Raw genomic sequence first — 1,153,433 nt, forward strand, 5'->3', positions numbered from 1 at the left:
ATATTATTATTACTCATTCTTGCTTATCATTTTAAATATAAGATTGTAGTTATGAATTATTGGTATATCCATATCCATAATATAATATATATGAAGTAGATGATAAATAACTATGTATTTGAGTTTGGTGTTAAGAGAAATTAGAGGATTTATTTTTTTCATGGGTTGTGGTCTTATTGTTCTTTATTTTATATCTAGAATCCACTTATGAGTGAGTACATACCATGAGTGTCTTTCTGGGTTTGGATTACCTCACTCAGGATGATTTTTTCTAGTTCCATCCATTTGCCTGCAAATTTCATGCTTTCTTTGTTTTTCTCTGCTGAGTAGTACTCCATTGTGTATATGTACCACATTTTTTTCATCCATTCTTCCGTTGACGGGCATCTAGGTTGTTTCCAGGTTCTGACTATTACAAATAGTGCTGCTATGAACATAGCTGAGCATGTATCTTTATGGTATGAATCAGCATTCCTTGGGTATATGCCCAAGAGTGGGATGGCTGGGTCTTGAGGTAGTTTGATTCCTAATTTTCTGAGAAACTGCCATACTGATTTCCACAGTGGTTGTACAAGTTTACATTCCCACCAACAGTGGACGAGTGTTCCCTTTGCTCCACATCCTCCCCGACATTGACTGTCATTGGTGTTTTTGATCGTAGCCATTCTGACAGGTGTAAGGTGGTATCTCAGAGTCGTTTTGATTTGCATTTCTCTGATGATTAAGGATGTTGAGCATTTCTTTAAATGTCTTTCAGCCATTTGTGATTCTTGTTTTGTGAATTCTGTTTAGCTCTTTAGCCCATTTTTTAATTGGACTGTTCAGTATTTTGATGTCTAGTTTCTTGAGTTCTTTATATAATGTGGAGATCAATCCTCTGTCAGGAGAAATTAGAGGATTTATAAACAGTTTTTCCACATGTCTGAAAAAATATGTCACTTCAGTGCTATATCTACTCATGTAAAAACAGTTATGGAACATGGATCTTAGTAGAAGTCACTGTATTTGACAGATAGACAGAGATAGAAGCAGGAAGTACAATGAACTGGACAACAGTCCTCAGATGACAATTTAGAGGGTGTAGTGAATTGCTCTTTTGCCTCAGGGGGAAGGAACTGCAGAAACAGTTATGGGCGATTGTGGATCTATATTGTCAATATAACATTTAAATCTCGGTCCAGACAGAAAAGTGTAATATTTAGTGTAGAGGTAAATGTGAAAACAGTATCTAAAGATTCCTATATTGTAAAGACAAAGGAAACCCACTGGCTCAAAATGTGTGCTGCTGTTAATAGTTGTGTTGTTCTACAATAAACTTCAGAGTTTATTGGAAAATCATACTCTTGCCACTGCACTAGGTGAGGCCAACATCCAGCCATCTCTCTGTCCCATCTATTGGGTTTTTAATGACATAACCATTGAAAGAATGTTTGAACAGGGTGCAATATATGTGATATCTGAAATAAGGAAGATCATTTTGTTGCCACTACCGAGGCTTTGTTTTCCAACTGAGAGATTTTGATGCTAAAAAGAGTATACTATGCAAAGAAGTGACTGAAACCTTTCTGAGAGAACTGTTAGTTATGTGAACTCAGTCCAACATTAGGGATGGCCTACAAAGTTCTCATTAATGCAGTGAAAATCATGCATTGTGTGTGGAAAACCACACCTGCATTTGCTGTATGACTTTTATTATTTTCATTTAAAATTACATTTATTTTAATTAATTTATTTATGGGGAGGAGGTTCCTCAAGTGCTATGGCATGCATGTGACCAGAGGACAACTTGTTGGAGTCAATTCTGTATTTCTACCCTTCAGAGCTTAGAGGACAAGTTCTTGTCCTCAGGCTTGATGGACTTGACCTGCTTAGCCAGCTCTGTTGTCCCCAAATTTCATTTTTGCAAAAGGAGAGGGGACTTCAGTGCAATGAATGATTTCCAAATGGTGTTTCAGCATGTTTTGCAAACATAGAAGACTCCTTCTGAGCATCAAGAACCTTGTGTTGACATCCATCCATGTGCCTCTCTTTCACATTCAGTCATTTAGGCAGATCCAGTCAACGTCTTAGCAGTGGTCCAGCACAAAGAATTCATCCCAGATTCTGTGATTGTGGATTTGACACATGAAAATAACACAGTACACTTTGTACTCTCAAAACCCACCCTACACCTTCCCACTTTCACCCAATTGTATTTCATTCAAAAGATGTGCACAGAACTGGGTAGACTGTAGCAATACTTCAGTTTTTTGCTAAAATTGCATCTTCATGATAGAATAATTTCCAATTGTCTTTAATACATCTCAAAAATTTCCCAGTTCTCTCTACAAGTTTGTAAGTACTAAAGAATGATACAGATCTTTTAGTTAGAAAGGATTAAGTCAGTGCTTTGTCATTTTTCCTCTAGAAATTTGAAGACAATATGGACTGGAATAAACTTGTGTCATTTAGATACTGAATAAAAATACTTGCCTAGAATTTAAGGATGCTAGGGTAATTGTCTAGAATTTAGGGAAGCTGGGGGTAATTGAATTAATTGAACATTCAATTAAAAATCTCATGCCAGTTAGAAAATGTCTTAGCAATTATTCAAATAAGAATCCAAACCAGTTAATATGACTTGACTGTGGTTGAACAGGACAAAGAAAAAGCAGGAGGAAGACAGTGCCTTCTGACATAATGGTTGGACATACACCAATGTGCTGAATTGATTTTCCATTTGACTTCTAAACACAAACGTGGCAATTAGAATAGCACAGCAAATAAGTCAGTCTATCATTTATGAACAGGAGGCTGAAGTAGAGAGTTCTAAAAATCAGTCAGGCTAGATGGCGCAATGGGTCAAGGAGCCTGCTGCCAACCCTGATTACCTGAGTTCAATCCCCAGGACCCTCATTATGGAAAGTGAGAACTGACTCTTGCAAGTTGTCCGTTGACCTCCATGCATGCCATGACACTTGTGTAGATGTGTGCACCATATATAATAAAAATAAATAAACAAATATGTATGTATGGTGCTTGATATTTTATGATACAGATGAAAGAACTCCTACCTTGAAGAATCTCCTCATTTGAACTGGATTTGTAGACGCCTAGCCTAGACTCAGAAGCCAGACTCTAGGGCCCACATTAAAAAAATCATACTTCCTTCACCTCCTTTTCTCCCTTCTAATCTTTCTCTTGATTTTCCCTGTCATTCCAACTCACATGGCAACTAAGGCAACCCTGGCTAAAGGAGTTTTACTTACCCTGTTCCATGGAGTTGTTGCCGCCCTAGATACAGCAAGGGACATCATTCTGTGTATTTCCCAGCCCTTGGAGAACCGCCTGGGCTCTGTCTATCATAATGGCAAAAGTCAGTTTTCAACCCTCCATTCTCCTGTTGATGGAAGAACAAAATCATTGAGTCATAAAACTCATCTGGATTTCTAATCCATCTTTGAGAAAAAGTAAACTGTTGTTCTTGGATGAGCCCCAGGGACTGCTGTTTAATTTCTCAGTTCATTTTTCCCTTTGGCTAATGCATGTGTATGGATCCCTCTATAGCTCCCTTTTGAAAATGTGCATTTTTAATACTACAAAAGCAGAGAAAAATCATTTTTTGGTAAATATTCTTTCAGTCGCTTTGCAATCAATGTAGTTGGAGCTAACAAGCAGATGGATGTATTTGAATGCCATTATCTTGTGTACAACGATATTATCTGTTTCATGAAAAATTCAGCAGTTTGGGCTGCTTTAGTGAAGGGAAGATGGAAGTAAAAAAAAAAATAGCAAGAAAAACATGATCAGACTCCGAATCCCTGAGGGGTCCCATTGCATCATTTAGCAGGAGAATGAGCAGTACGGGAGAGGCAGCCACGGTGGGGCTGCTGTCTGTGTTCCTTCTGCTGTTCTTGGCTCCAGGTCGCACACAAGCCCCACAGCTGTAGGTGGGAGCTCCTGGGCCTGCTAAAGCATCACACCGTGACATTTTTATCATCCGTCTAAGAGAAGAAAATAAATTTGCTAACAGAATAGAGCTGGCAGGCTCATACCACCTTGTCAAATTCCAGACATCTCTTGGTCTAGCCTGAGCCAGGGGAAACTGGAGTGTGGGCCAGAAGGCGTGTGATGGACATGGAGGAGACTTAAAGAGTCTCCAAGAAGAATGTGGGTTTTTTCAAAGAAGAACGTGGACTTTTTTAAAATTAGAAATTTGACAAATGAAGACACTTGGGCTTCGGGAAAGATATTTAGATTTTTTTTTCTCTGTGAGCCAAGCAGAATTTGACATAGACAAAATGAAGTTGAAAGTTGTGCTTATTTGGGGTGTGTGTGCTGAAAATGTGAGGAAAAAAGCCCAAATAAACTGTCTAAAAGTATTTTTTTTTAAGTTTGATATTATCTGACGATTGAAATAGAGCTTCAAAGAGACCCCATTCAAGATGACAGCTGGGGATTTTTCTAAATGGACTTTTTCCTCCCTCTCTGACTATATTCTATGTATCTTCAGATCGGGATGACTCATCATGTGTTTGTTTGTTCACATGGATCCGTGTTCACGTTTGTACATGTATGCTAGAGATCGACCTCTGGCATCATTCCTCATGTGTAGTCCACCTGGTTTGCTATTAAGGCTTGGTTGGCTGGCCAGCAACCCCCAGGCATCTACCTGTCTGTCTTTGGCACCCTCGCAACTGCCATCGTGAGTGGCTTTTTCCTGTGAATTCTGGGGACTGAGCTCAGACGCTTGCTTTGCCGCCTGCACCATTTCTGCAGCCCAGTGCTGTGTTTCTCTGAGAGCATATGCGAAGCTCCGTCATTCCAGTGAGGGTTTCCTGTGTGCATGCATCCTGGATGGCTGTTAGGTACGGTTAGTACCATGTGCAGCTCCGTGCACAGCGCCATCTGATATTGCTCCTGACATTTTGATTTTCCCACATCAGGCTTGGAATGACTAGAGGTTAATCTTCATGACTTCAGCACCTATAAGCTGATTTAAACACATTCTGACATGGTCAGAATGTAACTTATTGGCAATATTGATTAAGAATGTTATCATTCATCTGGGCAGTGGCGCACGCCTTTAATCCCAGTGCTCAGAGGCAGAGACAGGCCGATCTCTGTGAGTTCAAGGCCAGCCTGGTCTACAAAGCAAGTTCTAGGACAGGCTCCAAAGCTACACAGAGTAACCCTATCTTGAATTCCTCCCCCCAAAAACAACAACAACAACAACAATGAATGTTATCATTCATGTTTATATAATAGTGTGGACAATGATGTGGATAGTTGCAGGCAATACAAAATATTAATATCTCACATTTCTTCATAAACTATTCCACTGATCTTAGTAAGACCTCCTGGTTTTCAGATTATGTTTGTTTTTTTCTCTGGTTTATCTCAGTTATGTGAACTTAAGTTTTACTTGGGCAAAATAATGCATGATGAATAGTTGATAGACATGGTTTCGGGCAAGTCTTGAGAGGCAGCAGGAGTGTGGAGAGGTGTTCTGCACGTGTATAAGGTGGTCTACGGTGATACTTCAGTTCATTGTCTTCAGTGTAGTGATTCAAAGGACACTGTATGAACACAGGGTTGGTTTAGGGAGGAGCACTGGGGACAAGGAGTAACCGTCATGAGACTTCCTAACAGCAACACATTTGCTCAAGTGTGGATTCCATAGACATAATCTCCCCCTGACACCTTCTGTGTCCTCCACCTCTACATTTTATTTTCCTCCTGAATTTGGAGTGCTTCCCCACTTCCATCCCTTTCACTCCACGTGCGTCCTTTGCCTTTGGCCCTCTCTTGGCTGCTATTGGCCATAGGCTCCACTGCACAGGACCATTAATAGTTACATTAAACTAAAAAGCAACTTAGAAGTCCACTGATCCCACATTTTCCTTTTAATATGCTATATATGTCTTCATGTATTTCATTAGCAGTAAAATTAACACAACTGTCTTTCATTCTAATATTAACAATTTGAAAGAAGCATATTTTAATTTTTTTTACCTCCGGATGATACATTGGGAATTCTGCAACAAAAGATTTTCCCACATGGTATAATGTGCTGATGATTCTTCTGAAAATTTCTCTACTATAGTAAAAAACTGAGGTTGAAAGTCAGATATTTTATAGAAATCATTTTTAAATTTTCATAAGGTAGAAGTTCTTTACTTAAAACCATGCCAAATACGATTAACATATTAAAAAGAAAAATAGCTAATTAAAAAAATATTTTGTAGGATGCTCTGAGTACAATTTATGTAAAAGTCTAGTAAATAGAAAACTGCAAGGAATCAAAGGTTAACTAGTAACTTAAATCACAGTTTCTCGGTGCCTCGCTTAGGAGGAGGCACATTTGCTGTTTATTCAGTATAGACAAACGTAGCAAAACGCATCTGTACTCAATGTGAAAAACAGATATTTAAGATTCATTTTCTGGTTTATTGACTTACAAATATATTAGGGTTTACATCTTTACAGTTGGCCTGACATATTAGATAGGACATAGAATACAACCCTTTGCAGAATGTTAGCAACCAGAAACAAAAGACCTTGAGATTAAATGAGGTTTCTACGAAGACCCCTGGCCAGTTGTTGCAGTGACAACAGAAGGCACTGAGTACATGCGCTACAAAAGCACTTTATCACGATTCTTGATGCAGATTTTAAGGAACTGCACTTTTGTGGGTGATATGACTACTGTCAATGTTGTGACTCATTGATCTGCCTAGAAGGCAGGGTCTGCACACGCTGCTTTCTGTGTCTCCAGCTCCCAACACAGGAGAGGCCTTCACTAAATGTTTGCCCTTTTTGTGATATTAGCTTTAAAAATAAAGACAAACTGCAATGAAATGCTGACTGTACTCTAAAACAACACAGAATACCTTTAGGCCTTGGACCAAGAACTTCCTGTAAGTGTGGTATTTAACATTCTCTGTTACTGTAGCACATTGAGATGACCCGATTGGCAGCGATTTGCCATTCACTTAGCACTCAGAATGACAGCTTTCCCTCCAGAAACTCACAAGCATTGTTACTTTGCCTAGCCTTATCTCTATGAATGCATTAAAATCCAAGATCTAAATATTTCTTATCAGCCAAGGAAGCTGCCAGCTCTGTAAGACAAGCCTATCTCTCATGATCAGGCCAGATTTTATTCTTTGGGGCGAAACAAAAACAACAACAACAACAACTGTGGCTTTATATTTGTCATTTGATCTTACTGTGTTCCAGGGGCTCAAGGAAGGTTACAGAGGAAGGTATGGGATTAAAAAAAAAATATTTAATCTAAGTTGTAAAGGAGCTTGGAACCACACCGCAAGCATCATAATTAACTTTAATAATTATAAATGTAAATGCAGACAAGCCACAAGGTTTTAATGGTGTGCCACATGCTTCTGCTAATTATTTTAGAGTTTGGACACATTCAGCGCCAGCTAATTATAAACCCTGCTATGGAAATCATCTGTTTATATTAGACTTATTGATCTCTAGTGTTTAAGCAATATGAAAAGGGAAATCTACAATGCTGGACCATCTGCTTTGTATTCCTAATTGCTTTTAAGGAATCAAATATACAAATAGTCAGCTTTTTATATATTGGGCTTCAAATTCCTTCAAGAAACATATTGCACAAACCCAAGTGATTTAAAAAAAAGCCCACTTGAAATATGGCTTTTTCTGACTTCCTTCAGAGACCCTGCACCCCATGTCTCTCTCTGACCTTCATGAAGATCCCCAAAGCACCTTCTTTTCCAAGCCTCAGATCTCACAAACCAGTCTAAGAAATTGACCGTTTATTACCTATGAATCGCACCTTTCCTTTTACTGTTTAAGAAAACACCTTCTTCTCCAGCCAGCTTCTGATAGCGATGACTATTGATGGCTGTTTCTCACTGTGCACACAGAGGAGGATGAAGAAGGGACTGTCAAGGTATATGGTTTCCCTTCTGTGGGAAATGCTTAACTTTATGACACATCGAACCTAATGGAGTGTAAGGTGGATGCCTCTCGGGACTGGGCAGCATTGTTTCTGATGACTGGAATGTCTTAGGTGGGTCTCGTGAGCTTGAGAGAAGAGCTGATTTCATAGAATGATTTCTACTTTGCCAGTTTTTATCTAGACTCTATTTATGATTTTTAATTCAATGGATAAAAATATTCAGATATCTTTCAAATCCCCTTACTTACAACTTTAAGAGATTAATATTAAATAAAAAATTACTGTTTCAAAATAACCAGTTTTTACTATGTTCTGTCACTCATGATCTCGCCAGTCATAAATATTACAGTATATATCTAATATACACATGCTGTTACATGTATGAATTACAACTCTGTCATTGTGCAGTACTGGCTACCTTTTGTGAGCATCTTAATGTTAGGACTGGGCTATAATTTCAGAAAAAAATATATAATGAAATAAAAATATTAGCATATGTATCTTTTGTTTTTCATTCATGGTAAAATTATGATTTGGCTCTAAAGGATTTATTAATTATGTCATTTTGTTCTATCTCGCATACTTAAATGCCCACACAGAAGGCTTATGGCAGGATGCAGTGTAAGGACTGACTGTAAATGATTGGAGAGAGATATAGTGGAAAGTCTACCACTCTAGTTATAAGAGTCTAAATACAAATAAAAACAAAACAAATACTTGCTGACTTTTGGTGCATTTCATCATACTTTAAATTAATTCCTCAAATCTAAAGATTTAATTTAAAAGCTATGTGAGGCCCCAGTGATGTGCAGCCACATACCTCAAACAGCATTCATATGGTGCACACACACATTGAGACACACACATACACACACATACATACACATATATATATACAAACATGCACACACACATACACTTGCATACACATACACACATGCACACACATGCATGCACATATACACACATAAACACACAAATGCACATAAACACATGTACATGTACACATACACACACGCATCCATACACACATACATGAATATAGGTTTTTATTGTGAATGGCACCTTCTTGTGACTGCAGATTCTCTGCTGAGAATCTCTTCCGTCTAAGATAGTTAAGTCCCAAAAGCTATGAATTATACTTTTTCATGTAGCCCTCATGCGTGTTCTGTTCCTCATCAGGTAGGCCTCATTGACTGCCCATGTCTCTGAGTTTTAATCATGGCATCTGTGTGATTGTGGGGATTCTGTCTGTGTATCGTCCTTCATTCGAGTCAGAGTTACAGGTTCCTGTCAGTTCTACAGTGAAAACAGAATATTCAAAGTCACAAAGATACCAGGCTCTTTCTTAAAAGGTGCTTTAAACAGCTCACGTTCCCCAAGCCCTCAAAGCACGTTACAAATCAAGGGAACACAATTGGCAGCTACATTATCAAAGACCTTCTGATAATGCAACCATTTAAATTGAATAATATTGTTTAATGGGCTTTTTAAAAGCAGCCGTCCTTTGGATCTGACACTTGAGCATGATTAGCTTTCAGTCTCATTTAAGGCTACAACAATCCAGTGATAATTACAGTCTTCCTTCTTTTCTGTCTGGAGTTCAGGAGACTCAGGCAATGAATATGGAAAGCTGAATATCTTTGGTTTGTAAAGTGGACAATCATTTTAAATTTGTGAAACCTGCCATTTTGGGGGGCTTAATATAGTCATATAAAATGTCTTCTCCCCAGGTCTCTCTTACCAATAGCATGTTGCAGCAGCTTTCCACATGAAGTGGCTTCCTTAGATTGATTGCCTGTAGACACTAAAAAGATAACAGTAGAAACATTTTTCAATACCAAAATTTTATTTCTGTAAATGAAATAATACTGCTTAGTGAGAAGTGGGCAGTGGCATGGGAAAGGGGGGTACTACCGAGGGACAACCAAAACTACGTGCGTATAAAAACACCACATGCAAACCTACTGCTTTGTGTGCTAATTTGGAAAAAACTAAAAATACTGCTTGCTGTTTTCCTATTAATTATTATTTAGTAAAATTTCAAATATCATAACATTCTGTTTATTTCTGAATCTCTCAATTAGCCCCTAACACAAATTACTATTAGAAAGTAGTATTTGCCTTAAACATTTATGAGTAGAGATGTTGCTTGAAACAAAGATATTACTTGATACATAGAAGGACTTCAAACATCTGCAAATGGTGTTTTAATAAATATTTAGCAATAACTATTCAAACACTCTGAGTTTTCATTGTTAAGACATATGAAACTCTATTTTGGGGATTAAAGGATAAATAGCAATGATTTCATGTGTTCCGATCTTCTTTTCAGTGTCACGGACCAGCCACACACCTGGCTCTAATGTGGTCCCCTCTTCTGCTCTCCAATGGAAAGGTTTCTTTTGTGTTTCTTCTTAGTAAGTGAAGGATACTTTGTTTTTATTAAAGGGTAAATTTAAGGTGGTTTCAAGTCATTTTTTTTTAACAAACAATGAAGAAGCTGGCAGTCTTAGGATACGGCTAACTAAAGAAATGACTTCCATTGATTAATTTTATATTTTACCAACCATAAAATGAGAAATTTGACATGCTTATCCAAATTTTCCATTTGACAAACCATTATCTGACTTCAGTAACTAAAGCCTCCTTATTCCGTGCCATACATCAGAATTTGATATAGACTTCTTTTTTTTTCTAATAAGACTTTTCAGAGGGAAGTGTGGGGTTGTCCTCCATCAGGAAAGCCTGTCTGGTTTAAGCTGCAAGTCTAAATTCTATAGGTTTGTTTCCTGTTTGTACTAGGGAACTTTCACAGTACTATTTTATTCAGCAAAATGTCAACAAATTAGCCACCAGATCCGGAACCTTCTGAGTGGGATCTGCTCATGGTCTACATTTCTCGTGCCACAATCCTGAGTTTATAACTATTATGGATCTATAAGAATAATTTAAAATGTTTCCCAAATTGTGTGATGTTCTCTCTACCTGTACTTCGAGATGTGCTGTTCACAATGAGGAAAACTTGAATTGACTCACAATAGCCATGCAACTTACACTCTGAAGCCAGCATGGGCCCTTTAAATGCATCTTAAATTTACCCATTTCTACTAATCTACATTTTGCCACATGGCCATGGCATTACTGGTCTGCTGGCATTTTGCTTCTCCTTTGGCAGCTGCAGGCGTTTCTCTCCCTCCTCTTTCTTCTTTCTGTATATCTGATTAGATTTCCCACCTGCCTCCAAGCGGCCTTGCCATAGGCCAATGCAGCTTTATTTATCAACCAATCAGAGCAACACATTCACACCATACAGAAAGACTTCCCACAGCATATAGCTGAATAACTTAAACCTTCAACTCTTGTTTGCAGTAATGGTGTAAATGCCTTTAGGTCTGGGGGTGAAAATGTTGGGGGTGATGGAGGTTTTTGTCAGTAAGTTTCTTCAATGTGGATAGAATAGGCTTATTGTTTAAACTTATCCAGTCCTTGGTGAGGCTATGATGTCCTCCAGATAGATAAAACACAGAAAGAAGTCATTGAATTTATTCTGTGGAGATCTAAGAGCAGTGCAACCTGGGAATGCATGACATCCTCCAAAGATCAGGGCAAATGGACACTCACATTATACTTATAAACCCTACATTCCTAGAAACAGCACATTTGAGATCATGAAAACACATACACCCTCTCTCTTTTATTTTAATTTGCTTGTAGAGGGTATAGTAAGGAATGGGTGGCTATCCATTTTACGTTGGTTCTTCACAGTGCAGTGAAGAGCTCCCACACTACAGTTTGAGTTTCCAGCAAACATAAAATGGCCAAGCTCCTGCACTGTCTGACGCTGGTGAGTGGAAGCACTGACCTCCAAGTCTGGCTCTTCTGAGGAGCTGCCATTAGTGCTCATGAGAGGAAGTCAAGCAGCCCCTGCTGGTGTTTGGCTTGTTGCAGAAGTTTCAGTGCAGGGGAGGGAGCCAGATGAGGATATTTTAGAGTCATAAAGTAAATGTTAGAAGTGAAACTTTCATCGTCTCTGATTACATGTTCGAAAGGGTTAAAATTCTCTATGTAGATCACTGAAGTTTTATTATATAATATGACCTTAGGAACTGTCATCTCCTTTGAATTTATACAAAGAATTCAAAGCAAAGGTTTTCTAGGTTACACTTCCTTTTTCAACCCTTTGTCCTGTCAGCTCAGTCCTTGATATCTTCATCTGCCGACATGCCCAGATGTGCAGTGAATGTTGATTTGAGCTGGCCCCTCAACCCCTCCCTGCTGGTGTCATTAAAACCAGGGAGGCAGCGGCTCCCCTGGCATCTCTGGCACGGCTTGGCTTTACACTGCGGACTAAATTATTGATGAAGAGCACTTCTGTCGCAGTGTGTTTTACCCACCTTTAAATGAAACAGTGCGGATTGAGCTGTCACTGCCGCCTCACTCCCTGCAACTTCTACATGACATTTATGATGCGGTTCAGATTGCACCGAAGCAATTAATTTCCAGTAGAGTCTGCACTCAGAATGAAGATCCCTGACAATTACCGAGGGCTGGCTTCTCAATGAGCACACGCCACACTCATCAATACAGTACACAAAAGGAAAAACATCAGAATACGGGTGAAAGGGGTCTCTGGAATTTTGTGATCCTTTCCTTCTCTTACGATTGAGTTCTGGATTCCAAGACTTAGTATTTGCATTGTGTTTTTTTTCTGAGAAGATGGGTGCACCTAGCTTCTCAGCACACATTTTACAGATGCCTGCCAAAATTTTTATAAAATTTTATTGACCATAATATATATTTATTCTAGCTGAAATTTTTGTGTTTGTTTTTGCCAGAAAGATTCATTGATATTTATAGATGTTTTTCTTTTAAATAATTCTACAACTCTGATTTTTTTTTAACTCATCTAGTAGGTGAAATAATAGTATTTGTATGTAGTTTTGTCTACATACATGCAATTCATGTTTGGGCATGTATTTTCCCATGCATATTTTTCGAAGGATGCAATAAATATTTCCAAATGTATAAAATTTAATGTTTGACCAATCTTGATAAAATTTATTCTTATTTATTTAAAAAATCTGCAATCTCATAAATTTTGTAGATTGAAGAGTAACTTTTATTGTATTATAGCTTAAAATACATGTAGTTCAGTGTTTTTAATTCTTCTGAATTAAAACAGCAGTATGAAATATTCTCATAAGTAAACAATCCCCTGGCCTCCTATTTGCAATATTAGTTTCTATAGTAGCTTTTTCTTTAATGGATTGACTTTGGTTATGTCAAAAATACTTCATACTCAGCAAGAGTGGATTCCAAATTAATGAGTTTTTAATTTTTTTTAATTTTAATCTTGTTTACATACCATGGTTCAAACCCAGTGGTTGAAATGTAGCATGCAAGTTTTCTTTATTGCAAAGATCTCATGTAGCTAGACATTGAGGAGTGGAGACTTCTAGTGGAAAACTTTGAGCAGGATTCAGGAATAATGTAAGAAGTGATTGTATTTGAGAGACTGCAATGTACCAAACTTTAAACAGGATTCAAGAAATGGATAATGTAAGAGGTGATTATATTTGGACAGGGTCTATAATGTACCTATCAAATAACTGAGACATCTGAATGGTCCCAACTAACACCGCCACACTCTCATGAAAATCCAACATTAAAACAGAAAGCACTTTATATGCCATCCTGTGTAACATGACTCTTAAAAGGTCTTATTAATAATAATAAAAAAATGGAGCCAGATATTGGTGTGAAAGCTTAAAGATCAGAGAAACAGAATAAGCTAGCCATATTCTTACCTCTACAAAATCCTCAGCCTCAAGAACATGAGTTCCTGTTTCCTTACACCTTATATACTTTTCTGTGTCCTGCCATATTACTTCCTGGGAATAAAGGCACGAGGTCTCAAATGCTGGAATTAAAGGCATGTGCCACCACTCCTGGCTCTGTTCCCAGTGTGGCCTTGAACTTACAGAGATTCAGACAGATCTCTGCCTCCTGAGTGATAGGAGTAAGGGTGTGTGCCGCCACTGTCTGATCTCTATGTCTAATTTGGTGGTTGGCTCTGTCCTCTGATCCCCAGATACGTTTATTAGGATAAATAATATATCACCACAATCGTATATTCTTTTGTGACAGTCATCCTTAGTGCATATGTATTGTCAGCAATTGGTGGCCAATGATGGGCAAACACTTGCTGTTTTTGCTTTTCTTAAACCTAGAGTTTTCCAACCCTTTAAAAGCAATTGAGAAAGAAGCTGGAATTTCTCTCTTTAGTATTCAGATCTGTTTCTGTTTTGTCATTAAAGACATTTATTGTACAAAATGAGTCTTCCTGTATTTCAAGAGATGGTGTTTCAACAAGACAGACTTGAAAGAGACTTATCTACTACTGTACTTGCTCTCGTCTCACAATATACACAATTTAGAGAGAGATGAATTTAGTATATTTTTGTCTCATCAGATTTTTCAACAACAAGAATCTTCTCCTTTCCCACATATTCTCCAAACTAAAAATAAGTCCCATTGATTTTTGATGAAAAATCTTTGCAGTATACTTGGGCACCTACCTGTGCCCAACTATAGGCAGAGAAATTGATTATGTTTTGCTACTTGGTGTTGTCTTTCATTCAACCGTTTAAAGAGACATAGCACTAGACTTCAAGACCTTGAGAAATTCTATTTTGTATACAGAAAACAATTACGGTGGTTTGCTGATCTCTTCCTCCACTTCCTGCCATGGTTTCCTTGACTACTCAGAGTGAGTTTTTTACACCCTCCTTATTCTCAATTTGACAGGTGAGAACAGCAAGCCTCAGTAATTCATGGCTTGTCCAAGGCTACAGAGTTACTTGGTGGTAGGGGTGAGGCTCAATTCTTGCATCTAAATCCAAGTTTTACTAGGTCAATAGACTAGAACCTTTTATGTTTCTTTTATGATTTAGTGAAACAGCCTGTTATAGCTGGTATCTAAAATTTTTCACTTTTTTGAATTTATTGATTTTAAGTGAATATATAAAGCATTCCTGTATTAATTTTCAAAAATACTGATTTTACTTATGTAAGAAAGAAATGCCTATGGAGTTCACTCTCTGGTTATGTATTTGTCTTTGTAGTTTGAACCCCGGGAGAGCTCCTTGCTTTTCTTTTATACAGCCCATCATACAGTTGATTTGTGGTGTATTAGTGAACAGATTAAAACAAGAGCAATTGACTCTTAAAACTGCACAGTTCACACTTGAAATGGTATAGCTTATTTATGTGAAAAATTCAATTATAAAATATTGTAAGTTTAGACAGTGGTATACATAATTTATACTAAATCCCACTTTTAATGGATAATAACTATTCTCTGTGAGAAATACTTAGGTCTCTCATAAGGCATAAGATTAAGTCTTTCCTGTGTTCCTCTCATTTAATAATTCCTTCCACCCATGTGGGTATGTCCTTAGCTTCTTTTGGTCAGAAATGAATTTGACAAAGACTCAGGAAAACATGTTCACATTGCTTTGTTTCTTACTTTATTATGACTATGGGCTTATGGAAGGAATATTTTCTTCTAGGATTGAAGTTGTTAACAGAATTAATAAATGCATGCTATTTCTTGCAGTTTTGAAACCTGATTGTGCAGAATGAAAACTGGGATTTCAAAGGTGGGGAGAGATTTCAGATTGTCAAGGAATAAATTATAGTTTGAGATTCTGGGCAACTCTGGATTCTTCTAGAACTCAAAGAGGCTTAGTACTGCTAGTAAACTCACAAGTAACTTATTTCCTCAAGGTAATTTCGGAAACCTTAGTGGTGCCATCAAATAAATCCAGGTGTGTTGTGTTGGCATGAAACTAAAGCAGCTTTCATTAACAGAGTAAGTAATTATTCTTAAAGGAGTTAAAGACAGAGGAAATAATCTTCTTCTGGTTTTTATACTAATTGATTTATACATCTTTAGAAATATCTAGCTGAACTTAATTTAGGTGTCCCAGCTTTGTTGGTAGCATCCAGGGCATCATAGTCAGGAGCCAGCAGAACACACCCTTTCTTCTCTCCTCAGGCCAATGTCCCCAGGGTGTTGACATCGGCCACATTGGCCACAGAGTTTCTTTACAGCCTGTTTGATCTGGTGCACGCTGGTCTCAATGTCCACAAGGAATGCAAATATGTTGTCTTCTGTCTTCTTCATGGCTGACTCAGTGGTCAGGGGAACTTGATGATCCATCGTGACCAAGCTTGTTTCTCCTGGGCATGCTCTTTCCAGGATATATGAGCTGCCTCTGGGACTTGGGCCCCGTGAAGGCTGGTGACAGGTGGGTCTTCTCTGTGTGGCTTTTGTAGCTTCAGCACTGCCTCCTTGGCTCCTAAGGCCATTGCTTTGGCTTCAGCTGTGGAGTCGGGGCTGGGGTAGGGGAAGCTCCCTTCTTTGCTTTTTTGGTGCCATCTTGGCAAAAAGGATTTAAATATCTTTTGATAAATGAAGTTTCAAAATGAGCAATGCTCAAAACTTTGTTCCCTATCTCATTGTATAAACTTCAAAATTAAATATACTAGCTAATAAAATTACATATGGTAGAAGCATATGACATATGAAGAATCAGTCTCTGTATCTGATAATAATAGTTATTCACCACCCTCCTTTTTTGTTTGTCTGATATTTGAAGCTTCCTCAGGGTTCGTGACTTTTGTTGAAGTCCTGACAGGTTAATAACCCCTCTCATTAAATACACAGTAAAGCCCAGTGTTTCTCCATTCCCAGCTGGTAAGCGCAGGCAAATGCATGAAGTTCTATCACTGATATTCCTTTTTACATTTTGAATCTGAGAAAAGATGCAAAGATGCTAGGCCCATCAGGGAGCTGATCAGGAGTTGGAGGAAAAGCCAGATTGCCTCCATGGTGTGATTTGGTTGGGGCCGATGCTGCTGGCCCATCAGGGAGCTGATCAGGAGTTGGAGGAAAAGCCAGACTGCCTCCATGGTGTGATTTGGTTGGGGCTGATGCTGCTGACTTGCCCGTGGCCCCTATGTACGTTCCCAGTGGCCTTTCCAGTGGTCCTGTCAGTGGCTCCAGGCAGCATCCTAATAAACTCACTTTTTATTCTTCGTTAATGAAAGCTGCTCTGGCACTGAAAACCAAGGGCTTTGCTTAGCTTAAAGCACACCAAACAATCAAGACAAATAGTGCCAGAAATACAAGAAACTTGAGAATTGACAGTCACCTTTTGTGTAGAAGGTGGCTGTCAGTGAAATTATTCATTGAAATTAAATGTATTTCATTATAATTTGGAGATACCGTAGAAGTGATGGCTGCATTACTTTTTCATTTCTGATTATAATTTTTGTATATATGCATGGAACCTATAACTGAAAGTCATATTTTACTGAATCATTTGGCATATCGAATGTGTTGATTTATCACATTCAAGCAAACCTCAAAGATACATTCCAAGATATCAGTGAAAAAAAGAACCAAGGACCTACTCCACTTGATTCTATTGGTAATATGGCTAAAATGACTAGTATAATTGTCTGTTTCCCCACAAGAAAAAAATTAAATTCTAATTTTTAGATTTCTCTTAATAATAAGTTTTTCTAATTATAATAGAGGCAAATATTTCCTTTATCATCTCGCTGATTTTTCATTTTTACTGGCTTTCAATACGATGAGGGTTGGGAGGAGAAAGACAGAGATGGAGAGAAATAATTTCACATTAATAAAACTCAGTGATAAGATATTACACGTACATTTGGGGAGTGTTTTCCAAGTTTACAAAAGTCATGACTGCTCTTGGGAGACTGAGGTGGGGATTTCTGTCTTGAAGCATTTCAAGGCCATTTATTGCCACAATTCATATGCCATTGGATTGAAGTGAATGGCTCTAGAGTTTGTATAGTAGATTTGCTAATTTATTAGAAGGAAACAGTGAAAAAAATTAGAAAAATGTATGGCTTCATCTGAAATTACTTTTCATCCTTCAAAGAACAGATGACAGAAGAGAGTGTACATTTGGCTTTTTCTTTTCCAGGCTGATAAATAATATATATCTCTTACACTGATCATCTGTTTTTCTTATTATTAAGTTTCTTTATGATATTCTCGTGTCTTCCTTAATGAGAAATAAGCTAGAAATGTTTTGGCACACATCGGGAAGTTAATTGATCCTGAAGCATTAGCAGCTAGAAGCCTGTGGAATATTTCATAATGGAATGAATGTTGCAGAAATGTCCTCTTCAGTCCACATCTTTACGTATGTTAAGCATACTTAGTCACTGGTGCCAACACCCTTGTTCCTAGTTCCAGTGTCCCAGTGGCCACCATGCCTGTAGTATGTACTACGAGTCCAATGTTTCCTTCTTTTTTTTTTATGGTCTTTTGATAGAAATCACATTCTAGATATTTCTGTAAATTTTAACATTTGGAAAACTTTTGTAGCTTGTGTCTTCCCCCAAGCTATTATATACATTCCTTGTATTCAGGGAGAACATTTTCTCAAGTGAGCATTGATTTTCCAAATCACTCCACACTGGCCTTACAAGGGTTGTTTCTAGAAACTGTCCAAACTTTAAGAATGCTTAGTGGAGTAGAGAAACCCTTGAAGTATTTAGGACAATTTCTAGCTTTTCCTTCCCATCCTCCGATCCTCCGATCATCGGTTGGACTTTAGCCTCCAGCACCTCAGATCTCCAGGCTGCTTTCCGTTAGGACCTGCTGTCTAATAAGTTCTCAGGACTTGCCTTTTGTACTGTAAGATGCTCCGAAACCACCCGTGTGTATCTGATCTACTGATTTCCAAAGCTTATTTCTGTTTGGTTGAGCTTCATAAAGCATGATCTGAAAGTCCCAACTCATTGGTTAAAACACCATGTGTTCCAGTCCCAGATACTTCAAGTTTACCTTCCTCCATTCATACCTCTACCTTCAGCTTCATCGGCCTGTTTGTTTTTTCTGACATATCTCATAATTTCTCACCTCCATGACTTCCCATGCTGTCCTACAGTAGAGTGTCATTTCTCTTTGGTCCTCTGGTGTTGACAAGCTCTTGTGTCATTGTAAGCTGCCTGATGAAAATTTCCTAATGACCACACCATGGGTCACTACCACCTCATTCCTGAGTCCCCAGTGATTCTTCAGTAAATGGTCTATGCCCATTTCTCTTACAGAAATTCTGGCATTTGTAACAATTTTGGGGTGACTAAAGACCTTTGGTTAAGTGAAACAATCTAGACACAGAAAGATAAATGCTGTGTTTTTACCCACTTAAGGAAACCCGTTGGTAAACCTTGTGTAAGTAGAAAATAGTGTCATAAGAAACAGAAGGGACTGTTTCTTGTCTCCTTCCTTTGCCATAAATTCCTCTGGCTGGGAACTCACTGTTCTTGTCTTTTTTCTGCTACATATTAAAACTTTACACATTCCTTATTATGGTGGTTCAGATAGTTGTTAAATAGAATTCTTTATAATCTATGGAAAAATAATGTCCTTGAAAACAACAACAACAGCCTGATCTACTAGAAAGAGAAAAATCTGGCCATTTTGCTTGTTCTTGAGAAGGACATCCATGACATCCATCTCATGGAAGTGCATGGAAAGTGGCAGGCTTGTTAGGTAGATACTCTTCTGAATTCAGTTTAGCTTGCAAATGCCTATGTGTACCTTAGCTCACATTTTTGTGATGCGCTAACTAGAATACATCATAACAGATGTTGATAACAGAAATGTTATAATTTTGACACCAAAATTCTACTGTGGTAACATAAAAACATTTTTAACTCATTAATTGCTCTTTTTTCTTATATCTTGAAGAAATAAATTTTCGTGTCATTCCATGGTTAATGCCATCATCACTCCTTTCTGCCTCTTCTAGGATTTGACACTGTGTCCTTTTCTCACACATCCTTAAAGTCTCCCCCTTAGGTCTTCTTTCAGTCAGCAGCCTTGCACATCTTTGCTTAGTTCTCATGGTCCCTCTGCTCAGACTTGCTTGTGGGTGGGCTCTGTGCCATCTCTCCACTGATGCCACTTTTGGAAAGACCCCTTGCTCCCTCTATCTGTGCATCTCTTCTCAGGTCTGACTCAGAAACCTTGTTGATTTTGAAGAAATCCACACATCATTCTTAAAGCTCTTTTCTCTTCGAGTTACTTTCTTGAGATCCTCTTCCTGATGTTTTAAAAGCACTTAGCAGTAACTATTTCCATTGTGCTAGACAGAATATGAAGGTATATCTTATTCTTATGTTCGAAGGTAGGCTCAATGTAGACATGATGTATGTAGTGGAAAGTTCAAAATAATTTTTGAACTAATCTTTTGATCTAATATTTTGACTAGTACATTACTTCTTATATCATATTAATTTATTCAATATTCTATATCAAATTTATGTATCTTCAGCTAGAAATGGCAGCACACACCTTTAATGCCATACTTGGGAGGCAGAGGCAGATAGATCTCTGAGTTCTAGGCCAGCCTGGTCTGGTTTACAAACTGAGTTCCAGGACAACTAGGACTACATAGAGAAACCCTGCCTTGAAAAAACAAAAACAAACAAAAAACCAACAAAACCAAAAACTGAAAAACCAAAACAACAAAAATTCAACTATCTTCAAAAAACAAGAAAATGCTTTTTAAAGTGTCTTTCTGAACATGATATTCTCTTACAAATAGGTGTGACAGTTAGTATCTAGAGGCTTCAAAAACTCATACTCTTTAGCAAATAAGAACACTCCTTATTTAGGAGGCACATCTGGCCACAGCATTGCTGACCACAGTCTGTACCCAGGAAATACTTCCCCTCTCCTTCCGCTGCACCATTTTCTCCAAGAAGATGCCCTGACTTGGCTTGTGAGAAAACAAAATGCTTGTTGCTCTTGACAATTAAGTTACAGGATAACCTGCTTTAAACAGGAAACTCATGTTGAGCTTCAGAACTGTAATCCCAAGTACATAGGATTAATTTAAGCCCTGCTGAAGTTACAGAGTAAATTCAAGATTAGCTTGGGAAATTTAGTGAGATCCTGTGGTCAGAATATTTTAGAAGTTGAAAAAGGGATAGAGGATGAAGCTCAGGAGTGGCGTGCTTGCCAAGCATCACAAAGTTGATCCCCAACACCACAAACAGCAGAATCCTAGGGCAATTGCTTCAACTGTGTCCCACCCATTTTAACTCTATTATAAGCACACTAATTCTAACACTAGCTACTTCTTTTTTTATTATCACATCATTAACTTGCATTAATTGTATAAATCATGCATTCTCTATATTATTTTGATACATGCATGCTTTGCATATTGTTTATGTACTCATCTGTTTTCCTCTCCCATATCTCGCTTTCATCTTCCCCCTTCAGCAACCTTCCTGTTTCCAAGTCCCTTTCTAATTTGTTTCCCCATCAGAAACAGTCCCTTCTGTTTCTAATGACACTATTTTCTACTTACACAAGGTTTACCAATGGGTTTCCTTTAGTGGGTAAAAATGTGTTTTGTTTTTTTTTTTATCTTTCTGTGTCTAGATTGTTTCACTTAACCAAAGGTCTTTAGTCACCCCAAAATTGTTACAAATGCCAGAATTTCTTTTATTTTGATGCATAAATATAGCATATTTTCTTTATTCATCCATAAGCTGAGCGGCATTCTGGTTGGTTCCATATCTTTGCCTGTTGGGTATGGTGCTGCTGTAAAACATGGAGGCATGAGCAACTGTATATTCAGCTGTTCAACAGAATGATTTCCCCACTTTGTGTTAACATCAGGGAGGGGAGTCACTGGTCACATGGGGGTTCTGGTTTGGGTTTTTAGACTCTCCATAGAATTTCTTTAATGCTCTACTAATATACCTTTCTGTAAAGCTGATTACTTGTTACCTGCTTCCTAGCTGTGGAAATGTTTCCTTCTTCATCTCTACTTCTATGATAAGTAGTTGATGACTTTCATGTTGTGTACTCCGTTCTTCCTCATTCATGTTCCAAGGAAGATAATACTTTTAATGGTAACAAATGTCTCATGCCTTTTCACAGTTCTTATAAAACTTAGGAATTGATCATAGTTAGAGATTAATTTTTGATTGCTGAGTGAATAAAAAAAGCTGTGCTTGATTAATTAAACCTTTAAAAGAACACAGAGTAGCAGGGCCCTTTTGGATGAAGGAAGTTATACAGAGGCTGGAATACACAAGGAAGTCATGGAACCAATTAACAACTGGTTGATAGACAAGAGTTTATGTGGATGTACAGGTGAACCAAGGGATCAGGCCGAGTTCCTTGGGTGTTTCAGTTTAGGCTATGTAGGCTGGTCTTTCTACTGGATCCAGGAGACAGATACAAAAAGGAAAATGTAGCTAACCTTTATTTTATAGAGCAACAACCTTCTTGGTTGAATATTTGACTGACTGTGGAAAGCAAAGGCAAGGGGATGACATTCAGAGTCTTACCTGAAATTATGAACTTTGTAAGAAATCGGAAGTGCTGATGGCTTGAGCAAGAAGGTAGCAGTCCTCTTCGACTGTCCAGGTGGGCTGTGCACGTCACTGGCGCAGGACTTCACATAAGTAAAGGTCATTAAGAAGCAAATAACTGAATCAAGAAGTTGTAAGTTGAATAGTTCCTTACATTAAACTACCTATTTAAAAAATATTCCCTTCATTAAATATTAGACTCTCTTGAAATATGTTATTAAAATATAGACTATAAATTGTGGAATTCTTATAATTACAATGAATATCTTTGTAGTGTTTTTATACTAGTACTTTTATTCTTTTAAAAATTATTCATTAGTGTGTGTGTGTGTGTGTGTGTGTGTGTGTGTGTGTAAGAGAGAGAGAGAGAGAGAGAGAGAGAGAGAGAGAGAGAGAGAGAGAGCGAGCGAGCGAGCCAGGGCACATATATAGAGGTAGAGGACAACTCAGAAGAGTCCATTCTCTCTCTATGTATGTATGACCCAGGGATCTGAAAATCAGGCCATTCAGGTTGTTCATCAACCACACTCACCCACTGAGCCACTGCCCAGATCCTCTACCCGTACTTTTAGAAAGCAGATAAGTTGGTAGGTTACCATTTTAATGCTGCCTAATGGGACTTAGGATGTTAGGAACACAGTGAAATGATTGTGTGTATGTGGGACTAGTTAACACATGACACAATAATTATGTGCAATGATAAGCTTTTTGAAAATTTGCAATCTCATCAGGACCTTTTGAAAGCTCCTAGGTCATCAGGGTTCTCTCTAACTCAGGGAGACTCAAAAAAAAAACCACTATCTTGTTGTGACAAGTCAGAGCACAGGAGGGCAGCTATTCATAGTCACAGTCTATGGCTTCAAGGCGTTTGCCCTAGTGGGAATGAACTGTAGACAGCTGCCTGACCTGCTTCCTGGTCTAAATGACTGGGAGATAAAATTGAATTAAAAGCTATTTCAGTGTTAGTATTTCACTGATGTTTAAAAGTGAGGAATATAGAAAACTAGAAATCCATAGACATATAATGAAAGAATGGGGAGTAGAAGACAAGAGAGAAGAAAGGAAAACACAAAGTGGTGAGGACAGCGCTGGAGGGGAGGGGATGAAGGATCAGAGTGACAGGGGTCAATGTGAGCCAGGGCAAGAACATAGAGAGGCTGCCGAGAAGAAATGAACTAGATACGAGGAGGAGTAAATTGATCTGTGATAAAGGAGGGATGAAAGCAGGGGAAAGAAAATACTTCCTGTTTGAATAGCACGTTTCATTTTCAGAATGCTTTCTAAATATTAACTAATTAACCCTCATTGCAGTCCTGGGCATAAGCATTATTATCATAGTTATTATTATTAATAAGTAATGTAAAAGGGGTCAGGGGGGGTTAGACACACAAAGCTTTAAATCTTGCACAAGTATTTTATGTCTCTGACATGAAAGCGGTGGCTGGAAGGGAAGTTTTGTTTCAGATTCTTGAATCCATTATTGCTGGATGAGTCCTGCACCATCTCACATCTCTCACCTTCGTGGCTGTAGAGTGCAGAATCCGATGATGCCATCTGCATCCACCAATAATCCCTCACCTGCGGCTCAGCCTTGACAGTGGGACCAAAGAGCCTGGAATGCAGTTTTGACACTTGATTGATAGAACAACACGTAACTTCTCGTGAACGCTCCTTGTTGGTGAGTGACAGTAGACCCAGGCACACTGCTCATGGTACCTAACATGGTTTTGCAGACATTGTCTTTATTTCGATGCACCGAGGACGGAGGGAGCTTTCCCTTTGTTCAAGAAGCTTACGGTTGTGTTTTTAATCCCACTTTTGTTCTTTTCTGAGAGGATGTTAGGAAATAGACTGACTAAACCTTTGAATCTATAGAATGGAATTCACTTTTTATTCCAGCCAGAATAAGCAAATGATTACAGGCCTTTAATAACATAAAATTTGCTTCCATCTTGACATTCACAAGCTAATTATTGTCCAGGCAGGAGGCTGGGATTTCCTTGTCAACAGTAGCAGGAGAGGCTGCGTGGTCATGTGCTATTCCTTTCTAGAGCGGTTTTATATTCTCCAGGACGGTCCTTGTTTCAAAGTGAATTTTAGCAGGGATTCAGTTCGTGTTGGAGTTAAGGGAGACTCTTTGGTCCCTTGCATATACTTTGTATTTTGCTTTCCTTTATCTAAATATGGTTTATAAATATTGATTTTTTTTATTGAAGCATAAGTAAATAGTACCCAATTCCTTAAATGAAATTTTTCCAATCCTTAAATATAGTTTTCCAAAAATTTGCAATGAAAAAGAATTTTACATCTTTTTAACATCTTCACATTTATTATAGTTTTGATTTATTTCTTTATTTTGCATGTGTGGGGTGCATCTGTCACTCTGTGTGTGTGTAAGTCAAAACTCCTGTTTGCAGGAGGTGTTTTGTTTGTTTGTTTACATGATGTGGACTCCGGGGATTAAACTCAGATCTTCCAGCACGGTGACAAGCAAGCTCTCTACCCACCGAGCCGCCCAGACCTAAGAGTTATGACCTTAAGTTCACATATATAAAAAATTGTTTTACTCATGGTGCTTAATAGGCCATGGCTTCTCTTTTACATGAAACAATTACCTTGTGTCCTGTCCTCAATTTGAGAACCTGAACTATTAACACATTGGCTGTCTAATTTATATTAAAAAAATCTTTGTCATTTCCATATATCTTTAAGATTTTATAATTTATTTGAGACAAAGAGTTATTAGTTGCAAAATTAAGAAAATCTACCTGTCTCATGAATATTGTATCATTTTTTTAAAAAAATAATAGAACAGATAAAGTAAGGCTAAGAAGATAACACTATAAATAAATATTATATACTTCCTTAAATGAATGGAACCACCATAGAACTAGTCATTGTTTGATACAATGTATGGGATCTGGTAACTTTCACCAAAGAATCCTGTTCATTTTAAATGTTGCTTATGTGTCTTGATGTAAGTTTGTTAACTAGTTTTCAAGATGATCAACTATGTGATCCCATATAGCTTCTCTAGGGTAGCTGTTGTCCTTAACAAGGTTCACAAAATTCTGCTGAGAGGAGGAGGAATGCATGGAGAACCAGATTGCATGCAGGACACCAGGGAAGCAAGGCCGTCTAAACAGCACAGCCAGGGCCTGTGAGCTCACAGAGACTGGGGCAGCATGCTCAGGGCCTGCATGGATCTGCACCAGACGGGACCCTAGAGCTGTGAGGAGAAGTGGACACATGGCCCATCCCTGACTCGGAAGCTCTCTCTAATCTCTTGCAAATGAAAAGTTAGTTTTTTCCGAGGGAGTTTCCCTGAGGAAACAAGCCACTCTTAAGGGTAGGCCCCATGCATAGCAATAGATGGCCAACAGAAAATGAACTCAATGGCATCTTTGGAAAGTCTTTGTCTCATAATATTGTGTCATAGCTTTACTTTTTTTTAATCTTATAGGTCCTTTGCATACATATGATGTATATATTATATTATCATAGCTTCTAGTTTTGTCTTTTTAATAGTATTTCTCTCTGCGTGAATGTGTGAATCTCTATGTCTATATGTATTTATGTGCTTTTTCTTTGGCTCTTCTTCTGTTTGTTTTGTTCTATTCCAATTTGGTTTTTTTTGTTTTATCTTATTTTACTTTATTTTATTATGTTCCTTAGATGCCTGTTTGTTTTCTAATAAGAGACAGAAAGAGTATGGATCCTGAAGGAGGGAAAAGAGAGACACTGGGCGGAGTCTGGGGAGAGGAAGTTATAATCAGAATATATTTTAAGAAAAATCTATTTTCAATAAAAGGAAAATAATTTTAAAATGTTAACAAACTTTTAAGTTTTAAATTCATAAGAATTCTCCTTTCAGAATTTTATTAGAGAAGATAATGGCCTTTTATGTCCTTCTTATGTTTAGGAGAATATAATATGTTCTTGGGCTCATCTACATGTGTGTATTAAAAGTGAAGAAATAATTGTAGTCAGAAGACTCTGGTTTGTCAACAGCTTGTTATAATTTCTTCGTGTTACCAACAACATAAAGTCATTGTGATTTCAAAAATTATTTTGGGCAACAGAAGTCTCTAGAGCAAATTTGTTATAAAGAAATAGAAATTGGCTTTGGAGATTTTTTGTTATATCTGTCAATTTTAAAGCAATGCAGTTTATACAAAGCCAATGCCTGTGCCTCTGTGCCCACAAAAAAATATATAATCAGCCGGGCAGTGGTGGTGCACGCCTTTAATCCCAGCACTCGGGAGGCAGAAGCAAGAGGATCTCTGTGAGTTCGAGGCCAGCCTGGGCTACAGAGTGAGTTCCAGGAAAGGCACCAAAACTACATAGAGAAACCCTGTCTCGAATATATCTCGATATATATTACTGTAAAGCAGAAGCTAAAATGTATGAACTAATAAGAACACCAGTTGGAATGCAAACTATATGTTCTATTACAGAACTTGAGAGAAGAGAGGAATTACACTAGCCTGGAATGCGACCAAAGATAATACAGGAAGTGGCATCCAAGTTATAGTGGCAGGACACTGTAATTAATTGTGGAAATGATGCTTTGAAGCATCACACACACAGCCCCGACTATGTGTGTGTACATGACTATGAGCAGTACATGTTCTTGGCCCCATTCCTTCTGGAAGGGAGGGTCTTTTTCTGTAGAACTCTTTCTGCCGATGTGCTATCCTGTGAAGTGTTAAACTGTGAAAGTTTTTCAGACAAGTACTATAGAGCTATGGAACTGTTTCTTGTGACGTCCTCTGAGGTCACACAAAATACATTGGTATTTTCTCTCAAACTTGTATTTAATAATGCATGAGTAAAACATTCAATTTAAACCCTCGAATTTGAGAATCTTTGCAAAAATTAAAAGTTTAAGGTACAGGGTTATCTATCAAGTATTAGGAAATTTATTTTTTAAATATGTGCTAAAAGATTGGATGAAAAATAATGACTAACTTCAAGAATGGCTTTTTAATATGAGTTTGATGTACAGGTATGTCATTAATGATATTTACCAAATAATACGGGTAGAATAAAATTAGCAAAGATCAGTTGATCTCTATTTTATAAAGAGAAAATATGGCTCAGAAGTCTAGATTTGCACTTGTTTGCATGTCAAGACCCATTATGGAGGGCAAGGTGGTCCACCTTCTCTGTCACCACTCTCCAGAATTCCCGAATTGAGCATCGGAGACAGAGCAACAGTGCTTTATAGAGTGCTTTATAGACACAATTAAATAGTGATTTCGGCCGGAACGAAGAGGTCAGTTTACTGCTGTTTTTTCTTCTCAAGTTGCCAGCCCCCGAGAGAAGAAACTAACTGTGTGACATTTCCAGAAGTAGGTCTTCCAAACTAGCCTAAACTAGTATGGTCGATGGAAATGTCCTCAAAGCAAACACAGAGTGCTATTTCCCTTGGCAAAGATGTGACAACTTGAAATATACTATTTTTTCCCAGCAAGCAAGCTGGCCGCACACACATCTATCATTATTCAGCATCAAACTAAAAAGTCTTATTCTGAATGCCAATTCCTGCCGACTATGTGGCTCTTAATTATGGAATCTGCAACTGCTGGTTCCGTGATGATCAAGGAGCATGCTGTTTGAAAGACCACAATTTGGCTCTAAGTAATCAATACACTATTTGAAAGCCATCTAGATGCACAGTTTGATTTAGAAATGTTGAGAGCACCGCACGGAGCCTGCCTCACAAGTCTTGTTAAGTAGGGTTTTCCTGAGTTGGTGAGCTTCGGCCTATGTGTTCAGTTTTGGAGACCCCCATTTTCTTTCACTGAAGTTAATGGATCTTTTGGGGGGTTATACAGGAAGAAGGGCCATGGCTCATAGTTAAACACGCATCCCCTCCCCCCACTTCCTAGTTCCTTCCTCTAGCCCTTTCTTCTTTCCTAGTCCTGAAATGAGGAGAGATTAAAATGCAGAATTCAAACTTCCTGGGGGCCAGAAACATGCAAATTCTTTGGCTGAAAGTAATGTTTGTCAGTTTGAAGCTTTACAAAATTTTATAGCATTTAATCATTGTTTTGATCAAAAGAAGACCATCATGTTCGTGTCTAGGGTTGTTGAGGTATGAAGAAGTATGAGTCCCTTTGATAGCCCTGGAGTGTCTTCTTATTTTTAAATCTGAGAAATAGAAAACATTGGGAAGTGAAGTACTCCAGGTAAAATAGGTTAAAAACAAAACAAAGCAAAACAGAAGACAAACAACAACAAAGGCTGGATCAGGACTAGAACCCGAACCTTCGTGATTCTAAAGCAAATAGGAGGGCCATCACCCACTGCTGAGTCCCAGAAGGACTCCACCAACAGTCCACGGTCACCCTCACTCTGCCCCTGAAGCTGGCCAACTCTCCCAAGGGGAGTTGGCTGCAAATTTCAAATGTTTGCCAAATCCACAAAAGCGATTCGATTTTAATGGTTTAGTGGTTGACATGCGTGCAAAGGTGACTGGCTGCTTTGTTCTTATTTGGGATGCTCAGCTGATTTGAGAGGGATGTGCATCAAGATGCCTGAAGTGGGTTAGAGGACAGGATGGGAAGAGGACAAAGGCAGTGGCCAAGGAGAGAAGAAAAGTGAAAGGGAAGAAAATCGTCTTCGGTGGTGACCTCTAGAGAACCCACTGTGCTCCCAAGAAATATGAATGCAATGAAGACAGTCTGACAAAAAAAAAAAAAAAATTTGATCTGGGCTTTTTCCTTAATTAAATTAGAGCCATTTGAGTAGCTGACTGAATAATGGGGTCAGGGAGACAAGAGCAGCAACCTTAAGGAACCTTCCCTCTTTCATTTATTATGTTTATAGATTGTGTTGCGTTTTTCCAGCAGCACATGGGAAGGCATGGTCATTTATTGTTTGTTTGTACTATGTGGGTTGGCTTAGAGATTTCTGCACACTTGCTTTCTGTGCACTGGTAAGTAAGATAACTGCTTGGCCAGGCTGGTAGTAAAACACCAGCAGTGCCCGTAATGGGCAGGAGCTCTGCCATCTATCTGTCCTTCCTGCGTGACTTCACTGACACCAGGGTGGGTGGGGGAGACATAACCAGGCACCTGGGTCCAGTGCTATCTGGCTGTAGCTATATTCCTTAATGGATGTTGCACTGGCGTTATGAACTATGAGTAATATCTGCGAATCCTCCGTAGTCTCTACAACTTACAAAACTCCTGGAATACGAGGTGTGGGGGGAATGGGTCAGGTGTGAGGGAGGCTGCGAGTTGCCCCACAATTTCCCTTCATCATACCTCCATTTACTCTCTGTTACATGCTGATCATTTCCAGAGAATCGGAGTAGATTTCTAGTGGACAGTGTTTCAGGAACAGAGGGGATCTACTGGTCTGAAGGGTCCTACCTTTTAACAGCAAAACCAAAGTTGTCAACCAGCCTAGAGGCTGGAACAGCCTGTCTGTGATGGAGCCGGAGCGCCCTCTGCTGTCCAAGAGAAGAAGTGCATGTACAGAGGGCTCCTGTCAAAGCAGGTAAAGAGAAACATCTCAAGATGCTTCCTTCCAAAATCAGATGCCTGTGGGGGAGTCACAGCATCTGGCTTCACTCAACTGTGGGGCTTTGGACTGTAAAGAAATCGCATTCAGGCTAAGCATGCAATACCAGAGCCCATACAAAATACAGCTTTTTTTCTTTTGACTTGGGCAAGGAGTGTGGAATTAATCACTTTGGAATGATAGGTATGTGGGTTATTTTTCATGAACGGAAGTGCTATGATGAACTATTCTTCTATTTCCTCCCTTTTGAGTGGTCAGTCTTTCTATATCTGGGGAACCAGATTATTGGAACTCCATATTTGAAGTTTCTTGCATATTCTCTTTTGAAATGTGTGTTATATAAGCCATGGAGTTCACATGGCAGAAGATCAAAGGCCCAAATCAGGCACAGGGGTGAGGAGCATGGCAGTTCCTGTGCTAGGACGCAGGCCAGCAGCCATAGGGGGAGTTACTGTTCACTCTAGGATGCCGTTTTCCCAGCCTTGAACTTAACATTGGTTTTATCCATGGATGTTATTTTATCTGTCATTTTCCCTTTCTTCTTTTTTATTTTCTTTTTATTCATTTATTTTACATGCCGACTGCAGTTTCCTCTCCCTCTTTTCCTCCCATGGCCCCTGCCTGATTCTACTCTTCCTCTCTTCCTGTTTAGAAAGGGACAGGCCTCCCATGGTGTCAACAAAGCATGGCATATAAAGTTTAGGTAGGACTAGGCTCCTCCCCTCGTATTAAGGCTTGGTAAGACAACCCAGTATGAGGAAGAGGTTCCCAACAGTCAGCCAACGCATCAGGGACAGGTCCTGCTCCCCCTGCTAGGAGTCCCACAAGTAGACCAAGCTATGCAACCGGCACACGTATGTGGAGGGAGCTAAAGGTGTATAAAAAGTCCAGTAGTCATTATTGATTAAACAGCTAGCAAGTGAAAAGGCTGAGATTTGAATGTGATCCACTTGTGCCTGATGTTGGCAGAAACTTTACAAAGTGGAAAGAAGACAATATCCCTGACTTTAAGTAGTTTCATTAAAAAAAAAAAAACAACACTGTGGTAAAATGTAAACAATATAAAAATTATAAAATCATTATTTGAAAACTCATAATCTTAACAATATTTATAACATTGTACAGTTATCACTAAGATATTTCCAGAATCCTCTTTCCAAACTGGGACTCCACCCATTGCACAATAGGAAGCTGTCCTCTTTTTGGTCCTGTGTGTGTCTGTATACATGTGGACACATGTGTGTGAGTGTGCATGTGACACAGCACACAGTGGAGGTGGGAGGACAACCTCAGCTCGTCCTGACTATGGAGCGTGTTTGACAGGTCCGCTTCTTGCTGCTGTACAGCAGGCTGGATGGCATGAGCACTCCTGGGGATTCTCCTCTGCCACCTCCAGTCCTGCTGAAGCACCGCTGTGGCCATCCACACATGCTGCACTGCCTCGGACTTTACATAGGTTCTGGTGGGCCACGTCAGGTCCTCAGGCCTGGGTGGTGAGGACCTGCTGAACTCCAATAAAAACCATTCTTTGAGAGTTGATAGCCTTGTCCCACTTACAGTTCACACTTAGCTAAACGTGTGATCTCTCAGCTTCCTGCTCTTGCCACAGCCCCTTCCCCACCATTAAGAACATCTAGCCCCCTGGAGTTATCAGGCCAAAATAAACTCTCCCTGGTACTTCTTCCGGCAAGGCTGTCCTAAAAGTTCTACAACAAACAGCTCCACTTACTGGGTTGTTTATTTTTATTTTTTATTTATTTTATTATTATTATTATTATTATTATTATTAATTTTTTTTTGGTTTTTTGAGACAGGGTTTCTCTGTGTAGACAGGGTTTCTCTGTGTAGATAGGGTTTCTCTGTGTAGCTTTTGTGCCTTTCCTGGAACTCGCTTTGGAGACCAGGCTGGCCTCGAACTCACAGAGATCCGCCTGCCTCTGCCTCCCGAGTGCTGGGATTAAAGGCGTGCGCCACCCCTTCAGGGGACATATCTCATTCAAGCCATCGTGTCTTATTGGTACTAAGCCTTCTAAGCAGTGAACATGTTATTTCTGCAATTATTTAGGCCTCCTTTGGTTTTCATCTTATCAATGTTTAAGATAGTAAGAATCAAACATTTAAAATTATTAGATAATTGAATAATAAAAATTACCAACTATTTCTTATTAAAAAAAAAAAAATCCTTAAGCCAGGCAGGTACAGTGGCATACACCTATTGTCCCATTACTTACGAGCCTAAGACAGGAGGGTTATTTTAGCCCATGGGTTAGTTTAAGGTCAATCTGAACAACATAATGAGATTTCAGTTAAAAACCAACCAAGGCCTGGGAGATAGCTGAGCCAGTGAAGTGCTTGATATGCAAACAAGAGGGTCCATGTTCAACCTCCACACCCACAAAAGAGGCTGGACAATGGGGATCAGTGCTTCTCCAGGTCTTGCTAGACAGACAGCTTAGCCTCATTGGGGAGCCTTAGGTTCCCCATTTAAATTTAAAACACGTATAACCTCCATAATGGGTACCTGCAGCAGCTAACATTCCTACCAGAAATGCACAAGAACTCTTGTCCATGTTCTTCCCAACACTGAGCTGTATTTGCTTCGGTGACAGTTGTGACCTTCCTGTTCCTGAAGAGGTGACTTAACTTGGGCTCCATTTCCCTGTTAGTGAGGCTGAACATCTCTTAAGAGCACCTCTTTTGTCCACACAAAAAACTGTGCTGGGATTCCTATTTTAGTCTTTTATTTCTTAGTCGAGTTCATTGTTTTTCAGTTGCATAATATTCTGCCTATCAATTCATTATCAGATATGTGATTTGCAGATATATTCTTCCTCTCCATAAGTAGATTTTTTTTTCTGTTGTTGGTAGGCTTTATGCATCAAAGTTTTGTTTTGTTTTGTTTTTCTTGTTTTTTGAGACAGGGTTTCTCTGTCCCAGCTGTCCTGGAACTCACTCTGTAGACCAGATTGGCCTTGAACTCACAGAGATTCACCTGCCTCTGCCTCCTGAGTGCTGGGATTAAAGGCGTGCATTTTTTTAAAGATTTATTTTCATTATTTTTAAATTATGTGTATGTGGGAGTCTTTTTTGTATGTGGTTAGTTGTCAATTTTCCTATCACTCAGAGAGACTGTCCCTTCTCTGTTGAACAGCCCTGGTGCCCTTCTCAAAAGTCACCGGGTTCAGCATGCCAGAGCCTCCCTCCGAGCCCTGCCTTCTGAGCCCTGCCCTCCGAACCCTGCCCTCCGAGTTCTGCCCTCCGAGCCCTGCCTTCTGAGCCCTGCCCTCCGAACCCTGCCCTCCGAGTTCTGCCCTCCGAGCCCTGCCCTGCTCTGTAGTTCCTCATGGCTGGCTTTGTGCCACATTGTCTTTGCAGTCAAAAAAGGCGAGAACTCTGATTTCACTCCTTTTCATGATTGTTTTGGAGTCTTTTATAATTCCACAGCAATTTTAGGTTTAACTTTATATTTCTGAAAAAATATTCATCACGAGTTCATCAGTGGTGTGTTCAAGCTGTAGATTTCTTTGGATGGTATAATCTTGATAGTAATAATTATTTTATGAATGTGAGATGTCTCGGTATCTTCTTTGATTTTGTTCCGCAAAAAAATAAATGCAAAAATAAAAAAAATGGTGCTTTCAGTGTATAAATCTTGTCTATTTTTGGTTAGGTTCACTTTATTTTTTATAAACCCTATTGGGATGGTTTGTTTTTGTTTTTTAGTATAAAGAAATGTAACTGAGTTTTACAACTATTTTTTGCTTTTTATTTCAACCCAAATTATTTAACCTCGTGTTCTGTGGCTATATTTCCAGGCTGATCCTCATGAGAAGAATAAATATTAGTGTCTACCACACAAAAGCTGTATTCTTTGGGTTTTTTTTTTTGTTTGTTTGTTTCTTTCTTTGGGTTTTTTTTTTTTGTTGTTTTTGTTTTTTTTTTTTTTTTTTTGAGTGTGGGTTTCTCTGAGTAACAGCTCTGGTTGTTCTGGAATTCTGCAGACCAGGCTGGCCTTGAACTCACAGAGATCCACCTGCCTCTGCCTCCCGAATGCTGGGATTAAAGGAATGTGCCACCACACCCAGCCAAAAGCTGTATTCTTATAAAATACCAGTTTTTAACCTGTTTTAGAGCTTTTTGAATCTGATGTATTGTCAGAAATATAATCAATGAAAATGAAAATGTTCTTATATGTATTATTTTATAGATAACTGACTGGATGAATGACTTAAAATTTTATTTTGCAGATATATACATGTTTGAAGTAATGTTGCCACAGCAATGATTCACAAAACTGTTACTATTTGGATATAGAAGACTGAACTATGGATTTACACACTGCACTCAATCGGGCTCACCCTTAAACTCTAAGTTGACAGAAAAGTAAAATAGGTAATGTGGCACGTTCTGTTAGGTTATTTGTTCATCTAGGCAATAGACATGTTTTTAGTTTAAAAAGTAAGTTATTTAACACTTGAACTAAAATTTGGCCAGAATCACACACACACACAAAACCTTATGAGACAAGTTTAGTTATGATTACAAATATAAAACCATGAAGCATTTAATTAGAAAATTCTGACTATCTGAATGAGAAATGTGCCAAATAAAGTCTAAATACCCTGGAGCTCGAGTTATATATGGTTATAACCCTCCTGATGTGGGTGCTGGGAATGGAACCCAGGTTCTTTGCAAGAGTAGCAAGTGTTCTTAAACATCTGAGCCATCTACCATCTCTCTATCCTCCCAATTAAATTCAATCTCTAGCCACATTTAGGAATGTGATCTGACCATGACTCACCACATCTTATGATCATGAGAAACAGATGTATAGATGTAGAAAGGCATTTATAAACATAGCATTTATTAATGAATTGAAATTTAATTTTTATACAGGGGGCCTTTCTTTTATGCTTAGCAACAGTTAATGTCCGCTCAGTAGTTAAATCAGAAGAATGCCATTAGCCAACCACATCTAGACAAATGCTGGCTACCGTTAAAGGTAACACTATTATTAATCACTATGTCTAAATAACCATGGCATATGCAAGCACTAATTTGACTTTGGAAACCAAATGATAATCAATTAAAAAACTAAAGGAAAATAGTTAAGGAACACTGCCAACCACCAAGTTGCTATACAGATCACAAACATATGTACATAGACCCTGAACAAGAGTCAGAAACAGATAAACAGTTTAACCACAGTAATAGATTATATTTTCCATCTGCTTCTTTCATAAACATAAGTTGCTTCCTGGACTCACTCTATTTTATTGCGTGACTGTATGTTTGAGACAGAGTGGCAGTACTTCAGCTATCATAACTTTATCTTACATTTTATTTGGCAGAGAAGACTCGAACTCCCCCACCTGTGACTGGACTATACAAAGGTACCTTGCTCTTTGCCTGTGGCCAGGTCAGAGGAGCAGCAGGTGGCAATTGAAGTTCGAGGTGTCGGCCCACCAGGAGGAAAATCCCTGATGGGTGAGTCTTGGATAGGCAAGGCCCAGACACCACAGACTCCAGAATGTCTTTTCCCTCTCCTGTGCCTTCACATGTTTTCCACTGCCATCTTTCTGTGGCAAAAAAAAAAAAAAAAAAAAAAAAAGATATCTTTATGTGTCTGGCATGGTATGAATGAGTGTGGGGAAATCTCCACCTCCTGTAGTGTTTTTATCTCATGGAAATATCCTGTTCTACTGACCATTTTTACATGTGGATTATTGTGGATTATTATGAAGATGATTTCTTCCTAAGCTATACTGTCTAACTGATAATAATAATGTTAGTTTAAATAGAGTTTTGATGATAAAAAATAAAACAAGGAAGTGTCACACAGCTAGAACTCATGACTTTCTATTGAGGAGCAGTATAGACTGTGGCTTAGGTTAATGATTAAGAAAAACAAATGAGTCCCAGTAGCCCAGCTAGTTTAAATTCTTCTAATCTTAATGTTGGGAGGTGTGTTCACAGGTTTCAGAGTGCATCATAGCTGAAACAAAGCTTTGAAAATAACTTAAAGTTAGACTAAGTTGTTTTTGTTTTATATCTTTGAGGTGAAAAACCCAAGAAGGTAATCTAAAGTTTTAGAAAGACACATAGTTGAATGAGGAACTCTTTAAAGTCAGGGAACAAGAACAAAGCAGCCCAATTATTACTAGCTGACACACTTTTCTTACTAGGATTGATTGGTGATCAAAGATCATGATTAATTCCTTGTACCCATTTTTGCCCTCGATCTCCTGATATAAAAAACTATTGATGAGTGGGTATGCACCCTAAAGATTTAAAGTAGAGCTGACTGATTGTTTTTCATGTATAAAAGTTTAGGTTTGTGATTCCTTTAAGATTCCTTATAAGATTACCTTTCAAGAAAAATAATAAAGTGATTGGTCCTTTCTTTGTAACTGTAAAACACAGCCTGCCAGCAAAAGAACTGACTGAGAAGAATGCCCTGCATGCACATACTCTGTTAATCTGTAACAAGTTGCTTAGATGTAAATGTATGTGGGTTTTTGGTATGACTTTGTTTTAATCATGTAAGGGAGATGAAAACTTGTTTTTACCTGTATTCATTATAATCAGTCACTTGAAAAACAGATGTAACCATATCATAATTTTTATATTGCCTAAAAGATTTTTGGGGGTATATAAGCTGTAGAAGAAAAATAAAAAGACAGAATACAGAATCAGAATAAAAAAGGAAGAAAAAAGAGAAGGTCTGAAGGAAACCATAAAGAATGTGAGTATCTTTTCCCTTACCCCCTCAGATGAAACCCTTGTAGTATGCTGACTTCCGGGGATTCCCTTTGAGTCTTGTGCTACTGGAGGCTGGCCCCACAGGCAGCAAAAGCTCCTGTAGTGGAGAACATCAAAGTTGCTCTTCAGAGTTAGAGCCACATAGTTCAACCTTGAGAAAAAACCCTATTGTTCTGTCAGAGTGTTGGCCTGCCCTGTGAAGCCCTAGGCCCAACCCTCAGCTAGCTCATCACAAATCCCCCCCCCCTTTTTTAGACTTTTTGGCATAATTATACAATTACAATTATTTTCGAATTGGAAAATCTATAGGCCTGCTTCTAATTTCTTTCACGGTGGCCATAAAAAGCAATCTGACTCCAAACACAGGAACCTCAGAGACATTCCACAGCTTCTCCACTCTATTTCACCACTGTAGAAGAGCTGGAAGTTAAATGCATTTTGTTCTCTATCTCCAGCATAGAAATGGGGCAATAATCAAGAAGTTGGCTTCAGGAAAGAAGCCACAGCCTAATGCTCCGAGGGAAGTTTTCATAACTAATAAGATTAATTCACCTGGAACTTTCTGTTCCCTCTAAAAGGATACTGCAGTGATGAATGTGTGTGTGTGACCCAGGGATAGGGGGCTTGGCTTACAGGAATACTGCAGTATTTGCTTCCTCTGAGGTCCTTAAAGATTTAAAAGTACAAGCATGACCTTGGAAACATCCTTTTACACCTGTCACTTTTGATCCCATGAAGGGTATTAACAGCAAGACAGGAGTATTAGTAGCACAACAGGGAAGTAACAACAGCAGTGGTTACCAGAGTAACTACCTCAGTATCTTCATTTTACGTCATACTTTTCTTATAAAATTCATTTCTAACAATTGGCACATTTGTCCTGTTGCTCAGATCCCTTTTCTAAAATGGTCAGAGGTGAATGTTGCTTTCTGTTACAGATGGTAAAACACAAACTCCTGAAAAGTGGAAAGTCTTCAGAGGTCTCAGGAACCCTGGAAGGAGTCTCCACTGCTGACATTTGATAGGTAGTCTCATCATTTCAAAACTGAAGGTTGGTTTTATCCTTGTGTCCCATCTTCCATATAATCTGAAAAAAGCTTTCAAAAAAGAAACCAAATTGATATCTCATTGGTAACAGCAACAACAAGCTGGTGAAGGGAACAATGGAATGTCCGTGGAAGGACTGCCTTGCATCATCATTGAAATTCTGTCAGGGCGGTGGAGTAGCACACCCCCATGAATGTCCTCTGCATCATGGTGTGTGTGAGCACTGGAGTGAGACCATTAGAGGATCCACTCTAGAGAGTAAAGGTTGGACCCTGGTCACAGTTGGAATTAAAGTGTAATTTTACTGTATTGCCAGAGTTGAGGATGATTGCATCACTACCAATTAAGGTGATGTGACATTGACTTTGCTGTAGTTGCTAGGTACCTAGATTATGTAATAAATAGAATTTGTTTTACACCCTCTATTAGTTTCTTAATATAAGAGGTTCTAGTTATGGAACTGTTATTTAATTGCTTGATTTTCAGATATTCTGATTTTTAAATATAAAATACGGTGCTTTTCATGGACTGCTTTCCAAGTGTGTGATTTTGAAATTCCAACAGATTTTGTGAGCTACACTCAAAGCAAAGTCAATCAGAAACACAGGACATTTTTGTTTGCAGGGGAGCTCTACCTCAATCCCTGGCACCCTGGCATCTCTATACCCGAAGAGTCTGGAATGTTTGGAAGGAGTCTGGTGGGAAGATCCACCTCAACTCCTCTGCCCGCTCTTTCCCTAACCCCGCCCCTTCAAAGCCCAACAAACACAGCTCCTCCCCCAGAGAGGCTCATAACCACTCCCACAGGGGATACAAGCGGCATCTCTGAAAACAGATACATGGTTCTTCAAGTCTTGTTCTCCTCTCTGTGGGGCCACGGAATTACCCAGGATGCTTTACCCATTAAACCTGGGCTTTTCCTGATTTGGTCTGATTCAGTTTGTTGCAATGGCAGAGAGGCCTTCATGAGGCCTAAAACGTATCAGTTTTATCCAGAGTATTCCGTTTTAGACAGGAAACATTGTTTTTGACTGGGAATGAATGAACCTAGAAAAAAAAAATCTCTCAATAAAGCCAGTACGAGCTTTCCTGTGTTCATAGTAGAGTTATTACACAGCTGAAAGTTTACATTAAAAATCACACTGTAAAGCAGAACCCTGGAAAGGAGGTTAAAGTCTTCAGTTTTTCTCAAATCATGACATTCAGAAAGGGCTCTCCCTCCCAGCTGGATCAAGAACAGAGAGGGAGAACAAGGAATAGGAGACCATGGTAAATGAAGACCACATGAGAAAAGGAAGAAACAAAGTGCTAGAGAGGCCCACAGAAATCCACAAAGATACCCCCACAATAGACTGCTGGCAATGGTCAAGAGACAGCCGGAACTGACCTACTCTGGTGATGGGATTGCCAAACACCCTGACTGGCGTGCTAGAAACCCCATCCAAAGACTGAGGGATCTGGATGCAGAGATCCACGGCTAGGCCCTGAGTGGAGCTCCGGGAGTCTAATTATCAAGAAAGAGGAGGGTTTATATGAGCGAGAATTGTTGAAACCAAGATTGGATAAAGCACAGGGACAAATAGCCAAACGAATGGAAACACATGAACTATGAACCAATGGCTGAGGGGCCCCCAACTGGATCAGGCCCTCTGGATAGGTGAGACAGTCGATTGGCTTGATCTGTTTGGGAAGCATCCAGGCAGTGGGACCAGGTCCTGTGCTCAGTGCATGAGTTGGCTGTTTGAAACCTGGGGCTTATGTAGGGTCGCTTGGCTCAATCTGGGAGGAGGGGACCGGACCTGCCTGGACTGAGTCTACCAGGTTGATCTCAGTCCTCAGAGGAGGCTTTGCCTGGAGGAGGTGGGGATGGGGGGTAGGCTGGGGGGAAGGAGAGAGGGAAGAGGGGGGAGAACAAGGGAATCCGTGGCTGATATGTAGAACTGAATTGTATTGTAAAATAAAAAGAAAGGGATCTCCCATTTAACTTTCTCTAACCCATCATTATAAGCCCGGGAATTACAAGCCTATATGAGTACAAATAGAAGATTGGCATGCAGCCCAAGCCATGCAGAAGTATAGGTGTGTAAGTGGAGTCTCTCAAAGGTACCCTGGGTGTTTCAAGCCACTTGGGATGGAGTGGAGCTCTGCATTCTCTCTTTGCCGCTCGCTCTTTCACGGTGTTGTTCCATTTGGTTCTGTGGCTGCCTTGTTTTACAAGTCTTGTTTTTCTGTGGAGAGCACTGACTGTCTCTAACCTCAGTCCTGACTCTAACTTCCATTTGCTCCTTCCTTCTGAGCAGTACCTCTACCCTTAACAGGTTTTACAGTTATCTTTAGACAGATGTAGACAGGTCTGGCTATGTGACTAACCGACTCTCTGACTTCAAGATCCCATTTGATGTCCTAATGAATATGTACCAAGGAAGAAGACTTTTGTAGCAAAAGTGAGATCAGAGGACACTCAGGGAAGGCATGGGCAGTAAAACAGTTTCTCCAACAAACAAACAAACAATAAAACAAAGAAAAAAACAAAAAGTACCCAATAGAAGTAAAGTCAAATAAGGCTGTTGAATCACAGCAAACTGCCACACTGCAGACTGTTTGCCAAGAAGTTCCTATGGTGAGCACAAAGAACAAAAACCAGATTGCTCAGCAAAGCCCTCCTTCTGTTACTCTGTATTGTTCCATTTAATGCCTCTTAGGGGCCAAAGCCACATCTTGTGCTGTTCTTGCCTTTAGAAGAATGGTGCTTTAGAATGGAGGGAGAGGCTACTGGGAGAGACAACTGGAATCAGGGGCATTTCTGGGATGAGCTAGCAACCTCGTGTGATGGAAATTCCCAGGAATTTATGAGGGTGGCCCTAGCTAAGGCTCCTAGCAATGGGAGATTCGGAGCCTGAACTGGCCATCTCCTGTAACTAGGCAAGACTTCTGGTGTACAGATTGAGACACCAACCTAGCCACATAACCTTGGACCTATAATTTGCCCTACCTACAGATAGGCTGGGACAAAGGTAGTGCAGAAATCATGGGAGTGGCCAACCAATGAGTAGTCCATGTTGAGACCCATACTATGAATGGGAGACCACCTCTGACAACACCTGGAGGGCCAGGATCCAGAGGATGGACAGCTCCCTAGGACAGAGCTAAACAAGACTGGCAAAAAAGAAAAAAGTCACTGAAATGACTCCTAATGGTATTCTGCTATACTCATATGTCATTGTCTAGTCCAATTATCATCAGAGAGGCTTCACCTAGCAACTGATGGAAACGGATGCAAAGACCCACAGCCAAACATTAAGCTGAGCTCAGGAAATCCTGTGGAAGAGAGGAAGAAAGGTTTATGGGAGCCAGGAGGGCTGAGCACACCAAAAAACACAGAATCAACTGACCTGGGCTCTCATGGAGACTGAGCCGCCAACCAGAGGGCTTGCATGGGACTGACCTGGGCCCTCGACATGTGTTGCAGTTGTGTGGCTTGGGCTTCTGGTGGGAATCTTAACAGTGGGAACAGGGGCTGTCTCTGACTCTGTTACCTGCTTTTGGGACCCTTGTCTCCTACTGGGTTGCCTTGTCCAGCCTTAATAAGAGAGGAGGTATCTAGTCTTGCTGCAACTTGATATGTGATGGCTTACTGATTATACATGGGAGGCCTGCACTTTTCTAAAAGAAAGGGAGAGGGAAGGAGTGGATGGGGGGTGGTGTGAGAGACTGGGAGGAGAGGAGGGAGGGAAGGGAAACTGTGATTGGGCTGAGAAAAATTAATTGATTAATTAATAATAATAATTTTAGAAAAACCTTTCAGAACTAGAAGCATCTGGGAATTTCTTTCCCAATGGATCTGGGAAGTTTTTGTATGAGCTTCAGCTCACTGAACAACTTGTAAGTTTAGGATGTGTATACTGACTCAAAAGCAAGCCAGAAAAGCAAGTATTCTTCCAAATATGAAAAGGCTGTTCACACTTCAAATTAATGGAGTTTTAGTAGATTTGTATTTTGAAAGTGGGATTCTGTCCCAGAATATCCATCAATTTGTACAATACATAAAATGTATTATATTTTTATGATGAATCTATATGTATGTTTGGCAAGGTTAGGGTATAGAATTGAAGATTCTGGAGGAGAGTGAAGTCAACTGGCTCATTCACACATTGAGCTCATGTGTTTGCTTTTTTTTTTAATTCATCACATTCTTCATTGAGTACAGTTTACTGAAAGACAAACATCCATTTATCTATATATTTCATTGATATTGTTGCAAAGTTCATGTTTGCTTAGGTCTCTGTAATTAGTAAAGGACATTTAGGCACATTTTTTCACTTGATCCTGACCATCTTCTATTGAGTTAAATACTGACTCTTACGGCTAAGAATAAAAGAGGGCTGCAAATGTCATGAGTAGCCCAAGTTCATCTGCATTTAACTTAGATCACAATGGTGTGAAGTCCAAGTGTTTGATTCCAAATCTATTGCTCATCCCGGCACATTTAAGTTGCTAGTGCTTTGGAGAAGCTGGGGGGGGGGGTGGCACAAAACTTTCCGTGTGTGCCCTGAAGGAACTAACTCTGAAAGGTTAGTCTTTCACTGTCCTTACTAGCATCTAAGCATTGAAATGGAGGAGTGGCATGAGGGTCCAGAGGCACTGGAAGGAAAAAGAACTTAGCATCGGATGATCTGGACTTTAGTCTTGTTGGACTTTAGGCTTTTCCTCATTTTAGTAGTGGGTAGCTAGACTGCAACTTATCTAGTATCAGTGGTCAGCAACCACAGCTCCTCGGGCCCAAACCAGTCTATGTTTATCAACAAAGACTTAGTGAAGCATTGCTAAACCTAATTGCTTATGTATTTGCTACCATGACCCCTACATTATCACTGCAGGATGGAACCGTTGTGACAGAGGCCAAATGTCTTGCCAAGGGCTTCATCAAGACGGGGTATTTGTCTTCTGTCTTTGCTCTTTCCCATTTTAATTTATGTTGCTGATTTGCTTTTCCTTACCTTATTCTATTTTCTCTGCCACTGGTATTTTATCAAAGCAAATACTTTTAAACATGGCTCTAGCTAATCAGGGTATTTGTGTTAGCTGGCAGTGATTTGGCTGTCATTGCAGGAGGTCCCTGGAGAAGCCCCTTCCTCATCCCCAGAACTCAGAAAGGCTTTCTCAGTCTGTACCACATTTCTACCAGTACAGGTTCAATTAAAGTACTTTTGCTTTTAATTTTTGCCATTCCTTATTGTCACTCAGCCTTGGGTTGAACCTGCAAGGTTGGTAAGATGTACCCTTAGGGACTTGCTGCAGATGCTTCCATGCAATAGCAGTTCCTGACGTGTGCTCCACACAAAACATTACAAATAATGCTTCTATTGTGCCTTTCCTATGGCTGGTCTCAGGGGCAAGACTTTCATCACAAAATACAAAGCTGCTTTAGAAATGAACAGACAGGAGAGAGTAGTCCCAGAGCCTCTGAATCTCAACGGAAACTTTCTCCAAATTGATAGCTGGAAACTGTAGGATTTTCTTCATTATCACCAATGTGTGAAGAGTACGCATCTCAACTGACAGCTGAAGAAAAATTTCACCATTATCCACATGCAAATTAAGAGGTTATCGAAAAGCTCAGGGTTACAATCCTTAAGATATTAGCTGAGGAGCAGCAATATGTTTTTAGAACACCAGGTTATTAGCTAAGTGTGAGAGAGCCAGCTTGGGCAATATCTTCCACTGACTTGCTACATTTCTCCCTTGTCTGACAACAATCAAATACTCAGAGGAAGTAGATGAATGTGGACTTTGTGGACACCCTTCATTGTGTGAGTCTCAAACTGGTTGCCCTCTTTTAAACAAGAAACAATGGGTTATTCTTTCTTTAAGACATGTTTTGCTTAATCGTGCCCTATTCCTGTCCTTCTCCAATACTTTGTTACATTGAGTTTTTTAATATTTAGAGCAAAGAAGATTTTGTGTTACATTGTACAGATCATGAATGGTGTATCTGAAATTTGCAAGATGGCTTGTCATACAGAGAGAGGACACTCCTACAGAACTCACTGAAAACAACAAGGCAAAAGTCTCCTTATTCAAAATTCTGCTTGTAGGCTTCATCTTTTGGGGTCTACAGACACCATGTTTTAGGGCCTAAAGAAAAGCACAAATAAACCTCCCTTTTCCCAAGTGAGAGATACTGATCTCACAGAGAAACAGCTGTTGACGATGGAAGTGATGTCCTCTTGTCTATAGCATTGTGGAAGATTGGAAATACTTCCCTGCCTTTGGCACACAAGCTTTGGTGAGAATGATGTAGACTTGGCAAAGCTACTTAAAATATTAATTATTATGTTGATTTAAGATTGTCATTGGATGTCTGTCTCTGTACCAATTTCAGGGCAAGCAAAAGATGGGCCAAGCAGAAGAAACATTCCCACTTTCTATGCACCAAGTCCTACTGCTGAATGTTTAGAGCATGTGGAATCTGTCCCACTCCATCCCCTGAGCAGTCCTTCTCAGGAAAGCAGCACTGTCACCCAGCAGTGTCGTGCTTGCTGCTCTCTTAGCTGTGTTCCCTAGCTGACTAATAGCACAGCAGCCAGTCAAAATCCCACACTGGACTGGACTTCTCTGTCAGGCCTCAGAAAGAGGAAAACATGCTAGGCAGACATGTTGCACCCATCCCAAAGTCTGTGGGTCTCATAGGAGTAGCCAGATGTACCCATATTTCTGAATGCTTTATTATTCATTTGTTCTAGTCAACGACAGCAGTTGCTACCTCCATTATCCACTTAGCTCCCATGGTTGTTTAGCTCATGAAACGTGTATAACTTGTATGGGCTACAGAAACTGACAACAGGTCCTGTTGCTGTCCAAGATCTAACATTAGAGCAACAGTCTAAAGTCCCCAGGATAATTATCCTTAAATCTCACACATGTGTTCTTTACTTTGTTATTGAGTAGCAATATCAGAAATTAAACCTCATAAGTGTCCAAAAGCAATTATAAAGTGAGGAGATTATGGTGGTAATCTTGTAAATGAGGACTCACTTAAATGTCAGATCACTTACCGTAAAAGCAGCTAAACACAATATTGCTAAACATAATACAGAATTTTCAACTATTAATTCCTGTACTCTGTTCCTCTATTAGACATGATTAAGTTCAAAGAACCATCACCAAATTGATTGTAGAAACAATATCATCACCATCATGTGCTGACAAAATACAAATAGCTTTGTCATTCTGTCCCACGAGCACTTCCTAATGTAACAAGAATCAGATGTAAATCCCCTGAGGTGAAAAGAGGACATATGAAGGCTCAGGGCTCAGAGCTGCAAGCCAGCATGCTAATAAGCCTGTCTTTAAAAACATCAATCATAGCAGAGATAAAAATAGATAGAGGATTAATTTTTTAAGGCTGACTCTTACTCTATGTTGGTCACAAAGGGCTTTGGCTCTGGAACTACTGTTGTTTGATACTTATTTTCACCCTATATGTTAATGGAATTCAATGTAATTTTTTAAAAGACTTTTTATTTATTTATTTATTTGTTTATTTATTTGTTTATTTATTTATTTATTTATTTATTTATTTATTTATTATGTATACAGCATGTATGACTGCAGGCCAGAAGAGGGCACCAGATCTCATTACAGATGATTGTGAGCCACCATGTGGTTGCTGGGAATTGAACTCAGGACCTCTGGAAGAGCAGTCAGTGCTCTTAATATCTGAGCCATCTCTCCAGCCCTCAATGTAATTTTTGAGTGTAAGATAGATCTTTGCTTCTTCTTTCATGAATGAACATTAACGAAGTTCCTACAAAGAGGGAAGCTGAGAAGACTATAGTGTGGGCTTGGTCCTCATAATTTCTAGTATAGCTAAGAAGTAAGAGTATATGCCCAAAAGCCACGGCAATCTACATTCTACTGTTGGCTTTACTAAAGTCATCTTTTTTTTTTTTTTTTTTTTTGTTTGCATGGGAATAAATCTATAGGCAACAAAAATTTGGGCTGACCATATTTTTGACTTCTGACATAGTTCATAAAAGAAAGGGTACATGTGACTTTTTGGCAGGTCTTGGCCCAGCTGCCATTACTTAGGACTTTTGTAAATTACTCCCTTTATGGAAGAGACAGACTCCCCAGTTTTCAGATAACATGAAGACAACAGGCTTTTGTGTCTTTTCTAATCTCCATCATGTTATTCCAACCAATAAGCTCCGTCTTTGAAAATGCAGCTATATTGATTTCCAGACTTGTATCCATTAAGGACAGATCCAATTTGATGAGTATAAATATCAAATTATCCACTATCAAACTGTGTTTCCAGAACTGAGTTGAAAGTTCACCTTGGCATTTAAGGGTTGTCTAGGGGATTGGAATATCATAGCAGTGATGAGTAGGAAGCAGTGGAATGTGCAACTTCTGGGTGAAGCGACTTAAGGAACATCTCAGTGTCCCTTCCTACACTGAGTTACAAAATGCCAGGCCCTGCCAACCTGCAGTCAGGAGTGTTGCGGTAACGGGAGGACTGCTTGGGTTTCTCTTTATATGCCTGTTGGATTTCACGGGAAACTAAAATAGTCTTTGAAATATATGAATTTTAAGAAATTTAATCAGCACATAGAATAAAAACCTTGTTAGGAATTTCTTTATTAATCATTTTCTTGTGAAATTTGTTTTGGAAGCATTTTAAAAATCATTAAATAAATCCTTGCTGGAAAAAAACAGACAAAACCCTGCAACACATTAAAACCTCATGAATGGAATTTAATGGAGCTATAATTTTAACTTAATGTTTTCAAGGCAGTTTAAAAATTACATGGCTGTATCAGTCAAATGAGAAAAGTACATGACGCTCTGTTATTAATGCCTCTTAAAACTCTGGCTAAGACTGACTCAGTGGTACAATGATAATTTGCAGTGACCCATTGACTTCAATAAAAGGGCAAAGTAAATGGTTCAAGTTATGTTAGAGAGACTATGTGAGGCAGTATAAAAAGTATATTTTTCCACACAGAAAATAAAAGATATGCAGTAAAATATATGCAATCTGCCCACTTCTGTTCCCAAAGGAGGCACTAGCTTTTAGGATAGCAGTGTGCACTGCATTTGTAATGGAAAAATTTAAGCTCTTGTTCAGGCTTTGACCATGAGTAGGCTAAGATGTGGGTGGGAAGATGCTGGGCTGCCAGGGGGAACTACACAGAAAGCAAGTTCAAGCCCAGGAAGGTTTAGAGAAGAGACTCCCCACTTCAGAAGGGAATGACAGAGTTGTTTTATTCTGAATTTCTCCATCTTATGCATTTAGATGAATTTCTCTGCCTAAGGAAAACAAATCCCTGTGAATGAAAATTCCCAATTTAAGGATGATTCAGCTTAGTATCTGGGCATGGCTAATTTCAGTTCTCTAGATCTAGACTTCTAAAGTAACTTGGTGAGGGAGTGTCAGTGGGGGTTGTGTACATTTGCTTGTGGGCATGCCTTTGGGAAGTTCTTCATTAGGTTAATTACGGTAGAAAGACCTAAGTGTGGCCAGCACCATTTCATTGGCAGGGTACTGGGCTGAAGGAAAGAGGCAGATAGAACTGGGCATTCATTCATCTTACTCTGCTCTTCACCGAGTAAGCCCCTTTAGGTTTAAACTGCTTTGACTTTCTCAGCAGTATTTATTATAACCTTAACCACTTACTATAACCTTGAACTGTGAGCTGAAATACACCATTTCTCTCTGCAGTTACTTCTTGGCTGTATATTTATCATAAAACTAGACAAGAAACCAAGACATATTCCTAACTAGGAACAGTGTGACTTAGGTCTGTGACCCCAGCACTTAGGAAGCTGACACAGGACAGGATTATGGCTTTGGGGCCACGCTGAACTACATAGTGAGACCCAGTCTTAAAACAAAACAAAACATGCTTCACAACAGGAGCTAGTGTGCCTCTAAAACAGCACACCCTTTTGTTACCAGGGAAGCCTGGTAGAGTCTCTGACATCTTGGTGTGTTTTGGGGAGGAGTCAGACACTCAAAGGCTAGCAAGCACGCTCTGTCTCACTGTTTCTCACCTATTCCACACCACCACTCAGCAACATGGCCTCAATAGGTGCCAGGCTAGCACCAATGGCGTGCTCTTAAAGTTCCAGACCTGAGAGCCATTTACAAATCATCTTTTTGTAGATTTCTCAGTCTGCAGTATCCAGTTACTACCATAAAAGATGGTCTAAGACAAGCACCTGCTGGAGCTCTCACTGTTCCATCTGAGTTATTCACACTCACTGAGCTCCAGGACCTGCAGGCACATGGTCCTGCTTTATGTTTTGCCTCTGACAGGATGCCTATTTGGGGAAATTTCTTATTTTGCACTTTCTTTTCCTTTTTCTTTATCTTCTCCTCAGCACTGGAATGACTGCAGATCATGTCGTCCGACCACACTCTGTACAGCCACTCTTGACTGAATGCTACTGGCTTGTCTACAAAAGTCTCTCATGCACCAGTTGCCCTTTGCATACGCAGGATATTGACAAGACCTGTTATTCATACAGGGGTGGTAAGACAAAAGCTTGTATTGCTGTTGGCACACAGTGACCTGAACATACAGTTGAGGATGTATTTCAACAGAAAAGATAGGTTTTTAAAGTTCTCCACACTAATGTATGTTCTCTATTAGAAAACCATATCTTGGGGAAACTACATATAGCTGGTTATGTCCAGTTGGTCATAAGGCTCAGCAGGGTTTTAAGACAGAGTCTGAGTCAATTGGTTCAAATTATAGGCATCCAAAATATATTCTTATATGCCTTAGTCTACTCTAGAAAATACAAAAGTATACCACATATTTCATTTGTTTTCCAGCATATAGGTCCTGTGTGTGTTTGATAGGATTTTAGGTTAAAGAATCAAAGAAAATATTTGGTTCTCAGAGATTTAAATATACAAACATGCACACATATGTGCATATATATATATATATATTTAATATATAAAAGTAAAAAGTACATCGTGTGTGTGTGTGTGTGTGTGTGTGTGTGTGTGTGTGTGTTTCACACACATGTCTCAAGGGAAGTGTCATGTAGAAGTCAGAGGACAACTTGCTGGAATAGGTTTGGTTCTCTCCTACCACATGGGTTTGGGGGACTGAACACAGGTCATTAGGCTTACATAGCACTTTCACAGTTTTACTCAGGTCTTTTACTCAGCAAGCCGCCTAGCTTGTCCTCAGGGGTTTTTAGATACAAACAAACCATATCACAGGTAGATTAGATAAAGGTCCTTGACTCAAGTTGTTGCCTTGGGAGGAAAGACTGCTTACACCTTTTGCAGCAGCAGCTGAAACATCAGATAGAGCTTGTATACCAGCACTATGTTTCTTGGCCTTGTGGGTTTCAGTGAGATTTTCATGTTGGTTATCATATCTGTTCAATGATGACAATGCTTTTCACCCCACCCCCCACCCCCCGTGTCATTTTCAGACTTAAATGAGTTAATGGGCACTAAGTGCTTAAAGTCTTTCCTGGCATGACTAAAAGCTCAATAAGTTAATTTCTGTGGAGGCTTTTACATATTATCAAGATTTATGTGAGCCAAATTCCTAAATCCACAGCTCTAGTTGAATTGAACTCATCTGAGTCATCCCCTTCAATCACAGTGTGATTAGTGATATCCTAATCGAAGAATTTCTGAGCCTTTCCTACCTAAGCCCAAAGTGTTCTGAATGAGAGAAAACAACACACTGGAAGGTTACAATTGCATATGGGAAAGTCTTCATTTTTTTATGGATTAAAATGTGATTTATAGTTCTAGCTTTGAATGGTATGGTATTTATAATTATCACAAAGTAAACATATTATTGACACCCATTTTAGTGGAGACTACAGGGGCAATACAGTACCCAAAAGGAAAACACAAGTTTTAGTTTCATTTTTTTGTACTTTTTCAAACTTCCATCTTTAAAAATGTTACAATAAAGAACATTATAAAACTTTCTAAAGTCTGCGGGATATTCTACCAGGAGTATGTTAGATAAAACGGCTTCATAAGTCGCTCTTCCTTTTGAGATGTTAAGACTCTTGAATTGGTTAATGACTTGGATGACTGACAGGCTGACAGCTGTAACTTTCCATGTCAAGGTTATGTCTGCTGACATAAAGAAAGCCAACCTCTGTGGAAGAAGTCTCTTGCTTTGAGACTTCCATGCTAAGCAGCAGATGAAACTGGCCATGTGGACAGACCACCAGGGACTGGGAGAGGAAGGAGGTGAGCGAGACAGAGAGGGAGAGAAAGATAGCACTCAGCTTTTCTAACAACACAGCCCAGCTGTCCGATGGGAGAGTGAAGAAGCCATCTTGGGTATTCCATTGCCAGCTAACATGGAATAGGGAAACTAAGAAAAGTGCTCATGAGACAGAACCACAACCCCAACGTATGGCACAGGTGAGATGACCTGGCCTTCTTCACCCCTTTAAGCCACTGTGACTGAAACCCAGGGTACTGTGCCTTACTCAAATCTGCACCCCTCCTCCAGTTGTGAGCATTATAAAGTGGCTGTAACTCACTAGATTCAGAGTGGTTGCTATCCTGCCGTAAATATCTGGAACTGGGGCGAAAAGCACAGTGTGTAAAGATCAGAGCTGCTGTGGGATGTTCTGTATGTCCTGTGGGAGCCCGTTCTCGGGTTCCTCATGGTTTTACCCAGCAGGTCCGCATAGAGAATGATTAGGACCACAAGCCTGAGTGCAGGTGTCTGAGATGGTCTGTACTTGGCTGTGCTGGGGGGATGGTCTGTATGTCAAGTTGCTCTGATTGGTCAATAAATAAAACCTGATGGGCCATGGCTAGGCAGGAAGTATAGGCGGGACTAACAGAGAGGAGAAATAAAAGAACAGGAAGGCGGGCTGGAGAGATGGCTCAGAGGTTAAGAGCACTGACCGCTCCTTCAGAGGTCCTGAGTTCAATTCCCAGCAACCACATGGTGGCTCACAACCATCTGTAATGAGATCTAGTGCCCTCTTCTGGCAGCAGGCATACATGCAGGCAGAACACTGTATACATAATAAATAAATAAATCTCAAAAAAAAAAAAAGAACAGGAAGGCAGAAGGAGATAGCCTGCAGCAGCCGCCAGGACAAGGAAGATGTAAAGTACCGGTAAGCCACAAGCCACGTGGCAGGGTATAGATTTGTAGAAATGGATTAATTTAAGCAATAAGAAAGGTTAGTAAGAAGCCTGCCACGGCCATACAGTTTGTAAGCAATATAAGTCTCTGTGTTTACTTGGTTGGGTCTGAGCAGCTGTGGGACTGGCAGGAGACAAAGATTTGTCCTGACTGTGGGCAAGGCAGGAAAACTCGAGCTACACAGAGCCTCATTCTAATGTTGAAGACTGGGTCTTTTCTTTCTGTAGCTTCTCAATGAAAACAAAACAAACAAAACCCCACCCACTCTTGGTTTGCTGTCACTTAAAAATCTTTCCCTTTCTTTAATTATCTTTTGGAGACCCAGAGGTCACCAAACTCTGAAGGACTTTCTGTGTAGCACATGTAGATTTTCATTGAGATGAAAACAACCATGTTTGCATGTTAAGTAAACAACAACAGCTTTTGGTCTCACTGCTTTTGCCAGCCCAGTAAGCCTGAAAACAAAAAAGCTATTGTTGTGACCACCACACTCGTGGCTGCTCATTTTCAGTGATGAGGTTATAGCGCCAGCCCATGGCAGGGGAGGAAATAGGCAGGTGCATGACCACAGAGAGCAGGCTGCAGACATGCCAGCAGCACCGGAGCATGCATGCTGAGCAAGTGTCGGCTGGAACTTTTGCAATGGCATTTTCTGTTTCCAATTAAATGGTGGTTCATTTAGGAGACACTGTTCCCCAAGGAACAATCATTCTCGAGGCTCTAAAAATCTATGTATAGTATATTTCAACTCCATCAGCTTTCATGGACTTCTATAAAACATCATAAAGTCTCAAGGTCAGAATTTCTCTTATGAAGAAGGAACATTTCGTTTTGGTGTATTTTCCTACAAAACAACAAAATCAACACACATGGTCTCAAACAATATTGAACTGTTTAAATTACAGTTTCTTATGACTGTCAAGGTTGTATTCAAAGGTAGGTCCTATTTTAAATGTTTTGGAAGGGACCATGACTCTCGTCTCCCTACCTTCCTTTGCCTCCATCCTTTGACTGAATTGCACTTGATTTAGACTTTCTGACTAATTAATATTCACTTGTTTAACATTGCTAGGGATGGAAATAGCACCTTGTACAACCCGGCAAACGGTCTACCACTGAGCTGTGTTTCAATCTGTTCTTAAACTAGACACTGCCATACTTGGGGCATTTGGGATGATGTTCATTTATTAGCTGAGACATGTGTTAAATGCTTACTTTGACATTCATTTATATCCCTGGGCTTGAGAAAGCTGGTGGGTTGCCCAACTGGAACCCTTTTTTAAAATGTATTTTTACATTTCTTCACATGTAGTTGGAGAATTTCTCTCCAGCTCCCTCTAAGTCCCACCAGTCCCAGAGCCCACTTATAAAATAAACACACAGACTCATACATTATTTAAACTGCTTGGCCATTAGCTCAGGCTTATCATTGTCTAGCTCTTACTCTTATATTTAGCCCATTTCTATTAATCTTTACTTTGCCATGTGGCTCATAGCTTACCGGTACTGTACATCTTCCTTGTCCTGGCATTGGCTCCAGGCAGTCTCCCCTGCCTTCCTGTTCTCTCTTTTCTCCTCTCTGTTAGTCCCACCTATACTTCCTGTCTGGCTACTTGGCCAATCAGTGTTTATTTATACAGAGCGATATCCACAGCACTTCCCCCCTTTTTTTTTTCTTTTTCAAAAAGAAAGGTTTTAACTTTAACATAGTAAAATTACATATAACAAAACAATTATCGAGCAAGAATTACAGTTACAATATTAAAGAAGATACCTATCTATCTTATGTTTGTGAGTTTAAGGTTTTGTATCTAACTTATCTTTTATCATAACTAAGGAAAATTGTAACTATCTAGTTTCAACTACATCAAAGACCTCAGAAGGATATAATATTACCTGAGAAACAGGAGAAGGCTGCAAGCAACTTTTGGGAGTTTTGCAGGGTAGACAAAGACAGCTGACAGCCTGGACAGTCACCTCATGTTCCTTTGTAAAGTTGGGGCACCCATCCTCAGTCCACAGGGCTAGAGTCTCTCGGTCATTCCTTTTAGTGTCTTATCGAATGTCTGGCAGTCTCCTCTGTGAAGCAGGAACCTGAAGGACCATCTTGTCAAGCAAAGTTCAGTGGTCATCCTTCCATAGGTCCTGCATGTCCAGTTGATCAAGCAGTCCGGGCAAGAACAGTTTCTTGCCCAAATGGCTATCTTTGCCAAGGTGAAGATAAACTCAACATGGAGTGTTTTCGATGCCCATCTTCCTCTCCGAAGGAAATCTGGAGCAGACATATCTCACTGTCCAGAAAGTCTAAATTTTTAAAAAATATTTTAAATACCATATTCTGTAGCTCTTTGAAGTATTTGAAGATTACTTATCTATCTGAAATAAATCTATGTATACCTAGAAGACTTAACTAACATGGCCATAAGTATGATTATCATAGATTACTAATTATTAATCTATTTCTTAATTATCCATTACAATTTTAAATGAGTTACATAAACATAATACCTTAAACAAGAATAGAAAAATATATACAGTATAACAAAATTAAGTTTAAACTTGTATCAATAAACTAAAATCTATCTCAATATAAAACATTTTAAACAAGTTGTTACTCTTTAAAAGTAGGTTCATTAATCTACCCTTTCATCCTATCATATGTAAACTATCCCCTTTTTTTTATTTAGAAAGAGATTGTATTTATAATCAACCTGTTTTAAATAAAAATATTGGGTTTTTTTTTCTGTCCCATACCAGAGGGCTCTTCTGATTTGGGACACAAGAATCTCTTAACCATTTTTTTTAAGCAACATGTCTGGGTTTAGAGGGGGAGTGAGCCAATTTCATCTCTAAAGCCAGCTTGGTATATTTGGGAATTTGGGCATAGCATTTCTTACTACTTCCTGCTGGAGGGGTCACTGTATCTTATGGGGACACAAAGGAAATTTTAGGCTTATGGGGTAGTCCGTGAGGCTATATGGTCTGAGCCAGTTGTCTTGAAACTGTTCTGGATGTTAGATCATCTGGGCCATGGTGCCATCAGAGACCTTCAGGGGGTCTTGGCTGATCAAACCTCATGTATCTTAATCTGGAACAAATCCATAGCCTCTGGCTTTCTGTGGAAACAAAAGCAGAACCTCTTTTCCAAAGCAACATATCCTTAGATCCAAATTTTGAAGTCAAGGTACCTTTAAAATATACATATTGGTTTAATTTAACATCTTTTCCAATCAAATGTTTTTGATGAGGGAGAGGAAAGAAACAAAAACGGTCTCTCACACTGTAAACTTTGATACGTGGGATTTACATGTATTTGCCATTGCTTATTATAAACCTATCTAAAGAAAAAAAACAGAATAAAACAAAACAGAAACCAACAAACCCCCATGCCATGCCTGTTCTCTATCCCCATTCTCCTCTTTCCCCCGACTCTGCCTCCTCCTCTCTTTCATATCCTTGCTTCCACACTTATATCTCTTATCAAATACCTAGCAATCACTATTCTGATAGCTATTGAAGCCACTAAGATGGACTAAAGTATGGTCGACATGCTTAAGAATCAAAGAAGAATTATTCATGGAGCTAAAAATAAGCATTGAGTCTTTAAACTAATTTACCAACTTTTCCTATAGGTATAATACCTCTTTGTTCACTTTTAGTAAGTTTTTCTTTCTCAGAAACTATCAAGTTTCCATAGTGATTTAAGTAGAATCTGTATCACTTTTGGATTTCTATATCATTATTTGGCAGAAAAAGGTAAGGCTTTTACCTGCCTTCTGAAATACCAGAACCATTATCAAAACTATAAACGCAAGGCAATGGAATGTTCAAATTCCAACTAAACGTGACCAGCTGTTAGGACCATTATGTTCTGCTTAAGATGAGTAAAAACCACAGCTCTACATATATTGGCATATGCTTTTTACATACATTTTCATGTTGCATTATGGAAAGATTTGCATGGCTTAATATAATTGAGATGAGGATATCAGTTTAACTATCGAGTGAACGCTTTAGCCTGTGGGGGTTTTCCTCCTACAAATGAAAAGCTAAAACTTCCACCCTTCTTCCAGAACAGAGCCAAGAGGACACAGGCAGCTAAAAGGCATACGAAGGTAAAATGGATACAAAGAAGTCTTTTCATTTTTTTTAAGACAGATTTTGCAGATTTTCTTTTTGTTGGTGAGAGGAAATCATAAGACTGTATAGTAGTGCTTCAGAAATGTGCATTCATATGAATGAGAACTCCATTTTCTAGCTCTTCTGGGTGGGATCACAAATTTCTGCAGGGAAGACTTCAGACTTTGGGCCTGGCATCGGGTTCTGAAGAATCTGGGAAGTATTGTTTCTATACTATGTTTGTGGAAGCCCTGAGGATTCTTAGACATCATCAGACATCCCTTCAATACGGTGTGCTGTATCTGTGGTGGGATATAGAACTTTCAGGTTTTGAAAGGTGCCTTGTTCTATTTATTGAGAGCAGACCAATCTTCCTCTTCGGTATCAAGGTCAAAGGTACTAGACAGCGTGATAGAACTCCTTGAGCTGCACTCTGTTTCCCTTCGTCTAGAATTTGACTGAATGCCAAGGAGACATGAAAACCCCACCCTTCCCTGTCTGTGATGAATACTGGCCCTGCTTTCTTATAGGGATTATGTGATTTCATGACCAAGTCTGTCAGGGCACCTGCACACCTGGGCATAAAAGAGAACTCCCAGCAGAAGGAAAGACTGACTCGGCTGTACTGTCTTTTATTTCTTCTTTTATATTTTAATCTTTGGCTTATATTTTTGTCTTTTGAATATTTAGTTGCTTTACTTTAAATTGTATCTCACCTAGGTAGACTATTATGACTGTCCTGTCTCTTTCTGAGTCTATTCTATGATAAATTGCCTATTGTTCCTCTAATCTATATACTCCTCCCCACCCCCCAACACCCTATTGGTTTGAGTTCTGTTGCTGTGGTAAACACCATAACTAAAAGCAACTTGGTTAGGAAAGGGTATATTTTGCTTAAACATCCTGACTGCAGTCCATTATTGAGGTATGTTAGGCAGGGAGCTCTAGCATTACAGGCTGGAACCATGGAGGAATGCAGTTTACTGGCTTGCTTTCCTATACAGCGAGGCCCAACTGCTCAGGGGTAGTGGCACCCACAGTGAACTGGGCCTCTCATATATGTCATTAATAAGACAAGACAATCCAATGGAGGCAGTTCCTCCATCGAGAGTCTCTCTTTCCACATATGTCTAGGTTTGGGTCAAGATGACAAAAACTGACAGCAACCCTCTTATTCACACTTTCCTATCTCCTGTTTCCCACCCCTAACCCCTTTTAATTATTAATAACCTTTAGTTCCAAAAATCTATAACTTACAGATTTTCCCCAATCTGTACCCCAGGGCCACTCTCTTTGAACTTTAATGGAGGGTTCTGAAACACAGTGTTTTCTGCTGTGGGCTAACATCAAGAAGGCTGGCAGATACTGTACCCATTACTATAGTTTCCTTACTCCATACGCACTGCTGAACAGCACAGACTTCAGTTGAAGACTCACATAAAAAATGGCAGTGGTGGCGCACGCCTTTATTCTCAGCATTCTGGAGGCAGAGCCAGGATGATCTCTGTGAGTTCAAGGCCAGCCTGGTCTGCAGAGCAAGATCCAGGACAGGCACCAAACACAGAGAAATTCTGTCTTGAAAACCAAATAATAATAATAATAATAATAATAATAATAATAATAATAATAACAATAATAATAATAATAAGAAGAAGAAGAAGAAGAAGAAGAACAAAAAGTGGGATAGAGGAATAAAATAAAAATTAAAACTGGAGAACCTACCCATTCTAACAGATGCAAAAAAAAAGCAAAACAAATGTTCATCCACAGAAAAAGACTATCCCCCCCAACACATCCACAGAAATTAAACCATTGTGATACCTCCACAACTTCAAAGTGCTGGAAACCAAAGATAATGAAGTAGTCAATATGCCAGGGGGAGAGAAGGGATTAGAGATTAGAGTCCTACTTTAAAAAGGATCAGTGACCTCATATCACAGAGGACATACACATATTCATTAAGGAAATCAATCCAGGACCTAGATAAGAAAGTTATCAAAGTAACTGAAACAGTAACTTGAAATAAAAAAAAAAAGTGGGAAAAATCAGCAAAGGAATTAGAATCAACAAATTAGGTAAAAACCAAAGGAAAGCATCACCAAGGCATAAAAGAAGGACAAATTCCGCCTGAGAAGGACACAACTAAGATATGTATGTGTGCAATCTTGTGTGTGTGTGTGTGTGTGTGTGTGTGTATGATCAAAATTCCAAGAACTCAATGAGATGTTCTGAACACCAAACCCAAATGGTGTTAGAACAAACTAAAGAAGTAAGAAAAAGCAAAAATAAAGTTTTGTTTTTTTTTTTTTTTAGTGAAATTATACCAGAGAAATTTCAAATTTGTGGCAGGGTTGGAGTCTCTGCAGAAAAGCCATGAAAGGCAATTGTGTGATATTAGGAAGGTGAAGCCTCAATTGAATAGGAGGAGAATCCAGGATACTGGAGATCCCAGGTGCTGTGTACAATCTTTCTGTACATTGTGAATATATACTGTTCCCATTGGTTAGTAAATGAAGATGCATTGGCCTATGGCAGGGCAGGATGGAACCAGGCAGGAAAATCCAAGAGAGATAATAAGAGGAGAAAGGAGGGGGGGGAGGGGAGGACAGGGGACGCCAAACTGCTGTCCAAGGAGCAGCATGTAATGGGACGTAGGTAAAGCCACAGAACACGTGGCAATACATAGATAAGTAGAAATGGGTTGATTTAAAATGAAAGAGCTAGCTAGCAAGAAGCCTGCCATAGGCCATACAGTTGGTAATTAATGTAAGCCTCTGAATGATTATTTTATAAGTGGCTATGGAATCACAGGGCTGGGTGGGACCAGAGAAACTTCCACTACACCCAGGACCATGGCATATTTGACAAGGGGAGATGCAGGTATGTAGTGGTGCCGGCTTCAGCCTGAGAGAGAAGCTGTGAGTACTGCAGGTGACAGACTGGAGGTGAGGGTTGTTTAAATTCTCTGGAGCTCAACTAAGGGCATTGCAAATCTTAGATGCTGGGCACAAAGCTGCTGGATTTGGTGTATTATCTTGCTAGATTTGGGCTTTGCCAGATTTCATACTCTAGTTCTTCCACTTTGAAACGTTAATACTTATTCCTGCCATTATGTATTGGAATCACATAACTTATTTATTTTTTATTTTATCAGAGCTCACAATTTACACTTTTCAAGTGCTAGATCTTAAGGACTATGGAAACTTTCAAATAGGAATGTTTCACATTAGAAAATAAAGATCATTAAGGCCAAGGGATAGAAGGTTATGTCTTAGAAGTGATGGCTTTTGTTGTCAAATTAACGAGGGGTAGAGTTATGATGATTATTTTTGATCACCAGCCTGGCACAATCTAGGATCACCTGGATAGGAGTCTCAATGAGGGGTTGTCTACATCAGATTTGGGCTCTGGGCACATTTGTAGGAAATTATCATGATTACATTAATTGATTTGAAAAACAAAAACCAAGCCTTGAAATAGGCACACCATTCTTTGGGTTTGGATCCGAGACAGCATAAGGAAGACCATGAGAAACTGAGCCAAGGAAAACATGCACACATTAACTTGTTCCTTTCAGCTCTACTGTGTGTGTGATGTGGTCTGCTGCTTCAAGTTTCTTCCACCTTGACCTCCCTGCAGTGATGGACTGTGTCTCCTTGGGAACTGTCAACCAAAGCAAACCCTTCCTCCTGTAAGTGGCCTTTGTCAAAGCATGTTATCACAGCAACAGAAAAGCAGCAAAGACATCTGATTTAACAGACACAGAAAAGGCATTTGATAAAGGTCAACATTCTTCTGATAAAATTCATGAAAAGCAAGAAATAGAAAGAACATATTCTGACCCAGTAAAGGTTACATACAATGAACCCATAGCCTACATTATATTAAATGGGAAAAACTAATAACATATCCCTCAAAAATCTGAAATAAGACAACTATGTCTTCTCTTTCTATTCTTATTCAATAGTAGTTGGAATGTTATCTAGAATAGTAAGACAAGTGAAATAACTAAAAATGAAGAAAGGAAGAAGTCAAATTATTCATATTTATAAATGACTTGATCCTATAGATACATAATTAACAGAAAAATCAGTAACTTTTCTGAATATCCACAATCAACTTGCTAAGAAAAAAATTTGAAAAATCCTCATTCACAATAGCTTGAAAAATAACAACCAGAAATAGCCTAATGAAGAACATGAAAAACCTCTGCAATGAAAACTTTAAAATGCTAAAAAAGAAATTAAAAAGCAGTAGAATACAGGAAAAACTTCCTACATTTAGAGTCTGACAGAAATAATATTGTATAAATGTCTGCAATGCTGAAGGCAGCCTATAGACTGCTTTAGTACCATGCTCATCATAATTCTAATTATATTCTTTCAGAACTAAAACAATATTAAAATTCATATGGAAACACAAAAGACAGGCACAGACAAAATATTCAAGTGCAGAAAGTAGAGTTCTAAAGGCATCACAATATGTGATCTCAAGTTATAGAGTCATGTATAGCAACAAACAGCATGATACTAATATGAAAACAGATAAATCGATCAGAAAAACACATATCTATAGGCATTTAACTTTTGACAAAGGTGTCAAAAATATACATTGGAAAAAAGATCTGCTTAACAAGTGGTGCTTTCAACACATAAAGGAAGAGAGTTAGATCCCCATCTCTTATCCTGCACAAAAAGCAATTCAAGACAGTTAGTGTAAGATCTGAAAATGTAAAGCTAAGGAAGGAAAACTGAGGGAAGAGCTCATGATGTTGACAGGCAAAGGTTTTCTTAAAAGGACAGTGACAGGACAGGACAGAATTGTGAGAACTGACAGATGAGATCATGTGAATGCAATGGCTCTGCACAGCAGAGGGAACAGCCATCAGCTTGAAGAGCATCTGTAGACTAGGCAAAAATGTCCTTTCCAGCTATCCATCAGATAGTTGGTTAATACCTAAACTATACAGAGAAATAAATTAAAAATAAAGGAGCTTCTGATCAGTAAATGAGCTTATGAACTGAAGAGATGATTTTCCAAAATATTTGAAGGTGCTTAACATCCTTACCCACCAGAGAAATGCAAATGAAAGCTGCTTTAACATTTCATCTCACCCTAGTCAGAAAACAAATGGCTGTAAGTGCTTATGGGGACCCAGAGAAGGCTGTTCTGTAACTGTAAATCGATGCAGCCACTGTATGGAAATTTCTCAAAACTGAATATAGGACTTTCGCATAATCCAGTTTATTATGATAGGTATATACCAAAGGACCCCTAGTCCTACCACAAAGATACTTGCAAATCTGTGTTTGTCTCTGCACTATTCATAGTTGCTAGGAAATGGAATTAGATTAAATGTTCTCTGGCCGATGAATAGATAAAGAAAATGTCCATCTATTCAATGGACTTTCACTACACTGTTAAACAAATGGAATGATGATGTTTGTAGGAAAATGAATGGAATTAGATATCATTATGTTAAGAGAAACAAGCTGGGCTCAGAAGACAGACATTGCATGTTCTTGCTCATATGCAGAATCCAATTTTAACTAAATTTAAATCTAAATTTAATGACTGAGTATATAAGTGCACATGCACACACTTGAGTAGCCCATGGAATTAGAAATGGGACCACAAAAGGGGAAGAAGTGATCTTAACAGACCAGATGGAGAGTGCAGAAAATAACAGAGATGCAATGGAATATGTCTCTGTTTTCATATTATATGAAAACAGGTGAGGGTTTTCTGGATATAGGAGGAAACTAACAGGAAGGAATGTAGTGAAATGGAGAAGAGGAGTAGGAAAGGGGGAAAAATAATAATGAAATCTGTATTAAAGGTCATAATGAAATTCATTATTTATTCTATTTCTAATTAACAAATAAGGTACTTGTTAATCATTTTTTAAGTATTTACAAGTAGTAACCATCTTATTCATGGTTTACATTAGTTTTCCTGATGATAGACAGTGATATGATTTTGTTACAGTAGCCTTGGAGAAACCATGGGCATGTAGGCACCTTCTGTGGCTCATCTGTATTCTGTGAATTTCCTTTGGACCTGGCATCTTTCTTTCTTTATCCTAGAACACTTCTTCAGTAAATTTTTTTTTTCAAAAAAGACGTGGAATTAATTTTCTAAGCCTTGAATATCTTATTTACTCCCATTAAGCTGGCTGACAATTTTTATCTAATGGTTTCATTGTCATCCACCAACTTGCTGTTCGAAGGCCACCTTCATATTCTGAACCCTGTATTCAGAGTTCTACCTGGATGACTTTTCTCAGAGGAATCTAGACTAAGCCATAACACAAGGAAACTAGGAAATAATTTATCCATCATCAATGAATTTCACTTCTAACATGTGCCCTTACTGCTCAGTTTGGTCCAGGGCACATCTTAACTTCTTATGACACAAATGCACTTGTGGTGGAACACTGCTTTGTTATAGTATTCATTTTTATTCATAGCGTGGTTCCACAGTGTTAGTTATCTGAAATAAACCTAAAGTGCTATTATTTTCAACTTCAGGAAACATCTAGCTGGTGAGCCTGAGTCATGACTCAGTGACATGCTTTGTGCATTTTGTGCACAGCTTTTATTTTCCAGTTTAATGATTGCAATAGTAATCTCTAAAGAGTCAATTCACTATACATGTTTGACCAGTAAACACACCTGGGAATTTATAGACTCTAACCTAGTTTTCTCTTGGATTAAATCAGTAGCTATTTTCTGTGATTGTTATTAGCATTGGAAACAGTCATTGCTATAGAGAAGCCTTTCCTGATTGTGGAGCTTAAAGCCTGGCTGTTTCTCACTATGGACAAGAGAATTTTGACTTATCACTAGGGGAATACTGGGAGTGATACAATTGCTATTGCTGATTATTGTAGCAATTATTCTTTGGTCCATGCTGTGACAATTGTTCTTTGGTCCATGGTGTGTGTGTGTGTGTGTGTGTGTGTGTGTGTGTGTGTGTGTGTGTGTGATATGTTTAATCTTAATTGTCAATTAGACAGGATCTATGATTACCTGGGAGGTAGGAATCTGGCATGTTTGTGTCTTGATTGTTACTTGACACTGGAAGAGCCATCTTAATTGCAGGTAGGACCCCTTGGATGTGTAAAATGGAGAAAGCAAGCTGAGCACTAGTACATGTGCATTCATTGCTTTTGTTTCTTGATGTAGATGCAATGTGACCACCTCCCAAGGGCCTGCAGCAGTGATTTCCTTTCTGTGATAGAGTAACCTGAACTGTGATGTAGAATAAATCTCTCCCCCCTCAGTTGCTTATGTCAGAATATTTTGCTACAGAAATAGGGAAAGAAACTAAGGCTCTCTCTCTCTCTCTCTCTCTCTCTCTCTCTCTCTCTCTCTCTCTCTCTCTCTCTCTCTCTCTCTCTCTGTGTGTGTGTGTGTGTGTGTGTGTGTGTACACATATGTTAGTCACTGCCCAAGTGTGGAAATCAGAGGTCAACCTTGCGTGTCCGTCTTCACTTTATACATTGTGGCAACATATCTTTCTTGTTTGCTACTGGGAATGCCGGGTAAACTGGATCCCAAGTTTCTTAGGACTCTCATATCTCTACCTCTTGTCTTGCCATAGAAGTATTCATATTTGTTTTTTTTTGGGGGGGGGATTCAAGATCCTCATACTTGGGCACCAAGTGTTTTATGCATTGTACTATCTCCATAGCCTGTTGTATCATATTTTAACATAAACATATTTTTATGTGGTCACTTTATGGAAATGAACTGATAATGTTAGATGAGATAAAATTTTTAGTTTACTTTATAAGGATCCAGACTCAACTTTTTCAAAGCAAAAATTACCTTCCCTTAACTTCTTTCATTTCACATCTGTTATGAAGGATTTTGGAAAAAGAAAAGATTGAAATGAACTTGTGAATCATTAGCTGCCTCAACTGGAGGCATAGACACAGACACACAGAAACACACACACATGCAGACACAAACACAGACACAGACACACATACACACTTGCATGCATGCACACACAGACACAGACACACACACACACTTGCATGCAAGCACACACAGACACATACACACTCATACATACACACACACCCATGGGTAAAACTTTTAAAATAAGCATGTGTCCTTTGCTACCTGCATGCAAACATTCAGTTGGCCTTTGCAGAAATCCAGTATTCACTAGCTCCATGAAACATCCGGATTCCTCTAGCAAAACTGTTTCATCCTGGCCAGCTGCCAGGCAGCTGCTCACACTCAGTGTCAGTCATAGGCTCACTGGCATCACAAGGGTACCTTTTCCAATTCATACCCATTACTTCTTTTGAGAACCAACTGTCAAATTCTCCTTTCCAGAACTCAAGACATGCCCACTTTAGTTTTACCTTCATTTCATAATCATATTATGATTCTTCTCTTCTTAATCATATTAATTGTATAGTATTTAATGTTGTGTATTTTATTGCTTCCATTAAAACCTAAGATGCACTATACTGTATTTTTCACCCACCTGAAATCACTCATTTATTCATATTGTAGTTACTTGATACACACGTTTTACTGTAAATTTCTTTTAAAGGATAATATTCACTTAGCTGAGATAGACTGGATATTAAATCAAGTTTCAAAACTAAATAATTGAAATTTCAAATCCTTGACTAGGAGTGTCTGTAAATAGATCAGGATTATTTCCAGCTGTTCCAGATTGGCTGTCTCATCTCCCCGTGTACTTTCTTAATCTTCTCTGCATTCAGCAGCATTGTGTATATGGTGATACTACCCCCAGTTCTATGGCCTTTTGACCAGAGCAATTAATAACGAGGTGTAGTTGGTCTTCCAGGGATTTCCGGAACTGCGACTTTTTCTATTGAAGCATTTATTGAATTTAGTATAGACTATTGAGCTAAAACCACATGAAAAGCAATGAAATAGCAGATCATATGGGGAGGTGTAAGGGCCCACTATGTTCATCCAAATCAAATTCCTTGATGCTGACTCTCGTAGGAAAACTAAGACTTATCTGAGAATGTTGTATGAAGGTACTGGCAAATGAAGTGCTAGAATTTTAAAGTTACATTCCTGGAAGCCAGTGTGTGCTCAGTTGTATCTATTGAATAAATAATTGGGAAAAAATGGAATGAATAAATAAATTTTGTGAGGTTTTGTTTTTCAGTGGATTGGGCATCTCAGAGAAGATGGGACAAAAAACTTGGTAACAAGGCAAGCTTGCACCTCTTCTAACAGTGGGAAGTGCATGTTCACTGAACAAAATTAAAAATAAATGTGCAAGTAGAATTTTTTCTTTCACAATGGAAACCTACACATAATACATAAATATGACCATCTGCCTTCCTCTAAAGGGGGAAAAAGCCCTATTAGCCAACAATTTTTTCACGTGGGAACCAGATTTCTTCTCCAGTGTTGTTCTTCCCCCATCCTTTGCATATTCCAAACCATTCACACGGAAAATCATCGGAACACAGCTCCTTGTGCTGGGGAGAAATCTGAAAACCTATGTTCACTGCAGCAGCATCACTCACAGGAGCCAGATATGTAGTCAATTTAAGTCTCTCCCAATTGTTGAATGGATAAGGAAAATACAGCGTTTATTCAGCCTTAATTAAAGGAGTGTTTTCATTTGTAATAATGTAGAAGGACTCAGAAGACATTATGTTAAGTGAAATAAGTGAGTAACAGATTGACAATGCCATCTTGGATGGAGACAAATAGAGAATAGAATCGGGATTACCAAAGGCTGGGTGAGTGTGTGTGAAATGGTTGGTCAAACATACAAAATTTCTACTAGTAAAGAGGAGTAAGTTCAAGAGATATTTTTGTTTTATAATAAACAATGAATGTAATTGATAATAGTTATTGAAAACCCTTAACAGTATATTCTAAAGGTATGGGAAGTATATATAAACACACAAATTATATATATGTATATGTATACACACATATATAAATTTGTTCATTTATTCAGTCTACAATGTATGCATATTTCAGCATCTTGTACATATATATGCAATCTACTGATGACAAATGTTTAATGTACACAGTGCAGCTTTGGTTAGCAGAGAGGGAAACCCTGATTGGTTCTGAATCAAGCAGATGTAGAAGCAGAAGCAAGTGTCTGGGATCATAAAATGAACCATGATTTACCATCTTATAATTTCTGTTTCCAGACTTTGACTGTTTCTTGAGTACTCGACAAAAGTCTGTCAGACACTATGGACTGATTTAGAAAAGAATGTGTGGAAGTAATTGCCCTCCAGTAAAATGTAAGTTAAACTGAAAGGCATGTAGATAAGGAAAAGAATACTTATGTTATCAAAGTTGTAAGAGGCTACCTGAATGGTGAGAGGGGGACTTTTGTGGACTGTCCTTCACAATAAACCTGTCTTCCTTACAGCAAGAGCTAAGTCAGTATCCTTAAGACTCTTTTGTTGTGTGAATGATGACATCAAAGCAGCTTCCGTGAATGTGTGAGTAGATGAGGCACACAGGGCAACTAAATGATGGCAAAATTGACTATTGCAGTGACTGCTCATAGACACCACATATGGCCAGGAGCACAATGTCTAAGTGATTCGTGCAAATGGCTCAGGTATATGATCATAAAACAACTTGATTCTGCTGACACCTGGCCCCAGGGCATTTGTCCTTGTACAGAAATTACAAAGTATCTTATAGTTGATAACATATAGCCCCTTTCACAAAAAGAAAGCATATTCAGTTCAGTAACTAGCATGTTCAACATGAATACATATATAAAACCCATATATAATTTGACATTTAGTCCTGTGTTCCCCTGACAAGTGTAAGATTTCCATGACTGCAGAAGAGTAGCTCATCTCTTGCTCTTTCTAAGCTCCTGTATTTCCTCCACCATGGCAGTTTCCAAACACTTGGGGCCGGTGAGATGAGATGAACAAGGCCAGGGTGGGCCCTTTTGTTGTGGGATATTTATACACTGTATGAAGATAGATAGCTGTGATTGGTGTAATAAATAGCTAATGGGCCAATAGCTAGGCAGGAAGTATAGCCAGGTCTTCAGGGGACAGAGAGGACTCTGGGAAGAAGAAGGGCAGACATACCAAGAGATGATGATCAAGCAGGATGTGCAAGAGAAGAGGTAACAGCCATGAGTCATGAGGCAGAATATAGATTAATATAAATGGGTTAATTTAAATTTTAAGAACCAGTTAGAAACAAGCCTCAGCTATACACTGAGCAGTCATTATTAATAAGGATTATTAATTACGTCTCTGTGTCATTAACTTAGGAGCTGGCTGGTGGGACAAAAAAAGACTTGTTATTTGAATCTTAAATGGTCTTTTAATAAAAAACCCAGAGCCAGATATCAGGGTGAAAGCTAAAAGGTCAGAGAAACAGAGCAGCCAGCCACTAGTTCTTACCTCTACAAAATCCTCAGCCTAAAGAAAGTAAGTTCCTGTTTCCTCATGCCTTGTATACGTTTCTCTGCCCAGATATCACTTCCTGGGATTAAAGGCTGTGTGCTTCTCAGTACTGGGATTAAAGGTGTGTGCCACCACTGCCTGGCTCTGTGTGGTCTGTAGCATGAATCTTAAATGGTCTTATTAATAAGAACAAACTCAGAGCCAGGTATTGGGTTAAAGCTGGAAGATCAGAGAGGCAGAACAAGCCACAGCCACCTCACCTTACCAATTCCTCAGCTGATCCTGTTTCCTCAGACTGGAAGCTTCCGAGTCCTTATCCAAATGGTTCTCAGCTGAATTGCTTCTTGAAAACCTGAAGCTTAACCAGCTCTAATTCCTGGTTTTCATGCCTTATATACCTTTCTGCTTTCTGCCATAACTTCCTGGGATTAAAGGCTCACTTCCTGGGATTAAAGGCATGAGTCACCATGCCTGGCTGTTTCCAGTGTGGCTTTAAACTTACAGAGATCCGAATGGATCTCTGCCTCCCAAGTGATAGGATTAAAGGTGTGTGCCACCACTGCCTGACCTCTATGTTTACTATTATGGCTGTTCTGTTTTCTGACCCCAGATAAGTTTATTAGGGTGCACAATATTTTGGGAAACACAATGTCACCACAGTGGCCTTGTACTCACAGAGATCCGAATGGATCTCTGCTGCCCAAGTGATAGGATTAAGGGTGTGTGCCATCACTACTTGACATCTATGTCTAATCTAGTGGCTGGCTCTGTCCTCTGATCCTCAGGCAAGTTTATTAGGGTACACAATATATTACCACAAAGATTTTTTTGCACCCTATTGGGCTGAAATTATCACAGGTTGCACCTTTCAGATTGAACCAATTCACTGTGTTCCCCACTCCAGGATCTTCCTTTTCAGTACTTTTCCCTCAGAGTTGAGTTGGAAATGTGAATTGAATCTCTATTTTGGCTTTGTGACTTCCTATTTTACTTTAGGAATCCACTCACTCACAACCCTATCTTCTCTAGTAGTTCTTTCCAGGTGATATTCAACTAGACTTAAGGGAAGCATTGTGAATCCTCTCATAAAAGTCCTGCATTATACAGAAGAATCAGCCATTCACTTAGCTATATGTGAGAGATTAAGATCCATGTTTTGAATACTTAGGTCTCAGTCCATTCAGATTGCTATATAAAATGACTTAGACCAAATAATGTGAATTACAAGAATCTATTCCTCATAGCTCTGGAGACTATGACACCCAAGACTTTGTGTTTTGTGAGGCCTCACCACTTTTTTCAGAGGAGGCCCCTTTTTGCTGCCTCCATGCTTTCAGAAGCTCCATGTTTTAAAATCTTTCAACCTTCTAATATCACTACAGTGGAGATTTGTTTTCGTGAATATTTTTCTTTTTCACATTAGAGGTGAAACCCAGGAACTTATACACACAAGGCAAGATTGTACCATTAAATTATGTCTCCAAGCCTCCATTTTTTGTGCTTATGAATGTGTATATGAATTGACTGATTTTTTTTAATGTAAGTTTCTTACATGTATTTATTTTTGTGGGGAGAGTTGCCAAAGTGCATGTATAGTGGTCAGAGGACAATTTATAGGAATTTGTTCTCTGCTTACAACATGTGAGTTAAAGATACTGAACTTAGCCTGTCAGACTTGGCAACAAGAGCCATTATCCAGTATACCAATTTGTTAGCACCAATTGATTGTATTTTTGAGACAAGTTCTCACCATGTAGCCCAGGCCAGTTTCAAATTCATGCCACCCTTCTGTGCCACCAGACCTGGCTGCTGGAAATGACAACATCTCACAAGATTTTGGGACATAATCACCAGATTCTTTTGAAAACTTTTTGCCTGATCTGATATTTCTGGTGGCCACTTTATCTTTGAACATCAGGTGAGACTTAGGAGCTCCACATCCTTTTTTTCTTTTTTAATCAGTGAAGCAAGTTAAAATGAGAAACAGTTGAGTTTGATGAAATTAATTGACTTCTAAGATTCACCCTTCCAGCCTTTTTTTGAAATTAATACTAATATTTATGTAAACACCTGTATGGCCTGTCAATACATAGAGTTTCTTACTTACAGAATTATCGTTGAGATTTAAGTACTGTTCCTCATGATAAGTGTTTGGGAAGGCTTGTTGAATGGAATGCTTTTTACAATTTTGCAAGTGCTCAGTGTTATAGTCTTTCAGTACACATTGTTCCTCTCTCTTTATTAAGTGTCCATTTCATCAGAAGGGACGAGAAAGGGCCTTATTAGCATGCTAGGATGCATATGTCCTTTCCTAACATTGCTTTTTATGGGAAAGATGTCTTTTGGAGACAGAAACAGAGTGGTGTGATCAGGGCAACAGTAAATCTGTCCCCAAGCCACTTTCTACAGTAAGTCATCACTGTGGGGCATTGACCTTCTGCTCATAGTGACAATTTCCCTGGCGAAGTGGCCAGAAGAATGGAGTGGTTTCCACAGCATTGGCCTCCTTGGCATGATTCATTTCTGCTCTTGTCTCACCAAAGGAAGGTTAGGTTCTGGTTCTGACAGTATAGGATGGCCACCAGCTGCAGTGAAATCTCCAGACATGGACACCTCACACAGTGCCAGGCTTTCCTGAATGTGAAATATCTGATTCTGAGTACCATAAATATCCAACTGCATCTCTAGCCTGAAGAGTTAAACCCAATGAGTCTGTGACATTCCTGATAAGATGTTTCTTCTTCTCCTTCTCCTTCTCCTCTTCCTCCTTCTTCTTCCTCCCCCTCCATCTTCCCTTTTTCCTTCTATTTTTGCTTCATTTATTTATTTATTTATTTATTTATTTATTTATTTATTTATTTATTTATTTATTTATTACATCATGACTGCAGTTCCCTCTCTTCTCTCCCCCCAGTCCCCACACTCACCTATTCTCCATTCTCCTCTCCTCCATTTCTCTTCAAAAAGGGCAGGACTCCCATGGACATCAACAAAACATGCCATATCAAATTGCAGTAAGACTCTACACACATATGCCCTCATATTAAAGTTGGACAAGGAAACACAGTATGAGAGACAAGGAAACCGAATATGAGAAAAGTGGTCCCAAAAGCCAGCAAGAGAGTCAGAGACATCTCCTGCTCCCACTGTTAGGAGTCCCACAAAAAGACCAAGCTACACAGCAGTATCATGTGTGAAGGCTCCCTGGTTGTTGGTTCAGTCTCTGTCAGCGACTATGAGTTCAAGTTAGTTGATTCTGTGGGTTTTCTTGTGGTTCCTTGACCCTTCTGGCTCCTACAATCCTTTTTCCCCTTCTTCCACAGGACTTTCCAAGCTCCACCTAATGTTTGACTGTGGGTCTCTGCATCTGTTTCCATCACTTGCTGAGTTAAGCCTTTTGATGATAATTGGGCTAGGCAACAACCTATGAGTATAGCAGGATACCATTAAGAATCATTTTTGCTAATCATGTTGGATTCTATCCTAGGTCTATGGGCTGTCCAGCCTCTTGGTCCTGGCCTTCCAAGCAGTGGTACATGGGTGGGCTCCCTCTCATGGTACAGATGTCAAACTGGACCAGTCATTGGTTGGCCACTCCCACAATTTCTTCATAACCTTTAACCCAGCACACCTTGTAGGCAGAACAAATTGTAGATCAAAGATTTTGTAACTGGGCTGGTGTCCCTGTGCCTCCACTGGAAGCCTTGACTTGTTAAAAGAAATGGCTAGTTTAGGTTCCAAATCTGCTAGAAGTCTTAGCTCGGGTCACCCTCATAGATTCCTGGGAGTTTCCATTGCACTAAGTTTCTAGCTCATCCCAGAGATGCTCCTGATTCCAGTTGTCTCTCCCTATACTCTACCTCCCTCCTCCCCTCACCTGATTCTTCCTGTTCCCATGCCCACCCCTCATCCTTCCCCCCTCCATCCACCTGTGATGTATTTTCTACTTCCCTTTTCACAGTGAGATTCATGTGTTCCAGCCTTGAGAATTCCTTGTTAACTTCCTTAGGTCAGTGAACTGTAGCGTAGTTATCCTTTACATTACAGCTAATATCTACTTATAAGTGAGTACATAGCATGATTGTATTTCTGTGTCTGAGTTACCCCACTCAGGATGATCTTTTCTAGTTCCATCCATTTTCCTTCAAATTTCACGATGCCATTGTTTTTTAACAGCTATATAATATTCCACTGTGTAAATGTACCACACTGTCTTTATCCATTCTTTGGTTGAAGGGCATCTAAGTTGTTTCCAGTTTCTGGCTATTATGAATAAAGCTGCTATGAACATAGTTGAGCAAGTGTCCTTGTGATACAATGGAGCATCCTTTGGGTATATGCACAGGAGTGATATATTCGGGTCTTGAAGTAAGTGGATTCCCAATTTTCTGAGAAACCACTACACTGATTTCCTAAGTGACTGTACAAGTTTGCACTCTCACCAGCAATGGGGGAGTGTTCTTCTTGTTCCACATCCTTTCCAACATGAGTTTTCACTTGTATTTTTGATCTTAGCTATTCTGCCAGTGTGAGATGGAATCTCAGAGTCATTTTAGTTTGCATTGCCCTGATGGCTAAGGATGATGAACATTTCTTTATGTGTTTCTCTGCTATATGAGATGCCTCTGTTGAGAAGTCTCTGTTTAGAGCTGTACTCCATATTTTAATTGGATTATTTGGGTGTTTTTGATGACCAGTATCTTGAGTTCTTTACATATTTTGGATATCAACCCACTATCAGTGTAGGGTTGGTTGTAGCTGGAGTTTTTTCCAGCACACATTCTACAGGACACAGAGAAAAGTGACTGAGAGACTCAAGGCCCGTGGGCTGAAGATGGATGCCCCAACTTTACAGAGGAACTTTAGATGACTGTCCAGGCAGCCAACTGTCTCTGTCATTCTAGATTTTTGAAAGTTGTGTATAATGCACTTCCTGTTTACTTAGGTAATATTATATTCTTCTGGGGTCTTTGATGTAGTTGAAGACTAGATAGTTATAATTTCCTTAGCTATAATAAAAGATAAGTTAGATATGAAACCTTAGACTCACAAATATAGGATAGATAGGATATCTTCTTTAATATTGCCAAATACAAATAGACTAAATATTATAACTATAATCCTTGCTTGATAATTGTTTTGTTATATGTAATTTTACTATGTTAAAGTTAAAACTTTCCTTTTTGAAGAAAAAAGGGAAGTGCTGAAGATGTCTTTCTGTATGCTGTGAATGTGTTGCTCCGACTGATTGATAAATAAAATGCTGATTGATCAGTAGCCAGGCGGGAAGTATAGTATAGTCAGGATAAGCAAAGAGGAGAATTCTGGAAAGAGGAAGGCTGAGTCAGGAGCCACCAGCCAGAAACAGAGGAAGCAAGATGTAAAAGTATTGGTAAGCTATGACCATGTAGCAAAATATAGATGAATAGAAATGGATTAATTTAAGATATAAGAACTAGATAGCAAGAAACCTGCCACAGCCATACAGTTTATAAGTAATATAAGTCTCTGTGTGTTTACTTGGGTCCAGGTGGCTGGCCACAGGGCCACAGAAGCTGAGCAAGACCACAAAAACTTCAGCTACAGTTGGTGAAGATCTTTTCCCATTCTGTAGGGTGCGGTTTTGTTCTTTTGACAGTGTCCTTTGCCTTACAGAAGCCTTTCAGTTTCATGAGGTCCAATTTATTATTTGTCAATCTTAGTGTATGTGCTACTGGTGTTATATTCAGGAAACTGTCTCCTATGCCAATTTGTTCAAGGCCATTTTCCACTTTCTCTTCTATCAGGCTCAGTGTTCTGGCTTTATGTAGAGGTTTTTTATCCAGATGAACTTGAGTATTGTGCAGAGTGATAAGCTAAGGATCTATTTGCATTCTTCTACATGCCAACATCCAGTTAGATCAGCACCATTTGTTGAAGATTTTCCTCCATTGTATAATTTTGGCTTCTTTGTCAAGAATCAAATGTCCATAGATAGGTGTGTGGATTTATGTCTGGGTCTTTGATTAGTTACAATTGATCAACCTGTCTGTTTTTATGCCAATACCATATAGTTTTTACTACTATTGCTCATTAGTGCAAGCTTGAAATCAGGGATGGTGATACTGTCAGAAGTTCTTTTATTATAAAGGATTGTTTTAGCTCTCCTGGGGTTTTGTTTTTCCATTTGAAGTAGAGTATTGTTCTTTCAGGGTCTGTAAAGAATTGTATTAGTATTTTAATGGAGATTGTGTTGAATCTATAATTACTTTTGGTTAGATGGCCATTTTTACTATGTTAATCCTACCAATCCACAAGTATGGGAGACCTTTCCATCTTCTGATATATTCTCTAATTTATTTCTTCAAGGACTTAAAGTTATTGTTATACAGATCGTTCACTTGCTTGGTTAGGGTTATACCAAGATATTTTATATTATTTGTGGTTATTGTGAAGGGTGTTGTTTCCCTGATTTCTTTCTTGTTCTACTTATCATTTGTACATAGGTAGGCTACTGATTTTGTTTTTGAGTTAATTTTGTATCCAGCCACTTTGCCCAAGGTGTTTATTGGCTGTAGGAGTTCCCAGGTAGAATTTTGGGGTTTCTTACTCTAGGATACATCTTTGGACTAAAAGCCTGATCTGGGCCTAGGATGACATTGGCCCTTGATGCTAGAGTTGAATGCATTTTCTCTTTGAATTCTGGGAAGTCTTTATTTAATAATGCCTTCCTTGAACCAGTTGTCATTTAATAGAGAGTTGTTCAATTTCCATGAATTTCTAGGAATTCTATTGTTTCTGTGGTTGTTGAAATCCAGCTTTAATCCTTGGTGCCAGTGGCCATGTCAGAGGAATAGCAAGTGGCAACTGTAGTTCAAGGTGTCAGCTTCCCAAGAGGAACTCTCTGATGGGTCAATCTAGCTTAGGAAAGGTCCCAAGACCCCAGACCCCAGAATGTCTTTTGCTTGTGCTGTGGCTATACTTGTTTGCTACTATCTTTCTCTGGCATGGTGTGAGGATGTTCCCCACTACCTGTAATGTAGTGTGTTTATCTCATGTAAACATCCCATCTTACTGGGCATTTTTATCTGTGCATTGTCATGAAGACAATTTCTCCCTAAGCTCTACTGTCTAGTTGATAATAATAATGTTAGCTTACACAGAGTTTCGATGAATGAAAATAAATACAAGGAAATGTTATATAGCTAGGGCCTATGAGTTTTATCTAAGGAGCTGCATAGATCACAGTTCAGGTTAATGGTTAAGGATAATAATTGAGTCCCCAGAAACCAGGCTGGCTCTAATTCTCTTAATGCTGAACAATGCAGTCACAGGATTCAGTGTGCATCATTAGCTGAAACAAAGCCTTAAAATAACTCCACATTAGAACAGATGTTTTGATAATAGCTTTGAGATGAGAAACCCAAGAAAACATCCAAAGTTCACAAGGGTGAATAGCTGAGTTATGGATTGATTAGGTTAGGGTAAAAAATACAATGCAGCCCAATTGTTGCTAACTGGTGTGCTTTCCTTGCTAGGTTTGGTTGGTGATGAAAGGTGATGATTAATTCCTTGTGCCAATTTTTGCCTTCAATCTTCTAGTATAAGAAACTATTGATGAGCAGTTATGCACCTCAAAGATTTATTTATTTATTTAGTTTTTCGAGACAGGGTTTCTCTGTGTAGTTTTGGTGCCTGTCCTGGATTTCCCTCTGTAGACCAGGCTGGCCTTGAACTCCCAGAGATCCATCTGTCTCTGTCTCCTGAGTGCTGGGATTAAAGGCGTGCACCATTGCTGCCTGGCTCCAAAGATTTAAAATAGAGCTGACTGATTCTTTTTCATATATAAAAGTTTAGGTTTGTGATTCCTTTAAGATTCCTTATAAAATTACCTTTCAAGATAAGCAATATAGTAATTGGCCCTTTCTTTGTAACTGTAAAACTGCAGCCTGCCAGTAAAAGACCTGGCTGAGAAAACTATCGTGCTTGCCTACATGGCTAATCTATAATAAGTTGCTTCTGTATGAATGCATGTGGGTTCTTGGGATAATCTGTTTTTCACCTGTAATACATAAAATATTTAATGATGATATGAAATACACACTGTTTTTTACTGTTTGTTTTGTATTTATTGTAATCATTCACTTGAAAAACAGAATGCAAACACATTGTAATTTTTTTATTGCCTGAAAGATTTTGCTGGAGTACATAAGCTGAAAAAAATGAATAGAGAGTTTAAAAATGGGCTAGAAGGAAAACATCAAGAAGGAGAAAGTTAAAATGAGTTAGAGAGATAAAATTAGTTAGAATAAAACATCAGGAAAGAGAGATAGAAGGAAAACATCAAGGATGAGAGAGTTAGAAGGAACTGTAAAGGAAACATCAAGAATAAAGATAAAGTTAGAAAGAAAACATAAAGAATAAGAGAAGGAAATCACCAGGAAAATAAAGAAGATAGAATGCAAAAGAAGAATAAAGAGACAGTCTGAAGGAAACCATCAAGAGAGTGAGTGTGCTGTGGGATGTTCTGTACGTTAAATGTGTTGCTCTGATTGATTAATAAATAAAACACTGATTGGCCAGTAGCCAGGCAGGAAGTATAAGCAGGACAAGGAGAGAAGAGAATTCTGGGAAGTGGAAGGCTGAGTCAAGAGAGACGCTGCCAGCTGCTGCCATGACAAGTGAGATGTAAGGTACCGGTAAGCCACAAGCCACGTGGCAACTTATAGACTAATAGAAATGGGTTAAATTAAGATATAAGAACTAGATAACAAGAAGCCTGCTGTGGCCGTGCACTTTGTAAGAAAGAGAGAGAGAGAGAGAGAGAGAGAGAGAGAGAGAGAGAGAGGAGGATGGGCATTGAAGACACTCCATATGGAGTTTATCTTCACCTTGGCAAAAATAGCCATTTGGGCAAGAAACTGTTCTTGCCTGGACTGCTTCATCAACTGGACATGCAGGACCCATAGAAAGGTGACCACTGAACTTTGCTTGACAAAATGGTCCTTCAGGTTCCTGCTTTACAGAGGAAACTGCCAGACATTCTACAGGACACAGAGATAAATGACGGAGAGACTCTAGGCCTGTGGGCTGAAGACAGATGCCCCAACTTTACAAAGGAACATGAGGTGACTGTCCAGGCTTCCAGCTGTCTTTGTCTAACCTGCAAGACTCCCAAAAGTTGCTTGCATTCTTTTCCTGTTTCTCAGGTAATAGTATATCCTTCTGAGGTGTTTGATATAGTTGAAGACTAGTTATAATTTTCCTTAGTTATGATAAAAGATAAGTTAGTTATGAAACCTTAGACTCACAAATATAAGATAGATATGGTATCTTCTTTAATTTTGCCAAATACAAATAGACTAGTTATTATAAATAGACTAGATATTGTAACTGTAATTCTTACTTGATAATTGTTTTGTTATCTGTAATTTTACTATGTGAAAGTTAAAACCTTCCTTTTTGAAAAAAAGAAAAGGGGAAGTGCTATGGGATGTTCTGTATGTTAAATGTGTTGCTCTGGTTGGTTAATAAATAAAACACTGATTGGCCAGTAGCCAGGCAGGAAGTATAGGCAGGATAAGGAGAAAAGAGAATTCTGGGAAGTGGAAGGCTGAGGCAGAGAGATGCTGTCAGCCGCCACCATGACAAGTGAGATGTAAGTTACCGGTAAGCCACAAACCATGTGGCAACTTATAGATTAATAGATATAGGTTAATTTAAGATATAAGAACTAAATAACAAGAAGCCTTCTGTGGCCATCCAGTTTGTAAGCAATATAAGTCTCTGTGTGTTTACTCGGTTGGATCTAAGCGGCTGTGGGACTGGCGGGTGAGAGAGATTTGTCCTGACTGTGGGCCAGGCAGGACTGGAGAAATCTCCAGCTACAACGAGTGTTCAGCAGAGAAAAACAATTACATCATAAAATTTGTAGGCAAATGGATGGAACTAGAAAATATCATCCTGAGTGAGGTAACTCAAATTCAGAAGGACACACATGGTATGTACTCACTCATAAGTGGATACTAGATGTAAAGCAAAGGATAACCAGACTGCAACCTACAGCTCCAAGGAGTCTAGCTAGCAGGGAGGACTCTAGGAAGAACCCACGTTCATATGGATTGCTCAGCAAAGAAGAAATAGATGAGATCTACATGAGCAAACTGAGAGTGAGGGGGGTAATGGAAGGCAAGCGATGGGGGATGAGAACATAGAGGAACGGGAGGTTTGAGCTGGAACAGGGACAGAGTGGGAAAGCAAGGAAAGAGATACTATGATAAATGAAGACATCATAGGAATAGGGAGAAACAGGGTGCTAGAGAAGTTCCCAGGAATCCACAAGGATGACCCCACCTTAGACTACTGGCAATAGTTGAGAGAGTGCCTGAACTGGCCTACTCCAGTGATCAGATGACTGAATACCCTAACTGTCATCATAGAGCCCTCATCCAATTACTGATGGAAACAAATGCAGAGATCCATGCCCGGGTACCAGGCTGCACTCCAGGAGTCCAATTGATGAGAGAGAGGAGGGATTCTATGAGCAAGGAACATCGAGATCATGATAGAAAAATGTACAGAGACAGCCAGCCAAACTAGTGGAAATGCATGAACTGTGGACCAGTAGCTGAGGAGCCCCCATAGTACTGGACTAGGACCTCTGGATAGATGAAACAATCATTTAGCTTGAACTGTTTAGGGATTCCCCCAGGCAGTGGGATTGGGACCCATGCCTGGTGCATGAACCAGCTTTTTGGAGCCTAGTGCCAATGGTGGGACACTTTGTGTAGCCTTGGTGCAAGGCAGAGGGGCTTAGACCTGCCTCATCTGAGTGTGTCAGGCTTTGTGGACTCCCTATGGGAAACCTAGCCTTGGAGGAGGGTGGGAATGAGTAGGGTTGGGTAGAAAGGCTGGGGGGTGGGAGGAGGAAGATGAGGGAAATCTGTGATTGGTATCTAAAATAAATAGAAAATCTCTTAATAATAATAAAAAAGAGAGTGAGTGTTGTGTGATATTTTGTTTGTGTTCTGAGAAATAAAGCTTGCCTAGAGATCAGAGGGCAGAGCTAGCCACTAGTCAACCACAGAGTCCATGTGGTAGTGGCTTGTGCCTTTAATCCCAGCATTTAGGAGGCTCATACCTTTAATCCTAGCACTCCAGAGGCAGAGAGAATCTAACCCTTTTCCATCAGATAATCCAGAGAGGTAAGAAGTCACTAGTGGCTGCTGCTCTACTTCTACGATCTTTCAATTTATTTCCCCCATATCTGACTCCTGGTTTTTATTGATAAGACCAATTAGGTTTACACTTCATCTCACATAAAACTTTGGGGTGCAAATTCAAGAAAATGTTGCTTGTCATGGCTCTGTAGTCACCTGCACAGGCTGGAGCTACACTCTGGGGCTACTGCCAGAGTCATAGTCAGGCTGGCTAGGTTTTCCTTTCTTTACCCAAGCCCTCTGAGTGCATCTGGGACTTTTCTGTTGCAGTGTCTCCATAGCAAATGCTACAGGTGCTTGGGCTCCAGTGTGGCCAGAGTTAGCCACTTTCACACGTTCCCCCATACAGCTGGCTGGCTCTTTGGCTTTCCCCCCCTGTGGATTGTGGGCTTTCTCTGCACCCCATCCTCAGGCTACTGACAGGTGATCAGTGGCTGCTGTCCTCAGCCAGGCTGTGCACCACCTGTATTCTCCACTCAGATGTGCTATACCTCACTGTCATTGTCAGCAGATCTGGTGAGACAGTTGGGAATTCTTAAAAGAAGGAATTAGATTTATAAATGGATGTCAGCCCAGACTAATATACCCAGCAAAACTTTCAATCATCATAGACGGAAGGAACAAGACATTTGAAGACAAAGCCAGATTTAAACAATACCTATCCACAAACCCAGCCCTACAGAAAGCACTAGAAGGAAAATTCCAACCGAAGGAAGTCAGATACACACTCGAAAACACAGGCAATAGATAAAGCCACAACAGTAAACCCCAAAGAAGAGAAGTACACACACACTACTACCAAAAATAACAGGGATGAACAATCACTGGTCGTTAATATCCCTTAATATCAACGGACTTAATTCACCTATAAAAAGACATATGCTTACAGAATGGATACGAAAGCAGGACCCATCTTTCTGCTGCATACAAGAAACACATCTCAAATTCAAAGACAGACACTACCTAAGAATAAAAGGCTGGGAAAAGACTTTCCAATCAAATGGTCTTAAGAAACAAGCGGGTGTAACCATCCTGATATCCAACAAAATAGACTTCAAACTAAAATCAATCAAAAGAGATCAAGAAGGGCATTATATACTCATCACAGGAAAGATCCATCAAGATGAAGTTTCAATTCTGAACATTTGTGCCCCAAACACAAGGGCACCCACATATGTAAAAGAAACATTAATAAAGCTTAAACCACATATAAAACCCCACACATTAATAGTGGGAGATCTCAACACCCCACTTTCACCACTGGACAGATCTCCCAAATCAAAACTTAACAGAGAAATAAAGGACTTAACTGATGTCATGACCCAATTGGACCTAATAGATAGCTACAGAACATTCCATCCTAACAAGAAAGAATATACCTTCTTCTCAGCACCCCATGGAACTTTCTCTAAAATCGACCACATACTTGGCCACAAAGCAAATCTCAACAGATACAAAACAATTGGAATAACCTCCTGTGTTCTATCAGACCACCATGGTTTAAAGTTAGATTTAAACAACAACAAAAACTACAAAAAAACCTACAATCTCATGGAAACTGAGTAATGCTCAACTGAATCACCAATGGGTTAAGGAAGAAATAAAGAAAAAAAATAAAGACTTCCTAGAGATCAACGAAAATGAAGACACCACATACCCAAACTTATGGGACACTATGAAAGCAGTGCTAAGAGGGAAATTCATAGCACTAAATGCCCACATAAAGAAGTTGGAGAAATCCCACACTAGTGACTTAACAGCACACCTGAAAGCTCTAGAACAAGAAGAAGCAAAGTCTCCCAGGAAGAATAGATGCCAGGAAATTATCAAAGTGAGAGGTGAAATTAATAAATTAGAAACTGAGAGAATAATACAAAAAATTAATTAAACAAAGAGTTGGTTCTTTGAGAAAATCAACAAGATAGACAAGCCCTTATCCAAACTAACCAAAAGACAGAGAGAGAGAATCCAAATCAACAAAATCAGAAATGAAAAGAGGGACATAACAACAGACATTGAGGAAATCCAGAGAATTATCAGGTCATATTTCAAAAACCTCTACTCCACAAAACTGGAAAACCTAAAAGAAATGGACATTTTTCTGGATTGGTACCACATACCTAAGTTAAATCAAGACCAGATAAACTATTTAAATAGTCCAATAACCCCTAAGGAAATAGAAACAGTCATTAAAAGTCTCCCAACCAAAAAAAGCCCAGGACCAGATGGTTTCAACACAGAATTCTACCAGATCTTCAAAGAAGAGCTAATACCAATACTCTCTAAATTGTTCCACATAATAGAAACAGAAGGAACATTACCAAACTCCTTCTATGAGGCTACAATTACCCTGATTCCTAAACCAAACAAGGATGCAACAAAGAAAGAGAATTACAGACCGATCTCCCTCATGAACATTGATGCAAAAATACTCAATAAAATACTGGCAAACAGACTCCAAGAACACATCAGAACAATTATCCACCATGATCAAGTAGGCTTCATCCCAGGGATGCAAGGGTGGTTCAACATACGAACGTCCATCAATGTAATACACCATATAAACAAACTCAAAGAAAAAAAACCACATGATCATCTCACTAGAAGCAGAAAAGGCATTTGACAAAATCCAACACCCCTTCATGATAAAAGTCTTGGAGCGATCAGGAATACAGGGAACATACCTAAACATAATAAAGGCAATTTACAGCAAGCCAACAGCCAACATCAAATTAAATGGAGAGAAACTCAAAGCAATTCCACTAAAATCAGGAACGAGGCAAGGCTGTCCACTCTCCCCATACTTATTCAATACAGTACTTGAAGTTCTAGCCAGAGCAATAAGACAACATAAGGAGATTAAGGGGATACAAATTGGAAAGGAAGAAGTCAAGCTTTCCCTATTTGCAGATGACATGATAGTATACTTGAGTGACCCCAAAGATTCCACCCAGGAACTGATAAAGCTTATAAACACCTTCATCAACATAGCAGGATACAAGATCAACTAAAAAAAAATCAGTAGCCCTCCTATATACAATGGACAAAGAAGCTGAGAAGGCAATTAAAGATACATCACCCTTTACAATAGCCACAAATGACATAAAATACCTTGGGGTAGCACTAACCAAGCAAGTAAAGGACCTATATGACAAGAACTTTAAGTCCCTGAAAAAAGAAATTGAAGAAGATGTCATAAATGGAAAGATCTCCCATGCTCATGGATAGGCAGGGTTAAAATAGTAAAAATGACAATCTTACCAAAAGCAATCTACAGATTCAATGCAATCCAACACAATTCTTCACAGACCTGGAAAGAATAATACTCAACTTCATATGGAAAAACAAAAAACCCAGGATAGTCAAAAGAATCCTGTACAATAAAACAACCTCTGGAGGCATCACAATCCCTGACTTCAAGCTCTACTATAGAGCTACAGTAATAAAAACAGCTTGGTATTGGCATAAAAACCGACATGTGGACCAGTGGAATCGAATTGAAGACCCTGACATTAATCCACACACCTATGAACATATAATTTTTGACAAAGAAGCCAAAAGTGTACAATAGAAAAAAGAAAGCATCTTCAACAAATGGTGCTGGCATAATTGGATATCAACATGTAGAAGGCTGCAAATAGATCCATATCTGTCACCATGCACAAAACTTAAGTCCAAGTGGATCAAGGACCTCAACATAAATCCAGCTACTCTGAACCTGCTAGAAGAGAAAGTAGGAAGTAGTCTTGAACGCATTGGCATAGGAGATCACTTCCTAAATATAACACCAGTAGCACAGACACTGAGACAAACAATCAATCAATGAGACCTCTTGAAACTGAGAAGCTTTTGTAGAGCAAAGGATACGGTCAACAAGGCAAAGCGACAGCCTACAGAATGGGAAAAGATCTTCACCAACCCCACATGTGACAGAGGACTGATATCCAGAATATATAAGGAACTCAAGAAATTAGACATCAAAATGACCAACAGTCCAATTGAGAAATGGGCTTTAGAACTAAACAGAGAATTCTCAACAGAGGAAACTCAAATGGCTGAAAGACATTTAAGGAATTGCTCAACATCCCTAATCATCAGGGAAATGCAAATCAAAACAACTCTGAGATACCACCTTACACCTGTCAGAATGGCTAAGATAAAAAACACTGAAGATACTTTATGCTGGAGAGGATGTGGAACTAGGGGAACTTTCCTCCACTGCTGGTGGGAATGCAAGCTTGTACAACCACTTTGGAAATCAATATGGCGCTTTCTTAGAAAATTGGGAATCAATCTCCCTCAAGATCCAGCTATACCACTCCTGGGCATATACCCAAGAAATGCTCAATCATACCACAAGAGCACTTGCTCAGCTATGTTCATATCAGCATTGTTTGTAATAGCCAAAACCTGGAAACAACCTAGATGCCCTTCAACTGAAGAATGGATAAATAAATTGTGGCACATATACACAATGGAATACTACTCAGCAGAGAAAAACAATGACATCATGAGGTTTGCAGACAAATGGATGGATCTAGAAAAAATCATCCTGAGTGAGCTAACCCAGACTCAGAAAGACAAATATGGTATGTACTCACTCATAGGAAGATGCTAGATGTGGAACAAGGATGACTGGACTGCTACTCACATCACCAGTGAGGCTACCTGGAAAATGGGACCCCAAGAAAGACACAGAGAAATGGATGAGATCCACATGAACAGCTTGGACATGAGTGGGAGCAATGAAGGGCGAGGGTCGAGGGAAAGAGAGCAGGAGATCCTAGCTGGATCAAGAAAAGAGAGGGAGAACAAAGAATAGGAGACCATGTTAAATGAAGACCACATGAGAAAAGGAAGAAACAAAGAGCTAAAGAGGCCCACAGAAATCCACAAAGATACCCCCACAAAAGACTGCTGGCAATGGTCGAGAGACAGCTGGAACTGACCTACTCTGGTGATGGGATGCCCAAACACCCTAATAGTTGTGCCATAAACCCCATCCAAGGACTGAGGAATCTGGATGCAGACATCCACGGCTAGGCCCCTGGGGGAGCGCTGGGAGTCTAATTAGTGAGAAAGAGGAAGGTTTATATGAGCGAGAATTGTTGAAGCCAAGGTTGGATAAAGCACAGGGACAAATAACCGAATGAATGGAAACGCATGAACTATGAACCATAGGCTGAGGGGCCCCCAACTGGATCAGGCCCTCTGAATAGGTGAGACAGTCGATTGGCTTGATCTGTCTGGGAGGCATCTAGGCAGTGGTACCAGGTCCTGGGCTCGTTGCTTGAGTTAGCTGTTTGAAACCTGGGACTTATGCAGGGACGCTTGGCTCAATCTGGGAGGGGACTGGACCTGCCTGGACTGAGTCTATCAGGTCAATCCCAGTCCTTGGGGGAGACCTTGATCTGGAGGAAGTGGGAATGGGGGGTGGCGGGGGTGGGGGGGTGAGGGGGAAGGGGAAGAGAACAAGGGAATCTGTGGCTATTATGTAGAACTGAATAGTATTGTAAAATAAATTTAAAAAATAGCAAAAAAAGATCAAAAAAGAAAAAAGAAAAAAAAAACAAGGTAACTAACATAGCTATATCATTAAACTCTGTCTCTAGTTATCTCCACATTTCCCTCAGCATATGAAAGTATATTGTATAAATTTTTTACTCAATTATGTTATTTTTCTTTTTCCACCTAAGCAACTAACTTAAACAGTATTTCTAGACCTGACAATTTTTGCAAATATAATACAGAGACCCTTATTGGAAGTTAATGATTAGAATCTGAAATAAATATTATTCTTGTGAAAATTAAAAAAAAAAATAAAATAAATAAAAAAGAGAGGGATTTTTTTCCCACACTAAAAAGTGGGAAACAATATTACAATGGAGGAGTTCGGTCTCAGCATGATTATGCACTGGATGGTTTAAAAATGGAACAATTAAATGAGAGGATAATTAGCTTATGTGGGATTTACATAATGTCAATTATAAACATTATTGGTTAGACCCCAAAGTTTAGCATCTCCAGTGGGCAAAAACCCAGACTCCAGTCCAGTTGATATAACAGCACAAGGTTTTTATTGAAGTGACTGTACAGACAGGCTACTCTTGTTCTGGGAGCAAGAGTTGCTGTGGGATGTTCTGTACGTCCTGTGGGAGCCCATTCTTGGGTTCCTCATGGCTTTACCCATCAGGTCTGCATAGAGGATGATTAGGACCACATGCCTGAGTGCAGGTGTCTAAGATGATCTGTTATTGGCTGTGCTGGGGGATGGTCTGTATGTCAAGTTGCTCTGATTGGTCAATTAATAAAACCTGATTGGTCGTGGGTAGGCAGGAAGTGTAGGCAGGACTAACAGAGAGGAGAAATAAAAGAACAGGAAGGCAGAAGGAGTCACTGCCAGCCACCCGCCAGGACAAGCAGTATGTGAAAATGCCAGTAAGCCACGAGCCGCATGGCAGGGTATAGATTTGTAGAAATGGATTAATTTAAGCTGTAAGAACAGTTAGCAAGAAGCCTGCCACGGCCATACAGTTTGTAACCAATAGAAGTCTCTGTGTTTACTTGGTTGGGTCTGAGCGGTTGTGGGACTGGTGGGTGAGAGAGATTTGTCCTGACTGTGGGCCAGGCAGGAAAATTCATGCTACAAAGAGTCATGCCTTACTGTAGCCACATGGGGGCTTTTAAAGGAAAAAACCCACAAAAGCCATAAGATTACAATTCCCATACAATTTTGTTTTACAAGATCATGGTCTAATCACAGAGTGGGTACAGTCACGTCTGCATGTACATTCTTCCTGAAACCTCAAGGGAGGTATCAGGGCAGGAGTGGAGTTTACACAGAGGTCACAGTGGTCCTTCCTGGAACACTTGCAACTATCCCAGTCACAGTTGAGCACATCTCTTAACAGAAATCTTTTTACATTGTTACATTGTGGCAAGGGTGGTTGAATAATGGCTGAGTCAGGTGGCCCTTGGAACTAGTTTTCTTTTTAGTTCCTTATTCTCCTGGGGCTTGAGGGGTATAAGCCTGAAGGGTTAGGGTCTTTCAGTTTTATAATTCTTGTTTTATTTCTAAAATAGTTGGTTGATATCAGTGCCAAGATACAGGCCTTCAAAAATGCTACTACTGATAATATGCAAGCCTTACAAATAATTACTAAGGAATAGTAAGTTTTAGAAATATTTACTGATAAAAGGAGCAAAAAGGTGACCAATAATATGCAAACCTTAGAAAAAGTTACTATTCAAAAGATAAAAGTCTTAGAAAATGTTACTAGTAATAATATGCTAGCCTTACAAATAATTGCTAAGGAGATTAATACAATTTTAATCAGTAAGGTAAAAGATCTAGAAATATTTACTGCTGAAGAGAGCAAAAAGGTGACTGGTAATACAAAAACCTTAGAAAAACTTACTATACAAAAGTTACAAGTCTTAGAAAAACTTATTAAAACAGATGATAGAGATATTCAGACACAGACAGGGGAATTTAAAGGAGAACCAACCTCACCATTACAGCCCAAGGTTATCAAACAGCCAATCTTAATTTATCCAGTCACCATACAGGAACAACTGCCAAATGAGAGGTATCCCCAACGCTATGGAAGCAATCACTGGACTCCTATGAAAATGTTAAATTTGAGGAGATTTAAGGAAGCTATAGCCTCATATAGTATGCATTCATCTTTCGTGAAGCAGATGTTAAATTCATGGTCAACTAGTAGCAGAATTATCCCATAAGACTGGAAAAAATTGGTTACAACAGTATTGGAACCTGCTCCTCAATTATAGTGAGTACCTGGTGGAAAGGTGAGGATAGTATTGTTGAACAATGAAGTAAGGCTAGAGGTAATGAAACCTCCCAAGACCAGCTACTTGGAGAGAGTGACTATTCAGGTGTACAAAGACAGTTTCTATATAATGACCACACCCTGACTTTATGCCATGCAGCAGCTTTGAATGCTTGGGACAGATCTATAGAAGTCAAAAAGAAAACTGAATCACTTTCTAAAGTTATACAGGGCTCAAAAGAAATTCACTGGTTTCTTACAAAGTTTGACTTCAACTGTAAATTGAATGATATCAAATTCAGAAGCTAGACAAATAATAATCAAATCTCTGTCTTTTGAAAATGCTAATTCACAATACAAAAGGATAGTTAGACCTTTAAAGCCAAAATCAACACCCTTGGAGGAATGGATCCAAGATACAGTCAATATTGAATCTCATAACCATGTTGATGTTTGGATAGGAGAGGTAATTTCCCAAGGTTTGAAGAAAAATCCAAATGTCAAATGTCTCAATTGTGGTAAACAAGGTCACATAAAAGGGACTGTAAACAAGGCATTCTTAGAAACAATGTTTTTTTTTTTCTAGGAATAATCCAAACACAAGGCCCCTGCCTTCTGTAGTATGCAGAAGGTGGGGCAAAGACTGACATTGAACCAACAAATGCAGGTCAACAAGGGTCAGTCAACATAACCCTTTGCCTTCAGGAAACACTTTAAGGGGTTTCTTGTAGACTCTTATGTCAAAGTTGTTTCACAAAGTGTGAAAATCCTCCCCAGAGCAATTAAAGGACATAACACCTATTGTAACAACAACAACAAAACTATACTGCTATGGATGAAACAACAGCTTTAGAAGATAAAACAAATTTGAGGAGAAACCATGAAGTAGATATTTTGACAGACTTCTATTAATGACCAAAGGCCAAAGCTAAAGGTATGAATAAATAACATAATTGAAGGTTTTGTAGATATAGGGGCAGATGTAACAATAATTGTACCCAAATCTTGGCATCAAAATTGGCCTCTTCAGGAGGTAAATGTTCAGCTTTTAGGGACTGGAATTTTATCTCAGGTGAAACAAAGTGTAAGGTCAGTATAATGTATAGGGCCAGAAGGACAGAGAGGAAAACTAAGCCATATGTGGCTAATATAACAATGAATTTATGGGGACATGATTTGTTACAGTAATGCAATACTCAGATTAATATTCCTCCAATATCAGAAACAAACCATTTTTCTGCAAAAAATATTATAAACTATTATAAAGAACAGTCACAAACCATTCAGGTTGTAGAAAAACAGGGCACAACAGCTGCTTATCTTTCAAAGGTACCAACAGCCCTACCTTTAAGATGATTAATTGACAAACCTGTCTGGGTAGAACAATGGCCTTTGACATCAGAAAAATTATAGGCCTTAGAACAGCTGGTACAGGAGCTGCTAAATGCTCAACATATTGAGGAATCAAACAGTCCTTGGAATTCTCCTGTATTTGTTATTAAAAAGAAATCTGGAAAAATGGAGAATGGTAACAGACCTAAGAGCTATTAGTAAGGTGATTCAGCCAATTGGCTCTTTACAGCCTGGAACTCCCCTGCCTTCTTTATTACTGGTCCATTACAGTTATTGATTGAAAAGACTGCTTCTTCAGTATGTGTTTACAAGAAAAGGATAAAGAAAAATTTGCCTTCACAGTGCCTACTTATAAGAATTTTCAGCCTGTTAAAAGATATCAGTGGAAGATTCCCCGACAAGGGATGTTAAACAGCCTCACCCTGTGCTAATACTTTGTATGGTAGCCAGTGGAAATGATTTATGTGCAGTTTTCTCAATCTATAATTTACCACTATATAGGTGATATCTTACTAGCTGATTCAAATGTAGATACTTTAGAGAAATATTTGAAGAAGGAAAGAAAATTTTACCTTGTTGGGGATTATAAATTGTCTCTGAAAAAATATGAAGAGGAGATTCTATTAATTACCTAAGATATATAATAGGCTTACAAAATATTTAACCCCAAAAGGTACAAATCGGGAGATATCAATTGCAGATTCTTAATGAATTTCAAAAATTACTGGGAGACATTAAATGGCTATGGCCCACAACTGGATTAACAACTCAAGAACTGAGTAACTTGTTTTAAACCTAACAATGTGACAAGGACTTAAACAGTCCAAGAAAACTATCAGCTGAAGCTGAAAGAGAATTGACTTTGGTAGAAAAGAAATTACAGGATGCAAACGTTGATCATTTGGATCCAGAGCTTGATTGCATTCTGGTTATTTTACCTTCTACGCATTCCCCTACGAGAATTTTAATTCAGAGAGAAGATAATATCTTAAAATGGATATTTTTACTGCACAAACAGAGTAAGAAATTAAAGACCTATGTAGAAAAGGTTTCCAAGTTGATTCTAAAAGGAAAATTGAGACTTTGTTAATTAACAGAATAGTCCCAGCAGAAATTGTTAGTACCTTTTACTAATGCTAAAATTTCCTCATGGGTCTACCAGGCCCTCTAGCACAAGGTAATGATGCAATTGATCAACTATTGGTAGGAAATGTACCAGAAGCCTCAGAATCTCATTTAAAAAAAAAATGTCACTATAAAAAGTTTGAAAAAAAAAAAAAAGATGTTTTCCAGTACCTGGCAACAAGCCAAGGAAATTATAAGAAAATGTACTACTTGTTCTTTGTATAACCAAACTCCATTACCTGTCAAAAGTAACCCAAAGTGTACTCAAAAAATGAAATTTGACAAATAGATGTGTTTTATTTTGCAGAGTTTGGAAAATTAAAATATGTACACCATACCATAGATATCAATAGGCAACTTCTTTGAGTTTTGAAAAGGCTGATTCTGTAATCACAAATTTTTAGAAGTTATGACCATCATGGGTGTATCTGTACAAATTAAGACTGACAATGCTCCAACATATGTCTCTTGTAAAACAAAACAGTTTTTTTCTTATTACAACATAAAACATATTACAGGTATACCACATAATCCTACAGGGCAAGCAGTTATTGAAAGGTCTATTTGAACTCTAAAAGATATGCTTAATAAACATAAAGAGCTAATAAAGACCTCCAGAGATAGATTGCACAATGCTTTATTAACTTTAAATTTTCTAAATGCTAATGAGAAGGGGATGAAAGCTACAAAGAGAAATTGGATACTAGAAAGAACTACTGAACTAAACCAGCTTGTATACTTTAAAGATGTGCTGACCTCTGAATGGAAACCAGGATATTTGTTACATTGAGGAAGAGGTTTTGCTTTTGTTTCCACAGGAGAAGAAAAGCTAAGGATACTATCAAAATTGATAAAGATTAGATATGAACAAGAGAGACCTCTTGATTAGAAGAGGTGATAGTTCATCAAACAGCATGACCATTCAATCCAAACTAATTGATAAGACTAGCAAATGCTTTTCATTTGATCAGATATAACTTGCCAAAAGGGAAACCCCCCAAAGTGAGGGTTGGGGCAGGGTTTTGTTTTTGTCTTTCCAGAAGAATGAAGGAATCTGAAGACCACTGTACAAATGAAACATGTGAAGAAACAGGACAAATCGTCCAGAAAAAAAAAATGTCCCAAGAAAAAAAGTAATTTGGCCTAATGGTATATCACATTTCCAACAGAATAAAATTTCATACATCTTCCCAAATGTTTGTTTCTTCTGTTCTCTACAGACACATAATGCAAATGGTCTTTTTATTATCCCATTCTAATTAAAAATTTAAGTTGCCTTTGGAGTTGGAGTATGACTCTCTCCTTCTCTAAACCCAAGCATGCTTGTTAAAGGAAAACCAAAATCTCTGTCTCATGTCAGAAGAGCCACCTGATATGGGACAGAAGAAAAATCAAAATTAAGGGACTATTCTATTATTACTAATCTCATAATCCATTGGTTTAATTTTGGCTCTTTAAAACATTTCTTGAGGTATAAATATTATGTCAAAATTTATAAGATATATAACATTTTGTCATGATATTAATGGTCATATAGAGTACTGACTAATTCTAGAAAAAGGCTTCATCTGGCTTCCTATACATGATTTTGGGCTTAAGTGTCTATCAGGTAACTAGGAATTACGTTTTTGTGCTATGGATGTATATAACAAATTATGCTCCTTTAACCTCTTTGAGATCTGCTGCATATGGCATTTAAAATGTTTAAGTTTTTGCAGTGAACTATGACCATGCCTAACAGTGACCTCTGAAGTCTGCAAAAGAGGATGGGGCCTCACAATGATGATTCCACCTGGATTGTGGTAATGCACTAGTCTGACAAACACCACCCAAAGATTGAGTTTGGACTACAAATTGCTCAGGACAATTTCAAGGTGGCTAGCTGAGATGGTCCAGCCTCATAGACTACTCTAGCCAGGACTTGAGACAACCCTGCACTTTCCCATTAAACAGAGACTGGATAATAAATGATTCAGCTAGCTCTACCAGGACTTGACAATTATTGCAATTTTTTTTTGTCAGCATCCCTCAGACAGCAGGAATTAAATTTAAGAACATAATGCTCATATTCCCAAGAGGTGGGGTGAGCAACTTTTGGTTATTTAGTTGGGTTATGGATATTTGTCATTGTTTAGGGAGATTGATTACAAAGTATTATTGGTAGAGTCAGGAAAAAAATCTGAAGAAAGGAGATTAGATTCAGAGCTCTTGTTGTAAAAAGAAATAGGGAGAATATAGAAATAGGATAAAAGGACACATTATTAAATCTACATTTAAACCAAAAAAGCAACTACTAGTTTTAAATATTTTACATTGGCTTGGATTTTTGTATATTGATATAAAGTTGGTTATTTTTTGTTAGAACATACTATTGCATATGTTTCTACTCTTGTTCAAGGTATTGTATCTATATAGCTCATTTAACAGTGTGATGTAAATTTCTAGTCATTGAAAGTTATTATTACAACATATTTAGGATAATTAAGAATTATTATTATAAGATGCAGGTAAGTAATTAGTCACCTATTATAATCCAACTTGTCATGTTAGGTATATTTTCAAGGTTAAACAAAGATATGTTTTAGATAGACAAGTGGTCTTCGAAAACTTCAGTGTTCTACAGAATATAGCATTTAAGATGTTTTAATAACATTAGGTTTTTTTTTTATGACAATGAGTCATGTCTGCTCATGGCAGTACCAATCTACTTCAGAGAAGATGATGGGCACTGAAAAAACTCCACATGGCGTTTACTTTCTTTGTGACAAAAATTAACCACTGGGCAAGAAACTGCCACTTCCTTAACTACTGACAGTATGTTGTCCAAATTGGACAAGCAGGACACAAAAGTAAGTTACTGCTGAACTTTGCCAAGACAAGGCAGGACAGTCCTTCAAAAATCCTGCATCACAGATAAGTCTGTCAGATATTATAAGCCTGCAGGCTGAAGATGGTACCTCAACATTGCAGAGGTACCTTGGGTGACTGTCCAGACACCTAGCTGTTTTTGTCATTTCTTAATTTTGGAAGTTGTTAGCTCTGCACTTCCTGTTTACTCAGGTAATATTATATTCTTCTCAGGTCTCTGATGGAGTTTAAGACTAGATAATTATAGTTATAGTTTTCCTTGTTACAAGACTCAAAAAAGAAACTCACCAAAGAAGTATAAAGTATATAAGGTTGAGAGACACAAAAAGATAGTTTTGGGTTGGTAATGCAAGTTAGGAGAGAAAGTGAATTAGGTTCAACACTTTGGACTCACCAAATATTGACTCTGAATTTGTCAAATGCTATGGACTAGACATTTTAAAAGTAACTGTTACCTGTATATATTTGTATATAGTTATTGTACTCATTGTATATAGTTTTTCTATGATAATTAAAACCTTCGCTTTTTATTTAGACAACAAGGGGGAAATGTGTGATATTTTGTTTGTGTTATGACAAATAAAACTGCCTGGTGATCAGAGGGTGGAGCTAGCCACTAGTTAACCATGCAGTCTGGGCAGTGGTGGCTCATGTTTTTAATCCCAGCACTTTGAAGTCTCATGCTTCAAGGTCTCATGTCAAGGAGACAGGATCTTGGCCTTTTTGGTTGGAGGAATCAGAGAGGTAAGAAGTCAGTGGTGGCTGTTCCTCTGCATCTCTGAACTTTTAGGTTATTACCCTGATATCTGACTCCTGGTTTTTATTGATAAGACTGATTAGGTTCATGCTTCAAAGTGTCTTTTTTCCTAACCCCTTCAGATAAAACAGTCTTAGTATACACCAATGCCATAGATTTCTTTTGATTCCTGGGCTGTCTGGAGGCTAGTCCCCCAGATGCCAATACTTTGGTAGTCTGATAATGTTCAGGGGGTGATTTCAATATGCTTACATTGGATGAGATTTGCTTTGTGACTGAGTACATGATCAATTTTGGGAAATGTTCCATGAGGTGCTGGGAAGAAGGTATATTCTTTTCTGTTTGGATGAAACATTCTGTAGATATATGTTATGTCCATTTGAGTTATAATGTCTGCTAGTTCCATTATTTCTCTGCTTACTTTCTGTCTGGATGCCCTGTCCATTGGTGAGAATGTTGATGTCTCCTAATATTCATGTGTAGGGTTTGATTTAAGATTTAGTAGTTTCCTTCACAAATTTAAGTGCCCTTGCATTTGGGGCATAGATATTCAGAATTGAACTTCTTGGTGGATTTTCCTTTGATGAGTAGGTATGAAGTGTACTTTCCCTTCCTTTTGAGTAATTTTGTTGGAAGTCTATTTTGTTAGATATAAGAATGGTTATACCAGCTTGCTTCTTGGCACCATTTGATTGGAAAATCTTTTCCAACCATTTACCCTGAGGTAGCATCTATCTTTGATGTTGAGGTGTGTTTTGTATGCACCTGAAGGGTGGGTCCTGTTTTGCATCCATTCTGTTAGCCTGTGTCCCTTTATTGGGGAATTGAGTCCATTGATACTGAGAGATGTATGACCAATGATTGTTAATTTCTGCTGTTTTGGTGGTGGTAGTGTGTGTGTGTGTGTATGTGTGTGTGTGTGTGTGTGTGTGTGTGTGTGTGTGTGTGTGTGTACTTCCCTTCTTTTTATTTTGCTGGTGTAAAAGTATTTATTTCCTGTGTTTTCTAGGGTGTAGTTAACCTCCTTGGGTTGGAATTTTCCTTCTATTACCTTCTGTAAGGCTGTATTTGTGGACAGATATTGTTTAAATTTGACTTTATCGCTGAATATCTTGTTTTCTCCTTCTGTTGTGATTGAAAGTTTGCCTGGATATAGTAGTCTGGGTGGTGTCTGTAGTCTCTTAGAGTCTGTAGCACATCTGTCTAGGCCATTCTGGTTTTTAAAGTACTGTTGGTAAGTCAGGCATAATTCTAGTAGGTCTGCCTTTGTATGTTACTTGGCCTTTTTCCTTTGCAGCTTTTAATATTTGTTGTTATGTATGATTAGTAATTTGATTATTATGTGGCAGGGGTGACTTTATTTTCTGGTCCAATTTATTTGGTGTTCTGTAAGCTCCTTGTATGTTTATAGGCATCTTTTTCTTTAGGTTTTAGAAATTTTCTTCTATGATTATGTTAAAAATACTTTCTGAGCATTTGAGCTGGGAATCTTCTCCTTCTATTCTTACTATTCTTAGGTTTGGTCTTTTCATAGAGTTCCAGATTTCCCAGATATTTTGTATTAGGAACTTTTTAGATTTAGCATTTTCTTTGACCAATGTATCAATTTCTTCCACTGTAATTTCTATGCCTGAGATTCTCTCTTCCATCTCTTGTATTTTGTTGGTAATGCTGTGTGTCTGTAGTTCTGTTTGTTTATCTAGATTCTCCATTTCCAGAATTCCCTCAGTTTGTGTTTTCTTTATTGCTTCTATTTCCATTTTCAGGTCTTGAACAGTTTTATTCATTTCCTTCACTGTTTGTGTTTTCCTGGCTTTCTTTAAGGGATTTATTCATTTCCTCTTTAAGGGCCTCAATCATCATCATTAGATTGGATTTAAGGTCATTTTCTTATGCTTCAGCTGTGTTGGAATATCCAGGGCTTGCTGTAGTAGAATGGCTGGGTTCTGGTGGTGCCATATTGCCCTGGCTGTTGTTGATTGTGTTCTTACACCAATGTCTAGGCATCTGCGTTTGGGATTATTACAGGTTTAGTTGTTGATTTCTGAGTTTATCTTTCTTAGATGGATTTTTTTTAATGTTCTTTTCCCTTGGTGTAGCTTGAATTTTTCTGCCTTGCCCACAGTCAGGACAAATCTTTGTCACCCGCCAGTCCCACAGCCACTCAGACCCAACCAAGTAAACACAGAGACTTATACTGCTTACAAACTGTATGGCCGTGGCAGGCTTCTTGCTAACTGTTCTTATAGCTTAAATTAATTCATTTCCATAAATCTATACCTTGCCACGTGGCTGGTGGCTTACCGGCGTCTTCACATGCTGCTGGTCATGGCGGCGGCTGCAGTGTCTCTCCGCCTCAGCTTTCTGCTTCCCAGAATTCTCCTCTCTCCTTGTCCCACCTACTTCCTGCCTGGCCACTGGCCAACCAGTGTTTTATTTATTGACCAATCAGAGCAATTTGACATATAGACCATCCCACAGTACCTTGGTTTCTGTTTCTTTTCTGGTCTTCTGGCCTGAGTGACCTGTGGTTCTGGTGACCAGTGAGTCTTCATATCTAGTGGGGTTTTTAGGCCTGTGTGTCCTCTGGGGTTTTGGATGGCAATGTTGTCTCTGGGATTCTGGATATCTGCTTGGTCTCTTTGATTCTTATTGTGGCATGGCCTCTGGTAAAGCAGAAGTCCTCTGCCTAAGTTATGGGCTGGGATATAGAGCCCAGGGGATGATATACAGTTGGGGGTCATTGGGTGGGCTTTAAGGAGTGTTAGCAGGCAGTGGACAGTGTCTTATTTGGAGTCCCTAGCACAAGTGTGGCCTCTGGTAAAGCAGAAGTCTTCTGCTGAAATTGTGAGCAGTAATATGAAGTCCAGGGAAGAGGTTCCTTCTTTTGTGAAAATGCACTAAGTTGTCTCAATTTTTATTATATATAATATAATTTAAATAAATATAGTACTTTATAATATATTTATATATTACATATATTTAAAGTTTACTACAAGCTGTCTTGACTCTGAGCATATAGGCTTGAGAGGCCCATACACTGTAACTAGTCATTCACATCTAGTTTCAAGTACAATCCTAAAACCCTGTATGTCAAAGATGTTTTCTTGAAAAGCAGATAACTGCTTTAGGAAATCTTCTCACAGTCTCCTTTGTCTCTAATGGTAGTTACTTTCTCTTTTAAAGAAAAAAACTATTTATCAGTTCTTTGCACATTTTATCCAAGGTGCTTTGGTCATATTCGCCCTGATGCCTCTTCCCAGGTCTGCTCACCACCCCTTTCCATAGACTTTGTGTCCTTTAATTTATAAACCCTTCAATACCAACTCTGTGCTGCTCAAATGTTCTTCACAGTGTGGTCTTCCACCAGAGAGTGGCACCTTACCAGGCACTATTCCCTTGGAGAAAACTGTCTCCCTTTTCCAATAGCTAATAACTGCTTGTAATTTCATGGCTATTGGTGCCAAAGTCCCTTAATCCCTAAATCCTCTCTCTATGATGGGATTTGGTCTGGTTTGGGTTTGCAAAGGTTTTGTTCACACCATCACAACCTTTGTGAGTTCTTATATACAGCTGCCCTGCTGTGTCCAAAAAATGCATCTTTGTAATCATCCATTACCTCTGGCATTTACACTTTTTTGCCCTCTCTCTGAAATGGCCCCTGAGCCTTGGGGCCAAAGGTGTAGTATATGTTCAGTTGTTAACCTTTACCCTAGTGGCTAGGTTTTCATCATTCATTCATTTTTTAAAAAAATATAACAAAATAAAATATAAGATAAAAAAACTAACATATCAAAGTTGGACAGGATAAACCAACAGAAGAAAAGAGCCTAAGAAAAGGCACAAAAATGAGAGACCCTGGGGCTGGAGAGATGGCTCAGTGGTTAAGAGCACTGACTGCTCTTCCAGAGGTCCTGAGTTCAATTCCCAGCAACCACATGGTGGCTCACAACCACCTGTAATGAGATCTGGTGCAAGAACACATGCAGACAGAACACTGTATACACAATAAATAAAAATAAATTAAAAAAAAGATAGCCCCACTTATTGGCACACTCAGGTATATCATGAAACACTAAACTGGAAACTACAAATATATATGCAGAGGACCTAATTGGCCATCCATTATCACCACACAAAGCTTCCAGTACTGGGATTGGGTTACATCTAATTGAATTATTGGCCAACGGGGCCCCATGGGAATCCCCAAATAACCCAGGCTTTTGCCAACACTATAGGTCGCTCTCCACAAACTGACAGCAAGGCCCCATTGCTGAAGACAACACCTACACAACTCATTGAACATGAGATATCAAGTTGGTGCCTACATAGTCTTCACCCCATGTTTAATTTCTTCGCTAGAGAAAACAAAGGTACCTACTCACAAACAAGCACTAAAAAAATCTCTTATTCACAAGTCTCACAAAAGACTTGCTTGAAATTAAAAAATATTAATCATTAGCACACTTGTTTTTTAAATTACCAAATCTACTATTTATTTAGAAAATTTGTATCATGATTTTTTAATGTCACCAGTACTTACAAAAGAAGGCTTCATTTTGTAGACTAAAAGTAAAATAATCAATATGAAAAAAAAGCTGACTTACTGTTTTTGCTTAAAGGAAACCCTTGTCATTAGAAAGTGTAAACTTACAGAGTGGAATGCTTAGAAGCAAGGGTTCCCACAGCAGAACAGTTGGCACTGACATTATGGTAATTAAGGGCTTGCATCACTGACGCCTGCTCTGCTTAGTAGGCTACAACACAGCTTCAAGGTCTCTTTCCTTTGTGGATTGGAAGTGTTATCCTTTAAATAGTGATGTTATAAATATTAATAAAAACACTATGAGCATTGTAAGAAGATTCTAGGATGACTAATGACTTCCAGCTAATTATCATCATTATCCTGACAGACTTTTTACTACGCAACAAAGATGGAACAACGTGCTAGACCTTTCAAAATGGTCTCAACAACCACTCAATTGAGACAAAAGTTACATCAACAAACAACTGTTTGACCTAAACAGACTATATCTGGGTTTATCAGCCTGTGGTTATCATTACAAAACACTATACTCAGCTGTATAAATTTTGACTGCTCTAAAATTGGTTGTCTTTCCAACTGGTATGAGTGAATATGCACACACATATGTAAATACAGCCACAAATCATTACAGACATCTCAAAGAGAACATTGAGCAATAAAAACTACCTGCATAAGAACATACAGAGTAAAGCATCAATTTACTTTCTATTTATCAAAACCATAGTCTATGTTTTTAAAGGATGCCAACTAATGTAACAAAAAATATGGAAATCAAATAGAAAGAATGTATACAAGCTGCCAAAGACTTATGCTCAAAATGTGATAGTAAGCAGAAAGAGATTGGTGAGAAGGAAAAAGCAAGATACTGTATTGGAAATATGACTGTATGCTGTAAAATATGTGATGAAGATTGAAGCTAGGATATTGGAATTTGATTTTGTATTGGAATTTATTTCTATAATGGAATATGAGCATATTTACAACTGAATTGGACCAATTAAACACTTTAAATGACACAAAGTATCATTCCGTGTCCATTGTGTAGTGAATCAGATGATAGATTTGAGGAAAGCACCAGAAATTAGTTCTTCTCCAAAAATCCTTTCACATGAATCGTCTCTTAACTAAGTTATTCTAAATAACCAAATATACCTGAATGTGTATGTCAGTAAAGTTTGTTTACTTACTTGATTAACATTACTGTTAAAAGTATTTGGTGGTCCTTCTTCTCTCTTCTCTTCTTCTCCATGCACATGTCTCTCCCACAGGCCTGTGCACTCTCTGTCTCTTTATCTCTAATAAACTCTTATAAGCGGATTCTGTCGTGTTTCGTGACACTTCCTTGCAGAGTAAGAACACAACGCAGCTAAATAACTAACATTTTGGTGCCGAAACCAAGCGGGCGCTCCCGGGCGCTTTGCGCCTGGCACCCCGCGAACCGGGGAATCTGCTCCGTACGCGACAGACCGCTCTCCATTTGCCTGAATCGCATCCAAATTGCATCCAACACCGCTTTCTTGGATTGGTGAGTTTCCCCATTTTTCGGCCAGCGTAAACGGTTTCCTGAATCTGTGAGAACGACCGTTGATCGTCCGGCGCCTCACATGTGTTCTTGAGACCGGGGGAACCCCCGACCACGGTCTTCATTGGCTACGGTTGGCCCCTATCGCAGGCCTAACTTTTCTAGCCGTCGCCCACGTCTGCAGCCTGAGATATTTCTCGAGTTAGGGCCACGACCGTTGGTGCGTCCTGGGAGTCACGTGAGGCCGGCACGTCCATCTCCTTGACGAAGGGGCAAATGCTGTCTGGATTCCCGGGGAATCCTTTCCTCACCGTGGAGGGGGCCCCTGCTTCTGTGGCTGACGAGTCAAGGAGCAGCCTGCGCCCGGTATCCGCCCTTGGCCTTGGGGATGCCTGGGGCCTTGGCTCCGGATCATGTTTATTTTTTATTTTTCTGCCTCCGCTGCAGACATGGGAAACAAGGCTTCCAACCCTGTTAGTCCTTCCTCTCCATTAGGCTGTCTTGTTGAAGCTTTAAAACCTCTCAGTTTAATGCCTTACGTAAGGATTTCTAAGCTAACTTGTTTATGTTCAAAAAAGTGGCCAAAGTATGCTTTAAAAAAATAACAAAGAGCCGCCAAGCGGCTCCTTAGATCCTGATATTTCATGGGAGCTATCCAATCACTGTCGGCGTTCAGGCAAATGGAAAGAGTTGCTTTCTTCTTTCTCAATGCTAAACTGTCTCTTCTCGTTTCCTTCTCTCCTGCTCATATGATGTTAGCTATGCCTGAACCGGAGGATTCTCTGACTCCGGAATCTCTAACTTTAGACCCTGCTAATGAACCTCTACCTATCCGACCTCTGGCTCCAACTCCTAGAACAACCGTTCCTTCCGCTCCAGACTCTTCCTCTTCTAAAGCTGTTTCTTCCTCTGCAGCGGCTGCTTCCAAAGGCCCTGCCCTGGCTCCAAACTTCACTCCCCCTACCACCCACTCTCGAGCTGCTAAATCGGCTGATTCCAGCCATCCAGAACCTTCTACTGTTCTCCCTTTGTGAGAGGTGGCGGGTGTGGATGGACTGGTTAAAGTTTATGTTCCATTCTCTCTAGCAGAACTCTCTCAGATAGAAAGTAAGCTGGGTTCTTATACGTCTAATTCTGCTTCCTTTATTAAACAATTTCAATATATAACTCAATTTTATAGTCTCACCTTTCATGATATATATATATATATATATATATATATATATATATATATATATATATATGATACTTTCTAATAATTTACTCCCGGAGGAGCGCAGGCGGGTATGGGAGCAGGCTAGGACTCATGCAGACGAAATTCATCAAACTAACCTTTCACACACCCCAGGAGCCAAGGCGGTTCCTGATCGGGAGCCACACTGGGACTCCAACACCCAGAGTGGCTGACTAGCCAGAGATAGGTTTATTACCTGTCTCCTGACAGGCCTCCGTAAGGCTGCCCTAAAACCAGTAAATAATTCAGGATAAGGATGAAAATCTGTCTCTTGTTCCCCAGACCTACCTGACTAAAACTTAAGCATCTGGAGAGCAAGGCTCCTGACCCCACAGGCAAAAGAGTCACCTGTGGCATTTAAGGTGTGCCAGGGAAGAGATAAAAGCCCGAAAACAAAATTGCCAAGTGCTGGCACTCGCTGACTTCCAAAAGCTGGGTCCCTGTTTTAAATGAGGAAAAGGCCACGGGCTACCGAATGCCCTGCCAGGCCATCAATAGCCTTGTTAAAAGTGCCGCCTAGACAGAGTCAGCTGACTGCCCCCAGGCACCAAGATGCATGGGTACATCAAGCTAAGACCTCCAACAGACCTAGGCTTGGCTACAGACATGACAGGGAACCCAGAACGCAGCAGGGAAGCGATCCATTTCTTTCCTTCTGGACACCAGAGCCATTGACTCAGTCCTGGGAGTTTTGGGATGCCACCTCTCCTTTATTGTCGGGTACAGGGGACAGCCTTATCTACCTCAGCAGACACCGCCATTTAATTGTATTTTCAGAGGTATCCCTCTCACACATACATTCTTAGTGGTGCCAAGTTGCCCTGTACCTTTAATGGGGAGGGATCTCCTAGCTAAGGTAGGAGCGTCCATTTCTTTTCGCTCCACACATTCGCCTCATCCCAGACATGCCAGCAGCTCTCCTACTTCTCCTAGCCACTAACTCTACAGACTCCAAATATCCTCCTGTCCCATGCTGCTATTTGGAGGGAGCGTGGACTTCTCACATCAAAAGGGGGATCCGTATCTAACTCAGGCCATATAATGGCCATGCTGGAGGCTTCCCACCTCCCCAGGGCTACAGCTCGATTTTACCCATATGCCCACCATCAGGAAAAGTTAAATATCTCCTCAGACCAGTTCTAACACCAGGTCTTTTTTCCAAGCCTCCAACTGTTCCAGATAGCCTGTTAACTCCTCTTTTATGTCACCTAAGGTCTATTCTATGGAGCTATGCGGACTGTTCACTGCCTCAGCCGTGTGACAATCCTTGCCCATCTCCAATACACACTGGAGATCAGGTTCTTCTCTCTCCTCCAGGTCATTTCCCTAAGTGGCAGGGACCCTTCAAAGTAATTCTTGTAACCCCTACAGCTGCTAAACTCGAGGGCTTTCCTCACTGGGTCCACCTGTCTCACCTAAAACCTTTTATCTCACCTCCATCCCAGAAAAATCTCTCTTCATATACACTGAAATAAACAGGGCCTCTCACTCTCAAGCTCCAGAGGACATCAGGATCCCCTGCTTTGCTGCCAATTCCAGAGGAATAAGGTATCACCCCTTCCTTTTCCAACCATGGCCACACAGAGCCGGAGGCAAAAGGACCATCAAAAATATCCAGGCGGTAAGGAATAATGTAATACAATAATTTATCATTGTTCAATACTCAGCAACTGATCACCTGTGTTTCCCAAGTGCTAACCTAATAAGGGAAACAGGTGCCTTAAATGAACTACCTCTAATGAGGCTTGTCTCAGATAGAAATTAAGCAGAGTACTAAGACCAGATCTATCTCAGGTAAATGTCACATGCCTCTATCTGGGCAGGCCAAATCTACCTCAGACAAATGCCAACTCCAAAATGAAATAATAATGATTCTTTCTCTCTAAGCTCTCTCTATGTCAACAGTATCTTGTTAGACGGGAGGTCCCCAGCCACGGCACAGGAGGTCCCCAGCAGCAGCATAGATGGACAGCCGCAGAACCAGGAGACGGCAGAATGTCATTCCAGGACCTCCACCATCATTCCCGGACTTCACACGATACCCCTCACCCCGCCCCCCAAGAGCCAACCAACGCCCACTATTCAGCTGGAAGCAGTCTTTGAGAGAAACGTCGCCCCCGTACCCAGTCAACCACAATTTTTTCTTTTTTTTAAAAAAATAAGAGTCGGGAATGAAGGGTTTACAACACGCCCCCCACGGTCCCATTTACCAGGCGGACACTTCCGCCTAGCCATTTCTGGGTCAAAGCGTCTCTCGTAGCCAGGATACCCAGCGGACCTGGACATCTCTGCCTAGCAAGTTCCGGCCAAGGCATCTCGCGTGACCAGAATCTGTGACGTTACATGGCTACGTAAGCGTGCTATGTGACCATGTGATCTACGCACATGCGTGGAGTAGTGACGTGACCTGGCCACGCCCCCAGCCGGTTTTTAAAGCGGAGCGCCGTATTCCCGGTTCTCTCTTCTTCTCTCTTCTCTTCTTCTCCACGCACATGTCTCTCCCACAGGCCTGTGCACTCTCTGTCTCTTTATCTCTAATAAACTCTTATAAGCGGATTCTGTCGTGTTTCGTGACACTTCCTTGCAGAGTAAGAACACAACGCAGCTAAATAACTAACAATATCATTTTAATTTTCAAGTGTTCTCAAGCCTTTTAAAAGCTATAGGTTTGCCTTGGGAGAGCAATTATATTGAGGGGGAAAGTTAGTGATTTCTCCTAATTTGAGGGAAAAGACGAAGAAAGGGGAAAATGACTGAATGTTGCATTAAAAAAGACAATGGGTAATAAACAAAAAAAAAAAGTATGTGGTGGTTCAGACAAGAATGATCTCACGTATTTGAATGCTTGGTCATCAAGGATCGGCACTACTTGAGAGGGATTAGGAGGTATGGCATTGTTGGAATGGATATGGCCTTGTTAGAGGAAGTGTGTCATTGGGGGTGGCCTTTGGGGTTTCAAATGCTCAAGCCAAGCCCAGTCTCTCTCTCTCTCTCTCTTCCCTCTCTGCCTGCTCATCCAGATATAGAAGTCTCAGCTATGTCTCCAGCACTGTTTGTGTCCCACCATTCTCCCCACCTTGGTAACAGTAGACTGAGCCTCTGAAACTGTGAGCCAACTCCAATTAAATGCTTTCCTTTATGAGAGCTGCCATGGTCATGGTGTCTATTCTCAGAAATAGAGCACTGACTAAAATAGGTACATTCTATCATTTAATGAGTTTTTCTAAAAATATAATTACAACATCAATTTGATCTATTATTAAAACAGGAGTTGATGGAACATGTTTTGTCTAGCTAAAAATAAACAACAGAGAAAATTATGTCCTGATATTTAAGAACATATAAGAGATAAACCACACAGAGAACTCTCAGTGTGGGAGTCAATAAAATATTGTTTTGATGTGAACTTCTGAAGGTGATTATAAGCATGTGTAATTAACCATGGCCTACTTCACTGCATGTGTAAGAAATCTCCAGAGTCTTATTTGACTGTTATTTTAGTTCCATCTGGATTCACATGTTGATCCCTATCATGTTTGAATGATGCATACTTACTTTAAGCTCATTATATACAGGATATGTATTACTCTAGTGTGTGTGTGTGTGTGTGTGTGTGTGTGTGTGTGTGTGTGTGTGTGTGTGTTTGGTGTTTAACACCAGCTGAAAGAACTATTTGTTTCCTCTTTAAGCTTTTTTTTTTTTTTAAATATGATACAGAACAGTAGAATTATCTGACACTTATTCATACAGATGTGTTCATTTCATACAGAGGTCTTCATTTGAAACAAAGCAAGAAAATCCTGTCTAGTTAACAAAATATACATTGCATATCTGTGCTTCTTATCAGGCACCTCAGATCTGTATGTGAGAATGGCCTAAAATCCCATTCTCAGTTTCAAGGAAGAAGAAATAGCACAATAAAATATTGTAAATAATTGCCCAGTTCTATAGCAAAGTTCAAGCTTCTCTCTTGAAATGGTACAACTCAAATAACAACATTGGGGATTGTCCTTGTTTGGGAAAATTAATGGCCTTGTACTTTCCTCACTGTTTATGATGTGCAGTCAAACGGGAAAGGAAAATGTTAAAAGCTCAAAGGCTAAAGCTGCAGAAAAACTGTATACCAGACTGAGACAGTACTAACTGTGATTCTGTGAGCTAATACTCTTCCAGAGAACAAAGAAAGCACATCTGCTAACTATGTAGGAGCAGTATTCATTGTTAGAGAAAAAGCTTTAAGCTGTGTCAAATCTAATGAGGTAGCTTCTACCTAATGTGCTCAAATGGCTGAATTTTATTTAAACTTTAAGGTGGAGAGATAATAAAATAATCGTTATGGCTCATGATCTAACAACAACAATGACAAGGGGATATAATTCATAGCTATGCTTAAAAATTCTAAAATGTTTTAGTATAAAGTATTAGAAAATATCATAAAATATAGTGAAGAGATTAATATTGTTAACTCAATGTTGATGATAACAATTGAAATGGTTTGCCCAAACTGTGCTCTTCTGAATGTAATTTCAGTAATATGGAACTTTATATTCTGAGAAATATGAGAAAATGTAGGAAATTGTTGCATAAACTGCTATGACTCAAGCAGACACTGCAATGAAGTATAATCTCACCAAGTAAACAGTCATTATGTTCAGAATGGAGATGCAATCACACAATTTAAGGGTTCTGCTTTGGTATCTTTACCCTTGTTTTTTACCCCTGGTCTCCCAGAATGGTGTCATCCTACTCAACACACAAAGAATATACAGAGGATCAGAGTCAGTGTGGAACTACTCCTTTCTGGAGGCAGGTGAATATATCTAGGCTTGATTTCCTTTACCTTGAGTGAAGGCATGCTCACTGAACATGAGTCCAGATAACGCAAGCAGCTGGTGATGACATAAATGACCTGTTAGCTTAGAGATCACTTTTGAAGCTTGCAAGGAAAGAACATTATTCCAGACTTTAATGGTTAAGTGTGTAAATGATGCCATTGCTGCTTGTAAAGCAGGTTGAACACTTTTTCTTCAAGCACTGATCTTATGTCCTCTGCTACAGACCATAGGTCTCTGCCACACTCTATTCGATGCAGAATGGGTCTTGAAATGTACCTACAATAAAGCAAGCATGACATGACTGTAAGGTAACACCTTATACAAAACAGTGTCATTCGAGAGCTTGTATTAACCACTCGCTGTTCTCTCACTTCAGCAGTTACTAATTACCTTTGAAATGCTTGGGGGTTCTATGTAGGACCTGAAACAGGTTCTTTAGATTATCTTCATGGGTAGCAAGCATTGATTCTTAAGAGTAAAATTCAATGCAGGGTTAAGTCTTATAGATGAGACATGCATTGAAGCTTTGTGATGTTCTCATTTATGAAATTTTTTTTTAAAAAAATGAGTGGTGATGAGTTTGATTTTTCAAGTTAGAAACTAATTCCAAAAAGATTTTCTTATTCTTCTTTTTTTTTTTTCTTTTTCACTTTGGTTTTTTCCAAACAGGGTTTCTCTGTATAGCCCTGACTGTCCTGGAACTTGCTAAGTAGACTAGGCCAGCCTTGAATTCAGAGATCCGCCAGCCTCTGCCTTCTGAGTTCTGTCATTATAGCTATGTGCCCGGCTCCAAAGAGATTTTCCAAACCACATTGAGTAAGATGAACTCATGGCCTTAATGTCTGCCTGGAACAAAATATGGCACCCTAGCACTCCCTGGGACCTTCATGTTACTCTGACAGAATATTTCCACTCTTAGCCGATACTGTTAATGTTAGGGGTCATGCTGGTTCACCACTCACCAGACTGACATTTGTAAATACCAGACATTGCTTTAGCTCTTCAGACAACGACTGAAGCAGGACACAACTGCTGTTACAGGAAAAGGGAAACATCAGCCAGCAATGTCTTTTTTAAAATGGTATGAAATTTTTCTAGTTAACTCATATGCCTTAAATTCAAAATATAATTCTGTCATTTATCCTCTATCGGACTTGTGTGTGATTTAGATGTTCTTGACTTTAATTTATTCATATCTAAAATATGAATAATAATTATTATGCTCTGTCCCAGGATTGTGGTAAAACAAAACAAGTTAGTGCACATGAAGTATTACATCTTGACTCTCAAATAGCTATGCCCTTGTTTTTGTGGTAAGATTTGGCAAATAATACAGTTAGAAGCATTATGTCTCCATCTTGGGTTTTTGGTTAAAAATTACATAAGATTTTATTAACTGAGTTTACCTGTCACTAACTATATTTTCAGAAACTAAAAACAAATAAATCAATTTCTTTTCAAATAAAGATTCTATAAAGGTGAAAGGAGAGTGTTTGGGCTGAGTCACCATTGCTAAAAGGTCTCTGACTTTATACACTTAAGCCTTAGTGAATGTTTCTGTCACTTGATGCTTCTGGCGCTGGCCATTTGAGAGATCTTGCATAATTGAAGCTCATTCATCCATCACTATCGAGCCAGCAGAGTTCTTCAAGCATAGTTTAGACATTTTTTTCCTTGTCAAAAATCAAGTGTAGGGTACGTGGGAAGGATCTGGGAAGAATTCTGGAAGAGAAGACCATGATCGGAATATATTGTATGGAAAAAAATCCATTTTATAAAGAGAAAAAAACAATATAAAAGAAATTATGTATAGCACGTGATGACTATAAAATGAACACTCTAGAGGCTCAGGCAGGAAGTTTCATTTGAAGTTAGTTTGGGATACAGATTGAGGCCTAAATTACATGTAACATGTACCAGGCCCTGCTTTTGATACTTCACACCATGTTCTAAAAAGTGGTGATAAAAAGTATATGTATCTTTAAAATGTTTTATTTAAATGCACTCTTCTGGTGACAGGACATTTTATTTATTGTGTTATGATTTTAATTGTTTTTTGTTTGTTTGTTTGTTTGGTTGGTTGGTCTTTTTGTTTTGTTTTGTTTTGTTTTTTCAAGACAGGGTTTCTCTGTGTAGCTTTGTGCCTTTCCTGGAACTCACTCTGTAGTCCAGGCTGGCCTCGAACTTACAGAGATCTACCTGGCTCTGCCTCCCAAGTGCTGGCATTAAAGGTGTGTGCCACCACCGCCCAGCTCGATTTTAATTGTTAAGTAAAAATATACTACATATGTTATTAGATATCAAATTACATGGTGTTTAACCATGGTGCAAACTAAATATTAATTTGAATTGTTGCATAAATGTCATGAATGATTGACCATTGACGAAGTGACAGGTTAGCCTGTGGATGCAAGTCTCTCTAAATGACTCTGACATAATAATTACTTCTCAACTTGATGTGTCCAAATTCTTCTTGATTTGTTTTGGCTTTCAAAGTTTTCATTTGTTTATAATGTTTGTGTGTGAGGGTGCATACATACATTCAGGGTGTGTGTGTCACTCTTGCCACAGCACATGTGTGGTGGTCAGAGGACAATTTTGTATAATCAATTGTCTTCTTCTATGGTGAGTTTCAGGATCGGAACTCAGGTGGGCAGGCTGGCACTGCCAGTGCCCTATCTTGTGTTTAAAATGTAAACACAACTCAAATACTTCCCAAAGGAATGTAAATAGATGGCATGGTGTGAAACTTTTTGTTTCTTACTGTGAAAGGAGTCTCTACTGTGTAGAGGGAAGTTTCTCTGTGTCCCACCCTACTCTGCTGTGGGGACAAATCTCTCCCACTCATGGTCCCACAGTCGCTCATAAACTCACTAAGTAATTACTCAGAGGCTTATATTATTTACAAACTGTATGGCCTATGGCTCAAGCTTCTTGCTAGCTAGCTCTTATAACAACTCAACCCATTTCTATTAATCTATGTTTTGCCACGTGGCTTCATGACATTACCTGTTCTCTCACATCTTGATTCTCCTGGAGGTGACTAGGGGCTTCTGCCTGACTCCACCCTTCTTCATCTCCATCTTCAGCTTGAATGTACCACCTAACCTTATCCTGCTCTACCATAGGCCAATGCAGCTTTGTTTATTATCCAATAATGAGAGCCACACATATTCACAGCATACAGAAAGGCATCCCACAGCAACACTGCTTCTAGATACCTGTACAAAGGGTAACAGGAGTAAGATGTCATGACTTGGTGACCTGGGGAGATGATAATCAACACAGGACACAGAAGCAGAGCTTTCTTAGTTGTGTTTCCCAGAGGGCAGAATCTGCTCTGTCAGTAGGTGTCCTGATGGGGAGCAAGTGAGAAGAGCCAGGCAGGGAAGCAGGCAAAGGGAGGGCTACTACAGTAATATGGGGTTCATTTCAGCACCTCTAAGACGCAGCTCACCGCTGGAGCTCCGAGCAGTTTCTTCAAAGAAGAAGTAGTGTCTCTGGACCATCCATCGGGGCAAAAGGCAATCATTTGTTTGTTTGCTTATTTGTTCATGACAACCTCTCCCTCTATAGCCCAGACTGGCCTGGAACTCACTGTATTACTAGGGGTGGTTTTAAAGTTAGAACAATGCTCCTGCCTTAGCCTTCTGAGTGAGATTACAGATGTAAACCATGACCAGCCTCATGCTAATGTCTTTTTGTTTTGTCTCATCTCATCTCATGATTGGAATTTATTTTATTTAAGTGTGATATCTTCTAACCAGAATTATGTTTCAGTTTTAATAATGAAAACTTAACTGTATCGCCTCTAACACCCAATTTAAGGAAAGCTAAGAGGAATAGACAGGTATCCTGTTCAAGCTACCCTGGGACTGGTTTCATCTGTTCCCCCTCTTCCTCCTTACTTATGGTACTCCAGGTTCTGCCTACCAGCAATGCTACTGCAACTGTGAAAGAAAGCAAAAGTCAATGTGCGACTCTGCATTCACTTTGTTAGATAGAGTTATAAGAGGCCTCAAAAATTCACATGAATGTATTATAGATGTAATTAGAATGTTAATAAAAAATAAGCAATTTTTATACCAGAAATATACCTTACTTAGGAGTTAGGGTCAAATATTAATGACTAAAGAGAAATTTCATACAATTAAACTCCCTTTTAAATTGATTAGACATTCTGAAATTAATGTGTTTGATTCAGTACAACTACAGAATAAAAGAAAAAAAATACAGTCACTTCCGTATGCTTAGAAAATGCATTTGTGGGCCCATTAGCATTCTTCTTAATCAAAGGAAATTAAAAACAGAGCAAAGATTCTCCAGACTCATTAGAGCTTATCAGGTTGTTAAAGGGTTATGGTTAGTGGCATATTTAATAGTAAGGTATGAACTCTTTCCCATGATGTTTGAATCCAGGATAAATATGTCTATTCTCATCACTCTCATTCATCACAGTGCAGTCTATCCTAGCCAGTACAATAAGACTAAAGAAAAATCAAAGTTACAAATAATGAAAGACATGAAATTGTTAATAATTTTAGGCAACATGCTTGCACATGTACAAAATCAAAAGATATATACAAATACAAAAATATTATAGATAATAAGCAATTTTGCTAGAATCCAGGGAAATATAAAAATCTATGGTAATAGAAAAACATTTGATTTTTTAATGCCATTAATATCAGCACCAAGAGTGTTAAAATCTTATGAACAAATCTAATAGAAGATGTGTGAAACCTTAACATAAAAAGACCTCAAAATACTGCTGAAAAAAATTAAAGATTTAATAAGTACAAAGACAGACTACATTACAGAATGTGAAGATTCAGTATTGCATGTAGTCTTTTGTTTGAGCCATACATTTGGTTCAAGCACAATCAAAATCACACTAGGGTTTTCATAGAAATTGACAGGCTTGTTCTGTATTCTGTGTAGAATTGCAAGGATTCTAATAGTCAAGGCAATAATGAAGAAGGAAGATAAAGCTAAGAATCTCACATTAAAAAATATTAAAACACCATGGAAGCATGCTAATTTGTACCATGTAATATTAAAAGAAGCCAGTAGAATAGAATAAAAATGCTATAAATAGATCCAGATGTAAACATATCTGTTTTACCACCTTGTTGCTACTGTAACTCAATGAGGAAACAATGACTTCCAAATAAATAATGTTAGGTTGTATTTCTATGCTTGGATGTTTGACTAGAAGTAATCAAAGCAAGTTAATAGGAAGAATGTGACTATATTTATAGCAACTTTAAAAACAAGCAGAACTTACCTGTAATTTAAAACAAAACAAAACAAAACAAAGAAGAATGATTTTATTTGGTGAGGACAGGTGTATCATTTTGCTTTAAGTGAAAAATGGCCCCAAAGGCTCTTGTGTTGAATGCTTGGCAATATTAGTCATGTTTAGTCCATGATTGTGGTGATATGTTGTGTACCCTCATGGGCTTGCCTGACGATCAGAGGATAAGTTCTCATGGCTGGTCTGTTCACTGATTGTCAGGCAGCCACACGAGGGCACACAACATATCACCACATATGATGATACAGCCTTCTGTGGGTTAATCACCTGATCAGTTCTTACAGATTGGGCTATAGGTAGTGGAGATTGTTGGAGAAAATGGTTTACTAATGGTGTGCCTTTTTGAAGAGTGCATGTCACCTCTCTCCCCTTCCTGTATCTCCCTGTCTGTCTCCTGGCTGCCATTAGGTAAGTCTGTGTGAAAACATAACCTTTATAGCAACTTCATACTGGGTACCAAATTGATTCTAGAAGGATCTTATGAGACAGAGAATAAAAATTCTAAATGGAAACACGGAAAACTATTTTCATAATATTGGAGCATGCAAATACTTTCACAACTGGCTGTACAAAGTTCTATTAAATATATTGATAAGTCAGATCTAATGAAAATGAAGAGCTTCTATTACTGAAAGGGACTCCTCAAAGGATGAGAAAACACCACACAGAGGAGCAAAGATCCTATCCATACATACATTTGACAAGGGATGATGAGTCCCGATGTGTGTGTGCATGCATGCTCATGTGGGAACTTGGAGGTCACAACCAGCTGTCTTCCTTTGCCACTCTCCACCTTATTTCTCCCCCCGCCCCCCTTTTTACATAATTCTGAATTGACTCTTTGGTGACTTCACATCATGTACCCCAATACTGCTCACCTCCCAGGATCTCCAGATCCACCCCACACCCTTGCAGCATGCTCTCCCAAAATTAATTAAAAACAAAACAAACAAAAGACCCATCTTGCTCCTCCATCTTTCCAATACTTCTTCATTCATCCTAGTTGTTAGTTATTTTGGCGGCACTCTTACCCATGGAGGAAATGTCACAAATCATGACAGAATCCACTAACGAGAGTTTTATAGGAGAAAAGGACAGACAAGTGCTCAGGCCTGTGGAAGAGACTCATGTGGAGAAGAAGGAAGCCGGGAATATGGTGCTGGCTTATAAAGACTGGGTGGCGCACTCGGGTACACTGGTCGACATAACTACTCCACATATACGCAGATCACATGGCTGCCTTGGGCACTCTTACACAACCATGCAAAGTCATGGGATCCTGGTCACGAGAGACTTGACCTTGACCCAGAAATGGCTATTTTGACCTGGAACTGGCTAGGCGGAAGTGTCCAGGTCCACTGGGCATGCGCAAACTCGCTCAACCATGGGGGCATGTTGTGAATCCATCACTAGTGGCATTGGGAGGTGGAGTGTGTCACAATCAGCTCCACCCACAAAATGGTTATTGGAATGAAATATTGGTCTGGTTCAAGGCCTCTGGCAATCATCACTGGGCCCTCGTTGAAGCCCCACTCAGTATAGTACCCTGAGTCATGGAGATCCCATGGGGTAGATGTTTGGTGGGCCAAACCAAGGCCCAGGATGTGGGACTGAATGGTAGCTGAACTGGTTGGTGTGGTCTTGAGGGCTGCAAGAATATATTATAGAGATTAAGCTGTGTATTAAAGCTAAACTTTGACCAGTCAAGGGTCTTTTAAAAGGCAAAACTATTTATTATGAATATTTGGTGTTATCCATCCTTTAATATTCCAGCTGTCTTCTGCTGTGAAATCCTTGTGTGCCCAGACCTATTGGTAAACAGTTCAGCTCCCCAGACCTGCTGAACCTACTAAGTTACTAATTGCCCTGCTGAGCTTAGGAGACAAGCTGGTGGGAGATGCATAGCTTTGTTTCTTGTGCTAATGAGGCTCAGACCATCCCCTGGCCTTGAGGAGGCCTAGTGGTTCTCCAGAGCAATTGACTGAGAACAAAAGAGGTTTTTACATATCTAGGTGGGAAGTAAAACAACAATCCTGAGGAGGAAGAGAACCATGTGCCCAGGGAAAGAAAAGGCAGGCATGTTTCTGTGGAAACGGACAGAATGGCATGGTGAGAGACAAGACAGAATGACAGAGGTTCTGTAGAGGGTAAGCAGATCTCAGGTAGAGTTTTCTGAGTGCCCGGAGTAAAGAGTAGCAGAGATGGAGATAGAGGATACAGAGGTGTGGCGAGCACATACCCCGGTTACAGGGGAGAAGTAATCACTCTTGATTCAGACTTGGTATAACACTCATTTATTCACACAGTAAGATACAAGCAATATTTATCCCATCTTCCAAATGGAAGCAGGAATACCTCTCCAGGTGTACAGGTCTGGACTCACCATGTCTGTTCCTCTGGATCTTGGGTCAGCCTTCCTCTGGTCAGCCATGTCTGCACTGGGGACAGGATCTCACGTCTCGGTCGGGTCTGAGGCTTCATCTTTTATATCCCTTTTTGGCTAGGTTTCTAGTCTTATCCCTACTTCCAAACATAGCTTATAGCTTATCACTACTCTATCTGTGGTTTACTTACTGTTGTGCCCAGATTGTGACCCCCAGAGAGACCACCAAGGACGAGCATACCAGAATGCAAAAGCAAGGTTTATCTTTGTTACAAGTTGTGCCACAGGGAACTCATCTCAAGCATTCACTGGCCTCACTCAGCACAGTGAGGCAGGGAGGAGTTACTCTTTCTTGGGGAAGTTAGTTTTTATAGGCAAAACCCATAACATTTCTTATAGGGGAGGGGGTTAGTACGGGTCCATTCTTGATTGGTCCAGTTTTTCCCGGGTCTGGACTTTGTCTTATTTTAGCTTATCTGTTTGCCCGGTCAGGAGTTTTACCACCCATCTCCGGGGTCTGGTCATGTTATCTCTGGAGAGGGGCATCTCGTGGTTAATCGGTCACCACCAGACATTCTGACTTTGTTCTTTTGAAAACACCTGACTTCACCCTCTCCAGGAAGGGGGAACTGACTCACTTTTAAGATATCTCTTCCCTCAGCTCTTTTGGGTTTCTGGGGGAACTGTGTCTGGGTCTTTCACTTATGTCATTCTATTGCTTATCACTCCTGACCAGGGTTGTTCACCCTAGGTCTTACATGTTCCTTACAAGAGCACAAAGGTGAGGCTGGAGGCAGAGGAGTTTAGTTGTTAGCAGGACTATGAGCTAGGGAGCTGGACGGAACTGAAGCTATGGAGACAGAATTTCAGTCCAGAGGAATAAAGTAGATGGATACAGAGTTTGGTGTGTCTAGAGTTGTTCCTGCTTTGAATGCTGGCGGAGCTACAGCTGAATTGATAGAATTTTATCTTAGAGGAATAAAGTTAACAGACATAAAAATATAGTGTGTGTAGATTTTTTTTCCCCTCAGATATCCCACACCTGACGTAGCTAAACCCCTGGATCCCTGGGAATTTTATAGTCTGGACCACTAGGACCACCTCCTCAGGTAAGGAGCAGAGCCAGCTCTCCTAGGCCTATGCTATCAGGGTGTCTCTCCTACGCCTGTGGTGAGGGATGGGACCATCTCTCCTGAGTTGGGGGGAGGGAGGTGTCAGCTTTCCCATGGGGGATGGGGCCAGCTCTCTAGCTGCAGTGTCTAGTGAGAGACAGCCTTTGGATTTCAACTCACATGGTTCCTATGGCCCCCTATGGTAACATGAGCCACAGTCATCAGCCCAGACCCTGCCTGCTGTTAGGCTATGGACCCAGACATGGCCCATGGCAATAACCCAAGCCCAGACAACACCACAGCCCTTTGTGGCTGCACAGGCCACCAAGATCAGCATTGCCTTAGTGGGGACATGGCCTTTGGGATCCAACATGGTCCCAGGTTGTAGCCTAGACCACAAGTATCCACATGGCCTTTGGTGGCACCATGGGCCACAGACATCAACGCAGAGCCTGGCAGTAGTAGGACCACAAACCCAGACATGGTCCTCATCAGCATCCTAGGCTTGGGTGTCACCTCGGCCCCAGGCGGCAACACAAACCACTCTGATTGGTATGACTCGTGTCCATGTGACCCTCACATACCAACATGGCCCCAGGTGTCAGCCCAGACCCCTGGCATAGGCATTGCTTTTGATGGAATCAGAAGACACAGACATCAACACAGACCTTGGCTGCAATGTGTCCATGGACCTGACATGGCCTTCAGCAGTAGCCCTGACCCAGAGGACACCATGGCTCCTACAGCACCTAGGCCCTCAGACACCAACATGGCCACAGGATTCGGCCTCGACTCTGTGCATCTATGTGGCCTTTGGTAGCACCACGGGCCACAGACACCACAGACCCTGACTGTGGTAGGTAGGACCACACACCTTTTGTTTTGAAGCAGGATCCTAGAGCTTACTGATTTGGCTGTACTGGCTGGCTGGCAGCCTTGGAACTTCTGCAATCACTTCTCTGTCTTTGGGATTGCAGGTGTGTACCACTGCACTCAACTATTTCATGGGTGCTGGGGATCACTCAGGTCCTGATGTTTGCAGGGCAAGTGCTTTGCTGACTGAGCCGTCTCCCCAGCTCCTAAGTCCAGGTTTCTAACCCCTGTCAATAATAATGGGAAAATGAAAGACAGTGCCAACGAGTGAAAGGGCATATTCCAAGCGGTCAGTGAATGAGTCAGTGAATGAATATGTAAAACCTTGGCATTTCTGTAAAACCTTGGCTGCTGCAGTAGTCTCACAGGGTCCCTCTGCCTCCAGTTTATAATCTTATCTTCTGCTGATGGAGCATATGTCTCAAGCAAAAATACTTACCATACAATGTGGTGATAATCTAATTTTGATTGTATGTTAATAAATAAAGTTGTCTGGGAGTCAGAGCTATTAGAGCCATAGCAAGAGTGTGGCGGTGGTGGCACACGCCTTTAATCCCATAAGATCTCTGTGTGTTCAGGGATACAGCCAGCATTGGAGACATATGCCTTTAAGACCTAGGGGGCTGTACATTCAGACAGTGACGAGGCAGTCATGTGTTTGGGTTTACAACCAATGAGAAGGCAGAACAACATACTTTAAAAAAACGAACCGACAGGAAGTAGGTCTCTTTTCGCGAAGCTGGGACAGCAGGAGGAAGGGTGAGATTTTAGCTCTGAGCTCTGACTTCTCGGCTTTCTCTTTTACATTGTTTCTGTGTTTCTTATTTAATAAGACGGTTGGTTACATCTACAATACAAGAATAGATAATGTGCATAAAATCCCAAGTGTAAGACTGAGTACTTGACACCAACATATATTATCTCCTTACACATACGTTAGAAATGCCTTTGTGGTGTTCATCAAGGAAGAACTCCTTCTTTAGATTGAATTTCCAAGAAGCACACCATGGGAAAATATTTCTGGTGCTTACTGAGAGAAATACACACTATCAGTGAAGGACATGAGTCAGGACCTAAGAGGGGAAAGATCCAAGGCAGAGTCTGATTTCCAGCCATCATCTGGATCTCTTGTAAGTCCTAGGACACAGGTTACAGCTAAGTTTATTTTTTGACAGAGGAAATTGGTATCTGACAGGTGATGGGCTATGAGCCACCCTCAGAGGGATTCATCTCCCAGGCACTTCTGGGTCTTGGGTTGGTCAACACACTAACCCAAAGAAAATTCTCAGTTAACAGTTGCAAGTTCAAGCTGATGGGAGTGGAGAGCACAAGGCTGATAATAGATCCACAGATCCACAGGAGAGCTTTGGAGAGGTGGGCAGAGCTCTGACCGTGTCCAGGTCCTCCTTCAGCTTCCCAGTTGCCATCTCTCTTCTTATGGGAGCTTGATTTTCACTGTTACTCTTTGCTTACTCAGCTCTTCAGCCAGCTACACATAACATTCATTCCCACAGCAATCAGCTTGAACCAGGTACTGTTCTAGATGGCACAAAAATAGTGATTAAGAAAAAAAAAATAACACCCCCTCTAGAGAGCACATTGTCTACTAAAGACCACTTATAAGTAGCAAAGAACACATATCATTCCATGATATCAGGTAAGGATGTGTATAAGGAATAAAAACATAGCTGAGCACAGACTGAAGGTGTCTGCTCTGTTGCTTATTGTTTATTTTTTCCTTTGTTTTAGATAGATAAGTCAAAGACCCAACTGAAAAGGAGAAATTTCAGCTGAGGTTAAAAAAAAAAGTAAGTAGGCATCAGGAAATTCTAGAGCGATGTGAGCTGTGCCCAAGCCCTGACGTGATTTGGTTTCTGGTTTGAGTAATACAGGCCATGATGACTATGGTTTGGCCAGTGCCAGAAAGGGGCAAAGGGCTAGGAAAAAGTGAGAGCCGGGAACCACCCAGTGTGGGGCTTGGGAACGACAGTGGTCATGTAGACTTCTGGTCTCCTTCCAGCTGTGACGAGAACTTGATGAGTGACAGATGACACTTGTTTTGTAAGCAAGCATTGTAGGATAATACATCAAATGTTCATGACTGTTCCAAAGGCAACCCAAGACTAGGAGCTTAAAATCCCCATTGATTTTCTTAGCTTCTTGTGTTTTTATTTGGGAAGGGCTCAGCTGGGCCATGCAGGTTATGCTTCAGTGTGGCCACCTTCGTTCACTCACATGTAAGTGCTCATTTGTCAGTCGTCTGGGGATGGGGGGACTGGCAGGCTTGAGAGCTGATGGAATGGACCATTTTCACTGGCTGATTGATGGTGATTCTCTTATAAAGGGTTCTGCTCAGAGTATGTGGAACAGATCTAGGCAAGAAGACCTGTCACAGGTATGGATGTGTTGGGCTGAAAATATTGATTATTATCCACAAGTATTATGCAAGCATTGCTTTCAAAAGAGAGATTAGGTTTAAAAGGGGGAAGGGAGGGAAAGAGAGAGAGACAGAACACATGTATTGTATTTAAACCAAAAGTGCTGAATAAAATCACATAAAATGACTACAGATAAGGAAGAGAATAGGTCCATGCCTAAGCAGTTCTTAAGTTGAGGTCTGGAACAAATTCAACATAGACTGTTGTGAAGATGTAATTCATCATATTTGATATCCTTTTAAACCACAATATAGCATTTAAGCCAGGTGTAAATGATGAGAGTCATGAAACAAAAGTTGTTTATCCAGTTCTGGGCCAATTTGCTCTTGAAAGCGAAGAAAGCAGAAAGGTATCTGACAAGCTTGGACCCTGGTCTGTGGTTTTTTTCTTTAATACTCTCCTAATCATTTTAACTTTTACTCCTAGAAAACCTCCTCTCAGCCAGATTCTGGAAAAAAAAATTGGTTGAAGGAAAAATAAAAGAAAAACTAGAGGGACCGCCAAATGGGCTTCTTTACTAATAAACTTCAAGTCGGAGGAAGTAGCTTGTTGAGGGGCTCATCGCCCAGCTGGAGGTGTGGCCTCCAGGGCACAGCAGGGCTTCTTCATCCTCCTTTGCTAGAAACTTCTCCAGTGACTGTGTTGATTCTCCAAATCCTACCACTTTGGTCTTTAGTTTTCCTGGACCAATAGAGTGTTCTAACCTTTATGAATGCCCAACAGGGAACATCCAATTTCCTTGCCAGTTATCTGAAAAAATGAGATTAAACACAAGGTTGTTAGATATCAGAATGTCAGTTTTACAATTAAAAAATGCTAATTTAGCTTGGTTTGAAAGCCAAATGAACTTGCTAAATATACTCTAGAAATAGGTAGGCTCATCAGCTGTTTTTGTAGTTTTCACTGTAACAGACTGCCAAAAATTAGATAATTTTTTTAGAAATTTATTTTTCGCAGTTTTGAAGCAGGAGATCAGGATTCCAGATTCCAGATAGGAACTTCTTGCTGTATTCTCAAATGGCAGTAGTTAGGAAAAATGAGCTAACCAGATGGTATGTTAAAATTTTAAACAAGGGTCTCATCCCAGTAACAAATGGGATTCCCCACCATCAACTCTAATAAAGGCTTCATCTTCTAGTATTATCACATTGGCAGCATCTGACTTTGGAGGGATCATTTCACACCAAGGCACCATCAAGCCATGGCCAGTAGCTCTGGGCTGACCAGGACCCCAGCTGTCATCACAAAGGGTTGCCCTAAGTGAACAGCAGACAATAGATGCTTCCCTGAGTAGTTCAGCCTCAAAAGGTAGGAAGGAGGGTCTGCCTGTAGAGTTTAAGATGTTCCTCCCCAAGTTACTTCCCCAACTAAGAAGGCTTGGGAAGGAAAACTAGATATGCCCATTGAAGAAAGTGGCAGAGTGGTCCACTTTTGGGGCGGGGGGGGGGGGGCAGTGGTCCAACCAGCATTTAGAACTTTTGCTTTAAAAGTTGTGTTACTAGAATGCTTTTATTTTTAGCGACTTTATTTTTAATACAAAACAAATAGTAGCATCTGGTAATCAGAGTTCTTAAAAGGAAATGTATAATGATTTTATACTTCATACACAAAGGGAATGAAACAAAATATTTGAATCTGTCTATGTTTAGGGGTGTTAGAGATGTGGGCCTAACTTGGGCCTGATTCAACTGATGTGTTTGTGGTGGTGGTGAGGGAATAAAAGAAAGCAGTGGAGGAAAGACATTGAATTACCAAACTACCTAAATAATCAAGACAGAAAAACTGGCCTAGAAAAATTGCATTGCTGTCCAGTGGGATGCTGGAGGACAGAGATAGGCACACCTTGTGCCTCAATGTTCACAAATGGAGCAGTGCTGGGGGACACAGAGGAAGCAATTTTCCTTAATGCCCTCTCTTTTTCACTATGATGTACACCAGTGATCCATCTGCAGCCATGCTTCATGAATGGGTCAAGGAGATGAATTCTAATGTTTCCCAGCAGAAAACTAGCCACCCTGCTCTTCATTCTTGTCACATGTGGAATCAACCTTCTCATCTTCTGGGCATGGAAGTCAGCCTTCCTCTAAAGGTGGGTCACTTGGGAGGAGAGTCCCCAGTACACAAACTGCGGACTCCTGGAGGTGAATATCAAACTCTGCTAATTTCACTTAGAAGGAAGCTGGAAGATAGGTGCAGAGCTATTCTCTGGAAACTTGAACTATTTTTTAATGATGTTATCTGATATTTCAACAATGTGACCAGAGCAGCAAAGCCTTGATTTTGTTGTTTAAATACATCTGATACTTTTCATAACAAATTAGCTTCTAAATGTTGCCAATTTGGCAGACAAAGCTGATTATTTCCTGCAATCACACTGCATATGTGCACAAGATTATAATTAATGATCAGGGTTGCCAGCCATACTTTAATAATAATCTATCAGTGTTTAGGAGGTGATTAGATCAACTGGCATTTGTGTCCTCTAATGGAACAGAGGCAAGAGAAGAAGGTTGTTGATCTGGAGAGATCTGCCAGTGTCAGAGAATCAATAGTTTGCTGGTTTCTGTTATAAATTTGAAAATTCTGGGGGAGGTATTGACAAAGCTGCCATGGTGGATATCAGCAGAGTGTTTATGTAGCCTTCACTGGAGGGGTGCACATCCCAATTAGATTAAAACCGGTCTTTTGCAACATTGCAATCTGTGCTGTCTGCATGCCCCAGTATGAGCACTCTGAGATCAGTGATATCGTTCAGAAGAATTATGTGAGTCAGAGATGTCAAGCTATCAAAAGTGGTTCATCATAATGACATGAGACTTATCAATTCTCACTGTTCTGAATTAATACTGTTTAAAATGCTATATCTATCCATATCTCAGCAAAAATGTGGCTAACAAAAGACTGTCGTAAGGAAAGGATAACATTAAAGACTTGGAGAAAAAAGATGGGGAGAACACAAATTTTTATAAATGGGGTAAAGGAGCTATTTTAAAACATAATATAAAACTGGAATTCCAACATAATTAAATTTGAAAGTGATTTGATGACTAATCAGAAGGTTGATCCAAGGATTATTTCAGATTATCCATTGTTCTTGTGATACTTGAACTGTGATACTTGTGATCTGCTTGCAGTAAGACCACATTCAGCAGGGATCAAAGTAGCTTCTGGCTGTGACGCCCCTCCCCCACCACACCTTCTTGAAGTACTATGCTGAACATCATCCCCAAGGCAAATTTCCTTCAGTTTTTACTAAGGACTTCAATGATCTACCTTCAACAGGGGGATATAGAGGTAGGAACCACAGGCAACAGATGAAGGAAACCTTTGTTTTGTGCTAGTGAAAAGTAGAACAACTGACTTCTAATGCCAAGGCTCTGTTTTTAGAGTACAACAGAAGAATCCTGCACCCTAAATTCTTAACTGTGACCTGGGTGGCAGCCTGGGATTGTTGACAGTCAGCTTTTTAACTTGGAGGAGATACTAGCGTTCAGTGTGTGTGTGTGTGTGTGTGTGTGTGTGTGTGTGTGTGTGTGTGTGTGTCTGTATGTTTGTAGGTGGTGTGTATGTGTGTGATGGGAAAGAAGTACTTTAATTTGTCTTTGATCTTTCAGTTTGACATGAAGTCAGAGAAAGAAATTAGGTACTGCTCTTTTCTTGATACTTACAGCTAGATTACATAACCATTTGTGGACAGACACTGAAAACCTTTACTGCAAAGACACCAACATTGTCTATCTATTCATTGAAGAATCCTGTGGCTCCAGAGACAAAAGGAGCAGGTCTTTCAACAGATTCATCAGCTGGTAGAACATGTCCAATACTAATTTTAAACTGAGTGAACATTCAGTGGATTAAACTCTTCTTTCAAGGCAGGGAGTTTTAGGAAGAGGCTTGGTCACAGAAAATGGTGGAAATGTAGATCTTTAAATATGTCATTCTGGTGAATTCCATGGAATTCTAAATAAATATGCAGTTCTGAAGATTTCACTTGAACTTAGTAATTCAATTAATTCTGAACCTTTTATTGGCTGTAGTGCACAAATGGTCTGAGATAATTTTAACTGTCACAAGATTTGGCAGGGGGGATGGTTCACAGCTTCAGCAGTCATTTTTTAAAATAGTATTTCTAAGAGTAGCACATTATCTGTTGACGGCCAGCAGTTAGTCTATTTCTTCATTAGAGAGAGGAGATGTGTTGATTTTTAAGTTAATCTTGGCAATGAAATGATTTATTCTTAATCAAATTGGGATGTAGTATGCTAGTGGTGGATATTATAGGGCTCGCTGTTCTCGTTTGCATTAAGTATTATCCACAGTCTCAGACATCTTAGTATATGTGAAGTAATGTTTACTGAAGAATTGCAGTGACCTTTTGATACATTGTCATTCCTCAAATAATGGAAATAAAGTTTAATTTAGTTTGATGTGAGTGTACCCTTGCTTATTGTTAGCTTAAGGCCAGGCACTTAGATTTCTCCAACTTGTATCTTGGTAGGAAAATAAGTAGTTAACCAACAAGTAGTATTTAATATGCTTTCTATCTGAGAAGTTAATAAATTACATTTTAAAAGGTGAGCTATTCCATGGTGGTGGAACATACACAGTAACTTAATGTGGTAAATGTATTATAATCTCTAGACACTTGCTCTCTTTCTTATTGGACTTGGGTATTGCCACTGGTTCCCACAAGACTCTCAGTTCCTCACTCTGTAACCTACATCACTGCCATAACTTGAGACTAAGCCATTTATTTTGCCTTTACCAGTGGACTGTGAATGACTATCATACATATTACATTCAGAAACCTTGTAAACATTATGTTTCCACTCTGGCTCTTTCCTCTTTAGCATTAGCTCAAGACAGAGGCTGTTTTTTAAAGCCTTTATTCTGGGGTGAAGACAACATAAGGAATAGAATATTCTGGGCCTTGACTATTCTGTAGCCACCATGTAACACGGGAGAAGTAAGAATTGTTGTAAACCTCTGTACTGCTGGAATTGTTTGTCCCTGGTCCCCTATTGAACAAAACCTGACTAATGCTCTGTGCTCTGCTTTGGGTCAGCCTCCTTCCGGGACTCCATCTTATTGAGATTTCAACAGAAACATAGAAAGTTAATATGACATAGTCAGAGTAGTGGCCGATTTCACTGTACCCATGATACCTTCATCCAGGAAAGAGAACATTTCAGAGACCGAAGAAAGCCACGTCTTCATTCGGAGACTAGAAAAAAGAGGCAGAAAAACTGGTGAACAGTGAAGACTCACCAGGATATCTGACAACCCACACTTTAAGATATATAGCCAATTAAGTAGATCAGCTCCTCTGCAAAGAAGAATTAATTCAGATTTGGCTTTAGATCATTCTCACAGGGAAAACAAGGTACATAAATAGAACTTTTGACTGGGTGGCAGTGGCATACGCCTTTGATCCCAGCACTCGGGAGGCAGATCTCTATGAGTTCGAGGTCAGCCTAGTCGACAGAGCAAGATCTAGGACAGGCACCAAAACTACACAGAGAAACCCTGTCTCAAAACACATAAATAAATAAATAAATAAATAAATAAATAAATAAATAAATAAATAAATAAATAAATAATAAATAGAACTTTTGACTTTACTCACAAAGGGCATAACAGCAATGAAGACTGGGAAGAAAAGTTTCACTTTTATTTGGGTTCATACTCATAATTTATTTTTAAGGGTCAAAGATCAAGTGGTCCCACTAATTTGTGATTCACTCTTGAGATGGGGAGGCACACTTTACAATTCCAGTGGTTATTGTGGTAGTGAGAATGAGTCAGGGTTCCTCTCACATCGTAAGGTAGAACACAGGCCTCATCTACAGCAGAGAGGTCATTTTCATCATTTCTCCCGGCTCCCGCTGTGCCCAGTCATGCCCATTTCACATCCTAATATGTTAGGACACGGGTCCTTTATTTTCTTTCGGCATCGTCTCTGTTGCCAGTAATACCCATCTCAAAAAATTTAAATCTGTTATAAATGCAAAATAGTGGAGTTGTTCTTAATCATCCTTCCTGTCTCCCAACCCCAAGTTCTTGTGACCAACTCCTCTCTGCCCTTTTGATATATTTCTGGATTTCACCAGCATTGGCTTTCCCCTAGTCTGCTCTGGTACTGATGTATAGACCTTTGCTTCTTAATGACTTCTCTGTCTTCTTATGGTTCCTCCAATAAAACCACAAGTAATCCTTCACACCCCATGACTTCCTTGCCCAAATTCCTTTAAGGTCTACAAGCCCTTACCACCTGACTCCTAGCAGCTCCTCTTTGCTTGACTAAATAAACTTCCTTGGTCTTCCTTAAATACATCACACATTTTTTTCCTTTGCAGTCACTGCCCTGAATTCTTTTCTTCCTGAGATCTAGAGGGTTTTCTTTCTCTCTTTATTCAAGATTCTGATCAAAAGCTTCTCTTTAAGAGTCCTTTTGGAACCTGAGGTAATATCCCATTCTCATTCTGCTCACTTTGATTATTCTTCCACTTTTGACTTCTTATTAGACATTATTTGTTTAGGCTTTTGTTTGTTTTAATAAATTGTCTTTCCTACTCAAATGTAAGCAATAAGAGGTTAGGCATTTTATCTTTATTTACTGCTCTCTACCTATTTCCTAAAGTAAGCCCCAGCACAGAGTAGAGACTAAATAAATACTCGCTGAATGAAATTTAGAATAATTATGCAAACACTCAATATTCTCTTTGGTAAAAGGATTTTGAGATTTGGCAGTGACTTGTGTTAGATGGAATAAATTAAGAAATCATTAGTTTCCTGCTTGTCTTTTAATTTCAAAGGCAATCAATTATAAATAAAAGACAAATTAATTTTACCTACAATGCATATTTGACTCATGCTTTACTAACACTTGGAAAATAGATATAAGCTGTTACAGTATTTAAATCAAGTCAGGTTTTAGGAGATTCCACTTTCATATACTTTTTTATCACATGGTCAAACCATTATTTATTAATACATACTTTGAAAAATTACTTATAAAATGACATTTAACAATTTTAAATGATGGATAAATAATGTGAGGGCAACAGACAAGAAAATTTAAGTTACTTAAGTCATGTTCTGATAATGCTACACTTGTTATCTAATAAAAATTTGATAACTGGTTGCTAAGGAAAGCTTGTGTTCCAGTCCATACTTTCATGGCTATTTAGTGCATCTTGTTGCTTTAGCAATATGATTACTGCCAAGAATTCACAAGAGTGTTCAGACATTGCACTGTCTGAGTACTCACTTAAATTTTTTTGTTTATTTTAATTTTTATAAAATTTTTACATATTTATGAATTGCAACATGAATTTTTGATTAATGTATTTATTGTCTAATGATCAACTCAGGGAAATTATTAGCATATGTCATCTTTACATTTTTATAATTTCTTCATAATTTGTACATTCAAAATCTCTTATATTTTAGGCATATCATATACTATTATAAACTATGTTCACCACTCTCTGCAAGAGAATTCCAGCAGCTATTTCTATTGTCTAATGTTGTAGCTATCCACGTAGTTTTTATTGATCCATGAAGGGTGTCTTTGGAATGTGTGATTAGACTGAAGTCCACCATTTCTTCTCACCCCATCATGTTCCCTGATTTTCATCGCATGACATGTTTCTTCTATTTTATTTTTATTTTTTCAGTTAGTTAAGTATTCTACAGTGTTAGGGATTAGAATTGGAGCTTTATGTTAGCATGTGCTCTATCATTGCAATACAGATCCAGCTCTTGTAACTATGAGGCAGGACCTACCCTATGTAGCATGAGCTGGCTTTGGCCACCTGTCTTTGTCTGTGAGTCCCATGATTATAATCATGTGCCCAGGTACCTTTTATATTTTTATTTGTATCATACTCGTAGTTTTACATATCAGGAGAGTACAGTGTGGTCTTTTAGTAATTTTATAGATTGCATGTTGACCAACTTGTGATCTAACATATACATTTAAGAAATGATTTCTAATGTTAAAAATGTAGAAGACTCTAAATACCTTAAAACCTTGTGTTAGACCTTAAAGAGTAATCTAAAGCTTTAAAATTCAAAACCAACCTTTACTACATCAGGAAGGAGCCTCTGGTATTACATCAGTATTTCTTGTAAATTTATCAAATTTAAATTTGACATGAATAAAATAGTCATAAAAACAATAACCACTTATCTATGACCTTTAACAAAGCTGCTATTAACTTTCAACTCATAGTTGTAGATTGATCTTGACCCAATAAAATATCCATTCCTTCCTAGCCCTCACTGTTAGAATTTTATATTTAGAACAGTTCATAAACACTACCCTAGCCAGCCCTATGCTTCCTATTTGCTGTTTGTTTCTGGAATGATCGAAGCCAATATTATTCCTAGTGTTTGAGTAAGTATATCTCTCTTAAAATACATCTGAAGTGTTCTGAAGATACAAAAAGATAAAGACATGGGAGCACATGTATAATTCCAGTTCCTGTTGGAGGCAGCCATGGTGGCACACATTTTAATGCCAGCACTTGAGAGGCAGAGGAAGGCCAGTCTCTATGAGCTCAATACAAGTCTGATCTGTGTAGTGAGTTCTAGGCCAGCCAGGGCTACATTGTGAATCCCCATCTCAAAAAACAAAGCAAAAGCAAGGAACAACAACCAAAAAAGAAAAACATGCTGCTTCTCTCCATAGCTTCCACTTTCCTTCTTTCTATATTTTGTCCCTGCCTGGAGAGCCCGACCTGACATCTAATCCAGAAGTGGCTTTCTACTGACTCTGACTTTTGGTTGGGTTTGGCTAGTGGAGATTTGGAGGGAGAGAAGGTGATTTAATTAAGTCTTGCTATTGTGACAATTTACCTCATTTTCTGCCTCTTTCCAGGATCCCTTGGGTTAAGATAATTAGGCTAAGATAATCATTTCTCTCTGTCTGTGCTCCATGCCTTCCTTTGGGTTCTGGTAATGATTCCTTCATTTGTCTTTTTAGCTAGAGGACTTATAATACTTCATAACTTTTAATCTTAGGTCACTACATTATCACATCCAGTTATTCTCAAAGTCATGAGTATAGTTGGTTTTACTTTAAATTTGTATCAATATACCAAAATCAATGCCAATGCAAAATATCAGAGATTAATAGTTGTCTTTTTATCCTATATTCCTATATTCCCCTAAATGATAACAAATATCCATAACCCACAGCAACCATCAATCCCATCTCTTGGGAATGTGGGCATCATCTTCTCTAGACTACTTTCTGTTGTCTGTGGGCTCAGGCATCTTTAGGGATCCCTGAGAAAATTGAGATAATGGCCAAGTCCTGGGAAGACCAGCTGCAACCTTTGCTGATCTTTATCACCTGTCAAGATTCAGGAGGTCTCCCATGATCAAACCTGACCCATATTAATACTTAAGGAATCCACAGCCTCTCTTTTTCTATAGGAACAAAAGCAAAGTCTTCCCCAAAGCATTTTTGACTTCCGTTTGACAAATACATTTTTTACTTCCATTTTACAGTTAAAGCATTCCTAAAGTATATAGTCTGGTTTATTTCAGCAGTCCCTCTTTTGATCCCTAAGCAGCTGTTGTTTGCTTATCAACAATCAAAAAATTCAAGGTCAATATAACAACATACAGGATCTAGACTCCCTGTGTATTTGCCATCTCTATGTGGCTCATTCTATTTTTTTTTTTTTTTTTTTTTTTTTTTTTTTTTTGCTTTTTCGAGACAGGGTTTCTCTGTGTAGCTTTGCGCCTTTCCTGGAGCTCACTTGGTAGCCCAGGCTGGCCTCGAACTCACAGAGATCCGCCTGCCTCTGCCTCCCGAGTGCTGGGATTAAAGGCGTGCGCCACCAACGCCCGGCTGGCTCATTCTATTTTTATATTACTTTACTTCTCTCTTTAAATACTTTATGTTATTAGTTTTAAACTACTTACTTTTTTTCTATGACTGTCTAAGTCCTCTTTCCTTTCTTAAGCCAACTCACATTGTTAAACACACTGTAACCTGTTCAGAGGTTTTTCTGTTTGAACCTCTATTACTGCATATCTCTAGTCCTTTTTGACTGTGTGTGCCTTTAAACTGTTAAGTGGTATAGCTAGATCTCTGCTACACTCTGGCGGCTGACTCCACCAGCTGTAAAAGCAACTGTAAAAGCCAAGCCTAAAGCTTTCAGGCCAAGTCAGAGGTAGGTAACCAAGAACTGCATTCAAACTCCTGACTGTTGGAAGCAGGTGCCTGTGATGCCACAAGCGTTTTTACTTAGCTTGCCTTTTCCATTTAGTGCTCCAGGCTGAACAGCAGCACCTCTTAAAGGAGCTGTGTCCTTTTCCTGTTTTCTTTTATTTTTCAGCATTTTCAGGGCCTACATTGCAATTTGAGTCTCATGTTGGTATGCCAAAATGTAGGTTTTTTTTTTCTTTTCTTTTCTTTTTTGCTCTTGTAGGGTCTGCCACCCAGCTCCCAAATAAATACACAGAGGTTTTTTCTTACTAATGAATGCCTGGCTTTAGCTTGACTTATTTTTAACCAGTTCTCTTAACTTAAATTATCCCATCTACCTTTTGCCTCTGTGCTTTTTACTTTTCTTTATTCTACATATCTTTCTTTCTTTCTAACTCCATGGCTGGATGTGTGGCTGGGTGGCTGGTCCCTGGCATCCTCCTCTCCTTCTCCTTTTCTTGCCTCCTTCTTCTCCTTCTTGAGCTTAGATTTCTCCTCTTATTTATTCTCACTGCCTGGCAGCCCTACTATTTCTCTCTCATGCCTAGCTACTGGGAGTTCAGCTCTTTATTAGACCAGTCAGGTGTTTTATACAAAGTAACACAACATTAAAGAGTTAAACAAATGCAACATTAAACAAGTATTCCACAGCACAAACAAATGTGACACATCTTAAACTAATATTCCACAAATAATGATTTTGTAAAGAACCCAACTCCATTTGGTGTAATGAAAGTATGCCATTCGTTTCCTTGTGGATTTTGATTGGAACAACCACGTTTGAAACCTAGTTTGTATTTTCTGAACAGCATGTTGATTCATACCTTCTGAAAGTCAGGAAACTCATCTTGCTTATCCTAGAGAATACTTAATTTGTCCCAGGTTTAGTAGAAATTAAGTGGCTTTATAGTACTTATTTTTATATAATTTATATATCCAATTTGTGTTTCTCATATCTCTGTGATACTTTCCTCAGCCTTATTGAAACACTCACGGTAGTAATATTGAGTCGTGCTGGGCTGCTAAGCCACTATTCACAGGTACAGACTATGAATGTACACACATTCACAGCATGTAGACAGTGAATAAGTAAAGCAGTTAGTCTACCCTGTGTCATGGTCCATGTTTCACAATTCATTTGTACTCAAAGGTAAACTTATCAAACTCTTGTAAGACACATCCAGTGTCAAAATGGGAACACCACTGCTAGTAGATATTAGCTGTTCTAGCTCAAGCCATGTGCAGGAGGCCCTAAAACAGAGAGTTTCTGGCTAGGCCACAGAGAGCAACATTGTGTCCAGTGTGTGTTGATCTATGTTCAGGTATCCTACCTGATTCTAGAAGTTTGCTATTTTTCTGGGTATAATAACAGGAATTGTCATCTCCCAGTTGATTCTAGATCTAATCAAATTGAAAACTATGGTTAGCCTGGCGGTGGTGGCACACGCCTTTAATCCCAGTACTCGGGAGGCAGAGGCAGGCAGATCTCTGTGAGTTCGAGGTCAGCCTGGGCTACCAAGTGAGTTCCAGGAAAGGCGCAAAGCTACACAGAGAAACCCTGTCTCGAAAAACCAAAAAAAGAAAAGAAAAAAAAAAAACAAAAAAAACAAAACTATGGTTAAATCATCAACAAGCTGATGTAGAATACCTAGTGATTTTACAACATAATTGATCCCACCTTGGACAAGCAAATAATGGTTTAATCATGGGCCCATGGAATCCTTGAAAACTGAATAATAAGCTCCTGGACCCCTTTAAGTGGACCCTGCACACCCCAGGTCCTTTCTGATTCCCTGTCGCTGTTTCCCTTGACCATCTCACACCAGGCTTCCTACCCTTTGCCTCCTTGCACTAGCTTTTGCTCTATGGTTGGTTCTTCTTCTTATGACTTTTTATTTTTAAGATATGGTCTTGAATTTCCAGTAATTTCTGTAGCCAAGGCTGACCTCAAACTCCTAACAATCTCCCTGTCTCAACTCCTACATGCTTGGATTACAAGTATATGTCACCATGTCTACTAATCTCCAAAATTTTAATGTTCAAATGTAAGATTTTTGGAGTCAAGGATTATATGCCTAAAGCTAAAAATGTATCTAAATTTTGGGCCGAAAATGTTTCTTCACACATGTTCAGCAAAGAGGGGCGGACACTCTGTCAAGAACTAAGCACCACATACATCACCAGGAGGTGAATTTTTCCAGTGAGTGTTTTGGTACTAATATGTACATTAAGATTCTAAGGAAAATGTCTTTGAAACATTCTCAACTCCCAAGCTTAATCTGTTAGAAAACTATTAAGAGTTATAAATGAAGAAAAGCTATTCTCACTAGTAATCAAAATGAAGAAGTAAATGTGATACATTTATTCTAAAATGTAAAAAGCTAAATTAATATGCTCTAAACCAGATTATGTAGGTATATTTATCTATCATCTATCTATCTATCTATCTATCTATCTATCTATCTATCTATCTATCTATCTATCTATCTATCTATCTGTCTACCATCTATCTATCATCTATCTTTCTATTTTCTACCTGTCACCATCTCTTTCTATATATCTTCTATTGTAGATCATATATCACCTATTTATCATCTAGTATCTGTCAGTCAGTTATCTATCTATCTATCTATCTATCTATCTATCTATCTATCTATCTATCTATCTATCTATCTATCTATCATCTATTCATCCATATATCAATCATCTATCTTCTATCATCTATTGTTTATCTTCTATTATTTATAGGTTAATCTCCAACTATCTACATATTTACATATCTGTCTGTCTGCCTATCCCTTCTCTGTCCTTTAGATTTATCTCTGCTTCTTGAACTTAACTACTTTCTGTGGAAGTCTCTGGGAATGGGGTTTAAGGAAAAGTAGACCTCTCCTGCTTAAGCATTGCTATTACTAAAAAGAGCCCATATGTAATGGCTCAGGCTTCTTGTTAACTATTCTGATATCTTAAATTAACCCATTTCTATTAATCTATAAATTGCCACATGGCTTGTGGCTTACCGGTATCTTTACATGTTGCTTGTCATGGTGGTGCCTGGCAGCGTCTATCTGACTCAGCCTTCCTGTTCCCAGAATTCTCTTCTCTGCTTGTCCCACCTATACTTCCTGACTGGCTACTGGCCAATCAGCATTTTATTTACACAGAGCTATATCCACAGCACCCATACCTGTATGTGACCTCAGTCTATAGAAAGGCCGAATTTTCTCTTTTCTGCCTTCTACTTCATTATTCTTCATTTTTCTTGTAGCCTAATCTATTGATACTGTTCTAAAAAAAAAAAAAACAAGATTTCTCTTCTTTGCTCTCTGTATTATAACCAAATGCACTAGAATTAGCTTACAAACAGGATAGAGTTAGAAAATTGGATTCCTCCCTCAGAAACATTGACTCTTATAACATTTTTGTCCCAATCTCATGAACCATTTTGTTGCAGCCACTAGGGGGTTATTGCCATAAAGATTTGGCTACTTTAAAACTGAACCAGCCCTGTAGAGAAACTTACATCTAGTCTAGTTCCATGTCATTGTGAACAAGCTGCTTAGGAGAAAGTTACATGAACAGAAGAGACTCTGTGAAACAAAAATAGTTTAACTTTCCTTGGGATCCCTGTTTTCAGCAACTCAATACTGATCTGGTTCGAACTAGTGTGATTAATCCTACTCATGGTTCTTTAGGGGTCCATGTGTGACATTATCTGATTCATTTTTCTCTCAGAAAAAAAAGGCTAGCTTTTCTATAGATACATATTATATATATATATATATATATATGTATATATATATAAAATATTTATTTGTATATATAATACTAATAATACTTAAATATACTATACATAATATTATATATTACATATTTATTTATATATTTGGTATATATCATATTATATTTTCTATCTCATTCTGACTTTAGAGTAACTTAATTTACATCTGTCTTTGGTATGTGCATCTGTGGTTGTGTGTAAGTATGGGCATGTAGAGGCTAAGTGATGGATTCACAACATGCCCCCCTGGTTGGGCATGTTTGTGCATGTCTGGTGGACCTAGACACTTCTGGCTAGCCAGTTTTGGGTCAAAATAGTCATTTCCAGGCCAAGGCGTCTCAAGTGACCAAGATCCCATGGCTTTGCATGGTTGCGTAAGAGTGTGCAATGCAAGCATGTGATCTGCGCATGTGTGGAGTAGCTACATTAACCTGTGTACGCGTGTGCCACCCAGCCTTTATAAGCCGGCACCATATTCCCTGCTTCCTCCTTCTCCTTCTTCCTCTTCTCCACACGTGTCTCTTCCGCAGGCCTGAGCACTCGTCTGTCTCTTTTATCTTAATAAAACTCTTGTTAGTGGATTCTGTCGTGTTTCGTGACATTTCCTCACAGGGTAAGAGCACTGCTAAATAACTAAAACTAAGGTCATAGTTTTGTGTTTTAGTTTGGTTTCTGTTACTGTGATAAAATATCCTGACAAAAACAACTGTAAGTGCTGCAAGCTGCAGGAAAATGTAACGGAATTCAGCTACTATCACAAAAGCCACTACTTGGAAAAGTCAAGGACTACTCCAAAGGTCAAGCCATGACTTAAGAAGTCTTGGTGATATTTTAGCTTTTGTATATATACATTAGCTGGTTTCTAAAATGATTGTCTTGTGTGCTTCTAAGAATTCCTAACAATGTATTTATCTAAAATACCTATCAATCATCAAAGGCCAAATGAAACAACACCTGTCTCCTAGGTTAGGAGGATAGCTTTATTTCTTGTGCAATTTAGGGTGAGACCCTCCTTCCTTACAGCCTTACTAATAGACCCCTAACTTCTTACCTAAGCACTTCTAGGAATGTAGACTGAGCACATAGATCCCCTTCTTGATATACTAACTGATCATTAGCTCTCTATTGACCTCCTCCTTTACCACTCCCCTTTTGGGTTGTAAAAGAAAGCCTGACTGCCACTGCCTGAGGAAAATTCTTACCTGCCTTTATGACCCTGTAAGAACTCAAGCCTGCTCCAGTCGGGGGCCCCTCAGCCTTTGGTTCATAGTTCATGTGTTTCCATTCCATTCATTTGGCTATTTTTTTTTTTCAATAATTGAGTAGAACCGAAATTTATTATAAGCCACAGTCGCAGGCCCTCTGAATAGGTGAGACAGTTGATTGGCTTGATCAGTTTGGGAGGCAACTAGGCAGTGGGACCAAGTACCGTGCTCATTGCATGAGTTGGCTGTTTGAAACCTGGAGCTTATGCAGGGACACTTGGCTCAGTCTGGGAGGAAGGGACTGGACCTGCCTGGACTGAGTCTAGGTTGATTGCAGTCCTCGGGGGAGGATTTGCCCTGGAGGAGGTGGGAATGGGGGGGGTAGGCTGGGAGTAAGGGGGTGTGTGGGAGGGGGGAGAATAGGGGAACCCGTGGCTGATATGTAGAACTGAATGATATTGTAAAATAAAATAAAAAAAGAGAAAAAAGAAAAAAAAAAGAAATAAACCTATGAATACATGAAAAAAAAAAAAAAAAAAAAGAACTCAAGCCTGGTGACCTTGCTCTGGCAGAGGATCACTACTGCTTGGGTTTTTTTACAGCATCTCAGAGTCTGGGGGGAACTGAGAGGTATAAGGAGAGAGGAGGATTTTTGAGGGGAGAACATGAAGATGAGACAGAGAACAGACAAAAGAACAGAAGAACTAGATGGGTAAGAACTGGAGAGGAATGAACTAGATGGGAAGAACTAGATTGAAGGGCTAAAAGAGAGTACCAGAGGAACAAGATGGAAGATGAGAAAGAGCCAGATGGGGAAGAAGAAGGTGAGAGAGAAGGAGATGGGAGAGGAGCTAAGATGGGAAGGAACTAGATGGATGAGGACCTAGATGGGGCAGAACTAAGATGAGAGAATTAAGATAGATCTTAGAGGGGACAGCAGATAAAAGTAGAGACAAATCAGGCAAGAAAGGAGGTAAAAATGAGAGCAGAATAGGAGCTGTGTAGAGAGAGAACTGACATAGAATAATAAAGTGTATGGACTAAGGACTTTCATACACCTAGATTTGTTTCTTATCTTCAAAGATTAAATTATCAGCTGGTTGGAGATTCTTCCCATACCCTGGGAGGGGAATACTGAGGGGCTGGACCCTGCTAGTCCCTGATATGTAAGGAGAAAGGTTTATTTGGGTTATGATTCCAGGTGATAGTTTGTCATTACAAGGATGCCAGGATAGGAACTTGAAGCATCTAGAAAATAATGCATGTATTCCTACTTGTGTCCTTCTCTACAGTTATATAGACCTCATGAAAAGCCAGGGAGTTGTGTCACCCACAATTAAGGTGGGTCTTCCACATCTTGTAACTCACGTAAGATGATACTCCACAGGTCTGCCCACAAGCTAACCTGATCTAGACAATCCCTCACTGAGAGTTTCTTCTAGATGATTCTAGAAGATGGCATGTTGACAACCTAACTTAGTCATCATATCAGGAGTCTTCTGTTGTTCTCTATGTTTTTTTGAAGTAGAGTCTTGCACTAAACCCATTCATGAGTGTCTCATGCATCAACTGTATTAGTGATTGCTTCTAGATATGAATGGTTATGGCACAGTCATTCAGAGCCCATCAGCTGGCAAGGCTTTGATGGCATTGCCCTATATCTTGCTTACCACTAAACCATCTTTACTCATTTTAGTTTCTTTCTGAAACACCTTTTCTCTTAGCAGGATTTTAAAGTATCATTTAGATAAAACAGGCCGGGCTGTGGTGGCGCACACATTGGATCCCAGCACTCAGGAGGCAGAGCCAGGCAGATCTCTGAGATCCAGGACAGGCACCAAAACTACACAGAGAACCCCTGTCTCAAAAACAAACAAACAAACAAACAAACAAGTATCATTTATATAAAACAAAAGTAATGGATTGTGTCAGTTAGGTTCTCCAGAGGAATGGAACTTATAGAATGAAACTCTCTCTACATATGTAGATCAGCTGTGGTTCAGCTAATCCAACAATGGCAGCCTATAAACAGAAGGCCTGAGAATCCAATAGTGGTTCAGTCCATGAAACTGGATGTGTTCCTTGGTGTTTAATACATGCCAGAATCCTGAAGAGGTAGGCTAATGCCAGTGGAGGAATGGACTTGCTAGTGAGAGGAAGAGAAAACAGAGAGAAAGATCTTCCTTGTTCCATGACCTTTACGTAGGCTGCCAGCAGAAGGTGTGGCCCAGATCAAAGGTGGAATCTTTCTCACCTCAAAGCTCTGGATTAGAAGTGTCTTCCCACTTAAAAATGATTTAATTATGAAGAAAATCCTGATGACTGGGTGGGCAGAGATGGACACACACACACACCTAAGCAGGGAGAAAAAAAACACAGGCCCATTAGGCACCTTGCACCATTATGGTGAACAACTATATGGTGGAGTGTGGGAGAGAGACAGAGGCAGAGTGGTTCATGTCCTGTGGAGAGAAGATTATTCAAAGAGGTGCAGGCAGTGAGGAAGGGGCTGATCAGAGAGGCCTGCTTGCCACGAGTGGGAGGGGGGGAAATGGGGTGGTGAGGTGGTGTGGGATGGAGTGGTAATGACATCTGATCCTGTAACGCCAAGGGCCATGTCTGAGTCCATGGCCCTGCTGCAGCCACGATCTGTGTTGATGTCCATGGCTCCTGTTACCACCAAAGGCTGTGAGGATATCCAAGTTCTGGGCCATTACCTGTAGCAATGCTGGGAACCGGGGGTGCAGGGTGGGTGCCACAGCCAGGGCCTGAGGCCATGCAGATTTGAGCACCTTGATTACCACCCATGGCCATGGTGTTGATTGGGCCTGAGCTGAAAATGGGACGTGAATTAATATAAATGAAAACACACTGAGAGAGCCCTGTCTTTTCCCTCAAGCATCAAGTTGCCCTTGACCTTAGCTTGTGTGGCCATGTGTTCATGGTCCCAAGGTGCTTGAGAAGCTGCTGTGCCTTGTTCTCAGTGACTTTTCATTGTTTGCCACTTTCCTGTTTATTCCTCTTTGTTCTGCAGTATCTCGACTCGAGCCTCAATGTGTCCAGTGGTTTTTATAAGAAACTTACTTGTAGCAAAGAGTTGTTCTCTGGTATTCAGCATTAAAATGCAGGTAGACTTAGGTTGTGAAGTCCACCTGAAGGAGATGTCATAGGAAGGGCTGTAGAGTAGAATGTGATTGCCCTCTTCCCCAGATCCATGCTCACATCTTCTTTTTTGTCCTTCATGCTTTGTTTAAAAGAAGAGAAAAGAAAAAAGAAAAAAAAAAGTAGAAGAAAATCTTTCTTTTCTTTAGTCCTACGTAGGATTAATTTGCTTATTCTCAGGCCTTTTGCCCCTAATTTACTCCATTAAAGATCTTCCTTTCAACAAATATATCAATTCCTAATCAAAGATCCGAACATTTTTTCTATTGAATTATTTACACTCAATCTATATTTCTTTGTATTTAACATTTAACATGTTTAACATTTCCTTGTATTTAACTCCCCGTGTCTGTGTTTTGCCTCTCTTTCAGCTCCTTGTGTTTCTAAGCACATGCGTGGCTGTTCTTCCCTGTGGGACAAAGCTCTCCTTCCTCTCTTCACTTGTATTTTTGTCTATGCAAGGATGATGACCACATCAAATAAGGCTGTTGCCTGATTAAGGGTAATAGAAGTTGCTATAAACCCACATTAGGGTTTGAAACAGATCTTAAAATTCTACTTGTCAGATTACAGCACTATATATGTGCATAAATAAAGGACTGCAAGGAAGCATACCAAGATGGTAACCATGGCTACTGGTGATTAATGTGATCATTAATAATTTGTGTTTTACTTATTATTTTTTGTACTCTCCATATAGTTTCAAAAGAAGAGAAAGAAGTTCTATCAAGGTATATACAATGAAGTGTGTTTTGTAATGGGGCTATATATATAATGTTCCATCATAAATTGACTAATAATCTGATGTTCACTTACAGTAATTGCATATGACCTTTAAAATTCAGAATTATTCTCACTTAGAAATACGTATGTGTTTATTCTTTTGCAATATTGAAATCTTCAATAAACACAAAGAATAATAAAGTCAAGCTCAAAAACACTTTTCATGCTCAAAATGCAATACAAATAGCAAAGTAAAAAGCAAATTCCAAGGTAATTTTCACATTCTCAAGTGAATGTATTATTTTCTTGATCTTTTTGTTATGAAATCTTCCTGTGCTGAATATCTTACGAATTATGCTAAGCTTCAGCTGCTCAGCTCCTGTGCCATAACGCTTCAAGCCCCTTCTACGCCAGCCACCTCGATTATGCTGTTTCACTGCACATTAGGTGCCATTAAATATCTATTTCATTTATCACAAATTTCAACATGTCTGCTCCAAATCGAAGACCTGGTTTAAAATTGCTCAATATGAGGCTGTCACTTAGTATTTAGACCGAAGAAAAGGCGATGTGCGCACACGGAAGGACCTCAACAAACAATTTTCCTCTGTGGCTAAGAAAACAGAAATTGGCTGTCATGTTGTGAATTTTAATGAAGAAAAAAAGAAATTATGTGGACTTTGCTTCAAAAAAGTATTTATGGAATAGAAATTCCATTCCTAAATTTTGCTACATGCTGTCATTTGTCAGCTTTCTGTATCAATTTTAAAAGAATTTTGTAAGGGCTAGAAGTGCTGAATAAATCTTGCCTGAAACTCTAGTTTAACTTCATGGATAGTACATCTGTGGAAGCTAGAGGCATCATGTTTAAATTTTATATTTGCAATGTGTTTTCATAACAATGGTCAGAAATGGTTAAAACTATTAATCCAGACTTTTCCACAGGTATTTCAGTTGTCAGATTGACAAGCTATGCACAAGTGAAATGTAATTGTTCATTTCATTTTGTTTATCCTCTACTAATTATTTCCAGTTCTCCAGTCACACTGTATAAAGGAACAAAGAGAAACATTTGTCCTCTGATTTTCTAATTTTGTATATTAAGCCAGACTGTCCTGCAGTCTCTTGAGTCACCACACCAACTTCATTTCATCAAATGCCATCTTTGAGAATTTCCAAGCCCATTGCATCTAGGATGCCTGCCCCTTCCTTATTTGACCCTCTGACGCTCCCCTTTCCTCCCTCTCCTCTCCTTCCCACCCAACTCTCTACCTTCCTACTTTGTAGCAGTGACAATTATGGATTCAGTATTTCTTACATTCTATTTAAAAAATGTGTCTTTATCCAAAGGTTAATTCCTTCAGGAGTACAAACCTCTAGATTTTTTTTCATTGCTATGTTAGTCAGTACAACTGGATTCGGTAGGCTCATAAATCCATCAAATTTCTCCTCTATAGCAGTATAATCTATGAAATCTCACGACTGTAGTTACCTTTCTAAACAGACTTGAGAGACTGGCTGAAATTGAATTATTGAGAGTAATTTATTTTAAAATGTTTTTAATTGAACTAGAACTACGCCAGTCCCCCTCCCCCTTTTCTTCCAAGATACCTTCCCTCCAAGCTCTCCTCTGTCTCCCTACTCTAAGTTGATGGGCTTTTTTACTTTGATTATTGGTGTGTGTGTGTGTGTGTGTGTGTGTGTGTGTGTGTGTGTGTATGTGTGGTGTGTGGTGTGTATGCATGTGTGTGTGTGGTGTGTGTGTGTGTGTGTGTGTGTGTGTGGTGTGGTGCGTGTATGTGTGTGTGTGTGGTGTTTGTGTGTGGTGTGTGTGTGTGTGTGTGTGTGTGTGTGTGTGTGTGTGTATGAATTTGTAAACACAACCTACTGTGTTCTTGTTGTCTGTGTATATGTGGTTTCAGTGCTGACCATTCCGCTCTGGATAACCAGTAAGGGGCTCTTTTCCAAGAAAGGCTGACTCTTCATCTTTCAGAAGTCATTACTTGCCTATAAGGTTTTGGGTTTGGAGTGTGTGTGTGTTTCTTTTTTGTCTTAGGTGGGACCCTGTGAAAAATTTCCCCTTCCATGTTAATATGCTTACTGATATCACCATTGTTCCAATTTTGTTTGTGTGCCCGTTTGTAGGAAAGACTTTTCCATGTTGGACTTCCTGGTATCTACTTCTTACAGTCTTTCTGCCCTCTAATCCATGATGTTTCCTGAATCCCCTGTGCAGGAACTGTGCCTGGCTTCTCACAATCTGTTCTCTGCATTGTTTCCAGTTACAGTTTTCTTTCATGGTCTCCATTTGCTGTAAAGAGAGGAATTTAAATATTAGTATTTCAATAAAAATTGTGAAAGGTCTGAGATAAAGTTAATTGTAAATAAATGCCCCTACAATGTAGGGCTAAGATTTTAAAAGTCTTTAGATTCCATTGTATGAACTTTGGATTTTCTTCTGGTTAAAGCTTAAAGTGAACAGAAATGATTATTTAGCTGTTATTTTTGTCTAATTTTTTATAATTAAAGTGAAAATGAGCAGTATAGTATAAATTCTAAATCACTGTCTCCTGTCTCATCTTGTCTCACATACATACACATATGACTTTTGAGTGGGTTCAGGCCTTAACTTTAGGTAGCCCATGGCAGAGCAGGTCTGGGATGTCTGCTACCTTTATGGTGAGCAGAGGTCAGCTCTCAGCAGTTTTTTTTTTTTTTTTTTTTTTTATCATGCCACTCTTTCTGTGTGACAAACTTGAGTTTGTAGTATATGTGAAACAAGCCACATAAAAGGAGAGTACTCTATAATTGCTTGGAAATGGCTCTTATGTAACCATTTTGTTATAAAAACACAATCTGGAAAGAGATCTGGACAAATGGAAATATTAAAAGGAATTCTCCACAAAGTAAATGTTTATTTTATACCTAAAAGGCTCTTGTAATGTTGGCAGGAAGACTGTTTTAACTGAGTGGTTTGGTGCCCTAATGAAAGCTAAATGCTCTGAAATCTGACAGAAGCCAGGCTGGAATACAAGCAGATCACAACACGCTGAGATGTATGTGAACGCATTCTTCTACTCCACATAAATATTTATTTACAGAAGACATGAATATGAGAACACATTCCAACAGCATCTCAAATATGTCATATCCAAGCCGTGGAAGAGAGGTGCATGGCTTCCGATTGAATCACTGAATGTAGGCTTGAGAATTCCAGGGCAAACTCACTGCTGCCATTTCTAACTTTGCTACCAAGTAATGAACTGAAGTTACTCAAACTTGGCAGAGCAAGTACCCTCCTGTTGACTTGCGGAAAGTAAAACACAATTTGCTCGTTCTGGTGCTTATACTATATTTGGCTATAAGAAAGCCTTTGCACTTAGAGGACCATATGTGTGAATATCACTTCCCAAACCTTTCACGTGCATGAATATTCAAGTGTTTACTGGTGCCCAGTCACTTACCTATTTATGTAGTTCTTAACCTTCTTCCACAAGGCAGTTGGACAGCATAGTTAGGGAATATGTTTGAATTCTGTCTTAGAATTTGGTAATCTGATCCTATCAAGCCTTTGGAAAGTTCTGCAAAGATTCAATATAGGAGAGAGGGATTCCACCCATGCAGATGTTCCATTAAAGTAGTGCCAAATGCCCACCGGGAAGCCAGACATCTGGAGGCTTGAATCACAATGCTGTCTTCTCAGCAGATTCCCCTGTACATGCATACCCTGTGTCAATGGTAAGATTTTGTCCATCTGTTTACTCTCCTGTTGCATATGAATGCACATAGGTCAGGGAAAATTGACATATATCTGATTTAAAATAGTATTCCCAAAATGAACTCCTTTAAAAGTATTTTGAAACTATTCCTCCATTAACAAAAACAAAGAAAATATATTCAACTGTATAGGCTGACATAAAAAGAATTCATTCCAAGACCTAATTTTCAGATTTCTTTTTTTCTAGAAAGGTTATTTTCTTTGAATTATTATTTTAATTCATGGATTAGTGACAAAAAGAATGTAGGCTATGAAAAGATGCTCTTATAATTTTCTGTTTCCCTACAGACTGAAACAGTGCATCACATTGTACACATAAAAACCTGAAAATGCTTGAGATATTATTATTTTATATTGAGAAACAGTTTAATTATTTAGAATGTAGTTTTATTTTTCATATGCAGCCAATCATATTCTATTATTAAAAACTGTTGCTATGGTTTCCAGCTTGGAAAATTATATTTATTGTATTATGGCAGCATATTGGAGGTTTTGCTTTCACATTAAAAAGAAAAAAAATATTGAATAAAATTAGTTTTCTAATAAATTAAATCATGTCACACAATACATTTATAATTAGATCTTATTAAAAATATTCTTTCCTGTTCCAGTTTACATTTTGGAAATTTTCAGGTTACAGCAAGAAGGAGCTCCTTTGTCTTCCTGTGTCTCTGATTTAGTTCTGTTTCATCCTTCAGCTAGAACAGTCTTTAGGATCATTTGGGAAATCATTGCTGGTGGGATTGCAACAAAGGACCAGAAAGGAAAAAGGGAGGTCTGCATTGCTTCTACTCAGAGTAAAGGGAAGAAATATAAAAGAGAGAAAAAATGGACTTGATATTTGCTAGCCTATAACACCTTTCTTTAGGATGTGTTATCTATGATCCATCAAGCTTCAGGGCTTTCCTGTGTGCCAGCTATTTGTCCCTATTTTACAGACATTAAGAAGGAGTATATCATTTTATCTTACTTTAACTAGTAGCTAGCTCATAGTTGAGCCAGAACATGGCTGATGAAATGGATTTTAGATACTTACTTAAGAACCTTGGAAAACACCTTTAAGAGTGATTGAAACATTTCCCATAAGTCAGGAGTGATGGGTGGAGCTAGATTGGAAGAGTGCTGGGGACCCTTTACCAGCATGAGGCACATTTTGCCTGGGGCATGTCACTCTGACATTCTTTAATCAGTGTGAATTTTAGTTCTATAGATAACTAGGTTAAGTTTGACCTATTTTGACCTATTTCTTTATCATGTTTTGAATTTTCCATTATTTTCCTCTTTTTAAAAGATATTTTCTAAACTAAGAAATATGAATGTTACAGGGAGTCCATCAGGGATGACCACTCAGACACACTTTACAGCCAATTGAAAGTCTTTATTCCAGCAATCTGGGACTACACTTTGGTGTTTGGGGACCCAAGTGTAGCACCAAAAGTTCACAGCATGGGGTTTTTGAAGGCAAAAAGACCATAACTTGGCATCTGTGGGGTGGGGTATGTGTTTTTTCCATAAGCAGGTAGTTTACAGAAGCCAAGATAAGTTAGCTGGGGCATCTTGACCTCAAGCTCCTAAAGTAGAGTTGGGTAATTTTCCATGGGGCTTGTCATTAAGATCAAACTCTAGTCACAACCTAAAATGGCCTCAGCAGCACACAAGAAGGAGGAACCTCTCCACTGTCTTGTCTTGTCCCATTCCCCACTGGTTGCATGGACGCGAATCAAATCATTGGCTTGTCTTATTCTAGGGAGGCACAGTTGGTCCTAAGGACCAGCAGCTTAACTGAATTTATTTTCTGTTTGATGTAGTTGGCCATGCAGTTGAGGATTCAGGATCCTATCATTACCCTGATCAGAATATGAATCAATGGTCCACCTAATGCTGACAGTAAGGTGGTCAGCCATGGGAACCAGGCCAATAGAGACAGACACCAACTATCTGATGCGTGTCTTCTTTCTTCCTTCTTTGAGGTTCTTCCTGATCACCACTGATTTGTTGTCATGTGTTGGGGAATTTGGGGATCCAGCTCCTCAATAGTCCCCTCCCAGGGTATGGGAAGAATCTCCAACCAGCTGATAATTTAATCTTTGAAGATAAGAAACAAATCTAGGTGTACGAAAGTCCTTAGTCCATACACTTTATTATTCTATGTCAGTTCTCTCTCTACACAGCTCCTATTCTGCTCTCATTTTTACCTCCTTTCTTGCCTGATTTGTCTCTACTTTTATCTGCTGTCCCCTCTAAGATCTATCTTAATTCTCTCATCTTAGTTCTGTCCCATCTAGGTCTCATCCACCTAGTTCCATCCCATCTTAGCTCCTCTCCCATCTCCTTCTCTCTCACCTTCTTCTTCCCCATCTGGCTCTTTCTCATCTTCCATCTTGTTCCTCTGGTACTCTCTTTTAGCCCTTCAATCTAGTTCTCCCCATCTAGTTCATTCCTCTCCAGTTCTTACCCATCTAGTTCTTCTGTTCTCTTGTCTCTTCTCTGTCTCATCTTCAAGTTCTCTCTTCAAAAATCCTCCTCTCCTTATATCTCTCAGTTCTCCCTAAGTCTCCCAGGAATCAACTTATAAACCCAAGCAATAGCAATCCTCTGCCAGAGCAAGGTCACCAGGCTTGAGTTCTTACAGGGTCATAAAGGCAGGTAAGAATTTTCCTCAGGCAGTGGCAGTCAGGCTTTCTTTTACAACCCAAAATGGGAGTGGTAAAGTAGGAGGTCAATAAAAAGCTAATGATCAGTTTGTATATCAAGAAGGGAATTTATGTGCTCAATCTACATTCCTAGAAGTGGTTAGATAAGACATTAGGAGTCTATTAGTAAGGCTGTAAGGAAGGAGGGTCTCACCCTAAATTGCACAAGAAATGGGAGACAGGTGTTGTTTCATTTGGCCTTGGCTGCTTAAGCCTGTTCTTAGAGAATACAGAGGTATCTCTGATAAGGTACTTTCATCCCTCTGGGAATGGTTCTGGCCAGATGCTGCCAATGAGGATAATTACAGGGAGACTTGAACTGGGGTTCTGGCTGTGCATAGCTGTCAGCGCAGAAGATTATCTGAATGTGTCTTTAGTAGGGGAGAAATGGTGCCCAACACATGATGTAGATGCTGCAATAGCACACAAGAAACTTATAGCAGGAAACAGCTCTAATCAAAAGCCAAATATCACCAAGGCTTCTTGAACCTCAGCTTGACCTCTGGAAGGCCCTTGGCTTCTTCTAGGTATTAGCTTTGTCATAATCAGCTGAAATCCTGCTTTATATATTTTTGCAGCTTGTAGCAGTCACGGAAACAGCAAGTTTATCCTAAGAAAAGTCCTCCCTGTTTCATAAAACAGAAGTCTAGTCTCCTTCAGTTTTATAGGACTATCTCTGTGAGGGAGTCAACTTGTCTCTCCAGTATCCAAATAGAATTCTTCAAGTGGCCTTGGTCTAACTCTATCTGAGAATTGAGTTGCCTCAAGTTTTTGTTCTCATCAATCAAGGCTGAGATGCCTATGGCAATTGCACCAGCTTTTCCTGCCCCCACTGAGATCAGGACGAGAACAGAGCCCATTTGACCTTAGTTAACATTGAGTCAAGGCCACTATGGGTTCTATCCTCTTCTCCATTATAGGCATATAACTGGAGGATAACAGAGACTATTACATATAGAGTGGGGATGTAACTTTCCAAAGAGTCAGAGGAAGCATATTTAGTCAAACCATTAGTACAAAAAACCAGGTGATTTGAAGATGTGTTACAGTTGGTACCTTGTCCTTGGAAGAACACACATAAAATTGTAATCCCTGAAAATCTTTTTCTAGCCAGTCTTCTCAACAACCTGATTTACCAATGACTATTACTCCTCTAGACCCATGTTATTTTACCCCTGGAAGGAACTTAAGAGAGTAGAAGTCCACCCAAATGATAGAATTTCCCCTCCCCTGTTTTCCTGAATTCCCATGTCCAGGTTTGAGACTAATGGGAATTGCATATATCCTGGATAAGTAAACTCTGGTCAGTCTTGTCTTTAAGGGGTCCAAGGTTCAAGTGACAGTCCATCTGTCATCATCCTCAATTATTTTTTTCCAACTTTGACAGCAGTTGGGGTGGTAAAGATAACTAAATCCAGATAAGTTCCAGAGTCCAGGATAACTGGATCTAGACATGTTCCAGAGTTGAGGATAAATGGATCCAGACAAGTTCCAGGGTCTGGGCAGAAATTCTCTTTATCAAAACCAAGTCTTCTGACTAGAATTGGAGGCAGATTCAGAGGTGGGAGATGTCAGGATTCCCTTCACAGTCCAGTCAATGGTCTGACAAGCTACCTGCAAAGCTTTCAAGGACTTGAGAAGGGAATGATTAGATATTTCTGACTGGGTAATATCTTGGAGTTTGGTGGGCATGGGAGATGATTTTCAAAACATAATTTCAAAAGGAGTAAGCCTCTTGCAGAAAAAAGTATATTGAGCCCCAAGAAGGGCAAAGGGGAGGAGGTTGGCTCAATTTTTATCCAGTCTGTAGCTCGAGTTTTTTTCTAGTCCCACTTGGGGCCCTCAGCCATTCGCACCCAAGTAAACACATAGAGACTTATATTACCTATAAACTGTGTGGCCGTAGCAGGCTTTTTGCTATCTAGTTCTTATATCTTAAATTAACCCATTTCTATTAATCTATAAGTTGCCACGTGGCTTGTGGCTTACTGGTATCTTTGTATCTTGCTTCTCATGGCATCAGTGGCTGGCAGGATCTCCTGACTCAGCCTTCCATTTCCCAGCATTCTCCTCTCTGCTTATCCCGCCTATACTATACTTCCTGCCTGGCTACTGGCCAATCAGCATTTTATTTTTTAATCAATCAGAGCAACACATTCACAGCACACAGAAAGACATCCCCAGCACCAGTCTTTAGGATGAATTAGGTCACCATCTCCTTAAGAGTTCTACTCATCCTGTCTTACCTGAGCTCTGTGGCCTGGATACATAGTATGACTTTCAATTGATATTTAATACTTTTGTTGGATTTTGAGACACTTGGCTATGAAGGCTAGAGCATTGTTGGACTCCAAAATTAGGAGCAACCCAAACCTAGGAATTATTTCCTGGAGATGTTTCTTAGTAACTATTCTAACAGTCTTTTTCATGGGTTAGGGCTTCACTCATCCTGAGAAGGAATCTACAATGACCAGCAAGTGTTTATAGCCAAAACCAATAAGCCTGATTTCAGGTAAGTCCAACTCCCAATATTCCCCAAACCCATTTCCTCTAGCCTGTGTCCTTTGTGGGCTCTTCTTTCCCTGTTTTAGGGTTTTACAGCTGAAATATTAAAAGCTGATAACACCAAATATTCATAATAAATGGCTTGCCTTTTAACAGACCCTTGGCTGGTCAAAGTATAGCTTTAACACACAGCTGAATCTTTATAATATATTCTCTTAGCCCGCAAGAATTGCCCTAACTCAATCCTGTCTTGGAAGAAACTATTCCCACCTGTGAACAATACCTCTTCTGGTGTTGGTCACCTCCAGACAGTCATGGAGGGGACCCACAGAGTTCTCTTCCAGCCATAGACTGGAGGGCTGAGGACTGACTGTGGCATTGATCCAGGAGCAGGACTTGGCATTGGATCACTCCCTCAAGAGGGCTTCAGTAGAGTGTGGGGCTGCCAGGAACAGTTGATGCCCCAAAGTTAGCTTGTCAGCTTCTTTTCCTAGCAGGCTGGTGTTGTGGCTTTGGGGTAGTACAGAGTTTCACCACCAGTCTGACTCAAGTTTGGGTTTTAGTAAATTAGGGGCTTTTTGTTAAAAAGAGACTGGCTATGACCAAACCAGAGAGAAAGTTCTCTAGGTAAGGCCCCAGCTATGGTTAGCTCAAAGATTATAAAGAAACCCCACAAAGTTATAATGTTGAGGAGCCAAATTAACTCATATCCTGTCTGGGTGCAGAAAAGGCTTGATTCTGTAACAGATGTCCAGCAGGTGTCTCAGCCATTCAAGAAAGCAAGTGTTTCATACAAAAGCAGAACTTAGCACTCAGCCTGTTTAATCTTGTGACCCCATTACCTTGTAGGAATAACTGAGGCAGTGAAATATTTTTCAATAACCAGAATAGTTCAACTGCATCAGGAGGTGGTCCATCTCAGGCTAGCTGACAGGGTTTGCATCAGGAAGTGGTCCATCTCAGGCTAGCTGACAGGGTATGTTGTACCCGTATCACAAAACCCTCAAAGAGACCACCAAGGAGTCGGTTTCCAATGCAAGCACATAAGAGTTCTTTTACTCAGGTTCAGCCTGGACTACCACATTGCAGATGGAGGGAAATGTGGCATCAGCCACAAGCCCAGGTGCAGAGAGTTTTTATAGGGAAAATTCATAAGCTGGGAATTGGCAACTTGGGATTGGGTAGAAGGGATATGGGGCAAGGTGATTTTTTGAAACTATTGGTCTAGACTTTGGGTGTGAAACCACATTTGAAACCATTGGGTTAGACTTTTGGCGGGGAACCACAACTTTCTGAACCAGATTATTTGGATTGCTCAGCAGAATTATCTAGATATCTTCAAGGGCCATAAACCACAGACAAGGTCTGCAGGAGCATACTGCCCTGTATCTGTTCTAGTTGTCATGGCACATTCCTGAGAACTGAGTACAGCAGGTGGTCTAAGATGGTGGCCCTATGCTAAGATGGGGTCTGTATTGCCTTCACAGGTACATTCAAGTTAGGAGCAACTTTCTCAAGGCTTATACAAGTTAAAAATAATTTTATTTTCTTCAAGACTAACACAGTAAATTTATCCTCTAAAAATAATGTTCCCATCATAGTGGCAGCCATAGCCCATATACATGCTGGCTATCTGGCTGTAACCAGCTCTTGGCCAGATATGCCAATGGTCTTTTTCAGGGTCTCAGGGTTTGTAGGAGGATCCTAAGCAATGCCTCTAGCCTCATCCACATACAAGTGAAGCACCTTAGTAATGGCCACAGTAGACACCAGGGCCCTTTTCAAGCCCTCGAAGGCCCCTTTCTCAGTCTCAGTCCGTTCCAAAGGCTGTGCACCCTGGTGGTGGCATAGAAGGGTCTGATCTCCACAGCAATCCCACCACCTTCTGGCAGTATCCAACACCCCCAGCAACTTCTGCACTTGTCTTTTTCATTTGAGGTTGGTCATTTGCAGGATGGCTGAAACTGTCATGGAAGGTGACTAATTTCCTTCCTTTAGGTTGTAGTCTAGGTATGTGACCTGAGGGATGCACAGCTGAGCCTTCTTGGCTGGACCGCTGTACCCCAGGGCTTTAGAGGGCCTCTATAGAGGTCTTCTATTGCCTGTTCACATTCCTCCTCAATGGTTGGAATCATAAGGAGGCCATCTACACACTGGAACAGGGTGCTTTGTGGATATTTTTAACTAAATTCCAACAGAAGTGCACTCAGGGCTCCATCAATTGCTGCTGGTAGTTCCTGCATCCCTTCTCTTGGCCTATTCCCTTCATTCTCTCTATTGTCTGTTTCCCAAGGGCAGCAGTCACTGCATGGGAGAATTTCTTTCTCTACCTTCAGCTGAATTTTGGCTGCTGTAAACTTTCTGAGCAATTTCTCAAAGTTGGTACCCATTCATTCCTTCAAATTCCTCTAATTTCAGGAGTTTTCTCCTTTTGTCTGGGGCTGATTGCATGACAAAGACAACATTAGGGACTTACTGGCTTGGGGGAGCACCTGCGTCTATGGGGATAAATATCCAGTGTATCTCATAGAGCTTTTTGAGGAACCCAGCAGGACTCTACTTACCTTAAAGTAGCTGGCATTTCTGGCTGCCACTTTTTAATTCTTCCAATAATTATTTGTGAAAAAAAAAAAGTGTCCAATGCCCTCTTACCTTAAAACAGTTTCCAACAGGCTGATAAAGGCCTGTGGCTTCTTCAAAATTGGAGGGATTTGGGTCTTCCAATTATACAAATTACTGGTAGAGAAGCAGATATAAACCACAAACAGGGAAGGTGTTGAACTTCCGTGCGCCTCCCCACTTCCACTGCTCCAAAGCACACACCCAGCCCACTGGAGTGATTTCTTCCCCCTGCCTGGGGTGCAACCAGCTGCTTAGACAGACAGGAGAGTGTGGTGATATTTTGTGCTCTAACAAATAAAACTTGTGTGGAGACAGGAGTGTGGAGCTAGTCACTAGAGTCCAGGGAGTGGTGGCACAGGCCTTTAATCCCAGCACTTGGGAGGCAGAAACAGGAAGGGTGGAGAAAGGAAATGATAAGGCTGGGTGGAGAAAAGAGCTCGACCCTTTTTCAGTTTGAGGATGCCTAGAGGTAAGAAGCCTTTCTAGTGGCTGTTTGCTCTGCTTCTCTGATCTTTCAGCATTTACCCCAATATCTGGCTCTGGGATTTTATTATTAAGACCAATTAGAATACCCACTATAAGCAGAGAGCCTGCAGCTTGAGGACCAATTTCTCTTCCCTTTGTGATTGCTGGGGCCCTCCCTACCTCTCCACACAGAGAACAGGACCAGGACCCCAAGACCACAAATAGGAATCGAGAGACTAAGCAAGCCTGAAGCTAGTGCTTGGAAGCGGGAAATGGGGGGTCAATTTCCTCTGGCAAGGCTGATAGAACAGAGGGAGATTTAGGGTTTCTCTTAGTGAACTAGTGGGGCCCAAAGGATTTGGGTCCTCAACAAAAGGGCACAAGTCTTTGTTATGCCCAGATCATAGGGACCCCCAAAAGACCACCATGGAGACCGAATCCTGTATGTAAAAGTAAAGAGCCTTTATTCTCTTCAAACTCCAAGCTTGGTCCCTCTGTCTGTCCAATGCAGTGGTGAGAGCAGAGAGCCCTGAGCTTAGGTGGGGTGGGGTTTTTATCACAGCAGAGGTTGGGGTGAGGGGATTTCCAGGGTTCAGGACCCTGGTTGACTGACAAGTGTCTAGGAGTATCGGTAAAACAAAAAATAGGTGTGTGCTAAACTCAAGGACATCTAGCCACCTTATTTAATGATTGGGATGTCTGGGATGTCAGGTACTTCCTCATCCTTGGGTGGATCCCTAGGTGATGTCAGCTTATGGCTTTTCCTGGATCTGGGTTTTGCCTGCCAGTAAGCCTGTTACAGAAGCTGTGTCTAGGCCCCTAAGCCTGTCATGGCAGCTGTGTGGTCAAGCTGTTTTGGGGCCCTTCCATAGCCTCTTGTGTGTGTGTGTGTGTGTGTGTGTGTGTGTGCATGCGCGCGCGCACATACACACACACACACACACACACACACATGCAAGCATGTGCATGCACTTGCCTCACAACAAAGAAAGCCATTGATTATTACAGGGAAACTGGCATCTATCTCCATGGTTCAAGACCTGCAGGTGTCACCATAGCAACAGAAGCAACTGGTCACCATGGCACAGCCACAGCTGCCACTGGAAGGGGGCACCACAGTAGAAGTGGGTGGTCAGTCATTGTTCCTGAACCTGTGGGAAGTCCTGTGCTTTGCTCTTGAGCAATGGTAGCTGCAATCTCAGGATGGCTCATTCTTTCTTCCATTTAAGATCTGTTTTTCACCTAATCGAATGGACAGAAACATGGAAAAAGACACAGAGGGAAACATAGTCATACAGAGACACACAGTAAAGACAACCAGGAGTGGCTACCACACATTCATAAACCTGAACAGACCAGAGGCATCCGATGGTGTCTCCCACAGATCCTGAACACAGGATTTACAGTTGTGTCCAACAGTCCCTCTTGTGTCCTAACTTGTCACCTCCTGCAGACAAAACTTACCTCTGGAGGTGTTCAGACCAGATGACTTTTGATTTGCTTTTTTTCTTTTTTCTTTCCTTTTGGATGGTGGCACTGAGATGTCTCTGCAGCACTCGGCAGCAGCAATCAGTTGGTCAGAAAAGATTTTCCTAGGGTCCTGGAACCCCCTAGGGTGAGCACCCCACAGGAGTCCTGTCCAGCGAGTGCATTCTTCCCATTCCCAGGAGTCCGAGGTCCTCTAAGTATTGGAATTCTGTCTCTGGGGATCACACTGGGTCTCCAAAATGTTACAGGGAGCCCCCGAGAGAGGAACATGCAGACACAGTTTATAGCCAATTGAATGTGTTTATTACAGCCAGCTGGAACTACACTCAGCTATTTGGGGACCTAAGTGTGGCATTGAGTGTCCAGATAGAGCACAGGGTTTCTAAAAGCAGAAACTATGTACCGGCATATCCCTCAGCAGTTGCTGGGGAGTTCTCCACTAGCAGGCCATTTACAGAACCTAAGATAAGTTAGCTAGGGCATCGTGACCTTGGATTCCTTGACTAGAGCTGGGCAATTTTCTGCAGGGCTTCTCATCAAGGAGAGCAAATTCTAGTCAGGCCTAAAACGTCCTCGGTAAGACACAAGATGGAGGAACCTCTCTATTGTCTTGACCTGCCCATGGAAGCTCTGAGTTGCTTCTGACTGATGGAAGGCTCTCCTGTCAGCAACCATTTCAATGAAGACAGTGGTGCAGAAGTTAAGAAACAAACCAACAGACTGTTAGTTCTTTAGTTTTTTCACTTTTCTGAAGATAATTCCCAACAACTGAAGAAAACTATAGGACCTGTTGGCTGTAAATGATGACTTGGGCAGTAGGGTGTTTTTTCATGTGCCCAAGGAGTTTCAGCAGCCAGGCCCTGCCCCTGAGGAGTTCCAGCAGCCAGGCCCTGTCCCTGAAGAGCTCCAATAGCTAGGCTCTCACCCTGACAAGCTCCAACATCCAGAAGGTGCCCTAAAGAAAAACAAAATCTCACCAATCTCTGAGCCTGACCCAAGATCAGGCTCCATGATCCCTAAAATCCCAGGGTAGCCTGGAAAGCTTCATCCCTCCAAGAAACCCTATATAAACCTGGTCTCCAGTTTAGTTCTCCCAAGCAGAGGCAGTCACCTTCCAGGGTTTTTCCCTCTCAATAAATCTCATGTGTGTGGTATTCCTGGTCTCCTGACTGCCAGGATACTTTTCATCTGAGCTGTAACACTTACAGTGTTGATGTTTGAAAACAGGAATGTGAGAAGCCCAGAAAGCATCTCTTTCTATATTTCCTTGAACTTTATTGATGCTTCAGAGGGAACACAGGTAACTTACTTTTTAACATGCCTAGACACGATGCTAAGGGCCAAATTGAATACATTCATGTATTCAGTCTACAAAGCAGTATATAAATTTGGCAATCTATTCTTTACAGTTAAAAAACAATTGAATTTGGCAATCTATTTTTTACAGTTAAAAAACAATTGAATTTGGCCAGTGAGCAGTGAGATGGCCCTGTGGATAAACAGGCTTGTTGCCAAACCTGTAACTGAGTTCAATCTCCAGAAAACACAACTTATCTCAACCTATACACATTGGAATATGAGCACACATACACAAGCATACACATACACATGCGAGCATCCCCCCTCCCCCCCCCCACTACACACCATAGATAAACATTAGAATGTTTTAAAGCCTCATGTTATGAAATCAGTAACGGACAAGAGTTTCTAAGCATTGATCATGACTATATATCACATTGACTTGGTATAGCTCATTGCTCTTCACCACAAACAAAAATGAATAATCAGTCATTTGTCTATTTTTAAGACTAAAAAAATAGTTAAGTGCTAAAATGGAAAAAAAAATTGAATATATCAAGTCTACCCTGCTATTTTTCACCAAAACCATATAATGGAGTGGTTATCCTCTAGGCAAACATGGCATTTCCCTCTTGAACTGTCAGCCGTGGTGACTGCCTCAAGTACAACTGCACAAGACTGGCTGTTAACCTTTCCTCCACTGGAGAAGGAAAAGGGTTCCTGAGACCCCCTCACCCTGATGTGAGGTGGACAGCCAACTGGGGACAAAGAAAGATTCTACCCCTCAGAGGCTCCACAGCTTGCCTCCACACCTGAAAATAATCCTGTTTAAACTCATCATTTCATCAAGCCAGACTTGAGTGGAATCATTCTCTCCCCTCTGCCCCCTCTCTCCCCTCTCCTTGCCTTCTCATCTGAGGTGACATGTTTTCCTCACATATCCTCAGAAAAACTTCACACAACACAAAGTCAAACCAACACAACAACAAAAACAAAACAAAGACAAAGCCGGGAAAGAGAACCGCTGAGAATGTGTGGAGAAGGGCGACAGCCTGGTGGGGATAACACCTGCTTCCAGCAGAGGTGGTGAGCCCTGGCCAATCTGAGTTTCTCCTTTGGAGACAAATTCCTAAACCGTCTTATTAATTAAGAAACACAGAGCCAAATACAGAGGTAATAGCCAAAGAGATGAGAGCAATAGCCATGACCAGCCTTAGCTTACCACCAGCAGTAGCTTCCACAGAGAGAGCTTCTTCCTGTGTAACCTGTGTTTTTATTGTCTTATGATTCTGCCTTCTCACTGGTTCTAAGCCTAGCCACACGACTTCCTTGTCACTGCCCGTTTATACAGACCTCCAGATCTCTATGGTTGGTACTGGGATTAAAGGCTGTGTCCTTGACCACACAGAGACTCTGCCTGTCATGTGATTGGATTAAGGGCGTGGGCTACCACTGCCTGACTTCTGTTTATGGCTATTTGACCTCCGGTCTCCAGGCAACTTTATCTATTAACATACAAATAAAACACCACATGTCAGCACAAATCAAGTATCACCACACTCTTTTCCCTTTCTGAACCAGCTTTTCGTGACACTAAGACCTACGCCGCAGAAGGGTGACGCAGTATCCGAAAGCCACTTCTCCACTGTCATAGGACACCTTGACTGAGGAGTAGAGACGCTGACTCAACTCAGGCAATGCAACTTAAAAATGTTTCTGTAGAGAATGTACAGAAAAAGGAGGTAGTAACACATTTTCAGTTACTTATAATTATGAGTTATCTTTGTGAAAATTAGTAACTCACAAATGATGAATATCAATACTTTCTCACCTCAGCAAAGCAAGGCAATAGAGAAAATCCTGATAAATTTTTCTATCAAAATGAATGTATACAAATAATATATACTGTATATAATTTTATATATAGTTTCCTAGCATATAGCAAGAAAATTCTAAGATTTTATAAGTAATATAAATATAATGCTTTAAATGCAAATTTATGAAAATTCCTGAACGAAAGAATGAACAAGATAATTACTTCCCAAGTTAGTATGTAATATTTTAATATGAGAGGCACACAATGAAAAGAACAAGTATAAGAAAAGTTCATTAATCCAGAAGTACTTAAAAACTCACCAAGTAAGACAAATAATACAAATAAACTGTTTAAAACATATTATTCTTTCTATAAAAAGTGTGTTCTGTCCTAAACCAGCCCTATTTGTCTTGTGAGGTAAAAGAACAAAAGACAGCTACAGACTAAACTCTTTGTAAGAGGGTTAAACAAGACGAAACATAATTACAGGTTTTTAATTAAGTATTTTAATGAGAGTAAAAAAGAAAAAACAAGGAAAGAAAAATCACAGGGTGTAACTGAACTTAACAATGAAAATCTCGACAGGATGTAACTGAACTTAACAATGAAGATTGTAAGTTCCTGTTTTATGTCTGCATCTTCAGTTTAACAAAAGTTAAAACTACTGTCCTTGTGGTGATTGTGTGTATTGGAAATGTTTGGGGTTGAGACTTTTTGATAATATTCCTCCACGCCTTGGCTTGTCTGAAGAGGAAATCCTTCATGGCTCAGCTGTGCTGAAGTTCTGTCTTCCAGTGAAGTGCCTTATCAAAACCTGGGAGTCAGATGACATCTTACAGAGTCACAAGTGGTTAGACCATCTCCGCAGTTGAAAATATTTTTGATACCAACAGTCTGAATGATAAAGAGATATGATTTGAAATGGATAAAATATGTCAGTCCAAAATTTATTCTCAAAGTTTTCAATCAACTTAAATTTCAGCAGATCTCAGATACATACTTTCTTTACCTAAATTCATGCCTGTGTGTCCACAGGCAAAAATGTCAAGGAGTTTGGTATCCAAAGAAAGCCCAGAGCAAAGAAATCATTGAATTCCTTTGAGTCACATGTGCTTTGAATTTAAGGGTAAAGTATTTCAAGTTTAGTGTTAAAAAATAGAACTCTTAGTGCCCTTTTTCCTTCAGGAGGAGGTCACTTAGGCATTAGTGTTGGAAGAAATTATTATTTTTAATTCAATGCACAGAGCATCTCAGGGCTGAAATAAAGATGGAAAAGTCACCTTTCCATTCACTGTTTGCTTGATATTTTCCATATGAAGTTTCATTTCTTCAGCAGTTATCTCTCCTTGATCCTTTTCTCAGCATGAAACCTGACTCAATTTCAAAGATAATACCTTTAAGGCGGGAATATTTCTGTCACTGATATCAAACAAATTCACAATGTGGAATGGACACCCCACAGTTTAAGAAAGGGGAAATTGTGCTAGTGTATCCAAGAGGAATTGGCAAAGACTTCACAAAACAGAGCAAAGTCAATGAATGAGATGCCTCCTTCGGTACATCTGCAAGCCAGCTGCTGTTTTCATTGAGGTGTGTTAAAGACTGGAATGGAAGGAATATATCTTTGCCAACTGTGACTCTTAGCTGTTATTTTTCAGCCAGCATGCTGTAGGGGAAGAGTAACCTCTAAACTTTCTGGAGAGATGAGAGACGCACACACTGTCCACTGAGGTAAACCAATAAAGAAAAGTCACAGAAATAGAAAGAACTTAGAACATTTAAATAATCACATTCTGGTGCTTACTTGTACATTCTGAGGACATGGCAGCGTGTAAATGTGGCATAAAATAAACAGACTGTCAGTTAGAAACATAACACTCACTAACCCTGGCGGCATGATGGAAGTTCAGCCCAAGCACAGGGTCTGGGAGTTTGGCCAAGAAAATGATCTTACGGGGTAAGCTTGATTTGTGTCTCCCATAATATGAACTGGCATTCATTGCCTTGTAATCGATCTGCAGATAAGAAGAAATTATTTATGGCCCAATTAAGTGGGCAGGAAGGTGTACACTATATGTACATATGGGAGAACCGAGGGTCTCTGGCAGGATCACAAGCCATCAAGAGTCTTTTGATGATGGTGAGACCTCAGAGTTGACCTGCTGTGTCGGGAGTTTATCCAGTGCTATGTGTCCATATTTGCAACTGACTCTTGGTGCACACTTCAATGCAAACTGCATGAAAGCATGTAAGTTTTTCTTCCAATACAGAAATGGCTAAAATTGTCTGGACTTTGAAGCATTTTCTGAAGTGGCTTTAGAAAGTAGATTCTCAGAGATGTGAGTCATTAGTTTTGAAAGAGAAATAAGACTATTCTGGCTTTTAATACCACTATAGAGTATGATTTTCCAGGAAAGACAAATTACATAGTACTTCCTAACATGTTTAGTATAAATCTTTCTTATTTGGGGCAAAGAGAAATGAAAGAGGGGAGTGAGAAGGGAGGCAGGAAGAAGGGGGAACGAGAGGAAGTGAGGGGAAAGGAAAGGAAAGGAAAGAAATGACTTATTTGAGGGCTTTGAGGAAGCTACTTTCTAGAACTTTCACTCACACACAGGCATGTCCCTACTTTTCAAATGAGCCAAGAGTTTCCATGCAAAGCTTACACCACATATTTTGCCAGGCTTACCAGTATTCTTGGACAGAGCTGGCGTCTTCAACCAAAGTCTTTTCAGGCATAGAGGTTTCTCCTATTCTCTGAGGCAGGCCATCGGATAGGCCTCTTTCTCAGTGAGCCAGTTGTCTCTGGCTCTGTCCTAGGTGTGCCATGGTTCTGAAGTTCCAGGGGCTGACCTTATCCACAGAATCAATAACTAGTAATCCAGAACTTAAACTTGGCTCCAGACCAATTTGTAGAAACAAGTATACTTCCAGCTTGGAAGGCCATTAAGAGCCCTTGGCAGCCTCTTGCTAATTTGGTCCTGTTTTGTGTGATTTATTCATGAAGCGTCTTCTCTGGAAAGCTCAGATGCCCACTGTTGAGGCCAAAATGATGAACTTGAAAATGTAAAGATTACAAAACTTTAAAGTATACAATAAACCAAAATATAGTTGTTTTCCTTGACTTTTGAAATAAAATAAATAATATAGCATAGCTAGATATGAAGTTTCTTTATCATCTTCTCAAGTCCTGCTCATCACCTCCATTCCTAAAGGCATGGGTTCTCATGATGCCCATGCCTCTCCTCAGATTAAGTATTTATTTATTTATTGTGTTTGTGGTGTGTGGACATGCATGTACCATGGTGTGTGTGTGGAGTTTGAGGACAGCCTGCTGAGTCATTTGGCCCTGACCATTTATAACAACAGCACTTACAGATATTACATATGGATATACCATAAAATAGAGAACATATGATATGCATACAAATCATACCATACTGGACACATATGAGCTCGTTTTTCTCACAGTTGCTTTTAATGTCCTATTCAGATCAACATAGTTCATTTAATATTTTAATGGTTCTCCTTTTGGGTAGATTAAAAAAAATGTGCATATGTGTACGTCTATGTCTGTGAGACCATAAAAGGATCCTGGCTACCCTGAAGCTGGAGCTTAATATGGGTGCAGAGAGCTGGATTCTTGTCCTTTCCAATAGCAGGATATACTCTTTGCTGAGCCTTCTCACCAATCCCAGTCCTTGACTCTTATCTCACTCTCTGTCAGTACTGGGGATCAAACCCAGGGCCTTCTGTGTGTCAGCCACGTGCCCTACCACTGACCTGTATCTCCAGGTCCAGTGGTCCTTATTCTCTGGTGTTTCATATCTGAGTGAAGCTGATGAACTCCTTCCTAGAGTAAATTATAAGTTTTCTCTAATATGCGACACAGGATTCCAAAAGGAACTAGCTATGTTTGATAATGAACGAATTATAATGCAATAATATTAAAAATAGAGTGAGTAACATCTCATGGTAAAGCTCCACTGCTCTCATTGGAGGGAGTAATGAGTGGACACTGGATTTGTAGATGTTGGTGACAATGGGTAGATTACATGAAAAATGTCCTTGAGCTTAAAATACTGGCAGGCCACTCCCTCTGTTTTGTTGCTAGACTTTATAAGAATGGAAATGTTAAATGTTCATTTGATGTTTAGTGATAATGATGATGGAATTTTATTTCCATTCAAGCTCAAGGCACTTCTGACATATTTGTGTCTTCTGTACACTACACTTCCAATAATTGCCTATGCTTGGTTCTCCCCACCGCAGTTTTCAAAGCAAGGCTCATGACTTTTTAATCTAGCAGAAGTTTAAGTTTGCAGTTTTGTTAAATTATTTTTATTGCTGTGAGAATGTTGCCTATTGTTTAAAGAAGGACATTTTTAAAGATTCCCATTCTTTAAAATGGCATTTCACTTTTAGGGTTGATTAAATGCACGTGAGCAAAGTAAGAAGGGACTTGGTTTTCTCTTCTTCGGTGGCTTATTTATTTCTCAAAGTAAAGACGGCATTCTGGCATTTTTATTGTCCTCTTCGGAGAGCATGAGAAGTTGACCCATGGTCACGACACCAGGACTGAGCACTCCCTCTTTGAGACAGCCTGGGCTTTCCAAATATCTGTCCCCCTTGTATTAACAAAACATTTTTCTCATTTAAATTTTCTTACTTCTTTTTGGTTGATTTGTTACTTCCAAAGATTGTGAGCAATTTGAAGACAGAGATCATACATGTTTTGCTTTTCTCTCCTTTTTCCAGTAATGCCCAGCAGAGGGTTGGTCACGTAAAAAGCAATTCGATGAGTTTTTGCAATAATTGAAAGTAGTGTGTTATAATGTGTTTTACTTTGAAACGTTTTCCAGCCTTAACAGAAAGTTTAAAATATAACTTATATCTTCACCTATGCCTTGTAATAGACCCCACCCTACTTTTCTAATTAGTGTTTTAGCATACTGAACGTTTTCACATTCTATATTCCAGTATATATTATACCTTCCAAATAGTGGCTGTGATTTCCATAAACTACACACAGAAACCAAATCCTTTTCAGCATGTAAGATAAAAATGACCTTTACAGGGAAAAGGAAGGAAGGAGACCTCTCTGCCCCCACAGTCCAGCTTGTTACCTGCCTATCTGTCTCCAGGGCTAGGTCCTCATGCAGTCAGAACATGCACAGACTACCTGGCTGTGAGGGCCCAAGGGAAGCAGGGCTGTCTTGTCGTGATCCCCTTCTCCTCAACTCAACTAAAGTCTCCCTTGCTTTAAAACTCTGAAAGTGAAAGTCAAGGATACCTCTTCCATTAATACCCAGGAACACTCTTCCTGTGTTCTTTCAGCATCTGACGATTCCATGCCATTAATCTAAATATGAGCCAGAGATGTCGTCACTATAAAATATAGTATGTTTCCAACTCTCTTAATCAGAAAACCATTTTTCCTCAAACATAGCCTTCTTACTTTTTATTTTAAGGTAACTTTAGACTCACAGAACTTCATACAAACAGAAAGGAGTTTCTGCATCCTCTTTACTCAGTTCTCCAGAATGTTATGTTGTATTAACTAGAACTAAGGAATGCATATTGTAACAGAATTCGCAGCTCGGTGGCTTTTCCGTCATGCTCCCTTTCTTTTCCAGGATTCTGCACTGCATTTGCAGTGAGGCATATCCTCACTTTGCTCGATTCTGTGATAGTTCATCTGTTTCTTTGTCTTTTATGATCTTGAAGTTTTGAGGTAAGACTGCTCATTTATTCTGTTGATACCAGGTATTTGTCTGGCATTTTCTTGTAATTAAACCAACTTGGAATATTTACCAACAATCCAGATCAAATGGCCTACTCAGTGGATTATATCAAGAGCAGGAACAACAGCTTTCACTGATGATGTTAACTTTGATCCCTGGTAAGAGGATACAGCCTGTTTTGTTTGTTTGTTTGTTTGTTTGTTTGGTGTGTGTGTGTGTCGATGCTTTCCCATTTTAAATATACTACAAACTGTATTTTGACTAATATTATACTGAAAGATAGTGTGACAGCCTGAAAATATTTGTTTTTCCAGCATAATCAGCATACAATAGTGAAAATTTCCCTGGATAATTATTATTATGTTATTCAGAGGGTGACTTTCTATTTCCCTCATTTCTTTTGCATGGTTACGTCCATATGGTTTCATTCACAGCTATCCGGTTTTGATCTTTGGGTTGTAATTCAATGTTATCATCGTGTATTTTATTCCTCCATGTGTTTCATCCTGGGCCTCTAGTTCTGTCAGGTAGGACCCCCGGTGTTTTGAAGTGTCCTGTCCTTGGGAACTTGCTTTGTCCTTGTTATAAGATGTTTCAGGCTCATCTAGTTTCTCTGCATAGACTGTGAATCAATGATTTCTTAAATTTCCATTTCCTTTGGTTGGTCAGCAACACTTAGAAATTAAAATGCAGACTAGAAACTAAAATGCAGACATTTAAAGATGACAATATGGCTCCCACTTTGCTCAAGACAAGCAGATGTTGCCGGGTGGTGGTGGCGCACGCCTTTAATCCCAGCACTCGGGAGGCAGAGCCAGGCGGATCGCTGTGAGTTCGAGGCCAGCCTGGGCTACCAAGTGAGCTCCAGGAAAGGCTCAAAACTACGCAGAGAAACCCTGTCTCGAAAAATAAACAAACAAAAAAAAGACAAGCAGATGTTTGTCACTAACCATGAAGCAGATAGGCTATGTGAGTCTTACAGTAGCTGCTTCCCCTTGTTGCTACACCTGAAATACAGAAATAGACAACAGGTATGGGTGTGTTAAATAAAGCTTTACTTACAGATATAGACATTGGGCTAGATTTGGTTCTTGAGACAATAGGTTGCCAACTGGGGTGCTAAAATGATAAGCCAGCTGCTCATTTTCACATTTTAGAACACATTTACTAAACAAAGAAACAAATTAATGTTTTCATTTTCTTTGGTGAGTAATGGACAGATTGTACAGATATAATTCCATATATAACCTCGATTTTTAACCTTAAAAATAACTTTTGTATTTTATTATGTTCAAAACATAAAAAAAATTACTACAACAGTTATTATATGCAGAATATCTGCATAAGATTGTGCTCTTCAACATCCTGGGGGTCAGGAGGGGTTCATTGGGTCCCACCCCTCCCTGAGGATTTATCCACACAGCAGTTCATTGAAGAGGGAGACATTTTCTTCTTAATTACTGGTAAGGTGCCCATGTTTTTGGAAATGAGCTCTTACCCACACTTTTGTAAACAACTGTAATAAAACTCATTGAATCACAACAACAACAACAAAAGAAAGAAGAGGAGGAAGAAGACAGTGGGAGTGGGGGGGATGCAAAAGAGGGTAATAACAGAACAACAGTGAATATAATCAAAATGTATTATGTTCATATGTGAAAATGACACAGTAACACCTATTTGTGTACAAAATTAATATATGATTCGTAAATGAATTTAAATGACAGTGTACTGCTGGGGTTCTCTTATCTGAGGGACTTAGCATGCTCTGGTTTAGTCTGTTCTGTCCTTCCTTTCATGTGCCTCAAGGCAGACTAAGAACAAATAAAAGTGTTCTCTGCTTCAAGCTCCCTAAGGGCCTGTGCTGCACTAGACAGACATCCTACTCTTGTGTGCCCAGGGATCAGTCCTGCTTTGGTAGGCTCTGTTATTACTATGAAAGAGTACAGAGACAGGCTTCTTCTTGTGGAGCTTGACAACAGTGGATATTTTCTATGTGAACTTGCATATGTCGAAAGAGATACTGATGTCCTTAGTTCACGAAGGCTTCAAGCATGCACCAGCAGGGGACTTTCTGAAGGACAATGGCTAGCACCTTCTCTTTCAGCCTAATGTTTCATTCAGTTGTGCCCAGTTTGAGCTGACCTTGCTGCTGATTTCATCACCTTCCTTCACACTGTGGTGGAGACTGATGCTCCATTAGAAGGCAGTTGCATCCTTCCAAACATAAGCACCAACAATATCCCTTCTCTTTCAGTCTGAATTCCACAGTGTAGGAATGTTACACAGTAATGTCCTCACAGCCAACAGACTACACAACAAGAGCTCTTTTCCTTGTTTTTTATATTTGGATGTTGTGTCCTACTTTCTTCCTGAGCTCATATTGTCTTGAGTTGACCTTCTTCTTTAAAAACAAACCAAAACAAAAAACTTCTAAAAATATAAATAAATAAAAATCAACCGCTAGGCATATACATTTCTTTAAGACTCAGACTCTAGATTCTCTTTGAGATTTTGTGGCCCCAGATTCATCACTGGTCTTGTTTCCTGTGAATTCCTACAGTTCTCACTAGATCCTTCACAAATGTTCTTTGTTATTCATTTCCCCTGTTTCTCTACTCTCATTCCCTCCAGCAATTAAGAAGCCCAACCAAGATAGGAAACATGTCGCGTCAATTCCAGCACCACGGTGTGTCCAGTCAAAGTAGGCCTTAGGGAAATGTCTAGGAGGAAGATTGAGTCTCTCAACCCTTCTTTCATCCAAGAAGAATGCTATGGAAGCAACTGTACTATACTGAATTACCCAAAATAATAAATAACTTATTTACAGGGAGGTGAATCTATTAAAAAGCAAATTCCATCTGAGTTCCATGTATTCATAAGAGAAGCCATGAAGAAATACGCTTAGCATGCAGCAAACCAGCACTCATGTTTTGCACAACAACAAAAATCTGTACTTGGGGAAATCAAGGCAAGGGGACATTTTCTTTCAAGTCTGGGATATATTTGAGAGAGTGAGCATTGACCTGGAGGGTTGAGAATTAATCTAGAGTGAGGTGGCATCAAGTAATTGAAAGCTGGTGATTTAAGCTTCCTGGAAAACTACAGACACTTAGTTTCTGTGCATTTTGAGAATTTAAGTGTCTGTGCATTTTGAGAATTTAAGGCACAGGCTTGTATCATCAAGTTTCAAAGGTTAGATGCTTTCTTCGTGACTCTTTTCTAGACATTTCCATTACTAGTACTATCCAGTGAGGAAGCCATAGGGACAGGACCATTTCTGGAAGATTATTAATCTAGGTCTGAATCTCTATGTGTACCAAGAAGCCTCCTTCATTTCCATTAGGAGCTCATACATACATATCTGCAATTTAGTTTGTAAACTCTTGGAAGCCTGGTATCTAATCTGTGACTTAAATATTTTAGATAAATTATATGAAGTTCCCATTACCTTTTTAAAGCTTATTTCTTCATGCATTAGAGTTTTCTAATACTAACGGTCCCAATTATGATTACTATTTCTGTAACAAAACACCCTGACCTGATTATTTGGCTTACACTTGCATATCACTGTTTATCATTGAGGAAATCAGGCCAGGAACTTCAACAGGGCAGGAACCTAGAGGTAGGAACTGATGCAAAGGCCATGGAGGGGTGCTGCTTACTGGCTTGCTCATCATGGCTTTCTCAACTTGACCACCATCCGAGGAATAGCACCACCAACAATGGGCTAGGCCCTTGCCCATCAATCACTAGTTAAGAAAATGCCCTATAGGCTTGTCTACAGACTGATCACATGGAGGCATTTTTCTTAATTGAGGTTCTCTCCTCTCTTATGACTACAGTTTGTGTCAAGCTGACATAAAACTATTCAGCACACTGGCCTATTAACAAATTCTTAACACATCCAGACAATCCAGAGAAACCAAAACTGTTGGTCCTTTTTGCTTAGAAACTTAGTTGTCTCTGATTGTTAGTAAACTCTGTAGATAACTGAGAAAAGAAAGAGCTGCCTCTTTTGAGTCTCCATTTATGTAGTCAGGATATGTCAATGTAAAAAACTTCCTGTAATTTAGGGAGTCTTTATCTGTCCCACTCACCAACTCCCAAATAACCACACAAAGACTTATTAATTATGAAAGCTCAGCTAACAGCTTAGGCTTGTTTCTAACTAGCCCTTATTAATCCATTTCTATTCATTTATGTGCTGCCATATACTTATGGCTTGTTATCTTATTTCCTACATGTCATGCTTCTTCCTCATCCAGCTGATGACTCTGCCTTCTTCTTCCTAGCATCCTCTCTGCCCTAAAAATCCTGCCTAGCTATTGACTGTTCAGCTTTTTCAAGTCACAGTGACACTCACAGTGTACAAAAAGATTATTCGAAAACACCATAAAGACAATCTCAAGTCCCCAAGAATCATTTACCTAATTTCTTTGAAAGGATAACTTTGCTTTGAGGATATCCTACTACATACAGCTCCTTTTACCTATCCCAGGCCTGTTAAATAAACTTGTCATTTTTACAATAAACTCAGTAAGGAAGCAAAAAGTTCCTTACTCTGTCCTTGGAGACCCAGACATAACCCATGCAATCTCTGGGGTTGCCCTGTCTCCTCGGGAAGCCTGGCTGCATGATTTGATAGTCAGAGCTGTCATTATCATCTAGTGTGGCGCATGCCTCTGGGGTGTCCCACTGAGCGAGGGGCTGAACTGTGCTACCTGCTCTCCCTCATGCCAATTATAACTCCACGAAGGTGTAGGAGATGGAGACAGATCTATCAACACCATTCCCAGCCCCATAACGAGCAATTTTCACTTATTATAACTGACTAAATACGTGCAGACTGACCCTTAGGGTCTCTCATCCCCTTCTTCCCATCCCTCTGGAAATCAAGGCCAAGATTCACTCTTCATTTCAGATTTCCTGATTCTCCACTTGTTTCATTTATTTCTCTGTGTTCCATCTTTGTCTGGGCTGTGATAAATGTCTTTTCTCTTCCTGTGCTCCACTGCCTTTCTTCCTCATATGTTGCACATTAGGGTCTGATTGCATTTCTCATCCCTGGACTCCATCAGTGTAAACACACTTCTCGGGGACCGAAGGGGATGGCACCTCAAGCCGCGCAAATGATCCAGGAACTCACTATGCTGTTTGTTTTGTTATTTTACAACCTTTCTGCATCTCATGCTCTCCGTGTGTTCAATGAATTTATATTATTTGTCTCCACTGCAAGCAGAAACAGTGATATCTGTTGTCCTGTTGTCTGCACGTTGTCAGGGCTTCATGCCTTGACACACCGATGAGACAGACAGAAAAATGGAAAAAAAATTGATCCTCTTTTTTCAGATAGGGTCTCATGCAGCCCATACTGATTTTGAACTGATTAGACTAGGATGTCCTTAAATGTCACTCTTCCTGCTTCCACCTGCCATGTGCTGGGATTATAGGTGTCTGATACCACGTCCTGTGTGTACTGTTCTGGAGCAGAACCTAGGGCTTCATGCTTGTACGCACCCTACAAACCAATCTACCTCTCCAACCCATGATTTCAAAATCAGTTTTGGGTTTTTCCTTTGCTTGTAGGTAGAAGTAATTCACATACTGCACAAATAATCTGCTTCTGTGATATTGATTTACAGTGAAAACAACATTGACATTTTAATACTGCCAAGAACTGTAAAGGATCTGAGACTTAAAAAACTAATGACTTACTCAAGTCATTTTCTTGATGCTGGTGAAAAACTTGTGCCACCATGGTTAGGAGAAAAGACTTAATCATGGTAGATCAGGAAACTTATACGTCCTCCCCTCAGATTCCAGGATATATGAAGAGGGTCCCAGTTGAAAGCTGCATACTCATGTGGATTCTGTCTCAGTTAAGTATAGTAAGTTAATGAAATCAATTTTTTTTAAAAGAAGAGTTTATTTTCTATGTTATTTGCCACATAAATATACTTGGAAACACAGTTCCAGAGAAAAAAGAAGAGTGTGTTCTTCATCTTTGTCCTCTACAATGAGTAGAAAACAAGAGACTTATGGGAGCCAAGGGCCTAGATTGACCAGCACATCTTTTTGTACACTGAACCTTGCTGGCTGAGCTTCTGAGTCCTGGATGGGCTTTTTAAAATTATCATGATTATTCCTGTTTTCTATACAGAAATAGACATGTTTTCCTTTGTTAGAGGCAGCTTTATTTCTGATATTCATACATTTACAATTTTTCTTTCCTTTTACTGTTGCATAGACTTGAACTCCCAAACTCTTTGGGGTAGGAGTTCTGAAAATTAACATTCTTGCTGCGTTTCTGCTCTTTGAAGGGATATATTCTTTTTTTGTTGTTGTTGTCAGTAACAACACTGTTTGGCTTCAGTTTTTTTAATCATGGTAAAATGTTCAGTTAACTATTTTAAAAATGCAGATACCAGTACAGTCAATGGAGCCTCAATATTTTAACCATTATACTTAACCAGCGACAGCCATTCTTTTGTCTTAATATACTCTATATATGTACTAAAAAAATGAGAAAGCAGAGAATGCAGGACATGTTAAATGTTATATAGCAATAATGTAAAGTAAAAGACTATCAAGTGTTTGGAAACAAAACATTAGGAGAAACAGTGACATCTAAGGTTTCATAAGGGTTCAAAGTCAGAAGAATTGTCTATGAAAAGAAACTGCTGAACTGCTGCTACTACAAGTGTCTGCCACAATGAAGGGCCTTGTTAAAAAGATGCAAAAATTTAACAGGGTGCTAGAAAATGTTTGCAAACTACACAGCCAACAAGGGCCACTCTTCTGGAATATAGAAATAGCTTTCAAAATCATCATTTCTTAATATCAAGTCTAATTTGACCCTACAAGATGGCTCAGTAGCTCAGTTCACTTTCTGCCAAGTCTAAAGGTTGGAGTTGAGTCCACAGAACATACATGGTTTACCGAGAGAACCACCTTCTACAAGTTATCCCCTGCCCTCCAAATATGCACTTGACACATGCACCTCTCTCAAATGACTAAATGCAAGAATACATTTTAAAAAGGGTATACTGAAGGAGGGGACCAGACACCAATACTACATATTGAATAACCCTGAGGGAAAAAATAAGTTAATTGGGAAATACCCAAATTCTAAATTCAGTGGATAAAAGAAAACACAAGTAAGATCATGTCACTCCCTTGATTAAAACAATTCTCATCTACCTCTTGGGACAATGTATCTCACAACACTCAGCTCCACTTCACCCTGTCTAACAAAGTCCTCTTGCTCTTCCACATGCAGCTAAGTCCTGAAGAAAGAAAGGCCACTGTGCTTGCTGCTCCCCCGTCTCTCAGCACTTCTGTCTCCTTTACATGGTCCTGCACCTTCCAGGTTTCCACTCAGGTGCCATTTCTGCTGAGGGATCGCTGATCACCTTAGCAACCACAGGTACTCCTATTTCCACATTTGTGAATATCTTCACTTGATTACTGAGGGGCTCTAGCAGGCCTGAGCACAGCAAGTCCACGCCTCAGCACGGCAAGCATGGCAGACAAGCTTTAGCCTTTCACCCTTCTCTCCCTTACTAAAAATGTTAGACAACATTCTGAAAGCGAACCCCCAAGATCCATTCCCTTATTTGGTCACTTCCTCCTCCTGAGGCTGAGCATCAAGGTCCAACAACCAAAGGCCCCCTTTTGGGTACAAATTAACATTTCCAATCAAAACAAAATAACGTATGCTAACAAGGGATTTCCCCCTTCCTCTTTAAAAACTGTCATTTGCAAAAGGGTGACATCTGCCTCCACTTTATGCAGAGACAGTCCTTTATCCCTCTGGGACACCTGTCCTTCCCCCTTGCTCTTGTCCTTTCCCCTCCCTGTTGTGTCCTATCCCTGCCTTTGTCCCTCTGAGACAAACGAGTCTCCTTTGTGCTGAGAACTTGGTCTTGGTGTGTCCTGTACCAACTCTGGTCCTTCCAATCACAATCCAAATTGGCAAGTTTGTTTACTAATTTAGTTGAAGTTCTAGGTCTCAAATAAAACACACAGCCTTGGTGAGGTCTAAAGACACAGGTAGTCTCATAAACAGAGAATAAAATTGCACACATAATTACAAGGCAACTTGGTGTTGTTTATCAGATGTACCACTGTACATAGAGCTGCTCTGGGATATCTACACACTGTGTGAAAATGTATAGCTATGATTGGTGACATAAAAACCCAGCAGCCAATAGCTAGTCAGGAGGTACAGGGGTGTGGTGATACACTGTGTACCTTATAAACTTGTCTGAGGATCGCAGGACAGAGCCTGCCACTAGATTAGACATAGAGGTCAGGCAGTGGGGGCACACACCCTTAATCCTATTACTCGGGAGGCAGAGATCCATCTGGATCTCTGTGATTTCATGGTCTCACTGGAAACAGAGTCAGGCAGTGGTGGCACACACCTTTAATCCCAGGAAGTGATGTCTGGGCAGAGAAAAGTATGTAAAGCACGAGGAAACAGGAACTCTCTCTCTTTAGGCTGAGGATTTCATAGAGGTAAGAACTAGTGGCTGGCTGTTCTGCTTCTCTGATTTTTCAGCTTCCAGCCTGATATCTGGCTCTGGGTTTTTTATTAGAAGACCATCTGAGATTCAAACAACAGGCAGGACTTCTGGGCAGAAAGAACTTTGGGAAGAAGAAGGCAGAGTTGTCAACCAGATTGGAGAAAGCAGCATGGGCAGTACAGAGAGATGAGGCGATGAGCCTCGTGACAGATTGTAGATTAAAATACGTTGGCTAAGTTAAGTAGTAAGAGCTAGTGGGACAAGCCTAAGCTAAGGCAAGCTTTCATAATTAATGATAAGTCTCCATTTCATTTGGGAGCTGGCTGGCAGGACAGAAAAGGATTCATTACATAGACCCTTTTAGTTTATTATCTTAGTGACAAATGTGCATCCTGAACGAACTATATGTGACATACAAAAAAGATGAATTTATAAGAATAATCATTGCAGTATTAATTTCAGAAATCATAGTCTTGGTTTCCAGAACAGGTTAACATTGATTACTGTTTATGTAATTTAATCAGTGTTTACTGTTGTTAGCATCTGGAATGGAGTACATGGACACCCATACTGCATATCTAAACACTGGAAAATTAAATACTTCATTTTTCATTGACAAAAATACATTGGTCACAACCTGAAATAACAGAAACAAAGAAGTAGAATGAAGTGCCCTGACACTCAAGTTCTACATGATGTGGCTCCTCGTGTCTCTTTAAAGCACCTCTCATCATGGACTGCTTAAAGCTACATACTGTCTTGTCCAGTCACAGGGCTCAGCTCCATTCCCAGAACACTGTTTTTTCCTTATGCAAGTTCTACCTTCAGTTTGAAACATTCTCCAAATTTCAGATTTCTTTCTAGTTCAGCTTCAGTGCCCTCTTCCCAACTACCAAGTCTGATCTCCCCCAATAATAAGTCATTTATTCTCAGCACTCACTTATCATTTTGTTTTCCTACTTAAAAACAGCATCTTTCATTGTAGGGAGGGCCATGGACTGTCTTTTCTTCCACTGGATAGTGAGGCACTTTAGAACCCAGAAGTCATCATTACCCATTTGTCACATCTGAGCCTGTGCCTTGTCCCCAGTTGGTATTCCACATTTCAGAACACGGAATTACGTTCAAGCCAGGGAAGCAGGTAGCCTTACTGTGAAGTTTCACCTCTCTCCGCTCTCCTCCTAATCCAAGACTGCAGTCTCACCTGAAACTCAGTAGCAGACCACCTGCTGCAGCCCCTCCTTCCTCTGCCTCCATATCCAGTGGGTCGTAGAGACCTTCTCCTCCAACCTTGTCCACTCATCTGCTATCCGAGCTCCTAACTCCAGGAGGCATTCCCTGGGAACTCACCAGTCATGTTTGCCTGAGAAACAAGTAAGCTAGTGAAGCACATAGGTGACCATCAGCTCTTCACTCTCTCTCCCTCCTTCGTATCCAATGCCCCAGGCTGACACTCCGCTCTGCAGCAGATTTCCTGTGTGGCCTCTTCCCACTCTGGCCCCACTCCCAGGTTACTAAGCAGATCCTGGTGGAACACCTGCTTCCTCCCCCGTGAGGACCTCTTCTGCCCCACCCTGATCCCATTTGTTCCTAAATGTCAGTTCCCAATACCTAGAAACATATTTTACCAGGAAACCCCAGAAGCCACACCTAGCAAGATCCCAAAAGAGCTATCTGTCAGGCAACATGTAACCACTACCCTCTCCTAAGAAGCAGAGAGGGCAACAGAAACCAAGGAACAAAACACCCACATAACAGAGACAGGTACAGAAGTTAACACCTACAATTATAATCTCCCAAACCCAGATGCCTGGAAACCAGAGTAAAAATACAATAAACAATAGCTAGGACAATATATAAAAGTCCTTAATGATGAAATGAATTAATTCCTTAAAGAAATGTATGAACGTACTGTAGCTAGTCTTTCTCTGTTCTAACAACCCAGCTCCCAAATCATGACCCAGAGACTTATTAATTATGAAACCTCGACTGATAGCTTGGGCTTATTTCTAACCAGTTCTTATAACTTAAATTAACCCACATCTTTTAATCTACATTCTTTCATGTGGCTAGGTTACCTTTACTTTGTAAAGACCTTGCTGCTTGGTCTGCCTCCCTGGCGTTGTCTTCTTGCGACTCTGACCTCCTTCCCAGCATTCTCTCTGCCCTGAAAATCCTGTCTAGCTATTGATCATTCAGCTTTTTATTAAATCAGTCAGAGTGACACATATTCACATGTACAAATAGATTATTCCTCAACAACTGACTCTCACATACTGGGAAAAAAAAAGACAGCATCTTTGAAAAATGGTGCTGGTCAAACTGGATGGCTGCATGTAGAAGAATACAAATAGATCCATACTTATCACTCTGCACAAAATTCAACTCCAAATGGATCAAAGACCTCAACATAAAGCCAGATACACTGACCCTGATAGAAGGGGAAGTGGAGAACAGCGCTGAACTCATTGTCACGGGAGACAATTGAGAACTCTCTGTTTAGACCTGTACCCAGAGGATTCTCAATGTAGGAATCTCAAATGGCTAAGAAACACTGAAAGAAATGTTCAACATCCTTAGCCATCAGGGACATGCAAATCAAAAGTACTTTGAGATTCTATCTTACACCTGTCAGAACAGCTAAGATCAGTAACACATGATCAATAACATTAGATCAATAACACAGCTCAGCTTGTGGAGAAGTGCAGTAGGGGGACTTACCTTCATTGCCAGAGGGGGTTCATACTTGTAAGCCACTATGAAAATAGTTGTGGTGGTTCCTCAGGCAGCCAGGAATCCATCTACTTCAGTATCCAACTATACCGCTCTTGAGCATATAACCAAAGGATGCTTCATCACATCACAGAGACAGTTGCTCAACCATTTCCAATGCTGTTTTATTCATAATAGCCAGAAATTAGGAACAACCTAGATAGCCCCTTAGCAGATGCATATATAAAGAAAATGTGGTACATTTACATAATGGAATATTACTTAGCCATTAAAATATTAAAGTCATGAAATTTTCAGGTAATGGATGGATCTAGAAAAAAATTATCCTGTGTGAGATATCCCAGACCCAGAAAGATAAATAGGTTATGTATTTGCTTACATGTGGGTATTAACTGTTAAGTCAATGATAACCAAGCTATAATTTATAGGACCACAGAGGTTATGGATATAGTAAGAGATTGGGGATGCTAGATCTCCCTAAGAAAGAGAAATGGAATAGATAGTTATGGATGGATGGGGGGTGCTGGAATGTCAGAATCAAGTGGCAGGGAGAGGAAGAGGGGTATATGGAAGTGAATACTGGTAGAGATAGATAAAATTAAGGGCCATTTGAGCGGTAGTATGGAAACCTAATACAGTAGAAGCTTTGCAAAATATATATACATATATGAAGACAATTTAAATGAAATTACCAAATAACATGGAGATAGAGCCCCAACTGAATATGTCTTGTGACTAAATGAAGCTTCCAGTTCTGGGACTGGGTTACATCTAATTGAGTTGTTTACCAAAAGGGTCCCATGAGAACCCCCAAACAATCCAGCCCCAGCCAAGACTATTGGTTGCTTTCCACAAATTGATGTCAAATCCCATTGTTAAAGAGAACACTTACACAATGCACTGAAGTCCAGCTAGTGCCTACATAAAGCCTTCACCTCTGTTTTTAGTGCCTTTGGTACATAGAGGTACTCTACATGCTAACAAAGATGAAGAGTAAACACCAACTAAGCCACAAACCCTTTCATCTGCGATGTTTTCCTCCCTGCAAGACACACTAGTTCAATGGTGGCACAATGGTAGTGGGAGTAACCAAGCAATATCTGATTTTACCTAGGGCCACTTTTGAACTGGAACCTATACCTGACTGCTTGGTTTACCAGGAATGTGAGACTTGATAGCTCAGGGGCCTAGGATAAAACCAAATACTACTTTTTTTTTAAGTACCATGAAAATGACTCCTAATGGCATTCTCTATACTCATAGATAATAGAGATACTCTATACTGACTCCTTCCTCAGCTATCCTCAGAGAAGCTTCCTCCCGAAGCATATGGAAACAAATTCAAAGACCCCAAAAACCAGACATTATGCAGAGTCCTTGGAACATACCACCCTAAATAGAATATCTCCATAAAATCCCTTAGGGTTTCAGGGAAACCTCTGGAAGAGGAAGCAGAAAGAGTGTAAGAGCCAGAGTGAGGGAGGACACCAAAGAAAAAAGACGGTCTAAATCAACAGGATTGACACAGAATGAACTCAGCCTGAAGCAATATGCATAGGGCCTGCATGGGTCTGCACCAGACAGGGCCCTAGGTCTGAAAGGAAAGTAGGACACACCCCATCCCTGACCCAGCAGCTGTCTCTAATTTATAACCACTTGAAAATTCACATTTAGCTTTCTCTAAGGGAGTCTCACTGGGGAACAAACTAATGTCAAGGGTAGGCTTCATGCCCTGCACCAGATGGCCGACAGAAAATGAACTCAGCAGCATGGGTGGCGGTTCCTTGTCTCATGTCATGTCAGGACTAGTATTTTTTATTTTATTTTATCTTTTACCTTTATCTTATATATGTTTCTCTCTGTGTTTTTACCTTACAGGTCCTTTTCATGTTTATTATGGCTTCCAGGTTAGTATGATTATGGGATTCTTGAGTGTTTGAATGCGTGGGTCTCGGTATCTATGTTTCCTGTGCCTTTTTGTTGCCTCTTTTCCTTGTTTGTTTTTCATATTCCAATGTATTAGTTTTTGTTTTATATTTTATTATTATGTCTTAGAATTCTGTTTTTCTAAAGGAGACAGAAAGTGGGTGGATCCACATGGGAGTGGGGTTGGGGAGGAGCTGGGAGGAAGAGGGAAGGAGAGCTCCAATCAGAAAGGCCATGTGAGGAAAATATCTTCAATAAATGGAAAAAAGAACTGAATTAAACACCAAGAGAAATAAATACTTAGTATGCAATTTCCAAATATTTTAAAATGGAGAGAATAATACAGCCAAATACTTTTTACAACTAAAACCTTAGCATGAATCTGAGGTGATAGATATGCCAATTGCCCTGAACTGACCCCTACAAGCTTTGCTAAAGCATTTTTTGTATAATAGATAAATATATAAAATATAAAATTGCCAATTAAAAGTAAAACTAATAAAAGAAAAATATATTGTCAGTCTTTTTTCAAATGTATTCTAATTTTTGTTTCAAAAATATTTTGAATAAAAGTACTTTAACTACAGACAACTCTCTATGTTTTATTATAAACTAGTAACCAAGAAACCTTTGTTACAACAAGCAATTTTATAGTCATCCCTTGATGTTGTCACATTCTAGCCAATTCAAAAATTTCCTTCACTGGAAACTTTTTGTTTAATTCAGAATCTAAATAATATGTACATACTAATATTAACATATTTATCTTTCCTTTAATTTAGCTTTTGGAAAAAAATAGCTTATTTATAAAGTTTGTTCTCACCTAGTCATTCATTTCTTCTCTCTCTTCCCCCAGCAGCTTTTTCCCACAGAGGAAAGGTAAATCTATTTTTGAAAAGGGATCTGAACTTTACACCCCAGGGGCCACCACTTGACATAAATAATTACTGAGGGTTATTTCCTGAGTTCAACATTTCATTTTTCATTAACAATCATATAATGGTGAATTTTCTCATAGTGACTTCATTTATGAGGCACAATATTGCTATAGAGAGACTCTGTCTCTTACAAATTCTTTTGCTATCAATAAGTACTGGTTATATGACAAAGATAAGATTGATAATTGACATATTCTCTTGTTATGTTCATCTGTGTGTGTGTGTGTGTGTGTGTGTGTGTGTGTGTGTGTGTGTGTGTGTGTTTACACATGCAGGTGCATTCGTGCCGGGTGCACATGTAGTGTTTAGAGGACGACGTCAGGTGTCACTTGCTGTGGGATGGTCTGTATGTCAAATTGCTCTGATTGGTCAATAAATAAAACACTGATTGGCCAGTGGCCAGGCAGGAAGTAGGTGGGACAAGGAGAGAGGAGAATTCTGGGAAGCGGAAGGCTGAGGCAGAGAGAGACACAGCCAGCTGCCGCCATGACCAGCAGCATGTGAAGACGCCAGTAAGCCACCAGCCACATGGCAAAGTATAGATTTATGGAAATGGATTAATTTAAGCTATAAGAACAGTTAACAAGAAGCCTGCCATGGCCATACAGTTTGTAAGCAATATAAGTCTCTGTGTTTACTTGGTTGGGTCTGAGCGGCTGTGGGACTGGTGGGTGACAAAGATTTGCCCTGACTGTGGGCAAGGCAGGAAAACTCTAGCTACAGTCACTCATTGCTTTCCACATCGTTTGGCATGGGATCTCTTTTGTTAGATTTTCTTTTGTCACTGAATATGATAGGCAGGCTGGCTCTCCCAGGAGCTCCTGGGGATGCTCCTGTCTGTGTTCACATCCCTCTGTCTGCAGGAGTGCTAAGATTACAGATGCATGTGCTATGTCCTCCTCCATGTGGTTTGTGGGATTTAAACTCAGCCCTTCTCATTTGGCAAACACACTGACCCATTTCTTCAGACCTAGCATGTTCTAAAAGGATGGATTTTGTTTCTGGGCTTGGGGAGATATTCAAATAACATAAATTTTCAGTTGAATAGAAAAAATACACTGAGAATATTTATGGTTCAGCATAGTGTAGTGATCCTAATTTAAAACAGTGAAGCCGGGCTGTGGTGGCGCACGCCTTTAATCCCAGCACTCGGGAGGCAGAGGCAGGCGGATCTCTGTGAGTTCGAGGCCAGCCTGGTCTACCAAGTGAGTTCCAGGAAAGGCGCAAAACTACACAAAGAAACCCTGTCTCGAAAAAAACCAAAAAAAAAAAAAAAAAAAAAAAAAAACAACCCAAAAACAGTGAGTTATACTCTTGAAAGTTAGACTGTATTCTCTTAACAGGAAAGTCATATAAATATGTAAAATAATGTATGTATAAATTAGCTGGATTAGGCATATAAAAAACTTACAATGATTAGTTTCTTTAGAATCTTTTTTTTTGGGGGGGAGGCAGTGTTCAAGACAAGATTTCTCTGTGTAATGTAGATGTAACCAACTGTATTATTAAATAAGAAACACAGAACCAATGTAAAGAAGAAAGCCAAAAGGTCAGAGCTCAGAGCTAAAACCTTACCCTTCCTCCTGTGGTGCTCCTACCTCTCCAAAAGAGACCTACTTCCTGTGTGTTTGTCTTTATATAGTCTTTCTGTTCTGCCTTCTCATTGGTTGTAAACCCAAAAACATGACTGTTTTGTCACTGTCTGTATGTGCAGCTCTCCAGGTCTTCTATGGTATTGAGATTAAAGGCGTGTGTCTCCAATGCTGGCTGTATCCTTGAACACACAGAGATCTACCTAGCTCTGTCTACTAAGTGCTGGGATTAAAGGTGTGTGCCACCACCACCAAGCTCTTGCTATGGCTCTAATAGCTCTGACCCCCCGAGCAACTTTTTTTATTAACATACAATTAAAATCACATTTCAGTACAAATAAAATACCACCATATTGTAACAGCCCTAGCTGTCCTTGAACTCACTCTGTAGACCAGGCTAACCTGGAACTCATAGAGATCCACCTGCCTCTGTCTCCTGAGTGCTGGGATTAAAAGCATGTGCCACCACTGCCCCGATCTTTAGAATCTTTTAAAGACAGTGTCTGTTTTCTTTTAAATTGGTAGCTCATAGTATGTATTCAAAAATATTGCAGGTAATGTTTTTAAAAGTTATTTTATCTTTGTCCAGTAGAAACATCTTCACATTGCCTTTTTGGTCCTTCTGATTTGCTACTAATAGTTTGGTTAGCTGACTCTCTCCTTAGACAATGTGTTTAGGTTCATCTTAAAAATTTTAGAGTTTACAGTCTGGGAGGAGGGGACTGGACCTGCCTGGACTGTGTCTACCAGGGCGATCTCAGTCCTCGGGGGAGGCTTTGCCCTGGAGGAGGTGGGAATGGGGGGTGGGCTGGGGGGAAGGGGAGGGGGCGGGAAGGGGGGAGAACAAGGGAATCCATGGCGGATATGTAGAACTGAATGGTATTGTAAAATAAAATAAAAGGAAAAAAAAATAAAATGAAAAGTAATATATATATATATATATATAATTTTAGAGTTTAGATTTTCAGCTTACAAAAGGCCTTTTTTCTTTTGGTGAAACATGTTTAGAGGCCATAAACACTAGGATTGCTCACAAGTTTGTTTTAACTTAAATTAAGACCTAGGCAACATTCACTTATTATGTAAAGATAAAACATATTATTAACATAAATTCATTCCATCAATTAATAATTCAAATTATGATTTACATAATTAATTCAAACTCAGAACTGTAGGGTTTTCACTGAACTTCTTGATCTTGCTTGTTCTGTGTTTCAACGCTTCTAAAGGAATTACTCATTTGCATTATTCCACAACATCCACAGAACAGTCAGTGTAATAATATCAGCATTACCACCAACACTGTAATTACTGAAATTAGTTTGGATTTTAATTTGCATTCATCGTGGTGTTTCAGAAAGATCCCAGTAACAGTACTCAGGTGAAGTTGCTAAGAGTCACCTGGAATTATCCTCTGCTCAGTTACACAGCCAACCTGGGTTAAAGCTCCTTACTTTACTAGCTTTTTTTCCTGTGGATATCTAGAAAATACTTTCTTCAAAATTTATATGAAGTTTCCATAAAAATGTTATAGATTTTTTTTTTTTTTTTTGTTGTTGTTGTTGTTTGAGACAGGGTTTCACTGTGTAGCTTTGTGCCTTTCCTGGAATTTACTCTGTAGCCCAGGATGGCCTCAAACTCACAGAGATCCACCTGGCTCTGCCTCCCAAGTACTGGGATAAAATGACGTGTGCCGCCACCACCACCACCTGGCAAAAATGTTATAGTGCAATGTAGGTTAAATCTATTGTATATTCAGAAGGGCAATTCTTCTCCTATTTCTTTACCTCCCCAATGGAAGTCCTTTCTCTCCTTAAATGCAAATGTATCATGCATATCATACATATACAAGCTCATATATAGTCTTTTTTGTCAATACATGCATAACAACACATGTTGTTATGCACAATCAATCAACTTTTAACAATACTTAATAAGAGCTGGTTGATTAGAATTTTACTGTCTTGGGAAATGAGATTTTGTTGTATTTGTCTGTTTTCTAAGTCCACTTGACCATAGACTTGACTAAGATGGAATTGACACCAAGTACATGTCATTATAACATTTTAAAATGAGGATGCTACCGATTAGCCATTTATGAATCTTTACTGAGCCTACATTTGAGACATTTGGTCCCTCTGAACAATGGTAGGAAAAGATACCAAAAATTAATCAATAGTTTTTGTGTACTTAGTGTTTCTCAGCCCAAAGGCAACCATTTTTAATAGGCACTTGTTTTATTAACATAAACTTAATGTTTCAGTCAACATACATGATCAGAATTTCCAAGTTTTGTCACAGTCTTCTTTTAGAAACACCTTTGTGTTAGTTTCTAATTATGTTTGGCTACATTTTACAGCAGCTGAATTATAATAGCTTAATTAAATGGAGGTTAATTTTTCTCATATTATAAAAATCAGGAACTAGTTAAAGTTAGTGTGAATACTTAGAAAAGGACCAATAGCCTCAATAGCCTTTTAGAAATATTTTTTACATTTTATCTATCTATCTATCTATCTATCTATCTATCTATCTATCTATCTATCTATCATCATCATCATCATCATCATCATCATCATTATCATCTATTTATCTGTCTGTCTGTGTTTCTATTTGCCTGTCTATCTATCTATGTAGTGCATGTGTGTGTGTATATTTGGGATCAAACTCAGGTCATCAGGTTTGGTAGCAAGTATCTTTACCCACTAAATCATCTCTTTACCCCCACTCCCACCCCACTCCTGAACACTGTAAATTGCTGGCGATTGTTATCTGATCATATGACATTCATTTATTCATGGTTTCAAAAAGTTTTTTCTATGTTCAGATAGAGTATTTTTATTCTAGACAGGAATAGGAAAAACTGAAGAAAACATACCTGCCAGAAGATCCTGTCTTCTTTATATAAGATCCTATAGCCATATTCTCAGAAGAGACAAAAATGTAGGGGTCACTTATGTAAGCATTCTTTCACAGTGATTTTTTTTTTGTGCAAAGATTTCAGAAAGGAATCAATGACAACTCTTAAAACAGGGAAAATAGAGTTGGAGTAAAGGCTGAGATTCTAATTTTGGACATATCAAACTTGAGATGCTTGCTGAGAATCTATATGAGGTGCTGGGTAGAGGATTATAAAGTTCTGAACAGGGACTATACATTAAAGAACAGCTGACATAGAGACACTGTCTAAAGACACACCACCGAGACGCCTTGGATGCATTGGAGACAGAGAAGGAAGGAGAAATAAAACACCCAAAAAGAACATTAAAAATGTTCACCATAGAACAAGGTAACAAGAAAAAAAAAGAGAAATCCCTCTCCTGTTCATGAAATAACTAGCATTATTAAATGGTATGGTGAGACGTGTTGGTTGTCAGTCATAGAAATGAGTGCTCCAACATTTCCTTGTTCATTGCAAGAAAGGAAAATCTCGGTTCATTAATTCCCTTCCATGAATTTGTCAAGTAAAAATATATGAATAAGTATAAAGATTCATAAATGCAGATATACATGTGAATGTTGACATGTACCTGAATCCATTGAAAATTATTTACATAGTATTGAGAAAAGATTAATAGCATTTAATATAGTATATACATTGCCCAATTTTCTATTTATATGTGGTCAATTAACTTAAGATATATTTATTTAACAACTGAAAATGAAAACTTTGAAATAAATAAAATAAAAAATAGATCTTCAAAATGTATGTTCATTAATAGAGTAATTTCAACAAGTTTATTTAGCCCCAGGAGGATTTAAGAGTGAGGAAGACAAAATGGTCCAGTGTGTAGAGCCCAGCATATGAGAGGATCCTAAACTAAGAAAGAGATACTTTAGGCTTCTTCTACCTACAGTGTCTTTAGACATCTTTGTAAAGAGATCGAGAAAATAGTTTGAAAGAGATATCAGAGTCTGCTAAAGTGGTTTTGATATTCAGGAAGTAATCTTTGGGAGAATTGTGGATAATAAATATCATTAAGTAGAAATCTACTTAGAGACAAGCAGTCTGAGGAGAGTGAATTGGTGAATGTCTGAATTTAAGTTGAGAGACGTGAGTTTTAGATGCAAAAAGCCTCAAAGGCATCATTTTATTTTACTGCTGAGATTGGGCAACCTTAGTTAATACACTTTCCAAGTCTGTCCATTTTCCTGAAAATTTCATGGTTTTGTTTTTCTTTACAGTTGAGCAATAACTTCTTTTCAGTATATACTATATTTTTATTAGCAATTCACCTGTTGATTGACAAATTATTTCTATTTCCTTGCTGTAATAAATAAGCATAGCAGCAATAAACATGGAGTGTAAATATCTCCACGGTAGGTGTGGGCTACTTGAGTATATGCCTTGGAGTGATAGCTGGGTCATATGGCAGTGCTATTTTTACTTTTGGAGCCCTGCAAACTGTTTTCCATAGCTGTACTCCCACTTAGAGTGATGAAACTTCCCCTCTGCATGCATCTTCTACAATATTTGTTGCCATATTTGTTGATGAATGGGGTGAGTGATATCACAAAGTATTTTTTTTATTTGCATTTCCCTGAAGACTAAGGATGTTGAACATTTTTTAAAACAGGATTGACTTCTGTTTTGTGGGCTGTTTGCTCAGTTGATGGTTTATTTTGCTTTGTAGAAACCTGTTCATTCCATGTAATCACATCTGTTGGTGTTGGGGAGGGTTCACGTGCTCTTAACGTCTCCATAAGGACTTCACTATGCAACAAGAGTCCTCAGGAGCTTATAAATGACATAGAAAATTTGTTTTCTCACCATTGTCCTCCTCTACCCCCTTTCTCTTGTTGCCCTCTCATGATATTACCCAGTTCATTTCTCTACCCAGTTTTCCTATCCCCTTATTTACAAACATGAAAACTTTGAAAGTTAGGACTTTGGACTCAGAGATGGAGCAACACTTAAGAGCGCTTGCTGCTTTGTCAGAAGAACCAGGTTTGGTTCTCAGCACCACTGTAACTCCACTTCCTGGAGATCTGATGACCCTTTCCGACCTCCAGTGCACATAAATATACTCAAACACATGCACATACACACATCAGGAATAATCCTAAAAGTGTCAGGATCTGCAAATGACAGAGAACATTTATTCCATGTTCTTCTGAGTCTGGACTGCTTCAGTTAACAGAATACTCTTCAGATCTATTCATTTTCCTGAAATTTTCATTTTTTTATTGCTGAACAAAATATATATACACTACATTTTCCTTACCCCTTTGACATGTGACATAATAGGAGAAGGAGATGACTAGAGGTAGGAGGTGACAAAGGGGGATGGGGAAAAAACAATGTTCGAAAAAACAATGTTTCAAAATGTTCGAAAACCTTAATACTTTGCATGTTCATACAAAAGTAAAATTGAAAACAATTAAATGTCTACAAACATTTGTACCCTTTAAAATTTTTTTACAGGTATTAAAAGAAGACATAAATGAAAATATTATAAAACTACATATGTTATTCAAATACAAGATAGGAAATGGCATTAAATATTTTCATTCAGGGGATGAAAATATGAAAGGCAGATTCAACAGAAAGCCTGGCATTTGTGCTCTGAAATTTATCTTTATTCTAGGGCTTTCTTTGCAATTACTGAGTGTGCCCAGGATCCAAAGATGGGCAGTTTCTGCAAGAGAATAGAAACCACAGGATGCTGAGTTCTTTTAGACTGTGCATCTGAAGGCGTCTCATTCCTCCTCCCTTGTCTTTTCACTATTGGGGGATAGAGTTACCGTGCCTGGATTTTTTGGCTTCTGTCCCATTTTCTGTCATAAAACACAGCTTTATAAAATCCTCGCTCACCGAACCACACCTTCGTGTATGCTTCTCCGAGAGCCGGGACTAACATGTGTGCACCACAGAATTATCCCGTGCCCCTTGAGCCTGTAACCTGCTTCAGCCATGTGTTGTGTATGACAGCAACTGACATCCCCAACCATCTCTCTTGAAGTCTAACAAGCAGTTCGTGGTTAAACTTTTCTTGCTTTTAAGAGAGTCAGTCTACTTTTGTTCATATCTCCCCACCTTTCCCCTCCTATTGTCCATTCTAGTCTTTTTTTCTTTGAGATTTTAAATATTCTCATCTAATTTTATTTTTTATTTATCCTTTGAAAATATCCTACATGTATTCAATGTATCTTGATCATTATCCTCCCTACAGTGCGCTCTTCAACACTGCCCCCCTAGGATATTGCCTCAGTCTCCCTCCCAACTTCATGTTGTCCTGTCATTTTCATTTATTTATTTATTTATTTATTTATTTATTTATTTATTTATTTATTTATTTATTTACTTATTTGTTAATTCACTGAATCCAGATGGTGCTCTTCATGTGTACAGAATGTGAGGTCATTCACTGGGCATGGGAAACCTACTAGTGACCATATTCTTGGAGAAAAGTCACTGTCCCCTCCCCCAGCAGCTATCAGTTGTCAATGGCTCCTCAGCTGGGGACTGGGCCTTGGGAGCCCCTCCGTCTCCATGCCGGAATGTTTAACTGACTTGATCTTCTACAGGTCTTCGGTAGGTACTCTAAACTACTGTGAGTTCATGTGAGCAACAGTCAGGTCATGTCCAGAAGACAGCATCTCTCAACACTTCTCATCCTCAGCTCTTAGCATTCTTTCTGCCTCCTCTTCTATGATATTCCATGATCCTTGTGGTGGTTTTATACAGACATACAGATGTTCCATCTGCACTTGAGCATCCAGTCTCTTGCTCTAGCACTCTGAACAGTCCGTGTCAGTCTCTGCATTAACCACTCACTACACTAAGAAGCATCTCTGACTGAGGATGGAAGCAGCACAAAGCTGGTTAGAAACATAAATACTTAAAAAGCAGCCTTACAACATGACCATTTAGAAAAATGACACCAGTAGACTGTCTTTTGTTCTATAACTTCCCCAGCTATGGATTCTGACTATGTTTACACCGCAAGTCATTAATTCCATCCCTTGTTTACCTCCATAAACAGCCTTGCCTGGCATGGTAGCTCATGCCTATAATTTAAACACTTGGGAGACAGACAGGAGTATGATCAGGAGTTAGAAGTTCAAGGGCATCCTTAGCTACACTGTGAGTTGGAGGCCAGCCTCAGCTACATGTAATTTTGTCTCAGAAAAGGCAAATAAGCAATTAAAAATAAAACAACAACAAAATATGTATATTGTTATTTGAGTGATAACTGAATATGACTGGAGTTTTATTCCATTTTGCTTTCTTAACTTTTTAAAATAAGGTTCTGCAGAAGCATGGCTCTGTTACCTTTATGGATTTCTGGATTCACAGGACAGAACAATACACAAGTGGAAACATCCAATGTCATCCGGTAGGGTCTCCGTGCGGTGACTGGAGCTCCTCCAGTGTGGAGTGAGAACCTCTTGAGAACTGGCTTTATACTAAGGGTCCTTAGTAAGTGGTGCTTGATCCTATTTAAGTGAATCTATGAGCAATGTGCAGAGTGCGCCTAATTATCTTGATCAGTGAGTGCTAACATAGATGCCATCACATTTCCACAGCTCTGTTAACATTCACAGAATCTGCAACCCTAGATCATTAACAACAGGGCATGAGCAACCCTGCAGTTCCTAGGAAACCTATGAGCTGAGGAGAAACATCTATTTCCTTAAAGTTGGTTACTTCCTTCATACAGAAGAAAAATGTAAAACAGGTCTTAATGAGTGGCTCGTATGTCCCAATTTCTTCTGAGGAACCAGAGTAACACTCTAGGAACTATTCCATTAAGAAGACATAGACTCTTTAAGTATTAAATAATTTAATTAAGCATGGAACAAGGGTTTTCCTTTAACCTGACTAACCAGAGCCAGCATTCTTTTCATTTTGGAGGAATGCTGCACTGTGTATGGGTAGAAAGTGGGAAGTGTGTCCTCACTATTAAGCTGAATCGACAAAGTCTTCTCTTTTGTCCTTTAATGGAGCACAAGAACTATGTCTGGCTTTGCCAGACTATGACTCTATTCAGTGTTTAGGCTCTAGAAAGAATGGAGGGAAAAGGAAGACACAAACTGTATTTTAAGGAACCCCGTAGCATCCTGTGAAATGTGCATCCACATGAGGATTGGCATGTGGTCTTGGCTTTAAGTGTTTGGTGACAGCTGTAATTCTCAGTATATATGGTTACAACCCACCGCGGCACACATCAGACCAGTACAGCAGCCTCACCTGTGCTATGGGTGGCATTGTCTGGGTTTTCTTCCCAAGCTTTTCTTCCCAGATACTTATTATGGGTCATCAAATAACTCATTTCTTTTGTGTTATAAAGAAGTTTGGCTGTTGCTTGTAGTTAAACCTTGGTTAATGAGTCATTGTCTTAAAAGCATATAATTTCTAGCGATTCTTTTAGATGGTATTTTATGCATCACTTTTCTAGAATTATAGCATTTGAGTACTGGAAGTAGCCCCAAGGGCATATTTTAAACAGTCTTTTCAATGGCATGTGATGCTTTCTGTGGCCCTCCTGAGGGGTGACTATCTGACTGCCACCCCAATGTCATAGCTTCTCAAGGGTGACTGCTATGTTGTAAGGTGACTGTAACTTTAAATGCTATTTCTCAGTTACCTTTCGTTAACAGTGAGATGGAGTAGATCTACCCTCCAGTCTCAGGATTTTAGACCAAATTGAGATCATGACAAAATATATATCTCTGCTTTGAATTTTACAGGCATTTCAGTTTCATGAAATGTTACAAAACTTAAAAGATTTAAAGACATTAACATGAAGCAACTGTATCCTCTAAAGACATCCCTTGGGGAAAGGTTGGTTCCAGGACTTAGATATTTCTACAGGTTTTGCTTTCTACAGTCAGGATGTCTTTTGACTATATTGTCTCTGTAACAGGCCTTCAGAATTACACCTTCTGCACACTCACTCACTGAGTCAGATAGGCTCATGGTAAGTGGAGGAATGTCATTATATGGACACAAATGTTGCATTGGCTTGAATTTCCTTTGACAAATAAGCAGAAAGAAAAGTGTTCATTAAGATGAATGTTATGAAGAATGCTTTCTTTGAAACAATCTCTCAAACTGGGTGAATAAAATACAGATAATTCAAAACTGAAGATCTGTTAGAGTGAACAACAGTCCCCACTTGGCCTGAGATATGTGCCTATTTGTTGTTTATTAGCAATATACGTTTCTCCTCTGTGATGGCTGAATAGTCGGCTGTGGAACACCTGAATTTCATGGGCCTGAGCCAGTGTTTCAATTCTGTTGCTGAAAGAGCAGAAAATATTCAGCAAAAAACATTTTTCCTCATATCAAAATTTCATATGTGAAAAATAAAGATACATTTATTATAGAAAACTTGAAATTTATAACAGGAATAGAGATTCACAGGAATATTTACTAGAAAAAAAGATTTGTAACTAAAGAGATCCCTCAAAACTCAAGAGGTTGCTTTATAAATTGAGAAATTTAGGAAAACAAAAATTTTATGAGACACTACATTATTTCATTATATAAATGATTAATTTAAAACATCTGTTTGTTTTGTATTTTCTTGAAAATTCAGCTTAAGCATCCTGTAGCTAATTAAAGAGCCCACAAAATTAATATGTATAGAACTTAATATGTCTAATATGTACAGTAGTTCTGAAAGTACCAAGTAGATGCCATAACAGGCTGTCAGTCTTCTCTCAGAGATCAGGCCTCAATTTCAGTTTCCTGAGACTTGAGCAAGCAATTTCTAGGAGGGCCATGAACAAAAGACATAGTCTTTGCACTAGCTCCCTTTCTGCACATGCTCTGACTGCTCAAAGTTCAGCCAGTTGTTTACTGTCTGGGACCCCCACCAACTTAGAGCTATGTGCATGAGTCGAGGACAGAGCCTGGACCACTGAGCCAGCCCCTACAGTCAGTACATGCTAGGCCAGCCAGCCCCCATGGAAGCTCAAGGACAGAGCCTTGGACTTGTCCCAGACAGCCCCCCAAAATGATAATTGTAACCCCCAACAAGTAAATTCAAAGGTTACATACCCTCACACAATTAAAAGAGAACAGAGACTTTCAAAAATAAAAATAAACCAATCCGAGTTGCACCCGTGCCAACCCCCCCCCCCCAAACTGCCCTGAAGGGCTTGTGGATTTGCCTTTAAAAAGCTAGCCTCACAAAGAAAAAGCAACTCCTCCCTGCCTCACTGTATTGGGTGTAGGAATGAGTTCCCTGTCTAGACTTGTATCTATAGAATAAACCTGGCTGTTGCATTCTGGACATCCTTGGTCTCTTTGGGGTCGCAATCAGGGCATAACAGTTCAGTCCTTCAGAAGGTTTCCACTTGGGCCTGCCGTATGCTAAGTGGGTGAAGTCACTTGCTGCCAAGCCTAATGACCTCAGTAAGTGGCTGGAGCCCATGTGGTGGATGGGAGACCCAGCTCCTTCTGTTTCTCCCCTGACTTCCAGAGGCAATTAGGCTCCAATACATAAATAAATGTAAAAAATAACCATTAAAGTTTTCAATGAAGGGTTGGGGATGTGGCTCAGTCAGTGAAATGCTTGCCCCCCAAAAAATATAAGGACCTGAGTTCTGATCCCCCCAAATCACATAAAATGCTAGGCACAATGGCACACACTTGTAATCATTGCTTAAATTTGTTTTTGTTTGCTTGTTTTGTTGCTGTTGTTTTTGTTTTGGTTGTGTGTCTAGCCTTACAATTTGGTGGGGTTTTGTTGTTGTTTTCTTTCTTTCTTTCTGGGTGGTGTTTTATTTCTTTTTCTTGGTTGTGGGAGGTTTTGTTGTTGTATTGGGTGTTTGTTCTTTTGAGGGGAAGAACTTAAAGTTGGCTGTGTAAAGAGTGGGGATGGATCTAGAAGGACTTAGGAAAATGGAAGAATATGTTCAAAATGTATGTAAATTTAATTATTTTAAATAATAAAAATATAATAAAAAGAAAAGGTTATTACCATACATGTCTTCCCCATATATTCCTTACTATTACTGTCAAGTTAGTAAACTACGTTCTTTTAACAACGTTTGTGTAATAGTCGATGAAGCGGTTGTCCTTCTGACCCCACGTTCAGCATCCTTGCCAGCATGATTTCCCCAGCACGTACGTGGACCGGATCGGTGTGGTGTTTAACAATGTCCTTTCGTTGCGGGAGGGTCGTGCCCCTGCTAGGTGCCTTAGCATGCCTTTAGGCCCCCTGTGCCTGGAATGCTCTTACTCCCGCCCCTGGTTCATATGTCTTTCCAGTTCCATGTTTCAGTCAGAGGCATCTGCTTTCCAACATCCCCCATAGAACCTGACTCTCTTTCCTGCAGTCCGTTGCCCCGTTTCTATTGTTTTCCCTGATCTCCCCAGCATGATTAAGGGATCTTTGTTCTTTGATATGAGATCATCGCAGCAATGCATTTATGATTCATTTGATCATTTAGAGAATTAAACTAAAAAGTCTTAACTCTACATACCCCTTTGCAGTCGCGCTCCCCCTTTCTCGCTTTAATTTAGGTTTCAGGTGTGGGGAGTTGATCATATGACTCGATTTCCTGGTAAGAACTTATTGAAAGATTCCATGAAGATGGTGTCACTTTCTTTCATTTTCTCTACATTCTAATTCACTCAGTTTTATTAGTAATCCACACCTTTCTCTCTGCCTGGGGGAAAGCCACACCATTTTATTCTTGCTTCTGTAGGATTAAATGTGGATTTCCCAAGAATTTTTCTCTTGAATTGATCATGGATCCTTCTTTTTTTTTTCTTCTGTATCTCCAGTAAGACAGAGTGTATTCTGAACGTGAAAAAAAAACAAAAAAAAAAAACAAAAAAAAAACCACAGCTACCTTTACCTCTCATAGTAAAGATCAACTACTCACAGCAATTTGTCTTCTCAGTTTTTTGTCCTTAGCTTAACAAGGTGACACTGAGCTTTGTATCACTGTCATTATAGTTCCAGACCAACCCACCTTCCTGGGGAGTTCTTCCACACCCATTCCCCACCGGCATCCCAGAGTGTTATTTTAAAAATGTAAAACAGACCATACCTACATGAGGCTCAAGGCACAGGTTGAGGATAAAAGCTAAGCACCTTCTCAAGTTTTAAGAAGCTTTGTCATCATCTTCTTGAAACTCAGGTTCTCTTCATCTACACACAGCCCTCTGCCCACACTGGCCTCCTTGCGGCCTTGGCTATGCCGAGCTGGCTCTAGTGTTGGGGATATTGCATGGGGTCCTCCGTGTCTGAACACGCTCTTCCCACCTGGCTGTAGTGTTTTTTCTGGCTGCTTCTGAACATCTTTTAGGTCTCATCTTCCTTAAGAATCTTGTAGAAGCTTTCCTCCTCCCCTCTACAGTGAGCATGATCACACCTTGTTTCCACGCCTCACAGAACTATCATCACTCATCAGTATAATTTGCCCCCTCCATTTTGCTATGAGGTCTGTGATTTTGAAGACCAGGAATGCTTCATTCACCTATGCAGAATCTGTCAGACATCTTCAGGTTCTCAAAAACCCGTGTTGAATTTGCAGTGAGTGTAATGCTTTAGGAACAGACTATAATACACTTACATTGTTGCTTGGTGCTGATAACTGTTAAACATTTACAGGGCCTTGTCACCTAACTGGAAAGCTTTCCATCCTCCATCCATATTCTTTTGGATTCCTGAACCCATTGTCACCTGCTTTCAGTTCCAGCAAACATCTGCTTCTCCTCGTGAAGGTTACAGTCCTGCCATTAGAGATGTCCTTGGGCCTGACTGGCTAGAGATTTATAAGCCCTGTGATCCATGTCTACATTTGAATGAAGACAGAGAAACACTCAATTTTCCTTGTCCTCTGTCTTTAATTCTACTATGTAGAACTGAGGCAGAGGCACACTGTGTGAAACTGTTTAATCCCAAATTCCTGCTTGCCTCTTTTATTCCTTGCTTTTCCCACCTCTTCCTTTATCTTTCTTTCTTTTTTCCTATTTCAAAATAAATCACCTGCACAGGGACAATCGGCTGGGCATCCATTTCTGTGAGATTCAACTTCAGACACCCAGTTTCATAGGAGAGGTTTATAAATGCTTTTCATGTCCTTAGAATACAGTGTTGACCAGGGTGTCAGTCAAATCCTGAATGCCTGCTTGTTTAAACAGACACCTATGTAGAACGTTCCGCTAAGGCCCAAGGGATTCTTGCTTCCAATGGCCTTGTTTTATTGATGAGGGACTGAGCAGCCGAAGGCCATGTACTCTGTTCAAGGTCACAGTCTTCCTGAGAAGCAGGTGGCAACCTGGACTAGAATCCTGATACCCCCTATACTCAGATTCATGCTTTACATCAGGAAGTTTTCATAAATTTAAATAGGGTGATTTAAAATGGATGAAGAAAAATCAAACACTATTAAAACAGAGCAAATTGGTCTGAAGATAAAAATAACTCGTAGACACATTAAAAATTATTAAAACACAACCTGAGAATAAACTGAGCTGGCAGAAACTTAGTGTCCTTCACTATATGCTATTCCTTAGTTCGGTTAAATGTCATTCCTTTAATGCCCCATTTAGAGAACTAGTTGGCACACATCTATAGCATCTACTCTGTAAGTGGTGTGTGTGTGCATGTGCGTGTGCGTGCGTGAGTGTGTGTGTGTGTGTGTGTGTGTGTGTGTGTGTGTGTGTGTGACAACACTGAGTTAGTGACTTTTTATAAGTAAAAATTTGAAGGGCTATGGGAGTAAGTAGCACAGTTGCTTTTCAAATATGAGGACCTAAGTTTGGCTCCCAGAACCATGTATAAAAGCTGCATGTGGTGGCATGTACTTGTCATCCCAGACTCTGGTAAGCCACCAGCCACGTGGCAAGGTATAGATTTATAAAAATGGGTTAATTTAAGATAAAAGAACAGTTAGCAAGAAGCCTGCCACGGCCATACAGTTTATAAGTGATATAAGCGTCTGAGTGATTATTTTATACGTGGGTTGTGGGACTGTGGGGCTTGGGGAACCTGGAGAGAAGCCCTCCAGCAACAAATGGCACCCAATGGCTCGAGTTTCCACCTTAAACCTGACAATATTTAATAACCAATTCTAAACAGAGCCAAAACCAGGTTCCTGCTTCTTGTCTCATACGGGCAGCTAGACAGCGCAAAACGCAGGTTTGAACACCGGCGGGTTCCTGGCGTGTGCATTTGACCGGCAGTATGGCGGGAATGAGGCGTCTGCCAGCGGCACATTAAGCTGTGTGGTAGATTTAGTCTTTACTAGTATTAAAAAAAAAAAAAAAAAGGTTTCTGGGCTACACGCTGCTTTGATAAAAGCATAGACCTACTATTTCTGAGAATTGATGGCTCCTCAAGCTGGCGGAAAACGTACCACCACCATGTTGGGAAGCTGAAGTGGGCAGAGCCAGCAGCCACAGCGCTGTTTCAGTCTTAGAATGGTGCAGTTTAAAGCAATAGGCTCGAGGTAATATAAAACATAAGCCACGTAAAGATGGCTACCACACAGAGAATCTGGATTATGTTCTCTTTGATATTCGTAACTGAAGAAAAACATTTGATTACAAAAGCTGTTGAGTTATGCCAAAATGTATATTTTAAAGGTACCTTGACTTCAAAATTTGGATTTAAGGATATGTTGCTTTGGAAAAGAGGTTCTGCTTTTGTTTCCACAGAAAGCCAGAGGCTGTGGATTTGTTCCAGATTAAGATACATCAGGTTTCACCAGCCAAGACCCCCTGAAAAGTCTCCGATGAAACCATGGCCCAGATGATCCAACATCCAGAGCGGTTTCAAGGCAACTGGTTCACACAATACAGCCTCACGGACTACCCCATAGGCCTAAAATTTTCTTTGCGTCCCCATAAGATACAGCGCCCCCCTCCAGCAGGAAGTAGTAAGAGATGCTACGCCCAAATTCCCAAATATACCAAGCTGGCTTTAGAGGTGGAATTGGCTCACTCCCCCTCTAAACCCAGACATATTGCTTTAAAAAAAAAAAATGGTTAAGAGATTCTTGTGTCCCAAATCAGAAGAGCCCTCTGGTGTGGGACAGGGAAAAACCAATATTTTTATTTAAAACAGATTGATTATAAATGTGATCTCTTTCTAAAAAAAAGGGGGGATATGATATAGATATATAGGAGGATATAGAGATGATAAAATAAAAGGGTAGATTAATGAACCTACTTTTAAAGAACAACTTGTTTAAAATGTTTTACATTGGTATAATAAATTTTAGTTTACTGATACAAACTTGAAGTTAATTTTGTTATACTATATATATATATATATATATATATATATTTCTATTCTTGTTTGAGGTATTATGTTTACGTAGCTCATTTAAAATTGTAATGGGTAATTAAAAAATAGATTAATAATTAGTCATCTATGATAATCATATCTGTAGCCATATTAGTTAAGTCTTCTAGGTATACATAGATATATTTCAGATAGACAGGTAATCTTCAAACACTTCATAGACCTAGAGAATATGTCATTTAAATAACTTATATTCTGTTGACGTGAGACACAATTGCTCCTGGCTGCACCAATTGATCCCGAGAGAATGTTGGGCTTCTAAGACATTTCCATTTGGAAGTTTGTCTTTTTGGCACAAAATGGCCTACTGGGCAAAGAACTGCCCTTGCCTTGATGGCTGACAGTACAAATGCAATGCTGTCCTTTCTGGACAAGCGGGACACAAGGAAAGCAACCAGTGTACTCTGCCAAGACAGGGTAAGATGGTCTTTCAGAAATCCTGCTTCTGAAAATGGTCTGTCAGATACTCTAGGCCTGTAGCCAATTTGAATGCACCAACAATGCTGAAAAACATTAGGTGACTGTCCAGGCTTGGTCTACTTTTGCAAGATTCCTGAAAGTTGCTTGCATCCATCTACCATTTCTCAGGTACCATTATGTTCCTTCTCAGGTCTTTGATGTGGTTGAAAACTAGATAGTTGTAATTTCCTCAGTTATGATAAAAGATAATTTAGATATAAAACCTTAAACTCACAAATATAAGATAGATAGGACATCTTCTTTAGTATTGTAACTGTAATTCTTGCTCGAATATTGTTTTGTTATATGTAATTTTACCATGTTAAAGTTAAAACCTTACTTTTTAAAAAAAAGAAGAAAAGGGGAAGTGCTGTGGATATCATTCTATATAAATAAAACACTGATGGCCAGTGACCAGGCAAGAAATAGGTTGCCAGGCAGGAAGTAGGTGGGACAAGGAGAGAGGAGAATTCTGGGAAGCGGAAGGCTGAGGGGAGAGACACTGCAGCCACTGCCAGGACAAGCAGCATGTAAAGACTCTGGTAAGCCACCAGCCACGTGGCAAGGTATAGATTTATAAAAATGGGTTAATTTAAGATAAAAGAACAGTTAGCAAGAAGCCTGCCACGGCCATACAGTTTATAAGTGATATAAGCGTCTGAGTGATTATTTTATACGTGGGTTGTGGGACTGTGGGGCTTGGGGAACCTGGAGAGAAGCCCTCCAGCAACAGCGGAGGAATACTTGGGGCTCGGAGCTCCAGGCCAAGGTGAGGACCTGTCTCAAAGAAGGTGGACAGTGTCCCAGAGGATGACACAGGAAGTTGTCCTTTGCCCTCACATGCACCTGCACACACACCTGCATCTCCAAACACATGAACACACACATATACCCACACATACATACATACATGTATGCATAGAATAATTAAGCTTCTCCAATAATAATCATACGTCTTATGTGAGAGGCCTTAGATATATTGTACCAACTGTGACTTAGGCATAATGTGAATTCCAAATACTCTGTAGTCACTGCTACTCAAGATGATGTACTCAATCCAGCGTGGGATTGGTAGATTAGATTTTTTTTTTTTAAATATTTATTTATTACATAATTACGCATATAGTATTCTGCCTGCATGTGTGCCTACATGCCAGAAGAGGACGCCAGATGTCATTATAGATGGTTGGGAGTCACCATGTGGTTGTTGGGAATTGAACTCAGGACTTTCGGAAGAGCAGCCAGTGCTCTTAACCTCTAAGCCATCTCTCCAACCCTAGATTTTTTATTCACATGATGAACCAAACATGTATCACCAGATTTTCTGATCAATGAAAAGTATCTAATGGAAGGACTTGCATATGGCCATGGTTTATAATCAAACTAATTTATGTGATGTTATAAATACAATTCAACAAAACCCACCTCCTTTTTTCTGTATGTGTATGAGCATGCAAGTGTCTGATGGGAGGCCTGGGTAAGCTTTCCACAGATAGGGCCCTTTTCTAGTGTATCAGTTTCATTACTAGGAAGTGTTAGAGTTTTAGCATGATTTTGCTGGAAGGAATTTGACAGTTTTCCTTGAAGTAGATTTTGAAGAGTATAACACAATTTTTATTTATTTTATGTTCTTTTGAGAGAGCATCTCTCTATAGCCTATGTTGTCCTTAAACTCACAGCAGTCCTTCTGGCTCAGTATCCCAGGCACAAGGATTACACCCATCTTAAATACCATTTCTCAAACATGATGTGTGAGTAATTCCAGTGACGGAGAGCTTACCATGTATAATTTTAGACCATAATGTTTAGCAGATTATAACTTGCATTCACGAGAAGAAACTTTGCACAAACCAGCTTTCCTGATGCACATGATTAGTCTTATCTGTATCGTACAGGAAACTTTCTTTCAGCTGCTGTATATGGCCTTGTTAGTGCCCTTGGTGGAAAATGATACTTTTCTTGATCCTGGAAGGTGTATGAGTTGTCATTGTTTAATTAGTGATGCTCTCTTTTCAAATGAGGTATTTAATTAAAAAAAAACCACAGAACTTATTGACTTATGACTTTTTTAAAAAATCATTTTATTTATAATAATTTTTATAATTTATATTATATTTTTGTGTATATATGTGTGCATGTGTGCTGTGTGTGAGTTCGGGTGCATGGAGGTCAGAGAACAACTTTTGGCAATCAATTCTGTCCTTCCTTGGGTTCTGAAGATTAAATTCAGTTCATCCGGCTTTTAGGACACTGGCTGTCACCCCTCAGATTCATCTCACTGAGACCTCCTGATATGTTTACTTGTAGCCAGAGACTTTTCTGTGTCTCACCTGCCCATTCCCTGTCCCTCAATGACTTATAAATAATCACTCAGAGGCTTGATATTATTTATAAATGCTTGAACGATGGCTCAGGCTCTTACAATTTAAATTAACCTATCTCTATTAATTTATGTATTGCCACGTGGCCGTGGTTTTATCAGTCTGCTGGCATGTTACTCCTGGGGTGGCTGGCTGCCATCTCCCAGAATCCACCCTTCTCCTGTATCTCTGTTTGGATTTCCCACCTGCCTCTAACCTGCCTTGCTATAGGCCAAAGCAGCTTTATTCATCAATCAGTGAGAGCAACACATATTCACAGTACACAGAAGGACATCCTACATCATTTCTTCAATGAATATTCATTCAGGCCTATTTTCTGCTAACATTATTACTGTTTTGATTGATGAATGTGAGGAAAGAAAGATCAATACTTGTCTTTACACAGCTCTGTGTGTTCAGCAGGGTCTTAAGTATGTAACCTACCACTATACCAAATACTTCTTTCTTTAATGCAGTATAAAACATTGTTAAATACTTCCTTTAGTAAGTAAGTGTTTGTTGATGTTTAACAAATTACTAACTAAAATAGTCAGGGGATTAACAAGTACAAGATTAATCTCCCATGCTCTCTTTATAGTTTCTTAAATGGGTACATACATTGTCTCTTAAAATTGACAGTATTTCATACTCCAACTGGAAATCATTTTATGATTTATTATTCTTGCTACTTTTAGGTCAGCAAAATGTTGTTGATGGTGTTTTCTGTGATTTTATTAAGTTGTGATTTAGATATTACTTATGAAAAAAGGAGTAAAGTATGGATTCTTGGTGTCACATAGCACGACTGCATTACTTTTATTTTCAACATGGTAGTATCACTTTAAGCAAATGTTATATTAAAAATAAATTCTGTTAGAAGTTCTATTCCCATAGATAACCATCATTAACAATTTCTGTTAACCTTTCTAGATTTTTAGTGCATTTATTTTGCATAAATGGTATGTTATTATATACTTCTGTTTCTGAACTAATGTACATATCATATGCCTTATTCCATTTTAAAATGTAAAAACTATTCTTTCTCTTTTGAATGTGTACATTTAATTCAACTCTAAGAATGTACTGTAATTCTCTTAATCTATACATTATTCATTGATATTTAAGCTTATCCAAAAATTTTGCATTTATAAGCAAGTGTTGGCATTATATATATATATATATATATATATATATACACACACACACTTACATATATATATTCACATACTTACATTCTTCTTACCTAAATATACATTTTCAGCAATAAAATAATTTCAGAAGTAGATCAAATTGTATTCAAATTTAAAGTTTGGAATTCCTTTCCAGGTTGCCCACTAAAATGCATGAACCAATTTACTCAACCTACTCCAAGATAAATGAATGTTTTAATTTCCTAAAACCCTTGTTAGTGAGAACTGCGAATCTTTCTAACCACCATCCATTTAGTATTTTTGTTTTGTTTGTATTCATATATTTAGAAATAATCATTTTATATACTAACTTGCTGCTTGCCTAATCTTTCATTTGGTCCATTGTGTTTTTCTTTTTTATTTGCTAGTAGATAATAAGGCTTTGTCAGATGTTGCGCAGATTTGTTAATTAGTGTCTTTTATAGAAATTGTATAGGAGTCATGTACCGTCAAGCATAAAAACAATTTACTGCTAATTTCATCTTTAGATAACTCTCTTTAGATTTGGTTTAACAGCAGGTGATCAGAATAGTATTCTAATATCAAAATGGAATGTGAAGAGAGTTGAGAGGCTGGAATGAAAGTAATTTTAGGAAACATTTTGCAATTTAGGAAAAATTTTGCAATCTTTCACAAAGTCTCTGAAAATCTCAATTTGCATATTTGTAAATAAACAAAAAGGCAGAGCGAGCTCAGAATGTCCAAAACATAGAGAGCCTTCAAAGCGATGAGGTGTGCTCATGAATATGCTAAAACATTTTGCCACTTGAGACAATTCAAGTATGTTCTTATCTTCTGGGTAAGCTTCTCTACTTACTGAGTGACATCTGTACATTGTGACATCTGCCTGTTGAATCCGGACTTCTCAGAGCCAGTAAATTCATTTCCCTTCTGAATGAGGTCCATGTTGTCTCACAAGATTGTTGCTATTTCCCAAGATCCTTAAAAGTAAATGGTAATGTTTAAGGAATCTCAATTGCAAGTGGCCCCAGTGCTTGGGATGAAGCATTTCTTACCAACTCCTGGTGTCTAGCTTGTCTACAGGAATAAACACATTCTAAAGAGACACTTAGGCTCCCCTCTGTGGCTATCAGACTGAAAGAACAGACCCCTAGAAATTAGAATTTTCCAAGCAGTCTCCTACTAAGAGGAAAAAATGGCTAAAGACTTAGGGCCAGTTGGAAGAGGGACTTGTCTCCTGGGGAAAGATTTTAGAAATTGTCAGTTGCTCTTGAAGAGTCTTTAGAGTTGTGGCAATGCTGAGCAGGGGACCACACCTGAGATGGCTTAGTTATGGAAGTGTTACAGGACTCCCTATTCATATTTAAGCCCCACCCTTAGGTCAGGATCCTGAAGATGGAGTTGAGGATTTGGGGGCTCACTGGATCACTTTGTCTCTTTTCCCAATGTGCCACATTGAATAAATCTCCCCTTTATGCTTTTTACTCTTTGAAATGATTCTTTAAGATTTACTTTCTGTGGATAAGTGTTTCGTCTCTGTGCACGCACCACAAGCATGTCTGGTGCCCAAGGAGTTTGAGGCACTAAGTCCTCTAGATCCCGACTGAGGGGTGGTTTTGAACCACTATGGCTGGTAGAAACTAGACCTGGCTCTGCTGCAAGAGTAGCAAGTGCTCTATGTCTGATCTATTACACCAGCCATTCTCTCCATTTTAAATTTGGCTCTTTCATTTTTGATTTGTGGTATGATTTGTGGTTGAACCTTGCTTCCTGGGTACAAACTCCAACCTCTAAATCTGGTATAATTTAACTTTCTTTCCAAGGTCTGTCTTTTGTACTTTGTAGTTTGGAAATTCTTTTCCTTGAAGAAAAAGACAGTGGACAATTGAAAGTTTCAGTCACCTGCTTATCCATGCAGCAATGTAATCATCTATTATTGCTGCTTCTTGTTCTAAACAATCTGAGACACCCTGTGGTTGAAAATTTACTTCAAGCTTTGCCTACTGTGGTCTTTAACTTTGTGGAAAAAAATCCTTATGTCTTTTCCTAAGATTTCCCGTCTGGCATAAGTTTTGTTTCTGTTCTACTTTCTAACTGTTTCAGCCAACTCTGGCTACTATAACAGAATAGCATAAATGGTATAGCTTATAAGTAATAAACTCATGGATATAGAGGCCAGGAAGGCCAAAGGAAAGCATCTGCAGGTGTGGTTCACTTTCTGTTATTCACTAACTTGTCATGTGTGAAGAGACAAGGTAGCTATCTAGATCGCCTTCAAAGGGAACTAATACTGTGTATGAAGGCTCAACCCTGTCAACTTGACTTCATCTAGAGTCGTCCAGATGTCATATTGCTAGGTGTGTTTGTGAGAGTGTTTCTGGAGAGGAATAACTGGAGAGGAAGACATTTCTTCAGTGTCTGTAGCACTTCCCAGCAGGAGACCCAGATATAAAGAAGTCTCAGAGGAAAGCAGATTGTGAATGGACTCAGTACCATGAACCCTCCAGAGGTTTTATTGTCTTCCCACCCAGGATAGGGAATGCTGAGATATCCAAAATCTTGGAATGACCTTCTGCGTGCTTCTTTCCTCTGCAGCTTGCAGATGGCTATTGTTGAACTAACTACCCATCTCCATTCTAATAAAGCCCACAGGTAATAAACCGTTTTAATAAATCCCACAGATAGATATAGATACATTAGATACATTCTATTGATTTTGTTCCTGCATAGCACTAGGCCTAAAGAAAAAAACATTGGTATCAGGAAGTGAGGCTATCTCTACAATAAATATGGCAATGTGGTTTGGTTTTCAATAGGACTGGTTGGCAAGAAGACTGTGGAAAAATTTTTTGCTAAAGATTAAGAAACCCTGGGATGCTGTACACTCAACAGATGATTCAGGGTGATTATCAAAGACTATCAAATAGTTACCTGTATCAAAGTACATACATGCTGATAGAAATGAATACAGCAAAAGCCAACCTTATATTTTAGAATAGTCAGTCTATCAGATTGCTCTAGAGGGCACCCATGTTACAGTCAGGCAAAGAATCTGACTGCATTAAGGCTATGTCCTGAGAATTTGAGTACAGCTAAATTCAAAAGTAATACACTAATTTGTTTGGCAAAAGAAAGGTCAAGAGAACATAGTATTCAGGCTATGGATGATTATAATAATTGCTCTTATCCAGGCTCATAGTGAAAGAAAACAGCAACTGCAACAGAAAGAGATGAAACAGGAAGTTTGCCAAGAAAGGGAGTCTGAGCAGGTTAAATGTTGTAGGCAGAGTTATGGTAGGTAAAGCATCAACCAGGTTTAAAAAGATCAGAGCCATTAGCGTGAAACTGTGGGCTTTACTCTCAACAATAGGAACGGCGTCCTGAAGGCAGCACCCCATTCAAAGAGAGAGACCTCGAGTACTGCAAGGCAAGCACAACTGAAATTTTTTCTTTTGAAAAGAAAGTACTGGCACAAGAGAGCCTCTAGGATGTTCTGCTTAAGCAGCGTCTCCTATTTTTTGTCTTGTGTTCTGCTTTGAAGGTACATACATAGAGACATGTGTAACTGTGGTCCAAAGCAGACAGGCTGCATACCAAGGTAGTAACAGAATTGATATTGCCCATGTGGTACTGCTTTGTGGACATTCAAAATAGAGGCAATATGGGACCACAGAGCAGTGTACAGTTTCAGATACCCACTCAGCCAGTCAGCTTGAAGCAGGTGTGTATTTCTTGCATGAAGCCCCTGAGAGGCCTGTGCACAAAATTATGAAGGTGAACCCTAAGTTGCAGTGAAGATCAAAGTACTGGCAATGTCAGAAACAGTGAATGCATGCCAAAGAAAGCTGCAAGTACCAAATGGAGCCAGCCCAACAGAGGCCACAATTGCTGCAGTCAATAGAAGTGAACAGGTAAGGCTATGCAAGACTCAGGGAGCCAAGAAAATGCAGCCATGAACATCAAACTGTGCTTGGGATTTCCCACGAGAGGAAAGGCACAGAAGAGTAAGGACAGAGCAGTGACATCCCCGTCTTCCTGATGTGACTCAGTGCCCTCACTGAGGAAGAGGTTTACTAGAGCCTGTACTCAAGACCAGATTGTTTATAGTTACGATCCAGCACCACCTGCTGGCAAATTCAGAGAAACTATACAACTCAAACTTTCCAAGGTTTAAAAAGTGAGAGAAATTGAGTTTTAAAATGTCACTCTATCACCAGGACATGGTTAAAAGACACGCTGGGTCAACATTTCAGAGTATAATGTAGGGCTGATAAGGTAGGAGGAATGCACAGGATCGCAGATTCTGAAACAGAAAAGTCAGATTACAGTATTGCTTTATATCACTGTTCTGTGGACCTACAGTTTTGAAGGAAAAATAATTACTTGTCTCAAAAAGACAGGCCTTGTTTCTTATTCCTTCGAGCAGAAAGCTTCTTCTAGAGCACTTGTCTAATGTTCTAAGTGAAAGAGGTCAGACCTATTCTCCAGGCTCTGGGAATCTTCATTGTGATAGAATCTGTGGTACTGAGCGATGCAGGCTTTTTCTTAGCATCCCAAACTCATGGTACAAGATTCTCAAACCTCTTTTTTCAGTCATATGCCTCCCATTTGGCCCAGAGCCAGTTTTCTTCCAAGAGAGAAAAGCATGAAACCTTCTACTCCTCAGAATATGGCTATCTTCTCTTACTCTGAGAAATTTTGATTTACTATGATTGCAAATGACAGTTGTTTCTGAGCTTGAGCTAATGATATTCCCTAGGACCCCAGCAGAGGGCGCTTCATTGTTTTGATATCAGACAGTCTTCAGCATCCTCAGAATCAGAGGAAGGAGGATTCAGTGTTTCATTAAATTAGCAAGCTCATCTGTGAATTCTATAGATCTGCTGTGGGAAACAATGAAGGAACTGGCATCCTGACCACCGTATTCTCCAAATAGCTATAGTATGTCAATAAGAGTATCACCACCCTGAAAAGCAATTTTTTTTTCCAAAGGGAGCATGAAAAATATGTTAAGTTACATACTACAATTGTAGTTTTTAATATTGGTACCAAACACTCTAATCTGAACAAATGTGTAATATCTTCTTATATTTCCTTCTGCATTTGTAAATCACTTGCTTCTTTCTTGAAGAATTAAATCATATAAAGCCTGGTGTAGTGGTACATGCTTGTAATCTCAGCATTCAGGAGGCTGAGCCAGGAGGATTGCCATGAGTTCAAAACCATATTAGTGTAGTGAGTACTAGGCCAGCCAAGGCTACATAGTGAGACTCTAATTCAAATATAAACAACGGGGGCTGGAGAGATAGCTAAGTGGTAAAGGCACTTGCTGCAGACACTGGTTACTTTTTTCTTTTTCTTTTCTTTTTTCTTTTTTTTTTTTTTAAAGTTTTTTGAGACAGGGTTTCTTTGTGTAACCCTAGCTGTCCTGGAGCTAGCTCTGTAGACCAGGCTGGCCTCCAGTTCACAAAAGACACTGATTACTTGAGTTTGATCCTTATACAATGGAAGGAAAGAACTTACACAGGTTTTCCTCTGACCTCTGATAAGTTTTAGGCGTCCTGAAGGCCTCTCTGCCCGACGCAGCAAACTGAAGCAGACTGAATTGGAAAGCCCAGGAAGAACCAGGAGTCTGTTTTCTGGGATGCCGCTTATATATCCCCGGTGGGAGTCCTCCTGAGCCTCTCTGGGGAGGAGCTGTGCTTGGCAGGCTCTGAAGGGGGGGGGTCCAGGGAAAGAGATGGGGAGGGGAGCCGAGGTGGATTTTCCACCAGACTCCTTTCAAACATTCCAGACTCTTTGTGTATAAAGTTGCCAGGGTGCCAGGATTGAGGTGGGCCTCCCACCCAAATATTCCAGACTCTTGGTGTATAAAGTTGCCAGGGTGCCAGGGGTTGAGGTGGGGCTCCCACCCAAATATTCCAGACTCTTTGGGTATAGGGATGCCGGTTCAAGTGTAACTACTTCCTGTGGGCATGGGGCAGTATGAGGAAGACGAGTCGGGAATTGGTGAGCTCACATTCAGCAGGAGGTGTGAGTGGAGGAACAACCAGTTAATTGTCATCCTGGAGACCTCAGGCACCTGTTTCTTGAGGAAGCAAAGATGGCAAGTTTCTAGGAAATAATAGATCATTAACATCTGCCCTAGTTGTACTGTAAAGATGAATGTACAGAGCAGAAGAGCAGATAGGCCCTTTAGTGGGACATCTTGGAAAACTGGAGGGTAGAGGGTCCCAGCTGCTGGACAGACCCTGTGTCCCGAATAGGTGCCCTCTTGAGCCTGGAGAGATGGTACCAGCATGGATGTCCCAGGAGCTTGGCAGCCAAGGGGGTGGTGAGGATCACAGTATAAGGTCCTGTCCATCCGGGCTCAAGAGACAGGAGCTAGCTGTTGGAGGAGTGCTCTGTCCCTTGGGGAGAGTGGGGCAGGCTCAGGGGCAGTTGGGTCTGTTGGTGTTGGGGCAGGGAGATGGCTGTCAGCATGTGAACAGAGAAGGGACCTCAGCAGAAAGAGGTAGGGGAGGTACCCAGCCAGTGGGGGAGTTTGGGCTGGGAGGTGATGATTGAGGAGGAAGGGCCTTCGGTAAAGGAGCTCAAAAGGGCTTAAACCTGTAGGAGAGTGTGGGGTAGCCTGGAGATGGAGGGAGAGAGAAGAATGGCCTAAAAGGCCTGAGAGGCTGTGGGTGGAGTGTGCCATGATTGGCTGGAACAGGGTGGTTTTGAGAGGCTGCCTCCTGAGTTCACCTGCTGCTGCTAGGGCTCTCAAGCAGGGCTGCTGTCCATAGATGCTGGGGTCCCGTTGTTTGGACAAGAATGCTGCAGCCTGGTTCAACGGCCCAGCTGGTTTGACTAGAACCCCAATGGCCATTCCCAACCTTTCTTCTATTTGAGGGTGATAAGGTTGAGAGGGGTCCGGAAGAGCAAGGGTGGGGCTGTGCAGGGCATCTGCAGTAAAGAGAAGTGGCGGCAGACGGTTGCTGGGTGGGAGAGCGGTCCCTTGGGAGTCTCTCTAACTGCCTGGTGTAGAGGCTTGGCTATAATGGCAAAGTTAGGGATTCAGTGACGGAAGAATCCCACCAGGCCCCAAAATGAGAGAATCTGGTCTGCAGTGGTCAGGGGCTGTGAATCCCAGAGGGCTTGGATCCTGTCAGAGGTGAGGGTCTTAGAACCCAAGCTGAGTTGAACACCCAAATGGACCACAGTGGAGAGCATAGCTGGGCTTTAGATGGGGAAACACGGTATCCCAGGGAGCAGAAGTGGTTCAGGAGCGAAGAGGTGGCCTGTTAGGACAGAGGCAGAGTGGAACTGCAGAGGAGGGGATCATCTATGTACTGGAGGAGTGTGCTAGGACCAGAGTCAAAGGTGGAGAGATCCTGAGCTAGGGCTTGGCCAAAGAAATGGGGACTGTCCCGAAAACCCTGGGGGAGGACAGTCCATGTAAGCTGTCTGGAGGACCGGGCGTTGGGGTCCTCCCAGGTGAAGGCAAAGAGGAAGTATGAGTCAGGGTGCAAAGGGACAGTAAAGAAGGCGTCTTTCAGGTCCAGAGCAGTCAAGTGGGAGGTGGCAGGAGGGATGTTAGACAGGAGGTTGTAGGGGTTGTTAACCCCCGGGTGGGTTGGAAGAACTGCCTCGTTGATGAGGTGGAGGTCTTGAACTAAACAGTAAGCACTTGGGGGTTTATGTACAGCAAGAATGGGTATTTTGCAGGGTGAGTCGATAGGTATTGAAAGTCCCTGAGATAAATGGCGGGTGATACTAGGCTTAAGGCCTCAGCAATGGGTTTCAGAAATAGGAAACTAGGGCCTGGAAGGGGAGGAAGAAGGGTCCTTAAGGTGAATTAGAACTGGCTAGTGGTGAGTAGCCACCACTGGAGTTGAGGTGTCCCATACTTGGGGATCCACTGGATAAGGGAGGGTAGGGACAGGACAGTCTGGGGTAAGCACCTTTCAGGCTATTAAGGGGAGAAGAAAATGGGACTCAGGAGAGGATGTGAGGGCCAAGGGGAGGGTGGCCCCAAAGCAGCTGAGAATTCACAACCAAGCAGAGGTGAGTGGCAAGCAGGTATAACCAGAAAAGAGTGTGAGAAAAATTTCCCTGCAAGAATGCAGGGAAGTATCAGGGTCTTAAGTGGGAAGGAAAGGATTCCATCTACCCCAATGACAGAAATTGGTGAGGGAACTGTAGGACCCGAGTGAGATGTCAAAACAGAATAGGTAGCTCCTGTGTCCAGAAGACAGTCAGTGGACTTACCTGCTACCTGCAGCATCACCCTAGGCTTGGCGAGGGCAATGGGAGTCACCAAGTCTTGGCTGAGTCAGTCCTCTGCCAGGTTTAGGAGTTTAAGGGCTGGAAGGGTCTCATTTGCCAATGTTGATGAGGCTGGACTACCATGGCACTGCATAGAGGACCACATGGGGTCATTTCGATTTCCAGTGCTCAGGTTGTTGGTAGACAGAGCATAGCCTCCTTGGCGGCTGGGGGTCAGGTCAATACCATGACCAGTGGCCCTGTTTGCCATATTTGAGGCAAGTTTCTGGAGAGCTTGACTTGGGCCGAGTTTTGGTGGGATGGAGCCTCATGCCCGACTTCCCTTGCCCCGCTTCTGGGGGCCCTGGGGACCTCAGGGCAGCTGCTAAGGCTTGGACTTAGAGCATGGTCTTCTGTTATTGCCTTGTCTGTCAGGCTGACTCGGCTGTCTCTTCTCAAGCATTAAAAACTTAAAAAGCCATGTTCACCAATTCCTGTAGGGGAGTTTGAGGGCCCTCTTCAACCTTTTTAAATTTTTTCCTAATATCTGGTGCTGACTGAAAAATGAAATGGGTGGCCAGGACCGTGGCTCCTGTGGGGGAGGCTGGGTCAAGACGAGTATATTGAACCATGGTCTCCTGTAACTGGCTCAGAAAAATAGCTGGGTTTTTGTCAGCTAGCTGTGTAATCTCTCAGAGCTTATCAAAATTAATACTTTTGTCCGAGACTATTTCCATACCTTGGAGGAGGCAATGAACCATGAGGTCCCTTCTCTGGTGGCCGTTTTGACCTGGTTGGTAATCCCAGTGGGGCTCTGTAGCTGGTACTACCACCTCACCCACAGGGACTGTATTGTCTACTATTGTTTTCACATCAATGTTTAAGAAGGAAATTGATCTGTAATTCTCTTTCTTTGTTGGACCTTTGTGTGGTTTGCATATCAGGGTGACTGTGGCCTCATAAAAAGAATTTGGCAATGTTACTTCTGTTTCTATTTTGTGGAATAATAATTTTGTGGGGAGTATTGGTGTTGGCTTTTCTTTGGAGGCCAGGTAGAATTCTGTGCTGAAACCATCTGGTTCTGGACTTTCTTTGCTTGAGAGACTTTTAATGACTGCTTCCATTTCCTTAGGGGTTATAGGTCTATTTAAATTCTTTATCTTATCTTGATTTAATTTTGGTAAGTCGAATCTATCCAGGAATTTGTCCATTTCTTTTAGATTTTCCAATTTTGTGGAGTACAGGTTTTGGAAGTATGGCCTAATGATTCTCTGAATTTCCTTATTATCTGTTGTTATGTACCATTTTTGTTTCTGGTTTTGTTAATTTGGGTATTCTTTTTCTGTCTTTTAATTAGTTTGGACAAGGGCTTGTCTATCTTATTGATATTCTAGAAGAACCAATTGATTCTTTGTATTTTTTCCTTTGTTTCTATTTTATTGATTTCAGTCCTCAGTTTGATTATTTTCTGCCCTCTACTCTTGTTAGCTGTGATTCCCTCTTTTTCTACCAGAGCTATCGGGTATGCTGTTTAGTTGCTAGTATGAGCTCTCTCCACATTTTTTATTAAGGCATTTAGTGCTGTGAACTTTCCTTTTAATACCATTTTCATTGTGTACCATTAGTTTGGGCATGTTGTTCATTTGCTTTTCTTTAATACTAGGAAGTCTTTTTTTTTAATTTCTTACTTGATGATATGGTAACTCTGTTGAGAGTTGTCCAATTTCCAGGAGTTTTAGTCTTTGTGTTTTTTCTGTTTATGAAATCCAGCTTTAATCCATGGTGGTCTAATATGATGCAGGTGATTATTTCAATTTTCTTATATCTATTGAGTCTTGTTTTGTGATTGAGTATGTGATCAATTTTGGACACTGTTCCATGAAGTGCTGAGAATGAAGTTTATTCTTTTGTGTTTGGGTGAAATGTTCTGTACATATCTGTCAGATCCATTCAAGTCATAATGTCTGTTAGCTCCACTATTTCTTTTTAATTTTTGTCTGCATGACCTGTCCATTGGTGAGAGTAGGGTATTGAAGTCTCTCCCTATCAATGTGTGAGGTTCAATGAATAATTTAAGCTTTAGTAGTCTTTCCTTCACAAATGTAGCTGCCCTTTTGTTTGGGGCATAGATATTGAAAATTCAGACATCATCTTGGTGGATTTTTCCTTTGATGTGTATGAAATATCCTTCCCTATCTCTTTTGATTAATTTTGGTTGGAAGTCTATTTTTTAGATACTACAATAGCTATACCAGCTTCCTTCTTGGAGCCATTGCTTAGAAAATCTTTTTTCACCCCTTTACATTGAGGTAATGTCTGTCTTTGATGTGGAAGTGTGTTTCTTGTAGGTGGCAGAAGAATGCATCTTGTTTTTGTATCCGTTATGTTAGTCTAGGTCTTTTTCTTGTGGAATCTAGTCTATTAATATTAAGAGATATCAATGACCAATGATTGTTAATTCCTGTTATTTTGTTGTTGATGGTGATAGTGTGTGCACGTGTGCACACATGTATGTGTGTATGATTTCCTTCTTTGTGTTTTGCTGCTGTAAGATAATTTATTGCTTGTGGTTTTGTACATGTAATTAACCTTTTTGGGCTGTAGTTTTCCTTCCAGTGCCTTTTGTAGGGCTGCATTTGTGGATAGATATTGTTTCAAAGATAATCATGGAATATCTTGCTTTCTCCATCTATGGTGATTACAAGTTTTGCTGGGTATAGTAGTCTGGGCTGGCATCTGTGGTCTCATAGAGTCTCTATCACATCTGCCCAGGCCTTTCTGACATTTAGAATCTCCATCAAGAAGTTGGATGTAATTCTACTATGTTATTTGACCTTTTTTCCTGTAGCTTTTAATATTCTTTCTTTGTTCTGTGTGTTTAATGTTTTGATTGTTATGTGGCAAGAGGGTCTTTCTCCTCTGATCCAATCTATTTGGTATTCTTTAAGTTCCTTGTTCTTTTATAGGCATATCCTTCTTCAGGTTAGTAAAATTTTCTTCTATGATTTTGTTAAAAATATTTTCTGGACCTTTGAGCTGGGATTCTTTTCCTTCTTCTGTACCTATTATTCTCAATTTTGGTCTTATCATAGTGTTCCAGATTTACTGGATTTGTTTTTTGGTCAGGAATTTTTTTTAGATTTAACATTTTCTTTGACCAATGCACCTGTTTCTTCTATCATGTCTTTAATGCTTGAGATTCTCTCTTGTTTTCTGTGGTGATGCTTACATCTGTAGTTTGTTTGCTTACCTAGATTTTGCGTTTCCAGAATTCTATCAGTTCATGTTTTCTTTATTGCTTCTATTTTCATTTTTAGGTTTTGAATAGTTTTATTTGTTTCTGCTATCTCTCTCTCTCTCTCTCTCTCTCTCTCTCTCTCTCTCTCTCTCTCTCTCTCTCTCTGGTTTTCTTGACATTTTTAAGAGATGTATTGATTTTCTCCAATTTTTTATTGTATTTTCTGCTGTTTATTTAAGTGAGTTATTCATTTTCTCTTTAAAGACCTCGATAATCATAAAATATAAAATTGGTTTTAAGGTCATTTTCTTGTGTTTCAGCTGTGTTGGAATATTCATTGCTTTCTGTAGTGGGATGACTAGGCTCTGTTGGTGACATATTGTCCTAGCTGTTGTTCTTTGTATTCTTATACTTATACTTACAGTTATGCATCTAGATTTGGATGATTCTAAGCATCAGTTTCTGGATTTGTCTTTGTTGGATGGGGGTTTTGTTCCTTGGTTTCTGTTTCCTCTCTGGTCTTCTGACTCTCATGGCCTATGCTTGAGTAAAGGGTCTCTGCCGATGTTGAGGTCTTGACTTCTAATGGCCTGGGTAGCCTCTGGTCAAGCAGTGGGTTGCTGCTCAAATTTGGGACTGGAGTTCTGGCTATGTGTGTGGCCTCTGATTTGGCTGAGGGTCCTCTGGGTTTCAGGATGCTGGCCTGGCTTCTGGTGGAAGAGGAGGCTTCTGCTAGTTGTGTGGGCTGGGATGTGGTCACAAGGAGAGGAGGGACATTTGGGGTTATGTTGGGCAGGCATGGATAGGGTTGGGGTGGTTTTACCTATGGTTTCAGGATTCTGGTCTGGCCTCCAGTGGTTTATGAGGTTCCTGCCAGGGGTGTGTGCTGGGATTAGGTGACAGCAAGAAGAGGGAATTGGGGCTATTCTGGGTGGGTGCAGATAGGGCAGGAGTGATGGGGTGGTGGCTTATTGGGTTTTCAGGCCTCTGATGGGGTGGAAGGCTCATACAGAGGTGTGGGCTGAGATATGGTGATGAAGGGACAAGGCAGAGTTAGAGTTATGCTGAGCAAGTCAAGGCAGGGTAGGGTATAGTCTTATTTGGGGTTCAGGATGCTGGCCTGGTCTATGGTGGAAGAGAAAGCTTCCTCCAAAAGTATGGACTGGGATGTGGTCTCATAAAATTCTTGTCTAGATTTCTTCAACAAGATATCCAAAAATTTCTAACCAGACCTTTATTCCATTGCTATTTAAGAATTATCAGCACCTAACTATGGGACCAGAGGCCTACCACCCCTAATTACACCCTGACTATGAAGATCAAATTTGCCCAATGGACCTTGACATCCCCATACAATAAGAAGTAGTTTAATGATAAAGTTGCCCTCATTCTTAACCCCTTATTGTTTATCAATAGTAAACAAAAAGGGGTACTGTTGGGTAAAAGCCCCAGTTCAATTCCTGGGGTTGAAATCCCACCACACCCCAAGCTTGCCCTAAACCCAGGACTGGAAATCCCCACCCTGAAAATCTCTATCATAGAAAACTCTGCTCCAAGAAAACCCTATACAAGTCTGCTGTAGCAGGAATCTTAGAAGGTCTTATTAATAAAATCAAACCTTAGGCTAGTTATTGGGGTGAATGCTGGAAGATCAGAGAAGCAGAACAAGCCACAGCCACCCCACCTTGCCAGTTCCTCAGGTGATCTTGTTTCCTCAGACTGGAAGCCTCTGAGTCCTCATCCAGAATGAATCTCAGCTGAACTGTGCTGCTCAAAGTCTAAAAGCTTAACCAGCCAAATTCTTCTAGTTTCTGGTCCTCATGTCTTATATATATTTCTGCTTTCTGCCATCATTCCCTGGGACTAAAGGCTCGCTTTCTGGGATTAAAGGTGTGTGTCACCATGCCTGACTGCTTCCAATGTGGCCTTGAACTCACAGAGATCCAGAGGGATTTCTGTCTCTGGAATGCTAGGATTAAAGGCATGAGCTACCACTGCCTATCCTCTATGTTTAATATTGTGGCTGTTCTCCTCTCTGACCCCAGATAAGTTTATTAGTGTGCACAATATTTTGGGGAACACAATACCACCACAGTCTGCCTCCCATTCAAGTCCTCTGTTCTTTCTCTCCTTAGCAGAGGCGACTGTCCTCTTGTTTCCCCCAATAAACCTCTTGTGTGAGGTTTGTTGTGTAGTGTGACTTTGTGGTAATGCTTGGATTCCAACACCCGGGATGTCTTTCCCCTCAGAGTTGTAGCACTTATAATAACCACTTAGCGAGGACCAGAGTCTGTTTTCATCAGTGTCTGCTGTTTGTTCTGAAGCTTTGTTCACTTCCACCACCGTGGGAAGACAGGGCAGGCTCTTCCTACCTCTAGCTTTTCTCTTCTCCTGCAAACCTGTCCTATTTGAGTAGAAAAAAAGGAAGCCCTTTTACTGTTCAGTGAAGACTCCAGTCACTATCTGACTGAAAGGAGAGGCTGCTTCCCTCCCTGGCTTGCTCCTAAGGACAGATTTGGGGAACCCCTTGCAGAAAATGCAACTGTTTCATGAGTCATGTTCTTGACTCTTTGCCTCCTCAAAACTTGGTTTTTATTGGTTGTTTGGGAGAAGGTGAGTTCTTGCCACTTTTCTAAATGACTTTTGTGCTTTTAATAATTAACATAATCTCTATCCCAGACAAGGTAATCCTCCTTTTGGATGCCTTCATAGGTTTTTGCTGGGGTGGCATTTGCTAGGGGTCAATCCAGGTTTTCTTTTTTCTTTTCTTTTTGGTTTTTTCAAGACAGAGTTTCTCTGTGTAGCTTTGCGCCTTTCCTGGAATTCACTTTGGAGACCAGGCTGGCCTCGAACTCACAGAGATCTGCCTGCCTCTGCCTCCCAAGTGCTGGAATTAAAGGCATGCGCCACCACCGCCCAGCCAATCCAGGTTTTCAGGAATGCTGAGCAAGCAGTGCAGGTCTGAGCCCTATCCCAAACCCTCACTTCATGGCTGTTAGTTCATCTGCTTTATCTAAATGTATGCCATCTCTTCACGCTCCTTAGCAGGCTCCTTCAGCAGTGCTCCATCTTTTCACTACATAGTCCTATAAATAAATTAAGGAAAAAAGGTATTATTAAATATCAGTTGCTTCATGATGTATCTTTTGTCTGGCTTGTATTCTCAGATATAAATTCAGAATCTGCTATGTTGATTGTACAAGAAGCTTTAGAATTGATTCTTCATGTAAAAGCATAGTATTACAGATTGGTCTTTATATTTGTAAAAGAAAAAAAAAAGAGAGAGAGAGAAAACTCACAGCTTTCAAACACAGTGACTCTTTGTTCAAGGCAACCAAACTTATTTTTAAGCATTCTTGGATACTGAAGCCTCATAGAAATTGAAATTCTTTGTACATATAAAGTCTTCATCATAAAGTAAATAAGGCGCCGGGCGGTGGTGGCGCACGCCTTTAATCCCAGCACTTGGGAGGCAGAGCCAGGCGGATCTCTGTGAGTTCGAGGCCAGCCTGGGCTACCAAGTTAGCTCCAGGAAAGGCGCAAAGCTACACAGAGAAACCCTGTCTCGAAAAACCAAAAAAAAAAAAAAAAAAAAAAAAAAAAAAGTAAATAAGGCATCCTACATAAAGAAAACAGTTTTGAATTATAATGAACTCTGAGATGTAAAATGGACCACCAAGAATCATTATAATAAAGAAGACCCTATATATTTGGCAAGATTTTGTTAGCCCCTGTATTAATCATTGTGACAATTGTTTTTCCCAGATAAATTCTTCTTGTTTCTATCCCTTTCATTGTACTTGGTGGAGAATCTAATAAGCAATAAAATACCCAAAACTTAGGAAGTAATTTACAACTCTTTTCCTAGAGGTAGCCCTTATGTAAATAAAAAGGTATTAGCCCCTAAATTAAATTTACTTTAAGATAAATCACTAGACAATTTCTAATAAAAATGATAAATAGCATCTGTATTATTACTGCTGTCAGAGCTTGGGAGATTTGCATAGCTTCAGAACAAGCAAAGAAAACCACACAGCTCAAGCTGCAGCTTGGTGAATTCTGGTCAGAATTATCTCTGGAGAGTTAATGTCAACCCCTGCTGTTATGCTCGGGCAGTACCAGCAATTCTGCGCAGAGGTAGACGCTCTCATTGGGGTTAAAATCTCCAGGGAAAGAGTAGACTTTTCCCACAGGTAGCAGTGCATACTGTAAGGTGGTATAGAATTCTTTCATTTAGTTGACCCTTCCATTTAGTATTTTCCTGTGCCATATATTTAAAGTTTTTAATATATGCTATACATCTAGATAGTGATAAAAATACAAAGCGTTATCTCAGTATGTAGCTCTGCCTGCAGCCCATAATACTTGTTCCAACTAATTCTTTTCTAGTCATTCAGGGGAACATTTTAAAGAAAGGCATTAAGAAAACATGTTAAGGGGCTGGAGACAGAACTCAGAAGCTAAGAGCATGTCCTGCTATTAGAAGATCTCAGCTTGGTTCTTAGCACCATGTGACATCTCTCACCCTTCTGTCACTCAAATGTCAGGCTTCTCAACACCTTCTTCTGACTTCCACGGGCACCAGTCTTGCACATGCTAATATGTGTGTGTGTGTGTGTGTGTGTGTGTGTGTGTGTGTGTAGGCAAAGCACTCACACACTTAAAATAGAATAAATATGTCTAAAAAGAAAAGAACACAGATTAAAACAACAACAAATCATTATCCAAATGGAACGACCTGAAGCCATCCTGCATAGAGAAACAAGGAATGAAAATCAGAAAGGAAAGATAAGTTTTTCTGTTGTACCTAACATTATTTTAAACATTCTTTTTAGATAATAACATTGTGAGACTATGATTGTTCTATAAAGACTATAATATGGCCAACATCCAAGCTCTTTGCCAAACCAAAAGGCCCCCAGTTTTTCACCCCATGCTTACTCTCTCATTTATTCTAGATAAACCTTAGGCAGTCACTGTCACCTAATGTCACTCACCCTTTTGGATGTATCTTTAATAAAGAACAATGGAGCCAAGTTAATAATAGTAATGATGAGCTTTCTCCAAAATACCCTTTCATTTTCTCCTTTTGTGAAAAATCTTATGTAATTTCAAAATATTTAGAACCACAATTGGTGGAACAGATTTAAATCTCCATCCAAAATAGTGGAACTGAAGAGGAATAGTATATAACCACATTGGCACGTGTTAACAAATTCAAAAGAGCAGAACAGGAATTGCACCAAGCATGCTTTTGAACATTAATGGGAACAATAAGGAAATCACATTGTGATCGACTGAGTCTTGTAATACTGGATGGTAAAACAACACATTTATAACATTTCATGCATATGTTAGAAAACAGAAAGAACTAAAATCATTAATCTAAACTTGACCTTGAGAAAATAAGAACATGAAGAGAAATTATGTTTGAGGTAAGCACAGGAAAAGATAATGCTGATTAAAGGAGAAATCAACAAAACTGTGAACAAGAAATTACAGGAAAACCAACAACTTGTTCTTTGAAAAAAAAATTAATAAAATCTCTAAATTTCTGTCCAGTCTAACAAAGAAAACAAGTGACTAGTCCAAAATTTATCTGCAATGAAGAACAAAACAGAACACCTTCCCTAAGCCCTTAAACAGCAACAACCAAACCACAGGAGGTTATCGCTGCCCATCCCACCAAAATGAAAAGGATGCTAATGAATATTCTGAGGAAATTGAGTACCACAATCAGATAATTAGTTCATTCCAAGTTGGTTTATGTAGATTCAGTTTGCTGTCAATATCAATTAAATTCTCACCAAGCAATGTTAAAGACATAGGTAGACTCTAAATTTTATGTAGGAAGCAAAAACCTAGAAAGCCAATACAATGATACCCAGCTTCCAGAATTGCTACAACAGTTACTAATCACAAAAATATAGTGTCACCAAGCAACAGGAAGATAGATCAACTGAACACAAAGGAGGGCCAACAAATGGTGTTAGAATAACTGTACCTACAGAGGATTATGAATAGATACTGCCTACACGTTTGATGAAAGTTAACTTAAAATGTATTACATATTTAAAGATAAAAACCAAAACTGAAACTTCTAGAAAATAATTGATGTTGAAGATCTTTTTTATTTTTACACAATGCAAAACCCATAACTCAATAAACAAAATAAAAGAAAGGGAAATTGGGCTTTCTTAAATTAAAATTGTCCATTAAGATACTAGTAAAAGAATAAAAAGATCCAATAACACAAAACCTTTACAAACATCCAAAACACCCTTTACACACACACACACACACACACACACACACACACACACACACACACACACACACACACAATTAAACAGGTGTTGAGTAAATAAGAAGAAAGGGAGAACCAGTGTGTACAGAGCAAGATGAAGCTGGCTTCTCCATCTCTGACTTACACGTAGCAAACAGACAGGACATTTAAAGAGGGAGAGAGTAGACAGACATAAGCAAGTCTTTGGACCAAAGAAAAAGAAAGAAAATAGAGAATTCTTTCTCAGTTCCCCAACTGTTTTGGTCTGAAGAATACTGAAGGCAAAGCTGTTGGTGAAAGAGAAAGCAGGTTTGTTACAGGTGGAAGAGAGCAGATCTGCGGCAGGGTGGAGCAGGCGGGGGAGGTGGCGTGAAGTGGGTACCGATGATGGGCCCTGTCAAGGTGTGCCATTAAACAAACACACCATATGCAACAGAGTTAGTGCAAGAGGTTCATCAGGAGGTGGAGAGCAAAAGAGGAAGAAAGTGAAAAAGTGAAGGCGTGGAAGACCACTTCAGAGTGGGGACTTGGGAGAGGCAGGCAGACGAGAGTGAAGGGCAGTGAGAGAGAAGAGGCATAATGTAGGTAAGGGGAATCTCTTTCCATTTCCTCGATCACTCACAGGACCCGAAAAATATTGGGATCTAGGGATCCATCAAGTGGCCATTTGGATTGATATCTAAGTGAGGGCTAATTTGATTACAAAAGGTGAATAAGTTTAGGCCATTGAGGTCGGGTGCCAGGTGTAGGAGCTGGAGGTTTTGTAAGAGGCATTCCAAGGGAGAATGAGAGGATGTGGAAGACACGGTCCCCATTGATGAGAGAGGGGAAAGGAGAGTCACTGCAGCCTGAGGGTGTGTGCCGCCCCTGGACTAAAGGGAGGACCGAATAAGGACAAGCCATTCAGAGACTTGACAACACACTCAACGGGAGTCAGGCTTAGCCTGGCTAAGCCAGAGGAGACTCAGGGCTTGGTACCAGGGCCTTGGTAGAGGCCAGAAGGCAAGGATGAAAACTGAGCTCTAAGAGGGACCTCATCCATAGGAAAGCGTCATGAATGGGGTCGCAGAAGCCCAGTTGGGCCTAATGAAACTGCAGGATTGCAGCTCCAAGGGTGGTGGGATAGGGTCGGGTGAAGAGAGCCAGCCATAGCCTTTAGAGTACCAGAGGGGTGATAGACACCAATGGTCACTTTCCCATCCCTCAGGTGGTGGGGCACAGGTGCGACCCTGCTCTGCTCTCAAGGTCGGGTGAAGAGCATACCACCATTCCCCAGAGTGTGGGAGGAGCCAGCCTCCTTGCTGCCTGATCCTTGGTGACCCAGGACCTGGGACTGAGGCATCACCTGGTCTGGTAGCCTGACCCAGTGCTCCAAACTGCAAGCCCCGTTCCAAATCAGGGAAATGTGTAGAACGACTGAGAGGAAACTTAGGCAATTGCCATTGGTGAGTGGGGTGCTGAGCGATCGGGTGAGCCAGAAGGTGCGCCTGTTGCAGGTAGACTGAGTCCAGGGTCCTGGCTGCCTCAGACTGCCCACCAGCAGGAGGAACTGGCAGGACAGTCTGCCAAGTTCATGGCACCAAATGTTGTATTTTAAAAATGGCGGAAAGGTGGCTTTGATGGGCTGGAGCCAAGAAAGCCATGCCGCATGACAAAACTCACATGGAGAATTTATTCAGGGAAGCAGGGAAGGGACACAGAGTGTGCCTCTGGAGATAAGGGCTGAGGAGAGGAGGAATAAGAGAGGATGAGAAAGGAAGACACAAGAGACTGGAAAGGGGCGGGGGGGGAGGGGGGCCCCCACCCTTTCATGAGGGGACAAAGCTCATGAACAGAGAGACAGCTTAGCAATAAGCACACAACGTTGTCAGCATCTTGAGCGGGCCTGTATATTGCCTGCGTATTGGTCAGGTCCTCAAGGCGGGGTCTGAATGCTGCTGACACTCTGGCTCCCCAGAACTTGGGAAGTTCCACTTTTGCGGCTCTGCCATCTGCAGCACATTGCTGAGTTCAGCTGCTGTCTTGTGGTACAGCCATGACTCCCCAAGATTGTAAATATACTTGTTTCAACTTTTAGAAACTTACTTTCAATAACATTTGTGATAAAATACAAAATGAAATTTACCGAGAAGTCTCACTTCCAGTATCATTCCCATATTCATTCCTTTCTTCCTTCTCTCTCCATATGTACTAATTTTAATTAGCTATTAGTTTATCTTGTAATATTTCTTTTCCTAAATGGAACAGATTTTCTTTAAATTTATGTTCTACCATCATATAGTGATTATAAATTTTATTTTTAATTCTCTGCTACTTTTAAATAATAATTGAAAAGAACATTAATAGTGATTACATTTCCTATTTTCTAAATTGACTTTTGTATATTTAAAAACACAATGTTGCAATGGGATATTTGTTCAAATAAACATTTGAATATTACCATGAGGTGAACTGGAGTGCACTCATGAATTTTTAACAGATAGCCTTTGGGATGGGGGTGGGAATAGAGAAACTGGATTTATAGTGCCTGCTGATTCCCATGTTCTAAGGACTTGGGCCCTGGCTGAATTCAAGTGTCCATATGAAGTTCCTGAGAGTAGATGCCACTCTGGTAAGAACTGCCTTCAGTACCACACTGTGCAGAGGCATGAGCTGCTAGTGAGGTAAGGGTGTCTCCATTAGTCCCTCTGGACTCCCTTTCCACCTCTCCCCACAGGGCCCTGAAGATAAGTCTGTGTGGATTACCTTAGACACTGCATTAGTCGGGGTTCTCCTGACAAACGATAGATTCCATAGAGAGCAGACTGATTATAGCAACTGCTTCATAGGATTTTGGAGGTTGAGGAACATACCCAGATCTTCTGGCTGCAAACTGGGGATCCAAGATAGTTGACTGTGTAATTTGGTCGAATTCTAAAGACTGGAGAACCTTAGGAGGCAGCCTGAGAACCAGGAACTCCTAAGTCCAGGGCAAGATAAGATGTTCATTACTACTTGGGAGAAGATGGTGATGATTGAGGGGGGAAAGAGACCCCCCTTTTTTTTGGCTTTTCCCCCACCAGGGAATAAGGTGATACCCCCCCCCCCCACTTTGGTCAGGAAGTTCTTCTTGGTTTAATCTATTGATTCAAATGCTAATCTTTTCTAGAAGAACCTCACAAACATGCGTTAATGTTTATCCAGCCCTCTAGACACCATTTAACTCAGTTGCGTTGTCACAACATTAAGCACAAAGATGCACTTCCCAGTCCTGGTCTCTGGTTCCTGCCTGTATCTAGCAACGGTGCCTAGAGCCTGGGGTCAGAGGGAAGGCACAGATTGCGACCCTCGTGTCTTCCCAGTGTCTTCCCAGTGCACCATCTCTGTCTGTGCTCTCCCTGTCCAGGCACCACTTCCTCTCCTCCTTCATGCTGCTGGACTGCGATGCCACTTTTCCTGTAGGAACTGGTCCTCTCAGCTCCCAGGCCCTGCCAAAACTTCGTAAGTTGTTTCTTTTTAAGTAATTCTCAGATTTCTGAATTTGTTCTATGATTTTCCTGCTAGAATCCTTGATGGTGTAGAAGTTCAGCCTGGAGAGAAATATTAGGTAAATTTGAAATGTCATCGAAGCAGGTGTATAAGCCCATTGCTTCCAATTATATTGTTAATTTGTATTTTGGTGACTGATTCAGCTTCTTTATGGTATATTATTCCTCAGTGCTATAGACATTGTAACTGCTCAATAAATTCAAATAAATTTATACCCTTCATTTGACCCAAGCAATCAATGTACATTTAAAGCCAGAAGTGTTTCTGGACGAAAGAAGTGTTTTTAGGACTAAAATATGGGGCCATGTGGCCTAATAAAGAGTAAGAAATCTGTATTAAGTGGATATAGTAATGATTTCAATAAGTCAGTCATTACTAGTGTTATTCTCCATATAATATTGCACTTATGAGTTTAACTTTCTATGAAAACAAAGGCATTTTCATGAAAAATATTAATATGTGTAATCAGAATTTATAATAGCAATATAAAAGCTTTGACCACAGGGTCAAACCTTGCATTCATTCACATGACACCTTAATAAAGAACTGTAACATGAGTTAAGTAATCACCTATTGTCAAAAGGTATCAGTCAACTGGAGGGGTAGAAAAATAGGTCATGGGGGTATGAACAGGAGCAAAGTGCATTACATACACTTACAAATGTCACCATGAAACCTATTATCATATAATATTAACACATGCTGAGGAAAACATCCAGAAAGGTCAACACCGTTACTTTAATCAGTCTCAAAATATATTCTAGATAATACATTGGTAAGAAGGGGAAAAAATACAGGACCCCAAACATTTCGGCGTCAAGTTCTTCAACATGGATGTGTATGTAGATTGCTGTAAGCCATTTGCTCCTCTGAGTGGTTCAGCCTGCTTAACCTTCCCCAAGGGCAAACTGCTGACAGTTTCTTTATTCTGCAATAAGTGGTGCTTTGAGCTTAAAAAGTCAATTTCTCTTCTGAATTTCACTGGCAGATGAATAGATGTCTGAGAGTGCCTAGTGAATTTCAATTGCTATAAATTCTCTTTATTTTCTCTGTCTATGTAATTAGACTTTCATTTTGCAATTACAGTGAATTCTGACATCCAGACCCATGTAGTAATACATTAGTACCATGTGCCCACTAGATGGCAGTGCTTCCAAAGTAATGCAATGAAATAGAGCTGTACTCCAAAGCGGTTTCTCCCTCTCCTTACCTCTTTCCACGGTCCCTCCTCTCTGAATTTTGCTGTAGAAATAAAATTACATTTCTGCAGCCATTTTTAAAACTCAATCTTGTCCTTCAACACTTAATATTAATGAATAACAACTTGAAAATTTTGTATATCTTAAGATAAAAATTATAAAACGAAGCAGAGTAAAACAAATTGGTTTCCCCATGAAAATATAATATATATTATATATAATACCCATAAATTATTTTAAATAAATTATATATATCCATAAATTATTTTCAGCAAGTGCTGGGAGGAAGGAAATCCATGGAAGCATGGCAGGCACATAACCCTGCCATTTCTTTTCTATTCTGTAATTTAGAGAAAGTACATCATCTGAATTTATATAAATAATAACAGTTCAAGATGAAAGCATCTCTGTGAGAGTTCCAATACAAACACCCAGCATTCTTCACACCGGAATTCATCAAGCCCTCCCTGAGGGAAGAGGAAAAATCTGTCTGTTGCAGTTCATTGGTGAAAAAAAAAGTCAGTAATATTTTTTGATGAAAGACATGAGAAGATATTACGTATATAAAATGGTAAATGTGTAGCAAAAGTTCAGTAGGTAAAAATTTAAGATTCTTTATGTTTTACAAAGAGCAAGTGCTACTTGCCAGTTTGAAAAATATATACACCACACAATTTACTATTTTAGAACATTAAAGTACAAATCCCTGCATATTTTCTCTAGCCATAGCTCTCAGCAGCCAAGAACTACTGAGCACCACAGAGCTGCGCCCAGTTCAGAGGAGCACAGTACACACTACTCTATCAGAAGAACCAACTAGTTATAATTTAGCTCACTTACTTTTTCCTCTGAAGTCTGCCTATTTCTGTTTTCAAGCCCAGGAACCATGCAGGAGACTGAACTAAATGCCATGTGACAGCAAACATACATGATTTATCTAAGAAATGCTATTTATTCAGAAGAAAAAACAGATATGAAGCAGTATTAAAGGGTGACACAAAAATCATCAGATGAGTATGTCCACGGGGCCAATAAACAAGGCCACTGTGTCTTAAACTTACATAGGAATCTATATTCTATAATAATTGGTATTCATATTTAACAGCATTCTTTCAGTGTATTAACCAAAGTCATATCTTTTACCAGTTATTTCATCAGTCAGTCTCATAAACAAATACTGATAGACTTCTTCTCTCCCTATGCAATCCTACACAAAGTCATAACAGTTAGATACTTCCCCAACAACTCACATATTAGTTCTTTAGGAAACCTCATGTTCTATAACTTCTGTAAAAAGCAACAAAACCAATAAAGGAAACAACAAATTTCAATGGCAATTGAGATAGTTCAATGGGCATAAAATGTTGGACATTCAAGCCTGACAACTTGAGTTTGATCCCCAGAACCATGGTGAAAGTTGAGAACCAACTGATGAAAGTTGTTTTATGATGTCTACACAAACAGCTCACATTCCTACACTGACACATTCAATACACAATAATACACACAATAATAAATATAAACTTAAGTTAAAAAACTAAGCAACACACTAAGATGGCATTAGGGCCTGTTTTTATACTTTTGTATTGTTAATGGTTTTCCCTCCAACAGAAATTATATTTCATTTTAAGACCTAGAATGATTTCAAAGGAAGAGACATATGTTATCAGACATATAAGTTACTTAGGAACTGTTTTCTGTATTTAATTATTTGATATCAAAAGGCATAAATTCATATTATCAATGTGTTTTCAAATTAGCCATGTGTTTTCTTCTCTTTTGAGGAGCCTAGCCAACTTTTTTTTTCAATTTTATTCATTGAAATTTAAGATTTCTTTTAATTGACACATCTAGTTTTTACTATGGTATTGGTAGTGAATTATCTGTACTTTTATTCTTATGATGTGTCTTCAGTGTATTTGTCTAAATTAAGATATAATTGCAGGAAATGTGGAACAATATGGCTTCATGGAGGAAAACAAATAATCTACCTTATAGGAGCTCTAGAACGCATACGTAGATTCAGCATTTACTTGACCACCAAGTCTTAGGTAGAGATGAACGTAGAACTCTCTAAGACCCCCGAATTCACAGTGGCACCCAGATCCACTGTAAAAGCCTTTCTCAGTAATTGCATAGGACATTAACAAACAGAAATTTAATCAAATTCCTTTTCTCCCTTAAAAAGGCTAAGGGAGTTTTGTGCCATTTATTACTTTTTCATTTGTTTTTAAATTTAGGTATTTGCTGCCGTCTGGATTGTTAAAGAATATTTAATAGATTAAAATCAGGCTTAAATAGATTAATTTCTTTTTTCTTTTTCCTCCACATCATCTTCTTTATATTCCTATAAACAATTGCTTTTTCTGCAAGGATGTGTTCTCTATCACTCTGAAGCTGCTTGTAATATAGACCAGTGTGTGTGTGTGTGTGTGTGTGTGTGTGTGTGTGCGCGCGCGCGCGCGCGCATGCATGCGTGTATTTTGTTTTTGGCCATTGGGCTCAAAATCCATCACATCATTCTCTCCTTCCTTGTTCTGGTCTTTTCACTGTTACCATATGAAGGCTAGATTTTCTGAGTTGATCCTAATGTATCCATCTCTGCACTCAACCTTCCCTCCCCCACCCTTCCGTTTCTCTCTCTCTCATCTTTTTCTTTCTCATTTTGGAATAGTTTCTGGATGTGAACTTCCACATTTCTAAGTCTGTTTTCAGCTATACTCACTTATTATTACAAGGACCACCTTACCGTGGTGTGTTGAGTGTTGGTTTCTATACACTCTGCTTTGTGCACTTTTTCCTGTTCCTTTCTCTGAGATTTGCAGGCATCCTTCTTGTTCAACACCCAGAGAATAGTAGCTAGAATCCTTTTACGTCTTTTCTCCTTCCATTATTAAGGCCAATACTTGATTTGTTTCTCATCTTGACCTTTTATTTTGTCTTCTTCTAATCTTGACATTGGTTATGCAAGCCAAGATGCGTCTCTGTGACAGTATATACAAATGATCCATTAAGTGATACTTTAAATTCATTGTTTTTGTCAAAATTATATTGTTCAGTGAGTATGTTAGCCTATAAAACAATACTTTTAATACGTAGAGCAGTATAGATGGAATAAATACACCCTTTTCCGCCTTCTCTCTTGTCATGTGGAAGCCATGCCAGGTCCTGTCTACTGTGCTATTCCTTTTCTTTTTAATTGAAAATAGACTTTTTTTTCTTTTTTATTTTTTCTTTTTTCTTTTTTTTCTTTCTTTCTTTCTTTTTTTTTTTTTTTTACAAAATACATTATGATTACAGTTTCCCTTCCTCCAGCTCCTCCCAGATCCTACCAGCTTCTCCCCACTTCCCCAGGCACCCAAATCAACACTATTTCTTTCTTTCTCTCACTAGGATACAAACAGCTTTTTTTTTAAGTAAAATTCATAAAATAAAATGAAAATAAACCAGAATAGGACCACACACACACACACACACACACACACACACACACACACACACACACATACACACACACACACCATAAAAACAAGTTGGAAACTATAACACATAAGCAAAAGATCTGTAAGGTTTAAAGAAAATGCTCAGACAAAGCATTGTTAGAAACTCTCCCGCCCCACCCCACATAGATACCTTTATGTCATTTTTTTTTTTTTTTTTGGCCTTCTACTGCTGGGCATGTAGCCAGCCCTCAAGCATGGTTTGTGCACCAAGTGAGAGTCACTTGGATAAAAAAGGATATATACTTTGCAATGGGTCTATCAATTAGAGATAGCTTTGAGTTAGGGATGGGATTTTGTGTCTCCTTTCCCTCTTAGCCCTGAGACTACATCTGGCTCAGGCCTGTGTTATTTATTTCTGGTCTTTCCATTTTCAAGCCCTGATGTCAATCATATTATTCTAGCTGCTCTCTCTTGAACCACCATGACAGCTTCTCTGTCAGGCTTTTTGTCTTTCATTTTCATTCCAATCCAGAATAATCATTCTGATACACAATGATCCCCGATCCCTTCCTCAAAACATGTCAGTGATTTTTATAGCATGTCAGAAGATGTTCAAGCTGTTACCCATGTTGAATCTCCAGACTGTCATGACCTGAAACTGCTATGCATCAAGACTAGTGTTATGTCACGATGCTTATTCACTTCCTTCAGCACAAATCTCCTGTGTCTACCTTAACAAATTGCCACATTCCTTGATGCTTAAAACTATGAATTTATTCTCTTGCTGCTGGCATTCTGAAGCTCACCATCAAGATGTCAACTGGGTTGATTCCCTCAGGATTCTTTGAGACAGGTTCCACATTCCATGCCTTACTGTTGTCTTTTGTTGGCTGCCAGGAATCATTGGCATACACAAGATTGAAGCTGCATACGGCCCATTTCTGCCTCCCTCTGCTTCACTATGTGTGGTGGTGTGAATGAGAGTGGCCTCCATAGGCTCATAGATTTGAATGCTTGGTCACCAGGGAGTGGCACTTTTTTTTTTTGAGAAAGATTAGGAGGTACCCCATTACTGGGGTGTATGTGGCCTTAGTGGAAGAAGTATGCCTACAGCTCCTGATGTAGAACTCTTGGCTCCTTCTCCTATATCGTGTCTGATTGCATGTCACCATGCTCCCAAACATTATGATAATGTACTAAACCTCTGAAACTGTAAGGAAGTTAAATGCTCCCAACCATTATGATAATGTACTAAACCTCTGAAACTGTAAGGAAGTTAAATGCTTTCTTTATGAGAGTTGCCATGGTCATGGTGTCTCTTCTCAGCAATAAAACACTGACTAAGACAGACATTCATATCAGAGCCTGGGGATTGCTATGACAAGCCTGATTATGCTGTTTATTGGAGGAATACTGTAGACTCCAAAGACTTTTGGACTAGAAAAGTGGTTGAATGCTTTAAGCAGGGTATTAATGTGGGGATTTATCAAGGCAACTCCACATAGTTAAAAATGTTTATTTGAGGGTAACTTACAGCCAGTAAAGGGGTTGGTTACAGGATCCTGGAGAGTCTAGAAGGGTTCTCTGGAGAATTCTGACTTGGTCTGTCTTCCAGCATCCAGGATCACCAGGAACCAATAGCACCTGCACGTCCAGATCTTGGGTCCTAAGGGCTCCTGTCTAGACCCCACCTCAGGGGCACATCATAGGTAGGCATGGCAGTTACTGGAAGCCTCACTAAGGGTAGTACTTCCAGGTCAAAGCTAGAAAAGCTACCCACTACAGGGTTTAATGAACCATTCTAGTAGGAACGTGGAAGACAGTGGTGCTGAGGGCAATTTGAACTGTGAAAACCCAACTCAAGAAGTTCCAGAAGAAAAGAATATTATTAAATGGTCTAGAAACTATCCTTGTGATATTTTGGTGAAGACTATGGCTACTTTTTTCCCTCATTGAGAAAATCTGCCTGTTATATGGTTATTAGTGGTCACTTTTATGCAGATGTATAATGAAAAGGAGTAAGCTGAACAGAGAAAAATAAAAATGTATACAGTTTGAGGAGGAGTGTAGCACCAGGAAATATAATGGGGTGAAGTCCAGTGCTTAAGGAGATGAAAATTTAAAGAAAAACCTAATGATAAGTGGAATAAAGGGAGTGGTGACCTCAGGGCAAGAGTCCACCCAACTGACAAGAGTCCAAGTTTTGAAAAGGAATTAAAGAAAAGCTTAAGCAGTAAAGGAAACCATCAACAACAGAAAGTTTGTAGAAATGTAATTAAAGAAAGGGACCATGTTCCAGCCTCAAAAAGCAGCAGAACTTGGAAACTTTCAGTCATGTGGTTCTGTCTCTAGAGTAAAGGGTACAAGAAAGGGATTGTGGAATCTCCCTACATGGCTAAGAAAAACCACCAAGGCCATTCATGTATCGGGGGTGTCCTTCATGGAGGCCCAGAGAGACCATTCTGTGAAGCTGTAAAAGTGAAGCCTGGATTACCTTGGAGGCCCCAAGATGTTAGCAACACCAGAGTTATGGGATTCCTGCCAAGGAGAGCTTTAGAGAAGGTATGGAACCAGCCCAAGAGAGAGAAGAGGGTTGTAGTAAACCCAGCTGAAAGGAGTTGGAGTTCTGAAGAATGCTCTGACATGGAGATGTAGAATTTATAGTTTGACTTGCTGATTTTAGATCTTGTTTTGGCTCAACATTTCTTTACTATACCCCCTTTCCTCTATGCTGAAATGGCAGTCTATATTCTGTGTCATTGATCGTTGGAAGTATGTGATGCACTTTTTGATTTTGAGTTTGTGGTGTATTGCAATTAAGAGATTCAGATGAGTCTCAGAGACTTTGAACTTTGGACTTTTAAAGAGTACTGGGACTGATAGACTGTGAGGACTTTTGAAGATGGACTAAATGCATTTTGCATTATGATATGGCCACAAGCCTATGGAATTAAATGGAATTAAAATTAATGAAATGAATAAAAATAGCCCCCATAGGCTCATAGATTTGGATGCTTAGTCACCAGAGAGTGAAGAATAGGAGGTGTAGTTTTGTTGGAGAATGTGTGTCATTGGGGGTGGGCTGGCCCAGATTCTCTCTCTCTCTCTCTCTCTCTCTCTCTCTCTCTCTCTCTCTCTCTCTCTCTCTCTGCCTGAAGACAAGGACATAGCTCCCAGCTACTGCTCTAGTGCTATGTGTGCCACCATGGTCCCTACCATGATGATAATGGACTAAGCCTCTGAAACTTTAAACAAGACCCCAATTAAATAGCTTCTTTTGTAAGAGTTGCCTTGGTAATTGTGTGTCTTCACATCAATTGGACACTAAGACAGAGGACTAAGACAACCTGTCTTCTCTCTACCACTGTGTGTTTCATCCTCTTGTCCTTTAGTGTAATGAGCACCAGTCATTGGATCCAGGCACCAATAAATCCAGAATGACCTTAGCTGAGCAATCTTAACTTCATCTGCAAGGACCTCATCTCCTAAGGTCATGTTCCCTGGTTCTCCAGGTTAGAATTTAAACATACCTCTCAAGGGCCTAGAGTTCAAATTATTTTCTCTTCTCTTCACCTCATAAGAGTATTACTTCTGGAGCATACTAAACAACAAATGTTTCCTCAGACCCATCTTTCCCTTTACACACATTGTATTTAAGGTTTCTTCTGTCTGGACTTTTATTTCCCTTGCATCTTGATTTATGTTTTCTTCTTCTTTTTATGTTTATGTTATTACTTCAGGACTTTTATAACTTTTACACGAACACTTAACAATTTCCCTCACACCTCTAAAGACCAGCTCAGTTGTACATCCCTAGGATGACAAATATTCATCCATTTTCCTCTATGGTGAAATGTCGCTGTTTTTGAGGCATGGGTCATTGTTAATTTCTTTTATTTTTTCTTATTTGCATCCTTAGGACAGCATATATTGGTCAATAAAATTCTTCATGTCTATGAAAATAGACAATAACATTAAACACTAATCCTGCTACATGGTATTATCTCAGGTACACAATTGCACCCTCCACACATACAAAAAGAAAAAAGAGAGCTGTGGTCTCAGAATTTTGTCAAAGAGACATAACAAACCTAAAGCTTAAAATGTTTAACTGTTTAGAACTAACAGTTAAATGACATTAAAAGAAATAAAAGAGGTGCTAGCACCCAGAACTCCAAGTTAGCCCCCTGCCCAGAGACTGTCAATACTATGGCTCACAACACCAGCAGAAGCCTTTTTTTTTTTTTTAATCAGAGGACATGCTCACATCCAGAACCCAGGTGGAAGCCCTCTGCCCCACTAGAGGTCATTTCCACAGCCAGAACACCACCTGAGGCACCCAACTAGACCAGAGGACAAGCAGCCCATGAGAACTGCAGGCGACTCCAGCAAGAAGACCAGAGAGGAAACAGAAACCAAGGGGAAAAACACCCATCCCACAAAGGAAAACTCAGAAATCGACACCTAGACCTATAATTACTCCACCTCAGATGCTTAGATATCAGTATAAGAATACCGTCAACAACAGCCAGGTCAATATATCATCACCAGAGCCCAGCTATTCTTCTACAGCAAGACCTGAATATGTCAACACAGCTGAAGCACAACATAAGGACCTTAAAAACAACTTTATAAAGATGATAGAGGTCCTTAAAGAGGAAATGAATAAATCATTTAAAGAAATTGAGGAAAAGACAAACAAAAATTGGAGAAAATGAATAAACCCCCTTAAAGAAAGCCAAGAAAAAAAGAAACAAAAAAGTAGAAGGAAATGAATAAAACTGTTCAAGACCAGAAAACAGAAATAGAAGCAATGAAGAAAACACACACTGAGGGAATCATGGAAATAGAAAAATCTAGGTAAATGAACATAAACTACAGATTCAAGCATCACCAACAGAATACAAAAGATGAAAAAGAATTTCAGGAGTAGAGGATATGCTAGAATAGATACATTGGTCAGAGAAAATGTTAAATCTAAAATATTTCTGGCACAAAACATCCATGAAATCAGGGACATTATAAAAAATGAAACCTAAGGATAATAGGGATAGAAGAAAGAGAAGAATCTAGCTCAAAGGCCCAGAAAATATTTTTAACAAAATCATAGAAGAAAATTTTACTAATCTAAAGAATACATACCTATATGTGAATACCTGTAAAAGAACATACCTATAAAACTACAAGAAGCTTACAGAACACCAAACAGATTGGACCAGAAAAGAAAGTACTCTCACCACATAATAATCAAAAAAGAAAGAATATAAAAAAACTGTAAGGGAAAAAGGTCAAGTAACATGTAAAGGCAGACCTATTAGAATTGCACCTGACTTCTCAATGGAGATTTTAAAAGCCAGAGTACCTGAAGAGATTACTGCCAATTCTAAGAGACCACAGATGCCAGCCAAGACTACCATACATAGTACAACTTTCAATCACTATAGATGGGGAAAACAAGATGTTCCTTGAAAAAGTCAAATTGAAACAATATCTATCCACAAGTCAGAAGGTACTAGAAGGAAAACTCCAACCCTAGGAGGTTAGGTGCACACATGAAAATACTAGTAAAAAAATCTCAGAACAGGAAATAAATAATCTCATACCAGAAAAGCCAAAAGACGTGAAACACACAACCACATACACACATACAAATGAACACCCCCAACACACACTACTAACAACACAATAACAGGAATTAGCAGTCATTAGTTATTAATATATATCAATAAACTCAATTCCTCGATAAAGACACACAGACTAACAGAATGGGTGTGAAAACAGGATCTATCCTTCTGCTGCATACAAGAAACATACCTCAACATCAAGGATAGATATTACCTCAGAGTAAAGAGTTGGAAAAAGATTTTGCAAGCAAATGGACTGAAGAAACAAGCTGATGTAACCATTCTAATATCTAACAAAATAGACTTCCAACCAAAATTAATCAAAAGAGACAAGGAAGAACCCTTAATATTCAATGAAGGAAAAACCAACCAAGATGATCTTTCAATCCTTAACATCTATGCCCCAAATGAAAGGGCACACGTTTGTAAAGAAAACATTACTAAAGTTTAAATCACACATGGACTCTCAAACATTGATAGTGGAAAACTTCAATATTTCTACATCACCAGTGGATACATCATCTAGATAAAAACTAAACAGAGAAATACTGGAGGTAACAGACATTATGAACCAAAATGGACCTAACAGATGTCTACAGAACCTTTCACTTAAATACAAAAGAATGCACTTTCTTCTCAGCACCTAACAGAACATTCAACAAAGTTGACCATATATTCATCCACAAAGCAAGTTTCAATAGATATAAGAAAATTGGAATAACACTATGTATCCTATCATATTATCATGGATTAAAGCTGGATTTCAACAACAGAAACTATAGAAAGGCTTCAAACTCATGAAAATCAAGCAACTCTCTACTGAATTACCACTGAGTCAAGGAAGAAATAAGGAAAGAAATTAAAGACTTCCTAGAATTCAATAAAAATGAATGCACAACACATCCAGACTTATAGGACACAATGAAAGCAGTGCTAAGAAGAAAGTTCATTGCACTAAGGGCCTACATAAATAACTTGGAGAAATCTCATACTAGAGACTTAACAGAATACCTGAACGCAAGAAGCAAACACACCCTAGAGGAGTAGATGGCAGGAAATAATCTAACTGTGACTGAAATCAGTAAAATAGAAACAAAGAGAACAATACAAAAAAATGAATGAAACAAAGGAGTGGTTCTTTGAGAAAATCAAAAAGATAGACAAACTCTCATGCAAACTAAAAGGCAGACAGAGAATATATAAATTAACAAAATCAGAAATGAAAAGGGAGACATGACAACAGACAATAAGGAAATTCAAAAAGTCATTAGTTCATACTTCCAAAAGCTGTATTCCACAAAATTGGAAAATCTAAAAGAAATGCATGATTAGATAGATACCACATACATAAAAGAAACCAAGGTCAGATAAATAATTTAAATAGACCTGTAACCCCTAAGGAAAAAAAAAAGCAGGCATTAAGTCTCCTAACCAAAGAAGCCCAGGGCCTGATGGTTTTAGTGCAGAATTCTACCAGACTCCCAAAGAAGAGCTAATACCAGTACTCCTAAAATTATTCCACAAAACAGAAACAGATGGAACATTGCCTAATCTTTTCATGAGGCCACAGTTATTCTGATACCCAAACCATATAAGAATTCAACAAAGAAAGAGAATTATAGCCGGGCAATGGTGGCGCATGCCTTTAATCTCAGCACTCAGGCAGCAGAGGCAGGCTCTGTAAGTTCAAGGCCAGCCTGGGCTACAGAGTGAGTTCCAGGAAAGGCGCAAAGCTACACAGAGAAAGCTTGTCTCAACAAAAGAAAAAGAAAAAGAAAAGAATTACAGACCAATTTCCATCATGAACCTTGATGCAACAAGTACTTAATACAATATTGGCAAACCAAATCCAAGAACACATAAAAAAATCATCCACCATGAGCAAATAGGCTTCATCCCAGAGATTCAGGGATGGTTAAACATAAGAAAATCTATCAATGAATAAACAAACTGAATGAAAAAAGACACATGATTATCTCATTAGATGATGAAAACACCTTTGACAAAATCCAACACCCTTTCATGACAAAAAAGTCTTGGAGAGCTCAAGAATACAAGGAACATACATAAATACAATAAAAGCAATATTCAGTAAGCCAAACGGGAACATCAAATTAATTGGAGAGAAACTCAAAGCAATTCTACTAAAATCAGGAACAAGACAAGACTGTCCACTCTCTCTGTATTTATTCAATATAGTACTTGAAGTTCTAGCTAGAAAAATAAGACCAAAAAAAAAAAAAAAAAAGGAAATCAAGGGGATACAAATTGGAATGGAAGAAGTCAACGCATCATTATTCACAGATGATATAATACTAAAAATAAGCAGCTCAAAAATCATACCAGAGAACTTCTACAACTGATAAATACCTTCAGCAAATTAGCTTAATACAGGATTAACTAAAAATATCAGTATTATATATATATATAATATATGTGTATATACATATACACACTATATATATACACTATATATACATATATATCTTCTTATATATAAACAATAAAGGGACTAATGAGAAAATCAGAGAAACATCATCCTTTACAAAAGCCAAAAATAGCATAAAATGTTTTGGGGTAACTCTAACCAAACAAGTGAAAGACCTGTATGACCAGACTTCAAGTCTTTGAAGAAAGAAATTGGAGAAGGTATCAGAAGATGGAAATATCTTCCATACTCATGGACTGGTGGGTTTAGCACAGTAAAAATGGCCATCTTACTAAAAATAATCTACAGATTCAATGCAATCCCTATCAGAATTCCAACACAATTGTTTACAGACTTTGAAAGAACAATACTCAACTTCACATAGAAAAACAAAACAAAACAAAACAAGATAGCTAAAAGCATTCCTGTACAATAAAAGACCTTCCAGAGGTATCATAAAAGAATATTTCATGGATGTGTTCCTGCAAAGGAAACCCCCAGAAATCTGTAAGGATGACCCCAGCTAAGACTCCTATCAATAGTGGATATGTAACCTGAACTGACCATCTACTGTGATCAGGTTGGTACTACCCCAATTGTCATCAGAGAGCCTCCATCCAGTAACTGATGGAAGCAGATGCACAGACTTTCAACTGTGGTGATATATTGTGTCCCCCCAAATATTGTGCACCCTAATAAAGCTTATATGAGAGATTAGAGGAATAGGTAAAGCCACAGCCAACCTCACCTTACTGATGCCTCAGTCTCCAAAGAGACCTACTTCCTGTATACCTACACTTATATGCCTTTATATTCTACAATCTCATTTCCTTTCTCCACCCAGCTATATCACTTCCTGTCTGTCTGTACAGACCTCCAGACCTCTATGGTTAGTGCTGCGATTAAAGGCATGTGTCACCATGCCTGGCTCTGTTCCCCGGTGTGGCCTTGATCTCACAGAGATCCAGATGGATCTCTGCCTCCCAAATGCTAGGATAAAAGGCATGTACTACCACTGCCTGACTTCTATTTTTAATATAGTAGCTGACTTTTTCCTCTGATCCTTAGATAAGCTTTATTAGGGCATACAATATTTTGGGGGACACAATTTATCACCACACACAACCAAATATTAGACTGAGGTCTGGGAATCCTTTTGAAGAGAGGGACAAAGGATTGTAATAAACCAGATGGGTCAAGGACATCACATGAAAACCCACAGAAACAACTAACCTGGGCTCACAGGAGCTCACAGAGTCTGAACTGACAACCAAGGAGTTTACATGGGACTGACTTAAGCTTTCTACATATATGTGACAGTTGTGTAGCTTGGTCTACTTGCATGACTCTTAACAGTGGGAGTTGGGCTGACTTTGGGAACCTATTCCTCATATTAGGTTGCCCTTCTCAGCCTTAATACAAGAGAAGGAGCTTAGTCTTACTACAACTTGATATGCCATACTTTGTTGAGGACTGCCCCAACAGAAGCAGAGGAAGAATGGATGGTGGGGAGATGCAGAGGGGTATGGGTAGAGGGATTGAGAGAGAGGAGGGAAGAGAAACTATGGTTAGGATGTAAAATAAATACATAAATTTATTAATTAAATAATAAATGAACTAAAAAGAAAAAAGCACATGGTCATCTCATTAGATGCTGAAAAAGCATGGGGTGGGATGGATGGAGGAAGAGAGTACTGGGAGAGACCGCTAGAATAGGGGGGCATTTGAGGAAGCGGTGTAGAAATATAGTGCAGTGGAAACTCCCTGGAATGTACAAAAGCGACCCTTCCCGAGCAAACTCTCCTAATAATGGGAGCTACAGAGTCCAAACTAGCCATCCTCTATAGCCAGGCAAGGCTGCTAGCAGTAGGACTGTGACATCAACCCACACATAAAACCTGCAACCTATGATTTGTCCTGCCTGCAAGACATGTGCTGGGATAATGGTGGTATAGAACGTGTGGAGTGATCAGCCAATGACTGGTCCAATTTGAGGCTCACTTCAGGAGAGGGAGCCCATCCCTGACACTGCCTGGATGGGCCCGAACTGGAGGCAGAACACCCCAGAGGCCTAGAACCAAACATGCATGACTGGTAAAAAAAAAAAAAAAAAAAAAAAAAAAAAAGTCAATGAAATGATTCTGATTCCTAATGATACTTTGCTACTCTCATAGATTGTTGCCTGCCCCGGTTTGTCATCAATGAAGCTTCATCCAGCAACTGATGGAAGCAGAGGCAGAGACCCACAGCCAAACATAGGTGGAGCTTGGGGAACCCAGTGTGGGGGGGCAGAGAGGAAGGAATGCAGGAGCCAGAGTGGTGGAGGACACCATGAGAACACAGCCCACAGAATCAACTAAGCAGGGTCTGTAGAGGCTCACAGAGACTGAAGCAACAAACGTGGAGCCTGCATGGGTCCGAGCTGGGTCCTCTGCATATGTGCTGTGGTTGTGCAGCTTGGTGTTCTTGTGGGACTCACAATCATGGGGGGGAGTCATGTCTCTGACTCCCCTCCCCCCCCCCCCCCCCCCCGCACTGTGTTCTATCCCCAGAACTTTAAAGATGACATCACATAACACATTAAACATAAACAATCAAAACAAAACAAAACCCTATAAAGGTGGAAATTCACAAGCATCTAGATGTAGTTTTGAGAACTCACAGACTTTTAAATGTCCCAATATCTTATTTATAATTGGATCCTTATTTTTTAAATATTTTTTATTTTAAACATAATTCTTTATTGATTCTTTGGAAATTTCACCTTATGCACCCCAATGCCACTCACCTCCCAGTCCTTCCATATCTACCCCTTACCCCTGCAGCAGTATGTGCCCCTCCATTAAAGACAAGACAAAAAAAAAAAAGGAAAAAGGAAAAAAAAAACACACACACACACACCTTGATCCTCCATCTTTCCAACACCTCTTCACTCAGTCTAGTGGCATTGGGAGCTTCAGTATGTCATGCACTATTCCCCTTTTGTCCAGTCAGTCCACTTCAAAATGTTCATGGCAATGAGTCATTGATCTGGTTCAAGGCCTCTGGTTTCTTGTACAGCATCATCACTGGGCCCCCATCAAAACTCCTCTTGGATATCTTCTTGTTACGCTGAGTCATGGAGATCCTGCAGTTATGATTCCACAGGACTAGTCCCTTTGCACACTCCAGCAGGTCATCGATGGGATAGATATTAGGGTGGGCCAACCCAAGGCCCAGGATGTGGGTCTGGGTGACAGCTGAGCTGGTTGGGACAACCTCCTTAGGTGAGGGGCAGAGCTAGCTCTCCCACACATGTGTTCAGGGGTGGGGACATATCTCCTGAGTGCTGGGGTCAGCTCTCCCATGGAGGAGGGTAACACCAGCTCTCCTGCCAAAGTATCTATCAAGGGTCAGGCCCAGCTATCCTGGGGCTAGTGAGAGGCAGGGCTGGCTCAGCTTGGTATTCAGATTTCAACAGGCATGGTTCATATGACCGCCTCTGATAACACAAGCCATGGACATCAGCCCTGGCTGTGGCTGGGTCATGGACGCTGACATGGCCCAGAGCAGCAGCTTGGGCCCAGTGCCATGTGGCTATGCAGGCCACTTGAATTGACATGGCCCCTGTAGCAGTGAGGCCCCCAGACACCAACTCGGCCACAGGTGGTGGTCCAGACCCCTGGCATTTGCATCACCCTTGATGGTATCAGGAGCCACAGACATTAACACAGACCTGGCTGTGGTAGGGCCATGGAACCAGACATGGCCCTCAGCAGCAGCCCTTTCCTAGACAACACCATGGCCCCCGTGGCAGCATGACTCTTGGACACCAACATGGCTACAGGATGAAGCCTAGACCCCAGGCATATATGTGGCCTTTGGTGGCACCATGGGCCACAGATACCACAGACCCTGACTGTGGTAGGACAACGGACCCATATATGGTCCCAGGCAGGAGCCCAGGCTTGGATGCCACCATGGCCCCTGGTGGATTGCAGTCCACCCAGATTTGCATGGCCCCCACAGCAGACTGGCCCTCAGATACTAACGTGGCCCCAAGTGGCAGCCAGACCCCTGGCATCAGCATGGCCTTCTATGGTATCAGGAGCCATGGACATCAACTCAGACCCTAGCTGTGGTAGGGCCATGGACCCAGACATGGCAGCAACCCTGGCCTAGATGACATCATGGCCCCAGATGGCAGCATAGGCCACTCAGATTGGTGTGGCCCTGGTGGCAGCATGGCCCTTGGGCATCAACCAGGCCAGGATGTCACCAAGGTACCTTGTGGTAGTACAGGCCACTCAACTCTTTATGACACATGCTGTAGCATGACCCTCAGATCCCCACCTGGCCTCAGGTGATGGCCCAGAGCCTGGGTATTTGCATGGTCTTCAGAGGTACCAGGAGTCACAGATATCAAACCAGATGCTGACTGTGGTAGGGCCATAGACCCACATAATATGGCTCCTCATCTCAGCCTGGGCTTGGATGTCACCATGGACCTAGGAAGCAGCATTGACCATCCTAGATTAGCATGGCCCTAGCAGAAGCGTGGCCCTCAGAGACCAACATGGGCTCAGGTGTTTGAGCAGACCTGGGTCATCCACATGGCCTTCAGTGGTTACTGAAGCCATGGAAATCAACACTAGCCCTGGCTGCTGCAGGTCCATGGAACCAGACATGGCCCCTCGCAGCAACCTGGGTCCAGGATGTCATCATGTCCCCTGGTGGCAGTGCAGGCCACTCAGATCAACATGGCCTGGGTGGTGGCTCAGGCCTTGGACATCAAATTGGCCACTGGTGGCAGCCCACACCTTGGGCATCCCTGTGGCCTTGATGGCAACGTGGGTCAACATAAACCCTGGCTGTCACAGACCCAGATATGATCATAGGCAGCCACCCAGGCTGATACATCACCCTGGTCCTGGGTGGCAAGCAGGCTGCCATTGTCGGTCCACTTCTTACCGCCCTTGCTTCAGAACCGCCTCTTACCACAGCACACAAACCAGTCTGCCTCTCTTTCACTCCCACGTTATCACCAAATACTTGCTCCTCATTGGTACCCGACTGCTCAGCACCAGGCAGGTATGTGGATGCTTCAGACAGCCCAGACCACGAGGACCCGGGCTGCCCTGTGGGTGTCTTTTGCTTGCCTGAGCCACGTGGCGTCTGTGTCTCTGACTTTGCCTGGACTTGTGACCCTTCTCCTCCTATACGGGGTTGCCTCATCCAGCCTTAATATCAGGGTTTGTGCCTAGTCTTACTGTATCTTTTAAGGCCATGTTTGGTGAGTATACTCAGGAGGCCTGCTCTTTTGTCTGTGTGAAGGGAAACAGAGGAGGAGGAGTGGATATGGGGGATAAAGGAGGTGGGGGGAGGGACTGGGGTGGAGAGAGGGGAAACTGTGGTCTGGATATAATGTATGAGAGAAGAATAAAACAAAACAACAAAAAAGAAAAAACAAATTAAAAAAAAGAAAAAAAACACTGTACTTTCAGTCTATGTCAAGAACATTAAATGATAGTTGTTTCCAAGAACATGCAGATTAAAGTAAACCTTATAAAAAGGAGAATTTGGAGAGCACACAAATGTGTTCTTTGAGTACCCTATCAGATATGCGGCGTCAGTGGATCTTCAATTTGTTTGCTTAGTTCAAAGCACATGAACACCATCTACAAGAATGTCTCATTGCAGAGTAATAGAACACGTAAGCCTGACAGACATGGCTTCCCATTGTCTGTGCTATTTCCTAACCATGTGACCTACGTAAATTGCATAGTACTCTTATCTTTGTTTTTATTACTGTGGCAATAAGAAATCTTGGCTACCCTATGATCACATGACACAGAAGGTAATACCATTGAGGGTATCTATTTACTGAGTTAGCAGAAGAAGATGGTGTTCCTGTGCTGTCTGTGTTTTTCCTTTTCCTTTTCTTTTCCTTCGAGTGTGCTTTCCACTTGTAACAGGCTATATCAAGAAGGTACTAATATGTATGTCTTTGAGGTGCTTTGAGTTAGAGAATAAGAATACATAAACTGTTGTTGCTTTAGTTAGAAAGAATGCAGCTGGTAGAAAGAGCCTCACTAGGTGCATGGTCTCATCAGATTTCGGGGGAAGGTCACGATAACCGAACTTTATAACTGCTTAGCCACCCACCCCTCAGCAGAGAGTAGTTAATGGGGAGGGTATAGTGTTTGCTCACACTTGAGAGCTTTTCATACGAAAGGTGTAGATGTGTCATAAACTGGTAACTGAAGTGAAAAACCAACTGCAGTGTACTGACTTTTCTTGACTTAAAGTTGGGCAGCTAGAAAAAATGAAGTCTTCAAATTGTGAGGTTCCAAAAGAGCAAAACAGAGTAGTTTACCTCTCACTGTGCTGATATGGTCACAGTTCTCAAACCCAAGTGTGTGAGGTTCCTAGAGGACTTACCAACACCAGGCTCCTGGGCACTCATCTCCTAGCCTGCCCCTTCAGGTGATCTGGCATTTGGAGTCCAGAGCATATGATCATCCAAGTTTCTGACATGTTCACCCATACAGCTGGGCTGGTTGCGAGGCAAGTGTTTGGGAAAAAACACTCACAGAGGGTTTTGTCTCTAAGGTGAAAATGTTCAGGTGATAGCATGTAACTGGCATGTCTTCTGTGCTATCACACGGGTTGATGATTACTTTATTCTTATAAAGAAGACACCATCATCCTCTCATTTTTGAAGAGTAAATTTCACTGCTAGTCCCTATTCTACAGTTCCTGTGAATGCAGATGTTTCTATGCTTCAAAAGCCCAGTATGGCTTATATAACAAAGGAATTCCATCAGGTTAGTACAAGTTGCTTGAAATGCAATGTTAAGAAGATTCTGATGTTAGGATTTCCACATAAAATACAAGGCACTCAATTGTGGTTAAGTTCTAAGGAAGCAGATACATTCTTGCAAATGCTGGTTTTGGACAATACTAGAATGTAACAGGCTTTTCTAGGGCACAGGGGTCTACTGCTCCCCAAAATGGAACTCACAACAGACTACTGTAACTATTAAGTGAGAGTAGAACTTGGAGATCTAATGAGTTGGGGTTACTAATAGAAGTGTGGATGAGTAGTTACTTGTAGGATCAGGGATGACTCAAAATAACAGCTGCATCACTGAAAAGCACAAGTCAAGATGGATGATACTCAGGAAAGATACAAACCTGAAAGTCTGCCCAGCCTGTAGTCCAAGAGTTTCTCTTTACTTTCAAAGCTGTTTACTCCTTTTCATACTGTGAGGAGGCGCCATGGAGAATCTTCCTTTTTTTCCCCCTGTTCTCCAAGGCATATGACCTTTCATTCATCTGGAGAATCTCATAAGCTGCTTTCTCCCTCCTAATTCAGAGGACATTGACTGAAGGCTGGTTTTTAATGTCAACTTGATGCAAGCTAGAGTATTTGAGGGGAGGGAATCTCAACTGAAAAAATGTCTCCATAACATTGGGTTGTAGGTAAGCCTCTAGGGCATTTTCTCAGTTGGTGATTGATATAGGAGGGCCCCACCCCTGTATTAGCTCCCACCTCCTGGTTCCTGCCCTGTTTGGGTTCCTGCTCTGATTTCCCTGGATGATGGACTGTGATATGGAACTATAAGCTACAATAAACCCGTTCTTCCCTAAGTTGCTTTTGGTCATAGCATTTTATCACAGCAATAGTAACTTTAGTGAGGATAGAGTAACACAACATAGAAATATCCTCATATTAATTTCCCCTTTCTTCTGTTGAAATTAAGTTAACTGGCTGTCTTACATTTTTATGGTCTCAAATGGCTATCCCACTGATGGGTGATCCCAGAATAAAAGGCAATATGAAGTGATTTTTGGCTTGCCATGTGGATTATTGAACTGTGAGTGAAGAGAAATGGTTGAGTATATATCAAGTTATATAATATTTATAACTAGAATTTCCTCTCAGTCAGTCATGGGTACTGAATTTGAAGATCTTAGCAGAGGAGCACAAAGATACATTTCTGTCACAGTATTTCAACCACTTCTGGCACCATCAATCAACTAGCCTTCGCCTGGAAGCCATGGGGTCTTGGATGTGAGAAGAGAGTGATGGTAGCGAGCAGCTTCTTGGGTAGTGATACAAGGTTTTGTGATAATGCACTTAACAGTACAAACCATCAATTGCTTTAGAGTTAGGGCTTCGATTCTGCCACCAGACAGGCATTTATCACTAAACCAGTCTCAGCCTCACAAACACAGCTGCTGGAGAGAACACCATGGGATGCATTTGTATTTTCCTCACGGGTTTGACCGAACAGTTTCAGTACATTACAAAGAGACTCTTCTAAAGCTATCAGTTTCTAGTCAGTGTTCAAACAGCTCCCTGGTAGTTCTCTCTATACTAAGCATTTTTAAGTGAAACTCTTTATTCTTTAATATCCTCAAATAAAAGTAAAAGTCCAGGTGATACTCTTTAATAAATCACTTCCTATCATTGAAATGCAGTTGGCAAGAACTTTAAATCCCAATCGGGGATACAGAATCAGACCAGTAACCAGGAGTATAATGAATCTGCTGTAAGAGCACATCTTCTGCTAAAAACATCTAGTCTAAAATTATTCTAAAAGAAAAAAATTGTTACTCATTAAAATTTAAGAAATCACCAGGCATGGTAGCACACAGCTGTGATATTAGCAGCCAGGAGTCCCAGGCAGGAAAATTCTGAATTCCAGGCCAGCTTAGGGTACTTAGGGGCCTTGTCAACAAACAACAGCTACAACAGAAGTACAATAATAAAACCTACTACTACCACCAAATTAAAATTTGGTGAACTACACACCGCCATTCCCAAGATATGGAATCTTTTATATATTCTCTCCCTTATTCCGTTTAACAGTACAATTTAAAGCCTCTTATGGTATATATGGAATCCTGAGCATGTTGCCTCACAGGATGTCTACCACTGCATGATTTGTCAATATTGTGGAAATAAATGCTATGAACTGATTGTTTGTGTCAACACTCTCCCATTTATATGGTGAATCCCCAGACTCCAGGGCAATATATTTGGAAATTAGGTCTATAGAAACCTCCTTAGTTTAGATTGGGTAAGGAGGGTGTTTTCATCCCATGGTGCCGTTCCAGTTGTCCCTTATAAAGAGATGAGTCATCCTAGGGAGACGGCTCAGGTAAAGTGCTTGCCGCATGACTACCTTGGGGCTCTATCTACAAAACCCGCTGGAGAGCTGAACATAGTGGCATGGGTGCTTACATTTTCAGCAATGGGAGCAGAGTCAGGAGGACCATGGGAGATCCTGCCTTCAAAACAAATGAACGACAACTAAAACCAATCATTACCCACCCCCACAGCACGCACACATACACACAAATCTCAAAAAGCATCAACAACAACAAAACAGAGCAAGATGAATGGATCAATGCTTTCTTCCATCTTTTCCTACCATGGGATGACACCTCGAGAAGGCAGACATTTGTGAAGCAAGAGCAGTGCTGTATCCTGAGGCCAGGAAGCTAACCCCAAATGTCCAGTTCTCATAACTGTGAGAAACAAGTCGGACTGACCAAGCAAAACACTCTGGTATTTTCTCACACAGCTGAAAATGACTATTAGCCCAGGAGAGACATGACCCTTATGGGTGGCTGATGGAACAATCTTTTACTCACTGTGTAGATGTAACAGTCTTATTATTAAATAAGAAACACAGAGCCAAATGCAGCTGTATCTGTCTTTTTATTGACTTTCTGTTCTGCCTTCTCATTGATTGTAAACCCAACCACATGACCTCCTCATCACTGCCTGTCTATGCAGACCTTCAGGTCTTCTATGGTTGGTATTGAGATTAAAGGCGTGTGTCTCCATGCTGGCTGTATCCTTGAACACACAGAGATCTGCCTGTCATGTGATCGGGATTAAAGGTGTGCACCACCACCGCCTGGCTTCTGCTATGGCTTGCTATTAGCTCTGACCCCCAGGCAACTTTATTTATTAACATACAAATAAAATCACATTTCAGTACAAATAAAATATCACCATATTTCCCCCTTTCTATTTTAATAAAAAGAAAAAAGGAAAAAAGTTATAACTAATATAAGAAAAGCTATATATAAAAGTACAATAACTATATACCATATATACAAGCAATAAATACCTAAACAATGTCTAGTCCATTTTCATTTGACAAATTCAGAGAAAATAATTTCATTATCTGTCCTATTTTGGTAAGTCCAAAATGTACCTGATTCACTTCCTAACCTAACTTATATTATTAACAGAACTATCTTATAATGTTTTTCAAATTTATACACTTACTCTTTAGTGAATTCCTTTTCTAAAATTCTTAACAAGGAAAACTATAACTATCTAAACTTTAACTATTACTATCTAATCTTCAACTCCCTCAGAGACCAAAGAAGGAAATATTACCTAACAAAAATAAAAACAGGAAGTGCACACAAGCAGTTTCCAAAAAAATATGAGTTGACAGAAACAGCCAGCTGCCTGGACAGTCACCTGAGGTTTCTCCACAGTGTTGGGACATCATCTTCAGCCTATAGTCTTAGCGTATCTGACAGACTCATTTGTGAACTAGGATGTACACAAGTTTAACAGTTTGACCTCACATTTGGTGAGAGCAGTCCATGTACCAGAAACACCTGAATTCCACTAGTGTCCTGTCATGATTCATGATTTTAAATTCTGGAAATTGTTAATGTTTTTTTTGAATTCAGCTGTCCATTCTTCTTGGCTGTGTGTGTGTGTGGGCTTCATCTCGGCATCCTGTTCTTCTCCACATCCCTCTACTAAATGCAAGTCTACTATTGAGAGGCATGAACTTAATTACTCTTCAAGAATAACTGTTTCAGCTGCTGTCCCATTGCACATCAGAAGCCATGGGCCCACTGCCTGTTCAGCTGCCTTCGAAGAAAAGAGCACTGTACTTTTTCCGGATTGCAAAGGCCACGTCAGGGATGGTGCCATATTGTTCTGGCCTCAGAAGATGCTTTTTGTTAAAGCCACAACCACACTTGTCTTGGCAAGAATCAGTAGTCCTTTGTTTCGTGTTCTCTCTGTCCATTTTGTCCTGTTGATTCGAGGATACTTTGTTGTACAGTGGCTAACTTTTGCCACAATGAAAGTTAACTCCATATGCAGTTTCTTCAATGCCCATATTTTCTCTGAAGTAGATTGGTACTGCCAGGAGCCGACATGTCTCACAGTCATAACAAAAAGAAAAATTTTCTATTTTCTAATTTATTAAAACATTTTAAATTTTAAATTCTGTAGATCTCTGAAGGGTTTGAAAATGACCTGTCTATCTAAAATGTATCTGCTCAATCTTGAAAACATACCTAATATGACTACAAGTTCTATTGTAATGTCTAACTGCTAACTTTCATTTCTTTTTATCCTAATAGTTGGTAATAATAACATTCAAGGATCAGCAAATTGCATTACATTGTTAAATGAATGATATAAGTACAATATCTTGAACAAGATTAGAAATATATGTATAGTATTTTCTAACATCACTGAGAATATATACAAGATTTGTGTAAACCATGGTGTCAATGACCTGTGGACAGCTGATCTTATTAAGCAGACACTGTAGGGTAAGGGTTTGAACATATCCCTTTAGTGCTTTATGTAAGAAACCCACTCTGATCCTGCCTAGGAGAGATGTAGTGATAAGGTTGGTCAGGTCTGTCAGTTACAGGATATACAAACTTAAAACAAAGGAGACTACTTCAAGTTAAAAACAAGAAGGGACTCTAGCAGGCCTGAGCATGGCAAACACAGCTCTAGCAGGCCTTGCCCTTCTCCCCTAATCCCTTTGCCTTGCTGAAACCCATTAGACTATATCCTAAAGCTAGCCCTCAAGGTCCATTCCGTTTTTTGGACACTTTCTCCTCCTGAAGTTGATGACCAAGGTCCAACTATCAAAGTATTGAAATCTAGCAATCAAAAGCTGCCTTTTGGCTGCCCTAATTAACATGCCCAATAAAAACAAACCAACTCCTTTTAACACAGGGATTCCTCTTTTACCTTTATAAACCTCCATTTGCCTGTGGGCCACATCTGTCTTCTCTGTATCCAGAAGCAATCCTTTGTCCCTCTGGGGCAAATATCCCTTCCCACTCTCCCTTTGTCTCTTCTTCCTGCCATGTGTCCCTCTGGGGCAAATAAATCTCCTTTCTGCTGAGTACTTGGTCTTGGGATGTCTTGTGACAATACCAATCCTTTCATTTTCAAAGGATTTTAATCAGCATGAGTGGTATAGGTTTTTCATTCATCATTTTTTAATTAAAAATTTTATTTAGTTTATTCTTTTAAAATTATACACACACAGATGCAGACACACACATACACATATACTCACATGTACACATATGCACACACACATACACACACACACCACACACAATGTGTTTGGATCAAAATTGTTTGTCATTTCACTGGCTTATCCCTTTTTGATCAAATGTCTTCTTCCTAAGTCTCCTTCTTGGGGCTGGAGAGATAACTCAGTAATTAAAAACATGAACTGCATGCACTGCTCTTGAAGAAGACCTGTCTGCTTAAGGTTGGGTTAAGGGTTATGTGCATGAGTCAGGCAGTGTACCAGTGGCTACACCATGGATTAATATGGTTTCTCCTCTCTATCTGCTGCCTTTAACTAACTCTAGCATCTAGTAGGAGTTGGGTCTCATAAGCCCCTCCTGAATCCTTGAATTGAATGTCAGTGGGTCCAAGGTCTTGAACAGGTAGCCACTGCTACTATGAGTTCATGTTAGTAAACAAGTCTGCACATGGTGATGTATGCCTTTAATCCCTGCACTTCAGAGCCAGAGGCAAGCATATCTCCGTGAATTTGAGACCAACTTGTTCTACATAATTGATTCCTGGCCAGTCAGTGCCTCAAAGTGAGACCTTGTCTCAATAACAACAACAGTAGCAGCAGCAGAAAAGAAGAAAGAGAGAGAAAAATATGGAGAGTGAGAGAGGATTGGGGAAGGTAGAGAGATGGTTAAGAGTTCTCATACTGAGGACCTGGTTCTGTTCCCAGCACCCACATGGATGCTCACCACTTCAGTTCCAAGAGATCCGACTCTCTATTCTGGCCTCAGTGGATACTCATACACATAGTATACTAATACAAACAAGCAAAGCACCCATACACATACAATAAAAATAAAATAAAGCTTAAAAAGAGAAATAATTCTTGTTCTATGACTTACTAGTTTGTGGTCAATAAATTTCAAAAGATTCTGCACAATATCTGATTTTTTTCCCCCAAATAAGACAAATAGGAGAAAGTTTCAGAAGACCAAGGCATGAAGCTATGGGTTTTAAAACTCAAGGAAGAACAGTGTTAGCTTTCTAGATATTCCTTTGCCTAACAAGTTGCAGGTGGTGCAGAGGGAGTTTGGAGATGCTTGGAAATGCCATGGCCACTGACAAGGACCAGGTGCCCACTCCAGAGCTCACAGTCTGTAACCAGATGACAAGAGGAAGGAGAGGTAGACAAAAATTCTTCATGCTGTCTCCATATTTACCCTGGACTGTGGCATTGGTTCCCATCCCTGGGGAAAACAGAGTTAGAGCTGTAGACCACTCCCTTCCCACTTTATCCTGTCATCTAACTCTTCCTTTGACAGATCTCCTGACATCTCTTCTAGATCCCCAGTGTCCTCCCTCTCTTTCTGTCTTCAGAATACAGTTTTTCTTTGTTATCCTGATTCTTCATACTCATAGAGCTATGCAGAGAAAGTTTTAATCCACCATGTGGAATCCACTTGTAAGTGGAGACAAGCACTTGTCTCATTCCTAAGAGTTAATTCAGTTGTCAGGTCACAGGGACCAATCCTAAAAAGGCGAGTTCACCATGAGATAACACACTTTTCTTTCCCAGGCTTCCATGCACTAGTACAGTCCTTATGAGCTGCCCTGAGGTTTAGATGGGGCAGTTCCCTATCATTTTTCCCTTTTTGTCCTTTCCTTTCAGATGTTCACAGAGCCTGTTCCCTAGTGCTTTGAGCTTCCTTGGCCTTTTAAAAAAGTGCCCCCTCCACCTCCTCCCTACCATTTGACTGACTGCCATGTCAGCTTATTTAAAATGGCATTTTTCACTTCTTTTCATTCTCCTCTTCTCCTCTGGGGAGCTGTGAGATTTAGAGATTTATTTCCTAAACTTTTTTTTCTTTCAATTCTAGTAAATTGTTCTTGAGATTTAGTTTGAGTGTATTTGTGGTTTTTTTTTTTTTGTGTGTGTGTGTGTGTGTGTGTGTGTGTGTGTGTGTGTGTTTCATTAATGAGAGAGGAACAGCAAGGGGGGACCCTGTTTCTACTGGGACTCCAAAGATTTCTGGTATCACATTTCCCTGCATCCTATTTCCTCAGTTGGTGGAGAAAATGAACCAGTTTCTCCACACCAGATGACAATGGAAGTGGACAAAACTGTCACCCTAACAGGAGAGTTTAACTCTAACCCTACGTCACATACACAAACTAGATTACTACCCTCACCATCAGCTCCCTTGCTAAAACAGTAATAGACAGGTCCAAACAGAGAGAGGGAGATGGGCCTTCAATGACATTACTTTAAATCAAATTATTTCTCCTAATTATTCATATCAGAAGCTCTGCAATACACAGTAATAAGTTTGGAAGCAAGACACTCACTCCCACCGAATCAGGAACATGGTGGCTTGGTACCTAGCTCCAGCAAGAAGAGATTAAAGATCTTAGAAGCCAAGGCTTTGTGTTAGCTGACCTTCATTCCAGTCTCTCCTGGTTTTTACACATACATCTCTGGGTGAATTATATAATTTCTGCTTATCGGTGGAGATCTAACATGGAAAAGAAAACTAAATAATACATTTAACTAAATAAGAAATAGGAAACAACATATTCAAGGAGATATGTTATACCACAGTGCATGTGCAAGGTGCTCTAGAAGCTAGAAAATAAAAAGTAAATAATCTGAAAGCAATCAGAAAGAAGAAAAAAGAAGACTCATAAATCAGTGGAATTAAAATGAAATAAAAATAGAGAAAAGTCTGTGAAATTAAAATTTGGTAGTTAATAAAGATAAATAAAATTAGCAAATCTCTAGCAAGATGGAAAAAGAAAAAGATGAAGATACATATTATCAGTATCATCAACCAATAGTGAATCACAAGAGTTCTTTAGATTTAAAGAACAATAAAGGGATACTACACAGAACTTTGCGCACACAATGTCAACAGCTTAGTACGATATTAACTGATTCTTGGACTGACACAGAAGCTACATTCACAAACTATGAAAGGAATTATATGAATAACCTTGGAACTTTAATTTCTCTTAAAGGGATTGAAATTACAATTTAGGAACCACCCACTCTCCAAATCTCTAGTCTCAGATTGTTTCATTTGATAATCTTGGAAAACATTTAAAGAAATTTAACAATAAAATATGCACAATTCCTGTCCATCGAGTAGAAGATGAAACACCACTTCCCAGCTTATTACATTAGTCTAATTTTTCACTGTATATGACTGTACATCTGTGTATAACTTTATATAACTGAACATCTGAATATAACTGTATATAACCACAGTCAACATTTCTCTTTCCTGTAGACACAAAATTCATTAAAGAGCAACACAATCCATTATGCTAACATACTAAACAAATCAGATCACACCAGTGGATTTAAAAAAAAAGGATTTTGTAAAATTCACAACAACAAGACAAAGAAAGGGCACTTCTGAAACTGGATGAAACAACTACATTTGACATCATGTTTAATGGTGAAAGGCTGAGCTTTTTCAGATTATATCTCTTCTCACTATTGCTACTCCATATAACATTGTTAAATCCAGCCAGTGTAACAGAAAGAAAAATAATTAAGAAAATCCCTGATCAGATATGAAGAAAGAACAGCATTTGAGGATGAGATCATATTAAATAGAAAAATCTCAGGAATTTGCAGTAAAAGCTCTAAATCTTATAGAAGAGTTTAGTAGGTTTATCATGTACAAACCAATCTATAAAAATGAATTGTATTTCTACATTGCTATGAACCTATGAACATAGAAATTAGTGTTTAAAAGTGAAATATGCCAGTATAAACCTGGCAAAAAGTGAAAAGTACTTATTGGGTGAAAACTACAAAATGGTGATACACATACTATGTTCATGGGTTATATGAGTAAATGTAATAATGTTGACAATTCATGTAAATCATAGGGAGACAGACAGACATGTTAAAGAACATCATAGATAATCCAGAAACAAATACATAAAAGTCTGACAAATTAATTTTTGAAATAATGCAAAATCAATTAAATATAGGATAGACAGCATTTTTTTCAGAAGCAATGGTCGAACAATTTTTTTTAATCATTAAGAAATTTTCTATTCACTTTACATACCACCACTGAACCCTCCCTTCCCTCTTCCCACCCTCCATCCTTCCCCCCACCCTACCCCCCACCCCCAACATTTTCCAAGTCAAGGTCTCCCATGGGGAGTCAGCAGAGCCTGGCACACTCAGCCGAGGCAGATCCAAGCTCCCACCCCTGTACCAAGGCTGTGCAAGGTGTCACACCCTAGGCACCGGGCTCCAGAAAGCCTGCCCATGCACTAGGGACAGATCCCTATCCCCCTGCCTGGAGGCCCCCCAAACAGTTCAAGCTAAACAACTGCCTCTTGTATCCAGAGGGCCTAGTCTAGTCCTATGGGGACTCCATAGCTATTGGTCCACAATCCGTGAGTTTCCAATAGTGTGGCTGGTCATTTCTGCATGGTTTCCCATCATGATCTTGAGGTCCCCTGCCCACAGAATCCCTCCTCTCTCTCATTGATTGGATTCCTGAAGCTTAGCCTGGCGCCTGGCCGTGGATCTCTGCATCTGCTTCCATTAGTCACTGGATGAAGGCTCTATAATGACAGTTAGGGTACTTACTAGACTGGTCACCAGAGTCGACCAGTCCAGGCATCCTTTCGACCATTGTCGGTAGTCCAAGGTGGGGTCATCCTTGTGGATTCCTGAGAACTTCCCCAGCACCCTCCCTGCCTCTTTCTATTCCCATGATGTCTTCATTTATCATGTTATCTTTTCTTGCTCTCCCACTCTGTCCCTGTTCCAGCTCAACCCTCCCACTTCCTTATGCTCTCATCCTCCATTCTTTGCCCTCCATTACCATCCCCCCACACTCCCATTTTGCTCATGTAGATCTCATCTATTTCTCCTTCACTGGGCCATCTCTGTGTCCCTTTTAGGGTCCTCCTTGTTAGCTAGCTTCTCTGGAGCTAGCTGTGGGTTGTAGTGTGGTTATCTTTTGCCTTAAATCTAGTATCCACTTATGAATAAGTACATACCATGTTTATCCTTTTGAGTCTGGGTTACCTCACTCAGGACGATATTTTCTAGTTCCATCCATTTGTCTGTAAATTTCATGATATCATTGTTTATTACTTCTGAGTAGTACTCCATTGTGTATATGTGCCACATTTTCTTAATCCATTCTTTGGTTGAGGGACATCTAGGTTGTTTCCAGGTTCTGGCTATTATGAATAATATTGCTATGAACATGTGTCCTTGTGGTAAGATTGAGCATTCCTTAGGTATATGCTCAAGAGTGGTATAGCTGGGTGATGAGGTACATTGGTCCCCAATTTTCTGAGAAACACCACACTGATTTCCAGAGTGACTGTACAAGTTTGCATTCCCACCAACAGTGTAAGAGTGTTCCCTTTGCTCCACATCCTCTCCAACATAAACTGTCTTCAGTGTTTTTGATCATAGCCATTCTGACAGGTGTAAAATGGTATCTAAAATAATTTTGATTTGCATTTCTCTGATGACTAAGGATGTTGAGCAGTTCCTTAAATGTCTTTCAGCCATTTGAGATTCTTCCATTGAGAAGTCTCTTGTTCTGTAGCCCAATTTTTAATTGGATTGTTCAGTATTTTGATGTCTAGCTTTTTGAGTTCTTTATATATTTTGGAGTTTAGCCCTCTGTCAGATGTGGGATTGGTAAAGGTCTTTTCCCATTCTAAAGGCTGTCATTTTGTCTTATTGATGATCTAACAATTTTATACTTGTAGTATGGAGTTAATCTCAACCTACATCTTATATCTCATACAGAAATTAAATTGGATCATGGACTTAAATAGGAGGCATAACATCATAAAGCACTTGAAAATTAAAGCATAGCATAATATCATTTACTCATAGTCTACCATGACTATTTGAAATCTAAATTAGGTCTCTCTTACACAATCATTAGTTCCTCTTTCTAAGAGAGCTTTTCATATCAATTTGAGTCTTTCAATTCCTCTTACCAAATAAGTATATTCAAGAAATTGTGAGGTGGCTACATTGCTATTGCTACCAAAGAGAGACCCAGGCAATGTATTGTGATGGAATCTTGACTAAAATTTTTATCTCAAATTCACATGAACACAATTTTGAGACTATATGGCTATTAATTTGAGAAACTAAATACTTGAAAGCTAATTACAAAATATCAAAAACAATTAATTAAAACAGTAATACATTGTTTGGATAACTGAACATTTAATTCCTATAAGTAAATTAAATATAAGTACAATAGCAATGTGCTGAAGTTCGTGATCAATAGCAAGAACAGCTTATGAATGAGCTAAGTCCAGAGTTAGTGAAGTTATGGAAGTATGGAGATATCACATAAACACTTGCTTTATAACTACTGTATTTCTACTTACTTACTTACTATATTTTCCTTTCTTTATGACACTAACGTTACAAAGGAATGGCTTCTTGTTACCTTCTAATATTCACAGTGTTAAGGACAGAATCATGAGAGCAAGACAGTAAGGCCTCTTTTTCAGAACTATGCCATCTATTTGAACTATCATGTACATTAAGAGTGGTAATTTACTTCTACAACCAAAGTGAATACCTAGTAATAATTTCCTTATGGAGACCTAAAAGTAAAGGTGGCTGACATGTTCAGATGGATTTAATCTCCGGTTAGGAGATTCTGCATTGAAGGCATTCTGCATGTTGACATTTAGTTTGAGCCTGTGATGACTACCACAAGTTGCATAGCTGTTTTTTTTGTGTGTGTGTGAATTAGACACTGTTAAATATTTGCAATGATTTATTTCTTAATTATATGTCTGTGTGTGATTTGTGCACATGTGTGCAGGTGTTCTCAGAGGCCAGAACAGAGTGGTGCATCACCTAGAGGTGGAATGAGTGTACAGAAGATTGTGTGCTGCTTGATGTAATTGCTGGGAAGTGAGTTCAAATCCTCTTCAGAACATCCAGCTATCTTAATTGCTGATCCATCTCTCCAGATACTCAAAAACATTTTAAATGTTTAAATTTATAGTAATCCTGTGGTACAGATCTTTGTTTACTTAAATAATATGATGTTTATATAAACTGATTCCCCAAAAACTACACAGGCAGCAAATGTCACAGTTCAAATTGGAACCAAACTTTCTGCTTCCTTTTATGGATTCATGACCATTTTCTTTGTATGTTTGTCCATTTTAGAGAGAAATCTCTCTCCTTTAGTATGTGTTTCACAACAATGGTCATTAATGGCATTAATCTTACAAAGGTATGTGAAACAGGATTTATTAAGAATTATGGAGGAAAAGTGAGACATTAAGAAAATTTAGAGAAACCCTGAGTGTGGCATCAGTGTATAAGAAAGAAAGTAATGAAACCTCTTGTCTAGGATTTTCAGAGGGCCATGACAGAAACTGGACATGGGATGAGGTTACTTCTTTGGAAAATATTAATTCTCTGGGATATCAATGGAAGGCCTACATGCTGTGTGCAAGCCCAGCTGGCTCATTCAGAGGGATGATCATATGCTATTCATGCACTTCCCATGCAGACAGGGGAGGTTGAAGCCCCTCCCTCTTCCTTCTATAGATTGTGCCTTGTTAGCTGCTTCTGTCTGCTGTTAGTCACTGCTGGTGCCAATACCTCTGCCCTTGAGGGCTTCTCAAGTGCTCTCAATCATATTTTAATCTCTCATTTATATGTCCAGCTTGTAACTCTGCTATGACACAGAGTTAATTTTATTGTTGAGCTAATTTTATCACAATCAGGAAGATGTAGCTGTAGTTGTTTCCTGCCCTCTATTTAGCTCCTTGACTGTGGGGTCATCTGAGGTGGTCTCCTAGGTGGAAGCTTCTTGTTAGAAGTCATCCTTACAGTTTTGTCTGGTCCAGTTAACTGCACTAGAATCAATGGCAGATGAAAACACAGCAGCACATCACAGCTGCTCAAGGTCTTCGGGGGGGCTGCATGGCTTGCCATCACTGGCCTAGAACCTTGTCTTTCTTGACTCCTTGACTACCTCTTGTCGAGAACAAGCCCCCTCTAATTTATCTTTGTCAGTACTCCAGACTCTGGCAGGTGGTAACTACCAAAAAAGTTAACAAAGTTTAATTGAGATAATCAATGAAAAACATCCAAAACTGCCTAGGGCATGATAGCTTCTGTATAAATGTAAACTCTGCTAATAATCACTGCCTATCTGAGTATATGTGCATACACAAAATCCAAAATAAGAATAGGAATGATAGTGTGCAAGTGCTTTGAAAATAAGTAAATTCTGTTGAGAATTCTTTACATTATGAATGTTAACTCAGCTTAATTCACCGTAGATACTAAATATTCCCCACTTCTCTGTGAAAACAAACTGTTATGCAATAGCTGTGGTGGTAAATAAATATTGTATAACACTGAACTCCTTTCTGGAGGCTAAATTCCAGAGAGTCTACTGCAGTCTGTGAACAACTAATTTCTTCAACGGACAGACAATGTTGAAGAAACTAGAAAGTTGATGTGTTCATGTTGGCAATGGGATGCTCTGTCATCATCTTGCTTATTCTGAATTTGTAATTTGTTTTAAAATGCAGCAAGATATCACATATGTATTCTCAACTGCTCTGTGCCTTAGTTTCCTTATGGCTACTGCAAAGGAATATTTTCAGGATGAAATGACTTCAATACATTTGAAATCCTTAAAAAGAAATAACTAGTCTCCAGAAACTTTTAAGAAGTATCAGCAATTATTTTCATATAAAGGCAGGGATAAAACTTGGACTTGGGAGAAGATAAAGGTATTGAGTGAAATAAATGGATTTTGTAAAAGATAAAGTCTAAACTCTTTCTATTTGACCTCATGAGGTGATTTGCTATTGGAGTGATACTACAGTTATGAAGCTACTAGATATCTGGCCAGTAAATTAAAAGTTAATGTGAGAGGTTAGATGTTTGAGATTTTAGATTTATATCGAGTATTTGGAGACTATTTTGAAACTTTTTTGTTCTTACTTTTAAAAAAGCAATAATTATCATATAAAATGAATTTTTCTCTTGCTTTTTCACAAATTTAGTAAATGTAGTAAGTACCTAGCACTGACTGAAGTACAGCGGCAAAGGCATTTAAAATTTATATTCCCAGTGACAGTGGCCAACAGTCCTTCCTATAGTCACCATGGCTACAAAAAACCTAATGTATTTTCATTCACGTCCTGGAAGTTACTTCAAAATGGCTGATCAGAAATTTCTGGAGAGATTGGGAAGAACACTTACAGCTCACTCAGGTGTTCTGTGTCAGAAAGCCTAGGGTGTCTCTTAGGAATCTGTATATTAAATACTGCCCTGTTAGTTCTGCAGCAGTCATCGCTTTTATGACTAATCAGGGGTATTTTCGTATAATAGACACTCACCAGGTAAAAATAGTTGGAACCTCTAGTTATTGTATAAGCAACAGAACTTGAGACACTGGCTTTTCTATTATATTTCTATATTTTTGGTGGTTTTTTTTTTTTTTTTGTTTTTTTGATTTTTCGAGACAGGGTTTCTCTGTGTAGCTTTGCACCTTTCCTGGAACTCACTCTGTAGCCCAGGCTGGCCTCGAACTCACAGAGATCCACCTGCCTCTGCCTCTCGAGTGCTGGTATGCGCCACCAATGCCTGGCTATTTCTATATTTTTTAAATGTATTATACATTTTGATCATATTCTTTTTCCTCCCCCAAGCCCTCTCAGATTCTCCCCTCCTCCCTACCCATCTCACTTAATATTATTTTTCTCTCAACAAACAAAACCAAAAATGGAAAACAAGAAAAACAAACCAAACAAAAATCTCCCACCAAAGACAAAAACAAAACAAACAAATAGAAGAATCTCACAGAGACATGACAAGAACAAAATGCACACAAGACAGCCCGGGGTCTGTTCTGTGTTGGCCAACAGCTCTTGAGCATGAGGCCTGCCTGGAGCATGCTTCATGTATCTACTCTCATGCCACTGGAGGAGACTGATTTTTTTCTTCCCTAAGCAGGCATGAATTATGGTTAGGAGTCTGTGGCCATTTCCCTTCTTATCTGTACTCAGATTTTGTCTGGCTTGAATTTGTGCAGGTCTTGTGCATTCTGTCACAGTCTGTTAGTTAATTCGTGCATCAACCCTGCTGTATCTGAAAGATGCTGTTTCTGTTGAGTCATTTACCACCCCTGGATCTACAATTTCTTCACCACCTCTTCTGAATAGATCCCGGAGAATGGTGGGGGAGGGGAGTTGATAAAGACATCCTTTAAGGTCTAAGTGTTCCAAAGTCTCTCACCGTCTGTACATTGTCCAATGTAGGTCTCAATTTTTACTTCAGCCTACTACTAGAAGCAGCTTCTCTGATGAGGGCTGAGTGAGGCACTGATCTATAGGTATCACAGTATGATGTGAGGAGTTGTATTATTGCCATGTTCCTTTAGCAGAACAATAGTAGTGTCTTTTCCTTAGGGTCCATGACCTATCTAGTCTCAGCTTCTTAGCCTCATTAACAGTGTTGAGTATGGGATCCACCTCATAGAGTGGGTCTGAAATCTAATCAAAAAGTGGTCAGTCACTCCCGTAATGTTTGTGCCACTGCTGCATCAGTATTTCTGGCAGGCAGGTCACTATTGTAGGTCACAGGGTTCACAGCTGGGTGAGAAAGGTGATTGCTTTTATCTTCTGTGAGGATACAGTCCTTTCCAGCACCATGATTTTTAAGGTGGTAGTCTTCCCTTTAACCTTGGCCTCTGCCCTCAATGTAACTTATGCATATGACTTCAGTTTTCACCATGGGTCCTTTTCCTTTCTGCTTACAGAAAGCTGGCTTCTATATCACTAGTATTTCAGGATAAGGCATCTGCAGGATATCTTACTTGAGTCCTTAACTGGAAATTATATCTTGAGTGAATGTAAAACAGAAAACTTCATTAGATAAACTATTGTCTTCAGTTTTACTTGACAGAATCAGTGTTTCCTGATATTACAAATTTCAGGGGAAGAAACAATTAGGAGTTGATGGTGAAGTACTTTCTTAACCTTGGAACCTTGACATTAGATATTTCTGTAAGTTAAGTTTCACATGGGACATTTCTCCCCCGTGACTCAAGGCACTGATCTAAATAAAAAGAAGAGCCATTTTGCATACTTAGTGAGACTCTGTTGGAGAAAACTAATTTTCCTTTGTGATTGGTTGGCAGTTGGAGAAGCTTATGGGTTAGGATGGGTGCTTGTGTACACCACACACTTCTCCTCACAGTTTTGAGACCCCAACTGTGTTAGATCTATGCAGGCACTGTGAATGTTGCCACAGTCTCTCTGAGTATCAGTCCTGTTGTGTCTGGAAGGCCTTGTTTCCTTGGTGTCTTCCATCCACTCTGGCTCTTACACTCTTTCCTCCTCCTCTTCCATAGAGTTTTGTAAGCCCAGAAGGGAAAGATTTGATGGAGACATCCTATTTAGGACTAAGTGTTCCAAGGTCTCTCACAATCACACATTGTCATGTTTTAGGTGTCTGTATCTGTTTCCGTCTACTGCAGGAGGAAGCTTCTCTGATTATGGCTGAGCAAGATACTGATCAATGAACATAGCAGAGTGTTGTTAGGATTGATTTTATTGCTACATTATTTTAGCAGAACAGTACTATTTGGATTTCCCCTAGGCCTCTGACCTAAGTCTCAAGTTCTTGGTGACCTGTAGAGTCAGGCATGGGTTCTATCTCATGGAGTGAGCCTTAATTCCAGCCAGATAGTGGTGGTTGGTCACTCCTACAGTTTTGTGACACTGTTCCACCAGTGCATTATGCAGTCAGGTCACCACTGTAGATTGCAGGGTTTATCTTATTAATGCTTCCTTTCTCCTCTGGTAGCATCCAGAGCACCTTCCAGTACCATGAGTATTAGTCAGTAGGGATGAAGGCTGTAGGGAGGCACTAGTTTGACTTTTCCATGTCCAGTTAGTTATGTAAGTGTTGTCTTCAACAATAGGGTTTTACCATCAGTTTGTGGAGAGAAACCAATAAATAGCCTTTGCAATAGTATGGGTTTTGAGAGGTTTCCATTCGGAGCCTTCAACCTAAAACTCAAATAGGAGTAACCCATTCCTAGCACTGGTTTTCTGCATGTGTGTGTCTCAGCCTCTGTATTTCTTGTGTTTTTTCTTTATGTCTTTTTTCTCTTATTTGTTTCTTTTGTCTTCGTATAGTTTGCTTTTATTTTGTCTTGTTTTATTTTATTATCATTATTTTTAAGATGTCTGATTGAATTCTAATGAGAGAGAAAGTGTGAGAGTGTAGAGGTGGGGAGGATCTAGGAGGAGTTGGGGTAAGGGAAACTGTAATCAGGATATATAGTATAAAAATCTATTTCCAACAAAAACTAAGAAAAAGGAGAACTGACATTCATCAGGTGCTCTTTGCCTTCTCACTGACATGCAATGTGACCAGCTTCTTCACATTCCTGGTACTGTGACTTTCACTCCATGATGGACACCTTCGAAGTGTGAGCCAAAATAAATCCTTACTTCAATAAGTTTCCCTATCAGGTATTGTTTCATAGCAGTAAGTAACTAATACAACATTCAAGGTAAATATTCTTCCACAGAGCTACATTCTTAACCCTTGTACAGATTTTTTTTTAACTGACTATTGCTAAATTGATTGTCTTGGCCTTGAACTTGTTCTATTGCCCAGGCAGTCCTTTGACTTGCCCAATCCTCCTCCTCTACCTCCATGTATTTGGCACCATAGACCTCCACCATGAGGCCCAGTTCAGCAGCTTGACTGTTAAAAGCATGGGTTTCACTACTGGGCTCTACTCCAGTTTAGAAGTTTATAGGATTTTAAACTATAATAATATTTGAATTTAATATAAAATGCCTTCTTAAGTACCCACTCAATGTCCAGCACTATGCTTTATGTTAGATTTTAAATGAATTAACAAATGAGGTTCAGGAGGCAGAGTCCCACAGGGCTGAGGGGATTTGTAGAGCACTTGATATGGGATAGCATGTAATACAAACACAGAGTTAACCAAGGCACATGAGGCTAGAGAGACAAATCTTTAGCTTAACTGACTTGTAGAATATCCTAGGGTGCTTTCATGGTAGAGACATTTTTGAAAGTGGATAGATCACATTACACCAGCCTGAAGGACACATTTGGGTGGGAAATCATCTCTGATTAATCCAGGAATGAGTCCAGTTGGAAAGAAAGCCTGGAAAGGCATATTGGGTTATGTTGATTAGAAAGGGCCCACAAGGATTGAGGGGTAGGTTTGGATTTGACTCCACAGACAGTGGAAATTATATGAATTGGGAGATTGCTGCTGTCAGGTATGAGAGATATAATTAAGGCAATAGTGATGGAGGCAGAAGCAAACAGCTGTGGCGCTGATGTGGCACACCTGCAAAAGAAGGAGAACAGAGATGATTCTACAGATAGAGCACGGAAAGTCCCGTCTAAAGAGTTCAGCGAAGTGAGTCTTTCTATCAAAAGCTTTGTCAAGAGAAGAAGGGGTAAGAGACGTGAGGAGTAGTTTGATTTTTATGTTAGAAAATTTGGGTGCACAAACACCCCCAGGTAAAAAATGCTCAGCTGGCCAAATGAAGCTAAAGAGAGAGAACTGAGCTGGGTGTGGGTGTGGGTTCTTAGCCCTGAGGCCTGGGAAGCGGTGTCCCAGCACACCTTTGCTTCCTGTAGGCTGCAGTTTCATCAAACTATTTTTTTTTGTCATTTTGAAAAAAAAATAGGACAAGCCCCTTGAAGGCAGCCAGGAATCATAAGCCTGGATTCTCCCTTTCTGAGCTGAAATTAGTCTTGAAAAAAGAAAGTCTTAAATGACAAATGTTTCCAATGTTTGTAGGGAAAACAAGACAGAGTCCAAGAGAAAAATCTCTAGCCTGAAGTCGGTGGTTTCTGCTTGTTGTAGCCTAGAAACAGCCAATGAACTAGCCAAGCAGCCCTTCGACTTCCTGCAGAGGGACATTAAGTGAAAGGTTAAAAAAAAAAAAATCCATTTAGATGTGGGGAAGGCAGCTGCCACCAGAGGGCAGTCGCACCTCGAGATGTGAAAAGGGAAAAAAAAAAAAAAAAGCAGTTCCTCCAGGGTTTTGTAATGGAGTGCTTGGTTACCAGGGAAATGTGCCATGGGGCACCAAATCACCAGGACAGCCAGGTCTAAAGGACAGACCCTGAGAAGCCTGCAGGTACCCAAGCAGGCAAGTGATTCAATCTGTTTACTTGGCAATTCAGAATAAACCTGTTCACAATTTCTCTACATAGAAAATTGGTTTGTAATTATTTTCTCTCAGTAAGAGGAAACGCCTTACTCGGTCTACAGCCAGGTTCACTGGACCTGTCAGATCTGAGTGGCAACATTCTTTGTACCTTAGGAAGCTGTTATGATTACAGTCACAGACAATGCCCAAATTTATGCAAATGCTAATCAGTGAAGAGAGACCCTCAAAGATGGACGAGAAGACTGCAGCACATAGTCTGTGTAGTACCAGCTGCACTTTCTGAAGCGTCAAAGATGACAGGGATTTCCCTTCAATTGCCCTACAACAGTGATGCAAGCCACACCAGAAAACTTTATTTCACAGAAGGATAAAGTGTGCCCAGGGGAATACATCCACTATATTCAAATTGTCACAAGTAGAAAATAGTAAGAGTGACTTAAACAGATGTGTTTTGTTCCTATGCCTTTGTTCTTTACTCTCTGTAAGTGCTCATCCTTGGATCCAGAACTGCTCCTCAGGAGAAGCATGGAGGGAGAGAGGGCAGGAGAAAGGTATGAGAATGCACACAGGCAAACATTTCGTTTGTCCTCATGTCCTCCAGTTTGATGCAGTGCAGTGCACACATTTCTCCAAAAAGCTAGTAGCAGCTATGTGGCTTCTGATAGGCGATGGGTTGTATGGATCTTCAACTGGGATCCTTCCACATCATAGTCTGTTTGGAAATTAAACCACACATTGCTCCAGCTGTATCTTTATAGGCACAGCAGTCTCCAGTGAGAGGAAGGAGATGGCTAGAAGTCAGAGTGAAAGAGGCCCAGCAAGGAGCAGGGAACGGGTTCAACACTTATAGATTTCCAGAGAATGAAAACTATGTAGAAGCTACTATCTGTCATCAGCTGGAACAACAAAATCCTTTTCCTTCCATTCTGCAAATTAGAGAATGAAATGGAGGAGGGATGTATTCCCTGACAATCTCAAAATGAATGGTCCTGCAGTCGGGACTTGAAGGTGGGGTTCCTACTCTTTAATTTTTGAAGCTAATCTTTAGCAACAATAATGATGCTGATGCTTATTCCAATAGTTTTTCCGGCACCATTTCCTGGTTAATCACAAAACATACGCTTTCTTCAGTACTAAACTAATGCTGAAAGTGTGATGCCTTCCATTGAAAACAGTAATTTTAAACAGCAGCAAAACCAGGATGATGACCCTGTTTTGAGTTCTTCTTCCCACCTCCCAGGGCATCCCTGCTTGGTGCTGTTTCAGTACATTGAACACAAGAGCATATGCAGTGCTTTGCTTGGTATAAATGTTTGCTGTTGCTAAGCTATGACTAATTTCAAATGAAAAAATATGCTTCTGGAAAATGTTCTTGCTACAACATTCATATCACTGTTAACTGTGTGGCTCCCAAATAGAATCTATTAGAAACAAAATGAACAGGTACCCCAAAGCACATGGTGTTGATTCTCTGTGCCTTGAGACAGTCACATATTCACACAAAAGACAGGACAAGGCCATCAGATCCATGAATCATTCCATGGTTTGAGTTGATGATCACATTGTACACTGATCATATCCTTCACAGAATTTACATATTTTGAAAAGTAAAAAAAATTATACATAATTTGTTAGTATATACACACACACACACACACACACACACACACACACACACACATATATATATATATATATATATATATATATACTAATGTACATGTACCACATACATATTACATTTCTATTATTTATTCTGTAATTTTAAAATTGGTTTACATATGTATATACTGTGTGCATGTTTTGTGAATTTGAGCACAGTGGCCAAAGATTCTGACTGTCTATGTTTGTGCTTAAGTCTCAAATCCTAAGAGTAGTGTCAGTTTATTAATTAGAACAGTTAGGACACATTTATGGTATTTATTTTGTCCTCTCCTTTTGACTCTATATTTGTTTCCTTTTGTGGTGATTCAGAACAGCACACACTTTTCATCATTAAGTCCTGCATGTCAGGGGCTGGAGTGAAGCTCAGCAGTCCAGAGCACTTGCTGTTTGCAGGGGACCTGGACTTTGTTCTAAGCACCCCATCAAGAGGCTCAAGTCTATCTGTATTTTCACTTCCAGGGATCCAACACCCTTTTCACAGTCCTTTGGGTCAGAAATGCTAAATAAGGTGTTAGGGGCTGTTTCCCTTTCTGTGTCTAGGAGGAGTCATACTTGCCTTTCTCAGCTTCTGGAATCTGTCTACATTCCTTCAGTCATTATCCCTCCTCCATCTTCAAAGCACGACACTTCCGCCCTTCTTCACTGCTGTTTTCACATCTGATTCTGATTTGCCTCCAGATGACCCAGACATGTTCACAATCCTCAATTACTCTGTAAATCCTTCTTGTCATGTATGGCAACATATATATGTTTTAAGTACCAGGACTTTACCTCCTTTGGAGTGAGATATTATGCTAGATGCTATAATCTTTGCACTCCATTCCTGGCTAAAATTTATCTGCTCACATTGCTTTATACTCCTGAAGTACCTTAAAATAATAAAATGTAGGTCATTCTGAAGTATTGTTAAAATGGTATGGCATTGTTCATACTCCCATGGTGTATGCACAGAATTCAGAAACAATATTCTGTACAACAGGGGAAAGTATCTGGGAAGTGAACTGATTTCCAGCCACTGTATGAAACTGCCCACCAGAACCCAGTTCTCCCAACACAGTGCCCACGTTCACAAGGTCCATCTCTCCTGTAAACAGTAAATGCTGTCAGAATTCTTTTGGATGCCACCTTGGGGAATATTTTTGTTATTATTTTTGAACACAATTAAAATAATAAATTTTCCATAAATACAGGTATGTTTAAAAGAGAAAATGAGTTGAATATTTTGGATCTCAATATTTCCCCAAGGGGGAGATTAATCATAAAGCATGAAAGCCCCAAGCGTGTGGTAGGCAGACTGGATTCTCATCCTCTGTGAGCTGAACCTCCAGAGGTCACGAACAGAGCTGAAGCCCTGACTCTGTTGTGCTCCTGCATCTGAACAAGGCTATGCAATGAAAAGAAGGTTTGTTTTCTCACGGCTGTGGAGGCTCTGAAGGCCAAGATCAAGGCTCTGTGAAGCCTGATTATCAGATGAAATGTGCATATGTTTCTTAATTTCAAAAGGTATTCCCAGCATCTTGGCTCATAATGACCCCAGAATGCCCCTAGATTTGGAAAAGCAATGCTTCTTTGTTCTAGTTCTGCTTAGGGTTTCAATAGTAATTCAAGGTACACACACACACACACACACACACACACACACACACACACACACACACGTACGCACGCACACACGCGAGTGCACACACACACATACATACACAAACATACACGCACACACTTCATCTAAAGATATTTTTACAAACCTTAGCCTCTCCTGTTTCCTACACAAAATAAATCAAGCTATATCTCACTGACAATGCACAGAGATATGATGCCTATGCCCTTTGTGTCTTTTGTAAGCAATGCATTTTTTTCTATAAACAGTTCTCTATTACCTCAATGGTTATAAAATGAAGCAATATTACAGGCCACCAGCCACCTAAAATACACTTTGAAATTTCCCCAAAGTTCTCAATGGACATATTATTTATGAATGCTATACCTGCATCTCACATTTATTTAATGTTTTTTACTTGCTATGGTGGGGATTGAGTACTCTGTAGGTGCTATGTCAGAAATTCAACCATCACAACGCATATATAAAGATGTATAGACAATGTTAAGAATATGTAGGCTGATGTGTGGAGCAGTCCTTGACTAGGGTACTCCACCAAGTATTTCCTACTGTCACTTGCTTGATGAAAAGTGCTTTGTCTCATGAGGGAACCTCTGCTGTAAATAACTCACATCTTGATCCTCCACTTATGTTCAGGAGCCATCTCCAGCATGGCTAGATTTATATTTAATGGACAGCTCATCTATACATTACAACACATTCACATAGTTACCTTGGGTAAGTAGTGGTCTGTTGTGATCATTTTAAGCCATGAATTCATGATATGTCTCATTGTGGTATACTAGTAATTTTCAAAATCATTGAAGATAAAAGATATTTTAACTTAGTCCATAATTTAAATAACTTCTATAGATATAATCATTTTATTTTAGATTATTATTGTTATGTTGACCTGTCCACTTTGATTAAACATTTACTAAAGGGGGGGAGGACTGAGAATATGGCTTTTTGAATTTTTATTAATTTTTAAAATTTATTTTCCATACCAACCACAGTTTCCCCTCCTTCCTCTCATCCCATTCCCTCCCCCACCTCCTTTCTACCCCCCATCTACTCCTCAGAAAAGGTAAGGCCTCCTATGGGAGGCAACAAAGCATGGCATACCAAGTTGAGGTAGGAACAAGCTCCTCCTCCCTGCATCAAGGGTGAGTTAGGCATCTCATTATAGGGAATAGGTTCCAAAAAGACAGCCCATGAGCCAGGGACAGATCTTGGTCCCACTGTTAGGAGCCACAAACAGATCAAGCTACTCAACTGTTATACACATACAGAGGGCTTAAGTTGGTTCTATGCAGGGTCCCTAGCTGTTGTAGAGACAGTGAGCTCCCATGTCCTCAGATCAGCTGTCTCTGTGGGTTTCCCTGTCATGATCTTGATTTCCCCACTCCCCCACCCCCTTGCTCATATAATCCCAACTCCCTCTTCTTCACAGTGCTTGGCTGTGGATCTCTGCATCTGCTTCCATCAGTTACTGGATGAAGGCTCTATGATGACAATTAGGGTAGTCATCAATCTGATTACAGGGGAAGGCCAGTTCAGGCACCCTCTCTACTATTGCTAGGAGTCTTAGCTGGGGTCCTCCTTGTGGATTTCTAAGTTTCCCTGGCATCAGATTTCTCCCTAACCCAATAATGGCTCCCTCTATCAAGATATCTCTTTCATTGTTCTCCCTCTCTATCCCTCCCTCAACTTGGCCATCCTGATCCCTCATGTTCCCATCCCCCATCCCTTCCTGTCTACCCATACCTTACACCCCCAGCTTACTCAGGAGATCTCATCTATTTTCCCTTCCCAGGGTGATCCATGCATCTCTCTTAGGGTCCTCCTTGTTATGTAGCTTCTCTGGGGCTGTGGATTGTAGGTTGGTTATTATTTGCTTTATATCTAATATCCACTTATGAGTGAGTACATAATGTGTTTGTCTGTCTGGATCTGGGTTACCTCACTCAGGATGACCTTTTCTAGTTCCATCCATTTGCCTGCAAATTTTATAATGTCATTTTTTTTTAAACCACTGAGTAATAATCCGTTGTGTAAATGTACCACATTTTCTTTACCCATTCTTTGGTTGAGGGGCACCTAGGCTGTTTCCAGTTCTGGTTATTATGAATAATACTGCTATGAACATAGTTGAGCAACTGTCTTTTGGTATTGAGCATCCTTTGGGTATATGCCCAAGAGTGGTATCACTGGGTCTTGATTCCCAATTTTCTGAGAAACTGCCGTACTGATTTCCAAAGTGGCTGTATAAGTTTGCACTCCCGCCAGCAGTGGAGGAGTGTTTCCCTTACTCCACATCCTCTCCAACATCAGCTGTCATCAATGTTTTTGTTCTTAGCCATTCTGATAGGTGTAAGATAGTATCTCAGTCATTTTGATTTGCATTTCTCTGGATGACTAAGGATGTTGAGTAATTCCATAAATGTCTTTTGGTCATTTGAGATTCTTCTGTTGAGAATTCTCTGTTTAGATGTGTAGCCCATTTTTTAATTGGATTATTTAGTTTGTTGATGTCTAGTTTCTTGAGTTCTTTATACATTTTGGAGATCAGCCCTCTGTCAGATGTGGGGTTGGTGAAGATCCTTTCCTATTCTATAGGCTGCCATTTTGTCTTATTGACAGTGTCCTTTGCCTTATAGAAGCTTCTCAGTTTTAGGAGGTCCCATTTATTAATTGTTGGTCTCAGTGTCTGTGATACTGGTGTTACATTCAAAAAGTTGTCTCCTATGCCAACGTGTTCCCACTTTCTTTTCTATCAGGTTCAATGTAACTGGATTTATGTTGAAGTCTTTGATCTACTTGGACATGAGATTGGGCATGGTGATATATACTGATCTGTTTGCATTCTTCTACATGTTGACATCCAGTTATGCCAGCACCATTTGGTGAAGATACTTTGTTTTCCATTCACAATTTTGGCTTCTTTGTCAAAAATCAGGTGTTCGTAGGTATGTTTATTTATGTCAGGGTCTTCAGTTTGATTCAATTGATCCACATGTTTGTTTTTATGCCAATATCAAGTTATTTTTATTGATATAGCTTATAGTAGAGCTTAAAGTCAGAGGTAGTGATACCTCTGGAAGTTCCTTTATAGAACAGGATTGTTTTTAGCTATCCTGGGTTTTTGTTTTTCTGTATGAAATTGAGTATTGTTCTTTTGAGTTCTGTGAAGAATTGTGTTGGGATTTTGATGGGGATTGCATTGAATCTGTAGATTGCTTTTGGTAAGATTGCCATTTTTACTATGTTAATCCTACTGATCCATGAGCATGGGAGGTCTTCCCATTTTCTGATGTCTTCTTTAGTTTCTTTCTTCAATGACTTAAAGTTCTGGTCATACATGTCTTTCACTTGTCTGGTTAGTTACTCCAAGATTTTTTTTTTATTATTATTGGTGGCTATTGTAAAAGTGTTGTTTCTCTGATTTCTTTCTTAGACTGTTTATTATTTGTATATAGGAGGATGACTGATATTTTTGAGTTAGTCTTGTATCCTGCCACATTACAGAAAGTGTTTATCAGCTGCAGAAGTTCCCTGGTAGAATTTTTGGGGTCACGCGTATATTATCATATCATCTACAAATAGTGAAAGTTTGACTTCTTCCTTTCCAGTTTGTATCCCTTTGACTCCTTTTGTTGTTTTATTGCTCTAGCTAGAACTTCAAGTACTATATTGAGTAGATATGGAGAGAGTGGACAGCCTTGTCTTGTTCCTGATTTTAGTGGAACTGCTTTGAGTTTCTCTCCATTCAATTTGATGTTGGCTGTCAGCTTGCTGTATACTGCTTTCATTATGTTTAGGTATGTTCCTTGTATCCCTGATCTCTTCAAGTTCTTTATCATGAAGGGATGTTGGATATTGCCAAAGGCTTTTTCAGCATCTAATGAGATGATCATGTGTTTTTGTTTCTTTCAGTTGTTTATATAAAATACATTGACAGATATTCATATGTTGAATGATCCCTGAAACTCTAGCATGAAACCTACTTGATTATGGTGGATGGTTTTTTTTTTTTTTTGGTGTGTTCTTGGATTTGGTTTGCCAGTATTTTATTGAGTATTTTTGCATCAATGTTCACAAGGTAGATTGGTCTGTAATTCTCTTTCTTTGTTGCATCTTTGTGCGGTTAGTGTATTAGGATTACTGTAGCCTCATAAAAATATTAGGCAATGTTCCTTCTGTTTCTGTTTTGTGGAACAATTTGAGGAGTATTGGTATTAGCTCTTTGAAATTCTGGTAGAATTCAGTGCTGAAACAATATGGGTTTTGTTTGGTTGGGAGACTTTTAATGACTGCTTCCATTTCCTTAGGGGTTATAGGTATATTTAAATTGTTTAGCTGCTCTTGTTTTGATTTTTGTATGTGGTATCTATCTAGAAAGTTATCCATTTCATTTAGATCTTTCATTTTTCATTTAGGCTTTTCAAGATAGAATTTCTCTGTGTAACAACCCTAGCTGTCCTAGAACCCACTTTGTGCACTAGACTGGCCTCCAACTCAGAGAGATTCACCTGCCTCTGCCTCCTGAGTACTGGGATTAAAAGCATGCACCACCAACATCAGGGAAAATATGGCTTATTTTTAAGGGAACTTAAATCACATAAAACAAAATACAGATAAATAGTGGCAGAGTCAATAGGTCTATGGGACCTATGTTCATAGAAGCCAAGAGATCTGATTAATAGTAGATCTGTGAGCTAATGAAATATTGAACTTGGATGATTTTTGCTATGACAAGAGAAGGAGAGGTCGTAGGAAGAGAGAGAAAGGGGGAGGGAGGGAGAGAGGGAAGAAGGAAGGGGGAGAAGGGAGGAAGAGAAAGAGAAAGAGAAAGAGAACACAAATAATAACACAGGAAATAAAAATGATCCTGTAAGAAGCAGAGCCAAAATGAAGAGTTGATAAAAGAATGTCTGAGGGAAAGACTTTCTGCTGTGTGACACCACTCAATAAGAGATAATAACATACGGGGCTTCTGCTACACAGGACTGACCAGACCTAAAGGACTGGGTTTTTCCATCTACATGTTATCCTGGAGAACCAGCAAAAGGTTGAGTATCAGCCTCATTTTGTGTCCCCAGTTGCCTTTTGCCTGAAATATTTCAATATTGTTATGCACTCCTTTGCTTCTTATTTTATGCTCCTCAAACTACCACCTCTACTTCTCTTAGTGCCATCTTTATATAAATTGATTTATGCAATTTTGTATCTCATTCTTTTCAATAAAGTCAAAGCCCCTTAGTTTGACATTCTCAGAACCCACACTTTTTGTCTTAATTGACACTATACATATTCTACTTTCCAGCTACTGTTAACTGATTTCTATTTTGTTTAAAAATGCTATTGTGCCTCTATGTGTAACTCATTCATATTCTTTCCATAGTTATACATATATATATATATATATATATATATATATATATATATATATATATATATATATAATATTAATAAATTGGCTTAAGGTCCTTTACAGGAGGGATGAGAACCTTTCTCCTTCAGATCAACCACTTTCATGTGTTGTTCAATCATATTGATTTCTAAGTTGCTCATATTTTAGCATGTTGACTTTGCATCCTTAATCATTAAATTTGTCTTTAAGTAAGGATTTACATTTTTTAAAAAATTTGTATGTGTACGTGTGCATGTGGAGGTTAGAGATAAGTCTTTGGTGTTTTTCCTCAGATATTATCTGTGTTGTTTCTTAACACAGCATGTCTTATGGACCTACAAAGTAGACTAGCACCCAGGAAACTCCAGGGATTTTTCAGTGTCTACCTTCCCAGTATTGAATTAACAAACACATGTGGCATGACTGACCTTTTAATGTGAGTACTGGACATTGAAGGTGGGGCAAACACTTTCCTGGCCAACCTATCTCACCAGTTCCCAGGACTTAGAACTTTATTTCTCTGATTACAATCTCCATCACACATAAGTGTCTTATACCACCACATCCTCTCAACCTTGACTTATAGAAATTTATATGTGATCATTATTAAGTATTTCCATATTATAATAATGTAAATGTTATTCATAGTTGAATCAATTAATAAATTGTAATAGTTTTTCCCTTGTATGAATTCCTTCTATTTTCCTGATCATGAATAATTTTCTTGTTTTTGTTTATTTTTTAATTTTTTAATTTTTATGAACTTACCATTAAGGAGATTTGGTCAATTTCTGGAAACTTCACTGAGAACATTTGCTAGTTTTGCATATTCTGGCCATCTCATCTTTTTATGCAGGTTCTTTCATCATGAGATCTGGTTGCTCATCATGCTTGGTATAAAGATGTCACCTGGGCCCTTGCTATCAAAATCTGGAACACCAAGCAGTTATTAAACAGTGATAAAAGTCTAGTTACACTGTTATCTGTAGTGGTATGACAATAGAAAATTATCATGAGTCTTTTTCTGTCTGATCAACTCCCAAAAAAAGACATGGAGACTTCTTATTAATTACGAAGACTTGACCTATAGCCTAGGCTTGTTCTTAAGTAGCTCTTATAACTTAAATTAACCTGCTGTGGGATGTTAATGTATGTCCTGTGGGAGCCCTTCTTGGGTTCCTTGTGGCGTTACCCAGCAGGTTTGCATAGAGGATGATTAGGACCATGGGCCTGAGTGCAGGTGTCTGAGATGGTCTCCACTTGGCTGTACTGGGGGATGGTCTGTATGTCAAGTTGCTCTGATTGGTCAATAAATAAAACCTGATTGGTCGTCGCTAGGCAGGAAGTATAGGCGGGACTAACAGAGGAGAAATAAAAGAACAGGAAGGCAGAAGGAGACGCTGCCAGCCACTGCCAGGACAAGCAGCATGTGAAGATGCTGGTAAGCCACGAGCCACGTGGCAAGGTATAGATTTGTAGAAATGCGTTACTTTAAGATATAAGAACAGTTAACAAGAAGCCTGCCACGGCCATACAGTTTGTAAGCAATATAAGTCTCTGTGTTTACTTGGTTGGGTCTGAGCGGATGTGGGACTGGCGGGTGACAGAGATTTGTCTTGACTGTGGGCAAGGCCGGAAAACTCTAGCTACATTAACCCATTTATATTAATCTATGTTCTATCATATGGTGTTACCTCTATTCCATTTCGTACTTCTCGTTTCCTCTCTATGTCTCCTGGCATCTCCTGAGCACCTAGATTCTTCCTCTTCTTCCTTTCTCTTCCTGGAAATTCTGCCTATCCTCTCCTTCCTACCTATTGACTGTTCAGCTTTTTTATTATACCAATCACAGCAAACGCATCTTCACACAGTATACAAACGTCCCACAGCATTTCATCTTTTTCATCTAAATAAGAAAGGTTTTAACTATAATGTAATAAAACTATATACAATAAGAATAATTATCAGGTATGAATTACATTTATAAAATTCAGTTCATTTGTATTTGGCAAATTTGGAGAAAGCACTGTATTATCTATCCTATTTTAGTGAGTGAGTCCAAAGTTTTATATTTAAAACATTTTCTATCATAACTTGTATAAAAATTATCATTTTAGACATTAAAATGTCTTCTTAGATAAGCAACTTAAGCTTTTATGTTTATCAACCTTATAAACTTTACATCTCTTATGTAAGTTTCTTTTCTGAATTTGGTAACAAGAAAAACTTCAACTATAACCATCTGGTATTCAACCCCATCAAAGACCCAAGAAGGATACAATATTGCCTGAGTAAACAGGAAGTGCTGTGCAAGCAACTTTTAAAACTGTAGAAATGACAGAAACAGCTGGCTACCTGGATAGTCACACATTTCCACTGTAATGTTGTATTCTCTGTCTTTGGCTGACAGACCTAGAATATCTAACAGACTTTTTTTTATAAAGCAGGACATTTTTTTTATTTTTTATTTTTGTTTTTTTTTAATTTAATTTCATTTTACAATATAATTTAGTTCTACATATCAGCCATGGATTCCCTTGTTTTCCCCCCTCCCGCCCCCCTCTCCTTCCCCCCAGCCTACCCCCCATTCCCACCTCCTCCAAGGCAAAGCCTCCCCCAAGGACTGAGATCAACCTGGTAGACTCAATCTAGGCAGGTTCAGTCCCTTCCTCCTAGGCTGAGCCAAAAGGTCCCTGCATAAGCCCCAGGTTTCAAACAGCCAACTTATGTGCTGAGCACAGGACCTGGTCCCACTGCCTGGATGCCTCCCAAACAGATCAAGCCAAATGAACTGTCTTGTGGGCGCCATGGGCCCTGACCCCCGCCTGTGAGTGGCTGCAGCCTTGCTTGCTGACCAGGTGTCCTCCCTATTCAGATTCCGTGCCGCATCGGAGAGCTTACCGGAGGTTCTTTGTTCCTACATCCTGCTTATGGTGTAAACAACTTAGGTGCATCCTGTATTTGGTGTAAACAACTTAGATGCAAGAATGCAGAACATTGGGTCTAGATTGTAGACCATTGGTAGCGAACTTCTGCCCTCAGGGGATCCTCCATTTGTGTTGTAAGCCTGTATTTAAGGTTTCTTCCCTCTTTCAATAAACGGCATTCGACATCCAGTCATACGAATGACCCGCTGTCTCTTGTCTCTATTTTTTAATCCGCAGCCCTTCGCTCAGACATGGTGAACGGGTATTGGTAATGTGGGCATTACTGCTACAGATGGAGGTTCCTACCGAGGTCTGGGAAAGAAGGACCAGCTGACGGACGCTCTTGGAAGGCCGGCCGGCATTTTACAGGTGAGAGTGGATTGAAATGGGTGCAGGTAGCTCACAGTCAGTTAATTGGACTGTTGAAGCAGGAAGGCACCAAAGTTAAGTAAGGGCAAGACAGCTAAAGATTTTAAATGAAAAAGGAAATCTTCCCAATAGAGAAGAGGGAAGGAATGGAAATTTCCCGTTAGAAAAGGGAGAAAAAAATTTTTAATCAAGAAAAAAGGATTTTCCTGGTAAAAAGGGGAAAAATTTTTGAAACTAGGCCTAAAGATTTGGGTCTTGTAAAGGAAGGATGAAGGAAAGAGAGAAGCCTCTTCCTAGTGGTAATGGAAAATGTAAAGACTTTTTTCAGTTGTAGAGTTTTCAGGATAGCTGAAAACTCTTGAGTTTTTTCTCCCTGCCAGTGCAGAGCGGCAGCATCTGAATTACAAAGAGTCAGCAGGTAGGCCTCTGCTGCTGGCTGAACAGCAAGCTAGCCCAGAGCTTAAAGTTTTGCTGTCTGTTTGCTTAATTTTGGTTCAAATGTTTTTTTATTTTTTCCCTCAGAGTGGGAATAATTCAATATTTAGGATCCCTTCGTGGGAAATGTTTTTCTGTTTTTTCCCTTATGGTGGGAATAACTCATTATTAGGTAGTCCCTTCATGGGAGTAGGAAGTTTAAATGTGAGTTTGTGTGTGCGGGGAGCGCCCAGCGGCTGTGGCGGACAAAGGCTTACAGGAGATAGCCCGAAGCAGCGGGCAGACAGGTACACGCCGGTGGGAGGCAGAGCCGTGATGGAGTACGGCCCAGGCAGGCGCTGACAATAGAGCCTGAGCACTGGGCAGAGCCAACGAGCTGAGGCCGGGAAGGGACTAACACTAAAAGTTTAAACGGGCCTAACTTCTGGTGAAAAATGGTTTCAGTCAGGACATTGAATGCTAAGTCAATGCTGTTTGAATAAAGGATGTTCTGTTCTTTTGATTGTCTTGATAAATGTTTGGATGAATGTTTGATCCTCATGGTTGAAAAACTAAAGGAACAAAATTCATAATTTTGAACTATATATTAGGTATGGTCTTGTCTGTTGATCATTACTGAAAATTTGGCTCTGCAATTTAAGTTGCTTTCTAGAAATTCTTGGTTTAATTCTATAAAAATATAACACCTGAAATGAATTGGGTTATTAGCTTATTAAATAATGCTGCTAAGATAAACCCATAAATAATAATCTCTTACTGATAAAGAGGTTACAAAATTATTTTTCCAGTAAATAAAATACAGGTAAATTGTGTGGTCCACATTGTTAATAATTGGCTATTTGTGTTAATGTATTACTTGAAATCTATAAAAAGGAATCCTCTTTTTAAGATTTTATAAAAATAGTCAAGAATATAGTCAAATCCATAGAGATTGTATTTAATGCTTTTATAATTGACATATGTAAAAAGGACCATGAAAACAGAAGCTGATGATAGAATTGCTCAATTATTATTGCTTTCATATTTTAAATTCAAAATGGTGCCGATATATAGAACTGGAGGCTTTAAAAGTACAGGGAAAAAGGTGTTTTGACAAACAGTTATCAATGATAAATAGCCTAAATTAAAAATAAAATTATATGGGATTGAGATTGAAAGATTATTGGATTCTGGTGCTGGATATATCTATAATTTCTCAAGAATCCTGAGATCCCAATTGGCCCCTTAAAAATTCTACCTCTAACCCACAAGGTATTGGCACAGCTCAGACGCCATTACAGAACAGGCTACTTTTAAACTGGAAGGATGAGAAAGGTCATGCAGGAACTTTTCAACCATTTGTGCTACCTCACATTCCAGTGAACTTGTGGGGACGGGATGTGTTAAATGGTATGAAAACAGTGTTACTACACAGCCTATACAATAGATGCTGAAGAGTTAGGGCAGAGGCTTAGGGAAAATGTTTCAAGGAGGCCCACTGCCTGTGGAAGACAAAAACTGTGTCACTAGGGGTCCTGGCGATACTAGAGGATTAGGGTCTTTTCCATAGAGGTCACTGCACAACAGCCTTCAATAATACAACCGATAAAAATCACTTGGAAGAGTGATGACCCTGTTTGGGTGGAGCAGTGGCCCCTTGCTAAGGAAAAATTGGAGGCTGTGTATGCATTGGTTAAGGAGCAGTTAGATGCTGGACATATCATTCCTTCCACTTCACCTTGGAACTCACCTATATTTGTTATTAAAAAGAAATCAGGAAAATGGAGGCTATTACAGGATCTTAGAGCTGTAAATAAAACCATGCTTCTCATGGGAGCAACACAGCCTGGTTTGCCTGCCCCTATGGCAATTCCTAAGCATTGGCACTTAATTGTGGTTGACTTGAAGGATTGTTTCTTCACCATCCCTTTGCATCCCAAGGACAGTCCTCGCTTTGCTTTCAGTGTTCCTTCAGAAAATCTTAAGGAACCTTATCAGAGATATCAGTGGGTGGTATTGCCTCAAGGAATGGCCAATAGCCCTACTATATGTCAAATTTATGTGTCTTTGGCCCTAGCTCCAGTTCAAAAAGCTTTTCCAGGTGTTTATATAATTCACTATATGGATGATATATTAATGGCTGCTAAAGATAAAAAACTTGTTTTTGATGCCTTTTCTTATTTACAAGAGGTTCTTAGCTTGGCTAATTTACAGATAGCCCCAAAAAAGGTACAGGTATCTTTTCCCTATCATTATTTAGGTCATGAATTGTTACACACGGGCATACGCCCACAAAAGATTACTCTGCGCATGGATCAGCTACGCACACTTAATGATTTCCAAACCTTTCTGGGAGATATTCAATGGCTTCGGCCCACTTTAAAAATTCCAACAGGTCAGCTTCGCCCCTTGTATGATGTCTTAAAGGGCGACCCTGACCCTTCATCTCCCCGTAAATTAACAGCTGAAGGACGTGTAGCCCTACAACGTGTGCAAGAGGCCCCTGGAACAGGCTCACGTACAGTATATAGATCTTAATTCTCCCTTATTGTATTTGATATTTTGTTTTACTCATTCACCTACTGGAGTGTTTTGGCAAACAGGTCCTATTTTATGGGTACATTCCCCAGCTTCTCCAGCAAAAATCATCACTCCTTATCCACAGGCTGTCGCTCAGATTATATTTAAGGGAATCAAGATCAGTGTTCAAACTTTTGGTAAGGAGCCAGATATTGTGGTGACCCCATACACCCAGTCTCAAGTAGCATGGTTGCAAGCTAATGATAATGATTGGGCCATATTGACATGCTCCATGAAGGGTCAGTTTGATACTCACTACCCCTCCAATGATGTGTGTCAATTTTTTAAATTGCATCCTGTTATATTTCCCAAGATAGTACAAATGACTCCTATTCCTCAGGCCCGTGTGATATTTACTGATGGCACTTCACGTGGTTTTGCTGTGATGGTTTCTGGTAACATAGTAAAGAGAATAAAAGTCCAGGGCACTTCTGCCCAGGTGACAGAGGTACAGGCGCTGTTGCTTGCTTTACAGATGTTTTCTGATGAGAGTGTAAATATTTATACCGATAGTCAATATGTGGCACATGCCATTATGCCTTTGAAAACAACAGCCTACATACCGTCCATTTCTTCCATTCATGAATACTTATTACAAGTACAAGGACTTATATGGTCTCGCTCACATAACCTTTATGTGGGCCATATTAGAGCTCATACTCAATTGCCTGGACCTCTAAGTGAAGGTAATCAGAGGGCTGACGCCATTACTCGTATGGCTGTCACATTAGTCTGTTCTGCCTTTGATAAGGCTACTCAGTTGCATCAGCGTTATCATCTTAATGTTGGATCTCTCCGTTATCATACAGGCATAACCCGGGAACAAGCCATCCAGATAGTTAAATCATGCCCTATTTGTGTGGAATTTTTACCTGTTCCTCATTTGGGAGTTAATCCTCGAGGACTTTTACCTAATCATGTGTGGCAGATGGACGTCACACACGTGCCTTCCTTTGGAAAATTACAATATGTCCATGTGTCTATTGATACATATTCTTCTCTAATTTTTGCTTCTGTCCATTCAGGGGAAAAGGTTAAGGATGTAAAGAATCATTGTCTTCATGCTTTTGCTTACATGGGAGTGCCAAAATGCATAAAGACTGATAAAGATCCTGCCTACAGTAGTACGGGATTTTCAAAATTCTGCCAAGATTTTTCTATTGTTAATAAGACTGGTATTCCTTATAATCCTCAAGGGCAGGCTATAGTAGAACACTGCCATCGTACCTTAAAAACTTATATTGCTAAAGTAAAAAAGGGGGAGTTAGGGGCTCATCTTTCCTCTCCACATTCTATTCTTTCCCTTGTTTTATATATTTTAAATTTTTTATCGGTGGATTCTGCTGGAGTATCTGATGCAGATAAGCACTGGAGGGCTCCTGTTGCAAATCATCCTCTGGTGCGATGGAAAGATCTTTCTACTGGCACTTGGAGGGGACCCGATCCGGTGTTGGTGTGGGCCCGGGGATCTGTTTGTGTCTTTCCGCAGGACAATGAAATTCCTCTGTGGGTTCCTGAACGCTGTGTGCGTCCTGTGGCTGCTGCTGAATCCCAACATGGCAGAGACCTATTGGGCCTTCGTAAAAAACTCTCCCCTTCTGATGCCAATGGGGATTGAGAGCCCAATATGGCCAGCCTTGGCAAACATTATTGTAAGCCTAGGAACTGTAGCCATGTGGTTGGATTCTTCAGAAGGTAATGTATGGTAACTTTTTTCAAAAAATGTTGAGAATGTATCACACCTTGGAGATTAAGGATAACTCTGAAGGTCAATAAACTTCATTTGCTAACAGTAGCATGCCAGCTAAGCCTTTTTCACATTTTGCAACCCCCCTCAAGCTGGTGTAGTACCTACTTTTCAGGAATGGCTCTGTGCAACATTTATTTGCCTCCTGAAATTCATCTAGCCTTTTTGAAGATACCTCAAAATTTGTGAGCCTGAATGTAGCCATTATTGAGGCCATTAGTTCTGCTCCTTGTTTGCTGTTTTTGTTTTCTGTTTTCTTTATGTTTCTCAGTTGTTCTCTTGCTGACCTGCCAGCCTAAGTAGTGCTGGGATCAAGAAAAATGGGCCTTGGTGGTTCGTATTCCTGGAGCCGTGTCCATGCCAGTGGACCGTGGCAGCTAGACACAGATGATGCTCACACGCTCCAGAAGAGACTCGGACATCGCTGTTGCCGTTGTTGCTGTTATAGCAGTGGTGGCCACTGCTGCTATTGTTTCTGGGATTGCTATTTCATAATTGGTTACTACAGCTAGCACAATGGAGACCCTGGCAGCAAAAGTAGCTACCACAGTTAGTTAATCTTTCTTCTTATTGGACAAGATAAATTTAATTCCACTTTTATACATTATAATTGGCTTTGTAAGTTGTAAATTATTTAAAACTCAAGTTCCCTTTGCTTGAGATACCACCTTACAGGACTCCTATTTGCGGTAAGGCTCGTTTAAATAGGGAATGGTTCAATTGCCTGTAGCCTTCTGGCTATGGGTGGGTTAGGACTTCTGTTGGTCTTTTCTGTGTCGCACAGATTGCAAGCCCAGTGCCACTTTGAGATCTTTGGCAGCAGTCACTCTACAGCTCACGTGGTTGAGTCTGTATGATAATGAGTATTCAGAGACGGGTAATGCTTGGGGGGCTGCCATCAACCTAAGACAGAGCACTGTGTGGCCTGGGCAGGTGTCTCTATGACGGGTAAGGTGGTCTGCTGGTCCCACACAACCTAAGACAGAAGCTCATTTAATAAAAAGGGGGGACCTGTGGGCGCCATGGGCCCTGACCCCTGCCTGTGAGTGGCTGCAGCCTTGCTTGCTGACCAGGTGTCCTCCCTATTCAGATTCTGTGCCGGTGTCCTTCTCACCTTAGGATCATCGGAGAGCTTACCGGAGGTTCTTTGTTCCTACATCCTGCTTATGGTGTAAACAACTTAGGTGCATCCTGTATTTGGTGTAAACAACTTAGATGCAAGAATGCAGAACATTGGGTCTAGATTGTAGACCATTGGTAGCGAACTTCTGCCCTCAGGGGATCCTCCATTTGTGTTGTAAGCCTGTATTTAAGGTTTCTTCCCTCTTTCAATAAACAGCATTCGACATCCAGTCGTACGAATGACCCGCTGTCTCTTGTCTCTATTTTTTAATCCGCAGCCCTTCGCTCAGATATGGTGAACGGGTATTGGTAATGCGGGCATTACTGCTACACTGTCTTACCTATTCAGAGGGCCTGATTCAGTTGGGGGCCCCTCAGCCATTGGTTCATAGTTCATGTGTTTCCATTCATTTGGCTATTTGTCCCTGTGCTTTATCCAACCTTGGTCTCAACAATTCTTGCTCATATAAACCCTCCTCTTTCTCACCAATTGGACTCCTGGAGCTCCACCCGGGGCCTAGCTGTGGATCTCTGCATCCAGTTCCCTCAGTCATTGGATGGGGTTTCTAGCATGACAATTAGGGTGTTTGGCCATCCCATCACCAGAGTAGGTCAGTTTGGACTGTCTCTTGACAATTGCCAGAAGTCTATTGTGGGGGTATCTTTGTGGATTTCTGTGGTCCTCTCTAGCACTTTGCTTCTTCCTATTCTCATGTGGTCTTCATTTACCATGGTCTCCTATTCCTTGTTCTCCCTCTCTATTCTTGATCCAGCTGGGATCTCCTGCTCCCCCAAGCTCTCTTTCCCTTGACCCTTGCCCTTCATTACCCCCACTCATGTCCAGGCTGTTCATGTAGATCTCATCCATTTCTCCGTCATTGGGCAATCCCCATGTCTATCTTGGGGTCCTGTTTTCCAGGTAGCCTCCCTGGTGATGTGAGTAGCAGTCCAGTCATCCTTGTTCCACATCTAGTGTCCTCTTATGAGTGAGTACATACCATGTTTGTTTTTCTGAGTCTGGGTTACCTCACTCAGGATGATTTTTTCTAGATCCATCCATTTGCCAAAGCAGGAAAATTTTGAAGGATTGTCCTATACCTTGTCTGGACAAAGTTCAGCAGGCACCTTCTTTTGGTCCTGCTTTTCCAGTTTTGACATTGTACTGTCAATGGTCAAGGCAAGGGCAGTTTCTTACACACTGGCTAACTTTGCTACAATAAAAACAGACTCCATATGGAGGTTCTTCAATGCCCATCATCTTTTTTGAAGTAAATTGGTGCTGCCTGGAGCAGACATGTATTATTGACATGAAAACCCTTAGGTTATTAAAACATATGCCATATACCATAGGTCGCTGAAGTGTTTGAAGACCATCTATTTATCTAAAATATATCTCTGTTTGACCTGGAAAACATATCTAACATGGCAGCAAATTTTACAGTTAGACAACTAACTACTAGCCTGCATTTCTTAATTATCCTAAATAGTTTGTAATAATAACTTTCAAGGACTGAAAATTTATATTAAATTGTTAAATGAGCTGCACAGCTATAATACCTCAAACAAAAGCAGAAATACACACACACACACACACATAAAATCTTAAATTTGTATTTCTTAAACAAGAATAGAAAGATATATAGTTATTTTCTAACATAAACTCTTAAATTTGTATCAATATACAAAAATTCATACCAATGTAAAATATTTGAGACTAGTAATTGTTTTTTTAGTTTGAAAGTAGATTCAATAATCTACCCTTTTTCCCTATCATTTATATAAACCCCCTTATTTTTCAGAATGAGATCTGTGAATCTAATTATCGTTGTTCACCTTTTTTTCCTGACCATGATCAATAACAGCTGTAACCAACCCCCCTAAATGATGACAAACAATCCATAACCCACCAAGTGACCAATAACCACTCACCTGACCTCCTGTGAAAGTGGGCATCATATTCTTAAAATTACTTCCTGTTTTCTTGGGGTGATGACATCTTTAGGGGACCCTGAGAAAATTGAGATAATGATCAAGTCCTGAAAGAGTTAGCTATATTATTTTTTGTTTAGTCTCTGGGGGATGGGAAAGTATAGAGCTTATCTGAAGTCTTGGCTGAACGGTCTATGAGGCTGGACCATCTCAGCTAGCAGCTTTGAAGTTGTTCTGGATGCAAAATTCTGAGGAAACTGTAACAGAGGCATTCTGAAAAGCCTGGATCACCTGGGCTACTTATCTTTATTGGTGTCTGGTCCTTTTTCTCTGAAAATACATAAACTTTTAAAGGTAACATATATATCTGTATTAACACAAGTATGGAATGTGTGGTATGTACAAGTTAGTTAAAAATGATTTTTTTGTCTTATGTTTGAGTGGGTAAAAGGCATCTGTTAACTTTATAAGTCTCTTAGGACTGTATAACCAAACTGTAACATAAATCTTTATCCATCCATTTGAAAGTATGGCATGTAATAATAAGTCATGAGAACTCAGTAGCCAGCAAGATTTATCATGTCTCATCCAGTCTCAGAGCTCTTCGCATATAGAGGAATCAGTATATATATATGTGTGTGTGTGTGTGTGTGTGTGTGTGTGTGTGTGTGTGTGTGTATGTATGTATGTCACCTGTCCTGTAGTCTTTATTGGTTTCTTTCTTTATGTCTGTGGGCAAGATTTTCAGGTGTCTCCCCAATCAAATATAATCTTCATTAATTTTGAAGAGAACCATAACCTTTTGTATCCTGTGGAAATAAAGGCATAACTTCTTCCCCAAGGCAATATATTTTCTGACTTCCATTTTGAAGTTAAGAAATTTTTAAATGTATAGGTTGGTTTAATTTAGCATTTTCTACAATCCAATGTCTCTCTTCAGTTATTGTTTTTTGTACATTAGCATTTAAACAATTCAAAGTCAACAAAAAATACAGGATTGAGACACCCTGTGTAATTCCCATTTTTACATGGCTTATTTTTTTGTATTACTTTACTCTCTCTTTAAAGACTTTTCTTTATTATTTTTAAACTATTTTTTTCTATGACTGTCTATTTCCATATTTTACTCTATCTGTTTAAAGGTTTTTTTTTTTTGGTCTGGACTGTTTTACTACACACCTGCAGTGTTCTCTGATCACAAGACAAATCTTAACAGGCTACACTAGCTACCACCTACCACGTGGCTCTGGTGGCTGGTTCTGCCCCCATCAGTTCCCTGAGCACCTGGCCTCATGCCATCATGTTTATTGCGGCTGGGTTTAAAATGTGGCAATCATTTTTACCTAGCACACCAGCAGTACCTCTTAGAAGATCCACGTCTGTACACCGAGGCTACCCAAGAGACTCCTTCTTCATGCTTTTTGTGGATATTCGAGCTTACACATTGGAGGATTTATGTAATGAGTCTTTTTCTATCCCACTAGCCAGCTCCCAAATAAAGACATGGAGATTTATTATTAATTATGAAAGTTTGCCTATAGCTTAGGCTTATTTCTAACTAGCTCTTATAACTTAAATTAACCAATTTTTTATTAATCTAGGTTCTATCATGGGGCATTACCTCTCTTCCATCTTGCACCATCTGTTTCCGCTCCATGTCTCCTGCCTTCTCCTGCATGCTTAGATTCCTCCTCCTTTTCCTTTCTCTCCCTAGAAGTCCCACTTAGACTGCTTAGCTATTGGCCATTCAGCTTTTTATTATACCAATCACAGAAAATACATCTTCACACAGTATAATAGTATCCCACAACAGAAAATGAACCTAATAGTATGGATATTGGACTAAATAGATTTCCAGCCAAAGATTTAGGGTTGATTTCTTCTGCTGCTTGTACTAAAAAGTGAGCGCTGAGAAATAATGGAGGGAAGAGTTTGTTGAACTAAAGTGAGTCAGGAATTACTGGTTTTATAAAGTACGAGTGTCTTCTGTTTACAGATAACCCATAAACTAAAAGAATGTATTTCAGGCAAATATTATTGTAAGGAATTCCCTAGAAAATATGACCCAAATTGCCACTTAAGGGTGTGGTTTTTAAAATCCTTTGTTAAGACCACAGATAGATAAATGTAATTCCTTTCAAGAAAGTTTAGTCAAACATAGGGATTTAAAGGACTCTCAAGGAATTTCAAGGCAAGTGAATGAGAGTTGTGCAGGTGGCTTTTGTCTAATACTGTGTGTGGGTCTCTATAATATTGATAGGAGGTCTACTACATTTTAAAGTAAATTATCTTGTTTAAAACATAAGCAGATTGTACTGAAGTCAGTATAAAACAGAATAACATCCACAACCAAACAATGTTTGAATACATACATTCTACTGTAAGAAACCAAGTTCTAAACCTTTCAGCTACAAATGCAGACTCACTTCATTGATAAGAAAGGAAGCATGGGGCTGGAGAGATGGCATAACAGCTAAGAGCATGTTCTGCACTTGTAGAAAAACTGGGCCACATTTCCAGCACTCACATCAGATGTATTACAACTGCCTGTAGCTCTAGTTACAGGGGATGCTGTTAGTTATTTAGCTGCGTTGTGTTCTTACCCTGCAAGGAAGTGTCACGAAACATGACAGAATCCGCTTATAAGAGTTTATTAGAGATAAAGGGACAGAGAGTGCACAGGCCTGTGGGAGAGACACGTACGTGGAGGAGAAGAGAGGAGAGAAGAGAGAGAACCAGGAATATGGCGCTCCGCTTTAAAAACCAGCTGGGGGCGTGGCCAGGTCACGTCACTACTCCACGCCTGTGCGTAGATCACATGGTCACGTTGCGCGCTTACGTAGCCATGTAACGTCACGGATTCTGGTCACGCGAGATGCCTTGGCTGGAACTTTCTAGGCGGAGGTGTCCGGCCTGACCGGAATTGGCTAGGCAGAAGTGTCCGCCTGGTAAATGCGACCTTGGGGGCGGGGGGCGTGTTGTGAACCCTTCAGATGCAAAACCTTCTTCTAGTCTTCATAGGCACAAAGAATGCACATGGTGCATATACAAATATGCAGGCACTCAGACATAAACAAAAATCCCAAAAGAAGAGAGTTGGTATTCATTAAATGAACTATCATTCTGTAGAGTAGAGGTAAGAACTTAAATTTAAAGACTTATGTTTTGCATCTCCTTCCATTTCTACAGGCTTCTTTACTGACAATGTCGTGCCCAGATCGTGACCCCCAGAGAGACCACCAAAGACGAGCATGCCGGAATGCAAAAGCAAGGTTTAATTCTGGATATCCAAAAGCAATACAAGCCTAGGCAGGGACTTCGTCCAACATCCAATGCAGTGGAGGCTGGTGGAAGCGCCCACCTGTCTGCAAGCTCAGTTTTTAAAGGGAAAAGTCACAAGGTTACATTATTTAGGGGTGCTAGTATGGATACAATTCTGATTGGCTCGCTTCTAGGGACTTCTAGAAATTACTTCTAAGGGAGTGGTTGCCTGCCACCATTTCTCATTGGCTGCCCTCAGGTGGGGGCATTTCTGTGGTCAGTTACCCTGGAAACCAGGGAGAGGACATTCCATAGTCTGGCAGGCATTACCTCATGACTATCTTGTGACTCTGTACTTTTACACTTCCTGGTTTCTGGAATCTGAACTGACTGGTTTCAGTAACTAATGGCCTATTCCCAAAAGGAGAAATCTTAGGCCTTAGTTTTTGGATGAAAGCATTTCTAAGATGACTCATTTTGGTCTCACAACAGGAAGAAGAGAAAGAGGAGGAGGAGGGAATCAATTTTTTGATCTTTATATGGGTCTGAACAAACCAGTTTCTAAAACAAGAAAGTGTTGGTTATATGGTATACTGCAAAATGGTTGGCGCTTTAATTCACAGGACACAACAACATATTCAGAGTTAGCTGGGATCTATTAAAACTATTGCTAGGATCAATACAAACTGAAATTATGCTGGACAGACAGTCACTGTGGCTTAGAGTGACTAGCTAGGAAAGTCATGACACTTCCATGAGAAAGGGAGGGCAGAGGAAGTGAGCCAGTCACTGATTACATAAAAGGATCAGGCAAGAAAACACTGTTATTTGGGAATTATATCTCATGAGTTCTGAACACCACAACTGTGAGCTGATTTTTTTTCCCTTTTACTGAAAATAGATTTTTTTTCCTCACATAATATATCTGTGAGACCAAAATGAGCCATCTTAGAAATAAGACCAAAATGCTTTCACCCTAAAATTAAGGCCTAAGATTTCTCCTTTTGGGAATAGGCCATTAGTTACTGAAACCAGTCAGTTCAGATTCCAGAAACCAGGAAGTGTAAAAGTACAGAGTCACAAGATAGTCACGAGGTAATGCCTGCCAGACTATGGAATGTCCTCTCCCTGGTTTCCAGGGTAACTGATCACAGAAATGCCCCCACCTGAGGGCAGCCAATGAGAAATGGTGGCGGGCAACCACTCCCTTAGAAGTAATTTCTAGAAGTCCCTAGAAGCGAGCCAATCAGAATTGTACCTGTACTAGCACCCCTAAATGATGTAACCTTGTGACTTTTCCCTTTAAAAGCTGAGCTTGCAGACAGGTGGGCGCTTCCTCCAGCCTCCACTGCATTGGATGTATTGGACGAAGTCCCTGCCTAGGCTTGTATTGCTTTTGGATATCCAGAATTAAACCTTGCTTTTGCATTCCGGCATGCTCGTCTTTGGTGGTCTCTCTGGGGGTCACGATCTGGGCACAACAATATCATTATTGTGGTTTCTCCTTTCTCTACTCTCCCAGTTTCTCCCCACCTCTCCTCTCATTCAGATCCACCCCTTTTCTATATTTCATTAGAAAACAGACAGGCTTCTAAGGAATAATAATAAAGAGAAACAAATCACAATAAGATAAATACATCGCCTGGTGGTGGTGGTGCACGCCTTTAATCCCAGCACTCGGAAGGCAGAGCCAAGCGGATCTTTGTGAGTTCGAGGCCAGCCTGGGTTACCAAGTGAGTTTCAGGAAAAGGCGCAAAGCTACACAGCGAAAACCTGTCTCAAAAAACCAAAAAAAAAAAAAAAAAAAAAAAAAAAAAAAAAAAAAAAAAAGATAAATACACCTAACACATTAGGATAGGACAACACAAACAACTTGAAGGAAAAGAGCCCAAGATATGCAAAAATCTCGTTTGTTCTCAGTCAATTGCTCTGGAGAGCCACTAGGCCTCAAGAGAAGAGGATGGTCTGAGCTTCATTTGCACAAGAAACAAAGCTATGCAACTACTGAAGTACTGGCCTGAGCAGGAAGTTCACACACATATTCTAGGATAATTGTGAGCACAAGAAATTCATGACAAGGCAGAACTGAATATTAAGCTGTGTAACACCAAATAGTCCATGCTAGATGGCTTCCCACTTGACTGACCCTTGTCCTGGTCAAGGTACAGCTTTAGTTCATAGCTGGACTCCTTAAAACATGCTCTTGTGGCTTGCCACACTACTCCAACAAGGCCACGGCTCCTTATAGTGCCACTCCTTTTTGTAGCCATTTTCTTTCAAACCACCACAACATCCTCACCATCAATTTGTTGGAAATAGCATGGGTTGTATGCAGGTTCACATGGGTCCATCCCCTTTGGCCAACAATTCAATTAGATGTATCCCAATCTTGGTACTGGAAGCTTCATTTGGTGACAAGAGATGGCCAGTTGGGACTCTGTCTCCCCCATTACTTATTAATTTCACTTAGGTTTCTTTCATATATGTATATATTTTAGGAAGTTTCTACTCTATTAGTTTTCCATACTACCCTTCAAACCCCTTAATTTTAGCTGTCTCTTTTCATGTTCCTTCTTTTTCCTCCTTTTCCCTTTTCCTTCCCCCTCCTGTTCCAGTCCCCCTATCCATTTATAACTATTTTTTTTCCTTTTTCTAGGATCTCTCTGTCCCCTATAGTTACCTATTCTATACCTAACCTCTGTGGCTCTACAGATTGCAGTTCAGTTATCATTGATTTAATAATTAATATCAATATATTAGCAGATACTGTCTTTCTGGATCTAGGTTGTCTCACTCAGAATAATTTTTTTCTAGTTCGATGGAACATTTAATAAGATGAGTTCTTAACATTATCCTGAACATAACCACCCGTGTAGTTTTCAATGGCTTCTTATGTTTTCAAAGTTGATGAAACTTACAGTTTTTGATGTAGCTAACTACTGTATGCCTGAACCCAAAGAAGAGATCCAGTTTGTTTTTAAAGGACACAGTTTTGATGTCATCATCATATGGCTTTTCTTTGCCTTTCTGTCATTCTAATCTTTGATTCTATCTTTTGGTTGCTTGATATCGTTTTCTTACATTTGACATTGAGTTTAAAAGCAATTCTTCCAGTTCTATTTCAAAAATGTATCTTTAATATCACTATTTCATCTGCATATTGAAATTGTAGTACCAATTATATATACATATATAGTCTATTACAACCAATACCTAAGTTTTCTGAACTGCCTATCTTGCCCCAAGAAAATATATATATATATATATATATATATATATATATATATATATATACACACACACACATATATATACACACACACACACACACACACACACACACACACACACACATATATATATATATATATATATTCATTTGTGTGTATGTATGTATGTACAGATGAATGAGGAAAAGTGAAGTCTCAATATTAGTCTCCCAAATCTCATTTGAATTTGGGTATTTATCTTAGAATCATGTAAAGACTCATGCTTCCTAGTCCGGTTTGTGTTTTCCTTTTGTGACTTCATTTGCCTCAAATCCCTCTTCCCTGCATTCCAGCATCAATGTTTGCTCTGCTAATTTTAGTACATGACAGCCACATCAGCACTATAAAGCTTCCCGGTGGCTTTTCCATTCTTTTATATTACTTCTCCCAGATACAGTGTGGCCAGCTTCTCATTAGTCATTCTCTCTAGAGAAGCTCCCTGACTACTTCATTTCAAGTCCCACACAGACTTCTAGAAATTCACTGTTCCGTTACTCTTTTATTGTCTTCATAGCATTTATTACTACTTGATTTTATTGCATTTTTGCATTTAATAGCCATATCCTTTCTGTAGAAAATAAACTTCAACAGAATGTAAACTTTATGTCTTCTTCAATATATTCTCCTTTTTGACTTTACCCATCTAGTCTATTTGATGTTTCTCAATAGAGAAAAATATATATTCACTTTCTTTGTTTAGATTTGGATCATTTTTCTAGCTTTGTCTCTCCACCCCCGCTTCTAATTACACTCCCTCTGTGTTGTTCTTTAGAAGAAGTATTTCCTTCCATATGACATTAAGATATTCTGGTAAATTAAAGAATGCTTTATTGTGAAGAAAATCTTTCTCAAGACTTCTTCCACAGAACAGTGATATAATTTGGATATATTTCTTTCTGGATTGCTGCACAGATATTAGCTCAGGACATCTTTTATGTCTTCTCTTGAGTTAATTGTTCCTTACTATCAAATACTTGTTTTCAGATCATTCTCTTCATTTTAAAACATGCTCTGATAAATTCTATACCATTTTGTTCCCTTGCTTACCTGATCAGAAAGGCTGGTTTTAATTAGCAGCCAGGTGAATAAGTTATCCACATAATGTGTGATCCCACTGATAGATTTGTGTGGCTTGTCAGAGAATTTTAATCTTATTGTACTGGAAGGGACTTTGTCATGACAACTTTAGCTGTCTGTTCAACACATTACCTGTTTCTACATTGGTTATTCACCAGTTGCAGTGACTATGTTCTCCGTAATTCGCAAGGGCAACTCTGGGAAAAGCATCAAGGCTCCAAAGAGTCTCATTACCATAGATTTTTATTTCTTTTTCTGGAAGACAGGCTGAGTTCTGATTTGGCAGTTATGAACTAACTTCTCCATCTCTGAAGCTACACTTCTGCCTGTTTCAATACACAGAAAGTTCCACTGTTCCCTCCTCTCTGTGCTTCGCTGTCCTCTCACTGTTGATACGCAGAAAGATCCACTGCGCTTGAGCTCAAGTGCTTCCCTGTAACTGTTGGCTTAGTGTCACTTCCAGCAGATTCCCTCAATCACTCACCTTACGAAAGCTATAAAAGTCTGTCTGCATTATTTATCTTCAACACCCAAAGAAGAGTGATATGAAATGCCAAACTACAGTAAATAAATAAACCACAGTAAGTAAACTTATTGAATATGCATTAAATGAGAGGAAAAGGAATGATTCGCTTGGTATCCTCTTCTTTATTTGTTATTTACTGTTTCATTACTTTAGTGTTTCAGAAGTGTAGACTCTTAACAAGACGTTTAAGGTTTAAATTGGACGGGGACTTAGCTCAGTGGTATAGTCCTTCTCTTGTATGTGCAAGACTCTAGGCTCAAACTCCAGCACTGTACTAAGAATTAAAGGATTTGAAGAAAAATGTCATCTGCATGTAGAGGACAAGGCAGAGGCAGGAACTTGGCACTTAGAGTGGCCTTACAACCACCGTGACGGAAGCTTCACGTGCTATGTTTTGATATCTGTGATGTTCTGTCTACAAACAACCAGTTCAGAAACTCAGAAAAAAGTAAAATTTATTGGTAAGTTATAGGGGATTTATTTTATTAACACCTGAACTCAAAGAAGACATATTACTCAGGGCACATTCTTCTGAGTCAGAGTTCACCTAGGGACCAGAGAAGGAGTCTGAAGCATTACTGCAGGCAGTGCTAATGGAGCCTCTTCCCACCTTTACTTCTCCGCCCTCCATAGGGAAGGAAGTTTAGAGGGGTGTGAGGCGGTCCCTGGTCCCCAATAAGTGAGTGCTTGTCAAAGCAGACAAGCTCACTTGCGAGAATCATCACACCCTTAGCTGCTCATCACAGGCCCCAAATAAGTTAGCTGACTCAAGGAACGGGAAAAATGAGCTTACCTTGCTAGCAAATGGGATCAGATCTGTCAAAAATGCCAAATTGCTTCCCATTCTGTGACACCTGCTACAGTGAAAGAAGGTATGATACAATTGCTCCTAGAAGGAAGCAGCCACCCGGGGACTTTGGCAAGAGCCCGGGCAGCTGTTGGTCATGGAACAGTTGTCTTCTATGTGGGCTAGTGTATTGAGCCCCACACAAAAGGCATTCCCTCATGCTTCCCTTCATGGGGGTGTAGTGCCCTCCTTTGGACAATTTTTCTCTATGCACCTATGAGAAAATGTACTGGGGAAAGTTCAATAGAAGAGTTATAGTGCTCTGTGTCTCTAAAAAGGGATTGATAAGTTGGCTTATCTGGTAAAAAAAAAAAACTCCAAGTATTGGACAGTTATTCAGATTCTGCTGTTCAGTTTAACTTCTCATGTGCTTATGTCTAATTTATAGCATTAGATAATACCCCATTTTGAGGTTGGAAGATAGCAGATGCCCATATATGTTACCTGTAGCATGTGGCCTTTCAAGCAGAGGATGCCTAACAGCTGTGTAATCATTATAACTTTTTTTAAAAACAGTTACTTTTGTGATGCTCTTCCAAGTGCTTACTGCAACTTAGTTTAAGGCATTCAATCTGAGTCTTGGGAAATCTGAGACCACATATTATGTCAAACTTCTCTTTAAAGCAGTGGTTCTCAACATTCTTAAAGCTGCTGCTCTTTAATACAGTTCCTCATGTTATGGTGACCCCAACCATAAAATTATTTTGTTGCTGTGTCATAATTATAATTTTGCTACAGTTATGAACAGTAATATAAATATCTGGTATGCAGGAAATCTGATATGCAATCTCATGAAAGGGTCATTTGACACCAAAGGAGTCGTGACCCACAGATTAAGAACCACTTTAAAATTTAAAGGGATATACTAAATAACTTCCATGGCTACAGTCCGTAGGCCTGAGGACCCAGTTGCAATGTATCAATAATTGAGCAATTTAATCATGCCAAGTTTGCATTATTTCATTTCCCACATAAGAATGAGAGGTTTTAGATTTTTAAAAAGACATTGAAAGTCAAGGCTGTTAGAAATCTCAGTGACTCCCTTCCACACTGGGGCCAGGCCCTTGATGGACTTCTTTGCTATGTTCTTGTGAGCTGTGGGTTGCCACTATTCAACTTGATTTGTTACTGAGTTACTTATTGCCATTAACAAGTGATCTTTCCTTTAGGCAGAAACTAAATCATGTACTTAGCAATATGATGGACACATTGGTATCTGAAATGTTTGGCTATATTAGAAGATTTACAAACAACATATTTACCCAAACTGTCTTATCAACAGAAAAAAAGTGTCAGTCTCTTGGAATGACAAGAACTTTGCTTACTCTCAACCAAGACATCAGAAGTATAAGCAGATTTTGGCAGACAGACAAATGCATTTGTTTTATCCTTCTTTTCTTGATTTTAATGAGTCTTTGTATTAGTAAAAGTTTTCTAGAGGAACAGAGCTAATGTAATATAATATGATATATGATATGATATGATATGATATGATATGATATAATACGATACAATACGATACGATACAATACAATACAATACAATACAATACAATACAATACAATACAATACAATACAATATAATATAATATAATATAATATAATATAATATAATATAATATATCCTTCCTAATAAACACAGATTTATTAGAATGGCTTACAGGCTGTGGTCCAGCTAGTCCAACAAAGTTTGTCTACCAATGGAAGGTCCAAGAATCCAGTAGTTGTTCAATCCATGAGGCTGGATGTCTTAGCTGGTCTTCAGTATACAACAGAATCCCAAATAAGTAGGAAGTAATGCTAGTTAAGGAACAGACTTGCCAATGAGAGTGAGAACAAGCCAGCAAAGAAAGCAAGCTTCCTTCTTACACCTTCTTCTTTATATGGGCTGCCAGGAGAAGGTGTGGGCCAAATTAGTGATGGATCTTCCCACATCACAAGATCTGGGTTAAAAGTGAGTCTTCATACTTCAAGTCACTTAATTAAGGAAAATACTCCTTTCAGTATACCTAGCAGCTTGGTGTTTAGTCGGTTTCAGATGTAGTCAGCTACACCAAGCATAGCCATCACAGTTGACAACCAAGAACAGCATCACAGTCACGATCAGCACTTGATCCCAAGAATTATCTTCTCACAAGCTCCCCACTCTTTCTTCTGTCTAGAATGCAGGGCACCCATGGTAGTTTCAGTATTCTAAGTAAGTGTTCAAGTTCTCAAGAAAATATGTCTCTTTGTTTCTCTCTTTCCTTAGTTAAATAATTTTGTTTTTTTAACCACTTATTGATGACAGTGTTACAGCATCATGGATATATACACTTGGTGCCAAATCTCCACCACATTTCACTTTCATCATGTACACAAATTCCTTTTTTAGGTATAAGTATCAAGACACATCTCTCCCTCTCTCTGTATACATGGACATATGCATATATGTGTATCTACATCATATATATACATGTATATGTATATATATATATGTATAAAATTCAGAATATTTTTTGTGAACTCTGAAAAGATTGGGAATTGTTCCTTGTATCTTTATTCAAGTATCTCTGGCATTTAAAAAGTGCTTTATAATAACTAGTAAACAAATTAGTTATGAAATAATGATAGCAGTAATATGAATATTTTAGAAAATTTATGATTTAAGTCACAATTTATTCTTTAAAAGGGTTGAATTGTAAAAATAGGAAATTTTTATGATTGTTACCTTATCTCAAAGAAGTATTAATATATGTAAACAAACTTTTTCCCTAGAAAGATTCCTTAAGAGTCCCTAGAAGTCATTTCCTAGCATGATTTGTATATATATTGTGATTTTATAGTTCTTTTGGGAAGATAAAGCCATTAAGATGTGTTTTTGTAGATTCAGTTTTACAAACTAGGTAAAATATTAAGACTAAGATATCAATGATTCTTTCCAGCTGTGAATCCTTAGATTACATCACCAATCTTACAAGCAAGATGTATGCTTGTGCAATGGTGCATGATTGTTATGGGGGTAACCAATCATTCTATCCATGCCTGATGCTGTACATCCAGTCAAAAACCAAGAGCAGGAGAAGCAGCAGTCCCCAGGCAGAACATAGAATTGTTGTGTAGTTAAATTGTAGTACCCCAGGGCCAGCTCTCTCACCTGCCACAGGTGGTAATGGGTGAGGGAGGCAGGACATCTTTCCCTCACCCATGGCCCTAGAGTCACAAGAGTAAGAGAGCTAGCCCTCACCCTTACTGCCTACATTCTTTACTTCCCATCTGGGCAGCATACTAGAGCTGATCCATTTGTCAGGGTTGTAGGTAAGCCAGCCCTGAAGGCATGAGAGCAGGAGAGCTGATCCTGCTCTCCTCATTTCCCCTCTACAGCAATCAGGAGAGAGAGAGAGAGAGAGAGAGAGAGAGAGAGAGAGAGAGAGAGAGAGAGAGAGAGAGAGAGAGACAGAGAGACAGAGAGACAGAGACAGAGACAGAGACAGACAGAGAGAGTGAGACACAGAGAGAGACAGAGAGAGAGAGAGACAGAGACAGCGGTGGGGCTGCACTCTATTTGGGCAAAACAGTAGGGCTGGCCCTTGGGATATTTGTAAGAGGGACCTGGATCTGAGGCCCTAGAAGAAGAGAACTGGTTCTGCTCCTTGCTGTAGCCTGCACTGGGTTACCTACCTGAGACATTTGGGTAGTGATGATGAGAGAAAGCTAGTGAGCTGATCAACCCAGCTACCACCCAGGCCCAGAACCAGGGCTGTGAATTGGCCACCCCAACATCCACAAAATCTGTGAACTGTTGGAGCATGTGAAGGGGGTGAACCTACATGAACTCCATGACACAGGACAACAACAAGATATTCAAGAGGAGCCACAGTGAGAACCCATTATCAGTGGTATAGCAGAAACCAGAGAAACCTTGAGCCAGATGTTGTGGGATAATCTTTTCATACACTGTGAAGATGTGTTTGCCAAGGCACCTTCTGATTGGTTTAATGAAGAGCTGAATGAAAAATAGCAAGACAAGAGTGAATAGATTAGACTTCTGGGAAGAGAGAGCAACTCAGGAAGAATCTGAGGTGGGCAGGACTTCGCCAGCCAGACACAGAAGGATTTGGATATACAGAATGGAGGAGAGGTAAAGAGCCATGTGGCAGAATGCAGATTTATAGAAACAGGTTAATTTAAGTACTAAGAGCTAGTTGTGAATGAAACTAAGCTAAAGGCTAAGCTTTCATAATTAATAAGAAGTCTCCATGTCATTATTTGGGGGCTGACTGTCCAAAGAAAGTCGAATGAGAAAGCTTGCTATAGCCAAACCAATGAACACTTGCAGGTAAACATGAACTAAAGGATAAACTATATGTCTCAAGGGGCCACATTATAGCTTCTACAACAAGATTCTTCTTCTTTTCTTTTGTTTTTGTTTTGTTTTTTCATTTTTTTTAGGTTTTTGGTTTTTCTTTTAAATTTGGTTTTGCTTTTGTGGGTAGGTTGCAAGGGCAGAGGGCAGATGTGAGGAGACAGGGAGATAAGTGGGATCAGAATGCATGATATGAAATCCACAAAACACCAATAAAACTAAAATAAATAAATAAAATTGAAGCATCAAACTTCTAAATATTCATGTTTGTATTCCAAGGCAAGTGTATCTCTCAGCCTTGGTCAGGGAAACCCCTCTTTCTGATGAACAGTGGTGAATGCAGTCATAGCTACACGAGGTTCTAGGAATAAATACCAGTGCATTCCTCAGTCCTAAAAATGGCAGTAATACCAGTCCCCCTAAGACTTATGGAAGAAAGTAAAGAAAAAAATAGCCAGAAGATACAGTTGTTAAAATGCATATCTAAATTTACTTCATATTTCATTTTCATTCTGCCATTCTAAAAGCATCAAATAAATTAATTACAAGCCCCAATATTCTACAATTGTCTACTGAACATCCATTGTGTACATAGATTTTGCTAAGGGTGTGTGTGTGTGTGTGTGTGTGTTCACACAGCCATGTCTGTGTGAGATGAAAGTGTGTATATGTAGGAATTAGTGAGTGAAGGACAGAGTGAGGGAAAGACTCACACACACACACACACACACACACACACACACACACACACAGGGACTTTATACACAAAAAGAACTTATACTTTACTATGAGATACAAAAACACTAACATGTTCTTCAACATATGGTGCAGTAAGACTCTAAAATACATAACAATAAAACATGGACAGTAAAACATGAGTAATTCTCTTTTGAAAAGAAGAGATAAAGTTCCCAAAGAATTATCTGCATCTCATATTGGTGTTATTCCTCAAAGAAGAAAGGGTAATAATGTTTTACACTTTTCAGGTTAGCATTTGAACCTAGTGCAGGAGAGAAGACTATTTGTCATGACAAACTATCTAATGACTTGAAAATTATTATATTATCTTACCTCACTCTAAAAGTAATTGTGATTGTCCATTAATTTCTTAATAAGAGAATAAGATGTTCAAAAATGTTGAAAACATGAAAAAGTAAAGGATTAAATATGTACACATTGAAAGAACATTCTCTAAGAACATTTCTAATTAAACAGATTAATTAAATTTGAAGAGAACAAGGAGTGCCCTAAGTAAGACAGTTGCTCCTCAGAAACAGCAGCAGATACTGATCTGTACCTATGACTAAGGAGTGGTTTCCTTCAAAGTTGATTTCAAGCCTGCGTTTAATTTTTCATGATAGACTTCAGGGAAGGCACAGCAACCGGGACTTGTTTTTAATATGCATTTCACAAGTGAAGTAAGATATTTAGCCTACAAACCAAATTATTTTCCTATTTAATCAGCATTTAAATATGTGAGTTTCATGTTGGCCAACTACTTCTGAGCATGGGGCCTGCCCTGGAGTGTGGTTGATATACCCAATGACATTCCATTAGAGAAAACTGATTTTCAATTGGAAATAACCTTCCTTGATTGGGGTGGGACTTTTGTCCACTTCTCCTTTTAGAGCTTGGAGCCCATCTGCTTGAATCTTTGCGATCCCTAAGTGTGCTACCACGGTTTCTGTGAGTTCATGTGTGTATCAGTGCTGTTGTGTCTGGAAGACACTGCAATCTTTTCACTTCCTCTGAGAACCCTGAGCCTTGAAGGGAAGGGTTTGATGAAGACATCTCATTTAGGAATAAGCATTTCAAAAATTTTCAATAAATTGTAAATTAGACAGTGATGCCATGATTACAATTGATAATGGAATAAATATGAATGTAAATAACTTCACTGTGGGAAAATTTACTTTAAATACATAAGGACAAGTAGATATTATTTTACGACAAAAGCGGGGGATAAAAAATTGACAACATTAAAAAGAAAGCCAGCTATTAGAATTAACATAAGGTCACATTAATAAAATGAATGAGGTATTGATGTAAATTCCATTGATTAATGGAAACCTACTGCTGCCATGAGGACCAGCTTTCAGCAGCTCAAGGATTAAGGGAGAAGTTACAGCCAGCAAACTAATCATTCAACTTGACTTTTCTCTCTGAGGGAGTAAAACTTAATTCTCTAGGGCTGGCAAGGAGGGCTAAACTTAACTCTCTGGGGCCCGCAAAAATGGGAAAGCACACACACACACACACACACACACACACACACACACACACACACACACACACCTCTAGGGTCTCTCCATCATTTTCTCTCTGTTCTTTATTTCTTTTCTTACCTCGATCCAGATGTTTTCCTTCTGTCTCTCTTGATGTCTTCCTTCTAACTAACTTCATTTTTTCTCTTACATCTTACATATCCCAGCAAAATCTTTCAAGCAATATATAAACACTACAATGTGATTGCAATCTATTTCTTCAAGTGAATAATTACAATGAATACAAGTAAAAACCAGCGTGTTTTCCATATCCCTTACATTATTAAACATTTTACACATTTCAGGTGAAAAGCAAGTTGTTCCAAGAAACCACATAGATTCGAATCCAAGCAACTTGTTGTAGATTAGTAGAGTCTAAGCAAGCAAGATATTTTCTCAGCCAGTTCTTTTGCTTATCAGGCTGCACACTGAGGTTACAAAGAAAGAAACAATCATTTTATTACTTATCTCAAAAGGTAATCATATAAGAAATCTTAGAAGAATCACAAATCTAAACATATATATGAAAAAGAATCAGTCATCTCTACTTTAAATACTCAGGGTGCATACCCATTCATCAACAGTTTTTTTAATTTTTAATTTTTATTTTTATTTTTATATCAGGAAGCTAACCCATCCTAGCAAAAAACGCACATCAGTCAGCAGTAGCCAGGCTATCATTGTTCCTGCTCCCTGACCTCAACAAGCCCCTCACTCAGCTATTAAAAGTATGCCTTTAAATTGTTTTCCAATTTTTTTTAACCTCAAAGCCATTAACAAATCATCTTAATCTAAACTTAAGTCATTATTTAAAGCGTTGTTTCAGCTATAATGCACACTAAAACCTGTGAATACATCTCTCAACATGAAGATTAAAAGAACTTGGACTAACTTAGCTTCTGAGACTTAATTGTTTTCCTTACTCATTAACCTAAGCTACAGTCTATACAACTCCTCAAAAGAAACTAGCTGTGTGACATTTCCTTGTCCTTATTTTCTACCCTCTGCAGCTCCTGTTTTATAAGAGGAGGGAGCAACCCTTTATCAGTACAGTTTAAGAAGAAATAAGCCACAGCTAAAAATGCCCAGTAGTAGGGGATATTTCCATGAGATAACCATACTACATTAAAGGTGGTGGAAACCTTCCCAGACCCATTCATACCATGCCAGATACTACAGAAGAATGGCAGAGGCAAAGATGTAAAAGCACAGCAGTAGCAAGAGATATACTGGAGCTGAAGCCCTGGGGGCCTTGCCTTTCTGAGATTTATCCATCAGAACTTTGCTTCCTGGTGGGTCAACTTCCTGAACTTCAATTGCCATCTTCTGCTCCTCTGTCATGGCCACTGGCATAAACCATTTCTATTAAGTGTGAATTCTTAGATAGCTATGGGAATTTAATACAAAACAATTTTGAGTTCTGTCTGTCAGTGAGAAACATATGGCTTGCTTAATAAATGTACTAACATAAGGAGCATTTCCTGGGGAAAACATGATGCTTAATAAATAATTCTAAAATAATTGATTAGCATTTTTTACTGAAAACATTTAGAAATCACAAGAAGGGAACTAACAATTCAGTAGAAAAACTGGTTAAATTTGTTGAGATAATTTGAAAAAGAACAAATGACCAAGAAGTAAAAGAGCCTTCCTTTATCAAGTGGTGCAAGGGAGATCACATGAGAAATGCCTGAAAATGTGAAATAATGAACAACTTCATAAAACTCTGCACATGTACACAGTTATAGTCTGTATGTTCATGACCTGAAACTGTGTATGTTGAAATGTTTATTTCCATGGTGAATGAATGGGGGTTGGGGGCTTTGGGGATGAGATTGGGTCAAGGATGATAAAAGAGGAGTTATACAAGAGGTCTGAGGGAGAATTCTCACCCCCTCTTGCTGTAAAACACCAGAAGAGGACTCTGGGCCAGAAAGGAAACACACATAAAACATCAACAAGATGTAAGATTCTAGTGTTTATAAGCCACTCAGTGGTGATACTTTGTTTAGTGGCCAAATAGACTCAGTGTTGTGCATGTCAACTATGTAGAGACATATTCCCTGGAAAGCATAGATACATGTATAAATGACATTTGGGGTAAAGAGTAGTTGATGCAGGCTGAGGGAATAATAAAAAATGCATAATCAATGAACTAATACAAAACATCCAAGGTATGTGATATTATTTTGATGTGTTTATAAAAAGCATACATGTATTTATACAACTTTTAAATTACTACACATTACATAAAAACAAATTGTATTGATCAGTAATCATATTATCTCTCTGAACAGTCTAACAAATTATGTTTGAAGATAATGAGGACTGCAGATTTTATAATTCCTGAGGATTCACAATTTTTTGTTTTTCGTGGACTTTTTGTCTTTATTCTTGAGTTTACTGCCCTTCTGTAAAAATTAATAATACATAAAATTAGAGAACTGTTCCTTAGGAGTACATTTTTTTTCTGATGAAGCTCAACTTATATTCTTCTTGAGTTCATTAAAATCTCCCAACCACAGTAAATAAGACTCCTTTACTAGGATTAAATCAGGTGACATTAAAATACCCTTGACAGATTAAGAGCTGAGAAACTAACCAATTGTTACTATAAAGGGGCCTCACAATATAGGGCTGTGGTACAATCTTAGAATAAAATGCACTTGCCTGTTTCTGATATAGTCTATCATTTCAAGGTAAACCTTGCATGCTGTCTTAGTTAGGGTTTTCTATTGCTGTGAAGAGGCACCATGACCACAGCAGCTCTTCTAAGGACATTTAATTGAGGGAGCTTGCTTACGGTTTCAGAGGTTCAGTCCATTATCATCATGGTGGGGAGCATGGCTGCATGCAGACAGATGTGGTGTTGAAGGAATATCTGAAAGCCCTACATTTTCCAAGTAACAGGAAGCCAACTAAGACACTGGGCATTATCCTGAGCATAGGAAATCTCAAAGCCTTCCTCCACAGTGACACACTTCCTCCAACAAGGCCATATCTACTCCAATAAAGTCACACCTCCTAATAGTGCCACTCCTTGTGAGATTATGGGGGCCAATTACATTCAAACTACCACAGATGCCATACACAAATGGGTGTTGGAGTCCCTTTGGTGCATAATAAATAGTGAGAGAAAATATGACTGTTTCTTTAAATAATCCTTGATAGAGATTCACTTATCATCATAATATCATTTAAGGTCTGTAACATAATCCTATGTAGGAGGCTTTGGTACTAACAGGATATTGTAGTAGTTCTTGACACAGCAGAGCACTTGGATCAGGCAATTGTCTATGTGTGAAAATGAATTTTTTTATTTTAACGTTTTTCCTATTTCTTTTTACCCAATTCTGGCACATATAAATTATGACTAGTTCATGGGAGAGATTGAGTGGGGGTGCACACAGCTTGTATCCTTCCTCAGACTTGGGGAAGGATGGCACCTGTGCTGTGGATCCTAAAGACTCTACCTCTGATCCAAATGCTTGTGTGTAAATAATAAGTTACCAACTAATCCATCTCCCCAGACCAAAGAATTGTTTTAAAATAATTTCTTCATCATATACATTCTAAGTAAATGTTTGATTTGCATAACTATTTTATATACATGGCCTTGGGTAGGAATTTCTTAGGTGGAAAGTAACCACAAGTAGCAAATAGTTCAAAAACCCTGGACTGTGAGACCAGTTAAGCAATGGATCCCAAAGACTTCAGATTTCTCCAGGATCCCATGGGGATGAAGGGATAAGCTAATGTTCTGGAGCCAGACATTCAGACAGTTCCTAGAGTTCTCATTTCAATTAACTCATTATGTTCATAGTCGAGGGTTTTCCCTTCACTTACCATCAAATTGAGACCCTGCTATAGGAATGCCAGAAACAGAGAAACCAGGAACACATATCACTGGTGTGGGCAAGTTGTAAATAAATCTGTATTAATTTTTAAACTTTATGAACTTATATTTTCTTCTTTTTCAAAAGTATTTTAGGAGTACAAAATAATGTGAGCAAAAATAATTATGGTCAAGAGAAGAGGAATTGGAAATATTTGATTATGGTATCTAAAATAATGAACCACCTGAAAGAGTCTTAATCTTTGGAACATGTGAGGGTTTCTTTACGTGACAGAGTCAGAAGATGGCAGTTTTTGCTGGCTTATCTTGAACTGCCCCACATAAACAAGGGAAGTCATGATCAGATGTGAAGACAACAGTGATGGAAATAGAGAAGCAAGGGCCTGGGAGACAGTGGAGGTGGTCTTCAATGAAGGAATGCAGACAGAGTGTGCAAGCTGGCAGAGGTAAGGTCTGCCTAGAACCCGTGAAAGCAGGATGTGTGCTTTGTAGTCATTGGAGGTAATGTTCTGTGAGGGCATGCAGTTGACATTTTGTGTTTCTTTGTTGGTTTTATCTCAGATGGTTGTCTATTGCTAACACTGCTGGGGTAAAGTTCCTCACTTTGTTGCCCTCGAGCCTGGTCTTGCCTTAGAGCTGTTATTTTCTCTTGCAATTGTGTGAACATGCAAGAATTGTTGAAGAAATCAACCTCGGCATTACATAGTGACCTCAGCTCACTGGCTGTTTTTACTTAAAATCATTTAAATGATGTAATTATAATTATGATCACATTCTTTTGGATTCCAGTTACATGGGATAATTTATTTCTTCACATTCAGTCCTAGGAGGTGAAGCAGGATCTTGTGAGCCATGTATTGCTGGGCCTAGGGTTTTTAATCCATCCCAACAATTTGAGTCTTTTAATTGCAGATTTAATCCATTTGTATTCACATTAAGTATTGATAGTCAAGGTCTTAGTACAGAAATTTTATGAATTATTTTCAAGGCTTTCTATTGTCCCTTTCTCTCTCCCTCTCTCACAGTTTTCCTGTGGTCAAGAGATTTATCTGGTAGCATGGGTTGATTTCTTTGCTTACAAAAGTATCTCTTGACTATAAGAAGGTATTTTCAAATGATGAAATAAATATGTTCTCCTTTACCAATTACTGTTCTTTAAATTTTTTCAAATTATGGGGAAATTAGGCAGTGCATTTGTGAACCCAAATGCTGGGTAATATTAGGCACATTCTATACTCTTATATGACAGATGACCTGTCCATCCTGTTGAGTGTCACATCATTCCATAGCTTCAGGTGCTACCTTAGTGGCCTTGCGCAAGGCAAAGGAAATACAGAAATCTGGGGGGGGGGGGGAGGTTTAAAATCCATGCTTTTCTAATGAAAGGGCCCAGAAATGGAAGTTGTAAGATTGAAGATACAATTCAGCTAAACTTGATTAGATTTTCTTACCCAGCCAAGGGAAAGCAAGCCTGTAGTGAGGAAATGACAGAACAGAGAATAAAAATATGTTTTAGAAAGTGTCTTTTATGTTAGCAAAGAGCACAGAAGGGCATGACCAGACTCGGAGGTGCTTGGCTGCCCAATAATCTCAAAAGAAATAGAACTTGAACTGGGATGAGGAAAATGGCATTATTTTTACTAAAATGCCATGTGCAATATGAGAATTTAAAATTTAAAAGAAAATTTACTTTAAAAGGAAGTATTACTTCTGATCTTACATATATACCAGGTTCTGTTTCTTTATTGTGCTTTATGTCTACAGAATACATTTCTTTAACTTCTCCATTTTAGCTACAAGTCCAGTTATGATTCCATGTAAATCCTCATGTGAGCAGGTGGTGTCTGCTGCATGCCGTTCTACAGTCTTTGCCAAATCAGAGCATTTTTAATAAAAAATATGACATATTTTATTTTTTGAGGATTTCATAGACATATATTCCTCCTCCTTCCCCTTCCACTGACCCCAGGAGTCCCCAATATGTCCCCTTCACCTTCATGTCCTCTCTTTTCTTTTGTTAACAACTCTCAGGGTCCAGTGATTGCTGCCCCTCGGCATAGTGACTGATCTTGTTGATTTGACTGTGTGCAGGCCACCCTGGGTACAGCGAGTTCGGGAGGGCAACAGCCACGCCGTGTCTAGAAGGCAGTGTCTCACAGCACCATCTGTCTCTTACATTCTTTGCATTCCTCTCCCTGGCTATTCCCTGAACCTGGGTTTTGGGTGATGGTGATAGTTAGATGATAACATACACTAGTTATGAATCTCTGCATTTACTGCTGACCACTGAAGAGAGACACTTCTTTGGCCAAGGTTGAAGGTAGCACTAATCTATGAGCTTAAGCATAACATTGAGAAAGCACTTTGAAATGTAATTTAGCAAAACAACAGTGATAGGTTCGCCCCTGAACTTGTGATTTCTTGAGTCATGAACTTACAAGCAGATTTACAGTACCAGGACAGAATTCATTCCTAGGACAAGGCTTCAGCTCCAATTCAAATGCAGTTGGTTATTCCCTGTGGCATTTTGAAAGAAAATGGTCCCCAAAGGGAGTGGCATTGTCAGGATGCATGGCCATGTTGGAGTAAGTGACACTGAGGGCAGTCTTTGGGGCCTCTTTTGCTCAAGCTTCCCTCAGTGTGACTTTCAGTTGCCTCTGAGCCAAGATGTAGAGCTCTCAGCTCCAGCACCACTGTTGTGCCCTGGGTGCGAGACCCCCGGAGAGACCACCGGAGACGTGGACTCACAGAAATGCAAAAGCAAGGTTTATTGGAGCAGTTCAAGCAGCGAGGGAGGGACCTTGTCGTGGAGCACACCAACACAGCGGAGGCTAGAGGAAGTGCCCACCCCTCTGCAAGCTCAGTTTTTAAAGGCAAAACCCACAAGGTTACATCAGCTAGAGGTGCTAATACAGGTACAATTCTGCCTGGCTCGAGTTTTAGGGGTTTTCCGACATTTCTGTGTTATCTTACTTTGCAGTTTTGACTGGTTGCTTGTCAAACTTTATAGACCATCTCAGGCACTGGGGCATTCTGTGGTTCATCAGTGGTTGCCAGATGCCCTTCAAACATCCTGACTTTGTACTTTTGAGTTCCTGAGACCTATGTCAGCAGCTCTGAGATTTTCAAAGCTCAGGCCTATTTCAAGCTGGGGTGAGGGGCTTGCTTGAAATGGGGGTGTTTTGGGTCTTCACCATGTCTGCCTGCACAGTGCCATGCTCCCTGCCATGATAATGGCAGAACCTTTGAAACTGTAAGTGAGCCACCCCAATCAAATGTTTTCTTTATAAGAGTTGCCTCGGTCAAGGTGTCTCTTCACAGCAATAGAAACCTCACTAGGACACCCCCATAACTATCATGACATTATTGCAGCAGATCTTGCCTAGCAGGTTGGTATTGTAGTATGTAGGTTTTCTGATAGGATCCACTGATACCCTTTCTCCATCAGTAACCTTCATAGCACCTTCAAGTAGTATGAATGCTGGTCGGCAGGGAGGAAGTTCTCAGGTCAGTTCCAGTTTGATTTCTCTATGTTCTGGAACAGAGTGTGTGTCTTCAGTGACAGCGTCTTACCATGTGGTTCTGCTGGGAATCCAAGAGCAATGGCAGTGGCCTGTGTTATTTTGGGGGATCTCTGGGAAGCCTCTGAGAGGTTTCTAGGCCTCATAATGAGGTTTCCCAAACTGAAATTTTCATTTAAGAACCCAGGTGTAATCGTTGTCCACTCCTGTGAGATATCTATGTTCAAATGCCTTCTGCTGTGGGATGTTCTGTATGGCAAATGTGTTGCTCTGATTGGTTAGTAAATAAAACACTGATTGGCCAGTAGTCAGGCAGGAAGAAGTATAGGCAGAACAAGGGGGAGAAGAATTCTGGGAAGTGGAAGGCTGAGTCAGAGTCACTGCCAGCTGCCACCAGGACAAGCAGCATGTTAAGATGCTGGTAAGCCATGAGCCACGTGGCAAGGTATAGATTTATGGAAATGGACTAATTTAAGCTATAAGAACAGTTAGCAAGAAGCCTGCCACAGCCATACAGTTTGTAAGCAATATAAGTCTCTGTGTTTACCTGGTTGGGTCTGAGCGGCTGTGGGACTGGCAGGTGACAAAGATTTGTCCTGACTGTGGGCAAGGCAGGAAAACTCTAATTACAGCTTTCTATGTTTTGAAATTATGTTTTCCAACTAGATTACAAATTAGTGTGTTTCCATATGATTTTTTCTAAGCATCCTTAGTTTTTCTTTTCTCCTACCCTCCTCTCCCCTTACCTCTCCTGCCATCTCTGCTTAGACCTATAGCTCACCGTACTCCACACTCTCTGTATGTCACCTGTCCTGCTGTCCTGCTGCATTATGTCTTCTATTTAAGACAAACGAACAACAAAGGGCAGGTTTGATTAGTTATATTATTTTTATTTCTTCACTGTATCCAAACCACAATTTTTCATGCCTCTCTAACTTTAACTTTTCATCATATGCATTAGAACTCTTCCCACAAGATGGATATAGTTTATTTTCCTCCCTTGGCTGTGAGTTCAGCATGGTGTCTTTCAGTCAGTACAAAAAGTATTGCATTTGGAAGTGAATATTTACCTCTTCAGAACAATGGCCCCAAAGAGTTCCTGTTGGCTTCTTTTTATGTGCTTCCATATCTGACCTTTTGGTGGGAAAGTCACATGAACTAGCCTGCTGTTTCCAGGAAAAGAAACAGAAAGAGAAAGACGGACATGGGGTACAGACGTGTTCCACTAACCCCAGCTTAGATTAACCGACCCCTAAGTGACCCTTCGTGAAAACAAATACACACCATTTTAATCCACTCAGCTTTCCAATAGTTTGTTATGCAACAAATCATAAAACTACATATTCATGTCTGTAAAATTATAGAGCAGATCTGTGGAACCTGACAGCACATGCTCAGCAGCTGAGCAGCGGCCATGTTTTCTTGCATGAGATCTCAAGGATCCTTCCAAATAAGTTGCTTGCCATGCATTGGCGAAGGGAGAGTGACTAGAAAATGAAATTTTCTATTTCCTGTAAGGGGAGGGACACACACACACACACACACACACACCATTCTTCATATGTACTGCAATTCTCCTTTTTGATTCATACCACACTTGCAATACACTGCTAATTTTATTTACATTTCTGTTCATTTGAGTGGAATAAATCATAGATAAATAGCACTATCTTTTTTATTTGTTCAGCAATACTATGAATAATTATTCTACTATATTCTATAATTATAAGACATACGAAGAAACTGAGGTCAGAAAAGTTATATAATTTCCTCAATATCACACAACTGAAACAGCATAACTGAAGTATGAGTCCAAACAGCTTAGTTCAGAGTGTGCTCTTTGAATCTATGAAATGTAATGCTTGCTCTTGGTCATCATTGTTCTATCACCACACCTCACCCAACAGCTGAGGTACTCACGAGAAACAGATGTTGAAAGGTTTGGTTGAACTAAGGCATCACATATACTATGAGAATGAGAGTTTTTCCTAAAACTGTGTATTTTGGGGTTAACTTTCAATTCTTGTTCAATATTTTAGATTAGTTTTATGCTTTTTCATAATTGAGTTGTAGAAGTTATTACACAATCTGACTATGATTATTCTGGCTGCAGTGTGGAGCATACACTGGGAAGTAGAAGGGTTAAATACCTTCTGAGTAGTCTGGGATTGTCTCAGTTTAATAGGAAATGTTTCATCAAAGATCTGACTGACAGGTGGGAGCATCTGGGTAAACAGAACCTAAAGGTCTCAAAGCAGCATGGAGCTGCTCTCGTACTTTCTCTGGGTCCAGTGCTGCTTGCATTTACCCTCCCATAGTCATACTGGTCAAGACTTGAAGGCTACCTCACAGAACTATTAAATGGACAACAGGGCTATGAAAAGAATGCGAAAAGATGTACAATGTTGTCAATTACTAGTAAACTAGATTAGAACCACAATGAAGAGCAACTGGGCACATTCAGGGTATTGAGATCTGGAGTATCATTTTCTTCAGTGGCTTATTCAGGGCAATAGGATCTAACATGTCATTTTCCTTAGTTCTGTAGCCATTAATAAGTTGCCCTTGTTCCAGTAAATAACCTTCCATCCATACTCAGACAAGAAATTATAATTAAATTTAATGAGACAAACACTACAAGAAGACATGAAAGAATAGGGGACATTTTTTGAGAGGAAGGGCTCCAGTGGTAGAGGAAGGGAATGACATGGGCATAGGACATGGAAAAAGCTAAAATAAATTCTTTATATACATGTATGGAACTGCCAAACAATAAAAACTATAACAAAGACTTATTTATTTTCATTAGAATGGAGAAAACTATCATTCATAATATAAATCTGGGGACAGACAGAGAACAACTACAACCTTCATAGAGTCTTCATGTAGGAAGCACAGTGATATTCAGGCACTTATGAAGTTAGACTGAACTGGTGTAGAAATTCTCATGGCTGTTTACACATGGCAAGTAACATAAAGTTATACCCAGATAACAGTTCTTATTTGTGACAGTCAAGAGATGAAACCCATTAACAGGACAATGGATGAGTATTGTGTTGCACAGTGGGTAGCAGAATACTAAGATGATAGCTAAAATTTCCACCCACTGATATAGATATATATGCCCTAAACAGTCACTTCCCTTGAGTGTGTGTGGGCAGGACCTGCAGGTATAATCAGTCTTGTAATAAGGTCACGTCATTTGTTCTAAGAAAGATATATTTTCAGATATAATTAATATTCCACATCTATTGATTTTAAGTCAATTAACTTGAGATCATTCATGGAGACCCTGAATTAATCAAGTAAAAGTTCTTAAAATTCACAGTTGGTTCTTTCTGAAGAAAGAGAACTCTCATTAGCTTTGAAGGAGTGAGCTCCAATTTGGTAACATGCTTCCTTCAAACACCGTTGACATGGAACCCAAAGTCCCCCAGAACTGATACAGTCCTACAGCTACAGGTCACTGATATCAGTCAGTAATCACAGGATCTAAGAAGGTCCCTAACTTCAGAGATGTCTGAGATCAAGTGGAAATTTGAAAATATTTTGTAAATACAAATAAAACGGAGTTTGTGTTCTTGCTAAGATGAGAAAAGTGCAGTCTATCATTTTTTTTCTTAAATGGTAGGAACTATCAGAAGCACTTTGGAAAAATGTGCTAACAAAGTCTATTGGTTGGGTTTCCAAAGTAAATATAAATTCTACCATTTGTCTTTATAACAAAACTACTTCTGTGGTCTAAGTTTTCATCATCTTGCTAATAGCACTGCAGTATCTTTCCTGGTTCTTCTGATTTTCTTTATCCACCTGTTCTCTTCATGCTCAGGTGGGACAGTCTCTTAAAAAGATCTTTAATTGCTTTTCTCAGAAACCTCCAGTGACTTCCCATTGTTTTGAACTAAAATGAAACCCAAAGGGAGTGAGCAATAGAACCTGACTCATCTATATTTTAATCTTACCTATTTCTTACTACTTCTTAGTTGACCCAGTTTTAACTTACTGCTGTGATACTGTTTCTGGGGAGATGTGAGCAAATCTCTATTCACTCAAGATAGGAAACTGAGGACAGACCACAGTAAGGATGCCAACGAAATTTAATTTGATGATCCAATGAGTTTTATTGGGGTTACTGACAAGAATATGGATGAGGGGTTAATTAATGAAGCAAACGACATTAATGACAGCTGCATTAACCAAAACCCACCCTGTAATAGGAGATTGCTCATGAAAGTTGGAAACCTGTTCTGCATTGCATGACTTACAGGCTGCTCAACAGGTTAGAGAGTATCCTTTTTGGACGTCAAGTAGTTTGGGCATCTTCAAGACTGTTCCAATGTTGTGAGAGAGTCTTCCAGCAGTCTTAACTGCACATGCATGCTTGCGTATGGAGTAGCCTATTAAATCTGGTGAATTTCAGGAACTTCCTAAAGCTATAGAATTGTTCACTTTCTGAATTTTAAGGAGCTTCCCTTTAGGAGGGAATGCTTCATTTCCCTCTACAACATGATATATCTTCATTAGCTTCATTTCACCACTTTTTCTGGGGGAAATTGCTGCACAAGATGATTGTTTTTCTTTTTTTCTTCCTCTAATACTTTGTTATGAAAATACCATATTTACAGAAAAGTTAAAAGAGTTATTACTGCAAAAATGAGTACATTTGCTGTTAGATTTGGTTATCATGATTTCTAAACATATCACACACTCATCATCCATGAATCCATTTTTTCATGTATGTATTTCCAAGCATTTTCACAAATGAGCAATTTATTACTAAGCATTTCAGCAGGATGTTATATTTTATTAGAATTAGGAATTATTTTGATGATTAGATTACCAGGTAAAGGCATTTGCTGCCAGGCCTGTGAGTTTTGCCCCTGGGACCCAGGTAGTAGAAAGGGAGAATTTGAAAACTCCATGTGGTCCCTGACCTACAAATAAATAAGTTGTAATATTTGGAATAAAATATTTTGATGAAAAAATTATTTACAAAATGAAAAAATTAAACTATGCCTTCCAATGAGTCTTAATGGTTGTACATGATTTGAAAAGTTAAAATTTGTGATACAAAGTATCACCAGCCCTATAAGGGCCCCTCACTCTTCTTCCAAACTCTCAATTCTATTTGTTCAACAGTTGTCATTTCTGTTTTTCTAACTCCTTGATTATTTTCTAGAAGCAGAGTAATTTTGGTGAGGTTTTTATTTCTTTTCTTTTATAATTTCTCTAGAAAATATGTTTGTGGTTTTGTCTACCCTGCTCAATGAACTATGACCTCCATAACAGCAAGAACCATCTGCTGTTGATTGACTTTTTCACTCATTATCTTTGCAAGCATTCTTAACACATAGGAAATACTCTGTTGTATTTGTTGAGTGAGCAACTATATAGTGGCTAGACATAGAGAAAGACTTCCACACTGATAAAAAGCAAAATGCTTTGTAAGAGTTGAAGTGTCCATAGATTAGCAAACGACAGCAAAGATCCTTCCTGGAGCTATATGATTTTGCTGCGAGGATGTTTGGCTGCAGGCATCATGACAGCAAGTCTGCTTACAGTAATGATAGTATGAGACTACCTTGCAATATATGGGAAAACTAGCTTCCAGTTTGCTTCCCAACCCAAAAATTCTGATGGACTTTGAAAATTAATAGCTGCTCTTATTGTAGGTTTTTTTTTTTTTTTTGTTATGGCTGTTGGGAGCAGAGGACGCCCTATGTGAGTGGAGTCCTAAGTGAATTTGTATTTTAAGATGGACACCACCATGTGAATGACTCCAAGGCTTTGGATCCATGAGACAATTGGCAAAGCTGTACCCACATGGGCCAGGCTCAAGGGGAATGACAAAGCAGTTGATGAACAACTGATGAGTATATGCAGACTATCAACTGCAGCTTCCATCTTTTGGATCTTTACAGCCGGAGACTGCTCCCTACAGAGACCTCTACTGAGATTAGCCAGCTCCTCCCCTTGTGCTGTTTATCATAAACACACTGAGTTCCAGATGCCATGGCAGTGGTGGCAGAATCCCAGCTGATCCCCAGTTTGCTCCCTGTGTCTGTCCTTTCTTCATTCCCTTACTGTCCATAGCTAAGGGTCCAGGATGCAAGCCACACAGGATGGTGCATGTGGCCTTGCCTACATAGGGTTGCCTTCTCTATTGGATGGTGGTGATGGTCATTCTGTATGCTGTAAATATGCGTTGCTCTGATTGGTTGATAAATAATGCTGTTTGGCCAATGGTGTATCAGAATAAGGTTAGGCAGGACATTCCTACTAGAGAGAGAGAGAGAGGAAGGAGAAAAGCAGAGCAGAGGAGACACTGCCAGCCATCACCAGAAAAAGCAAGATATAAAGTACTCGTAAGCCACAAGCCATGTGGCAAATACAGATTTGTAGAAATGGGTTAATTTAAGATGTACGAACTAGCTATCAAGAAGCCTGAGCCATTAGTGCATACAGATCATAATTAATATAAGACTCTCTGTATTCATTTGGGTCTGAGCAGCTGCGGGGCCACGGGAGCTGGGTGGGACCAGGAAAACTTCAGCTACATCGTGGCCTGCACAAGGACACTCTAAGATGGTAAAGCTATCTGCACCCGCCTTTTCAAATGTATTTACTTTGCTTCTGAATAAAACCATCTTTTATGTTAAACTCATTTGTGATTTTCTTGGTTCACATTTCACTTGTAGTCAAATGTCATTTAGGGACAATTTTTAAATACAGAAGTTATATGTGCTCACTCAATTTACCAGCCAAAATATGTCTGTCTCTTTGCTTGAACCTAGAAAAGAGACAATAGATGTGTCCCAACCACATGGCTGAAGATGTATGTTTCAAAGCCTAGCAAGGAATACTTTTTTCTCAGCACAAACAACTTAAAGTGTTAAGAGACGTGGATATATTTTTCTGAACTAATTTTAACATCACTTAGACTATCTGGCAGACATTCATAATAAACATTTTAAAAGTGTATGAAATGGCTGCAAACTTCCCCCCCCCATCCCCATTACACACTGTATGTCACTCTTATAAAGAAAACACATATGGCTGTTTAATTGTATACTGTTTTTGGAAATTGTTTTAAGATGTACTTATCTTTCCAGAATTCTCTTTGCTGTTAATGAGATTCTCATTTGAATATATTGAGAAAGTTTCAGAACCTATACAGCTATTTGGTGTCTATGCACTATTAAACTTTTGCTCTGCCTTTTGTTCTCTGAGGAAAATTGGGGTAAACTATCTATTAGAATCAAGGAACAGACTTGCAAGCACAAGTGAAAATAGGCAATGGTCAATGGTCGAGAGACAGCTGGAACTGACCTTCTGTGGTGATGGGATGGCCAAACCCCCTAATAGTCATGCTAGAAACCCCATCCAATGACTGAGGGATCTGGATGCAGAGATCCATGGTTAGGCCCCCAGGTAGAGCTCTGGAAGTCTAATTAGTGAGAAAGAGGAGGGTTTATATGAGCGAGAATTGTTGAAACCAAGGTTGGATAAAGCACAGGAACAAATAGCCAAACAAATGGAAACACATGAACTATGAACCAAAGGCTGAGGGGCCCCAACTGGATCAGGCCCTCTGATTAGGTGAGACAGTTGATTGGCTTGATCTGTTTGGGAGGCATCTAGGCAGTGGTACTGGGTCCTGTGCTCATTGCATGAGTTGGCTGTTTGAAACCTGGGGCTTATGCAGGGACGCTTGACTCAGTCTGGGAGGAGGGGACTGGACCTGCCTGGACTGAGTCTACCAGGTTGATCTCAGTCCTTGGGGGAGTCTTTGCCCTGGAGGAGGTGGGAATGGGGGATGAGCTGGGGGGGAAGGGGAGGGGGGCAGGAGGGGAGAGAACAAGGGAATCCGTGGCTGATATGTAGAACTGAATGATATTGTAAAATAAAATAAAAGGGGAAAAAAACAAAAAATAAAAACAAACAAAAAAGAAAATAGGGAGAGATAAGTGGGCTTTCTTCAAATTCTTTACATTTTTGATACTTTCAAAATGGCTAAGTCCTGAAAGATAGTTTGCAAACACTTTTTTTGCTAAATGAAAAAAATGTTTTAAGTTTTTTTTTTTTTTTTTAAAGCTTTAGACTAAACCAAAAGAAAGATCTGAAATTGGCCAGTGTGAATTCAGAACCAGAAAAGATTCAGGAAGCCTGTGCTTATATTGTGATCTGAAAAGCATTTATGAGAAGATAAGATAGTGATGGTCAGAAGTCAGGGCCAAAGAAAGACAGACTGTCTCCAGGTTGTCTTTGCATTATTGTACTGCGATTTGAAAAGTTATACTCCTCTGATTTATTGAAGTCTGACTGCTTGGGTTGGTTAAGTCTCACATACTCGTGCAGGTGCGGAGCCTTATGTCAGGTTTTACTTTAAGTACCAGAAAACCTAGGCTGCAGTTCATTGCAGTAGGAGTTAGCTATATGAGCAGGGAGGGCCTCATTGAAAACCCAGTCTTATTTACTATGGATTAAGTGTTGGAATTCACAAACACACTGGTGTCATTTCATATTCAATAATAAATGTATCTTTCTTTGACAATATGATAAGGGTGATCATTAATTTTCTCATTTGCTTTCACAGTTTGTGGACCTAGAACTCTGGTTCTTTTCTGCCCTAGACATCTGTTATTTTGGGAGCACATTATAATTAGTGAAAGAACATGATAGAGCCTATTAAGAAAGGCTTCTATAAAATTTTGTTATCAACATATTTATGAGGCATATGGTATCGTATTATGTCCTGTTGAAGTGTATCAATATATGAAATACAATGACATGTATACCATGTCATTTTCCTTTTGTAGAATTTCTCTTTTTTCCTCCTCCCTTTCATTTTTATGATGAAAAGATAAAACAACAAAGCTCTTCTTGGAAGTTGAGATTTATGTAGATAAAATATGCTTTTTGTCAATGGCATGGAGACTCTTCTCTTGTGGAATAAACCCATGACTTATAGAATTAAAAAGGAAAGCCAATTTCTGTCCTCAAGAACTGTGAGAAGATGAAAGATGCTGGGAGGTGGTGGTGCATGCCTTTAATCCCAGCACTTGGGAGGCAGAGCCGGGTGGATATCTGTGAGTTCGAGGCCAGCCTGGTCTACAGAGCGAGATCTAGGACAGGCATCAAAACTACACAGAGAAACCCTGTCTCAAAAAACAAAACAAAACAAAACAAAAAAAGTAAATCCACAGCGAAGATGAAAGAAAAGAGAAACAGATGGTATAATAACCCTTTGCTTGGTATATTCCATATGCATGTAATGTGTGTGTGTGTGTGTTGTGTGTGTGTGTTTGTATGTACGTTTCACGCACCATTTTAAGTCTAATTCTGTGCAAGAATGAAGTTTCATGTATGCAAGTATGATCAGATACTTCCCAAATAATTAATAAAATATTATGTTGAGGTGAAAAAAACAATTGGATAAGATTTCAAGTAACATTTATTATAAACAGTTATTCAAGGACAAATATCAAACATTTAAAAGTCTTCTCATAACTAAAGAAAATGCTCTGTGAGAGGTGGGCTGCTGCAGGTAAGTTTATTTCCTAAACACTTGATCACTGGAGGATGCTGACTTCGCATGTACTTGAGTAAATTTGACTTTCTGCAGGAGATACAGTCTACAAGCTTTGTGATTATAACAAGCCTGTGTGCTGTTAGAATTCCATGTTAGCAGATGAAATACCTCCGTGTTAAACTTTGCATGGTTTGAAGAGATTTTTGCCTTTTATTGTTTGTTGAAAGCATATAAAGGATTATAGGCAGAATAAGGACAAATGGAGCGTGGTTACCTTCAATTTTGGATATAGACTTTCCCAATGGAGCCCTCTGCTCCTTTGTTTCTGGAATCATTGGATGCTCATTACTGTAAACACTGTGAGTGAGTAGTTGAATGTGAAAAGACAGACAATTCTGTCATTATCCTAGCTTAATTTTTTGGACTGGGTGAATGAACTGGATATAGTTGACCAAGAATTTCAAAATACAAACAACAGTGTAAAATTTGAATTTCAGAACTAGATGTTGTTGCTCACGTCTATAATATCAACACAAGCTTGAGGCTAGTCTGGGCTATATAGTTGGTTCCAGGAGAAGCACAGAGCCAGTAAGGAGATAGACATGAGGAGGAAACTTGAGCTGAGCTCTTTCTGATTTGCTGAGGGCTCTAGAATTTTTTATTGGGTTTTGCAGCAATTAGAATTATAGTAATATATAAAACATTGTTTACCTTTGCCTGAGGAACCTTTTAAATCACTTCTTATTTATTAGGAAACAGCTACCATACCACTTCCTTCCTGGGAGAATTCTCATCAATCATTGAAGGCTTGGAGCCCAGAGGGATGTAAGGGTCAGCGCACTAGAGAAGGGCAATGATTCAGTCCGACTTTTGCTCCACACACACATTTGGGCTTTGAGCGCCTTCCACTTGTTTGCTCTGTGGAGTCATATGTCTCTGCTGTGTTATTGTTCATCTTGATGTTTTTATTATTTTTAACCATGAATCTTACAGATTCTGAGAAATTCATTCCTTTGTAACAAGACATGACTGGCCAGGGATTGGAGTAACGCCTGGGAGAACTGGGTCCCATGACTAAGAGAGATGTTTGCCTACAGGAGGTATTGCCAGAGGTTGTCTCGTCAAAATGCCTTCTGTACCAGTAAGCTGCAGTTTGAAACTATGTAGAAAATTGGGAAAAATGCAAATATAAGGAGAATTCATCACACATTTTTTTTTTATAATTTAATTTAATTTTATATATCAGCCATGGATTCCTCTGTCCTCCCCCTCCCCCCCAATACACATGTTTTTCATTTTTACTGAACTAAACTACAACCTATTGGTTTCCTTTAATATTCGTACTTAGACATTAACCAGGTAATTATTTAATTACATACATAAAATAAAATTGTAGACCTCTTTACCTACCAATGAACCAAAACCCAGAACCAAGGACTACCACTCTGTGACAGTACTTCACAGAGTGGGTTTATGACAGGTGTTAAGTAACATCCGCTCTGTTGGAAACCTTAATTTTGACTCTAGTTTTTCCTTTCAACCTGGAAAGACAGGAATTAATATTTTGATCTTTTATGAGAGGAGAGTGAAGACCAAGACACTGCATCTCTTTCTCAAAGTCACAGTAAGTGGTCAATTCAAACTACACTCTTTTTCCAATGTCAAGACCATGACATTTCTGTGACCCTTTGCTGGTTTTCTTTTATTTGAAGAAAATCTTTTTAATATTATTCTTCAGAACTGGGGACTCTCCCTTCCCATATACCATCATTTTAAAATAAAGGTTCAAAAGAACACTTCACAGACTCTGGGCAGCCTAGTGCCAAAGGTTTGACAAACAGATTTGAGAACTGGAGCACTGGGTGAATTTCAGTCCCCATCCTCTCAAGCTCGTGTCCCTGAGCCTGGAGTCAGACAGTGGTGTGCATATTGAGAGAATAAAAGTCTGTTGTACCAATTTGTAATCTAAATTGTCTACTTAATATATGGAAAAACAATTAGTAACTTGAGCTACGGTGAAATAAAAATGTCAGTTTTACCAGTAAGTTTGGTTATTCTGAATATTTAATTTTTTTTTGGCATAGTTTGGAGTAAAGCTTTTTGTTTTGTCTCATGAATGCTGTATGCCCTTGTTAGTCATGGGTTTAATATTAGCTCATAATGGAATTCAACTTCACTTTTACCCAGCATCTCTTTCTTAATTTTTTTTTTTTTTTTGGTTTTTTCGAGACAGGGTTTCTCTGTGTAGCTTTGCGCCTTTCCTGGAACTCACTTGGTAGACCAGGCTGGCCTCGAACTCACAGAGATCCGCCTGCCTCTGCCTCCCGAGTGCTGGGATTAAAGGCGTGCGCCACCACCGCCCGGCTCTTTCTTAATTTTTAAAGCGAAGTAAATGCCTATTTAACATCAGTTTATAATACCTCTTTTTTAATTTAAAAATGTTAACTGTAGAATTTCAGACACTGAAATAATAACTATTGTTTAGAGCCCACTAGGTGTAGACGCACAACTACTTGCCTTAGGCAGTAGTGAATACTGGACTCTAAACACCAGCCCCATCTAACTGTTTATCATGATTTCATACAATGCTTTACATTTATTTTCTTATTTTGTGTCCTGTGTGTCAGGGGACATACATGCTATAGCGTGCTTGGTGAGATAAGAGGACAACTTGCATGTAATACCTAGGGGTCAAATTTAGTTTGTTGGGCTTGGCAGCAGGTACCTTTACTCACTAAGTCAAATGGAGGGTGCTGACCTCCCTCCCTCCCTCCCTCCCTCCCTCCCTCCCTCCCTCCCTCCCTGCCTCTCTTTCCATCCTTTCCTCCCTCCCTTTCTCTTTTTCTCTCTCTGTGTTTTAATCCTTACTGTGATGGTGGGATGCAGAGACAATGGGAGACTATGGAGCTGGGAAATAACGTTGGAAAGGCACTCTAAAAAAGGTCCAGCGTGGCTTTTGAGGCTGCTACAATGTTGTATGGTTTCCCCTGCCTTTCTCTTTTGTTATAAATTATACTCTAGAATCTACCTACTATGTGTAGGTGTTTCACACGACAGATGCAAGCAACACTCTAGTTTTAGCAAGCATTTGCTTCTGGAATTTTTTCTGGGGTGCTCGTGTTCTGACTCCAGCCCTGATTATAAACCTTCATGAAATATAATGAGACCACTCATCCCAGATTGATGAATGATCAGGTTAAATAAGTATTTTTGTAAAGTTTGAATTTCTTAAGTATCAGTGGATGATCAAAGCTTTTGTATTTGAAAAACCACACACTACCGAAGAACAATGAAAGACAGTATCTACATAAGCCAAAGAATTTGAAATACAGATGCGACCAATGCAGGGCATGTGTCTAGAAAGAGTTTTAAAGAGAAAACAAAAAATTAGTTTGGTACTGAAGAAGTATGGATAAATTCATTTTGACATAGTATGTATCAATCGCTAAGATGAAGAATTATGGTACTAAATAGAATATTTAATGTATATTGTAGGGAAAGTATTTAAAATACATTATAAACAAAGGTGTTAGTAAACAATTTTGATATCAAATCGTTTATTTGTAATCATAATTTCATCTTGAATCACATAAACCAAGAATATGAAATGCTACAGATAAAAAAAAGCAAATCAAACCTGAACTTGGACCATACAGAAAGATTAAAGGCTAATTTTTGCAATGGAACAATGTATTTCATTGATGTATTTATAATTTATAAAGGAGAAAAATTACACAGGTAACTAAAATGGAATTAATTCTGACTCTTGAGAAGGCTCAGTGGCTAAGATCACTAGCTACTTTTTCAGAGGACTTGGTTCTGTGTCATGTTAGTGGTTTACTAATTTATATAACTTTAGTTCCATATATATGGAGGTCATAGTACAAGTTTCTGTATAATAAGAAATCCACAGAGCCTGCTTAATGGGAAAAAGAATTTATTAAGGGGAAAAACTCACTGTACAGAACAGAATTGACACAGGTTCTGGAATGCTGCTCTGGCTGCCTGAATCAGTCTCACATCCAAGTCCCATGAGGGAGCGAAAAGGGCTGCCTCCGTGCATCTTAACTCTTCAGGGTCCATGAGGACACACCCCAGGGGCACGTATTTCAAGCTCATAGGCAGGTGGAGTTCCCTGCTGCTGCATCTCTTGTGGTGGTGCTTCAAGGTCATAGACAGAGCAGCTACCCACTACATCTCCCCTTTTGTCTAAATCAGAAATTTATAACTTAATAACCTCAAAATTGTGACAATATGCAAAATATCTTAAAGGTAGAAATGTATAGTGCAATAAGCAATATGACAATAATATCCTTAATATGTATCAATATAAAAAATATTCTAAACAGAGTTAGAACATACATATAGTATGACAAATACAATTTTACTTTTGTATCAATATACAAAGTATTTCAAACAGGAGTATATGTGTGTATAATATAATAATTATAGTTTTGAATTTGTATCAATGTACAAATTGTCTTAAATATGCATATAAAATGACTTACATTTATATCAATACACAAGAATACATAACAGTACAAATTATCTAAGGCTGATATTTTACTAAATTTGTTTATTAGTATATGCAATAATCTACCTTAATATACTATACCTATCCATTCCCATTTTTCTTTACTTAAAGAGAATACTTAATGAGTCTAATTTATTTTTGTTCTACCTCAACCCCATAACCATTTATCCATAACCCTGAGAAAAAGGAGACCTTTGAGAGAGGGGACATCGATTGCTTACTGCTGTTTGGGGAGTGATAATATCTCTATGGGGTCCTATAAAAAAGCTTAGACAGTTAGATCTCAATAGGTCTAACTGTATAGTCTAAAGTGACTCTCAGAGTAATTAGTAAGGTTGTCTGAAATCCTGGCTAGAAGTGTAGTATGATGGACCATCTCATCTTGGAACAACCCTGAAGATTTTTCGGTGCAAAGTTGATCATTGAGTAATGTTCTTAAATACAATGACATCATTCTGAATTGGGTAGAGTAGTTGTTGTGGGGCCCTATCTTCCTTCTGGAGACTTCAGAGGTTTCTATTGGAAACAGTTATTTTCACTGTGGAAAACTTGAGCATTATTAATATAAAAATGGAAAGTTTGGATTTATGGTGAATCAATAAAGTATTCCCAGAAATCAAGGATGAGCATGGAAAGAAATAGAATCTTGACAACAATGGTCCCTTGTAGATGTAAGCAATCGTCTTATTAAAATAAGAAACACAAAGCCAATGTAAAAGAGAAAGCCGAGAGGTCAGAGCTCAGAGATAAAAATTTTACCTCCTGCAGTGCTCCTAGCTTCCCGGAGAGAGAGCTACTTCCTGTTTGTCTGTGTTTAAATAGTCTTTCTGTTCTGCCTTCTCATTGGTCATAAACCCAACCACATGACTGCCTCATCACTGCCTGTAAGTACCACCCTCCAGGTCTTAAAGGCATATGTTTCCAATACTGGCTGTATCCCTGAACACACAGAAATCTACCTAGCTCTTCTAACCACCACGCTCTTGCTATGGCTCTAATAGCTCTGACCCCAGGGCAACTTTATTTATTAACATAAAATTAAAATCACATTTCAGTACAAATAAAATATCACCATATTTCCCCTTTTCTATTTTAATAAAAAGAAAAAAGGCAAAAGGTTATAACTAACAAAAGAAAAACTATATACAAAAGTACAATAACTATATACAATATATACAAGTAACAAATACCTAAACGATGTCTAGTCCATTTGTATTTGACAAATCAGAGAAAATAATTCCCTTATCTATCCTATTTTAGTAAGTCCAAAATGTATCTAATTCACTTTCTATCCTAATTAATCTTCAACTATAACTAACTAATCTTCAACTCCCTCAGACACCCAAGAAGGAAATAATATTAGCTAACAAAAATAAAAACAGGAAGTGCACAAAAGCAACTTCCAAAAATTTTGTGAGTTGACAGAAACAGCCAGCTGCCTGGACAGTCACCTGAGGTTTCTTCGCAGTGTTGGGGCATCATCTTCAGCCTATAGGCTTATCGTATCTGACAGACTCATTTGTGAAGTAGGTTGTACACAAGGTCAACAGTTCAACCTCACATTGGGTGAGAGCAGTCCGTGTACCAGAAACACCTGAATTCCACTAGTGTCATGTCATGATTCAGGATTTTAAATTCTGGAAATTGTTGACGGTTTTTGAATTCAGCTGTCCATTCTTCTTGGCTGTGTATATATGGCTTCATCTCAGCATCCCCTTCTTCTCCACATCCCTCTATTAAATGCCAGTCTACTATTGAGAGGCGTGAGCTTTCAGTTGCTGTTCCATTGCACAACAGAAGCCATTGGCCCACTGCCTGTTCAGCTGCCTTCGAAGAAAAGGGCACCGTACCTTTTCCGGATGCGAAGGCCACTTCAGGGATGGGGCCATGTTGTCCTGGCCTCAGAAGATGCCTTCTGATAAAGCCATAACCACACTTGTTTTGGCAGGAATTGGTAGTCCTTTGTTTCGTGTTCTGTCTGTCCATTTTGTCCTGTTGATTTGAGGATACTTTGTTGTCCAGTGGCTAACTTTTGCCACAGTGAAAGTTAACTCCATATGCAGTTTCTTCAATGCCCATATTTTTTCTGAAGTAGATTGGTACTGCCAGGAGCTGACATGTCTCAAAAAAGAAAAATTTCTAAGTTATTAAAACATTTTAAATGCCATATTCGGTAGATCTCTGAAGGGTTTGAAGATGACCTGTCTAAAATATATCTGCTCAATTTTTAAAACATATCTAATATGACTACAATTTCTATTGTAATGTCTAACTACTTTCATTTCTTTATATCCTAATAGTTGGTAATAATGTAAAGTATTTAAAACTAGTAATTGTCTTTTTCTTTTCTTTCTTTCTTTCTTTTTTTTTTTTAAACAAGAACCTTAAATCTAATCTCCTTTGCTTAGCCCTTTTCCTAACCCTTGACAACAACTTGTAACCTACCCCCCTAAATAATGAAAATTATCCCAGACCCAAAACCCATTAAAAAGACCAAAAAAAAAAAAAAAACCACCCGCCCCACACCACCTCTTTGGGAATGTGGGCGTCGTACTCTTAAAATTGCTTCCTGCTGGGTATGGGCAAAGTTATCTTTATCCTGAAAGAAAAATTTTAGGTTAATTGTCAAATTCTAGGAAAGGTAACTATATCCTTCATTATTATCCAGTCTGTGTATAATGCCAAAGTTCAGGGTTTATCTCAAGTCCTTATTCAAGTAGTTTTTGAGACTGGATCATCTCAGCTAGTCATCTCAAAATTGCTCTGAGCACCTTGTAGTTCAAAGCTGATCTGTAGATGATGTTTGTCAGCTTAGTGATATTATTATTGTCCACGTGGAATTGTTGTTGTTGTGGTTGTGGGGCCCCATCTTCTTCCTGGAGACTTCAGTTGATGTTAGGCCTGGCCGTGATTTCCTGCAGAAAACTGATAAGAGACTCGAACACAAAGACATATATATGCAGCTAATTGAAGCCTTTTTTTTTTTTTTAGAATTAGTTAGTACTCTATATGACCATTCATATCTTAACAAAGTTTAAAATGTATATATATATTAATCTTGTAAATTTTGATATAAAATTTATACTTTAAGAAAAGTTTAAAGAATCAGAATAGAATCAAAGAGTTGAGATTAGTAATAGAATAGTCCCTTAATTAATTTGGCTTTTGTCCTATCCAAGAGCAGAAAATGGCTCTTTTTTTCTGGCATGATACAGGGGGGTTGCATTTTTCTTTTAACAACATGCTTGAGTTTAAAGAAGGAGAGAGCCATTCTCCAACTCCAAAGTCAGCTTTAAATTTTAATTGAACTGGGACTATTAGAAGACCAATAGTGTTAAATCTTTAGAGAAAAGCAGAAACAAACATTTAGGAAGACATAAAATGTTTTAGATTATGTATACCCATACGCCGTTTCACTCTGTTTCTTGGGATAGATGATTTGTCCCTTTTCTTCAGTTGTCTCATTTGTCTTGTGTTCTTCAGATTCCTTAACCTTCATTTTCCTAAAAGACAAAAATAAAAACCTTTCCCCAAGACTAATTTTGGGGATGTTCCCTTTTGGCAAGTTATTATCTGATTAAATGAAAAGGCATGTGTTACTGGTACAAGTTAGTTTAAATTGGATGTTCATGCTGGTTGATGAACTATCATCTCCTCTAATTAAGAGGTTTCTCTTGTTCAAATCGAACCTTTATCAATTTTGATGGTACCCACAGCTTATCTTCTCCTGTAGAAACAAAAGCAAAACCTCGTCCCCAACGTAATACATACCCTGGCTTCCATTCTGAGGTCAGCACATCCTTAAAGTATATAGGCTGATTTAATTCTGTAGTTTTTTCTATTATCCAATGTCTCTCTGCAGCTGTTGTTCCTTTCTCATTGGCATTCAGAAAATTCAAAGTTAATAGAGCATTATGCAGTCTATTTCTGGGAGTTTTTGTTACCCATTTCTGTTTATTTAGCATATCCTTTATAGTTCTGTTTGATCTTTCTATAACTGCTTGACCTGTAGGATTATGTGGTATACCTGTAATATGCTTTATTTTGTAATAAGCAAAAAACTGTTTCATTTTAACAGAGACGTATGATGGAGCATTGTCAGTTTTGATTTGTGCAGGTATACCCATGATGGCCATAACTTCTAGCAAATGAGTGATTACAGAATCAGCTTTTTCAGAACTCAAAGCAGTTGCCCATTGAAATCCTGAATAAGTATCAATGGTGTGGTGTACATATTTCAATTTTCCAAATTCTGCAAAGTGAAACACGTCCATCATCCTGCTGGTAATGGCGTTTGATTATAGAAGGAACAAGTAGGACATTTCTTTACTATTTCTTTGGCTTGTTGCCAGGTTATGGAAAAATCCTTTTTTAAACCTTTTCTATTGACATGATGTTTTTTATGAAATTCTGAGGCCTCCATCGCATTTCCTATCAATAATTTATCAATCTCATCATTGCCTTGTGCTAAAGGGCCTGGCAGACCAGTATGAGATCGGATGTGAGTTATATATAAAGGATGACTCCTTTTCCTGATTGTATCTTGTAATTGAATAAATAGTGAAGTTAATTCTGAAGCATCAGGGATAAATTCTGCAGTCTCAATATGTAATACCACTCTTTCAGCATACTGAGAGTCAGTTACTATGTTGAGAGGTTCTGAAAAATCCATTAATACCAACAGAATAGCATACAATTCTGATTTTTGCACTGAATTATAAGGACTTTGAACCACTTTACTTAAATTTTTTGATTTGTAACCTGCCTTTCCTTCTTTGTTGGCATCTGTATAAAATGTACGAACTCCACATATGAGTTTTTGCCGTACAATTCGAGGCAAGATCCAATCAGCTCTCTTTATAAAAACAATTCTGTTGCTTTTGGGATATTTGCTGTTAATTTCTCCCAAAAAATTACTGCAAGCTCTTTGCCAAGGTTCACTTTCTGTCCATAATTTTTCAATGTCCTCCTTAGTTAAAGGTACGACAATTTCTGCTGGGTCTATTCCTGCTAATTGACGAAGTCTCAATTTTCCTTTCCAAATCAAGTCAGAGATTTTTTTTCCCCATAAGTTTTTAATTTTTTATTTGGTTTATTTGGTAAGAATATCCATTCCAATATAATATCTTCCCTCTGCATTAATATTCCAGTAGGAGAATGCCTAAAAGGTAAAATAACCAAAATGCAATCCAGCTTTGGATCAATACGATCCACGTGCCCTTCATGTACTTTCTTTTCTACCAAGGCCAATTCTTTCTCAGCTTCAGGTGATAATTCTCTTGGACTATTTAAGTCCTTGTCACCTTCTAAGGTTTTGAACAAATTAGTCAGTTCATCATTTTTTACCCCAACATTAGTTCGTAGATGAGAAATATCTCCAAATAATCTTTGAAAGTCATTAAGAGTCTGTAGTCTATCTCTCCGAATTTGCACCTTTTGGGGTCTAATTTTTTGTAGCTCTATTTTATATCCTAAATAATTAATAGAATCTCCTCTTTGTATTTTTTCAGGAGCAATTTGTAATGCCCAGCAAGGCAAAATTTTCTTTACTTCTTCAAACATTATTTCTAAAGTATCTGCATTTGAGTCAGCTAATAAAATATCAATCATATAATGATAAATTATAGATTTAGGAAATTTTTTACATATCACTTCCAATGGCTGTTGTACAAAATATTGGCACAGAGTTGGGCTATTTAACATTCCCTGTGGGAGGACCCTCCATTGAAATCTTTTAACCGGTTGAGAATTATTATAAGTAGGCACTGTGAAAGCAAATCTTTCTTTGTCTTTTTCTTGTAAGGGTATTGAAAAGAAACAGTCTTTTAAATCAATAACTATGAGAGGCCATCCTTTTGGTAACAGAGTAGGCAAAGGCATTCCAGATTGTATAGAGCCCATTGACTGAATTACTTTGTTAATTGCTCTAAGGTCTGTTACCATTCTCCCTTTACCAGATTTCTTTTTAATAACAAACACAGGAGAATTCCAAGGGCTGGTTGACTGTTCAATATGCTGAGCATTTAACTGTTCTTCTACCAGCTCTTTTAAAGCCTGGAGTTTCTCTGTTGTTAAAGGCCATTGCTGAACCCATACAGGCTTGTCTGTTAACCATTTTAAAGGTAGAGCTGTTGGTGTCTTTGGAAGATCATCAGTTGTTGTGCCCTGTTCTTGTATAATATGGATGGCTGGTGACCACTCAAAATAATGCCTTCTAATATTTCTCTCAGAAACATGTGCTAGTTTATGATTTGTTTCTGAGATTGGAGGGATTTTAATCTGAGTATTCCATTGTTGCAACAAGTCTCGACCCCACAGGTTCATAGCTATGTTAGCCACATATGGTTTTAATTTTCCTCTCTGTCCTTCTGGACCTATACATTCCAGCCATCTTGCACTCTGTTTCACCTGAGATAATGTCCCAATTCCTAACAGTTGAACGTTTACCTCCTGAAGAGGCCAAGCTGGATGCCAAAATTCTGGTGCAATTATGGTAACGTCCGCACCTGTATCTACCAGACCAGACAACAAAACACCATTTATTTTTATCGTTAATTTTGGTCTTTGTTCATTAATAGAAGTTTGCCAAAAAATTTTCTTTATGTTTTCTCCTGAATTTTCTATTCTCTCTGTTTCATCAACCTGACCAGCATGATTTATTCCAATAGGCATTTGGTTATTTAATCGCTCAGAGCAGGGATTTCCATCAGTTCAGTTGGAGCCCAAATATTTTGTGTAGCCATTTGATCAGGCATCTGCTGTACGGTTACAGGATAAATTAAGGGTGACTGTGTGAAAACAGGCTTTCTTTCTGTAACCTTATGATCCAAACTTGAACCAACTTCACTTTTAATTTCTTCTGTCTGAATTTTTACAGGTTTAACAAGTTTTTCTAAAGCTGTCATCCTGGCACTTAAATCGACTATCTTTTTAAATAGTAAAATGAGAATAAGCATGGTGATAAACTGCATAATTCCCATAATACTAATCTTTTCATATAGTTGTTCCATTGTCAGACTGCCTAAAATTTCAAACAAAACCCAATTTTCTTCCAATGTACACAGGAAACCCATTTTTTTAAATGTGGAAAAAATTTGTCTTTTATATAGTTTCCTTTATGACTTACCAAATCTGCGTATAACAGTACAAATCCGAGCAAATTTCAAAACAGCCACCTAGTGTCCTAGGTGTGAATCCAGAGAGAGAGAGAGACAGAGAGAGACAGAGAGACAGAGAGAGACAGAGAGACAGAGAGAAAGCAAAAGCAAAAGTGAAAGCGAAAGTGAAAGTGAAAGCGTAGCTGGCTAAAGCTTAAATCCAGCCACTTGTTCCCTCTTGAGCCGAGTCAAGGCTTGGCTTTACAGGCAGGGGCCCTGTTTTGCAGGGCAGACCTGAGTTGTTTGTAGCACTGGCTTTAAGCAAGCAGCTCACAGTTAGTCCTGCCTGAGGCCAAGCCGACCTGGGCCGGAGCTAGGGAGCCTGCTGCTCTGGCTAGGAAGCCGGCTGCTTGGGCTAGAGAGCCGGCCCCAAGCAGTTTTTAATGGATTCTTGTCACGTTGGGCGCCAGATGTAGATGTAAGCAATCGTCTTATTAAAATAAGAAACACAAAGCCAATGTAAAAGAGAAAGCCGAGAGGTCAGAGCTCAGAGATAAAAATTTTACCTCCTTCAGTGCTCCTAGCTTCCCCGAGAGAGAGCTACTTCCTGTTTGTCTGTGTTTAAATAGTCTTTCTGTTCTGCCTTCTCATTGGTCATAAACCCAACCACATGACTGCCTCATCACTGCCTGTAAGTACCACCCTCCAGGTCTTAAAGGCATATGTTTCCAATACTGGCTGTATCCCTGAACACACAGAAATCTACCTAGCTCTTCTAACCACCACGCTCTTGCTATGGCTCTAATAGCTCTGACCCCAGGGCAACTTTATTTATTAACATAAAATTAAAATCACATTTCAGTACAAATAAAATATCACCATAGTCCCTAGATTATTGATTTTTCTCCTGTCTCACACCAGTTGGCTCTTCCAAAATGACACAGAATATCCTAATTTTTCTTTTAGCAATATGCTTGGGTTTAGAGAGAGCAACATTCCAACTCCCAAGCCAATTGATTTATAATTTAATTGGGACCACAACTTTCCTAGAATTAAAGAGATATCGATGCTGGGCAGTGAGATATTACCTTATAGAGTATGTTGGTACCAATGGGTCCTTCCTTTCTCTTGTAGATGTCTGGATATTCAAGGCCTTATGATTTCTTGAAGATGAGTACTTCTATTACCCTGTAAAGGCAAAAAACAGAACCCCAACCCAACCTCCATTTGCTGAATTTTTCTTACAACTTGTAGAGTAGTCACATTGGTGGATGAGCTATTACTTCACCTCATGAAGAGGTTTCTCCTGTTCAAATAAAATTTTTACTAATTTTGTTGGTATCCATAGCTTTTCTTTTCCTATAGAAACAAAAGCAAAAACACTTCCCCAACATAAGACATCCTGGTTTCTATTCTGAAGTCAACACATCTTTGAAATAAACAGGGTGGTTTAGCTCAGCAGTTTTTTCTTTTGTCCAATGTCTTTCCACAGCTGTTGACCTTTTTCATCAACATTGAGAAAATTCAAGGTTAATATAGCATTATGTAATCTGTTTCTAGGGATCATTGTTACCTTTTGCTGTTTACTTAGCATATTCTTCAAAGCTCAATTAGGACTTTCTGTGACTGCTTGGCCTGGGGATTATATGGTATGTGTGTAACATACTTTATATTGTAATAAGCAAAAACTCTCATTTTTTTTGAGGCATATGCTGGAGCACTGTCAGTCTTAATTTGTGCAGGTATTCCTATCATGGCCATAACTTCCTATAGGTATCTAATCACAGAATTGGCCTTTTCAGAAATCATAGGAGTTGTCCATTGAAATCCTGAATAGGTGACAATGGTATGATGTACATACTTTAATCTTGCAAATTCTGTGAAGTGAAACGCATCCATCTGCCAAGTTTTATTTATTTGTACAGCTTTAGGATTGCTTCCTGCAGGTAATGGAATTTGGTCATAGAGGGAACAAGTAGGACTTTTTTATATATATAATTTCTTTGGCTTGTTACCAAGTGATGGAATAGTCCTTCTTCAAACCTGTGCTATTTACATGATGTTTTTTATGAAATTCTGAGGCTTCGAGCACATTACCAATAAATAACTGATCAATCTCATCGTTGCCTTGTGCTAGAGGACCTGGCAGACCCATATAGGATCTGATATGTGTTCTATATATAGAATGTTCCCTATTTCTGATGATTTCCTGTAATTGTATAAATAGTGAAGTTAATTCTGTATTATCAGGAATAAATCTGGCAGTTTCAACATAACAACTCTCTATATATTGCGAATCAGTAACTATACTGAGAGGTCCTATGAAGTCCATTAGTATAATAAGAATGTCATACAGTTCTGCCTTTTGTACAGAATTGTAGAGGCTTTGAAACATTTTACTTAAATCTCATGATTTTTAACCTGCCTTTCCTGATTTTTTTTTGAATCAATAGAGAATGTGGTGACTTCAGGTATTGGTTTTTGCCATACAATGTGAGAAAGAACCCATTCAGTTCTTTTTTATGAATTCTATTCTCTTGCTTTTGGGATAACCATTGTTAATTTCTTCCAAAAAGTTACTGCAGGTTCTCTGCCAGTATTCATTATCTTTCCATAGTGAGGAAATTTTTTCATTATTTAAATGGACTGTAATTTCTGCTGGGTCCTTTCATATAAATTGACAAAGTCGTAATTTTCATTTTAGAATCAAATCAGAGATCTTTTCCACATTAGTCTTTAACTTAACTTTTTACTAGGTTTATGTTGTAGAAATATCCATTCCAATATAATATCTTCCCTCTGCATCAAAATGCCTGTAGGGGAGTGTCTGTAGGGAAATATGACCAGAATGCAATTAAGTTTTGGATTCATATGATCCACATGTGCCTCTCATATTTTCTTTTCTACTAGAGCCAATTCTTTCTCAGCTTTGGCTGACAATTCCCTTGGAGTACTTAAGTCCTTATCCCCTTTTAGAGTATTGGCCAAATGTACTACTCCATCTTTATGTATTTCAATGATACCCTGTAAGTTAGAAATGCTTCCTAATAATTTGTGAAAATCATTGAGTCTGCAATTGATCTCTACTCAGTTGTACATTTTGGGGTCTAATTTTTTTGGAGATCTATCTTATATCCTAAGTAATTAACAGAATCTCCTCCTTGAAACTTTTCAGAAGCAATTTTTAATTCCCAGTGAGGCAAAACTTTCTTTACTTCTTTGATATCTTCTAAGGTATCTAACTTTGAATAAACTAATAAGATATCATCTATATATAACAGTAAATTATATTGTGGAAATTTTGCATGAATTATTTCCAACAGTTTTTGTACAAAACATTGGCACAGGGTCAGTCTATTTAACATTTCCTGTAGGAGGACCTTCCATTGATATCTCTTGACTGGCTGGGAATTATTATAAGTAGGCACTATGAAGGCAAATTTTTCTCTATCCTTTTCTTGTAGAGGTATGGTGAAGAAAGAGTCTTTTAAGTCAATACCTATAATAGGCCATTCTTTAGGTAACAGAGAGAGAAAGGGCATCCCATTTGTACGGAGCCCATAGGCTGAATTTTCTGATTAATGGCTCTCAGGTCTGTCAGCATTCTCCATTTACCAGATTTCTTTTTATAACAAATACTGAAGAATTCCAAGGGCAGGTAAATTTTTCAATATGTTGAGAATTTAACTGCTCCTGAACCAGCTGTTCTAAAGTTTGTAGCTTCTCTTGTGTCACAGGCCATTGTCAAACCTAGATAGGTTTATCAGTTAGCCTTTTTAAAGGTAAGGCGGCTGGAGAGGTCAACACAGTTATGCTCTGTTTATGTATAGCCTGAATGGTTGGTGGCTGTTTTTTTTTTTTTTTATAGTGTCTTATAATATTTTTCCCAGAAACATGAATTGGTTTATATTCCACTTCTGAGATTGGAGAAATTTTAATCTCTGTATTCCATTGCTGTAACAGATCCCTGGAAAATTGTCCCAAGCATTTAAAGCTGTTGTATGGCATAGAGATAATGTATGCTCATCAAAGACAGATTGTACATTTATATCAGTGAAACAGCCCTCACCAAGAATTTGATCTTGTGAGATCTCAAAACCTCTAATCTTACCTTGCTAGTCAAGGGCATTAGCCTCTACTCTTAACCAGTTTTTCCATGGAAGCTGCTGGCTGTATTCTAATATAGCTGACGTTAACTGATTCCAGTCATCTGGTGTGATTCTTTTTCTACAGGACCACATATTTAACATCTGTTTCACATATGTTGAATATATGCCATAGGTAACTACAGCTTCCTTAATGTACTTTTAAAAACAATATCTTATATGAATAGGTTGCCAGATATATCCACATACAGTTCAAGATGTTTATCATCTTCTGGCTTTTCAAATGGTGACAGGATAAGAGCCATTTTATAAGAGCCACCTGGCAATGTTATGACTTCTATGGCTTTGACTTTCTGCCTATTATTTTCTTATTAGCCTTTCTGACAGACTCCTCCAAAGCTTGAAATTGATTAACTACCACCCTTTATAGTGTTTGAACCTCCTCTGTTGTAAAGAATTCTAGAAATTTCATGGAATCATACAATTTTTTATGGTCATCAGAAACATATGATTCCAAAGACTTTATTCTGTCAATTAGCAATGATCTTTCCTCCTTAGAAATTATCTGAATGACATTAAGATTGCTCTGAAGGTTTATTGTTTTATCCATTAAGTATTCATATTTATTATCAATAGAATTAAATCTGGTTGTCCAGTTATTATTAGTGGACTGAAGTTCTTGTGGTAAATTAGCAGACCCCAGAGAAAGAATCCATTTGCTTAAGTCCTTATTACAACTTCGCAAAGTTTGTATCAGTCCCATTAATGTCTCATTAATTCCTTGGTGTTGTTATTAGCCATTTTTTTTAATGCTATGTTATGAATCACTGTGCTAATTGCAATTATGGAGAACATTGTATACATTCCAGGAAGGTTGTATATGTCTTGTAAAATTTTATTTATAATACAAACAAAGAAGTTTTAAATTCCTGAGTTGTGATATTATCTGTCATGCTGTGAGAAATATTAAAATTTGTAAAGAAAAAAATTTTAATTTGTTTATTTATAAATCAGTTTAAGGTGTAAAATTATCGAGTAATCTTACCTCAGAGGAGATCCTTGAGAGTTTGTCCTAGGTCTTCTAAATAGATATTTGAGTTCTTGCGATAGTTTTTGTGTGTAGTAGCAATGTTTGGCCAGCAGCTGTGAGAGATGTTGCGCTAAGGCAGGTCTTTAAGTGTGTTCTGAAGACATTGACCTGTATGGGCTTAAACAGCTACATGGAACACATTTAAAAAGAAGGAGCTGCCTCTTGGCGCTCGTTCTCTGACCTCTGTGGGCCCAACCAAACTGTCTCACCCACTGCACACTTTCATGTATCTCTGACCACAAAAGGGCATGCAGTTAGTTGCTGATCTCTCGGACCATGGAACCGGCAGTTGAGGAGTGTAAGCCTGCCAGGGCTAACTACCAGAAGGGCAGCTGCCTCGTTTGAGGGGTGCAGTCATGTGATGTGGCCCGCAGCGATCCTGAGGGCACAAGTGGAGGTTAGTACAGCTCTAACAGGGACACCAAGAGGGTGTTTAAGGGAAGGATCTGCTGAACATGCCCCTGGCTGGTGAGCTTGTGTACAGAGGCCAGAACTCCGCAGTGCATAGGGCTGAACCAGCTTGGGAGGGAGGGGCCAGGGAGTGTAGTTCTGCCATGTGTGTGGAATACAGATGCGGCTTGGGAGAGAGGGATCTGGGCTGGCAGGGGTAAAAGGCTAGCTCTGATGGAAGTTTCTCTATTTTGATAAGGGGTGCCAGATACATTGAATAATCCACAGAGCCTGTTTAATAGGCAAAAGAATTTATTAAGGGGAAAAACTCACTGTACAGAACAGAATTAACGCAGGTTCCAGAACGCTGTTCTGGCTGCCTGAATCAGTCTCACATCCAAGTCCCACCGGAGAGCAAAGAGAACTGCTTTCGTGCATCTCAGGTGGTATGGGTCCATGAGGCATGCACCTCAAAATCATAGGCAGGTAGAGCATTTACTTGCTGCATCTCTAGCAGTGGAGCTTCAAGGTCATAGACAGACCAGCTACCTACCCACTACATTTGTGGAGCTGATTTTCTCCTTCCAAAATTACATGGATTTCAAGTGTGAAATTCTGGTCGTCAGGCTTGCATTGTTTAGGAAGCAAATAGCTTTATCCATTGAGCAACTCACTGGCCCATAGAATGTATATATATGTACATTTGCTTCCTTCCTTTCTCCCCAGTTCCTCCCTTCCTCCTATGTTCCCACTCTAATGCTATGTTTCTATTCAGGAAAGGTCAGGTCTCCTGTGGATATTAAAAAAAAAAAAAAAGGCATATCATGTTGCAGTAAGACTAAGCACCTCCCCATGTATTAAGGCTTGGGCAAGACCTTGAGGATCAGGGTCCCAAAAGCCAGCAAAAGAGTCAGAGACAGCCCCTGCTCTCACTATTAGGAATCCCACAAGCCCAGGCTACACAACTGTGTCATACACGCAGAGGGCCTAGGTCAACCCCATGTAGGCTGGCTGTTTGTCAGTCCAGTCTCCGAGAGCCCCTGTGAGGCCAGGTTTTTGATTCTGTGGATTTTCTTGTGGCATTCTTGACCCTTCTGGCTCCTACAATCCTTCCTCTACATCTTCCGCAGAATTCCTGAGAATCCTCAGGAGATCCCTGAGCTTCACCTAGTGTTTGGCTATGGGTCTGCATCTGTTTCCATCGGGTGCCAGATGAAACCTCTCTGATGACAGTTGGGTAAGTACCAACCTATGGATGTAGCAGGATATCATTAGGGATTATGACATTGACTTTTCTCTCCAGTCATGTTTGACTCTATCGAAGGTCTGTGTGCCATCCAGCCTGTGAGTCTTGGGCTCTAGGCAGTGTCAGAGTGAGTTTACTTTCCTGGCATGGGTTTTAGGCCAGACCAGTAAGTGGTTGGCCACTCCCTCAATCTCTAGGCCACCCTTACCCCAGCACATCTCATAGGCAGGGCAAACTGTAGGTCAAAGATTGTGTAGCTGGGTTGGTGTTCCAATCCCTCCAATTGAAGTCTTATCTGGATGACATTAGGAGATGGCCATGTTAGGCTATCCCCTATCTCTAGGAGTTTAGCTGGGATCATCCTTGTAGATTCCTAGGAGAGTCCCTGTGCTAGATTTCTACCTGACCCTGAAATGCTCTCCCTTCCAGTAATCATGTTCAGTACTCTCCCCGCCTTCCCCCCACAAACCTGATTGCTCATGTTCTCGTCCCCACCTGCCTGGAGTCTACTCATTAAATCTCTTCTTTTTCCCCTTCTCTGGGAGATCCTGACATTCCCTCTTGGGACCTCCTTGTTACCTAGCCTCTCTGAGTCTGTGGATTGCATTATAGTTATCTCTTATTTTACAGCTAATATCCATTATGAGTAAGCACATACCATGCTTGTTTTTCGGGGTCTGAGTTACCTCATTCAGGATGATTTTTTTCTAGTTCCATCCATTTACCTGCAAATTCTGTGACATCATGGTTTAAACAGAGTAATACTCCATTGTGTAAATGTACCACACTTTCCTTATCCATTCTTTGGTTGAGGAACATCAGTTCTGGGGTATTACAAATAAAGCTGCTATTAACATAGTTGACCAAGAATCCTTGTGGTATGATTGAGCATCCTTTGAGTATATACCCAAGAGTGGTTTAGTTTGGTCTTATGGTAGTGTGTGGTGATGTATACCTTTAATCTCAGCATTCAGAAAGCAGAGGCTGGTGGATTTCTCAGTTTGAGGCCAGCCTGGTCTATATAGCAAATTCCAGAACAGCCAAACTTAGGCAGTGACAGAAATTATACAAAGAAGAAAGCTGGTGAAGATGTAATTGAACAAGGGGGGCATGTTTCAGCCCCAATAAGCAGCAGAACTGGGCAGCTTCAGCCACAGGGTTCTGGCTTTAGAGTTAAGGATAGAAGAAAGGGATAGAATTTGCCTCAGCACCTAAGTAAAGCTGCTGATGCCAGGCATCTGTCAGGGGACTCCCTCAATTGAGGCTCAGAGAAACCATTTTTTGAAGCTGTGAAGTTGAAGCCTGGATTGTTTTGGAGACCTCAAGATGTTAGAGATGCCAGAGTTGTGGGATACTGATTAGGATAGCTGCTAAGAGGGAGTTGAACCAGCCCAAGAGAAAGAAGTATTTTGCAGTTAACAAAGCAGAATGGAGTTGGAGATCTGAAGAATGTTTTGATATCAGGCAAGGAGATAGAGTTTGGAGTTTGCCCAGCTGGCTTTTCATCTTGCTTTGGTCCAGTATTTCATCACTATGCTCCCTTCCCTACAGTTTGGAATGGTAATTTATATCCTAGGTCATTATATGTTGGAAGTATGTGATCTGCTTTTTTATTTTTATTTTACAGGGGATTACAGTTAAGAGATTGTCACAAGTCTCAGAAGAGACTTTGGACTTTTAAACAAGTTTGAGATTGTTACAGGCTGTGGGGACTTTTGAAGTTGGACTAAATGTATTTTGCATTATGATAGTGTTACAAGATTATGGGGGCTAGGGAGTGTATTGTTGTAGTTTGAATGTAATTGGCTCCCATAATTTCATAACAAGTGGCACTATTCAGAGGTGTTGCTTTGTTGAAGTAGGTGTGGCTTGTTATTGTTGGAAGGAAGTGTGTCACTGTGGGGGTAGGCTTTTAGGTCTCTTGCTTAAGTCTCTCTCAGTGTGACAGACAGTCCTTTTCCTGTTGTCTTCTAATCAAAATGTAGCCAGCCCCAGGTTTGCTGGCATACCACCATGTTCCACACCATGATGATAACGGATTGGACCTTTGAAAATATAAGCAAGCCACCTCAATCAAATGTTTTCCTTGTAAGAGTTGCTGTGGTCATGGTATCTCTTCACAACAATAGAAACGCTAACTAAGATAGCTGTTTTTTATGCTTCCTCTATTTTGGATCGTTCATGTCTTCCTGTCATTGAATAGCTGGGTTCTGGTTGTGCCATATTGCCCTTCTTGTTACTGATTGTGTTCTTACACTGTCATTTAGGTATCTTGATTTGGGATAATTATAGATCTAGGCATTGATTCCTGCATTTCTCTTTGTTGGATGGGTGTTTTGTTCCTTGGTTTCTGTTTTCTCTCTGTTTTTCTGGTATAAGTGGCCAATGGTTCTGGTGACTAGCAAGGTCCAGTAGGTTCTATGGGGCATGCAAAATTTCTGGGGTTTTGAGTGGCAATGATGCCTCCGTGGTTCCCAGTACCTGTATGGCTACTAGGGTTCTGGGTACCTGCTTGGTTCTGGGACTCCTAATATGGTGTGGCCTCCAGTGCAGTAGAAGTTTTCTGCTGGGGCTAGTGTGTTATGCCTGTATTGGGAGTCCCCTGACAAGACCACCAAGGAGCCAACTTCTGATGCAAAAACAAAAGGTTTCTTTATTAGAGCCCAGGCAAGGGCCCTGTCCAGCACTCAAATTCAGCGACTGAAGGAGGAAGTCCCAAGTACCTATTACAAGGGGTTTATATAGGAAAAAGTTTACAAGCAGTGGATTACATGTCTTGGCATTCCAAGATTGGATGGGTAACTAGGGGTGAGGTAGTTCTTTGAAGTTATTGGTTAAACTATAAGCATGAAATTACTAGTGGCTGACAGGATGTCTGCAGAAAGCCCCAGGATGGTGACAGGATGCAGGGTATCTGTAGAGACACCTGGTCTTTGTTAAATTTTTACTGCCTTTATCTTGTTTTGCTGAGTCCAGGATATATGCATTTAGATTTATTGCTCCAGCCTATTTCCACATGAGTTCAGCCTCCATTCATCTCTGAGTTCAGCCCCTGGTCAATGAATGCCTTGAGATAGGGGTCAATAATCAAGAGGGTTATTGGTTTTTCCCCTTCAAGAGTCCCTAGATCCAGCCTGGCCTTTGGTAAACCCAAAGTCTATCATGAAGTTTAATAATACATATTTGCATTCAGAAGTCTAAATTTTGCCCATTTTCAGTTCGATGAGAGCAAGCAAGTTTTTTTTCCCCCAGGAACTGGGGAAGGGGTGTCCCAAAACCAGAGAAAAGGGAAGAAACTCCATCCATTCAGGAATATGCAGATGGAGAAAGAGTTTGTTGACTGGAAGTACTTATCCGGAGTCCATTTTGACCTGTGAGAGATGGATCCAAGTCAATTTCTCGAAGCTTATGAGAGCCATTTTTAAGAGGTAAAAGTTCCAGATATGTCAGTATTATCACTGTATGTAGTTTGTATTGAAATCCACACTGTATAGAAAGCACTAGACTCATGCCTTTGAGTCACAGGAAGAGTTTGGAAACCTAAGCATGATTTTGGTTAAAAGCATTAACACTCTTTCCTCTGCCTAGAACAGTGAATGTATATAGATTAGACAGATGTTTTTTAGCACAATGAGAAGCACTTTTAACTCTGTATTTAGAAAACAACCAAAGGGAATTTAAAATCTTGAGCTTGTGACAATGGTAATAGTTGTCAGTGTTCATCAGAACTAGATAGATTAGTAACTTGTCAGAACTCCACTAATTAATGTTAAGATAGAACTTTTAAAGTCTCAATATAACAGGAGTATGGAGAGGGAAATAAATCTGAAACAGTTTTTTATTTCTTTTATATACCTTTAATCATTTTTGTCATAACTTAAGCTTTTATGTCTTTAGATCTTATATAAATTTGTGTTTATATAAAACACATTAGACCTTAAAACATTTTTTAGATCCTTACAGTTTAAGCTTTAAACTTATGCTCCCTTCTTCCCCCATTCAGTCATTCATCAGAAGACACAGGTAGTTGATTACTGAAGCAGTCATTATAAAGCAAGTTCCTTTAAATAAAGAGTTAAAAAGTTAATTTGAAACCTGTTTGGTGGGTTTATCTCTTTGAAGTCTGGTAGCAAGGCCAATTGTTTTAAGACTTGGTTATAGCCTTAGGAAAATGAGGCCTGTGGCCTGATTTTTGCATATAAAGAGAATTGAGAAGGTAGCTGAAGCCTTGGGAGAGGAGTTGGGTCCTTGCTGCTGTTAAAGCTACACTCAGTGTCCTTAAAGATCTAAGAAGGATGAATTATGACTGGAAATATAATCTAAATGGTCTACATATCAATTTAAAAGTCAGAGACCCATTACCCAGATGGATTACATTAAGCTCTGGTGGTTTCCCTCTCCTTGTTGGGGGGCAGTACTATTATGGGAAGCTTAAACATTGTAAATGCCTGGGGGTTAAATAATGAATTTATTACATTAGTAATTAGCATGACTACATTTATAGTTTTGAACATATTACAAACTTTAATAGTCACTTATAAAGTAGGACTAATCATTAACTTGCATTCTTAAATTATCCTTAACAGGATATGTTAGTAGCTTTCATAAGTCTAAGACTTTGTGTTAAGTTTAGCCTTAAAAACAATGATTTTGAATTGAAGTTATTTTAGTATTGGAATAAAACTTTTAAATCATAAATACAATCCACAGGGAGAATGGTAAATTTATTAATCCCTCTACCATGCACCATGAATGAAAATAGCCATTCTGTGGGTGAAAATGGAAAAAGTTTATTCCAAATTGTCAATACTGCCTCCTGGGAAAGAAAGGAGAAGAATTAGGGAGTAGATTTTCAGGGTTAAATGAAAATTTGAGAATGCAGGCAGCTCTCAGGGGGAGGTAGGGACATTTCAGGAGGGAGCTAAGGGGAGCTATGAGGAGGCAGTGGGGTAAGTGTCCTCCTAACAAGAATCTCAATCGGGGACATCTCCAAATGGACTGAAAGATTTGTTAGAGAATAATGTTCCATCCCAAATTACAGAGGAGAGGTGTGCCTCTCCATGTGATGGGGGCCCCTCTAGGGTGAGAGGAAGCTTCTTGGCACAATGGTGTGGCTTTTGTAGTAAAAGTAAGCAAAGCAGGGAGCCCCATAGTGATACTTACACAGAAGGAGAGGAAAGACAGGTGCTTAGAGCAGGAGGGGTAGAAAACAGCTGGATAAATGAATAAGTAGAATTGTCCCCAGTGATGCAGTGTCGGGGACCTGTCATAACAGGCGGCCATTGTCAGCAAGGCTTTATTAGTTTTATCCTAACAGCACCTCCAAGTCATTCCTCCACACTCATAAGCAGTTTGCAAATTAACTCTTTCTTTTCTTTCCCTAATTATTCACCCTGCTAGTGAGCCTGGCCTAAGGGAGCAGCAAATCTCATTGGCCACTTTTTTCTCAGAGGGTTGTGTGGAGAGATTTACTGTCAGGCCTTGTAAGTGTGGGGGCAATTAGGATTATGACATTTTGTTGCCTTTTTCTTAGGTCCTATTGAGATAATAACAAGAGCATTGCCTCATGAGGAGGGGGAGCACATGTGAGCTATTCATCACATGCCAATGACTATCTAAGTACATCCCAAATAGAAAATTCTGTAGGAGGTGTGTTCTTTTCTTCAGTCTGTGTATACCAGTTTTTAATATCTATCTCTTTTGTATCTCATATTTCTACACCTAAAATTCCCAGGTCTGGAAATTTTTTTAACCAGATTCATATTTTGTGCTATATTTACTTTTAATCAATAACAATTCTTAAGATTTATTCCACCATATTCTGCATGGATTTTTTTAAAAGATTTATTTATTTATTATGTATACAGTGCTCTGTTTGTATGTATGTCTGTCTGCACACCAGAGGAGGGCACCAGATCTCATTATAGATGGTTGTGAGCCACCATGTGGTTGCTGGGACTTGAACTCAGAACCTCTGGAAGAGCAGTCAGTGCTCGTAACCTCTGAGCCATTTCTCCAGCCCTCTGCATGGATTCTTAAGTGCTTATTGTTTCACATTTTTTTATATAGAGAAACAATGTTGAGAAGTTCTGTGACAAATATTTCATTGAAAATATAAGATTTCAAGCTGTATTCCATTTTCCATTTTGCTTTATTTTGTGGTCTAATTGAACTAAGCTAATCCAGGAGATGTATTGCATTTGCATCTTTTCTGTGAAGACGTACTACTGGTGTTTCTCTTCTGGGTTACAAGATAATATTCAATTTTCTAGTGACACAGGAATCTGGTACAAATGATGGAAACTCAAGCCCATTGTTTGGAAATTTAACAGCATTTTGGGGATGAGATCATCAATGCATTTATTAAATTAAATCTCCTTGTATTATAACACATTTTTCCTTTGATGTGTTCTTAAGCTACTGTGGTAATTTAATCCTTTAATGTCTTTTTGTTTGTGTTATTTAATTTAATTTATTATGTGTTCAACTACTAAGTAACAATAAATTTTAGAGGTAACATTTCACACCACAAGGCAATTGGTCAATTATTTGATACACAACTGAGTCCATATGGGTTAAAAGAAAAAAGAAAAGTCACACTTCTACTTTATGATATTATTTCATGTGTTTTTATATTGTATTAAAGGCTTATTTTTAAACAAAACAATTAGGTAACTAAAAGTAATACAGATGAATATTTAAATAGTCTTGAGAAGAATCTGGTTTCCTAACCATCAAAAATAAAATTTCTGAAATTTCACAGAAATGTGTACTTGATAGAACTGCGTTATAAGGCATTTGGCACAAGTGCTCAACAGAAAATCACATTGATGAGCAAATATTACAGATAGATTTGTAATGCATGTCATAAGAATCTGTTAGGTTTCCATGTGGGAACAAATGATGTGTTCAGATGAGATAACTGAAGAAATATAAGTAACTGTAAGAATGTGTGAGAAGGGTGGAAAAATAAACAAATCTAAGGAATAGTTAGTTCATTGGAGGCCATTGGCTCTACCTGATCTGCAAGGCTGGGAACAGGAGCTGTGGGGAAGAACCATTTCACAAACACCAAAACCTTGTCACAGGTCATAGTGTCAAGAGGACAAATAATGAAAATTCCCTTTGCCTGTTCCTCACACTCTGAATTCCATGAAAGCCAAAACCAATCAGAATGTGGTGAAAAATACATCTTCTGAAAGCCCATGTGATATCTGAAATATAAAAACTCCTATATGGATTATGCTCACATTCCTTAGAAGGAGAATTGTTGGCTCACCATAACAAAAATAATAATAGAAAAACTTGCTTTTTTTCCTCACAAGGGGATGCTTTGCTTCTGCTATTGGAAAGATAGGTGTGCAGCAGTGATGGCAGCAGACCAACTTTTTTTTTCTTTCATTTTTCTTTATTAAGAAATTTTCTACTCACTCCACATGCTATCCTCAGATCACCCCTCCTCGCTCCTCTCAACCCCAACCCTCTTTCCCAAGCCACCCCACACCCCCACATCCCCCAAATCGAGGTCTCCCATGAAGAGTCAGTAGAGCCCAGCACACTGAGCCTAGGCAGGTCCAGGCCCCTTCCCACTGCACCAAGGCTGTGCAAGGTGTCACACCACTGGCACCAGGTTCCAGAAGCCTGCCCATAGACCAGAGACAGATCCCGATCCCCCTGCCTGGGTGCCCCCTAAACAGTGAGAGCCAAACCACCACCTTCCATGTCCAGAGAGGCTAGTCCAGTCCCATGAGGGCTCCACAGCCACCAGTCCACAGTTCATGGGCTTCCACTAGTGTGGCCAGTCATCTTTGCACGTCCACCCATCATGATTCCTGGATTGAAAGATTTGTTAGAGAATAATGTTCCATCCCAAATTACAGAGGAGAGGTGTCCCTCTCCATGTGATGGGGCCCCTCTAGGGTGAGAGGAAGCAAGCTTCTTGGCCTTGGCCACGTAAGCAGACCAACTTTTGCAAAGGAAGTCATGGCATTGATTTTTCATGTCCATGGAAACAGGAAAACAGGAGCCAGGAGAAATGGATAGTAATTTCTGGGACTGGCTACAATTGTATAAGCCCACCCACAGCAATCATGAGGACACCATCACCAACGACCATTCTAAGAACCAAGCCCATGTGCATTTCTCATTTGCTAGCTGGCTCTAGGGGACAACCCAGATGGTTATAAATGTCAGTGTAGAAGAATTAACAACTGAAAGGAAGAAACCCAACAGCAAGAAAATAAGTACTTCTCATATAGCTTTGTAGAGGCTGCTCACAATGTATTCCATTGTTACTTCACAATGTAATGCTGCTAAAGACCTCCAATTCTAGAATTTGATGGGTTACGTAGTGATCAGGACATGGAACAGAGTGGGATATGTAACCACAGGCTGTGAAGTAGACAGTGCTGTCACAACTTGAGCTAAATGTTACAATCTATCCATGTGAGTCTACTAAATGGGTAACAGAGTTTATTAAGATATAAATTGAGGAAATCCACTCATGATCACAGAGCAGAATAGACAGTGGAAGTTGTCCTCTGATCTGACTGGGAGCGATCCACCTCACAGGCAGGAGCAGGGAGAAGGGTCATGTAACCCTTCTCCAACTCCTTATAAGAGGTTATGTACAAGGGCAGGAAGCACCACCTCCTTTGGGCTGTATAACACAAGGTCATGGGTAGAACAAATAACATTACATTTCCCCTTTTTGTTTAAATAAGAAGTTTCTAATCTTAATGAAAACTATATGCAATAAAAATGATTATCAAATATTGTCCAGGAAAAACAAAGGGTAATAACATAAGCAAAAATGGAACCACAACCAAAAAGAATGACATCAAACAAGAAAGACATGCTAAATGTCCAGAACATAGGTAAATGGTAAATTACTGGATTACTCCAATAGCTGTCCTGTCTTAAAGATTCTAACTCTAGTACTAATATGTTCTAGCTAAGATATGTAAAGATTGTAACTGTAACTATCTAGTCTTCAACTCCATCAAAGACCTAAGAAAGAACCTAATAATACCTGATAAAACAGGAGATGGATGAAAGCAACTTTTGGGGAGATTGCAAAAGTAGACAGAGACAGCTTGCAGCTTGGACAGTTACCTAAAATTTCTTAGCATCATTGGTGCATTAATTGGCTATGGGCCTAGAATACCTGACTGATTATTTTCAGAAGCAGGTATTTTGAAAGATTATCTTACCCTGTCTTGACAGAGTTCAGTAGTTGCTTTTCCTTGTGCTGTGCTCATTCAGAAGGGACAGTATTCATACTGTCAGCAGTCAAGGCAAGGACAGTTCTTTGCTCAGTAGGCTATTTTGTGCCAAGAAGAAGACAAACTTCCAAATGGAAATGGAAGCCCAATATTCTCTCGCGATCAGATTGGTGCTGTTAGGAGCAATCGTGTCTCACTTTAACAGAATTTTAAGTTATCAAAACATTTAAATGCCACATTCTCTATGTCTATGAAGTGTTTGAAGATTATCTATCCATCTGACATATGTTTGTGTAAGTCTGGAGAACCTAATTAACATAACTATAGAAATGATAAGCATGAGTGACCGTAGCTCAATAAGTCTTTTCTACTAAAATAAGTTAAGGATTAAGGATTCACATTAGCAAGATACACAGTCTATAAGCAGATGTACCATGTAAGGACAATGACCTCAAAATTGTGACAATTCACACAATAGCTTAAGCAGAGGTAGGAACGTGTAATACAATATGCTATATGACAATAATCCTTAATATGTATCAATATACAATATGTCCTAAGCAGAGGTAGAACATACATACAGTATGATAAGTACAATTTTACATTTGTATTAATATACAAAATATTTCAAGCAGGAGTAGAAATATGTGTACAATACAACAAATACAGTTTTTCTATTTGTATCAATATATAAATTATATAAGAATATAAGAATAGTTTACATTTGTATCAATATACAAGAATCCATATCAGTGCAAATTACCTAAGACTGATATTTTACTGAATTAGTTTACTAGTAAATACAATAATCTACCTTAATATAATATACCTATCCATTTCCCCTTTTCTTTTCTAAAAAAGAATACTGAGTCCAAATTATATTGTTCCACCCTCAACCTTATAGCCACCCATCCATAACTCTGAGAAAAATGAAACATTTGGGAGAGGGGCATCCTTTTCTTATCATTACTTCCTGCTGTTTAGGAGGTGATGGTATCTCTGTGGGGTCCTGTAAGAAAGCTTAGATTGTTAAGTCTTAATAAGGCTAGCCATAGAGTGTGCAGCCAGTCTCAGAAATGCATTAGATTATCTGAGATTCTGGCTAGAAGTGTAGTATGATGGAACATCTCATCTTAGAACTGTCCTAAAGAGTTTTCAGTCCAAAGCTGATCATTGAGTAATGTTCTTAGGTACCATGGCAACTTTCTGAACTGAGTAGAGTCATTGTTGTGGGGCCCCATCTTCTTTCTGAAGACTTCAGAGATTGCTATTGGGAAGACTTATTTTCACTGTGGACAACTTGAACATTATTAATATCAAAATGAAAGGTTTGGATATAAAGATGATATGACATGTAAGAAAGGATTCTGAGAAATCAAGAATAAACATGGAGAGATATAGAACTTTGACAACAATGGTCCCTTTTTATTGGTTTTCTTCTGTCCCACACCAGGCAGCTCTTCTGATATGAGACAGAATCTCTTAACTTTTTCTTTTAGCAGTGTGCTTGGGTTCAGAAAAGGAGGGAGCCAAATCCCAACTCCAAAGACAGCTTAATTTATAATTGAATCAAAATCACATTTTCTCTAGAGTTAAGGAGATATAGATGTTAGGCAGTGAGATTTTATCCTGTGTATATTGGTATGAGATTCTTTCCTTCTACTGTAGATGTCTGGATATCCAAGGCCTTACGATTTCTAGAAGATGGGTATTTCTTTTATCCTGTAAAGACAAAAACCCTTGTTTGTTAAATTTTTCTTACAACTTGTTGAGATGGCACATTGGTGGATGAGCTTTTATTTCTCTTCATTAAGGGGTTTCTCCTGTTCAAATAAAATTTTTATTAATTTTGTTGGTATTCATAGCTTTTCTTCTCCTGCAGAGACAAAAGCAAAACCCCTTCCCCAAAGTAGGACTTACCCTGGTTTCCATTCTGAGGTCAGCACATCTTTGGAACAAAACAGGTGGTTTAGCTCAGAACTTTTGTCTGTTTGTCGTCCAATGTCTGTCCATAGATGTTGCTCCTTTCTCATCAGCATTGAAAAAATTCAAAGTTAATAAAGCACTAGGCAATTTATTTCTAGGAATCATTGTTACCTGTTGCTGTTTATTTGGCATATCCTTCAAAGTTTGATTGGTCCTTTCTATGACTGCTAGGTCTGTGGGATTGTGTGATATATGTGTAAAATGTTTTATAGTGTAATAAGCAAAAAACTGTCTCATTTTATTTGAGACATATGCTAGGGCATTATCTGTCTTAATTTGTAAGGTATTCCCATGATGGCCATAACTTCTAGTAAGTGTGCAATCACAGAATCAGCCTTTTCAGAACTCATAGGAGTTGCCCACTGAAATCCTGAATAGGTGTCAGTGGTATGGTGTACATATTTTAATCTTCCAAATTCTGCAAAATGAAACACAAACATCTGCCAAATTTTATTTCTTTGTATACCTTATTCATTGCTCCCTGCAGGTAATAGAGTTCAGTTATAGGAGGAACAAGTAGGGCATTTTCTTACTATTTCCTTGCCTTGTTGCCAAGTGATGGAAAAGTCCTTCTTCAAACCTTTGCTATTTACATGGTGTTTCTTATAAAATTCTGAGGCTTCTAGAATGTTTCTTATTAGTAACTGATCACAGTATATACATGTAAAGTAATCTCATAATTACCTTGTGCTAGAGGTCCTGGCAGAACCATATGGGATCTGATGTGATATATATATGATGTTCCCTATTTCTGATGATTTCCTGCAGTTGTATGAACAATGAAGTTAATTCTGTATTATCAGCAATAAATTTATCAGGTTCAACATATAAAATAACTCTCTTTGCATATTGAGAGTCAGTGACTATATTGAGGGGTTCTATGAAGTCCATCAGTACCATAAGAATGACATAAAGTTCTGCTTTTTATACAGAGTTATATGGATTTTGAACCACTTTACTCAAGTGTCTTGATTTGAATTCTGCTTTCCCTGATTTATTTGCATCAGTGTATGATGTGAGGACTCCAGAAATTGGTTTTTGTCATACAATGTGAGGAAGGACTCATTCAGTCTTCTTTATGAATTCTATTCTCTTGTGTTTGGGATAAAAAGTTGTTAATCTCGAGCCGGGCGGTGGTGGCGCACGCCTTTAATCCCAGCACTCGGGAGGCAGAGCCAGGCGGATCTCTGTGAGTTCGAGGCCAGCCTGGGCTACCAAGTGAGTCCCAGGAAAGGCGCAAAGCTACACAGAGAAACCCTGTCTCAAAACACCAAAAAAAAAAAAAAAAGTTGTTAATCTCTCCCAAAAATTCACTGCAGGCTCTCTGCCAGTCTTCGTTATCTTTCCATAGTGAGGAAATTTCTTCATTGGTTAAAGGTACTATAATTTCTGCTGGGTCTATTCCTGTCAACTAGCAAAGTCTTAATTTCCCTTTTTGAATCAAATTAGAGATTGTTTTCTACAAAAAGTCTTTAAATTTTTACTTGGTTTGTATTGTAGAAATATCCACTCCAATATAATATCTTCCCTCTGCATCAAAATCCCTGTGGGGGAATGTCTGGAGGGGAGTATGATCAGAATGCAGTTAAGGTCTGGATTCACATGATCCACATGTTCTTCTCATTTTGCCTTTTCTACTAGAACCAATTCTTTTTCAGCTTTGGCTGACAATTCTCTTGGACTATTTAAGTCCTTGTCCCCTTTTAAAGTATTAGCCATTTTTTTAGTCCATCTCTAGGCATTCCAATGATACCCTGTAAGTTTAAAATGTTTCCTAACAACTTTTTAAAATCATTAAGAGTCTGCAAACAATCTCTCCTGAATTGTACCTTTTGGGGTCTAATTTTTTTGGAGATCTATCTTATATCCTAAGTAATGAATAGAATATCCTCTTTGCATTTTTTCAGGAGCAATTTGTAGTCCCTAGTGAGGCAAAAATTTCTTTGCTTCTTCAAACATACTTTCTAAGGTATCTAACTTTGGATTAGCTAATAAGATATCATCCATATAACAATAAATTATAAATTGTGGAAATTTCACATGAATTATCTCCAATGGTTTTTGCACAAAATATTGGCACAGGGTAGGACTGTTTAATATCCCTGGGAGGACCTTCCATTGATATCTCTATCATTTTCTTGTAAAGGTATGGTAAAGAAAAAGTCTTTTAAGTCAATAATTATTATAGGCCATTCTTTGTGTAGCAGAGAGAGCAAGGGCATCCCAGTCTGTAGGGAGCCCATAGGCTGAATAACTTCATTAATAGTTCTCAGATCTGTCAGCATGCTCCAGTTACTGGACTTTTTTTTCTAGTAACAAATACAGGAGAGTTCCAAGGGCTGGTATATTCTTCAATGTGTTGAGCATTTAACTGCTCTTGAACCAGCTGATCTAAAGCTTTAGCTTCTCTGTTTTCAAAGGCCATTGTCCAACCCAGACAGGTTTATCAGTTAGCCATTTTAAAAGTAGGGCTGTTGGTAGTTCTGAGAGTTCAATAGCAGTTTTTTTTCTGCTTATATACAGCCTGAATGGTTGGTGGCTGTTTTTTACAGTATGTTATAATATTGTTCCTAGAAACATGCATTGGTCTGTATTCCCTTTCTGAGATTGTCGGAATTTTAATCTGGGTATTCCACTGCTGTAACAGATCTTAGCCCCAAAGATTCACTGCTATATTTGCCACATATGGCTTCAGCCTTCCTCTTTGTCCTTCTGGTTCTATGCATTCAACCCATTTTGAATTCTGTTTTACCTGAGATAGGGTTCCAATTCCTAGAAATTGGACATCTACCTCTTGAAGAGGTCAATTTGGATGCCATGATTTTGGTTTAATTATAGTCACAGCCACATCTTTGTCTTCCAGGCCCTCTTAAACAATGCCATTAATTTGAAGTCTGAGCTTTGGTCTTTGTTCATTTATGGAAGTCTGCCAAAATATTCATTTTATTGTGTTCTTTAAAACTTTTAATTCATCTATCAGAGCTGTTCTATTATCAAGTGCTGTATCATTCTTTACATTAGACACTGGGTTATCTAATTGTCCTTGAGAGGAATTTCCTCCACAGTGGCTGGAAATGTTTGGATCATGTTTGATTTGGGGGTCTGGGGTGTTTCTTACTGGTAAAGGGTTGCCTTGTATATCTATTGTTGATTTGTACTAATTGGTCCAATATTGGATTTTGCCACATCTTTTATATAATCCAGAAGATTGGGGTCTCCTGTTTGGGTTATTTCTACAGGGAATATTGTTTCTAGGAGCACCCCATGTACAGTTTCTACTTCTATGACCTGGTGTACCATAGTTAAAACATTTCATACCCTGAGTCCTTCTTCTACCTCTGGAAATTGCCTCTCCTATCCATGCCTCATCATTATAGTTAAGAGACTCAACACTGTTAGTATACTGAATCCATTCTTCCAAAAGAGCTGATCTGACCTTTAATGGCATAAGTATTCTTTTGCATTCTGTATTAGCATTGTTAAACACCAAGGACTCAGTTAATACTTGACTTAATTTTTTATCTGACACAGTTTTTTTTTTTTTTTTTTATAGCTGTGGTCAGCCTTTGTGAAAATCAGTAAAAGGTTCTAGTGGTCCTTGGAATATCTTTGTGTATAACTCAGTTGGTTTTCCTGGTTCTGGAATTTTCCCCAAGCATTTAGAGATTTTATATGGCATAGGGATATTGTACGCTCATCATAAGTGACTTGTACATTTCTATCAGCGAAATGTCCCTCACCAAGAATCTGATCTTGGGAGATCTCAAAATCTCTGTTCTTACCCTCTCAACCAGCTTTTCCATTGTAACTGCTGACTATATTCTAGAACAGATGATATGAACTGATTCCAATCCTCTGGTATGATTCTATTTGTGGTAGACCACATATTTAACATCTGTTTTACATATTTTGAGTGTATACCATAGGTGACTACCACTTCCTTAATGTTTTTTATCTCTCATAGGAATAGGTTGCAACATATACTCTATATGACTCAGGATATCTATCACCTGCTGGCCTCTCACAGATGATGACAGGATAAGTCAATTGTATGACAGCCATCTGGAGATGTTATGACTTGTATGGCCTTGCCCTTCTGCCTATAAGGTCCCTTGTCATCTTTAATGAAAGTTTCTTCTAGGGCTTGCAGATGAGCACCTAGGGTCTGTTCCAGTGAATGAACCTCCTCTGCTGTGAAAGATTCCAGAGATTTTATGGACTCATGCAATGTTTGATGTAATTTTGAAACACATGAGTCCATAGACCTTATTTTATCAGTTAATGATAATCTTTTCTCCTTATAAACTGTCTGAGTAGCGACAAGTTCACCCTGGAGAGCTATTGTTCTATCCATTAAGTATTCATATTTATTAACAAGAAAATCAGATCTGTTTGTACATGTATTATTAATAGATTGAAGTTCTTGTAGTAAGTTAGCAGATTTCAAACTAAGGAGCCTGTTATGTAAGTCTTTATCACTATCTTGTAAATTCTGGGTAGCAGATTACAGAGAAAGAATCGTTTTTTATGTAAGTCTTCATTGCTACCTTATAAAGTCTGTAGCGGTCTCAATAATGACTTATTTTTGTTATTAACAAACTAGTTTTTCAATGCTATGTGAATTATATATTATGGTAAATGACAAAATGGTGTATATTATATACACCCCAGGAATGTCATATATACCCTGTAAAATTTCATTCATCATGCAAGCAAAAATTTTCAAATCCTTATGAAGTAATATTTTCCACTATGTTTTGAGAAATATTCAAAATTTGTAAAGCAAATTTTATTAATTTGTTTATTTATTAATCAATTTTAAGGTGTAAAATCATCAAGTACTCTTACCTGGAATGAAATTCTTGTTTGCTTGTATTATCATCCTTGTGATAGTATTTTGGGTGTAGTAGTGCTGTTTGGCCAGCAGGTGTCGCCAGTGTAGCACTAAAGCGGGTCTGGTGCAAGCTGACTGAGGTCCCTGAATGGTTCCTGTGAATTAAGCACTTACCCAGGCAACCCATGAGTACTTAGTAGGGTTTCTAGGACCACAACAAATTGTATACAACAATGAGGCAATACACCAATGAGCTGGAAACACTCAGGTGCAGTCACACACCTGGCAGAAGCCATCTGTTTGGTTGGTGCTCTAGGGCTGGTGATGGTAGATGGGTGCATGGTGCAGGGACCAGACTCAGCTGGAGTGGTGGAAGCCAGTGAGTGTGTGGGTGGCCAGACATGCTCTGAAGGGCAGAGCACAGTGTCCCAGGGTGTCCTGAAATTGGCAGCTGCTACACCGAACAAATTTAAAAGTAAAAGAACAGTCTGCTGGTAATCTCTAAACAATCAGGGAACTGTGACCCAATCCAGTTGCTGAAAGCATGGAACTAGACCGGTGCCTAGTTCTGCCTTGTGAGTTGCCTGGCCAGAGAGTGGTTGACTCACACACTGCATGAGCTGCCTGGTCTACAGGTGCCTTGCCAGGCTGCTATATGCAACTGGTCACCTGAGCAGGGGTCAGACCCTTCCTGGGAGAGTTGGGCTGCATGAACTCTGCAGGGCAGAGAAACTCATCAGCAGCTGCCCATGTACTTTAGGGTTTTGACATGCAGGTAGCCCCATTAGGGATTCGAGGGGCTCAGATCCAACTGGCTCTAGGGTACTAGCTTGGTTGACCTGCAGCGAGCACACAAGCCTCTGAGCCAACTTGTTGCCACCACTGCAGAGGCTTTAGGCAGAAGCTGCAGGGTGTGTGGGGTCTTTTTGTCACACGGGCTCCACTTATGATCAATCCACGTGAGTCTATTAAATGTATACCAGAATTTATTGATATAAATTGAGGAAATACATTGAGAATTACAGAGCAGATTAGACAGCAAAAATCGTCCTATGATCTGACTGAGAGTAAATCCATCTCGCAGGCAGGAGCAGGGAGAAGGGTTCTTTGACCCCTCAACTTCTTATAAGAAGTCACATACAAGGTCAGGAAGCACGACCTCCTTTGGGCTGTAGAGCCCAAGGTCATGGGCAGAGCAAATACCACTACAGCTAAGCAGTTTTAAAAGCAGCTTTTTGTTTTGTTTTTAAGCACAGGAGGCCATGGCCTAACTCTAAGAGTTGTGCTGATTTTCCTATTTTGGTTTTCCAAAGACTATAACAGCACCTCAGCCTGTTACAGGCATTTTGGAAACATTTGCTCAGCTAGTCAAATGGCCTGAAGAGTAAGATTAATTGGATCAGAGCTTGGACTGCTGAAGAGCAGTTCATGCTTTACATGTTATAAATAGGCAGCCTGTAAACTTAAATATTCTATTGTAATGTGGCAACTGCTTCCCTCAAATTCAAATGCCAACATGTTCTATCAGTCTTCTTAGTTGGAGGTCATGGAAAGTAAAATAATCCTTTGGCTTAGAGGCCACATTTTGGCATGTCCTGACAATCAAGCTTTTAGAAAATTTGCAGTATTGCAATCCCTTGGTGCAATGTCAACAATATAGTGAACTTGAATCATAATTTGTAGAACCTCATGATAATCATTGAGCTCCTGTATGTATATTGTGAAATATTCCTTTACTATGTGTGCATATATGTCACTGTGATTGGTTTAATAAAGAAGCTCAGTGTCCAATAGCTGGACAGGTAGAGGTCAGATGGGAAAGCAAAACATAGAATTACGGGAATAAGAAAGGCAGAATGAGGAGTCTCAAAGAGACACAGAAAGAAGCAAGATGGGAATGCCATACTGAGAAAAGGTACCAAGTCATGTGGCAAAGAATAGATAAGAAATATTGGTTAATTTAAATGTAAGAGTTAGCTAGTAACAAGCCTGAGCTATTAGCTGATAATTTATAATTAATATTAAGCATCTGTGTGGTTCCTTGGGAGTGTCTTATGGGACAGAAACTTCCACCAACAATATATTTTGAAAAACAGCTGGTAAAATATGTAACTCCTTTCTGACTGTCCTCAATGATTGAAAACTGTTTCAGAATATCTTTATTGATAAGAACTGTTATGAAAAAGTATTTTTAAGGTGTAATCAGTTAGCTTATCTTGTAGTGGATTAGCTAAATATTTTGGATTGTGAGTCTTGTAAAGTTTTCACATCTGCTTTTAGCAGTACATTCAACACCTATAAAACATTGTTCCTTACTGGAGCATGCTAACTCAGTTCACTGGGATCTGTTTGCTAACTCTTCTACTAGATTCTCACTGTACTTGGCATAACCAGTGAAGTTCAGTTACTTATAGTCATTGTCCTAGAGATGTATGTCCAACAGAAGTGTCTCCTGGTAATGCAGTGTGGGCTGTTCTTGTTACTTTCCATCGTTACTAATATGCTATTAATCTCAGAAAAATATAAGAAGTTTCTTTTAAACATTCAGATTCCTTTTTATTGGGAAGTATAATTTCAATTCACTTTTAAACAAATCATCTTTAATGATATTAGAAACCTGGATTTTTCTTCTATAGAGGTAATCATCATTCTCTTAATGTTTTATCATATTTAGTTTGGGCATAGAGGTCAAATATCTTTTATAATAATATATTAGGAAAGATTACTGCAGTAAAATTATTAAGTTAATTTAATGGCACTAAATTATTAGGAGCTCTTTTATGTGTCAAGGGGTCAGAATTACTCATCCAATGATTAATCTGATATTTTTCAGAAAAAAGACAGTTAAAGCAGCCCCCTTGCCTTATAACTAAAAAGAATATTTTTTCCATTTATCTTCAGCTGATGTGTTTATACAATGGAGTTTGTTATCTTTGGCAGTTTTTCAGTCCCTTAAAAGACATTTAAAGCTCCAAATAGCCTAGAATGCAAATTAGGTATGATTTTCCTTGATCTCACAAGAATTTTTTTTTTTTTTTTTTTTGCTACCATCCTGAAATGTCTCATGAGAATCTCTTACACTTTGTCAGGGTGCTTATATTACTAGTAAATACTAATGGTGGAAATAATTTATAAGCTAATGGAAGATACCATATATATTTTGTTACTCTTGTTATCTTTTGTTTAACACACAGAGATATCAGGCACTCTGTGAAGGTAGACTGCAAAATATTTAATTTTAATAACTGTTTAAAAGTGAAAATTATTAAAAAGTTAAGCTACATGCAGCAGAATCTTTTCTTTGGGAAATATATAGTAGAAAAATTTTAATTTCCTGAGTCTGGTGCACAGTTAGCAGATATGTAATGTCACTTTTTGTCTGAACATTTGCTCAACTGTTATTCTGACTTAACTGTGCATATGTTATCTTGCCAGTGTCTGTATCTTCTCTGATGATTGTTTTGTTTCTTTAAAAGTGAAAACATGCTGTTAGACCCCAAATTCCACAACACCTGCCCAAGTACCAGGTAACTTCCTGGGATTCTGGATGTTGGAGTCCTTGGAAACTAACAAAGAAGCCTCATGTGAAAGTACAGTGGCCTATGGGTTTTGCCCATATAAGCCCCACCAACACATGTCTGGAAGTTACTTACTTAGAAAATTTCCAGGTGATGGTCCTGACCAGATTCTATATTTGTCAGAATTTTAAATTTTAATAAAAGCTTGCTTAAATTAGGCCAAAATGGTGAAACTGAGTTTTCTGGAGAATTTCAGGATTAACAATATGTTAGCAAAATCATAAGTTTACATACTACCACCTGGGACTATGAACTTGGTTAATTTAAAGGAATTTTTTCTTTCTTTAAAAAAACAATTGCTGAGCAGTTTCTGTTTTACTTTAATAATCTTTAACATTTATCACACAGGTGGAAATGCTCATTTTGTATGCTGAGATATGGTAAGTTCTAAAAGTTCTAGAAACTTCTATCCAGAAACAAAAACAAAAACAAAAAAATCAATTTAAACTCTCTACCAAGGTATCAGAGCATCTTAAGCCTGTTCTTGTACCAACTTAATTTCTTTTTCATTTTTATTATTTTTAACTAGAATTTTTTATAGTTTCATACATGCATCTGCATACCCATGGCCATTTCTTTCCTCTCTCATCTCTTTTTAAAAAAATGTTATTGTTATATAAAATACATATTCATACATGTATGAGTCCATCTAGCTTTGCTCATAAGTACATGTGTCTAGGACAGACCACTTGTGATTGGACAACCTATGTGAAAGCTTGTTCCTGAAGGCAATTGACTGTCTCTTTTTCAACAGCTATTGACCTCCCACGGCTCTTTATTGTAGGTGTGAGCTCCTGTATCTCTTTTTTCCTGTCCCCATGTGCATATCTCTCACTGCTGTAATTTTCTGGTTTTATTCAGGGAACCATGTAGTTGAGGTTTCATGAGTGCATTTTCCTTGTCATGTCGAGGGATATGATTGCTCCATAGACATCCTTGACCTCTGGCTCTTATTGTCTTTCCACAACACCCCTTCCTCTGATTTTCCCTGAGCCTTGGATTTAAGGGTTTCATTACCGTTGGAGCAGTTGGCATTAGGTATCCCATGGACACTTGTTATCTGTATTTTGACCAATTGTGGATATATTTGTCTCCATCTGTTGGAAAAAGAGGCTTCTTTGAATGAGGGAGTGCCACACTTACATGTGAGTATAAGGATAGGTATTTCGAAAATTGTTATAAATTATATTTGTTTAGGAAAAAGAAAGAAGTGGGTTATCCTCTCAGGTGTGACCTCTACAATCACAGGTAGCTGGCTGCCTAGTTTTGAAGTACCAGGTACAATTTCCCTCCTGTCAAGCAGGCCTTAAGTCCAATTAGACAGCAGTTGGTAACTCTAAGATAAAAGGGTCATTATTCCAACAGTGTAGATATCTTGATCAGTCATTGTTGTGGCTCATAGGCTTTATAGCTAGCGAGAACTATTGATTGCTCCCTGGCAACTCACACAACACTTTCAGATACTATGAGTGCTAAACTTCAAGTTGGTGAGGCAGCGTCCAATCCTGGGAGTCAACCAAGGGCAATGACATTAGCCTACACTGTTTTAGCTGTTGCTTGGGATCCCTGATCAACAACCCCAAAGGAGGTATCTCATTTATGACACTGGGATTTTGTTAGGAAAGCTATGGCTCTCAGGTGGATTATTATCACCCTAAGTAGTATAACTTATTTAAACAATATATCTATGTTTGTGTACACACATATATATTTATATATTATATCTAACTTTAGGCAAATATAAGATAATATGATTCTCTATGTTTTATCTAATACCTGATAAATTAGACTTTAAACTAAAACAAATCATTAGAGATAAAGAACACTTCATTCTAATAAAAGAAACATTAGCTGAGAAGACACTGCAATCTTAAAAATAGGTGCATCAAATTCTGGCACTTCATAAAAGGCATTTTTCTCTTAATCAATTTTTGTTTTCATCATATTATTTATATTATCTTGTCTTAGCTATATAAATGTTATAAAATACATAGGTTTTTATTTTTTCACACAGTATGTAAACTTTATTTTGAAAGGCCGACAATCTAAAATAAATTTCCTAAAATAAAAGAAATGATATTACTGAAGCTAATTGGCTTTGGACCTTTAGTGATAGCATATCAGAGTTCCCTCAGAAAAAAACTAACTTGGATGTAATGAAATACCAATTATTATGACTTTTATGTATTGACACATTTTATTTTCACATTTACTGTCTAAAATGTTTAGATATTTATTAATATTTAGATCTTGCTTAATTTCTCTGAAACTATTTAAAAGGTAATACCTGTTAATATATATGATAATTTATAGTTTTCAGTATCAACTGCTACAAAATTTTACTCAAGCAATGGTAAATAGAAGTTTACACTCATATTATGTACAGAATTTTAACAGTTACATTTAGAATTTCAAGTGGCAGTGGGATCTAAAAGTCTACCTGTATTTAACCCAAGTATTCAGGCATTTATAATTTTCAAAAGCAGGTCTTCATTGTATTGCTGATACACTAATACTAACTAAATGTGATGTTAACCTATAAGAAAGTCCATTTACTGGTTAGATGAATGTACACCTGTAAACAGCAATGTTGAAGGAGGCCGGGAGCATTTAGCAAGTGAATGAAAAGAAAGCAGTGCTCCCCCGCGTTAGTTCTCTGCTTCAGTTCTTACCTCCAGGTTTCTGCCTTAAGTTTCTGTCCCGACTGTGCTCAGTGTTGGACTGTGACCTCAGGGTTGTAAGATAGAATAAAACACACCCCCTCAAAACATAAAGTTGACATCAAATGCTAGATTGAACAAAAAATGATGAATTCAAGACGAGCTATTTTTTAATCTTTATTTACCACCAACTTTTGCATGTCATGTATTTCTTATTGATACTTGTTTTCTGTGTCTTTCTATCATTGTCCATCCATGTTCTCTCCTCTCTCTGTAGGGATAATTATTTTTAAGAAATGTATATCATAACCACAGTGGAAAATTTTAATTATTAACAGAATAACTATGAAAATAGATTTATCTAATTCCTTTCTATATAAACTTTATTTTATTGAATTAAAATTGATTTATCTTTTGAAGAAACTTTCAAATATGGTTGGTGACAAACATAGACTTTCACAGTTTTAAGTTTCTATTTAATATTTTAGAACTTTTTTATTGTAATGTGTACCTTGTTTATCTTGCTTGTTTATGCATGTTATTCATGGTACCATTTGGCCAGCTTTAATTGGAAAATAATTTTGAGACATTTAATAGTGTAGTTTTTCTAAAAAGTTCATGGCAATGTGGGTGCAGCAAAGTAGTTTTAATGAATTTCACCTTAAAACAATTTTAATTGCACCCTAGATTATCTCTGTTCTTCCCCACATACATTGAACAATTCATCAATTCTTAATTTTTGTTTACATATTAAGGAAATATCTGTTTGAATCTATTTTACTTCCATAAATATTAATGAACTTATTTTTAAGCACTTTATTTAGAACTGTAATTTCTACTAAAATAAAAAGTATGTCCCTAATGTAACTAGCATTTTATAAAAATTAATAAGGCCAAGAGATGAAAAAAGATTAAGAAAACTCACTCACTAAATATCTTTTTTTCATTTAACCATTTTCTGCTGTTTTGGCACATAAGCCAACATCAATCAAAATGTTTTCTTTGTGAACCGACAGTGTTTACTGTCTTTTCGCATCTGATTTAATACTGACCTTGAGTTTTTCAGGAGCGCACTTCAATGTGGCTGAACTATAGTTTCATTAAATAGAATAAAAGATTGAAATCATCTACAAATGGTTACCTACTTTTGAATTGCAGTTTCCTTCATTTTTTTTCTTTGCTTTTCCTGAGAAAAATAACATGCGATCTATATCATCCATTTGTATGATACGTTTCAATGTGCATGTGTGTTGATATTCTAAAAGTGAAGATGCTTTAGGAGCAAACTTTCAAAATTTTCCTTTTATGTATGTAAATATAGTGTGGAAATCTATATGTTAGTAAGTCTAAAAGACTCCTCAAGTGTGATATAAAAACACTAAGTGCAATAAAAGCTTTGTAATCAGGTTAAATTGACAGGTTTTTTATTTATTGGTAATATTTTATCTGTGTACAAATATTTACATCTAATTATAATTTTCAAGATCTTATATTTAATAGAGTATATTAATAATGGTCGTGCTTTAGATGATATAGATGAGCATCACATAGTTAGCTTGCCAAAATGGACAAACTGGTAATTGGATGTGTTAGTTTTCCAAAACTACTGTAATAAATTACCACAGATTCAGTAGCTTGAAATAAAATACATTTCTGTGTTTCAGTTGAGTTGTTCTGAAGTAAAAAAAAAAAAAAAAAAAAGCCTTGCTAAGCTGAAACTGATCTCCACCGAGGGCTTTTCCTTGGTGGTAACTCTACTGGATAGTTCACCTCCATACCTTCCCCAACTCTAGAGGAACCTCCTTTCCCTGGCCCCTTCAGTAGAGTTTTGTATTTGGTTATTTGTTTTTGTTTTTATTTTTGTTTCATTTTCACATAGAATCATTTGTATACTAATCTTTGGACTTCTTCTTTAATCTACAAGAATCCTAATAACTCCACTGAGATGATCTTGGCTAATCTCTATCATAAAGTGAACTGCTTAACAACCTTCTTTCTATCTGCTACCTCATCCACCTCTAGAAACATATCACAGGTTCCAGGATCAGAACACATACACCACCGAGGGGCTATTATTTTGTTTGTTATAGTTGTTTGGGGGAGTTGAGAACTATATTGTGTATTTGCAAAGTTCATGTTCTTCTTCGTTTTGTTCTATTGATTATTAAATATCAGTATTAAATTGCTCTTTTAGTATAATATCATGGCTTAAAACTATAGTTTCTATTAAAAATCATATCACTAATCTGATCATTATTTTACACAAACTTGTAACACGTGGAGATTATTTAAAAAGAAATAACGAGTATATTTCACTGCCCTGAGAAAGCCAGTGATGTTCAGTAACTTTGAACAGTTAAGAGATGGAGAGGGACCTGGCATTACTTGCTCCTTGGTAATGGTCATGATTGGTACTAGAGTCGCAGGCCTTGGCTGTAGAACAACAGCTTTCTGTGAAGCATCGTGCCATATCTAAAAACCAACACACAAAGCAGAATGCATGCAAGAAGGAGGTTGTGTATGAGAAAGATTCTCTTTACTGAGAAGCCAAGAGCTGGTCTCCAGAACAACTGCTCAGCATAAAGGTTCCTGAGAACATCAGCATGTAATATTCCTGCTCCTTTTGTGACTGACTCCCATCTACCTGTTGCAGCATAGGGATGTTTTTAGTTTAAGGAACTTGATAAGAGAATGCATTTGAGTTCTAAAAACTGAGGAGTACAAGGCAGGTAGAACTGGAAACAGTAATCAAGACAGAAAAGCAAATGAAATGGGCACAACTGACAGAGCATTACTAGCAAGGGGCTTGAGTCTTGAGTTCAGGAAGTAATTAGATGATCAGGATTTAAATGTATGTTAGAGGAAGGTGATGTGTAAAGTGTCCAATGTGATGCTAAGCCAAACTGTAGATCAAGGACTGTTCAGTTACTTATGACTTGCAACTGAATTGGCCTGTAGTGTTGAAGTAGGTCTGAGCACAGAGAGAAGATAAAACTAGAAATTTAGCTGTGGGAAGCCAAGAGGATGTCAAGTCTAGAAAAATTTCTGTCTCTCTATCTCTAATGTATATGTCTCCTTAATTGTGTGTCTATAAGACTTGAGATCTCATTTTACTGTGGCTGTCCAAGGATTTTACCTCTGCACTCTGTTATTGGGCAAACCATGACTAAAATATTGCCCTAGAAAGAGAAAGCTACCATGAACTATATGCACTCTTTGTTCATGTATTCATGGCAACTCTTTTTTTTTTGTTTTTATGAATTAACTAATTAATTTTTATGTGCAAGTATGTTTGCTCTGCATCTAAGTCTGTGCAACACATGCACGTTTGGTGCCCAAAGAGACCAACAAGGTGTGTCAGAAGTTATAAGCATCTGTGAGTCACCATGTGGATGAAGAAATTGAACCCATGTATAGACAGAGTTTTTCTCTCCTGTAGCCACTTGCAGATAATCACTCATTGGCTTAACACTAATTACAAATGCTCAGACAATAGCTCAGTCTTGTTACTAGGTAACTCTTACATTTTAAACTAACCAATATTCCTTATTCATGCTTTGCCACATGGTGGTGCCTTTATTAGTATGTGTGGCATGTTCTTCTCCTGCTCCCATTGCATCTGGCTGGTGACTACAGACTCAGTCTTTCTTCCTCCCACCATTTTCCTAGTCTGGCTTTCCTGCCTAACCTTATTCTGCTCAGCTGTTGGCTAGTCAGCTTCTTTATTAAGCTAATCACAGTGACATATATTCATACAGTGTAAAGGAATATTCCACAGCATTTCCTCTTTTTTTGTGTAAATAAAAAAGAAGGTTTTTAACTTTAACATAGTAAAATTATATATAACAAGACAGTTATCACGTAAAAATTACAGTTACAATATCCATTTCATTTATATTTGGCAAAATTAGAGAAAATACTCTATCATCTTATCTTGGTGAGTCTAAAGTTTTACTTTTTTATTTACCTTTTTATTATAGATAAGGACAATTATAATTATAACTACCTAGTCTTCAATTCCATCAAAAGCCCCAGAAGGGTGAAATGTTACCTAATGTCAGGGACATCAGCCTATCTGGAGAGTCACACAAAGTTCTGAATTCTGAAGGACTATCCTACCTTGTTTTGATTAAATTAGACAGTCGCATTCTTTTTCATACTGCTGGTTTAGTTTGGACAGAATCGGTTAGCAATTGAGGCAAGGGAAGTTTCTTTGCCCACATGACTAGTTTTTGCCATAAAGAAAACAAACCCCTTATGGAGTTTTTTTTTTTTGTTTTATTTTTATTTTATTTTATTTTTTATGCCCATCATCTTTGTTGAAGTAGATTGGTTCTACCAGAGCAGATGTGTTTCACTGTCATGAAAGGTTATTAAACATATTAAATGCCATATTCTTCAGGTATTTGAAGTGTTTAAGACTATCTATCTATCTATCTATCTATCTATCTATCTATCTATCTATCTATCTAAATATATCTGTGTATGGCCTTGAAAACATACCAAACATGACACCAAGTTTTACTGTTATAGATGACTAATTTATCTGTATTTCTTAATTATGCATTATATTTTTAAATCAGTTATATAAGTAAAATATCCTAAATAAGAGTAGAAACATAATACAATATAGCAAAATTAAATTTAAATTTTTATCAATAAACAAAAATCCACACCAATGTAAAATATTTAAGACTAGTAGTTGCTTTTTTAGTTTAAAAATAGATTAAATAATTTACCCTTTTATTCTATCATTTCTATATCCCCTTTTTCTTTTCAGAAAGATATCCTTGAATATTATCTCCTTTGTTCAGCTTTTTTTCCTGACCATTACCTATAACAACTTGTAACCAACCCCCTTGAAATGATAATAAATATACAAAACCCATCTTTTAGGAACATGGACATCATTCTCTAGACTACTTCTCACTGTTTGTGGGCATTGTTATCTTTGGAGGACCATGAGAAAATTTAGGACTATGGTCAAGTCTGGACTGTAGTATTCTGTGAAGCTGGATCATCTCAGCCAGCAGCCTTGAAGCTGTTCTGGATCCAGAATCATGAGGAGACTGTAACAGAGGCATTTTGAAATGCTGGATTGCCTGGGCCATCTGTTTTCATTGGTGTTTGGTCCCCTTGTTCTGAAAATACATAAACTTTTAAAGGTAATATACATATTTGTTACATAAATATAGACTGTGTGTTGTACAAAAGTCAGCCAAAGATAATTTTTTGTTATGTGTTTGAACCGGTAAAATATACATCACATGTCTTTAGTTCTTTTAGGTTCATTTCTTTATGTCTGCATTCAGGATTTCAGGGGTGTCTTCCTTGATCAAACATGATTTTCTTTAACCCAGAATGAATCCAGAGTCTCTCATTTCCTGTGGAGTTAAAAGCATAACCTCTCCCCCAAAGTAACACATACTTTGACTTAAATTTTGAAGTCAAGATATTTTTAAAATATATAGATTGGTTGAGTCTAGCAGTTTTCATAATCCAGTGTCTTTTTGCAGCCAAAAAATTCAAAGAGAACACAGTAACATGCAGGATCCAGACTCTCTGTGTATTCCACATCTTTATGTGGCTTACTATTTTCTTTATTACTCTATTCCTCTTTTAAGGACTTTCTCTATCTTTTCCTTTTCTCTCCTAAGCCTATGTATATTTTAAACACATTGTAACCTGTTTAGTTCTTTTTCCATTTCAGTCCGTCTGTACTGCATGTTTGTAACCTTTTCTGTCTGCATGAACAAAACCCGTAAACCTACCAAACAGAGCATGGCTGGGAGATGCCTTCCTATACCGCGACCCATGTGAGAGACTGGAAACTGCCATGTGGCTTAGCTCATGGCATCTTGGCAGTTGCCAGGAAGATGTGTCTCTGTACTGCAACAGGTATGAGAGACACAAGACTAGGAAGTCATGTCTGGTTCTGTTTCTGTGTGTTTAGAATGTTTTTAAAAACTTTCTCAGGTTTTATTTGGAAGCATGTACATGGCCCTGGACATTGGGCACCATTTGTTGGCAGAGTTTTCTGTTCTGCAACCACTCTCAAATAATCAGTCAGACAGAGGCTTAATATTAATTACAAATAATCAGACAAAAGCTTAGGCTTGTTACTGGCTAACACACTTTAAGTTAACCCATATTCCTTAGTCATGTTCTGCTACATGACAGTGCCTTTATTAGCTTGATGTGTTCATCTCCTGCTCTGTCTGTGGCTGGCTCCTGACTCTAGCTTCCTCCTTCCAGCGTTCTCCTACTCTGGCTCTCCTGCCTAGCCTTATCCTGGTCAGCTATTAGCCAGTCAGCATCTCTATTAAACCAATCACAGTGACATATATTCACACAGTGTAAAGGAATATTCCACAGCACCCACGTCCTCTGAAAGAGCAGTCAGTGCTCTTCACTGAGCCATATCTCCAGCCCAGGAACCCTTGCAATTAGTTCTTCAAGAGAATCTGCCAACATCTCACTGCTTGCTTCTCAGCCATCCCATCTCCAACTTATCACAATAATGAATGATTCATTATGGTTTGTTTTGAGAAGAAATATAGTTGAAAAATCAGAACTCATTCCTATACATTAGAGATGCAAATTTGTCAGTCATAACTATATTTCTATTTCATTTATGGGAATATGTACATACATATCCCTTTATTGGATATGAGAACAATCCAGGAAGCATTAAACCTAACCCTAAAAAATACAGATAAGGTAAACTATCATTTTGAGAACAGTAATAAATCAGTATAAAAATACTTTTATGAAAAAGCTAGTCTTCCAAGTTGAGGTTTCTTTGAAAATGAGTGACACAGTTGTTTCTAATTAAAAGCAAGAGAAAACAATACAGATGATACATTATAAAAAATACTGAGACTGGCAATAATAATACATTCCTTTTTTTTTTTTTTTTGAGACAGGGCTTCACTGTGTAGACCTGGTTGTCCTGGAACTCACTATGTAAACCAGCTTGGCCTTGAACTCATAGAGATTTGCCTGCCTCTGCCTTCTGAATCCTGGGATTAAAGATGTGGGCCATCATTGCCTGCTGTGGGATGTTCTGTATGTCCTGTGGGAGCCCTTCTTGGGTTCTTTGTGGCGTTACCCAGCAGGTCCGTATAGAGGATGATTAGGACCATGGGCCTGAGTGCAGGTGTTTGAGATGGTCTGCACTTGGCTGTGCTGGGGGATGGTCTGTATGTCAAGTTGCTCTGATTGGTTAATAAATAAAGCCTGATCGGCCGTGGCTAGGCAGGAAAGATAGGCGGGACTAACAGAGAGGAGAAATAAAAGGACAGAAAGGCAGAAGGAGATGCTGCAGCCGCCGCCATGACCAGAGACACTGCAGCCGCCGCCATGACCAGCAGCATGTGAAGATGCCGGTAAGCCACCAGCCACGTGGCAAAGTACAGATTTATGGAAATGGACTAATTTAAGCTATAAGCACAGTTAGCAAGAAGCCTGCCACGGCCATACAGTTTGTAAGTGATATAAGCGTCTGAGTGATTATTTTATAAGTGGATTGTGGGACCTGGAGAGAAGCCCTCCAGCAACAAAGTCTCTGTGTTTACTTGGTTGGGTCTGAGCGGCTGTGGGACTGGCGGGTGACAAAGATTTGTCCTGATTGTGGGCAAGGCGGGAAAACTCTAGCAACAATTGCCCAGTCCATAATAAATTTCCTAACTTTATAACTCATCAGTAAAATATAAATCAGAGCAAAAACTAGACATTGTTGCATTCCCTAAGACTGAAAGAAGAAATTGAGGATGTTAGGAATTTGTGCAGATGATGAACAACAGACCCTTCATACATTTGTGGTAAATTGGTATGATAGCTTTGAAAAATATTTGACTAAATGTTCTGGGTGGAAGGTGAAATCACTTTAGAAAATATAGAATTAAGATGGCTATGGAAGGTAGGGTCTTGGTGGCAAGAGGCAGGCATTATATGTTTTAGTTGTAGAAGGTAAATTGTACATTAGTTGTATTTGCTAACTTAAAAAATAATAAGACAAGTAAAAATTCAGTCTTTGTGATGAAATAAACCTTGGAACGTCTATATTTCTGAATTCTGTGGTTAAGGCTTAAAGAGCCTCTAAAGAACGTTTAAGAGGAATGACATTGTAGAGGTCTGATGCTATGGGTTTCAAAAGAAGATAATATGGTTGGACTGGACTCCTCCATGAACATCCAACTTCCCACATCATTGTCTCTACCTGAAGGCCAGATGCTGCCATTCACTGCAGAAGAGATAATTATGTCTGCCTGATCTTTCCTTTAATTCTGAAAACAAGTCAGATCTTTTAAATATTTTATTTTCAAATTTAATTGCCTTGCATCTATCTGGGAAATGTAATCGAAGAATTTCCATGGCTGTATTTGAGGAAATTGTGATTCATTGTGGATAGGGTGGTCCTGGGCATCATCATTTCTAATAGGCTCTCCAAGGCCCCCTTGACTTATAGTGAAGGGTTTTCCCAGGTCATGCTGTATAATGGTATCAACCTATGGGTTTTTATATTCATAGAATTTAATATTATAGACCATATTGTTATACTGGATTAATGAAAATATATTATTAAAACTGGCAAGTAACAAAAACTGGGAATATGTAACTACATTCAAGAGAATACTTTTTCCATATATTCAAGTATTAATCAATATCATTATTTTTTTTGTCATGAGCATCATTATAATTAGTAGTTCTGAAAGACAAAATGTTGTTGATTATATTATTTTAGTAAAAACTGAATTTCACAATCCAGGTAACTGAATATATTTTCAATTGGTCTTCCTGATTGTATAAATTATATATTTAAGGTATTTATTTGGAACTGATCTGATTTGAGGAGAAATGATTATCCATAAATATATAACTGATATTCAGAAATGACTGAACAGGTTTTTTTTTTTTTTTACAATTAATTGTGCTCTAAGATTCTGTGGTAGTTTGAATGTATTTGGCTCCCATAAGCTCATAAGGTGTGACACTATTAGGAGGTGTGGCCTTGTTGTTAGAAGTGTGGTCTTGTTGGAGGAGGTTGGATGACACATACCTTTAATCCAGACCTTGAGGCTGGAGGGCATGCCTTTAATCTGGGCCACACCTTCTGGAGGAAGTGTGATACTGTGGGGTGGGCTTTGAGGTTTCATATACTTAGGTAACACCCAGTGAGTCAGTCAACTTCCTGTTGCCTTTGACTCAAGATGGGGCAGTCTCAGCTCCAGCACCATGCCTGTCTGCATGCTGCCATGCTCCCATTCATGATCATAATGTACTGAATATCTGAAACTATAAATGAGCCACCCTCAATAAATGTTTTCTTTATAATAGTTTTCATATTCATGGTGTCTCCTCACAGCAATAGAAGCCTTAACTTAGACAGATGCATAATTTTTGAGTTGATCTTGCAACTTCTTTGCAAAAAAATGTGCTCAGTTAGAGATTCCTTGCTAATTCTCAGAAAGAGCCAGGCAACTTAGCAAAAAAAAAACTTTCATATTTTAAGGTATCTGCCCTCATGTTTGTAGTCAGATGGTAAGTGAATGAATAAAAAAAGGGAGAGGGAAATACATGTGTCATAGGGTTATTTTCTCAACATACTAACCATTCTGACTTAAATTTATTAACAACAAAAAAATCCCAACTTGATGACAAATTTTAAATGCATCTTTAGAATACTCTGTTTATCAGATTGATTCTGTTAATTATCACCATAGTATTTTCACTGGCTCACAAATTTTCCATTCTCACTTTTTTCATAGATTACTTATTGTCTGTTAGGAACATGACTGGAAACTTAAAGAGAGGCATGGGAAATAAAAATAACTGTTTACAAATACTGCAAGGAGGTGGGAGCTTCTTCATGGTCTAATGGTATAATGAAAAGCACTTAGTGATCATGAATCTGACAATGATTGATATACAAAGTGTGAATATCACCTAAACTCAAGAGTAGTACACAACCAATAGATACTCAATATGAAAGAAGACTTGAATTAATATTAGTCAAGATAAGAGATGACCAAGTACAAAAGAGATACTCAGCTTTACTAAAAGTTGTAAGATTTATTCATCTCTCTCCTAGATATCTATATATAATGAAATTAGGACCTCAGAGAGGCATGTGCACTGTCAAGTTCACAGCATTATTCCCAGTAGTCAAAGATGTATATTTTAATAAAATGTGCTAATGAATACAATGCAATTTTGCAATTAATTCAATTTGTACCCTACCTGCTGAAGACAGATAAATCCTGTTTGATTCTTTTTACAGTAAATATATGGTAATCATCACGGTCAGAAGAAGAAAGGAGCATGCTGCTGCTCACATGATTGGCTGAGGAAGGAATTAATGGTGTTGCACTTCAGTGGATGTGTAGTTTTAGTCATGCAACAAGAAATCCTAGAGAGCTGCTGCTCTAAAATGCACATAGAATCAATGGTGCTGCACTGCACACCCCAAAATCTTCCAGGTAGCAAATGTCATGTAACCTATCACAGTAAAGGAGCAGTAAAGGATGTGGCAAACTAATGTGAAGCAGGAGAAGAATTAAATTCCAATAGCTTGAAGTCATCACAGTTTCCTGAGTTAGCACTACCAAAGCTGCCCATTTTCCGTCACATGAAAAGGAAGTGGAATGACATGGAAATCCAAAAATGGGAATAGTGAACAGTATGAATTCAGAAAGTTAAAAACTTTTTATGTAGTTATTTAATAATAGAATAGAGATAAGATAGAAAGGTCAAGGAAAGATTACAAATATAAAGCTGAAAACAGTTTGAATTTTATCTTGTGCAAAAGCAAGGAGATTTGAAATGACTTTTTAAATGTTTTGTTCTTTTTTTTAAACTATTACATTTAATATATATTCAGGCTTTCATTGTATTTTAAGATAATACTTAACTGGCTTTAGAGCAAGAGATTGCAAAATGTTTAAATATATTTTAAATATTTCTGTGCATATATATTTATATTAATACATTAATGTAAATATATATGTCTTAATATAGATATTCATAAAATATTTCTCTTACTTGAGAATAGGGTAAATATTTCAAGACCAGAATCATAGGCCAGTGGAAAAGCCTTTTTTTAGCATGTGTAAAGGCATTGGATTTATTCTCTAGCAGTAAAAAAAAGACATTTTTCCTAATAAAAATACTGTAACTAAATAAGATATGCACATATGTGCCTAATAAATGTGTGAACAGTATTTATCAAAAGTTTTGTGTTGATTCCCAATTTTCTAAGAAAGTGCCATATTTATTTCCAAAGTGGTTGTACAAGCTTGCATTCCCACCAGCAATGGAGGAGAGTTCCCCTAGCTCCACATCCTCTCCAGCATAAAGTGTCTTCAGTGTTTTTGATTTTAGCCATTCTGACAGGCGTAGGGTGGTATCTCAGAGTTGTTTTGATTTGCATTTCCCTGATGATTAGGGATTAGCAATTCCTTAAATGTCTTTCAGCCATTTGAGTTTTCTCTGTTGAGAATTCTCTATTTCGTTCTATAGCCCATTTCTCAATTGGAATGTTGGTCGTTTTGATGTCTAATTTCTTGAGTTCCTTATATATTCTGGATATCAGTCCTCTGTCAGATGTGGGGTTGGTGAAGATCTTTTCCCATTCTGTAGGCTGTCGCTTTGCCTTGTTGACTGTATCCTTTGCTCTACAAAAGCTTCTCCATTTCAAGAGGTCCCATTGATTGATTGTTTCTCTCAGTGTCTGTGCTACTGGTGTTAAATTTAGGAAGTGATCTCCTATGCCAATGCATTCAAGACTACTTCCTACTTTCTCTTTTAGCAGGTTCAGAGTAGCTGGATTTATGTTGAGGTCCTTGATCCACTTGGACTTAAGTTTTGTGCACGGTGACAGATGTGGATCTATTTGCAGCCTTCTACACACTGATATCCAGTTATGCCAGTACCATTTGTTGAAGATGCTTTCTATTTTCCATTGTACAGTTTTGGCTTCTTTTTTTTTTAAAGTTATTTTAATTTTCCTGTACATGCTGAAGCTTTCTCTCTTTTTTTCTTTTCTTTTCTATTCTTTTTTTTTTTTACTTTTTTTTTCTTTTATTTTATTTTACAATACCATTCAATTCTACATATCAGCCGCAGGTTCCCCTATTCTCCCCCCTCCCATCCCCTCCCCTTACTCCTAGCCCACCCCCCATTCCCACCTCCTCCAAGGCAAATCCTCCCCTGAGGACTGAGATCAACCTGGTAGACTCAGTCCAGGCAGGTCCAGTCCCTTCCTCCCAGACTGAGCCAAGTGTCCCTGCATAAGCTCCAGGTTTCAAACAGCCAACTCATGCAATGAGCACAGGACTTGGTCCCACTGCCTAGTTGCCTCCCAAACTGATCAAGCCAATCAACTGTCTCACCTATTCAGAGGGCGTGATCCAGTTGGGGGCCCCTCAGCCTTTGGTTCATAGTTCATATGTTTCCATTCATTTGGCTATTTTTTTTTCAATAATTGAGTAAAACCGAAATTAATTATAAGCCACAGTCATCCTAGGGACATCCATGCTATATATATAGCCTCCATGGTTCTATGGGTTGTGGTCTGATTGTTCTTTATTTTATATCTAGAATCCACTTATGAGTGAATACATACCATGACTGTTTTTCTGGGTTTGGGTTACCTCACTCAGGATGATTTTTTCTAGTTCCATCCATTTGCCTGCAAATTTCATGCTTTCATTGTTTTTCTCTGCTGATTAGTACTCCATTGTGTATATGTACCACATTTTTTCCATCCATTCTTCCGTTGATGGGCATGTAGGTTGTTTCCAGGTTCTGGCTATTACAAATAGTGCTGCTATGAACATAGCTGAGCATGTATCTTTATGGTATGAATCAGCATTCCTTGGGTATATGCCCAAGAGTGGGATGGCTGGGTCTTGAGTTAGTTCGATTCCAAATTTTCTGAGAAACCGCCATACTGATTTCCACAGTGGTTGTACAAGTTTACATTCCCACCAACAGTGGAGGAGTGTTCCCTTTGCTCCACATCCTCTCCAACATTGACTGTCATTGGTATTTTTGATCGTTGCCATTCTGACAGGTGTAAGGTAGTATCTCAGAGTCGTTTTGATTTGCATTTCTCTGATGATTAAGGATGTTGAGCATTTCTTTAAATGTCTTTCAGCCATTTGTAGTTCTTGTTTTGTGAATTCTCTGTTTAGCTCTTTAGCCCATTTTTTAATTGGACTGTTCAGTATTTTGATGTCTAGTTTCTTAAGTTTTTATATACTGTGGAGAACAATCCTCTGTCAGATGTGGGGTTGGTGAAGATCTTTTCCCATTCTGTTGGCTGTCTTTTTGTCTTATTGACTGTGTCTTTTGCCCTGCAAAAGCTTCTCAGTTTCGAGAGGTCCCATTTATTAATTGTTTTGCTCAGGGTCTGTGCTGTTGGTGTTTTATTTAGGAAATTGTCTTCAGTGCCAATGCGTTCAAGAGTGCTTCCTACTTTCTTTTCTATTAAGTTTAGTGTAACTGGATTTATGTTCAGGTCTTTGATCCACCTGGACTTGAGTTTTGTGCATGGTGACAGATATGGATCTATTTGTAATCTTTTACATATTGACATCCAGTTATGCCAGCACCATTTGTTGAAGATACTTTCTTTTTTCCATTGTATAGTTTTGGCTCCTTTGTCAAAAACCAGGTGTTCATATGTGCATGGATTAATGTCAGGGTCTTCAATTCTATTCCATTGGTCCATATGTCGGTTTTTATACCAGTACCAAGCTGTTTTTATTACTATAGCTCTATAGTAGAGTTTGAGGTCAGAGATGGTGATGCCTCCAAAGGTTGCTTTATCGTATAGGATTCTTTTAGCTATCCTGGGTCTTTTGTTTTTCCATATGAAGTTGAGTATTTTCCTTTCCAAGTCTGTGAAGAATTGTGTTGGGATTTTGATGGGGATTGAATTGAATCTGTAGATTGTTTTTGGTAAGATTGCCATTTTTACTATGTTAATCCTACCTATCCATGAGCATGGAAGATGCTTCCATTTTCTGATATCTTCTTCAATTTCTTTCTTTAGAGATTTAAAGTTCTTATCAAAAAGGTCCTTCACTTGTTTAGTTAGTGTTATCCCAAGGTATTTTATATTATTTGTGGCTATTGTAAAGGGTGATGTTTCTCTGACTTCTTTCTCAGCCCTTTTTATCATTTGTGTATAGGAGGGCTACTGATTTTTTTGAGTTGATCTTGTATCCTGCCACTTTACTGAAGGAGTTTATCAGCTGTAGGAGTTCCCTGGTAGAGTTTTTGGGGTCACTTATGTATACTATCATATCATCTGCAAATAGTGAAAGCTTGACTTCTTCCTTGCCCATTTGTATCCCTTTGATCTCCGTTTGTTGTCTTATTGCTCTGGCTAGAACTTCAAGTACTATATTGAATAAATATGGGGAGAGTGGACAGCCTTGTCTTGTTCCTGAATTTAGTGGTATCGCTTTGAGTTTCTCTCCATTTAATTTGATGTTTGCTGTTGGCTTGCCATAAATTGCTTTTATTATGTTTAGAAATGTTCCTTGTATTCCTGATCTTTCTAAGACCTTTATCATGAAGGGGTGTTGGATTTTGTCAAAGGCTTTTTCAGCATCTAAGGAGATGATCATGAGTTTTTTTTTCTTTCAGTTTGTTTATATGGTGTATTACATTGACTGATTTTCGTATGTTGAACCATCCTTGCATCCCTGGGATGAATCCTACTTGGTCGTGATGGATGATTGTTTTGATGTATTCTTGGATTCGGTTTGCCAATATTTTGTTGAGTATTTTTGCATCAGTGTTCGTGAGGGAGATTGGTCTGTAGTTCTCTTTCTTTGTTGCATCTTTGTGTGGTTTGGGTATCAGGGTAATTGTAGCCTCATAAAAAGAGTTTGGTAGTGTTCCTTCTGTTTCTATTGTGTGGAACACTTTGAAGAGTGTTGGTATTAGTTCTTCTTTGAAAGTCTGGTAGAATTCTGCACTGAAACCATCTGGTCCTGGGCTTTTTTTGGTTGGGAGACTTTTGATGACTGTTTCTATTTCTTTAGGGGTTATTGGTCTATTTAAATTGTTTATCTGGTCTTGATTTAATTTTGTATTTATCCAGAAAATTGTCCATTTCTTCCTGGTTTTCCATTTTTGTGGAGTACAGGTTTTTGAAGTATGATCTGATGATTCTCTGGATTTCCTCATTGTCTGTTGTTATGTTTCCCTTTTCATTTCTGATTTTGTGAATTTGGGTGCTCTCTCTTTGCCTTTTGGTTAATTTGGCTAGGGGTTTGTCTATCTTGTTGATTTTTTTAAAGAACCAACTCTTTGTTTCATTGATTTTTTGTATTGTTCTTTTGTTTTCTATTTCATTGATTTCCAGTTTTGGCTTCTTTGTCAAAAATTATATGTTCATAGGTGTGTGAGTTAATGTCAGGATCTTCAATTCCATTCCTTTGGTCCACATGTTGGTTTTTATGCCAGTACCAAGCTGTTTTTATTATTGTAGCTATATAGTAGAGCTTGAAGTCAGAGATCGAGATGCCTCCAGAGGTTGTTTTATTGTATAGGATTCTTTTGGCTATCCTGGGTTTTTTGTTTTTCCACATGAAGTTGAGTATTATTCTCTACCACTCCTGAGCATATACCCAAGGAATGTTCAGTCATAACACAAGGACACTCGCTCAGCTATGTTCATATCAGCATTGATTGTAATAGCCAGAATCTGGAAACAACCTAGATGCCCTTCAACTGAAGAATGGATAAATAAAATGTGGTACATAATCACAATAGAATACTACTCAGCAGAGAAAAACAGTGACATCATGAGGTTTGCAGGCAAATGGATGGATCTAGAAAAAATCATCCTGAGTGAGGTAACCCAGACTCAGAAAGACAAACATGGTATGTACTCACTCATAGGAGGATACTAGATGTGGAACAAGGATGACTGGACTGCTTGCTGCTCACAACACCATGGTGGCTACCCAGAAAACAGAACCCCAAGAAAGACACAGGGATCACCCAATGATGGAGAAATGGATGAGATCTACATGAACAGCCTGGACATGAGTGGGGGTAATGAAGGGCAAGTGTCGAGGGAAAGAGAGCTTGGGGGAGCAGGAGATCCCAGGTGGATCAAGAACAGAGAGAGAGAACAAGGAATAGGAGACCATGGTAAATGAAGACCACATGAGAATAGGAAGAAGCAAAGTGCTAGAGAGGCCCACAGAAATCCACAAAGATGCCCCCACAATAGTCTGCTGGCAATGGTCGAGAGACAGCCCGAACTGACCTACTCTCATGATGGGCTGGCCAAACACCCTAATAGTTGTGCTAGAAACCCCATCCAATGACTGAGGGAACTGGATGCAGAGATCCAGAGCTAGGCCCAGGGTGGAGCTCCAGGAGTCCAATTGGCGAGAAAGAGGAGGGTTTATATGAGTGAGAATTGTTGAGACCAAGGTTGGATAAAGCACATAGACAAATAGCCAAACGAATGGAAACACATGAACTATGAACCAATGGCTGAGGGGCCCCCAACTGGATCAGGCCCTCTGAATAGGTGAGACAGTTGATTGGCTTGATCTGTTTGGGAGGCATCCAGGCAGTGGGACTGGGTCCTGTGCTCATTGCATGAGTTGGCTGTTTGAAACCTGGGGCTTATGCAGGGACACTTGGCTCGACCTGGGAGGAGGGGACTGGACCTGCCTAGACTGAGTCTACCAGGTTGATCTCAGTCCTTGGGGCAGGCTTTGCCCTGGAGGAGGTGGAATGGGGGTTAGGCTGGGGTGAAGGGGAGGGGGGCGGGAGAGGGGAGAACAAGGAAATCTATGGCTGATATGTAGACTTGAATTATATTGTAAAATTAAATTAAATTAAAAAAAGAAGTTAAGAACTGGGAAGAGTGGACTTTGTATTGAAGTCAGGCATAGGTGTCTGGACATGACTTATGATCAGATGAATGCATTCCTTAATCAGAACTTTCAGGTCTGTATGATGGAAACAATATAGCATATATTTGCTTTGTTACTAATCTTATAATCCTGTGTTCTCTATTTTTACATAAATAACCCAGTCAAGAATATATAGTATATGAGTAATGACTGACCTTGTGAAGAGTAAAGTATACCAGCTTCATTTAGATAGTAACGTGTGAACATAATTGAGAAGTTATATTATTTTTTTAATTAAACATTTTTATATATTTAATCATTTTGAGAAATTATGGTGGAAATAGAATGCTTCAGAAGTTATGAATTTGATATTTAAGTGTGTCTTAACTCCATCATAGAACAAAAATATGTAAAAATGTAAAATACTTTATTCAATTGAAGTATACTTGTGAAAATTGGGTTGCCTATTATGCTGATAAGTTTTGAAATCAATTTGACACAACTGATAGTCTCTTAACAAGGGAGTTTTGATTGAGAAATGATCTAGATTGGGTTTGTTAGCTTTTGGACATTTCTTTGCAAAACTGTCATAATTACAAAATGATTGAAAGAACCAGCCCATTTTGGGTGGCACCATTGCCCAGGCCACAGATCCCGAACTATAAAAGAGACGGGAAGGTTACATGAGCAAGCAATTGGGAAGCATGGTTTCATTTGTTTCTCACTGATCTTGACTGTGGATGTGGTGTGACCATTTCAAGCTCCTACTACTGTGATTTCCTACAGTGATGAACTGCAACCTAGAATTCTAAGCCAAATGAATACCTTCCTCCCCTAAGTTGTCTTTGGGCAGGTTTTTTTTTTTTTTTCTCTGTGCAACAGAAGTAGAACAAGGTTATGTATACATGAAACAAACAGGAAGCAATGTGGAACTAAAGATTTTTGACATGAATATCCCCCATTTATTTGCTCTTATTCTGAATTCAATTTTTATAAAGCACAGTGCTCAGATAGTAGCTGTTTCTATCCTAGAAGTATACTTGTCATCAGTGTTTTTAGAATATGCTGACATCTTAACAGAATTGTCATATCATGCTGCCCTTGTGTGCTCAGTGCTCTCTAAATGTCACTGCTGAGCCCATGAAGACCTCTGAAGGGCACCTGATATCTGAAATGCCAGGGCTTGCACTGAGTACCGATGCTCAGCTTTAATTGGCCAAATAACAAAGCTAGGGATGGGAAGACATCATTGCTCACTATTAATTAAGACACCAATCATCCACATTTCAAATTGTGAGCCAGGGCAATTTTGTAGCCATATCAAATGGAGTGTAAGCCTTGCCAATACCCAATTATTTAAATTTGAATATTGTGCTTAGTTTTATATTAATTTCCTACTAAGTATAGATGTAAAGATGTAAAATTCACATAAGAATAGAAAATAAAAGCATAAAATTATTTTAAAGATCAAGTCTAGAATGATATTACTCAAAAGTATTTTTAATAAAATAACAATAACATGTACATTTAAAGATAGTTTTGTATTTCTTTTTAGCTTAAATGTATTGTAAACAATAAATAAATAAAACTGTTACATAAATAAGAATTGAGCACACTTATGTCTACCATGCAATGTTTCTATGTGTTGCACCTACTATGCAAGGCTTAGATTGAGTAAATTTTTCCTAGCACATTTATAATTTATCTAAGATTAAATCATTAAAAATCTTTCATCTAGGTTTAAGAAATACACAATACTTTTTTATTCTATATGATAGCACACCAGAGCTTCTCAGACTTTCTAATCATTCTTTTCTCCATTCTGTCTCTCTATCTCCTCTGCCTTTCCAACATCTAGTGGCCACCATTTTACTCCTTCTTTCTATGGAATCAGCCTTTTCAGGTGCTATGTGTTTATGACATGTGATGCTTGTCATTCAGTAACTTGATGATTTCACTAAGCATGATAGTATCAGGGAATATTTCACCAAATTCAACAGCTGGATTCTGAAACCACTGCAAGCTGGTACAGCTCAAAAGTTGTAACTTCAAACAAATTTTTGTATAGTATAGAATTATGTAACAAGTCATGATAGAAACTGATTATAAGACGTTGAAAGGGAAAGAAAATGTAATTTCAGGCATAGTTAATCCAACTTTATTTTGAAAGATAGGAACATTGGTCTGATCCATATACCTATGCAGAGTCCTCCGGTCACAAGCCCCTCTTCCCCTACCCTGTTTTTTCCTTGGGGAGAGACTTTGTTAGTTTTTTGCAGTCAAGTAAATAAACCTGTTGAATTTCTCAAACAGGACATATTTCTAAGAAATATTTTGATCTAATGTTTTCATCAATGTGTATAAAAGTAGTAAATTATTTGCAATGATTTAAAAATTTATGCTTTTATTGTAGTTTGTTATGAGATAGCAGATATGTTATTTTTTCCTTGACTTTAGTCAGAATTTAAATCAACTCAGTGAAAACATTGATAATTTGTTTTTGTAGTTGTCTACAATTTTATAGAAAATTACCAAGGAAGTGGAAAATTAACAATTAACAAATGCAATTTGTTTGCTAGCTAATGAGTTTATAATATGAATCCTTTAGAAACAGTAAAAATGTGACCTTATTTCTTATCTCTTATTTATTTCTTTATTTACTCTTCTCTCATATATTATATCCAGACTGCAGTTTCCTCTTCCTCCATTCTTCCCAGACCCTCCACCACCTCCCATCTCCCCTAGATCCACGTCTCTATTTCCCTTCAGAAAAGAGCAGGGATATCAACTGAACAGGGCATAACAAGTTACAATAAGCCTAGGCACATATCCTCATGTCAAGGCTGGATTAGGCAGCCCACTAGGAGGAAAAGTGTCCCCTAAGCAGGCAAAAGAGTCAGAGTCAGCCCCTGCTCCCACTATTTTAGTCCCACAAGAACACCAAGCCATAACATATATGTAAAGGACCTAGGTCAGACCCATACAGGCTCCCTGACTGTTGCTGCTTAGTTGGTTCTATGGGTAGTGGTCTTGTGGTGTTCTTGATTACTCTGGCCCCTCTAACACCCCCCTATTTTATGGTATTCCCCAAACTCTACCTGATGTTTTGGTTATGGGTCTCTGTATCTGTTCCTATCAATTGTTTAGTTCTTTTCATATGCCTTTCAAAGCAGATATGTTTTTTAAGCCAAGTAGGATACAATAGGAACCAAAAATACTATATGACAAAACTAATACAAATGAATAACATTTTGGTACTGAGTAGAGGGGAGGAAAGGACCAATAGAGCTTATAAGGACTTTCTTGCAAGGATATTCCAAAGACAAACATAGATGAACTCTAGTCAGAGTGCTTGACTCAGGGGCTAATTCAATCATTGCTGAAATTGCTCTTTGTAGAGTCTAAAAACTAAGTGTAAGAAAATGTAATAAAGTAAAAATTTCCATATGAGTGCATATAAGTTATGATAAAGGGAAAGAAAAGGCCCAAATATACCCTTCTTTGTTGAGTCTTTAGCAGTGGTATTGATTGATATAAAGATAGTAGATATATATGGGAAGAAAAGCACAAGAAAGAAAGAGAAAAATAAAAAAAACAGAAAAGGAAAACAGGGGCATCCATATGTGCTCAGTGTGGTTACTGCATGTATGCATGCTTCCTAGTTCTGTCAGTCTCTAAAAGTATGATACTGTGTTAGCAGTGAGTATGCCCAAATTGGCTGGTACCAGATTTTGCATTATTAACACTGTTATCTGACTGAAGGGCTCCACGCTCCTTATCTAACTGTTTGATTCCAGAGCTGAGATTAGAAAGTACAAGAGAATTTTGAAATATCTTTTAGTTCCAGTAAGAAAATGTTTAAAAAAGGAGAGGGGAGGAAACGAAGAACACACGAGAAAGAGCAGAAGAGCCAACATGAAAGGATTCCAAGTGAGCAGAGCCAGAGCAAATTGTTCAAAACCACAACTAATGATAGTGTTAGTTTAGAATAGAACAGAATAAATTTCACATACACTCACTCATGTAAGCAATAGTTAGATAGAAAGTTAGTTAGATAGAAAGGACATAACATCCTCATATTAAAACTCCATGGAAAAGAGTAGACAAACTAATAGAAGGACAGACTGACCATTACACTTTGGTGTTCATCAAGAGATTAAAAGATAAAATCACCGTGTATATATACAGTGAATATATATATATATATATATATACTGTAAAGAAGAATAAAATCATAGCATTTGATAAAAAAATTGGCAGAACTGGTAATTGTGGTAAGCTTTTAAATGAGACATATTTAGAAAGACAAATATTAGGTATTTTTCTGTCATATGCTGAATAGTTAAGCATATACTTGCATATATATATATATATATATATATATATATATGATAGATATGCTTTTATGTGTGCACTAATATGTCTTTCCTTCATATCAGCACATAAAAGTGGAGACATAAAATGTGTAGCTCTGGGTGACCTTGAACTCATGATCCTCCTTCCTTTGCCTCCTTCAGCAAATACTCCTTGCATGCAATAACACAACTGGCTATATTTTTTCTTATTTTACTGCACAATGTGGAATTCATTAAATTAATATTATTTTAGGCACATGTATAATTTAATAAAACTACTAAATATTTTTCTCAAAGTATAACTGGTAGGTATTTTGAATCTTTGGTAGTGGGTTTCTCTGCCAATGCAGTACACTGAATTAAGTCAAATTAAAAGGTAAAGGACCACGTTTAATCTGATCAAAGCACTCCTGAGTGATCTTGGGGGAAGGGAGGAGAAATCACATGGCAGGTCTATGGACCAGAGCCTAAGGTGCAGTCTTGAGCAGTCTTGAGCAGCTCCGTGGGAGGAGTCACCACTTGGTGGGCTTTCTGAGTGGCAGGGTTCGGAAAAGGGAGCAGGGGTAACTGAAGCAGAGCTTCCAATGGAACATTCCAACCTTCTTGGATAGATGGGCACCAGTTTATTTCTGACTACTTCCTGGTGGCATGGGACGGTGTAGGGAGGGGGAGTTGGGAGTCAGTGGGCTCATGCTCAGTAGGAGGTGTGGGTGAAGAAGCATTCAGTTAACCGTCATCCTGGAGACCTCAGGGATCTGTTTCTTGAGGAAGCAGAGAAGGCAAGTTGCTAGGAGAAAAAAATATGTTAATATCACCAGCCTTATAAATGGGACTAGGCATGGGGAGGGTGGAGATTGCCAGTAAGAATAGAATGGAGATGTGTCCATTTATCCTAGATAGGTGCCCGTTTGAGTCTGGAGGGGTGGTACCAGCACTGATGTCCCAGGAGCTTGGGGGGATGGCATGCCAAACTGGGGAATGATGTGTTCCAGGAGTACCTAAACCATCATACCTGCTGTTTCCTTGGAAGTGGGGAGTGCTTCCATACAGCTTGTAAAGGTGTCAATAAGAGTTAAGAGATAATGGAGCTTTTTATGAGTGGGCATGTGGGTGAAATCAACCTGCCAGTATGTGCCCAGTTGGTGTCCTTGGTTGGTATCCTCAGAGCTGGGGCAGGTGTAGTATGAATTGTTAGAAGGTCTTATCAATAAAAACAAACCCAGAGCCAGATATTGGTGTGAATACTGAAAGATCCGAGAGACAGAACAAGCCACAGCTAACCTCAACTCACCAATTCCTCAGCTGATCTTGTTTCCTCAAACTGAAAGCCCCTGTGTCTTCACCCAAATGGATCTCAGTTGAACTGCTGCTAAAAGCCAAAGCTTAAAAAGGCTCTAGTTCCTGGTCCTCACAACTTATATACCTTTCTACTTCCTGTCATCACTTCCTGGGATTAAAGACATGTGTCACCATGCCTGGCTGTTTTCCAGTGTGACTTTGAACTCACAGAGATCCAAATGGATCTCTGCCTCTAGAATGCTAGGATTAAGGACGTGTGCTACCACTGCCTAAACCTATGCTTAATATAGTGGCTGTTCTGTTCTCTGAACCCCAGATAAGTTTATTGGGGTGCACAATATATCAACCACATATAGGGGCTGGTGTATCTGGAGGGCCCCCTGTGGATTGACCTTGCCACACATCTGGAAAGAGGAGTGGACCTATAAAATATGGACTCAGAGGTGGGTATGATCAAAGAGGGGCTCTAGAGACTGATACTTATCTCTGCCAGGAACATGTAGGTGTCTGTAAAACAGCTGGAACAGATTTACAACTTAGTGTCATAATAAAAGGCTATGGCTTTGTGTTAGAAGGCATGAACATTTTTCCTAGGGTCTGGTTTTAGCCCAGTGAAATACACCTTTAAGTCTATACTTAGAAGATAACCAGAGGAAATCTACTGAATGAATGAAGTTGAGCAAGCAAAAGAGTGGGATGCAAGCATGCTGAGGAGCAGACAAGGAGGAACAGAGTTGAACATGCCTGCAGGTTTCCATACCCTGTTTAATGCTAACTTGTTTCAGAGGGAGAAGAGTTGGCGTTTCAGCAGAGTTTTGCCATATATGGCTAACGATAATACAGCAAGGCTGAAATAGTCTCTTTCCAGTCTTAAAAGCTGAGACCAGTAAAATTCACAGAAATTTAAGGACTCCTGAAAACTGTTTGTAGTCAGTGCTCTATCAGTTTGTCAAAACTGCATTTATCAATGCTAAAACTCTGAAGCCTGTTTATCTTTTACTATGAAGCCTGTGAACAAGGCAAATCTGTCTGTATTTTTAACAGGAAACTTAACTAATGAACTAATGAGCTACCAAGGTGGTTATAGCCTTAGGGGGTTAGGGGGGAGCTGTTAAAGTGGTAGATGTATTAGTACCCTAGTCATGAACCACCATCAGATTGGAGAAGGATAAATTTCACCTGAGTAAGAAGTGTGACAGCTTTCTGACTGTCTAGGAAGCTATCTCACCTATCCTTTGTCCATGGTCACTGGGGATAGGGTTCCAGGGTAATAACAGCCTTCAGCTTCCAGACCTAGAATATCTGACAGACTTTCCTGTGGAGTAGGAATTTGGGGAGACTAGCCTACCTTGTCTTTGCAAAGTTGGGCAATCAATTCCCCAGTGTCCTGCTTGTCTAAGTCTGGACAAGGTCTTAGCAGCAGCTAAGGTACAAATCAGTTTTTTACTCTGTGCCTGGCTTTACTTCATTTGAAGAAAGTACCAGGTAGAAGTTTTTCTGTGGCCATCTATATTCCTTGGAGGAGATACAGGGTGCTGCTAGGAGCTGGCATGTCTCCATCATGAGAAGTTTTTTTTCTTTTGTTAAATACCATATTCTTAGATCTCTGAAGTGTTTGAAAATCAGATGATCATTTTCTGTTACATATAAGCAGTTTAGCATCTCTAGAAGGCAAAACCCACTTTTCACAGTGTAAACAATTTAGTGTTTCTAAAGTCAATACCAAGGGGATTACTTTTATGTTACAAAATCTGGCTGCCAGGAAGATATGTCCCTGTACATGAATGCATGGAGGTGAGGCTGTAATACCTCAATAAACTAGCATTGTTTTACATCCTATCTTTCATAAACTTTGTTTATAGGACAGGACAGGAAAGGAATTATCATACAGAAATCTATCCTAATTCAAAATATCTTTTAGACCTAATATCTCCTTGGTGGGTCCACTCCATGTGGTGACCTTCATTCAAGATGGTAGTAAAGTCACATGACCTCCCTCTTCTCCATCCTTAGTCAAAATGGTTCCTACCCACATGTTGTACTTAATCAAGATGGTGACATTGTTTCTCAGAGCAGTTTCAATATGGAGTTACAACTTTTAAGTTAACTTTTTGTTACATTTATTTTTACCATACCCAATACTTGAGCTATTTTTTCCCCCAATAAGGCAGAACAGCATAAAATAACTTTCTCTGTCATTACATTAGATCCAAGGCCAGAAAAGTTCCAGAGGCAAATTCTGAGCCCAGGCAGCTAGTTGTAACTAAGATACACAGAACACGTAAACTCAGGCATCTAGACCAGTCAGAAAACAAGCATGCAGTGGCCACATTTCCATCCATACACACAAAATAGATGGGACTTTTTAAACAGGAAGACAAACAACACTTTCCGTGGGAGACTATGTTGGATGACCATCTTAAAATCCTGAGAAAAGAGTTTGCAGTATATAGCAGCATCTAAGAAAGCACAGGGATAAAAGATGCATCCCGGCCATAACATGTCTCCCATTGATTCATGCCAGCTGACTGTGGGCCACCAGGTGCTGCCATGCATGGCTCACAAGCAGCAGGGTCTGAGGTAGGTGGGGCACTGCAGGCTCTGAGCCCAGAGGAGAAAGTGCTTTGGAAGGAAGTGGAAAACAGAGTATCTGTGCAGGCTGCCAAGATCAAAAGAAAGCCTAGATGAATGAGCTGGAACAGCAAGTGGAGGATTTGGAAAAAGATTTTTGGGAGAGAGGAAGGTGTAACAGAATTCATTCAAGAGCAGATTTGTTACTGGTAGAGCGGGTGGGTAGAATTCCAGCACAGGACAGTGGGAGAGGCAGAAGCAGAGAGTGAGGGAGGGGTAAAGATGCAGACAATCAGAGAACAGAGGAGGGGAAGGGGAGGAAGTGCAGAGCCCAAAAGTCCCGAGTGAGGGCATATGGTGTATGACAGCCCCAATTTGGATAAATTCTGCAGTGATTGAGGATCAGATTTAGACTCAGTGCCATGCAATTCCAAGCCTGTGTCAGAGACTGAAGACTAGGGTGAGGAATCTCCCATGATATCCTGGGGTCAAGTGGTGGAGGGGTGGTTGGATGTCTTTGGAAAAACTATCTCCTAACTATAGATCCCAAAGAACAAAGACAAACTTTGTTTCAGAAATGGGTCAGGGTTGCCCCTGGTGCGGCCATGTCCTGGCCAGGTTCCCTGAAAACCTTTGACGCAGAAGGGGTAAAAAACTTGGAAGGGATCCTGGATTCCTTATAGGCTTTGGGTTTGGAAATGGGTAACTTACTGAGCCAGACGTCAGTCTGGTGTGGCAGAGAGGTGAAGCTCGTGTGGTGTCGCCTGGGTTGTCGGGAATGGTGGGGAATGTGCTCATGCGGGAAGGTACCCTGCAGGGGAGGCCCAACTCTACCCAGGCTCAGCAAGTATTCTGAATCCCTGGTAGTGGATTTCTGTGTCAAATCAAGCTGAATTAAAAGGTAAAGGACCAGGTTTAATCTGAGCAAAGTACTGCCAGGCAATTTCCAGGGAAGGAAGGAGGAGAAATCATGTGGCAGGTCTATGGACCAGAGCTTAAATACCCTGTAGGCACGGTCTTGAGCAGCTCTGGGGGAGGAGCCGCAGCCTGGTGGGCTTTCTGAGGGGCAGGGTTTGGAGTGGGGGGACTGAGGCAGAGCTTCCAATGGAACAATAACATAAAAATCACATTAAAAATTTAATAGCCTAATGTAGAAAATACTACCATCCCCCACTTTAATCATTTTAGATATGAACTCCTTAGTATAACTTAGAAGCAAAGAACAATAGGTTTTTATGACACTATTCCTTGGAAGATGTGAACAAGTGTCTACTTACCCCAAGTAGCAACAATATAAGGCTTACACAAAATTATAGCTGATGCTCCACTGAGTTTACTGGGGATTCTTACAGAAGTATAGACAAGGGGTCACTTATAGGAGCAGAAATAACTTAAAGGCCCATTCCAGATGTGGTGGTTTAAATGAAAGTAGACCCTATAGACTCACATATTTGGCTACTTATTCTCCAGTTGGTGAAACTGTTTGGGAAGGATTAGGATATGTGGCCTTGCTGGAAGAGGTGTGGCCTTGTTGGAGGAGGTGTATCCCTGAGAATGGATTTTGAGGTTTCAAAGATCACAGCAAACCCACTCTCTACATAGCCAGGCAAGTTAGTCTCTGCCTCTTTCAGGCAGCTCAGGTGGTCTGCCCATGTCTATCAGCAATCTTTACTGTTTATATAAGCTCGGAGAGAAAGGTGTTTAATGTGTCTGGTCAGTTTTATGAACTTCCTGAAACTTTTGAGTAGTTTACTTCATGTGCATGAATAAGCCTCATTTTAGACCTTATTGAGAGTTAAGGAGTTTCCCATGAAGAACAAAATGTTTCATCACTGGCTCTTTATTTTTTAAGGTAATATTTTTATTGATTATTTGGAAATTTCATGTAATGCACCCCAATCACAATCACTTCCCAGTTCTCCCAGGTTCATACCTCCCCCTTATGACCTCCCCTCAAAAAAAAAAAGAAGAAGAATCAGGAGAAGGAGGAGGAGGAAGAGGAGAAGGAGAAGAAGAAGAAGAAGAAGAAGAGAAAAAGAAAAAGAAAAGAAAAGAAAAAACTATACTAAATCCAATGGGCCATGTTGATGTCCATGGTCTGTGTTCACACAGGAGGCCATGTTGATGTTCATGATCCATGATATTGCTGAATGCTATGTGGATATTCATGCTTTGTGCTATTGTCTGAAGCTGTGTTGATGTATATGGGTTGTGATGCTGATGGAGGCCATGTGAATTTCTTTGGTCTATGTTGTTACTAGATACCACATGGAAGTCCATGATCCATGTTACCACTGACTATAAAGGGCAAGGAAGCTTCTCTTGCAGTGATATTAATGATTACAGACTCACAGTTGAGAATGAGAGACATAGAAGGCTTCTATGATAACCTCTCCTCCCATCCCCTTCTCCATATCCCAAAAGAAGAAAGGAATCCACTGAAGAGAGCTCTTAAAGATTGTAATAGGAAAGCCGGGCGGTGGTGGCGCACGCCTTTAATCCCAGCACTCGGGAGGCAGAGCCAGGCGGATCTCTGTGAGTTCGAGGCCAGCCTGGGCTACCAAGTGAGTCCCAGGAAAGGCGCAAAGCTACACAGAGAAACCCTGTCTCGAAAAACCAAAAAAAAAAAAAAAGATTGTAATAGGAATACTGGAGTGTAACTCTTCACAATTGGTGGCTTCTGGAAGGGGTGAGGTTGGGAAGGACTCAGTTATCACCTACAGCTCTTTTGAATACCCCCACTTTTAATGAGCTTCCATGCAAGATGTGAGGAATTTGCTATGTAAGAGCAGGGCAGATCTGTCCACTCTGTGACAGCCCACTGCTGCCTTGTCTGATGCTCCTGTATGAGGGTTTTGAAAACTGTGCCTGTTTGGTTGGGGAAGGGAGAGATAACCTGGGAATTTGAAGCTCTGGGTTTTAGAGTGTTTTTGAATAATATACTTTGTTATTTCCATTTCCCTTCTGGAAACATATCAAGTTTTAATATTCTACTCCAGGACCTGGGAACATGGTACAGAAGAAGCTCACAGAACTATAGTTTTACTATCTCTCGCCTCATATTGGCATAGTGTGGCTTCATCTTCCTTGAGACGGATGTCATTCATACTTTTACTTTGAAAATAGATGTAAAGAATTTTTTTATGCAGTCATAAATGTAGGTGGCAAGAAATGAAGTTTGGCAAGACATGATTACCTAAAATCCCCTACATTTGTCAGAGATAAGAGTGCAATCTCTGTTTTACATATTTTATAGTTCATAAAACACGTACACATGGCACCCATCTTCTAAAGAGTTCTAAGGAGTAGATATTGCCAAAGAACAGAGCTTACACAACTGGTGCATCTCTCCCCTTTCTTGCTTTCTTGAAGACATAGCAAGTAGCCTAAAGTATCTGAAAAGCAAAAAGGGATCAATAAATATGAACACATTCAACTCTGTTTTGCATATGCAAATGAGGCCTTATTTACTTTCTCTCTATTCACACTTCACAATATTCATGAGAATTAGCAGTAATGGTGTGGGAATGAATTTTGAGCACTTCCCTTGACTTTCAGAGAGAGAGAGAGAGAGAGAGAGAGAGAGAGAGAGAGAGAGAGAGAGAGAGAGAGAGAGAGAGAGAGAGAGAGAAAGGCATGGAGAGGATGAAGACACCTGGACATAAACAGTACATCATAAGAAAATTGAAATACACAGACTTAAGGGTTTGCTTTTAAGGTGATCATGGGAGGATGTGAGCTAGTATGAGTTGTGTATGTGATCTAAATTGAGCCTGACAGAAGATTGTTCAGAATTCTCATTGCTGCATTTCTAAAGTCAGAGGCTACGTAAAATGTTATCTAACAGAAAATGTTATCCTAAACTTCTGGAAAAAATAGCAAATGTTAAGAAGTTGAGGAGGGAGCAAATGGGAAAGATAGCTTTTGGGAACAATCAAAACCAATATAAACATTCTTAGAACTCAGAACATGTGAATTTTAGGTAAGACAATAAGTTATATCTTTTCCCAGGGATACAGATCAATAAGGCTCATTCTTTCCATGAAATCTTCACCTTTGGAAAGGCTGTCATGTAGTATGTGTTAAATCCTTGCTCATCCATAGAAAGTTTCTTAATCACCCTGAATCATTTAAAAATGCACACTCTGAGAGTATGAGTTTACTATAATAATTTGAAGCTTTGGGGAGAGGTATTCAAAGATCTGAATTGTGCAGGTGAATCATTTTAAATGAAACAGACTCAGTTGCCAAAGTTAACGCTAATTAAGACAGATTTATTTATATAAGCTTTCAGGAAGCACCTTATACATATAATATTCTTGATACAGCACAAAGTTGCTTGCTAGTTTCTTTGTTCCCATAAGCAGTTGTTTTTTTAAGCTTGAGATTTTGAAAATATCACATTGACATCTGTTTTATTGTCATGATATATCTGTACAACTGGATGGACTTACTGAAACTTGATATTTCTGCGACAAGCTTCAAGAATCATAATTATCTACACTGACATGAAAGGAGTCCTTTCACTCCTGATATGAACTATTCTGATTAATTAGTAATTGAACCTGCCAACCAGACCTGATGAAGTGGCTTCAGAAACAATGGCTTTCCCCATCCTCCATAGCTTATTAGTCTGTCTTCTGGCACAGAGCAACAAGCTAATATCTATTATGGATTACCTTTCAGAGAAGAAGGTATTTAAAGGCCAAATGTGTACAAAAATAGCTTGTAATGTGTTAAGAGAGTGGCAGTTTTTGCACCGCAGTATCTTAAACTGTAATCTAAGAGTTCCTCATTAGTTTTAGTCCTATTGCTAAAATTGAAATGGAATAAACTAGATCCTTAAGACAGTTTCTAACTTAAATACAATGCTAAGCAAAGACCTCAGCATTTTTAGCATTTGTATTTATCCTGACATCACACCACTGTGAAGAAACACTGGAGGAAAAAATGGTGATGGATGGTATTAAAGATGTCTTGTTGAGTCAAAATTAACTATAAACAATTTCAGCATGTTCAAAAATTTAAAACAGAAATTCATTGCCCTCTATCAGATTTGGCCTTCTCTACATCATCTTTGTCATAGAATATGAAAATGTATTTAGGACTTTGAGATGACTCTATTTTGTTGTTTTAAAGAGGTGATGCCATGAAATGAACAGTGAATTTTTAAAATATAGTCAGGTCATATAACCCTGCGTATGGAGGTTTATAGAAGCAGTGTGGGGCATGTTTGTATGTCTGTATAAGTTTGTGTAACCTAGTTGTTCACATTGCATTTGAGATAACATGAGCTTCGGTCTTTAGGGTAACTCTTCATAGCCTCTTTAGAAGCTGGTTTTCTCAGTTTAGACACAGAGCAAATGCTGAGTGGCCTGTGAGACTCTAAAGACAAATTTGAAGAAAGAGCAGAAGAGATTGAATTTCCCCTCACTTTTACTAATCACAGATTATACAGAGTCAACACATTACATCTTTTCTCTTTACTATGTCCTACCATATAACTTACCTGTATTGGCAATATTTGTGTCTGCTCTGTCTCTTGTCATGCTTTATTCCATTTGCAGAGGAGAAGCTACAGGAGATTTAGAAATACCCTGCTCTTACCACAAGCTTCAGGTACATCTGGGTGCTGCTGGTGCTTTTGATCTACCTGGAACACCAGCTGAGGAAGTGAACCAAGGAACAAGTTGTAAGCAAGTCATTGGCTCTGTGTCTTTTCCTCCAACCATGAGTGTAGAACAGAAGACAACTTTTTTTCTGAAACCTAAGGCAGGAGAAATAGCTTAGAATGTTTTTCTTTAATTTTTCTTCTTGCAGATTTGTTGCCTTCCAAAACACATTTTACGAAAGCCAGCAATTAGTTGTTGCTGTGGAAATTGAAACCTTAGTTTTGATTAATAGTACAAATTTTGTACTTGTGTGAAAGCACAAACTCTATTGTGTGTAAATAAAGGAAACCACCCAGTAGGCAGGGCATGTTTCAGTAAGGAAGATTCAGTGCCATCACTTTCATTTGGCAAAAACTAGGAAAAGAAATAGAGAAAAAAAGATTTCAAGTTTGATATGATTGGGAATTACTGAAATAAAAATATTGGAGGTGTGTGAGTTAGAAGAAGAACATCCTACACGATTAGTTTACACATTCTACTTTCTCCAGTGGATTTTACTCTAGACACAGAGAAGAGAAGGAAGAAACAGGGAGGTGGCAATGACTAAGCTTTGGTCATCCTGGTGATTACTGCAAAGGTTACGATCTGGGCTCTATAAACTGGCTACAAAAGGGGTTATGGGGCTAACTTTTCTTATCATCTATGATCCATTCTTTTCATTTGTATATTCAGGGTTTGTGGTATTGCATAAACTTAAGTTTGCATCTTTACTCTCTTGAAACTACATAATCTTGGCTTAAGTATTTTTCTTAGGACCTTAGTTTTATCACCTAGAAAATCAGAATCATAATATTTAATTGAGTCATAGTAAGAGCAAAGTAAAATTTATGTTGGCTACCATCTGCTTTTACTATCACAATCAGTTAAGTACTTAAAATCGTCCTGTACTCTCATGCTAAATCAGTTTTTAACATTCATTTTGATTAGCATCAATAAGAAGAGTTTCCTTTTGTAGCTGGTGTGCCTAAATGCAGGAGGTTGATGTTGGTGAAGTAGTATTAACACACTTCTCTCCACATCTTTCACATCCTTTCCCTGAATCAAAGGACTGAACCTGTATGCTTCCTTGTTCTCTTTTCTATTATTTGCTTCCTAGTGTTCTTGTCTACATTTAGCTCATGTTATCAATCTCCTTACATAGAAGGTGATAATATAAGGAACACTATTTTATTTTACTGTACAGCTATAACTCATTCCACTCTGATTTACTAGTGACTGATTATGAGACTTACAAAAGAAATAAACAATGTCAAATTTTATTCATATTATAAAACATTTTTCTTCCTTCAGAATCACTCTGCTTGGGTTACATTGATTTACCTTGGTGACAGTTCAGAACTTTAAGTTCATTTAAAATGAGACAGATGTCAAGTTCAAATAACTTACTACTTTTCCTTTCCTCAAATACATTTGAGCACATCCCTAACCTACGTTCTCTGATATACTGGCTAGTCTACGGAATATAGTTATTGCTAGAAGACATTGGCTTGCAGAATTTTCTGTCCCCTGTGAATTCGAGACTGGTGGGTCCTAGGTTTGTAATAGAGTAACCATCTTGGACAGATCTTCATTGTTTCCATAATATGGCCTCTGTACAAGTTTCTAGTGTATCTATCTACTTCCATGGTTTATTTACTTAAGTTATACAGTCCTCTAACTAATGTATTAAAAATTTAAAAGGTTTGTATCAAGATACTTAAATGATTAATATTTAATATTTAAGTTATCTATAATATATTTGGTTGTGACTTTTATTAGTGTTGTGATAATATTGAATATACTTTTTAGTTGCTCAGCTAAGGAGATTAAAATCATTTGCTCTTCCTAGTCCTGTTTGTTTAAGGGAGTGGGTGTTACTACAGAGTGATTGGAGGCATTTGGGAATAAAGAACTGTGAATCACCTTCAAGGGGGATGTCAGAAAAGAAAGTGAGGAGAGGGGTTAAAGCCACTCTAGTGATAGTAACACTAGCTGCTTTGGTGATCAATCTAAGTGCCCTCTCTCCCAGTGGAGTACCCAATAACTTTAAGATAGAAAATGTTGGAGGAAAGAATTTTTCAGTTTCCAAATCTCCAATAGAGATTTTGTAACCCGGGTTCTCCACAGGTAGTAGAGATGAGTACAAAGCCTGAGGCTGATGCCCGTGCCATCTGGAAGTAGGTGGGATCTGGGAGTGGAGCAGACACAGGCACAGAGGTAGAACCAGTGCCCCTGATGTGTTTGATGGGAATTAAAACCAGGTCACATTGGAGGGGTCTCAGCCAGACTTAGGCTGAGACATGTTTATTGCCAGCTACCAGACTTTTTATAGCCTTGTCAGAAACAGACTATAATGGTGATCGCCAGGATCAATACAATAGTAGTTGCCAGGAGCAAGCTGTACAGCGTACACAAGATTGAGGTCTAAGCCTAATAGTTTTGTCAAACTTCTATATGCTTCTCTGACATCTAGGGAACATGGAGAAACACGGGTGACCTGAATGTTTCATGGCCTGATGGCTTGCCTCAGTTTCTCAGGAACTGAAAGGCACACAGGTGACCCAGGAGCCATGGACTCTAACCAAAATAAACCTATGACATATGACTGTCAAGACAGCCAGAGCAGACCAACTCCATGATTCCCTGCAAGTGTCTATAAGGTGAACAGAAACTAAATTTAGACTGTGGGTCAGATTTAACCAATATCTACTTTCTCTCTTTTTTACTTTGTCACATTTACCACATAATGGGCATATTCTGGAAAATTTTATTTTGGTATTTATTCATCTTCTATGGAATTTCTTACTTTAGAAATTGCCATTCTAAGATCATTTTATAATAACTACATGCTGTTTTGATGGAATATTATTTGTATTTATAAATTAATTATCTTATTGACAAAAATGTCAGAATGGTAACATCAAATTAGCAAAAATATAAACAAATAAGTAGCCCTTAAAATATAAACACAAAATATTAAACTAGACATGTGTACTTTTCTAGTATAAATATATCTGTATTATATTTGTGACACTTACACAGAACATTTTTTTCTATTTTTTAATTTTCTTTTTATTTATTCTTTGTGTCTTTCACATCATGCATCTCAATCTTATTCATTCCCCATCCCTGTGTATCTGTCCTCTGCCCTTATAGCCCCACCCCTGATAAAATTTAAGAGAATGAAGGAAAGAAAGAAAAGTGGGGCGGGGGGAGGGGGGGTCTTGTCATGGAAGCTGTAAGCTGTAGTGTGACACAGGGAGTCACACAGTAAACCCTTTTGTTCATGTATCTTTATTTGCAAGTGTTCATTGCAAAGAGTCTCTGGTTGGGTTTGAAGCCTCTGGTTTTTGCTGTTATTGCCACTTGCCCCTCACTGGGGCTCCTCTTGGTTATCCTGCTGTTGCCCAGTGTTGTCAAAATCCTGCATCTTGGGGTCTGTAGGACCAGTCCCTTCACATGCCACAGCAGATTACAGATGGGGTGGATGTTGAGGTGGGCTGACTCATAACCCTGTTTTTGGGTCTGGGTAGTTGCAGGGTTGGTCAGCCGGACTGTTCTCCCCTTCCTCAACACAAGTCTAAGCTCACCTCTATTGCCCTGGTGAGCTCACACCTTGCAGCAATGAGCAGGGGGCGTGGCCAGGTCTCCTGCTCTCATGTCCTCAGGGTTGGATTTCCCATACCTACACTTGCAGGGCCAGGTCTATTGTGTTGTCCAGGCATGGTGCAGGAGCCATGCTCCTGAGAGCCACAGCAGATGAGGAGCAGGGCCAGCTCTCCTGCTCTTATAACCTCAGGGTCAGCTCTCCCACCTGCCTAAGGCATTTATGGGTGGGGAGCAGCAGCTCTCTCCCATTCATGCTGACACATGACAGAAGAGTAATGGGGACAGCTCTTCCATGTTCACAGTATCAGGGCTGGCTCTCCCACAGCTCTGCCAATGGGGTTGGCTCTATTGTGCTCCCCAGGCCAAGTGTAGGGGCTGCTCTCCTGAGTGTTGCACCTGCAGGCAGACAGGGCCAGCTCTCTGCCATTCTGACCTCAGGGCCAGCTCTCCCACCTGCCTCAACTATTGATGGTGAAGAAACAGAGGGAACATCTCTCCCCTGCCCAGGCCATCTCATGACAGATGAGTAATGAGGGTAGTTCTCCCACACTCACAAATTTGGGGCTGGATCACCCACACCTTCGCCAACAAGACTGGCTCTATTAAACATTTTTTATTTATTAGCATTTAGATAGAGTATGATTCTTAAATTTATCCAGTTACCTGATTTACCTGTGATATACCAATTTCCTTTCTTTAACATATTTTCTACTTTCCAGAAAATTGTTGAACTAACTTGTCCACTGAAAGCTCACATAATATTATCTTTATTGTTTGTAATGGTTTTGATTAAGATTTTTATTATTCACTAAATAATGTTTCAAAAAGAAGTAAATGTACATGTAGACATTAATGTTGAAATAGAACTGGAATTGGTAAGTACCTATTTGAAATGCCTTTTAAAATTATATCTTATGATATAGTACTTAAAGTGATGATACTAATGGACCACCTTTCAACTCTTTTAATGATACTAAAGGTAATAGAGTTAACTACATACTTTACATAAGATTTCTAAGGTTAGTAATAATAATGGATGGAGCCAGAAATGACCATAATACTCAAGGAATCAGGAAAATCCAGCTCGCATTTGCTTGATGTGACAGTCTTTGTCATTTGTCCTATAGGAGCTTTGTAGTCTCTTAGAAGTTTCTATATCAATGTACGAATTTTGACTCATGCTTCTCTTGACTACTGAGTTAGAGGAAATGGAGCAATCATGTGAGCAGATACCAAGTCTTCCTAGAGATGGCATTTCTCATCTGTTAATGTTTACATGACAAATCTGGCAAATATCTCTCATTTCTGAAGAATTTAGTTAAATATAAACATTTACCCATAAATATTTAAACCCATTTAGTAGGTTCTTTAAAAAAAAACCATTGGGTGTAACACTCCTAACTTTTGTCTAATTTTGCTTTGAATTCATTCTCTCTTTCTCCCTTTCTGATTTTCCTAAGGCAGGGTTTCATTTTATGTTCCATGCTGGTGAGAAACTCAATATGGAGACCGTGTTGGCCTCAAACTTGCCGCAATCCTTTTACCTTGGCCTGCTAAATGATAGGATTGAAGGCAGAAGCCACCGCACCCACCTACTGGATTTTTATTTGAACTTCATTTGACTTACTTGCTTCTTATCTAATTCTAAAAATTCTTGGATTTCTGAATGTCATTCTATCCCTTTACAATACTGTTGAAAATACATTTACTTTATAAATTTACCTGTATCTTTTGTTATCACATTGATGTCTTATGCTTTTTTATTCTTTGACTGTCTCATACATCTATATAATGCATTTTAGTTGCTTTCAATTCTATTCTATTCCTTCAGTCCCCTCCCTCTCTTGTGGAAACACCTTTCAAGTCCCTTCCTACTTTCATATCTTGTGTATATATGTGTGAACTGCTGAATGTAACTAGAGTTGCTTTCATGAGCATGGGTGGACAGTTATATACTGGATCATGTGCAACTTACCAGTGGAATAAACCACTGAAGGAAGTGATACCATTTCCAGCAGCCACCATTGACTGCATATAGCTCCTCAGGAATGGATACAGCCTCATGGGCCATTCTCAACGCATGAAGAAGTGTTGGCAGACCCAACATTGCTCAGGTCTTAACTACAGCTACAGTGAGTTCACGAGCATAATAACATTGTAATGTCCAGAAGATGGCATTTCACAACACTTTCCCCCTTACTCTAGATCTTATATTCTCTTAAACAACGCGATATACTTTTCTAATGTAAGGCTGTGCATTCAATGATCACTTATTGACCAGTTATGAATATCTGCACTAACCACCACCCCATTGCAAAGCAAGCTTCTCTGACCAAGTGAGTAGCACTGGTCTGTGGTTATGGACATAAATATTGAGAAAGCAGTTTCACAACATGTCTGTTTAGCAAAACAATAGTAGTAGGTTCCCCACTGGGGCTTCTGTCCTCTTCATTAACAGGCTTCTGGTCAACTTTCTAATATTAGGTATGAATTCCTTCCTGCAGAGGAGGCCTCAAATCTAATCCGAAAGCAGTTGGTTATATTACTATCAGTCACACCATTATTGTATTAGTGGGTACATCATGACTGATGGGTTGTATTGTAGCTCTTGTGGTCAACTGGGTAACCCCATTAATGATTCCACAGCAGCCTTTCTATCACTCTTGGGCATGATGAAAGCTAGGTAGCATGTTAGAAGCTTTCAGTTTATCTCTAGCTTGAATCCTCTCTGTTTTATTGCCAAAGTGTGCAAAGTCTTCAGCAGTGGGGCTTAACCATATAAGTTCTAGTTTGTAACCAAGAGCAAAGTCAATCACCTGTTGTTTTATTCTCACTTAAAGCTAAAATTCTGTTAATTCATTTGCATTTCCAGTTATTTTACATATATTTAGATTTAGATCTTATAAAATCTAGGTTAACTGAAGGCTACTTTAGATTTTATAAGGTATTTTGTAACTGGGTATTAATAACTACCACAATCCCATTCTTTAAAACCATTTTTACCACCTACAGTTCTTTGTAAAGATAGAGCCCCCAAAGTTTGTAACAATTTATGTGCCAATTAAAATAGGCTTGGTGTTTTCTCCTAGTGCTCCTGCATATTCCGCAAATCTCAGTGTTTTAAAACAACAAAATTTATTTCCTACAGGGCTTGAGCTAAAAAGAGTTATGACCAAAGTTCAAAATGTGGTAAAGATTATAGTTGTTTACTTTGCATTGATGCTATAACTGTCTAGGAAAAAAGGTTCACTTCTGCTCATGTTGTCTTGGACAACGTAAGCTACATTACTATAACTTTTTTGAAAAATGAATAAAGAAGTATATTCCCTTCATATGACCAGAAAGGAAAAACATTGGAATACCCAATGAATAGTTTCATATTACTATCACATTTCATGTAATCATGAAAACAATTATCAATCAGACAAGAAATGCCTGAGGCAAAACTACCCATTTGCTTTTAGGAAGGACACTGTACCATCCAGAATTGCATAATTAATTGGAGAAAAGAGATATGACAAATACAACAAAAATGAGAAAGAAATTTTGGAACAGCTGCATTTTGTGTGTTTTCTTTTTCTCAAAGGATTATGGGAAATTATGTGGCATTTCCTGATGTATTAGTACAGGCCTCAGCAGCTTCTCTAAATGTTTCAGACCTTTTGGGTTATATGGTCTGTGTCTTTGTTCTCATCTCTATCTTAAAATGCAAAATCATCCATAGGCAATGTGTTAATGGGTGTCATGGCTGTGTTCCAATAAAACTTAATTTACAAAAACACATAGATCTAACTGATGCATTTTGTGGATTCTGTGTGCTGGTTAATTTTTGTCAATTTGAGATAAGTTGTAGTCACATGGTATAAGGTAATCTCAATTGAGTAATTGCCTCTACCAGATTGACCTATGGGCATGTCTGTGGGACATTTTCTTGATTATGATTGATGTGCCCATTGTGGGCAATGCCATCCCTAGGCATGAGAGCTTGGGCTGTAAAAGAAAGCAAGTTGAGCAAAACAGCAGATTCAATCCAGTAAACAGTGTTTGTCAATGGCTCTGCTACAGTTCTTGCTTTTAGCTTCCTGTCTGATCTCCCTAGTAACAAACCTGAAAGGAATAGATAATAAAACCTTTTCTTTCCAAATCACTTTTTGTCAGTGTTTTATCTCAGCAACAGAGAAGCAAAGTAGGAAATTCTCTGTTATAGAGAGTCTATATTTGGGTGTATGGTCATACTTCACAAAACATCTACAAATGGCCAAATACAAGAAGGCACACTCTAAGACTATGAATGTGAACAGAGTTGAAACTAAAACATTCAATAGGATAGAAAAGAAAATATATTATTATACAGATAAAAATGTGTTACTTGATGTTAATTAATGTGTACATATATGTATATATCAAATCATCCTCTATGTTTTCACTTAAAGTGTCTAATTGAGACTCTTCAACTGAATGATTTATGTACTAAAGCAAGTATGGTATTAATATTTTATATTCTGAAACAAATAATATTCAGAAAAGCACATTTTATGCATGTAATTTAAAAAGAAGACAATAATACAATTTTGTAGATTTTTTAATGAATGTGTGAAAGGAATTTTATCTTCATATAGTCATTTTCTCCAGGAAACCATAAATTTCTAAGTGAAAAAAATTTTTTTCAGGCAGATATAATCCTTTAGTGACAAAAGCAATAAACAAAACTATGGTATGGCACATATATAAAAAAGAAAAGACTTCTGGTCTTTTTTTATAGAAACCAGATGTCTATGAAGCCATGGGAAAGAGATGTGATTAAAGCACTTCAGCATATTTGGGGGCTAAATTTATCTCTGTGTGTGTTATCAGAATCATTTGCTATGGTTGAATAAATTTAGCAGTGAAGCATCTTTGTGATAAAGAAAGCCAAAGTGATCAAATTAGTCTTTCATTGATTTATAGAACCATGCCTAATTATATAATACTTCTCTTTGACAGAACTTTGATTTGGGAATAGTATAAGTGATAAAGAGTGATAAGAAGTGAGATCTGCTTTGATGATTTATTTAAGTAATTCAAGGTGAAGAACAACATTAATTATAAAGACAGGTGATCTAACTTGGAAAAATCATAAAGTGAAACCAAAAATCAGGAAATAACTGCTTCACAGTTGGTGTGTCCTAATAAAGTGAAATATGCAGATATTTATAATCAAGGGATTCTTGCTATAGAAAATCTTGGTTTGTGGGAGACACAGAACTGAATATTTATAATAGTTTTGCTAGTTTTGCTCATATTAGCCAAAGACAAATAAAAAATGGCATATGGAGGACCAATAATTAAATACAATGTTTACAAAAGGAAAAGCTTATTTTAGTAAATATAAAAATGTGAAACTACTTGCATTAATGTAAATTAAAATTATAATATTAAGCTAGGAATGAAATTTATCCAAGAATACTTACAATATTAAAATAGACTTAATTAGCTCATACTTTTATGAATGGGAAAATTAAGTGTTATTTAGGAGTGGAGATACACACACACATTATATATATAAAATAAAGCAAAGAATTGACTGACATTGAATTTAGGATACTAATTAACACATACAGTAGGGGAAGTGAATTTAGAAGTGATAAGATATGAAGTATTTAAGGTTTGAAATTTCCTGCCATTTTAATCATAAAAAATTGTTGGTGTGTGTTCATTGTGCTATAGTGATGGCTTAAGATAATGTATTCAAATATAACATGTGCTCTGATCATAGCTTCTCTACCCTCTCCCTTTTCCTCAGCCCCTCTTGACCCTTTCACTGGGCTCCTTTCCCATTTCACTTTTCCTTTCACCTATACACATCTTCTTTATGTATCTATATATGATATAGAAGCCACAAGTGAAAAAAATGTAATGGTTACTTTTGTGAGTTCAACTGGTGTTCTTTAAAATGACTATATCCAGTTACATCCATCATTATATCTAAGAAATTGCATCATTATATCCCTCCTCATGGCCAAATAAAATTCCATTATGCATTCCATTGTACCATATTTTATATCTTTATCCATTGATGGACACTGAAGATGAATCCATAACTTGGATTGTGAAGAATAAAGGTATATGTGAAAATGTGCTGGCTAGTTTTATTTCAATTTGAACACAGCTAGAATCATTTGGAAGGAAAGAACCTTAACTGGAAAAAAAAGATGCCTCCTCTGATTTGCCTGTTAGCAAACCTATGGCACATTTTCTTGGTCAGGATGCTGCATTGGCAGGGCCCAGCTCCCTGTGGGAAGTGCCACCCCTTGGCAGGTGGTCCTAGGTGCCCTAAGATAGAAAGCAGACTGAGACAGCTAGAAGTGAGCAATCCAGTAAGCAACATCCTTCCATAGCCTCTACTTCAGTTCCTACATCCAGGTTCTGCTTTGAGTTCCTTCCTTGATTTCCCTCAGCAATGAAGTCTGACATGAGAGCGGTAAGCTGAAATACACCCTTTCCCCCCAAGTTACTTTTGGTCATGGTGTCTATCACAGAAATAGAAACTCTAAGTCAGCAAGTATCTCAGCAATATGTTTACTTAGAGGTACCAGGCTTATACCCAGGGTAGGGCTACTTTGAGTTTATTCAGCTTCCTCCATACTGAATCTCACAGAGCCTGGGCCAGCTTACATTTTCACCAGCAGCATGTGGGTGGTCCCTTTCCCCAGTCCCCTCACCTGCTAACTTTTGCTGTGGTTTGCTTCTTGCTATAGCACCTCTGACTGAGAAGAGATGGAATTCGGGTGTAGTTTTAACTTGCTTTTCACAGATGGCTAAGGATATAAACAGTTTTAACCATATGTTTACTGTCCTATTGTGATTCATGTTTTTGCACTTGCCATGCTATTAGTTCATTTGTAGAGGCTTGTTTGTGTTTTGAATATTTAGATTTTGAAGTCTTCATGTATTCTGAACAGATCAGATGTCTGGTTAGCAAGGGTTTTCTCTATAATGCAGGCTCTATCTTCAGTTGGTGGTCATACTGTGTATATGTTTATCTATTATTTTTGGTATTCAATTATTGTTAATTAATTAATTTTGGTCTATTGTGAATGGAATTATTTTCTTTATTTCTCTCTCAGTATGATTGTCATTAGAATTTAGGAACATTTCTGAATTCTGCCTGCTGATTTTATATCTCATGTCTTTACTGAGAGTGTTTAGTTTAAAGAGATTTCCAGGGTCTTTCAGGGTATATCATGCATAAATTAAATTACTTTCAACTGACAATAATTTTACTTCTTTATGTTTTTACTTATACCTATTAATTTGGGTACATAGGTGTTTCAAAATATTATTCATTAATATCACATGCATTTGCATTTTCAGTTGCATCAATATTTTATATTAGAAACTACAGACAAGTTATGCCACTCTGAAATATTACATTAACTACATTTATTCTGAGAAAACTAAATTGCAAGAAAGAGACATGTTAGCCATATATCTTTCATCAGCTGTTTCCTTCACATGCATACATACACAAACAGCAAAAATACTTTATCCTTTTGCCCTAAATGCAATTTACAGCAGGTTAATGATAAATATCTCAACATAAGCAATCAACCAACTTAATTGATCAAAATCCCATTCTCTGCTGCCGAAGCCATTCGTTTCTCCCTATGAGCTCGTGGGGTAAACACAGTAAATCTTGTGCTGTAAACGCAGCATGGCAGGCATAATATGAGCAAAATTTATGAGGTCTACCTTAGAAATTATGTGTTAGACTTAAAGCAAGCCCAGCTTGACTTGGAAAAAAAATAGAAAAGTCAGAAGAAGAAAGAGTATCACAAATCTCAGGAGGCGAAATCACCTGAGAAACAAAATGAAAAAAGGCATATTACTGAATTTACTGACTGAGAAGCCCTATGTGTCTTCTACACTCCAGGAAATATGCTAGTTTTAGTGCAAAGATATGCAAAGAAAGATGTATGATACCTGTCAGAAAAAAAATATTTGAAACAGGTAGTTATTTTTTACCCCTCAACTCTATCTTAAAGAAATTACAGATGCAAATAAGTAAATTGAAAACTTTTTATGACTAGCAGCAAAAGTTCTGCTAAGAGAAGAAAGCTCTCTTGGACAGGGTGAGTTTATTGAATGTTTTTGGGTCTTGTGTGGAAGGTTATTGGGAAGGTAGCAAGAGAATAAATTATAGAAATATTCTTTAAATTCGTCTTCTCCTGTGTTGAGGGAGGGGCATGTCTTCCCTTATGCTTTATGGCAGGATTCTCACACCCTGACATTTTCTCTTGTAATCTTGCTACAGTATGAAGTTAGGCTAAACAATTAGAAATAGATGTCTCCACCCTGTAACAAACCTCTTGGGCTGATACAGTTGAGTTAAAAACTACCTCTTCACAAATACTAATTTTCTATAATGGCTTTCATTTGCAGTGACAGGGAGAATTATTGAAAGTAGAAACACTGGAACCTATAGAAGAAGTACTGAAAGCAACCATAATAGTTAAATGAAGTAGAGAAACCTTAACAAAAAGAGGAGACAACAATAGGAATGCTAAGCACAGTAGGTATAATGAGCAGATAGGCATTGCCCTTAGTCTGTATGGGTATAATGATCAGAATAAGATTGCTTCAGAAAGAATGAATGAGTAAAATATTAGAAGTCTAAGAAGATGAACACATTTCTTGAGAGTCCATGCCTATAAAATAAAAAGGAAGACATTTTTAAAGAAAATATGAGATAAAATTCTTATCTTTAAATAAAAATAGAAGATTTCAATTTTAAAAGGGGACTAAAATGTCAAAAGATAAACATAAAGAAATTATAAAAGAGAGTCAATTACAAATTGCTGAAATGAAAAATATAGTGTCTAAAATTAAATGACTAGGATGGACAAAATGAAAACTCAGTGATCTTAAGGCAGATGAAAACCAATTATTCAACTTTTTCTAAAAAAAAGGAAAAAGGATTAAACGTGAGTTGTTATTCTCAGAAACAAGCTGTGGTTGTCTTGAAGATTGTATAAGTATGACTGGGTAATTTGAACTCGTTTTTGGAAAGTACTGAGATATTTCAGAGCTTGGTTTACTGACACTCAGTTCAAATTAAATATAAAAATCTATAAATCTAAACTTATGATTTGCATATAACACAGAATTATATGGTATTTGTCTTTCTAGGCCTAGGTTTCTTCACTCAATATAACATTTTTCCAGTGCCATCCATTTTCCCCCCAAATTTCTTATTTTTACAGCTGACAAAAAAATTCATTGAGTATATGCACCACATTTGCATTATCTGTATATCAGCTAATGAACATCTAGGCTGATTCAATTTCCTAGCTACTATAAAAGAGCCACAATGAATGTGGTGTACAATTATCTCTGTTGCCAGGTATGGAGTCCTTTGAGGATATGGAGTCCTTTCAGAAATGGTATCGCTGGATCACATGGAGTTATTTTATCTTTCTGAGAAGCTTCTATACTGATTTTCACAGTGGTTGTACCAACCTATATTTTCACCAAAAGTGTATAAGGGTTCCCTGTTCCCCGCATTCTTGTTAGCATTTGTTTTCTTGGTGATAGCTATTCTGACTAGAATGAGATTGATTCTCAAAGTACTTTTGATTTTCTTCCTTTCTTTTTCTTTTTCTTTTCTTTCTTTCTTTTTTTTTTTTTTTTGAGACAGGCTTTCACTATTTCAAACCTGGATGTCCTGTAACTTGCTATGTAGATCAGACTAGCCTCAAACATACAGAGATCTACATGCCTCTGTCTTTCAAGTGCTGACATTAAAGGCATGAGCCACTATGTCTGGTTTTCATTTTTCTAATATCTAATAAGTCTTCACATTTTCTGAAATATTTATTTACTTACCTACTTATTTAGAGTCAGGGTATGCTGGAGACAGCATATGAAAAGCCTGATGCATTGCCAGTGGAATTTGTGCTGGAGGTACCCAAGAATAAGGACATCAATCTCTCCGGGCCTGCTCCACTGGGGATTTTACTAAGCCTGCCCTAAATGCAATTTACAGCAGTTTAATGATAAATATCTTAACATAAGCAACTAGGGGGAAAATAACCCTTGTGTCCTGAGGGCAGATTTTATGGCATATGCATGTCATGTTCTCACCCATCCAACTGTTACTGGTTCTTGTAATCCTCCTACTCCATTTGCTCTTTATGATTTTATTTCTCTCTCCTGCGGTGATTTCCATGAAGGAAATGATATTGAGATTGTGACAATGTCAGGATTAGAGCTGTTGTGCAGGTCATGGGAAAAACCCAGAAGGCTGGTGGGAGAAAACTGCAGATGGAGTGACATACAGATAGGATAGAAGACAAGAGTTGTCCAGAACTAGTTAGAAGACAACCTGATGAATTACAGAGAGATGAAGAAGGACTTAGGCTGAGAGGAAGCTGGCAGTCTGGTACCTTAAACCATAGCTTGTATTTCTGTGCTTTCTAAGAAACTGCAAGTAGATGGCCTCTGGGGTGATAACCTCAGATGTTCTGATAATTATTAACCTGCCAAAGAATAAGCTGGTATGCTTTGGCTTTCTTCCTGGGAACTTCTATGTGCAATCAAGGGGCATGGGGTACACTCTGCTGATTTACAAAAAGGACTATTGAAACTATTGTGAAGAACCCAATTACCTGTTGAATCTTCTCATCCCCTATTCCCTTGTTGTATTACAATGAAAGACTGGGGTTGAGTCAGATTGGGAGAAGGCAGAGAAGACACACATCTCCAGATCTGGTAAGACTAGTCAGCTTGCACCAATTTGTGTGTCCGAGTCTTTTCATGCGCCTGTCAGACATCCCTGCCCTTCGAGACCCTCGAAACTGCTGAGGCTAGTCCCTGGCAAGGGTACACCATGACCAAAAGCAATTTGAAATACTTACTATTGAATATATTGAAGAGGGGTGAGGATTATGAACACCTGGTCTTGTTCCTAATTTTAGTAGCAATGCTTCTAGTTTTCCTCCATTTAGCATAATAATGATGACTATGGGTTCACTGCATATAGTCTTTATATGCTGAGCTATATTCCCTTTATCCTTATTTTTGTACAGTTCTTATGAAGAGATGTTGTATTTTGCCAAAGACTTTTAATGAATTTATTGAAACTATCATGTGATTTCTGATCTTGAGTTCCTTTATTTGGTGAATTATATTTATTAATTTTATGAACCATCACTGTATGTATAGAAAGCAGCCAACTTGATCATAGGGAATGACCTTTTGATGCATTCTAAATTTAGTTTGCAAGTATATTATTTTTTGCATTTTCAAGTAGATTAGTCTATAATTTTCTTTTTTGTGGTTTATTCATCATGCAAATTACTTTCTGATATCCAATTTATTAAAAAAAATGGAAGAAAAATTAAAATAGTTTTGAAGCAAATGAAAATGTATATACAATATAACAAAGCCTGTGAGATGTGGAAATTTAATCCTTGGGGAGATTGTTATAGCCATCAATATCTACATCAAAAACAAATCAATCACTCAAGGAACTAGAAAATAAGAACAAACAAATCCAAGTTAGTAAAGTGAAAGAAGTAATAAATGTCAGTGCAAAAATAAACAAAATGGAGAGTTAAGAACATACAAAAGACATACAAAACTGTACACTGGTTTGTCAAAACACAAAACAATAGGAAAAATAATTAGTTATTATCAATGTATTAATTGAAAGTAATTTGTATAATACACTTATTGAAAGAAATTTCAGAGAAGTTGCATTGTAAAGAACCTTCCTTCATAAAATAAAAGGGTGTTGGTGAGAATGACAATGCCTTTCTACTTGCAACTGGATAAAGGAGTGGGGTGTCATGGTCACCATTATTGAGCACTGTCTTGAGATGGTGCCTTGAGAATGAAAATGGAGGGGAATAAATGGTACAGATCGGAATGTAAGTTTAGTAATGATTCATGCATAGACTTGTGTAAAACTGTATAACACATGACAATGCTAGAATGTACTATGTGAACTCAGTGAGATTTTTGGATAATTGATCATTCATTAAACAAAAGAAATTGTGTTCCTGTGCATTGGAGACAATATTTTAACAGTGTCGCCTTAAATTCATACCACCATTTTTACAAGACGATCTTACTTGTAAAAAAAATAAAATAAAAAGATCTTTAATTTACAGAGTCATTTTGTGTGAGAGCAGCCCTGAGTCCATAGGTCAGGGAGAACATGCAGAGACACGCAGCAAGGACAACCAGTGAAGGCAGAGACATGGATCAGAGTGACATCATCACAGTCAAGAATTCCAGAGGCTCCAGAAACCATAAAGCAATGGATGATTTTACTTAGTTCCAGCTGAGGTAGCATGACATTCAACATATTGGTTTCAACTTCTGTACTTTCAAACTCTGAAAGAATAACTTTTAATTGTTTAAATGGGTATTTGGTATTTCCATATTGCAGCCTCAGAAGACTAACACCCCAGGAATATAAATTGGAACAAGAAATTATAACATTTTTTCACACTAGTATTTTAAAAGATAAATCCCCAGAATATGTTTTTTTAATGTATGTGTGATTTCTATATGAAAATCTATAGAAATAACTGCTAGGAAAATAAAGCTAAAATAGGATATCCCATATTTGTGTGTTTGAGATTAAATATTTATATGAGTTCTGTTTCTATAAATTGATCTATAGATTCAATATAATCCCAATAAAATTCAGGTGTTTTGAGATTATTTTATTTTATACTTGATATATGGATGTTCTTCCTACATGTCTGTGCACCACATGGATGCAGTACCCACAAGGACCAGAAGAGGGCATCTGATTCTTTGGTGTAGCTGGAGTTTTTCTCTCTGGTTCTGCCAAGCCCCGGCAGCCCACTTATAAAATAAACACACTGACGCTTACATTATTTAAACTGTTTGGCCTAATGGCTCAGGCTTCTAGCTATCTAGTTCTTACACCTTAAATTAACCCGTTTCTATAAATCTATACCTAGCCTCGTGGCTCGTGGCTTACCGGAATCTTTACATGGGGCTTCTCATGGCACAGCTGGCAGTGTCTATCTGACTCAGCCTTCCTGTTCCCAGAATTCTCTTCTCTGCTTGTCCCACCTATACTTCCTGTCTGGCTACTGTCCAATCAGCATTTTATTTATACAGAGCGATATCCACAGCACCTTGGATCGGGAGTTTTGGATGATTATTAGTCACCATGTGGCTGCTGGGAATAAAACCTGGAAGATCAGCCAGAGCTCTTTCCCATTGAGCCGTCTCTCCCACACTACCTGCATCCACGCTGCACCAAGTTCAGTTTTAAAAGGGATTTTGACAGTTGCTAAGGTTTGCTCAGAAAAACAATCTATGAACATGAGAATAATGTTGAAGTAGGAAGTTTACATAGAAACAAATACATTCAGAGAGATACCATTGGAGTCAGATGGAGAATGGTCACAGCAGAGGTCCTGGAAGTAGATGGTCTTTTTTGCAAACCAAGAGAAAGGAATGAATAGTTATTCAAAAGACATAGATGAGAAATTGGTTAGACACAGGGAATAAAGCATAAAGTAATGATTGACCCTTGATTCATATCATAACTCAAATAGTGCTTACTTTCAGATATAATATATAAAAACAAAAGTTAAACTTGACACTTATAGAAGATAGTACAAAATATACACATATACCTGTGTGTGTGTGTGTGTGTGCGTGTGTGTGTGTGTGTGTGTGTGTGTGTGTGTGTGTGTGTGTCTGTCTGTCTGTCTGTCTGTCTGTCTGTCTGTCTGTCTGTCTTGTGCAAGTGCAGTGTTTATGGTCCATGCACATGAGTGTGTATGCCTGTGCTTACAAATGCAGCAACCCATTGTGTGACAAGACTCTTACTGGTGAGACATAGCACACATGTCTACTCACCCTAGGTAGGGAGTGAAGGGACATTAGCCCACTTGAACATGTGGCTCTGGCAGGCCTTGCCCTTTTCCCCATTCCCTCTGTCTTACTAAAAATTGTTAGATTACAATCCTAAAGCTAAGAACCAAGGTCTATTCCCTTATTTGACCATTTCTTCCTCCTGTGGCTTACTACCAACGCCCAGTAATCAGAAGCCCCATTTGGTTCACCTAATTAACATGCTCAACTAAAATGAAACACCTCATCCTAACATGAGGGTTCCCCCTTTACCTTTTTAAACTGCCATTTGCCTATGTGTCACATCTGTCTCCTCTCTATGCAGAGGCAGCCCGTTGTCCCTCTGGAACAAACATCCCTGCCCCTTTTCCTTCTCCCCTTCCCCTTCTCCCTCATCCCCTATCTCCTTTATTATACCATCCCAGCACATTCTAACACAGACCTCCCTTTTTTCTCTTAAGAATGACACATGTAAGGTCATTTGATGCTGTTTTTCTGCCTGCATCTGAAAGCAGTCACTTTTCTTCCCCACTTAATAAAGGATCTTTCTGTGAATACAGGTGTTAGGGTATGGTTTGTGTCTAATCCACAATCTGGAAGAGAGCCCCAGATTGTGTGGGAGTCCCCTTCAGGGAGTACACAACAGACCATCTAATGTATGCATACCACTAATGTCCAACTTGGTGAACCATGAATTTTATTGTGATTTCTTACAGGACTATGGATGAAGGGTTACTTATAGGAGCAAAAAGGACTCAATAACAGCTATATCACCAAAACCCATGCCAGCATAGGTGACAGCTCACAAAACCTGGGAAACTGGAGCACACTGCACAGCCTATCGGAAGCTCAACAGGTTGGAGAGTGTCTATTCCAAGGAACCCAGTTGGTCTAAACCTTTTTCAGGCAGCTCAGCTGGTTTCTGCTTTTTACAGGAAGTTGGTATTGTCTCAGAGTCTTCTTTTCAAGTTGGTTTGTCTGGGAGTGACTTTCAGCAGTCTTGGGGAGGTAGAGAACTGGAAAATCTGTTCAGTTCCAGGGACTTCCTGAAGCTATTCTGAGTTGTTTACCTTCTGGCTTAAGAAACTTTCCTACAGGATGGAATGTTTCAGTCTCAGAGGAAACTGCTACACAATAGACCAGAACAGGATGTCAGGGGTCTTCCTCTAATGCTCCCTGTCATTGTCTTAATAAATGGTCTCTCACATGAGTGGGGGTAATGAAAGGCGAGGGTCGAGGAAAAGAGAGCTTGGGGGAGCAGAAGATTCCAGCTGGATCAAGAACAGAGAGGGAGAACAAGGAATAGGAGACCATGGTAAATGAAGACCACATGAGAATAGGAAGAAGCAAAGTGCTAGAGAGTCCCACAGAAATCCACAAAGATACCCCCACAATAGTCTGCTGGCAATGGTTGAGAGTCAGCCCGAACTGACCTACTCTGGTGATGGGATGGCTAAACACCCTAATAGTCGGCCAGAAACCCCATCCAAGGACTGAGGGAACTGGATACAGAGATCCATGGCTAGGCCTCGGGTGGAGCTCCGGGAGTCCAATTAGTGAGAAAGAGGGGGTTTATATGAGCAAGAATTATTGAGACCAAGGTTGGATAAAGCACATGGACAAATAGCCAAACAAATGGAAACATATGAACTATGAACCAATGGCTGAGGGGCCCCCAACTGGATCAGGCCCTCTGAATGGGTGAGACAGTTGATTGGCTTGATCCATTTGGGAGGCATCCAGGCAGTGGGAACGGGTCCTGTGCTCATTGCATGAGTTGGCTGTTTGAAACCTGGGGCTTATGCAGGGTTGCTTGGCAAGTTCTTCTTGCCCACTGAACTATCTCCCTGTGTCCCAATACATTAAATTTAAAAGAAATGAAAGTGTATTGTATGTAAAACCCCTTTTATTTATAGATATTATTTATAATATGAAAATATAAGTTACAGTCTTGTAGATACATATATGTGACAAATCTATGCATATAAACCTATGTATATGTGTGTATAACATATATGTACGCCTAAATTTGTTTATAGTATTTGTATGCATATGATGCGCATATTTATGATAAGATTCCAAAATAGAGGAAGAACTGTATCCTTAGGCCTTCTTGAAAGGCATTAAATATATTTAGTCTTCATAAATATGCAATTCCAACCTAAAATAAGGAACTGTTTCACACAAAATAGTATACTTTAAAATAAAGATTTGTCAAGAGTATGACCTGATAGTGTCTTTGATAGTCATCACAGTCTTTGCTGGTGGGAATATTAATGCCTGTAATGACAAAATATTTGGCTATCTTTCATGATATTAAAAATACACCTGCTCTTTCACCAATGCCTAAAATGCATTAAAGCATGCTTCTAAAAATAAAGGCACATGCAAGACAAGTGAGTGAAGCTTTGTAAGTCGTCTAAAGTGGAAGCAATCTAAATATCCATCCATGGAAGAATGGATAAACACATGGAGAGATATGTATACCTCTTCCAGTGCTTCTCAGAAGTAACAATGGCCAGTGACAGAGTGCATATAATGCTGGTTTATATGTGTGAAATTCTAGGACCTGCCATACTTCTCTGTGAAGCCAGAGATGAAAACTACAGTTGACTGTGAGGTTTGCTTTCAAGTGGCTTATGCACAATTAGTTGATGAATGAAAGTAGGTATTCAACCTAATTAATTATATAGGTGTGCACATGCATTAAAGCTTAACAAATTTTATAAAACTCCACACAATGTAGATACATGTACATACACTAAAACACATAGTCCACTTTATTTTATGGGTTTCTGTAAGCCAGCATTGACATCCCATTTCTTTTCCTTTGTCAGCTGTATAATATATTTTTGTATTAGTTAAAAATAAATTAAAATGTAAAGCTACTTAAAAGAGAATAATTAGTTACTAGATGACCACTGTCCGAAGACAATTGGGCCAGACACCAATCTAGTCCCAGGAGATGGCCAGTTCAGGCTATGTATGTATCTGCTATTGCTAGGAATCTTAGCTGGGGTCATCCTTGTAAATTCTTAGGGGATTCCCTTGTGCCCTGTTTTTATCTGTCCCCAAAATGTTCCCCCCTTCCAGTAATTTCTTCCAAAACTCCCCTCTCCCCAACTCTTATCACTCATATCCCATCCCCACCTGCCCTCAGTCCACCCATGAAATGCCTTCTATTTCCTCTTCTCAGAAAGATCTGGGTGTTCCCCCATGAACCCTCCTTGTTACTTAGCCTCTCTGGGTCTGTGGATTATAGCATAGGTATCCTTTATTTTACAGATAATGTCCACTTATGAGTGAGTACATACCATGCTTGTTTTTCTTGGTCTGGATGATTTTTTTCTAGTTCCACCCATTTGCCTTCAAATTTCCTGGCATCTTTGTTTTTAACAACTGAGTAATACTCTATTGTGTAAATGTACCACATTTTCTTTATCCATTTCTCAATTGAGGGACAGAAGAAAGGGAGAAAGGATTGTATGAGCCAGAGTGGTCAAAGACACCATAAGGAAACTCATAGAATCAACTAACAGGCTCAGAGGGCCTCACAGAGACTGAATCAACAACCAGGAATCCTGCATGGGACTGACCTAGGCAGGCACCCAGCATATATTTTACAATTGTGTAGCTTTGTCCATTTTTGGGAATCCAGGGCTGTCTCCAACTTTCTTACTGGCTTTTGGGATCCTACTCCTCATACTGGGTTGCCTTGCCCAGCCTTAATACAAGGGAATGTTCTTAGTCTTACTGCAACTTGATGTGGCATGTTTTTTTGATACTCATGGGAGACTTGCCCTTTCCTAAACAGAAATGGAGGGGAAGTGGATATGGTGGTGGGGACAAGGGGGGTGGGGAGACTTGGAGTAAAGGAGGGAGGGGGAAACTGCAGCCAGAACATAACACAATTAAATAAATAAATCTACTTTTTAAAAAAAGTATATCGTTTTTGTGGGTCTTGTCCTTTCTCTGGCCTAATTGAAGCTTCACAGAATTCATACCCTTTATGATGGACTGATTCAAAATTATGCCCCCAAATTCATGAGTTTCTATTCAATGGAATTGCATGTTTCTTAATCATTTATGTCCAGCATGCAGAGTGCTTCACAAGACTCCCTATTATATTATGATTATCATATTCCACTTAACTACAGGGCACATTGAACTCCACCTGTGTATGGTTGCAGCTTCCTCTACTTTTTCCTGACCTGCAATTTTTGTTGATTAGCTATTCCAACTAGTTCACACTCATTTTCTTTCTCTAGATCATTTATAAGGATTAAAATCAAAGACTGGATAATGTGGTACCTTTTGTCAGGATGCCAGCCTAAATATGCTCTCAATATGTAAGTGTTTGTCTGTTAATGATGAAATAAGGTAAAGTATCTACTTCAATAACTTGGTAGGAGAGGATTAGGTTCAAGAGTTAACAAAAAAAAAGTGTTGGTCCAGAATCCATGGCAACAAAGAAACTCTCCTGTTGGAAACAAGCTAAAAACAGCTTTTATAGAGTCTAATTATTAGAATAGAATACCTATAAATTGCAAGTCATTGTGACTACACTGTGGTCAAGGATTTACTAAAGATGTGGTACATCAGATTACCAGAAAGAAAGAGGCAGTTAATGTTACTATTACAGAGATTTGAAGATGCTACTGAGGATCATACAGAGCAGGGGCAGTGGGTAGTTGAGCTTGTCTGGTGCTGAATTTGTTTCTCTTGTAGCTCAGCACAGAGGTGTTCAATGTCTTCATGCTTTGATTAAGTGGAGAAGGGCTGTGCATTTGAGACAGTCTCTCAAATGGCTGTCAGCTTGAATTGACATGGGTCATTACACACAGCTGATGTTTGTGCGATGTATTCTATCATGTAAAATGGGGAACAAATGCATTCCTCATATGTTTTACTTTCAGTACGCAACACTACTACCTTTGTTTAGAATCTATCATTTCCAATGAGTATAATAAGTCAAGATTTGTATTTACCCAAGGTTATTTATTTCACAATACTGTAAATGACAATGGAGATAACTGTTTTGGCTTCATGTCTGTTTTGATAAAATATCCTTATAAGAAGAAACCCCAGGGATAAAGTGCTTATTTTTAGGTCACAATTCCAAGTTACTGCCTGTCATGAGAGAAGTCAACGGGACAGGAAGCTGAGGAAGCTAGTTTTATCCTCGTTCAAGAGCAGAGTAAAAATTAATGTGTCACACACACTTGCTTGCTTTTGGCATTCTGCTTGATTTCTCCACTCTTACAGAGTTCAGAAATCCTCAACTAAAGTATGGAGCCACACATACTCATCTGGATCTTCCCATATAAATTAAGACAATTCCTCTGCCCGGATGTGCCCACATGCTAACCTAATGTGGATCTTTACCAATGCTCTTCTAAGGTCATTCTAGGTTTTGTCAACTTAGCAATTAAATTCACTTTCACAATAATAGGCAAGTACTATTATTTGTATTATGCTCATTTCCTATTGTGACTTATTTCCTGCCAGCAATATGCTTTACACACACCATTTCAATTCCTTAAGTGATAAATGATGTGATATTTCTGTATGTTGTTAGAGAAAATGGAAAGTTGAGTTGGGTCCCAATGTCACAACTAAGTCCAGAAGATTGTGTGCTATACCAGTTTCTTCTCTTTGACACAACTCATTACTCCAAACACATTTGCTTAAAACAATGCACAGATATTGTCTCATATCTTTGAAGGTTAGAAGACCAAAATGGATCTCAAGAAATTAAGTTTAAGATGTTGGTTTTTCATTTTTGGACATTCTAGAGAAGACTACATTATCTAGGTCCTAAGTCATCAAGAGAGGGTACTAATACTTGGCTGTGACCCTCTTCTATCTCCAAAGCCAACAACGGCACACCAAGTATTTTTGTGTCACTGTGACACTTACATACCTGCTCCCATTTTTAAAGGCTCTTGAAATTTCATCAGGCCATCTGGTTACTAATACTTCTGATTAATAGCCTTAACAACCAACCATATTCATAGTTACCAGTAATAAGAATATATACATATTTTGTATATAATTATTCTTTTGATAGTACATATAAGCTCTCAGATTCTAACCAAGATTAAGTCATTACCTAATTGTAGGACTGCCTTGTGACATAGAAATTTGATTGTATGGAACTTTTTCAAAAAACATCAATGATTTGGTGTTTTCTTTTTTTTTTTTTTTTTTTTTTTTTTGGTTTTTCGAGACAGGGTTTCTCTGTGTAGCTTTGCGCCTTTCCTGGAGCTCACTTGGTAGCCCAGGCTGGCCTCGAACTCACAGAGATCCGCCTGGCTCTGCCTCCCGAGTGCTGGGATTAAAGGCGTGCGCCACCACCGCCCGGCAATTTGGTGTTTTCTTTAAGTAAAACTGTTAACCAAGGATGTTTTTCCTATCTGGATTACTCATATTTACATATTTTTGCTATGTTATTCACAACTTCATTGACATGCATCCACAGGTCTTTCTCTGACATCCCTGCATTTCTGTTGCTTCTGTAATGTGTCTGATCAGTTAAAGCCACCTGTCTTATTACCTGTGGTTTCTTTATCAAGAAATTCCATTAATTCTTTAAAGATCAAACTTGGGTGATAATTCTATTATGCCATCACCTTAGGTCTTTGTTAGAAAGGACATGTTTTCTACATCTACTTCTTTAGAAGTATGCCTGTCTTGTTAACTAGGGTATCTTCTGTACTCTTATTTTTTTATTATATACATAAGTCCTCTGCTGGAGACTAGGGGCCTGATCTAGGGTGTGACTTTCTTGACTTTGTATTTGAATCAGAGTTAAAAAAGAAAATAGAAAAAAAAAAGTAGGTATATAAATAAGAACTAGGCAATCTGATCCCAGGCCACATCTCTGGAGGAAGCCTTCACTGCCCAAAGGCCAGGCTAACATTCTAAACCCCAGGTAAGAGCAGAGCCCCAGCCCACCCATGCCTGCTCAACATAACCCCAACCACCCCTCCAATTGTCACAACATCCCAGCCCATAGCATTGGTGAAAGCCTAACTTTCCCCCAGGGGCCAGGCCAACATCTGAACCCTAAGTAATATTGACCCCCAGTCTGCCTGCACTTGCCCAGAACTGCCTCTTCTCTTCTCATCACCATATCCCAGCCCACACCTCTGGTAGAAGCTTTCCACCCCATCATAAGACAGGAAGATTCCTGATCCCCAGAGGCCACAGCAGTATTCTGAACACCAGAGACTAAGCCAACACTCTGAAAAACAGGCAGAAGCCTTCTACCCCACCAGAAGCCAGCCCAGGAGCCCAGGATCTGAACCCCAGAGGACCCCCAGACAGACTCAGTGGTCACACATATGTAGCCAGAACTTTGGTCCCAAACATGGGCAGCAACTCCCTGCTAGACCAGAGGCCACCCAGGCCATCAGACATCCAGCCCCAAATGCAGGTGGAGACCCCCTACTTAACCACAGGAGCTAGGATACAGAAGACAAGAGAGAAAACAGAAATCAAGGAAGATAATATCTATCCAACAAAGACAACGATAGAAACTGGCACCTAGACGTACAATCACTCCAAATCCAGATGCCTAAATGTCAGTGTAAGAACACAAACAATAACAGCCAGGGCAGTATGTCACTACCAGTGCCTGGCCATCTCACTACAGCAAGCCCTAAATATTCCAGCACAGCTGAGGCACAGGAAAAAAACCTTAAAACCGACTTTATGATGATGATAGAGGTCTTAAAAGAGGGGATGAAAATCTCCCTTGAAGAAAAGGAGGAAAAGACAACCAAAACAATGGAGGAAATGAACAAATCCCTTAAAGAAATTAAGAAAAAAGCCAAGAAAAAAAACAAACAGGTGAGAAAACTATTCAAGACATGAAAATTAAAATAGAAGCAATAAAAAAACACAAACTGAAGAAATTCAGGAAATGAAAAATCTGGATAGGAGAACAGGAACTATGAATGCAAGCATCATCAACAGAGTTCCAGATGGAAGAGAGAATCTCAGGCATTGAATATATAATAGAAGAAATACATTCATTGGTCAATGAAAATGTTAAATCTAAAAACTACTAACACCAAACATCCTGGAAATCTGGGACACCATGAAAAGACCAAACCTAAGAATAATAGAAATAGAAGAAGGAAAAGAATCCCAGCTCAAACACCCAGAAAATTTATTTAAAAAAAAATCATAGAGAAGGTTTCTGTAACCTAAAGAAGAATATGTCTAAAATGGTACAAGAAGCTTAGGGAACACAGAACAGTCATGTAGTGGATCTCTGTTTTACCTATGACCTTGAGGTACAGGCCCTTGAGATATACCAGGTAACTGTTCTAGCTATAACCTTGAAGTACCTGCCCCTGGGTGTGGCCTTGGGGTACCCTTAAAACCTGAAATGGATGTATGCCACTCTCTTCTCTCCCACATGGGCTTGGGTGGTGGGAACTGACTCAGGCAACAGAACAGTCAGTTCTGACTCCGTCTATCAGGACCTTGTGACAATTCTCTTACTGGGTTTTTGTGAATTTTCTTTCCTAATAAATTCCTTTTACCTGATAAACAGACTCCCATGGATTTCTTGCATTATCTGGCATCCAACCACGTGGATCTCAACTCCATGTGCCCCTATGGGGGCTACTTGCATAACTGAACCCTAATGCCTGTGGGCAGCTGCTGGTGAGTTTCTCTGCCCTGTAGGGCCCGCACACAGCTCAAACCTCCCAGGAGCTGCCTGATCCCTTGCTCAGGTGACCACTGCATATGGCAGCTGTGTGGGAGCCTGTGGGCCGAACAGCTCACCCAGCATGTGAGCCAGGCACTCCCAAGCCAGGTGTCTCATGTGGCAGCATTTCTTGTAACCGCTGTAAGAAGCACGTGCGTTCAGTGGCAGATGGAGCACCATGTCAGAGAGAAAGGTTCCTGCTCTCGGCGCCTTCCTAGTCCTGTGCTTGTAGTGGCCAGATCGAGTCACAGCCCTCCACCTGGTAAGAGATTGCCAGCAGACTGTTCCTTTACTTTTGAATCTGTTCAGCGTAGCTGCAGCCAACTCCATCTTTTGAAATTCCTGCCACTGTTGCTGCCATTTGTGTGTGTATGCGTGCGTGCGTGCGTGCGTGCGTGCGTGCGTGTGTGTGTGTGTGTGTGTGTGTGTGTGTGTGTGTGTGTTACATTTGTGGTGGTCCCGGCAGCCCTTCCTAGTACTTATGGGTAGGGGTTGCCTGGGTTAGTGTTTGATTCACAGGAGCCCATTCAGGGAGCTGAGTCAGCTCACATCAGACTTGTTTTGGTACTACACCTACTGGCAAAACACTATACTATATGCAAAATCGTATAATGAACCAGCCATTGGCCAACCTGCTTAATTACATCTGGAACATCTGGACACTTAGGGCAATCTTTCAAGGATCTTATCTTAGGTAAATTACTTGATAATTTTACATCTTAAACTGATTAATAAATGAAAAAAAAATATTTCCTTTACAAATTTTAAGTATTTCTTACACCATGGCAGATAATGTAACCATTCAGGAGTTTAAGAACTTCTTTGTTTATATTATGGATGAAATTTTATCAGACATATATAATTTCCTGGGATGTATATAACTTTTGCCATAATGGAAATTAGCATAGTAATTCATATCATATCATTAAAAAACTGGTTTAATAACAACTCCAAATATAAGACATTAATGGGACTGATACAGACTGCAAAGTGGTAATGAGAGCTTAAAGAAAAGGGCTCATTCTCTGGAATCTGCTAACTTACCACATGAACTTCAGTCCACTAATAATAAATGGACAACCAGAGTTAATTCTATTGAAAATAAATATGAAAAACTAATGGGTAACTCAGTAAGTCGCAAAGAAATATTAATGACATACAGATAATTTCTCAGGAGAAATGATCATTATTAATTGATTGAATGAGGTCTTTGGAATCATATGTTTATGATGAACATAAAAAATATTTTGGTTACGAGCCTAGCCTTTAACGGCTAGGGCTTGGGCCAGGCGGTGGTGGCACACACCTTTAATCCCAGCACTCGAGAAGCAGAGCCAGGTGGATCTCTGTGAGTTTGAGGCCAGCCTGGTCTACAGAGTGAGTTCCAGGAAAGGCACAAAGCCACACAGAGAAACCCTGTCTCGAAAAAAACAAAAAAACAAAACAAAAAAAAAATTGATTTCATGAAGTCACTGGAATCATTTACAGTACAGGAGGTATAGGATTTAGAAAAAGCTATGGTTAATCAATTTCAAGCTTTGGAGGAGTCTGTTAGAAATGATGATAAGAGTGCTAACAAGCAAAAGGGAAAGGCTAGAGAGGTCATAACATTACCAGTGCCTTACAGAGTTAGAGATAACTTACCAAAAGTCACTTCCCATTATGATATATATCATTTAACGGTGTGTGAATAGCCAGCAACTGATAAATAGCCTGAAGGATATGTAGAATATATACAGAAGCCTATACATATAAGGAATTTAAAGAACATCAAGCTGTAGTTATCTATGGTATACCTTCAACATATGTGGAACAGATGTTAAATACGTGGTCTTCTAGACATAGGACCAGGTCAAATGACTGGAATCAGTATCAGCTGTTTTAGAATATAACCAGCAATTAAAATGGAAAAGCTGGTTGAGAGAAGAAGCTAAGGCCCTTGAGCAGCAAGGTAAGATTAGAGGTTTTGAAATCTCCCAAGATCAAATTCTTGGAGAGGGCTGGCTCCCTGACAAAGATGCACAATTTTTCTTGATGAGCATACACTATCCATATGCAGTACAGCAGCCTTAAATGCTTGGGGAAAGATTTGAGAACCAGGGAATACAACCAAGTTATATACAAAGGTCTTCCAGGGATGAAAGGAAACATTTACTGAATTCTTACAAAGACTGACCAAGGCTATAAACAAGGCATTATTAGACCAAGAATTAAGACAGGTATTAATTCAATCTTTGGCTTTTGAAAAGGCTGGTATAGGATGCAAAAGGATACAAAGAATCAGTGAAACAAAGAGCTGGTTCTCTGAGAAAACCAACAAGACAGACAAACCCTTACCCAAACAAATTAAAAGGCAGAGAAACAATATCCAAATTAACAAAATCAGAAACAAAAAAGGGGACATGACAACAGAAAATAAGGACATCCAGACAATCATCAGCTCATACTTCAAAAATCTGTACTCTACAAAATTGGAAAATCTAAAAGAAATGGACAATTTTCTCAATAGATACCACTTACCAAAGTTAAATCAAGATTAGATAAATAATTTAATTAGACCTATATAACCCCAAAGAAATAGAAGCAGTCATTAAAAGTCTCCTAACCAAAAAAAAAAAAAAAGGCCCAGGGTCAGAAGGTGTTAGCACAGAATTCTACCAGACCTTCAAAGAAGAACTAATACCAATACTCCTCAAATTATTTCACAAAATAGAAACAGAAGGTACATTTCCAAATTCTCTCTATGAGGCCACAGTCACCCTGCTTTCCAAACCTCACAGATACAACAACTAAAAGAGAATTACAGAAAATCTCTCTCATGAACATTGATGTACAAATAATCAATAAAATTCTTGCAACCTGAATCAAGACCATATCAAAAAGATCATATACCATATGCAGAGATGGTTCCACATGAGAATATTTGTCAATTTAATCTACCATATGAACAAATTAAAAAAATGATCTCATTAGATGCTGAAAAAAACCTTGACAAAATCCAACACCCCTTCAGTCTTGGAGAGATAAGGGATATGAGGGACATATCTAAACATAATAAAAGCATTATGTAGCAAGCCAATAGCAAATATCAAATTATATAGAAAGAAACTCAAAGCAATTCCCCTAAACAGGAACAAGACAAGGCTATCCACTTGCTCCATATCTAGTCAATATAGTGCTTGAAGTTCTAGCTAGTATAATGACAACTAAAGGAGATCAAGATGATACAAATTGGAAAGGATGAAATCAAAGTATCATTACTCACAGATGATATGATATTATACACAATGAACTCCCAAATTTCTACCAGGGAACTCGTACAGCTGACAAACCCGTTTAGTGAAGTGGCTGGGTAACTTGAAAAAAAATCAGGAGCTCTCTTATATACAAATGATAAAAACACTGAGAAAGAAATCAGGGAATCAACACCCCTTTCAGTAGCCTCAAATAATATAAAATATCTTGGTGTAGTTCTAACCAAGCAAGTGAAATACTTTTATGATAAAAACTTCAAGCCTTTGAAGAAAGAAATCGGAGAAGATATCAGAAGATGAAAAGATCAAATCCCCCTTAAAATACCAACATAATTCTTATAGACCTTGAAAGAACAATACTCAACTTCATATGGAAAAACTTAAAAAAAAAAAAAAGAAAACAACCAGGATAGCTAAAACAATTCCATACAATAAATGAACTTCTGTTGATATCACAATCCCATATTTCAAGCTCTATTACAGGGCTGTGGTAATTAAAAACTACACAGTATTGGCATAAAACCAGACAGGTTTGTCCTGTAAAACCAAACAACAACAACAAAGCAACAATCAAAAGAAAACCCAAAACAAAAAGAAAACAAACAAAAGCTAACAGGAGGATCAATGGAACAGAATCAAAGATACAGACATAAAGCCACACACCTATGGACGCCTTAATTTCAGCAAAGAAGCCACAATTATAATACGGGGGGGGGGGGGATCTTCAAAAATGGTACTGAAGTAACTGGATATTGGTATGTAGAAGAATGCAAATAGATCCATGTGTATCACCCTGAAAAAAACAAACTCAAGTCCTAGTAGATCAAGAAATCAGATATACTGAACCTGATAGAAGAGAAAGTGGAGACTAGCCTTGACTGCATTGACACAGGAAACAACTTCCTAAACAGAAAATCAATAGTGTAGACACTAAGACCAACAGTTAAAAGATGGGACCTCTTGAAACTGAAAAGTTTCTGAAAGACAAAGGAAGCCATAAAGAGTAGGAAAAAATTTACACCATCCCCATATGTGACAGAGAGCTGTCTTCCAGAATATATAAATAACTCCAGAACCTAGACATCAAAAACCAAATAATTCAATTAAAAATTGAGGTACAGATATAAACAGGGAATTCTCAACAGAAATATCTCAATTAGCCAAGAAATACCTAAAGAAATGTTCAGAATCCTTAGCCATCATGGAAATGCAAATCAAAATGACTTTGAGATTCAACTGAACACTGCTAATCCTTGAAAGTTATTATTACCAACTATTTAGGATAAAAATGAATGTAAATTAGTAGTTAGCCATTACAATCTAACTTGTAGTCACATTAGGTATGTTTTCAAGGTCAAGCAGAGATATATTTTAGATAGATAGGTCATCTTCAAACCCTTCAGAAATCTACAGAATATGGCATTTAAGGTGTTTTAATAACATATAGTCTTTCTTTTTTTTTATGACTATGAGACATGTCTGCTCCTGGCAGCACCAATCTACTTCAGAGAAGATGATGGGCACTGAAGAAACTCCACATAGAGTTTACTTTCATTGTAGCAAAAGTTAGCCACTGGGCAAGAAAATGCCTTTGCCTTGACTGCTGACAGTATGCTGCTCCAATGGACAAGCAGGACACAAAAGAAAGGACTGCTGATCCTTGCCAAGACAAGGTGGGAAGGCTCTTTGGAAAATCCTGCTTCACAGATGAGTGTGTCAGATATGCTAAGCCTGTAGACTGAAGATGATGCCCCAACATTACAGAGAAACATCAGGTGATTGTCCAGGCAGTTGGCTGTTTCTGTCATAACTCACATTTTTTTGGAAGTTGCTTGTTTGCACTTCCTGTTTTACTCCTTCTCGGGTCTCTGAAGGAGTTGAAGATTAGATAGTTATAGTTTTCCTTGTTAACAATTTCAGAACAGAAACTCACTAAAAAGTTGTAAAGTGTATAAATTTGAAAGACATCAAAAGATAGTTTTCTGTTGGTAATACAAGATAGGATAGAAAGTGAATTAGATACATTTTGGACTCACCAAAATAGGATAGATAATGTACTATTTTCTCTGAATTTCTCAAATGCAAATGGACTAGACATTGCTGATGTATTTATTACTTGTATCTGTTGTATATAGTTATTGTACTTATTGTATGTGGCTTTTCTTATTTTAGTTATAACTTTTTTATATTTAATTTTAGACAAAAAAGGGGAAATGCGGTCATATATTGTGTCCCCCAATACATTGTACACCCTAATAAAGCTTATTTGAGGATCAGAGGAAAAAGCCAGTCACTATACTAACATAGAAGTCAGGAAATGGTAGCACATGCCTTTATCCTAGCATTTGGAAGGCAAAGATCCATCCAGATCTCTGTGAGTTCAAGGCCACACTGGGGAACAGAGCCAGGCATGGTAACACATACCTTTAATCCCAGCACTAACCATAGAGGTCTGGAGGTCTGTACAGACAGACAGGAAGTGATGTAGCAGGGAGGAGAGAGGAAGTGAAATGCAGAACAGAAAGGCATATAGGTGTGGCTGTATGGGAAGTAGGTCTCTTGGGTTGAGAATTTCCAAGTGGTAAGAACATGGCTGGCTTCTTTGTGCTTTTCTGATCTCTCAGTTTTTACCCCAATTTCTGGCTCTGGGTTTTTATTAATAAGACCATTTAACAGTTCATCTTACAAGTATTTGCACATGTATGTGTGTGCCTGTGGAGGCCAAAAATGGGAATTAGACCTCCTTGAGCTGGAATTACAGGTAGTTGTGAGCTGCCTAGCATTGGTGTTAGGAATTGAACTCTCACCCCCTAGAATACAAGCAAGCACTCTTAAACCCTGAGCCAGCTCGCCAGCCCAAATCTGCTTTTAATAACAGATATATGACTATTTAAATACAGAGATAGGAAAACAAAAAATGTTGTATAAAATAAAAGATACCTGCTGGGTGTGGTGGTGCATGCCCTTCCTTCCTGCACGCAGAGGCAGGGGCAGGGGCAGGGGCAGGGGCAGGGGCAGGGGCAGGGGCAGGGGCAGGGGAGGCAGAGGCAGAGGCAGAGGCAGAGGCAGAGGCAGAGGCAGAGGCAGAGGCAGAGGCAGAGGCAGAGGCAGAGGCAGATGGTTTGCTACAAGTTCAAAGCCATCCAAGGCTCCACATAGTGAGATCATATCTAATAAATGAATGAAAATAAGGAAGACCCCAGCCTAGACTCCTAGCAATAGCAGAAAAGTAGCCTGAACTGAGCATCTCCTGTGACCCGATTGGTGCCTAACCCAATTGTCATTAGAGAGGTTTCATCTAGCAACTGGTAGAAGCAGATGCAGCCAAACCTTAAGCAGAATTTGGGGAATCCTGCAGGAGAAGAGGAGGAAGGAGTGTAGGACCAGAAGGGTCAAGGACATCACAAGACAACTCACAGAGTCAATTAACTTGGGCTCACAGGGGCCCACAGAGACTGAACTGATAAACAGAGAACCTGCCTGGGACTGACCTAGGCCCTCTGCATATGTGTTTCAGTTGTGTAGCTTGGTCTCCTGTGGGACTCCTAACAGTGGAAACAGGGACTGTCTCTGACTCTTTCACAGGCTTTTGAGATTCTGTTCCTCATATTGGGTCACCTTACCCAGCCTTAATACATGGGGTGTATTGGGGAAGTTATTAAGGCCACTCCAGGTAGTTAAAAGGGAGATTTATTTAGTGGCATAACTTACAAATGAAGGGATAGGTAGGTTGCGGGTTTTGGGAAAGACGCAGCGCAGTCCAGCGGTGTTCTCTGGAGAACTCTCCTCGGTCTACCTCTAGCGTCCAGGGTCCAGGAAACAAGAGAGTGTGGCGCATACAGATCAGGGCCCTCTCTTGGCCCCGCCTTGTAGGTGTGATAGTTATGGAAGCCTCAATGGGGGTTAGAACTTCCAGACCAAAACTACAATGGCTACCCACTACAGGGGTGCTTCTTAGTCTTACTGTAGCTTGATATACCATGTTTTGCTGATACTCGTGGGAGACCTGCTCTTTCCTAAACAGAAAGGGAGGAGGAATGGATTGGGGGTGGGTGGGAACAGAGGCAGATGGGAGAAAGGACTGGGAGGAAAGGAGGGAGGGGAAACTGCCACCAGGATGTAAAACAAACAAACAAACAAACAAACAAACAAATAAATAAATAAATAAATAAATAAAGGAGGAAAGGAAGGAAGAAATTTATTGAAAAACAAATAACATTTAAAAGGATAAAGAAAACAGAAAAAGAGACTAATGAGCTATAAATAAGTTAAAATTTATTTCAACTAATCTACATGATAGCCTCAACATTCTAGTAAAGAGAATCCAGCACATATTGTTTGTGTATACAATATTTACAATAATAATTATAAAATTATAAGAAATATATGATATAATTTTTATATAAAGAATTTCTCCCAAAATCAATTTAAATGTTATATTCTTGTGTTTGTTTCTTTTTTCTTTATTGTATTTGTTTTCAGATACTGACAACTTTAGGAACTAATTTTATCCAGCTCAAATGGATGAAAGTATTATGTGAATTAATGAGACCAATTAGATAAAGAAAAACTGTGGTTCTTTGTCCAGAGGTGTTAGGAAGAAGAAGTTAGCCACTAATACCAGTATCAGACAGAATATCAAAAGGGGAATGGGAGATCTCAAAGATGGAATTTGGAAAAAGGTAGACTGGGAAATATTCTCAAAGGGATTGTTTGTAAATTAAGTAAATGTCAGATTGACATTTTCACCTTGAGGATGCTGCACACTGTCAGAAGCAGGACATCATATACAGTGGTGTGGAGAGCATAGTCTGCTTTTCAGTGTTGAATTGGAGATGTGACTCAGATACAGGGGAACTGGAAGTTCTTGATCAAACGCCCCTCTTAGCTGACGGCCACAGAGCGACCGTCCCACTCCCAGGTTGGTTTCTGCTAAATCTGTGCCAGCCTTCTGTTTTCACACATGAAGCAGACATTTCCCTTATTCGTGTTATTCTCTAGCTTGTGACAATCTAGCCAGTGCGGTGAAGGTTAATGACAGAGACACTGGCTGCCCATTCATCTCATCAGCTAGTGCAGGGATTTCTTGACTGTTCTGTTGTAGCTTCAGGAAAAAATCATCTGGGGAAGAGGAGTTGTGTGGATACATTTAAGATTCTATACAGAATTCACTGGCCCATCGTCCTGATCACTGTACGAAAATACCATAAATATTTAGTTATTTTTATAAACATCGGAATCCCTAATTATCCAACCTATGAGAAAACAAATCCCATAAGCCAAGAGGATAATCCCTAGAGATTCAGGTAGTTGTTTCCTTAAGGTGATGCCCAGTCTGTCCTAACTTGCTGTTCCACAAACTCAAATATGGCAAGACAAATGGCCATAGCAAGGATGAATATCCACAGTAAGAAGAAAATCAATACAAAGTATGATTGTATAACACTATTTGTGCCAAAGGGTGGAGACTGAAATCTTTTATAGATAAGACAGAGTGGGTCTCATTAGTCACTTCCCCCAGAGTTAGAGTTAGTTGTGTGTTTCTTATAGATTTTCCTATCTGTGTGCATGACACAGAGGAGAACATAGTTCTGATTCCCTGCATGAAAAAGTCAGTTATTTCCCAAGGCACACTGTCTGAACAGTCAAGTGTGACCTCATTTTGCAGCTTGCAGCTGAGCTGAAATTCCCAGGTTTAAGTGATTCACAAAATGAGGATGTTTGTGTAGAAGTAAGCCTCAGAACATGGATGAAGAATTAGTGTGAAGAAAAGAGGACACAAGTGTAGGGAAAAGGGGCTGGCTAGAGAAACCCACCCTGACCCTGAAGCCCAGAATTAGGGAAGGATGGCTCAGATAAAGCCAATGAGAGAAACACAGTTTAGCTCAGATCAGAGCCATCTCTGGCCCTGTCCAACTGACTTGTGAAATCAACTAATCACAGAGCAGGACAGCAGAATCCTGGCCTTAGGGCCCAGGACCAGTGAAAGAAACACAGCCTGTATTTGGGACCTGGGCCAGAAAAATGAACCAAGGAAACATGCCCTGACTCTGAAACCAGTAACAAAGAAACACTCTTGGTCCCTAGAATCAGAGTCAGTGAAAGAAATGTGCCCTGGCCTTACAGGTCGTGTCAAAAAGCCAAGAAAGGCCAGTGAAAGAAACACAGTTTGGCCCTCAAATCAGGGCCAACCCTGCCCTTTGCTCACAAAACTGGCCAATCCCTGGGCAGAAAATAAACTAAACAATCACAGTTGACTCTGCCCCCTAGACATCCTATATAAACCACCTTGCCTGATCAATTGTGAGCTGTTCTCTCCACCCTGGTAGAGGCAGCTACTCTCCTGGACTCCTCCTTCCCAAATAAACCTCTTTCTCAAAAGAGTATTGGGTGAAGACCTTCATTGACAGCTGAACAGAAGAACCATTGCTGGGACATCCCATAGTGGACTGAGCAAGGGGGAGCTGAACAGAAGAACCTTGCTGGGATGTCCCATAGTGGACTGAGCGAGAAAGCGCTAGTAACACTGAGCCAGAGATTGTGGCTCTCTAGGAGAGGAGCAGGATTTCTGTGTCCTGCGGGGAAACCACCACCCATCATACTATCATACCAGGTATATAAACTGTCTCCTCGCAGTTTTAGCCATCAATTTACTAACCTTTGGTGCCAAAACCCGAGACACCAAACCCAGGGTTTTTGCAGTTTACTTACATTTGGTGCCGAAATCCGGGACACCAAATCCAGAGTTTTTGTAGTTTACTAACAAGTGTCCCAACCTCAGAGAAAACAATATTTAGTAGGGGTGCCCAAAGATGTTAAGATAGACAATAATTACAAGTTTAAGGTAGAACTGAGGCCTGACATAGCTGTGCTATGAATTTGGTCCTCTATAAGTGTCTTCTAGGTGACATGCCTTTGGTCATTTTTCTAAGAGTATTTGTTGAATTCAAATGTATAATCACCTATAATACAGTCAATATTGCAATAATTGGATAATTTTGTGGAAAAGATATGAACTAATAAAGTGAATGATTATTGTGACATCTGAGTTCAAAATTACCCATGGGGTTGTTCTTTCCATCATGGGACTCTGGTGGTGGATACTAAAAGTAAGACTATTTTCAAAGACTGATTGTGTCTAGAGTATGTCTGAGAAGTTTGTTATTCTTCATTCACCCATAGCTTTCCACTTACGTAAACTTTAAGTTTCTTCACTACATATGAAAAGTGAATTCAGGGCTTGCTTCCCTGAAGTTTCAATACTGCATTTGATGTTCTCATATCTGATCGAGTCCAGAGTGCTTAGAGTCAAGAACACCTTTTTAAACATTTCTTTTAAGAGATGAGTTCTTTGGTTAATAATCATAAAGAGCCTGTTTAGAAAGATTTGGAATAAAAATTAAAAGAAAGGAAGATTTGGGGTTAGGAAACCATATATATATATATATATATATATATATATATATATATATACACACACACACATATATATATATATATATATATATATATATATATATATATATGGTGTGATTGAGAATACATGAAATTCCTGCATAGAGTACAGGATAGCATCAGAGCTGAAGTTCCTGAAGGCATATGACTGTTACCATATGCCATCCATAGGTGGAACTTGATGGATCTCTGAGACAGTATGTTGTGTGGCTGTAAGGACTAGCAAAAATATTGTTGGACAATAAAGTTCTGAAAACTTGGCTAATTTTAAATTAAAGATGCAATTTATTCTTATAGAAAAATAGAAAATTATAAATTTAAAATTGTAAAGTAAAAAAAAATTACAAATTAAAAATTATAAGATTATGGGCAAGAAAAAGATGTATTTTAAAAATGATAGTGTCTTGTGCATGCTTGTGTGACCACAATCTGTTTAATTAGATGGTACTTTTCCTACCTAGATAAATTATCCCTAAATAAATGGCTCTGTTTTGGCAAGATTATGAATTAATTTTTGATTATTTATGTTTCTTTTCTACTAAGGCTGAAAACAAGTCTAATATTGTCTGCATTCTTACTTGTTTTTGAACAACAGAGAAGAATGTTTGTACAACATGTCATAAGGGTTTCATAAAGGGAAATGTAGATGCCTAAGTCCTGGTTGAAAACCTGGAGGCACTAAATGAAATCTTTACAACATGACTATTTACGTATATTTTCTTCAGTGAAAGTCTAACTGGTATTGATAATTATGGGCAAGGGACATACTGGAAAAGGGCATATCAAGGATGAGAAGGTTCTAGCAGAAATAATGACAATGTAATATTGACTTAGAGGTTAGCATGAAGCAAAGGCTATTTATTTTGTTGATGTCTCAGAGGGGCTTCACAAATGGATATCTTTGTTCGTTTGTTTGATTTACTGGTACAACAGAAGAGTTACTAGGTCTAGAGGCAGTATAAGAAAAGGGTTGGGCTGGCTAGCTGTCTTAGTGGGTGAACAGGCTTGCTGCCAACCATGATGACTCAAAAGAAATACGCAGTTGTAGAAAATATATATGGTAGAATTCCATACAAGTTTACAGATGCTTGCTAGAATTTGAAGGGGATCCTTGCACAGAATTAATTTTAAACTAAATAACTAAATTTGGGTAAAGCAAATCACAAAGGAAAGTATCACAAAACAAACAATATTTTTGTAACAGATGAAAATAATCTCTTTGTGAGACATCTCAGTGGGTTAAGTCTGGCAGCATCTGCCCATATATGATGTGTGTGATGTCCTGTAGGTGTTGCCTACTCTTGCTATCTCTTCACTTGAGGAGACTGAATTCTAGCACCATTTATAGCTTTATGTTCCTGTTTAGATAATCTAAACAAAGTTAGCTTATTTCTCAGAAATATATTACCTCTGAATGTTGGATATCCAGTGACTTATCTTAATAATATCAAAAATGCCAGGTGTGTGTGTGTGTGTGTGTGATATGTATGAGTAGAAGTCAGAGGACATCCTTGGGCATTAGTCTTCATTTTTCACCTGCTTGAGACATGGTCTTTTGTTGTTGCTGCTGTTTACCATTACATTATGTTTACCAAGCAAGTTGGCTTACAAGTGTCCAGGGGATTCCCTTGTCCTTTCCAGCAATCTCACTGTAGGAGCACAGAAATATCACTGTAAGCAGCACAGAAGTGCTGCTTCTAGCTTTATGCATGCTCGGGGATTCTATCACACACCAAGCCCTGACTGAGCTACATCCTGTTTCTGGTTTACAAGAGGACTTGCAAAGTTGATGCTCTTTCCTTGTTTACTTATGTCAATTTTTCTGAATCTTTTCTCTCTTTGATTTTCTGTATTTTAATAAAAAAAAACCCTATGATGGAGAGGTCATGTTAATCAATGAAATAAAAAAAACCTTGAAATATCAAATCTCCATAGCTAATTAGTCAATTAATTCTCATTAAGATGGTGGTTCACAACCCTGTGTAACTGCAGTACCAGGGCCCAGTGCCCTACTCTGACTTCTGTGGGCAAGCACATGGCAGCTCACACCCCTGTATAATTCCAGTTCCAGGGACCCAACACCCTCCTCCAATCTCTGTGAGAAAGCACATAGTGCACAGGTACACATGCAGGCAAAAGACCTATACACATAAAATTAACAACAATAAAAGAAAGCATAAAGAGCCTTCTGTGTAGCCGTAGTGCATTAAATGACATGGTATTGAAGAGGGTTAAAGAAGAGCAGGTACTGTGGGGGCATATGCGTGGTGTGAAGCAGAAGAAATGCAGGAGATGCAAGACAGGAACAGCTTCAGCATTTAACATATGTGATGAATGTCAATGCCATGGATTTGTGTGTTCCACATGTGTTCTTTTCCATTTCTGTCTCTGTCACTCATTCAGACGAGGTTTGAGGTAGATCAGATAGAATTTTATGAAAACTATGTTTTGAGCTTCATTGTCCTTTTTATTGTTGTGTCAGAATTTGTTTTCTTTGGACTGTTTTTGTCAGGAGAAATGAAGGTGTAACAAGTAGTCCCTGTTATGCTTTCTCTGAGAGGACTTCAAAGATGCTGATGGACCTGGGTATGAATGAGAAGGAGGTGCAAGACTAGCCTTTTTGGATTTGATTTGGTCTCCTTGGTGCCATGATTTTCAAACAGTTAGGCATGCCAAGTCCACAGTGGACAGTGGCTTCATTTTCTCCTGGATGAAAATTAAGAACAAAGATGAGTTGATTGTGCTAGTTGAATGTCATCTAGCTTGATTTCTAATGTTATTTTCCTCCAGAATTGTGTTTCTCCCCACCTCCTGCCCCAAGCAGGCTCTTTCCCTGAAGATAGAAATCTTGTTAATATATTCTGTCATGGCTCCTGGACTCTTCTCTGTGCTGTCCTTCCCCATGGCTGTATCCTGCCAGTTCACTTCTGTTTGGAGCATCACACAATCAATAAAAGAAGATATTCATGGAGAGTTTAGCCTGATGCTAAACACAGAAGTTGATGCTGTTCCCTCACTCCAGGTATAAGAAACTCCTGTCCGTGGACACTGGGCCTGTTTTACAGATGTCATTCATTTCATTCATGATGTCACTATTGTTAAAATTAGATGAAGATGGGTAAGTTCTGAGTGAAAGAAAATCTATTGCAGAAACTGAAAATAATTATTGATATCATCCAGGGACATGATTTTAAAAACACATTCATGGGATTCTTCAGTTACAATGCTAATGCTTTTATGGAACAAACTGTTTCTTGGCTGCTTGTTGTATTTTCTATTAAATTTAAAATGATACCTCCATGTTAAATTTACCTGAAAAGCCATCTTGCTTAGTACCATAGAATTACAGGCACTCTGATGACTTCATAGTCTACATGCCAGTTCATTCACTTCTGATAAACTTCAGATATTAATAATCCTAAAGGGGTAGAACCTAATTTGAAAAAAAAGACAAAAAGGAAAAAAGTAAACAAATTTAAACTGAACTTATGTAAGAGAATGACTATAAAATGAGAAAGCCTTTGATGTAACTTCTGGAACTACCCTTCAACCTCCCTGAAATTTATGGCAGTAGAGGAACAGAAACAACTGAGGGTTGTCTGTGTGGCCCTGGTGTGAATGCAGACATAAAGTAAGCACAAACCCTCTACCGTGGATGAAGACTCATTTTTACTGAGAACTTAAAAAGGAATTTTATTTTATCGCATTCTTTAATGTCTATAAATCCTAGAATGACTTTCTTTTCTATTTTTCTTTCTTCTTCCTTTTCAGTGATGGGGATGCCACACAGGGTCTTAGATGACTGAACTATAGTCTCAGCCTCAGTTTTTCTTTTTAATATTATTTTTAATTATGCCAATAGCTATTTAGTATTGAATCATTTGCATATTCTAGAAATAAAGGTCAATGATACGGAACTGGTTCTTTGAAAAGATGACTGACAAACTCTTACCTAAACTAATCACAAGAAAACAGAGAGAAAGCACAAGTTAATATAATTAGTAGCAAAAATGGGAGATTGAAAACAGATATCAATGAAACCCAGAGAATCACTAGAGAATATTGTGAGCAATTATACTTCAATGAATTATAAAACCTAAATGAGATGGACACATTTTAATGCATAGCTACAGCACTAAACTAAGAAGCTCGGTCTACAGAGCAACAAGAATGAAGCAATGATAGCCTCCCTGCAGGGAAAAGGCCACATCCAGATGGACTCAGTGTGAAAGAACACAAGGCCCTTAATAGCTTTCTGCAATGCACAGGAACTCAAGATGTACACGGGAATAAAAAAAGAAAGAAAGAAGATCTAACTAAGAGTTGCAAAGAAAACTATTGCAGCCTTCATCAAGCAATTGTTGTTACTAATATTATGGTTTCTTTGCCATTTTCTTCTCCCTTGGAATGCTTCAAGTGGTTCATCAACTAACTTCTAAGTGTCAAGTACATCTTCATTCTCTTGAGTTTACATGAGTGTCTCTGGAGAGTACACACAGATCATATACATAGAAAGTGCATCTAGTTTGGAAGATTGAACAAAATATGGCTACCAAAGAGGTTCAGGGATTTCAACACTCAGTTCCTGGTTGTTGGCACTGTTGGAGAAGATTGTGAAAACTCTCAGAAGTAGGGAGGTTTTGGACACTGGATAATCTGGGCCATTGCTGGAGCAAGTGACATCTCAAGGGACAGCATTGAGAGTTCATGGCCTAATGCTACTTCCATTTCCTCTAGCTGCTTCATGTTTGCAGATGAAGATGAGTCTGCTGTCTACCTACCCACCAGCGTTATGTACTCTAGTTCTCAAACACTGAGCCTACATAAACTCTTCAGTAAGTTGTTTCTGGTAATGATAGTTTATCACAGGACCAAAGAAGTAATAAAAATCCCAGCATGTGCCACTTACAGCATAGAGTCCAATGCACGGTCCATCTCAATAAAGTGGCATACCAGTACAGGATTAATTTCTGTCACAAAGACATGGAGGCAACTGCAACTGTGTTATATAACTCCATTTGACTAGATATGATTTAATTCACAAAATTAAAGTTAAAGATAAAATTAGACATGATTTCATCTTGTATGCTTTGTTGTTTGTTTTGTTAACAGTTTTTCTAGGGAAGGTATTCATGAAAAAAAAGAAATTTAAACTTCCTTTAAAGTTGTTTGGTGTTCACTGGGTCATAAGCAACTGGGTTTATGCTGTGGGATGATCCTTCTGTACACCGTGAAGATTTGTCACTGTGATTAGTTTAATAAACAAGCTTTTTGGCCAATACCCAGTCAGGATAAAGTTAGGCAGAAAAAACAAACTAAGGAGGGGAAGATATAGGGGAGAGTCAGAGGGTCACCAGCCAGATGCAGAGGAAGCAAGATGAGAAAATGCTATACTAAAAAAAGGTACCAAGCTTCATGGCTAAACAGATAGGAATTATGGGTTAATTTAAATGTAAGACCTAGTTAGTAATAAGCCTGAGCTACCAGCCAAGTATTTATAATTAATATGAACCCCTATTCAATAATTTGGGAAGCAGCTGCTTGGTATTTGGGAGTTTCTGGCAGGATGGAAACTTTCATTTACATATGGTGCCCACCATCAGGCATTGATCCACATTAAACCTTAAAAAGCTTAAAAAAAAAGTTCTAAACACACATAAATATAGCCAAACTGGGCTTCTTAGTCTTTTATGCCAGCTGCAGTGTCCAGGAGATGGAGGTGGTTTTCAGCCTCCATAAGCTAAGCAGTGTTGTGGGGTTTCTGCAGTCTTCCACATGAGCCACAGTACAGAGGGGCTTCTCTCAGCTGCAGCCTGCCTGTGTAAGCTTTCATCACAAGCCCCAGAAGCACACTGTACGACAGATTTAGAGTATTTTTCTCATGTAGACAAAAAGGGTTAAAGAGACAGATTCAGGCAAAAAGAAACCTCTAAACAGGTCACAGTGTGTATAAAGAATGTACATGGACTTGGGAGAAGAAAGAATATTTAGAAAATAGTTTAAGAATGAAATAGTAAAGTTATTTAAAAAGAAATAGAGTAATAAATAATATAATAAGTCACATAAAGATGGAAAATACATGGAGAGTTTGGATACTATATGTTACTATGTTGTATTTAAATTTTTTGACAATGAACAAATGATGACTGCTGAGAGACATTTGATTATAAAAGCTTCTAGATTAAATCAACCTACACATTTTAACAGTGTCTTGACTTCAAAATTTAAGTCAAGGGATATGTTGCTTTGGGAAAGAGGTTCTGCTTTTGTTTCCAGGGTAAATGAGAGGATCTGAATCATACTGGATTAAGAAAAATCAGGTTTGATTGGGGAAGACCCCCTGAAGTCCTAGCTATAGACATGGGAATTAAACCTAAAATACAAGACATGTAATATATATTTTACCTGCTCAGATATAAAAACAAAAATTATCTGGCTTATGTACAACACAGTTTATGTTTGTATTATTGCAGAGATGAGTTACCTTTAAAAGTTTATATATTTTCAGAGCAAGAGGGTCAGACACCAATAAAAATGATGGCCCAGATTATCCAGTGTCCGAAACAGCTTCAAGGCCATTGATTCAGATGATCCAGCCTCACAAAATACTATAGCCACAACTTTCATAATTATCCTAAATTTTCTCAGGGTCCCCAAAAGATTACCAGTGCCCTGATTAAGCAGGAAGTAGTCTAGAGAACTATGCCTACATTCACCCAAAATAGATTATGGATGTTTGTCATTGTCTAGGGGGATAATTATACATTGTTATTGGACACAGTCAATCTTTAAAGAAGAAAGGGGGATATCATATATAAATGATGGGGATAAGGGTAGATTATTATGATAGAAAAAAGGGTAGATTATTGAGTCTACTTTAATCCAAAAGGCAACTGTTAATCTCAAAATATTTTACATTGTAATGGATTTTAGCTTATTGATACAAATTTCAAATAAATTTTGTTATACTGTATGTATATTCATACTTTTCTTTAAGGTATTGTAGTTAAGCAGCTCATTTAAAATGTAATGTATAATTAAAAATATAGATTAGTAGTGTCTATAATAGTCCAACTTACATTCACATTAATTAGGTTTTCCAGGTATACAAAGATATATTTTAGATAGGTAATTTTCAAACACTTCAAAGACCTATAGAATATGGCATTTAAAATGTTTTAATAGCTTAGACTTTTCATGACAATGATACATGTCTGCTCCTGGTAGTACCAATATACTCCAGAAAAGATGATGGGCATTGAAGAAACTGTATGAAGTTTGTCTTTTACACAGCCAAAGCTAGCTATATGGGCAAACAAACTGCCCTTGCCTTGACTGCTGACAGTAAGTATTCTGTCCAGTCTGGGCAAGCATAACACAAGAAAGGTGACTGCTGAACTTCGCCAAGACAGGATTGGACAATCCTTCAAATTTTCCTGCTTCTTAAAAAAGGTCTGTCAGATATTTCAGACCTATAGGCTAAAGATGGATGCCCCAACCTTGTAGAGGAAACTTAGGTGACTGTCCAGGCAACTAGCTGTTTTTGTCATTTCTTACATTTTTTGGAAGACACTTGCTTGAACTTCCTGATTACTCAGGCAATACTATTTCTGTCTCAGGTCTTTGATGGAGTTAAAAAATAGGTAGTTATTTATATAGTTTTCCTTAACTAAGAAAAAGGGTAAATTAGATATAAAACTTTGGATTCACCAAGATAAGGTGGATAATTAAATGTTTTCTCTGATTTTGTCAAATACAAATTGACTAGATTTTGTAACTATAATACTTGCTTGTTAACTGTTTTGCTGTATGTAATTTTCTATGTTAAAGTTAAAACCTTCCTTTTTAATTAGACAGAAAGGGGGGATTCTGTGGGATAATCCTCTGTTTATTGTGAACATTTGTCACTGTGATTGGTTTAATAAAGAAGCTGTTTACCCAATAGCCAGTCAGGATAAAGTTTGGCAGAAAAATCAAACTAAGGATGGAAAGGAGAAGGGCAGAGTCAGAGGGTTGCCAGCCAGATGCACAGGAAGCAAGATGAAAATGCCTTGCTGAGAAAAGGTACCATGCCATGTGGCTAAACATAGATAAGAATTATGAGTTAATTTAAGTGTAATAATAAGCCTGATCTACTGGTCAAGCAGACACTGACAGAAGTCCACTGTAATAAGGACAAGCAATAATAAATGACAAACAATTTAGTAAAAATGTATACTCTTTGTGTTATCTCATAGAAAGATATAATTCATAACACACCACCAGAAAATCAGTAGTTTAATAAAATTATTAAATAATGATGAGCATGTGAGTCTGTGTGAAATGATTATATATTGAATATAATATAAAGAATATTTATTAATTAAATCATCTTTTTGAGCAAAACTTTTCAAGTTCTTCTAGATTAACCTTAATATCACTATTTAGTGTAAAATTTGATGGATGATTAAAATACATTTAATATTCTCCCTCTTTAAACATAAAGGCTTAAATTGAATTCTTAAAGACTTACCTATAAAACAGAATAGTTCTTTTACTCTATAGATGGTATAATGCCAATAACAATTTATTGTCTAGGAAATATAAAATCTATTAGAAAACTAACAAATTAAATACAAGTTTCACCCAGGTTTTATTAAAGAATTTTTCTTGAAAATTTTAGAGTTAAGTTTCATTGAAAACTCCTTGGTAGCTGATAGTATGGACCAAGATGCTTCAATGCACCCAAGTTCCCAGCTTTCTCTTTGTATTCAATCTTTGCAGTTTTCAATGTATATTTAAATTTGTTTTCAGTTCTTGAGTTGAGCAATATTCTCACCATGCTTTGTTTTTGTGCTTTATTCCATTCTTTTGCCTTTTACAAAAGTGTCCCACCCACTTGTACACTGCCCCAGTGCTAAAATTACAGCATTATATCACAGATCACTTTCCCAGAACATTTCATATACAACTTGTTAATGAAAACAAACAAAAAATGTCTATCTTCAGTTTTTACTCATATTTTCCCACTTGACTATTAATTGCCTTAGAACAAGGGTATATTAAGTTAAGTAGGTTAGCATGCAGACATTATGTGTAGGCAACAGTCTTTCTAAAATGATATCTTTTAGATTTCAGAGCCCCAGCAACTATTTCTAATTTTATAAGTTTTTCATTATGTTTTCTCTTTGGATTTTCTTTTCTCGTGTTGCACCAAATGCTATTACTTCCAAGAGCATCATTTCAACTTTCCCTTTGTTCATTATAGATCTCCTAAGTGGGAGTCTCAAATATTATGTTTATGGCTTGAGGTAAAAATCCTGCATAACTACCACAAATTAATGATTCTTCTCCTATATATCTTTTGAAAGCACTTACCTTATTTATGCACATAACCTATGTCACAGTCTCCTCAATGTGTTTCTGTTACAGAAACTTCAACATTGGTTATCTATACCATTTTCTTCTCTAAACTGGAAGTTTAAAGTCCATCATTTTTTTCTCTCCCATTCATGACTCGGTAATCTCTTGATTGTGCCACAGACATGAAGGGTGGCTGCACTGTTTCCAACCTACCTAACTGCTTCTTGAATTATATCATCCATCATTATGGCAGCCCATTTCAAATTTGCATGGATAAATTTCCACTCAAGCTCATCATATCAATGCAATTTAATATTTCAAAAAAAATCAAAAGTACTATGACTTGAGATCATGTTTCTTGATTGGTAATCTCCTATTGAGCAAAGTTCAGACTGAAATGCTATAAGTATCTACCTCAGCTTGCCCCAGATCCCTGCTCAAACATACCATGATCTTTCATGACTGTTTCAATAGTCTTGCTGCCTGTGTCTAAAAATTTTAGTCAATTCTCATGAAAAGCCAGTGATTTTTCATTTCTTTTGTCCCATGAATTCTAGGAGAGTAAAATATTATATACACACTAAGTCCTATGAGTCTGTGAATTTGTTTTCCATACTAGACTAGACTTGAATAACCATAAGGGCATAGATGTATTTAAATCATATTTTCCTAAGATTCAAAAGCATATGTTGGACATGTTAAAACAAAGGTTTCTGTCTTTTCCTTTACCAGTGATAAAATGGAAATGAATATATTCATTTGCTGTGGTCCCACTCCAACCCAGGTTCAGGTCCTGAAATGGGCAAGGGGTGTTGGCATGAAGAGATGAATTGTCTGACCACCAGATAAGTTTCACATAAGTAGTTGGCCCTGAATAGCTCCAGCCATCTTTATTTATACATCAAAACAAGAATTTTTTTTCCCTACTAACAAACAAGTTTTTCCCACCCTCTAATGTTGACCTCCAGCAAAAAGAAGTATGTCAAATATTTTTCCCAACTTTTTCATCAAAACATCATTTAAACCAAAAACAACACTTATCATTTTGCTAGCTTGGCCAAACATTGAGCTAGGTATATCCTGTCTTTACAGAACTAAAAGGTGATTGACATAGGCACACATTTTCAAGAACAACAATTTCATTCAAAGCATATTTACAGAAATAGAGGTGATTTGCCTCTGTTCCTGTTATCACTGAACCAGGACAACTCCCAGGGTCTAGAGTGACAGCTGGCATCCCCAGACAAGAAACCTGAGAAGCATCAGCTCCCAAAGAATTTTAGGGGAGGGTATTCAAGAAAAAATGGATTTCCAAGAATGATCACATCTGTCCCATGTGTGACTGACAAAGTGACACTAAAAACTGTGAAGAGAATCATCAATATTATGAGAGGGAAGAGAGTGTGCAGGCCACGCAGCCCCACCAGTATTCTGTGTTGTCCCAAAGTCTAGTGGTCCTTGTCGAGTGAGACTGTCCTGTGGAATTTGCCCCTTCAGGAACCTTTTGGACAAGCAATCATTTACTGGTCCAAAACTAGGCTTCACAGTTCCCAACAGTCAATCTTTAGATTTGTAAGATAGGCAGTCTATAATAGTATGTAAGAATGTGATACTTCTTTTAAAAATTGATTTTAGAATTTTTTTACTGACCAATTACAACATGAAGGACATGCATTCATGGAGAATATACTGTAACTTTTTAATGGATCTGGGAACTATCTATAGACTTTAAAAAGCAAAGTCAGTCAGTTATCTTGTTTTAATGACTGTGGGACTGCACCTGACACAGGTGCATTAGAAGAGTTGCTTCTGTGGGATCAGCTCCTATGATTAATAGGGCATTTGACTGTCCATAGAATTTTAAATTGTTCTTTTCATCTTAGTTTCAAAGTTTGAAGAGGCTGGCCTGCCACTTTTACTTTAGTCTGCACTGATTGTATTGCTTCTAAAAGACTACATTTTTAGCTTTGAAGCCCAGGATCCTGATTTAGACAAAGAAGAGGATAAGAGAAACAGCTTCAGTGGGGTTTTCATTTACAGAACAACCTGACCTGATTTTGAAGCTGAGTGATTGTGGAAGTTAATTGTCAATCTCTGTTAATACCAAACGGATGCCTAGGCCACTGTCCCCCTAAAAGAAGAGTGAATAAAAACTTCACAAAAGACTAACAACACTTACCCAGAGTTATCTTTTCAATCAAACTCAGCATCAAAGATTGATTCTTGAAAAAGAAAGAAAAAATCAGACCATTAACACATCTTGATTCACCCAATCTCAGATGAATCTGTTCTTTCACACAGTAGTTTCTTCACACCTGCTGCCATCTCCTCTCTGAAGAGCCTTTGCAACATCAAATGAATGATCCATCAATGGAATTGATCCAGAAGTCAGACATTAGAGTTGGCTATAATACCCTATCAAGGAATATTATCATGTGACTTTCAAGAAAATAACCATTTTCTGACTAAAGTTATTCTCTTTAAAATACCAACAATATCTAAGAATTTTGTGTTTCTCTTTCCACAAAAGGTTTTGTATATATGCTTAGAACATTCTAGACCAGGTGCAAACATCAACAGCTCTGCCTAACATACAACATCTGGGGCTGCAGATTTCTGTCCCCAGGCTGTTATTGTATCTGTAGTGAGAAATCACCAGATGTTACTTAGACACTTATTTATCTTTAAAGCTCCTCATGCTGGTGCACATTTCTCTTTAATAGAGACAACCCATGTGGTTTTCACTATATTTTTTATAGGATGGCATGTACATACTCTGTATGGGGATAATAAACATTTTTCAAAAGAAGTTAATGTTAGATTCAGAAGAACTGATGGAATTTTCTCAAGCTTAAATCTTTGGTTAATTTTGACAATTTATTAGTGGCAGTTGTATGTTTACTAATCTATCTAGAGGACCAAAAATCATAGGTGCAGCGAAATTTGTGCATAATGGGCCAAATTTAAAAACAGATTTAAGTATTTGTGTATTTGTTCAGAAAAAAATATATTTTATGATTAATTGTCTAGAATTTCTCAGTATTAACTTATTTTTTAAATGAAAAATTTCCTACTGTTTTGGCAAATTAGAAACATACTTAGTATTTGGATGTCTAGTTTATCTAGAAAAAAGATGAACATATTATGAACAGGCTAATATTTAAAAGACCTGTCATTTTAAACAGATACACCAGTTTTATCTAAGCACATTGCATTTGGACCCTAGGAATTTTAATAGCTTTTGGCAAAATGACAAATTAAGATTATCTGTATATGCAAATTACAAGATGTACCTTTATATCTTTCATGAAAGCCCTCTTTACCTTAAATGTTTATATTACCATACATACACAGACATATCCAGACATGCCCACACATATACATTGGTATGCAGGTATATGTCTTTAAATTCAGGCATACAACATCTAATATAAAATGGCCATAGGTCTTATATTCAGTTCATTTTGTGGACATAAATAGATCAAGTAAAACACATTAAATGAAAACCTTAGGAACACACATAACACTAGCTAGTATATGATTTAACATGTAACTTGGTTATATGTAACCATTGAGATGGGCAAATAACAGAATTTTCCCAAGGCCTGCCCTGAGAAAATCCCTCCCAGGGTCCTGGGAAAGAGACTGCATCTGGTGGGGGGTTATCTGAGAAAAAATCTATGTACACCATGCTCTTTCATCTGTTTATTTCTCTAAGACAAAATTCTATGTGTACAGCTTCAGCTCCGTCCTCACACTCAGCTCCTCTCCGTGCCTACTGGGCCTGTCTGTCATAGTCCTGACAGTGTTCCTGTGCTTTCACCCTCATCTTTGTCCTCTGTTCCTTCGTCCTCCATCATTCCTTCCTTACTGCTTACTCCTGGCTCTGAGAAACTCCGCCTTTTCCCCCTTTCTCCAGCTGTGCAGCTTTGCCTGGCCCAGGAATCCTGCTCCAGTCTTTACTGCACCTGGTTATGCAAAAAGCCCTATTGTCCTGAGATAATAGCTCTGCAATGCTACTAGACCTGAAGGCAAGGGATGGTCTGAGCTTCATTTGCACAAGAAACAAAGCTATGCATCTACAGTCTGCCTGTCTCCTAGGCTCTGCAGGGTGTTACCTAGTGGATCAGCAGTAGGTCTGAGAAGCTTAGCTACTTACCATATGGCCTAGTAGTATACGGGCATACAATAATTTTGTAGAAGACAGCTGATATATATTAAAATCTAAATAACACCAAATATTCCTTGATAAATGGCTTCCTCTTGAAGGACTCCAAGGTATAGCTTATTATATACAGCTGAATTTTTTATAATATATTTTTATGGCCTGCTGCAGGCAAAGGACAGAGTAGAATGTTTTGGATGCTCCAAATGAAGTGTTTTTTTTTTTGTTTGTTTGTTTGTTTGTTTTAAACATGTAGGGCCATTTAACCAGACAGGTCAGAGAAATTCCACTGCCTAAGAGATTTCTTCTTAGTATCATTATTATGTTTTAATTTTGTTTGAAAGGGCATGCTATCTTTTGTCAGTGTGAGTGAGAAGTGTGCTATGTGTAGGGGGAACATGGACTGTTGTAGAACAATCTTTTTGTACACTATGAATATGTATTACTCTCATTGACTAATAGAAAGTTGATTGGCCAATAGCTGGGCAGGAAGAAATTGAGAGGGAGAGGCAAACTAGGAGAATTCTGGGAAGAGGAAAAGTGGAGTCAGAGAGTTGCAGGTAAATGCAGAGAAACAAGATGAGAATTCTGTACTGAGAAAAGTTACCAAGCCACATGACTAAACATAGACAAGAATTATGGGTTAATTTAAGTATAAGAGTTATCTAGTAACAAGACTGAGCTATCAGCCAAGCATTTATAAATAATATTAAGTCTCTGTGTTGATTATTTGTCAACTGGCAGGCTGGACAGAAAACATTCATTTACAATGGACAGGATTAAAACCTTGTGCTTCAAGTGTGTAGGTCCTGAGAATACCAAGGGGAAAAGAAAAAGATGTGGTGGAAACATTTTGCAGACTACAGAAACAATTTGAGTTGCTTGCTTGTTTGATTAAAAACTGTAATTTGATCTGGGCAGTGGTAGTGTATAACTTTAATCCCAGCACTTGGGAGGCAAAGTCAGGCAGACCTCTAAGTTTGAGGCTAGCTTTGTCTACAGAGCAAGTTTCAGGACAGCCAGAGCTACTCAGAGAAAACCTGTCTCAAGCTACTCTCTCTGGCCCTCAAAATTGTAATTTGATACTAGATAAAAGCATGGGAGGAAGGAAAAAAGGGAGACTTCATTTATAGTCAAGCTTACTCCTAGAGGCAAAATGTCATTTCTTTGGTCATAGGTAAGCAGCGAGGGAGAGGTAGTCTTACTATTCCAGAGAGGATGAACATTTGATTCTTGCTTTGATCTGGTCAGGAGGGGAAATTGTAGGTAGAGATGTAGTGTATATTTCCTTGAGAATGGGTACTGTGCCACAATCCTGGGCAAGCAGGGAGTTATAGTTTGCTGAGCAGAGCAGGGGGCCTGGTGAGGAAGAAGCTGTGTTATCTTCTGCAGAGAAGGATGCAGGTTTCAAACTGCTGAAAAGGAGCCTTTGGGGAGGAATAGTTCTTTTGTGTTATAATACAATTTGAAGAACAATGTAAGATTGGCAGAGTGAAGGGCATATTTAAGAATAGAAAGTGGCCCTGATATAGGGACCTACTTGGTGTTTCACTGTATAAAACTGTCCAAGTTCCTAAGAACTTTGCGATACCATTAGGTCTGGTAGTCAAGCAGCTGGGAAGCAGTAAGAGTGGCAGGTGTGCTTGTGTCTCTTAATTTCCTTCTAGGTGTGTAACCAATGTCACAAACAGTGACTTGGGTATGATTAATGACCTTAAATTCAGCTGCTTTAGGACAATAGGGTCTAACCTAAACCTGTGGAAGGTTCCTGACTCAGTGTTGACTTTTGTCTGATCCAGAGATGATAGGCAGGCTGACAACCTAAGAAACCCTTCAAATGAGGTTACCTTGGAGTGCTGTAACAGGAAGGTTTCTCCAGTCCTTCCCAGCTCCACAGTCCCTCAGCTGTTTATAAAATAATCATTCAGAGGCTTATATTAATTACCAATTGCATGGCATATGACAGGCTTCTTGCTAGCTAGCTCTTATAACTTAAATTAACCCATTTCTTATCTGTGTTTATCCATGTGGCTTGGTACTTTTTCTCAGTTCTGCCTTGTCATCTTGCTTCCTCTGTATCTGGCTGGCAACTCCTGACTCAGCCCTTCCTCTTCCCAGAATTTTCCTTGTCTGTTCACCCTGCCTATACTTCCTGCTTGGCTCCTGGCCAAACAGCATTTTATTAAACCATTGTACAAAAGCATTATCCCACAGCATTTCCCCTTTTCTGTTTAATCAAAAAGGAAGGTTTTAACCTTAACATAATAAAATTACTTAGAACAGTTATTAAGCAAGAATTACAGTTGTAATATTTAGTCTATTTGTATTTGGCAAAATTAAAGAAATATTCTATCTACCCTATATTTGTGAGTTTAAAGTTTCATATCTAATTTATCTTCTATGATAACCAAGGAAAATTACAATTATAGCTATCATATCTTCAGCTGCAGCAAAGACATAAGAAGGATATAATATTACCTAAGTAAACTGGAAGTAGATTGTAATCAACTTCCAAAAATCTAGAATGACAGAGATAGATGGCTGCCTGAACAGTCACCCAAAGTTCCATGTGGCTTGGTACCTTTTCTCAGTTATGTCTTGTCATCTTGCTTCCTCTGTGTCTGGCTGGTGACTCGTGACTCAGCCCTTCCTCTTCCCAGAATTGTCCTTGTCTGCTCGCCCCACCTATACTTCCTGCCTGGCTACTGGCCAAGCAGGTTTTATTAAAGCAATGTACAAAAGCGTCATCACACAGCAGGGTGTGAAACAAATGCAAAGTTCAAGGGGCCCTTAAAGGTCAACCAGTTTCATGGAAACACCCATCCAAGTCATGGCAACTAAGGAAGTTGGATTTGAGGCTCAAGGGGACATTGAGGCATATTATTCTTTTGAATGAAAGATGCATTAGGCAAGTTATTTATACGATAGATACATAGAACATGAAGATTTTCTGAAGAGATTCCAGGTCCGCATGACTAAATGTGAATCTCCCCTTACAGGTTTCAAAGCTATGGAGAAATCTCATGCCATGTAGTTGATGAATAGCTCATAATACACATTTGTAATCATGTGGCCATTGATACCTAGATGATAAAGGAAGGAGTTAAAGCTTGGCCCTTTTGTTAACTGTATTTATACTAAAAATGTGCTACATCTAGCTCCTCATTGTTTAGGGTCTCAGTTAACATCCTCTGTGGGAGTGAGCATTATAGAATTATAGGAAAACTCTTTTGGTAAGGTACCTATCAGTTCCCTATAGCAGTGGAAACTAGAATCAGATGTAAGAATAGAGAAAGAAAGAGGCTGTTGCAGGTGTGTGTGTGTGTGTGTGTGTGTGTGTGTGTGTGTGTGTGTGTGTGTGTGTCCTGAGCAGCTCATAGCCCAAAACTAACAATAGAAATATGTAAAGACTTTCCCAAACAAATGTTCTAATAGTTTTGGAAATAGTACCAAGAAGTGACAAATGGGATTGTCTAAAAATTTAAAAATCCTGAGCAGCAAGGGAATCAAGTGATAGAGCAAAAGACATCTCATATAAGAGTAGAAAACCCTTGTCAGCAGTACATTTGACATAATTAATATTCATAATACATAAAGAATTTTTTTTAATTTTTAAAATAAAACCCAAACAATACAATCAATAAATGGGCTAATGAAATAGACATTTCTTAAAAGATGAAACATAGATGACTAGTAAGCATATGAAAAATATTCAGAATACTTATTCAACAGTAACAAAAATATTAAAATGATATTAAATTTCTTCTTTCTCTAGCTAAATTGGCCATCATGAAGAAGACAAGCAGTAAATACTGGCAAGGATATAAGGCAGAGAAAACACTCATTCATCACTGATAGGAATGCAAATGATCTAAACACTATGTAAATCAGTTCTAAATTTAGGGCTTCCATGTAAGTCAATCTTATCTCACCGGGTTTGTCTCAATGGACTATAAGGCAACATAATCATAAAGATGTCTGAAATTTATGTTTATTTTAGCATTATTTTCAATAATCAAGTTTTGGCATAATTATAGCCATATATCAACACATAAGTAGATATTTTTAATTCTGTAGACAGCAATAGAGTAGTAGTCAGGCACCAAAAATGGAATTGCAATTTTTCCAGAAAACAAAATGCAATTGGAGATACTCAGTAGCTATGAGGATCTATGGATGGTTGATATCTTTTGAAGGAGGAAGACACCATTTTTGTTAAGATTGTGGCCTGTGGTAAGTTGACCTTTATGCTCTATTCAATGATGACCTCACATTCAGGAGTATATGAAGAGCACAGATTAGACTCAGTGTATTATATTAAAAAATAAGGCATTAAGGTTGAGAGATACAGAGATGGTGGGTCTGAGAGGGGTTACTAGAGAGGAATTGGAGGTGAACATAATCAAAACACACTATGTGAAATTCTCAAAGAATTAATAAAAATATGGTTTTCAAAGAGAAAGCCTATGAAAAATTATTCACCAGATAGTTCTATTCAGAATATCTTATCTTTTAGAGTGAAAGACTGGGCTGTGGCAGCCTTAACAAGCTATATTTGCTCAACTTTTTCAAATCCAACAACTAGAGAAACAAGAGATAGTGAAAAGCAAGGAAAGAAAATTAACTCACAGTGACCACACTGGTAAGGGAATAAAAGGGGTCCAGTGACACCAAGCCTGTCTGGGGAGGGGCGGCCTAAGGGTTTGGTTTAGATAGACGGCACCAGCTATGCATGAGCAAGCAAGCTTGGTCAACATGTAGTTCAAATCTTTGTTACTCAAGTTATGGTCTTGGCTCTCTACTAAGGGAATATGAAAGTTGTCAGAACTGTGTGAAAGCTCTTCCTGAGTTAAGTTTCCACTCTTTACAGCACCAGGGCTTTAGCCATTACCTTGCCCTAGTAAGGAATTCCTTGGGAGTTCAGATTTTTCAATGGTATGACGACCCATTAAAGGAAAGGGCACGTATATTTATCTTCAGAACATTTCCTTTCCTGCTAGAGCCATTACACTGATTTCTCTCCCACCCCCATAATCATTAAACATAAAATATATTTAATCAAATGTTTGAACATTTTCCTAATGGAAAAAATAATAATTTCCCACAGTGTTCGCACAGGCACTGATGGTAGACAAAGCTGAAATCTCATATCATTTTTCAAATACTCCTCTGACAAGTGAATGTCTGAATGCCACCACCTGTTCCACTGTCAAGTCTCTCTCTCTCTCTCTCTCTCTCTCTCTCTCTCTCTCTCTCTCTCTCTCTCTCTCTCTTTTGTTTTTGATCTTAGTTCTTTCAAATTGTGCTAAGGTTCTGTATGCCACCTGGATCCAATTGAAATTATGCTCAGTGGGAACAGAACAGGCCAACCATGACAGCTAAACAGAGGCTAGTGTGCATTTCTCAAAAGGAGGCTGTCCATAATGAAGGATTGTCTGGGGACTTGAGTCTTTGTGTCTGTTTTTCTTTTACAACAATAGAATTAACATAGTACATTGCCAAATCTCCTTTTATCTAGTACACATAACCTTCCTTGGGACAGAATGCCCAGTGTGAGGATTTTAGATACTCACAGTTTGTCAGTCTTTATTATGGGGTATCTGTTGGCTGGAATGACTGGAGTACAAACTTTGCTTGAAACATTACTTCCATTTCCACTAGCAAGAAAAGAGAAGAACCTAGGTGTGGTGATATATTGTGTACCCTAATAAAATTTGCCTGAAGAACAGAGAACAGAAAAAGCCACTAGATTAAACATAGAAGGTAGGAAGTGGTCGTATACATGTTTAGTCCTAGCACCCGGGAAACTGAGATCCATCTGAAGCTCTGTGAGTTCAAAGCCACCCTAGAATGAGATTGACTCAGTCTAGAAGAGAAACAGAGCCATGCAGTGGTGGCACACACCTTTAATCCCAGCATGTGAGATCTCATGCCTGTGCTTGGGAAGCACACAGGCCTTTAATCCCAGCACTAGAGAGGTTGAGAAAGGAAATGATATGATGGGCAGATAAAGGTATGTAAGGCTTGAGGATACAGGAACTAAAGCCTTTTCAGCTGAGGAAGCTCTTTTGGGTAGAGGCCTATCGGCTGAGACTCTTTCAGGCTGAGGAGTTGGTGAGGTCAGGGGTGGTGGCTGTGGCCTGCTCGGCTTCTTTGATCATTGAGCTTTTATCCCAATATCTGGCACTGGATTTTTATCAAAAATCCACTTTAGAATTAAAAAAACACCTGAGTGGTATATAAAGAATTGAAGGACTCAATTTCCATTGTAATGTACACACACACACACACACACACACACACACACACACACACACACACATATATGTGTGTGTATATATATATATATATATACATACATACATATATATATGAACATTCCCAGAAACAATCACTGTCATCAAATATAGATAAGTATACTGCACGTCTTAGTATTACTGATTTACTGATTAAGTATTTTGATTAACTTCAAATAATCCAATTAAAAATTTCATCAATACCAATGCCCATGATATACATATGTGTTCATTTTAAAAATATAATCAAATCATACTATGATCAGATTTAGAATTTTTACTATGACTTACCAAGTGCATCTTCCCACACTCCTTTTAAACCAACAGCATCCAAGGACAGCTCCATGCCCAGTTTCTTCATCTCTCCTAGTAATCAGTAACTTGCTTTCCTTTCTTCTGTGCTCACAGAGTCATTGATGTATGATTGACATGCTAAACTGAGCATAATCCAGTGCACACCGCTTCACAAACCCAAAGATTATGCTTGTTAAAGTACTACATGATCAGGTCTGTAAATATGTCCCTCACCTCCAGGTTTCCTTCTGTTTACTCTACTCATTATCACTGCATTTTTTGTAACAGGGTTAGTTAACACAAGCACTAACCTTTTGGCAGATTCTTAGTTTGGCCATTTGTAGTCTGATATAGAAATATATTTTTAAAGTGTTGACTCTTACTATCTCTCCTCCATCTTTTGTCATGATGTTTTAGCAGATAAAACATGTTCTGCACATGTAAGCAGTTGTGTTAGATATACCACCTTTTGGACATTGAATTGTATCTACTATTGAAGGCCTCAGGCATAGCTATAATCAAGTACAGACATTTCTATTAATAATGATTTCCATTTCTTTTGACTAAATAGCTAAGAGTTAAAGTATTTTATCACTTGGTAATCATGTACGCAGTTCTTTGTGTAATTGGTTAAGCAACATGAATAAAAATTATTTCTCCATACAATTCAAGTTGACTCTCTATATTTTCTGTGTTCTTAATTTTGTAATTGTTTTAGTTTCCATCTTCCCAATGATAGTGTTATTTAGATGCTTACTGGCATGCACATCTATTGGGAGGAAACCCTATTCAAATATTTTTATTTATTTTTCATATTTACATAGAGAAAAATGTATTCTATTTGCAATAGAGTTTTGAAAAAGGCATAAAATTGTACAACTAATCCCACACGCAGGATACAGACTAGGAGTCTCACTATAAAATAGACCTTGTGGTACACTGCAGTTGACCTTGACTATTTCTGAACATTTTTAATGAGTATGTTTTCATGCTTTTGAGATAAGAAAAATGTCTGTATATTCTTAATAACATCCATTCAGCTGAAAAATTACTCTAAATATTTTAATTTATTTTGAAATGGCATTTTATTTTGTGTGTTTGAGTGTTTTGCCTATACTATATGCACCATGCGAATGCAGTGACCACAGAGACCGGAAGAGGCTATTGCAATCACGGGGACTGAAATTATAGAGAGTTGTGAGCTACTAGGTGGGTTCTAGGAATGAGTAGGAAGTACTTTTAACCACTGAGCCATCTCTCCAGCACCATATTTTAATTTCTTAATAGAGTCTTTTTTATTATTATAAAAATAATGGCCTACACATGACATTTTCATGATAGTGACATTTAAGGCTTGACTTTTAGATTTTAATAATATGTTTAATATTTTTCACATGATGGCTTGTGATTGGTTAATTTTGTCTAAATTATATCTATACTTGCTAACCGTTTTTATTTTAGCAAGATTTATTAATTTTAATTATTGGAAAAGAAAGAGATTGAGTCTGACCTAAAGTAAACATCAATTTTATAGTCTAGTGAGATGGTCCAGTGAGTAAGGAGCTTGATGCATAAGTGCGGAAGACACAAACCAGATTCTCCAGAGCCAATTAAAGTCAGATACCGTGATTCACCAATAATCCTACTGTATGAAGAAAGGAGAATCCTGTGAGTCTCTCAAGCCAGACAGCCCAGTGTACACAGGCATGATAAACAAAGACCCTGTCTCAAAGATGAAGGTGAGGACTGATGCCCAAGGTTAATCTGTTGCTTGGACTCATGAGCCATAGCACATGTATACCATCATAGGAATATATACACATGTGTAGAGAATCAAATATGCACAGTATACAAATTGATGCACATATACAAAGATCATTATTTTGTTTTATATTGAATATATATCACAATTGCTGTGGAGAGCTGGAGGAAAGCCCCTTTTCTCTATCATTAGTGAATATCTGCTGTTCTTCATGATAGATACTTTTTATTTTTCCTGGGGCTCTTGAAGTTTGTAACAGAAACTGGTTTATAATTTTGAGAAATGCTTTACCTGTGTTATTTGAAATCATCATAGCTAGCTCTGCTGTTTTCTGCTAATGCATCATTTTAAATTGACTTGGTTTTCTGGTGTCAAGCTGACCTTTCATTGCTAGAATAAATTCCACTTTATTAAATGCAATTTGCTATATTTTTTTGCTAAGTGTATTTGAATCTGTATTCATGAGAAAGTTGGTTTATAATTGTCTTTCCTTATATTTTTGTCTTATTTTGATATGAGGAAAATTCTGGCCTAGTAAAAGAAGTTGGGAAGTATACTTTTCTCTCTTCTCTGACTTTGGGATATTATTGATTTTAGTTCATTTTATAAGGCTTAGTGTTTGCCTGGTAGTGTGAACTAGGTTTGAAACTGACTGTATGCAAGGTTTTAATTGTGAATTAATATTTTTATTATATCTGTAGGCTATATATTTATAGATATTCTTGAATATGTTTTAGAAATAATTGATTCAAAAATATTTTCCAATTTCAGTGTTGTCAGATTTTATGAACTGTTGTAACCCTTTCGTGAAACCCCCAGAGACCACCAAGAAGCTGGTTTCAGATGCAAGGACATAGGGTCCTTATATTCAGGTTCAACCTGGGCCACCACATGGTAGATGGAAAGAAATGTGGCAGCAGCCACAAGCCCAGGTGTAGAGGGTTTTTATAGGGAAAACCCACAAGCCAAGAATTGGCAACTTGGGGTTGGGTAAAAGGGACAAGGTGATTTTTTGAAACTATTGGTCTAGACTTTGGGTTCAAAACCACATTTGAAACCATTGGGTTAGACTTTTGATGGGGAACCACAACCCACTGAATAGGATTATCTGGACTGCTCTGCAAGATGATCTAGATATCTTCAAGGGCCTAAACTGCAGACAGGATATCTTCAGGAGGATACTGCTCTGGTCCTTCCTGGAACTGAGTACATCAGGTGGTCTGAGATGGTGGCCCTTTCCTTAAGATAGAGCCTGTAAAGTTAAGTCTAGGCCTTCGTAGAATTAGACAAAATTTTTAGAATGACAATCCTGGTATATTGGGTATAAGCTTCCTATCCTGATGTTATTTCCCTGTACACAAGTCTTCTGTTTACATATATTTGGTTTTCATAATTTATTTCATTGGATATATACTAGAATCTTTTTTTTGTAAATTGTAATTGTTGACTGCTTTCATGTCCTTGAATTATTTCTTACTTTTGTAATTTATAGTGATATCACCCTTTAATTTCTGATAGAGATATTTTATTATTTATTATTCTAGACAGATGTTTATCAATATTTCAGCGAGGATTGGATATAAGCAAACAATGCTTTCCTTTTTTATAAACCCCCTTTATACAGATCTCTTAAACACTTTGCCTCTGACTAATGACAATTTTGTTTCCAAGTGAATGGAAATTTCTCAATACTCATGAATTTAAGTTTTTCAGCCAGGAGAATATTGGCATCATTGCAGCAGTATTGTATTTCAAAGGCTTAGAGAATCTCGCATTTTGTGTTGCTGATTCAGTACCTACTCTGATTTGAAAGTCATTCTACATACAGTCCACAGATGCCAATAACTGCTTGACACAATACATTAGTTCTGTGGTGTCCACATTTTTATTCACAGTGTACCTGGAAATACTAAGGTTTGCAATATGTGTCTACCAACTATTGGTTTGGTTTAACAAGTGGAAAACTGCTTCCTATGGTGTAAAGAAGAGAAGAAAACTGCCCTACCTATCAGTAAACCTACCTTAGCAAGGGATAACAGTTGAGAGAAAATTATGGAGAAAAGAGAGAGAACCTCAATCTTCCCAAATCTCACAAAGAAAGTGAAGCAAACTATGTGTGTGATGTTCCTTATAACAAAGTAGTGTAAGACACAGAAATTCCTTGCTGCTCAGGACTTCAGAAACTCTTTGTCTATCCATATGGCTCCGCTCCCCCAACCTCTTTCCCCATTGAACAACAGTTAGATGTCAGCAAGGTGCTTTCTTTCCAGAAGTTCTTGAAAGAGAATCATTGTTTGCTATTTCGTGACTTCTGCAAAATTCTTGAATTCCGGAATCAAGATCACTTTCTGGTATCATGGCAGTGTCTTGTTTTGTTGCCACACATCCACATCCCCCACTATTAGTCAGTACCAAGTCCTTTCCCCCCTCCTTTCATGAAGATAAGTACATATAAAGCTTATACATATTATATATACTCATGATAACATTGCTGTCTCAAGACAGTATCTGTTCCCATTACAATGAGGAAAACACCCACAATTTCCAGGGTTAAGATCTGGCTGATACTAGTCCTCAGTTTGCCTGGAAAGCACTATGGAAATTTTCTCTCTTTTAATCACAAACAAACAAAATAAGCAAGCAAATAAAACCAAGCAAACAAAAAACTAAATTAAAAAAGAAAGAAAACTACATAATTTTACTTGTGATTTTTCACTAATTAAAATACATGTAATCATGAAACAAAGTTAACAGTTTGAAAGTTTGTGATATCTGCAGCAAAAAGCAGCTAATTCATGTTCCTTCTCAAATGTGGTCTTAATTTATCAAACGGGTAATGACATTTTATTGACCTGTTTTTCCTTATACTTGATTCATGGATTGTCCGATTTTGCTGTGTCATCCCAAATTAAAATCCATTATACTTGACTGAGAAACCTATTTAGCTTCAATACGACCTTTTCCTGACTCAGCTAATTGTATTTCCAATGATCCTATTCACAAAAAGTCTCAATTTGAAGTCTTGAGAGTTTGCATGTCCATATATTAATTTAGAGGATGAAAAATTCAACTGTGAATTCAACAGTTCAATAGCAGACTGTAAAGTGGAAAAGGATTGATTTAAACCAGCCCATCTGTCTTTCACTGATGAGACAGGGCAGCACCAACAGGTATGGGGTTCTGGCAGAGTGAGAGAGGTCTATCTGAAATAGTAACTCAGCACTGCTCATTGACATTCTAGAGGGCATGTACTCTAGAAATATATGTTTTAAACAAGTCGTGTGGCCTGAGTTTAACATTTCCTGACAAGAATTCCAGCCCAAGAGAGACTAGTGAGTTCACTGCATAGAAAGAATCTTGGCAGCCTATCCCATCTAAATTGTAATTCTAAGGGAATTGTCCATCAATTTTATATATTCCTTCATTTGTGCCTAACAACTTTTTGTGTCATGAGCTGCAAACATGATTAATTTATTTACATTGCACTCAATAAGTCATCAGGGGAGGCTCTCACAATTTTTATCATCTATGGTATTTTTAGGAAGTGTCTACCTCACTGAAAGCTTCAGGATTAATGCTATCTCCATTATAGCAGCAGTTTAGCAACTTAAAAGTGTAATCCTGATGGCTAGCTTCCAAAGTCACAGAGCAGCCTCAGAACTGAGACAGATATAATGCTCTAAAATTACATCCATGAAACAGGATACCATTTTGCAAATGACAAACAAGTGCCATTGACATTATTTACATTTCGTCTGTCTCTCAATGAAAACTAAGATGTTCATCTAGTACAAAAGCTGCGAAACCAGTTAATGCTACACAGAACAACCGAGATGATGCTGTCTAAAACTGTCACCTACTATTTCAGAAAATTACATAGGCCCCAAAATGTTTTAAAATTACACTGTGGTAAAACCAAAAAGGCTATTTGCTTAGCGTTAGAGTATATCTCTGCTCCATATTCATTACCAATCAAACTAGGATCAGGGGGAATGGTCCCTTGCTTATGGGAAACTTCTTTGAGTATCAACTATCCATAACTGAAAGTTGAAGTTCGATTCTTTATGAAAGGTTGCACATTGAAGAAAACAGATATAACTGTATAATTCCTTATAGACGGATGCTTCTTTGGGCTGCCAGCCCACAAAAAAAAATACAGAGACTAATTATTAATTATGAAAGCTTGGCCTTAGTTTTGGCTTGTTTCTAACTAGCTCTTATAGCTTACATTAACCCGTATTTTTCAGTCTATGTTCTCCCATGGGCTTGCCACATCATCTCCATTTTGCCCATTCTATTCCTTCCATATTTGGCTGGCGACACCAACTTTCTTCCTCCCAGAGCTCTTTCTGTCCAGAAGTCCTTGTTATACCTCCTGCCTAGCTATTGACTGTTTAGCTTTTTATTAAACCAATCATAGTGACACATCTTCACACAGTATATAGGAATATTCTGCAATAACTCTTCATCATTAAAAGATTAAACTCATTATTAAACTTCATCATTAAACTCAGGGTAGTATCCCATGAACTCACTTATCCATGTCTAACTGGAATGGCCATTCCAGGATCCCTGAGTTTCATAGCTTTAATCTCAACACTTGAAAGATGACAAAGTTATAAATACAGGAAAGCCTTACACTGTAAAATGCAAGATGACATTATAGCTTAAGAAATAAAAATAAAGATTTCTTGTTCTTTTTAATCTAAGAACAAATGTTTTCCTAATATTTTGATTAAAGTCAGAATGTCAGAAACCATTAAATATTTAAATTCATTTTTAATGAGCTATCTATGGTTTTAATATAATAAATATCATTTTACTAAAAGTAATAGGAAGATAATATTGTTTAGGACTATTAATTGTGTAAATTAATTGTTTTAAATCAGAGAAAATAAATAAGCTTTCTATGTACTCTTAACTTTTATAAAAAAGCCATTTATTATAATAATATTTTACATGGTAGGACAATGTTACTAAATGGTAAAAGCATAGAAATATTTTTCCCATCCAATTTGTTTCTTGTTTTTCTTTGTCAGAAATAGGAGTTTTTCTGTTCCAAGATTTTTCACAGAAAGCTCATCTTGAATTCAAAATCACCTGTGCTTGTGAGTGATCAGGTTATGACCGGCTGCTCCCTCATGTGGAGTCCTGTAGGGCTCTCTGGAAGTCTGTGGCCTCCACTGCAGTCTTCAGGACATTTTACTGTCACATCTTCCAAAGCCAAAAATGCTGCCAAGGTGTTTTCTGAGGACATTTCTTTGCAAATGGTAGCAAACTCATGCTGCAAGAGAAGTAAAGTTCACAGCTCCTCAGGATGCTGAAACCAGAAACTTCAGAGGACAGGATGTCCATGAGACACCAGCTTCTGAAGCCATCACTTTGCTGAATTTATTCTACAGACTCATAACTACATATTTTGTCTTCATGATTTTTAAGCAATATAAATGTTATAAAAGAAATACAGAATGGATTTATTGGAGTGAAATTTACTGAAAATTTACTGAAAAGTCTCTCCTAAGTATGACCTTGATTGAATGAAGAGTCATGCAGAAACACCAGTTCCCTCAAGAGCAGTCTGATTGGTGTCTTCTCATAAACTGTGCATGGAATAGAAGACAAATCGTTTTTTAACCTAGAGATTTGAACTGCCTCATTAGTGTCTCATTAGACAATGAAAGGTCAGGACAAATAACTTGCAAGTCATTTTAATTACCTCTTCCATCTGATCCTTGCTCCCACCGGGAGGTGGGAGACCCTGGCGTCAATGTATGTAGTCACTGCCATAAACATTTCAAGATAGCACACAGCATTTTCAAAATAATAAGGAAAAGGTAATACCCTTTAAAGTAGTCACAAGCACTTTCTTTCTTTCTTCCTTCCTTCCTTCCTTCCTTCCTTCCTTCCTTCCTTCCTTCCTTCCTCCCTCCCTCCCTCCCTCCCTCCCTCCCTCCCTCCCTCCCTCCCTCCCTCCCTCCCTCCCTCCCTTCTTTCTTTCTTTCTTTCTTTCTTTCTTTCTTTCTTTCTTTCTTTCTTTCTTTCTTTCTAATTTATGTTACCTTTGAAAGTTATCTCAGGAGGCTTCCCTTTGTTTCTTGGTAAATCTTAGCTGTATGTTGCAGCACTAATATATGAAGGTTCTCTGGAAAGAAAGATGTGTTGACTTCTTCATTCACTAGAAGCTCATATTCACGCAAATGTGGCACTTGGCAAGGACGGCATAGGCTGTCCACCAAATAGAGTGTCATAGACTGCAGGGGAAAACAGAATTAAAGAAGAAATTTGTTTGTCTTAGTTTAGAATACCCTTAAGCATTTTGGAGCTGTATCAAATTGAGTAGATACAGTCTTAAATTTCTCTTTTCAGTTCAGTATAATGCTGGAGAATGAGTAATATAAAATAAAATATATCTGAGGATTTCTTAATATCTTAATCAATATTCTTTTGAGAACAAGTATCAAACTTCACATAAATTGATTTAAATTTAATGATATGTCTTGGTTTGTGTTAGACACTTTTGTTTCTGTGGGAAAATAACAACAGGAATACTGTTAGGATTGTATCATTCTTTCAGAGATTTCAGCTTATCCTGGAAAGCAGAGTATATTGGGCAGAGCAGATCTCACTATGGTAGCTGGGAAACAGAGGAGAGTGCCTGAGTTGTCACCCCACTGCCATTTGTTATACAGTGCAGCATCCACACTGATGACAGATCTTCTCTAGACGAGTCTTTCCCCAAAGACAAAGGCTACATTTTACTACCCTCCTCGGTCCTCCTTAATTCGATCAAATTGAGAATAAAAGCTCAACATCAAACACTGAGAGCAAATGTAGAGACACACTAGAGCTTTTAAATTAACTTGTATTTACTTAACACTAAATCCTAGATATAATCAAATGTCCAGTCACATGTATCTTTCTAAATATTTATATATCTGAATAATTATATGTTATGCTATACCAATAATAGTACTTATATCCAGTCTTCTATGAATTGGCATATTCTTCTAGTATTTGGTATTTAACTGTGTCACAAATAACTGTGTGCATATATTATTTTGTAAAGTGTACACTTATGATGATATTTTACTAGAAGAACACAACTGCGTATTGGTTTCCAAATGTTTCTCCGAACCATGACCATTTCTCCACTGCTGTGGGAATATAGAAGGTAGCTATTTTCCTCAGCGCACTGCCATTAGGCATTTACCTAAGAGTTTTAGCTTTAAATACTATGTTTGAATCTTTATTCAAGTTTGCATTAATTTTGGGGTGTTGTGGAAAAAAGGATCCAGTCATATTTTTACACAGATGCTCAGTTTTTCCATCACCATAATCTTGAAGAGATTTCTTTCCCCATTGATTATGTTTGGCACCCTTTCAAAAGACTATGTCCTATGTGGGTCTGTTTATTTCAGTGCTCTCTATCCTGTTTCCAAGGTCTATAAATCTGATTTTCATCCAGCTGAGTTCTATGTTAACTGCTATATTTTTCTATTTCAGAGCCAGAGATACAATGTTTCACAAGATTGCTGGGATTATTCTGGGCGTTTTGCTTCCATATGGATTTGGGTGCTTTTTTTTTTTTTTTTTTTTTGTTTATTAAATAAATGCTACCGATATTATGATAGGAAATGAAGAATCTGAAGATGATGTAGATTTATGGATATTTGACAATATTATTTTGTTTAATCCATGAATACAAAGTGGCTTTCAGTTTGTTGCTTCTCTTAATGTTTTGAAAAATAGCTCTCTAATAATTATCTGAAATTTTTTTCATTGGAATTGTTTTAAATGTAGCTCAGGGTACATTTCCTAACATATGCAAGGCCCTAAATTAAATATTCAGTGTGAAGAGGGGTCACTAAGAACAATTTTTTTCATGCATATATTCAGACTTTTTTTTTTTTGCATGGATCATTTTATTTTAATCTTCAATAGCAAAAATCTCAATCTAGGTTCTCAAAATAGGACAAATTAAGAGAGAGCTGTCTAACATACAGTCTGGATATCTACAGCCTGATAGAGCTGTCTAACATACGGTATGTGACACTCACACACTGTGATAGAGCTGTCTAACATACGGTATGTGACACTCACAGACTATGATAGAGCTGTCTAACATACGGTATGTGACACTCACAGACTAATATAGAGCTGTCTAACATACGGTAAGTGACACTCACACACTGTGATAGAGCTGTCTAACATATGGTATGTGACATTCACAGACTGTGATAGAGCTGTCTAACATACGGTATGTGACACTCACACACTGTGATAGAGCTGTCTAACATACAGTATGTGACATTCACAGACTATGATAGAGCTGTCTAACATACGGTATGTGACACTCACAGACTGTGATAGAGCTGTCTAACATACGGTATGTGACATTCACAGCCTGATAGAAATGTTACACCAACAGAAAAGACTAACAAGGGTAAATGTGGGGGTTTTGTACGTGTACATATGACTTCTAACTAATATTGGTCACTCCTTCCTAACGTCTGTTACCATTGCTGTGGTTGTTGGTCACAAGCTCTACTCCTCTCTTTCCTCCTTCTCTGTAGAGAAGCCTTGAATGCCGAGCCTTCTACTCAAAAGAGGCCCGAGTGCCCAGTTAGCCTCTCATCTGTTTGACTTTTTTCCTAAATGTATCTTCATCTTTCTGAACTATAAAAGTGGCTGCACAGTAAGTTATATAATTATTACCCCGCTTTCTTCTTATTAACCACTAACCAGCTACAAAAAGACCATATTTTCCTGATATGTTTCTCCATTCTTCCTAAAATTTTCCAGTTGCCAGTAAAGTTTGATCAGACTTATGTTTCACATTCATTCTCCACATTTGCAGTGTAAATTAGACACTATCCCTCCGTTCAGTGTGGGAGGGACTCTCCACTCTCCTCTGCCACCTTTGTTGTAATTTAAAAATGGTGAGAGAAGACTTTGGAGGGTTGGAGTTGAGGGGCACTGCAGTGAATAAGGGAGAGACAGGCCATGTAGGGAGCACTTCTATGGAGAGTTTTGTTAGTGGTGTTCGGGAAAGAAGAGGGAAAGGGAGCACAGAGCAACTTCATGGGGAAAGAGAGAAAGCGGGGAGAGAGCAGGTGGGGGCTGAGGAGAGAAGAAGAGGGAGAACGTGGGTGGGGCCCTGCCGTTTATAAGGGAACTTCGTGCATACTGCACTATGCAAATGGGCTACAGGCTATGTAGGATGATATTGTCAGGATCTTAGGTGGGCCAAGGGGCCAGCCAGGTAATGTCTAAATGCTAACACTTCTCTTTTTGTTTATTCAAAAAAGGTGAAGAGTTAGAAGGGGATAACATGAGAGGTAGGAATGAGGGGCACTGAATTCTCAAGACTGCTTCCTCCTGATTTGGGACAAAGAGGGGGGAGTTGGGAGAGGTGCATGGGGGAGGTGTGAGTGAAGAAGCATTCAGTTAGCTGTCATCCTGGAGACCTCAGGCATCTATTCCTTGAGGGAGAGGAGAAGGCAGGATGCTAGGAGAAAAATAGATTGTTATTCATGAGTGTGGCTAGCCATGGGAAGAGTGATAACTGAGAAGAATGAAACAGAGAAGTACCCTGGTTGTGCAGAGGAGACAAGGATGAATGAGTGAGACATGAGAGCAGATGTGCTCTTCATTGGGATGTCTTTGAAAACTAGGTTCCAGTTGCTGGGTAGGTGGTCACTTGAGCCTGGAGAGGTGGTACTGGCAGTGAAGTCCCAGGAGCTTGGGGGAATGGCATGCAAAATTAAGGGATGACATATTCTTCAGGAGTACCTGAGTCATCACATCTGCAGCTTTTCTGGAGTTAGGAAATGCTTCTATCAGTCTTGAAAAAGTATCAATAAGCTAGGAGATAGTGGAGTTTTAATGAGTAGGCATGTGGGTGAAGTTAACCTATCAGTATTTGCCCAGTTGGCGTCCTTGGAGCTGGTACAGGGGCTGGTGTATCTGCAAGGACACTGTGGGTTTGGCCTTGGCATGAGTCTGGCAGGGGGTGGACCTGTACAGGAACTTATAGGTGTCTGTGAAACAAGTGGAACAGAGTTACCTCTTGGCATCATAGCAAGAGGGTTAAAAATCCATAGAAATTTAAGGACTCATAAGAACTATTTGTAGTCAATGATCTATCAGTTTATCAAAACTGCATTCATCAATGCTAAATTTTGAACCTCCAAAATTACATCTAAAACCAGTTTATCCTGTACCATGAAGTATGTGAATGAGGCACACCTGTCTGTATTTTAAACAGGAAACTTACTAATGAGCTACCAAAGTGCTTGTAGTGTTGGGGTTGGGGAAGAATTGCAAAACTGGCAAATCTATTAGTACCCTGAATATCAAACACCATCAGACCTGAGAAGGATAAGTAAATGAGCAGAAGAGAGACAGCTCTCTTGTCTTCACATAAACAAACCTTAAAGCATCTTCTTTTTATCTAATTCACCAGGAGATACAGATGGCTGACCATTGAGGGCAGTCACTGCAAAATGATTTGTGTCTAGACCTAGTATCAGCTCTAGGAGAGTGAGGCCGTGAATTTTACACAGAGAACTGGGAGGCAGCTGGAGCCTTCGTTGCTGCTGTTGAACTGGCAGAGCCTGGCTGTCAAATGGCATCAGAGATCTGAGAAGGACACATTTTACCTGAATTAGAGACGGAAAGTGGCAGAGACTTACTTGCTGGCTACCTAGACATTCACCTCAGGGTCCTCCATGGTTATTGAGAACAGAGGTCTCAAGGCAACAACATCAGTCTTTCGGTGCCAGGCCTCAGAAGATCCGACAGTTGTGGGATAGAAATTTGTGAGGAGGACCAGCCTACCTTGTCTAGGCAAACCTGAGGCAATGGATTCCCCAGAGTTCTTTTGTCCACAGTCTGAAAAAGGTCTTGGCAGTAGTTGAGGTAAAAGACAGTTTTTGCTCAGTGGCTTATGTTACCACTTTTGGAGCAAGCTACAGGTGAAGGTTCTTCTGTGCCCATCCATCTTCTTTGGAGGAAATAGTGGTGCTGCCAGGAGCTGGCATATCCCTCTATCATGGAAAGGTTTTTAATTAAACATTTAAAATGCCGTATTCTGCAGATCTCTGAGCATTTGAGGAATGTCTGTCTATTGGTTATGAATGACTGACTATCAACTTGTATTCCCTAATAGTCTTCAATAGGTTAGCAGCTTTCATAAGACTAAGAAAAAGGGCTTGTGAGTTGAGGTGTGGCCCAACTCTGAGAAAATCACCCTCTCAGGGGACCAGAAGTTCCATTATAGAATATATATTTGTTTATCAAGTGTGTTATTTATCAAACATATGTCACCATTTGTTTAAGTTCTCTATAAGCTTGGTGTTGAACATTTAGCAAAGACATAGGGTGTAGATCCCTGTTAGCTTTTGTTAATCAAAATAGACCTTTATAACTTTAATTTTTTATCACCGTATAGAGTGTATTCTAAACCAGAGTAGAATCACATATAACTTCATATTTCTATCATCAATCATAAGTCTACACCAATCTAAAATATTTGAGGCTTGTTGCTTTCTTAGTCTAAAAAGAGATAAAATGAACAGAGAGGTCATTAGGACTAAATGTATTCTTAGGTTATAAAATCTAGCTGCCAGCAAGATTCAGCCTGTGCATGAATACAGAGGTACAGCTTTTATATCTCAGTAAAACAGCATTGTTTTAAGACCTATTTTTTATAAACTTTATTTTTACGACAGGGCAGGAATTGTCACACAGGAATCTGTCCAGTCTATGTGGTTACCCCTACTAAAGATGGCAGTGAAGTCGTAAGACTCTTTTTTTTTTTCAACTCTTAGTCAAGATGGTGGCTTCCCACTTGGTCACCCTCATCAAAGATGACAATGAAGTCATATGACCTGTCTTTGATCTTATTCAAGATGGTGCCTGCCCCTGTGGTCACCTTCATCATGGCAGATCATGTGGTGTGTTCCATACCCAATTTCTTAGCTATTTTTTTCCCCAAGACATACAAAACATGCAATCTCAGACATTCAAAAATAAGTCAGAAACACAAGCATGTGACCACATCATTCACACATTTCCTTCCACACATACAAAACAGACTTTTCAAGAGAAAGATGAACAAAGCTTTCCCCAGGAAACTGTCAGCTGACTAATTGAAAAATCCTAAAATAAGAGTTCACAGCATAAGACAGCTTGTAAGAAACCATGAAAAAGAAAAACTTTCCTGCCAAGGTGGTGGAAGGCAGTGACACTGGACCCTGCTTGTGTGAGGCTAGCCCACTAGAGACATTAACAGCACCTCACGCATTAGAACATGCAGAGCAGGTGCTGTAGGGGAAACAGAGTAGCAGCACCCAGGCAGGAAAGAGGGACCCTCCCTGGGCTTCAGCATGGTGGTTGCAGTGGTGGGCGGCAGCAGGAAGGTGCAGGGAAACAAACAGAGAGAGAACAAACAGGAGACATTTTGAGGGAAAGCATGAGATGCCAGCAGGCACAGAAGAAGGGATCAGGAGAGGAGGGAGGCATCCAGTGGGCTAGAGCCCAAGCCATGGGTCTCCAAGGCTGCTGGGAGAGGAGAACAAGCTAGACACAGATCGCTGGCAGAAGTTTCGAAGGTCCCGTGAAATCCCGGGATATAGGTTGCTGCCAAGCGGCCATACAGATTGATATCTGAAGGGTATTGGGGGAAAGGTGGGTAAGTTTAGGTGCATTTTCCATGAGTGAGGTAGAGAGATAAGATCCGAGAGCTGAACTCTAGCATCTCTGAAATTCACCAAGGACTGTTTGAGAAGCACAAGCTGCTAACTGATTCATCAAACACAGAGCAGGGGCACATAGGTCCGGGACACATAGGTCCGGGAGATGAGAAGGCACAAGCTGCCCAATGAATTGTCACACAGGTAGGGACTGAAGGTCTAAGCTTGAGGGATTCATGGATCTGAGAGATGAAACAAAGCCTCATTTGTGGCGAATGGCCAGAGGTGGAGAAGGTGGGGGGCTTACCATTCATGGTGGTGTAGGATGAGGGGGCTCAGCAATCCTTTAGTTGGAAAAGTGAAACTGTTGAAGGTTTCAGAGTCCCAACATGTCTCAGACTGCCAGTGAGCAGGGGAAACTGCCAGGAGAGCCTGAGTTTTAAGTCATGGCACCAAATGTTGTATTTTAAAAACAGCAGGCGAGAGAGACTTTGGGTAGGTTGGAACGGAGGGGCCCCATGGCAGGTGAGAGAGATACACCATGCAGACAGCACTCACATGGAGAGTTTTATTGGTGGGGGCGGGGGAGGGGAGAAAGGACAGGAAAAGGTGATATAGAGCAGCCTTGTGGGGAGGTGGGGCGGGGCAGGGGCTGAGGGGAGAAGAGAAGAAAGCAGAAGGCAGGTGGAGGCCCTGCCTTTTTATGAGGGGACTTTGCATATGCTGCACTAGCAAAAAGGCTATGGGCTACATAGGACGACATCGCCAGGATGCTGGGCGGGCCAAGGTATTGCCTGCCAAGGTATTGGCCAGGGCTCAAGGGGCCGGCCAGGTAATGTCTAAATGCTAACAATTCTAATTTTTACTGAGCACTCAAGTGCTATCTCTAATTAAATTCTAACTTGTATGTGCCATTATTGACTTGTTCTTGATTATTCTTTATGGATAGTAGGTTGTGTAGAGTAACATGTCTTTCTTTGGACTGCCAGCTCCTGAACAATGACATGGAAACTTTTTATTAACTTTGAAAGGTTGGCCTTAACTTAGGCTTGTCACCAAATCACTCTTATTATTTAAATTAACCCATTTATAGCAATCTACATTCTGCCATGTGGCTTGTTACCTGTCCTTACTATCTTATGTCTGACTTCCTTCATGTCTTGCTGGTGAATCCCTGACTCTCAGATTCTTCCCAGAGTTTCTATTTCTTCCTGCAAGTGTTGCCTATCCTCTCCTGCCTAGTTATTAACCATTCAGCTCTTTATTAAATCAATCAGGAGGTGCCTTAGGCAGGTGAGATAACACTCACAGTGTGATCAAATATCCAGCAATGGTGTAGTTTTATTTACTCTGCTGTCCAATGTATGGATAGAATTGTATATGGCATAAACAGAGAATATGCAGGCTTGTTCACATTTAATGTTTATGTAATCTCATGTTTATCAGAGAGAAAACTGGAAAGGTATCCCCATCTGTCATCTTCCATCAATGCTTTCAAAATAAGAAGCTGCTTTATTTTGAATTTATACAAGGAAATTTGACCAAAAGATATGTGATTTCTAAAGAGTTTATGGAAATGAATACCAATATTAAACCACAGGGGAAATATTAATATGTGCTCAAAGCCAGAGGACAACAAATTTTTTTCAAGGAATTTCTAATAGATCTCAGAATTAAGAGATCCTACTGGTCCCACTTGCCCATGAAATCATAATTTACATGTAAATCAAGACAATTAATTGGACAATAACACTCTTCTAACACAGTTTGGACAACCTGCAGCTCGGCCAAAATTCTAGTCAGCTAAAGAAAAGCTGGAGAGCCTATTTATAATCAACACAAACATTTATAAAGTGGAGTGTGTGTGTGTGTGTGTGTGTGTGTGTGTGTTGGGAGGGGTGTTCCTCTCCTCTGAAACAAGAGAGAAGGCTCAGTGGTTGCAAACATTTGCTGCTCTTGAAAGATTCCAGGTCCTTTCCCAGGTCCCACATGGCAGCTTACTGTTGTCTTGCACTACAGTTCCAGGGAACCTGGTGTCCTCTCCCAGCTACCACAGGCACCACACTGTTCATAGTACACACATATTCCTGCAGGCAAAATGCTTACACACATAAAAAAAATACATTTTAAAAAAAGTAAACTGGTGGTAATCACACTAAGGAAGCAAAAAGCAATTTCTAGGAAATTATTCTACATCAACAACAAAAAACAAAACAATATATTCTGACTTATGTTGCCCACTATATCCAAAATGATATTATATTCATGAGATTTGAACAATAATTTATAAGCAAGCAAGTCAGGTTTTATTTTTTTTTGTTATCAAGATAGTCTTTTAAAATTCTGAAAAGGTGTCCCTTAGGGCTACATCAGTGGTTCTCAACTTTCCCAATGCTGTGACCCTTTAATACAGTTCCTCATATTGTCTTGACTCCCAACCATAAAATGATTTTTGTTACTACCTCATAATAGTAAATTTGCTACTGTTATGAATTGTAATGTTAATACTTTTGGAGGTAGAGGTTTGCCAAAGGAGATTACCACTGCTGATAAATCCATGGCATAGTTTTTACTAGTTTAATTAAGAGAACTTTTATTTCTTTTATTATTTTTTTTCATTTATTTTACATACCAACAATAGTTTCCCTCTCTCCCCTCCTTTTCCTCCCCCCCCCCCCACGAGAATGGGGACTAGGTTTCCAAAAGCCAGCTCAAGTACCAGGGACAGGTCCTGATCCCACTGTTAGGGGCCCCATAAACAGACCAAGCTCCACACACACATACAAAGTTCCTAGGTGGGTCCCATGCAGGCTCCCTTGCTGTTTGTACAGAGTCTGTGAGCTCCTGCTAGCTCAGGTCAGCTGTCTCTGTGGATTCCTCCAGTATGATCTTGATCCCCATGGCTCATACAATCCTCCTCCCTCTCTTCCACTGGAATCCAAGAGCTCAGTTCATTGCTTGGCTGTGGGTCTCTGCATCTGCTTCCTTCCATCAATTACTGGATAAAGGCTCACTGATGACAATTAGGGTAGTAACCAATATGACTACAGGAGAAGGCCAGTTCAGTCATGTCTCCACTATTGCTAGGAGTCTTAGCTAGAGTTATCCTTGTGGATTCCTGGGAGTTTCCCTGGTAGCAGTTTTCTCCCTAGCCCCCAAATGGTCCCCTCATCAAGACTTTTTTTTATTACTCTCCCCTTCCATCATGCCCCCAACCCACCCAAACTAATCCCTCATGTTCCTATCCCCCCATCCCCTCCCCTCCCACCCCAGCTCTATCCCAAGTTTACCCAGGAGATTTCATCAATTTCCCCTTCCCAGGGAAATCCATGTAACCCTCTTTGGGTCATCCTTGTTACCTAGCTTCCTGGGGCTGTTGATTGTACCCTGGTTATCCTTTACTTTACAGATAATATCCACTTATGAGTGAGTACATACCATATTTGTCTTTCTGTGTCTGGGTTACCTCACTCAGGTTGATTTTTTTCTAGTTCCATCAATTTACCTTCAAATTTCATGATGTCATTGTTTTTAACAGCTCAGTAATACTCCATTGTGTAAATGTCCCACAGTGTCTTTGTCCATTATTCAGTTGAGGGACATCTAGGTTGTTTCTGGGTTCTGGCTATTATGAACAACACTGCTATGAACACAGTTGCCCATGTGTCTTTGTAGTATGATGGAATGTTTTTTGGGTATATGCTCAAGATTGGTATAGCTGAGTCTTGAGGTAGATTGATTTATAATTTTTCTGAGAAACTGCCATACAAAGTAGCTGTACAAGTTTGTACAACACATTGGCATGGGAGAAAACTTCCTGAATATAACACCAGTTGCACAGACACTGAGATTGGCAATTAATAATGAGATCTCCTGAAAAGTTCCCGAAAGGCAAAGGACACTGTCAATGAGACAAAACAGCAATCTACAGAATTGGAAAAGATCTTCACCAACCCCACATCTGGCAGACATATATAAAGAAGTCAGGAAATAAAGTATCAAAATATCAAATAATCCAATTAAAAATGGGCTACAGATTTAAACAGAATTCTCAGTAGAAAAATCTCAAATGGCCAAGATACACTTAAAGAATTGTTCAACATCATTGGCCATCAGGGGAATGCTAATCAAAATGACACCTCTCAGAATGGCTAAGATCAGAACTGCTAAAGTCAGCCTGTGTTGGAGAGAAGAATGTGAAGTAAGGGGAAGACTTCTTTACTGCTGGTGGGAGTGCAAACTTGTAAGACTTTTTCATTTCTATATTAACCTATCAAGATTTAATAATCAGAGCTTTTTATAACATATTTAATCAAGTTCTGCCTTCCTGAAAATAAATGTATTTTTCTATATTATGGAATATTTTAATTTCATATTTAGAAGTATAACTTAATATTAGATGTTATGAATTACAGCTGAATATTTAAAACATTTTAATAATATCAGGCTTTTTAGTGGACACTTGACATCCTCCTATCATGGCTGGGCTTCAGAGATGTTTGTTGTCTATGAGGCTAATCAAGTACAATTTTCGTTCTAAGAATTTGTTTATTTGGCTGTTTTAGTGTAAATACTTTCCTATGTAATTATTCCAATCACCTTGTTTAATCTGCAATAGTATAAGTTTTCCAACTCTTTTTCACAGAGACCTTGGGTGTTTCAGGTTGTTATAAACACTTTAAAGGAGCAGTTTTGTACATTCTAGCAAATGGCTACAGCAGCATCCCAGCATATCTCACTTACTATTTTCATTAATTGTTTTGTTGCTACTATTGTCAGGAAGGAATATTAAGAATATAAACCAAGCTTTGGCTGATTTTACAACAACATAATTCAGATACATTTTCTCTCAGCCCTGATAGCTACTGTGGGTCTGTAGCTTCACTCACTGTTAAAAATCTTTGGGGCCATTTTTTCTCAATAGTTTCAGTCAAATAAAACTGGAGGAGGTGGGATTGGGGGTGGGATGGGGGGAAGGGGAGGGGGGTGGGAGGGGGGAGAACAAGGGAATCCATGGCTGATATGTAGAACTGAATTGTATTGTAAAATAAAATAAAATAAAATAAAAAAGAAAAAATATATAAAAATTTGTAACTAGATATAATCTACTTAACTATAAAGATATTTATGTCAAAATATTATGGCTAATGTGATGAGAAATTTTAATGGAATGGTGCATATTATTGATATAAGTAGTAAATATTCAGATTTTATTTACCATGTCTGTATTTGGTTGTATGCATTTATATACATTTGTGAGTCATCCAGAAAGTCAGCTTTGCCCAGGGTGAGGCTGAGTTACCTGCTTCCAGAGAAGGGGAAGGAGTCTGGGAGCTCAGCTGCCCTTTGCAGTATCATCCGGATGCCTTCCATTTGCCATTCTTAAACTGTATTCTGTGGAGGTGATATCAGTACCTTATTGTCTGCACTGTTTGGTTATGAAAATACTCTCACTTGATGTCTTCCTCTGAAAGTCTCTAAGTTGACCTTTTGTTCTAGAGTGTAGAACAGATCTGCTTCCCCTTACCGGAAGTGTTCTTGAGTCTGCTATTGTCTTCTTTCCTGCTGCCCAGCTGTGTGGATGGACACGCTTTTGTGTTTAGTTGGGACTTACATGCATTGGTTTTCAATGATTTGGAAGAGGAGAGGAAAATGTATGTACCCTGTTTCCCAGTGCTCCTCTTCTCTCCATAATATGACTGGATGCTCCATTTTCCTAGGGATTTAAATTCTCCATAATTAGCACTTGTGCTGGATAGCTTTCTGTCAACCTGACACAAGATAGAGACATCTGAGAGGAACGAATCCCAATTAAGAAAGTGCCTCTAAAAGATCGGCTTGTAGGCAAACCAGTAAGATTTTTTTTTTTTTTTTTTTTTGACAATGCCTCCCTGCCTGCAGCTCTTGCTGTCCTGTAACTTGCTTTGCAGACCGGACTGGCCCTGAAGTCACAGCGATCTGCCTGACTCTACCTCCCAAGTACTCGGATTAAAGGCATGCACTAGCACCACCCACCACCTATCTAAGGTATTTTTTAAATTAGTGTTTGACAGAGGAGGGCCCAGCCCATTTTGGGTGGGGTCATCCCTGGCCTGGTGGTCCTGATTTTATAAGGAAACAGGGTAAGCAAGCCGTGAGGAGTAGGCCTGTAAGCCGCACTCTTCCATGGCCCCCTGCATCAGTTCCTTGCTCCAGGTTCCTGCATTGTCTGAGTGCCTGTGCTGACTTCCTTGGAAGGTGAACAGTGAAGTGGAAGCTAAACACACCCTTTCCTCTTGCGGTTGCTCTGATCATGATGTTCATGGCAGCAATAGTAACCCTGGCTAGGACAGCACTGCTTCTTCATTTCTTTTGTGATTAATTATTGTGGCTTATTGTTCCTTATAAATCAAGTCCTAGTACGAAAACATTTAGTATATTTTAACTTATCACCTTTAAAATGCTTTTTCAAGGAACTATATGGTTAATATTCCAAGTTTTGAGAGTACCACATCTTTTAGTCAAAAGTATTAAACTTTATTGTTACAGTATAAAAAATTCAGGAAGATATTTTGTACTTATAGAAAGTGAAATTTGAATCTCATACAACATTCATGTACTGGAAATCATATTATTCAAAACAGGCTATACTACAGTTCCTTCAAAATTTTCCACGATTCTCATTTGTAGATTCCACAAAAGCAGGCAGGAGGCCTCGTTAATCTTACTGGTTGGGAGCTGCTGACCCCTTGCTGTCTGATACCAGTGGTTTTGTAATTCAGTTTTAATAGTTTCTAAGATTATATCTCTGGCTGGATCCTGTGAACTAAAAGACAATTTCAAGCCTCTCTTTAAAGCCCTTAATCTTAGCTTCCAAATTTACATGATAATAATATTCAAAATAGACACATTTGAGGATTAAATGAATTAATTCACATCAAATGTTTAGCTAACATACCTTATAATAAGCAACCACTAACTGTTAATCGTGATCTTCACTGACATTATCTTTATTTAATCATTCAATGGAAAGTAAGGGGACAGTAGATCAAAATGATCACATCTAACAGAGTGGAATCCACAAGTCTAGTGCAAGCATCGGCAATGAGAAGGGGCAAATGTGATTGCAGTGGCCATTGATGTTGGTACTGGATTGAAATTAATCTGTCTTTAAATCTCAGGTACACAATGGTCAAAGGTCTATTAAAAGAAAACTTTAATTAACATCAAACAATTTTGGGACAGGAAGATTATTTTAAGAAATGAGGTATCTATTGCCACATTGTGCTTTTCTAGTGAAAGAACAGTTATAAAATAAAAAAGATTGTGGTGATAATCTAATTGTACTGAATTATTATTTTGATTGTATGTTAATAAATAAAGTTGTCTGGGAGTCAGAGCTATTAGAGCCATAGCAAGAGTGTGGCGGTGGTGGCACACGCCTTTAATCCCATAGATATCTGTGTGTTCAGGGTCAGAGCTATTAGAGCCATAGCAAGAGTGTGGCGGTGGTGGCACACGCCTTTAATCCCATAAGATCTCTGTGTGTTCAGGGATACAGCCAGCATTGGAGACATATGCCTTTAAGACCTAGGGGGCTGTACATTCAGACAGTGACGAGGCAGTCATGTGTTTGGGTTTACAACCAATGAGAAGGCAGAACAACATACTTTAAAAAAACGAACCGACAGGAAGTAGGTCTCTTTCGGGAAGCTGGGACACCGCAGGCGGAAGGGTGAGATTTTAGCTCTGAGCTCTGACCTCTCGGCTTTCTCTTTTACATTGTTTCTGTGTTTCTTATTTAATAAGACGGTTGGTTACATCTACATCTGGCGCCCAACGTGACAAGAATCCATTAAAAACCGCTTGGCTTGACGGCAGGTCTGCTTTCCCGCAAGGGCGGCAGGCGGTGGCAGGCGGCGGAGGAAGCGGCAGGAAGTGACCGGCGTCTTAGTTCGAGCTGCCGGCGTCCTAGTCCGAGCTGCCAGCTTCCTAGTCTGAGCTGCCGGCTTCCTAGTCCGGGTAGCAACTTCTAGCCCGGGCCTAGGTCTGTGAGCAGCTTGCCTAAAGCCGGTGCTACAAACAACTCAGACCTGCCCTGCCAAACAGGGCCCTGCCTGTAAAGCCAACGCACGTGGTCGGAGCTTAAGGAAGCCAGACCCAAGCCTTGACTCGGCACAAGAGGGAACACGTGGCTGCATTTAAGCTTTAGCCGGCTACGCTTTCTTGTGCGTTCTCTCTTTCCTCTCTCTCTCTCTCTCTCTCTCTCTCTCTCTCTCTCTCTCTCTCTCTTTCTCTCTCTGCATTTACACCTGGGACACTAGGTGGCTGCTTTGAAAATCCCCTCGGATTTCTACTGTTCTACGCAGATTTGGTAAGTCATAATATATCAGATATTTTAAAGGAAACTATCTAAAAGAGAATTTTTTCCACATTAAAAAACAAATGGGTTTTATGTGTACATTGGAAGAAAATTGGTTTTTGTTCGAAATTTTAGGTAGTCTGGCAATGGAACAACTATATAATATTAGTATTGGTGGAATTATGCACCTTATCACTATAATAATCCACATTTTAATATTTAAAAAGATAGTCAATTTAAGTGCCAGGATAACAGCTTTAGAAGAACTTGTTAAACCTGTAAAAATTCAGACAGAAGAAATTAACAGTGAAGTTGTTTCAAGTCGGGATCATAAGGTTGCAGAAAGAAAGCCTGTTTTCACACAGTCACCCTTAATTTATCCTGTAACAGTACAGCAGATGCCTGATCAAATGGCTACACAAAATACTTGGGCTCCAATTGAAATGTTGGATTTAAAAAGGTTTAAGGAGGCAATAGTATCTTATGGCATGCATTCCCCATATGTAAAGCAAATGTTAAACACTTGGTCAACATATAATAGGATAGTACCACAGGACTGGCGGGACCTCGCACAAGGTGTTCTGGAACCCAGCCAGAGACTTCAATTTCTGACTTGGTTTAAGGAGGAGGCTAAAAACATAGAAAAACAATGGAGGGATAAAGGAGTACAAGTTTGCCAGGATCAGCTTATGGGCGAAGGCCAATATGCTTCAGCACAAGCACAATGTTTATATGATGTCCAAACCCTAATTTTATGTCGAACGGCAGCCTTGAATGCATGGGACAAAGTTGAGGAACCAGGAAAAAAAACTGAGTCATTTACAAAGGTGAAGCAAGGCCCAAAAGAGTCTTTTACAGATTTTTTACAAAGACTGGCTTCAGCAGTAAAGAGAACGGTCTCGGATTCAGAAGCTGGTAAGGCAATAATTGAATCTTTGGCCTTTGAGAATGCGAATGCAGCATGCAAAAGAATAATCAGGCCATTAAGGGCAAGATCTGCACCTATGGAAGATTGGATTAGAGAAACAATTAATGTTGAAGCTGATGAGCATGATGATACATGGGTAGGAGAAGTAATTTCAAAAGGTTTGAGGAGTGTTAGATGTTTTGGATGTGGAAAGCAAGGACATTTGAAAAGGGACTGTAGACAGGTCATTTCCAGAAACAATGTTTCTTCAAGGAACAATGGCAACAGAATGCCCCTTCCTTCTGGAGTATGCAGAAGGTGTGGTAAGGGAAAACACTGGACCAACGAATGTAGATCAACAAAGGACAGACAGGGTAATCCTTTGCCTCAGTCTTCGGGAAACTCCCAGAGGGGCCTCAGGCAGGCCCCCAGTGCAAATCCAGTTCAAACCTTTCCGGCAGCCATAGAGGAAATGCCTGCTCTGGAGAGCGATTAAATAACCAAATGCCTATTGGAATAAATCATGCTGGTCAGGATGATGAAACAGAGAGAATAGAAAATTCAGGAGAAAACATAAAGAAAATTTTTTGGCAAACTTCTATTAATGAACAAAGACCAAAATTAACAATAAAAATAAATGGTGTTTTGTTGTCTGGTCTGGTAGACACAGGTGCGGACGTTACCATAATTGCACCAGAATTTTGGCATCCAACTTGGCCTCTTCAGGAGGTAAACGTTCAACTGTTAGGAATTGGGACATTATCTCAGGTGAAACAGAGTGCAAGATGGCTGGAATGTATAGGTCCAGAAGGACAGAGAGGAAAATTAAAACCATATGTGGCTAACATAACTATGAACCTGTGGGGTCGAGACTTGTTGCAACAATGGAATACTCAGATTAACATCCCTCCAATCTCAGAAACAAATCATAAACTAGCACATGTTACTGAGAGAAATATTAGAAGATATTGTTCTAATGAGTGGTCACCAGCCATCCATATTATACAAGAACAGGGCACAATAACTGATGATCTTCCAAAGACACCAACAGCTCTACCTTTAAAATGGTTAACAGACAAGCCTGTATGGGTCCAGCAATGGCCTTTAACAACAGAGAAACTCCAGGCTTTAGAAGAGCTGGTAGAAGAACAGTTAAATGCTCAGCATATTGAAGAATCAACCAGCCCTTGGAATTCTCCTGTATTTGTTATTAAAAAGAAATCTGGTAAATGGAGAATGTTAACAGACCTTAGGGCAATTAACAAAGTAATTCAGCCAATGGGTTCTCTACAATCTGGGATGCCTTTGCCTACTCTGTTACCAAAAGGATGGCCTCTCATAGTTATTGATTTAAAAGACTGTTTCTTTTCAATACCCTTACAAGAAAAAGACAAAGAAAGATTTGCTTTTACAGTGCCTACTTATAATAATTCTCAACCGGTTAAAAGATTTCAATGGAGGGTCCTCCCACAGGGAATGTTGAATAGCCCAACTCTGTGCCAATATTTTGTACAACAGCCATTGGAAGTGATACGTAAAAAATTTCCTAAATCTATAATTTATCATTATATGGACGATATTTTACTAGCTGACTCAAATGCAGATACTTTAGAAATAATGTTTGAAGAAGTAAAGAAAATTTTGCCTTGCTGGGGATTACAAATTGCTCCTGAAAAGATACAAAGAGGAGATTCTATTAATTATTTAGGATATAAAATAGAGCTACAAAAAATTAGACCCCAAAAGGTGCAAATTTGGAGAGATAGACTACAGACTCTTAATGACTTTCAAAGATTATTTGGAGATATTTCTCATCTACGAACTATTGTTGGGGTAAAAAATGATGAACTGACTAATTTGTTCAAAACCTTAGAAGGTGACAAGGACTTAAATAGTCCAAGAGAATTATCACCTGAAGCTGAGAAAGAATTAGCCTTGGTAGAAAAGAAAGTGCATGAAGGACACGTGAATCGTATTGATCCAAAGCTGGATTGCATTTTGGTTATCATACCTTCTAGGCGTTCTCCTACTGGAATATTAATGCAGAGGGAAGATATTATATTGGAATGGATATTTTTACCAAATAAACCAAATAAAAAATTAAAAACTTATGTGGAAAAAATCTCTGACTTGATTTACAAAGGAAAACTGAGACTTCGTCAATTAGCAGGCATAGACCCAGCAGAAATTGTCGTACCATTAACTAAGGAGGACATTGAAAAATTATGGACAGAAAGTGAACCTTGGCAAAGAGCTTGCAGTAATTTTTTGGGAGAAATTAACAGCAAATATCCCAAAAGCAATAGAATTGATCTTATAAAGAGAGCTGATTGGATCTTGCCTCGAATTGTATGGCAAAAACCCATATCTGGAGTTCGTACATTTTATACAGATGCCAACAAAGAAGGAAAGGCAGGTTACAAATCAGAAAATTTAAGTAAAGTGGTTCAAAGTCCGTATAATTCAGTTCAAAAATCAGAATTGTATGCTATTCTGTTGGTATTAATGGATTTTTCAGAACCTCTCAACATAGTAACTGACTCTCAGTATGCTGAAAGAGTGGTGTTACATATTGAGACTGCAGAATTTATCCCTGATGCTTCAGAATTAACTTCACTATTTATTCAATTACAAGATACAATCAGGAAAAGGAATCATCCTTTATATATAACTCACATTCGATCCCATACTGGTCTGCCAGGCCCTCTAGCACAAGGCAATGATGAGATTGATAAATTATTGATAGGAAATGTGCTGGAGGCCTCAGAATTTCATAAAAAACATCACATCAATACTAAAGGTTTAAAAAAGGATTTTTCCATAACCTGGCAACAAGCCAAAGAAATAGTAAAGAAATGTCCTACTTGTTCCTTCTACAATCAGACGCCATTACCAGCAGGATGTAACCCAAAGGGTACTCAGAGAAATGAAATCTGGCAGATGGACGTGTTTCACTTTGCAGAATTTGGAAAATTGAAATATGTACACCACACTATCGATACTTATTCAGGATTTCAATGGGCAACTGCTTTGAGTTCTGAAAAAGCTGATTCTGTAATCACTCATTTGCTAGAAGTTATGGCCATCATGGGTATACCTGCACAAATCAAAACTGACAATGCTCCATCATATGTCTCTGTTAAAATGAAACAGTTTTTTGCTTATTACAATATAAAGCATATTACAGGCATACCACATAATCCTACAGGTCAAGCAGTTATAGAAAGATCAAACAGAACTCTAAAGGATATGCTAAATAAACAGAAATGGGTAACAAAAACCCCCAGAAATAGACTGCATAATGCTCTTCTAACTTTGAATTTTCTGAATGCCAATGAGAAAGGAACAACAACTGAAGAGAGACATTGGATAATAGAAAAAACTACAGAATTAAATCAGCCTATATACTTTAAGGATGTGCTGACCTCAGAATGGAAACCAAGGTATGTATTACATTGGGGACGTGGTTTTGCTTTTGTTTCTACAGGAGAAGATAAGCTGTGGGTACCATCAAAATTGATAAAGGTTCGATTTGAACAAGAGAGACCTCTTAATTAGAGGAGGTGATAGTTCATCAACCAGCATGAACATCCAATTTAAACTAACTTGTATCAATAAAACATGCCTTTTCATTTCATCAGATAATAACTTGCCAAAAAGGAACATCCCCAAAATTAGTCTTGGGGAAAGGTTTTTGTTTTTGTCTTTTAGGAGAATGAAGGTTAAGGAATCTGAAGAACACTGGACAAATGAGACAACTGAAGAAAAGGGACAAATCATCTATCCCAAGAAACAGAGTGAAACGGTGTATGGGTATATATTATCTAAAAAAAATTTTTTATGTCTTCCTAAATGTTTGTTTCTGCTTTTCTCTAAAGATTTAACACTATTGGTCTTCTAATAGTCCCAGTTCAATTAAAATTTAAAGCTGACTTTGGAGTTGGAGAATGGCTCTCTCCTTCTTTAAAATCAAGCATGTTGTTAAAAGGAAAATGCAAACTCCCTGTATCATGCCAGAATAAGAGCCATCTTCTGCTATGGTACAGGACAAAAGCAAAATTAATTAAGGGACTATTCTATTACTAATCTCAACTCTTTGATTCTATTCTGATTCTTTAAACTTTTCTCAAAGTATAAATTTTATATCAAAATTTACAAGATTAATATATATATATATATATATATACATTTTAAACTTTGTTAAGATATGAATGGTCACATAGAGTACTAACTAATTCTAGAAAAAAGGCTAGCTGCATATATATGTTTTTGTGTTCGAGTCTCTTATCAGTTTTCTGCAGGAAATCACGGCCAGGCCTAACATCAGCTGAAGTCTCCAGAAAGAAGATGGGGCCCCACAACAACAACAATTCCACATGGACAATAATAATATCATTAAGCTGACAAACATCATCCACAGATCAGCTTTGAACTACAAGGTGCTCAGAGCAATTTTGAGATGACTAGCTGAGATGATCCAGTCTCAAAGACTACTTGAATAAGGACTTGAGATAAACCCTGAACTTTGGCATTATACACAGACTGGATAGTGAAGGATATAGTTACCTCTCTTAGAATTTGACAATTAACCTAAAATTTTTCTTTCAGGATAAAGAAAACTTCGCCCATACTCAGCAGGAAGCAATTTTAAGAATACGACGCCCACATTCCCAAAGAGGTGGTGTGGGGCAGGTGGTTTTTTGGTCTTTTTAATGGGTTTTGGGTCTGGGATAATTTTCAGTATTTAGGGGGGTTGGTTACAAGTTATTGTCAAGGGTTAGGAAAAAGGCTAAGCAAAGGAGATTCGATTTAAGGTTCTTGTTTAAAAAAAAAAAAGAAAGAAAGAAAGAAAGAAAAAAAAAAAGAAAGAAAAGAGAAAGACAATTACTAGTTTTAAATACTTTACATTGGATTGAATTGTTTTATATTGTACACAAATTTGAAACTGATATTGTTAGAAAATGCTATATGTATATTTCTAATTGTATTTATTCCATCCATTTAACAATGTAATGCAAATTTCTGATCCTTGAATGTTATTATTATCAACTATTAGGATATAAAGAAATGAAAGCTAGTAGTTAGACATTATCATAGAACTTGTAGTCATATTGGATATGTTTTAAAAATTGAGCAGAGATGTTTTAGACAGGTCATCTTCAAACCCTTCAGAGATCTACAGAATATGGCATTTAAAATGTTTTAATAACTTAGAAAATTTTTCTTTTTTGAGACATGTCGGGCCGGGCGGTGGTGGCGCACGCCTTTAATCCCAGCACTCGGGAGGCAGAGGCAGGCGGATCTCTGTGAGTTCGAGGCCAGCCTGGACTACCAAGTGAGTCTCAGGAAAGGCGCAAAGCTACACAGAGAAACCCTGTCTCGAAAAACCAAAAAAAAAAAAAAAAAAAGAGACATGTCGGCTCCTGGCAGTACCAATCTACTTTAGAGAAAATATGGGCATTGAAGAAACTGCATATGGAGTCAACTTTCATTCTGGCAAAAGTTAGCCACTGGACAACAAAGTATCCTCAAATCAACAGGACAAAATGGACAGACAGATCACGAAACAAGGGACTACTGATTCTTGCCAAAACAAGTGTGGTTATGGCTTTATCAAAAGGCATCTTCTGAGGCCAGGACAATATGGCCCCATCCCTGAAGTGGCCTTCGCATCCGGAAAAGGTACGGTGCCCTTTTCTTCGAAGGCAGCTTAACAGGCAGAGGGCCGATGGATTCTGTTGTACAATGGAACAGCAGCTGAAAGCTCATGCCTCTCAAAAGTAGACTGGCATTTAATAGAGGGATGTGGAAAAGAAGGGGATGCTGAGATGAAGCCATATATACACAGCCAAGAAGAATGGACAGCTGAATTAAAAAACTGTCAACAATTTCCAGAATTTAAAATCCTGAATCATGACAGGACACTAGTGGAATTCAGGTGTTTCTGGTACGTGGACTGCTCTCACCCAATGTGAGGTTGAACTGTTGACCTTGTGTACATCCTACTTCACAAATGAGTCTGTCAGATACACTAAGCCTATAGGCTGAAGATGATGCCCCAACACTGCGGAGAAACCTCAGGTGACTGCCCAGGCAGCTGGCTGTTTCTGTCAACTCACAAAATTTTTTGGAAGTTGCTTGCATGCACTTCCTGTTTTTATTTTTGTTAGCTAATATTATTCCCTTCTTGGGTCTCTGAGGGAGTTGAAGATTAGTTAGTTATGGTTAAAGATTAGTTAGTTATAGTTGAAAATTAATTAGGATAGAAAGTACATTAGATAAATCTTGGGATTACCAAAATAGGATAGATAATGGAATTATTTTCTCTGATTTGTCAAATACCTGTTTAGGTATTTATTACTTGTATATATTGTATATAGTTATTGTACTTTTGTATATAGTTTTTCTTTTGTTAGTTATAACCTTTTGCTTTCTTTTTCTTTTTATTAAAATAGAAAAAGGGGAAATGTGGTGATAATCTAATTGTACTGAATTATTATTTTGATTGTATGTTAATAAATAAAGTTGTCTGGGAGTCAGAGCTATTAGAGCCATAGCAAGAGTGTGGCGGTGGTGGCACACGCCTTTAATCCCATAGATATCTGTGTGTTCAGGGTCAGAGCTATTAGAGCCATAGCAAGAGTGTGGCGGTGGTGGCACACGCCTTTAATCCCATAAGATCTCTGTGTGTTCAGGGATACAGCCAGCATTGGAGACATATGCCTTTAAGACCTAGGGGGCTGTACATTCAGACAGTGACGAGGCAGTCATGTGTTTGGGTTTACAACCAATGAGAAGGCAGAACAACATACTTTAAAAAAACGAACCGACAGGAAGTAGGTCTCTTTCGGGAAGCTGGGACACCGCAGGTGGAAGGGTGAGATTTTAGCTCTGAGCTCTGACCTCTCGGCTTTCTCTTTTACATTGTTTCTGTGTTTCTTATTTAATAAGACGGTTGGTTACATCTACAAAAGATCATGCTGGGAAGGCATAATGAAGAAAAAATATTTCATAGATAAATCACGTGTTTTATGTGCTGAACTTCTTCCAGAGTTCCAATATGAAGCATTTTTTTTAGAGCTTTGGATGCAAGTCCTCTAGATGCTGCTTTCCCCATTTTTGTTTTGTGGATAAGTAACTACAGGTCCAATTATAGAGGTACACTAGTTCACAATTGCTGCTGAAATCGATTGTTGGGTTTTATATTTCTATTTTTACTTAATATCTTGTGTTCTCACTGTGTCAATAAAATATTACTTAGGCCTCATAATTTGTATTTATTTTCATTTTATTATAAACTACACTTTTTCCTGGAAATATGTGCATTAATTAGGAAAGGACCATCATCTTCAAAGATTCTTCAGCATATTTTCTAAGATTTTGTATGTTAATGCATGTAATTTACCATTATAAAATGGTATGTGTATGCACAAGTCCACATGTGGACAAATAAGTTTTATGGATCCTGGTTCTAATTCAGTAGAGGTTTGCCTGCATTAATCTCTCAGTGTTAAAACTCACTGTACATTAGTGTTAAATGATCAGACACTGTCCTTTACTCCTGTACTGTAGAGAAAGGAAGACTTGCCAAGTTAGGAAAATGTACCTATAAAGAGTTTTGTAGTAACATTTGAAGTTAGCTTCTTAATGTTCAGAATGGATCTTCCCAATATGTTACCTGCCCCTAGGAGAGTAGATGTCTAACTCTTCTCTTGGGATAAGATGAAAACTGGGATTATTCACCAACCTGCTGCTGTGGGTCACTGAAATAAAATCCTGCCTTGCAGCTAAATCTTACAATAATTTTCAAGGCTTTTTGAAAACTAAAATAATAAGGGTGGGCAACAAATTCTGAGGGTGTTACAGATTTCATATTTTCCCCATTTAACATTTGCTTAATTTTACATAAATGTCTTGGTTGGCTAAATATATTTTAATAGATTTTTATTGACTGTTTGGAAATTCACAGAATGTATTCCAATCACCTTACTTCCCAGTCTTCCCAGGTTATCCTCCCCCCACTGTTGTGACCTTCACCCCCAAAAAGATTAAAAAAAAAGTCCAGTTTGTGTTGTCCATTGTCACTGGAGTATGTTCAAACCCCCAGTGGTCAGCCCCCTAAAGAAAAGTGAATCCTTCCACATCCCCACACCCTGAGTAGCCATCTACTATGGAGAGCCCTACTTCAGCAGCCTTATCATGATTTTTAAAAGTTCTCTTCAATGGCTTCTTGTTTAGGATGTTACTTTTAGGGGAGGGTGAAGGTGGGGGTTGTCACTGAAGCCTTCTATGTCTCTTTCTCAACAGTGAGTCTGCAGTCATCAATACTATTACAAAGGAAGCTTTTTTTGTCCTTTATATTCAGGAGGATCATGAACCATGAACTTCCACATGGTTTCTGGCCACAGCACAGACTATGGGCATCCATCTGACCTCCAACATCAGCACATGACACAGACCTCAGCATGGTCTCCAGTGGTAGTATGGGCCATGGATACCAATATGGTCCCCAGCCCAGACGTGATCAATGTTGGCAATATAGTCTATGAACATCAACATGGCCTCAAGTGCCAGTATAGGCTAATCACATCTGCATGGCTCCTGGCAGAATTATAGCCCACAGACATCAACATGACTTCAGGTGTCAGCATAAGCCACCGAAATCCAAATGACCTTCAGTGGTTAAACATCCCCCCCATAATGGCAGCATGGACTACAGACATCAACATTGCCTCAGGCAGCAGTTCAGGCCATTGATATCAGCATGACTCTTAGCAGCAGCTCAGGCCTCAGACATTAACATATATATATATATATATATATATATATATATATATATATATATATATATATATATATATATATGGTTTTTCCGGACAGGGTTTCTCTGTGTAGCTTGGGTGACTGTCCTGGAACTCACTCTGTAGACTAGGCTGGCCTTGAACTCACAGAGATCCACCTGTCTCTGCCTCCTGAGTGCTGGGATTAAAGGCATGAACCACCGCTGCCCGGGTTCTTGTGCTATTTTTAACAGGAAAGTCTCTTGGGAAATACACCTCTGCTTCATTAACAAAATTCTGTCCAGTATGTGGATAAAAATTCCTTGACTTTTGAGGAAATGTCTTCGCTCTTTACAGGGTGAAAAGAACCAAGAACAGAAACCTGTGGCTTTAGTGCCCTGTGTATGGTGCACACATCTCCATTGACAACAGTATTTTCTTTTGTTTCCCACTCTAGAGGTGTAGGAATTAGGCAAATGGAGCCAATTAGTGAGGCAGACTAAAGTCTCATGCAATAGCCAGCTTTTTCAGAGCATCAGACAATTTATAGTCTGAAGGTTCAGAGGCGTCCCATGAATAAAGTGCACAATCACAAGGGCAAGCTGCACATGGCAAAACACGTTTTTCCAGGGTGGCACATAAATAACAGCAGCTAGCAGCAATGAGCAACCTAAAGCAAACTCACCCCTACCCACTGCTCCTGGGAGGGGCATGAAAGCATCCTCCAAAAACAATTCTGTTTTTGAAGAAACTGAGGCCATAAGAATCTCATCTTGTTCCCTTGAAGTTTTCTCACAAGTACTCAGAATTTTCCTCTCAAGACTCCATGCTTGGACTGTGTTGTGACACCTTTCTTCCTTTTTTATGTTTTCCTTTTTCTATTTTTAAATAAATAAAATGATAAGGGAGTAAAATAAAAACTAAATAGCTAGAACTTTCTTGCTTCCACTACTTCAGAGATCACGATGGTTAATACCTCAGTGTTCACCCAAAGGTTCACTGGCACCCCTCTCTGACTCCCAATCCCATGTGTGCACTGCCTCCTAATCATGTCTCCCATGGAGCAGCACGGAGAATTTGCACCATAGTAATCAGCAGATCATATCAACAGAAACTCAGTCTTTTTCACCTGGAGTAGGTTACCCAGCATACTGTGGTAATCACACTTTTGGCTTTTCTTCACATGCATACACATGTACATGTACTTATACAAAATGAGATCATAGTGTATGTCTTCTTACACAGCTTGCTATTGATGACAGTAGTACCCCTTATCCCTTAAAAATTTTCATTTTATTGTCCAGATTCAAAATTTTAATTGTTATAAAATTGATTTTTCTATATTGAATTATGTTGATTTTTTCTAACATTATGTACAGTCTGATGGCCTTTTAAGTCTTCCTGAAAAGTTTTTAGTTATGATTTTAAAATGACTAATCCCCCAACTCAGCCAGCTTAAGTTGAGAAACATGGAAAAAAAGACTTTTTTCCTTAAAAAAACTTCAACTCTCAGAGTGTATTCCATCCTAGTCCCAAAAAGTTTGTCCTTATTGTTCTCTTGCAGACATGCTGGAATCCTGGCATGTGTTAAATAACGCTCCTTCTGTGTGATGGGCAGCGCAAACCAGAGATCTGTGTGCATTATGCAGAAGATAGACTGTGGCTTACTTGTGACTTTCAGGTCAAGGGTTCCGTGTAGATGTAACCAACCGTCTTACTAAATAAGAAACACAGAACCAATGCAAAGAAGAAAGCCAAGAGGTCAGAGCTCAGAGCCTTACCCGTCTGCTGCAGCTAGCCTCTTCAGCCAAGAGAGACCTACTTCCTGTGTTTTTGTCTTTATATAGACTTTCCATTCTGCCTTCTCATTGGTTGTAAACCCAACCACATGACTGCCTCATCACTGACTGTCTGTACAGATCTCCAGATCTTCTATGGTTGGTATTGAGATTAAAGGCATGTGTCTCCAATGCTGGATATATCCTTGAACACACAGAGATCTACCTAGCTCTGCCTACCAAGTGCTGGGATTAAAGTGGTGCACCACCACCACCCAGCTTTTGCTATGGCTCTAATAGCTCTGACCCCCAGGCAACTTTATTTATTAACATACAAATCACATTTTAGTATAAATAAAATATCACTATATTTCCCCTTTTAATTTCTATTTTAATAAAAAGAAAAAAGGAAAAAGTTGTAACTAACATAAGAAAAACTATATACAAAAGTACAATAACTATATACAATATATACAAGTAATAAATACCTAAACAACATCTAGTCCATTTGTATTTGATAAATTCAGAGAAAGTAATTCCATTTTCTAACCTATTTTGGTAAGTCCAAAATGTATCTAATTCACTTTCTATCCTAATTAATCTTCAACTATAACTAACTAATCTTCAACTCCCTCAGAGATCCAAGAATGAAAATAATATTACCTAATAAAAAATAAAAATTCGAAGTGCATGCAAGCAGCTTCCAAAAAATTGTGAGTTGACAGAAACAGCCAGCTGCTTGGACAGTCACCTGAAGTTTCTCCACAGTGTTTGGGCATCATCTTTATCCTATAGGCTTGGCGTATTTGACAGACTCATTTGTGAAGTAGGATGTACACAAGGTCAATAGTTCGACCTCACATTGGGTGAGAGCAGTCCATGTACCAGAAATACCTTAATTCCACTAGTGTCATGTCATGAATCAGGATTTTAAATTCTGGAAATTGTTGATGGTTTTTGAATTCAGCTGTCCATTCTTCTTAGCTATGTGTGTGTGTGGCTTCATCTTAGCATCCCGTTCTTCTCCACATCCCTCTATTAAATGCCATTCTACTATTGAGAGGCGTGAGCTTAGTGCCTCTTCAAGAATAACTGTTTCAACTGCTGTTCCATTGCATATCAGAAGCCATCTGCCCACTGCTTGTTCAGCTGCCTTCGAAGAAAAGGGCACTGTACCTTTTCTGGATTGCAAAGGCCACTTCAGGGATGGTGCCATATTGTCCTGGCCTCACAAGATGCCTTTTGATAAAGCCATAACCACACTTGTTTTGGCAAGAATCAATAGTCCTTTGTTTCGTGTCTTGTCTGTCCTGTTTGTCAGCAGTTGATTCAAGGATACTTTGTTGTCCAGTGGCTAACTTTTGCCACAATGAAAGTTAACTCCATATGCAGTTTCTTCAATGCCCCTATTTTCTCTGAAGTATGATGGTACTGCCAGGAGCCGACATGTCTCGTAGTCATAACAAAAAAGAAAAATTTTCTAAGTAATTAAAACATTTTAAATGCCATATTCTGTAGATCTCTGAAGGGTTTGAAGATGACCTGTCTATCTAAAATATATCTGCTCAATTTTTAAAACATACTAATATTACTACAAGTTCTATTGTAATGTCTAACTACTAACTTTCATTTCTCTATATCCTAATAGTTGGTAATAATAATATTAAAGGATCAGAAAATTGCATTACATTGTTAAATGAATGGTATAAGTACAATTAGAAATATATATATAGCATTTTCTAACAATATCAATTTCAATATATATAATTTGTATACAATATAAAACAATTCAATCCAATATAAAATATTTAAAACTAGTAATTGTCTTTTTCTTTTTTTTTAAACAAGAACTTTAAATCTCCTTTGCTTAGCTTTTTTCCTAACCCTTGACAACAACTTGTAACCAACCCCCCTAAACAATGAAAATTATCCCAGAACCAAAATCCATTAAAAAGACCAAAAAACCACCCACCCCACACCACCTTTTTGAGAATGTGGGCATCATATTCTTAAAATTGCTTCCTGCTGGGTATAGGCGAAGGTATCCTTATCCTGAAAAGAAAAATTTTAGGTTAATTGTCAAATTCTAGGAAAGGTAACTATATCCTTCATTATCCAGTCTGTGTATAATGTCAAAGTTCAGGGTTTATCTCAATTCCTTATTGAAGTAGTCTTTGAGAATAGATCATCTCAGCTAGCCCTCTCAAAATTGCTCTGAGCACCTTGTAGTTCAAAGCTGATTTGTAGATGATGTTTGTCAGCTTAGTGATATTATTATTGTCCACATGGAATTGTTGTTGTTGTGGGGCTCTATCTTCTTCCTGGAGACTTCAGTTGATGTTAGGCCTGGCCATGATCTCCTGCAGAAAACTGATAAGTGACTCAAACACAAAGACATATATATGCAGCTAATTGAAGCCTTTTTTTTTGAGAATTAGTTAGCAATCTATATGACCATTCATATCTTAACAAAGTTTAAAATGTATATATATATATATATATATATATATATATATATATTAATCTTGTAAATTTTGATATGAAATTCATATTTTAAGAAAAGTTTAAAGAATCAGAATAGAATCAAAGAGTTGAGATTAGTAATAGAATAATCCCTTAATTGGTCTGGTGAAAGGGCTGTCTATAGGGGCCATGTCGGGCCGTGAAGGAGGCAAAAAGAAGCCCCTGAAACAGCCCAAGAAGCAGGCCAAGGAGATGGACGAGGAAGATAAGGCTTTCAAGCAGAAACAAAAGGAGGAGCAAAAGAAACTCGAGGAGATAAAAGCCAAGGCCTCAGGCAAGGGACCCCTGGCCACAGGTGGAATTAAGAAATCTATCAAAAAGTAAGCTGTTCCTCATATCTGAGATGATGGTGAGCCTCTTCCATTCCTATTTAAACATCTGGACTCCCTGCCATAACATCTTTACCACCTACAGCTAGAGTGAAGTGTTACCCTGGAGCCTGTTAAACATCTGGATTCCCTACTATAACATCTTTGCCACTTATAGTTAGAATGAAGTGTTATCCCGGAGCCTGTTGTACATTGTAATAAACTTTTGTAAAAAATATTATAATAATAAATAATACAATGGCTCATTGTCTCTAGTGTTCAGCAATTCCTACCTCAGCTGTGAATTTAAAGTAAACTCAGTCCGAAATCCTACCAGAGCTGTTTCATCTCTGTTGTACTCTGAATTCTGTATCACTTTGAATTAATTAAACCAACTCATTAAAAGGCAAAAAAAATCCCTTAATTAATTTGATTTTTCTCCTGTCCCATAGCAGAAGATGGCTCTTTTCTTCTGGCATGATACAGGGAGTTTGCATATTCCTTTTAACAACATGCTTGATTTTAAAGAAGGAGAGAACCGTTCTCCAACTCCAAAGTCAGCTTTAAATTTTAATTGAACTGGGACTACAAGAAGACAAATAGTATTAAATTTCATTAGAGAAGAGCAGAAACAAACATTTAGGAAGACTTATAAAAATTTTTAGATGATATACCCATATGCCATTTCACTCTGTTTCCTGGGATAGGTGATGTGTACCTTTTCTTCAGTTGTCTCATTTGACCTGTGTTCTTCAGATTCTTTAACCTTCATTCTCCTAAAAGACAAAAACAAAAGCCTTTCCCCAAGACTAATTTTGGGGATGTTCCTTTTTGGCAAGTTATTATCTGATTAAATGAAAAGGCATGCGTTACTGGTATAAGTTAGTTTAAATTGGATGTTCATGCTGGTTGACAAACTATCACCTCTTCTAAATAAGAGGTCTCTCTTGTTCAAGTCGAACCTTTATCAATTTTCATGGTACCCACAGCTTATCTTCTCCTGTAGAAACAAAAGCAAAACCTCGTCCCCAACTTAACACATATCCTGGCTTCCATTCTGAGGTCAGCACATCCTTAAAGTATATAGGCTGATTTAATTCTGTAGTTTTTTCTATTATCCAATGTTTCTCTGTAGCTGTTGTTCCTTTCTCATTGGCATTGAGAAAATTCAAAGTTAATAGAGCATTATGCAGTCTCTTTCTGGGGGGTTTTGTTACCTATTTCTGTTTATTTAGCATATCCTTTAGAGTTCTGTTTGATCTTTCTATAACTGCTTGAACTGTAGGATTATGTGGTATGCCTATAATATGCTTTATATTGTAATAAGCAAAAAACTGTTTCATTTTAACAGAGACAAATGATGGAGCATTGTCAGTTTTGATTTGTGTACGTATACCCATGATGGCTATAACTTCTAGCAGATGAGTGATTACAGAATCAGCTTTTTCAGAACTCAGAGCAGTTGCCCATTGAAATCCTGAATAAGTATCAATGGTATTGTGTACATATTTCAATTTTCCAAATTCTGCAAAGTGAAACACATCCATCTGCCAGATTTCATTCCTCTGAGTACCCTTTGGGTTACATCATGCTGGTAATGGCATTTGATTGTAGAAGGAACAAGTAGGACACTTTACTATTTCTTTGCCTTGTTGCCTGGTTATGGAAAAATCCTTTTTTAAACTTTTACTATTGACATGATGTTTTTTAATGAAATTCTGAGGCTTCCAGCACATTTCCTATCAATAATTTATCAATCTCATCATTGCCTTGTGCTAGAGGGCCTGGCAGACAGTATGGGATTGGATGTGAGTTATATATAAAGGATGACTCCTTTTCCTGATTGTATCTTGTAATTGAATAGTGAAGTTAATTCTGAAGCATCAGGGATAAATTCTGCAGTCTCAATATGTAATACCACTCTTTCAGCATACTGAGAGTCCGTTACTATGTTGAGAGGTTCTGAAAAATCCATTAATACCAACAGAATAGCATACAATTCTGATTTTTGAACTGAATTATAAGGACTTTGAACCACTTTACTTAAATTTTCTGATTTGTAACCTGCCTTTCCTTGTTTATTGGCATCTGTATAAAATGTACGAACTCCAGATATGGGTTTTTCTCATACAATTTGAGGCAAGATCCAATCAGCTCTCTTTACAAGATCAATTCTATTGGTTTTGGGATATTTGTTGTCAATTTCTCCCAAAAAAATTACTGCAAGCTCTTTGCCAAGGTTCACTTTCCGTCTATAATTTTTCAATGTTCTCTTTAGTTAAAGGTATGGCAATTTCTGCTGGGTCTATTCCTGCTAATTTACGAAGTCTCAATTTTCCTTTCCAAATCATGTCAGATTTTTTTCCACATACGTTTTTAATTTTTTATTTGGTTTATTTGGTAAAAATATTCATTCCAATATAATATCTTCCCTCTGCATTAATATTCCAGTAGGAGAATGCCTAGAAGGTAAAATAACCAAAATGGAATCCAGCTTTGGATCAATATGATCCATATGCCCTTCATGTACTTTCTTTTCTACCAAGGCCAATTCTTTCTCAGCTTCGGGTGATAATTCTCTTGGACTATTTAAGTCCTTGTCACCTTCTAAGGTTTTGAACAAATTATTCAGTTCATCATTTTTTACCCCAACACTAGTTCGTAGATGAGAAATGTCTCCAAATAATCTTTGAAGGTCATGAAGAGTTTGTAGTCTATCTCTCCTAATTTGCACCCTTTGGGATCTAATTTTTTGTAGCTGTATTTTATATCCTAAATAATTAATAGTGCTCCGCCTGCAGGGTTTCAACAGGTTCTCGACCACCCTAAGGAGGGACAGGAGATACAAAGGAAAACATACTAAGTCTAGATTCTGATTAAGGTGCCACTTTATTTCTCTTCCAGAAGGGTTTATATTGTTTCTGCAGGGTGGGGAGAAGCAAGAAGCTGCCATTTGCATAAGGTGGGGCAAGCTAACAGGATGTTTGTATAAGATGTTTACAGGGTGAGAGGGTCAAGGGCTCTGACTCAATGTCCTGTTGCTAGGCAACCTGAGTGTAAGCTGATCTAGTTCCCTGTCTTATTGGGGGTCTGTATTTTTCCACTAACTAGAGATTCTGTCCTTGTCCCTGACAAATAGAATCTCCACTTTGTATCTTTTCAGGAGCAATTTGTAATGCCCAGCAAGGCAAAATTTTCTTTACTTCTTCAAACATTATTTCTAAAATATCTGCATTTGAGTCAGCTGGTAAAATATCGTCCATATAATGATGAATTATAGATTTAGGAAATTTTTTTATGTATCACTTCCAATGGCTGTTGTACAAAATATTGGCACAGAGTTGGGCTATTCAACATTCCCTGTGGGAGGACCCTCCATTGAAATCTTTTAACTGGTTGATAATTTTTATAAGTAGGCACTGTGAAAGCAAATCTTTCTCTGTCTTTTTCTTGTAAGGGTATTGAAAAAACAGTCTTTTAAATCAATAACTATGAGAGGCCACCCTTTTGGTAACAGAGTAGGCAAAGGAATTCCAGATTGTAGAGAGCCCATTGGCTGAATTACTTTATTAATTGCTCTAAGGTCTGTTACCATTCTCCATTTACCAGATTTTCTTTTTAATAACAAACACAGGAGAATTCCAAGGGCTGGTTGATTCTTCAATATGCTGAGCATTTAACTGTTCTTCTACCAGCTTTTCTAAAGCCTGGAGTTTCTCTGTTGTTAAAGGCCATTGCTGGACCCATACAGGCTTGTCTGATAACCATTTTAAAGGTGGAGCTGTTGGTGTCTTTGGAAGATCATCAGTTGTTGTGCCCTGTTCTTGTATAATATGGATGGCTGGTGACCACTCATTAGAATAATATCTTCTAATATTTCTCTCAGAAACATGTGCTAGTTTATGATTTGTTTCTGAGATTGCAGGGATGTTAATCTGTGTATTCCATTGTTGTAACAAGTCTCGACCCCACAGGTTCATAGCTATGTTAGCCACATATGGTTTTAATTTTCCTCTCTGTCCTTCTGGACCTATACATTTGAGCCATCTTGCACTCTGTTTCACTCGAGATAATGTCCCAATTCCTAACAGTTGAACGTTTACCTCCTGAAGAGGCCAAGCTGGATGCCAAAATTCTGGTGCAATTATGGTAACATCAGCACCTGTGTCTACCAGACCAGACAACAAAACACCATTTATTTTTATCATTAATTTTGGTCTTTGTTCATTAATAGAAGTTTCCCAAAAATTTTTCTTTATGTTTTCTCCTGAATTTTCTATTCTCTCTGTTTCATCATCCTGACCAGCATGATTTATTCCAATAGGCATTTGGTTATTTAATTGCTCTGAGTAGGGGTTTCCTCTATGATTGCCGGAAAGGTTTGAACTGGATTTGCTATGGGGGCCTGCATGAGGCCCCTCTGGGAGTTTCCTGAAGACCGAGGAAAAGGATTACCTTGCCTGTCCCTTGTTGATCTACATTCATTGGTCCAGTGTTTTCCCTTACCACACCTTCTGCATACTCCAGAAGGAAGGGGCTCTCTGTTGCCAGTGTTCCTTGAAGAAACATTGTTTCTAGGAATGACCTGTTTACAGTCCCTTTTCAAATGTCCTTGCTTTCCACATCCAAAACATCTAACATTTCTCAAAACTTTTGAAATTGCTTCTCCTACCCAAATATCGTCATGGTCATGAGCCTCAACATTAACCATGTCTCTAATCCAATCTTCCAAGGGTGCAGATCTTGCCTTTAATGGCCTGATTATTCTCTTGCAGGCTGCATTTGTGTTCTCAAAAGCCAAATATTTGATTATTACCTGACTGGCTTCTGAATTCCAGACCATTCTCTTTACTGCTGAAGTCAATCTTTGTAAGAAATCTTTGAAAGATTCTTTTGGGCCCTGTATAACCTTTGTAAATGACTCAGTTTTTTTTCCTGGTTCCTCAACTCTGTCCCATGCATTCAAGGCTGTAGGTCGACATAGAATTAGGGTTTGGACATCATATAAACATTGTGCATGTACTGAAGCATATTGGCCTTCTCCAATAAGCTGATCCTGGAAGACTTGTATTCCTTTATCCATCCATTGTTTTTCTATGTTTTTAAGCTTCTTCCTTGAACCACATTTGCCACTGGAGCCTTTGACTGGGTTCCAGAACAGCCTGTGCCAGCTCCTGCCAGTCCTGTTTTATAATCCTATTATATGTTGACCAAGAGTTTAACATTTGATTTTTATATGGGGAATACATGCCATAAGATACTAGTGCCTTAAACCTTGGTAAATCTAACATTTCAATTGGAGCCCAAATATTTTGTGTAGTCATTTGATTAGGCAACTGGTATATGGTTTCCAGATAAATTAAGGGTGACTGTGTGAAAACAGGCTTTCTTTCTGTAACCTTATGATCCAATCTGGAAACAACTTCACTGTTAATTTCTTCTGTCTGAATTTCAATTTCTCTATAATTCATTTTTACAGGTTTAACAGTTTTTTTTAAAACTGTTATCGTGGCACTTAAATTGGCTATCTTTTTAAATAGTAAAATGAAGATAAGAAAAGTAATAAACTGCATAATTCGATCAATATTAATCTTCTCATATAGTTGTTCCATTGTCAGACTGCCTAAAATTTCAAACAAAGCCCAAGTTTCTTCCTATGTACACATAAAACCCATTTGTTTTTAACGTGGAAAAAATTTCTCTTTTAAATAGTTTCCTTTAAAATATCTGATATGCTAATTGACTTACAAAGTCCTCATAGAACAGTAGAAATCTGAGGGAATTTCAAAACAGCCACCTAGTGTCCGAGGTGTGAATCCAGAGAGAGAGAGAGAGAGAGAGAGAGAGAGAGAGAGAGAGAGAGAGAGAGAGAGAGAGAGAGAATAGCCACACGTTCTGGTTAAAAGCTTAAATCAGCCACATGTTCCTGCTTGAGCCGAGTCAAGCCTTGGCTCTGGCTTTCTTAAGCTCTGACCACGTGCGTTGGCTTTACAGGCAGTGGCCCTGTTCAGCCTCACGGGCCTGAGTTGTTTGTAGCACTGGCTTTAAGCAAGTAGCTCCAGCTGCAGCTAACTGCTTGGGGCTATGGTCAGTCTGGCCTGAGACCAAGCTGACCTGGGCCTGAGCTAGGGATCCGACCACCCAGGTGGGAAACTGGACCCGCCGCCAAGCCAAGCCAAGCGGTTTTTAATGGATTCTTGTCACGTTGGGTGCCAAATGTAGATGTAACCAACCGTCCTATTAAATAAGAAACACAGAACCAATGCAAAGAAGAAAGCCAAGAGATCAGAGCTAAGAGCCTACCCATCTGCTGCAGCTAGCCTCTTCAGCCAAGACAGACCTACTTCCTGTGTTTTTGTCTTTCTGTTCTGCCTTCTCATTGGTTGTAAACCCAACCACATAACTGCCTCGGCACTGACTGTCTGTACACAGATCTCCAGGTCTTCTATGGTTGGTATTGAGATTAAAGGCATGTGTCTCCAATGCTGGATGTATCCTCGAACACACAGAGATCTACCTAGCTCTGCCTACCAAGTGCTGGGATTAAAGTGGTGCACCACCACTGCCCAGCTTTTGCTATGGCTCTAATAGCTCTGACCCCCAGGCAACATTATTTATTAGCATACAAATCACATTTTAGTACAAATAAAATATCACTATAGTTCCTCTCAAACTGTAATACATTGCTCATAAAGTGGAAATGACTGAGAGCATTGGTGGAAAAGGAACACTCCCTACTTTCCAGTGTCTTTGCTCTATCTTATGTCATAGATAGATGACTTCATCTTTCCTTTGCAATAGCACATAAAGGTGCAATGTCATGTTGTACAGTGATCTCCTCCAAAGTAGAATACTTAGTGTGAGGTTCTGGAGACTCAGGAAACTGAGACAATCTGAAGCTTCACAAGGCCTCTCCTGAGGTCATATACAGTTGTTGGGAAGAATATATACCTTCGTGTAAGCTCATCAGGGAGCACCAGGAACACAGTTTCCATAAAATCTATGCAGTGATGGGCAGTTTGGTGACACTGTTGTCTTTGAGTCACGTATGCTCCTGTAACTAACTGTCCACCTACACTACTGTAAGTAACCCCTGCCAAACCTGTAGCTTGAACTTTTAGACTAGGATAGAATCATTGTTTTGGTTTGCCTTTGGTGCCCTGTCTGAAGGAAATAGATATTTGCTCACATTTCACCAAAAAAAGTAAAAAGTCATATGACAACCATATTTCTTAAAACCCAAAGTACAGTGCTTTCTAAGATCAAATAAATTGCAACAGTTGTGAACTTTACAGAAAGATGTAGTTATTCACACGTGTAAGCCATATTTGTGTATGTTTCTATGAGCATATATATGTATATATATGCTTCTAATATAGTAAATGGCAGTAACTAATTTCTGTATGAATATTGCTAAAGTGGGAAAATGAGTTTCATAATTGAAATTTGTCATTCATATGGTCAATCATTCTTTCACATGGCATGCTAAAACTATATTTGTGTTTGAATAGGATGGTTAAGCCAATATTAAATAAACATTTGGAGAACAATTTTCTATTCTGTTTTACGGAATGAACAACTTAAAAAATGAAGACCTCTGAGATTATTTTTAATGAAAGGAACAAATGAACAAGGACACAATTCTTAGCAAAGGAAGACTCCTGCAGACATCCCTGCAGTATCCAAGGGGCTCAGGTTCTCATTTCATCATGGATGCAAATTTAAAATTACAAACTGAGCACTGCTAATGAACGTGATTACCAAGTATGTGTGTGTGGACTAAGCATTCAAAATGACACATAAATAAAATTTCAATATGGGCTCAATAATGAAAACTCTTAGATGTTATAATTTAAGTGATTTGTAATCCTATTATAAAAATAAGTATAGTTCTTTCATCTATTGTTTATCACTTTAAATTTGCAGATATTAGTAAGGAAGCTATGATTTTGTGAATCTTCACAAAAATATAAAAACAATTTCAAGAAGTTCCCAAGAGGGCAGATAGGCATTTTCTAGATCTTAACATGATTGTGATTTTCTTTTTACTCTAAAAAAGTTAAACAATACATTGTATAATTTATACATTTATAATTATATATAAAATCTAAAATATTTATTCTTTGTGAAGTCTAATAATTTTTTGAGGTAAATTCCACACTTTAATATTAACTATTAGAACATGTTTAGGGGTATTTATGGTTGTTTTACTCAAATAAACCATTTTATACTAGTTTTAGAGATAATTATGCCTATTGTTCTCATTCATTCACCCATCCATCCATTTATTCATGCTATGTTTCAGGGAGGATTGGTGTGCTTACTGTAGCACATTTGTGCCTCAATGACAAGTTGTAAGAGCCAGTCCACTCTTTCCATTGTAGGTTCTGAGGACTGAACTCAGATTTTTCAGGCTTGATTGTGAGCATCATTACCTCATGAGCCACTGCACAGATTTTGGTTCTCATTTTAAAAACAACTTCTGTTTAAGAATTTCATGTATGATGTTTTGATCACATCCTTGCCTCCCTACCTCTCCCACTTCCCCTCAGTCCCCTCTTTTCACTCCTCCCATCTACACATCATTTTTTAAAAATTTATTATTTTTTAGAACGCATGGATTCCAGTTAGAGCTGTGCATGCACATGAGTGTGGGCCATCCTCTGGAGCATCATCAAGCTGCCAGGGACCACACCACTAAAGAGTGTATCTCCCTCCTCAGCAGCCATCCACTGTTAATGGTGCATCAGCTAGAGGAGGGCCCATATACCTCTATCCATGCCTATTGGAATGTTGAGTGGCTTGAGCTTGTGCAGGCAACCATAGTAGCTGTGAGTGCATGAGGACAGTGATCCTATCATGACCAGAAAACACTGTTTCATCTCACTTTTTCTCCTTGTCTATGACATTTCCTGAGTCTTGGGGTATGTGACTTAAATGTACCATTCATAGTTGAGTTTTCCACAGATACTTTTTCTCTGCACTCTCACCAGCTGTGAGTCTGTGTATCAACCATCAGCCACTACAAGAAGCTTCTTTGTTAACAGAGAGATACAATAATCTATGGGTACAAAGACACATAGTCAAAAGGGTGTTTGCTACTAAATCCACTTAGCAAAATAATGGAAAGTTGACCCCCTAAGGCCTGTGAGCTCCCCAGCACGGTTCTTGTGCAGATTTACAGTACCAGGCATAAGACTGTTCTTGTAGAGTGGGCTTTAAATCCAATCAGAAAGTGCTCAGTTACCCCCATAGTATTCACATCACTGTTGTATCCATGGGAACATTGTGCCGAGCTGATCATTATTATGGCCACAGAATTCATGTCTGAGTTAGACTACTACTGACTTTTCCCCCTAGCAGCCTAAAAGACACCTTTTGGTATTGTAAAAGCTAGCCAGCAAGAAGACAGCTTGCCAGTCAATACCAGCTTGACATTTTCATGTCATGTGGTTTGATGATGTTTGCATGTGTGTGCTGTCTTCAGCAATAGGGTCTCACCATCAGGTTTAGATGGACAATCAAGACCAGTGGCAATAATCTGTATTTTTTTTTTTTTGCGTGTCTCTGGGCAGGACTCTGATCACCAGCCTGAGAGGAGGTATCCAACACCCACTATAGGATTTTTTTTTTAGTTGGCATCCACAATATACTTGTGTCATGGAGTAAGTGGGTAGACATATGTGTGATATTGCACATTAGATATCTGTGTTCTATTTTAGACTCTGGAAGCTAATACATGAGTAAAGTTTCTTTGATCTTTGAGTCTTCAAAATGATATACAACTAATCAAATAACAAAAAGTACAATCTGATTGGTGCCTAGGAATCATGATAGACAAAATTGTAAAATATTAGATTGACAGAGTACAGTTGACTTGTTTCAAGCTTTTGGTATCCTTGGCATGTCTTCCCTTAATATAATTATCCCTAGTGTGAAATACAATTTTTCAAAATGATTTTAGTATTATAATGACTTCTAATGGTAAATAATGTGGTTTTAATAATCTAATCTGTTTGAATGATTCCATTGACCAAGCTTCTAGTGACACTGAGTTTAGTGCAGCAAATTCAAAGGAAGGGTAAAATTTCCAGCACATGAGTGGCAATCACATCTATAACCTTTCTGAAATTGCTGGACTCTAAGTCCCCTGAGCTCTTGGAGTGCTGCAGACAATGTACTCTAATGATTCACCATGAAAAGGTCACTGAAAATGGAAACGCACATTCCCTGTGCATGGCCTCATGCTAAAGATATAAACTGTGACATTCTCTATAGGAAAGTAAGGAAACAAAGAAATATGAGGTCAAACATGTGAAAGGCACATTTTCAAGAGAGGCTTTTGTAATTACTTTCTTCTTTCATATCAGTGGGCACAGCAAGAGAAAAACAGCTGTAAGGAAAACCTGCTTCCCCTGATTACCTAGGAATGGTACTTGAACAAAGAATCATCAAATTACAAGTTTTGCTTACATTTCTATGCATGTGAGTTGTTATCTCCACTCCTTTATCTTTTATTAATTCAACACAACACTGCAGGCATTCTTTAAAAGCACACAGGGAAAGTACTGTTTCTGCTTTGAATGTGAAGTAATGAAGTCAGGCGAGGTGGACTTCCCTTTACAGAGCCACAGCAATTCCTGGTACTGCAAGAACATGGAGACCGCCTGGCAGTGGTGGTGCATAGCTTTAATCCCAGCTCTTGGGAGGCAAAGGCAGGTGGGTTTCTGTGAGTTTGAGACCAGCCTGGTCTACAAAGCAAGTTCCAGGACAGCCTGGACTGTTATACAGAGAACCCTCAGAAAGAAGAACATGAAGCTGATTTTTCTGAGCTCAATTTCACTGATAGTTTGTCTCTATGACCCTTTTTTTCCATTCAAATACAAGATTATATTCCTTAATATAAAGATACCATTGTTCAATTTTACAACTACAAAAATTTTTGAAAGAAAGACAATGTAGAGAAATATGTAAAATGAGACCACAAAAATGTTGCAGCCAATTTAAGGCCAGTATTTAATCCTATATTTAACCACACTAAGTGCCAGGCTTCTCAGTCAAACTAAAAGAGGTGATTTGGAAGGCCCTTATTAAAGTGTAAGATTTTAAGATTCATGTCACATCCTGGTTTGTGTTGAATGAGGTCATGGGTGGGAATGACCTTGCAGTTCCTTTCTAATGCTATCCCTCTGGCAAACCAAGTTTCATCACTCATGAAAGTATCTCAAAGAATAAAGATTTCTACTGTACTCTGAGAAGTAATATTATCATTGTATAATTTTTCAGAGGTTATATATTAACTTCATAAGAAAAAACAGATTTTAGATGATTCTGTTAAATTGCATTGAAAAAATCCATAAGACATAGAGGCAAACAATGAAATTTATTTAAATAAGAATTATACAATTGACAGAGCAAGGGGATCACTCCTCCATTATTGGTGAGAGTGCAAACTTGTGCAGCCACTTTGGAAATCAGTATGGCAGTCTCTCAGAAAATTGGGAATCAATCTACCTCAAGACCCAGCTATACCACTCTTGGGCATATACCAAGGAAGACTCAATCAAAGCACAAGGACACATACTCAACTATGTTCATAGCAGCATTATTTGTAATAGCCAGAACCTGGAAACAACCTAGATGACTCTCAACTGAAGAATGGATAAAGAAAATGTGGCACATATACACAATAGAGTACTACTCAGCAATAAAAAATGATACGAAATTTGCAGGCAAATGTATGGTACTAGAAATTATCATGCTGAGTGAGGTAACACAAACTCAGAAGGACAAACATATATGTTCTCACTCATAAGTGGATACTAGATGTAAAGCAAAGGATAACCAGACTACAACTCCAGAGAAGCTAGCTAATGAAGAGGACCCTAAGAGGGACGCATAGATCACCCAGTGAAGAAGAAATAGATGAGATCTATATGAGCAAACTGGGGATGGAGTGGGATAATAGAGGGCAGGGGATAGGAGATGAGAACATAAGGGAACAGGAGGTTCCGGCTGGAACAGGGACAGAGTGGGAGAGCAAGGAAAGAGATACCATGGTAAATGAAGACATCATGGATATAGGGAGAAATGGGGTGCTAAGGAAGTTCCCAGGAATCCACAAGGGTAACCCCACCTTAGACTACTAGCAATAGTCAAGAGGGTGCCTGAACTGGCCTACTCTGGTAATCAGATTAGTGAATACCCTAACTGTTAATTAGTGGAATACCCTAACCATCATCATAGAGCCTTCATCCAGTAACTGATGGAAGCAGATGCAGAGATCCATGGCTGGGTGTCAGACAGAGTTCCAGGAGTCCAATCAATGATAGAGAGGAGGGATTCTATGAGCAAGGGACATAGTGATCATGATGGGAAAACGTATAGAGATGTCCAGCCAAACTAGTAGAAACTCATGAACTGTGAACCAATAGCTGTGGAGCCTCCATGGCACTGGAGTAGGCCCTCTGGATAAGTGACACAGTTGTTTAGCTTGAACTGGTTAGGGGGCCCCCAGGCAGTGGGATCAGGATCCATCCCTAGTGCATGAGCGGGCTTTTTGGAGGCCAGTGCCTATGGTAGGACACTTTGTGCAGCCTTGGTGCAGGGAGGAGGGGCTTGGACCTGCCTCAACTGAATGTACCAGGCTCTGTTGACTCTCCATGGGAGACCTTGCCTTGGAGGAGGTGGGAATAGGGGGTGGGCTGGGGGGAAAGCTGGGGGGTGGGAGGATGGAGGAGAAGGGGATCTGTGGTTGGTATATAAAATGAATAAAACATTTCTTAATAATAAAAATAAAAAAGAAATTCAAAGTAAAAAAGTCTATGTAAATCTTCAAAAATATCTAATTAATTTTTGACAAATAATTCAAAAGCAGAGTATATAAATTAATTATTTAATCATTTCTGTGAAATTCTAAATTATCCATAGAGTTAATAATTATGTTTTCATATGTTTAGTTATTTACCATATTTAGCCTCCTGAAACTCAATTTCATTTGTGAAATCAAGAAAATGTTTATGTTGCTTACTCTCTGTGAGCCATTATCGTTTTTAGAAAATCTGGGTTATTGAAATTCCCAATTTACCTCAATTTGTTTGTGTATACACATACAAACCAAGGTTCAGTATGCTAAACATTGTCTACCATGATGCAAGCAGTAGGGAAGAGTGTGAGTCAGCTGAAGAAATATAAGCATTAAAAAACTTGTTTTAATGTAGCAGCAGAAATACCTGGAAAAGCAATAAAGGGAAAAATAAACACTCTTCAGTTTGACTGAAGAGCAAACTAAATGGTGATGTTCAGCACAGGTAATCTATTCAGAAGATCTCAGAGGCAGAATGAAATGTCACTCATTTGAATATCAAGCAGACTAGAAGACCTTATTTCTCTCTATATAAACAATAACAATTCCTCAGGAACAGGGCTTGGTAAAATCATTTGTGTTGCATCCTTAATTCACCTGGTAATTATGGTAGTGACCTGTTTGATAATTTTCTTTATCCAAATGAAGAATAACTTTGCCAAATTTGTCACAGGAGACAGGTTTGCAACTTGAATCCCATTGTTGCGGTCCTCCCTGCTCCGTGAAATTGAGAGCCAGGGATGCTGTGTTCCTGCATCATTATATTTCAAAGAAGTTATTTCTGGGTTCTTGACAAAGATATTTCTGAGTCATAATGCTGACAAGAGGCTAATTTAACTTTAATATATATTACATATATATGCAATATATTATAAATTAGTTTATGAAGTAATAGAGAAAGAATATATCACACATTTCCATATTTCTAAATCAAATGCATTCAGAAATGAGATAAGGGAGGGAGTCTCAACTTCTCCCCTGGAAGGACTAAGGTTCATTTCTCCTCTTTAATCTGTATTTTTTACTGCAGGAGGAAGATTATTGTGGATGTTGTAACTAGGCTTCACTGACCTTAGTGTAAAGTAGACTGGATTTACATCTAGAGTAATGCATCTAATATAATCCAGTTGTGATGCTTTGAGATCTCTGCTTCCAAATTCTTCATTCATCATCTATATTTATCACTATAAATTTCTTCCTTTATTTTATAAAGACACTGTTGTCTCCATGAGTATAACAGACTTACAATCTGTGCGTCTCTTCTCCTAAGGAAGCAAATCCCAACTACTAGGCAGCTGGTATAGGAAATCTTTCTATATTCAAGGGCATCACGATTAAAGAACACTGTAAAACAAATGAGGTAATAATTTGCAATTCTCCTAATAACACAAAAGGATTTTTTTCTGGTTAGAAATCTACACCTTATTAACACATTATGAAGGTATTTTTCTTTTGTGGTTCAAATGTAACTGACAGTATTTCAAAGGAATTTTGTGGTTCTTTTCTCTTTTTTAAAAGCAGTATTAGAATTAGAATAAGAATGAAACAGTCTGACAAAATTAAAAAAACTATATATTTCTATATGCTGATTATTAAATTTACTACTAATAAAATATGTCACATTAAACAGGGGGATGAATATTGCAGTGATAACTATTATAAATCCATAATCAAATTTCTGCTAGACAAAATGATACATGGTTAATGCAAAGACTGTAATTCCAGTGAAGTTGGAAAATGTCAATGAATATATTTTATTGGCATCAATTGATGATGCAAAATTATCAAAAAGGAGACGTTGGCACATTTTTCAACTAGAAACTGTATGTTTCACCTCTTATGTCTATGAACATTGTGATAATGGACAATAAAAATTAAAGAAGACAGAGATATTCTGAACAGAACTTGAGGGAAGTATAGATTAGATGAACAGGACATCAAAGGAAAAAGAGATTAAAACAAGTCATTATGTGCAGCCACTCAGGTGATTACAATCAAGCACACACACAGAGATTTAGCAGAGTCTCTGAAAGACTAAGGTAGGGAACCTCTACAAATAGAAAACTATTTCAAAGAATTTTAGACAGGAGACAGATTCACTTCCTTAAAATATTCTATTTTATAGCTGAGAAGGAATCCACATGAAAGCATTTTTATATTATTTTTCTCACCAGTAATTTTGGGAAATTTAGTCATTTTTGATATCAGGTACAATTGAACATACTGTTCAAAAACTTGGATTCTGATAAAGGGCAGAAATTAGGACACAAACCTAAGAAGTATGTGAAAATGTAATTTATTACTTATGAAAGGATTTAAATCTCGGCCAGACTAATTTATAAACCTGTAAGTTTTCATGAAATTTATAAAATATTATCCATTTATGGTTCTTTGGTTATCTTGTAAAATATAAATCCAATATAAGAACTCAAAAATAAATGTGAAGGAAAACTAAAAGGAGTTAGAAAAATGAACTACTTTTTGATTTTCATATACACATTTTGTAGCTAGATATAAATTACATGTATTTATTCATCCATAATGAACCTAGAATCCAAATTCCAGAAAATGTAGGTTCTCAGAAAATCATATTTTTAAATGAGATTTTGCTTAACTTAGATTTTGATATTCAAATAGTTTTTGCAATACAAAAAACATCACTGAATTGATTTCATTAAGATCTAGAAAGAGCTGAAGCTCAAATAAAAATATAAGATCAAACCTGTGTCTCATTAGTGAGAAACTTTTGCCTTATCTTCTGATGAAGTAGCATGATTCAGTTTCACAACATTGAGTTTGAAGTTTCAATATTAGAATTTTAATCAGCAGTTGCCTCTGTAATGGACTTACATCTCTGCACCTAATGTCTCTCCTTAGTAAGTCTAGTTAAGGAATACATTGAGTTCACTGACTAATCAAAAGAGAACCCTATGCTTCCATTTCTAACTGTCCTTCATTATGAGACCTAAAAACACACACAAAAGTAGAGGATCAAAGTGTTGTTAGAAGATAAGAAGGTTTTAAGACTAACTGAAGATATGATTTGTCAAATATATTGGGGGATTTTGCAAATTATAGCTGTATATGTACATGTATGCACACATGTGTAGGTGTGAGAGAGACAGGGACAGAAGAGTGCAGAAACCATTGAATTGTGTTCCTAAGAAGATGGTGATGTATTGAATACAAATGCCACCTGCAGACTATTTCCTAGACCCTTGGTTCTTAGCTGCAGGTGGTTCTAAACATTTAGAAGGTGGAGCCAACTGAAGGAATAGGTCACTCGTCATTAGTCTTTTTGGATTTCTCACCCAGTCTCTTCATATTTATTTCTCTGGTGTGAGATGAAAATATCCTCTGCCACATATTTCTGATTCCACAGTTTTTGGCCAGGGTTCTATAGTCAAGGAACTGTGGATTGAGATTTCAGCACACTTCTCTCTCTCAGGCTGGTTCAGCACCTGGTCTGCAGCTCTCCTTGACAAGTATCTCATGGCTCTGCATCTCAAACATCTTGAGGTCTTCAACACCACCCAGGCTTCGTGCAATGGCCTCTCCTGGCCTCCACCCAGGGACTGCCCTAGCAAACACGTGGCCTCAGCAGCTATCCTTAACTATGTAGGAAGATTCCGTAATTCCTTTCCTGTTTCCTTCTTGATTCTATATCCAGATATATTGGGTGAAGGTGCCAAATTCTGCTTCTTCCTTGGGCTGAAACCTGGCCACCTGGAAGATGTGCACCTTCATAAACTTTGACTAGTTGATGGTTTCTAGTCCAAGAAACTTCAGGCCTTTCCTTTCGCAGGCTGCAGGATTAGCTGGGCAAGGACGTGTCCTAAGGTTACCAATTCCTTTGTTCTATTTCAAACCAGTCTTTAAAATTTCTTATTGCCTTGAGCACAAGACTTGGCTCCAATATTACATTTCCTGGTGCTCTTTTTTTCTCCTCAAAATGTACATTTTATATTTCTTTTTGCCATGTTTGCCCTTTTTATCAGCTGCATTGTTTGTCAAATATAAGAATGATCTCCTCTGAAACCTCTTGAGCTGAGCCATAGCACTGTCTCCTCTTAAAGCACTCAGCTGCTTTTCTAATCCAAAGTCCTAAATTCATCCATATGCCTCCAAACAACATCATGATGAGGCCAGCCAGATCAACACAGCACTCCCTGGTTAGAACATCTGTCTTAATTATTGCTCTATTGATGGGAAAAGATAATATGGTCAAGGTAACTCTTAGAAAAGGAAATACTTAGTTCTGGGCTTGCTTACAATTTGTGAGGATTAGTCCATGATCATTATGGAAGGAAGCAGACTGGCATGGTGCTGGGGCAGTAGCTGAGAGCTTTATATGCTGGTCCATAGGCAGCAGGCAGAGAGAGACAACTCTTCCAATAAGGCACCTCCTAATCCTTTCCCAACAGTTCATCAACTGGAGACTAAACACAAAGATATGTAAGCTTATGGGTACCATTTTCATTTAAATCACCACATTACTAGTACATAAAGATTAATGACACTGGAATAGACCTATAATAAGTGCTTAGTCTAGAAGCTGTGGGGTATAACTAAAGTTCTGTTGATCTCATTTCTACAACTAACTTATACTAAAGTTGAATTAATATCTTTACACTCCACTAGTTCCCATTTCATTTCACTATAGGAAGAGTCAAAAAATCCAGATCTACTTCAAACACTTCCGAGATCTACAGAATATGGCATTTTAGATGTCTTAATAACATAAGGCTTTTCATGACAGATACATCTGAGATCTACAGAATATGACATTTAAGATGTCTTAATAACATAAGGCTTTTCATGACAGATACATCTGCTCCTGGCAGCACCACTTTACTTCAGATGAGATGATGGGCATTGAAGAACTTTCATATGGCATTTGCTTTCTTTGTGGCAAAAGTTAACCACTGGATAAAAAATTGCCCTTGCCTCCACTGCTGACAGTATGCTGTCCAAATTGGACAAGCAGGACACAAAAGAAAGCAACTGCCAAACTTTGCCAAGAAAAGGCAAGACAGTCTTTCAAAATTCCTGCTTCACAGGAAAGTCTGTCATGTATTCTGGACCTGTAGGATGAAGATGGACACCCCAATGTTACTGAGAAATCTTGGGTGCATCCAGCTTTTTCTGTCTTTTCTTGGTTTTGGAAGTTGTTTGCTCTGCATTTCCTCTTTACTGAAGTAATATTATATCCTTTTGAGGTCTCTGATGGAGCTGGAGACTAGATAAAATTTTCCTTGTTATCAAATTCAAGAAAGAAACTCACAAAAGTGGTGTAAAGTATATAAAGTTTATAGACATATAAGAAATATTTTGGTAATATGAGTATAGAAAGTGAATTAGGGATAAAACTTTGGACTAACCAAGATAGGATAGATAAAGGATTATTTTCTCTAAATTTTTTTTTTTCGAGACAGGGTTTCCCTGTGTAGATTTGTGCCTTTTCCTGGTACTCACTTGGTAGCCCAGGCTGGCCTCAAACTCACAGAGATCCACCTGCCTCTGCCTCCCGAGTGCTGGGATTAAAGGCATGCGCCACCACCGCCCAGCTATTTTCTCTAAATTTGCCAAATACAAATAAACTGAACATTGAGAATGTAAAAAAAAAAAAAAATCCAGACCTAGCCTTGACTTAGACATGCTGATGATCTCTGCAGGTAAAGGAAAAATCATGATAGTGACTCACTGCCTATGTTTATTTCCATGCTTTTCATTCCCAGATAGCTTTGGCTTATCCACAGCTCTGTTAATAGTAAAGGATTTAGGCATCAACCTCTCACAGCTCAATTCTGCTAGTTGTCAAATAATTAATTCACTTCTTCAGTTATTTTCTGTACTTCTGAGTTCTTCATACTGATTGATGTTGGTAATTCTATTACCTTCTGCATGCTTGGTAATTTTTTTCCTGAAGGGAAGTAGCCCCCAAAGGTAGTGGCACTATCAGGTGTGGCTTTGTTGGAGTTGATATGACCTTGTTGGAGGAAGTGTGTCACTGTGGGGGAGAGCTTTGAGGTCTCCTATGCTCAAGCTACCCCCAGTGACACAGTCAACTTCCGGCTACCTTCTGATAAAGATGTAGCCAGCACCATGTCTGCCTGCATGACATCATACTCTCTGCCATGATGATAATGGAATGAACCTCTGAACCATAAACGGCCACTTCAATGAAGTGTTTTCCTTTGTAAGAGTTGCCATGGTCATGGTGTCTCTTCACAGCAATAGAAACCCTACTAAGACAGAAGTTTGTACCAGGGACTGGGGTATCATTGTGATAGGCCTGATCATGTTTTTGTTTGGAGCAATATTGACTTTGGTACTTTGGGATAAGGAAGCATTAGAATACTTTAAGCAGTGCTTAATGGGCCATACTACTAGTACCATGGAAGACAGTGGTGCTAAAGTTACTTGGTCTGTGAGGGGCTCACTTAAGAGGTTTCAGAGGAGAGTAATTTTAATATGTTGCCTAGAGATCATTCTTACGATGTTTTGGTGAAGAATGTGGCTGCTTTTTGCCCTTACCTGAAGAGTCTGCCTTAGGTTAAAGTGAAGAGTTTTGGATTAATTCAGTTGGCAGAGGAAATCTCAAAACAGCCTAGTATAGACTCTATTTTGTGGTTATTATTCATAACTCTTAAGAAGATTTATAATGGAAAGGAAAAAACTGATCAAATAAAAATACAAAATGTACAGATTGAGAAACAGAGGCACCAGAAAGAGGAAGAGAGCTAAATCCTGTGTTCAAGGAGATAAATAAATTAAGGAATAAACTAAAGGGAGTGGTGACCTCAGGGCAAGATCCCATCCAGCTAAATTTCCAACTTGTGAAAAGGAACTGAAGAAAAGCCTAGAGCTGGGTGAGGTAGGAGAACACTTTAATCCCAGCACTGTGATGGCAGAGGCTGGTGGATCTCTGAGTTTGAGGCCAGCCTGGTGTACAGAGAAAGTTTCAAGACAGCCTAGCTTGGGCAGTGAAGGACCGAAAGCTGGTGAAGATGTAATTGAACAAGGCAGGCATGTTCTAGCCCCAGTAAGCAGCAGAACATGGAAGTTTTGGCCTTGTGGTTCTCAAGTTAAGTGTAGAAGAAAGGGGCTATGGAATGTGCCTCCTAGGCTAAAGAAAGTCACTGAGGCCAGGGATATGGCAGGAGTGTCCCTGAATGGAAGCCTAGACAGGTTATGTGTGAAGCTGTAAAACTGAAGTCTGGATTGCCTTGGAGAACCCAAGATGTTAAAGATGTCAGAGTCATAGGGTGCTTGCTGAGGAGAGCTTCTAGCAGAAAGCAGAACCAGTCCAAGAGAATGAAGTGTGCTGCAGGTAACAGAGCTGAACTGAGTTGGAGATCTGAAAAGCATTTTGACATCTGATATGGAGATGTAGCGTTTGGAGTTTGCCCAGCTGGTTTTTGGTCTTACTTTGGTCCAGTATTTCCTTGCTATGCTACCATCCTTGCATTTTGGGATGGAAATGTATATCCTGTGCTATTATATGTTGAAAGCATGTGATCTGCTTTTAGATTTTAATTTTACAGGGGATTAAAGTTAAGAAATTCCCATGAGTCTCAGAAGAGACATCGAACTTTGGACTTTGAAACAAGTTTGAGACTGTTATAGACTATGGGGACTTTTGAAGATGGACTGAATACATTTCTGCATTATGAGATGGCTACAAGCCTTTGGGGTCAGGAGGTGGAACATGGTAGTTTGAAAGAAAGTAGCTCCCAAAGGGAGTGGCACGATTAGGAGGTGTAGCTTTGTTGGAGTGGGTGTGGGCTTATTCGAGGAAGTGTGTCACTGTGGGGGAGGGCTTTGAGGTCTCCTAGGCTCAAGATACTCCTAGTGCCACAGTCCACTTCCTGCTGCCTTCTGATCAAGATGAAGCCAGCACCATATCTGCCTGCATGCTCCCTGCCATGATGGTAATGGACTTGAAGCTCTGAACTGTAAGCTGCCACCTCAGTTAAATGTTTTCCTTTATGAGTTGCTGTGGTCATGGTGTCTCTCAACAACAATAGAAACACTAACTAATATTAAACTTTTAATGCTATTGAATTTTAAAAGGGCTCTCTATTATACCTAATCTCTTTTTTTAGCTCATTATACAGTAATTAATTTTAATAGACTTTATTCAGCTTTGAAATCAGGAAGTATTACTCATTCAAGTTTGTTTTTTTCTCTTCTCACTTGTTTTAATTATTCTTCTTAGTCTCAATTACTAATTTAAGTATCATACCATATTTAAATAGATTTAACAAATACCTTTTCCTAATTCTATAAGCTATTTTTATAAATTTAGAACTTCAGATTCTGTGGAAATGTTTGAATGTTTCCTTTGATTCTGTGCTCCAGCACAATGCAATTTAGAGTAAAGGCAGTTTGCAAAATGAAAGTGCTTCCTGGTCATTTTGAGAAATTATGCAAAACTGTTTCTTCTCATATTTGTCTTCTTTTTTTTGGGAATAGATTCATTTCTCCCATAATATATCCTGATTATAATTTCTTCTCCTACTCATCCCAGCTCTTCTCCACCTCCCCTCCCATCCATATCTACTCCATTTCTATCTCTTCTTAGAAAAGAACAGGCTTCTAGGAGATTATAACAAAATAAAATATAATAAGATAAATTAAAAGCTATCACATCAAATTTGGGCAAGACAAACCAACAGAAAGAAAAGAACCCAAGAGAAGGCTCAAGAATCAGAGACCATCTCTTTCCCACACTCAGAAATCCCATAAAAACTATAAACTTAAAGCCATAACATGTATATGTAGACCTGTGTGGGCCCTGTGCATACTATATCAGTCTCTATGAGTTCATAGGAGCTTTGCTCATGTTACTTTAGTGGACCTTATTTTCTTGGTGTCTTCTATCCCCTCAGGGTCTTACATTCTTAACCATTTCCTATTCTGTAGGGCTCCCTGAACCTAAATGAAGGTTGATGGAGACATCCCATTTAGGGCTGAGAGATCCAAGGTTTCTTCCTCTCTGCATAATGTCTGGCTGTGGGTCTCTGCATTTATTCCCATATTCTGCAAAAGTAATGATGATGATGGATGAATAAAACACTGATCTATGGGTCTAACAGAATATCATTAGCACTCATTTTATCATAACTTTTTTTTAAACCAGTAGGATTTGGTTTTATACTAGGTCTGTGGGCTGTCTAATCTCATTCTTGATCACACAAGAAGAGTCAGATATGAGTTCCATCTCATGGAGAGGACCTTAAGTAGAATCAGATATTGATTCGTTACTCCCACAAGCATTGTGCCACAATTGTTGTGACATTCCATGCAGGCAGGACACCATTGTAGATTAAAACGTTTGTGGCTGGGTTGGTGTTTATGTTTCTCTTTTGGTAGCGTGTCACTTTTTCCATGGCTGAGTAATACTACATTGTGAAAATGTACCACATTTTCTTTATCCATTATTCTATTCACAAATGTATGTTTCCAATTTTGGGCTATTATGAATAGAGCTTTAATTAACATGGTTGAACAAGTTCCTTTTTGGTAAGATGAAGTGTCTTTTGGGTATATGCCTAAGAGTGTTACAGCTGGATTATGAGGTAGATTGTTTCCCATTCTCCTGAGGAACCACCACCCTGATTTCCATAGTGGATTTACAAGTTTGCACTTCCATCAGCAATGTGTGAGTGTTCTTCTTACACCATATCCTCACCAGCATGAGCTGTCACTTGTTTTACTGAGCATAGCTTTTCTTACAGGTGTAAGATGAAACCTCAAAGTACTTTTGATTTGCATTTGTCTGATGGCTATGGATGTTGCACATTTTTTGGAGTGTTTCTCAATCACTCATGTTTCCTCTATTCACAATTCTCTGTTTAAATTTTTACGCCATTTTTCAAATTGGATTATTTGTTTTCTTGATATCTAATACTTTTTTAAAAATAAATTTTGGCATAAAAACAGCTATGGTGGTCAACAGAATTTAATTGAAGACTTAGACATAAATCCACACACCTGAGTTTTGATAGAGGCCAGAAAGCACACTGAGAAAAAGACAGCATCTTCGACAAATGGTGCTTCTCAAACTGGATGTAGAAGACTGCAAATAGATTCATACACAAAACTTACCTAGAAATGGATCAAAGATAGCAACATATGCAGATACACTGAACCGTATAAAAGGAAAAGTGGGGAATAACCTTGAACTCATTGGCACAGGAGAAGACTTTCTGAACAGAACACAATTAGCACAGGAACTAATATCAGCAAAAAATAAGTGAGGCCTCAGGAAACTGAAAAGCTTCTGTAAGGCAAAGGACACCTTCATTTGGACAATGCAACAGCCAACAGACTAGAGAAAGATTTTTAACAAATATACATCCAGAGAGGGATAATGTTTTATGTCTTTTTAAAATTCAATTAGCAAGTATTTTATTGAGTATTTTTGCATCCATGTTCATAAAAGAAATTGTTCTTTAATTTTCTTTCTTTGTTGGGGCTTTATGTGAATTGAGCATGAGGATAACTGTGGCCTCATAAAATGAATTGGGTAATATTCCATCTGTTTCTATTTCATAGAATATTTGAGAAGTACTGGCATTAACTATTCTTTCAAAGTATGGTAAAATTCTTCCCTAAAACCATCTAGCCATAGACCTTTTCTTTTTCTATTCTTTCTTTTCTTCCTTCCCCCCTCTCTCTCTTTATTTGTTGGGAGCTTTTTAATGACTACTTCTCTTTCACTAGAGGTTTGTTTAAATTGCTTATCCATTCTTTAGTTAACTTTGATAATTGGCAACTATGGAGAAAATTATTCATTTCCTATAGATTTTCCAATTTTGTGGAGTACAGGTTTTTAAAGTATGTCCTTAAGATTATCTTGTGTCTGTTGTTGTTTGTGTGTGTTGAGTGTGATGTCTTCTCTTTGTTTTTATTGCTTTCAGGTGTGCCATGAAGTTGCTAGAATGAGATCTCTCTCTTTTTTATGTGGGGACTTAATGCTAGTCAAGTGCCTTTTAGAATTGCCTTCATTGTGTCCCAATATTTGGGTGTATTGTGTTTTCATTTTCATTCAGTTCCAGAAAGTCTTTACTTGCTTTTAAATATCCGTCTTGATCTACTTTTCATTCAGTAGAGTTATTAACTTACACAGGTTTGTAAGCTTTCTGTTGTTTTTTACATCCAGTTTTAATCTGTGGTGGTCACCTAGGATGCAAGGAGTTATTTTAGTTTTCTTGTATCTGTTGAGACTTGTTTTGTGTCCCAGCATGTGGTCAGTTTTGGAGAACATTTCAAGAGGTGCTGAGATCTTATTTTCTGTTGGGTTTGGATGAAACATTCAATAAATGGTCAGTCTATTTCGTTTATAAGATCATATATCTCCAGCATATTTAGTTTTTGCCTGGATGACTAGTCTATTGGTGAAAGTGGGTTACTGAAGTCCCCCACTATCAGTGTGTGAAGATCAATCAATATGTGATTAAGTTGTAGTAGCGTTTCTTTTACAAACTTGGGTATCCTTGTGCTTGGGCATAGGTGTTAAGAATTGCAGTGTCCTTTTGGTGGACCTTTTCCTTTGATGAGTATATAGTGTCCTTCACTGATTAGTTTTTGTTTGAAGTCTATTTTGTTAGATATTAAAATGGCTACAGTGGCTTGCTTCTTAGGTCCCTCTGCTTAGAAAAAGGTCCCCCTTTTTCTATCCTTTTATCCTGAGGTGATGTTGATCCTTGATGTCAACACGTGATTCTAGGGTGGAACAGAAAAAAGGATATTAGGATTTGCATCTGGTAGTTTGTGCCTTTCTTTTTTCTTTGTTGAGAATTGAAACCAATGATGTTGAAAGATATCAGTGACCAGTGATTATGAATTCCTGTTATTTTGTTGTTATTGTCTCTGGTGTTATGTTTGTCTTTCCTTCCCTCTAATGGTTTTGTTGGTCTGGCATTATTTACTCCCTGTATTCTCTTGAATGTAGCTGAGCTCTTGAGGTTCAAGTTTTCCTTTTAGCACCTTTTGTAGGGCTCAATTTGTAAATAGATATTTTTTTAAATTTGGTTTTATCAGGAGTAACTTATTTTCTTCATCCACGGTAATTAAAAGTTATGCTGAGTACAATATTCTGGGCTGGCATCTGTAAGCTCTTAGAATCTGCAGCACATTTGTCCAGGGTGTTTTAGCTAGACATTAGAGTCTCCATGGAGAAGTCAGGCATAATTCTAATAGGTCTGACTTTATGTGTTAACTGGCCTTTCCCCTTACATCTTTTAGTATTCTTTCTTGTCTCCACATGTTTTGACTTTCTTTTCTGATCCAGTCCACTTAATGTTGTGTATGCTTCTTGTACTTGTACTATAAGCATTTACTCTAGGTTAGGAAATTTTTTCTTCTTTGATTTTGCTGAAAATAATTTCTGTTCCTTTGTCCTAGGAATATCCTCTTTTCCATATTTTTATTATCCTTAAATTTGGTCTTTTATAGTACCCCAGTTTTCCTGGATGTTCTATGTCAGGAGTTGTTCTTTTTTTTTCTTTTTTGTCTTAACATTTTCTTTGACTGCTATATCTACTCCTTCTATTGTGTCTTCAGTGCTTGAGATTAAGTCTTCCACATTTTGATTTCTGTTGTTGAGGGGAGCCTTTGTGGCTCCTGTTCTAGTTTCTAAGTCTTTCATTTCTAGATTTCCCTCAGTTTGAGTTTTCTTTATTGATTATATTTCCACTTTCAAGTCTTGAATGCTTTTATTCTTTTCCTTCCATTGTTTCTTGTGTTTTTATAAATTTCTTTAAGGAATTTATTCATTTCCTCTTTAAGGATGGGATTGGGAGATTGGATTTGGAGGAGCAGAGGAAGAAGTGAAGATCAGTAGTTAGCCACCAGCTTCCCAGGGAGGAGTATCTTTTCATATTTCAATTGTAAGCTAGAGTAAGCTCACCAATTAATTACAAATCACAGCATTGTAATGGCCAGCCCTCAATTATCTGCTATTTTATTTTCAGAAATTATCTCAGAGCTTGAAACATTGCTTTTGGATAATGAGCACTCACTTAATGAATAAATAATAAATGTGCATATACTTGATATTGTACATTATTGCTAGACTTTGCAAGTACATGAGTGGCAGATTATTGAGCAAAGAACATTTGACACCTAAAATATTAGTACTATAGAAATCATATAGAAAAACACAAAGTTCTAATTGTATAATCTACATTATTATGATCATAAAATGCATTAGTTAAATTTTTGAAATGTAAGACAAAGAAAAATGTTACTGAAAAAGCATTGTTTGCAAATGTCTTAAGAGAAAATCGCAAACATATCAGAACTCACATATATTAGCTTCTTTCCTGTTGCTGTGATAAAATACCACAACCAAAGGCAATTTAAGAATAGATGAGTTTATTTGGGCTGTAGTTTCAAGGGGAGATCTAAATTGTCAGGGGAGGCATGGCAGCAGTCAACCCTAGCAGGAGGCCTACATACCACATGTTCAGATATAGTCAGACAGAGGTAAGAATCTGGAAGTGAAGCAAAGCTATTAATTTTCAAAGTCTATACCTAATAATGTACTTTCTCTTGCAGGACTGCGCCTCCTAAAGGCTTGTTCAAGAAAGCCCTACTGCTGATTGGTGATACCAAGTTTAGAAAGTAACTAACTATAGGCATATACCATCCTCTCAAAATTGATGTGACTTTCAGAACAGATAGCAATACTTTCAGTTACAGCCAAAAGACAAAAGAATGTCAGAAACTGTTTCTACGGCCTCTATTTCTTTCAATTCTATTTTATATGTCAGAAATGCAACACTTTTCTTTTCTTTACTCTAACCATGAGACCACATGCAGCTTATGGTTTTATAAGGATTCATAAGAAGCAATTCATATGTTATTAATATGAATTACTAATGAAATAAATAGGTTCAAATATCATATCCCAACCCAGAGCTTCTTTAATGGGGAGAAAACAGCTTTTATTGGCTGAAGAAAATACCTTAATTTTAATGAAGATTGGTTTATTGTTATCTTAGTTTGTAATTTCTAATTCTTTGTTTGATCAAGAAACATTTGCCTACCACATTAGGAAGAACCCATTTAAAAATGCTTCCAGTTAGAAGTCACCTGTTTAAACACATCATCTTAAAGACTAAATAGAAAATTTGCAGAACCACACACATATTGATGACTTAGTGAAATTATATATAAGAAATACCCTATTGTCATTGCTGGAAAATTGAAGGGAAAGTTAATTTCCATATGATATTTCACTCACTAAATTATGAAGTAAGAGTTATTAATTGGAAGTATTTCATAAAACATATTTTTGACAATGACTTAAGTATAGATAATACCACATACTTTAAACCAAATTTAAGTATATTGCTAAAATCTTCTTCTTCTGTATTAATTCAAAACCCTTAGGTGGAGTTTAATCTAGACAAAGACTCCTCATGAACATTTTTTGCAATGATATTTGAAATATTTGGATTTTGTTTATTGATTTCATCTGATGTACATTCATTCTACTCATCATTTTTTTATATTCAATAACTTGTTGTTCCCAAAGATAACATCTAGAATATTAAAGTTTTGTGATGTAGTGTTTGATGTTCAAGAAGTCAAACAGGGAATTAAAGGTCAAGTTTATGTTTGTTTCATAATGTCTGAGGCCTCTGCCATAAGACTTACATGTAGATGTAACCAACTGTCTTATTAAATAAGAAACACAGAACCAATATAAAGAAGAAAGCCAAGAGATCAGAGCTAAGAGCCTTATCACCTGCTGCTAGCCTCTTAAGCCAAGAGACCTCTCTGAAAGAGAGCTACTTCCTGTGTGTTTGTCTTTATATAGTCTTTCTGTTCTGCCTTCTCATTGGTTGTAAACCCAAACACATGACTGCCTTGTCACTGCCTGTTCGTACAGCCCTTCAGGTCTTCGATGGTATTGAGATTAAAGGCGTGTGTCTCCAATGCTGGCTGTATCCCTGAGCACACAGAGACTTACCTAGCTCTGGCTACCAAGTGCTGGGATTATACGTGTACACCACAAACGCCCAGCTCCGTTATGGCTTGCTATTAGCTCTGACCCCCAATCAACTTTATTTATTAACATACAAATAACATCACATTTCAGTACAAATAAAATACCACCATACTTACATATTGAATATTAGAATCATACAAAGACCTATTAAATGACACATATGATGGTTGATATTGTCTGTCAGCACAGGTCATAAACCAGGAAGAAATCAAACAGAAAGGAAGACAGATTTGAGTAACTACTATGTTATAGAATCAGAAACATATCTTATGGATACTATAACTTAACTGGAGTCTAAAAAAGAAATATCATTTCCCTGCTTGGGGGATACTTCACCAAATTGTAATCTCATCACAGAAGCACGTTTAAACGTGTATTTTGCATTCTACAATATCTGTCACTCTTGGAATTCTCTAAGCTTACCAGAAAGCTATCTTAAAGCTCTGAATCTGTTTTTTAACTCAATTTATTTTTTGCAAGACTTGAAAGTGAATTGCATTCTAAGTCTAGAAATAATTATATTCATGTTTGTACTGCACTTAAAGTAAGTTTATGCTTTTGCCTACATCTGTCTACATTTATCATCACCTGTCACAACCTTAAATTCAAGGTTGTTATTCAATACTGGACAATTGCCCAAAAGGAAAAAAAAATAGAAATATTTAGCACTTATATTTTCCTGATTGTACTTTATAATCCATTCAAATATTGTACTTATTAAATGACTGATGAAGACAGACTCAGATATTATTGATAAAATTATTCTCATTTTAAACATGATAAAGGCTTTACAAGTATACAATCTAGTTAGTTTTTGTTAACTTCTTAGGAGACAACTATGCTAATATTACTCTTATAACTCAGTTGTTTGAATGAAAATGTCCCTAATGTGCTCACACATGTGCACACTTGGTTCCCAGCTGGTGTTATTATTTGTGGAGATTATAGAACTTTTAGAACATTGATCCTTGGTGAAGAAAGCATCAAACTGGAATGATCTTTGATCATTTATAACATGGCCTCACTTCTGATTGGTTTTTGCTGCTTTCTGTGAAAAGTTGAATCTGTGATCTGTAAGTTTTGTGATATGAGCACCTGCTGCCACACCTCCCACACTATCAGGGACTTGCCTTCTGAAACCATAAGCCCAGGAAAATTGTTTCCGCTGTAGGTTCTGCTGATCCACTCAACTGGAATTACTCAAAAGACACAGTGTAGGCCATAAGCCATAGCATTGTTCATACTGTTTGTTAACATGACAAAGCATGTAATTCAACAACTAAATCCAAGCGTGAAGGAGGCCCAACCTAAGAGAGATGAACAAATTGCCCAGCTGGAGGAAATCTCAAAGCAGCGAAGTGTGTGTGGTGCAGTTTGAGTGTGAGAGGCTGTGCTGCCTTTTGCTTGGTTTCCAGTGAGAATCAAGAGCAGAATAGAGCATAGCATACAGACTTTGAATTATGCAATGTAACTAGGAAGGAATTTGTCTAAGGATGTGGCTACATGTCTTAGGGACTATAGCTACAGATGTGAAAAACATCTATAAAAGGGGCTAGAGAAATACCTTGCAGTTAAAAATTCCCACTGCTTTTACAAAGGATTCCAGTTCAGTTTCTGGCACCCATGGTGGCTGGTTCATAACACAACTGCTGGGAACTCCAGCTCTGAGAGAATCACAATCCTCTGTTTTCTGACAGCACCTGTACTCACATGCTCAGCCCCTTGCATACACATAACTAAATTTTTATACCAATTTTTTTTGGAGTTTTCGAGACAGAATTTCTCTGTGTAGCTTTGGCACATTTCCTTGAATTCACTCTGTAGCACAGGCTGGCCTTGAACTCACAGAGATTCGCCTGGGTCTCCCTCCCAAGTGCTGGGATTAAAGGCATGCACCACCACTGCCCGGCTAGCAATTATTTTTTTGTATTGTTGTCTGAGCAATAGGAAAGATGGTTTGAAAGCATTTCAGAAATCTACAAAGTCCCTAAAGAGAAAAAAAAAATTGTTCCTAAGCCTTTCTAGGGCAAAATCATTTCTGAAGGGGCTCTGAAATGCCCTGTGTACCAAGGTTGCTTCATTTTTCCATGCTCAGGTGATAGAGCACTCCATAGGCATAATGTGATTCTATAGGCCCCAAAATACTCTGTAACAATGGTGACCTTGGTGTGTCTTTGTGATACTAGTTTTGCAGCATGCAAAAATTTTCATGTCATGTAAGCTGCCATCTAATTTTCAAGAAAGTTGCGTCAAAGCAGTGTGTTTTGAGGTTGGAGTCTCCATGAGGAGCCCTTTATGGAACAAAATGTGGTAAAATTGTGGAAGCTAAGCAAATGGGGAAACTCTATGAAGATAGAATAGCCATCAATATGTGATGCTCATTCACTAAAACAGTGAGCAACATTCAAAGCCAAATCAAGGATGGAGGCACGTGTATTGCAGTGAGCAAAGCTGTGGAGGCGGGACTGCACAAGCTCTTGGGAGTCCAGAGCTTTCCTCAGCAGGCTGAGAATACCAGAAATGGGACTTTGAGATGTAATGTTTACCTTGCCAGGTTTCAACCTTTTAGGTCTGATTTAGTTGTTTTTCTTTATGCTATGCCTTTATTCACCTATTTTGAGTATTGTTTCTTTGTGCCTGTCCTAATGCTGTATCTCTGTATCTTATTTTCTTTATTATATAAGGGCTCAGGGTTTCACATGTCTTGAGTTTTAGATAGTATTCTTTTAATATTGAAAAGTTGGTTTACATATAGGATAAATGTATTTTGCATTATGAGGTAGAAAAAAACCAGTGGGAGCAAGGAGCAAATATTCCTGTTGGAATGAGCATCACTTAAGCTCCATGTTTTAAGTAATAATCTCTAGGGTAATTTCTTAATCATGAAGAAATCTTTAGGAGTTGTGACTGATCCTGTGGGAGCTGTGAACATTGCTGGAGCTGTATCTGCAGAGGAGATTGTGGGTTTTCTGTCTTATGGTCTCTCAGCTTTCTGGCTTATGATGTAAGTGATTATGTCTGCCATGTACCTGTCATGGTGTGACATTCTTGTTGAAATGACAAATTAATGGGTGTATGTAGCTAGAGTTTTCCTGCCTTGCCCATAGTCAGGACAAATCTCTATCACTCGCCAGTCCCACAGCCTCTCAGACCCAACCAAGTAAACACAGAGACTTATATTGCTCAAACTCATACAAACTGTATGGCCATGGCAGGCTTCTTGCTAACTGTTCTTCTAGCTTAAATTAATCTATTTCTATAAATCTATATCTTGCCACGTGGCTTGTGGCTTACCAGAGTCTTCATATGCTTCTTGTCATGGCGGCGGCTGGCAGTGTCTCCCTCTATCTTCCTGTTCCCTCCTTTCTCTTCTCTGTTAGTCCCACCTATACTTCCTGCCTGGCCACTGGTTAATCAGTGTTTTATTTATTGACCAATCAGAGCATTTGACATACAGACCATCCCAGAGCAGGTGTACCTGATTCCACTTGTTTGGAGACTACAGAAATGGGAGCAAAAATAAAATCTTTCTCTTTATAAATTGTTTTCCTTGCATATAAAGTAATACAAAGCTTACTAATATAGCATGTAATGTTAATTTTAGAACAATACATTGATAGACTATAAAGTACACCATTTAACACCTTTGAGTATATTTAACATAAAATTGAGTCAGGTACTTTGTTTTTGTAGCAATATGTTTCATTGTGGGGGAAAATGAACCCCTTCCAAAATACTATAAGGTTCAAATCTACTCAAAGATCTACAGGCAACAAAGGAATTCTCAGAACAAGAGAAATATCCTTCCACAGGGAAAAGCACATCAATTTGATATGTAATACAAATAATCAGCTCAGCAATAAACAAGTGACCTTATATCAGCAGAGCAGGTTGTATTTTAGAATATATATATTAAAATATATATAGTATATGCATATGCATATAAAAAAAGTTAATGACAAAAGAGGTCATGAATTTAAAAGAAAGCAAGGAGGACCATATAGGAAGCTTGGAAGGAGGAAAAGAAAGGGGCAATGATGTAATTATATTGTAGTCAAAAATAAAAGGTACAATTTTAAAAAATGATTCTACATTTCATCTACAGGTACATTGTTTAGAAACATAATCTCTGACCTATGCAGAACTAAATGTGGTATAAATTAGGAACATAAAACCAAAGATATGAATGTCTCATGTACATCAAGAAGTCCTAAAGTTTTGAATTGTTAAACTTATTTTGTTTGATCCTTCCACAAGGTCTGAGAAAACAACAGGTCAGCACAAGATAAACAAAAGTATCTGAAATAATAATTTTACAAGAATTCTTTAATAAAGGTATTTCTTACATGGAGAATATTCAATACCATTAGAATTTAAAAAAATCAGAACGACAGAATCTAAGACGGAAGCCCACGGCAAGGGTATGCCCTCTTCCACCCACACATTATTACTGGGAAGCAGTGGCAGCTGAAGTGGATACTTCACCCAAGGCTCAGGAGCTTGAGAAGCATGAAGACTTCTGAATGACAATTTGACAATCAAGCCTGAAAACGCTTCACTGTCTCTGCAATTTACATCCAACATGGACAAATCAGTCTAAACTAAAACACTTTGAATTAAGGTATGTGCTGGAAGTTATTTAAAATAGTTAAATAAAATATCCTACAATAAGAGAATAATTAGAATGTTCTAGGTACATTATAAATATGAAGCAACAGTTGAAGATTATATTTGTGCCGAGATAGTTGTAACATGGGAATACTATGAATGAAATTAATAATAACAACATATAGAATCACAAACAAATTTCGATTCCCAGCTATGAGCAAACATCTCCTTAACTCTGGGTACTTTCCAAAAAAGAAATAAGATTAGGCTGATCATTGAAGTGTGTTGCTGAAGTTTCATCCAGTGTGAAGGCATAAGCAGCATCTACCCCTTTTCCTAAGGCTCCAAAGACAAACACAAGCACAGCTCCTCTAAAGTTCACTTTGGGGGCCAATGAGTTTATTGGGCTTCATTACAGATGAGGGGTTACTATAAAAGTACGGGTGCCCACTACAGGTTGCACCTGGGAAGGCTTTGCCCAACAGGGATAAGTGCTTTCTCAAAGCCATATAGATCAGCCCTTCCCTGGTTTTCCCAGTCTATGTAATTAGCTCATCTCCTGAGATCACATGTAATTCAGGGAGAGTTGCATACAATAGGAAGTATGGAATAGGAATATCTGGATGCTGATCCCCACTGTGAGGGGATGGATGGAAACAGTTAACAAGCCTAGCTGGGAATATCCCTTTGTTGGGGGGCACAGATGAACTCCCCAAAGTAGTAGCTTTCTGGCTCAAAGGAGAGTCATTCACAGCAGTGTTAAATACCCAGTTAGATACTAGCAGGCATGGATGACATTGGGCCAGTGCCCTATAAACTAACAGCCTCTAAAATCAAGGGCTAAAACTACAGAACCCTAAGTGCTGATGAGAGGAAAGGGATTTAAAGTGTGTCTCTGCCCTGAGAGGAAGCAGTAAGAAGCTACGATCTTTTAGAAAATTAATAGACAGTTAATAGATGGTTACTGGTTATGTAAACTTGATTCTGGGATCCTTAATGTTTATATGGTTACTGTACCTCAAGTGGCTTTCTGATAATAATAATAATAATAATAATAATAATAATAATAATAATAATAATAATAATAGACACACTATTGCTTCTGAAGTCACTGTCAATCCAAATAAATCTGTGTATCTGGTCTCTCAGGGAAGTCTTGCCTGCTCCAGAGTAATTAGAGATGGTACAGAGTCTGGCTAGAGTGGTGGTATTTTTGAACATTGTCTTCTTTCACGCCTTAAACAACTGCTCTAGTTGATTTTGATGAATTCTGCCTGTTTTCTAGTACACTAAACTCAGATCACAGAGACCTGGGCGAAGAGGAGTTCTAGAGTGCAATCCCGTTAACGTACTTTAGAATTGAACTACTGGAAGTGCTGAGCAGATTGTTCTGAAAACACTGGTGAGATAAATACAAAGGTGGCATTATTACTAAGGACGTAAGTGTGCATACATCCTCATTGGGTCTCTAAGTGTAACTGTGGTGGTTTAGCAAAGAAAACAGGATTACAAATATAAGAATGAACATATTTAAACAGATTATGCTTACAATGCTCAAACCTCCAAGTTCTGCTAAATATTCCTTATCAGGCATACACATTTCCATTTGTCTTCACAGTTTCCTATTGCTTGGAAATGATTTCATAATTTCACTGCAATAGATACTTTACTTCATGACATTCTTATCTAGACCCATCCTTGATTCTTACTACCTACAAGTGGTGCCAAATGTGAACAGAGAGAGTAATAAATTTCTATGGAAAATAAAATATCTACTTTCCAATGGATTGCAGGTATTTAAATTACAAACCAGTCATAACTAGGTGAATGAGTGTTGGACCTTGAGGGATTAAAACAGTGCAAGGAATCATATAATCCTGCAGTGAGGAAAAGAAAACATTGACATGGAAGGCTTTATTTTATAAAAATATCAGACTTTGTTCTAATATGTGTACTATTATTTCTCTTCATAATGGGAATCCATCTGAGTAAATATTTTTCCTTTGACCTTCCATCTTGGAAGGAAGTCTTCAAAACATAAAATATTAAAGGGAATGAAAAGTAGTTGGATGTTTTATGACTGAATGTTCTAAGTGGAGGTGAAATATTCGATCCTACATGGAAACTCATTAAGTTCAGGAAGTAAACAAATCAATAGGTTCAGGAATCCCCCCAAACTGACCAGATTCACTAGGTTCCTCTTTCCTCATATGTAAGTAGTAAGTAAGTAGTAAGGACTGTTGAGAGTCATTTTCAGACAAGCCCAGCTGCCTGGAAGGACCAGAGATGAGCATATGGTAGAGGTTCATATAAACTGAGGAGTGGAGACATTACACTCTACAACTTGTTCAGCTGCCAGCAGGTTGGGCTGTATGCTTTGGGTTTCCAGATTACATAGGTATCATCTATGCTTGGGTAGATTTTGCTAATATGGCTACCTTTGAGTCATTTCTGTACCTTTAAGCAACTTGTTACCCACATTCTTCTAAGTAGCCCCAGTACTACTCATTGGTCTACCAAGTGGGACAGCAGAATCCCTACTTGGGTCTATTGTCTGTTCCCTATCTGGAGTAAGTCAATGTTTGTTTCCATCTCCCCAGGAATAATGACTTATAAGAGGTGGTCAAGGGTAAGAAAAGTAGAAGTTAGATAAATTCTTTGAAATAGAATAGAGACAGTAAGACAATTTTGAGAAGTAGTAGTAATATATTGTGTAGTGTTTTTTTTGTTGTTTTTTTTTTGTGTGTGTGTGTTTAAACAAAAAGAACTGAATTCACTATTTGGGAATTTATAGTGGGTATGTTCTGAAGCAAGCAGATAGTGGTGGGTTTGTGTGGGCTGAGGCTAAAATCCTGAGGAACCTAGTGGAATGGTTGCTGTCTGAAGATTAAGGCCGAATTTTAGATATGTTGCAAGAAAAATGGTCCCCAGGATCCATTGTTTGATATAATACTGAAATGACAGAGAGGTAATTTGTGTGTATCCACCGGAAAGCAAGTCATCTATATTTGGATTTGTGATGGCTTGTCACACAGGAATCTGCAGCAGATCATGAAACGTGGGTTTATAATATGCCAACTCTGTGTCTGCTCTATAGATATAAACATGAAGAAATAAAAGCAGAACAGGTGAAACTATTGCAATAATATTTCCATTGCTACAGCACTGGAAAAGCATGATATGTCATCAGTTTACAGATTAATTCAATTTTAATTCTCTAATGAATGAAACGTGAAGCCTGATTGAGAAAAGATATTGTGTGTTATAATTATAAGTAGTTAATTTTCCTCTGTTCCATGTTTTTTTTGCAAACTTATCCTTATTGTTATCTCAAAAAAGTCCATGTAGACATTTTAATCCCTACCCAATTCCCCCACTGTCCTGAGATTTTAATTCCACAATAACTAGTTTAACAGCTTAAATTATCTGCAGTGCCCACTTCATGAGCATAAGAACAGTGTAGCACTTGAGGTAGGGATGGCTGATATTTACCTGTTGTCATTATCTTGACATTCCAAAGTATTTTGTCTAACACGCATTTTACAAATGAAATGCCACGGGGTAGCAGAGCATCTGTATGAGCCAAGGAAATGTGTATGCTCATAGATTCTCGTCTTGTGGGCAAATCCAAAGCAGACACAAGTCAAAAGTGGAGGGGTGTCCCTGTCAGCCCTGAAGTGACCAGTTTCCTGTTAGAATTCCTAACTTTGCTGTATGTCAAATGGAATTTAATAGCAAATGACAACTATAATAAGTAGACATTTCAACAGCAGGGTAATGTCTTGAATTTTAATTCTGTCAGTCATAAATAAGGTACTTATTTTCAATTTGCATGTGACAGAGTCACAAATTGTGTTGTTACTTTGAGGTGTATATTTTGTCTGTCTCTATTATCTATTTATCTATCATCTATCTAATCTATTTGTCATCTATCTCTCTATCATCTATCTATTGGTCTGTTCATTTCTCTGTCTGTCTATCTGTATGTATATATATATATATATATATATATATATATATATATATATATATATATATAGCTTCTATATTTATTTTATTACATAACTTTTCTCCTCTCTATTCCCTCCACTTTTATGAACAAATTTCAGTACTTTATCTGGAAATACATTTTGTAATATTTACACAGCTATCTGCAGCCAATAGACAGAAGGACTTTGAGGAGGATTTGAACTAGCATGTGAGTTGACACATGAGTGACAGGAGGTGCCCTTTTGTCCTCTGAGTAGACAGAAAGGAAGCTGAGGCAGAGTGAGGTCTAGGTTACCTAAGCTTTGCCACGAGACAGTGACAGCAGGATCATAGTGTGACTTCTTGAATTTTCTACCTCTCTTCATCTTCTGTCACCCTAATTATTAAGATAGCACATTTTTAAAAGTACTTAAAAGTCAGATTCATTCCAAACTCTGTTTTCTAAGTGAATCTGTTCTCCATTTGTTTCTTACTTTTCATGGAACTTAAAATTCCTTTGATGACAATATTTTCCATTTTTATGTTTTCCATTTTAATTGTACTTGAAATCAACAACTTTTGTGATCAGCAGTTCAACAGTTATCACTGGAAAAGGGCTAAACCCAATGAAAGCTGTCATGTATAATATAAAAATAGATGGGCAGTATCATTAATCCTGCCTCTTCCAGATGTTGAAGAAGAGAGGTGACAGGAAAGGTCAATGACACAAAGTGCTTTTCCCCCCGAGTTCATAGCAGGTGTAGAAAGGGTCTGTCTGGTTCAGCTTAGCTTAAAGGCTACAGTACTTCTAGATCCTGGGACACTGTGCTGTTTCCAACCCAGTGTCTCCAGCTCCCACAGCAGCATCTATTCTTCGCTACCATTTACTTTCTATAAACAGCTTTCAAATGAGCTCTTTTTCTCCCCTCTCCACCTCCTTTAAGATTGTTGTTTGAATCTGAGATAATTGAGACCCCATCCCCTTTCTGCTGCCTCACCAGGATAAGATGTCCAGACAGACCCGAGGCAGACCGGGTGCCTCAGGCCTGTCATCAGGCCCCTGGAAGGAGAAGCAGGAGGAGGGCAAGTGCAAGCTCCACCTGGACAATTTCAGGAGACTGCCTCGAAAGAGAAAGCACAAGACTGGGCTACAGCTTAGTGAAGAGCACTTGTCTGACATGTGTGAAGAACCTTGGTTCAGTTTTCCTACACAAAGTAAGTTTTATACACAAAGTAAAAAGTAGAGCCCACATTATCAGTTTTGTATAGGAGATCTGCCACTGAGTTTCAAATTTGTAAATACAAACAGGGGCAAAGCAATTTAGCTTACAATGCCATGTCCAGTGGGTTTGGCTTTAAGAAAAAGATTTTTATAATGCCCTGTGCTCTTCAGCTTCACATTCAGATAAGCTATTGTCAGTGATTAGCATAGTATTTGTGATCTCCTGGCACTACAATGTGATTTAATGTCAAGTAAAGGAAAGAGAATTGCTTAATACATTTGTAACAAGCTAATATTTTCTATAACTGCAACAGATAGCTAAATGCCGTAGGTGAAACAGAATTCTAGTTCCATGGAAAACAACTTATCAAGAAGTAGTACTAATTTTATAATGTCAAAGATTCTGAGCAAGAACCAAAAATCTGTGCATCTCTTTAAAAACTTCCCGAGGCTCGGTGTCTACAATGGTGTTAAACACGTGATAGAGAAAGCTTCTACAATAAACCTGAGCAGCCATGAGCCCCAAGGAAAACTAATATGCTAAGTGATGAAAACAAAGCCATGGAGGATTTGCTGCTCTTTACATTAGAATGTCTTTATTATGCAATCACTTTCTTTTCAAGTAGAAATCCTGTTGGAGATCTTTAGGACTCTCATATTAAAATAGTAGAGAACCACAGTGTGATTTGTACCAATTAAAACTTTATATTATGGTTCATTTAAATATAAACATAAATAATATAATGATAAAATTACACTGGTTATTGTTATGATTATTTAAAAAAACAAACCTAAATTATGTTCTCTATTCCATCTATATATAGAATTTCCTCACCCAACTATACTATGTTAGATTTGAAAATTTCATATTAATACAGTTTACAGAAGGAAATCTCAAAGATAACTCAATTTAGAAAATGTAATCTCTGCATGTCAATGGCAAATCAAAGGGAGTTGGGGTGCCTGGAAAGATGGCTCAGAGGTTAAGAGCACTGGTTCCTCTTCAAGAGGTCCTGAGTTCAATTCCCAGTAACCACATAGTGTCTCACAACCATATATAATGAGATTTGGTGCCAGAACACTGTATACATAATATATAAATAAATAAATCTTTCAAAAATCTTTCTTCATTGTGTTGTCTGTTTATTATTCTTCACAATTAACATTTGAAGTTAAAATCCACTGTATGGTGTGCTGAGTCATATAACAGCATTTAGTTAAAACAGAATGCAATTCTATTTAGCTAATAGTTAAATTGTTCTAAACAATTTGCTCTGTCAGCAGGTAATTAGCAGTATCTCATGTAGTCAAAAGCTTCAAGGTGATTAGGAGAAATCATTGTCTGTTTTTAAAATTTTATGGACTAGGGAGATGACTCAGACAGTAAAATATTTGCTATGAAAGTGTGAGAATTTGTGTTCCAATATTCAGATGGCCCATAAACCTGGGTATAGCAGCTCAGATCTGTAACCCCAGTGTGAGATCAGAGACAGGTCACCATCTATTGCAGTTCAAAGAATGAAGTCCAGGTTCAGCAAGAGACCCTCTCTCAAAAAACAAGGTGGGCAGGAATAAAGGAAGACAGTGTTTTCCAGTGACTTTTATACACACATGAACAGGCAAGCTCAATATCTTATTTATGATATCATACTTATATAAGAACACACAGCAATAACACACACACACACACACACACACACACACACACACACACACCCCTATCAATCATTCAATCAATAATAAAAATATGTACACAGACAAGTTCAATTCAGAATTACTGCAATTATTTTATCTGCATTTTCTATTTTCTTTATATTGTTGTGATTTAAGTTAAAATAATGAACAAATTAAGAAAATTAACAATATTTTCATGTAATTTATGATCATGAAAAATAAAAGGCTAGCTAATAGTTGAAGGGGACTTTAAGTTCTTATGTGGTCTGGGCTAACCTTGAGCCCATCTGTACTTGATAATCACATTCTTTGTTACATCTTCATTAAGCTCATATCAACTAATTGATCACACATTTCAGTTGATTAATACATCCATTTATGTTTGGTTGTTACTCATGTAACAACTTCAGATATGAAATTATTACAGATAATAGCAAAACATGATCTAAGCTAAAGGCAGGAGACAAGGAAAGATTTTTCCCCCAATAAATGCAAAATTTAATTAATAGCAATTAAATAAAAGAAAAATATAAATGCACAATTTGTATATATTCATTCTTAGAACTTGTGAAAAGGTCTTTTTTCCCCCCAATAATTATGTAAGCTTGCAACCTTTTACAGTCTGTTTTTGGTTTCTTTCTTGTTTCTTTTTTCTCTTTTTGAACACTTGTGTTATTTTAAATAATTTAGGTGTGTTAATTATATATTGATGCTCATAAACCCAACTTGAAAGTCATATGGAATATGAAACCTATTTTTATAGGCCTGAGATAGAGGCAAAATAAACTCAGTTCTAATAACTTTCTTGGCAGGGCACAGTTTAAATACCTAGCTCCTTCAGTATTGATAGCCTGGATGATACAATATTTCAGCTTTGTGATTTCACCCATTGTTTTAGACCCATGGAAAAAAATTATTTCTGTTTGAAAAACAATTATTTAAAACTATTTTGATACCAAATATGTTAGTCTAGAGCAGTGGTTCTCAACCTGTGAGTCGTGACCCCATGGCAAGCCTCTATGTCAGAAATATTTGCATTGTGATTCATAAGTAGCAAAGAAAACAGTTTTATGGTTGGGCTCACCACAACATGAGAAACTGTAGCAAAGGGCTGCAGCATTAGAAATGCTAAGAACACAGGCCTAGAGCTTAAATATTTACTTAATAATGTTATGGAGAGTTGGGGAAAAATGGTAATGTGGATTTTTGTAGCTACCAATTTTACTTCAAACATTATCCTGCTAAAGGTAGAGAGATAAAAGAGCTGGAGACCTGGCATGATTCTTTTACATGCCATAGCCATCTCTTCCTTTAAAATTTGGTGATTTAGTGTTTCTTCACTTTATAATATTGGCGTCCTTTTGAGCTTTCAGGTGTCTGTGGCTGTGTGGGCATATACCTGTGTCCTCTGCTATGGTGTGTGCTTCTGTGGCAGGGCTATGCTGTTTCTTTTACTGTTGCCCTGTACAGGGACGAATTTGGCAATCACGGAGCTGGTGGTCTGTGCCTGAGCCTTGGGCCAAGAGAGGGGTGACTAACAGCTTTATTATTGTGATAATAATTCCAACATTAGCTTTGGTGCTAGAAACATATCCATGCAGACTCAGGCTTCTGGAGTTTCTCAAGGCGTATTTAACTTTCTTACAAACACACAAGAAATACCACATCTTAAAACTAAAAGGCAAATAAATTAAGCTTGCTCTACATAAAGATTATATAAGTTAAAGAAGAAAATGCTTGAAATTTATGATAAGATGATGAAAAATGCACCCAAGTGATTTGCCACATTCTTCAGGACTGAGACAGACCACAGTACAAGACCAAATATCTAACAAAAGCAAAATATCTTCCTAACTATGTTTTGAAATGAGCTGTGAGCTATTGTGCTTTAAAGAAAAATCTTACCTCTAGAGAACATGCAAACAAGCCAAAATAACTTTAGATTTGTTAATTATTGTAATTTGGATAATTAAGATTATATTTACATAGCATTCTTAAGCTCGTTTTCCATACTTGTTCCTTTTTCTATATGTGATAATAAAAACTATTCTCCTACTAAACATACTTGTGTGACTTTCTGTCTTTAAAATATATTCAATATTCAATTGACTATTCTTAACACGTTAGGTTTCTACCTTTTTATACTCCTACTAAACAAATGCTTTAAAAGAGAATATTTGCACTACTCTATAGGGTTTCCATTTTGTGAAACCACTGGTTGGTGAAACAACATAAACTCATTTTTCTCAGTTCTGTCAGAAAGAATCAGGAATTGAGTTATCAGACATGTGCCTTTCTATTGTTCTTTTTTCTATTTCCTATTGCTATTTCCTGTTGCTCTATTTTCCTCTTTGCTAGCCCTTATCTGTCTTCCCTGTACCTTTACATGGTCTAATTTCTGAGCATGTCTGCACCTTGGCTTTCAAGGACAGTGGTTATACACAGAGACCACTCTAGTGAGTTCAGACATAATTACTCCTTTAAAGAACATGTCCAAAACAGCCCTGTTCAAAATCTAAGACTAAGGACTTCAATATATTGAGAGGCGGACTAATCCAGTCCATGACAATCTCTTCAATAATTTATACACTGTCATGATTTTCTGAGTTCTGTGGATTTTGTTTCAACAATACCACACACATTTTTTTTTTTTTTTTTTACCAGTCATGACTTTTTTCTATGCCCTCCCCATCTCTGTTTGTGGAACAGGCATTTTTTTTTCTTTTATGTAAACTCAATTTGAATTTTGAAATGCTTTGACACATTCTTCTGGAGTTAGACAAACACACTAAAAGGAGAAATAACCAACAGAACCAAAATATGTTGATAAATTTATATTTTGGAAAGGAACCAAGTGGAGGAGTTTAAATTTAATGCTTGAGAAAATGTACAGTCCTACCACACTGTGGCTGTTTCTCTCAGTTTCCTGGTGACTACTGAGGTGGTGCATTCAGCTCTGTTGAATTAGGAAGAACTTCAAAACAAAAATAATCAAGTACCATAACTTTCAGCATCTGTAATGGTTAGTCTTGATTCTCAACCTGGTTGAATCTATGATCAACTAAAAGATTTGCTTTTCCTTATGTCTGTAAGAACATTTCAGGAAGGGTAGGAGGGGAGAAAGTCTCCCTCATAGTAAGCAGCACCTTCTGGGTGGCATCCTATATATAAAGAAGTTCAAGGAAAAAGTAGAGCTGCTTGCCTACCTGCCCTGCCTGTGGTGATGAGTGTGCCTACCTCAAGGATGTTGCGGCTGTCTCTCACTACTGCCCTCCAAACCCAGCTTCTCCACAGACTATAAATTAGCTGTTCTCTGGGGATCCTCCAGGCCTTCAGTGCCAGATTGAGATGGCTGGGACATCCACCATCACAGACTAAGCAGTTCTCCTGAGTTTTCAGCTTCTCCAGCCTACAGCCAGCCATTGTGGGACTACCTCGCACCTTCCATGTCTGATCTTCTTTTGTAGTATACAGTCATTGTGTTGGTTCTGCGCCTCTAGAGAAACCCGATGCAGCATCCTTCATGTGATAAATCATGAATAACTAAAATAGGTATTAGCAGTAGAAAGAAAAGAGCTAAAAGTAGGAAGCAAACACAGCAGTTTGGGGATAGCCTACATGGAATTGGTAATCTTATGTTTCAAAACAAATTTTGGAGATTAGAGAGATGGCTCAGAAGTTAAGAGAGTTTGTTGCCCTTGCAGAGGTCCCAAGTTCCATTCCCAGCACCCAGATCAGGCAGCGCTCAACCATCATGACTGGAGAGAGACGGGGAGTCAGATATACTCTTCTGAACGCCACAGGAAGCTGAATATATATATATATATATATATATATATATATATATATATATATATATATATGTGTGTGTGTGTGTGTGTGTGTGTGTGTGTGTGTGTGTGTGTGTGTGTATGTATGCATATATTCCCCCAAACATGTATATATAATTAAAAAATAAAAGAACATGTTAAAACATATCTGGAGAACACACCAACAAAAGCTATTATAAGAATCTTATGGACTATCAATTCTTTAACCAGATGTTGTAACATGTTGCTGTGGTCTCTCTAGCAAGGCCTGCTAAGAAGGCATTAACGTCATGCTGGGGAAATGAGTGAGAATTGCATAGCAAACACGAAAGAAGAATATTAGGAAGAAGCAAACCTGTGGGATGCGACATGAGTGGGAAGATGCTTACAGTGTTTGCCCCAGAGGGACATAGTGTCTGCCCACAAAATAGGAATGTGAAGAGCGGAGGAAACCCTGAGCGAGCGAAGTCCTCAGTCAGCATGCATTATAACATGGGCACAACAATTCTGAAGACTCCAAACCTCAGCTACATGTGACAATTGGCAAAGCTGTTACCCAAAAGGCCTGGCCAAAGCTTCTCTCAGGAGCTTTTTTGACCAGGAGTGTTAATGAATGATCAACCATGGTGAAAAGACTAGGAACTGCAGCATCCTTCACTGGGATGTCTACAGCCTGACACTGCTCCTTACAGAGATCCCTGCAGAGACAAGCTGACTCCCTCCCCTGGCTTGTACCTAAAGCACTGAGGTTTCTGGCTAAGGTGGTAGCAGGAGAAGAACCTTCCTAATTCCAGCTGCACTGTGTGCACACTTGTGTCAGTCCCCTGTTCATTTCTTGTGCACCTGTACTGGCTGCTTTTGTGTGTCAACTTGACACAAGTTATAGAGGCATCAGAGGAAGGAGCCTCAGCTAAGGGAATGCCTCCCTGAGATCCAGCTGTAAGGCATTCCTCATTTAGCGATCAATGGGAGAGAGCACAGCCCAAGGTGGGTGGTGCCATCCCTGTGCTGCTGGTCCTGGGTTCTATAAAAAGATGGACTGAGTGAGCCATGGGAACCAAGCCACCCTTCAGCTCCTGCCTTCAGGATCCTGCTCTGTTTGAGTTTCTGTTCTGACGTCTTTCAGCGATGGAACTACAATGTAATAGTGTAAGCCAAATAAAAAACCCTTCCTCCCCAACTTGCTTTTTGGTCATGGTGTTTCATTGCACCAATGGAAACCTTAACGAAGACACCATTAGCCAGTGTTCCAGGACCCAAGCCATGAGGGAAACAGGACAAGAGTTTCCTAGGAATTGTATGAGAATGGAAAGCAAAGCATGAAGAAAACACCCTGAATGTGACTGGGAATTATACAGAAAACTCCATGAATGTGATCATATATTTTGTAATTTCTTAGAAATAAAACAGATATTTTTGAAACTTAGCTTTCCTAGTCACAAAAAAGTAATTGTGGCACACATTTTAAAGGGCTGTAGAACGTCTTTAAAGACTGTGAGGCACTCACTACCACACAAGAGCTTTCATCAATAGCATTATTTTTCCTGGAACTACTGTTCCCTTGTTAACGTCTCAATATGCAGCATTATCTCCTGACTGTCATATGATGTCCTTCAGAATTGACCGCCCAACTTAAATCAGCGTGCACTCGAGCCCCGCTCATGCTGCTTTGTTTATTTGTGCATGCTTACTTGGAAATTCATTATCTTGGCAGCACAGTCAGGTCACATTTTGTGTTTAGGATGCCAGAGAGAAAATCCCCAGAAACTAAGAATCCATTATAGGCAAGAAATTTATTTTAAATAATTCTATTTTGAAATAGGTTGCTTACTATGACTGTGTTAACCACTGTTGGGGCTGTTCATCCTCACATATACAGAAACTTCGTTTTCCAGGTTCATCACTTTGAAGGCTGGATCTTCTCTCAGTTTATCACAGCTCAGATGATTGACAGCTTTCACAGCTCTGCCAGGTGTAACTGAAGATAGCAAATATTTTAACATATGGATATTAACATTAATATAAACTTCCATGTATGTTTACATATCAAATAAGTTTACATTTTTCACTTTACATTACTCAGAAGTCTGATATATTTGATTTAGGACATTCAGAGAATGATATTTCAATTCTATGTCTTGAAAATATTTCATAAATGTAATGTATGTGTGCCTGTGGATAGATATATAACAAAGAAGTTAGGACCATTTACCTAAGAATTAGTAGTGTTCAACTGAGAGAGAATAAAAATTGCTTTTAGTAGTTGAAGCAATTTCCCACACTAATTCTCTATGGCTCTTCACTTAAACACCACGAAATTCTTTGAAATTATCTTTTCTAAATACACAAGCAGATCTCCTGTGGCACCATATGCTAAAATGATTTAAAATAATGGCTGGATAATGGGGAAATGGCAATTAAATAATGTTTCTTGTTAATACTAATTATAACAATTTAATGTGCTAAAAGTGAAGGTCGTAGTGGAAGTAATACAATTCCTTACACAAAAGCAGAGAATAAATCCACTAAACACATCTCTTTTAAAGTCAAATTTATTGAAATGTATTTTCTTTTGAACTTCTTTCATTGCATATGATCGCCATACATGGTACCGTGTTACCTAAGACGATTTCATTAAACTGGATATTGTGTGTTCATCATATCCCGCAACCCCTATTGCCCTATCCTTTCTAAACACTGCCTCTGTAAGTCCTTTGTCATACTGGATCCTTTACTTAGAGTTTTATGTCGTGTATACACATGCAATTTATGTGTGTGTATAACATATGAGGACCTCATGTGAAAGAAAACCCCATACTTTTCACATCTGTTAAATAGGTTAAATGCACCTTTCAAGCTTCAATGCATCTGAATGCTTAGATGTGCAAGCTTCTGAATAACTTTTTTCAGATTATTTTACTGTAATTCATTCACTTTCTGCTCCCTTTTCTTTTTTATCTTATACAACTTGATTATATACAATTTTATTTTTAATTTTTTCTTTATTAAGAAATTTTCGACTCACTCCACATGCTATCCACAGACCCCTCCTCCTCCCTCCTCCCACCCCCAGCCCTTTTTCCCAAGCCACCCCACATCCCCATATCCCCCAGTCTCCCATGGGAAGTCAGCAAAGCCCAGCACACTGAGCCTAGGCAGGTCCAAACCCCTTCCCACTGCACCAAGGCTGTGCAAGGTGTCACACCACAGGCACCGGGTTCCAGAAGCCTGCCCATAGACCGGGGACAGATCCCAATCTCCCTGCCTGGGTGCCCCCCAAACAGTGCGAGCCAAACAACCATCTTCCGTATCCAGAGGGCCTAGTCCAGCCCCATGGGGGCTCCACAGCCACCAGTCCACAGTTCATGGGCTTCCACTAGTGTGGCCGGTCATCTCTGCACGTCCCCCCATCATGATCTCGACGTCCCTCACCGGCAGTATCTCTCCTCTCTGTCATCAATTGGATTCCCTGAGCTCAGCCTGGTGCCTGGCCGTGGATCTCTGTATCTGCCTCCATCAGTCACTGGACAAAGGCTCTATGATGACAGTTAGGTTATTTCCTAGGCTGGTCACTAGAGTAGACCAGTCCAGGCACCCTCTGGACCACTGCCAGCAGACCAAGGTGGGGCCAACCTTGTGGATTCCTGAGAGCCTCCTCAGCACCCTGTCTCTTCCTATTCCCATGATGTCCTCATCTATCATGGTATCTTCCTCCATGCCCTCCCACTCTGTTCCTGTTCCAGCTTGACCCTCCCATTTCCCTATGTTCTCATCCCCCACTCCTTGACCTCTGCCAACCCCCACACCCAGTCCACTCATGTAGATCTCATCCACTTCTCCTTCACAGGGTCATCCATGTGTCCCTCCTAGGGTCTTTTTCTGTTAGCTAGCCTGTCTGGAGTTGTGGGTTGCAGTCTGGTCATCCCTTCCCTCCCATTTAATATCCACTTACGAGTGAGTACATACTATGTTTGTCCTTCTGAGTCTGGGTTACCTCACTCAAGATGATATTTTCTAGATCCATCCATTTGCATGCAAATTTCATGATATCATTGTTTTTTGTTTTTTTTTTTTAACCACTGAGTAGTACTACATTGTGTATATGTGCCATATTTTCTTTATCCATTTTTCAGTTGAGGGACTTCTAGGTTGTTTCCAGGTCCTTGCTATTATGAATAATGCTGATATGAACATAGTTGATCATGTGTTCTTGTGGTAAGATTGTCTGCTCCCTTTTCTATGACAGAATATATTAGCTAATCATTTTATATCTACTTCTATGATCTACTAAAATACAATAAAATAATTTACATGGATTGACAAAATCATTAGCAAAAGGAATGTACCAATTTTCTTTTTAAAAATTTTATTTATTTTATTTTATATCCTGACCATAGTTTCCCCTCTTTCCTCTCCTCCCAGTACCTCTTCCACACCTCTGCTCCACCCCCATCTACTCCTCATCCATTTATGTTTAGAAAAGAGCAGGGCTCCCAAGGATATCAACAAAACATGGCATATCATGTTGCAATACAACTAAGCATTCCCCTTGTGTTAAGGCTGTGCAAGGTGACCCAGTATGAAGAGTAGGGCCCCAAGAGTCAGCAAAAGAGTTGGAGACAGCCTCTATTCTCACTGTTAGGAGTCCCACAAGAAGATCAAGCTACATAACTGTCACATGTATGCAGAAGGCTTAGGTTAGTCCCATGCAGGCTCCCTGGTTGTCCGTTCAGTCTTTGTGAACCGCCATGAGCCTAGGTTAGTTGATTCTGTGGATATTCTGGTAATGCCCTTGACCCCTTTGACTCCTACAATCCTTCCTTTCCATCCTCCTCAGCATTGCAAGAGTTCTGCCTAATGTTTGGCTGGGGTTTTCTGCATCTGTTTCCATAAGTTGCTGGATGAAGTCTCTCTAATAAGAATTGGACTAGGCACAAATCTGTGAGCATAGCAGAATATCATTAGACATCATTACATTGACATTCTTTTCTCTAGTTGTATTTTGTTCTATCCCAGATCTCTGTACCATCCAACCTCTGGCTCCTGGTGCTCCAGGCAGTGTCAGAGGTGGGCTCACTCTTGTGGCATGGGTCTCAGGCTGGACCAGTCCTTAGATGGCCACTCCCAAAATCTCTTGCCACCTTTAGCAAGCACATCTCATAGGCAAAGCAATAATTTTCTTCATTATGTTTAAAAAACTAACACATATATCAATTCTGGAAATTTTAGTAAATATTCTTAATAGTTAAGAAGAATTTCTTCCAGTATTTGCTAACTTCTGAGTGCAAATTTCATTTAAAATATTTCCACCTCCTGAAAGTAAAGAAGCCCACTGCTGTTACTAGGTAGTTAGGTTGATGTTTAAACACTAATAATTCTTCAATGTCTACAATAGCTTGGGGACAGGGAACACTGACTTGGGTGAAGCCCAGTGAGAAGACACTTTTAGTAGTGAGACAAATTTTGGTGGTTTTAAGAAGAAAGTTGGGACACTTTTTGAAATTGTGAAGCAACATATACATAATTTAATAGCACATTGTTCATCAAACAACACATAGCAGCCATGACAAAGTATTTCTTGGCTGAGGACAAATGGCTCTTAGAGGGCTGACACAGTAAATGTATATATAGCAAGGATTTGGGGAAGTTTAAAGAGATGTATGAGAATCACCTCTTCCCACTTCCAAGTTCTCTAATGACTTAAATTTCAAACAGCATCTTTAAGAAGATTCATTTTCATTGTTTTTAATCATGTGTATATGCACCTGCATGTGTGTGTGTGTGTGTGTGTGTGTGTGTGTGTGTGTGTGTGTGTGTGTGCTGTGTGGTCGGCTAGTGAATGTAGCAAGCACTCCTAGAGTTCAGTAGGGAGTGTTTTGATTGATCCTTTGGAGTTGAAGTTAGAGGGATTTTCAGCTTCCTGATATAGATACTGGGAAGAGAACTTAAGTTTTCTGCAAGAGCAATAACTTCTAGAATGCTCAATCATCGCTCCAGCCAGGTAAACAATGTTTTTACATGAATTACTTACAGCTTTACTGCCAATAAAAATTCAAGACTTAAACTTTTTCATGCAAAGCAGTGTGAGGAAATCTGCAGACCTGCTTCCTCCTGAAACTGCTAAGTGCTATTATAAATATTCAGTTTCTGGAAAATGTCCTCTGGGCATATTATAGCAAATGAAGAACCATTCATCAAGAAAATCTACTTAATCTTGGGGAAAACAGCATGAGTTGGAATTTGATCTGAGACCTACTCTTTCCTTCCCAGCTGAATGAGATAAAAGCTACAATTTTAGATTCTCACACCAGGAACAATAGGTCCCTCCTCCTCTTCTGCTACTTTTCAGAAGGCTAGAGTCACCAAAGTGCACGGATGTCAGAATGTTTTATTCCATTCCTAGCTTCTTTGTGTTGAAGGCTGGGATTATGGAACAAAGGCCAACTTCCCTAGCTCTCTGAGAAGTTTTTCAATATGTCTGCTTTTGTCCTCAGAACAGTTGAGAACCTGGAGAAGACATTGTGTTACACCAACAAGGCAAACAAGTAGGCGGACCCATAGATCCCAAACCTGTTCTCAATGCAAGCACCACACAGCCACCAAAGGTGGTGTTCAACCAGCCAGCAACATAGTCCCCTGCAAACTGATCACTCAAAAGCTGAGAAGTGTTCCTTGCCTTAAGTCTTTGGAGGACTGGCCTAGGATGCATGTGGATGTGGGCTGGAGCTCCAGCGCTGGAACAAATCAATCCTTTAATAAACTACCACAGTGAATAAAATTTAGAAAGCTGTGCACAAATAAAATGGAAAAACTGACCATAAAGAATCAACAGAGATAAGAGAGATGAAAAGTTCAATAGCTGAAGTAAAGAATGCCACAGAAAGTTTTCAACAGGCAGTTTGGTAGAGTTCAGAACAGACTAAGTAATCTTAAAGACAGACTGCTAGAAATCAACCTACCAAAGGAATAAAAACAAAAACAGAATTTGGGAGAATGATGATTGTCCTTAAGAATTATGGAGCAGCACATTAAAAACTAGAGGAGGCAAAGAGAGAGAAATAAGGCCAGAGGAATGTGCTGAAAGACACATCAGATGGAAATTTCTCTAACTCGACAGAAGTCAATATCATATATTAGAAATTTAGAGGTCTATGAAAAGTGATGTATTCATCCAATGCAGTCTCCATTAAGATACCATTATCATTCTTTTAAAAATTAGGAAATAAAACTTTGTAATTAATATGGAGGCACAAACAACCAAAACCTGAGTAGCTAAAACAATCCTAGGGAAAGCCAAGAGGATAAACATAATACTACAAGACCACAAAATATATTGAAAGAAGTTGTAATCAAAATGGCATGGAATTGGCATAGTATCAGCTTCACAGAAAGGAACAGAGATGAAGACATGAGTATAAGCACTTAGAGACAACTGATATTTGAAAAAGGAGTCAAGGCTACATAGTGGATAAAGGGAAGATCTTTTATAAATGCTGCTGAGAACATGAACTATCCATAGGAAAAATAATTGAAAACATTCACCTATCAACCATCAGTTAGAAATTAATCCAAAATAGATTAAGTGTGTAAAAAAAATACACTCTAAACAATAAAACTACTAGAAAGCAATGGGGGAATTCCTTCTGGATATTGGATTAAAAAAAAAAAGGAATTTTGGAATAAGACTCCAAATTTACAGGCAACAAAAGAAATAACAGATGGGTCTACATCAAATGAAAAATCTATATAGACCTTCCAATATAGGTCTATGTATCAAAAGATCAACAGTTTAAAAAATGCCTATAGAATAGGAGCAAATATTACACAGATGCATTTGATTAACTGAAAATTCAAAATCTGTAAGGAACTCAAAACACACAACAGCAAAATTGCAAATGACTCATGCTCATGCATGTAACTCTAAGTACACACACACAGGTACACACGTGCATAAACACAGACATAGACATGCACACACAGAGACACACCTCCACACACAGACACACACATATACACAGAGGCACATACATACGCAGACATAGACACATACACACACATAGAGGTACACACATACACTGAGGCACACACAAACACACAGACACACAGAGAGTCACATACACAGACACATACTCATACACACAGACATGCATATACACAGACACAAAACACACACAGAGACACACACAGGACTCTTAAAAAGACACAGACACTCACACACCCAAACACACACACACACTCACACATGAATAGACACATATACACAGGTGAAAGTAGAAAGGGCAATGGGTGGAAGAAGGGATATGCTGGGAGACAGGTATAAAAAATGGTAATGAGAGGAGGCCATGATAATTAATTAACCTAAGGACAGAAATTGAACATGAAATTAACAACTTTTTTTTTTACTTCAGAAGACATAAGATTATTAAAATAAAGAGAATCAACAGAATGAAATAAAATATTTAAAAATTATATATCTAATAAAATACTTTTTATAGGTTATATAAATAATTTTTACAACTAGATATACAGTTTATAAACAATTTAAATAATTGAGGGTTATTCATAGCAATCTCTCCAAAAGAATGCACAAGTAGACATGAAGACATGTTGGAATATGAAGTCACACAACTCCTGGGCAGCTCCTCAAATGATTCATGATGGCCTATAGGGTGGACGATGATAGCTACATGATATGTCATTTTCTAAGTGATTCAAAGACCCTAAAACTCACTATGACAGTGGTTATAACTACCTGTGAAGGTACCAAATATTATTCAAGTCTAATGGGCATACTTGATGGGCATGGAGGAGTTATGTCCATAAAACTATTGTATAAAACAACCTCAAATCCAGGGCTGGAGAAGTGGCCCAGTAGTTAAGTGCCTGTGGTGCTCTTGAAGAAAGTGGGAGCTCTCTAGCACCCATATTATTCTGCTCAGAAACCACCTGTAACCCTAGCTCCGAGGTTCTAGCACTCTCTTCTACCCTCCTCAGTCAAATGCACTCACATGTACATATCCCCAAAATGATATACATGCATACACATGGTAAAGTAGTAAAAATAAATTCTTAAAAATAAATATACTTATATTGAGTTACCTTGGAATTTGGTTCAATGTGTGATATGATTTAATTTACTGGAATGTTAGTGGAAATGTTCCTGGCTGCATATATACACATAAATGTTGCTTTAAAATTAATCAGACATAAATGAATGGATAACATGCTATTAATATACCTCTAGCCATGACAACTTTTATATCCCATTTGTAGCAGAAATCACTTAAATTTATTTTGAGAAATGACATCTCTATTTTGCAACGCCTCATTGGAACTAGCTTCATATGATTTAATATAGCTTGGCATATGTTCTGAGAGATTCAGATCTGAATTTCATCACAAAGAGGTAAGTAATGATGTATCCACCACGCTTTTGAATCTAGAGATGATGCACTCATGCATGCCCTCAGGCGTGCGCGCGCACACACACACACACACACACACACACACACACACACACACACACACACACAGCATCATATTTTTTCAATCAGATTCTCTATTATATCATACCTTAATGGAATTCTTAATGTTTTGCTTTCCTTGAAAGGAAGTCTGTACTTAACAGACATAGTGACAATCACAGGTAAGATGATTGGGGAATTATTAGTTAATGTTCTGCTATCATATCTGTTCAGATAGTCTATTTTTAGCTGGACAGTTCTAGATTCTTCAGTTTAACTTGAGGAATTTCCAAGTATATGCTTTGTCATACAGGAGATAACTTTTAATTTACGAGACGAGGCCTCGTGCAAAGCAGCAACTAATTGAACAGTTAATAAGACGAATCTCATTCTCAACACTGAGATACTGAATCATGCTCACAATTGGCTGGTTCGCTCTCTCTTTTGGCAGACATCTTTACCCAGGACAACCAACTGAGCTAAAGTGTTGTGTGTAAGTCTAGCAGTGTGTTCTCAGAGCACTCATGATAACATTCTTCCTGGTTTGAGCTGTCAGTAATTACTTAGCACCTTTTCTTCTAAGCTCTAATTGGTTGTCTGTATGTCAAGAAGACCAAAGAAAATTTTCTTTTTCTTTAGTAAATAAAATTGAAGAATTGAATGATTTACTATACTAAGGAGATATTAAAATGAAACATTTCAACCCAAATAATGTTATTTAAATGTCCTCCTAGAGAGAGCAGTGAAAAATTACATGGGAATTTGCCTATGTCCATGGCTTATAAATTTTTCTTTATATGGAGTTTTTGACTTGGCTAATATTTGCGAGGTATTTATGCTATTTTATATTCACTTTACATATATTAAGACATCCTAATTCTTTCAGAGACTCCATAAAATTGGCATTACTTTTCTCAAATCTCATACTGCGAAGTTGAGCAACTTGCCAAAATTCACTCTACAGTGAAAAGTCAAATCACCTGGCCAAGTGACAGAGCCCATAAGTGCAAGGCGCCCATTGTGTCATTCATGGGAGTAGGCGGAACATTCTTTGCTGTAAAAAGGAGCTTGTTTCATACCCAAGGCAAAAATTTTTTTCCATCAGAAGCTCATTAACTACATTAAAGGAAAGTATACATGAAGGAAACAAATGTTGAGTATTTCCAACATATTAGAGAGATTGTTTTCCTGTCAATGAGCGGCAGAGTCCAAGATGTAGGAGTAAGCAATACACGTCTGGTTATAATGTGTCTGACACATGAAGACATTTTAAGTATTCTGCTTCATTCTAGTTTCATGCCAGTTTGGTCACAAAAATTACCTGATACAATTTCAACACTCCTAAGTTTGTGTATTCTGCTTCTGTTGGGTCAGACCTTCTTGGTATATGAATCGCAAAAATTTACTCCTAAGTTGTTTAAGTGGCTTGTTCCTGTAATAGATTTGTGCATTTCTAGCAGTGTGGTATTGAAGTCTCTCTTGTATGGTATTAGAGTCTCTCTCTCTCCCTTCAGACATGTTAATATTTGCTTCACCTGTTCAGATGCATGCATATTTACAGGTGTTATATCCTCTTAAAAAAATGATCCTTTTCACTTATACATCACTGTCCCACTTTACATATTTTTAAGAACACCTTGAGTGTTTCTCCTCCTGTTCCATTTCCAGGAGATGCAATCTTCCATCTGTTCACCCTCAGTCTATCTTGCCTGGTCCTAGAGCTTAACTAGAGACTAAAGCCAAGTTCTGTGGCAATTCTGGAGCCTATGGCTGTTAGAGCTGACTTGGCATATGGAAAGAGTGTACCTGCTTTTACCTGATACTGATTTGGAATGCAGGCATGCAGGGAGCTCACTTTAATCAGTTTTATTGGGATAGGTATGGGGGACCCACCCCCACTTTTTTCCCCAGGGTACTTTTGAGCAAGGAGAAGTGGGAAATATTTAGATAGAAATAGAGAGGAGAGAGAGACAGAAACACAGGATAGCTTCAAGCTAAAGGGCTTTTCAAGGAATGACAAGGGGTGGAGCAAAAGACCTCCCCCTTGCTAGATCAAAGCATACCACACAGCCAAGTGCAGACCCTTCCAAACACCTGGTAACCACACCCATAAATCATTCCCTTATTCAGCCCTGCTGTGTAAAGCAAGCTCAGATCTCACTAGGAAACCTCTGTGGATCCTAACACATAGGCTCAGTGTTTACATCAGGGGCAAAGTATGGTCTTTATTTCCCCCAAGTGTGTCGTCTTAAACAGAGGGCATTTTTCTCTATAGTTTTGCCTTGGATTAGGAAGGAGTGATGTGGGTAAGCATGTTCTCCCTGCCTTCTTTATCATGTCTTTTCTATGTGCGTGTGCAGGCTCTGTAACTACTCACCTGTTTCCCCAGCTTTTCTGCAGCTGTTTTCATGTATGGAGAGTTGTGAAAACTGTTTCTGTAGATCAATGAGCACCACAAATTCCTACTCTTCTATCTTGTTCATTTCTCTGTTGAGTAAGATCTAAATGTGTTCTTAATTTGATATGGAAGTAGTCAACATTTATATTTATTCTACCTTTCTATGTATGTATGTATGTATGTATGTATGTATGTATGTATCTATCTATCTATCTATCTATCTATCTATCTATCTATCTATCTATCTATCTATATCATCTACTGTGGTGATATTTTATTTGTATGTTAATAAATAAAGCATGTCTGGAGATCATGGGGAAAAGGCCAACCATTTTAAAGTAAACATAGAAGTCAGGCAGTGGTAGCACAAGCCCTTAATCCGATTACATAGCAGGCAGGGTCTCTGTGTGTTCAAGAACACACTAGGGAACAGCCAAGTGTGGTGACACACACCTTTAATCCCAGTACCAACCATAGAGACCTGGAGGTCTGTACAGACAGGCAGTGACAAGGAAGTGAGGTAGCTGGGCTAAGAGCCAATGAGAGAGCAGGACAGCAAGGCAAAAAAAAGGGCACAAGTAGACAGGAAGTAACTCACTTTTTGATAGCTGCAGAGCTGGAGAGGTAAGGTTGGCGGCTATCACTATTTCCCTAATCTCTAAGGCTTTCACCCCTATATTTGGCTCTGTGTATCTTATTTAATAAGACTGTTTAGAAATTCAGCTACAATCTACCTATCATCTGTCTCTACTTACCTAGTTTTCCCATTGATATTATTTTTGCCCTCTCTTTTTAAACTAAAGCTTGATCTTACAAAGTAATTTTTTCATTTATGAGACTATTAAACAAACTATGAATTGAACAAAAGCTGTAAAATTCTTATTTTAGGGAGGAGAATGCTCCATCTTAAAAAATAATCATAAGTAATGGCAATAAGATTTTTGCAGTTATACTTTTAAATATTCTGCCTAAAACTATTTATTTTGTTATTTAATAATCTGAGCAAGTTTGTGAATTTTTTTTGTCTAGAAAATGAGTATATTTCAGGGTAAGACCTCTCATAAAATTGTGTGATAAGAGAACAATATAAATAGTATCTATAATACATGTTGTTGTAATATAAAATAGATGGCAACATTTTGGAAGACTCCTTTCGTTTGCATGCACATGTTCATTTATGTGTGATGTATATACATATACATGTATATATTCATGTGTTCATGCAGTTGTATGTATATGTGTGTATGCGCAGGCCAGAAGCTGATGTTGAGTGTCTTCTTCATTCTCTCTCCACATCGTAGTTTTAAATATGTGTATGTGGCTGTGCTGGCTAGGCTTATATCAACTTGACTCAAGCAATAGTCATCTGAGAGGAGAGAACCTCAACTGAGAAAAGCCTCCAGAAGAATGGGTTATAAGCAGGCAAGCCTATAGATCAATTTCTTAATTAGTGGTTGATGGTGGAGGGACCAGACCATTGTGGGTGGGAACACCCATAAGCTGGTGGTTCTCGGTTTTATAAGAAAGCAGGCTGAGCAAGCCATGAGAGCAAGCCAGTAAGTAGTACTTCTTCATAGTTTACTTCAGTTCCTGCTTCATAGTTTACTTCAGTTCTAGGCTTCCCTCAATGGACTCTGATTCTGGATATGTAAGTCAAATAAATCCCTTCCTCCCCAGTTTGCTTTTGGTCATGGTGTTTTATCACAGCAATAAAAACCCTAACTAGGACAGTGTTTGTGTTGGGGTATGTACACATGAGTTCTGGTGCCTTCAGAGATCAGGAAATGCTATCATAGCCCCTGAGCTGAATTAAAGTTGTTTGTGAGGCATATGATATATGTCCTGGAACAGAACGTGAGTGCTCTGGATGAGCAAGTAGCATTTAACTCCTGAACCATTTCTCCAGCCCTCTGAGACATGGTCTCACACTGAACCTGGAGTTTTGTTGATTCAGCTAAGTTCCTGCTCAATCAGCTCCAGGAACCAACTTGTCTCCTTCCTACACCAGTGTTGGTGCAGACATTAGCCACTGCACTTCTGCTTTACATGGTTGCTGAAGATCTGAACTCAGCTCCTCCTGTTTGTAAACCAACTTATTTCCAACCAACATTACCGACTGAGGCATTTTCTAGAAGAATCCTTAACATAGCTGTCATTATTCTTTAACATAATTTTTCATTCTTATGTCTAAGATATACATATTACTTTACTCTGAAGTTGTTACTGTGTTTTTTTAATTTATGATGATGTTTATTTCCGAATATATACATGGTGCCACAAGTATTAAGTGCATGAGTAGAAAATTTTAAATAAATAAACCATAATTTCTGAATGAACTGATGCCTTAAAATGCTTTCTTACATAAGTGCTTTATAGATGGATGTTCGCTTATGGTTGCTTACAACCAAAAATAATCATATATAGCTGTTCAAGACAGTAACTGGTGAGGAGAAGATGTGAATGGGAAAACTTTTGAACATATTGATTATAAGACAAAATATATATGAGGTTTCTTAAAATATACAGGCCATTTTGGGTTTAGAATTCATGGCTATAGTCTAAGCAAGAGCTAAACTTGGGGGTTGTCATTGTAAAGACTTTGTGAAGACATTGAAAAGACACTTATTTCTGGTTTTTAACTAGTAATTTTATATCCTACGTAAAGCCCAAATGCAGAGCAAACTTGATTAAGTGTATGCCAATGTAACCTAGGTAGATGGGTTAATATGTGTAGCCACAGGCTGATGAACAAGCCATTCGGAATGCTGCACTGAGAAGTATAGGTCAGGGGTTGGTGGATTTGATGGCCTGAAAGAAAAGTTGTATTAAATGCAACTCCTAGGGAGTTAGAGCTGAATTATCAACTGGGGTTAATGATTATAGATGATTTAAGGTTTAAATGGCTCCTTTAATCCCAAATATATTGATTAAATGAGGTCAAAGATCTTAGAGACTAATATATTGGTAATGTCATCTCAATCACATATGTGGTAATAAAATGGAAGATGTTGGGGTGAAAATGACAGGAGTTTGAATTCAGAACAGCTCTGAGTAAATCTGTGCAAGGATCCAGAAGTGAGGAGACAAAAATCAGACAATGTCCTATCCTCAACGTCTCCAAGACAGAGATAGACTTTCTCACTGCATTTGATTATTTCAGAGTGTGTGTGTGTGTGTGTGTGTGTGTGTGTGTGTGTGTGTGTGTGTGCACGTGCCCATACCATGGTGTACATGTAGGTAGACATTAGATGACAACTGCATGCATTGCATTACTTCTCTTCTTCCACCAGGTGGATTCTTTGAATCAATCTCAGGGCAGGATTGGAAGCAAGGTATTTTTAACCTCTGAAATCTCTCATAACCACTAAGATCTAGTTTATGAAGCTAGTCATCTATACATGTAGTATGTTTTATTTAATATTATCAGAGAATGAATTTGAAATGCTTAATTTAATTATTAGCACTCTTCCTTTCTCTATGGTTTTTCTTCTGTCATTTCATTTCCCACAATAAACTGTAGCCTAAAATATTAACTAAAAATCTATATACAAACAATTCATAAGTTTTAAATCGTATGCTGTGGTGAATAACATGATGCCATCTTGCACAGTTTTGCTCCATCTGGGCTGGTATATAAACTTAGTCCAGTGCATACATTGTGAACATGATACCCACACATTTGGTACTTAGTGTCTGTCTCATTTATCAAATTGATTATCATGGTATCAAGTGTTACTATTCAGATAACTTTTATTTTACTTAGTAATGGTCCTAAAGTCCAAAACTAATGATCTTTCTCTTCAAGCATACCAAAAAGAAGCCATTCAATTCTTTAAACATAGACTTAGCAGGTTCATGCATCCATCAGGGGCTTAGGGGTATAATTCCTGTTTCTAAAAGAAAACTACTACAGTTGGAAGCCTTCTTGAAGGTTATCTTTAAAGTGTCCCTGTACCCCAAGCTGTTATGGGTAGAGTGGGATTTGATATATAAGACTTTAGCAATGTATTGACATTTGAAAGGAACTACATAAGGACTCAGAAGGTAATGTTGTGCACTGCTTTCTGTGTTAATCAAGTAAACTGATAAACTAATGCACAGATTTAATATACTTTTCAGTGTTTCCATAGTTTACTGATGAAGTACTCCATTAAATGAACTTATTCTGAAAATCTGATAAAGTTTAGGCAGGCATGTGATGATGGTGATATAATTCCTCTTATCTTAGCTCTTGAGAATTGGAGGATGGAGGATCAAGAGTTCAAGGTCATTCTCATGTTAATGGTGAGTTTGAATCCAGTCTGGGCTATGTAGGACTCTGACTCAGAAACAACAAAACTTTTGAGAACTTAAAACATCCACCAAACATAAGCACCACCATAACCAAAATAACTCAAAATACAAAGGACAAATCTTTAATTTAAAAATATTTTGAGCAGAAAAAAATGTAGTCAAAGAAAGAAAGAAAAGTACTCTAAACAACATACCTTTATGAATCCTTTAACATATGTCCTACCACCAGTTTAAAACAAGTTTAACAAAGGTTGAATTTACCACACAGAAGTCTTACATAAATTAAACAAGATGTACACTGTTTTAGAGTCAGTGGCCTGCACCAGAGACACCTGTGCTGTTTATCATTCATGTTTGAAAGGCATGACCATGACTTTACATGTGTTCTGAAAATTGTTACAGTTGTCAAGCGCTAAGTATGCGAATGAGGTTTCAGAAGAGGGGAGAAGGAAGGATGGACACCGAATGTGTTTGCAACTATGCAACAAGAAAGGGAGATTTGTGAAATCTGGAAGAGGAAATGGATTGCTACTTCTTTATCACTTCTTATCTCTACCCACATTCACTTCCAATTTTAGAGAACCTGGCAATCACAATTCACTATTGACAACATTATTCCATTATTTTTATCTTTTCTCAAAAAAAATTTTAATGTATAGTTTCTTCGTTTATGGGAGAAAATATGGAGATTTATTGATTGAAAGACTAATAGATGATGATGATAGATAGATGATAGACAAGTAGATAAACAGTTGATAGATAGAGCATAGACAGATATAGAGTTTCCCTTTTAAAGGAACTTTTAAAGGACCAAAATTCTAGAGCCACTTTAATTCTAGATAATATCTTAAGTTTTATTTTACCAAAATAAACCATTTGAAAAGGGTTCTATAAAACAATTCATGGACAATGGCATTGGTTTATTATAAAATAAGTTACCAAAAGAGTACTGAAGAGATCATTAAGATAATTTCAATTACAAGTTGTAAAAATAAGAACCAAGCTACATTTATTTTTCCTGATCTTCTACCAGCTGTTAAATACAAACAAGACAAACGCAGTGGTTTGTGAAGTTCTTCCCCAGAGCAAGGGCTACAGATAAAACGGGTCAGGCTTTAGTTACGATGACCTTGAGGGGCTTTTAGATCTGGATGTGTACCGTCGTGCCAGCAGCACTGTCAGCGTGGCAAGGACCTACAGTTTAAATACAGGGAGACAGCTATCCACAGCAGTCACAGTTTCAAGGCAACATGTTTGAACAATCCTAGCCACATTAATGCAATAAAATTTTCATTTTCTAGCACAATTTCAGTGATTAAATAATTGCTTCTCTTCATGCTTTTCAAATTATTATGTCAGTGAACATAATGTGAGGAGGTAAAAAGAAACATTTTTCTTTGCTCTTAATAGAAAATTAATTTGATGTTTAGGAACAAAAATGTCCTTATAACTATTAGAAGAATGTTAGCTGGTAATTTCTCCAAATACTTTCTCCTGTTGTGATCCTTGAGCTAGGCTTAATCTTTGTTTCTGCTCCCCCCATCCCCTGTACCACATGAAGTTCAAATACATGGTTTCAATAAATCACTATCTTTTCGTTTTGTTTTTTTGAGACAGGGTTTCTCTGTGTAGCTTTGCAGCCTCTCCTGGAACTCACTCTGTAGACCAGGCTGGCCTTGAACTCACAGAGATCCACCTGCCTCTGCCTCCTGAGTGCTGGGATCAAAGGCGTGAGCCACCACTGCCTGGCTGAATCACTATTTTCAAGGTAGAGTCCCTGTGTTTAAGACAGTGAAGAGGGCACACCATTTGGATAGCACTGCTTCAGGTTTGAAGCTTTTACATGATCCTTTTCTTCTTACGTGACTCAAACTGGTAGCTAGGGAAGATCTGTTTAGAACATTTCATAGTATGAAAGCATTTCTGAAATTCTGATCTATTTAGAAATCCTCAGTTACTAACAGGAACCCTCTTTCAATACTGTTTACCGTGTACTCAGCCTGTGTGTCGTGATACTAGACAACAGGCTTGGAAAGGGGTTACTAAGGAAACCCTTTGAGAGTTCTCAGTGTGAACGATAAAGTGACTAACTTTGAGAAGATATATTAGAGCAGGCACTGACCTGACCATTTTGACCTCAGCAAATATTAATGGATGGCATACATTTAGTAGTAAAAAAGGTAGGGATTATTATTAAATTCCCTTGGAAATAAGGACAAAAAGGTGAAGGTAGGTAATACAACCTTGTCCAAAGTTCCTGATTACATAAGCAGTTAATCAATGAGGTTACTTGTCACATTGCTGTGACAAAAGCAACTTGAAGAACTGAGGGTTCATTTTGGCTTTCAGTTCCAAGAAACACAGAAGAGACCAGCATCATTAAGTGGAGTCTTCTGAGACAGGGAACACAAGAAGTACCAACACCTCCAGCAGCTGTGTGAGCAGACCTGAGCCTCTGGAACACCAGACCAGAACTCCATTATGAGTCCCAGCTAACTGGAGACACTCTAATTTGTGCCCAAGTCCAGGATGTTCACTGCTTCCTACCCTTTGTCTGCAGACATACTGCCTGGACATACTGCCTCCCTGCTGTACACCCTCCACATAACATGGATTGTGTGTCATTTGGAATCATTGGACAGTAACTTGATAGAACCTTAGCTGATTGGGTAATGTATGTGTGCATATAAGCCAGTGAACATACATATTAAACCAGATCTGCATCTCCATGCTGGTTTCCAGAGTGTGCTTCCAGGAAAACTCACTGTGACTTTGGCTCCCCACTCCCCCACTGAGCCACCCATGAGAGGGAACAAAAACCCCACAATCATGTAAACAGAGCATAAAATACTTTTTCAATCTCTCTTTTTATACAATTAAAAATGATTTTGGAGTGTATTCAAGTAGTTATTTTTATCCCTATGCTATTCCTTTGTACATGCTGAATAACATTCCATTGTGTTCCTAAAAATCCTTCATGCCCCCAACTAGGTTGACATTTGTTTGGGAACATTAAAAAATTTACTTTGGACTTCAGTTGCACATTACATGGTCTTTTTATACATACTTATTTGTGTGTATAAATTCCAGATCTTCTTTGTTGATGTATCTGATTAAATATTTTATTTACATCAGGATAACATTTATGTTAAATGGAATTGTCTTATAAAATTTATCACACGTTTTAAAAATATTTTGGTCTTGTTTTTGCTAGTGTTTTCATTTTTCTAACAATGTCTTTCAAAGATGACTAAATTACAGTTCTGATGTTCAATGAAGCAATGTAGAGGGAAACAATGTTTCTTTCATTTTAAGCAATTTTTGCGTATCCAAAATTCACAGAGGTTTTAACATAAATATTTATAGTCTTGGTTGTACCTCTGTCTTCAGGACTCAAGTCATCCAGAGAAAATAGACTTCAGGGAGGAAGTAAGCAAGCTACAGAGGAACAACAAAACTCTTTAGAGCAGGTCTGCAGTGTGTATTCTGAAGTATTGAGCTGGGGAAGAATCTCTAGAAGCACCCTCTTTCCTTGTCATGTATATCACATGCAGAATGCTGATGGCAGTTTGGCAAATTGAAGTTGCTATATTGTTTAAATACAGCAGTAGTCAGAATAGGAGTTTGTTTTTAGGACAACAATATGTACCTCTATCTTTTTGTTTTGCTGAATTTGAATAGGTAACTACCTCATAGGAGTAGACATAAGTCATAACTGGACCTGAGCCTCAGACTTTACATATATTGTCAAGTAACTAGAGAATTTAATCATTTTAACATCAAATCCCTGGTCAAATAGAGAAAAAGAAAATACCACAAATACAAGCTTTGTATCAGAAAGCTGTATTATTGCAAAGATTAAAAATGAGACAATACACATTATAAAAAAATACTTGAGAACTCTGCTGTAGCATGCAATGGGACTTTCTAGTACTATTCACATATAACTGGAGTGCCCAATGGTTGAATTCAAGGAATAACTTGATATGGTAAAATTGTACACATATGTAAGTTCTGAAAGTGAAAAGACAGATGAATGGCAGAGGGAAAGCTGAATTCCTCTTTGCACCACTCGGTGTGACCTTTGCTGTCTTGTCCTTGGTCTCACTCCATCAGCATTCCCCTTTACAGTGTGGTTTCTTTCATTCATATTTACTTAGATGTTTTCCTTCTTTGAAAAAAAATATTTTAAACTTTTTTAACATACAGTACACAATTCTGTTAATACATTTCTGTTAACACAATTCTGTTATACATTTATTTGTCTTCAAAATGTATTTCCATCTTTATTTCCTTCATTCATTTTTTAAAAAATATTGCTTACTCACATTGATATTCTTTGTAGTGTGCATGTGCAAACCCAAAAGATTTCCTTGCTGAAGACATTTGCAATTAAACATGGGAGATGGATTAGATATACAACCAACTTAATAGTGGGGAGAAATGAATACCATACAAGAAGTTAACAGTTATCAGCAGTGAGAGGAGTGGAAGAAAAACTCCTGAACAGTGATGGGTTATAGAACCTTAATTATTATGCAGGGATTCTATGGAATGAGTAGACTACGGCTCTGAAGACAGCCGCAGAAAAACCATGAGAGATTAAGTCAAGAGTATGGACAAGCTATACAGTACAATGGGAAGAATGCAAACGTTTTAAAACTGATTGCACTGAAATTATAGGCAATAAAAGGCAATAGGAAATAGATTTAGAAATGACATTTAAACCACACAGGGGGGATTCTGGAATGCTAGACTACAGAATATTCTCTCAGTAGAAAACCAGAAGTGCAACCCTGTTTAGTGGGAAATAGAATGAGAGACTCTGCTATGATAAGGAGGGCATTAAGACAGCAACAACGGGATAGGTTTCAGACTTCAATTTCAAGAGGAGCTGGTGCTATTGGCTTTGTGTGCTGTGCTGTGAGCCCTGCTGCAGAGAGTTGAGCAGAGAGCATGGCTGACCTAGGAAACCATGACAAGAATGCAGTGAACTATAATGATGTGCATGTCAACATCACTCAGGAAGAGTGGGCATTGATGAATCCTTCACAGAGGAATCTCTACAAAGATGTGGTGCTGGAGACCTATATGAACCTCATTGCTATAAACTACAATTGGGAAGATGTTGAAGTTGAAGAACATTGTCAAAGTTCTCAAAAACATGGAAGGCATGAAAGAAGTCATACTGCAGAGAAATCATCTGAACACACTCAGTGTGGTCAAGCCTTTGTACATCACAGTCATCCTCCAAGGTATAAAAGAACACATACTGGAGGGCAACCCTATGAATGTAATCAATATGGTAAAGCCTTTGCACACCCCACTCATCTTCAAGTACATAAAAGAACACATACTGGAGAGAAACCCTATGAATGTAATAAGTGTGGGAAAGCCTTTTCTTGTCATAGTCATCTTCAAGGGCATGAAAGAACACACATGGGAGCAAAACCCTATGAATGTAATGAGTATGGGAAAGCTTTTGCTCATCATAGTGATCTTCAAAGGCACGAAAGAACACATACTGGAGAAAAAACCCTATCAATGTGATTGGTGTTGTAAAGCCTTTGCTCATCACTATAATCTTCAATTGCATGAAAGAACACATACTGGAGAGAAACCCTATGAATGTAATCAGTGTGGTAAAGCTTTTGCTTATCACAGACATTTTCAGAGGCATGAAAGAACAAATACTGGAGTGAAACCATACAATTGTAATCAGTGTTGTAAAGCCTTTGCTCATCACAATGCTTTTCAATTTCATGAAAGAACACATAATTGAGAGAAACCCTATGAATGTAAGCAGTGTGGTAAAGCCTTTGCACAGCCCTGTCATCTTCAAGTATATAAAAACACATACTGGAGAGAAACCCTATGAATATAATCAATGTGGTAATGCCTAGTCAAAACACAGAACAACTCTGTAACTGTAAAACTTTTAGTGTGTAATTGGCTTCTTAAAGCCTTTAAATATAACATTAGACTTCGAGGATGTGAAAAATAAACACTGATACCAAATGAAAACTTAATATATATTAATTGGTATGATCTCCAGCCAATATACTTACATTCAATTAAACAAGATTAATTATTTTGGAAAAAAATCTACAATCTGTCAATAATCTGTTTAAGCATTATAACATCTCTTTTTATTTTGTTTACAACTATCAACTAATATGGACAAAAGATCTATAAATTTAAATGATAAAAAGCTCCTGGACAGACTATTGGCTCCATTTCACAGAGTGGGAGCTGAGTCCCAAGAGCTTACAGCTGCAGGAGGCAGAGGAACTAGAATTTGAACTAGACGATCTAATCCCTGTACTGGGAGCATTTGTACTATTATGGAACTTTGTTGCTAATAGGGAGGGGGAAAGGAAAGGGTAGTATTATGACATAATGAAACTTTTCCAGCCTTAGTGACTGAGAAGCTGTGGGTAATAATCATGGAATTAGTGAACTAACCGTATAAATGGAGACAAAGTGAGTTCCATTTTGGACTGCTGATTCTACACTCTTCATTTGTCATAAAAGACTAGACATGCATCAGGAGCTCTGGAAAGGGTGTGGAGAAACACAGCCTTTTATTTTGTAAATGGGATTGATAGAACCTCTGGGAATGGGCAAGACAAGAGAAAGGGCAGTGAGCAGAAGCAAGCAGGCCAAGGCAAGCAGGAGTTGGAAAGTCATAAAGGCAATAGCAATTTCAGCAGGAATGATAAACATAATTTCATCTCAGAGAGTTGAAACATCTTCTAGAGTAGCACTTATCTCCTGTGTAGAGAAGCCATTCCACTGCAGGGCACCATGAGCCTGTAAATCAATTAAACCCAAATTATAAAGTCAAATAGCATCTGTTCCCATTGTGACATAAAATCTGCTAAGAAGAAACTCTAGCTGGAATAAGCTAAAAATTTCATAAGTTGCCATCCCACTGAGTTGGTTTTCTTCATGCAGTTTTAATAACACAGAGACAGCTTTGGGGGCTGTTGGGTCCTTTGAGATCACCTGCTCTAACACTCTCATTTTATAAGCATGAAATTTGAGCCTTAGAGAACTGACCACAGGTCACCATGCTAGATTTTTCATAGATGTGTTCATTTATGTTTACACTCACTGTTTGTGTGTGTGTGTTGGGGGGTGAACTAAGCATTTTGTATTTTATGATGATGTATTCCTGAGAGTAATACTGAGAAGTTGTGCCTTTAATGTGTGAATGAAACTTCTATTACTATTCTAATTTGTGTACATCTTTTCACTCTTTCCTGTGAATATAGTCTTCATTGTGTTTTGTTTTACGCCCAATGAGACTTACAGGCATGAAAGCAGAGAAGATCTCCAGGAATTATTTTGATTTTAAAGAATATTTGTACATCTAGAGAGGAAAAGAAAGGACAGATAACTTCAGGTGAAGGGAAGGAGGACACAATTAGGATAGGAGCTGAGGTCAGGGATTGGATGGGTCCCTGCCTAAGAGTTGAGCATTTGTTCTTTGTTTTTCTGAAGATGCCACTTATCCTCTGCCCCAGGAGCTGTGACTAATACATTATAAGTTTTCATTTCTACAAGAGTTCCTTTGTGTAGCTAATGGAGAGGGTAGAGAGGACCAAAGTGTATCATATAACTTATGAAATGCCATAATGAAGCACCAATTTTCATACAATAAATGTGCACTAGTATTGAAGTGACATTTACTCAGAAGAAGAAAAGGCAAAAGGGCAACCACAGACTAAGGTATGATTTCATCAAAGCTCAACTTGGTGAGAGCCATGGATTTATTGGGCTTTCTCACAGAACATGGGTGAGGGGTTGTTCATAAGAGGATGGGTGACTCCCCAAACAGCTGCATCACCACAAAGTCCAGGCTATCATAAATAGTGACCTTGTGATACCTCAGTAAAATCCCCCACTCTATCCCCTACAGACAAAGAGAAGCTTAAACCAGGATTCCTAAGTGTAGATAAGAACTTAGACCCCTTTTCCCCAGGTGGCTGTATCTGCTACAGGGACTTTGAAAAACACAGTCAGGATATTAGACCAAAAGACTAAAAAGGGAGGCAGGTTAAAATAAATTATATGATCTGTGCCTTTAAGAACTAGCCTCACATTAGGCCGGGCGTTGGTGGCACACGCCTTTAATCCCAGCACTCGGGAGGCAGAGGCAGGTGGATCTCTGTGAGTTCGAGGCCAGCCTGGGCTACCAAGTGAGCTCCAGGAAAGGCGCAAAGCTACACAGAGAAACCCTGTCTCAAAAAAAAAAAAAAAAAAAAAAAAAAAAGAACTAGCCTCACAAAGAAAGGGGAGTGCTCCTTCCAACCTCCCTGCTGTGAGTGAGAGATTTAGAAGAGCCTCCCTGGAGGCTTGTAAACTTAGAAAACACCTTACTTTTGCATTCTCTACCTAAAGTCTCCAGTGGCGGCTTTGGGGGACTGTGATCTAGGCACAACAAGACCCTCACTCTATTGTCTCAAAAAGGGGCCTTAGACAAAGATATCTCAATATAGATAGACCCAGGCCAGTTTCAAGTCCCCAGAAATGATGGCGCCAGCCCCAGGAACAAAAGAACAGAGTCAGGATGTCTGATGGTAACCAATTAACCACGAGATGCCCCTCTCCAGAGATAACATGACCAGACCCCGGAGATGAGTTGTAAAACTCCTGACAGGGCAAAGAGATAGGATAAAATAAGATAAAGTCCAGGCCCTGGAAAAGCTGGACCAATCAAGGATGGACCCGTACTAACCCCCTCCCCTCTAAGAAATTTTATGGGTTTTGCCTATAAAAACTAACTTCCCCAAGAAAGAGGGACTCCTCTCTGCCTCACTGTATTGGGTGTAGGAATGAGTCCCTGTCTAGACTTGTATCTGCAGAATAAACCTTGCTGTTGCATTCTGGACATCCAAGGTCTTCGGTGGTCACTTTGGGGGGTCACAATCTGGGCATAACAACCTCATGAAACTCAAATAGAGCAGGAACCTGGAGGCAGGAGCTGATGCAGAAGCCATGAAGTAAGGCTGCTTACTGGCTTTTTTCTCATTGTTTGCTCAGCCTGCTTTCTTACTGAACCCAGGACTAGTCCCCAGGGTAGCTCCACCTACAATTGGCTGGGCCTCCCCCCATCAAACACTAACTGAGAAAATGCCCTACAGGCTTGCCTACAGCCTCATCTTATGAAGTCATTTTCTCAGTTGAACTTCCCCTCTCATGAATAACTCTAGCTTGTGTCAAATAGACATAAAACTAGCCATCACACCAGGGAAAAGAAATGTTAGGATAAAATTCACTTTCTTTTCTATGCACTCATGATCAAGACTATATCGTAAGCAAAGATATGCAAGGATATCATAATCAACTGTAATTTATAAAGATATTAAAGTTACTTAAGACAAAATAATATAGGGCAGTCATTCACCAGACATATTCCTCTATATTTGCATTTCCTGTTACTGCTGTATGACCCTTATGTTCTTATCCTGCTACCTTCTGTTCCCCAGCCTTGGAGAAACTAAATTTAGACTTAAAAAGTAGTTGCATTTTTGTCTTGCTGGTTTTGGTAAATTCTTGGCTAGTTCAGCTTCTTCATTCTTGTTTCCTTTGTTCCGTGGGGAGCTTCTGGTGTCCAAGGCCTTCCCTTGAGCCCCTGGAACCTTGTCTGTAGGATATTTTCCTTCTCTTTCCTCTTCTTTAATAGTGTCCTACCAGTGTTAAATTCCTGCTTAGTGACTGCCCTGACACCTATACCTTCTTCTTTTAAATCATCACCCTCTTCTTGTTCTCTGAATCTGTAATCAGGGAATGCAAAACATCTATGAACAAAACTTCCTAGGAAAATAACTAAGAGCACAATACTTTATGTAAACTATATGTATTTTTAAAACTACTTTCTTATAGATTTGAGTTGAACAAGAGCTGTTAGTTACAATGACTCATTTTAGGAAAAACCATTAATAATTTTCATATTTTCTCTGTAACTTTAGATAAAATCCTCTAGTCATTGAAAATTATTGTACACATGTAAGTATTGCATATAATTTAATTTTAGTAAATGATAGTAACTAATCTTGACTTTTTTTCTTGTGGGATTTCCTTTCTTTGTCTCACTGAATCTTAAACATTCTTTTTTTTTTTTTTTTTTTTTTTTGGTTTTTCAAGACAGGATTTCTCTGTGTAGCTTTGCGCCTTTCCTGGAACTCAGTTGGTAGCCCAGGTTGGCCTCGAACTCACAGAGATCCGCCTGCCTCTGCCTCCTAAGTGCTGGGACTAAAGGAGTGCACCACCACCGCCCGGCTAAACATTCTTAAAGTAAGGTTTGCTTTACTTATTTGAAGTGTAAATCTCTCTGCAAATATGTGCTTTCTAATAATTCCTTCACTAGATAAACCAATCAAACCTACTCTTTCAAAGCTATAGTTCCAAAAGGAGTTCAGAAAATTCATATACACAGCACTTATCTCCCCCTTTGCCTCCTCAAGGACATAGGAAGGTCACCATGCTAGTGACCATAAATACAGACAATATCTCATCTCAGAGCCACTCAAACACTATGTTTCTGCAGCAAATGTGCTAAAATGTTTTTCAACAACCAAGAATTATAATACAAACCAAAGAGTGAGATGTTAGTGACTAACCATCGCTGCAAAGCACGCATAACTATCCGTTGAAAACCCTGGGCTCCTCTAAGCTGACAGTTGAAGTCTAATTTTTCTTAGAAGGATGTTAACAAGAACACATTTTCTTTGTATAAAATTTAAAGGGAAATAAAATCTCCTATACCAGTAAGAGTAAGAAGCAGTGAGATTAGTGAGCCCCATCACAAAGAGCATATCCATAGACTTCAAAATTTTCTCTCACACATAACTAGTGTTTTCTTCAACTAGAGATTTTATGATTATAGACCTATAGGGTGACTTTTATTCACTTAAATTCATAGATAGATATTATATTTAATAAAGTGGTGTAAGTTCTCTTCTGAGAAATTGATAGTTTTATTTAAACTTTACAGCCATCCATTATCTGTGATTGTTCTTGGCTGAAAGTCCAACTGTGGTACATTTCAAACCTGACTGCAATTAGTACCAGTCAAGAGTGTCCACGTCCCTGGGAACTGGAGCTATGGTGTCTGTGAACCTGCTGGTGTGGGCCCTGGACACCAAACCTGGATGGGTCTTCTGCAGGAGCAGGAAGGGTTCTTAACTGCTGGGCCATCTCTCTATTTCTGGGTGAAGATTTTTTAATTAGTTTGTTTTTAACACTTACTGCAAATACCAAACTTCCAGTTTTTATTTTTATAAGCATATCAGATGATTAGCATAGCTGCAACCTTGCTTCTAGTCCCCAGTCCCATTTTAAATTAAACAACTCAATATTCCCTTTTCCCTTCTAAATGTTAAGAAAGTATTAAATGTTAAGAATATACTACATAAACAAATAAGTCTTAACTATGTTGTCCAATTCAGTCCTTGCTTGCTTAAATTCCCTTAGACTGACAATTCAACACAACTATCATTTCTGACAAAGTACATATCACCAAGTACAAACTTATGGGTTTAAAAATTGTTTTTGTCATAGGAAAATTTATCCTCCATCTTCAAACTGTATGTTCAGTCATATTTTACGATTTTGTTTTCAAAAGCTGTGGTTGGTAAAATTGATGAGCTACACTAGTGAACACAGCACGAACATCCTGCGTCTTCAAGCAAAAGATTTGTCATTGCCAGGAAACTCAGTTCGGTGGGAGTGATGGCATGTGAGCATGCGGAGCCTTTGTCATCTGGTTTCAAGAAAGGAAAACATGGAAGTAGCAAGCAAATGCCTCCCTGGACTGCACATGGCCATTTAAAGTGTTTTCTAGACTGGGTCTCTGTTTTTCAAGTTTTGATATAACAGTGGTTCTCTTTATTCAGAAACCAAGTGTTCTAACAAGCATACAAAAGCACAGAGTTCTGAGATATAAAAGCAGTTTTTCAGTTGGGGGTCCCTCAGCCTTTGGTTCATAGTTCATGTGTTTCCATTCGTTTGGTTATTTGTCCCTGTGCTTTATCCAACCTTGGCCCTCTGAATAGGTGAGGCAGTTGATTGGCTTGATCTGTTTGGGAGGCATCTAGGCAGTGGTACCAGGTCCTGGGCTCGCTGCATGAGATAGCTGTTTGAAACCTGGGTCTTATACAGGGACGCTTGGCTCAATCTGGGAGGAGGGGACTGGACCTGCCTGGACTGAGTCTATCAGGTCAATCTCAGTCCTCGGGGGTGGCCTTAATCTGGAGGTGTTGAGAAAGAGGGGTGGGCTGGGGGAAAGGGGAGGGGGGCAGGAAGGGGGAGAACAAGGAAATCTGTGGCTGTTATGTAGAACTGAATAGTATTGTAAAATAAAATTTAAAAAAAAGAGCAGTTTTTAATAAGCCTTCCAAAGCTGAACAAGCATTTGCATCACCCAAGCATGCACTGAAGGTAAGATCACTTGGCTGACTCTAAACTGGGGCTTGGGATGCATCTTCATAGATGGTACTGAGATTCCTGCTCCTGTTATACAGAGCACTATGTCTCATGGTTGCTGTGCCATTTACATCCTTAACACACATTTGAAATATACTCCCAAACCTAATTGTCAAATGAAACCAAGTAAGAAGTGAACATTTAGAAGTTGTTTATTCTCTTGCCCTAGAAATGATTTGGTGAAGACACACCAGTCTTATATATTTCAGTGTCTCATTGCTACTAATTAGAGAAGAAAGTACATTATCTTTAAATTTCAAGATCTCATTCCACCAACATATTCAGCTCTTTTGCTATTTAAAAATCATATTTCAATAAGAAACTTCAAGTAGTGACCTAATGAGCTGGTGATAAAACTACTCCCAGGCATTGAAGCTGTATTAAGGGTTGAATTAATATTTTGCCCATGTGTGAAAAAATGGAGTAAGTGGCAATAAGTTAATAGATTCTGTCACTAGTGGAGCAAACTAACTGCTTTTTAAAAAACTAACCCTGAACTTTATTCTCACTTCCTACTTAATGGAGAAGGCATGCTCCATCTATTATTTGTAATAGAAAAATCAAGTGATTCTCTCTTGACTTCATTCTCTCTATAATTTTAACTTTCTATATTTATCATATGTACCGAATTTGAGTGAAAGATTGACATGCAGTGTAATTACTCCAGATACTTATGGGATGCTCGATGTGATGAGGCAGGTTCCATTACAGTTGTCATTACTTCAGTAAACCACTCTGATGTCTTTACAGTTATTTTCTGTCATAGAGGGAAGGAAACTGAAAATTAAGACACTGGTCCTATTTTAAACATTTTAGATGTTTCAGGGGCAAAGCATAAAACTACACCTATTGAATGCAATGGCCATGCAACACCCCCTTTGTAACCCTTAATTACTAGCTCTATAGGTGCCAGATGTAATTTTAGTGACATCAAGGATCCTTCTTAACAACCTCTGCCCACATTCCTCCAGGAGAATCTGAAACTATAGCTTCTGCAATTTATCTTCCCCATCAATGTCCTTGCTCAAGTTAGGGAAGATAATCTAAACAATAACCTATGAACACATCTATTTGTCTCCTCTGTCACAGTGCTGATTGCCAGCTGTTGGAAGGTTGGTTTGTGTCTGCTCAGGAGTTATTACATCTTCATTGTCTTCAGCCACAGGTCTTTAGGATGAATCTGCTATTATCTATCATCTACCTGCCTGTTTATTGGTCTGGCTTTTTGTCATGTTGTGAGGAAACAGACAGGCCACACATATGAGAAGTAAGGGCTCTATTCTTGAGCAGTAACTTGAGCTCATTAAGAGTCTTTTAGATATATTCTCTCCTTCAAGGTATTTAGTATCAATTTCATTGCTTCCAGCCCAGATGTACAGCTTCTCAGTCTCCTATTCCTTTCACTTTGTGTTCCAGATGACCAGTGAGTCCTTTAGGTCTGCAGTCCCCTCAAAGTGTAATTCTGAGAGACACTACTTCTGTTCGGCAGACTTCTTCCAGCTTTATGACTTCTCTGGAAATGCCCTCTTCCTCTCACCTCCAATTTACCTCGTGTGTTCCTATGGAGCACAACCTTCTTTCAGTGTCTGCCATCAGCAGTTCCTTCATGTTGAAAGTTTCATTCCTTCAATTTTTTTCTAACAATAAATATTACTATAAAATATCAATAAAATTACTACCATGTCCCTTTGTGGCTAATGATCCATCTCACATGTAACCCGCTTTAGATTTATTTTACAGAAGAAGGTATACTTGTCAGCTTCATAATTTTATCTTGTGTTTTCTCTGAAAACAAAATTCATTAATTTTACATTCTTCAAGTCTCCAGTGATATCATATTACAGTTTAATGAACATTTACCATTTTCTGTTTCTTATAATTTGTCAACTCTTAGCATCATTAATACTCTCTGTCATCTGACGTTGTCTCCCTTATTCTTGTCTAGGATCACATTTTACTTCATTTGCCACTGTCAAAGGAATAAAACAGAGATTACTTTTAATCTCGAAAAGTAAAGGAAATAATTAATTTTTTTAAATTGAAGAAATAGCAATATCCTGTGCTTCTTTTTTCTTCCCAGACTGCAAACACATAGTTTTGTTCATAGACTACTGTTCTGAGATTTTCCCCAAATAACAGAAAAGGATTTAAAACACCACCCAGATCCCCTTATCACTGAAGGCTATTTGTTCCACCTGGAAAAACATATCCAGTGAACACTAACAAGAAAGAAGAAAGGTTCACCTTTGGCAAAATCATGCTTTCTTTACTCATGACCTTTCTGTATGCACAAGTCACCCTTACATCCAAGGCCAGACAACATCATGGTGACATTTCTAACTCCATCCCAAACCGGTTGATGCTGGGGTCCTTTGTCTGGTGATCATGAGTCATTTTCTGACTGTGAGAAAATTCAGTAAGGATGTAAAAATATTGTTTACAATTTTGAATGTACCTGATCTATTCAAAAGTGGGAGAGATAACTTTGAAGGATGAAATACTGTTTCTGGAGTTATCAATCATTTCCCTGATGTAACTTGTAAACCTCCCTCTTCCTGTTCAGGTTTTAGGTTTGTGAATCCCCTACCTCTTCATTCTTGTATTTATAGTGAGAAAAAAAAATGATGTGTAACTCAGCAGATTTTCCCTACTTATCTAATTGATTCATTGAACACACAACTGCAGAGAAACAAAGAAGAAACACTTCTTGTTTTGTAAATGGCAAGACTCTGGTGCTCTCCAAGACACTTTGTATTTCTCAAGACTTTGAAGATATTTTAAAGTTGTCTAATAGAGTAGTTGAGTGGATTAAATGATAAATTGTATGACATGTTCAGTATATAGAATTGTTTAATCATGTAATTAGGACAGTTACCATGAGCACAGTCTTGTTTCAGTGCTATGATTGCGTGTTCTGTTTTATTTACATTTACAAAAATGGTTATAATAGTAATCTGTAGTGATGATGATGGGAAAAATATCATCTGAGAGTGGTTTATTTTTTTTTGTTTTTTTCCCTTTTTCTTTTTGCTATACTCTATCAATTCAATCCATTGCCCTCCTATGTGTCTGTGGTTTTCTCTTATTGATACTCCCTGTTGTTCTTTTCAGATGTTATTTCTTAATAATTACTACACTGTTAATACTCAGTTATATTTTTTACAGATTTCATGGCAAATAACCCAAATTCCAATAAATAAACAAATAATCAGAATGAATCAACCAAGGCTTATGTCCAGTCCCCTTTCTACTTGTTTATGTGGCCTAGGGACTACTGTTCTGCTTTCTTGTGCTACTTCACTAATCAGAGGGCAGTGTTTTTAAAAGGGACCATTTAACACAATCACAGTCACAATGACACAATGATAGCTAGTTGAGAAAAAGTAAATCTACCATAAATAAATGTCTTTTGAGAATTGATTGGATATTTTGCTTTTATAAACTTAAGATGAAAAAAACAATATTGTAAGAAAAGAAATATTAAAAGAAGACGTTTCTTTTCTTTGGTGCATCATGGCTACACAAAAATGTCATGTTACTTGTGTGGAAGTCAACAGTCAGGAAGAATTCCCTCCCTTGGTGGGAAAGCTGTGAGCTCTTCATGGTGACAAAATGAAATAAAGCATTCACATCTCCAGTGTCTTTGAATCCTGCTTTATGGCATTGAGTGGGATGGAGTGAGTGACACTTTGCAAAATTCTATCCCATGTATTTTCTTTCCAAAATTATGTAAACATGAATATTCATAGAGTGTATATGAAAATAATTGACATTTAAATCCTATAAGTGTCTTAAAACCCATAAATAGAGTAAATGTTATTTTATGTAGGGAGGTACTTTCTTAGGTAGTTTTGTAGTTATTTAAAGAACTGTTCTCTGTTTAATTCAAAACTGTATCAGTATCTTGATTCCAAGTACATCATAATGCCCCTGTTACTTGTCTGACATTTATATTGTACAAAATGCTTCTACTCTTTAACTCATCACACTTTCACACTGTACTTCTGAGAGTCTGTCCCATGTGATGATGCTCTGGTGTGGCTCTCTGTAGGTGGAGTTTTCCATCTAGACCACTGATCAGCTCTGTCCTGACAGCTGCTTGCCAAATAACCACACAGAGACTAATTAATTATAAATGCTTGGCTGATAGCTTAGACTTGTCTCCAGCCAGCTCTTAGAATTTAAATTAACCCATTTCTATTAATATATATGCTACCCAGAGGCTCATTTACTTCATCTATTAACTTCCCATGTTGCTTCTTCCATGTCTGGCTCACAACTCCTCTGACTTCCCAGGGTTCTCTCTGCCCCCAAAATCCCACCTAGCTATCAGACAATTAAGCTTTTTACTAACAATGAGAGGAACATATCTTCAGAGTATACAAATGAATATTTCACAGCAGTTCTCAAGTTAATTTCTATGGATTTTTGAGGGCATGTCAGTTATTTCTTTAGAAAATATACTGACCAAATATAATTGTTTTTATTCATTGTCTATATATTTTCTTTATTAACAAAGTATTGAATCTTCAGTTGTTGCCACTAAACCCGATGCTCAAGTGTAAGAAGCACTGCTCAAGACACACACTGAGAGACCCACCTTTGACCTTACTCATGTCATCCCCACCTTGAGAGATCTACATTTAACCTCATCTGTGTCATTCTCACCTTGAGAGACCCATATTTTAGCTTACTCATGTGTCATTCCCACATTGAGAGACCCACATCTAACCTAATTTGTATCATTCCCACCTTGAGAGACCCACATTTTAGCTTACTCATGTGTTGTTCCCTTTTATTTATTTTTTGCTCTTTTTATTTTTTTTCTAATGTTATATTTCTTCTCCTTGATACTTTACAACCATAAGCTGACTAATTTATCATGACCCTTCCAAATATTATGTGTCCAGAGGACATATAGTTCCTTATGATGCTATTAGCATAATTATCATTCTCAAAAATTACAATGCATACAGCCCATGTGAAACATTGGGATAACTTTCTAGGTAAACATTCCAAGCATATCTACAGAATATAGATGAGTGTGTGATTAAAAGGATAGCTTTAATATATCTTTAAGTAAGATGACATCACATACATAAATCACAAACAAGTCTTTTTTTTTTTTTTTTTTTTTGGTTTTTCGAGACAGGGTTTCTCTGCGGAGCTTTGCGCCTTTCCTGGAGCTCACTTGGTAGCCCAGGCTGGCCTCGAACTCACAGAGATCCGCCTGGCTCTGCCTCCCGAGTGCTGGGATTAAAGGCGTGCGCCACCACCGCCCGGCTGTTACAAACAAGTCTTAATTAGAGAAGCCTCTTGTTCTTCACTGTGAAGGTGCTAGAAGGTCATGAGTGTCAAAGGAAATAACCTCTGTAACCATACCCAAATACACAGCTGCTATGAAGCTACCAAAGGTACCTGTGTTTCTTTACAGATTTTCCAGACCTACAAATCATAAATCTTCTCTTTTAGGCCAATGAAAAGTCACTGGGACCATAATTAGTCACAATCAGATGATATTTTATGATTGTGTATAAATGTAAAAATAACTTTACTCTAGTAAGTTTTATAACATAATCACATATTTTAAGTGTCTCTTTCCCATAAATTGGCAATAAAATTATCCAGTGAGAACAGAGGAGAATAATGTGTTTGTATTCTCACCAAGAATGGCATAAGATATTGAGCTCTTTCATTTTATTTAAGCTTTAAAGTTAGGTTCATTTGTAAGAATACTTATATAAAGTTGAATTCATGAATATGGATAAGTTTAAAGACAACTAATATGATGCACATAAAAATTCAAACACATTAATGTGCACAATTAATGCTGATAACACAGGAGGATAACCACCATTCAATTGCTATTATATCTTAGATTGTAGCCTAAAATTTTAAATGAAAGACTCACATTTCAATCATAACCAATTTTGATTGGTTAAACATTGCTAATTAACTTTTCTAATTTTAATGATATTTTAAAATACTTTCTCTAATAATTTGACTTAAACAATTAGTTATTCTAATTTAGACAGTCCTGCAAAATCTCTAGACTGTCAATAGAAAATTTATCTTGAGGCTATACAGCACTGTTCATATTTCTAACTGGGAACAGTTTGACATGAATTAACCAGATAGTTATGGGTTTCATATTTCTAATTGTTAACATTTTTATAGAATAGAATGCACCCTATTACACAAGACTAGCTAGTGGTATAGGTTTTCCTATAAATCATTAAAAGCATATTTCCATTAGGAAAGAGTGAATACACATGCCTCAGTTTTTCCAGATTAGATGTAAATAGGTGAGGTCTTTCTATGTAATCCCATGTTCTTGGCCAGGTAGATGTTCTACAAAAGACTCAAATCATGGTATTTTTCTTTTTAAGCATTTATTTTAGTTTAAAGAATTTTATACATGGGTACCATGTTTACATAATTACACTTCCTCTTCTACCCCATTTATACCTCACTCCCTCTAGCTACCCTCATATCCCCCATACTCCCTCTCAAATTCACAACCTCATAGATTTTTATATATACACATGTCATTTATGTGATGTATTTAATGTATATGTAATATATGTAGCATGTGAACAAGTACATATACACATCCATGTACATTTACACATATATGTAAATTAACAAGTATATATGTTAATACAACTAGATGAGTCCATTTACTGTCACACATATGTTTGGGTTTAGGGCTGATCACTTGGAGTTGGAATAACTGTCAGAGATCTGGTCACAAGAGAATCCTGAGTCAACTTTTCTAAGCAGATATTAATTGCCTAAAGCTCTTCTTTTATTCAATTGGGGTAATAAATACTTGTATAATGGAAACATAAAACATTATATATATATACATACATACATACATACATACATACATACATACATACATACATGTGTGTGTGTGTGTGTGTGTGTGTGTGTGTGTGTGTATGTGTGTGTCTATGACTGTGGATTTGGCCCCTGGTTTTGGCACCAAAATGTGAGTTTTGCAACTCTAGAGAAAGATATCCTGACTATTTGGGGATTCAGACAACAGCTTAAGTTGCTTAAGACAGCTCTGACAGCTGGGGCTGAAAAAGAGACAGCTCAGCCCTGGAAGGCGAGGTATCCTGGACATCTTGAGCTGCTCAGGACATCTCAGCCCTGAAGGTGTCCTGGACACCTGGAGCTGCTTAGAACATCTCTGATGGCTGGAGCTGCAAAGAGACAGCTCAACCCTGAAAGGGAAGTTTTTCTGACTGCTCAGGCATGTCAGGCCTGAAACTGCTTCAGCAGGGAAGGTTATCCTGACTGTTTGGGAGAGTCAGGCTATACCTGGTGTGATGGGGGATGATCTCCCTGCAGGATATTGCAATCCTGCTCCTCTCCTGGAGAGCTGCTACAACTGTGCTTTATTCAGCCCCTACTTAAAGGGCTTCCTAGTAGAGCTCTGCTTCTCCAGCCTAAGATGTTGCTTCTTTTGCTTCCCTCTGCAAAAGGCAAAACCCCTGCAGAAATGTAGCAATCTCCTCTGGCTCCTGAGAAAAGTGTTACTTTTTTTCAGATATCTCTTGCTCCATCCACTGAGGGACTTCTCAGCAAGGCTCTTCTGTTTAGCTCCTCCTTGCTCTGTCCATTGAGGAACATCTCAGCAAGAATCTTCTCTACACCAGTGAATGAAGATATTCACACCCAAAACTCTTTTGAGAAAGAGAATTATTTGGGAAGGAGGAGTCCAGGAGAGTAGCTGTGTCTACCAGAGTGGAGAGAACAGCGCACAACAGACCAGGTAGGGTGGTTTACATAGGATGTGTTGGGGATGGAGTCTACAGGGGGTTGACTTGGGGCCCAGAGTTCTACTGTCCTGCTTTGTGATTGGTTGGTTTCCCAAATCAGTTGGCCAGGGACAGAGATGGCTCTGATCTGAGCTAAACTGTGTTTCTTTTACTGGCCTTACTTAGCTTTTTGACACTAATTCTTAGGCCAGGGAACATTTCTTTTATTGACTCTTTTATTTATTCTAGAGAGCAGGAGTGTTTCTTTGGCACTAGTTTCATGGGTTTGGGGATCAAGTATTCATTTCTCTGGTTCAGGTCCCAAACCCAGGCTGTATTTCTTTTCCTGGTCCTCAGCCCAAGGGCCAGGGTTCTACTGTCCTGCTGTGTGATTGGTTGATTTCATAAGTCCGTTGGTCAGGGGCAGAGATGGCTCTGATTTGAGCCAAACTGTGTTTTCTTCACTGGCCTTATCTGAGGCATCTTTCCCTAGTTCTGGGATCCAGAGTCAGGTTGGGTTTCTAAAGACTATGTCTTTAGAAAAGATTTTTGTCTCATGATTCAGCCTTCCCCTATTTTATGTTATGTCCAACCTGCTATTATCTTATTGTGGTGATTATCATGAAGTCCAAAACTGGTAGAAAAAAAATGTGCTAGATGCAATCAGCAAAAGGTGTCTTAATGTGCAGAGCAGAACTGTCTTACAGCTGATGGCGCAGGACCCCAAGCTGAAAATATTTATTTCTTAGTCATGATGTGCAAGGCTAAAGTTCTCATTTCAGTCCAAATCATCACCCCATGAAGGATTAGTGGCACAATCCAAACCTTAACAGTATTCTAGATGTAGTTGCTTTTAGTTGTAAACATGCAAGACAAAAACTAAAACAAGTTTTCATTAGGAGTCTAAAAGACCTGACCTCAAGACCGGGGTGTATATTGTGCATGATAGTTCCACATAGAAGTGATGAAGTGTGTGTGTGTGTGTGTGTTGGTGTGATATGTAAGACCTCTTCTTAAGGCACATGGCTCACTACTAGAGCATCTCTGAACCAATCAAGGTATGTCACTGATTGTGTTTAATCCAAAATTCTATGACTGATCTTAATGGTTTCGCTTTCATGTTTGGGGAACTACTATCTCTCTGAATTCTTCCTTTGAAACTATGGTTAGCATTATGATCTTAAATTGGGAGAAGTGACAAGTTACAAAGACCCATTTATTCACATAAAATTAACAGTTTTTCCTTTTGTTCAAAGCTTTCTAACTTTAAACTTAATTCCTTTCACCTCATCCCAGATCCTCTATAGTCCAACAAGCTGTGGGGATTCATTGCCCAGAGTCCAAAGGGGAAAATTCCACTAGGAAGAAAGCTAAGTGTCTCTTAATGTGAGGTGATGGACAACAAAGATGAAAGTTGGAAAGTGTACGAGGTAATTTGCATGCATGGAAATCCTTAAAATGAACAGAATTTTGGCTATAATTATAGGACTTCAAAAGAAGGAAGATATTGTGAGGTAGGGAGGTGTCAGAGGAGCTGGGCAAGGGCAAAGAATAAGATGCAAATAAAGTATATGAAAAATGTTATAATAATAAAAGAAGGAAGAAACAAGTCAGAAAAGCAAGTATGGGAGAAGACAACTGTGATCTGTGGTTCTATGTAGGCTCTCCAGGATGAGTGATTGGACTCAGAAAACTGAGGGGTGTATTGAGCATAAAGTGTTTATTCAGATGAATTGGGCAATTTGTGGATTGAGCATTTATATCCATTTTCATGGTACCTATAATGACATGTAAATACATAATATGAAAATTTGTATTAATATATGTAAATAAATAGGATTTTCCCATGATATTCTATACCAAACCATCTCATATTTCATGAAAAGATGCTGTTTAAATTAGAAACATCTAGAAACCCTTTTATAATTCTTGATTTATAATGACATCATTTCAAATGAACTGAAGAATAAATAATGCCAGTTTTCCATATTGTACTTCATTAACTTTAAAATATTAATTTTTACTTTTATACTTATTTATGTGTATGTGTGTGTCCATACAGGTGTCTGCAACATCTGCACTGGAGCTCAGAGAGACTAGAAGTGGTGTCAGACCCCCGGAGCTGAAGTCACAGTGAATGTGAGACAGCTGCTGTAGGTGCTGGGAATCGATTCCATTAGAAAAGCAGCAAGCACTCGCGTGGAGCAATGACTTCAATCTCTATTAACTTCCATTTTGTATTTTCTTACCTCTTCAAAAATATCATAAATTATAAATGGAAAAATTCAGCATATCAAAGTAAATCCAAAAATGTAAAACGTACAACAAAACCCACTATGGAGCTTTGAATGACAATCTAGCCATGTTTTCCTGCTGGTCTATAATATATTATTGCTAACATTGCCTAGTGTAATATCATAGGGGTAATTAAGTCATCCATATTCAAAGTAATGGAAAGCAACTTAATTATTAGAAGTAGACTCTAGGGAACCCACTTACTTTTGTTTTTTAAATTATATTAGTTCTCTGAGAGTTTCATACAGTGCATCTTAATGATATTCACCTTCTAATTCTTGGCCATTTCATCTCCTTTCTTACCCTGTCAATTTTGTATTCTATTATTTTTTAATCTTTAAGACCAATCTCTGATCCCCAAATAATCATGGACATGTGATCTACTGGAGAGTGCTTGGCTTACCAGGTTACCAGGGATTATGAAAACCTGCTCTCACTGTCCCAGCAGGTAAAATTTTCAGTTGCTGTTTGGCAAAGGGTGGGATTCTGTGTCCCTCTCCTCTTTATGGGCTTGGATATGGTCTTGCTTGGGCTTGCACAGGTGTTGTGCATGCTGTCATGAACTTACACATGCCACTTCCCTGTTAAGTTCACATAATAATATTTAATATTATTTCCTTGTAGAAATCCACTGCCTTGGGCTCTGACTCTCCATTTACCCCTCTTATCCAATGGCCCCTGAGCCTTGGTGTGGCATGTGGTATATGTGCTCTGTTTAGGATGGAGCATTCTGTAGTTTCTTGTTCTGTGTACTTGGTTCAGTTTTGGGTTATTGTGTAATTTACCACCTACTATAGATGTGGCTTCTTAGGTGAGGGGTGAGAGATGCATTGATCTTTGGAAATAACAGTAAGTCATTAGAAGTCAGTTTTTTTTTTTTTTTAAGATTTCTTTATTTATTATGTATACAGTATTCTGCCTGCATGTATGCCTGCAGGCCAGAAGAGGGCACCAGATCTCATTACAGATGGTTGTGAGCCACCATGTGGTCGCTGGGAATTGAACTCAGGACCTCTGGAAGAACAGCCAGTGCTCTTAACCCCTGAGCCATCTCTCCAGCTCCTAGAAGTCAGTTTTATACTATGTCCTTTTAGCAACATAGTAGTAGGTTCTCCCCTAGACATCATTACTGTGTAGCCATAGGCTTTTAACTTGATAATGCTGCCAGGCATGGGTTTCATTTTGTGAGGCGGGACTTAAATTCTATTAGAAAATTGGTTCTTTAGACTTTTAGGGAATTTTCAGTCATGAATTTGAAGCAAGTTCTAGTCCAATCTTGTAGGAGCATTTTTTTAATCTCATTTCTGCAGATGTCTGGTTCCCAGGATCTTAGTGGATCTTGGATAACTGCTTTTCCATCATTTTGCAAAACTTGTTCTTCAGCAAAAATGAAACGAGCTGCTTCAGAGAACAGAATGGCAGGGCTTCCATCCAAGTCTACTTCACAGTGTTTGCTCCTAATGGTGTCCTATAGTGTAAAGACACAACAAATGTTAGCGTACACCCTAATGCAACTCCCTTCTATATTTCCAGAGAGGGAAGGAATCCATAATGTGCACATTTAATTTAATGAAAAGCATGTTGAAGTCAAATCTCTGCATGTCTGCTTGAGTCTTATTCATATCCTTCTGAACTATTTGTTCTTTCTGACTTAATAGAATATCTTTTGGTAATCTGTCTTATGAGCCATCACAAAGACTCAAACTGGGATGGCTAATTAAATTGGTGCCTGCCTACTCCTTCTCCTCTTTATCTTCACAAGTGATTTCAACCAGGAGAGATTTTACTGATTTGAGATGATTACCTACATTTTGTTATATATACTGCCCCCCTATTTTCTTGGCCAGTGGATTTTTCCAGTAGAGAGTTTTTCTCACAAAGGGACAGGTGCAGACATCTGTAGACCATTTTGATGGTCAAACCAAAGGTGGTTGTGATAAACATGCAGTAAACTAGAGGTAAGATATATTGCTTGGCATCCTGCACTATATAATATGTACACACCATCAAACATACACATAAATCTTACTGAGCCTGAGATGGTACAGTGCCAGCTTTTGAGGAAACCTATATTTTCCCTTTACACCAGAAGTATATTGCTTGACTTTCAAGCAATGGTTCACCATTGCTTATTCTGTTACAGTAGCCATTTTTATTCTGTTGTTGAAATTTTTATTTATTTACAATTTCTTTATTTTTATCTTCTTAATTCTTCTCTCATATATTTACATCCCAACTGCAGTTTCCCACCATTCAATTCCTCCATCCCTCTCACATGCCCCTCTGTTCCCTGGATTCACTCCTCCCCCCCTTAAAAAAGAGTGGGCCTCCCAGGGATATCCACCTATCATGTACTAACAGGATAAGAGTAAGACTAGGCACAAGTCCTCATAAAAATGCTGAGGCAGCAACCCAGTAGGAGAAAAAGGGTCCCAAGTGGAGGCAAAAGAGTCAGAAACACTCTCCACTCACACTGTTAGGTGTCCCACAAGAATACCAAGCTACACAACCATAACGTGTATGCATAGGACTGAGCTCAGACCCGTACAGACCCATGCTTGTTATTTCAGTCTCAGTGGGCCCTTATGAGCCCTGCTTAGTTTATTCTATGTGCCATGTTCTTGTGGTTTCCTTGACCCTTCTGGCTCCTATAATCATTCCTTCCCTTATGCAAGGTTGCTCTGTCTTCACCCAGTCTTTGGTTGTGTGTCTCTGCATCAGCTTCTATTGCTGCTGAATGACACACCCTAAATGGCAATTACGTTAGACACTAATCTATGAGCATAGCACAAATCATTGTGAAACTTTTTATTGACTGACTTTTTTTTTGTCTGTCATGTTTAGTTCTATTCCGAGTCTCTGGAATGTCCTGCCTCTGGTTCCTGGCCATCTAGGAAGTGTCAGGAGAGGGCTCCCTCTTGGAGCATAGATCTCAAGTTAGACCAGGTATTGGTAGCCCACTCTCACAAGTTCTGAACCACCATTGCCCCAGCATATTTTGCAAGCAGGACAGGTTCTAAGTCAAAGGTTTTGTGGCTGTGTTGGTGTCTCAATGCCACCACCAGCATCCTTACCTGGTCACAGAAGATGGCTAATTCTGATTTTGTATCCTCCGTTACTAGGAGTCCTCACTAGTGTCATTCTCATAGATTGCAGTAAGTTTCCACTGCTGTAGGTTTCCACCTTGCCTTCCTGATACTCCCAGATTCCAGGTGTTTCTTCCTGCACTCTCTCTGCATCACTTCCTCCTCAACCTGATTCCTGTTCCAATTCCCACCTGAGCCTGGTCTAACCACAAAACCTGTTTTATTTCTCATTCTCAGGGAGATCCATAAGTTCCCCCCCCCCCTTGAGCCCTCCTTGGTACTTAGCCTCTCTAGGTCTATGCATTGTAGCAAGAATTTCCTTCACTTAACAGCTAATATCCACTTATAAGTGAGTACATGTTTGTCTTTTGGTGTCTGAATTACCTCACTTAAAATGATTTTTTTTTCTAGATCCAATAATTTGCCTTCAAATTTTCTGGTGTCATTGTTTTTAACAGATGAATAATACTTTATTGTGTAAATGTACCACATTTACTTTATCCATTCCTGTTTGAGGGGCATCTGGGTTGTTTCCAGGTTCTGGCCATTACAAATAAAGCTGCTATGGACATAGCTGAGCAAGTGTCCTTGTAGTGTGATTAGGCATCATTTGCATATATGCCCAAGAGTGGGATAGCAGGGTCTTGAGGTAGAAGATTCTAAATTTTCAGCGGAATCACTATATTGATTTTCAAAGTGGATGTACAAGTTATTACTCGCGCCAGTGATGGAGGAGAGTTCCCCTTGCTCCACATCCTCTCCAGCATGAGCTATTACTTGTGTCTTTGATCTTATCCATTGTGACAGGTTAAGATGGACTCTCAAAGTCATTTTGATGTGCATTTCCTTGGTGACTAAGGATACTGGACATTGTTTAAGTGTTTCTCAGCCATTTGAGAATCCTCTGTTGAGAATTCAGTTTATATCTGTACCACATTTTTAAACTGGATTGTTTGGTTTGTTGAAGTCTAGTTTGCCTAGTTCTTTATATATTTTGGATATTAGTGCTCTGTAAGAAGTGAAATTGGTGAAAAACTTTCCCATTCTGTAGGCTGATAGTTTATCCTATTGATGGTATTCTTTGCCTTACAGAGCTTTTCAGTTTCATGAGATCCCGTTTATTAATTGTCTGTCTTAGTGTATGAGCTATCTGTATCCTGTTCAAGAAGTTGCCTCAAAGGCCAATTTCTCTTATTTTGAAGTTCAGTTTATCTGGTTTTATGTTGAGGTCTTTGATCCACATGGTCTTGAGTTTTATGTGGGGTGGTAGATATGGATTAATTTGCATTCTTATACATTCAGACATCCATTTATACCAGCATTATTTGTTGGAAATGATTCCTCCCCCATTATATATTTATGGATTCTTGATTAAAAAATTCAGATGTCCATAGCTGTGTTCATTGATGTCTGGGTCTTTAATTCAATTCTATTGATTAATCTGTCTGCTTATATGACAAAAACATGCAAATATTACTAAAGCTCTGTAGTACAGTTTCAAATCAGGGGTAATGATTCCTCTTTTTGTTCTTTTATAGCACAGAATTGTTTTATCCTGGGTTTTTTATTTTTCCATATTAAGAGGATAATTGTCATTTCAAGGTCTGTTAAGAATTGTGTTGGAATTTTAATGATGATTACATTGAATCTGTAGATCACTTTTTGTAGGATGGCCATTTTTACTCTGCTAATCCTACTGATCCATCAGCATGGGAGGTCTTTCCATCTTCTGACATCTTCTTCAATTGCTCTCTTCAAAGATTTGAAATTTTTATCATACAGGTCTTTCAATTGCTTGGTTAGCATTACCACACATTATTTTACATTATTAGTGGCTATTGTAAAGTGTGTCATTTCCCAGATTTCTTTCTCAGGCTGTCATTTCTATTTAAGAGGGAATACTGATTTTTTAGTTAATCTTCTATCCTGCCACATCACTGAAGGTGGTTATCAGCTTTAAGAGTTCCCTGATAGAATTTTGGGGGTCGTTTATGTATATTATATCATACTAGATCATATCATCTGCAAATGACTATATTTTAAATTCTTCCTTTCAAATTTGTACCCCTTTGATCTCCTTTAGTTGTCTTATTATTCTAGAGAGAACTTCCAAGGATTATACTGAATACATATGGGGGGAGTGGACATCCTTTTCTTCTTCCTGATTTTACTGGAATTGCTTTGAGTTTCTCTCCATTTAATTTGATGTTTTCTATAGGCTTGCTGTAAAATGCCTTTATTATGTTTATGTATGCCCCTTGTATCCCTAAATACTCCAACACTTTTATTATGAAGGGCTTTTGGATTTTGTCAAAGTTTTTTTCAGCATCTAATGAGATGATCATGTCTTTTTATATTTCTTTCAGTTTGTTTATATGACAGATTACGTTGACTGATTTTTGTGTCAAACCCTTCCTGCATCTCTGGGATAAAGCCTACTTGATCATGATAAATGATTTTCTTCATGTGTTCTTGGATTCTATTTACAAGTTTTTTATTCAGTAATTTTGCATCTATGTTTATGATTGAAAATGGTTTCTTTGTTGAATCTTTGTGTGGTTTGTGGGTAGGGGTGACTTTGGCCTCATAAAATGAATTTAGCAACATTCCTTCAGTTTCCTTATTGTGAAATAATTTGAGGAATATTGGCATTAACCCTTCTTTGAATGTCTGGTAGAATTCTGCCCTAAAACTCTGTCTTTGGGCTTTTTTCATTGGAAGCCTTTTTAATGAAGACTTCTATTTCCTTAGGGGTAATTGGTCTTTTTAAATTATTTAACTGATCTTGATTTAACTTTGGTAACTGGTATCTAAACAGAGAATTATACATTTCTTTTACATTGTCCACTTTGGTCAAATACAGGTTTTAAAGTATGACGTATTGATCCTTTGAATTTCTTCAGTGTCTGTTGTTTTGTCCCCTGCTTTGTTTCTGATTTTGTTAGCTCGTGTATCCTCTCTCTGTCTTTTAGACACTTTGAGTATGGGTTTGTCTATTATGTTGGTTTTATTGAAGAACAAGTTCTTTGTTTCATTGCATGCTTGTATTTTTCTTTTTTTTTCTATTTTATTGATTTCAGCCTTCAGTTTGATTATTTCCTGCCATTTACTCATTTGGGTGAGCTTGCTTCCTTTTGTTCTGGAGCTTTCAGGTGTGCTGATAAGTTGCTATTATAAGATCTCTCTCTCTCTCTCTCTCTCTCTCTCTCTCTCTCTCTCTCTCTCTCTCTCACTACTAATGTAGGAAATTCTTCCCCTTAGCACTGCTTTCTTTGTATCTCATACATTTGGGTATGTTGTGCATTTATTTTCTTTGAATTCTAGGAAGTTTTTAATTTCTTCTTATTTCTCGCTTGACCCAGGGGTCATTCAGTTGAGAGTTTATATGAGTTTCCATGAGTTTGTAGGCTTTCTCTTGTTTCTCTTGTTGTTGAAATACAGTTTAAACCCATAGTGGTCTGATAGGATATGGGGGGCTACTTTACCTCCTCCCACTGTTAGGAGTCTAACAAAAAACACAAAGCTAACAGCTATACATATATGCAGAGGTAAAGATGCTTATAGGTCCTGTGCTTATTTCTTTAGTCTCTGTGAGCCAAAGTGAGTTCTGCTTAGTTGATTCAGTGAGCTGTGTTCTTTTGAGTGTCCTCCATCCCCTCTGATGCCTACAGTATTTCCTCTTAAATTTTCATGGGGTTCTCCAAGCTCTGGGGGAGAGACCATATATTGATATGCCAAGGCATACATAAGCCAAGAGAGTGCTTGATATGATATCAGTTTCTGCATTAAATCAATAACTGTTTGCATGATGTAAGACAGTGTTTAACTATATGACTGTTAGCTCCATAGTTTGGGGAAGCCAGTGTTCCATGACAATTATGATGCAAGAAAGAACCCTTATGGAGCTAGTTTTCAATTTTCTGTTGCTAAATGCAGATTTTCTAATGACATAGAAAGCTTAGGAGCACATCAGTCTCACCTAGGCTCAGTATAACACAGTTATTCCTAACCTAGGCTCAATATAGTATCAGTTATTCCTAACCTAGGCTCAAAATAACATCAGGTAAGCTTAACATAGGCTCAGTATAGCATCAGTTATGCTAACACAGGGTCAGCATGATGTCACACCTCCTGAGAAACACTGCCTTATCTTCTTATTGTGTTTGTGCATGTGCGCATGTGCACACTATTATTTCCAAAGTATGTTATAAATACAGAGATGAGTCTGTGCCCTTAACAGTGTCGATATTTCCTGGCATACCAGCTTATCTAGTAACTCTTTGCTGAAAAGCCTATAAAGCCCATATAGACCCAATCCAAATAAAACAAAGAAAAATTTTAAAAATCTTGAATGCTTCACTCTGATATTTCTAAACTTACATATGCACAGTGAAATGAAATTATATTTGGTTCATTTTAATAAAATGCTTTACAGTATCACTTTTAGTAAGATGAATATGAAAGAAAATGGTTTCAATCTGATTGCATTAATATTTTATTGGCAGCAGCTAGGCAAACCATGGATTGCTTGTAAACAGCACACAATCAGTGGCTACAGAAAATTCTGGGATCCCACAAGCTTCAGCTTTATTAACAAGCAGTCATGTATTTGAAGAAAAATAACTCAAAAATTTCATTTCCAAATTTAGATTGTATCACTTACTTAAGCAGTTTATTTGATTAAAATTGTGAAAACATGTCACAGTTTGGCAGCAACTTGCACATTCTCCTGTGGTCAGGATTACTAACAGATTCAATGATGTTCCTTTTCAAAAATAAATATCAATGTCAAGATTTTTAATATAGACCAGGGACAGTGAGATGAAAAGTACTTTTGCCTTTTCTTCATCAGGATGGCAGGTTGCAAAACAATTATTCCTGGTTATTGCTTCAGTGTGCTTTTAAATACATTTGTTAATTTAATTAGGACATCTTGAATTTATAGACACAACTGAAATTTTGTAACCTAAATTATGAGTCATTGTGGCCCAAGAATGCAGTGTGTTAGTCTGCAGTGGGTCACAGCATGTTCTTTTATAGGGACACAATAATCATGGCTAATTTTACCAAGCTCGGATAAGCACTGTATCAAGGCAAAGAAAGAATGCTTTTATCTTAGTGGCTGCTGCAGTTTGCAAAAGTTTTCTTTGTGTTACTGATGGTGTAAAGAATGTGAAAATAAAATATGTTTGCTGTGCTATGCTCTGGGAGATTACAAGTGATGATTGTAAGACAGAATCAAGTCATGGGTATCTTAGGACAAAATCTGACCAGCAACCAAGGAGACACTTTTAAATACTGGGAAGATTACTTTCTTCTTAACTACAAATAAACTATTCCAGAAAAAGACTGAGTTTTCTCCTCCTTGACTTCTTTCTTCCCTTCTTTACATTAGGTTCTTACTATTGAAGGTATTGCTCACTCATGGTTCTAAGGTCATGGTTCTTTGATGTACTTTTCACATTCCTGGGCCTTTCTTAGCCAAATTCTCAAACAAAATATCTCCCCAGAAGTCTCCATTATACTATTCTTGTTATGTCAAATCTAGATAAGAGTTCTATAATAACTGGTAGTGGTATATTAATAAATGTTTCCACAAAACCACACCCATTCCACACTTCTTTGAATGATTTAGCTACTTTATTTGTAAGTAGAAATATACAGATTTTGGAATCATTTATATGATAAGAAAATCACCTGGATCTTGAAAGGTCCCAAATTAGTATAATACTGCCATTGATCAACCTCTTCATCTACCACATGCCTAGAAACACTTCTGTTTTTGAAATACATACTTTGTTTCTGTGCACTGTACATAAATGAAGAGATGAATACATCTTAGTAAATGAATGGAAATGTGGTTAAAAGCTATTATGTCTAAATATGTCCCATATATCCTCAGTCCTTATTAATGCTCAAACACATGAGCAAAGAATATTACTTTTATCGGCTAGTGTTTCAATGTCTATATGTAATAACCTATCCTATTGTAGCTCCAAAAGTTACTTAAGTTGTTCAAGAGCATATAAAATAACTTGCCTTCATATTGGGACTTCCCTCTCTGAGGGGTGTAAACTTCTCTGTAGGCCAAATTATATAAGAGACAATAATAACCAACTACTTTTCATATGACAAAACAGGGAAATCATATCTAACATATGAAATATTTCAATTGATCCTAATTTTTAAGGAAAATAGTAGGTGCTTTCAATAATTTCCTACTCTTGAAAATCAGTGCAAAAAATAGTTCATTTAAGGAATCTTCTAGATTGTTGTAGATTTGTGGTTCTTTTGTGTTTTTTGTTTTTTGTTTGGTTTTGTTTGGTTTGGTTTTGTTTGGTTTGGTTTTCAGGACAGCATTTCTCTGTGTAGTTTTGGTGCCTGTCCTGGATCTCAATCTGTAGACCAGGCTGGCTTCAAACTCACAGAGATCCACCTGGCTCTGCTTCCAGAGTGCTGGGATTAAAGGCATGCACCATCACCGCCCAGTCCTTTGTGATTCTTAACCATTGTAGTATAATACATTGTCTCAAGGAGCTTCACAAAATTCACACCCACTAGATTTTACTTCTCAATTAAATCAGAGCCATGGATTAGAGTGTCAATACTTTGTGAAACTCCATCATGTTGAGAGCTTTTCCTCTAGGGTGAAAGCAAGATCAGTCATCATGATGGATGTTCATCCTTCAGAACTACTGACACCTCCAGACAAAATTCTACCTCCAGGGAAATTCAAGAATGGCAGTCCTATTATTTCTGGGCTATGGACATTTTGCACTATAGTGAAGAACAGAGAAATGTGGGAATCAAGTATCAAACAAGATCATGTGTAATGAAGAGTCATTTTACTACAGAAGCACAAACTCTGGATTTGAAGACAGTGCCTGAGCAAGGGCAGCCACTGGTGCCATGGTTAGGAGCTACATATTGAGCTATCCTTCAAAAGATGCTTGGTCAAGATAAAATGAAAAGGCTTTGGGTTTTCCCAAATCATCACCAGCTGATGTGGTGAACAGCACAGGAACCATTACTTCCTGTTGATGAGTGTGAGGGGTGATGAGGTCCTGGGACAAGATAAGAAAATTACAACAGTAAAATCCAGCTCTAGAAACAGTCTCTGTGCCCTGCACACCTGCCAGGTTCTTCTCAAGGAACTTCAGTTACATTGAAAGACACAGTTAATGGCCATGCATTAAGCATGGCTAGTTAGTACCTAAATAAACATGCCTGTTGAACTAAAATTCACTTCTATTTCTATAAAAGGAATATTCAAAATCACATGACAGAGAAGGAAATAATATAGAGCCCAGGCTGTGAATTACAGGTAAATAAATGCAGTTCCTTTACATCAATGAGGGGGGACATTGTTTATAAAATGTTAAATATCGATGTGAGTTTTACACTGAAGAATCTAAAAGTGCCCATTCATTTTGTTGAATTATGCATTAGAGTCAGGGATTTCTGAAATACTCGGCATGGTGCTTATTGCTATGGGATGCTACAGATTTAACTGCACTGTTAGATGAGATAAATTGTGCACATAAGGACAATTACACATGACCCATCCTGCCAAGCTCAATTCTATCTTTTAATAGGTTTGGGTAAAGTGTAAAGAGAATATCCATTTCACTTGTACTTGCATAAGTTTCTTTTGACCAGGCAGCACTTTGAACAGTAATTCTATGTTATGTATTGCCAGTATAATGCATGATCCTCCTGCTCGTTTAGTTTTGAGGATTTTTCATAGATTAACCTTCTTAATAAGAAAATGAATATTAGAGCCAACATGCTATGGGGGCATTAGAGGACTTTGCTTTAGCCTTCAAGGGATGAGAGTGTTCAGAAGTATCCTCGAGTTTGACATTTCTTACAATGTTTATGCACCATTTTTCTTAATGAGAATCTTATCATTTATATGCATCCTAAATATAAAACCATATTGCTCTTTGGATGTAATTATCTATATGCTCATCTTTCCTAAAAGTGAATAAAACTCATGAATTGGTGGAAAAGCATCATTAATGTCTGAAAACATTAGGAAAACAGTGATCTCAATCTCCATGTCTAGAAGTCTGTCTCCCTTAATAATTTTCAGCCTTTTGTGCTGTCTATTCTAAGACCAGATAAGTTGAAATGTGTAACTTGATAACACCATATTTGATAAATACACAAGGAAAATTATGGAGTTTGTGATGGATCTGTAGCTTGTTACACAAAGCTTGAGCTGAGGATTTGGAAGTATATTGCCATGGACCAACATGTTGTCTGGACTCAAGGAGCATGTAAACCAAAAACTTCCTTTCAGAAATGCATACCTGTTAGAAACCTAAGTGCAATCTGTTGTCGCTGCTAGTGGCTCAGGAGACATTGTCCAAGAATCAGTTTGAGAAAATCTGAAATTAAAAAATCCTTCAGGCCAGAACTTTACTCCAGTAGATGCAAATGAGGTTGTAAATACCCACTGAAGTGTATGAAGATCTTCCTAGGAGTACATATGCCTGAAAGTTTTAAGAAACTTTTATTAAAAATTTCAATTTAAATTTCCATTTATGTTCCTTTTCATAACAATGTCTTCCTGAGAATTCACCAATTGTTAGTGCATATTAAATTTTTTCTTAGTCTTTCTCCCATTGTCAAAAATAAGTAAATAAAATATTATCATTTATTTTGAGAAACTGAGTAGTTCTAATTTTTGATTAAAATAAATTTGCAAGATGTAATTAATATTCAATTTTTAACAAAATTGACATAGTAATTAATGATGCTCCCAGAACACTGATCATCCAAAATAACATTGATAATGGGTCACTATTTGGTATTTAATATAGAACTATATTAGCTCTTAATTTACATTCATAAGATTATTAAGATTTATCAAAATGAAAGAAAAATGTCTAGTCATATGAAAGTAAAAAAAAATCTGTCCTTACATTTTTAAAATCAATCAATTTTTACAACTTTATCTAAAAGAGATAAGTTATAGTTACATTTTATATTTTATAATTATTTTTTAAAATGTTTACACATTTTCAATATTTGAAGTGATATTTTGTGATAATAAATGAAGAGAGAATTTATCAGAACACCTCAAAAATTAAAATATTGGGGTTAAATAAAATTTACTACACAAGTATATATTGTACTTACATAATGATCGTGTGTGTGTGTGTGTGTATGTGTGTGTGTGTGTGTGTGTGTGTATGTGTTTTGTTCCAAAAGAATAAGAATTTTCATCCGTGTATTTTAAAATTAATACATTTAGATTTCACTAAAATTTTTTAGACTAAATGCAATCCAAATATGTATTAGGCAAGATAAAATGATATGTAGGAACTAATTAGAATATATATATATATGCTAAAATTAATATACTTTAAAAGTACAACATTTTAAAAGCTTTTAAATTCTTTTAAATTACTTGTCCTTTCTATTTAGAATTTTAATAAAATGTCTTTAATAATCTTAAGATATATGATTGCATATATAAATTTTCAACATTATTTGAAGTGATATGTACAAAGAAAGATTTCAGATGCATAAAGATCCAAATACCATGTTCTTCTCAAGATTCTATTCTGGATTACCCCAGGTATCTTGAGCACAATCACTATTTAATGATGATTAGTGAGACAGATTTGAATTTAGAATTGAAATAAAATTTCATCACCAATTTCCTCGGATTTTGAGTCACATAGATGGAGATAATGAAGGAATTTTCCAGAGCCTCTGGATAGATTCATTATAAATAAGAGAATGGGATTCCGCAAATTACCTGTTGCTTGAAACATTTAGTGACTTTGGTAAGTCATATATCTGACCAACATTATTACAGGCTTAGGCATTTTCTTATGAGGTTATGCTTGATAAACTTATAGTCATTTGAGGACAGAAAGAAATGTTCCCAGAGCTCATGGAGACTCAGACAGGACTTTACAAAAGAATGAAAAATACCCAGCTGTTATGTTCTCATTTGGAAGACATGCTGTGCCTTAGTCACTGTTTGATTAGATTACTTCCTAGAATACAGTTAATCCAAGTGATAATAAAAAAGAGTTTTGCATAATTGCTCTATAAATCAGATTTATTGGGTTATACTCAAGAATACAGTTGAAAAACAAAACTATACAGAAATTTTTTCTTATTAACTTTTACTGAGTAATGTGAGTATATAGAATTAATCATTAAATTATTCTTGCTATAACTTATTTTATATTAATAATCCTTAAATTAAAATAATTTTTAAGCTAAAGATTAAAAATCTGTTAAGAAAGCTTAAACTGTGTAATAGTATGTTAAATAAGAAAGAAATGTATTTCAATTCTAAATACGTTAAGCACCATTATTACTTGGCATTTAGATTAAATACTTTGAGAAACTCATTTTAAAATATCTTTACAAAGGAGATCTTAGACATAGAACTTTAAGGAATTCTCACTGAATATGAATTGCCTATAGAGCTCAGTAATTCTAGGGCAAGATAATGACAGAGATAATAATAAATATTTCTAATGAGAGAAAGGATCTAAGTAGATGAAATAGATGATGGACAGATAGATACACATATATACAGGTAGATAGGTACACGATAAATAAAGTAGATGGGTAGATAATAGAGAGATTAATAGATAGAGACATATAAATGGGCATTTATGTAAAATATTAGTATTTATGCAATACTAGGATTGTGAGGGTTCTAATCAAGCTGACATTTCACTATGAAATGTACCCTTACACCAGACCTGCCACCCACCCTTACAGTTGGTATTAAGACTCCAGTAACAAAATCCCAACTTTGAGGGGCTGGCCAAAGAGAGGCATATGAACATGTTCTTCAGGCTTCAACAACCTATGCAGTCTGAGGGCTGTGACAGCATGCTGACTGTTCATTTTCTACACTGATCTACGTTTTGGTGGGATTAAAAGCCAAATTGCTGAGCAAGTATTTGTTGAGTAGGATGCTGAATCCTTGGGGCTTATGGCAAGAAGTGGTATAGCTGCCTAATATGGTAGGTTTCTTTTCAGTATTTTAAGAATTCTTCATATACTTTTCAGCGTGGTTAGACCTGATTGCAATCCAACTGACAGTGAACCAGTCTTCTCCCTTTTTCAAATGCCTTCTAGCTTTTGTTGTTGGTTGTTTTGCTTATCTTCACTATTCTGATTGGGCTAAGATGAAATCTCAAAGTAGTTTTGTGTTTCCCTACTTACTAAGGGGTTGAGCACTTTTTGAGATATTTCTTAGCTAGTTTACTACTTTCTTTGACATTTCTGTTCATATACATCACCCACTTTCCAAATAGCTCATGTTTATTTTTTTATTTTATGTATGAGCTTCTGTCCCAGTACTAAATAAATAGCACTAAGAATGTTTGAAAAGCCATAGGGAATCATATCATTTTATGTCTACTTAAAAGTACACACACACACACACACACACACACACACACACACACACACACACACATTTCTATTAACTCAGTTAATTATTTACTTTGCTATGCTGAATTTTTTTTTGATTTAGGAAGTCCTATTTATTAATTGTTGACTTTACTTCCTGGACAAATGGAGTCCTATCCAAAAATTCCTTTCCTATACCAATATCTTATATGATACTGAGTGTGTTCTCTTCTAGAAGATTCAGTGTTTCAGGTTTCACATTAAGGTCTTTAATCCATTAGGAGTTGTTTTGTGCAGAGCTATAGACATAGGTCCAATTTCATTCTTTTAGATGTGAACAGCTAGTTATTTCCACACCATTTGATGAAGATGATATCTTTGCTCTAGGGTCTGTTTTTGACCTTTTGTATCAGAGTGCTGCAATTAAATGTACTTGTGTTTGGATCTTTAATTTTGTTCCATTGATCTACATGTCTTTTCTATGCCAGTACCACACTGTTATTACCCCATCTCTCTGTAGTGTAGCTTAAAATCTGGAAAATCAGTCTCTGCAACATTGGCTCATATTCCTGTATTTTGTTTATATTTGTATAGATATTATTTATCCAAAATTATCCTTAAAATGCTTAGTCATTTGACTTTTAGCATTTTTCACTTTTGTCTTCTTTTTTCTTTATCTACTGGTTTAAATGTTATAGATCTTATTTTAATAAATTTTAACACACATATGTTTAAGTGGATTTCTAGCATTTTTGAACATTTCTTGCCAAAGACTCTTAAATATCTTCTAAATACTCTCCAATTGCTCCCTGTAAAATAATTTTACCTAGATATCTTATTCCTGCTTTTAAAAAGACTTGTGTAAAATGAGTCATATATGATAGTTATTACTAACTGTATTAAGGTAATTACTAGGCTTTGCTAAAACCTTAAATTGATAAATTTTCTATTTTTCTTACAATTAAATTCCTTTCTTTAGTTAATTTTTACAGAGAAAATATCCTTGTGTACTGTTTTGACCACTAACAGAACCATACAAAATATTTAGATTCCGATATACTATTTGTCTTCCATACCTGCAACTCAACAAAAATTATAGATATTGTTCATCAGTGACCTCCATGTCAATACTCCCATTGTGTCTGTGGTGTATTTATTTTACAAGAGTCCCCAGTAGCATTCACACGGTTTTCATTACTTTATTAGAATACTACTTCTCTGACCTTACCAACTACTCAGATTGCTTTTTTCTCCCCTGTAGATGCATGACCATTTCTTCCCATGTTCCTTATCCTAACTCTAACCACTTTTTCTGGCTTTTTTCCCCTTAAATTCTTTGTAAACTACCTAATCTATGGTTTGCCTCCACTGAGAGTGAAAATAGAGAAACAGAATGCTAATAAATCGGGACAGCATTGATGTCTACCTCTGGCTATCTCCCATATGTTGAACTCTTGGGGTTTTTGGGGGGGGGGGTTGTTGCCGTTTTGTTTTCTGTCTTCCAAATATATTTCTTGTCAAAGTCTCTATCCCTTGCATGGCAGAAGCATTCCCACAATGGCTTATAAGTTATAGGCTAGTTACCAGCATAATGCCAATCTTTCTGTCCATCATTTCTGCAAGTCATAGTGATTTTGAGAGAAGTGGGGTACATGAGGAAATATGCTCAATATGTAGCTCAAAATACATTTAAATAAATGTAAAATGAATTTGTACTATGAATTTTTAAAATTAAAATGAAAAATATTAATAAGACATAAGAAAGAGAGTGAAGAATGTTGAGCATAGATAGGATAGCTTTAGTTTTGTCTTATAAACCTTGATTAAATGCTGTGAAATAATTTTCAACAGAAGCCTTATCCTGATGTCAATCCGAATTGGATCTTCATTGTTCTTCTAGATGAAGCCTTTTTTTCGAGAATATGTAATAATCTATAACACAGTTTTTATTATTATAATTTGAGAGTAAAATATTTCCTTGACTAAAGGATATATGGTTTTTACATAAATATCAAGAATTAAGAGAAATTTTATTCTTTTGCAACTAACTAATAAAAAAACTAATTACATATTTACATGGTTTTGGATGTCAACTTATTTCAGATTTCTTGTGTGGGCTTTTTTTGGGTGATAGTCATGGGTGGTTTCTCACACTCAAACAAGTGTCTTGGGCTTAAGAATACAAGGCCTTTTCCAGCTTCTCACCATGGTTGTTTCTCAGGGTAATATTTTCAGAGAGCAATACTGATAGATCAGTGCATGTACTTATTGGGAACAAATCAGATTACTTGCTGCCTTTTAATCAGTTAAGTGTATACTCAGTGTTATTCTGTACTGTAACTGCATGTGTAGCTACCATCTAAGTGAACTATTTTGACTCTGCAGCAGAAAAAAAAACTAGATTAATGTAGGGGTGGTTGTCTGTGCTTCACCCCTGAAGCACCACCCCTAGTAAGCAGCAGGTAACTGCTAGGTACCTGTCCCCACCCAGGGCATGGCTGACACAGGGACCTCTTTAAAATGCCTATGTGTTCACACTCTCTGCTACCTCGTGATCCTGGATGCTGGATGCTACAGAATAACTCAGAGTTCTCCAGAGAACTGCACTAGACCCTGCCTTGCCTTTCTTGGATCCTGCAACCAACTACCTTTGCTTGTTGTAAGTTAACTCAAAATAAACTTTTGACTATCAGATAAACTATGTGGAATTGCCTCATTAATTGTCACTATAGATTAACCCTCATTTTTCTGCTGCTATGTGTAGTAACGTCCTGTCTCTCTTATCCAGAAATGATACATGAGATAGAGACAACCAGTGCATTGACTCATAAATAGGGGGAAGTGAAACCCTATGCTCTTTTTATTTTCTTTACATTTAGGTGTAACCAGAATTTACATGGACAATCTGACTTAACAGTACCTTGAAGATACTTCATAGATTATTTATTTTGCTCTGAGACACCTTGTAGTGTCATGAAGCCCCATTTGCCATTTTTGGTACCTTATTTCCTTGAATAGTTTTTACTTACTAGTGTTTGCTCACATACAGTATGATGCAGCTGATGCTCAAGTTTATGTCACCAATGCCTTTAAGAATCATTTGCTACCACAGTTAGTTCCTGATGTACCTGTCCACTCAATTTCACTAATTATGTATTGACTCTATTAAAATAGAATTTTTAGAGTAGGCACAGAGCATTTCTAGCTGAGATATTATCAATCATCACTGAAGTCTTCAGTTCTCCCAAACACAACATGGTATTTTATTCACTTGAAATTTTACACATTTATTTATTTTACTCTCAATCTACTACCTTATACTCTTTCATAGATACTGAATATAATTTTTACATCTCTTCAGACTCTATCCCATGGAGACAGAATTACTTCTTACTGTTAGACTGGTCAATTGTCAGTAAACTTTTCTAATATATATGACTTAGGATTTTTTTATGATTTATAAAGAAGAGATATTCCTAGACAACACCATAATAATGATGAGAAATTCATTTATATTCATTAAAGTACTGTCCACTGCATATTCCATGTTAAACCCTAACCACAGTGACTTTTGACTGAGTGACAGCAAATAAGCACTTGATCTCTGTCTGCTACACCCCATTTTACCAGACTTCTGATATCAGGTGTAGCTTGATACAGCCTTGGTGACTGTGGAGAAGCAAGGAATAGTAAACTAATGTATTCATCTAGATCATTTTAAATGAGGTTTCCAAACTGTATTTATATTACATCAGACATAAAAAATGAGTCTGAATATAAGCTTTCCTAGGACTGTAATTTTTATAGAATGAAAGAATACAAAAAAAAAATGCAGCTGGGAACAGGTAAAATTAGATTTCAAAAGATGCGTCATTTGAAGTGTTTGGCTTTCATAGCTTCTCTATGGTCAGTTTCCAACTCTTAACAATGAGAAGAAATGATACCCTGGGGGAAAAGCTTCATCATTTCATTTTATTGGAGGACACAGAGATTTGATGTTTTTGTTGAAATGTAAGATGATCATTAAATGAATATGGTATCTACCCCTAAATTTATTTGTCTAAAAATTGAAAGTATTTAGATACTTTTTTCAAATCATTAATGGAAAACATCTTGTTGATCATTTTTCATCTTTTGTACTTAAAAAAGTTTCCCATACTTTCTGGCTTCTGCATTTGAAGGCAAATTATGCTTTATTAAATATTAGTAACTACATAATAATTCATGAATCTCTATTTGTTAAACATTAAACTCACTGGTATGTTATTTCCATTAAGTTCAAACATAAAAGACTTTAAAAAAATTACAAAGAAGACCTATGATTGCTGCTTTTCTGATCACTCAGGTCTTTGTTTTATTGTTTATTAATACATACTAATCATGAAAATAAATGTAGCTGAATGTCATGCGTTGTAATTAGAAGTTTTTCTGTATCTCACCCAGTCCACAAATGCTCAGACCCAAGTAAACACAGAGAGGCTTATATTATTTTTAAACTATGGCCATGACAGTCTTCCTGCTAGCTAGCACTTATATTTTAAATTAACCCATTTCTATTAATCTATGTTTTGCAATGTTTTCTGTGGCTTTACCTGCATGCCATTACATGTTGCCCCTGGGACAACTGGCTGGCTGGCATCTTTCTCTGCCTTCTTCCTGTCTCTCTAGTTAGAATGTCCCACCTAACCTTATTCTGCCTCACCATTGGCCAAACAGCTTTATTTGTCAAGCAATCAGATCAACAATATTAATAACATACAGAAAAACATTCTCATTATTTCCCCTTTTCTTTCTATTTGAAAGGAAGGTTTTTAACTTCAACATAGTAAAATTACATAAAACAAAACAGTTGTCTAGCAAGAATTACAGTTACAATAGTCTATTTGTATTTGACAAAATTGAAAAAAATTCGATCTATCCTATATTTGTGAATCTAAAGTTTTATATCTAATTTATCTTTTATCATAACCAAATAAAATTGTAATTATCTAGTCTTCAACTACATCAAAGTCTACAGAAGGACATAATATTACCTAAGTAAATAAGAAGTGCACTGTAAGCAACTTCCAAAAATCTAGAATGACAAAGACAACTGGCTGCCTGGATAGTCATCCAAAGTTCCTCTGCAATGTTGGGGCATCCATCTTCAGCCTCTAGGCCTAGAGTTTTTTAGATGCTTCTCTGTGTATCCTGTAGATTATCTGGCATTTCTGATTATATCTTTTGTGAAGTAGGAACCTGAAAGACCATCTCACCTTGCAAAGTTCAGTAGTCACCTTCCTATGGGTCATGCATGTCCAGTTTATGTAACATACTGTCAATCAGTTGATACAAGAGCACTTTTTTGCCCGGTGGCTAACTGTTGTCACAAAGAAAGCAAACTCCATAATGAGTTTCTTCAATGCCTATCATCTTCCTTGAAGTATTTGGTGCTGCCAGGAGCAGACATGTCTCATTGTCCAGAAAAGTCTAAGTTTTTAAAACATTTTAAATGCCATATCTGTAGGTCTTTGAAGTGTTTGAAGATTATCTACTTAATTGAATAATGTATGTATACCTTGAAAACTTAACATGACATAATAACTTGACTATGATAGAAGACTAATTATTAATCTGTATTTCTTAATTATCCATTACAATTTAAATGAGCTACACAAACATAATACCTTAAACAAGAGTAGAAATATAATACAGTATAACAAAAAATTTGAATTTGTATCAATAAACTAAAATTTATACCAATGTAAAACATTTTAAACAAGTTGCTCTTTAAAAGTAGGTTCAACAATCCACCCTTTTATTCTATTGTATCTATATCTATATCACATATTTCCATATTATATCACCCTTTCTTCTTTTAGAAAGAGATTGACTATGACCAATAACAATTTGTAACTAACAACCTAAACAAAGACAAACATCCATAATCCATTTTTTGGGAATGTGGATGTAGTTTTCTAGGCTACTTCCTGCTGATAAAGGGTGCCGGTAATCTTATGGGGATCCTGAAAAAATTAAGAATTATGGTCAAGTCCTGACTGGATTAGTTTGTGAGGCTGCATTGTCTGAGCCAGTTGCCCTGAAACCATTTTTGGATCATCTGGGCCATGGTGTCATCAAAGACATTTCAGGGGGTCTTTGCTGGTCAAATCTGATCCATCTTAACTTGGAACAAATCCATAGCCTCTGACTGTCTGTGGAAACAAAAGCAAAGCTTCCTTTCCAAAGCAACATATCCTTATATCCAAATTTTGAAGTCAAGATACCTTTAAAATACATATATTGGTGTAACTTAGCAGCCTTTTCAATCAAATGTCTTTCTGCCGTTAAAAATATCAAAGACTACACAATCCAGATTCTCTGTGTAATATCCATCTTTACATGGCATATTTTGTATATTACCAAAAGCCTTTTATTTTTGTCTGTACCAGCAAAGCTAAATCCACCATGCACCACACTGTGTGGCTTGGAGATGCCTCTGTGTACTACAGCAGGAATCCTCCACTCTGTATGTCAAGCCCACATGACATGAACCCACCATAGAGTAGCTCAAGCCCACAGGCTGCAGCTGACCTGAGAGAGACAACTAGGAAGCTGCTCTTGGCTCCATTTTACAATTTTTTTTTTTTGTCTTCAAAGCTTTCTCAAGTTTTAGGTGGAAACTCTTGACCCACGTTTTGGCTCCTTTTGTAGTTGAAGTTTTCCTGTGTCCTGCCTGGTCTGCAGCTGCTCAGACACAAGTAAACACACAAAGGCTTATATTAGTTTTAAACACATATTCATGACATACAGAACAGCATCCCCATCAATGCAAGAATACAGTATTTTAAAGCAAATCATTTTCTACATAAAAAATGTTAAACTTTCTTCTATATCATGGCAACTATGTTGGCAGCAGCCAGAAATGCTATCTATCAAGCAGTAAGTTCATGTTGTTATGTTTGAAGGTGCCTACTACTGTTTTTTTAATTATCTAGATGAATTAAAATTAAATTAAAATTGAATATGTCTATGTGAAGATAACAATCACAATTTGTTGCATATTACCTCAAAAGGACAGTCAAAAATTATTTTTTGAATGATCTGAACAAAAGACATGTCTTGTAATTTTATATTTAGGTAATTTGTTCAAATCACATTGGTATTTAGTAATTTCTAGTGGTAATATTGCAAAATACACCATCTATAAATTGAAGATGATACCTACAGTGAATGTTCTTTAGTCATTGGATTTAGAGCATGGTAGTTAAATATTTCACTTCTTACAAACTGGTCACTGCTATTAGCTTTTTTGTATCTGGCATCTTTCCTTATTCAAATTTCTTGAATCAAATATAGTAAACACTAAGAAACTACAAAATCTAAGGGCCTTAAAATATATAGTCACTGCTTTTGATGGATGACTTAGATATCTACAGATCATCACTGCTCTTGAGAGTGAAATAATTTTTCTTGTTATATAGATTCAATGTAATTTCTTTTTGAAATGTATAGACTTTGAAGCCAAGTATTTTGTATATTCTGAAGCATAATCTATGGCACAAATATAGCTTTCACATATATTTGAGGTATGCATTCCTTTCTACAAACTTTGTATACAGTTTGGAGCATTGAATCAGTGCAGCCAAGAGTTTGGCATAGTTTGGCAGCTGTTGTTTCTATGATTCTCCTCTAATGCCATTTCTCAGACATGCTCCTTACAAACCCCTCCTCAGCATTTCTTTTAGTGCTGTGACCTAAAGCAGACAATCTCTTTTGCTCATTGATTTCCAATATCTTTGTTTCCTTTGTTTATTATTCAGAAGTTGCACTACCATATCATACAGATTTATTTTTAGTATTTGAAAATGCATGCAAACTTCTCCCAGTTATTCTAATTTACATTACAAGAACCAGTTTATGAAAGCTTCTTTTCCTCCCTGTTCTCACCAGTATTTGCAATGTTTAATTTTTTTAGGTAATAGCCATTGCACCTGTGTTGAGATGAGGTTTCAATTGTAGTTTTCTTGTTAGATGATATTGAACATCTTTAGCCCCCTTCATATTTGTATTTTTTTCTTTTTCAGAAAAGTGTCTACTCAAATTTTTATCCATTTCTAAATTGAGCTACTTTTTATTGTTTTTGTTCTCTTTGTCTATCTAATATTAATCTTCTGACAAATGAATAATAGTTGACAAGTATTTTGCTTTTGTAATTAACAATAAGTCTCTATGTCATTATTTTTGAATTGGTGACCCCAAAGAAAGTCCAATACATATGGTGCCAAGTGCAAGTCATGTATTTCCACATAAGATGTGAGAAATCTTAAAAAAAAAAAAAAAAAAAAAAAAAAAAAAAAAGGACATGGCTTACTAGTATCCCAGTCCTTGTGGCTTACAGAGGTGCAACCATTGTACAGCAAACACTTGAGCAGCTGGCATGCTAGGTAGAAACAGCCTGGACTCAGAAAATTCCCAGAACTGAGGCGGGTAAATGCTGCTCTCAGCAGGTGCTGCAGTGTAAGTGTGTATGGCTTGGCTCTCAGGGACCCAAGGAGATTAGAGCCAGCCACCAGTGCAGAGCCACACAAAAGATTTAAGGGTTGACTCACATGGTCAGAGAAGGCTGCAGGTGCACAGGAAAATGGTAGAGACCCAGAAAACCTCTAAATAGGTACAGTAAAAAATAGCTATAGACAGTCATAGAAAAAATAGTTTAAAAATAATAGAGTGAATTATTTAAAGATAAATAATTTAAATTAAATTAAAGATAAATAAATTAAATTATTATAAATAAATAAATTATTTAAAAATAAAGAATGAAGTAATATAAAAAATAAGCCATATAAAATGGGAAATGCACAGAGTGGATCCTTTATGGTACTTTGTTGACTTTTAATTTTTTAAATGCCAATGTACAAAAACAATACCATCTAAAAAACACTGAATTATGAAACTGCTAAATTAAACCAATCTATGCATTTTAAGGATGATTTAAAAATGGAAATCAGAAAATATGTTCCATTGGGGAAGAGGTTATACCTTTGTTTCCACAAAAAACAAAAAGTTATAGTTTTATTTAAAATTAATTAAGATCATATTTGATCAGAGAGACCATGTGTAGGTCTTAGCTACAGGCATGCAAGGAAAACCAAGAAAGACTACAAGACAGGTGACAGATAGGTTTCCATACCCTGATATAAAGTCTCTCTGCTAATGCAATAAGACAAATCAAGCCAAATAAAAAATAAAACACCAGGTTTATTGGCAAAACTCTTTTGGGTGATTTTCCAGGCCCCCAGAGATGACCTAGGGAGAGGAGATTGGAAAAAAACACATGGCCACTCTCTAGGAGGCAGTTTAAATACCCTGTAGGGGAGGTCTTGAGCAGCTCCAGGAGAGGAGTCACTGCTTATTGGGCTTTCTGAGAGGGGGTGAGGTGAGAGTGGAGAGAGAGTGAGATGGAAGCAGAGCTTCCACATAAACATCCTAACATTCTTGGATATATGGACACCAGTTCAAATCTGGCTACTTCCTCCTGGCATTAGATGATGTGGGGAAGGGAAGTCAGGAGTCATTGGGCTCACATTCGGTGGGAGGTGTGAGTGAAGAAGCATTTGGTTAACTGCTGTCCTGGAGACCTCAGGTATCTGTTTCTTGAAGAAGCAGGGAAGATAAGTTGCTAGGAGAAAAAAACAGGAGCCTGGCAGCTGAAGGACTAGTGAGGATCACAGGGTAGCGTCCTGTCCCTTGGTTCTCTAGAGACTTAGGAAATAGTTGCTTGAGGAGTATTTGGCCACCCAGGGAGAGTGGGGCAGGATCAGGGGTAGTTGGGCCCATTGGTGTGAGGGCAGGGAAATAGCTGTCAGCATGTGCATGAGAAGGGCTTTCAGAAGAAATGGAACAAAGTATTGGGGCCTTTGTATAGAGTCTGGTGGATGTCTGAAATGATGGACAGTGCCTACTCCTGGGGAAGGATGAGGCAATTATTTAAATAAAACCATCCATCTTTTGTCTGTGTGGCTCCCCTTTTCAGGAGTTTGTTCCTCTCCTTTGGTTGATAACAAGGCTAATAGGAGGGTATCAAAAACAAAATATGTTCTGTTGATCCAGCAGAGCTGGAGGCCAGTCCCCAGGCTACTGAGTCAGCCCTGCCACTGGGTCCTTGGAGGACTGATCTTCCCAACAGTGGATTCTACAGGGAGCTGGAAGGCCCCAAGAGGCTGGTTATAAGGAGTCTATTAACTATGGGATTGCCCTTGGTAGTGAGGAAAGACCTTTCCTTCCAAAGGACAGAATGGGTATGGTCTATTAAAAAGGCGTATTTAGAGTAAGTATAGATGTTAGCCCATTGACCCTTGGCTATCTGGAGTGCTCTAGTCAAGGTGATTAGTTTAGCCCTTTGTGAAGAGGTCCCCATTGGCAGGCAGGTTGTTTCAACTGTTTTAGTGGAAGTGACCATTGCATACTCTGCCTGGCAGTTTCTTGAACTTTCTATAAGGAAGCTTCCATCAACAAAGAGGGTGAGTTGGGGGTTTGTAAGGAGTTAGTCTAGGAGACCAGGCAAGGGTGACTGTAAGTCCTCCACAGCCTCTTGGCAGGAGTGAGAGGAGGTACCAGAGGAGGAAGGGACAAGAAGGAGGGTTGCAGGGTTTAGGGCAGGGATGGAGGCCAAGATAATTTGGGGGTTTTATAGAAACAGCAAATGAAAGACTTGGACCTGTGAGGGCCCATGGAGAGAGAGAGAGAGAGAGAGAGAGAGAGAGAGAGAGAGAGAGAGAGAGAGAGAGAGAGAGAGAAATGACTCAGAAGGTCTTTGAGGAAGTGGATAGAGTATACCATTATTGGCCATTATTGGCTGGAACTGGGGATCTGGAAGGCCTCCCAAATGAGTTTAGCCACTGCTGCTAGGGTTCTCAAGCATGGCTGCTGTCCACAGACAGTGGGGTCTAGTCATTTGGACAGAAAAGCAATGGCCTGACTCCAGGGCCCAACCATTTGGACTGGAACCTCAGTGGCCACTCTCAACCTTTCATCTGTATAGAGGTGATAAGGTGAGCTGGGGTCTGAAAGACCTAGGGCAGGGGCCATTAGGAGGGCATCCTGCAGGAAAGGGTAGTGGAAGATGGTGGCTGGGTGGGTGAGGGCCCCATGGGATATCTCCGGCTGTCTGGTACAGGCGCTTGGCTGTAATGGCAAAGTTAGGGAGCCAGTGATGGAGGAATTCTATCAGGCCCCAAAAGGAGAGAATATGGTCTGCTGTGGTCAGGGGCTGTAATTTCTGGAGGGCTTAGACTCTGTCAGAAGTGAGGGTCTTAGACCCTGGGCTGAGTTGAACAACCAAATACACTGCAGTGGGAGAGCATAGCTGAGACTTAGATGGGGAAATGCAATATCCCAGGGAGCCTAGGCAGTTTAGGAGCAAAGAGGTGGCCTGCTGGGACAGAGCAGGGAAGGATTACAGAGAAGGAGGTCATCTATATATTGGAGGAGTGCACTAGAACTGGAGCCGAACGTGGAAAGATCCTGGGCCAATGCTTGATCAAAGAAATGAGGTCTATTCCAGAAACCCCGAGGAAGTACAGTCCATGTAAGCCATCTAGAGGTCCAGGTGTCAGGGTCCTCCTAGGTGAAGGCAAAGAGGAAGAATGAGTCAGGGTGGAAGGGGGACAGGAAAATGTCTTTGAGGTCCAGGACAGTAAAATGGGAAGTTGTAGGAAGAGTGTTAGAAAGGAGGTTGGAGGGATTGTTAACCATTGGATGTGTTGGAATAACTGCCTCATTAATGAAGCAGAGATCTTAAACTAAATGGTAAGCACTAAAGGGTTTATGCATGGGAAAAATGAGGGTGTTGCAGGCCGAGTCAACAGGAATTTAAAGTCCCTGAGATAAAAGGTGGGTAACAATGGGCTTGACACCTTGGTGATGGGTTTCAGAAATAGGAAACAGGGGTCTGGAAGGGAAAGGCGGGGGGGTCTTCAGGCAAACCGGAACTGGCTGGTGGTGAGTAGCAGCCACCTGGGTGGAGATATCCCATACTTGGGGATCTACTGGTTTGGAGAGGGTAGGGACAGGACAGTCTGAGGTAGGAACCTGTGAGACTATTAAGGGGAGAAGAAGGTGGGAGTCAAGAGAGATTATGGGGGCCAAAGTGAGTATGGCCCCAAAGCAGCTGAATATATCATGACCAAGTAGAGGTGGCAGGGTTGACTTGGGGATGCCAATTCTTTCAGGGAAGCTACCAAGGCATAGGCTTGGAGCATGGCCTTCTGTTGTAGCCAAGCCTGTTGGGGAGACTCAGCTCCCTCCTCTTGGGCATTAAAACCTTTAAAAGTCATTTTCAACAATTCCTGTAGGGGAGTTTGAGGGCCCTCTTCAGCCCTTTTAAATTTCTTTCTAATATCTGGCACTGACTGAGGAATGAAATGGGTGGGCAGGACTGTGACTCCTGCTGGGGATGCTGGGTCAAGGCGAGTATATTGAACCATGGTCTATTATAATTGATTTAGAAAAATGGCCGGATTTTCACCAGCTCACTGTGTGATGATCCCTCAGAGCTTATCAAAATTAGCAACTTTCTCAGAGACCATTTCCATACCCTGAAAGAGGAAACAAACCATGAAGTCCCTCCCCTGGGGGCCACTTTGACCTGACTGAGTCCCAGCAGGGGTCTGTAGCTGGCACTGCCACATCACTCACAGGTATTATCTACTGGGTGGGTTTGGTCTGCATATTGTTTGCTGCTACCTCAGCTGGACCTCACTCTTCAGGAGCAAGAATGGAGGCCTGAATCACATAGAGGTCATGCTAGGTCTGGTCATAGGCTTGGGAGAGATCATGAAACTCCTTGATATAAACAGAAGGCTTAGCAGAAAAGGAACCCAACCATTTTTCTATCTGTGAGAGGTCTTGAAGGGAGAAGGAGGAGTGGACTTGAACAATTTCCTCATTTCCAGCCACCTCTCAGAGCCAGCAGAGGAGGGCAGGAGTCTTCTGAGACTTGGTATGAGAAAACACCAGAGAGGATTTGGGTGGGGAGCAGTAGACCAGTGTGTGGATGGGGACCAGGGTATAGGTTGTGGCACTGAAGGATAGGGAGGGAATGTGGAAAGAAGAGGATCAGTCAGAGGGATGGAGAGAGAATAAGGTGGGTAGGGAGGAGGAAGTTGGCCCTGGATGGGGAAGAAGGGGCGGGGTAGATAAAGGGAGAAATGTTGGCCACTGAACAGAACACATGGCAGTATAGGAGTAGGATGGGTAGGCAGCGTTTGGGTGAGTGGGAGAGGGACCAGTGTCTCTGGTGGCAGTCAGGGTAGAATGTTTAGGGTCCCAGTTCTCAGATAAACAGCCATCTGGAGGCACCATAACCCTAGTCAACAAGACCTGGGCTGTGGGACACTGGCTACAGAAGGAAACATGGGAGATCAGAACCCAGAAACTGTGGACATAGAGCAGTTCTGACCACTTTTATTTATGGTGGAAGAAATTTTCAAGATCATGAAGGATGATAAATTTAAAAGTCCCCTCCAGTCACCATCTTGACTGGTTATCATGAGCGTATTGTCTCAGAGCATAAGGGAATCAGGCGTTCCAGACATATGGTATTGGATAGCCCCAATTTGAATAGATTTTGTAAAAAGACACCCCGAGAGTGTTTGAGGATCTGGTTTAAACCTACAGCTGCTGATTTCACAAGCCTGGGCTGGAACCTGAACTCTAACACAATGTATCCACTACTATATGCTTTTGGGTTATGTGGGAGCATGTGGGATGTGGCTTTGTGCAAAATGTCTTTTTCACAAAAGCTCTCAACGAACAAAGATGATCTTTATTCTATAAATATGCCAGGGCTGCCCTGGAGTGGCTGCATTCTGGCAGGGTACCCCCAAAGTCAGGAGAGGTCCTGGACCCCTAGATGCAGTTACTTGGAACTGGCAACTGCCCAGGCCAAAAGCCAATTCAGTTAGGTGGAGAGCAGGTATAAGAAGAGGAGTGATTTTTCCCATATGACAAAAACTCAATTTCTCCTGGCCAATGCACCAAGATGAAAGGTTTCCATAGCCTGATATAAAGTCTCTCTGCTGACACAGTAAGCCAAATCAAACTGAATTAAAAATAAAAGGCTTGGCTTATTGCCAAAAGCTCCCAGGTGACTTTCCCCTGCCCCCAGAGATGAGACAGGGAGAGGAGTTTGGAAAATAAACACATGGCCACTCTCTATGAGGCAGTTTAAATACTCTGTAGGCATTTAACTCTTGAGCAGCTCCAGGGGAGGAACCACTTCTTGGTCAGTTTTATGAGAGGGAGCAGGGTTTGGAATGGGGGAGAGTGAGGCCATGGTGGAGCTTCCAACTAAACAATGATGTATATGCTGATCCCTCTGCACAGGAACAGCTCTGAGACTGAGTAAGACATGATAAATCTTGTTGTCTACAGAGTCCTCATGACTTATTATTACATGCCATCATATGGCATGGATAGAGATTTGGTTATAAAGTCCAAATCAACTTATAAAATTAACAGATGCATTTTACCTACTCAAAAAAAATCTTTAGCTGAGTTGTAAACATCATACATTCCATACTTGTGTTAATACAGATATATCTGTTACCTTTAAAAGTTTATATGTTTTCAGAAAAAAAGGGATCAAATATCAATAAAGACAAGTAGCCCAGGCAATCCAGCCTCTTGGAATGCTTCTGTTACAGTTTCCTCAAAATTCAACATTCAGAACTATTTCAAACCTGCTGAGATGATTCAGCCTCACAGACTATCCAGCCAAGACATCAGATAAACACAATACTTTCCCATCACAACAGACTAAAGAAAAATCAATATAGCTAGCTCTCCCATGACGTGGCCATTATCCCAGTTTTCCCAGGGTCCCCTAAAGATGCCATCACCTGGAGACAACAGGAAGCAATCTAGAGAACATGATGCCACATACCGAAGAGGTAGGGTAGGTAGGTTTTGGTCATTTCATGAGTTATGGTTATTTGTCATTGTTTAGGGAGGTTGGTTGCAAGTTGTTATTGGTAATGGTCAGGAAAGAAGCTGAACAAAGAAGATTAGATTCAAGAATCTCTTTCTGAAGGAAAAAAAGGGAGATATAGAATAAAAATTATGGGATGAAAGGGTGGATTGTTGAGTCTACACTTGAAGAAAGTCTCAAATATTTTACATTTGTATGGAGTTTTACATATTGATAAATATTTGAGGTTATATTTGTTATACTGAATATATGTTTCTACTTTTGTTTAAGGTATTGTACCTATGTGGCTCATTTAAAAATACAATGTAAAGTTTTAGTCCTTAAAAAATAATTAAGATAATAAAGAAATGTAGGTTAGTCATCTGTAACAACCAAACTTATAGTCATGTTAGGTATGTTTTCAAAGTCAAACAGAGATATATTTTAAATAGGTAGATGATCTTCAAATACTTCAAAGACCTACAGAATATGGCATTTAAAATGTTTTATTAACATATGGCTTTTCATGCCAGTGAGACACATCTGCTCCTGGTAGCACCAACTTAATTCAAAAGAGGATGACATAAATCAAAGAACCTTCATACTGAGTTTGTTTTCATGTGGCAAAGCTAGTCATTTGGGCAACAAAATGCCCTTGCCTCAATTGCTGACAATATGCTGTTCAAACTGGACAAGAAGGACACAAAAGAAAGTGGCTGCTGAAGTTTGCCAGGAAAAGGCAAGACAGTCCTTCAAAATTACTGCTTCACAAAGAAATTGGTCAGATATTCTAGACTTGTAGGTTGATGATGGATACCCCAATGTTGCAGAAGAACCTTGAGTGACTGTCCAAGCAGCCAGCTGTTTCTGTCATTTCTATAATTTTGGAAATTGTTTACTCTATACTTTTTATTTACTTAAGTAATACTATAGACTTCTAGGGTCTTGATGGGGTTAAAAACGTGGTAATTACAGTTTTAGAATTTTTCTTGTTGCCAAATTAAGGAAATAAACTTACATAAAGGTTATCAGGTTGAGAAATAAAAAAGATTAAATTGTTTATCTAAGAAGATGTTTTTAGGTCTAAAAGATATTTTGAGGATGGTAATAAATGTTACAATAAAAATTTGGTAAAAAAAATTGGGTTCACTAAGATAGGATAGATAATATAGTACTTTGTCTAAATTTGCTAAATACATATGGACTAATCATTGTAAGTGTAACTCTTACCTGACAATTGTTCTTATTATATATAGTTTTACTATGTTAAAGTAAAAACTTTCCTTTTTATTTAGACAAAAAGGAGGAAATGTTTTAGGATATTTGTACACTGTGAGAAGGATTGCTGTGATTGGTATAATAGAAATCTGAACAGACAATAGCTAGGCAGGAGGTATAGGTGGGACTTCTGAACAGAGAGAAAAAGGAAGAGGAGGAATCTAGGTACAAAAGAGACATGTACAGGAAATGAAGTACATTGGTTTAAATGGGATAATTTAAGTTATAAGACCTATTTAGGAATAAGCCTAAGCCATAAACTGAGCTTTCATAATTATTTATTTCATAAATCTCCATGTTATTATTTATCTACTTTGTGGGACAGAGAAAGAATTTTAAAAAATCCAGTTTTTTCAGAGTCATCTTTGTGCATGTGTATACAGTGTGTGTGTGTGTGTGTGTGTGTGTGTGTGTGTGTGTGTGTGTGTGTGTGTGTGTGTTCATTGTTTTGCCCCATCTGGCTGGACAATAAACTTCAGAGAAACCTCTACCTCTACCCCATCCTCGAGTGCTGGTATTACAGACACTTACCTGGATGGTACATGGATGCAAACATCTGAACTAAGATCCTCATTCTTGTATCACAAGCTCTTTTCCATCTGAGCCATCTCCCTGGCCTCCCAGCACTGTTAAAGAGAATCTGTTTTCTTCAATGCATGTTTCTGACTCATTTGTAAAGCATCTTTTAACTACAAACTGGGGAAGTCATTTCAGCTAATCCCTCTTTGTACTGATGCTCACTTCATCAGTTTTTAATTTAATAATATGTGGGGTTTTGTGATTACATTTTTATAGTGTGTCTTTAAACCAGTTGTTGCTTCCCCAGCCTCATTCTTTCTATTAAAGATTTTGTTCTCTACGAAGAGTCTACAGTGCTTTGACATGAATTGGAGAATGGTTCTATGGCAATTCTTTGAGGACTGCCATCAGCATTTTGGTGTTGGTTAGACTGAATATGTACATTGCTGAATTAGTGTGGAAAATTTCACAATATTGATTCTAATCAATGAACATGGGTAATGTATGGTGATATTTTATTTGTACTGAAATGTGATTTTATTTGCATGTTAATAAATAAAGTTGCTTGGGGGTCAGAGCTAATAGCAAGCCATAGCAGAAGCTGGGCGGTGGTGGTGCATGCCTTTAATCCCAGCACTTGGGAGGCAGAGCTAGGCAGATCTCTGTGTGTTCAAAAATACAGCCAGCATGGAGACACATGCCTTTAATCTCAATACCAACCATTGAAGACCTGGAGGTCTGTACAGACAGGCAGTGATGAGGAGGTCATGTGGTTGGGTTTACAACCAATGAGAAGGCAGAACAGAAAGTCAATAAAAAGGACAAACACACAGGAAGTAGGTCTCTTGTGGAGAGGTAGGACAGCAGTGGCAGTGAAGGGTAAGGTTTTTAGCTCTTAGCTATTGCTCTGACCTCTTGGGCTATTAACTTCATTTGGCTCTGTGTTTCTTATTTAATAAGTCCATTCATCTACAGTAATGTTTTCATTTATTTTTGTCTTCATTAATTTTTTCCACTGGTAATTTGTAATTCAGGGTAGACCTTTTAATAATTGGTTACGTTTTTTTAGGCATTTCATTTGTTTCTGTAGCTATTATGAATAAAATAGCTTTTATAATTTTTTTCTCAGAAACATCATTACTGATGTATAAAACTGTAGATTTTTATGTTGATTTTGTAGACATTGGCATGAATAAACAAAATATGAATGATAATTAGTTTTAATTTCCTTTGTTGGAGTGTTGAGATTTTCTATACATCATATATAAACAAAAATCATTTGATATCTTGTGTTCCTAGTCTATGCCTTTTGTTTCCTTCTCTTGCCTAATTTCTCTGGCTAGAACTACCAGTACTACTATTTATTCAGCATCCTAAAATCCTTATTTTGTTTAAATCATTACTCAATTTTCAGTCATTTTGCCTATGTAAATTCTACACACAAAGCAGAAAATTGTTGTACTAGCCCAGTGTATGAAATTTTTTCCCAAAAAAGTCAAATTTTTGTCTTGAATTTTTGGTTTTATTTTGCTTGGTTGGTCTTCTTTCCAGATACTGCTCATTAATTCTAACCAACCATTAGAGTTCTGAGGCTCTTATTCCCTCTTATAGACTCATTAGATAACTCACATAGCACACTTTCTTTGATGGATCATGTGGGCCTTTGTACTCTCATAGACCTGCATTCAACATCTCTGGCCATATTCACCTCAAAATTCCCCTGAGCTAAATTCTTTTTTACCTAACTCAGGATTTGTAGGTGTCAGGAATTTTCTTTTAGGTTGACAGCCTGAAGTGAACTCAGTTTCTCCCTGTTTTTTCCTGAATGCTGACTAGAATCCATGGTGATATTGTGTTCCCTAAAATATTGTGCACCCTAATAAACTTATCTGGGGTCAGAGAATAGAACAGCCCCTAGATATAGAGGCCAGAAAATGGTGGCACGCATGCCTTTAATCGTAGCATTCTAGAGGCAGAGACCCATCTGGATCTCTGCGAGTTCAAAGCCACACTGGAAACAGCTAGGCATGGTAACAAGAGCCTTTAATCCCAGGAAGTGATGGCAGAAAGCAGAAAGGTATATAAGGAGTGAGGACCAGGAACTAGAGCCTGGTTAAGCTTTTAGGCTTTTGAGCAGCAGTTCAGCTAACATCCATTCAGATGAGGACACAGAGGCTTCCAGTGTGAGGAAACAGGATCAGCTGAGGAATTGGTGAGGTGAGAAAGCTGTGGTTTGTTCTGCTTCTCTGATCTTCCAGCTTTAACTCAATACCTGGATCCAGGTTTGTTTTTATTAATAAGGCCTTTTAAGACTCTTGCTACAAGAATCTATATATATTAATTATTTTGTTAGATGAATACTTGGTAAAAAGTAACTTAAAAAAACTTTGTTCATTTGAAGCTGAAATTCAAGCTCATAAGTCTGTGGGAGGATTTTTGCATCAAAAACACAATGCCAGTTAAGGCCTTTTTCACATGGGCTACTTCATAGTGACAGAAAGAGAGAAGTGGAGACAGATGATAGGTAGGTAGAAAGATAGATGATAGATAGATAGATAGATAGATAGATAGATAGATAGATAGATAGATAGATAGATAGGTCAATAGACAGATGGATGGCAGATTAGGTAGACAGATGATAGATAGTTAATAAAATAGAAATGACATTTTTGTCATTTCATCATGATGTACACAGTAAACTAAGGTTCCTGTTGCTTGGAAGCTTGCTACTATGTGGAACCTGCACCTAATAGGGATTTGTACACAGAGATGTGCTTACCAAAAAGCTGCTGTATTAAAATGGCTTGCCATTTGCTTGGAATCTGTGTTCTTAAAAGCCTTGGGATTCCTGGACTGTTGTATGTACCATTTTTAGCACTAATTTTGGCTTTGTTCCTTACTTTTGTTCTTAGAATTCGGTGAATGACAAATTTTCCAGTCCTTGCATTCCTAATTCCTTCATAATACATGGCAGTTGTTATATTTAACTTTATCAAACCATATCATGCTTACTGAGAATATAGAGGGACTTAAATATGACTCTATTTTATAGCTCATTTATTTTGTGCTATGCCTCCTGGAATATAAGATAAATATTACATTTAAAAATATTCACACTAGCCAGCCTGGACTACCAAGTGAGTCCCAGGAAAGGCACAAAGCTACACAGAGAAACCCTGTCTCGAAAAACCAAAAAAAAAAAAAAATATATTCACACTAGTTCATTGGTGAATATACCTCTACCTTTACCTTTCAAAATTTCCAGAATAATTTTTATCCATTCTGTGTGACTTTATTTCTATTATAAGTTAAAAATGTCCCCTGCTAATTGTAATGACAATGCTCTGTCTGTGCTTTGCATTTTACATATCCCTTGATAATCTTAATAAGGTTTTATTTTTTCCTTTTTACTCTTTTATACAGAGCAAATAAAGTCTTTCTTCAGTAATAATGAGCCAAAGTCATCATAAACCTTCAATAAAGTACTAGGAATCATTTGCAATGACAAACATAATTGTGTCACTTTAAGTCCATATGGTGGGAGTAACAGCTTTGATTTAAAAAATGTTTTAAAACCATTTTGAAAAATATTTCTTTCCATTTTATTCTTAGACTTGTCTCATTGCATTAAATATATGAACGATATAAAGACAATGCAAACTTTACTCTTTTGTCTTTAGATAGTAAGTCTTCTTGTTTTAGTTTCTTATTGTTGCAACCAGTGAATAAAACATTGTAGGAACTAAATATAAATATTTAATGAAAAAGAAAGATCTCTTTCATTTAGCCACATATTCTTTGTCATAGACAGTGTATTTGTTAGCTAAATGATAGGTGAATGACAGTTGTTAAGTCTTAGAATAAAAAATAAGATATCTATGAACACAGGAACACATGGTGCAGCTTGTGCATGGGATGAGAGTGAAAAAATAACCAGACAGAAACTCAAACTCAGTCATAAATTTTGTGTCATATGTGTGTTCTTATGAAACACAGCATTATGCAAAATGACATAGCAGAAAGTATAGAGTTTATGTAGAAAAGGAACAGAACCCAGTAATCAATATCATCATTAGAACATACTAAAAATGTAGGTACCAAATTAAAAACAGTAGCATAGTCTTACTATGTATTAAGTATGTATGTAATACATAGTATTACTATGTAGTAAATGATTAATAGACAATAATGCATGCACATGGGCTTCAACATTGACAAGACCTGAAGTATGCTCATGGAGGGAGCACCAGAGTGTAGAGCATGGTAGTTAGTGTGAGATGGAAGAAGGCAACTTATCTGCAAACTGATAGAAAGTTACTACAGTAGATGGGGAGGGTGTGTTTGAGGTTCTTTGCTACCCTCAGAGACTTGTACAGCTTTAAAGCATAGATCATGGTGTATTTTTTGGATACGGTCTTTTCAAGCTTATGTTTACTGCAGATACTTGCTCATTCACATTTTTGAAAGTTCATGCAATTCCTAGCCTTTCCTGCACTGATCATTCCTTACAACTCCCCATCTGTGTTCATAGCTTTTCCCAACAGCCCAAAGGTACTGACATTGGCTAATGTTTAAAAATACCTCAGTTAGATGCTGCTACCATGGGAAAGGGGCTTTCACACAATTTGATGATTTCTACTGAAAATATTCATATGTGAGTAGTGCTTTCTCTTTAGCTGTAAGTGATGGTTTTTTGTTTTTTAAATTTTCTGGTGCTTGGGTTTCAAGCCAGATTACCAGCAAACTTTCTGTTTCTTCAGTGTCCTCAAGCCTGTTCTTACTACTATTTTAACACTTGGTATTGACTTAGCAGAAGATTTGAATGTATTTTTCAGTGACTTGTCTCTTATAGTATTGTACACAAAGTCCTTTATACTCAGTCCTTGAAAGTTATCATATATCCTCCCAGATTTTGGTTTTTCTTTCTTCTCCAAACACTATTAATTTTATGCTTCTTCTGTTCTGATGAAATGCACAAAATGTTTTCACTTGGTTATGGTTTCTATTTCTGTGAAAAGACACTATGACCATGACAAATCTTGTCAAGAGTACATTTATTTGGGGTCACTCACTTATAGTTTTAGAGGTCCGTCCATTATCATCATGACAGGGAGCATGGCAGCATGCAGGCAGACATGATGCTGGAGTAGAAGCTTAGAGCCCTACATCTTGCAGGGAACAGGGTGGTATCCAGAGCACAGGAACTTCAAACTGACCCCCACAGTGACACGCTTTCTCCAACAAGTCTGTATTTACTCCAACAAAACCACACCTCCTGATAGTGCCAGTGCCTATGAGATTATGTAAGGAAAATAAAACTACCACAGGGCTGATAAGTTTGAATCAGAATTCTTGGGTGTGTTTAGGACAATGAATGAGTATTTAGGCTCATTTACATTAAGTTTTTAATAAAATAGTCACAAATGTGAACAAAATTCAATTCTCCAAATGAAGTGTATAATAGAACTAGGACATTACATTAAATAAATAATTAAAGAAAGAAAATTGAAATATACCAAAACTAAAAACTCTTTTGATACTCATTATATTGTACTAAGGCTGTAATTTCTTTTTCTACCCAAAGGTGTCTGATGCTTAAGATAATTTTACCTATTAACTGCTATAAACAGTGTTGCCAGAAATTCGGTTATGTGCTTCCCTTTGATATTCTGGTTTCATTTCATTTAGCTATGGAACCACAAGAGGATGAACTGGTAGACCTTTTCTTAATACTCATCATTTTCTTTCTTTTGTTTATTCTTCTATTAATAGATATACTATAAACATATTTTTTAAACAAATAAATGCATTTGGATTTTATAAAAAATACATGATTTCACATATTAACTTAGAAACCCGTTATATTTTGATGATATTGAGCCTTTCTTTTTAGGGGAATATTTACAATTTACAATTCCACTGGCCTTTGTCTATTTTTTCTTTTAGAAATATATTTCCACATTAAAATATAATTACATCCTTTCCCCTTTCCCTTTCTTATCTCAAACTCCTCCTATATTCTCCCTGTCCATCTTCAAATTGGAAGCCTTCTTTTCTTTATATTCTTCTAAAACTAGGAAAAATACTATATAGTCAAGGAAATATTGAGGTGGGTGGACAGTACTGGAAGGATTGCCATTCCAGACTCCCAAGTATATTATAATGGTATAGTAATAAATCAATAAAGTACTGGCACAAAAACAAACATGTAGACCAATGACATAAAATAGAAGATACAAACATGAGCATATATTGCTATAGTCATGTGCTGTTTGACAGAAGTGAAAACATATGTTGAAGATATGATAGCATCTTCAGCAGATGCTGGGGAAATAAGATATCCAACGCAAAATAAGGAAATTAGACCCATATGTTATTTATTATGTGGTGCTGTTTATCATGAGAGAGAAGCCATGAGGCACAAGGAAACCCACTATAAGAGTTTGTTAAGGGGAAGGAATAGAAGTGGTGTGCATAGGCCTAGGGAATGACTGTGCAGGAGGAGAGGAGGGGGAATAGGTGGAACCCACTCTTATAGGTTTCCCCCTACATTTGCACATATGGGCTTAAGTAGCTATACAATACATGTACATAGATTACCTTATCACGCCGTGCATGGATTATGTAGGAAGTAAGGCCCTGAGATGACTAAGTATCTTTCCTGGCGGCTGGACAGCACACATGTGGTCACATAGCTGGGGGAGTAGCTGAGAATTCTAACACCATACCTAGCACCCTTAACAAAAATTAGATCAAGCTATATCAAAGAACATTAAAACTGATAGAAGAAAGCATAGACAAAACCTAGAAGGTATAAGTACAGGAAAGGACTTTCTGGGTTTTTTTGTTTGTTTGTTTTTTGTTTTTTCTCTCCCCCCTCCCCTCCCCGGAGCTGAGGACCGAACCCAGGGCCCTGTGCTTCCTAGGCAAGCACTTTATCACTGAGCTAAATCCCCAACCCCGGAAAGGACTTTCTTAATAGAATTCTATTTCCCCAAGAATTAAAGTCAACAATTGATGAATAGGAATTTATAAAATTAAAAAAGCATCTTGGTAACTAAGAAAACAATAAATTGTGTGACAAACAAACTTGTAGAGTGGAAGTCTTGTTCCCGGATCTCGAGCCCCAGAGTGACCACCGAAGATGACCCTACCGGAATGCAAAAGCAAGGCGTTAATTCAGGGTATCCAAGAGCAATACATGCCTAGGCAGGGACTTCGTCTAACACATCCAATGCAGTGGAGGCTAGAGGAAGTGCTCAGCCTGAATTGAGCACAGGTTTTAAAGGCAAAAACCACAAGATTACAATAGCAGGGGATTTCCATACATCTACATCTCTGATTGGCCCATTTCTTAGGGACTTTCCAGAAATCATGGCTTAATCTTACATCTAAGGGGGGTGGATGCCTGTCACCATTCCTCATTGGCTGCCCTCCGGTGGGGACACTTCTGTGGTTAAGCAATCACCATGGTGACTAGGGTTGGGACACTCTGTGGTCAAACAGTTACCCTGGAAACCAGGGTTGAAACGTTCCCCTTCTGTGGTTAAAGTCATCACTGAATGAATGAATACCTTGTGACTCTGTACTTTGCACTTTCTAATTCCTGGAATCTGGGTTGACTTGGTTCAGTAACTCAAGGCATGTTCCAGTAACTCAAGGCCTCTACCTAAAATGGAGAACGCTTAGGCCTTATTTTTTAAGATGGAGGCATTTTGGTTTCATTTTGGTCTCACAGAAGAGAATAATTGCCAGCTATATATCTAGTGGAGGATTGATATCCAGAATACACAATGAATTCAAAGAGAAAGAGTGAATAAAATAAATAGCCAAATTCAAAATAATGAGAACAGAAAGTTATCAATAGAAGAAATAACAAAGACTGATATCCCAAAAAGTGTTAATCATCCTTAATATTAAAAAAAAAGGAAATTAAAATCTCTTTACTATTTCATCTCAACCTCGCTAGAATGACTTACATCAAGAAAACAACTGACAACAAAGGCCTCTAGAACTCTGTAGAAAGGGGATCCCTCATTCTCTGTTGGTGGGAATGAAAACTGGTTAATATGGGTGGAGAAGTGTCAAAAAGCAAAAGTTAAGTCTACCAAAAGACCTAGTTATACTACTCCTCCCAAAAGACTTGACTTCCTGCTCCTCAGATACTTGTTCAACCACCTTCATTGACACTCTATTCACAATACCTAGGATATGGAAACAACCTAAATGTCTTTAATAGATGAATAGATAATGAAAATGTGGCACACATACATAATTGAATACTATTTATCTGTGAAAAAAGGATAATCACGCAATTTGCAGGTAAATGGATAGTACTTTGTTAAGGGAAGTAACACACCCAGAAACACAAAGTCCACATGTCCTTCTTATCTGTAGTACCTAACTCCAGATGTTTAAGATGTGCATACACAATGTGTACTAACCATAGGAGTAGGGACATTTAAAGGGACAATGGAGTGTGTCCTACTTAGGGCCTGCTGCTGTAGTGAAACACTTTGACCAAAAGCAAATTGAGGAGGAAAAGGCTTATTTGGCTTACACATCCATATCATAGTCCATCATTAAAGGAAGTCAAGACAGAAACTCAAAACAGGGCAGGAGCCTTGAGGTAGGAGTAAATGCAGAGGCCATAGAGGGGTGCTGCTTACTGGCTTGTTCAGCTTGGTCTCTTGTAGAAGCCAGGACCACCAGGCCAGGTCACCCCACCCACAGTGGACTGGGCCCTCCCACATCAATCAATGACTAAGACAGTACCTTACAAGGCTGCCTACAGCCTGATTTTATGGACAGATATTGTCAGGTGATACTCCCAAGTCTTGAGTGATGTTAGTCTATGTCAGATTGACATAGAAATAGCCAGCACAGAGTAGGATTAGGAGCTTGAGAGGAATTGAAGTATGGAGGTGATATGAGGCTTCAGTCTGTTTCATCTAGTAAAACACTTGTTATTGTGAATAAAGTAATTCTGCTGTCTCAGTTCCTAGCTGATTTTATATACTAAAGCAAAAAGACAACAAAAAGAAAAACTGGGGCGGTGGTGGCACACGCCTTTAATCCCAGCACTCGGGAGGCAGAGCCAGGTGGATCTCTGTGAGTTTGAGGCCAGCCTGGACTACCAAGTGAGTCCCAGGAAAAGGCGCAAAGGTACACAGAGAAACCCTGTCTCGAAAAAACCAAAAAAAAAAAAAAAAAAAAAGAAAGAAAGAAAAAAAAAAAAGAAAAACAGGCAGAAAGACTGACAGAAATAGCAGCCATTGCTTTAGGTTTGTGGGTATTTGTTTTATTTCTATCTGACTTGATATTTTTCTGTTTAATTTTCCTAGTATTTGCTAACTTGTGCAGGGTTGTATAATCATATAATTACCATTTTATTGAATTACTCAGTGAATTAAGATGTTGATTAGTAGTTATACTAGAAGTTATCTTCCACTTAGTTCCCAATTTAAACGCTATGATTATAGCATCTTGTGTTGACAATGCTATTTATAACTTGTTCAGAGTGTAGACTTTTATACAAGAGACAAACTGGAAGACAGATTCTTCCATTTCTTTATGTGAACAGAACATTTATTGCTGTCTAGAATATATATTTCCTTTTTCCATTTCTTAAATCAAGTGTGTGAACTCAAATTCCCTTCAGAGTTTGGTATGTTTAGAATCAAGACACAGCAAAGAACGCATGAAGAAAGGGAAGGAAAAGGAGATTAATGAGTGTGTAAGTAGGTATCCATACTGTTAGGCAAGATGACATATACTCAGAGATTTGATTAAAATTACACATATGCAGAGATATAAATCAGTAGTAAAATGTTAGGAAAAATAACAATAATGAGGACTTCAAGAGTGACTCTGCTGTGTGTTAAGAAATTTAAGTTTTGACTTTAATTTTTAAGTCAAGAAAAGTAGAGTTAAAAAAACTCAAGTAGAAATCATATGTCCAATCAACAAAATGTGGTCAGGGGTTATTGTGTAGCAACTTCCTGCAAGATAAAACATTCCATCATAGAGGGCAGCTCCATAAGAAATAAGACATTCTAACGGAACGTGAAACATTACATCTTTCAAGGAAGCTCCTTAAGCCCAGGAAGTAAATATCTCATAAGTTTCATGAAGTCCTGAACCTGACCAGATCACATGACCCTCTCCACCCCCAGACTTACATAAGAACTAAGACCTACAGAGAGGCACTCATTGGCAAGCTGAGTTGCCTGAAGAACCTCAGACTAGCCAAACTACTTGAGAGAGACAGAAACCACTTGACTTACCTTTAGGAGACATTCTCCAAACATCAAGGTCACTTCTCATCATGTGGTGAGCTCCACGTTTCCAGCTTATGTTATCCATCATGATGAAGGGGGGGTGGCATTTGTGATAACATATCTGAGTCATTTCTGCTTTTGTAAGTAGCCTGTCACCCATACTTCAGTAAATAATATCAGTGATACTCACTGGTCTACCATGTTGTACATTGGTGGTTTTCTTACTTTGGTCTGTCATCAATTCTTTATATGGGATGAAAGTTGAAAAGATAATATATTGAATATGATAACACAGTATTCTGTGTTCTTTGTTCAATGTTGTTCTGTGACAGTATCCCTTGGATAGGTATGTCTCCCAGGAATAGTGTCACAGAACAGAGGGAAAGTGAAACCCTTCATATTTGGAAAGACAAGTGATGTGAAAGAGCCAATATTGATATTTGCTTTCCTGAAGCAGAGACCTCCAGAACCATAAACTAGTTCAAATTGGAATAGTTATGAATTTCTGGGAACTGAGAGTAGACATTAATTATTCAAATAAAAACTCAAATAGAAAGAGGAAAATACAGAAATATAGGAAAATTTAAATGGCATAGTATATACACAATTAGAACACCAGAAAATCAAAAGATAAAACAGAGTAAATATTGAAGAAATAATGGATATACCAAAGCATAGATTCAAAAATCTTAGAAAACAAAACAAGTTAAAAGAAACTCTGTATGCTTTTATATATTTTTATTCAAACAAAACAAAAGCAAAGGGAAACTATTTTTACTGATGTTGACGAATGACACAGAGCAACTTTTTACTCCTATACTTGAAAATTAAATGTGTTCCCAAAACATATGTCCATGTCTTTTCTTTTGATACCAACAAGATGGTCTAATTTTGAATGAGGACACTTGCAGGTGTCATCAAGTTAAGATGAAATCATAATGGATGAGTTTGGATGTAAAAGAATAACTAATTTTATTAAAAGAAAGACATTTGGGCACAGACACATAAACAGATGTTCATTGATACAGATGGAGAAATTTCAGAGTCCTAGAAGAAGCCTCAGGCTCAGGAACTAATCCTGCACCAATTTCAAGTTTGTGTTCTCTTCAACAATGAGAGGAAAGCATCATTGTTTTAAAACCCACATCAGTTGTAGTAATTTGTTATGACAGTCTTAGGAATATAAAACACATCAAAGGGTAAGAACAAAAGACACAGGCTTCTTCTCAGAAGACATTAAGGAAAGGAGAAAGCAAAGTAAAGTATTTCAAGTGTTGGCACAAGAAAACAACCAAACTTAGATCTCTAACTCGGGAAACTCTGCTTCAAAAGTAGACAACTACAGATTATCCTAGACAAAAACTAGTATAAATAATCACTACACGTATGTACCCTGCAAAAGAAGCTAAAATTCTTTCCATTAAAGAAAATGAGCATGAAATAGAAACACCAGTCCTCATAAAACATGTGTTCGGTGCAAATTAATGTGAAGTTTTGAATTTTCTTATCCTTAATTAATTTAAAAGTTGACTGTTTCTTGACATAATGATTGTAATGATGTTACTACTGGAAAAATACAATGAGGTTCAGCAAAGACAAAACGGAAGATGGGGCGAGCTTCACCATGTAATTTTAAATGTATATTAGAAATATGAAGGTATTGCTATATCTCCTGCAAAGTTTTGTTTGTGTGAATTTGGGCTGGCTAGTTTTGTTTTATGACTGCATCTCATGTGGCCTTAAATTTCATTATATGGTTTAGGCTTTCTTTGAACTTGTGATCATCTGGCATCTGGCTCTGGAATGCTAGGATTACATGTCTGTACCTCCATACCCATCCACTGAAATATTTTTGGTAGAAAAAATAATTAAAATGATCACATAGGAAATATAGTTGAAAACATGAAAATCCCTCAAACAAAACCAGATGAGGAAAAAAGAGAAGGTTAAGGCCAAAAGAGCAAATATGATAAGTAGGATATAGATTAACAGTAGTCAAATATTAATACAAATATATCAATTAATCAGTTTAAATATGAATCATTTAAATATAACCAATAAATGTCAGAATGTTATAATAAATTGTTTTTAAGTTAACCAACTATGTTTTTAATAATAAATTTTTAAGCAACAGTAAAAGAGGAATTAACAAATTTTGAAATATGAAAATGATTTTAAAATTAAACAAATGTTTTGACATTGGAAAACATTAGCAATTTGCAAAACTCTTAATACTGATCAATAAAATAATGCTCAAAACTACCAATATAAAAAATTAAAAAGTCAATAGTTCATATGTACTTCAAAAAGATAGTAAAGGGTTACTGTGAACAATTCTATGCTTGGAAATTTGATAAATCAAGAAACTAATTTCCTTAGAGATACAAAACATCAAAACTTATACAAGAAGAAATGGGTGTGTAAGGGGCCATTCTACTGAATAAATTGCATCAATGACTTATAATCTTCAAAATAACAATTGACAAAATATTTACCAGGGAGAATTTTAAGCACCTTAATAAACTGTTCAGATTGGTCTTTTTATTAGTTACTTTTCTACTGCTGTGATAAAGCACAAAGACCAAGGCACCTTATAGAAGAAAAACTTTTATTTGTGACTCAAGAGTTTCAGAAGCTTAGTGTCCATTGACCATCATGGTGAGAAGCATGGCAGCAGGCAGGAAGGCAGGCATGATACTAGAGCAGTAATGAAAGCTCACATCTTGATCCATAAACCAGATGCAGAGAGAGCTCACTAGGAATAGTCTAAGTCTTTTGAAACCTCAGAGTATACCACTGTGGCCCATCTTCTCCAACAAGGCTACACCTCCTAATCCTTTCAAATAGTTCCATCAACTCGGGACCTATATTCAAATATATGAGCCTATGGGAGCCTTTCTCATGCAAACCACCTCAGTCTTCACTTGCTAAGCAAAGTTACGCAGTTTTTCCTCTATATTCATGAGCTACAGATCCCAGTGTAAGTGTAATTTCACCTGAGAGGTGGGGGATATATTTTGGAAACAATTGATGAACATTATTAGCTGCTTTATTAATCATAGTAGCTTGGAACTAGAATGTCTCCTAAAGGCACATGCTAACAGCTCACTTCTTGGCTCAACATCAATGAGAGGTGATGGAATCTTTAAGAAATAGAGCCTGATTGTAAGGCTTACATCACTGACAATTTATACTTGAAGGGGATAGTGAGACTGCAGACTCTTCTCTTTGTGCACCAGCTATCATGAGGTGAACCTCCCTTATCATCATATACCAACTTGACCCAGTCAACAAGCAGTGTGATCAAAAAAATTGCTTAAAACTTTCTTATTTTCAAGTTATTTCAGATGTCTACTTCATTCTGTGTTTGTGAGGGTATTTCCTCAATTTACCCTGATAAATTTCCCTAATACTCCTTAACCAGACTCATGTGGATTTATTGCATTATCTGGCACCCAACCAACCACATGGATCTGCTGTGCTCCACATGTCCCTACTGCAGCTACTTGTGTGACCAAACCCTAATGACCGTAGGTGGCAGCTGGTGAGTTTCTCCACCCTGCAGAGCCTGCCCACACCCCCAACCTCCCAGGAAGTGCTCAGGTGACCACCTGCATACAGTGGTCATTCGGGGAGCCTATAGGCCAGGCAGCTCATGCCCAGGCCAGGTAGCTCACATGGAAGCGGTTCTTGTAACCAATACCAGAACCACACATATTCTGTGGCAGATAGAGCACCATATCAGAGAGAAAGGTGCCCATGCTAGGTATATTTCTAGTTCTGTGCTTGTAGTGACTAGATCGGGTCACAGCCCTCTGCCCAGTTAGAGACTACCAGCAGACTGTTCCTTTATTTTTAAACTTGTTCAATGTAGCTGCTGCCAACTCCATCTATTGAAAGTCCCACCACCGCCGCCACCATTTTGTGTGCAGCTACCACAGCTCATGCAGCCAGCCACACAGAGGGTGTGCAGGTATCCCACGGAGTGCTTCTAATTGTTCAGTGTATTGCCTCATCTACTGTGATCCTGGCAGCTTTGCCCAGCACGCCTGGGTAGAGGTTGCCTGGGTTAGTGTTTGATTCACAGAACTCATTCAGGGAGCTGAGTCAGCTCACACCAGACCTGCCTTGTACGCTACACCTGTGACACTTGCTGGCCAAACATCACTATGACAACCAAAAACCATCATGGGAACTGGGGCATCTGGAACACCTAGGACTATTAGGAACAGCTCTCAGGGATTTCAATTGAGGTAAAATTGCTCAATAATTTTACAAATTAAACTGATTAATAAAATTTTTCCTTACAAATTTTGAATATTTCTAAAAAATGGCAGATAATATCACCACTGAGAAATTTAAAATTTTTTTGTTTGTAATATGAATGAAATTTTACAAAACATATATAACCTTCCTGGGACATATACAATATTTGCTGTATTTACAATTAGCATAGTCATTCATAACATTGAAAAATTGGTTTAATAACACCACCAAAAATGAGACACTAATGGGACTTATACAAACTTTGTAAAGTAGTAATGGGAACTTAAACAGATTCTTTCTATGGAATCTGCTAATTTACCACAAGAACATCAGGTTTTGCAGAGTGGAAATAAGGGCTTAAAAAGATGAAATATTTCTTTGTAATCTGCTAATTTACCACAAGAACTTCAGTCCATTAATAATAATTGGACAACCAGATTTAATTCCATTGATAATAAATATGAATACTTGAAGGATAAAACAATAACTTTTCACATAAATCTTAATGCTATTCACATAATTTTGTAAAGAGGAAAGATCATCTGTAATTGATAGAATAAATTCTGTGGATCACGTTTCTGATGAACATAAAAAAAAGTATGATTTTATGAAATCTCTAGAATCCTTTACAACAGAGGAGGTTCAAACATTGCAACAGGCAGTAGTTAATTGATTTCAAACTCTGGAGGAGTCTCTCAGTAAGCAAAATAAAGAAACAAATAAACAAAAGGGCAAAGCCATATAAGTAATAACATCACCAGGTGGCTCTTATAAATTGCTTAAGCTGTTAACATGTGTGAGAAGCCAGCAGATGATACACATCCTGAAGAATATATAGAAGTTATCTGGGAACCTATTCATATGAGGAATTTAAAACACGTTAAGGAGGCAGTAGTTGCCTATGGCATATGTAAAACAGATGTTACATATGTAGTGTTCTAGAAATAGAATTATACCAGATGACTGGAATCAGTTTATCTCAGCTGTGTTAGAATATAGACAGCAGCTAAAATGGAAAAGCTGGTTGAGAGAAGAAGCTATGGCTCCTGAACAGGAAGGTAAAATTAGAGGTTTAGAGCTCTCCCAAGATGAAATTCCTGGTGAGGGCCAATTCACCGATATAAGTGTACAAGCTACCCTTGATGAGCAAATAGTATCCCTATGCCATACAGCAGCTTTAAATGCTTGGGGGAAAATTCCAGAACCAGGGAAAACAACTGAGCTATATACAAAGGTTTTTCAAGGGTCAAAAGAACCATGTACTGATTTTTTACAAAGACTGACCAAGGCTACAAACAAGATCAAGAATTAAGACAAGTATTATCTCAATCTTTGGCTTTTGATAATGCTAATACAAAATGCAAAAGAATGCTTATACCTTTGAAGGTCAGGTCAGCACCTTAGGAGGAACAGATTCAACATGTAAATGGTGGTGAATCTCTTAACTATACTAATGAGGCTTGGATGGAAGAGGTGATTTCCAAAGATGGAAGAAGACCTCAAAGTACCAAATGTTTTAACTGTGATACACCAGGTTATATAAGAAGAATTGTACACAGGGTGCTCCAAGAATCAATGCTTCTTTTAGAAATACCCCAAACAAGAAGCCTCAAACATCTGGATTATGCAGAAAATGTGGCAAAAGCTAACATTGGACCAATGAATGCAGATCAACAAGACATACAAGGCAACACTTTACCAGTGGGAAATGCCTCAGGGAGGCTCTCACAGGCCCCCAAATCAAACATGGTCCAAACATTTCCAATCACTGTAGAAGAAATTCCTCCCAAGAACAATTAAATAACCCAGTGCCTAATGTAAATAATGATACTGCACTGTATGATAGAACAACTTTGATATATGAATCAAAAATTCTAAAAATCACCACAAAATGAATATTTTGGCAGAATTTTATAAATGAACAGAGACCAAAGCTTAGAGTATGAATTAAGAGCTTTGTCCTGGAAGGACTGGTAAGCACAGGTACGGATGTGACAATAATTACACCAAAATAATGGCATCTGAATTGGCCTCTTCAAGAGATAGATGTTCAATTTTTAGGGATTGGAACCCTATCTCATGTAAAACAAAGTTTGAGATGGGTTGAATACATAGGGCCAGAAGGACAAAGAGGAAGACTGAAGTTATATGTGACAAATGTAGCAGTGAATCTTTGGGGCCGAAATCTGTTACAGCAGTGGAATACCCAAATTAAAATTCCTATAATCTCAAAATTGGAATATAGACAATTCATGTTTCTGAGAATAGTATAAGACACTATACAAAGCACTCACTAACCATTCAGGCTGTACATAAACAAAGCACAACTGCCATTGAACTCTCAGAAGTACCAATGGCTCTACCTTGAAAATAGCTAACTGATAAACCTGTCTGGGTTGGACAATGGCCTATGACACAAGAGAAAATACAAGCTTTAAAACAGGTGGTTCCGAGACAGTTAAATGCTCAAAACATTGATGAATCTACCAGCCCCTAGAATTCTCCTGTATTTGCTATTAAAAAGAAATCTGGTAAATGGAGAATGCTGACCGATCTGAAAGCCATTAATAAAGCAATTCAGGCTATGGGCTCCCTACAGAATAGGATGCCCTTGCCTCTCTGTTACTTAAAGAATGGTCAATTATAGTTATTGACTTATAAAACTGTTTCTTTACCTTACCTCTACCAGAAAAAGATACAGAAAAATTTGCCTTCACAGTTCCTATTTATAATAATTCCCAGCCAGTCAAGTGATATCAATGGAAGGTCCTCTCACAGGCAATGTTAAATAGCCCTACCCTGTGCCAATGTTTTATACAAAAATCACTGGAAATAATTCTTGAAAAATTTGCACAATCTATAATCTACCATTATATGGATGATATTGTATTAGCTGATCCAAAGTTAGGTACCTTAGAAAACATGTTTGAATAAGTAAAGAAAATTTTGCCTTGCTGGGAATTACAAATTGCTCCTGAAAAAATACAAAGAGGAAATTCTATTAATTACTTAGGTTATAAGATAGATCTCCAAAAAATTAGACCCCAAAGGATATGACTCAGGAGAGATCAATTGCAGACTTAGTGGTTTTAAACAATTGTTAAAAAGCATTTCCAACTTACAGGCCATCATTGGCATACCAAAATATGGACTGTTAAATTTGGCCAATACCCTCAAAGGAGACAAGAACTTAAATAGTCCAAGAGAATTATCAGCTGAAACTTAGAAGGAATTGGCTCTAGTAGAAAAGAAAATACGAGAAGCAAGTGTGGATCATGTGAATCTGGAACTTAATTGCATTCTGATCATTCTGATCCCCTCCAGACACTCCCCCACAGGAATTTGGATGTAGAGGGAGGATATTGTACTGGAACAATGTAAAATGAGTAAGAAGTTAAAAATACATAGAAAAGATCTCTGATTTGATTCTAAAAGGAAAATTAAGATCTCATCAGTTGAAGGAATGGACCCAGTAGAAATTGTAGTACCTTTAACTAATGAGGAAATTTCTTCTTTTTGGAAAGATAATGAATACTTGCAAAGAGTCTGAGGTAACTTTTTGGGAGAGATTAATAATTGTTATCCCAAAAGCAAGAGATTAGAAGAGAATAGAATTCATAAAAAGAACTGAATGTGTCCTTCCACACATTGTACAGAAAAAAGCCAATCTCTGGTGTCCCTGCATTCTATACTTATGCAAATAAATCAGGAAAGGCAGGACATATATCAAGAGACTGAAGTAAGGTGGTTCAAAACCCCTACAATTCTGTACAAATGCAGAACTGTATGCCATTCTTATGGTACTAATGAACTTCACAGAATCTCTCAATATAGTCACAACTCTCAATGTGCAAAGAAAGTTGTTTTACATATTTAAACTGCTGAATTTATTCCTAGTAACACAGAATTAACTTCACTATTTATATAATTACCAGAAATCATTAGAAATAGAGAATATCCTATATATGTAACACACATCAGATTCCAAACAGATCTGCTGAGTCCTCTAGCACAAGGTAATGATGAGATTGATCAATTATTAATAGGTTGTTGGGCGCCAGATATAGATGTAACCAACCGTCTTATTAAATAAGAAACACAGAAACAATGCAAAAGAGAAAGCCGAGAGGTCAGAGCTCAGAGCTGAAATCTCACCCTTCCGCCTGCGGTGTCCCAGCTTCCTGAATCAGGGCTCTATTTCCTGTCTGTTAGTCTATTTAAAGAGACAGAACAAGCCACAGCTATCTCACCTCACCAGTTCCTCAGCTGGTCCTGTTTCCTCAGACTGGAAGCTTCTGTGTCCTCATCCCAATAGCTCTCAGCTGAACTGTGTTGCTCCAAAGCCTGAAAGCTTAACCAGCCAAATGCTTCTAGTTTCTGGTCCTCATGCCTTATATATCTTTTTGCTTTCTACCACCACTCCCTGGGATTAAAGGCTGGCTTTCTGGGATTAAAGGCGTGTGCCACCACCGCCACACTCTTGCTATGGCTCTAATAGCTCTGACCCCCAGGCAACTTTATTTATTAACATACAATCAAAATCACATTTCAGTATAATTAGATTACCACCACAGGTAACATGCTAGAAACCTTAAGAAACACTGTGTAAATAACAAAGGTTTGAAAATTACTTTTCCATCACATCAACAAACCATGGAAATTATAAAAAAAAGTTCTACTTGTTCCTTCCATAACCAAATTCCATGACCTTCAGGAAGCAATCTAAGGTATACAAAGAAATGAAATTTGGCAGAGCAATGTGTTTCATTTTGAAGAATTTGGAAGATTAAAATATGTGCACCACACCATTGACACCTATTCAGGATTTCAATAGACAACTCCCATGAGTTCTGAAACGGCTGACTCTAGGATTACACACCTGTTAGAAGTTATAGCCATCATGGGAATACCTGTAGAAATTAAGACTGAAAATGCTCCAGCATATGTCTCATATAAAATGAGACAGTTTTTTGCTTACAGTATAAAGCATGTTATAGGTACACTACACAATCCCACAGGCCAAGCAGTCATAGAAAGATTCAACCAAACACTTTAAAGGATATGCTAAATAAACAGAAAGAAGTAACAATGATGCCTAGAAATAGATTATATAATATTTATTAAACTTCAATTTTCTCAATGCTGATGAGAAAAGGAAAACATCTTCAGAGAGACATTGGACAATAGAAAAAAGCAATTGAGCTAAACCAACCCATTTATTTCAAAGATGTGTTGACCTTGGAATGGAAACCAAGATATGTCCTACATTGGGTAAGGGGTTTTGCTTTTGTTTCTGTAGTGGAAGAAAAGCCATGGATACCAACAAAATTAATAAGAATTCAATTTGAACAGGAGAAACCCCTTGATGAGGTGAACTAATAGCTCATCCACTGATATGGCAACTCTACAAGTTGTAAGAGAAACTCAACAAACAGGAGTCAGTCAGGATTTGTTTTTTGTCTTTACAAGATAATAGAAATACCCATCTTCAGGGCTGGAAAGATGGCTCAGCAGTTAAGAGGACTGTGTACTCTTCCAAAGGGTCTCAGTTCAATTTCCAGCAACCACATGGTGGCTCAGAACCATCTGTAATAGAATCTGATGCCTTCCGCTGGCAAGCAAAGCACTCATACATAAAATACAAGTAAGTAAAAATTAAAAAAAAAAGAAATACCCATCTTCAAGAAAACATAAGGCCTTGGACACCTAGACATATACCACATAAAGGAAGGACCTATTGGTACCAATATCCGCTACAAGTAATATCTCACTGTCTAACATCCATATCTCTTCAACTCTAGAAAAGTTGTGGTCCTGATTCAATTATAAATCAAGTTGGCTTAGGAGTTGGAATGTTGCTCTCTCCTTCTGTAAACCCAAACATGTTGCTAAAAGTAAAATATAGGAGATTCTGTCTCACATAAGAAGAAGCAACTGGTGTGGGACAGAAGAAAACCAATAATCTAGGGACCATTGTTGTTAAGAGACTGTTTCTTTCCATGCTTATTCTTGATTTCCAGAAATCCTTCCTTTCATGTCATGTCATCCTAAATTCCAAACTTTCCATTTTGATATTAATAATGTTCAAGTTTTCCACAGCAAAAGATGTCTTTCCAATAGCAATCTCTGAAGTCCCCAGAAGGAAGATGGGGCCCCACATCAACGACTCTACTTGATGCAGAAAGATTATATTGTACGTTAGAACATTAATCAATGATCAGCCTTGGGTTGATAATTCTTCAGGATAGTTCCAAGATGAGATGGTCCATCATGTTAGACTTCTAGCCAGAATCTCAGACATCCTGACCCATTACTCAGAGACTGGCTGCGGACTCTACAGCTAGTCCTATTGAGATCTATCTAAGCTTTCTTAAAGAACCTCACAGAGACACCATCACCCTTTAAACAGCAAGAAGCAATTCTAAGAAAACAATATCCCTCACTCAAAGGTTTCCTTTCTCTCAGGGTTATGGATGGATGATTATGAGGTTGGAGGTGGAACAATAAAGTTTAGACTCAGTATTCTCCTTTAGAAAGAAAAAGAGGAATGGATAGGTATAGTATATTAAGGTAGATTATTGTATCTACTAGTAAACTGATTTAGCAAACTATCAGCCTTGGATAATTTGCACTGATATGGATTTTTGACACAAATATAAACTATTCTTATATTCCTATTTAAGAAAATTTGCATATTGATACAAATACAAAAGTATGTTTGTTGTATTCTACAAATATTTCTACTCCTATTTGAAAATATTTTGTATATTGATACAAATATAAAATTATTTTTGCCATACTCTATGTTTTAATAGTTTAGGATATTTTGTATATTGATACATATCAAGGATATTATTATCATTTTGCACTATACATTTTTACCTATGTTTAAGATACTTTGTGTATTGTCACAAATTTGTGGTCATTGTCCTTATATGGTACATCTCTTTATAGACTGTCTACCTTATTAATGTATAGCCTTAGTCATTAGGTTATTTAGGGAGATAAAACTTACAGAATTATAGTCACCCATGCTTGTCATTTCAATTGTTCTGTAGCTGTAAGTTTCTCCACTCCTGCCTGGCTCTGTGGTCAGGACGTATCTCTTCCACCAATGTTTCACAGCCACTTGGTCCCAAGAAATCACACAAAGGCTTATATTATTTACAAACTATATGGCCTATGAGTCAGGCTATTTGTTAGCTCTTGTAACTTAACTCAACCCATTTCTATTAATCTATATGTTGCCATATGACCATGGCATTACTGGTCTCCTGGCATTTTATTACTTCTTGAGTGGTGGGCTGGTATCTCTTCTCAGTCTCCTTTCTTCTCTTGGTATCTCTACTTGGATTTCTCACCTGGCTGTAAGCTTTCTTGCCATAGGCCAAAACAGCTTCATTTATTATCCAGTAGGAGCCACAGATATTCACAGCATATCTAAAGACATCCCACAGCACTTCTCTTTTTCTGTCTAATCAAAAAATAAGGTTTTAATTTTAACTTAGTAAAAATTTATATAATAAAACAGTTATCAGATAAGAATTAGTTGCAATATCTAGTGTATTTGTATTTGGCAAAATTAATGAAACATCTATCCAATTGTGTGAGCCTAAAGTTTTATATATAATTTATCTTTTATCATGGCTAAGGAAAACTATAATTATAATTATCTAATCTTCAATTCCATCAAAAACCCCAGAAGGATATAATGTTATCTGATTAACCAGGAAGTGCAAACAAGCAACTTCTGAAAATTGCAAGATTTGACAAATACATCTGGCTGCCTGGACAGTGACCTAATTTTTCTCAGCACAATTGGGACTTGCATCTTCAGCCTATGGGCCTAGAGTTTCTGCTGTATATTTGGTGAAGCAGGAAATTTGAAGGATTGTTTCACTCATTCTGGCACATTTCATCAGTTGCTTCTCCCTGTGTCCTGTAGAATGTCTGGCAGCTTCTTCTGCAAAGCAAGAACCTAAAGGACCATCTTGCCTTGCAAAGTTCAGTGGTCACCTTTCTATGGGTCCTGAATGTCCAGTTTATACAGCATCCAACTGTCAAGCAGTTAAAGAAAGGGCACTTTTTTGGCCCAGTGGCTAACTTTTGGCACAAAGAAACAAACTCCATATTGAGTTTCTTCGATTCCCATCATCTTCTTTGAAGTAATTGTTGCTGCCAACAGCAAATGTGTCTCACTGTCCGGAAAAGCCTAGGTTCTTAAAACATTTTAAATAACATACTCTGTAGGTCTTTCAAGTGTTTGAAGATTACCTACATGATTGAAATATATCTATGTATACCTAGAAAACTTAACTAACCTGACTATAAATATGTTTATCATAGATGACTATTAATCTGTATTTTTAAATTATATATTAACAATTTTAAATGAGTTGTATAAGCATAAATAAGAGTAGAAATATACATACAGTATAACAAAATTAACTTTAAATTTGTATCAAGAAACCAAAATCCATAGCAAAATAAAATATTTCAAGCAAGTTGTTGCTCTTTATATGTAGTTTCATTAATCTACCCTTTTATCCTATCATATCTATATCTCCTTTTCTTCTTTAGAAAGATATTGCATTTGTAATCAACCTAATTTTAATAAAAATAAACATTCATAAACAATATTTTGGGAATTTGGGCATAGCTTCTCATTCTACTTCCTGCTGGTTGGGGGTGCTGGCAATCTTATGGGGATCCTGAGAAAATTAAGAATTATAGTTAAATCTTGGCTGTAGTAGTCCGTGAGGCTGTATTGACCTTTCAGGGGGTCTTGGTTGATCAAACCATATTAACCTGGTGAGATAAAAGCAGAACCCCTTTTTCAAAGCAATGCATCCTTAGACACAAATTTTGACATCGAGATACCTTTAAAATATGCATATTGGTCTACCTGAGTAGCCCCTACAATCAAATGTCTCTTTGTAGTTAAAAATCCCAAAGACAATATAATATGCAGCATCCAGATTCTTGGAGTAATTTTCATTTTGTGTGGCTTAGTTTTTACATTATTTTTACTGTCTCTTTACGTATCTATAATACTTTTCTGATCATTGCTTTAAATTGCAGTGTGGCTAGGACTGACGTATCATCAGCCCTAATTGCTGGCCCCACCCCACTCAGTTTTTCAAAGTGGTGCAGGTACCAATGAGTCATACTTACCTCCCCAATTCTGGGAAGCAGTATTAAGTAGTATGCCTGTGTTTTTAGGCCTGTGGCTGTGCTCAGTCAGTAGAACATGTAACTCTAAATTTCAGGGCCATGGGTTCATGCCCCACATTGGGCACTGAATGTAGCCAGAAGTTTCTCTGGTCCTGCCCAGGCCCATGGTCAGGATGAATCTCTCCCACTCATATCCTACAGGCAATTGATCCCAAGTAAGCACACAGAGGCTTATATTATTTACAAACTGAATGGCCTATGGGTCAGGCTTCTTGTTAGCTAGCTCTTATAACTTAATTCAACCTATTTCTATTAATCTATATGTTACCATGTAGCCATGGCATTACTGGTCTGCTGGCATTTTGTTTCTCTTTAGGTTGCAGGTTGGCATCTCTTCTCATTCTCCTTTCTTCTCTCTGTATCTCTGCTTGGATTTCTTACCTGGCTGTAAGCTTTCTTGCCATAGGCAAAAACAGCTTTATTTATTATCCTATAGGAGCCACACATTCACAGCATACAAAAGACATCTCACAGCAAGGTTCTTCAGATTTACAGAAACATATGTTAGATGGATAGGTAATCTTCAAATAATTCACAGACCTAGAGAATATGGCATTTAAATGTTTTGATAACTTAGAATTATGTTCATGTTAGATATAATTGGTCCTGGCAGCACTGATCTACTACAGAGAGATGTTCGGCTTCTAAGACATTTCCATTTGGAAGTTTGTCTTCTTGTCACAAAATGGCCTGCTGGGCAAAGAACTGCCCTAGCTTCAACTACTGACAGTATGAACACTGTCCTTTCCAGATGAGCAGGACACAAGGAAAAGTGACTATTGAACCTTGCCAAGACATGGGCAGATGGTCTTTCAAAATTCCTGCTTCTGAAAATTGTCTGTCAGATGTTCTAGGCCTATAGTCAAATTGGATGCCCCTAGATGCTGAGAAACTTTAAATGACTGTCCAAGCTATTTACTGTCTCTATTTATTCTCACATGAATTTCAGAAATTACTTGTTTGCATTTTCTATTTTTTCATTATGTTCCTTCTCAGGTCTTTGATGGAGTTGAAGACTAAATAGTTACAGTTACAATCTTTTTGTATCTTAACTAGAACATATTAAGTACTAGAATTAGAATCTTCAGGATAAGATGGCTATTTGAAGTAATCTCAGTTTTTTATCATTTACCTATGATCTGGACATTTCTGTACATTTAGTATGTATTTCTTGTTTGATGTTGTCCCTGTTGGTTGTAGTTCCATTTTTGTTTATGTTATTACCCTTTGTTTTTCATGAACAACACTTGGTAATCATTCTTATTGTATATAGTTTGCATTGAATTTAGTACCTTTTTATTTAGCAAAAAGGGAAAATGTAGTGGTGTTTGCTCTGCCCATGACTTTGGGCTATGGGGTTTGAAGGAGGTGATACTTCTTGCCATTGTATGTGACCTCTCAAAAGGAACGGGAGAAGGGTCATGAGCCTCTTCTCTCTCCTGCCTGCTTCCTGGTGTGGGTAAACTGCCTGGTGGATTCACTCCTTGTCAGATCAGAGGATGACTTCAGCTGTCTACTCTGTTCTGTATTTGTGAGTGTATTTCCTCAATTTATCCTAATAAATTTCCCTAATACTCCTTAACCAGAATTCTGTGGAATTATCACATTATCTGGTCTTTGTAAATGAACTGTACATTTGTTTTGCCAGTAAATTATTTTAGCTGTCAATATTTTATTAAATTGTAGTCTTAGAAAAGCAGTAATATTTTAAAATATAAGACAGAGAGAACCCTATTATAAAATAGGAAGGTTTATTGCAGAAGTTCTAAGAAAATGCATTGCAACTCTGTCTCTGTCATAAAATGCTCCATCTATCACCCAAAGTGAACATTTGCCATCATTCAGGACAAGACGTTTCTTTGGTCATGTTGTCAGTAAGTAATAAGAACACAGATATTAGAGTAAGACAGACTTCCAATGTATGAGCTCAGCAATTCTGGGCAATGCATTTGAGTTCTACTTTCATTCCCTTGTCATTCAACAAGAATAAATACAACACATCATGCAGAGCTGTTGCCTGTAAAAGATGTATCATCAAATATGGTACCTTCCATGTACTATTACTTTTATTTGCAAATACTTCATGTGGCAATATCATCTGTTGAGCATATGCTGTAGATGTAATGAAAACAATATAAGAATGTGCTAGTAGCTCTCCACTTTGTTTTATCATTCCCACAATCCATGGAGTGTGAAGTCACCTACATCACAGTATTCCTTTATTCTGAATCTTTCTGTATTTATTTTGGGTGGAGGCACAGGCAGCAAACTATAAACATTTAGACAGTTCTGCTTCTCTCATGTATTTGAACAAGAAACTAATTACACTTAAGACTTCAAATGTCTCACACCTACAGGATTGTAATTGTAATGATAATACTGTTGCTTAGATTCAGGAAAACAATAAAAATAACTTCAGTGTAGTTGTAGATACAGAACTATACACCAGAGAGGAAACTGAAGTTCAGCAGATAAGTCCAGTAAGTCAATGGGTTTGGCAAAGGTCAAGGAGCTTTTGAAAGGCCTAACAAGCTACAAAAAGAGATGTTTTTCCTATACTCTGACTTCAGAAGAGTTGATGATCTCAAAATGATGCCTCCAGTAAATTAGAATGAAATGAAAATATCAGATTCACAATAAGGAGGCAACCTAAACTTAATACAGTGGTGGACAGTTTACATACATAACGTACTGCTTTGAGAAAGGTGAACAAGGTACACTTGTAACACTGTTTTGGGGGCTCCTCATACTTGAGAAGAAAGAAGCCACATGCAGAATGCAGTTGACTTCAATATCTTACCTGTGGGCTTGCTTGTTTTGCAGTGCTTCAGATTGATCCCAAGGCCTTGCACAGTTATTCAAGCACTCTGCCATGGACTGGACCCTCAACACATGTGTAATTTCTTATTGTAACGGCCTGGGAATTCCCCATAGTAGTTTGTGTTCTTGAAAACAAATTGATAGAGTAGAGTGTAGTTCAGTCTTAGAGCAGTGACAGCTTACACAAGGTCTCAGGTTTAATTCTGAAAATCACCACAAATTAATATATCAAATTATTTATTCTTTCTACAGTGGCTTTCCATAACTTTTGTTCTAAGATCATTTGGGGAGCAATGAAAATTGAGAAAAATAACAACATAATATCCAACTAAGTTTGTTTAGATTCTAAAATTTTGTTGCTCTAATAAAATTTATTCTAATATACTGGTTCTCAACCTTCCTAATGCTGTGACAATTTAATACATATATATATTTAATTCCTCATATGTGATGACCCTCAATCATAAAATTATTTTCATTGTTACTTTATAACTGTGATTTTTGTTACTGTTATGAATCATACTGTAAAATACTTTTGGAAACAGAAGTTTACCAAGGGGGCCACAAACCACAGATTGAGAATCACTGCTCTAATAGACATTGGGATAATTATTTTGGGTTTTTTGTTTGTTTTTTATCTTGATTTATTATTTATAGGGTATTTTATAAAATAGGCAAGGGGAATAACTGACAGTAGAAAGTTGTACCCTTATATTGGAACTAAACATATTTAAAACCTCTTCCATGTGCTTGCAAGATAGCTCATCAAATAAAGACTTTTGCTGCCAAATTTCACATCCTAAGTTCAATCCCTGAAGCACATATCATTGAAAGACAGAATAGACTCATTCAAGATATCTTCTGACCTCCATGTTTGGCTATAGCACAAATAAGTTCACATATGCATACAGACACACACACACATTAAATAATGTAAATAAATAATAAATAAAAAAATAAATAAGTAAAGAAATAAATCACAAATAAATGAAAAAAATCATCCATACAAAAATATTACATTTTCATGAGATTCCTTGTCATGAAGTTAATATTTCTAGAACATCCTTAAATGGTTTTTATTGTCAGCATAGTTTGATGGAGATGGAACTTAATGATAATTTTGTATGATATCCTATTCCCATTCAGCACTTAATTATTTGAATAGACTAAATGGTTAGCAGCAAGTGCAAATATACCCTAAAGTTCACCAAAATTCTTATACCAAATTACCTTAACATCCCAAGTCCCAAACCAAAACACTAAGGTTTCCAGTTAGGGATATTGTTTTGCTAACTCAAATATAATTTATCACAATCCAAAAAGTGTAGCGGAGATTTTCTTCACATATGTGAAGAGAGCCTGATATAATACTTTAGGTGTGACTTTAGATAAAATTCATTAGTTCCCATAAGTCTCATGATGACTTTTGTGTAATGTGATGATGTCATTTCATCACCTAGTCGATTATACAAACATGGCTATGTCCAAAATTTCTACAACACTTTGACTCTGTGCTGATAAACTGGCAAGCAGCATGAAATGAGAAAGCTCCACTTTGCTGAAAATCCTCTCTCTGAGATTTAACACACACACACACACACACACACACACACACACACACACACACACACACACACACGAGAGAGAGAGAGAGAGAGAGAGAGAGAGAGAGAGAGAGAGAGAGAGAGAGAGAGAACAAAAGAAAGGAAGGAAACAAGGAAACAAGGAGACAAATAAAGGCAATTTGTATGTGGATTAAAGACTAACAGCAGTGCTAGACGGCAATGTAGTGACAGCATAGTTGAACTTACATATTTAAATGAATGTGCTATCCTGGCAATACGCTGGCAACGGAACCTAGTACAGTTATACTAAAATAATACCTAGGAATACATTTTCATACAAAAACCTACCCAAGCTCTCTAATAATTGATCCATCCCTTCATGTACTTCTGTAGATACTGACTCAGAAAAGTTTCTCATTTGTTGTGGCAGAAACAGGACATTGGATGGTGGTAGAGCTCAGAAGTGAGAATACAGATTCTCCATTTTGGAAAAGACTGAAAACCTGCTTTCTTCTGATAGCTTTTGCTGAGCCTTGTTCAGCATCAAATGCTGGACTGCTATATGTCTTTTCTTCTGAGTGTACCATCCCTAATTCTGGCTTTTGCTCTATCACTGTCCTTTCCTTTCTGTTCTAATGGACAATTCCATTTGTATTAAATTGACAGGAACTCTAGGTTTCTTGATAGGATTCACTCTGGCACTTGCTTCAAAGTCTTGCCTAGTAGCCCTTCAAATGTTCCCATTTATTCTCTTATGACTCTTTATAACACCATTGATTTTTGTATAATGTTCTCCACATTTTTTTTACCTCAACTCTCACATGTTTGGGGTTTTATTCCAACATCCCATTTCCACTTTCAACATGGAAATTCCTGTTTTGTCTTAACACATTGCCAAATAAAAATGCTGCTACAAATAATCCCAGAAGAGCAAGGAGGCATGGGGAAGGAGAGGCAAATAGATCCTTTGGTGTTTAACACATCAAATCTGCTTTAAGTGTTAAGTTTAAGAGTTAATGATTATCAGGATTAGAATGAGTTCCCCTGCCCTGACCATGCTCAAGTATTGAAAGATTGTTCTCTAATTGGTGACAACATTTAGAGATAATAAAATCATGAAGGCTCTAATCCCATCATCAATAGACTAAATAACTCATTGGTGAGTTCAAGGCTGAATGTGCTACACAAAGGTGGATTTACCTAAAAAGACGTATTCCACTAGGAGAATGCATTTTCAAACAATATCCTGTCCCTAGCCCTATGATGTCACTGACATGAGCTGAATAGCCTCCTACATCATTCTATTTCCTAGTAACATCCTTCCTTGGTTCTGGCCCATAGCCATGGAACTAGAAAAACCAGGATCTGGCTTATATGAAGTCATTATCCTGAATTCTTTTAAATTTATTGATCTTGGGTATTTTGTTAGAGCAATGAAAAATTGACTGAAACAGAAAAATAATACTTAAAGAAAATGCAGTGAATGACATGAAGCCACACTACAATCAGCATAGAGACATGAGCTTGTATCCTACAAAGTCACTCTTCACTGTCTCTGACACGCCCCAACCATCAGTCCCAGGGACTGTGCTGAATGCTACTCCATTAACAGAACTTTTCTTTTAAAGAACACCCGTCTTCTACCAAGATACCAGAGTTTTGTGTGAGATATAGGTGTCAAATGTAGGGAGAGCACTCCATAGTCTCCTATTCTCTGTACCTTGATTAGTTATGGATCTCTGCATTTACACTGTAAGTAAATATATACCTATTATCATAATAAAATTTGATTATTACACTTTCCACTTGCCAAGACAATCAAATTATATAAAGAAGTACTGTCCAAACCCAAGCTGTAAGAAGGTCCTACAAGGTGTTTCTCAAAGGAACAATTATAATAATTGGCTTTATTTACTATCATGTCTGAAAATAATCCATGAAACAAAGTTCTTGGCTGACTACATTATAATTGTCTTCCCAGGACTATTCTTTGTCTACATTCCCTTTCCTGCCCATTTTTTCATTGTCTTGATTACCTGCATGCAATCAGAATCTTCTAAACCATCCTGCAAGGACTATATTCCCACTTACTCTATATAAAGTTTGAGAAGTTATCATCAACTCGCCAAAAATACCTTACATCATTATTTACTGCTGCCTAAACATACTTCTAGCTTTAGCAACTTAAAATTATACTTCCTAGTTTCACTAACACAGAATTTTGGCTCTTATTTGACTAAATTTTCTGTTCACAGTGTAAACATGCCAGCTTATCATAGGTATCATCCTAAGGCTTTAAAATAATTCTACTTCCAAATTCATTATTCAGGTTTTTACTAAAATTCTGTGTAATGAAATATGTTACTTTGGCCAGACACAACTGTATACAACTATAACCCCAGTATATGAGAGGCAGAACCATGGGCAACAAAACTTCAAAGCCAGCAGCAGCTACACAGTGAAATTATATACACAGAAATCACATAATAGGAAATTTATTAATTGTGGTTAGAGGACTTAAGTCTGCTTCCTTCCTTGTGTCAAGCCAAAGTTTGTTTTTGCTTCTGAGCATGCTCTTAGGTCCTTGACCTTTGACTGCTCTATCACAGCAGTATGAACTTCCTACATACAAAATTTCTTCCATTTTTTAATCTCTCTGACTTCTAGGAAGAGTCAAAGAAAAGTCTATTTTTGAATGGTCCCTAGGATTAAACTGAGCCTACCTGGATAATCTCTCTTTTGATTAACTGAAGGCCAACTGATTAAAAACATTAATTACAGCTTCACAATCCTTCTGTTATGTAATATAACATAATCAGGGGCTTATTTCTGAAGAATGGGATTATAGGATCATCTTATAATTCTGCTTAGTACACTGATTATATTTATTATGGTTTCAATTAAAAGAAAATTATAGAAATTTAGATATTGACAGGAAATAAACTCACTAACTGAAGAGCATAGAATCTGAAGGAAAGCCTCCAAGTATAATGTGTACAGAATGTGAGTTATATTTGCAAAAAGCAAAGCATAATGAGGCAGTATTGAATATCACAAAAAATATTTGGTATTTTTGCTATAATCTATTCTCTAACAGAATTTAGATTCATTTCTACTCATATATTCTTATTTACATAACTCATCAGTCCTTTCTATAAGACACTATGAAATATGACTTCACAATTCTCACTGCCATACTGGCTGAAATTATAAAGCATATTTTCTGTAAGTTAACTGCATTCTTGGTGACATTAATATGTATATCTTATTGTCCATTTTAATTTACTTTAGTTCTTGAATATATTCTTAGAAAGTTGGAAAGGCTGATACCTTAACATGAAATTATATAATCTACTTTTTTTCTGTGCAGATCAGAGTCTACACTAAATTAGACAATATGAAAATATTTTATGTGAGAATGTCACACCAGGAGTAATAGTCATTTTATAAAATGTTATTTAGCCATACTAATCTTGTAAGGATGAAATAATATTATATTTGATTAGAGTGTGTTATTAGAGTATGTTTTTTTCATTTTTCTTTTTTATTTATTCTTCTTTAATACAATACATCCCTCCCTGCACTCCTCTCTTCTCCTCCAGATCCACTGCTTTTCCTGTTCCATTCAGAAAAGAGCAGTCCTCCCAGGGATATTAACCAAACACAGCATAACATGATGCAATAAGACTAGATACAAATCCTCACATCATGGCTTGACAATTCAACCCAGTATGAGGGAAAGGGTCCCTAAAGCAGGGAAAAGAGTCAGAGCATTCCCACAGATATGAGTCACACAAAATCCTGAAGCTGAACAAGCATAACATGTATACAGAGGATCTGGCACAGACCTGTGTGGGCTCTGTGACTGCTGCTTCTGTGAGTCCATAGGAGCCCTGTTTAGTTCATCTGTGTCCCTGTTCTCCTGGTGTCCTAGATTTTCCTGACTTCTACAATCATTCCCCACCCCCTCTTCTGTGGGGTTCTATGAGCTCTGCCTAATGTCTTGCAGTGATTCTCTGAATCTGATAATATAAGCTGCCAGAGGAAGCCTTTTTGATGACAATTGAGCTAAGCAACAATCTCTAAGTATAGCAGAGTATCATAGAAATCATTTCACTGACATTTCTTTTCTTTGGCCAGTCCTATTTGGCTCTCTCTTGGGTCTCTGGGATGTCCTGACTCTGGATCCTGGTTATCCAGGCTGTGTCTAGTGTGGGCTTCCTCTAAAGGTGTAGACTTCCTCTTGGGGTGTGGGCCTCAAGTTAGACCAGTCATTTGTTACCCATTCCCACAAGTTCTGAGCCACAACTGCCTGAGCAAATTTTGTGACTGGTTTGGTGTCCCAGTCCTACTATGTAGCTTTGACCTTGAAACACTGCCCCTAGTGTGGCAACAAGCAACTGCCACACCTGCCTATGACCTCCTCCTGGGGTGTGGCTGAAAGGAGACCCCTTAAGACCTGATTGCATATATGTTCACTATCTTAGCTCCTTGTTGGTCCTGGAGGCTAGATTTGCAGACCAAGTCAGAGTTCCCCAGGGAACTATGCTGGACTGCACCTAGTCTCTCCCAGATCCTGTAATTGACCCCTCATTGGTTGTAAGTTATCCCTGAAATAAACCTCTTTTAATTACCAGATAAACTATATGAAATTGCCTCGTTAATTATAGCAATACTGCTACTAGAAATTTTGCCTGGTTATAGAAGACGGACAGTTTAGACTCCATATCCTCCATTATTAGGAGTCCTCACTCTCATACATTCCAGTAAATTTCCACTGCACTAGGTTTCCACATTGCCTCCCAGATGTTACCCCAGTTTCAGTCATTTCTTCCCATACTCTCTCCCATACCTGATGCCTCTTATTCCCATCCTCACTTAAATCTAGTCTACCTGAAAATCTATTCAATTTCTACCTCCCAGAGAGATCCTTGAGTCTCCTCTAGAACCTTCCTCATTACTTAGCCTTGTTACTTACTCTATGGATTGTTGAGTGATTATCCTGTACATAATAGCTAATATCTACTTACGATTACATATCCTATTTGTCTTTCTGGGTCTGGGTTACCTCATTCAGGATGATTTTCTTCTAGCTTCAAATTTCATAATATCACATTTTTAACAGCTGAGTGATATTCCATCATGTAATATACCACATTTTCTTTATCCAGTTTTCTGTTAAGGGATATATAGATTGTTTCCAGTTTCTGGGTATTATATAAAGCCTCTATGGACATAACTGAGCAAAAGTGTCCTTGTGGTATGATTGTGCATCTGTTAGGTATATGCCCAAGAGTGGTATGGCTAGGTCCTTAGGTAGATTGATTTCCAATTTTCTGAGGAATCACCATATTAATTTCTATAGTGGCTGTACAAGTTTCCACACCCACCAACAATGGAAGAGTGTTTTCCTTGCTCTACATCCTCAACAGCATGAACGATAACTTGTGTTATTGACCCTAGCCATTCTGACAGATGTAAGATGGAATTTCAAAGTCATTTTGATTTGCATCGCCTTGATTGCTAAGGATGTTGAATATGTCTTTTGAGCATTTGTTAGCCACTTGGAATTTGTCTATTTAAAGTTTTCTGTTTAAATCACTAAACCATTTTCAATTGAATAATTTATATTTTTTGAGGATTATTTTCTTGAGTTCTTTATATGCTTTGGATATTCGTCCTCTATTAGATGTGAAGCTGGTGAAAATATTTTCCAATTCTGGAAGCTGCTGTTTTGTTCCATTTAACAATCCCTTTCAGTTTCATGAAGTCAGATTTATTAATTCTTGAACTTAGTGACTATGCTATTGGTGTTCTGTTTAGGAAGATTTCTCCTGTGCCAACACACTCAAGGCTATTCCATAGTTTCTCGTCTACCAGGTTCAAGGTAAATGATTTTTACTGAGGTCTTTAATTCACTTGGACTTGAGTTTTGTGCAGGGTAATAGGGATCCATTTGCATTCTTCTACATGCTGACATCCAGTTATGCAAGCATGATTTATTGAAGGTGCCTTCTTATTTCCATTGTATAGTTTTACATTCTTTGTCAAAAATCAAGTGTCCATAGGTGAGTAAATTTATGTCTGGGTCTTTGATTCATTTCTATTGATTGATGTGTCTGTTTTAATGCCAATACCATGCTGCTTTTATTACTGTAGCTCTGAAGTAGACCTTGAAATCAGGGATGGTGATAACTCTGGCAGTTCCTTTATTTTACAGGATTGTTTTTGGTTTTTCATATGAAGTTAAGTATTGTTCTTTCAGGTATGTAAAGAATTGTGTTGAAATTTTGATGGGTATTGACTTAAATGTGAAGATTGCTTTTGGTAAGTAAGATGGCCACTTTTACTATGTTAATTTTTTTATTTAAATAACATTTTTCATTTATTTTACATGCTGACCACAGTTTCCCCTCCCACCTTTCCTGCAAGTCTCCCTTCTACTTCCCATCTACCCCTCTCTTCTTCCACTCCTCCTCCATCTCCATTCAGAAAGGGGCAGGCCTCCCATGGAACTGATTAAAACATCGCACATCAAGTTCAGGCAGGACTGAGCTTTTCCCCTTGTGTCAGGGCTGGGCAAGGTAATCAGACATGATGGCTAGGTTCCCAAAAGAAAGCTAAGTGCCAGGGACAGGTCCTGATCTCACTGCTAGGAGCCTTACAAAGAGACCAAGATACACAACTCTCACACACATGCAGGGGGCCCAGGTCAGACCCATCTAGAATCCATGAGCTCCCATGAGCTCAGGTCAGCTGTCTTTGTGGGTTCTCCCAACATGAAACCCCTGGCTTGGACAATTGCTCCTCTTTCTCCTCAACAAGACTCCTGGAGCTCAGCCCATTACTTGACTGTGGATCTCTGCATCTACCTCCATCAGTTACTGGATACAGCATCTCTGATGGTAATTAGGTTAGTCACCAATCTGACTACAGCAAAAGGCCAGTTCAGGCTCCCTTTCGACTATTGCTGGGAGTGTTATCTGGGGTCATCTTTTTGGATTCCTGGAGATTTCCCTGGTGCCAGGTAGCTCGTTAACTCCCAAACGCCATGCCCTATCAAGATGTCTCTTTCATCCCCCCTCCTTCTTGACTCCAACATGCCTCCTACAGCCAGCCAGCCCAACTGGCTCCCTTAAGATCCCATTGCTCCACCCTCCCTTCCCCACCCCCAGTTAACCCAGGAGATCTCTTCTATTTACCATTCCTAGGAAAATCCATGCATCACTCTTTGGATGCTCTTTGTTATCTAGCTTCTCTGAGGCTATACATTATAGGTTGGTTATCTTACTCCTAATATTCACTTATGAGTGAATATGAATCATGATAATCATTCTGTGTCTGAATTACCACACTCAGAATGATTATTTTTCTAGTTCCATCATTTTTTTTCAGCTGAGTAATACTCCATTGTATAAATGCACCACATTTTCCTTATCTATTCTTCAGTTGAGGGGCATAGAGGTTGTTTCCAGGTTCTGGCTATTATAAATAATGCTGCTATGAAAATAATTGAGCAAGTATCCTTGTGATATGATTGAACACCCTTTGCATATATGCTCAAGATTGGTATAGCTTGGTCTTGAAGTAGATTGATGCCCCATTTTCTGAGAAACCAGCATACTGATTTCCAAAGTGTCCATACAAATTTGCACTCCCACCAGATATGGAGGAGTATTCCCCTTGCTCCACATCCTCTTCAGCATGAGCTGTCAAATGTGTCTTTGATTTTAGCCTATTTGACAGGTATAAAATGGAATCCCAAAGTCATTTTGATTTGCATTTTTCTGATGGCTAAGGCTGTTGAACATTTCTTTAAGTGTTTCTCAGCCATTTGAGATTACTCTGTTGAGAATTCAGTTTAGATCTGTACTCCATTTTTAAATTGGACTGTTTGGTTTGTTTATTTATGGTTTGTTAAGTTCTTTATATACTTTAGAGATCATCCCTCTGTCAGATGAGGGGTTGGTGAGGATGTTTTGCCATTCTTTAGGTTGATGTTTTGTCTTATTGACTGTATTCTTTGCCTTACAGAAGCTTTGCAGTTTGAGGAGGTCCCATTTATTAATTGTGTCTTTCAATGGCTGTGCTACTGGTGTTATATTCAGGAAGTGGTCTCCTGTGCCAATACGTTGAAAGCTACTTCCCATTTTCTCTTCTATCAGGTTCAGTGCAACTATATTTATGTTGAGGTCTTTGATCCACATGGATTTGAATTTTTTGCATGGCAATAGATGTGGATCTATTTGCATTATTCCGCATGCCAAATCCAGTTATGCCAGCAGCATTTGTTGAAGATTCTTTTTTCCATTGTATATTTTTGGCTTCTATGTCAAAAATTAGCCTTTCATAGGTGTGTGGATTTATTTAAGGGTCTTTGATTCAATTCTATTGATCCACATGTCTGTTTTTATGCCAATACCAAGCTGTTTTTATTACTATAACTCTATAGTAGAGCTTGAAGACAGAGATGATGATGCCTACAAAAGTCGAATTATTGTACAGGATTGTTTTAGCTATCCTGGGTTTTTTGTTTTTCAATATGAAGTTGAATATTTTTCTTTCAAGGTCTATGAAGAATTGTGTCGAAATTTTGATGGGGATTGCACTGAATCTGTAGATTGCTTTTGGTAAGATTGCCATTTTGATTATTTTAACCCTACCTATCCATAAGCATGGGAGCGCTCTCTATTTTTTGATATCTTCTTCAATTTCTTTAAAGATTTAAAGTTCTTGTCATATAGGTCTTTCACTTGTTTGGTTAGAGTTACCCCAAGGTATTTTATATTATTTGTAGCTATTGTTAAGGATGTTGTTTTACTAATTTCTTTTTGAGACTGTTTATCATTTGTTTACAGGAGGGAAGAATACTCTTTTTTTTTAAGTTAGTGTTGTATCCAAACACATTACTGAAGGTGTTTATCAACTGTAGGAATTCCATAGTAGAATTTTTAAGGTCTCTTATCTATACTATCATATCATCTAGAAATAGCAAAAGTTTGATTTCTTTCTTTCCAATTTGTATCCCCTTAATCTCCTTTTATTGTCGTATTTCTCTAGCTAGAACTTTGAGTACTATATTGAATAGATAAGGTGAGAGTGGACAGCTTTGTCTTGTTCCTAATTTTGTTGGAATTGCTTTGAGTTTCTCTCTATTTAAATTGATGTTGACTGTCAACATACTGTATATTGCTTTTGTTATGTTTAGGTATGTCCCTTATACTCCTGATCTCTCCAAGACCTTTATCATGAAGGGGTGTTGGATTTTGTCAAAGGTGTTTTCAGGTACTAATGAGATGATCATGTGTTTTTTTTTTTCTTTCCATATGTTTATATGGTGTGTGTGTGTGTGTGTGTGTGTGTGTGTGTGTGTGTGTGTGTCCCTTCCTTGGGTTTGCTGGTGTGAGATTATTTATTGCCTGTGTTTTGTTGGTGCAGCTAACTTCCTTGAGTTGATATTTTCCTTCTAATACTTTTTGCGGGGCTGGATTTGTGGATCAGTATTGGTCAATATAGTTTAGCCATGGAATATATTGTTTTCTCCATCTATGGTGATTGAAAGTTTTGCTGGCCATAGTAGTCTGACCTGTCATCTGTGGTTACTTAGTGTCTGCAAAATATCTGTCCAGGACCTTCTAGCTTTTAGAGTCTCCATTGAGAAGTCTGGTGTAATTCTAATAGGTTTGCCTTCATATGTAACTTGGCCTTTTTCCTCTGAAGCTCTTAATATTCATTCTTTATTCTGTATTTTTAGTGTTTTGATTATTATATGGAAAGTGGAATTTTTTTTTTAGTCCAGTCTATTTGGTGTTCTATAAGCTTGTACTTTCATAGGCATGTCCTTCTTTAGGTTGGGAAAGTTTTCTTCTGTGATTTTGTTGAATATATTTTCTGTGCCTATGAACTGGAATGCTTCATCTTCTACCCCTATTATTTTTAGGTTTGGTATTTTCATGGTGTTGCAGATTTCCTGGATGTTTTGTGTTAATTTTTTTATTATTTAACATTTTCTTTGACTCATGTATCAATTTCCTCTATTGTATCTTCAATGTCTGAGATTCTCCCTTACATCTCTTGTATTCTGTTAGTGATGCTTGCATGTGTAGTTCCTGTTCACTTCCCCAGATTTTCTATTTCCAGAATTCCCTCAGTTTGTGTTTTCTTTATTGCTTCTATTTCTATTTTCAAGTCTTGACTATTTCCTTCACCTGTTTGATTTTTCCCCCTTGGCTTTCTTTAAGGGATTTGTTGATTTCTTCTAATTTTTTGTTTTTCTTTTCCTCCATTTCTTTAAGGGAATTTTTTATCTCCTCTTTAAGGGCCTCTGTCATCTTCATAAAATTATATTTAATGTCATTTTCTCCTGTTTCACCTGCACTAGAATGTTCAGGTCTTGCTGTTGTAGGACCACTGGGTTCTGGTGGTGCTATATTGCCCTTTATGGTTGTCTCATGTATTGTTTCACCCATTTACCCATCTAGTTTTGGAATAGTTATAGGTATAGGTGTTGATTCTAGTGATCTCTTTGTTGGATGGTGTCGCTGTAGTCATAGCACAGTTAGTTGGGTTCACATGGATCCATGGAAAGAAAACTCAGAGGCATCTTAAGAAGAATTTAGCTTTTTATGGCTGCAGGGGGGCCCAGCCTGGAAGGACTGAAGCACTATCCCTTTGCCTAGGGCATTTTTATTTCTCTGTAAGTACAGTTTAGCCAGTTAATTTCATACCTTCAAAGCAACCTAAAAGGAGCTCCCAGAGATAAAAAGACAGCTACAAATTACTTGATTTCTCAGGTACCACTGTTTTTTGGGTTTCCTGAACCAAGTTTTGCATAGGCCTTTGAACCTTGGGAGACTCTCTGACCCTTCACTCTCAGACAAGATTCACATAAGGTGATACAAGAAACAAAAGGTGTAGTTAAACAAAGGAAGGATTAGGGCTAGGTTCTACTCTCTGGAACCAGGCCAGGAGCTCAGCAGGAATCCAGCCACAGGATGGTTCTTTTTTCTGTTACTGTCTGTTTCCTTTATTGTCTTTTGGCCTGGGTGAACAAGGATTCTGGTGGTTCTCAGGTTCAAAGGGGTGGTCTCAGCTGAGGTTTCTGAGAGTTTGGGCACCTAAATGCAGCATATGCTCCAGTTCTTCTGGCTTATGTGGGCTTTACTTGTGCCTACTGGGGTCTGTTTTCCCACTGGTATGGTTTGTGCCTGTGTCAAGGGAGACTGTTCTTCCAACTGGTACAGGCATAAGGTGCTACTTATGCTTGTAGGAGCTGCTGTTCTTCCAGCTGATATAGGTGACCCTTGTCCCTATAGGGACTGCTGTTCTTCCAACTGTAATAGGCGGTGTTGGTGCCTATAAGGGGCTGCTGGTTCTTCCAGTTGAAGTAAGTGGTGCTCATATAAAGGCTGCTGATGTTTTGGATGATGGTTGGCCAGACAAAGATGATTGGCAGGTTTGGGCTGCAGGGTGGGATGTAGGGGTTACAGCGTCCAGTGGGTGCCAGGAGTGTTGGTGTAGCCTGCCCACAGGTCTCTCACCTGTTGGCTGGCTCCTGGGGACTGCGGCATAGCAGTGGAGATCTACCAGAGTGGAGGGCAGGGCCCAGCTCCCTTGCTGGGGCTGAGATTGAAGCTGGAGGGACATTGGCTGTGCCCTGGGGTTTTGGGCCTGGAGATTGGGGCAGTTTATCTGGGGGACCAGTCACTTACCTGTTCTACCACGTGGTGTGGGTGGTGCTTGCACCTATAGGGACTGCTAATGTTGTGGTGAATGGTTGGTCAAGGGAGGATGATAAGGTCAGTGGATTTGGGTGGCAGAGTGGGTTGTAGAGGCTACAGAATAGAAGGGGTATGGGGGAGGGTGCTGGTACAGCCTGCCCACAGGACTCTTACCTGTTGGACAGATGCTGGAGACTGTCTACTGCGTTAATCCTGTCAGTCTATGAGCATGGGAGATGTTTCCATCTTCTGATATTTTCTATTTCTTTTTTCAAAGACTTGAAATTCTTGTCATACAGGACTTTCACTTGCTTGGATCGTTAGATCAAGCTATTGTATATTACTCATGGCTATTGTGAAGGGTGTTGTTTCCCTGGTGTCATTCCCAGCCTTTTAACATTTGCATATAAGAGTTACTGATTTTGTTGTTGTTGTTGTTGTTAATCTTGTATCCAGCAGCTTTGCTGAATGTGTTTATTAAGTTTATTGAATGAAAGAGTTTCCTGGTATAATTGTTGGGGTAACATATATACTAACATGTTATATGCAAATAGCTATACTTTGACTTCTTCTTATCCAATTTGTATCCCCTTAATCTCCTTTTATTGTCTTATTCTCTACTATGTTGAGTACATATGGACAGAGTGGACAGCTTTGTCTTATTTCTGATTTTAATGGAATTGCTTTGAGTTTCTCTCCATTTAATTTGATGTTGGCTGTCAGCTTGCTGTGTATTGTTTTTATTATGTGTAGGTATGTCCCTTGTATCCCTGATCTCTGCCAGACATTTGTCATGAAGGGGTGTTGGATTTTATCATGGCTTTTACAGCATCTAATGAGATAATCATGTGGGTTTTTTTTTCATTATGTTTATATGGGTGATTACATTGACAGATTTTCATATATTGAACCATCCTTGTATCTCTGGCATGAATCCTACATGATCATGGTGAATGTTCTTTTTAGTGTACTTTGGATTCAGTGTCAGTATGATTGAATATTTTGGCATCAATATTCATGAAGGAAATTGGTTTATAAGTCTCTTTCTTTGTTGAGTCTTTGTGTGGTTTGAATATCAGGGTAACTGTCACTTCATAAAAAGAATTTGTCAATGTTTTGAGTCTATTTTGTGGAATGATTTGAGGAATAATGATATTAACTCTTTGAAATTCTGGCAGAATTCTGCACTGAAACTATCTGGCCCTGGGCTTTTCTTGGTTTGAAGACTTTTATTGACTGCTTCTATCTCCTTTGTGGTTATAAGTCTGTTTAAATTGTTAATCTGATACTGGTTTAATTTTGGTATATGGTATCTATCAAGACAGTTGTCCATTTATTTTAGATTTTCCAATTTTGTCAAGTTTTTGAAGTATGACCTAATGATTGTCTGGATTTCCTCAATGTCTGTTGTTATGTCTCTCTTTTCATTTCTTTTTTTAAAAATTCTTTCTGGCATTTTCATAATGACAGCTCTCACTCTTTTACCTCTACATTTAGGGCATCCTAAATAGTTTCCTTGTTTAGCCACATTAGGATCATTGAATGCCCTGTATTCTCCATGAATGTTCTGTGTGTATGTAAAACTGATGTGTTTTCTACAGTTATTAGGTACAGTGTTCTAAGGCCAGCCTGCATGAGAGTGGTGTGTAATCTTTTGAACTCTTTCCAATTTTTTTTCTGCTCTAGTTATACCAGCTACTGAAAGAAATATATTCACCCTATTTTTATTATATGGATCGGCTTCCTCTCTAGGCTTTTATTACATACATATTTGAATGTATTTCCTTAGGTTTATGTACTTGTAGGATTATTTGAAAGTACTTAGCGATACGAACTTTTCTCTTAGTATCATTTTCATTGTGTCCCATAAGTTTGGGTATGTTGTGCATTCATTTTCATTGAATTTTAGGAAGTCCTTAATTTCTTTCCTTATTTCTTCCTTGACTAAGTGGTAATTCAGTAGAGAGTTTTTCAATTTCCGTGAGTTTGTAGGCTTTCTATAGTTTCTATTGTTGTTGAACTCCAAACCTAATCCCTGTAATTTGATAAGATACCCACTCCCCATTCCCTCCTCCAGCAAGTTAAGGCCTCCCCTGTGGAGTCAGCAGAACCTGGTACTTTTGGATGAGACACATCTAAGCACCTTCCCCTACATCAAGGCTGTGTAAGATGTCCCACCATAGTTAGCGGGCTCCAAAAAGCCAGCTCATAAACCAGGGATGAATTCTGATCCTACTGGCAGGGGGCCCTTTATGCAGATCAGGCTACACAACTGTCTTGCTTATGCAGAGGGCCTAGTCCATTCCTAAGGAGGCTCCACAGTTGTTGGTGTAAAGTTCATGAGTTCCCACTAGATTGATTTGGTTGTCTCTGTAAGTTTCTGTATTGTGATTTTGATGACCCTTGATCATAGAATCCCTCTTCTCTCTCTTTTACTGGATTCCTGGAGCTTGGCCCAGGGCTTGGCTCTGGATCTCAGTATCTGCTTCCATTAGTTACTGGATGAAGGCTTTATGATGATAGTTAGGGTATTCACTGATATCATTACTGGGGTAAGGCAGTTCAGGTGTTCTTTACACTACTGCTAGTAGTCTATAGCTAGGGTCATTCTTGTGGATTCCTGGAAACTTCCCTGGCCCCTGGTTTCTCCCTACCCCCATGATGTTTCCCTCTATTATGGTATCTCTTTTATTGCTCTCCTACTCCATCCCTGCTCCAGTTTGACCATTCTGTTCCCTTATGTTCTCATCCCCCATTCCTTACCCTCTCTTGCCTCTTCTCACCCACAGTTCACTCATGGAGATCTCATCTATTTCCCCTTCCCAGAGTTATCCATGTGTCCCTCTTAGGGTCTTCCTCGTTAGCTAGCTTCTCTGGAGCTATGAGTTGTAGATTTGTTATTCCTTGCTGTACATCTGGTATTCACTTATGAGTGAGTACATACTATGTTTGTCCTTCTGAGTGTGGGTTACCTCACTCAGGATGATATTTTCCTAGTTCTATCCATTTGCCTGCAAATTGCATAATGTCATTGTTTAGTTTTTAATTCCTTTTTGTTGTTGTTGATGTTGGTAGTGGTGGTGTGTGCATGTGTATGTATCCCTCTGGTATGGTATTATCAATTGCCTGTGTTTTTATGGATGTAGCTAATTTTCTTGGGTTGGCATTTTCCTTCTAGTACCCTCTATAGAGCTGTGTTTGTAGATAGATATTAAGTTTGACTTTGTCATGAAATGTCTCATTTTCTCCATCTATGGTGAATGAAAGTTTTGCTGAGTATAGTAATCTTGGCTGTCATCCATGGTCTCTTAGATTCTGGAAGATTTCTGTCCAGACTCTTCTGGCTTTTAGAGTCTTCATTGAGAAGTCAGGTGTAATTCTGATAGATCTGCCTTCATATGTTACTTGGCTTTTTTCCTTTGTAGGTTTTAACATTCTTTCTTTATTCTGTGTGTTTGGTGTTTTGGTTATTCTGTATCAGGGGACTTTTTTTTCTTTTGGTGCTCTTGTCCTTCTTTAGGTTGGAAAAATTTTCTTCTATGATTTTTTGAATATGTTTTCTGGGCCATTGAACTGGGATTCTTCTCCTTGTTCTATTCCAATTATTCATAGGTTTGGTCTTTTCTCTTTCATAGTGTTCCAGGTCTCCTGAATGCTTTGTGTTAGAATTTTTTTAGATTTATCATTTTCTTTGACTGATGCATTTATTTCTTCTATTTTATCTTCAAAGCCTAACATGCTACCTTTGGTCTCTTGTGTTCTGTTGATGATGTTTGCATTTATAGTAACCCTTCACTTACCCAGGTTTTCCATTTTCAGAATTCCCTGGGTTTTTTATTTTATTTTATCTGCTTCTACTTCAATTTTCAGATCTTGAACAGTTTTATTTTTTTTTCTGTCAACTGTTTGCTTGTTTTTTCCTAGTGTTCTTGACATTCTTTAAGAAAGTTATTAATTTTCTCCAATCTTTCGGTTGTCTTTTTCTTCATTTCTTTAAATAATCTTTAAAATTTTCTCTTTAAAGACCTCTAATATTACCATAAAGTTACTTTAACATCATTTTCCTAGTGCTTCAGGTTTTACTGTCATAGGAGAGCTGAGTTCTGATGGTGAAATATTGATTGTTCTTTTTGTTATTGATTATGTTCATGCACTAACATTTAGGCATCTGGATATGGGGTGATTATTGTTCTATGTGTTGATTCCTGTGTTTGTCTTTGTTGGATGTGTGTTTTGTTTCTTGGTTTCTGTTTCCTTTCTGGTCTTCTGGCCTAAGTGGCCAAAAGTTTTGGTGACTTATGAGTCCTCATGTCCAGTAGAGTATCTCCACTAGAGTTTTAGGGCACTATTGATTTCTTGATCTGGTCTGGCCTCTGGTAATTTGAAAAGCTTGATCCAATCTGGCATCCATTAAAAAGTTTTGGTGTAACTATCAAGAGCCTGGCCAACAGTTTTATTTTTTGGTAAATCTTTGAGGACTGTTCTTTTAAATGCTATGGACTGGTGTGGACTGTGTCTGGGCCTATGGGATCTACTGGACTTCTATAGAAGGGCTGCTTGTCTACTAGTGAGGGGAGTTGTGGCTATTGAGATCTGTGTCTTAGTGACAGAAGGCTTCTGAGATTGAGGGTGAGTATCCAGCAGCAGGGTCAGTGATGAGCTGTGATGGTGTTGGCCTAGGGAAGGGTCTCAGTGTACAGAATCCAGGGAGGGATACAGTTCTGCTGCTAGGCTGATCAATCACCTGTTATGGCTTGTGTGGCCCAGGCCTACTTGTGTTAACTCTTCTGGGGTTGGTGAGGGAACCCAGCCTTGGACTGGGGACTAGCTGGGAAGGCATAGGCATGAAGAATGGTGGCTGGTGGCAGAAACCAGGTGGGGTTTGGTAGGTGGGTTACTTGCAAAGTTTGGAGGTGGGTTATTCTCCTGTTCTGGCTACTGTATTCTGTTCCTCGGTGGTGGAAGTCTACTGGGATTGGTTTTGGTAGCCCAGCAGCAGCAAGGTCAAGGATGAGCTTGGATGGCATTGGCCTTGGGAAGTGTTGTGGTGGACAGAGGATGGGTAAAGTTCTGATATTAGGTAGGTCAAATATTGGTTTGTAATTGTTTTGTAATGTTGAATCTTTGTGTGGTATGGGTATCAGACTATGGTCTCAAAAATTGAATTTGGCAATGTTACTTCTGTTTCTATTTTTTGGAATAACTTGAGGAGTATTGGTGTTATTTCTTCATTGAAATTCTGAAAGAATACTTACCTAAAACCCTCTGACCTTGGATTTTATTTATTTTTGGTTGGGAGACTTTTTTGTTGGTTTTTTGAAACAGGATTTTTCTGCGTAGTTTTGGTGCCTGTCCTGGATCTTGATTTGTAGACCAGGCTGGCCTTGAACTCACAAAAATCTGCCTATTTCTGCCTCATGAGTGCTGGGATTAAAGGTGTGTGCTACCATTGCCTGGTAGGCTGGGAGACTTTTAAAGACTGCTTTTATTTTCTTAGGGGTTATAGTTCTATTTAAATTTCTTATCTGATTTTGATTTAACTTTAGTAAGTGTAGTCAGAAGTTTTCCTGTGTCCTACTTGGTCCACAACCACTCAGACCCAAATAAACACACTGAGGCTTATATTAATTATGAACTGTATGGCCTAATCGCCCAGGCTTCTTGCTAGCTAGCTCTTACATATTAAATTAATCTATTTCTATAAATCTATACTTTGCCACATGGCTTGTGGCTTACCATTATCTTTACATCTTCCTTCTCATGGTGGTGGTTGGCAGTGTCTCCTCTTCTCTGCTTTTCTCCTTCCTCCTCTCTAGTTACAATGTCCTACCTAACCCTATTCTGCCTCACAATTGGCCAGTTTTATTTATCAAACAATCAGAACAACACATATACACAGCTTACAGAATGATATCACCCACCATTTCCCCTTTTCTTTCTATTCAAAAGGAAGGTTTTAATTTTCACATGGTAAAATTACATATAACAAAACAGTTATCAAGCAATTACTTGATAACGTTACAGTATCTAGTTATATTTGTATTTTGTAAATTAAAGAAACTATTTTATCTATCCTATATTTGTGAATCTCAGGTTTCATATCTAATTTATCTTTTATCATAAACAAGGAAAATCATAATTGAACTATCTAGTCTTCAACTACATAAAAAGGAGAAGGATGTAATATTACCTAAGTAAACAGGAAGAACATTGTAAGCAACATCCAAAAATCTAGAATGACAGAGACAGCTGGCTGCCTGGACAGTCACCTAAAGTTTGTCTGCAGCATTGGGGCATCCATCTTCAACCCATAAGGCCTAGAGTCTCTCAGTTACTTTTCTCTGTGTCCTGTAGAATATCTGGAAGTCTGAAGGACCATCTCACCTTGCAAAGTTCAATGGTCACCCTCTTATGGGTCCTACATGCCCAGTTTATGCAATATTTTATCAAGGAGTCCAGGTAAGAACAGTTTCTTACACAAATGGCTAACTTTTGCCATGAAGAAGATAAATTCCATATGGAATGTCTTTGGTGCTCATCATCTTCTTTGAAGTAATTGGTACTGCCAGGAGAAGATGTGTCTCATTGTCCAGAAAAGTCTGTTTTTAAAACATTTTAAATGCCATATTCTGTGGGTTTTTTTTCAGTATTTGAAGATTACCTACCTATTTGAATTATATCTATGTATACCTATAAAAACTTAACATGGCTATAATTTGACTATCATAAAAGGCTATTAATCTGTCTTTCTTAATCATCCACTACAATTTAAATGAGCTCCACAAACATAATACCTTTAACAAGCGTAGAAATATACATACAGTATAATAAGATTACTTTAAATTTGTATCAATAAACTAAAATCCATAGCAATTTAAAGCAAGTTGCTCTTTAAAAGTAGATTCAATAATCTGCCCTTTTATCCTATCATATCAATATCCTATATTTCTTGTTTAGAAAGAGATTTCATTTATAATCAACCTGCCTTAAATAAAAATAAACATTCATAAACAATATTTTGGGAATTTGGACATAGCTTCTCCTACTACTTCCTGCTGGATGAGGGTGCTGGCAATCTAATGGGAATCCTGAGAAAATTAAGAAGTATGGTTAAGTCCTGACTGAAATAGTCTGTGGAGCTGCATTGTCTGAGCTAGTTTCCTTGAAGCTGTTTTTCGATGTTGAATCATCTGGGTCTCTCAGGAGGTCTTCCATGATCAAACCATATTAGCCTGGAAGCAGTCCATAAGTTTTCATCTTCTGTGCCAACAAAAGCAGAACCTCTTGTCTAAAGCAACGTATCCTTAGACATAGATTTTGAAATCAAGATATCTTAAAAATACACATATTTATTTAACTCAGCAGCTTTTACAATCAAATGTCTCTCTGCAGTTAAATATCCTGAAGACATTATAATCCAGACTTACTGTGTAATTTCCATCTTTATGTGGCTTATTTTTTATATTATTTTTACTTTCTCTTTAAAGACTATATTTTAAAACTTTCTCTTTCCTTATATAACTGTCTCTATTCCTTTTCCTCTCTCTTCCAAGCCTAAGTATGTTTTTACACACATTGTAAAGTGTTTAAAATCTTATTTCTCTGAATCTGTCTCATTGTGAATCTGTTGCTTTAAAATGCAGCATTATTAAGATTGAAATGGCATCTTTGGCTGTTGGCTCCACCCACCTCAGCTTTCCAACATGATGGTGGTACATTTACCACCAGCTCTGGCTCTGGAAGCCATGTGTAGCACCAACTCTCAGAAGCAGTGGGTCTATGCCTCCATTAAAGCAGCATGTAGCCCAGAAACTACTTTTTTTGTATTAGCAAAATCTAAATCCACCACAAAGCATACTATGTGGCTTGGAGACACCGCTGTGTACTGTGCCAGGAATTAGCCCTGCTGCACTCAAGCCCACACACTGTGAACCTGCCATACTGTAGCTCAAGTCTGCACACCACAGCATCTCTGTATCACAGCTTTCCTGAGAGACACAACTAGGAAGCTGCTCTTGCCTAAATTTTAGAACCTCTTTCTAAAGCTTTCTCAGATTTTTGGGGAAATTCTTGCCCTATGTCTGGGCACCATTTGTAGCTGAAGTTTTCCTGGTCCTGCTTGGTCCACAGCTGCTCAGACTCAAATAAACACACAGAGGCTTATATTATTTATGAACTGTATGGCCTAATGGCCCAGGCTTGTCACTAGCTAGCTCTTACATCTTAAATTAGCCCAGTTCTCTATAAATCTATACTTTACCACACGGCTTGTGGCTTACTGGTACTTTACATCTTGCTTCTCATGGCGGCAGCTAGCAGCATCTCCTCTGCTGTGCTTTCTTTCTTCCTCTCTCTCTAGCTGGAATGTCCTGCCTAACCTTTTTTGCCTCACCATTGGCCAAATAGCTTTATTTATCAACTAGACAGAGCAACAAATATTCACAGCATACGGAATGACATCACCCATCAGGTAAGTGGTATCTATTGTGAAAATTGGCCATTTCTTTTACACTTCTCCAATTTTGTGGAATATATAGTGTTTAAAGTTTGACTTAATGATTCTTTGAATTTCCTCAATGTTTGTTGTATGTCTCTGTTCACATTTCTGATTTTGTTCGTTTGGATATTCTCTCTCTGCCTTTTAATTAGTTTGAATAAGGGTTTTTCTATCTTGTTGATTTTCTCAAAGCACCAACTGTTTTCCCCATTGATTCTTTGCCTTATTCTCTTTATTCCTATTTTATCAATTTCAGCCCTCAGTTTGAATATTTCCTGCCACCTACTCCTCTTGGGTATACTTGTTTATTTTTTTCTTTTCTAGAGCTTTCAGGATGCTATTAAGTTGTTAGTATGGGGTCTCTCCAATTTCTTTATGTAGGCACTTAGTGTTATGATTAGGGATAGTGTTAGTGTGGGTACCAAGAGAATGGTCCAGGAGGTCCATGGATGTGCTGCTTCTCTGATCTCTGCAAGTTTGGCCTGTGTTTGGGCAGGGTGTGTCTGTTGGTTGGAGTTAGGGGGTAGGACACATTTGCATGAGGGAGAGGTGCAACTGAGGATTGGGTCTGTTGGGAGCTAGAGAGTAGGGAATGTTCACAGGCAGGTGGGTGGCCTACCTTGTATTTTGGAATGCATGACCTATGGTTGGGCAGGGGTTGTCTGCCTGGGAGAAAAGAGAGAATAGGGAAGATCCATGGGCACCTGGCTTTCTTGATATTTAGACTATGGAGTAAGTTATTTATTTATCACCATTTCTAAATTGAAATGATCAAAGTTGAGTTAATGACACTATAGAAGTAGGAAAGTGATTTCTGAGACTATAAAAAGGAAATAATAACAAAAAATGGTGTGGTTCGAGTTGACTTCTACTTCTCAAAAACTTGAATCCATTTTTTTTGTGTTATAGATTTTACATGTCATCTCTTCTGTCTTGATCTGCTCCTAAGTTCCAAAATATATTTTATCAATTAGTAAAATTTCCATTTTAATTTGTGTTTTCACATTTTTATACTGGTTCTCATTTTCTTTCTAGAATGTGATAATACTTCCAATATCTATATCTATTGTCTCTCTTTTTTTTTTTCATTTTAGTCAGTGTTTTATTTAGGTTCACTCCTGTAAATGGATTTACTAAGATGAACTTCCCATTTCATGCAATCCATATCTATTTAAAGTCTAACTTCCAAAATATTCAGATACATTTAGAGATATGACCTATTCACATACTTAATTTTGAAACACTCTCACAATGCTAGAATAGAAAACTATTTTGAAATCATATAAACTATAATATCTGTATGTTGGGTTTATGGTTGTTGTTATTCTTGTTTGTACTATTCTACATTCAAAATTAAATTATACTTTTTGTGGAATGAAACTTAAGTTTCACTGGTGTGCAAGTCCCCTTTTTGTTCCAAATAACACAACGCTACAGAATGGGTAAAACATGAAGAAAGTTTATTTTAGCTGATCATTCTGGTTAAAGGCAAACTAGTCACATTAACTGGCTTCTGGCAGGGAGAGCGCAAGAAAAGCACAGGTCATCACATGGCATGAACAATGACTGCGAATTCCTTGGTCTTTCTCCTGCATCCTGAAAGACAAATTTAATTACTGTTGTTTCATACTGATGGCCTAATCTTATTCTAATCACTCCCAAAGGCTCCATACCTAAACACCATAATCAGATTATAATTCTGCCCTTTTTGTAATCACAATAAAGATTCAGCTCTACTCTGAGTAGGCCAGAGGCATCTGATTTTTTGAAGTTGTAGTTAAGGTAGCTGTGTACTTGCAGACATGGGTCCTGGGGACTAAACAAGTCTTCTGAAGAGCAATGCATGCTCTTAAATTCTGATCCTGCTTGCTAACCCTACTTATAGAAAGAAATTTAAATTTTTTAAAGGAATATATAAATCCTTGGTAAGATGCAATGAACATTATATTTTTTAAGTTTTGAGGATGTGCATACAATGAATACATTTGTCAGATTCCTATCTCTGTGACAAGTTATTTGGTCAACTTGTAAAATTAAAAAAAGTATTTTTGGCCTCCAGTTTCAGTGGTTTCAGTTTATTGCTACCTGCTTCATACTTGGGACAGTATAGCAATTTCAGAGATGGAAGCATGTCATAGAAAGAGTTCATCTTATGGAGCCAGAACATGAAGAGAAAAAGAGTGCTTTTCCAGGGTTCCAATATCCCTTTCCAGTCACACCCCAATCAATGACCTAACAACTTTCCACATATTACACAAGTGCTTGTGTGCCAAGTTAAATTAATTATTAACAATATTCCTGCACACACACCCACACACATACACACAAACACAATCATGTACACTTCCCATGTATACACACAAACACAATCACACACACACAGACACACATCTTCAGGCCTTATATATCTTCAAAAATAAATTATTTTGTAAATTTAAAAATAAATAATAGTCTGTCCAGGAAAATGACATGGAATCCCACTTATTTAAGTATACATTCTAATAAATACATCTTTCTAGATTACAATTAGATGTTTAATACTTGAAAATGAATCAGCATAATTTACAAAAAGTATTAATGATAAGAAAAAGTCATTTATAAAGTGTTCCTATAAACCTGGCTATGAAATATGACTTCTGTCTGTGTGTGTGCACATGTAGACACAGTACAGATTTACAAAGGACAGCTACAGACATCGTTCCTCAAGTGCTATTTACTTCCCTTTTGATACAGGTCCTCTCTTTTTCTAGAGCTTACCAATATTAGAGTGACTGGTAGACAAGCCCTAAGGAGACCTGTCTCCACTTTCCTGGTTGTAGGAATTCCAGGTCACCACCATGCCCTACTTTTCCCCTCCTTTTTTAGAATGGGTTGTGCAGATAAAAACCAGGTTACCATGATAGCTATGCAAGCATTTCATCCACTGAACTGTGTCTGCAGCCCAGACAATAGAATAAGACAACTTCCTTTCTCTTTTAAAAATGATTTTTTTAATTATTTTTGAGATTATAATTACAACATTTCCCCCCAACCATTTCCTCCCTCCAAACCCTCCATTTTACCCACCCTACTCTCCTTCATATTCATAGCCTCCTTTTTTATAAATTGTTATTGCACTAATTGTGCATATGTATATACAGACTATTAATTTTTTGATTTCCATGTAAGTGTATAAACTTGCGTGAATTTGTATGTACCACATGCTGACTTACAGGTGTTCTTGGATGCTAGAAGAGGAAATCGAATATCTAGGAACTAGAGTTAAGACATGGCTGTCAGCCACCATGTAGTTACTGGGACCTGAACTCAGGTCCTCTTCATGGCAGTAAGCAATTTTTAACCAGAGAAGCAATCTCTCCAGCCTCAAGATAACTTCCTTAATGTAATAAGTACTAAACGCCATTTTTAGAGCTGTTGTGTGTTGGGAATGTAATAGTGGAAGACATTTTTTAATCCTCCAGCTGCCTTAAATTAATATATGTAACTATTCATGATCTGGAAGACTTTACTGTAAGATTGTTAGACTGAAATAAAATTTGTCTTTCCCTAGAACACCTCTATTTTTTTTCTATGACTCACTTTTTTTTTTCTAAGACTTTTTTTCTTATTCCGCACTTTCCAAGAGTGTAGCTTGGAACCACAGATTCTGTACAGCACAGCCATCTCCGTCCCTTGCTATGAATGCAAAGGGCTGTAGAGCTCCTTTCCCCTAGAGTCAGACACACGCCGTTCTGCTAGGAGCTTATCCTTTCTTCACCCAGAGAAAATTCATTTACTAGTGTCAAAAGGTGTTTTTCCTGTCTCAGAGGTGAGGATTCAGACAGCTGCCCAGCTCCTGCAGAAACTCCTGACTTAATAGTTTCGTACTGTCCTGTGTGACAGACCTTTGTATATACAGTGTGAAACCTTTTCCTCTTATACGACTGAAGCAAGCAGGAGTGAAGCAAAGATATTTAGAGTTGCAATTGCTGTAGATGATAAGTTATACTTTTAATCCAAAAGTCCCAAGCTTGCTTTTCTGGCAAAATAAGTAACTGTCTCTCTGAGAAATGGATTGTATTTCTAAAAGATATAAGTTTAAAATACATAAGAATGACTATAAGATGCATTTAAATTATACCGTAAAGGTTACTCATTTAAAGACTTCAGGAATTAGAAAAACATACATTTTATCCTAAATTATGTTTATTTCAAGCAGCATTTTCATGGTTCCTATGGAAAGGTCACTTTAACATCTTAAATTTTGATATGACAGAAACTCTCAATGGCTATTTTAAATGTAAAGCAGGGTCCTATGTCTTTGCTGAGTTTTCGACAAAATTTTAGAAACTGAATTGCTCAGTACCTAACACTGTACATACCACACTGCATTGTGATGCTTGTTATTTGAAAAAATGTAGAAACTTAGATGGCACTGTACATTAAACACTGATTTTTTATATTAAACTTTTTACACATGCCTGTGTATTGAACATAAACTCTTGACTGAGGGAAATTTGAATTCTTGTTATTGTTTTATTTTAGCTATCAGTAGTGAAAAGAAAATTAAATCTTTAAGTCGAATCTTTATTTTTAAGATATTTGTGGATAAAGAAAATGAATCAAATTAGCTTTAGTACTGCAGAGATGGCTTATATGCTAAGAGCCCTAGCTGATCTTTTAGAAGTTCTGGATTCCAGAATGATATGTCAGGTCACAATTGTCTGTAATCCCAGTCCCAGAGAATCTGATATCCTCTTCAGGCAATTGCCCATACACATAAAATAAGTAAAGTCTCAAAAAATTCAATTTTATGTAAAAATAAGAGTTTCAACCTTCTTCTTTAAATAACCTTGTTTTTATATTTTTAAATTATGTTAATTATCACCATAGGAAATATTCTTCAAGTCAAGTCACCACAAAGAAAAAGATAAATTGTCACATAGTCAAACTTAGAAAGAAATAATCCCTTTATAAGGATATTATGTATAAAGACTATGTGATTATTTTATTCCATGTTTATCAAAAGGACACTTGGGACCAAATTCCAGGGGCAAATATCTCTGTGCCATCATGGTTTACTTAAAGGTTGGGTTGCTTTGTAAAGAAGTGGATATGGTATTAATGGATGTAATCAAGCATAAACCATGTAAATTTCTGTAGAAACATTCTCCTGGTGTTTAGACTTGAAATGTGCTGCGATAGGTATTTCCTCAAGATATTTTAACTCCAAAGTCTTCTGAATTAAAGTGGTAGTGTCTCTAGAAGTGATTATAGTATAGATGATAAATTATTCAGTGTGTTTTCCCATCAAATGACAAAAAAAGCAGTTGCTACCCATTCTCATTCGGTGTTTTATAATTTTTAAAATTTGAGATCTCCAAGTGAAAATTTTGTATATATGGAATGGTGCTGAATTACCAAAGGAACATAAGACTCAGGGCTAATTCTTTCCTTACTAGTTTTTGGCATGTAAGTGGCAGAAATATCATAAGATTTTATATATGAAAATAGTCTTTAGATAAAAATAAACACAAAGTTCATGTGACTACAGGTAATAATGATGCAAAAATTGATCTTAGGAATGAATTGTTATCTGCTGTATTTAAGTGAGCATCCAATACTTCTCAGAGTGGCATGATTCAGTAAGAGAACTACATGGCCACTGTTCTTTTAAATACATATTTTTCAAGGATAGCATTATATTTTATGTGAATTAAAATTAGTCAACATTTGTCACTTTTAAAAAGCCAATCAAGCTTTCTCTTAATTCTCAAGACTGTAATACTTTATTGTGTATATTGTCACTGTGCTACACAGCGGATCTGAAAGCATCTCTTAAACCTTAAGCCCTGAACATTTGATAATAATCCCCTCATACTTCTAGCTTTGATAATTTGTTTTTCTTCTTAGAATGTACACATGACAGCACACACTATTTCCATTTCTCACTTACTTCACCCAGCATAATATTCTTTAGGTTCATCTAGACTGTTGAAAATAGAAGCATTTCCTCCTTTAATGAGCTACAATATTATTTGTTTGTATAACAATATAACATTTTCTTTATCCCCTTTTTCATTTTCAAAGAATTCTTACATCATTTTCCATAATGTCTATAATAATTTACATTGCTGCTGACAGTTTACAAGTATTTATTTTCTCCATGTTTTCTGCCTCTTTTATGTAGGCATTCAAAGAGGTTTGAGATGATATCTCACAGTCTCCATGATTTTTTTTTAAGTTAACTGGTATATTAATTACATTTCTATTTTTATACCAAAATATTTGAGCTAAACAGTGTATAAGAAGGAAAGTTTTTTCTGGCTCACTGTTCATAAGAGTCATATATGGAAGATAGTATTGAATTTTTTTTTTTTTGAGACATAGTTTTGCTGTGTAGCCCTGGCTGTCCTAGAATTCACTCTGTAGACAAGGATGGCCTCAAACTCAGAGATCCACCTGCCTCTGCCTCCTGCATGCTGGGATTAAAAGTGTGCACTACTTATTCAGTAGTGTAGATGAATTTCTAAAATGGTCTTATTAAATAAAAAAACATGGAGTCCAATATAGGGGTGAAAGCCTTAGATCAAGGAAATAGGGAAAGCCACCAGCCAACCTTACCTCACCAACTCTGCAGCTTCCAAATGTGAGTTACTTTCTGTCTACTCATGGCTTTATTGCCTTGCTCTTCTGCCCTCTCATTGGCTCTCTTAGTCCAGCTACCTCACTTCTTCTTCTATACAGCTCTGTCACTTTCTGTCTGTCTATACAGACCTCCAGATCTCTATGGTTGGTACTAGGATTAAAGGCATGTGTCATCATATGTGGCTCTCTTCCCTAGTGTGGCCTTGAACACACAGAGATCCTGCCTGCTAAGTGATTAGGGGCTTGTACAACCTGACTTCTTTTTTTATAAATATTTTTATTTTATAATTAATTTAATTTTACATATCAGCCACAGGTTTCCCTGTCCTTCCCTCCCACCCCCAGCTTTCCCCCCAATCCACCCCCTATTTCCACCTCCTCCAAGGCAATGTCTCCCCTGGGAAGTCAGCCCAGCCTGGTAGATTCAGTTGAGGCAGGTCCAGTCCTGTTCTCCCTACATCAAGGCAGAGCAAAGTCTCTCAGCATAGGCCCTAGGTTCCAAAAAGCCAGGTCATGCATCAAGGACAGGTCCTGGTTCCACTGCCTGGGGGCCTCCTAAACAGTTCAAGCTAATCAACTGTCTCACTTACCCAGAGGACCTAGTCTAGTTCCATGACGGCTTCTCAGCTTTTGGTTCACAGTTCATGTGTTTCCACTTGTTTGGCTATTTTTTCCCTGTGCTTTTACCAATCATGGTCTTGATATCTCTTGCTCATATAATCCTTCCTCTCTCTCGCCGGTTGGACTCCTGGTGCTCCACCTGGGGTTTGGCTGTGGATCTCTGCATCTGCTTCCATCAGTCACTGGATGAGAGTTCTATATGACAGCTAGGGTGTTCGGCCATCCGATCACCAGAATAGGTCAGCTCAGGCCCTCTCTCGACCATAGGCCAGTAGTTTATAGTGGAGGTATCTTTGTGGATTTCTGGGGACCTCTCTAGAACTCTGCTTCTTACTTCATTTATCATGGTATCTCTTTCCTTGTTCTCCTACTCTGTTCCTGATCCAGCTGGGACCTCCCGCTCCCTTTCTTGTTTACTTAAAATGACTGGCCTTTTCCCCCTGATCTCCAGGCAAGCTTTTTTATTAATGCACAAATAAAATATCACAACATTTCAGCACAAATAAAATATCACCACATTTCCCCTTTTTTGTACAATAAAAATAAAAAATAAAAAGTTATAACTAATATAAGAAAAACTATGTACAATAAGTTCATTAATTCTATCCAATATATACAAGCAATAAATACATCAACAATGTCTAGCACATTGGTATTGACAAATTCAGAGAAAATATTCCATTATCTGTCCTATTTTGGTTAGTCTAAAATGTACCTAATTCACTTTCTATTCTATCTTATATTACCAACAGAAAACTATCTTATGATTTCTTTCAAACTTATACACTTAACAGCTCTTAGTTTCTTTTCTGGATTTCTTAATAAGGAAAATTGTTACTACAACTATCTAATCTTCAGCTCCCTCAGAGACCCAAGAAGGAAATAATATTACCTAGTAAAATAGGAAGTGCAAACAAGCGACTTCCAAAAAAAATGTGAGTTGGTAGAAACAGCCAGCAGCCTGAGGTTTCTCTGCAATGTTGGGGCATCATCTTCAGCCTATAGGCTTAGCGTATTTGACAGACTCATTTGTGAAGTAGGGTGTACACAAGGTCTATAGCTCAACTTCACATTCAGTGCCAGTATTCCATATACCAGATAAACTTTTGTTTGTTTGTTTGTTTTTATTTCTGCCAATGTCCTGTCATGATTCACGATTTTAAATTCTGGAATCTGCTGGTGTTTTTAGAATTTGGCTGCCCATTCTTCTTGGCTTGTGGGTGGCTTCATCTCCTTTATTAAATGCCAGTCTGCCATAGAGAGGTTACCCTCTGTTAGCCTAGTTACTCCTTCAAGAATTACTGTTTCAGCTATTGTTCCACTGCATACCAGAAGCCACCAGTCTATCGCCTGTTCAGCTACCTTTGAGGAAAGGGGCACTGTACCTTTTCTGGATTACAAAGCCACTTCAGCAAGGGTGCCATATTGTCCTGGGCTCAGAGGACATCTGTTACCAATGCTGCAACCCACTTGCATTGGCAAGGATTGGTAGTCCTTTGTTTTGTGTCCTGTTTGTCCATTTTGGATAGCATAGTGTCAGCAGTCGATACAAGGGCACTTTGTTGCCCAGTGGCTAACTTTTGTCACAATGAAAGTTAACTCCATATACATTTTCTTCAATGCCCATATTTTCTCTAAAGTACATTGGTGCTGCCAGGAGCTGACATGTCTCATAGGCATAAAAAAAAGAAAAAAAAATGTTATGTTATTAAACATTTTAAATGCCATATTCTGTAGATCACTGAAGGGTTTGAAGATGACCTGTCTATATAAAATGTATCGCTGCTTGACCTTGAAAACAAACGAATTCAATTATAATGTCTAACTACTAACTTTCATTTTTTATATCCTAATAGTTGGTAATAATAACATTCAAGGTTTAGCAAATTGCATTACATTGTTAAATGAACTGCATAAGTACAATATCCTGAACAAGATTAGAAATATACGTACAGCATTTTCTAACAATATCAATCTCAATATATATATAATTTGTGCACAATTTTTAAAAATCCAATCCAATGTAAAGTATTTAAAACTAGAAGTTGTCTTTTAAAAGTTAATTAAATAATCTACCTTTTTATCATATATCATATCTGTATCCTCTCTTTTTTCTTTTCAAGTAGATTCAATAATGTACCCTTTATTCTATTATTTCTGTATCTCTTTATTTTTTAGAGTAGACTCAATAATCTACCTCTTATCTATATCCTCTTTTTTCTTTTTTTCTTTCCAAACAAGAACCTTAAATCTAATCTCCTTTGTTTAGCCTCTTTCCTGACCATTAACAATAGCAACTTTTAACCAAACATCCTAAATAATGACAACTGTCCCACACCCAAAACCAATTGGAACCAAAACCACTCACCCTAACTCTTGGGAATGTGCATGTCGTGTTCTTAAAATTGCTTCCTGCTGCTTGTGGGCAAACGCATCTTTAGGGTATCCTGAAAAGAAAATCTTTGGTTCAGTAGTCAAGTCCTGAGAGAGGTAGCTATATCATTTGTTGTCCAGTCTTTGCATAATGCAAAAGTGCAGGGCTTATCTCAAGTCCTAGTTAGAATAGTCTGTAAAGCTGGATCATCTCAACTAGCCATATCAAAATTGTTCTGAGCAGTTTGTAGTCCAAAGCTGATCTTTTGGAGATGTTTGTTGGCTTAGTGATATTATTACTGTCCACATGGAATTGTCTTTGTGGGGCCCTATCATCTTTCCAGAGACTTCAAATTTGCTGTTAGGTCTGGTCATGATTTCCTGCAGAAAAATGATAGAGACTCCAACATAAAACATGTATAGGCAGCTAAATGAACCCTTTTTTCTAGAATTACTTAATATTCTATATGACCATTAATATCATAACAAGTTTAAAATATATGTTAATCTTATAAATTTTGATATAAAATTCATACCTTAAGAAAAATTTAAAGAATCAAAATAAAACCAAAAATTGAGATTAGTGGCAATAGAAGAGTTCCTTAGTTTTTTGGTTTTCTTCTGTCCCATATCAGATAGCTCTTCTCATGTGATACAGAGATTTTTCATTTTCCTTTTAACAACATGCTTCGATTTAGAGAAGGAGAGAGCCATTCTCCAACTCCAGCTTTAATTTTTAATTGAACTGGGACTACAAAAAGACCATTTGTGTTAAGTGTCTGTAGAGAAGAACAGAAACAAACATTTAGGAAGACATGAAATTTTATATGTGATATACCAATAGTCCAATTTACTTTTTCTTGGGATGTTTTTTTCTAGATGATTTGTCCTTATTCTTCAAATGTCTCATCTGTCCAGTGTTCTTCAGATTCCTTAGCATTCATTCTCCTGAAAGACAAAAACAAAAACCCTTCCCAAAGACTAACTTTGGGGAGTTTCCCTTTTGACAAGTTATATCTGATTAAATGAAAAGCATTTGTTAGTGGTATAAGTTAGTTTAAGTTGAATGGTCATGCTGGTTAATAAACTATCACATCTTCTAATTAAGTGGTCTTTCTTGTTCAAATCGAACCTTTATTAATTTTGATGTATCCATAGCTTATCTTCTCCTGTAGAAACAAAAGCAAAAATCAACATAACACACATCCTGGTTTTCATTCTGAGGTCAGCACATCATTAAAGTAAATAGGCTGATTTAATTCTGTAGTTTTTTCTATTATTCAATGTCTCTCTGCAGCTGTTGTTTCTTTCTCATTAGCATTGCAAAAATTCAAAGTTAATAGAGCATTATGCAGTCTATTTCTGTGGGTATTTCTTACCCCTTTCTGTTTACATAGCATATCCTTTAGAGTTCAATTTGATCTTTCTATAACTTCTCGGCCTATAGAATTATGTTGTATACTTTTAATATGCTTTATATTGTAATAAATGAAATGTTTCATTTTACCAGAGACATATGCTGGGGTATTGTCAGGTTTAATTTGTGCAGGTATAACCATGGTGCTCATAATTTCCAGTAGATGCGTGATTACAGAATCAGGTTTTTCAGAATTCAAAGCAGTTTCCCGTTGAAATCCTGAATAAGTATCAATGATATAGTGTACATATTTCAATTTTCCAAATTCTGCAAAGTGAAACACATCTACCTGCCAGATTTTATTCCTCTGAGTACCCTTTGGGTTATGTTCTACTGGTAATGGAGTCTGATTGTAAAAGGAACAAGTAGGACATATCCTTACAATTTCCTTAACTTATTGCTGGGTTACAGAGAAATCCTTTTTTTTAGCCTTTACTATTGACATGATGTTTTTTACAAAATTCTGAGGCTTCCAGCACATTTCCTATCAATAGTTTATCAATTTTGTCATAGCCTTATGTTAAAGGGCCTGGCAGACACATATGGGATCTGATGTGAGTTATGTATAAAGGATACTTCCTATTCCTGATTATATCTTGTAACTGTATAAATAACAAAGCTAATTCTGACTCATAAGGGATAAATTCTGCTGTCTCAATATGTAAGACAACCCCTTTAGCATACTGAGAGTGAGTAACTATGTTGAGAGGTTCAGAAAAATCCATTAACATCAACAGAATAGCATACAATTCTGATTTTGAACTGAATTATAAGGACTTCGAACCCCTTCACTTAAATTTTCTGGCTTGTAACCTGCCTTACCTTGTTTGTTTGCATCTGTATAAAATTTTCAGGCCCCAGATATGGGGGTTTTCTGAACTATTTGAGGCAGAATCCAATCAGCTCTCTTTATAAGTTGAATTCTATCACTTTGGGGATATTTGCTATTAATCTCCAAAAAAAATTAATGCAAGCTCTTAATGCAAGCTCTTTGCCAAGGTTCACTTTCTACCCTTAAATTTGCCAATGTCATCCTTTGTTAAAGGTACTACAATTTCTGCTGGATCTATTCCTGCTAATTGACGGTCTCAATTTTCTTTTAAAATCAAGTCAGAGACCTTTTCCATATAAGTTTTTATTTTTTTACTCTGTTTATTTGTACAAATGTCCATTCCAATATAATATCTTCCCTGTGCATTAAAATTCCTGTAGGAGAATGCTTAGAGGGTAAAATAACCAAAATGCAACCAAGCTTTGGATCCAAATGATCCACATGTCCTTCCTGTACTTTCTTTTCCACCAAGGTGAATTCTCTTTCAGCTTCAGCTGATAATTCTCTTCGACTATTTAAGTCTTTGTCGCCTTCTAAAGTTTTGAACAAATTACTCAGTTCATCATTTTTTTTACCCCAACAACAGTCTCCGAATAATCTTTGAAAGTCACTATAGTCCATAATCAATCTCTTCTAATTTGCATATTTTAGGGTCTAATTATTTGTAGACCTATTTTATATATCCTAAATATTTAATAGAATCTCCGCTTTGTATCTTTTCAGCAGCAATTTGTAATCTCCAACAAGACAAAATTTTCTTTGCTTCTTCAAATGTTCTTTCTAAAGTATCTGCATTTGAGTCAGCTAGTAAAATATCATCCATATAATGATAAATTTTGGATTTAGGAAATTTTTTACATATCACTTCCAATGGCTGTTGTACAAAATATTGGCACAGGGTTGGGCTATTCAACATTTCCTGTGGGAGGACCCTCCATTGATATCTCTTAACTGGTTGAGAATTATTATAAGTAGGTACCAGGAAGGCAAATCTTTCTCTGTCTTTTTCTTATAAGGGTATTGAAAAGAAACGGTCTTTTAAATTAAATTAAATAAGAGGCCAATCTTTTGGTAACAGAGTAGGCAAAGGAATTCCAGATTGTAGACAGCCCATTGGCTTAATTACTTTGTTAATTGCTCTAAGGTCTGTTACCATTCTTCATTTACCAGATTTCTTTTTAATAACAAATACAGGAGAATTCCAAGGGCTGGTTGATTGTTCAATATGCTGAGCATTTAACTGCTCTTGTACCAGCTCTTGTAAAGCCTGAAGTTTCTCTGTTGTTAAAGGCCATTGCTGAACCCATACAGGCTTGTCTGTTAACCATTTTAAAGGTAGAGATGTTGGTGTCTTTGAAAGATCAATAGTTTTTGTGCCTTGTTCTTGTACAATCTGGATGGCCAGTGACCACTCTTTATAATAATAATAATACCTCCTAATATTTCTCACAAAAACATGTGTTAGTTTATGGTTTGTTTCTGAGGTTGGAGGAATGTTAATCTGGGTATTCCATTGTTGTAACAGGTCTAGTCCCCAGTAAGTTCATAGCTATGTTAGCCACATATGGTTTTAATTTTCCTCTCTGTTTTTCTGGACCTATACATTTGAGCCATCTTGCACTCTGTTTCACTTGAGATAATGTTCCAATCTCCAACAGCTTAACATTTACCCCAGTTTGGATGCCAAAATTCTGGTGCAATTATTGTAATATCTGCATCTCTTTCTACTAAACCTTCCAAGAGAGCGTCATTTATTTGTATTTTTAAATTTGGTCTTTGTTCATTTATAGATGCTTGCCAAAAAATTCACTTTATGGTTTCTCATGAATTTTTTTTTTTTTGGTTTTTTTATTATTATTATTATTATTATTATTTTATAACACCATTCAGTTCAACATAATAGCCACAGAATCCCCTGTTCTCCCCCTCTCGCCCACCCCTCCCCCCAGCCCACCCCCCATTCCCACCTCCTCCAGATCAAGGTCTCCCCCGAGGAGGACCGGGGTTGACCTGGTAGACTCAGTCCAGGCAGGTCCATTCCCCCCTCCCAGACCGAGCCAAGTGTCCCTGCATAAGTCCCAGGATTCAAATAGCCAACTCATGCAACGAGCCCAGGACCTGGCACCAATGCACAGCTGCCTCCCAAACAGATCAAGCCAAATGACTGTCTCACCCGTTCAGGTGGCCTGATCCAGTTGGGGGCCCCTCAGCCTTTGGTTCATAGATCCTGTGCTTCCATTCATTTGGTTATTTGTCCCGGTGCTTTATCCAACCTTGGCTTCAACAATTCTCGCTCATATAAATCCTCTTCTTACTCACTAATTAGACTCCCAGTGCTCCACCAGGGGACCAGCCGTGGATGTCTGCCTTCAGATTCCTCAGTCCTTGGATGGGGTTTATGGCACCACTATTTGGGTGTCTGGCCATCCCATCACCAGAGTAGGTCAGTTCCTGCCGTCTCGCGACCATTGCCAGCAGTCTTTTGAGGGGGTATCTTTGTGGATCTTCGTGGGCCTCCCTAGCTCTCTGCTTCCTCCCCTTCTCACCTTCTCATGTGGTCTTCATTTACCATGGTCTCCTATTCCTTGTTCTCCCTCTCTTTTCTTGATCCAGCTAGGATCTCCCACTCTTTCCCTCGACTGTCGCCCTTCATTGTTCCCACTCATGACCAGGCTATTCATGTAGATCTTGTCCATTTCTCCGTGTCTTTTTTTGGGGTCCCGTTTTCCAGGTAGCCTCACTGGTGATGTGAGTAGCAGTCTAGTCATCCTTGTTCCACATCTAGCATCTTCCTATGAGTGAGTACATACCATATTTGTCTTTCTGAGTCTGGGTTACCTCACTCAGGATGATTTTTTCTAGATCCATCCATTTGCCTGCAAACCGTGTGATGTCGTTGTTTTTCTCTGCTGAGTAGTATTCCATTGTGTATATGTGCCACAATTTATTTATCCATTCTTCAGTTGAAGGGCATCTAGGTTGTTTCCAGGTTTTGGCTATTACAAACAATGCTGATATGAACATAGCTGAGCAAGTGCTCTTGTGGTATGATTGAGCATTTCTTGGGTATATGCCCAGGAGTGGTATAGCTGGATCTTGGGGGAGATTGATTCCCAATTTTCTAAGAAAGCGCCATATTGATTTCCAAAGTGGTTGTACAAGCTTGCATTCCCACCAGCAGTGGAGGAGAGTTCCCCTAGTTCCACATCCTCTCCAGCATAAGGTGTCTTCAGTATTTTTTATCTTAGCCATTCTGACAGGCGTAAGGTGGTATCTCAGAGTTGTCTTGATTTGCATTTCCCTGATGATTAGGGAAGTTGAGCAATTCCTTAAATGTCTTTCAGCCATTTGTAATTCCTCTGTTGAGAATTCTCTGTTTAGTTCTAAAGCCCATTTCTCAATTGGACTGTTGGTCCTTTTGATGTCTAATTTCTTGAGTTCCTTATATATTCTGGATATCAGTCCTCTGTCAGATGTGGGGTTGGTGAAGATCTTTTCCCATTCTGTAAGCTGTCGCTTTGCCTTGTTGACCGTATCCTTTGCTCTACAAAAGCTTCTCAGTTTCAAGAGGTCCCATTGATTGATTGTTTGTCTCAGTGTCTGCGCTACTGGTGTTATATTTAGGAAGTGATCTCCTATGCCAAGGCGTTCAAGACTATTTCCTACTTTTTCTTCTAGCAGGTTCAGAGTAGCTGGATTTATGTTGAGATCTTTGATCCACTTGGACTTAAGTTTTGTGCACGGTGACAGATATGGATCTATTTGCAGCCTTCTACACGCTGATATCCAGTTATGCCAGCACCATTTGTTGAAGATGCTTTCTTTTTTCCATTGTACACTTTTGGCTTCTTTGTCAAAAATTATATGTCCATAGGTGTGTGGGTTAATGTCAGGGTCTTCAATTCGATTCCATTGGTCCACATGTCGGTTTTTATGCCAATACCAGGCTGTTTTTATTACTGTAGCTCTATAGTAGAGCTTGAAGTCGGGGATTGTGATGCCTCCAGAAGTTGTTTTATTGTACAGGATTCTTTTAGCTATCCTGGGTTTTTTGTTTTTCCATATGAAGTTGAATATTGTTCTTTCCAGATCTGTGAAGAATTGTGTTGGTATTTTGATGGGGATTGCATTGAATCTGTAAATTGCTTTTGGTAAGATTGCCATTTTTACTATGTTAACCCTGCCTATCCATGAGCATGGAAGATCTTTCCATTTTCTGAGATCTTCTTCAATTTCTTTTTTCAGGGACTTAAAGTTCTTGTCATATAGGTCCTTCACTTGCTTGGTTAGTGTTACCCCAAGGTATTTTATGTCATTTTTGGCTATTGTAAAGGGTGATGTATCTCTAATTGCCTTCTCAGCTTCTTTGTCCATTGTATATAGGAGGGCTACTGATTTTTTTGAGTTGATTTTGTATCCTGCTATGTTGCTGAAGGTGTTTATAAGCTTTATCAATTCCTGGGTGGAATCTTTGGGGTCACTCAAGTATACTATCATGTCGTCTGCAAATAGGGAAAGCTTGACTTCTTCCTTTCCAATTTGAATCCCCTTAATCTCCTTATGTTGTCTTATTGCTCTGGCTAGAACTTCAAGTACTATATTGAATAAGTATGGGGAGAGTGGACAGCCTTGTCTCGTTCCTGATTTTAGTGCAATTGCTTTGATTTTCTCTCCATTTAATTTGATGTTGGCTGTTGGTTTGCTATATATTGCCTTTATTATGTTTAGGTATGTTCCCTGTATTCCTGATCGCTCCAAGACTTTTATCATGAAGGGGTGTTGGATTTTGTCAAATGCCTTTTCTGCATCTAGTGAGATGATCATGTGGTTTTTTTCTTTGAGTTTGTTTATATGGTGTATTACATTGATGGACTTTCGTATGTTGAACCACCCTTGCATCCCTGGGATGAAGCCTACTTGATCATGGTGGATAATTGTTCTGATGTGTTCTTGGAGTCTGTTTGCCAGTATTTTATTGAGTATTTTTGCATCAATGTTCATGAGGGAGATCGGTCTGTAGTTCTCTTTCTTTGTTGCATCCTTGTTTGGTTTAGGAATCAGGGTAATTGTAGCCTCATAGAAGGAGTTTGGTAATGTTCCTTCTGTTTCTATTATGTGGAACAATTCAGAGAGTATTGGTATTAACTCTTCTTTGAAGATCTGGTAGAATTCTGCGCTGAAACCATCTGGTCCTGGGCTTTTTTTGGTTGGGAGACCTTTAATGACTGTTTCTATTTCCTTAGGGGTTATTGGACTATTTAAATAGTTTATCTGATCTTGATTAAACTTAGGTATGTGGTATCTATCCAGAAAAATGTCCATTTCTTTTAGGTTTTCCAGTTTTGTGGAGTAGAGGTTTTTGAAATATGACCTTATAATTCTCTGGATTTCCTCAATGTCTGTTGTTATGTCCCCCTTTTCATTTCTGATTTTGTTGATTTGGATTCTCTCTCTCTGTCTTTTGGTTAGTTTGGATAAGGGCTTGTCTATCTTGTTGATTTTCTCAAAGAACCAACTCTTTGTTTCATTAATTTTTTGTATTATTCTCTTAGTTTCTAATTTATTAATTTCACCTCTCACTTTGATAATTTCCTGGCGTCTATTCTTCCTGGGAGACTTTGCTTCTTCTTGTTCTAGAGCTTTCAGATGTGCTGTTAATTCACTAGTGTGCGATTTCTCCAACTTCTTTATGTGGGCATTTAGTGCTATGAATTTCCCTCTTAGCACTGCTTTCATAGTGTCCCATAAGTTTGGGTATGTGGTGTCTTCATTTTCATTGATCTCTAGGAAGTCTTTAATTTCTTTCTTTATTTCTTCCTTAACCCATTGGTGATTCAGTTGAGCATTATTCAGTTTCCATGAGGTTGTAGGTTTTCTGTAGTTTTTGTTGTTGTTGAAATCTAGCTTTAAACCATGGTGATCTGATAGAACACAGGAGATTATTCTGATTGTTTTGTATCTGTTGAGATTTGCTTTGTGGCCAAGTATGTGGTCGATTTTAGAGAAAGTTCCATGGGGTGCTGAGAAGAAAGTATATTCTTTCTTGTTAGGATGGAATGTTCTGTAGATATCTATTAGGTCCAATTGGGTCATGACATCGGTTAAGTCCTTTATTTCTCTGTTAAGTTTCGATTTGGGAGATCTGTCCAGTGGTGAAAGTGGGGTGTTGAGATCTCCCACTATTAATGTGTGGGGTTTTATATGTGGTTTAAGCTTTAGTAATGTTTCTTTTACATATGTGGGTGCCCTTATGTTTGGGGCATATATGTTCAGAATTGAAACTTCATCTTGGTCGATCTTTCCTGTGACGAGGATGTAATGTCCTTCTTGATCTCTTTTGATTGATTTTAGTTTGAAATCTATTTTGTTGGATATCAGGATGGCTACCCCTGCTTGTTTCTTAAGACCATTTGATTGAAAAGTCTTTTCCCAGCCTTTTATTCTTAGGTAGTGTCTATCTTTGAATTTGAGATGTGTTTCTTGTATGCAGCAGAAGGATGGGTCCTGCTTTCGTATCCATTCTGTAAGTCTATGTCTTTTTATAGGTGAATTAAGTCCGTTGATATTAAGGGATATTAATGACCAGTGATTCTTCATTTCTGTTATTTTTGGTGGTAGTGTGTGTGTACTTCTCTTCTTTGGGGTTTACTGTTGTGGCTTTATCTATTGCCTGTGTTTTCAAGTGTGTATCTGACTTCCCTCGGTTGGAATTTTCCTTCTAGTGCTTTCTGTAGGGCTGGGTTTGTGGATAGGTATTGTTTAAATCTGGCTTTGTCTTCGAATGTCTTGTTCCTTCCGTCTATGATGATTGAAAGTTTTGCTGGGTATATTAGTCTTGGCTGACATCCATGGTCTCTTAGTGTCTGCATTACATCTGTCCAGGTCCTTCTGGCTTTCAAAGTCTCCATTGAGAAATCGGGTGTTATTCTGATGGGTTTACCTTTATAGGTCACTTGGCCTTTTTCCTTGGCTGCTCTTAATATTCTTTCTTTATTCTGTACATTTAGTTGTTTAATTATTATGTGTCGAGGGGACTTTTTTTGGGGGTCTAGTCTGTTTGGTGTTCTATAGGCTTCTTGTATCTTCATAGGCATTTCCTTCTTTAAGTTGGGAAAGTTTTCTTCTATAATTTTGTTGAATATATTTTCTGTGCCTTTGAGTTGGAATTCTTCACCTTCTTCTATCCCTATAATTCGTAAGTTTGGTCTTTTTATGGTGTCCCAGATTTCTTGGACATTTTGGTTCATGACTTTGTTGGCTTTAGTGTTTCCTTCGACTGATGGAACTATTTCTTCTACTGTATCTTCAATGCCAGAAATCCTCTCTTCCATCTCTTGCATTCTGTTGGTTATACTTGCATCCGAAGTTCCTGATCTTTTACTCAGGTTTTCTATTTCCAGCATTCCCTCTGTTTGTGTCTTTTTCATTTTTTCAATTTCTCTTTTCAGATCTTGGACTGTTTCCTTTGTTTGTTTCATTGCTTTTTCATGATTTTCTTTCAGTGCTTTATTGTTTTCTTCCAGGATTTTAATGTTTTCTTCCAGGACTTTATTGTTTTCTTGGAGGGCTTTATTGTTTTCTTCTAATTTGTTTGCCCTTTCCTCTAGTTGTTTACAGCGTTCTTCCAATTTTCTTGTCTTTTCCTCTACACAAGCCTCTACCTTCTTCATGAAGTTACTCATAAGGCTACTTTCTTCTGCTTCTTCCAATTTTTGGTGTTCAGGTCTAGATGTTGGAGGCGAGCTAGGTTCTGGTGATGCTGTATTGCTCTTCATTTTGCTGTATGTACTTCTGCTTTGACGTCTGCCCATCTCCTTGTGATTCCTTCTTGGTCTTATCAGTGGACTTGTTTCACAAAGAGCTGACAGACTCAGGAAGACTCTCTCTCTTGTCCAAAAGGGAGTTCTCTTGTCCAACTCTTTGGTCCAGAAGGGAAGTCAGGGGCAAGCTCTGGTCCAGAATGGCAGTCTGGGACAGGCTGGGAGCTGGGGGCCGGTCTCTAAGTCTCAGGAAGTGGGTGGGGTCTTGGGCAGATGGGCGTGGGGGCAGGGCGCGGAGACTGCAGGGGCTGCCAGGGGCTTGGAAATGGGGATCCCTCCCGGTGGGGCTAGAAGGGGAGCTGCCCAGTGGCCAGAACCTGGTGCCAAGTTGGGCAGGCCTCTCAGGAGTGGCTGGTGGCCAGGGATGGGGTCCTGGCTGGACCCAGGCACTCACCTCTGGTCCAGAAGGGAAGTCGTCAGGGCGGTTTCTCATGAATTTATTCTCTCTCCCTCAGCTGTTCTATTACCCCAAGCAGCCTGGCTTATTCTAATACACAGTTGGTTATTTAATTGCTCTGAGTAGGGGTTTCTTCTATGATGGCAGGAAAGATCTGAACTGAATTTGCTGTGGGGACCTGCATGAGGCCCCTCTGGGAGTTTCCTGAGGGCAGAGGTAAGGGACTACCTTGTCTGTCCCTTGTTGATCTACATTCATTTGTCCAATGTTTAACTTTACCACACCTTCTGAATAATTCAGAAGGGAGGGGCATTCTGTTGCCATTGTTCCTTGAATAAACATTCTTTCTAGAATTGCCTTGTTTATAATCCCTTTTCAAATGACCTTGTTTATCACAACCAAAACATCTGGCATTATTTTTCCTCAAAGTTTTTTATATAACTTCTCCTAACCCCACATCATCATGGTCATGATACTCAATATTAATTGAGACCCTGATCCAATACTCCAAGGGTGCTGCTTGTACTTTTAATGGTGTGATTATTCTTTTGCATGCTGCATTTCCATTCTCAAAAGGCAAAGATTCAATTATTATCTACCTAGCTTCTGAATTTGCTATCATTCTATTTACTGCTGAAGACAGCCTTTGTAAGAAATTCATGAAGGATTCTCTGGGGCCCTGTATAACTTTTATAAATGATTCAATTTTCTTTCCTGCTTCCTCAATTCTGTCCCATGCATTCATGGCTGCCATGTGGTATAGAATTAAGGTTTGATTATCGTATAAATATTGTGTTTGTATATCAGTGTATTCACCTTTTCCAAGAAGCTGATCCTGGGAAATTTCTATACCCCTAGTCCCACGTCACTATTCTAGAGTTTTAGGTTCCTCTTTAATCCAAGTTTTCCACTGTAAATGTGGACTGGCCTCTAGCACCACTGCAACTAATTCTTTCCAGTCCTGAGTGATAATTTTATTACAAGGTGACCAAGAGTTTAACATCTGCTTTACAAATGGAGAATGCATGCCATATGATACTATAGCTTCCTTAAATCTCCTTAAATCTAACATTTCCACTGAGATCCAATTAGCTTGAACAGGAGTATCTGGCAGTTCCTGTAAGGTTACCAGGTAGATTAAAGTCTATTTTCTGGTGTCCCGAGCTGTTTCTCTATTACTGTATAATTCAATCCCGAGCTAAGTTTATATTTAAATTCTTCTGTCTGAGTCTGAATTTCTCTATAAGTCATTTTAACAGGTTTTTCTAAAGTCAATCCTGAGTTAGTTACACCTTTAAATTCTCCTCTCTGAGTCTGAATTTCACTATGATTCATTTTAACAGGTTTTTCTAAAGCTTTTATATTGGCATTTAAATTGACCAACCTTAGCCCGAGGTGGTGGTGCTCGCCTTTAATTCCGGCACTCGGGAGGCAGAACTCACAGGTGGATCTCTGTGAGTTTGAGACCAGCCTGGTCTACAGAGTGAGTTCCAGGAAAGGTGCAAAGCTACACAGAGAAACCCTGTCTCGAAAAACAAAAAACCAAAAAAAAAAAAAGGCAATTAAATTGACCAACCTTTTTAATGCTAAAATAAAGATGATTAAATAAATAATATTCATAATTTATGTTACATACATTCCATCAACATTAATTATTCTCTCATTTAATTGTTCCATTTTCATACTTCCTAATGTGTTATCAATCAGAGACCAAGTTCATTCCATGGTAAAAATGTTTCCCATTTTTTTAATGTGGGAAAAAATTCTCTTTTAACTAATTTCACCCTTTAAGATATCTTAATTGACTAAACAAGTCTGTCGACTATGTAGAACAGTAGAAGTCCAAGGGTATTTCAAAGCAACTACCTAGTGTGGTGGCAGTCTGAAATGGGAATCCAGAGACAGAAAGAGAAAGAGAGAGAGGGCCCACCACTCACCAGGAGAAAGAAAGCCAAAGAGATTCTGGCCATATGCTCCAGCCACAGGCAAGTGGCTTTTTTGTGAATTCTTGCCCCACAGTTGGATGCCAAATGTAGACAAATTTCTGAATTGTCTTATTAAATAAAAAACATGGAGCCAAATAAAGGGGTGAAAGCCTTAGATCAGGGAAATAGGGAAAGCCACTAGCCAACCTTACCTCACCAACTTTGCAGCTTCCAAATGTGAGTTACTTTCTGTCTACTCATGGCTTTATTGCCTTGCTCTTCTGCACTCTCATTGGCTCTCTTAGTCCAGCTACCTCACTTCCTCTTCCTACACTGCTCTGTCACTTTCTGTCTGTCTATACAGACCTCCAGGTCTCTGGTTGGTACTAGGATTAAAGGCATGTGTCATCATATGTGGCTCTCTTCCCTAGTGTGGCCTTGAATACACAGAGATCCTGCCTGCTAAGGGATTAAGGGAGAGTGCTACCTGACTTCTTGTTTGCTTAAAATGGCTGCCCCCCAATCTCCAGGCAACCTTTATTTATTAATGCACAAATAAAATATCATAACATTTCAGCACAAATAAAATAATATCATAGAGTAGTGTTGATTTGATCTGCACAAATAAAAGCACTTACTTATAATTTTAAATATACATTTCTTATAAAATGTCAGAAACATAATCCAAAAATATTCTTAAAAAATATACTAATGCCAAAGACTCTATGATATAATTCATGTCAGAAATGAAAAATGTTATATTTATATACACTAAGAACATCAAATAAAATGTTATGTCCTTTCTGTATAAATATAATCGCATGGATATATAACTGTTTCATGTGAGGCAGATAAGGACTTGGTAGTGTTTAAAAATCAACTGAGGAAAGACCTTCAAACTACAAAATGCATCAAAATTATGCAATAGACATGCATCATGATGGGAAGATGACTATTTTCCATATGTAAAACTGTAACAAAATAAAGATATCAACATGGGCCAATGTTATTAAAAAAGGGTGAGGTTTGCCACATAAATAAGATTTTTTTTACTGTATCTAAGTTACAAAGGCCTAGTAAACTAGCAAAATATCAAATATTTGTAAAAACTTTGGAAGCAAAAGGGATCAAGGAAAACATGAATCGAGGTCTAAAAACACTGTCAACAATGAGAGAGCTGTTATATATGAAGGAGTTATAGTTTTATCTAATACAAAATTTTAAATTTTGTTTATTGAGCGTTTTCATCAATGTCAATGTGCATTTGTTTCCAGAAACACAATATAGTCTTTCACTTACAGTGACTTTATTACAAGAGTTTCAAGAAAAGACATTAGAAGGAAAGTGAACCTCCTAAACAGTCAACCTTTGACCAGGGCTACCATGGTGTTGACAGCTGTATCTCTAGGAATATTCTCATTCTAGCACTCTAACATTAAATTTGAAAAGCCCTAGAAAGACATGAATGCTAAGTGATAGAGCCAAGCAGCTAGATGGAGGCAACTTAAAAAACAAAACAAAACAAAACAAAACAAAACAAAACAAAACAAAACAAAACAAAACAAAACAAAACAACTGGACTAGGCCTGAAGAAAATCTACTTGGACTTGAATTTTGTGTGGGGCCATAAATATGGATCTATTTGCATTCTTCAACATGCCAGCATCTAGTTAGACCAGGACAATTTGTTGAAGATGCTTCTCCCCTCCCCATTGTATAATTTTGACTTCTTTGTCAAATATCAGGTGTCCACAGGTATGTGGATTTATATCTGTGTCTTCACTTGATTGATCAATAGGTCTGTTTTTAAGCCAGTACAATGTAGATTTTATTACTATAGCTCTGCAGTACTGCTTGAAATCAGGGATGGTACGATCTCCAACAATTTTGTTATTGTTTTGAACTGTTTTACCTATGTTAGGCTTTTTTTTTCTGTGTGGAAGTGGTGATTTTCTTTTAAGATCTAATAAGAATTGTATTGGAATTATGATGGGGATTTCATTGAATCTGTACATTGGTTTTGCAAGAATGGTAATTTTTACTATGCCAATCCTACTGATCCATGAGTATGGGAAATTTTTCCATCTTTTGATGTCTTTTCTGATTTGAAATTCTTGGGTTTTTTTGTTTTGTTTTTTTCGAGACGGGGCTTCTATGTGTAGTTTTGGTGCCTGTCCTGGATCTCGCTCTGTAGAGCAGGCTGGTCCTGAACTCACAGACATCTGACTGGCTCTGCCTCCTGAGTGCTGGGATAAAAGGTGTGCCACCACCACCACCTAGCAAGATTTGAAATTCTTGTCATACAGGGGTTTGATGGTCTGTGGTAACCAAAGGAGGTGTGGATGTGGGAGTGGTGTTGTAGCTCAAGTATTGTTATGGCACTAGGGGTAGCCCTGAGAATTGGGTCTGGAGTAACAGCAAGAATTTCTTTGTCAAGGAAAGCATAGAAACTAGTCAGGTGCCTATAGCTGGCTTATTATCTAAAAGGTATATTCCAGAAAGAATTACAGATCTTATGTTCTATATCTTTCCTTTATGTGCTTATTATATTTTTTCCTTGACTGTCACCTAGAAACTCTGGAATATAATCTTCTTTATTTGTCTTAATTTTATATAAAGCAGACCCAGAGAAAAGAGAAAAGTGTTTATGTAGCAATGAATTCAAATTAATTACAAGATTTGCTTTATTTTATTGCTTTTAATTATATTTTTGCTAGTTCTAGGATTATGAAAGTCACTGATCAACCTATATGTTGCTGTACATGTATCTTTAGAAGTAGTAAGTACTTTTTTCCCAAGAAATTGCTTTGCCGTTTCATCAGCCAAGTTAATTACCTTCCTGCATTTAGCTAAATCTACAGAATTCTATGAAGAGGAAACTTAAATATTTATTTAGGATATCTGACCAAGTCACATATTCCAACCTCACAGCTTGCTAAAGCCCCTGTCAATCTTGCTTATTTATGCTTTAAAATAATTTAGCTCACAGTCTTTCTGGTTATCTGCCATTTCAATTTCCATCATCAGGTTTCTCACACTCCAGAATTGACTACAGCTTCTTTTGTTAGAAGAAGCAGATTCACAAGTCTTTCCATTTGCTGACTTAGGACTGCATTGTTCAACTAAACAATTTTCTTCATTACAACTTTTATCATTTGATTAATTGCATTTCAATTTTTATTATCAATTTTCCATTTATACTAAAAAAATCCTAAGCTCCAATTTTCTGATAAGACTAATTTGGACTCAGTTTCTCATGTCTTAGGTTTTCAGGGCAACAGCTCACTGCTAATGTGTCTTGAAATATAATTTCTCTGTTATCCTCCTTCTTATATACAACAGGAGTCGGTGTCAACTTTCAGTGTGTTTGTCTCAAGAAAGTGTGCTTTGCATTTGCTACTGCCATTGTGAACTCCTAACACACAATGTCTTTTGGGCACTCCCCTGGATTTTGAATAGATATCTCTAACCTGACATAGACTAACAAAATTCTAGTCCTGACTTCCATCCACTTCATTCTCATCCCTTTCAGTCTGGACTGTCTTCTTGCCTACTCTGTTACTGAAGCCAAACTTTAGATGGTGTTCTTCATAACTTATTTCCCTCAAATTTGCATGAAATTTTCAGTAAGATTTGTCAGCTAAAATTCAAGGATGTCTTCTGCATCTTTATACCTATTCCCATCACTGATTTCTTCACCCTGATACTAGATGAAACTGTTTCTCATAGTAGCACATGCTACATAAACAGTGTTCTTGATTCTGTGATTACTATTTAAATAATTTGTCACAGTAGATCCAGAATAATCTCACTCTTTTAGTAAACATCAAACTATTCACAAGATGAAAGTCTCAGATAGAGTCTACACCCATTGGCTTCAACAACAAATCTGCTAGAGATAAACTTCTGCCTACTGTTAGACATCTTTCTTTGCTACAACTCAATTCTATTATGACCTTCTCTTCCCCCTTTGTTAATGGAAATTTCTTAAATCGCCCTCTCTGATCTTCCATCTACAGTTCAACTGCTCAGATAACTATGCATTATGCTCACTGCCCCTATTAATACCTCAGGTTTATTTTTCTAACACTCTGTTGCTACAAATCTAATGCATACACCAATAAATTTGGGGACAACTTTATCCCAGTCTCTTGAATAGATTCTAGTAATAGTGGGCACAACAAAAACATGAAAACTCATTTTCAATCCACTTGGCATTCTCCAGAAGTAGGAATCTGATACCCCAAGCCAATAAATGGGATAGTCACTGAAGTTGATTAAATATTATTGATTATTAGTATTTTAAAGTGTTTATAAAGATTTACATAGTCTTGGAGACTCTATAAATCATTCATACCACTCCTGCAGCCTTAGTATTCTCTCTCTCTCTCTCTCTCTCTCTCCCCCTCTCTTTTGGTTTCAGTGTTGCCCTGATCCTTTTTGATGATACCTGTAGTTGATTGTTATATTCAACTATGGCTTTTAACTTCTGATCTAGACTCAGGCATTACATAAAGAAAATATAGGCATAACATTGTTTAATAAATTGCCTTGGTTGAGTAACCTTAGTAAATATTGAATAATTTTTTTTCTTACTTAGTGAAGAAAATTTTGAAAACGTATGCAAATGAGCATTTTTATTTATAAGCATTCAAAGTTATTAATATAAAATAATTATTTAATTGACACATTGGACATTCCTACAGTCTAACTTGTTATTATTCAGAATAAATACGCACAGAAAGACTTGAATGATTCTTATTCTTCATCTAAATATTTTCATCTGAGAGTTTCTGATAAACTTATCATTCTTGATGTCTCTCAGGTAATAAAATTACATATCCGACATATACTCTGAAAAACACATACTTTATAAAAGATATTAATTTCCTAGATATAAAAATGTAAAATTGAGACAAATTGCATTCTTATTCAGATTTTTGCTCTTATGTCACTTAGAAATATTTTAATGAACTTAAACTAAACTGTAATTAAACAATAAAGCACTCCCAAGAAAATTCCAATGTGTTAAGTTTTACATAAAAATCTGTTTTACAGCAGAGTTATAAACCCAGAAGGAAACAGAATAGCACCCTACAACCTCATTTTGTAATGGGGAGTTGTAGTCACCAGCAATGAGAAAATATATGTTATTAGCTGTCAACCTTTTTTACCTTCCTAAAATGGTGGGTTAGCTGTTTAAAAATCAAGGTCCATATTTTTATATTCCACATAATTATTATACAATATTTTTCTCTGAAGAGGAAATATGCCAGTTTAGTAATAACAATCTGTAAGCAAGAACTGCTAGGTGACTTATAACTGGCCCCCCAAGAAAATTATATGCTATAAAAGGAACAGAAGGGAGAATGAAAGCAAGAAGTACAATGTAGCTGATCACTGCAAAAACTCAAGAACACGAGAAATGAAAAACAAAGCACACCTTTAATTGGTGCCAACTTAACAGTTAAAATATTTTCTTCTAATACTAAGTTCAAGTAGTAGTTTTGTATTAACTTTTTACTCATAGGAAGTTATTGTTGGTAATTAAAATGCACTGTCATGCTAATCTTTATATAATATTTATATAGTTCTAGGAGAAGACACAAATATAACATCTGTAATACTTATAAATATAAGTATTGTGGAATACTGGTGAAATGGCAGCCATCATTCGAGGTAGCAGCCCTCTCCAAATCAAAGTACTTTCTCTCATAATGTACTTTCATCAAATAACTTTCTCTCCTCTGTTACAGCACTTAGTTTTTTCAAGGCCATTTTTATCTCTTCTTTTAGTTTAATTTGTTGGCATTGTTGTGCCTTGTTTTCTGTTTTTTTTCCTGTGATTTAGCAAATTACAACAGTTTTCTCCTCTTCTAAAGTTAATTATAGGAAATAAATGAAAATCTCCCCATTATTCCACTAAACACTATTTCTAAAAAAAAAAAATGAATTTCCGAATCCCCAAGCAATAAAAACTAATGATGTTTGACTATGGTGATTGAAATGATATTTAATAGGATAATTGTTGTTACATGTTCTCATTGTACTTGCCAGTGAGTGTAATCACCCAATAAGGACATTGATCGCTTTCTTTAACATGTGCTGAATTATAGAAAACCCTGGCCTTCCAGAAAACCAGGTCTTGAGCAGATAGATTTTGTAAGAAAAAAAAAAAAATCCAAGGAAGCTTAATGTTAGTTGTACATTAGCCAAAGTCACTCATGTACCCAGAGTTTCTATGACTACTTGCAATGTAAGACCTCTGCTTCCCCCAGAAACCTTTTAGGGCAGATACCTTGCTCTGCATTGGAGGCCATAAACTCTCAGCTTCAGACCCACACTGTTCATATGCTGTTATTGAGACCTTTTTTCTCAAAAGGGATGGTTTATTTTGCATCCCTCTCAAACTGTCTGCCCTTTCCCTCTGGAAACAGTAGAAGGAGTAGAGAATACATTGTCCCTGAGAATACCACATATGAGACAAGGTTTCCAGCAAACCCTATTAGTCACTGATTCACCATTAATATGTGTAACAAGGCAGGCAACCAAGGACAAGATGGCAGCCTAGTAGGAACTCATTTGTGTGAGAAAGAAATTAAACAGAAAGGGACATGTGGTTCACATGCTCCATGTTAGCTTCTGACTTGGTACAGAAATGGAATAAAAAGTAGAATGAGCTGGGGTACTGGCTTGGCATTTCTAATGCTTAGGGAGACAAAGATCTTGAAATGGTGGGCACAATCAAACAATAAAGAGAGACAGACTATGATAGCAGTGACAGAAGATATTTCTAAGGTTTGACCTTCAATAGAGAAGAAGGAATATATCCATAATTTAGCATGCAGATGTGAGGCTTCATAACTGCCTAGTGCAGGAAAGCAGGGTAGGGCTTAACCTGACTTTGAAATTCCTGAGTTGTGAAGGACTCAGGAAGTGAAAGAAGCATGCATTCCCTGGCTTGTGCAGCTGCAGAATTTTAGGGTAGATGGAAGATGACTGAGTTCTATAGAAGCAGAGAAACTCAATGCTGTCACTATTTCTCCCTTCTTAACAGAAGATGAGATGCATATTCTGAATTATTACAAGAGTCATCAAGACATTCAGGACACTTGATCATTGGCTGAGATCACCGTGACTATCAGGAACTGGAAGACAAGTAACTAACAGAATTGAGTATGAGAGAGAGAAGTACTGTTTTATGCTGAGTACACTGAGTACACTGGAGAGTTAAGAAAGATTTAAATTTACCAGAACATTAGGGCTGATGTGGAGCTTTAGTGACTTTGTAGAACCCCATGTTGTGGTGTGATCATATGAAATGGGAGAGGCTTTAGAATCTAAGTGACTTAGATCAGCACAGAAATATACAGAAAACAAGAAAAGATGAAGGAAGGGATAGTCGAGCAAAGAGGCCTCTCTGGGTCTTTCAAAGACAAACATGACAAGCTTTGTGTCAGTCTAGAGCTCCTAGGGAGAATGTTTGATAGAAAGCTAAGTGCGAAGAACTTTTGACAGGCTATATAACCCTTAACAACAGATGAGTCAAAGAAACAAAGGAGAGAGCGCCACTGGTGAAATGCACTGCATCATTTTACCAAGATCTCCTGGAGTGGAAAGCATCTCTACCTCTCCACTGACAGATGGCAAATGTTGACAGAGCAAGCACCATATAGGGTGATCAAAGTGCCCATGCTGATTTGATTTATTGATTACAATCGATTGATCCTTTAATAATCTGAAAATTTCTTGGGCTTTAGTAAGTACTTGAGTCAAGCATAGATTAATTCATGATGAACCCAAAGTACCATAGATAATGGGTATCAGCAGATGGATATGGCAGTATGATGGTTTAGGTGAAGAGAAATATATTTTTCTGGACTGAGCAAGTATTCCCCACAAGAATATACAGTGTGAATTCCCATCCCCTACAATAGAACTTTCTGGGGAATGATGTACTGCTGGGGCACAACTCTGAATACTATTACAGATGAGTTTCAACTGGGATAGAAACAGTGAAATCAGTCACACATGCTTGTGTCAAATAGGAATGGGTGAAATTAACTATCCTAGTAGAGTGGTGAATTAATAAACAAAGTATAGACTTCCTTGAGATAATAATCAAATTACAGAAGCAACCAAGAAAAGGTAAGGTAAGTTTCATCCAGCTCAAAGCCCTTTTAATAGCTCAGTTCGGCCTGTAAAGAAGTCACATGGTCTCAAATTTCAGCATCCAATATTCTTCTTTAGGTGGAACAAGTGCTGACACCTTTACATTTGCACTGGACCGTACTTAAAAGCACCTTATTAAAAGTATTCTCCTGGGTGCAGAATCCACAGATCATTTTGCATTCATATGGAATAAATGACAGTGGAATTTCAGAGTATTTCATCAAGGTTACCTTCCTAGTCCTATTCTTTGTCACAGGAAGGTATCCTATATCTTGTTTTGTGTCTTTCCTGCCATCCGTAGAAAGTTTTGTTATATAACTGGTATGATGCTAATCTGTATTTATGCCCACTGGTGACTCCACAGGGCTCCAATGGATGATTCCAATCCAATGTTCACATATGGCCCTAGTTAAATAATGGTTCACAAAACAAAATTAAAAGTCATGAATCTGGAAAGTGGACTGGAAGGAGTGATGAAGGTTGTTATAGGAATGTGAGGGAGATGTTGCAGCATGTGAAGAGAATAATCAGAACATATTATATACATGTATGCATTTCTCAAGGAACAAAGATATCAGATTAGATTACAAAAGAGCTAAATAATTTCATGTTTTAGTCTTATGTTTGTTTCAGACATATTTTACCTCAGAGCTGAGATATAAAACCACAGAATGGAGAAATATAACTTTCCTGACAAGAATAAAGGTTTTAAAAAGGTGTTTGCGAACCTCACTTTGGCTATCAGCCCATGAAAATGGTATATCACAAGCCCAATGCAAGTCAGAATTGGTGCTTGTCTCATAAAAAAAAGGTTTTGCAGTTCTGACAATTGCTCAGACCTCTTTGTGGCAGAGATTAGAGTGGAGACAAGATGATGGATGGAGCTAAACCTTGGCTACAACTTTGTACTTGTGTATACATCTTGTCTCTATCTATACCTAAAACTCATATCAAAACCTTGAACATATCCTTGAGCATAGAGGCACAGTTTGCTAGACATCTCTATACCTCTTCCAGTGTGACTAGCCATGTTGAATAACTCTTTCCTTTTAAGAATTATTACTTGTTTGTTTATTAGACATTTTCCTCAAAGGACATATTAATTGAATACTTAAATTAGAGGATGACATTCTATTAGTTAGTGATGACATTGCATTCATTGGCCTTAGTATATGGAAATATCAGTCTGGGCCTGAACTGGGGCCTCCTTCCATGTTTGTTAACTTTTGTATTGCTGGATGGTACTAACCAGGGTTCCTAGGGTAAATTGTCACCTACAATTTTTCTCATTTGTAGATCTTGTGAACTACATCAAAACTCCATCAAAAGCTAAGATGCCTTACTTGTGTTATAGCAATTTGTATTTTATGGGTGCCATCAACAATTTTCCAGTAAAAGTCATGTTCTCTTCCACGAAAGGAAGAGACATCTGGAACTATAGCCCAGGACAAAAATTGGGTTCCACTGAAGAAGCAATTACTGTTGCAGAATACATGCTATATGATTGTCTAATTGCCTCCTAAACATTTGTGAGTATAGAAAAATCACTGCTATTATTGCAGCTGTCTGACTTGGTCATAGGAAAGAATTTCTTACAGTACATGGTGGTTACTGACCAAGAAACTTATAATTTTTTAAATTATTGAGAATAAGTGACTCAAAGTAGCATGGCTGCCCAATTTTTATAGAAGTGTTATGAACATACTATCCTTTCCAAGACACAAGGGGCATTGTGTAAGAGGCAATAAGAATATAAAGGTGTGAGGAAAGGCATGACAGTATTGTACTATGGCTCTTTCTCTTGAGTGCACAGCATAACCATCTAATCACCATTTTGAAATAGAGATTTCCTTGTTCAAGTAACCATAGTAACTAATTTAACAGAACAACACAGCTACACTCAGAGGTATGAAATTGGTAATTGGGCTATTGACACGCATCTAGTGGAAGAAGGGCGAGAAGGCTCACAGGACCCTTAATGAGTCATTACCTTCTGCTATCTCTCAGTAGCAAGTGATCTTAGGATATTCTAGAATATATAACTAGTGAAAGGGTAGCTGAAACAGACTCCATGATGCAGTTTCCATTAAATTGTCATACACAATGGGGTGGGATTTTGTATTGATACAGCTGCTTTGGTGCCACCCAGATTCCTACAAATAATTTTTCACCTATACTCAGTAAGTAAGCATGATAAACATACTTATTCAGTATCTTAGACTTTGATAGAATCTTTACTTTGACCTATCATCCATGCCCTATCTGAGTTTTACAGACGTTTGTGTTAGTGATATCTTTGTGATCCAAGCAATAAATATGCTTACTTAAGTAAGTAAAATGAAAGCTTATAAGTAAAAATTTATTTATATTTTCCTTAAGAAGATATTCAACAACCTTCAATCAAAAGTTTATCTTGTCACAACCAGTTAATTTGTTTTAAATAAATGTATATACATACCAAGGCAACGGATCTAAATAATGTGAATATTATTCTTATGTAATGTCCTGTGTCCCATCATTCTTTTAGAACAAATATCCTATTCATTCAGTGTTATTTTAGATGTTATATGAGATAAAAATTATGTAGGCTAATACTTGACGATATGATCTCAGTGAGGAAGAGTTATTTTAGGATCATTTTAGTTGTTTGTTGCACAGATCATTGTCTTTTATAGCTCTAAGACATATGAGATCAGTATATGCTATCTAAAAATTGCAGCCTTTAAGGTAGGCTGCAGAAATTGCAAAAATGTTATGCTTGTCTACATCAATCATTTGAACATCATGACTCATGAACTTATCAGAGGATACAGCCAGAGGCTTCTACCGTTAGCACCTCTTAGCAGTAATTATTGTAGCATTCGTGCCTGAGATTGAAGGTTATTAGATCTAAAAATATTTACTGAATTAATAAAATAAATCACTGATATAATCTTCATATCTGATATACAAATCAGCTATTAACTGCATCATTTAATATTCCCGTAGTTTAAGTGGGTAAATTGCAATTCTTCAGAATAGTAGGGCAGAAGCTTATAAAGTTAGTATTGCTTTTATCTATTATCAAACAAAATGTAATTAGGACCCAGCCTTTTGAAAGTTAGTTTTGAGTCAATCTGGAATAGATGATTTACTTAGGAAAGATAGCTTACTACATTAGAATAACAGAATGCCTGTGTTTACATTCATTATGAAGTAAATGAATTTATTTAGTGAATATTGGCTCAGTACTGGTGAATATCACATGGGAGATAGCACCATGATAGGAGTATTTGTGAATGATAAATCAAATGACAAGACAGGAAACCAGAGGGTGGGTAGGAACCAATCTTCTTTCTTATGTAGCATCTTACTTTGTGATTGAGGGACTACTAAGGATGATGCCTGCCTCAAAATCATCTGAGAAGAGTGTCCCTAGAAAGACCTAGAAACACTTAATCATTCTTGGAAGACAGACCACAGCCAAACCATGGTCATCATTAAAAGAATAGCATTGGGTTTCTGGGATCTTACTTTTTTCTATACAAGTGAAATAATATTTTAATTTATTTTTACCTTTTAATCTAATCATCTATCTTTATATTAAAACACTGACCAAAATATTTGGGTACCATTTTGCCAATTGTAGAGAACAACTGAGATGATTCCAGTGTTTTGCCCTTTAAGATATATAACAAAACTTTTATTTTTGATGTTACACGGTGAAAAGCAGAATGAATTCCTTACAAGTTCTTAGTACTCTAGGTCCTCAAGTACTGCTCTTGAGGATGTCTACATGTAGCTATTTGTGTTTCTCTCAGGTGCCGCACTCCAAACCCCAGCTCTGGCCATCTGTGAACTCAAAGGGAACCATCTTCTCCCCTTCTGACTAGGATTCTAACATCGTTGGTTGACCTATGCTGGTTGTTTATGCACTCCACTGATGAATCTCATCTTTATCATTCTAGTACTTCAACATCTGCTTCTTACTAATTGCAGAAAGAACTTCTATAGAAGTTTCATCCATCTAGGCAGATTCTGCACCTGTTTTCTAGCTAAGATAAGGCCAATTCTGATGCCCTACTCACACATCAATACTTAGTGGCTCCAAATGGGTACTACCCTGATAATCCCAAACCTGCTTAGCTGGGGTAGTAGCAGATGCAATTTAAATGCCTGCTCAGTAAAGGCGTGACATAAGCAAATAAATTTATTGCAACTCCGTGGGTTTGGTCCCTGATTTTGGCACCAAAATGTGAGTTCTGCAACTCTGGGGAAAGGTATTTTGACTACTTGGGAAGTTAGGCAACACCTTGAGCTGCTTAGGACAGCTCTGGCAGCTGGAGCTGAGAAAGAGACAGCTCAGCCCTGGAGGGTGAGGTATCCCAGACACCTTGAGCTGCTTAAGACAGCTCAGACTTGGAGGTGTCCCAGACACCTGGAACTGCTTAGGACAGCTCTAATAGCTAGAGCTGCAAAGAGACAGCTCAGCCCTAGAAGGGAAGTTTTTGTGACTGCTTGGGAGAGTCAGGCCTGGAACTACTTCAGCAGGGAAGGGTATCCTGACTATTCGGGAAAGTTAGGCCTGGAGCTGCTAGGAGCTCTGCAGGGAAGGTTATTCTGACTGTTTGGGAGAGTCAGGCTATACCTGGTGTGATGGCGGATGGTTGCCTCACAGGATATAGCAAACCTGCTCCTCTCCCGGAAAGCCGCCATAGCTGGGCTTTACTCAGCCCCTACTTAAGTGGGCTTCCTAGCAGAGCTCTGCTTCTCAATCCTAAGATGTTGCTTCTTTTGTTTCACTCTGCAAAAAGGGGACACCCCTGGAGAAATACAGCAATCTCCTCTGGCTCCAGAGAAAAGTGTTACTTTTTCAGCCCTGTCTTGCACTGTCCACTGAGGTATGTCTCATCAAGGATCTTCAGTGAATGAAGATCTTCACACCCAAAACTCTTTTGAGAAAGAGATTTATTTTGGAAAAAAGGAGTCCAGGAGAGTAGCTACTTCTACCAGGGTGGAGAGAACAGCTCACAACTGACCAGGCAGGGTAGTTTATATAGGATGTCTTAGGGAGCAGTCAAACAGTGATTGGTTAGTTTCTTTCTTCCCAGGGATTGGCCAGTTTTGTGGGCTTGGGACAGAGATGGCACTGATTTCAGAGCCAAACTGTGTTTCTTTCACTGGCTTTTCTTGTTATTATTATTATTATTTTTTGACACTGCTTCTAAGGCCAGGGCACATTTCTTTCACTAACTTTGATTCTATGGACCAAAAATGTTTCTTTGGCACTAGTTTCAGAGTCAGGGCATGTTTCCTTGGTTCTGGGTTTGGGGATAAAGTGTTCATTTCTCTGGCTCAGGTCCCAAACCCAGGCTGTGTTTCTTTCCCTGGTCCTGGGCCCCAGGGCCAGGGTGCTACTGTCCTGCTCTGTAATTGGTTAGTTTCACAAGTCAGTGGGCCAGGGGCAGAGATGGCTCTGATTTTACCCAAACTGTGTTTCTTTCACTGGCCTTATCTGAGCCATCTTTCTCTAGTTCTGGGCTCCAGGGTCAGGGTGGGTATTTTTAGCCAGCACCTTTTCCCTACAACATATCCATACCAAAAGACTAAGAATACCCTAATTTCAGATGCCCAGGTCCTACCACAAAAATATTTATGAAAGACTGAAACAAAATGTTGCCTTCAAAAATTAGTGCTGTCATGATAATCCATGAAGAAAGTAGCTTAGAAGACACATAAGATAATGAACTAAATCAGCAACTATAAATATATTCAAAGAACTCAAAGGGGATATGAATAAATGCTAGAACGAATACTAAGAAAACACAAACATTTGAATGGAACAAGGGAGATAATGTAAAATACAAACATAGAATTCAGTGAACAGATAACAATTTTGAAGGAAACCCAAACTGAAATCAAACTTGAAATAAAAAATCCACCTCTCATTAAGAAAACAAATCATGTATGCTGCTAGGAAAGCTGATAGGCTGAAGGCAGATCTTCACCTCTCCTTTTGATCCTCCAGTCCTAATTCCCAGTCTCGTCTCCAACTCTTGTAGCAGAATACTTGCTGCAGTCTCCCTTTCCTCTCTGACCTCATGCCCAATGGGTCAAAGAGATGTGATTCTCCAGCCTTCCTACACCAACTATTCCCAGCATCCCAGCCTCCAAATTCAGCAGACAATCCCAATGAACATACTGGCTGAGCAGGCTAGGGAAACAAATAAGCTAACTGAAGACTTTTACCACACCCTCCTCTCATCTAAACCCAGTCCCCCAAGCTCATTTCTATCTCTAAAACAGAACTCTGCTGCAGCCTTCCTTACCCCATTTCCCCTGTCTCCTTTGGGTCCCACAGACCTTTACTTCCTTACCTCTGTCTTCCCAATTGTTGCTTTATCACAGGCCCAAGTCCAATAGACACTCCCTGCTAACCCACAGACCACTTCTGCCAGGGGAGCCTATATGCTGTTTCCCTTTTCCTTTTGTTCGTCTAGATTCCTCCTGAACAGGTTTCATGTCCAGCACTATAGGAGACCCCCTGTTGACCTCTCTTCACTGTTTCTCCTCATTCCAAGGAAATAAAATAAATAGATCTGGTTGAGCAGTATGCTCTTCTTCCTCCTCTGAAACCCTTCAAATCTCTAGCCTATCCCAACTCTTAAATGTCAGTTTCCAATACCCAGAAACACATTTTACCTGGAATCTTCAGTGTCCCTAACTCTAAGGTCCAAAGAAATTGCCTTATAAGGAAAAATACAACCATCACACTCTGAGAAAATCCAGAGAAGAAACAGAAACCAAACAAAAAACACACACTCAGCAAAGACAAATTGAGAAATCAACACCTAGATATATAATCACCCCAGCCCAGATGCCTAGACAACAGCATGAAAACAAAATCAATAATAGCCAGGGCAATATGACATCACTAGAGCCCCGCAATTCTACTACAGCAGGCCCTGAATGTTTCCACATAGCTGAAGCAAAAGAGAAATACCTTAAAACTCCCTGTATAAAAATGATAGAATTCCTTAAAGAGGCAACTAATAAACCCCTTAAACAGGGGTTGTCTCCAACCATTCACTAATGGAAAAAAATCCACCAAGATGGCATTTCAATTCTTAACATCTATGCCCCAAACATGAGGGTACTCAAGTTTTTAAAAGAAATACTAACAGCTTAAAGCAAATATTCACACACACACACACACACACACACACACACACACACACACACACACACAGAGGCACGCACACGCACACACACACACACACACAGGCACGTGCATGCGCATGCACATACACACACACACACACACACACACACACACACACACACACACACACACACCACTGACAGTGGGAGACTTCAAATACCCGTCTCTCACCAATGGACAGGTCATCAAGAAAAATAGTAAATAGAGAAATACTAGAGCTAACAGATTTTATAAACCAAATAGACTTAACAGATATTTAGAGAACCTTTCACCCAAACACACACACAAAAAAAATATTCCTTCTGCCCTGCACATAGTGGAACTTTCTCCAAAATGGACCATTTACTCAGACAAGAAGCAAATTTCAACAGATGTGAGAAAATTGAAATAACACCCTGCATTCTATCAGATCTGCATGGCTTAAGATGGATATTAACTGAACAACAACTGAAACAACAGGAAGCCTATAAAGTCATGGAAGCTGAACAACTCTCTACTGAATTAAAAATAGGTCAAGCCAGCAATAAAGAAATTAAAGACTGGGACTTCCCTTCTGGATCAGAGGTGAGTGTCCTGGCTCAGACTGGACCCCATTCCTAGGCACCAGCCACTCCAGGGAAGACCTGCCCAACTTGGACCCAGGTTCTGGCCACCGGGCAGGTTCCCTTCTAGCCCCACCAGGAAGGATCCCCTTCTCCAAGACCACCGGCAGACCCTGCAACCTCCATGCCCTGCCCCCAAGCCCATCTGCCCAAGACCCCAGCCACTTCCTGAGACTTAGAGACTGGCCCCCAACTCAGGGATATAAGCAGGCAGAACACTGTATACATAATAAATAAATCTAAAAAAAAATAAAAAAATAAAAAATAAAGCAGTCTTAAAAAAAAAGAAAAGGGAGACATAACAACAGACATTGAGGAAGTCCACAGAATTATCAGGTTATATTTCAAAAATCCAGTACCTCTTCATGATAAAAGTCTTGGAGCAATCAGGAATACAGGGAACATACCTAAACATAATAAAGGCAATTTACAGCAAGCCAACAGCCAACAACAAATTAAATGGAGAGAAACTCAAAGCAATTCCACTAAAATCAGGAACTAGGCAAGGCTCTCCGCTCTCCCTATATTTATTCAATATAGTACTTGAAGTTCTATGCAATGCAATAAGACAACATAAGGAGATTAAAAGGATACAAATTGGAAAGGAAGAAGTCAAGCTTTCCCTATTTGCAGATGACATGATAGTATACTTGAGTAACCCCAAAGATACCACCAAGGAACTGATGAAGCTTATAAACACCTTCAGCAACATAGCAGGATACAAGATCAACTCAAAAAAATCAGTAGCCCTCCTATATACAATGGACAAAGAAGCTGAGAAAGAAATCAGAGATACATCACCCTTTACAATAGCCACAAATGACATAAAATACCTTGGGGTAACACTAACCAAGCAAGTGAAGGACCTATATGACAAGAACTTTAAGTCCCTGAAAAAAGAAATTGAAGATGTCAGAAAATGGAAAGATCTCCCATGCTCATGGATAGGCAGACTAACATAGTAAAAATGGCAATTTTACCAAAAACAATCTACAGATTCAATGCAATCCCATTCAAAATACCAACACAATTCTTCACAGACCTGGAAAGAATAATAATCAACTTCATACGGAAAAACAAAAAACCTAGGATAGCCAAAAGAATCCTGTACAATAAAACAACCTCTGGAGGCATCACAATCTCTGACTTCAAGCTCTACTATAGAGCTACATTAATAAAAACAGCTTGGTATTGGCATAAAAACCAGCATGTGGGACCGATGGAATCAAACTGAATACCCTGCCATTAATCTGCACACCTATGAACATATAATTTTTGACAGAGAAGCCAAAAGTGTACAATAGAAAAAAGAAAGCATTTTCAACAAATGGTGCTGGCTTAACTGGTTATCAACGTGTAGAAGGCTGCAAATAGATCCATATCTGTCACTGTGCACAAAACTTAAGTCCAAGTGGATCAAGGACCTCAACATAAATCCAGCTACTCTGAACCTGCTAGAAGAGAAAGTAGGAAGTAGTCTTGAATGCATTGACATAGGAGATCACTTCCTAAATTTAACACCAGTATCATAGTCACTGAGAGAAATCAATCAATGGGACCTCTTGAAACTGAGAAGCTTTTGTAGAGCAAAGGATATGGTCAACAAGGCAAAGCGACAGCCTACAGAATGGGAAAAGATCTTCACCAACCCCACATCTGACAGAGGACTGATATCCAGAATATATAAGGAACTCAAGAAATTAGACATCAAAACGACCAACAGTTCAATTAAGAAATGGGCTATAGAACTAAACAGAGAATTCTCAACAGAGAAAACTCAAATGGCTGAAAGACATTTAAGGAATTGCTCAACATCCCTAATCATCAGGGAAATGCAAATCAAAACAACTCTGAGATAGCACCTTACACCTGTCAGAATGGCTAAGATCAAAAACAATGAAGACACCTTATGCTGGAGAGGATGTGGAGCTAGGGGAACTCTCCTCCACTGCTGGTAGGAATGCAAGCTTGTACAACCACTTTGGAAATCAATATAGCACTTTCTTAGAAAATTGGGAATCAATCTCCCCCAAGATCCAGCTATACCACTCTTGGGCATATACCCAAGAAATGCTCAATCATACCACAAGAGCACTTGCTCAGCTATGTTCATATCAGCATTGTTTGTAATAGCCGAAACCTGGAAACAACCTAGATGCCCTTCAACTGAAGAATGGATAAATAAATTGTGGCACATATACACAATGGAATACTACTCAGCAGAGAAAAACAATGACATCATGAGGTTTACAGGCAAATGGATGGATCTAGAAAAAATCATCCTGAGTGAGGTAACCCAGACTCAGAAAGACAAATATTGTATGTACTCACTCATAGGAAGATGCTAGATGTGGAACAAGGATGACTGGACTGCTACTCACATCACCAGTGAGGCTACCTGGAAAACAGGACCCCAAGAAAGACACGAGGATTGCCCAATGACCGAGAAATGGCTGAGATGTACATGAACAACCTGGACATGAGTGGGAGTAATAAAGGGCGAGGGTCGAGGGAAAGAGAGCTTAAGGGAAAGGGAGGTCCCAGCTGGATCAAGAATGGAGAGGGCGAACAAGGAGTAGGAGACCATGGTAAATCAAGACCACATGAGAAAAGGAAGAAACAATGTGCTAGAGAGGCCCACAAAAATCCACAAAAATACCCCCACAATTGACTGCTGGCAATGGTCGAGAGACAGCCTGAACTGACCTACTCTGGTGATGGGATGGCCAAACACCCTAATAGTCATGCCAGAAACCCCATCCAACAACTGACAGATCTGGATGCAGAGATTCACGGCTAGGCCCCGGGTGGAGCTCCGGGATTCTAATTAGCGAGAAAGAGGAAAGTTTATATGAGCGAGAATTGTTGAAACCAAGGTTGAATAAAGAACAGGGACAAACAGCCAAACGAATGGAAACAAATGAACTATGAACCAAAGGCTGAGGGGCCCCCAACTGGATCAGGCCCTCTGAATGGGTGAGACAGTTGATTGACTTGATCTGTTTGGGAGGCATCTAGGCCGTTGTACCAGGTCCTGTGCTCATTGCATGAGTTGGCTGTTTGAAACCTGGGGCTTGTGCAGGGACGCTTGGCTCAGTCTGGGAGGAGGGGACTGGACCTGCCTAGACTGAGTCTACCAGGTCGATCTCAGTCCTCAGGGGAGGCTTTGCCCTGGAGGAGGTAGGAATGGGGGGTGGGCTGGGGGGAAGGGGAGGGGGGCAGGAGGGGAGAGAACACGGGAATCCGTGGCTGATATGTAGAACTGAATGGTATTGTAAAATAAAATAAAAGGAAAAAAATGAAATTAAAGACTTCCTATAATTCAATGTAAATGAATGCACAATATACCCAAAAATTTGAAACATAATGAAAACAATTCTAAGCAACTTCAGAGGACTGGGTGCCTACATTACAAAATTGGGGAGATCTCATACTGGCAATTTAGCAGAACACCTGAAAGCTCTAGAGCAAAAAGAAGTTATCACATCCATGAGGATTAAATGGCAAGAAATACTCAAACTCATGTCTGAAATCAACAAAATAGAAATGAAAAACACTAAAAAGAATCTATTAGACAGACTTGTTCTTTGAGAAAATCAACATGATACACACTCACCCAAATTAACTAAAAGGCACAGAGAGGATGTCCAAATTGACAAAAACACAAGTGGCTAGGAGGACATAGCAGACATGGAAGAAATCAGAAGAATCATAAGGACTTACTTGAAAAACTTGTACCTCACAAATTGAAAAATCTGAAAGAAATGAATAATTTTCTCTATACCACGTACCACTAACCAAAGTTAAATCAAGAAGTGATAAAAATTTAAACACTTCTATAACCCCTAGTTAAATAGAAGCAAGCATTAAAAGTCTCCCAACCAAAAAAAAAAAAAAAAAAAATTCAGGGCCAGAGTGTTTCAAGTCAGAATTCTACCAGGCTTTCCAAGAAAAATATGCTAATTATGGGAAGACTTCTCAAGTAATTCCACAAAATAGAAACAGAAGGAACACTACCAATTTCATTTTATAAGACCACAGTTACCTCAATATACAAACAACATAAAAACTGAACAAAGAAAGAGAATTACAGACCATTTCTCTTATGAACACAGTTGCACACAAAAAAATAATACTCAATAAAACACATGCAAATCAAATCAAAGAACACATCAAAAATACCATCCACCATGATCAAGCAGGTTTTATCCCAGAGATGCAGTGATGGGTCAATAAACAAAAATCAAAAAATGGAATCCACCATATGAACAAACTGAAAAATAAAAAACCACTTGATAATCTCATTAGATGCAGAAAAAAACCCTTTGACAAAATCCAACACCCCTTCATGATAACAGTCTTGGAGAGATTAGGGATACAAGGGTCATGACTAAATATAATAAAGTCCATTTACAGCAAGCCTATAGCCAACATCATCTAAATGCAAAGAAACTGAAAGCAATTTCCACTAAAATCAGGAACCCAACAAGGTTGCTCATTCTCCCCACACCTATTCATTATGGTACTTGAAGTCTTAGCTAGTGGAATAAAAAACTTAGGGATACCAAAAGTATACAAATTAGAAAGGAATAAATCAAAGTATCCTTATTTACAAATGATATGATAGCATACATAAATGGCCATAAACATTACCCTAGGGAATTACTTCAGCTAATAAACAATTTCCAAAGTAGTTGGATACAACATTAACTCATAAATATCAGTAGCCCTCCTATATAAAAATGGCAAATGGACTGAGAAAGAAATCAGGGAAACATTACCTTTCACAATAGCCTTAAATAACATAAAATATCTTGGGGTAGCTCTAGCCAAGCAAGTGAATGTCCTATATTATAAAATCTTTAAGTCTTTGAAGAAAGAAATTAAAAAAAAAATACCAGAAGATGGAAAAATATCCCATTTCCATGGATTAGTGGGATTAACATAGTAAAAAAAAATGGCCATCCTAACAAATTCAACATAATCTCCATCAAAATTCCAATTTAATTTTTCAGACTTTGAAAGGAAAATTCTCGACTTTATATGGGGAAAAAAACCTAGATAACAGCAACAACAACAAAAACATCCTGAACAATAAAAAGTGCTGCAGGTCTCACAATTTCTGGTTTCAAATTATACTACAGAGCTGTAGTGTTAAAAACTCCCAGGGTATTGGCATTAAATACAAACATGTTGATCAATGGAATTGATATGAAGACATAGAAATAAGTCCACTCACCTTTCACACCTTCACTTTGATAAAGACTCCAGAAATACACACTGGAAAAAAGACACCATCTTCAACAAATGATGCTGGTCAAACTGGATGTCTGGACACAGAAAAATGCAAATAGATACATATTTATCACCCTACACAATACTCAATTCCAAATGGATCTAAGACCTCAATATAAAACTGAATATCCTGAACCTAAGAAAAGAAAGTGGAAATAGCCTTGAACCCAATTATCTCAGGAAACAACTTCCTAAACAGAATACTGATAGAAAATTAATAATAAATGAGACCTCATGAAATTGAAAATTTTCTGTAAGGCAATGGACACCATCAATAGGACAAAATAGCAGACTACAGAATCAGAAAATATTTTTATCAATTCCATATCATATAGAGGGCTAATATCTAAAGTACATAAAGAACTCAATGAATTAAACATAAACAAACCAAACAATCCAATTTCAAAAATAAAGTACAGAACTAAACAGAGAATTGTCAATAGGAGAATCTTAAATGGCTGGGAAAAACTTAAAAGAAAATGTTTAGCATTCTTATCTATGAGGGAAATGTAAATCAAAACTACTTTGAGGTTCCATCTTACATCTGTCAGAATGGCTAAGACCAATAACAAATATGACAAACAGCCCATGCTGGTGAGAATATGAAATAAGGAGAACATTTATCCATTGTTGGTAAAGTGCAAACTTATATAGCCACTATGGAAATCAGTATGGTGGTTCCTCAAAAAGTTGGGAATTAATCTTCCTCAAGGCCAAGCTGTGCCATTATTGGGCTTATACACAAAGGATACCATCCTAATACAATAACTCTTCCCTAAATATGTTCATAGTGGCTTTATTCATAATAACCAGAAACTGGAAACAACATCGATGTCCTTCAGCAGAAGAATGAATAAAGAAAATGTGGTTCATTTACATGATGGAGTATTACTTAGCTGTGGAAAAGATGACATTGTGAAATTGCTGGCAAATAGAAAAAACTAACAAAAATATACAGAGAGGTATCCCAGACACAGAAAGATAAATATGGCATGTATTCAATTATATGTGAATATTAGACATTAAGTAAATGATAACTAACCTACTACAGCAAGGTCCCATTGCTGAGGACAATACCCATACAACTCAATAAACATGGAGATATTGAGGTAGTGCCTACATGGAGCCTTTACTCCTACATTCTAGTGTCCTTGGTGCAGGAAGTTGCTGTGCAGGCTACCAAAAGAGAAACTTAACATCAACTGAACCACAAAACCTTTGATCTACAATCATGTTCAAGGAAGGAATGGGGGACAATAGGAGATCAAGGCCCTATGAATCAGTGAAGCAAGGGACATATGAACTCACAGAGACTGAAGCACCAAGCACAGCATGGACACAGGTCTGTACTAGGTCCTCTGCATATATATTGTAGCTTTCAGCTTAGTATTCTTATGGGGCTCCTAAGTTTGTGAACAAGTGGGTCTCTAATTCCAGTGCCTACACTTGGGGCTATTTTCCTTCTGTTGAGTTGCCTTGACTAGCCTCAATGTAATGGTTTTTGTTTTATCTTATATTTTCTTTTCCATGTTTGGCTATCTCTTAGAAGCCTGTTCTTTTCTAATGAGAGACAGAAAAGAAGTGGATCCAGAGGGGAGCAGAGGTAGGGATGAACTAACAGGAATAGAGAGAGGAGAAACTATAGTCAGGATGTATTGTAAGGGAAAAGAATCTATTTTCTATAAAAGAAAAAAACTATTAAAAAAGAATACAAATGGCAAAAAATGCTTTCATGGATGTGGTGAAAGGTGAATGCTTCTGTATCTTTAGCATGAGTCTATACTCATGAATGCACTTTGAAAATCAGTGTTGAGGTTTTTCAAAAATTCGGAAATAGAATTATAACAGAGCAAGCTGTAACACTACTGAGAATATTCCCAGCAGCTGATATATTCTACTATAGAGACACTTGAAAATTCATGTTCATTGCTGCTTTATTCACAATAATTACAAAATGGATTTGACCTTAGAAGCCCATCAGCAGAAGAATGAATAACAAAAATGTGTTACCTACACATAGTGCAAAGTTATATGAAATTGGAAGGTAAATGGATGGAGATGAATATATATATATACTGAGTAAAGTAACTTGGGCCAAGAAAGACAAATTCCTTACATTCCTCCACATGAACACCCTATCTTAATTTTTGTTTTGGTAGTAACTTTGGGCACAATGGAGCCAGAGAACTGGAAGGGACTTTTTGTGAAGAGGAGAAATGTTAAGGGTGGTGGATAGTAGATAAAGTAAAAGTAGAGGTGGGATACTACAGGAGGAGAAGCTTAATCACAAAGTGGTATGGATTTATGTGGGAATTAATGGGGTGAAGTGGAGGATTAATCTCCCTGAAATGTGTATGAAGAGCTATATAGAATATTTACTATCTCAAAACCCAAATTAAAATACTGGATAAGATATTAGAATACATGAAGTAAAATAAGTGGGATTTCTGGGGGTTAAAAGATTAATCGGGGGTCAGGGTAAGAACATTGAGGACAGGGTATAGTGGATGGGTCAATTAAAACTAAGAATGTATGAAAAGACCTTACAGAAACCCAGTAGCTAGTAAGATAATCTCAATATTTAACCAAAAAATAGCTCAAACTGAATTACATTGCATCATTGGACAATGTTGCTCCCATGAGTCATTGGTTGTTAAATGTAAATCCAAGTATGAGGAATGGAACAACTTCCTACATATTGTTGGTTACAGAGAGCTCAGAAGCCCCTAAACCAACACCACCTGTGGTCATTACCCTAGGTTATCTGGGGATGGGGGAAGGGGTTCCTGCACATATCATGGCCAGCAGAAAAATAATCTTTGGAGAAGCAAGAATGAAAGCCCAGATCAGCCTGAGTTAGTTGGTGCTCGTTCAATTGTCCAGAGTCTGATGCCAGGCCAATTTATTCTAGATATATTTAAGTACAGAACAATTTTGGAAAAAACCTCCCTCTTAACAATTATCCCAACCTCATTTTCATAATAAAGCTTAAGATGTGACTACATCAAAACTCCTTTGCAAAGTATATGTGACCTCTACCATGAAGATAGAGTCTTAGCTTAAGAGCCTAGAATCTTTTGGGGCCTCTCATCAATGGATTGTAGAAGTCACCAACTGTTGACATCTTCCCAAAGGATGGGTTCTATTGGCTGAGAAAGATAAAGATAGAGGTCTAGGGAAGGAAAGCCTTTGATAGACATTCTGGGAGATTTGGGTGAGGTCTGGAACTACAGATAGCAATGGTCATCAGGTCATTAACTGCATCCACTCCCAGCCTTCTGTATGGAAAACAGGTATTCATTTCCTCCATTGAAGAGACAACCCTGCATGATTAATAATATTCCTGGTTTCTGCAGTGTTTATCTGTGAGCACTGATGCCTTCTACAGTTATCCACCATAAGGACGGTATGGCTTTAGTGCTGAAGATACCACAAATTTTATCTGTAGAACCTAGAGAAATTAATCTCAAACCAATGGAGAAACTTCCTATGGGATTTCTCTCTCTCTCTCTCTCTCTCTCTCTCTCTCTCTCTCTCTCTCTCTCTCTCTCTCTCTCTCTCTCTCTCTGTGTGTGTGTGTGTGTGTGTGTGTGTGTGTGTGTGTGTGTGTGTACAAAAGTCAATGGAGAATTGTATATTGCTTAATATGTTTAGAATCTGAAAGAAAGTATTTATTCATAAGTGGGTTATCTTTACTAACTACCACCACTAAGACTTCAGGAACACTACAGAATAGGAGGCAGAAAGAATAGAAGAGCTGGAAAAAAGGAAGAAATGCTATGAAATGCAGATTTCTGAATGTAGCAGGGTGCTGTGTTATATTCTGTTTGTGTTCTGACAAATAAAGCTTACCTGGAGATCAGAGGGCAGAGACAGCCACTAGTTAACCAGGAGAAAGGAAGTGATGAGGCAGGGCAGAGACAGGAAGTGATAAGGTGGAGCAGAGACAGGATCTGGGCCCTTTTGTTCTAAGAATTTGGGAAGGTAAGAAGCCTCTGGTGGCTGCTTCTTTGCTTCTCTGATCTTTCAGCTTTACCCCAAAATCTTACTCCTTTTTTAAATAAGACTAATAATGACCGTACTTCAGCATGGGCATGACATTTAAAACTCACAGCAGTTATGTTTGCCTGCACAAGATCAAGTGAGCCAAAACTATAAGCATATATGGGGCAGATGAATCATTGACAGTGACTATTTGTTATGGGAAGAACAAGCATTATTTTTTGAGTATGTGGCCATTAGTATGTTTCTCATATTCAGTGAATGGTCCCCAACACATATACTAACTGAATTTAGTTGATCATTCAAATAAAGACATGAAATTTGGAGGGAAGCCTGTTGGGCAAGTATGGGGATAGTTGGATAAGGGAAACAGGGAATAGCTGTGATCACATTTTATTACATATGTATGGATTCTAAACAATAAAGAAAAATTTTAAAATATTCAGTAATCCAATAAAAATCTCAATGTAAAACCTCACAGTAGAAAAGAGAGTATCAGTGCTTTAATTTAAAGTAGAAGAATTAGATTACTCTGCTAAACAAAATGATATATCTAAGAACCTAATAGAACATACAGGAACAATTGAGCATTATGAAAAGGTAAGAAAATAACTCTGAGCAATATAGAAAAGGACAAAAATGTGGGTCATAATTATATAAAATATTTTCAATGAAATTATAGAAGAAAATTTCTTAAATGTAAGAGTAAAAAGATGTTTATTGAGTTCCAAGGGGTATATAGAACACTAGGACCACATAAAACAAACAAAAATAAATAAATAAAATCTTTCATTAAGCCACTAAAAACACAAAACAAAGAAAGGATGTTGAAAGCTACAAGAGAAAAGACCAAGTCACATATAAAGACAAACCTATCAAAGTAGCAGCCTCATCCTCATGATGTCATTAAGTCAGAAAGACTGAAACCAATGTAACACAAGATCTAAGAGACCATAGTTCCCAGACCAGCTTATTACATTTGACAATACAATCTATCATAATTGAAACAGAAAGAAAAAGTACTTTCATTATAAATGCAGGATCATGAAATTTAAGGCCACCAAGCTAGACCAATGGAGGATATTTGAAGGGATACTTCAGATTGAAGAAACTGGTAAGTGTATCCATGAAATGAGAGTGAAGAAATAAACAATGTTAGGTCAATAATTAAATAAGTGATAACTAAGAAAACAAACACTATAAATAAACAAAATGACAGGAATTAATACTCATCTTTCAATAATTTTGAAGATAATTTGCTCTCAAATTCATAATCAAAACATGTAGGTGACCATCAAAGATAGTTACACCTTAGGGAAAATGTTTCAAGCAAATGAAACCAGGGAAGAAGCAGGCATTGCTACTATATCTGACAGAGTAGATATTCCTAAAATCATGACTATTCAGAAGAGCTAGAGAAGGTTACTTTATAGTGATCAAGAAAACAGTCTATCAAGAGATCTTCACAACCCTACACATATATGTATGACCCTTTAGTGCATTGAATTTTATAAAGCTAATGCTACTAGACAGAGAGCAAGAGACTAGCCAGAACATATTCATAGCAGATGACTTCAGTACGCTATTTTCACCAACCAACTGATCACTTAGAAGAAACTGAATAGAGAAATAACAGTTAAATGATATTATGGATATCATATGTAACTATAGTGTATTCAAATATCATCACACACATTCTTCTCAGCAGCCCACTAAAATGGACTAAATAGACATAAAGTATATTTCAACCAACACAGAAAAAAATTGAATAACTCCTTGTATTTTACTACAGTACCATAAAGCTACTTTCCAGTAGCAACAGAAGTAGAAAATATACATAGGCATGAGGTTGAAGAAATAAAACAAGGAAATTAAAAATTCCTAGAAATGAACACAAATGAAAATACAACATATCCAAATTTAGGGAAAAATCCATTTCCCATAACCTAAAAAATGAAATAAAACCTTATAATAAACCTAGTTAATTAAGTGAAGGACCTAAGCAATGAAAACTTTAAAATATCAGAGAAATAAATTGAAGACTGTAGATTAAAATACTTCCCATACTCATAGGTTGATAGGATTAATATTATGGTAATGGCTGTGCTATCAAATGCAATCTACAAATTCAATGCAAGCCCCTCAAAATTTCAAAATAATTTCTGACATGAATTGAAAAATACAATTTTAAAATTACATGAATGCACAAACAATCAAGGATAGCCAAAATAATTCTTAACAATGGAAAGAGGTATCACCATCTCTGACTTCATGTCATGCAACAAAGCCACAGTGATCAAAATAACATGGTACTGGCATAAAAGCAGGCATATTGATCAGTGAAATATAACTGAGGATCCCAGTATAAGCCCACACTCTTACAACTACTAGTAGATGGTCCTATATCCATAGCAATCTTGTGTTCATCCTAATAGCTTGATACTCTAATGATATGAATCAGAATTTCTTCTTAAAATTCACTAAAGAATATAAAAAGGAAATTAATTATTAAATCCTAAAATAAATGTTTACAATAAATGCAAGACCTTCTTCAACCACACCCCTAAAAGCTTTTTAATAATTTAATTCAGTTTGTTTTGTTATACTTTATGGAAATCTTAAAGATGTTGGGTTTTTTTCTTGATTTTGCTCATAATGATATTGTAAATTGACAAAAAAATCTGCAAAATATGTTTAAGAATGATAGATAAAAAAGACATCTGGTATGGTTTCATTGTGGCAAGACAGAGGTCTCAAAGATTAAAAGCAGTCGTTGTCCTTCTAAAGAACCTGGGCTCATCTCAAGTCCTTGCTCGAGTAGTCTTGTGAGGCTGGATCATCTCAGCTAGCCATCTGAAATTGTCCTTAGCAGTTTGTAGTTCAAAGCCGATCTTTTGGTGCTGTTTGTCACTTTGGTGGCATTATTATAGTCCATGAGGAGTCATTGTTGTGGGATTATATCATCTCTTCTAAGACTCCAAAGGTTGCTATTAGGTGTAGTTATGGTACACTGCCAAAAATATTTTTTGTGGGACATATTTACTGGATAATTTGACTTTTTTCTTCAGATGTCTCATTTATCTAGTGTTCAGATTCCTTACCTTTCATTCTCTTGAAAGACAAAAACAAAAAAAAAATGCTTCCCTAACCTTAACTTGGGGAGGTTACTTTTTGGCAAGTTATATCTGATTAAATGAAAAGCATTTGTAAGTTAGTTTATATTGAATGATCATCCTGGCTGATGAACTATCACATCTTCTAATTAAAAGGTTTCTATTGTTCAAATTGAACCTTTATCAATTTTTATGGTATCCATAGATTTTTTTTTCTTCACCCATGGAAACAAAAGTGAAACCTCATTCCCAACATAACACATATCCTGGTTTCCCTTCTGAGGTCAGCACATCTTTAAAGTATATAGGCTGATTTAATTCTGTAGTTTTTTTTTTTTTTTCTATTATCCAGTGTCTCTCCACAACTGTTGTTCCTTTCTCATTTGCATTGCAAAAATTCAAAGTTATTAAAGCATTATGTAATCTACTTCTGGGGGTCTTTGTTGCCCCTTTCTGTTTATTTAGCATATCCTTTAGAGTTTGATTTGATCTTTCTACGACTGTTTGACCTGTAGGATTGTGTGGTATATCTATAATATGCTTTATATTGTAATAAGCAAAAAATTGTTTCATTTTACCAGAGACATACACTGGAGCATTGTCAGATTTAATTTGTACATGTATACCCATGATGGCCATAGCTTCTAGCAAATACATGATTACAGAATGAGCCTTTTTGGAATTCAGAGCAGTTGCCCATTGAAATCCTGACTAGGTATCAATGGTGTAGTGTATATATTTTAATTTCCCAAATTCTACAAAATGAAACATATCCATCTGCCAGATTTCATTTGAGTACCTTTTTGGTTACATTCTGCTGGTAGTGGAGTTTGAGTGTATAAAGAACAAATAAGACATTTCCTTATAATTTCCTTGGATTGTTGCCAGGTTATGGAAAAAATCTTACTATTGACATGATGTTTTTTAATGAAATTCTGAGGCCTCTAGCATATTTCCTTTTAATAGTTGACCAATCTTATTATTACCTTGTGGTAGAGGGCCTGGTAGATCTGTGTGAGTTATATATAAGGGATGATTCCTATTCCTGATTATTTCTTGTGTGGGATTGGATGTGAGTTATATATAAGGGATGGTTCCTATTTCTGATTATTTCTTGTAACTGAATAGATAAAAAAGTTAATTCTGACTTATCAGGGATAAATTCAGCAGTTTCAATGTGTAAGACCACTCATTCTGCATACTGAGAGTCAGTAACTATGTTGAGGGTTTCTGTAAAATCCATTAATACCATCAGAATGGCATGTAATTTTTTATAATTTTATTTTTCTTTATTAAGAATCTTCTACTCATTCCTAATGCTATCCACAGATCCCCCTCATCCCTCCTCCCACCCCCAGCCCTCTTTCCCAAGCCAACCCACATCCCCACATCACCCAAATCGAGGTCTCCCATGGGGAGTCAGCAGAGCCCAGTACACTGAGCCTAGGCGGGTCCAAGCCCCTTCCCACTGCACCAAGCCTGTGCAAGGTGTCACACCACAGGCACTGGATTCCCAGAAGACTGCCCATGCATCAGGGACAGATTCTGATCCCCCTGGCTGGAAGCCCCCCAAACAGTTCAAGGGAAACAACCATCTTCTGTGTCCAGAGGGCCTAGTCCAGTCCCATGGGGGCTCCACAGCCACCAGTCCACAGTTCATGGGTTTCCACTAGTGTGGTCTGTCATCTCTGCACATCCCATCATGATCTTGACGTCCCTCACTGGTAGTATCTCTCCTCTCTCTGTCATCATTTGGATTACCAGAACTCAGCCTGGTGCCTGGCCATGGATCTCTGTATCTGCCTCCATCTGTCACTGGACAAAGGCTCTATGATGACAGTTAGGTTATTTGCTAGGCTGGTCACTAGAGTAGACCAGTCCAGGCACCCTCTGTACCACTGCCAGCAGACCAAGGTGGGGTCATCCTTGTGGATTCCTGAGAGCCTCCCCAGTACCCCGCCTCTTTCTATTCCCATGATGTCCTCAGCTATCATGGTATCTTCCTCCCTGCCCTCCCACTCTGTTCCTGTTCCAGCTTGACCCTCCCATTTCCCTATGTTCTCATCCCCCACTCCTCACCCTCTGCCATGCCCCACACCCAGTCCACCCATGGAGATCTCATCCACTTCTCCTTCACAGGGTCATCCATGTGTCCGTAATAGGGTCTTTTCCTGTTAGCTGGCCTCTCTATAGTTGTGGGTTGCAGTCTGGCCATCTCTTCCCTCCCATTTAATATCCACTTATGAATGAGTACATACTATGTTTGTCCTTCTGAGTCTGGGTTACCTTACTCAAGATGATATTTTCTAGATCCATCCATTTGCCTGCAAATTTAATGATATCATTGTTTTTTACCACTGAGTAGTACTCCATTGTGTATATGTGCCATATTTTCTTTATCCATTCTTCAGTTGACAGGCATCTAGGTTGTTTCTAGGTTCTTGCTATTACAGATAATGCTGATATGAACATAGTTGAGCATGTGTCCTTGTGGTAAGATTGAGCATTCCTTGGGTATATGTCTAAGAGTGGTACTAGGTCTTGAGGAAGACTTATTCCCAATTTTCTGAGAAACCACCATACTGATTTCCAGAGTGGCAGTACAAGTTTGCATTCCCACCAACAGTGGAGGAGTGTTCCCCTTGCTCCATATCTTCACCAAAATAAGCTGTCTTTAGTGTTTTTAAATTCTGACAGGTGTAAGATTGTATCTCAGAGTTGTTTTGATTTGCATTTCCCTGATTAGGGATGTTGAGCAATTCCTTAAATGTTTTTCAACCATTTGAGATTCCTCTGTTAAGAATTCTCTGTTAAGCTCTGTAGCCCATTTTTTAATTGGATTGTTCAATATTTTGATGTCTAGCTTTTTGAGTTCTTCATATATTTTGGAGATCAGCCCTCTGTCAAATGTTGGCCTGGTGAAGATCTTTTCCCATTTTGTAGGCTGTTGTTTGGTCTTATTGACTGTGTCCTTTGCTCTACAAAAGCTTCTCAGTTTCAGGAGATCCCATTTATTAATTGTCACTCTCTGTGTCTGTGCTACTGGTGTTGTATTTAGGAAGTGGTCTCCCATGCCAATTTGTTCCAGACTATTTCCTACTTTCTCTTCTATCAAGGTTAGTGTAACTGGACTTATGTTGAGGTCTTTGATCCTCTTGGACTTGAGTTTTGTGCATGGTGACAGATATGAATCTATTTGCAGTTTTCTGCATGTTGACATCCAGTTATGCCAGCACCATTCGTTGAAGATGCTTTCATTTTTCCATGGTACAGTTTTGGCTTCTTTGTCGAAAATCATATGTTCATAGGTGTGTGGACTAATGTCAGGGTCTTCAATTCGATTACATTGGTCCACATGTCAGTTTTTATGCCAGTACCAGGCTGTTTTTATTACTATAGCTCTATAGTAAAGCTTGAGGTCGGGGAACATGATGCCTCCAAAGGTTGCTTTATTATACAGGATTCTTTTAGCTATCCTAGTTTTTTTGTTTTCCATATAAAGTTAAGTATTGTTCTTTCCAAGTCTGTGAAGAATGAAAGTTTGACTTCTTCCTTTCCAATTTGTATCCCCTTGATCTCCTTTTGTTGTCTTATTGCTCTAGCTAGAACTTCAAGTACTATAATGAATAAGTATGGGGAGAGTGGACAACCTTGTCTTGTTCCTGATTTTAGTGGAATTGCTTTGAGTTTCTCTCCATTTAATTTGATGTTGGCTGTTGGCTTGCTGTAAATTGTCTTTATTATGTTTAGGTATGTTCCTTATATTCCTGATCTCTCCAAGACCTTTATCATGAAGGGATACATGATTTTGTCAAAGGCTTTTTCAGCATCCAGTGAGATGATCATGTGGTTTTTTTCTTTCAGTTTCTTTATATGGTGTATTGCATTGACAGATTTTCATATGTTGAACCATCCTTGCATCTCTGGGATGAAGTTTAATTGATCATGGTAGATAATTTTTTGATGTGTTCTTGTATTCAACTTGCCAATATTTTATTGAGTATTTTTGCATCAATGTTCATGATGAAGATTTTTCTGTAATTCTTTTTCTTTGTTGCATCTTTGTGTGGGTTAGGAATCTGAGTAACTGTAGCCTCATAAAAGGAGCTTGGTAATGTTCTTTCTGTTTCTATTGTGTGGAACAATTTGAAGAGTATTTAAATTAGCTCTTCTTTGAAAATCTGGTAGAATTCTGCATTGAAACCATCTGGCCCTGGGCTTTTTTTTTTTTTTTTTGGTTGGAAGACTTTTAATGACTGTTTCTATTTCCTTAGGGGTTATTGGTCTATTTAAATTGTTTATCTGCTCTTAATTTAACTTTGGTATATGGCACCTATACAGAAAATTGTCAATTTCTTTTACATTTTCCAATTTTGTGGAGGACAGGTATTTGAAGTATAACCTGATGATTCTCTGGATTTCCTCATTGTCTGTTGTTATGTTCCCCTTTTCATTTCTGATTTTGTTAATTTGGATGCTCTCTCTCTGCTTTTTGGTTAATTTGAATAAGGGCTTATCTACCTTGTTGATTTTCTCAAAGAACCAACTCTTTGTTTCATTGATTCTTTGTATTGTTCTCTTTGTTTCTATTTCATTGATTTCCACCCTCAATTTGATTATTTCCTGGTGTCTTTTTCCTGGGTGAGTTTGCTTCTTCTTGTTCTAGAGCTTTTAGTTGTGCTGTTTAGTCACTAGTGTAAGATTTCTCCAACTTCTTTATGTGGGCATTTAGAGCTATGAATTTTCCTCTTAGCTTTTCATGGTGTCCCATAATTTTGGGAATGTTGTATATTCATTTTCATTGAATTCTAGGAAGTCTTTAATTTATTTCTTTATTTCTTCCTTGACCCATTTGTGATTCAATTGGGCATTATTCAGTTTCCATGAGATTGTATGCTTTCTGTAATTTTTGTTGTTATTGAAGTCTAACTTTAAGCTATGGTGGTCTGATAAGACACAGGAGGTTATTTCAATTTTTTTGTATCTGTTGAGATTTCCTATGTGACCAAGCATTTGGTCTATTTTGGAGAAGGTTCCATGGAGTGCTGAAAAGAAGGTATATTCTTTTGTGTTAGGGTGAAATATTCTGTAAATATCTGTTAAGTCTATTTGAGTCATAATGTCTGTTAGTTTCCTTATTTCTCTGTTAAGTTTCTGTCTGGCAGCCCTGTCCATTGGTGAGAGTGAGGTGTTGAAGTCTCCCACTATTAGTGTATGGGGTTTGATGTGTGATTTAAGCTTTAGTGATATTTCTTTTACTAATGTCAGTGCCCTTGTATTTGAGGCATAAATATTCAGAATTGAGACTTCGTCTTTTCTGGTTTTCCCTGTGATAAATATGTAGTGTCCTTCCCAATCTCTTTCAATTGATTTTATTGAAAAAATTTATTTATTTTTTAAGTCTATTTTATTACATATTAGGATAGCTACACCAGCTTGCTTCTTTAATCCCTTTGATTGGAATGTCTTTTCCCAGCCTTTTATTATATGGTGGTGTCTGTCTTTGAAGTTGAGGTGTGTTTCTTGTATGCCACAAATGGATGGATCTTGTTTTTGTATCCATTCTGTTAGCCTGTGTCTTTTTATAGGTGAATTGAGACCATTGATATTGATGGATATTAATGACCAGTTATTGTTAATTCCTTTTATTTTTGGTGGTAGTGTTGTATGTTTCCCTTCTTTGGTATTTGTTGGTATGGGACTATCTATTGCCTGTGTTTTCATGGGTGTATCTAACTTCCTTAGGTTGGATGGATTTTTTCCTTCAAGTTCTTTCGGTATGGCTGGATTTGTGGAGCGATAGTGTTTAAATCTGGTTTTATCATGGAATATCTGTTAATAATTTTTGGTTTTATCATGGAATATCTATTAACAATTTTCAAGGTAGGGCTGTTGGTTTCTTTGAAAGAACAGGAGCTGTTGTGCACTGTTCTTGTACAATCTGGATGGTTGGTGAGTGTTCTTTTTAATAGCTTGGAATATTTTTCCCAGAAACGTATGTTAGTTTATAGTTTGTTTCTGAGATTGGAGGAATGTTAGTGTGGGTATTCCATTATTGTAACAAATTATGTTCCTATAAATTCATAGCTATTAACCACAAATGGTTTTAATTTATCTGTCTTTCTGGCCCTATACATTTGAGCAATCTAATGCTCTGTTTCACTTGAGATAATGTTCTAATCCCCCTAATGTTTAACATTTACCTCCTGAAGAGGCCATTTTGGATGCCAAGATTCTGGTGCAGTTATTGTTACATCTGCAACTGCCTACAAGACCTTCAATGAGAACATCATTTATACATATTTTTAATTTTGGTCTTTGCTCATTTATAGAAGTTTGAGAAAAAAAATTTGCTTTATGGTTTCTCCTGAATTTCTTGTTCTCTCTGCTATAGCTGTTCTATCACCCCAAGCACAATGTTTTTTTTTTTGTTTGTTTGTTTGGGTTTTTTTTGTTTTTTGTTTTTTTACAATAGGCATTAGGTTCTTTAATTGCTCTTGAAGGAGTTTCTTTCATGGTAACAGGAAAGGACTGAACTGAATTTGAAGTAGGGGCCTGTGAGAGGCCCCTCAGAGAGTGTCCTGATGGCAAAGGTAAAGGATATTAATGTCTGTCCCTTGTTGACCTACATTCATTAGTCCAATGTCTGTCTTTACCACAGCTTCTGCATAATCCACAAGGGAGGGATGTTCTGTTAGGATTATCCCTTGAGAAAACATTATTTCTAGGAACACACTGTTTATAGTCCCTTTTTAGGTGGCTTTGTTTATAGTAAATAAACATTTGACACAACTACTTTTCTGCAAACATCTGGAAATCACCTCCCCTATCCAAGCATCTTCATGGTCATGAGATTCAATATTAATTGTATCTCAGAGCCATTTCTCCAATCGTACCAATCTTGCCTTTAATGGCCTAATTATTCTTTTACATTGTGCATCAGCATTTTCAAAAGACAGAAATTCAATTATTAATTGTATCATTCTATTTATTACCGAAGTCAGTCTTTGTAAGAAATTAGTGAAAGTTACTTTGGGGCCCTGTATAACTTTAACAAATTACTCAATTTTATCTCCTACTTCTTCAATTCTGTCCCAAGCATTCAAGGTTGCCATGTGGCATAAGGCTTGGATATGGTCATCATATAAAGATTGTCTTTGTATATCAGCAAAATCACCTTCTTCAAGAAGTTGATCTTGGGAAATTTCCATAGCTCTAGCTCTACTTCATTGTTCAATGGTCTTAGCCTCATCTTTCTACCAGACCCTCCATTGTAATTGGGGACCAGCCTCTAAGGCTGCTGTAACCAAATATCTCGAGTCTCTAGGAATAATTCTGTTACAAGTTGACAATGAATTTAACATCTGCTGTATGAAAGATAGTGGATCATATGAGGCTATTGCTTCTTTGAATCTCCTCAAATCTAACATTTGCACAGTAGTCCAATCAGCTCTTACACAGCCTTGAGGATGTCTGTCATTTTGCAGTTTCTGTAAGGTTACTGGATAGATTAAGGTTGGCTGTTTGAAAGACTTAGGCTGTTTGTCTTTAATCTTGCAATGCAATGCTGAGATTTGTTCTCCTTTAAATTCTTCGGTCTGGGTATGAATATCTCTATGATCTATTTTAATAGGTTTTTCTAAAACTTTTATTTTGGCACTTATATTAATGAACTTTTTAAATGATAAAACAGAAATAATCAAACAAATAATATTTATAATTGATATAACATAAAGGCCATCAACATTAATTTCCCTCTCATTTAATGTTTCCATTTTCAGAAGGTCTATCATTATCATATTATCAGAGACCAAACTCCCTCCTTTGGAAAAATGTTTCCCCTTTTTTAATATGAGAAACCCTTTATTTTAACTAATTCCTCCCTTTAAAAAATTGTAATTGACTCACCCAATCTGCTGACAATGTCGATTTAGATGATGGTGTGGCAGCAACCCAAGGAGAGGGCCCCAGGGAAGCCAAAACACACTGGAAGAGGAAAGAACTGAAAGATCCAGCCATCTGCTTGAGGAAACATGTGAAAGTAGCTGACTCCTGTGGTTTTTGGAGCCCGAAATCCTATAGATTTTGCTGCAGAGAAGCTACAACAAAAACTTAGCCAGCAGGGTAGGGACTCTGGCTGCATGTAGCTCCAATGGCTTTTTCATGAGTTTGTGCCCCGTGTTGGGTGCCAGATGTTGCTCAAATTTCTAAATGGTCTTTTTGATAAAACATCCTGATGCCAAATATTGGGGTAAATTCTGAAAGATCAGAGATACAAAGGAACAAGCCATTGCCATGCCTTGCCTCTAGGACTCAGCCTGAAAAGCTCTAGTTCCTGTCTCCTCACACCTTACATACCCTTGTTTGTCCAGGCATCACTTCTTTCCTAGTGCTGTGATTAATGGCCTGTGAATCCCAAGTATTGAGATTAAAGATGTATGCTCCCACTATCTGGCTCTATTTCTCTCCTAGACTGAGTCAATCTCATCACATGGTGGCTTTGAATTCACAGAGATCCAAATGGATCTCTGCCTCCTGAGTGCTACAATTAAAAGTGTGTCATCACTACCTGGCTTCTATGTTTCATCTAGTGACTTGTTCTCTTTTCTGATCGTCAGGCAAATTTTATGGGGGTATACAATATATCACCACATCCCAGCTCCCATATTTCCACTCAAAGCCTTCTATAACTCTATAACTTCCAGGAGACCTGACATCATATTCTGGCCTGAATAGGCATCAAGCATACACATCATGCACAGGTATACAGACATACCTATAAGAAATTAAATTAAAATTATAAAAATAACTTCATGGCTGTAATTCTAATATAATTTACTATATTTCTGATCTTTTAAATAATGGTACATATTAAGTTTAATTAATTTATTTTAACATAATCTCCATTAAAAGGAGATATAATTATTTTAAACATTAACACTCTTGATTATTTCAAAGTTGACCATCAATTACAAATTTCTCCTATTGTTATTATACTATACATTTAGATTTTAGTGATACTTTTCTGGCCAAGGAAAGAAACACAGAAAAAAACTGTTTTAAAAAACCATTTGTAAAATATTCCCCTTTGAAACCTATTTCCTTTTACAGCTTTTTAAGATTTGGGGTAAATGCTCAATCTTGGGCAATATTTTATAACCACAATCAGTGAAACAATTGACAATGTGGAATTTCCAGTCCTGACAGCAAATGTCACAAGGGCATCATGTGCAATCAGTGAGAGAAACACAGAGATATTGGAGTTCTGTGGGGGAGAATGCCTACAGTTGCATTTCAAATGTTATTTATACATCTTTAAATTTTAAGAAAGTTGAAATATTAGCTATTAAAAGTGTATTATAAGTATTAATATGTAATGATATTTTTGTATAAGAAAAAATGTATAAGAAAACTGACCTACTCTGGTGATAGAATGGCCAAACACCCTAACTATCATGCTAGAAATCTCATCCAATGACTGATGGAAGCAGATGCAGAGATCCACAGCCAGGCCCCAGGTGGAGCTCCAGGAATCTAATTGGCAAGAAAGAGGAGGGATTGTATGAGCGAGAATTGTTGAAACCAAGATTGGAAAAAGCACAGGGACACATAGCCAAACTAGTGGAAACACATGAACTATGAACAAATAACTGAGGAGCCCCCAACTGGATCAGGCCCTCTGGATAAGTGAGACAGTTGATTAGCTTGAACTGTTTGGGAGGCACCCAGGCAGTGGGACCGGGACCTGTCCTTAGTGCATGAGCTGCCTGTTTGGAACCTTGGGCCTATGCAGGGACACTTTGCTCAGTCTGGGAGGAGGGGACTGGACCTGCCTGGACTGAATCTACAGGGTTGAGCTGAATCCCCAGGGGAGTCCTTGCCCTGGAGGAGATGGGAATGGGGGGTGGGCTAGGGGAGGTAGGGGGGAGGAGGGAGGACAGGGGAATCTGTGGCTGATATGTAAAATTAAATCAAATTATAAAATTTAAAAAAAATAATAAAAAAATCTTTAAATTTTAAGAAAGATGAAGTATTAGCTATTAAAAGTGTATTTTTGGTTGTGAGCCTAGCCTTTAACGGCTGAGCCATTGTACTATAAGTATTAATATGTAATGATATTTTTGTATAAGAAAAATGTTTATTATTGTTAAGATTTTTTTATTGCAATATTTCTCCCTTCCTTTTCCTTCCTTCAAACATTCCCATATACCGGTTTCTACTCTCCTTCAAATTCATGGCCTCTTTCTACACTAATTGTTACTATGGGAATATATATATAATCCTAAATATAACTTCCTCATTGGTGCAATGCTACTTGTGCATATGTCTTCAAAGCTGACCATTTGGAACTTGACAAAGAATTGGTGTATTCTTCCCTAAGAAAGATGATCTCTGTTGTATGATATTTTGTTTGTGTTCTGACAAATAAAGCTTGCCTGGAGATCAGAAGGCAAAACTAGCCACTAGTTAGCCATAGAGGCCAGGCTGTATGGCACATACCTTTAATCCTAGCATTTGGGAGGAGGAAGCAGGAAGATCAGGAGTTCAAGGCCACCCTGAGCTACAGGAGATTGAACCAGTATAAAAGAGAAAAAGAGCCAGGCAGTGGTGGTGCATGCCTTTGACCCCAGCATTTGGGAGGCTCATGCCTTTGATTCCAGCCTTTGGGAGGTGGAGACAAGAATATAAACTGGGTGGAGACAGGATCTTGGGCCCATTCAGCCTGAGGATTTGTAGAGATTGGATGCCCATTCAGGCTGAGGACTCATAGAGGCAAGAAGTGACTGCAGCTATTTTCCTTCTCTGATCTTTCAGCCTTCCCCCTCAAACACTAAGATTAAAAGTGTGTGCCACCACTGCCTGGCCTCTATGGTTAACTAGTAGCTAGCTCTGCCCTCTGATCTCCAGGTAAGCTTTATTTGTCAGAACACAAACAAAATATCATAAAACACACCTCTCCAGCTCCCAGATTTCCTCAGCTTCCCATAGATATTGTTTAGGTTTGAGGTCTTGTGGGCTTTTCTTCATCCAATTTGGCATGTTCATTGGTGGTTTTCTTGTTTAGCTCATGTTTGGGTGGTCATATTGGTGAGAGTTAATGAGTGTAGTAATTCTTAAATTACCAAGAAACAGTCTCACAGAAAACTCTCTGATCCTCTGGCTCTCATGATATTTTTGCCCTCCTCTTTCCCAAAGTCATTTGAGCCTTAGATATGTGAGGATTTTGTAGATATATTTACTGAAACAGGGCTACACAGCTCTGCAATTTGACTGGCTGTGGTTTTCTGAAGTGGTATCCATCTGTTGTAAAGAGACGTTTCCTTGATAAGGGTATAAAGACAAAAGAATGTTGTTATGTATTTTCCTAGTTGATTATATTAGTGGTTGTAGATTCTCCTCCAATAATCATGACTTTGCTAACACTAAGTATTAAGCTAGGTTTCTAGAAGCAGGCATTTTTTTCTTGTTGAATATGTCTTCAGTCCAATTAAAGAGGTATTGTTACCACCAAGGTATAATTACCACTACCACACCCATAGGGTTATCTTACCATGCTGGTCTTGATGTGGATACTAGGCATCATAGCTTTATAAGACTGTTGGTTGGCTCTCTCCTTTGGAAGCTTGCATGGAGCCTTCTGGTACCATGAAAACTAATCTTTAGGGAGGGGTAATTCAGGCAATTCTAGCTTACAGGCCTGTAGGCCGTGTTTCTGAAGTGCATGGTTTCAGCAATAGGGACTTACCTTCTATCTCTGGGGAATAACCAAGGGAAATAGCAATAGTTTTATATTTGGGGAATCTCTTGTACTAAATTTGTGTGTATTGTGGAAGCATGTTAAACAACTATTACAAGTTTTAGAGGAAGGAAATCTTTTGTATTCAACTGTGAAGACACAGGATGTTTCTGGCCACAGAGTTATGGGAAGCAGGCATTTGTACTTGTTATAATAACTGTTGTAGGCCATCACAGAAATAGAAGGATCCAGTTTTCCTGCCCATAATGGTGGAAGTGGAGAACAAAGTCAAGGACATCTCGACATATGGATATAGCTCTTTCAAAAATATGAGGAACTATCTTTTCTTTCATTCAACTCTAAAATTTTAGGTCTTAAAAAAAATCTAAGTCTTAGAAATTGATTGTGATAAGAACCAAATTGACTTATAAATATATTAATTTGCTCAAAGTTTTTAAAAACATAATATTTATGTTTTTAAAAACTTAAATCAAATATGTTTTTAAAAACATAATTCAAGAAATATTGATCATTCATTCATTAATTTATTCAGACATTTAAAAAATCCATTCTAGTAGCAAATATCTGCAGTAATCATAGTTTATAAAGCATAACTGAGCAATTTGTTTTTCAATAGTAAATTAACATATTTTGTGTAATTACTATATCAAGTATTGCTTTAGTGCTTGAATTATTTGATCCACTTAATTTTTGCATCAACACTATAGCAAAGAGGAGGAAGCAGATATTGAAAATATGGATGAGATTAGGTTTACTGCAGCTAGTAATGAGGTACAAAAAGCTGGGATAATTGAATAAGAAGTTTGACTGCACAACACTGCTATATTTCTTGAATACAAAACCAACAGTAAAGTATAAACCAATAACTATTGCATGGAAAGTATGGGGAATCCATGCTACTTTCCTAAAACCAAGCTTAACATTTCCCTTTGAGACAGAGCACAATCATCTTCTGAGGAAACACACACAGAAGCAGCAAGTATATAACACAATCAGTCACATAAGTGAAACTTGTCCAAGGCACTAGAAAATTCTGGAGAAAATAAAACAGTTCTTTTAGGGAATCAGGGATTTGTGACTACATTTCCTACAGGCCAAACACAAGTTCAACAAAAAGGCATCTTATTTAAGTAGAAGAGAATAGCAGAAATTTAAAGAACATGTATAAATTACATCCCTTTATTTTTTCCTGGTTGTAAGTAATGGTATGTGTAATTAACTGATTCTCTAAGATTTTGTGAAGGGGGAAAACATTTTGGACTTCTTGGCAGATTTCATGAAAAGATAAATAAAGAGACACACTGAAGAGAAATAATAGCCAATAATCTTCAATCAGAATTCACATGAAAACCCACTGACCAAAATCTTTAGTTAGTTACTATTATGAATAAATCTAACCTGAAATAAAATTTTGTTGCTTACATCTATATTTTTAGAAGTTCAAAATCTATTTCTACCCTGGAGGTTTGAAGAGATGTAATTTGATAATTCCTTCTGTATTTTTATGAGTTTTTGCTTGATTTCTTATTCCAATTTTTGTACTGCCACATTTGGAATACTTTGCATTTTGAATCTAGAATCAGACATATAAGTAGGACTATTTGAGTGAGGGAATACATTAGCTATGATTTGCATGTGAGAAACAACATGTATACCTAGGTATTAAGCAAAAACTTCTGTTTGATATTTCAAGTTTGATGAAATTTCAATCTTTGGATCATCTAAAACCCTTGTTTTGACTGCTCTGCTTTTTATTATCTGGTTATTAATACTCTATCTTTCATGTCAAGCTTTATACAAATATAAGAATTTTAAACTCAGTGTGTTTGTTCCAGGTATTGACATAGAAATGTCTGGTGTCACAGATCTCAGGGTAGGGTCATTAGACCTAAGAGACACTGATTATTTCCCCTAAAGTCTGCAAATTTCATTCTGACCTTGAACAAGGAATGACTTTGCTTTCAGATCCCTGTTATCTCACTTCCCTCACCATTCTATTATATGAGTGCATTGGTATTTGGCATCAGATCTTCTCCTGATAAACTTCTCTTGTCCACACTGTAATCAATTTTGTATTAGTTAGCATTCTTCATTCATACAATACAAGCAGTGGCACTTAAAATCCAAGCTAAAATAAAAAAAATTAAAATGAGGTCACAGAATAAAAAGCATCAGAAAAGAGAGTGGTAGTGAACAACATGTATCAAAACAGGATGTCCTGCACCCATGTAGCAGAAAGTGTAGTTTGTGCTGTTTCATGCAGTGACTACACACCAAAACATGATTTCTGCTTTATCACTTCTCAGGATGAGTCATCAAACTTGGTTCTGAATCCATTCTTTGGCTACAAGAACTAGATAGATACTTAAGTAAAGCTCCACTAAATATTGGACAATGAAATTTTTCTTCATTGAAAAAAAATGTCACCAAAATAAGTAGGAAGTTCCACAGACAAAAGCAACAGTCAGTTGCTTTTAATTACATTGTTTTGGAACCCAAAGTGGCAACAGTTCTTAATAAAATTCTTAGACATCAATAGTTTTAATTTTTTTCATAGAAAAGAATAAAAATGTTCTAAATGTTAACAGCTACTTTCTAGGTCGTTTGTCTCTAGGTATTTTGAATTATGGAATATATATTTTTTATGATTCTACAATAAGTGAATGCTAATTTTATGACTAGTAAGGCATTTTTAATGACAAAGATTTTTATTTCTGACTATGATACATAAATTACTGCTATGCTTACCATTCTGCCATAAACAGCATATTTTGTCATTAGTACAAAAATATATGAAAGAAATATTTTCAGAAATTGTTCAATGAATTGCTTAAAAGTTACTCTTAAGAAAAAATAATTGGATATAAATCCGACTTTCTCCCTGACAGTATGCTTTGAGATATTTCATTCACTCTAAGGGAGAAACACTAGTTATAGGAAGCATGTGCATCACTGAGTTAAAGAAATGGACTTTGGATTTAGAGAATGCTGAAGTGGTCATGCTTTGCAATGAGGGTCCTGGTGACTAGGGAGTCTGCATGTGTTCTCCATGAGTTCTTGCTGAAATATATATATATATTGCATGCCTTGAGTAACTACTACAGGTCTGAGGGTTAAATTTCATGCAGTACCTGGAGGTTTCTATTTTGATTTCTAGCTTTAAATTCTAACTTAGAAAAATTTGGGAAAGTTATCACATAACACATTGAACAATTCATTGAAATCCTATAAATAATAACACACTTTAGGAGTTATGTAAAAAATCTAGATTAAGGGTGAGTTATGAGACTATAGGAATCGAAAAATAGATACAAGAAACAGTTTTCTGTAGGCAGTAAGGGAAAGGGACTATGGGGAAAACTCCAAGTGTTTCACAAATGTTACAGTAAGAATGGACAGTGGGATTAAACAGAAGATTAAGGGTTAAAATGGTGAAGCCTGAATTTTGAGGAAAATGAATAGAGGGGCTTTAATTGGGAATAAGATAACTAACTAAGTTAAATAGATGAGAGGAATATAATTCTGTGTCAGTGATCACAGGCCCCCAGGCCCCCTGGAGCCCTTGGGGGATATACTTTAAAGAACTATTGTTCTTTCTTGTATCTTGTATCAAATGCAGGTAACAAATAAAAGGATGACGGGATGACAGTTTCTTAGCATTCTCCCTTTTCAGAAAAGTGGCCCCACACTATTCCTTACCAAAGGAGTTAAATCAGAACAACTCCAATTACTACTCAGTATCAAAGAGAACAGAGAGACTTTAGTACAATTAACATCACTTGAGACATCTGGAAAATGGGAAGTAACTGCACCAGCCAGGGACCAAGTGCTAGCAGACAGTCAAAGTCAACCTTAACAAGGCTAATGTTAGAAATGGACAGAGGGACAGGGCTTCAACCACTCCTCCCTGCAGGACTAGCACCTGAACAGAGCATGACCATCTGCTGGTAGGGACATGGGAAGATGTACAATGTGCATGCGAATCATCTACTGTGCTCATGATAGCTCAAATAATGAACCAGTACCCTTGGCCTTTGTTCAGTTTCTGCCGCAGACATGTAAAAATCAAGAAAAAAAAAATGTATGATGCTTTCAACCTCTCTTGGGATGAGCTCTCACTCTTGGTAGTTTCTCTGTCTCTTTCTTTTATATAAATATATTTGGCTTTTTCGAGACAGTGTTTCTCTGTATAGTTTTGGTGCCTATCCTGGATCTTGCTCTGTAGACCAGACTGGCCTCAACCTCACAGAGATCTGCCAGGCTCTGTCTCCCAAGTGCTGGAATTAAAGGCGTACACCACCATTGCCTAGCCCCTGTCTCTTTCATAAATTGATTTAATGATGCTTACATTCTGCTTTGCTTGTTTCTTCAATCTCTGATCATTGTCTTGGGTTGAGAATTTATGGGTGTTGATCCTCTAGCATCATAGGCCCTTGAGTGAAGCACACTGTTTCAAGAAATTACCAATCACACTCAAAATAGCTGCATCAATACCATCTCCTAAAACTGGTCAGGTCCAAAGGAAATTCCATTTCCCCAAACTGTGGTGCTGAGACAAAACCAAGCACTCTGCATGAACTTTCCAAGCTGATTCTTGTTTAACAAGGGAGCCATTTCTCTCATCACTCACTGGCAGAAGGTAAAAATGGCTAACTGTGGTGCCTCCTAACATACGAAGCCTATGGTAGATCCCGCCATCCCTCAGTGTCACAATTACTAGTTACACATTTCAGAGTCCACGCTGGCACCCTAGTTCTTCGGCTCCCCTTCCCACAAACTTCCTCAGATCAGAAGTTTCCCTTCCCTCCCCCACAGCTTCTCATTCTTTTATAAACCTGCTAAGTTGGCTGTGCTCTCCTCTTTTGCCTTCTCTTTGTCTTCCTCTCTTACTTCCCCCTCCCTCCACCCCTTTACTCTGTTCTGCTTCTTTCCTGTCTGGTTCCAGTCTGCTGGCCATGTTCAGTCTATTATGTTCTCTCTCAGCTCTTCCAGATGCCTCTGGCTTTCTCCTTTATATATGCAATAAAAACCTTCCCCTTAAGCACATCATGGTGTTGTCTTGTCAGTTTCTGCAAAAGCAAGTTCAACAGAAAGATCATATCCACTAGAAATGCCAAAACCATTAAAATTTAAAATTTAAATCAAATTTAAAATAAATATAATCTAGTTGAGGTTCCTATAAGGAAAATGCCCATGTTATGATTTAAGAGAAAGGAGGAATATAGGCATATTGGAGCCAAGGAACACCCCCAAATCACACCATACAACAGATCTCACTGGAGAGGTTTAATGGGGAAGGATGTAGAGGCTGCCTCTGAGTGAAGGTGGAAAGGAAAGAGGGTGTAGAGAAAAGGCACTGACTTTTTATAAAGGTGTAGCTCATGCCCAATTTAAGTGGCAATGGAAATGTGTCATATCTTGACTGCTGCTGCTGATGTGTCCTGCTGTCACTAAGCTGCTGAAGGTGGGCTCAGGGGTGTGATTTTTCTACATTTCTCCCTCTTATATTATAGAAGGTGAGGGAATATTTAGTCATTTCTGCTGTGGCAGGGATGGGGGCACTGTGCTCTTTAGACTGCTTCATGCTACATGGGGCAGAGATATCTTCAGGGCTCAGAATCATGAGCCTCATGCTCTGTGGCAAGAGGTTGGTAGTCCTGATGACAACTGATTGCTTGATTATAGAATATTTTGTTTGCCATTGGAGGGATGTAGAGAAGAAACTGATGAAGTAGGATGAAATTAGTAAAAGCAGAAAAATGAGGTCAGGACAGGAAGTGTCTAATTCCATATGGGGTACTCAAAGGTCCAGTGACTGGAGTCATCGACTTGTTCCTTATGTTTTTGGAGGTCTGTTTGAAGTTGCTGGAGAAAGGCAGGAATTCCAACACAGGGAATGATTTTCTGGAGAAGGAGAATGGAGACAGTCTGAGTCCTTTTTTTGGTGAAAGGAAATGCCTCCACCCACCAGGGGAAGGTTTCCACCAAGACCAGGAATTATTTAATGCATTTGATTGTGGACATGTAGGTAAAGTCAAGTTGCCAGTCAGTTCCAGGGAAAGAGCCTATTGGCTAGTGAGTAAGAAAAGGCGGGGGAGCTGCAATAACTGGAGTAGGGTCTGACATTTGGCAGACTTTACAAGAAGCAGTAATTTCCCTTAGGAAACACAAGTCCTCAGGTTTGGAATGCAGGTCAGCCTAACAAAATGAGACAAGGTGACAGGGCTTGGCTGTTAGGATGAAAGAGCTGGTGTAGGGAGAATAGAATTTGTTGTTAGTGGGTGTTAGTGGGGTTTTGGGATGTAGTGCAAGGATGTCCTGCAGTGGGTGAGATGGGTCTGGGCCTCAAAAAGCCACAGCTCTAGCTACTTTATTAAAAGTTCAGTTATTTCCCTTAGAAATGATGGAATTGTTGGTCTGGTGGGACCAGCAGTGGACAATTTCTATAGCTTTGGGGAGATGGGAGGCTTTTAACATGGCCATAATTTGGTCTGAGTTTGTTGTTGATCCTCCTTTTTTTTTGTAAGTAGTCTGTACTCTTTCCAGATGACAGTATGGGACAGGAGGATGTGAAAGGCATATTTGGAGTCTTTAGATGTTTAGGGATTGTCCTTGTGCCAATTTTAAGGTACTGATAAGTGCTATTATAGTGGTGTGGCACAGAGGGCCTGTGCCTCAACCACCTCAGTATTAACAGTATGGCATAGCCTGATTTTAGGGCCCCTTGTATAAAAATAAGCTGCTCTCTGTGTACCAGGTACAGGTGGCCTGATTCATTATACTCTCCTGTATGTTCCAGGGATGGGACAGTAGTTCCTCTAAAGTTTTGATGCAAGATGAGATGGGGAGTGGTCAGTGTTGAGTCAAGGAAGAAGACTTGAGATGTTGAGGGGTGGGCATGATTGGAAAGTAAATGTGGCATCTTCTTCTAGTGCCACCTGGAGAAAACCAACCCAGGAGGTTGGTCCTTTGAGCCCTAGAAGGCAAGGGAGCCTGGACAGTCAAAGAAGTTGATTGAATGGCTTTGGCCAGCATTTGGTATTTCTGTTTATGAGCTTTTTCTTCTCTCTCATGGTACACCTAAAAGGCCAGTGCTAAAACTTCTGTCTGTAGTGTTAGAGGCCTCTCTCCAGATGCTTAAGCTTGGCCCTAATGTCAGGGAAACTCTGGGAAAAGAAATAGGTCTTGAGTTGTTTACCCTCTGGGTTTTGGGGGTCTAGACCTCCTCACCCTTAGCTGGGTATGTTGTATTAGTTCAGTGGATTTCATCTGCATGTGCTCTAACCTGCTCCCACACTCACCTGTGCTCTTCTAGAAGTAGGTTATTAGTTGAAATCATATATATGTTGTAGAAGATGAGGCTATGTGATTGGGTAATATATTAGAATTCTTTAGTGAAACTAGAAAAATTAGAGGTATAAGACTCTGGGTTTTCCCTATTTCATAGAGTTCACTCAATGAAAAAGTTTCAGGTACCTTGATTGGGCCATCCATCCTGGAAACCTCCTGCAAAAGGAGCATGGAAGCCAGGTGAGGCCTGGTGGGGAGAGAGAGAGAGGTCCCACTGCAGAGCAGGAGTGAGTAGTTGGGGCACTGAAGGCTGCTGATAGGGTGAAAGTGGGTGCCAGAGTAGGGTGATTAGAATGGCCTACTGCTGGAGATGGGGAGGAGGAGACTGAAGGAGCCAAAAGAGCATTTTGTGTATTGGGGCCATTAAAGGAGGGGGCTTGTGAGCAGGATCAAGAGTAGTGGAGGCTTCCTCTGATTCAGACTTCATAGCTAGAAGGAGCTGAGTAGGAAACAAGAAGAACAGAGGGAAAGCTTGGAGTAAAGAGAAGAGAAAGTTTGGACATGAAGTACTTCCCTCTGCTTGCCCAGTTGCTCTCAGTAGTTGTAAGGGTCCTGTATAATGTTGAGATCTAGGGTGCTGTTAGTTGGCCATTTGGATTGATTATCTAAGGTATATTGGGGCAAGATTTAACTGCAAAGGTGGGTACATTTAGAAGCCAGGTGCTAGGTGTAGCACTCTGAGGTTCTCCAAAAGGCATCCCAAGTGAGAACCTTGGGGTACAAACAATGATGCAGTTCTCATAGGTGAGATAGAAGGTCCAGGGCCTGAGGTCCAGGGTGTCCCAAAGACCCAGGGAAGACTGAACAAAGAAGGTACAAGCTATCCAGTTGTTCATCATCTCACTGAGCAGGGGCCAAGACTAAAATCTTGAGGAGACATGGTTGGACACCTGATGCCAAGACTTTTGAAGGAAGTCAGAGGGCAAAAACTATGCTTAAAATTGAAACCTCATCCAAAGTACATATTCAGTTGTTGGCATCAGCAAGGAAGGTCAACGTGAACCTTAAAGACCATGTCTGGGGGTACCTCCACCTTCAAGAATACCAGATGGGTTCATGTAGGGTAAAAGAGCCAGGCAAAGTAACCCACCCTAGCCCTGAAACCAGAACTAGTAAAAGAAACCTACCTTGGCCCTGGAACCAGAGCCAATTCTGCCCCTGACCAATAAATCTAACTAATCCCTGAGTGGGAAAACCAACCAATCCCTGAGCAGAAAATCTTCTCCCTGAAAAACATCCACCCCTAAGAAGCCCTATACAAGCCCCTCTGCCTGGCCAGTTGTCGGCTGTCCTTTTCCACCCTCGCAGATGCAGCCACTCTCCTGCCCAAGTAAATTTCTTTCTTAAAGTTTTGGGTGAAGATCTTCTTTGTCAGCATGGAGCAATATCTTTGTTGAGACATTCCCTTTCAGGGCTGGCAAAGCAGAAAAAGTAACAACTTATCCCTGGAGCCAGGGGACATTGCTCCATTTCTGTAGGGTTTCCCCTTCAGCAGAGCGAAGCTGAAGTAAGATCTTGGGCTGCAGCTGAGAAGAAACGGGTGTCTTTGCTAGGAAGTTCCCATAGGGGAGCAGAGAAGAAGGAAAAATGGATACCTCTGTTGAGAAGCCCCCTTAAGGGAAGCAAAGAAGAGCTCAGCCGTAATGGCTCTCTTTAAGAGAGCAGAAGATTGTTACATCCCACCTGGAGACCACCCCACACCATACCCCAGTGTCATGTATAGCTTGACTTCCCAACAAGTTAGGATACCTTTCCCTTCAGAGCTGTCCCTTCACAGCTTCAGGTACAATGTGACTTCCCAACAAGTTAGGATACCTTTCCCTTCAGAGCTATAACACTTACAGTGCAGACAACTCAATGGTTACTTCCTCAGATTCAGGGAAGAGAAGGCATTGACTTTTTATAAGGGGGTATAGCTCATGTTTGACTTGTGATAGTGGAAATGTGATACATCTTGATGACTGAAGATGATGTTGCTAGGCTACTGAAGGTAGGCTTAGAGGTGAGGGTTTTCCAACACACATATAATAACTGTAAATGATATATGAAGAAACAGCAAGAATGTTATTTATAACCAAAAAAAGTCTTGAAAGATAACTAAAAATGATCAAGACAATAAAATTAACAGAACATATGGCTCAGAGGTTAAGAACACTGACTGCTCTTCCAGAGGTCCTGAGTTCAATTCCCAGCAACCACATGGTGGCTCACAACCACCATCTGTAATGAAATCTAGTGCCCTCTTCTGGCCTGCAGGCATACATGCAGGCAGAACACTGTATACATAATAAATAAATAAATCTTAAAAAAAAAACTTATAACTATGCTCAAGAAACTTCACTAAACAATAAAAAAAGATAAAAGAAACCAAAATGTGATTAGAAAAGTTAATGTGAAAATATTTGTGGAATAGACTTAACCACAGAAACAGATAATCTAGGTAGGAATTATAGAGTCAATTTAATTTCAACAAAGACATCATAGTTAAAACAGAGATGAATGTTAATGAATGTTACTGAAACAGCCCAACAAATACATGTGGAAAAAATGAACCTATCTGTACCTTGTACCAGATACTGTGGTCCATTTGACACATGTAAAGACTAAAACAGCAGAGCTAAAACTATTGATCTTCTGGTGGACAATGAGATATATTCCATCATTGGGAAAGCCACTACTTTTTAGATAAACAATTGATCATAAAAAAGATATACAACTGACTTTATTAATATTAAAATAGTCATACCAAAATCACATTTAGAAAATTGAAAATGTTAGCTATGGACTAAAACAAAATATTTTCAGGTGATCCCAATATATGATATTCATAAATAGACAAAGATAATATCCTGTGATCTTGTTACATTTATGAGAAGTAGAAACAAACTACATGGGATATAAAGGAATCTCTTTTGAGATGATAATTTTTTATTTCATGTTTGATTTGGGTTATAATGTTGTCTACATTTATCAACACTTTAATGATATTCTTATATATACATTACAAAGAATAATTTTTATCTTAACAGGAATTTGAAAAGTATAAAAATATCACTAGTGATTTGAATTGTATGGTATATACTATTTTATTCCTGTGGTTCTCAGTTGAGGCAGTTTACATTTGTAGGCAGTTTTTAACAATCAGGTAGTTTTGATTGTCATGACTGGGTGAAGTGTTAGGGGTCTCTGATGGCTAGATGACCAGATATTATAGAACACAAAAGGGCTTCTGACAACAAAGGGTTATACAGACCTTTGTACCAGAAGTGCCACTGTGGAGAATCTGTGTTCTCTGCAGACATTGTGTAAGCATGAGAACATTTTATGGTTCTACAAATACAATAAGCTAAGAGTAATTGGTTCTTTTAGTCAGCCACCATTAACTATTTATGAGAACATATAAAAATCACAGTATTTCATGTACTGCCCGTGAGAGTATCCAGAATTCAGTAGAATGTGGTTGGAGTTGGATTTCTAGTTTGGCATGAGGCACACCAAAGTCAGTGACAATGGAATACTTATCTCTAAGTTCTCAGCCTATTCACATCTAAAACTCTCAGTCTCTTTACTCTTTGAAACAAAAAAGAAGAAACTGAAATTCTGCATTCCAGTCAACATTGCTCCCATGATTTCTTCTCTCCTGGTTTGACAGTATCTTGTGTATAAAAGAGCCACCAAAGACAAAATGCCTAGAGACAACTTTTCTCATTCTCTTGCTTACATGGCTGCAGTCTTTATAGAACTTGATTTATATTTATTAATTTTGTCTCAATAACTCTTATTTGTATAATTATTTACACTGGAGACCTCCAGTGTTTAAGCATTTTCATCTCAGTCTTCAAAGCCAGTGTGCATGTGTGATTCCTGCTATTGATTTATCTCAGGACACCACAAAGATGTGTTCAATCCATTTCTTCTTACCAGTACTTCCAAAGTCACGGTTGGGAGTCTTTACTAAAATCTGCGATTTTCCACTAGGTAAGAAAGTGAAAATTTAATTTTTAGGTTCAGCAATTCAGAAAATCTGGACTAAAAATACAGACACTTTATTCTAGCACATTGAATCCACCTATCACTAACTCCTGTGTCCCTCTTTTCATTAACCATTTTCTCTTTGTTATGTCATAATTCTCTTTTTTCCCCTGACTTCCCCAAGATCTATTCAGCAGTGAAGATATAGATCCACTAAACACCCACCTACAGGATCCTGGTAAAGTACTGAAGTGTAATGGGTACCTGTTCTACCTATGACCTTGAAGTACCAGCCCCTATGGCATGGCCTCATGGCTAGCTTAAGCTGAGGGGCATGTGTGCCTGGCCCCTCTCTCCCTCGTGGATTTGGATGATGTGGACTCACTCAGGCAGCAGGAACAGCATAGGACAGGACACTGGCTTTTCAGGATCCTGTGAAGATTTTGTCCATTCTGTTTAGTGAATTGTTTTCTCCAATTTATGTTCTAATAAACTCCGTATACCCCTTAAGCAGACTCCCTTGGATTTCTTACTATAATCGGCACCAAATGTGAAAGCAAGAGTTTCCACCTAAAACCTAAGAGAACTTAAAAGGAGATTCTAAAATGGAGCTAAGAGCAGCTTCCTAGTTCATATGTCTCATGCAGGCTGTGGTACAGAGAGGCTGTGGTACAAAGATGCCATGGTACAGCGATGCCATGGTATTTAAGCTTGAGCACATCATGGTGTGTTGCAGTACACACAGGTGTCTCCAAGCCATGCAGCACATTGCATGGTGGACTTAGCTTTTGCAAGTACAGACAAAAAAAAAAGTTTCTGGGCTCCATGCTGCTTAATGGAGGCATAGACCTACTACTTCCCAGAGTTGGCGGTTACCATGGCTCCCAGAGCTGGCAGTAAATGTACTTCCACCATGTAGAGAAGACAAAAGAGGCAGATCCAGCAGCCAAAGCCTCTTGGGTCCTATGTATGCTGCAGGTTAAAGCAATGATAAAAAATGATTAGAGATACACAATAAGAACAGATTCACATGGAAAAACTCTAAATGAGTTATAGTGTGTTTAAAAATATATGTAGACTTGGGAAACTAAAGAGAAGGTATAGACAGTCATAAAAAAGAAATAAATAGTTTTAAAATAAAATTTTAGAAAGGGGAATAAAATAATATAAAGAAAATAAGCCACATAAAGACAGAAATTACACAAAGAATCTGGATACTGCATATTATTATATTCTCTTTGGGATTTTTAACTGCAAAGAGACATTTGATTGTATATTGATACATATTAAGGATATTGCCACATTGCGCTACGTATTTTTTTTACCTCAAATTAAGGTATTTTTTGTAAATTGTCACAATTTTGAGGTCATTGTTCTTATACTATATATCTGTTTACAGATCATTTATCTTGATAATGTGAAGTATTAGTCCTTAGTTTATTTAGGTAATAAGACAGATTAATAGTCGTTCATACTTGTGATATCTACAGTTACATTACTTAGGATTTCCAGATTTACAGAAATATATATCAGACAGATAGGTATTCTTCAAACTCTTCATAGACCTACAGAATATGACATTTTAAAAGTTTTGATAACTTAGAATTCTGTGGATGTAAAAACAACTTCTCCTGGCAGCACTTACTCCCAAGAGAATGATAGGCTTTGAAAACACTCGATATGAAAGTTTATCTTCTTCTTAGCAAAAAAAAAAAAAATGGATTACTAGGCAAAGAACTACCCTTGCCTTAGCCGTTGACAGTAAGCATGCTGTCCTTTCTGGACAACCAAGGACACAAGAAAAAATGATTGCTGAACCTTGACAAGAGAGGGTAAGATGGTCTTTCAAAATTCCTCCTTATGAAAATGATCTGTCAGATATTCTAGCTCTGTAGCCAAAAATGGATGCTTTAATGGTGCTGAGAAAAATATGGTGGCTGTCCAGGCTGACAGCTCTCTCTGTCAATTCTTTCGGTTTTCAGAAATTGCTTGCTTGTACCTCCTATGTTTTCAGGCAATATTATTTTCCTTCTCAGGTCTTTGATGGGGTTAAGGACTAGATAATTACAGTTATAATACTCTCATATGTTAGCTAAGAACATTTTAGTTACTAAAGTTAGATTATTCAGGATAGGACAGGTTTTGGAGTAAGTTTTGTAAGTTGCCAATTGCCTATGGTCTGGACATTTATGAACATTTAGTATGCATTTATTGTTTGATGTTATTGTTGGCTATATTCCTATTTTGTTTATGTTAATACCTTCCCTCTCTCCTGGACAATACTTGACAATTATTCCAATTGTATATAGTTTTGTATTAGGTTAGAACTTATTTAGACAAAAAGGGTCAAGACGTAGTATCTATTCTACCTATGACCTTGAAGTACCAGCCCTGAGGATGTGGTCTCATGGCTAGCTTAAGCTGAGGGGCATGTACACCAGGCCCTTCTCTCCCTCCTGGACTTGGATGGTGTGGACTCACTCAGGCAGCAGGAACAGCATGGGACAAGACACTGGCTTTTCAGGACCCTGTGAAGATTTTGTCCATTCTGTTTAGTGAATTGTTTTCTCCAGTTTATATGCTCATAAACTCCCTGTATCCCTTAAGTAGACTCCCTTGGATTTCTTGCTGTACTGAAGAACTCCTGAGAAAAAAAGAAAACTATTTATTTTCTCCCTCATAAGCCTTAATTCTGTTTGGGATTTCCAGTCAGAATTTAAAGGACTGTCTAAAAGACCACCTGAAATCATAGATTTCACTATAATACACCATGGTTCTTACATCACACAGTATTTCTGCTGTGTCTCCTCCTCTTGTCACCCCCCTGAGGCTCCTAGTACATTATCTCTCCTTTTATTTTTTATTTTTTCTATTTGGCAAAGGTAGAGAAAATATTTTATTATCTATTTTTGTGGGTCTAGAGGTTTTTTTTATTTTTTTCCATTTTTATTCATTTATTTATTTTTCTATTATCAGCTTGATACAGTACAAATTCTTATCCTAATAGTGAAATGTTTCACTGAGGCTTGCCCAGTGATTGAGTGAAACTAAAACTTATTATAAGCCACAGTCATCCTAGGGTCCCCCCTGCTATGTTGCCTCCCTGGTTCTGTGGGTTACAGTTTGATTGTTCTTTGCTTTATATCTAGTATCCACTTATGAGTGAGTACATACCATGTTTGTCCTTCTGGGTTTGTGTTACCTCACTCAGGACGATATTTTTCTAGTTCTATCCATTTGCCTGCGAATTTCATGCTGTCATTGTTTTTCTCTGCTGAGTAGTACTCCATTGTGTATATGTACCACATTTTTTTAATCCATTCTTCAGTTGATGGGCATCTAGGTTGTTTCCAGGGTCTGTCTATTACGAATAGTGCTGCTATGAACATAGTTGAGCATGTATCTCTGTGGTATGATTGAGCATTGCTTGGGTATATGCCCAAGAGTGCTATGACTGTGTCTTGAGGTAGATTGATTCCCAATTTTCTGAGAAACAGCCATACTGATTTCCACAGTGGTTGTACAAGTTTGCTCTCCCACCAAAAGTGGAGGAGAGTTCCCTTTGCTCCACATCCTCTCCAACATAGACTGTCATTCATGTTTTTGATCATAGCCATTCTGACAAGTGTAAGGTGGTATCTCAGAATCATTTTGATTTGCATTTCTCTGATGACTAAGGATGTTGAAGATTTCTTTCTTCTTCTTCTTCTTCTTCTTCTTCTTCTTCTTCTTCTTCTTCATCATCATCATCGTCATCATCATCATTATTATTATTTCTGTGTGCATTTTGCAAGTGTGCACACACATTTATAGGTTCACAGGTATATGATTGTGTGAAATAGATGAATGTTTGTGTTTGTGTGCATGACAATGACAGAAGTCAACCTTGAGGGCTGTTCCATAGTAGTCATATATTTCAATTTTTGAGAAAAGGATTTTCAATGAGACCTGGAGCTTATCTTTTATGCTAGGCCAAAATTCTCCTCTCTCTGCTTTCTCTGTGCTGGAATTATGTATATCACTGAGTCCAACTTCTTATATGGATACTTTACTCAGCAAGCACTTTGAACAACTAAGTTTTTTCCCCAACACCTGACAAGCTTTAGATTACTAATACCATATTATCATTTGAATTCTAATTCAGACAGACACTTTACTCAATAAGAAGTGAAATCTCTCACCAAATGTATGAAGTACTTTATAGGATATGTGTTCAAATTTCTACTGCAGAAAGTATACTTTCTCCTGAAAAGGAAAGAGTTCAGTGTGTTTGTGTGTTGTTTATTTCTTTTGTTCATTTTTGTGTTGATTTCCTATGAGATCTTAGGTCTAGGAAAGATTGGATTGGAATGTTTCTCTGGAACTTTCTTGTTTGCAAAATCGGCAAACTACAGTATTGTATAACTGGTTCCTCACTCCATTTGCCCTCTCCTAGTACTTAATATTTTATCAAATGGTGTTAGAGTAGCTAAGTACATTTTAGGTTGGTAGGTAATGGAACCACTTATCTGTACTCATTTAGGTATGTCATGGACCAACTCTATGAAATCGCTAAGCTAGCAGGTACCTGTTACTAGATAATCTTTTTACTGATTTTTGCAAGAATATGTTGTCTCTAAATCTCACTTATATAGGGAGAATTCTATTCAAGATATCATAATATTACCTCCTTACAGTTAATTAGTAATAATAAAGTGGTAGCTTTTATGAATATATTAATTTGTAATCCTTAAGGGAATTACTGCCTGGGCAATGAGCTGTTATTTAAGAGAGTACACTGCTTGTAGTTTGAAAGACAACTCAGAATTCATTTCCTGCCATGATTTCAGGTTGTCTTTATTGCTGTCTAAAGGCAGCAAGTGAAAACACAAAAATTCAGCTGGAGGATGAAGGTGCCCCTCAGACCCTTAAGTTACATTAGAAGTCTACAGACATAATAAAATCATCTCTATACTCAGAATACATGAAATAATAACAATCATTTGCCAAAATGAAGGATTACACATAGAGCAACAAACTACTTTAAAGTAAAAAGCTATAAAACCAACAAAAGGATATTGAAACAGTAATAAGTGGGCATGCTTAGCAACTGACTAGACACAGGTGAGTAAGAAGTAGGTAAATTAAAAATAAAACAGATACCTAGGAATGAAATAGTGGGAGTACCTATTTTAAGAAGATGTTATTAAAAATAAAAATTATGAAGAGAAAGACCAAATCCAAGATTATCCATTTGAAGCAAGCTTTATTAAATACTGTCCAGAAAGACTGACATTGGCCAGGTCCATATCCATGACTCCCAGAGAATGTCACTGAATTAGATTAGTCAGATGTTCACAAAGGCAGAACCCACAAGGCTATGGTATGTCCCAGGCTCATCCAGTTGAGGGTTATGGTATTTCCTGCCACTGTCAAATCACAGGCAAGCATACATCCTGATGTACTTCCTGCTTACATGTCTCATGCCTTTACGTGATCAAGCACATCTTGTGCAGTTGCTGCAACCAACCTTGTTTACTAAAATGAAAACATGTGACTTGTTACCTTACATGAACTATAGCTCCTAGCATTCCAGGAAGTTATCTGTCCTTGGGCAAGTGGAACTTACAGACATACTTTAGCCCTTACGATGTCTCTCTCTGTGTTAGTATATGTGTTGTGTGCATGCATGTTTGTTTGTTTGGATGTAGGTGTACGTATGTTGGTGGTACACATGGTATGTGGTAACCACAGGAGGACATCAAATGTTTTCCTCCCTTGTTCTTCATTGTATTTACTGAGGCAGGATCTTTCACTGAACTTGGAGTTGGTAATTCAGATAGTCTAGCTAGCCAGTTTGTTGCAGGATATCCTGTTTCCACCACTGGAGTCCTGAGATTACAAGCAGCCCATCCTTCCCACCCAGCTTTTCTGTGGGTGCTGTGGATCCAAACTCTGGCCCTCACACTTGTGGTAAAGCCCTTTAATCACTGAGCCACATTCCCAGCCACTTACACGTGTGGTAAAGTGCTTTAATCACTGTGGCTAATTCCCAACCACTTTATGAAGATGTTACAAACTTTCTTCATAAAATGCTTTATGACCTCTAGAATTCTTGAAAATAAAATTTATTCCATTTACTTCAAAGCCATAGCGGATAGCCTACCTACAAGTGAGAATCACTGAGTATTATTCTTTTAGCATTACGTGGACAAACACATGAGTGCATGATAATAATTAGGGAAGAGTAAAGTAGCATGTGAGTTTGGGGAAACAAAAATTTAAAACTGTAACATGAAATATATTGAGGAAATTATTAAGGCCACTCCACGTAGTTAAAAGGGAGATTTATTTAGTGGTGTAACTTACAAATGAAGGGATAGGTAGGTTGCGGGTTCTGGGAAAGACACAGCACAGTCGGGCGGTGTTCTCTGGAGAACTCTCCTCCGTCCACCTCTAGCGTCCAGGGTCCAAGAAACAAGAGAGTGAGGCACATCTGGATCTCGGGTCTTCAGGGCCCTCTCTTGGCCCCCCGCCTTGTAGGCGTGATAGTTACCGAAGCCTCAATGGGGGTTGGAACTTCCAGACCAAAGCTGGAATGGCTACCCACTAGAGAAATAACCTGTGCTCTTTGGGTGGCAGGAAATGTTACAACAACCAGACATTTCTGTGGCTCTTATTTGTTTTGATTTTAACCACGATTGGAACAAACCTGTAAACAAAACCAAAGAAGAAAATGTACAATTGATTTAAATGATCTTGTTATGTCATCAAGTCCTTAGTCAAAATGATCAATAGTAACATAATTCAGACTGTGAGAAATTACTTTCTTTGAAAGATAAAAATGTCACTCACATCCACAGTCTGGAGGAAAGTGTTCTGAGAGATTTTAACTTAATGTTTGAATTTTCCTGTCAATGCCTCCTTCTTCTGCTTGAGTTATTCTCCTTTTACCTTAGACCTTTATATAAAAAAACATGAGGTCAGCATTTGAAATTTCTACATCAGAATTGTGTCTCCAAAAGCCCTGCATGACATCATGGACCACTAATTATCTTTTTCTCTATACACCACTAAACTGAATTCTTAGCCATGCATGTTACATAAGTTTTAAAACTATTTTATCTTACTTATTACTACTGAGTAGAGAACACTTGTCATGGTGCTCATATGGAAGCCAGAGGGTGGGTTTGCAGGGCCACTTCACTCCTGTCACCTTTAGTGTGTTCCAGAGACTGAACTTGGTTTTCAAGCTTCCAGAGTCAGGACATCTTGCCTACCCTGTGATAGAACGTTGATGTGTTTGGGTTTTGTTTGTTTGTTTGTTTTGTTTTGTTTTTTTTCTATTGGGGCATTTCCCCCTCTAAGTGTGAAATTTAAAATATAGGATATGAAATAACTATTGTATCATTGTTGATTTCAGATTTGTTATTTAAACAAAGGTATACTTAATATAATAGGAGTCAGAGATTTGCTCCAACTCTGCTATGTGCACAGTAAAATCCACATTTTTTTTCCTCAGGCCAGTTTATAAGTATAACTTTTACATGACCTACCACATAGAACAAAATGTTGACTAAAGGATAACAAAAGTCTAAAAAATTGAAAACAACGTGTGTATATGTGTTTTGTCTGAGTGTGCTAACAGTAATCAGAATCATTTGGAAATTGGATTTAGATGTTGTGGGTGGCACAATGTATACTTAACTGTTTAAAATCCCAGGGTCATGTCCATCAGTTTCACTGTTGCTCTCTTCAGACTGGAATTTCTTCATGGACTCTGGGATGTTTAGCCTGACTGCATGAGCCCTAAAGACCTGCATGTCTAGACCTTTGAAGCACACATTTTTCTATTGCTGGGCAGATACTAAAGAGTTCCTGGGGCTTTGTACACAATAGAATTTTAAACACACTTAGAGAATTGTTCTTTTTCTTTTTTTTTAATCAGCTGTGCTGATTCAGAGATGAGGGAGACTGTGCCAGGCCATGATTTAAGAGTGGGATCTACATTAAATGCTTGTGGGACAAATGTAAATATAAACTACTAAGTGGAAACAAAGTGAATAACATAACTTTTTTGAGAGGATGTCAGGAGGAAAGGGGAGGCATTCAAGAAGAGTCAATTTATCACTTAACAATTCAGTTATAGAACTCAGAGAGAAACAAAACTAATTTCCAATTTATTTTGAAAAATAGTGATGTTGATTATTGAATTATATTTCCATTGCCATATGCATAGGTATCACCATCATTACCATTAGATCTTTTATTTGATGCAGTGGTATATATATATATATATATATATATATATATATATATATAGATATAGATATAGATATATCCCCGCAATACCAAATTTCCCCACAGTAGTTATTCTAAATAAAATTCTCAGGCTGACCCCAGACACTTTCCTCACATAGATTTTATGCAGAGGATTTCAATTTACATAAGGATGTGCAGTTCCTAAAATTGTTCCTATGGGGATATTTTGTTCATATATTTTTCATTACACTGATACTTTACTTATTTTATATTTTCCTTTTCAGATAATGCTACCTCTCAGGCAAATATTCAAGATTAGCACAAAAGAACATTTTTATGCTGTGACTTATTAGTAGAATATTTTTTTCATTTAAACATTTAATTTAAACATTATATGTGTACCCCAAAATGACTTCCCATAATTTACTTTTCTGTTTTCATTGAGACATATTATATATCAAAGGACACATAATAATAGTTTGACACATGCATACAATAATAATCAAATTGTGGTAGGAAACATTTCTAAGTCTTCCAGCATTTATTGTTTTTGTGTTACAAATTCTGTACTCTTCTTTTTGTAATTATTTTGAAAAATATTGTAGGTTGTTTTTAATAGTAATCCCCTTCTGTGTACATACAAACCTCCACTTTGAGTTCTGGAGCTTCTCTTGAAAGAATGTTTTGAGATTTATTTACTTATTTATGTGCATGAATAGTTTGTCTTCCTGTTTATCTGTGTACCACATGCCTGCCTGGTGCTCCAGGAGGCCAAAAGAAGGTTTTAGATCCCCCAGATGTGGAGTTACAGGTGAGTTTGAGCCACCATGTGGGTGCTAGCAATTGAAGCCAGATCTTCTAGAAAAATAGTGCTCTTAACTACTGAACCACATTTCCATCCCATTTTGGTGATTTTTAATTAATATCTTTCTATCTCCGACCCACTCTGCCCTCCAAGTCTCCAACATTACAGTCTATTCTTTTAATCACAGACTACTAGGATCCACAGTTAAATCGGAGCATGCCAAGTTTCTTTTTCTGTACCTGCCTATTTCACTTAATACAAGGACTTTAACTTTCATCATTACTGCTGAAAGTGATGCAACTTCCCTCTTTCTTATGATTCATATTCCGTTGTGTCTTTTTGACATCATTATCCAAGAATCTAGTAATTGCTCAGTTATACAAGGCTGGCTGTCTTCTGTATATGCTAGAATCCCAAAGAATTAGTCTCCAATGCCAGTGAAAGAGGGGATGTGTTGGAAAGGTGAGGGCAAGCAGGCAAAGAACAAAATGTTCCTTCTTCTATGTCCTTATACAGGCTTCCAGCAGAAAGTGTAACCCAGATTAAAAGTGTATCTTGCAGCCTCAAGATCTATATTAAAGGCATGTATTTTCCTGCTTCAAGACCTAGCTCAGAGGTGTGTCCTCTATTTCTGGGTTGTAGTTCATTCCATATACGGTCAAGTTGACAGCTAACAAGTACACCCCTTATCAACTTGATACACAATCATGCCTCCCTTGTCATGAGTAATTAACAAATGAAATCAACAACCAAGGTCATAACAAAGCCTTGAGCCTAAAACACCATAACTATCCCTCATATAACAGCAAACATTATAAATTTAGACTAGGTGGCAGTGTCCCCTGGGGGAACATCCTTTTAGTATCTCAAATAAATATGATACCACTGATATTCTTACTTGATGCTACAACATACAATAAAAAAAATTGAAAGAAAACACAAATAACCATACAAATGCATACTTAACAAAATACAAAAGAAGCACTCATGTCCGTTATAGTCCTCTTTTCTGCAATTGGTCACATCGTTTTGCCTGGTATTTATAACTCCCTTTTTCTACTACCTGTTCTGTATTTCCTCCATACTCAGCAAGCTTCTCTGCTGTGGAATATTACTTGAAGGTGTGTTATATCTGTGGAACATTAGTTTAATGATGCAAAGATATGTTGCATTTGTTTAACTCTGTGAAGCTGTGTTACTGTGCCTGTTTAAAACACCTGATTGATCTAATAGAGAGATGAATGTCCAATAGTAAGGCAGGAGAAAGGAAAGGCAGGTGGGCAGGCAGAGAGAATAAATAGAAGGACAAGTCTGGGAAGAGAGGATCAAGAATGAGAAAAAGAGGGGTGGAAGAATCTAGGGGCTAGCCACCCAGCTACACAACCAGCAATGGAGTAAGAAAGAAAGACATACAGAAATACAGAAAGGTAAAAGCCCAGAGGTAAAAGGTAGAAGGAATAATTTAAGTTAAAAAAAAACTGGCTAGAAATAAGCCAAGCTAAGGCTGGGCATTCATCACAAAGAATAAGACTCCTTGTGATTTATTTGGGAGATGGGTAGTGGATCCCCAAAGAGCAAAGAGTCAAAAAAAAGTAAAAACAGTAAAACAACCAACTACATTTTTCATCCCACATGGGGCTGTATTTCCATGTAGGGCCTGAGAGACCTAAAAATAGAATGGAAAAAAGAAAAAGGACACAGCTCTTTAAAGAGGCACTGTTATTCAGCTGGCACAGCTAAGTAGGAACAACAAGCTAAGTTTAAAAAAAAAATGCCTGCCATAGTGCAAGCATTAGCATTCTAGAGCTCTAGGAAGGGTGAATGCAGTTTCTGTTCAGATAAAACTCTGACCAGGCTGTGATCTATAGGCTTGGCTCTTAAAAGCTGAGAGGTGGGCAGAGCCAGCTACTAAAGCAGTGCAGAGCACCCAGCTGTAGCTTAACAGTTTAAAAGTTGGCTCACGTAGTCAAAAAAGACTAGAAATGTGCATAAAAGAGGTTCAGACAGAAAAAAAATAAAGAAAAAAATCTCTAAACAGGTTCCACTGTGCTTTACAATGGGTGTAGGCTTAAGAAAAAAAGAAAACAGGTATGGACAGTCACTGAAAGAAATAAACACTTTTAATAAATAGTAAAGTCTTTAAAGAGATAGTAAAAGTAAAAGAAAAGAAAAAAGCCACATAAAGATGGGAAATACACAGAGAGTCTGGATCCTATTTGGTATTATGTGTTGGTTTTGAATTTTTTGATTGTTGATAAGCAAACAACAGCTTCCAAGAGACATGAGATTACAACATTGAACAGGACTGCAAAATTGAACCAACCTAGATACCTTAGGATTATCTTAACATTAAAAAAGAAGTCAAACTTTGCATAGCCTTTGTGCTGGGAGGAGGGGCTTGGACCTGCCTCAACTGAATGTACCAGGCTCTTCTGACTCCTGATGGAAGACCTTGCCTTGGAGAAGGTGGGAACGGGGAGTGGGTTGGGGAGAAGGCTGGGGGTGGGAGGAGGGAAGACAGGGGAATCTGTGGTTGATACACAAAATGAATAGAAAATCTCTTCATAAAAATAAAGAAGAAAAAGGAAAAAGAAGTCAAAAATGTATTTGTCTGATGGAAGTAAAAAATGCTTTGGAGAGGAGGTTTTACTTTTGTTTCCACAGGAAACAAGAGGCTATGGATTTGTCCCAGGTTAATATGGATCAGGTTTGATCAAGGGAGACCTCCTAAAACTTGACAGGTGATATCTATCATCCAAAGTTATAGTTGGTCCTCCCAGGACTTCGTAATCAACTCATATTTTCTCAGCAACCCCTAAAGATGCCTTTGTTCACTGACATCAGGAAGCACTCTAGACAAAATGACATCCACATTTTCAAGAAATGGTGTGAGGAGCTTTTGGTTATTTGATGGGTTATGGATGTTTGTTATAATTTAGGGGAATATAGGAATGTAGGATAAAAAGACAACTGTTAATCTCAGATATTTTGCATTAGTATGAATTTTGATATAGTATTACAAATGTAAAGTTATTTTCCTTATACTGTATATATGATTCAACTCTTGTTTGGGGTATTGCACTTATGCAGTTCACTTAAAAATGGAATGTATAAATAAGAAATGAGGTTAATAATTAATCTATAATAATCAAACTTGTAGTCACATTAGGTAACTTTTTAAGTTAAATCGGTATTTTTTTGTTAGATAAATGGTCTCCCAACACTTCAAAGGCCTATTGAGTATGGCATTAAAAATATTTTGTTAACTTAGGGCTTTTTATGACAATGAGAAACATCTGCTCCTGGCAGTACAAATTTACTTCATAAAAGGAACATGGGCATTAAAGAAAATCTGTAGCTGGAAGGTTTCTCTGGTCCCACATGACCACGTGGTCCTGCCTGCTCCACAGTCCCACCTAGCCCCATGATTCCATAGCCACTTATAATATAATCATTTATAGATTTAATATTAATTACCAATTGTATGGTCTATAGCAAGCCTTTTGCTAGCTAACTCTTATATCTTAAATTAACCCATTTCTATTAATCTATGCATTGCCATGTGGCTTCGTGGCTTCATGGCTTACTGATACTTTTACATCTTGCTTCTCCTGATGATAGCTCCCAGCTTCTCCACAGGCTCTGCCTTTCTCCTTCCTGTCTCTCTAGGATTTCCCACCTGCCTCCAAGCTGCCTTTCCATAGACTAAATCAGCTTATTTATTAACCAATATATATTCAGCATACAGAAAGACATACCCCAGCATTTCCTCTTTTCTATCTAATCAAAAGGTAAGGTTTTAGCTTTAATATAGTAAAATTATATATAACAAACAGTTATAAAGCAAGAATTATAGTTACAATATTTAGTCTATTTGTATATGTGAAAATTAAAAAAAATGTATTATATATCCTATATTTGTGAGTCTAAAATTTCATATCAATTTTTCTTTTATCATAACCAAGGAGAATTCTAACTGTAACTATTTAGTCTTCAACCACAACAAAGACCCCAGAAGAATATAATATTACCTAAATAAACAGGAAATGTGTGTGAGAAACTTCCAAAAATCTAGAATGACAGATACAGCTGGCTGCCTGGACAGTCACCCAAAGTTCCTCTGCAATCTTGGGGAATCTGTCTTCAGCCTATAGACCTAGAGTTTTTTAACTGCTTCTCCCTGTGTCCTGTAAAATGTTTGGCAGTCTCCTCTGAGAAGCAGGAATCTGAAGGATCATCTTTCTTTGTTCTGGCAAAATTTAGTGGTCATTTTTCCATAGGTCTCGCATTTCCTGTCTATGCAACATTTTTTCAAGCACTCCAGGCAAGAACAAATGGTCAGTTCTGCCAAGAAGAAGATAAAGTCCATATGGAGTGTCTTTGGTGCCCATAGTCCTCTTTGAAGTCAATGAAGAAGATGTGTCTCACTGTCCAGGAACATGTAAGTTTTTAAAATATTTTAAATGACATATTCTGTAAGTCTTTGAAGTGTTTGAAGATTACCTACCTAATTGAAATATATTTATGTATACATAGAAAACTTAATTAACATGACTATAAGTTTGATTATCCTAGGTGACTATTAATCTGTATTTCTTAATTATATATTACAATTTTAAATGGATTGCATAACCATAATACCTTAAACAAGAGTAGAAATATATATACAGTATAACAAAATCAACTTCAAATCTGTATCAATAAACCAAAATCCATAGCAATGTAAAACATTTTTAAAAAGTTGTTGCTCTTTAAAAGTAAATTCAGTGATCTACCCTTTCATCCTATCATATCTATAATATCCCCTTTTCTTCTTTTGGAAAGAGATTGACTATGACCAATCACAATTTGTAACCAACAACCTAAACAAAGACAAACATCCATAATCCATTTTTTGGGAATGTGGGTATAGTGTTCTAGACTACTTCCTGCTGATTGGGGACACTGTTAATCTGCCCTAACTGGAGTATTCTGTGAGACTGCATCATCTCAGCTAGTTGCCTTGAAGCTGTTCTAGGTGTTGGGTCATCTAAAGACCTCTCAGCAGGTCTTCCATAATGGAACCATATTAACCTGGAAGGAATCCACAACTTCTCATCTTCTGTGGAAACAAAAGCAGAACCTTTTTTTCCAAAGCAACACATCCTTAGACACAAATTTTGAAGTCAAGACACGTTTAAAATATACATATTGGTTTAACTCAGCAACCTTTCTAATCAAATATCTCTATCCAGTTAAAAATCCCAGAGGCTGCCTGGGCGGCAGTGGTACATACCTTTAAATCCAGCACTTGGAAGACAGAGCCAGGTAGATCTCTGTGAGTTCAAGGCTAGCCTGGTCTACAGAGCAAGATCCAGGACAGGCACCAAAACTACACAGAGCAACCTTGTCTCAAAAACCAAAAAACAGACAAACAAAAAAATTCCCAGAGACAATGTAATAATATACAATATCAAGATTTTTGTGTAATTTTCATCTTTACATGGATTAACTTTTATATTATTTTTACTTTCTCTTTAAAAACTTTATTTTTTAAAACTATCTATTTCTTTATATAACTGTCTATATTTATTTTTTTCTTCCAAGCCTATGTATATTTTTATACACACTGTAAACAATTTAGAGGTCTATTCCATCTGAATCTGTCTTATTGTGAGGCTGTAATCCTTTTCTGATCATTGCTTTCAAATGCAGGTTGACTAGGATTGAAGCAGCAGCTCTGGCTGCTAACTTCATCCATTTCAACTTCCCAGCATGGTGGAGCTGCCCAGGAGAGTCACACTTATCTTGTCAATTCTGGGGTCCATGCTGCCTTCAGTTAGCATGCAGCTGGCTCACAAACTCTTTTTTTTTTCTGTATGAGTGAAAGCTAAATGTGCCATGCAGTACACTGCATTGCTTGGAGACACCGAGCCTGCATGCCTCAAACTTGCAATTCTGCAGCTCAATCCACATGCTGCAGCATCTTTGCAGTTACATTTTTCCTTTCACGTCTTCTAGAACTCTGAAAATGTTCTTCAATATTATGGTCTTCCCAACTGTATCCTATGGTAGTGAGGTTCCTGTAGGTCTCTAGCATCACATCTTTATAGAGATTCTTCTGGGAAGAATCCAGCAAAATCCACTCTTCCAAGGTGAAGCTGACATGCACATCACCATAGTTCACTGCATTCAGTACATTTAAATCCTGTTTCTCCTGGCAGTTGCCTGCACCATCTACCCCACTTTCCTTTCTTCTTCCTGTCTCTCTGGATTTCCCACCTGCCTCTAGGCTGTCTTGCCATAGGACAAATCAGCTTATTTATTAACCAATGGGAACAACATATATTCAGCATACAGAAAGACATCCCCCAGCAAAACTCCATAGGAGTTTTTTGGAAAAATTAGGGATTGGGCAAGAAACTGCTTTTGCCTTGACTGCTTGACAGTATATTTTACAAACTGGACATTCAGGACCCACAGGAAAGTAACTGCTGAACTTTGCCAAAATAAGATAGTACAGTTTTTCAGGGTTCCTGTTTCACATATGAGTATGCCAGATATTCTTCAAGACACAGAAGAAAGCAACTGACAAATTTTGCCAATATAAGGCCGAACAGTTCTTCAAATTTCCTGCTTCACTGAAAAGTCTGCCAGATACTGTAGGCCTGTAGATTAAAGATGGATGCCCAACATTGAAGAAGAACTATGGGTGACTGTCCAGGCAGTTAGACGTCTCTGTCATTTCTAGAGTTTCTGGAGTTCATTGCAAAACACTTCCTGTTTACTCAGGTATTATTTCATCCGTCTGCGGTCTTTGATGGAGTTGAAGACTAGAAAGCTATAATTGCAGTTCCTTAGTTATGATAGAAAGTAAATTAGTTATAAAGCTTTGGAGTCAGTAGCATGGGATAGAGAGGGGACTATTTTCTCTGAATGTGCTAAATGCAAATAGACTGAATAATGTAAATGTAATTCTTACTTGATAACTCTTTTGTTGTATATGGTTTACTACGTTAAAGTTAAAACTTTAACATAGTAAATGTTAAAGGAAGTGTTCTGGAATACTATTATTATTATTGTTTTTTTTTTTTTTTTTTGGTTTGTTTGTTTTTTGAGACAGGTTTTCTCTGTGTAGTTTTGGTGCCTGTCCTGGATCTCGAGGCTGGCCTCAAACCCACAGAGATCTGCCTGGCTCTGCCCCCTGAGTGCTGGGATTAAAGGCATGTACCACCACTGCCCAGAGTGGAATATTATTTTAAGATGTGTTACATCTGTTTATACTGTGGAACATTTGTTTAAAGATACAAAGATGTGCTGCATTCTTTTATGTTGCATTTGTTTAACTCTGGGAAGCTGTGTTACTTTGCCTGTCTAAAAAACCTGATGGTCTAATAAAGAGCTGAATGGCAAACAGCAAGGAAGAAGAAAAGACAGTCTGACAGGCTCAGAGAATAAATCGGAGAAATCTGGGAAGAGAGGATTGAGGGATTAAAAAAAAGGAGGAGAAGAGGAGGATTTCAGGGGCCAGCCACCCAGCTACACAACTTGCAACAGAGCAGGAAATACAGAAATGGAAAAAAGATAAAAGCCCAAAGGCAAAAGGCACAGGTGACAATTTAAGTTAAAAAAAATGGCTAGAAATAAGCTAAGCTGAGGCTGACCATTCATAAGAAAGAATAAGCCTCCATGTGATTTTTTTGTTTTGTTTTGGTTTAGATTTTTTTCATCAGTAAACCAGGTCCTAGTCTTCTCTCCCTCAGTCAATCAATCATGGGAAACACCCTATGAGGATATACGTCCATGCCTGGCTAATGCCAAGCACAATATCTATGCAATTTTTAATCTTCTGTCTAAATTTTTAGAGAAAGTTTTATCAAACAGAAACTTTATCACATTACTTACCTATAAAGCATAGTGATCCTGTACTACTACATTAGATAAGTGAAAGAATCAGCTAAGCTTGACATGAATATCCACTACTGCCATACTAACAATACCTATTACAAAGTCATTGACATTCCTGTATTTATATCCACCTGTAGTAGCCAGAACCCCTGCTCTATCCATAAAGAATTTATCTTTCAATATTAATCTCTAATCTCATTTTTGCACTAGGATTTTTTTCCTGCTCAAATTAGATATTCACCTGGAAAATCTGTGTGCTTACTGTATAAAATATATTAGTTGTGAAAACTTCATATTATGATTTTTTATATCATCCATTTCTTTCTTATAAACTTTATATCATATCTCCATGTGTAGCATATTTTTGGTCTACCTAGTAAGGAGAGAGAGAAAAAAACATATCCTAATATGAAAGATTATGTGTGTTAAAATCACCCAAAGATGATCATGATTATGGGGATGCAATGATAAATTGCTTCTAAGAGTGTTAAATAACATGACTTGCCTAGAAGACTTATGGGAGACTGTACTAGAAACACCATCGGGTTTGAGTATGCCCTGTTGTTATCAGACAGTGCTCACAATAAAAACACTCTTCTGTGTATTCACATGATCTGTTTCTTCTTCACGTGAAAATAGCTGTGCCAGCATGCTTGTGTGCTCATGTGCACAGAAGTGCAAGTATGTGTGTATGTTCATGTTCCCTGAAGTGAAAGGATGCATGTATCCTCATGTACACAGAAGAGGCTGCTGTTAGCAATTGGAGAGAGATGTGTTATGACCTCCAGTAACTGCTGCCATTGACTGGGAGGGGCACAATCAAAACGTATGCTCCCCCAAGAAACGTAGATTGACAGAACTCTTGTACCAAGCATGAGGAATCCTGTTGCTTGGATTCTAAAGGTTCCCTCAGGGCAGAGGGTAAGAACTTATGGCATCAATGGCACAGACGCCAGGAGTCGTTGTGAAGGCAAATAATGAACTCATTTATTCAATAACAGAGAAGGCCTTATATAACCTCTTCCTAGCACCCTGTCTGTGTCGTTGTCTCTCATTGGCTGGACATAATCAGAAATTCTGACGTTGATCAGAAACTCTGAAAGCTCCTGTTGCTAGGTTCTCAGGCAGACTCAAGGTTGGCTCATTAAGGTGTACATTATGTGCATGCCTTGGCAACTGGTCTGAGCCAATTTCCTCAACCCTATGGACCTGTCCTACTAAAGAACTCTATTTCTAGTTGTTGGTCAGAGAAATATAAGCAACTTTCAAAGCAATATAAGGTATTTCCATTGACCTTTGTTTTTTCCTGGAAGTTGAATGTAAGTCCCCATTACTAAAGATACCACACACTTCAGAATCAGGACTTGGAGTAATCTGTAGGGTTGCATCTGACTGGGAAGCCTCCTCCTTGAGAATTGTGTCTCATTATATCAGAAAGAGTGATTCAAGGTGTCACAAGATAAAGGTAATTAGTAGTTACATCCAAATGAGTTGCCTGTGAACCAAAACAATGACTGGAAGAGTAAAATAGCCCTGGTATGCTATGGTGGCACTTAGATCTTAGCAGTAGCCATCAACTGTCTAATTGGACTTCAAACCCACTCAGTGTGGAGACAGTTTTTGTCTAGTACTATAAATCTAGCCATAGTCATCAGTGGTGAGGCCATGGAGCATAGAGGAGGTTCTTCTACAGTTTCTTTCCCAAATCACTATAACTCCTAACTGCATTCTTAATATTTGTGCTTATACTCAGAAACACATGTAGCTCTCATCCCTTATCAAAAACACCTTGGATTTGCCTCTCATAGAATGCATAGAAACTTACTATGGGCTGCCCTGTCCCAATTGAAACATCTATATTACAACCCCTACCTCTAAGGCTCAGGGAACTTAATGGAAGGGGAGGTAGAAATATTGTAGGAGCCACAGGACCAGAATATCTGTATGAAATAGTTTCCTTTATATATGAAATTAAATCTCAACAATAGGGTCACCTAAATGAGATATACACAATACTAATGTAGGTGGGAGAAAATCTCACTAAGTCCCACCCCTAGATGACAGCTACAGGTAATCAAAGATTGCTGAGAGATGGAGTAGTATCAGTCTCCTCCATGAATGAGACCTCTACTACATAGCCATCTCTAAAACATACATATAGGAAATGCTAAATGGGCATAACAGGTTGTAGCTATAATTTATTTATTATATGTGTGTATGTATCAATTATAGCTCTTAAAAATATATGAATTCAGAGAGAACAGGTGCATATGAGAGGGTGGAGGGGGAGAGGGAAATAGAGAAGTGATGTAAGTAGAATATATTAAATACATACATACACATATATATGTCAAAAATTTTGAGAAAGTCAGAATTTATAGAACAATTTAACTCTCTAGGCTGCATGCAAGAGTGTTCTGGATATAAATATACACACTGAAACTAAATGAGTAAAATATGCATCATACAAACAGTATGTATTTTAAAGCCATCATTTTAATGACAGAAAACTAAATTAACATCAAATTATCAGACTGTAATGGATATTTAATATTGATGCCAGTCTTTCAGAAACATAAATCAACTTGAAATCTATATCCAACTAATACCAGAGCTAAAATCATGCAGTTAAAAGTGAGAAACTCTAAGGAAAATGAGTTCATAAGCACTGTTAAAAATTGTACTGTAAAAATGGATGAATGACCTGCCTGCCAGTGGAACTGCATGTAGCTGAAGTTTCCTCTGGTCCTGCCCAGTCCCACAGACCCCACAGCCACTTATAGACTAAAAGCTCAGAAGCTTATATTAATTAAAACTACTCAGCCATTAGATCAGGCCTACCACTGACTAGCTCCTACATTTAAACTCAGCTTATTTCTGTTTATGTATATGTCACCACATGTTCTGTGGCTTTACCTTGCACCATTACATGCTGCTCCCTGGATGGCTGGGTGTTGTCTGCTGGCTCAACCTTCCTCTTCCCAGAATTCTCCTCTCTGCTTATCCTGCCTATAACTCCTGCCTGACTACTGGCCAATCAGCCTTTTATTTATCAACCAAACAAGAGCAGCACACATTCACAGCATACAGAATGACATTCCAATCATTTCCTCTTTTCTTTCTATTTAAAAGGAAGGTTTTAACTTCAACACAGTAAGATTATATATAAAAAACAGTTATTAAGAAAGAATTATAGTTACATATTTAGCCTATTTGTATTTGGCAAAATTAAAGAAAATATTTTTTCTATACTCTATTTGTGAGTCTAAAGTTTTATATCTAATTTATCTGGTATCATAACCAAAAAAAATATAACAATCTAGTCTTCAACTACATCAATTACCCCAGAAGGATATAATATTATCTAAATAAATAGGAAGAACATTGTAAACAACTTCCAAAAATCTAGAATGACAGACATCTGGCTGCCTGGATAGTCATCCAAAGTTTCTCTGCAATGTTGGGACATCCATTCTTTAGCCAACAGGCCTAGTGTCTCTCAGTTGCTTCTCTCTGTGTCCTGTAGAATATCTGGCAGTTTTTTCTGTGAAGCAGGAACCTGAAGGAACATCTCACCTTATAAAGTTCAGTGGTCACCTTCCCATGGCTCCTGAATGTTTAGTTTATATAACATATCATCAAGCAGTCAATGTAAGGGCACTTTTTTGCCCAGTGGTTAACTTTTGTCACAAAGAAGGCAAACTCCATAATGAGTTTCTTCAATGCCCATTATCTTCTCTGAAGTAGATTGGTGCTGCCAGGAGCAGACATGTCTCAATGTTTACAAAGTTCTTAGAACATTTTAAATGCTATATTCTGTAGGTCTTTGGAGTGTTTGAAGATTACCTACCTAATTGAATAATATCTATGTATACCTAGAAAACTTAACATGACTATAAGTTTGACTATCATAGAAGACTAATTATTAATCTGTATTTCTTAATTATACATTACAATATCAAATGAGCTGTGCAAACATAATACCTTAAACATAATATATATATATATATATATATTTATACTATATATAACTATTATATTTAAATATATATATTTATTTATCTATTTAAATAAGTATAAATATATATTTATTTAAATATAGTAGTTATATATAGTATAACAAAATTAACTTCAAATTTGTATCAATAAACTAAAATCTATAGCAATGTAAAGCATTAATCCTATATTTCTATATTATATCTCCCTTTCTTTTATTTAGAAAGAAATTGACTATGACCAATAACAATTTGTAACCAGAAACCTAAACAAAGACAATCATCCATAATCTATTCTTTGGAAATCTGGCCATAGTTTTTCAGGCTACTTCTTGCAGATAGAAGGTGCTGGTAATCTTATGGGGACCCTGAGAAAATTAAGAATTATGGTTAAGTCTTGACTGAAATAGTCTGTGAGGCTGCATTGTCTGAGCCAGTTGCCTTGAAACCATTCTGAACGTTGGATTATCTGGGCCATGGTGTCATCAGAGACCTTTCAAGAGGTCTTGGCTGGTCAAACCTGATGTATCTTATTCTGGAACAAATCCAGAGCATCTTGCTTCATGTGGAAACAAAAGCAGAGCCTCCTTTCCAAAGCAACACATCCTTAGATTCAAATTTTGAAGTCGAGATATCTTTAAAATATACATATTGGTTTAACTGAGCAGCCTTTACAATCAAATGTCTTTGTGTAATTAAAAACCCCAAAGACAATATATTCTAGACTCTGTGTGATTTTTATCTTTATGTGGCTTATTTTTTATATTACTTTTACTTTTTCTTTAAAGAATTTATTTTTTAATATAATTATCTATATTTCTTTTTCCCTCTCTTTTAAGCCTACATACATTTTTACACACAGTGTAAACCATTTAGGGTTCATTTCATCTGAATCTGTCTTATTGTGAATCTATTGCTTTAAACTGCAGCATTACTAGGACTGAAATGGCAGCATTGGCTGTTGGCTCAGCCTACCTCGGCTTCCCAACATGGCAGAACTACATTTACCACCAGCTCTGGGAAGTAGGCTCACCACCAACTATTAGAAGCTGTGAATCTATGCTTCCATCCAATAGCATGTAGCCCAGAAACTTTTTCTTTCTTTTCTCTTTTTGTTTTTTTTTTTGTTGTTGTTTGTTTGTTTGTACTAGCAAAGGCTAAATCCACCACTCAGCATAATGTGCAACTTGGAGATGCTTCATTCTCACCATGTTGTAAGTCAAGACTGCATGCCACTGAGAACCTGCCATACTGGAATTCATGGTTGGCCTGAGAGACACAACTAGGAAGCTGTTTTTAGTCTGTTTTAGAATCTTTTTTTTTTTAAGCTTTCTATGGTTTTATGCCCCACGTTGGGTGCCATTTGTAGCTGAAGTTTTCTCTGGTCCTGCTCAGCACCACAGACCCCACAGCCACTTATAAAATAATTACTTAGAAGCTTATATTAATTAAAACTGCTCAGCCATCAACTCAGGCCTACCACTAACTAATGCCTACATTTAAACTCAGCCCATTTCTGTTCATCTATATGTCGCCACATGTTCTGTGGCTTTACCATGTGCCAATACATGCAGCTCCCTGGATGGCAGGATGGCATCTGCTGACTCAGCCTTCCTCTTCCCAGAATTCTCCTCTCTGCTTATCCTGCCTATACTTCCTGCCTGGCTACTGGCCAATCAGCATTTTGTTTATCAACCAAATCAGAGCAACACATATTCACAGCATACAGAACGACATTGCCATCCACTGTATCCCTCCCTGGATACCATCCCCTATGACCTTTCCCTAGGCCTGACATCCCAGCTTATCCTTGGACCTGCTGCTGGGTCCTGCCCCTAACCCCAGGAGAATTCTACCATGGAAGCACAGACCACACCAGCCAGAAACAGTGAGCAACCCTTTTGTCATATTGCATTGCCATACAAACAGCACTGCTGGGCTCTGGACCCAACTCAAAGAATCCCCCTGCTCTAGTGTAGTGCTCACCAGTCAACCAGTGTGTGAGCCTACCAGCTGGACTGCCACCACCTACTGGAGTCTGCTCCCTTCAAAACCATACCACCATCCAACCCCCTACACATCATCAACCCACCCATGGCCACCCTTTCCCACAACTACTGCAGATTCCATTATCACTGGTAAAGACCACACCAGTCTAAAGAACTGCCACAGCAACTTTATTTACCATTGCCCAGGCTGGTCCTAGGTACCCTAGAAGGAGACTCAGTCTTTATTGGAGGCCAGGCCAGATCTACAGACTTAAGAAGACTTTGGCTTTATCAGAAGCCAGAAATGATCAAGGAACCCAAGGCCACCAAATCTCCAACAGAGACACCCTACTGTACCTAAAAACTTACCAGTCACCAGGACACTTGGGGCACTTAGGCCAGAAGACCAGAGAGGAAACAAAAACTAAGGAACAAAACACTTATCCAGCAAATACAAACACAGGAATCAATACCTAGACCTATAGTCATCCCAAACCCAGATGGCTAAATGCCAATGTAAGAACACAATCAGTAACAGAAAGGGCAATAGGTCACCTCCAGAACCCAGCTATCTTACAACAGCAAGTCTGAAACATTCCAAGGCAGTTGAAACACAAGAAAATGACCTTAAAAATCATTTTATGAAGATGACAGAGGTCCTTAAAGAGAAAATGTTAAAAAATCCTTTAAAGAAATCAAGGAAAAGACAAACAAAAAATTGGACGAAATCAATCCCTTAAAGAATGCCAAGAGGGCTGGAGAGATGACTCAGAGGTTAAGAGCACTGGCTGTTCTGCTGTTCTTCCAAAGATTCTGAGTTCAATTCCCAACAACCACATGGTGGCTAACAACCATCTATAATGAGATCTGGTGCCCTCTTATGGCCTTCAGAAATACATGCGGGCAGAACACTATATACAAAATAAATTACTTAATTTTAAAAAAAAAACACAAAAGCATGAATAAAAACAATGCCATGAAAGCCAAGAAAAAACAAACAGGTGAAGAAAACTATTCAAGCCAGGCAGTAGTGGCGCACACCTTTAATCCCAGCACTCAGGAGGCAGAGGCAGGCGAATCTCTGTGAGTTCGAGGCTAGCCTAGTCTACAAAGTGAGTTTCAGGAAAGGTGCAAAACTACACAAAGAAACCCTGTCTTAAAAAAAAAAGAAAAAAGAAAGAAAGAAAGAAAGAAAGAAAGAAAGAAAGAAAGAAAGAAAGAAAGAAAGAAAGAAAAGAAAAGAAAATTATTCAAGACATAAAAATTGAAATGGAAAGAATAAAGAAAGCAATTCAGAATATGGAAAATCTTGATAAGCAAACAGGAACTACAGGTGCAAACATTGTCAACAGAATATAAGAGATGGAAGAGAGAATCTCAGGCATTGAAGATACAATAGAGAAAAAAGATACATTGGTCAAGAAAAATGTTAAATCAAAAAAATTCATTAAATAAAACATCCAGGAAATCTGAGATACTATGAAAGGGCCAAACCTAAGAATAATAAGAATAGAGGAAGGAAAAGAATCCCAACTCAAAGACCCAGAATTATTATCAACAAAATCATAGAAGAAAAAATTTTCAACCTAAAGGAGATGCCTATAAAGGTACAAGAAGCTTACAGAACACCAAATAGACTGGACCAGAAAAAAATTCACCTCACCACATAATAATCAAAACACTAAGTATACAGAATAAAGGAAGAATATGAAAAGCTGCAAAGGAAAAAGGTCAAGTAATATAAAAACAGACTTATCAGAATTACATCAGACTTCTCAAATGGAGACTCTAAAATCCAGAAGAGCCTGGACAGATGTCTTGAAGACTCTAATAGACTATGGATACCAGCCCAAATTCCTAAACAAAACATTCTATCACCATAGCTGGACAAAACAAGACATTCCATGAAAAAGTCAAACTTAATATCTATCCATATGTCCAGCCCTACAGAAGGTACTCAAAGGAAAACTCTAGTCTAAGGAAGTTAGCCACACCCACAAAAACAAGGCAATAGATAACCCTACACCCACAAAACCCAAAGAAGGGAAACATACACACACAACACCACCACCATCACCACTACCACTACCAACAACAATAATGACAAAATAACAGGAATTAACAGTAACTGGTCATTAAAATCTCTTAGTAGGAATGGACTCAATTCATCAATAAAAAGACACAGGCTAACAGAATGCATACAAAAAAAACGCACCACCAACAACAATAAAAAACAGGATCCATCCTTCTGCTGCATATAAGAAACATACCTCAACATCAGACAGAAATTACCTCAAAGTAAAGGGATGGAAAAGATTTTCCAATCAAATGGACCCAAGACAAACTGGTGTATGCTGTTTTTCCACCAGCACAGTGGCTGCATCTGAATCTACTCTTTATGCCAGTAGCTGTGACTCCACAGTTACTGGCCTGCTTCTCAAGCGACAGTCAACTGGGACTGTCCTACCAGGCCTGCCTCCTGACACTGCCACCAAGTGCAGTTTTTAACTAAATCTCTATCATTCCACTTACCAGTCAGAAGCTGAAATGAAAACCTGCTAGCTCAGAGAGGATGCTAGCTCAGAGAGCTGACCTTTACTCTTGGCCAGCTTTTCAGAAGGAGGTCTATTCTGTACCTCCAAACAAAAAAGTACTGCCACAATCAAAGTCCCTCCCTACTACTTACTGTACATCTCTCTATCGATTTTTCCAAACTCCTTCTGACTCTGTAGGATCACATTCTCTCAACTAGTTGCTCTCAACTAGTTGTTGTGAGAATTCTGACATTTGGTCCAATGGCCAATTGAATGGAATGGTTTGACCCAATGAATGTGGTCTTCTCTGAAGATAGATGACCTGTTAAGAACCATCAGGGAAGGGTCCTGCACTCTTTTGGGCTGGTCAGAGCAGGCAGAGAGCAGTGGGGAAGTGTGGCTTTCAGTTTGAACTCCAGTGCTCCCTTGGAATGAAGAGGTAACAGTGCAACTTTGTTTGTAAGTGCGCTGTATTGATTTTCATCCGTTAATAAACCTGACATAGTCCCAGACTTCTGTATCCCACTTTGGCTGCCTCCACCTCCTGACTCAAGATTGATTTTATTTAATTAACACAAATGCAAACTCAGGGCTCACAGTATGATTGTATATCCTGCAACAGGTGTAGCTGTCCTAATATCTAACAAAATAGACTTCAAACCAAAATTAATCAAAAGAGATGGAGAAGGGCATTTTGTACCTATCAAAGGAAAAATATACCAAGAGTATGTTTCAATTTTAAACATCTATGCCTCCAATACAAGTGTACCCACATTTGCAAAAGAAACATTAAAGCTTAGATCACATTTCAAACACTCACATTAATAGAGAGAAACTTCAATACCCCACTCTCACCAATGGATACGTCATCCAAACAGAAACTAAACCGAGAAATAATGGAACAAACAGATATTATGACTAAAATGGACCTAACAGATGTCTACAACACATTTCATCCAAACACCAAAGAATATACCTTCTCAGCACCTCATGGAACCTTCTCCAAAACTGATCACATACTCATCCACAAAGCAAGTCTCAGCCGGGCGGTGGTGGCGCACGCCTTTAATCCCAGCACTCGGGAGGCAGAGCCAGGCGGATCGCTGTGAGTTCGAGGCCAGCCTGGGCTACCAAGTGAGCTCCAGGAAAGGCGCAAAACTACACAGAGAAACCCTGTCTCGAAAAAACCAAAAAAAAAAAAAAGTAAGTCTCAACAGTTAAAAAAAAAATAAATAACTGGAAAAATGCCTTGTATCTTATCAGATCACTATGCATTAAAGTTGGAGTTCACGCCTTTAATCCCAGCACTCAGGAGGCAGAGGCAGGCGGATCTCTGTGAGTTCGAGGCCAGCCTGGTCTCCAAAGCGAGTTCCAGGAAAGGCACAAAGCTACACAGAGAAACCCTGTGTCAGAAAAAAAAAATTGGAGTTCAACAACAACACAAACTACAGAAAGCCTATACACTCATGGAAACTGAACTATTATCTACTGAATTACCACTGGGTCAAAGAAGAAATAAGGAAAGAAATTAAAGACTTCCTAGAATTCAACAAAAAATGAATGGATAACATACCGAAACTTATGGGATACAGTAGAAACAGTGTTAAGAAAAAAGTTCATAGCACTAAGTGCCTACATAAAGAATTTGGGGAGATCTCACATTAGTGACTTAACAGCACACCTGAAAGCTTGGGGACAAAAAGAAGCAAACACCCCCAAGAGGACTAGATGGCAGGAAATAATCACACTGAGGGCTAAAATCAGTAAAATAGAAACAAAGAGCACAGTACAAAGAGTCAATGAAACAAAGAGTTAGTTCTTTTAGAAAATCAACAAGATAGACACACCCTTATCCAAACCAATTAAAAGAGAGAGAGAGAGGATATCCAAAATAACAAAATCAGGAATGAAAGGGGGCATAACAATAGACACTGAGGAAATCTAGAGAATCATTAGGTAATACTTCAACAACCTGTTCAACCTGTACTCCACAAAACAGGGAAATCTAAAGAAATGGACAAATTTCTTGATAGATACCACATACAAAGATTAAGTCAAGATTACATGAACAATTAAAATATACCTGTAACCCCTAAGGAAATAGAAGCAATAATTACAAGTTTCACAACCAAAAAAGCCCAGAGCCAGAGGGTTTAGGGCAGAATTATACCAGACTTCCAAAGAGGAGTTGATGCTAATACTCCTCAAATTATTCCACAAAATAGAAACAGAAGGAACATTGCCATTTTTTAATGATGCTACAGTCATTACCCTGATACCCAATCCATGTAAAGATGTCCGACGTGCTGCCAGCAGAGGTTAGAGATGAGGGACCCAAGATTGTGGACCATCAACCCTCCTCCGTGCATTCTCCTCTGAATCTTCTGCTTAGAATGCCTCTAGAGGGCCAAGGCAGAAATGCCTACATGTCCCTCGGGCATGCTTTAATGGTGTGCACATGTCATGTTCTCTTCCATATAGTTACTTCCTGTAATACTAGTCTTTTTCTTCTATCTGATTTTCATGTTCTGTGTTTCTAGATCAATGGTGATTTTTGCAATACAGGAAAGGAGTGAAGTAAATTTCATGGCCCAGGCTGGGGTCAAGGCAGTTATGCGGGTCATGGGAAAGAACCTGCAGCTTGGGGAAGATTTTCAGCCTTGGATAAACTGTACCGAACATGTGGTCAACTATAGCACATGGTATAATGTGTATCAGCACACTGGACTCAAATTGGCCGTGATGAATGATTCAGTTTCTGAGGATATTCCAAGGGCATTGTGTAAAACTTGAGACCCTAAGGGGTGTGGGCTGAAGACTTGATGGAGTAATATATAGATGGGATGACAAACTAGAAGTATGGGGACCTAGGAAAGGAGGAAAATGTTGGCCTCCACCAAGAAAGGGAGATGGCAACTTTAATCCTAATATTTTGATTCCTCCTGAAGGAGTGTGGAGACAATGTGGCAATTGTTGGAGTGATTGCTTCAAGTTTTATTGGGTTCCTAGATTGAAAAGAACTGCCAGGAAAGGTGAGCTTCCTTTCATGGAAGCTCTGAAAATTGGATCAGGTCTTCCTTGGAACTGTTGAGATAAGAGGAGAAAAGTTGCTGACTTACAGGGACAGTTTTCTTATCTGAAGTCATTGTGGCCCACCAGTCATGGGGCTTGGTGTTTGCAGAGGGCTGAGGAGGAACTTAGGCGGCTGTAAGGGTCTTGAGGTTGGAGCAGGCTGTGCGAGAAGAAAATGATTGTCTGGTACATTAACCATTGTTCTCATTTTTACCTTTGTTGTGAAATTGTATGATGCTAGCCTCTGGGTCAAGTGCTCAGAAGAATGTATAATCATTAATAGTAAAAATAGATTATGCTTGCTTTGATGGTAAGCCTGGGATAGTTCTTGTGTTTAATCAAAGATGATGAAGAATATATTGGTGATTTTTTAAGAGTAACCTTTGGAATCATGAGAACACTTTTATTGGGTTGTTTCCCCCTTTCTTTCTGTTTCCCCTTGCTCATGAAAATAAAAGACTGAGGTTACCAAGGCAAAAGCAGAAGCTGTAGCAAAAAACTACTTAGCAACTGCAGAAGCCCAAAGTGACCTGTCAGCTTGCATGAGTACTACCTCTGAGTTGTTACTACGCCTTCCAGGTATCAAATTTTCGGACCCCCGAAATTTCTGAGGCTGGTCCCTGGCACAGAATCATCTGTAACTCCAGCTCCTGGGGATCTGACATCCTCCTCTGTCCTCCATGGACACCAAGCACATAAATAATGTGCATACAAACATGCTTTTGAAACAGACATGCACATAAAATAAATCAACAAAAAAAGCAAGCGAACAGAACTTCCTGTTCTCCAAATGTTATATCTGGTTGTTATTGCCCTGACAATCACTGAAGGAATAGACATTTGCTTGTCCATGAAATACTTCAGGTAGTAAATGAATTATGTTGGAGCTTCCTCATGGAAGAAACATAAATCATTGCTTTTATATGAGCTCAATCTTTGAAGATATCTGTTGAGACAGTTTCAACTACTGGTAATTTAAAAACCATAAACAATGATTTTCAGTGTGTCTCAAATAGGTTAAGGAACTACATATTATTCTTTCTAGCTCATGTCTCCAGGATGAAGAGGAAACATAATGGTTTCTTGTGGAAGTCATGATGATTTTTAATGCAATATGTTATGAAACGATGTGCAGTTATGCTCTCTATGCTTTTGAGTCTCATTAGGGTCTCCCTTTCCAAGGAGTATAATTAAGAAGAAAAAGGATTTGAGACCTAAAATTTAAGTCATTTAATATTATTTTTGGTTTAGCCATCTGTAAACTTTGCCAGAAAATAAAAACAAAAATTCAGAAGAGAAATTTTATATTAAAACCCCTTTTATATCTCATGTCATAATCGGAAGGTAACCAGAAAGCTTGTGAACCACTTGACTTTCCTGGTTGTATCCCTGTTGGCCAGGTACATGGAAGATTTACAGTAAGGAGGAGCTGCTTGGACAGATAAAGCAGGGTAGGCAATGGAGGACGCTGCTGCTTTCTCTCTTATAGCTGAAAAAACAAACAAATAAAAAACAAAAACAAACAAAAAAACCCCACCCATAATCATGGTTGGTTTCTATATTAAGTGGCCACAAATTAAGGTCATCTAATAGGGATCCTCACCTGAAGAACCACCCTGTCTGTTGTAATTGATGCAGAAAGCCCCCAGAACTGTGGACAGCATCTTCTAGTTAAAATAAAAAGTAAGATAAACAAACAAATAAATAAATCACTATAGCATAAGGAAAATCACCCACCCCACATTTGCAGACCTATCCTTCCCTCTTGCTACCAAGTTGTAGCTCTGTTGCTGATTCCCTGACATCAAAACCAGCATTTCCAGGATTCCATCTGGATTAAGAGCAAGTAGCTTTCCAGGAACCTCCCTTGTTTGCAGCGTCATGTTGAGCTGAGAGCCTCTGCCTTGTAAACTGAGGAATTAGTTGGTTATCAGCCATTCCAGTGAGACAGCTACTGTGGGTCTATTCTATCTGTTGAGACCCTCAGTCTCAAGAATTGAGAAATTACCAGGTTCTCAACCTCTCGGGTGTAACTTAGGTATTGCTATTTATGTATTCATCCATTGACTCTGTTCTTTAGCATATTTGACCAGTGCATACCCACATAATGAAAGGAGTTCAGGAGAACCATAGATTTAATCTTACTTTGCTTATTAAGACTTCAGGCTTTTCTTATTAATATAGTCAGTAAAGATCTTGCACTAATTTGTAAACTGCCAGTTGGAATTTTCTAAGGCTGTTTGATACTCAGTTTAACACAGAAACATATAGAAACTATTTATGATTATTAAGGTTAAAATAGCCCCAGGGTATTTGGGGGGCTGGGTGTTGCTATTTTTTTGTTTTTGGTTTTGAGACAAAGTCATGATATGTAGGTGAAATGGCCTTGAACTCATGATCATCAAGTCGTACAATATCAAGTTCGGATTATAAGGCATGTACCACCATGCCTAGCTCAAGAGTGATTTCTTTAGTGGAATGCTTTTTCATTCGGTAATAACAAATGTTTAGATTTGTAGCAAAGAGACTGATAAATTGGTTTACAAATGTCATTTAGATGCCACCCATTGGAAATTTACTTGTAAGTTCTTATATCTGGAAATAGCACAAGGTTTTGAGGCTATTAAGATATATTTCCAGTATAAATTAGGGTCATTACCATTCAAATGCCAATCAAATACAACATGTATTGCTCTGTGCTAAACTCAAAATACTGCCTGAATTTAGCAGTGTTGCTGAGCCTACGATTCAATCATAAAGTTACAGATAGAGCTGTGACAAGTAGTAAACATGTAGTTTGGAATGTTGTGACTACAGGTAAGAGGCAATCTGTCAGATGAGACTCAAAGCAGGAGCTTCAGGGAGGGTAGCTGCAGGCACATCTTCAGCTGCTTCAAGGTGCCAGATCCTGCCTTCTGATTGTCTATCTCACCATGTTGACTTTAGCATGTTGACTTTTTTTGTTTGACTATTTTTTATTGAGAATTCTGCTGCAACCTTAAATACAATATTGTCATTGTTTGGTATAGGAATCAAGGAGAGAACTATAGACGTTGGCCACTTGTATACAAAAGAAAATGTCAAAGCTTTTCCAAATGATCTTTAGAAAAGCTTCCTACATCAGCTGGAAGCCAACCAAGTGATCAACCACAGATAGGAATTCAAACAGCACTCATATCTACTGATAAACACACACAATTATGCACACCCACGTATACAACACATATTCACATCCCTGTATACATAATACATATTATTATTATTGCACACTCCTATTCATGTATACATGCATATATACACATCCCAATTATTCATGTACATCCATATACAGAAGCATATTCACATAAATATATACACACATTTCCATATACATATTATATTGTGTTACATTTCAGTTTCAATATTTTCTTTATAAAATATTGACTCTGTTCAACTATTTAAAATAATGTCTTAGCATTACTCAGTGTGCATAACTTTTTTCAATACATGCTATTTCACTTTTCTTTTAGGCAGATGCAGTTAGATCCAGCACAAGCGTTTGATTGTAAATCCACCCGTGGGAATCAGTGTGCTGCTGTCCTTGTCACTAGATCCTTAGTAGTTCAAGGTCTGGTGATGTGATTCCTCTGTCTGTGCTTTCTGCTCAGGGATTGCTTTGGCTGTCAGAGGCGCTCTATGCTTCCATATTAATTTTAGGATTTCTTTTCTGATCCTATGAGGAATGTGATTGGAAATTTGATGGGGATTGTATTAATTCAATACAGTACCTTTGATAGTATACCGATTTTCCCTGTCTTGGTTCTGCCAATTCAGGACCACAGAAGTCTTTTTCATCATGGAGGATTTTCTTCAAATTCTTTTACAGGTGTCTTATATTTTTTTTTTGTAGAGATGTGTTTCAGTTCGTTGGCTAGGTTTGTCCTTGCATGTTTTGTTATATTTAAAGACATCAGAATGATAGGTTCCTAAGTTCCTCCCCAGCAAGTTTGTTTTCTCAGTACATGTAAAAGCTACTGATTTTTCCAGATTGCTTTTTAATTTTTTCTTTTATGTATGTAATACATATGTAATTTTTAAAGTATGTAATACAATGTTATATATCTAATACTGCTGTGGGATGGTCTTTTTCTACACTGTGAATATGTGTTGCTACCATTGGTTAATAAAGAATCTGCTGTGGCCTATGGCAAGGCAGAATAGAGCCAGGTGGGAAATCGAAGCAAAGATACAGGCAGAAGGAAGGCAGAGTCAGAGGAGATGCTGGACACTGCTGGGAGAATGAGATGTAACACAGGTAACGCCACGAAGCCCCCGTAGAAAAATGTAGATTAATAGAAATGGGTTAATTTAAGATGAAAGAGCTAGCTAGCAAGAAGCCTGAGCCATAGACCAGTTTGTAATTAATATTAAACCTCTGAGTGATTATTTACAAGTGGCGTGGGATTGGGAACTGGCAGGAAGGACATAGAAAAGCTCCTGGCTTTAATACAATGCAAATACTGAATACAGTATTACAGAAATGATGAAAATCTTCACACATGTCGTTCAGATCCAGTTCCCCATCTTCCTTCCCTCCGTTACCAGCTACAGCCTCCATTATTCCACTTTCTCTTGTCATGCCTCAGGCATCCTTCGGTCATCCCCAGTTACCTCTTTTAAAACCTCTTTTCCCCCATCCTTAGGGTTCATTTCTAGATTCCTGGTTTCCATCCATACTTTCTCCCACTCAATTAAAATATTTAAAATTTAGAAGCTAGAATCTACATATGAGAGGGGAAATGCAGCATTTATCTGTTCTTCAAACTTCATAATTTCATTTTTATTTATGGCTGAACAAAATTCCATTGTATATATGTACTATATCTTCATTATTTACTTATTTGTTGATAGACGTGGATGTGCAACTATCTCTATGGTAGAATCAATTCTAGAATCTAAAAGCCATTTAATTTTACATTGTTTTTCTATGTTTCAACTGAAAATATATGTAAGACCCAAAAATTTTCTAGTGGAGACTATGTTTTCTTTGGTTTCTTTTTTTTTAATTAAGAAGAGTTTTTTTTTTTCGTACAATATATTCTGATTATGATTTCCACTTCCCCAACTCCTCTCAGCTTTTCCCCCTCTCCACCCACCCAAATCTACACTCTTAATTTCTCTCTTAAATGTGGTTTGTTTGCCCAGTGAGGCTCCATTGGAGAACACTATTTTTTTCCTTTGAGAGCACTTATCAATGGACAGAGCTTCTGGATTAGTGATGGGAGCTGCATCTACTTCCCTTCTCTAGAACTGTGTGGGTTCTGAGCATTCTGGAAGACTGTGAGTTCATATGGGCATCAGTTCAGGTGTGCCTGTTGTTAAAGAATAGATTGATGCCATTTACAAATTAGGATAATTTAAAATCTTACTTTACTGTTTTATCTGTCTCTTGTTTATAACTGTAGTTAATATTTCAAGCACTATGTTGAAGGACAACAGAATTCAGTGCAGAGAAAATGAGAGAGACAGTTCACACCTCTGGAGCCCAATAGTGGCTGAACTCAACTTTATGACTAGGCAATTTCAGCCCTGGGATTGAAGGTTGGTTCAACATACACAAATAATTGCAAGTAACAGACAATATTAATAGATGTAAAGACTTAAATTACATAATCATCTGCATAGATGCAGAAAAGTTATTTGAAAAACATTTAACAAAATTTCATAATAAAAGCCCTAAAGACAATCAAACATATCTCTACATAAAAAGGCATCAATTTTCCACATTGAATATAAAGGTTATACTGGTCAGTGCTATATAGCCTTTATTATCCATAAAGTATGATATTTCTAATATTATCTTGAATTCAGTTTTTCAAGTATTTTGTTTAGATTTTGTCCATCTATGTTCATCGGGAGATTGTTCTACAGATTTTGTTTTATTTCAAATTGGTTTTGTGTGTGTGTGTGCACGTGTGTGCATGTGTGAGCGTGTGCATGTGTGCACGTGTGCATGTGTGTGTGTGTGTGTGTGTGTGTGTGTGTGTGTGTGTGTGTGTGTGTGTGTGTGTCTGGGGTTGATATCAGAGTTGTATTGGTGCCATAGAATGAGTGTATTAGCATTCCTTTCCTTTCTATTTTGTGGACATTTTGAGAAGTATTGATTTTAGATCTTCCTTAAAGGTTGGGAGAAATCAGTAGTAAGTACATCTGGTTTGTGGAGTTCCAGGTGAGAAGACTTCAATGCTGTTACAGCCACATTGATTGTTGTATGTCTGTTTAAATTATTTGTGTCTTCTAGATTTAATTTTAGTAGAAATCAGAAATGTATATACTTTTAGAAATTTACCTACTTATTTTCCATTGCTTGACTGGAACTTTCTATGGCCTAATTTCCTTCTAATTTTAGCAGCTGAGTTCAGCCACTGTTGGGGTCCAGAGGTGTGAATTGTCTCTATCTCTCACTTTCCCTGAATTCTGGTGTCCTTCGTGCATTTTTGTTGTAGAAACTGAACTTCATAGGCACTTTTGGGTGTGGCTTGGTACTCCAGCTGCTTTTCTTTTTAGTAGCTGTTTGTTTAATTATAATTTTATTTCAATTAAATATGATTATATCACTTTCTTCCCCCAGTGCCTCCAGTGCCATGCTTTCATGCCCTCTTGAGTCATGTCCTCTTTTTCTTTAATTATTATTGTTACATGTACATATAGAGAGACAAATAAACACATAGGTACAAACAGCTGATTCATTAGTGCAGCTTGTATATCCATACTAGCAATATATATTTTAGGACTGACCACTTGGATACCTATCAGGATGCTGTGTGGTTTCAGTGAGAATAGACTCCATATTTGCACACTTAGTCCCCAGTTGGTGGGTCTGCTTGGGAAAGATTACGGGTGTGACCTTGTTGGAGGAGCCACAGGGTGTGGGCTCTAAGGTTTCAAAACCCTATGCCAGACCAGTCTCCCTTTTCTCTCCCTGCCTTCTGCCTGTGGCTCAGAATGTAAAGTTCTCAGCAATTTCTCCGTTTTCTAACAAGAGATAATTAATTATCCAGAGTTAGCCAAGGCCAAATACTGAGAGAAGATCTGTGGCTATCTAGACAATGTAGACAATGAGTAACATGTTAATAAAGTTTATATGTTATTTCATGAATTGAATGTCTTAGAAATATAGCCATAAAATGTAAAAGTTGAATAATCAGTAACTTTTAATATCCCTTTGACAAGCATGAACACTTAATATTCCATAGTGCATTACATAATAATGTGTCATTAATATACTTTTATTATGAGCCTAAATGGTTTAGTTATGATATACAGGAATTAATTTTGATATCATATAACCAAGATCCATGTTAGGTTTCTTTAGCTGTAATGAAATATCTGAAACAGTCTTCTTAGACACAATGAAACAGGTAATAAATATTGACTAAATTCTCAAACTGGAAAATGGAAACAGTGGCAATCCTGAGACATTTAGGCTAGCTGCTTATAGAACCGGGTCATACTAACGCTCTGGGGCAGGCATAGATGCAAACACGAGCTAGGAGTGGAGCATGTGAAGAATTGCATCTCCAGTTGCACCGAACCTCTAAAATGTCAGCAAATGACTTAGTTTTTCTCTTTCATTCAAAAAATCAAAATGTTTTTTAATTATTATGTCTTTGTTATAACTGAAGAGAGAATTTGAGCCTGTGACCATCATGTTATTAAAATGAAGTATAACTTGTGTTAGTTAAAGAAAAAAAAAGCTGACCATTATATTCAAAATGTATATTTTTCTGCTCCATCTGTCTCTAATAAAGATATATGTATAGAATGAATGAGAACCAGTCCATTTTGAAAATCCATTTTTAAAAAACTTGGCATGCTGGGTGGCAGTGGCACATGCCTTTAATCCCAGAACTCGGGAGGCAGAACCAGGTGGATCTCTGTGAGTTCAAGGCCAGCCTGGTCTACAGAGTGATATTCAGGACAGGCACCAAAACTACACAGAGAAACCCTGTCTCAAAAAAATAAAGAAAAGAAAAGAAAACCAAAAAAATCTTGGCATATGAGGAATACATGAATTTTTGTCATACATAACTTACAAATAAGACACATCAAACTCATAAGAAAATTAAAAACAAGTATAAAGTACAAAAGAATGAAACATTTGATTAAATTGAGATTATTTTTGGATCATGGATGATATTGGTGTGGCCATCGGTCTCAGTGAAGAAAACTGCAAATTGAAATTACCAAATACTCAAGACAGAATTAATTTACAGGATTAAGCCACAGAAAGTCCTTCAAGAAAATTCCCAAAGATGATACTGAATGCTTTAGAGAAAGTTTCCAATTCAGTGGGTAAGGTGGAGAGGTGGCTCTGTAGTTAAGAGCACTTGCTGCTCCTTTAGAGCACCAGGTTTGTGTTCAGAGCACTTAACTGGGTGAGTCACAACTGCCTGTTACTTCAGTTCCACAGGATCAGATGCCTCTGTAAGCATCTGTGTGTGCACGCGCACACACACACACACACACACACACAGTTACACATCTTTACACACACACACACACACACACACACACACACGCTCATATAAATAAATATAACTCTAATGGTGAAGGGCTCATCAGGTAGTAGCAGAGGCAGGTTTGTTGAGAAGGTAAGTAATATGATGTTTAAAGAGGAAAGGTAGAACTGAAGTTGCAATAAGAAATCAGGAGTAACTTCTCAGTTGCCTTTTGAAAAGAAATCTGGAATCATAATGCTTTTGTGGACTCTGAATTATCTGCATTAATGTAATACAAGAAAGAGCAAAATTCCATGGACTATTAATTTGGTATAATTTAGCATAGAGGAGTCTGGGGAATGTAGGAAATATGGCTGAAAGAGGAATACAGTTGTACCTGGAGAGTTTTCTCTCCGGGTCCCACCAAGCCCCGGCAGTAAGGCAGCCCACTTATAAAATAAACACACAGATGCTTATATTATTTAAACTGTTTGGCCTAATGGCTCAGGCTTTTAGCTATCTAGTTCTTACATCTTAAATTAATCCATTTCTATAAATCTATACCTTGCTATGTGGCTCATGGCTTACCGGCATCTTCACATGCTGCTTGTCATGGCGGCGGCTGGCAGTGTCTCCCTCCACCTCCCTGTTCTCTCAATCTTCCCCTCTGTTAGTCCCACCTATACTTCCTGCCTGGCTACTGGCCAATCAGTGTTTTGTTGTTGTTGGTTTTTTTTTTTTTTTTTTTTTTTTTTTGGTTTTTTGAGACAGGGTTTCTCTGTGTAGCTTTGCACATTTCCTGGATCTCACTCTGTAGCCCAGGCTGGCCTTGAACTCACAAAGATCCGCCTGGCTCTGCCTCCCGCATGCTGGGATTAAAGGCGTGCGCCACCACCGCCCGGCTATCAGTGTTTTATTTATTGACCAATCAGAGCAACACATGTGACATACAGACCATCCCACAGCATACTGTGTCAAATTTAGAGAGCTGCATGTGTGCAGAGAAGAGTGTTGTGGTATTGCACAGATGGAGAAAGCAAGATCATTTTCCATGCTCAGATATGTACATAGAAATAGGACCATAACAAAGAGCCCAGTAGGATGCTGCGGCATGTGCCTACCTGAAAGGATTGGTTTAGATCTAGGATAACAGTAGTGAATATGGAGAGAACAAAGATGAATCTGTACAATTCTTCAAGAGTAAGTTGGCTAGTAGTTGGTTTATTGGGAAGATAACGTATAAATTAACTTTAAATAACCAATGTTTCATTTGGTCAATGGTAAGGGATAACTCTTTTTGCAATGGAAAACATTGGTAAGGAACCTATTTGACAGGAGAGAAACTGTGGCTTTGAGAATTGTAGATGACAGTTCTTTATCATTGACAGATGTTTTAGAAACTTGAAGTTAATGAGGGAAATACTCATTATGAACCACAGGTTCAGTGGTTTCATTGTATTCAGCTCTGTAGTCTCTCAGGCATGATCTGAGACTGGACAATATATCAAGAAACATGTGGTATAAAGAAGTTCACTTCAGGGAAGGCAGAATTCAAAGTGCTAGAATAAGAAGGAGCCAAGTCAGGGAAACTCAAAAGACAGACCACTAGTGACCTACCAAGTTCTACCACCTCATTATAGTCTATTCAAACAAGATCTACAGTGGGTACATGAGTCATGAGTTCAGAGCCCAAAGGATCCTGTCTCTTTCTCTCAAATCAACCTCTGAATGCTGCTTGCATTGGAGACTAAATATTCAATATATGAGCCATTTGTGGAGATCTGTATAAAATCTTAACTGTTTTTATCATGCACATGCAGCCCCAGAGACAAAACTGACTGTGTGATAGTACTTACTGACTCTTTGCTTTTCTTCTTTTATTTTCCTATGACTGAGGTCTACTGGGATTTTTGATGTTATATTCTTACATGGTAAGAAGAAATTTTCATATTTAAAATTCATACAAAATTCTCCATACCGGGAAATTCCTACGTACATATAGTCTTTAAAAAAAAAAATGTCCCAGACATTTTACTAAAACTTGCCAGTAAATTCTAAATCAAATGTCTGATGTTGGTCATAGCACACTCAAATTAACTTTTTAGATATGTCTGATAGTATACATTGGGCTTCTTAGAAGCCTGCTGTGCGATGGTCTGTATGTCAAATTGCTCTTATTGGTCAATAAATAAAACACTGATTGGCCAGTGGCCAGGCAGGAAGTAGGTGGAACAAGGAGAGAGGAGAATTCTGGGAAGCAGAAGGCTGAGGCAGAGAGACACTGCCAGCCGCCGCCATGACAAGCAGCATGTGAAGACTCCGGTAAGCCACAAGCCACGTGGCAAGGTATAGAATTATAGAAATGGATTAATTTAAGATATAAGAACAGTTAGCAAGAAGCTTGCCACAGCCATACATTTTGTAAGCAATATAAGTCTCTGTGTTTACTTGGTTGAGTCTGAGTGGCTGTGGGACTGGCGGGTGACAAAGATTTGTCCTGACTGTGGGCAAAGCAGGAAAACTCTAGCTACAGAAGCCAATATAACAGACATTTCTGTATTGGCATTTCTAATGTAAATAACGTTTTAAAATGTCTAAATCCTTACACAAATCTTCCATGATTACCATTCATTACATTTTTTTGCAATAAAATTACTGCTAATGATGTGATGACAGTTAGAAGTGCTTATCTCAAAATTTTTCTGCTGAAATAATGAGCCCTAGTAAGTCAGCCTCAGGCTGATGTCAGCTCCACTCTTGTAAGTAACCACATGCTTTACGGTCAGCTTCAGGAAAATAATTGTCTTTAGGCTAAACAAGTATGTCAGAAATTGCACTCTTGATTTAGATCTCTTAATGATAAGAGACTGATATCTCCAGAGATGAATTAGAACAGAACATTTCCAAGCCTTATGTTATTTCACGATTTGACAGAGCTTCCTGACAATTATAACTATTTGTAGTCATGGAGATAGGGAAAATTGATAGGATTTTTTTCAAACAATTGGTCAAGTAGCTGTTCAACCTAGGGCCTGGTATTTAAACTCTTGACTCTGAATGCTAAAAATCAATTTCTCATGGAATACATTCTGCCCTGAGTGTACTTTTTCCTGCATTACTGCTGGTATCTCGACAACTAAAGTAGCATGATGAATTGAAGCTCACAATATTGCTATTATTTACTTGGCTTATCTCCTTTATACTGTTTAATCAGGAGAGCATCAAGGCATTAAAATTCACTGAAAAATGGATTTGGGTTTTCATTTCACTTGCTTATGAAATCTCTTGTAGACTCATTTTTAATTTCACAAGGTGTCCCCAGTTCTGGTAAACAACACTGTCACTTTGGGCCTAAAGCATTTAGTGATCAAAATGAGAATTTTAGCAATCAGATAAGATGAGGACTGCTATGAAACAATCATTTTTGTAAGATGAAAGCCATCAATATTACAGATATGCAATAATGTGGAAACATTCTGGGGAGACTTAAGTTGAAATTGGAGGACTGAGGAGCTTGGGAAATTCAGAGCACAGCCACTCTCCCTTTAGACAGGAAAGAAAATTGAAGGAATCACAAAAAAAATCTTTTTGTGCAACCTTAAAACAGAAATTTCAAAACACATAAAAAGTGTAGTGCTAGATATGTCAACCAAAGAGGTAGCAGAAATGTATAGCCACTCCTAGCTAAGTTAATTTAACAAAATAATTTCACAGAAATTAAAGAAATATATTCAAATTGTTTAAACATGGGAGACTCATTACATCTATAAATTTAAAATAATACTATAAATTGTGCAGAAAGGACTCTCCAGGATACAATCTCACCCAAATAAACCATGCACAACAAGTGCACCATACACAAAGTGGAAGCACGTGTAAAACTAACTACTTTAAGAAATGAGACTCTAGGAAAGGTTTCAGGGCCATGGTGACTGAGGGACAACGTAAAAGACCTCTGAGTGCTGGTGCTGTGCTGTGCCTTCACATGGGGGCAGGTTCCATGAGTATGTCCACTCAAGTACTATGAAAGGTTCGTGTTTAACTACTGTAAAACTATGCTACGCCTTCACATGGGGGCAGGTTACATGAGTATGTCCACTCAAGTACTATGAAAGGTTCGTGTTTAACTACTGTAAAACTATGCTACGCCTTCACATGGGGGCAGGTTCCATGAGTGTGTCCACTCAAGTACTATGAAAGGTTCATGTTTAACTACTGTAAAACTATGCTATGTCTTCACATGGGTGCAGGTTACACGAGTATGCCCACTCAAGTACTATGAAAGGATCATGTAAAGTTACTGTAGTTAAAATGTTATGTCCTGACAAATGAATAGTAAGTACTGTTTTTTCCCTTAAAATACTTTCTTTTAAACAAGACTTAAAGGAAAACTTAAAGTGTGCTGAAATAATGCATTTATTAGGATTGTTTTATATCTGATTATTAAAATAAATTTCAAAACCATAGGTAAAAGCTAAAGAAAACTAAAATATAAGTAGACTATTAATTTACAGCAAATATAATGAAAATGTAAATACCTAAACATTTGCAAAAGCTATTGAACACTTACGTATACTACAAATCACCTCCGTAAGATGTGGTCTCTTTAATTTGCTTCAATCTTTCCTATTCTCTTCTTAGTCATTAATATGCCAGTTTTATCCATTTGTATGTCTTTTCATTTATCTTTCCGACAAATTTTCCCACTCAAATTTTTAATCTTGATTAAACTTCTTTCTTAAGAGTAAGTTAAAGCATTACCTTTTTTGGTGAAGGAGCTATTGTTGCCAGAGTAAGCTGGAAACATCAATTCTCCTTACTATGGATGCATAAATATGTCAGTGTGGGGAGATTCTGGCTGTCTAACATGAGTCTCACAAGTTTCTGATGCTGTTATTCATATCACTGCTCAATGATTTTGTTTTCACAAGTCAAATGGAACTACAGAATAGTCTTTTTTTTTAATTTCACTATATCAAAACAGAAATTTATAGAACTGTACCAAGTTCATGTGAGTTGTTCAGTAATTGTCATAATTTTTAACTTAATTTTTTATGTTTCATAATTTGTACACTGTCAAACTTTCTGTGTTTTCTCATTCTGTCTTTGCATCCTATAGGCCTCAGTTGATTGAACATAGATGTGCTGCTCAGTGATTTGAATTGGTCACCTTAGGATTTAAGTTGAGTCAATTTATGTGGTAATTAAATCATAGAACTACACCCTACACATATGAGGCATATTAAAATATCAGCATATATTCAAGTTATTTTTGACATTTTTTAATCAGATTTTCTAAATTCTCTCTGCATGTAATGTCAAACAAATGAACATTTTCCCCCTGCTACTCAACATTTTGTAGGATAATCTGTCTGTTCAGGGAATAAATTCAAAGAGTGTAGTAATAATGTAGTCCCTTTCAAGACCCAGAAAGTAAGTCCTAGAATTAGAGGCTACTGGGTCATGAGTTCAGACTCCATTCTGAACTCACATCTTTCCTTTAATTTCCTTTGTCTTGGTCTACATACTCAGTGGTGGATATAAGCTTCACATATGTAGCATTTTTCAGTGATGACAATAGGAAGCTGTGTAAAGTCAGATATGTTCAATATAGTGAGAGAAATGTACTAGATCCTTCTCAGCAAAAGATGGTGGGGGTGAGGGATTGATTGAAAGTCCATAAAATGAATTAGAAACAACATAAAACTAAAAGTCAAACTGTAATAAATCATGGATGATAGTGAATTTATAGACTAAACTTAATATAACCTATTGACCATAATAATGACCAAAGAGGCAGAGTTATGCCACCAAACTAAGGTTTGATTATAATATGCACACACAAACACACACACGGGGGGGGGGGTATGTCTAATGCTATTCCTAGCAATAGTGAAAGAGAAAGTTCAAATATAGTGGTTCGAACAGGTGTCACCACAAAATCCATTGCCACTCAGAACCTTAGAGCTGCTTTTATTTGGAAACATTGTCTTGGTAATGTATTCATACTAAAAATAGAGATAAGAGCCTCCTAGATTTATGTTAGCACAAACCCAACACTAGTCTTTGTTACAGGTAGAGCATACAGACACACTGAGCAGAAAGTGATATGGAAACAGAGGCAGAGAATGTAGTGATGCACCTTCAAGCCAGAGAATGCAAGGCCTGTAGCAACTCTGCAGTAATCAGGAGAGACAGACACTAGGCCCTTTCTCCCTCAGAGCCTGGGAAGTAGAAGCATAGTGAGGGGAAAGTGCAGCATAATAATATCACTAACCCTGGTGGCCAATTGGATCTTTTATGTTTGACTTTCTTACCTGTGGTAAGATAAATTTCTTCTTCTCAAGTCACCATATATCTTCTCAAGTAACAAGCTTATAAATGTAGCCTCTGAAGAGGAAGAGACCTAGCAAGAAAGATGTTAGGACTGAGGCCAGCTGAGATCTGCCAAGGAGGAGCTGAGGGACAGCAGCTAAGAGGTCACTGTTGCCACCGGTTCCGTTCTGTGGTTCTTCCCTATTAAACACACTCTGAACTTTATTTTAGCCGGAAAGTGTTCACTTTCACGCCCATCTTGTATTGACTTACATTTTTATTCTGTGTTTTGTTTTAAGTCTGGTCTTGAATTCTCTCTGTAGCTTCAGCTGGCTTTAAACTCACAGCTATCTTATCACCTCTGTGTTCCAAGTGCTGTAATTACAGGCATGAATCCCAAGCACAGCTGACTTATCATTGAAAAGGATCACAATCAGCTTAACAAGGAGTGATGAAATAACTCTCATGTGTCATTATCAATCACTATATATTTCTATTCTACTGATGCCAATTGTGCTATTCAGTGGTAGTGTTTCTTTATGTTAAGGATCAATTATGTTAACCAGTCCTCACTTATTTATCACCCAGGTCTCAAAATTCCAAATCATTTGAGATAAATTCAATCAAAAGGTGACTAAGGGGACATGCTTGAGGAAGTCATGAAATATTCTACTGCACAAATTTTTTGCAAATTGTTTCATAGCAAAATTGCAGCCTAATGATTAAGTTTCTTCTAGACAAATGACACATTATCATCTCATATTTGAGTTACTAAAAAGGATTTCAGCCGATTTGTGTTTCTGATGAGTTTGGCAGCAGTTGCAGTGCCTTAGATATCAGCAGCTATGTGTGCACATGCCTCAAATGTTTTAATTTAATAAGAATTAAAAATTGAAATGGAGATATGCCAGCATTTTTCTCTGCTGTGCAACGTGCGTTGTCTCCTCATTTGACATGATTTCAGAAAACACTTGATTTGACTATCCACTAGGCAATGCTTATTATTTAAGGAAGCAGTTGATATTTGAGTGAATTAAAAATATTTGATATTACAGTTGTAAAATCCAAAGTGAAAACCTACAGCTTCAGATTTACTTGACTGTTCATTGAAGTGTATAAACATTGGGTTTGGCTAACTTGGATGTGTGAATTTTTTTAATTTATGAGTTCTTCATAGTTCAGCTTTAATAAAAAAAAAACACCTTTATCTCAGAAGTCACTTATTTGATTTTCCCAAAAAGATAACTGCATTTGGCTTGCACTCAAAGGGAAAGGGATTCTACCAAGGGATCAGCCCTCAGCAGGTCAGAAAAACTGGAGAGGAGGCTTGGAGTTGGTGAACTCTTGACAGACAGACAGACACACGCACAGGGGAATTTTCTATGCAAAGCTTAGTTCTTCGTTTTATTTTTCTCTTTCTTCTGCTCCTGCTCTGTTCTGTTCTTCTACCCCATTGTTTTCCTGCTGTTTCTTCCATGTTGTTTTCCTTCTATCTCTTATTTTTCTCTTATCCCTTTTATACCTCCTAAGACAAAATATTTCTATGAAAGAAAAGATTACCTCACAACCACAAGTTACATATTTTCCAGAAACTAATTAAAATCTTTATACTGGAAGAAATCACATTATTACATGTTTTACTTAGAGGCCCACAAGTGGTTAAACATTTTTCTTTGTATTAATTTTCCCACCATAACATGTTCACCCCAAAGCAATGATTCTTTCACAATTGATTAATGAAGTGTAAGCAAGCAAGGTATTCTTCTCAGCCAGTTCTTTTACCTGAAGGCTGCATTTTGTGGTTACAAAAAAGGATCAATCATTTTATTACTTATTTAAAAAGGTAATCTTATAAAAAAATTTAAGATCTTATTAAAGAATAAATGAACCACAAATCTAAAATTATACACACACACACACACACACACACACACACACACACACATATATATATATATCATATCAGTCATTTATACTTTAAGTCATCAGAGTGCATACATACTCATTAACAATATTTTATTAAACCATACCAGGAAGTTGAGGGCAAAAATGGGTACAAGAAATTAATCATCACCTTTACTCACAAACCCATCTATAGCAAGAAAGTCATGTTAGGTAGTAATAACCGGCCTTTGTTCTTGTTCCTTGACCTCAACGAGTCCCATGATCAACTAACAAAAGTGTGCCTTTCTAAGTTTTAAATTGTTCCCCCAAAATTACTATATCAAGGCCATTACCAAAAATATCTTAACCTAATTTTACTGACAATCTACATCTCCAAATTCTTTTTCAGGTTGGTGCTTAGATCATTAATCTGCTCCAGCAGCAATGCTTGGAAAAAGCCAATCACTATTATTGTAAGTACCAGTAACATTGCCCAGTGAGGGGCTAGAACCCTGCTGGGAGTTTTCACACAACTCAGATCATGAGGGACTCGGTGACAGAGAAGGCCATAAGCAGAGCTATGCTCAACAATAGCATGGGGTCCTCAGGACACATAGTCCTAGGGCTCTGCCCCTCCAAGGCTCACCCTACCATGACGACACTGACAGCTGAGCCATTTTCCGTGAGTTGCAAAGCTGTTTGCTTTCCCTGTCACGTGTGGATATGAATGCTATGAGGCAGGTATCATGAAGAGCCACTTTAAAAGCTGCTCACTACTTGATAAAGAAAAAAATGAAAGTAGAAAATACAAATATTTAATGTATAACCACAAAATTAACACATACTTAAGGTCATGAGACAGAAAAAAATATTTAAATGTGAAAATTATAAAGAATAACCAAAGAAAAACTGAAAAACGTAAAAAATGGAAACTACTAAAGGAAATGTAGAATTAAAATCAAAAGTAAAAGTCATTAGAATGAGAAAAAATGTTGGTTAATTTGAGAATGGTTTAAAATAGAGATTTTGTCAGTAAACAAAGTTGCGAAACTTGTACAATTGTAAGAATATAAAGACCTATTTATCCATATCCTTTATTTATAATAATAATTTTAAATAAACATATATAAACTAAAATTCATAACTTTTAACAAACCTAAAATGAAACATAATCTCAGAATGAATAAGACTTAGTACATTTTGAGAAACATGATCAACTAACTACATATATGAGGTATTTGCTATTGGCATTCTCATCTCCAAAAAGAAAAATCTATTCATGATGAAAAGAGAGAAGGTGCCTTCCAAATAGTCCATATCTTAATAAGTTTAACCTGCAAAATGGCAAACGAGAACTAACATCCCCATTGCAGCTAGGCTGTGAGAAGCTCATACTCACCCGGCCGTGCGTTGGCTGCTTAGTGGCCTCAGTCCTGTGAGTAGAAGAGGAAGCCAGAAAGTTTGCCCTGGAAAGGTGATGTGATGGTGGGAAATGAGAGGAAGGCTCCTGCTCTGCTCCTCACCTGAGCCCTGATAATTTTTTTCCTAAAATTCTCTGATATATTGTTATATATTACTACAGTACCACCTGAGACCCCCAGGCTGCTGTCCTAGAAATGTAGTCCCCCTCATGAAATCTGAGATTTTTTTCTCTAAAATCTATTAATCACTGATAAGAGCAAACATTAAGAAAAAAAATGTATCTAATAAAGATCTTTACATAAAATTCTCCTAGAAATAATAGTAAAATACTATAAAAATGGATCAAGACTTAAATAGAATCATAGGAACATACACAGACAACCAACAAACTCTTAAAGACATATGACTTGTTTAGTTGTCAAGGGAATACAAATTAAACCCATGATTGCTATCATTACATACAAGACAAAACCATAAAAACAAGTACAGTTAATGTGGTTTTCTTGTGTGTGTATGTCTTTTTAAATCCAAAGAAAATATAATCAAAGGTCTTTTATTGACTCTGCTTCCATGTGTAGTAAAGGACAAAGGAAAGGGAAGGAGAACCGAGCAGTTAGGAGCTGGCAACACTGGGTGGAAAGGGACAGACAAGGAGCCGGGCTTTTGTAAATATATACAGCCTCCTTCCCTCAAAAATAAAACAGAGTTTGGAAAGGCCAGAGTCATCAGGAATGGAGTTGTTAAGAGAGACTGATTTGGCGGGAAGAGGACAGCTTGAAATACCCAAGGGACCTTGTTGCTCCAGGCAGAAGGCTTATGGTAGCTTATCAAGGTTTGACTCTGCCAGGTAAGGACATCCTCTTGCCAATCTGCTTATAATACATGCTTGGTCCCTGTCAGCTTCACCTTGGTGGCTTCACTGAAGTTGGCATAGATCATTTTGCTCTCATGGGTGCACTCTCAGGGGCCCAGAAGGTGAACACCCAGTCCTATTTCTTGGACTCTGGAGGCAACATAGGTTGCTTCATAGAGAGAATACTTGCAGTCCTTTTCTGGAACTATCCTTGCAAAGATAGTATAGAAGTCATCACAGTTTGCACTGTATCAGTTTCCAAGATCTCACACCATCCTCCTAGATGATCTTCCTGCAAAAGAGGACTGCACTCCTGCATTTCTTACTTCTTCTTTAACTGATGACTTGTGGACATCCATGTTATTGAACATTAACACCATGAGATAGCCAAACAGGGGCTGTGTTTTCAAAATTGAAAGGGGAACAAGAGAGCCACAAAAGAACTGAGCTACCTCACCTGCTTCAGGGATCAGACAACATAATATCAATCCCACATATTAACCAAAAAGTATGGCAATAAAAGTTCAATTATGACAAGAACATAAAACTTACACTACTTTGACAAGTTATTTAAATATTTCTCTCATGATAAACATAAATTTACTATGTAGTCCTCAAACTCCATTCTCAAGGAAAATGAAAGTAAATACCCATGAAAACAAAACAAACAACAAAAACTTGCATGGAAATATACATAGGACTTTATGTAACTCAAGTGTCCATCAACTCAAGAGATATAATAATTTTGAGAGAATTAGCTTAAATATTAATACTTAAAAGTAGAAAGGAAAGAGCTGATATTTGCTTAAATAGATGAATTATCATAGATTTATCTGGAGCAAAAGCAGATAGGATGAAATGATTATACACAGTTATTTCATTTTTCAGGGCATTTTATAATTTAATTTGTAACAGGAGACTGATCAATGGCAGCCTTAGAACAGAGGGAAATGACTAGGAGTAGCTACTGAGATCTCTCTGTATAAGTATAAGATGGTAATAAAAATGCTTTGTATATTTATGAGAAGTGGGTTACAGGAATGTGGTGTCTTTCCCAAAGGCCACATTGAACAGCTAAAATCCATGGTGATAAAGAAAAAGGAGAGATAAAAATGTGATAAGATAATCTAAATGTATAAAGCAGCTTCAACTGAAAGAGGCAAGAAATACCACACCAACTCAAGTATCTTCAAGAAAAATGTGCAGATGGCTGTATTTATATCTCACCTCCAAATAGAAAGAACTACAGAATGTAAACTTTGTTATTTAAATGCCCTAAATATTTCCCCGCAGAAATGGAAGTTTGTGCAACAAGATTTTCCTCTTCTCTATTAGCAGTTATGATTTATTCGATGCCCATGTGTTTGAAGAAGCATAGTGTTTGGCTGTGAGTCCTAAAAGATAATAATGGCTATGTAAGTGCTCCCTGTTTGGAGTGGTGGGGTTCTTGTTGTGATCAAAGCAGTAATTGTTTTCCTTGTGATTTAGTGGGAAGACACTGGTAATTCAGTGATTGTTCAGTTGCCTTTGTTCTCATTTGCACAGAAGTCCCTTCTTTAATTTGAAATTAGATGATTCTAACAAGCAGCATGCTGGAAACTCCTGGTTTCATTCATTTTCTCTAATATTAACTGAAGAGGTAAGTTCTTGAAGGAAGTTGTTTTGACAAAACAGCCTGCAGGTACAGAGGAATAATAGCAATGGTTGTAGAGAGTTCCAGGGGAGATTAGGGAAGACTTAAGTATAAATTCCTAAAGGCTGTCCTATAGTTACTTTAAAATTTTTAATTTCTAGTGTATGCTTGAATGTTGTGTCCCGGAGCAGTTTTTCCCTATAAAGTTAAATCAGTGACAAGGCATTGAGCTAAAGGCTTTCTGTCTCTAAAGATAAACAATTCAGGGAACTCCCAGTTTAAATATGAGTTAGGAAAGAAGGCTCAAACTGTTTTGAGGCTCCATATATGTATGTATTCCCTATCTCCAAACCACACTATTCTATCACCCCACTGCCAAAACAAACAAACAAAAAAAAATGAAGTGGTGATGGAATTGATATTCATAACCCAATGCAGAAAAGGATTATTGGCTGACAAGAGCTCTCAAAGCAAGTGTCATCTGCTTGAATGACCTTGGAGTCAGGGAAGTCACTGACTCAGCAAACAGAAGAGCAGTGCAGATTTGAAAGCAATCAATGAGGTCTACCTAGAGAAATTATTGCCTTAAATAGAAGCAGCCCATGGCCTGAGAATGTATACATCCAGACCAACTTCCCCTAAAGCAGAAGACACCCCATTTTTACAAGTTGTACTATTCCCCAAAGCCAGAGGACCTTCTCTAAATTTGCCTAACTGGGTCTGGCTCTGCTTAATGTAGTTCAGATTCACTTTGGATTGTCCTCTATTAGGAAGAGAACTTGACCGGTCAATTTGAATGCAAATTTCTTATTTCTTCTTCTTCTTATTATTATATTCATTTTTTGTTTTGTTTTGTTTTTCAAGACAGAGTTTCTCTATATGCAGCCTTGGCTGTTCTGGAACTTACTCTGTATACTAGGCTGGCCTTGAACTCAGAAATCCACCTGCCTCTGCTTCCTGAGTGCTGGGATTGAGGTTGCATACTTAAAAGTGGCCTTATCATATCCAGAATCATTCCAAAGGAACATTAGTGTTAGAGATCTGCTTCGGTTTTCAATCAAAGTTACATTAAGCTAGAATTAATTTATCATTGTTGTTGTTTTTTAATCTATTCATACTACAGAATATAAAGGACAAGTTTTATCCATTTTGAAAATACCTTTAAGAATTTTCTCAGCCGCCGGGCGGTGGTGGCGCACGCCTTTAATCCCAGCACTCGGGAGGCAGAGCCAGGCGGATCTCTGTGAGTTCGAGGCCAGCCTGGGCTACCAAGTGAGCTCCAGGAAAGGCGCAAAGCTACACAGAGAAACCCTGTCTCGAAAAACCAAAAAAAAAAAAAAAAAAGAATTTTCTCATCTTGATGTTTATTAAAGAAGAAAAGTAATCATCCATGGGTTAAATGAGAGCCAAAACTTGCTAACAATTTGTTTCTTTGAAAACAACAGAATACAAGTCAGTTAAGTCATTCTAATCTAGAAGGACAGAATGGAAGGACAAACCTTCCCAGTTAGGGTCACCAAAAGCACAGTGCAGATCGGGCATTATACATGAGTAAACGGCCTATTGAGTTAAGTTTTTATTAATCCACAAAGGTTAGATCCATTATAGTAGCCTAGGGATGGATTTCATTGGTGGAGTACTTATCTAGCATGCAAAATGTCCCCAGGTTTGACCCTTAGCAATGCAAAAATAAATAAATTTCACTATTAGTTAATTCTTCATAATTATGAAGGTTGGTTCATTCTGAAGGTGTTATTGGAGGTACAATTCATTCTAGGAAAAGTACATATATGGTCTTGAACAAAGAGAAGAGAGTAATGCTGCTTCTGAGGCTACTGAGAGGTAGTAAAGCCACAGGTGACTTTTCTGACAAGCCGGCACCTCTATCAGCAAAATAATAATGCAGGAGCGTTTTCATAGTAATGATAAAGTAACCAAGAAATACAGTGGGTTTTATTGTTCTTTGTTCTTTTTTGGTTTCTGTGGTACTTTATGTATATTTTCAAACCCTAAAAGTTTAAGGGGCCAATTAGAAGGAAAAGCCTCCCAATTCTAAAATGCCTTAGGGTCCAATATTTAGACTTCTTATGACCTCAATGACTCTCCTAAGCACAAAAACAATTTATGAAAACACTGATTTATTATTTTTTTAATTAACTAAAGTCTGCTTAAATGCAAAACAACAATGCTGATTTAAAATTAATTATATCGTTGTCAATGCTATTGTCTGGCAAAGGGAAAGTCTTTAAGACAAGGAGAACCTGGAAAAATATTCATATCTTTTTATCATATTCAATACAACAATGTAGTATTGAATTAGTAGCCATTGTCTCTTGATCTTTTTTTTTTTTATTTCAATTTCAAATTCAGGAGGGTGAGGTGAAAGGAAACATACTATATAATGTATTAAAAAATCTATTTTCAATGAAAGAAAAATGGAAAAAAAAACGAAGTCTTTGTCAAAATGGTTGTCTTTTCTTGTCTAGACACTTTTCAGTTTCTTGAGATCCCATCTACTAACTTAATCTTAGTGCCTGTGTTACTAATGTTCTGTTCAGGAAGTCTTCTCCTGTGCCACTGAGTTCTAGGATGTTCCCTATTTCTCTTTTTTTTTTTTTTAGGTTTAGGGTATCTGCTTTGAGACCTGATTTTTGTGTAGTTTTACATTGTTTGATACTAATATCCAGTTTGACCAGCACTGTGTTGTTGAAGGTGCTGTCTTATATTTAGAGTTTATCTGTGGCCTCTTTATCAGAAGTCAGGTGTCTATAGGTGTGTGGATGTGGTGATATACTGTGTACCCTAATAAAGCTTGCCTGGGAATCAGAGGACAAAGCCAGCCACTATATTAAGCATAGAGGTCAGGCAGTGGTAGCACACTTCCTTAATCCTAGCATTCAGGAGGCAGAGATCCATCGGGATCTCTATGATTTCAAGGCCACACTGGGAACAGAGCCAGGCATGTGACACATGCCTTTAATCCCAGCACTAGGAAGGAAGAAGCTGGCAGGGCATACAAAGGTATATAAGGCATGAGTAAACAGGAAGTCTCTCTCTTGAGGCTGAGGATTTCATAGAGGTAAGAACATGGCTGGCTTGTCCTGTGTCTCTAATCTTTCAGCTTTCACCCCAATATCTGGCTCCAGGGTTTTTTATTAATAAGACCTGTTAGGATTCATGTTACATGAGGATTTACATCTTGGTCTTTGACTAGATACCATTGATCAACCTGTCTGTTTTTGTGTCATCATCATGCTGTTTTTATTATTATAGCTCTATAGTGCAGCTTGAAATTTGGGATAGTGATAGCAGTCCTTTTACTATTCAGAATTGTTTTAGCTACTCTAGGTTTTTGTGTTTCCATATGAAACTTAAAATTGTTCTCTCAAGCTCTGGGAAGAATTGTGTTGCAATTTTGATGGGGTTTGCTTTGAATCTGTAGATTGCATTTGGTAGGATAGCCATTTTTACTACATTAATCCTGCAAATCCATGAGCATGGGAGATCTTTCCATCTTCTGATACCATCTTCAGTTTCTTTCTTCAAAGACTTGAAGTTTTTAATCATACAAATCTTTTACTTTACTTTACTTAGATTTACCCTAAGATATTTTATATCATTTGTGGCTATTGCAAAAGGTATTGTTTCTCTGATTTCTTTCTCAGTCCATTTGTCTTTTGTATATAGGAGAGCTACTGACTTTTGTGAGTTAATTTTTTATCTGACTACTTTGCTGAAAGTGTTTATCAGCTGTAGCTTCGCAGCAGGCTGCAAAAATATATTATAGAGATTTAGCTGTGTATTACAGCTATACTTTGGCCAAGGGTCTTTCAAAAGGCAAGCCATTCATTATGGAATATTTGGTATTATCCAGTTTTTAATATTTCAGCTGTCTTCTGCTATGAAATTCTTGTGTGCACAAATACTGTAGATCATTTTAACAAACAGCTAATCTTCTCAGACACTGTTCCACTATGTACTAACCCCCCCCCCCCAAAAGGCTAGGAGACAAGCAAGCTGTAAATGCATAGCTTTGCTTCTTTTGCAAATGAAGCTCAAACCATCCTCTTCCCTCATGCCTAGGGGCATGGCAGAGAGATTGACTGAGGACAGTAGGGCTTTTTGCATAACCAGGTGCAGTAAGGACTGGAGCTGAATTCCAGACACAGAACTGCATGGCCAGAGAGAGGAGAAGAAGAGTGAAGGGTGAGGCAGGAACAGAGGACATAGAACCCTGTGGCCAGAGACAAGAGAGGAAGACAGAGAAAGCAGATCTCTTATAGAGTTTATCAGGGCCAGGAATAAGGAGCCAGGAAAGCTATAGATGTAGGGCAAAGGAACAGAGGACAAAGATCAGGTCAAAAGCATAAAAGCTTACTAAAACTATGAGGACAAGAAAACTGGGCACAGAGAAGAGCAGAATGTAAGGACCAAGCTGAAACTGTGTAGATAGAATTGACTTAGAAGAATAAAGTGAATGGACTAAAGAACTCAGTGTGCTTAGATTCATTTGATACCCCTTAGATTAGTATCCTTATCCGCTTATAGCATCTGTTCTGAACCCTGATAGAAATCTCCTCAAGGTAGGCACTTGTGGGGAATTCGTTTAGTAGCTCTTTTCTGGTGGAGTTTTTTAGCCACTTATATATACTATCATATCATCTGCAAATATAGACTTCTTCCTTTCTAATATGTGTCCTCTTCAACTCTTTCTGTTGTCTTATTGCTCTAGCTAAGACTTCAAGTAATATATTGAATAAGTATGGAGAGAGTGGACAGCCTTGTCTTATTCCTGGTTTTAGTAAAATTTGAGTGTTTGCCCATTTAAGTCAATGTTGGTGTCTTAGTTAGGGTTTCTATCACTGTTACAAAATATCATGGCCAACAAGAAAGTTGGGGAAGAAAGGGTTTATTTGGCTTACATTTGAGCATTGCTGTTCATCACTAAAGGAAGTCAAGACAGGAACCTCAAAGAGAACAGGATCCTGGAAGCAGGAGTTGATAGAGGCCATAGAGGGGAGCTACTTACTGGCTTACTTCTATGGCGTGCTCAGCTCACCTTGATATAGAACCCAGGACCAGCAGCCCAGGGATGGTACTATCGAGCATGGGCTGGGCCCTCCCCCATTGATAACTAAATGAGAAAATGCCTTACAGTTGAATCTCAAGGAGGCATTTCATCAGTGGAGGCTCCTTCCTCTGACGACTCTAGCTTGTGTCAAGTTGACAAACAAAATCACTCAATACAGTAGCTGGCTATGGGCTTGCCGTGAAATGCCTTTATTATGGTAAAGTATGTCCCTTGTATCTCTAATTTCTTCAGGGATTTATCATGAAGGATGTTGGAATTTGTCAAAGGCTTTAATAATCTATTAAATGAGATGATCATGTGGTTTTTGTCTTTTGATTGTTTTATATAGTAGATTACATTTAACAATTTGCATATACTGAACTATCCCTGCATCTCTGGGATGAAGCCTACTTGATCATGGTAGATGATCTTTTTGATGTGTTCTTGGATTTAGCTTGCAAGTAGTTTATTGAGTATTTTTGCATCTATGTTCATAGGGGAGATTGGTCTGTAATTCTTGCTGTAAGTCTTTCTTTGTTGGGTCTTCATATGAGTTAGGTATCAATGTAACTGTGGCCTCATAAATGGAATTGTGCAATTTTCTGTCTACGTCTATTTTGTGGAGTAATTTGATGAGTATTGGAATTAACTTTTTGTTTGTTTGTTTGTTTTGTTTTGTTTTGTTTTGTTTTGTTTTGTTTTGTTTTGTTTTTTGAAATTCTGGTAGAATTCTTTGCTAAAACGATCCGCTCCTGGACTTTTTGTTTGTTTGGGAAAAATTTAATGACTATTTCTATATTACTCTAGGGTTATAGCTCTCTTTAAATTGCTGATCTGATCTTGATTTAACTTTGGTAAGTGGTATCTTTTGAAAATTTCAGTTTCTTTCAGAATTTTCATTTTAGTGTAGTAAAGTTCCTTTTTTATTTCATTTTGATTCTCTGGATTTCCTTGGTGTCTGTTGTTATGTTCATCTTTTCATTTCTGCCTTTGTTAATTTGGATATTCTCTCTCCACTGTTTCATTACTTTGGATAAGGGTTTGTCAATCTTATTTTCTCAAAGGAGTATGTCTTTGTTTCATTGATTCTTTGTATTGTTTTTGTTGTTTCTGTTTTATTGATGTTATCCCTGAGATTGATTATTTCTTGATGTACTTCTGGGTATAATTTCTTCTTTTTGTTCTAGAGCTTTCACCTCTCCATTTTTTTTAATGTAGGCACTTATTGCTATGAGCTTGTCTCCTAGAACCACAAGTTGGGTATGGTGTGCATTCATTTTCAGTAAATTCTAGAAAGTCTTTGACTTCTTTCTTAATTTCTATCTAACACAGTAGTCATTTAATAGAGAGTTGTTCAGTTTCTACCAGTTTGTAAGTTTTCTGTTGTTTCTGATATCCAGCCTTAACCTTAGGTGGTTAGATAGGATGAAGGGTGTTATTTCTATTTTCTTACATCTGTTGAGATATGCTTTAAATCCATATATGTAGTCAATTTTGGAGACACTTCCATGAGGTACTGAGATAAAGGTATATTTCTTTTTGTTTGGATTAAATATTCTGTAAATATCTGTTAGGTTCTTTTAGTTTATAACTTCAGTGAGCTCTAGTATTTCTGTTCAGTTTTTGTTTGGATGACCTACCTATTGACAAGAGTGGAGTACTGAAGTTTTCCACTATCAGTGTGTGAGGGTCAATATGTGATTTAAGCTGTAGTAGAATTTCTCATAAATTTGGACGCCCATGTGTTTGGGCCATAGATATTAAGCATTGTGATGTCCTTTTGGATTTTTCCTTTCTCTTTGGATTTTGTTTTTGTTAGAAGTGTATTTTTTTTTTTAGATGGCTACATTAGTTTTTTGGTCCTTTTGCTTAGAATATCTTTTTCTAATTCTTTCGTCTGAAGTGATGCCTATCCTTGATGTTTAGGTGTGTTTCCTGTGTAATGCAGAGAAGTGGATCCTTTTTTTCTCATCCATTCTTGTGTGTGTCTTTTTATTGAGGAATTGAGACTCTTGATGTATATAAATATCAATGACCAATAATTGTTGATTCCTATTATATTGTTGTTGTTGTTTTGTGTGTGTGTGTATGTGTGTGTGTGTGTGTGTGTGTGTGTGTGTGTTACCCTTATTTTGAATTTGCTTGCCTTTGCTTATTTATTTCTTGCATTTTCTTGGATGTAGTTAACCTCTTCAGTGTGGAGGTTCACCTCTTAGCAACTTCTCTAAGACTGTTTATAGATAGATCCTGCCTATATTTAGTTTTATCATGGAATGTCTTATTTTGTCATTTTTATGGTAACTAAAACTTTTGCTGGGTATAGTAGTATAGACTGGCATTTATTGTCTCTTAGATTCTAGATCCATCCTGGCCTGTCTGGTTTTTAGAGTCTCCATCGAGAAGTCTGTTGTAATTCTAATAGTTCTGCCTTTATATGTTACCTGGGATTTTCCCTACCCTTATGTACCAAGGGAAATTTATTTTCTGGTCTAGTCTATTTGATGTTCTGTATGTATGCTTTTTGTAATTTGATAGGTATCTCTTTTAGGTTATGGATATTTTCTTCTATGAGTTTGTTAAAAGTATTTTCTGGTCCTTTGATCTGTGTTTCTCCATCCTCTACTCTCCATCTCCCATTACTTAGATTTAGATTTGGTCTTTTTATGGTGGCCCAGATTTCCTGGATGTTTTGTGCCTTCTTTTTTTAAGATTTAACATTTTCTTTGACAAAAGTTTCCATTTCTTCCATCTTTTTTTCAATGTCTGGAAATTCTCTTTTATCTCTTGTATTCTACTGGTAAAGCTTGCCTCTGAGCTTCTTGTTGGAGTTCCTAAACTGTTCCTTTCCAGATTTCTCTTGGTTTGAATTTTCTTTATTGATTCTATTTCTAGTTTCAGTTATTGAATGGTTTTATTCATTTCCTTCCACTGTTTTTCTGTGTTTTCATACATTTCTTGAAGAGATTCATTTGTTTCCTCTTTAAGGACCCCTGTCATATTCATGAAGGCTGTTTTAAAAGTCTTTTACTTGTGCTTCAGCTTTGTTGGAGTCGAGGGCCTGCTGTGGTAGGGTTGCTGGGCTCTGCTGGAGACATATTGTTCTGGCTGTTATTGATTGTGTTTTTATGCTCGGCATCTTGGTTTGGGAAGATTGTAAACTAGGTGGTAATATCTGGTCTTATCTTTGTTAGGTGGGTGTTTTGTTCCTTGGCTTCTATTTCTTATGTCATTCTTAGAAGAGTGTGGTGACTGGGTGTTGCCTATAGGAAAATCTATTTTTCTTAATAAGTATTGGCACAGGGGTTTCCAGCTAAAATATGTTTCTTGGAATTGGGACCTGAGACTTAGGAATGGGGTAGGGCTTGCGGTAGTGAAGGGACTTCACAAAAGGGAATGAAGCTGAATGATCTACCAGGATTTGCTTAGTCAGTTCCCTGGGAATGGGGGGCAGATAATGAGGAAAAGCTACAGTAGAAGGTTTGCTAAAGAGTTGGGGATGAAACAGGGAGATTGGACTTGAGGAACAGAGGAAGAGGTGAAAATATGCAGTTAGCTTACTTGCTTCTCTGGTCATAGTGGCCAGTGGATTCCTACAGAGGGGAGAGAAAGACCAGGAGACTCAGTTTGGAGGAGCTGAGCGAGAAGTGAAGATCTAGTATTATTAGCCTACTCATTTTTTTCTGAGCAGAATGGACAGTGGCTTCCCAGGGAGTTCCTGCTGGAATTGGGGGCTGAGCAAGGCAATGAGTCTGGGAAGGCAGTCAGAGTCAGGAGAGGAACCTCTGTGGGTTCCACTAGAGATGATGTGATGTGGGTATGAGGTTGTTGCAGATGTTCTGCTGCAGAGGTGTGAATAAAACAGCTTTGACGTGAAAAAATGGAGGGAGAGGTGTAATTCTGCAATTAGTCTACTTGTTTCCTGAGTGGAGTGCTTCTGGTTGTCTTCCTAACCATTGCTCTTTTTTGGTTGTGTTCTCTATATTTACTCTTACATTCTTGACATTTGAAAAGCATTAACTCTTTTCTTAGACTTGGTGGTGTGCAACTTTAATCCCAGCACAGAGGCAGAAGCAGAGGCAGGCAGGTCTCTGAGTTTGAGATCAGCTTGGTCTACAGAGTGAGTTCCAGGACACCCAAGGCTACACAGAGAAACCTAGCTGCAAAAAAAAAAAAAAAAAAAAAAAAAAAAAACAGTAATAATAAAATAATAATGATGATAATAGTAATAATTTTGTGTGTATGAGATTCAGACATGAAAAGTGCATCTACATCACTTCCGCCTTTCTCCTTCCTCCTCCAACTCCTTCTGTGTTCCCACTGATATAAAGACATATAATAATTATAAATATTAAAGGGGTGAACTTCATTTTGAATAAGAGTTTTCTGCATGGTGCCTTGGGGTAACTGGAGTGGATGTTGTGGGAAAAGAGGATCCTCTGAGTCTAACTACACCACCTTTAGGAGTTATTCTGGGGCTGTTCAACTTATCTTATAGAATAAGGATTGGGAATAGTCACGGAACCTCACCTGAGTATTCAACCACCCTTCCCAACAAGTTCTATGACACTCTACTTTAACTACTCATGGTCTTTGGGGAGCAGCTAGAGGAAGTAGTGGTTAGAAGGGTTGTGGAAGGGATTTTAACCTATGTAGCCAGGAAGAAGCCATCATTTCTGCTGGCACAGATCTCCTAGTATAGCTACTTTTTAAGGTCAACTATGTTCCTGCCCATTACCTCTTACCCTTAGCTGTATCAGTAAGTCTAATAAACATAATAGTTCTCAAAGGTAAACTTTGGAATCATACCTCAGGTTTAGTTGAGACCTAAGGAGGGGTGTAGACCTAGATGTTGTTTGATTTTCTTCCGAAGAATGAATTTTAGCCAAAGATGATAAGATAATTTAAATCTTTTGAAATCCTAGAGAAAAGTCTTCTTTCCCTTTATGAACCCCCCAAGGACAATAGCTACCAATTTCCATTTAATGTAGACGAATTTCTAAATGGTCTTATTAAACAAAAAACACAGAACCAAATAATAGGGGTGAAAGCCTCAGAGATCAGGGAAATAGGAAGAGCCACCAGCCACCTTACCTTCCTGTCTACTCACGCCTTTATCTGCCTTCCTTTTCTGCACTCTCATTGGCTCTTAACCCAGCTACCTCACTTCCTTGTCACTGTGTGTCTGTACAGACCTCCAGGTCTCTATGGTTGGTACTGGGATTAAAGGCATGTGTCACCATGCTTGGCTCTGTTCCCTAGTATGGCCTTGAACACACTGAGACCCTGCCTGCTAAGTGATCAATTTACGGCTGTGCTGCCTGGCTTTGTTTACTTAAAATGGCTGGCATTTTCCCCATGATCTCCAGGCAAGTGTTATTTATCAAAGCACAAATAAAATATCACCACATTTCTGCATAAATAAAATACCACCACAGTTTAAAAACTAAAAAAGCCCAAAATAGCTATACTACATAAAATACTGTGTAATCCATGATTTATATCATGATTACCCAGAATTCCTACCTTTTTTTCCATTGTAGGAACTGGACAGTTTTTGCAAGAACACAGTTATAAGGATGAGGCAGACTTTATTCATGTTGTTATGATTAGGGGAGATAGACTGAGCTCCATTTGAAGAAACAAAATGTGTTGAGACCATTAAATTATTGTTGAATTTGCAAATGTTTTCCTCTGTGATTCAGACATCTGTGTTTGACAATTTGTTCTCATTAATTTAGATCCTTATCTACTCAGAGAGACTGAGAGACAGTCTTTCTTCCTTGATGATATATTTCAAAGGGATGATCCTTAGGTCCTAAAGAGTGGTATTTCCTGAGCTATTAAATACACAAAAGGCTGAGAAAAGATTTACATACATTTTAAAGGAGCAGATACTGAAAGTACAGTTGCAAGTAGTATGGAAAAAGCCGGAGGATAAAACATGAGGAAACCTACCTAAACTTCACCTCATGATTATAAATGAGGATTTCACCACAGTCAACAAACAAACCCTCTCAAATAGATCGGATACAACATTATTTCTGAAAAGGGTGCAAGTAAGAGGCAGTTTTTCTATTTCTACCCATAGTCTCTCATCCACACCCCTCCTTCGTAAAAGATCACAGTAGTGCAGCGAAAGAGAATTGTGTTACTTGTAAGTAAGGTGGCCCTACAGATCCCAGATGGGCCTCTCTAGCAGCTGAGGGGCCGATTGCCATTCTTAACAATAGAACAGACATAGTCATGAAGAAAAGCATATGGACTAATACTAGTTACTATGGTTACCTATTGGGCTGAGGAGAACTAGGCAATGCAAACTCTCAGATGAGGCTGTGACTGTCCTTGGGTCATTGGTACATACTGACACATTTTCTGTGTCATGTGGAAAAGGTGCAACTCACAATGGAATATGGCAGAGTTATAAGCATTTAGTGGTCATTTCATGTCACTATACCTGAGCTTCAGTTCCTATGCTGTGGTCCAAACAGTTTACTGGGCATTTCTTTGAAGAAGCTTTATTAAGATTGACATTAATTTCAGGGAAATTTGAATAAAGATTGTGTGGGGTGGCCTGCCCTATATATAACTTCAGGCATGATTATAGTAAAAGACTTCCTGTGAACAATGAGAAAATTTGCAATTAATGGGCATCAAATTTGAACTGTGGCATTAGTTCTTTCCTGGGTCTCTGGCCTCCCCTGATATCTTTGCAGACTTTGCTTTTTCTTTCTGTCATAAACTCTTAAGTAGATTTGTATATATCATTAATTAAAATTGTTCTTTGACAATTTCATACATGAGAGATCATAAACCCTATGGGAGAACTGTTGCTTAATAATGTATTCTGATTCTTTCATCTCTCACTTCTTCTCTCCTTCCCACCTATCAGCCCCTCTCTCATCCCTGTTTGTCGCTCTCCCAAGTTAATGTCTTTTGCTTTGTTTTATGACCCACTGAGTTTAACCAGGGCTAGCTAAGTAAGTATGAGATGATCCAGAGGAGCCTAATGGCTCTAGCAGTGGGTAGAGATATGAATATAATGACCACTCTTTCCTCTAGAATCCATCAGCATCCAGTTCAGTAAGAGAGGTAGAGCCTCATGAACCATCCTGAACTCACAACTAGCTATTGAAAGGTCCAGTCTTGTAGGTTTAGTGCAGGTAACTGCAGCTACATGCTTGTAGTTGCTCTGCCATTCCCAGAAGGTAATGTTTAATAGCCTTTCACTCTGTCTTCTAGCTCTTATATTCTTTCTGCTCCTTTTTCTGAGATACCCCTTTACTTCTTGCTTGTGCGATATGGAGAAATAAAGCTTGAACTGAGCAGGAAACATCCTCTCTGCTATGCCAGAAAGTGCTATGCAGGCTTCTGGAAGAGAAAGGCATTTACAGTCTTACAATACCAACCCACCAGGTAAGGTATGCCCATTGCTGGAACAATGGTATAACAGTTATGGGGGCCAAGAAAATGATCTCTAGGTTGCTTTAAGGATTAACCTTTAAGAATGAATTCAAGACTAGAGACGTCATAAGTCCTATGGGGGAACTTACTACCATTACTTAACTAAATTGAAATGAAATCAATCATCCTTCTTAACCTCTGTGGTGGTTTGAATAGAAATGGCCCTCATAGACTCCTGTGTTTGAATGCTTGGTCCATAGGGAGTGGCACTATTAGGAGGTGTGGCCTTGTTGGAGGAAGTGTGTCACTGTGAGGGCAAGATTTCAGGTCTCAGATGCTCAGCCTAGGCCTAGTGTCATTTTGACTTCTGCTGCCTGCAGACCGAAACACAGAACTCTCAGTTTCTTCTCCAGTATCATGACTGCCTGCACAACACGGTGTTTTCCCCATGACAACAATGGACTAAATCTCTGAAACTGTAAGCCAAACCCAATATTTTCCTTTATAGGAGTTTTCTTGGTCATGGTGTCTCTTCACAGCAATAAAAACCTAAACTAAAACAAAGTGTATGTTTATACCCATGGAATTTATACCCATAGAGAAATACTTTTCTCAGAATTAATCAGAGAAGCTTTTCTTTTTAATGAATTGTTGTGAACAGAGACCCTTAGAAGCTCAAGGAACTACAAATAAGGGAAAGTTTAATGAATAGGATGATTATAGCACTCCCTCTAGTCTCAAGGAATGTCATGGAAAAAATGGAACAGAAAGAATGTATTTCTTAAATCAAATCTCTCCCCCACAACACACACAAATACACACACACACACACACACACACACACACACACACACACACCTCGTTAAATCTGGAGACTCCAACTAATACAGCCAATCCATTAAACCATAATCTCAATAGTAAATTCCTAATTTTCCTCCTGATATTCAAGGAATAATTTGTACAAACTTCTTCATAGGATCACACAGAGGATCAGAGCAGATCCAATTAAAAAAAAATTTGCCACCAAGTTGATTTTTTTAAAGTGATATCCAGTCTTCTTTATTTTAGGAAAATCTTTTCTGCATTGTGAATATTTTTGTTTCCCATTAAAAATGGGAATTATAAACAGTGTTGAAATGCAAACACTTCATTGAGGTACTCTTCATAGCAACTCTGTCCACGTGAAGTTTTGGTCCAAATGACTGTCCATGGTCCTAGCTGTTCTGTGTGGTGTACAATACTGAGAAGTATCCCTATTTCACTGGATTCTAGAAGCATACCCCAAATTGCAATAATCAAAAGTGTTTCCAACTATTGCTGAATATCCCCAGGTGGCAAATATCTTGAATATATCAAAGCTACATCTGGAAAATATGAAAAATGTTGAAACTGTACATTTCATGGCAATTTTCAATTATTTTTGGTTAGGTAGTATTTATATCTACTCTAAAAATAATGAGACTTCTTTAAGAAAATGTAGAAAGAAAAGTAATTTAATGAGAGGATCACCACATTTACTTGAGGGTCTTTCATATTGTTGTTATAGCCCCCACCAGCTTAAGAAGCCCCAACATAATTATAGTGAACCTACACATAATCAGTGTCCCATAGAGGTCTGTTCACTGTAATCATCTTCATCAGCATTTGATGCAACTGTGTTAAGAGTGACTATATATTTTCTCACATTTCTTCCATCTCTTTGAAACTTGTGTGCCAGTGAAACTTAAAATGGTTTGAAGAAATTTGAAGAGAACCATGATTTAAAATATGCCCTGTAGTAACGTATAAGACAGCTTAAAAACAAGTGAGTCATCAAGTAAATGAGAGCTAACATTTTTGTATACGTCAAGGAGCAAACTTGGGGTTACTGTGTAGAGGTTCAGAGGAGTAAGGGTTGCAGACAACAAAGTTTCTTGTACTCAAAGCTGCAGAAGCGGCTAGTGCTCTGAAGAGGAAGCGAGTTACACATCCCTTACAGTGCTTGAGCTGGTATATCATCGTGTGGTTATTTTAAATGGATTTGTCTACAAGTGAAATACTATATTGATTTGGAGGTTATATTAAGTCATAAAATTATATAGTTCTAGATATATCTTCTAAAATAATAATGTGAAATTATTCAGTGTTTTGTTCCTGTAATTAACTAAACAAAAACAAAAGAAAATGTTTTCCAAATATGGTAGTTTCTCACCTAAACCACATCCTGGACAAATTAGAAATTTCTTTGCTGCATCGTCCTTGCAGGGAAATAAGGTCAGCACTTGGGGTCACATGGTACAGTTTTTGCCAGAGGAGGGAAAGACAGTGGGGAGCCTTTGTACCTGTGTCTCCTAGTTCTATATGCTAGAATGTTCTATGCCTACAGGGAAGTGAAGAGATGCATTCAGAATCACAGTGGAAAGGGTGACTCTAGAGATGTCAAGTGTCACCTCTCTAGTTCACAAATGAACAATCAGGGAAATTTTAGCAGTTTCATCAGACCCTAAGACAAGAGCAAATGCATTTACTTTCTCATCCTTTACTATGAGTGGCATAAAATTCATACCATTTCTGATGCAGAGATATCTGTAGAAATCTCTGGTTTGATTTTGGATGTCTAAGTATTTTAAGACTGATTAAAAGTATATAAAATGTAAAATGCAAGCCAAACTTCCTCTTTTTTGTGACCAATACTGGATATGATAAGCAAGAAATAGAATTTCATGCAAATCAGAGGTCAAAGGCACATGGAAATGGCAGCAAGAGTCCAGAATAGTGTGTTACAGCCTAATTCACTCATTTCAAAACCTATTCACATTCACTCAACAAAAAACCTATTGATTAAATATAAGGAATTGACTTCCCAATCATCAGAATTTTCTCTTAAAAATGCCTCTGCTTTTATGCTCTTGAAGAAGGGTGATCTGATGATCACTGCCTAATGCTTAGAAAAGGCATCCTATAAAAAGTGTGGATAATTGAAAGGTTTGTGATGGTTGGAAGATATTCACAAGTAAGATGGAAGGGTCCAATATCAAATTGACTTTTCTTATCACTCAGCAAATAATATGAACTTATGGATTCCACAAAAGGAGGTGTTGTAAAATGCTTTCAAAAATTGCTTAAGAAAAATATTTTAAACTTTTTGTTAAAAGAAAAATTAAATTAGTAATGAAGAACAAGAAACAAAAATCTGCATGTTTTAACAGTCACTTACAAAGCCTGTGTATCTCAGTGGCATCCCAACCACTGTGGAAGTGATTGATGACCTGGACATGCTCCCAAGGGTTTTCCTAAAACAAAGTACACAATCACTCAAGTCACCTAAATATTAAGTATTTATATGCAAGTGAAGCTATGAATCCAACAAGGAAATCTGTAAGGAGGGAAAAATTAACTCACTTTCAAGGGATTCAGAATACAGCATTGTGTTTTCTGGAGTAGTTGAAGAGCAGATGGTGAAGGATAAATTTAAGTCTATAGAAAAAGCTAGTGCATCTATCAGGGGAAAGCAGCTACCAGCATGTGGAATGTGTTGCCCTTTTATTTTTAGAGTGAACTATAATGTAATTCCCTGAAATAGCAGTGGGCTATCATAAATATCCTTGTAATTATGGGGTTTTCTCAGTGTGTGACCAGAGAAATCTGCATGATTATTTCAAGGACCTGATAGCTAGAAATAATCAAGGAATCCTTGCAGCTTTTGAAGGTCTTTTGCCATTTAAAAGAGAGGAAAAGACAGGAAAGAAAGAAAATTTGGGTTCAGGGATAATGTCAAATGGAACAAAGCCATTGAATGAGGGGTGATTTATATCCATGAAGAACTTGACAAACTTAATGTGTGATGATCATAAGGTTTAAATGAAGGGGGAAAAAAACTTAGAGGATTTACTCTGAAACATGTACAGTCAGACATCTATTTTATCGTTCACCACTGACTTTTTTTGTTTTTGTTTTTGAGACAGGGTTTCTCTGTGTAGCTTTGTGCCTGTCCTGGAACTCACTTGGTGGTCCAGGCTGGCCTAGAACTCAGAGATACGCCTGGCTCTGCCTCCAGAGTGCTGGGATTAAAGGTGTGTGCCACCACTGCCCGGCTAGCCACTGACATTTTAAATGATAATTATTTGTATGTAATTTCACTGTCTCTCTCATTATTTTATATATCCTTGGTGGTTGATATGTGCCTGCATAGTGGATCAGAAGTGTAAGCCATTATCATGCAGAGATGAACTGTGATCTGTCACATTCATTTTCATTTTAAGTATGGTTTGCAACCATAAGTGTTACTTATTATACATTTTATGTTGTAGGCATTCATTACATTTTAAAGCAACCAATATTAACACAATATCCTTCCATAAATAAACTGGATAATTAGTGTAGACCATAGAATCTATGTATAAGGATGTATTTATTATCTTGGAGCAGAGTGTAGTCTTCATTAAATTATCTAGACTAATTTCAGCATGCTGAGAACAGTGAAACTCATGAAGGCCTAACAGTGTATGAGATTCATTGTTGGTTTTCTTTAAATTATTCTGTAACAAATAGTATGATCCATACAGAGCTAAACTTCTTAGCATTTTTCTGCTGAGTAGAGCATTTGCCATTTACTAAATGAGCAAATTCTCTACTTTAACTGAGTGGCTTAAGAGCTACAAAGGAAAGATGAGTTATTTCACTGGGTTTTATAAATATTAAATAGTAAAAGAACAAGAACATAAAACCCAGTGAAATAACTCATCACAAATATAGAATACCACATTTTGTGGCATTTCCATTTAATATTATAATAATGTTTTTCTTTGACATGGCAAAGGACTTTCATGTGGTATTCTATATTTGTGTGTATTCTGAAATAGTTCTATCCAGTTTTTTATAAATGAAAAAATTTGAGCAAATTTGAATACTTTAAATAAGCATGCCTCAGAATAACAAAAATAAAAATTCTTGCTTTATCTGAGGAAAGAAAAGATGGTTACCTACTGAGAAAACAAACATGGAAAATGAAGGAGAAAGAATGTTTTAGTTCTTTCTAATATGTCTTTTTACTCAATAAACCACTGTAAATATACTGTATATTTTCTGAGCTCCCCTGAGATGTGCTATTAACTCACATCAATACATTAAAAAGCTTTATCTTTTATATCATCGGAAGAAGAGGAAATTTTTATTTTAGAGTTTTTATTTTCCAAAAAAGCTAATTTGCAAACAGTCATTCCTTCAGCTAATATATATCTTACCCTACATAATGCCAATGATATCCTTGACAATAAGAAAAAGAAAGGAAGAAGAGAGGGAAAATCCCCTTGTATTTATAGTAAACATATTCTCTCAGAAAGTCAAACACTAGACAATGTCGTAACCAACTTACTGTAAAATTATACATCATGATATAGGTAATGGAGGAAATCCCATGGTAACACATGGAGGTTATGGAGGGCAGTAGGAGTAGAGAATGCTAATTATGTGGCTAGTGTATTATTCAGGGTTCTTCAATAACAAATTATATAATGAATCTCTATATTTATAGAAAAGAGTTTTGTTATAATGGCTTACAGGCTAGGGTCCAGATAGTCCAACAATGGCTGTCTACCAACAGAAAGTCGAAGGATCCAGTAGTTGTTCAATCCACAAGGCTGGCTCTGTCAGCTACTCCTCGACATACAACAGAATCCCCCCAAAAGCCAATTGTAATGCCAGTGAAGAAATGGATTTGCTAGGAAGAGCAAGCAGGCAAAGAGAGAGGCTTCCTTCTTCCATGTCCTTCACATAGTTTGCCAGCAGAAGGTGAGGTCTTGATTAAAAGTGGATCTTCTTACCTCAAAGATCTGGATTAGAAGTGGGTCTTCCCACTTCAAATGATTTAATTAAGAAAAAAATCTCTCACAGGTATGCCCAGTCATTTGGGTTTTAGTTAAATCCAGATGTAGTCAAGTTGACAACTAAAATAGCCATCACAGTTAGGAAGGTGTTCTAAGAAGAAAACAAGACCCTCTGTGCAAAATTCAGAGAAAGGATTAATGACGTAAAGAAAGTATAAAGTAAATTCTCTAAGATGAAAATGATTTGTTTTCTAAGAAGGCAAAAAGTCATGTAACTAGAGCTCGGTTGTAGGTGGAGTTTTCCTGTCCCCAGAGCTGTTTCCCAAATAATCAAAAGCTTAATATAAATCAACTCAAAGGCTTAATATAAATTATGAATGGTCAGCCAATAGCTCAGGATTATTACTAACTAGCTTTTACAACTTAAATTAACCCATTTCTATTAATTCATGTATGGCCACATGGCTCATGGCTTTCCCTGTTCTCCAACACGTCTTCTTCCCTCTGTCTCTTCTGGCGACTCCTCTGACTCTGCCCTTATTCATCCCAGCTTTCTTAGTTTGGCTGCTCTGCCTACACTTCCTGCTTGGCTACTGGCCACTCAGCTCTTTATTAACCAATGAGAGTAATACATATTCACAGTGTGCAGAAGGATTGTTCTATAGCATTTCTCCCCTTTCATCTAATTAAAAAAAAAGATTTTAACCTTAACATAGTAAAGCTTATATAACAAAAACCATTATTAAATAAGAATTACAGTTACAATACCCAGTCCATTTCTATTTAGCAAAATTAAAGAAAATACACTATCGTCTATCTTATTTTTGTAAGTCCAAAGTTTTGGATCTAATTTACCTTTATATCATAACTAAGGAAAACTTTAACTATGACTATCTAGTCTTCATCTCCATCAAAGCACCCAGAAGTGAGAAATGTTACATAATGACAAGGGTATCTCATTGCCTGGACAGTCACCCAAAGTTCTTCTGTAACATTGGAGCATCCAACTCTGGCCTACAGGTCTAGTATATCTGACAGACTTTTCTGTGAAGCAGCAAATTTTAAAGGACTGTCCTACCTTGTCTTAGCAAAGGTTGACAGTCACCTTTCTTGCCTCCTGCTGGTCCAGTTTGGATGATAACTGTCATCAAGGACAGTTTCTTTGCATACATGGCTAGCTTTTGCCATAAAGAAAACAAACTCCTTGTGGACTTGTGGAGTTTTGTTGTTGTTGTTGTTTTTGTTTTTTTTTTTAATGATGCCCATCATCTTCTCTTAAGTAGATTGGTCCTGCCAGGAGTAGATGTGTCTCACTGTCATGTAAAGCTTTGGGTTATTAAACATATTAAATGCCATATTCTGTAGGTCATTGAAGGGCTTGAAGACCATATATGTATTTAAATATATTTATTTATGACCTTGGAAACATATCTAACATGACTACAAGTTTGACTACTATAGATGACAATTAATCTGTATTTTTAAATTATACATTTCATTTTTAAATGAGTTACATAAGTACAATAACCCAAACAAGAGTAGTAACATACATACAGCATAAAAAAATTAACTTTAAATTTGTATCAATATATAAAAATACATACCAGTGTAAAATATTATGACTGGTAGTTGCTTTTTTGGTTTAAAAGTAGATTCAATAATCTACCCTTTTATCCTGTCATTTCTATATCCCATATTTTTCTTTTCAGAACAAGACTCTTGAATCTAATCTCCTTTGTTCAGCTTTTTTCCTGACCATTATCAATAACAAATTTTAACTAACACCCCTAAATGATGACAAATATCCATATCTCACTGAACAAACAAAAACTGCCCACCCCACCTCCTGGCAGTGTGGGTGTTGTATTTTAGAGCATTCTGTCTTCAGTTCCATAGTATTAGAGTACTTGAATAAGTCACTCTGACTGTTATTTAAAATTCTTTCTTGTGCTAGGTTTGTGCTGGAATCACTCTTGGTTCTATTGCCACAGAAATAGCCCTTACTATGTGCACTGTTAGACATTATCTTCCATCTGATATCAATTTGTTTTTCTTTAGGCAATAATTACATGGCTCTGTGCTCTTCGATTTAACTATAACTTCTTTCCATGCTTTTGAAAATGTAATTTAACTGCATTTTACCTAGTAACAAACTAGGAATTCACTGCCTTATATTTTAAGTATTTATATGAAAACTTTTAGTTATGAAAGCCTATTAAAAACATAATATCCAATTTATAAAGAATATGTGGGGCTGGAGAGATGTCTCAGTGGTTAAGAGTGCTGGCTGCTCTTTTAAACTCCAGGGAATTTGACACCCTTCCTTGGCCTTCATGGGCACTTAAATTTACATGAACATACCCAAACACACACATACACACACACACACACACACACACACACACACACACACACACACTACATAAATAAGAATTTAAAAGGAATTTGAATCTTAAAACATGTGAATTGTATCTTTAAAAGTATTCTCACCCTTTATACTGTATCCATCTTCAAAAATAACCCTCAATATCGATAAAAAGAAGTTCTTCCTAGGAACAAGCTGTGTTAGCTGCCTTCAGTCTCTGGTGATGAAATATATCCTGGTAACAATTGGAAGGATGCCTTGCTCAGACTCATAGTCCTACAGAGGCTTCAGTGCACTGTGTTGGGAATTCAGGGAAGAGGTTGTGGCTCTACCCTTCTCAGCAAGGAAGTTCAGGAAGCAGCTGTTCTTCATACCACAGCCATGCAGGAAGCAGAGGCCGCTCTATTTCTCCTCAAGCTCTTTTTAATGCAAGACTTGACTTTCCAAAATGGCTCCTCTGCTACTTAAATAACACCACAAGCAAACACCAAATATTAAAAACATGAACCTATAGGTGGCATTGGGGATTCAAAACTTACAACTTTTTTTCAATGTGCAATAAAAAGTGGTTTTGTTTTGTTTTTTTTTTTTATATTCTGACAATAGTTCAACTTGGTAAACTCATTTGAGACAGGGGTTATCTACAAAGCATTGAAAATTGGCTTTATAATTTCTCTACTATATATTTGAAGACATTTTAAAAGGCTTGGTGACCTTGAGTGATATTCTTCATGCTTCAAAATTAGCTAGATAATCTTCAGTTTACAAATACAAAATAATTATTATACACTATAACAAGAAGAAACAAGAAAGTAGTAATAATTTTTTTAATATTATTGTGTTTCATGTCTAACAAAATGTAAATTGCAAAATTTAATGCTAAAATTATGATGGGTTACACTGCTTATTAAAATACAGCTCTCCATGAATATGTACTTGAGTGGTTATAATGAAACTGTAAGCCTAGAATCATTAAATCATTATGTATCAGTGACTCATCTGCTTCTAGAAAGAAAGTTTCCTTGAAGCACAACCATACCAACTCATTGACATATTGTGTATAGAGGCAAGACTGTGAAAATGGAACTGATGAGTAGTTTGATAATGATATCATAGGGTACAAAGCTTAAAATATCCTCTCTGTGTTCTGAAAGGAAGATTTACCCAGGAATGAGTGGGGCTTTGAGGGAATAGTAATAGGGGTAAAGAATCAAGTCTGAATTAGTATTTACAAAGTTTGGAAGATACAATTGAAACATCGATGGACTTTAGGATTTCTTCAAGGAGGTATGGGGAAAAAGAGTAAGAAAAGATGAAACTGCAACAGTCTGTATATGATAAAGAATACAAACATACCTATGCACTATGAAGAGATACTGAATGTGACAGACTTCTGGGTATTTTTTTCCCCCTTGGGTGGGCTGATTTGATACCTTAATATGTTTTAATATTGATATGTTAGTTCTATTTTCTATGATCCCACAACAAATATCATCCTGTTGACAGAACAGTTTGGATTTTCAAACTTTGTAAGAAGCAGAGAAAACAAATCGTTAATATACTTTTATTTCTTCTTTCCTCCCCCAGGTTATAAAATATAAAACCTATTATATTTTTTTGACATTTATGTGGATATGTAATATATATTTAGAAAATCTAATTAAGCTATTGCAATTATTGTACTTTATACCAAAGGAAATGAGAAACAAAGATAAAAAATTCTCATCTAAATACATAAGTAGGTGATGTCTGTTGGGCAAAGGAGACTGGTGAGGACTCAAGAAAACTGGAGACTTCACAGATAGCAATAAAACACTTGAATCAATTCAAAGTGAATGGTCTAGTGACCTAGTAAAGCATTGTTCTGGCCTGAGGTTGACAGCTGGCTACTGTACACCTGTGTACCTTACTACATGTCTGTGTATTTTATTGCATGCCTGTACACCTAACTGAATGCTTTCACATCTTACTGCATGCCTACTCACCTTTCCACATGCCTCACACCTAACTACATAAATGTGCACCTTAATGCATGTCTGTGCCCCTAACTGCATGCCTGAATACCTTACTGTATGCCTGCATACCTGGCCACATGCCTCAAATTGAACTGCGTGCCCACACAGCTTACTTGTGTGACTGTGAGCCTTACCACATGCCTCACACCTAACTGGATGCCTGCACATTTGTGCTGTGCCACAGCAGAAAGCACCCATGGTGCTATGTAGTTTTAAAATATACATGGCTGGGGCTAACTTGGAGATGTTTTAGATTTCAAGCAACTAGAAATAAAGTCAGTGAATATGCACTTACCACCATCATGTAGTGTAGGACTTTCAGAAGAGGCTGCATCTACCCTGCTATCTCCAGTAAAATTCTCATGTGAAGATTCAGCACCCTCTGTCTCATTCACATATTGATTTGCTCTTTCTCACATGTAGGCAGACTTTTCTTATCTGCCTGCTAGTTCCCAAAGAACAGGGAAACTTAATATCAATTATAAATGCTCAGCCAATAGCTCAGGCTTGTTACTAGCTAAATCTTACAACTTAAATTAACCCATTTCTATTAATCTATATTCATGCCACTTATCTTTTGTTGTTGTTTTCGAGACAAAATTTTTCTGTGTAGTTTTGGTGCCTGTCCTAAATCTCGCTCTGCAGACCAGGCTGTCCTTGAACTCACACAGATCACCTGGCTCTGCCACCTGAGTGCTGGGATTAAAGGTGTGTGCCACTGCCACCCAGCACCACTTACCTTTCATCCTGAACCTCCTGTTTCCTCTCCATGTCTCACTGGCGACTCTGCTGACTATGTCCTTCTTCCCAATGTCCTTAGTCTGGTTTTCCTACCTAACCTTATCCTCTCCTGTTGTTGGCCAGTTAGCTTCTTTATTAAATCAATTACAGTATATGAAAGAATTATTCCACCACACTTCATTTGCTTTTTTACTGTATGAAACCACTATATTTTAAAATGGAAAATTTGCTTATGTAGTTCTGTTATATAATTTGTTTTACCGTTTTCTAGATAAAGATTAAGGGAAATGCTGATTGAATGACACTTTTGAGAAAAACAAATAAATTCTTTACAAAAAATAATTATTACCAAGTTTAGGGTATTATTACCTCACAATCCATGTGAGTCTATTTAATGGGTAATAAGGATTTATTAAGATATAAATTGAGGAAATACACTCATGAATACAGAACCAAGTAAATAGCTGAAGACGTTCTCTGTTCTGACTGGGAGCAAATCCACCTGGGAGTTTGATCAGACCAGGAAGCAGGCAGCAGGGAGAAGTAGCTCGTGACCCTCTCCCTTTCCTTTTAAGGGGTCACATATAACAGCAAGAAGCACTGCTTCCTTCTGGCCAGCCCAAGGTCATGAGCAGAGCAAATACCACTACAGGGCAATTTTGCTTGTATTTTTTGTTGTTGTTGCAAACTATTTCAAATGACAAAATAGACTTAACTCAAATAAGCACATGTTCTCTTCACTTAGGATTTATGTTTTTGTTTTTTTTTAAAAAAGATACTTGAACTTTTCTTCAACTAAAATTTTAAAAGGAAAGACAGTATTTTCTTTGCATTTCAAGAATTTTTTTCAAAAGCACAGAGGCAAGTTGTTAATTTCTTCATGGACTCACACCTCTAAGTTCTTTGTTGCTAATGCATACTTCTAAAGTACCTAGAAAGAGCTAGCCCTTATAATCACATTGTGTTATCACTTTAGTTTTTTCTTTTATCAGCTCATGATATTCCTAGTTCATATTGTATAACTGCAAAGGTAAAGATCACCATCACACCCCACACTACCACATCCCACATACACATTTAAGCAGTCCACAACAAATAACAAGTGGGAAGGAGAGCATTTGCTAAAACAACAGTAGACTTATTGTAGTTGCATGAAAAGGTCCTGAGTTCCAGAACTATGCAAGAGATATAAATTTTCTTAATAAAGAAACTTTGAGGCCATGGGTTTAAGTTGGAATGACTGAGTATTGTAGATGCCAGAAAACAAGAAAGGATACACGAGAAGGGCTTGGGGAAGTTTTGGTGGGGTCAAGGGTAACAAAACAGATATAACATATGATATAAAACTAAAGGTAAAGGGAATACTAGGCGTGGAAAGCAAGTGGAAAGGTATTTATTGTCTTAGAGGTTTCTTGCTGTGAAGAAACAACATGACCATGTTAACTCTTGTAAAGGAAAACATTTAATTGGTTCTGAGTGACAGTTCAGAGATTTAATCCATTATCATCATTATGGTGATATTTTATTTGTACTGAAATGGGATTTTATTTGTATGTTAATAAATAAAGTTGCCTGGGGATCAAAGGTCATAGCCATTAAGCAGAAGTCTGGCAGTGGTAGCACATGCCCTTAATCTGATCACATGGCATGCAGAGCCTGTATGTTCAAGGACACAGCCAGTATGGTGACACACATCTTTAATCCAAGTACCAACCACAGAGACCTGAAGGTCTGTATAGACAGGAAGTAATGAGAAAGTCATGTGGTTGGGTTTAGAGCCAATGAGAAGGCAGAACAGAAAGGCAATAAAAATATAGACATACAAGAAGTAGGTTGTAGTGGGTAGCCATTCCAGCTTTGATCTGGAAGTTACAACCCCCATTGAACTGTCACTGTCACACCTACAAGGCGGGGCCAAGAGAGGACCCTCAAGACCCGAGATCTGGATGCACCAGCTCTCTTGGTGCCTGGACCCTGGACACTGGTGGTAGACAGAGCAGAGTTCTCCAGTGAACACCACTGGACTGTGCTGTGTCTTTCCCAGACCCTGCAACCTACCTATCCCTTCATTTGTAAGTTACTTCACTAAATAAACCTCCCTTTTAACTATGTGGAGTGGCCTTAATAATTTCACCAATAGTAGGTCTCTTTCTCAGGGGAAGAACAGCAGTGGCAGCGGGTGGTAAGAAGGTGGTCTTAGCTCTTGGCTACTGCTCTCTGATCTCTGGGCTTTTAACTCTGCATTTGGTTCTGTGTTTCTTATTTAATAAGGCCATTTAGAATTACATCTACACATCACGGTGGGAAACATGGTGGCACTCAGGCAGACATGGTGCTAGAGAGGGAGCTGAAGATTCTACATCCAGATCAGCAGGCAGTAGAAAGAGACAATGAGCTACTATGCCTGGTTGGAGCTTCCAAAACCTCAAAGTCTTTCCCCAGTGACATACTTCTTCCCACAAGGCCACATCTACTCCAACAAGACTGATCCTCCTAATAGTGCCACTCTCTATGAGCCTATGTGGGACATTTCATTCAGGCCAACACAGGTGTAAATGAGGAAAAGGGTAGAAGAACGAAGAAAAGAAGTTCGATAAAACATCAGCCAAACACACACACACACACACACACACACACACACACACACACACACACACACACAGGTTATTATATAAATTAACTAGGAATATAATTCAAAATTATATTTGAATGGAGCATGAGTTGATAGTGCAGATAATCAAGAGGCCATGGTATTTTAAATGAATTCCTAGGGCCCAGTAAGGGACAGCTCCCTATGAATTGTTTGGTCAGAGAGCATGCAAAGGCTCTTCCAAACAACATAGGATATTGATATTGCTCTTGTTTGCTTGTCAAAACTGCATGGTTATACCCTATTGATAAAGACATCATATACCTTGGGTACAAGATGCATAGAAATCAAGCTGAAATAAGCTGAAAACCCCCTCCCTTCTGTCTAGTATTCATGGTGCTGGATGGTGCTATTGCAAACTGTTGGGAGACAAAGGTCACTAGTGTTCTTACCCACCTGTAGACCACTCATGCTGCAGCTTTCACCTACCCACCAAGATGTGCTCACTCATTCAATAGGGGTATGATTGTTTGTGAGTGAAACAACCCCTTCCCACTTGGATTTGAGGTACACTTTAAGGGAAAGCATGCATGCCTGTAAACCTGGTCAAAGCTCTATGACTGAAGCGGTCAAAGGCCCAAAGGAAAAAAATAGCATCATGACATAATTTCTACATGCATGTATTTATTCAAACTAAAATAAAAAAATCATAGCCATAAGTATAAGCAGCTAATGCTAATGGAACATAGCATTATGCTGCAGAACACTATGGAGCCCAATGCTCACTGGCTTGTTTTTCCCTCATGTACTCATTATTTTAGGATCTAAGCAGCATTCTTGGAAGTTGTTTGGTTCTCAAGTTTAAATCCATTGTCTTAAAGTGATAGAGATCAACAAGTGATACATTACTCCTTTGTGGAGAATAAAAAAAAAGGGGTGAAGGAAAAAGAGCAAGGCGATAAAAGGACACGAATAGATTTTCTGCTTGAACTGAGAATTGTTTTTCAACAGCTAATATTGTTTGACCTACCTATTCTATATAGGTCCATGAATATTTAAACTTCCTTATTTAGCTAAGTAAAAGAAAATATGTTGTTCTATTTCCAGCCTTGCCATGTTCCCCACCATCCTGAAGCAACTGGCCTGATAGAAAGGTGGAATGACCTTTAGAAGACACAGTTTAGCACCAATTAGGTGGCAACAGCCTGGAGAGCTGGGGCAGTGTTCTCCAGAAGGCAGTATATGCATGGAATATATGTACCAATATATCGTACTGTTTCTCCCATGGCCAGGGGTTCTGGAGTCAAGGTGTGAAAAGGGGAATAGTTTCATTCACTATCACATGTAGTGGCCCATTAGGAAAATTTATACTTCCTGCTCCTACAACCCTATTCTACAGGCCTAAAAAGCTTTGGTTCCACAAAGCATTGCACTCCTGCCAGAAGCCATAACAAGCATTCCATTGATCTGGAAACTCACTTCCCCCTGGCCACTTTGGCCTCCTGATGCCTTTAAGCAAATAGGCTAAGAAAGGAATAACAGTTTTATGAGGGTGATTGATGCAGATTACCAAGATTGATGCTTCTCCACAATGGAGCTAAGAAAGAGCATGTCTGGAGTATAGGAGATGCCTTAGGGCATCTGTTGGTGTATTATCCCCTCCGGTGATTAAAGTCAATGGGAAACTGCAACAATCTAACCCACTTAGGATGACAAGGGGTTTAGCGAAGAATGAAGGTAAGGGTCACCCCTCCCAGAAAAAGCCAAGACCTGCTGAGGTGCTTGCTGAGAATGGAGAAATTGCAGAATGGGTAGAGAGGAAGGTAGTTATAAATACCAGCTGAGTCCACATGACCAGAACAAAAATGAGGAGAATAATTGACATGAGTGTTTCTGTCTGATTTTGTTAATAATGTGTTTATAAAGATGCTTGTGTTTTTCTTCCTTGATTTCTTTTTTTCTTTTTTTTTTTTTTTGTTTTGTTTTTTGTTTTTTGAGACAGGGTTTCTCTGTGTAGCTTTGCGCCTTTCCTGGAACTCACTCTGTAGTCCAGGCTGGCCTCTAACTCACAGAGATCTGCCTGCCTCTGCCTCCCCAGTGCTGGAATTAAAGGCATGCGCCACCACCGCCCGGTCTTCCTTGATTTCTTTACCATGTGATCTAACATTAATTAAGAGAATATCAGTGTTTAATTATATTTAAGTTTGAGATACTAAAAGAATGTCCCTCAAGGGACATTGCCACTTATTCTAAATTTATAATTTGTTTGAGACTGAACATGGGATCATTATACATGCTAGATGTAAATATAACCTTGTTATTGTTTTCATTTGGAAATTAAATATGAAATGAGAATATATAATTATGTGTCAAATTGTCAAGCGATGGATTTGTAATGACAATTCTTGGTTGTCAACTAGTTTACATTTGGAATTAACTAAAACTCAAATAGCTTGGTATACATGTGAGAGATTTTTTTCTTAATTAAGTCATTTGAAGTGTGAAGACCCAGTTCTAATCCAGATCTTTGAGGTAAGAAGATCCACTTTTAATCGGGACCTCACCTTCTGCTGGCAAACTATGTAAAGGATGTGGAAGAAGAAAGCCTGTCTTTGCCTGCTTGTGTTGTGCCCAGATCGTAGCCCCCAGAGAGACCACCAAGGACGAGCATACCAGAATGCAAAAGCAAGGTTTACTTCTGCTGCAAGTCATGACAGGGAACTCATCTCAAACCATCTCAAGTGAGGCAGGGAAGAGTTACTCTTTCTTGGGGAAGTTAGTTTTTATAGGCAAAACCCATAAAATTTCTTAGAGGGGAGGGGGTTAGTACGGGCCCATCCTTAATTGGTCCAGTTTTTCCCGGGCCTGGACTTTATCTTATTCTAGCTTATCTGTTTGCCCTGTCAGGAGTTTTACAACTCATCTCTTGGGTCTGGTCATGTTATCTCCGGAGAGGGGCATCTTGAGCTTAATTGGTTACCATCAGACATCCTGACTTTGTTCTTTTGAGTTCCTGGGGCTGGTGCCATCATTTCTGGGGACTTGAAACTGGCCTGGGTCTATCTATATTGAGATATCTTTGTCTAAGGCCCCTTTTTTGAGACAATAAAGTGAGGGTCTTGGTGTGCCTAGATCACATCCCCAAAGCCACCACTGGAGACTTTAGGTACAGAATGCAAAAGTAAGGTATATTCTAAGTTTACAAGCCTCCAGGGAGGCTCTTCCAAATCTCTCACTCACAGCAGGGAGGTTGGACTGAGAGCTCCCCTTTCTTTGTGAGGCTAGTTCTTAAAGGCACAGACCATATAATTTATTTTAACCCGCCTCCCTTTTTTAGTCTTTTGGTCGAATATCCTGACTCTGTGTTTTCCAAAGTCCCTGTAGCAGATACAGCCACCTGGGGAATAGGGTTCTAAGTTTTTATCTACACTTAGGAATCCTGGTTTAAGCTTCTCTTTGTCTGTAGGGGATAGAGTGGGGGGGTTTACTGAGGTATCACACTTGCTCTTCCTAACAAGTCTATTCCTTCTCTGGCATTAGACTACTCCTTTGGGATTATGGAGTATAATGAAGACCAGCTGAGACATCCAGCCTTGTGGATTGAACAACTACTGGCTCCTTGAACTTTCTGTTGGTAGACAGCAATTGTTAGACTAGCTAAACCACAGCCTGGACACCATTATAATAAACCCATATGGATATAGAAATTGCATATATATATATATATATATATATGTATGTATATATATATATGTGTGTGTATGTGTGTACACATATACACACATATATGTATATGTATGTATATATACATATAATATGTATTTATATATACACAGTCTGTAAGTTCTGTTCCTCTAGAGAAACCTCACTAATATACAATCCTCTATCATAGGCTCCTGAAAAGTGTACTTTGTAAAGAAAAGTACTTATTGTGTGTGTGTGGGGGGGGGTTACTTAATATCATTAAATATGTTTAAGAATTTTTTTTTTTTTTTGGTTTTTCGAGACAGGGTTTCTCTGTGTAGCTTTGCGCCTGTCCTGGAACTCGCTTTGGAGACCAGGCTGGCCTCGAACTCACAGAGATCCACCTGGCTCTGCCTCCCGAGTGCTGGGATTAAAGGCGTGCACCACCACCGCCCGACTTAAGAATTTTTATTTGTATTTATAATTAATAAAATAGCATTTTTTAGTTTTAATATGTTTATATTTATTTTATTGACTGAAAGTATATATAACTTATAGAAACTCTATCTCTTTATAGTATTAGGAACAGTCTCTTGTAAGTGACAAGGCACTTTTGTCCTTTTGAAGGGTATGTGTGTTTCAGATGCAGTCTGATTCTGTAGCTCAGGTTAACACTAGGCTCATGGCAACTCTTCCTCAGTCTCTCAAGTTCTGTGATCTCAAATTGTGACTACATCTTGTTGGCCCTTTTCCTTCACAGATGTAAAGATTCTTTCTCTATTTCTGACATATGAGAATTTGACAGTCAATATATATTGCTAAAGGTCTCTTTAAGGTTCATATATTAAGGGTTCCAAGCATCATCAATCTAGATGTTCATTTCTTTTGCAGATTTGGAAATAAGAGTAAATTATCTTGTAAAGTCTCTGTACTCTTACCATTCTTCACTGGAACTCCATTGCAAGTTGATTTCCCTCCTCTGAAATGGTCTAAATTAATACTTAAAACAGGGCTGGAGATATAATTAAATGATACAGTGGTATGAGATGTTTAAGGCTGTAGATACAGTTCCTAGCATAACCCCAAGCCGTACTGACAGAGAGAGAAAAGAAGTGAGAGGGAGAGAGAAAAAGAGAGATGTATTTAAGAACATTTTATATCTCAACCTCTAGTGCACATATGTGTCCTCTTGACTATGTCTTGCAGCTTTTTCAGTCTTTTTTTCATTTTTTTTTCCCTCTAGTTGGATTACTTTAAAATGACTTTTCAAGATTGCCAATTCTTTCTCTTGATAAGGCCTGAGACTGAATGTATCTAGTAGAATTATTCTACTAGAGTTTTGGGTTCTCATTTTTATATATTTTTTCCTTTTTGCTAAGCTTATTATTTCCAATTTTTTAATAATAACCTTTTAAGTATTTGAAATTATAAATACATCATTCACTGCTACCCTTTCCACCTTCTAAAACCCCATAAGTAGCCCCATTTTTATCTCCCTCATATTTGTGAGCTCATATTCTTCAATTATGTGTGTTTGTGTGTGTGTGTGTGTGTATACATATGTACATATATGAGTGTGTGTAGTTGTGTGTGTACATACATAACATAAACATATCCTTCTTAATCTGAACAATGTTAACAATACTGGGGATGACCACTTCATCTTGGACAGGTAATTGGGTGACTCTTCCCTGAGGAAGACCATTTCTCTGGTTCTCAGCATTCCAAAATTGCCTGTAGCTCTTTGTTTGAGCTGAGGTCCCATGAGCTTTCCCTTTTCCAGTTGTTGTGCCCATTGATGTCATTATTCAGACTTGTTTAGGCAGCCACATTGATGAGAATTTATGGTCATAATCTTCCTGACATTTCTTGGAGATGAAACCTCACACCAGACTCCCTTTTCAGCAGTCTCTTACAATCTTTCTGCCTATTCTTCTTCAATGATCACTGAGATTTAGATGAAGAGGCATGTTGTAGATTTACAAGATAATACTGGACACATCGTGACTTCTTTTTCCTCTACATTTTGATTAATGTGGTTTTCTCTAATGGTTTCCGTCTATTTCAAAGAGAAGTTTCTTTGATGAGTGGTAAGACGTACACTTAATTGTAGATATAAGGGTAAACATTTAAAGTGTAGTTAGGAATTATGCTGCTTTAATAAAGTGACAGTTGGTGGTTTTCCTGTAAAACCATAGCTTCACTAGACCCAGATATTTGGCTAGGTTTCCAGTACCAGGTATAGTTTCTCTATTGCTGAAATGGTTGTCAGTTCAGAAGACTGTTGGTTACCTTCAAGTTGGTTTCCATGCATATCCCTATTGTACCCTGTTGGTTATCATACCATTTTAGTGGCTCATAGTTATCATACCAGGGAAGATCATTGGATACTTCCTTACATTGGAAACTTCATTTGTTCCTGACTGTCTAGCTGTGTGTGGCTTTAGTATCATTCTCTTATTTGTGGAACCCTCTCATAGGCCTACACTTTAGTTAACGGATTTTATGCTCACCCATATCATTTTTGTTTCCCTAAATTCTATCCAACATTTCTTTAAGTATGTATAAAATAGCACCAGTAACAAACTCACTGTTCTGTTTCAAAAAACTTTCAACTAATGTCCTATACTATTCATAAGTTAATTAGTGAGTACATGAAATTTAACATTAAACACTATCTAGAAACAGTGGAAGACTTCTCTACTCTGTTTCTTGTAATTTGAACAACAGAAGCAGTGTCATCAATTTAGGCTTAATCAGTATATTTCCCATACTTTCAAAAAATTGTAATCACATTTCCATTTCACATACTCAGTGAGGTCTAGACAGTCTGCTTACTAGTGAGACATCCTAATTGGGTAAGAATTGATTTCTTAGGCTTTTTAAAAAAGCCATCATCAAAGAGTTGCCATTGTTTTCCTGTGAAGTTTGTGCATTTTAGCCTACTAGTCCCCCAAACCTTTTTTTATACTTCATGAGATGCATCTTTTGAAAGAAAGCTCACACCTCAGGGTCATGAATGATGGTGGGTGTCCAGGAATCTCTGCCAAATATGAAGACACTTTGGAAGATCATGAATGTATGCCAGCCTTGAGACACAGGTACTCTGTAACCTCCAAAACTTAAGGGTTCAATAGTTTGGAGGACACACCTTTCTAAGGGAAGTGTTTCGGATTAGAGGATGTGAACTGGAATCAACGGTAGAGTGTGCTGCTGAAAGGATTTATAGCTCTTGTCTTTGGTAGCCTGTCATCTGTAGTCTATTGCAACAACTGAACCAATTCCAGGATCTGGGGATACTAAGACAACATTGTTTTCTTAGAAAAAGGAGTAAGGTACAGAGCAACACCCTTCACAAATGCTTGGAATCTTCAGGGTGAAGCTACTGCTAAATCCTCAATATAATACTTTCCATACATTATATTTTGAAGGAATATGCAAAGTTGGCACAAGGAATAAAAAATAGGCCTTAGCAATTGTACTTCAAAAGCAAAAAGAATCCTAAATAAATATTTAAAATGAAAGTATATTTTAAAATAGAGCAAGACCAACACACATATATCAGGAATCTTAAAAACTGTTTAAAGATGTTAAATTGTGTTTTCAGTGAGAAACTCATTATCCTCTTCCTTCATATGCATATTTTCTTGTAGATGTTCCACTGAATGGAACATGACTCTGGAATTAATTATTATACACATGGAAAAAGTGATACTTGCTCTTATATTTAGTAAAATAATAAATAATGAAGCTTGTCAGACAGATTGTATATTAATCATTGCTAAAGCAATTAAATTATTCAAGTAGAATTTTTTCATATTCAAAATTAAAATGTGGTTTCTATAACCTACAGAGTATTTCTCATAAGAATATTCCTATTGTGTACCCTTTCATTGTTTTTGGAAGATGTTATAGAAGAAAATAAATTGTTGTAGAAGAGAAAATAATTAATCAGTAAATTACCCCATACCAGCACTTATACACTGACAAATACAACTCACTCAATATGGAAAAAAATTGCTTTACACAGCATAGGCAGACATTAATAATCCCAACTTATTACACATTCAAACATGCTTCCAAAGGACTGTAGGAGAAGGCACTGTTAGCATCCTTACAAACAAGTTCATTTCATGTAGGCAGCTGCAGTCATGTCCTCACGGTGTCTGCCTGCCAGGTTGTTCTGCAGCCTGAGGCTGGAACAAAAGGACATAATGAATTTTAGTATTTGTTACTGTGTGTGTGTGTGTGTGTGTGTGTGTGTGTGTGTGTGTGTGTGTGTGTGTGTGTGTGTCTTTGGGGTGGTCATCCCTCACTGTGGTCACTGGACCTTAGGTTTTGGAAAAGCTCATCTCCTCCAGCTCTGAGCTGGGTCTCTCTTTTTGTTGTGGAGAACAAACCCTTTTACTATGAGAGCTGTAAGGTTGCAGTCGTCTTCTCCAAGGGAATACTCAGGCAGTCTAATGCCAGTCATTTATGGTAATAAAATCAGTATTGTCATCAGATTGGTCTTCACTTAAGGCTTGATCCAATCTCTTCACCATCATGACACTTTCCTCTTTGTCTACCAATTATTGCTTTAGAATCTTTCCTTATAAAGGTTGTTGCTACAAGACTCCCATCAGCCTAAAGATCTATGGAGATTTCCAGGACAACTAGCAAAACTATTTCATATTGAAGTACTTTAATTTAGGTCTGTTGTTTTGGAAATGAGGGGCAAAAATCAGCTGCCAAAAAATGGTAAGATTTAAGAAAAATAACACAACCAAATCCCCTGCTAAAGTGTTCATATTCCTGATAAAATAATGACAAATCGGCCGGGCAGTAGTGGCGCATGCCTTTAATCCCAGCACTTGGAAGGCAGAGCCAGGCGGATCTCTGTGAGTTCAAGGCCAGCCTGGACTACCAAGTGAGTTCCAGGAAAAGGCACAAAGCTACACAGAGAAACCCTGTCTCGAAAAACCAAAAAAAAAAAAAAAAAAAAAAAAAAAACAAACAAACAAAAAACAATAATGACAAATCAATGTCTTCAAAAGGTAACAATTACCAAGAATAAAGGCTTTATAAACCCCCATTTGCTGGACTATTTATGCTTGAGGCTAATTTTACTAGCATAAACAACAACAAAAACACAGAGCGGGCAGAGTTTAAAGCAAGGAATCCTAGTAGCTGCCTGGGGAAGGAGAATAGAGAGGAGAAGGAAGAAAGTTAAGCTGTTCAAATTAAATATGTGTGGAGGTGAACACAGTGAGGTGGACAGCCACACTGATGGGGGAGGGCTGCTTTAGAGAAATAGGAAGGAATCCCAGAGTACCAGTTGGGGCTAGGGTAACAATTTAGATCCCAGCCAGCATCAGACAGAGAGAGAAAAGGGAAACTTGTGCCTTTGACTCTGAAAGGTGAGCAGACAGACCCAGAGGAGCCTTGGGCAGCTGGTAGGACTGTCTGGTTTAGGATTTTAATCTCATTCGTATTTGGACATGCAGATGAGCACATGAAACTGAGCCTTTAGGATGACAGCGATGCATACTCACATTAACAGTAGACTCCTGGAGGGATCCTTGTCATGCTATGCATCCCTTTGTGTCACAGTCAGGCTGACCATTTCACTTTATCAACAGGATATTCACATTGGATGTTTTCTTTTACTGCTTTTTCTTGCCCCAAGTATTCTACCTTTATATAGGTGAACTGCTGAAGTTCCTGGGTGGGGGCTAGGTTTCTATGTTAGATACTTCAAAGGTAATTGAATGATTAGAAATTCATGATTGTGGCAGGTTGGAATGTTACAAATCTATAGCCAAAATTATCATGGGCTGTCTTTATTCTCCTTAATAGCAATCTAATACCTATATTTTGTAAATGATTTTCATATTTTATATTTTTATATATTTGGATTTATGACTTTCAAGTATTCTATCTTCATAAGAAGGTCAGGTAACCTCTTGTATATTGGAACATGTTGTTTGGAGAAATCTGAGTCTGTGCTCCCAACCCATTGTCACTCATGCTGAGCTCAGAACAAACTGTCCCTCAAATTCATGGGAGCTGTTTTTTACATCAGTAATTTCCTGTCATGTTTCTTCCACTTTCCTCAAAAAGGTGATTCCTCTTTGCCAAAGCACTTCCTGTATTTGACTTCCTGTATTTGGTTGTCTCTTCTTTCTGTTGCATTGGTTTTGTTTTGTTTTTATGGGTTCTAGAGCAGGGAACTGTGTGTGTGTGTGTGTGTGTGTGTGTGTGTGTGTGTGTGTGTGTGTGTGTACGCACCATTTCCACTGTATTTCCAAAGTCTAGAATGATAAATCATGTAAAAATGATACAAGTTCAGAGTCATCTTTAAATACGGGAATCATGCATAAATTTTAAAGTGGGAGGAAGTAGAGAAGATCTTGCCTATAAATTGGGTTCCCACAACCTTCTCAGATCTTATTAATTTACTAGATCAGATTATATTTCCCTACTATAAATATGGTTTCTATTGAAATTCGTAGAAAATTGTAACTTCTCAGAATGGAGGAAGGGCTTATCTATCCTGCAAGCTGCAATAATATGAAATAGGATTTCAGCTGATTATGATAAGCTTATACCTGGAAGAAGCCAAAGGCCTTCCAAAGGTCAAACTGAGGCTCAAAGAGTCTTGATGATGTTGGCTTTTGATTATTAGCTGTTTCCTGCTATGAATTTCTTATTTACTGTTGTAGCTTTTCCATCATTCATTGGGCACAATTTCCCCTCTATTAATGGAATAATTAGATAACCTTCTGTCCAGTAACGCAGCCAAGATCCCTAATTTCAGGCTTTTCTTTAATTATCATCATTGGCAGCATCCAGCCAGGACCATCCCCATGGATGAAAATATTTCATCAGAGATAACTTTTTTCCTCTCGAAGAACAGACTTAAGCATCCAGACTATCTGTTTGAGAAGGCCTGGCAGATGTGCTAATTAAGCATAACTTTCTCCTTTCCAAAGTCTTATCTCTAATTTTAAATCCACCCTTAAAATTAATTCAGAACTAAAGGGTTCCTACTTACAGGTATATAGCTGTGACTGAAGTTGTCTAGCCAACTTGCCTAGTAACTGAGCATACTTCCCCTCACCCTGCCAGAAATGGTAGGAGCAAACATAGCTTAGAGAGATAAGGGCCAAAGGGATAAAATGCAGTTTTACTTTCTGAGCAGGGTTGGGGAAGAAAAAAGAGAATGGAAGAACTAGATGGGTAAGAACCAGAGAGGAACGAACTGAGATGAGGAACAACTAGATTGGAGGAGAACTAGATTGGAGTGCTAGAAAAGAGTACTAGAGGAACAAGATGGAAGATGAGGAAGAGCCAAATGGTGAAGAACTGGGTAGGTGGAAATAAGATGGGAAGAACTAAAGAGATGGGAAAGAATGACAGAACTTAGAAGATTATAGAGAGGAACTAAGGACAAAGAGGAGTTAGATGGGAAAGAACTAGATGGATGAGAACCTAGATGAGGCAGAATTAGATGAAGGAATTAAGAAAGCACACAGTTGAAAAGGCATATAAATGTAGAAAGAAGTCAGGCAAGAAAGGAGCTAAGTAAGAGAGCAAAATAGAAGCCATGTAGAAAGAGAACTGACTCAGAAAAATAAAGTGTATGGACTAAAGAGTATTGTGTACATAGATTTATTAGAGAATCCCTCAGATAATCTGCCACTGTCTGTCTGTATACAATCCAGTACTGTCTCTTCTGGAACTCGGTGTGAAAGCTATTGAGGGGCTGGATCCCAAAAGTCTTCATTGTATCTAGTAGTTAATTGTGTTGAGTTCTTGCTCTACTCCTGATTCCAGAGTGCGGGGCTCCTTTTCCCCTTTTTATGGTCCCAAGATTTTCCCTGTTCATCTATCCTGCCTCAATTTCACACTTCAATTGTGGTGCAGAGGCAGGAAAGGGAATGAAATTATATGAAAGCATCCTAAGTAGTTTGATGTTTCAAAGTAGGTTCTAATGTAATTTTTGCCTGTATATATTTATATACAGTTATTATAATTATTGTGTATAAATTTACTATGCTATAATTAAAACCTTTTAAAGAAAATAAACAAAAAGAAAATGCTGTGGAATAATCCTTTTGTAAACTGCAAAGATTTGTCATTTGGATTGTTTGAATAAAAAACTGACTGGCAGGTAGCTAGATAGGAAGTATAGGTGAGACAGCCAGACATAGTGGAGGCTGGGAAGAAGGAGGACAGCATCAGAAGAGTTGCCAGCCAGACACTTTCAAATTTTACAGAAAAACACAAAATACTGAATTAGTCTCTCAATGTGATATCCTTTCTCATGGAAAAAATAAATTAGCTATATTATCATATGAAAAAAGAATGATCTGTAAATGGCAAATGCATTCAGATTATTCAAGATCATTTAGGTTTGCTGCTTCAATTTTACCTTTACATTTCTTCACGTATTTAGAGATTTTCCTAGAAAATGGGCTAATGTTATATTTCCTTTCAACTTACATTATGAAAAGTAAACATATATGTAGATATAACCATCTTATTAAATAAGAAACACAGAGCCAAATGCAGAGTTAAAAGCCTAAAAGATCAAAGGAGGAGCTAAAAGCTGAGACTTAAAACCTCCTTCTTACCCTTCCTGCCACTGTCATCCTTCTCCTCAAAAAAGAAACCTACTTCCTGTGTATCTGTCTTTTTATTGACTTTCTGTTCTGCCTTCTCATTGGTTGTAAACCCAATCACATGACCTCCTAGTCACTGCCAGTCTATACAGACCTCCAGGTTTTCTATGGTTGGTATTGAGATTAAAGGTGTGTGTCTCCATGCTGGTGGTATCCTTGAACACACAGAGATCTGCCTGTCATGTTATTAGGATTAAAGGTGTATGCCACTACCGCCTGGCTTCTGCTATGGCTTGCTATTAGCTCTGACCACCAGGCAACTTTATTTATTAACATACAAATAAAATCACATTTCAGTACAAAGAAAATATTACCATACATATATAGTTACTTAGAAGCCTAGTAATTACAAATAAAAACAAAAATAAACTTATTATTTGTTCAGTTGTCAAATCAGTTTGATCTATTATTAGGTGTATTTAGCAAAAATTGTGGACATTATAAATTTTGTTAAAGAGAATTTTGAAATTTATGACACTATTCATCCAAGTCAACAGAAAGAGATGTTGCCAGAAGTTTCTCTAGTCCTATGTGGCCCTGCAATCCAGATGAATCTCTCCCACCTGTGGTCCTATAGCCGCTTATAAAACAATCACTCAGAGGCTTAATATTAATTACAAACTGTATGGCCTATGGCTCAGACTCATTATTAACTAGCTCTTTTAACTTAATTCAACCCATTTCTATTAATCTATATTTTGCCACATGGCTTTGTGTCATTTACCTGTTCTCTCACATCTTTCTTCTGCCTGACTCTACCCTTTTTCATCTGTCTTCAGTTTGAATGTGCTGCCCAACCTTATTCTGCCTCACCATTGGCCAAAAAGCTTTATTTATCAACCAATGAGAGCAACATACATTCACAGCATGCAGAAAGACATCCACCACCCAAGAGAGATGTAAAAAAAGGTTAATTCAGTTTAAAAAAAATTACTTTGGGCTATCTCTCTAGGCTCAGGCCCAGTGATATGGGATATTTAGTTAAAATGGCTTCTCCAAGCTGCCTGTACATTCTAGTGGCATTTGATGGCCACTAGAAACAACAACTACAGTGGAATGAAGCTGGCTAGATCCTAGAAGTCAGGCTGTGTGTGCTTCAGAGGGCAACGCTGGAGAGGTTACCCAAGCCCATTGGGGAAGCCAGAGGATCCTGAGTAAACCTGAGATATTGGACATTGAGGTGTTTACACTGGTAGAATTTGGTTTGGTTTTGTCTAGATTAAGATCATGACAACCCCTCACTCCCAGATTAAAAAAAGGTACTTTACTTATTTATTTTTTGATATTGCAGGAATCTATAATTGACATTTTGAAGTTCTTAAAAGAGGAGATTTTAGAGTTTTACAAAGATTTACATTAAATAGCAACATTGACGTATTTTAAGAAACAATTTTAGAAGTATTTGAATTTATAAGACTATGGGATATTGTAAGCTTATAAAATATTTTATATTTTGATGTCTTTATTAATATATAATCTTTAAATAAATAAATAGAAGGCTAATAGTTAGCATCACAGTTATGAGCATAAAACACTGAACAGAAACTAGGATGTTCCTATCTCATGCATGGTAAAGAGTCCATAGAATGCTTTATCTAACATCTATTCAAGCCAGCAGAGCCTGATGTAAGAATGTCTGTTTAGCCTCTTTGTCTTTGCTAACTTTGTTAAACTTCAGCTATTTTGATAAACTGAATCATACAAGGAGCTGTGATATTCTATAATGGGGTACTATGACAGAACAAGAAAAAGTAAAGTTGCCTTTTGATTGTATTTATGAGTTAAAGTTTTATTTTGATACCAAATTATCTTCAATTCAAAAATTAAAATTTCTTAATGCTAACCATAATAAGCATAAAAATCCAAATCCTAATCTTATAAAAGCTACTGACTTTTTATACACTATTAAAGGTAATTAAGATATACAACTTAATAGTCAGCTTATAAATGATCAAATTAGTGTGTTCAGAATTATAATTGTAGTCATGCTAAGTACTAATGTAATTTATTCACAGGAATAGTATTTATTTAGCTTCTAATATGTTTTCCAAGAGTAAGCTTAAAGCAAATAATTAAAAACAAATAAAGTTTGCTTAAAATCAAGATATACTGAGTAGTTCACTCTTAAAACTCTTCAGAGATCTGCTGAATATGGCCTTTAAAATGTTTAATGGCAAAAGCTTCATGTAATAGACAGAAATACCAACAAATAGAGGTGACCCTAAGGTCTCCAAAAAAGACAGGTGTGGCAATGACTTGGACTGTGGTGACACTAAACACTGGGAAAAACTGCCCCATGCCTCACCTGCCACTAGGGCTCTGCCCAAACTATGGATACTTTGGGTTGACTGTCCTATTCTGCATGGCTAAGGTAGGTCAATTCTCCCAAGTTCCTTCTCCACAGGATAATCTCTTAGACAATCTGGATCTGGCAGCTGATGGCCTATGCAGTTTTGTGCAGCAAGTGATAATATAATGCTCTCTTATGTGACGGCTGAAGACCTAAGACCACTTTCCCCAGTGAAGCCACTAAGACTGAAAGGGAGCCATCAAGATAGTGGGTAAGTTTTTGTCATTTTAATTGATACATAGATTATTTGATTCATACTTCCTGATATAATTTACACTTCTTAGGTCTCTGATGGTGTTAACAGCTAACTCTAGCTTTATCAGTTTAGCAGCAGCTGCCTGATCAATGAATTTCATATATTAAAAACCAGACCTTGCTTTTTCTAGAGCTATTAGTGAGAAAAGCAAATCACAGGTTTGCCTTGCCAACGGGCTTCGTATTAAAGGATAAATAGGCTATGCATGTAACATTTTACTATTCCTTCATTTAAAAGAACTTGATTTGCAATAGCTGCTCTCAGTAAATAACCATTTGTGTCTAGTGGCTAAAAAAAAGGTTTTAAGTTTATATAAATATGATAATTTAGAATGAGAAATGTTTCAAATTTCTTTCTTCTTCTATACTATTGCTATACTAACATTTCAAAGGATCAGAGTTTTAACATTAATAAATGAAGTGCTGATAAGCTATTAACCTAGCCCTGATGAAGCACTGCCATCTCTTTTTATAAACTAAAAAAATCATGTAAGCTTCAGGGAGTCAAGGGAGTTCTAAGACTTGGATCCTCTTTTCACAGGTCAAACAAACCCAGATAAGTGCAACTGTCAAGCAATAGCCAAGTTTCCCTTACCTACCTATTTCTGAGGGTGGGATCTCTTCTCCTTTTCCTGGTCATGGGGTCCTCCCCTCCTCCAACTACCAGGACCATGGACCTGGAAGTTCCAAATAACAGATTTTCCTTTAGCTCCTAAACTTGAACTTCTATCCCTAGTCTTATATTTCTCCCCTCAGATTTCCACTCAGCTGAAAAATACCACCAAGGAATCAACTGCAGACTACAACCTACTCCAAAAATGATATACACCACACCAGCCCCAATGAGTCCTACCAAACTTGAAAGCCCTGGAATGCTGAAAGCTGATATGAACCAGTCTAGTCATTGTGATTGCTCTCTGTGCCTCAGGTGGGTTAGTAAATGAGATGTTTCTGAAGAATGTCCCATTGCCTGAACCCCCTCCCAGTCTTTGCCCAACTTTCCAGCCTTCCTGGACCCAGACAATGAAGTTCTAATTTCAACTAAGAAATGGTTACAGAAAAGAATATATCTCTCCTTATCCTCAACAAAATGCTACAATGTTAGGTAGAAAGGAAAGTCCATGGCAAATGGGACAAATAACTACATATAGTGCCTTTTGGCATATCAGAATAGGTACCTGCTAAAATCAAATATACCCAGATCTGTCAACAGGTAGATAGATTCATTAGGAAGGTAATTGTACAATATGATATGATACTTGGCCTGCTCTATGCATGACAAGGAGGCTATTGTGTGGTTAAGAAAAAATTGTTGTTTCTGTACAAACCACTTGAGAATCATGAGAAATAATTTGGCTGTGCAAAAACAAAAGAAAGAAAAATAAAAAATAGAATAAAGAAGAAGAAAATATTAAAAAGGGAGGGACCAAAATTAAATAAATGACTGGTTCCCATTCTCATTTTCAGGCTCCTCCTCGATAGTAACCCTAATGTAAGCCATCACAGGACCATTGGCCCTTCTGTTCCTGCTAATTACTATTGGCCCGTCATCATTTAAGGCTTCATTAAACACGTAAATTCTTGTCTGGGTACCATTAATTGATGGTTATAATATTCCAGTATGAACAGGTACCCACCACAGAGTCAAGGATTTGACTCAGGGTATCACTCAATGGGGAAGTGATGGCTAACATTATGTTTTATGTTTAACTTACTCTGTAAAAAAATTCCTCTAACCTCTAAGTCCCACTTGCTCAAAGACAGATAACTTCCTGGAATTCTGGGGACTATTGTTCATATAAACCAGCTTAGATGTCCCAATTGCACAGGATGTGCTTGATCACATGCAGGGAGGAGGTATGTAGGCAGGAATTACATCAGTATGATTGCTTGCCTCTGATTGGACAAAGAAAGGAAATACATAGGTTTGTAGGGTTTGACTTTATAAGTCCCTGAGTAATGTAATTTGGTGCCATATTCTGAGCATGGGTCTTGGGAATGGACGTGGCCAGTATCCATAGTCCTGGCTGGTATTTAATAAAACTTGCTTAAAATATGACTCAAAAACTATGGCAGTAACCTTATTTTCATTCAGTGGGATGAACCTTACTCCAGTAGGCATTCCCTAGGAATCCATTAGCCAAGTCATCCAGAGAAGCAAGTAGGCCAGAAGCAGGTAGGCTTCATTCAGATCTTCACTGTCCCTCCTCTCCTCCAAATCCAATCTCCCAGTCTCCTTCACAGCTCCATAGCAGACACCTGTTGTTGCCTCACTTCTCTGTCCCAATTCCTAGGACACTGAGCAGATCCTGGTGGAACACTGCTTTTTTCCTCCTATGGATAATTTTAGCACCCCCTCCTTGTTTCTAGCCCATCCTCATTCATAAATGTCAACTCAAAATACCTAGAAATGCATTCTACCCAGAACCCCCAGTGGCCAAACATGGCAGAATCTCAGAAGTATTCCCTGCAAGGCAAACCACAGTCGCCACACCCTCCTAAGAACCAATGAGGCCAACAAAAGCCAAGGAACAAAACACCCACCTAACAAAGACAAGATCAGATATCTGCACCAATAATTAAATTCATCCTGTACCCAGACGCATAGATGACAGGATAAAAACTCAATCATTAACAGTCAAGATAGTAATTCCCCATCAAAGCCCAGCAACCCTGCTTGAGTAGGACCTGAAAATGTAACATATCAGAAGCACAGCACAAGGACTTTAAAATATCCTTTGTAAACATGCTAGAAAACTGTGAAGAGGGCATGAATTAAATCCCTTAAAGAAATCTATGAAAACACAAACAAGATTAGGAGGAAATGAATGAACACTTTAGGACCTGAAGTGAAAACAAAATCAATAAAGAAAACTCAAATCAAGGGAAATTTGGAAATGAAAAATTTAGGAACTTGCAAAGGAATCTAGGAAGCAAACTTCATCAACAGAAACAAGGAATAGAAAAGAGAATCCCAGGCACTAAAGAAAAAAGAGAAGAAATGATTACCTCAATCAAAAAAAATGTTAAATAAAAAAAAAAAAAACCTCTAGGCACAAAACATCCAAGAAATCTGAGACACTATGAAAAGACCAAAACTAAGAATAATCGGAATAGAGGAAGGAGAAATAAAGCTCAGATCAAAGGCATAGAAAATATTTCAACAATATCATAGAAGAAAATCTCCTTGACCTAAAGGAGATGCCTATCAAGATACTAGAAGCACACAGAAAACCAAATAGACTGGGTCAGAAAAGAAAGGCCCCTTGGTATATGTACTGGTTAGTCTTATGTCAACTCACAAACTAGACTTATTTGAAAGGAGGCAACCTCAATTGAGGTAATAACTTCTCAAGAGCTGGCTGTAAATCATTTTCTTAATTAGTGATTGATAGAGGCAAGCCTAGTCCATTGTGGGTAGTTATGCTGAGCTGGTGGTCCTGGGTTCTGTATGAAAGCAGGCTGAGCAAGACAGGGGAAGCAATCCAGTAAACAGTAAGTTCAGATTCCAAGAATGGACATAAGAGCTGGATACAACACCTCCTACCTGCAATTATAGTATGCCCACATGGGGAGCTAGAGTCAAAGACAGGAGAATCTACACAAGCTCACAGGCCAGCTAGCTTGACATACACAATAGTAAACAAAAAAGACCCCATTTTAAACAAGGAGGAAGGCAGAGACTGATATCTGCAGTTGTGCACTGACCTCCTACATGTGCATCACTGCACATATGTACCTACATCCATACTGAAAACGCACGTACAGTATACTACTACTACTACTGATGATGATGATGATGGTGGTGGTGGTGGTGGTGGTGGTGGTGGTGATGATGATGATGATTCACTTTTGCTATAGTTTGATCAAATGTCCTCAAAGGTCTGCATGCCAAGGCTTGATCTTCAATAAAAGACCTCCAAGGATATGAGAGAATATTTAAGAGATCAGGCAATGTGAGAGGCCTTTAGATTTTGAACATATGCTACTAAGTTAGTTAATATAGGCAAATTACAATCATGTGTCAAAAGTATGATTGTTAAATACATTAAAACCAGTTATAGAATTTTGTTCTCTATCTTTGTGATGCTGTGAGACCAGATACTCCATCTAACTCTTCAAGTTGGCACATATTAAGGCACTCATTTATTGATTTTATGGAAGTTAGTTGAGGAAGAGGATTTGGAACTAACCAGCTTTGGATGCTATGGACAGACAGCAACTTGTGATCAAGAAGCATTTAGGGATTCTAATCCTACCTAATCATTCAGTGGAGTGATTAGCATGGCAAGAAACTTTCCTTCCCTACTTTGTGACACCATTTATCACCATCATTCATAATATAAACTGTAGGATGATGTTTAACTCATAATGTCTTTGAATCTGTAAGAAGATATGCACAAGAGGAATGATATTAATAATCGCTCTGAAAGAAATCAAAGGGTATGGGGATTTTATTTCTGTATTTGCTTCATATTATAATTATATATGTAAATACCTAAAACATCATTACTTTAAATATTGTGGCTCATATGGTTATAAAAAAGTAATTCAATGACTTCCTGAGATATCACACACAGTGTGTTCACCATGTGTAAAGAGAAGAACGGTGCTATTAGTACTGATTTTATACAAACTATGTAGTGGAGCAGGAATACATGCATCAGTGCAAACACTTATGCCATCATACAGGTAGCCTATAAGGAGATAAAAGTAAAGGATAAGGGTCATTATTTAGATTACTAAGGTTAAAATTGCACTTTGGCATCAATTAGTCCGAAAAACCTCTAAATCATTTTAAACACATGGATAATTTATAAGCCATTCATTGTTCTCAGAATGATTTTTTGAAAAATCATTAAAAATATTGTGAAAATCTGTAGAAGTAACCATCTTATTAAATAAGAAACACAGAGCCAATGCAAAGATGAAAGCCCAAGAGGTCAGAGCTAAGAGCCTTACCCTTCACTGCTGCAGCTATCCTCTTCAGCCAAGAGAACTACCTCCTTGTGTTTGTCTTTATAAAGACTTTCTGTTCTACCTTCTCATTGGTTGTAAACCCAACCACATGACCTCCTCATCACTGCCTGTCTGTACAGACCTCCAGGACTTCTATGGTTGGTATTAAGATTAAAGGCATGTGTCTCCAGGCTGGCTGTATCCTTGAACACAGAGATTTGCCTAGCTCTGCCTCCCAAGAGCTGGGATTAAAGGCTTGTGCCACCAACGCCCTGTTCTGCTATGGCTTGCTATTAGCTCTGACTCCCAGGCAACTTTATTTATTAACATACAAATAAAATTACATTTCAGTACAAATAAAATATCACCATAAAAATCATTTTAAGATCTAGTTTAAAAAAAATTGTAAATAAATAAATGTGGATATTTAGACAGATTTTTTTAGTGAATCATATATCTTAAAACTAAAATATGGAGCTTCAGCCAGTAAATGAAAGTGCTTTTTAACTTGAGTAACTAATGAATAAGGAACACATACTTTTCTTCATCTGAAGAACAGTTGATGGAATTAGCTGTAAAATAGGTGACATACAGTTAGGATTTGCTTGGGTGGGAAATTCTTTTCATCTAAGTACAGTTGTATTCACCAGCTATCTAAGGAGAATTCACTCACGGACTCAACTGCACATATATTTAAAAGTTTGGTAGATATATATTCACTATGTAGGAAAAATATACTCCACACAAATAAACCTGATATATAAGCCTTCAGTAATACAAAAAAACTTACTTCACATTTTATTTTTAACTACCAAGGCAATTTTATCAGAATGCTGATAACTTTTAGAATATTTTTATCTTTTAATTCTTCTATCAAACAGTACAAAATAATCAGCTTATATTCTATTTGTTGCACAAGATTCTTTTGTGGAGAGAAAATGATGCATAGCTATTAGCAAGGCCTTAATTGATATAATTCAGAAAATCTTAGATTGTGTACTCACTAATAGGCCAATCTCTTAGGGAAACACAATGCAAATAAAAGTCTTTAGAATGCAGTAATAAGCTTTATTATTTATTTTAAGTTTATTTTAGTTTGTTTCATCTTCCAAATAGTATGTGTCACAGAATTTATAATTATTTGTCAGGTGGTCCTCTCAAACTTATGAACATTCCATGTTGTATTCCCTTAATGGGCAATGGATAACTGTTAAGCTGAACTGATCTAAATTAGTTTGAGTGTGGGAACTTGTAGAGCTTTATTTTAATGTAGGTAAAAAGTAGTATATTTTATTTAATCAATATCTGTACAGATACCCATATAATCATGTGTTTTAAATTTAAAGTTGACTATTGCAGAGATCTTTACTTATCATAATGCCAGCTTCTCCAACCTTACATTAACTTACTCCCTATGCCAGCTTCTCCAACCTTACATTAACTTGCTCCCTCTTAGATATCCATTTGCTGTCTTATTACTAGATCCACTGTTCACATTCTGAGGACTATGTGCCTATAGCTACAATAGATGTTCAGCTGTCATAGATTGCCACTGGACTTGCTAACTTCAAGGTAGGTTAACACATGCAGGGTGTTCTTCATACTGGTTGCTACCTGTTGAGTTTGTGTTGGCCATGCTGTACATGAAGAACACACATACACAGCTATTTACTAAGATCTTGACCAGGGTTCTCTGGACACCTCAGATCTACTTTGTCCCAAGACAAAAGGATCCATGTTTTACAGCAGGATATCATCTCTTCATGGAAAACATGCATAAGTTCTTAATTATTCAATGGCAGAAAATACATTGTATTCTTGATAAATTGTTCTGGATTTCACAAACTACAACAATAAGAAGTTGGAGAATAATTTAATTATGAGAAACCTGAGCATATAATCAAACTCTTCCACTTCAATTAATTGCAACTTTTATAATACAGCAGCAAATTAAATAGTGATTGATAGCCAAGAGTCAAATATAGCTTTGGTCATCCAGGTGTCCAAACAACAGACAAACAAAAAAATGTAAACAAACAAAATTTTACTTACAAAAACGAAAGATCAAATCAAACTAAATGAAGTTAGTTAAGAAGCAGTATTGTTCACTGACAACAAAGGTAGGCACACATCTTAAAAAAATTGTGATATGAAATTTGGTGAGTAGTCTCAAAGTGAGTTTTAGCTTTGACTGCAATGTGCAGTATGACTACCTATCATTTAGGTAGACTTCAAAAGATCTGCTCCAAAGAGTCACCCAAGAAACCATACTTTATTTGGTCCTGTGTGGGGCTTGGGCACAGATTCTATTCCAAAGCTTTTCTGATAATGCTAATTGGGAGCCTGTCTGGGAACATGCATTCCTGTCTTTCTTCCCAAGAATAGTGAGTTATCTTAACACTCCTGTGTTTTGTTTTGTTTTAATTAAAAAAAAATGTTTTTTAATTTTTTCCTACTACACTTTGCCTCTCTGGCTCCATAGTTACTTCTACACATTGAAATGACACCTCTAAGACACATAATTCCTACAGGTGAAGCCAACCTCTTGCATCACTTCATATAGTTTATTCAAGCTAAAACCTTCCATTTTTATAACTTTGAATCAGTAAAATACTCCAAAATACAGTTGCTATATGTTCTCAATGTAAAAAAAAAAAGTAATATTTATTCCTTCTTTTCTTTATTTGTCTTGGTGTATCAGGTAGTTCACTAGCTTCAGGAGGCACAGTACCATTTGGTACTAATTTAGATTGTTTTTTTTTTCTGAAACTACATGTGTGTAAATCTGTAAAATAGAGGTAAAAAAGAGATAAGGCATTTTCAATTCAGAGCTGAGCATTTTTCATTTATAGCTGCTAAATATTCCTGGAAAATAAGACAGATCTGCTAGAGCAGAGAAAAAATTGTCTTCATTGTGACTACTTATAATTCTCAGCCTGTTAAGAGATATTACTGGAAGGTTCTCCCACAAGGGAGGTTAAACCACCCCACCCTATGCCAATATTTTGTATGGCAGCCATTGAAAATTCATGTACACTTATCATTAATAATTTACTATTATATGGATGATAATTTGCTAGATGATTCAAATGTAGATACTTTAGAGAAAATATTTAAGAAGTAAAGAAAATTTTGCCTTACTGGGGATTACTAATTGCTTCTGAAATAAATACAAAGAAGAGATTCTATTAATTATTTAGGATATAAAATAGGTTTACAAAAAATCCAACCCTGAAAGGTACAAATCAGGAGAGATCAATTGCAGACTCTTAATGACTTTCAAAAATTGCTGAGAGACATTATCTGTATATGGCCCAGTATTGGAGTGACAACTCAAGAACTGAGTAATTTGTTTCAAACCCTAAAAGATGACAAGGACTTAAATAGTCTCAGGAAATTATTAGTGGAATCTGAAAGAGAATTGGCTTTGGGAAAAAAAAATCACATGAGGATCATTTGGTACTGGAGCTTGATTACATTCTGGTTTATGGTGGCATTTTATTTGTACTGAAATGTGATTTTAATTGTATATTAATAAATAAAGTTGCCCGGGGGTCAGAACTATTAGAGCCATAGAAAGAGTATGATGGTGGTGGTGGTGCACGTCTTTAATCCCATAGATCTTTGAGTGTTCAGGGATACAGCCAGCATTGGAGACATATGCCTTTAAGACCTGGAGGGCTGTACTTACAGGCAGTGACGAGGCAGTCATGTGTTTGGGTTTACAACAAATGAGAAGGCAGAACAGAAAGACTATATTAAAGACAAACACAGGAAGTAGCTCTCTTTGGGCGAGGTAGGAGCACTGCAGGAGTAAGGTTTTAGCTCTGAGCTCTGACCTCTCGGCTTTCTCTTTCACATTGGTTCTTTGTTTCTTATTTAATAAGACAGTTGGTTACATCTACACTGGTTAATTTACCCTCTACACATTTCCCTACAAGGATTTTAATGCAAGGGAAGATATATCAGAGTGGATATTTTTAGCACACAGAGTAAAAAATTGAAGACATGTGGAAAAGGTTTCTGAGTTGTTTCTAAAAACAAAATTAAGACTTCATCATTTGACAGAAATGGACGCAGCAGAAATTGTAGTACCTTTTACTAATGCTGAAATTCCTTCATTATGGGCAAAAATTGAAAATTGGCAGAGTTTGCAGTAATTTCTTGGCAGAGATAAGTAGCAAATATCCAAAAAGCAAAAGATTTTAGTTTATAAAAAAAATAACTAACTGGATTTTACTTCATATAGTAAAAGATACCCCAAATCCTGGAGCCCCTATACTGCTACAAATAAATCAGGAATGACAGGTTATAAGTCAGGGAAAACAAGCAAAGTGACTCAAAGCCTGTAATAGGATAGGCCCATGGGGTCCAGGAAATTGGCTTAAACCAGTTGCCATGGCATGCACATACTGCACTTCCTTATGAGCCAACCTGGAGTCTGGCTAGCAACAGGTTCTGTAAGAGTTCCTGATCATTGCCCAGCCAATGAGGGAAGACCACACAATGTCACCAGATTGAGACACAGTCTGGATGCTAGGAAGAGGATATTTAAGGCCTTCCCCATTATTGAATAAACAAGTCTACTGTTTGCCTTCAGCTGACTCCCTGTATCTGGGTCATTGATGCCACACTTTCTCATTCCCTCCTCCAAGGGAGCCGTTAGGATCCAGAAATATCTGGCACCTGAAAGTGGTGCTTCTGTTACTTTCTCTTTCCCAGTGCAGGTTCTAATCGACTCCCTCGCTTTACTCACAGGTGCTGGACAGCGCCCACAACATGGTGTGTTTTGGTGAGAAGGCCCCTCAGTGTTGGATTCTTTTGGTCCTTTTGGCAGGTAAGCATTTATTTCCTTCTTTTGTGTTGTCTGTCATGTTTGACTGCCTACACCATTAAGGAAGGAACTTTTTTTTCTGTTTTTGTTTGCCTGGCACCTTCACATAAGGACTGACACCCCCAGGAGGTGGAACCAAGGTTCAGTTCCTGAATGCCATTCCTCATTGTGGGACTACATGTGGGCATATGGCCATTGCCTAAAAAAATCATGGAAGGGAAGCCCCCCACTAAGCACAAGACATAAGGATCTGATACAAATTTCCACCCCATCTGACTGTCATCTTCTGACTGTTGTTTGCTTGCTGTTTCCCTCTAAAAGATGGGTAAGGTTTTTATCACCCCCACCCCTTCCATGTTGGATATCTCTACAATATCTGGTGATGAAGAGACATACAATTTGGCCCTGCAAAATCTGTCAAGGAGAACACAGCTGTCATTAAGTCATGTGCTGCTCCCTGTTCTGCTCCATCACTACTGAGGGCAGCTAAGCCTCTGATGCAGTATTCTTAGGGTGATCTTCTCCAATATCTGCCTGTCTCAGGAGGTGGCTACTCTCCCACAGTGTCAGGCATCTTACAACCCTTATAGCCTGTGCCACTGTTGATCTGTAGACACATATAAGACTTCCCACTGAATGTGGGCCCAAATGCTGATGCCCAGCCCTGGATTCCCACCCTGGTAGCTGAATTCTCCTTCAGGCAATGTGTCAAACCCAGATTCCTCCTACTTCCAGCAGGTCCTTGCTCAATGGTCCATGCAGTTTCAAACTTATTTTGATTGATACCATTTGCTTAAAGCTGTTTTGGAGCCTGTGGTCTTTCTCAGTTGGAGATTGGCCTATGATGATCAGGCAGAATCCCAAGCACAGATGAACATCTTACTTAATGTCCTGATGACCCATGATATGGTCACAGGGTGGAGGGAATATGTCCATCCTGTGTGCCAGACACAGATTGGCTTGAATGTCTATTTTCAACAGGTCTCAGACCTGACCCTCAAGGCCCTCAGAGCCTGCACTCCCTGGGATCCCTCGGCTTACTTTTGCAATCTTATCCAACAGCTAAGAGGGCTCTTCACAGACTTTCTGGCCCATGTCAATGAGGCAGTAGAGTACAGAGTGGATGTGGGCACCACAAGAGATATGTTGATTAAATAGCTGACTTGGAAAGGGCTCAATGCCCAAATGTGTAATGGAGTTGCAGCCATGTGAAATGAAGACATACACAAATGGGTACAGGCCACCAGGGATTTCACCTGCAACACCAGTCCCATTGCTGCTTTTACCACCTCCCTGGACACTCTGGTTGCTGACAGGCAACATGCTAATGACACTCCCAAAGACACCCAGGTAGATAGAACTTGCTGGGGATGTGGCAAATCAGGCCACTTGTGGCATGACTGCCCGAGGCAAAACCTAGGAACTGATGCTCAGATACAAAAAAAAAAAGATTTCACTGGGCAAAGGATTGTAGGTCACAGCCAGCCAAAACACTAGCCCCTTTAAACTCCATGTGGGGTACTTCTCAGCCCCACCAGTAAGAGGAGTGTCTGGTAATCCAAAAATCTACTAGACAATGCTCATTTTCCATACTCATCTGTAGTCAGAATTTTTCTTGTGTCCTGCCTGCCCCGAGGTCTAACAAATCTCTCTCACTTGCGTCCTGAAGCTGCTTAGTCACAAGTAAACACACAGAGGCTTATATTATTTACAAACTGGATGGTCTATGGCTCAAGCTTCTTGCTAGCTAGCTCTTATAAGTTAACCCATTTCTATTTATATAAAAATTGCCATGTGGTTTTGTGGCTTAATGGTACTTTCATATCTTGCTTCTCCTGGTGGCAGCTCAAAGCATCTCTCCTATTTCTCCTTTTCTCTTCCTCCTCTTCAATTGGTATATACTGCCTAACCTTATTCTGCTTCACCATTGGCCAAGCAGCTTTATTTATAAACCAATCAGAGCAACACACATTCACAGCATACAGAAAGATATCCCACAGCACTCCCCAGTGCTAACTATCTATCTTGATGGACAAGCTGTCAAAGGCTTGGTTGACAAGGGTGCCAACACAACTATTTTAACTGAGACTGAGGCACTTGGCTGCCCTCATTGGAAGATTAAACTCAGCCCCCCCATCAGATCACTGATGGGAGGCCACAAGCTTCTAAGATGACCATCAGGTCCATTGAAAGGATCTTCATGGCAATTGGGAACCATTTGCCATATCATTTTCACTGTACCCAGGAACCTGTGGGGCAGAGATATTTTATAGAACATGGACGTTGTCCTAACTACAGTTGACAGAGCCTTTTTTGATGACATCAAGGTCCATGAAAAGTTGGGTCTTGTGGTCTGCAACTCTGCATGAGATTTGCACCCCCTATTCTAAGAGCCACTGTCTCTATGAACTCCACCACAATTGAGCTACCTAGCCACATTACATTGATGTGGCTCTTGGATCAAGAAGTATAGATGGAACAGTGACCTACAATTGAACCCAAGCTGTCAATCCTAAAGGAATTAGATGCAAAACAGCTAAAGATGGGGCACATAGAACAATCCACAAGTAAACATGATACCCCCATATTTGTTTCCCCAAGAAATCAGGACACTACTGCCTCCTGCAGGATCTTTGTGGAGTCTAGTGGAAAAAATAGGGTCTACACAGCCAGGCCCTCTCCACCTTAGTGCTATTCTTCCATCTTATATTTATCAACTTCAGATATTAAGGAATGTTTTTTTCAAATTCCTCTGGTGCTGCAGGATCAAGACCATTTTGCCTTTACTGTGTAGGAATCTAATATACATAAACCAGCTAAGAGAGATCAATGGACTGTTTTGCCCCAAGGAATGAAGAATGGCCCCACTATTTGCTAGGTATATGTTTCACAAGCATTGGTCAATGTCCCCAGGGATGTTCTTTTGATCCATTATATGGATGATCTCCTCCTGGCACACCCAGATGCAGCCTACCTGCAAAAGACTGCCAAGGGAGTATTAAATTATCTTGCATCATTATATCTGATGGTGACTCCAGATAAGGTCTAAATGGTACCCCCCTTTTGCCTTTTCAGGTTTTTCCATTGTTAAGCAGGTACACACCCTTTCTTTTAAATAGGAAATAAAGGAATTGTACTCAGTCTCAGAATTACAACAATTTTGTATCATAGTTAATTGACTTGAATCTTTCTACCCATCCATGACCAAGAGATAAGACTCCTCTTTTCATTGTTGGAGGGCCTCACCTGCCCTTCCACTAAGGTTAGGCTTACACAAGAAGCTAAAGATATGCTACAAAAGGTTTTGGCCATTCTAACCATCTCCACCTTGCAACAGCATGATCCCCAAAGACCCTTATTATCAATGTTCTTACAGACATCCAGGAGATTTGGGGGAGTATTATGGCAATCTGGGCTCTTCCTATGGATACACCAAGCACATTTTGACCTGTATAAAGTCACCTCTGAGTTTGATCAGTCCTTCCAATTTGGCCATAAGGAACAGATGGAAGAGAGCCAGATAAGTTCGTCCTCCCCTTTTCCTTAAAGGATACCCAATCCTTTTGGACAGATTCTATCTTATTCTAGGAAATGGCTACAAGATTCACAGGAACTACTGACAATCATTTGCCAAAAAAAAAAAAAAAAATCTTAGCAGAACTCCACACATTTCCAATAACCCCATGAAGTCCCCTCCTCCACTCCTTATCCTTCATGCCACTCCAGTCTTTTCAGATTCCAATAAAAACAGATATGGTGCTCTTATCAAGAATCCTGGCTCCAAAGATGTTATATATGTTATCTCTAACCCTGGTTCTGTTCAATTGGGTGAGCTATTAGCCCTCCTAAAGGTTGTAGTGGAGAGCCAGACTGAGCCCATTAATATTTTTTTCTGATAGTTAGTATGCTAAACAGGCAGTTCTTGTGCTGGCCTTTTCTTTTAACAGGCAGTTAAAGACTCACTGACCTCCATCACCAGTAGCATGGTGCTCATACAAGATGTCCTAAATCAGAGAACTGAGTGTTGATACCAGTCATACATTAGATCTCACTTCAAATTACCCAGAATATTGACTCAAGGAAATGAGGTCACAGACACCATCATATTAAGAGCCAGTATGAATCTTCTAGAGCAAGCTAGGGCTCTTCATCAGGAGTTCTATCTGTCTCCACAGAATTTGCATAGACTTCTTTTAGAATTACCAGTTTCCAAATATAAATATTTGTCCTGGATATGCACAACTTGTACCCCTTTTGCCCACTTAGGACAGCTTCAATGCTCAGGGGTTAATCCCCAGGGCTTGTTGCCTAACACCATCTGACAAACAGATGTCACACATCATGCCCCCTTTGGCAATTTTAAATATGTTCATGTGATAATAAATGCCTGCTCCTCCTTTGTTTATGCCCCTGTTCTTTCTGGAGAGAAAGCCATCAATGTTATCAAGGCCCTTAAGTCAGCCATGATAGTTATGGGGGTACCTTGGGCAATGAAGACTGACGATGGTCCTGTCTATGCCTCTCAACAATTCAATGACTAACTGGGGTTCTGGAAGATTTTCCATACACCTGGTGTCCCCTACAATCTTCAGGGGCAAGCCATTGTTGAAAATACTAAAAGAGCTCTTAAGGAGATGTTAGCAAAGACTGTCTCACCAGAGGCTAGGAGAGATCCTCATCTGGCCTTAACAGAGGTCCTTTTCCATATGAACTTTCTCAGTTTTTATGACAAAGGGCTCAGCCTGCTTACAAGCACTAGGTGTCTCTGCCAAGGAACATGTCCCTGCCATGGTAAGATAGAGAGATCATATTTCCCTCCAAGAGCAGCCACCAGGCCCCCTGTTAACCTGTGGAAGATATGTTTGTGTTTTTCCTCAGAGTGCCAATATACCAGTATAACCCAGCAAGAGATGTGTTCCTGGCCACAGATTAGCCTGCTACCACCAAGGAGATAATAACCCATGATGAGTAATGCATATACTTCCCTTTCTTGCACTCATTGCCCCTCTAAAAGCTGAAGACTTGTGGACCCTTGATTTTCCTTTTTTTGTGTGACACCTTTTGAGATGAGGAACCTTAGTTTAGCAGCCTTGGAGCTAGCTAAATATATTAACAGCCCATGGTTGGCTAAATTTCTATATTCTTCCTTACAGCTAACACATGAAAATTTCCAATTAAATCAGACAAGAGCAGAGGTTGTGGCCTTTGACTCTTTATTTTTTAAAAAGGTTTGGTGTAATATAAAAAGGTTGTTTGATCCCTCCTGGATTTTTATTTACATTTTGATTGGTAAGGTGATGCTTTTAATCTTTCTTCATTTTAAGTGTCTTCTATAGCACATCTGGCAACAATGGGCAGCCACTAAGGCGACTCTACAATTGTTAACGGCATCCAACTCATAGCCCTCCATAGGAGGTTATACATACCTGACTTTCTGAATTCAAGAGGCTACTGCCTGATCCTCCCCATCTGAAGTGACTCACCAGGAAAGGATGCCCTTCAAGGGCTGATAGTCAATGATGGGTGAGAGCTTGTTTCACAAGCCCATCTAAGACAGGCACAGTCCAGTTGGGGTCAACAAGGCTAGAGCAAAAACCTCCAACTCCCACTAAGTGCTCATGTTATACAATAAAAGGGTGGATATTTAAAAAGACAGGGCAAATTGGCTCAAACCAGTTGCCAAGGCATGCACATAATATACTTCCTTATGAGCCAACCTGGAGTCTGCCTGAGTGTTGGAGCCCAGTATCTTTCCTAGTGACTGTACCCAGCAGGACTGCATAAGAGGTTGATTGGAACATGGGCCTGGGTACCAGGTGACTGTAACTAGCAAGGGGAGGTCTTTTGCTCCACCCCTTGGCATTGTAATAAATAGACCTTTGGAATAAAGTTCTGGGCTGGTGGCTAAGGGTCCAGGTCTACCTGGGTATGTCTTGTGTTTTCTCTCTGTTTCCCTCCTCCTTGTTTCTAACTAAGTCTCTTGTCCCTCAATCCTTAAGAGTTTCTGGGGTAAATAAGTGTGGGGGCTAGTCTCCCACACCTGAAAGCCTAGCAATAAGTGCTGTCAGAGTTCCTGATCACTGTCAGAGTTCTTGATCATGCAGAGTTGGCCTGAGTACCTAGCAACAGGTGCTGTCAAAGTTCCTCATTGCTGTCAGAGTGCCTGATCATTTCTAGCCAATGAGGATGACCATGCAATGTCACCAGATTGGGACAATGCCTGGGTGCTGAGAGGAGGGTATATAAAGCCTTCCCCATTATTGAATAAATGAGTCTGCTGTTTGCCTTCAACTGACTCCCAGCGTCTATGTCATTGGTGCCATGCATTCTCACCCCCTCCCCTAAGGGAGCGGTTAGGATCCAGCAACAAAAGACCTTATGATTCCATTCAGAAATCAGAATTGTGTGCTAGTCTCATGGTATTATTAGATTTTTCAGAACCTCTTAATATAATTACTTACTCTCAATATGCAGAAAGTTTTCTTACATATTGAAACCACTGAATTTATTTCTCATCAGTCAGAATTAACTCTGTTATTTATACAATTACAGAAAATAGTTAGAAATATGAATTATCCCATATGTATAACACATATCAGATCCTGTATGGGTTTTCCAGGGCCTCCAGTACAAGGATATGATGAAGTTAATCACATATTAATAGGAAATATGCTGGAGGTCTCAGAGTTTCATAAAAAAGTACCATGTCAATAGCAAGGGTTTGAGAAAGGATTTTTCTATCACTTGGCAACAAGCCAAGGAAATTAAAAGAAAATGTCCTGCTTATTCCTTGTATAACAAAACTCCACTACCTGCAGGAAGTAACCCAAAGGGTACTTAAAGAAATAAAGTTTGGCAAATGGATATGCTTCATTTTGAAGAATTTGGAAAATTAAAATATGTACACCATACCATAAATGTATATTCAGGATTTTAATGCTTTGAGTTCTGAAAAGGCTGGTTTTTTAATTACCTATCTATTAGAAGTTACAGCCATTCTGTGGATACCTGTATAAATTAAGACTGACAATGCTCCAGCCTTGTAAAATGAAACATTTTTGCATATTATAACATAAATCATATTACATGTCTACCACTCAGCACTACAGGGTAAGGAGCTATAGAAAGAACTAATCAAACTCTAAAAGAAATGCTTAAAAAACAGAATGCAGTAATAAAAACACACTGAGATAGATTACACAATACTTTATTAACTTTAATTTTTAAATGCTTATGAAAATAGAACAACTGCAGAGAAACATTGGATAATAGAAAAAAATGATTAATTAGATCAATCTATATTTTTTAATGATGTATTAAACTCAGAATGGAAACCAGTATATATGGTACATTGAGGGAGAGCTTTTGCTTTTGTTTCCACAGGAGAAGAAAAACTATGGATACCATCAAGATTGATAAAGAATAGAGTTGAACTGGAGAGCCTTCCTGATGTGAAGAAGAGATAGCTAAGAGTCAAACTAGCCTAATATAATATATTATATAGTATAGCATATTTCCAACAGGATAAAATTTCATAAGTCTTCCTAAATATTTGTTTTTCTTGTCCTTTACAACTACAACAGGGAAATAATCTCTTTATAGCCCTAATTTAATTAAAATTCAAAGCTGACTTTAGGGTTGGGGCATGACTCTCTCCTTCTCTGAACTTAAGCATGTTTGCTATAGGAAAATCCAAAATCTCTGTCTCGTGTCAGAACAGCCAGCTGATCTGGAACAGAAGAAAACCAAAATTTAGGGTCTTTTCTATTGCCAATAATCTCATAATTCTTTTGTTTTATTTTAACTACTTAAAATGTTTCATAAATATTAGCTCTAGACTTATAAAACCATTCTGTATATGACATTTAAAATGTTTAAGTTTTCAGCAGTGGACCTTGACCAGTCATAACAGCAACCTTTTACGTTTCTAATAGAAGATAGTACCTCACAATGATTATACTATTTTGATTGTAGTAATGCTATTAAGGGAACAAGCACCATGCAAAGATGACTATTGGACTACCAACTGCTCAGGATAACTCTAAAGTTGCTTACTGAGTGGGTTCAGTCTCTTATCTTTTTGGTTGTGAGCCTAGCCGTTAATGGCTGAGCCATCTCTCCAGCCAGTGGTTCAGTCTCACAGGATACTCTAGCCAGGATTTCAGATAAGCTCTGAACTGTTCATTACACAGAGACTGGACAATGAATGTTGCAGCTGGTTTTCTCAGGACTTGGCTGATATTTCAGTTTTTTCAGGCTATCATCAACCCCAGACAACAGGAAGTAATGTTGGGAACATAACACCCACATTCCTAAGAGGTAGGGAAAATGGTATTTGGTCATTTGGTGGGTTATGGATGATTGTAGCACAAATCTTAAAAGGCCTTATTAATAAAAAAACAAAAAACAAAAACAACAACAACAAAAAAAAACAGGATCCAGGTATTGGGGTGAATTCTGAAAGATCAGAGATAACCTCACCTTGGCAACTCCTCATTGGATCCTGTTTCCATGAATCTTCAGACTGAAAGCTTCTGAGTCCTCACCTGAATGGATCTGAGGTGAACTGCTGCTAAAAGCCTCAAAGCTTAAAAGCCTCTAGTTCCTGGTCTTCATACCTTATATACTTTTCTGCTTCCTGCCATCACTTTCTAGGATTAAAGGCATGTGTCTTTTCCAAGCAAGACATGATATCTCAAGTGCTGGGATTAAAGGCGTGTGTCACAATGCCTGGTTGTTTCCAGTGTGGCCTTGAACTCACAAAGATTTAGATGGATCTCTGCCTCCAAAATGCTAGGATTGAAGGTGTGTGCTACCACTGCCTAACCTCTATGTTTTATATAGTGGTTATTCTGTTCTCTGACCCCCAAATAAGTTTATTGGGGTGCACAATATATCAACCTTAAATGATTGTCATCATTTATGAGATTTGTTTATTAATTGTTACTGTTATTGGGAAGACATTATATGAATGATATTACATTCAGGGATATCTTTGAGAAAAAAAGAGGGGGATATAGGAATGATAAGATAGAATGGTAGATTATTGAACCTACTTTAAATAATAGGACAGACTATTGAATCTACTATAAATAATGGGACAACTATTGATCTGAAATACTTTGTATTTGTAAGGACTTTTTTATATTAACACAAATTCATGGTAATTTTTTTTGCAACACACTGTATATATGTTTCTGTTCCTGTTTGGGGGATTTTTGTATAGTGATAAAAATTTAAGTTTATTTTTGTTACAACATATTGTATGCATGTTTCTATTTTGTTTGAGGTATTGTGTCTATGTAGTTCATTTGGAAATGTAGGGTGAAGTTCTTGTTTTTGATGGCTATTATTATAATTTATATAGGATAACCAGAAACATAGATTATTGGCTAGTCATTTATAACAATCAAATTTGTAGATATGTTAGGTATGCTTTCTAGATCGTATTGAGATATATTTTACATAGATGGTTTTCAAACTATTCAAAGACCTACAGAATATGACATTTAAAATGTTTTGTTAACTTAGGGCTTTTCATGACAATGAGATACATCTGTTCCTGGCAGCACCAATATACTTCAGAGATAATCAGCATTGAAGAAATTCTTTATGGAGCTTGCTTTCAATGTGACAAACCTAGCCATTTGGGCAAGAAGCTGCTTTTGCCTGGATGGCTTGATGATATATCATATAAATTGTACTTGCAGGACCCACAGTAAAGTGATTGTTGAACTTTGTCAAAACAAGGCAGGATGGTCTTTGAGGGTTTCTACTTCAGAGAAGAAACTGCCAGACATTCTGCAAGACACAGAAGAAAGTGATTGATAAATTTTACCAATATAGATAGGACAATCTTTCAAATTTCCTGCTTTATTGAAAAGTCTGCCAGATACTATGAGGCCTGTAGGCTGAAGATGGATGCTCCAATGTTACAGAGGAACTTTGGATGACTGTCCAAGCAGTCAGATGTCTCTGTCATTTTTAGAGTTTTGGAAGTTGTTTGCAATGTACTTTGTGTTTACTTAAATAATATTATATCCTTTGGGTTTTTTAAATAGATTTGAAGACTAGAGAGTTATAGTTGAAGTTTTCTTTAGATATAATAAAAAGTGAATTACATATAAAATTCTGGATTCATTAAGATAGGGTAGATTTTGGAGTAATTTTCTTTAAATTTATCAGACACAAATGAATTGGAATTCAATACATTGTGAATGAACTCTTTACTTTATAATTGTTCTTATTGTATACAGTCTTACTGTGTTAGAACCTTTCGTTTTTGTTTGGAAAAAAAGAGGAGATATTGTGGAATGTTATTTTAAGGTGTTTTGCATTTTTTCCTATTGATTTTATTAACAACAAAGATGTGTTTGATTAAATGAAATTAACCTGTGAGTAGGAGGCTGAGTCAGCAAGTAGTTAGCAGGAAATGGTAAGGAGAAATCATGTGAAGCGAGGGTTTTTTAAGTGGGGGATGAGAGAAGGATTAGGGTTTTTTGGAAGATGCCAGCAAGGTTAGCTACTTGCTATTCGGCCTCTCTGAGTGAGCAGAATTCTACCTTAACCTTTGAATCATAAGTTCTTTAGAGGGATAGAGATCTAGATAAAGTTTCCCTTAGCAGCTTTGAAAGAGTGGTGCCTGGGGAAACAGAGCCCCTCGGGCTGCGGCCCTCACAGCCAAACCACTGCTGGGAGCAGTAGAGCTGCAGTCTCTGGTTAGGACAGCCATGGCTTAAGGGCAGCCACTGTAACTAATGGAAATCAGTTGACGACAACTTCCAAGAGCCTTTCAGAATTCTATATCGTTTTATGAAATAAAAGAAACACACACACACACACACACACACACACACACACACACACACACGCACGCACGCACACCATACCACTCTGAAAAGCTATTGAATGGTCAAGAATATATCTCTGAGTTAGCACATTTGCTTAGCACGTACAAATTCCTGCATTCAATCACTAACATCACAGATATACACAGAAATAACTGTTTAAAATGCAGTGTAGAAACATAAACAGATCACCATGTTCAATGTATTTCATACTCTGCTGTGGATGCAGCTGTTTAATCTTTTCAAGATGTCAGTTTTTACTCTGTTGTTCACTGTAATCAACCATGAAGATGTTTTACTTCTGTGATACTGGCATCTTGCCTGAGAATTTTGAAATTATCACACTTACATTGACATGTTGTCGTGTAAATATTTACTCCCAATTGAAACATTGGCTCCAGTATGGAAGAGGAATGCCCATAGACACAATATGCTTATGAATGTATATATATTATACATATGTGGTTTTAAATTGCTCATACAATTTGTTTTTTTATTGAGAAAACATTTTCATACAATATGTTGATTATATTTTTCCCTCCCCCAAGTCCTCCTATTTTCTCCCCATTTCCTTCACTTCTGGATCAACACCTTCTCTGTCTCTCTTTAAAAACCAAACCAGAATCTAAGGAAAAATAATAAAATATAGTAAGATAAAAACCAAAACAAACAAATCAAAATACATATAAACAAAAAACTGCTGCAAGCTGCAAGAAAACGTAATGGAATTCAGCTACTATCACAAAAGCTACTACTTGGAAAAGTCAAGGACTTCTCCAAAGGTCAAGCCATGGCTTACGAAGTCTTAGTGATATATTAGCTTTTGTATGCATATTAGCTAGTTCTTACAGTGATTTTTCTTGTAATGCTATGCATGCTTCCAAGAAGTCCTAACTGTGTATTTATCTAAAATACCTACCAAACATCCAAGACCAAACAAAACAACACCTGTCTCCTAGGTCAGGAGGATAGCTTTATTTCTTGTACAATTTAGGGTGAGACCTTCCTTCTTTAGTGAAGTCTCACTAAAGGTGAGAGACTTACTAATAGACTCCTAATTTCTTACCTAACTACTTCTAAGAATGTTGATTGAGCCCATAGATTCCCTTCTTGACTAACCAATCATTAGCACTCATTTGAGTTATAAAAAAAGCCCAACAGCCACTGCCTGAAAAAAATTCTTACCTGCCTTTATGACCCCATAAAAGCCTAGTGATCTTGCTATGCCAGAGGATACTATGGCTTGGGTTTATAACTGAACAACTCAGATAATGTACAAGAAAAAACAGAAGAAAAAGAGCCAAAAGAGGAATAAGAAACACATATTGACATAAAAAACATATACTTTCAACCACACAGGATTTCCCTAAAAACAAAACAAAACAACAACAAAACCAGAAGCCATAGCACATGTGCAAAGAAATTCTAAGGTTTATAAGAACAAAACAAAACAAAATACAACAAAACAAAATGTTCTGACACCTGACATGGCATTATGAGAACTTTCAAGGATGCCTGAGTTTGTTTTGTGTTGGCCATCTACTGCTGCTAATGGGAACTATACTTAAAAGTAATTTATTTCTTCAGTGAGACTCCCTTGGAGAAAACTAATTTTCATTTCAAAGTGATATCAATTGGCGATAACTTCTGCAATGGGATGGGAGATGTGTGTCCCTTTCTATCACCGGTATGATCCCATCTTATAAAGACCCATTCAGGCCCTGTGCATGCTGCCACAGTCTCTGTGAGTTCATGCATGTAGGAGCCAGAGGTGGTATAAATCCTTGTTTCCTTGTAGTTCTCCATCTTCCCTGGCTCTTATTCTTACTCCCTCTCTTCCACAGAGCTTTCTGAACCCTGAAGGGAGGTATCTCATGGAGACATCCCATTTACAGATGAGTGTTCCAATGTCTCTTCAAATTGTCTGGCTGTGGGTGTTTGTATTTGTTCCCATCTGCTGCAGGAGAAAAATTCTCTGATGATGGTTGAGCAAGGAACTGGTTTATGAGTAGAGTCATTGTATTGCCACGTTCATTTAGCACAACCATAGTATTTTGTTTTCCAATACATCCCCAGCTCATCTACTTTCAGGTCCATGGCCACCAAAGAAGCATCAGAGATAGGTTCTAACTCATGGAGAAGTCATTAAATCACATCAGATCATGGTTGGTTACTCCCACAAGCTTTGTTCCACTATTGTACCAGTGCACTCTGCAGGAAGCTCACTGTTGTAGATCAAATGGTTTGTTGCTGGGTTTGTGTTTACCTTCCTCTTTTAATAGCATGCATGCTACCTTCCAAGGCCATGAATTGTCCATAGGGATGAATGTTCTAGGTAGGCACCAGCTTTACTTCTCCATGTTTAATGAGTTATATAAATGGACCTTGCAATCAGTTTTTAGAGAGCGACCAGGAACCTTGGCAATAGCCTTAATCATTTGGGGATTCCCATGGGGCCCCTTTGACCAATAAATTGCATAGATATAAACCATTCATAGTACTGGAGACATTTTTTTCCTTCATTATTGAGTTTTTCAGTTGCTATGAGTTTGTAAGCTTTCTGTTTCTGTTGTTGTTGATATCCAGCTTTAATCAATGAACATCAGATAGGATGCAGGGTGCTATTTTAATTTTCTTGTATCTGTTGAGACTTGGATTGTGTTTGAATATATGGTCAGTTTTGAAGAAAGTTCCATGAGTTACTGAGAAGAAGGTATATACTTTAGTGTTTAGATGAGATGTCTGTACACATCTATCAGGTCCATCTGGTTTATGTTGTCAATTAGCTCCTGCCTTTCTCTGTTTAGTATTTCTTTGAACTAAATTACCTGTCCATTGGCAAGGGTAGGTTATTATAGTCATCCTCTATCACTCTGTGAGTGTCAATATGTTAGTAAAACTGTAGCAGTAGCTGTATTAGCATTTCTTTTACAAACTTGTGTGTCTTTGGTTTGATGTATAGATGTAAATAATTGAAATGCCCTCTTAGTGTATTTTTTATTTGGTGAGTAAGTAGTGTACTTTCCTATCTCTTCTTATTAATTTTGGTTTGAAATCTATTTTGTCAGGTATAAAATGGTTAAGCAAGCTTTTTTCTTACATCTGTTTGTTTGGAATACCTTGTTCCAACCATTTATCCTTGATGTTAAGGTGCGTTTTTTGGGGTATAGAAGAAGGATACATCCTGTTTTTAAACCCATTTTTTTAATTTATATCCTTTTATTGGGGAATTGAGACTATTGATTTTGAGAGATATCAAAGAGTAGCGTTTTTTTTTTCTTTTTGTTTTGTTTTGTTTTTCGAGACAGAGTTTCTCTGTGTAGCTTTGGTGCCTGTCCTGGATCTCGCTCTGTAGACCAGGCTGGCCTCGAACTCACAGAGCTCCACCTGGCTCTGCCTCCAGAGTGCTGGGACTAAAGGTGTGCACCACCACCGTCTAGTGAGTAGTGTTTTTTTTTTATTTATTTCTGTTATTTTGTTGTGATGATATGTGCTTTCTTGTTTCTTCTTCTTCTTCTTCTTCTTCTTCTTCTTCTTCTTCTTCTTCTTCTTCTTCTTCTTCTTCTTCTTCTTTTTATTTGCTGGGTCTAATATTATTTATTCCATATATCTTCTGGTCTGTGGTTAATCTCTACAGGGTGGGCTTGTCCTGTAGTGAAGGCTTCTGAGATACTGTCAGCTATGGCACTGGGAATCCTGGTTAAAATGTGTTTCTAAGTATTTGGAGCTGACACTCAGTAATGGAGATGAATTAGGGCACTGAGGGGGTCCACAAGAGAGATGAAAGCAGGTTATACCATCAGGATCCATGTTGTCTTCTGACAGGAATGGGGGCAGAGAGAGACTAGAGCCCACAGAAGGTGGTCTCCCACATTTCTGGGGAGGCAGCTGGGAGATAGGGTTTGGAAGAAAAGAGGAGAGGTAAAGATAACCTACCTGCTTTCCTAGCCAGCAAACCTGTGTCTTTTTCCCAGTGGATGCAAAACTTAGGAATTGCATTAGGTTCAGGATTGTAAGAAAGTTGCAAGAATTCACAGGCATGTTGAGGTTGTGTAAGTGTTAGTGGTAAACAATTGTTGGGTTGGGTAGGCCCTTTCTAGGAGCTTCCTAAAAGTTTCACTTTTCCTTGGAGCCCTCCTAAAAAGAATTCTTGATTCTTCACTCATGCTGAGATGGGGTTTTGGGTGACACAGCAGCCTATGAAGAACCCATTCTCTACTCCTGTGAAAACTGCAATAGACACTTATTTACCAAACCGAACTTAGGGAATGAAGAACCCATTCTCTACTCCTGTGAAAACTGCAATAGATACTTATTTACCAAACTGAACTTAGGGAATGAAGAACCCATTCTCTACTCCTGTGAAAACTGCAATAGATACTTATTTACCAAACTGAATTTGGGAGAATGTATTTAGCTTGTTTTCAGTGCACTAATGTAAATACAAGATATTTATTCATATCTCCCATTAAAAAGCAATGTACCATACACAGAGGAAGCTATTTAAAGACACTTGTATATATTTTAGCTTTCCTGAGAACGTCCACACACATTTGGGCTAAAGACACAATGAAAATATGTCTCCACAGAAGCATTTATTGGAGGCAAGATCTCATCTCCAGTATGATTCTTGTTGACCTTCCTTCCATGAGTATAGTGGAAACACAGAGAGAATTGTTCAAATGAGTGGTGATCCATTAATAAGGCTGGATTTTCATATTAAAAACTTATTTTATTGGAAATTAAGCATAGTTGGCTTTGTGTTCCAAAAATAACCAACGCAGCAATAATTACTCTATGTTTTATCTACTAATTGTCCTCAATGTACACGTTTAAAAAATGAAAAAGAAAAAACTAAGCAATTTAGTTAATAAATATAGTATTTTCTAATGTATTAAGATATTCTCAATTTAAATTGTATAATTTTGATTAAAAATCAACAACTAAGTATTTTGCTAAGACCCTTCAATGTTTTCCTATACTTTAAAGTATATAAGAGCAGAAGAGAGGGGGAAAATGAAAGGATTGAAACGTGATTCTTTTTGTTTTCATTAATTATTAGTATTATCTGAGGTAAAAAAATAATAAGAATGTGATCTTATTCAATTGTCTTGTAAATTTATGTAAAATTTATGTCTTACTAAGTAGATTTCACAACATATTTTAGGAAGGGATTCATTTTTCCTGAAATAATGCCATTAGAAAATCCTTGCTTTAGAATTGTTAATTACAAACAAACATATAACCCAGATTTATGAGGTATGAATATGTATAGAGTTCTAAATTATTTATATACTATCACAGGGAGCAAAATTAAAAAAAATTGCTAACAGAATGTTTCCTATATATTAAACAGACCCACAAGTCTCAGCATAAAGGCTTTGTATAGTATCTGGCCTATAAAGCACAACCCAGTGTGGGAAGGGATCACCACAGGTTCCAAACATTGTCCTGTCCTTCCCCTGACCTAGTATCATTTACATACTTATACTTATCAAGCTCTCTGAATCTGTGAATCTTATTTGAGAGGATAATCATTTGTGCTATCTCACAGCTCAGTCTCTATCAATTACTTAAGAAAGCTTAGCCCAAGATAAAAAACACAAATGACAGCTCATGCTCAGGGAGATGTGGAGCAAGGGGAACACTCCTCCATTGCTGGTGGGAGTGCAAACTTGTATGGCCATTTTTGAAATCAATATGGTGGTTTCTCAGAAAATTGGGAATCAGTCTTCCTCAAGACCCAGAAATACCACTATTTGGCATATACCCAAAGGATACTCAAGTATATCACAAGGACACATGCTCACCTATGTTCATAGCAGCATTATTCATAATAACAAGAACCTGGAAACAACCTAGATGTCCCTCAACTGAAGAATGGATAAAGAAAATGTGGTACATTTGTACAATGGAATATTACTCAGCTGTTTAAAACAATGACACCAGGAAATTGAAGGCAAATGGTTTGAATTAGAAAAAATAATAGGGAGTAAGGTAACCCAGACCCAGAAAGACAAGCATGGTATGTACTCACTCATAAGTGGATATTAGCTGTAAAAATGCTACAATCAACAGACCCAGAGAGGCTAGGTGATAGGCAAAGCCCAAGGGAAATGCATAAATCTCCCTGGGAAGGGGAAATATAGGAGATCTCCTGGGTAAACTAGGGGCAGGTGGGCATGAAAACTTGAGGGATCAGGTTGCAGGCAGGCAGAGGGGAAGAGTGCTGACAGAGATGACTAGAAAGGGCAGCTTTATGTGTCTGGTAGAAGCTTGATACAAGAGAAATTCCTAGGAGTCTAAAAGGATGGGCCCAGCTAAGACTCCTGGCAGCAGCAGATGTCTAAACTGGCCATCTCCTGTGATCAAATTGGTGACTTTCCAGGTTGTCATTGGAGAGCCTTCATGCAGATGGAGGTGACTGGTGGAGGCAGATTCAGAGACCCACAGCCATATATTGGGCCAAGCTCAGGGAGTTCTGCAAAGGAGAGAGAGGAGGGATTGTAAGAGCCAGAGGGGTCAGGAACATCCCAGGAAATCCCACAGAAAGAGCTAGCCTGGCACATGAGAACCCATAGAGTCTGAACCAACAACCAGGGAGCCTACATGGGACTGATCTAACCCTTCTGCATATATGTGACATTTGTGTAGCTTGATCTATTTGTGGGATTCCTAGCAATGGGAGCAGGGCTGTCCATGGTATTTTGGTTGGCTCTTGGGAACCTATTTCTCATGCTGGATTGCCTTGCCCAGCCTGAATACAGGAGTAGGCACTTGGTCTTATGGCAGCTTGATATGCCATGCTTTGCTGATGCCCATGGGAGGCCTAACCTTTATGAAGGAATATGGAGGAGGGGTGGATTTGGGGGTCAAAGGGGAGGTGTGGATGGGGAGTGGGAGGAGAGGAGGGAGGGGAGGTAGTGGTCAGGATACAAAATAAATTAATTAAAGTAAAGTAAAAAATTATTTGTGTAAAAAAAGAAAGAAAACTTAGCCCACAGGGCATTATTGTTGCCAAAAATATCAGAATTAGTTAATTTCATAAATAACTAAATTGGTTAGCAGAGATATACCATAAACCATATTGATTCTATGTAGAATAGTCTATATAAACCATGCAATTTTCCACAAATCAAAGCAATGCCAAAAATGATAATTGGGGAGTCATTTAGGACCAACCAAACAAGAAAGAATAAGTTGACTTACAAAGGGAACCCACCACAATTGCTTGATATTAGCAGTGGCAAAGAGGCAGAGTGAGAACTTCTTACAGACAAATGTAGGGAAGTGTTCAGATAACTGCTAACCGGAGGATGTTGTTTTAGAAAAGGTTGACAGATTAGCAGAAGCATTCTGTGTGAGGTGATGGCAGTGCAGAGTTAGCATTTGTGTCGCACCCTGATACCAGGAACAAAAATGGGAACGTTTAACTATCAGGTCCTGGCCTTGTGTGATGATTATTGAAGAGGTTGTTTTTCTGCTAGCATTAATCATTGCTAAAGATACTGGTCTGATGTTCTACAAGTGTGAATGAAGGATAACAGGGATGTTCCCAGAACTGGAGCACTTAATGGACTGCGTGTCTGGGCTGCTTGCTTCAGATTATGGAATAGCATTCTATTTTAATATGTGTTTTTACTATTGCCCATTTGAAAATCCATTATTTCAACATTTTCATGAAAATTACCCTTTTCTTAGTCTTGGACCATAAAGTCAAAATTACTTTATAACTCAATTATTTACTGTCTAATTAGAGATGAAACTTTCAAAACTCAAAATATAAAAATAAGTTTCCCATATTTGTTCAGTGAAAAATTTAATGATAACGATATTTTGTTAAATTCAGTCATTAAAAATACCTTATTAGATATTTTTCATTGGCATAAAATTTATCTATACCTTCTTTCTAAGTTAAGTAGTTATTACTATTCTCCTGTTAACAATAAAACATTCTGGGTGCAAAGTTACTTGCCAAAGAGTAGAAAAATGTAAACTTGCCTGAGTTACACAGCAACATTAATGCCTTTTATGATTATTGTGCAGGCTGGTATAAGAGATGTCAAATGCAGCATAACATTATGGGGTAATTATATTTGGGTGTTTTTAATTTCATTTAATATTTCTCCACCAATCACAAGACTCATACTTCAGCAATATTTCTTTGCAGATATCACATCACATATATTTAATTTGATGATCTTGCTAATGGGAATATAGGGTACTGCATAGAGGAACTTATGAATGTTTCAATAAATTTTATATATCTGGAGACTAAAATAATATTTTGCTTTAAATAACTAATCTGATTTCATATAATTATAAGATTATATTATGTATAATTCTACAATAATGTGTATTTGAAAAATTGATGAAAGTCATGTTTTGTGGATGTTCACTAGTGATTTCAAAGGTGGCTATAATTTCTGCCCTTCATTTAACTTAAAAATAATTAGTGGTGTGCATTCATAAAGAAGGACAGTGGCAATTTGCCTAACTGAATTTTTAATTAATTTCTCTGGAGGATTTTAAGATGTTCTGATATGAAGGGCTTTATTTGACTTTGTTTTTTCTTTGTTTCTTCAGACTTTATGTGCATCTATTCACTGAAGAGTATCAGCATTGTGCTGCAAAATGAGGTCACAGTTTACTGCAAAGAATCTGGACCTTTCAATTATCTGACAGCTAAAAGAAGGTCACAGAGATACATTTCACACAGCTTGCTTTATTTTGTAAATACATTTCTAATTAGATCTAAATGTGTCTTTGTAGATTACCTTCTTTTGTAATATCTACATTTGATCTAAATTAATTTGGATGGTAAATGTGATCAACATTTACATTTTTCCCTTGTGATTTTATATACTATTTTTATTTTTTATGGCTATCAAAGCCAAAAAAAACTCATGCTTTTTCTCTGACATGTTTCCAAATTTGATATTTCCCAGTTTCAGTTTATATGATCACATTGTGATATAATTTTCCTAATTGTTCCATGACAGATTCATGAACCATTGTCACACTTTTTATGTAAATTGGAGTCAGATTAAAAAAGGTTCACTTGTTAATTTGAATGTTCTTAAAGCCAGAAAATATGCAGGGTTAATGCTCTAATTTGTTCATAGGAAAAGGCTAACCAGGGGCCACATTGTTTTAAAGATCAATGTTTACATACTTAATATAGGAGAATATATTTGAGCATTAAGGTTAAGGGATACTCAAACATATCTCATTATTGTGCCAAACATATCTGATATCCGGTTTGTTTATGTGAAATGTCAATAGATTTTATTAATTGACAGGGGTTTAATAAGTTAGAATGATAACATTTTCCTCCAAATCAGTGTTTCTGTAACACCGCCATCAAAGAATTCTGAAATTATAGTGGATTTGAAATACAAAGACAGAGAAAGAAATTAAGAATCTATGCAAATGAATAGTTAGATGAGTTCACACCCTGGGAATAATAAAATATCACTATGTCATTGAAATATTGTCAAAATGTGAGTATTTGCTATTAAATTTTGAGAAATCACAGTCACTGGTCATGGTGTTTTACAAATGTACTCCCAGAGCTTGAGAGACTTCACAGGATAACTATTCTCAGTTGGACATGAGCCCAGGAAACAGTGACTTTTGGTCCAGCCTGTACTACAGGAAGAAATCCTATCTCAAAATGCAAAAGCAAGAACCAAAAAATATGAATCAGAGCCAGGCTTGTTAGTACAAGTCTGTGATCCAACTCGTTGGCTGAGGCAGGAGGGCCACATGATTTAAAAGCCCTCCCGAGTTATAGAGTAAGCCTAAAGGAAGGCTGGGCAATGGAGAGCCTATCTCTGGAAACAGCCTGATGGCCATGAGCTTGTGAGGAGATAATGAAAATGTGCAACATTTACACAATGGATTCAGCTGTTAAGATAAATTAAATTTGCAGGAAAATAGATGCTACTGGAAAACAAAAATAAAAACATTCTGAGTGAGGTAATCTAGACTCAAGGAGACGCATACTGAATTCTTGCTCTATATTATCTATTTACATTTCAAGATAGGTGGGCAACAATCCAAATAACCTTAGTAAGGGACCAGGGGGAGTACAGGCTTGCCCAAGAAAGGGGAAATACAATATAATGTTATGGGGCAACAAAGGGGAAGATAGAATAGAAGGATTAAATGGGGGAGAGGATAGGAGATGAAGGCAAAGAAGATAATATGGGGAGGGGTAACTAACATTAAAGGCCTTTGAAAAAAGTTATGAAAACCTACTGCTGTAGAAGCCTCTCTCTCTCTCTCTCTCTCTCTATATATATATATATATATATATATATATATATATAGAGAGAGAGAGAGAGAGAGAGAGAGAATTCCATATATATATATATATATATATATATATATATATATATATATATATATGGAATTTAAATGGAGTCGCCATATAACAGGAGAGACAGTGCCCCTACCAGATCTGGAATATGGTTGACCATATTACATGACTCATTGTAAACCATTGAAAAAAAACAAAACAAGTTTTCCTCTACCACAAGCTATCAATTACAGATAGTTTCCTGGTTAGGGGTGGGATTTCATGCCCACTTCACTTCTTGAAGGTTGGGATTTTGTCTGGCTTGATGGTGTGCAGGTCTTGTGTATGATGAATAGTATTTGTGAGTTCATATGCTCTACAGCCATGTTATTTCCGGAAAACGCTGCTTCTTTGGTGTTGTCCATCAACTCTGGCTCTTCAAGTTTTTCAGCCTCCTCTTCATTATAGATCCCTGAGTCTTGGACAGAGCTGTGATAAAGACATCCCTTTAGGGCTGACTTCTCCAATGTCTCCCACTTTCCACACATTGTCCAGTTTGGGGTCTCTGCATTAATTACCATCTACAAGAAGCTACTCTGATGGCAGCTGAGTGATATACTGATATTTGGGTATAGCTATGTAACTATAGGAATCATTTTGTTGTTATGTTACTTTAGCAGAATAATATTAAATTTTCACTTTGGGCCCATAGCCTATCTGGCCTCAAGTTCTTGGCTTCATTAATAGTGTTAGGTATGGGTTTCACATCAAAGAGTGGGTCTTAAGTAAAATATTTTTAAGTGACTGGTTACTCCCATAACATCTATGTACCTGTGTGTCTGTGTTACAGGCAGGTCATTTATGGTAACTCACAGGGTTCATAGCTCCGTAAGACTAATAACTGCTTTTCTCTTCTGGTAACAAGTACAGTAACTTCTAGTACGAGGAATGCTTGTTGGTAGAGATGAAGCTTCTAATAGAGCAACAGCTCCATTTCTCGATGTTTGATGACATAAATATGTTGTCTTAAATAACAGAGTCTTATTGTCAAGTTGGGAATGATAACCAGTGCCCTGTACCGTTAGGGTAGGGTTATCTGTGGGACATCTTTTGACAAGTAATTTTAAAAAAATGTAAGCCATCCCTAGTACTTGGGTTTTATTTGGTAGCATATAATATCTAGGTGGGGTATTGTCTCCCCATTACATGACAGCTAGATATGAAGTCCCTTTCATATATGGATATATATTTAGGAGCTTCTACAGTTGTTGGTTTTTATGTGGATATTTAAAAAGCTGTTAGTTTTAGTTACCCCTTCCACACTTCCTCCTCTACCATGCCTTCCCTTGCCCTCTCATTTGATATTTTTATCATGATTTTCCTTTAGTGTCTTCGTTATATTTACCCTTCCTTGAAAGATCGTATTGCCAACGAACAGCCCTTTACTGCCTAACATCAACATATATGAGTACACACGTAATGTTTGTGTTTCTGGGTCTGAGTTAACTTACTGAGGACGCTGTTTCTAGTGCCAACCACTTACCTGAAAATTTCATTTTTCTAATCAACTGAATAATAGTCTATAGTATAAATGCACCCCATTTTCACCATCCACTTATCAACTGACAGACACCTACAATGTTTTACTTTCTGGATATTATGAATAGAGCAGTAGTGAAATGGATGAGCAGTATCTCTGTACTAAGTTGTAGACTCCTTTGGGTATCTGCCCAGGAAATGTAGATATAATTTTTGGATTTTTGAGAAATCTCCACACTGATTTTCATAGCAGTTATTTCTGTTTGTACTCCCACCAGAAATAAATGTTTACACTTCCTCCACATCCTCCCCAGCATGTGCTGACATTTGTTTTATTGATCTTGGCCATTTTCTCTGTACTAAGATGAAATCTCAAGATAAGTTTGATTTGCACTTGCCTGATGACTGAAGATGTTGAGCATTTTTAAGCGTTTTTCAGCCATTTGTATTTCATCCTTTGAGAATTCTTTATTTAGTTCTTTACTCAAATTTTATGGGATTATTTGTTTTCTTGATGTTCATTTTTAAAGTTATTTGCACATTCTAGATGCTGATTTTTTCTTTTCTGTATCTTTGCCAAAATGATTTTTATCCTTTGTTATACTAGAGATTTTAGCTTTATGAGGCCTCATATATTAATTGTTGTCTTAGCATCTGTATCTTATTGGTGTCCTGTTCAGAAAACTTTTTCATGCACTAATAAGTTTCAGCCTGGTCCCTATTTTCTCTTCTATCACATACAGAGCATCTGGACCCATGTTGAGGTCCTCCATCCATTTGAATCTGCATTTTGTGCAGAGTGATAGATATGGGTCTGCTTGCACTCTTCAGCATGTAGCCATCCAGTTTGACCAGCACTCACTGAAGATGCTGCCTTTTCTCCCGTGTACAATTTTGGCCTCTAGTAAAGAACCAGGTATTTGTAGGTGTGTAGAATTATGTTCCTGTCTTCAACTCAATTACATCTATCAACATGTCTGTTTTAAGTCAAACCACGCTGTTTTTAGTACTTTATGTCTGTGGTATAACATAAAATCTGAGTGGAGATAACTCCAGCAGTTATTTTACTATTAAGGAATGTTTAACTATCCGTGTGTGTGTGTGTGTGTGTGTGTGTGTGTGTGTGTGTGTGTGCGTGTGTGTGTGTGTTGATATGAGTTTTATCCATTAATTTCTTAGTGTGTGATAATGCCACCATAATTATGCAAAATGCAATATGATAAACATAATGTAATCACATCTTATTCTTCCTAATTATACTTTTTGAAATCACATTTCTTGGCTCATACCTTGTTTTGAAGCTGAGGAATAAGAGGTTCATTTTTAATACTGAACTTGGAAAAACCTGAGTTACTTTGTAGTTAAATATGGAGATCCTTTTGGAAATTGGAGGATGATTACCCTTGGAAATGCAGCATTTATAATTATGTGATCACGATTAGCCTATGCCCCAGTATTGTTTTTATACCTTGGCCTCTCTTGAGTTGTGAATGCCTCTAAGCTTTAAGATAATTTGTCACATGGATATGTTAAAGGCTAATAAATATACTCTCTTCTTTAATATTGAAACACATTTTTGGATGATGCATTTATATCTTCTTTCCATGTAATAACAAAGAGTTAAATTATTTAAATTGTTCCCTATAGGTTATATTACACCATCAAATTAAGACATAAAATCAAATTAAGCATTCAATAAATTAGTAACAATTCAACAAGATTCCTGTCACTCAAATTTATCTTATTATTTCTTGGAGAAAAAAAATTACAGGATAAAATTAGAAAGTAAAGAAACAGCCAGTGCAACTCACTTTTATAATCCCTTTGACCACAAAGATCAGTTGAAAAGTCATTTTCTATCTTCTTACTTGAAGTGTTCCCTCAGCTTCTTTACTCCTAGCTTTCATATCTGTCTGCACTCCTCTTATGAAATTAACTAAGTACTTACTTGCTGACAATTACATAGGAGACTTTTTACACATAATTTTTAGTTTCATAATATTGAATTGCTATTATTAAAATACTATATTATAAAATAGTTTATGTTTTTCTCTTAAGACTTTTTAACCCATTTTGAAGAATTTCCTTTTTAGAGTAAGAAAACAAATTATAGAGATAAAAGTGAAAAGAATGAATAATAAGATTTTTCATAATTATTAAAATATTTTAATGAATGTTACACTACATAGTTAATTCTTCTATAGTCAAGCAAGCAGCTTTAACTTCTCTTAAAACTGTTGACAAGCACTGTTTAAATTCTTAGCCAGTCCTGTGACACATCAGAAAAATTATTTTGCTCAAATTTTTCTGATTGGAGATTTAATATTTTTAAAAATAATGCCTGACTGTATTATGGAATAAGAAAAGAGCAAAACAAACAAACAAGCCAAACAGGTAGCATTTTTTTTCTCTGTAGCTTTTAGGAAGGAACAAATGTCTGTCTGTCCAGGTGAAAGCTTTGCAAACACCTAAGCCTGCAAGCTCCTCTCTCCCAGACTCCTGGATTTGTAGATGCTGCACTAATTCTGTCTCTGTTTACAAACTGACTCCAAGTTCGAATGGAGCAAAGCTGCTTTTGGATAATCCCTGTTTCACACTCCCACATACAGATATTTAATACTTTTCTGCTATTTCTGGAAGTTGCATCAAGTTATTGCAAACTACTCTATCCAGAAGTCCACATTTTCCACATTCAGGAACATATTATTAAAGTCCTAGTTTGAACTGAATACAGAATTGAATTTTTCTTATTTGTGTGATTCTTTTGCTTTTAAATTATGTTTTTTCAAATAAAATTTATAATTACTCTAGATAGTTTGAAATTGGGAAATAATGTTTTTCCTAATTCTTTAAACTTCCCCAAAATTCTACTGCATGAGCATGTTTTATTTAATTCTAAGCTTCTGGGACAATTTATGTGAGGTCTTAAAAAGTGATCAAAGTACTGCTTGAAACATAGTAATCCATCATTGAAAAATAATTTTAGCAAGCTAATATTCTTTTTAAAAGTGTATTCCAAGTTTGAGGCTGGAAAGATGACTCAGCAGTTAAGAGCATGTACTGTGCTCTTACAGAGGACCTGAGTTCCACTCTCAGGACCAACACTGAGCAAGCACATAAATGCCAGGAACCTCAGCTTCAGAGGGATGTGATACCTCTGGCCTATATGTGTATCTGCACTAATGTGCACATACCAACACACCCCCACCCCACCCTCCCACACACACACATAATTTAAAAATAATAAATCTTTAAAACTTGTTCCAATTTTTTATATATTTTTTATTTTATAATTTAATTTAACTTTACATATCAGCCACAGATTTCCCTGTTCTCCCCTCTCCCGTCCCCCTTGCTTTCCCCCCAACCCACCCCCCATTCCCATCTCCTCCAATTTTTTAAGTAAACTTTGAAATCTTTTAATACATTTTAAAATTCTAACTGATCATAGCTGATTGACATAAAATATTATCATCCTCCTAAGTGAGGCTTTTGTTATAGTCTGGTTATGTAAACATAGCATTCATCTTGGGAGAATAGATTTCATGAAGCTCAAAGTATAAGCTAGGATTGTAAACCTCATGATTTAGGAAATTCATGATATCACCAAGGAGACAAAGGTTACAAAAGTAGTAAAAAATAGCACCCTTTCTTAGTTTGTAGACTTGATAAAAATGTAACTATATTTTTCTAAATTCCCCTCTAATATTAAAAATGTATCTTCAGAGATTCACTAAGTTTTCTTCACTCAAGCTGTTCTCCAAATGTCATCCCTGATCCTTTTCATCTGATCTCAATTACATAATACAACAGCTATCTCTGGAATGTAGTTCATGGGCATGTTGAATCATTCTTTGAAGTCTTACCTGGAAACAAGGTGCAAAGAGATCATAAACAGTCAGTGAAGACTAAAATTATTTCACGGATCCCTAAGTATCCAACATTTTGTTGTTTCACATGGCATAAAAAATCCAGAAATTGTAAGAAGAAGGAGGAGGAAGGGGGAGGGGGAGGAAGAGAAAACCAAAGAACTGGCAGCCTACACTTCTGGGTATTAGAGGGACCCGATTTAGAAAGAAAAATAGATCAAATATATGATAAAATAATTTTTACAGTATTGGATTTTAGGCAAGAAAACTGTTCAATAGAGAGGCAAGTATCTCAGCAGGTGAGTTCTGCCATTACCCAAGTCTGCTGTGTCAAAATGGATGTAGAATGGCTTAAAATAAGAAAATATTCTGATCTCTGGGAAAAAAAATAGCTTTTAGAGATAATTAATATGTATGTCATACTGCATATTATAGATCCCATATAAGTTAAATCAACACACATTATATATAATGAACCAATGGTCAGCCATCCTAGCCTAATCTGTGAACTCCAGGTCCCACAGAGAGATTGGATCTCATGCAACAAAGCGGGCTGTTTTTGAGGAACAACACCTCTGACCTCCACATTCACATATATGTACATGTGCACTGTACACACAGGCACACATTAAATTGATAGTCTTTTCAATTTCTTTTGTCTAGAGCTCACCCATGCTGGGGATCAAACCCAGCACCTCAGTGGTGCTAAGGAAATGTTTTACTACTCAGCTATGTCCCTATCTTGAATAACAGGACATGTTGTAGGGGAAATACCCTAGGAGTGAATATCCTCTCTCATTCTTGCTGGTAACTAAAAACAAACACAAACAAATGGGGAAAGGGAGAGTTTTAAGTTTGCTATGGTCTCCCCCACCCCCACCCCCACCCCCACCCCGACATATTGAGAAAGCAAACATTCTACTGCTACTAAGGAAGATTTGGTGACATGGGACATTGATGATACAGAAAGGAAGAAAATTCGTAAGTTATACTGAGAAAATTTTATGACCAGATTGAGGGTTCAACAGTCTTATTTCCAGGGCAAAACTTGTTCCTAACCTGATGATCCCATCATAGTTGATGCTGGCAATTACTGTGAGTTTGTACTGTGGGTCTGGACACGGACATTCGTTCCAATGATGATAAACTAAGTCCTTGTTTCAGAAGATAGAGCAGTGTTAGATTGAATGTTGTATTTTTAATTGGAGAATCTATAAGACAAATAATTACATAAACAAGTATTTATTTAGAATATCTAAGATTACAGTTAAGATCTTGTAAATACCATAAACATATATCACACATCTCATTAATGTACTCTCACATGTTTTGAAACAGGATTTTATTTGAATAATCAAAGATATTAAAAGCAAAGAAAAAATGAACACAAAAATCATGGGGATTATCAAATCATCAGTAAAAAGAAATCTAACTGATAATTCTCATAGCGATATCCTGTATAAATCATGTAAATCAGTGAGTTCTCAACCACTTCCAATGAGTCTTGTTCATAGTCAAGAAAATATGATTAAGTGTTCTGCTGATGTTCAGAAATTTCCAGATGCACAAGATCTGGACATAACTTGCAATGAATATTGAAGTTTGAGTAAATGTTATCCTATTGCTGTGTGTTAGAGGATTAATTAATCTTTAAATGAAACTTTGTTTCAAGTTGCTGCTTGAAGGATTGTAGCACTGAATGTTATTCAATAGAAAGTTTTTATTTGGGGAAATGTAATTTGATGACAGAAGAGCATATTTTTTAAACAAAGACTCACTCTGTATACCCTTGTATTTATGTTTACTTTTGACCTCCCTGTATTTTTCCAGACCTGAGACAGAAAAAAATAGTTCTATCTATGAAAATCATTTCCAGGGCACAGTGTTCTACTATATAGAGAGATACATACTTACTTTACATATGTACTATGAGGAGCCTTTAAGTAAAATGCCACAGAGTTTTCTAAAGAAATAAAAGGAATAAAATATTGTTTCTCCTTTAAAGAAAATAAATGAAGAATTGAAAATAATTAGGGGAAGTAGAAGCTGTATTTTTCCCAAGTTTCATCAGCCTGTCCTTTTTAATATGAGACATGTCATCATCTCTGATCTTCAGTTAAGAGTCCTTGTAACATTAAAGATGCCAACACAAAACATGAGTGAGAGCAAAGCTATTTCACTTTTCTCATAATTGGGTTAGAGATTCGATTAAGAAGTTTACCATGCATTTGACGAATGTTGGCCAATCCTAAAAATAAAGATGGGAGCACAAACCCAAAAAGGAACTAAAACTCCAGTTTCTCATTCATATGTGGATCAGGGCTCACTTAAGCCAAAAAGTAGGGATGTTATTTCACAATGACAGTAGTAATGAATGATATTTTACTTCATGATTCCCTTCGGTTACAGAACAAATATCAAAAGTCCCTAACATTTTGTTCTGCTGCATCTTGAATTAATTTTGAAAATGTGAAATCAGTTAGTCTTAGACTTAATTATCAATAAACTATATCATTGCTGAAAAACAAATTAACTGTTTCATTTCTCAATAAAAAGTCTTATGTAGCTAAAGTCAATATTAAGGTTCATGAGAATAACTTTATGACTACTCCTAGTACAAGCTAAGTAGGAAACAACTACCATAAGAGCAAGCAACGTATGCTGATTTATTTTTAGAAAGAGTGGACTGATATTTTATTTTTTGGTTAGGCTTTGAAAGTATTTTTTTCTTCAATAAATGCACTTATAATAAGACTCTAATGAATTATGTACATTACTCAACTTATTTCAGCAAAGTATATTTTAATATCAAGAAGTATTATTTTCTCCAAGCTCTCTCTCTAGCACCTACAAAATTAACAGAGCATGATCACTCGGAGAACAGTTTCTCTTCTAGTCTTCCATTTTGCTCTCTCTATGAATTTCTAAAAGGCTTGCCTCCCCACAGTTCATGCTTAAGGCCTCCTCACGTTGCCTCCAGCTCCTACCACCTGTGCTATCGTTTGAATGCTCATTGGTTCTCCCCAGAGGACTCATCCTCTGCTGCTCATTATCCGGCAGTTGTATTCATTTTAATTTTCCTGCATAATCAAACTTCTATGTACATACTTCCTGTTTCCTTATGTATCCACATAACCTTCACGGGAACAATCTTCCTTAGTGTGTCTTTTTTGTGTCAAAGTTGATAAAACAGATACAGATCTGCATCTGCTCTCTCTCCCTGCTCCAGACAATCTCCTTCCTTATGATACAATGCTCTCTGTGGCACACAGCACTGTCTTATGAATAAGTCTTCTTGCCAGTGTTGTATGTAGACACCTAGGCACTTACTCACGGAGTCAGTGGCTCCATACCAACCAGATGTCGTTGTCACTTTTTTCACACCTGATGCTACAAGCCAAAACCAATGACCACTACCCCACTGCATATTTTCAGGGATGTGGTCACTATGAAGTTGTTGTCATCTGAAATTCTTTCACATCTCTAATTTCAGGTCACAGTGTTGCATTTTCTGCTTCTACCCGCCATCTCTTCATTTATTTCTTATTCTTCTCTCCCCTTTCCATTCTCTTCACTCTTTGGTGAAGTGCTTGATTTTCTCCTTACGGGCTTAATCCTCTGCACCCAGACTTCTGTGACCTCTCAGAAGCAGTGCCAAGTGTTATGAAATCTTTACCAAATTTTACCTTCTTGCTATCTAATTTACATTTAGGAAAAATTATTTATCAGTAGAAGATGTAAGGGAAACATTTGATTTTGTTCTTTCTTAACCTTCTGAAACAGCTGAGGGTCAATCAGCTCTGTTCCATATTACACCAGACGGAGAAGTTCCTCTGCTGCCTCAACTACTACACTGGCCTCAATATCACAGATAATGCTTGCATTTCTTAAATCGGAGTTTATCAAATATCTCTTGTTTTTCCAGAGTTATAGAATGCTTTTTACACTTATTCCTCCACCAAAAAAAAATATGGTAAAGAAATCCACAGTTTATAGATACTAGCTATCACTATTTCTTTCTCTATTCAGAGCTGAGAATTTAAAGTAGCCAATGTTCTTTGTAACCAAATTTTGACTTAAATTCATTACTCAAATCACTACTTGTGGTGGTATTCTAATTGTACTGAAATGTGATTTTGATTGTATGTTAATAAATAAAGTTGCCCAGGGGTCAGAGCTATTAGAGCCATAGACAGAGTGTGGCGGTGGTGGCACACGCCTTTAATTCCATAGATCTCTGTGTGTTCAGGGATACAGCCAGCATTGGAGACATATGCCTTTAAGACCTAGGGGGCTGTACATTCAGACAGTGACAAGGCAGTCACGTGTTTGGGTTTACAACCAATAAGAAGGCAGAATGACTATGAACCGACTTAGACACAGGGAAATAGCTCTCTTTTCGGGAAGTTGGGACACCGCAGGAGGAAGGGTGAGGTTTTAGCTCTGAGCTCTGATCTCTTGTCTTTCTCTTTTACATTGGTTCTGTGTTTCTTATTTAATAAGATGGTTGGATTCATCTACAACTATTTCTAATTAGTTGTCACCATCCATGAAGTTTGCACGTCAAATAATTACTTTTTATAGTTAAACTTACTAAGTCTTGGCTTCCCTTGGCTACGGTGGCAGTCCAATATTCATGGGACAGACTGAAACCAGAAACTAGTGTAAGATTCGGAGCAGGAGGGAATCTGGACAGGTGAAATCAACTAGAAGTTGCATGGCCCATGCCTTTGGGCCACATTTTCAAATACCAGGTTGGAGAGCTGAGCAGGGAATTCTTCAGCAGTGTACTCTCTGGTGTTTCTCCCTCTCTTGCTTGGATTTCTCTTTCACATCCTTCTTTTCAGGTCCCATGTTCCTCATAAGAAGAGATGGGAGTTGATAGATCTCTCTCTCTCTCTCTCTCTCTCTCTCTCTCTCTCTCTCTCACACACACACACACACACACACACACACACACACACACACACACACACACACACACACACACTTTCCTTTCAGGGTTCTCCAGAGAACAGAATTACTAGATGGAGAGAAGATAATCTAAGCATAAGGCTCGTGTAATGGGACAGGCAAATCTAAATTCTTTGGGGAAGATGGACACTCCAAGCATGTTGTCTGAACTCATGAAGTCTTCCAGCCTCTCTGGAGTTTCAGAAAGATGTATGCATACTTTGTCCCAGTCACTTACTCATTTTATGCATTTCTTATTACTTTCTTAACTTCTTTTTTGCCTTACTCACCAAATAAAAGGCACAGATAATCACAAGGTTTGGATGGGTCTAACACATGTGGTCAGAGTTCCAGTCCTGCCAACCAGTATAATGCCTATTGGGATGAACATTCAGCATTTGTTAATTTAAGAACCAATAGAGGAAAATGAAAATAGTTTTAGTGTAGAATAAACTTGATTAATAAACAGACAACATATTGTCAAATGTTTATTTATCAAATTTTCAGAACTCTGAACTCATGTGTGAAATTGAAATCTATATTACCTAGAGTTGTGACAGCACCTCATGGTCTCATAACATTTATACTTTGAACATATCAAAGCCACAGTACATAATTTAATGAGTTATAAGGCATTTTAAACTTGTTACTTTTTTGGCTTTGCTTATTATGTACAATAAAAAGACCTCAGGTCATCATAAGCTTAATAAGCATAAAGGTAACAGTGATGCTTAAGCTGAATGACACTGCATCATTGACCATGAGTGTGAGCCACTACACTAAAATGTTAGGATTTATAGTATCTAAATTTCCATAATTGAACTAGAGAAAATAATAATATACTAATCAATTATTTGGATGTATAAATATAATTGATTTCTCCAATGCTCAAAATTGAGAAGTTTGTATCTGGTGAGGGCATAGTCCATGCAATATGGGGCCATGTGTTTAATGCTTTATAAAATGTTTTAAACTTCATGGTCCACCAGAATTACTCATTTCCAAATATGTTTGAGGATTTGTTCCCATTTCCTTTCATCATACTAGCCAGATGATCACTATATTTTTTCTGTGAAAGAGTTTGAGCATACTATCATTGATGCTGAAAATGATATCTTCATATCCTAAGGTTACATCAAATAATTTTTGTCAGTGATTTATACATTTGATATTTTTACTTGTAAAAGACTGCTTTCTTTATATTTCACTTCACGTTCAATTCATGCTATTATGATTATAATATAGTTTTGGCACCATTTATTTATCCCAATAATTTAAATTATTGCTACTTTGTGCATCAGTAAATATTCAAAATTACCAATTTTGTTAGAATTTTAAATTTGTGTAAGAGTTGACAAATATAGTTTTCTAGTCCAAAGTCTTTTAATTTCTACTACTGATCTCCACAATTATAGTTATTTATTTTTGGTTTTTATAATAGGCTAGTTATCTTCAAAAAATATAACTACATTATACTTGTGTATATCTTCTCAGTGGTATATTTTTAAAATGACTATTATAGAGTTGACATCCTTATGTCAATGTAAAATTTTTAAAGGAATAGAATAATAGAAGTATAAAAGAAAGAAAGCCAAAAAATTCATCAAAAATCACAATGATAGTGTATCCTTGATGTAGGCTTTTGGTTATAATTATAAACAGTTCACTGCCAAGTATAAAGTTTCTGAATCTAGTCCCTTTACTTATGATAGGATATCAATATTTTCCCAAATAGTTAGCTATGTAGATGCCTACATTTTGCTGTGCGATTTTGCCTCTGTTTTGCTGGATTTTTTTCATTTTACTAAAAAAAAAAAAAGTGTAGCCAATTAATAGCCTGAACAATGCTATTTCTCTGGCTAGATAATTTTTTTAAATGGTATATAACTTGTAGAATCTAGCTTCATTCAGAATTGTAGCATTTTAACAGATAAACTGAACAGTTGAGTAAAATGTTTGAAATTACACAGGAAAAAGTTCAATCAGCTTTTTTTCATTTTATTTTCTATCTATCTATCTATCTATCTATCTATCTATCTATCTATCTATCTATCTATCCATCTATTTTATATCCTGGACAAAATTTCCCCTTCCTCCTACCCTCCCATGCTGTGGATATTGCTCCGTATAAATAAAATTCTGATTGGCCAGTAGCTAGGCAGGAAGTATAGGCAGGACAAGCAGAGAAAAGAATGCTGGGAAGTGGAAGGCTGAGTCAGAGAGATGCTGCCAGACACCGCCGTGACAAGCAAGATGTAAGGTACAGGTAAGCCATGAACCACGTGGCAACTTATAGATTAATAGAAATGGGTTAATTTAAGATATAAGAACAGTTAGCAAGAAGCCTGACATGGCCATACAGTTTATAAATAATGTAAGTATGTCTGTGTTTATTTTATAACTGGGCTGTCGGGCTTGGCAGAACCCAGAGAGAAAACTCCAGCTACACTCCCAGTCATTCCCCCAACTCCTCGGTTCCCACCCTCCAATCCATTCTTTCTCCATTTTTGTTCAGGAAATGGAATGTCTCCCATGAGTATCAACAAAATATGCATGTCAAATTGCAGCAAGAGTAAGCACCTCCCCCTGTATTGAGGCTGGGCAAAGTGACCCAGTGTGAGAAGTAGGGTCCCAACAGCCGGTAAAATGGTCAAAGACAGCACCTGCTCCCACTATTAAAAGTCCCACAAGAGGACCAGCTACACAACTGTAGCATATATGCAGAGTGCCTAGGTCAGTCCATGCAGGCTCCCTGGTTGTCGATTCTGTCTCTGTGAGCCTCTATGAGCCCAGGTTATTTGATTTTATGGGTTTTTGTGGTATCCTTGACCCATCTGCCTCCTACAATCCTTTCTCCTCCTCTTTTGCAGGATTCCCCAAACTGTGGGCCTGCATTTGCTTCCTTCAGTTGTTAGATGAAGCCTTTCTGATAACAACTGGGCTAAGCACCAGTCTATAGATTTAGCAGAATATTATTAGGCATCATTACATTGACATTGTTTTCCCCTTCCAATCGTGTTTGGTTCTATCCTAGGTCTCTGTGCCATACAGGCTGTGGATCGTGGTGATTCAAGTAGTGTCAGAGGTGGACTTACTCTCCTGGCATGGGTTTTAGGCTAGACCAGGCATTGGTTGGCAACTTACTCATCTCTAGGCCAAGATTATCCCAGCATATCTCATAGGCAGGGCATATTGTAGGTCAAAGGTCATTTGGCTGAGTTGGTGTCCTGTTCCCTCTACTTGAAGTCTTGTCTGATCACAGGAGATGACCAGTTCAGATGACATACATATCTGCTATTGCTCTGAGTCTTATCTGGAGTCATCATTATAGATTCCTGGGAGACTCCCTTGTGCCAGGTTTTTACGTGACCCCAAAATGCCCTCCATTTCCAGTAGTCTCTTTCAGTACTCTCCCACTCTATACCCACCCCAACCTGATTGTTCCTGTTCCCATCCCCACCTGCCCTATTCCACTCACAGAATGTCTTCTATATGCCCTTCCCAGGGAGATTCAGGTATTCCCCTTTAAACTCTCCTTGTTACCTAGTCGTTCTGGGTCTGTGGAATAGTCACATAGTTATCCTTTATTTTACAGCTAATATTCACTTACGAGAGATTACATACTATCTTTGTCTTTCTGCACCTGGGTTGCCTCACTCAGGATAATTTTTTTTCTAGTTCCATCCATTTGCCTGAAAATTTCAGAATGGCACTGTTTTAATAACTGAGTAATACTCTATTGTGTAAATGTACCACATTTTCTTTATCAGTTCCTCAGTTGAGGGATACCTAGGCTATCTCCAGGTTCTGGCTTTTACAAATAAAGCTGCTATGAACTTAGTTAAGGAAGTATCCTTGTGATATGATTGAGTATCCTTTGAACATATGCCCGAGTACTATAGTTGTGTCCCACTTTTCTGAGAAACTGCCTCATTAATTTCCAAAGTGGCTGTAAAAGTTTCTATTCCCACCAGCAGTGAAGGAGTATTCCCCTTGCTCCACATCCTCCCCAGCATGAGCTCTCCCTTGTGTTTCTTATGTTAGCTATTCTGACAAGTGTAAGATGGAATATCGGAGTTGTTTTGATTTGCATTTCCCTGATGGCTAAGGATGTTGAACATTTCTTTAAATGTATCTCAGCCATTTGAGAGTACTCTGTTGAAAATTCTCCATTTAGATTTGTATTCCATTTTCTAATTGAATTAATTGGTTTGTTGATGTCTACTTTCTTGAGTTTTTATATATTTTAAAAATCAGTGGGAGGCAGAGGCAGGCGGATCTCTGTGAGTTTGAGGCCAGCCTGGTCTACAGAGAGAGATCCAGGACAGGCACCAAAACAACACAGAGAGACCCTGTCTTGAAAAAAAAAAACAAAAAACAAAAAAAAAACAAAAACAAACAAACAAACAAACAACCCAGACACTGTCAGACGAAGTATTGGTGAAGATCTTTTTCTGTTCTTTAGGCTGTCATTTTGTCCTAATGCTGGTGTCCTTTGTCTAACAGAAACATTGGTTTCATGAAGTCCCATTTATTAATTGTTGACCTTAGTGTCTGCAGTGTTGATGTTCTATTCCTGAAGTTGTCTCCTTTGGCAATGCATTCAAGGCTATTTCTCACTTTCTCTTCTATTGGGTTTAATGTATCTGGATTTCTGTTGAGGTCCTTTATCTGCTTGGATTTGAGTTTTATGCAGGGTGATAGATATGGACCTATTTGCATTCTTCTACATGACAACATTCAATTAGACTAGCACCATTTGTTGAAGATGCTTTCCTGTTTCCATTGTATAATTTTGGCATCTTTTTTGAAAATCTTGTGTTCATAGGTGTGTAGCCTTACATCTCTGTCTTTAATTAGATCCATTGATCCACCTTTCTGTTTTTATGCCAATATAATGAAGTTTTTATGACTGTAGCTCTGTAGCATAGCTTATTGTACAGGATTGTTCTAGCTATTCTGGGTATTTTGTTTTTCCATATGAAGTTGAGTATTGTCCTTTTAAGGTTGGTAATGAATTGTGTTGGGATTTTTAATGGGTATTTTGTTTTTCCATATGAAATTGAATATTGTTTAAGATCTGTAATGAACTGTGTTGGCATTTTAATGGGGATTACATTGAATCTGCAGATGGCATTTGGTAAGATTGCCCTTTTTTACTATGTTAATCCTACCAATCCATGAGAAAGGGAGATCTTTCCATCTTTTATGGTAATTCAGTTGAGAAATGGTCAGTTTCCACGAGCTTGTAAGCTTTCCATTGTTTTTGTGATTGTTGAAATTCAGCTTTAATTCACAGTGATCTGATAAAATACAGCGAGTTATTTCAATTTTTGTTTTATATTTACTTTTGGATTGAGTATATGGTCAATTTTGGAGAAAGTTCCATGAGGTACTCATGGTAGTAATGTGTTTGTGTGTGTGTGTGTGTGTGTGTGTGTGTGTGTGTGTGTGTGTGTTTTCTTTCTTTTGGTTTTGCTGATGTGTTTGTGTGTATGTACTTAACTTCCAGGGCTTGGAGTTTTCCTTTTAATACCTTTAGTAGGGCTGAATTTGGGGATAAATATTGTTTAAATTTGACTTTGTTATAAAATATCTTGTTTTCTTCATCTATGGTTATTGACAGTTTTACTAAGTATAGTAGTCTGCACTGGCATCTGTGTTCTCTTAGGGTCTGTAAGACATCAGTTCAGACCCTTCTCACTTTCAGGGTCTTTGTTGATAAGTCAGGTATGATTATAATAGGTCCGTCTTTATATATTACTTGGATCTTTTCCCTTACCGTTTTTAACATTCTTTCTTTTTTCTGAATGTTTGGTATTTTGATTATTATGTGGTGAGATGATTTTCTTTTCCAATCAATCTATTTGTTGTTGTGAGAGTCAAAATTATACTTTCAGTTGTACTTGCTATGCCTATGAAATCCATGAAACAAAAATGCCTCTGAACAGCAAGCACCTTGCTCAAGGACAGATAGTTTCTGAAATGCTATTGTTTATAGGAGATAAGAAGCCACATGAGTTCACTTCTGTAGACAAGTATGTTTGACCCATCTTGACTGGATGTGCTTAATCACATGTGAGTGGGATGTTCAGTGGCAGGAAATACATCAGGATGTATGCTTGCCCTGATTGGACCTGATAGGAAATAATTAAACTGTTGCAAACCATGACTGGGGGCCATTTCCTAGAAACCCAGAAATGGGCCTGGCCAGAGCTCATGCACCTGGCCAGTATTTAATTAAAATTTGCTTTAATTTGGTTTTACATTGTGGCAGTGGTCTTATTCTCCTACAGTGGGACTCATAGTGTTCTGTAAACTTCTTGAACCTTCATAGGCTTGTCCTTCTTTAGGTTGGGAAATTTGTCTTCTATGTTTTTGTGAAATACGGTCTCTGGGTTTTTTAGCTGGGATACTTCTTCCATTTCTATTATTCTTAGGTTTGGTCTTTTCATGGTGTCTCAGATTTCTTGGATGTTTTGTGTTAGGAATTTTTTTAGATTTAACATTTTCTTTGATAGATGAGACTATTTTCTCTATGTGTCTTCAATGCCTGAGAGTCTCTCTTCCATCTCTTGTAGCCTGCTGGTGATGTTTGCATCTGTAATTCCTGATTACTTACCCAGACTTTCCATTGCCAAGATGCGCTCCATTTGTATTTTTTTATTGCTTCTATTTCCATTTTCATGTCTTAAACTGTTTCCTTCAACCATTTTCTCCCTTGGCTTTCTTTCAGGGGTTTATTGATTTCATTCATTTGTTTGTTTGTTTGTCTTTCCCTCAATTTCTTAAAGGGATTTTTTTATTTCCTCTTTAGGGATCTTTATCATCTTCATAAAGGTATTTTTAAGTTGTTTTCTTGTGCTTCAGATGCACTGGATGATTCTCATTTTGCTGTCATTGGATAGTTTGTTTCTGGTGGTGCCACATCCCTTTCTATTATCGTTTGGGTTCTTACACTGGCAGTTAGGCATCTGGATTCAGAATGATTACAGGTCTAGGTATTGATTCTTGCATTTGTCTTTGTTAAATGAGTATTTTGTTTATTGTTTTTTTTTTCTTTCATCTCTGGTCTTCTGGCCTAAGTGGCCAAGGGTTCTGGTGACTAGTGAGTCTTCAGGTACAGTAGTGTGTCTCCACTGGGGTTTGGGGGCCCAGGGCTCTAAATCCAGGCTTGCTTCCCATAAAGCAGAAGTATCTTCTGAAGTTATAGTTCAGGATATGGATCGCAGGAGATGGTGTGCACTCTGAGGATGTTAGTCAGGCTTAAAGGGGTTTAGTGGGTGGTGGGTGGTGTCCTACTTGGGGTCCCTAGGACAAGCCTGCCTTCAGTAAAGCTGCTGGAGCTATGGGCAATCAGCTCTCTTTTATTCTTTGTAGCTTGAGCTAGATAGAAAGAATCTTGCTATAAAGAAATAAAATAAAAAATGTGCCATTGATGTAAAAGAAAATGCATTTTTCCTTGCCAAATGATATCATGTGGATAATCAAGTCTTATATTCCTTTGCAGATTGTGAAGCCAAGCACTCAGTTCTGACCCTATATTTGAAAAATATTATTAGAAAAGTTATAAATATTCACAAAAGTATTTTCTATGTTGATTATGAGTCAGTTACCAGAATACAATATTATTTGCACCCAGTAAATGTGTACAATTTCCTTTTTATTTTCAAATATTATGTTTTGCTTACCATTATTTTTCAACATACTATTTTGCTTTTTACATAAAATAGCAATGTTTATTCTTGTGTAATTTTTTTACTTTGAATACAAACCAAAGCTATAAGCATAAGTCAGAAATAGAACCCATTTAATATGCAGTTAGAAAGAAAATTTTAGTCAAAAACAATGTCACTAACTCTTTAATGAAAGACATTAGCCAAATAACATGAAAATAAACATGTAAGTTTAAAATGAGTCACAATATTTAATTCATTTTGAAATGCTTTTTCAAAAGTTTATGACCTGTCTAAATGTGTTATTCTTTAAAGAGGGCAAGGTTTTAAAATATCACTGGCTTTGATTGATTTTTTTTTTCAATTTTATTTTGGTGGATTTTGTTGAGTTCAAGCTGTAAAGCAGTTTAATGCTATTGAGATATTATAGCTAAAAATTAAATAATCTAATCATGGTGTTTAGATATGGTGTTGGTTATATAACATGACCATCTATTACATGAGCCAAGACTTATCATTTATAACATGAACAGAAATTGATAATGAATTATAAACCCAATATAATTTATAAATAAGTATAATAATTAATTCTTCTCTTCTAGAAAGTTGAAGTTCAATCGACTTTTTGTTTTTAAAAAACAAATTAAAATTTTAGTGAAGTTTCAGAAAAAGAAATAGTCACTGCAGATATTTTTAATTCAGAATCATGAGCAGACAGAGGCCAGTAAGGCTCCATATAAACACTAGGTCTCTTCACCGAGGGCCAGAAGGGGACAGTCTGATGACAGTGGGTAGATTTTATTCTGTTGAATCAAACCTGCCCTTCCTCCAGGGTATAATTATAGGAAAAGTACAAGGCAGAGAGCAGACAACTGTCTGTGTGCTGATGTCTGACTGGCCTATTTTTAGAACTGAGCTAGAAATAATCTTTTAAATGACCCCATGACAATGATGTATGTTAATGGAACACAAGAGAAAACTGACATAACTTACAGAGTCCTGTCAAAAACTAAAAGGAATAAGAAGAAATTAAATAATATTCTATACAAGACTATGAAACAATAAAATGGAACATGATACAAACTAGAGAAATGTGAATGTAGAGTTAAAAAATATTTTCTGTAGAAGATTTTAATTATTCCAGACATGATGACAAGAATAAACATATAAGGCCCAATAATATTCAAAAGCTTTGATACAGTAAAGAGAACATAAGTTGACTGAAGAGGCATCCCAAAGAATGGGGAAAGTATTTGCTTGTTACATATCTAACAGAGGATTAAACCTAGAACACACGGGGAAAAAAAAAACGATCAAGAACAATAGCCCAATCAGTAAATGGCGTAATGAATGATACAGAATTCTCAAAAATATATAAATGGCCAACATTTTAAAAAGTGTTACACAGCATTAGGCATCAGGAAAATGAAAATTTTGAGATTCTACCTAATCCCACTCTTAATGTTCATCTGGAAAATAAATGATATCAATGCTGGGGAAGATGGAGGGAAGAGTAACCTGGGTTTACTGTTGATAGAAGGATAAACTGGTACTGTCACTATGGAAACCCAGGCTGTAGGTTCCACAAAAATCAAAACAGAACTAACATATGACCCAGATATACTATTCCTCAATGTATACCCAAAGGATTCTACATTCAAAAAGGATTCTACATTCTACAGAGAGCTGCAACTATGTTCATTGCTTTTATTGCTACTTTATTTACAACAGCAAAGAAATGTTCATCAACAATGAATGGATAAGAAAAATATGATCCACACACTCAATTGAATTTTATTTACCTCTACAAAAAAATGAAACATAGCCATCATATATGTGTGTATGTGTGTGTGTGTAAACACACACACACATACACACATGTGACATAACCCAAGTTCATAAAGGCAGATATTATCTGTTATCTCTCAAATGTGGATTATCACTTCATATATACACATATATACAAACACACACACACACACACACACACACACACACACACACACACCCATACATTACAGAGGTAGACTTTCTAATACAGCACATGTGAAATGAATAGAATAAAAACAGTGGATGCAGGGACAGGTGAAAATGGAGATGGTGGGCAGGAAGATGGGAGAGAAGAAAGGTGTGGAGACAAATCAACTAAAACTGAGTATAAGAAAATGTCATAGAGAAAGCTGCTACTTTTAAAAACTAATAAAAACTTAAAATAAGTGGACTTGGGAGATGGTTTAGTTGGTAAAGTGTTTGCCACACAAACGTAAAGACTTCAGTTTGACTCCCCCAGATCCATTCCACAGAAAATCCTTGTGAAAGAACATGTGTTTGTAAATCCAGCTCCAGGGAGGTAGAGTCAGGAAGAACTCTGGAACTTACTGTCCAGCCTTTCTGAATAACAAACTCTAAATTAGGTAAGAGCCACCGCCTTAAAGACCTGGTGGGAAACAATTGCTCAAGATACATAACATAGAGCTCTGACCTTCTACCCATGCCAAAATATGTGCACCCATATCCACAAATACAGACATAGATTTACATAAAGACACAACAAAATTAAAATATATCATGAAGATATGACTCCTTTAAAAAACTGCTTTCCAATTAATAACAATTCTTATTTAAAGAAGGACTTAACAAATGAGTTTTATGTTTTATTTGGAAAATCCAGTTCCATGAAGATTGCAGCTCATTTTAAAGGTAAAAAATCAACCAGGGAATGTGTCTTACTGGATATTGATACTTAAAATGCTGTACTTCATGTTACAGATAAAGGAACTGACCACACACATAATACAGAGCCCATACTGTTGTGCCCAGATCGTGACCCCCAGAGAGACCACCAAAGACGAGCATGCCGGAATGCAAAAGCAAGGTTTAATTCTGGATATCCAAAAGCAATACAAGCCTAGGCAGGGACTTCGTCCAATACATTCAACGCAGTGGAGGCTGGAGGAAGTGCCCACCTGTCTGCAAGCTCAGTTTTTAAAGGGAAAAGTCACAAGGTTACATCATTTAGGGGTGCTAGTATGGATACAATTCTGATTGGCTCGCTTCTAGGGACTTCTAGAAATTACTTCCAAGGGAGTGGTTGCCCTCCACCATTTCTCATTGGCTGCCCTCTGATGGGGGCATTTCTGTGGTCAGTTACCCTGGAAACCAGGGAGAGGACATTCCATAGTCTGGCAGGCATTACCTCGTGACTATCTTGTGACTCTGTACTTTTACACTTCCTGGTTTCTGGAATCTGAACTGACTGGTTTCAGTAACTAATGGCCTATTCCCAAAAGGAGAAATCTAAGGCCTTAATTTTAGGGTGAAAGCATTTTGGTCTTATTTCTAAGATGGCTCATTTTGGTCTCACATTACATTTACAGAAAGATGAATTATATTCCATTCAATACTGTGTACCAGAGTTTCAGTCATGAACCATTTCTATACTATTTAGATTTAATAGTAATGAATTTAATAGCTACTATTTTCAGTTAATAGTAACAAAAACATGTTAAGAGCAAAATAACCGGGTGGTGGTGGCGCACGCCTTAAATCCCAGCACTCAGGAGGCAGAGGCAGGCGGATCTCTGTGAGTTCGAGGCCAGCCTGGTCTCCAAAGCGAGTTCTAGGAAAGGCGCAAAGGGACACAGAGAAACCCTGTCTCGAAAAAAAAAAAAAAAAACAAAACAAAAAAAAAAAAAGCAAAACAGCAGCTTTGGCTGTATATTTCCATCAATTTCAACTTTATAGGGAGCTATTTAAAATATAGTGTGGGGCCTAGTGAGGTGGCTCAGTGGCGTGGACTGCATGGTGACCATTGCTGCTTGACAAAGTTCCAGCATTTTGACAGACCACACTTCTCTAGCATCCTTTTCCTTTCATTTTTAGTGAGAATCACTATTAATGCATTTTTCTTTGTGAAATTTTGAGTGGACTTTGGTACAGGATAAAAATGTGTACAATGGTAGCGTCTCCAAATAAAGTAATTTTTTGGAAAAAGATCCCCACCACCATGGAACCAGAAATCCCACCGTGCCCTCCTAATTGCACCAAGAACAACAAAGTTAGAGATTTAGGAGACACACCTGATCCCGAGGATGATGTGCCTACAATTCAGATCCAGAACCTGAGGTCATTAAGGGCAAGAGTTCAGCTAATAAGTGTAGAGAAATCAGAATGGTATGGTATACTGGGGAAAGAGTAAGACATTAGGACCTTCCCTTTGGGGAGCATGAGGGGGATGGCCTCATATTTGAAGACTATGCCACAAAGGGACACATTTAAGGAACAACTCACTGATTATCACCTTGAGGATTGAAATTTGCTCTTAAATTGTAGTGCAGTGACTGGTCTGCAAAAGTCCTTTTCCCAAGGTAAGGCATTTGGATAATGTCCTCCATTCCCTCGGGGCTTGAGGAAAGTTCCTACTTGCTAAAATAGTCTCTCCTTATCTCTGGCAAGAGGAACTTGTGGCCCTTCATTAACTTATGACTGGTGCCTATTGTCAAGGTCAGTGCAAGATTCCTCAGCTTTACCTCAATCTACACCTCAGCTCACATGCCCTCTTGCTCCTATTTAATCCTAATGTGCAACTCTAAAGTATAAAAGGTGTAATCTTTTCTCAATAAATAATACTGGCAGCCATCCTGATTCACACTCAGATTGTGTTTCCCCTCTCACCCCTGCCCTGCCCCACTGACTCCACACATCCCTTTTGGGACCTGAACCTGGACCAAAGCTGGTCTTTGACAGCTCAGCAGCTACTCAACTACTGACTGCTCTTCAAGGGGACCCAAATTTGATTCCCAGCTCCCACTTGACATCTAATAACTGTCTGTAACCCAGAAAAATAAAGAGGACTCCCTTTGTAGCAGGACTCCCTCTCCACCTATTTGTATAGTTTTCTCTAGGCCCAGATGCCTGATCTTATTTGTAGGATGACCTGGCACAAATACTCCCTGCAAACACTGTGTGACTCAGGACACAAGCTCTCATCTTTTTCCTGTGCTCTGGTATATTAGGTGCATTCCCTCCCTTGTTCATCCATCCTCCTTTCTTTACTTGACCTATGACATATAAATTGTTCTACAGTCTTCAATAAACTGATCTGCCTCACTAAAGCTGACTTTTCTGTCATACTCATGAGCCACTTGGGATTTGCCTTTGGCTCTTCCTGGGCTCTAGTGTTTCCCCTCCCCACCAAGATGGGATAAATGGAGTTGGAGCCCATCACACACACACACACACACACACACACACACACACACACACACACACACACACTGCCACCAAAAACAACATCAATAAAATAACAGAAATTAACAATCATTAGTCATTAATATCTCTCACTATGGATGGACTCAATTTCCCAATAAAAAGATACCAGCTAACAAAATGGATACCAAAGCAGGATTTGTCCTTCTGCTACATAAAAGATATATACTTCAATATCAAGACAGACATTACCTCAGAGTAAAGCATTAGAAAAAGATTTTAATAGCAAATGGACAAGAAGCAAACTGGTGTAGTTATTCTAATATCAATTTAGAGCAAGCGTATAGCCAACATCAAAGTAAATGGAGAGAAAACTCAAAACAATTTCACTAAAATCAGGAACAAGACAAGGCTGTCTACTCTATGCATATCTACTCCATACAGTACTTGATGTTCTATCAAGAGTAGTAAAATAACTGAAGGAGATCAAGGGGATACAGATTGGAAAGGAAAATATCAAAGTATCATAATTTGCAAATGATATGATAGTATACTTAAGCAACACCAAAAATACTACCAGGACACTTCTACAGTTAGTAAACACCTTCAGTGAAGTGGCTGGATACAAGATTAACTTTAAAAAAAAATCAGTATCCAAGCCGGGCAGTGGTGGCGCACGCCTTTAATCCCAGCACTCGGGAGGCAGAGCCAGGCGGATCGCTGTGAGTTCGAGGCCAGCCTGGGCTACCAAGTGAGCTCCAGGAAAGGCGCAAAGCTACACAGAGAAACCCTGTCTCGAAAAACCAAAAAAAAAAAAAAAAAAAAAATCAGTATCCTTCCTATATAGAAATGACAAATGGGCTGAGAAAGAAATCAAGGGAACAATACCCTTCACAATAGCCAGAGACCTGTATGATAAGAACCTCAAGTCTTTGAAGAAGGAAATTGAAGAAGATATCAGTAAATGAAAAGATCTATCCTCATTGATCAGCAAAATTGACATAGTAAAAATGGTCATTCTACAAAAGCAATGTACAGATTCAAGGCAATTCCCATCAAAATCCCAGACCTCGAAAAAACAAAACTTAACTTCATATGGAAAAACAAACAAACTAACTAACCAGGATAGCTAAAGCAATTTTATACAATGAAAGAAGTAGCAGAGGTATCACCATCCCTGATTTCAAGCTGTAATGCAGAGATGTAGTAATAAAATCCACATGGTATAGACAGACAAACAGACAGGTGAATCAATGGAATTTATGTCTCAGACATAAATCCACACACCTATGGACACCTGATTTTTGATAAAGAAGCCAGAAATATGCAATGGAAAAAGAAAGCATCTTCAACAAATGGTGCAGTTCTCTATGAGTGATGGCATGTAGAAGAATGCAAATAGATCCACATCTATCACCCTTCCCCAAACTCAAGTCCATGTGAATAAAAGACCTCAACATAAATCCAGATACACTGAACTTATAGAAGAGAAGGCGCAAAATAACCGTGAAAGCATTGGCACAGGAGGCAACTTCCTAAATAGAACACTAATAGTTTAGGCACTAAGATAAACAATTAATAAATGGGACCTCATGAAACTGAAAAGGCAAAGGACACCATCACTAGGACAAAACAGCAGCCTACAGAATGGTAAAAGATTTTTCACCAATCCCACATCTCACAGAAAACTAATATCCAAAATATATAAAGAACTCAAGAAACTAGATGTCAACAAATTAAATAATCCAATTAAAAATAGGGTACACATCTAAAAAGAGAATTCTAAACAGAGGAATTTCAAATGGTCAAAAAACACTTAAAGAAATGTTCAACATCCTTAGCCATCAGGAAAATGCAAATCAAAATAACTTTGATTCCATCTTATACTTGTCAGAATGGCTAAGATAAAAAACACAAGTGACAGCTCATGCTGGGGAGGATTTGGAACAAGGTGAACACCCCTTCACTGCTGGTGGGAGTGAAAACTTACACAGCTACTTTGGAAATCAATACGGTGGTTTCTCAGAAAATTGGGAATTGATCTACCTCAAGACCTAGCTAAACCACTTGTGGGCATATACTCAAAGGATATTCCATCTTATCACAAGGATATTTACTCACCTATGTTCATAGAAATTTTATTCATAATATCCCAAAACTGGCAATAACCTAGATATCTCTCAACCAAAGAATATATAAAGAAAATGTGATACATTTGCACAACGGAGTATTACTCAGCTGTCAAACAATGACATCATGAAATTTTCAGACAAATGGATGGAAATAGTAAAAGTCATCCTGAGTGAGGTAATCAAGTCCTACCCAAAAATACAAACATGATATTTACTCATTTATAAGTAGATATTAGTTGTAAAGTAAAAGATAATTCTGACATGGAAGACACAAGAATCTCCCTGAGAAGGGAAAACGGAATTGATTTTGTGGGTAGACTAGGGGTATATGGCATTGAGAATAGTAGAGATCAGGTATAGGGGAAGGAGAAAATATTGGGAGAAATGACTAGAATTAGAAGGCATGTTGGAAGCAAGGTGGAAACCTAGTACAATGGAATCTACATGAGTAATCCTAGCAAAGACTCTTAGAAATTGGGGACATAGAGCCTGAATAGGCCATCATCTATAACCAGGAAATGTCTCAAGTAGGGGTACTGGGACATCAACCCAGTCTCAAAATCTTCAATCTACAATTTGTCCTACTTGTTCTGGAACCAAAGCCTTGCAGAATTATCATCAAAGACCAGAGAGACTTCATCTAGCAACTGATGGAAGCAGATGTAGAGTGCCACAGCCAAACGTTAGGCAGAGCTTGGGGGTTCCTCTGGAGGTGGGGGAGGAAGGATCAGAGGAATCAGAAGGTCAGGGATACCAAGGAAACATGGCCCATAGCATCAACTGACTGGGGTTCATTGGGGATCACAGAGATCAGGGAGTCTGTTGGGGTCTGACACAGTTCCTCTGCATATATGTTATGGCTGAGTAGTTTGGTGTTTATGTGGGATTCCTAACAGTAGGAGCATAGGTGCCCCTGACTCTTTTGCTTACTTGTGTGACCCTTCTCCTCCTGCTGGGTCCCTGGTCCAGCAATTATATGATGGTATTTATGTTCCTGGTCTTATTGTGGCTTGTCATCCCATGTTATTAGATGCCCCTGGTAGCCCTCCTCTTTTCTGAGGGGAGGCTAAGGAGGTGAATCTGGGGAAGAAGGGATGTAGGGAGAAGCTAGGTTGAGAAGAGGGAGGGAAAAATGTCATTGGAATATAATATATGAGAGTAAAAATGTTAAAATATATTAAAGTGAATTAACCACAAATGATAGACTATAAACAAGAGGGCACCAGATCTCATTACAGATGGTTGTGAGCCACCATGTGAGTGCTGGGAATTGAACTCAGGAAAAGAATGTTATTGTAATGGACATCAACAATGATATTTAATGAGCACATTGGGAATACATCCCAACTTAGAACAAATGATTTGAAAATGCCACCAAATGTACGCTAAAATCACTACATATCCCATCCCATTAATGAAGCGGTCTGTTTTCTCAAGGATAAATGAAACCTCTAGAAAATACTCAGACAAAAGATGTCTGTATCAAAAGCACACCTAGTTCCATGACTGATGAACAACTTGTCATTTCTACAGGATCTCATCTCATTGCACCTGGGAATTTCTATTTCAGTCTCTAGACTTTTCTGTACCAGCAAATTAATGAGAGTATTAATTTCCCCATAGATAATTGGGGCTTTTCTATTAAAAAGTTGACCTTTTTATAGTTGTCTTTGGGAGGCAAATGACATCAATTGGAAGCATTTCTTCCCAAATCCAGCAATGCTACTATATCATTGTGCTATATTGTTGAATTCTTGTTATATGAATATTTTAATGCTTTAATACTCAACTATAACTATAAATATTGATTGTAAGTTTTAATAGCAGAATTACCATTGCTATTTAGTAGTGCATAACAAAAATTTATAGGTTTTCTTTCTTCAATTTTGTCTCTTTAGATTTAACTCAATATTGAAACATTGTGTTGCTGTTTTAATAATTTCCAAATGCATTCATGTGCATCTCATGCAAAGAGTATGTGTAAGGTTCAAAGGCCTCTGGTGGATAATTAATTCTTGTGAGAACCTCATTAGATTTATAATACCAAACTGCTTATGACTGTCCCTAATTGTAAATGGTCACATCTATCAATAATGGCTTTTAATCAGACATTAAACTAAAAAACAAGTTAAAAGTAGAAATGTATTTCCATTTTCAATAAAAGTCTACAGATGAGTTCTCTAGATTACACAAACTTGTCAGGATCTTAAGCATCTTCCAAAATACCACTCTCCTGCCATTAATGTATGTCCTTGAACATGACCTAAAGATGTTTAGGCCCAGGAAGCAGGAGGAGGGAAAGTGGTAGGACTAAGCTCAACACTGGACATAGATGCATGCTTCAGCGGATGCACAGAATTAACCCAGTCATCTGGGGTCACTTTCATCCATGTTCATTCTCTCCCTTGCTTCCCTCTCTTCCTTCTCCCTCTGCATTTCTGGAACAGTGACCACCAATTCTTATCTTTGCTTGAAACAATGAACTGAAAATTAATCTATTGTTTTACGTTTTACATGGGAATTAGGATGCTGACTTTTGTTTTCCTGTCTTAGCCAGTGTTCTATTGTTGTGAAAAAAACACCATTACCATGGCAACTCTTACAGAGGAATAGCTTTAACTGAAGATAGTTTACATTTCAGAGGTTTAGTCCATTGTCACCATAGCAGGGAACATGGTGGCACACAGGCTGGCATGGTGCTAGAGAGGTAGCTGAGAATTCTACACCTAGATCAACAGGCAGCAGGAAGAGAAACTGCCACACTGGGCAGTCCACCCCCAGCAACACACTTCCTCCAATCAAACCACACCTCCTAATAGAGCCACTCTGTATGGACCTATGGGGGCATTTTATTCAAACCACCACAGTCCATTGACTTTTCTGACTTGGTGAGTTGTGGGGAATTATGTTTGGCATGCAGAGGGATACCCCCCTCCCCATTCTTTAGAAATCATATTTGTTGTGAGCAGTCAGTATCATTATTTCTGAACATAAAGAATCATGACAGACATTCCTGAGGAGAAATTCCTATCTTTACAGGATTGTTTATTATCCAACAAAGACATAGACATACATTTTATAGGTTCTTTTATTTGCACTAGCTGTACAAATGAGATTTCTTATTTAGAATTGGTCTTGAACTGTCACTCTGTGGTCCCTAATCAGGGAAATAAACCTGAAAAAATTCTCAACCTAAGTGTTGTGTGCAACCCATAGGTAGATGGTCCTTTAACCATGGATTATAGATGTTAAGTACATCCCCAGCGATATGTGTAAAATAAAATTGTGTAAGATTGCCTTATGTAAGTTGATAAAACATTAATTTATTTTTGCATACCTCTGATTTCCCACATGGTCACAGAACTTTTCAAATTCTTATTTTGAGAAATATAACAGCCACAAAATACATGGAAAGGGCTGGTAAGATGACACAATGTGTAAGAGCATGTGCTGTTTGTTCTTGCAGAAGACCCAGCTGGGTTTACAGTGCCCAAACTGGGAAGCTCACAACTGCCTATGACTCCAGCTCCGGGGACCTGACACCCTCTTCTCATCTCCTTTGCATTCACATGTATTTCCTTACACAGATACTCAAAATTAAATATTTTAAAATTATTTTTAAATGGATTGCTACATCAAAAATTATGAACATCATGAAAAGAGATTGTATCCATTATTTTTCTCTAACATTTAGCATAATTGTTTCACAAAGTGGAAACTTAGAGAAGAGGTATATGCAAAGATGTCTTAGGAAGGGAAAGTTCTGTCTAAAAATGTTAGTTAAGACAGAATGAATTTCTGGGAACAAAAAACCAACTGGGAGGTTTCATAAAGCTTCAAATGCATTTGTCTTTATATGAAATTATACTACTCATTAATTTATTTATTCCTTGTGTCTTCTCTGGCCCAATGGGGGCCTAATTACAAAGACACTTAGCATTTTTAACTGAATACTACAACTGTATATTAATCACTTTCTGGTCTCAAGTGGTCAAATCCTCAGACTTCGTTTAATGATTATTAAATTGAACTCACTCAAACAGCTCTTTTGTGGAATTGGATGAGTTGGATGAAGACAGACTCTAAAAAAATAACTTTTTACTTTTCCCCCAAATACTCATTGATCCTTTTCCTTTCGCAATGGAAATGGGTAGAGAAGTAAAAAATGAATGATGTTAATTACATGAGCACCAAGTGCATAAAGCAAGTAAAACACCTCACTTTTCAGGATTGAATTGTGATCTAGATGCTGCATACAGTGGTGTGTGTGTGTGTGTGTGTGTGTGTGTTTGCGTATGCATGTACGTGTGTGTGTGTGTGTTTGCGTGTGCATGTACGTGTGTGTGTGTGTGTGTGTGTGTGTGTGTGTGTGTGTGTGTCTGTTATGCTTTATCCAGTGCCATTCAATTTGAACCTCATTTTGAAAGCACACAAAAACAATTGAGATGTTTCCCTAGGTTAGGGTGTAAGCCTGATAACAGCAGTTATATTGCTGGTGAGCCATATGGTATAAGTAAAGATCTGATTCCTGAGAACTGACTTTTGACCTCTACTAACACTTTGTGTCACCTGTGCCTCCAACACCAAATAAATAGAAATAAGAAAGCCAGACACATAGGCGGAACAAAGAATTCAATGCCACATTGACATCACTGTGTCTGTTTATAAGCTTTCTTTCTGAGAGGATATACCATGATTGACAGAAACACGCTTATACTGATAAACATTGGATGATTCGTATTCCCTTACTACAGACACTAGAAATTGTTTTTCATATATTTGCTCCTATGTTCACATACATATCCAGAACATAAACTCCTAAAGAAAGTGGTAGGTTTTAGATAATATATTCACTTTAAATTATAATAGAAATGCACAGATTACCTTATCAATTATATTCATTCTCAAATGGAATAGGACATTTGTCCTCCTCACACCCAAGAGTGGGGCAGGTGGCTTTTGGTCTTTCAGTGGGTTTTGTATAATTGTCATTGTCTAGGATGGTTACAAGTTGTTATTGTTAATGGTCAGGAAAAAGACTAAACAAAGGAGATTAGATTTAAGGTTTTTGTTTGAAAAAGAAAAAGAAAAAAGAGGATATAGATAAGAGGTAGATTATTGAATCTACTCTGAAAAGAAAAAAAAAGGATTAGATATAATACAGATAAAAAGGCAGATTATTCAATCTACTTTTAAAAGGAAACTACTAGTTTTAAATATTTTACATTGGATTTGATTTTTGTATATTATATAAAAGTTATGTATATTTATGCAAATTTGAGATTGACTTTGTTAGAATATATTATACATATATTTCTAATCTTGTTCAAGATATTATACCTATACAGTTCATTTAACAATTTAGTGCAGCAAGGTGGTGGTGGCACAAGCCTATAATCCTAACACTCGGGAGGCAAAGGCAGATAGATCTCTATGAGTTCAAGGCCAGCCTGGGCTACAGAATGAGTTCCAAGAAGGGCACAAAGCTACACAGCAAAACACTGTCTCAAAAAAACAAACAAATAAATATAAATAAAATAAAAAAATGTAATGCAATTTGGTAATCCTTGAAATTTATTATTACCAACTCTTAGGATATAAAGAAATGAAAGTTAGTAGTTAGTTCCTATAATTGAACTTGTAGTCGTATTAGGTATGTTTTCAAAGTCCAGCAGAGACATATTTTAGATAGAAAAGTCATCTTCAAACCCTTCATAGATCTATAGAATATGGCATTAAAATGTTTTAATAGTGTATATTTTTTTTCTTTTTTATGACTATGAGACATGTCTGCTCCTGGTAGCATGAATCTACTTCAGAGAAGATATGGGCATTGAAGAACCTCCACATGGAGTTTACTTTCACTGTGGCAAAAGTTAGCTACTAGGTAAGAAAGTGCCCTCGCATTGACTGCAGAAAGTATGCTATCCAAAATGGACAAGCAGGACACACACACACACACACACACACACACACACACACACCAAAAAAAAAAAAAAAAAAAAAAAAAAAAACCTACTGTCAATCCTTGCTAAGACAAGTGTGGTTGCAGCTTTGGCAACAGGCATCCTTTGAGGCTAGGGCAATATGGCACCATCACCGAAGTGGCTTTGCAATCTGGAAAAGGTACAGTGCCCCCTCCTTAGAAGGCAGCTGTGCAGGCAGTGGGCTATGGCTTCTGGTGTGCAGTGGAACAGTAGCTGAAACAGTTATTCTTGGAGGAGTAACTATGCTGATGGAGTCTGGCCTCTCAATGATAGACTGGCATTTAAGAAAGGAAATGAAGCCACCCACAAGCAGAGAAGAATGAGAAGCCAAATTCCAAAAATACCAGCAATTTCCAAAATTTAAAATCCTGAATCATGACATGACACTGGTAGAATTCAAGCTTATCTGGTAAATGGAATACTTGCACCAAATGTGAGGTTGAGCTGTAGGCCTTGCATGCATCCTGTTTTACAAATTGAGTCTTCGAGATGCGCTAACCCTGAAGACCAAGAAGTTGTATAATGTATAATTAACTGGGCTGCAACAAATGCTGCTTGTCTGGACTTTTCATTTAACTCTTGAAGAATGTTTTTATTTTAGGACAGAATCTTCAATATGATCAAACCATAATTTTAATATATTTTCAAGAGGTTTAATTTATTTGCTTTTAAAATCCACTGAAAAATCATTTTAGCCATGTCAGTAATGTGCAAGTGTCCATAAAACATTTTTAAAAAACATCCTATATATTCAAGGCTAGATAAAAATAATTCCAAAGGCCATCTTAGAACATTTTCCACTTTAACATTTTGGCAGGCTTATTTTCCAAACATTCAATGTCTTCCTACATCTTTGATTTCCTTTAATTTTTTTTCTTTGTTAACAGAGGCAGCAAATGTTTTGGATATTATGATATTACCTTACACTGTCTAGCCAAAAAAAAAAAAAAACAAAAAACTGTGCACCTAGAAAACTAAAAAGAAAAGTGAGGGTTACTAGATGGCAGATTAATTATTAGGCTCTGTGCCTAATTATAGATGAAAATAAAATAATTCTGACAGTGTGGACAGAATTTTAACAATAAAATATTTAAAATGCTGTGCATCATTTGTTAGATGATGTGTTTGCATTCCTAACACTTCTCCACATACTACTTACTGTACACAACCTGACCATACACCTACCCAGAGCTCAAAATGACATGATTACCCCCGATAAATGAAGCGTGGACAATGCAGCCAATCCAAGTGGAATGCCATGCTACTTTCTTAATTTGATCCCTAAAGAATGAACCACAGCATTCCTATAGTTAGGATAAGATTAACTCCTTTTCTCTCCTAGTAAATGTGAACAGAAAAACATTTAATTGGAGGAATGAATATTTCCCAAAGATCTTTGAGAAAAGGCTGCCCAGTTCCACAGGACAAGTGAAAATTTGGGGGAGTAAAAGGCATTCAGAAATGCAGTCTTGACCTTAAAATGTTTGAAGCAAATCAAACCTCACATATAACTTTGACTGGCTTGATGATGTAAAATAATAGGACATTGAGGTCCATGCCATAGCATTGAGCTCTCTCTCTCTCTCTCTCTCTCTCTCTCTCTCTCTCTCTCTCTCTCTCTCTCTCTTTCCGTCTCTGTCTTTCTGTCTGTCTCCCTCTTTTATAGAGATCAAGTTATATAAAAATATTTTTCAGAAATAGAGTGAATGAAGTTCTTGATATCTGTTCTAACCAAGGAAGATTTATTTAGCTGCTATCACAAAAGCAATTTTGATATACTATGACACAAAGTGATAGTTATTTACTCTGAGGGGAAAATCTGCTTCCCAAAGCCCTTGGTTGATAGACAACAGCTGATAAAATAACTTTATGATTTCTTATATTTGGTGTTATTTTTGCTGAATGGGACATAATTCATTAATTTTTTTATTCTGAAAGTTTTAAATGAATTTCTTTGTATTTGGGCCATAGTTATTCTGGAACTTGAAGTATTTCAATAAGTTCTAAATTATTTTAAGGAAAAATACTCTGAATAAACCAAAACCAACAATGCAATGAAAATATATTTGGAAGTATTTTGATCATGAAAATTGTTAGAATAAAAATACAATGTCACCTGGTCTCCAAAAAGGGTTGGATTTAATCCATGAATTCCACTCTGTTCACATATCAGGGACAAATTAAAATGCTTATTTATCTAATTGTCTCTTGATTACATTATTGTCCATTGCAATTTCAACTGTACTTGAGTTTCCTAAGTCTGCTAAAAATTGATTTCTTATATTTCAGAATTAGAATTAAAAATTCATGTACTATTTTGGCTGTTGATACCTGTAATAAGAATTATAATTGTATGAATGATCTAAGTTTTAAAGTTTTTACAAATAAACCAAATTAAAGTCTTCATTCACTAATCTATTCTTGATGGCCAGTTGGCATCAACTATTAGCCAGTTCTCACAATTAGCTATCACTGTCTTCACAATTAGGATATGTTCTTGCTGCCTATGCAGCTTTATCCCTTACTATGGCTGGGTCACTGCACTTACTCTAGGGCTTCTTTGCTTCCTTGTTGTGTGAAAAATCACATGGTGCATAAATGAGTATGTAGTTTCATGCATTTGTTCCGAGAATTGTTTCACAGTTGAATGCAAATAGAATGATGTAAGCAATATGCCCACGCAATTTCTCCAAAAAGTGTAAGGAGACTTACTTAGGAACAAATAGAAGTAAGCAATGCCCAGCCATTTTGGCTCTGCAGCTACGTTGTAAAGAGTGGCATGTGGGTGAAAATGGACTGCACAGAAGCCTTTTCTGTACCTTCCTTGGTTATGATTCAGGAGCATCGCTAGATATGATGTATAGGGGATAAAACCACAAATGCAGATACCTAGTCCCTGATTGAAATACAGTGCTTCCCATGAGTTTCTCTACAGTTAGCCCCAACTCCACCACAAATGGATTTGTCTTCTGTTGTACTAAACACAAATGGTTTGGAGATTTTCTATGACAATCAACATCTCTAAAAAATTGTTAACTGTATATCATTACTACTATTAAAATTTAAAAAATGAGCGTGAAATGAAAGGAAGTGAGATGAGAGAAATGTTCTGAGAAACACTGTGACTGGAAGATACAAAAGCAAACTTGTATTTTTTCCTAAGTGGCTTAGAGAGCAATCTTTCTTGTCTTCATTTGTAGTCCCTCAAGTCACCCAGCACAATGCATAGCAATTGGGAATATTTAGAGAATGTTTATTTATTTAAAATATTTAGAGAAAACAAATTATTTTCCTTTCACATCAGTCACATTTTAATATAATGGGAATGTACTGTTATGTAGAGAAAACAGACTGTTGGAAAGCAAATCTTTCTGGCCAAGAGACCTAACAGTAATGAAACTATGTTGATTGTATATGAAAAGGAATATATTGCTGGGTGGTGGTGGCACATGCCTTTAATCCCAGCACTCGGGAGGCAGAGGCAGGCAGATCTCTGAGTTCGAGGCCAGCCTGGTCTACAAAGCAAGTTCCAGGAAAGACGCAAAGCTACACAGAGAAACCCTGTCTTGAAAAACCAAAAAAAAAAAAAAAAAAGGAATATATTGACTTTTATCTAGAATTTCCCTATCTTTAAAGAAAAAGTATTCCCATTCACTTAGCATGTGGTTGACTTGGAGGACTTTCATCCAGTTGAAAGCACAGAAACTCATACAAGCAGATGTTAGAGCATGTAGAACTTACATGTCAACAGAAGCAGATGTTAGAGCTTGTAGAACTGACTGCCAGCAGAAGAAGATGTTAGAGCATGTAGAACTTACATGTCAGCAAAAACAGATGTTAGAGCATGTAGAACTGACTGTCAGCAGAAGCAGATGTTAGAGCATGTAGAACTGACTTTCAGCAGAAGATGTTAGAGCTTGTAGAACTGACATGTCAACAGAAGCAGGTGTTAGAGCTTGTAGAACTTACTGTCAGCAGAAGATGTTAGAACTTGTAGAACTGACTGTCAGCAGAAGCAGGTGTTAGAGCATGTAGAACTGACTTTCAGCAGAAGATGTTAGAGCTTGTAGAACTGACATGTCAGCAGAAGCAGGTGTTAGAGCATGTAGAACTGACGTGTCAGCAGAAGCAGATGTTAGAGCTTGTAGAACTGACTGTCAGCAGAAGAAGATGTTAGAGCTTGTAGAACTGACTGTCAGCAGAAGCAGATGTTAGAGCTTGTAGAACTGACTGTCAGCAGAAGAAGATGTTAGAGCTTGTAGAACTGATGTGTCAGCAGAAGCAGATGTTAGAGCTTGTAGAACTGACTGTCAGCAGAAGAAGATGTTAGAGCTTGTAGAACTGATGTGTCAGCAGAAGCAGATGTTAGAGCATGTAGAATTGACATGTCAGCAGAAGATGTTAGAGCATGTAGAACTGACGTGTCAGCAGAAGCAGATTTTTGAATATGTGAAGTTAACTTATTGCAGAATTAGATGGAAAATTCTTTTTCATTGGCTTTCTGCCTAAAAATATTTCCCAAAGTCATTTTATTGTATTATTTTAATCTTATGTAACCATTTTAAGCATGGATGCAACTCCATAACTTCAGAATTCATTCCATTAGACTTTTCTTTTTTCTTTTTTTTAATCAAATATAATTTATCTTCTGTTCTTCAAGTGAAGTTGAGACCTAAGCATTTTGCATATTTTGTCTTTTCTTAAAATGATCGAGTTCATACAATGGAAAACCCAATCTAGAAAGATACCTCTCCCAGTGATGCCTTTTAACAAAAGCTATTAGGACCTAGTCCCAATAGTTTTCTCCCAGAAACCAAGGAAGGCATTACAATTGGCAAGGGAAACTACTTATCTTTGAATAAATCTACACACACAGTGCCCTTTCAGTCTATCTACTTTATTGTCTTAAATAAGCTTCTCGTAAATCTACAGGTTCTTTTCAGCTTTCATTTTTAGCTTCTCTCTTGCCTGACTATCCATACATTTCTTTTTGCTGTTCTTGCTTTCTTCTACCTTAGTTTTACTCTGAATCTCTGAAGTTTCTAGTTTTTATATATATATAATCAGCAATTATATGTATTCTCTGGCCAAAACAGTGTCATAGGGCTTTAATTCTTTCAGAGTCATAAATGCAGATAAGAATTGCATAAGGCAGTGACTGTCAGACTTTCTTTATGACTCAAGGTAGGAATGACTTGTAAGAGCCTCAGGGAATTCTTAAAGGGAACAGAGACAAATGAGAGGGAGAGAGACTCAGAAATCTGAAGGAAAAAAGGGGAATCCATGTGAAATACTGCATTCCTAAGTGTGGTTAGATAATAATCTAATTAACAAACCATGGTGAAAGTACAAGGAGTTAAGAATTTGTTAGTGAGAGATTAGCTTGAGGTAGCACTTTTCTATCTGTTGGTGGGGTAAACTCAGGCCACCCTCATTTCCTGTCTCTCTAAGGCTGTGTGTAGCTAGAGTTTTCCGGCCTTGCCCACAGTCAGGACAAATCTCTGTCACCCGCCAGTCCCACAGCCACTCAGACCCAACCAAGTAAACACAGAGACTTATATTGCTTACAAACTGTATGGCCGTGGCAGGCTTCTTGTTAACTGTTCTTATATCTTAAAGTAACGCATTTCTACAAATCTATACCTTGCCACGTGGCTCATGGCTTACCAGCATCTTCACATGCTGCTTGTCCTGGCAGTGGCTGGCAGCGTCTCCTTCTGCCTTCCTGTTCTTTTATTTCTCCTCTGTTAGTCCCGCCTATACTTCCTGCCTAGCCACGACCAATCAGGTTTTATTTATTGACCAATCAGAGCAACTTGACATACAGACCATCCCCCAGTACAGCCAAGTGCAGACCATCTCAGACACCTGCACTCAGGCCCATGGTCCTAATCATCCTCTATGCAAACCTGCTGGGTAACGCCACAAGGAACCCAAGAAGGGCTCCCACAGGACATACATTAACATCCCACAGCAGCTGTGAATCAACAATTTTAGCCATGTTGTAATTCTATGTTCTTGGGTGTCTGAGAATGTCTCAAATGGGATACTTTTGCCTGGCCACTTAACACTGACCAAATGTCTGCCAATGAAGATAATTACAGGAAGGCAGACCCCTAACATTACAATGGAGAAAGGAACAAAGACCTGGTTGAAGGAGACAGGTTTTGACTCTGTGACTGTTTTCACACATAGCTGAGGGATGTTACCCAAATACCCCAAATATATAGAGGAAATTGTGCCCAATAAATGATCAATCACACTGTTAGAAGATCTTGGGAAAAGAATCAAATGTGAAGGCTACAATAGCACACAAGAAATTCACTGCAGGACACAGCTAATACATTCAAAAGGCAATAACATGAAAACATCCTATGTTTTGGCTTTGACCTCCACCAGAGCCCCTGGTTCTGATGAGTCAGCCTTGTCAGTGCCAGATGAGGTCCTACTTCATAGTTCTGTGGCTCAGAGCAGCTTCTGCCATACAAACGTGAGGAACTGAATTGTGGTTCACAGCGACTATTCAAAAGCCTAGTGCAGTGCTGGGCATCTGTGTCATCAATGCTGTGCAGAGTTGGGAGGACATGTGGAAATAGTGTTGCTGGCCAGTGAATGATAGGGGAAGAGAGCAGATGTTGACCCCCACCCTTCACAAACATGTGCTCACTCAGACATACCTCTTCATATCATAAAGATACTCACACAGAGATGTAAAACATACAGTAATTACTACATTTAATGTTAGTGTTAATTTCCTACCAATCTGTGACAAGACACAAGTAAGTATAATACAAAGTATTAAGGTACTTCTAAGGGCATTTGATGGAAGCTTTTCATAATATGTATTTTTGAAATTTCATAATACATCAACAGTTTTAAAATATTATTTCTTAAGATTGGTTTGTTCACTGTTTTTCTGGGTGAAACTTTAGAGGTTAAAATTGACTTTTTTGACTTGGATCATTTGTCATACAGACATGCAGCTAATTCTCTACATGCTTTTTGTTACATTTATATGACATAACTGCAAAGTAGTGAATAAGTGGAAAACTGAGAAAAAAGCTACCCAAAGATAAAAGCCAAGAAACTGCATCCATTTCAATGGTTTGTTGATGAATTTGGAAAACCTGTGAATGCTAGGAAGCTGAGGCCCTTTGGAACTACAGTGGTCAGCACTGACAAAATTGTCATTATGTTTGACATTCCTAAGTCAGAGTTTCACTACAGAGAATCACTCTGTAGCAATGGTCAGAAATCTGAAACTCAACACTGAATGTGGACAAAGAGAAAGAGTTGAACAAGATGCATGTGGAATTACAACAGGGCTTTGGAGGCCCATTATTGTCCTGTAATATGTCCATGTGAAATATGAGACACTTCCAGTTAAGGCTCTTTAGCTCCCTAAGCTATGTTATTATTTTGATTTGTTCTCTAATATCAATAATCTGATTCTGTGACTAATACAAAAAGAAATGCCAAAAAACTGTAATATTACGGTTCTTACTGCATAGTCTCCTGTTTCCAACATATTGTAACACAAAACAAAAGATAGGATTTGCTTAAGAGCTAGGTAGAATAGTAAATATATCTACATGTTATCAACAACTCTTCTAGTTATTTCTAGTTTTTCATGCTAATTTTTAAATAGCAGAATCTTCTTTTCTTGGAACTCATCTGATCCATGATAGAACAAATAGAAACAATTAAATCATAGAATGCATTCATGTATCAAAAGTAATAGAAAGTGATTAGGTATTGAGTTCATTTTATCTCTAGTATTATTTATGATAAAATATACAATTTGTTACCCAATTTCAAATGGTCACTCCTGAAAACATGAATAAAAATAACATTATACATGCTGAGCATGTTATATTTAGGAATATATATGTAAATAATACCTATGTGCATATAACAAGTAATGTAAAAAGAAGCCATAAATTTGAGAAAGAGCAAGGAGGGTTACATGGAGGGCTTGGAGGGAGGAAGAGAAAACATAAATGTTGCAATGATTTTATAATGTCAAAAACTAAAAAATTACAGGCCGTAACAAATATCTCACATCTTATAAATAAAAACACATTATGTTTTGCGTTTTTACCAATAACAATCATGAACATTCAAATTTTATATAACCTAAAACTCAGATCAGTAAATCTGATCAGTAAATCAGAAAAAAAAGTGATGACCATTTTTAAATTTTAAATTTGTTCTAGGTAATGTAACTAAAATGTAAATATATTTAAAACAATTCCAGATAAGTCTAGATAAGTTATATTAGTCAGGTAATAGTAAGATAATACATCATTATTTATAGTAAATTAGTTATAAAATAATGTAAGTATTTAAATGATTGTTATATGTATCTTTTTGCTCAATAGTGTTAATTTCTATTTAAATTTAGTGTCTGCTCCTTGCCCATAAATGAATTTATAGGCCCTTTGAGCAGCCATGGCTCCAGAAAACTATACTCAGATGTATGATTAGTATAAATACGTTTACTATATTTAGGTATAGCATTACAAACTGGTTATATTTTTCTCCTGTTAAGAAGAATCCATTTTTATAGTATATATTAGGTTCTCAGCAACATTAGTTTTTTTAGAAAATAGAAACTTTTATGTATCTCTTGACTCCACATATTCACAGGCTCCTCCACTGCCAATATTCTATGGCAAAATAATAAAATAACTATAGTAAAAGGACCTAGATTGGGACATGATTGTTATACAAAGTTCATAGTTTGTAATAGGGCTTATTCTTAATGTGCACAGCTCTAATGGTGTGTGTCCACCATTACAGCATCCTGAAGAACAGCTACATTGTTCCAAGAATCTTTGGTGTTCAGCCTCCTCGTTCCTTCCCATCTAACTTCTGGAAAACATTGATGTTTTTTCTGTATCCACTGTTTCTCTCTTTTCCAGAATATCATATGGTTAGAATCACATAGCATTTAGCTCTTTCTGATTAGCTTTTCCACTAGGTGATACATATTTAAGTTTTTAAGGTTTTTTTTTTTTTTTTTTTTTTTGTAGTTTCCCTTCTCTTCAGTATTCTGGAAGCTCCACCTGTCATCTATTTTCATCATGACTGAAAGACACTGTGGTGTAAGGTTGGTTACATTTTAAAACTTACTATAATCTTATTACACAAGGAGAACAGAAATAATGAATAAAATTAGGCTACTGCAAGCCATCATATCTTATTTTACTTCTATAACTGAAACATGATCCTAATTAGTCTTATCAATAAAAAAAACAGGAGTCAGATATCAGAGTAAAAGTTGAAAGATCATAGAAACAAAGTAGCAGCCACCAGAAACTTCTTAGCTCTCTGAATCCTCAGATTTAAAAAAAAAGATCTTGTCTCTGTCCCACCCCATTACTTCCTATCTCAATACCTCTAACCCTACTTTGCTGTTCAATGGTCTTAGCCTCATTTTCCCACCAGGTCCTCCACTGTAATTGAGGACCAGGTTCTAGTACTGCTGTAACCAAGTCTCTCCCATCTTGTGGGAAAATTCTGTTACTAGTTGACTACGAATTTAACCTCTGCTTCACAAAAAGTTAATGCATACCATATGAGAATATCACTTCCTTAAATCTCCTCAAATCTAACATTTCCACAGGAATCCAGTCTGCTCTTACATTGCCTTGGGGACACCTGTCATTTGGCAGTTGTTTTTGCAAGGTGACTAGATAAATTAAGGTTGATTGTTTGATAACCTTGGGCTGTTCCTCTCTAATTTTATGATGTAATGATAATGTTGGTTTTCCTTTAAATTCATCTATCTGGTTCTGAATATCTCTATGATCTGTTTAATAAGTTTTTCTAGAACTTATGTCATATCAACCAACATTTTTTAGGAATAAAACAAGTATTATCAAAATGATAATTAACATTATGTCAATCCCAGTTAAGCTGATCATTCCTTCATTTAACTGTTTCATTTTAAACCATTCATTATGTAATCATAACCTAATTCCCTCCACCATATAGCGTTTCTGATTTTTTAACATGGGAAAAATGCTCTCTCTTTTTTTGAACTAGTTCTCCCTTTTAAGAATTCCCAGTTGTCTCACCAAATCTGTTGACCATGACTATGAAGATGACAGTGAAGTGGGAGGCTGACTGCTGCTGCATAGAACAGTAGAAGCCTGAGTGTTCGTCAAGACAGCTACCTAGTGTGGCAGCAGCCCAAGGTGGAGGGGCAGGTCCAGGGAAAGCCCACATGACCCACCTGCACAGGGAGCTGGCTGCCCGAAAAATGCACACAGGGAATTGAGTGGAAGAAGCATGTGTGGAGGGAGCTGTCTAAAGGCAGAGCTAGCTGGTGATGAGGGGCTAACCTCAGTGGTGTTTGAAGTCCAAGTGCCTGTGGAGTTTGCCTCACAGAGGCTGCAACAGAAAAATCCCAGACTCAGGACTTGAGGGGAAAAAAAGGAAAACCTAATTTGCAGGGTGGTGAGTCCTATGGGGACCCCCACACACACATACACACACACTCCATGTGTACAGCACTGGCATGTGTTTGTGGCTGCAAAGCCTCAGGCAAGTGGCTTTTTTTGTTAATTTGTTCCCCAAAAGTTGGACACCAGATGAAGTGTGATCCTAATTAGTCTTATCAATAAAAACCAGGCATCAGATATTGGGGTAAAAACTGAATGATCACAGAAGCAGAGAAGCAGCCACCAGAGACTTCTTACCTCTCCAAATCCTCAGACCAAAAGAAAAAAAAATGAAATCCTGTCTCTGCTCTAACTTATAACTTCCTGTCTTCTGTCTGTACAGACCTCCAAATCTCTGTTTAACTAGTGGCTATCTCTTCCCTCTGATCTCTAGGCAAGCTTTATTTATCAGAACACAAAGAAAAATGTCACATAGCATGTAACCATCTTCTTTTCTATGTTAATTGTAGGGAATCGTGGAGTTGGCCTGATCCAGCTGCCTTGAAGGAAATGCATCATAGGTTTTTTTCAGGTTAGAGTCCAAGTACCTGGGGTACTATGTTCTGTTCAGCTCCTGAAAATAGAGACCACCCTCAGGCATGAAACCCTCAGACTGCTTTGTGTTTCTCTGTGTTCCCTAGACATCAGTGAAGCATACAGAGGCTTGGCAGGACAATTGGACTTAAACATTAATCTTGTATACACTGTACAGCTTACAAATATCATTGTATCCTGGCAATTGCCATTGTATTGATCTTGACAATTGCCACTGTTTTCTGTTTCTGATAAAGCTATGAAATGTTTGATAGCTAAGAATATACTTGTCACATCCTTAATCGTGCTGTGGCCCCTCTATCCTGTCCTGGCTTTCATTCCCACAGTCCATCAGGTAACCCTGGCTCAATATGTAAGTACTGCTTCCTTCAATTAATAAGTTTATAATTAATGCTGCCTTAGTTCTTGGCAACATACATGAATAGAACTCTATGTGCAACCTTGGATAATATGTTCTTAAACTCACAAGTAGCAGATTCTAATCTCCCAGATCTGTCATTACCAACAGAATTTTTTTCACTTATTAATCTTGTCTTCTCTTGGTCTTCAGAATGATGTAACTCTTGTAATATTATAGGATGCCTGACTGCATTTTTAATAATTTAATTGGGTAATGTAATCTGTCTTTGATAACTTCTGTCTTTGATAACTTCAGCTTTCTGAAAGGGCCAAAGTCAATAGTCTTTGTTTATAGATTATAAATAAAATGTTAGGGTAAACCATAAAAGACTTAAATATCTGTAACCTATAACCTAAATTTTTCAGCCATGTGAATTTAATAATCATTCAATGAAAAATTTATACTAAATATCTACAGAATTATATAATGTGTTTATTTACATAAATAAGTGTCATTGTATTGGGAATTGCCATGTGTCATACAACCTTTCTTTCAGGGAATATTTCACATAAGAAATATATGTTTTCATCAGCTTGATTCTGAGCTTAATGTTGAGAAATATGTCTCAATAAATAAGTGAAACTCTCTAAATTTTTCTCACTGATATTGAATACCCAGCAGAGTTTGCAAAAATAAGTGCCCTTGACAGATCATAAAAATAACTTGTTTATTTGACCTTGCATTAAAAACAGATATGTTGGACTACTGAGATGACTTTTTCTTCACTTCTGAGAAACAGTTTAAGGATTCAGAGGAAGCCTTCCTTTCATTTCCCTTGTTTTTGAATCTGTGAAAATAAGGAACGCTGAAAGCAATGCTTGAGCATGTTGGATGTTTTAGGGCCACCCACTTACACAGTGAGACTTGGACAGAAAGCTAGTTCTAGTCATTTGAGGGAAACTGTGAAAATAAATGTAGTGTGATTCACTGGAGGAAATGGAATTCTTTTTTTAGTCTCCTCCTTTGACTCACTCTCTTCACCATTTCTTCTAGTCAGATGGAGAGGGTTATAACTACTTTGGGACAGTCTAAATGTATAATGTGAAATTATTTCAGGTGAGTGATTAATTATGACTCCTGGTGAATAAAAGGAAGAAGATAAGAAATGTAAGAAACAGTCATCAGAATTTCCCTACTTACTCTGAGCTTGAGGTTTCTATCTCTGGGTTAATAATGCTGACATTCTCTCTTATATTATCCTCATCCTCAATTTGAGAAATGTAACTTATTTATTGTTTCAGTAGTTTTATTCACATTGTGAGCTGATGCTGTTGACTACTTTAATTATAAAACATATTGTGTAAGACAATTGTGGTGATTACAAGGTCTTTTATTGTAACTCCTGGTTAAGAGAAGAGTTGGAGTTGGAGTTATTCTTTTCAGCTCCTGCCAGGCCCACAGTCAGGACAAATCTCTCTCACCTGCCAGTCCCCAACCGAGTAAACACACAGAGACTTATATTGCTTACAAACTGTATGGCCGCAGCAGGCTTCTTGTTATCTAGTTCTTCTATCTTAAATTAACCCATTTCTATAAACCTATACCTTGCCACGTGGCTCGTGGTTTACCAGCATCTTCACATGTTGCTTGTCATGGTGGTAGCTGGCAGCGTCTCTCTGCCTCAGCCTTCCACTTCCCTGAATTCTCTTCTCTGCTTGTCCCACCTATACTTCCTGCCTGGCTACTGGCCAATCAGCATTTTATTTATACAGAGTGATATTCACAGCAAAGAGTGAGCACCATGGCCATTGCCATCTTCTTGATGATAGTTGCAGCTGTAGCTGAAAAGAGAACATGATATAGCCACAGCATCTAAAGCCAGGATTAGCCCAACAGAAAAACAACACACACAGTCAAACCTGTGTCGTCAATCTGAAATAGCAAAGGATGGCAGAGAGTGTTCATCATATGTGCCAATGCCTATCAATTGTGAGAAGATGCATGGACTATACTAAATAATTTAAAGATATAGCTAAGTTCAGGCTAATGTACAACAATGATTAATTACATGATATTCATGTACACAAAAATGCTATCAGAAAAAAACTGTACTAAGTATTAAACTGCCCTGTAAAAAAAAAAAGGATGAACAATGACCTCCAGGTTTCTTTTAGGTTGGAAATATTTGTGTATAAATTAAAACCAGAGGGGACATGCAGTTATTTCAACATATTCTGTCCAGGTATTCATTACTACAGGTGAGTGTTCTCAGAAAGCTTCTCCTTACTATTTGCATCTCAGAGGTAACTTATGAACAAGCTGCATTTTTCATGTATTAGCTATGTGGTGAAATATCAACTCAGCAACATGAAGAATACAGTCTAGTGAAAGGACCAAGCTGATGCCATAACAGCTGCTCAGTCTTCTCTCAGAGATCAGACCTCAATTTCAGTTTCCTGAAACTGAGCAAGCAGTTTCTGGGAGGGCCACAAACCAAAGACTATTAATCACTGAAGCCCCTGCGAGCAGGGACAGTCAGTACATGCTGGACCAGCCAGCCTCCACAGCAGCTCAAGGACAGAGCCTGGGACTTGTCCAGGCCTGCACAAAAAATGGAAAACTGTACCCCAACTAACCCTAGCCAATTAAAAGTTACTAACATGATTGCCACTATCATAAATCAATCCTGAGTTTGTTCTTATATAATCTGAAGGTCCCAAGAACTCCCTTGCTTTACCCCATATAAAAACCTTGCCGCGTTGCTACTTGCTGCTGCATCAGATGGACGGAGAGGCTCAGGTTAACTCAAAATAGTAAAAAGACTCTGCTTTTGCATCAGATTGGTCTCTTGGTGGTCTTTGGGGGACTCTGGGTACAAAATCTAGCTTTAGTGAAATTAACAAGTTTACTACAGGAGTCCCACATCCCTATGCATGCAAATGGTCTAAGGCAAACATAGGAAATCATCAATGAGGGTTAAATATGAAAGGTTATCAACAGCAAGCCCCTGAGGCCACATTTCCATTCATTAATTACTTGCATATACATATATTATCAAACCAGAATAATAACTGGAAAGCATTGGGGCAGAACTCAGACATTTAGTATCTTGAAATTGGGGGGATACTAGAAGATTCCAAAGAATGAGTATAGAATAAAAAAGTGCCAATTCATGGGGAGCTAACTACCTCAGTAGCCTTGTCAATATTTGATCAGGGTCACTTAGAAGTTGATAATTAATAGATTATATCCCAAAAACTTAAAAAGGAAGTAAGGATAAACAGATGCCTCTTGAGTTACCCAACATTGTGGCTAGGGACTGTATAACATAATCAGTGGTGTCTGGGGAAGTTTGGCGTCACTGCGAATCAGTTCAGGTGGTCATAAAAATCTGGAACAAACAACTGAAATAATTCAATGTTACATTTTCTTCAAGTGAGATCTTCAGTCATATGCCAGGTTTGAAGAAGCCTCATCTCTTCCTCCTACACTAAATCATGTGGCAGTTAAGAGTTTATCTCTGATCAGAAAATCTGAGTCAAACACTAGTACTATCAGGTTTTGTTTTATAATGATTCTACGGTTAGATTTTATATGTGTGGAGGAGAAAGTTAACTTAAGAAACCAACACAAAGATTAAACTTAATATATACTCACGTGTGTAAGTACCCATCAAATAGTTCAAGAGATCTCAGTTAAACATTAAGATTTTTTTTAAAAGATGGTTAATTTTCGGTGCTTTGAGTATTTAGGTTTATAATTGCAAACCATAATATGAGTGTTAATTAAACAAAGTTGTTTTCAGTCTAGTCAACAAAAACTTAATGAGTTGAGTTTGTAGCTCATTTCCTTCATTCTAGGCCAAAGCACATCCTCCTTAGATACCTGAATCCTTTGGAAGTAACAGGTGTAATATTTAATGTGGGTATAGTGATAGAAGTTAAATTTCCTATTATGGCTTTCAAGAAGTAGAAATGAGTTCAAGGATGATTAGAATCTGTGTGTGAAACTTTTCCTGGGAACTGACAACAAAGTAACTACCATCCAAGTTCAGCTTGGTGAAGCATGAGCTCATTGAGGTTACCTATGGGAGTATAGGTGAGGAGTTATTACCAGAGCAGAAATTACTCAAAGTTATCACCCAAAGCCACCCCACAACATGGGTGACAACTCACAAAAGCTAGTGCCTGGGACTTACTGGGTGACTTATAGGCAGCTAGACAGTTGCAAGAGTCTCTTCTAGGCAGCTTAGCTGCTCTGAATCTGCTTAGTATTTCTTACTGCTCATGTTATCCTGAGGGAGAAGGAGCCTTGAGAATCTAGTCAGTTTCAGAAATTTCCTGAGACTCATGAGTTGTTTACTTTCTGAGTAATAAAGCATCTCCATTTAGAATTTTCCGAGTCTAAATTAATCACACACCCCACAACACACAGCATAGAAATAGGTACACAACAAGCTTTCACTTCGGTAAGGAATTCTAAGTTCCTACCACAAATCAGGGATTGATCTTGGAAAATAAGCCAGTGTAATTACACAGGATGCTTAGACAGTTAAAAAAACAACAGCAGCAGCAACAACAAAAACAATAGTTACTACTTACAAAAATTAGAAACATTTCTTGTCTTTAAATAAATATTTACCATGATTTTCAAGTCAGGAAACATGCTCTCCTTTTTATTATGCATGTTTTTTATTATTGCCAGGAAGCCTAAATAGGCTCTGAAGAAAATGGTTCATCTCAATATATTTCACAGCAGTTAGGCAGAGAATGCAATCTAAATCTCCTGGGCAAACTCTATTTAATGAGGGCTGCATTTCAGATGAAGTGACCTTTAACTATAAAATTTAGGCACACAAAGAAGTCAACTCCATAAGGTTCAAACCAGGACTAGTTCCACCTCCAAGACAAGCAGGAAGCCCCCTTGGTGTTCTGGGTGTTTCAGTGCAAAAAGCTGATATAGGTAAACTGGTAAAATTAAAAGCCTAGATCCAGCTTCCATATTACCAATAGCCAAAGAGTAGTGGATGGAAAAGAGAAAGCAAAGATAAGAAATCCAGGAATGGAAGAGCAAAATTCTGGAAAAGGGTCTAGGAGCATGAACTCCTCTCACTAACCATGAAATGCTTGGCTTTACTCTCTGTGTAGCACAGGATAACCAGGAAATCAGCCTTAATTTAAGTGGCCAAGAATGTAGGAATGAAGTATGACCTCACAGAGTTTCATGAAAAGTTTTTAGTGGAGGAATTTAATTTGTATCCACATTTATGACTGAATAATACTATTCAATATATGGTCAATCTGAAAGAAAAATAAAGTTTCCCACTGTAACAAATATTTTCCTTCTCTAAATGGTGCCCCATGTCTCCTAATGGTAAACTTGAATTGCAGAAAGTAATTTCAGAAAATAATTTCCATGAACTAGCACTATGCTAATTTAAAAAGCAACTAGCCATGAACTAACTGCTATAAAATGTGATAAGGTTTTTTATATTTCCACATAGTTGGGAACTTACAATGCATCATTTTTCTTGATGATACATTATGTGTGGCACTGCAGATTATCAGGCTAGTCTGTTCCAGGCTGTTCTTTTCAATTTACACTATAGAACATAGTCCTAGTACAATGGCAAGGGAAATGAGTGGAGTAAATAAAATACAAAATAGATAGGAACTGTAATTAATGACAATGCTGATTCAATATGAATGAGATGATTTTAAAATCACTTAAGTTATAGACAGACTTATTTAAAAATTATTGTTAGTCCATGAATCTATAATCAGTATTCTGGTCAGATTCTAGTGTTCATGCTATCTGTCTAAGTACTTGGCCAATGATCTTAACAAGCACAGGATCTTGCTTATTAGCTAGGAGGCTGTGTTCTGACCTCTGAATGTTAGAATATCCCCAGAGCCTCAAACACTGATGTGGAGATCTGGATTAAGCCATAAAAGAAACATTCTACTACTGAATTAACTTAAGTAACAAAATGATCCACTCAGGTGCAAATGTCCTTATTCCTATAAAAGAATAAGAGATCATGCCAAAGAATTATTCACAGTTAACCATGAGCCACCCAAGAACATTTCTGTTGGGGATTCAAAACAAAAGTTCAGAAGCATTCCAATGGATTTTTAACTTCGAAAGATCAGATTTCAGAATGAAAAATCACAGAATTCCTGGCATACCCTTCATTATGAAAATGCATCAGCATTTGAAACACAAAATGCTTTAATTATAATTGAACTCTTGCCTCCACAGGAGTTATGCAGAATCAAACCAAAAGGTTAATTTTATTTAGGAAATTATGAGGTCCTGCACAGGTCTTCATCAGGTCCTCTGCACTTATATTATAGTATCCAGTTTACTGTTTTTATGGGATTTCTGAATGTGCAAATGAATAGGTTTCTGATTTGGGGGCCTTCTCTTGGGCTCTTTTCCTTCTGTTGGTTTGTCTTATCAAACTTCAGTGTCATAGTTTTTGTTTTATCTTATTGTATTTTATTTTGTTATATATTTAAAAAAAAACAAAGCAAATGGAAGAATGGATGAATGAATACCCAGAAACTAGGGCAAAGGTTAGGTACTGAACTATCACTTACTCTAGTTGAGAGAGGGAAAATCAGTTTCTTCCAAAAGAGTGACAATGGATGTATCAGCCACTCTGGGACAGGCATTATTATGTTCAGGAATAGTTGACTAACATATATAATGGACTCCACAATAAAAAATAAAATTGTGGTGCACACCTTTAATCCCAGCACTTGGGAGGCAGAGCCAGGCAGATCTCTGTGAGTTAGAGTCCAGCCTGGTCTACAGAGCGAGATCCAGGACAGGCACCAAAACTACACAGAAAAGTTTTGTCTTTAAAAAAATTAAGAATAAAAATAAAATAAAATTGTGATGAAAGTGATTTCATAGTTATATCCATACTTAACTCAGAATGTACTTATAGACAGGCGGTTTCTGTCTCAAGAGCCTTCAATTTAGGAGTTTCAAAAGAAATTAACAGTTATTTTAAGAAGAAAAACAGTGTTAGCTACCCATTTCAGTGATATGTGATGTCTACTTACCAGCAAAAGGTAAGCAGGCTAGAGGAGGGAGTTGTAAGCCAGAAATTAAGAAGTAAAGCCACAGAGAATTGATTATGCTATAGTCACATTTATTCATGCATTTGAAGACTTGTAGAAAATGTACTGACTAATTTTCTAAGTGTGGCTGGGGCAGAGACTGAATTTCTAACATGCTCCCAGGTAGGGCAGAAGCATGCCAGCAAGGACCCCTCCTTGATTAGCAATTGTAATTATTTTGTTAGTCATTTGGTTGATTGGTTATTGGCTATGTTGTTGGCTTTAGACCTCTAACTTTCATCTTATATCTTTTACTATTAATAATTTGCTTACATTAATTTTGGGGGTTTGTTTGTTTGTTTGTTTTCTGTTTTCAATACTGGGGATATAATCCAGGGCCTTGCTCATGTCAGGCAAGTGTCCTTACACTGAGCTATAACCTATCTCACAAAAAAAAAAAAAAAAAAAAATTATATTTGTTGACTATTAGAAGCAATAAGGGTAAATTTCAAGACTTGCCACATGACACAAATCGTTTCCTATATCAATTTAATGGTAATTTCAGGATTTTATCTTATCATCAGTGGATATGAAGCCAAGATGAACATTAACTCTTAACACCTAATGAGCAAAATTTCTTCAAGGCTCCTTTTCGAAGCAGTGGCTACTTACTTGAATGTGTTCCATGATCACAGAATCTTGGGCAAGGATGACAGTAAGCTCTCAGATTTGATCTGCTCATTTCCCCTGAGGTTCCTTTACAGCACAGGTCTACAGAGCCCATGCTGCTTTGCACTGAAATCATGTACATTATGTCGATCCTATTTCACTCCTCTTGGGTAGGAATATACAGAGCTTGGCATTTAAATCGCCTTGAATTGACAACACATGTTGATAATAATAAATTGTAAATCCTATCTTACTGAATCATCCTAAATAAAGAAATAGCTTCAATATCCCCTAATTATTAAGGAGAAATTCTTATATAACATTTTTTTTTTTGGCAAAGGAAGAAACATTTATAGCGGCCCCAACAAAGGAAAAACTAATTATGGTGCTGCATGCCTCTATGGCGATGTGCTAACAATGTAGGACTATGGGAATCAACTTTTGTTTATTTATACACCAGTGGTCGTCATGATGAAAACCTACCAGAGCACTTCAACACTTCATACACCAATGCCTGCTCCTCTATTAATGAGCATGATGATCTAAAAGTAAATTGTTTTTCCAGTGATATCTACAATTTTACATTTCATTTAGCAAAAGTAAGTTATTTCTCCCTCACAATTTCTCCTACTACTGACCACTTTGAAGAAAATTATGCTATTTTCCAAGTATTTAGTTTCTTATTCCTAGAATACTAAAATTTCACTCATTTCTTCATTTTGTCCCTCTGTTCAGTTTATTGAGTTAACATTTACTGTGTGAGGCACTACATTATATTTAGAAGACAAAGCAGTAGCAAAAACTAGCATCTTCCTTCTTATATTTGACATTATGTAGTAACAGACCCACCCTCCAAATTACAGCATCAAACATAAAATTCTAGGGTGTAGCTTTGAAAAAAATGCTAAAATAAAGAGGAAAAATGGAAGACATCTGTGACAGCAGACTTTGTAATTATGAGTTTTACTTCTTTGGGGAAGACAGGGAGGATAATCTTGATGAAGTTACACCCAAGGGGCAATCTGAAGAGGAGGGAGCTGAGACTCAATGAAAATGTAAGAGAAACATTCAAAGAGCAGGACAATGAAAATACTGTGCGATGGAAAGGGAAGCATGACAGGTAGGAAGAGAGATGGAAATGAGCTGCTGTGACTAGAAGGACCCAAGAGGAGGCAATGCTGTGCAACTGAGCTGTGATACTGAGATACTAAAAGCTACTGTTGTGTACATCTGGGTTTTGAGGATTATTTCCCAGGAAAATTGCAAATATTTTGATTGTGTTAGGATTCTCTAAGAACAGAACTGATAGAATATGTGTGTATACATATTTATGTATATATGGTTCATTAGACTCGTTTACAGGCTGGGTGGTCCTGGTGTCCAACAGTGACTATTTCATGGCAGAAAGACAAAGAATTCCATACTTGTTCAGTCCTTAAGGCTGGATGTCTCAGCCATCCCAATTTGGTGCTGGTGTCCTGGAAGATGCACAAAGGGCTGTTAGTCTTCAGTCTACTACGTTGGAATCCCAAAGAATTCAGTTCTAATAAGAGTGAAAGAATGCCTCAGTAGAAGGATAGATGGACTTGTTTCTGAGAGTGAGGGCTACCAGGCACAAAGCAAAGCTTCCTTCTTCTTCAGAGACCTTTTATGTGGGTATGACCCAGATTTAGGGTGGGTCTTTTACCTCCAAATAGTCTGATTAAGAAAATCCCTCCCAGGAGTGCCTAGGAGCTTAGGTTTTAGTTTATTCTAGAGGAAGTTAAATTGACAACCAAGACAACCATCATATTGATGAGAGGGGTCAAGTTTACAGAAAGTACTTGAGGCTGTCAGATGCCATTGGCAATTAACTATAGAAAAATAGAATGAATGCAGTTTTCCCTATTTACATTGTTACCAATAAACAATAGAAGAGCACAGTATTTTACACTATAGTAACCACATAAGCTTGGCGTTTTCTTTGTAACATTTTAAGTCCCATGCCACCTCTTCTGTTCATAGACGTCATGGAAATAACATTGATAAACCCCATTGTACAAATGATAACATACTTTTGTGAATGACTACACCCATGTGAGTATAAATAAAGAATGTCAGAGATAATTTTAAAATAAGAGGAGTTTGAATCTAGGGCTGGTCAATTATATTCCCATAGGTCAACCCCAACCAGCCCATGGCCTAGAATTATAACCATATAAGAACACAATCATACTCATTATTTATGTATCATATATGGCTGCTTTCAGGAAATAATAGAAAAATTGAGTAGTTGTGTAAAAAGTTCTAAAATTTCCAATTTTAAATGTGTGCATTTATGATTTTAAGTAATAAATTTATATCCAAATACAACAATGCTTGCCAAAGACTGTTTAGGGTGTTGTAGTCTAATATAGGTACCTACCTACATTTTTATCTATGAAGCTACTCAGGCTTAGGCTATCAAGTAAAATAGGAATGAGATAATATAACAGATAATGTTGATTTCTAAACTGATGTTAGCACTCTTTTAACAATATCCTATTAGTCTCTGAGCTTTGTGTGATGGGCAGATTACTAAATGTAGTTGCTGAAATGTATAATAACTACTGGCTATTCAAGTCTTGGAGGAGACATTATTATAAAGTTAAAGGTGAAATTATTCTGTGGTGATATTATATTGTGCTGAAATGTGGTAATATTTTATTTGTATGTTAATAAATAATGTTTGCCTGGAGATCAGAGGACATAGCCAGCCATAAACAAAAGTCAGGTAGTGGTAGCACATGCCCATATTCCAATCACTTGACAAGCAGAGTCCCTGTGTGTTCAAGGACACACTAGGGAAAAGCCAAGCATGGTGACACACACCTTTAATCCCAGTACTAACCATAGAGACCTGGGAGTCTGTACAGACAGGCAGTGACAAGGAAATGAGGTAGCTGGCCTAAGAGCCAATGAGAAGGCAGAACAGCAAGGCAATAAAGATTCGGGACAGACAGGAAGAAGCTCTCTCTTGGGAAGCTACAGCACGAGGTGAACTAAGGTTAGCTGGCGGCTGGCTCTCACTATTTCCCTGATCTCTACAGCTTTCACCCCTGTATTTGTCTCTGTGTTTCTTATTTAATAAGACTGTTTGGAAATTCATCTAAATTATTCTTTCATTTTTACTTCATCGGAGGAAAGGGAACAAATGTGTGCATATTTAGATTTTTTTCATGGGAAAGTAAAATGTTATAAACAAAAAGGGTGCTCAAAGCAAGCAAAAAGTAAATTCGTGTACACTAATGGGAGCATCATTATTGAAAGAAGGATGACCCAGGACACACCAGGACCAAGTTCTCAGCACAAAGGAAATTTATTTGCTCCAGGGGGACAAAAGGCAGGAATAAAAGATGAAGACAGGGGATAGAGAATGAAGCAGAAGAGAAAGGGGGGAAGGAATATTAGTCTCTGAGGGAGAAAGGACTATCTCTGCATAGAGAGGAGAAAGATGTGGCCCATAGGCAATTAGCAGTTTATAAAGGGAAAAGGGGAAACTGTGTTAGGATGAGTTGGCTAATGTTGATTGGACATGTTAATTAGGGTAGCCACAAGGGGGCTTCTCATTGCTGGACTTCAATACTTTGATATCTAGATCTTTGTAGTCAGCCTTAGGATGAGGAAGTAGCCAAATAAGGGAATAGACCTTGGTGGCTAGCGATATAAATACAATCCAAAGTCTAGCAAGGGAGAGGGGATGGGGGAGAAGGCAAGGCAAACTGTTGGAGACAGGTTTTCCATGCTCAGGCCTATGTTTGCCATGCAACGGACTGCTATAGCCCTTCAATTGTGACTGCCTTTTTTATCATACAGGACTTTTTTTTTTATTTATTCTGTGCATCTTTTACATAATGTATCTTGATCCCATTCCTTTCCTGGCCCCTTCACATCTGTCCTCTGTTCATGCACTCCCCCCCCAAAAAAAAAATTAAGAGAAAAAAGAAAAAAAGGGAGGGAATTAAAAATCTTATCATGGTTTAGCTGTTAGAGGCTAGGCTCACGATCACAGAGTTTTTTAATCTGAGCTTTTATGGGAGTCAAGAGGGTGGAAGAAAGCATTGCTTTCTTGCATTAGGAAAAGCAGGCCTTGACTTCACATAAAGGAAACAGGGGCATATCTATCACTGAATGGGTCTCCCATATATAAGCAGAGAAGAGATAAGGATATTTTAATAGAAAAGTATGGCTCATGACTGCCCACATTGACAAAGCCAAACTTCAATTAACATTTTTTTCAGATTATATCAGATTTTAAAAATTGTCCCTAAATAAATGAGTGACATGGGCATCATAAGCATGGAAGATGGCTTGAGTTAAAATAGAGCCCTATTGAAATTTTCCTGTCCATTCTATAATTTACTTAAATTACAAGGTCTCAGTGGGACTTGTAACATGAATCTTAAAAGGTCTTACTAAAAAAAAAAAAAAAAAAAAAAAAAAGAGAGAGAGAGAGAGCCAGCTATTGAGGTAAAAGCTGGAAGATCAGAGAAACAGAACAATCCACAGCCAACCTCACCTTACCAACTCCTCAGCCTTCAGAGCAAGACTTCCTGTTTACTCACGCCTTATATACCTTTCTGTGCCCTGCCTTCCTAGTGCTGCAATTAAAGGTGTGTATGCTTCCCAAATACTTGGTAGCAAAGGTATGAGATCTCCAGTGCTGGGATTAAAGGTGTGTGCCACCATGTCTGGCTGTTTCCAGTGTGGCCTTGAACTCACAGACATCCAAGTGGATCTCTGCCTCCCAGAGTGACAGGATTAAAGGTGTGTGCCACCATGACTGACTTCTATGTCTAATTTGGTGGCTGGGTCTGTTCTCTGATCTCCAGATAAGTTTTATTTGTTAGAGCACAAATAAAATATCACTGCAGTGACTAATTTTTGTAACCAGAAGTGGTTCTAGAGATATTTTTAAGTAACTGGAATAGGTTTTCCAATTTGTCAACACCTATGGTTACTAAAGTCTCTCCCAGAAGTTCAGAGAGTAGTGAGAGCCCATGGTGCAGACTACTTTAAATACTTATGGAGACTAATGGATTTAATTATCCTGATTCAATAATTGTAAGGGGCAAAGTATTTAGTGACTTTGTATAGAAACCTTGATTATTTGTAGAAAAACATGGAAAATGATGCTGCCAGGTGGTTGCTCCTACAATCTCTGGAGAAATTATGGAAGAAAAGAATGAGTTCCATGAGAAAATCAGCCAACTTTGAATATCTCAGACTATGGTGAAGAATAATGGACTTAGTGATAAAACTGACCAGTTCTATATGTGTGTAACCAATCTAAAGATTTGTAAGTGTGCCTTGGAATAGAATATTCTCTCCAGCAGCCTTAGAGCTCAAGTTTTGAAAAATTAAGCTGAAGTCTTCATTCTAATGTTGAATGAATTACAAAGAAATTCAAACCCCAGCCTCAGAGGATGTCTGCTGATTGCACTAATTGGTAAAGAATAGGATTCTGTAACTTGGGATGGAGATGTGGGAAGGCCCTTTTGAGGCTGAGGACTTTGAACCTTCAGATTGTCAAATGTTCATCTCACCTGAGGAAGTACTCTCTACTCTCAGCAGAAGGTGTACTCCCACTCCCAGCTCCTGAAATATTGCCTTCTCTATCTTTGATTGAGAAAATTAATTCTTCATTGTCTGCTAAACCAGCAGTGACTTTCTCTGAAAGAAATGTCAAACAAGACAATACTGATGTCTCTCAAGTCCCACAAACAGCTACCTTGAGACCTATAACCAGACTTAAGGCAAAACAGGCTCCTAGTGGACAGATAGAAAGTATTGTACATGAGGAGGTATGCTACACCATGAAAGAGCTTAATTAATTTGTGAATTCGTTCAAGCAGAAGTTTGGGAAATATGTGTGGGAATGGATTTTAAGGGTGTGGTATAATGGTGGAAGAAACATAAAACTGTATCAGGCTGAGATTATTGATATAAGCCCTCTGAGTGGAGATTCTAGTTTTAATATGGAAACATATTCAGTAAAAAAAGGAAGGTGTCATAAGTTTGAATGGTTGACTGAAGAATTTGTCAAAAGATAGCTTACTGAAAAGAAGTTGGAGGTGCCTGATATCCCCTGGCTTAGTGGTGATGAAAGGATTTTAAGCTTTAGGGAAATTACAATGTTAAAGTGGGTACACTGTATAAAACCTAGTCCTCCACAATAGGAAGGGCCAGAAGACATGCCCTTCACTTGTAAGATGCAAAATGGTGAGAGGGGCACTAGCATATTTGAAGAGCTTTGTTGTTGTCCTTTATCTTGTACCAGACCATGGGGGCAGAGATACTTCTGTTCAGTTAGATAATTAAATGCAATGGCTTTTATTGGTCACCAAAGTAGCATCAGCCTGGTGGCAGCACCAAATCTCCAAGGGCAAAATAATTATAGTTATTTATTGTAATGTGCAACATACACAAAGCAGTGATTGTAATAGCCTGACATGTAATGGTCAGCACAGGCATAGTGAATTTTATCCAAAACATATGAATCTAGCAATAATTATGTGTTTTCAGTCATGAAATAGATGAGAATCCTACTGCATTTTTATTTGATCTGTGTAAGTAGAAAAATTCTCAAACAAATGCAAGAAAGGTTCCACTGGATTGTGGCAAAAGGGAATCTTGACTCACAAACCAATTTCCAGACTTGAAATAGTTTGCAGACTCAGAACCCTTGAATAAAGGGGTGGCCATATTGACCTAAGGAAGGACCTTGATAAAATACCTAAGAATTTTACTGATAGCCTTTCTCCAGTCCATCTCCAAAGGGACCAATGGACCATTTATAAGAGTAACTGTACACACGGTGAAAGGAAACAACAAACTTTCCAGGGTCTATTGGATACTGGTTCAAAATTGACACAGATTCTGAGAGACCACATAAAGCATTGCGGCACTCCTAATTAATGGACTTTTAGCTGAAGTTGACTTGTGGTGGGTTCAGTTAGTATACAGAATAATCCTGTGGGTTTTTTCTCAAGTTTCAGAATGCGTAATTGGGATAGATTATACTTGAGAGTTAGCAGATTTCTCATATTGGTTCCCTGACTTATGGAGGGAGGGCTACTATGCTTGCCAGGGTGAAATGGAAGTCATTGCCTCTGCCAGAGAAAATAGTGAATCAAAGACAATACCATATCACAGGAAGAACTGAAGAAATTAATGCTACCATGAGGGACTTGAAAGATGAAGGGGTGGTGTTTCCCAATATATTTTCCCTTAAATCTCCTATCTGGCCAGTGCAGAAGACAAATGATATCGTTCTTGGAGAATGATAGTTGTATATCAGAAATTAATCAATAGTGACTACAATTGCAACTTCTGTAAAAGATGTGGTGTCATTACTCAATCAGATTAACACATCTCCAAGTACATGGCATACAGCTATTGATCTAGAGAACACTGTTCTTTCAGTACTCATCCATAAGACCACCAGCATAGTTTGCTTTTATTTGGCAAGGCCAGCAATATATCTTTACATTTTTACTTCAAAGATATATTAACTTTCTAGTCCTGTGCCATACAAAATATCACATTGGTCTACTATATGGACCATATTATGCTGATTGGAAGAAGTTAGCAGGAAGTAGCAACCTCTTTGGACTCATTGGTAACCTATATGTGCATCAGAGGATGGAAAATAAATCCAATCAAAATTCAAGGGCCTTTTACCTCAGTGAACTTTTTAGGAGTATAGTGGTGTATAACATGAGGAGTTATTCATTCCAAGGTCAAGGAAGTTATTTCTCCTGCCCTCCCCCCAACCATTAAGAAAGAAGCACGGTTCTTAGTGGACCTATTTAGATTCTGAGAACAACACATTCCTTACATGGATGTGTTGCTCCGGTCCATATGCCAAGTGACTCAGGAAACTGTTAGCTTTGAATGGGGCCTGGAACAGGAAAAGGCTCTTCAAAGATACAGGCTGCTGTGCAGGCTGCTCTACCACTCGGGTCATATGATGCAGCAGACCCGATGGTACTTGAAGTGTCAGTGGCGTATCGGGATGCTGTTTGGAGCCTTTGGCAGGGCTCCTGTATGAATCGTGAATCATAATAGAGACTTTAAGGATTTTGGAACAAGGCTCTACCACCGTCTGAAGACTATTACTATTCTGCCTTCGAAGGATAGCTCTTGGCCTGCTATTGGGCCTTAGTGGAAACTGAATGTTTGAAAATGGACCACCAAGTTACCATAATACCTGAGCTGCCCAAGTGCTGGGTGTTCTCTGACTCAACAGGCCATAATGCAGAACATGAACAGCAGCAACACATTATCAAATGGAAGTGGTATTTGCATGATTGAGCCCAAGCATTTCTTGAAGGCACAAGAATGTTACATGAAGAAAATTGCCCAAATGCCTATGGTTTCCACTACAATTATAATCATGTCTTGCTCTCAAGTATACACTTATAGCCTCATGGGGTGTGCTTTATGATATGTTGACTGAGGAAGAGATGCCTAAGCTCTGGTTTACTGATGGCTCTGCATGTTTTGCAGGGACCACCATGAAGAGGAGAGCTGCAGCATTACAACCCCTTTCTTGAATAGATCGGGAAGAACATCAGGAAAGGAACATTTTCACATTGGGAAGAACTTTGAGTAATATACATGTAACATATTTTGGATGGAAGGAGAAATGCCACATGTGAGATTGTTCACTGACTCATGTTTTGTGATATTCTGTTTATGTCCTGACGAATAAAATTTGCTTGAAGTTAGAGGGCAGAGCTAGCCACTGGTTAACCATACAGGTGTAGTGTCTGCACAGAAAGGAAAAGGAAGTGATAAGGCAGGGCAAAGGCAGGATCTTGGCCCTCTTGGACTGGAGGAATAGAATAGGAAGAAAGTAACTGTAGCTGCTTTCCTGCTTTTTTGATCTTTCAGGTTCTACCCCAATATCTGACTCCTGGTTTTACTGATAAGATTAATAAGATATATGCTTCATCTGGTGTCCAACTTTTGGCATAGAAATCCAGGAAAAGCCACTTGCTGGACCTCAGAGCTGGACATAAGAACTGCACCTGGGAGAGTCAACACTGGCATTTCCTTTATTCCCCTAAGCCCTCTGAGTGTGTCTGGGATTTTTGTTTTGCAGCCTTTTTACAGCAAACTCCACAGGTGCTTGGGCTTCAAACACCAAAAGAGTTAACTGCTCACCACCAGCCAGCCAGCTCTGCCTTCAGGCAGCTCTGTGATTTCACTTCCCACTGGTCACATGTGCTGCTTTCACACATTCCACTGTGCAAACTGTTGGCTCTTTGGCTCCTTTTCCACCATGTGTTGTAGGTTTTCCCTGGATCCACTCCTCAGTCTGCTTACATGCAATCAGTGGGAGCTGTCCTCAGGCAGATTTTATACTTCCTGTGTTCTCCACTCAGACATGCTATACAGTAGCAATCAGCCTCACATTTCACCATCATCATCAGCAGATTTGGTGAGATAATTGAGAAGTTTTAAAGAAAGGAATTAATTAATAAAAGAGGGAGAGTTTTTTCCCACATTAAAAAATGTGAAACACTATTACTATGGAGGGAATTAGGTCTCTGTATGATGATTACACAATGGATGGTTTGAAAATAGAACAATTAAATGAGAGGATAATTAACTTAGCTGGGATTTACAAAATGTCAAATATAATCATTATCAGTTTGGTAATTCATGTTTTTTTCCCTAAAAAAATGTTGGCTGATATCAGTGCCAAACATGAGAAATTGACTGATAAGATACAAATATTAGAAAACTTGCTATTCATAAGATATAGGCTTTAGAAAAGATTAACAATGATAATATGCAGTCCCTACAACTAATTACTAAAGAAAATAATGCAATTTTGATTGATAAGTTGCAAGCCTTAGAAAAACTTATTAAAACAAATAATAGAGATATTCAGACACACTCAGGAGAATTTAAAGAAAAACCAAACCCATCATTACATTATAAAATTAGAGAGGAACAGCCCAAGGCTATCAAACAACCAACCTTAATTTATCCAGTCACCTTACAAGAACAACTGCCAAATGACAGATAAGGTAACATAAGAGCTGACTGGATTCCTGTGGAAATGTTAGACTTGAAGAGATTTAAGAAAATGATAGTCTCATATGGTATGCATTCATCTTTTGTGAAGGAGATGATAAATTCATGGTCAGCTAGTAACAGAATTGTCCCATAAGAGTGGAGAGATTTGGTTACAGCAGTTTTGGAACTTGGTCCTTAATTACAGTGGAGGACCTGATGGAAAGATGAGGCTCAGACCATTGAACAATGAAGGAGGGCTAGAAGTATTGAAATCTCCCAAAACCAACTTTTTTGAGAGGGCAATTGTGTTGATGTACAAAGACAGTTGCTATATGATGACCACAACCTGGCTCTATACCATGTAGCAGGTTTGAATGCATTGGACAGAATTGCGGAAGTCAGAAAGAGAACTGAGTCATTTACTAAAGTTATAGGGGGCCCCTGTAGCTGAAGTTTTCCTGTGTCTTACCCATTCCACAGCCACTCAGACCCATGTAAATACACAGAGGCTTATACTAATTAAAACTGCTTGGCCATTAGCTCAGGCCTACCACTGACTAGCTGTTATAGTTAAATTCAGCCCGTTTCTGTTAATCTATGTGTTGCCACATGTTCTGTAGCTTTATCTGTGTGTCTTTACATGCTGCTCCCTGGACAGCAGGCTGGTGTCTCTTCATTTAGCCTTCCTCTTCCCATAATTCTCCTTGTCTGCTTATCCCACCTATACTTCCTGCCTGGTTACTGGCCAATCAGCTTTTTATTTATAAACCAACCAGAGCAACACATTCACAGCATACAGAACATCCTACAGCACCTCCCCTTTTCTATCTAATCAAAAGAGAAGGGTTAAACATATAGATATCTGTATACTATATTTCTATTTCATGCCTCCCTTTGTTCTTTTAGAAAGAGGTTGCCTATAGCCAACAACAATTTGTAACTAACAACCTAAACAAAATCAAATATCCCTAATCCATTTTTTGGGAATGTGGGCATAGTGTTCTAGTCTACTTCCTGCTCATAGGGGGCACCAGTGGTCTAGTGGGGATCCTGAGAAAATTAAGAATTATAGGCGAGTCGTGACTGGTGCAGTCAATGACACTGTATTCTCTGAGCCAGTTGCCTTGAAACTATTCTGAATATTGGATCATCTGGGCCATGGTATCATCAGAGACATTTCAGTCGGTGTTGGCTGGTCAAACCATATTAGCCTGGAATCAATCCACAGGTTCTCTTATTCTGTGGAGACAAAAGTAGAACATATTTTCCAAAGCAACATATCCTTAGTCATAAATTTTGAAATCAAGATACCTTTAAGATATACATATTGATTTAACTCAGCAGTTTTTACAATCAAAATTCTCTCTGCAGTTAAAAATCCTGAAGACAATATAATCCAGACTCTGTGTGATTTTTTTTTTTTTTTTTTTTTTTTTTTTTTTTTTTTTTTTTTTTTTTTTTTGGTTTTTCGAGACAGGGTTTCTCTGTGTAGCTTTGCGCCTTTCCTGGAACTCACTTGGTAGCCCAGGCTGGCCTCGAACTCACAGAGATCCTCCTGGCTCTGCCTCCCGAGTGCTGGGATTAAAGGCGTGCGCCACCACCGCCCGGCTTCTCTGTGTGATTTTTATGTAGCTTCTTTTTTTTTATTTTCTTTTTTTAAAATTTATTTTACAACACCATTCAGTTCAACATAATAGCCACAGATTCCCCTGTTCTCCCCCTCTCGCCCCCCTCCCCCCCCAGCCCACCCCCCATTCCCACCTCCTCCAGATCAAGGTCTCCCCCGAGGACTGGGGTCGACCTGGTAGACTCAGTCCAGGCAGGTCCAGTCCCCCCTCCCAGACCGAGCCAAGCATCCCTGCATAAGTCCCAGGATTCAAACAGCCAACTCATGCAACGAGCCCAGGACCCGGCACCAACGCACAGCTGCCTCCCAAACAGATCAAGCCAAATGACTGTCTCACCCATTCAGGGGGCCTGATCCAGTTGGGGGCCCCTCAGCCTTTGGTTCATAGATCCTGTGCTTCCATTCATTTGGTTATTTGTCCCTGTGCTTTATCCAACCTTGGCTTCAACAATTCTCGCTCATATAAACCCCCTTCTTTCTCACTAGTTAGACTCCCAGTGCTCCACCAGGGGCCCAGCCGTGGATGTCTGCATCCAGATTCCTCAGTCCTTGGATGGGATTTATGGCACAACTATCAGGTTGTCTGGCCATCCCATCACCAGAGTAGGTCAGTCCCGGCTGTCTCTCGACCATTGCCAGCAGTCTTTTGCGGGGGTATCTTTGTGGATCTCCGTGGGCCTCCCTAGCTCTCTGCTTCCTCCCCTTCTCATGTGGTCTTCATTTACCATGGTCTCCTATTCCTTGTTCTCCCTCTCTTTTCTTGTGTAGCCCAGGCTGGCCTCGAACTCGTGATCCTCCTGCCTCCGCCTCCTTCAGCAAATCCTACCGGCTTGTGCCACCACCACCGGCATAGCTTATTTTTTATATTACCTTTACTGTCTCTTTTAAAACTTTATTTTTTAAACTATTTCTTTATATAACTGTCTATATTCATTTTCTTCTCTGTTCCAAGCCTGTGTACATTTTTACACACACTGTAAACCATTTAAAGTCTTATTCCATCTGAATCTGCCTTATTGTGAATCTGTTGCTTTAAACTGCAATGGTTATTACTGAAGCAGCAGCCTTGACTGCTGACTCCACCTATCTCATCTTTTTAACATGATGGAGATAATTCACGACCAGCTCTGGGAGTCATGATGTCCACTGACTCTGGGAGGCAGTGAGTCTATGCTTCTATCAGAGCAGTGTGTAGCCCAGGAGCTTTTATTTTGTTTGTACTAGCAAAGGCTAAATCCACCATGCAGCGTGATGTGCATCATGGAGACAGCTCATTCCTACCATGCTGGAGGTCAAACCTGCATGCCACAAACCCTCCTTAGAGTAGCTCAAGCCCACAGGCTGGAGCTGACCTGAGAGAGACAACTAGGAAGCTGTTTTGAGCTCCATTTTAGAAACTTTTTTTAAAAAAGCTTTCTTGGGTTTTAGGTGGAAACTCTTGCTCCATGTTGGGCACTATTTATAGCTGAAGTTTTCCTGTGTCCTGCCCTGTCTGCAGCTGCTCAGACCCAAATAAACACACAGAGGCTTATACTAATTAGAACTGTTCATCCATTAGCTCAAGCGTACCACTGACTAGCTCTTGCACTTAAATTCAGCCAATCTCTGTTAATCTATATGTTGCCACATGTTCTGTGGCTTTACCTGTGTGTCATTCCATGCTGTTCCATAGACAGCAGGCTGGCATCTCCTCACTTAGCCTTCCTCTTCCCAGAATTCTCCTTGTCTGCTTATCCTGACTATACTTCCTGCCTGGTTACTGACCAATCAGCTTTTTATTTATTAACCAATCAGAGTAACACAATCACAGCATACAGGACATCCCACAGCAGGTCCCAAAGAAAACTTCACTGATTTTTTATGAAGATTGACTTCAGCTGTAAATAGAATGACACCAAATTCAGAAACTAGACAAATAATAATTGAATCTTTGGCTTTTGAAAATGCTAACTCACAATGTAAAGGGGCATTTAGGCATGTAGAAGCAAGATCAGCCTTTATAGAGGAATGGATCTGAGATATGGTCAATATTGACTCTCAAAACCATGAAGATTTTTATAGGAGAGGTGATTACCAGGGGCTTGAAGAAAGTGAAAAATATTCAGGTGTTTTAATTGTGGCAAATACAGTCATCTAAAATGGATTATAGACAGGGCATTCATAGAAACAGTGTTTAAATAATCCAAATGGAAGGCCTCTGCCTTCTGGAATATGCAGAAGGTTTGGCAAAGCCAAACATTGGACCAATGAATGCAGATCAACAAGGGACAGACAGTGTAACCATTTGCCATCAGGAAATGCCTTGGAGAGCCTCTCACAGGCCCCCATGTCAAATTTCGTTTACTTATTCCCTGTCACCATGGGGAAAACTCTTCTGCAGAGCACTTAAAGACATAATGCTTATTTTTAAAAAAATCATAGAACAGCTTTAGAATACAAAATAAAAATTTCAGGAGACAACATAAAGAAAATATTTTGGCAAACTTCTATAAATTATCAAAGACCCAAGCTAAAAATATGAATAAACAACACTGTCACTGAAGGTCTTGTAGACACAGGGACAGATGTAACAGTAATTGCCACAGAACCTTCACATCCAAATTGGCCTCTACAGGAGATCAATGTTCAGTTTTTAGGGATTGGAATGTTATCTCAGGTAAAACAAATCATGACATGGGTCAAATGTATAGGACCTTAAAGACATAGAGGAAATGTAAAACCATATGTGCCTAATATAGCAATGAATTTATGGGGACATGATTTGTGACAGCAATGGAATACACAAATTAATATTCCTTCAATCTTAGAAACAAACCATAAACTAAAGTATTTTTCAGGGAAACATATTAAAGATATAAACAACATTCACCAAACATTTAGATTGTTCAAAAACAGGGTACAACAGCTGCTGATCTTTCAAAGGTACCAGCAATTCTATCTTTAAAATGGTTAACTGACAAACCCATCTGGATAGAACAATGGCCTTTGGCATCAGAAAAATTACAGGCCTTAGAACAGCTGGTACAGGAGCAGCTTAATGCTCAACATATTGAAGAATTGATGAGTCCTTGGAATTCTGCTCTATTTATAAAGAAATCTGAAAAATGGAGAATGGTGACAGATCTAAGACCTTTTAATAAGATGATTCAGCCAATGGGCTTTTTACAGACTGGAATTTCCTTGCCTTCTCTATTACATAAAGGATGATCTCTTATAGTGATTAATTTAAAAGATTGCCTTTTTACTATACTTTTGCAAGAACAAGATAGAGAAACATTTTCCTTCATGGTTCCTACTTATAATTCTCAACCCATTAAAAGATATCAGTAGAAGGTTCTCCCACAAAGGATGTTAAACAACCCCACCACATGCCAATATTTTGTACAACAATCATTGGATATAATCCATAATTACTTTTCTTAATCTATAATTTACCACTACATGAATGATATCTTACTAGCTGATTCAAATGTAGATACTTTAGAGAAAATGTTTGAAGAAGTAAAGAAAAATTTGCCTTATTGGAGATTACAAACTGCTCATGAAAAAATAAAATGTATAAGGTTGAGAGACATAAAAGGATAACTTTGGGTTGGTAATACAAGTTAGGATAGAAAGTGAATTAGGAACAATACTTTGACCTCACCATGATAGGATAGATAATGGAGTATTTTCTGTGAATTTGTCAAATACTAATGGACTAAACATTGATAATGTAATTATTGCCTGTATATATTTGTATATAGTTATTGTACTTATTGCTTACAGTTTTTCGATGTTAGAGCCTTCACTTTTTATTTAGACAAAAGGGGGAAATGTGTGATATTTTGTTTATGTTCTGATAAATAAAACTTGCTTAGAATCAGGGGGCAGAGTTAGCCATTAGTTAATCATAAAGTTGTGGAGATTTGTATAGAGAGGAACAGGAAGTGACAAGGTGGGGCAGAGACAGGATCTCAATCCTTTTGTACTATAGGAATGGAAGAGGAAGGAAGTGATTGTGGCTGCTTTCCTGCTTCTCTGATCTTTCAGGTTTTATCTCAATATCTGACTCCTGGTTTTTATTGATATGATTAACTAGATTTATGCTTCACTCATGGGCATTCACTCCAACAATTGATTGGATGGGTCACCAAGGACTTAGAAAGAGCGTAAATAAAAAATTGATAAGAAAGACATCTGGGAGGAAGTATGAGGATAAATCTGCAAATAGGCCAACAATGTCAAGACACTTGTGTCCCATGTAAATGCTCATTGAAAGGTAACTTCAGTGAGGAGCTCAATAACCGAGGAGCTGGGATGGGCCATTCTATGGATGGTTAACCTCTTTCCCCAGCTATGCCTCTCATTGCTTCCTAATGGGCCCATGAACAACACGGCCGTGGGTACAGAGATGAGGGTTATGTGTGGGCTTAACCACATGGACTGTAATTCACTAAGGCTGACACAGCCACAGCTGCTGCTGAGTGCCACCAGCAGAGACCTGTTGATCTGCCAACAGTGATACAAATACTGAACCCCAGATATGTCACCATTCCAAAGGGTGAACTGCCAGTGAGCTGGTGCAGACTGACTACATTACACCATGTCCTTTGTAGAAAGGGCATCACTTTGTTCTTACTAGAGTAGATACTTAATCTAGCTATGGATTTATCATTCCTGCATGTAATGCTTTTGCCAAAATACCATCTGTGTAATTACACAGTATTACTTCTGACCAAGGAACACATTTCACAGGGATAGAAATGTAACAGTGGTCACACTATCATGGATTCCACTGGTCCCACCATGTTCCCCACCATCCTGAAGCAGCCGACCTGATAGAAAAATGGAATGACCTTTTGAAGACACAGTTACAATGCCAATTATGTGGCAGCAGGCTGGAAGGATGGACCAGAGCTCATCAGAAGTTAGTATATGCTTTGAATCAATGCCTAATAAATGATATGATTTCCTGCATAGCCAGGATCCACAGGTCTAGGACTCAAGGTATAGAAAAGAGACTACTTCTACTCATTATTACCCCTAGTGACCCACTAGGAAAATTGTTGCTTCCTGTCCTGGACCTTAATTTCTGCCTGCATATAAGTTTTGGTTCTAGTGATACGAGCACTCCTGTCAGGAGACACAATAAACATTCCATTGAACTGGAAGCTCAGACTTCCCTCTGCCCTCTTTGGCCTTCTGAGGTTAAGAAAGTAATAATAGTCTTAGGATGGGTGATTGATCCAGATTAGCAAGGGGAAATTGGATTGCTTCTCTACAATGGAGCTAAGAAAGATTATATCTGGAGTGCAAGAAATTATTTGGAGCAGTGGTTTTCAACATGTGGGTAGCGACCCCTTTGATAATCAAGTGGCCTTATCACAGAGGTCACCAAAGATGTTGGAAAACACAGATATTTACATTATAATCTATAACAGTAGCAATACTAGAGTTATGAAGTAGCAATGAAAAGAATTTTGTGGTTGGGGCTTACCACAACATGAGGAACTGTAATAAAGGGTCACAGTATTAGGAAGGTTGAGAACCACGGCTTTAGAATGTCACTTGGTGTTACCATATCCTGTGATTAAAGTCAGTGGGAAAGTACAAACAGCCCAATCCAGGAAGGATGACTAAGGGCACAGACACTTCAGGAGTGACAGTATGGGTCTCGCCTCCAGGAATAGAGCCAAGACCTGCTGATGTGCCTACCAAGGGTAGAGGAAATACAGAATGGGCAGTAGAGGAAGATAGTTACAAATACCAGCTTAGGCCATGTGATGAGTTGCAAAACAAGGATTATGACTGACATGAATGTTTCTGTCACATACTGTTAATAATGTATTTGTACAGATATTTGTGGTTTTTTCCTCAGTTTCTTTACCATGTGATGTAACATCAAGTAATAAAATGTCATTGGTTATGCCATTTAAGTTCGAGATACTAAAAATGTCCTTCATGGGAGATTGCCACCTGCTATAAAATTTATGATGCATTTGCAGTCATACATAGGATGGTTATATTATGTTAGGTGTAATTACAAGCTGGTCATTGTTTTCATTTAAAAATTAAGCATGGCATAAGGAGGTATGATTGTGTGACAAGGGGCAGAGTTGTGGTGACAGTCTTGATTGTCAACATGAGTATGTCTGGAATTAACTAAAACCCAAACCACTGGCTACACTTGGATACTTTTACTTAATGAAGTTATGTGAAGTAGGAAGATCCATGTTTAATCTGAATCTTTTGGGGTGGGAGAATCCACCTTTATTCTGAGTCACACCTTCTGGTGACAGATTACACAAAGAAGCTCTCTTTGCTTGCTTGTTCTTGATCTCACTGGCAAGCTTATTCCTTCATTGGCAGCAGAGCCTACTTCTTTGGGATTCCAGAACATACTGAAGACCAGCTGAGATACTCAGTCTCATGGACTGAACAACTACTGGGTTCTTGGACTTTCTGTTGGTAGAGAGCTATTATTGAACTAGCTGGACCACAGCCTGTAAGCCATTCTAATAACTATATCATTCATATATATATATATATATATATATATATATATATATATATATATGATAGATAGACAGACAGATAGCTGAAAGATTCTATCAGTTATGTTCCTCTAGAGAATCCTAATACAACTAGTTTCTTACATTTTAAAATATAATTTTTTGCTTTTAGTTTTTTTTGTTCTTTGTGACATGGTTTCTCTGTGTAGCCCTGGCTTTCCTAGAACTTGCTTTGTAGACCAGGTTGACCTGGAGCTCAGAGATTCAACTGCCTCTGCCTCCCAAGTATTATGATTAAAGACTTGTGCCACCACCACCCAGCTTATTTTAATTATTTTTAGTTTTTATTAATTACAGCATTTCCCCCTCCATTTCCTGCCTCCAGTCCCTCCCATATGCCCACTTCACTCACTCTCAAAATTGATGGCCTCTTTCAATTTGAATACACACATACAAATATATAAACACACATATTATATACATGTATAAATATGTACATATTAATAAAACTGGCTGAGTCCATTTAGTGTGTCTCATGTATATAGTATATATTATTTGAGCTAATCACCTGATATTGGATAACATTTTGTTTAATATTAGTATTTGGTCTTCATTATACATAGAAGTTCTAACCATAAAGATTCATGCCTTCTACTGGGGTTAAGCACAGAGACAACTGATGTGCCCTAGCTGTTGACAATATAATACCAGAAAAAAAATGGGGAGTCTGGATCAATCATAACACAGAACACAGAACAGAAACTTATCTGCAAAGTCCTAGATAGTAAACAGTTCACTCTGTCATCCTTCAAAGTAGGTGTCATTCCAGTGGTTGATGGACAGGCACTGGGTTGTGTTTATCAATATCCCACTCAATAAAGCAAACAACATCTATGAAATATAGAGTGGTACTAGAACTATATAGACAATACTTCAGGAAGAGAACCACATGGAATTCTGTCTCCCACTTAACTGAGACAGTTTGAGTGTTTGAGTGTGTAATTGCTTATTTTCTTTCTTGCCCTAATTTTTAACCTTCAAAATGATGCAGTAGTCAGCACAAGTTCTGGAAATGTCCAGAAGCAGCAAGACTATTTCTTTTTTTAGTAACATTGCTTAAGGAAACTGCACTGGATGTTACACAACTTTCTCAGTCTTGAGTTCATTAACAGCAAATGTCTGCTCCTTTAAAATCTTCTAAGGACAATGTAGTTTGTTAACATCTTGAGAATTTCTATACTGACAATTTTAATGTCCAGTATTCAGTATATTATTAATTGAAAGAGAAACACAGTTGTATATTCCAGGATATTTATTGACTTATTAAATCACTGGACATTTTACTCTGCTTTAATTCATTTCTGTTGCCAGAATACTAATCATATTTGGGGACATGATCAAATGTCTGTATTATCTAAGCACAGTGTACAAGACTACTTTGTGATCTTGGCAGAGAGTGTTCCCACCTCTCCTGCCAATGCATAAATTATGAGAGCAAATGAGATTTCTATGAAGTTCCTACTTGGCTAAAGAAGTAAAAAACTTTAGCTGTCTGTTATCCTGAGAAAATAATGAAGCAGAAAGAAAATTTGAAATGATTATAATTTGAGCAAAATAAAACAGCTATTGGACATTATCTCTGGCATCATTTATCAAGTTCTGAATTAATATTTATGATGATCTTGTACATGTAAAAGTGTCCATTTTCCCCACTGAACAGATGAAGCATGGTAATCTTTTCTTCATTTCTGTGACACAGCATTAAAAATAATCATAAAATCACCACACCACACACGGGCCATCTTTAAATGCTCATTTCCTCTTGTCCTGTCCTTCACATTCTTGTCATAAGTCTGTTTCCTATACTCTCATCAAAAATGCTACTGTTTTTAAATGAGTTTTTAACAGTCACCATTACTGCAGCCTATATCAGCAATCAGTTTTAAATCATCCTAAGGTACTTGTCCCCCTCTACTTTCATCTTCTGTCACTCCTTTGAGCTGCATTGGTCACATTGCTGTTCCTTATATGTTTTAATCTTACTCTTACCTTAATTTTTCTGAGCAAATTATTCCTTTTCTATTTATCAGGGCTCTGTTCAGGTGTATGTCCTTTCTCCACCAATCTGGTCACTGTTTTTTTAATGGAAAGTCATGTTAACATTCATTTACTATATGTTTTCAATTTTTTTCTTATTATTTAGAATAAACTCAATAAAGTAAGGGTACCTGGGATGGAGTTGAGAAAGGAGAAAATGAATGGGAAATCTGCATTTATTGCTCAGATACATAAGAACACAAAGCAGAATGTCACAACCACTTGCAATTATTAATCTCATAGAAGTTCTGCTGTTCTTCAAGCATAGTCCAAAGGTATTAGCATAAGGTGTTTGATGATTAATAATATGTGATTTTTCCCTCTGGTTATTTTTGGTTCTTTTTATTATCATACAACATTGCATTTTGCTGAAAAACATATTATTTCTGCCTGCTAAGAGCATTTTTCTACTGAATAAATTATTTCTTTAGGAACTCTTTATACTCATTGCCAGATAAAGAGAGAAAAGGAGTGTATATGTATTGCCTGTATACATTATCTAAAATATTTCAGCTTAAAACACTTTCTATTATAGAATATCAAAGTTGATTTTTATACTGTCTACTAAACTAAAGTTCATGAGATCCTTTGGGTATATATGAATTATAAAAGAAGAACTTGCAAATTTATTTTTCTTTGGAAATTGTTATTTTTATTACCAACCAATCTTCACTAGATTTAATTTCTTTTTATATTACCCTAAAATTGTAATTCTTATTATAGTCTGCCTATAAGGTAGTGAAGTCTTTCTTCCACATATATGTGTGTCCTAACACCTCAGAATATATTATCATTAGTGTGCAAATCTATACTCTGTTCTCTTAAGAACTGAGCCTCCCCATTCCTAAGGCCAGAATCGAAGGAGGAAAAAAGTATCTACATGGAATGTTTCCCAAATAATGTTAACTTCTCTTTGGGGAGATTAAACTTTTGTTGTTGTTGTTCTTTGCTTTTCTTTGTGAAATATCTAGGATCCAGTCCAAGTTGTAACATGAATTCAGCAAGCACAACCACCAGAGATCTGTAGCCCCAGCTCTTCTTCTTTCACTTTAAGCCTAGGGAGAAATTCCTCACGTGGCCTTGACTTTATGGACAGGCCTTGAACTTGAAATTCTCCTGCTTCAGTCCCTATGGCAGCTGACACCACAAGGCCCAAATTACAGGAGGCAATTATTTTGGTTTTGTTGTTCTTGTTTCTATTTATTTATTTGTTCGTTTGTTTGTGTTTAAAGGTAGGGTCTTATGTAGCCCAATGATGGCACTCACTATGTAGCGGAGACTGACTACATCTGATCTCCCAGGTATTGGGATTGCAGGTTTGTGCCTCCACTCGAAGCCTTTCCCCAAGTACATTGCTTTCTCTATGCCTTCTAGATTTAAAGATGTTCACCAAACTCAACTTTCAGTTATCCATCGCCAAGTTGAGATCTATTTTAATTTAATGTAAAATGCTATCAATAACACCATTATCTTAATAGATTTATTCTAAAAACAAATTGTTGTCTAAATCCTTTCTCAAACTTGTGGCACTGAATTTTAAAACTTAAAAAAAGAAAAAATTCAAAAATTGGATTGAATATTTAGGATTTTTATATTAACTCTTACCTAAAGAAGCAGTTGTTTTAATAGAAAAAAAACTAGTTGCTTTCACAGTTGCTTTGATGTTTCTCATAAAAAACACATTAGAAATTGTTCTTGAGTATGTAGAAAGTTAGACCCCTCTATTCTACTGTTGGAGTTGTAAAATGATGCTACCTCTATGAAAGTAGTGGGTGGATCCTCAAATGGTTGAACACATGACTGACATTGAATGTAACATTTATATATTCTCAAAGATACATATACAGTATGTAAAACAAAGGGAATAAATTCATTTAAATTCTTCTGTATAATTATGAATTACATCATTGTATATAATAGCCAATATTGAGGAGAAAATTATTTATCAATTGATAGTGAATAAATAAAATATGATGTTCCTATACAATAATAATTTTTCAACAATAAAAAAGAATCCTCTCTCCCTCTCTCTCTCTCTCTCTCTCTCTCTCTCTCTCTCTCTCTCTCTCTCTCTCTCTCTCTCGTGTGTGTGTGTGTGTGTGTGTGTGTGTGTGTGTGTGTGTGTGTGTGTGTGTCTATGTGTAAACACTGGAAAACTTGCCTAAACAAAACAAACTGTCACTAATAAAAAAGTATCACATGTTATATGAAATATCCAAAATAAATCTGTAAGTCTTAAAGATCATTGAGGATTTAAGTAGGCTAGGAGAATGGGAAATAGGAGCTGTCAAATGATACAGAGTTCTGTACCAATGAAAGATTCTAAAATTCATTGTAGAGATGGATCTATCATTCCATTCATTAAATTTTACACATTGATGACTTTGAAATTGTGTTTATAATCTCTATCCTAGACCCAGGAGGCACATTTAGACCTTGTACCTGTGAAGTTTGTGAGAGAAGAGGAAGAAAATCAAGAAAAATAAACACATATTTCAGATACTGAAATGGTATAGAATAAATGAAGGCAGTTAATGGTATAGGGAAGTTGTGAGGCAAAAGACAATTGCTTTAGTTAGAATAAAGGGTGTTTCTATAGAGATGATATTTGAGTTTAAAGCCTGAGTAATATGAAGGAGTAAAATATCCTTATTTTGGAGAAAGATGGTATTTTCAACTATAACATATTTGAGTAGAAAATGAGCTTCACATGTTCTGTCACAAGAAACTACTGAGAATGAAGGGTGAAAAGTCACAGAGCATGCTCTGATCTGAAGCTGGCTTGTCCTCAAAGGGCCATGTTTTACAAAAGTAGTCCCCAAGCTTGGGCCTACTGAGGGGTAGTGAAGGACACCTTTAAAAGTTGAAACACAGTAGGGAATATGAGATCATTGTGGTCGTGGCTTTGAAGGACTGTGGGTCTCTATTTTCCTCACTCTCTCTTTGTTCTTCACCAGCAGGTGAGAGGCTCTGGTCTATCACATGTTCCCCACCCTGACACACTCCTGACAGACCCCAAAGCAAAAATAAAATGTCCTGTATATAAGTTGATTTGTCTCAGGTATTTGATAGAGTGATAAAAGGTTGACTAACACAGATGTCCCTTAAAAATACATAATGATACAGGACAGATATGTTAAAACCCATACAATATGTAATATATCATAAAACATAATGTATAATATATAGATTCAAATTTTTTGATCCATACTTTTCATCACTGATTAGAAATTTGTTCCATATGTAATACATTTCCTTATAAGTACGTGTATTATATCCTGTTTCTTTGGTTTGTACTACAGTCTCGGTACTACATTTCCCATCTGAATTCAGGAGGGGAAAGGTTTGATTACATTCACAGCTGGTAAATTATTCTGTTTTATTTTACATTTTTATCAATTATTAGGGATTTATTTTGAATACACAGTTGTCATATAATGAGTCCCAAATCCATCATTCAGAGCTGCTACCCTGTATCAACAGCTTCACCTTATCAATTTATAGCCAGCAAAGTAGAAACAAATGCTATCAATCTTCTAAGCATACAAAGAGCAAAAATCCCCTTTTGCTGCTTTGTTTCCAGCTTGGCAGTTTGAGGTCATGGTTTTGAAGGGGACTACTTTACGTAAGTGTCACTGTTTGAAATAAGATTAAGACCTTTGGTAACATGATCATGGAGTATTCAGAAGCATAAAACTCCCTATAAAGTGTGTGATTCCTGAGGGGGAAACCCCAAATCAGATATAAGAATTGTGATGTCAGCCGTCTCAGATCCCTTTATGTCAGAAGTCTGGTCTGTGGGCATGTATACAATATTTGATGAGAGGGGAGAGTTACCCTGTCATCCATGCCATCATGAGCCTATTTTCATGTTCTTAATGTAAGTGAGAATTTTTAAAATCAAATTATACTTGGGCCCAGGCAGCGGTGGCGCACACCTCTAATCCCAGCACTCGGGAGGTAGAGTCAGGGGGATCTCTGCAAGTTTGAGGCCAGCCTGGTCTGCAAAGCAAGATCCAGGACAGGCAGCAAAACTACACAGGGTAACCCTGTCTTGAAGAACCAAAAAAAAAAAAAAAAAAAAAGAAGAAGAAGAAGAAAGAAAAAAATAAAATAAAATTATACTTGTTTCAACATGCACTGATTTAATATTTACAATAACAATATCTCACATTCCAATTTGACTAATTATAGATCATATGATTATAATAATTTATATTCTAGCTATAGTCTAGTTTTTCTGCTTCTTTTCTAATTTATATTGTTTATTATAGTATTTATTATTTATATTAGTAGTTCCAAATACTCTAGCATATTATTTACATGAAAAATAAGGGGAAATGTGACAATTGGCCCAAACTGATAGTAGAATAAAGGTCAAATAGCATATGACACGGTATGTGTATTTGTGTAATAGAAAGAGAGAAATGTATATTTGTGTGAGAGAGAGAGAGGTGTGGGAAAGAAAGAGAGACAGAGGGAAAGACAGACAGATACAGAGACAGGGAGATAGAAACAGATAGACACACAGGGTAAAACCTCACAGCACTTCATGTATGCTTCTGGTGTTATAGACAGCACCATCTAAAACTGTTGTTTAAATAGTGAAATGGGAGAAATGTTTTGAAGACTTCCTGGCTATCCCCACACTCCTCCTAAGGCACAGAAACCTCTTTCTAATTAGTTTTCAGTAAGGTCTCTTGTGAGTCAATTTTTTGATTCTCTGAGAAAGTCAGAATATTGATTTCTGAAATGAGACACACTAACTTAAAATAGAGCACTGTGACAAATCATACACTTCCACAAATGAACAATTCCACTTTATTTTGTCATAAATTAATATTTACAAATATTTATGATGCTCAGAATGAATGACCAACATTAATCAGAATCTCAGACCTCAGACAAATCTGAATTTGTGTTATCTTTCCAGGAAATAAGCATAGCCTAATCAAAGCATGCCCTGAACTACAGTACATATTTAATGAATAGTTAGACTTTTGTTTTCTCTCAGTTCTGTAATTCACTGATGGCCTGTGCTTTCTAAAGGGTACAGATTCAGACTACATTTTCACAGAGACTAAGCATTAAACTGAGTCATTGATGTCGACTGAGTTTTTCATTTTCACTTCAAAGAGCATGAAAGTTAGAAGAAATTATAAAAGATTTCTTTAAGATATTTTTAGGACCATAAGTTAAATTCCAGCCTCTCACAGTTTATTAACATATTTCCTTTAAAATCAAAGACAGGGCCATTTAATGTTCTTCTACAACAGTTGGAATATAAATTGTGAATACAAGGTAACTGAGACTTCTCAAAAAATCCAACAGTCACTCATGGGCTGTTGACTTGATCAGGTTCAGGACCAGTTTGGACATTTGCATCCTCATTATCCAAAGCCACTTTGGTAATATCCATTCTATTAGTAAAATATTTCTAGTAATTAGTAACAAGGTGAACATCAATGTAATAAATACTTCCTATGAACTTAAAAATATAATTTATATGCTCAGTTTAGTTGTTCACTATCTTCATTAATAATCGATATACAAATGTAATCTTAAGTTTAAAAGCTATATTTCAGTTGTGACTACTATTTGACTTATTTTTTTCTGTGTGCATATGTGTGAATAACTGTTTTCATGCCTGTGGATACATGTGTACATGCATGTGGAAGTCAACCTCAGGCAGTGTCCTCCAGGCCCATCTACCTTGTTTTTTGAGGCAGCTTGTCTTATCAACAGAAACTCACCTGGCTGAATCCTGAGGTTCTGCTTGAGTCCACCTCCCTGGCTCTGAAGATACAAGTTCATGGCAAACACACAGCTTGATATGTGGGTTCTAAAGATCATAACAAGGTCCTCATGCTTGTATGGTGCGGTTTCCTGAGTCAGCCATCTCCCCAGTCCTTCTATTTGATTTGTAAAGCCATTAAATGTAGAACATTTGGTTCTTAAACAGAACACAATGTGTTTTCTGTTCCTAAAATTCAAGTAATATCCTACCCAAAGTTTGGTTACTCCTATATACCATACTACTTATTTCTTACTTGCATTTTCTTTTAAAATATATTTCATTTCTGATTTGCAGAATAACTTCTAAACACTTCTAAAGAAACTGAAAATTTTACAAAACTTTAATAGACCCCTAAACAAGAATAGTTTTCTCAACCTGACAGGTAAGAGCAGTATGACAAACGGCTATAATTACATTGACCTGTTCACCTAACAGAGCATCTAAACTTGGTTGCCATGGAAAACCATGCTGAGAAGGAAACAGCAGGAAAAATCTAATTTAATGCTAGTGCTGGTCAGTGGTTCCCTCTTGAGTTTCTAGCTCCCTTTCCTTGGAATTGTTTCCCAGGGTCACCAGTTTTATCATAACACCTGCTCTAGAGAGTCAGTAACCTTTGTGTCACCTCACGCAGAAGCAAGCTTTCCTCCTGCCATTCTGGTAAATGTAGAATGAGCATCTTTGTGCTCTCATGTCTGCAGCAGCAGCTCCTCTGAGCTGTCCTCTCAGTTCTCCATACGAGGTCAATAGGAAGCTACATTTCACACTCATAATGTCTGAGATTTTTTCAGTGATGTCGAATACTGCTGAACATTCACTCAGCACCATCTGTGTTCTTGACTTAGGGAATGCTCAATGCACCCTTGTCATTTTTATCAACCTGGTCCTGCCTTTCACAGTCATTGAAATTTGTACTCGATGTTCTTCTTTTAAAACCCTATCCTCTTAAGTAGGGGAGGAGAACACACAGTCAAATGTCCTGAGAATAAAGCTAAGACCAGACACATAGACATGTAGAGAAGTCTGGGTTCAAGTCACCTGTTCATGCTTTGATGAAGCTTCACTAACTACTCCAACAACCCAGATATTAGTGAGCTTATTCTACAACTCAGCAGAAGCTTTAGTAGGAGGTCTCTGTGAGCTAGCAGTCTCAGATTTAGAAATTCAGAACCAGAAGCTGTGGTTGCTGGTTTTGTACACTCTGATCAATAATTCCTAAATACTCAGGCTTTCACAGACTCTCCACATTCTCACTGAGACCAAAGGAAGGCGTTGCTATCCCCCTTTGCCATTTCCATGGGTCTGAGGCATTGGGTCATTGACATAGCTGTACCTGTGTCAATGACACATATTCACTCGGGACTTGTCTGTCTTTACATGTTCACTCAGGGCTTCCTTGACTCCCTAAAACCCTGTCTCAAAATCCAAGGATGACCCTTGTCTTAATTAAAGGTTCTATTGCTGTGATAAAACTTCATGACCAAATGCAGCTTAGGAGGAAAGAGTTTCCTTCCCTTAAACTTCTGTATCACAGTCCACCACCAAAGAAAGTTAGGGCAAGACTTCAAGGTCAGAACCTGAAGGCAGGAACTAATGCAGAGAGCATGAAGAGGTGTTACTTTCTGGCTTTCACCCCATGGCTGAATCAATTTGTTTCCTCATGCAACCCAGAAACACTTGCCATAGGTAGTTCTTGGCACAACTTTTAAGTCCTTCTACATGGTCTAACTCTTACACTGCCTCATTATTACATTATATCTATTCAGTTCTACCTACTGTAGCCATGCTGGTTTAACATCTTAAAAAGCTAAATTTATCTACCCACCCTTCCATGTGTCATTGTATTGATTCTCCTCTCAGAGGTGATATTCTGGTCATAAGGAAGAAAAACTGTAAAATTATAAGATCAAAGGTGAAAAGTCTAGGAAGTGATTCTCACATTCAATATGTTGTCATTTTGAATTAATTTTTATAGTCTTTGATATCATGCCACAGAAATATCTTTCTGATGAAAAAAACCTCACATCTGTGCATCTTATTAGATAAAAATGCTTTGCTTTGACTCTAACAGTTTGTTAATAAGTATTTTAATATAGATGGGAAGATTACTTTTGTAATAAGTACAGCCACATACTGAGAAGGGATGAATTTTTTTCTGAGTGTGGTTATCAGAAAAAAGTAAAATGCTAAAAATAAAACAGAATTGAAATGGTTCATGATATTACTTGAAAAAGGAATGAAGCATGTGCAGAGATGTCTAGAGATGAATGATTTCTAGAGAAGGCATTGCTGTGAGAACAAATAACCACAATATTAACACCGTTAACCCTGAGTACAAACATGGATGCACATCTGTTACAACCATAACTTCTTTTCCTGTTTTCTCTGGTTAGAATAAAGATCACATTAAGTTATGTGCATGTAAAAAGTTCATATTGTTAAACAGACTATTAATCACGTTTCTTTTCCCCTTTCTTATCCAGATAGATCTTACCAAAAATGTAAAGCCTCCATTCAGACATAAATGGCTTCAAAAGAAAAATCAGTCAAGAGCAGCATCTACTAGAGTTAGGCTTAGATACAACATCTTATACCACATGCTAGACAGTCTAATTCTTTGTTTTCTTCCAGACTCTCCTCCATACACTGTAACATATTCTGCATTTTTATATAGTTTTGCTTATATTTTCAAATGGCAAATTAATTCACTCATGAAGGTTTTGAACTTACAGCTATCTTCCCTTTGTGCAACAACTTAATCCTATTTCAACACATATTCTACTCATTGATCTGGCCCAATTGGATCTTCCATTGTTATGCAGGATCTGCCTACAGGAGGAAATGGTGCAATTAATTACCATGTTCAAAAAATAAAACAAGCAATAAAAGTATTTCTTTAAGGCAGTCTGCAATGTTTCTGCCAGGATAGGAACAAAACTCATGATGCATTTACCATTAAAACTGATAAATAAAAGCTAACTGCCTTTAATTTTCATTTATTTATTTACTTTGTTCATTTTGTGTATGTGCTGATACCATGGTGCCTTTGTCATAGGACAACCTGTAAGAGTCAGTTTTCTCCTTCTGCCATGAGAGTCTTAGGTATGGAGCTCAGGTGCAGAAGCAGGTATCTATTCTCATCCCCTGGTCCCTACTTATCTTTCAATATAGATATCTTAATCTATTAGTATCTTTTTAGATAATATAAACTAATTTTACTGTGGTGCATTTCAGCACTTCAAGGCATATGGAATTTTCCTCTCAGGATGGAATTTTGTTTGAAGTATTGCAATGTAAAGGGAATAAAAACACACTAAAATTATATTTATTCATTGTGGCACAGACATTGGGAATTCCTGTAAGTACATTTGTCTGTGTATTTTAATAGATGAAGGGCTTTGACCATCATAGGATTAGGTCAGTAGTCAAGAAAAGAGAAAAGTACTACATTCTTCCATTTCCTCACTGGTTTTACATTCCTGTAGTTTACGGACAATATAAAATGTTCTGTGTGAAAGTCACATTGTGTAACATCACAATGCACAAACATTAAGCATGTATGTATAACATACCATAGGATGGATATTAGACAGTCCATCATCAGCTTCATAGGTAAAGTATGGAGCTACAATGAAAATCCCCATGTGTTTGCGGTTACTGCACACCAGTGCACATTTGACCACCCAAGCCCCATCTCCACCAGAGTTAAACTGCATTGTTTTAAGACTGCATTCAATGTACTTTAAATGCTACATTATAAATTCTGCTGTAATTTATTTTATGTTTGTACACAGTAATGCTATGTGCAGAATTCAGAAATTATCTATTTCATTCAATAGATACCTAGATTTCCTCCAGGAATCATATGTAAGAGTAGTATACTCATTTTTTAAATTTCATATAGAATATTATATTTGTATCAATTCTATCTCCCTTTCATCTCTATAAACTATCCTGCATTCCCCACTCTACCTCAAATTCATGGCTAAATATATATATTATCCATTTAGTATTGCTTATATGTATACTTTTTCAGAGCTGACCACTTAGTATTAGTTCATCCCTGGGAAGGACTGGTTTTTCTTCTCTTAGGAATCACTAATTGTCTGTAGCTCTTCATTTAAGGGTTAGGGCTTGAGAGATTTTTTTTTCTCCATTAATCTTGACATATCAACTGGTAGTATTATTATTCAAGTCTTGTTTAGACAACCATATTATTGAGATTTCTTGAGGGTAGCTTCCCAGTCATATACAGAGGACACTATCTCACAGTAAACTACCCAATTCTCTGATTTTTACAGTCTTTCCACCTCTTTTTTATGATGGTGTAGGAGTAATGTTGTAGATTTCTGTATTGGAGCTAAGCATCACATGGTTATTAGTTCTCTGCATTTTGAACAGTTGTGGATTTCTGTAGTGGTATCTTCTGCATTGAGAAGTTTATCTGTGGGTATAAGTACATAGGATGCAATTAGAAATTATATGGGCTTCGGAAATTGGCAGTAGTAACTTCTCTAGAGTCCATGGTCTCACTAACCTTTGGTAGTTGCCTGAATTTATAGCACAAGACATGAATCTCATTCTTCTGAGCTGATCTTAAGTACAATTAGACAGCTATTAGTTATATCCATGATATAAACACTGCTATCACACCTTTAGAGATATATTGACACGCTGATCACTGGAACTCTTAGAGTCACTGCTCTGTAGGACTATTGATTACTTTTCTTTCTTGGCAGCTTGATGATGAGTTTATCATGTCACCAAACTGGACACCCATTCCCTGTTTTTAAATATATTAGTTGCTACCAAATTTTGGGTTTTATAACATGCTGTTACAATTTTTTGCCAATCAAGCTGGTCACTGTTGTTGATTAAGTGGCAGTGCTTGTGGCTGGCTGCTGCCCTCAGTGGCCATGCCGGCGGAGGAAAGTGCTGGAGGAGAGTCATGAGCCATAGTTAACTTTTTTAGAGCTTTATTGGGAGAAAGGGGGTGGGAGAGAGAGAGAGAGAGAGAGAGAGAGAGAGAGAGAGAGAGAGAGAGAGAGAGAAACAGAAAAAGAGAGACCACACAGGGAGTGAAGAGAATGGAAGGAGAGAGTGCGGAAAAGAGAGTACACACAGAGAGCATGCCGGCTTTTTAGGCTGGGATGCAGTCGCAGGCTGGTGACGTAATTAGGGACATAATCCTTACAACTGTAAAATCTCATTTTTGTTTTAACTTGTATCTTTTTTCTGTGTGTAGTCAGTCTCATAGTTCTCAGAAAAATTAAATTAAGAAACTAAATCCATTTATTTTGTGGCTACCTGGAATTCTTTACTTTTTATTTTAATGGTTTGTCAGCATATTATCTTTGTAGAAAACAGAACACTTTGTGAAAAACAATAATTTTATTTGTTCCATGATGATTTGACTAAAATTTGTTGCTATTTATTCATCTTGGGCACTGATTAGATAGCTTAGAGGCTCAGAGGACTTCCTGCTTATTCAGAGAACTCAAGTGGGGTTTGTTCTCAGCACCCAAATTAGGAGGCTCACAACTGTGCCTGTAACTCTAGTTCCAAGGGACCCAATACTCTTAGTTAACCTCTAAGTGTACCTATGCATATGTGGCACACACACACACACACGCACAGAAATAAAGATAAATTTTATTACTTTATTTATCAAGTGTCTTCCATGCCACTGTGACTAGAATAGAATAATACCTCAATGGAAATAATGATAGAGTAATCTTGATCTACAATGAGTGGATAACATTTTGGGAATTTAATACTTTGAAATACCATTTATTTGTGTATTCACTTTATGTTACATTAAGGGAAACTTGTATTAGGCATAATTTAAAGAGATTATATTTTTAAAATCCAAGAAATGTTAGGAAAGTCTCTCTATTAAGATAATTACATACTTTATTTTTCTATACATAAACTTTTAAAATGTCAGTTATACAGACTTTCTAATGTTACACTGGCCTTCCATGGTGATATTTTATAACACTTTGTAATGCCAGATAATACTTAATCTGGCCATGATATAAAAAATTTTATTTTTAAATATAGGATTGGAATTTACTTTTTGCTTTAGTATTTTTCCAATAATGATTCTTACTGATATTGGTCTATCAATTTTTGTTGTGGTTTTTCATCTTTATCAGGCTTGAAAGTTTGGCTCTTCTTGTGTAAAGTAACAAGTCACACAATGCTTATACATTTCAGTTCCCTGGGAATGATATTCATGAAATTACATTTTTCTTTATTAATTTGTGTGTGTGAGTATGGCTATGTGTGTGTGTGTGTGTGTCTGTGTGTGTGTCTGTGTGTGTGTCCGTGTGTCCGTGTGTGTGTCTGTGTGTGTGTGTCTGTGTGTGTGTGTCTGTGTGTGTGTGTCTGTGCGTGTCTGTGTGTGTGTGTGTGCAAGTGCAGTATCTGTATTAGCGTGTGAGAGAGAAAGCACTCCCATGCCACTGAGCATGTGTGCAGAGCAGAGGACTGTCCCTGGTGTCAGTCTTTGCCCTCCACCTTGTTTGAAACAGGACCTTTGAGGCGGGTAAGGCCAAAAGCGCTGGGTCATGCCCTAAGCAAACAAAGAGCTGTGACATGTGCAGTAGCTTTCTGACCCAGAGGAGCCTGGAACCAAAACCCCAAGATGACAATTGCCGATGTAAGACCCAGGGCCAAACCAAGAAACACCGGCGGCAGCGCTGGAAGCAGAGCCCCCAAACAGCACACACATAAATACCTCGGCCCTTTGTGAATAAATGAGATTGCTTGCCTATCTCCCAGAAGCTGTGCTGTTGATTCTGCATCTGCCCAAGCCCTGCCCCTGGGATCAGAGACAGCAGGACCCAGCTGCAGAGCCAGCAACATCTTGGTGGCCAACGCGACCCATGGCTCGCTATCTGAGTCCTTTTCTTTTGGGTGTTTTTTTGTTTTGTTTTGTTTGTTTTTTTGTGGCCAGCTTGCTGTCCTGATTACCACTGTGACTCAGCATTGTGGCATGCTCCCTATGGCTATTTTTAGGTGAGTAGACCTTTATTTTCAGTTCTTTGTTCTTTCTCCCCTTTGGTGAGTCTCTCTCTCTCTCTCTCTCTCTCTCTCTCTCTCTCTCTCTCTCTCTCTCTCTCTCTCTCTCTCTCTCTCTCTTATTCCTTTTCCCTTGCTCATCTTTAAGGCACATACTCTTTATTTTTGATTCATCCTAGCATATCCACATAAGGGCTGGCCACTCAGAAAACAGAATCAAGAACTGACCCCCCAAAAGGTCTTTTCTTTCTGGAGGCACCGTGTAGGCAACCAATCAAAACTGTGGGAGCCCCCACAAAGCACTTATACTCAGTACCACAAACACAAGCTTTCTCTTTCATTCCCAACCCAAGACTTCACGGGACTCTCCATGGCTCTGAACCAACTGAGGTTTCTTGCCTGGAGATACTCTCCAGGAGAAACTCAAGGGATCTCTGCCCACTGCACTGGAGGAACCCAGCAGCCCCTGTGGGGTGTAGTCAAAGTCTATTAATCTATTCTTAAATTCGGTTACATGACCACCACGTAAAAGACAAAGGGAGGTGGCCAGTATCTGAAATCCACGGTCAGGCTTCTGGTTACCTCCTACAGGAAATCCCCCACTCCCTCTCTCTGGAAGGAGCAGGAATGTTCCTCTCATGGTACACCAGTTCGTTTTAGTCCCGTTGTTCAGCTGTCTGTCATCTCCCACCTTTCCCGCCTGCCCTTGCCCGCTCCCCACGCCCCATGAAGTGCTCCCAGGCCAGTCTGTCCAGAGGCCGATGCCTCTGAGCACGGGGAGCCGCTTTTGCTGTCACTGCCCACGGCCCCACCCAGCAGCTATGCCCTGCCTGTTCCAGGTGCCTCCAGTGAGCTCAAGGAGCCAGCTGTTGTTTTCACTGCCAGGTGCCTGCTGCCCGCCCAGGAGGGGCTCCCTGTGCCAGCCTGTTCCACGTGCCATGAGCAAGTGTGGAGAGCTGCGACCGCGGCCAGGGTATCCGAGCGGGTGGCCCGGCCACGTGCCCCAGCTGTGCAGAGCCACAGCCATGGGCAGGGTATTTGTATTTGGCCTGGCACAGCCTGGCCACAGTCCTCATGCCCAACTGTAGTCCATCTACCCTAGCCCAGGTTCATCCACCCGAGGGGCATGAGCAGTTGCATTCCTGAGCACAGCTCGGTTCCCAGCTGCAGTGGACTCGGGTGGTAGCTGAGACACGCTATCCCACTCCCTCCTGCCCCTCCTAAACCCAGCCTGTAGTGTGAGAGGGTGGCTGGGGCCAGGCATCCAGACTGCACCAGTTAACGTTTCTCCACTTTCCCCAACTAAACAAAGGCAGTGGAGGCCAGCTGTCCCGCCCCAGCCGGTTTCTAGATAAGCCCGCCTCTAAGGCAGCAGCAAAGAAGCACTGTCCAGCACTTCCGCCCGCCCCCCCCCGCCCCCCCCCCCCGCCGCCCCAAGATAAGCCTGCGATGTTTTCACCCCCGGCACTAGAGGGGAGGCGGGATGCCTGAAATTCAGGCGCTTTCGTGCCCACCAAGTCTAGGCAGAAGACAGGAGAAGGGTCCCTCCCACCGAGTCTCCAGGCATCCAGCAGCTGCGATCATACAAGGTACTTTTCATTCCTGTTGACAGCCACGGGAAGCACCTGGTTCAGTGTCTGGTTGCTGGTAAGAGAGGGCGGGGCTCTAGGTTCCTGGCCTGCTGCAGCCTTTCACTCCAGTGTTCCAGAAGCATCTGGCCCCAGTCAGCAGCTGCAATTGTGATCAGGAGAGGGCTGCAGGTTTAACTCCCGCTGACAGCAATCTGAAACACTCCCAGGAGAGTGCATTTTTACCCTCCCTGTAACTATGATTAACTTTCCTGCTACAGTGAAAGAGCTTCAGATATTAGCACTTAAAGGTCCTTTACAGGCCAGGGATAGTGGCATCAAGCATGCAAACCTGGCTGGTTTTTAGGCTGAAGCCTTGCCATAGCACCCTGGATAGCTCCTGAGAATATCTGAGATTCTACTCTCTGGATGCATATCTTGTTTCTAGCCAGAAAAAAAAAGGAGGTTCTGGAAAGGGAATCTCCACATGTAAAATTCATAGCTATATTACCCGGCATTATAACCTGTATAAAATCAGGTACCACAGATGATTTTTTTTTTCTGTTTGTTTGCTTGTTTTTGTTTTGTAGACAGGATTTCCCTGTGTAGCTTTTCGCCTTTCCTGGAACTCACTCGTAGCCCAGGCTGGCCTTGAACTCACAAAGATCTGCCTGGCTCTGCCTCCCGAGTGCTGGGATTAAAGGTGTGCACCACCACCGCCCCGCCTGATGATGTTCTTAAAGCTTTTAATGACCACTGTATAAAACACAAAAGATGAATACCCCTTCGCTTGACTTCCCGCCTCCATATGTAGAGCCAGTTTTGAAGAATGAGGACAACCCACCAAAGAAACCTCCTGTACAACCCCCTCCCGCCTCACCTCCTGCAGACTGGACTCTCTATCCTTGGGCAAACCTACCTTCATACTTGTGCCATGAAGAGCATCACTGTGATTCCCTTACAGCAAAACGAGCCTTAGTAACTAAAGTCTGTCCTGCTCCGGTGCCTGAGCCCCTTATGCAAGCTCCAACAATAAAGTACACTATTAATCCTTTTGCCCTTCCAGTTAATGTAGGACCTAATGCTGCCACCCAGCCCTGGGTACCCACCCCTCTTACAGGTCTTTGATTCATGAAGCTGCTAATGAATCAGGTTCTAACTCGTCATATTTTGAACAGGTGCTGTGACAATGGATTTACAAACCTATTATGATTGGTTCCATTTAATGAAAGCAGTACTGGAACCTGCAGTTTTTCTTAATTGATGAGCAGCATATAAAGAACAAGCTGAAGCTCAGGCACACCTAAATATTCAATATAATATTGCTATATCCCCAGACATGCTGACTGGCAGGGGCCAATATGTTAGTCCCATGACCCAAGCCCAAATTGGCCTTCATGCCTCTTTTCAGCAGGTCTCTGACTTTTCATTTAAAGCCTTGAATCCTGCACTCCTCAGGATTCAACTGCGTACTTTCATAATCTGATACAGCAACCTGGGGAATTATTTACTGACTTCTTAGCCAGAGTCAGTGAGGCAGTGGAGAAAAAGGTCAATCTTGGCCCGACCTGGGAGATGATCAGTAAGCATTTGACATGGGGAGAGAGTAATGCCCCTACCTGCAATGCAATTGTGGCAGTGTGTAATGAGAACATCCATAAATGGGTGATTGCTACTCATGATCTTGACCCCCAGGCAGGACCAATAGCTACCCTTACAGCCTCCCTCAATGCATTATTAGCTTCCAAAGACAATGATTGTGGGCAGTCCTGTCCTCACACACCTGACTGTTCTTGCTGGGGCTCTGATCAGTCAGGTCACTTTTGTAAAGAGTATCCCAAAGCAAGGCCCAAGTGTCCCAAATGCCAAAAAGGTTTTCATTGGGCACATGATTGCAGGAGCTCTCAAGTTCCTTTAAACTCAAGGGGCACCCTTCAGCCCAGCAAGTAAGCTGGGCTCCCTCTAAACTTAGACTATTCTGGACCCTTCCAATATTTCCCCATTCTCCCATGATGACTGGATGGCAGACACACCAAGGGTCTGGATGACACTGGGGCAGAGGCCGCTGTGATATCTTTTAATGATGCTCAAGCCCTCCCACATTGGAAACTTGAAGATGACCTAACCATTACAGGGGTAGGAGGAGATAAGCCTTCTAAAACAACCCTTTACCCAGCTCACTGGAAGGACCCCAATGCAATCAGGGGCGATTCCACCCTATTATAGCTGATACATCCTGTACACTTTGGGGTCATGACCTACTAGAGGAAATGGGGGCTGTGCTTACCACAGATGATAAAACCATTTATGAGGATACAGCAACACATGATATGACAGGTCAATCTGGTAGAAATTCAAGTCTTCGCCCCCAATTCTAACGGCCACCCCCCACCCCCACACAGATATAAATATTCTAAGGCCATTAAATTGGACATCATAGAAGCCTGTGTGGGTGGAACAGTGGTCTATTATAAAACTTAAACTATCAGAGTTGAGAAAATTAGTTGAAGAGTAATTGTCATAGGGCCACATTGCGCCTTCTCACAGTAGATTTAACACCCACATTTTTAAACTTAAGAAAAAGTCAGGAAAATATCACCTTCTGCAAGACTCCAGACAAATCAATGCACAAATGGAAAAGGTAGGCTCCCCTCAGGCAGGGCTGCTGCACCCAGGTGCTATTTCACCAGGGTGACATATTCTTGTAATAGATATTAAAGATGGTTTTTTTCTCAATGTCCTTGGCTCCAGAGGATAGAGAGCACTTCACGTTCACTGTCTGGGAGCCCAGTGTTCAAAAACCTGTTTCCCATTATCACTGGAAGGTGTTTCCCCAGGGTATAAAAAACAGTCCAATTATCTGCCTGTTGTAAGTTCAACAGGCTTTGGTTAGCATCCCTGGTGAGGTATTAATGATTCACTATATGGTTAATATCCCCTTGGCTCACCTGAGCAGACAGAAACTTCAGGAGTTGTTGCCCCAGCTCCTTGAGGACTTAGGAGCCCTTCACCTCAAGGTGGCCCCAGAAAAGATACAATGGCTACCCCCATTTGTCTCCTTGAGTTACCAAATCAGCCAAGCCATCCAACCCCTCAATGCCTCTATTATAATATGGAAGTCCTACTCCCTTACAGACCTCCAGAAACTCTGTGTCACCATTAATTGGCCAAGCAATTTTTCCAATTCTCAATGAGGGCATGAGACAACTGTTCTTCTTTCTCGAGGGGCATACCTATCCCTCTGCAAAAACACAGTTGACAGAGGGGCCAGGGACCTGTTAAAGAGGGTTAATGAACTCACCTATAACGCCTCCCTAAGGAGACACAATCCAAACCTTCCCCTGATAGCCCTAGGCCTTTGGACTCAGGGTGGTGTATTGGAAGCACTGTGGCAATCAGGCCCTGTTTCAAAGCTCATTTAATTATTCATTTAGACCTTATGATCTAGCAAATATTCTTTGCTTTGATGCACACCATAGAATGGATGCTTCTTGGTGCATTCCTTTCTCCTCTTACTTTACAGGACATTTTACAGGGCTACAGGGGGTAATTGGAGAAAAGACTGGAGTTATGCAAGGTATCAAAATAATGAGCCCCACTATTGAGAACAAAGGGAAAAAAATCACTGAAGGCATTCAGCAACCATTTGACTCCTTTTGTCTAAATCCGGAAGAATATACTACCAAGATTAAAATACCTATTAACTGGGATCATTGTCTTCCCTATTTTTGTACCCCGCCCCCATATGGAAACGCTAACTTGGAGCTTTGGATCCAGACACCAGAGGAGGGTGAGGCTATCTTTGAACTGTACTACAACAAAAACTACTGATGGTTACCTCATAAGATGAGTAAAAAAAGGCCAGAACTATCTTTGGGGCCTGGCCTCTGTGTGGCCTCCATGCCTGTATGGATTTAAGGCCCTTTCTGTTTATAAAAGGAGGCACTTACTTCAATGGATATTGTACCTTTTTATATTATGATACCATCTCTGCTTCTGACTGAATATTTTGCCCTCTCTGCCACCTCTGTATGCATAAAGACCCCCTTTTTCTTTATCTTAGCCAGTTCTTCCATGTCAATGCTAAATTGCACTCAAGACCTTTGTAAGCTGGGACCCAGCTGGAATCCTGAGCAGGCCTCACGGACAGTGCACCTCCCTGCTTTCCTTTGGGTACCTCTGACCAATGTAACACATTTCCATAGGGCAGAATTGATGAAACAAACCAGAATAAAAAGGGACTTTGGAATATCAGTAGCCATAATGGCTGCTATTCTGCTTGCTGTGGCAGGTGGTGCAGCGGCCACAGTCCCCCTGGTTCAAATGGGAGCCACTGTCTCTACACTCAATAAGGACATAGAAGAGTCAGCCCAAGTATTAAGTACTCAACAGCTGATTAATTCCCATTTCCAGTCAGCTATACTCAATTTACAGCAACAACTAGATTTATTAGAAGAAGAAATCCAGACATTAAGATGGCTGGTAAGAGGAAACTGTAATCCCCGATTTTTCTCCTTTTGTTTAACCCCTTACTCAGTCTCGAATATGACACAAGAAAGGAGTCAGTTAGGGGAAATCATATTGGGATCATGGAGCAAAGAGTTCTTAAATCTTTCAGTACAACTCTCTAACGAAATCATAAGCCTAAACTCCATGCATGTGAAACCATTGCAGGTGTCTACAACATTCTTTTGCTCAAATTTGGGATCACATAAAATCAATCCTAGACCCTTCAAAAATAATAGCATGAGGAATAATAAGGGGAATGATACTCAATAATTCTATTGTTTAAGTGTTTCCTACAGCATGTTTCCTGGCGGTATTGTGTCAACAAAATGACCCTGCAACTGCTAATGGCTCTGGAATACCCTGATCATCACTCCATGTAAGGAAATAATAAGAGCCTGGCTCACAGGAATTTGTGATGCCTCTGTCTAATGCCCTAGGCACTTTCCAGGGGAACCACCCTCCCAGTGTTGGTAGCCAGAGATGGGTAAGAGCCTGTTAGGCAGGAAATCCTAAGACAGTCACAGTTGCCATGTTGGAGGTCTCCTGAGGTGGGGACAAGATTAGAGTAAAGAACTCTAATTCTCACTTGCAGTCACAAAATAAAGTAAAAAGGGTGATATGAGGCGAGTAAGGTCAAAAGCTCTGGGCCGTGCCCTAAGCAAACAAAGAGCTCTGACCCAGAGGACTCTGAAACCAGACCCCCAAGATAACCACTGCTAACATACGACCCAGAGCCAACCAGGAAACACCATGGCAGCTGGAAGCAGAGCCCGCCAAACAGCACACACATAAATAACTCAGCCCTTTGTTTAATAAATAAGATTGCTTGCATATCTCTGAGAATCTGTGGTGTTGATTCTGCATCTGCCCACCCCCTTCTCCCAGGATCAGGACAGGGAGGCCACAGCTGTAGAGCCAGCAACAGTCATTGCTGTTTAATGAAGATCTGCTGACCCCTGGTTTCTGACAATCCTCCTGCCTCTGCTTTCTGTCTCCCTGCCAGGGTAGAGACATGCTGGAACTGGAGAAATTACACTATTGTGTCTGGCTGTTAAGTGGGTTCTGGGAATCTGCAACAATCACTGTGTACACTGAGCCATCTCTCAAATCCTAAATTGTTTTCCAAATGAAAAATTTACAGAAATATGTTTAAAAATATATGGGCTAAAATTTTTATGGTAAGGTTGTTCCATTTGTTGAATTCAATTTGTATAAGACTTTATAAAATTCCTGTTTATTTATGCATAAAAGTATCTACTAAGGTTAAGATTTTATATTTTATTTTTACTTAGAGATAAAAAGCAAACAAATCAATATAAAATGCATTAAAACCATAGACTTTAGAGAAAGATAAATGACCAGAGTTCACATTGTACCTCTAATATTTGTTGTCCTTGTGGCCTTGAATGGGCTGGTTTTCTCCACAGCTCAATTTTAAGGGATTTAAAACTGATTTGTCTTTAAACTTCAGTATGCTCAATTTGTATCCTAGCTAGCTTGAGTAAAACAAAGAGAATGAGTATGAATGAGGTCCTCAGCCCAAAGCACATTAGACAGTGAATGACTGTTTTACTTTGTAATTATCTCTGTTTAATTTTAACTTTAATTTTGATTAATTAGCTCACTATCATTTATTTCAGCTTGAATATTTCTACCTTGCTCATAAAATTTAAATTGTATATTTATCACTCAAACCACCCCCCCCCACACACACACACACTTTTTTTTCTATTTAACTACTCTAGGCTTTTTCATGTTTTCTATTTTTGCCATTATTTAAGTTAAAACTTTGTCTGGTTTGCCTATAAGCCTGACATGTAAGTTACATAGAAGGAAATGGGGGGCCTTGGCTATTTTATTCAGTGTGTTTTGGCAAATGAATAACAAACCACAAAATATTCCATCAGTACAGAGCATTCTCATGTGACTTGTTACTAAAACACTGTATTTGAAATAACTAGCTCTTCCTAAAAATATAGGCATATTTGTTTGTTGTAGAATTTAATGCCAACAGATTCATTTTTGGTTCTGGCTTTCTTTATGCAACATAGCATTCTTAGATATAAGCATGTTCCAATCAATTGTTTCTTTCTAAATCTAAATAATCCTCTGCATAAATGTACTACTACCTAATGATAGAGTCATGTGAGCTCTGGCTTTGGATTAATATGAGTAAAGCTGCTTTAAGCATTTCTTGCACAGTACCCTTAAAAATCCCACTTACATTTATTTTGGATTACTATGCAGAAGTTGAATTCCTGGGTCATATGACAAATATGTGTTTTTACTCTCAAGAATCTGACAAAGTGTTTCCAAAGTTGCTGCATTATTCTGCATCCACACAGCAGCACCTGAGCTTTCCAGCTGCCCTGCAAAACCTACAAGGCATTGTCTTTGTAATTTTACTATCATAACCTTAATTTCGAGTATGCACTGACATCTTTTTGTTCTTAACTTGTAATTCTATGACAATGTATAAGGAATTTTTCCCACTGGCCTTACACATAATTATATATTTTACCTAGAGAAATATTAGTCTTTCTCTCCCCTTTTTTGGGTTATGTTGTCTTCTTAGAAATTCCTGTTAGGAATTATCCCAAACAGAAAACTTTGTTTAAAAAAAAAAACATAATTTGGCTTCCTTTTCTTTGGTTTGTCCAAATAAAATTTGGAATAGTGTTTCTGCATCTTGTATTCTCAGTGGCTTCATGAAATTATGCATACTTATGGAGTATTATGCAGTATTCCTATACCTATAAGCATCCTATGATGTTCAAGTAAGTGTAAGCATATCCATTGCCACACACATTCATCATTAATTTGCAGGGGGAGATTGTATATATGAGATTCTTGAAATGTATAGTTCACTGTTGGAGTCATGAACTCTGCAGTAAGACAGCAGAACTTCTCCCTTAGAACTCCATGCTCATTGATGGCCTCTCTGCATCCCTTCCTGATCCTACTTTCCCAGCCTCTGAGACCATTATCTTACTGTCAGAAAGTGTGCCTTTGTTTCAGTGGAATTTATTTCTATACACTATAGTTGATTTAACATCAGAAAATAATTTAATATATTTCACTTTATAAATGCATTTATACAAATGTAGACTCATTTTATAATTTACAAATACATGTATATAGAACCACTGTAATAGTACTGGTAAGGTAATTGATAAAATTCACTCTTTTCACTAAAATTGCAGTCAAGTACAAAAAAACTTAATGCTTTCAATTCAATAAAGACACCTACCAATAATGATCACTAACATTTTTCTTCATAGTAGACTACAAGATATTTTTCCATATAAAATTGGGAGAGAAATGTGGGAACATATGTTTAGCAGCATTTTCTTTATTATTATTTAAAACAATTTTAAATTTAAATATATTTTAATCTTATTCTTCTCATTCCCCAAGTCCTTCCAGATCCTCTCCCCCTCCCTACCCAGCCAACCTTAAATTCTTTAAAAAAAAAAAAAAGAAATACCCAATACAGCAATAATGCCCAAACCAAGAAAACAAAATACACCCCCCCCCGCAAATAGAACCTCGAAGCTCTAGCCAAATAAAAGCACACTTTTTTAAAAAGTGTGGAGTCCATTATATATTGATTAACTACTCCTGAACATGAGGCCTGCCCAGGAGGGGTTGATATACCTATGGAGCAAACTGATTTTTTTTTCTCTTTCAAAGGGTATGGCAGTTGAATTGTTACTCTTTACCCTAGAGCCTAGGTTTTCATTCATTCACTCATCCATCCACCCATCCATCCATCCATTTATTTCTAAAACAAATAGCAAAATAAAATACAATATGAAAAAACAAAAATTATCACACTAGAGTTGGACAAACCAACAGAGGAAAAAGAGTCAAAGATAAGACACAAGAATCAGAGACCCATTTGTTTGTACATGCAAGAGTCCTATAAAAACACTCACCTGGTTATATGATATATGTAATATATTATATATATGCATAATGTATGTGCAGAAGACCTAGTGCAGACTAGTGCCAGCCCTATGCATGCTACTTCAATCTCTGTAAGTTCATATGTGCTTTACTTATGTTGATATGGAGGGTCTTGCTTTTTGGTGTCCTTCATCCCTCAGGCTCATACACTTTCAACCCCTCTTTGTAGAGTTCCCTGATTTCTGAGGGGAGGGATTTGATAGAGACAACTCATTTACTGCTGAGTGTTCTAAGGTTTCTCATTCTCTACATGATGTCTCTATATTTAGTCCCATCTCTCCAGGGGGAAGCCTTTCTGATAATGGCTGAACAAGACACTGTTCTAAGAGTATTGCCAAGCCATGTGGTGGCAGCACACACCTTTAATCTGAGCATTTGGGGAGGTGGAGCCAGGGGGATCTCTGTGAGTTCAAGGCCAGCCTGGTTTACAGAGCGAGATCTAGGACAGGCACCAAAACTACACAGAGAAACCTTGTCTTGATAAAAAAAAAAAAAAAAAAAAAAAAAAAAGCTGAAGAATATAGCCAAATATGATTAAGAGTTGTTTTATCGCTACACTGCTACTTGGATTTATCCTAGGTTCCTGAGCTATCTAATCAGAGGATCTTAGTAACCCAAGTAGTATCAGGTATGGGTTCCAACTCATGGAGTAGGCCTTAAGTCAAATCAGTTATTTATTGCTTGGCTAATATCACAAGCTCTGTTCCATCATTGGTCCAGCATATTTTGCAGGTTGCACATCACCTTTCATAATAGCCTCAAATAATATAAAACATCTTGTGGTAACTCTAACCAAGCAATTCAAAGACATATGATAAAAACATCAAGTCACTGAAGAAAGAAATTGAAGAAGATATCAGAAGATAGATAGATCTCCCATGCTCTTGGATCAATAGGGTTAACACTAAAATTGGCCATCCTACCAAAAACATTCTACAGATTCAATCTAATCCCCATGAAATTGAAAGGATAATTTCAGCTTCATATGAAAATACACATACACACACACACACACACACACACACACACACACACACACACAAACACACACACACAACAGGATAGTTAAAACAATACTAAGTAATAAAAGAACTGCTTGATGTATCACTGCTGTAGATATTGCTCTGTATGCTGTGAATGTGTTGCTCTGATTGGTTAATAAATAAAGTGCTGATTGGATAGTAGCCAGACAAGAAGTATAGGTGGGACAAAGAGAGAGGAGAATTTGGGGAACAGGAAGACTGAGTCAGGAGATGCCAGTCGGCCATCCAGGGAACAGCATGTAATGGCACACAGGTAAAGCCATGGAACATGTGGCAACATATAGATTAACAGAAATGGGCTGAGTTTAAGTGTAAGAGCTAGTCAGTGGTAGGCTTGAGCTAAATGGCTGTACAGTTCATAAATAATATAAGGCTCTGTGTGTTTACTTGGGCCTGAGAGGCTGCAGGACTGGCAGGTGAGAGAGATTTGTCCTGACCACCATCAGGCTGGGACACAGGAAATCTTCCAGCTGCATATCACCATATCTGATTTCAAAAAACACTGTGGAATTGTGCCTTTCAGTGAGAAAATATCCCATGTCTTTTGAAACATTGTCTGTTTTTCTGAATTGTCATGCTTTTTCCTCTCCAAGAAAATCTTATTTTCTCAAAGTTTGACAGGCACATTGTATTTTTCCTAGTAACATTTGCATTTTATGTTGATCTATTTTGAATTCATTCTTCATAGAGTATGAAATAAAGTTCAATCATTTTTAGTGTAAATATTTAGATAATATTTTGATTTTGTATTATGTTTGCTATATAAGGTCTTTTATTTCTAGTTTGTTTATAGTTTTATCATAAAATATGTATTTATTCTGTCAAATAATATATGTATGTTAATAATAGAATTTAATAATAGAATATTATTGACATTAATTTTTATGTGATAAAATATCCTGGATTTTTGGTGGTGAATCACAAAATTTAATATCCTTACATATTATTAGAATTAATATTCTAATTTTCTCTTGTATTTTCAGTTATTAAATTAATTGTACATAACACATAATGATTCCAAAAATATACTCTCCATACTAAAGTGGACCATGTGGTATTTTGATACAAGTTTATATTGTAAAATATTTAAATCAGGTAAGGTATATCTCTTTCTTTTAATTTTCTTATTTGTTTCCTGTGAAAATATTCACTATCTTTTCTCGTAGCTTTTTAAAATGAGTAAACTTTTATTAAATATTTTAAATCTATATTTCTCAGAAATATTGGTTTGTAATTTTATTTAATCCTTAAAGACCTTTGTATTTTGTTCCATGATTAACTCATTTCCCACAATAAGTTAAATATTTTTTCATTGGCTTCTATTTCTGATTTTTGAAAAAGTATTTTTATTATTTGAAATAATTTTAAATCTAAATATATTTTGATCATATTCTTCCCTTCCCCCAAGTCCTTCAAGATCCTCCCCCACCATGCACCCAACTTTAAGTTCTTTCTCAAAAACAAACAAAAATCTAAAACAATAATCTCACCAAGCCCAAGAAAAGAAATAACCCTTCCCACAAAACCCACTGAACTCTAACAAACAGAAACACAGACACACACAGACACACACACACACAGACACACACACACACACCAAAACAAAACAAAACAAAACAAAACAAAACCTGTGTTTCCATTATATACTGGTGAACTACACCTGAACATGAATGAGGCTTGCCCTGGTGATGTGTAAACGTGTTTAAATGTTCCAGTTTTCTTGTTTCTTGTTTTTTCTGTATTTTATTTGTCTTCATTGTATTATTTAACACAAAGTTTAAATATCTCTCATTTCTTTATGCTCCTTTGCCCAAATAGATTTTTTCATTAAAACATACTTAGATAAGTTCATCATTTAAATTATTTTATTTATTACATTGAGTGTCTCAAGAAATTTGTCCACTTCATCAACTTTACTGATATAGAGTTGTTTGTAATTTCTTTTACTAGGTTACTAATCACTGAGGGATTTGTATCTTTTATTTATTTTTGAAACTGGCAACTTAATTTCACATTTTTTTACATTAGTCTTCCTAGCGTGTTACCAGTTTTTGTATGTGTGTGTGTGTGTGTGTGTGTGTGTGTGTGTGTGTGTGTGTGTGTGTGTGAAGCTGGGTGTGGGCTGGAGTATGAAGCCTGTATAAGGGCATGGAGAGGAGAGGGGGCATTGTGTACCCTGTTCTATCATTCTCTACCTTATTCCTAACAGAAACAGGGTCTCAGGATGATCATGGATCCAGAGAGTGGGACAGAAGCCCTGGTGGTCCTCCTGTTTCCACCCACCTCAGTTGTGGTGTCACAGGTTTACATGGGCATGAACTGGCATGTTTCAATGGGTGTTAGGATCCAAATTCAGCTCCTCACGCATGGTCATGAGTGTCTCTTACCCACCGAGCCCTCTCTTTAGCCCTTTCTGACATTAAAAAAGAACAAAATTTTGTATTTGTTTGCAAATTTCAAGACTTTATAACATTCTTCTTTGCGACTTACCTTGAGTTTAATTTGTTCTTCATTTTCTGGCTTATAACTGGAAAAATAGTTTATTGTTCCCTTTTGTTTTTTCCTAATAAAGCATTTAAAAGCAAGCATTGGTGTTTGTTTTCCTTTTAGTGTTCGCTAACCTGCTTTCATTGTCATTGTCCTCTATTGACTTTTCCCTAGATACCTTAATCTTAAATATACAAATACATAATGCATATATCTTAAATACACAAATATAAATTATATATATTGTATTTATATATGTATATATTTGTGTTTGACATTACACTAAGCTTCCAATGGGTTTGTTTTATTTTATTTTGTGGTATATTGCATTTCCTCTCAGTGTTTCTCATTTCAGTCTAAACATTTTTACCTATTCTCTCTGTCTCTCTCTCTCTCACCATTTTCTTACACTCATGTCTCTTTTTTACTTGTGATGATCTGAGTAGACATGTGCTAGGCATTCTCCTGTTATTCCTCAACTTTCCACATCTGTTGCAGTTTCTCATTTCTGATTTTTTCTCTATCTTTGGTGATGGGATTCAAGTCTCTTGACTCCTTCTTATACACACTTTCTCTCTTTTTAGGATTGCTCTGACTGCTATCCCTGTTCTAGATAACACATTAAACTCAGGGTAGATATCCTTCAAGAAGAAACTTCCAGATATCTAATGCTTCTGGACTGAAGTAAGTTTTTAATTGAGCATTTATAAAGCATCTCTAGCTTAAATTTTGTCAGAAATAAAGCTTGTATTTTGCTCACTTCTGCCCATCCAAACCCTTCTTATGTTCTTGTTTGTTTTATTTCCTAGTAGAACAAGAGAAAAGGAGGACAAAAATTGTGCCTATAAGTTTCCTACATCACGTTCTGAAAGCTGCTTGGGAAGAGCTCTTTTGAAAGGCTTTGTTTTTCTTTACCTTTTTTTTTTTTACCATATTTTATCCATTCTCATCGTATTAAGACAAAGAATTAATTTCCCTTATTTACTTAACGCTCTTTTGTCCAATAGATTTAATTTTTTCCATTAAAATGCATTTATATAAATGTCACCACTCTCGAGGTGGTGAGTCATGCAATAACCAACTTTATTCAGAGCTTCAGATAATTTATACTCTGAGTGTTAAGGAGAGTAATCCAAGTACAGTGTACAACCACAAGGACAAGCCATCCATAACAAAAACTTGTTTTTCCATAGAGGCATATAAACAAATAACAATAGGTAGCTGTAATGAATAATCTGGAGTAAACTTACGCTTATCCACTTCACCTGGAAAATCATGAAAACACTTTCCAAGAACAATCCTGTGTTCTGAAGAAACCAAGTGTTCTCACAAGTGCTCAGAATTCCTCTCCCATGCCTCAAATCTTGGACTGTGTTCCAATACATGAAGTTCATCAGTAAAACATAAAATTCAGTATTTTTAGTAATATCTACATTGCGAAGCCATTGCTACTAGTACTTGAATATTTTTATCATACTCCCCAGAAACCTGAGACCCACTCATAAATCCTGCCCCACCCCCACTCTCCACAGGACCCAGAATTTTAAAGCTTTATGGATTCTTACTCTGAACTTGCATACAAGTAGAATTATTTAAGACATTTTATGCTATAGGTTTTCGATGTTTTTAAAGTTCATAAACACTGTATACTAAGTGTAGAATTGATCCCTTTCTATGGATTAATTATATTGGTATGAACATGTATGCAAGCTTGTACATGAAAATTTTCAGCTCTCTTGAGTGCATATTGAGGAGTAAAATTGCTGGGTCATATGGTAGATCTGTTGCTGTGGGATGTTCTGTATGTCCTGTGGGAGCCCTTCTTGGGTTCTTTGTGGCGTTACCCAGCAGGTCCGCATAGAGGATGATTAGGACCATGGGCCTGAGTGCAGGTGTCTGAGATGGTCTGCACTTGGCTGTGCTGGGGGATGGTCTGTATGTCAAGTTGTTCTAATTGATCAATAAATAAAACCTGATCGGCTGTGGCTAGGCAGGAAGGATAGGCGGGACTAACAGAGAGGAGAAATAAAAGGACAGGAAGGCAGAAGGACTGACTGCAGCCGCCGCCATGACCAGCAGCATGTGAAGTCACCGGGAAGCCACCAGCCACGTGGCAAGGTATAGATTTATGGAAATGGACTAATTTAAGCTATAAGCAGTTAGCAGGAAGCCTGCCACGGCCATACAGTTTGTAAGCAATATAAGTCTCTGTGTTTACTTGGTGGGGTCTGAGCGGCTGTGGGACTGGCGGGTGACAAAGATTTGTCCTGACTGTGGGCAAGGCGGGAAACTCTAGCAACAATCTGTGGTTTCCCTTCTGAGAACCTATTCAACTGTTTTCCATGGCAGTTACCACACTTTATATTCTCACTATAACTGTTCCCAGCAAATTTCTTTTTGATATGTCTATATGGGGTATGTGTGTGTGTGTGTGTATGTGTGTGTGCACGCACGTGTGTGTTGCACCAATTAATGCAAATGTGTACACATGTGTGCATATGTACATATGGAGGTCAGAAGTCAATGTTGAGTGTTTTTCTGATTGCTCTCCACCTTTATTTGAGACATGGTCTCCTGATGAACCCGAAGCACATTAATTTGGTGAACTGGCTGCCCAGCCAATGTACATCAGGAACCTGCCTGTCTCTGATGCTCCACCTCTACTTAATACTGTAGTTACAGCTATGCGCTGCCTGCCCCTCCTGCTTCTTATATCACATCTGGGGATCCCAACTCAGGCCTCGTTACTTGCAAGGTAGACACTTGACTGAGTCATATCCTTAGTCCCAGACTTTATACTTTTAAAAATAAAGGCAGTACTTGATCATCTCTCGCTACTCAGCATCTAGAGCAAAGAGCCTTGCCCATAGTCCTTCACTGACTGGGGGTTAAGTAAATAAAAGTAATTAAATGGTTTAAATTATTTTATAAAACTATGTGCCTCAAATATAATGAATGTTCATCATTAAAAATGCCTTTTGAATATATATATATTTGAATAAATAATGTAAAATCACTTTATGCTATGTATAATAGTGTCCGTGTCTACATCATAGAGTTAAAATTCAAATAAAGATCACTGTGTGTGTGTGTGTGTGTGTGTGTGTGTGTGTGTGTGTGTGATACTACTTCACAGTTACACTGCAAAGCATAACTCTGCGGTACTGAGCTCACTTTCACCATCCTATAATGACTCGCTGATGTCACTTAATACCACTTTCTGTGCCATTGGCCTCTGTCACCTGTGATTCCGCTTGCACACTTGTCCCTTGCTGTGCAGCAGAGACAGTGGACTCAAACGTGCCATATATCTATGGCTTTTTCTGATCCCTTTGCTCATGTCTCACATTAGCTTTCAGGTGGTTAAATTTGCATTTAACCCTACCTCCTGTATTGTTTTTTCCTTAGAGATGCCTTCCATGATTTTTTTATAAGTTTTCAAAATGTTTGTTTGCTTATTTAACTAGTGTCTGTCTTTCTCACCTGTATGATTGAGATTTCTCTGCTGGCCTCTCCTTGTGATAAATGATTGCATTGTTGAAAAGAAGGTATCATAAGCATTTTTGTTGGTGTGTATGTGCATGTGAAGTGTGCATGTATATGTGCACTATGTTCATGTGTGTAAGGTTGAGTGTGAGAGTGCACATGAATGTAAGTAGGGATGTGCATGTGTCACAGTGCACATGCAGTGGTCAGAGGACAAACTCATGCGTTAGTCCTTACCTTCTACCTTGTTGGAGCCACAGTCTCTTGTTATTCACTGCTATGTATTCCAGGCAACTTAACCAGTCTTCACAGTAATCACTGCTGACTTGAAAAGAAATTCTTCCCAGGCAGTGGTGGCACACGCCTTTAATCCCAGCACTCGAGAGGCAGAGGCAGGGGGATCTCTGTGAGTTTGAGGCCAGCCTGGGCTACAGAGTGAGTTCCAGGACAGGCTCCAAAGCTACACAGAGAAACCCTGTCTCAAAAACCAAACAAACAAACAAAAAAGAGTGATGTGCATATAAACCACAAATCAAAGAAAAAACAAATATGGTTATTTACAAAGAACTAGCTACATGACATTGCGTCTTCACCTTCAACCTTCTGAGCCCTACTGTTGACATTTATACTGCCAGGAGTTGAACCCAGTGACCTTGAGGCTCTACTCATTCAAATGCCCTTTCCTAGTGTGACTGAAAAGGTGTGTATTTGTTGTCATTAAGTATCCCTGTGTTCTCACTTCCACAGAATTTGAGAGTTTGTATTACAATTAACATTTCACAATGGAATCTTCTCAACTGAGTTTTAATATATTTTAATACTCTCTATAGATCCCTTCAAAACAATGGTTAGCAGAAGCTCCAGGTGAATGTAGAAGAAAATGAGTTATCCATGGGACTAGAGCTGCAGCTTTCAGCTTATGAATAGAGACAAATACAAACATTGTATTTATATTTACAGTTCTAGATCAAGATCTTTATAATTGTCTGATTTTGTTCATTTAAAATTGGGCAAGAAAGTGTAAGGCACTGTTCCCCTCACTACATTTAGGGAAAAGGAATAAATGTGGGGTGAAAATGACCCTGTGTAGAAAAATAATACAATGTATTTCTAGAAAAGGAACATTTTTTCTAATATATATATGTGCTCTAGAACATATATATGTATATATATATATATTCTATAACACATAATACACTCATATATATGCACACAGTTTGGAATAAACAAATATAATTATTTTCTAATAACTTCAGAGAAAAGAAACACTGCATTTTTCTAATCTTAATGGTTTTCAAGTAATTATATCAAATATATTTGGTAAAACTGGCCAATATTTCCCACATGTTTTAGTAGGGGAATAAAGTTATATGAAGCTATTATATTTTAAGAGTTCCCTTTAATTTTTATTAATATTAACCAATCTGTATAAAAATACTAAACAAGGCATTGTTCACGGCAAATAGTTATGCCCACATACTTTCTTGCAGCCCTCTTCGTCTGATCACTGTAAGCCCATCTTTTTCTACTAATATCATTCTTTTTTTATAGTTGCTGACATCCTTTTGTAATGCTATTTCTTTTGTACCACAAATCACAGGGAAATGACATTAAAATGTGTGAATTATGTATGAAATATGTAAAATATAGAGAAATTTGTGGAGCCCATACCATTTGGCAAAAAAAAAAAAAAAATGAAGCATCTTATGAAATGTTAAATTGCCAAAAAGATACCTATGAGTAGAGTAATACACACATGTCTTTCTTCAATTAGACAAACGTTTTTATGAAACCAAATGTCATATGATAATGCAGTGCCCCTTGAGATGGAGGAAAGATCCTTGGCATAGATTTGTCATGATGCTCTTTATGGTATGTCTTTAGATCCCTGACCACTTGCAGTGAACCCAGCTGTGTAGTCTAGTACTGGGTGGTTCGAAGCCCACTTCTGCAAAATAAAAATAACAGAGAAGTACAAATTTATTGGGTATATCTTATATAGACACCACTTCCCTAAAAGCATAGCGATCTTTCCCCTTGGCACGTATGGGGCTTTAAATGAGAATGGCCCCTGTAGGTCTCTACATTTGACTAGCTGGTCCACAGGTGGTGAAACTGTTTCAGAAGGATTAGAGCATGTGGTCTTGATGAAGGAGGTATGTCATTAGGGTCAAATTTTGAGGCTTCAACATACTCACACCATTCCCATTTCTCTCTCTCTGCCTCGGGGGTTGTGTCTCAAGGCTTGAGCTCTCAGCTGCTGCTCTAGCACCATGCTAGCCTGCTTGTTTCCATGGTCCTTTCCATGATGGCTGTGGACACTAACGCTTTGAAATGGTAAGCCCCAATTAAGTGCTTTCTTTTGTAAGATGCCTTGGCCATAGTGTTTTACCACAGCAATAGAGAAATAGCTAAGACAGAGCTCAAAACATCTCTGAACAGCATGCTTTATCATTACTTTGCAAGTGAGGATACTAAGATACTAGGCACAGACATGCTGTCAACCTCCATCATAAGAAGCAGAGCAGAACTCAGAACCAGTTTCATCTGAAGCTACAGCCCATGCTCTTTACCTACATCATTCAGTTTTTGGAATATATTAGAAGACCTTTAAAAATTCTATATATGAGAACATATCCATTTCAAAGTGTGATTAAATATAGCATCTAACACTGTTCCTTCTGATGTCTAGAAGGGGAAATTCAGACTTACGTGCTCATTTTCATGAAATCTGTCTCCCTGGAGACTTAGTTTTCAAAGATACATGTATCTTCCTATTTCTTTTGTACAATGAGCCATATCGATGATAGCTCAAATAATGTTAATAAGTAATTATACTATCTCTATTTCCACAGTTTCACATTTAACCAAAAGTCCATTCTATATAATTAAAAGCACAAAACACAAGTCATGCATGGAGTATAATACTTTGCAAGTAAAGATTTGGAAGAGCACATGAAGCATGTTTATAAACACTTATCTATACCTCATTAATATTTTCACTTCTCTTTCATATTATAGAAGTCGTTTCAGCTTTTTGGGTAATTAAGGGCACATGAAGTCAAGAAACTATTTAGAAAGAAGAAATTAGGTATTCAGCTGCTTTTTTTGTCATTCACAAAGCAGCCATCCTATAGATCAGTGACTATTAACTTGTTATTTATATTCAACTTACTGTTGAGACAAAAAATGGACTCTTTCTTACAAAATACAGGTTTTACATTAATTAAGATAGAATAATGTTAAACCTTAAAAGTATCATTGGCACAATTTCTTCAACTACTATCAATAATCCTTTCCAGTATTGATTATAAATGATGAAAATTAGTGTGGGACCAAAGGAATACATTTTATCTAATTTTGGGAGAAGTAGGATTTAGGAAAGTCACACTATATAGAAAATGAATGAGAACATTTGAGTAAATGTAAGAACTAGGAGAGGGGATGAGGGACTAGGAGTTAGGTAGATTCCCTGATAGGCAGCTAGAGAGAGAGAGGGGTAAACTGTATAATAAACATGGTCAGCTTCCAAGATGGCAGGCTTCTGCATCATTCTCCTGTCCTGAAACAGGACAGGAGCTGAATTGGCGGCTGAAATGAAAGGTCTGGCTAGTGTCTTCCCCTGTCAGTGACCCTGCTGCTTGTGGATTGGTCTGACAAGTGCAAGGGCAGATTAAGACATATTCACTCCAAAATTGTGGCTCTATCAGCTTCGCTGTCTTTGTTCAATCTGAATAACCCTCAATTTGGGGGGAGGAAGACCCTCTCAGAGACCTTTAAAGTCCCTAGCCTTCAAGGAAAAACAAGGCTTCAGTTTTCTGAGTACTTCCTAAAGTAGGCAAAGGGTGTGTGTATTTACTCACTCATAAAAAAAAATAAAAATAAATAAAAAAATATAAAAAAAAACTTTTTTTACCAGAACAAAAAAAGAACTAATAATAAAGAATAAATAAAATCTGGTGTTGATAATGAAGATCTCAGATTTCATTTGTACATAGCCTCATTTGTTAGCATTAGTGAAAATAGACATAACTTGTCCTTTTTATTTGTAACCTTAACATTAGTAGATGTCTTCTCACACATACATATTAGAATGAATCAAGTAAACACCAAACCTTGATATTTCAATACAAATCATGAAGAGAACATTATTGTCCAGTGTTTCTAAGTACTTAACTGAGAATGTTTCTGCCCATGTAAAGAATAACAAAATCTTATCCAGGAACTAATATCAGTCTAAGAAACATCAAGAGAGTGCCTTCTGCAACAGCCATGGCCTTTTCCCAAACATACCCCAGGGGAGAAAAGCAAGATCTCCATCCTCTCACATGAGCCAAGTAGAGAAGTGAACAAAATAACTGTTAACATTGTGGTAACATAGTTACGAAACCTCAGAAAGAAATTAAATGACATCTGTAATGGCCTGCTAAACCCTCCTTCTGGAGAAAACTTAGAAGACTTTCTTGAAATAATCATGATAGAATAATGAAGATGACAAAAACAGGATGAGGAACTGGAACATTTCCCTGAACCAACAGAACCAGTTTTCAATTTCTTAATGAGGAGAGACTAGACACATTATCTGAATGACTATTTTTATTGGCAAATAATATTCTTCTACTAATCCAGGCCTCTATTCATACATACAGATGAACACAGAGACATTGTCTATTTAGTAAGTATAGTATTATCCATCTGGTAATTTATTTGTTGTGATAATTCTAAATAAAAGGAATTCTTCCCTGGTTTCTCCAGATATACACCTACACTCATTGAGTATACCATGGGCTTCATTAATAAAGACTCAATCACCTATGAACCATTCCCAGCAGAGTTCCACATTCTGTTTTGCAGATGAAATAAAAAAATCTTAAAAACTTAATTAAGCTTGATTATAAACTATTGATAGTAAGTAGCATTCCAACTTGGTAATTAAAAATTCATAACTGTTTTTCCTAAATAGAAAAAAAATGCTCATAAAATCCAAAGTGGCATAGAATTCCGGGTTCTTATGACTTGATTATGGTCATGTTACTGACTTAATACATCAAATACAAACAGAAAATTCAAAATTTATGACCTTGAAAATGTTTATGAGGCCAAAGGCATAAAGCAAATGTTAAAGAAGAAATGCCAAATAATTTGTTATTTTCTCCCACAATTCTCCTCAGCCACAAATCATTCCCTTGTGATACAGATATTGTGAAGTTAAATGCTCAGAAAATAACCTATAATTCCATTTGATTAAACATCGGATCATCAGATCATTATATTTCTGAGGGCTATTTTTGCTTCCTCTGTGCTTTGAATTAAGTTATCTTAGTAGAAACAAGTTTGTAGATAAGCTGGAGGTTGTGTCTACATCATAGATGCTTCTTTGATTCCTGTTATATTTAGAAAATTTTCTTGTTCAGAATATGAATAGAAATATTCCTCTAATCCTGTGTTTTCCAGCACTGTGTGTGTGCTGAGTGTATCTCCGGAGGCAGCAGAGATCAGGGAGGATTCTGTCTTAGTGCTCTGCATTCTATTTTGCTTGCTTGCTTGCTTGCTTGGTGTTTTTATTTGTTTTGGCTCTGGTTTGCTAATTTGTTGCTCTTTTCTTCTGTTTGTTTTTATTGCACTTAGAACTAAGATCTTAAAATACTAAATAAAACAACCTGTTAACAAGAGTGTGTACTGAAAACTGATACTGCTACCAACCCTCATTAGCCAATGGTAATGTGTTCACTTGAGAGGAGATAGAAAAAAAACCTAAATTACAATAAAATAGTCACCAGTTCTTATAGTGCTAGACAGATTTTAAGTTGACTTCATGATCACTGTCTTCTGGTGCTTGTATCATTATAAATTTCTTTCCTTAATAGCAAGCAGGGTTTGTTTCTTGCTTCTATCAAAGTAGAATGTGGAAATCTGATGAACTTTCACTCTTCAAATTTTACCTTCTACAGCAATCTAGTTATACTACCAGACTCCTCTTTCAAGCTTTCAAAAAAAAAAAAAGCAAAAACAAATAGCATGAAATTGAAATTAAAAAAAAAAACAAACCTCAATATTGCCAATAGCTATCCAAGGAAGCAAGTGTAGTTTTCACCATTAAGACATGCCCAGACTTCTGACCTACGGATAGTTTAAGATGTGTGTGTTGTTTTAACTCATAAGTGAATTATTGTGAATTAAGTTACAAATTGAATTAAAATATAAATGTCTCATTAACAAAAATTACATGCTAAGCCTGGCAAGATGCCATGATAGGTAAAATATTGCCAATAAGCTTGATGACTTGAGTTTGATCCTTAGGACACACAGTGGACGGACAGAATCGATTCTGACAAGTTTTATTCTGAGAGTTACATGCACACTATGGCATTGCATGTGAGCATACATGAAATAAATTAATAAATAGTTTAAAATGCATACTAGTCTAAATTACTTTTAAGAAAGCCTTTTCTTAGATACTGGTGGTGAGGCAAGGACTGAAAATGATATAGAAATAGATCAAAGATAGATCTAGGAGAAACGTAATGGTTTGAATACAGAAAAGTAATCATAAAAATATGACAAATGACAGATAAAACTATTGCCTTCTTAGTCTCAAATGACTGGAACTTTAATCAGCCCAGTGTGTCTCCTGGAACCAGGGATGTCTTGCATGATTTCAGCATCACTGTTTTCCTGGTTCCTCTGACTTAAGCTTCCACAACTCCCTGAACTGCTCCTTTCAACACCAGTTTCTGGTCACTGTATCTCCCTGAGCCTATAATGTGTCACTTCTCCCTGTCACATAAAGTGACTCTCAGAGTGAGTCCCCCATCACTTCTGCTATATATAATAGCATACCACTCATCTTCAAGCCTTGTTGATTGAGCAAAATCTTGGGAAACACCTTCCATGTGACAGAAGCTCAGTAAAACATTTTATAAACGACCATCAGACCATTTCCACAAATGCAGACCTATCTGTAGAGAGTTGCATGCAGCCGTGCCTCAAAGATGGCACTGGCTTCTGCCTTCCACCCTCCCGACGGTGAGAGCTCTCTGTGATAAACAACTCCTTATTTGGCTAAGGCTAAGGATTTGGCTTGCTTCCGCGTACCTAGACCTATCCGCAGTACCTATGTAGCAGATTGGGGTTGGCTGCCCAAAAGCTATTTAGGTTGTGGGTTGGCTTTCCCCGGGGTCAGAAGTTAGAAGATTGTTTCAAGGTTCCTGAATAAACTGCTTGGAGAAGAGCCTGGTGTTGCGTCTTCCTTGCTGGTCAAGGCGGACGCGACACCTAACAAGCATGATGATGCTGTCCAAGGTAACCTGTGATTGAACAGAGGCTGTCTCATTTTGTACTCAAATTAACTTTTGATTACTTAGTTCAATATAATTAGCCTATAAGAGCCAAACACTTTACTTCTCCAACTCAGAATTCTTTTAAAATGGTGTTTCTATAAAAACACCACACATGCCCATCAGTGCTGGTGCACATCTTTAACCCCAGCACTTGGGAGGCAGAGATAGACAATCTCTGTGGGTTCGAGGCCAGCCTGGTGTAGAGAGTGAGTTCCAAGACAAAGCTACACTCTGTCTTGAAAAAGCAAACAACAACAACAAAAACTACCACACATTTTCGCATATATAGGTAAATTTTTAAATGCTGTTAACTTTAAAGTGCAACTGCAGTGTGCTTACTTGGTTAGTTTTTTGTAAGGATAAATGCGACAGTCTGTGTACAGCCTCATGGAGCAAGAGAAGCATTCTATGAGTCATCTTACTGATACCTGCCATCTTGTTTAAAATTCTATCATATAAAATAGTAATTTTCAAGCAAGAAGAATGTAACCTCAGAATAGTGCTGTGGGCCACAGGAATATATCATAAGAACTCAGCTGGTTATGGCAAATTCACCACCTGAAGGGATCAGGGAATTGCTCCAGAGAAAGCCAAATTCCAAGGAGTTTTTGGTGTTACTTGGCTTGTTATATATCAGCTGTCTTCTGTTATGAAAGTCATGTGTGCCTTCATAGCTTTCCCAATTGACTTTTCCCTAAGAAGGGCTAACAGTGTGGACTGATCACTCTCTGGACATACACATTCCGGGTATTTGTAGAACCGCCTCAGGAAAGGTTTTCTTTGGAATCAGATATCTCCCTTAGCCACTTTCAAGGACTACAGGAAACACCACCTAGGTGGGTGCCCAACTTTCAAGGACTAACAGTGATAGCAGCCCACATGCAAGTCTCCTAACTTAAGGTAAATTCCACAAGGGGATACTACCTAGGTCAGGTGGACATTAAGTAATAGCTTTATACAATTTAGCTCAGACCCTTCCTTCTTACAGCCTTACTAACTTTAGACCTCTAACTCCTTACCTAACCACTTCTAGGAATATTTAGATAACCTGTGCGCTAACAGCTATGCTCAGCCAGAACCCCCAGTTCAAGCCTCCCTGTAATTATCATTATTAGCAGCATCCAGCCAGGTCCATCCCCAGTTGGAGGAAAGTACCTCATCAGAGATACCTCAGTATTCTCTAGAACAGACTTAAGCATCCAGGCTACCTGTTTGAGAAAGCCTGGTAGATGTGCCAATTAAGATTAACTACCTCCTTTCCCAAATCTTACCTCTAGTTCCAGATCTCCCTTTAACTACCACTAGATGCATCTGCTGTACACTAACAACTGAGTACAACCACCCCCCCCCCTGTAGAAAAACAGCAGATAGCTTAGAGCCACAGGAAAAAGGAAGGCAGATTTATTTTCTCCCATTGACCTAGCAATTTATAGATTTTTAACATTTTTTACCAAACACATTTAAGATTATAGTTGTGCACATAAGATCCCTCTTCTTAGATATTACCCGAATTTAGCCTTTAGTTAATTCATTAGTCACTTCCCCTTTGGGTTGCAAATGGTAATTAACAACAATTGTCCCTCTTTGTGATTCTGATCACCCCTCCATTTGATCCTGAGGAAATCCAGTCTGGGTGTCCTGGGTGGAGTGGAGGATTATGATTTTTTTTAGATATATAACTGTAAAGCAAGAGACAATGTGGGAATTAAAGGGAATGGACCAAAGAGCTTTGCATGCGTGGATTAATTCACCAACTTTAAGAATAGATTCTCAGCTGGTTGACAGATTCTTCCCCGGACCCACCAGAAAATTAGGGGCTGGACCCCAACAGTCTCCATTAGTATAGAAGGAAATCCTCTTGAGGAAAAACTAGTTAATAATGATGCACTGGTGCATACACATCAAGAATTGTTTGGTGAATTATTTCACTGTCATTTAGGAACGATAACTACAAGCTTCAACATGAGAGTAAAAATTTACATTTAAGACACACTAAAACAACCTGTGTGACAGACATGGATGAGTGAATGGAGGTAAAGGGTGGTGGAAAGGGAGAATGGCATTGCCTGGGTAAGTTCTAGAAGGGATGCTTTAAATTTGTCGGAGACAAGGAGCATTTAAGCCAGTGTGGAAACTGTAGGGAGTGGTAGCTAGTAGACAAGAGGATTTCTCTGTCCCACTTTCAGTCTTGCTGTCACTCTTTACTCATGGCCCCTGTGCTGGGAGTACTAGATGGAATAGCTAATCCAATTGACCGCTCTGAAAGCGCAGAAGGCCCAGGGGAAAGGACATGTAATAAGTATCAAAATGTCTATATTTTTTTTTTCAAATTCAGCAGAGACAAGAGGTATTCATAGACGTTTACTACCTCAGCAATCAAGAAAAGAGTGTTACAAAAACTAGGAAAAACTCAAAGGCCTATGGTTTTTCACAGCCACTGAGTCTTTGTGAAATAATTTAGTGTCATTTCCATTTTAATGACGTTCTTGATATCAAATACTTAGCTTTTCTTTTATCTGTCACCTAAAATACACTGAAATAGCCAATGTTTAGAGACTCTTGCAAATGTACCTGTAAGTACTATCAAGTTCTCTGCTTTTGGATAGATTGTTCTGTATGGTTCAGGTTACATATATGAAATTCAATTTCTGCATAGAGTCTGTGATCAAGCTCTGCAACCTAGTTCCCATATTAGCTAGTCCCTTTAAATGACCTCAGTCAGAATTATTTGATCTCTTTAAATGTAAGCTTCTGAAGATAGACACAGGGATCCAATCTGTCTTCCTCAGGCTTTCAATTGTCATTTAAATATAAGAACTTTTTAGCAGTCATTATCAAAACTTAAATATAGAAAATCTCCCTAAGCTACTTCTTACTTAAGAAAAAACTTAATTGCATTTCAGATCATCTCTACAAATGAACCTTCACCAAATTAATGGTCATGCTTCCTGCTGAAATTTTTGGGGAATATAATTGATAGTATTCAGAAGAAAATAGCTGAACTCAAAAAATTTCTCTGAATGAAATCTCCTCAGACAAACAGTTGGACAAATTCAGTAAATATGACTTGGCTTTTTTTTATTTCACTGAGATAATAATAGGAACCACATCCTCCTTTATATTTCAAAAATCAATCTTTAATTTTTCTAGATAAGTATATTAATAAGACGACAAAGGAAGTTCAACTAAACTCACTACAATCCATCATGGTCCTTTATAACATGCCTATTTTCAAACATTGAAAAAATTAATGTATAAAGCAAATTTTAATAAATATTGTGAGTTGTATTTCTCTTACCCCCTGAAACATCAGCCTTTCCAGGATCATTGGATTGTTGGAATTTACACCAGTTGGGTGCTATTGAGCTGATATATAGCTTTCCAGATGCTTTAGCCTTTCAAGTTGAGAGGAGAAGGTAGTTTTCTGCTCACTGTCATTATCTGTGACATCCAGCACCCAATGTTTATTACTCTCTATGAAAACTAAAAACAAACACAAATGCAAGCACTATTGCTCCCCTCAAGGCATGTGGGTTTCTGAGAAGACTAAAGGTTTGCAGACATACTTTGAAGCAGAATGCCTATGGGAGATCCGTCGTAGGGTCTCCCCAAATAACAGCAGCCTGGCTCTTGGACTGGGTAATCTTGCAATCTTCTTTTGTCCAGTTACCTAGACCTTCATTAAATGACACAATTATTCTTTGTAAACTCTCACTGAAGTGTCTCTTTCACCCAGGTGTTTGTGGTTCCTGTAGCACTTCATCCTTTCTTCACACCCTCCACCAGTTTTGCCTCTCTTGTTAGTCCATACCAAACTGCATCAGCCAAGCCTGGCTTCTACCTGTTGTTCAAAAATGCCAGATGCCCACAATAAAATCTGGGTGTGCTTACTGCACTACGTAGGACACTTCACCATGATATGCTGATACATTTGAGAAACTAGCATTTCAGGCTATTCCAGACCCCACCCCATGGAATGACCAGTTTGCTATTCTATATTAACATTCTTAATACTTTCTAATTAATACTTCCCTTCTTTGTTTACTTAGGGGTACTTTTGTGAGATGCTACCTTGAAAGCTTCCCACTGAAGTTATACTTACATCCACATCCTAGTATAACAGTGAATAACATATATTTGTACTGTACATTTCATAAAGCTTGAAAATTCAGGATACTTTTAAAAGGCAAAAATAATGTTAAGTTAGTAAAACAAATGAATAATCAGATGTGTATATCTGGGTGCTGATATTAAACAAGCATATGTGGTACACACACACCAAATATAACAGACATAAAGAAGCTGCTGTGATCAAACAAACAAACAAACAAACCACCCCTTGACCTCTCACTTGCCCTGCAAACCTCACTTACAGAAGAATGAAAAGCATGGCATCTCAGCCTACATTTTGTTTCTTCTCCTTCATTTTGAGGCCGGTTCCTGTTGGACTCTACATCAGTAAAATAGTTTCTGTCTAAACTGCCTCATCCCTCTTCAAGGCTGAAGATTAAGACATTGTCCAAAGCTTGACATTTCCTTAAATTTTCAAAAAAAAACAGTTGTTCTGAATCATTTGTTAACTGTCTTTCTTTTGTTAGCTTGCTAAGTATCTGAGGCTGAAGTCAAACTGTGCTTTCGTGCTCTGACAGCAAGAGTTGATTCTGACTTGTTTTGATGAGAGAGAGAGAGAGAGAGAGAGAGAGAGAGAGAGAGAGAGAGAGAGAGAGAGAGAGAAACATGAATTTTGGTAGGTAAGGAGGTGGTAAGGTTCTGAAAGGAGTTGGGAGAGGAAAGAGATTATGATCAAAATATATTTTATGAAAAAATTCAATACTTAAAAAAAAAATGAAACACGTCTTATGGTCAACTTAGGATAACCCAAGGAAGGACAGTACAAAATCTACAATCTTATGAGCAGGTAATAAGCAGTCAGGAATGACTGCAATTAAGCTATATTTAAACCTAAAGCTCAATAGGGCATAGTGCCTTTAATCCCAGCACTCTGGAGGCAGATGCAGGTGGATCTCTGTGAGTGTGAGGCCAGCTTGGTCTACAGTGAGTTCCAGGACAGCCAGAGCTACACAGAGAAACTCTGTGTCAACAAACAACAGAAAACAAACAAACAAACAACAAAGAAATAAAGGAAGAAAGGAACCTAAAGCTCATGCCATTGGCCACGTTTCTATTATCTGTTTTTAGCCATTACTCCTCCCTCTAATTGGCTTCTGGAGGGGGAAAAGATGGCTGAGTCATTTGCTGGAGCTTCCATAATGGGGGAATCTGCTCTAAAACTTTTATTTCAAAAGCATTATAGGGAACCCCATACATATGTGCAACTTTTTGTCAATTGAAATAATGCTTCAATAAGCATATTTTATATTAAAAAGTTAAATACAACACTACAGAATCAGTCCACAATGTGGTCTGCTCAAGTAACACTCTTGACTGAATGAGAGAATCCTATTTTGACCTTCAAGTGATGACAGTTCCGTCTGCCTTAAAGACTGTGGGCGTCAGTAAACAGTAAGAAAACTGCAAGCCTGCAGCAGGATAAGTTGCAATTTACCATCACAAGCATCAGCATTCGCTGGCTCCTAAGAAACAGAACGGTTTTCTGATCAGCATGGGACTTGAGGAAGGCTGTCAACTTGATTACTGGAAAGTGTCCCCTGAACTGAAAATAACATCAGAGCACAAATTCTGCCTGTGCAGCTGAAATGGCTGAATGTTTCCTTCCCCGAAGCTGATGCCAGGCAGCCCGTCACCCCACAAGACAGGCAGCCTGCTGGGGAAGCAGCAGGCTGCTATTGAAAGGACATACAGTACAAAAGACAAAAGGATTTGGTAACCAAAGGAGATTCAACCACAGCCGCATCCCTGGAATAGCTCCTTCCTTCTTCCTTTCTTTCCAGTCTGAATGGATCTGAACAGGAAAGCACTTGTTTGGACATACGTGATTTACAAACGGGAAGAATGGTAAGGATGGACAGCCACTAACCACATCTTTGTGGAAATCTTGTATAGCTCTCATGGAGTCCCTGGCAATCCGCCAGTTGTGGTGATCACATCAATATTTATAACGTCGCACCAGGGTGCCCATGTTCCCCAGCAGGAGCGATTAATGTGCGATATCAACACCTATGACAAGGCACATTTTATTTCTGTCAACAAACAAAGCACATTGTAATCGCTCTGTCAGCTGCATACCCAAGCCTTTTATTTTATACAAACAAACAAACAAAAGTAAAATAAAACAAACAAACAAAACCCCAACATCTATAGCTGGAGCTGAAAGATAAATGTTGAAATGCAGTCAATTCCTTACATAGATTTCTTCAACTGGCAGGTGGCCCCATCTGTGGCCTGTATCAAACATTCTGCAGCTCTGGGGGAGGGGTCCACGAAAAGCCTTGCTCTCTAGGGTTTTCAGGCAAGTATTTATCATTGAGAGACAAACAGGAGAGACAAGCAATATTCTGACGATAACTGTCAAATAACATTACTAATAAAATGACAGAAGCAGCTTAGGAAATTTTATTAGTGATTTCATATTTATTTAGCTAGTTTTGCTGTTGTAGCTGTGGCTGGTTTTGCTTTAAGGCTCTGCCGTGATAAGTGATATCTTAGTAAGAGTTTCTATTGCTATGGTGAAACACCATGGCCAAAGTGACTTGGGGAGGAAAAGGTTTATTTAGCTTATAGTCCTAAGTCATAGTCCATCATAAAAGGACGTCAGCATAGATTCGAACAGGGCAGGAACCTGGAGGCAGGAGCTGATGTAGAGGCCATGGCAGGGTGCTGGTTACTGGCTTGCTCCTCATGACTTGCTCAGTCTGCTTTCTTATAGAACCCAGGACCACTAACTCAAGGATGGCCCCACCCACAATGGCTGGGCCCTCTTCCATCAATCACTAATTTTAAAAAATGCCTATAGGCTTGCCTACAGTCTGATCTTACGGAGGCATTCTCTTAGCTGAAGCTCCCTCCTCCCTGATGACTACAGTTTGTGTCAAGTTAACATAAAACCAGCCAGCACAAGTGGTGTGAGGTTCTGAGAGTTAGAATGGATTGGTGCAGTGGATCCCCGTTGGCCCCATTAACAGGCAAAAGCATTTTATACAGTTGCTCACAAAAGAGGTAACAAATACCAGTTCTTAGGGAGAAGAAAAGTGCAGACTGGTTTACTGAACTGTGAGAATAAGTGAGCTTTTCCAATAATGAAGGCTCATGTTCAGGGCTGCAGATGACTTAGATGCCTGGGTACTGCTTACGGTGGCTTGTGGAGAAGCTGTGAAACCAACTCGGTGACCTGAGCACCAAGTCTTCACCCCCAGAAATGAACACACTTGAGCTTGTCGTGGTCCACATGACTCTTACACAGTATGTTCTTAGTACATCTAAAGTTGATGAACTGAATAGATCAGTCAAAATTCTTCTGAAGCCAAAAGGAACAGCTGGTTGTAATGCTGCTGGTTGTAATACCAGCCCCGAAATGACTACTTGTCCATGTTCTTTATAGTCATCAACTCAAGAAAATGGAACAGAGTACCAGCCATGAGGTTCCTGAAATTTGATTAGAAGTTGCTGCTGCTAGTCAGTATGTGTAGTACTGGCATCTTGTGTTCTCAGCACTTTTCCTACATTATGTCATTTAGTTGCATAATTGACCCACTATTTAAATTATTTACTATATCTATTTTAGAGATGAAGACATAATGGCTTGTCTTAAACAATGTGCTCAGGCTCTTCCATACAGTAAGCAATATTTTGGGAACCTGCATGTTCTTCTGATGCTAGTCTTTGTCTTTGATATAGCATATTATTTCCTGAATGACTAAGTTTAGAGTATTCAATAATTTATTCCAATAACTTACTTTTTTCTCAAAATTATTCTATGTGTCTTGGAAGACAGAGTGCCCTGACAATGTTTGACTTGACCCTCAGATGCTCAGAGTCTTAGGAGAAAAGTCAAATATATATAAGTAGAACAGTTAACAAATGATATGAGACAATAATTGAATGCTAACAGACAGAAGCCAAGTGCCTGTCTGTTATCACATATAAAGTCACACCTTTGAAATTATAAATACAGTCTTAAATATAATTCCTTCTGTGTGGGGAGGTGGTGTACTGGGATTGAGCACAGAGTCTCTCACATGCTAGGCAAGCTCTCTGCCACTGGGCAGCATTCCCAGCCCTTAAACATAGTCTGTCAGTTATCTCTGTCCTCTGTATGAATGAGGCTAATTACTTAGCTTTGATGTCTTTGCTTTGCCAATATATCTTCTATATCTACCAGACTCATGTGCAAGCCCTGTGAATTATGTGTATAAACACAGGAAGAGTTATTGCATGCCATGACTCTTCCAAATATCAGAAGACAAATAATGCACCTTTTATTCACCCCTGCAAGATGGCATTAAAGACAAAGTGGGACAGCAAGGTGTTTCTTAGGATTAGGGACCTTTGGGACACCCAAAGAAGAATAGCAGTAAAGAAGCTAAGGGCTACAGAAGCAGACCCAGGGCACCAGAAGAGAGGAAGAGAGAATGGTGTCCAGCAGGGAGGAGCAGAGGAGAGGCAGCACCTCAGAAAGAGCTCTGAGCCGTGCCCAGTAACTTCAGGACTACAGACCAGACAAGGGAAAGTCAGCCCAACACACACCTGAGTGGACAGCAGGTGTAACCCGACTTTCCTCTCAGGCCTAAGCTCTGTAAAAGGCCAGCTTTACTAGATCAGAGAGTGTAATATTTAAGAGAACGATTAGAATGCTGTGGGTGAAACTATAATATTATGGGTGGCTAAGCAAGGCCAGGCTGAGAATCAGAGTACATACTTCTCAAATCATAAATTTAAAGATAAATTTAAAAATAAAATATTGCCGAACTATCGACAGAATTTGAGGTAAGTTCTTTGAGGAGTGAATTTTGCAAGTAATTGTCTTCCAAAGTACAGGCTAAGCCGAAGGGGCAGCATATGTAGGACAATCATTAGATTTTCACAGTGATGAGAGTTGGACTAAACATAATGAAGTTTATATAAGTCATGTGAATCTGCCTATGTTATGCTCTGTCAGCTTCATTAGATTTACCAAGTTTTACCATGTATGGCATTAATCAAATACCATGGTTTCTGAAGTTCTTTCTTGCATTACAGTAAAAAAAGATAAAATGCAGCAGGATTGCCTTTCTTATATTAAGAACACAACCGCAGATTGCGTCTCTTGGGGACTTGGCCATCACTGTCTTTTGAAAACAGGCTCAGGGGAAGTTTCAGTTACATGATTACCTCCTATGTCTCGTTGTCATCTGGACCAGCAGGTTATTCTTCAGTGACAGGTCTTGAGAGAGAGGACCAGGAGATCAGAAGACGAGGAGACAGGAAGGTTTGGGGTTGGGGGTTCTTGCACAAGCCATGGCTGTGCCAATAAAACTTTTAAGAAGTCCAGCACCTTGCATAGCATTTTCAGGAGAAGAAAAGGACAAAGACATCAGAAAGTTAACTAAGCAGTGTTGCACACGGAGAACAGAGAGCATCTCCATGGTATCACAGACCAAACTCGCAAAGTCACCTTGGGAATGATAGCTCCAGTGTCTTCATGGGGAAAGCCAGTTCCAAAGAACACATACCTTAACTCCTTCAAGGCTCTGGTCCCAGCCTCAGATTGGCCTTGCCAAGTTTGTTCCTGAGCTAGTTCACAGAACCAGGTCTTTCGTTCTTTCAGCAGGGCCTCTGACAGAGCCTTGGACTGGTCCAGCTCGCAACATCCTTCGAAGTCCCAGAGACTGGATACAGGTGTCCCTTAATCAGAGTCGACTTAAGATGTAATCTTCTTAAACTTTCCACTGAAGACTTTAGATAAGAAACTTATAGAAAACAATGGGTTCCTTCATATTTTAAAATGACCTTCCTCAGAGATTCTTTGCCACTAGATATCCGCACTGGAAAGTCTCGGAAAAGCTGACCACTGGACAATGTCCTCATATTCTCGAGAAAAAAAAAAGAGTCGAGAGAAATCCCTGGTGCTGTTCTTCCTGTTTAATAGAAACCGTCTACCCTTTCATCTTATGTGATTTCCCAAACCCAAACACTAGTATAAACTCTGGCTTTCCCCATGCTATTTCTATTCTAATATTCATGAGTTAGAGCCCTTGGCTCTCCCTTGGTACTGAATGTCTATCTTTACTGTATGTTTTCCATTTATGTCAGGATATTTCTGAATTCATAGCAGATGCCTGTCGACCAAGAACTATTTTCAATTTATCTTTTTTTCTGTGCCTGCAAAATGAGATGGCTTAAGAACATGTTATTTTGGTCAGTTACCACTAGGTGGAGGCACAAAGTTTGAAGTGCTGAATACATGTCCCTGGTCTGAACTTCCTGAAAGGTAATGGATCAAAGTAATACAAACTATTGTTGTTGTGTTCTTAAATGTCTGTAAATTCTATCGCCAATTAATCCCAGCACTCGGGAGGCAGAGCCAGGCGGATCTCTGTGAGTTCGAGGCCAGCCTGGGCTACCAAGTGAGCTCCAGGAAAGGCGCAAAGCTACACAGAGAAACCCTGTCTCGAAAAACCAAAAAAAAAAAAAAAAATTCTATCGCCAAGATGATGCTGAGTTAACATATTGTTTTACCTCATTAAAAGGGGAACACACACAGGCTATATGAATAATGACAAATCTAAAATCCATATATTCTTACTAGATCTGAATAATGTGTGTATGTAGAAAGATGGCTAGCAAAGAAGAAAACGCTTATATGGCCTAGCTATAGCCAAAGACAATTTGTATCATACTTTTGTAGTTGAAATGCCTTTAACACCTAAAAAAAAATAGTTTAGTTGAAATTCAGATGGAAGGAAGGGACGTTTGAATACAGAACTCTATTTTCTGCTCGTCTGTATTTTCATGCAAGTTACTGATATGTGCCCAGCGTCCCCTCATGCCCTATAAAAATCTGTTCTCAAGCTCCATTTGATAGCTTTAGATAACTAAATTCATGATTAACACATAGAGGAAATTGTTATTTCTTTTAAATTTTATTTATTAGTAGTGTGTGTGTGTGTGTATGTGTGTGTGCATTCATGTGTGAGCACATGCTTGTGTGCACATGTATACATGCACATGATGTTGTGAGAGGGGCATTTTCATGCCGTGGTATGGGTGTGGAAGTCCCAAAACAACTGAGGGCATCACTTCTGTCAGCCCACCTTAATATGAGTTCCAGGCATGGAACTGGGGTCACTGAGCTTGCACAACAAACAGCTTTGCCCATTGTTAAAGTTACACCTTTAAGAAAGGAATTTCCAGTATTAGTAAACTTGTGGAGAGAGGGTGGATGCTTTTCTTTTCAAGCCTGAAATCACACAAAGGAAGACTGGCTCATGTTGAAATCCAGAATAGATGTGATTGATTTTCTTTTCCTTCACAAAGGCACTTGGACCAAGGCAGAAAGATTGACTCTGGATTTGTTACGACTTTGAGAAGGGAAATTTAGTGTGTGATTTCTTGGCATGAAGTAGCGCCAAGCAAGAGATATTTTACTGATAGCAGTCCTTTAAGTAGGAAAAAAAAAATCCCTGGACTTTTTACTCCATAAAAGGAGCTAGTAATACCTGAAATGGAGTGGGGTCTGAGTAGATGAAATGGAAAATACCAATAAAAGGATGATTGATTTCAGCATGATCTGTGGACCCTCACCTACACGAGCTTTTATGAGCCCCAGCTTCAGGCTATGAACACACTGAAGCCCTTGTTACACAGGCTTGGAAAGTAAAAACAGAGAATTAGTGAACATGCTCCTCAAGAACTATTCTTTATAACTATTCTATCACTAAGTATTTGGGGCAAATACCTTTTGCTGTTGTTATTTGTATTTTTTCCCTTTAGTTCAGGGAATTCATTCAGAAAATTATTACTACACTTACAGAAATGTTATCTTGCAGCAAATGAAAACCTATTAAATTTGCATACTAAATCTTACATTTATCTCTTAAAAATTTCCTGTGCTGTGATTTTCAAAAGAGTAAGACTTCATTTAAACAGATATTTGTTGATATATGATTGGGACCCCATGGTTACAAGCAAAGGGTAGTAGAGTTATTGATAGTCTTTGTCTACTACCTACTAAATATTAACTGAGAGTCATTGAGTTTACTCCAGCTCGAGTCTACAATGGTCATGTGGTTGTTCCTGCTTCTTTTCCTCTGTGATTGATTTATTATTGACAGTTTCTTTAATGATAGGTTTCTACCACTGTTATTACAGCAAATGTCTTGTAAAATGAACAAGCTGTGAACAAGTAAACTAACTACCATTTACCTAGGATTTTCAGATCTGTATGAGCTTAGGCCCACTTGGTAATATGAACAGGTATAGATTTTTAAGAGCAATGAAATTTTCTAATATAGCTGTTTTTTATTCTTAGGGTTTTGATAAATGATTATAGGGTTAGGGGTGGAACAATAAAATTAAGACTCAGTATTCTCCTTTGGAAAAGAAAAAGGGGAATGGAGAGGTATAGGTTTTATAATATATTAAGGTAGAATATTATATCTATTAGTAAACTGATTTAGTAAAATATCAGTCTTAGATAATTTGCACTGATGTGGATTCTTGTACATCGATACAAATGTAAACTACTTTTATATTCATATTTAAGATAACTTGTATATTGATATAAATACAAAACTATATTATATATATATATATTCCTACTCTTGTTTGAAATATTTTGTATAGTGATATAAATGTAAAATTAGATTTATCATATTATATGGATGTTCTACCTCTGTTTAGGATATTTTGTATATTGATGTATATTAAGGATGCTGTTGTCATATCTCATATTGTACTATGCATTTATTTCTTCTGTTTAAGATATTTTGTGTTGTCACAATTTTCAGTTCGTTGTCCTGATACTGTACATCTGATTGCAAACTGTTTACCTTGTTATAGAATCCTTAGTCCTTAGGTTATTTAGGTAGATAAGACTTGCAGATTTATAGTCACCCATGCTTGTCATTTCTATAGTTACACTAAGTAGGTTTCCCAGATTTACAGAAACATATGTCAGATAGATAGGTAATCTTTAAACACTTCATAGATCTAGAGAATATGGCATTTAAATGTTTGACAACTTCAAATTCTGTTGACATGAGACACAATTGCTCCTGGCAGCACTGGTCTGATCCCAAAAGAATGCTGGGCTTCTGAGACTCTCTGTTTAGAAGTAGTCTTCTTCTTGACACAAAATGGCCTGCTGGGCAAAGAACTGCCCTTGTATTGACTGCTGACAGTATGAATGTTGTCCTTTCCAGATGAGCAGGACACAAGGAAAAGCGACTACTGAAACTTGCCAAGATGGGGTAAGAAGGTCTTTCAAAATTCCTGCTTCTGAAAATGGTCTGTCAGATATTCTAGGCCTGTTGCCAAATTGGACGCCCCAACAATGCTCAGAAACTTTAGGTGACTGTCCAGGCTTGGAACTCTCTCTGTCTATTCTCGAAATATTTTCAGAAATTGCTTTTTTGCATTGTCTGTCTTCTCAGGTAATATTATGATCCTTCTTAGGTCTTTGATGGAATTGAAGACTAATAGTTATAGTTACAACCTTCTCATATCTTAGCTAAAACATATTAAGAACTGGATTCAGATTCTTCAGGATAGGACACCTATTGGAATAGTCTCTGTAACATACCATTTCCCTATGTTCTTGACATTTCTGGATTTTAGAATGTCTCTTGTTTGATGTTTTTTTTGCTGGTTATATTACTATTTTTGTTCAGGTTATTACCTTTCCCATTTCCTGGATGATACTTGATAATTGATCTTATTGTATATAATTTTATATTAGGTTAGAACTTTATTTAGAAACAAGGAGAAGATGTAGTGGATAGCTGTTCTGTCTATGACCTTGAAGCACTGCCCCTAGAGATGCAACAGGTAACTGCTCCACCTGCCTATGACCTTGAAGTACACGACCCTAAGGCATAGCCTTTCAGCGACCCTTAAGACCTGAGATACATGTAGGCATTGCTCTCTTAGCTCCCTTGTGGGACTTGGATGAAGGACTGATTCAGTCGGCTGGAACAGTGTTCCAGAACCTGTGTCAATTCTGTTTGCTACAGTGAGTTTTTCCTCTCAATAAATTCTTTGCCCTTTAAACATACTCCATGGATTTCTTGTTAAAGGCATCCATATCACATCTCCCTTCTCCAAGATTGAGGGAACATAGCAGAAAAAAAAATGGCGGGAAGTTTGTAAGTGTCAGATGTTGGGGAGGACTGCTGAAGATCAGTGTCTTCTGGACATAGCATGACATTCATGAACACACAACACTTGTCACATGTACAAGATAAAGGCAGTCAAAATTTCAGCAGGAAAGAGAAGGCCATGGAAAGGTCCCATAAAAGGCCCATCCCAGGTAATGAATTATTGAAGGATGATGACTAATTTTGTCTCAGGGATATGACTTCTTGTAGGTTGCTTTATTGTGAATGGTCTTACATCCATGAACATATTGGCAGCACTAACTGGACTCAGTGGATTTTTTCAAAATGAAAAATAAAATGACATGAAATTGGCAGGATGAAATAACATGTTCAGAGAGGTCTGGAGGAGTGGAGATGGCTGATTGGATATAGATATGATAAAAGTATGTTGTATACATGTATGAAATCTGCAAATGATAAATAAACAGTATTTTGTGATTATTTTAAATGGAAATAGAACTGCTCAGGCCTAGGCCTGGCACCTGAGAGATACCCCGTAAAGATGTCCTTTATCTTACATTACAATAAATATAACCACTCAACTTTCCATTTACTGCTTATATTTTCAAAATTCTGTTACTCACTTGAAATTGTAGTTCTTACCTTTGGCCTTATATTAGAATTTATTGAAGATTTAAAATGTGAAGGCAAAGTTAAATCCCAGTCCAACTGGGAATGGGACCAAGATTCAGTATTTTCAAGTTTGCCAATGTGTCACCAAGGTCAAAATTGTCCTTCTTTAGTTTTGATACTTTTCAAAATTACAGTTTTGTGCTTCAAGTGTAGTTGTGTAGATGCTGAGATGTTGGCCAGTAGCTGAGCTGTACTTGTTACTCTTGAGCTTTAGTAGCTTTTGCTTCAGCTCCTCTTCTTACCCCATCACTGTTCTGAACAACTTACTGCCAATTCCTATCATGTCTCTGAGCCTTGCAATGCATGTACCTCTAATCTTTGCCATCTTCCCTTTAACCTCACTTCACATTACACCACTAATTTAAAATGAGAATGCTGGTACAGAGAGATGTCCAAGCTGGGAAAAGTAAAACTAGGGACATGACTACATCTTTAGGAATAATGAGAACAAGCTGAAATGATAGTGGCATATAGAATTTTAACCCTTCTACTTGAGCATAGAAGCTACTAAATAACAGGTACCACTAATGTTGAGTAAATGAGGGTTACTGAAGGGAAACTGGAGCAGTCACATTGAAGGATGCTGCTCTCTGTGGAGTCACTGTGAATAGCAGAATCCAGAGATGCCTTCAGTGGGCAACAACTTCCATCTGAATGATATTTTAATTTTAATGTCTTAATATTTTCCAAATATTAGAAATGTGGAAAACATCAATTAGAATGTTACTTTAAAAAAATTAACATTCACTTTATTCATATAATGCAAGAACTGAACTGCTACTCAAAAAGTTGGAGGAACAACTTGTCATTCTTCTCAACATTGTACATGCTACCATTTCTTGATATATTTGCGGATTTCTATGAACTTTTCCTGTCCATTGTCCTTGCAGGTGAAGCTCCTTGGCCTAGAACTCACTCGGGCAGCACTAATGCTCCCAACGACCCAATCTGACTCCCACCAACCAACCTTGCTCCCATGCTGAATCTTCACAGACAGTCCAGTGCTAACACCCTCTTCTCTTCACAGGCCTTCACACAGAAAGGTAATGTGATGACTTAGAAAATAAGGCATCTTTGATTGACACCAGTAGCTCTGAAGGTGTATGACGACAGGGACTTTGGTTAAATGTAAGTGGTGGTTACAGAGAAATGCCATCAGTTAATATGATCTCAGAATCCTGACACCATATGACACATGTCATGGTTTTTAATATTAGATAAAATCTGAAAACTTTCATTTGCTTATGACAATCCACAGAATTATTTTTTCTAAGACAAATGACTGTAAAGGTCAATCTCTCATTTTTTTACCCCCTTCCCCACAACATTTTACCATTTCCTCTTTCAATATGTTCCCTATTTCCTTCTTGTTTGTTACATTTTTAAGAGAATTGGCAAAACCTTGTTTTTCAGTAATTCACAGATTTGAAAATCCATACTTGAAAATATCTCTAGACATAGCAAGCTGAATAACAAATTTAAAATGAATACACAATTTCCTTTTGTTTTTTGCTTTCTGGGGAGGGGGGTTGGAAGCTAAAAAAAGATTGTGTAAAGGCAACATTTGCTTTGGTAAGAATTCTCTGCTTGCTGCTGAGAGCCAAGCTTGCAATAAACATGTAAACAACTTAACAAATAAAGATGTATTTGGCAGGTCTTGACCTCTGTGAGGGTGTCAACATTGCTCTTCCTATTACATTTTCTTGAGGAATAAAAATAATTCTAAAATCATAGATAAATCACTTTATCAAAACTGCTTACTTATATTCTGTTCTTTATAATTCAAAGATTCATTGGAATTATAAAATTATGTAAATCATGGTAATGATGTCTTAAAATGCATTTCATTATTAAGAGATCAATTAAAACAGATTTCAAATCTTGATGGTCTTGCTATTTTTCAGTTACTATTTTTCCTACAGACAAGCAGCACACTCTTAAAATTCTATAGAGCAACCACAAAATAGAAAATTTAGGAAGAAAGCTTTCCAAAAATGAACAAACAATGATATCTTCCTCTCCCCTCAGCCCTGGAGTAAAGCTGGTCATGATAAGAAAAGATAAAAACCTCTTCATTTTGATTTTGTAATAAAAAAATTTTTTACTGTCACCCTTTTAGAATTTTTAACTGGATTTGAGAATTAAATTGGTGTAAAGCAGATTAGTTGAATACAACATACCAATTTAATTTAAGTTTTGTGACTCCACCCACCTCCCCAACAGTGGGTAAATCTAAATGTTTTCCTGTAAGGTAGAACAAAGAGAGTCAGTTGTTTAGAAAATACCTAAAATGTGTATGGAGACTAAAGAAAAATTAGATTCAACATGTTCTATTTACGCACCATCCTCTGTGTGATTCCCTGACACATGCTTGCCTTCTTCTAGTGGTGGAGAACATTTTCCCATGGAAGTTTTTATTTATTTTCAGAAAAATCAGAATGCCTTTCGTGACCTGCTAACCAGGTCAAATGACCTTAATCCAAAGCAGTCCTTAAATCAAGTAATAAATTGGGGGAGCGAATTTCACCATTTTCCTCCCTTGTTTCATTAGCCAGAGGGTACTGAGACATATTTAATATGTATCCTGATTTTCAGTAAGCACACTTCCATTTAGCTCACTTACTCTGGCAAGGCCAGAGGGAACACATCAGCTGATAAGCCTGCATAGATTAGCCATAGGATCCTGGTCTTGGGCCAATATGAATTCTCTGTCTCCCAGAGACATAGACTGGTAGGTTTTCTAAGCTCCCCAGCTCACCATACACAAGATAAACAGCACCTAGAGATCAAGGATTCACAGAACTGTAGCCATCTGGAATTAGGGAAATCAATATCCCCCAAACAGCAATTGATGAAGATGAAAACCCAAACTAATGGACAATGAAAATACTGCCTCACACTGTGGCAAACGTTCCTAATTCCATGGCTGCCCACAGGGAGATGTTAAGGACTGACAATTCAAACCCAGTGCTTTAGACAATCAACAGTAGGAAACAATCTCTGACGCTACATCTCATACTATTTTTTTTTGAGAAAGAAAGGGAAGTTTCAATTCTTCATATAACACATTTCATTATCAAAGTAGAAAGGAGAATTTGCCTATTTAAGTAGCTTCATAGAAAGTTTTGCTAGTAAGTTTGTACTTGATCTGGGAGAGAAGCCATTTCAAGTCTTATGACACTATAATGTCCCACTAGAAGTGATAGCAAACCAGTTAACAGGCTTCTCTTGTTACCATCTTTATATAATTCTTTCAGAGCATGGAAGAAACCTGCACTTCTATGGTTGTAGCTGGTGATAGTTAAACACACATCCTTCATTGGGGCAAACTGAAGAGCAAATAAGAGAATTTAAACTGACTTTCTTAGACTGCAGTGTTGGAACTTGGTCTAAATCAAAGCCACCTTTTCTACACTGTTTCATTCTGCATGGTGTTACTCCATATCGCCTCTGTGTGTACCCACTCTGGAGCAACAGCAAGCCAAACCACTCTGGAAGAGGGCAATGTCCTAAATTGGAGGGGAAAGCTAGATATTTGATTCTAGGTTGGACTAGAAATAAAACAATGTTAACCCTACAGAGTAGAATGTTCATTGCACTTATTATCCAGATAGCCTAACTCCTGGTTGCTTGTATTCATGACCATCAACATAATAAATGTTTAAGCCTAATTTTTATGGTTTGCTTTTTAATAAAATTAGAAATTGAAAATTCTTACAATGTTTATAAAATTTAAAAAAACAAATAAACATAAATTCCTAATGAACAGATGATGAAATTAAAATTAAATGAAATTAAAGCCATGACATAATTAGAAAATTTTAAAGTATGGTATTAGTATATTACAAATGGACCAAAGTTTCATCAGAAACAACAATATTACAAAATTAAACACATTTGTTACACAGTATAGCATAATATTCAGCTCAAAGAGTTATAAAATATTTGTACAAAGATAGAAATGCAAAGCAGAAATCCATGAAAATATAGAGGAGTAGAGAAGATTTACAGTAACAAATTCTGGCTCCTTAGATCTATTCATTTTAATACAATATACATATTAAAATATGAAAAGACATAAATAACCAACATGTATTGCAAAGTTGGTACTTGATAGGTAAATATTAAAGATAGAATAAAATAAATAAATAAAATATATATTAAATTACATGAACATATAAATAATCATGTCTAAGATTTACTTTTGAATAATATTTTTGAAAATCATCAAAGAATCAAGTTAGTAGTTAAAATACACATTCTCCACCTCAATACTAATGGCTCACCCACACCTAGCCCTCTAGCCATCAGTGAGAATAAACACAGACATATGCACATTTCACCCCCAAATGCTCATAATCTTAAAGTTTTTAAAATAAATCTGTAAGATATATTTAAGCTTATACGATGTAATTATTTTTATGGCTACAAGCAAAGTTATCAACTCCAAATAACCTAAAATCTAAATGGTACAAAGATGCACAATAAACATGCTAGTTTTATTAATATAAAACAGCTAAATTTCTAAAAGAAAAGAAAAATATCAGATAAACAAAAATGTCCCAATTACCACATGATCCCAATGTAGGCCAAATTTTCTACCAGAAAACTTCTAGAAACTATAAACAAATTCATCAGTGAAGCAGAATACAGAATCAATTTGCACAAATAAATAATTATTCTGTACACCAAGGCTAATCTGAACCCCTGTTGTCCATCTTGCTGCATTTTAATTACCAGTAGCTTCTACTTGGGGAACATTAGTCATCTATTGTTTAATGAGACACTTAACCCCTGAGAGTGTGCTGGAACACACTAGCTGTTTCTGTGTATTCTATGCCCCCTAGAGATTGTTTTTTTCTATATAGCATGGTAAAATTTTTCAAAACTTCACTTTACATCTAGTTTTCACTTAAGGGTGGGTACATACCATGTTTGTCTTTCTGAGTGGGTTACCTCACTCAGGATGATATTTTCTAGTTCCATCCATTTGCTTGCAAACCTCATAATGTCATTGTTTTTTCTCTGCTGAGTAGCATTCTATTGTGTATATGTACCACATTTTATTAATTCATTCTTCAGTTGAGGGGCATCTAGGTTGTTTCCAGGTTCTGGCTATTATGGAATAACACTGCTATGAACATAGCTGAGCATGTGTCCCTGTGGTGTGATTGAGCATTCCTTGGGTATATGCCTAAGAGTGATATAGCTGGGTCTTGAGGAAGATTGATTTCCAATTTTCTGAGAAACCACGACACTGATTTCCAAAGTGTCTGTACAAGTTTGCACTCCCTCAACAGTGGAGGAGTGTATCAGGATCATGATGGGGAAACCTGCAGAGACAACCAGACCAAACTAGTGGGAACTCATGAAAGTTGGATCAATGGCTGTGGAGCCTGCATGGGACTGAACTAGGTCCTCTGCATGGTGAGACAATTGTGTAGCTTGATCTGCTTGGGGAGCCCCCTAGAGGTAGGATCAGAATCCAACCCTGGTGCATGAGGGAGCTTTGTAGAGCCCACTACCTTTGAAGGGACACCTTGTACAGCCTTGAGGCAGGGGGAAGGGGTTGGACTTGCCTCTCCTGGATGTGCCTCCCCATGGGAGGGAGGCCTTGCCTTCTTGTGGGGAGGAGTGGAGGGTAGGTTGGGAGGGCAAGGCTGGGGAGGTGAGAGGAGGGAAGAGGGGGTTCTTTGGTGTGTAAAATGAATGAAAAAAATTTTCTTAATACAATTTTTTTTCAAAACTTCATTTGTATTTTTCTAAAGCTTATCTGTGTTTGAGGAAAAAAAGACATGAAACTGTGGTCTCTGAGATTATTGATCAAGAGAGCTATTGTATCTCAAATTTTACGCTATATTTTAAAATTTTAGGTTCCATAGCAACAGATAATAAACGTGAATTGCCGTTATTAGGACTATCCTGGGAGCTGTTGGGCTGTTTGGGTGAGAATTCATTTTAAGATTTAGAGCATCCAAAAGAACAGGCAGTGGGGTCTATCAGGAAGTGCCTGATCTCATGAGTCTTCTTTTGGGGGAATATGAAAGAGTATGGTATACAAGTCTACATTATGTTCTGAATAAATAGTAACAAATAATGTCACTACTATGTTTATTTCCCTTTTAGAAGTGTCTCATGGTGGCTTATCATCTCACTTCTCTCTAGTGTTCTTTCTGAGAGAAATGGGTAGCAAAGGTTGAAACAGTAAGCCAATCACAAAGCCCCACATACATGTTCTATGTCTACAAATGAGATGGACTAACTGGAGACAGGTTTCTGCATACAAAGCTTAACTATTACAAAAGTATTTACATGATAAACAACTCAAGCTCAATAGTGTTATGGTAAAGATGCCCGAGGAACACATTCCACGTACAAGTTCGCTCTATGGTAGTTACACATTGTTTCACTAGAAGCACTAAAAGGAAAGGAAGAAAAATGGAAAAGATGATATTCTCTCTTACATTAACTGTTTCTCTCCCACAGCCTGACCCATGGTGATCTTAAAGTCTCTCCTGAGGAGCCCATGCTCATAAACTCCTATACCTACTTCCCTTCACCTACTGAAATGATGTCATAGACTCTGTCCTGTAAATTGCTCAGATCATGAGAGCTTTATGGTATGAGATGCTTGTAATACATTGAATCAGTTACTTTTGTATAGATATAACTAAACACTAGACATGCACAGCTGAAAGGAGGAAATATTTACTTTGGCTCGTTGTAGCTGATGTTTTCTCTGGTCCTGCCCAGCCCCACAGACCCCACAGCCACTTTTAAAATAATCACTCAGAAGCTTATATTGATTAAAACTGCTTGACCATTAGCTCAGGCCTACTACTGACTAGCTCTTACACTTAAACTCAGCCCATTACTGTTAATCTATATGCTGCCACGTGTTCCATGGCTTTACCTGTGTGCTGTTACATGCAGCTCCCTGGATGGCGGGCTGGTGTCTCCTGACTCAGCCTTCCCCTTCCCAGAATTCTTTTCATCTGCTTGCCCTGCCTATACTTCCTGCCTGGCTACTGGCCAATCAGTGTTTTATTAAACCAGTGTACAAAAGCATTGTCCCACACAGCACATATTTTCAGAGGCATGACTATTAATTACTTCAGGGAGGAAATATCAGAGCATACTGCTCACAAAATGGTAGCAAGAACTGGAAAAGGGGAGATAGATTTTCTGTAACGACACATCTCAGTTTCCTACTCCTCCAGCTAGCCTTTTTTGTTGTTGTCCATAGTGTCATCATATCTATGAGGGGTTCAACCTATTCATTACATCAATGCGTTCATGTTCTGTCTCTGGAAATAACCTCAAAGATATACCCAGAAGTGTGTTTCACTAATCCAATAGGTGATTCTTAACCCAATCAAGCTGAAAATCAGTATTAATCATCACCCATATGTTTGCTGCTCAGCATTATATACTTTTAGCTACACTTGGTGTTTTCCTTAAGTAGAGGTTAGAGTGTATCTAGTAAATTAGTGCAATTCTATAAAATAAATTATAAGATGGTAATTGTGTCAAGGATACCATATTTCAAATTTAACATAGAAAATAAATTGAGTTAGTCTTGAACAGGATTTCAATTTGGAGGGTCTCAAATATAGTGTGATACTGTGTTTTTGAAAGATATAAAAAGGAAAGATAATAAACACTCAAGTTAAAGCACAGACACCAAGTTCTTATTATCACTATGCCTCTGCCCATGACAGAACAGATCATGTACAGACTATAGCAGAGCAAAAGCCATGTTTGAAGAATGACCTAGTAGGAATGGGCTATGTAGTGCTCAGTAGCAATTCCAGGAATAAATTCTGTATCCAGTCTGGAGTTCCCATTCTAGTTACCAAATGATCAGTCCTTTATTACATATAAGCTGGCAGCCAAGATAAATGTAGTTAGTCAGAATTTCACTTACAAAATTAAGAGGGACTTCAAAATTTCAGGTTCCAGAATAATGTTCTTAAGTATTTTCTTTAAAATCTTCTATGCAGATGATATGTTAAGGACATACATTATACATGTAAGTCTGAAATTAAGAAAGCACAGTCAGCATCTCATATCCTTTGGGAAGCTAGAAAATACCTTTAGTCGCGGTAGAGGATTTTTTAAAATGTGATGAAGTGTTCACTTCATTCTAATATAACATGATGTGGTAGATACTAGACAGACACAAGTAGGAAATCATTTTATGACTCAGTAAGTTACCATTAACAAAACTATGTTCTGTATGTAGTAAAGTAAATTCTTTATCAAGTTGGGCAGGTCAAATAAAGTACAAATGGAAGAGGAAAGGTTAGAAAAGAATGGCATGCATACTGCAAGTTCCAGGGTTGCTGGAGTCTTACGGAGTGGGCAGGAGAGATACACAAATGGGAAACAGCAAAGCTGAGGCTGCAAAGAGAAGGAGAGATATACTTAGGAAGACTCTGCTCTCTAGATTGAAAAATCTGTGTTTAACTGGCTGGCAATGAAATCATTGGTGGTTTCTACAGTGATTCATCATGGTTATCAACTTGACTCTTCTGAGAAAAGGGAACCTCAGTTGAGGAACTGCCTCCATCAGATTGGCCTGAGGGCATGTCTGTAGCACATTGTCTTGATTAATGTGGGAGGAACCCGCCCACCGTGGGAAGTGCCCTTGTGGTCCTGGGTTGTATAAGAAAGGCTGAACAAGCCATGCAAAGCAAGCTAGTAAGCAGCATTCCTTTGTTTCTGCTTCAGATTCCTGCCTTTGCTTCCCTTGATGTTAGACTATAAAATGCAAGACAAATAAACCCTTTTCTCCCAAGTTGATTTTGGCAAGTGTTTTATTATGGCAACAAAATGCAAATTAGGAGAGTTTCTAAAGAGAAGGTAGCTGCCATTTTAAACCATAAGGATATGTTCCTTACATTACTTTAGTGTTACGTGTCTGGGATAACTATACAAATACTGAAAGCACTGTTGGCTTAAATCCCATGATAAATACTAATTCTTTTTTTTTCATTTTTTTTCTTTATTAAGAAATTTCCTATTCACTCTACATACCACCCACAGATCCCATCTCCTCCTCCCACGCCCCAGCCCTCCCTCCCAAGCCACCCCACATCCCCACATCCTCCAAATCAAGGTCTCCCATGGGGTGTCAGCAGAGCCCAGCACATTGAGCCTAGGAAGGTCCAAGCCCCTCCCCACTGCACCAAGCTGTGCAAGGCATCACAGGCACTGGGCTTCCAAAAGCCTGTCCATGCACCAGGGACAGATCCCCCATCCCCTTGTCTGGGTGCTGCCCAAACAGTTTGAGCCAAACAACCATCTTCTGTATCCAGAAGGCCTAATCCAGTCCCATGGGGGCTCCACAGCTACTAGTCTACAATTTATGGCTTTCCACTAGTGTGGCCTGTCATCTCTGCATGTCTTCCCATCATGATCTCGACTTCCCCCGCCTGCAGAATGCCTCCTCTCTCATCGATTGGATTTCCAGAGCTTAGCCTGGTGCCTGGCCGTGGATCTCTGCATCTGCCTCCATCTGTCACTGGACAAAGGCTCTATGATGGCAGTTAGGGTATTCACTAGACCGGTCACCAGAGTAGACCAGTCCAGGCACCCTCTAGACCACTGCCAGCACTCCCAGGTGGGGTCATCCTTGTGGATTCCTGAGAGCCTCCCCGGCACCCTGCCTCTTCCTATTCCCACGATATCCTCGACTATCATGGTATCTCCCTCCCTGCCCTCCCACTCTGTCCCTGTTCCAGCTCGACCCTCCCTAAATATTAATTCTTTAAGAAGCTTGGACTTTTCCCTGAAGTCCCACCTTTGACCTCAGGCCATTTGTTCTTCCTTTCCTTTCTGGAACCAGGAAAGCATGCTTAGAAAGTGGCCCATGTTAGGGGTTGAGCTGACAACCTTCTCCAGTATTTGAGCAATTGTTTAACTTCAGCACTACATATTGGTGAGGGCAAATAAATTTTAAAAAGTAAGAGCAAGATGAGTAATTAGGATTAATTAGTGCTAATTACTGTTTTTCCTACAAATAGCTCATACTGAAAAAGCATGTCATCACATAAGTTGATTGTGCACCAACAGCATTTCTGAATGTTATCAATTTTATATTTATAGAAAAAAATTGAACATCATTTTATTTTGTAAAAGATGATTAAGTTGAGAAAACAGCTTTGCTTAATGAGATGATATTGCACTGGGTTGTCGGCTTTCGTGTGGCCTTCAGATTTGGAATGGAGTGCTTTCACTTGGCCCTGTTTGCTGCCTGGAAATGCATCTTGCAGAAGAAGCAGCCATGGGGTGTGAGAGTCCCAGATATCATATGCTGTCTTGTACTTACTGTCAATAGTACTCCCCGCTGGGTTTTAGTCTCTTTATCATTTGCCAAATTTGTATTGAAATTTCAGATTTTAGCCCAATAAAATCATAGCAATTGATTGTGAAACATGTTTATGATTATGAAACAAGTTGCCTACCTTTCTAGTAGCAAGTGCAGTCCTGTCACAGAGAACACCTTACACAGCAATTCCTATCCAAGACTGTATATCTTTCTCCCTGAAGCAAAGCCTGAATTAGCATGTGATCCTGGCATATGCCACAGGCCAATAACAGATTTTACTAAGTTAAAATGATAAGATTATTTTCATATCATCACTGTGAAAGTGAAGAGAAAGTGTGTATGTATTTATAACACTTTTAGAATATTTTATTTTTACTAATAGTAGCAGTATTTAAAAATTCCTCTTTGTTCTCCAAAATAAATATCGCCACCCAAATGAGTTGATTTTATAAGTCCTAAATAATGATTTATTTATAGACTGTTTCATGTAACATGACCACATTCTTTCTCCATAAAGAATTTCAGTCTAAATAGAATGCAACTTTGGTTTCATGGTCCCTGATAATTTTAGTCTCAAAATAACACATGGCATATGAACTAAAACATGTTCATCTGCTCAAACTACTAAACAGGACTTCTTCAGTTTTGTGGTCACAGACTAGAATTCTGTTCCTTTATTTTTGCTTTTCTGTGTTTTGCTTTTATCTGTTTTATTTGTTTTTTCTGTTTGTTGACAAGCTCTCATTATGTAGCCCAAATCATTATGTAACCAAGGCCAGCCTGGAACTCTGAGACTTCCCAGCTCCCTCCACTTCCCAAGTGTTAGGGTAAAAGGCCCAAGTTTCCGCATCTGATTTTTTCATTTACTGCTTATCCCCACTCCTAAATCTTCTTGCCTCCCAGACAGAGTTCAGACTTTATGTTTTTACTTAGCTGATGAGCAAAGTCTTCTAATGTGTCTGTGAAAGGTTCCACACTATTGGAACTTGATGTGCTTCTGTAAAAATTAACACTTCCAAATGTATATTCTACTCTCAGTTATCAGTTTATGGGGATGCAGTAAGCTAGATTGTGATCCACTTGCTAGCCACTATTTCCATTTCTGGACATAGTTCCCAATGCTTTCTAACCTCAGTTCAAGTTCAGTTTGGAAACTTTGGGCTGTGAGTTCCCTTCCAGTGTGCTGGCAGCAAACATCTCAGAGTATGCATGTGTTCTAGTGAAAGGGTGGAGGGTTTGAGGGGTGTGGGGGTTTCTTTATGCAGACTCATCTAGCAATGAATTTGGTGTACATGCAATAGCAGGAATGTGGCCCTACCAGACATACACTTGGGAAGCAAATACCAAGGTGCAGTGGAGGCTCTGTATTCACCAATGTCCTTCAGGATGGCTGATGGCTCTCTGTATTAACCAAAACAAAACTGGGAAATGAGTAAACTAAACTACCCATAAGAATGGTCTTTTCTACAATTAGAGGCTTCCAATGTGACAATGAAACCATAATTTAACATATGCAAAATAAGGCACATTCTAGAACCTAAACTCATATCAATTTTAAATCTTCAATTTCCCCTAATTTTGAGTTTTTTGGGTATTTTTTTTTCTCATTGTGGAATCACATTGCCTCATGTTTACAAAATATTTGATTTTTCCATTTCATAGTTCATATTTCCCTCCCACTCAGTCATGGTCCCTTTATACTTTCCTGGTTTCTGTGGTGACTCAATACTGGATACTCACATCTGAGGATTTGAAGTGAGGACCACAGCTGAGAGAGAACATATGATGTTTGTCATTCTTGGTCTAAGTTACTCAACTTATATAATACTTTCTATGTCTTTTCATTTACCTACAAACTTCATGATTTCATTTTTCTTTACAGATGCTTATGTACCATCTTTTCATTATCCCTTCATCTGCTCAAGGAAATTTTAGTTGTTTCCATTTCCTGGCTGATATGAATCGAATAGAGAAACAACAAACACTGCTGAGAAGAACCTATGGAGTAGAACGCTATCTACTCCATATCCTTTGGGCATATGACCAGGAGCGGATAGCTAGGTCATATGTAGATTTACTTTCAGTTTTTTGAGGATTCTCTATACTGATGTCCAGAGTGCCTGCACCAGTTGGCATCCCCACCAACAGCAAAGGAGGGTTCCTCTCTCCCTACAACTTTGCCAGAATTTATTGGTGTTTTTTCTTGATATTAGCCATTCTGATTGGGGTGAAGTGAAATCTTAAAGGTCTTTAAAAAGCACTTCTCAGTCAATGACAATAGATTCCTGGATTATTAGCACTTTTAAAACATATAAACAGAAATAAAATGACATTTTCCTTGAGCTTTCCACTGACTGTTCATGTGAGTTACTGGAATATGAAAACGACAATTATGATTAGTATAGGTTTGTTGTTTGTTTGTTTTTTGACAAGGTGGCACTATGTGGCCGTGTTGACCCTATACTCACTATGTTCCCGGGTCCTTGAGCTTGCAGCACTGTTCCTGCTCAACATTTCAAGTGCTGAGATTGTAGGTATGCAGTATCACATCTAACTAGAAAAAGATAATTATAATCCAGTCTTAGTATAACAACTGAGAGTTCATGTTAATAGTAATAATAATTATACCTTTGTTTAGTGAATCCTTTACTATGTAATTCTCTTCTTACTTTTTCCTGGTGTCCTAACAATTACCAAATGAGGATAATTACATTATATTTTACTATTACATGTGATCTCATTATAAGTCATGAGGAAACAAAATAATTTTTCAAGGTGGTATAGCTACTTAAGAATGTTATTAAACTCTTGAACCAAGGGCTCAGAGAACATTATAGAGGAAGGAGCAGACAGATTATAAGAGCCAAAGGATCAGGGAGTTTACTATGATGTATGACAATTGCTAAATAGTCTTATTAATAAAAAACCTGGAGCCAGATACTAGAGTAAAAAACTGAGAGATCAGAAGAGCAGAAAGAAGCCAACCACATTTTTACCACTTGGAAATCCTCACCAAAGAGACCTACTTGCTGTATACCCAGGCCTATATGCCTTTCTGTTCTGTATCTTACTTCCTCTCTCCACCCAGCTACATCACTTCCTGTCTGTCTGTACAGAACTCCAGACCTCTATGGTTAGTGCTGGGATTAAAGGCATGTGTCACCATGCCTGGCTCTGTTCTCCAGTGTGGTCATGAACTCACAGAGATCTGGATGGATCTCTGCCTCCCAAATACCAAGATTAAAGGCATGTGCTGCCACTGCCTGACTTCTATGTTTTATATAGTAGCTGGCTCTGTCCTCTGATCCCCCAGATAAGCTTTATTAGGGTGCACAGTATTTTGGGGGGACACAATATATCACCACACTATGATATTATTTCTCCCAGTAAAATCAATCACTTTCCTATAAAGTCTCACAAACATGAGCTGAATAAAGATGACACCAATAAACACACCAGATCATATGGGAGAAAGCTCATAAGGCTTCTACCTGAACAAATAACTACAGCAACTGAGGAAAGTGGGAGGCAATAGAGGTGGTCCTCCCTGGCAAGGACACAACAATTGATTGTCTAATCTCAAAGTACCACTTGAAAAATACATATGCAAGTAACATTGTATGGACTCAACAGATTATATTTTGGAGATATATATATATATATATATACATATATATATATATATATATATATACACATACATACAATAACAATTTCAATTGATGGAAAGAAAGGCCTTGAATTTGAAGAAAGTGGAGAGGAGTATATGGGAAATTTTGGAGGAAGGAAGAGGAAGGGAGGAACATAATTAAAATAAAATTTCAAAAATGAACAAACAAAAAAGAATGATGTTAGGACCCAATCTTTCAGTTTGACTCCAGATCATGTGCTTTCATGATCTCATGAGCCTCAAACCAGAATGGAGAAAAATGCCTCCCTTCCAGAAAGGTAACACACAGAGTTTGAAAGATGACTAGAAGTTAGCAAGATTGCTTGGAATAGAAACAAGGGGACTGAGGAAGAGTGTGTCAGGGAAAGAACACAGACTGTGAAAGGACAAAGAAACTGTAGAGTCTAGATGCCAAAGGTAGGTCAGTAGTTCTAGATCTAAAACTATGAGAAAAGAAGAGTGAAGAGTGAAACCAGAAAATTGAGTGATTACATGAACCTGTCAAAGCCCACAGTACCTGCTGAGGAGCTTATGATTAAGACCCTTTTGATTGGACTCAAGGTTCACTCCGTGAGCTGGAGCCCATGCCTGACATGTTGATGAGGCCAAGAACCTGAGGTTAGACAAGCAATGGGTCTAGGAGAAAATACCATTATTATTCTGCTGGATTGCAAAGGTTCTCAACCTCTGGATCGAGACAGTTTTGGGGGTTGAACTACCCTTTCACTGTGGTAACCTAAGTATATAGGAAAACAAGATTTTGTTTGTTGTTTGATTTCTTTGGTTTTTCTAGACAGGGTTTCTCTGTGTAGCTTTGCACCTTTCCTGGAACTCACTCTGTAGCCTGGGCTGGCCTCAAACTCACAGATTTGACTGCCTCTGCCTCCAGAGTGCTGGAATTAAAGGTGTACGCCACCACCGCCCAGCAGGAAAACAAAATATTTACATTAGAATTCATAACAGTAGCAAGTTACAGTTATGAAGTAGTAAGAAAATAATTTTATGGACAGGAGTCACCACAACATGGTAAACTGTGCTAAAGGATCATAGCAATAGGAGGGTTGAGAACCACTGTGCTAAAGGAATACTGCAAAAAAAAAATTACTTCTAATGACATATTCAACCCTCATCAGAATCAAGAATTGCAGAGATCCACAACCATACAATGTGAAGAGAGTAAATGACTTTGGAGCACTCAGTCCTAAATGGAATGTTTTCACTAAAGCCCTTCCCTCAGTAAGGGAGACAGGAAGATCAGAAGAGCCAGAAGTAGTGGATAACACCAAGAAGAGAACATCTTCCAGACACAAGATTAAATCACATATGAACTCACAGAAACTATAACAGCATACACAAGACCTGCACAGTTTCAAGCCAGAAAAATTCCAGCACTGAGAAAAGAAGTGGATACAAAGTACTTCTCCCAAGCAAAAGCTGTTTGTCATTTTGATACCTGACAGTGAAGGGAAAATGAGCTTTCTCCAATGGAGTGTCATTGGATATACCAACCACACTCCAGGGCAGGCCCATGCCAACAAGTAGTTGACCAACACAAAATGGGCCTCCATGTTATTTATATGTGTTTCATTTTGTTTGTTAATTTTTGTCTTATTGGATTTTGTCTGGTTTTTGTTTGTTTGTTTTGTTTTTGTTTTTTTTTTTTGAGTTTTGTTACTTTTAGTTTGACGGGTTTTGACAGAAAGAAAGAACATGAAGTTGGGTGGGTAGGGAGGTTAGGAAGAGCTGGGAGAAGTTAGGAAAGGGGAAAGAATATGATCAAAATACATTGTGCAAAAAATTTTTAAAGATTAAGACTTTTAGGACAATGAAGTTGGAGTAGAGAGAAGTACATACATTTTCATTTAATTGCATGTGGGGAATAAATTGGGTAAAAGACAAAGAGATAACCCAGAGCCTGTTATACACTGCAGAAATCCTCTCCTCAGAAAAAGGAAACAGAGAAAGATGAGGGATTTGTTAAACACAATTACAGTGACAGAGATAAGAGTGTAGGTGCAGAAATAAATCTCCAAGAAAGATAGAAAGAGTTGGATAGTGTTGGAAATTTGAAAGAGCAGAGCAGATGAGACCAAGGGGTCCAAATGGGCAACTGTGAAGAATGCAGTGTGATTGTAAGGAATCCCTATGAGGGGAAAAACCGTTACTGAAGGAAAATGTTGAAGACTGATTTGAAAATGTAACAAAAATAGTAAACTGTTTTAGGTTTTGCTGAAGTCAACTTGAGTGCAACTTTTCTGACATTGTTACCTAACAACTTGGGAGGCTGTTAGAAAATTGCTAAGGAAGTCCACATTAATGTGAGAAAATAGGTCTGCTTACATTGTGTTAGCCAGCATTATATAATGGATTCTTCTCTGTCAAAGTCCTACAGTGAATTGCACCAACTCTTGGTATCATTATCCATACTGTACAGATAAAACTCATACCATCATGTCAGGATCATCTCACACAGGTTGTGATCCTCATGTTAGAAATGATCTTTTTATGTCTACAGAAGTCAGATTCTCCTGGGATCAGAGTCAGCTTCAAATAAACGTCCAGCACTGTCATATCAGTTTGCAGAGAGTAATGCTCTTGAGTTTTGTGGAATACAATTTAAAACTCAGCACTCCATGAAACTCAGGAATTCTCAATGGGATCCTGTAAAGGCTATTTTTATTATAAGTAAAATTTAGTTCACTTTGCTACTGAAAAAATCTGTAAGGATTGCTTTCCAGTTTTTGGAGTTATTAATTGGGGAAAACATCTATTATTTTATTCAGAGTCATGAAAAGAGACAATTGACAACTTATTTCAGTGATTTTGGAGATGTGGAACCAGATTAAGACAGGATTCCTCAGAACAGTTTTGTTACGAGCTAAGTGAAAACTCGTCAAAAATATGGGTGGAGGCCAAGGAGATGGGTGAGTGGTTAAGAGCACTCACTGACTGCTCTTCCAGAGGACAGGGGTTCAATTTCCAGCAGCCACATGGTGACCCCCAACCATCTATAATTCCACTTCCAAGAGATACAATGAACTCCGCTGCCCTCTGAAGGCACTGCACACACATGTTACACAGGCATACATACAGGCAAAACGTCCATATACATAAAATAATTCTCAAAATACATTTTTATTGTGGGTAGGATTAAGGAAGTAAGGGAAAGACAACAGTGATCCACAAAATAACCAGCATCCATATCCACTTTGTATTTTCACAGTAATGCCTTAGTCCCTTCCAAGCACAGACAATGCTGCATGCTTTCTCAAGTTCCCAATGGTGTTAATTTTCTAACTCTAAACATAACCAACCTACTTACTGAAAGGTACAAGGAACCTCCAAGGCATCAAGCTAATTTAGCAGGAATTCAGGACTAGTTTCATCAATGAGAATTCCCATCAGTTACTCAGTGCGGTGATTTGCACATTTAACCAATAGGTACAACCTCTGCTTCAGATAAAAGCTTAATGACTTTTCTGTATATATGTGTAAGTATATTCACATAGACACAACTTCGTTGTGTTGCTTTTCTGAATGTATTTACACATCATTGTTTCTTTCCCTAAGGGAGTGAACTTGCCCTACAGGTAAACTTGTTCTCATATAGTAATTAATGATATCAGTAAGCTGTACTTACCCACTCTCCCAAAATGTTTTCAGTGTAGCTTAGAAATCCAAACCCTCTTTCCCATAAGATAATTGGGTTCAGAAGAGCAAACTTTTTTTTTTTTTATTTTACAACACCATTCAATTCCACATAATAGCCACAGATTCCCCTGTTCTCCCCCTCTCGCCCCCCTCCTCCTCCCCCCAGCCCTCCCCCCATTCCCACCTCCTCCAGATCAAGGTCTCCCCCGAGGACCGGGATCGACCTGATAGACTCAGTCCAGGCAGGTCCAGTCCCTCCGTCCCAGACCGAGCCAAGCGTCCCTGCATAAGTCCCAGGATTCAAACAGCCAACTCATGCAACGAGCCCAGGACCCGGCACCACCGCACAGCTGCCTCCCAAACTGATCAAGCCAAATGACTGTCTCACCCATTCAGAGGGCCTGATCCAGTTGGGGGCCCCTCAGCCTTTGGATCATAGTTCATGTGCTTCCATTCATTTAGTTATTTGTCCCTGTGCTTTATCAAACCTTGGCTTCAACAATTCTCGCTCATATAAACCCTCTTCTTTCTCACTAATTAGACTCCCAGTGCTCCACCAGGGGCCCAGCCGTGGATGTCTGCATCCAGATTCCTCAGTCCTTGGATGGGGTTTATGGCACAACTATCAGGGTGTTTGGCCATCCCATCACCAGAGTAGGTCAGTTCCTGCCGTCTCTCGACCATTGCCAGCAGTCTTTTGCGGGGGTATCTTTGTGGATCTCCGTGGGCCTCCCTAGCTCTCTGCAGAAGAGCAAACTCTTAATGGTCACTGTAACTGGGTATGGTACTTTAAAAGAAGACATCTATGAAACTTGTAGATTGAAAACAATTCTCCTGATACTTATTTAGTAAAGAAAAGCTGTATGAAATTTCAAAGGCTGTACATAGTTACAAAGAACTAGACATTATCACTAAAGGACAATAGAGATGAAAATTAGATGCTAGTGGTCTGTTACAGAAACAATTTATTACACGCCAAAAAAATAAGGGAACTGAGTTTTTATTCTGTAAGAAAGTAATTTCTGGGCTGTGTTGAGTTCTTGTGAGTTTATGCATGGTATTTGTATAAGTCATACATAATTTGAGCAAACAATAAAGCACACAGGAGGAAACATTCTTTTATTTCCAAAATAATGCGTTGGATTAAAAGCTTTACATATCTTTAAAAGAACTTACGTTATAATTTTCTCAACCTAAATTTCATTTACATATGTAATGCAGCATTTAGCAAGATAAAAATAAACTCAACTCCCATGAACCATTTGCACTACCAGAGGTTATATATTTCAATATAAGCCAAATTTCTCACAAAATTGGTCAAGTTTAAGCCAAAGTAAGTCAATTATGAGAAAACTAGAGTATAGCCAATGGTTTTCATACAAAAAGCAAAAAGGCTCACATCTCTCCCCTCAGGAAGAGGCTCTAAAGGATTCTCAGACTTTAGATCTTATTCATGACTTTCTCTCTTTCAAAGTGTCTCCTCTTTTAACTAAATGGCATTTTTTTACTGTTGTCTGGGCAGTAATCCTATGCAATTTTAGTCTCCATTCTCCATTCCCACTTAACTCTTTACTAAAAGGGTAGGGAGGGTCCCCAAGCATCCAGTAGTACCTGCCTGTCACTGCCATGATGACAAAGCAGGCACAAATGTTAGCAGGAATGTCAGTTGCTTTGAAATGAAGAAACTTTTCTATGAGGCAGACAGCAGCAACTTGAAAATTGTGCATTTACCCTGGAATGTCAGCAGTAAGTTGAACAAGGCTCTCTATGGTGAATCTAAGCATATTTGCCTGCCTAAGACATCTACAGTTGGTTTCCTATGGGACCAGGCTTTTATACATCTATAATTGACAACTAATTTAGATAACTTTACTTTGTATTGACCAGTTGTAGTTTCCAGAGACTATCCAGAAAGTTTACAACTCTGGAGAGTTGGTGTGGTAGAATTCAAACAGTTTCCTAGTAAAACTGTGAGTTAATATAAGTACAAAGGCAATTTCTCTGGCCTATAAAATAAGCCTAGACTCACAGAAAGCACACTGAACCACCTCCTTTCCAATAATCTTAGAATGGAGAAAGTAGATGCCCATATTCTACAAACAGGCTGTCACAAGTAGATGCCCACAGTATACAAACAGACTGTCACAGGTAGAAATTTTGAGTTTTAGAAAAGTTGCTTTACCTCTTGGACAGGTTTTACATTCTGTAAAATCAGAACATTTTGTAGAAAATAGCTGAGATCTCTGTGATCGAAATAGGTGCTTACTGAGTTTAGGGTGAATACTACTTTCACTGAATGCATTTAATTACTTGACACTCAGAAGAATAGAAGGGTCAGGGAATATGAGTAATATAGCCAAGCACAAGTCCTGTAAATGGCCACTTTAGGTTGATTCCAGCCATTAGACCATAGTCTGGAAATAACCGACTCTTTAATGGTACCATTAACAATGTTAACAGTCAGGGCAATAGCTCTTACCTGTGACTGACAGATTTAGCAAATGAAAATACAAATGCTAAAAGTGACGTTTCAGACAATTAATTATCAAAGACAGGAATATTTGAAATATTAGAAATATGTTCCTTTGGAAGTTCATCACCCATCTGAAATTGTGATATGGGACTGCAATCAGCAAATTCTAGGGTAAATACTACTCTCTACTTACCTCTGAAATGTGTTTGCATCTCTATGCCAAGCCTTTTAAGCACTAAAGCTTCTTCATCGTGTGTTATTCCCTCCTTCCACACTGCTGGTTCTCAGAGAGAAAGTAACAATCCCCTGTTCCCCAACCTAGTCATCCACAGGCCTTTATTCATCTCTCTCAGGTCTGTTGATGAGGCTGTGGCATTTGCTCTGGTCTTTATTCATCTCTCTCAGGTCTGTTGATGAGGCTGTGGCATTTGCTCTGGCCTTTATCCATCTCTCTCAGGTCTGTTGATGAGGGTGTGGCATTTGCTCTGGTCTTTTTGCATTTCTCTCAGGTCTGTTGATGAGGGTGTGGCTTCTTCTCTGGTCTTTATCCATCTCTCTCAGGTCTGTTGATGAGGGTGTGGCATCTGCTCTGGTCTGTGTGTCTAGAAATGTCTTTTACACAACTAACATTTTGCCTAATATTTTGATCCCTGTCATACAAAGGTCTATCCACAAACCTTTTTGCTATTTCTCCTGAGCAGACCTCTCTTCCTTGGACTTTGAGTATATAGTGTGTCCACAGATGGACTTTGGCCATCTCTGGAGTTCTCTCTCTCCTTTTTTAATGATGAGAAAACAAGATTAAATTTATTTTTGAATTTTGATATTTTAAGCCAGGCAGTGGTGGCACATGCCTGTAATCCCAGCACGCAGGAGACAGAGCCAGGTGGATCTCTGTGAGTTGGAGGCCAGCCTGGTCTACAGAGTGAGATCCAGGATAGCCAGGGCTACAAAGAGAAACCCTGTCTTGAAAAACAAACAAAAAAGACACCTTGAATATTTCAATAATAGAATTTGGGTTTTTAATTGAAAATGTAATTTTAACACAGTATATTATGATTATGGTTTCCCTTCCCCAAACTCCTCCCATGTCCTCCCTACTTTCCCACCTGCCCAAACCCACACCATTTCTTTCTCTTTCACATTACGATACAAATAGACAACTAATGTTGTGATATCTCAGTAAAACCCCCCACTCTATCCCCTACAGACAAAGAGAAGCTTAAACCAGGATTCCTAAGTGTAGATAAGAACTTAGAACCCTTTTCCCCAGGTGGCTGTATCTGCTACAGGGACTTTGGAAAACACAGTCAGTATATTCGACCAAAAGACTAAAAAGGGAGGCGGGTTAAAATAAATTATATGGTCTGTGCCTTTAAGAACTAGCCTCACAAAGAAAGGGGAGTGCTCCTTCCAACCTCTTGTGAGTGAGAGATTTAGAAGAGCCTCCCTGGAGGCTTGTATAATTAGACAACACCTTACTTTTGCATTCTGTACCTAAAATCTCCAGTGGCGGCTTTGGGGATGTGATCTAGGCACAACAAGACCCTCACTCTATTGTCTCAAAAAGGGGGCCTTAGACAAAGATATCTCAATATAGATAGACCCAGGCCAGTTTCAAGTCCCCAGAAATGATGGCGCCAGCCCCAGAAACAAAAGAACAGAGTCAGGATGTCTGATGGTAACCAATTAAGCACCAGATGCCCCTCTCCAGAGATAACATGACCAGACCCCGGAGAGGAGTTGTAAAACTCCTGACAAGGCAAACAGACAAGCTAGAATAAGATAAAGTCCAGGCCCAGGAAAAACTGGACCAATCAAGGATGGACCCGTACTAACCCCCTCCCCTCTAGGAAATTTTATGGGTTTTGCCTATAAAAACTAACTTCCCCCAAAAAGAGGTACTCCTCCCTGCCTCACTGTATTGGGTGTAGGAATGAGTCCCTGTCTAGACTTGTATCTGCAGAATAAACCTTGCTGTTGCATTCTGGACATCCAAGGTCTTCGGTGGTCTCTTTGGGGGGTCACAATCTGGGCATAACAACATGATGATGATGATGATGATGATGATGATGATGATGATGATATTAGATAAAATTAAAACAAAGAAATCAAAATAGGACAAAGTACAAGAAAACAAGTGAAGAAGAGTCAAATAAAAAGCTTAAGACACATATAGACTCAGAGAAACTCACACACAAACAAAAATCCCATAAAAACACAAAACAGGAAACCAGAATATATATGCAAGGACCTGAAAGGTTAAAAAAAATCCCGAAGAAAGAATTATGAGACAAAGAACCTACAGCAACTGCCTTTGAGTTCTTTGTGTTACCCTGCTGCTGCTGGGCATGGGCCTGGCCTTGAAAGTGCTTTGTATACTCAGTGAAACGCCACTGGAGAAAACTGATTTGTCATTTTTGAGGAGTTATCAACTGCAGATTGTTTAGGCTTGTGTCCCCTACCCCTCCCAGTTCTGGGACCCCATCAGGTTTTGACTGGTGCAGGCCCAAAGAAAGCTGCCATAGCCTCTGTGAATTCATATGCAGATCTGTCCTGCTAGGTTCAAAAAGCCTTCCTAATTGTCTTCCAACCCCTTACACTCTTTCTGCCTCCTCTGTCCTGGAGCTCCAAGAGCCCTGTGGGAAGAGATTTGATGGAAGCATCCCCTTTAGTGTTCCAAGATATCTCACTCTGCGTATTGTTTGTCTGTGGGCCCCTGTATTTGATCCCATCTACTGAGGAAGGAAGCTTCTTTGATGCTGCTGCACAAGGCACTATTCTATGAGCATAGCTGTAGTGAGCACATACCCCGGTTAAAGGGGGAGGAATAGTCACTCTTGATTCAGACTTGGTATAGCACTCATCTATTCACACAGTAAGTTTACAAGCAATATTCATCCTGTCTTCCAAATGGAAGCAGGAGTACCTTTCCAGGTGTTCAGGTCCGGACTCGCCACGTCTGTTCCTCTGGATCTTGGGTCAGCCTTCCTCAGGTCAGCCACGTCTGCACTGGGGACAGGATCTCATGTCTCTGGCAGAGGAGAGTCATCTCGCGCGAGGGCCTGATGAGCTCTGTTGGTCGGATCTGAGGCTTCATCTTTTATATTCTTTCCTGGCTGGGTTTCTAGTCTTATCCCTACTTCCACGCATAGCTTATAGCTTATCACCACTCCATTCGTGGTTTACTTACATCATTCTATTGCTTATCACTCCTGACCAGGGTTGTTCACCCTAGACCTTACATGTGTTCCTTACAATAGCAGAGTGTTGTTAAGACTCCTTTTAAATATTAGGAGTCTTTTAGGAGAACAGTAGTATTTGGATTTCGCCTAGGTCTCTCACCTATTTGGTCTTAGGTTCTGGCCCATTTGAGCAGTATTAGAGATGGGTTCCATGTCATGGAATGAGCTTTAAATCCAATCAGATAGTGATCGGTTAGTCCTACAGGCTTTATGTCACTCCTGCCTTAGCACATCTTACAAGCAAGTCACCAGTGTTATAGACTGAACGGTTGTTAGGTGGATTGGTGTTTACTTTTCTCCTTTGCTAGCATACAGAGTAAATCCCTTCCAGCAACAGGACCATGAAGTACAGGTGAAAGCCCTAGGTAAGCATCACCTCAACTTCTCTATGTTTAATGAGTTGTGTAGGTGTTAACTTCAGCAATAAGGATTTACCATCAGTTTATGATAGGAACCAATAGCCTGGGTTGTTTGGAGGTTCACATGACACCAACAACTCTATTAGAGCCATTCATGGAAATGGAAGTTTTATTTGATGACAATACTTGTCCAGTTGGGGCTCGATTCCCATTATTTTGCAGTTTCATTTAGATCACCTTCATATGATGTAGAAAGCTTCAACTGTATTAGATTTCCGTACAACCTCTCCAATGGCCCTTAGTTATAGCTGTCTCTCCCTGTATTCCCTGTGACTCCCACATCCCCCACCCCTATGTTTGATCAACCCTTTCCAGTCCCTCCAGCCATAACTATGTATTATATTTCTGCTTCCTAGGGTGATCCAACACTCTCCTCTAGTCCCTTATTCTATACCTGATCTGTGTGATTATATAGAATGAAGACTGCTTATTGAAGACTTAACAGGTGACATCCACATACAAGAGAATACATACCATATTTGCATTTGGGGTTTGGGGTTTCCTTTCTCGGGATGATTTTTTTTTTTGAGATGGGGTTTCTCTGTATAGCACTGATTGTCCTGGGACTCACACTGCAGACCAAGCTGGCCTTGAACCCAGAGATCCACCTGCCTCTGCCTCCCAAGTGCTGGGATTAAAGTTATGAGCCAGCACTGCTCAGCTATGATTTCATTCTTTTGATAGCTGAATAATGTACTATTGTTGTGTAACTATACCACATTTCTTTAACCATTCACTCATTGATGGACATCTAGCCTTGTTTCCTATTTCTAGCTATTAGGAATAGAGCATCAATAAATATGTTTGCTATGTTAATCCTACAGATCCATGAGCATGGGATATCTTTCCATATATTTATTTTTTTAGAAGGAAAAGGAGTTTTATTTGGCTTATGTTTCTAAGTTACATTCAATCACTTCAGGGAAGCCAAGGAAGGAACTTAGGGTTGCCTCAAAATTTCTATGTAGCCAAGGATGACCTTGAACTCTTGATCCTCCTGCCTCTACCTTCAGAGTGCTGCTTTTGATGGTCCATATTGGCTCAGAAGGATCTTTCATACTTGGTTCATGAAGAATCATATCCCAAAGCTACCTGAATAACAAGCTCAAAGTATTTTCATGGAAGCAGTGCAAATTAGGTCAGGGAAGAAATTGGCTACTGCACTCCATTTCATCCTCAAAGACCATCAAACCAAATCAGGAAGATGTAGGTGAGAGGTGTAACAAGGTTCATGTATCCAGCAGTCCAGGGTTCTGCTCACCGTGTGCTCCCTGCACACCCAACCCTCTTCTTATTTCTGCATTTAAACTACAACTACCAGTGCTGCTTCTGTCTGAGAGTTTCCCTGTACAGTAGCTAAATGTAGCACAAGAGACCACCAGTTACATCCAGGTTTCCCGATCACCCCAGGCTGTGAGTAAAGAACTAATATTTCAAGACAAGTGGGCATTCAGTTTGTGCCAGATTTACAGACTGCGGTGGCAGCCAGAGCAGCATACAGATATCCTAAGGGTGAGAGACACTCCTAGTTTCTTCCATTGTAGCTGGAGCGATAAGAAGCTTTCCATTTTCTAAATTAGACCAAGTCAGAAAATGCAGACCTAAGTTCTAGTTCTAGCTGACCTTATACATAGCTGCTTTCTCCAGACCACAGAATCCTCACCTGGATGCTGCCAGTTGGCCTGTGAAGACCACTCATGCAAAATCTGCTCAGACACCAATGTCTTATTAAGAATCTTTGCATCTGTGTTTAAGAGAAATTGGTCCAGAATTCTCTTTCTTTGTTGAATCTTTATGTGGCTTAGGAATCCTGGCAACTGTGGCCTTGTGAAATAAATGAAGCAATATCCCTTCTATTTTTATTTTGTGGAAGAACATGAGCAATATTGGCATTAACTCTTCTTTGAAAGTCTGGTAGAATTCTGCATGAAAACTCTCTGACCCTGGGCTGTTTTTGTTGGGAGACTTTTAATTACTTTTTCTATTTTACGAGGGGATATAGGTCTATTGAAATTGACTATCTGATCTAGATTTAAATCTGGTAAGTGGTATATATATATATGTGTGTGTGTGTGTGTGTGTGTGTGTGTGTGTGTGTGTGTGTGTTAAGAAAACTATCCATTTCTTTAATTTTTTTTTATTTTTGTGGAATGCAGGCATTTAAAGTATATTTTAAGATTCTGTAGATTTCCTCCTGGTCTACTGTTATAGCTCCCCTTTGTCTCTAATGTTATTAATTTGGATCTTCTGTATCTGCCTTTTGTTTAAGTTGGCTAAAGTTTTGTCAATATTACTGATTTTCTCAAAGAACAAACAATTTTTTCCATTTTTCTTTATGTTTTATTGTTCTTGTTTTTTCTTTGTAGTTTATTGATTTAAGCCCTGAGTTTTGTCATTTCTTGGCACCCACTGTTTTGGATGTTATTTCTTCCTCTTCTTTTTTTCTAGAGCTTTTGTTGTAGCATTAAGTAACATGACATATCTCCAATTTCTTTATGTAGGAACTTTATGTTGCCTCTTAGAACCTCCTACACCATGTCCCATACATTTAGGAGTATCCTGTTTTCTTTTTCATTCAATTCTAGAAAGTTTTTAATTTCTTTTTTAATTTTTGTGTTGGCTCATTTTATATTCAGTAGTAAGTTGTTCAGTTTCCATTAGTTTGTAAGCTTTCTACTGTTTTTGTTGTCGATATCCAGCTTTAATTCATAGTAGAAAGAATGTATGCAGGGTATTATTTCAATTTTCTTATTTTATGGAGAGTTGCTTTGTGTCTAAGTATCTGGTCAGATTTGTAGAGAGTTTCATGAGGTGCTGAGAAAAAAAGCATATTCTTCTGCATTTGTGAAATGTTCTGTAAATATCTGTCAAGACAATTTAGTTTATGATGTCATTTATTTCCAACATATCTGTCTAGTTTTTGTGTGTATGACTTTATTGGCAAGAACTGCGTGTTGAAGTCGCCTACTATTATTGTGCTCAATATGTGATTTTTAGCCGTAATACTGTTTCTTTTGTGAATTTGGGTGCTCTTGTGTCTGATGCATAGATGTGAGTGTGCAATGCCCTTGCCTATCTCTCCAGACTTGTTTTCATTTGATATTATATTTTGTCAGATCTTAAAATGGCTACACTGGCTTACTTCTTCGGTCCACTTGCTTGGAATTTCCTTTCCATCCTTTTACCCTGAGCCAGTGTCAACCCTTGATGTTGAGATGTGTTTCTTGGATGCAGCAGAAGGATGGATCCTATTTTTGCATCCATTGTGTACATTTTTTTTTATTGGAGAATTGAGACCACTCAGTTATCAATGAACTGTTTTTGTTGATTTCCATTATCTTGTTGTGGTGTGGGTATTTCCCCCCTCTTCTTTTTGATTTTCTGCTCTGAGGTTATTTATTCTGTGTGCTTTCTTAGGGGTGGTTAACCTCTTCAAGTTGAAGTCTTCCTTCTGGTGCCTTCTGTGGAGCTGGATTTGTAGATAGATGCTATACAATGTAGTTTTATCAGGGAATGTCTTTCTCTATCAGTTGTGATTGAAAGTTTTGCTGGTACAGTAATGTAGGCTGGCATCTGTTGCCTCTCAGAGTTTATAGAACAGTCCCTTCTGGCTTTTAGAGTCTCCATTGAGAAATCTGGTGTTATTCCAATATGTATGCGTTTATATGTTACTTGGTCCTTTCCACTTGCAGCTTTTAATATCCTTCCTTTGTTCTGTTGTTTAGTGTTTAGATCATGTGCCAAGGGGAATTTTTCTGGTCCATTCTATTGTGTTCTTTGTATTACACCTTGATAGGTAACCCCTTCTCTAGGTTAGGAAAATTTTCTTCTATAATTTGCTGAAAATATTTTCTGTGCTTTGACCTGGGTTTCTTCTTCCTCTATTCATATTATTTTGAATGTGAATACATACATTTTGAGTTTTCATAGTGTCCCAGATTTTCTGGATGATTTGTGTCTGGAAGATTTTTCTTTTTCAGATTTAACATTTTCCTTGACCAAAGTACCTATTTCTTCTATTTTGTCTTCAACACTTGAGATTGCCTCTTTCTCTTTTGTATTCTGTTGGTGAATACAAGGCTTGCCTCTGAACTTCCTGTTCAAATTCCTAAATTTTTCATTTCCAGTTTTTCTTCACCTTTTTATTTGTTTATTTGGCTTTTATGATTCTTTTTCTGCTTTCATGTCTTGAATAGTTTTCTTCATGCTATTCACTGTTTCTCTTTTCATAGATTTCATTAATGGCTTTATTGATACCCTCTTTAAGGAGCATATTCATAATAGCCACTTTCAAGTCCCTGTCTTGTTTTTCAGGTGTATTACATTACTTAGGGACTACTGTAGTAGGGTTGCTGAGTTCTAATCGAGACACTGGTTGTGTTATTACACTGTAATTTCAGAATTTAGGTTTGGTGTGATTGTAATTCTTGGTGTTGATGTATTGTTTTTGTTGGGAGGGTTTTCCTTGGTTTCTCTTGCCTTCTCTGGATCTTAGGGACATTTTGTAGGTGCTTGTTGCCCCATAGGGAGTATTTCTGAGTCCATGTCAGGTGTGACCACTGGGGTACCCAGTAGAACTTGTTTCTAACTATTGGGAACTGAGGTGAATGAATGTGGGGATGTGCTAGAAGGGCAAGGATTTGAGAAAGTCTGCAGGAGGGAGGAAAGCTGCATCTGCCATAGTATCTATGAATTCCATGGTGAGTTAAGGAATAGGGGGAAGACAGCCCCCTGAAAGTGTTCTGGTAAAGGGTTGGGGATGAGACTGGAGAATTGGGATTGGAGTGCAGGATAAAGGGTAAAGATTGACTACCTGATTCCCTGGCAGACATGATGAGGAGATTTCCAGGGACAAAATACTTTGGGTGTTTGTGGGTGAAACAGAGGAATGGGGAGAGTGAGAGAAGATCTCATCTCTGTGGCTCTTAACTTACCATAGACATATGGCAAATATTTACTAAATGAATAATTATATTACATAATAACATGTTGATAAAATGATTTAAAAATCATGGAGTATCTTATGTTTGTGAATACTTATGGGGTTTTAATATTTGATGTCTATATTGCATATAGTAATTACACTTATGGCCCTATTAAACAGAAAACAAGAGGATTTTTTATTCTTTAGTATTGTTTACTATTGTTTATTCTTCTATTTTCTTTACAAAGAAGCTACAAATATCCAATTAACCACTGAATAAATATAAAAGAAGTTTTTATATGAAAATAAAATGAAACTAATAATTAAAATTATTTCAGTAGACTCCACAGCTCTGAATATTTATTGACTATGGTTTTCTGTAGTGGTCTCCATCTTTTGCGAAGAGAGAAGTTTCTTTGATGAGGAATGAACACTGTGTTATCTATGGGAATAAGGACAAGTGTTTAAAAATTGTTGTTAGGGCTTATGCTGATTCAGGAAATTTGTGTTTTTAGATTCTCTTCCTGTAACCATGATTTCACTAGCTCTAAGTAGATAGCAAGAGTTCCAATGCCAGGTACATTATCCCTCTTGTTGAACAGATATTAAATCCAATTGGAGTACCATTGGTTATTTCCAAGGTATGTGTGATACTATTGCACCCTTAAGGTTGTCATGCCATGCATTGATGTGGGTCATAGGCATCATAGCTGAGTTGGACTGCTGATTGCTTCTCTCCTTGGCAACTTCTGGTACCATGGAAGTTAGTCCTCAGGGACAGACATTCATGTCAGTTCCAGCTCAGAGACTTCTGGGCCCTGTTTCTGAAGTGCTTGGTGTCTTCATCAACAGGGACTTACCTTCCACTTCTGGGGGTAATAGAAATAGGCTACATATTTTGGAACCTAAACATCCCTTGCCAACAACTCAAGAGGACTTCTCATATTTTGTAATAGGGTTTTTGTTAAGTGGTCTTTGGAGCTTGGAGTAAGTACAATCACCCCAGATGAGGAAAGTTTTTTTTAATATATATGTATATTTAGACACTAAATTATAGGCATTGTAATCTTTTTACATAAATAGTTAATAATATAATTTCCTGTGACTTTTTCAACCATCCATATCATGATTTTCTACCTCCCTTCTGTATTTACCTTCCTCCCCTTTCAAGTAGCCTGGTTTCTCCTCCCCTCCCCCATGAGATCACTTGTATCCTGATATTTCCTGTTATCTTCCTCCTAACTTCTTCTGTATTAATCCCCTTTTACATTCCACCTTCTTCTATATTTACCGCCTAAGAGGCTCCGGCTGTTTCCTTTTCCCCTATCCGATATCTTAGAAAGCATCTTCAAAAAATAGTGCTGGGAAAACTGATGTCCACATGCAGAAGAAATTAGACACCTTGCACATAAAGTAACTCCAAAACAAATCTAAAAAGACTGAAACCTGAAACACCAAACCTGCTAGATTCTAGCAGCTAGCAGAAAACATAGACAGTTCTTACATCATCTATTTGTAGGAAAGGAATTCCTCAATAGAACTCTGTTTTCCCAAGAATTAAGGCCAGTAATTGACAAGAGAGACCTCACAAAACTAACTTATTAATAGCACAAAAGAAAAACAAACAGACAAAAGGCCATTAACCAGGTAAAGAGGAAGCTTACAGAATGGAAAAGAATATTTGCCATCTATCCATCTGGCAGAGGTTTGATGTACAAAATATACAATGAACTGAAGAAACAAAGACTCAAACAAACAAATGACCCACTCAAAGAAAATGAAGCCTGGGACCTGAATAGAGTTTTTAAAAGAAAAAAAAAATGTCTGAGTTACATATCAAAAATGTTCATTATACCTAGCAATTAGGGAAATGCAAATGAACAATATAGAGTTCATCTTACCTAGGTCAGAATGGCAAAGGTCAATGGAGCAGCTAACAAGGGCTGCAGGGGACATGGGAAAAGGGAACTTCATCCACTCTGGAGTTTGTAGTGTGAGATTACAGACTGGTGCAGCTATTATGGAAATAGACGTGGAAAAGTCTCAAAAAGCTATAAGTATAAACACCATATGACCCAGATTCACAATTCCTTGGCTTTATGCCTAAAGGGCTCATCATCCTACACCACAGATACTTGCTCAGCCATGTTAACTGCTGTGCTTTTCACAATGTCATATTAGGAAATGAAAAGCACCTAAATGTCCTACAAATGATGAAGGAGATAATGAAAATGTGTACATGAGGTAACATAAACTCAGAAAGACAAATGTCACATGTTCTCTCTTATTGGAGGGTCCTAGTTTCAAATCTTTAGATGTGAGTGCATAGCCTGCAGTAGCTACAGAGACCTGGAGAGTGAAATGGGACCATTGCCAGGAGAGGGAGGCTGGGGAGCGATAGAGGGGGTAGCAGTGATCTCGTCAGGAAAATGGAAAAGGGGGGTCCTAAGGAGGAGGGAAGGAAGTCAGTTTAGATGTTCTTTTAATGTTACTACTGACAGGGTATCAGATTAAAGCCAGTGAATTTTCAAAATCTATCTATTCTCACATATATATACTTAAAACTTAAGTAGCTGCTACATAAAGTCCATGAGAATGTGTGGTCTATAGGGAACTATTTTGAAGTTTGGTGGTGAGAATCTTGATTCCCACTTGGTGCAATCTGAAACAATGATAAAGACAGATGGGAAACTACAGTACAATAGAGTATGACATTCTCTCATAGAATAAGAAAAAAATCATATATATATATATATACATATGTGTATATATATATGAACTTACTTTGAACACATTTTGCTTTTAAAGCACTTGAAAAAAGATGGTTACATCATGGTACAACTCCTCCACAGACAATTCAGCTCATTTCCTCAGAATATGCTTATACACACAACTTCCTCATGCTTCCTCCTCCTGTGAAGAGATACTCACCCTCATTCGGGAATTTAGTTTGCTTGAAAATTGATTTCATTTATCATGCAGCATGATTTCAACATTGAACAGCTGTGTGAACAGGTACTGCTGTACTGAACAGTCCTAACTTTTAGCGGTTAGAAATCTGCTGTTTCTACAAAGAGGCTGAAGTGAAACACTTGGAACTGGAAAGTTAACACTTAAAACTTAAGTAGCTGCTACATAAAGTCCATGAGAATGTGTGGTCTATAGGGCACTGTTTTGAAGTTTGGTGGTGAGAATCTTGATTCCCACTTGGTGCAATCTGAAACAATGATAAAGATAGATGGGAAACTACAGTGCAATAATGGAGTATGACATTCTCTCATAGAACAAGAAAAATCATAATGGATTTATTACCAAACATAGGTTACTTTTATTTATTTTTTTCCAGTATGAATTTGACATTATTTATAACTGACTAAAACATGGCAACTTTGTTCTTGAAAAGGTCAAGGTGGCTAGAGAGTATGAATTCTACAAGAATGAGCAACATCTCCTCTGGCAGCGACCAGCCCACGGTACCTCCGTGACACAGGAAACAACTTTGGTGGTCTGGGGCTATTCTGGCAAGAGACAGTGACAACCGGTAGCTGTTAGATTTCTACATGAGTGAGGGCACTTCCCACTTTTTTGCAAAGAGCTGACAGATCTTATTACAGTGACATGATGCCCATCCACAAGAAAAATTGATGTGCACAGGAAATTGCTATTTTTGTTTAGGACCTGCTGTAAACAGGAAAAGCTGATTTTTACCGCACAGAAGTAGAGACAGGATGGCCAGAGGTTGTCAGGGCAGATGAGACCAGTCTTTATTTAGACAATTCAGTAACTTTCTCTTATCTGAAGACTCTTTACTTAAAAAAAAAAATACGAAAGAAAAAGAAAAGAAACCATCAAAATCCATTTCAGCCTGTCCCTGAGTAGAATCTAAAACAGACATCAAAGGCTAGCATGTCTGTTTCAGGGGACACTTTGTCCTATGCTTGAACAATTTGATGAGCTGTCAAAATAATTCACACCAACCTGCAGGGTCCGAGAAACCTAGAAACCTGTGGCCCACACAGGACTTCTGAAGTCCGAGTTAGCAGAAACTCACCACTATGTTTGGAACATTGTTTAGGGAGTAGATCAAAGAAATTAAGTGTACACAAAACAAGGAAAACAAGAATAACAAAGTTAGCTGGGCCTGGTGGTGCACGCCTTTAATCTCAGCACTGGGGAGGTAGAGGCAGGCAGGTCTCTGCGAGTTCAAGGCCAGCCTAATCTACAGAATGAGTTTCAGGACAGCCAGGACTATGAAAAATGATTTGTCAATTTGAAAATTATGTGCTTATAAAATATAGAGGAGGCTAGAGCAATGACTCTTGCAGACACCAGATTCTGGAAACAATTTCGGATCCTGAAGCAGAATTCTTGGTGTGGTTTTAGATTTCTGTGTCTCTGAACCACCTCTCTATTGTTTCTATATGAAGTCCAGAGTGACGAGAATGGGAGGGATTTTTATCAGTTTATTTTAGAAAGTAAAATAAGCAGATATAAAGACATGCTGCCTAGTGGATATAATTTACAAGAAGCACCAGAAGCAATAAAGGACAAAGGTTGCCTGAGTTTCCTCTCTACACCAATGGTGTACTCTACAGTCCCTTTCTAATCACCTGCCTCAAGCCACAGTCACTAAGCTGTGTCACAGCTGATTGTGGAGAATAATGAAAACTCTCTCCCATATGCGAGGGTCTAGTCTGGTCTCATGCAAGTTCCACAGCTGTCGGTCTAAAGTTCCTGAGTTCCTATGAGCTTGGTTCAGTTGTCTCTGTAGACTTCCCCATCATGATCTTGACCTCCTTTGCTCATGTAATCCCTCCTGCCTCTCCTCTGCATACAGGAGACATTTGTGCAGCTGGGTCTGTTTGAGAGGCCTCTGGCAGTGTGATCAGGATCTATCCCTGGTGCATGAGCTGCCTTTCTGGATCCCATTGCCTATGATGTTACTCACTTCTGATAAAGTGGGGAGGGGCTTGGTCCTACCTCAACTGAATGTACCAGGCTTAGCTGTGCCCCGATGGGAGAACTTACCCTGTTGGAGGAAGGGAGGAGGAGTGGGGGAAAAGGTGGGGGGAGCAGAAGGAGGGATGAGAGGGGGATCTGTGGTTGGCATGCAAAATGATTAAAAATAAAGAATAATAAAAACTCAGGAGTGCTAGCTGCAGCCCAATGACTGAGTCTCCTGAAGATGGCACTTCTTTTTTCCAATGAGCTAGATAGAAAATGCTTTTAGGTTTTGCAGGAAAAAGGCAAAACTGAGCACATTTGAAGATTCTTTTATAATCATGAAGATCATAATTAATTGAAAAATAGGAAATCTCTTTTAACTCATGAATAGTAAGAGACGATGAAGAAACAGACCTTTGGCCAAATCTGTCCCACTTGGCCTCTGTTCATCACTCTCTGATTTGAATAGTGGCTCTGAAGTTTATCTCTTGAGCTCTAAAATGAGGGTGGCAATACACCCCTCTTCCTGGTTAGGAAGCTGTGAGGAGGAGTTCACTGCCTAGGGAATGTTCCAGAGCTCTGCTCACAGCAGATACTCAGCAGATGTTTACTACAAATTTTTTGAAGGTTTAAAAACTGTGTTAATTACATTTGTTCTCTAACAATTTGATGCATGTATATAATGCATTTTAGTTACTCTCATCTACACCCTTTCTTATCATCCCCCCCTTCAGCTCCCCATTATCTCTACTAATCTGTGACCAGAATTCATGTGTTTTTGTTTTGCTTTATGATTATGGTCATCTGTGTTGGTGGTCTCACCAGCGCACACTCAGCTGAAAGCAATGACTTCCTTCTCCCAGAATTTAGTAATACAAGTAGTTCACCAGAAGGAATAGGTCCCCATCCAAGACAGATTAGTTTATAAATAAACGAATTCATAAAAATCTGAAAATGAACATTCACCAAATCAAGTGCTGAGTACATGGTCACTATGATTTTTTAATTAAAAACTTCATTGAAGCCGGGCGGTGGTGGCACACGCCTTTAATCCCAGCACTCGGGAAGCAGAGGCAGGCAGATCTCTGTGAGTTCGAGGCCAGCCTGGGCTACCAAGTGAGTTCCAGGAAAGGCGCAAAGCTACACAGAGAAACCCTGTCTCGAAAAAAACCAAAAAAAAAAAAAAAAAAACTTCATTGAAATGCAGCTGGTGTGATTAGAAATTTTGTGGTCAGAATTCTGAATTGAGTCTGAATAGACGATAACTCCTTTCTAAATTAAAATTGCTATAAAACAAACAAAAATTTCTTGAAAATATTTTGTCGTATCATAAAAAGAAACACTACCCACTGTCATTCATTACTTTTGAGAAATTTCTCAATGACAGAAAGTAACTGACACAATATTGATAGAAAAAGAAAGTGAAGGAAAAAGAAAATAGACAAATATTAAAGGCTCATGAAGTGCTTGAGAAATTTGTGTCTGCAAAATAATGAGGCAGGCAGCACAGAACCAACTCAAAGAAGGAGGCTCAGCACACCCGTGCGCCATGGTTTCCCATATACCAACCTACGAAGAAGACGGGGTAAGTTTCTGTGCCCTACAGATGTGCTGAGAACTACCGGGGGTCTCAGTATACATGGGGACATAGAAAGACAAGGCAGGAAGGAGATTCTGCCTTCCAGCTAAGGTTATGAACACAGTTCTGCTAAGTACAAGAGACAACATGGGAGAAGGATTGGGGAATAAAAAGCAACATTATTCCATCTAGGTCTCTCCTATCAGGAAAACAAGTCCATTCCAGTCACACACGCCATTCCTCCTTACAGTCAACCAGGATGGACTCTGCAAGAGGATGAGTATAGAGGAAATTGATAGATAACATCTAGGAGATCTGAGGTCCTGCCAGTTATGAGTTTAACATGAAACTGCAGAGGGCTCAGGAAAAAAGGAGGCAGTAACAGCCTCTGCTTCTGGATCTGAATAAGATTGTGAGTCTGCCAGGATTAGCACATAAGAAACCAAGTGAAGCTTTTGAAAACTGAACAGCCCTGGAGAAAAGATAAAAGCTGATCTATGAGTACATGAGAACTGAATTGGTATTGGGCTTTTTGTCAACAATGTAATCATTGGAGAAAAACAGAATCACATCTTTGCTGTTCCTCAAACATAACCCCAAACTTACATTCCAGTGTATGAACAACATACAGATCCTTTAGATGCTAAAAGATAAAGATAATTTACTTAGATTTTGGGGGAACAAATTATTAAAGCACAGCAAAACAAAACAAAAATGCATATGTAGAAAGACATGAAAATACAAAATAATTATTTGAGACAAAGAAAAATATACACTTCAGAAAAAGAGGTACAGGTAGACTCATAAGTAACCCTAAAATTTAGTGTTGAGTATTGAGAGCCACTGGTAGCGAAAGTCCATGGAGTATACAGCAGTGACAACTAGAGTTCAGAAGGTCAATCTATCAGAGCTAAGGGTTCTGTGAGAGGAAACCATCATGCAAGGCATTATGGAATTACTGTCTTTTGAATGAACTGGCTGTCTCTTGTTGTAAACTTCTTACGCAATAACAATCATGATTCTCCCCATTTACCATGCATCTCCATGTTACGTGTACATGTAATCTCACGATCGCACCTCAATCTTGGGCACAGCTTTCCCTATACATTTGGGATAATTGGACAACTGTCCCCAGCTGTGTTTACTTTTATTAACATAAATCTGGCAAGGGCCATTCTCTGGACAAAAGTATTTCAGCTAAGATACCTTTTTCCAAGAACAAGTGCAGAAACATAAACATTAGCTCATCTCACCCACAGATAGAGAAAAGAACCACTAACAATTAAATCCTCAACCCCTTATCTTCATTCTTGGTTATTTACACAAGACCCTAACTTAAGAGATTTACTGCTCACATACCTGGGATGATGTTTTAGCCCCTTGCTAGTTACTGAGTTAAGGCAGTTACTTCACACTGACCCAAAGAGATTGCCTACAAGGCCAGGCGGGCGATAGGTGCCAAGCTTCTTTCTTGTGCAAATTAAGTTTTTATTCCTCTTCAGCCAGGTGCTATTCCTAGATTTTCTCCTCAGCAATTACTCTGAGTGAAAGTGCTGTTACTAACCAAATATGCTCTGACATCGGTTGCTTAGCCTCCTAGCATATGTCCCCCTCCCTATCAGAAAGCAGCTGCAGCCGGGACAAGCGGGAAAAGCGGCACCAAAGACAGTTTACTTTTTTGTGATTTATTGACATCTAACATTCTAACTAGCCTTTCTAGATTATAGTTTGAGCACATAAATTCCCTAATTGATCTTAGCCTTCAGTTGACCCTACCAGAGAACTCCCCTTTAGTCACTCCCCTTTGGGTTGTAATTGGAAGCTGACAATTAATTGCTTTATGTGTGGGTCCTTATCACCTCTCTCCGCAACCCCGAAAACTCCAAGCCTTGCATTGCTTTACCAAAGAACTACTGTGTGGTTATATATGGTTCTCTGAGAGCACTGGGAATAGGATGGATGGAGAAGAACAAAGATGAGGACGGAGATGGAAAGAACGAGGTAGAATGATGAGAGAACAGCAGAAGGGACTGAGAGCAGGAGAACAGCTAAGTAAGAGAGCAGAAAAGAAACTGCAGATAGAATCGCCATGGAAGAATAAAGTGAATGGACTAAAGGACTCAGTGTGCTTAGATTCACTGAATGTCCCTCAGATTAGAATCCTCAGCTGGTTGTTAGACTCTTCCATGGACATGGAAGCAAACAATACAAGCTGGACCTACAATTGTTTGTGTTAGTTGAGACACATAGGAGATGAAGTTAAAAATATGGAAGATTCTACTGCAACAGTGAGGACCAGCCTCCAGCAGCACAGGGCTTGATGTGGCTCCATGGAGTTGGTGTACTAAGACTTTTTTTAAAAACTGGGTGAGTAAGGGAAAAGACACATATGCAATCTTGATGGTTTCCTTCTGATTTTTTTCTTTATTCTTCTTTCTTCTTATTTTTCCTCTACATCTTTCTTGGGGGATTCCTCCTCTCATTCTTGATGTTTTCCTTCTAACAACTAACTTTATTTTTTCTCTTAAAGCTTATATACCTCAGTAGAATCTTTCAAACAATATGAAAATTACAATGTGGTTACATTCTATTTTTTAAGTGAGTGATTACAATGAATACAAGTAAAAAAAAGTGTATGTTTTCCACATCCCTTACATGATTTAGCATTTTATATATTATAGGTGAAATATAAGTTGTCCCAAGAACTCACATATATTCATGTCCAAGCAACTTGTTATAGGGTAACAGTGTGAGCAAGCAAGATATTTTTTTCTCAGCCAGTCCTTTTGCTGGCAGGCTGAATTTTGTAGTTACAATGAAAGGACCAATCATTTTATTATTTATCTCAAAAAGAAATAAAGAAGAAATCTTAGAAGAATCATACATCTAAACTTTTTTATATGAAAAAGAACCAGTAAGTTCTATTTTAAATCCTTATAGTGCATACCCACTTGTGGGAGGCCAACTGGGTGACCAGCTCCCACATTTTATGACAGGCTACTCTTGAGGAGAGAGAGATGAGAGATATTAGATAGAAGGGGAGAGGGGAGAGAAAGAGACAGAAAAACAGGATAGCCTTGGGAGGGCCTGGATGATTATCTACCAGCCCCTTTAGTCTCTTCTAAAGGGCTATTTACAGGAATGCCAAGGGGTGGAGCAAAACCTAGCTCAGCCAAGTGTAGACCCTTTCAATCACCTAGCAACCATGCACCCGGTCAAACAGTCCTCTAATGCAGCTCTGCTGAGTAAAGCAAGCTCAGATCTCACTAGGAAACCTTTGTGGGCCTCCACAGCTCCTGTTCTTGATATAAAAAAAAGTCCCTCCAGGTCTGTCAGATAGACTGTGCCTGTCTTAGTTCATTCTTGATTAATTTTACATGCATACATTCAGGAAGCTATCAAGAAGAAAGTTGTCCATCTTTGGCTACCAGCCTTTGGCAAGAGCGGGTACAGACCTAACTCATCTCTGGCACAGGTCCCTACCAAGAGCTTACAAATATCCACAGTGATCTCCATAGCTGCCACACCTCCCAGTAAAGGAGTAGAGGATAACAAAGATAAAATATCCTTTTTGGAATGTGTCTAAGTTTATTACATCAATCTTAGCTGCACTAAGCTTTTTTCTAAATCAAAACTCTCCTAACAGGTGTTCAATAAAATTTTCAAGAGACTATTCTGATTTCTAGGACAAAACAGTCATTTCAAAGCACTTCAGTAAACAAAAACCCATAATAACTATAAAGAAACTTTTACAAACTAACTTGATTGTGGGAGGCTTATCCCCTTGTGGGAGGCCTATCCCTTTCTAAACAGAAACAGGAGTGGAAACTTGTAGGAAGAAGACAGAAAAACTCTCCTAATTATGACACCTTCACTTTAAGTTTTCCAGGGGACACCGAAACTATAGAATTTTATTTTGAGGTATCATAAAAAGTGTTAAATATATCTCAAGGTAAAAGAGTAATAAAAACTTCAAGATGCTTCTAATTTGATTTGGTTTATCTTTTAAAATTTAATGTTATCTAACTTATCTGGACTAGACAGATATTGAATTTACAGTTTTTACAAACTTACATTCAACATTTACACTTGTTAATTCAATATTTACACTTTTATATTCAATATTTACCCTTTTTACATTCAATATTTCCACTTTTTACAAACTTACAATGTATTTACAAGTAGAATGAATATCACAATACATATTTACACTTTTTACAAATTTATATTCAAAAGGAAATGGTGTAGAACTATTACAAATTTATCTAGAAGAACCTCTTAACATAGCTAACTCACATACAAAAGCAAACTCTATAGGACTACTTTACAAACTTTAGCAAACATCTAGAAAAGATTTCTTAACTGAACTATTATATTTTCTTTCAACAAGATAAAAAGTATGCAAATCATGAGTTACCATAGGAAAAATTATAAGTGAACTCAAAACTGCTTTATTTCTAAAGTTCCAAGTTCATAATGAACTTTGATATGAGACTCTTATGAACAGCCATCAAGCTTCATTTGGTAGCTAAGGGTACAATTTTCCCCCTTCTTAATTTTTTGAAGCTGCATCTTAAGATTGCCATGAGCTCTTTTAACTATGCCAAAGTTTCTTTCTTGTTTCCCAAGTACAACCCAAGTTCTTATTTTTCTTTACTTGGCCATAAGCTTTTTCCATATCTAAAGCAATTTTGCAATTGTACAGACTGCTTTCCTTTGCATTCTTAAGGGTTTCAAAACAACTTGAGAAGCGTCATTAGCATCTTAATTGACTCCTGACAGGCATCACTCATTTTTCATTTTCCCACAGCAAGTAATCTCTACCTGACAGGCAGGCTGTTCACCCATTTCTAGTTCTCAAGAGACAAGCTAACAAAGCTTGTGTAAACAAATAACATTTTGAGCTGAAAAGAAAAAACAGAGTTTTGGGGCAGTGCAGTACTGGCATCTCTGTTACACACTTCATTTCCCAAACTGTCTTTCTCTATATCATCACACTAATATGAACCACATTATGGACTCCACTTCCCAAGCTGCTTTTCTCTGTATTTTCACATTGTTATGAACAAACTAGATTTCATATGCTGCCTTTCTGGTCCACCACAATCTTGTTTCTGTTTACATGGTTTTGTGCTAGTACTGAAAATTCAAGATCAAGCAAGGTTTTTTTTGTTTTGTTTTGCCCCCCCCCCAGGAGGTTTCTGTTCTCCTTGAGATGGCATTGATAGTTGTACTTCTTTCACTTACCATAGTCCCTGGAGTGGGCTATGTCTGTCCATCCACTTGCATTCAGACAAGCATTTTTGTAGCCCTTTGTTCCCCATCTTACCAGGTCAGTGAAAAAGTAAAGAGAGTACTTGAAAATAGAACTTTTTTAGAAAGATTTTTCCCCAATAGAGAAAGAAAAAACAAGGACAACAACAACAACAAAAAACAAGCTTTTTCGGAGACCTTTACCCCAATAGAATAAGAAAAGAAAGAGCTTTTTCAAAGAAACTTTTTCCCCAATAAAAAAAAGAATAGAAAAGGCTTCTCAGCTTTTTTTTCTAATACTGGTTTGAAGGGGAGATAGGAATAACAGAGAGGATTTGCCCTGTTCTAAGGTTTTTTTTTTTTTTCTAGAGCAATTACAGATGAACTTCTCATACTGATGGATGTTATTTCCAGGTGAGTTAAATTTTGCCCTTACAGAAAGAAAAAAAAATCTGAGAAGGAAAGACCTGAAGAGCTTCCAGTTTTTTTTGTTTTGTTTTGTTTTTAGAGAGGGATTACTAAGTTTTCCCCATGAAAGCCTTCAGTTTTTGAGAGAAAGATGACTACATTTCCCCCAAGATTTCTGTTCTCCATTCTTGGCTTCATGACCAAGAGGATCTGATGTTATGATGTTTTCACACAGTGGTGATATCAATGGAGTGAAGAGTTTTATTTCATCCACATCACTTCAGGGAAAATTCTTTCCTCGGCTACTCAGGACTTAAATTTAAGCTGTTCACAGGCCGAAAGCTTCCACAGGAATCTTTTTCCTGTCTGTTTTCTTTCATAGTATTTTTTCATGACTGCAATTCTTCCTGAGGAGTTTGCATTCAGAGTGTCAAGAACACAGCTCCTCTGTCTCTTTGCTTTTCTTATCCTAAGTTTTTCTAAAACTATATTTATGTTTTCTACCTTACATTTTTCTTCTTACCCTAAGTTTTTTTCTACACTATATTCCTACAGTCTACCTTATATTTTTTCCTTAATTTTTATAGATAGAAAGTAAGAGAGAGAGAAAAAGAAAGAAAGCTAGATAGAGACAAATATTCACTGCAGCCTCACTTTTCAACTTTCGCATTCAGCTGCCTTACTTTCACTCCCGAGACAAAATGTCATCACCTTTATTTTTAATTCCTTTTTGGGCATCCCCCCTTTCACCCATGACACCCCCTCTCTCCTTTTGCCAAGCCCCCTGTCCCTGTTCTGGTGCCATTTGTGGGAGCCCAGCTGGGAGTCCAGCTCCCACACTTTACAACAGAGAACTCTTGAGGAGAGACAGAAGAGATATTAGATAGAAGAATTGAGGGGAGAGAAACAGATAGAAACACAGAATACCCTGGGTGGTGGTGGTGGTGAATCATTATTCACCAGCCCTTCCATTCCTTCTAAAGGGCTTTTTATAGGAATGCTAAGGGATAGAGCAAAAGACCTCTCCCTAGCTCAGCCAAGTACAGACCCTCCAATCACCTAGTAACTATGCACATGGCCAAGCCATCCTCTAATGCAGTTCTACTGGTTAAAGCAAGGTCAGATCTCACTAGGAAACCTTTGTGGGCCTCCACACCCACTCATAAATAGTTTTTTATATAAGGAAGTTTAGGGCAGAAATGGGCACAAGAAATTAGTCCTCATCCCATCATAGCAAGAAAGGCACATCAGCTAATAATAATTGAGGTGTTTTGTTTTTGTTCCCTGACCTTAATGAACCTATCACTCAGCTCTGTGCCTTTCTAAAACTTTAGATTGTCTTCTTGGGGTTTTCACCTTTAAGCTATTTGACAAAACTTCTTAGTTTATTTAAGTTCTTTTCAAAGTTTTGTTGCAGCTATGATTTACTCCAAAATCTGTGAACACAACTCCCAGCATTAAGAATAAAATAATTTATGCTAGCTCGGCTACTAGGATTCAACTTTTTTTTTTCAATCATTAAACTAAGCCACAGTCTATATGGCTCCTCAAAAGAAACTCATGCATTCTAGCTCTGTGAAACTCTCTTGTTTTGCTTTTTTTATTCTCTGCAGGCCCTGCTTTATCACAGACAGGAACATGATTTTTATCCTACCTCTACTTATGTTAATTTTTCCACTCAATCCCTATCATAATTCCTTCTTATATATTTTAAAAGCCCTCAATCATCAAAATCTTATTTAAGCTAACATTATTGTTGTATAAAATCTTTGCTACAGTTAAACAGTACAGTTTAGGAAGAAATCATCTTCACAATAATCCACGGTAAAAATTTCCAGAAGAATGGGATATTTCCAAGAGATAATCATACTGCATTAAGGGCAGTGGGGATCTCCCCACGCCCATCCACACTATGCCAGATACCAGACAAACACACAAAGACACAGTAGTAGCAAGAACCCTTCTGGGGCTGATGCTCTCGGGGCCTTGACTATCTGAGAGTCATCCATCAGAGTTTTGTTTCCTGGGGTCTAATCCTCTGAAGTCAATTGTCATATGCTGATCCCCTGACAGGGCAAGATTCTCAAGTTCAAAATTAAGAGGAAACGAGGAAACACATTCTTGCTATTGTCTGGGCAGATATTCAGTACCATTGTGCATTGACATGAGAATTTTAGACCAAAAAAATCGTATTTTAAAAATATATCAAAGCAGATGTTCAGGAAGATGACTATGGGGAAGATGTTGTGGTAAAAGAGAAACTTGTGCCTCTTATGAGTACAAGAACAAATGACAGTATACATGCAGCTGATATGTAATTGTTTGTTTGTTTGTTTTTTTACTCTTTGGCTTTTTGGGAAGCTGCCACCCAGCTCCTAAATAAATACACATAGTCTTATTCTTACTTATGAATGCCCAGCTTTAGCTTGGCTTGTTTTTAGCCAGCTTTTCTTAAATTATCCCATCTACTTTTTGCCTCTGGGATTTTATCTTTCTCTATTCTATACACCTTCCTTTCTTTCTTACTCTATTGCTGGTTGGGTAGCTGTGTGGCTGGCCCCTAATGTCCTCCTCTCCTTCTCCTTTTCTTGTTTCTCAATCTTCTCTTTCCAGATTTCTCCTCCTATTTATTCTCTCTGCCTGCCAGCACCACCTATCCATTCTCCTACCTTGCTATTCACCATTCAGCTCTTTATTGTATTAATCAGGTGTTTTACACAGGCACAGTAACAGTTTCACGGAGTTAAACAAATGCAACATAAAAGAATGCAACACATCTTTGTATCATTAAACAAATGTTCCACAGCATGAATGAATGTAACACATCTTTAAATAATATTCCACAATACTAATATACAGATTGGAGTCAAGAATAGAAAATTACTAAGAGAAAGCATCAAGGCTAGGAGCATTTTCCTGATAGTAGTCCACACAATAAGGTACCAAGGCAAGAGTGAGGAAGATACAAGGAAAATCTGATACCAACACTATTCTTGCTGAAGTTACTCAGTAAGAGTCTTGCGAGCAATAGACAGGAATGACTAGAATGAGAATGAGGTGCCAGAGTGTCTATAAGGATTATCCCTTCCCTTTATCCCAGACCTGGACCAGGGTAAGAAGTGATAAAGAAATAGAAATGAATTTAAAAATATAATAAAAAGTGACAATAATTTGAAAGCAGAGCCACAGTCCTGTAACTGGCTTTGGACCTGGTGTGAAAAGTAGTTTCAAAGTAAAAAAGAGTTCATATACTAATAAGTGGCCTCCCTTCTCCTTATTACTATTTATGAAAACAGTTAGAGGTAATAAATGATTAATGAAGTGTTTGCTGCTTTTCACTTTCCTGTTTACAGAATATTTAGACAAAAAATTGCACACCTGTTACTCTACTGTGCTTTGTGGCTACCTTCAGTCCTCACTTTGTGTTTCCTTCAGGTTTAACACTTTCTGGCATTCTGTCAAATAGCTTATGTGACTTTAAAATTGTGATTTTGTCCTTGAAGAAGTTTCATGACTCCAAAGTTAGTGATTTTATTTCAATATACATTCCTGACATAAGATTTTGATGTGTAAATTGCTCATATGCTCCTCTAAAATCATTATACATGGTCATATCAGAACTATCTCTGTGCTGGCCAACTGCCTGTCAAGCCCTGTAAGGGCACTGTAAGACAGGAACAAGGATTCTGTATATGTGGTGCTTCTGGTAAACAAATACTTCCCATATAAATTTGGGATCTAAAACCTCCTGGATTGTAAATCGCAGGAAGTCAATGATAAAGTGAGTGGGGGAAGGTACATTTTTAAAATTTTACATAGTTACTATGAGAAGAATGGATAAGATAAACATGAGTGCATAAATGCTAGCCAGTTTAAATGCTTTTCTGGAGGGCTTTCCCTAGTTTACAAAGCCTAAAATTAATGTATGTGATGCTTCTTTAAAAATTCCTAAAAAAAAATATGTAATTGTAGCTTTCTGTTGTTTGAATCTTTGATGGTCTTTTAATAAAAAACAAAACAAAACAAAACAAAACAAAAAAAAAAACAGAGTCAGATATCAAGGAGAAAACTGAAAGATTAGATAAGCAGAACAAGCCACAGCCACCATCCTCTGACTCCACGAATCCTCTGACTGAAATCCTGAGTCTTCATCCAAAAGGATCTCAGCTGAACTGCTTTAGTTCCTGTTTCCTCATACCTTATATACCTTTCTCTGCCCTACCATCACTTCCTGGGGTTAAAGGCATGTGTGCTTCCCAGTACTGGGATTAAAGGTGTGCGCCACCACTGCCTGCTTTTCTCTCCAGTGTGGCCTTGAACTCACAGAGATCCAGATGGATCTCTGCTTCCCAAGTGATAGGATTAAAAATGTGTGCCACCACTGTCTTGTCTCTATGTCTAATCTAGTGGCAGGCTCTGTCCTCTGATCCTTAAGCAAGTTTGTTAAGTACATAATATATCACCACAGCTTTCATAGATCATGTGGATGATCTTATATGAATTACATGACATATGAGGTTAAATCACCTTATTGAGGGTGGGTTTAATCTCAAGGAATTGAAAACTGATTATTTATCTCAGAGGAACCAAGAAAGGTATCTTTCTTGAAAATATTTCTACTTCCAATTGTTGCTTAAATGACCATCAAATGACTTAGCTGTTAAAGATTTAAAATTCCTGTGTCTCTCAAAAGGCCAACAGAAGTCAACATAGCAATAGGTGCTTCTGAAAAGTGGCATGGTCTCAATGATTTTCAATTGTAGCTATAAGAACTCTTTGAGTATGCGACTACAACCTTATTCTTCTGGAGAAAATTAATGGTGGCTTTAGGGATGAGTAAGTAAAACATTTATTCAAAACCATGATTGAATCTGAACAAATAATGGTTTGGAATAAATGAGTACAATGAAAGCTGGCTGTCATCATTTTTAAACAGCTGGGGAGTGAAATTATTAAATCTGGACAAGACACTGTCTGTGTCTTTAATGCTGACTCTGATACTGGAGGGTACACATGAGAGATGGAAAATATTATGAACATGGTTCCCTCCAGCAGGAAGCAGAATCGGTGCTATTACCTGACAGATACAATTTTAACCTGATCTTCCATGACCTCATTCTACATAGCTTCTACGATCATCTGTCCTTGCTGGAGCCTGACTCCTAACAATGTGGCTCATATACTTATTTATGTTGATGTGAACCTATGCCTAAGAGATTATCTTATATGACACAGAAACATGACATTTACATACCAAGACAAATTGCTAATAGAGAGTTCAATACTACATAATGATCAAGACTTGATAAAAGAAACAGAATCCATTCAGATATTCTTAATAAGCAAGTCATATTTATTCAAAATCTTAATATCCCACAGAAAGCAAAATCAGAGAACAAAAAGCTTTATGCTGCCAATTAGAAAAATAAATATGATATAAGAAATGAGTGGGAGTGGGCATATCAGAGACTGGTCATTTACAAGTCCCTTAATATTGTCATCTGAACTGTTTGGACTAGGTCCCATGCTGTAGAATCAAAGATAAGATGGACTATCTGAAATGAAAAAAGACACATGCCCATATGTATAATACAATGGTGATGATGGTTCTTAATTCTCAATTTTGGCATAAACAAATGTGCACATCTAGTCCTGTGAGTTCTGATTTAATCTTTAGGGAAAACATATAGTTAAAATCTTTATATATATACACACATGTATGGTTTCCTGTATTTCTTGCAACAAATGCAACAGTGTGCAGTGCATAGAAGTCCACTGATAATATAACTGCTTCAAAGAGAATATGAAGGATGATTATCTTGGCAGATGAGATAGGCATGCTAGCTCAACAGAATGGGAGAAGTGAAGCCATTACAAATTTTCACACTGCTTAAAGAAGGTGATGTTTCCCTAATATTTAATAGGATAATAGCATTGGTTAATGCATTTATATCATAGCCATAGATTTGAGAATTAATTTATTAGTTTCACTAGCCTTTTGTAAATGATAATAAGTATGCAGGGATTGTGTCCAGAAGAAGATGACAGGAGGTGATTGAATATTATTATTGGAGAGCCTAAGAAAGAGATAATATGTTTTATACCACAATTGTGATGCTTTTACTCAAAATACAATATAGCAAGAATTCCAATTGATCTTAATAATAAAATCCTAGAGTCAGATATTGGGGTAACTGCTGAAAGATCAGAGAAGTAAAGGATCCAGACACTAGAAAGACTTCTTATCTCTACCAAATTCTCAGACTAAAAAGAGCTGAGCTCCTGTCTCTGCTCCACGTTATCACTTCCTCTCTCCAACCAGCCATAACACTTTATGTCTGTTGTCTATACAGACCTCTAGACCTCTATGGTTTGCTAATGGCCAGCTCCTCCCTCTAATTAAGGCAAGCTTTATTTGTGAGAGCACAAAATATCACCATATTTCCCTCTTTTTGTCTAAAATCAAAGAGAATGTTATAACTAATATAAGGAAAACTATATAAAATAAGTACAATAACTATAAAGACTGTAACAGGCAATAATTACATCAATGATGTCTATTCCATTAACAATTGACAAATTCAGAGAAAATACTCCATTATGTATTCTTTCATAGTGAGTCCAAAAAGTTGTAACTAACTCACTTTCTATTCTAACTTGCATTACCAAAACTATCTTTTAATGTCTTTCAACCCTATACACTTTGTACCTCTTTAGTGCATTTCTTTTCTGAATCTGGTAACAGGGAATACTATAACGAGAAATATAAAGTCTTCAACTTCATCAGAGATCTGAGAAGGAAATAATATTACCCAAATAAGCAGGAAGTGCAAGCAAATGACTTCCGAAAGATGTTAGAAATGACAGAAACAGCTGGCTGCCTGGATAGTCACCCAAGCTTCCTCTGCAATATCTGTCCTCAGCCTGCAGGCCTAGAATATCTGACAGACTTTTCTGTGAGGCAGGCTATTCTGAAGGGCTGTCTTGCCTTGTCTTGGCAAAGTTCAACAGTCACTTTCTTTTGTGTCCTGCTGATCCAGTTTGCACACCATATTGTCAGCAGTTGAGACAAGGGCACTTTCATGTCCAGAGTCTGACTTTTGCCACAAAGAGTTTCTTTGATGCCCATCATCTTCTCTGAAGCAAATTGGTGCTGCCAGGAGCAGACATGTCTCATTGTCATAAAAAAGACTTTGTATTATTAAAACATATTCTGTAGATCTCTGAAGTGTTTGAAGATGACCTATCTGTCTAAAATATATCTCTGTTTGACCTTGAAAACATGCCTAATATGACTACAAGTTTGATTGTAATGACTAACTACTGACTTGTATTTCTTTATATCCAAATTAGTTTATAATAGTAACTTTCAAGGACTAGATATTTACATTACATTGTTAAATGAGCTGTATAGGTACAATATCTTGAACAAGATTTTATATATATATATATATATATATATATATATATATATATATATATATACAGTATGTTCTAACAAAAATAATCTTAAGTATGTATCAATATATAAAAATCCATATCAATGTAAAATATTTAAAATCAGAAGGTTTTTTTGGTTTAAATTCAATTCAATAATCTACCTTTTATCCTTTTTCTATATTCTCCCTCTTTTTTTCAAAATAGATTCAATAATCTACCCTTGTAGCCTATCATATCAATATCCTCCTTTTTTCTTTTCAAAAAAAGAACCCTGAACTTAATCTCCCTTGTTTAGCTTTTTTCTTGCCATTACCATTAACAACTTGTAACCAATCCCCCTAAACAATGACAAATACCCATAATCCATTGAATGACCAAAACCCACCCAACTCACCTTTTGGGAATGTGGGTGTAGTGATTGTAAATTTACTTCCAGCTGTCTGGAGGCAGTAACATTTTTAGGGAATCCTGAAAAGAAAAATTTGGGTTAATTGTCAAGTCCTGGGAGAAGTAGCTGCATTATTTGTTGTCCAGTCTCTGAGTAATCTGAAAGTGCAGGGCTTGTCTCAAGTCTTGTCTAGAGTAGTCTGTGAAGCTGGTTCATCTCAGCTAGCCACATCGAGATTTTCCCCAGCAGTTAGTAGTTCAAAGCTGATCTTTAGGTGATGTTTCTCAGCTTAGTGGAGTTATCATATTCCTGGCAGAATCGTCACTGTGGGGCTCCATCCTCCTTTTGGAGACTTCAAAGGTCGCTGTTAAGTATGGTCATGGTTCACTGAAGAAAATTTAAACATTTTAAATGTCATATGCAGCATATCTCAAAGAGGTTACATAATCAATATTTGTTATGTACATCCACTCTACTTTCTGCTGTCTGTATGAGCATGTGTATAGCAAATTGGAACAGTATTCTTTTTTTTTAATTAAGCAATTTTCTATTCATTTTACATATCAACCACGGATTCCCCTGTCCTCCCTCCTCCCACCCCCCATTCCCACCTCCTCCAAGGCAAGGTCTTCCATGGGGAGTCAGCAGAGCCTGGAACACTCAGTTGAGGCAGGTCCAAGCCCCTCCTCCCTGCACCAAGGCTGAGCAAAGTGACTCAGCATAGGCACTAGATTCCAAAAATCCAGCTCATGCCCTAAGGACAGGATCTGGTCTCACTCTGTGGGGGTGCTCTCCACAGTTCAAGCTAAACAACTGTCTCACTTATCCAGAGGGCCTAGTCCAGTACCATAGGGGTTCCTCAGCTTTGGTTCACAGTTCATGTGTTTCCACTAGTGTGACTAGTTGTCTCTGTACTTTTTCCAATCATGGTCTCAATATCTCTTGCTCATATAATCCCTCTTCTCTGTCATTGATTAGATTCCTGGAACTCTGTCTGTGACTTGACCATGGATCGCTGCATTTTCTTCCATCAGTCACTGGATGAGGGTTCTATCATGACAATTAGGGTTTTTGGCCATCCAATAACCAGAGTAGGTCAGCTCAGACACCCTCTCAACCATTACCAGTAGTCTATAGTGGAGACATCTTCATGGATTCCTTGGGACCTCTCTCAATCTGCTTCTTCCTATTCCCATGGTGTATTCATTTATTATGGTATCTCTTTCCTTATTCTCTCACACTGTTCCTGATCCAACTAGGACCTCCTGCTCCCCTAAGCCCTCTTTCCCCCAACCCTTGCCCTCCATTACCCCCTCATCCCTTTTTTGCTCATGTAGATCTCATCCATTTCTCCATCACTGGGTGATCCCTATGTCTTTCCTAGGGTCCTCTTTACAAGCTAGACTCCCTGGAGCTGTGAGTTGCAGTCTGGTTATCCTATGCTTTACATTTAGTATCCACTTATGAGTGAGTACATACCATGTTTGTCTTTATGAGCCTGGATTACCTCACTCAGGATGATATTTTCTAGTTCCATCCATTTGCCTGCAAACCTCATGATGTCATTTTTTTTTTCTGCTGAGTAGTACTCCATTGTATATATGTACCTCATTTTCTTTATCTATTCTTCAGTTGATGAGCATCTAGGTTGTTTCCAGGTTCTGGCTATTCAAATAATGCTGCTATGAACATAGTTGAACATGTATCCTTGTGGTATGATTGAGCATTCCTTGGGTATATGGCCAAGAATAGTATAGTTGGGTCTTGAGGAAGATTGATTCCCAATTTTTTGAGAAAGCACCATACTGATTTCCAAAGTGGCTGTACAAGTTTGCATTCCCACCAACAATGGAAGAGTGTTCCCCTTGCTCCACATCCTCTCCAACATAAGCTGTCTTCAGTGTTTTTGATAATAGGCATTCTGACAGGTATAAGATGGTATCTCAGAGCTGTTTTGATTTGCTTTTCCCTGGTGACTAAGGATGTTGAGCAATTCCTTAAATGTCTTTTTTTGACATTTCCATTTGAGATTCTTCTGTTGAGAATTATCTGTTTAGCTCTATAGCCCATTTTTTTTAATTGGACTGTTAGGTGTTTTGATTTCTAGTTTCCTCAGTTTTTTTATATATATTCTGGATATCAGCCCTCTGTCAGATGTGGGGTTGGTGAAGATCTTTTCCCATTCTCTAGGCTGTCATTTTGTCTTATTGACCATGTCCTTTGCCCTACAAAAGCTTCTCAGTTTCAAGAGGTCCCATTTATTAATTGTTGCTCTCAGTGTCTGTGCTACTGGTGTTATATTTAGGAAGTGATCTCCAGTGCCAATGCATTCAAGACTATTTCCTACTTTCTCTTCTATCAGGTTCAGAGTAACTGAATTTATGTTGAGATCTTTGATCCACATGGACTTAGGTTTTGTGCATGGTGACAGATATGGATCTATTTCCAATCTTCTACATGTTGACATCCAGTTGTGCCAGCACCATTTGTTGAAGATGCTTTCTTGTTTCCATTGTACAGTTTTGGCTTCTTTGTCAAAATTTAGGTTCATACATGTGCGGTTTAATGTCAGGGTCTTCAGTTTGATTCCATTGGTTCGCATGTCAGTTTTTATGCCAGTACAAAGCTGTTTTTATTACTGTAACTCTATAGTAGAGCTTGAAGTCAGGGATTGTGATATCTCCAGAGGTTGTTTTATTGTACAGGATTCTTTGGCTGACCTGAGTTTTTTGTTTTTCCATATGAAGTTGAGTATTGTGTGGTGGTATTCTATTTGTACTGAAATGTGATTTTGATTGGATGTTAATAAATAAAGTTGCCTGGGGGTCAGAGCTATTAGAGCCATAGCAAGAGTGTGGCGGTGGTGGCACATGCCTTTAATCCCAGCACTTGGTAGAAGAGCTAGGTAGATCTCTGTGTGTTCAGGGATACAGCCAGCATTGGAGACATATGCCTTTAAGACTTGGGAGGCTGTACATACAGACAGTGATGAGGCAGTCACGTGTTTGGGTTTACAACCAATGAGAAGGCAGAACAAAAAGACTATGAAAAGATGTACAGACAGGAAGTAGCTCTCTTTCGGGAATCTAGGACCACCGCAGGAGGAAGGGTGAGATTTTAGCTCTGAGCTCTGACCTCTCAGCTTTCTCTTTTACATTGGTTCTGTGTTTCTTATTTAATAAGACGGTTGGTTACATCTACAGTATTGATCTTTCCAGGTCTGTGAAGAATTGTGCTGGGATTTTGATGGGAATTGCATTGAATTTGTAGATTGGTTTTGGTAAGATTGCCATTTTTACTATGTTAATCCTAGCTATCCATGAGCATGAGAGATCTTTCCATTTTCTGATATCTTTTCAATTTCTTTCTTCAGGGACTTAAAGTTTTTGTCATACAGGTCCTTCGCTTGCTTAGTTAGAGTTACCTCAAGGATTTTTATATTATTTGTGGTTATTGTAAAGGATGGTGTCTCTCTGCTTTCTTTCTCAGCTCGTTTGTCATTTGTATATAGGAGGGCAATTGATTTTCTTTTAGTTAATCTTGTATCCTGCCACAATACTGAAGGTTTTAGTCATCTGTAAGAGTTCCTTGTTTGAATATTTGGGGTCATTTATGTATACTATCATGTCATCTGCAAATAGTGAAAGTTTGATTTCTCTTCCAATTTGCATCCCCTTGATCTCTCTTTGTTGTCATATTGCTCTAGCTAGAACTTCAAGTACTATACTAAATAAATATGGAGAGAATGGACAGCCTTGTCTTGTTCTTGATTTTAGTGGAATCACTTTGAGTTTCTCTCTATTTACTTTGATGTCAGCTATTGGCTTGCTGTAAATTGCCTTTATTATATTTAGGTATGTTCCCTGTATTCCTGATCTCTCCCAGATCTTTATGATGAAGGGGTGTTGGATTTTCTCAAAGGCCTTTTCAGCATCTAGTGAAATGATCATATGGTTTTTTTCTTTCTGTTTGTTTACATGGTGTATTACATTGACAGATTTTCATATGCTGAACTAATCTTGCATCTCTGGGATGAAACCTACTTGATCATGGTGGATAATTGTTTTGATGTGTTCTTGGAGTCGGTTTGTCAATATTTTATTGGGTATACTTGCATCAATTGGTCTGTAATTCTCTTTCTTTGTTGCATCTTTGTATGGCTTGGGAATAAGAATAACTGTAGCCTCATAGAAGGAGTTTGGTAATGTTTCTTCTGTTTCTATTGTGTGGAACAATTTAATAAGTATTGGTATTAACTCTTATTTGAAGATCTTGTAAAATTCTGCATCGAGACCATCTGTTCTGGGCTTTTTTTGGTTGTAAGGTTTTTAATAACTGTTTCTATTTCCTTGGGCGTTATTGGTCTATTTAAATAGTTTATCTGGTCTTGATTTAACTTAGGTATATGGTACCTATCCAGAAAATTGTCCATTTCTTTTAACCTTTCCAATTTTGTGGAATACAGGTTTTTGATGTATGACCTGATAATTCTCTGGATTTCCTCATTGTCAGTTGTTATCTCTCCCTTTTCATTTCTGATTTTGTTAATTTGGATGCTCTCTTTCTGCCCTTTGGTTAGTTTGGATAAGGGCTCATCTATCCTGTTGATTTTCTCAAAGCACCAACTCTTCGTTTCATTGATCCTTTGTATTCTCTTAGTTTCTATTTCATTGATTTTTAGCTCTGAATTTGAGTATTTCCTGGCATCTATTCCTCGTGGGTGATTTTGCTTCTTCTTGTTCTAGAGCTTTCAGGTGTGCTGTTAAGTCACTAGTGTGAGATTTCTCCAACTTCTTTATGTGGGTATTTAGTGCTATGAATTTTCCTCTTAGCACTGCTTTCATAGTGTCCCATAAGTTTGGGTTTGAGGTATATTCATTTTCATGGATCTCTAGGAAGTCTTTAATTTCTTTCTTTCTTTTTTCCTTGACCCACTGGAATTCAAATTCAGTTGATCATTGTATTCAGTTTCCATGAGATTGTAGACTTTCTGTAATTTTTGTTGTTGTTGAAATCTAACTTTAAACCATGGTGGTCTGAGATTATTCCAATTTTTTTTTTTGTATTTAGAAAGTAGTTAGAAAATTTATATGTATTTAGAAAGTAGTTAGAAATGATGCTGGTCTAGAAATCCTAATGTACCATGGGAGTTTTCAATGTCTTGGTTTTGTTAATAGTTCATTGAGGAATTATGGGAGATGTGCACAATCTTAACAGCTTTTTAGTAAATTTGTAATATATAATAACTTCAAAATGAAAAGTTAAAATGTATTTTATCATTCTTGTCATTTGATTATAGCCATTGCAGACATCAATAATGAACAAGTTAAAATATTTTGATATTAAGATCATAATTGTAGACCAGATGAGTGTAAGAAGCCAGGCTAATTGAGGCAGAGAAAAATTAGTTTTGCCTTTCTTTTCAGATGAGAAGCAAAACTGCAGGCAAAGGTCATTATTATACAGAGGAATACAATGGAATGATTATTGTCATAACCTATAACACACTAATGACTATATAAATTCACAGTAAAATCTTCAATATATCATGTCAAATGATGTAAACACTACAGCCCCAACATCCTTCAGTGCAGATAAAAATGAAGCCAGTGCTAACATTCCTACAATTATTTTATAACTCAAATTATTATAATAGAATGAAAAGATATTTGCTGTTTTTAGGTACTTGATTTCTTTGTTTTAAAGTTCATAATATCCTATTTTTTCTTCTTGAAAACACAATTATCAATCCATTTACATGTAAATTAAACAAACAAAAGAGATCAAGTTCAATTCAAAGAATACCATTCTGTGCTCTACACATTCATTTCTTTATATCCCCACTAACGCAATGCAAATAGCTTAAAGGTCCATTTCTACATTTATTACCTTAAGCACAAGTTGTTAAAAAATATAATGAAAATTTAAAATTTTAAACCATAAAGAATAACTTTAAATAAATCTTATGTATAGATGTTCTTCAGAGTCAGAAAAATTTAATTAATACTTTTAATTGAATGCAATTAATTATGTGTTCTCATCAAGCACTATTCTGAGAACATAACCTTGTGTATTAAAATTGACTTCTACTTTGTGACCTAATAGATTCCTTTGGAAAGAAAAGGAGCAGCTTTTGTATTAAGTCAGGTGATGTCAAACAGATAAATCCTGAGTCCCAGTGTGGCTGTGACAATGAAAGCAAAGGAATGGAACCTTCAAATCATTTATATGTGCACTATAACGTCTTTGTTAGAGTCCAGAAGTATACCAGGGTAACAAAAATGGTTTTCTTAAATGTGCCATGCAATTGGGTCAATATCTATTTAAGTCAGATATGACCTTGCTACAAGATATGGAGGTTAAATGCTTTAATAAAACAAAGAAAATACCTATAGCTATGCATTACACATGTAATACAGGCATCCAACCGATTTCTTCATTTCTAGTCTACTCATGGATATAAGGCAATTTTAAAATGTATACAGAACAAGGTGAGATGCTAAGTGCAAACCTTTCTTGATTTTGAAATCCCAAACTAATACCCTGCAGGTCTGGATTTCAGGAATAAATCTAAGACATATTGCTTTGGAAATGAGAAATTTTTGAGTAAAGGCTAGCTTCTAGATGAAGACTATATGAAGCCCACCATGCTTTGTATATAACAACAAATGTTTTTATGTGTAAAATCATTGAACATAGATTTTTCTATTAAATTCATTTACATTAAAATGTTCAGAGTGGCTGGGCAGTGGTGGTATACACCTTTAATTTCAGCACTCAGGAGGCAGAACCAGGCAGATCTCTGTAAGTTCAAGGCCAGCCTGATCTACAAAACAAGATCCAGGACAGGCACCAAAACTACACAGAGAAATCCTGTCTTGAAAAAAACAAACAAAAAAATGTGCAGAGTGCTCCAAGTTCTGAAAACCAACATCAAGAGCCATCTCTATTGCTTTGGGTTTACACAGAACAACAGTAATGTCATGAAAATGAGCTTATATGATAAAATATATGTGGTCAGCAAAAGAGACACTTCATTCTTTAACTGTCCTATGTGCACCTAGTCCCATTGGTTACAGGAAACAGGCAATCAGTGATATGGAGAGAGGAACATTTGTTAGACAGAAGGCTTAACACAAAGAAACACAGTATTCTGCAAGATCAAAGTTAAAGGACAGTATTCTGCAACACAAAGAAATCAACAGATGTATGATCTAATTAGAAGTTGCCGGTAGCAGAGGAAGACTCAGAAAGAAATATGTATTGCAAATAACTACAAATGGAACAAACAGGCAGGTTTAAGCAAGGACAATAGAATCTGACTTGCTTAAGGGGGTGAACAAATATGAAGGAAAGAGACCAGCAAGTCTATCCAATAGATCAAGTATGTGACAGTTTATCCCTCTGCAGGAAGAAATGTGAATTTATTGATGTGTGAGAAAAAATTATGGCTAAAATGAATGTAAAGATTGTTGATGAACTCAGATGTGCTTAGATAACCAGTGACAGGAACTTGCAATAAAAATTAATTTTTTACATCTACAGGACTTTATGCATAGAAAAACATTTTTCATGTTTATTGAAATAAATTTCTTCATGTGTTATATTCTGATTATGGTTGCCCTCCTCAACTCCTCTAAAATCCTCCCCACTCATCCACCTAAATCCATGTCTTTTTTTACCCTTTCTCACTAGAAAAAAAAAAAAACAGACATCTTACAAAGACAATGAGAATAAAATAAAACAAACAAATTTGAATAGGACAAAACAAATAAACAAAAAACAAAGAGCCAAAGAAAAGCCCACAAGAAACACGTAGATCATCACTCACTACATTTGTAAAATCACAAAAACCACAAAATCGAGAACAATAATATACAAACAAAAGACATGTAGGGTAAGAAAAGGAGACCAAAAGAAAGAAAAATGTGGGTTACATGCCAGCAGGCAAGACTCCTGCAGGCAAGCTTGACTACTACCACCCCATCAGACCCTGTACTCTGTGAGCCCTACTGTATCCCCCAAACCCACCCATTCCCCCAAGGCCACAGCACTACCTGAAACACAGATTCCACTAGCAAGGACTGGTCCAAAAGGTCCAGCCAGTCACCCCAGCCTTTCGGCCTTAGACCCAGAGGCACAATCTGTCCTCACACCCACACCCACACCCACGGCAGCCACAGTTGCAGGCCAACAGGCAAGGCTCATGCAACCAGGCCCCACCACCCCGCCCCAGTCAGACCTTGTAATCTACAAGCCCCTCTCTGTCCTCTAAACCCACCCATTCCCCAAAACTGCAGCTTCTGCCTAAGACACAGACTCTGTCACCTCTGATTGGACTGAGAGGTAAGTGACTGTTTTCCTAGCTGGTCACCCCAGCCTCTAGGCCCCCACGACCCCAGCACCTCCCTGAAACACAAGCACCATCAGTGCAATTCCTTGAGATACAGACACCATTTGAACTGATTGGAGGAAGAGATAGGTAGATGCCAGTGCAAGAATACATTCAACAACATAAATAACAAGATGTCACCACTAGAACCTAGTGGTTATACCTCAGCAAGACCTGAATATCCTAACATAGAAGAAGCAGAAGAAATCAACCTTAAAAATTACTTTATGAAGATGATAGAGACCTTTAAAGAGGAAATAAAAAATTCACTTAATGAAACCAAGGAAAAGACAAACAAAAAATTGGAAGAAATCAATAAACCCCTTAAAGAAAGTAAAAAAAAAAAACCAAGAAAAAGGAATTGAACATGTGAAGGAAACAGTTCAAGACTTGAAAGTTGCAATAGAGACAATAAAGAACACACAAACTGAGGGAGTGCTGGAAATGGAAATTTTGAGTAAAGGAACAGGAACTACAGATGCAAACATAACCAATAGTATGCAAGAGATGGAAGAGAAAATCTCTGGCATTGAGGATACAATAGAGGAAATAGATTCATTGGTCAAAGAAAATATTAAAGCAATATGACCAACAAAGTCATAACATAAAACATTCAGAAAATCTGAGATACCATGAAAAGACTAAACCTAAGATTAATAGGTATAGAAGAATACCATCTCAAAAGCACAAAAAATGTATTTAGCAAAATAATAAAAGGAAACTTTCCATACCTAAATAAGAAAATGCCACATTACTGAGGGTGTTTATTAGCTGTTCAATGACAGGTGGGTTTTTTTTTTTTTGGTCACTTATGTATAATATCATATCATATGCAAAGAGTGAAAGTTTGATTTCTTCCTTTTTAATTTGTATCCCCTTGATCTCCATTTGTTGTCTTATTGATCTAGCTATAACTTCAAGTACTATATTGAATAGGTATGGAAAGAGTGGACAGCCTTGTCTTGTTTCTGATTTTAGTGGAATTGCTTTGAGTTTCTCACCATTTAACTGATAAATACCTTCAGTAATGTGGCAGGATGCAAGATTAACTGAAAAAAATCAGTAACCCTCCTATATACAAATAATAAATGGGCTGAGAAAGAAATTAGGGAAACATTACCCTTTACAATAGCCACAAATAACATAAAATACCTTGAGGTAACTTTAACCAAAACAAGTGAAAAACCTGAACTCAAGAAACTAGACCTCAAAAAGAACTTGAAGTCCTTGAAGAAAGAAATTGAAGAAGATATCAAAAAATCAAAAGATCCCCCATGCTCTTGGATAGGTAAGGTCAACACAGTAAATATGTCAATCTTACCAAAAGCAATCTACAGATGCAATGCAATCCCCATCAAAATCCCAATGCAATTATTCACAGACCTTGAAAGAACAATACTCAACTTCACATGTAAAAATAAAAAACCTAGGATAGCCAAAACAATTTTATACAATAAAGCAACTTGCGGAGGCATCACCTTCTCTGACTTCAAGCTCTACTATATAGAGCTATAATAATAGCAACAGCTGGTATTGACATAAAAACAGACATGTTAATCATTGGAATCAAATCAAAGTCCCTGTCATTAATCCACACACCTAAGAACACCTCATTTTTGACAAAGAAGCCAAAACTATAGAATGGATAAAAGAAAACATTTTCAACAAATAGTGCTGGCATAACTGGATGTCTACATGTAGAAGATTGCAAATAGATCCATATCTATTACCAGGCACAAAACTCAAGTCCAATTCAATGGAAGACCTCAACATAAATTCAGTTACACTAAACCTCACAGAAGAGAAAGTAGGAAGTATCTTTGAACACATTGGCACAGGAGACCACTTTCTAAATATAATACCAATAGCACAGACACTGAGAGCAACAATGAATAAATGGACCTCCTAAAACTGAGAAGCTTCTATAAGACAAAGGACACAGTAAGTAAGACAAAACAACAGCCTACATAATGGGAAAGGATCTTCACCAAACCCACATCTGACAAAGATCTACAAAATATATAAAGAACTCAAGAAGCTAGACATCAAAATATCAAATAATCCAGCTAAAAATGGAGTACAGATCTAAACAAGATTCTTAATAGAAGAATCTCAAATGGCTGAAAGATATTTAAGTAACTACATAACATTCTTAGTCATCAGGGAAATGCTAGCCCAAATGACTCTGAGATACCATTTTCCACCTGTCAGAATGGCTAAGATCAAAAACACCAATGACAGCTTATGTTGGAGAGGATGTGGGACAAGGGGAACATTCCTCCACTGTTGGTAGGAGTGCAAACTTGTACAGCCACTTTGGAAATCAGTATGGTGACTTCTCAGAAAATTGCGAATCAATCTACCTCAAGACCCAGTGATAACACCCTTTGGCATATGCCCAAGGGATGCTTAATCATACCACAAGGACACTTAACTCAACTATGTTCATGACATCATTACTCAATAGTCAGAACCTGGGAGCAACCTAGATGCCTCTCAACTGAAGAATGGATGAAGAAAATGTGGTACATATACACAATGGAGTATTACATAGCTGTAAAAAAAAAAAAACAATGGCATCATGAAATTTGCAGGCAAATGGGTGGAACCAGAAAACATAATCCTGAGTGAGGTACCCCAGACTCAGAAAGACAAACATGATATGTAGTCACTTATAAGTGGATACTAGATGTAAAGCAAAGGATAATTGGTCTACAACCCATAGCTCCACAGAATCTAGCTAATAAGGAGGACCCTAACATGGTTGCATGGGTCATCCTGGGAAGGAAACAAATGAGATCTCCTGTGTAAACTATGGTTAAGGGGAACAATACAGAGGAGGGAATGGGGGAATGAGAGCATGAGAGAATGGGATCATTGAGTTGGGGGAGGGATGGAGTGGGAGAGCAATTAAAGAGATATCTTGATAGAGAGAGACCTTATGGTATAAGGGAGAAACCTGGTGCTAGGGAATTTCCCAAGAATCCACAAGGACAACCTCAGATTAGACTACTAGCAATAGTAGACAATGCCTGAACTGGCCTACCCCAGAAATCAGATTGGTGAATACCCTAACTGTCATCATAGAACCTTCATCCAGTAACTGATGGAAACAGATGCAGAGATTCACAGCCATGCACCAGGCTGAGCTCCAGGAGTCCAGTCAAAGAGAGGAAAGTGGAATTATATGAGCAAGTGTAGTCAAAATCATGATGGTGAAATCTACAGAGTCAACTGAACCAAGCTCATAGGAATTGATGAGCTTTAGACTGGCAGCTGTGGAACCCGAATGGGACTGAATTATGCCCTCTACATACAGGAGACAGTTGTGTAGCTTTATCTGTTTGAGGAGCCCCTGGCAGTGGGATCAGGATCTATCCTTAGTGGATGAGCTGGCTTTCTGTAGTCCATTACTTATGGTCAGATGCCTTGCTCAGTCTTGGTGCAGGGTGGAGGTGCTTGGTCCTACCTCACCTGAATATACCAGGCTTTGCTGAATGTGAGGGGGATCTGTGGTTGGTATGTAAAATGAATAAAATAATTTAAATAAGAGAAGAAACAAATGTATAGTCAGAAGTTGTCCTGTGTCCCTCCCAGCCCCTGTGGCCCAGACAAATCTCTCTTACTCATGGTTCTGTATCTACTCAGACCCAAGAAAACACATAGAGGCTTATATTATTTACAAACTATGTGGCCTAATGGCTCAAGCTTCTTGCTAGCTAGCTCTTATAACTTAAATTAACCCATTTCTATTAGTCCATATCTTGCCACATGTTATGTGGCTTACTGATCTGGGGCGTGTTATTCCTTGGGCTGACATCTCTTTCACTCTGCCTTTCTTCTTTTTGTATATCTGCCTGGATTTCCCATCTGCTTCTAAACTGCCTTGCTATAGGCCAATGCAGCTTTATTTATCAGCCAGTCAGAGCAACATAAATTCACAGTATACAGAAAGATGTCCCCCAGCACAAATGTGTAAACAAAGCATTATGAAACAAAAAAGAAAAGAAAAAGAAAAAACTCCAAAAATACTAACAAGTTCATTTTGTCTTATCTGTCTACTTCTAGACAAGTGGCTTGGCCTTAAGAGTAGTTTATATATCTCATAAGACACCTTTAGAAAAAAAAAAAATTTTTCATTTGTGAGCAGTTATCAATTGAAGATATATTCTGGGTTTGGAATGGGTCTTGGGTCCATAATGTAAAACAGTGGTAAGAAACCTCTAAAATTGGTAAATTTCTCACAATTCCTGAAGTGCTTTATTGTCCAGCTTCTAATGTCTAGCAAGAATCTGACTATAGATTTTTACTGAATTGAAGTGTGTATTACACACACACACACACACACACACACACACACACACACACACAATTAAATAGCAATGAAGCACATGAAATTGAAATATTGTGGCAATGAACCATAATGAGTTTGGAGAGGTGCTAGTAGTAGTAATACTCATAAGAAAAGTTAGATTTTCAGAAGTCCAGACCCTGAAAAGACAATGGTGAAGACAAGACCAGTAGAGGACATGGTATGGATATGAGAAATGAGAACAAAATTAAATTACAAATGTTCCAAATTAATTTTTAAATTGTACAAAAGAACACAAATCTGAAGCATTACTCTAATTATTCCTTATCAATAAAATTTTAGGAGTCAGATAGTGGAGTAAGATCTTGAAAGATCAGAGAAGCAGAGAAGCCACCAGTCTTTCCTACCTGCTTCCTTCCTTCCTCCAAATAGAGAGCCAGATCCCTTTCCTCCCCATAAAACCTGTAGACTTCATCTGTGAAAGCTTGGGGAGGAAGTTTTTGTTTGGGAATCTTTTATACTTAGATCCAAATTCTCTTATATTTACAGGACTGTTTAATCATCTATTCCTGGAGTAAGACTTTTGTAGTTTGTGTCTTTTGAATTTTTTCCATTTTATTCTTTAAAATATTTTTGGATCTGTGACTGTTTAGGGCTCCTCCCTGATATCAGGAGCACATCTTCTCCTCCTTTTCCTAGTTAATCTAGGACTTACCACATGTTCAGCGTTCTGTTTCATTGACTTTTTTTCTCTCTTCATAGTTGTATAGTCTATCTACTTCTGCTTCATCTTGGTCATCTCTGCTGTTGCCATTTTCATGCTTATTTCAATCCCTGTTTGGTCTTCTGTTCTTAAACCTTGAGTCCTAGGTTCAATAGTGAGGCTTAACTGCTTCTTCTTCCTTTTTTTTTTTTTTTAATTTGAGACAGGGTTTTTCTTTGTAGCCCTTGCTGGTCTGGAACTTGCTCTGTAGACCAGGCTGGCCTAGAATTCACAGAGATCTGCCTGCGTCTGCCTCCTGAGTGTGGGGATTAAAAGCATGCATGACCACTGCCTAGCGAGGCTTAGCTTCTTTATTGTTGTGTCTGATGCCATACATCTCCCAAGAGATCTGGTGTTTTGTTTTAGATTGAATTCACTCACAAATGCTCTCCTTCTGATTTGTTCTTTTACCCAAATGTGTGTATATGTGTGTTGCTTAGGTATTTTCCTGATGTTTTATCTTTTTGTAGTATATTGTGTTAATTTTCATGATTGAAATACATTCCTTTTCATTCTTTCACCATTACATACTTCTATGTATTTTTTAATCATATTTGCCATCTCAATACCCTCCGATATGTCTCCTCCCACTCCTGTGTCTCCTCCCACTCCTGTGTCCCCTCCCACTCCCGTGTCCCTTCCCACTCCTGTGTCCCCTCCCACTCCCGTGTCCCCTCCCACTCCCGTGTCCCCTCCCACTCCCGTGTCCCCTCCCACTCCTGCTGAACTTGTCCTAACCAACATTCCCTCCCACTTGCATGTTTTTTGTTTGACTTGGATTTATTTATCTGGAACCCACCACGTGAGCTTGGAAGGGTTTTATTTCCTTGAGCAAGAGCACCTTACCCATGGTTATGCCACTAAAGAATTTCACTCCCACTGGATAACCATTAGCTGCATTTAACTCCTATGGCAGGACAGAGCCTCAGGATGGAATGTTGATAGCCCAACTGTATGTAGCTTCTGTGCATTCTAGACTGAAACAGCCACGCCACATTTAGAGGATATTTTATAGCGCTCCTTTCTATTTTCTGACCCTTGTTTTTGTTGTTTTGCCTCCTCTTCTGAGATGTTCTCTTGACATCACAGGGGTGCCCCATTTGGGACCAAGTCCCCAACAATAACTTATTATTAGCATTTTGACCAACTGTGAGTCTCTTCATAAGTTACTGCACACTGCAAATGACACTTTGCCCATGGCTAAGAAAAGCACTAACCAATGGGTGTATACTTATATATTTAGAAGGTAGTTTCATAACATGTTAATTAACCAAAACATCAGTAGTAAAGTCCTCCCTAGGGTGTATGAACTTCTCACTCATGGAGTTTTGACTGTTTACCATGTCATTCATGATTTCCTACTAGTGGAAGAGTCCTCATGTCCAACTGGAATATTGTTGATTACCCTCATAATGATTGAGCTACTATTCTACCAGGAGGGTCATCTTGTGAGGCAAGTTAATATTGTAACATACAACGTCCACAACAGAGAAAGATAGTTGGTTATTTTTCTTCCACATTATCTTGCCTTGATCTTTCTGACTCTATGAAAATTATCCAATAAGGATGAGAATTCTACCTCAGTTCCAATTGAATTCCTTAACATCCAATAACTAAACTGAAGTGTGTACTGTCTTCACCAAGAGGGGACTTGCCATCAGTTTTGATAGGCAACAAAGAACAATGGCACAGTTTTATTATTTGGGAGTTTTGGATTCTCTCTGACCAACAGATCATGGAGAGGTTTCAATTTAATAATCTATGACATTTGAGAACAGTATTATCCATTTTGCTGGACACTTTGGTTTAAACTCTTCTCATTTTCTTTTTAAAATTTTTCATTTTAAAATTCAGCTAACAAATAGTAGGTTTCCACATGTGTTCCTTCATACGTTATTAGCTTTAGTAAGACCTCTCAAGCCCTGCTGTCGTCCCCAACCTTTCCAGACCCAGTATTGAATCTACTGTGACACATTTCATGAAAATGATGTGTCCTTTCTTGATAAAATAGTTATGTTGGACTTGGAAAGAGTTTATTGGACTGGATATTTTGTTTGCCCTTCTGATCTTTGTTATTTGTATCTTTCCTTCATCTTCTTAAATTTTGATTATGTTGTAATCCGTTGTATCTCTCTGTAATTTAGTTTTATTTTATTAGTATGGTTGTTTTACCTGCATGTATGCATATGCACCACATGCATGTAATGTACAAAAAGGCCAGAATAGGACACAAATCTCCAGGAACTGGAGTTACAGAAAGTTCTGTGCAACCATGTGGATGTTAGGAATTTAGCCTGTGTCCCCTGAAACTGTCATCAGGACCCTTAACTCCTCAGCTCCCTATCCAGCCCACACTGCATCTCTTTTCTTGGAAAACTATCTCTTTAAATCATACCCTCTCACAAACCCATAATTATCAAAATTTAATTTCAAATAACATTGATTTGCTTCAAGAATATCAAGAAAGCTTGTGACATTATGATTTCATTTTTCTTTTCCTGGTTTCCCAATTTTTCCATGATTATGATTTTCTCTATAGTAGACATTTTCTGACACATCACTAGAGTTCTGTTCTAAAATCCCATAGTATTTTCATTGAAGATTAAGGATCATAATTTCAGCATTGGCTAACCTCTATTACTCATATTTATTTAATTTGTGCTCTGTTTTTGCTTTATATATTGTCTAATTTCTATAGTAAAATACCTCATGATAAGTATTTTTATCATTTTATTAAAATATTACAACATGATTTTTCTCCTTCCCTTTCCTCTCTACAGCCACTCCCACACCCCTTTGCTCCAATTCCTTCCATTCACTCCACACTCCCACATCCCCTCACTCTAACACCTTCCATTCACCCCACACTCCCATGTCCCCTCACTCTAACACCTTCCATTCACCCCACACTCCCAAGTCCCCTCACTCTAACACCTTCCATTCACCCCACACTCCCACATCCCCTCACTCTAACACCTTCCATTCACCCCACACTCCCACATCCCCTCACTCTAACACCTTCCATTCACCCCACACTCCTGTCCCCTCACTCTAACACCTTCCATTCACTCCACACTCCCAAGTCCCTTCACTCCAATGCCTTCCATTTGCCCCACATTCTCAGGTTGATAACCTCTTCTTCCTCAAATATTATGGTTATATACATTAAAAAACAGACTCGCCTAGCCCATTTTTGTTCATTTGTTTGTTTGTTTGTTTTTTGTATATATAGCTTCAGGGCTCACCAGTCTGTACTGTTCAACCAAATAGGGCGCTCATACCTGGGAAAGGCTGCCACTCTCTCAGGAGTCAATGGATTTACAGTTCTTTGTCCAGGGCTATGATTCCATGAGATTATTCCCCCATTCAGAGTTGTTCAGGTCTTGATTATGCATATTTTCCTATAAGAGATTGTTTTACAACATAACTCCTGGTTCTTTATCTTTTACAGTCTTTCTATCTCCTCTTCTGTGATGTTCCCTGAGTCATAGATGCACGACCTATGCTTTAGATGTATCAGTTAAGGCTGAGTTCCCCTACAATTTACTGACCTCTACATTGTGTCCAGTTGTATTTCTTTTTTTATGATAGTCTCCATTTGCTGAAAAGATAAGCTTCTTTGATGAAGACTGATACCCACTTATATGTGGGTATAAGGATATGATTTGGAATGTGGTTATAAATTGCACTAGTCTAACAAAACAGTAGTCATAAATTCTCATCTAAGATATATAATCTCACCAGCCTGGGATGTTGGCTGGTTGTGTAATGCTGGGCATGAGTTGATTGGACCTCAAGTCTAATTAGACAGTTATTGTTTATCACCAATATCTGAGTGCCACTTACTGCACATTTATGGAGATCTTGGCTTGCTTCTCATTACTGTGGTTTATAGGTGTCACAGCTAGGTGGAACTATTGACGGCTTCTCTACCTTGGCAGAATGCATAATATTTTCTGGTGACATAGAAGCTAGACTGCAGAAAGTTTTTGGTTTAAATCTTGCTTGAACAACCAGAGTCTTGTGTCCTAAGTGTGTTGTACTTTCAACAATAGTGGCTTGCTTTCAACTTCTGAGAAGCAAGCAAAGACAAAATTCATATTCTATATTGTTTTGGTAGTCACTGGAACAACTCTACCACAACCATACTAAAGGAAATTTTTAGTACCTGATACTGGAGTTTTTCTTTGTCTATCGTTCTTCTGAGGAACATTGTCAGCCCTAGTTGATGGTTAATACAGCACTGGTTGGTCAGTGGAAAAGTCTTGGGCCACAGCTATCAGAGTTAGAAAGAGCTTTATTAGAAAGAAGCCAGGCCTGGAGAGATGGGAAGATGGCAGGAACAGAGCGGAAACACAGAGGCAGAGAGCGCAGAGAGAAAACGCAGAAAGAGAAGGGTGGGGGTCTGTGTCCGGCTTTTTAAGGCAGAGACTGTGTGACCACACCATGGTTACTCAGTTGCCCGTGCCCACTGATGATGTAAGACTTTAGACATAGGACCCCGAGGTGCTCGTGTACAGAATCCTAACACTAGTGGCCTAACTCCTTTTAGTGTGTGTGTGTGTGTGTGTGTGTGTGTGTGTGTGTGTGTGTGTGTGTGTATGTGTGTGTGTGTGTGTGTGTGTGTGTGTGTGTGTTCACATTCAGTTATATGTATGGTTTTAGGTTAATATAAAATAAGGCTTTGTCAAGCAGTTTTGGTGTTATTTGTCCCTCTTTATTTTTTGGTGTTGATATTCCCATTTTCCTATTTCCTGTTTCATATCACTTGTAACCTACTATCTCCCTCTCAAGACCCTCCTCATGGTCCATTTACAATTCCTTGGTTTCTGGAATTACTGAATGTTATATATTAAGAAGGTTTGGGGCTAGAAACCTGAGATGAGATATAACATGCAGGCTTGTCTCTCTGAGTCTGGGAACCCTCTCAATACATTTTCTAGATCCTTCCTTTTACCTGCAAATGTCATTTCTTTTTAGAGCTACATAGTGTTCCATAAAGTATATGAACCACATTTTTATTATCCATTCATGTGTTGAGGAACATTTTGGTTGATTCCATTTCTTGGCTATTGTGAATAGGGTAGCAATAAAAAGGTGTAAGTAGAATATTGACTTCTTTAGGCAGAAGCCAAGGAGTGGTATGGCTGGGTCACATGATAGATTTATTTTTAGTTTTTGAGGATTCTTCAAACATATCACATGAGTGGCTCAGACCGTTTTCAATCCTACCCATGATGAATAAGAATTCCCCTTTCCCTATAACCTCACCAACATTTGTTTTCAGCTGTTTTGTTGATTTTAGCCATTCTGACTGGGATAAGCAGAAAATTCATCTGTATTCATTTGTATTTACCTAATTATTAAAGATGATGAAAACTTTTTAAGATTCTTCTTAGCCATTTTTATTTCTACAATTGAGACCTCTCTATAGTGATCTTAAGCCTATTTTTAAAAACTTTTTTATTCGTTTTGCCAACCACAGATCCCCCATCCCTTCTCCTGATCCCCCATGCCCGTCTAACCCCCCCTGACCCACCCCTCATCCCCTCATCCAAAAGGGTAAGTTCTCCCATGGAGGGACAGCAAAGCCTGGTACATTCAGTTGGGGCAGGACTCAACCCCTCCCCGCTGCCTTAAGGGTGAGCAAGATGTTGGACCATAGGTAATGTGATCCAGAAAGCCAGCTCATGCCCCAGGAATAGATCCTGATCATATTGCCAGGGGCTTCTCAAACAGACCAAGCTACACAACTGTCTCCTGTATGCAGAGGGTCTAGTGCAGTCCCATGCAGGTTCGACAGCTATCAGTCTAAAGTTCCTGAGTTCCTATGAGCTTAGTTCAGTTGTCTGTAGATTTCCCCCATCATGATCTTGACCCCTCTTGCTTATATAATCCCTCTTCTCTCTCCTTGACTGGACACCTGGAGCTTGGTCTGATGTTTGGTTGTGGATCTCTGTATCTGCTTCCATCAGTTTCTAGATGAATTAAGCCCATTTCTTAATTGGGTCACTTGTTTCCTTGATACTTTGTGTTTTTGAGTCTTTTGTATATTCTACATTAATTGCCTATCATAGTTATAGCTGGCAAAGTTTCACTCCCATTCTGTAGGGTTTTTTCCCCTTCATTTCATTGATTAATCCCTTTCTTAAACAGACTCTTTAGTTTTCTGAGGTCCTACTTCTCAATTGTTGGTCTTAATTCCTATTCAAATGGATTCCTATTCAGAAAGTCCTTTTCTACAACTAAAACATGTATGGTACTATGTTTTCTTCTATTATTTTTATTTTTTAAGGTTATAAATTGATATCTTAAGGTACTTGGAACTACTTTTATGCAAGGTGATAGTTGTATGTCTAATTTTATTCTTCTACATATGGACATCCAGTTTCCCAAGTACCACTTGTTGAAAAGGCTATCTTATCTTCAGTGTATGTTTTTTGCTTTTTGTCAAATATCAGATGCCTGTAATTACATGTATTCATGTCCAGGTCTTGTACTTTGTTTCATGTCTGTTTTTTGCCAGTACCATGTTGTTTTTATTACTGTAACTCTATAAAATATCTTGAAGCCTAGAATGGCAATTCCTCCAGGATTATTCTTTTTGCTCAGTATTGCTTTGGATATATGTAATCATTTATGATTCCATGTGTATTTCAGGATTTGTTTATTTGTATGGAGAATATTCAAGATGGTTATTTAACAATGTAAATTTTAATGATCCATGAACATGGAATGTATTTCCATTCTTCAGTATCATTCTCAACCTCCTTTTTTCAGAGCTCTGAAGTTTTCATTATAGATTTATTCCAAGATATTTTATTTTATGTTCAGGTTTATTCCAAGATATTTTATGTTTTTTATGATCTTATAAGGGAAATTGTGTCCATGATGTGTTTCTCAGTGTGGTTGTTTGATAGTCAATAGAAAGGGAAATGATTTTTGTAAGTTGATTTTGTACATTGCTGATTTTTTTACTGTTTCTATAAGTTTTCTGGTGGAACATTTTGGGGTCTCTTATGTATAATATCATATTGTCTGCAAATGAGGACATTTTGACTTCCTCTTTTCCTATTCGTACCTATGTAGTTTCCTTATCTTGCTGCATAGTTCCAGCTAATGCTTCTAGGCTTCTAGAACTTTATTGAAATAGAGTAGGGACAGTGGACAGTCCTGTTTCATTCCTGATTTTAAACAAGATTGCTTTGAGTTTTTCTCCATGTAGGATAATGTTGGCTGTGGGTTTGTCATACATGGCATTTATTATGTTGAGGTATATTCCCCATGATCCTATTCTCTTTAGGACTTTTATCATGAAAGCATGTTGTATTTTGCAAAAGGCTTTTTCTGCATCTTTTGAGACAGCCAAGTGATTTTTTTCCTTTAGTCTATTTATATGAATTATTATATTCATTTATACATATTGAGCCAACTCTACTTTCTAAGAGAAAATCAACTTGATCATGTCACATGATCTTCTTGATATGTGCCTATATCCAGTTTTCTATGGATAATTTTTCTCTCTCCTCTATGTTCATCAAGAATATGGTCTATTATATTAGTTTTGTGTTTTTGTGTCTTTACCTGGTTTGTGTATTAGAATGACACTGGCTTTGCAGAATGAGTTTGGGAGTGATATTTTTGTTTAATTTTTAAGTAATTTAAAAAGTATTTGGTTGTATGTCTATGAAAGTCTGGTAGAATTTGGATGTGAGTACATATGGCAATAAATACTTTAGTTGGAAGACTTACTACTGTTTCAATCTCATTAATTGTGGATCTGTTTAGGTTGTTGGTATTTCCTTGCTTTAACTTTGGTAGTTTGGATGAATCAAGACATTTATCCTTTTCTTTTCAATTCCCCAACTTAATGGAGTACAGTTTTTTAAAGTATTCTCTGACAATATTCTGAATTTCTTTGGTGTCTGTTGAAATGTTCCCCAGTTCACTTCTAATTCTGTTCATTTTAGTCATCTCTGTCTTTATATCCTTGAATCTGTCCAAGATTCTATCAATCTAGTTATCTTCTCACAGGACCAGTTCACAGATTTATTGATTTTTTTCATTGCATTGTTTGTTTGTGCTTGACTAATTTCTGCTTTGATTTTTACTATTTCTTGCTTTTTATCTGGTTTGGATTTGATTCCTTCTTATTTTTCAAATTTTTTTAGTTTCATCATTAAATCATTTATTTGTGCTCTTTATAACTTAAAGACAAAAAACACATGACTTTCTCAATAGAGGCAGACAGAACCAAATCTAAGATATTTTCATGATAAAAGTCCTAGAAAGAGAATGGTTAGAAGGAATATACCTCAACATAATTAACCCTAATATTGTCTTTCTCCTTATTCTTGATTAAATTTTAACATCTGCAAAATGATTTCAATTTTAACCCCATTTTCTTTCATAGCCTTCCAGATAACCCCTTATGCCTCTCACATGGATGTCAGGAGTCATATTGACCATATTCATCCACATACTTAATGGTATTTCTCCTTTCTTTTCTGTATTATTTTTTCAAGACAGGATTTCTCTGTGTAACAGTCCTGACTGTCCTGGAACACACTTTGTAGACCAGGCTGACCTCAAACTCACAAAGATCTATCTGCCTCTGTGTCCCGAGTGCTGGGGTTAAAAGTGTACACCACCACCATCAGGCTTCCTTTTTTATACTACATAGAGATGCCAATACTTACCTGTTCCTTAAGAAACTGAAAAACATTTGGAAACTCCTCAGTCTCCACTGACCACTCCCAATAGAAACAAATCATATTGTCGTTACTTCATTTATACCTCTGCAACCATGTCCTCCATGTCTCTCCATTTTCCTAAACTAGATTTTCAAAATCCTGGTAATGAATAACATTTCTGCCACAGGCTACGTTTGTCTTTGCACAGTCTGTCTTCCATGCAACACCTCATGCCTTATGCAGCATTACACCACCACTGTGGGCTGAAAGGAGGACTGTTTAGTCCCTACCCTGCTCTGCTGTCTCCACTGCATTGAAATATTAAGCTCCAGAGTGACTTGTGAATTGCTCACAGGTCTGTCACTTTCTATCACTATTTAGTTTGTAAATATGTAAAAAAAAATGTAAAATATGTACTGCCGAATATAATTTTTTTAGGTAAAATAACTCAAAGCAATTGCTAAATGAATTAAATAAGAAATAAAATAATAAGGCAAATATTATTACTGATAATTAGAATGTTTCCCCTGCTCTGCATTGCATTTTTTTGTAGGAGTTACACACCTGTTGTTTTGGGAAAGAAAAATATTATGGAAATGTATAGTAAACAGTGTTATTTGAACTTGTCTATTTAAAATAAAATTTCAGCTCACGAGCCAGATGTTTTTTTTTATCCATTCAGTACCAGACATCTGGATGTTTACATATCAAACAATAATTGGTTAATTTTGTTTTTTTTTAATTTGGTTATTTAGCATCATGCATAAACAGCTTAAATCCCTAATATAGTATAATAAATCTTATATTGTTTAAACATGCAAGAAAGGAGAATTTCTTTTTTGTAGTAAAATCTTGATGAATCCCACTCCCTACTCGTCCATTTATAACATGACTTCTATAATGTTGTCAATCAAGACATTAAAAATTATCCCTACAAAGTAGGCATTCATAGTGACATTTTATAAATGTTAATATTAGACATGTTGTCACAGAGTATAAAGAGCATCTCAGAGAATTTTGATCTGAGAGCTGATCTTGCTTAGCTTTCTGTTCTAGGTATTAACATTTTATCATTTTGCATTTTTACTTAGGTTTGCTTTTTATCCCCACCCAGATAAATAAATATTTATTTATTTACTGATATTATAAATAAAATATTTACTGATGATCACACACTGAATGGTATCTCTTGGTATTAGTTCCTATTCATCTTCCAGATCTTCCTTTATATTTTTAAGTTTTGATGCATTCCTGCCTTAAATAACATCTACACAAAAATGTAATCTTATTGTTGGCATTGTAGGCATTGATGAGGCTTCTTATCTGTGAGGACATCATGATAGGTATGAATAGCTAACAACATGATCTCTTCCAATAAACATGATAGGAAAGCTGATTTAAACCTGATTCTTTTGAATACTACTGGTCTAAGATAGTTACACCATCATCACCATGGTCAACATTATACTAGCAAAGATTTATTGAGCGTTTACTTCATGCAGAACCCCATGCTTTGCAGACTTTATCTCCCTTCATTTTTATGACAGTTATATAAAAAGCTGCTGTACTCCAATAAATACCACAGTCTCGCACTCAGATATCAACAGAATGATTCTCTTAGGGTATCTGTTGGATACTAATTCCAAAGGTTACCAAACTGTGGGGGAAAAGAGTACTAAGATACTGCACATGTGAGGGCCTGCGTATCCAGGACTATGGAAGCCAGAGTGGCTGTGATAAATATGCTTATAAAATCTGTGATTATCCAAGATAGAGTTGATTTATATCTACTTTTAGTGTGTTAAAGTAGGCATTGTAATATTACAAAAGATGCAGCATATTGCATAGAATTGCACAAAGGTTTCTGACCATGAGAGCCCAGTGTGGCACTAGTGAGCATCCCATAGTGAATCCAATACCCTTTTTCAAAAGCATGATAATTAACAGTTACAAAAGTCAATTTTGCCACCAGTTTTCCTGACATTCAACGTGGCTTAGGACCTGGGCTCTGAGCGCTCCAGAGAAACACAAAGGATTGATGTCTTGTAATGAACACGAGCTGATGGTGTCGTGTATATTATGAGATCATACAATCCTTAAAGGGAAATCAAATGAAAACTGTCTCACATGACCTATGACTATTTTAAATCATTTGAACCATTTTCTTTTAGGTCTTCTCTAACACACTCTAACTTGCCTTATGAAAATTACTGAAGATTTGAGAACATTTGGTCCTGTGGCAGAGTATTTTTACTTGCAGGTATTTTCACTTGCAGAAAAGATGAATGAAAGCATTTTAATGAGAAGTCTGAATATGCAGCTAGCATTATTTTGCCTATTGTATTCAACAGAGCCTTTTCTGTTCTTTGCTTGCCATTTTCATGTGCAGATTCCAAGTTCTTTTGGGACTACCTGCTGGACTTTTCCATGATCCAAGCTCCATGTTGTTTTCTGGTAACACATGACATATGTCTAACACCAAAGTTTCTAATAATACCACAAACTACATGAAATTAAGCTTTCTAGAATACCTATTAGGTATTTAAATGAGTTATATTGTTCCTATTACATTTACTGTTCATTCATCCTGTTTTAGAGTCGACTCAGAAAGCAAGTTATGAATATACAAGGTACTGAAAATGAAGGCCCTGCAGCCAGAAAAAAACAGGATGTATTTTCTGCCCATTACTAACTCTTGTGATCATGGGACCACTTCACTTTTTATGCTTACTTCCTGTTCAATAGCTTCTGTGATCCTAGTATATATAATTACGGTAAAAATGAAGGAAGATAAAGCCTGCTTAGCCTGGGGTTCTGCACAAAGCAAACACTCAATAAATCTTTGACATTGTAGTGTTGACCATGGTGATGATGATGTAAGCGTCATAGACCAGTAGTATTCAAAAGACACAGGTTTAGAGCAGGGACAGAAAAACATTAGTGTAGATTCACAATCACCTACTACCCTGTGGTTTACTAGAGAGGAGTGGTGGCTCTGCTAGACAAGCAGAGATTGCATTTTGGGGAAACATTGGACCAAAGACCTCCAGTCCCATCGTATCTACCACAGTGACTTTGGTACTTCCTTTGCCACACAGTGATTTGCAGCAGCCACATCACTCATTATTCCTGCTCTTTCTCTCAAGTCTGGAGGAAAGGAGACTTGCAACTGTGGAAGGGAGCATCAGGCAGGGCAGCCCTAATGTCCACTCTCTGGAAAAAAGGTTCTCAGGGCAGGTTTCCCTTACTTGTTAGCAAGAAATTCATCTTAACTGTAATCAGAGAGGCTGTGGTCACTTGCTAAAGAGCTCCTTTGAGCTTGACCTATAACTGGAAAACAAGAAAAGAATGAGTGAAGAATGCTTTCCAGTTAGAGTAAACCATTTGCAAAAACTGTGACAAAAGCAAACCCAAACTAGAAGTGTGTTAAAATAGTAACTTTCTTGTTAATTATTCAAAAGGTCAAAATTAAATTATTTATACACATATACTAATAAGATGCTTTAGTTGTGTGTGTGGTGTGAGTCTCTGAGTTTCTGGACTATAATATTTAGACAATCGCTTTAGGTTTCATTTTTAGCTTCAAATATTATGTATGAGTTGAAGATAATGGTGCTAGCTGGTCCTCATAATAGTGCTGGTGGGGCTGAAGCGGGGACCACAAGGCTGAGGTCAATGCATATCAATATCAAGGCCCTGTCTTTAAAATAAAAGGTAAACACTTTTTAATGATAACTCATAATTTTTAAAACTTTTATTCTTCTCTCATACATTACATCATGACCACAGTTTCCATTCCCTCCACTCTTCCGAGTCCCTCCACCCCCATCTTCCCTCTCCTCTAGATCTACTCTTGCTCAATTTTCCTTAAAAAAAAAAAAAAAAGAGCAGCTCTCTCTGGGATATGTGCTGAACACATTTTTCCCCTGAAAACTGAAAGCCCCAAGTGTTTTACATTTGGGGGAAGAATAGAGTAACATGATTATCTCTAGCTTTTCTTTCTTTTGACAAACCATCTTTCTTGAAAATTCCCTTTAAATTTTGATGAACTCACTTAGGAACCACTGATTTTTCCAGCCCTTCTGAGTATGCAGAAATGAAATGCACATGTTGGAGAAATGTCTGACTCAGGCAGAGGCTGATAGGTGAGGGCATTTTGGTTTTAGCTGCCCATGCAGCTTACTCTGTAATTCTCAAGTTGGAGCTGGAATGTGAAAATAACAAGAAAATCCCAGTCTTGCTTTTAGCAGTTATGTGACAAAAGCAGCAGAAACCCACAGAGCCCACAGTCTTCCCAGTCAGAAGCAGCAATGTGACCCCCTCTTCCATCTCTTCAAAGCTGTGCCTCTTCCAGGAGAGTTTTGGCCTCCTTCACAGAAAAAAGACCTCCACATCTGTGAGCAACATCTTAGAAACACAGCATCCCAGAAATTTCACAGTAGTTTCTTAATACTGGCACTTGATATTGTGAGTTATGACTATTTTTAATATTTCATCTTGGGATCTGCTTTGAGTAACATTACTACTTTTCAGGGGATTGGATGCCTTATAACTGGTAACACTAATTGAGCCAGTCTTCAGAGCCCAGTCATTACACTGATGATTCCAGAGGGACGAGCTATCACCACTGAACAAATATAGGGCAGAGGGAGCTTATCAAATTGTTTTTTGTGTGATAGAAATTATTTGGGATCAAAGCCAGATTCTAGAATAAAGTCGAATTATACAGCTGCTCCCCTGAACTGGGTAAAGCAGCCTGACAATGAGAGCTGCCAGGTCTTTGTACTAATATTAGCTCAAATTGGGCCCATGCTTGACTCTAAAAGCTTGTTACAGCCATATAAAATAATTTTACTAATAATGATAGGGTGTTTTTTTTCTAAATTAAACAGCTGTCACACTTTGCCCAGAGCAAACATACATATATGAAAGCCATTCTTTTTAGAGAATGGTTACCTTCTTCAATAGAAAATCACTGTGCTATATAACAATATTTCCTTGTATACTTACAAAAAAGACATTTTCCACATTCACTTGGTAACTTCAAGTCTTTCTTCAGTGTTTAGTACTGAGATATCAAATGAAAGTGATTTGTCAGTAAACAGCCTTTGTTTCTAGGTTTATTAGAATTCAAGCATGTAGTGAGGCTGATTGTGATGCCCACTCAATCACCCCAGATTTTTCCTGTGACTCAAATCAACACACACACACACACACACACACACACACACACACACACACACACATCAAGACTGACTTACAAATTTTCTCAAATCCTATTTTAATTAATATTTCCCAAAATATTCCTCATTTACACTTTATTTTTATGTTTGATGAATGTTTTTCTAAGGATTCCATGATTTCAGAAACATACAAAGCTTAGAAATACAGAAACACTCATGTAAAAATGTGTCCATCCACTACTTGACTGCATTTTAAGGATAAGTAAACATTCTTTAATAATAGTGCTTTGAGCCAAACAGACCACAACATGAGATAAGAGAAATTCCTGCAACCAGACACCTGGAAATTTTAGAAAAAAAAAATCTAAGAGGATGCTGATTATCATAGGCATTTCTATTTAGCATATTTTATAGCAAATCTTTAAAAACCAAAGATTTCTGTTAAGAAAATATCTTAATTACAGACACAAGAATGCCTTTCAATCCTTTGTTCTAAAATTCAAGCTGCCTTTTTTCCTGAATAGACTTAGAGTGGTACTGTGCTGCCTATCCAGGGGCCAAACTCTACATTTGTGTGAACTGGTACTAAGATCACAGCTATAGGAATAAATGCATCAGCTCTCTCCATGTTCCTTGGTGGCTCACAGAAAAACAAATACCAATGAAGGCACATCGTCTGCACTCTAAGCTGCAGGCATTTAGGAAATCTGAAATGGAAACATCCACAAAGTCCAGTGCTCCGAAACCCTTTCCTGTAGAACTAACTTAACAGACCTATTTCACAGAATTGAGTATTTTTCATACTTCTGCTTGAGCTGACACATTATATCTTCAAAAGTGCTTTTCTAACAATGTGAGTAACTGTTGAAGTGGATGTAGATCTTGATTAAGATGAAAATCCTCAAAGGATTAAGAAACCTCATGGATAACCTAGAAATTTGAGAGGTATTCCTTAAAGAGACACGTCAGTTAGTATCAGCCCATCTCTAATAAAGTGTTGATCAAATGTATTAAAAAAGGTCTTTTAATCTACTCACACTTACATTTTAATGTCATTTTGTATGAGAGAGGCAATCAGAGATATAGATTAGCACAATGGTAATCCCAGTTCAAGTTATGAGAAAGTTCTTTGGAGAGCTTCATAGATGTTTTGTATCTATATTATAATTATTTTAATTTATTTTTCAAAATTCATCTGGACACAAACTTAACATCATCATATTTTTCAGTGATACAGGGAGTTTACATTTTCTTTAAAGGAAACCATCTTTCCACACATATGATTAGTTATTTAGCTTGCACAATATCAACAACTACTGCTCACTTTTGCAGCCTTGTAGAACTTAAGAATGTAGACACAGGGAGTCCTCACCCTTTGACTCCTTGGATGGTATTGACAGTAGAAATGCTATGATTATTCATAGCTTTAATCTTCTTCTGAAGAGTTATAATAATAAAGTCAAAATGATAAAACTATTTGGATCATCACCCAAAACTCTCTTTAATGTTTGCAGGAAAAAATGCTGCATTATAGTAATGAAATGGGCCAGATATGGACTAAGAGATCAACCTATCTTCAGAGAATAAAGTAGTAAAAGAGAATTAAAATATGTATCTCTTAAGAAACCCTGTCTCAAAAAATCAAAAAAAAAATATGTATCTCTTCATCATCTGAGCCAGACAGTGATAGACAACCAGTCCAAGATGAACAAAAGATGTGTCAGGCATAAAAAAAATGTGATGTCATCTGCCATATAATTTTTTTATATTGAAGTATACCATCAACTTCTCTTTGTACTTTAAAACTTTTTTAACTAAAGCTGGCTCTGAAATTACATAATGATTTTGAAACACATAGAATTATACTTATGAAACTGTATAGATCTGTTAAACACTGTGGGAGATGCTTGATTTACTTCTTGATGATAATCTGCAGAAATAAAGAACTTTGTTTTAGTTGTCTTGATCCCCCAAGTCTTCTTTTGGATAGGGCCTATCACACTTATTAAATACATCTTACTTATTGGTCTAAGACAAGTTTGATCTGTGTGTGTTTACATTCCAAGCTGAAAAAAATGAGTTATCCTTGTACTAAGGGCAAGAGAAGTGGCTCAGAAGTTAAAAGTGCTTAAGTATTCAGTTTCCAGCACTCACTTATAAGTCCCCAAGCACTAGTGACTCCTAGCCTTGTGGCTCTGATACCAGCTTCTGTCCTCTACAGGGGCCTGCACTCATATACACATATACATGTAAGTTAAAATAAAAGAAATCTTTGAAAACATATGTTTTTCAAACAGGGGTGTCACACCCCCTTATTTTCAGAAATCTAGTCAATTTCATACAATTTTAATATGAATTATAATTTCTAATATTTTATCATATTTACTATATGCCAATTAGCAGCCTAGGCACTGATTTATATTATACGCACAACAATCCGCTGATACAGGAGCAGATAATAAAATACCTTTTTAAATGGAAAATTAGTTTTAGAAAAATATGATAACTTACATGTAAATATGTGGCAAAGCTGAAAATCAAACACACGCAGGATACCTGATGTCAGAAACATAGTAAGTCTTTGTAGCCACTGTACAAACTAACAGGCTTCCTTATGACATTCCATAAACATCACTTACCTTGGTCATATTTCCCTCCACTCTTTCTCCACACACACCCCCCCCTTGATTGTCCTTTTTCTTCCTCTAAATAGTCCTTCTTCTGTTGTCATGTCCTGTCTAGACTTCATATCTGATGTAAAGCAGGTGATACTTTGTCTTCCATTTCTCTTAATTCCTGCCCCCACCCTCACTTTAGGCCTCTTCCTCCCCCATGCACAGTCTGGTTCCTTTGTGTCACATAGACACAGATATGTACATATTTATATAGTATGCTAATAAATCTCGCATTATTTGTCTTTCTGAGTCTGGCTTGTTTTGCTTAACATAACGTTCTCCTGTTCCACCTACCTTCTGGAAATTACAAGACTTTGTCCTGAGCTCTGTTGAATAAAGCATGATTGTTAATAAATACAACATTTCTGTGAATGATGCTAACAGATGAGTTTTGGGTGTAGGGATGATAAAAAAAAATTGTCTGAAAGTATTGATGTGATAGTTGTAGAATTCTGATTAACCAAAGGTACTAGTTTAAATGGGTGAAGTGTAGAGCAAGTAAATATATCTTGATAATCAACTAAAAACTGTAAGCCCAACACTGGTTCCATTCCTTGGCTATTGTGAATCATGCAGCAATAAATAATGATATTCAAAACTTTTATGTTATACTGCTGAGATTCCTTCAGGTCTGTAGTCAAGGGTGATTATGGTTGTAGTTTCAGTTATTTCGAGGAGCTTCCATTCTGCTTTTGTATCAGCAATGTATAAATGTTTTGTTTCTCCACATCTCTGTCAGCATTTGTCTTCTTAATTTCTGCCACTCTTGCTAGGGTGAGATAGAACCCAAATATACTTGTAATTTGCCTTTTATGATATTTAAGAGTGTTAAATGCTTTTTAAAACATGTACTGGCCACATGTATTTCTCAGAACTGCCAAATGCATTTGCCTATTTGTTGATTGGATGATTTGTTGGGAGTGCTATTTAACTTTTGGAGTTCTTTACAAGTTCTAGAGAATGAATCCTTCCAGGTATATAGCCAGCAACAATTTTTCTCTCAATCTTTAAGCTGTCTCCATTCTGTATACTCATACTATTAATCATATTAATCATTATACTTCAGTTTTCCTATCATTTTCCCCACTGTGCATGTGGGGATCCTAAAACAGAAAAGTCAGATAGAGTAGCATAGTGATAGCACAGAAAATGTCTCATTACTCTAAACTGGGTCTCAGGCTGACAGTATCAGCAGAGAGCTTGGTAAGTTACAGACTTTCATGCTGCATCTCAGACTTCCTATAGAGCCTACTTAACATACGCATCCAGGATAACCCTGCCCTCAAGAACATTTGTAACAGGTGATAGATGAGCATGCCTGGAAGAAAGTTCCTAGTACCTTATCTTAAGAGAAATAAGTGATTAGTGTAATTATTTAAAAATGCTTTTCTCTTAGATGTTTCAGGTTCAACTATGCATTTAGCAAACAGTAAAATTAACAAAAGTGTGTACAAATAAAATGGAAAGAGTCCACAAAATTTAACCAAATGTAAAATTACTATCATCCTAGACTAATTATGCTGATACCTGCAAATCATTTTTGCCTCTAGGCTATTATCTGCTATCTAAACCACTTTAAAAATGACCTTAAATTTATACTGTTTTTATCCATGGCCTCATGCCATCCAGTATAAAAAAGGTCAACATAAATACAATGATTGTTAATGAATAATTCTAGCTAGGTAGTATTTTCCCTTACATATTTTAATGCAGTGACTCTTAAACATATAGAAAATTATGTGTCTAGAAAGTTTACTAGATTTATCAGTAATGTTTTACATTGTATGGAAAGTCTGTCATGGGAGAACTACCCATGAACATGCTTATCAATGTTGCTGTGTCTAGTGGTGTCTGATTTGATTAGACTGATAAAATAAATTAAAATACATCCACAGGTAGTATGACAAAGTATCTTACATATCACTTTTCTCCCACTGGATCCATGTTTTCTTTCTTGTGACAGTATCTGATTTAATTTAAATTGATTCTTATAAAGGTTAGAACCTTGAACACCAGATGTGTTTTGATTTTTACTTTTAAGGGTTTTTCTTGGGTTTCTTACTTCCAGATTTGATTCTAATTGAGTAGAAAAAGTATACTTGGCAACTGAATTCTTGTGCTATATGTCCACCCTGATAAATGCCCTTCAAAGTGCTTTATTTGTGTTATGGGGCATTAAAACCCACTCTTGACTAGGAATCAACCATGAAAAATGCAGTTCTTAGAGCAATCAATGTGCTTTATGTGCCTGGTATAAATAATATACTTACTGTGCTTAGAAATGAGATCACAAAGCCAAGAGCAGACCTTGTAGCCTTTCTTTCCTTATCCTCAGTATGGTGCAATTAAAGTGTAGTGAAATCTTATGAGAAGATACAATGAATATCAAGTAGCTTATACTGTTTCATTATTTGTTTTATAGTGTATGTTATATCTCATGTGTATTCATATATTCTCATATCAACCTATTATTAACAGTTATCTGAATTGGAGTTATGGTATAGTAGCAGAATGCTTGATTAGTGTGGGTAAGACTCACTGCCATAAATAATGAAATGAAATTAAAAATAGACACATTTATACAAATTACAAATTAAAATTATTTGCAAGCCTTTGAAATCTTCACAAATAATAACAATTAATTTTCCTTGTACAATAAATATTGGCTGTGATTGTGCTTCTCCAAACATTGACTATATGTACAATATTGAGGCTTGCTTAGGGCATGTGAGATAAGACTGCTATTGATTAATTCAAGCATTTGGTGTGAAAGGTAATTAAAGTTGTGTTTGAAATTGTTTATAATATAATTATTTCACAGATCCATTTTAGCATATTAGACAAGGGGAAAGGACATTTAAAATCAAGGGGACTGTGCTTAAGGAAAGTATCAATCCTTGAATGAAGCCAGGTCAGGAACAGAAAATCGGGACCATGGGTAGCCCTGGACACACTTGCCGAGAAGGTTTCTGAGACCTTCTCTTCAAATTATTTCAAGACCCGAAAGTTTTGCTGTCTTCACCTCAAAGTTTGACCACCAAAAAAGGTTCATCTTCAATCAAAACAAAATAAAACACATAGATTATGTAGGAAAAAAGGCTCGTCTTTCCTTTTAAAAATCATTTATTTTTCTTTATTTTTTTTTTATGTATGAGTGCTCTGTCTGTTTCTATGCCTGCATTATAGAAGAGGGCATCAGATCTCATTATAGATGGTTGTGAGCCACCATGCAGTTGTTGGGAATTAAATTAAGGACATCTGGAAGAGCAACCTGTGTTCGTACCTGCTGAACAATCTCTCCAGCTTGAGTTTTATCTTTCTTAAATACATATATATATATATTTTTTGAATTGCCACAAGCTTTAAAAGTTCCTTTTTCAGAAAATAATTTAATTTTGAGTGCATTGAGTATCCAAAAGCTCAGTGTACTTGTAAGATTACTGATGGAAGAATTGGTTTTCTTTTCCTCAGATAATTCAAGCTCTATATACTTACTCTACTACCCAGTGACTCTTAATATGTGATGTAGCACAAACGCATTACCTTTAATTGTCTAGGTGAACTTTTCCTATAAAACTGTGGACATATGGACAATTTAAGCCTCTATGGAAAACTTATGAAAGTTATATATTTGCTACCTTTTGTCCTGTGATCAAATAAATATGCAAGAGACAATTTAAAGGAAGGAATTATTTAGGATGGATCACAATTACAGATGGTTCAGTTCTTGACCATTGATTCTGTGCCTATGATCAGGTAAAGCATGACCATAGGAGCATATGACAGTTTTACTCACCTCATTGTATGAAGGAAGCAGTGAAGGAAATAGAGCAGAGGTCATTTGCACCTTCAGGACTTTCCTCAGTGACCTGTGTCCTCCAGCTAGACCACCTAAAGATTCTAGACAGTACCATAATATAGAACCACCCATTTAATACAAGTACCTTTGGGAGGGAGGTTTCGAATGTAAACCAAAGCAAAGTGGGTTTAAACATGCAAAATAAGCAAGGTAGAACATTCAGTTACTCTCCCAAGCTACAGTCAAGCTGTTTTGTCAAGATAAAATCAATTTGTAAACCTTAAAATGAATGTTCTGGTAGTTGTCCTCAGACCACAGGACTCGACGGACCCCAGCTCCTCTCCTTTCCCCCATTCTGTGTTAAAATGTGGTCATTTGTTTCAACATGTACTCCAGTCTTCCACTGTCCTCCGAAGTAACCAGACTAATGGACCTACCTGTGTAAGGCCTTCAACCTTCAAAACTATGGATAAAATAAAACTTCTTTTTACTTCATAAGTAGGCAACTCAGGTGCTTGATTCACTGTAGTGATGGAAAGTCTTCAATAGGGTGTTTTCTTTCTCTCTTTGCCACTGGATTTTATCAGCTCAGCAGCCATGTCTTCATCCTCTCATTCTAGCACCAAATTGAGTCTAAAGCATTATGAGCAGAATGTCCAATGCAAGATCTCTACCAAAACCCAAACAATGGAGCAAACCTGTATTCAGTTATTCTCCTGGGGCCAGATTTGTTCTCAGAACTCATAGAAATCTGCCACTTCTTCAGAAGAAATATGCACTGTGAAAAACAGGTCAAGTTAGGTTGTTTTTGCAAGTGTATTACTTTTTTCTTTTGATCTTTTATTTATTACCTGATACTTAAAAGCTTAAAAATTACATATACCTCTGAAACTACATTAATTTTTTGATACAGTCATCCATTACAAAACATGTAGATCATATACTTCCTTAGGTTAATGAACAGTTATTCTTTCTTGCATCAAGCCTTTGAAAAATGGGAAATGCACACAAAAATTCTGTAACGCTTCACATGCAACTTTCAGATTTGTTTTGCTAAGCTTATAAGATATTTTCAAAATGGTATAAATTTATAAAGTGTCCATATTTGGTAATTATCAAGTTCCATCTATTTATCCTACCTTTTATGTAGCATGATTGAATGGAAAATTGCAAAAGAGCTAATAGAACTGAAGTAAATAGCTCTAGTCACATCATTAATGGGCATATTTATTCTTTGTCGGATTGGCCACGATGCCCAAGAATCATCTTGTAGCATTTTATATCAAACTTAGAATAGGAAATACTGGGTATACACCCTAAGAGGAAGTAAGTAAATCTAGAGTAATGAATGACACATCAACTAAATAATAGAGCCTTCAAGAGTTGCAATTCATTCCAGATAAATTCTCTGGACAAACAGAGTGTAGAATTATCCCAGATGTAATTAATGTATTGCCTCAAACTGTAGCACTAAAGAAATGAAATTCTAAATTTAGTAATTTGGATGAAGCAGAAAAGGGTAAACTGAACAAAGAGTGATTTTCTGTCTTTATTCTTGCCCATAAATAATACATTCAAGACAGAAACAAACTCAGTAGAGAATAATTAGATGCTAATAATGTTTCCAGTTGGGTATAAAATTACTGTTGTATGTTTTCTGAATGCTACAATGAAATGGTAACTATTTTCTAGAATACAGAAACAAAACTAAATTTTTTTCTCTACATTTGGTGATGATTTTTGGCGAGTTTTGGAGGCAGAAACCCAAAAACAAACCTGAAAGGATCGGATCTTGAAAGTGATTAAAACATAATGAGTCAATAGCTTTCTAAGCTTTGGTTGTGGCAGACATTGCTCTCGCTGCATGGGACAGAGGGGGTAGTTATGTAATAACTGAATTCGGCCTGTGGTGTAGATTAAAAAAAAAGGTGATACCTGTAAATTAGAACAGGAATGATGTCTTGGTGAACGTGGAAGAGGGAGAAGTATGGTGCACTAGAGTAAAGCTCTGAAGAAATTAACAGGCCCACAAATTAAGAGTTGACTTGCAACTCCGAGTACTTGAGCTGCAAATGAAATTTCCTTATTGTCATCTTAGTTACTGGGAACAATAACGTCATTTCTTACAGTTGCTATTTCTAGTTTTAGTGTTGCAGTGAGACCATTATAACAACAAAACCTCTGCCAGAACCAAAACACAGTGGACCCAAACAAAAGAGCAATGCAAGCTCACTTCCTCACTAAAGCAATAAAAATCATCTCTTGTAAGAATATAGTGTTTTGACATTGAACATATAATCTCATGTTCTATTGCTTCATCAGTGACCCCAGCCTGTCTTTTTCCCAGCCTCAAAGGGTTCTTACACAGAGACAATGGAGAGTTAGGTGGAATATTTCTAGCTATATAGATAGAACTGTATTTTAAAAATAAGGTATTTTTAGACATTGTGTTTTTACATGTAATTATGTAATAAGCAGCTGTGCAGTACAAACCTTCAGCTTTTAGAAATTGCTTCAGCATTTGCACAGACTTAAATTTTACCATACTTATAATCTCCAATTTAATTAACCCATTAGCTCATTTTATAATGTTTTGATTGCATAGCATCTCAGAGACCATTTTTTGAGTTTAGGGATCCAAAGAAGCATAAGACATGTCTGCCAAGGAGCTCATACATGAGTCAGCACTACACACCACTGTAAAGCATCGGACTGCAGTGACAGACATGCTCTGGGAAGCAATAGCTACGTAATGGAAGAAATGGTTGATTCTTCTCTCCTGCTAGAGTGGATCAAACTTCACAGAACACATCAAAGTAAGTCTGGAAGCATATTCTTCCATCCCCACTCAGATAAGGGGTAAAGGGGCAGGAAAGGTATAAGAAATGGATTATATGATGCTGAGTCATCTGGCATTTCAGTTGAAGCCAAGAATTTGTATATTAGTACATTAGTGATAAAAACAAATTCCTAGAGAATCAGTAGAAAAAGAATTGAAGAGAAAGATATTAAAGGAAGGGGATCTGGCAGCATCCTAACAGTCCTAATATCCAACACAGCAGATTTTGTTTGCTCTAATATAGATGTCACTGAAAGTGCTATATTTGTACTGCATTTATGTACAAAAAACAGGAGAAGGATTAAGAATTAATTGAAGCTGGGTGTGATAGTGCACATTAATCACAGCACTCAGGAAGCACAGGCAGGTGAATTTCTGTGAATTTGAGGCCAACCTGGTCTACAAAGCCAGTTCCACATTAACAAGGGCTACACAGAGAAACCCTGTCTCAAAACAACAACAACAACAAAGAATTAATTAACTAAGAGTTTAAATGTAGTCCTGATCTAACTGTGCATAGTTGCTCCCTAAATACCATAGTATTTTCTACTTCTTTGGCAGTCAAGAACTCTTCTAAATTTAATATAAATGACATATTAAGCCCAAGAATTGTTTTTTTTGTTTTTGTTTTTTTTTTTTTTTTTTTTTGCAGTTTTGACATCACAATCTGATCCTAGATCTGATTATTAGCACAGGGTTAAGAATAGCATAACTTGTATTTTAAAGTTCTTCCTCCAGTCATACTTAGATTTTAATTATAATTGTTTTATGCCTGTTTATTCAGTTAGAAATCTTGCACTAAATCTGACTGGGGGATTTCCAGAGGCATTAGAGAGCGCTAATGTCTCTCAAATTGAATTTGGTTCATATAAGCCACACTGTCTTTGTAAATTCATCCAATACTGCTAAAATAACAGACAGAAATCCCAATAAAGAAGATAAAATTGAGGGTCTAGAAAGGTAGGTCAGTTGAAAAGTGCTTACCTAGCATGAATAAAGGCATGGGTTTGCTATTCAGCACCATGGTAGATACAGAAGTATCAGAAGTTCAACGACATCACTGAATGCATAGCAAACTTGATATTATTCTGGGATACATCAGTATACACACACACACACACACACACACACACACACACACACACACACATATAATTATAAATTTAAAATATTGAAAATTAGTTTTGCCAATTTTATAGCTAAAAGCTAATCTCCAGGAGAAAATACTTCCCTAATATCAAGACAAGATGAAAAATAAAACCCATATATATATATATATATATATATATATATATATATATATATATGTGTGTGTGTGTGTGTGTGTGTGTTTAAAACATATTCTATAAAATGTATTATAAAAGGTATTCCATTATCTTTTCTTGATGCACATATTCTCATCTAACTCATGTATGAATTTGTACCTCTTGAACTCTTCTAGAATATGCTGACACTGGTGATATCTGTCCCTAAATCTCTGCCAGCTTCACTCTCTTTGTCTCCATAACTCGACTCTTGCACAGAATGAGAACCCTGGTATTTATGCACGTATTTATGCTACAACCAAAACACCCACGATCGTCTGAATCTTGATTATCACTCAGTTCTTCACACTGTAGATATAAAACAGCTTCAGAGCATACATACTGGAGAAGTTCATACAGACCTTGAGTTGAGAGATGAAATTCAAGAGTTCCAACTAAGACTACTGGTCAAGAAAGAAATTTATAGGCTACCAAGAACAGAAGCATCACTGAAGGACATCTAGAATGGTACCCTGTAGAGAGTAGAAACTAGACATGGAAAACATGTCTTGCATAGATATTTAATAATATTTAAATAAATATTAATATATTTAATAATATTTAAAAAATTATCATTTGAGAGAAGAAATCCGAGTTTATGTATCCTGGATCCATGGCTCCGTGATGCAATATTGGAGTGCATAATTTTAAAAATGTGTGATAATGAAGATCATTAAAACAGATGGTGATAAAAACATGTGAGAGAAGAATATGGAAAAGTCCATTAACAGCAACAGTAGATCTGAGAACTCTTGTATAGATGATTATATTGCTATGATTTTTTAAAGATTTTTATTTTTATGTGTATGAGTGTTTTGACTCCATATATTGGTGTGAACAATGTTCATATGATACCTACAGAAGTCAGAAGAGGGTTGGAGAAACCCTGTATTTGAGTCACAGATAGTTGTGAAGTGCCATATGGGAGTGCTGAGAACCAAACATAGATTCTCTGCTAGAGTGGTAAGAGCTCTTAATAACTGAGCAATCTGTCCAGCTCCTACTCCTCTGATTATTTCACTAAATTATTTGGGGCCTCAAAAGCTTTTCTATTTGAAGAAATGAAGATGTTGGACCAAACAGTTTCTAAGATCCTTTCTAGTTCTAAAGTTCCATAGCTCATTTCTACTCACTCCACCATTCAAAAGTAGTATTCTTAATGCAACTTTATCTTTCTAGAAAAATATTAATAATAACACAAAACCTATTAAACAAGTCTCAGAACTAATAAGTGTGTTTTTATTAGAGTTGCATGGATATATTTTCTGAGAAAATGCTGATTCACTTGTAAATATACACTGAAAGATATTTAACAAATATGTATTAGCTGGAATTGAACAAATTTAAGTAAATAAATATTACATGTTGGCAAAAAGAAGACATACAGCTGGGGTTATAGTTATGTTGGTATTCAGCTGAGGATGTAACTCAGTTGGTATAGGGAAGCATGAAGCTTGGTTGGATCTTCAGTATTTCTTTTTTTTTTTTTTTTTTTTTTTTTTTGGTTTTTCGAGACAGGGTTTCTCTGTGTAGCTTTGCACCTTTCCTGGAGCTCACTTGGTAGCCCAGGCTGGCCTCGAACTCACAGAGATCCGCCTGGCTCTGCCTCCCGAGTGCTGGGATTAAAGGCGTGCGCCACCAACGCCCGGCTCAGTATTTCTTAAAACCAGATATGGTAAAGAATTCCAGATATGAAGGCAAAAGGATAAGAAATGCAAACATTAACTTATGTTGAGAGTTCAAGACTAATTCAAGCTATGTAAAACTTGAACAATGCCTCAAAAATATATAAATGAATGAATGAATAAAATAGATCAGCTATATAGATAGATAAAAATAGAATGATGTGTTAATTTTGACTAGGATATAAGACAAAAAGGACTGAGAGGTTTCTCTGTAGAACTTTAAGGAAAAGAAGGGCAAAAAATGATTAATTGTAATTCTGAGTATGCTAGGTAGGACATGCCACATTAATAAAACACTTTCTCTTCTATACTGTTATTATGCTTTTCTAGGAGATATTCAGTGCTCTAGTAGAACAAAGAAAAACTTTGCATTTTTTTTGTTTGACAGATTTGAAAATTAATTTTTACAATTTTGCTATACATAGCTTCCTCACATGCCGGCTCCTCCCGTGTGTGTGTGTGTGTGTGTGTGTGTGTGTGTGTAAAGTCTATCCATATATGTTTGTTGTCATCTCATGTGTATGAGTAGATATTTACCCTCCAGTATTTAAGGAGAGCAACATAATTGCAGAGTAAAGTATAGTTTTTTAATACATTTGTCCTTGTAAAAAATAATGAATGACTTTTATTTTTTTACATTTAAGCATAAGTCTCTGGATGTTTTCCTCACACTATACAGTGGAATTAAGAAGAAATGCTAAAAGTGTCACAATTCTGCTAGAGATTGTTGCACCCTCTAGTCTGGTCTTCTAAAGATTTTCAGTAGAGTTTAACCTATCTACCTAAGTAACCACAATCTGAATTTTTTTCTATTTTTATGTATAATATGAGAGCTGGAGACAAGTGTAAGATCATGTTGCCAGCAAAAACAGTAACTCTAAACACCTATATTATTTAAATATATATGTAATTATTAAACCACAATTTAAAAATAATGCCTTAAACTCAAGAATGAACTCAGAAACTAGCCCAAAATGTCATTTAAAATGCCACAAAGGTGAGACATAAGGAAGACTTATTAGTACATTTTACTTCCTCTAATTTTCTATCTTCTAATATTTCTATGCCTTAAAAATCTATCGTAGTGACTGAGTATCAAATACTCTTCCCTTTGTTGAACAGAAAATAGTGTCCATAAGCCACTGCATTGAAACCAATTTGCTTACAACTGACTCTTCCCCAAGTGCCACTTTCAAGAGCATTAAATAAACTTCACCAGCTCCTTGAGTTAAATTTTTCATTTCTCATTTTTGGTTTTGTTTTGTTAAATGATTCCTCATCAAAAAATAAATAAAGATCCTTATTTGCACATTTTATCTAATATCAAATTCCTTAGGTTTGTAGAGCTGGTGGCATCATTTTATAATGAGGTTTAGAGGTAGAGCCAACTGGAAGAAGTAGGGTCCCCAATGAGGTAACCCTGGGGTTCCTGTTCATGATGAGCTGTCATCACCTAAAACCATGAAGAGAAAAGATTCCTTTCTCCCTAAAGTTTTTTTTTCTGTCAGAGCAATAAGAATTATATCTAAAATGACATTTTTAAAGCATATTCACGTGATTTAATAGTATTTTCTGTTTGATGTGATCAGTAATAAACTCTCACATTATAATGATGAAATGTGAAGAAATGGAGTCAGATGAAGTGAAATGGGTTAAATTCAGTAAAAGAAGTACACACACACAGAAACAGCACACATGTCCACACACACCACACACATACCCCCCACACACACACCACAGCATACCCCCATCATATATTTGCATATTTAATTTCCAGTTGAACTGTTTGGAAGGGTTAGGATGTGTGGCCTTGTTGACTAGGAAAAAGTGTGTCACTTGGAGTGGGCTTTGAGGTTTCAGAAGCACATGCCAGTCCTGTTCCCGCTTTTTCTCTGCCTGCTGCCTACAGATCAGGATGTAGCTCTCAGCTCCTTCTTCACCAGCACCATGCTTGACATCATGCCGCCACCTCCCTGCAGTGATGACAGTGAACTCACCCTCTGAAGCTGTGAGCAAGCCCCCAATTAATGCTGTCTTTTATGAGAGTTCTCTTGGTCCTGGTGTCTCTTCACAGCAATAGAACAGTGACGGAAGTAAAGGACTTGCATAGTATTGCAGGTGCTAGCATTTAACAGCATTCAAAAATGATAGAAATAGCTGACACACACAAAAACTGGCACTTCCACCCTCATTAGCATACTGCCTCCTGATATGCCCCTTTAGAACTTACAATTATATATAAATATATATATTTTATAGAAAATATGAAACATTAAGGTATATCTACTGACATTAGGCTTTGCCAAGAGAGGTAACTTCTTTAGAATTAAATTTTAACGTATTTTTGGAACATTTCAATTCATAATATGATTTTTCATTCTGATTGTCAAGCATGATGGTGTAATATGCTGTTGGTAGTGAAGATATTTTAAACACCATAAATTTAATTAGCATTCTCCTCAAGAATTACAGCAAAAAATGACTTTGGACCTTCAAAATCTCTCTGAGAAAATGAAAGAAGTGTTCAGATTATGTCTACAGATATAGGTTTAATTAACTATTGTGTGAATACATAGATCACACATCACACATTTAATTAAATACTTTAAATGGCATCAGAGGTTTTAGCTTTCAAAAAACAAGCAAAACTCAAAAGCAATAACTTAAAGAATTATTTTCCACAACTTAATTATTCAACACTGGAAAAAAACGCCTTGGGATGGAAGGTGGAAGGCTTAGTCTTAAACTAAATTTAGAAACATTTTAATTGTACACACACACACACACACACACACACACACACATACACACACATTAATTTACAATGAGACAAAATAATTTTATTCAATTGAAAAGTGTTTTTAACCACCAAATACAAGACTTATTTATTATATATTAGTGAGTACCAAATTACCATAAACTTTTCAGCCTTAAGAAGTACATATTTATTTTCCAATAATTCCTGTGGTTTGGAAAACACAGTGTAATTTAATTGAATACTCTGCCTTGGTATCTCTCACAAAGTTCTTCTTCGGGGAATTGACTGGCTCTGAGATCTTATTTGAGGCTTCAATGGGAAAGAATCTACTTGTAATCTGCTATGAACACTAACAGGGTTCTTTTCTGTAAGTGTAGTCAGGTAGAATCCTTGGGAACTTAAGGACTTTGAAGCAGAGACCACCTTGTCATATAGTTCTTCCACATGGATGCTTGCTTTCTTAAAGCTAGCAATGCACAGAGTTAATATTGTTAGTTAGTAAGATGGGAATTACTATAATCTTCTCTGATGTAGTCATAGGTCCTGTCCACAGCCAACTGGGGAGAAGAAAAACCCTATGGGGCAGAGATCACTTGCTAAGACAGAAGTAAATATGATGTGTCATCTTAGTCTAGTCATAAAGTGTCTGTTCTACGAATAAGTTTTACAAGCCACCTATCCTTGTCATAAAAATAAAAGATAGCCAAAATGTCATTGATACATTGACAGTTTCACTCCTTATCATGTTAACATGTGGTAATTTAGGGAGTGATACATTAAATGTGTAAGGTAAATTAAGTCTGTGAGTACTAAGGCCACATAAACACAAAATGTTGATATTTTAATTTAGCTTTGGAGTAATGGAAATAAGAAGAAGCTATCAGATGAAAATCACTGCTGGCAACTGGCTGTTCTCTCTAAAGGGAGAGTAAAATTGAGAAAAGGAAAAGGATGGCATATATGTGTTCATCCTCAACATTAGGAGAGTATGAACACGTACAGATTCACATTAAAGGGAAACTTATTTTGGAAAAGAGATGATGAGGGAATTTTTGGAAAAAATGAAATAACTGTAAAATAGAACCTTCACAAGATGTTCTCCATGAAAGTAAAAAAGGAAGTATGTATGTTACAAACAGGAGCACACTTGCAGAATTAGGAAGCTGTCCTACAAAAATACTTCTCTCTTCAAGAGTATGTGATGGAAGTATATATTGTAGACAGAAAATATTAGTGTTAGAAGACTCTAAAAGAGTAATTTTTGTTTTATCCATTTTGAATCTGAAAGTGAATAATCAAAGGTGAGATGCTTCTTTAACCCTGTATCTCTCCATCTGTGCCTTTGTCAAAGCCAGCCACCTTCCATATATTTGCCTCTCACTCTGCTGAAGTACTGAGCATGTTTCCCACACACTGTCCAGAACTGTATGAACCTGTCTTAAAATAAGCAAATCACTTTATCCCTCTGAGTCTCAGCATGACAAAGAGAGATGATCACTTGTGTCCCACATACCTATGGAGTATAAGTTAACATAAATGGCCTGAGAATATGAATAGTCATAACAAACTAAGATTATTACCACTATCATTTGATGATGATATTCTCTTTTAAACTTTATATTCATCATGAACATTTAAAATTATTTCAAATGAGTAGAGAAATCTCAAGTTTTAAGGAAAAACAGCTAGTATATATTAACTTTTAAGTCATAATACTTTCAAAATATTTAGATGGATGGATGTTCAGCAAATATTTGATAATTTGATAGTATGCAACACAATTGGTTTGGTTATTGTGTCATTCTCACTAGAGTAAATATTCCATGAGCACAGAGATTTCTGTTACTCATTCTTGTGCTCTTTCTGACAAGAGTGGCATTTGGCAAACACTAGAGTTTCAGTATGGCCTATCAAATCCAGTACATGCCCTGCCATTACTGTAGATTGGTCTCCACACATTGTTACCTGTGGTAAGTACAACACAAAATGTGATTGTTTTGACTCTAAAGAAAGAATACGCTCACTAAGTATGTATTACAAGTGGTAACTATTCTCTTATTGTTATAGTTCATCTTTTTTTGTACCCAGTTTAAAAGTTAAATTATATAATAACTAAGTATGGTAAAGTATAGTATAGAGAAGGTATTCATATTTGCAGTTTCAGGTATCCATTGGGGTTTTGATGTATATTCCTCATGAAAATAAAGATGGGAGGAACTACTGTAAATGGATTACTTAATTAATTTCAGTTACTTTAGGTTATTTTCTTAGAATATTTAGACATCCAAAACAATACTATTTTGATGGTTTGGGGATAATATATATATATAAATTTCCAGTTATACAGAATACTTGATACATATTAACTGTTTGGATCATTAGGAAAATCAATGATAGCAAGAAATACTTGGACTCAAAAGTGTTCATAGTTTCCTTTTGTGTTTACAACATTGTCATCAAAAACTTGATTTAACTTTCTAATTTTGAAGGTACAGCTTGTTGTAATGCGCAGATGCTCCCTGTGCAATGCCAGCTCTCAATAAGTGTGATTGGCTCGAGGAGCACAGAGTGTTGTGTTAGTGGTACAGCCAGTTTGCAGAACTGTTTGCATTTCAGTCTTGAATCAGACATCAGAAACAGAGATTCCTAAGCATGAGAAATGAAAGCCGTGCAGAGACAATGGGTAGGGTAGAAGGGAAATAAAGGACACTCGGCAGCACCAAGGAATTTTGTCAACTGAGACTTGAACATAGATGCTCACAGGTTGATTACCTGAAAAAAGAAACATTAGTAAAAGCCCTACTGCATAGTGGACACTGGGCTGTGAATGTTTTTCAGTACAGCCCTTGTTCCCCAGAGATTGTGAACAAATAAAGATATTCATGTACTGATCTGATATGTGTAGCTGGCTAATATTTTTCAAAATTAATTTTTAGTTTTCTTTATTCTTGAGGATTTCATACATGATTATAAGAAAATGTTGACATGTTTCCCCTTATTTCCTCCTTCAACAATCTTCATAATCCTCTCAACATGCCTTTCTTCTCACTTCATGACTTTTTATAATTTACTCTAGTGCTGCCTCTCTCTCTCTCTCTCTCTCTCTCTCTCTCTCTCTCTCTCTGTGTGTGTGTGTGTGTGTGTGTGTGTGTGTTGTGTGTGTGTGTGTGTGTGTGTGTGGCCATTCACTTGAGCATAGGAATTCTGTCTGTGGCCACATCCTCAAAAAATTATTTTATCCTACCTAGCAACTATCAGCTGATAACAGCTCCTCAGTGAAGAATGGGGTCTGATGATCGATCACCTACCACATCTATGCCAGAATTTTGGCTGGCTATATCTTGTGCAAGTTTTATACAATAGTACAGTCACTGGACTTTCAAACTAAAGTTATGGGTAATGGAGGTAGATTTTAGAAAGTGTATTGTAAATTTAATTTAATATTACCTTTAAAACATTTTAATTCTTTGAGAATTTTATAGTCTGTTTCGATTATATTCCCACAACTCCTCCTCCTCTTAACCTGCCTCAGTCCACTTTTCCTCCCCTTACACTCCTCTCATTAACCCATCACTTTAGTTTATGTTGTCCATAAATTCCTGGATATGGCGCTATCCACTGGAGCATGGTCACCTTACAAAGTGCCACACTCTTAAAATTCAAAACAGAACATAAACCTTACTCTTCTTCCCCATGGAAGCCATCAATTGTCCTTAGTGCCTCAGTTAGGGGTGAGGGCTTATGAATTCCTTCCCACAATTCTAGAATGGTGACTGGCTTGATATTATGTAGACTTTGTGCATACGATTACAGGTCTTATGAGTTCAGAAGTTTAGTGGTCCTGGCTTGTCCAGAATATACTGTTTTGCTCTATTCTCCCCATCCTCTGGCTCTTACAATCTTTCCACAGTAGCTCCACCCTTACACAAAAGTCCCTGAGCCTTGAAGAGAGAGTGTGATATAAATATCCCATCTGTAGTTGAACATCCTGTAGTCACTATTTTGTCTTTGTCTTACTTCAGTCAAAATAGCTAAGATTAAGGAAGCAAAGGATGGCACTGGAGAAATGGCTGAGCATTAGGAGAACTTTCTGCTCTGGCAGAGGACCCAGGTTTGTTTCCCTGCACTTACATGCTTGTCCATAATTGCATGCATCTCTAGTTGTAGGAGATCTGGTGCTATATTTTAGCCTTCTTTGATACTGCACACTTTAGACGTGTTTACATACATACAGGAAAATTATTAATACCCATAAAATATTTTTATAACAACAATAATAGGAACAGAAAAAGAAGAATAGCACCTCAAAGGGCCAGAAAATATTTTTAACAAAATGATAGAAGAAAATTTTGCTAACCTAAAGAAGGACATATCTATAAAAGTACAAGAAGCTTACAAAAGACCAAATAGATCAGACCAGAAATGAAAGCCTCATTGCCACATACTAATCAAAACAGTAAACATACAGAACAAAGCAAGACTGTTAAAATCTGTGACAGAAAAAAGCCAAGTAACATATAAAGGCAGACATATTACAAGTATACCTGACTTCTCAATGGACACTCCCAAAGCCAGAAGGTCCTGTACTGATGTCCTGAAAATGATATAAGAGACCACAGATTCCAGTACTACTATATCCCCCCAAATTTTCAATCACCATAGATGGAGAAAACAAGATACTCCCTGATATGGTCAAATTTAAGCAATATCTGTCCACAAATCCAACCTTACTAAAGATAGTAGAAAGAAAACTCCAACACCAAAAAGTTAACTAAACCCATGAAAACATAGAAAATAAATAATCTCACAGCAGCAAAACCAATAGAAGGGAAACACACACACACACACACACACACACACACACACACACACACACACACACTACAACCACCAACCACAAAATAACAGGAATTAGCAGTCATTAGTCATTGATATCTCTCAATATTAATGGACTCAATTCTCCAATAAAAAGACACAGGCTAACCGAATGGATACAAAAATATAATCCATCCTTTTGCTGCATATAAGAAACACACCTTAACATCAAAGATAGATATTACCTCTGAATAAAGCATTGAAAAAAAATTTCCCTAGTAAATGGAACTAATATTAGCAAACTAAATCCCAGAACACATCAAAAGGATCATCCACCATGATCAAGTAGGCTTCATCCCAGAGATGCCCAGAGATGCAGGGATGGTACAACCTATGAAAATCTGACAATGTAATTTACAATATAAATGAACTGGAAGAAGAATCCACATAATCTTCTCATTAGATGTTGAACAAGCCATTGACAAAACCCAACACCCCTTCATGATAAAAAGTCTTAGAGAGATTAGATATGCAAGAGATATGCCTAAATATAATAAAGGCAATTAATATCAAAGCCTATAGACAATATCAAATTAAATGGAGAGAAACTCAAGGAATCCCACTAAAATAAGCAACAAGATAAGGCTGTCTACTCTCTATATATCTATTCAATATAGTACTTGAAGTTTTAGCCAGAGCAATAAGACAATGAAAGAATATAAGGGGGATATAAATTGGGAAGGAAAAAGTCAAAGTATTGTTATTTGCTGATGATATGATAGCATAATACATAAACAACCACCAAAATTCTATCAGGGAAGTCCTACAGCTGTTAAATACCTTTAGTGAAGTGGCTGGATATAAGATTAACTCCAAAAGAAAAAAGTCAGTAGGCCTCCTATATACAAGTGACAAATGAGCTGAGAAAAAATCAGGGAAACAACAGCCTTCAAAGTAGCCATGAATGATATAAAATGTCTTGAGATAACTCTAACCAAGCAAGTAAAAGACTTCTATAACCAAAACTTCAAGTCTTTGATGAAAGAAATTGAAGAAGATATCAGAAAATGGGAAGATCTCCAACGCTCCTGGATCTATAAGATTAATATAGTAAAAATTAACATCCTACCATCCTACAGATTCAAGGCAATACCTATAAAAATTCCAACATGACTATTTACCAATCTTGAAAGAACATAACTCAACTTTCATATGGGAAAGCAAAAAACACAGGGTAGCTAAAAAAAACCCTATACATTAAAAAAACATCCAGAGGTATCACCCTTCCAGATTTCAGGCTGTACTACAGAAGAATAGTAATAAAATTTGTGTGGTATTGGAATAAAGACAGACAGGTGCATCAAAAGAATTGGATAGAAGACACAGATGTATATCCACACCCCATTGTTGACAAAGAAACCAGAAACACACAACTTCAACTAATGGTGCTGGTCTCACTGGATGTCAGCATGTAGAAGAATTCAAATAGATCCATACCTATCACCCTGCACAAAACTCGAGTCCAAATGGATCCAAGACCTCAACATAAAACCAGATACACCGAAAGTAATAGAAGAGAAAATGGCACATAGCCTTGAACACACTGGCATAGGAGACAACTTCCTGAACACTGATAACAAGGCTCTAAGAACAACAATCATGAAATTGAAAAGCTTCTGTAAGGCAAAGAACACCACCAATAGGACTTAAGGCAACCCATAGAATGGGAAATTCACAAACTCTACATCTGACAGATGCTTAATATTCAAAATATATAAAGAACTTAAGAAACAAGGCATCAACAAACCAAACAATACAACTAAAAATTGGGTACAAATCTAAACAGAATTCTCAGCAAAGGAATCTCAAATGGCTGAGAATACTTTGTCAGGAATATTCAACATCTTTAGCCATCAGGGAAATGCAAATCAAAACTACTTTGAGATTCCATCTTAACACCTCTCAGAATGGCTAAGATCAAAACACAAGGGACAGCTCATGTTGGGGAGGATGTGTTACAAGGGTAGCACCCCTCCACTGCTGGTGGGAGTGCAAACTTGTACAGCCACTTTGGAAATCAATATGATAGTTCCTTAGAAAATTGGGAATCTATCTACCTCAAGACCCAGCTATACCAGTCTTGGGCATATACCCAAAGGACATCCCATCCTACCACAAGGTCAGTTGCTCAATCATGCTCATTTCAGCTTTATTCATAATAGCCAGACACTGGAAACAATTTGGATGTCCCTCAACTGAAGAATGGTGAAAGAAAATATGATATATTTACACAATGAAGTATTATTCACCTGGTAAATACAGGTTTATCATGAAATTTGCAGATGAATGAATGAAACTAAAAAAAAAAATCATCCTGAATGAGGTAACCCAGACTCAGAAAGACAAACATGGCATATACTCAGAAGTAAATAAACATTACATCTTAAGTAAAGGATGATCAGGTTACATTCCACAGACACAGAAAGGCTATGTAACAAGGGAGGGATCTAGGTAGAATGCATGGATATCCCTGGGAAAGGGAAATAGAACAGAGTTCACTGCTGAACTGATGGCTGGTGGGGATGTGAGCTAGAAGGTTCAGGTGGGAGGCCTGGAGGAAGAGAGTAATAGAAGAAACTGCCGGATTTGGGGACAATTCAGGGTTGAGGTAGAAACCTTGTGCAATAGAAGCGCCCTGAAATCTGTGAAGGTGACCCTAGCTAAATCCACTAGTAATAGGGGATATGGAGATTGAACTGGCCATCTTCTGTAACCAGGTAAAGCTCCTACCAGTGAGTATGGGACAACCAAGCCTCAAAACCTTCACCCTACAATCTGTCATTCCTGGGAGATGTGCTGGGGTAATGGTGGTGCAGGACTTGTGGGAGTGGCCAACAATTTAAGGCCTACGGGGTAGTCCATACCTGACATTGCTTGTATGGCCAGGAAGCAAAGGCAGGGCAGCCCAGGGACACAGGATAGAACCAAACATGACCCTTGCAAGAAAAAACAAGCCAATGTAATGATTCCTAATTGTTGCTGGATCCTAATGGCTCTTTTGAAAGAAAGGGTGAGAAGGCATGGCATCAATGACACAGACACGAGAAGTCAGTTGAAAGTAAACAGGAGATTTGTTTATTCAATAATGGGGAAGGCCTTATACACCCTCCTTCCAGCACCCAAGCTGTGTTTCAATCTAGTGGCATTGGGTAGTCATCCCTTATTGCCTGGGCATGATCAGGAACTGACAGTGACCAGGAACTCTGACAGTGACTGTGACTAGGCCCTCAGGAAGACTCCACATTGGCTCATAAGGAAGTACATTATTTGCATGCATTGCAACTGGTTTGAGCCAAGTTCCTCATCCCTATGGTCTTGTCCTATTACACCTAATGGTAGTCTGCTGTACTCATAGATCAATGCCTAGACCAATTGTTATCAGACTGACATCACCCAGCAGCTGATGGTAGCATATACAGAGACCCACAAGTGAGCACTAGATAGAGCCAGGGGAACCATGCATAAGCGGGGGGGGGGGGGGGGTGGAGGATTGTAGGAGCTAGAGGGGTAGAACACTATGAGACCATGACCCACAGAATCAACTAAGCAGGACTCATAAGGGTTCACAGAGACTTAAGTGACAAGAACAGTACCTGTGCAGATCTGAGCTAGATCCTCTGCATATATGTTATGCAGCTTGGTGTTCTTGTGGGACTCCCAACAGGGAGTGTTTCTTTTCCTTGCTCTTGTGAACCTTTTCCTCCTATTGGATTGACTTATTCAGCCTTTATATGAGGGTTTGTATTTAGTCTTATTGTAACATGTTAGGCCATGTTCAGTTAATGTCCCTGGGAGGCCTTCTCTCTCTCTCTCTCTCTCTCTCTCTCTCTCTCTCTCTTCTCTCTCTCTCTCTCTCTCTCTCTCTCTCTCTCTCTCTTTCTCTCTCTCTCTCTCTCTCTCTCTGGAAGTGAAATGGAAGAAGAGTGGATCTGGGGTAGGGGAATGGGGCAGGGGCTGGGAGGAGTGGAGGAAGGGGAAACTGTGGTCAGGATGTAATATATGAGAGAAGAATAAAAGAAAAAATAAAATTAAAGAAAAGAAAATGCAAGTGAAATATTTATTTAGTTTCAGTAATGAGACAGAATGATGAAGGATTTAGAATAGGTAGAAAGAAGAAAGACAAGAGAATAAACAGAGGCATGGGTCCAAATTTTCCTTCCCTCCTGGAGACCAGCTCAGACATGGGGCAAGTGGCAATGGTACCAAGAGCTCCTCTTCTGAAGCAATAGAATAAAGTCCTCACAGTCAGGCACTGAAAGGCACAGATCTGGTGGTCACCACCATCCTTACATCTGTAGGTGAGGATAGGATGTAGGCATACACATGAGTCTAGTTAAGAAACCAGGCGAAGGAGTTGGGAATCAAAATGTGTTTGGGCTAGAACTGAAACACACTTTATATTAACTTCCTACATGCAAAAAAGGTATTTTATCCATATCTAAGAGGAGGCTATAGACCAAACTGAAGCTAAATGAGTCACTCAGGCCTTGGAGAAGAGAAAGGCCCAACAGTTGAATCAGCTATCAGAATGGCCATCCTGAAATCTGAGAGGACCCGATGGCTCTGTCAAGCTCTCATAGTCATTCCCTTCTGTAAGACATATTCACTACTCATATCACAGTCTTGGAGATAGGTGATAGTTTTAAGTAAGAAATAAAACCTCCAAGCTTTCATTTTGTAGATATTTCCTAATTTCAGAGGACTATATAAATTATACAAAATTTTACACTTGAAATAAAAAGTGTCTGTATCCTTATCCATAACTAAACTAAAGGTGATTGTTGAAATAGAAAATAAATTAATTATAAAGGAATTATTTTGGAAAAGGGAACCTCAACTGAGAAAATTTCCCCACTAGATTGATCTGCAGGGAAGCTTGTGGATCATTTCCTTTATCGATGACTGATACGGAAGGATCTAACTCACTGTGAGGAGTAACACCCCTGGGCTGGTGGTCCTGTGTGCTATAAGAAAGCAGAATGAGCAAAACATGAGGATCATGCCAGTAAGCAGGCTTCTGTCTCAGTTCCTGCCTCCAGGTTCCTGTCTTGAGGCAGAACTTCCTTTGATGATGGACTGTGATGAGGAAGTGTAACACAAAATAAACCCTTTCCTCCCCAACTTGCTTTTCATTTTGGTATTGGTCTTAGTTAGGTTTTCTATTGTTGTGAAAAGACACCATGACCCTGGAAACTCTTATCAAGGAAAACATTTGATTGGGGCTGGCTTACAGTTTCAGAAGTTCAGTTTATTATCATCATCACAAGACATGGCAGCATGCAGGCAGGCATGGTGCTGGAGATGGAGCCAGATCAGCAACCAGCCAGAAGAGAATGCCATACTGGACCGGATTTGAGTATCTGAGACCTCAAAGCCTGTGCTCAGTAATACACTTCTTCCAACAACAACACCACACCTACTCCAAAAAGGTCACACCTTCTAAGAGTGCCATTCTATGAGCCTATGGGAGCTATTTTCTTTCAAACCGCCACAGTGTTTTATCACAGCAATAGGAGCCCTAACTAAGACAGGGCTAATAGAACAAAATGCCATAGATATGATGGCAACTAAATGACAAAAAAAAAAATGTGTCGCTTACTCTCTGATCCTGGAAGTCCAAGATGAAGGAAAAGTTGGCATCTGGTTGAAACCAGCTTTCCAGCTTATAGAATTATTTTGCTCTATGTTGCAATGAGATGGAAGAAGCAGGACACGTCTCCTGGGTCTCCCTTATCAGGAACTGGCCATGCCTACAGGGGCAGAGCACACAAAATTAATAGTCCTGTCCTTTCAGTCCTTCTTTCCTAACACTGGTAACATTGATAAAGATATTTCAACTCTCTGTTGGAGGTCTGTCTTAACAGTTGTGACTTTAAGAGAATAGACATTGGTAGTAAAAATGTTACATAAATCAGATGGGTTCTGAGGTCAGTATTCCAACGCATACTCTTGCTTTTTGGATACTTGCCCATTAAGTTTATCTATAACAAACTCCTGGAGATACAGTTTCTAACAAACCCAAATTACTATGATAAACCTTAGAACAGTTTGGTATATGTTCACCATGGGGAGACACAGAAAATGTATTTTTCCTGAAAGAGTTTAGTTTCAAAGTACTTTGTTCAGTTGAAAACTGCCCCATTGGAAAGTTCAACATGGAATGCCTACAATACTGCAAGAGAGGCTTTTCACAGGATGCCTTCAGTGCCACAGGGGAAGCTCTACATGGGATGCCAAAACGCAGGGTGTCTGCAGGACCCCAAGGAAAGTACAACACAGGGTGTCTGCAGGACTGCAAAGGAAGCTCAAACACTAGCCTCTGGCAGCTAAACTGATGAAAGGGAGGTATGGAACCTAGGATGTTAAAAGAAAAAAGGAACAATCATGGGAGAAGTAGCAATGTACTCACAAGGACCTTTCACTTTTCTTGGTGGAATGCTTATGATTAGGCACAAGGCAGGGGAAAAAACTGAGCTGTAAACGAAGAAGCATCAGGAACTTACCTTGAACTCCTTCAGTGCAAAGGCACTGTCCTCCATCACTGAGCCAGGTGCATCTCACACTTAAGTTTCTACACACCCTGCTTACATTCTAGAGCCCCCAGGCTCTGACGTCTTCCTGTACTCTTAGTCCATAAAGATTTAAGTCTCAAGGTAACTTTCAGACTAATAGGGTCACTTAAAGACAGCCACAAGTTTATATGGTACAAGTAGAGAAATATGTTTTAGTATAATTTGTGGTCATTTACGTCTGGAAAAGACACTATAAGAGGAGAGGAATACAAATGAATGGAAGTACAGATTGTCATACTTAACTGAGCAACAGTGTGTGGAACTAAACAAAATATAGGTCACATTGTGGATTTCCAGCATTTCCTAACAGCATGGACTTTTGGAAACAGCAAAAGAATGTATAAAAATTGCCTAGTATATATGGGCATTTTGTAGTTAGAGAGACTGTGTCGTGTGACAAAACATTGCTATTATGTGGCAGTATCTGGCACACAGTCCTTAGTAAATAATAGCTGAGCTAAAATCATATTATATTCACTGTCACCTGAGAATATGTCTGCTGTCTGATTAGTTACAAAGAAACACCACACAATAGCAGAATTCTTCCCTTTATGAAAGAAGTTAATTTATCCTAAGTTCCTTTAGTTCGCTCTGAAATGATAGAACGCTTTTGTGACTACCAAGTCTAGAAAAAGATGTGTGCCACAAAACCCTTACTTAGGAAAAGTGTCAATTTCACAGGAAACGAAAAATACCATAACTGTCATATTAAGGCCACAGAAATAGAAGTGAAAGTCACTTTTTGTTAGTTATAATTTCACCATGTCTAATGACTGATGATCAACTGAAAGCAGAGTGTTGCTCTCAGAGTCTATCACATAAGATGCCAATTTATAAATGCAAAGAGGGAAGAGTGAACACATTTTCTAAGGGCTTCATTATCCTTAGCCGTCGACTAATATACTGAAGAAATGACATCAGTTGCATTCAGAAGAGGGACTTCTTTAACATATTAAAGAAAAATGTAGGCCACACCCCACATTGGTGGGAGCCGGTGCAAGAAAAGAACAGGTGATGGGGAGCTGGGAGTGATGGAAGAGCAGAGCGGTGAGCGCAACTGTGGACAGAGGTGGAACTGGCTATGCGCCTGAGAGAGGGCTGAGGTCTATGGTGGATCCTGTTAGTGCCCAGTGGGTTTGATGGGGTGGTGTGCAGCAGCCTGGAGCTTAAGCACATGCAGACTCAGCCCCTGAACAAGCTGCCTGGTTGAGGGCATCACCCTAGCTGTAAGCAGTGACAGAGGGTTGAGATAAGGAACAGTCCACCTTTTAGATTGGACCTCCTCGAAGGACTGCCGTGTCCCATGATGCCACTGAGGGCTATGTGTGAGTCAGTAGCCCTGATGTGGCTTGGGTCTGGGTTGATGTCTGAGAAGTGCATTGTCACCTGATGGCATGCAGATGTTTGTGGCCTGTGCAGTGGCCTGAATCCATGTTGATCTCCGTGGGCCGTGCTACACCCGGTGACTATACCGGTGTGAGTGGTCTTTGCTGCCATCTAGGACTACAGTGGTGACTGGGTCAGGCCTGCCACCGAGGGCCATGTCCAGGGGCTGAGGTTTTACTATAGCTGGAGTCTCTGTTGATGCCTATGGCCTGTGCTACTACAGAAGGCCATACTGATGTTGTGGTCTGTGTTGCAGCCTGAAACCATGTTGATGTCTGTGGGACAATGCTTCGGCTATGGCCCACATCAATGTGGGTGGACTGTGCTGCCGCCTGGAGCCATGGAGAAGCTCAGCCCATGCTGCTCCTGAGGGCCTTGTCCGGGGCCTTGGACCTACTGTAGCCAGGAGCCCTGTTTAAGGTCTGTGCTGACGCCAGAAATAATGTTGAAGCCCATGCTCCTTTCTCCAGAGGATCCTAAAGAGCAAATGAACTACTTTGGTAGTGATATTGATGACAAGAGACACAAAGCTGAGAACGACGGACATGGAAGACTTCTGTGATAACCCCTAACTCCACCCAATCCAGCCCTCTTCAAATAATAATAATAATAATAATAATAATAATAATAATAATAATAGTAACACCCTGAACTGGAAAGCATCAAAGAAAATTCTTAAAGCTGTGATAGAATGCTGATGTATCACTCCCCACAATAGATGGCTTTCAGCAGGGGTGTGGGAGGGGAAGAACTCAGATGTGTTTACTGGGCAGGCCATTGAGAGTTTGCGCATACTCCAGTGAGTATATAGGTAACCCAAACTGGACTTTATTTATTTATTTTTTTTGCTGGGGTAGGGGGCAGGTCACCAGTGTTGGAAGATGGACAGAGAAAGACTGGGAAGTGAAAGTGATAGGATATGTATGATGTGAAATTCCCAAAGAATCAATAAAACTATGTTGGGAAAAGGAAAAATGAAAAATGCAGAATATTCTAAGCTACAATCTTCTCTTATAAGTGACCAGTTCAAAATAAATAAAGAACTGTTTCACAATAAATTAATAGAATTCTAAAAGAAGAGAGAATTTTGCCATGCTATGCCTCGAAAGTTAAGAAAAGAATAAAGAGTTGATGTAACAACCATGATGGTGAAAGGCAGGAAACAAAGGTCTGAGTCTTTGGGAGCAAACAATGTGAGCTATGGATTGGTTTAAGTGGAGGCACACAGTTACACTATGAAAAGATTTGTAAACTATGGAACTATCTAAAAAGAATAAGAATTCCTATGACTTATCACTTTATCATACCTATGTATATATTTTCCTTACAGTTGAAGGATGTAATTTCCTAAAAACATGATTTCTAAGCAATAGGATCCAAATCAAAAGATATGGTCTGATTAGCATCAAGCTGAGCTTTCCTTATGACCATCCTACCTCCTTACTATTATCAGCATAATGATATAAGCTAAGCAGCAATCAATGAACAAAAATATCTCATTAACAGAACACTGTTTTGCCCTAACTATTCTTAATCTATCAGCCAGTCAGATAATGTGAAATGCTTTAGTACATAAACAATCCAACCTTTTCAACAACCAAATTTCTTTTAAGTTGGAAATTCTTCAATGAGATAAATCTGTGACTACATGTATAAATTAATACTAGGAGTGTTAAGTGTTATATATGTACTGTGTACTATAAATAAATATATTTCCCTGAAGACAATTATATCCTTGACATATGCAGAAACAGCCTATTCTTGAAATGCTTCCTTTATTAGCTCTTTGGGTGTGATTCTTTGGTTGCTCACAAACAAACAACTCTAACTCCTGGAAAAAGAGGGAATTATAGTGAATTACATTGGATTAACTCCAAATTTTTAAAAAGTTAATATGCCAGGTTTGAGAAGAAAAACCAAAGCAGCTTTTGGGATCTGAGCAGTGAGTCTCAGTATAAGATTACTTCAGGGGATGCTCCTGGAGTTGTGCCATCTCAAGCAAGAGCTGCTACCAAAATGTAGCCAGTTGAGTCTAAATGTTAATTAGTTGTAATTAAAACTCAGTTGCTTAGTTACACTAGCCATATTTCTAATACTCATTAGGCTATGTGGCTTGAAGCTGCCATATTAGGCATCACAAATACGTAGTATCTTTCTGAGTACAGAACTAGCTGCTGGGCAAAGTTAGCTTAATATGGCTCAGCCTCCTACATAAATCAGTTCCACTTATTTTTCCAAACATTGTCAGGATTAGAACTCTTCAGAGAGTTTCTTTGCAGCACCTATCTATCTACCCACCTTTTTGCTGGGATTTTACAGAGGATGATGGTGAAGAACACCACACTATCTGAGCTATACATTATGTAGAAGACATACATTTCCACAAAGACTTACGGGTCTCATATTTAGAAAGACATAAATGGAAACTGTATGGGCAGAAGCACCCAATGCACACCACAGTATTCATCCTATTGTGTTCATCTCTATGGCAGAATGTATACCCAATGCACACCACAGTATTCATCCTATTGTGTTCATCTCTATGGCAGAATGTATACCCAATGTACACCATTAATGCTTAGTCTATTTTGTTCATCTGTTCACTTTAGTCTTAGTATGATAATGTAGATGGCAGTGCCGGGCAGTCTTCATTTGTCAGTCAGCTAATTAAAACAGACGGTAACCTCTTTAAAGCATCCATTCCCTAGACAGGCATTTGGGCTGCAGTATGCTAAGCTGTTTGATGTTATGCCAAATCTCCTGGCAGGTAGGCCAAAAGCAGAAAGAAACCCTGGATCCATTTACCTTGTCTCTTTATGTCTGAATTATACTTCCCTTTAAACCTAGTCCGGTGATAAAGTAATTGCATATTCTTATCAAGTTTAAGAAAGCTGGAATTTCTTGCTTCAAAGGGTCCATTTTATTACGTAGTAGTTTTCACCTTCACAGAGAAAGGGGTGGTAAAGGAATATTTTCTCAGTACACAATGCTACCAAGCACTCATTTTCACCATACAAAGTGTCTTTGTTCTGTATTTCTACCTTGATTTATGATTGCAGACTGCAGATCATATCTCACAGTTTCTTGTGGTCTGATGGTAATATACTTGCTGGAAAAAATATTCAGACTTTAAATAGGTTGCAGCATGAATTTCACAGTCAATCTGCCAGGAACTCAGCACAACCCTTTTTACAGGTTTTGGACAAGAAGAGGAAGTCATCCAAAGCATGTAAATAAGGGTAACAAATGGAGATGCAGTGTAATCATGAATGCTGGAGTCAGGTTGAAGCTCTGAGTGTCAGACACCCCAATAAAAGAATAATCTGAGCTGGTTAGTCACCTGAATCCCTTTGGCCACCTCTTCTCTCATTCTAATTGTGCTGTCACCTTATTCCATAGTGCACACACCTTATTCCATAGTGCACACACCTTAATCCATAGTGCACACACCCTATTCCTTGGTGCACACACCCTATCCCATGGTGCACACCCCCCCATCTCTCCTGTTGGGTCACTGAAGTATATGACAAAACAATTCTGGTATATTAATATGTATTCTTCTTGTTTCATTTTTTCTTTCCTCTCAATATACTATCCAGACCTTCAGGATCCTCTTGCCTATAGACATTTTTCTTTCCAAGATTAAAATTAGAAGTAGCTTGAAGCTCAGACTTCTTCTGTTCATCTACACATAAACTTGTTGCAGAAATTATTCTGGAGGTCTGTAAAGGCAAAGGGAAAGTTGTGAGGATGAGTTCTGTAAAGAAGCACGAGAGAGAAACTATGCTTTCCTAGAGTGGTAGAGTAAAACTATTTGTCAAAAGACTTGTGCTACATTCCTGTGTGATCCTGAATCCCTCTTCCCTCTCTTTGACTGGACTCCTGGAGCTCAGCCTGGTTGTGGATCTCTGCATCTGCTCCCATCAGTTACTGGATGAAGCGTCTATGAAGACAATTAAGGTAGTCATCAATCTGATTGCCAGGGTAGACCAGTTCAGGCACCCTCAGCACTCTGCTGAAGTGGGGGGGTGGGGCTTGGTCCTGCCTCAACTGAATGTACCACTCGCAGCTGTCTTCCCCTGAGAGAACTTACCCTGTTGGAAGGGGGGATGAGGGGTGGATTGGGGTGGAGGGAAGGCAGGGGTGGAGGGAGTGGGAGGAGGGATGATGGAGGATCTGTGGTTGGTATGTAAAATGAATTAAAAAATTTAAAAAATAAAAAAATCTTTAATTTTTTTTAAAGAAAGGGCGAGAGAATACAGCATAAATTGGGGCATAAACTTTGAAAACCATACATTACCAGATGTGAAAAACTCCCCATATCTACATTCTTTGACACAGAAACAAGATGGTTAGAAAAGCTTGAATGTTCTTGCTGAGCAATGCAATGTGTGTCATGTGGTAACCACATGTTGACTATCATGCCACAATAAGTCTTTAATATGGCATCATTTTTCAAGTAGACCAAACAATCACTAGATAATGAGTTACTCACAAACGTCTTCCTCTGCTTTGAAAGGGAAGATTCTTTTGGACAGAATAAACAAAAGCTGTATATAACTGTTTGAGAATACCTAACTAATATGGCTATAAGTTTGACTATTACAGATGACTAACTATTAATCTGTATTTTAAATATATATTATATATATATACACTTTTAAATGAGCTACAGAAACATAACACCTTAAATATAAGTAAAAATATACATATAGTTTAACAAAATTGACTTTAAATCTGTATCAATAAACCAAAATCCATACCAATATAAAATATTTTGAGATTAACAGCTGTTTTTAGATTAAAGTAGATTCAATAATCTACCCTTTTTCCACCAAAATAATTAACCCTTTCCCCATAATTTCTATATGATATCACCCTTTCTTCTTTAGAAAGAGATTGACTATGACCAATAACAATTTATAACCAAACACCTAAACAAGGTCAAACATCTATAATCTATTTTTTGGGGGGGGAATGTAGGCATAATTCCCTAGACTACTTCCTTTTGATTGGGGGGGGGCGCTGATAATCCTTAAGGAACTCTGAGAAAATTGGGACAATTGTTAAGTCTTGGCTGTAATATTTTGTAAAGCTGGAACATGTCATTTAGCAGACCTGAAGTTGTTTTGGATGTTGGATCATCTGGGCCATTTTTATTGGTGTCTGGTTCTCTTGTTCTGAACATATATAAACTTTTAAAGCTAACATATATATCTGCATCAATACAAATATAAACTCTGTATTGCACACAAGCCAGACAAGGATAATTTTTTGTTTCATGGGTAGGCAGGTAAAATATACGATATATGTCTTATAGTTACTTTATATTTATTTTCTCATGTCTGTAGTTAGGATTTCAAGGGCTCTTCCTCATTCAAACCTGCTTTTTCATAATCTGGAATGAATCCATAGTCTCTCATTTCCCGCAGAGCGAAAACATAAACTTTCCCACGAAATGACATACCTTTTAACACATATTTTGGAGTCAAGATTTTTTTTTTCACATATATGGGTTGGTTTAGTCCAGCAGCTTTTATAATTGAATGTCTATTAGCAGTTATCATTTGTTCATTAACAGTCAAAAAGTCCAAATAGAACATAATAAAATATAAAAACCAGATTCTCTGTGTATTTCCCATCTTTACATGACTATTATGTTTTTATTATGCTTTTCCTTTTTTATGGACTTTACTATTATTTAATTTACACTTTTTTCCTCTCTCTCAAGCCTATGTACATTTTTCAAACATACTGTGACCCATTTAGAGGCCTTTCTGTCTGAATCTGTTTTTCCTGTATATGTCTATCTCTTTCTGATCATATTGTGGTGGTATTGTGTTCCCCCAAAATATTGTACACCCTAATAAACTTATCTGGGGTCAGTGAACAGAACAGCCACAATATTAAACATGGAGGTTAGGCAGTGGTAGCACATGCCTTTAATCCTAGCATTCCAGAAGCAGAGATCTGCCTGGATCTCTGTGAGTTTAACGCCACACTGGAAACAGCCAGGCATGGAGACATATGTCATTAATCCCAGGAAGTGAGCCTTTAATCCCAGGAAGTGATAGCAGAAAGCAGAGAGATATATAAGCCATGAAGACCAGGGACTAAGCCTGGTGAAGCTTTTCGGTTTTTAGCAATAGTTCAGCTGAGATCCATTCATGTAAGAACTCAGAGCTTCCAGCCTGAGGAAACAAGATCAGCTGAGGAATTGGCGAGGTGAGGAAGCTGTTGCTTGTTTTGCTTCTCTGATCTTCCAGCAGTCACCCCAATAACTGGCCTTGGGTTTGTTTTTATCAATAAGTATCTTTAAGATTCATTCTTCACCATATGTGTCTTTAAACTGCTAATACCAAAGCTTTTGTTCCCTGAGTGCCTACCTTCATGGCAGAGGTACCAGTGGGAGCCATGTTTATTGCCCCTATTCTGGGGAATTTTAGGGTCCACACTGTCAACATGTAGAGCATTGCCATCTGCTGCTTATTAACCCCAAATAAGTGTTTGGTAGCAGGGCCTCTTAAAAGAGCTATGCAGCTTTTGCCACTGGTAAATGGGATGATGAAGGGAAGGAAATGAGGGGTAATGATATGTAGGTCTGTGAGTCAGATTTGAAAAACCTTATGTAGTTTCTATGCTAATTTTGGACTTTTTTATAATTTTTGTTATTTAAAGCAATTTTAAACTATTTTGTCATATTCTTCCCCTCCACAAGTCCTTCAAGATACTCTCCATCTCCATGTCCCTCAAATTTAAGTTCTTTTTCAAAAAACACAAAAGCCTAACACAACCCCCCCCCAAAAAAAAGTAGTTTTGATTTGCATTTCTCTGGTGGCTAATGTTGGGGATTAATTGCTGGGAAGAGACACAATGACCATGGCAACTCATAAAAGAAAACACTTAATTGGGTCTGGCTTACACTGCAAAGGTTTAGTCCATTATTGTCATGGTAGGAAGTATTTTGACATGCAAGCAGATATGGTATTAGAGAGGTAACTGAGAGTTCTACATCTGGATCTGCAAGAAGTAGGAAGTGAAATTGCCACACTGGGCCTCACTTGAGCATGTGAGACCTTAAAGACCACCCCGGTGACATACTTCCTCTAACAAAGGCATATCTGCTCCAACAAGGCCACACCTTCTAATAGTGCCACTCCCTATGGATCAAGCATTCCAACACATAAGACTTTGGGGGCCATTCTTATTCAAACTACTACAGCTAAGTATGTTGAACATTTTTTTAAATTTGTCTCAGTCATTTGAGATTTCTCTATTGAGAATTCTCTGTTTAGATTTGTACTCTATATTTTAATTGGATTATTTGGTTTGTTGATGTCTAGTTTCTTTACTTCTGTATATATTTTATATATTAGCCCTCTATCAGATATGTAGTTAGTAAAAATATTTTTCCATTCTGTAGGCTGTCATTTTGTGCAAATGACAGTGGATTTTGACATGGAGAAGATTCTCAGGGTCATGAGGTCTCATTTATTAATTTTTGAACATAGTGTCTGTGCTAATGTTGTTTTGTTCAGAAAGCATTTTCCCGTGTCAATGAGTTCAAGGATATCTCTACAATTTTTCTTTAAGGTTCAATGTATCTGGTTTTATTTCAAGTTCTTTGATCCATTTGGAGTTGAGTATTGTGCAGGTTCATAAGTATGGATATATTTGGATTCATCTACAGGTAGCCATCTAGTTTGACCAGCATCATTTTTGTTGTTGTTGTTGTCAGTGTGTATTTTTGGCCTCCTTATTGAAAATCAGGTGTCCATAGATGTGTGGATTTATGTCTGTGTCTTCAGTTTGATTCCATTGATCAATGTGTCTGATTTTGTACCAATACCATGATCTTTTTAATACTACAGCTTCATAGTACAACTTTAAATTGGGGATGGTGATACTCTAGCAGTTCTGATTACTCAGGATTGTTTTTCACTATCCTGCATTTTTAATGTTTCCATATGAAGCTGAAAAATATCTTTTCAAAATCTGTGAAGAAATCTGTTGGAATTTTGATGGGGATTGCATTGAATCTGTGGATTGCTTTTGTTTGATATCTTCTTCAAATTCTTTCTTTAATGACTTAAAGTTTTTAACATACAGGTCTTTCACCTTCCTTGATTAGAGTTACCCCAAGATATTTTATATTATTTGGGGATATTTTGAAAGATTTTTTTTCTGATTTCTTTCTCATAACATTTATCATTTGTATATAGGAGGGTAACTGATTTTTGTTACTTAATATTTTTTTTTGTAAATTTATTTTACAATATCATTTAGTTCAACATAATAGCCACAGAGTCCCCTGTTCTCCCACTCTCGCCCCCTTCCCCCTCCCCCCACCCCACCCCCCATTCCCACCTCCTCCAGATCAAGGTCTCCCCCGAGGACCGGGATCGACCTGGTAGACTCAGTCCAGCCAGGTCCAGTGCCCCCCTCCCAGACCGAGCCAAGCGTCCCTGCATAGGTCCCAGGATTCAAACAGCCAACTCATGCAACGAGCCCAGGACGCGGCACCAACACACAGCTGCCTCCCAAACAGATCAAGCCAAATGACTGTCTCACCCGTTCAGGGGGCCTGATCCAGTTGGGGGCCCCTCAGCCCTTGGTTCATAGATCCTGTGCTTCCATTCATTTGGTTATTTGTCCCTGTGCTTTATCCAACCTTGGCTTCAACAATTCTCGCTCATATAAACCCTCTTCTTTCTCACTAATTAGAATCCCAGTGCTCCACCAGGGGCCCAGCCGTGGATGTCTGCATCCAGATTCCTCAGACCTTCCTTGGATGGGGTTTATGGCACAACTAACAGGGTGTCTGGCCATCCCATCACCAGAGTAGGTCAGTTCCTGCCGTCTCTCGACTATTGCCAGCAGTCTTTTGTGGGGGTATATTTGTGGATCTCCGTGGGCCTCCCTAGCTCTCTGCTTCCTCCCCTTCTCATGTGGTCTTCATTTAACATGGTCTCCTATTTCTTGTTCTCCCTCTCTTTTCTTGATCCAGCTAGGATCTCCCACTCTCTTTCCCTCGACCGTTGCCCTTCATTGTTCCCACTCATGACCAGGTTGTTCATGTAGATCTCATCCATTTCTCCGTGTTTTTTTTGGGTCTCATTTTCCAGGTAGCCTCACTGGTGATGTGAGTAGCAGTCCAGTCATCCTTGTTCCACATCTAGCATCTTCCTATGAGTGAGTACATACCATATTTGTCTTTCTGAGTCTGGGTCACCTCACTCAGGATGATTTTTTCTAGATCGATCCATTTGTCTGCAAACCGTATGATGTCATTGTTTTTCTCTGCTGAGTAGTATTCCATTGTGTATATGTGCCACAATTTATTTATCCATTCTTCAGTTGAAGGGCATCTAGGTTGTTTCCAGGTTTTGGCTATTACAAACAATGCTGATATGAACATAGCTGAGCAAGTGCTCTTGTGGTATGATTGAGCATTCCTTGGGTATATGCCCAAAAGTGGTATAGCTGGATCTTGGGGGAGATTGATTCCCAATTTTCTAAGAAAGCGCCATATTGATTTCCAAAGTGGTTGTACAAGCTTGCATTCCCACCAGCAGTGGAGGAGAGTTCCCCTAGTTCCACAACCTCTCCAGCATAAAGTGTCTTCAGTGTTTTTGATCTTAGCCACTCTGACAGGCATAAGGTGGTATCTCAGAGTTGTTTTGATTTGCATTTCCCTGATGATTAGGGATGTTGAGCAATTTCTTAAATGTCTTTCAGCCATTTGGGTTTCCTCTGTTGAGAATTCTCTGTTTAGTTCTGAAGCCCATTTCTCAATTGGACTGTTGGTTGTTTTGATGTCTAATTTCTTGAGTTCCTTATATATTCTGGATATCAGTCCTCTGTCACCTGTGGGGTTGGTGAAGATCTTTTCCCATTCTGTAGGCTGTCGCTTTGCCTTGTTGATCGTATCCTTTGCTCTACAAAAGCTTCTCAGTTTCAAGAGGTCCCATTGATTGATTGTGTGTCTCAGTGTCTGCGCTACTGGTGTTATATTTAGGAAGTGATCTCCTATGCCAATGCGTTCAAGACTACGTCCTACTTTCTCTTCTAGCAGGTTTAGAGTAGCTGGATTAATGTTGAGGTCTTTTATCCACTTGGACTTAAGTTTTGTGCACGGTGACAGATATGGATCTATTTGCAGCCTTCTACACGTTGATATCCAGTTATGCCAGCACCATTTGTTGAAGATGCTTTCTTTTTTCCATTGTACACTTTTGGCTTCTTTGTCAAAAATTATATGTCCATAGGTGTGTGGGTTAATGTCAGGGTCTTCAATTCGATTCCATTGGTCCACATGTCGGTTTTTATGCCAATACCAAGCTGTTTTTATTACTGTAGCTCTATAGTAGAGCTTGAAGTCAGGGATTGTGATGCCTCCAGAAGTTGTTTTATTGTACAGGTTTCTTTTAGCTATCCTGGGTTTTTTGTTTTTCCATATGAAGTTGAGTATTATTCTTTCCAGGTCTGTGAAGAATTGTGTTGGTATTTTGATGGGGATTGCATTGAATCTGTAGATTGCTTTTGGTAAGATTGCCATTTTTACTATGTTAACCCTCCATATCCATGAGCATGGGAGATCTTTCCATTTTCTGACATCTTCTTCAATTTCTTTTTTCAGGGACTTAAAGTTCTTGTCATATAGGTCCTTCACTTGCTTGGTTAGTGTTACCCCAAGGTATTTTATGTCATTTTTGGCTATTGTAAAGGGTGATGTATCTATAATTGTCTTCTCAGCTTCTTTGTCCATTGTATATAGGAGGGCTACTGATTTTTTTGAGTTGATCTTGTATCCTGCTAAGTTGCTGAAGGTGTTTATAAGCTTTATCAATTCCTGGGTGGAATCTTTGGGGTCACTCAAGTATACTATCATGTCATCTGCAAATAGGGAAAGCTTGACTTCTTCCTTTCCAATTTGTATCCCCTTAATATCCTTATGTTGTCTTATTGCTCTGGCTAGAACTTCAAGTACTATATTGAATAAGTATGAGGAGAGGTGACAGCCTTGCCTCGTTCCTGATTTGAGTGGAATTGCTTTGAGTTTCTCTCCATTTAATTTGATGTTGGCTGTTGGTTTGCTATATATTGCCTTTATTATGTTTAGGTATGTTCCCCGTATTCCTGATCGCTCCAAGACTTTTATCATGAAGGGGTGTTGGATTTTGTTAAATGCCTTTTCTGCATCTAGTGAGATGATCATGTGGTTTTTTTCTTTGAGTTTGTTTATATGGTGTATTACATTGATGGACTTTCGTATGTTGAACCACCCAGGCATCCCTGGGATGAAGCCTACTTGATCATGGTGGATAATTGTTCTGATGTGTTCTTGGAGTCTGTTTGCCAATATTTTATTGAGTATTTTTGCATCAATGTTCATGAGGGAGATCGGTCTGTAGTTCTCTTTCTTTGTTGCATCCTTGTTTGGTTTAGGAATCAGGGTAATTGTAGCCTCATAGAAGGAGTTTGGTAATGTTCCTTCTGTTTCTATTATGTGGAACAATTTAGAGAGTATTGGAATTAACTCTTCTTTGAAGATCTGGTAGAATTCTGCGCTGAAACCATCTGGTCCTGGGCTTTTTTTGGTTGGGAGACTTTTAATGACTGTTTCTATTTCCTTAGGGGTTATTGGGCTATTTAAATAGTTTATCTGGCCTTGAAATATGACGGGATGATTTTCTGGATTTCCTCATCGTCTGTTGTTATGTCCCCCTTTTCATTTCTGATTTTGTTGATTTGGATTCTCTCTCTCTGTCTTTTGGTTAGTTTGGATAAGGGCTTGTCTATCTTGTTGATTTTCTCAAAGAACAAACTCTTTGTTTCATTAATTTTTTTTGTATTATTCTCTTAGTTTCTAATTTATTTATTTCACCTCTCACTTTGATAATTTCCTGGTGTCTATTCTTCCTGGGAGACTTTGCTTCTTCTTGTTCTAGAGCTTTCAGGTGTGCTGTTAAGTCACTAGTGTGAGATTTCTCCAACTTCTTTTTTTTTTTTTTTTTTTTTGGTTTTTCGAGACAGGGTTTCTCTGTGTAGCTTTGCGCCTTTCCTGGAACTCACTTGGTAGCCCAGGCTGGCCTCGAACTCACAGAGATCCACCTGGCTCTGCCTCCCGAGTGCTGGGATTAAAGGCGTGCGCCACCACCACCCGGCAATTTCTCCAACTTCTTTATGTGGGCATTTAGTGCTATGAATTTCCCTCTTAGCATTGCTTTCATAGTGTCCCATAAGTTTGGGTATGTGGTGTCTTCATTTTCATTGATCTCTAGGAAGTCTTTAATTTCTTTCTTTATTTCTTCCTTAACCCATTGTGATTCAGTTGAGCATTATTCAGTTTCCATGAGATTTTTGTTGTTGTTGAAATCTAACTTTAAACCATGGTGGTCTGATAGAACACAGGAGGTTATTCTAATTGTTTTGTATCTGTTGAGATTTGCTTTGTGGCCAAGTATGTGGTCGATTTTAGAGAAAGTTCCATGGGGTGCTGAGAAGAATGTATATTCTTTCTTGTTAGGATGGAATGTTCTGTAGATATCTATTAGGTCCAATTGGGTCATGACATCAGATAAGTCCTTTATTTCTCTGTTAAGTTTCGATTTGGGAGATCTGTCCAGTGGTGAAAGTGGGGTGTTGAGATCTCCCACTATTAATGTGTGGGGTTTTATATGTGGTTTAAGCTTTAGTAATGTTTCTTTTACATATGTGGGTGCCCTTGTGTTTGGGGCATAAATGTTCAGAATTGAAACTTCATCTTGGTGGATCTTTCCTGTGATGAGTATGTAATGTACTTCTTGATCTCTTTTGATTGATTTTAGTTTGAAGTCTATTTTGTTGGATATCAGGATGGCTACCCCTGCTTGTTTCTTAAGACCATTTGATTGGAAAGTCTTTTCCCAGCCTTTTATTCTTAGGTAGTGTCTGTCTTTGAATTTGAGATGTGTTTCTTGTATGCAGCAGAAAGTTGGGTTCTGCTTTCGTATCCATTCTGTAAGTCTATGTCTTTTTATAGGTGAATTAAGTCCGTTGATATTAAGGGATATTAATGACCAGTGATTCTTCATCCCTGTTATTTTTGGTGCTAGTGTGTGTGTACTTCCCTTCTTTGGGGTTTACTGTTGTGGCTTTATCTATTGCCTGTGTTTTCGAGTGTGTATCTGACTTCCTTCGGTTGGAATTTTCCTTCTAGTGCTTTCTGTAGGGCTGGGTTTGTGGATAGGTATTGTTTAAATCTGGCTTTGTCTTCGAATGTCTTGTTCCTTCCGTCTACGATGATTGAAAGTTTTGCTGGGTATATTAGTCTGGGCTGACATCCATGGTCTCTTAGTGTTTGCATTACATCTGTCCAGGTCCTTCTGGCTTTCAAAGTCTCCATTGAGAAATCGGGTGTTATTCTGATGGGTTTACCTTTATAGGTCACTTGGCCTTTTTCCTTGGCTGCTCTTAATATTCTTTCTTTATTCTGTACATTTAGTTGTTTAATTATTATGTGTCGAGGGGACTTTTTTGGGGGGTCTAGTCTGTTTGGTGTTCTATAGGCTTCTTGTATCTTCATAGGCATTTCCTTCTTTAAGTTGGGAAAGTTTTCTTCTATAATTTTGTTGAATATATTTTCTGTGCCTTTGAGTTGGTATTCTTCACCTTCTTCTATCCCTATAATTCGTAGGTTTGGTCTTTTTATGGTGTCCCAGATTTCTTGGACATTTTGGTTCATGACTTTGTTGGCTTTAGTGTTTCCTTCGACTGATGGAACTATTTCTTCTACTGTATCTTCAATGCCAGAAATCCTCTCTTCCATCTCTTGCATTCTGTTGGTTATACTTGCATCCGAAGTTCCTGATCTTTTACTCAGGTTTTCTATTTCCAGCATTCCCTCTGTTTGTGTCTTTTTTATTTTTTCAATTTCCCTTTTCAGTTCTTGGACTGTTTCCTTTGTTTGTTTCATTGCTTTTTCATGATTTTCTTTCAGTGCTTTATTGTTTTCTTCCAGGACTTTAATGTTTTCTTCCAGGACTTTATTGTTTTCTTGGAGGGCTTTATTGTTTTCTTCGAATTTGTTTGCCCTTTCCTCTAGTTGTTTACAGCGTTCTTCCAATTTTCTTGTCTTTTCCTCTACACAAGCCTCTACCTTCTTCATGAAGTTACTCATAAGGCTACTTTCTTCTGCTTCTTCCAATTTTTGGTGTTCAGGTCTAGATGTTGGAGGCGAGCTAGGTTCTGGTGATGCTGTATTGCTCTTCATTTTGCTGTATGTACTTCTGCCTTGACGTCTGCCCATCTCCTTGTGGTTCCTTCTTGGTCTTATCAGTATACTTGTTTCACAAAGAGCTGACAGATTCAGGAAGACTCTCTCTCTTGTCCAAAAGAGAGTTCTCTTGTCCAACTCTTTGGTCCAGAAGGGAAGTCAGGGGCAGGCTCTGGTCCAGAATGGCAGTCGGGGACAGGCTGGGAGCTCGGGGCTGGTCTCTAAGTCTCAGGAAGTGGCTGGGGTCTTGGGCAGATGGGCGTGGGAGCAGGGCGCGGAGATTGCAGGGGCTTCGGGGGGGGCGGAAAAGGGGATCCCTCCCAGTGGGGCTAGAAGGGGAGCTGTCCGGTGGCCAGAACCTGGTGCCAAGTTGGGCAGGTCCTCCCGGAGTGGCTGGTGCCTAGGGATGGGGTCCGGGCTGCACCCAGGCACTCACCTCTGGTCCAGAAGGGAAGTCGGGGGCAGGCTGGGAGCTGGGGGCTGGTCTCTAAGTCTCAGGAAGTGGCTGGGGTCTTGGGCAGATGGGCGTGGGGGCAGGGCGCGGAGACTGCAGGGGCTGCCGGGGGCTTGGAAAAGGGGATCCCTCCCGGTGGGGCTAGAAGGGGAGCTGCCAGGTGGCCAGAACCCGGCGCCAAGCTGGGCAGGCCTCCCCGGAGTGGCTGGTGCCCAGGGATGGGGTCTGGGTTGGACCCGGGTACTCACCTCTGGTCCAGAAGGGAAGTCGGGGGCAGGCTGGGAGCTGGGGGCCGGTCTCTAAGTCTCAGGAAGTGGCTGGGGGTGTTACTTAATATTTTTATCCTGTGACTATGCTGAAAGTATTTCTCAGCTGTAGGAGTTTCCTGCTGAAAAATTTTAGGATCACTTATACACACTATCATATCAACTGCAAATAAAGATACTTTGGCTTCTTCCTTTCCAATTTTACCCAATGATCTCCTTCAGTTGTCTCTTTGCTCTATCTAAGATTTTAAGTACTTTATTCAATGGTTATAGAGTGGACAATTTTGTCTTATTCCTGATTTTGGTAGAATTATATTGTATTTCCCTACACTAAGTTGTCTATAGTCTCACTATAAACTCTCTTTAATATGTTTAGATATGTCCCTTATATCCCTGATCTCTAAAACTTTTTGTGTCACAAAGACACATTACATTTTCTTAAAAAGGCTTTTTCTGCATCTAATGTTTGTTTCTATGGTGGATTACATTTAGTTATTTGTATATGTTGAACCACCCTGCATCTGTGGAATGAATCCTACTTGATCATGTGGATGATGTTTTGAATTCTTAGATTCAGTTTGAAAGTATTTTATGGAGCATCTTTGCATCTATATTTATAAGGGAAAATGGTCTGTTATTCTCTTCCTTTATAGATCTTTATGTGGTTTGGATACCAGGGTAACTGTGACCTCATAAAATGAATGTGGCAATGCTCCTTTGGTTTCTATTTTGTAGAATAATTTGAAGAGCATTGGCATTAACTCTTCTTTGAAAGTCTAACAGAATTCTGTGCTAAAACCATATGGCCATGGACTCCTTTTAGTTGGGAGACATTTGGTTACTGCTTTTACTTCACAAGGAGAATAGACCTATTTACATTGCTTATCTGATTTTGATTTAACTTTGGTGAGTGGCATGTATCGAACAAATTATCCATTTATTTTTGATTTTCAAATTTGGTGAACAGGTTTGTTTGTTTGTTTGCTTTTTGTTTTGTTTTGGTTTTTTTTTTGTTTTGTTTTTTTGAGTACAGTTTTTTAATGTATGCCCTTATGATACTTGGAATTTCCTCAGTGTCTGTTGTTATATCCCCCTTTTGTTTCTGATTTTGTTAATTTGGATATTCTCTGTATGACTTTTAGTTAGTTTGGATAAGGATTTGTCAATCTTACTGATTTTCTCAAAGAATTAACTTTTTGTTTAATTGATTCTTTGAATTTTTGTTGTTGTTATTGAGGTTTGTTTGTTCTATATTTTTTATTTCAGCTCTGGTTTTAATTATTTTTTGGTGTATATACTTTTTGGATATGATTTCTTATTTTTATTTTAGAGCTTTCAAGTGTGCTCATAAGTTGCTGGTATGAGATCCCTCCAAGTCTTTATGTCAGCACTTAACACTATGAACTTGCCTCTTAGAATTACCTTCATTGTGCCCCATAAGGTTGGGTATCCTGTGTTTTCATTTTCACTCAACTCTAGTCTTTAATTTCTGATTCTTTTCTGTCTTCACTCATTTGTAATTCAGTAGAGAGTTGTTTAGTTTCCATGCGTTTGTAAGCTTTCTGTTGTTACCGAGTTCCAGCTTTCATCTGTGGTAGTCAGATAACATTCAGTGCTATTCTCAGGTGTTTTGTTTTGTTTTGTTTTGTTTTGTTTTGTTTTGTTTTGTTTTTGTATCCTTTGTGACTTGCTTTGGGTCTGAGTATGTGGTCAATGTTGGAGAAAGTTTCATGAGCTTCTGAGAAGGAGGCATGTTATTTAATGTTTGGATGAAATGCTCTGTAGATATCTGTTAGGTCCATTTGGTTTATAATATCAATTGGCTCCACTGTTTCTCTGGTTTGTTTTTGTCTGAATGAATTGTCTATTGGTGAGAGTAAGGTATTGAAGTTTCCCTCTATCAGTGTACAAGGGCCAATGTGTGATTTAAGATGTACTAGTGTTTCTTTTACAAATTTGGGTGTCCTTGGGTTTGATGTATATATGTAAAGAATTGAAATATCCTCTTGGTGGATTTTTTTTCCTTTGATAAGTATATAGTATCCTCTCTATCTCTCCCCATTAGTTTTGGTTTCAAGTCTATTTTGTCAAATATTAAAACTGCTACAACAGCTTATTTCTTGGATCCATATGCATGGAGTATCATTTTCCAACTCTTTGCCCTGAGGTGAGTCTATCCTTGATGTTAATGTGTGTTTCTTGTATGCAGCAGAAGAATGGATCCTGCTTTTCCCATCCATTTTGTTAATATATGTCTTTTTACTGGAGAATTGCGACCACTGATGTTGGGATATATCAATGAACAATATTTGTTGAATGCTATTATTTTGCTGGTATGTGTGTTTCTCTGCTGGGGGATGTCTTTCTGCATGCTGTGAATATATGTTGTTCCCATTGGTTAATAAATAAGCTGCTTTGGCCTATGGCAAGGCAGCTTAAAGGCAGGTGGGAAATCCAAGGAGAAAGACAGGAAAAAGTAAGGCGGAGTCTGGAGAGGTGTGAGCCAGCCATTGAAGGAGCAACATATAATGTGACACAGGTAAAGCCACAGAACATGTGGTGATAGATAGATCAATAGTTATGGGTTGAGTTAAGTTATAAGAGCTAGCTAGCAAGAAGGCTGCCATAGGCCATACAGTTTGTAAATAGTATTAAGCCTCTGAGTGATTATTTTAAAAGTAGCTGTGGGACCGCAGGCCAGGTGGGACGAGAGAAAAATTACCACTGCATTTGGCATCCAGACGTGGTAGTGAGAATTTCCACCAAAAACCTGAGAAAACTTTTAAAAAAGATTCTAAAATGGAACTAAAACTCCTTCCTAGTTGTCTCTAAAGCAAACTATGAGCTCTAGTGTGGTGGGTTTGCAGCACATGGGCTTGACCTACAGCATGGTGGATTCCTGATGCAGTACAGAGGTATCTCCAAGCCACTCAGCATGGTGCATGGCAGATTTGGCTTTTGCTAAAACAGGCAGAAAAAATAAAAGGTTTCTGGGCTACACACTGCTTGTTGGAGGCATAGACACATGACCTCCCAGAGTCAGTGGAGAGCATGGCTCCCAGTGCTGGCAGGGAATCACCTCCACCATGTTGGAAAGCTTAAATGGGTGGAGTCAGCAGCCAAGGCTGCCACATTGGCTGCAGGACCACGGGGCTGGGTGGAACTGGAGAAAACTTAATGACTACATTTCTTCTCTTTTGATTTACTGGTCTGGCGTTATTTATTCCTTGTGGTTTCTTGAGTGTGTATGATTAATTTCTTTAAGTTGGAATTTTTCATTTTCTGTCTTCGGTAGTCCTGCATTTGTAAATTGATGTTACTTAAACTTGGTTTTATCATGGAATGCGTTACTTTTGCCATGTATTGTGATTGACAGTTTTGCTGTGCATGGTAGTCTGAGCTGGCATCTGTGTTCTCTTATAATATGTAGAACAGCTGTTTAAGACTGCTGGCTTTTAGAGTAGCCACAGAGAAGTCAGGTATTATTCTAACAAGTCTACTTTTATATATTGCTTGGTCTTTTTCCCATAAAGCTTTTAGTATTTTGTTGTTGTTGTTCTGTTCATTTAGTGTTTTAATTTTTATGTGCTAAAGAGACTTTCTTTCTGGATTACTCTATTGGGTTTTCTGTATGTTTCTTGTACCTTAATGCACATATCTTTCTTTAGGCTGGGTAATTTTCTTCTATGAGTTTGTTGTAAATATTTTCCATGCCTTTGACTCTGTGCTTCTTCATCTGTCCTATTATTCTTTGATTTGGCCTTTTCATAGCATCCCAGATTTTTTTTTATTTAACATTTTCTTTGACTGAGATACGTATCCATTTCTTCTTCCTTTTCTTCAATGACTGAGATTCTTCCATTTTTTAGTTCTGTTGGTGAGGCTTGACTTTGAGGTTTGAGAGTCTAAATTTTTCATTTCCATGTTTCCCCCAGTTTTGGTTTTCTTTTATGATTTTATATTTAATTCCAGGTCTTGGGGTCTTTTCTTTATTCACTTCCTTCCACTGTTTGTGTTTTCATAGATTTCTTTAAGGGATTTATCATGTCCTCTTTAAGAACATTGATTATATTCATAAAGGTTATTTTAAGGTCTTTTTCTTGTGCTTCAGCTCTGTTGCACTTCTCAGGGCCTGCTGTGGTAGGGTGTCTGGATCTAGTGGAGACCTATTGTCCTGGTTATTGTTGATTTTGTTTTTATGCCTGCATCTAGGTATTTGGGATTGTGAAGATAGTAATTCTAGGTGCTGATATCAATCATTGTCTTTGTTGGGTGGTTTATTCTGTTTCTTTGTTTCTGTTGCACCTCCCCACCCCCGTTCTTTCACAGTGTATGGAGGCTGTGTGTTACTTATAGGAAAATCTTCCAGGGCACTGATCAGTGTGGCCACTAGGAGTTACAGGTAAAATATGTTTGTTGGTATTGAGACGTGAAACTTAGGAGTAGAGATGGGCTGGGGACAGTGGAGGGCCTTCACTAGAGGGAGGAAAGTTGCATGTTCCACTAGGACCTGTTTCATTAGTTCCCTGGGAATGAGGTCAGAAAATGAGGATAGGCTACAGTGGAATGTCTGCTGGGGATGAGACTGGGAGATTGGACGTGGAGGGATAAGATCTGCAGTTAGCTCATTTGCTTCCCTTTCAGGGGTGGTCTGTGGGTTATCAGGGAGTGGCTTCTGGAGATGGGGAGTAGGACAAAGCAACTAGTGAGATAAGGAAGGTTAGGAGGGGAAGATCTGTCAGAGCACTAGAGACGAGGTGGGGCCAGACTGCCAGAGGTGGGCTGCTGCAAAGCTAGGATGAGACTGAGGGATTTGATTTGGAGGAGCAGAAGGAGAGGTGAGGGTCTGTGGTCAGCCCACCTGCTTCTCTGGCTGGAGTGATGAACTGTTTTATTTGGAGGGAAGTTTGACATTTTTAGGCATCTGCCATTATGCTTATGTGCTTGCTGTCACAAATATTTGGAGTGGAAATAATGTCTTGTCTATATTTGGTTCCATGAACCTTCAGCTCCAGGGTACAGACATAAAATTAGCCATTGAAACATCATCCTCAGACTCAGTGACACTTGTGGAGATGAAGCACAGCCAGTGGGAGCTTTCTTGTATAACAAAAAGAAAGACTGCTATTGCAGGGGAAAACTTCAGGACAAAAATAAAATCTGAAAAAAATTCAAGGCATAATAGTGGGTTCTGAAAAGGTGTGATAAGCCTTGCCAAGCCTCTGCAACCCACACTTTCACAGTATTCCATCAAAGGTGAGGTCAGTGTTTCACAGAATATCATTCATGGTGTTTTTACTGAATCAGGGAAGATGAAGTTCACATAGCCTGGATAGGGTCTGTAAATAAGTAATGCAGTTCTTAAATGGGTTTCACTACCAACTTCCTTCTTTGTGGTCCCTATGGAAGAAATAGAAAATAGGCATTATTTCTTACAGCTCAGAATAAATCACTTCTGGGCTAGAACTGAGAATATATATAGTTGCTTCTGGAATAGGAGTTTTACAGCCCTATTCTCCTTGACATTTTGTATAACACAATCAAAATAAAATCACCTTCCAAAATTTCTATTATTTTATATTTATTATTTAGATTTTTGGCCTGTTATCATGATTCATAGTGGGTTCTGGTTTCTCAGAGACCCATAAAGAGCCTCTTAATTATATATACCACAGAGGGAAACCCACTTAAATATGTTTTAATGAGTAATTCTTATCTTTAAATTAGTGTTCCCTTCTTGTTAGCAAAAAATGATTAAAGTGGATCAAATCTTTGAGGGACACAAGGAGATGCTCTGGATTGCTTGCTTGGCAAACTGTTCTAGTGTATTGTTATAAAAAGTGGTGGGAGCAGCCCTGCTGGAGAAATCCCTTTATCTTGATGTTGGAAGTCATAAGCTCATGCTCTGTCCCCTGCTCCTAGAATCCTCTACAAGAAGGTTTCAAAATTAAAATGTGTCAGCTTGTCCATCACTTTTTGCTTGCTATCTTTAAAAAGCACAGAGACTATCATAGTCAAAGAAAACTAATGACAGATCAGGTCATTTTCTATTTTTTAAATATTTGATATGAAAGAATAAAAGATTATCAAAACTACCCATAACAACTATTAAACCCATTTACAAATGAAGAATCTGAAAAGTTACAAAGTTAAATCATTTGTTCTAAGACACAACCTGTATGTTTAAGGCTTTCACATGTTTTGTTTTGTTTTGTTTTGTTTGCCATCAAAAACCCATGAAAATATATCTGAATGAATGAACTAGTAGAGGAAATTTGGAGATTAAAGAGAAGCAAACATTAAAGAGAGACCTAGATCATGATTCCCAAGGAGCTTCCTCCTTCCGGGATACTGTTGACTTGGTTGTTATATTTAGGAAAGCACAGGTGCTGGAGAGACGGCTCAACCATTAAAGGTTAGGCTTGACCAAAAATATAAGAAAGCATGGAGCAGACCCCTAAGCCAGTGTTTCATAGAAAAGTGTGCTGTGAGTCAGTTAAAAATCACCCTTGTTCTCAGTCATGGGTACTCAGTATACCTTGAGCACTATTAACTTGCACGGCCAGGTATAATGTGCATGATATCAGTGTCAGAACCTCTTTTATTATTTACTAATTAGTAAACAGCTGGGACATCATTCAGCCTCTTCAGAGTCTCTCTCAAAATAGCAAGTTCTTTCTTCTCAGAATTATTTTGAGTGTTGAAGGATATCATAGTATATTGTGTAAGCTATAAAAAGTCTGATTAATTAAGCTTTATATGTGATTAAAAGTAATCTATAAACAACAGTTAAAAGCATGGGATATTTCATGTCTTCTGCATACAGAAATACCAGTACTAAAGGACATTGTTAACACTGTTTGTTTATTTATCTCTATTCTACTTGTCTCAGAGCTTAGTAAGATTTGGCCATATTTTATTCCCTTCAACTATAACATAAAAATGTAGATGATAGTTATTTAGTTATTTACTCTTTTTTATGAGACAGGGTTTCTCTGTGTAGTTTTGGTGCCTGTCCTGGATCTTACTCTGTAGATCAGGCTGGCCTCGAACTCACAGAGATCTGCCTGGCTCTGCCTCCTGAGTTCTGGGATTAAAGGTGTGTGCCACTACCATCTGGCTTTTTACTTTTATCTAAATATTGACTATTAAATTAGATGAAAAATGGTGGTAGAAAGAACTTGTATGTTCCAAATGTATCTTCATTTTTATTCTAAATGGAGCTGATTTCTCTAATTGACTCTTAAACCCTGATTATCATTTAATTTCCTTATTAGTTTTATTCATACTTAAATAAGTACTGCTCTAGGTTAGTGATGAGTGTTGGTAGGAGGTAGGGGATGCATGGATTTGACTCTCGAGTGTAGCAATGAGAATGTCTGAGGAGAAAGAGACTCTAATGATGTTGAAACATACATTGATTAGCAACACATTATAGCCAAGATTTTCCAGTATCACTTGCCTGGACCAGTCTAATGCATCCCAACAGGGCTCTCTAGTTTTAGTATGTCATTCCCACACATTCCCATGGATGCTTGCTCCTATTATGTTTACCTTCCAAAGGAATCCATATTTTTCTTCTTCCAACCAAATGTTATAAACCCCAAACTTCCAATCACAGAGGGGAAAATATCACTCTTCAGTTTAGTACATGAGGCCCAGCACAATGTAATAGTTCAAAAACTCCTTCAGTGAATATTTTTCTTCCTTCTTTATTTCTTCTGATATAATATGCAGCTAAAGTTTGCAGAACAAAATAATGTCTGTTCATCAGTATACTTTGGCTCCCCCTACTTAATGTTTTCTACTCTTGTTCTTCATTCTGGAATTTCCTAAACTATCATTGTTCATTCAAACAGACCCCTACAATCTGCAAATGCATGCTAAAATTCAGTGTCCAATGTAGTGAGTCTTTCATTCTGTATGTCTAGCTCCCTCCATGCTTCCTTGGCATCTCTTCTGTGCCTCCATTATTTCCTCCTCTTCCTTGCTTTCCCTCAAAATCCCACCTATAACTCCTGCCTAGCTATAGGACTTTCAGATTTTTATTACACCAATCACAGCAATACACTTTCACACAGTGTACAAATATCCTATAATGGTCATGTGCAAATTCTGCAAACCTCACGTACAACTAGTGTTTCGTTCCTCACTAGCATAATAGATAATAGTTTATATTTCAGATTAAATTTAATTATGGAACACATATAACACAGATACACATTTATGGATCAAAGTTGCTGTAAATCATAGGCTATTTTAGCTTAAAAACAGAATTTCTGTTTGATAGAAATAGCTGAGATTTTTATTGCATATGAATAGCATAATTTAGAAATACTCAGAATACAATTCTCAAACAACAATCAGCCATAATTTTGCTAGTATTTATACATGAAATAAGTCAACAAACTTACAACTGTATCAGACAGTGGAAATTTAAATTAATACCAATTTATGTGACAAAAATTTCAAGGCACAATGGCTTAGTAAACTATTCACTGACATAATCCTCACCAAGAGTGACCTAATGGGCTTTGGCATACAAGTACTATGTCCCAAATAAATACTCGTATAGTCTCTGTCCTGGTTAGTGTATACCCAGTATAGTCATGAGTTTTTCTTCTCAAATCAGCCTTGATAAAAAAGGGAAAATCTTAGTCATGGTGAAGAAGACTAAGCATGTGAAAACCAAGATAACTAAGAGTTATTGAGGGAAATAAGGCTTGTAACTGGTGATGGAGAAGTCCTACAGTTGGGTATGGAATAAGAACCAGCAAATGAAGGCTACACAAGCTCTTTAACTTTCCAAATAGGGAACATTGACCATAGAAGGACCCCATAAGCAGGAACACCTGAGACATTGCAGTTCTTCGTGTTTACACATGAATTGAGGGGATACCACTACTGTGTTGTCTGAATAGCTAAGAGTTTTCTTTAAATTGTGACATTCCTGTTACTTTCTTTCTTTATAAAGTCTGTGCAGAATACCAGCAAGTAAATGAAACCTGTGATCTCCTGTTCTTACCTTCTGACATGTCTTTTGTCCCTTAATGAAAAGAAACCACTGAGTGAACTACAATTTTGAGTATTTCTGAGGTTAAATGCTCCTTGTATTCTTCTTAGACACAACCTTCAGTACCCAATAACCATTGTGTTTGCTTTGTTTTTAGAATTCTTTCATATTCATCATATTATGAACAATTCCAAATTTAAATATTCTGTCCTCGCACAAAGTAAAATAAGATATCAGAGCATGAACACTCCTTTTTAGAATATATAGATATATACTATATATGTATCTATCCTTTTGACCTACTTCTAAAGAATATTAAAAAATCATAATGATCATACATATGTACTTATTCTATCAGTATAGAATGATTGTCAATGGAAAAAATATAATAATATCAATCAAGCCCCTAAAAATTCAGATTATGATTCCTTCAAATTCCTAGTGTATAGGCAAGCTCCCCCCCATCCAGAGTTTGTCCAAGTTCCACAGCACTATTGACTACATATCTTATTTGGAGGGTGAAGCTTTTGGGCACAAAACTGGACCATTTGACAGGAGCTGGTTGAAGGGACACTCATTTCTACACACTGTAGCTAGAGTTTTCCTGCCTGGCCCATGGTCGGGACAAATCTCTCTCACCTGCCAGTCCAATAACTGCTCAGACCCAACCAAGTAAACACACAGAGACTTATATTGTTTATAAACTATATGGCCATGGCAGGCTTCTAGCTAGCTGTTCTTATATCTTAAATTAACCCATTTCTATTAATCTATAAGTTGCCACATGGCTCATGGCTTACCAGTATCTTAACATCTTCTCATGGCAGCAGCTGGCAGCTTCTCTCTGCTGTCTTCCTCTTCCCAGAATTCTCCTCTCTCCTTGTCCCACCTATACTTCCTGCTGGCTACTGGCCAATCAGTGTTTTATTTATTAACCAATCAGAGCAACACATTTAACATACAGAACATCCCACAGCACTTCCCCTTTTCTTTTTTTTCAAAAGGAAGGTTTTAACTTTCACATAGTAAAATTACATATAACAAAACAATTATCAAGCAAGAATTATAGTTACAATATCTAGTCTATTTATAATATCTAGTCTATTTGTATTTGGCAAAATTAAAGAAGTTATCCTCTCTATCCTATATTTGTGAGTCTAAGGTTTCATATCTAACTTATCTTTTATCATAACTAAGGAAAATTATAACTATCTAGTCTTCAACTACATCAAAGACCTCAGAAGGGTACAATATTACCTGAGAAATGGGAGGGATGCAAGCAATTTTCAGGAGTCTTGCAGGGTAGACAGAGACAGCAGGCAGCCTGGACAGTCATCTAAAGTTCTTTTGTAAAGCTGGGGCATCTGTCTTCAGCCCACAGGGCTAGAGTCTCTCAGTCGTTTTTCTCTGTGTCCTGTAGAATGTCTGGCAGTTTCCTTTGTGGAGCAGGAACCTGAAGGACCATTTTGCCAAGCAAAGTTCAGTGGTCACCTTTCTATGGGTCCTGCATGTCCAGCCGATCAAGCAGTGCAGGCAAGAACAGTTTCTTGACCAAATGGCTATTTTTGCCAAGATGAAGATAAACTCCATATAGAGTGTCCTTGATGCCCATCCTCCTCTCTTAAGTAAATTGGTGCTGCCAGGAGCAGATATGTCTCATTGTCCAGAAAGTCTAAATTTTTAAAACATTTTAAATGCCATATTCTGTAGGTCTTTGAAGTATTTGAAGATTACCTATCTATCTGAAATATATCTATGTATACCTAGAAGACAACTAATATGGCTACAAGTATGATTGTCATAGATGACTAATTATTAACCTATTTCTTAATTATCCATTACAATTTTAAATGAGCTGTATAAACATCATACCTTAAACAAGAGTAGAAATATACACACAGTATAACAAAATTAACTTTAAATTTGTATCAATAAACTAAAATCCATAGCAATGTAAAACATTTCAAACAAGTTGTTGCTCTTTAAAACTAGGTTCATTAATCTACCCTTTCATCCTATCATATCTATATCAACACACCACCCACTAATAGTCAATCCTGCCTGCTTTTTAGAACATGAGTTAAGGAGATAACATCACTTATCATGAGCAAAATGTCAACTTTAGAAGCACAATACTTTCTTGTGTCTAAACAAAGCTATTTATGAAAATAATAATAAAACTCTAAGGACTTGGAAACATGGATTCCTAGAGAAGATACTTTTATTTTTAATGTGTTAATTTAATTATTTTAAAATTTTTATTTATTAAAAATTTTGTATATTAGATCCATCATTTGTACACATTGTCCTTAAATATTTTATAGAGGTCCCTACCTGCTCAAATATGGAAAGAATTCCAAGTCCTAAGTAAATCAAGTCACACAAAAAACTTGCTGATAAAATCTACTGCTTCAGCATATCTAAAGGAAGACCTGCTGAACAATGCCATGAATTCTGCTTTACTAAGTAAATCCAAATGATTCCAACTGTTCAGAAAAAAAAAATAGAAGCTATCAGAAGGTGAAAGGATGGGGGAAGTCAGGGTACTTCTGATGCTCTCCTTTTCCCTCCTCTGGAATCTTTGTTCAGTGACTATATTCCCCACCATGATTCTTTTCATAGATGGCCCCACCTCTTGTGACTGTCCCCAGAAGAGTTGTGTGACTCTTCTGGAATAATCATCATTTTTAGTTTCTGGAAGAAGTATGCCTTATTTCTGCAAGAGCCTACTCCTGTTAATATTGCAGCATCCTTTCTGGGTTCTATGCCCCAGGCCCATATACGTGTGATTAACTTTGTAATGATTTCCTTTATATTAAAATACATAGAGTGGGTATAATCACCTGGCTGTACTCTGTTGCCAAGAATGCCAACTTAAAATAGACTTGATAATTTAATATTCTTTTTTAAAAGAGGATCAGTCTAGGGAAATTCAAATGGAATAAGCATATCGGTGTGTGTGCAGGGTAGTGATCTCTCATCTGATGACAAATTTACTTGTCAGGAAGTGGGTAGAGTGAATATTCATATACTCCTTTGTCTGGATTCAAAAGTAATAAACTAAATATTGTGTGTGACTGTACTATGGTAAAAAGGCCTTGTTACATTTTTAGTCTTAAATACTTCTTGATTCATTCATTCATCAGAATATAAAACACCAATAAACAGAAGCTAAAACTACTCATGAGAGTTTGATCATGCCTCTTCTCCTCATTTGTTAAGGCACCAGAATTCTGGCTCACAAACCAGAAATGCACAAAACAATTCTCCAAGAAGCAGCACCATGTGATTAATTGAACACATATCTACCAAGTACCTAAGGAGCAGCTAGTCCTCCCTAGGCTGAGCTAGGCCCCACCCCCACCCCCGCTGGCCCACCAAGCTGGCAGCTTGCCATCTTTCCCTTAATAAGGAATTCTAGAAGGAAATTTTGCTCTATAATTCTCAAGGGTTTTAAAAACATTATAAGGTTATTACATGTAAAACACCCCCTGTGTTACTAATGATAGTGTGAAAATATGTTAGCAAATATACAGATGTGGTGGTATTTTATTTGTGCTTTAACAAATAAATCTTGCCTGTGGATCAGAGTATGTAGCTATCTACTAGAGGCCAGACAGTCATGGCCCACACCTTTAATTCTTACACTTGGGAGGACAAAACAGGAAGTGATATGGCTAGACAGAGAGAGGAAATGATAAGGTAGAGTGGAGACAGGAGCTCAGCTTATTCAGGCTGAAGATTTGGTAGAGGTAAGTAGCCTTTCTAGTGGCTGGCCTCTTCACTGATCTTTCAGCATTTATCCTGATATCTGGCTCCAGGATTTTATTATTAAAACCAATTAGAATTCACATCTAGTGTCCTACTTGTGGAGCACTAATTCATGAAAAAGCCTCTTGCTGCCAAGCCACAGGCACAGGCCATAGCCACACGTGGCCAGAGTCCCTACCCCACCAGCTAAGTTTCTGTTGCAGCCTATCTGTAGCAAACTCCACAGGCTTTTGGGCTCCAAAACCCATAGGAGTTAGATGCTTTCCTACGTTCCCCCGTGCAGACAGCTGGCTCTTTGGCTTCTTCTCTCCCAGTGGATTGTGGGCTCTCTCTGCATACCCTCCTCCAGCTGCTACTATACTAGGCATCTGCCTTGAAACCCACTTGGGCTTCCACTTTTCACCACAGAAACAGTCAGCCTCTGATTTCTCATTGTCAGCAGATTTGATGAGACAATTGGGAATTCTTAAAGGTAGGATTTAGTTAAAAAGGAGACATTTTTCCCACATTAAAAATAGGAAACACTATTACAATGGAGAGAGTTAGGTCTCTGTATGATAATACACTGGGCAGTTTGTTAATGGAACAATTAAATGAGAGGATAATTAATGTAGATGGGATTTATGCAATGTCAATTATAAATATTATCTGTTTGATCATTTTTATCACTAAAATGTTGGTTAATATGAGTGTTAAAATACAGGTTTTAGAAAAAAATGTATTAAAATAGATCAAAGAGATATTCAGATCCAGATAGCAGAGTTTAAAGGAGAACCAGTCTCAACATTGCATTATAAGGTTACAGAGGAACAGTCTAAGGTTTTCTAACAGCCAACCTTAATATTTCCAGTAACCTTACAACAACTGCCAAATGATAGATGTCCTCAATTCTGTGTAAGAGCTGAATGGACTCTTGTGCAAACGTTAGATTTGAGGAATTCAAAGAAGTGATAGTCTCATAAGGCACGTATTCACCTTTTGTGAAGCAGATGTAAAACTCATGGTCAACTTATAATAGAAATATCCCACAAAACAGGAGAGATTTGGTTACAGCAATCTTGGAGGCTGGTCCTCAGTTACAATGGGGAATCTGGTGGAAAGATGAGGCTAAGACCATTGAACAACAGAGCAGGGCTAGAGGTATGGAAATCTCCCAAGACCAATTTCTTGGAGAGGGAGACTATGCTAATGTAGAAAGGCAATCTCTATATGATGATCACATACTGGCTTTATGATGTGCAGCAGCCTAGAATGCTTGGGACAGAATTGAAGAAATAGGAAAGAAAACTAACTCATTTACTAAAAATACACAGGGCCCCAAAGAAACCTTCACTGATTTCTTACAAAGATTAGCTTCAGCAATAAATAGAATGATACCAAATTCAGAAGTAAGACAAATAATAATTGAATCTCTGGCTTTTGAGAATGCTAATGCACAAAAGAGTAATTATGCCATTAAAGGCAAGATTAGCACCCTTAGAAGAATGAATCTGAGAAACAATCAATATTGAATCTCATAACTATAATGATGCTTGGATAGGAGAAGTGATTTCCACAGGTTTGAGAAAAAATCAAAATCTCAGGTATTTCAATTGTGGTAAACAAGGTCATCTAAAAGGGGATTATAAAAAGGACATTCCTAGAAACACTGTTTTTCAAAGAAAAATCTCAACAGAACTCCTCTTCCTTCTGTATTATGCAGAAGGTATGGCAAAGGCAGTCATTGGACTAATGAATGTAGTTCAACAAGGTAAAGACAAGGTAACTGTAGTTGAAGTTTTCCTGGTCTTGCCAGGCTCCCATGGGCCTGTGGCCCCTTAGCTGCTCAGACTCAAATGAACACACAGAGGCTTATATTAATTATGAACTGGATGGCCTAATGGCTCAGGCTTCTCACTAGCTAGCTCTTACATCTTAAATTAACCCATTTCTATAAATCTATACTTTGCCATGTGGTTCATGGCTTACTGGTACTCTTACATCTTGCTTCTCATGGTGGCAGCTGGCCTCATCTCTCAGCTCTGCCTTTCTCCTTCCTTTCTCTCTAGTTGGAATGTCCCACCTAACCTTATTCTGCCTCACCATTGGCCAAGCTTATCAAACAATCAGAGCAACACACATCTACAGCATACAGAACTACATTACACAGCACTCCCCTTTTCTGCTTAATCAAAAAGGAAGGTTTTAACTTTAACATAGTAAAATTACACATAATAGAACAGTTATCAAGCAAGAATTGCAGTTACAATATCTAGTCTATTTGTATTTGGCTAAATTAAAGAAGATATTCTATCTATCCTCTATTTGTGAGTCTAAAGTTTTATATCTAATTTATCTTATATCATAACCAAGGAAAATTATAACTATCTAGTCTTTAAGTACATCAAAGACCCCAGAAGATTATACTATTACCTAGGAAAACAGGAAATGAACTATAAGCAACTTCCAAAATTCTGGAAATAACAGAGAAATCTGCCTGCCTGGACAGTCATCCAAAGTTCCTCTGCAATGTTGAGACATGCATCTTCAGCCTGTAGATCTAGAGTCTCTTAGTCTCTTCTTCCTGTGTCCTTTAGAATGTCTGGCAGTCTCCTCTGTGAAGCAGGAAGCTGAAGGACCATTTCACCTTGTTTTGACAAATTCAGTGGTAATTTTTCCATGGGTTCTGCATGCCCAGTTGATACAACATTTTGTCAAGCAGGCCAGGAAAAAACAGTTTCTTGACCAAATGGCTATTTTTGCCAAGAAGAAGATAAACTCCATATGGAGTGTCTTTGAGCAGATGTGTCTCATTGTCTAGAAAAGTCTAAGTTTTTCAAACATTTTAAATTCCATATTCTGTAGGCCTTTGAGGCATTTGAATATTACCTACCTAACTGAAGTGTATCTAAAAAACTTAACTAACATGACTATAAGTTTGATTATCCTAGATGACTATTAATCTGTATTTCTTAATTATGTATTACAATTTCAAGTGAGTTGCACAAACATAATACCTTAAACCAGAGTAGAAATATACATACAGTATAACAAATTAACTTTAAATTTGTATCAATAAACTGAAATCCATAGCAAAGTAAAATATTTATGCAAGATGTTGCTCTTTAAAAGTATATTCAGCCAGGCGGTGGTGGCGCGCTCGCCTTTAATCCTAGCACTCGGGAGGCAGAGCCAGGCGGATCTCTGTGAGTTTGAGGCCAGCCTGGGCTACCAAGTGAGTTCCAGGAAAAGGCGCAAAGCTACACAGAGAAACTCTGTCTCGAAAAACCAAAAAAAAAAAAAAGAAGTATATTCAATAATCTACCCATTTATCCTATCGTATCTATATCATATCCCCCTTTCTTTTTTTAAAAAGAGATTGATTATAACCAATAACATTTTGTAACCAACAACCTAAACAAAGACAAGCAGCTATAATCCAGTTTTTGGAAATGTGGGCATAGTTTTCTAGGGTACTTCCTGCTGATAGGGGGGCACTAGTAGTCTTATAGGGATCCGGAGAAAATGTGAGATGATGGTTAAGTCCTGAGAGGACCAGCTATGACCTTTGTTGATAAGTACCATCTGTCAAGGTTCAGGAGGCCTAGCTTGATGAAATCTATCCATCTTAACCCTGAACAAATCCATAGCTTCTTGCTTCCTGTGGAAATAAAAACAGAGCCTCCTTTCCAAAGCAACATATCCTTAGAAATAAATTTTGAAGTCAAGATACCTTTAAAATGTACATATTCATTTAACTGAGTAGCCTTTACAATCAAATGTCTCTCTGCAGTTAAAAATCACAAAGACAATATAATCCAGACACTCTGTGTGATTTCCATCGTTATGTGGCTTATTTCTTATATTACTTTTACTTTCTCTTTAAAGACTTTATTTTTTAAAACTTTCTATTTCTTTGTATAACTGTCTATATTCCTTTTCCTCTCCCAATCCTATGTACATTTTTACACACACTCTAAACTGTTTAGGGTTTATCTCACCTGAATCTGTCTTATTGTGAATCTATTGCTTTAAACTGCAGCATGAATGGGACGGAAATGGCAGCTTTGGCTGATGGCTCCGCCACCTCAGCTTTCCAACTTGGTGGAACTATGTTTACTGCCAGCTCTGGGGGAACCATGTTCTTCACTGACTCTGGTAAGCAGTGGGTCTATGTTTCCATCCAGCAGCATATAGTTCAAGAATCTTTTCTTTCTTTCCTTTTTTTTTTCCTAGAAAAAGCTATATCTACTACACATCATGCTGGGCATCCTGCAGACACCACTGTGTACAGTAGCAGGAATCCAACATGCTGCACTCAAGATCATACATTGTGAACCCTCCATACTGTAGCTCAAGTCCACATGCCATAGCACCTCAGTACCTTGGAGTCTCTGTATCTCGACCTGCATGAGACATGAAGTAGAAAGAAACCTGTTTTTGCTCCATTATTGTGTGTTTAGAAGCCATTTTTAAACTCTTTTAGGCCTTATGGAAATTCAAGACAACCACGTTGGGCGCCAACTAATTATTTGGCATTGAGAAATGCCTTGAGGGGTCTCTAAAAGGACCCCATGTCAAATTCAGTTCAGTCATTTCCTGTCACTGTGGAGGAAACTTCTTCCCAGAGCAATTAAAAAAACTAATGCCCATCGTAAGAAATCATACTACTCTGGATATTAGAATAGCTATAGAAGAGAGAACAAAAAATTCAGGAGAAACCATAAAGTGAATGTTTTGGCAAACTTTTATAAATGAACAAAGACCAAAATTAAAAACATGAATAAATGGTATTGTCATTCAAGGTCTTGTAGACACAGGTGCAGATGTAACAATAAATACACCAGAATCTTGGTATCCAAATTGGCCTCTTCAGGAGGTAAATGTTCAGCTTTTAGGGAATGGAATGTCATCTCATGTGAAACAGAGCATGACACGGGTCAAGTGTATAGGGCCAGAAGGACAGAGAAGAAAATTAAAGCCATATGTGGCTAACATAACAATGAATTTATGGGGATGTGATTTGTTACACAATGGAATGCTCAGATTAACATTCCCCAATCTCAGAAACAAACCATAAATTAATGTTTGTTTCAGGGGAAATTTTAGAAGGTATTATAAAGAACAATCACTGATCATTCAGGTTGTATGAAAATAGGGCACAACAGCTGTTAATCTTTCAAAGGCACCTACAACCCTTCCTTTAAAATGATTAACAGATAAACTGTATGGGTTGAGCAATGACCATTAACATCAGGCAAATTAGAGGGTTTAGAACAGCTGGTACGGGATCAGCTACATGCTCAGCATATTAAAGAATCAACCAGACCTTGGAATTCTCCTATATTTGTTATTAAAAAGAAATCTTCAAAATGAAGAATAGTAACAGATCTAAGAGCTGTCAATAAAGTGATTCAGCCAATGAACTCTATAGTCTGGAATTCCTTTGCCTTCTCTGTTACCTAAATGATGGCCTCTTATAGCTATCAATTTAAAAGACTATTTCTTCACTATATTTTTACAAGAAAAAGAGAGAAAATTTTACCTTCACAGTGCTTACTTATAACAGTTCTCAGCCTGTTAAGAGATATCAGTGGAAGGTTCTCCCACAGGGAATGTTAAAATTCCCATATCCTGTACCAATATTTTGTAAGTCAGGTATTGAAAACAATACACAAGCAATTTCCTCTATCTATAGTTTGTCATTAAGTGGGCAACATCTTATTAGCTGATTCAAATGTGGATACTTTAAAGAAAATGTTTGAAGAAGTAAAGAATATTTTGCCTTGTTAGGGATTATAAATTGCTCCTGAAAAAATATGAAGAGATTTTATTAATTATTTAGGATATAAAATAACCCAACAAAAATTTAGACCCCAAAGGTGCAAATTAGGAGAGATTTGTTGTGGACTCATAATGGCTTTCAAAGATTGTTAGAAGATATTTCCCATCTACAGGCCACTATTAGAGTAAAAAATCAAGAACTGAGTAACTTGTTCAAAACCTTAAATGGTGACAAGAAAATTTGGTGATATATTGTTTGTAATTTAGGAATTGCCTGAAGACCAGAGGAAAGAGCCAGCCACTATCTTAAACATAGAGGCAAGGCACACACCTTTAATCCTAGCACTCAGGAGGCAGAGGCAAAGATCTCTCTGAATTTCTGTGTGTTCAAGGCCACACTGGGATACAGACAATTAATCCAGTCTAAAAGAGAAACAAAGCCAGGCAATGGTAGCACACACCTTTAATTCCAGCACTTGGGATTACACATCTTTAATCCCAGCATTAGGAAGGTGGAGACAGTCGAGAAAGGAATATAAGATGGGAGAAGACATGAACTCAAGCTCTTTCCAGCTGAGGAGTGAGAAGTAGTGGCTGTGGCTTGCTCTGCTTCTCTGATCTTTCAGCTTTCACACTTATATCTGGCTCCAGGTTTTAATGAGACCAATTAGGATTCATGCAACATAAGGACTTAAATTGTCCAAGAGAATTAATTATAAATCTGACAGAAAATTGGCTTTGGTTGGAAAGAAAATACAGGATGCACATGTGGATTATTTGGATCCAGAGCTTGATTGCGTTCTGATTATTTTACCATCTACACCTTTTCTTATAGGAATATTAATGCAGAGGGACAGATCTTTTAGACCACATATACAAAGTAAAAAAAATAAAATAAAAATTTATGTGGAAAATGTCTCTGAGTTGATTCTAAAAGGAAAATTCAGACTTCATCATTTAGGAAGAATAAACCCAGTAGAAATTGTAGTAACTTTTACTAATGATGAAATTGACAAACTATGGAAAGAAAGTGAACCTCAGCAAAGAGATTGCAGTAATTTTTTGGAGAGGTTAACAACAAATACCCCAAAACAAGGGAATTCAAGATATAAAGGGAACTAACTGGATCACTCCTCGCATTGTGTGGGGACACACCAATATCTGGAGCCCAAGATTCTATACTGATGCAAATAAATCAGGGAAGGCAGGTTAGAAATCAGAAATTTTAAGTAAATTGGCTCAAACACTAATGATTCTGTCTAAAAGTCAGGATTATATGTTATTCTCATGGTATTATTAGGTTTCTCAGAACCTCTTAACATAGTTATTGACTCTCAGTATGCAGATAGAGTTCTTTTACACATAGAAACTGCGGAATTTATTCCTGATGAGTCAGAATTAAGTTTGGTATTTATTCAGTTAAAAGAAATAATCATGAATAGGAATCATCCCTTATATGTAACACATATTAGATCCCATATGGATCTACCAGGCCCTCTAGCACCAGGTGATGATGAAATTGATCAACTATTAAGAGGAAATGTACTCTAGGCCTCAGAATTTCATAAAAAAAAACACCATGTTAATAGCAGTGATTTGAAAAATGATTTTCCCATCACTTGACAACAAGCCAAGAGAATTATAAGGAAATAATGTCCTTCTTGTTCCTTGTATAACCAAACTCCACTAACTGTAGGAAGTAACCCATAGTGTACTCAAAGGAATGAAATGTGGCAGATGGATGTGTTTCATTTGGTAGAAATGGAAAATTAAATATACAAAATATTGACACCTATTCAGGATTACAATGGGCAACTGATTTGAGTTCTGAAAAGGCTAATTCTGAAATCACACATTTGCTAGAACTTATGGCCATCATGGGTATACCTGCACAAATTAAGACTGACAATGCTCTAGCACATATCTCTCAAAAAATGAAACAGTTTTTTTGCTTATTACAATATAAAGCATATTACAGGTGTACCACACAATCCTACCAGACAAGCAGTTATAAAAAGATTAAACTGAACTCTAAAGAATATGCTAAATAAACAGAAAGGTGTGATAAAGACCCCCCAGAAATAAAATGCACAATGACTTACTAACTTTGAATCTTCTAAATGCTAATAAAAAAGGAAAGATAGCTGTGGAGAGACATTAGATAACAGAAAAAAACTATGGAATTAAATCAACTTGTATTCTTTAAAGTCAAACTGACATCAGAATGGGAACCAGGGTATGTGTTAGGTTTAGGAAGAGATTTTGCTTTTGTTTCCTCAGGAGAAGAAAAGCTATGGATACCATCAATATGATAAAGATTTGATTTGAACAAGAGATGATACTTCTTCAACGGAGTGATCATTCAATCTAAATTAACTGATACACCTAACAAAAACTTTTCATTTGATCAGATATAGCTTGACAAATAGGAATCTCCCAAAACTTAGGGTTGGGGCAGGGTTTTGTTTTTGTCTTTTCCAGAGAATGAAGGTAATCTAATTAAGGAATCTGAAGACCACTAGACAAATGAGACATGAAGAAAATGGAAAAATCATCTAGAAAAAAGTCCCAAGAAAAAGAGTAAATTAGTTTATTGGTATATCACATCTCAAACAGAATAAAATTTTGTAAATCTTCCTAAATGTTTGTTTCTGATGTTCTCCACAGACACATAATGTAAATGATATTTTTATAATTCCAGTTCAATTGAAAATTAAAGCTCTCTTTGGAGTTGGAGTGTGGCTCTCCCCTTTTATAAACCCAAGCATGCTTGATAAAATAAAATCCAAAATCTCTGTCTCATCTCAGAAAAGCCAAATAATATGGGACAGAAGGTAAATAAAAGTTAAAGACTAATCTATTGCTACTAATCTCATAATTCTTTGGTTTCATTTTGACTCTTTAGCAGCTTTTCTTAAAGTATAAATATTATCTCAAAATTTAAAAAATTAAAATATATGTTTTAATATTTGTCATGATATTAATGGTCATATGGAGTATTAATTCTAGAAAATGGCTTCATCTAGCTTCCTGTATATAATTTCAGATTTGAGTCTCTTTCAAGTAACTGGAATCAAGTTTTTGTACTCTGGATGTACGTAACAAATATTGATCCTTTAACCTCTTTGAGATTTGCTGCATATGACATTTATAATGTTTAAGTTTTCTGCAATGAACCATGATCATATCTAACAGTGACCTTTGAAGTCACCAAAAGGAGGAAGGGGCCCCACAACAATGGTTCCACCTGCACTATGGTAAGGCCACTAAGCTGACAAACACCACCTAAAGATCAACTTTGGACTACAAACATCTCAGAACAATTTCAAGGTGGCTAGCTGAGATGATCCAGTCTCACAAACTATTCTAGCTAGGACTTGAGACAAGCCCTGCACTCTCCAATTAGGCAGAGACTGGACAAAAAATGAAACAGCCCCCTCTCCCAGGACTTGACAATTAATACAATTTTTTCTTTGCAGGATCCTCTATAGATGCAATCTCCCCCCAACAGCAGGAAGTAAATTTAAAAACACAATACCCACATTCCCAAGAGGTGGGTTGGATGGTTTTTGGTTGTTCAGTCAGTTATTGATACTTACCATTAATTTAGAGTGTTTGGTCACAAGTTATTGTGGCCAAGAAAAAAGCTGAACAAAGGTGATTAGATTCAGAGTTCTTATTTTGAAAAGATAAAAGGAATATAGAAATGATAGGATAAAAGGGTTATTGAATTATTGAATCTACTTTTAAAAAGCAAATACTTGTTTAAAATATTTTCTATTGATATGGATCTTTGTATATAAGTTCATTTTTTAGAAGATACTATAAATACATTTTTACTTATTCAAGGTATTGTACCTATACAACTCATTTAACAATATAATGCAAATTTCTAGTCCTTGAAAGTTATTATTACCACCTAATAAGAATATAAAGAAATACAAGTTAGTAGTTAGTTATTATAATTAAACTTGTAGTCATATTAGGTAGGTTTTCAAAGTCAAACAGAGATATATTTCAGATAGACATGTCATCTTCAAACACTTCAAAGATCAGTAGAATATGGTATTTAAGATGTTTTAGTAACCTGGGTTCTTTTTTTATGACTATGAGACATGTCTGTTCCTGGCAGCACCAATCTACTTCAGAAAAGACGATGGACATCAAAGAAACTCCTTATAGAGTTTACTTTCTTTGTGGCAAAAATTAGCTACTTGTTAAGAAAGCGCCCTTGCCTTGATCGCTGATAGTATGCTGTCCAAATTGGACATGCAGTACACAAAAGGAAGGACTACTGAACTTTACCAAGATAAGGCAGGACAGTCCTTCAAATATGCTACTTCACAGAGAAGTCTGTCATATATGCTAGGTCTGTAGGCCAAAGATGAATCCCCAACATTTCAAAGGAACCTTGGGTGCCCAGGCAGACAGCTGTTTCTGTCATTTCTAACATTTTATTTGGAAGTCACTTGCTTGCACTTTCTGCTTACTCAGGTAATAGTATTTCCTTCTTGGGTCTCTGATGGAGTTGAAGACTTTATGATTATAGTTCTGGTTTTCCTTGTTACGAGATTCAGAAAAGAAATTCACTAAAGAGGTGTAAAGTGTATAAGGTTGAGAAACCTTAAAAGATTGCTTTGGTAATTCAAGTTAGAATAGAAAGTGAATTAGGTACAGCCTTTGGATTCACCTAGATAGGACAAATAATGGAATATTTTCTCTGAATTTGTCAAAGTTAATGCAATAGATATTGATGACATATATTGCCTGTTTATATCATACATAGTTATTGCATTTATTGTATATAGTTTCTCTTATATTAGTTATAATCTTTTTTATTTTAGATTTTAAAAAAGGCAAATGTGGTGATATTTTATTTGTGCTTTAACAAATAAATCTTGCCTGAAGATCAGAATGGGGAGGTAGCCACTCGAGGCCAGGCAGTGATGGCACACCCCTTTATTCCCACCACTTGAGAGAAGGAAACAGGAACTGATATGGCTGGGTGGGGAGAGGAAGTGATAAGGCAGGGTAGAGACAGGAGTTTGGCTCTTTTGGTCTGAGATTTGGTAGAGGTAAGAAGTCTCTCTAGTGCCTGGCTGCTTTGCTTCTCTGACTTTTCAGTATTTACCCTAATATCTAACTCTGGGTTTTTATTATTAAGACCAATTAGAATTCGTACTACATATAGATCATTGGATTTTTTTTTATTAATTTAAAGGTCCTAACTTAATAATTCAGGAATGTCTGAAAGATGTGTGTGTAAATTTGGGGAAGTGTGTCTGGGCAGCTCACTACTCTAGATCTAACTCCAATATCAATTTCCTTTGTAAACAAAGGCACTAATTGTTACACTAAGCTGCCAATGAGATGGGGCATATTAAGCCCAATTTTAGCATGTATGGAGCATATAAAATGTGTTATTATGGTTCCTTAGAGAGTAAGAATTTTGATAAGAAATAAGAAATAAGATAGACAAAGTAATACATAAGTCCATTAGAATTAATTGCATATATATATATATATATATATATATATATATATATATATATATAACTACTACATTTCATGTACTTTCTGGGCCAACTGCTAAGAAGGAGCATATATGATAGAGAAGCATATAAAATAGAGATAACAAATATGTTAGCATACCAGTGGTAATAGGCAATATAAAAGGAATAAGTGATAGAATGAAAAAAGACTGATTGATTCTAATTTGAGAATTTAAGATCTTTAGAGGAGATGATACAAGGTTATTATTCTGATGAGTTGATAGTTTTTTTTTCCTGCTGAATAACTAAGGAAGAGGAATTTCAGGTGAGAAAACAGGTATACAAATACTTAAAGAATGAAAGCACATGGAGCCTTTACAGATTCATGAGTCAAGTTGGACTGAAGTGAGAGCAGGGATAAACTAATCATGGAGTAAGCTGGGAAACTGAAGGTACCAGTAAATGTGGAGTCCAGCTGGGCAGGAAGGGTGGCAAATGGCTGTAATTCAAATATTTGAGAGGTTAAGCCAGGAGGCTCATCAGTGCAAGGTTAGCCTGGCCTGCATATTGGGTCTGAAGCTAGCTTAGACTAAAAAATGAGATCTTTTATCAAAAACTAGAAAGCTGTCAAGTGGGAATGAGAGCTCAATTTGAATCAATAACAGGTAAATACGTTTGTATTCCCAACATCATACACAGTGTCTGGCATATAACAGGAAGGAAAGATTGAAAAGAAGTGAAGAAATCAATGAGGGAGAGAGAGGAAAAGGAAAAAATCAAGTAAGAGTAAAGAAGAAATTAAACAAAAGGAAAATTTATCACAGGAATTTTCAGTCATTCACTTACTAAATTCATAAAGAAACAAATTTAAAAATGGAACAAAGTCTTAATTTCACATAAAAACAGTAGATTATTTTTCTTAAGACCAATGTTTCTTAGATGAACATAGATGTTGACAGTCCAAACCTCAAGGGAAATTTAGATACCTGGGATTATTCATTTAGCTCTGACATTGTGACAGAGATCTGACAAGACAAGAACATTTGGTGAAGGAAGAAATCACTGCATTCAAAGACACTTTGTTGTGGCCAACAATATTTTCTGAGATGCAGAGAGCACATATGAGGGAAATGGAGGAGCTCTATTGCCAGAATGGTGACGATAGAAGCTCAGATCTCTCCCAGACAGTTTTGTCTCTGCACAGCTGCCAGCTACAGCTCTCAGGAAACATTCACTGAAGTCAATTGTAGCATCATTTGCACAGTACGTATGTCACAGGAAACAATAATTTGAGCTTCCCCTCTACAACTCAGTGGCAGACTATGTTTTGGAGCTTCAAGTCAGAAAAAAAGTGCCCTTGGTTTTGTCTGTATTTCTAGATAAATTTGGAATCATTATGAAAGCAAAAGGCATTCACACAGAAACTCCTTGGACTATCATTATCCTTGGACTATTCCATACATTACATGGGGAAAATCCAAGGTATACAGTATGTCAACTTAAGAAAAGCTAAGGGTTCAACTTTCTAGTCAGCTACTGCAACCAGTCTACAAATCTGAACAGCAAGCTTGTTATCCTTTTGGAATATTTAAGACATCTGCATAAATAATTAAATGTAGCATGAATCTTAAAGAGTCTTATTAATAAAATCAAACCTGAGCCAGGTATTGGGGTGAACTGGAAGATCAGAGAACCAGAACAATCCACAGCTACCTCACCTCGCCAGATCCTCAGCTGGTCCTGTTTCCTCAGAATGGAAGCCTCTGTGTCCTCATATCCGAATGGCTCTCAGCTGAACTGTGCTGCTAGAAGCCTGAAAGCTTAACCAGCCAAATGCTTAACCAGCCAAATGCTTCTAGTTCCTGGTCCTCACGCCTAATATATCTTTCTGCCTTCTACCATCACTCCCTGGGATTAAATGCTCGCTTTCTGGGATTAAAGGCATGTGTCACTATGCCTGGCTATTTCCAATGTGGCCTTGAACTCACAGAGATCCAGAGGGATTTCTACCTCTGGAGTGCTAGGATTAAAGGTGTGAGTGCCACCATTTTCTAGCCTTTGTATCTAGTGGCTGTTCTGTCTCTAACTCCAGATAAGTTTATTAGGGTGCACAATATTTTGGGGAACACAATACCACCACAATTAAATAATAAATAAACAAGGCCACGTTGTGGTGATGTACTACTCTGTCCCTCAATACACTATGTCCCCCAACAAAATTTACCTGAGGAACAGAGGGAAAAAATAGCCACTATATTAGATATAGAAGTCAGGCAATGGTAGCACTTGCCTTTAATCCTATCACTTGGCAGGCAGGGATCTGTCTGGATCTCTGTGAGTTCAAGGCCACACTGGGGAATAGAGCCAGGCATGGTGACACACACCTTTAATCCCCAGCACCAACTGTAGAGGTCTGGAGACCTATACAGACAGATAGGAAGTGACAGAGCTGGGCAGGAAGAGGAAGTGATGGAGGTGGGCTGAGAGAGCAAATGAGAGAACAAAACAAAAAGGCATATTAGGTGTAGGTAGACAGGAAGTACCTCGCCTTGGAAGCTGTGGAATTAGTGAGGTGAGGTTAACTGTGGCTTTTCCTACTTCCCCGATTTCTCAGATTTTCACTCTTATATTGGGCTTCGAGTCTTTTATTTAATAAGACAGTTTATCAACTCATTTACACCTCGTTAACAAATGTGAACGGTCATGTTGGCATGTATGTCAACTAAATGGGATTTACTTTCATTAAAGGTGATAGTGTATGCAGTGCAGTTAAAAGCCACTACTTCTCGTTCTTTTATATGTTCCAATCCCATCTAACAAGAAAGCAATTATGTTTAAAAGAAACAATAATGTTTAAGAGCATAAACTTCTTACATGGGGAAACTAGGTTTGAATCCCATGTGTTCACTCACTGAATTAACACTATTGCTCATATTTGCAACATACCTGTGTTCTAATCTCCCTCAACAGCAAGATGGAAATAGGAGAGTAATACCTACGTGATTCAAAGCACCATGAACAGTAAATGAGTTGTCCCATGATTCCCTGCATCAGCATCTCACAGTAAATACTCAGAAAATATCAAGTATAATATGCATTACTACTTTTAATACTCATTTACAATTTGTACCAAAATCTAGCTGCTGCTGCCCCTACCCAGTGGTGCATTAAACCCTCTGTTGGTTCCCACATTGTTTCCCTGCTTGTTGTATCCTAGCTCACTTGCCGTTTGCACAAAGTTCTAAAGCAATCATTTACATGCTGGTTTAACTACATCCTGAACTTAAATTTGAGGGCCAACAAGATGGATTCAATAGATAAAAACACACATTGTGCAAGCCTGATAACTTGAATTCAACCCTGGAACCAACAGTAGAAGGAAAGAACAGATTCCCAAAAGTCATTATCTAACCTCCAGGGACATATGATGGGCATGCATGCATTCACACTCACATATATACATCACATACACAGAGTCACATGATAAATAAAATTTAAAGATAAATTTGGTATTTTAATGTAGTACATAAACATAGAACCCCATGTGCTTTCTGTCTTTGTCTTTGTCTTTGTACATTTTCCTCTCATTGTCTCCTCCTTTCTTACACACACACACACACACACACACACACACACACACACACACACACGGGGTGGGGGGGACTTTTTTTTACAGCAATACTAAATTTTAGTACTTAAAATGGCTTAATAATATGTTTCATCCTAAGTCACTCAATTTTTAAAGGAATGTTGGTCATGATCACCTAAATGGACTACAAAATATACCATGGCTCACAGTTTAAAAATTATTTTCTCTGGGCAGAAAGTATTCATATGAATTAATATTCTATTGAAGAATGATTTTATGCAATGAATTCACCAAACAATGGAAGAACTGATTCTCCATTTATATAAGACCTAAAATGACTCAACTTAACTGTGAGGAATATGGCCATACCAACATGATTGTACCTCATCTTATCTAAAAGATGTATGAAGATCAACATAGGAGATACCTACACAGCAGATTTATTCTTTTCTCTAACGCAGTACTATGTGCTGCATTCCTAAGTAGAGGACACTCTTCTAAGAACAACCACCTCTGCAACATCTGTTCATGATTCTGTCTCAAGCACTGACTACAGGATACAAGTATGTCTATGATCAATTATTTAAAACAAGTGCACAAATTATGTGATGCTTAGCCTCAAAAAGCTAACTAGAAATCACCGACTTATTATTACTTGTGTGTATGTGTGAATGTGAGTGTGTGTGTGTGTGTGTGTGTGTGTGTGTGTGCTGGCACATGCAGACTTGCTTGGACACTCATGTATGCATTCATATATATACATTTGCACATGCCATGGAATGTATACAATGGTCAGAGGATAACTGTGTGGAGTCTGTTCTTTCACCCTTACTTGGGTTCCGGAGATCAGACTCAAATTGTTGACCTTCTATGGCAAGCACTTCACCTACCCAGCTCAGCCATTTGCCAAGCCTCAGTTATCTGCTTTTAAACTATTTTAGTTGTGATTTAGACATTCATCAGGAGGAAAAAGGAGAAACATGAGTCCAGTTGTCATGCTCAATGTTTGGCATAATCTAAAGCTTCTCTCCATAAAGTTCTGAAGCCTTTTTTGGAAGGAGAGCAAACAGGTTAATGAAGCTTGCTCGTGCTGTGCACAGATCATTACAACAAATTCATGGAGAAGCTGGATTTGTTCTTACAAAATCAAGCCTGGTTGTAATGAAGAGTTTCTCTACTTAAACAAACACTATGCGCGCATTATATGGATAGTTCAGGAAAGCCAGGTGATTAAAAGCTACACAAGAACAGGGGAAGAAATAGTCAAGGGAAGGAGGAAAACGTGACTGCGGCCCTTGTTCCTGCTGATTGGACTCCCCAACCAATGTTTGACGTCAGGGAAGTTCTTCCAAGAACTGACCCGTGCCCACCTCTGCAGCCACCACTGCAGCAGCAGTTAGATAAGGTTTACAGACGGTCAGTGTGTGTTAACAAAGGGAACAAGTCATCAAGAGCATATAACAATTGTAAATATTCATGAACTGAAACTTTATAAAGATTTTATAAAATTAACCCTAAAAGGTTTAAAGAACCATGCTGATCCTGGCATCATAAGATGAGAGACTTCAATACCCTACTACCATATTTAGATAGGTCTTCTAAACTAAAAATCAGCAAGGAAACGTCAAAGCTAAGTTAGACATTACATTAACTGAATTTAGCAAATATTCACAGAATATTATACCCATCAGTTAGAGAATAGAAATTCTTCTCTAAAGTTCATGAAACCTTCTCTAAAAGTCCCCATATTGATAGTCACAAAGCAAATCTCAGAAAATTAAACAAAAAAAAAAGACATAATTGGTTGTATCTTTTCAGAAAGCAATGGAGTAAAAAGAAATCAGAAGAAAGAGAAACCTCAGAAACTACACTAGTACTTAGAGACTGAAGAAAACACTTTTGAATGAATAATGGACACTGAAGATATCATGGGGAAAACTTAAAAATTTCTACCTATCCAAAAAAATTTTTTTGCACAATTCTTCAGAAACTCCAAGATGCTGCCTGGGCAGGTCTAAGTGGAAAGTTTATAGCTACAAGTGCTGACATTAAAAAATCATAGGCCGGGCGGTGGTGGTGCACGCCTTTAATCCCAGCACTCGGGAGGCAGAGCCAGGCGGATCTCTGTGAGTTCGAGGCCAGCCTGGGCTACCAAGTGAGCTCCAGGAAAAACCAAAAAAAAAAATCATAGTAATTTCTAATAAATAATCTAATGATGCACCTTAAGACTCTAGAAAAAGAGGATGCTACAAGCCTGGTAGATGGCAAGAAATAATAAAATTTTGGGCAAAAATGAAATAGAAACTGAAGTACAATAAAACCAACCTATTGATTAAAGGATTAACCATTGACAGCATTAAGAAACCCTAACAAGCAATAAAGAAAAAAAACTAAATTGATTACAAATAGAGATGAAAATGGAGTTGTTAATTAGATCACTAAGAAATAGTTAGAAAAACTGTGTTCAAAAAAAGCTCTAAAACTAAAAGAAGTGGATAAATTTCTAAACTCATTTAACCTGCCAAAAATTCAGAAGGCATAAACAATTTTACAAACACATAACAAGCAATGAGATTGAAACAGGATCTAAAAATCACTCCAAGACTAGGTGGATTCACAGTTGAATCCCATCATTATTTTAAGGATGATCTAACATTAATACTTTCAAAACTGTTCCACATCAGTTCACATAGCTTCTAGTATCCCTAGTTCCTGACTTCTTGGACCAAACCTCCACAGTCTACCTAGTATCTGGTACTGATGAATAAGAGGTCCCTGAATATTGAACTTCCATCCCAAACTGTCGCCACACACCAGCTCTCAGCCTCTGGAGCTGACAGGAAAGAAGACCTCAGATGCTTACATGAGACTCTTACAACATTTCTTCGGTCACTCAGCTTCTTAAATTGATAGATAAGAAGCCCCCAGACTGTCAGACTCTCAATTTACTTCCACTCAGCCAGCTAACTCTAGATATGCAAATATCAATGCAAATACACAAGCAATATGAAAGTCTGAGATAATATGTCTCTTCCAAAAAGTACTAATTTCATAATAATGACTCCAGTGAGAATGACGTGGAAGAACTGCTAGATGAAGAGTTCAAAATAATGGGTATAAGTGTGTTTAAACTAGTTAAATAAGACAAGAATATGCTTCAAGAAAATCAAAACAAAGAGATAAATGAAATAAAGAAGTTAATGCATGATATGAAAACAGAATTCCATAAAGAGAGGATTGCTGGAGGAAAAAAGTCAAGATAAAGTATGCTGTATACTATAACCCCAGTAAGCAAAATAAAACTGAGCACCAAACTCATACTATACATTTCTCTACAGAATAATTAATTAGGCCTATACTTTTATCCTGAACAAAAAATCTATAGAAAATTAATCAAAGACCTCAATTTCAAACACTAAACACTGAAACCAGTATAGGAAAACATTTCAAGATATAGACACAAGTCAGAAGCTTCTGAATGAGACTCTAATAGCACAGACAACATTCCAAGAATTTACACATGAGACTACATGAAGTAAAAAGCTTCTGTATAACAAAGAAAGTTATTAACACAGTAGACAGACAGCATACAGAATGGAAGAAAGTCTTTGCAGCTGTACTTCAAGCAGGGTGTTAATATATTAGACGAATAAATAACTGCAAAAATAAAACTAAATAGTCTAAGCTTCCAATAAATAAATTATTGTGTGATATTTTGTTTGTGTTCTGGCAAATAAAGCTTGCTTGGAGTCAGAGGGTAGAACCAGCCATGAGTTAACCATAAAGGTCTGGAGGTCTGTACAGAGAGAAACAAGAAGTGATAAAGTGGGGTAGAGACAGGATCTCAGCCCTTTTGGACTGGAGGAACAGAGGGGGTAGGAAGTGACTGTGGCTGCTCCTCTGCTTCTCTCATCTTTCAAGTTTCACCCTGATATTTAACTCCTGGGTTTTATTGATAAGATTAATTAGATTCACGCTTCAATAAATAAATAGGGCAATGAACTGAGCAGGCAGTTTTCAAAAGCAGCAAAACAAATGGACAGATAAATATATTTTAAAGTTTTGAAAACGTAAAATCATCCTGAAAATACTAATTAAACTATTCTGAGATTTTACCTTACCCCAGACAGAATGTCCATCAGAAAGAAAACAAATGCTGGTGAGGATGTACTTCTAAGCTGTATTCAGCTTGACATAAACTAGGGTCAACTGGGATCAGAAAACCTCAGTTGAGGAATTGTTTCCATCAGATCAGCCTGTGGGCCTGTCTGTGGGGGTATTTTCTTTATTAATGACTTATTTGGAAGGTCCATCCCACCATGGACAGTGCCAGTCATGGGTGTCCTGGCTTGTATAAGAAAGCTAGAAAAGGAGGAGAGATTGCTCAGTGGTTATAAGAGCTTTTTGCTCTCCCAAAGGACTCAAGTTTGGTTCCCAACACCTACCAGTGGGCAGCTCCAGATCCAGGGGATCTGATGCCATTTTCTTGCCTCCCCTGGAACCTGCATATATATGGCATACAGACACACAGACACACATATAGACATATATTATACATATGAATAAGAAAACAGTTTGAGCAAGTCATGGAAAGCCATCTATAAAATAGCATTTCTTTTATTGTTAACTATAAGCTAGAATAAACCCTTTCCTCCTCAAGTTGGTTTTGGTTGGTGTTTTATCAAAGCAACAGAAAGCAAAATAGGACAAAGGACCACATGCTTTCTTGGACTGACCTCCAAAAATGCCACCAGCTTCTTACCATGATGTCCAAGAAAGCTTTCTTTGTGGCACTAGGAAGGTGAAGGTGAAGAGAATACTTGTGATCCCAGTGCCTCCTTTATAATGAAATTTCACTTTCAAGATGAAAGGCTCTGTCAATATTGTTTCTCCCAGTAGAAGTTACTTCTCAACTGAGCCCCATTCCTGCCCTCTAATCTCAAATAGGGAAGAAACAGTCAACAGAGCCCTGGCCACAGGCAGATAGAAACATTGAAACATTGCTGTCAAAAACAGGAATGTGGGGATTTAAGATTGGTTGTGAAATCCATATTCTTGACAGATGTGTGTGATGGCCAAGTCCAAGAGCCCATTAAAAGTGCCAAGCAATAAGGAAATTCTAAAACAAGTCCCTCCCAAGATCTTTTCCACATCACCACTTTATTAGAGCTAAAATTGTTATAAGACAGATTTGTAGGAGAAAGAATATGTAGAAGAACTCAATGTCAACACAAGATAAATAATCAGAAATAAGCCAGCAGCAGGTCACCCATAGCTACAGCACACATCAGTAAGTAGGTGAGGGTCCACAGTTCTTTGCCTTTTACTACCACAGAGACCTTTACTGAGACATTTAGCCCCTCTGAACTCCATATGAAGAATGAAGGAATGGTGCTGAATTTAAAGCCATTATCTATTCTAAAACTATTGTTCTATTTTTATTTTATTTCTGAGTACTTAAAAAATCAAATAAATCAGATCAAACTAAATTTACATCATGTATGGGTATACCTGATTGATATTACTGTTCTATTGTTCATTATTACTATGATGTAAAATATCTGAAAATTTAGAGAGTAATAGAATCTCTGGCATACTTTATTTGAAAACAAATAATTCTATAATTGTTAGGTAAGTTTAAAGATGAGCAGAAACTTTACAAGCTGTATAACCTACTCACTCTTAAAAAGGAGAGCAGAAACTTCTTAATTTGTGAAAACTACTGAAAAGCTAAAAGATGGCAATTAAAGAATCATTTCAATCCTGAACTTCAAAGTACAATAAAATATTGTCTTGCTATCAAATTAAAAGTAACTTTGATTAATAAATTCTTTTCAAAAACAGGGAATAAGGACTCGGAAATTTAAGCAATGAACAACACAAGAAATTCTAAAGAAAGTTACAGTAGGTTGGCAAGTTGTAAATCAAAGCTTCTCAATTAATCTTACATCCAGTAGAGCAGGGTGCTTATGAATGCTAGTCAGCAGCAGTACATCATGTCATACCACAGAAAAACATTAAATGAATTCAAATCCCTGGCATTTGGCCCTCTTAATTGAACATTTCACTTATTCATATCCCAATTAAGTGGATATAACTATCTCTCTGGGTGATGTTCATCCTTTAATAATAATATAAGTACAGCAAAGTAAGACCCCTTCTTATTCACAGTAATAAATACACACACATGTTGTCTTTCACTAATGAAAACCAGTAGTTCATTATTGGTGTCAGGTCCACTGTCAATGCTCACTTAAGTTTCATTAGCATCAACAATTTGTCCCAGGAGTATATTATTCAATGGGTAAAAATTATGTTTTCATTCATGGAGGCATTTAAAACTTCTTGTATAGCAAAGTCCACATGTAGATGCTGTTGTCAGAATCAGAATACAGACAGTAAAACATGACACAGTGCCCGTTCTCTGAACAAAAGAGTCCCACCTCTTCAACCTGTATGACTCCCAAACATCTGAATTAGTATGTAGACTTAAACTGTCAATAAAGTTTCAGAATTACAGTCATTTCTTTATCACCTTCATGGGAAATAGACACATAGTACTAGAATAACTCTCCTTCCCTGGGAGAAATTGTATGCCAGAAGACATCTGGTAATATTCAGAATCCTTTCTGAGTTTGGCACATAGATGGTATATAATGGATTGAGGCAAGTGATACTGCTGGACATCCTGCCATCCACAGAATGGTTCTACAGTAAACCTAAAGTCAATAATGCCAAGATTGTGAAAGCCTCTCAAGACGGACAAACAGGGGAAGGTGTGCAAAGGGCCATGGCAAACATGCAGCTGTCTATGGTTTTAAAAGGGGATGCAGTGGGGGCTCAAGAGATTATTTCTGTGAGGCAGTGCATTTTTCAGAAGTACAAACAGCCTGAAATTTATCAGCTAATGAAAGCAAGTGTCCTCAATAATAAGTGATACAGAAGCAAATAACCCACAAGTCTCCCCATCTCTACAAGCAGGGATTAAAGCAGTATAGTATTAATACAAAGATGAACTCTTCCCAGAGCTTCTACTCTGTTATATACGATACCAATTGTACATTCAGAGGTTAAATCAGAAATATTGTGAAATATATTACTATATTTTTGCAAACTTTATCATTATGAACTTTATGAAAAGTAAACTAAACAAGGAAAAAAATGAGACTGGTGGAGTGACACACACCTGTCCTTCCACAACTCAGAAGACAATTTGAATCTAGAGCTCAGGTAAGCCTAGACTCCACTGGGGAACCCTCTCATTAAATAAAACCCAAACACACAAGAAAAGAGAGGTGTGTCTATAGTCTTTTCTGTGACTAAGTTCCCTCATGTGTTCTTTGTTTCACTATCTTGGTTTGATTTTAATGTTTCTTCTCACTAATAAAATCTGTAATGTGCCTTAAAAATGTAATTGGCATTTGATTTTATCAAATGAAACATATTAGTAAAAAATGTTTACTCTTTCATAATAATATTTTTTTTTGAAATTAAAATATAATTACTTTATTTTCCCTTTCCCTTTCTGCCCTCCAACCTCTCCTATGTAGACATGTTAACATAAAGAGGAAATGTAATGGGACCCCAACTCTAGACAAAGAACTACAGGCAGTCAAAAGTTTGTTCTTAATTGAATTATTAATGATTAAATAAACAATTTAATTATTAATAAGAGTTACCAAAAATAACTTTTTTCTAAAGAAGTCATAAAACAATTAGAGACTTCTATTACTGTTATTTTAAGCACAAAGCATCCTTTTACAATTCAGAAGAGAAGACAGGCTCATAAAACTGAGAAGAGATATATCTCCAACAAGGAGAATGTCTCTTTGAGCCCAGTGTCTGACGGGCTGAACCTTTCCGTTAATGTCTGGTTTCCTTTGATTTTCTAGCATTTACTGGTATCCATTAACTGTTTTCAAAGGTTGTTTCTTAGGAATAGTAATATAAAAATGGAGGAACAGCTACTATTGTTTGCTCTGAATCAGCTTCAAACAAGCATTGCTATGACAAAGTCTTGAATAACTGTGGGTTATGAAGGTGAGAAAGAGCAGCTTGTTCTGTCTTCTGAAGGATAAAATAATAATACTTTTAAAAAAATTTTAGAACCTGAATTAGTAAAGAAGTAAAATGGTCACAAGTAACATACAACAAATTCTGTTGCTGATTAGTAACGTTTACAGAAGCCAAATTGTGGTAGAAAGTGTTTGCACAAATTCCTTTGTTTACACGTGTTCTTATCAACAACAGCACATTGTCATCCCTCCCTACATGGTCCTCCCCACTGTATACATCAGCAAATCCTGCAACCTCTGGCCAGTGTCTTTAGGCCAGTGTCTTTCCTAGTAGATGATCCTTGCTACAAGCATTATCTCAATCAAACTGACATTTCCACAGCTCCAAACAGCAAGAATACAGTGATAGATGTCTCTCTCCTAGACCATCACATGTCAGCCTGCTCTGTAGAGGTTGTCAGTGCAGCATTTGGAGGAGTCTACAATTTCTATTAGCAAAAAAAAAAAAAAAAAAAAAAAAAAAAAAAAAAAAAAACGAAAAAGAAAAAGAAAAGAAAAGAAACTTTTCAAAAGTGGCTACGTCGCATCTTTTTTTCTATCGAACTCTGGAAAGTTTCCAGGAAGAACTTACTAGGATATGATGTATTAAGTAATGTTTCAAGAAATACAACTTGTCAATTCAAAAACTCAAATAGATAGGAGCTCACCCCAGCTGCCAACGCAGCTCTGTCTTCATATTTCCTGACAGTGGAAGTCATTTTATTATTCACTTAGAAACTAATAGCAGAAACCTGATACACTTGCCTTTGCTTAAATTTTCACTCTTACACAGTCTACTACACACATATTCATTCATCTTCCAGGATGTTTCTGTGAGTTCACTAATTTGTTCATCTATTAGTGCTTGTAACACCTCATTTTTTTCTCACGTTGATTCTTATCAACAACACACACATTGTCATACCACTCTTTATGATATAACGGAATCTCAATCTTCCCCTCCAGTGCATTACCCACAATGAAGCAAGCATAACATTTTAGAACATTAAATATTTAAGATGTTAAATGATAAAGATGTTAAATGAGCAAAGATAATACCATATACTTATGAGTGAACTATACATTTTATAGCATGAACTACAGATATATAGATAGAAGAAACATATAGTGAAAGAGAAAAATAGATGAATCCATGAGAAACCTTTTAGGAAATTGAAATCACAAAAGATAATATACAACAAAAAATAACATGAGCTGCTAGATTATGACTCAAATATGTCAGACAGCTCTCTCCAATTCTCCTCTCCAATTTTTACCCATAGAAACCTGTGGGCGCCATGGGCCCTGACCCCCGACTGTGAGTGGCTGCAGCCTTGCTTGCTGACCAGGTGTCCTCCCTATTCAGATTCCCTGCCGGTGTCCTTCTCACCTTAGGATCATCGGAGAGCTTACCGGAGGTTCTTTGTTCCTACATCCTGCTTGTGGTGTAAACAACTTAGGTGCATCCTGTATTTGGTGTAAACAACTTAGATGCAAGAATGCAGAACATTGGGTCTAGATTGTAGACCATTGGTAGTGAACTTCTGCCCTCAGGGGATCCTCCATTTGTGTGGTAAGCCTGTATTTAAGGTTTTTTCCCTCTTTCAATAAACGGCATTCGACATCCAATCGTACGAATGACTCGCTGTCTCTTGTCTCTATTTTTTAATCCGCAGCCCTTCGCTCAGACATGGTGAACGGGTATTGGTAACGCGGGCGTTACTGCTACAGAAACCTACCTTAAGCATGGGATCATTACATAAAAAAGTTTGCTTCTGTTTTCAAACTTTACACAAATAGGACTCCTAGGAACCTCCTAAGTGGTTCCTGTTCACTCATTTGAATCATGTATAACAGTCAGTGAAATCTTCACATTTACCTATTCTCTCATTCATGAAGCAGCACTTTCACTACCACATACAAAGTGGTGCAGCTTGTTTCATGCTGTATAAACTCTTCCTCTAGGATGTGAACACAGTGTGGTGGTTATGGTAATAATTGCTGCTTAGTCATGCTCAGCTCAACTTCCAAAATGTCAGTGGACATTGCTGCCAAGATGAAGTGTTGCATATCCCTGTTTTCTCTCTGCAATTATCCATTTCAATTTTAATACTTGAAGCTTGATGGATATGGGGCAAAATTTCAGCACTCTGTGTTCTCCAAGTAATTCCTGAGGCAGAGATATTTGCTACCATGGGCTGGGTTTCACTCCATCTCCTCTCCCTCACCTCTTCTTTTTACCTGTCAGAATTTTAACTTTTTCCATTCTCATTTGCAAGAAAACTTTATCAGTCAGAAGTTACAATTCTTTATCAGATAATTTCAAACATTTTAAATAGTCTGCCTCATTTCTGTAGCTTGTAGTTTAATTTTGTTTACAGTGTCTTTTGGTGATCAGAAACATTTGATAGCAAAATTTGTCATATTTTCCTTAATATTTGTGCCATTTTATAACTTAATAAGTCATTAATCAGCCAAAGATTATGCAACTATTTGTTGTAATTCCTATTTAAAATGCCAAATATATGTCTTTCCTTTTAAAATGTTTTGTTTATTAGTGAAAGGAGAATCCAATTGTTTTTACATTTTATAAGTTTAGCAATTATTAGCTAATAATTTTAAAGATACTTCTATAATATGTTTCAAAAACATGTATCTGGGCTGCAATCAGGATGTAATATATGAGAAAATGAATAAAATAAGTAAATAAATAAACTGTAAAAAATGGAGATACTTCTAATAGGAAGTAAAATAAAATGCAAAAAAAGTTTTTAAAAAATTTATCTGGTTCCTTAAAACTTTCGTAGTTGTGTATTTGCTTAACTTCACACAACTCTTATACCGTAAGATCCTAATCAACACATGATCAAAGAGGCTCAACGCTGTTGCCCTTCCTCTCCAGTCCTGTCAAAGCTGCCTTTGCTCCTTTGTCTGCTACATAAGCTTCACAAGAAGAGCCAAGGCCCCAAATAGATCCATTTAGGTTGATTAGACTACTCTGAATGTACAGATTAATTTGAAGTAAATTGATATTTTTTAAAATAATGGATGCTTCATTTCTAAATTTGAAATTGCTCCCTTTTCATTAAAGTTTTGTGTGCTTCAGGAGCGTTTTATAACTATAACCTTGATTTCTCAAGCACTTTTCCTGTGTGTGTGTGTGTGTGTGTGTGTGTGTGTGTGTGTGTGTGTGTGTTAACCTGATAGGTGGTGGTTATGTAACCTTTCCCAGTTGACCAAAATCCAGAAAAGTTGCAGAATTCTCTTTACTATATTAACTTACCTACATAGGTTTTTCAGTTTTCTGTGAAAATCATTATATTGTTGTAAAGTTACTTTTCTCCTTTTTGAATTTTTTTTAGCTATCTTGCTGGCTAAATATAATCTCCAGTTTTAAATTTAATATAATTTCAAATGGTATATTTTATTCTCAAATATAATAAAAAATTTTGCATTAAAAATAAGATTCTTATAATGGACTTTTAACAGACCTCCTTTTCCAGCTAATTTGCTTCTGTAATTAAACTACATTTGGCTAAATGTTAAGAACAGTGATGATGTTTGCAATAAGATATTTAATAATTACATCAGCAAATATTTGGAGGTATGTAATTCTGGGTTTGACTAGAAGCTTATTAATATCAGCATGATGGATCAAGGGTGCTGGTCCTTCGTTTATGGTATCATTGCAACCATTGCTCTGGCATAGAGTCAGTCGTATGGCAGAAACAAGAGGCATGTTAACTACCGCACACCTCTTCTCATTGGAGAAGGCATTTTCAGAAGCTCTGCCTTAGATTTCTCCTTACCCATGAATGACAAGACCTGAGTTGCCGAATTCCTTTACACAAGAAAGGCTAAGAAAGTGAATAGTTTGCATTTTCCCACTGGACAGTGATGTGAGTGATGACAGAGGAGTTTCGCAATTGCTGTTACTGAGATACTAAAAGTAATATAAGTAAAGTTTCCTTTTCTATTCAGTATACTGACAGCATCCATTTTCTAATCTATGAAAGAACGATGAATTACAGATATTTTTGCCACATCTGATGGTACTTTTAAATAGATTATTTCATCTGTTAATCATGTTACTTTAACAGTTTTTCTAATATTGAAATGACCTTGCTTTTCTGAGATCAATACACTTGGTCACAGTGTATCTACTTTTAGAAACAGCTGCATTAAAAGTGTTCCTGTTGAGAGGAATGTTTCTGAATCTAGAAGTGCCATCCATCTATAATTATCTATAATTTTCTTTCTTAAACTTTTATTACCTAATTTTAGTCTCAATATTATGCTAAACTCATTAGAATGAATTTTATCATTTCCTCTCTTCTATTCTCCAGGGAATAATTCACATAGAGATTGCTTATTTGGTAGACTAATTTGGCATTATATGGCTTCCTGCATGTTGAAATAGAGGTGGCACTGTAGCTGAGGGGCCCCACAGCAGCCCTTTGCTCCAGACGCTGAATCTGGCCCTTGATCCACATCTGTTCACCACACTCAGTCCCCATTGTCCCACAGGAGTCAGTCTCCTGCCATCACTGACTGAGTCCTGCTTCTTATATGCCATCAAGATCACAGCTAAAGCTTTGGTTACTAATTTATACTTTACTTCTCCTTGGCTCTTTAGAAACATTTGGTTTGCTTTAGATCTCAACATCATTACGACTGTTTTTATATTTTATGCATCATTTGCTTGTGTTTGGAGATGAAGACTTGCATTTAAATGCATATGCATTGTTAATTATAATCCCAGGAGAACTCTTTGAAACTTGAGTCTAGCATAGGCTGCCAGATTCAGCTTTGATCCTCCTCAGCTTTACTCTCCTCCCCTCTAATTTTGCTTCCTTCAATTGTTGAGGCTGCATGTGATTCCTAGACTGAAAATCCATCTAGCCTCGGGATTTTTGTATATTCTCTTGCAGAATCTGGAAATCTTCTCTTCATCCATACCCTCAAGACAATTATTATCCTCTCTCAACTTACTATATCCCAATCCTGGAGATGCCACCTGACAAACGGTGTCATTCCTGTGGTGTCCCCAGTCACTGGGGTTTTATATTACATGCTCTTGCAGTACTTTATGGTTTTCTTTTCTACAATATATCAAACACATAATGAAATAACTACTTGATTAATTTTTATTAATATATAGTTTTACAAATTGTCCATAAGCTTAGTGAGGACAAGAACATCATTTATCTCTCTCATTATATTTCCAGTACCTGTCACACTGAGAATGTAATCAGATATCATTAAATTACTAAATGATTTGGCCTTATTTCTATTCATAAGTTTCATAATAAAATATAGATTCAGTTTTTCAGATTAAATTAGTTTACCCAGGCATGGTAACAATAAATTTAGAATTTAAAAAAATTTTTATATCATATAAGGAATGATAGTAACTAATAAAATATGAAAGGCCATTTTCAGGCAAATAAGCAAAAATTAATTCAAGGATTCAGTCTTACAGAAGCACTGAAACAATCATAGCAATTCTAAACCACCATCTGTAACTCTGGTCACACAACATGGGCCTGAGGAAAGTTACACACTACTCACTAATAATAATGGGCAAACTATATGGTTGGTAATAGTTAAGAGTGAAATAGGTTCCGAGTTAGATTTATACAATCATTCCCAACTCCATAAGTATTAGATGTTTTTCTGATGATGTGACAAAACATGACCAAGACAGTATATAAAGAAAAAAATTCCCTTTATTTTTATTTATTTATTTACTTTACATCCCTGCTGCAATTTCCCCTCCCTCCTCTCATCCCTGTCCCTCACAGCCAGCCCTCCTCTGTCCCCACCCCCTAATCCACTCCTCCTCCTCCATTTCTGTTTAGGAAAGGGCAGGTCTCCCATGGATATCAACAAAACATCGCATATCAAGTTGCAGTAAGACCTACCCCTCCCCGTGTATACGGACTAGGCAAGATAACTGAGTATAAGTGGCTTGCAGTTGGTTCCCACCACCCCTGGACAGAACAGCAGCTGGGTCAGCAGCTGGATCAGCAGCAACATTTATTTATGAGTGTGATACCCATTTTATTCCTTAATAAATACATCTTCTTCCCAGACACCCATAGATTTCTTGTATTACCCTCTTCTGCAGGATTCCATGAATTCCACCTAATGTTTGGCTGTGGATGTAGGGAAAGGAGGCTCGCTAAAGAAACACAACCTGGATCTGCGACCTGAGCCAGAGAAAGAAATACTTTATCCTTGAATCCAGAACCAAAGAAACATGCCCTGACTCTGAAACCAGTGCCAAAGAAACATACTTTGTCCCTAGAATCAGAGCCAGTGAAAGAAATATTCCCTGGCTTTAGAATTAGAGCCAAAAAGCTAAGAAAGACCAATGAAAGAAAAACAATTTGACTCTGAAATCAGGATCATCTCTGCCCCTAACCCACAAAACTAACCAATCCCTGAGCAGAAAAAAACTAACCAATCCCTGGACAGAAAATCTTCTCCCTGGAGTATCTCTGCCCCCAAGAGATCATATATAAACCACCCTGCCTGTTCAGTTGTTGGAACTTTGCTGGAATGTCCTATAGGGGACTGAGCAAGGTGGAGCTAAACAGAAGAACCTTGCTGAGATAACCCTTAGGGGACTGAGCAAGCCAGAGCAGAAAAGTAACAGGTAACTTTTCAATGGAGCCTGAGGAGATTGTTACATTTTGGCCAGGGTTTCCCTTTACCAGAGTGAAGAAAAAGAAGCACCATCTTGGACTGGAGAAGCAGAGCTCTGTAGGGAAGTCTCCTTAAGTGGGGGCTGAGTAAAACTCAGCTGTAATGGCTCTCCAGGAGAGGAGTAGGATTGCTATATCCTGTGGGGAGACCATCTCCCACCGCACCCCACCTCCAGGTATAGCCTGACTCCTGAATAGTCAGCATTCCTTTCCTTTCAGAGCTGAGCTGTCCTAGCAGTTCAAAGCATTTCTTGACTCTCCTTAGCAGTCAGCATTCCTTTCCTTTCAGAGCTGAGCTGTCCTAGCAGCTTAAGGTATTGTCTGACTCCTCCAAATAGTCAGGATACCTTTCCTTCCAGAGCTGAGCCTTCCCATTGCAACTCCAGCTGTCAAAGCTGTTCTAGCAGCTCAAGGTGTAATTTGACTCCCCAGACAATTAGGAAACCTTTCCCCCAGAGTTGCAACACTTGCTTACAGTGGATCTCCATCTCTTTCCATCAGTTGCTGGATAAAGCCTCTCTATGACAGTTGGGTTAGGCATCAATTTATGTATAGCAGAATATAGTTAGGCATCATTACATTGACATTATTTTCCTTCAGTCATGTTTGGGTTTATCCTAGGTTGTTGGGCCATCCATCCTGTGGGTTCTAGTGCTCCAGACAATGTCAGGAATGAGCTTACTCTCCTAGCATGGATTTTAGGCTAGACCAGTCATTGTTTGGATACTCCCTCAATCTGCTACAAAGAGCACATGTCCTTGTGGTATGATCTGGCATCCTTTGGGTACATGCTCAAGGGTGGTATAACTATGTCTTATGGTAGATTGATTCCCAGATTTCTAAGAAACCACCATATTGAATTCCAAAGTGGCCGTACAGGTTTGCACTCTCAACAGCAATGGAAGAGTGTTACCCTTTGCTCCACATCCTCTCCAGCATAAGCTGTCACTAGTGCTTTTGATCTTAGCCATTCTGAGAGATGTAAGATTATGGAGGCCCAAATTACTCAGTCTGAGAATCTGAGCTTGCTTTATCAAGCAGGGCTGCATAAGGGGATGATTTGACCATGGGCATGGTTACCAGGTGTTTGGAAGGGTCTACACTTGGCTGTGTGATGTGTTTTGATCTAGCAAGGGGGCGGTCTTTTGCTCCACTCCTTGGCATTGTTATAAAAAACCCTTTTGAATAAATGGAAAAGGCTGTTGGATATTGACCCACCAAAGCTATCCTGTGTTTCTGTCTTTCTTCTCATCAACTAGGTCTCTCTTTCTACCTAGTATTTTCTTATCCCTTTCTCCTCCTCATAGGAACACTGGGAAAGGTGGGAGCTGGCCTCCCATACATGACACCCAAACAGGGTTGTGGGTGCATAGGAAATAAGTGAGAGTCAGGAGCACTGCAGAAGCAGTTGAGCATGTCTGGTTATGAATTAAGGTTAAGGTGGTGGTATTTTATTCTTTGGGAGCAAAAACTGTATATAGATAAAGCAAAGTAAAGTTAGGCTGCAGAAGTATCTCTCTGTTTCTGTCTATGTCTATGTTTCTCTGTTTCTCTCTCTCTAAAGTTATAAAATAGTTTTGGTGAAGGTTGAGAAATATAGTTTTTAAGGATATGGTGAAGGTTTAATATAAAGTAATTTAGGGTAGAGTAGTTTTCACACACACACACACACACACACACACACACACACACACACACACACACCCGAGTACAGACAGAACCTGGGAAACACAAAGCAGCCTCCGGGACCTAGCAGCCACTGTGAACTTAGCAGTACCAGTGGCTTCAGAGGCTCCAGAAGCTGTCAGCAACAGTGGTCTGAGAGTGAAACTCTCCTTCAGAGACTGCCAGCTCCAGAAAGCCACAGCGGCAGAGCATGAATGGCTGCCCCAGTCAGGTGTCAGCAGCTGAAACTGATGTGTCATCATTGCAGTGCAGGCAGCAGACACTGAGAACGCAGCATGAGCGGCAGGGGTCTGCATACTTTCTGCCAAGTAAAAGCCTCAGTGAGGAGCACCAGCAATGGCGGGAGCAGCAGTGGCCAGAGAACAACATAGACTTTGGACCCCAGGGGCCAGAGCTGAGTGAGGGACAACTGAGAGTGAGAGCACAGGATGATGTGGCTGCTGTGTGAGAGATAAAGACTCCAGAGAAAGATGCCCACAGGGTGTACGCCAGGAGGCCAGGGAGCAGGTGCCTTTGCATCTGTGTGTGTGCATCTGGGGGACACAAGGGTCTGAGTCCCCAGTAGCAGAGTGAAGTGGAGTCATGTGGCTGGTGGCATGTGGTCATGCAAGCAGGGCAGAGCATGAGGAGAGACCCCCAGCAAAACAGGTATATGGTGATATTTTTATTTGTGCTGAAATGTAATTTTATTTGTATGTTAATAAATAAAGTTTACCTGGAAATCAGAGGTCATAGTAAGCCAGGGACAGCAGTCAGGCAGTGGTAGTCAATGCCCTTAATCTGATCACATGGCAGGCAGAGTCTCTGTATAGTCAAGAACACAGCCAAGCATGGTGACATGAACCTTTAATCCTAGTACCAACCATAGAGACCTGGAGGTCTGTATAAACAGGCAGTGATGAGGAAGTCATGTGGTTGGGTTTAGAGCCAATGAGAAGGCAGAACATAAAGGCAATAAAAAGACAAGTCAGATAGGAAGAAGCTCTTTCTGGGGAAGCAATGGTAGCAAGGTGGTAAGATAAGGTAGTCATGACTCTCTGATTTCTTTGTCTATTTACCTCTGTATTTGGCTCTGTGTTTCTTATTTACTAAGACTGTTTAGAATTTCATCTGCACAGGTAACAGAACCGGGATGTGGCAGCCATGACCGGCCATGACTGGTTTTCCTCCCAGACCCAGAAGGGCTGCTTGAGAACCATAGCCCATAGCAGCAGGGTGGCATTCAGCCATGCACCATGAGGTGTGAGAGAGTCTTCAGGGCCTTGAGACACTGGGGTCTCTAGGTGGGCAGGCCTAGAGTCAGGAGGCACAGACAGACCAGGACTGTGAAAGCCAGCAGCTACAGTGGTGCAGTTCCTGTTTGCTGACTGTAAGATCTCGTTTGAAGAGGATTCTGCACCAGCCAGCTATTGCGGCACTAATTGTGGAGCTAATAGCTTTTGTCCTAGAGCAAAACTGCCTTAGGGGAAAGCTACAGATTTCAAAGCACAGCTGAGAACCAAGAATGAAAGTTTCAAACACTGAACTAAATTTTTACATTCAGGGGAACTGTAAAAAAATTTTGGTTGTGGGTTTCTTTGTATTTGGAACTTTAAGACCGGTATCAGAAAGCTTTCAGTGGAACATTAAGACTGGTATCAGAATTGTCTTTTTGAACTTTTCAGAGTTAAGAAATGGGATGAAGAGGAGTGATTTAATTGCAATGGAACAATTTTGAATTTACTTATGCATATATACTCTATCAACTGTGATGACTTATGTATTGTTTTGTGTATGTATATTTGTTTTATTAACTGAAGTAACTCACAAACTGTAAAAATGGAAATGGTTTTGTGAAGAAATTTGGGAGAAGTTTGGGTTTTTTCTAACCAGGCTCAAGATGTAGCTTAAAAATTATCAACAAAAGGGAGAGTTAATATTCCTCAGTCTCTTTAGTTTTAAAAAATAATTCTCTTATCCCTTGAGTGTAATAATATTAATTTGTGTTAATATACCCTAAGTTTTGTTAGCAAAAAATGTAAATAGTTCTGTTAAGAGATCTAATTTAGAATGTTTGCTCAAGTTTGTAAAATGTAAATAGTCCTATAGAGAGTTTGCTTTTGGCTGTAAGTTTGTAAGAATTGTAAATATACATCATACTATTTATCCTGGAATTATGTGACCATGTTGATATTAATGAACCATGGTTTGATGAAGCTAAGGGAGTCTTTAAGTTTGATGCAATTGCATCAGGAGTTTATTGATTTATTTGATGCATTGACATAAAGAGTTTATTGATTTTAACAAAGGGGTTTGGTGCAGCTGAGGCTGCTATAGACATTTTAGACCCATTCAAAATGGCCATTTTATCTTTATCATTCTCTATTCCTTTACTGGGAGATGTGGCGACCAAAGGAAGCAGGAGTATTGTTGTGGTAATTCTAGCTACTTGTAAGCTCTTAGTGGAAAACCTGACTCAGAGCTGCACGGAGTTAAGCACTGTACACTTATTTGAGATTCATATTATTAAGAAGGGGGAATTTGTGGAGACCCAAATTATTCAGAGTCTGAGAATCTGAGCTTGCTTTACCCAGTAGGGCTGCATGAGGAAATGATTCGACCACAGGTGTGATTCCCAGATGTTTGGAAGGGTCTATACTTGGCTGTGTGGTATGCTTTGATCTAGCAAGGGGGAGGTCTTTTGTTCCACCCTTTGGCATTGTTATAAAAAGCCCTTTTGAATAAATGGGAAAGGCCATTAGTGATTAGGTATTGGCCCAGGTCCTCCCAAAGCTATCCTGTGTCTCTGTCTTTCTTCTTGTCAACTAGGTCTCTCTTTCTACCTAATATTTTCTTATCTCTCTCTCCTCCTCCTCATAGGAACCCTAGAAAAGGTTGGAGCTGGCCTTCCACATAAGATGGAATCTCAGAGTCATTTTGATTTGCATTTCCCTGATGGTTAAGTATGTTGAACATTTCTTTAAGCATTGCTGTGCCATTTGAGATTCCTCTGTTGAGAATTCTCTGTTTAGATCTGTATTCTATTTTTTCTTTTTTAAGAAAATCTTTATTCATTTTACAAACCAATCACATATCCCCTCTCTTCTTTCTCCCACCCCTATTTCCTCCTCCAACCAGGTAAGGCCTCCCATGGGGAGTCAGCAGAACCTCTGTACCCCATTTTTAATTGGATTATTTGGTTTGCTAATGTCTACTTTCTCGAGTTCTTTATATATTTTGAAATACAGCCCTCTATCAGATGTGGGGTTGGAGAAGATTTTCTTTTCCCATTCTGTATACTGCCACTGTGTTCTACTGGTGGTGTTCGTTGCCTTACAGAAACTTTCTGGTTTCATGAGGTTTCCTTTATTAATTGTTGATCTTATTTTATGGGTATCTGTTTTATGGGTGTTCTGTTCAGAAAGTTGTCTCCTGTGCCAATTCATTCAAAGCTATTTCCTACTTTATCTTGTATTAGGTTCAGTGTATCTGGATTTATGTTGAGATCTTCCATCCACTTAGACTTGAGTTTTGTGCAAAGTGATTCATATATATATCTATTTTCATTATTCTACATGATAACATCCAGTTATGCCAACACCATTTGTTGAAGATGCTTTCTTTTTTTCTTTTGCATAATTTTTTTTTCTTTTTGCCAAAACTCAGGTGTACATAGGTGTGTGGATTTACTTTGGATTCAATTTGATTCCTTTGGTCCACTCATCTGTTTTTATGCCAATACTATGTTGTTTTTATTACTATAGCTCTGTAGTAGATCTTGAAATCAGGAACAGTGATACCTTCAGAAGTTCTTTTATTGTACAGGATTATTTTAACTATCTTGAGGGTTCTTTTTTTCCATAAGAATTTGAGTATTATTTTTTCAAGTTCTGTAAAGAATCGTGTTGGAATTTTGATGGGGATTGCATCGAATCTGTAGATTGCTTTGGTAAGATGGTTAATGTTACTGTTAATCCTACTGAAACTGACCATTTTCCTCTATTATTATTGATATAGGTCTTGGTAGGCAGCCTGGCAAGTAGAGAAGTCAATTTCGTGGAGAATCCAAGGAAGGAATAAATCCTGAGAAATGCTGGTAACATCTAGATGCTTGCCATTGTGTTGCCTCCTGCACTCTTCTTCATATGACCAGGCTCCTTGTTTTGCTTTCTGTCATTCAGTGTCATTCAGTTTCTGTTACCGGCAGATAGAGAAGCCTGATGAATTCACATTATTATAATAATGATAGCCTTTTGTCAATTTAATCTCAATTGAACCTGTGATATATGATCTAAATTAGAAAAACAATTCCTAATAATCATGATTTCCCCTCTACCTTTTATTGATGGGCTCTGGAATGCATTATGCTACAGACACTCTCTGGGAAATTGGGTCACTCAGTTGAGCCGTCCCTACTTCTGTACCCAGAGTACCACATGACTATATTCCCTCAAAGATTATAAACATTACCCATGCTTGGTACTAAGAGTAGTGTATATGTTTTAAAACATCTTTTATATTTACCCACCATATCTCCCCTGATATTTGATATAATCCTATAAACAAATAAAGCAGATAAGAAAATGAGGATAAAAGGAGTCTGACAAGTCATTCTTCACCATCAACCCAGACATACCTTTTTCTTAGAAGAGTCTGGTAATTACTGTTTAAAATTATGATGGTAGACACCATGCTTCCTCTCTAGGTTCATTCTATATTTCCTGAAAAACTAGCTTTCTGAACCCCAAATAACTGACTTTCAAATCAAGAATACTTCTGTTCTGCTTGGATGTCTGGAAGTGTTGTTTGTTTGATTGATTGCTTATTTATTTGTATTTGTATTTGTCTTCAAATTATGACGTATTTTAAACAGATAATTTTAAACAGTAACATGACATATTATAAAGATAGAAAAAAGATTGAAATACATGTACCCCAGTAAGAACTTGAAATTTAGAAAGTGAGCCATCTTTAAAATTTTTCAGATTGATCCCTTAGTTGCACTTACAGCATGGGCAATTAATTTGGCTAAAACAAAATATTCTTTGATGATCATCAAGAATAAAAGAGGGTGGTTTTAAAGATGACAGAATTATTATTGACTGGGGAATAACATGTGCAATTGGTATAACCAAGCAAAGATCAAAAAGACCCTCTGATTATAAAACATCAAAGGTTTCAGGCATGTCCTCCCTCAGTGGCAAGCTGAAAATATTGGGGATCCCATTTATACCCCATCACTGCGGAATAATGAGTATCCCCTTGATGATAGGCTGAAGCAAAACTTCAGAATTACACTGTTTTAAATCATTGAGCTTCTTAATTAGAGAAACGGTTTTCCCACTAAGGATCTGTTACTCATCATGCTCACATTATTTCAGTGTATAATATTATGGGAAGTGTGATTTAAAAGTAGTTCCTCTTTGGCCAATTACCAGCCACTTGACCCTAAGTTATTCTTAACATTTCTTAACATTTCCTCCTCTTTTTAATAAGTACATTTTAATGAGAATTAAATGAGAGAACATTTGGGTCCATTTTATCTTATTGTTAGCAAACACCTGATGTGGGATAAATTATAGCGAAAGGAAATTTTGACTAGAGATATAGCACAGTAGTAACATGCACAGGCCCTGTATTCATTCTCCAACACTAACAAAGAAGGGAAATAAATAATTGTTTATTTGTTTTCACATCTGGAGTCTGTGCATTCTATGAACATAGTGCCAGCATCTGCTTAATGTCTGGTGAGCCTTTTTGCCCCATCATAATATAGTAAAATGTAGCAAACCCAGCATGCTAGATAAGGATGCTCTTGTCTTACAAGACAGTACTAGTATTGTGGAGGCTTCAGCCTCCTAACTCCTTCCATTCATAATCACCTCCCAAGGTCCCAGTTCCAAATATCACTAACATATGATCCTGGTGATTAACTTTCCAATGCACAAATTACAAGGGACATTGTGATATATAATTTGTATTGTCACCCTTTCTGGGTTTGTAGTCACCCAAAAGACACAGCTCTTGGTGTGTTTGTAGGCATATTTCTAGAGAAATTGACTGAGGGAGACGCATCTTGAACATGTGCAGCAGCATCTTATGGTCTGGGGACTTAAATGGAATAAGAAGGATAAAAGAAAAAGCAAGCTGCACACTAAGAGCTCTCTGTTCTGTCTCCTGATGTTCTCAGACTTCAGCAAGTTGCTTCACATGTCTGTCACCACAGCCACAAAAGACTCTCACTACTATGCCTTACCACCCTTGATCCAAAAATCATAAGCAAAAAAATAAACTTGTCATCTTTTATGTTTCTTCTTGTTGAGTATTTTGTCAGAATAAACGTAAAATAACTAATACATACTAATAGACATTTCAAATCATCCACAAATAGCCATATAAGAAAATGTACAGAAGTTTCATGATACGCAACATAGTGATGATTCCTTTGCGTGCCATCTTTCAGTTCTGGTCAACATCACGCTTTAAAATAAAAAGAACAAAGATAAAGGATTCATACTACCCAATTTCAAAATGTTGCAAGTCTATAGCAGTTCTGTATTTCAGGCAAAAAGGTGAACAACTTGACCAATAGTGCATATTAAAAAGCTCTGGAATAAACCACAATGATTTTCCCAAAAATGTACCCAAAAATGATTTTCAACAAGGATGCCAAGGCCTGTTCAACTAATAATATTTACAAATCTGGACATCATATTCAAGAGAATAAAATAGATGCTTATTTTATCTATGATATGATGATATGTGAGTATTATCCGAAAGGGCCCAGGAGATGACTCAGTTGGTACTGGCCATGTAAGACCAGCAACCTAACTTTAGACATCTACACATATGTAAAACTCCATTTACCTATAATCCAAGCTGTGGAGGATCCCTAAGGTTGCTGGTCATCTAGTCTAGCACATTGTCAACTTCAAGGTTCAGTAAAACAACTTGTTTCAAAACACACAGTGGAGAGAGTTTATAGCAACATGTGGCTTGTACACATAGGCACATATGAAAAATTAAGGCAAAACAGATTAAAAAACACACATTTAGGGCCTAAAAGTGTGAAATATATAAGAAAATGTACAGAAGTTTCATGATACCCAACATAGTGATGATTCCTTTGTGTGCCATCTTTCATCAGTTCTGGTCAACATCACACTAGATGCTCCAGTGAAGAAAAGTGACAATAGAAATAGAGTAAAAAGCATTTAGAATAGAAAGAATGGTAAAGTAAAATTTCATTTATGGATAAATATGTGTATGTGTGTGTGTATATATATATATAAAACTATAAACACACACATGCAAAACACTAAAGAACTGAAAAACAGCTACTGGTTTATTTCCATAAATTAGTAAGTGTTATCCCTATAACATAATAAAAATCTATTGTATTTGCCAAAGCTTCAAAAGAAATAAAACACTGAGGGTAATCTTAACCAAGGAAGTTTAAGAAACATTGAAAACTACAAAACATTGCTGAAGAAATTTCCTGAATTAATAATAAGATATTCTGTGTTTATATATTAAGGTGATAATCATACCAAAATTAACCTACAAAGTCAAACCATCTCTATTCTTTTCTTCTATGTATTATCTATCTATCTATCTATCTATCTATCTATCTATCTATCTATCTATCTATCTATCTATCTTCTTCATCATCATCATATGTATATTTTAGGAAACCCTAAATTTTATATAAGATTGTAAGGGATCAAGAATACCTGAACTTAAAGGTCAGTTTTTTGTATTATATGTTTATTTTTACCGTGCCTTATTTCAAAGTGATTCAAGTACATCATAAAAAATGAAGCTGTTGTATACTAGACTCATTTACCTCCATCTGCTCATAAAGGATTTTGAATTGCAGTTTATGTTTAGTGCTACAGAATCCAATCTCAGAATTTGAGCAGCAGTGTAATGCTAATTCAAGAATAGTACAACAGTAACTTTATATAAATTCAGTATGTCAATAAAGCAAAAATTATGAATAGTAAAAATGTATAGAAAGGACTTTGTGTAATAAGTATTAATCTAAAACAATAAGTATTTATTCTAAATGTTCTTTAAAAATATTATGGCTACACTTTGAGGTCTCATCAACATGTATATCTAAACATGACCTGAAAAACAATGATAGGCTAAATGGAACTGAAAATGCTCATGAGGCCTCTACCCTAGAGAAAGTATTTTGGTCAAGTAGGAAATGCTGAGAATAGGAGGGATGGTCTTCCTCAGGGAAAAGCTCCTCCACAACTGGTTATCTAACACCAAGTGACCAGCCCTGAAGACATATACATACAGCTAACATTATATGGTCTAAGCAGCTTGCAGTTATAAATTAGGACTATATGTATAGGCCAACAAACCATGGATTTGAGAGCAAGGGGACATGTGTGGAAGGGGTGGAGGAAGAAAGGGGAAAATGTAATCATATTATAATTTCAAAAATACAAAATATTTTAAAAGAAAATATTGAATAAGTGTATTCCAATAATATTATGGATGGTGGCTTATATGATTGGTGGCTCAAATTTGTAATTATAGTGTTAGGTAGGCAGAAGCTGGGGCAAGTTGAAGGTCAGCATGAGCTAAAATATAAGAGAACTCTATACCAAAACCTTGAAGAAAGAGAGGGAGGGAGGGAGGGAGGGAGGGAGGGAGGGAGGAAGGAATGAAGAAAGAAGGAAGGAACAAAGGAAGGTTTGATTTCTATCACCCACACAACAGCTTATATCTTCCTCTAACTCCATTTCAGGGAATCTGGTCCCCTCTTCTGATGTCCACAGGCTCCTGTATGCACACGGTGCACATACTTACACTCAGATACACATGCATATTAAATAAATAATGTATAAATTATAAAACTAATTATCAAAGACAATTCTATTTTTAACATTTTTAGTAGAAACCTGTTCAGTCCCTTATGCAATTTAATTTAGTGATATTCAAATAATTGAAGTTATTTTACTGAGAACAATTCCAAAGAATAGCTTTTCAAAGAGCCCTTTGCAAAAGGCTCATTTTGATTCATATTGTAGTCATTGGTCATTTTGAATTAGATCTCCCTAGCATATATCCTTATTTTCTAAAACAAATTATATGAGTGACTTAATACAATTGTTGCCAGATCCCTGTTCCACAGTGAAGCTTAGCCGAAGGTACAGTTGGCTTCTGTTCAAATGCTGTGTACATCCAAACAGAAGCTAAAACAGATGCTACTGTACACATAATTAGCCTTTGTAAAAGATCTCGTTTTCTCTCTCTTTTGTCAGAGTGCCTGCTCGTTGCCCAATTCCCCAAACTCATCAGGTGACTGATTGCTAGGCAACCAAGCAATGCCATCTAGAGAATTCTCACTCTCACTTCAGCAGATGCCATCTCACCTAGATACAACGGGGTTTAAAGCTTCAGAACTTGTTTGCATAACCCCATAAGTTGACATTAAGTGTGGTGCATTTAAGACAAGTAAAACATCACATGATCTTACTGAAAATGTTCAGAGTAAGACACTCTGTAATCAAATAGCACAAGATAGTCATTAAAAAAGGTTGGAAATTATGAGTGAAATGTAGCTGATTTTAAAATCACCTTCTTCCTTTCTAACAGAAATGTAATACCATGTAGAACTGACAAAAGTCTAATACCACATAAGATTGGTCTTGTCTATAAATTTGAATTTTACAGCTAATTGGTAAAACAAAAAAATTATAATTAAATTCTATTAGATGATACAATGGGGACAAAAGCATTCTCAAACATTGTATAGCTTTGAGATCTTGATTTGACTGTTTCAGTTTCAGAAAATTAGAAGTTTTACCAATGTTTCCTCTATCAAATTTACCTGTTATATTTGATACTCTCATTATGTAGTCTAGGATGTCCTTCAATGCAATTAATCAACTGTTTCCTTTTTTAATGGAGCATGTCCCTTTGTAAACATCAGCTGATGTTCAGATCACAAAAGAAATCAAATAAAATGTCCCTGTATGTTTTTCTTTTGGTAAGTTATTTATAGTAGTCCTTTACAGAAGCTGTTAAAAACTAACTGCTAATGCATGCCAGAACCTCTCACCACATCGCATGAGCAGCTGTAGTGCATCACTGTCAATGAGGGCAGTTGGGAGAAAGATAACAAGTTTAAAGGCTCTTATTTCTTCTTATGACATTGAGATTGTTTGGGTATATTAGGCAGTTATACTTTTGAAGTAGCCGGTTATATCAAGCTCAGGTTTTAGCCTGCTAGAAGTTCCTCATGTAGATAAGCGAGCCTCAGTTTTCTTTCCAGAAGAGTGGATTAAGTCAGTAGTACCCCACCATGAAAAAATGGTTTTCCTTCTGAAAGGGAGAGTTTATTCATGTCTGAGGGTCTTGCTCAGGTGCCAGATAGAAAAAACAGCTGCATACTCAATGTCAGTTGGCTTTGCAGCTGAACAAAAAGTATGCTCATAATGAAATATTCATTGCGGAAAATTATTGATGTGGGTATCATAAGGGATATTTGTAAGGCACTTTGACACAATTTTGCTTTCTGTCTTACACTCAGAAGAGCCATGCATGTAGGTGAGCTTTTCAATTTTATGAAAGAAGACACTAAAATTCAGAGCACAAAGGTCACAGAATTAAAGACATGCCATTGCCACTCACAAGTTAGTGGTTGTGTCTTATATCCCTACAAATGAGAGCAAGAAGCTTTGAAATCAATATTGTTTTTAGGCAGGTTCTTGGTATGTAGCCAGGGCTTGGGACAATCTTCATATTTTAGCCTATCAAATACTCAAATAACAGGCATAAACCACAACATTATGCTTTTGTGTTGAAATAATTATTGTTGAACTGTTTTTCCTTTATTTAAAACTTTGGAAACTCTATAATAGTTTTAAAGTTTAGTGTAATCTGAGATTGACTGATGTTAAATTGAATGTAATAGTAGATTTTATTGCCAGTCAGGCAATCATCATCATATCAAAAATGTACTAAGATATTTTGGAAAATAATGAATTGGTCCTATCTAGGGCAAGAAGCTTCTTAGTGAAGAGATTCACAAATAAACCAGAAATGCTCAAAATAGACTCAACAGTCAGGCAGGTTTAGAAAAATCTCAAGTTGCACATATTTTTGAAGCCATTTTGTTTAGGGATTTGAACTATTGGGCCATCACACCTTGTTGTAGATAAAAGCTGCTTAATCACTTTTTATTTTCTCCCCTACATTTTATAATTTATATAAAGCTTTTATATAAAATCACTTGATTTTGGCTCCTCTGGATAGAACTACCTAGAGTTAAAAGTACTAACATTGAGTAAATACTCATAAAAAGTATATCAAGGTGGCAAATTCCTTGAGAAAGATGGTGCAAAATTCTGAATGGGCTTGTCCTTTCAGCAAACAACATTGAAAAGTCTTCCAAACAAAGCTTTTTCTACAATTTATTCTTTTGTCTTTTAAAGCATGTCTGATGTAAAATGGAACCAAAATAGCTTTGATCTACACTTAAATGAGGAGTGGTGTTTGACTAATTTTGTAAAGAACATCTTCTTACAGTCAAGGAAAATCATTGCCAAATGATGGCCCTTGTGCAGTCAATGCCTCATCATAATCTCCAGAGTCCTCTTCATTCTGGGTGAATGCAGCTACATCTGAGTCATTTATTGTTTGCAAATTTCATACATGCATAAATATGTTTTGATCCCCTCTCCTCTAATTCCACCCCCACTGCCATTTTACCTCTCAATTCTATATGCTGTCTTTAAAAACACTCTGAGTGTTTTTAGTGCACTTAGTACTGCACATATACATACATATTCCTACTGAAATTCTCTAGAGTCAAAGAATTCAAACCATTTCCTTTAAGATGTAAGTGGGGAATTTGCTTAAATGAGAGAATTGTATTACTATGTAGTAATAAACCATTGTGAATCTAATCTTAAAGCTATTTCTGAAAGAAATTAGCATTTGAATCAAGCGCACACAGGTGTGTATGTGTGTGTGTGTGTGTGTGTGTGTGTGTGTGTGTGTGTGTGTGTGAGAGAGAGAGAGAGAGAGAGAGAGAGAGAGAGAGAGAGAGAGAGAGAGAGAGAGAGAGAGAGAGAGAGAGAGATATTTGGGGCTGGAACATATGAAACTGACTCTTTCTGCCCTAACAGCCATCATTGACCCAGAGCTTCTTCTAGGAGTGGCAGTTGATAAGCTCCTTCCTCACCCATGATGGAATTTTGGCTTGCTTGATCTGGTACAGATTTTGTCTTCATCATCACAGTACCTAATAATTCATGTATGTACCAGCCTAGTCATGTCAGGAAAATTTAGTTTCTCCATGAACATCCACTACCTCCTACCTTTATAGTCTTTTTTCCCCTCTTCTGCAATGATACTGAATTTTGTGAATTTCTAAGATAGCATAGTAAAGAACTTTAAAATAGGGAAGATCTGAATGTGTATTTAAGGACAGATATAAATACCCACCTCTTCAGGTCACAGTTGCAGATTTATTCCTACCACATGGTGATCTGGCTGGAAGATGCTTGGTACATATTTAGAATAGCAAGGTCCAACAAATTTTGAAAAATTTTCAACCAGTTCTATTAATTTACTTACATATGCAAGTATGAGACCAATGGATGTATTACAAAATACCAAATTTATTTTATGCATTTTAAACATAAAAACTGGAAATGTTTATAAATAAACTTGTAGATTCTGTAATTTTGCTGTAAAGTCAGAGTTACATGGACTGGGAGTCTGTTTTGTTATTTTCCTTAGTTTTCTTTTACAAGGCATGGAGGAATCTTAGAGTACCCTTGGGTATCACAATCAATCAAGATGTGGTTGTTGCTGCTTTTCTGGCAATTCATCATATAGTGCTCTCAAATTTTTTAGGCTGTTACACTGAGTTGTGACTAAATTTGTGTGACATATTTTGCTTGTGTGGCTGAGTAAAGCAAACGTTGCATTGATGGAGAAATTTGCTCTACTTCCCAGCTGTGTTAACACTGTAGGTTACCACTCAATAGTGTGACTAGATGTGTTCATCCTTAGGCCTCATATTCATTTGTGGTTGATCGAAATCTATGACATAAGATTCATTATAAAAAAAGCAAATTCTATATTTTCTGTAAATTTATTTGCAAAACATTGAACACATTTTGATATTAAATATGATTGATTGTTGGTAGTGATCTTAAAATAGGGAGTTGTAACATCACTGACACCAACCTCTAAGTAGATTGGAAGCATGTAATTTATAATTTGTCATCATCAAGTACATTGCATATAATAGGAACTCAAAGAGGTTAACTGGTTATTGAGTCCAGTGATATCCTTATCAACTCTGAAGTTCTTCAGATTCAAAGAATATAAACCATATCTATTAAAATGTGGAGATATTTGCTTAAATGATAGAATTTTATTATTATCCATTAAAAAGCCATTGTGGACCCAATTTTAATGGTGTTTCCAAAATAAATTACAATTTGAATCAATGAACTGAATAAAGACATCTCCCATCACTAATGTGGCAAATCTCCCTTAATCCATTGGAGAGAAAAATGTGTAAACCAAATAGCAAAGTAAACATGAACTCTTTTTCCTTGAGCTAGGATATCCATCTTCTCCTGCCCTCAGACATCACAGTTCCTCCTTTGGGGGACTTTAGAGCCCAGAACTTACACCAGTGACCTCCTCATTCTTAGTCTTCAGGTTATTGCCTTCAATAATGAGGTCATATACTTCGTTCTCTTTATTCTATGTTTTTTAAACTCACACTACAAAGATTTCTTTTCCAGATTACTGAAAACATTCTTGCCTCACATTTGTAGGAACCAATTCTTATAATAAAAATCTTCATAGATAGACAGAAAATAGATAGATTGATTGATTGATGAATAGATGATAAATTATAAAGAGAAGATAGGTAGGTAGATAGGTAAATAATAGATGATAGATAGATAGATAAATAGATAGATAGATAGATAATAGATAGAGATTATTTTATTCTCCTAGAGACTCTTAATACAAAAAATACATCTCATTTTTGTACACATCCTGTTTGTGTCTTTGCACCTAAAATGTATCTTGTACAGAATTCAAAAGAAATTAACATTGCTGGCTCATATTTTTATAAATCTATCCCGTCAAACTGCACTTGGACTGACAAGTTTAATTTTAAGTTTTACATGAGGTTAACAATATGATGTGTACATATTTGCTGTAATTATCAGCAAGTTATTACCATGCCCATGGCCTGAAAGCTACATTCTTGTTATTATAACGCTTAAAATCTATTCTCTTAGCAGTTTCAAAAATGCATTATTACTAGCCACAGTCACTATCCTGTACATTAGATTCCCTGGAGATACTTGTCTTATTAATAAAAAATTTAACCTTTAAGCAATATTGTCTCACTCCTCAATCCCACAGTCCCTAGAAAACATCATCGTACCATCTGCTTCTTCAAGTTATAGTATTTGAAATTCTCTATTCCTGCAGAACTAAGCTGTGTTTGTCTTTCCGTGTCTGGAATCTGTCAAGTTCATTGTCATTGTCATCAAGATTCTCTTATTTTGAATTTTGAGCAAGTTTACATACATACATTTATGTGTGATGTATGTATGTGTGTGTGTACGTACACATATGAATATAATAACGATTAATGAGAAAAAGAGGCTGTGAATTTTTTTTAAAAAAGCAAGGAGGAGTATATGGGAGGCTTTGGAGCAAGGAGGAGAGTAAAGGAAGAAATGATGTAATTATGTTTTAATCTCAAAATAGACTAAGGCTCCAGTCTCTTCAGAGATGTGGGTTCAAATTGCGCTGCTGCCAACTTTACTCTAAATTGACTCACTCTAAGAAAACGGATTTGCAAAGCTCCTTCCTAGAAACTACTTAAGGCTTGAAGAGAATTCTAGTTCAATTCACAGCAAAGCATCTCTTTAATAGTGGCTTGACATGACCTATAGTCATTTAAAAATCAATTTTACTTTTATCGACTTGTTTTGTGAACTAGAATGTGATTTAGAAGACCGTGTGCCCTGGAGAATGAACAGGCTGATGCTCTGTTTGGACTGATCTGTGCATGTCTATTAGTTCTTCTGACATGAGTTGGTTCTGGTGCTTCTTGGTCCCTTTTTATTCCAGTCCATCAGCAGATCCGGCCTGCTCCAAGTACTCAGTCATTTCCATTTTCACCTCTTCTACACTTATCTGTCCAAACGACAGTAGCCCATGTCTTTTCTGAACAATTTCAGTTGTTCTCAGAATAGTACTCCCTGTTTTCTTGTCTATTTCTATTCACTTACCAGACCATAAATGTGTAAACCAGATAATATCTCTCTCCTAATAAAAGTCCATTAGACATAGTTTCTTTGCACTAAGAACAAAATCAATCCTCCTAATGGTAGTTTCAAAGATGCTGTGTCTTCTTCAAATGCCCCTGTCATCCAACTTCTGTCTGCCTGTCTGTCTGCCTTCAACTTCCATTGTTTTGTCTCCTACTCACCAAACTTTAGTTGGTGACTTTTCATTTCATTATGTCTGCATAAGTTTCTTTCTCCTCAGCTGGTTATTATGTAACTGGGTCCTTCTCATTCAGAAGAGTGATGCCACATTTACTGAGAAATCTTACTGAGTGCCCCAGCTAATATAATGCTCCTTTGTTCTGAATCCAGAATTTCCATTTCTTCTAAAACTTACTTACAGTAAATTAAATTACTTGTTCAATTACATGTTTTTTCCAGGTTTTGGCTATTACAAACAATGCTGATATGAAAATACCTGAGCAAGTGCTCTTGTGGTATGATTGACCATTCCTTGGATATATGCCCAAGAGTTGTATAGCTGGATCTTGGGGGAGATTGATTCCCAATTTTCTAAGAAAGCGCCATATTGATTTCCAAAGTGGTTGTACAAGCTTGCATTCCCACCAGCAGTGGAAAAGAGTTCCCCTAGTTCCACATCCTCTCCAGCATAAGGTGTCTTCAGTGTTTTTGATCTTAGCCATTCTGACAGGCATAAGGTGGTACCTCAGAGTTGTTTTGATTTGCATTTCCCTGATGATTAGGAATGTTGAGCAATTCCTTAAATGTCTTTCAGCCATTTGAGTTTCCTCTGTTGAGAATTCTGTTTAGTTCTATAGCCCATTTCTTAATTGGACTCTTGGTTGTTTTGATGTCTAATTTCTTGAGTTCCTTACATATTCTGGATATCAGCCATCTGTCCGATGTGAGGGACACGGGGATCACCCAATGATGGAGAAATGGCTGAGATCTACATGAACAACCTGGACATGAGTGGGAGTAATGAAGGGCGAGGGGCCAGGGAAAGAGAGCCTGTAGGAGCGGGAGATCCCAGCTGGATCAAGAACAGAGAGGGAGAACAAGGAATAGGAGACCATGGTAAAAGAAGACCACATGAGAAAAGGAAGAAACAAAGTGCTAGAGAGGCCCACAGAAATCCACAAAGATACCCCCACAATAGACTGCTAGCAATGGTCGAGAGACAGCCAGAACTGACCTACTCTGGTGATGGGATGGCCAAACACCCTAATTGTCATGCTAGAAACCTCATCCAATGACTGAGGGATCTGAATACAGAGATCCACAGCTAGGCCCCAGGTGGAGCTCCAGGAGTCTAATTATCAAGAAAGAGGAGGGTTTATATGAGCGAGAAGTGTTGAAACCAAGGTTGGATAAAGCACAGGGACAAATAGCCAAATGAATGGAAACACATGAACTATGAACCAAAGGCTGAGGGGCCCCCAACTGGATCAGGCCCTCTGAATGGGTGAGACAGTTGATTGGCTTGATTTGTTTGGGAGGCATCCAGGCAGTGGGACCGGGTCCTGTGCTCATTGCATGAGTTCGCTGTCTGAAACCTGGGGCTTATGCAGGGACACTTGGCTCGGCCTGGGAGGAGGGGACTGGACCTGCCTAGACTGAGTCTACCAGGTTGATCTCAGTCCTTGGGGGAGGCTTTGCCCTGGAGGAGGTGGGAATGGGGGGTGAGCTGGGAGGAAGGGGATGGGGCAGGAGGAGAGATAACAAGGGAATCCGTGGCTGATATGTAGAACTGAATGGTATTGTAAAATAAAATAAAAGAAAAAAAATTGATTCCATTGTAGAAAACTGAGAAATTCCCAAAATCTTCTACCCTCAGTATACAAATAACTTATTATCAAATGAACACTTTCACCATTTCCTATGTGAAATGCCAGTATTACATACAAATGTACTTTTCTTTGTGAATTGATAACATAGGCAAAAACTGTTTATTTTCTTTCTGTGATGCATAATGAAGCACAGCATTTCCACATCATTTAACATTTTTCTGAAGCCTAATGTTGCACAGATACACACATGTGTGTACATATATGAATGCATATTTATAAAAACCAATTCACTTTTTGAACATTTAGTTGCTCTATTTTTTTTTCATTATGGTTGATTCTTTTGTATGGATTCTTTTATAAATGAATGTTTGTGCATAGCCTTGATGGTTTCCACATTGCACATTTCTGTAAGGCAAATGTTTTGAAAGAAAGAGTAAATGTATATTTATGGTTTCATTCCCATTGTTTTATTGGAAGTCTGAATCTAGGCTGATGTAAGATAACTTGACCCATTCATTCTCTTGTTAGTGCTTTAATATGTACATTTATTAATTTTATTACTCATTTTCAAGATGTAATGATATGTATTTTACAAATAGTAATTGATTTTTTTCTTTGTGTATTAATAGTCTAGTTACTTAGACAATTTCCATTTTTATATTAATTATATGTCTTTATGAGCTTATATATGTAAAGCTTATTAGCTATTATTTGTAATACACCTTGCAATAAAAGTCATTCATTTTATCCTCTCTCAAATCTCATTTTACTTTTCTTCATGTTTTTCATAGCTGTATAGAAATACTCCAGTTTGTATAGTAAATACATCATCCTTCCTTTTTGACTTCTTTCCCTCTTTTTAATCCTGGTTTTTTTTCAACATGACAAAAGATAAGTACCATGTATAATTTTATGTGATTATTTAGATATATTTTCATCATTTAGCTCTCAAATATCCATAGAATATTTTATTACAATCAAAGTCTTTCCATATAAGCAGATTTTATTTGCATCTGAACTATCCCAATAGCCTTCATGAACACCTTACATGTTGGCTGTCAACACTAGAAACAAACATGTATAATAAAGTCTTCCTGTTTCTGAGCTGCCATGATGTCTTTATCAAATTAATAGGATTATCTTGTCTACTTGCAATCTTGAAAGAAACCTTATTACCATCACACAAAGGGTTACATTTGTCAGGTTCCTGTTCTCTCACAGGCAGTTAAAACTTTCTCAATGTTAGTGAATGCATCTGCTACTCTTGTACACTTACTGCCTAGGATCACACAGCAGATTTCAATCTCTTACCTGCATAAAAACCCAAACACATTCAGAGAACCTGGAGGAATGATTTTGGAGAGTGTTTACATTCACAGTCTTGTTGTAGGTAGAATTCTATATATGCCTTCTACCCTGTGCACATAATGTTCTACCTTAATTCCTACAATTGTCAATATCACACCCTGACTATGTCATTTGCTAGAAATAAAATGGCTTTGGAAATGTTCATTACCATTAGTAATCAGTCAACTTCAAGATAAGAAATATCCAGAATTGTCATTTGAATGAACCTAATCACATAAACCCTTATCAATCAGACCATTTTCTCAATGGAGTAGCAGAAGAAAAAGTCAGCTCTGAAGAACAAGGGTGCTGTGATATAACAGTACAGACTTCTAAGACAAAGACTGAAAATTGCCTATAGGAGCTGAAAGCAACCCCACCTGATAGCTAGCAAAGATGGGGAAAATTCATTATCACAATTGTAGGAGACTGAATAAGGCTAGAATATGGATGCTCCATAAACCATAGAGATAAGAGCAAGGCTTATCTGACGTCTTGATCCAAAGCAGAGAGCCAGACCCATTGTCCTGGATGTCTACCTACACAATGAGACCATATAACGAAATGATAAATGCTACACTTCCATGCCACTGAACAATTTGGGGAGAGTTTATTGTGGTAGCAATAAAACTCCAAAGAATACCTGCATCTTGTCCAAGCAAAGGTGACTTATAGAAATGGGCAAGAAAGAAGAAACTGCAAATCAGAGCCTACATCTTTAAAAGAGAGAGCCACCCATTGCAAAAAAAAAAAAAAAAAAAAAAAAGTTGAGGGGATGAGGAACTCTAACTGATGTAGAAATGTTATAGATTCCCTTCCCAGTGTAATTTACCCTACCTCAACAGAATCTTAAGAATCCCTTATTTGGTCATAGACACAAATTTTGGGGACTGAGTAAAGTGCCACTAATCACCAATTTGTTGGGTTATACTGAGAAATAACCCCACCTGCAGTTAGTGCCAGAGGAAAAGACTATAGACATGAAGTGAGATATAGTAGAGAATCATATCTATGTCTGTAAGAAACAACATTAAATTCATTGCTCCAAGTGCTGCTTTCTGAAACCTATCAGTCTTCTAATGAGGTCAAGATTACTGTAGTTTCTCCTGAAGTGACAGAGTGAGGCAGGGTCTCCCTGGAAGATGGGGAGATTGGATTAGAGGTTTTGCCTAGAATACAATCTAATGACCTAAAATTTGACTTTGATCGTGATCCAGTGGTCTTACTGACTTCCCTTAGAACTGTCTTCATATGAGATACTTCCAACCAACCTCCCCTTACACCTTAATTGGTGTCCCACCTGCAATGATGCCTGATGCCATGAGACTCCTATGTCATGCTGTTTCATGACTCCTTCCTGATTTCTCTCACAGACAATTCCTCTGGTATATCTCATCACACTTAGTCCTGTCTTGATATCTGCCTTTTTCGTGGAGGACTTAAATGAAGCAACAGCAGGAGAAAGGAGCTGAAACTTACTTTGACCTGTCAAGGACATGAGGGGCAATCACAGATACAAAACAGATCTGGGACAGACTCTGCTACTGTGTTCAGATGATAGAGGCCCTGCTAATATCCTTGTAATGGAGAGGTCCAGCTATTGTCTTTGTAGGGTAGAGTCCCTGCTAGTGTCTTTGAAGGGTTCTCAAGGGCTGCAAACACTGACCCTAGAGTAGATGGATCTTCGTTTGTAGCCTTGCCCCAGGCTGTCAGGCACTGGAATAGGATGGATCGGACACACTTCACCATTCCCAAATGTAGATTTTCATGAAAAAAAAAAGTCCAAAACCCATTTCTCTGGCAGTTATGTGCAATTGGGCCACAGATACTTTATTTGTGGGTTTCCTCCAAAATTACTACAGCCTTGGACTTAGCCTTTGCTATGGGAGCATCAGGTAAGTGTTGTGGAACATTATTTTAAACTGTGTTGCATTTTTTCCTCCTGCTTTTGTTAACAATTCAAAGATGTGTTTGATTAAATAAAATTAACCTGCTGTCAGGAGGCTGAGTCAGCAAGTAGCTGACAGGAAGTGGTGGGAAGGAACCACATGTAGCAAGGTTTTTTTAAGTGGGGGCTGAGAGAAGGATTAGGGTTTTTTGGAAGATGCCAGCAAAGGGAGAAGGTTACCTACTTGCTATTCAGCCTCTGTGTGCAAGCAGAATTCTACCTTAACCTTTGCATTGTGAGTTCTTTAGAGGGATAGCGATCTAGATAAAGTTTCCCTTAGTAGCTTTGAAAGAGTAGCTGCCTGAGGGAACAGAATCCTCTCTAGCTGCAGCCCTTGTGGTAGCAGCAAAGATGCAACGTCTGAACAGGACACCCATTGCTTAAGGAACAGCTACCGCAAATAATAAAGAATAGTTAATAATAAGAAGGTCTTGGAAACCATGATCACTTCATGAGAATAATTGGTGTTTGTCATACTTTCTTAACTAGGCAGGAAATAGTTGCTTTAATTGATCAGGGGTAATATTTCCTGGAGGGTACAGTTGTTAATTTCTGACAATGGAAGTTTTCAGCAGCTGAGCTGCCCAGCCTAATGTTAGCCCAGTGAAGAAGAATCTAGTCAAAGAGATGTGTAAGTGTTTTCTGTGCAGACCACAGCCTCACACAGAATCACATCACCAGTGTGGAAACCTATTCACAGCGGTACATACTGAAGCTCAGAGAAGTTAACTGACATGGAGTCAGCTACAGAGTTGATTAGGGATACAGCAGGCAATGAAAGCTGGTGTCTAACAGATGGTGACTCATGGAATGTTCTTATATGTTCTCAACTGAAGGGATACTCTGTTAGAAGCTATTGTCACAAACGAGCTGCATCAGAGGCAACATGTGAGAGAATGTTATTTAGAGTCTGGTGGCATTTTCCACATGATTAGCATAGCTCTGTCACTTGGGTCACCATAAAACTATCTGCTGATTACTCAGAGCTCCTAGGGCTGTCTCATAAAGGCATCGTTGTGATTCTCACCAGAAACCATCCTCTGGGATGACAAATAACATCGATCATTAAAAATGACATCCATAATTTCACAGCCAGGGAAGAGAGTCTTTTAAAGCTGTCAGTGAAACAAAGGGGATTCTAGAAAATGCTGATGCAATCTCTTTAAAATCTTGGAAAATTCTCAAACATGAAGATGAGCTGTCTCTTTTATACCTGCAGGATGAATCCCAAGCTATAGCTTGCCTCAGCAATGTCCACTGTGTCTCTGCGGGTGAGATGTGAGACCCTGAGGCTCTGTCCTTGATAAATGGCCTCAAAGGAGCTAGTGAGCTTTGCTCAGGATGGGAGTAATGGAAGACCGGCAGAGAGATGGGAAGCACACTGTGTATTACAAGAAGGGGGAAGTGGGAGGCACAGCCACAGCGAGGGCCAACGTACACACAATAGACATAAACCCAAGCTGGGTTTCATTTGAGCAATGAAATAAGTCATACTTTTCAAACCTTCAATTTTACAGAATCTAAAGTCACCTTTCTCCTCTCTTCTGCATTAACTTTTTTCAGGATTATAAAAATGCTGAACTGTTGATGTGTCCCTGTCAATAAATTTGTAAAATACATGGGAAAAAAGAAATGAAATGTCCATTTTCTTAAAAAAAAAAAAAAAAAAGAAGGAGGAGGAGAGGGAAGTAGAGGAGATGGACCTAGAATGCATGTCCTTTTCTCATTAAGGGCAGGAAGCTAATTACTCTAAATAAGCAGAAATGTACATCACCCAGACTAATAAAGACTTGCTCTCCCTGAGAGAGAAGCAAAAATCCTCCAAGTAATTGCAGCTGCAGGGGACAGGGGTAGGGGAGGAGGGAAGTTACCTGTCTCCTTGGGGCTGAGGGTACATCGGAAGGAGATGACTTCACTTGGATGCCATATATCTGCATGCATACTCAGGAAAGAAGGACCAACAATGATGCTGACAATCAATCCACACCATTGTTGCTTCTCCACACTAGTTCCACAAATGTGTTCTACACATCCCATTGATTATAGTTATGCTTTACAGAAAACTAACTACAACAGTCAATGCACAGAGGTCTGAAAAACTGGTGCCCTACCTCATTAGTGCTCTGGTCCTTATTACTTCCCTAGTCTTGTAACACACATGTGGCTGTCCCCTGCTATCGGTGTGCAGTGAGTTACAGACTTCCTGAGGACCGTCACAGTCCACAGGGTTCCCCGGCTGGGGTATGGGAGCTGTGCATGTCAAACTGCAGAGAACCAGGGCTTAGAATAGTTGTCCTGTGCCTCTGCTTGCTGACTTGGCACTTAGTGTGGGTACCTCCTGCTTCCAAGATACCACTTCCATAATTACCAAGAGTGATTCTATTTTCAGAGTAATAGCTGATAGGGTGTAATTGGACACCACAGAGACACAAGAGTTTCTCTTTCTTTAAGGGTCTTTTTGCTATTGTTATATACTCTTCTTCTCATAGCAGCTGCTTCTCAGGCTAAATGAGATTATCGCTGGTTCTGAGGTTCTTTCCGTCTACAGGTTATATTGTTTGAAATCTGCAAATGTTATAAGACATGGTTGACTATGGCAGCTCTGAAGTTCTTTTCATTTTGACTGAATGTTAGTTTTTTTTCCTGACTTTAGACCTTCCACCCCCTGCTTTAGCAAGCTTCCTTTTGTAAATTATTTTTCCTTCAGTTTCAGATGTAAATTCCCTTTAACTCTGCAATATCATCCTCAAATATAGAATGCCTACATCCATTTGCTTCTGAAACTAAAACCCCTCACTCCCCCAGAATTAGCTTTAGGTGGTTCATTAAATATCTCTTCTCTTTTTATTCCACAACAGGCTAGCCAGTAGAGTCTCACAACATGTTATATAGTGAAAAAAATAACAAAATATAGCTCTAACATCAATTAGTGGTGAATTTATGTTCCCAGAAAATCCTAGGGCTTTCGTTTGTGGAACAGGTGAATTATACAGTCAGATTCTGTAATTCAGGATTGCTTTCCAGGGCAGTGCCTCTGTATAGGTTTTATTTACTAATTTCCTATCACTTGCTAGTCTTAAAAGGAAATCAACAGCACACCAGTCTCAAAGAACCTTGTCTCTAACAAGCTGCCCTGCGAGAGTGCATTTGATGAATTCAGAAGGACACACTGAGAATAACTATTCTCAGCATACTTTGCAGCAACAAATGGGGAAAATGCCCAACGTTTCTGATGTGTAGGAGCCTCAGCAAAGTGACAGTGGAGGGAGTAAGATTCTGTATGAGGAAGCATCCAAACTGAAGCCAATGAGCTGCTTCCTCTGTATGAGAAAGCATCCAAACTGAAGCCAATGAGCTGCTTCCTCTGTATGAGGAAGCATCCAAACTGAAGCCAATGAGCTGCTTCCTCTGTATGAGGAAGCATCCAAACTGAAGCCAGTGAGCTGCTTCCTCTGTAGGAGGAAGCATCCAAACTGAAGCCAGTGAGCTGCTTCCTCTGTAGGAGGAAGCATCCAAACTGAAGCCAATGAGCTGCTTCCTCTCTGTTTAGGAAATGTTTTGTACTAGAGAATGGGGTGTCATAGCTACACCATAGATTTCCCAGAATTCTTTACTTCATAATCCTTCAAAATCCTAGCCGGAAAAAAAAATGGTAGATGGCAGGACTAAGATACAATTTTTATGTCTTGATGCAGCTAATATTAAGAATTTAGTGTCTGATAATACAAAACTTTATGCAACAGATCAATAATGTTACCTTTACCCATGAACCCAGCATCCATCCTGTGAACAGAACATGACCAGCAGTTTACAAACCTCCGTTTAATTCTCTCTCATCCAATTTCTGTTTCTTATCTGTTTGACTCTAGTCATTCTTTTGTGGTTCCTTTCCATACAGTCCTATTGTCTCCATTTCATTATTCCCTCTCTACTGAAAACAGAGGCAGGTATTTTTAATGAGTTAAAATAAATGTACATAACAAATAGACTTACAGTGTAATATTTGAAAAAGAAACCCGTCTTGGTGTTGTGTGCAAAGGTGTTGGTTATCTGGCATTGTGTAACATCTTCATGAGCATGCTTACTGCTTCTGTTGATGAGGTTTTGTGACTCCAATTATTACCTAGATTGCTTTTAATGTTTATTCTTCATAGTAGCAAAAAGCAAATGAAAGTAGTATTATAATAAGTAATAAATACTGAGTCATGAAGCACACATAATAATTATTTAACACGGTTGAAAGGTGTAGACAGGTCATACAAGAACATAATTATGGAATGGGGGCCCAACTAGTCTGATTATCTCAGATAACAGAACTTGTCTGTATTAAAGAGTAAGAGAGGAGATGGTAAAAGTGAAAGTTTCTGATTAGTTATTAACTGAGTTATACTTCCTTTACTCCTCCCCTACTATTCCAAAGCTAAATTTCTGCAATTTTCAAAGGAAAAAAACTTTATATGTGTAAACCCTATGAGAATTAATGACTAAACAGGAAAATCCTAAAGAGACTGTTATAGATTTGATTTTCATTGATCAAAAATCTTAAAGAAAACTATGAATAAACACTATTTAAGAGAAAAGTTTATCTTCAGAGAAATTGTGTGAGTGATTATCTATGTCTCCAATAATTCTTAAGGTACATAGCAGGTGGTTTGTAAGCTCAGTTTTAAGAGTGTCCTCCTAGTTGACCAGCACAGCTCATGATTTCAGAAGGTCATAATAAATGAAGCCTTAATGGAGTCTAAACTCCAGTTCTGCAGTCTGAATTGATTCTACGGGTCTGCACTAAGCAACCTCTTGTCCTCTTCTCTGCTTATTACTTACTCCCCTGCCTTAAACATGAGGTCAGCCTAGAGTGACCCTGAGGACTATAGCACATTTAAGTAAATATTTAAATGATTTTGGAAAAGGAGGTACTGGAAGTAGAAAAGTGTGGAATTAAACTGTGACCAACCCAGACTGTGGAGGCAACGGCCATATTTAAGTGCCTAATGAAATACTGCATCACGAACTGAGTTCAGAAAATGTTTTTTTAAGTTTCCAGGAGAAACTAGGGTTCTGTAGTTTGTGAAAAGGTGCAAGTCTTTTTCCATTGAAATAATGTTTCAAGAAGCTGCATCAATATTTACAAAGAGAAATTTCTTTTTATGTAAAATTCTAAAACTTCACAGGGTAAAGATGAATTTCTTATTGGTGCAGACTTGCCTCCTCACAGCCTCCCCCAAATAAACTAAATAAAAAATATCATCAGCCCCTGTGTGCATACATATCTGTTAGCAGAAAGGGGAAAATGTACTGAAATTAAGAGTATCCTTTTACTTAAATGGCATCCAAGTTAAAAAAATAAAGAATTTATAGAGCATCAAAATTCTCTAAACACAGGCAGCTTGCATAGATAAACAGCCTGGAAAAGGCCTTAGTCTGAGCTATAACTGCCTGACAATGCTGTGGTTCTTGCCAGCTACACCCATCAGACACTATCATGGCAATATTCTACAGGTCCCAGGCAGAGGAAATAGGCTTGCCCTGCCCACATTGCCTGATACTCCATAGTTTTCCAAACCCTAACAGTGGTCAGTCTTCAAGAATTGGAAGGATGGAATTCTTCAAGAATGGAATTAAAGATTCCATTCACCCCATACCTCCATGATGCCCCTGAAAACGTCTCATTGCTATTCTCCAAAAGAAGGTGGTTTCAGTTTAATATATCCTTGTCGAACATATGATGTCCCAGGTGTGGAAAGTGAAAAACAAATACTCCAGTTACCTGAGGAAGAATGATCTGAGTAGCTCTGACCTCAGTTAAGTCCACTTAGCAGACTGTTTTGATTCTGTCTGCTCTGAGATAGTGATAAAGGTTTCTTGCTTACTTCATGCTTGATATTAATCGATATAATTTTGCACATTCTTCTGCTTGTATGAATCAGAAAATAAGACAGAAAATCTTTAGAATTTTGACATGGCTACTTTGTGCCAAAAATAAGTCTATTCTCCTGGCTCTGTGGGGAGGATAACAGAACTTACGGGGAAAGCTTAATGATTCTAGGATTACTTTCCACCACGAGAAAGCAACCAAGGGAGGTTTTTTTTTTTCTTCCATAAATAGCTTTTCTTTTTTTAAAAAAAAATTTCCTTTGCTTTGACAGACTGATTTTATAAAACCTGTGTGATAAAAGATAGGCAATTTCTTTATTAGCTGTTGAGACTGAAGGTGTTAGATCGTGGCGCTAAGCAGAATGACTGCCCTCCACAGTTGGGGATTAGCTCAAGTCTTTATTGATAGTTTGAAAGTCTTGATAAGCCACATTTTCTTGGGGAAGTGACGAGAGCAGGCTTCAGAATGGAGTCATGTCTCAGACCCATGCTGCAGGATTTCTCACATGGCCTAAGGAGAGAGGGCTGGTCCACAGGGCTAGTGCAGATATTTGTAAAACATTGCATATGGTGCTTTCTACGTCATCCAGTCACACTGTGGAATCACAATAGAATAATTACTAGTATATCACATTCTCTCTAGTACACTGAAACTGATTTCTTCATAATTTCCATTAGATAAAATGAGCACAAAAACTGGAAACCATGTCTCAAAGCCCGGATGATGGTTTGTTCTGAATCTAAGACTCAGCTACTGCCACTGACTCTGACTCAATACCTATGAGGTGCATAGCTCTGAGCAAGTCAGGTTACAGCACACACACACACCCAATTGCTGCAGTTATAATCTCACCAGACTGTATGCACATCACAGCCTAATTGGCATCACTCTTCTGGCTGGCCTACTAAAACTTCGTGGTGACTCTCAAAGTCATCACTTTCATTTGAAGATACCGAGCAGGATCCTCGGGCATTTCTGCTCAGGAAATGTAGAGCACATACGTTCCCTCCAGAAAGAAGGCTTGGTCCTTTTCTGCCACACATAGCATCTCTCTCTCTCTCTCTCTCTCTCTCTCTCTCTCTCTCTCTCTCTCTCTCTCTCTCTCTCTCTCTCTCTCTCACACACACACACACACACACACACACACTATGTATTGATCTAAAGAAAACATCACGTTGTTAGTGAGGAGAGTTAAGACATAGAAACAATGGATTTTAAGTTTATTGCCATCAAACCGTAATCATCTCACATATCCCCTAAATAAGCAACTGTTTCCACTTTTCATACACTGAGATCTCAAAGTGCAGTTTTCCTCATGAATTTAAATTCTACCATTTCTCCTCAGAAGAGGCATGAAATTATTAACAGTAGTGAACCATTGTTGGACAGCTAATGCTTAAGGACCTCAAGGAGACCCTTTACACATGTATAGTTTTAGTTAATCTCAGCAATCCTGCAGAAAGATTCTAGCATTTTAGTCATATAGGCAAAGTCACTGAAGTATTAAGTCCATAAATGAGAGCTCTAGGCAGCACCTCCCACTGGGTAAGTCTGTCTCACAGATAATTTCTATATAGAGGTCTGGGAGTCTGGGACAATCTGTAGCTAATTGGCACTATAGTACATTCCTAAGTGGTTGTACAAGATACCATTATTTCCATTTTATAGAAGGGAAACCTCAACATGAAAAATATTGTATCTTGTGCTTACATACATTCTCCTAACTCCATGGATTCAGATTCCATTTATAGTAAGGCCTGAGCAGGACTTAGTTCAGCTTTCAAATTGGAAACTCCAAAGAGAGCTACAAGTACCTTTCCTAAAAATTAAAGAAACCTGGCAACCACAAAATTCAATTTATCCAATCCCCAAAATAGGACCTTAGAAATAAATGTGGTTATTTATAGGCCTGGAAATTAAGTGGAAGCCCCTGAGAAAAAGAGAGTGAGTGCACTCAGCAAGCAGCTGAAGAGTATGTGTGCACATTGTGATGCTCCAAACTGAGGAGCTGGTCAGGCTGGGCAACTGTCACCTGCTGCTGGAGAAGGACAGGCTCTGCCACTGCTGGTGCAAAGATCACTGCAACCCTCATCCCTCTCTCCTCTGTTACTCAGCATCATCTGAAAAAATAGTAAGAGAGGAGAAACTGTCCTCAGAGCTTGCCTAGGAGGTTTGGGAGCAGCTGGATAAGCAGTTATATTGTCCCTCTGTTCTCTGGTAATGATTTCTAAGACCTATATCCCTTTCAAATTTCAAGAGTTTAGCTATCCTACAGGATGGAGAATGCCAAACAAACAGTACCAATCACCATATCCACTCTTCTTAGAATCATGTTATTAACTCAGACTACTGATTGGCGTAGGTTCTGCCTCCAAACAGCCAGTTTAATCACTGAACCTTGTCTGAGATTTCTCTGCAAAGCATATCAAAGTCACAGGATCTGAGCTACTGTCCCACACTTATATCATCTCTCCAGCCTTGGTAAGATTGCCATTTTTACTACCTATCCATAAGCATGGGAGATCTTTCCATTTTCTGATATCTTCTTCAATTTTTTTTCTTCAGAGCTTAAAGTTCTTGTCATATAGGTCTTTCACTTGCTTAGTTAGAGTTACCCCAAGCTATTTTATATTATTTGTGGCTAATGTAAAGGGTGACGTTTCTCTGATTTCTTTCTCAACCTGTTTGTCATTTGTATATAGGAAGTCTACTGATTTTTTGAGTTAATCTTGTATCCTGTCACATTACTGAAGGAGTTTATCAGCTGTAGGAGTTCTCTGGTACAATTTTTGGGGTCACTTATGTACACTATCATATCATCTGCAAATAGTGAATGTTTGACTTCTTACTTTCCAATTTGTATGCCCTTGATCTCCTTTTGTTGTCTTATGGCTCTAGCTAGAACTTCAAGCACCCTATTGAACAAATATGGAGAGAATGGACAGTCTAGTCTTGTTCCTGATTTTAGGTTAATTGCTTTGAGTATCTCTTCATTTAATTTGATGTTGGCTGTCTGCTTGCTGTAAATTGCCTTTATTATGTTTAGGTATGTTTCTTGTATTCCTGATCTCTCTAAGACCTTTAAGATTAAAAGGTGTTGGATTTTGTCAAAGGCTTTTTAGCATCTAATGGGATGATCATGTGGTTTTTTTTTCTTTCCATTTGTTTATATGGTGGATTATATTGTCAGATTTTCATATATTGAACCATCCTTGCATCCCTGCGATGAAGCCTACTTGGTCATGGTGGATAATTGTTTTGATGTGTTCTTAGATTCAGTTTGCCAATATTTTTATTGAGTATTTTTGCATCAATGTTCATAAGGGAGATTGGTCTGTAATTCTCTTTCCTTGTTCCATCTTTGTGTGGTTTGGGTATCAGGGTAACTGTAGCCTCATAAAAAGAGTTTGGAAATGTTCCTTCTGTTTCTATTGTGTGGAACAATTTAAAGAGTATTTAAATTAGCTCTTCTTTGAAATCCTGGTAGAATTCTGCACTGAAGCCATCTGGTTGGTCCTGGACTATTTTTGGTTGACAGACTTTTGCTGATTGTTTCTATTTCCTTAGGGGTTATTGGCCTATTTAAATAGTTTATCTGGTCTTGATTTAACTTTGGTATGTGGTACCTATCCAGAAAATTATCCATTTCTTTCAGATTCCCTAATTTTGTACAGTACAGGTTTTTGAAGTATGACCTGATGATTCTCTGGCTTTCCTCATTGTCTGCTGTTATATTTCCCTTTTCATTTCTGATTTTGTTGATTTGGATGTTCTCTCTCTGCCTTTTGGATAGTTTGGATAATGGCTTGTCTATCTTGTTGATTTTCTCAGAGAACCAACTCTTTGTTTTATTGATTCTTTGTATTGTTATCTTTGTTTCTATTTCGTTTATTTCAGCCCACAATTGGATTATTTCCTGGTGTCGATGATTCCTCCTGGGTGAGTTTGTTTCTTTTTGTTCTAGAGCTTTCAGTTGTGCTATTAAGTCACTACTGTAAGATTTCTCCATCTTCTTTATGTGGACATTTGGTGCTATGAATTTTCCTCTTAGCACTATTTTCATAGTGTCCCATAAGTTTGGGTATGTTGTACTTTCCTTTTCATTGAATTCTAGGAAATCTTTAATTTCTTTCTTTATTTCTTCCTTGACCCATTGGTGATTCATTTGGACATTGTTCAGTTTCCATGTGACTGCAGGTTTCCTGTAAATTTTGTTGATGTTGAAACTTTAATCCATGGTGGTCCAATAAAATACAGGAGTTTATTCCATTTTTTAAAATCTGTTGAGATTTGCTTTGTGACCTACCATATGGTCAATTTTACAGAAGGTTCCACGGGGTGCTGAGAAGAAGGTATATTCTTTTTTGTTAGGGTGGAATGTTCTATAGATATCTATTAAGTCCATTTGAGTCATAACTTCTGTTAGGTCTCTTATTTCTCTGTTAAGTTTCAGTCTGGCAGATCTATCCAGTGGTGAGAATGGGGTGTTGAAATCTTCTGCTACAAGTCTGTGTGTTTTGATGTGAGATTTAAGCTTATGTAATGTTTCTTTTACAAATGTGGGTGCCCTTGTATTTGGGGCATAAATATTCAGAATTGAGACTTCATCTTAGTGGATTTTCCCTGTGATAAGTATGTAATGTCCTTCCTGATCTCTTTTGATTGATTTTAGTTTGGAGTATATTTTATTAGACATTGGGATAGCTACACCAGCTTGCTTCTTAAGTCCATTTGATTGGAAAGTATTTTCCCAGTTTTTTACTCTGAGGTAATATCTGTCTTCAAAGTTGAGGTGTGTTTCTTGTATATAGCAGAAGGCTGGATCCTGTTTTTGTATCCATTCTGTCAGCCTGTGTCTTTTTATGGGAGAATTAAGGCCATTGATAATAATGAATATTAATGACCAGTGATTGTTAATTCCTGTTATTTTTGTTGGTAGTGTTGTGTGTTTCTCTTCCTTGGTATTTGTTGGTGTGAGATTATCTATTACCTATATTTTCATCGTTGTATCTAACTTCCTTAGGTTGGATTTTTCCTTTTAGTGCTTTCTGTAGGGCTGGATTTGTGGATAGGTATTGTTTAAATCTGGTTTTATCATGGAATGTTTTGTTTATTCCATCTATGTTGATTGAGAGTTTTGCTGGATATAATAGTCTGGGTTGGCATCCATGGTCTCTTAGTGTCTACATAACATCTGTCCAAGATCTTGTGGCTTTCAGAGTCTCCATTGAGAAGTCAGGTGTTATTCTGATGAGTCTGCTTTTATATGTTACTTGGACTTTTTCCTTTGCAACTCCTAATTTTTTTTCTTTATTCTGTATGTTTAATGGTTTGATTATTATGTGGTAAGGGGTCTTTTTTTGGATCAAGTCTATTTAGTGTTTTATAGGCTTCTTGTACCTTCACAGGCATTTCTTTCTTAACTTGTGAAAGTTTTTTTCTATGATTTTGTTGAATATATTTTCTGTGCCTTTGAGCTAGTATTCTTCTCCTTCTTCTACCCCTACTATTCTTAAGTTTGGTCTTTTCATGGTGTCCCAAATTTCCTGGATGTTTTGTGTTATGACCTTTTTTGGCTTTAGTGTTTTCTTTTACTGATGAATCAATTTCCTCTATTGTGTCTTCAATGCCAGAGATTCTCTCTTCCATTTCTTGCATTCTGTTGGTTATGCTTTCATCTGTAGTTCCTGGTCATTTACTCAGATTTTCCATTTCCAGCCTTCCCTCAGTTTGTGTCTTCTTTATTGCCTCTATTTCAGTTTTCAAATCTCGGACTGTTTAATTCACCTGTTTAATTGCTTTTTCTTGGCTTTCTTTAAGGGAATTAATGATTTCTTCCCAATTTTTGTTTGTCTTTTGTTCGAATTCTTTAAGGGTAGTTTTCATTCCCTCTTTAAAAGCCTCTATCATCTTCTTAAAGTCATTTTTAAGGTCTATTTCTTCTGCTTCTTCTGCTTTGGGATGTTCAGGTCTTGCTGATATAGAACCACTAGGTTCTGTTGGTGTCATGTTGGCCTTTATGTTGCTGACTGTATTTTTGCACTGGCGTCTACCCATCTCTTCCTCCACTCCATGTAAGTGCTGTCTGTGTCTGAGGGAGCCTCTTTTGTTCCATTTGATACTCTTGGTCTAATGGGAGCTCTTGGTCTAATCTGGGCTCTGGGTCGAATCTGTTCCCAATCAGTGCAGTGTTGTACTTATGTCTCCAGTTTTCACTAGTGTTGCAGGGAGCTGTTTTCTGTTCCCAATATGTGCAGGTTGGGCTTGTGACTCATGTTTTCACTGGTGTTCAGGGGGCAGTTTTCTTGGCGAGGGAGCAGGGGAAGGGGCAGGTGTCTGTCTCTCCAGCCTTGAACTTCCTAAAGTATCTCTGACTTTGCGGAATAAAACTCCCTACTTTCCAGAGCTTCTATTGTTTCAATGAACATGGTGAGGAACATAGACACACACATGTATAAATATAATATTTACATATGTACTAAACATGCATATTGTATTCCTATGTCTATATGTAACATATTTCTATATTGTCATGGTGATTGTTATATATGTAGGTGTTTTATACAATGTTCTTTGTATACTAGAGTACACATGTAGGTAAAGAATGATATGATATCTGTAACCTTCATGCTTATTGATTTCCTGTCTGAGAAGGCACCTTGAGCTCTGCTGTTTGTCCCCACCACTTAGTTACAGCCATGTACTAAATTCAGGTAAGATGACTGGAACAGCACATTCCCCTGCTGCTCACTAACTCCACGGCCACCAGGTTTTGTTCCTTTCTTAGCTATTTCATTTCTCGTGGGACCCCTGCAAGGCAGAGGCATTAATATGACATATATAGTCATAAAGTTGGTCCTTCCAGACTTCATAAAGGAATTTGCACTGGGATCCTTACACACTCAGTGCCCAAAGCTTAGGTCAGGAATTTAAGTCTAACTTGTGCCCAGAAATGGATTTTCTCTGTCACAAAGAAATCTTTCTGAAAGTAACAAACAGATTGTTGGACTGAAAGGGGAACTAGAAGTAAAAATAAATGGAAGGTTAGGAAGAGAGTTGCTTATGACATCATGCCTTGAGAGACTTAAACAGCACTTGATATGGAAAAAGTCTTGTGGAATGTCTGAACATCCCTTTCTTTTCCTGCCTTTTATTTTTCTAACTTATTCTTCATCTCTTAGACAGCTTTTCACTTCTTAGGAAAGACTATCACTGGGGAGAAACTCTTTTGCTTCACCAAGGCAAACTAATTTCATGTGTTCATGCTGGCATCTCCCACTTGCCATGGTTATCCGCTTAGAGAAAAACTCAAGCCAAAGCCACTGCAGTTGCTTGAAGCAGTGGTCCACACCCTTGATCACTGGAGACAGGAGTGAAAATTCCATCTCCTTTTGTCTTACTGAAAGTGTGCACTCCAAGCCACCTTTCTGTTTGGCTAGCTGAAACATCTAAGACCCAAGCTCAGGGTTTCAAACTTTAGGAGAAACTGTCCTATTTGTTGGTGCGGTGTTTGGTACATTTGCAGAAAGGGTTTTGACACTGAGTTAACAAGTTTTCTCAGGTTACCAGTGTCTCAGGCATCTTTTCTTCCATTTGTCCATGAGGAGAACAGCAAAGGATAATCTCATTGGATCATTTAAGGAGCATGTTGACCTCACACCCTATCTGGGAACATGAATCAAGGATACCTGCTCAAGTTCCTTTTGATTCTGCCCCATCAATCACAGTGGCTTCTAATTAACACTTCCACTTGCTCTGGAATAGTGTCAGTGGAAGTTAGGGAGGATTTTTCAGATCAAGATCAATTAGATGATCACCCACTTAAAGGCAGAAGCCAGGCAGTACCAATATTCTCGAGGCCAGGGACATATTTTCATTGTCACCAGGTTGTATGAAGAATGGTTGACACAGGACGGAGATAGCTAATACAAGCTCCTAGTATATGAGGTATATGGGCTTCTCCACTGGTTGTAATGTTTCATGAGAATGTGGGGAAAAGAGGCCTTCAAAGCACTGAAAATATCTTGATGACTACATTTCCTTCTGAGTGTTATGTGAGAGTGATACAACACACCCCAATGATATAAATACATCCTATCTCAATATCACAAGACAGACTCTGCAACACCAACCCAAACCTTGCAGAGATCATGTTGATCGTGACTGAAACTACATTCCCTCTCTTTCATCTGAAAGAGAAGTGTGTTTCTCTAGGATACATTTATATTATTTCATGAAGGGATAGTGATATTATTGGCAACCAATTCAAAAACTTTACTTTTAAAGGCAGACTCACAAATGCAAACATCCTCAAGATGGTTCATGTTCCAGGAGCTGAACCTGTACACCACTGATAGATGTTAATAGTATTTGACTACCAACTCAATTGCTCCTGTGGCTGTCTTTTTGTTTACCCCTGGAATCTGTACAGCTCAGAAGGCTGACAGTGCTTGGCCTACAGCACAGGCATTTATCACATGGAATTCCTTTTGACTAGAACCTATCACTGATCAGGATCTCTATTGGTAAGGAAGGACCTGCGGAGCAATTCAGCCCAGGTAGCTTTATTTTTGTCCTTTAACCTTTTGGTGTTGGATGGAAGACATTATATGTTTTATGAGATCAATTAGCAGTCTATAAGTACAGTGCATATTGTCTACTTGCAAACAGTGTGTGCTTGCTGTTATGGACATGCAAATTTTCCCTTCCACATCTTTAGGCTTCTGTTGATGATGAAGAACCATTGATGATTAGTAATCTGCAAGACTCAATGAAAAATGCTGAGGCTTATAGATTGGGGTATCTGTAAATACTCCTATCTACAGATGGACCCAGAGTTGTCTTGTTCTTGTACATGGAATATAGGAGAATCTGGGTGAAGGATTGAAACACTAGTACTGGGCTTGTGGCCTCAAAATATCCTTGACAATTTATGTGTTATTTAATTTAAAAGTAACTTTACAGCTTTGAAACAGATTTTTTGTACATTTTTTAATGTTATAATTTAATTTAATTTTACATATCAGCCACAGATTCCCTTGTTCTTCCCCCTGCCACCCCACCCCGCCTTCCCCCCAGCCCACCCCCCATTCCCATCTTCTCCAGGGCAAAGACTCCCCTGAGGATTGAGTTCAACCTGGTAGACTAAGTCCAGGCAGGTCCAGTCCCCTCCTCCCAGATTGAGCCAAGTGTCCCTGCATAAGCTCCAGGTTTCAAACAGCCAACTCATGCACTGAGGACAGGAACCAGTCCCACTGCCTGGATGCCTCCCAAACAGATCAAGCTAATCAACTGTCTCACTTATCCAGAGGGCCTGATCCAGTTGGGGGCTCCTCAGCTATTGGTTCATAGTTCATGTGTTTCCATTTGTTTGGCTATTTGTCCCTGTGCTTTATCCAACCTTGGTCTCAACAACAATTGGACTCCTGGAGCTCCACCTGGGGCCTGGCCATGGATCTCTGCATCCGGTTCCCTCAGTCATTGGATGGGGTTTCTAGCATGACAATTAGGGTGTTTGGCCATCCCATCACCAGAGTAAGTCAGTTCCAGCTGTCTCTCGACCATTGTCAGTAGTCTATTGTGGGAGTATCTTTGTGGATTTCTGTGGGCCTCTCTAGCACTTTGCTTCTTCCTATTCTCATGGGGTCTTCATTTATCATGGTCTTTTATTCCGGTTCTCCCTCTCTGTTCTTGATCCAGCTGGAATCTTCCACTCCCCTAAGCTCTCTTCTAGACTGCTACTCACAACTCCAGGGAGGCTACCTAGAAAACAGGACCCCAAGAAAGACACAGGGATCACCCAATGACAGAGAAATGGATGAGATCTACATGAACAATAGGGACATGAGTGGGGGTAATGAAGGGCAAGGGTCGAGTGAAACAGATTTATCATGATTAATGAAAGTGTCTAAATTTAAAGGCAATAGAAAGTAGCAGAATAAGAACTTGGACTCAGGGCCACAGAAATTTCAAATATCATGCTCTTTTACTAGTCATCATTGGCCTGAATGAAACTGGATGTTATTTTTTAAGAGTTGAGAGTGCAACTTTGATGATTTGAGATGAGCAAGCAGGCAATGGCTATATATCCTTTCCTCCCCAGTCAGCAGCTCTGGCAAGTTGGAGCTAATTTATTAAAAGAGGATTAAGAGTAGAGTGGGAATCTGGACTTCGCAGTGAGGTACTAGTCCATTCTTCTCTTAAAGGGAGTCTCCTACTCTCTCTACAGCAAATTATGACTTTTTTGCAAAACACTAGTACAAATTCCTTACTTTCAGCCATGTGTGATATGAGGGTAAGAGAAGCATTAACCATGGCGTGTGGTCCTGGGAAGACACACTGGCTCAGCCTGGAGCTTTACCCCTGACCACCTGGCATAGGACAGAGCTCATAGTATCTATCTTCTTCCATGCCATGAGCTGGATGGCTTTTAAAAGAGCAAATATTTATTTTGTAATGCTATAGAAGTGAGGAAGTCCATGATCAAGGTACTGGCAGATTCAGAATTTAACAAGGGGCCACTCTTTTCTGTGAAGTGCCTTCTAGTAGTGTCCTCCTGTAGGGGAAGTTAAAACCAGTTCTCTGGTGTAGCTTGTATGAGATTATACTGCTCAGGGGGCTTTGTGCTTGTGACCTAATCCCTTTCCAAAGTTAAACTTTGAAGTTTAAACTTCCTACTAGCATTACTTTGAGGGTTCAGACCTCAACATGAACTAGGGAGGAACACAAGTATTCATACCATAGAATTATACTTCCAGTAGCCTAAGAACAAGAGGGTCTGGTGTACCAGGGCTGAAGAAGATAGGTATTACAGTTCAGAAAGGAAGACGGTGTGTACTTCCCATCTTCTTGTCTGACTTAGGTCCTTAATTAATCGGGGACTCCAGTTATGTTGGTGAAAGTGGCTTTCTAGTTAGTCTACTGATTTAAATGATAAACTTTCTAAGATTATCCTCAAAGACAATGTTTTTAAGATATATTTATTTTAAGTATATGAGTATTTTGCCTCTGTGTGTGTGTGTGTGTGTGTGTGTGTGTGTGTGTGTGTGTGTGCCAAATATGTGCTTTGTTCTCACAGAGGTCAAAACAGGACATTGCATTCCCTGGAACTGGAGGTATAGAAGATTGTATACAACCATGTGGGTTCTGAGAATCAAACCTAGGTCCTCTACAAGACCAACCAAGCTCTTAATCATTGAACCATCTCTCCATATCTCATAAATAATGTTTGAACAGCTATCCAGGCAGCCTTGGACCTGTCCATCTGACATAAAACTAACCATATAAATTAGCCATTTCCAATGGAGATGAACTGACTGTAAACTCTTGACTCTGTGGTTTTGTTGTGCATTGTTGGTTTTCATTAAAAGACTGATGCAAGGGCAGGAAAAGGGGGCCATATATCAAATTCTATCACATTCATTGACTAGGTATACTGTTGAAAGAAAGGTTCAATTGAATTCAGAGTTGTTGCTGGGACATCTGACTTTGCATTGTTCAGAAACATTGAACAATGAACAGAAAACAAAAGCCTAGTTGGAATTTGAACTAATGAAAAAAGGAATAAGATTTATATTGTGGGTAACTGTCTTTAAAATTTCAAGCTTTTCCAAGAAATAGCGCACTGGGGGCTCTGGCTCTCAGATTTACCTAGATGGAACAGGAAGCTGATTGCACTTTCCAACATTCTCATTTTAAGATAAACTTCTGTATTTATCATGGGTCACATAATTCACATATTGCTCCCAGGGAGCTGCTCACTCAGAAGAACAAAGGCATAGATATGGTCAGCATTGTAGCCACCAGTCTGATTAACTTTGAATTTTGTGCTGATAGTTCCTCAGGGGCAGGAATTAGCCCTCTGTCGGCATTTGAGTTTCATTGGCTATTAGAGCACAATGATCTTGCAAGGCTCAGGCTGATTATTACTCTCACAGAGTGACAAGTGTGCCCCACTGAGAAGGTCATATTGCCAAGGAGAAAGCACAGCATTTAAAATCATGTTATGTGGTTCATTCATAGGTGAGTTTGTGATTCTTCCTTCACCTGGTTGGTGAGGCCTTTGTGAAAACTCACTTTGTACTTTATTTCTGTAGCTGAACTGAGGCCTTTGGGTTCAGCCTGTGGACATTCTGATGCCTATAATGGTCCCAAAGTCTTTGTCTAATGCCAGGGTCAGGAGCATGGTGCAGAAGTACACCAGGGATAAAAAGGATGGCTCTGGGAAAGGCCTTTGGAGAGTCACTTCTGAATGTGTGTTCTCTTGATTCATCCATTTGGAAGTTCAAGGTTATATTTTCACAGTCACTGAGAACCAACACAGATTTGGTTACGCGATGGAGATACACGGCCTCTTAACCTCTCAGTGTTTAAATAGAAGAGCTGTCAACATGATACTTTGTTGTCTATTGATACAGTGTATATACTGTGTTTCAAAAGTATAGAAGATGAGGCCAAGGACAATGTCACAATGAATGAACATTAAAATGGACTTTTGTTGAGATTTTATTTAATGAAATAAAAACCATTAAGCATAATCACAAATCATTTCCCTTTCTTTTTCTCAGTCTTCTATCTAGAGGAAATTAATCATTGAATAAAGAGTTAAATTTAACTAAATACACCAATATGAACAACAGTTATAGTCCGAGATAATGGCATGTGTAAGGCACAGAAAAAAATGAGTTCTCTTGGAAATAGCATCCAGGTCTGTATGGCAACCAGGCACAGGGATGTGCTGGAGTGGGGAGGGCAATGCTGGACAGACAAACAACAGCAGCTGCTCTCCTAGCAACTTTTTAGCAACATAAAAGTTAGCTAGGATGGAGGAAGCTTCCAGTTCACTTACAGTATGGTTTTGTGTGTGTTTGAAAAAAAAAAAAAAAAAAGGTGTGTGGTGTCTTTGGCAAAAGGGTCTTAACATTGAGTTCTGGTGGGTAACCAATGGCAATTGTCATTGCCTGTATACTTTGAAGTGCCTCTGGAGTCTTCCTGTCCAACAGTTCCTAGGAAGCTGCTGCTTACATGACACTAAGATTATCTGTTTTTTAAAAATAGATTTAATTTTTATTTTATGTGCATTGGTGCTTTGCCTGCATGTATCTGTGAGAGCATGTCAGATCCTCTGGAACTGGATCAGATAGTTGTGAGCTGCCATATGGGTGCTAGGAATTGAACCCAGGTCCTCTGGAAGAACATCTCTCTGGCCCAAGATTATCATTTAATAACCCATGGCTTCTGGGATTGGAAACATCTACCCATACATGATACCACTGTTTCAATCCATTTTTAAAGTATGGTTTCTAATTAGCCTGTAAAGTTGTAGGTTTTACTGTGACTTCTTCACATTTCCTTAGTATTGCTTAATCTTTCCCTTGCACCCTCTTCTGTTCCTCATGCCATCTTCCATCCCATCCCTATTGGAACATTGAGACTCCTAGTATTCTCATTCTTGTTTGTCATGTCACATGTGCACTACCTTCTCTTGCCCCTTTAATATCTCTCCATCCCACTGGCATGGCCCTTCTTATTTCCACAGACATAATTGAAACAAACATCCATATATGTGGCATTTGACTTTTGACTTTTGGGCCCTGGGTTATTTCACTTAGTATATATTCCAGTTCCATCTACTTCCCTGCAAATTTCATGATTTTATTTTTCTTTACAGCTGAATAAAATTCCACTGTGTGTATGTGTCACATTTTCATCATCCTTTCATCAGTTGGTGGCTATCTAGGCTTAGTCTATGTCCTAGCTATTATGAAAAAAGCAATAGTTGACATGGGCACAAACATATTTTTAGAAAGGGCATTGTAATATCAGAATTAGAACTATTTCTGGAGATAGTCTAGAACCGGCCAGGCATAGAATATGACACAATTTTAAAATACACTAGACAAAATTTCTAAGTTACAAAGTCTGGTGTGGTGATGCACGTGTGGGATACCAGCCTTGAAAGACGAAGGCAGAAGGATCAGGAGCCTCAGTAGACAGTTTGAAGACAGCTTGGGCTGCAAAAGACTTCTCTAAAAACCAAACTTTCTAAGTTATGGAAAAATTACAGTTTAAAACTTTAGCTTCAATAAATTATATTATTTGTAATTACTTTCTTCATAAGTAATGATCGATACAGAGTTACATATTTTAACAATTCAAAAACAGTCATGGTACAATATCTGTTTTGTCGGTTATTATTTTTTTGGTTTGGTTGATTTTGGTATTTCTTTTTTGACAGCTATTATAAAGCACAGGCTGTCCTTGGACTTACTGAACAGCTGAGGATAAGCATGCCTGTAAACTACTGGTTGTCCTGCCTCTGTCTCCCAAACACTGTGATTACGAGAGTCTGGCACCAAGTCCAGTCTGTCTGTCATTACTACAAAGCCAGTTTACCATGGTTATAGTAATAATGCGGGAAGCACTTTCAGTCACCCTTCTTTCCTTATGCAATATCCTAGGTGAACCACACCTCCTTCCAGAAGTTCCCTCTGACAGTCTAAAGGAACCTGTCTGTAGTGGGTTAGAAGCTGTCCTCAGACACAGATCCTTCATGCCAGGCTTCATACCAACACCGCAGGGTTTATCTCCCAACAACACAGACAAGCTTTGTCTGTGAAGGAGGATGTGCATGCATTCTTTCAACTATTGGATTT

The 1,153,433-nt window shown here is 38.1% G+C and overlaps 3 pseudogenes; 2 read left to right on the forward strand and 1 right to left on the reverse strand.

Annotated features, from left to right (window-relative positions):
• Positions 1 to 470,506: 470,506 nt before the first annotated feature.
• LOC143267511 (translation machinery-associated protein 7 pseudogene) lies at positions 470,507 to 471,101 on the forward strand (annotated as a pseudogene).
• A 63,810-nt stretch (positions 471,102 to 534,911) lies between these two features.
• LOC107399743 (uncharacterized) lies at positions 534,912 to 535,918 on the forward strand (annotated as a pseudogene).
• Positions 535,919 to 720,653: 184,735 nt separating this feature from the next.
• LOC121832650 (zinc finger protein 120 pseudogene) lies at positions 720,654 to 727,853 on the reverse strand (annotated as a pseudogene).
• Between the last annotated feature and the right edge of the window lie 425,580 nt (positions 727,854 to 1,153,433).

The sequence above is a fragment of the Peromyscus maniculatus genome, chromosome 10, assembly GCF_049852395.1.
Source record: "Peromyscus maniculatus bairdii isolate BWxNUB_F1_BW_parent chromosome 10, HU_Pman_BW_mat_3.1, whole genome shotgun sequence".
In the NCBI taxonomy this organism is placed as follows: Eukaryota; Metazoa; Chordata; class Mammalia; order Rodentia; family Cricetidae; genus Peromyscus; species Peromyscus maniculatus.